Here is a 1,094,332-nt window from a genome sequence, read left to right as displayed (position 1 = left end):
TTCATTTTCATTGCTTCAGCACTGCCTATAAAGCTCACTGAAAAGAACATTAACCTTTGGTGAGTGAAAAATGCTTTGAAAGAATGACATGCTATGAGTCTGCATGTTCTTTTGTAGTTTACCTTTGGCTCAGATGTTTTAGCTGATACGTCTGGGCTTTGTAATGGCTACAGATCACATTGCATCTGGTCATTTAAGTCATTCATTAGCCACATATTTAATGAATGCCTACTGTGTGCCGGAGACCACACTTTACTACTTTACAACGTAGCTACACTTCTGTTTATCAGTTCAAATATTGACTTTCTCATTCTACCCTTATGCCTTTGACTTTATATAGTACTGATTGTAAAGATGGTTCTGCCAAATATACTGTTTAGGTAGGAGAGAACCCAAAGCAGGAAGAAAATATTGTTTGGATTGAATGAAACTTCCATAATTCTTTTGGAAATTTTAAATATAAGAGTTCTGTCTTCATTGGGTCAATAACTTGAACTGAAATGCTACATTGACTGTGTACTCTAACCCTTTAGGTGGAAGAGTGTACACAGAGAGTTAAAAGTTGATGATGGATCATTAAAGTAATAATTTTTTCTAATAACCAAAGTCCTTTGTAGATTACTTAAAGGACTCAACCACAGTGTCATGAAGGTCTTTGAACACATGCAATAGCTTTGTGAAAGTTTGAGCTGCAACGTTATGTATTTGTTTTAATTCACTTAGTATTACCATTGTTGACTACTAATTCATTTATTATTTAGGTTGGTGAAAAAATCTACACAGAAGAAAAGAAGGCCTGATTCTAGGAAACAGTTTATGTATTTCAATTGGTGACCGTAGGTTTCGGAATGCCAAAGTTACAGGTATAATATGAATAAACTGTACACAATTTGAAGGCTTAAAATGTTAAAGCTTCACCAAAGAGGACATTGGCATAGAGTAATGACCTCTCTGCAGTTAGAAATAAAGCAGCAAACACATTATGTTAGCTAGGATTTATTCTTTTTCTTTAATAGTTTTAAATTTATGAATGAAAATTTTAAAGGCACATTAGACTTTTCCCTATAAAGTTGATAGCCTTGAAAGAGATTTAAGATACTATGGTGTTTTGTAAGATACCCTTCAGAATTAAATACTGAGGATATGCTTTTAAGGTACCTGCCTTACTGTCCAAGAATACTTCACTAGTGTGTAGTTCTACACTGTCCTAGGAGCATGTTATTTCTTTATGATAGGTCTCTGCTACACACAGGCAGACACACATACACAAACACACTTGTGTCTATACCCAAGACTTATGTGTGAAGGTAGTATGAAGCATTGGGAGCTAATCTGATGTTCATTTCTATTAACTTAACCCATAGTATGTAACATTTCTGTACATAAACCCATTTTCTTGTAGTTTTTTCCTCTAAGTGACACTTAGCTGTCTGTTAAAAGGTAGCACAGGAAAGGAAAATCAATTAATTCTTAAATAAGATGATTCTTGCATGCACACACTTCCTCTGAAATCCTAGTTTTGGTCTTTTATTTGTTTGAATTCCAGGTAGTGGTACACTGTTTAAACACACTAGGTGTAACTTATTTGGTTCCAAATTTTATTTATAATATAAAATGAAATCTAGGTATAATAAGGCTTAATAGAAATGCTGGGTCATATGGGAACTGCTCAAATGGAGTCACTTCTCATTTGTTTGTTTGAGAACTCTAATATGGGTCATCTTTCAAAGGCTTTTTGCACTAATTGTTAAATTATTTAGATAATTATTGAATTACTTAATTAGTAATCCGAAATCTAGTATACTGACAACCTGAACTATTTGACATTTATTAAAAATCTACACCCAACAACTGCAGAATGCATCATTATTTTCAAGTATACATGGAACATTCACCAAGATAGGCTACCTTCTGTGTCATAAAACAGGTCTTCATAAATTTCAAAAGACTGGAGTCATATAGTCTCAGGATGTAATCTTAGAAATCAGTAAATCCAAAGTATTTTGATATTAAAGAATACACATCTATACAATACATGAGACGAAGAAAGTACAAGGGAAATTAGAACTATTTCAAATTGGATGAAAATGAAAACTCAAAATATCAAAAAATTTGTGGATGCAGCTAAAGAGGGAGGCAAATGTATGGCTTTAAATACCTGTATTAGACACTTGAAAATCAATGTAATTCATCATATTAACATAATGAAGAACAAAATTATATAATCATTTCAATAGATACAAGAAAGCCATCGATAGAACTTCATACTCATTTATGACAAAAACTATCAACAAACAAGGAATAAAGGGAGTGTCTTCAATATGATAAAGCACATTATGAAAACCCACAGTTAGCATCATACTTAATGGTGAAATATTGGAAGCTTTCTCCCTAAGATTGGAAACAAGCCAAGGATATTCACTGACCATTTTTATTTAACATTATACTGGAAGTCCTAGTCAGTTCCATAACACAAGGAAAACATTAAAGAACTAAAAGATTAAAAAAGAAGATGCACCGTCATGATTAGCAGATCATGTATATGTACAAAACCATAAGGAATTTACATTCAAGTCCCTACTAGAACTAATAAGTGAATTTTACAAGGCCACAATGTGCAGTCTTTACAAAAATAAATTATAATTCTATACCCTAGCAACAAAGAATTTAAAAATAAAATTTCAAAAGAACATTTATATTAGCAACATAAGATATAGAATAAACAGAAATAAATCTAATAACAGATCACAAGCCTTCTATACTGAAAACTATAGATCATTGCTGAGATATATTTAAGATGACCTAATAAACGGAGAGCTATACCATGTGCATGATTTGGGAATCTCAATTTTGTTAAGAAACCCATTATCCCCAAATAGTCCTATAGATTCAATGAAATCAAAATCAAAATCTCAGCAACTCCTTTTGAAAATTTATAAGACAAATTTATTCTGAAAAATATGTAAAAAGGCAAAGGATCTAGTACAGAAGAATCATAAAAATTGGGAGGACTTAAGCACCTGATTTCAATACCCCTTATAAACTACAGTAATCAATACAATATGGCATTAGTGTAAGTATAGAAAAATAATGATTTCATAAATAGTCCCACATATACATAATCATTTTTAATCAAGGGGTCAAGTCATTTGAATGGGGAAAGGAAGGTTGTTTTAACAAATGATGCTTGACAGCTGGGTATCCATATGGAAAAAGAAGTGAACCTCCATCTCTATATCTTACTTCACACACAAAAATTATTTTGAGTTGGATCACAGATCTAAACCTAAAAGCTAAAATAATAAATCTCCTAAAAACAAACAGGACGATGTTGTCATGACTTTGAATAGTTAACAATTTCTTATACAAGACAAAAAGCTATGAGGACGCAAAGGCGTAAGAATGATACAATGGACTTTGGGGACTTGGGGGGAAGTGTGGGAGGGGGGCAAGGGATAAAATACTACAAATAGGGTGCAGTGTATACTGCTCAGGTGATAGATGCACCAAAATCTCACAAATCACCACTAAAGGATTTACTCATGTAACCAAATACCACCTGTACCCCAATAACCTATGAAAAAAAGACAAAAAGTGGTAGCCATAAAAGAAGAGTACCAGATAAATACAAAGAAACATTACACATGCTGAATTGAGCAGTTTACAACTAAAAAAATGTATACATGTTAGAAAAGGATAAAATCTAAGACAGTAAGATTTTGAACACTTTCAAAAGCCAAATAGTTCTAATTAATCAAAATTAACTGATCACATCGAAGAGTTGTTAAGTTTGAAAATAAATATAGCCAGCTTTATTTTGTGTGGACAAAGTTAATTACATTAAATTTTAGCTAATTGTAATGCAGGACATATAAAATTATATATTTGATTAGTTTTAATTCGAAATTATTCTATTACTGTTAACCAATCCCAGTAGATTTATGGCATATTAGCACCCTTTGAAAAGTGTATGGAAAAAACAACAATTTCAGTCTACTTTGGGTCTGTGCTTATTTTTCAGGCAGTGAAGGGCTTACCTATACACTTATCAATGTAATACATTTTATGTCGGGGGAAACTCACATTATTCCTTTCTAGCCACTTTATTTCTACTGTGAGTGCACTTTTTCAATATTCTTCTTTTTTTGCAGTGCTATTGGGAGCCTTGAAATGTAATGTATTGCTGTATCATCAGCATTTTAAGCATTTATTATTGTGTGGCATGATACTAGATAAGAGGACAAGGTCCCATTGATCTGTGTTCTCTAGAAGCCCCTGACTTAAGATTATTATTAAAATATATTACTTTCAAATGGCATGCATTTATGACTTAGGTTGAAATGACAAATTAATACTTCACGGTAGATTTTGGTTGAATGCTACAATATCAAGTGAGTCTTGATTGAGATCTATCCTCTCATTACATTGCACAGAGCGAAAGAGTATATTGTGGCTTATAAAAATATATTGTGATGTGTGTCCATCAGTGGATTTGGAAATTATAACTGACTATGCAACTGTCAACAGCATTAGGTTTAAAAAATACGTTAGAGAGTTTCATTTACAATCGGGCAAATAGAATGTAAAGATCTCTCTGATATTATGCATTTAACATGTTTCCTATTATCTTCATGCATATGGCATAATTAGTACAATATTTATAAAAATTGATTGTAGAAGAAGAGAATCTTATTTATTTTGTTTTGCTTTCAGCGAAGCTATCTCTTTTATAAAATAGATTCCTTTAATAATTATGAAACTGAAGAACTTTCGTATTAAAATTAATAACCAGAAGACATCACCTTGAGTTTATGATGGACCTTTAGAATCCTCACATTTAGCCTTAGAAGTTATAGCACAGAGAACGTTTTGGCTTTAAAAGTCATATAAGTGTTAACATCATTCTTAATTATTTTGGAGATGCAGTTCGGAGTGACACAAGGAAACCGAGTTCCCCTTGAATTCAAGGAGATTGAATAGACTTTCTAAAAATAATATTTTCTTTGAGGGTGCGAACTACAGTATATTTCCTAAAAGTGTTACAGATAAACAGCACCATAGTCAGGTTATCCTACACTGCCCATGACATCTACAGAAATTTCCTCAGCACAGAGTTGAACTTCATCATTGGCAGCTTCTCAGTCTTGCAAGAAGCATCTTTGCATCTTCCATTATCCCCACGCAAAAGTGCGGTGCTGTTTTGTTGCCGATTAAAGTTTTTTACAGCATCTGTTTAGATTTCACCTGAAAATCTGAAATCAGTTCTTTTGAACTTTTACAGATAAAAAGTTTTACTTGTATTTTTTGGATAACTTTTCGGTAACAAAACTTCAAAGAGAGAAGAGAGAGAATCAGAGATTTTAAACTCCTGTGTTAATTGACAGTCTATTATTTAGTTATGTGCTATCTATGTGATTATAATGCCCCAAAGAGATATGTTCTGAAGGATCTCTTTTGCATGCTGACTGACCTTTAGGGTTGTCAGAGCTATCTTATAGTTTTAAGATGATCCAAAGCTAAAAATCCTGTCGTTTTGATATGTTAAACTTTAAATTTTATGCATTGAAGTTTAGGTACACATCACAGCTTTAAGTTAAATATTCATATCTGCACCACAGATGTTTCTTAATAAAGCTCTGCTTTTCAATGTCTTTAGTTACTTTTCAATTTTCTAGAAAAATTTATTCTAGAAAAGATTTTCTGAAGTTGTATTTCTTTTTAGTTTTTTAAAAATAATACATATATAGATTTCTCTTTTTTAAATATATAAACACTGTGATCACTTCTTTTGAAGCAAATTGCCAGTTGTTGCATGCAATGTTGAATTTATGTTTGGAGTGTTTTATATTATGGACTTCTGAAAACAATGGTTTGAAACTTCTGCTTTTTGAATCATGAATTGTGAGTTGGACTTTCAAGTTGCATATTAGGTGCATGTTTTTCTGTGATTGGTTAATAAAAAACAATAAACACAATAGCTGTATAACGTGTAATTTGTCTTTCAAATAGGTTTATGTATTGTATCAAGATCATAAATTATGCCAGTGGTATCATGTGATGGAATAATCTGTATGGCAAACCAATTGTATTTTATCTAAAGGTACTTGCAAATTATAAATCTTCTAATGTCCAGTTGCTGGAATTCCTGATGGTAGATTTATAAGTTACTCATTAAAGTGTCCATATGCTTGATATTTCACTTAATTCTTCTGCAACAACAGCAGAATGAAATCAAAATACATTTATTTTGTGTGCTGATACTGTGATTAGAAGACAGAATTAGGGAAATGAAATTCTTGAATAATGGTGTCCCTCTGCACAAAGTGTTCTAATTTCATGGTAGTAAACTAGAGATTTTAATCATTTAGAACAATGCTGAGTTCTGTTATAGTCATTTAATATTTTAATAACTGTACATGAATGCTATATTTGTATATGTTTACAAATGTAACTGTACTGTCTTAATTTTATTAGACTATAAATGTGTATTACTCTAAAATATAGCAGCAATTTCCCTTTAAGGTCTTCAAAAATTTAATTACATTCTAAATGTACTTACAATGTAAATGCACTTGTGTATATTCTACATTAAAAATATTCCACCTTAAATTCATTCACATACTTTCTTCAGTTTGGTATAACATCAATTATACATTGAAAATAACTTTCTTCTCATTTATCAGTGATACTCTCTTAAAGGCACCATAAGTATTTTTAGATTAATGTTTACTTTCAGCCTTGCTTCATGATTCTCTCTTTGAGAGAGCGAGGAGAGAAAGAGGGAGATCTGACCAGAGCCAGAGTACAATGTTTTGCTCAAAAAGTTGCTTTACTCAAATCTATAAGATAGCAATAAAAGCAGTTTCAAAGGTTAGATAGCCATGTTTATGAGTGCATACTTCCATACCCTGAAAAAGTCTGCTTCCATATACTGAAGCTCAAGGAATCCTGGAAAGCACCTAGATACCTGCAGTTGTTTTCTGATCTATAACTTGCTTCTGCAAAGGACTCTTTAGTTGGAATTGCCAGACCTAATGATCTCTTTCACAGCCCATTTGGGAGCTAGTACATGTGCCTTAATATAGAGTGGGGAGAGAAGCCTATAACCTTGGTTTGACTGAATCTTTCATTAAAAGAAAACAACACTGAGATTGTTTTAGATGTCTTAATAAGCATCCCGTCACAGGATAACTACCTCTTTTGCCTTTAAATTTGTTTTGAGGTCTTTTGAGAAAACACTTGTATTAGGCCGTTCTTGCATTGCTATAAAGAAATACGTGAGACTGGGTAATTTATAAGAAATGAGGTTTAGTTGGCTCACGGTTCTGCAGGCTGTAGAGGAAGCATAGTGGCATACGCTTCTGCAGAGGTCTCTGGAAGCTTGCAATCATGGCAGAGGGCCAAGCGGGAGCTTGCACATTACACAGCAAAAGCAGGAGCAGGAGAGCGATGGGGGATGGGCCTCACACTTTTAAATGGCCAGATCTTGTGAGAATTCACCCACTATCATGAAGACACTACCAAAAGGATGGTGCTAAACCATTCACAAGAAATTTGTCCCCATGATCCAATCACCTCCCACCAGGCCCCACCTCCAACACTGGGAATTACATTTCAACATGAGATTTGGGCAGGAACAACATCCAAATTATATCAGCACTGTCAGTGAATTAATCAAATTAAATTCATCTCCAAAGAGCTCCCTGAAAAATAAAATGTGTATTCAAGTTTTATTCCTGTGTTGTTTGAGGAGTAAAATGCTATTGGTGATATTTCCAAAATTACACGAGTCTCACAATATAAAATATATGGTTGTTCCATTGAGGAAGACAGTGTGGTGATTCCTCAAGGATCTAGAACCAGAAATATATTTGACCCAGCAATCCCATTACTGGGTATATACCTAAAGGAATTTAATCATTCTACCATAAAGACACATGCACACATATGTTTATTGCAGCACTATTCACAATAGCAAAGACTTGGAACCAACCCAAATGCCCATCAATGATAGACTGGATAAAGAAAATGTGGCACATATACACCATGTAATACTATGCAGCCATAAAAAAGGATGAGTTTATGTCCTTTGCAGGTACATGAATGAAGCTGGAAACCATCATTCTCATGAAACTAACACAGGAACAGAAAACCAAACACCACATGTTCTCACTCACAAGTGGGAGTTGAACAATGAGAACACAGGGACACAGGGAGGGGAACATCACACACCAGGGCCTGTCAGGGGTGGGGGATTAAGGGAGGGATAGCATCAGGAGAAATACCTAATGTAGATGATGGGTTGATGGGTGCAGCAAACCACCATGGCACATGTATACCTATGTAACAAACCTGTACGTTCTGCCCATGTATCCCAGAACTTAAAGTATAATAATAAAAAAATAAAAAAAAAACATGGTTGTTATAAAAGCCACCCTGACATCTAAGAGATTACATTCTCTTAAGAGAAAAATTTCATAATACATTGTGGAAAGTGTAGGAGAGCAGAAGAAATACTTGACTTGAAGAGAAATTAGGTCAGTGATTTTGTTTTGGGTTTAGTCAGAAATCAACCTGGTTTCACTCAACAGACTTTCACTGAGGAAAATGTTTATTATTTAGTAAGTATTAGAACACAGGAGCCTTCTTCCTGCAGGGCAGCAGACTCTACAGTGTTTAATGAGTCAAGTCTCAGGCAATAAAATATCAAAACAAGTCATTTTTATTATATTTCAGTACACTTCCTCACATTGATTTCAACTGGTCAGTTTGCAAGGGGTTTTATGGGAAAAAATGGGAAGAAACCAGTGTTATGGACAAAAACTAGACTCTTTATACTGTTCAAAAGGCAATTAGTAAAAGTGACAACCAGATTTTTAAAAAATTACTTTTTACTTCAAAATGCATTTTTAAAAATTTCATGAGGTAGTTAAGTATTAAATTGTCCTTTGCATTTGATGAGGGCTTAGTTGCCACTATATATTGATCACCTCAGTTTTTGCATGTATGAATGAGCACATTAAATTCTGAGGAGGTATTTTAAGCATGTGTCCATCAAATAGGACTCATAATGTGTACTGAGAACAGCCAATGAAGTTGAACTTTGTGAAGATTAAGTTCCTTAAGCTAAATGAAACTTTCCTTAAACCCTCCCAAAACAAAATGTAAACCATTTCAAAGATAAATTTCATCTAAAAATTTGTAAGACTCACTAACTTGATTATTTCCAAAATAAGCGACAAACAAACCTTTCTGGAGAACAAATGAAAAAATTATGGCCGGGTGTGGTGGCTTACACCTGTAATCCCAGCACTTTGAGAGGTCAAGGCAGGAGGATTGCTTAAGCTCGGGAGTTCAAGACCAGCCCTGGCAACATAGTGAGACCCCAGCTCTTCAAAAAAAAAAAAAAAAATTAGCCAGGCATGGTAGCACGTGCCTGTAGTCTCAGCCACTTGGGAGGCTGAAGCAGAGGATTGCTTGAACCCAGGAGATCGAGGCTGCCGTGAACTATGATCATGCCACTGCACTCCAGCCTGGGTGACAGAGTGAGACACTGTCTCAAAAAAAAAAGTAAATTTAAAAAATTATAATGAAGCAGAAATGGAGAAGAGAAAGTCAGAAAAATTTAAAGCATGAGAAAGACTTGGGCTGAGTTAGTTTATAGTTTATAGCACAGTTTGATAGTGAATGCACTCTTCTACATGGGAAGATAAAAGAAACCAAATGATAACATGTTAAGTAATTAAGTGAGCCATAACTTTACAATCATAATAAAAATGACTTAAAAGAGAAATATCATAATGGACATTTTGTAATCTCATATTAGAGGCTAAAATAATTTCTTTACTGACCCCAAGAAACACATAGGGCTGTAGTCATACATTTACAAATAGTTTCAAATTACCTGGATTCAACGCAAAAGTAGGCATTCTATTTATGAATATTATTAGCTTAAAAATCTGCCCATATTTCTAAAAATACCAAGTGTTGGGAAGGACATGAAGCAAGAACTTGTACATGCTACTACTGGGAGCATACACTGATAACACTTTGGTGAGCTATCTGCTAATACCAAGTACAGTTGAAGTGAATGCTCTATGGCTTAGCATTTTTACTCCTAAGGATGTACCCCACATGAAGGCTCACACATGTGCCAGCATGTTTATAGCAGCAATGTTTAGAAGAGTAAAAAATTTGGAGACAACATGAATTACCATGAACAGAAGGTTACATAACTAGTTTATTGAATATCATACAATAAAATTGATACAGAAACTAAAATAAATGACCTAGAGCTACCCACATCATCATAAATGAATCCCACAGGAAAAAAAAACTGCAGGATAGAAACAATATAATAGCATTTGTATAACGTTTTAAAATATGTAAAACAAAATATATATTTTAATGGATAGTTTAGGGTTAAAGTATATGAACATGCTGGATAATGATGAACACCAAATTAAGAAAGATAGCTACCTCTGAAGAGAGAGAGAGAGAGAGAGAGAAATAAAAGATGAGAAATGGATGGGTGTTGGTACTTGGGAGTTCAAGATATTATTCTTAATACATTTTTAAATGTCAAAATCATTTTACACTGTGTAACATTCTGCTCACTTTAGTTCAGTACTGGAAAAGTGGAATAAAATGTCGTGCCCCCGATTGAAATGTAGTGAAACTGCATCACACTTACTTTCCATACATCCCTGTGGGAATTTTCTTTTTTTTTTTTTAGTTTTAGTGTTCTTACATGCTTACCAAAAATAGCAGTCAAGAACTCTTTCCAACAGTTTTTATAAGCATATTACAAATTACTATGAAGTGACATACTGGTACAGCAGAAAAATACCATAAAATAAACCTTGGTGGATTACAATGTGTGAATGTGTTGTAGGAGAAATATTTGCACTTAAGAAATGTTACATCTTATTTTACCACATAAAGTATCTGTTACCATCTGTGAACATCTTTAAAGGCCTGGTTTTCTCAATATTTCTACTTCACGAACGTTTTGCTTCCTTAAACAACCTTTATATTTTAATTTACAATGTGAATTTAGTGCTCAGTCATAGCAATAATTGAGCAGCTGTACTGCAAAAATGACGAGTTGTTAAACAATTATATTGTGTCCAGTTGTATGTTGGCAAATGGTAAGCAACTGAGCCTCTTTAAAAGACACACCAAAACCCTATTTGTACCATTTGTTGGTTTCTATGGTGTAAAGACTCCTACCATGGCAGATTTCAAGCTACCAACATGAGGACACAGAACTGGAAGTTAGGAAGTGATGTGCAAAATTGGTGTTAAAAAAAATGGCTGGCGCAGTGGCTCATGCCTGTAATCAGCACTTTGGGAGGCCGAGGCAGGCAGATCACCTGAGGTCAGGAGTTTGAGACCAGCCTTGTCAACATGGTAAAACCCTGTGTCTACTAAAAATACAAAAATTGGCTGGATGTGGTGACAAGCGCCTGTAATACCAGCTAGTCAGGAGGCTGAGGCAGGAAAATCGCTTGAACCTGGGCGGTGGAGGTTGCAGTGAGCGAGATCGGGCCACTGGACTCAAGCCCGGGCAACAGAGTGAGACTCCATTTCAAAAAAAAAAAAAAAAAAAAAGGGTGGGGGAAGCCACTGGACACCCGACTTGGACCGCTCAAGCCCTTTAAGTCCCTACATAAGCAAACTGAAGCCCAATGTAAACAGTAAAAGGAGACTAGGGACTTTATCAATCAGAAATCGGCAGCTCACCTCTAATTAGGGTCTTTCCACTCTAACCAATCAAATATATTTTGTCTTCCTTCTCTGTCAGGCTGCTGCAGCAGAGCTCTCTGAACCTCCCCTGATTCTGACTGCTACGCCATTCATGAATCATTCTTTGCTCAAATAAACTCTGTTGAATCTTTTTCTTTCTTTTCCTTTTTTATTTTTAATTTTTGTGGGTAAATAGTAGGTGTATATATTTATGGAATATATGAGATATTTTGGTACAAGCATGCAATGCGTAATAATCACATCATGGAAAATGGGGTCTCCATCACCTTAAGCATTTCTGCTTTGCATTACAAACAATCCAGTGATACTCTTTTAGTTATTACAAATGTGCAATTAAATTATTATTGACTATAGTCACCCTGTTGTGCTATCAAACACTGGGTCTTATTCTTTCTTTCTATTTTTTTGTATTCATTAGCCATCCTCACTTACCCTCCAACCCCCCACTACACTTTCTGGCCTCTGGTAACTATCCTTCTAGGCTCTATGTCCATGAGTTCAGTTATTTTGATCTTTAGATCTCACACATAAATTAGAACATGTGATGTTTATCTTTCTGTGCCTCATTTATTTCACTTTATATAATGACCTCTAGTTGAATTTATTTTGTCTAAAGTTTTTCTTTTAACATTGTTTTTTGAGAGTTAGTTTGTATATGCCAGTTCCAGCATACCATTCATTGCACCTTAGGAAATAGATACAGTGCTAGGTACACAGAAAGTGTTCAGTAAAATTCTTTATTAGAGTGTACTAAGACTTCTGAATTATAACAATCCCACTATTAGGTAATGCGCACCACTATTAGGTAATCTGTCACCCAGATGTGAGTGCAGTGGCACGATCTTGGCTCACTGCAACCTCTGCCTCCTGCGTTCAGGCGATTCTCGTGCCTCAGCCTCCCGAGTAGCTGGGATTATAAGCGTGTGCCACCACGCCCGGCTAATTTTTGTATTTTTAGTAAAGATGGGCTTCACCATGTTGGCCAGGCTAATCTTGAACTCCTGACCTCAAGCGATCGGCCCACCTCGGCCTCCCAAAGTGTTGGGATTACAGGCATGAGCCATCGTGTCTGGCCTGGAATATCCCTGTTTCTATTTCCAGCTTTCTCTTAACCAAGAGAATAGAGGGATAGCTCTCCTATTAGAGTGGAATAACCTGGCCAGGAGTTTGAAATAGTTCTGTGAAGGCATAGGAGAAAATGGCTCTGCCTTCTTCCAGACAGAAGTCTTTGCCTCTTTGTCTACATATGCAAGAAAAGATCTGCCTGCTCTTCTTCCCTTTTGATACCTATATTAGAAGTTGAGATTAACTCAGAAATCTCAAGGCAGTCCATAGCCCCAAAGACAGGGTGAAAAAGATTTGCCTCGAAACTACTATAGGAAAAAATGAGTAGAGTGATTTGTGGGCCTGGATTGATTGAAAAGAGCAGGAGTCCCACAGTCCTTTGCCTGCTGTGATTCTTTCGGTAGTTTCCATAGTTTACAGAACATGTTGATTTTTATGGCTTTAACCCTGAGATTTTTTAGATGGCATAAGCCTCAGATTCAAAAAGAGCTCTGATTCCTGATTGCTTTACTCAGACGGGCCTTTCAGCAGCTGTAGTCTGTTTCGCAATCATCCGCAGGTGCAATGCATTGTTAGAATCTCAGCTTCGGTGGGCCTTTGAAGCCTGCCTTCAACCCGCAAACAACAGCTTCTGGAGTAACCTGCTGTCTCCGTGTGCAGCACGTCCTCCCCGGCACAGTTGCAGTGAATAAAGTTGAATTGTTGCTGGAATGACCGTGCCAGATGACACTGTTGAATGTGCTATAGTAGTCAAATGTCACATCTGGAAGGCCCAGTGCTCACAGCCGGGCTAAACGCCAGACACCAGCACCACACGTTTATCCTACATGTATTTACTGAGAACCTGCTATGAGCCAGGGTTTGAAGTTCTGGTTTGTTATCTGACTGCTACTCTGCTTTCCAAGCTACCTATTGGTCTCCTTGATTTTGTCAACTTTTGGTCAATTAGAGAATTGTTAGTAAGAATTCCAGGCAGTTTTCAGTCCCGGGGTTGTTGAGAGGATTGCCGCCAATGCAGAATGCCCCAGCTGCCCTAAAAATATAGACAGTAGAGTTAATGTACTCCAGTTGAAAGTATTCTTTCAAAGTGTAGGGTGGGAGACTTGAGCTCTAGTCCTGGCTGTCATTGTATTATCTTGGGCCTGACCTTATGTTGCCCCCAACCTCCTCATCTGCTAAATGAGTGGAGTGGATTGGATGATGTTCAAGGGCCCTTGCAGCTCTGACATTCTTGGATTAGACTGTAAGCATTCGGAACTTGTTTAGCAATTATAATTAGGCAATTTTGTAAACTGGTCTGTTTTGGTTCAGGTAAGTAAGGAAGAACACCTTTTCTTTTTTCCTTGGCAGAGAAAATTGGACAGTACTTCGTTCCTGTCAGTATAAAACAAATAATATTCAAAAGAACTAAAAACAATCATACTTAAATAGCAAGTTAAAATGACTGCATTATATTAGCACACTTTCCTTCACTTGGCAAGAGTTCTATTTTAATCTGTCACTTCCAATATGATGGCAGCATGTTTTAGTCTATTTAGGCAAAGTAGCTACAGTGATTTTGAAAGCACTAATGATTCTTACATGGCAACTGCAAATGCCCTAGGTAGAATCCAGCCAGGGCTGGCTCTGAAGACATTGGCTCTTAGTGAGCTTAAAGGCCCCACATGGTTAGTGGTGGCAACATGCTACAGGTGGCTCATGATGAATTCAATCATTTTTGAGCCCATGACAGAAAGAACTGTGGCTCAGAGATTTATGGGTCCAAGAGATCCTTTCTCTGCCACAGAGAAGACCAATCACAGGAGTCCTGAGGCCAGTTTCCCGTTGGTGCCTTTGTAAGGGGTGGTCTCTATGGAAACAAGGCCACAGTGGCTTACTTTTACCAATTTTGAAGTGCTGAGGCTACAGACCTTTGGTCATTCAAATTTGAAGTAACATGTTTAATGCATGAATTAGCATCCTTCTTAAATCTGAGGCAGACAATTATAGTGTCTCTTCTCTCTTCCCTTCCTTTAGTCAACAAAAGCAGAACCAATTTCCTTTCATTTGTTCATAAAACCTAAACCCCAGCCATTATTCTTATTTAAGTATGGCCTTCTTTCATGATACTCAATGCAAGACTAATTGCTACTCTGGGATAAACATGGATTCTGATTCAGCTAACAATTATTGAGCAACTACTGTCTAGCAGTGTAGTAGGCACTCACAAAGCAATTTATATACATTATACATTATTTATATATATAACATCTGAATTACAATTTAATGAACACTGTTGGTATTTGGCACACAGCAATTACTCCTTGAATATTTGTTGAATGAAGGAATAAAAATAAAAACATGAAATCACAGACTAACAAAATTGCAAGGGATTTTGGAGAGCATCCTGTCAAACACTCTCACTATACAAGTGGAGAAATCAAATTCCCAAATGGAGAGTGGCTTATTGAAGGCCATACTCACAGCTAGTTACACCCAATTCTGTCTCAGGTGGATTCAGACCGCTGTCCTCTCTGGGACACAGCTCACACTGCTTTAGATGAAAACTGGATAACAGAGCATCAAATCTCTGCTGTGTTATATTGCATTTGAAAACATTTTTCAGAGTGTTTTGTTGAATGTAGTGTTTGGGATACCTCTCCATGAATGATTTAACAAGAAACGCCTCAAGAAATGTATTTATTTATTTATTTTCTTTCTGAGACAGTGTCTCACTCTGTCACCGAGGATGGGGAGTGCACTGGTGCGATCTTGGCTCACTGCAACCTCCCGCGCCCCCCGCTCCCAAGGCTCAAGTGATTATCCTGCCTCAGCCTCCCCAGTAGCTGGGATTATAGGTGCACATTACCACGCCCAGCTAATTGTTCTATTTTTAGTAGAGACAGGGTTTCACCATGTTGGCCAGGCTGGCCTGAAACTCCTGACCTCAGGTGATCCGCCCACCTTGGCCTCCCGAAGTGCTGGGATTATAGGTGTGAGCCACTGGGCCCAGCCAAGAAATTTAAAAATATGTTTATTTATACTTACATGCGAAGACAAAAATATATTGACTAAAAGAACTAAAGGAATTAGCAAGAGTGAGGCCTGGCTGGGGGTGAGGTGGGGGCAGGAGAAGGCAGCAGCTTGGCGGGGTCAGAGTGACTTTGTCAGCAGTCCCACGCATCATCAAATACAGGGTGACTGATTCACATCAATGGAATCCACAAAAAGCCAAGGTATGAACCAGAACACCAGTTTATTAATTCACAAAGGGAAACATATGTCGGTTGGTCAGCAACTCTCTAGAAAATTCAAGATAGAAGGATTAACTATAATCAAAATGTTCCATGGTGAACACGAAACCAGAAAAGGACAACTTAGTTGGCTGATTGGAATGACGTATGTCTTTGAGCCTGCTGCACCCTTCTCCACTTCAGGGGTATGCTAGTTAAAGGAGACATGATACTTTTGTCCTCTAGTCTAGGCAACTTCAACTTCTTGCTTGGCTCTGAACACTGCTGAAGACACACTGTTGAATTCTTCCTCAAAGTCTCTACTAGCTGTAGATTGCAAAAGAACTGTTCTCTTCTTTCTGTTAGCATCATTATTATTATTTTTAGAAAGAGTACAATATGTCTGGGTCAATGTCAGCTTTTTTAGTTACAATGACATGCCAATCTTGCCTTCGTGGAATCATGCCTAGTCAGACCTCCATAACCATACAAGCTCTTAGAATGGCTTATTGCTTCCATTATATGTGTGTATGCGTGCGTGTGTGTATACACACACATACATACACATACTATATATTTATATTTTATATATATATATATATATATATATATATATATATAAAATAACTCTCTGAAAGAAACTTTTCCCCCAAACTTTTCAGGCACCTTACTTTATCCCTATGTTCTGAAAAGCAAGTCTCCACTATGAAAGCAAGTCTGGGTTTGATAGACATGTATAACTGTGTACAGAAGTATAACAGAATGATGCTCCCCATCTCTCCTTTAATGACTGTGGAGGGTAAAAGGGAGAGAGGGAGTAAGAAAGAGAAAAACTGATTTGGGGATTGGGATTTGGAGAAGGTAAAGTATTCAGGAATAGGGTGGAGGAAAAGGAGTAGTGTTTTTGATGAGTTTTAGCCTCTCAGCTACTCCCGTGTTCTTTCTTCATGAGTGTGGTACTGGCCTTGTGATAGAGTAGACCAAAGATCCTGTACTGTATACAGAACTGATAAACATTGATGTTTTGGTTGGAGAAGCAAAGAAGATCGGGAAGATGGAATGCTGCTAAGGAGGGAAAATTGGGTGAGTTAGTTGCCATAGTGGAGAACCATAGTATCTGATGGACAGAGTGGAGAATTTAACTTCACAGTTTTGTCAAGGGCTGGGCCCTTAGAAATGGCTGTAACTTCCTACCACATTATATTCCTTTAGTGGTTCCATTTTCTAATCAGTTTGTTCAGGTAAAATATGAAATTCTCCCCTGTAAAGAGAAAAAGCAATGATCATAGAATGTATATATTCAAATCTAACAAAAGATGGGAAAGTGATTAGTTAGTGAGAGGCCCTGTTAATTTTCAATTCCAATGAATTAACCTTGGAAATCCATCTTTCATTAAGTGAGCTTTGTTTTTTCCTTAATCCAGTTGACATACCGGGATACCTTGGTATATATTCCATATTTGCCTTTCATTGCACACTCTTCACCCCAGCTAATAATTCCAGTTAAGAAACTGGTCCCTTCCACTTCAGTAACATGGGGTCCCCCACTATCTCCTTGACATGAATCTCTACCTCCTTCATGGAAGCCAGCACAGAACATGTTGTTATAGATGGTGAACTTTGTAGATCGAAGACATGTGGCTCGGTCAACAAGTGGAACTCTAAGGTACTGAAGAACTGAAGCTGACCTCCCTTTGTTGAAGACTCTTCCCCAGCCACTCACATAGCCAGATCCAAATTTGAGGAAGATGTTCGTGTATTCCTTGTCAGCAATGCAAATAGGTGTAACATAGCTGTTTAGCACTAATGGTTCGTCCAGTTCCATAAGGGCAATGTCATGGTTGTACTTATTAATAGCTGCATTGTAGTTGTGGTGAGGAATAATTCGAATCACATTTCGCTTTTGCTCTGTATGTTCTGTCTCCTCAATATTATGTTTACCTATTAAAAATAAATTTCATTTTAAGTCACAAACAGTATTTCACATACACAGATTTTCTAAGTGTCTACTTGGGATCACTGACCTAATTGGCAATGTTAAAGATCTCATTCTTATATTATGATAATTTTGGTTAAATGTAATGAGAGCCAATGCATAGTTTTCAGACCAAAAAGCCATTCAGGACTATCACAGAGATGGTTCTGTTCACTTATGCTGTTATAAGCCTTTCATTGGTGATAATGAATCCACTACTCATGAATTATCCTAGATTTTCCAAATTTCAAGTATCCTCGCCCCTTTTTTGAGCACAAATTCATTTGGCCATTAATTCAAATGTTTGTTTTCTAAGGACCTGCTACAGGTTGTGCCAAGCACCAGAGATAAAAGGATCGGTGACATGACGCTGATTTTGGGGAAGGCTTTCTGGTATGGAAATGGCTACATCAAGAACTAATTGCACCTCACTGAAATGAGTGATAATATGGGTACATCAAAAGAACTATGGATGCTTGGAGGATGGTGCAACGTGGGTTCTGAAATTATGATCCTTCTGCCTTTAGCCCAGTTTATTCAACAACAATTTTATTAGACCTTAGTCAAATATGGTGTACCAATCATATTAAAGAGCTAGTGGTGCTGCAGATTATTATTCTTTCTGTTTATTTACCTGCGACAACTGTAATTTTAACACCAGTTTCAATACAGTGGGCAGCAGTTACAATCCATTTTTCATTAACGATAGAGCCTCCACAGAATGCATCAACTTTACCATTCAAAACGACCTGTGAAAACAAAATTAAGACGCTTACTGCATAATATATTTGATCTAGAAAAAAATAAATATGTGTGCTGGTTACAGGAAGAGGCAAAATATTGGCTTCTAGGTGCTGGCAGAAATGGAATGTTTCTGGAAATATGAGCTTTGCAGATGAATTAGTGTTTTTGGTGCATAAACAAAAAAGCCATTTATTGTAACTGCACTGAAAGCAACACACAATGAGAGACAGGGAAGCTTAAGCTGAGACAAATCTGAGGAATGGCTTCTTTTGGTGATTTGAGGTCCTTGGATTTTTTTCCCCATGAGTCAGTTTCTCTGATGGCAAAATTTGCTTCATGAAATACAGCAGATACATTAGGAAACACACTGACTTGACTCCTTGAGATTAATAGTTGTTAGGGTGTTCGCTGTACCTACATGATGAAATTTTTTTGCTACATGTTACTCGAAAGAGAAAAACTACTGATTTTTCTAGGAGGTCTTTTCAAACCCTTTTCAAACTGGAATATTATGAAACAAGACCTAAGGCCTCCATCAGGGCCGTGCTTATAGCCATCCAGGCAGTGAGGAATAGCAGCGCTCATTCATCCTTTCCACTCTCTCTTAACCATATTCTACTCCCCTCTGGCTGAATAGTAAGCTGCATTTGTCCTAAAATATCAACTTAGCTGTGTTTGAATTTTGGGCAAAGTGGACAAAGGAGTGACGCATTGAGCCTGGGTATTATTAGATGAGGCAAGTCCATTATTTCAACTGGATATTCATTGCATAATTACAGTCGACAATGAATATTTTCTCCATCTCAATGTCTAGACCGACTTGGAGGATTTCAGTTCCAGTTGTAAGCAAGTGTCTTGATCCACCTTTACAGGAAGAAAGCTGGGAAGTGTGAACACTAGAGGGCACACTCAACATTTGGTAAATCCTTTTCAGAAGCTGACTAGTTCTGAACGACTGCCCTTGTATTAAAGTGCACACAGTCTTAGGCGTAAAGCCATTCATAAACAAGGGAAAGGAGGTGGTCCATCACTTTAAGTGGATATCAGATGGTTTTTGGGGCATGTTCTTTTTGTCCTGAATTTAATTTACTGAACACCTACTATGTCGTAGACACTGAAGCACTAGCCTCCTACCTGGAGACCTACAGAGCTGACTCCTTAAAGGGCTCTCACTTCCTTTTTCATACTCTGGCTCTCACTCTCTTATCTTTTTTTTTTTTTTTTTTTTTTTTTTGACGGAGTCTTGCTCTGTCACCAGGCTGGAGAGCAGTGGTGAGATCTTGGCTCACTGCAACCTCCGCCTCCCAGGTTCAAGCAATTCTCCTGGGACTACAGGCGCATGCCACCATGCCCAGTTAATTTTTGTATTTTTAGTAGAGACGGGGTTTCACCATGTTGGCCGGGATGGTCTCGATCTCTTGACCTCATGATCCGCCCGCCTTGGCCTCCCAAAGTGCTGGGATTACAGGCATGAGCCACTGTGCCTGGCCATTTCCCTCTTTTTCTAGCTGTTGCTTTTTATTCTGAAATGTTGTAAAAATACAGAAAAAACTACATAATATAATAAACACCAGTGTGCATACAACCCAGACTTAACCATTTTCCTAAATTTTTGAACATTTATTGAGTGTTTACTTTGGGCTAATCATCGTGGTGTTTTATAGACATTTAATACAATATAATATCCTTATGATGTGATATTAATATACTTATTTATAGTTGCATGATCTAAAGTTTAGAGGTAAACATGAACTCCCCTGAGATCCGTTGGTAAAGCTAGGAAGCAAACTCAAGTCTGCCCAGCTCCAGAATTTGTGCTCCTAAGCACCCAAATTCGGTCCAGGCGTGGTCTGTGGGCCAATTGCAGTAGAATCATATGGGGATCCTTATAAAATGCAGATCTGGGGGCTAATCCAAGCTTAATTTATCAGAATATTTGGTGGGTGGGACTGGGTAAAATGAAGCTCTCCAGAATACTCTTTACATAATTAAGTTTGAGACCTGTTATATATCTACTGAATCAGAATTTCCAAGACTTGATAATCTTTATGTTTTAAAAGTCCTCACTCCAGGCAGGAATGGCTACATACTTTGTGGGGCTCAGTGAGAAATAAAAATGTGGGGCCCCTTGTTCAAAAGCTAGGAAGAAAAGTGCCATGGAAGATACTAAAATACAAAACTTTTTGCTTTCCTCTGCAGTCTCTTTTGCAACCCATCATGTTACATTTTTAAAATTTGCCATTTAATATTTTGCTCCCTCTAGCATGGGGATATTTGCTGGGGCAGTGCAGACCCTCAAAGGTGCCCAGGAAGTGCACCGTACAATTTAACACCCACATGTCCTTAGGATCCCCTGCCTGCCAGCCACAGGACACTGGGCCCCAGCAGGGGAGGATGTGTCAATCTTCCCTTGTCACTGGCCTACTGTGGCAATCAAGGTGGAGAGGTGATTCCCAAGGGACTGCAACTTTCATGCCAGGATGTGTTCCATGCCTGAAATGGAGGTGGACAAGGGGTGTGCCCCCACCATTCACCCTCCAAATGTGCTGTGGCACATTCTTGGTCCAGAGATGCCACATGGCCAAGCCCCCTTCCAAGATAGCATAGGGCACGTGCACCTGACCAACCTTAACTCTCCCTGCTCCTATGCCCATGTCCCCGCTGGGGGAGGGGAGTGGCAATGGTAGCTAGGTAGGGATGAGGAGGGAGAGTATGTCTGGGCACCACGGGGTGGCAGTGGTCATTGGGCAGGTGTTTGGAGGGAGAGCCAGGGCTGGCTAAGGCACCAGGTGGTAGGGGAGTGGGAGGTCGAGAAACCACCCCAAAAGGTGGTGAGATGTGAAGTGGGGCTACAGGGATTCAAGTCCCTAGGTAGCACATGCTCTGGCTGTCTCATCAGACTTCAGTTACAAAACAAAAATGCATAGCAGTAAACCCCAGATGCACGATCCGTCTCACTGCAAAGCCCTGTGTAAGTATGCCGGTCATAAGACCATGTGTCTGGCTGTAACTCCAATTGATTTTCAGCATCAATAAAAGTTGGCCAACACTGTTATATACTGGTATTGATAGTTACAACTGAACATATTTGTTTAAGCAATTGGAATTAAGAATTCACATGCAATGATATCACGGTGCTTCTCCTCTGGTTAGTGTATTAGGGGGGAAATTGGACATCTCTCAGCCCAGTAGGCTAGTTAGGCCAGGATGAATGACATCCACAGCCCCTGGGCAGAGAGATTATGATGTAGCTAGTCTGACTCCTGACAAAGACTTGCTTCCTGGAGCTTCTACTACTTTCTGGTGGATGGCTAAGAAATATGGTTGTGTTCTTTTAAGTCTGAAGAGCATTATTTTTGCCAACCCCTGACCAAACATCCTTGCCAAGGAAAAGGCCTAAAATATATTTGCATTTAAAGATATTACAAACTACTTGGTTTTGGAATGTTTGGCCATTCAGGATCATAGCTATCAAAATATTAGCTATTTGGGGTATGAGATGTCTGCTCGGTCAAGCATCTCATATCCCAAATAAAAGACATCATTTTGGAGAATAACGGGGAAAATGGGAAGGCATATGCTCTGAGTGAGGCATCTGAGTTATAATCTGTCAAACATTTTTGTTAGTCATAGTCTAATGGGAGCCTGCTTTCCCTCTTTCAGACTCACACATACACACACACCAACCACACACATGCTTCTACAAAATACACATTCACATCTGAATTTATGCTCTTCATTGACGATGCCAGCCCAGAACGGCTCTTACCCTTTTCTTCCTGACCTTTAACTCCAACGTAACCGTTCCCTGTGATTTCAGTGAAACCATTATTCTCCCTACTTACCCACCCAAGCTTCACAATAAAGAGTGTTTGCTCTCACTCATATACAAAGCAAATTCATTTGTTTGTAATGTACAGCTTGCTGTGCCCACAGATGTGGTTTGCCTAGTCCTTTGCTCTAGGTCATTTGGCTGGGAACAGACGGGATGCTCACTTTGGTTTTTAATGGTTAACTAGTCATTGAAATGCATTTCATCAAATAATCTTAGAGGATAATTGTTTAAATGTCTGTCCAGACTAGCTTTGTAGAGCCAGGTGAGATTACATATGTCACGTTCTTATTTCTCTTAATTGAATTTTTATCATCTGAGATAGGAACAATAGAGGGCTTTTTCAAGTGAAGATATTACTATAGTCTTAAGACCTTAGTGTAACATCCTGGCCCCTAAGGAAAAACAATTCTGGTTCATACATATAGTAACTTTGCATGCTATCTGCCACTGAGATGTGTCCTAATCGAACAGAAAGGATTGAATCTCTGTAGCTAGCTGTACAGGGCAAGAGCTGTACAGGGTACCTTTAAGGATAGCTTCAGGCCAAAGTTGAGGGAAGTGGAGACTGGGGAAAATGCTAAGACATTTTAAAGATTGTTTTTAGGTCAAAAATAGAATAAGAAATAGACTGTTTCCCTGGACATTTTCTGTAGGTTAGTACGGTTAGCTATTGGTAAATGCATATGCTACAACTTAATATAAGCATAAGGAAAGCTTAATCACTTGGCTTCCATTGTATTCTTTTTTTTAATCGAATAGAATGATCTTCAAATTGTTAAATGTAGAATAAATATGCCACACACTGAACTGAGGCCTATGGTAAAACAGAAAATGGAAAAACCAGGTGCTTCACATAAAGGGCCAAATAGTTCTTTGGAAATGTGGGAGGAATTTTTGGGGCCAGTTTGTGCACGCCTAGAATTGTCAGCTGGCAGGGTCATGGGCATGGGATCCAAACCAAATTAAAGCTTTAGAAAGCCAAAATGCGGTGCTGCTTCTTTAAATCTCTCACTTTTGAGCTGTTGATGAAGGCTATCTAGTAATACAGGCGTTGCAGTTTCCCTTTTTTCACTAATATTCAAAGGTTTTCATTTCTTCCCTACGTAGCGGTATGCAATTCAAGACTCGTTTTAGTTTACTACACCTCTAGACATATACTTACTCTAAGAAAAACTCATTTCTGTTCCTGTGTAGTGCATTTAACCCTCTAGCTTCCTCTTTCTACTCCTGAAGTATTTCTTCAGAGACCCTGCTTCCTTTACCGAGTTCTCAAGGAGCTCTGAGCCCATCGCTGGGCATCTGGAGGGAAACTGAAGTACCTCCTGCCATTGGCCTCACGCCGTTCCTGTCGGGAACCTTCTAACCTTGTGCGACTTTAGAAGCTGGCCCGACTCGCCAGTGCCTTTGGCTTTAGGAGGTAGCAAAGAGGATGAGGCCGGCAGCGCCGTTCCGGAACCATAGGGGGCTCCTGGGAAGCTACCATCGCGAACAAGGCGCGGCTGCGTTGGCCCTTGGCTCCAGCCTGGCAAGCTGAGATGAAAGCCCTGGAATAAGGTAAGAAATGAGCGCGACCGCAGACGGGATACGTGCTAGGTGAACATGGCTCTGCAGGGTCTCAAAGCTGGACAGGATCCCAGCGGTCCCTTAGCCTGCTCTGATCTCTCGCCAGGTGAACAAATGCCCTCTCCCTGAATGGGGCTATCCAGCCGCTGCTGTCCCCAGTGACAGAACAGCTCTTTAAGTCAACAATTCCGACAAACATTTGTTCAATCAACATTTGCTCCTAATGCTGCCCAACCTGCGTAACCAACCCAGTGGCTGTTGGTTGGAAAGGGCTTTCTTAATGGAGGTCAGAATCGTCTTGCCTGCTTGCAACTTTCACCCTTAAGTCCACAAAGAAGTTGTCTTCCCCTTTCCCTTGTGGCTCTTGCAAACAGCTCACCTACACCTTTTCTTTAACAGACTAAACATTTCTAGTTTGTTCAATCTGTTCATTACTCCAGATGAAAGTGAACTCTCTATGTTCTTCTTTGTGAGATTTCTTCACCAAGTGATCACTTTATTCCCCACCCTGGCTAATTTGAAAGATAAAAGAAACAACTCTGAAGAGAAAGGTTCTTATGAAGCATCAGCATTCTGAAACACTCTTTCCTAGGTGACACTGCTAAATAGTATTTCATATTTCAAAGCTAGATATGTAATGTTTTCACCACTGAAGCCCCAGCTGTTGCTTGCTTTCTGTTGATGCCTTAGTCACAGCAGGTTTGCTGCAGTCTGATCAGTCTGATCTGCAATCAAATCTAGTATTTCCTCCCTGCAGATTAACTATGACATGGTGGAGCTGGCCCATCCACAAATGAGGAGAGATTCTGGTTTCTTTCATTTCCTGTTTCATTTTGTCTAAAAATGACTTTTATACACTCAATTTATCTCATATTTTTGAAAACCAGTAACCATTCATAAGGAACTGGATGGAGGTGGTGTGGAGGAAACAATGCAGAAGTAGGACAGGGTCTTTCACAACTATTCTGGAAAGTAGCTCAGCTTCTTGCCTTTGGAAAAGAATAAAAGTCAGTGCTTTGAATCTGTACATGTCAGTAATCTTAGTTCATGTGGATGAAATAGGGAGTGAACATATGTGCACGTGTATGTGTGCACATGCATGTATGAGTGATCTTGAACATTCCAAATGACCTTAGCTAGGCTTGACAGCAAAAAGACAACAGGTACAATAACTATAAGTGTGCAGTGAGAAAGTCATGAGATGATTTGAAATGATGTGTATCATTTATATTTTCTCCCTCCCAGAACAACCACAATCACCATCTCATAGTCTTTTCTGCTTGAAAAGAAAATAAGGTGTCTGCTTGAGTTACTAAACTTTCTTTCAGGAAACATCTGCATTGTTAACGCATTGGCAAACATCTGGTTTAAAGGGGGTGGGTGAGAAACAGAAATTATGTGACTAAATTGAGCCTTTATACCCTGTTCCCCTTTTTAGTTCTGATTTAAATGTATTTGCCATTTCATTTCTGGAATGACAAGGAGACAATGCTAAACTCACAAAGCAGACATCTTTTTTTTTTTTTTAAATCTTGGACTTTTTTTTCTTTTTTTGAGATGGAGTCTCGCTCTGTCACCCAGGTTAGAGTGCAGTGGCATGGTCTCGGCTCACTGCCAGCTCCACCTCCTGGGTTCACGCCATTCTCCTGCCTCAGCCTTCCGGGTAGCTGGGACTACAGGCGCCCGCCACCACGCCCGGCTAATTTTTTGTATTTTTAGAAGAGACAGGGTTTCACTGTGTTAGCCAGGATGGTTTCGATCTCCTGAATCTTGGACTTTTAAAAACGGAAGTTATCTTCTTAGCTAATATATTCTCCTAGGTTCTTGGATCCCCTACTCTAAGCACTGTTCTATGTCCCACAAACCCAAGGAAGATAATTGTCCTAAAGTAGGATCTTTTGTTGTAACCATGTTATCCATGGAAGTTGGACACATAATGAATGAAAATGTGTGAGAACACAAAATGACAAAATTAGAGAGAATAGATACATGGATATTAAATACATTGAAGGCATAATAACAGTGCTTGCACTCAAGGGGGATTGTTCCAGGAAAGGTTCATAAAGGTCAATATTACAGAGTTGTGAAGAAGAGTAAAGATATGAATGAGTGAAGGAAGGGATTATGGTGGGTAAGGGAAGCAGCCCTTATAGGGTGCAATTAAGTAGAAACAGAGGAGGTAAAAAGGAACATACAGTGTCCCATTTATGGGTTATAAGATCAGGTCCAGCAAATATTGTCTTTTTAAAAAGCAAAGGTAAAAGAACGGGAAAACCTTGATTGTGATGTTCTGCCACTCTTTGATACCATTCTCCACAATGCTTGTGCAATTATACCTACCACCCCATCCCCAGGTATATGTGTAATACCTTACATCCATTATGTTGAAAAATGGCAGGCATTCTCAAGAATCCTGGATAGATACACAGCTAGTCCCAGAAAATTCCAATGCTGTTAAAACTGAGGACATTTACCTGATTCTGGCTTAAATTTTCACCAGTTTGATAATTGCAAAGTCTTTAAAGTTATCAGTCTCTAATGGCAGAGATTCGAACTTCAGTAGAGAAATCCATGAAATTACTACCAAATCATCACTGTGGCAACTAGGGAGTTTTAAGTTAGACTAAACTATTATAAGTGCTATCCAATAGAAATTTCTGCAGTAATAAAGTGTTCTATCTCCACTTGCACTCTCCAATACAGTAGTTAGTAGCCACATGTGGTTGTTATGCACTTAAAATTTGGCAGGTGCAATTGAGGAATTTTTAATTTCACTTAATTGTAGTTAATTTAAATTTAAATAGCCATATGTGGCTAGTGGTTACCTATTGGACAGCACAACTTTATATAAGGACCATCCTGGCTTCCTGCCTGGGGAGGGGGGCCAAAGAGGTGGGTTATTCCTTCTCACAGATGGAATCTCTTAGGCTTCAGCTGTAGGCTAAGTTACAACCCAGATTTTGCTACAAATGTAGCTCTTGGTTGTTAAATGAAAAATGTGCATAGGTAATTCTACATATGTAGGTTGTTTGCAGACTACGCTTGGAGAAATGTCTGCAGAGCACCCGGGAAGGACTAGGTACAACAAGTCCATTATTTGGTGTTTTGAACCCCGGCTTCTGTAACAAGTTCATTTCGTTTGGGCCAGTGTTTTTCTTTTTCTGTTTTTTGAGATAGGGTCTTACTCTGTCCCTCAGGCTGAAGTGCAGTGGTGTGATCACAATTGACTGCAGCCTCGACTTTCCAGGCTCAGGTGATTCTCCCACCTCAGGCTCCTGAATAGCTGGGAGCACAGGTGGGAGCCATCACACCTAGCTAATTTTTGTATTTTTTTTATAGAGGTGGGGTTTCGCCATGTTGCCCAGGCTAGTCTCAAACTCCTGGGCTTAAGCGATCCTCCCATCTCAGTCTCCCAAAGTGCTGGGATTACTGGCATGAGCCACTGCACCTGGCCTAGTTTTCAAACTATAATGTGCATCAAAATCACCTGCAGTGCTTGTTTGCACACAGATTGCTGGGCCCCACCCCCTAGGTATTCTGATTTGGTAGGTCTAGTGTAGAGCAGGAGATTTTGCATTTCTACGTTCCCAGGTGATTCTGATGCTACCACGAGAACTATAGCTGTAGATCAAGACTCTCTCTCATGCCCTGTTTCTTGGAACCTAGTTCTTGCCTTAATCCTTCCTCCTCGAGTCCCTTTCTTTACCCCCTTTTAAATAACCCAATTTTTCTTGGCCTAAAGACTTTCCAACTCTCACCAGTTTTTGCAAGGGCTGAAGCTGAAGTAGTGCCCTGAACCTGAGTACTTGTGACCTTTCTTCCAGACCTTCATGTTGTTGACCAGTTGCCTGTCTGGAATCCTGCTATTCTATTTCCTTAATGCCAAATTCTTCTTGACCTGTATAGTAGCTGGTTTTGGGCCTCTCTTTCACCAGCTGCTCATCTCTGGAGGCTTTCTCACATTGGTTAGTGCTGAAACTTGCCTAAATACTTCTCACATCCCAATAGGTCTGTCTAGTAAAATAGCCTCAGTCTCCTACTTGGCCTGTGTCTTGCCAGCTGAGCTCCAGTTTTGACACATCATCAGTATAAAGTACCTGCCAAGGGAATTGACCTGGTTTGGCATCTTCTCCACCAACAACCCGAGTGAAGTCATTAAATGATTGGGTGCTTTGAGTGATGTTATCCAAAATGGTTTCAGCTTCAGTAGAATTTACATAGTCCACATCAGGAAAAACAATCTCAGCACGGGTGAGCTTAGAAGTTTGTGAAACAGAAACTCTTCCACATGGAAATGGCACTAGAAAAATAGAAGGAAAATTAGTAACCTGATATTTCTCATTGGCAAATGGAACATGTATTACAAAAATTGAGATTGAGGCCCATCCTTGTCACTTCTGAGAAGCAGGCCCATCAGTATTTAAAAAAATCTAATCAGTGAATAGAGTCTCAAGCTAAAAGGTTGATTGCATTATTTTCATGGACAGTTTTCAAATCCTTCATGAAAAGAACATTTGGCTCCGGAATTCATCATCTTTACAGAAATAGAATAGGTGTTCCAGAATCAAATTTGGTAAGACTTTTATAGAGTCTAATGACTTTGTGTTTAGTTTCTTTACTAAAAAGTCTTACTCCCAATTGCCATCCCTGAATGGAAGTCTGATGATTGATGCTTTGTAACTTTAACTTTCCAATTTGGTAAATGGGACTTCTGCTGCTTATGATTAAGAAGGTTTCTTTTGCAGACTAAAAGGCCTTCTAGATTCCAAGGTGCATTTTACATATTTTCTGGGGAGAGATCATTGTGATTCAATTATCTGGGTTTCAAATATTAGCCAAAGAGATTGCTAATATAATTATCGCAGCCATATTCACCAGGACGTGCCCACCATTTTTCCTTGGGTTGGTTTATTTTCTAAAGAAAAATAATGTATTGATACACTGGGGACTACCAGAATGGGAATTTGTAGTCAAACAAAGTCACTTCACATTTCATTTTCATTTATCACTTTCCTTCAAGCCACATTCCTTGTAACAGACATTTCTATAGCAACCAGCTGCGACAAAGTATCATGAAGACAGCAAGTGGTTGAGAAAACAGGAAATTAGTTCAAAATGCTTGTGTATAAATGTACATAATCAACAATGACTACAGAAAAGGGACCATTATCATTGAAAAGGCAGAAAAGCTTATTTTAAGTTTGGCCTAATTATTCTGCTAAAGCTAAGGCTATATTCAAATAGAACACTTAATAGTTGGAGGTGGTTCTCAATTCTGTTTCTCTTTTATAGCATAGAAGAACTTGTTAGGGTTTAGCTACTATGCCATCTGTCTATACTGGAAGTTAGGTTTTTAAGGTTAAAATACACAGACACACACCCACACACATATTCATGCTCCTCTCAAGGTAGACTAGCTTTGAGACAGTGTATGTGAGGAACCAAGCAGAGGGACAAGTGGGCAGGCCCTGAAGCCTTAGAGAGTCTTCATTTTAGTTGCAGGATATATATTCCTGGCTTCTGGTTTGTTGGGAATAGGCCTCCAAATCTGGCCATAAACTGGCCCCAAAACTGGCCATAAACAAAATCTCTGTAGCACTGTGACATGCTCGTGATGGCCTTGATACCCACACTGGAAGGTTGTGAGTTTACCAGAATGAGGGCAAGGAACACCTGGCCCACCCAGGGCAGAAAACCGCTTAAAGGTGTTCTTAAACCACAAACAATAGCATGAGCGATTTGTGCCTTAAGGACATGTTCCTGCTGCAGATAACCAGCCAGACCCATCCCTTTATTTTGGCCCATCCCTTTTATTTCCCATAAGGAATACTTTTAGTAAATCTTATGACTGGCTTGCTGTCAATAAATACGTGGGTAAATCTCTGTTCGGGGCTCTCAGCTCTGAAGGCTGTGAGACCCCTGATTTCCCACTCCATACTCTATATTTCTGTGTGTGTGTCTTTAATTCTTCTAGTGCCACAGGATTAGGGTCTCCCCCACCAAGCTGGTCTCGGCACTGGTTCTTTCTTTAATTTCTTCTGCCTGGTATAGTGCTGAGATAGGTACTGAAACCAGTTACAGAGAAATGGTGCACAATTTAATGTACCAATTAATAAGATATCAGGCTTTAGAAATGCAAAAGAAATTATATCTAGTTTGCTTCAAAAAAGCCCCTCATTTATCAAATATAATTGACCCTGCAGAGCCTAAATTTTTCAAAAAATGAAAGTGTCTACTGCTTTCATCTTTAGATAAGAGCCATATGAACATGGAGTTGAGATGTTCTGAATACATGAATCAGCTGTTAAAATGGTGGCATGGTTGGTATGACTGGGAAACATTGTTTTGTTCACAGCCATATAGATTGTGCTGATGAGCCTGGCAGAACTTAAAACAGTTCATTGCCAGAATCATTCTGACATCAAGTGTGTAAACTTGGCTTGAGATCCAACAATAAAAAATAACTTTCTCAGAGTAAACTAGCCAGCCCAGATAGAATCGTGCTTCAAACTTACCGTCCTTGTACTAGAAGCCTATCACTCAATTATATGTGTATATTTTATGATATAGTATTACTACATTGATTTGACTTGATGAATTACAAATACATATGCAGAAATCACACAAATTAATTGCTTTGTGATATAAATGTTAGAGAAAAAAATTGGACAAATTGGACACAGAAAAGAATTCAGGTTGTAGATGATTACATAGTTTATATTTAAAATATGATGCAATCTAGAAAATTAATTGGTCTAATTCAACCTACTGATATTTTCTATGATTTCGAAAGGAAGCAGAGTCAAGTAGGAATTAAAATTATGTAGGTTTGTTAAAATGCTGAAGTTTCAGATACAGATTTTCTTTAAAAAATCTTATTTGGATTATGACCTGCTGGTTCACAGGACTTCTGGTTTTCTGCAAGTCGATATCCCTCAGTACAGGAGCAAACCACCTTGTTATCAGCACTATTTTTACAAAACTGCTCGCATCTGCCATTCTTAATGTTACACGTTACATCTAAAAGAAGCAAAATAGACAGTAACAGCATCATTTAACATGCATTTCTAAAAAGTACATGGAACTACTGACTCATGTATGGGTCAAATATACATTGGGGGCATTCATGTTGCCCCCAATGTATGTTGGGGAGAGAAATTTTGGAGCCTTGAAATAAGAGTGGAAGGAAAGGTAAAATAAACTTCTCAATAAGGCATAAAAATGATGGTAGCATTATAATTGATTGGTTTAAAACTAAATGTTTGGATATTCTACTTTCACTAAATTATGAACTACGGGTTTAAAAACCCTATTTATTAATGTATAACATATATTCAAAAAATACACAAAAGTTTAGTGTAAGTTTTCACAAAGTAAATGAGCCTGTTTAAACACTAAACTGACCAATACGTAGCACATTATCAATACCCCAGAAGATGCCCCCTCCCAATCATTCCACCCTTTTTCCTTTTCATAGGTTACCATTACCTGGACTTCTAACATAGTAAACAGTTCTTGCCAGTTCTTGAATTATAAACAGAAGTTCACAATATGTACTCGTCTGTGTCTCATTTAATATTTTGTCTGTGAGATTAATCCATGTTGTTTTGTACAGCAGTAGTTCATTTACATTGCTGTGTAGTATTCCATTGTATTACTATTACAGCTTTTATTTATTCATTCTACTGTTAATGGATATTTGGTTTGTTTCCAGTTTTTGGCTCTTATGTATAATAGCGTAATGAACATTCTTGTATATATCTTTTGGTGACATAAACATGCCTTTTTACTGGCTTATAATTATGAGTGTAATTACTGGATCACATGTTCAGATCTAGTAGATACTGCCAAGCAATTTTCTAAAATGATTGTACGAACTTCAATTCCCACCATCACTGTATGGGGTTCAGTTATTAGGTATCTGTATTGCAGATATCTTGTCTCACTCTGTGACTTGTCTTTTCAGTCGAAGTAGTGTCTTTTGCTGAACAGGAGTTCTTAGTTTTAATATAGTCCAGTTTATCAATCTTTTCTTTTATGGTGATCACTTTTTGTATTTTAAGAAATTTTTGCTTTCTGCAAGTTATGAATATAAAATGTTATTGTTTCATACTTCATGCCATATGAATATCTAATTGACCTATCACTTTTTATTGAAAACACCAACAATTTCCTTCTTTCTCTACTGCACCGGCACCTCTATCATAAATCAAGCCTCTATATATGTACAGGTGTGCTTCTGAGCACTCTATTGTGTTTCACTGATCTATTTGTCTATCCTTGTGTCAGTACCACACTGTCTTAATAAATGTAACTCGATAATAAGTCCTGACATCTGGTAGTGTAAGTAGTACAAGTTTATTCTTCCTCTAAACTGTCTTGGCTATCCTTGGCTCTTTGCATTTCCATATGCATTTTATAATTAGCTTATGAATCCTGCCCGACCTCCCCCCACCAAAAAAAGCCTGCTGGGCACTTTAGTATTGCATTGAATCCATTAGTAAATATTTGATATATTTACTATATTGTATCCTTTAATTGATAAACATTGCCTATTCATTCATTTATTTAGGTTTTCCTTAATTTTTCTCAATAATGTCTCATAATTTTTTATGTAGAGTTCTTGCACATCATTCTCACATTTATTACTAAGCGTCTAGTTTTTAATGCTATTATAAAGATCATTTTTGAATCGTTGCTGATATATAGACATGCAATTGATATTTGTATGTTGACTCTGTATCCAGTAATCTTTCTATACTTATTTATTTTAATTGTTTATATGCTTTGGGTTTTCTATATGTACCATCATTTTTTCTGAAAGTTACAGTTTTATTTATTTTTTTCAGTGAACACAAAAAGCAACAGCAATTCCATAATCTCATGTAGATACTGCCTTTCTGCATTGAAGTGTAATTTCTATTGCTTAGTTATTCTAGAAATTGCTTGGCTTCCAGAGCTAGACTGTTCAACAGGTTACCTGTAAAAGTAGAATCTGGAAGTCTTTAGAAATTACAGTGTTAGAATAGCAGACATGGAATCAACCTAAACGCCCATCAATGACAGACTGTATAAAGAAAATGTGGTTCATATATACCATGGAATATTATGCAGCCATAGAAAAGAATGAGATTCTGTCTTTTGTGGGAATATGAATGGAGCTGGAGGCTATCATCCTTAGCAAACTAGCATAGGAACAAAAATCAAATACTGCATGTTCTCACTTGTAAGTGGGAGCTAAGTGATAAGAACTTATAAACACAAAGAAGGAAACAACAGATACTGGAGTCTACTTGGGAGGGTGGGATGAGGCAGAGGAGCAGAAAAGATCACTATTTGGTACTGAGCTTAATATCTGCATCATGTAATAATATGTACAACAAACCCCTGTGACACATGTTTATCTATGTAACAAACCTTCACATGTACCCCTAAACCTAAAATAAAACATTTTAAAAAAAGAAATTATAGTGCTAGGAAGTCCATTAGGGCCGAAAAGCAACTTGAAGCTGGCTGAGGTGGTTACATATCAAACATAAGAGAATAAAATAGGGTCTTGTAAGGTAACTGAAGACGAAAGACCAATATGTCATTAGTGCTAAGCATTCCAGTGGCCCACATTTTCTTTACTCTCCTATGCAATTCCCCTTATTAATAAAAATATCTCTTTTGAAATGATTTTCCTCTTGGATTCTATTTTGTCTGATATTAAGATTGCTTTGCTAGTTTCTTTTTGTTAGTTTTTACCTGATAGTTCTTTTCACATCCCTTCATTTTGGCCTCCCAGTGTAATTTTATTTTAGGTATCACTTTTGTTAACAGTATACAATTAAATTTTTAACTCCAAGCTGAAAGTTGTCATTATTAATAGATTAGTTTAACCCAAGTTCACAATAATTGTGTTTCCTGATATATTTGGCTTATTCCTGCCATCTTGTTTTGTATTTTCTAACTACTGTGCTTTCCCTTTGTTTCTCCTATGCAATACCAATAACAGGAAGTAGCAAGTTTCAGGACTTGTTAGCTTAGACCTGCTGAATTAAGAAAAACGGGCTCTGCTCTTGAACCTATTTCTGTTTCTAGAGCAGCACAGGAACATAAACAATGTAAGACACCTTTCCCCTTATGTACATGTTCGACAACAGTAAAACTTTCAATAGAAATCCTCAGTGGTCAGTGCAATCATAACATGGAAAGTTTGAAAATGAGTGACTGTATTAGATACCTCCTATGCACCACCTTCATTCTTCTCAGCTTCACCTGTGTCTTTTTCCAGCATGGTGGTGATTAGCTCTGGGTGGATGTCAACCAGCCTCCTATGGGTGTATCCTTGAATTGCCTGGGCTCATAGCCGCACTATGTGTCTTTTGACTTGAAGCTTCCCTGTTAATGCTGAGGCATGGATGCCATATGACCCTCTGGGTACCCAAGCATATCCAACTAGGAAATGTGAGGGAGTTAATTCCCCATAAGTTGAACTTTTTTTTATTATTATTATTATACTTTAGGTTTTAGGGTACATGTGCACAATGTGCAGGTTTGTTACATATGTATCCATGTGCCACGTTGTTTTGCTGCGCCCATTAACTCGTCATTTAGCATTAGGTATATCTCCTAATGCTGTCCCTCCCCCATCCCCCACCCCACAACAGTCCCTGGAGTGTGATGTTCCCCTTCCTGTGTCCATGAGTTCTCATTGTTCAATTCCCACCTATGAGTGAGAACATGCGGTGTTTGGTTTTTTGTCCTTGGGATAGTTTACTGAGAATGATGTTTTCCAGTTTCATCCATGTCCCTACAAAGGACATGAACTCATCATTTTTTATGGCTGCATAGTATTCCATGGTGTATACATGCCACATTTTCTTAATCCAGTCTATCGTTGTTGGACATTTGGGTTGGTTCCAAGTCCTTGCTATTGTGAATAGTGCCGCAATAAACCTACGTGTGCATGTGTCTTTATAGCAGCATGATTTATAATCCTTTGGGTATATACCCAGTAATGGGATGGCTGGGTCAAATGGTATTTCTATTTCTAGATCCCTGAGGAATCGCCACACTGACTTCCACAGTGGTTGAACTAGTTTACAGTCCCACCAACAGTGTAAAAGTGTTCCTATTTCTCCACATCCTCTCCAGCAGCTGTTGTTTCCTGACTTTTTAATGATGGCCATTCTAACTGGTGTGAGATGGTATCTCACTGTGGTTTTGATTTGCATTTCTCTGATGGCCAGTGATGATGAGCATTTTTTCATGTGTCTTTTGGCTGCATAAATGTCTTCTTTTGAGAAGTGTCTGACTTCTAACCAATGAGAGACAGATACTGACAGACAAATTCTTTCACCTCTTCTTCCCATTCAGGTGGACTAACCTGAGGCCAATTTGACTTATTGGAGACAGTCCCAGGAAGTTAAGCAATCAGTTGCTATTAGAAATGAGTAGTTTGATAATTCATCCTCTTACTGGCTTTCTTTTCCTTTCTGCCTCACTCTTCTGTTCCTTTCTCTTGCCCCCTGGGATTGCACACGTTAATAAATAAGCTTGTGACTTTTTTTCTGGGGGGAACACAGGGTAACAGAGTGACTGTATGGTTTTGGAGAATATGAATTTTTGAGTGACAAATTTAAACTTTTAAACTCTATTTTACATATGCTAGCATAGCCAAATGTAATAATTAGCTCTTAGTCCTTACTGATACTTCAGGAAATAAAGGGAGGCAAACCAACTGTTGCCAGGGGGACGAAGGAACCAGCTTGAGCTTTAACCTTTGCTACCAATAATCCACTAAGGGCATGATCCAAAAAGATGGCATTTGGTCCTATTAATTAATTAATTAATTAATTAATTTAAAGGCCTTTCTCCTCACTAACAGTGGTAATATCCCTGGATCTTTTTTTGTTACTAGCTATCATTTTGTTGCTACGAAGCAATGCTAAAGTGTTCAGCCAAATCAAACATTACCTGTAGAAAGTGTTCCGTCAATATGAGATTGTGATAAATTACGAAAGGTGCAGCTTGGTTTGTCCAGGGCATGCACAATGGGAATGAATAAACTCTGTGTTTTCTCAATTGTGATTCTGTGTCATTGGCTAAGAAGTAACCAGACCTCTGTATCATTCTCCACATTTGTCATTGCCCTTTAGGGCCCAGTATGTTGCTGCTGCTGTTGATCTTTGGCTTGTTTTGCGCAGGAGGTGGCAAATATTGCTTCCTAATCAGCAATCTTTTGCCCTCAGCTAAAAGGCTGAAGATTCCAGAAATAAAATAATGGCACAAGGAATTCCAGGGGAGAGTTCCATAGAGCAGGGCTAAGGACCAGTTAGAATGGGACTCATTTATCAATTACTGAGCATTTACATGTCAGGTACTGTGGTGGATATGGGCTCTCTCTGGTCCTGAAGGGGGTCTCAGTACCTAGAATATCTGTTGAAGAACATCTCAAAGCATCTGTTTTTCTCCCTCCATGTTAACACAACACTTTCTAATTCCCTTCATGCCTACTACAAATGTTAGTATGTTCTGCTTTATTTTATTCTACGTTTATATTTCCTGATATATCCACTTGTGTGACAACCAAAGCTTGGACAAAAGATGTTTTATTTGACAAGTTTACCACAAAATATGCTGTGCTTCAGCTAAACTCAACATACTTCCTTTTTTTACTCCTCGGAAATATGTAGTAAATAAGACAGTAGTGTCTGTGACATGCTGGAAAAATTGAAAAAGGTGTTTATATGCTTGTGATTTTTTTTCTTTCCATTCTACTTTACTGTGGGAAAATGCCTCTATTACTCTTTAGAAGAGACAGGAATGACCAAATTCTTACAGACCTTCATTTATCTGAGAGATATTTGGATTTGATGTACAGCTAGGGACATCATACAGAGGTCTTTATTCTAACCAAAGGGACCCAATAGCCAATTAATATTCTTTAACTAGAATGCATGCCCTGAATGTTTATACCTCTCTCTCTCTCGCAGTGAAGGGCCTGATGAACAAGGGAAAAAGATAACAAAAAACTCTTATTGATGAAAATCCCCTTTCTTTTTTTCAAGACCTTATAAGACAAAAGACTTGGGGCCGAGATGCCCCATAAACTGTGCTCTCTAGTAGCTGTTGAAATTAGTCTTTAATTTGAAGCAACAAACTTAAATGGTAATTTGTTTATGCTTTTGCTGTAGCTTTCCTCTATTGTCTGAGATAAAGAGCAATTTATGGGAATTCTCATTTTGTTTGTGAGCTAACTGGGCTGAAAATATTTTTCTAAACCTTGATTTGGTGGGTCAGATCAATATACCGTAGAGGTCAGGAGTGGTGGTGGCTGCAGTACAACTGCACAGCCCTGACCAAACCAAAATGTGGGAACATGAGAGTATCCAAGTTGTGTCAGTTGTAGACTTAGCATTTTTACTGTGTGGAACATAGCCACACACGTAGTAAGCTCTGTTGTAGAAGTTTTGTGCTTATATTTACATTCCTCAGGGCTATTCCCTTCCTCCTTTTAAAGCATCTTTATTTTTAAACTAGGTAAAGATATTTATGTTTTCAATTATAGTTTACAACGATGTGCCCTTCAGTTGTAACTGAGACTAATTGAGTTACTCATTCCCTCAGCTCCAACAGCTATATTATTTAAGCTGATAATGAGTAACTATTCCAAGGATTTCTAGAGGTTTCCATAATAGCAAGATCAAATTTATCCAAGTAAATCTGAATTTCAAATTATAACCTTTCAGATGAAAGTAGCACTTCAGAGATGTTGAATCAGTTAACACATTCTCAAGAAAGGTAACCCAGGCATTAGTTTGTCCCCACAATGGAAACCCAAGGGAATGGGAGTCCAAGCCAGGTGTGCAAGTTCGTTCACTCTTTTCTTTCTTTTCAAATGTCTTTGCTCTGTCACCTTTTCCTTTTTTTACCTTCTAAGAAATTTTTGAGCCTAAAGGAAGATGGTCAATGAATTTCTTTTTAGTACTGAAAGGATTTCTGAACAACATTACAGGTGACTTTTTTCCTTTCTCAATAGGACAAGTGTAGCTGCTACATTTCATTTCATTTCATGCCTTTTTCATCTGTCAGGTGGATTACTACAATGCCTTAATAGAGTCCTGCTAATTTTCTACTCTTTATCCTTAGTCATGTAGCCTGTGGTGTTAAATTCTTCCTTAATATTGCATCTCTATTCTTCTGGAGTGTCAGAGTAGAAAGTGAATTCCTCATTAGCACTGTGTGCATTTCTCAATCACAGTACTGGTAATATTGAATCTGGAGGTAATAAACAAGTAGGTAAAGGACACTGGGGTTTACTGCTCCAATTACTGAAACTTTGGAAAAAGAAATAATCTAGGCTTTGAGAAGAAAAGGTACACAAGGATTCTAAGGTTACTATGTAACATTTTTGATGGAATCAATATAGTCAAATTCAGGAATGAGCTTTGAATTTTGTCAACAAATTTAGCATATGCAGTGGTTTGTACATGTGGGGAATTCCCATTATATGGGATAATTGGCCAGTCATACTCCAGTTCTGTACTTAATTGACTTTCACTACCTATGTTGATAGCAATTTAGTCATGATTTCAATTTTCTGGGCAGTTTTCTCCAAGTTTTGAATATAGTAGTTAGAAGCATGGGTTTCGGTCACACTGAAGTTTAAGTCCTGTCTAAACCATTTATGCCTCTGTAATTTTTGGCTGTTGGACTTGCAGTTTTCTCATCTGCATAGAATGGGCATAATGATAGTATGAACCACATATGGTTGTATTAAAGATTAATAAGTGAGTGGAACATCATTATTACTTAATATTAGTTACCAAATATTGTTATTGATTTTAATGTAGCTTCTTGAACTCATATCCTGAAAACTATAACTACAAAGGAAATGTTTATAAGTGTCAAAAGTATGTTTTTAAGAAAAATTATGATACACCAATATTGCATTTTCCAGTTTCAACTTGTTTCAGAGGGAAACTTTGAACTACGAGTATCCAAAAATTGTTACTTACCTAATTCACAGTTCTTTCCTTCAAATCCAAATGGACACCAACATTCGTAGGAATTAATGTCATCCTTGCAACTGCCGCCATTTAAGCATGGATTGGACTCACACTGATCTCCATCTTTGAGATAGGTTAAGAAATTGAATTGGCACATAAACTGCTTAGAATGCCCAGGCCTCCCCTATAGATACTCATTGGGATGGGAGTCTGATTTTAGGGTCAGAGTAAAACTACTGACCTGGAAGCCAGCTGCCTATAGGCATATGATGCTCCTGTCTTCCTGAGTTTCTAAAAGCCACCCAGACAAAGATCCTTAGGCTGACACTGTCCTAGAAAAGTGCCCTGAGGAAGGCATGTACATAGTTTATGCAATCCAAGGGAAGAGGGAGAAGGACGTTTTTGTATAGAAATGTACTATATCAACACAGGGTGAGAAGGATTTTCAATCCTTCCTTATAGAATGATGGCAGAGTTAATTCCAAGTCAAATTTAATTGCTTCAACAAATATTATCTCTATGTCACACAAGGCTCTACTTCAGGTCTTGTAGAGCAAACTGAGCTAGATTATATGGTGTTTCCACTTTAGGAACTGACGGCCTAGGCAGGGAGCAAATGAATCTGCTTTCTTGTATTGTCACTTAACTTTGATGTATCATATGCAGTAATGGTTCAAGACAATAAAAGCATGTCAGAAGCATCTGTTACCACTTAAAGATAGTCTATGTTTTACAAATTCGGTTTCAAATGGTCTAGGTAATGTGAGAGACAGCATTCGATATATCATACAGAATTTAAAAAGATTCTACAGTGTGCTTTATTTATGTATGCATTGGTTATGTTTCCATTCTGCCTTTCTTGAAGTTTCTGCTTTTACCGTGTACTTGAAAGCCTTTGAAGACAATGATGGTAAGAAAACAGGAGGAAGGAATAGGTGAAAGGAGAAAAGTCAGAATGAGAACGGAACCTTTAAGTCTGGTTTCTTAGTGCTCTGCCTTAATCCACACTTCTAAAGGAGCTTCGGGAGAGAAGGACGAATAGAACCAGAAGGGAGATGGTAGGCACTTTGAACTAGAAAAATACCCCTGAAGAAAAAAATGGGAGCTTGATATGTAAGACTCAATATATGAGAAACAAAGGAGTAAGAGACAAAGATAACAATAAGAATCAAAGAATGAGGGAAAAGGGGGAAACTGAGAAATTTCTAATTATCAGTCATATTTTAAAGCAAATCTCCTTGACATCTGGTGTGTAGATTCCTGCCTGTTCTCCCTCTTCTCTGTCAGAAGCATGTATCCAGGTTCCGTTGACTAAGAGACTAATATCCCTTTATCATAAATAGTCCCTCCCTGGAAAATTTGCTTATTTAAAAATTAGACTTTGTCCCCTCTGCTCCTAGATCTGATATGCTTTTGCACAGATACTCTAATTTGTTCCAATTCTATGAAAACAAAATCTGTTATCTCTGGTTTATTATTATTGATGTTCAGAACTGGTCTAAAAATGAGCTACATTTGCCCTTTATATTATAGACCAACAAATGTGAATTATTCAGGATGTTTTACTGAAAGGGTCTGGGCTTTCAGCCAGCTACACAGGAACTCATTTGCTGAGACATGTCGTTAAAATGAGTGTCATTTTATCCCACATTTGGTTCTCCTTTGGTTTCTTGGTTGTGTGTACTTTGGGTTCAGGCAAAGCCATAGACAGCTGGGGTCAAATACAACAAGATACAAGACCTTACCAAGTGAGAGATTCCTGTTTAAGACTACCAGGTTCCTGTTTAATGAATAACTGCATTTAGATTTGAAGGCCATGAAGTGTAACAGTGAAAGCAAGGGGTTGAGCAGTAGAGAATTTGGCTTCTCTTCTGGGCTTCATGACTCTCCAACTGGGAGACCTTTGGCAGTTCTTTTAACTTCCCTAAGCTTCAATTTACTCTCCTGTAAAATGGAGTTAATAATGCTTCGGTCACAAGGATGGTGTGAGGGTTAAATGTGATAGGACTTTTGTAAACTGGAAAGTCTTGACAGATGCTAGTAATGTGGTTGGACAATCATTCTTCTTCAACCAGGCTCTTTATGTGATGAGTTGATGGTACAGAATAGCACAGCAGTGAGAAGCTTGGGTTTCTACTATGTGCAAGAAGAAACATGGGCTAATTTTGTAGTGGTTAGGAATCTCAACTGCAAGTGAAAAGACGCAGGGAGTTTGTTTCTTGTTTGTTCTTGTTTTTGTTGTTTTATTTTTTGGTTGACGAAGCAGTAGTAACAGAATAATGCCCTCCATGTTTCCAGATAGCTATACCTGTGGTACAGCAAACAGTATACCTCTGTGACCCAAAAGGCAAGGGCCCAACTTTAAAATATGATCCTGGGGGTGAGGAGTGAGCAATGAAGCGGTTGTAGGAGTTTAATAGTCAGGAATTTTTTGGTGGGGAAAATAGGCATGGATTTACTTTTAGAAATAACTCTTGTGATTCAAAGTTTTAAATTCTGCAGGAATGGAGATTACAAAGACCTATTTGGACTAACTTTAGGGGGCACCTCAGTAGAAGCTGGCATGGTAGTATTCATTTCTAAGATCAAGGAAAGGTAGATAAAACAATATAACAGAGTCAACTCATTTTCTCTCATGATTTAAAAACAAAAGTGGAGGAGTTATGAGTTATGAGAATAAAAGAGTGTCAAGTAGTGTCTCCAGAACATGAACTGTAGAAAATAGAATTGGATTTCCAATTGATGGAAGTTGGTGAATTTGTTGTCTGGATTAATTTCTTTTTATTTATGCAGATAGTCTTAGGTAAGTCAATCTTTGAAGCTTATCCTCCCTTAAAATCCTACTGCTGAATTTTAAGTTATTGTAGCTTTAAAGTTAGTTGTCATTAAAGTTTTGAGTTTTCCTTCTTTTGGTCAATTCATTTGATAAATATTTACTGAGTACCTCTTTTCCAGATACTGTTCTAGGTGCTAGGAATATATCAATAAACAAAACAGTTGAATATCCCTGCCAACATGAAACTTGCATTTTAGTGGAGTAGGAAAAAATAAATGATAAATAGTATGAGTAAGAAATTATATGATACATTAGATGATGAAAAGCTCTGTTAAAAAGTAGAGTGGGGTTCTGTACCTGTACAGGTGTCTAGAGTGGTAAGGCTACTGGGGCAGGTTGAAGTATTAATAGATGGTGAAGGTAGGCCTCATTAAGATGGTAACATTTGGGCAAAGACCTGAAGGAGGTGAGGGAGCCAGTCCACAGGAAGTTGGGAACAGCCAAATAAGAGAAACAGCCAGATAAATCCTCTAAAGTGGGAGCATTCCTGGAGTGTGCAAGAAGTGACAGGAAGGCCAGGGTGGCTGGAGCCCAGTGTGCGAGGAGAGAAGTAGCAGAGGAGGCAAGAAGGGTAATGGGGAGGGTGGGGAAGGACAATCATGGAAGGGCTTGTGGGCCATGATAATGAGGAGGACTTTGAAGCTATAAACATTTAAGTCAATCAGCATTCTCTGATTTTACTGAGGAATGCAAACTGTCATTAGGTCCTAAGACACAGTCATTTCAGTTTCTTCTTTCCACCTTCCTGGAGTGGAACAATGTTCTTTGTGAAGCCCTAGGGATACTACCAGCAATAGTTTCCACACTGGCATAACCCTGTAGTATATCACCATTCAATATGGGTTAGAGGGTTGGACTGATCTTTCTGAGTCCTTTTGATAAAGTTTAATATATTATCTATTTATGCAGAGAAAAAACCCACATAATTGTCAAATGTTTCATATATTAGCTAGAGGATAAAATGAATTGCTTACCAACATACTGCTTCCAAAATTCAGTCTATAAAGAATAAAAGAAGACAAATTAATGGTAATATTTAAAGTGTTTTGATATTGATTTCCTGTCTTTTATAACATTTAAAATACATAAATATATATGGATGCTTTAAAATTTTAAAGAGAAGTGTCTTTTTAAAGATTTTCTATTCTATGCTCTGCATCTGAAGGGTATTATGTAGAAATACTCACTGTTCTTTCAGTGTTTTCAAAAACTTCTCGTGCTTCTTCAAAACTACACTTTTCTTCCATACATTCTCTCTCAAGATTCCCTTGAACAAACTCTTCCAATTTACCTGAATTATACCTCTTTGGCCGATTCAAAATTTTGTTGGCATTTTCGTGATCAAGAAAAACTGAAATGTAAAAGAATAATTCTTTAGTTTTAGCAAAAAAGAAAACATCATGAAAATTTTACATCTCTTAAGAAAGTCTTTGTTTTTAATCCAAATAATCCAAAAGCCAATTTCTCTTTAGGGCATGGAGCCAATATCTGTGATGTTCCCACAGTACTCTATACACATGGAGATTTAGGAATTAAAATTCAATTTTACTTTTAGTCAGGAGAGTTCCAGTAATAAAAGGTCAGATTTCTAATCATATTTGAATTTACTTTGGATGAAAAAGAAAGTTCTCAAATGAGCAGTTAACTTCACACTTTGTCATCACTTGAAAATAGCTCATTGCGGATCTTTGCAAGGTGATCCATCACCCTGGCTGGGCTGTTTTCAGAATATGGTTGCCCAAATGACTTTGAACAAATGTCTCCTGAAGAACAGAAGCCTAATTATGGTCCAGCTGCAATGTGACCCCAGTGTCTGTCACTAGATGTTAAAGAAAAATCACTGCATTAATTTAAAAAAGCAATTTCAGATCAACAGCATCTTTGGTTGGCAAGTGTTATAAGAATTGCAGTGATTTAAGCATCTCCCTAGAATTGAGGCTATGGTTTTTTTAAGCTACATCTACCTAGTCTGTAGAGACACTCCTGAACTCTGGAGGATTGATGTCTCTATCTGAATTATCTTTCTCCTTCCCTCCCTCCTTCCTCTCCTCTCCTCTCTCTCTCTCTCTATGTGTGTGTGTATATATATGTATATACATATATATGTGTATATATATGCGTATATATGTATATGTGTGTATATATATACACACACATATATATCATATATATCATATCATATATATATATGAGATAATCATTCGTTGCACAATGACATTTTGGTCAATGATGGACCATATTATACGACAGTGGTCCCATAAGGTTATAATACTGTATTTTCACTGTACCTTTTCTATGTTTAGATACACAAATACCACTGTTACCATTGCCTACAGTGTTCAGTACAGTCACATGCTGTACAGATTTGCAGCCCAGGAGCCTAGGAGCAATAGGCCACATCAATACAACCTAGGTATGTAGTAAGCCATACCTTTTAGGTTTAGGTAAGTACACTCTATTATGTTCGCACAATGATGAAATTGCTTAATGACACATTTCTCAGAATATATCCCCATTGTTAAGGAATGCATGCCTGTATACACACACATGTGTTTGTGTGTTTTCATGTATATACATATATGTGTGCGTATGTATAAAATTAATAACAGGGACTCAAGAAGTTGCCTGGAGTTGTTCCTTTCTTCAAGGGTCTAGCAATATATCTGATACCATCTCAAGAGGACCAAGGGCTTATAAGATGAACTTTCTAGGGTATTTGGGACTACTTCCTGATTAACTCCAAAAAGGAAGAGAAAGGAAAGTAAACAGGAAAGGAAAGGAACGGAGATGAACTCAACTTTCTTCCCTTATTGTCATGGCAGCTGTTCACTTTATGGAGTGTTCTAGTCCCTTGACATCCCTGCTTTTCCCTTGCTCTGCAAGTTCCTTTTGGGCTCACTTTTTTTCTTTGAATTTAGCCTAGACTTTTTCTCTTCAATTCTTTTTTTTTTTTTTTTTTTGACAGTCTTGCTCTGTCCCCCAGGCTGGAGTGCAGTGGTGCGATCTCAGCTCACTGCAACCTCCATCTCCCAGGTTCAAGCTATTCTCCTGCCTCAGCCTCCCCAGCAGCTGGGATTACAGGTGCCCGCCACCATGCCCAGCTAATTTTTGTATTTTTAGTAAAGCCGGGGTTTCACCATTTCACCTTGTTGGCCAGGCTGGTGTCAAACTCCTGACCTCAAGTGATCTGCCTGCCTGGGCCTCTCAAAGTGCTGGGATTATAGGTGTGAGCCACCATTTCAGGCCTCTCTTCAACTCTTCATTTGCCAAATTTCTCAATTTCCTTCACTCCTTTGCAATGCTGTGCCTATCCTGCAATCCTAGTCCCTAAATCAGAGCAGCCATCTGCCTTCATCCTTCTCTTCCCAGACAGCTGAGGACTGTGAAGGAAAAAAATCACCAAAATGCAGATGGATGCCACCACATATTGATGCCTCACAGCCTCCACCCACCTCTCTGCTCAGCAACTCATTTACTTGGCCCTGGACACTCCTAAACAGCATCCATACCTGCATCCATTTACAGTTGTTCCTCAGTATCCATGGAAAATTGTTGGCAAGACCCCCTGCAAATATCAAGATCTGTGGATGCTCAAGTCTCCGATATAAAAATGGCTTACTATTTGCATATAACCTAAACACATCCTCCTTTATACTTTAAACCATCTCTAGGTTTCTCGTAATAGCTAATACAATGTAAATGCTATGTAAATAGTTGTTATGCTGTATTGTTTAGGGAATAATGAAAGATAAAAAAAAGTCTGTACTTGTTCAGTAGAGATGCAACTATCCATTTTTTTCTGGAATATTTTTGATCTGCAGTTAGTTGAATCTGTGGCTATGGAACTCACAGGGAGAGCTGACTGTACAGTGTGGTTGAGTGAAAAAACAGACTTTAGAATCAGATCAGACAGAAATAGGTTTGAATCAAGTATCTGCCTCCTCTAGACCTGTGACCTTGGACAAGTCACATAAGCTCTGAACCTTAACTTTGTCAAATGTAAAATAGGTTTAACAGTAGTATAATAAGAATATCTACCTCACAGGTGTTGGCAGGATCAGTGAGACAATATGCTGGTTATCTCTTTTTCTCCCTACTCCTTTCATGTTGGCCCTACTTTCTTCTGTTTTAAATTTCTCAATTATCTTTAGCTCTTTAATAACTTTCATGTAGCTCTTTTCCTTCCTTAATCATATTTATATAATGAAATGACTATTGTCACGATCAGGAATGACCTAAAGAATAATTTTGAGTTTATGTATTTACTGGCTGCTCTAAATAATTTCTAATTGTTGATCTCTCCCTTTTTAGGAAACTCTTTTTATAATAATCACTCTATTCTGGTTCCCCTCTTTGCTCTAACTCCTGTTATCCATCCAGCACTTGAATTGATTAACTCCTGTTCGTCTCCATGGCCCTTAAATGTCCAGGGTTCTCCCAGGCTCCAGCCTCAGCTTTTTCCTTTTTCACTTTATATATGATTGCCAGGGCTGGGACAAGAGTGAACCAAACAAGGCATGTAGGGCACAATATTTAAGAGGTCCTCACTTCTCAGGGCGTACAAGTATATTTATGCCCTACAGGCCTTGCTTACCCCAGTCTAGTCTGGCCCTGACCCTGTCAACAAAATTTACTGAGCATACAACCACTACTACCAGGCACTGTACTAGGCATCACAATATCCATGCTCACCCTCTAGATGCTCACACACGTGGCTGTAACTACCGTTTACAGAACAATGAGTTCCAAATACTCATCTATAGTCAGATATGTCTCCTGAATTTCAGATTATCTTTCCAACTCCCTAACTGTATATCATAATGTAGCCAGTAATAGCTGATGTATATGTAATGCTTCTGCTCTGTTGGACACTGTGCTCAGTAACTTTGCATCCATTATCTCACTTCATCCTCACAAAAGTCCCACGAGATAGGCACTGTCATCTTATTTTTATGAATGAGGAAAACAGATTCATAGAGGCTAAGGGCTTTGCCCAAGCTAACATACTAAAACATCAGACCCAGGATTCAGACTCTGGCAGTCAGACTAAAGAGCCAGTTCTCTTAGACATTATGCTGTGGCCCATAATCACATCAAACACAAAGTCCCCAAGACTCTAGCCATTCCCCCTCCCATACCCAGATGGTTAAGTCATACCACTTCTACTTGCTTAATATCGTTTGAACTCCCCTCTTTTTTTGTACTGCTACTGTTCGGGTTCTAGCCTTTATGTCTCCCGTAGATAATTGCAATAGTCTCAAGACTGCTCTCTCCTAGTCTTGCTATGGCCCCCTCCCCCACTATCATTTCAGTAGAGTGTTGCCAGACTAGGCATCCTAAATCAGCCATCAGTGGTACTCCTTATGTTTATACTTTGACACCTCCATATTGCATTTTATTGTCCAATCTCCTTAGGTTAATGACTTCATTATCTAATGTCCAGCTCTGCCTCGTTTACCTGCCTCACTTGTCATAGTCCATATGGAACCATACAAAACTCCTGAAAGACCTCACGTTCTTGCAAATCTGAGTCTTTGCACATGAGTGATCCTCTTTGCATAAAATGCCCTTATATCAGACATTTAAAGAGAGAGAATGCCTACTCATCTTTTAAGACCCAGATGAAAATATTATCTCTCTATCAATTGTTTCCCCATTTAATGTGTTCCTTTCTCTATGATCCCTTAGTACCTGGTGCACATTTTATCACATTATATTGAAACCTCTCACCTGGCCTCATGGTGCTTTAGATCAAAGAGGGAGTCTGGTTTATCCTCATACCCCTAGTACCCTGACACAGTACCTGGCACCATAGTTGTAACTCAGTAATGTCTGAATGAATGAAGGACATCTTTGATGCATACACTTTACAAAACTAAACTGGTTTTACAGAACTGTTTTAATTTCAAAATTCCAAACTGTTGCAAAAATACCTAAAGGCAGCAGCCATGAAAATGCAACATCTCAGCAAATCACTCACAGAAACTCCTTTTAGAAGCAAATGAGAGTTTAATAGCAGAAGAGAGTGCTGCATTAATACTGTCCATCCTTAGAAAAATTCCCCTGGCCCCTTCCTCAAGAGCTTATTATCTCTGGCTACAATGGCTGCAGAATCACATTGCTTTTCTCCTTAGTGTTATCTGGGGATCATATATTTAACTTCCCTTGAGGTTTATTGCTAGTCATTATTTCCCAGGCTCCAAAACCCTGGTTCATCTTTATTCTTATCTATCCTTTCCCCAGCATCTGAAGTCTTCAAAGGGGCAGAAGCCCTCTTACAACCTTCATCATCTCACCACTTATATAGAAGAAAGGGTTTGGATCCTTTGTCCTCCCAGATGTCACACTAATGAGATATGTCTAATGGCCTTGCTTTAGGTCCTGCTTTGTGAGTTTTCCAACAAATTTTCTTTATCCCTTGACTTTACTCACTTTGCTAGTTTAACCTCTGTATTTTTTTTATCATTATTTCAGCATTTCAGTCTGATTTCACAGCTGACATCATGTCTGGAGTGGGAACCACAGGGCCAGTCAGCTTTCTGGGGGTGCTTAGGGTTGGCACCCCTGATCCTGGTACTGTCAGCTACTAGATTTGATTCTAGAAGGTTGACAAGTAAGTGTGATAAATGCTTCCTGTGAGAACATGCTGTTTGTCCAAATGGGATAATTTCTTCCCTGTATGCCTTCCTCTGGGAAATATATAAAGTCACTGTAGTTGTGAAAAAACAAAGTGATATATGTTGCATTAGCTAACTTCCTACTCTTTATGTCAATTCTTAAGCTTGCTTTTCTCCCCTAGGGAACTCAACCGAGTATTGTGTTTCCCCAAATATCAACTCCAAGATGTTTGACATAGAGACAAAATGATTTTTTCCTAATCCATGAAAAGCTTTGGTGGTAACTAACAGCTTGCTAATGAAAGGTTAATTTTTATGTTTTAACTAAAACTTTAAATTGAAGATATATAATTTAAAAACTTAGAGACATACCTCATTACATACTTCTAAAACCTTGAAATGTCATATATCTTAAAATCAGACTTTTTGTGTAAATAAGGCCATTGTTTGTGCTTTTGTTTCCCATCTTGATTTCAAAGTGGTAAGTCCAAACAAAAATAATGTGGTTAATTTTTTTCACTATATTCTGCTATTTCCTTGCTTTCCCACTTTTAATTTTTTTAAACCAAGGAGATGAATGTTTTCTAACAGGAATTACATGGCCAAATCATAAACTGAACAGTGTTTATTAAACATAAATGCATCATAAGCATTGTCGATCTATTTCGTTTTAAAAATGAAGAAGAAGAAAACCTAGCTAATAAAGAACCAGTACTTACCAACCTGCATGCTGGCTGCTAGACTCTTCAATATTGCTGTCAAATTATGTAATCAAAATTTAGTGAAGAAGACAGCATCAGATATTTCTATATCTAAAAGGCAAGCATACTCAATGTATTTTAAAAAAGGAAACAAACCTGTACATTCAGCACTGAGTAGATATCCTAAAAGGCAGATGGTGATGAGGCCTGGTGATTCTGCCATGATCATGTTCACGCGCTGCATAACCTTTGCTAGCAGATTGTGAAAGTGGTAAGGTCGATTAGTTGTACCAAAGTACAAGCTGAGCTGTATTTACTTCTGGGAAATAATGTCCATCTCCCTCCATGGGTCTTTGGACTATTTCCAATGGCCTCTTGGGACAAGTGAAGAGAATGGGCAGTGGTCATTATTAAATTTCCCCTCTGATTTCGTGGGCTTCTGCCACTGTGGCTGATTTGAGTCTGAAACAGGAAGCGACACATCTTCAGAATGGAGATAGGCATAGTGGCTACATTTATTGTGACAGCAGAGTTCATCAGTGGGACCCATCGTATCTTTGTCAGAGAGCACTGATGTTTGCCAAAATGGCTGTACCACTTTACATTTCCATCAGCAATGTATGAGTGGTCCAGTTAGTTTATTTGATTTTTTTTTTTTACTGTCAGATTCTTAAGGTTGTTTATATATTCTAGATATGAGTCTTTTCATAGATACGTGGATTAAATATATTGTCTCCAGCCTGTAGCTTGTCTTTTGTCCTCTTAATTAGGTCTTTCACAGAGTAGAATTTTTTAGTTTTGATGTAGTCCAGTTTATTTGTTTTTGTTTTATGGATCACATTTAGAACTCTTCCACTAACACTAGATCCTGATGATTTTTTTCCTACTTTTTTCTAAATGTTCTACAGTTTGAAGTTTTAGATTTATGCCCATGCTCCATTTTGAGTTAATATTTGTGTAAAGTATGATGTTTAGGTCAAACTTCATTTCTTTTCTTTTTTCCATAGGTATGTCCAATTTATCCAGCACAATTTGTTAAAAAAAAAAAAATACTACCCTATCCTTCCTCGATTGAATGGCTTCTGAAATTTTTTCATAAGTCAGTTAACCATATTGTTTTGGGTCTACTTCCAGTTTCTCTATCTATTCTTTGTGCCATTGATGTATTTATCCCTCTGCCAATATAACACTGTCATAATTACTGTAGCTATGTAGTAAGACTTTATATTAGGTAGAGTGATTCCTCCAACTTTATTCTTCTTTTGGTAAGATATTTTTAACTGTTCTAAGGGCTTGTATAAATTTTAGAATGATCTTTTCTTATTATTATACTTTAAGTTTTAGGGTGCATGTGTACAACATGCAGGTTTGTTACATATGTATACATGTGCCATATTGGAGTGCTGTACCCATTAACTCGTCATTTAGCATTAGGTATATCTCCTAATGCTATCCCTCTCCTCTCCCCCAACCCCACAACAGGCCCCAGTGTGTGATGTTCCCTTTCCTGTGTCCATGTGTTCTCATTGTTCAATTCCCACCTATGAGTGAGAACATGTGGTGTTTGGTTTTTTGTCCTTGTGATAGTTTGCTGAGAATGATGGTTTCCAGCTTCATCCATGTCCCTACAAAGGACATGAACTCATCATTTTTTATGGCTGCATAGTATTCCATGGTGTATACATGCCACATTTTCTTAATCCAGTCTATCATTGTTGGACATTTCGGTTGGTTCTAAGTCATTGCTATCGTGAATAGACCCGCAATAAACATAAGTGTGCATGTGTCTTTATAGCAGCATGATTTATAATCCTTTGGGTATATACCCAATAATGGGATGGCTGGGTCAGATGGTATTTCTAGTTCCAGATCCCTGAGGAATCGCCACACTGACTTCCACAATGGTTGAACTAGTTTACAGTCCCACCAACAGTGTAAAAGTGTTCTTATTTCTCCACATCCTCCCCAGCACCTGTTGTTTCCTGACTTTTTAATGATCGCCATTCTAACTGGTGTGAGATGGTATCTCATTGTGGTTTTGATTTGCATTTCTCTGATGGCGAGTGATGATGAGCATTTTTTCATGTATTTTTTGGCTGCATAAATGTCTTCTTTTGAGAAGTGTCTGTTCATATCCTTCGCCCACTTGTTGATGGGGTTGTTTGTTTTTTTCTGTAAATTTGTTTGAGTTCATTGTAGATTCTGGATATTAGCCCTTTGTCAGATGAGTAGATTGCAAAACTTTTCTCCCATTCTGTAGGTTGCCTATTCACTCTGATGGTAGTTTCTTTTGCTGTGCAGAAGCTCTTTAGTTTAATTAGATCCCATTTGTCAATTTTGGCTTTTGTTGCCATTGCTTTTGGTATTTTTGACACGAAGTCCTTGCCCATGCCTATGTCCTGAATGGTATTGCCTAGGTTTTCTTCTAGGGTTTTTATGGTTTTAGGTCTACCATTTAAGTCTTTAATCCATCTCGAATTAATTTTGGTATAAGGTGTAAGGAAGGGATCCAGTTTCAGCTTTCTAAGTATGGCTAGCCAGTTTTCCCAGAACCATTTATTAAATAGGGAATCCTTTCCCCATTTCTTGTGTTTGTCAGGTTTGTCAAAGATCAGAAGGTTGTAGATATGCGGCATTATTTCTGAGGGCTCTGTTCTGTTCCATTGGTCTATATCTCTGTTTTGGTACCAGTACCATGCTGTTTTGATTACTGTAGCCTCATAGTATAGTTTGAAGTCAGGTAGCATGATGCCTCCAGCTTTGTTCTTTTGGCTTAGGATTGACTTCGCGATGCAGGCTCTTTTTTGGTTCCATATGAACTTTAAAATAGTTTTTTCCAATTCTGTGAAGAAAGTCATTGGTAGCTTGATGGGGATGGCATTGAATCTATAAATTACCTTGGACAGTATTGCCGTTTTCACGATATTGATTCTTCCAACCCATGAGCATGGAATGTTCTTCCATTTGTTTGTATCCTCTTTTATTTCATTGAGCAGTGGTTTGTAGTTCTCCTTGAAGAGGTCCTTCACATCCCTTGTAAGTTGGATTCCTAGGTATTTTATTCTCTTTGAAGCAATTGTGAATGAGAGTTCAGTCATGATTTGGCTCTCTGTTTGTCTGCTATTGGTGTATAAGAATGCCCGTGATTTTTGCACATTGATTTTGTATCCTGAGACTTTGCTGAAGTTGTCTATCAGCTTAAGGAGATTTTGGGCTGAGACCATGGGGTTTTCTAGATATACAATCATGTCATCTGCAAACAGGGACAATTTGACTTCCCCTTTTCCTAATTGAATACCCTTTATTTCTTTCTCCTGCCTGATTGCCCTGGCCAGAATTTCCAACACTATGTTGAATAGGAGTGGTGAGAGAGGGCATCCCTGTCTTGTGCCAGTTTTCAAAGGGAATGCTTCTAGTTTTTGCCCATTCAGTATGATATTGGCTGTGGGTTTGTCTTAGATAGCTCTAACGATTTTGAGATGCATCCCATCAATACCTAATTTATTGAGAGTTTTTAGCATGAAAGTTGTTGAATTTCGTCAAAGGCCTTTTCTGCATCTATTGAGATAATCATGTGGTTTTTGTCTTTGGTTCTGTTTATATGCTGGATTATGTTTATTGATTTGTGTATGTTGAACTAGCCTCGCATCCCAGGGATGAAGCCCACTTGATCATGGCGGATAAGCTTTTTGATGTGCTGCTGGATTTGGTTTGCCAGTATTTTATTGAGTATTTTTGCATTGATGTTCATCAGGGATATTGGTCTAAAATTCTCTTTTTTTGTTGTTTCTCTGCCAGGCTTTGGTATCAGGATGATGCTGGCCTCATAAAATGAGTTAGGGAGAATTCCCTCTTTTTCTGTTGATTGGAATACTTTCAGAACGAATGGTACCAGCTGCTCCTTGTACCTCTGGTAGAATTTGGCTGTGAATCCATCTGGTCCTGGACTTTTTTTGGTTGGTAAGCTATTAATTATTGCCTCAATTTCAGAGCCTGTTATTGGTCTATTCAGAGATTCAACTTCTTCCTGGTTTAGTCTTGGGAGGATGTATGTGTCCAGGAATTTATCCATTTCTTCTAGGTTTTCTAGTTTATTTACATGGAGGTGTTTATAGTATTCTCTGATGGTAGTTTGCATTTCTGTGGGATCAGTGGTGATATCCTCTTTATCATTTTTTATTGTGTCTATTTGATTCTTCTCTCTTTTCTTCTTTATTAGTCTTGTTAGTGGTCTATCAATTTTGTTGATCTTTTCAAAAAACCAGCTCCTGGATTCATTGATTTTTTGAAGGGTTTTTTGTGTCTCTATTTCCTTCAGTTCTGCTCTGATCTTAGTTATTTCTTGCCTTCTGCTAGCTTTTGAATGTGTTTGCTGTTGCTTCTCTAGTTCTTTTAATTGTGATGTTAGGGTGTCCATTTTAGAACTGTCCTGCTTTCTCTTGTGGGCATTTAGTGCTCTAAATTTCCCTCTACACACTGCTTTGAATGTGCCCCAGAGATTCAGGTATGTTGTATCTTTGTTCTTGTTGGTTTCAAAGAACATCTTTATTTCTGCCTTCATTTCGTTATGTACCCAGTAGTCATTCAGGAGCAGGTTGTTCAGTTTCCATGTAGTTGAGCAGTTCTGAATGAGTTTCTTAATCCTGAGTTGTAGTTTGATTGCACTGTGGTCTGAGAGACAGTTTGTTATAATTTCTGTTCTTTTACATTTGCTGAGGAGTGCTTTACTTCCAACTATGTGGTCAATTTTGGAATAGGTGTGGTGTGGTGCTGAGAAGAATGTATATTCTGTTGATTTGGGTTGGAGAATTCTGTAGATGTCTATTAGGTCCGCTTAGTGTACAGCTGACTTCAATTCCTGGATATCCTTGTTAACTTTCTGTCTCGTTGATCTGTCTAATGTTGACAGTGGGGTGTTAAAGTCTCCCATTATTATTGTGTGGGAGTCTAAGCCTCTTTGTAGGTCTCTAAGGACTTGCTTTATGAATCTGGGTGCTCCTGTATTGGGTGCATATATATTTAGGATAGTTAGCTCTTCTTGTTGAATTGATCCCTTTACCATTATGTAATGGCCTTCTTTGTCTCTTTTGATCTTTGTTGGTTTAAAGTCTGTTTTATCAGAGACTAGGATTGCAAACCCTCCCATTTTTTGTTTTCCATTTGCTTGGTAGATCTTCCTTCATCCCTTTATTTTGAGCCTATGTGTGTCTCTGCACGTCAGATGGGTTTCCTGAATACAGCACACTGATGGGTCTTGACTCTTTATCCAATTTGCCAGTCTGTGTCTTTTAATTGGAGGATTTAGCCCATTTACATTTTAGGTTAACATTGTTATGTGTAGATTTGATCCTGTCATTATGATGTTAGCTGGTTATTTTGCTCGTTAGTTGATGCAGTTTCTTCCTAGCCTCGATGATCTTTACAATTTGGCATGTTTTTGCAGTGGCTGGTACCAGTTGTTCCTTTCCATGTTTAGTGCTTCCTTCAGGAGCTCTTTTAGGACAGGCCTGGTTGTGACAAAATCTCAGCATTTGCTTGCCTGTAAAGTATTTTATTTCTCCTTCACTTATGAAGCTTAGTTTGGCTGGATATGAAATTCTGGGTTGAAAATTCTTTTCTTTAAGAATGTTGAATATTGGCCCCCACTCTCTTCTGGCTTGTAGATTTTCTGCTGAGAGATCAGCTGTTAGTCTGTTGGACTTCCCTTTGTGGGTAACCTGACCTTTCTCTCTGGCTGCCCTTCACATTTTTTCCTTCATTTCAACTTTGGTGAATCTGACAATTATGTGTCTTGGAGTTGCTCTTCTCCAGGAGTATCTTTGTGGCGTTCTCTGTATTTCCTGAATTTGAATGTTGGCCTGCCTTGCTAGATTGGGGAAGTTCTCGTGGATAATATCCTGCAGAGTGTTTTCCATCTTGGTTCCATTTTCCCTGTCACTTTCAGGTACACCAATCAGACGTAGATTTGGGTTTTTCACATAGTCCCATATTTCTTGGAGGCTTTGTTCATTTATTTTTATTCTTTTTTTCTCTACACTTCTCTTCTTGCTTCATTTCTTCTTCCATCACTGATATCCTTTCTTCCAGTTGATCGACTCAGCTACTGAGGCTTGTGTATTCGTCATGTAGTTCTCATGCCACGGTTTTCTTCTCCATCAGGTCTTTTAAGGACTTCTCTGCATTGGTTATTCTAGTTAGCCGTTTGTCTAATTTTTTTTCAAGGTTTTTAACTTCTTTGCCGTTGGTTCGAACTTCCTCCTTTAGCTCGGAGTAGTTTGATCATCTGAAGCCTTCTTCTCTCAACCCGTCAAAGTCCTCCATACAGCTTTGTTCCGTTGCTGGTGAGGAGCTGCATTCCTTTGGAGGAGGAGAGGCGCTGTGATTTTTAGAGTTTCCAGTTTTTCTGCTGTTTTTTCCCCATCTTTGTGGTTTTATCTACCTTTGGTCTTTGATGATGGTGACATACAGATGGGGTTTTGGTGTGGATGTCCTTTCTGTTTGTTAGTTTTCCTTCTAACAGTCAGGACCCTCAGCTGCAGGTCTGTTGGAGTTTGCTGGAGGTCCACTCCAGACCCTGTTTGCCTGGGTATCAGCAGTGGAGGCTGCAGAACAGCAGATATTGGTGAACAGCAAATGTTGCTGCCTGATCGTTCCTCTGGAAGTTTTGTCTCAGAGGAGTACCTGATCGTGTGAGGTGTCAGTCTGCCCCTACTGGGGGGTGCCTCCCAGTTAGGCTACTTGTGGGTCAGGGACCCACTTGAGGAGGCAGTCTGTGCCTTCTCAGATCTTAAGCTGCATGCTGGGAGAACCACTGCTCTCTTCAAAGCTGTCAGACAGGGACATTTAAGTCTGCAGAGGTTTCTGCTGCCTTTTGTTTGGCTATGCCCTGTCCCCAGAGGTGGAGTCTACAGAGGCAGACAGGCCTTCTTGATGTGGGTTCCACCCAGATGGAGCTTCCCGGCCACTTTGTTTACCTACTCAAGCCTCAGCAATGGTGGGCACCCCTCCCCCAGCCTCACTGCTGCCTTGCAGTTTGATCTCAGACTGCTGTGCTAGCAATGAGCGAGGCTCCATGGGTGTAGGACCCTCTAAGCCAGGTGCAGGATATAATTTCCTGGTGTGCCATTTGCTAAGACCATTGGAAAAGTGCAGTATTAGGGTGGGAGTGACCCGATTTTCCAGGTGCCGTCTGTCACCCCTTTCTTTCACTAGGAAAGGGAATTCCCTTACCCCTTGCACTTCCTGGGTGAGGTGATGCCTCGCCCTGCTTTGGCTCAGTCTCAATGTGCTGCATCCACTGTCTTGCACCCACTGTCCGACACTCCCCAGTGAGATGAACCCAGTACCTGAGTTGGAAATGCAGAAATCACCTGTCTTCTGCATCACTCATGCTGGGAGCTGTAGACTGAAGCTGTTCCTATTCAGCCATCTTGGCTCCACCCCCTCCAGGGTGTACTTTAAATCCATTGTTTCTTTGTTGACTTTCTGTCTTGATGACTGTCTAGTGTTTTCAGTGGAGTATTGAAGTACCTCACTATTATTGTGTTGCTATTTATCTCATTTCTTAGGTCTAGTAGTAATTGTTTTATAAATTTGGGAGCGCCAATGTTAGGTGCATATATATTTAGAATTGTGATATATATATGTATTTTTTGTTGTTGTTGTTTTGTTTTGTTTTTGAGATGGAGTCTCGCACTGTCACCCAGGCTGGAATGCAGTGGCATGATCTTGGCTCACTGCAAGCTCCGCCTCCCAGGTTCACATCATTCTCCTGTCTCAGCCTCCCAAGTCGCTGGGACTACAGGTGCCCACCACCATGCCCAGATAATTTTTCGTATTTTTAGTAAAGATGGGGTTTCACCATGTTAGCCAGGATGGTCTCCATCTCCTGACCTCGTGATCTGCCCACCTCAGCGTCCCAAAGTGTTGAGATTACAGGCATGAGCCACCGCGCCTGGCCTAGAATTGTGATATATTCATGTTGGACAAAGCCTTTTGTCATTATGTAATGCCTCTCTTTTTCTTTTTTAATTGCTGTTCCTTTAAAGTTTGTTTTGTCTAATATAAGAATAGCTACTCCTGCTCGTTTCTGGTGTCCATTTGCCTGGAATGTCTTTTGTCATCCCTTTACCTTAAGTTTATGTGAGTCCTTATGTGTTAGGTGAGTCTCTTGTAGGCAGGATATATGTGGTTGTTGAATTCTCATCCATTCTGCAATTCTGTATCTTTTAAGTGGAGCATTTAGGCCATTTACATTCAATGCTTGTATTGAGATATGAGGTACTATTCTATTCATTGTGCTATTTGTTGCCTGTGTACCTTGTTTTTTTTTCTGTATTTTTGCTTTGTTTGTCCTGTAAGATTTATGCTTTAAAGAAGTTCTGTTTTTTTTTGTGTGTGTGTTTCCAGGATTTGTTTCAAGATTGAGAGCTCCTTTTAGCAGGTCTTGTAGTGCTGACTTTGTAGTGGCAAAGTCTCTCAGCATTTGTTTGTCTGAAATAGACTAAATCTTTCCTTCATTAATGAAGCTTAGTTTTGCTGGATACAAAACTCTTCACTGATAATTGTTTTGTTTAAGGAGGCTGAAGATAGGGCCATAATCCCTTCTAGCTTGTAGGGTTTCTGCTGGGAAATCTGCTGTTAACCTGATAGATTTTCCTTTATAGGTTACCTGGTGCTTTTGCCTCACAGGTCTTAAGATTCTTTCCTTCATCTTGACGTTAGATAACCTGATGACAGTGTGCCTAGGCAATGACCTTTTGGCAATGAATTTCCCAGGTGTTTTTTGAGCTTCTTGTATTTGGATGTCTAGGTCTCTAGCAAGGCCAGGGAATTTTCTCTTTGATTATTCTCCCAAATACGTTTTCCAAACTTTAGACTTCTCTTATTTTCTTCAGGAATACCAATTATTCTTAGGTTTGGTTGTTTAACATAATCCCAAACTTCTTGGAGGCTTTGTTCAGTTTTTTTGGTCTTTTTTCTCTGTCTTTGTTGGATTAAGTTAATTTGAAAACCTTGTCTTTGAACTTTGAAGTTCTTTCTTCTGCTTGTTCAATTCTATTGCTGAGATTTTATAGTACATTTTGCATTTCTCTAAGTGTGTTCTTTATTTCCTGAAGTTGTGATTGTTTTTTATTTATGCTATCTATTTCACTGAAGATACCTGAATGCTACCTTGTGTCATTTTTTTAATTTCCTTAAATTGTTGGTGCCTTTTTCTCATTTCTCTGGTGCCTTCTTTATTAGCTTAATAGTCAACATTCTGAATTCTTTTTCAGGTAAATCAGGGATTTCTTCTTGGTTTGGATCCATTGTTGGTGAGCTAGTGTGATTATTTGGGGTTGTTAAAGAACCTCATTTTGTCATATTTCCAGAATTGTTTTTCTGGTTTCTTCTCATTTGGGTAGGCTATGTCAGAGGGAAAATCTGGGGCTCAAGGCTGCTGTTCAGATTCTTTTGTCCCATGGAGTGTTCCGTTGATGTAGTACTCTCCCCCTTTTGCCTGGGATGTGGCTTCCTGATAGCTGAACTGTAGCGACTGTTATTTCTCTTCTGGATCTAGCTACCCAGCAGGGCTACCAGGCTTTGGGCTGGGTCTGGGGATTGTCTGCACAGAGTCCTTTGATGTGAATTGTCTTCAGGTCTCTCAGCTGTGGATACCAGCACCTGCTCTGGTGGAGGAGGCAGGACAGTGAAATGGTCTCTGTGAGGGTCCTTAGTTTTGGCTGTTTAATGCTGTCTCCCAAGGTCCTGCAGGAGCAATCCACTTCTTCACAGCAAAAGGAAACTATCAACAGAGTAAACAGACAATCTACAGAATGGGAGAAAATATTCACAGACTATGCATCCAAGTAAGGTTTATCCAGAATCTATAAGAAACAACTCCACAAGCAAAAACCAAATAACCCTATTAAAAAGTGGGCAACAGGCATGGACAGACACTTCTCAAAAGAAGACATATTAGCAGCTGACAAACATATGAAAAAATGCTCAACATCATTAATCATCAAAGAAATGCAAATCAAACCCACAATGAGATACCATCTCACACCAGTCAGAGTGACCATTATTAAAAAGTCAAAAACCAATACATACTGGCGAGGCTACAGAGAAAAGGAGACACTTATATACTGTTGGTGGGAATGTAAGTTGGTTCAGCCACTGTGGAAAGCAGTGTGGAGATTTCTCAAGGAACTCAGAACTACCATTTGACCCAGCAATCCTGATACTGGATATATATCCAAAAGAAATAAATCTTTCTACCGAAAAGACACATGCACTTGCATATACATTGCAGCATTATTTACAGTAGCAAAGGTATGAAATCAACCTAAGTGTCTATCAACAGTGGATCGAATAAAGAAAATGTAGTATATATACACCATGGAATACTACGCAGCCATAAAAAGAATGAAATCATGTTCTTTGCAACAACATGGATATGGCTGAAGGCCATTATTCTAAGTGAACTAATGCAGAAAAAGAAAACCAAATACCATACCGCATGTTCTCACTTATAAGTGGGAGCTAAACATTGGGTACTCATGGACAAAGATATGCAATAATAGGTAATGAGAACTACTAGAGGGTGAGTAAGGGGGTAAGGGTTGAAAAACCACCTATTGGGTACTGTGCTCACTACCTGGGTGGTAGGATCATTTGCATTCCAAACCTCAGTATCACATAATATACCCATGTAACAAACCTGCATATGTACCCCCTGAATCTGAAATAAAAGTTGAAATTGTAAAAAAATTGAAAATGATTCCAAAATACCATCAAATATCCAATCAATGTTCATTTGGTTCTGATTTCCTGATTGTCCTATAACTCTCCATTTTCATAGTATGTTTTGCCAGTGTTCTTCACAAGTAATTAATGAGGTATTTAAAAATACAATGAGTGTTAAAAAAATTTTAGGTTCGGGGGTACATGTGCAGGTTTGTTACATTGGTATATTATGTAGTGCTGGAGTTTGGGCTTCTATTGAGCTCATCACCCAATTAGTGAACATAGTACTCAATAGTTTTTCAACCCTTTTCTCCCTCCCTCCCTTTTGTCATTCTAATGTGAGCATTAACTGCTCTAAATTTCTTTCTCAGTATTGCTTTAGCTTCATTTCACAAAATTGACATGTCCTATTCTCATTTTTATTCAGTTCAATGTTTTTTTTAATTTCCTTTGAGGCTTCCTTTTAAACCCATGGCTTATTTAAAAGTTAGTTAAGTTTCATGTGTTTAGATATTTTCATTTCATCTTTCTCATATTGATTTCTAGTTTGATTCCATTATTGTCAGAGAACGCACTATAATTTCAGTTCTTTTCATTATGTTGAAGTTTCTTTTATGGCCCAGGATATGGTCTGTATTTGTGAATCTTATGTGGCTCTTGAAAAAAAAGTGTATTCTGCTGTTGGGGGGCGGGTGGGGGAGCATTGTATATATACCAATTCTATCCTGTAGGTTGATTGTGTTATTCATATCTTCCGTATTGCTAATATTATGTCTAGTATTTCTATCAGTTGCTGAGAGGGCAGTGTTGAAGTTCCCACCTATATTTTTGAATTTGCCTATTTATTCTTTCAGCGCTATCAGATTTAGCTTCATGTATTTTGAAATGCTGTTATTTAGTGTGTACCCATTTAGAGTCATTATAATTCCCTGGTAGATTGATCCTTTTATGTTTGTTATGTCCCTCTTTGTTTTTAGTAATTTTCTTTGCTCTTATGTTGACTTTATATTAATATAGCTACTTCTGTGTTTTGCTTGTTTTGCTATTAATGATTGCATGATATATATTTTTCTATTTCTATCCTTTTACTTTCATCCCACTTATGTTCATTTAAAATTATTTATTTATTTATTTATTTATTTTGGAGGTAGAGACTTGCTTTGTTACCCAGGCTGGTCTCAAACTCCCGGGCTCAAGTGACCACTCTGCCTCAGCCTCTTGAGTAGCTGGAACTGTAGACATGTGCCACCCATATGGCTGAGTCATATTTTTTTAATGTCTCTGTCAATTTCTGTCTTTTGATTGGTGCATTTAGACCATTTATATTTATACCTCTGCTCGTTCCATCTTCCTATCCAATGCTCCAAGATTTTTTCTTTTATTATTTGCCTCTGTTTGAAGAATTTTTAAAGCCACTCATTAAAGATAAGGGAGGTCGAGGCGGGCGGATCACGAGGTCAGGAGATCGAGACCACAGTGAAACCCCGTCTCTACTAAAAATACAAAAAAATTAGCCGGGCGTGGTGGCGGGCGCCTGTAGTCCCAGCTACTCGGAGAGGCTGAGGCAGGAGAATGGCATGAACCCGGGAGGCGGAGCTTGCAGTGAGCCAAGATTGCACCACTGCACTCCAGCCTGGGCGACAAAGCGAGACTCCGTCTCAAAAAAAAAAAAAAGATAAGTCTGTTGGCAACAAATTATTTTCATTATTCTTTGTCTGAAAATGTTTTATTTCCCTTTCACTCCTAAAGATTGGTTTCACCGAACATATAATTTGTGGTCGATAGTTCCTTCTTTCTTCTTCAGTACTTGAAAAATGTGCCACTTCCCTCAGACCTCCATGATTTCAGATCAGAAATTGATACTCATTCAAATTCAAATAGGTAATGTGTCATTTTCCACTGAGTGCTTTCAAGATTTTTTTTTGACTTTTCAGAAGCATACTTATTATGTGTTTTGGTATGCATTTATTTGTGTTTATACTACTTGGGGCTTATTAAACTTTTTGAATCTTTAAGTTTGTGTCTTTTGCCAAAAATGAAAAATTTCAGCATAATTTCTTTGCCCCTAGTTTCCTTTTCTTCTCCCTCTGGGACACTGATGATGTAAATGTTGCATCTATTTTATTGTCTTACAGGTTCTTTAGTCTCTTTCATTTTTATTAGTCTTTATTATCTTTTTCTCTGTTCTTAAGTGTTGGGATCAGCCTCAACACCACCCGTAGGGTACCCAAAGTCTGGTGGCGATGAAGGAATGAGAAGAGACAGGTTAAGAGTATATAAAGAGTGGGGGCCAGGGGGCCAATTGTAAAATAGAGGCTGCAAAAGGCTCAGAGCTCTGGTCTCAACATTATTTATTCAGTGCAATTACTTAGATTTAAGAAGCAGATGTTCAGGGTGAAACAGTGAAAGGGAGGCAGTGTGTCATATGCGTAATTTATAGCAGTGGTGGTTTAAGTGAATCTTCTTTGTGTTCAAACAGTATATCTTTAACTTATCAGAGAGTAGCTGGTGGGAGCAGGCTTAACTAGGAGCCTGCATATTTGTCCACATTCCAATGCTTTAAAGGAGTGTCTTTCTCCTTGAACACAGTGTTTGCAGATAAGAGTGTGGGTCTCACTCTGAGCATGGAAACATGATGGCAATTAGGAGGATTTCCTCCTCAGAGGCCTCTTGTGGCTTTCCACAACTTATTGTCCCATATTTTTATGGCCAGTTTATTCAGGCACCCCATAAGCCTTTCCCCCAACACTTAAGTAGATTTGTACTGAACTCTCTTTAAGTTCGTTGATTGTATCCTTGCTTAGCTACACTATAATATTGAGCCCATCCAGAGATTTTTCCAAATTTGGCTGTTGTTTTTACAGTTTTATAATTTCCATTTTCTTCTTTTAAAAAAACAACTTCTACATTTTGCTGAGGTTTCCAGCTTTTTAATTTTTGAGATAATTTGTAATTGATTATTGAAACATTTTTATGATGGCTGCTTTAATATCCTTGCAGATCATTTTGACATCTGATATATTTCAAAGTTGACTCTCCTTGACTATCTCTCTTTATTAAAATTGTGATTTTCCTGCGTCTTGATATGAAAGGTGGTTTTTATGTGTATTCTGCACATTTTGTAAAGTATGTTAGCAGACTCTGATCCTATTTAGCAGGCAGTAACCCTTTTTAGGGTTAACACACATGTCCTGGCCTAATTTTCTGGGCCATAATTCCAATTTAATTATCAGATCCTTTTGGTGTTATTTTGATAATTAAAGTTCCAAGTTAGTTGATGTTATGATATAAAGAATATCTCTGTGGGCCGACACAATCAGGTGTGTTCTTTAGATGCAGAGAGCTTTCTACAGCTGACAGCAGAAAGAGAAGTCAGAGACACGCAAAGTACATGAAGGATTTGGTAAAGCATTTGTGACTTTGAAGATGGAGGGGGCCATGTGAAAGGACTGAAGATTGGTCTATGGGAGCTCAGAGCTACCCCTGGCTAACAGCTAGCAGGAAATTTAATTCTGCCAACAACCTTAATGAGCCTAAAAGTGGATTATTTTCTAGGGCCTCCAGGCAGGAGCCCAGTAGGCTTACATCTTGACTTCAGCCTTGCGAGATCTTAAGCTGAGCTCTCACTTGGGCCAGCTTATACTTCTAACTTACAGAACCCAGAAATAGAAAACTATTACTCCATCATTAGTGTTTAAGTTGTGCTAAGCATAGCTTTCTCTCTGAAATGTTTTTAAATTGTCCATGCCTCTGAGAGGGCCAACACATACCACTTTTAGAACATTAATCAAGTTTATAAAAGCTTTATCGTTTTAGCATTTATGTTTTAGACTATCATATATCTTGAATAATTTTTGTATATGAAATGAGGTAATAGTTGAGGTTTTTAATTTTATATGGATTTGGAATTTTCCCAGACCTATTAATTGATAAGTCTTTCTTTTGATCCTAGTATTACCTTGCCACTTTTCTCAAAAATCAATTGGCTCTGTACATGTGATTTATTTCTGAACTCTCCACTCTGTTTAGCTTGCATATATTTTAATTTATAAGAATTGGATGGTATTATATATCACATTGTTTTTCTTAAGTTTTAAAATCAGTGCCATAATTTTAAGATATATTTTTATTGCCTTAGACATATCCAGTCTAGTGCTCCTAACTGCTGCCTGGTGTGCAGATACCATAATTTTTTCCTAACTACTTTCCCAGTTAATGACATCCAGGTTGCCTAAAACACCTTGTTTCCACAAATAATGCCTTCTTATAAGTACCCTTATGGAGTGGTGTGGTAACTTACTTGGGATTTATGTACAGGAACATAATACCATGATGTTGGGGTATTCATATCTCTGATTTGTCTAGACACCACCAATTTGTCTCCAGATTGGCTGCACCAATCTATACTCCCACCAGTAGCGCATATAGATTTCTGTACTGTAATTCTTGTCAATTATTTGCATTATCCTTCTTTATAAGTTTTGCTAGTTTAACAGAAGTAAAGTGCAATCTGTTTTAAATGATATCCCCTTATTGCATTTTAGAATACGCCTTGATAGGCTTTTCAGAATTTTGGGTTTCTCTTTTTGTAAATTGTCAGCTCACAGGCTTTGCCCAATTTTCTACCAGGGCTGTTAATTTGAAGGCTTTTCTTGAGTATTCCAGATGTTAATTCATTGTCAGTTTTAGACATTACAAATAATGTTTCCTAATCTGTCACATGTCAATTAACTTTGTCTGTGTTTTTCTTATACTTTGTTGAATAGAAGCTCTCAATTGGAATTTATTAAATTCATTAGTTTTTGCTTTTATAGTCTGTGTCTTTAAAGTTTTATTTGAGAAGTACTTCACTGCTTCTAGGTCATAAGGATATTCTCTTAAATTTTTATACAAACTTTATAGCTTTATCTTTTACATCTAAATGTATAATTTAATGTAAAATTTAAGTCTATAATTTGATAACAGGGTTGATGAGAGTGTAGGAAAATGAGCACTCTCATATACTGTTGGTTGGAGTATAAAGTTCTGGAGATCATTGAGGCCATACCAAAAGCTTCAAGAATGTACTCCTTTTGACATAAAAATCAAGGTGATAATTATAAAAGTACAAAAAATATCTTGGAGGATATTTATTGCAGTCATTATAATAGCAAAATATTTCAAAACAACCCAAATATCCAACAATAAGAATCATTCAAATAAATTATGGTAACAAACAATAGAATATAAATCCATTAACATACTATGGTTTGCCAGAATAGCCAAAACAATACTTAAGAAGAATGAAGTTGGAGGACTTATGTTTTCCGACATCAAAACTTACAGCAATGCTAGTGTAATCAAGAGAGTATAGTATTGGCATAAGGCTAGACATGTTGATTATATTAGTTTCCTGTTGCTGTGGTAACAAAGCACCACAAATTTGGTGGCTTAAAATAACAAATTTATTATTTTCTTCTTCTGGAGGTCAGAAGTTCAAAATCAATTTCAGTGGACTGAAGTCAAGGTGTTGCCAGGTCTAGTTTCTTCTGAAAGAACAGAGTAGACATTCCATTTCCTCACATTTTTTGGTTTCTAGAGACTGCCAGCATTTCCAACCCATGGCCCCTTCCTTGCATTACTCTAAACTCTTACTTCCATCAATAAATCTCCTACTGAGTATGATCTTATTGCCTCTCTGTTATAGGAATTCTTATAATTTCATTGGGCCTATTGGATAATTATGGAATATCTCCCCATCTTAAGATTCTTACCCACATTTGCAAAGTCTCTTTTGCCATATAAGGTAACATATTCATAATTTCTGGGAACTTGGAAGTAGACATAATTGAGGGGCCAATATTCAGCCTATCATATGGATCAATGGAACAAAATGAAGAGTCTGTAAATAAACTCTCACATTTATGGTCATTGATTTTGACAAGAGTATCAAGATAATTCAAAGGGGGAAAATAATAGCCTTCAGTACTGGGACAATCAGATATCTACATGCAAAAGAATGAAGTTGAATCCCTAACTCATACTATATGCAAAATGGATTACTAGGATGACTATAATCAACAAGATGAAAAATATTAGGCAAGGATGTGGAGAAAGTGGAGCCCTTCTACACTGCTCTTGGCAAAGTAAAATGGTGTAGTTACTGTGGAAAACAATTTGATGATTCATTAAAATGTTAAACACAGAGTTACCTTGTGACCCAGGAATTACACTCTTAGGTATATACTCAGAAGAAATGAAAACATATCTACACAGGGCTGGACGTGGTGGCTCACACCTGTAATCCTAGCACTTTGGGAGGCCGAGGCAGGCGGATCACGAGGTCAGGAGATTGAGACCATGGTGAAACCCCATCTCTACTAAAAATACAAAAAAAATTAGCCGGGCAGTGTGGCAGACACCTGTAGTCCCAGCTACTTGGGAGGCTGAGGCAGGAGAATGGCGTGAACCCGGGAGGTGGAGCTTGCAGTGAGCCAAGATTGCACCACTGCACTCCAGCCTGGGCGACAGAGCGAGACTCCGTCTCAAAAAAAAAAAAAAAGAAAGAAGAAAAAAAGAAAACATGTCTACACAAAAACTTTTACATGAATGTTCATAACAGCATTATTGCTAATAGCCAAAAAGTGTAAACAATTCAAGTGCCTGTCAACAAATGCATAGACAAGCAGAATTTGGTATATCCATACAATGGAATATTATTCAGCCATAAACAGGAATGAAGGATTTATACATGCTACAACATGAATGAACCTTGACAACATTATGCTAACTCACAGAAGCCAGTCACAAGAGGCTCATATTGTATGATCCCATTCATGTGAAATGTCAGAAGAGGCAAATCTATAGAGACAAAATAGTAGACTAGTGGTTATTAAGGGCTTTGTGGGAAGGTTGGGGGAAATGAGGAGTTACTGCTAATGGGTATAGAGTTTCTTTTGGTGGTGATCAAAATATTTAAAATATTGTAGTAATGTTTCCGTAGTTTTGTGAATGTGCTAAAAATCATTAAATTGTACACTTTAAATTGGTGAATAGCATGGCATGTGAATTATGGTTTCAATCAATGTATACAAATAAATGAACTAGACCTGAAAAATAATATGGTTTACAATGATTCTGAACTGGAACATCTGCTTTATTTTCAAGGAAGCTTAAAATATGCAATTTAAATTGGATTTAAATTGCAGTAATAGGAAAGAATATTTGATATGAAAAGATGCTCACAATTGCTAAGTGAGGGAAAAAAATCAGCATGTTAATGTAATTATATTCACTGTGTGTGTGTGTGTGTGTGTTAATTTTAATACATACATGTACACTTATAGTAAGTTACCCCAAAATTTTCAGTGTTCTTTTTCCTCTGAAGCTGGGTTACAGGTTTTTAGCATATCTTTTTTTCTTGTTTATAATTTATTTTTTTTGTAGTGAGTATTTAACTTTTAAAAATTAAGAATAAAACAGCTAGAGCTAGTGTACTCAGATATAGCAGTGGCACTGAGGAAGTAGAAAAGTTCACTGAACCTCTGTTTCCCCCTCAGCATATCTCCTTTGGTTCAGGGCAGGGGAGAGGGAAGACAAACCTTGCATCAATTGATATGAGCAATGGCAACAAAAGCCAAAATTGACAAATGGGATCTAATTAAACTAAAGAGCTTCTGCACAGCAAAAGAAACTACCATCAGAGTGAACAGGCAACCTACAGAATGGGAGAAAATTTTTGCAACCTACTCATCTGACAAAGGGCTAATATCCAGAATCTACAATGAACTCAAACAAATTTACAAGAAAAAAACAAACAACCCCATCAAAAAGTGGGCAAAGGACATGAACAGACACTTCTCAAAAGAAGACATTTATGCAGCCAAAAGACACATGAAAAAATGCTCATCATCACTGGCCATCAGAGAAATGCAAATCAAAACCATAATGAGATACCATCTCACACCAGTTAGAATGGCCATCATTAAAAAGTCAGGAAACAACAGGTGCTGGAGAGGATGTGGAGAAATAGGAACACTTTTACACTGTTGGTGGGACTGTAAACTAGTTCAACCATTGTGGAAGTCAGTGTGGCGATTCCTCAGGGATCTAGAACTAGAAATACCATTTGACCCAGCCATCCCATTACTGGGTATATACCCAAAGGACTATAAATCATGCTGCTATAAAGACACATGCACACGTATGTTTATTGCGGCACTATTCACAATAGCAAAGACTTGGAACCAACCGAAATGTCCAACAACGATAGACTGGATTAAGAAAATGTGGCACATATACACCATGGAATACTATGCAGCCATAAAAAATGATGAGTTCATGTCCTTTGTAGGGACATGGATGAAACTGGAAAACATCATTCTCAGTAAACTATCGCAAGGACAACAAAACCAAACACCGCATGTTCTCACTCATAGGTGGGAATTGAACAATGAGAACTCATGGACACAGGAAGGGGAACATCACACTCCAGGGACTGTTGTGGGGTGGGGGGAGGGGGGAGGGACAGCATTAGGAGATATACCTAATGCTAAATGACGAGTTAATGGGTGCAGCACACCAACATGGCACATGGATACATATGCAACAAACCTGCACATTGTGCACATGTACCCTAAAACCTAAAGTATAATAATAAAAAAAAGAAGAAAGAACCAGCCTGCTCCTTTTCAATGGAAGAATGGGGGATAATGCGCACAACATTTCTGTTTATTTTAAGGTGAAATCTTGGAACAGCAGGCATATCCACAATCAAATATAAGTACCCAAAACACCTACACACCTAAAGCTGAATGTAAATGCATTTAAAAATGCCTATCATACTTCTAATTGGATTCCCTGCATCTTTGTTAGTTTGTGTGAATAAAATTGATAGGTTATTTGGTATTTGTTGTAAGTTGTTTCACTTATATATGTTTGGTGTCCCTGAGCAGCTTGTAAGTTTTTTGAGGTCATGTGATCTTGGCTTTAATTCCAGTTCTTGCTCTCTCGAAGTCCAGTAATGGTGCTTTGCACACAGCAAGGACACAGTCAAAGTAGATGAAATGGTTGAATTGGCAGAAACCAGAAGATATTTTAATAATCAACTAGCCCTGCTATCTATTTGTATCTAGAGAGATTTTCTGTATTCTATTCTCAAACCAAAGATTTATTTTTTGGTAGGTGGTCCATACCATTTAATTGGCTTATAGTTAACAAATGGACTATTATTTTGGCACACACTTTAGAACAAAGGTATCTTGTATTGGGTACTTCTTTCTTTTCTTTTCCATCTTAGTCTGTCTCCTAGGCTGGAGTGCAGTGGTACGATCTCAGCTCACTGCAACATCTGCCTCCCAGGTTAAAGCGATTCTCCCACCTCAGCCTCCTGAGTAGCTGGGATTACAGGCGCATGCCACCACATCCAGCTAATTTTTGTAGTTTTAGTAGAGACGGGGTTTTGCTATGTTGGCCAGGCTGGTCTCAAACTCTTGACCTCAAGTGATCCACCTGCTTCAGCCTCCCAAAATGCTGGGATTACACGCATGAGCCACAGTCCCTGGCCATATTGGGTACTTATTTCTGTACAACAAATTATTACAAATATAGTGGGCTTAAAACAACACACATTTATTATTTCACAGTTTTTGTGATCAGTAATATAGGCATGGCTTAACTGGGTCCTCTGCTTAGGGTCTTATAAGGCTACACTCATGGTACCAGTCAGGGTGTATAATAATTTGAATACTCAAATGAAGAAGAATCTCCTTCCAAGCTCAATTAGGTGGTTGTCAGAATTCATTATCTTGGGGTTAAGAGTACAGCGGGCCCTAGGTTTATGTTGACTGTTGGCTGGAGGCTGTCTTCAGTTCCAAGAGGCTGCCCACAGTTTTTAGAAATTATCCATAGTTTTTTAACATGTGGACTTCCCCAATATGGTCACTTAACTTTATCGAACCAGCAAGGAGTCTGTAAAAACAGACTGCTAACAAAATGAAGTGGTATACGATGTAACCTGATCACCAGAGTAAGATCACTTTTGCTGTATGTGTCAGTCAGAAGCAAGTCACAGGTCCCACCCACATTCAGAGGGAAGGCATTATATAAGAGTGTGGATACCAGAAAGAGGGCATCATGGAGGCGACCTTAAGATTTATTTTATAAATTACACTTGCGATTTATTTTAAAATGTGTACCAGGAATTATGTTGTTTTATGTTAGACATTTTATGACTATTTTATATTTTTTAAATGACTGACACAAGCATTCGATTCACTACAGCTAGACTCACTGCTAAATGACATGATTCTGTTCTTCACTGGTAGTCTAAAGGAGCTCCATTTTAGTGACTTGTCAAGGAACATTTTCAAGGACCTCCTGATGCTAAAATCCAAAACTCAGTTGTGGGCACCACATTTAGGGAGGATCACCCAAATGTTGTCATCCATCCATTCCTACAAAAATTCTAAAACCTCTCTCTAAATTAAGCCAGACCTTTGGAGAGCTGCTTACCTAAATCCTGTAACTCTGGCTCCCTGTAGAAGCTGGACTGTGCTTTGGCTTGAAGCCAATGGCCTATAGGAGGGATCATAGAGGAAATAGCCCTATGAACTATGTTGTTGTGGATAATGTAATGTGATGTCTTGTCTTGGTACCCACGAATACCCATGCTTCTCTTGTTTGGCTTATTTCCTATAGGCGTTGTAAATCATGTAACTGCTTTTCCTTCTTCACACTGGCCAAATTTGTAGCTCACCAATTAGCCAATGTTTTGGACTTCCAGTAGACATTTTGAGTACTAACCTTTCCCTGTCCCTGTTTTAACCTTTCTACCATTATTTTCACCTTCCCCTGATTCCCTGTCTTAATGTTTTTTCTTTTACAATTTTAAAAAATTTGTATAAATTTATGGGGTACAAGAGTAATTTTGTTACATAGATATATTGCATAGTGGTGTAGTCAGGGCTTTTAGTGTATCCATCACCCAAATAATGCACATTGTACCCATTAGGTAATTTCTCATCATCACTTCCCTTCCCACTCCCAACCCATTAGATGGAATCTCCATTGTCTCTCATTCCACACTCTATGTTCATGTGTACACATTATTTACAGTAAGCTACCTTACATTTTGTTTGGTAACAAGGAGGAGTATAAATAACTTGTTTGATTGCTACAAAAGTCTCAAAGTGTACACCGTAATTGTGCCCGTAGCCTCCAACACATGTTTCCTAAATGGAAAGGTGGATGTTGTGCCATTCAGCTGAATCTGATGAAAATACTGGTGTGCTTGGTAGCAACTCAGAAAGATGTTTCCTTTGTTGCAGTCACTTGCCTTGGCTAATGGGAATGCCAATCCAAATAGCTAGGTACTGATGAACAAGACTTATGGAGGGAACATTAATTTAGGGCAATAGTGGAGATTGATCTTAAAAGAAACTACCACTGGGATAATGCAAGAGGTGGGGTGAAAAAAAGAGAGAAATGAAACAGAGAAAGTTCCCTTGTCCCTCTCACAGGGTGGTTGACAGGGGGAGTGGCTTGCTTCTTTAGTGCCCCACTTCTTAAGCCTTTAGGGGAAGCATGCAGACAGGCAGGTTGTGGGGCTCTGACCCTACGGCAGTGTCTAGGGGTGAATGTTCACAGCTCCTGAAGCCCCAGTGGGCGTGTGTTACAGTATGCTCTTTCAGTTTTGCCGTTTGTAGGTAGCTTGTGTTCATCAGCTCAATTAGACCCTCTGCTTTATTGCAATGACAGAGGACTTTCTGTATACCAGGTTCTTGCCTTGGTGTACTGGAAAAATTGGATCACACGTGGGCTTGGAGAATGAGTGCAAGGTTTTATTGAATGGTGGAGGCTCTCCTCCTACCGCCCCAGCCCATTGGTGTCCTGCTGTTGTCTGCTGGTGTGTTCTTCTGCCAGTGTGTTCCTCTCAATGTCCATCTGCTTGTGTTTCTGCCCGCTAGGGTCTCAGGATTTTTATAGGCACAGGATGGGGGTGTGAGGGGCCAGGGAGGTCTTGGGAAATGCAACATTTGGGCACAAAAACAGAAATGCCTGTCCTCACCTAGGCCCATGGGCACACACCCAGGGGTGGAGCCCTAGCAAGGACCCCGCCTTTCTTTTCCCAGCATTTCCCTGCCACCCTCCCGTACCAGAGGGACCCTAGAAGAAGGGTTTTTTCCATGAAAATCCCATTTGCCTTCAAGTTCAGGCTTTTGGCAGGGATGATTGTTAGGTTGCTGATCCCTCTTACTCACACCTGTCAATGCAGGGCTATATACAAGGCTGTGGTAGAACAGGTTTAGGAAGCTGCTGGCAGTGACAGTGTGTGGGCTGAAGTTTTCTATAGAGCCAGGTCAATTTAAGAAGAGTTTACTCTGTGTTACCAGCATGTGCTAGGTGGGGAGATGATAGAACCATTTGAGCAGGAGGAAGCCAAAGTAATATGTCTGGATGGACTAGATTATCTGTCCAGCTAAGGGAGTGATTTAGAGTTGAAATGGTTGAGGGTCAGTGGATGAAAGAAATCAGAGTGAGGAAAAAGGTACAGAGTGAGTGAAGGTGGGAAATTGTGAACACTGAGCATGTGGCATTGTTATAGTAGGGGCAGCTTGTGAAAGTTCTGTACAGAGTGGAGCCCTGTCTCTTGCTGGTAAGAAGGCAGTTAGAGTGTTTCTGGGAATTGACAATTGATGTGTGTTACCATTAAGATGGAGTTTGTTGCTAGATTGATTTCTGACTCTGCTTGCCTGACATCTATATTGTCTATATTTGGTCAAAATGGAGCCTCTAAAATGGCTTATTCAAATGTCACAATATGCTTTCTTTCAGTAAACATGACCCCAGTGAAGAACTATCGAAGCAGCTGTCAAGTGAATAAAACTGAGAAATAACACCACATTCAAATAAAAATAGCACTATTTTTAGGAGTAATATTGGGAAAAGCTAAGATAAAAATATCCTTTCAGCTTTCTTCCAAGATGGCTTGATTTTTCAGTTTATTTCTCTACTTTATTTCTTCCTATGAATTTTGGTGTAATGTTTAGATTTAAAGCATGATAAGGTAACATATAAATTCATTCATTTGCCCTTTTTGTACTAACTTATAGGGAGAGAAGGAAGTAGCCCAACATTGAACACTTGTTATGTGCCAGGAACTTTATTTATACTATCCCCTTAAATTCTCACAACAGCCTATGAAATAAGAAGTATATTTTTGCTACAGATGGGGAAATTGATACTCTGTTTACTGAAATAGGTTCTATGGCTTGTCCAAAGTCACCCAGCTACTAAGTGGGGGAGCCACACTTCAAACCCAGGTCTTTCTGATTGCAAAACCCTTGTGGTTAGCTACTATGTTGGCACTTACCACATAGAGTGGTTGTCAGGATTAAGTAAAATTAAGTAAAACAGTGCATGTAAGGTACTTAACAGAGCAGTATATAGAAAGAGATCAATAAAGGGTAACTGCTATCACTGTCACCACCACCACCACCAATATCCTGCCTTTCAAGTAGTAGAGGTTGACTGGAATAGAAGATGTGTGATTAACTGACAGCAGTCTGGGAATAATCAAAATATTTCTGATCAGCAGAGCTTCTTTGGTCATCTGCCAGAGGCTATTCTCAAGTTATTTGTGTCCTTACTGTCTTCATCCTTATAACATTGTAAAGTTGGTATTTTTGCCCTTCCCACTTGTAGATGAACTGATTAAGCCTCAAAGACATGAGGTAACTTGCTCAAAGTAACAACTAGGAAATGACAGAACTGTGATCCAGGTTTGTCTGAGTCCGAAACCCATGCTTTTGAAACTCCAGCCTCCTTCCTTTCTGTAATTGTATGACCAGATTACTGAGGTTCTTTTGTGCCTCACCCATATGTTGCACCATAGATGTAATATCCCCCATACGCTAAACCATCATTTATGTGAATCCATCCATAGTTCCCACTACAGAGAGTTTTGATTTGTGACTGAAAATTTCCAAGGACTATAGTAACTTTTTTTCAAACTGCTTTGTTCATTTTTAAATAAAGTGACACAATCAACTGGCAGGAATTTGAGAGTATTAAATGCTCTGATTAAATCTTTGTCAACCACCAGTCTGATCTCTGTGGCTGCAATATGGGATAAAAGGACGGTTCAGAATTTAATGTGGACACAGCTCTCAAAAGCACTCTCAGGGTTAAAAAGGCTACTTCAAAATATGGTCTTGGGAAATTTCCACATCGAAGTTTCGTGATTAAGGTAACTCAGAGTCTTGAATAGTGAGGCCTGTGAAGAGGAAGCAATTATAATTGGAGAAGCAGTTACAATCAACTCATAAAGAGTTTTTGAATAAAAAGAGTTGGTAACTGTAGTTACTTTAATTCACCAAAGCCTATGGAATGAGAATGGTGGTTAAATGCACAAAGAATACTGAAATAAATAAAGTACCCTGTGTTTTGGAGGTTGAGAAGAAAATGGTATTGGAACAACTGAGCTATTAGGAAGAAATGGTGTTAGACTTATCCTCCCAGATTTGGCTCAGCCATCCACAAAATAAATAAACCCTCATGCTGCAATATACCTGGGAAATAATTATGGCTGTCAAATGGCCTCCTGGTTAGCAAGACAAGCCGGTATACTCAGAAGAGGAAAGCCCAAAGAACCAGCCTGTGCAGGGCTGGGCAAGAGAAGCTCATGGCAAGAATGATATCTAGGGGATTTGCTGGCAGAATTTAATCTCATCCCTTTTACTTTTCTCTGGGACTTGGCTAGCTTGGGGACAGAAAGACTTCAGCATTCTCTCTGTTGATATTCTCTAAAACATTCTGCATTTCTCCAAGAGAAGCAGGCACAAGAAGTGATGGAGGGGTGTCTTAGAAATGATTGAGCTGATTTTTAGAGATGAGTTTATGTTATAGGAGCAAAACAGTAGGTCGTAGAATTGTTCCATTCCCATACATCAAACTCTGCAGGGAGACCATATTATTTTCCTCTGTGCAATAAACTACTGAACATTCTCTCTGTTCAGGGAAAGCTCTGACTGTCAGTCTCTGCCTTCTCCAGGATCCAACCTGTATACTTACCCCAACCAGCTCTGAGGCAGAGAGGATATTAGGACGTCTCATCCCTGCCATCAGGGAAGGCTTGGATCTCCTTTTATTCCCAGGGCCTATATTCATTATGGCTGAGGTGAACTGCCCCAATTAGGCCGTATGATTAGAATTTTGCCTTATTTTCTTCCACCTGCCCATCAATTTTCCTCTAAACCCTCTTCTACCAGTCTACAGCCTCCTTTACCCACACTTTCCTAGTTGGATATATATAATATATATATATATATCCCTAAACTTTACCAGTTTGTTTAGAATGAATATTGTATCATTTCATGGAAAATGTTAAAACTTTTAAATCCTATAGGTCCCTTTAACCCCCACTGTCATCTTTTATGTTATAATTATCATATGTATTACATCTACCTACATTGAAAACCACACAAGAAAATGCTATGCTTTTTCTTCAAACAATAATGTTTGTTTTAAAGAGTTTAAGAACTAAATAATTTTAAATTATTTTCATTAAAAATTCAAAGCCTCTCTCTAGTACTATTTCCCTTTAGTCTAAAGAATACCGTAATGTGTTTTCTTAGTTTTTCTTTTTCCGAAAATGTATTTCACCATCATTCCTGAAGGATATTTTTATTAGATATAGAATTCTGGATGCACTTTTTTTCTTTCATCACTTTAGGTACGCTATTCCATTATCTTATATTTTTATATTTTCTAATGAGAAAGCCATAGTCATCCTGCTTCATTGTCATCAGATAAATGTAAATTAAAATCACAAAGCAGGCCCTCTAGCTCCTGTTATAGTGGTGAAACTCCCCAATAGATCAACTCTCCCACTGGTAACTCTTCACTCTGGGCAAAATACAAAGATAACTACCTGAGGATACTGAGGAGAAAGTACAGATGGGCAAACTGTGAAGGAAAACTGAAACTTGAAGTAATGGACATGGGCATTTTGTGCTATTTTTGTTTTTTGTGGCTTTGATCCAAGAGCAGGCATCAGTTGTTCAGTGAGGCAGGACAGTAAAGGCAGCTAAAACTCAAGTAGAAATGGTGCTGCCTTCCTGGCTAGGAGAATTAGGGAAAGAAACCCAGGTAAGCATGTCTGGAGAGTGAAGGATAATTCCCAGAGGGTAGAGAGCTGTAGAAGGAGATCCCCTAATCCTGTGTGTAAACATTGTGAAAGTCTCAGGCTGAACCACACTGTTACAAAACAGACTCAAAGGAGAATAGCAAAGACTTAAAGACTTGAACTTACACTTAAACTAACATGACCCATTGGTGATAGTTGTTTTGTGTGTACTGTATGATTTTCATTCAGTTGAGTTTTTTTTCCTAGTTATCTTTCTGTTGTTAATTCCTATTTTAATTCTATTTTGGTTAAAAAAACATTCTGAATGATTTCAATCTTTTAAAATTTGTTGAGGTTTTCTTCATATAATTGATTTTGATAAATACTCTATGTGACATGAAAAATGTGGATTCTGACTTGTTTTTATGCAGTGCTCTATAAATGAATTTTACATCCAGTTTGTTAATTGTGCCCTTCAGAAATTTTATATGTATACTGATTTTTGGCTGCCTGTTCTATCAGCTATTAAGACAAGTGTGTTAATATTCCTTTACGATTGGAGAGTTGTCGATTTCTGTTTTTAGTTTTGTTGGTTTTTTGCTTTATATACTTTGAGACCATATTATTCTGTGTATATAATTTTAGGATAATAATATCTTCTTGTTGAAGATAATGACTTCTTTATCATTTTGAGGATACTGAAAGGTTTCTACCACTTATTATAAAATGTTGTTCCATTATCTATAATAATGCTTATTGCCTTAAAATTTACTTTGCCTGATATCAGTATAGTTATGACAGGCTTCTTTTGGTTAATGTTTGAATTACTTAATTTTTTTATCCTTTTACTTTAGACTTTTCTGTGCCCTTATATATTTTTTTAAAAATTAACTCTTGTAAGAATAATAAAGTTAACTGTATTTTATTTTTTTTTAAATTTTTTGTTGTTTGAGATAGAGTCTTGCTCTGTCACCGAGGCTGGAGTTCAGTGGCGTGATCTCAGCCAACTGCAACCTCCGCCTCCTGGGTTCTCATGCCTCGGCCTCCCAAGTAGCTGGGATTACAGGCATGCACCACCACATCTGGCTAATTTTTGTATTTTTAGTAGAGACAGGTTTCACCATGTTGGCCAGGTGGTCTCGAACTCCCAACCTCAGGTGATTTGCCCACCTCAGTCTCCCAAAGTGCTAGGAATAGAGGTGTGAGCCACCACACTCAGCCAAGATATAATTTCCATACTTTTAAGTGTACAATTCAATGGTTTTTAGCCTGTTCTCAAAGTTGTAACCACTATATAATTTTAGAACATTTTTGTTATCCCCCAAAGATACCCATTATTCTCATCCGATTTCCCCCTCATCCCAAGACCCCAGAAAATATTAATTTACTCTCTGTCACCAGAGATTTGCCTATTCTGGATATTTCACATAAATAGAATTATACAAAATGTGGTCTTTTGTGTTTAGCTTCTTTAATTAGCATAATGTTTGTAAGGTTCATCCATCTTGTAGTATATATCAGTCCTTCATTTTTTTTATGTTGAAAACCGTCCCATGTATGGCTCTAACATATGTGGCTTATCCATTCATTAACTGATGGACATTTGGGTTGTTTCCACTTTCTGGTCATTATGAATAATACTGCCATGAACACTTACGTAAAGGTTTCATGTCAACATATGTTTTCAATGTCTTTGAGTATGTATCTAGGAGGAGGATTGCTGGGGTTATATGTTAAATTTATATTTAATACCTTGAGGAACTGCCAAGCTATTTGGCTCTTATTTCTATTCCATTGAGGTATATGTCTATCCTTATGTTGCTCACAATGTCTTAATTACTGTAGCTTTGTAATAAATTTTGAAATTTGAAAGAATGAGTCTTCTAACTTTTTTTGAGATTGTTTTGGTTGTTCTGAGTCTCTTGCATTTCTGTATAAATTTTATGATTAGTTTGTCAATTTCTGCACAAAATCCAGGTGGGAATTTGAAAGGTATTGCATTGAATTTGTAGATCAATTTGGGGAATATCACCATGTCAACAATAGTAATTTTTCAAACCCATAAATATAAGATGTCTTTCCATTTATTTAGGTCTTCTTTAATAATTTCTTTCAACAATATTTTGTAGTTTTAAATATATAAATCTTGCATTCCTTTAAAAAATTTCTGAGTTCTTGGCCAGGCGCGGTGGCTCAAGCCTGTAATCCCAGCACTTTGGGAGGCTGAGGCGGGCGGATCACGAGGTCAGGAGATCGAGACAGTCCTGGCTAACACGGTGAAACCTCGTCTCTACTAAAAATACAAAAAAATTAGCCGGGTGTGGTGGCAGATACTCAGTAGTCCCAGATACTCAGGAGGCTGAGGCAGGAGAATGGCGTGAACCCGGGAGACGGAGCTTGCAGTGAGCCGAGATTGCGCCACTGCACTCCAGCCTGGGCGACAGAGCAAGACTCCGTCTCAAAAAAAAAAAAAAAAATTCGAAGTTCTTTATTCTTTTTCATGCTATTGTAAATGGAATTTTCTTAATTTCATTTTCATAATGTGCATTGGTAATGTATAGAAATACTATGGATTGTTGTATATTGATCTTGTACTCTAGAACTTTGCTGAACTCTCTTATTAGTTCTAATAGATTTTTGAGGAGATTTCCTGTGATTTCCTCTATATGTATAAGATTGTGTCATCTCTGAAGAGAGACAGTTTTATTTCTTCCTCTACAACTTGATGAATTTTATTTTATTTTCTTGTGTAATTGCCCTGCTAGAATCTCCAGGACAATGTTGGGTAAAAGTGATGAGAGTGGACATCCTTATCTACCTTCTGATGTTAGGGAGAAAACATTTTTTTTTTTCACTAATGAGTAAGATGTTGGCTGTAGGTTTTTCATAGATTGCTATTTTTCAGGTTGAGAAAATTTCCTAGTATTCCTACTGTGTTGAGGGTTTTCGTCATGAATGAGTGTTGGATTTTGTCAAATGCTTTTTCTGTATCTATTGAGATGATCATGTGATTTTTGTCCTTTATTATATTTATATGGTATATTACATTGATTGATTTTCATATGCCAAATCAGCTAGAATTCCTAAGATAGATTCCCTATGGCTATGGTACATAGTTCTTTTTATGTGTTGCTGAATTTGTTTTAGTAGTATTTCATTGAGAATTTTGGCACCTATATTCATAAAATGTGTTGGTCTGTCATCTTATTTTTTGTGATATCTGTGTCTTGTTTTGGTATCATTGTACGTAGTTGTGTTTTGGTTTTGGTTGTTTTTTTGTCTGTTTTTGTAATCTTGGTCTTTTATTTGGAGTAATTAGTTCTTTTACATACATTGTAATTACTGATATAGCTGAGTTTATATGTACCACGTTGTCTTTCATTTCCTTCTTGGCTCATCTGTTTTATATTTCTTCTGTCATCTTTTCTTACTGTCTTTTGGATAAATTACAAAATATATTGTTCTGTTCTGTGTTTTCTTCTAATAATTTGTTAGTTATACATATTTGTGCTATACTTTTAGAGGCTACTCTAGAGATTATAGCATGCATTTGTGAATTATTTCACTGTAGTGAAAATTATTATTTAGCCATATCTCCATAACCAATATAAAACCTTAGAACCTCAAAACTCCGTTTACCTTTATCTTGCTTTTTTGTTATTGTTGTCATTGAATATGAATTCTACATGATAGTATTTTTATTACTTTGTGAAGTTAATATTTATTGATATTAATTCACATATTAGTTCATTCCTCTATTCTTCATTCCTTCCTGCATTTCCATATTCCTGTCTGGTATCCTTTTTTTCTGTCTCAAGGATTCCTTTTATTTTTTTTTGTAGTGCAGAGCTTGGAATGGTTGTCTACTCTATGGAAATTTAATTCATCTAGTCCTAATTGTTATCAAAGCTCTCTCAGGCATCTAAATACCATTTTTATAATTTATTCATATTTAAGTAATTATTACAGCAGAAGTGTCTATTTACTGTGACTTATTACATTCTACTTGGAAGCAGAAGTAGTATGATAATTTTTTAATAGCTGTCTCTCACACTTAATTTTAAGCTACATGAATGTAGGAACATTTTCTGCTTTGCTTATTTTGGGTTGTCTAACATTTAATAAGTTATTTATGAATAAATGAATGAATGAATAAGTGACACAATATCTATAAGTCCTTTTCATTTGGTAGGTACTCAATAAAATAAATATTACCTAACCTTTTAAATATTTGATCTCTGTTAATTACATGTCACATTAGGGTGGGGACTAAAATTTGCACCTATTACTAATCATTTTTGCCTGCCTCTGAATACAGGGATCAAGAGAAAGTATCAGGGAAGGCTGCAGAGTTGGGAGGTTGAGGCACAACTGACTGAACTATTTACATAGGTTTACTGAAGCTCTGTCTTGTAACTAACAGCACAAAGCTTAGGCTCTTCATTTTATGGTTTTGTGGTTTGAGCTGGGATCAGTGGATGACTTGTGAAGTAACCACACTCATTTCAGCTGTAGAAATGTGTTAAGTTGTACTTAATCCATTTATGAATTAAAACTGGAGAATATGATAATAATCACTCAGTAGCCTCCACATGTAAGAATCTTCAAATTAGCAAAGGAGACTGGGAAAAATGATGTACAGCATAATGTGACTATGTGGATAAAAGGGAAGCGAGAGGACACTGTTCTACCCAAGTTAGGTGATAAAGTTTGTGACATATTAGAAAGTAGTGTTATATAGGTAGCTGGTTTTCAATATGTATCTCAGGGTCTTGTAAAAGTAGTTGCTGTAACCCTTCATTCTAGAATCAAGAGACATATTGGGTAGAATATAGCCAATTACAAGTCAGCCAGCCACTCTGGTTATTGATTGCTATGACATAAATTGAGGGTAAAAGATTTATGTTTGGCCATTTTTCAAAAAGGATCTTCTAAGAGAAATTATTATCCTCAATGCTGTGACATTTTTAAAAGAGAAACATCATATATTGTCTCCAAAGATAACACATCATAGCAGATGAAACATAAAAGGAATTTTTTTATTGATTCAACACAATAATGTTCTTTTGCTTTTTAAAGCATTTTATTTTCTATGGGAGCCAAATGTTTTGACATTTTAACAATTCTGTTTGTTCACCCAGCTTGGGAAATAAGTAGAATCAAGTTCCCCCTACTTCCCCAGTAGCTTGGCTCATACATGGACAGCATTTTATCATTGACACAGCCCATTCCCATTGTTTTCGTATTTGAGTTTCACAGCAATCCATTGAGAGAGGCAGGGAAGAGAGCTACTATCAGTTTCACAGGTATAGAAACCAAGACTCTGAATTCTAGCCAGTGCTTTTGTTATTATCCAGCTTTGCCATCTTAGAAGCTGAGTTGATGTTTTGGCTAGCATTTATTCAGTCATCTCAAACCCCCACATTTCAATTTTAGTATATTAGAAAGAAAATGAATAAATAAAATGTTCAACTCTTGCTGGTTCAAAAGACCTATTTTCTCAAATATTTAATTAGACTTGTGTGTAGTAACCTACCTTGAACTCTGCTTTCATCTGAGAAATCCTATCATGATAAAATATGTCTTGGAAAAAAATATCAAAAGGTAAAAATTAAAAACGCAAGTTAAGTTGAAGTTCCTGACTTAAAAAAGATTATTGCAAAGATAGATTTCTCACTCAAGTGAAGGAAATGAGTGGTGAGAAAGTCCAGGCTTTATAGTAGAAAGGAGAAATATGATCATTAATTCATTAGTAAACCACATTTCCCTCTTACAGGACCTATCTTTTTCCTGAAGAAACTCGTCTGTTTTTCTATTGATGATGAAATATCAGATAAAAAATAATTATACTTAGTAATTTTGTTTATATCTATAATTGATTATAGCCATTTTAGGCAACAAAATAAAAAGTTTTTAGTTAGAGGCTAGATGAGTCTGCCTTTTTTGGATGGCTAATTGAGTTGTCAATAATACTTTGTCATAAACTTTGCAAGTTACTGTTTAAAGCATTCGGGCCTACAAAATTGACCTTGGCTGCCTTGGTGGTGCCCCAGGGTCTAGGGTTACCTCTGCTCAGCCACTCCACCCTCATTTCTGCTTCTATTGCTTAATTGCTAAATGGTTTAAGTTCTTTCTCTCACTCTGTATCATATATATATATATATATATATACATATACACACACACACATATATATAATGTATATAATAGAATATATATATAATTGAATATATCTCTCAAATAATTGAATAATTGGCTGGAATGAATATTTAATTGAATACATAACTACTTTAATAGATTTTCCTTAGTTTTATTCTGAATTGACTAGTTGCCTTGGGATTTTAATTCATTTATTGTAATGATGTTTATTGAGCACTCACCATGTGCTAGGTATATTGTAGGGGCTAGGGATAGAGCAGAGAACAGTACAGGTGTAAATCCCTGACCTCATAGACTGTACATTCGAGTATCAGGGGAGAGAGAATTAAGCAATAAATGCAACACATAGTGTGTTGGTGATAAGTGCTATTGAGTAAAATGAAGGATGATAGTAGGACAAGTAATACACATGTGGTATATAGGACAGTGTAGCATTTTGAATTGGGTAGCAATGGAAGGACTCACTGGGAAGGTGCTATTTGAGCAAAGACCTGAAGGAGTTGAATGAATGATGCATGCAGCTATCTGGGAAGAGATCATTCGGGAGAGGCAGAATAGCAATTGCAAAGACCCTGATATGGGCCTACATGTAGCCAGGTTGGTGAAATGCCGGGTGCCTGGAGCTGAGTGAAAGAGGCAGAGTGTGGTAGGAGACAACCTCAGAGAGCTCATGGAAATCTAGATCATGGGGGTCCTTGTAGGCCAGTACAAGTAGAGTTTATATTCTGGGAGAGATGGGGAGCCAGTAGAAGGATTTGTATAGAGACATCATATGATCTGAGATGTGTTAAGGGGATCACTCTGGCTGCTGTTTTGAAAACAGACTGAAGGGGGCAAGGGCTGAGGCTGACCAGTGAGGAGGCTGTTGCAACAATCTAGGGGAGAGATGATGATGGCTAAACCAGGGTGGCAACAATGGAGGGAGTGAAAAATGACCGGTTCTAGATATATTCGGAAAGTATTGTCAAGAGAATTTTCTTACAGATGGGGTGTGGAGTGTGAGAGAAGGAGAAGAGTTAGGATCATCTTAAGGATTTGACCTGAACAACTAAAAGGATGAAATTATCATTAACTTAGATGAGGAAGATTGAGGAGGAGCAGGTTTTTGGGGGTAAAGTCAGAGTTTTGGTTTTGGATATGTTAAATTTGAGGCGCCTATTGATATCCAAGAGGAGATATTGAGGAGGCAGTTTGATGCATATATCTGGGCCTCAAAAGATCACATCTCCCTTCCCACACACACACATTTAGAAGTTGTGTCTACGTAGATGGAAATTAAAGAAATGACACAGATGAGATCACCAAGGGAGTGAGCATAGAGAAGGGAAAATGTTCAAAAACAAGGCCCTGGTGCCCTCTAACACTTAAAGTTCAAGGAGATAAGGAAGAGCTAGCAGAGGTCACTTAAAAGAGAGACCAGTGAGGTAACTGAAGAACCCTTAAGTGTGTGCCTGGCTGTGAGAGTAAATGAGAACAAATTTTGTTTCTTAAGCATCTATTCACTCTATGAGGCTTTGCCCCATCCCTGGGTTGGCGGGATCTCAGAGTAGACTGTGTGTCAGGAGATTCCTCAGTTATTTTTAAAATTTGGTGAGAGGTAATCCCCTCACAATTTTGTTGTCTACAACATGGAAAAGAGATATTGGGCAGTGACAATGTGTCAAAGCAAATATTGTAATGGAAACACTTTTTGTTTTAGCCAAGACAATGTGTTATAATTAAGATATTGGTACATTCCATCATCATGACAGGCCAATTGAGTTCTTTGCTGATTTTGAGGGGGGAGGAGCAGGGTGTGGTAAGATAAAGATGGAAAGGTTAGCATGAAGCAAGAAAGAATAAACATTGGAACATATAACATCGTTTATTTTGACATTCAACAAGTCACACAAAAGAGGACACTTGGGTTTTTCCCCACCATTAAATGTCATGTCAGCAGTGACAATTTGGAGGCTGATTCCATATCTCTGCTAGTTTGAAGAGCCAACCTTGATGTACAAATCTCTTCTGAAGCAGAAGTTTAAGGCCATGTATATTGTGAATTGAAGATTTAGCCCAATTTTTGGTTCTTTGCTCTTTGACTTTTACCCTCTATGAAGTGACCTGCCAGTATCTGTCATTTGTAAGAATCAATTTAGAAAATAGGTGAGATAGTGCAAATTCTGAGTGTAGCTTCAAGTCCCAGATGAGTTTCCTAAAGCACAATGGCACTGCAACATCCTTGCTGATACCTAGGAACAGCACTAATTAATTTCCCCATCTGATAATTTTGGCCACAAAGGTTCATTTCTAAAAGATGGCCTGGAGCAGATTTAAGCATAAAGTCCTTTAACTGGCATGAGTGAGCAACAGTTGGACTTTCTGAATTGAGTTCTTCTGTGGTTAACCAGAGCGCATAGAGACAACATTAACTGCCTCATAGCTCCCAAATGGAGATGAAGGGAGGGAAGAAAGAAAGCAAAGCCGTGAATGGTCTGATTGAATTAGTAGTCCATGGGAATTGTTTCTGGGCTTTGTTTCTTCATGTAAACTCTGCTTTGAAAACAAAATATTTGAGTTATGAACAGGTGGTATAACAGTTGGACTACATAATAACATTTATAATTTGATATAAAATTTCAAAAACCATTTTCTATGAATAATGCCTTAAAGAGAAAGGGGTTAATGGTTGAACCTGTCAGGGTTTTTGAAGTTTTCATTTTATTTTTGGGATGGGGTTTATGAAATTTAGGCCTTTATTGCTTTATATACTAAAATATTCTCTTGGTTATGTTATACACATTCACACACACACACACACACACACACACACACAAATGCACACACAAAGGGTGCTGGTTTATGAGAGCTTTTCATTTCAAAAGAGAACTGTCAAATTTGTGAAAGAATAAAGTGTGTAGAGTAAGTGCTCACTTATAAGATATCACATTTTATATAGAATGAAGCATGCTTTTAGGTAAGCTATATATAAGCTATTTCCATAAATGTATACTATGTGTATGAGTCCAAGAGAAATTGTGATGGGAGAGAGAAATACTGATGATGCTATCATGCTTGTATTTTGTGTTGTGCTATATTCTTGAGCCTACTGTTGTTCATGGTTGGAAGTTAAGCTGGGCACTCAGTAGGTTTTAGGGTCATATTCTGTATCCTTGCACTAATTTGATAAAAGCTCCTGAGGAAAGCATTTCAACTTTCTCTAATGGGCTCTCTTAATTTGCCAAAATGAACATGATGTGATAGCAGGAGGTATGCTATATGAACTCCCCAGATGAGCAGCACCAGGGCCAACTCCAAAAAGCACTGCCAGAATCACTGGAGCTCTGGTGGCTAACAGGGTCATCATATCCAAAATGTCCATTTCCAAAAGTGTCTATTTCACATCTGTCTGTAGGACTTGCCTCTTGCCTAGAAGCTCCAGATTTTGACAACTGGGTTGAAATATTGAAACTCTAGGCAATAAGGCATGCTTTTTATTCTAACTGTTCATTCTATGATAAGGTTTTTAGGTCCACACTTAAATGTTGCTTACCCTAGCAGGAAATGAGGATGAGGGATTTTGTAGTTGTTTTCTGAGTGTCCCATTATTGGAGTGTGAACAGCTGCAAATGGAGGGCTCCTCTCTGTCACATGTCTTGGCCCAGGCATATGCTTTGTTGACACCCCTGTTCAGTGCTTTCTCTCTGTCTGTGCCTGCAGGCCTTTGCCTCAGGCATGCTCAACCTCAGCTGCACACAGCAATGAGCTATGGTCTGGTTTAAGTAGTGACAAGACCTGATTGTTCTGTGTGACATTGTCTCCTTCTCTTTATATGTGTGTGTTCATTTGTTCAGTTGCTTGTCTTCTGTGTTGTGCTATATTCTCGAGCCCACTGACATTTTTCTCAAAATAACTATGAGAAAGATCCTGTAATACTTTGTATCAAGTGGTAAACAGTACCTGAGAATTTTAAAGCTGCAAATGAAGCTATTGTAAAGTTATAAAGCTAACGCTGCAAGTTACTGAAGAAATATGATGCAGGCCTCACGAGAATCTGGAATGAGATTTGGGCTGAGATGATGAAGAAAGCTCCAGAAATTCCCATAAATAGAAGTTGGTTAAAGCTTCTTTTCCCTTCTCTTTTGTTTCCAAAGAAGTGGCATCCTACCTTCTTTCTGATAATTCACTGCTCTCATTCCCCTCAAGACTGTGCTGTCTCAATTATCCTCTCTCTGTAGATCTTGAAGTTCTCCTTTTTTCCTGGTGCCTTTCACCTGTAAAACATTCTCCAGCCTCTTCTAACACCCTACTCCCAGCCAATTTCCATGACCTTATCATATCTCAACCTTTATCCCTTTTTGGTCTGCCTTCTGTGTATACTACTGAGCTGAAAGTGCTCATTCAGTGGGTATTTTGAGATGAATTGTGTCCTCTCAAAATAGATGTGTTGAAGTCCTAGCCTCCGGTACTACAGAATGTGACCTTATTTAGAAATAGGTTCTTTACAGAGGTAATCAAGTTAAAATGATATCATTAAGGTAGGCCCTAATACAATATGACTGGTTTCTTTATAAAAAGGGGAAATTTGGACCTAGAGACAGATGTTTACAGAATAGATGATATGAAGACACAGGGAGAATATAATCTACAAGCCAAAGAATGCCTGAGGCTATTGGAAGCTAGGAGAAAGGCCTGGAACAGAGCCTTCCTCACAGCCCTGAGGAGGAACCAACCCTGCTGACACTTTGATCAGTCATTACTAGCCTTCAAAACCATGACACAGTAAATTTCTGCTGTTTAAGCCACCCAGTTTTTGGTACTTTGTTATGCAGGCCTAGCAAACTAATACAGTGGACACAAATATGATTTCCTAATGATTGAATCCAAGGGCTCCTTCTTACCCACTGTGTTAGTCTGTTTTCCCATTACCGTAAAGAAATACCTGTTACTGGGTAATTTATAAGGAAAAGAGGTTTAATTGACTCATGGGACTTGCCTTGTCTCAGATGGAACTTTGGACTTTGGACATTTGAGTTAATGCTGGAATTAGTTAAGACTTTGGGGGATTATTGGGAAGGCCTGATTGTACTTTAAAATGTGAGAAGGACATGAGATTTGGGAGGGACTGAGGCAGAATGATATAGTTTGCCTGTGTGTCCCCACCCAAATCTCATGTTGAACTGTAATCCCTAATATTGAAGGTGGGGCCTGGTGGGAGGTGACTGGATCATAGGGTGGATGTCTTATGAATGGTTTAACACCATCGCCTTAGTGCTGTCCTTGTGATAGTAAGTTCTCACAAGATCTAGTTGTTTAAAAGTGTATAGCACCTCCCTCCCTCCCTCTTGCTTCTGCTCTGGCCATGTGACATTCTTCTTCCTCCTTCACCTTCCACTGTGATTGTAGTCTTCCTGAGGACTCCCCAGAAGCTAAGCAGATGTCAGCACCATGCTTCCTGTACAGCCTGAAGAACCATGAGCCAATTAAACCTCCTTTCTTTCTTTTATATATATATATATATATTTTTTATTATACTTTAAGTTCTAGGGTACATGTGCACAACGTGCAGTTTTGTTATATATGTATACATGTGCCATGTTGGTGTGCTGCACCCATTAACTCGTAATTTACATTAGGTATATCTCCTAATGCTATCCCTCCCCCCCTCCCCCCATCCCACAACAGGCCCCACTGTGTGATGTTCCCCTTCCTGTGTCCAAGTGTCCTCATTGTTCAATTCCCACCTATGAGTGAGAACATGTGGTGTTTGGTTTTTTGTCTTTGTGATAGTTTGCTGAGAATGATGGTTTCCAGCTTCATCCATGTCCCTACAAAGGACATGAACTCATCATTTTTTATGGCTGCATAGTATTCCATGGTGTATACGTGCCACATTTTCTTAATCCAGTCTATCGTTGTTGGACATTTGGGTTGGTTCCAAGTCTTTGCTATTGTGAGTAGTGCCACTATAAACATACATGTGCACGTGTCTTTATAGCAGCATGATTTATATTCCTTTGGGTATATACCCAGTAATGGGATGGCTGTGTCAAATGGTATTTCTAGTTCTAGATCCCTAAGGAATCGCCACACTGTCTTCCACAATGGTTGAAGTAGTTTACAGTCCTACCAACAGTGTAAAAGTGTTCCTATTTCTCTACATCCTCTCCAGCATCTGTTGTTTCCTGACTTTTTAATGATCGCCATTCTAACTGGTATAAGATGGTATCTCATTGTGGTTTTGATTTGCAGTTCTCTGATGGCCAGCGATGATGAGCATTTTTTCATGTGTCTTTTGGCTGCATAAATGTCTTCTTTTGAGAAGTGTCTGTTCATATCCTTCGCCCACTTGTTGATGGGGTTGTTTTTTTCTTGTAAATTTGTTTGAGTTCATTGTAGATTCTGGATATTAGCCCTTTGTCAGATGAGTAGGTTGCAAAAATTTTCTCCCATTCTGTAGGTTGCCTGTTCACTCTGATGGTAGTTTCTTTTGCTGTGCAGAAGCTCTTTAGTTTAATTAGATCCCATTTGTCAATTTTGGCTTTTGTTGCCATTGCTTTTGATGTTTTTGACATGAAGTCCTTGCCCATGCCTATGTCCTGAATGGTATTGCCTAGGTTTTTTTCTAGGGTTTTTATGGTTTTAGGTCTAACATGTAAGTCTTTAATCCATCTTGAATTAATTTTTGTATAAGGTATAAGGAAGGGATCCAGTTTCAGCTTTCTACATATGGCTAGCCAGTTTTCCCAGCACCATTTATTAAATAGGGAATCCTTTCCCCATTTCTTGTTTTTGTCAGGTTTTTCAAAGATCAGATAGTTGTAGATGTGCAAAAGAACAAAGCTGGAGGCATCACGCTACCTGACTTCAAACTATACTACAAGGCTACAGTAACCAAAACAGCATGGTACTGTTACCAAAACAGAGATATAGACCAATGGAACAGAACAGAGCCCTCAGAAATAAACCTCCTTTCTTTATAAATTACCCAGTGTCAAATATTTCTTTATAGCAAGGTGAGAATGGACTAGTACACTCACTCTGGTCAATCATTCTGTACAGTTTAATTCTATAAATCTCTTTGAAAATTTGAGAGTCCACATAGTGAGGTAGAATAAACCAGAGCTTTGGTTCACATGACCAGGAATCGAACCTGGGCCATGGCAGTGAGAGCACTGACTCCTAACCACTAGACCACTGGAGAACTTAAACCAGAGCTTTGGAATTAGGACAAACTATGTTCAAATTCTTGGGTAATTTTACTCATCTTTCTAAGCCCATGAAATAGAATTTGTATCTACCTTATATGGTGATTGTGAGCATTACATGAGATAATGTATGTAAAATATGTGGCATATAGTAAGCACAAAATAATAAAAATATTAAGCACTGTAGTCAGCTTGGGAAGAACCTAGACATTGAGTGGTCAGCTGAGATGCTAAGTCAAATAGCAGTACCTTGGAAGTAAAAATATGATGATGGTTTAGGGTAAGTGTTTGCTCCTCCTTCATGCTCTTACCTTTCTTAGTATACTTAGCAGGGTTATTTATTTACTTAGTTTTATTTGTGTGTTTCCTCTCCTATTTGATTTCAAGATCATTGATAGTGGACATAGAGGATAACTGATGAATGAAGAAATGAGTAAATGGGACAAATCTAGAAGCTCATTCTTGGCCAATCTGAGGGGTAAGGATCATGCTGTGTATCAAGGCTACTCAGGAGGCTGAGGCAGGAGAACTGCTTGAACCCAGGAGGCGGATGTTGCAGTGAGTCAAGATTGTACCACTGTACTCCAGCCTGGTTGACAAAGTGAGACTCCATCTCAAAAAAAAAAAAAAGGAAGAAGAAGAAGAGCTGCTATTAACAAATTTATTGCTTGGACTAAAATGTGTTCTTTCAAAGTTCTCAACAATCCTCCTCTGCCAGGATTGGACCAATTTTGTTTTGTTTTGTTTTGTTTTGTTTTTGGTAAATCACTACTGGAGTGGATTTACTGGAGTCAATCAAGATGAGTAAGATGAGTGAGCAATGAATATGCACTTCCAATATGTTTCTTGAAACTCTATATACTAGTGTTGTGTGTTGCTGTCACCACTTCTGTGATTTCATCAGATTTGTCCACTTGTGCTACTCAGGCACAGAAATAACTATAATATTGACTTTTTTTTTTTTAGTAGTTGCTAACTTTATGAATGCACAATCCCAAATCAGAAAGAGTATTCACTTTATGGGCCAAAATTATATGGCAGTAAATCTGGAAATCACAAATATAAGTACATTAGAATGGTCTACTCTTGTAGTTTCAAAACGTAAGCTGTATGTTCACAAGAATGGGCTTCCTCAGTGATATAGTTTGGATGTGTGTCCCCACCCAAATCTCATATTGAAATGTAAATCTCAATGTTGGAGATGGGGTCTGGTGGGAGGTGATTGGATCATGGGCTTGAATTTCTCATGAATGGCTTAGCACCATCCCCTTGGTGCTGTCCTTGTGATAGCCAGTGAGTTCTTGCGAGATCTGGTCATTTAAATGTGTGTGGCCCCTTTCTGTTCTCTCTCTTGTTCCTACTTTTGCCATGTGAGGTGCAAGTTCCTACTTCACCTTCTGCCATGATTGTAAGCTTCCAGAGGCCTCCCTAGAGGCATATGCTAGTGTTATGCTTCCTGTACAGCCTGCAGAACTGTGAACTGATTAAACCTGTTTTCTTTACAAATTACCCATTCTTGGGTATTTCCTTATGGCAATGCAATGTTGGCCTTATACACTCAGCAAATATTAATTTTCTTTGATGAACAGTCTGGAGGCTGTTTGTATTCCTCATTATATGATCCTTCCAGATGGGTTTGTGCTGACTTTTTAATAATTCAAACATAAGCTTCCCTTTCACCCCAATCTGAGGAATATCTTTTCTAGTTATTTAGGGGTCTAAATAGCTTTTTCTAACAACGCTGTATTTACTCAGTTTACATGACCCTTATCCTCCTGTCCATTTATTCTAGTCTAGATACAAATATTTCTCAGCGCAGGTATAGAAATAATAAAAAATAAAAGTAGATTTTTTTCTAGTGATAGTCATTTCTGGCTTTATTATGGGACTTAAAATGAAAAGCTATATTAATACTTCACTGAGTAAGATGGTTTGCTTGGCTAGACAAGATGGTAGGCATTAATAAAATATTAATAATATTTTAAAAAGAGGAAATAGGTGTGTCACTCCCACCCTTTTAAGAAAATAAAAAAGCATAACACAGAGAGTGGCAAGAGAGGAAGCTGAATAAACGTATTTTTTTTTCTGAGAAAGAGAAGTTACTAAGTGATTCTGTGTTCCAGGCCAAATCTTTTTCCTAACTTGGGCCTGATTCAGTATAGTCCAGTGCACACTTTACTATAAAACTCAGAGAATTTAGGGTATCCACAGTCAATGTCCCATTGTATCATGCAACCCAAGTCTTCTTTTAAATACCCTGGTATGCATGTCCTCATCTCAGTGTTGCTGATAACACTGAAAAATTGGGGACAGCCTAAATGTTAAACAGTTCAAAACCAATTCATTAAACTATGATACAAACATGTGATGGCATATTAGGCAGCTGATAAAAATTTTGTTGTGGAAAGAGATCTAATGGCATGGGATGATGTTCATAATACGTCTATAATTGGGAAAGAAGCAGATTTCACAATAGTAAGTACCATAAGAGCCTAACAAATCAGTAGATATAGTCATAGAAGTCTGGAATATAATTTCTCAAATTTTTACCAGTGGCTGACTCTGGGTTGTGAAATTAAAGATGAGTTTTAACTTTCTTTGTGATTTTCTATATTCACTATATTTTTATAATGAACATATATTAACATTACAATCAGGAAGAGAAAAAGGGAGTTTATCTCTCCCCCACATAAACACTATGTAATGGGTTGAATGGTGGCCCCCAAAATATATGTTTACACCCTAACACCCAGAACCTATGAATGTGACCTTATTTGGAAAAAGAGTGTTTGCAGCTATACCTAAGTTAAGGATCTCATGAGTCATTCTGGATTATCCATGTGGTCCTAAATCCAATGACAAGTTTCTTTATAAGAGACAGAAGAGGAGAAGGCACAGACACAGATGAGAAAGCCCTGTGAAGATGGAGGCAGAGATTGGAGTGATATGGACACAGGCTAAGGAGTTCTGACAGCCACCAGAAGCCAGAAGAGACAAAGAATGATTCACTTCTAGTGCCTCCAGAAGGAGTGTAGCTTTGTTGATACCTTGCTTTTTGGCCACCAGAACTGCAAGAAAATAAATTGCTGTTTAAAATTTGTGGCAATTTGTTTCAGTGGTCACAGAAAACTAATATGTGCTGCAATGGCCCATGCTGCCAATTGGTTATTTATTCTATGTGAGCATCTGACTAGGCTTTTGCCTCTCCCTCTTCTTAGTCCCAAGTCACTTTGTTTGCCATCTTCAAAGTACCATGCTGAGCTCTGTTGCCAGTTCAATGTCCATGTCAAATTGTGTGCTTCCTCTTTCCTTCTTCCTGCCCATCTTCTCTTTGTTCTCATTTGTGAGATGTTCCTTTTGATCACTACAGGTTGCACCTATCATTTGGTCTTCCAGTTTTCTCTGGCAATTGAACATTTGTTACTTGTGACATTCACAAAAGGACCTTAATGGCTGCCTAGGGCCTCTGTATTTTCAAAGGAGACCTAGTGACCTTCACCACCCTTTAAAATATCTGCTGTGACTTAAAGAAGCTCCCAAATGACATTGGCACCCAGGATACCTGGGATATATTACTATCCAGTTAAGGGAGAAAGGGAACTTCTTTAAAGCAACATGGGGAAAATTCATTCCCAGGTCACTGAAGATATTTCCCAAACATCACAAGTAGATAGTTTGCAGATATTTTGTTGTTTCTATTTGCTTAGTGGAAGAGGCTTGTTGGTAACCTGACACTGCCTACCATGCCAGCCTCATTTCCTTCCTTTTGTTGACGGGCCAGTGATCTTTAGGTGCTGTGTGTCATTGCCACTCCTCATCCTGAGGCCATTGCTCCCACTCTCTGCTCTACCAGGAATGAGACCCTCTTAGCCTGACTTGTTCTCCTCCCTCTCCCCTGATCCTTCAGTCTTGGCTCAAGTATTACCTTCAAGAACCATTTGCTGACTCCCACTTCCCAGCCTGGGCCAGGCACTAGGCCCAACCTTTTGTGTTTCTCTAGTAGCATGGCCTCACCTCTACCTTCCATGTATTCACAATACTGGGAAGTGATCTCTTTGTTAAGGTTGGACATTTTTAAGTTCCGTGTTTCTTACAATAGGGGTTCCATAAGACAAAAGGAAGATGAAATGAAGCAACCTCTCGTGCTAATGGAATATTTTCTATGGCAGAATAATCTCTGCAAGGAAAATGCTATAAGTAAGTCACTGCCATGGAAATCTTTTATCTTCTGTCCACTGGATCTATATACTAAATTCCCTAAGCAAAACTCATTTTCTTTTGCAAGAAGAAAAAAGAAGTGGGCAAGAAAAAGTTGAACAGAGGCCTCTTGAATGTGAGAAAATGCTTCTTTTAAGTGATTATAATAAGAAAAGGAAATGATGTGTTTGGGTCTTTCCTATTTTATTGTGAACTACTTGAGAGAAGCAAAATTTGGATGCCTTCCATTTGGCATAGAGTTGGTGCTCCCCAGATGTTTACAAAATGAGTAAATATTTTCCTTACAGCCCTATACTTTTTGTTCTGGAACTGAAGAGAGAAGCAGAGCAAGCATGCTGATAGCAGATCTGCCATTTGTGTGGATTAGTGTCCTGAAGCCCTTTAGTCAAGACCTTCCTATCGCCCATCTCAGAAGCATAAAAGTGTGACAGGATTTTCAGCAGGTAAGAATGGGAAAAAACAGATAATGCTTTTTCTTTTTAGTCTAGAAAAAGTACCAACAAGGAGCTATATGCTGGGAGGTGATAAGGATGCCACACACAATGGGGAAAATCAATGCACAGTCCCTCTCTGGCACCAGCGATTTTGCTAAGAGGCCAATCAACTTTGATTCTCACATCCCTCCACAACAGAACCTAGAATTTCAAGAATAATTGATGGAAGGTAGTGCACCGAGGCATTTGCAAGCTATACCACTCATGCTAAAACAAGACAACAGATGGTTTTTAGTTACTGCCATCAGACTTGAGCACAAAGTTTGAAAGCAGCCCCATAGTTGTATGGTTTCTCCTGGAATGGGATAGAACTACGCTCTTCCTAGTCATGAGGTCCTGAGGCCAAGCCAAATGCTGTCTTGGAACTGAGTCTGAGAAAATTCTGAGTCTGGAGGAAGAATATAATTTATACCTAGGAAGGAAAGCAGGAAGGTCAAGAGCCAGGAGATTGATCAAACAGGTCATCATGCTTGAAGGGCAGTGTTTGCTGGAAGCCAGATAAGCATAAGGGAGCAAGCAGAGAGGAAAGCAAGATGCAAAGGGTTGAACTTGGTGCCAAAAGTAATTTCACGAATACAGCCTTCCTGTGCATGACCTGGCATGTTTCCCTGGGCAAAGGGCATGCTCTTAAAGCTCCAGATGGCTGTCTTTCCTCATTTTGTGGCCCAGTTAGGTTAGCCCAAAGCTGACAAACATCAACCACAAAGAATTGTATATTTTGAGGTGGGAATGGGATTAGTAGAGTCCTGCCAAATGCAGAACCTATGTTAACAAACAAATTTGAAGATGAATAGTATATCCTCTGTGAACCATAGAACACCACATACTTCCACAAATATGTACTGAGCTGTATTTCCTGAGTGCAAGGCACTCTAATTACATTAAGGAGGGTAGAGAGGTGATTATTAAATTCTATGCTCTCAGTAAATATAGAGTGTTTTATCTCAGCTAATTAAGGCATAGAGAGGGATTGGAAAACGTGGGTCTTGGTCAAGGTACAGTACCAGGTAAAGCAGTGGAGTGATAAGAAACATGGCTGGAAAGAAATATTGGGCTAAACTCCATTGTCAGCTAGAGCAGCTCTTACTTTGAACATGAATTGCATAGCACTCTGTAGAATATCTTGAAACTATGAAAGGTAGTTAGGCCACTGCAGTGGTCTAGGTAGAGATGATGTGAACCTGACTTATGCTGGTGGCAGTGGAAAGAGAACAGAGGAGACAGGACTGACTGACATATTGGAGAGCTAAATTGGTTCTGACTTGGTGTCAGTGTTTTTCACGAAGACAGAACAGATAGGATGTAGATATAGATGATATAGATCAGATATAGATGTAGATGAGCAGGGGATTTTTTAAGGGAATTGGCTCACATGATTATGGAGACTGAGAAGTCCCCTAACAGGCATGGCTCAGTTCAAGTCTGAAAGCTTCAGGTCCTGCAGTCCAAAGCCCAGAGAGTCTGGAGTTCTAATGTCCAAGTGCACGAGAAGAATGTCCCGGCTCCTGGAAAGACAGAGAAGAAAACACCATTCCTCCACCTTTTTCTGTTCTATTGGTGTTCCTATCTGATTGGATAGTGCTTGCCCACATTGAAGGTGGATCTTCCCCACTCAGTCCACTGACTCATGTGTCAGTCTCCTTTGGAAACACCCTCACAGAAACACCCAGAAACAATGCTTTACCAGTTATCTGGGTATTCCTTAATCCAGATGACACCTAAAGTCAACCATCATACTAGGTAACTCACTGAATGTTGGAAATAAGGTAGAGAGGAAACAAAGGTGACAGCAAGTTTGTAAGCCTGGGTGACTAGATAAATAGGATCACTCATAGAACTAGAGAAATCAGCTTAAGTCATTGATTTGAAAGATAAGAAGATTTGCTTGGTTTTGAACATGTTGGATTTACAATGGTGGTTAAACATTTGAATGGAGATACTGCCAAAATGCAGTTGGAAATGTAAAACAAAACTAGGGTAGATCCTACTGCAATAGGTTTCCATAAGTGCCTACACTCTCGCTACCTCAAATGCTGGCAAGAATGTGGAGAAAAGGGAATACTTGTGCACTGTTGGTGGAAATGTGAATTAGTACAACCACTATGGAGAACAGTTTGGAGGTTCCTCGAAAAACTAAAAATTGAGCTAAAATAGGTCCCAGCAATCACACTGCTGGGTGTATACCCAAAAGAAAGGAAATCAGTATATCTAAGAGATATCTGCACTCCTCTGTATATTGCAGTACTGTTTACAATTGCTAAGACTTGGAAGCAACCTAAGTGTCCATCAACAGATGAATGGATAAAGAAAATGTGGTATCTATACACAATGGAGTACTATTCAGCCATTAAAAAAATGAGATCCAGTCATTTGCAACAACTTGGATGGAAGTGGTGATCATTATGTTAAGGGAAATAAGCCAGGCACAAGAAGACTAACATTGCATGTTCTCACTTATTTGTGGGATCTAAAAATCGAAACAACTAAACTCATGGAGATAAGAGAGTAGAAGGATGGTTACCAGAGGCTGGGAATGGTATTGGGGGTCTGGGGAGGAGGTGAGGATGGTTAATGGGCACAAAAATATAAATAATGAATAAGACCTACTATTTGGTAGCACAATAGGGTGACTATAGTCAATAATAACTTAATTGTACATTTTAAAATTACTTAAAGAGTATAATTGGATTGTTTGTAACACAAAGGATAAATGCTTGCGGGGATGGATATCCCATTTTCCATGATATGCTTATTTCACATTGCATGCCTGTATCAAAGCATCTCATGTGCCCCATAAATATGTACAGCTACTATGTACCCACAACTTTTTTTAAAAAAACTTAAAATTAAAAAATAAAATGGCTTCAAAATCAACGATTAAAAAAGCACAAGAGCACAATCAGAACTGAAATTTGTCAAAATGAATAAAAATGTTGTTAAAAAGTATCGGGTCACTTTTACTAAGGATGAAACAAAGAAGAAAAAGAAAAACACATTGGTCACAGAACTGAACGTCAATAATAGTAGCATCATGTCATGAAAACTAAAGGAAAAGAGAATTTCACGAAAGGGAGTGGCAGGTAACTTTGCCACTTGCTACAGGGAATTTGAATACAACAGGGACTGAATGATTTTGCAATTAGGAGGTCCTGGAAGTCTTACATGACTTTTGAGGGTTAGTGGCAAGGGTAAGGGATGGAGAAGCCAGGTTACAGAATGTTTATGTGTAAATGGGAGGTGAGAAAGTAAAACTCTGGGTGTCCATGTCTGAGGATTGGTGCAGTTTGGCTGCTTCAGAGTCACTTGCAGAGCCCGTAAAAATACAGATTGCCAAGCCTCAGAACTGTGTTCAGATTCATCAAGTCTGGGGCAGGGCCTAAAAATCTGGCTTTTAAAAAATCACTCCACACAGAAAACCAAGCACCGCATGTTCTCACTCATAAATGGGAGTTGAACAATGAGAACACATGGACACAGGGAGGGGAACATCACACACCAGGGCCTGTCACGGGGTGGGGGGAAAGGGGAGGGAGAGCACTAGGACAAATATCTAATGCATGCAGGGTTTAAAACCTAGATGATGTGTTGATAGGTGCAGCAAACCACCATGACACATGTATACTTATGTAGCAAACCTACACATTCTGCACATGTATCCCAGAACGTAAAGTATAAAAAAAAAAAAAAAAGAAAGAAAGAAAAAGAAAAAGCACTCCAGGTGTCACTTATGCACAGGTAGATTTGACAACCACTGTTTAGACTATTATTTCAAGAAATCTGCTAGTAAAGTGGAAGAGAGAGAAAGAGGACTGTATTAATCAGGACTGTCTAAGCAATATAACATTAACAACCTTCAAATCTCAATGCTTTAACACACAAAAATACTTGATTTCTCACTCACACTGTATAATCATCATAATCCAGAGGAGAGGTCTCTGTTTGATCCAGGCTAACAGCGACTTGAATCATCTGTTGCTGTGCCTCCTGGAACACGAAGTCTCCTCAGTTGCCGCTTCAATGAAAAAGAGTGCGTGGACATTTCACACCTGCTCTTCCAAGCTTCTGCCCTAAGTGACATGTTACCTCACTCATAGTTCATTGGTGAAAACGAGTCACGTAAGCCTATGTAACTGCAGGAGAGTGGACAGTGCTTACTTTTTATGCCTGGGAGGAGAAGACAACTGGATATTGGTGAGAATGAGTCATGTTTGCTTGGAAGGCAGCAGAGACGCAGAAAAGTGAGGCTTTGGCGAGAACCAAGCATATGTGTAAGCCAAGAGAAAGGTATCAGAGTAAGAGGAATTGGGGAAAAACAAACAGAAAGGAGGAGGGTGGAAACAATGAGAATTAATATAAGAGGGATGGGCACAAAAGCACCAAGTCAAATGGACTTAACATTGGAAAGGAGGGATGCCTTTTTTTTTCTTTTAAGTCAAATGTGAACAAAAGACGGAGCATGAAGCCACGAGATTTTGTAGGGCCGAAAAATTTTCATCACTATTAGCAGTATTATTCTAAGACTTGACCTGTCCTTCCTTTCTCCTTTCCAGATTTCTATTTACAATTCTTTTATACGAGAGTTCAGACAGTTCTAGCATTTCCAAAATTAACCCAAACCGATTAGTCAACAGGACTGAATTAGCAGGGCTTTCAGGAGTCAATTGCATCTCTTCCTCCTTAAAGGAAAAGTTCAGAGTGGAATAAAAGTAGGTAACTGTGAATTTTCTATGGACTAGCAGTTTGTTTTCCTTTTCGGGCAAATCTTCCCAAAGTGTCAGCTCTCCTGGTCATTTGCATAGCGTTGCAATTTGAATAGTGAACTACCCTACCGGGTTAGGGAAATGGTAGCTACTGTTCTTGCTGTACTTGGAGTTTAGAGCCATGAGAAACAGGATTTTAGATCTGCAAGGGTCCCTGAGGTAGGACCATATTGAACTGACTAAAGTGAATTAAAAATGAATTTTTAAAAAAGCCTACATTAGAGGCTGATCACCCAGTGGCTGAAATTATTCTTCTTTTCTTTCTTATGCCTATTCTACTTCCTTCATGTTGCATTTGAGATGTCTATCCTCTTATGTTGCCCTCTAAAAACATAGAAAACAACTATAAACACTGCCATATACTTAAAATTATTATTATGTTTTTCTACAGTCTTAATTTTAAACTCAAAATATATTTTATTTTTTCACAAATTTATCTGTTGGCTAGTATATGCCAATCACTGGGGCTATAAAATTAATAAGTTGATATATAAGTCCTTGTTTTCGTTTTTTTTTTTTTTTTTTTTGAGACGGAGTCTCGCTCTGTCGCCCAGGCTGGAGTGCAGTGGCGCGATCTCGGCTCACCACAAGCTCCGCCTCCCGGGTTCACGCCATTCTCCTGCCTCAGCCTCCCAAGTAGCTGGGACTACAGGTGCCCGCCACCACGCCTGGCTAATTTTTTGTATTTTTAGTAGAGATGGGGTTTCACCATGTTAGCTAGAATGGTCTCGATCTCCTGACCTCGTGATCCACCTGCCTCAGCCTCCCAAAGTGCTGGGATTACAGGCGTGAGCCACCGCGCCCGGCCCAGTCCTTGTTTTCAAATAACTCATAATCTGCTTCTAGAGAAAGGGAGAATGGAGAGAAGGAGAGAGAGAGGAGAGGGACAGAGAGACTTGTACCTTATATTCTGATTGTTTTTTTCCACGTGGCTTCTAACAGATACAGGTGCTAGGAGAATTGGAGCACAAAGAAAAATGAATAAATTCTGCCTAGAACCATCAGCTTTACAGAGCAGGTAACAGTTGACCTGGGTCTTGAGTATAAGTAGGAGTTCCTCTTTCTCCATGATCTCTAAATGGAGAGAACTGCCTACTTCCCTGTTTAGTTATATAACCACATTTATATTCCAAATTGTTCCATCTTCAGGTTTTACCCTTTCCCTGATTATTGACTCTAATTCTCACCCAATATACAATGGGCAGCCTACAACCTCTCTAATATCTCAGGATTTCTGGCAAGGTCTGAGGACTCTTACTTAGTCACTCTGGATGCTATTCCCTGTGGCCACTGAATCCTTGATCTTTCCTCTGAGGCATATATCCTGAAATAAGCTTGCTTCTCTTTTCCTGCATTTCTCTATGTAAGTCTTGTACTCTGGGGCCAGGAGACCATCATTCACTGTCTTCCATACCCTTAACCTAGGGCCATGTACAGAAGACTTTGCCAAAGGTTTGAAGACATGGAAGAGAGGCAGGATTTAGAGGAGAATCGAGGCTGAAATCTAACCCATGAACCACTCATTAAGCCTGTGCCTTAGGTAGGTACTGGGAGGAAGAATCACCTTTTTCTAATTAACGTAATCATGCTTTATGGCTTAGTGGTAGCCCTAAGGGAGGTTATACCCTATTATAGCTAAATAATCTCAGATTGAAGTTCCTAAAATGTTTGTCATTTCTGCCACTGGTAGACTTGCCAGATTTAGCAAATAAATATACAGGACACCCAGTAAAATTTGAACTTCTGATAAATGAATTTTTTAGTATGTCTCAAGCAGTATTTGGAAAAGTTATACTAAAAATTATTCTTTGTTCACCTGAAGTGAAAATACAAGATGCCCAGTAAAATTGGATCCAGCAACACTAGTACCAGATTTCCCTTAAACTTGTGATTTAGCTGTCCATTGTGCTGCAGGGCCCCTTGCTCCTGCCTTCCACCTCTTCTCTTTCCCTCTCCAGCTCATTTCCTTCCAACCACCCAAATTATTTTCATTTCTTGTTTAGAGCAGTTTAGCTGTTAAGTTGGTCTCAGCCCAGACCATGCAGGTTCTGCCCAGGGGACTCATCTTCATAACTAAGCATGGTCTTTGTCCTAAATAGAAACAGTTCTCTCCCAGAGAGGAATTTTGCTGTCAGCTCAAAGTAGCAAGTGTTTCTGTTCCTCAATATAATTATGTAGCTGGAAATTGAGCAGAGTTCATGTGGGACAGTTGACCTATTATAATTATAATTATAATCATTGACCTGTCTTTGTTATGATGAACAAACAAATTCATGTGATAACCTTTGTTTGGGAAGATAATGCTACTTACATATTTTCAATCTGGCAATTGAATCACTGAGCTCAGAGTGTTAGGCTGAGAGGCTATTTGAGAGATTCTCGAGTGCATACTATTTTCTCAGTTTACAGATGGAGGAGTTGAAGCAAAGAGAGGGACTGTGACTTATTCAAAGTCACACAGCAAGTTTATGTTAGAACTTGGAATTCCTCTAGATTTGCTATCCCTGTCCTTGTTTCTCAGGGGATGCAAATAATTTGACAAAATTTGCGTTTTTTAAAGCATCATTCTCTTTTTCCTTGGTTGTGGTTTTGTCTGATAGTTATTTTGTACTGTGCGCATTAGTCAGGGTTCTCCAGAGAGATAGAACCAATAGGATATATATAGAAATACAGACATACGAGAGGGTGTTTATTAGGGGAATTGGCTTATATGAATATAGAGGCTGTAAAGTCCCACAACAGGCCATCTGCAAGCTGGAGATCCTGGAATGCTGGTAGCATAGTTCAGCCCAAGTCTATAGGCTTCAGAATCAGGGAAGCCGATGGTGTAACTCTCAGCCCAAGGCCTGAGAACCCGTAGCAGGAACCGAGGGTGCTGGTATAAATCCTGGAGTCCAAAGGCCAAAGAGCCTGAAGTTCTGCTGTCTAAGGGGAGGAGAAGAAGAGTGCCCTAGCTTCAGGAGAAAGAGGGGGAAATAGTCTTTTCCCTGCCTTTTTTGTTCTACCTGGGCCCCCAGCTGATTGGACGGTGCCTGTCACGTTGAGGGCAGATCTTCCCCACTCAGTCCACGAACTCACATGCCAATCTCCTCTGGAAGCACCCTCACAGACAGATTCAGAAGTAATGTTTTACAGTTCTCTAGATATTCTTTAATGCAGTCAAGCTGACACCTAAAATTAACCATCATACTGTGCTTCCCAGTTTGTTACTTTCTGTTCATTTTTTAGCGTTGATGACATATGCCTGTGGCTACTGGAATTACAATGAAGTAATACGATGGAATAGCCTGCTTCTGGCCAACCTTTTCCACCTTCTACTTGCAGCTTTTCATTGGCTGTGGGGCAGGAAAATTAGATTTATACACCTGAATAAGCTGAATACGCCTCCCTGGGAGAATCCTAAGTGGTGTTAACCTAGAAGGAAGAAGCTGAAGCAAAATTAATATAATTAGAGTTTATTTCGGCCAGGCTTGAGGATTGCAACCAGGAGCATAGATGCAAATTGCCCTGAATATACAGTCCAATTGGCAGCATTTACAAGTGGATTTTTAAAGGTAAAAAGGGGGAACAAGGAGTGGATTGATACAAAGTTGTTTGTCAGGAATTCTCACTGGTGTATAGAAGTAACATTGATTAGTGATTGGTATATGTTGGTAGGCTATAGGGTGTGGGTTATAGTGTCCAGTGTGGCATTATTAGATTAATTTATAGCTACTTGTGGCAAAAACACGTAGTTTTGAGATGAATTCATAGCTCATGTGGGGGATAGGATGTGACTGTGGTCTCATTTTAATGTCTCTCTGGGCCTCATAACTTAAAAAGCCTTGCATTCTTCAGATGAAAGTTCTTTTCTCTATGATATGCCTTTTTTCCCCAGGCCCTCATGCCCGTATTTGCTGGACCTCAGGGGTAGTAGCAGTGGTAGGAGATGGCCTCCCTCTGCCCATTCCCCCTGGTCCTGCCAAGATGTTGGGTTTAGCCCTGATGATATTCATGTAAAAACAACAACAAAAGCCTTAATTTCATCAGTTTCATTGCAACAAAGAGTAAACTCTCTCTCAGTTGGAAGTGTATATGTCTTCACACTGTAAAAATATGCGAAGTGTGATTTCATGGCAAAAAGGATTTCTTGTCAGTGTGCAGTGGTGCAGACATTGCTAAGCTTCTCCCTCAGCTCTTCTCCTTGGAGCCATTGCATAAGGGCCAATCCTGCTGGGAGTGTTTTCTTTTTGCCACTTGTGTTTCTCCTAAGTTTGTTGACTCAGTAGACGTTAAACACAATTTCCTGACCTTTCTAAATTAAACCACGCTGCTAAAGGGAGCCAATCAGTCACACTGCAAAAAGACTTAACCTCTGTGGTGAAGAGAGAAATGTTCAGAGCTTCCTTGTTTTTCACCTCCCTCTGCTGGTAAAAAAGTAATCCACATATATTCTGTTCAAAAGCAGAACAATTTAAGGAGAGGGAATTTGAGTCTCATGGAAGCAAAATCCTTCACTTATGCATAATTAATGATTTTGTCTTTTAAATGCAGAAAGAAAAATAAATATTTCTTTCATTAGCCATTACTGTCTGATCATTACCTGGCTGCTGTGAAGAAGGAACCCAAGTTCTCTTCCACAGTATATTTATGTATAACTTATTTCCTAAATGTGAAATACAGTAATCCATAGGCTGACGCTGCCTTGTGTTCATTCTTTGGCATTGATGACATATGCCTGTGGTGGTAGGAATTACAATGAGGTAGGAAAATGGGATAGAATAGCCTGCTTCTGGCCAACCTTATCCACCTTCTGGCCAACCTTATCCACCTTCTGCTTGCTGCTTTTTATTGGCTGTGAGTCATGAAAATTAGATGTATATGTCTATTAGAATCGTGCCCCAAAAAAGAGTTAAGAGTCCCAGGGTGATTTTCAGACACAGAGAAAGCACAAGCACTCGATAAGTATGCATTGAATAAAACAGTAAAGACCTAATATATTGACATTAAAGAAGCAATACATTTCTTTAATGCCTGTATTTTTTAAAATGTATTTTGGCTGCTCAGAGGGATTCTCTGCTTTTTGTGTTTTAGATGACTTCCTCATGGTCGAAGTTGATAGCTATGTAGCCTTCAGATAAGTTACGTATTAATGTGCTATTTATAATTATTGGGATTTGAATTAAGGGAGAAAACAATGAGGGATTAAAGGCTATTATCACAGAAAACAACATTTTCCATTTTGAAAATATGTGATACTTTCCACAAGTTTAACTCAGCAGTGTATATCTGTAATTTATGAAAGCTCTTTTGCTGAAAAATGATGTGAGGGAATACTTTGAAATTGTAGCGTACTTTTAAATGTTAAATATCTAGCTCTTTTGTCCATTGGAGCTCTAAGAGTGTAGATAATCTGTCTTTCCTGTTTGCCACCATTATCGCACATTCCACCCATTTTTTGAATGTCTGTGCTAATGCTGAGGAACGTACAGAGATGATTAAAACACAGCTCCTGCCCTCAAGTTATTGGTAGCCTAGTAGGGAAAAGAAGCCATGGAGATAAACAACGTTGACGGGAAGGATAGGTGAAGGCCTCTATTCTGGGGCCTGCTTATAATGGCATGAACCTGAACTTCATGTATGTGAGTTTACTCATCTGTAAAATAAGGGCTATAGATGATATGAAATTGGAAACTATGATTCTCTGACTTATACCATAAAATATATGATGCATGAGATCAGCATCCTTATTTTGTCATTCACTGCTGTTCCTTTAGCACCTGCCATAGAAGCTGGCACACAGTAGGTGCTCAGTTGTTTATTGAATGACTGAGTGGACAAAGAACATGGTAAAGAAATCAAAGTAAGGAGAGTTCATTTTTGATTGGATGATCAGTGAAGAGTTTATGGAGCAGATAGTGTTTGAAATGAACCTTACAAAATGTTTTTCTTAGGTGAAAATTTGGAGTAGGGTGCAAATGGAGGCACTTGGCATCCAAGAGAAGCTGTGTATAGTTGAAAGACTATGGGGCTTTGAGCCAGAAGATTTGAGTTCAAATCCAACCAAGCTTTGCCATTCACTAGTGTGTGTTTTTTTGGTAAGTCACTCCAGTGACTTACCGTCATGTATTAAATAGGGATGATAATACTGATCATTTGACAGGTTTGTTATAAGGATTAGATGAAATGGTACAGGGTATGTGGATGACACCTGATGCCAGGCTCAAAACTGTGAATGTGAAGGAGTAACAAAAATCAAAGAAGCAGCTGGCTGTGGTGGCTCACACCTGTAATCCTAGCACTTTGGGAGGCCGAGGTGGGTGGATCACCTGAGGTCAGGAGTTCAAGACCAGCCTGGCCAACATGGTGAAACCCCATCTCTACCAAAAATACAAAAATTAGCCAGGCGTGGTGGCACGCACCTGTAATCTCAGCTACTCAGGAGGCTGAGGCAGGAGAATTGCTTGAACCCAGGAGGCGGAGGTTGCAGTGAGCTGAGATCACATCACTGCACTCCAGCCTGGGTGACAGAGTGAGATCCTGTCTCAAAAAAAAAAAAAAAAAAAGAAAAAGAAAAAAAATCAAAGAAGCGTGGAGGTACACAATGAAGAGTATGTATACGGATTGTGTTGGTATAGGGTATAGTTGTTGGTATAGGGTATAGTTGGTATATCTGTGTTGGTATAGGGTATAGTTGCAAAAAATGTTAGATTTGGACATAAAGTTGTCTTGAGGAGCTATAGCTTCTAGAGAAAATGTTGTATTTGCCTTGGACACTTTATGTTTGATATGTTGTAGAAGTTGGTCTGTCGGCAATCAGTGGAAGAAGAGTTTTTAGTGATAATGGTTTTAAGGCTCGTTTGCCCAAAGACTACCATGACTGAATTGATTTAATGAAAAGGAAAGATTATTCAAAGCATAGGCTGCTCAGTCATTTTTTGGTGGGGAAAATAGAAGCTGGAGAGTAAGGAGAAGAACTCCTAAGAGCAGTGAGAAAACTTAGCCCATTTTTATCTCCCCTGTGTCTTTGTGTGTGTCATTTCTTCCATCTGAAAGCCCACCTTTCAATCTTCACACCCTCCATGGATGTGTCTCTATTGCTCATGGGCCCTTTTGTATTTTCAGTCCTTACTCTCCTTAATGGTGATCTGCTTCTTTTGTGATTAAAAAAGAAAACAAGGCAAAGATGTTGAAGTATTGAGAATGATTAAAAAAAAACCCAGTTTATCTGAAATTCAAATTTAGCTGGGCAACCCTACCCAGGAAGTACCTATGAGCTTTAGGGATGGAGTCACATAGACAGAACAGGGTTTGAATACAGCTCCACTAGGCAAATCAATTAATTTTGCGTGTATGTACCATAGTTTTCTTGACTGTAAAACTGGAATAATAACAGTACCTATTATGGAGGCTTATTGTAAGGATTAAATGAGATAATTCATGTAAAGCACTTGAATAATGCCTGGTGGCATATAGTATCTACTCAGAGGATATTTGTTAACTATTATTGTTTGTGAGTATATCAAGAACCATAATAACTGGATCAAAAAAGGTGAATTGAAGGGATCAGAAAGGACTAGATGGGTTATTTTCTGATCAGGACAGTTCTTCATAAATGCCTGTGTCCAAATCAGCAATTGATCAATGGCTATTCACAACCTCACAACTTAAGCTGCCAACATGCCACAATGAAAAAAGGCAGATATGGGCCTTCAAGAACAGCAAACAAGGTCAGCAAGCAAGGCCAGTGTACTGTTGACATTTATTTTTATCCTTTCATTTGTACTTCATTCAAAAAATGACTTGAGGTGACTTGCAATGAAACAAATAGTCCAAGATAAAAAATAAGTGAAAGCGTTGGGGCCAGAGATGAAGAAGGGAAAACGTGCACATGACTGTCCCTGGTTCTATCTTGTGAACTGGGGTATGGATTCTTTACCAGGCCCTCGTTGGCAGTGATGGCTGATTTCAGCTGGGTGAGCACATGTTCTTCCTGTTCTGACTTACCCTGAAACTTTTAATTTCTGGCAACATCTCTACTCTTGTAATATCGACTTGGAGACCTGGATATTTCACAGTTTATTAGGTGCGCATAATGTCAGCTCTCTGGATCTCTCTCCAGGAAGCTGGAAGCCTTGGCTAATGACTCTGCAAGTGGGAAATGCAAGGTTATCCTTCATTTTTACTATGAAGAAGGGCCTGATTATCTGTTGAATTGGAAACTTATTACTTCTTATTTTATCCACCTTACACCATCAGAGTTAATAGGGAGACAGTACTGGCAACCAGTAAGTTGCTCTGGGCTTCAGATGGAAAGGGGTTTACTTCTCCCCATTAGAATATTAGTTTTAGATAAGACGTTCCAACTAATTTGTTAATAACATTATCATTCATATAGTCAATAACATTAAACTTGAATATAATCATTATCATGATTTATCACTAATGATAGCTCAGGGCTGTACTAAAATTAATTATGATGATTTTCTAGTGAATGTACATGTGGCGAGCATAACTTAGCATCACTACTGAGAGGATCGCAGCACATCAGCTATCATGTCATTAATAATTTGAATTATGCTGCAACTGTTAGAGAGAGTTCCAAGTTAATGCCAGGGATTTATTTAGTTGACTCTTGGGTTGCAGCCTAATCCTTCTTTCTCTGGTCATCAGGCATCTCAATTTTTAATTGTGGTTTATCTCACCTAACTTATAACAGAGAATGTGTGGTTCATTTTACTGTTTCATATGCTAGACTTTTAAATGGAATAAGGTAGAATGGAAAGGCCATTCTTTTACACTTGTAGCTATCATTATGACATGCACAGTCTAGGAACTGACATGATTAAATGTTTTGCTTTGGAGAGGTTTATTTGTATTATTATCAGAAGTTGCATGGTTCAAATCCTGGTGAGTTCCAGAAGGTTCTGCCACTATGTTTTTTTCTACTCATTCTTCATTTTCTTTATTCAGAATTGCCTAACCTGCATCTTATAGAAATTTCCCTTACCAGCAAATCAATTCAGTCATTTTCAGCTAAAGGTTTTTGCTTTTTTGCATGTCTACACAGAACCTTTAAGAACAAATTCTAAAAGTGGCTAATTTCTTTTACTCCCATTCATTAATTTTAAGAAAACTTTTTATTTTGACATAATTATAGATTCACATACAGTTGTAAGAAATAATAGAGATTGTACCCACTTTCCCCAGTGTTGACGTCTTGAAAGAACTATAGTACAATATCATGATCAGGAAATTGACACTGATACTGTTAACATACAGAACAGTTATGTCCTTATAAGGATCTCTCATGTTGTTGTTTTATAACCATGTCCACCTCCCTCTCTCGTTCATTTTATTTATATTCACAGGTATGTGTTACCTTAATTCCTTGCAGTTGTTCTACCTTCAGTAAATCCTGGATCAAATGAGTTATTGGTAGAAAACAACCATATTCTATGGGTTTCTAATTATGTGTGTAGTTACTTGCATAGCACAAACCTCAGGTCTGATAGGTAGCCGAGATCATTTGAAAAGTTTCTCCAGCTAGCCTTAGGTCATTCCTTGGAGTTGGGGAGTGGAGGAGAGGGGACTCTATAAGGGACTTACTAGAGCCTTTGCAGTGAGCAGGTATTGAAGGAAAAGCTGTGGAAATAGTGGGAAAAGTTAACAGGAAAAGCAGAGTTATAGACCATGTTCTAGAGGCATGGCTATCCAATAATAGAAAATGGAAGACTTAATGGAGTCGGGTAAACTTTTCCTTGAGTAAAGCCTGCATGGAAACCTTCAAGATTCCAGTCTGTGTGTGTGTGGGTGGGCGAGAGGGGGTCATGTGGCAGAAGTGAGTGATGCTTTTAAATCAAGTAGATAATTTCTTTTGGTTCTTTTGGAGAAGGTGCTAAAGCGATAAATGTAGTTACTGATGGCAAGGCGTGGTGGCTCACGCCTGTAATCCCAGCACTTTGGGAGGTCGAGGCAGGTAGATGACCTGAGGTCAGGAGTTTGAGACCAGCCTGACTAACATGGTGAAACCCTGTCTCTACTGAAAATACAAAAATTAGCCAGTTGTGGTCGCAGGAGCCTGTAATCCCAGCTACTCAGGAGGCTGAGGCAGGAAAATCACTAGAATCCAGGAGGCGGAGGTTGCAGTTAGCTGAGATTGCGCCATTGTACTCCAACCTGGGCAACAGAGTGAGACTCTGTCTCAAAATAAATAAATAAAATAATTAAAAAATTAAAAAGTAGCTACTGAAAACAGGGACCAGCTTCCCATAAGAGGGGCCTGATCAGTGCTGGGGTTGGGTATGGCTGGTTTGTAGGGCTGATATTTAGCCCTAGGCAGAAAGTGAGGCAGATGCCCACACAAACAGACTTTAATAATTCAGAAAGGGTTCCATGAAAATCATGACTGAGCATTCTAGAACTTAGTTCTACTCAATGTACGTTTGTTGACTGTTTACTGTGCACAAGGTTCTGAGCCAGATGTTGAGGAAAAAATGCCCCCAGGCTATAAAGAACTGAGAGAACACTGGATATAGTAAACATCAAGCAGACCCAGGACCATATGAGGGCAGCAAAATACACTCTAGATCCCACCTTTTGGCATGACTGGGGCTCCCATAAGACTGTGTCCTAATCAGGATTTATTTTAATGTCTAGTATATTCCCTGCTCAGGTCATTATTAAGGCTTAAAACTGACAGACAGACAATCAGACAGACAGATAGACAGATAGATAGGCGGAAATGAGGCTCAGTAATTCAGCAGAAGGCAAGGGCTAGCACTTTATTTCAGTTCAACATTCTTTTATCCTCAGAGAGTAATATAAGGAGCATTTAACACTCAAGATATCAGTAAACAGAATGATGCAGCTTTGTGTCATGGTGAATGATAGCAGATGTCTAAAAAGTCTATAGCTAACTGAAAAATCCTGAGTGCTCTTGCTTAGGATCAAAAAAGCTTTCTTTAACATCTTTAATCTATGTAATGAAATCTCAAATTATTTTTCATGCCTTTATTGTTGCTCGTACCAGTAACCAAAATTTCAGAACACAATGAATTACAATGTGACCTAAAATCAACAGTGAAGAGTCATCAACCAAAAAAAAAAAAAAAAGGAGATTATTTAGGGGAATGGAAATGATTCAGATACCAAAGTAAAAAAGCCACTTGTTGACAGAAATATACATTTGTAACTATTGTTTAATTGGTCATGTAGGCCATGGAAAAAATCAAAAGCCCAAGTCATATAACAACCCTTTTTGATTTTAGACTTCCTTCCACCACCTTTATTTTTTGGTGGACTTAACCTTTGATTAGCCTTTGATTTCCTGTTACTATTACCCTTGGTGCTTTGTCTTCTCTTTGCCCTGTGTTTGCATGATTTGTGTTCTTCATCTTGAAGAAGTGCTCCACACTTATCTTTTTCCCATGCTCTATCTCTTCCAAATCAGGTGCTCAGATGGTAGAGGCCTTTTTAATGAGTCCCTGTCAAGCTATGCAGACTACTTTAACAAACAACCCTCCAATGTCAATGACTTGACACAATAAACATTTATTTCTCAGTTGCACAAAATCCAGTGTTGATGTTCTTGGTCAGGCATTTGTCCTGGGTGGCTATCTTCTAAATGCTGACTCAAGGATGCTGCTTCCTTCCATCTTACAATGCCATCATCTTCAATAATGAGTCCTCATAGTCATTTCAGATGGGAAAGTGCAAGAACAGAATACTTGACACTTGGTTTTGAAGTGGTACGTACTTCACTTCTGCTTTCATTCTACTGGCCAGAACTAGTCACGTGGCCCCACATAGATGCAAAAAGAACTGGGAAATGTAGCCACTGGCTAGGCTGTCATTTCTCAATGACATCACTATGCTTTGGTGTACTTCTAGCTGTTTCTGGCTCACCGTCCTTTGAAAACATTGCTCCATAAGAGTGCCTCAGCTGTTTTCTGAGTCCTAGGTGATTCTGATCCCATGTCTATTCTACCTGAACTGTGTTTAATCACAAAATCCTCCTCAATTCAAAGCCACCAGTAAGAAATATAATCCTTTCTTAATTTTAATAATGTATCTGGAGAAGAGTGAGTCACCTCTGTATGTCAATAGCTGCAAGAAATTGCCGTTTATGCTTTCTGGAGCCAGAAATCCCCCCATTAAAACCAGACCATTACTACAGAAAGTCAAATATTGCATGATCTCACTTATATGTGAAATCTAAAAATGTCAAGTTCATAGAAACATGAGTGGAATGGCTGTTACCAGGGGCAGGGGTGGGGGAAATGGGGAGATGTTGGTCAAAGGGTACAAAGTTGCAGTTATGTACAGCATGGTGTCTATAGTTAATAATAATTTGGCTGGGCATGGTGGCTCACGCCTGTAATCTCAGCACTTTGGGAGGCCGAGGCAGGCAGATCACTTGAGGTCAGGAGTTCGAGACCAGCCTAGTGAACATGGTGATACTCCGTTTCTACTAAAAATACAAAAATCAGGTGGACATGGTACTGCATGCCTGTAATCCCAGCTACTAGGGAGGCTGAGGCAGGAGAATTGCTTGAACCCAGGGGGCAGAGGTTGCAGTGAGCCAAGATCGTGTCACTGCACTCCAGCCTGAGTGACAGAGCAAGACTCTGTCTCAAAAAAAAAAAAAGAAAAAATCTATTACATACTTGAAATTTGCTAGGAGAGTAGATCTTAAGTGTTCTCAACACACACACACACACACAACAGTAACTATGTGAAGTGATGGATGTGTTAATTAGCTTGATTGTGGTAATCATTTCACAATGTATATGTATATCTAAATGTTACATAGTATATCTTAAATACATGCAATTTTTATTTGTCAATTATACTTCAATAAAGCTGGAAGCAAAACAAAAAAATGGCCCATTACTTAGAGCATAGAAAAAACAAATGAAATCATTGACAATTTTAGCTCAAATTTCCAGGTTTGTTACATACCGTGGATTTGAAGGGAATTATTTAAAAACCATGATGTACTTTTCATAGAGCTGGATTTTGATGAGACCAATGGAGTTCCCTCCCTTGTGTTCTCTAGTGCTGGTTTTGGACCCATACAGATGTGAGAGTGACTCTTACCATTCTGGCAATAAGCCTCTGCATTAAACATCTTGCTCTGGGGAAGCTTTCAGCATAACACATCGGCAACAAAGGCTAAATATATATGTATATGGATGGATCCTTCAAAAGGCTAAAAGTATTGCATTTGATTGTCCTGCCTCTCTGGATTCCATTAACTTGCAGAGACCAAGGAATAACCTGGGGTTCTTAATCTTCTGCATTTAATTCAGATCCTGTTATTTATATAACCATTTATTTACTGACCAAGGCCTGCTGTTCTCCAAAGATAGGGGAATGGTTAAATAAATTATGCTACATCTATATGTTAGAATATTAAGAAAGCTTTAAATTGTGTTTCTCAGAATTTTAATGGCCATTAGAAAATGCTCATAATATGACATTTCATTTTACAATATTTATATGATCTCAATTTGCATGTGTCTATATGTGTATATGTGCTGATATAGGCATAGTAAAATGATTGGAAAAAAAGAGATCAAAATTTTAACTGTGGTTATCTCTGGGGAATGGGATCGTGGGTGACTTTTATATTTATATTTCTCTGTGTTTTCCAAAGTTTAAATATGAGCATGAATTACTTATGAGAAGAACATGAGTCACTACACTGTCAATCAAGTTGAGCATCTAAACATTCTCATGAAAATTACTAAACGTTGGAAGAAAGGGGGAAGTTTGGCTGTCTTAAATGGTTGAATCCTCTATCTTTAAATAAGAAACATGTAGAGTGACCTAACATTGAAAACACTGGTTATATCACTTTTTTGGTCATTCTTAAATTTTACTGCTGAAACTTATTAGTCCTTGTAGTAAACATTTCCAAAAGTTCATTGTAGAATTATAAGTTTATAAGAACGTGTAAGAATTAAGTCATGAAATTGTAGCCTTCAGGTAGATGGCAGTAGTCCTTTGTTTACTTTTGCATGGGAGAAGGCCGGTATTGCATAAGAGAAACAGCACAGGCTTTGGAGTGTCCTTGGTTCCAGTCTTGGCTCTGTGGTGTACTAGCTATGTGACTTGGAGCCAGTTACTTAAAGTTTCTGAAACTTTGTGTCTGCATCTACAGGTTGTAGGTATTTCCTGCCTGGCAAGTGTATTTGACAATTAGAAATAATAAATGTCCAAAGTTTCTAATACTTCTCTGTCAACTCCCCAGACACTCAACTCTCCAACCTCAGATGTTCCAGAGAATGATATCTCTTTCATTGCTAGCTCACTGCCGAATCCTCAATTGACAATAGCTTGATTGCTGCTGCTGCTTCTCCTGCTGGTACTACAATTATTACCATTACCACTGCTATGATCATGAGCTTCCCCTTTACCAGTGGCAATGGTACCACTGTACTATCTAGCTATACTGAAGTTGGTGGGTCAGTTTTATTGCTTTAGCCTAATTTTCAGTTCCAGTCAGGGCTATATTCAGCTGCTTTGCATGGACAGGACAAACCTTTTCTACCAGCCTCTGCCCAGCTAGCAATTAAGGGGGGTTAAATTATGGTAAAGAAGGGATCTTCAGCAACTACCTCCAACCCTCAGGCCTGCATCTTCTCTGATTATTCAGTACGTATGGGTACTGATTGTTAAATATTTTGAATATTATACCTGGTTCTAGTCAAATAAAGACCAAGAGAGGTCATATATCTCCTATACTGCTGAAGAAAAAAATGTCATGATAGCCAACTGGGTACTAACATTGAAGCCTTGAAAAGTGAGAGAATATTTGCAGTAAATGTTAAGTTGATGATAAAATGCTTCTTATTCCTCTTTACACTTTGCAAATCCGTTCCTGGGACAGCTGTGTGTTCAGGACACTGTTGATGAGTGCACCTGCTGTGATCCTTGGAAAGCATCTTTGTGGAGGAGGACATCATAAACACTAACGGGGAATTTCTCATTTTCATTTTCATTTCTAAGAGATGCAAAATGCATCTCACCAAAACAAAGAAACAAAAAGCTAAAAACAAACAAACAAATAACACTTTCCACAACCTTCTTTACCAATTCCCTGGCTGGAATTTTAGGAATAAAACCACAGACTGAAGGAATTCTACACGAATAAACTCTACACAAAGCCTCTGTGTATGCACATGCACATGGTCTGCTACCATTACGACACTGCAAAGCAAGATCAGTGAAATGATCTAACATTCTAAAGCACTCAGTTCTTGGAATATCATCCAAGTTCCTATGCATTTCAATTTGGAAGCTTAGTTGCTTAGTTATAATTGCAACAAAAAGGAGAGATATAAATCTTCCTTGAATTAGATGATCTATGTGTGATATAATGTGGAATATTCTCCAAAAATAATTTTTGCCTAACCCAAGCCCTTAAAATTAAAATATCTGGACTATAAATTTATCTTCTAGTCTCAACCCTAGAGGGACAGTAAAGGACCAGATTTCCTTGCCTCTGCAGGAATAAATGTAGTAGAACTCTATGACACCCAACTCTACTATAACATATGTTCAGTTATATTGCAGGCCAAACCATGCACCCCAAATAGAACAACTTTATATATGATAAGCCATTGAAACTGGCACCAGTTCTGTCCTGCAAGGCTAGCATTATGCAGGGATTTTAAATGTCCATTTTGGAGGGATATGTTTCTTGTAGGTGATGGATTTGTATTTTGCCTGGCCTAGAAAGTTAGTGATGCTGTATTAGTTCATTTTCACACTGCTGACAAAGACATACCTGAAACTGGAAACAAAAAGAGGTTTAATTGGTCTTACAGTTCTACATGGCTGGGGAGGCCTCAGAATCATGGAGGGAGGTGAAAGGCACTTCTTACATGGTGGTGGCAAGAGGAAAATGAGGAGGAAGCAAAAGCAGAAATCCCTGATAAACCCATCAGATCTCATGAGACTTATTCACTACCATGAGAATAGCACAGGAAAGACCAGCCCCCATGATTCAATTACCTCCCGCATGGGTCCCTCCCACAATACATGGAAATTCTGGAAGATACAATTCAAATTGAGATTTGGGTGGGGACATAGCCAAACCATATCAGATGCCAACGATTGCTGGTCCATGCCTTAAGAAGTTCGTCACCAAAATCAAGGCATTTAGGTAGTGGTTAGACTGAGCTGGTCAAGGTGAAACCAGATATTGAGCTGGGAGAAGAGATATCATTTTTTGGAACATCTGAGGTTGGGGAGTTGTGTGTCTGGGGAGTTAACAAAGCAGTATTAGACACTGTAGATATAGAGTTAGTGTAGTATTGCTCTCTAGAGTCTATTGTGCTTACAGCCTGGAAAGGTCTATGACTGTAGTTATTTGTTTGAACAGCTACCTGAATGCTTTTATTTTTAAAGGGGGACGATTTTACATCTCCTCCTCAGTTTACCTAGCCTGCCAATCTGCAACTAAGGAGATCAGATTGTCTCAAATTTAGCTTCCATATGCTATTAAGTTCTTTTTTTTATTTTTTGAGATAGGGTCTCACTGTGTCACTCAGGCTGGAGTGCAATGGTGCTATCATACTTCCCTGCAGCCTCAAACTCCTGAGTAGCTGGGACTACAGGCATGTGCCACAACACCCGGTGTATTAGTGCGTTTTCACACTGCTGATAAAGACATACTTGAGACTGGGACGAAAATAAGTTTAATGGACTTATGGTTCCACCTGGCTGGGGAGGCCTCACAATCATTGTGGAAGGTGAAAAGCACTTCTCACAAGGCTGTGGCAAGTGAGAATGAGAAAGAAGCAAAAGGGGAAACCCTTGATAAAACTGTCAGACCTTGTGAGAGTTATTCACTACCATGAGAACAGTATGGGGGAAACTGCCCCCATGATTCAATTATCTCCCACCAGGTCCCTCCCACAACACATGAGAATTATGAGAGTACAATTCAAGATGAGATTTGGGTGGCGACACAGAGTCAAACCATATCATTCTGCCCCTGGCCCCTGCCAAATCTCATGTCTTTATATTTCAAAACAAATCATGTCTTCCCAACAGTCCCCCAATGTCTTAACTCATTTCAGCATTAACTCAAAAGTCCATAGTCCAAAGTCTCATCTGAGACAAGGCAAGTCCCCTCCACCTATGAGCCTGTAAAATCAAAAGCAAGCTAGTTACTTCCTAGATACAATGGGGGTACAGGAATTGGGTAAATACAGCCATTCCAAATGGGAGAAATTGGCCAAAACAAAAAGGCTACAGGCCCCATGCAAGTTCAAAATCCAGCAGGCCAGTCAAATCTTAAAGTTCCAAAATGATCTCCTTTGATGCCACATCCAGGTCACACTGATGCAAAAGATGGGCTCCCATGGCCTTGGGCAGCTCTGCCTCTGTGGCTTTGCAGAGTATACCCTCCTTTCTGGTCACTTTCATGGGCTGGCATTGAGTGTCTGCCACTTTTCCAGGCACACAATCCAAGCTGTTGGTGGATCTACCATTCTGGGGTGGTGGCCCTCTTCTCACAGCTTCACTAGGCAGTGCCCCAGTAGGGACTCTGTGTGGGGGCTTCAACCCCACATTTCCCTTCTGCACTGCCCTAGCAGAGGTTCTCCATGAGGGCCCTACCTATACAGCAAACTTTTGCTTGGGTATTCAGGCGTTTCCATACATCCTCCGAAGTCTAGATGGAAGTTCCCAAACCTCAATTCTTGACTTCCTTGCACCCACAGGCTCAACACCATGTGGAAGCTGCCAAGGCTTGGGACTTGCACCATCTGATGGCATGGCCTGAGCTGTACCTTGACTCCTTTTAGTCACAGCTGGAGCAGCTGGGAAACAGGATGCCAAGTCCCTAAACTGCACATGGCAGAGGGACACTGGGCCTGGCCTATGAAACCATTTTTTCCTCCTAGGCCTCTGGGCCTGTGATGGGAGGGGCTGCCACAAAGGTCTCTGACATGCCCTGGAGACATTTTCCCTATTGTCTTGGTGATTAACATTGGGCTCCTTGTTACTTATGAATTTCTGCAGCCAGCTTGAATTTCTCCTCAGAAAATGGGTATTTCTTTTACTGCATTGTCAGTCTGAAAAATTTCCAATCTTTTATGCTGTGTTTCCCTTTTAAAACTGAATGCCTTTAACAGAGCCCAAGTCACCTCCTGAATGCTTTGCCACTTAGAAATTTCTTCTGCCAGATACCCTGTATCATCTCTTTCAAGTTCAAAGTTCCACAAACCTCTGGGGCAGGGGCAAAATGCCACCAGTCTCTTTGCTAAAACATAACAAGAGTCACCTTTGCTCCAGTTCCCAACAAGTTCCTCATCTCCATCTGAGACCACCTTAGCCTGGATTTTATTGTCCATATCATCACCAACATTTTGGTCAAAGCCATTCAACAAGTCTCTAGGAGATTCCAAACTTTCCTACATTTTCCTGTCTTCTTCTGATCCCTCCAAACTGTTCTCTGCTACCCAGTTCCAAAGTCAGTTCCACATTTTCAGGTATTTTTTCAGCAACACCCCACTCTACTGGTACTAATTTACTGTATTAGTTCGTTTTCATGCTGCTGATAAAGACATACCCGAGACTGGGAATAAAAAGACATTCAATTGGACTTATACTTCCACATGGCTGGGGAGGCCTCAGGATCATGGCGGAAGGTGAAAGGCACTTCTTACATGATGGTGGCAAGAGAAACTGAGGAAGATGCAAGAGCAGAAACCCTTGATAAAACCATCAGATCTTGTGAGACTTATTCACTACCATGAGAACAGTATGGGGGAACCACCCCCATGATGCAAATTATCTCCCACCAGGTCCCTCCCACAACATGTGGGAATTATGGGGGTACAATTCAAGATGACATTTGGGTAGGAACACATAGCCAAGCCATATCACTCACAATCGTGGTTGAAGGTGAAAGGTACTTCTTACATGTCCACGATAAGAGAGAATGAGAAAGAAGCAAAAGTGGAAACCCGTTTTAAAACCATCAAATCTCGTAAGTCTTATTCACTACCACGAGAACAGTAGGAGGGAAACTGCCCCCATGATTCAATTATTTCCCACTGGGTCCCTCCCACAACGTGTGGGAATTATGAGAGTACAATTTAAGATGATATTTGGATGGGGACACAGAGCCAAACCATAATACCTGGCTAATTTTTTGATTTTTTAAAGTGGAGACGAGGTCTCACTATGCTGCCCAGGCTGGTCTTGAACTCCTGGGCTCAAGTGATCCTCCTGTTTCAGGTTTCTAAAGTGCAGTGATTACAGGCATGAGCCACCAGGCCTGGCCAATAGGCTGCTAAATTCTCAATCTACAAGAGTGTATTTTGCTTTCTGAATGTTCCTTTCCTTAATAGTGTTTCATTCTTGTAGACTTTCTCTATTTTTATTCCTTTACTCTCACTTTATGGTGTTTGGGAAGGAAACATATAACCCTGTGTGGTTCAATTTGCCACAACTAGAATTCTCCCAACATACACCATTTTCAGCTTCTCCTAGGACCTGATCAGATTCCTTCCCCATCTGCTCAACAACTCCTCCATTAAACGTAATTCGCTGTGCTAATTTAAGCCTGCCAGATTATGTTCTCTGATGCTCCAGTTGCTACATTTAAAGGAGAGAACCTGCTTCACACAGAGAATCTACTCAGACACAGGTTTTATTTTTCTCCTTCTGGACAAGTGTTGGCCTAGCGGGTTTTGGAATCAGACAGAATTGAGTTTAGATCGTGGCACTGTTATTTATGTACTGCATGGGATAGGGAAAATCAGTTAATGTCTCTGGGGTTTTCTATCTGTCAAATGTATATGATATCTATATATCAGAGTTTTGCAAAGACTATGTAACTTGAAAGTTTAGCAACACTTAATGGGTTGCCAGAGCTATTATGGATTCAATAAAAGAAAACTCTTACTGTATTGGTACAAGGCAGGGAATGAGCCTGAACAATTAATTATTTGCACAATTGATTTCCTCAAGGGGAAAGAAAAGCATTCAAACCAACTATTTGGTACTGAATATAAAAAAAGAAGTGTCCTATTTATCGGAAAGGCTGAATTGGCCAGTATAATCAGTTTAATCAGGAAAGACATTTGCATGGAAAATTTTCCTAAATTAAAACAAATAAATAATATATTGGGTTCATCAACACACCAGCCTATTTAGATCAATGGCTTACTAATGTGAAAACATTTTCCAGTTGAAACACTGACTATTTAAATGTTCACAAATATATTTCAAATTCAATAAATGATTAGGGAGGACTTGTTTGATCCTTTTCTAGGCCCTAAAATGAGACAGTGGAGGGGGTGGATCATAAATAAAAAAGACATGGTTCCTATTCTGAAGAAGATTGCAAGAGGGAAGATGAGATGTATATTTAAGTAACTACAATGAGCATAACATATAGTGAATAAATTCTAAGAGCTTATAGGAGTCAGAGGTTTTTTTCTTGCTGTAGTTGTGGAAGAGAGGTAAGAGTGGCTTTCTGGAGAGCGTGGGCTTTCACCTGGGTTTTTAAAAGGCATAAGCCCCTTTAGCTGTTCATTTAGCTTGTCCAAGTTCTGACTTCTGAATGGTGTAGTAAGCCACCAGCACTGTGAGCACAAAGCCACAGGTGGCAAACTGGTAGCAGTTCTAACAAGAAGCAATGCTGTTTGTAGATGTAGCTGCAAATATTAAGGCCAATGATGTACAGTCCCATTGCCTCCTTTTGTCAGGGTCTAGAGGGTTAGGTCAGCCAATTTCTGACAGGCACAAAGCAGCTGTTCAGTCTAATATATCTTTGCGTCAACAATTAAATTAAGGTGATGCTTTGATATATTGCTAGTCATTTTTATGGCCCCAAATCTCTGATGCTCTTGGTTTCCTAGATTATTGTATTCCTGCCAGCCGTGGTAGTCCTGTGAGTACAGCATTTTGAGATTCGAAGGAATATTTCTAGCCCTTATTCAGGAGTATTCTGAAACCCTGCTTAGAATAATTTGCTGTACAGTAGACATCAGGCTTCCATTAACCATCTTCCTGATGAAGGAGTACTAATGACTCACTTGCTTATTTTTAATGATTTCCTACAGACGAAATGTTACATTATTTTTCATTATCAACAAATGGTAGAATATTGGCATTAAAGAAAAGTCTGAAAGTAAAATTATTTATTAATTCCATCACTATAGTACAGGGTGTTAAAGTAATGCTTGCTGCTACAACAGATAGACCGTGATATCTCAGTGGCTTATTGCAGTGGATAGTTATGTCTTGCTTATTAAAGCCAAATCAGCAATGGTATGTGTGGGGTTCTGGGACTCAGAGACTCAGACTAACAGAGATTCTGTCATCTTCAAAACAGGGTTTCCCGGTGTTGACATCCAATTAGCAGACAAAGAAAGAAACCACAAAGGAGATGTTTATGGACCAAGAAGGGAAGTTGCTCACATAAATTTAACACAGCACAATCACATGGCTCCACAAGTAGGTAAGAAGAACTTCGAAATGTACTCTCTGGCAAGGCAGCCACTTTTACTAGCAGTAACCCACTTTGGTGAGGCTATACACAGCTACTGTTTTCAATATGGCATCTTTGCAATCATAGTATATCATCTTACGTCCTGCTTGTTCACTTAATATTGTATCAAAACCTTTCCTATCTGCATAGTTTGCATAATAGTTTTTAGTCATCACATGATATTTTATTGTACTGATAAATATTTATTAGGCCATTTTTTGGACATTTAGATTATTTTCTGGTTTTGAGGATGATACATTTTTTCTATGAACATCTTTCTGTGTCAAGATTTTCCCCTGCTAAATATTTTCTTTGAATAAATTCTCATGAGTTGAATTAGTGAGTCAAAGGAGGACACCCTTAGATATTGTTATGCTGCTTTCAAAATGATGTTTCAATTCACAGGACTACCAGTGGAGTAGTCTGCAGAGATGCTTAGAAGATGCACTCTTTTTCCCCAGTTGTCACTTGAAAAACTGTCTTTAAATATTTGCAGGAGTATTTATTTCTTGGTCAAAAAAGGGTAGTCAAAAATTTCTCTCCTGAATGGTCGAATTAACCATGGTATATACACACAATAGGGTATTATGCACCTGTTAAAAATAAGGGAGATCTCTAATGAATGCATTTGGAATAATTTCCAGGATATACTGTTGAGTGAATAAACAAAGTGTAAAAGACTATCTGTAATATGCTACTCTTCATGTAAGAAAGAAAGGGATATAAGAAAATAACCATATATCTGCTCATTTGTACAAAAGATATAGGAAGGAAACTAGAAACTGAAGAGACTGGTTGCCTACGAGGTCTAAGTGATAAAGGTATGGGAAAAAGGGAAGAATGGGAATGAGGTAATAGGGATAAGGAGGCAGTGACACTTCTCGGAGTTTATCTTTGTATATAGTTCTGACACAACCAGCCAAAAATGAATCAATATTAAAATCAAGCAAGATGAGGTGAAGGAGAACCTAATTGGGAAATAAGTAGTAACAAATGAACCTAGTTGTATTTCAAATGAACAACATAGTCACCCTGAAGGGTACTGGGGGAAAAAAATGGACCTAAATAACTATGGTAGGTACCCTGTAAGATGGTCCTTAATGATCCTTACCTCCTGGCTTTCATGCCCTTGTGTAATCCCTTCTGCTTAAATTTGAGATGGATTTGATTATTTCTTTTAGTGAAAAGAATGTGGCAGGAATGGTGGCATGTTACTTCTGAAATTAGATTATGAAAAGATTGTGCCTTCTGTCTTGGGTATCCTTTCCTGCTTGTATGCCCACTTACACAGAATCTGGCTTCTATGTTGTGAGCTGCCTTTTGGAGAGGTGTACGGGACAAGGCAGTGATGTTTCCAGGCAAAAGACATGATGAACTGATGCCTGCCCAGAGCCATATGAATGAGCTTGGGATGGTCTTCTCCCAGTTGAGCCGTGAGATAAATGTTGCCCTGGCTGACACCTTGATTGGAGCCTTGTGAGAGACCAGGAGCTAAAGGCATCCAGCATAGCCATGCCCAGATTCCTGACCCACAGAAATTGTGAAAAACTTTTTGTTGTGTTCAGTTGCTAAGTTCTAGGGGGATTTTGTTATTTAGCAATAAATAACTAACATAGTAACATTGGAAAACAGTATTCTAACTGGATATTTTAAGGTTAATGACAAAAAATATACTAACACTGTACTTATTTGTAACACCATTATTCACAGGGGTATTGTTTAGCAATTCTGTGACAAATTTATGTGATCAAGATTGAACAAATAAATGAATCTATTGTAGATAAAAGCTAGTTTTCTTGTTGGTGGAGAAATAATTTACAAGTAAGAGAAGAAGGAAGGCTAAAAAATGAACTTTGAGGTGTTGGATTAGACTCAGATGTACTAGTATGAACTCATAGTGTTTAGTATAGAGATATATAGACATGGAAATAGACGTTGATATTTGTCTACCATGTAGGTTAACATACATACCTGTATTTCCCAGCTTGATCCTTTGAAAAGACTAGAACTAATGACAGCTCACTAACAGTGAGTATAATTAGTATTTGGACCTTGTTCGCTAAACACAATTCTCCAATAAAAGGAACTCAAAGGGCTTCTTAGAGAAGTGACTGATTCCAGAGTTGGGGCATGGAAAATATAAAATGAATGTGGAACATCTTGTGGTGCCAGAAAATAAGAAAATATTTACACAAATAGATAGGAGCATGTCAAAAGGAGACAGGATCCACGCTGCCAGAGCTCCCAGTGGCCAAATCTGGGGCAAGTTGAGCAACAAAATAAATAACAATATTAATGGATTTTAACCCATAGGATAAAATAAATATATATTTGTCCATACTGATATCAATTAAATGAATAAGTAAATAGAAGATAAGAAGGTAGTTTTCCTTACTGAAGGATTCCAATTCACGTAGAAGGAAGGAGTAAAATACAAAATCACCATTAGGAAAATACCACGGCAATAATTATTTACAGGTAAGATCCACCAATGGATAACAAAGCCAGTAGGCGATCATTTGAGGAGAAGCAAGACATTGGCATAGTGTCAAAAATGTTTACCAGTTACAAAGGGAAAAAATATTGACTTTATAGTGGAGAAACAAAATACCACCTTAATCATGTAATCAGGATTAATACCAATGGTAATAAGACATATGGGCATGATGTACCTCCTGATATGATACACTGAGAAGGGTACAACATGCCTTCTTATTATTCATGCTCAAACTACATAACCTCAATCTGGTCATGAGGAAACATCAGACAAATCCAAATTGAAGCTCATTCTGCAAAATAACTGCTCAGTACTCTTTAAAGGTCTCCAGGTCATGAAAAACAAATAGAGACTGAGGAATTGTTGCATATCAGAGACGACTAAAGAGAAGTAACAACTGAATGCAAGGTGAGACTCTGGAACAGGAAAAGGACATTAGTGGGGACACTGGGGAAATTTGAATAAGATATGTAGTTAATAGTATTTTACCAATCCTAATTTCCTGGTTTTGATTGTTGTGCTATGGTTATGTAAGATTAACATTAATATTAAGGGAAACAGTGATAGGTAGATGTGAACTGTCTACTATTTTTGCAATTTGTCTGCTGGGAAACTTCCCTTCTGCAGATCTTTGGTCTTATCTCTAAGGGCAAGATCCAACTGGTTTGCAAAGGGAGGAACTTAGTTCCCAGTCTAGTGAACATTTCCATAGGCACATGCCTTTATTAGTTATATCTACAGTGGGCTAGTAATCTACAGATTTATGAGTCTGTAAAAAATGATCCAGAGTCACTTGACCTACAGCCTCAGAATTATGCTGTTTATATATACTGCAAAAATAGGCATCATCTCTCTCAGCCTCTACTTTGGACTATGGATGATGACACATGGTATGATCACGTATGTTGAATGGTAGAAGGCCAGGACAGTTACCATCCAGCAGCCTGCAATAGAGTATCACAGAGCTATTATCATGTCACTAGGATCCTTTTGTTTTCTATCTCTGAACAGCTCCTTAACCACTGCTGCAAACAATAGAAGCCTTGGTTGCCCCTTTAACTCACAGGATAATTTATGTCTTCTGTCAGTGTTCTCTTGGCAAGGGTTTGTTTTACTACAAGCAGAAGGAGAAAGAATTACATGTTGGAACAGTATAGGCAGCACATGTTTAATAACAAATCAATTTGAAATTGACCAAAGTGATGACCTTGTAAAGTAGTTCTGACATGGGAAACTTATAAAGTCTCATGTTAGAGTCAAAAATAAATAGTTTGCCAACTGTCTTTCTCCTTTTCCTCTCGACCATCAGTGACCCTCTAATTCATTTTAATAGGCAGGAGTTTTTAAAAATGACACAAGCAAACAATATAAAACAGTACAAAGAATATATTTTTAAAAATATCAAATCACAATGTTTAGAGATGAGTGATAATAGCATACATTGTGGACATAATTATAGATAGCGGTCTATATACAGATAGGATGAATGGATGTGTAGGTGTGCAGAGATAGAAACAAATTTGAAAGAAAAGGATCACCTAGATGATGGGTTGATAGGTGCAGCAAACCACCATGGCACATGTATACCTATGTAACAAACCTGCATGTTCTGCACATGTATCCCAGAACTTAAAGTAAAATAAAAAAATTTAAAAAAGAAAAAGATGATACAGAAGCATGTTATTTTAATAATAAAACCTATTAAATTTTTTTTCCTGTATTTGCCATAAGAGATATTGGTTCCTAAAATATCCCTTTAAGGTAAGCAGACACAGTATAAAGATGCACTAGGAGACTGAAGTAATGCTTTCTTGTAGGGCTCCATATCTCAATTTTATTTTATTTATTTATTTTAGTGCATTACTTTTTTCCATATCTCAATTTTAAACAACATGACTGAGCTCACAACCCTATAAAATCAGCTACTTAGTTATCTTACCACTTGTTCCATTTCCCTCCCCTCTAGCTTTCATTTTTTATTTTTTTGGCTTGTTTTGGTTTTATTTCATTAGGGCTTATACTATTTACATGCTGTTCTGCAATCACAATTCTTTCAGTCGTTGAAGTTCTATATTTAATTGGATTCAATACTTACTGTCCCATTATTTTATCTTATCTTGTTTTGAGTTCCTTATTGGACTTCCTTCTTGGTTGGCTGGATTTCATTATCAAGTAGTAATTTTTTTTTTTTTTTGAGATGGAGTCTTGCTCTGTCGCCCAGGCTGGAGTGCAGTGGCATGATCTGGGCTCACTGCAACCTCTGCCTCCCAGGTTCAAGTGGTTCTCCTGCCTCAGCCTCCCAAATAGCTGGGATTACAGGCGCACACCACCAAGCCCAGCTGATTTGTGTATTTTTAGTAGAGACAGGGTTTCACCATGTTGGCCAGGATGGTCTCGATCTCCTGACCTTGTGATCCCGCCCTCCTCGGCCTCCCAAAGTGCTGGGATTACAGGTGTGAGCCACCGCGCCCGGCCTCAACTAGTATTTTTTAAAGAGGAGCTCATTAGGGCTATATTTCCTGAAATTTTAATTTATTCATATCTGAGAATAGCTGCCTGTTGCTTTTACACTTGAACAACTTGTCTGGGTAAAGTATTCTGGAGTCACATTTACTTTCCCTTATGACTTTGCTCTATCTTCTAGCATGGAAAGCTTCTAGAGAAGAGTCTGAGGCTAGAGAGAATTTCCCCCATTGCACATAACTTGCTTTTTCTGCCTGACTACTTAAATAATTGTTATTCATACTCCAGTTTTAATAACCAGAATATGTTTTGAGGATGTTTGCATTGTGTGAGTGTTCCTTAGTATATGGTGTGCCCTTTTGATTAGACGATCCAATTCTTCCTTCATGGAAATGTTCCTTATTTCAGGGACCCAAATCATAGGATCACCTTTAACTGTCTTCCTTATCTTTCACCTAGTTGTTTAATACCTTTTTTCTGTACATTTGCCTTCATTAAAAAAAATTCCTTTATTAGATTGACTCTATTTTCCTCCTATTTCCAATTTATATATTACAGTCTGTATTAAGAACATATCACTTCATTTTCTTAGCTCCATCATCTCTCTTTTCATTCTCTGGTTTTATTATATTCTATTTTAACTTGTGTTTTATTTCCTTTTTGTTTTTGTAGCATGAAACCCTTCCAGAAAAAAAAAAAGTTGTTTCTGTTTGTTTAGTTATGTTTTTCTCCAGAATGATTGAGTTTTCCCCTTATTCCACTCTTCTTCCCTCCCCTCCCTTCCTACTTTTCTGTAATTGTATGTTTGCACAGTTACTTTATAATTTTACATTTTGCCCTTGCTTATTATTGGCAGCTTTGGCTGAACCTTCTGCTTGCTCTTTATTAATGCATGACAATGAACTTTGACATTATTCCTACTTCTTCTAGATTCATCTTTTTTAACCCCAGTTGCATGCAGTGTGAGCTCTGGGTATTGTTTCTGTAGTCTCAGTGCTGAAGTTCTATTAGGTGAATTGGTATTACTGGTGGAGATTCAGTTGGTGCTACATGGGTATTTGCAGAAAAATCTATGTTGAAGATTTTCTCTCCTAAAGTCCTGTTAAACATATCAGGACCCCTCTAACAAGCCAGGGTTGCATTTCACTTGTGTGAGTATTAACTCATCTCCTCAACTCAACACATTCCTTTGGAAAAGGTGGTGAATTCTGATGGATCATCATATTGCTGAGGTCCCATTGGGACCTATGTACTGGCACATTCTCTACAAGTTAAAGGGTATTAATACAATTCCCATGATTTATTGGACTCCTCTTCTTTTTTTTTTTTTAGTTCTTCTCAGCAGTGGAGATGGAGATTTCACCTGTCTCATATCCTCTTCTCCTTCCTTTCCCAGTTAAAATTGCACGGCCAATCATTATATGGATCCTTTGTAAAACATACCCTCTAATCAATTGCCTCCATCTCTTATATGGCAAAACTGTAATCCTGGCTAAATCCAACTTCTCTGTGTATTCAACTGTGCAACCGAAAATAACTGGAGACAACCCACAGCCTTGTTGACTGGTTTCCTGAACTGCAAGTGGGCCCTTAGTACCACCTAGCAAATCCCACCACTTTTTTCTAGTCTAGTTTGTACACTCACTCTCCCAGATGACTATTTCACACATTCTTCTCTCTCCTCAAGCACCCAACACCTCCTCTCTCCACTTCTCTGTCAGTTAGTGTTCACATTTTTTACTTCATTGAGAAAACTGAAATGATTAGAAGAAAACTTCTGCAGACTCCTACTAAAACATCTACCCACATGCATTTGTGTGAACCCGTATTCTTTGCCTTCTATCCTATTGCAAAAGATGAACTCTTACTGCTTCTGCCTATCCAAGGCCAACCCTTCCAACTCTACATCAGATCCTCCTCTCGCCCACTCAAAGACATCACTTCAGCAATTTTCCTTTCTCCCTCAGGTGTTTTTGCCTTTCTCCTGGATAAATTTTTCTTCAGCATAAACACATACTATTAGTCCTCTCAGCTTAAAGTAATTTTTTGTTGACCCCACTTATAATCCCATTTCCTGTCTTCCCTTTACATAAGAATTCATGGAGTTGTCTACACTAACTGTCTCCAATTCACCTTTTCCCATTCTTTTTTGAACCCACTCCAAACAGGCATTCACTCTCACCATTCTACTAAGCTGTTCTTCTGAAGGTCCTTATCTTGTTTGTTTCAAATACCTTATATGTGCTTCTAACTACCAAATGCCATCTACCTGGATATCTCATAATCATCTCAAAACTAACATGATGAAAACGGAACTCCTGAGCTTTACCCATCCTTCAGACCTGCTCCACTAACAGTCTTCCATGTATTATTTAATACCAACTCCATCCTTCCTTTTTATTAGCTCAGGCCCAAAACCCTGGAGCGCTTCTTGATTCTTCTCTGCTACTTATCTTCTTATACCTCACATGCAATCCACCAGAAAATTAGTTTGACTCTACCATAATATCTACCCGTCTTTCCTCCTTCCCTCCTTCCCTCTCCTCCTTTTTCTTTCCTTCTAGAATCTGACTTTTTCACCCATCACTACCATCCTAGTCTAAGCCACCATCATCTTTTATTTATATTATTGCACTAGATTCCCCACTGTTCTCCCATCTTCCGCCCCAGTCCCCTGGAGTTATGTGGCAGCATAACTCCAATCTCTGCCTCTGTCTTCACATGACTGTCTTTCCTCTATGTATGTCTGTGTCTCTTTTCTTACAAGAACATTATGTTAACTTCATTAAATCGGAAAAGACCCTATTTTCAAATAAGGTCACATTCAAAAGTACTGGGGGTTAGGACTTAAACATATCCTTTTGCGGGGTAGGACACAATTCAACCCATAAGAATAAGGTACTAGGAACAAAAAGGAGTTGATTAGTGTAAAAGCTATCATTAGGAAAGATTTTGGATAGGTGACTAACTGGATTTGGGAGTGGAACGAAGGAGCATAGGAAAGGAAGTAATCATGGAATCCTCCAAGACTAACACATATATGCTTGCAACTCTTTGCTGTGAAAAGTAGATCATAATTCTCTGACCTGATTCCTATTTAACATGATCATGGCATTTTCCTTGAGTTTTCAGAGAGAAATATTTCTTGTGTATGTGAAAGAGTTTGGAGTCTTTAAAAGTGTTTACAACTATAATGAAGTGCCACAACCACATAGAGACCTACAATCTTTTTAGCTTACTAAGAAAACACTTCTGAGATAGAGGTTAGAACACAGCAAAGAGAAAACAAATTACCCAGAAACTAAGAACGTGTCATCAGTTCTTCCATTTTAAAAGTCCCAGGGCTTGTTGCCAAATAAACTCTTTAATAGTAAATGCTTTTTCTTCAGGATAAATGAGGTTGCCCCTATCTGAACACTTTTTACAGGCTAGTCAAATAAGATAAAAAATGGAAAGGTAAAAAAAAGTGATGATTGCACCAATACGAGTGTTTACAGAAGAAATTTTTTATATAAGTTGTAACATCCCCACTGACATCTTTGATTCCAAAGTGCTACCAATAGCTATTTGACATGAAGTCACTTTCTCTTAGACATGATGAATATGAGCAGTGTCCTTAAAAATTCATTTTTATAACCCCAAGGCATTGATACTCTGACGAATCTGCCCTCTTCATTCTTTATCACTTATTTCTCTCACTTATGATATATACATGAAGGATATTCTAAAATGTGGAGATCCATCAGATTAATGCAGCTTGGGGTCTAAAACTAAATATCTACTGAATTTCATCGCAATGTTAAAAGGTAACCAACAGAAAGGTCAGTAGTATTTGAATGTCAGATCTGGCATCAGAAGATTACAGAGGATTATAATAGAATAACCCTGTAAGCACGTAAGTGTTCAATGAGGAAAAGTCAATTGAGAAAAAAAGGTTAAGAATGAGTTTAATTAGTTGTATGCAATGTTGTTAACTGTAAACACCCAAGTGTGTCTTCCCAGGTTTTAAATCAGAATTCAGCTATGAGTATTTATTAAATTAAATGTAATGCAAGTACACATGTGCCAGACCAAAGGCAATGGTTTTACCCAGCAGGATGAGGGAAACTGCAATCTGAACATTGTTTCTCCAAACTACAGGAATGTTTTTGTTGAGTGAGTCATGTTCTAAATAGCTGATTATGTTCAGAAAGAATGTTCAGACAGAAAACTCACTGAATGTGCTCTCTAAACACATTTGTTACTCTGCAAACTGGAAAGGAAGATGATACTCATATTTCACAGATGCCCAAGAATGCACACGTGAATGAGCAAAGACCTTGGTTTCCATGCAGAGCAGACTGAGTGCCAGTTCTCCCAGTGAAGAAAGAAGCTGTGATCTGAATCTTTTTTTTTAAAGCAGTATGGCAATGTTTTTATCAAAGTAGAATTCAAGTCATGAAGCATTCAACAGGAAGATTATTTTATATTGATAACAGGTACAGGCTATGACGGGAAAGCTTTGCAAAGCAACAACAGTGAAACTATTAGAAGGAAGATTAGCTATGGAAGAAAAAGAAGGCTGTAGAGAATTTTAACAATATCATTATCATGTTTCAATCAACAAAGAACAAACAGGATAAATCTTAAAAAGTGGTCTTGCTATCGTTACAGAAGGTGATCATTCTTTACACTACAAGGGAAAACTCAAACTCTACAAAGGAGAAATTTCACAGACAACAATCTCTACTATATCCATACCTGGGGAACAGAACAAAAAACTAGGTCTAGACTAGAAGACAGAGAGAAACCATGTCAGACCAGAGCATATTGATGGCTCATGGTGAGTGACCCATGGCCTAAAGGTGCCTGTTTAGGGCCCAGGGGCCCCTTGCACAGGCAGAGCAGCTTACTCCGTATGAACCACCACCAGCACCCCTCCTTGCCCAGTGATGTCACCCGGTGGGCTGGGCTAGAACAAGTCCAGATGCCTTTGCCCCGCCTTGGAAGGGCCACAAGGAGCTTCCTCCTCTATCCCCAAGTTCTCCACTTACACACAGCACCTGACACAAAGGTTGGCAAGTTTCCCCCAGGCCATGACTTCACAATGGCTACCCCCGGCCTCTGTGGCCTCCGAGAGAGGGCTCCAAGACAGATCCCAGCCCTACAGGGAGAGGGAAGCAACACTGCGGTTGACCTTGAAGGGATCACTGTAGGGGGCTATAGAAGGGATTGTGACATTTATTGTTCTGAAGGTGCCATCAAAGACAGTTGTAAAGTCTAGTCTTATACACACTTGGCAACATATAGCCAAAAGAGGTCAATTCGAAATTAGAAAAAATGTCAGCAGTTATTACCTGGAGTTTGACTGAAAATGCCATCAGACAGTTGTAAATTCTAGTCTTGTACACACTTGGCAAGACATAGCCAAAAGAGGCAAATTCGAAATTAGAAAAAATGTCAGCAGTTATTACCCGGAGTTTGAAATTCTGACCTGTTACACAGTAGGATACTTCAACCTCCGTTTCAGTTTATTTAGGTACTTATTAGGTAGCTTGCAAAATTACTAGAAAAAAAATTCCTAGAGGACATCTTGAAAATGAAGTAGCAGGAAAATTACAAAGATATAACTTATTTACAAAGTCCATTGAAAAACACCATTGGAAAGCTTCAAGTTGAAGGTAATTTCGTTGAAAATGCACTTAAAACAAAAATGGAATTATAATTTTTCTGAACTTTGGATGCTCTTCAAATTTCCGGAGGTACCACTCATGATGCTCTTTTGCTCTACCAGATAAAGAACAAAATGTGAAGAAAGCAAAAGCCGCTCCTTGGACAGACCAGCTGGCTGGGGCATGGCCACACCACTCCATGATTTCTCCAAAATAGTTGGCTGCAGTTACGTATTCAAATAAGCCTCCCCTTGGTATTTTGTATCCAGTATCTCCTGTTTTTCTGAGATTCCTTAGGATATGATCTGAATGGATGTTTATCAACATGCCCGTTAACCACAAGCCAAAACTTATTAGAAAACGGGGATCTGTTACCCAGTCATCAGCATACACTGCACAAGGGCTCAAGTATCTGCTTTGCAAATAGCCATTACAGGTACAGAACATAATCGCCATTGTACACGCCAACAGTGGCATAGGCTTTCCTCCTCGCATCACAAGTGGGTAAATTAAGCACCGATGCCGGTAGTGGACGAAGAACATGGCCAGGAGGATGCAGTTGGGTGCGCTGCGGAGGCGCGGGGTGGACTCGCTGGCGTACTGGTAGAGCGGCAGGGCTAGCAAGGGCAGCCCCTGCACCACCCAGGCGGCCTGCGCCGGCTCTCGGAGCCTGCAGCTGGGCGGCGCGTGGCGGCCGTACACTGAGTTCGTCTGACTGTTCCGCTCGAAGACCGCGCGCAGCCCACGGCGCACTGCAAGTAGGCGAGCGCGGCCAGCAGGCAGTCCTCCACCACCGCAGTCGCCGTCGCCGTCGCCAGGGCTGGGCAGCGTGCTCCATGCCCCAGAGGCCGAGGCGGACAACATACAGGGCGGCGGCGCGGGGGCGGGAGGGAAGTGATGTGAATCTTAAAAAGCTAATGTCTTACCTCCTCTACCTGCTGAACACATGAAAGAAGAGTCAAGAGAAAGAATGAAGACAAAATACAATGTACAATGAAGAGATTGTTTGAATCCTTTAGGTGCTCTTATACCTCCTACATTCAGAAAATATGTTGTTTAATTTGTGCACTTTGTAAATTCAATTCAACACTTTTGAGTGCCCAGTAGTTCTAGGCACACTTAACATATATAGGGATATTCCAAGTATACAGCAATGGCAAGCCATGGGTGGGAGTGTGGCTGGCATGTTTGAGAAGGAATGAGGAGGCTAGAGAGGCTGGCATGGAATGATTGAGGGGAAGAAAAGTAAAATATGAGGTAAGAGAGGCAACAAAAAGCCAGATCATACATAACCTTGTGGGCCATTATAAGAACTTTTACTTTTACACTGATTAAAGTGTGGTACCATTGTAGAGTTTTGGGTAAGGGAGTGCCCTATTAAAGCAAATACTCTGAGAATAGACTGGGAGAATCTGACGATTAAATGTCTTGGGGACAATCTTCTCATGGAGTATCTTACTGGGGTTCTCTGCATTTCCTGAATTCGAATGTTGGCCTCTCTAGCTAGGTTGGGGAAGTTCTCATGAATGACATCTTGAAACATGTTTTCCAACTTGGTTCTATTTTCCCTATCTTTTTCCAGTACACCAATCGGTCGAATATTCAGTTTGTTCACATAATCTCATGTTTCTTAGAGCTTTTGTTCATTCCTTTTCATTCTTTTTTCTCTATTCTTGTCTAACTTATTTCAGAAAGTCAGTCTTTACACTCTCAAATTCCTTCCTCTGCTTTATCTATTCTGCTATTAATACATGTGATTGCATTATGAAGTTCTTGTAGTGTGCTTTTCAGCTCTATCAGGTCGATTGCATTCCTCTCTATACTGGCTATTTTGTCTGTCAGCTCTTGCGATGTTTTATCATGATTTTCAGCTTCCTTGCATTGCATTACAATGTAATCCTTTTGCTGAATGAGGTTCGTTCCTATCCATATCCTGAATTCTTCTTTTGTCATTTCAGCCATCTCAGCCTCAACCTAGTTCTGAACCCTTGCTGAAAAGGTGATGCACTCATTTGGAGGAAAGAGGACACTCTGGCTTTTTGAGTTTTCAGTGTTCTTTTTCTGATTCTTTCTCATCTTTGTGGGCTTCTACCTTCAATCTTTGAAGTTGCTGACCTTTAGTTTTCTGGTTTTTTTTTTCTTTCAGCAGTCTGGCCACTTTTCTGTAGGGCTGCTGTGGTTTGCTTGGGGTCCACTTCAATCCTTAGTTGCCTTGGATCTTCCAGTATCCTAAAGTATCCCCAGTAAAGGCTGTGAAACAGCAAAGATGGCAATCTGTTCCTTCTTCTGGGAACAGAACAATCTGTTCCTTCTTCTGGCCCAGGAGGTATGGATCTGTTGCTGGCCCAAACACACCTGTAGGAGGTGGCTGGAGGCCCGATTGGGATGTCTTACCAAGTCATGAGGAACAGGATCAGGGACCTGCTTAAAGAAGAAGTCTGACCACGCTTTCATAGAGCATCTGTGCCGCTTCCATCCCCACTCAGCCTGGGCTCTCCAAAGCCTGGAGGCTGGAATGGCTAAGTTGCCCAAACAGCAAAGTTGACAGCCTGCCCTTCCCTCTGGGAGCTCTGTCCCAGGGAGTTTTCAAATCTCTGTTAGCCAGAAAACACCAGTGAGGGTGGCTGGAGGCTTCGGTTGCGAGGTCCCGCCTAGTGATGAGGAATGGGATTGGGGACCCACTTAATGAAGTTGTCTGGCCACATTTGGATAGAGCAGCTGTACTGTGCTGGGGGATCCCTTCTGCACCCAGTTGGTTTGGACTCTCCAGCCTCCAAAGGCTGGAACTGCTAAATCGCCCAAACAGCAAAGATGGCGGCCCACCCCTCCCCCTGTCCCAGGCAGGCACAACACTGCTGCTAGTGGCTGGTTGGAATTCCAAACCAGTGGGTCTTATCTTGTGAGGTGCCATAGAACTAGGGCCCGTAGACCATCACTGCTTGGCCCCCTGGATTCAGCCTCTTTGCTGGGGGTATGTACAGGGGTTGATTCTCCCACCTTGCCCAGAGCTGTTCCCAAGTCTCTGCTCATGCCCAAGTGACTGCTCTGCTGAGACTCCAGGTATTTCTGTGTGCCAGACTTAAGGCTCTGGTGAAGTGGGTTCACAAGGGGATCTCCTGACCTGAGAGTTGCAAAAATCTGTGGGCGAAGCATCATTTCCTGGGGTAGCACATTCACTCACCACTTCCTTGGAAGAGGTTCTCCTGGTTCCATATCACTTCTGGGTGGGCCATCATCCTGCCTTGTTTTCTCCATCTTCTGTGCGTCGAGTTGTTTCCTTGATTAGTCCCAATGCGAGTGCCTGGATGTTTCAGTTCAACGTGCTGTATTTACTTGCTCCTTTCATTCCTCTCCATGAGAGTCATGCACAAGCTGCTTCTAGTCAGCCATTCTCTATTTGTTTATATAATTAATTTTAACAGTGAGTTTTATACTTTCATATGCTTTTTGTGTTACTATTTAATCTCTTTTATTTTAACCTGAAGAACCCTCTTTAGTATTTCTTCTAAGGCAGGCCTAGTGGTGACAAACCACTTCAGCTAAGTTTTTTTTTTTTTTTGCCTGGAAAAGTCTTAATTTGTCCTTAATTTCTGAAAGATGGTTTTGCCAAGTACAATATTCTTGGTTGACAGTTGCTTTCTTTCAGCACTTTGAATATATGACCCCCTTCCCTTCTGGCCTGTAATATTTCTGCTGAAAAATTCACTCATAATGTGATACGGCATCACTTGTACATGAGGAGTTGCTTTTCTCTTACTGCTTTAAAAATTCTTTCTTTGTCCTTGAATTTTTACAATTTGATTATAATGTGTTTTGCTATAAGGGTTCAACATATGGAAATTCAAGGGATCCAGAATAGCCAGAACAATCTTGGAAAAAAATACACAAGGAACAGTTACACAGTTGGAGAATATAACACTTCACACCCCCTAAGATGGCCATAATAAAAAATACAGATTATAACAATATTGGTGAGGATGTAGAGAAATTGAAGCTCTCATATTTTCGTAAGTTAACTTTGGAATCATTATGCTAAATGAAAGATGCTAGTCACAAAAGACCACATATTTTGTGATACCACTTATATGAAATGTCTGGAACAGGAAAATCTATAGAGATTAAAAGTAGATTAATAGCAGGGATACAGGGAAAGGGCCATGATTGATGTGCTTGGGGTAACAGTGCAGGATTTCTTTTTGGAGTGATGAAAATGTTCTGAAATTGAATGTGGTCATGATTGCACAACTCTGTGAATATATTAAAAACCATTCAATGGTATACTTTAAATGCATGAATTGTATAGTATGTAAATTATATCTCAATAAAACTATTTTTTATTTTTTTATTTTTATTTTGTTTTTTTATTATACTTTAAGTTTTAGGGTGCATGTGCACAACGTGCAGGTTTGTTACATATGTATACATGTGCCATGTTGGTGTGCTGCACCCATTAACTCGTCATTTAACATTAGGTATATCTCCTAATGCTATCCCTTCCCCCTCCCCCCACCCCACAACAGGCCCTGGTGTGTGATGTTCCCCTTCCTGTGTCCAAGTGTTCTCATTGTTCAATTCCCACCTATGAGTGAGGACATGCAGTGTTTGGTTTTTTGTCCTTGCAATAGTTTGCTGAGAATGATGGTTTCCAGCTTCATCCATGTCCCTACAAAGGACATGAACTCATCATTTTTTATGGCTGCACAGTATTCCATGGTGTATACGTGCCACATTTTCTTAATCCAGTCTATCATTGTTGGACATTTGGCTTGGTTCCAAGTCTTTGCTATTGTGAATAGTGCCACAATAAACATACTTGTGCATGTGTCTTTATAGCAGCATGTTTTATAATCCTTTGGGTATATACCCAGTAATGGGATGGCTGGGTCAAATGGTATTTCTAGTTCTAGATCCCTGAGGAATCGCCACACTGACTTCCACAATGGTCGAACTAGTTTACAGTCCCACCAACAGTGTAAAAGTGTTCCTATTTCTCCATATCCTCTCCAGCACCTGTTGTTTCCTGACTTTTTAATGATCACCATTCTAACTGGTGTGAGATGGTATCTCATTGTGATTTTGATTTGCATTTCTCTGATGGCCAGTGATGATGAGCATTTTTTCATGTGTCTTTTGGCTGCATAAATGTCTTCTTTTGAGAAGTGTCTGTTCATGTCCTTCGCCCACTTGTTGATGGGGTTGTTTCCTTTTTTCTTGTAAATTTGCTGGAGTTCATTGTAGATTCTGGATATTAGCCCTTTGTCAGATGAGTAGGTTGCAAAAATTTTCTCCCATTCTGTAGGTTGCTTGTTCACTCTGATGGTAGTTTCTTTTGCTGTGCAGAAGCTCTTTAGTTTAATTAGATCCCATTTATCAATTTTGGCTTTTGTTGCCATTGCTTTTGGTGTTTTTGACATGAAGTCCTTGCCCATGCCTATGTCCTGAATGGTATTGCCTAGGTTTTTTTCTAGGGTTTCTATGGTTTTAGGTCTAACGTTTAAGTCTTTAATCCATCTTGAATTAGTTTTTGTATAAGGCGTAAGGAAGGGACCCAGTTTCAGCTTTCTACATATGGCTAGCCAGTTTTCCCAGAACCATTTATTAAATAGGGAATCCTTTCCCCATTTCTTCTTTTTGTCAGGTTTGTCAAAGATCAGATAGTTGTAGATATGCGGCATTATTTCTGAGGGCTCTGTTCTGTTCCACTGGTCTATATCTCTGTTGTGGTACCAGTACCATGCTGTTTTGGTTACTGTAGCCTTGTAGTATGGTTTGAAGTCAGGTAGCATGATGCCTCCAGCTTTGTTCTTTTGGCTTAGGATTGACTTGGCAATGCGGGCTCTTTTTTGGTTCCATATGAACTTTAAAGTAGTTTTTTCCAATTCTGTGAAGAAAGTCATTGGTAGCTTGATGGGGATGGCATTGAATCTATAAATTGCCTTGGGCAGTATAGCCATTTTCATGATATTGATTCTTCCTACCCATGAGCATGGAATGTTCTTCCATTTGTTTGTATCCTCTTTTATTTCATTGAGCAGTGGTTTGTAGTTTTCCCTGAAGAGGTCCTTCACGTCCCTCGTAAGTTGGATTCCTAGGTATTTTATTCTCTTTGAAGCAATTGTGAATGGGAGTTCACTCATGATTTGGCTCTCTGTTTGTCTGTTATTGGTGTATAAGAATGCTTGTGATTTTTGCACATTGATTTTGTATCCTGAGACTTTGCTGAAGTTGCCTATCAGCTTAAGGAGATTTTCGGCTGAGACAATGGAGTTTTCTAGATGTACAATCATGTCATCTGCAAACAGGGACAATTTGACTTCCTCTTTTCCTAACTGAATACCCTTTATTTCCTTCTCCTGCCTGATTGCCCTGGCCAGAACTTCCAACACTATGTTGAATAGGAGCGGTGAGACAGGGCATCCCTGTCTTGTGCCAGTTTTCAAAGGGAATGCTTCCAGTTTTTGCCCATTCAATATTATATTGGCTGTGGGTATGTCATAGATAGCTCTTAATATTTTGAGATACGTCCCATCAATACCTAATTTATTGAGAGTTTTTAGCATGAAAGTTGTTGAATTTTGTCAAAGGCCTTTTCTGCATCTATTGAGATAATCATGTGGTTTTTGTCGTTGGTTCTGTTTATGTGCTGGATTATGTTTATTGATTTGCGTATGTTGAACCAGCCTTGCATCCCAGGGATAAAGTCCACTTGATCATGCTGTATAAGCTTTTTGATGTGCTGCTGGATTCGGTTTGCTGGTATTTTATTGAGTATTTTTGCATCAATGTTCATCAGGGATATTGGTCTAAAATTCTCTTTTTTTGTTGTGTCTCTGCCAGTCTTTGGTATCAGGATGATGCTGGCCTCATAAAATGAGTTAGGGAGGATTCCCTCTTTTTCTGTTGATTGGAATAGTTTCAGAGGGAATGGTACCAGCTCCTCCTTGTACCTCTGGTAGAATTTGGCTGTGAATCCATCTGGTCCTGGACTTTTTTTGGTTGGTAAGCTATCAATTATTGCCTCAATTTCAGAGCCTGTTATTGGTCTATTAAGAGATTCAACTTCTTCCTAGTTTAGTCTTGGGAGGGTGTATGTGTCGAGGAATTTATCCATTTCTTCCAGATTTTCTAGTTTATTTGTGTAGAGTTGTTTATTTTATTCTCTGATGGTAGTTTGTATTTCTGTGGGATCGGTGGTGATATCTCCTTTATCATTTTTTATTGCGTCTATTTGATTCTTCTCTCTTTTCTTCTTTATTAGTCTCGCTAGCGGTCTATCAATTTTGTTGATCTTTTCAAAAAACCAGCTCCTGGATTCATTGATTTTTTGAAGGGTTTTTTGTGTCTCTATTTCCTTCAGCTCTGCTCTGATCTTAGTTATTTCTTGCCTTCTGCTAGCTTTTGAATGTGTTTGCTGTTGCTTCTCTAGTTCTTTTAATTGTGATGTTAGGGTGTCAATTTTAGATCTGTCCTGCTTTCTCTTGTGGGCACTTAGTGCTATAAATTTCCCTCTACACACTGCTTTGAATGTGTCCCACAGATTCAGGTATATTGTGTCTTTGTTCTTGTTGGTTTCGAAGAACACCTTTATTTCTGCCTTCATTTCGTTATGTACCCAGTAGTCATTCAGGAGCAGGTTGTTCAGTTTCCATGTATTTGAGCGGTTTTGAGTGAATTACTTAATCCTGAGTTCTAGTTTGATTGCACTGTGGTCTGAGAGATAGTTTGTTATAATTTCTGTTCTTTTACATTTGCTGAGGAGTGCTTTACTTCCAACTATGTGGTCAATTTTGGAGTACATGTGGTGTGGTGTGGTGCTGAAAAGAATATATATTCTGTTGATTTGGGGTGGAGGGTTCTGTAGATGTCTATTAGGTCTGCTTGGTGCAGAACTGAGTTCAATTCCTGGATATCCTTGTTAACTTTCTGTCTCGTTGATCTGTCTAATGTTGACAGTGGGGTGTTAAAGTCTCCCATTATTATTGTGTGGGAGTCTAAGGCTTTTTGTAGGTCTCTAAGGACTTGCTTTATGAATCTGGGTGCTCCTGTGTTGGGTGCATATATATTTAGGATAGTTAGCTCTTCTTGTTGAATTGATCCCTTTACCATTATGTAATGGCCTTCTTTGTCTCTTTTGATCTTTGTTGGTTTAAAGCCTGTTTTATCAGAGACTAAGATTGTAACCCCTGCCTTTTTTTGTTTTCCATTTGCTTGGTAGATCTTCCTCCATCCCTTTATTTTGAGCCTATGTGTTTCTCTGCACGTGCAATGGGTTTCCTGAATACAGCACACTGATAGGTCTTGACTCTTTATCCAATTTGCCAGTCTGTGTCTTTTAATTGGAGCAGTTAGCCCATTTACATTTTAGGTTAATATTGTTATGTGTGAATTTGATCCTGTCATTATGATGTTAGCTGGTTGTTTTGCTCATTAGTTGATGCAGTTTCTTCCTAGCCTCGATGGTCTTTACAATTTGGCATGTTTTTGCAGTGGCTGGTACCGGTTGTTCCTTTCTGTGTTTAGTGCTTCCTTCAGAAACTCTTTTAGGGCAGGCCTGGTGGTGACAAAATCTCTCAGCATTTGCTTGTCTGTGAAGTATTTTATTTCTCCTTCACTTATGAAGCTTAGTTTGGCTGGATATGAAATTCTGGGTTGAAAATTCTTTTCTTTAAAAATGTTGAATATTGGCCCCCACTCTCTTCTGGCTTGTAGAGTTTCTGCCGAGAGATCTGCTGTTAGTCTGATGGGCTTCCCTTTGCGGGTAACCCGATCTTTCTCTCTGGCTGCTCTTCACATTTTTTCCTTCATTTCAACTTTGGTGAGTCTGACAATTATGTGTCTTGGAGTTGCTCTTCTGAAGGAGTGTCTTTGTGGTGTTGTCTGTATTTCCTGAATTTGAATGTTGGCCTGCCTTGCTAGATTGGGGACATTTTCCTGGATAATATCCTGCAGAGTGTTTTCCAACTTCGTTCCATTCTCCCTGTCACTTTCAGGTACACCAATCAGACGTAGATTTGATCTTTTCACATAGTCCAATATTTCTTGGAGGCTTTGTTCATTTCTTTTTACTCTTTTTTCTCTAAACTTCTCTTCTCACTTCATTTTCATTCATTTGATCTTCCATCACTGATACCCTTTCTTCCAGTTGATTGAATCAGCTACCGAGGCTTGTGCATTCATCACATAGTTCTTGTGCCTTGGTTTTCAGCTCCATCAGGTCCTTTAAGGACTTCTCTGCATTGGTTATTCTAATTAGCCATTCGTCTAATTTTTTTTCAAGGTTTTTAACTTATTTGCCATAGTTTCAAACTTCCTCCTTTAGCTCAGAGTAGTTTGATCTTCTGAAGCCTTCTTCTCTCAACTCGTTGAAGTCATTCTCCGTCCAGCTTTGTTCCATTGCTGTGTTCCTTTGGAGGAGGAGAGGCGCTCTGATTTTTAGAGTTTCCAGCTTTTCTGCTCTGTTTTTCCCCATCTTTGTGGTTTTATCTACCTTTGGTCTTTGATGATGGTGATGTACAGATGGGGTTTTGGTGTGGATGTCCTATCTGTTTGTTAGTTTTCCTTGTACCAGTCAGGACCCTCTGCTGCAGGTCTGTTGGAGTTTGCTGGAGGCCCATTCCAGCCCTGTTTGCCTGGGTATCACCAGCAGAGGCTGCAGAAGAGCAGATAATGGTGAACAGCAAATGCTGCTGCCTGATCATTCCTCTGGAAGTTTTGTCTCAGAGGAGTACCCAGCCATGTGAGGTGTCAGTCTACCCCTACTGGGGGGTGCCTCCCAGTTAGGCTACTCGGGGGTCAGGGACCAACTTGAGGAGGCAGTCTGTCCATTCTCAGCTCTCCAGCTGCGTGCTGGGAGAACCACTACTCTCTTCAAAGCTGTCAGACAGGGACATTTAAGTCTGCAGAGGTTTCTGCTGCCTTTTGTTTGGCTATGCCCTGCCCGCAGAGGTGGAGTCTACAGAGGCAGGCAGGCCTCCTTGATCTGGGTTCCACCCAGTTCGAACTTCCTGGCCACTTTGTTTACCTACTCAAGCCTCAGCAATGGCAGGTGCCCCTCCCCCAGCCTTGCTGCCACCTTGCAGTTTGATCTCAGACTGCTGTGCTAGCAATGAGCGAGGCTCCATGGGCATAGGACGCTCCGAGCCAGGCACGGGATATAATCTCCTGGTGCGCCATTTGCTAAGACTGTTGGAAAAGCACAATATTAGGATGGGAGTGACCCGATTTTCCAGGTGCCATCTGTCACCCCTTTCTTTGACTAGGAAAGGGAATTCCCTGACCCCTTGTGCTTCCCAGGTGAGGTGATGCCTTGCCCTGCTTCAGCTCATGCTCGATGCGCTGCACCCACTGTCCTGCACCCACTTTCTGACACTCCCCAGTGAGATGAACCCCGTACCTCAGTTGGAAATGCAGAAATCACCCGTCTTCTGTCTCGCTCACGCTGGGAACTGTAGATTGGAGCTGTTCCTATTTGGCTATCTTGCCTCCACCCTCTATTCTCAGCACAACACCACATCTATTCCAAAATTGACTACGTAGTTGGAAGTAAAGCACTGCTCAGCAAAATGTAAAAGAACAGAAATTATAACAAACTCTCTCTCAGACCACAGTGCAATCAAACTAGAACTCAGGATTAAGAAAGTCACTCGAAACCACTCAACTACATGGAAACTGAACAATCTGCTCCTGAATGAATACTGGGTACATAATGAAATGAAGGCAGAAATAAAGATGTTCTTTGAAACCAATGAGAACAAAGACATAACATACCAGAATCTCTGGGACACATTCAAAGCAGTGTGTAGAGGGAAATTTATAGCACTAAATGCCCACAAGAGAAAGCAGGACAGTTCTAAAATGGACACCCTAACATCACAATTAAAAGAACTAGAGAAGCAACAGCAAACACATTCAAAAGCTAGCAGAAGGCAAGAAATAACTAAGATCAGAGCAGAGCTGAAGGAAATAGAGACACAAAAAACCCTTCAAAAAATCAATGAATCCAGGAGCTGGTTTTTTGAAAAGATCAACAAAATTGATAGACCGCTAGTGAGACTAATAAAGAAGAAAAGGGAGAAGAATCAAATAGACGAAATAAAATATGATAAAGGGGATATCACCACTGATCCCACAGAAATCCAAACTACCATCAGAGAATACTATAAATACCTCTATGCAAATAAACTAGAAAATCTGGAAGAAATGGATAAATTCCTCGACACATACACCCTCCCAAGACTAAACCAGGAAGAAGTTGAATCTCTTAATAGACCAATAACAGGCTCTGAAATTGAGGCAATAATTGATAGCTTACCAACCAAAAAAAGTCCAGGACCAGATGGATTCACAGCCGAATTCTACCAGAGGTACAAGGAGGAGCTGGTACCCTTCCTTCTGAAAGTATTCTAATCAATAGAAAAAGAGGGAATCCTCCCTAACTCATTTTATGAGGCCAGCATCATCCTGATACCAAAGACTGGCAGAGACACAACAAAAAAAGAGAATTTTAGGCCAATATCGCTGATGAACATCAATGCAAAAATACTCAATAAAATACTGGCAAACCAAATCCAGCAGCACATCAAAAAGCTTATCCACCATGATCAAGTGGGCTTCATCCCTGGGATGCGAGGCTGGTTCAACATACGCAAATCAATAAACATAATCCAGCATAAAAACAGAACCAACGACAAAAACCACATGATTATCTCAATAGATGCAGAAAAGGCCTTTGACAAAATTCAACAACCTTCATGCTAAAAACTCTCAATAAATTAGGTATTGATGGGATGTATCTCAAAATAATAAGAGCTATCTATGGAAAACCCACAGCCAATATAATATTGAATGGGCAAAAACTGGAAGCATTCCCTTTGAAAACTGGCACAAGACAGGGATGCCCTCTCTCACCACTCCTGTTCAACATAGTGCTGGAAGTTCTGGCCAGAGCAATCAGGCAGGAGAAGGAAATAAAGGGTATTCAGTTAGGAAAAGAGGAAGTCAAATTGTCCCTGTTTGCAGATGACATGATTGTATATCTAGAAAACCCCATCGTCTCAGCCCAAAATCTCCTTAAGCTGATAGGCAACTTCAGCAAAGTTCTAGGATACAAAGTCAATGTGCAAAAATCACAAGCATTCTTATACACCAATAACAGACAAACAGAGAGCCAAATCATGAGTGAACTCCCATTCACAATTGCTTCAAAGAGAATAAAATACCTAGGAATCCAACTTACAAGTTCAGTATATGTCCAGCTAAATTTAGCAAAGCAACAAGGAATGAGTTCATTTACTTAAATGATAGTGGGATAATTTGAGATTACTATGGAGAAAAATTAACTTAAACCTATACCTCATGTGACATATCCCAATCAAGAACACAAAAATTAAAGTGTGAAATATTCACAAAAATGTAATTACATGGCTAAAAAAAACAGGAGAAAATAGAACACTTATTCAGTCTAGGGAGGGAGATAATATTTGATTAAAGTAGGAAAATAAATTACGAAGGAAAAGATAGGCAGTGTGATTGCACAAAAATTAATACTACTAAAATGCAACAAAACCATGATAAAAGTTAAGTGAGAAAAGAGAAAACTATATTTAATATATACAATGGCAGATGTATTTCTAAAATATATTAAGAGTTTTTATAAGTTTACATTAAGCTCCCTGTGGACAGTGGTCAAAAAATGTGAAGAATGATTACATAAGATGAAACACCATTAGTATATTAGCATAGGAAACTGCATTCTTGCCAACAAGAAAATAAGTGCAAATGAGAACAGCAATGACATGTCACTTTATACCTCCAAAATTAGCAACAACAAAGGAACGTTATTAAAACCGGCAATGGGGCTGTTGGGGAAATTAACACATTTATACATTTTTAGTGGCATTGTAAATGATTTTGGTCAATTTGATGAGCAATTTGGTACTTTTTAGCAAGAGCCATAAAATGTTCATACCTTTTTAATAGATAATCTCACTCTTGGATATGTTTTAAAGGTATAATTCAGAAGAAAGAAAGCATTATATATTATATATTATTATGGAATACTGGACATATCCCAAACAGGCATTAACAGAGAATGGTTATAAAATTATGGCATTTTAAACTTAATGAAAATGTTTGCAACCGATGAAAATGATATGAAAAGCAGTGGGATACATGGAAGGATATATACAAAAATTAAATAATTAAAAATAAAATAAAATATAGGAGCCTAGCTTAAGAAGGTCTAAAGGGGCTTGGAGCTGTGTATTCTCTATGACCTATAAGATTGACCCACTAGGACTCCCTTTCTAGGATGGAGCCCCATATTGAGGAGGAACTCCTGGCGGTTGAGTACCATTAGAACATGTTAGAAACAATGGAGAGGAGGGAAAAGGAAGGTCTAAATCAAAGACAGGGAGGGAAAAAGATAAAGGAAATATCAGAAAACAAGTGGCCATATTGTTTAACATTACGCAAAAATAACGACAGGGTGTCTTTCGAAGTTAGAAAATCCATCTGAATCATGCCCCTTTCTAAAAGATGAGTCAAAGCCAATTCACATTAAAATGAGTAACAAAAACGTGTTAAGGTAAAATCTCATAAGAAGTAACTACAAGAAAAGAGAATAAGGAGCAAAGCAATATCCCTAAATACCATGAAAATGTATCAGAAAGACGTGCTTAAAAACCAGGTCACATTTATATTATTTTGAAACAAACTAAAACATACTAAGAACGTGATACAAGATATGGAAAAACAATACAGACAGCCCCCAACTTATAATGGTTTGACTTACAGTTTTTCAACTTTATGATGGGTTTATTCGGACATAACCCTATTGTAAGTCAAGGAGTATCTGAACAAATAATAAGTAGAAAAACTCAAAAATTGGGTAACCAAACTCAAGAATTAGAAAAAAAATTAGAAATGAAGACTAAAGTAGAAGAAATACAAAAGAGAATAAGTACAATAAATAATGTCTTACCAGAAACACAAAATTAAAAGGTAAAACTTTAAAAAAAAACATAAGTGAAAATATGAAATAACTTGAAAGAAAATTATAAGAATGGAAGGTAAGCAAAAATGATCCCACATACAGATAATAGAAATCCGTGAAAGGAAACTGAAGCAAGTGAACAGAACAGATACTCACAAAAAATACATGTACACACACATACTTATTATATATATATAATTAAACTACACATTGAAAAAGCACACTCACTGTATACCTGAGAATACTGACTGAGAATGACAAACAAGGAATATGTTCTACTAAAGTTATTGGGCATTAAATAAATTGATAAAATCTTCAAGCATCCTAAATAAAGCAAGGCTTATAAGGAAAAATAAAATCAGACTGTCATTAGACTTTTCAACAGCAATAATTTATGCCACAAGATAATTGAATAATATTTTTAAGGTATGTAAGGAAAATAACATGTGAACCAGGAATTTTATGTCCACAAAAACAGATCTTCCTGTATACAATGAACAAATTGTCAGCAATATATTAGAGCTAAAATACTTGTTTACATAAGTCCTTTCTGAGGAAAATAATGGAAAATGAATGTTAAACAATTAAAACTTATTAGACATCACTAGATAGAGATCAACATAAGTATTGGTGACATGCATTAAATATATAATTACTCCTAGAATTAAGTCTAAATGCGAGTTAGGGGAGAGTATAGTATGGCTATATGATGAGGCATTTTAGATATAGTACAATAGAAAAAAATTGGAGAAGATAGGGGTTAGCACATGCAAAATGCTTGAATTATTTTCAATAACCATATTGGCAGAGACCATAATAGTATTGTTATACAGATATTATTGTGTGTGTACATGGGAAAAAGCAAATGAGTAATTACAGAATATCCTAAGTCATGTATTCTCAGTGGGACTAATATTACTCTCAAGAGGTCAAAGAATGATTCTTGGGGAGTGAAAAAAGTCATCAACTTGTTATATATAAACAAGGAAGTGCATAAAGTGCAGATATATATAAAGTGCAGATATACATATAGTATGGTAACAAATATACAATATATCTATGGTATTAAAATTTAATGGTGGAGGGCTATTAGGAAAAACATATATCAAAGGCTATTTGGGGGGTCATTAATGAATAAAATATTGAGAAACAGTGTTTTAAGTCTGTCATCTCTGTGTCAGTGAGAAAATTGACTCTTAATGTGGAAGAAAGTTAATACAAATGGAATATAAAAGAGATTAAAAACCATGTCATCCTGAATTTAAAATAGAAATATCAGTATGAAAACATGAGATATTTTGTCTTTAAATATGTATTCCCTTGCTTGATACACTAAAAACGTTTAGAAACAGTGATGAATCTATTAGCAGTGAGCATCCCTGGTGCCCAAAAGAAGCCAGGGCTCTTGGGAAAAAAATAGTTGATTCCAGGTCTGAGGCAGGAAATGAACAAGATAAAACCCAAACATCCTAATATTCTTGATAGGAAACTATTAAGTAATGCTAGTGTCATGCCAAAATGACTTGGGAGCCCGCTTAAATAAATTCTCTCTGGCCAAAGTTACAGATTGTGCTACAATAATTACCAGAATTTCAATGAGTTGAAAACCATCAAATAGGATTATTTAATAAGTTCATAATTGTTTTAAAAAATAATAGTTGATGGTCTTTTAAGGATGATAGGAAATGGGCAAAAAAAAAAAAAAAAAAAGGAATCCAGCATTTATTATCTTTCCTATATAGGATGAGAGAAAGCTTTTTTTTAAAGAAAATCATTTCCATCATCAGATATCAGCAAAAATGGTAAAGACCTCTGAAAATTCTCTCTTCCTTCTTGATAGAAGAAAATTGGCAAAAGAAATGTCAGAATCGATGCTTTTAGAACTCTGGAAATTAACAAGCGGCTAGAAAAAAAGGAAGCTTTGTTCAAGAAAATGGCTTAATTTCAGTAAGAACAGTGAGCTTTGTGGCATTCTCCCATTCTTATGTCTATCCCCTGTCTTCATTTTCGTGGTAGCCTTGAAAGCAAACAGCCTCCAATCACAGTGGAAACCAGCATCTTGGCAGCCACTAGATGGGGCAGAACAGAGTTGGTGCTCCATCAAAGTTCCTTTCCTAGAGAATTGTGGTTATTTGAAGTGTCTGGTGGTTTCCTGGAAGACTTCACTTGCAAGAGTGTCTTTATTAGACCTGGAATAGAGATCACCTAGTGCAAAATGCCCCTTCCCTGGAGAAGTGTGTTGAAAATATTGGAAGACAATTGTTTTAAGTTTGAATCTTCGTGAAGTAGTGGATGACAAATGGGGTAAACAATTGGCTAACCAAAAAGCTTAAAAGGAAAAGCAGGGGAATGAGATGTCAGTAGGAACTTTGAAAAGCTACAACATATTCCTGAGAATCTAGAAGGATGCACACATTTGTAAAACTGTGCACGTGGTCAGTAAGAAAGCCTCGCACTCTCCATGCTAGCTAACATTGCACAAGGAGGAAGGGGAGGCTAAGGCATAGTTGAAAAGTGCCTGACTGGGAATTGAAAGCATGTCCCAGCACACACACACAGAGCCTCTAGGAAAAGACCAGAAGGCTTATTATTTCCAGGCATTTAAGGAAATCTCTGTCTAATCATTAAGTGATCACCAAACTAACGCAGCAGAGACTTTAGTGACCACTTGACCACACACAGCAAAGAATGCAGATTTTACAAAATTAGTTCAGAAAAGTGATTAAACAAAGAGCAATAACAACAATAAACGGAGTGATGATGGCACATCTTTGTAAATATACTAAAAATCATGGAATTGTAGATTTTAGAATGGTTACTTTTATGGCATATAAATTATATCTCAATAAAAATATCATTCCAACCAATAAATGAAAATAAAATTATAGAATGTGTTCATTTTGCAATTGAACATCAATATCTGCAGACAACAAAAAAAGTGAAAACCTGAGACTGAACAAGACCAGGATCCACCAGTAAATACAGAGGAGCATATTGAAGTGCACCATGAGTATGTAACCAGCAACATGCAGACTGTGGGAGCCTCTATAGGTAAAACAGCCTGGGTTCTTTAGCATATAAATGTTAGGGAAAAGAAATGGACAGAGGAAGAACCTATAGATTAACATAAGTTTACAAGACATATCAGGTTTTTTTTAATGGGTAAGATTATATTATAGTGTCTAGCAATTCACCTTTGGGTGATGAAACCATAAAGAGTGCGGTGAAATGATTAGCATAAAGTTCAGGATACTATTTACATCTTGAGGGAGAGAAGGGGCTGTATTCATGACTGGGCATTTGGAGAAACTTGTGGAGTGACTGGTCATTTTTTAAGCTGGTAGTGTTTATAAGGGTATTATTCATATAATAATTTACTAAGCTCCACCTTTTTTTGTGTGGCTGTGTCTTTGTCTTAAAAATAAGAGGGTAAAAATGACCTACATAAAGCCAAAGGTTGGAAGAGGTCAGAACAATAATATGAGTTAGCATATTTCAGCAAGTAAAATTAATGATAAAGAAGGTTAATGTTTAGAAATTGACTTTCTATCCCATCCTAAAACTCAAATGGAGGAAATGCGAAAGAAAATCATCTTATACTGTATCTAGAATAGCTGTGTCCTAACTTAACTTTAAATGGGACCTGTTTAAATGGGCCACTCTGCACAGCGAGCATCCATCTTATACCCATGAATTGTCTAAGAAGAATACTTAATTTAGTCAGTTCCTACAGTCATTTTTCAAGAACTACAAACAATGGGACCTTTATTTGAGGATGTCATGTTGATTCAGGATCCTTGATGCAGAATTTCAATCTTGTCAATACTCAAGGGAGATCCTGACACCAGTTATTCCAGAGTTCCTCTTTTCTCCTCAAGCCTCCACCCACCCCCAGCCTTAGCAGATTACCTCTCCTACTTTGCTGAGATTGAGTCCTTTATATATCCTCTTATCTCTACCTCAACTCATCTGTAAACATGTTATCTCATTCTTCTCTCCAGTCTCAGAGGAAGAGCAGGACTCTTCCACCTCTGCATCAGTTTCCAAATGTCTGTTAAATAGTTCAGTTTTGATGTATTGCCATTCACATCTTATTTTCATCAAAGACACCCCCAAAGTACCCAGCTTGGGAGACTGGAAGATTCTTTGTGCTATTGATGCCAAGGACAAATATAAAGGAGATTGCAGTGAGATTGGATTTGGTAAATGAAGAACTCCATTTAGGATATGGTCCATTTGGAAAAAAGGCAAACTGGCACAATGAAGATCCATGGCCTGTGGCATATCTGCTATTAACCTGTCACTGTTATTATGTTTTATTTAAAAAATATTTATTGTTCACATAGTATGTGCAAGTGCACTAGGTTCTATGGGGAATAGTGAGCACAGATTAATGACACATAGTCCACAAGGAGCTAACGATCCTCAGGGAACTAACTTATTTTAATATAAGTAATATACAAGGGAGCAGATCAACGCAAGGATGAGGTGACTGTTGGGGTGAGTGGGAACAAACAGAATGCTGAGTGTGGGATAAACATAGGAATAGGCACTAGGAAGTTTTCCAGTTGGGATGTTCTGGACAGCACTGCCATGTTCTGTACTCAGTAATTCTTCAGGACAGCTGGAAAAAAAGGTAGCTCTTCTGTACATCACTTAACCCCTCCCTCTCCAGTATTTTAGAACTTTTTCTCCACAGTCATTGTGACATATAAACCATAGCATCTGACTTCAAAGAGCTTATTTTCTAGTTTAAGAGATAAGGCATATCTGTAGAACTACAGACAATTCACAATTTAAGGGGTGCTACAGAAGTAAATATTACTGGAATGCACAGGCTTGGCCCATAGCAAGGGCTCAATAAATATCTGAGGGATGCATGACTACTGAGTTAACACAGACCCGTTAGTCCTGATGATCCTATCTTGGGGATGTTTGTTCTTCTTCTTCCCACAGCCATTGCCCAAGTTCCTGCTGACATTTCTCGTGCGGACTTTGCGGAGTCAAACAGGCCTAAAGTTCTGGTCTTTGCTCAGTCACTTAGAGCTTCTGACTTGATGGAATAATTTGGTTTTTCTCCTTCCTCCTGAAACATACTAAGCATTTTTCAACTAATAAAAATGTGACCTCGAAGGCACTGTGAATCTGGTAAAATCCATGTTTGGCACTGATGTCCCTGACAGAATGAATGCTAGTTTTATTTTAGTGTTCCCATAATGCAGTTTATAAAGACATTGTATTTTTTGAAATTTCTCAGCAAAGAAGAATGTAAATGTCTCCTAGTCCTTTGTACATTGCTGAGTGGATGGAACAAATAAAAGGACAACTGGAAGTCACTCAGTCACCAATACAAAGACCTATGGACTCTTGATAGTAAGAAAATACTGATATTTTTGGTCCTGGTGCAAATGGTCCTCAAATGTGAGTTCAGAGCTCAGCCAAGTAGTATCTTAGTAATTCAGGAAGCAGCCATGCCAGAAAGCATCCAGAGAGATGGATCTGTCCTGTTCCCATGTGTCTCCCTAATACCTATCACTGTGCCAGGCACACAGTAAGTAACCAATCAGTATGGGTGGCATGGATGAACTAGGGGCAGGGGAGCTCCTCAGCATTTGCTACTGAACTGAGAGTCTAATACTTGGTTTCGAGTCCTGGTCTGCCCCTTTACCATCTCTGAGACCTTGGAAAAATCTTTTCTGCCTCCAGGACCTCATTTAACCCATCTGAAAAATAATTTTCAGTGTTCTTTGTGTTCTCAAGTTCTACATCTTGTAGGAATAAGTGTGACTCTTCACAATGAATCTGCAGAAAGTCTCCCCAATTCAATGAACTCTCTATTTGACCCAAGAAAAAGGCAGAAAAATAGATTCCTTCAGGCTACAGTATAAGGTACAAACCTGATGTTGTGTTCATGCCTAAAAACAGCCTTGTCTGTGACTGGGATGTGGGATGCTTGTGGTGTATTATTTGAAGAATGACTATCTCCTTATTAGGATAAAGACATGCCCTTCTGAAAACCCTTATTACCACACAAAATCTCCAACAACCAGCCAGGCAGTCATTTATTCATGAGGCTATAGCACCCAGATATTCCACTGATGAAATGTTCTGTCCTTGGCATAAAACTTGTTCAGAATGGTAATTAGAATAGAGACTCCAAAATATTAGAACCATTCAATGTCAGCCTCAGGGGGCTACTAACTCATGTTGGAAATGATCTTGCTGCTTTTAATCAAGAACTAAGCTACACAGAGTTCCTTTTTTGGTTGCAACTTCAGTACAGAAAGAACAATGCAAACGTTGGCACTTTGATATGACCTTCAGCTTCTAAAAGAATCATGGGAACTTTTCTCCCCAAGGCCCAGAGCAGGCATCACAAAACAGTTTATTAGGGTGTGCTTGTATATCTTGAAGTCTTATCTAATTGGTGTTCAAACCTGTTGCTGTCTCTTCTTTTCCCTTATCTCTAAGGGCTCCCAGCAGAGGGGAGGGAACATCAATTAATCACTCCTCTCCTCTTCCTAGACACACACTTGCATGCATAGACTCATGTGAAGACACACACCTCTCTCACCCCATCCCACTTAATCCCTGCACACACTTGGGGCCTTGGAATACAATCGTTTTAGATCTGTAACAGATCAGAAACATCAGCTGGGTTAACTCTCTCATTTCATATAGAGAGAAACTGAAGCTCAAAAGAGAAGAATTAGGATTAAAAACAGTTCTGGTACTGTCAGCACCATGTCTCTGTATTTCCCCATCAGAAGCTCAAGGTTTCAAAGAAGAGCAAAAGCTCTTCAACTTAATATATACGTCCTTCACTGTCTTTGTATATAAAACATTGTGCTAAGTCCCAAAGTCGTTCACGAGGGAATGAAATGTAATCCTGATCCAGTGGGGATAAATGGAGATGTATATAAATATATTTAGTACAAGCAGATTACTAAGTGTTCTCATAGAGGCACCAAGTGATTTGGAGATTTAAGTCAGAAGAGATTTGTTTGAATTGAATTATAAGAGGTTGTTTGGTTTAGGGTACCTCTTCCAGATTTCATGGAGAGGTTTCCCCATGACGCTTTGAGAGACTAAAGATAATATTAGTATTAGCATTGACATTGTTCTTTCTGCACATGATTAGAGAAACCTCAAAAATACTTCTAATTAAAACAAATACTATGTTTTTGCCTCTACAAACATCAAAAAATAAAAAGAATAAAAATACGTAGTTTTGATGAGCATGTGAAGAAATGGGAATGTGCATACATTACTGTGGGCAATTATGTTGTTGTATCTGCTCTGGAGAACAATGTCAAAATAATATGTTGACAGTATTAAAATTGTATATATCTTCTATCCCAACCTATTTGACTTCTAGAAATATTTCCTAAAGGAATATATGTTTGTTGTATATATAATTATATATGTAATTGATTGTATGTGTATATAAAAGATGAACATGAGAAATGTTTCTTACATTGCTAAGTGAATAAGAGCAAGAAACAAGACAATATATTCTTTTAAAATCTCATGTCTCATTTGTTTTATATACCCATGTATATCTTACATAACCAGAATGTAGGCCAAACTTGCTTTTTCTAGATGTCCGCTTTGAGGTCAGTAACATATATCACATGTAAAAACACACATCCACAAATCCAAATCTAAATATAAATAAATGACATAGGTTTTCTCAAAGATTTTATAAGAAAATGTTATAGGGATGAAGTTATTTCATATGTCAAACAGCCTCCTAAATCACTTTCCCTTCAAACATTTGTCTTTTCCACCAATGTCCTTCTGCAGCTGCTGTTCTCCCTTCTCTTTGTCTCAAACGCATTCAGTGACTCCCTTTCTATTGGCAGAATCATCTCCTCTTTTTCCTCCTCTAACATCATCACACCACCACCATCACCACCATACAGCCTTCTGTGCTTCTCTAGTCTAGCATATCCAATAGAATTTTCTGCAGTGATCAAAATGTACTATAAACTGCTCTGCCCAGTGTGGCAGCCACCAGCCACATGTGGCCATTGAGCACTTGAAGTGTGGCTGGTCCAACTGAGAAAATATATTTTTAATTTTATTTAATTTTAACTGATTTAAATTAACCACACAAGGCAATTAAGCACTTGAAATGTGGCTAGTGTAACTGAAGAAATGTATTTTTAACATTTTATTTAATAATAGAGATCCTAAGTTACCCCTGTGTGGTTCGTGGCCATTGTATTGGACAACACAGCTCTAGTCCGTTCTTACGCAGAACAAGCGAAGTCTCCTCTTCATCTTCAACTTTGCTTTGTTGTGTACAGGAAATGGAAAAAATGACTCAATGACTTTTTCTCGGCATCCACCTTGCTTAGAAATTACTGAAAAGCATGGGAAGATTATGAATAATTAATAATTTTCTTTATTTTCATAGGTATGCAGAGAAAAATCCCAGAAAGACATAAACAAAAATAATCATTATGGTTAATTTATGGTAGTGGCATTATGGATTACTTTTATTTTACTTTGTTTTACTGTGTTTTCGCAGTACTGTGATCTGGAGTGGGCATTTATTACTTTTGTATTTAGAAGAAAGACACAATACATATTATTAAAATGCTTCCATGTATTTTTTTTTTTTTTTTTAAAAAGCAAAAGAAGGAAGGCATCTTTTCTAAGGGTTCTGTAACCAACTACCAGAACAGTCTCTCGCTTCTGCAAATGAGGAAAAGCCCAATGGCAGGCCCCCCTGGAATGTGGCCCAGGAATGACATGTGTATATATTCTCCCAGCTGCTTCCTCATATCAAATAGCTAACAAACCAGAGCTCAAAAGCCAAGCCGATTCCCGCTGTCATCATTGATGAAGCCTGAACACAGATGGAGAAGTAAATAAAAGGGAGGGGTGGTGAGTTTTCTATATTTGACCCAGTTACTATTTTTGCTAAATAAGGAGAGAAAAGCTTGGGATTTCAGACATGAAGAAATAGATCCTGATTTTGTGAGCAAAATCTTGCTGCTCTTCTTAGCCCTTTCCGGATGTGCATTTCCTTCTTGGAATCAGGGCAGAATTTGGCAGAATCCGTGTAGACTCAGAGTTGCAACCTTACAACTGAGCTTAGAAAAAAGGAGCTATTTGAGATAGGCACAAAGGAACCACACAGAGGGTCTGAAAAATCCCAACAGATCTGGGGAGCCACAAGTTAGGCATGGGGCCAAAAACTTTGGAGTTGTCATTACCCAGCCTTCAAATTTGGACTTCAAGACAACTTAAAAAAAGTCCTCCCCTGGAAATGGCAAACATAAGTAGGCTCAATGAAATCTTTTATGCAATCTTATTCTGGCTCAGCTATGCCCAGATTAGCTCAATAGTCATATCTTCTGCAGTATCTTGCTTCTCCTCTCAGTACCTCCTCACTAGAATACAGTGCCAGAAGATCCTTTGTGGTCCTCATTTACCCTCTTCCTGGTACATGATAACTGGAAGGGTTTGTGCTTTGATGCCTTCCCAGGATTCTCATGTTTAATTCATAGAGGACTCTGGAAGGCTGAAAAGCTTTATGGAACTCAGAATGAAGTTAGAATGGAAGATTCTCAGGCATGATAAAAAGGAATTTACTTTGGGGCAGAGGGCAAATGGGATCCTTCAAGGGCCTTCTTGCCGCCACACAGCAGTTATTTTCCATTGCATTTGCCTGCTGAGTGAGCTTCCAGGGACTAATGCCTACTTCAGCAAGGCAGAAGGGAGGTAAGCTGCTGTATTCTTGGCCTAGTTGTGTAGCAACAGAAGGTAAACTACGTTTTGACTTTCAATTTTGTGTTTATTTGCATTGGCTATTTTTAGTTGGTTCAAGTCTAGGAATATTTAAAAATCACTTCTTGAAATACCTTTAGTTCCCCACAATTGGAAAACTAAGATGCTTTCAAGTTGCAAATCATTGCACTGAGGATTATGACATTGCTTTTGTTAAATAACCAGAGACTAAGTGAGCAGGAAATATATCCTCTGGAGTCCTGAGGTGTTCAGTGCCTCCACTCAGCTTGATCGTGTTGGTCTTAAACACTGCCTATGAAGCAGTTTCTAAAATGTTTCCTTCTGACAGATTACAATGACTCTAAAGAGGTGAATGCATATGCTCCTTGTTTATTGTACAAAACATGGCTACCAATGAGTATCTGACACTATTTTTCCAAAGGACAGTTTTACCCCTAATACAGAAGCACCTTGAAAATATTATTTGTAGCAAACCTGCACTGGGGTAATCAGCTCTCTGTTAGCTAGGGCCCAGTGCTGATGAGGCCAAGGTCATAGATTGAATTTCAAATGGGCCATTTAGCTTTAAACAGAAGATAAAAGCTCTTTTTTTGTGCCTCCATATTGCAACTCTCCCTCTGCCTTCTATGTTGCGAATGCAATGTTCTTATAAAGGGGACGGTGTCATGGTGTCCAGCCTTTCTGGGGGCCTGTAAGAACTTTATTCAGTAGCAAAACAGGGACATGACTATTAAGAACTCTAGGCCATAGTAGAAGAGCCACATTAGGAAGACAGTGGAACTAACTACCAGAAATGAACACCAGAGCAGTTCAGGTGATTGGTGGGGCAGACCCAGGTCCTCAAGTAGGAGATGGCTTATGAGGCAGGTTGAGTATGGTATCCAGTGAGCAATGGGTCAAGGAGTGGCAAGAACGGTGAGCTTAGATGAGGGAACCAACTCTGTTTAAGGAAGGTCTGGGAAACCTTGGTGTGCCTTTCAAGATTTCTTACTGTCCTTCAGGACTCTGTTGGTGTCACCTCCTTTCTGAGACTTCCAGAACAATACTCTGCCTGCATCCAGGCAGAGTTAGGGATGCCTCAACTCAACTTCCATAGGACTCTACTATTGCCTCTATTGTATCACTCACCACATTACATTTTAACCTTTCATTTTTGTTTTAATCTCTCCCACTAGACTGTAAGCTTCTTTATCTTTGTATCCCCATAACCTAGCAACTATGAGCTTACTGCATGTTTGCTGACTGAATGAATAAATAATTGAATGGATAGAAGAATGAAGAAAAAGGGAAGAAAATTCCACATGAGAGATATTTGTGTAGGTTATTGAAAATGAGTTAAATTTTCAGAGAAAGAACATGCTATGCTCTGGAGAGAGAGTATTTGGTGCACTGGCTGCCCGTAGGAGATGAGGAGATGAGGCTAGGAAGGGAAATTGGGATTAGAGGGTAAAGGGTTTTGTATCGCCTCCTAAGGAGTTGAAATCTCTTCTATAGATCAGTGGTTCTCAAACTTTAGAGTGCTTACTAATTGCTTGGAGAGCTTGATAAAACACACATGTGTGAGTCCCATTTCTGAAGTTTGTATTCTGAGGTGGGGATTGCAAATTTATATTTTTATTGAAACGTAATAAATTTACATATTTTCAAGGTACATGTGATATTTTAATACATTTGTGTAATGTGTCATAATCAAATCATGGTAGTTGGGATATCTATCACCTTAAACATTTAGCTTTTCTTTATGCTGGGAATATTCAAATTGTTCCCTACTAGTTATTTGGAAATGGACAGTAGATTATTGTTTACTATGTCACTCTACTGATTTATCAAACACTAGGTCTCATTTCTTCTACCTAACTGTATTATTGTACCCATTAATCAACCTCTCTTCATCCACTCCCCACCCCCCACCCCCCACCCCCACCCCCCCACACACAGAGGTCCTGGTTTCTGGTAACCACGAAACTACTCTCTGTTTTCATGAGATCCACTTTTTTAGCTTCTGCATATAAGTAAGAAAATGCAAAGTTTGTTTTTCTGTGCCTGGCTTATTAGTAGAGGATGGCAGCACCTGTACTACTTTTTATATGAATCCTGTTTTCCCAAGGTTATCCAGATGCCTATAGCATTGATTTATCCTCAGGGTGATTTCCATGTTTGAGAGCCTTGATATTGCTTTAAACCAGTGGTTCTCAATATGGCTGTACATTAAATGAATTGGAGGAGACTTTTTTATAAAATCCCAGTGTCGACGCCCTCTCCTAGTCCAATTAATTCAGAACTGCTAAGATGAGGTCTGGCCTAGGTAATTTGCAGATGTTCACCAGGTGATTTTAAAGTGTAGTCAGAGTTGAAATATTCTGCTGTAGAATAATCTGAATTTCCAAAAGCTGGGCTTAGGCACTTCTGACAAGCAGAAATCTCCAGATTTCTGGAATTGGATCCCTGAAGATCAGGGTCACTGCTGTTGGAAATGGATCCCCGAGGTTCAGGGTGGCAGAAATTCCTGGTGGCTTCCTGGAACCTGATAAGTCACTGGAATGTGATAAATCTTTTGATTTTCAGTAAGTTGTGTATGGCCATTGATAATTTGAAAAGTTTCAGGATCATTGATCCTTCACTAAGAAATAACTGTCATAGTGATGTTTGCCTATGTCTACCCCCATCTCCATTTCATCTGCAGCAGTTATCTATAGGAGCCCAGAGTTAGAATCAGATAGAGCTGACTCTGTTTTAACTCCTGGCTTTATCGCATGTCCTAACCATGCACCATTCTCTAAGCATCAGTTTTATCATCTATAAAACAGGGATGCTTGTACCTACTTTACAGGATTGTTGAAGACTGGGGTTAAATAGTCAATAAATGTAAAGTACAGCACAGTGCCTGAAACATAGTAGGTAATCAGATGAATGTCTGGAGGGTTGCATGTAAAATACTCTGAGTGGTCACTTGTGAGCAGTGGATTTGGGATGGTGGAGGAAATGGAAGACTTTCACATTTCACTTTATACCCTTCTATATTGTTTTAAATTTATAGATAGCATAGGTTACCCTTGTAACTTTTCTGTGCCAAAAAAAAGACAAAAGAAATTGACTGCCATGTCATGTTCCCAGAGAGTCTCCAAGCTGGCCACAAGTTCAGAGGTCATCCAGCCTGTTCCCCCTACAAGTGCCGGAACTCTACTACCATTGCCCTGCCAAGGTGCATTCAGTTTCCTCTGCACATTCTCCAGGATAGGATTTGATGTCAAGGAAGTTTTATTTTATTTTTTATGCAATCTGAAATGCTAGGAAATTCTCTTTCTATATTGAGCCCAAATCTGTCTGCCTGTGATACCCTTCCATTGGGCCTACCTAGTTTTGCTTTGTGGAGCCACCTAGAGTAAGCTTAATAGATTCTACTATACCTGATATCTTATGACATGCCTTGATATGTTTTAAAAGAGCTCTCCTGACATTTTGAAATTAGATCTATTCAGAAAATCCCCCAAAGCTTCAGCTGTGCCTCAGAGGATATAGCTTCCTCACTCAGTCACAGATTGGTTCTGTGGAAGTAGACATTGAAATGGACTTTTGGGTGCAAGGTGTCTATTATGGATCAATGCTTATAAAAGGAATGGGGGGCAAAGCAGCACAATGGAGAGGAAGAAGTTGAACTACACGTGAGGCTCAACAGAGTTGCAACTAATTAGGCAGGGAGCTCTGGAATGAATCTTGCCTGTTAGAGTTGCCCAGCAACAAGCTGGAATGGCCAGCTACTATGCCCAACCTCTCTCAGTCCCCAGATATGGGAAGAGTGTAACATTGCATGAGGCAGCTCTCTGCAGCTGAGCCTGCTGACTGTACTTCATAAATCTAGGCATGTCCTTCCTTGGAAAGGTATCTGGGTTAGCACACTCCCCTGTCTATCAGCCTATCCACTGTGCCATGTGGATTCACTTCAGACAAATACAAGACACAGGCCTTCCAGGAACCAGTGGAGTCAGTGGGCCTCTCTTCCTGAGGGGAACCTTAGAAAAGGCAGGTGAAGGAAGTTAACTGGACAAATTATAGCTTCTGCTGTGACAGTTGGTTTCAGGACCACAACTGATGCCATTTCCCTCCTCCACTATCCAGTCTAGAGTCTCCCCACTCTCAGTCACCATCTCTGTGACCCTCATCCCTGAGGGGTTTGACACCTTCTCAAGCAGGGGTTGCCCTTCCTGTTCATTTATAGTCACAAATGGGCAAGGGACCACCAAGAGATGTCTCAGTAGATTACTTGGGTTCTATGCTGTTGTTTGACAGTAGCCCTATTTCTTCCTGATAACCAGGGTCAAGCGCCTCTGTCAAGGCAATTACACTTCCTACCTGTTTCTGGAAGTAAGGAGTCCAAAGTGCCCAGGTGGAAGCTGTAGCTTATAATTCAACTCTTGTTCTGTCCCTTGGAGGAGGTGTTCCCATCTGGGGAATCAAAGCCTCTAACCCAGCAGAGCCCAGACTTTCAGGGATGGAAACACGAAGTCCTCCAGTGGATCTTGTGAGTGATAAGTGGTATTTTAGATTGCTAGGGCTTCTGTAACAAAGTACAATAGACTGGGTGAGTCAAAGAACATAAATTTATTTTTTTTAACAGTTCTGGAGACTGAAAGTCTTAGATCAAGGCTAGAAGCCTTGGTCAGCAGGTTGGTTCCTTCTGAGGGCAGTGAGGGAAGGATCCGCTCCAGGCCGCTCTCCTTGGTAGATGGCCATCTTCAATTTGTGTCTTTACATCATTATTCCTCTGTGTGTATCTGTATCCAAATTTCCTCTTCTTACAAAGATACCAGTCATATTAAATTATGGCCAATTGCTTTTGTAAAGATTGTGTCTCCAAACATGGTCACATCCAATGTACTGGGGATTACGAATTCCACATATGAATTGTGGAGGGACACTATTTATTCCATAATAACTGGGGTCACATTTGCTTCTACTTCTTGGTCGCCAGACTTGTGTATTCTTTCTATTGGGGTCACAGCACCAAATAGAAGCCTCTGATTCAGTTCAGTCTATGGTATCCTAAAGGAAGTTTCCCACTCCTCACTAAATGTTGCCCTGAGCTGGTGCTTTAGCTTTGCCTTCTGCAGGTTATTCCAATGCTGTTAGGTCAGCAGGTTGTGGATGTTATACAACCAGTGGATCCTATGGTCATTGTCCCACTCTTACACATATTATGCTGTTAAGTGGGTCTCCTGGTCTAATAGGATGTTGTGTGAAACCTCATGTTGATGAATCAAATACTCCAAAGCCCTTAGAGAGTAGTGCTAACTGTGGTCCTGTGGACAGGAAGAGTGAACTCATACTATTCTTGTAAGAATAAACCACTGATTTTCCCAGGTAATGAGGGCTTACTACAGTTAACTTGCCACTAATTGGCCAATAGAACTCTTTAAGAAATAGTGCCCTAGAAGGGGCTCAGTGTTTGTCTCTGTTGCTGATAAATTGAATATTGGGAGGCAGCAAGAGTTAGATCAACCTTCTTAAGTGTGAGTCTATGCTGTTGGGCCCATGTGTAACTGTATTAGTCTGTTCTCATGCTGCTAGAAAAGACATACCCAAAACTGGGGAATTTATAAAGGAAAGAGGTTTAATGGAGTCACTGTTCCACATGGCTGGGGAGGCCTCACAATCATGGCAGAAGGCAAAAGAGAAGCAAGGGGACATCTTACATGATGGGAGGCAAGAGAATATGTGCAAGGGAACTCCCTTTTATAAACCATCAGATCTCATGAGACTTATTCACTAACACAAGAACAGCATGGGAAAGACCACCCCATGATTCAATTACCTCCCACCAGGTCCCTCCCATGACACATAGGAATTATGAGAGCTACAATTCAAGATGAGATTTAGGTAGGGACACAGCCAAACCATATCAGCAGCCTTCATCTCTGTCACCATGTCTACTCCATTCATGTGCTCATTGTGCCAGTTTGGGGAATGTCTGATACTGAAGGCTGACTAAGGTCAACTGGCTCAGTCATTTTGTCAACTTGGTTCTTCAGTGCCTCTTCCATGGTAGATGCTTTCTGGTGGTCTGGTGGATATTAATGTGTGATACAAATATCTTCACACTTTGTCCTCACTCCCATATGCCCATTCATATGCTTCTATCTCCTTGTCCCCTATATTCCAGTCTTTCTCTTTCCAGGCCTCCAACCAAGTAGACGGCCTGACCATCTACTATTTCTTCTTCCATAGAAAGTGGGCAGCCAGGTGCATGGTCCAAAACTCCGCCCATTGAAAGGGTTTTTCCTTGCCAATGTCTTTCAAGGCCATCATTGAGTGAGGCTGTATCACAGGTGTTGCCCATATTTGGCTAGCACCCACATACGCTCACATATGGATGTGCTCAGGTTTTTTCCTCCTCTATCAGGTGGTGATATAATCATAAACAGCAGCTAAGAGAGAGGTCTGGGGCAACAGTGGCAGATGCCATTGGGATCAGTGCCACCTGCTCATGCATCACACTGGTACACCAGCCCTACTCATGCTTAATCAAAAGCATACCTCTTCCTTCTTAGGATGAATCGTTGGTAGGCCCACCTAATCTTGTAACTTGGTATATCTGACAGAACCCAGCCCATAGGAGAAATTCTAGGCTCTTGGTCTCTTGGCATTTAATATTCAGACATTCTATCTCTACCAGGGCCCAGTAGCACACCATGAGGTTTTTGTTTGTTTGTTTTAAAGTTTAAAGATCTACACTACTGTGGCCAATGGGCTTGCTCCAGAATCTCAGTGGCTTGTTTTGTAGTTTTCCCACTGGGGCTTGCTAGAACCTGTCCACGGCATTGTTTCTCACCATTGATACCTCCAACACCATAGATCTGCTGAATCTTATGACCCAAGAGGCAGTACTGCTTGCACTAATAGTTGCAAAATGCTTTCCTTGCTCTAAGCCTCCCTCTCAAAGGTGATAGGTTTCCATATCACCTAACATATGAACTGGAGATATATTCCTAGGTGTGGAATATGGTGCCCTAAAACCTGAAGAGATCTGTTATATGTTTTATTTTCTTCGTGGCTGCAGGTGCAAGATAGAACAATTTGTCTTTTACTTTGGAGGGGATGTCCAAACATGCTCCTTACCACTGGACCCCTAAACAGTTTTACAGATGTAGCAGGCCTTGAATCTTCATTGAGTTTATCTCTCACCCTCTGGAGCATATGCATTTTACCAAGGCCTCCAACACACTTGGTACCTCTTCCTTGTCCATCCTAATTAATGTAATATTACTGACATAATAAATCAGTGGTGTTCTATGGGATGCCCAAATGGTCTAGACTTTTTTTGTGCTATGTTATGACAAATAGCAAGAGAGTTAACTAGCCCTGCCCTGCATCAAAACTATATATATATATACACACACACACACACACACACACACACATATTTGACATTTCCATGTGAATTCAAGATTATTGTGATCCTCTTTTCTGATTGGGAAAGAATGTATTTGTCAAATCAACAGCTACAACCTCTGTACTGAAGCCATGTAAATCTGTTCTAAAAAAGATCCACATCAGGTTGGGAGGAGCAAGATGGCAGAATATAAGGTTTCACTGATCATAACCCCCAACCTAGGACACCAATTTAACAGCCATCTACACACACAAAAAGCACCTTTATGAGAACCAAACATCAGGTGAACACTCATAGTACCTGGTTTTAATCTCATATTACTGAAAGAGGCATTAAGAGGTAGGAAAAATAGTCCTGAATTGCCAATGCCACCCATCCCCCATCCTTTGGCAGTGGCAGCATCGTGTGGAGAGTTTTGTTGTGGTGAGGAAAGGGAGATCACAGCACTTGTGAGGCACTGAAATCAGTGCTGCCTTATTATAACAGAAAACAAAACCAGACCAAACTCAGCTGATGACTACCCGTGAAGGGAGCATTTAAACCAGCCCTAGCCAGAGGGGGCTCGCCAATCCCAGCCATCCAAACTTGAGTTCCTGCAACCCTTGTCACTGCAGGCTGAAGTGTCCTGGGGTCCCAAATAAAGTTGAATGGCAGTCTAGGCCACAAGGACTGCGACTCCTAGGTGAGTTCTGGTGTTTTGGACTGAGGGGCATACAACATACTAAGACACCAGCCAGTGCAGCAAAGGAAGTGCTATCATTACTTTTCCCCTAACCCCAGGCTACACAGCTTGCAGCTCCAAAAGAGACTCCTTCCATCCGCTTGAAGGTAAGAGAGGGAAGAGTGGGTAAGATTTTGTCTTGCATCTTGGATACTAGCTCAGCCACAGCAAAATAGGGCACTGGTTAGAGTTGTGAGGCCCCCGTTCCAGGCCCTAGCCCCAGGACAACATTTCTAGACATACTCTGGTCCAGAAGGGAACCTGTTACCTTGAAGGGAAGGACTCAGTCCTGGCAGGATTCATCACCTGCTAACTGAAGAGCCCTTGGATCCAGAATAACAAGCAGTAATACCCAGGTATTATGTTGAGGGCCTTGGGTGAGCCTCTGAGACTTGCTGGCTTCAGGTGAGACTCAGCACATTCCCAGCTATGGTGGCTATGGAGCAAGACTCCTTCTGCTTGAGAAAAGCAGAGGGAAAAGCAAAGGGGACTTTGTCTTGCACCTTAGGTACCAGCTCAGCCACAGGGCTATAAGAGCACCAAGCAGGCTTTTGGGGCTCCCAATTCTAGGACTTGGTTCTTGGACAGAATTTCTGGGGCTGCCCTGTGCCAGAGGGGAGACTTCAGCTTTCAAGTTTGGGTCCCAGGCCAGGCAACTTTCATCAGAATCTGACTTAGGAGATCTTGGGCCTTAAGGGAACATTGGGGTTAGTCTGGCAGTACTCCCTATAGGCCTGTGGTAGTGGTGGCCATGGGGTGGGGCTTCCCTGCCCTTGGAAAAGTAAGAGAAGAGAAGGACTGTGTGTTGTGATTTCGGTGTTAGCTCAGCAGCAGTACAATAGAACACCAGGTAGACATGTAAGGTTTTTGATTCTAGTCCCTGGTTTCTGGATAGCAACCCTGGACAAGTTCAGGGCCTGGAGGAAATCATCACTCTGAAGGGAAGGACACAGGCCTGGCTGGCTTTGCCACCTGTTGATTGTAGAGCCTCAGGGCTTTGAGTGAACATAAGCCATAGCCAGGGATTCGTTACAGTAGGCCTTGGTCAAGACCCAGTGCTGTGCTGGTTTCAGGTCTGGCCCAGTGCTGTCCTAGTGGTGGTGGCCACAGGGGTTCTTGTGTCACACCACCTCCAGCTCCAGGTAGCTCAGAACAGAGAGAGAGAGAATGAGACTCTGTTCCTTTGGAAGAAAGTACTGGAAGAGAACAAGAGTCTCTGCCTAGTAATCCAGGTAATTATTCTGGAACTTGTCCAAGACCATCAAGACGATACCTCAACAAGCCTCTAAGAACCACAGCATTACTGGGCTGGGGTGCCCCTTAAAGCAGATACAGCTTAATCACAACACCCGAGTCCTTTTGAATATCTGGAAAGCCTTCCCAAGAAGGACAACTACAAATAAGACTGAGAATACTACAATGAATACCTAACTCATCAATGCTCATACACCAAAGAACATCTACAAGGATCAACACAATCCAGTAAAATTTCACCTCACCAAATAAACTCAATAAGAAGCCAGGGACAAATTCTGGAGAAACAGAAGTATGACCCTTCAGACTGAGAATTCAAAATAGTTGTGTTTAGCAAACTCAAAAAAATTCAAGAGAACACAGAGAAGGAATTAAAAATTCTATCAGTTAAATTTAACAGAGATTGAAATACTTAAAGAGATTCAAGCAGACATTCTGAAGCTGAAAAATGTAATTGCTATAATAAAGAATGCATCAGTCTTTTAATAGCAGAATTGATTAAGCAGAAGAATTAGCTTGAAGTTAGGCTATTTGAAAATACAGAAGAGACAAAAGAAAAAATAATAAAAAACAATGAAGCACTCCTACAGGATTTAGAAAACAGCCTCAAAAGGGTACATCTAAGAGTTATTGGCCTTAAAGAGGAGGTGGAGAAAGAGATAGGAGTAGAAAGTAGAACTTTGGGAGTAGTACTCCCAAAGGTTAAGGGTAAAGAAGGAATCCTAAAAGTAGTAAGAGAAAAGAAACAAATAACATACAATGGAGCTCCACTACGTCTGGAAGCAGACTTTTCAGTGGAAACCTTACAGGCCAGGAGAGAGTAGCATGATATAAAGTGCTGAAAGAAAAAAAACTTTTACCCTAGAAGAGTATATCTGGTGAAAATGTCCTCAAACATGAAGAAGAAATAAAAACTTTCCCAGACAAACAAAAGCTGGGGGATTTCATTAATACCAGACCTGTCCTACAAGAAATGCTAAAGAGAATACTTCAATCAGAAAGAGAGAGATGTTAATGAGCAATAAGAAGTCACCTGAAGGTATGAAACTCACTGCTAATAGTAAATACACAGAAAAACACAGATTACTATACCACTATAACTGTGTTGTGTAAACTACTATTAAGTAGAAAGACTAAATTATGAGCCAGCCAAAAATAATAAACACAATACTGTTTGCAGACATAGACAGTATAATAAGATATAAATAGAAACAACAAAAAGTGAAAAAGTAGGGGGTCAAAGTTAAGTGACAGAGTCTTTATGAGCTTTCTTTTTGCTTGTTTATGCAAGCAGGGTTAAGTTATCAGCTTAAAATAGTGGGTTACAAGATAGTATTTGCAAGCATCATAGTAACCTCAAACCAAAAATCATACAATGAATACACAAAAAATAAAAATCAAGAAACAAAACCACATCCCCAGAGAAAATCACCTTCACTAAAAAGGAGACAGGAAGGAAAGAAAGAAAAGAAAACCACAAAACCAGAAAACAAATAACAAAATGACAGAAGTAAGTCTTTACTTATCATTAATAACATGGAATGTTAACTGTTGAAACTCTCCAATTGAAAGACAAAGACTTGCTGAATGGATGAAAAAGCAAGACCCATTGATTTGTTACTCACAAGAAACACACTTCACCTATAAAGACACCAATAGATAGAAAATAAAGGGATGGAAAAAGATATTCCATGACGATGGAAAACTAAAAAGAGCAGGAGTAGCTACATTTATATTAGACAAAATAGATTTCAAGACAAAAACTATAAGAAGAGACAAAGAAGGTCACTATAAAATGATAAAGGGGTCAATTCAGCAAGAGGATGTAGAATTGTAAGTATATATGCACACAACACTAGAGCACCCAGATATGTGAAGGAACTATTATTAGAACTAAAGAGAGAGATAGAACACCCAATACAATAAGAGCTGGAGATTTCAATATCCCACTTTAGCACTGAACAGTTCTTCCAGACACAAAATCAACAAAGAAACATTGGACTTAGTCTGCATTATAGACTAAATGGACCTAATAAATATTTAAAGAACATTTCATCCAACAGCTGCCGAATACACATTCTCCTCCTCAACATATGGATTATTCTCAAGGACAGACCATAGGTTGTCACAAAATAGGTCTTAAAACATTCAAAAAAATTGAACTAATATCAAGCATCTTCTCTTATCACAGTGGAATAAAACTGGAAACCAATAACAAGAGGGATTTGGAAACTATACAAATACATGGAAATTAAACAATATGCTCCAGAGTGACCAGTGGGTCAATGAAGAAATTAAGCAGGAAAATGAAAAATGTCTAGATACAAATGATAATGGAAACACAGCATATCAAAACCTATGGGATACAGCAAATGCAGTACTCAGAGGGAAGTTTAAAGCTATAAGTCCCTACATCAAAAAAGAGGAAAAACTTCAAATGAATGATCTAATAATGCATCTTAAAGAACTAGAAAAACTAGAGCAAACCAAACTTAAAATTAGTAGAAGAAAATAAATAATAAAGATGAGAGCAGAAATAAATTTGAAATAAAAAACAATACAAAAGAGAAATGAAACAAAAAATCGTTTTTTTAAATTGTGAAACAAAATCAACAAACCTTTAGCCAGACTGAGAAAAAGAGAGAAGATCCAAATTGATGAAATTAGAGATGAAAAGGAGACATTACAACAGATATGACAAAAATTCAAAGGATCATTAGTTGCTACTATGAACAACGGTATGCCAACAAATTGGAAAATCTAGAAGAAATGGACAAATTCCTAGAGACATACAACCTGCCAAGATTAAACTGGGAAGAAATCCAAAATCTGAACCTATCAATAAAAAATAATGAAATTGAAGCCATAATAAAAAGTCTCCCAGCAAAGAAAAGTCCTGGAAAAGATGGCTTCACTGCTGAATTTTACCAAACATTTAAAGAAGAACCAATCATATTCTAAGTATTCTGAAAAAATGGAGTAAGAGGGAATACTTCCAAACTCATTCTGCGAGGGCAGTATTATCCTGATACCAAAACCAGAGAAAGACACCTCAAAACCCAAAAACTACATGGCAGTATCTTGATGAATATTGATGCAAAAATCCTCAACAAAATACTAGCAAACTGAATTCAGCAATACATTAAAAAGATCATTCATCATGACCAAGTGGGATTTATCCTAAGTATGCAAGAATGGTTCAACATATGCAAATCAATCAGTGTGATACTTTATATTAACAGAATGAAGAACAAAAACCATATGATTATTTTGATTGATGCTGAAAAAAGCATTTGATAAAATTCAACATCCATTCATGATAAAAACCCTTAAAAACTGAGGGTAGAAGGAACATACCTCAACATAATACAAGCCATATACGACAGACTTACAGCTAGCAACATACTGAAGGGGAAAAAAACTGAAAGCCTTTTCTCTAAGACCTGGCACATGACAAGGATGCCCCCCTTTACCACTGTTATTCAACATAGTACTGGAAATCCTAGCTAGAGCAATCAGGCAAGAGAAAGAAATGAATGGCATCAAAATTGGAAAGAAAGAAGTCAAATTATCTCTGTAGATGATATGGCTATTTGGAAAAACCTAAAGACTCCACAGGAAAACTATTAGAACTTATAAACAAATTCACTAAAGTAGCAGGATATAAAATCAACATACAAAAGTCAGTATCATTTCTATATGCCAATAGTGAATAATCTGAAAAAGAAATCAAGAAAGTAATCATATTTACAATAGCCACACATGAAATTGCATACCTAGGAATTAACTTAACCAAAGAAATGAAAGACCTCTATGATGAAAATTATGAAACGCTGATAAAAAAAGTAAAGAGGACACCAAAAATGGAAATATATTCTGTTCATAGATTGGAAGAATAAATATTGTTAAAATGTTCACACTACCCAAAGCAACCTACAGATTTTATGCAATTCCTGTCAAAATACCAAAGACATTCTTCACAGAAATAGAAAAACAATGTTAAAATTCACATGGAACCACAAAAGACCCAGAATAGCTAAAGCTATCCTAAGCCAAAAGAACAAAGCTAGAGGAAACACCTTACCTGACTTCAAATAATAATACAGAGCTATAGTAACTAAACAGCATGGTACTGGCATAAACACCGACACAGAGACCAATGGAACAGAATAGAGAACCCAGAAACAAATCCACATACCTTTAGTGAACTCATTTTTGACAAAGATGCCAAGAACATACATTGGGGAAAAGAGAATCTCTTCAATAAATGGTGCTGGAAAAACTGGATATCCATATGCAGAAGACTCAAACTAGACCCTTATCTCTTGCCATATGCAAAAATCAAGTATAATGGATTAAAGACTTAAATCTAAGGCCTCACACCATGAAACTACTACAAGAAAACATCAGGGAAACTCTAGGACATTGGTCTAGACAAAAACTTCTTGGATATTACCCCACAAGCACAGGCAACCAAACCAAAACGGACAAACAGGATTACATCAAATTAAAAAGCTTCTGCACAGCAAAGAAAACAACAAAGTGAAGATGTAAATTAGTACAACTACTATGGAGAACAGTTTGGACGTTTTTCAAAAAACTAAAAATCGAGCTACCATATGATCCAGCAATCCCAGTGCTGGGCATATACCCAAAAGAATAGAAATCAGTATATGGAAGAGATATCTGCACTCTCATATTTGTTGCAGCACTGTTTACAATAGCTAAGATTTGGAAGCAACCTAAGTGTCCATAACAGATGAATGGATAAAGAAAATGTGGTACATATACACAATGGAGTACTATTCAGCCATAAAAAAATGAGATTCTGTCATTTGCAAAAACATGGATAGAACTGGAGGTCATTATGCTAAGTGAAATAAGCCTGGCACAGAAGGACAAATATTGCATTTTCTCACTTATTTGTGAGATCTAAAAATCAAAACGATAGAACTCATGAAGGTAGAGAGCAGAAGGATGGTTACCAGTGGCTGGTAAGGGTAGTGGGTGGGTTGGGGGAGGTGGAGATGATTAACGGGTACAAAAAGTAGTTTGGAAGAATGAATAAGACCTACTATTTGACAGCACAACAGGGTGACTATAGTCAATTACAATTTAACTGTATATTTAAAAATAACTAAAAGAGTATAATTGAATTGTCTACAACACGGGATAAATACCTGAGGGGATGGATACTCCATTTTACATGATGTGATTATTACACTTTGCATACCTGTATTAAAACATCTCATGAACTCATAAATATATACACCTGCTATGTACCCACTAAACTTTAAATAAAAAATTAACAAATGAATAAACAAAATTATTAAAGCAAAATCAAAAATCAACAAAACAAAACAAAAGATCCACATCTGGGAAAGTGGTTATGATTCAGAACTACTACTTGGTTAAACTTGGTGTAGTCTATAGTTACCCTTCAGGGACCACTGGGTTTCTGCAGGGCCAGACTGGTAAATTCAATGGAGATTTGATGGGGACCACCACACTTGCATTTGTTAGATTTTTAAGGGTGGCACGAATTTCTGTCATCTTCCTTCCTGTTCCATGATGCAAGATTGTTTTTTAATTACTTGATTAAGAGGCAGTTTCAGATGCTCCCATCTGCCCTTCCTCACTGTGAAGGTTCTTGCTCCACAGTCCAAGGATCCAACGTGGCCATTGCTTGAACTGCTAAATATGTCAATCTTATACATTTGGACAAGGTGGGAATGATCATCAAGTGTGTCCACAAATCTAGTGGATCTACTGTAAGCTAGACTCTGGCCAGGAATCTATATTATTACCTAGCCCTTTTATTTTTTCACTGTAGCAGGGAGATGATAATGACCTTTCTGATCTCTGGATAATAATGTTAATTCAGTCCCATGGTCCAGGAGTCCTTGAAATGTCCAGGCTTTCTTTTACCCCAGCATACCTATATCTGAGTAAATGACTGTAATACTCTTTGAGAAAGGACTGAGGGAACTATTATTGTGTATACTTGCCATGATTTTGCAGAGACCTTCCTCTTGTGGATCCAGCCACTTTAACCCATTAATCCAGGTCATAAAATTGGCTTAGGTTTAGAAATTGTGCCAGGAATCATTTTTTTATTGGAGTTGCTTCTTTTATTGTCCCAGTGATCCAGTCTTAATTTCTTGTTCCATGCTCATCTATTTTGCCTGTAAGATCTTATATTCTGTTAGCCATCTCCATAACATTCTTATAGATCAGACTCTATTGACCGCCACTCTAACATCGTCAGGCATTGTGGCAATTGTGTCCTTGTGGCTTTGGGCATTTAAGCTTCACTACTTGACCTCTATAGTTTTGGCATCTTCTCATACACATTGCTGTCAGCAAGCTAAATTATTTGCTGACTGTCCTACTATAAGCCCTAGTCTGCAGAGCAGATACATAACTGAACTTCTTAAGTGAAGCTGGTGCCTCTCTTATCAGAGTGTTCTTTATGGCCTTGGTGTATTGTGTGTATCCAGATCCATCCTGTGGAACATAATCATCTGATGAGTCTCTCTCAGCTGTACAAAGTAGACCCCTCTACCATGCCTATTTCTCTGAGCCTTTACATCTTTTTTTCCACCATGTGCTTTGGCATTTCAACTTCATTCAGTATGGGCCATCACTTTTTCCCTGCTTTTAGGAGCTGTTCCATTGGAAGTTCACACTATATCTTGGAGTCCTCACCAGGATGTTAAATCCTGTACCTCTGGAGAACACTCACAAGTCCATAGACTCTGTATCCAATTTTATGATATACATCCCCTTTATCAAACACCCTCAGAATCCAGTCTCATGTGTTCCTTCCTGAGCATGTGCTGGGACATGCTGACTGGTTCTTAGAACTTCTTTGGGGTATAATTCCTTTCCTCCCTCATCAAGCCCAACACCTTTCCAGCTGGGTTATGCTTCACCTTATCCCTAATCATAGGCCTAGTTGCCAGGAGAAGTGTTATGAGGCAGATATCGAGGTGGGTACCTGTCGTCTTTTGGGTAGAGAATTCTGTATTGTCTTCCTGCAATGGTATGGAGAACTAACTCTTACTAGATGAACTACATCTGTAGACTCCTGAGGTTTAGTAGTGTCTACTACTTCCTCCATAAAAGTCTGATACATTTTTCCCATCAGTACCTTCCTTCCTGTGGGACGACTCTCCCAATTTTGGTGAAAGTTTTAACAATTGGACCAACACTTTGGGCCAGGAGATGTCTGTGTTCCACCTGTCACTGGTGAGGGGCTTCTCGCTGCCAGCCTGGCAGTAAGTGATCCATCTCCAAAGGCCAATCTTATTACCTGCTAATGCTGATCATTCTTGGCACTATTTTCCACATGCTGCATGTTCTGGAAGCAGACAGAGATGGAGTTTAGAGTACAGGATATTGTTTATGGACCAACACCTTTGAAAGGAAGCATGATTGAGTTGATGGAGGAGTCAATGTGTAGTGTAGTCCTGAAAAACCTTGGCCAACCTAATGAGGAACTCTGGAACAAATGTTGCCCTTCACAGTTGCTCCCAGACAGGCTGAAATGGCCAGGCCTTTTAACTTATCACCCCTCACCAACTTTGCTCAGTCATCAGACGATGACAGCCTTGAGAAAGTCATTCTATTGCATCACATTGCTTTTTGTAGGCATTACCTGAGACCAACTGGCTCTTCAATTGAGGTGGACCATGAAGGAGGTGACAGCTGGAGCCTGTGTGCTGATCACACTCCCTGCAGGGGTGCAGCAAGTCCATGTATATCACATACCCCACCATTCTGGTCACCTATGTCAGTACCGGTTATAGTTTGTGAACGATCTCGCTAATGGAAAGGTTCAGAGAAGAACACAGTATTGCCCCAAGGGACTCTGTCATTAGCATACAGTGCCCTGCAACCAGCACCTCCTTTGAGCAGGATCTGATACATGGTCCACACCCTCAACATGGCATTTGTTTGCTTTTTCAATCATATCATCCAAATATGCAAAGCTACTGTGGAGAAGGGAAGGAAAAGTAGCAGTTACTGAAGTGGTATACAGTGGGAAGAATATGGTATTGGAGTCAGGATGAGATCGGTGGGAATCTCTCTCCTGCCATTACTTGCTCTGTGACCAGCACACATTTATTTGGTTGTCCACAAACACTGGTGAAAACTGTTTTGAAGTGATTTAAAGTTACTTAAGATCGTTAAGCCTCTTTCTTTCTCTGTAGAATGGGGATAATAAATACCTACTACACAGGATTATTCTGATAATTAAGTCAAATAATGTAACTATGAAAAGTTGTCCACTGGTACATCTCCAGCACCAATAAGAGTATCTGGCCCTTACGTATCACTCAAATATTTGAATGAATGAATGCATAGATGAATCAATACATTTGGTGTATAATAAATACTATTATGATTATCACACACTAAACATTTTACATGTATATCTCCTGTAATCTTTGAACAATCCTATAATTGTTGTGTCTTTACCATTTTACAGATGAGAAAACAGTCTCAGAAAGGGTAAAGTTATATTGCTAATAATTATTAAATGAGCCAGAATCAGAGCCCAGAGCTCTGTGCTTTAAGAACCTGTGCTGTTTTTCCCATGCGACTTACTGCTTTCTATCATTTCTACCATCATATTGACATCAACCAGGTGGTGGATTTTCTGATAGAAGGTCAATCTTTTCAGAGGAAGGTGTTCTCATTTTCAATGGCTGAGGGTGCTGACAATTTGATAATTCTTTAGGTTTTGTTAAGAATACATGCTTTACTTTCAAGTACCAACCCACTTTTCCATATTTTCAAAGAGCAGTCTCCCAACATACAGACTTTTGACAATGGGGCAAGCATCTGTAGAAAGTTAAGAAAGAAGATTCATTCATTAGTCAAGGTTTATCTTGGCTGTGAGCCAATGCTAAAATGAATATTATACAACATATATTACACACTTTAAAAGCATTTTTTTTTTTTTTGCTGCTGCAAGTTTTTCTTGCAGTCTTCCTTATTCTTCTACTGATGTTTGCTAGTGGCTTGGCAAATTAAGTGTGCTATTGGGCTTGGGCATGACCCCTCCGGAGGGAATTGCCCCAATCCCATCAGTATGTGCCATTCACCAAGCTCAAGTCCACTAGATAATTTTTGTTAAAATAATGATTTCAAGATATTCAAAGAGCCAGTGTGGAGCTCTTTGTTTTCTTTGTCCTGTGTCCTTAGAACCCTGAATCCAGCAAAGTGTTTCTCTTTCTGACCAGGTGAAAATAGGCCATAATTAGCCTTGCCCGGGGCTCTTGAATGCACAGCTAGCTCTGCATCTTCATCTTTAATCTTGGGACCAGGATCTCATGTGCTTGTTTAAGCATATAAAGCATGTTATACAATACTCAATTTAGTGTCGGTTCACAGCTGGGATTAAACCTTGTTTGATGAATGAACCTTTCAAATCTAAAGGCAATTGCTAAGTATCAAAATCTTTGAACTGGCAGCAGTACAATACCACACATGCTAGGAAAGTGCAAGAAGCTTAAAAACAAGCATATTTTTGTTGTTGTTAATTTTCGCTTTCCTACACTGTAAGAAGACTTACCAGCTCTATGGCTCCATACTTAAAAAATAATGAGAATGGTATGATCTTACTCTTAGTAATTGAGGTTTGGGCAGGATTGAGAGTATTCACCATATTCTTCATGTTCTTCATTTTCTCACATGAGGGGTAGCTTTTTCCAGTAAGCCACTGCCAGATCATTACCTCACTATTTACAAACTCTATCCACTATCATCATTATCACCATCATCCTCAGCATCATCAAATATCATTGTAGAACATGATCATACTGCTATCTTAATATCCCCTCCTCAAGCCTGTTTGCTTCAGGACTTTCTTTCTAAACCACTTCAGAATTGTTCAGTCTGATGGTTAATTGCCATGATTCACTCAAAGTTGAGTGATATTATGTTCTTTTGGGATAGCATATGTCTCTTTTCTTCAATTCTTACTCTCACAAGGAAAACCAAATTGTCCCCATCTTGAAAACATGTACAGAATGTGATTACATGAATGTATGTTGTATATACTCATACAATTTTTGTACATATAACCTCTAACCTGGACCACAGCCAATAGCCTCCTAACTGGTCGTCTCTCTGGTCACTCTACATGGTCAGTCTTGTGCCTACAATCCATTTTTTTCTACAATAGCAGCCTGAATGATCCTTTATAAATGTAAATCAGGTCATGTCACCCTCCTTCTTAGAAGTTTCCAACCACTATTTTTTTTTTTTTTTTGAGACAGAGTCTTGCTCTGTTGCCCAGAGTGCAAGAGCACAATCTTGGCTCACTGCAACCTTTGCCTCCCAGGATCAAGTGATGCTCCTGCCTCAGGAGTGCACCCCTTGTCAACTTGAACCCATACATATCTCCTGAGATCATACATAATCTTCAAATAAGGACAATAATAAGGCCATAATTAAGCCTAACATAATACAACTATCCTTCATATAACCAGAAATCCACCAATCCCCAACCCAAATGCTATACATAAAGTTAACAATGCTTAAATACAGATGTGAAGTCAATAAATCTTATGTCACATGATAAAGGAGAAAGAAAATAAAATGAAGATATCTTCTTAGTACAAGTGTATGCATGCACAAACATGGTTTTAGCAAAAGATGGAGGAAATACTCATGATAATTACAGTCCTCGTTTCTGCAGCTGGTCACGTGGTCATAGCTGGTATTGATGAGTACCTTCTTCTACTACTCATTCTGTATTCCCTTTACCTTCAGCAAGCACCTCAGTAGGTTGTGGTTTTTCTCCTAGTGGAGTGACCCAAACCTTCATTCCTGAAGGGTCTGGGTCATTTGTAGTCCTGCCTGTATTGGGCTGTTATAGTTTCCCATTGACCTTAATCACAGAGGAAGAGATGCCCTAATGGATCTCCTGTATTCCATGCATACTCTTCCTTACCTCCGTTGTGGAGTAGTAGACTGAATTCATCTTGATAGTCCAGGTCAGTCACCCCAGCCAACACTGAAACTCCCTTCTTAGCTTGTTGACTTAAAGGTAGGGGGAGCCCAAAGTGTCCACGTGGCAATCTTAACTTCCAGTTTAATGGAATTGTTGTTGGGTCTCCTGGTGGCAGCGTTCCTCCCTCTAGAAGTAAGACTTCTAGGTTAGCAGAACGGAATATTGTGGGAACAGGAAGCAAAAATTTTGCTAGTGTATCACTATGGGTGATGGTGAGTGGTGCCACTTCCACTTCCACCCCTTGATTCCTGGGCCTGTGAATTCTGGCTATGGGAGAAACAGTAGCATATATTGGGTGCTGATTCAGAGCATACATGGTTTCTGGAGAACTTTGCCCTAGCCCTGCAAAGCATTGTCACCTAGTTGACATTGTAATTGTGACTTCAAAAGGCCATTCCACTGTTCTGTCAATCCAGCTGCTTTAGGATGATGGCGAACATGGTAAGACCAGTGAATTCCATGAGCATGGGCTCACTTTCACACATCTTTGGCCGTAAAGTGAGTGCCTTAGTCAGAGGCATGCTGTGTGGAATACCATGATGGTGGATAAGGCATTCCATGAGTTCACGGATGGTAGTCTTGGCAGAAGCATTGTGTGCAGGATAGGCAAACCCATATATGGAGTAAGTGTTTATTCCAGTGAGGATAAATGTCTGCCCTTTCCATGATGAAAGAGGTCTGACATAGTCAACCTGCTACCAGGTAGCTGGCTGATCACCCTGAGGAACGGTGCCATATCGAGGGCTCAGTGTTGGTCTCTGCTGCTGGCAAATTGGGCACTCAGCAATGCCCGTAGCCAGCTCAGCCTTGGTGAATGAAAGTTCATGTTGCTGAGCCCATGCGTAACCTCCATCCCTGCCACCATGGCCACTTGGTTCATGGGCCTATTGGGCGATGACAGGGGTGGCTGAGGAAAGAGGCTGAGTGGTGTCCACAGAACTGGTCATCCTGTCCACTTGATTATTAAAATCCTCCTCTGCTGACATCACTCGTTGGTGAGCACTCACATGGGATACAAATATCTTCACAGTTTTTGACCACTCAGAGCAGTCCATCCACATACCTCTTCCCCAGATTTCTTTGTCACCAATTTTCTAATCATGCTTCTTCCAAGTTCCTGACCATCCAGCCAAACCATTGGCTATGCCCATTAATCAGTATATAATCACACATCTGGCCATTTCTCCTTCCATGCAAAGTGCACAACCAGGTGCACTGCTCGAAGTTCTGCCCACTGGGAAGATTTCCCTTCACCGCTATCCTTCAGGGATGTCCCAGAAAGGGGTTGTAGTGCTGCAGCTCTCCACTTTTGGGTGGTGCCTGCATATCATGCAGAACCATCTGTGAACCAGGCCCTAGTCTTCTCTTCCTCTGTCAACTGATAATAAGGAACTCCCCATGAGGCCATTGGTGTAGGCTGGGAGAGAGAAGGCAGGGTGGCAAGAGTGGAGACCATGGGCATTTGAGCCACTTCCTTGTTTAGTTAAACAAGTGCCTTCAGGACCTGCTTGAGCCTGATCACACATATACCACTTCAATTTGATGATGGAATGCTGTTGTGCATGACCCACTTAATATCTAGATGGATCAGAAAGCACCCAGTTCATGATAGGCAGTTCAGGTTGCATGGTGACTTGAGGACCCATAGTCAAACCTTCAGTTTCCATCAAAGCCCAGTAACAGGCCAAGAGCCATCTCTCAAAAGGAGAGTAGTTATCTGCAGAAAATGGAAGGGCCTTGCTCCAAAGTCCTAGAGGCCTCCATTGTGGTTCACCTATGGGGGCCTGCCAAAGGCTCCAAACAGCAACCTTATCTGCCACTGACATCTCAAGCACCGTTGGATCTGCTGGGTCATATGGCCCAAATGGCAGAGCAGCTTGCACAGCAGCCTGGACCTGTTGCAGAGCCTTCTCCTGTTCTGGACCCCACTCAAAACTGGCAGCCTTTCAGGTCACTTGATACATGGGCTGGAGTAACACACCCAAATGAGGAATGTGTTCCCTCCAAAATCCAAATAGGCCCACTAGGTGTTGGACCTCTTTCTTGGTTGTAGGAGGGGCCAAATGTAGCAACTTATCCTTCACCTTAGAGGAATATCTCGACAGGCCCCACACCACTGGACTCCTAGAAATTTTACTGAGGTAGAAGTTCTGTGAATTCTAGTCAGATTTATTTCCCATCCTCTGGCATGCAAATGTCTCACTGATAAGTCCAGTGTGTTTGGTACTTCTTGCTCACTGGATCCAGTCAGCATAATGTCATCAATGTAATGGAGCAGTGTGATATCTTGCAGAAGCAAAAAGTGATCAAGGTCTCTCTTAATAAGATTATGACACAGAGCCAGACAGTTAATATACCCCGAGGTAGGACAGTAAAAGTATATTGCTGGCCTTTCCAGCTGAAGGCAAATTGCTTCTGGTGGGCCTTATGGACAGAAATGGAAAAAAAAGGCATTTGCCAAGTCAATGGCTGCATACCAGGTACCAGGATATGTGTTAATTTGCTTAAGCAATGAAACCACATCTGGTACAACAGCTGCAATTGGAGTCATCACTTGGGTAAGCTTATGATAATCCACTGCCATTCTCCAGGATCCATCTGTCTTCTGCACAGGCCAAATGGGAGAGTTGAATGGGGATGTGGTGGGAATCACCACCCCTGCATCTTTCAAGTCCTTGATGATGGCTCTAATCTCCACAATCCCTCCAGGGATGCAATGTTGTTTTTGATTTACTATTTTTCTAGGTAGAGGCAGCTGTAATGGCTTCCATTTGGCTTTTCTCACCATAATTAGCCCTCACCCTACCAATCAAGGAGCCAATATGGGGGTTCTACCAGCTGCTAAGTATGTCTATGCCAATTATGCATTCTGGCACTGGGGAAATGACCACAGGATGAGTCTAGGGACACACTGGACCCACTATAAATCAGATCTGAGCTAAAACTTCATTAATTACCTGATCTCCATAGCCCCTACTTTAACTGGAGGACCACAATGACATTTTGGTTCCCCTGGAATCAACATCAGCAAAGAGCCAGTGACCAGTAGTCCCCAAAATGTCTGATCATTTCCCTTTCCCCAATGCACAGTTACCCTGGTAAAAGGCCAGTAGTCTCCTTGGGGAAGGATGGGAGAAAGATTCACTGCATAAATTGTCGGTAGTGTAGTAAGGTCCTTCCTCAAGGGGACCCAGCCTCCCCTTCATTCAAGGGATTCTGGGTCTGTAAAGTTGGTCAAGTCTGGAAATTGATTGAGGGGCTGTGATTCTCTGTTTTTATAATTAAAATTAGTCTTTTATCCATTCAACCTAGAAGTTTTCTGCTTGTATAAATTAAGTAGGAATGCAGTAGGCTTCCTATCAGTTTCACTTCCAGGAACACTGTGATTAATTAGCCAATGCCAGACCTCTACATGAGTCAAACTATTCTGATTGCTGCTTTGTCTCTGCTGTCCATTACGATTGCTATGGCCACCTTGCCTTTGACAGTTGAGTGCCGCCACTTGGCTCCTGCCACCTCAGGATCCAATTATTCCCATTATATTTAAATTTTGTAGTTGAGTGACTGTGGTTCCCACTGTTAGATCTGACATACAGAGAAGAGCAATTACAGGGCTCTTCAAAGATGCAGGTGCTGCCCTCACAAATCTATTTCACAAGGTATTGGTCAAGGGTGTAACTTCTGGATCCCTCAGCTGGATGAGTAGGTCTAACATGACTAATCCACTCCACAATCCCAATCTCTCTAAGCCTTTGGATCCCTTCCTCTACATTAAACCAAGGGAGATCAGGCATTTCCAGCTCACTCACAATGGGCCATCTTTTTTTTTATTATTATTATACTTTAAGTTCTAGGGTACATGTGCACAATGTGTAGGTTTGTTACATATGTATACATGTGCCATGTTGGTGTGCTGCACCCATTAACTTGTCATTTACATTAGGTATATCTCCAATGCTATCCCTCCCCCCTCCCCCGACCCCACAACAGGCCTTGGTGTGTGATATTCCCCTTCCTGTGTCCAAGTGTTCTCTCTGTTCAATTCCCACCTATGAGTGAGAACATGCGGTGTTTGGTTTTTTGTCCTTGTGATAGTTTGCTAAGAATGATGGTTTCCAGCTTCATCCATGTCCCTACAAAAGACATGAGCTCATCATTTTTTTTGGCTGCATAGTATTCCATGGTGTATATGTGCCAACAATGGGCCATCTTTTAATCCACGTTTCAGCTAACCAAGCAAATGAACTATTAGAACCTTTTTTAACTCCCTGAGCTGCAACATTAAATGCAAAGTCCCTACTTAGTGGGCCCAAATTAATAAATTCAGCCTGATCCAACTCTATGTTTCTTCCATCATTATCCCTCATGCTTAATATCCATTCTCATACCTGTTCTCTAGATTTCTGTTTATATAAATTAGAAAACTGAAGCAGTTCTTTTCTAGTGTAGCGCACCTCCTCATGGGTCACACTCTCAACCTCTCCTCTAGGGGCCCACTTGGACTTTAGTCTAGTTACAGGTCTAGAAGTAAACAGGGGTGTTGGGGGTGGCTCCTGAGGAGAATCAACATTATCGTTCCTGGCAACTGCCTCAGGGTACGCTATCACTGTTGCCTCAGGCAGCGCAGGGTTTATCTCCTCAGACAAAGGTGGAAAAGCTGATGGCAGCATGGGTCGGAGAGGGGGTGTTACTACTACTGGGGATGCGGAAGCTGCTGCTTCTGGCAAAAAAAAATTTCATCAGAGTTTACAAACTCAGTGTCCCCAGCTTCATCAGGGTCCTCCCAGACGTCCCCATTCCAAGTTGCATGGTCCCGTTCTTTTCCAATCAATGCCCTCACTTTAACAGTAGGCACCTGGCAAGGCTGTGCATGCACCTTTTGTTGCAGGTCAGCCACTCGCATGATAAGAGCTTGTGTCTGCTTTTCCATAACTTCAGCACTTTCTCTACAGGAGATAAGACTCTCACTCACGGCAGTCTTAGCAGATGTGAGGCTCAGTATGTGCTTCTAAAGCCGGGAGATAAAATCCCTGAGTTCATCATTTCTTTCATCACGTTGTCCACTGAACACCTGTGGTCAAAGGCATTATGAAAAGAGTCAGTAAACTCCTTGCCTCTCATGAGCGATGAATCAGGAGTATCAAATGCATTTATTTTGCAAAACTCTCTAAACAGTTCACACCAAGGACTATCAGTATTTTCCATACTATGAGAAGTAGAGTCCTTTGCATTTTGGGGTATAATCATATTAAGCAACCAACTCCAGAAACCCTAAAACCATCGTTAATATTCTGTTCGTCTAGAACCACTCCTGGTACCAAAATCTGTATTAGTCAGAGTTCTTAGACAGAACTAATGGAATATATATATATATATATATAAAGTATTAACTCACACTATCACAGCGTCCCACAATAGGCCGTCTGCAGGTTGAGAAACAAGGAGAACCAGTCTGAGCTCCAACACTGAAGAACTTGGAGTCTGATGTTCAAGGGCAGGAAGCAACCAGCATGGGAGAAAGATGTGGGCTGGGAAGCTAGGCCAATCTCCCTTTTCACATTTTTCTACTTGCTTATATTCTAGCTGTGCTGGCAGCTGATTAGATTTTGCCCACCCAGATTAAGGGTGGGTCTGCCTTTCCCAGCCCATTAACTCAAATGTTAATCTCTTTTGGCAACACTCTCACAGACACACCCAGGATCAATACTTTGTATCCTTCAATCCAATCATGTTGGCACTCAGTATTAACCATCACAGCTCCTTAATAGCAGGGACTATGTGTTTTTGGCTCTCTGTACCCACAGGTTCTAGCACAGTGCCAGGCACAGGATAGGAGCTCGGTACATGAGCAAAGGAGGCACAGCTGCACTGGAGCATTTGTATGCAGAGCACTTCCCTCAGCTGGCTGGGGAACAACCAGGAAATGAGACGGATGATTTGGGCCTTGAGTTGCTTATGATCTAGTTAGGGAGATGAAAAGCAGAAAGCAATCATACACACACACACACACACACACACACACCAAAAAACAACAACAACAAAGACAAGAACAAAAAGAACAGTTGACAGTTGCCAAGTATGAAAATTAACAGAAATCAGCAAGGAGGGCTTAATAAAAGGTTGCAGTTATTATTATCTTCGTTTAGTAGATGTCAAAACAAGACTCATAAAGGTGATGAAGGCCATAGATTTATGCCCATAATTCATTCAGACATGCCAGGAAATTTTAGTCAATTTGATTTGCTGGGGCCCATCTCCCAATTCCTGTGATTGACTAGGGCCCAAAGACTTGGGAAGCATTATTACTGGAAAAATCATAGTAATGAAACTTGCTGAAGAATAATGACTACATCTTATAGCTGCATCTGGTTCCACGACATCTGTGCCCATCGACTCAGAAAGCAGTGCCATATTCTCTTGAGTAATTGTAGCCAAAGTTATGGAGGCTGGCAGCTATGGCCCCTGTAGCAGGCACTGGAGGTGGGAAAATAGAGTAGGGAGGTGTGGGGGAGGAATATGCTTTTAACAAGGACCATAGACAAGGGGATTGGAGAGGCCTCTTTACAAATGGATGGCAGAACATTGTAGACTGTTGGTTATGAGCTAGGGCATTGGAACCACACTGTTTTGCTTCAAATTCTGGCTCTGCTTAGGAACCACGATGAACTTGTTAATTCTGGCTGTGGCATGTTAATCAACCCTTTTATGACTTTGCTGTTTCATCCATAAAGTGGAACTAATAACAGTGCCTACCTCATCAGATTTTTATGAGTGTTAAATGAAATAATATATGTAAAATGCTTGGCATATAGCCAGTGCTTAACAAACATTTGCTATTACTATATCCTACCAGTATTTTCCACACTGTGGTTGCAACCCATTAATAGATGATGATAAATATGTAGTCATGACCTGGATATTTGATTAATGAGACAGCAATGAATAAAAAATATGAATGCATTGAATGTTGGAGATGGAAATATTGTTTTTGAAACTCGTTCCATGTGTTTGTGTGTGCATGTATATATAATATATACATATATATACACATAAATGCTCACATACATATACACATACACAGATGAGTACACATGATAACATATGTACACTTATACATGAAAATATATAGATCCATTTATACAAGCAAACACAAACCTATAAATATACACACATTCACAGCATATACACATACATATATATACTTGCACACATATTCACAGGTATACAAACACACATATACACAAGGAAACATGCATACGAACTTACAAATACATTTAAATACATGTATACCTAATGCACACACATATATACATGCACATATGCATATGTAAACATGCAATGCACTAACATAAAATACACACATATACAAATACACACATATTAACATATACATACATATGTATACACATATACATATGTACATGCCAAAATATACATACGTATATATGTATATACAAACACATACACACAACAAACATGCATATACAGATGCATAGGCATGCATTAGCGTACACACATGCACACATGTATGCCAACATACAGACACAAATACATGTTCACACATGCTGATGCACATGCTCGTATAAACACATATACATATACACATATATACACATACACAGATACAGGCACACACCTATACATATACCTACACAATATGCATACATACTCATATACATATGTACAAACACATAAACATACATGCCTACACACATTCATACACATATGCAAACACACACGCACACACACATTCACAGCATTATTCTGTTTTGCATGAGAACCAGGCTCTACATTTCAGGTGTGCCCACGCCTCTGATCTATGTTCAAACTAGATCAGTCCTCAAACCCACAGCATACCTAATGGTGAAACACATCTTATCACACCAGGAGAATTTTAAAATCATTATTGGAAGATTTCATTTCTGCTTTTAGACAATTTATATTCATATTATCTATCAAAGTGAAGATTTGAAAAGAGCTTTGATTTGAATTCATTTCCAGCCTTACTTTTGAATCTTTATAAGAGGAAACACAAAGCATCAGAAACTGTTGCTCTTCATCCAAGAAAGGATAATTTTTGGAGTTACTGAGCTTGGCCAGTTGCCACTCAGTAAAGACTGGGTGACATCAACAGTTCATGCTTAAATTCTCAGCTTCCAAGAGATGCTGGAATTGGCTCACATCATCAAAGCCTGACTCCATGGGACTGACAAGTGCTGCCGGGAATTGTTTCATCTGACCTATTTTGGAATGGCTGATCCGTAACTATAATTCAAGGAGGAAGGGAAGGGGAATTTGTATGAATTAAACCTATCACAAAAACATACATGTAGAGAAGTCCCAAAGTTTTCCTTTTCACTGACCTACTGCAGAGGAGCATATTGACCTGGGAAGCCACGTGTTGAAGATGATGGAACCATAGGTAGAAGGAGCCTGGGTCCCTAATTCTCCATTTCGAAGAGAACTGTCTGCCTAACAGGAGCATCCATGTGGGCTTCTAAATGAGTGAGAAGTAAACTCCTATTGTGTTTGAGCCAGTTGTATATATTGGATCTTTTTGTCCTGGAAGTTATCCTACCTTAACTAACACAAGTGTCTTCTGTGAGATGCATCTTTCTGGATTTATAATTTGGATTCAAAGTAATGTGAAGCCATTTAAAACCCTCTCTACCGATTTTGGCCATTAGTACTTGTGCTCTGTAAGTAGGCTGCAGATTTTTAATAAAGGAGAAAAACAGATAAATTAATATTGACTTTGAGATAATTTAGACAGTGCCAAACATATAAAGATTATTTTGTTTAATGAACAATTATATAGCACTTATTCTGCTAGGCACTGTCATAACTTCTTTATATATATTAATTCATTTGATTTTCTCAACAACCCTGTGAGGTAGGCTCTACTGTTACTTTCACTTTACATTAGGAGGAAACTGAGGCACAGTGATGTTAAATAATTTGCCCAGTGTCACACAGCTGATAAATGGCAGAGTTGGGAAGCAAACTCAGGCAATTTGTCTCCAGAACCCATGCTGCTATCCACCATACTATGTTGCCTCCCATTAGCGGATTAACTAGGGTTTCTGCCCTACTCTTGGTGAAGAGCAGATCTGATTCTTTCCATCAACCTTAAAATAGACAGTGGTTTTTCAAGAAATATTCAGGACCACAGTTTTGCTTTCAGCAGAAAACAGCCTCCAATCCCTGAACTCTTTCTGAGTTACAAAGTAGAGGACTGCCACCTACTGCCTCCATGATACCAGTCTGAGTGTTCCGTGGAGGTTGCATGTGTGTGTGCACATGGAGGGAGGCAGTCAGCCCCACAGAGCTGCTTTGCTTATGATAACTAATAGGATCACAGCACACAGTGGTATGATTGCAAATAGAAAGACTGTTCTGTTGAAACAAATCTGTTTCTTACTTCATGCCAAGACCTACAGTGGGTAAATTTGCGTTCAAATTGGCCCTGGTACATGGATCACACTTTCTTCTGTAACAAACCCCTGGCCATAGCCAGATTTCATTAGTCCATGGTCCTAGTCTATAAATGTTCAGTAGGGCACAAGTGACCCCAGGGCTATGAGTTGTAGGAGTCTCCCATGTCTGTGGGTGACAGGAGGGGAGAGAGGTAAATATCCCACTCCAACAATCATCTCTTGTCTTCACTGAAACTGATCGAGGTCAGGTCATTAACTCTCATACACCTGCTTCCTTACTCCCTGCCTAGAAGAGCCTATGGGAATTCTGTAACTCTTTTCTCTGTCACTTTGAATTCCTAAGGGTTGAACTCGTCACTACTCCCAATAATTCTCCCCCTCATCTTTGTCTCTATCACTTCTTTAAAAATCTCAAGAACACAATGTCTCTAAATGTTTATATCTCTAGATATAAAACCATAGGAACCTAGAATACCAAAGCTGAAAGGGCCCCTAGAGATGATCTAACCCCTTCATCATATAAATGAGGAAACTGAGGCTTGGGAAAGGGTAATTTATTGTAAGTTTGTTACCTGGAGGTGGAAGTGAGTAAAACTGCTACTGAGGTTTGACTTGTGTCCCATGATTTGTTAAGTGTTCTTAGCTGCTAAGAAAAGTTTGCAACCCAGTGCTAAAAAGCAGAAAAAATAATAGGTACTTTGAGTTCCCTATTCCAGGTCAGCCATTGTAGCATGATATGTGCTTACATGCTCAACTTTTGAGGCAACTAAGGATTCATTGCTGCAGTTATATTATTTTATTTAATTCTCAATGCAGTCTTCCAAGATAGGTTTCACTATCTTATTTTAAAGATGAGTAAACTGAAGCACGGGTATATTAAATAACTTGTCCAGGGTCACATGACAAGTAGTTGCAGACTCAGGATTCACACCTAGCTTTGTCTAACTTCATAGTTCATGTGTTAAACACTGAGCTATGTGGAGACTGCTTGGCCACAATATAAGACTCTTAGAAGATCCCAGAAGATGCCTAGATTTGCTTCTTCACCAGTCTGATTGTTGTTTGTCCATTTTTGTGGGGAGACTCAGTAGGTGGCATCTAAGAACTATCCTGTGACTGGCAACCAGGCCTTACCATGGACCCCAGGAAGTAGCAGGAGGAGTTTGGCTCTCATCTCCACTGCACTCTGGGTTTCACAGCCTATTGCCCCCTAGTAATTTGTCATTTCCCCAGGTGAAAATTGAGCCATGTTCCCCCCAGTCAACTGATTCTACGCTTGCTAATTATGTTGTGGACCAAATCGCCCTTTTGTTCAAATGAATGAAAGTGAAACCACATTCATCTGGCTATGTCATACCCCTGGAGAAAAGTGAGCAGGCATGTTTATCAGTAGTATAGTAAAATAAGCTTTGACTTGATTAAATAATCTCTGAACTGGTTCCAAGAAAACTTTCAGCTGTACAAGTATATGATTCTGCAGGTGAAGATTGGGAACTCTACACATTTTTGCCAATTGCTACAAAATTTTCAAGCCCAACCTCAAGAATTTTATAGTCATGAAGTCTTTTCTTGATTCACTGCAAGGAAGAAGTAAATGGCAAAGAAAATTTAGTATTCATTGTCCTACATTCAGAAAAACACAACTGGTTTTAAATATTATGAATCTTATTTTTAGAAGCCCTCAAACTCTTGCTCGCTCTGAGTTTAGAAGACTGATCTAAATAAATAAATAAATAGCAATGGTTTCTGTTTAAATTAGGTCTTTCTCAGTTTCCATGGCATTCAATCTGTTAGCATCAATATTCTCACCAGGAACTATGCTCACCCTTCAGGATGACAACGTTTGGTTTAAGGTTTATAGAACATATCATAGCTCGGTGGATTTATTTTACTGAAGGAAAAAGAGATTTGTGGAAACTTATAGGTTATGCGTCTTCCTGGTGTCAATGTTCAGTTCTAGCCTTCACATGACTCTGTGGATAAATGGGATTTGAGAGAATTACAGATGATATATTTACAGTAACTGCTTGGTCTCAAGCTACATGGTTCTATATCAGTCACTGCAGGAAACACTCCTAAGCTAACTCTAAAAAAAAAAAAAAAAAAAAAATGATACCCAAGGGAAACCATTCCATTGCAGACAATGTGGAAACGGCCAGGGTTTGGTCAATGTGAAAATCTTCATTTGGCATTTCAAGATGCTTAACTGCAAGAGTTAGGAGAATCTTTCTGTGTATTAGTGGGTCCCCACTACATTTATTTCCACAAGCAGACGGACAGACAAGAAAAGAAACAGTTCCTTTGTAAGCTTTCCTTAGAATGGGAAAAAATATTATTTAACTTATGTGTGCAGTTTCAAAAAACTAACAGAAAGGCAGGTGTAGATTTATTAAAATATATATGACTGTGTGAAGTAAGAGAACTTATAATAAATTTAGCAGGTAGAAAGGTCTTCGTTCTTCTCTGGATATATCACTTAAAATATTCCATTTACGTATGCAAGTCCCACATTTTAGTAATGACTCTTGACTCTCAAAGTTTATTTTACTTATTTATTTTTAACTATTTTACTCATAATATTATCTGAAGTTTTTATATAATTATTTTTAGGAGCTCAATAAATATTTATTGCAGAAATATGGGACCCAAAAACATAAGATCATATATTTTCAGACTAAACAACTGAGTCTACAGCAATAACAGTAATAATTGTTGCCTGCACATGATTCTAGAAAAGCCAGGAGCCAAGTTTGTTGAAATAGAAATCTTCAGATTCTCTTATTAATTTCCATAGAATTATTTTTTGTATGTCAGAGTTTTTATTCCTTTGATTTCCTGTGTTGTAGATACATTTTATTGTGTATATTTGAGGTTTACAACATGATGTTATGAGATATGTATAGATTGTAAAATGGTTACTATCTCAAAGTTTATTCATAGTGTTTTTTTCCTCAGGTGGTGTCTTCTCTTAAATCTTATATCTTTAGTTTCTTTTTTAAGTTTTCTGCTTTTTAGATAGGTCCTGATCCTCAGCTTCACTATCTTTAAAAGGAAAAAACTGCATTGGAACACAGATTCTTAATCTGGGCTTGATGGACAGGCTTTATGGAGGGGCCTGTAAAGCCCAGGAACTATGCAAAATTGCATGTATATGTGTATGTAAATACTTATATGTAGTGTGCTAAGGATAGAGCCTATGGCTTTCATCAGATTCTCAGATGTTCATATAACCCCAGAAAATGAAGAATTTCTGAGCTAGGTACTTTTTAAGTTCCTGTGTAGCTCTAAATTTCAAAGAGATTTGCTAAGCAGTTTTATTACAGCTCTTCCTTAGCAGAGCACAGAGTGATAGGAAACTCAACAGGTAGTTCAGTGAAGGCTGTATTATATTTGCCATTGGTAATTATAATTGAAAATCTAACTGTGTAAGGAGTTTATCGAATATATGATTTTAAATTAGAGACAGCAAAAGTAATAAGGACCAACAACCAGCAAATCCCAATAATTTTAAGTCAAGTTAGTAATAATAAAATATTTCTTTAAGCTCACTTTATTTTCTGTGTTGTTTATTATCACACTGTCAACTTCCCATTCTTTTTGCATATCCACAGATATCCCATGAGCTTTCAGAGTAAGCTATCCAAATAGAGAATAAACATGTGAGGGAGACAAGATGAGAATGAGGCCGACTATGATTGCAACTAGGTCACATCTATTAATATGTGATATTTATGTCTCTGCATGGTTGAAACTGCAAATCCTTATGCATAACATTTCCTCTTGCTTTGATAGAAAATTCCTCACTCAAATACTTCAAAACCATCATTTTAATTTTTATCACCCTGAAAATTTCATTTTTAAATGGAGCATAATGTTGTCATGCTGAAATAGATGTCTTTGGATTACATCACTATGCATGGTGTAAAACTCTGGAGTTAATTTCACTGCTGTGTATCAGAAGTGTGCCTGTGAACTTGGGGGATTAGAGGACAGAGCTAACGAGGACAAGGTCATGGGTTCAGTCTCTGTGAGGGTGTTAACTCAGTTATGTTCCCTGGCCACAGGCTGTACCCCAACCCTAGCCAGAAGACTCTTGGGGCTAAGGGAATCCAGGGGAGAGAGGAGATGACTCAGTGTAACCCATCCCCCATGACTAGAGAGACAACTCAAAGAACACACATCTCAGAATCTTCCAACGGCAGTGGTGGAAAGAACTCCAGAGCTTTTCTCATTTTGTTCCCCATATTATGTACAATAATTCTGTTAAAAGGTTATCCTGTCTCTTCTGGACTATCTCCAGGTACAGAAAATTCATTGTCTCTCAGTGTCACCCACTTAATCTTGAAACAACTCAGATAACTTTTTCTTATGTGAATTACAAGTGTCCGTCATTCTGTAAATCGGACCTAGGTCTGCCTTGTGGAATCAACAGAATGGCTGTCAGCCGACTCTTTATAAGCTGGAAAACAGCAATAGAGTTGAAATAGGGGCTTCCAGCTTTACCTGCACATTGCCATTCTTACTGGCTTTGTCAGCAGAAAGAGCTCTTGCTTAGAGATCCTGGTAACAATAATTTAAGCAGAATCTTCAATTCTTTTATATAAAGGACTTGGAGTATAGCATTTGGGAAAGGAGTCTAAATTCCCTTCTAGCTCTTGAGACATGTTTCACACATAGCACACAGCTGGAGGATACAATCAGAGCTACTAAGAGGGTATCCATCAATCTTTAGCCTGCAAATAACATTGCAATGGGCTTCTGCCATGGGGCTGGATGTTTGGAGATATTAATGAGGGAGTCTAGACCAACCTGTCATTTCTTATTCAGAGGGCCTAGGGGTAAAACTTTAACAGGATTATATTTTAATCCCTCCCAAAGACATGTACTCATTCGTTCATCCAGTCAAAAAAGAGTAGTTATTGAGGTCCTTCTATGCTCTAGCTGTTAGGAATACAATGACAAGTAAAGTAAAAAGGGTCAACTGTGGGATATACACATTAAACAAATAATCACACAAGGTAATATATAATTTCAAATGACGATTTGTGATACAAAGGGAAAATACAGATTATTTTCAGAGCATGTAATAGGTGTGATCTTAAGGAAGACTTGCCTGACATTTGAGTTAACATATAAAGGATGAATAAGAGTTAACTAAATAAAAAAAGTGAAGATGGGAAATGCATTCCAGATAAAGAGAACAGCAAATGCAAAATATCTTGCCTCCCCATGCAAGGCAGGTATATGAAGAAGCACAGGGTATTAACAACGACAACAACAAAAACCTGAGAGAGCCACTGTGGGTGAAATTCAGAGCTAAGGAGTTCTGCAGTACAAAATGAAGCTGGAGCCATCATTAGGCCAATCCATGAAGAATATGGCAGTCTGTGGGAAGACCTGTACAATTTTATCTTCTGCACTACTCCTCACAAAGTCTTTGTTCTTTTCAGCAAATGCCATGACCTGCTCTGCTGCCCACATTCAGTTCTTTACTTGTATTTTTATTTTCCTCAGGAATGCTTCCCCCTTCTCATCATCCATCTCCTACACAAAGTCTTACTCATCTTCTCATTCCCTGAATTTTGGCGTCTAGGGAGCGCGGATGAAGAGAAACTAGCTCCTAACGTACGTTAAGTACCTGGTATGCACCAAGCACGGTGCAAAATTCTTTGTATTTATAAGATTTAGCCCCCATCATAACACCATGAGGTAATAGCATTTCTTCCATCTTACAGAGGATGAAATTTGAACTCAGAAATCTTAATTAGTTCAACCAAGATGACATAGATAAACTAATAAGCCCAGAAAGAAACTCAGTTTTCCATGACTCCAAAGATTCTGCTCTTTCTCATAAAGCTAGTTCCTTCTATCTGCCTTTCAAGTTGTTCATTAACCTCCCAGGAGAAATGTTGTGGCCATACTAATTTTGATATTAAGGTTAGCAATTGAAACATATCAATTGCTGGCATCAATTGGATAACATGGGAGTTCTAAGTTCCTAGACATAGGAGTCCCATTCACAGTCATAATACTGTTGTATTTCAAAGGAACTAGGTGCAGTCACTCCAGGAAAAGAGATTTGTACACAGAACATCTACTTTGCTATATTCCTTGAAAGTGAGAATTTTATGCAAGCATTTGGTAGCATCTCCTATGAACTTCTATGTAACCTCTATAAATTTAAAGTACCCCAAGACTCAGTCTTGGCACATGGTCAAATTTGAAGAAACATTATTCTAAATATCAAGAAAAATATGAAAAACAATTATAATTAGCATTATAAATATTGTCTCAGAAAGCACTAAAGGGGATTTCGATATCACAGTAAGCCAAACTTTCATAAAGTTCTTTCTAAAACTTCCTTTTCCATGTCATTCTCTCTCAGAAGCTTACCCACAGTGCAGATGTCCCCACACGTCTCTCATTTTTCACTCAATTTCTCTCAAATTTTCTCCAAGTCTAGCTTGTGCTGCTGGCTCTTGTTTGTCATGCTATTTCCTCCCATCTTTAGGATCTATTTATCTCTTTCTTACCAGTACCTTCCTGCTCTGTCCAGTGTAAATCCTCCAAGTGGTCTCAAGAAGCAGGCAGGCAGAAAAATGGTCTTTGTAAATCAGGAATAGCAGGACATGCCCAGAATATCTAAACTTCAAGTTTATTTTTCCTTTCAGACTTACTTTTGGAATATGGTCATTTTCGAGTATATTTTTTCCTTTCACACTTATTTTTGGCATGTGATCATTTCAAAATTCTTTTGACTAAAAGTAATAACAGTGTTTGAAACTTCACTTTCCATTGGCTGATCTTGGCAGAGACTATTGGTGCTTATGGATATCCCTAAACTACTCTGCGCTTCCTGGCATCCCTTTGCAGTTGGACTGGCCCTGAGACTAGTTCTAGTCTATAGAATGTGAGTGAAAGTGACATGAATCACTTTTGCACCTAGGTGGTTAAATATGCAGTTTGCCTTTTCTAAACTCTCTTAGTCCATTTGGGCTGCTATAACAAAGTACCATAGACTAGGGTGGCTTATAAAGAACAGAAATTTATTTTTGCGCAGTTCTGGAAGCAGGAAGTCCGAGATCAAGGTGTCAGTAGACTCACTCTCTGATGAGGGCGCCTTTCTTGGTTCATAGGTGACACCTTCTTGCTGTGGCATGATGGAAGGATCTAGCTAGCTCTCTGGGGTCTCTTCTATAATTCTTCTAAAGGCCTTGACGCCTAATACAATCACCTTGGGGGCTAAGATTTCAACAAGGAAATTTTAGGGGGACACAAACATTCAGACTATCGCACTCTTTTCCCTGCCCTCTATCTGAATAATACCAGGGTGACCTTGTAGCCACTAGATAGAAGCAGCCTGAGTTCTTGAGTCACTTCTTAGAAAAGAGTTAATCCACATTTTACTATAAATAAAACCACTGTTTTATTTTATTTATAGTAGTATAAATAAAATTTATATTTTATTAATTATTTTATTAATTAATTTTTATTTCTCCAAGAGATATAAACCACTGTTGCATGGTTTGTTTCAGTAGCTAGTGCTAATTAAGCTAATATATTATTTTACACAGTATTTTAATTAAAACTCATTAATAAGTTCATAACTGTAGTGAATTCACTTATTAAATCTTTTCATCTAGACGTAGTGCTTTTTATGCCCTGTTTAAGATATTTTTGCCTAACCCAATGTCATGAAGGTATTTTCTGATATTTTTGTCTAGAAGTGTTATTGTTTTACCTTTCACATTTAGGTCTACTATAATCTATCTCAAGTTCCTTTTTTTTTTTTTTTCTTTTGAGGCACAGTCTCACTATGTCGCCCATGCCGGAGTGCAGTAGTGCAATCTCGACTCATTGCAACCTCCGCCTCCTGGGTTCGAGCAATTCTCTTGCTTCAGGCTCCTGAGTAGCTGGGATTACAGGCACCTGCCACCATGCCTGGCTAATTTTTGTACTTTTAGTAGAGACAAGGTTTCACCATGTTGACCAGGCTGGTCTTGAACTACTGACCTAAAGTGATCTACCCACCTCTGCCTCCCAAAGTGCTGGGATTACAGGCATGAGCCACTGCGCCCGGCCATCAAGTTACTTTTTGTGCACTGTTTGGGTGCCATGGTTAATTATCCACATGAATATGCAATTGATCCAGTGGTATATATTGAAAAGACCACGCTTCTCTCACTGGATTGCAGAAGTCCCTTCACTGGATAGCAAATGTAGTAGACCGTTTCTAAAAGACTGTGACTTCCATTTACTCTTGCTTTCTCTCACTCTTTATTAAAGAACTTTATATCCCCCCTCATTGTAATCTGTGAAATAATGGTGAGGCTGTCGAGAAGGGATGGTTATAGGCCTGCAAATAGCATACATACTGCTCAGAATAAGATGGTACTGGAAAGGCAGTCCTCTGCCAAGTGGTTTATTAGGGGGAGTCACCACTAGTTACCTGAAAGAGAAGACCTCACAGAAGAGCCTCCAAGTGCAAGTGCAAGAGAAATTCAAATTGCATCCCGTGGTTGTCAACATTGCCTCTTAAGTCAAAAGGGAAAGCCCCTACCACACCTAGGTTGCATAACAGGAAGCCAAATTTACTCAGTTTTTTTTTTTTTTTTTTTTTTTTTTTTTTTTTTTTTTTTTTTAGAGAGTCTCGCTCTGTCACCCAGACTGGAGTGCAATGGTGCCATCTTGGCTCACTGCAATCTCTGCTTCCTGGGTTCAAGCAATTCTCCTGCCTTAGCCTCCCAAGTAGCTGGGATTACAGGTGCTCACCACCACGCCTGGCTAATTTTTTGTATTTTTAGTAGAGACATGGTTTCACCATGTTGGCCAGGCTGATCTTGAACTCCTGACCTCAGGTGATCCACCCACCTCAGCCTCCCCAATTACAGGTGTGAGCCACCATGCCTAGCCTCCTCAGATTTTTAAAATCTGGGTGTAACCTTCTATCAATAGTATCACTACATATCAAATAGACCATTGTTTTTGGTTTGTATGATTCTAATTAAGAAAAATTTGAGGTTTAAAATTTCATTTTCTGGCAAAGCTCATTTTCTACCAAATAAATGTAAATTTTGTAAATATCTCTTTGCCCCATCACTTCCAGCTACGCCCACCCCCATCTACACATACAACAGATATTGTTTAGTAGAGATGGGGTTTCACTATGTTGGCCAAGCTGGTCTCGAACTCCTGACCTCAGGTGATCCACCCACCTTGGCCTCCCAAAGTGCTGGGATTACAGGTGTGAGCCACCACACCCAGCTGATACTGAGTTCTTATAGTAATAAGATGTTCAAGGTCATGAATTATAGTACATTTTACAATGAGAAAATACTCAGCCAGTACAGAGAACGGTAAAGGTGTAGAAATACATCTAATATATACTTTTGTTTATTTATACATGCAAAAATGCCCAATAGTCACCTGTTACATGCTGGGCACAGTATGAGGTACCAACGAATACAAAGTCCCTGCCTTCATGGAGCATGTATAAGGGGGGGGTTGGCACAGATAGTAAACTAGTGCTATGAACAAAATTAAATGGAATAATGGGACCAGATAGTATGTTTTAGGTTGGGTGTTCAGGGAAGGCCTCTCTGAGGTGGTGAGATCTAAGTGATGAGAAGAAGACAGTTCTGCATTTGAGGCAGAGGGAACAGCAAGTACAAGAGAACAGAGAAGGAAAGAGCATCTATGTTGCAGAAAGAGAAAGAAGGGGCCTGGGGACCAGGCATAGTGGATTTACTGGCCAGGGGGTGCAGTTTGAGGTCATGTCAGTGATGGCAGAGGCTGCTGCCATCATTCTGGCTGCAGCAGGGAGGCGCCGCTGTGACTGCACACTCCATAGAGTCTGTAGGAGCCTCGCCCCTTCTGAGTTGGGACTGGCGCTCCCCGGTTGCTGGTTGCCGCTGCAGCCGCCCAAACCACAGCTGCAGACCCAGGCCTCCTGCTCTGTGGAGCAGGCAGGAGCTCCACCCTCCTGGGTGGGGCTATAGTCACTCAAAATGCAGCTGTGGATCCGAGCCTCCCTGTGCTCTTGGGGGAGGGCCGCGAGCAGGCAGGATCTGCATTCCCTGCTGTGGCTGTGGGCGTAGGAGCCAGGTGTCTCTACAGCCTGTACCCTAGGATGCCCCAGGAAGGACCCCAGTTCCTGCAGGCTCAAGGGTGTCTTCTCCCACTGCTTGACTTCTTTCCACTCCTGGTGCCTGCTCCGATCTCAGAGTGGGGGGTGGGGCCAAGCCTGGGGCCATGAAGAGCAGCGGGAGGCAGACTGATTCCTGGGTGGAGGGGGGTGGGCCCCCAGTAAGGCCCTACCTTTGGGCCAGGGATGGCCTGAAGACTGGGGGCTGGGCTGCAAGTCCTGCAGACCAGACTAGTGACTCGTGGTCCCTCTTCTGGGCAGCCTATGGCTGCTCATGGACTAATCAGCAGGCACTTCCTCCCCTCTGAGGTCCATGAAAGCCCTGAACTCAGCCAGAGCAGGGCAGAGGATAGCCAGAGGACAAAGTGGGCAGAGAGATGCTGGGAGGGGACGACCAGCTGTAGAGAGGAGTACCTACCTTCTCTGCTGATAGCTGGAAATGATGGGATGACCAGCTGCGGGGATGACCAGCTACAGAGAGGAGTACCCTCTCTGCTGAGAGCTGCAGAGACGACCTGCCAGCAGAGATGAGCTACCCTCTCTGCCGAGAGCTTCAGAGACCTGCAGAGATGCCTGAATGACTTGTCTGCAGAGAGGAGCCACCCTCTCCAGGGCCTCCTCTCTGCTGAGAGCTAAATCTCTGGACAGGACGACCTGCCTGCAGTGAGGAGCTACCTATTCCTCTGAGTGGTTCTAACACTAAATAAAACTCCTTCACTCTTCACTTGTCTACATACCTCCTTCCTGAACACAGGACAAGAACTCAGGCAAAGGTGCCACAGCCACTGAGGTTTCTGGCCAGAAAAATCGACACCCCGGAGATCTTGTAACATTGGGACCTGTAGGCCACTTTAAGAAGTCTGGGATTTTATTTTTAGCACTACAGAAAACAAGTGGTGTGCTCCTCTGGGTTGAAATACAGCAGGACAAGAGGAGCAGCAAGAACAGTTACGGACTATTATGGGTTATGCCAAAAGAGAAGATCAGCAAATGTTCTCCCCCAAAATAACCATCAAGCTGGTCAAAATTGACAAAAGAATCTCTGGACTCTGAAATTAATTAAGGGCATATAACAATGTGAGCATTGTTTATTTTTTAAAAAACAAAATTACCAAACCTCATGTAAGAATAGCAAGAATCTGATGTGTTTTAGCCTGAAGCTCCTCCTGTTCACCCTACAATGATCAGTGCAGCAGTTCTACTACAATAGGAAAGCTGTAAAACCAATTTTGCTACTAGAGGTGGCTGAATTGATCTGGAGTGCAGCAGAAAAAAAACCCACAACACTGAGAATTGTGCGAAACAGAGTGATCTTGATGACAAACAAATGGGAGAAAGACAACATCACAGCTTACCTGATGTGATCCTGGTTAGAAAGCAACAGATCGGCAGACTAGCCTTAAACTAAAGAAAATTCAAGGAATGTGATAGCCATGATGGACCTGGATAGGCTCCCACATGTCTCTGGAAGTGTAGAAAGGTGTACATGCTCAAGGCTGCATGAATTCTAAGGAGAGACCAGAGAAAGTCATAGCTATCCATAAGTTCCTGGCCATTAAGATGGCTATTATAAAAAAAAGAAATAAAAGAAAAACATGTGGACACAGGGAGGGGAACATCACACACCAGGGCCTGTCGTGGGGGTGGGGGGCAAGGGGAGGGAGAGCATTAGGACAAATACCTAATGCATGTGGGGCTTAAAACCTAGATGACAGGTTGATAGGTGCAGCAAACCACCATGGCACATGGATACCTATGTAACAAACCTGCACGTTCTGCACATGTATCCTATAACCTAAAGTAAAATAAAAAAAGAAAAAGAAGAGATAACAAATGTTGGAGAGCATGTGTGGAACAGGGTACCTTAATATACTGTTGGTGTAAAGGCAGATTGGTGCACCCATTATGGAAAACAGTATGGAGGTTTCTAAAGAAATTACAAATAGAACCAGCATGTGACCTAGCAATTCCTCTTCTGAATATATACCTAAAGGAGATGAAATCACCATCTGGTAAAATGGTATTTTTACCATGTTCGTTGCAACATTATTTATAATAGCCAAGATATAGAAACAATCTGAGTGTCTGTTGCCGGTCAAACAGAGGACAACAACATGATACACACAGAGAGAGACAGACAGACAGACACACACACACACACACACACACACAATGAAATATTAGCCTAAAAAAGGAGATCTTTCCATTTTCCACAACATGGATGGACCTAGAGCATATTATGTTAAATGAAATAAGCCAGGCACAGAAAGAAAAAGATTGCATGATTTAACTAGTATGTGGAATATTTTTTAAAAGGAAAAATCAAAAAGGGTCAAATATACAGAGATAAAAAATAACACAGTGGTTACCTGGGGTAGGGGTGAGGGAAGGAAATACAGAGATGTAGGTGAAAAGATACAAAGTAGCAGATATGTACGATGAACAAGTCTAGAGATCTAATGTACAACATGACCACTATAGTTAATAAAATTCTATTGCATTAGCAATTTTTGTTAAATAAGTGTATCTTAGCTGCTCTTGTCACAAAAGAAGTAATTATGTGAGATGACCAATATGTTAATTTGCTTCACTGTAGTAACCATTTTACTATTTATATGAATTCCATTACATCATGTTATAAATATCAAATATACACAATGAAACTTATTTTTCAAAATAAAAAATAACCATTAACAATTTAAAAAAATCTGAAAGGAAATATGCACTAAAATGAAAGACCAACTTTCATTTGCCATAGCTGCAGAAATTTTTAAATGTAGTATTCATTCTGAGGGTGAGTGAGGTGTAGTGGAATGGACACTCATACAATGATGAGGGAAGTATAAGGTTAAAGCATGTTATAAAGTTGTTTAGAATGGTGTCATCATTATCCAAAGCTTCAATATAATCATTATTCAGCAAACAGTTATGGAACTTGTACAACCTACTATGCTAGTTCCTGCCATCTGCCATTAAACAAGTTTCATTTCTAAAGAAAAATAAAGTTGGTTGGTACCAGTAGACCATTATAAGGCACATATTCATATTGTAATACACAAAGCAACCACTATGAAAACCATATGAAGAGAGAGATTCAAAAACACTATATAAATGAATCAAGGTGAAATATCAAACATTGTCTAAGCAAGCCACAGTAAGACAAGAAAAGAGAAACTGAGGAATAAGAATCACCAGAGGCAAAAAAGTAAAACAAATACCAAATTCAAGTGATAAAATGTCAATAATTATATTAAATTGGTGTAAATCAATAATCATAAGACAAAGACTAGTAAATAAAAAAAAAACAGGACCTAACTATATGCTCCTTACCAAAACATCAAGGCTTTTTCTAGATTTATTTTTTTGTGTAGCAACTTAGGTTATTCTTTTTAGAACTGTCCTCATTTCTAATGTAAGCATTTGGTGCTTTAAATTTCCTTCTCAACACTATTTTTTGATGACATATGTAAATTTAATGACATAAATAAGTTGCAAGTAAAAGGATGGGAAAGGATATATGCAAACATTAATTTAGTAAAGGAGGTGTGGCTATACTAATATCTGATAAAATAGACTTCTCATTAGAGGAAAAATCACTGCAAAGAGAGTCATTATATAGTTATAGAAGGACCAATCACTCAGGAAAAATGTTACAATCCAGAGTGTGTACACACCAAAAATCAGAATCTCAAAATATATGAAACAAAAACTGATGGAACTGAAAGTAGAAATAAAGAAATCCACGACTACAGTTGGAGACTTCAAAACCTCCCCTCTCAGCAACTGGTAGAACTACTACACAGAAAGTCAACAAAATTATGGAAGAGCTGAGCAACCAACCAATGGGAACTAATTGACGTATATAGAAAAGTTCACCCTCAAACAGCAGAGTGGATATCTTTAAGTGCCCAGAGAATTTCTCACAGATATAACATTTTGTGGTCCATAAAACAAACCTCAAGAAATTTAAAAGAATTAAAATTATGTAGTGTGTGCTCTGACAATGATGGAATCAAACTGGTAATCAGTAACAAAAATACAACACCATATATCTAAACATATGAAAATTAAACAACATCCTTCTAAGATAATCCCTTAGTCAGAATAAGTCTCAGTGGAAATAAAAAATACATAGAATTGAATAAAAGTAAACATAAAACATATCAAAATATGTGGAATATACTAGAGTGAGAAGGATATTTGCAATACAAAATTTTAAAATTAGAAATAAAGACAGGTTTCAAATCAACAACCTAAGTTTCTACCTCAAGAAACTAAAAAATGAAGAACAAAATAATCCCAAATCAAGCAGAAGAAAGGAAATAATAAGATCCAAAATTAATGAAATTGACAATAGGGAAACAGAGAAAATGAGTGAAACAAAAGGCTAACTCTTTGAACAAATCAGTAATATTGATAAACCTCAAAATAATTGCTAAGCCTGTAGCAAAACTGGCAAAAATATAAAGAAAAGATGCAAATCACCAAGATCAGTACTAAACTAGGAGATATCACTATACATCCTACAGCCATTAAGAAGACAATAAGAAAATACTGGGAACAACTTTACACAAATAAATTTGAAAACTTAGAAGAAATGGACCAATTCCCTGAAAACCAAAAGTTTATAGACACAAAAGGTGACATATGTAATCTGAATGGGCCTATAACTACTAAGGAAATTGAGTTAATAACATAAAAGGTCCTGAAAAGAAATTTTCTGTTTTTTTTCTGGAGAATTCTACCAAACATTTAAAGAAAAATATAGAAGAGGAGGGAACAATTGCCAGCACATTTTATGAGGCCAGTATTACTATTACCCTGATACCAAAACCAAACAAAGACAGTACAGGAAGGAAAGAAGGCAGGAAAGCAGGAAGGCAAGAAGGAAGTAAGGAAAAGAAAATGATAGACCAATATCTCACCTGAGTTTAGATGCCAGAATTCTCAACAAAATATTAGAAAATTGAATCCAGCAATGTATAAAAATGTTTTACACTATAGCCAAATGGGATTAATTCCAGGTTGCAAGGTTTGATCAACATTTGAGAAACAATTAATGTAATCTACCATATGAAGAAGCTAAAGGAAAATAAACATGATCGTATCAACTGATACAGGAAAAGTTATTTGATGGAATCTAACACCCAATCATGAAAAAACTCTCAGCAAGTTAGGAATGGAAGGAATTGCCTCAACTTAATACAGTGCATCAACAAAAACCTTGTAGCTAACATCATATTTTTTTCGCACAAACACCATGGAAATATAAATTCTTACTAATGTCTTTCAACAAAGGGCATATGCACAGGGCAGACACCAGTAGATGAGCTCAGAAATCTAGGAGGATGATAACAACCTAATTTATTATTATTATTATTATTATTATACTCTAAGTTCTGGGATACATGTGCAGAACATGCAGGTTTGTTACATAGGTATACACATGCCACGGTGGTTTGCTGCACCTATCAACTCGTCATCTACGTTAGGTATTTATCCTAATGTTATTTCTCCCCAAGCCCCCAAACCCCTGACAGGCCTTGGTGTGTGATGTTCCCCTCCCTGTGTCCACGTGTTTTCATTGTTCAACTCCCACTTACAAGTGGGAACATGTGGTGTTTGGTTTTCTGTTCTTGTGTTAGTTTGCTGAGAATGATGGTTTCCAGCTTCATTCATGTCCCTGCAAAGGACATGAACTCATTCTTTTTTATGGCTGCATAGTATTCCATGGTGTATATGTGCCATATTTTCTTTATCCAGTCTATCATTGATGTGCATTTGGGTTGGTTCCAAGTCTTTGCTATTGTGAACAGTGCTGCAATAAACATATGTGTGCATGTGTCTTTATAGCAGAATGATTTATAATCCTTTGGGTATTTACCCAGCAGTGGGATTGCTGGGTCAAATGGTATTTCTGATTCTAGATCCTTGAGGAATCGCCACACTGTCTTCCACAATGGTTGAACTAATTTACACTCCCACTAACAGTGTAAAAGCGTTCCTATTTCTCCACATCCTCTCCAGCATCTGTCGTTTCCTGACTTTTTAATGATTGCCATTCTAACTGGCGTGAGATGGTATCTCACTGTGGTTTTGATTTGCATTTTTCTAATGACCAGTGATGATGAGCTTTTTTTCATATGTTTGTTGGCCACATAAATGTCTTCTTTTGAAAAGTGTCTGTTCATATCCTTCACCAGATCAACAAGACAGAAAATTAACAAGGATATTCAGGATGTGAACTCAGCTCTGGACCAAGTGGACCTAATAGACATCGACAGAACTCTCCACCCCAAATCAACAGAATATATGTTCTTCTCAGCACCATATTGCACTTATTCTAAAATTGACCACATAATTGGAAGTCAAAGACTCCTCAGCAAATGCAAAAGAATGGAAATCATAACAAACCGTCTCTGAGACCACAGTACAATCAAATTAGAACTCAGGACTAAGAAACTCACTCAAAACTGCACAACTACATGGAAACTGAATAACCTGTTCTGGAATGACTACTGAGTGAATAACAGAATTAAGGCAAAAATAAGTTCTTTGAAACCAATAAGAACAAAAACAACGTACTAGAATCTCTGGGGCACAGCTAAAGCAGTGTTTAGAGGGAAATTTAAAGCACTAAATGCCCACAAGAGAGAGCAAGAAGGATGTAAAATCGACACCTTAACATCCCAACTAAAAGAACTAGAGAAGCAAGAGCAAACAAATTCAAAAGCCAGCAGAAGACAAGAAATAACGAAGATCAGAGCAGAACTGAAGGAGATAGAGACACGAAAACTCTTCAAAAAATCAATGAATCCAGGAGCTTTTTTTTTTGAAAAGATTAACAATATAGGTAGAACACTAGCCAGACTAATAAAGAAGAAAAGAGAGAAGAATCAAATAGACAAAATAAAAAATGATAAAGGGGATATTACCACTGATCCCACAGAAATACAAACTACCATCAGAGAATAGTATAAATACCTCTATGCAAATAAACTAGAAAATCTAGAAGAAATGGATAAATTCCTGGACACATACACCCTCCCAAGACTAAACTAGGGAGAAATTGAATCCCTGAATAGACCAATAACAAGTTCTGAGATTGAGGCAGTAATTAATAGTCTACCAACCAAAAACAGCCCAGGACCAGACAGATTCACAGCTGAATTCTACTGGAGGTACAAAGAGGAGCTGGTACCATTCCTTCTAAAATTATTACAAAAAATAGAAAAAGAGGGACTCCCCCCTAACTCATTTTATGAGGCCAGCATCATCCTGATACCAAAACCTGGCAGAGACACAACAAAAAATGAAAATTTCAGGCCAATATCCCTGATGAACATCGATGCAAAAATCCTCAATAAAATACTGGCAAACCGAATCCAGCAGCACATTAAAACACTTATCCACCACAATCAAGTTGGCTTCATCCCTGGAATGCAAGGCTGGTTCAACATATGCAAATAAATAAACATAATCCATCACATAAACAGAATCAATGACAAAAACCACATGATTATCTCAATAGATGCAGAAAAGGCCTTCAATAGAATTCAACACCCCTTCATGCTAAAAAGACTCAATAAACTAGGTATTGATGGAACGTATCTCAAAATAATAAGAGCTATTTATGAGAGACCCACAGCCAATATCATACTGAATAGGCAAAAACTGGAAGCATTCCCTTTGTAAACTGGCACAAGATAAGGATGCCCTCTCTCACCACTCCTATTCAACATAGTATTGGAAGTTCTGGCCAGGGCAATCAGGCAAGAGAAGGAAATAAAGGGTATTCAAATAGGAAGAGAAGAAGTCAAATTATCTCTGTTTGCAGATGACATGATTGTATATTTAGAAAACCTCATCATCTCACCCCAAAAACCCTTTAAGCTGATAAGCAACTTCAGTGAAGTCTCAGGATACAAAATCAGTGTGCAAAAATAAGCATTCCTATACACCAGTAATAGACAAACAGCCAAATCATGAGTGAACTCCCATTCACAATTGCTACAAAGAGAATTAAATATCTAGGAATACAACTTACAAGGGATGTGAAGGACCTCTTCAAGGAGAACTACAAACCACTGCTCAAGGAAATAAGAGAGGACACAAACAAATGGAAAAACATTCCATCCTCATGGATAGGAAGAATCAATATCGTGAAAACGGCCATACTGCCCAAAGTAATTTATAGATTTAATGCTATTCCCATCAAGCTACCATTGACTTTCTTCAGAGAATTAGAAAAAATACTTTAAATTATATACGGAACCAAAAAAGAGCTCGTATATCCAAGACAGTCCTAAGCAAAAAAAACAAAGTGGGAGGCAGCACGCTATCTGACTTCAAGCTATACTACAATGCTAGAGTAACCAAAACAGCATGGTACTGGTACCAAAATAGATATATAGACCAATGGAACAGAACAGAGGTCTCAGAAATAACATCACACATCTACAACCATCTGATCTTTGACAAACCTGACAAAGGCAAGCAATGGGGAAAAGATTCCCTATTTAATATATGGTGTTGGGAAAACTGGCTAACCATATGCAGAAAACTGAAACTGGACCCCTTCCTTACACCTTATACAAAAATTAACTCAAGATGGATTAAAGACTTAAACATTTTTTATGGCTGCATAGTATTCCATGGTGTATATGTGCCACATTTTCTTAATCCAATCTATCATTGTTGGACATTTAGCTTGGTTCCAAGTCTTTGCTATTGTGAATAGTGCCACAGTAAACATACGTGTGCATGTGTCTTTATAGCAGCATGATTTATAATCCTTTGGGTATATACCCAGTAATGGAATTGCTGGGTCAAATGGTATTTCTAGTTCAAGATCCCTGAGGAATTGCCACACTGACTTCCACAATGGTTGAACTAGTTTACAGTCCCACCAACAGTGTAAAAGTGTTCCTATAAAAAATGATGAGTTCATGTCCTTTGTAGGGACATGGATGAAGCTGGAAACCCTCATTCTCAGCAAACTATTGCAAGGACAAAAAACCAAACACTGCATGTTCTCTCTCATAGGTGGGAATTGAACAATGAGACCACATGGACATAGGAAGGGGAACATCACACACTGGGGCCTGTTGTGGGGTGGCGGGAGGGGGGAGGGATAGCATTAGGAGATATACCTAATGTTAAATGACAAGTTGATGGGTGCAGCACACCAACATGGCACATGTATACATATGTAACTAACCTGCACATTGTGCACATGTACCCTAAAACTTAAAGTATAAAAAAAAAAAAAGAACTAAAGAAAAAAAAAGACTTAAACGTAAGACCTAAAACCATAAAAGCTCTAAAAGAAAACAAAAGCAATACCATTCAGGACATAAGCATGGGCAAAGACTTCATGACTAAAACACCAAAAGCAATGGCAACAAAAGCCAAAATTGACAAACGGGATCCAATTAAACTAAGGAGCTTCTGCACAGCAAAAAAAACTATCATCAGAGTGAACAGGCAACCTACCAAAATGGGAGAACATTTTTGCAATCTATCCATCTGACAAAGGGCTGATATCCAGAATGTACAAGGAACTTAAATTTACAAGAAAAAAGCTAACATTATTCTTAATGATGACAGAATGATTTCCTTCTAATATCAGCAAGGATATCTGCCCTCAGTACACTTATTAAACACAGTACTATAAGTTTAATATCTGTGTTAAAGCAAAAAATTAATTTTATATGTATTAGAAAGGAAGAAATAAATCTCTATTTTCAAATTATATTGTTGCACATATAGAAAATCCAAGGAGTCTACAAAAATCTCCTGGAATTAATAAGTGAATTCAGTAAGGTTGCAGGTATAAGAGCAAGACACAAAAACCAAACACATTTCTATATATTAACAATGAACCTGTGGAAATGGCAATTAAAACAGTGCAATATATAATCACTCCAAATGTAACAAAATCAGGAATACATGTGCCAAAACGTATTTTATCTGTATGCTGAAAATTACAAAGTGCTGATGAAAGAAATCCAAAATGACCCAAATAAATGGAGACATAGACCACATTCATTGATTGAAAGACCCAACATAATAAAGATATCAGTTCTCTCCAAATTAATCTATATGTTTAATATAAATCTCAGCAAATGGGTTTTCTTTGCATTTTTGATTTATATAGGAAGGCATAGGCCCTAGGATAAATAAAATATTCTTGACCAAAAAAAGTGGGAGGAATCACTCTACCTAACAAGTCTTACTATATAGCTACAATAATCAAGACAATGTGGTATCAGTAGAGGGATAGACAGATTGGTCAATCAAATAATATAAAGAATCCATTCCAGTCTGGGCGACAGAGCGAGACTCCGTCTCAAAAAAAAAAAAAAAGAATCTAGAAGTAGACCTTCACAAATATGACAAATATGCTCAACTATTTTTGACAAATGTACAAAAGCAATTCAATAGAGGAGAGATGGCCTTCTCAGCAAATAGTGCTGGAGCAATTGCATATCCATAGGCCAAAAAATTAAGAATTCTTCTGAACCTCATACTTTATACAAAAATTAACTCAAAATGGATAAGAGGCTTAACTGTAAAACATGAAACCATGAAACTTTTAGAAAAAAACTTGAGGCAATCTTTGGAATCTAGGACTAGGCAAAGAGTTCTTAGATTTGGCACCAAAAGTATCATCCATAAAAGGAAAAATAGAAAAATGAACCTAAACAAAATTAAAAGCTTTTGTTCTTTGAAATTCCATATGAAAAGGATGAAAGATAAACAATAGACTTGGAGAAAATATTTGCAAACAATACATCTGACATATATTTTTGAGTACAAAAAATATAAAGGTCTCTCAAGACTCAGCAGTAAAAGCAAAAACAATTCAATTATAAAATGATCAAGAGACATAATAAGTGACATTTCACCAAAGTGGGTATAGAGATGGGAAATATGTACATGAGATGTTCAACATCATTAGTCATCAGGGAGGTGCAAATTGAAACCACAAGAAAATGTTACTACACATCTATTGGAATGGCTAAAATACAATACAGTGACCACACCAAATGTTGGTAAGGATTCAGAAAAAAATTGGATCATTCATAAATTGCTGTAGGAATGTAAAAGGGTATGGCCACTCTGGAAACCAGTTTCACAGTCTTACAAAACTAAACATGCAATTACCAAATGACACAAGTAGCATACTATTGGGTATTTATCCCAAAGAAATGGAAATTTATGTTCACACGAAAACCTGTACACAAATGTTCATAGCAATTTTATTCTTAGTAGCCCCAAACTGGAAAGAGTCCAGATGTCCTTCAACAAATGAATGGTTAAAAAAAAAACAAAAGTGTGATACATTCATATCATGGAATGCTACTACTCAGAAATAAAAAGAAACAAACTATTGATAGACCAAGAACTTGGAGAAATCCCCAGGAAATTTTGCTGACTGGAAAAAGCCAATACCAAAAGGTTAAACAATATATGATTCAATTTATATAACATTTTTGAAGTGACAGAATTTTAGAAATGGAGGACAGATTAGTGGTTGCCAGGGGTCAGGGTTGGGGGAGAGAACACCCAGAGGTTGATATATGTGGTTATAAAAGGGCAACAGGAAAGATATTTGTGTTGTTGGAAGTGTTCAGTGTTTTGAGTTTGTGGTGGATACATAAACCTGCATGAGAGGAAAAAAAAAAAGTATAGAACTAAGTGCACACTAATGAGTACCAGTAAAAGTGGGGAAACCTGAATAATGTTGGTGGATGGTATCAACGTTAGTATCCTGATTCTGATATTATACTATAGTTTTCCATAATGTTACCACTCAGGTAAAGTGGGAAAAGTGAGCAAGTGAACTTCTGTGTTATTTCTCAACTGCACTTGAACCTTTAGTTATCTCAATGAAAGTTTCAATTAAACATGTTACTACAGAAGTCTAGAGAACAGATGAGGAAATTTGACTTTGGTAAAACAAGATGCAGGGTAATTTATATAGTATGTTCTCATTTATTATTTGAATGGATGCATATCTACATAGTTGTATATTGGCATGGGAAATTGCTGGAAGGAAACATAAGAAATTGTTGAAGTAGTGACCTTTGGAAAGTCGCAAGTGGGAGAAGACTCACTTTAAAAAATATGCCCTTTTGTGGCACTTGATTTTCTTAAACCATGTGCGTGTGCTACTTGTGTTAATTTATGTTTTAAAACACATAGAAATAGAATATCTCTGGTAAAATATAAACTTTAGCGCTTTACAATATGAATTTTTATCTTCAATGCTATCATAATTACTACATGAAGTAAAGGATTCTATAAGAAATATCTTACAGGGTGCAAACAAGTTTGCCGGTGTCTTTGTGAAACTGCCTTTGCAAAAATTATAACAGTGAGAAAATTATGACAGTGAAAGAGACCTGATCTAACCAACCCCCATCTTACCTTTAACCTCCAACCTGCACTTAGTGATGCTCGGCCTTGAGCCAAGCTAACTTTGGGAGAAATTTACTTTATAGTTTAAATCATATTAGCCATTCTCTAAAACTAAACCACCTTTGTAAAACTAATGAAAGACCACCAGGTTAGGAGAATGAGAGGAGCCTGAATTCTGTTAATATGCAGACACAAATGATAAACAGCCATTATGCTGGAAGTCAGAAGATTTGTGACTTCCTCAATTACTCCTGTAGATATCACTATTCTGGAGCCTAAGATTAGCCTTTCGTGATGTTTTCTCAGGCTTTTGCATTTCTGATGATAGGATGGCTTCACCTGGACCTGCCAACCAGTCCCGTAGCCCCCACCCGGAAGTGAACTGAGAGAAGGAGGACCATTTTCCACACCGCTATGATTGCATCCCCAATCAATCACCAGCATCCATTCCCTAGCCACTCCTCTCCCTGCCAAACTATCTTTGAAAAACCCTAGACTCTAAATTTTCAAGAAGGCTGATTTGAGTAGTAATATAACTGTGGTATTCTGTTTAGCCAACTCTATGTGTGTAAAGCTCTTTATTGCAGTTTTCCTGTCTTGATAAATCAGGTCTACCAGGGCAATGGGCATGAAGGACCCATTGGGTGGTTACAATTGGAGGAAGAAATTTTCATCAAAAAATAATTCCCATCGCTCTGACAATACAAACCCCCAGACTCCAGGCAACAGCCAATGGTAGTTTTTCAAAAATATGGTTCCTAGGGCCTTGTATTTTGATGCCAAACTTTATGGAGGAAACACATTCTTTGTGCTTGTGTTTTGTCATTTATACTGTCTCATTGATTACATTGTAAATATGTGCATGAAAACAGGCATATATAATTTTACAGTTAGAATCCTCCTAATGCTTGGTTGTAAATATCAATAATATTGACAGCAGTAGGTGGCGAATATTTTCTACAGCCTACCAGCAGAAAAGAGAGGAACTGATGTCAGATACTATAAATCAGCTGGGCCTAATTCACAGCGTATCAGAATTTCTGAAAAGACTTGATACATTTTGACTAAACGAGAAACAGCTAGGGAACAGGTCTTCAGTACAATTAATTAATACATAAATTCTCTGAGACCTTTTGAGCTAAATGTAAGCCTTAGCCACATACAGAGGAAAGACTGCACAAACAAAAGAGTCTGTAAACAGCAAAGGAGTAGGTCACACTTAGATTACCCAGGGCCAATGTTATTTTGAAAATGTTCGTTTTTTTTTTTTACACTGATGAGAGATGTCTGATAAATCAATACTCCCACAGCAACATTTGTATCATAAAACCTATCTATGGATTTTGAGGTTTCAGTGAGCCATGATCACACCACCCCATTCCAGCCTGGGCCACAAGAATGAGATCTTGACTCCATTTAAAAAAATTATCTGTTTATCCCTTCATTTTTATTCTTACATCCTGTTTCACATCCTAGGAGGGAGTTGACAAGCAGCTGTCTTGCTCTAACAGCTTTTGAAACAACTGTACAGCAAGAAAATGACCCAATTTTTAAAAATGGGCAGAAGACCTGAATAGAAATTATTCAAAAGAAGACATACAAATGGCCAACAAGTGTATTAAAAAATGTTCATCATCACTGATCATCAGGAAAATGCAAATTAAAACCACAATGAGCTATCACCTCACACCTGTAAAAAATGGCTATTATCAAAAAGATAAAAGATATGTGTTGTTGAGGATGTGGAGAAATGAGAACCCTGGTACACTCTTGGGAATAATGTAAATTATGGAAATTACAGCCATTAAGGAAAACAGTATGAAGTTTCCTCAAAAATTAAAAAATAGAACTATTATATCATCCGGCAATACCACTTCCGTAGGAAATGAAATCAGCATGTGAAATGGACATCTGCACTCCCATGTTCATTGCACTATTTACAATAGCCAAGACATGGAATCACCCTAAGCATCCATCAACAGATAAATGAATAAAGAAAATGTGTTATATATGCACAATGGAATACTATTCAGCCTTTAAAAAGCAGGCATTTGTGACAAGAAGACATTATGTTAAATGAAATAAATAAAGGAATAAAGAGAAAAATACTGCATGACCTCACTTACATGTAGAATCTTATAAAGGTTAAATTCATAGAAGCAGAGAATAGAATAATTGTTGGCAGGGGTTGGGAGACAAGGATAGGGAGACAGATGTTAGTCAAAGGGTATTAAGTTTCAGTTAGATAGGAGGAATTAGTTCTGGAGATCTATGGTATAGCCTGGTGAATATAGTCATTAATAATGTATACTTGAAAATTGCTAAGACAGATCTTAAATGTTCTCAACCCAAAGAAAATTACAAGAATGTGAGGTGATGGATGTGTTAATTGACTTGATTAAAGCATTTCACAAAGAATGTGTATCTCAAAATATGCTGTTGTACACCATAAATATTTAATTGTTTTATTTGTCAATTATACCTTAATAAAGCTGGGAAAACAAGCAAACACACACCCTGGACCTGTGACTCCCTCTTCCACAGACATCAAGGGCTGAACAGCATTAGTTTGCAGTACCCCTTCACCACCTTGGTTTTGTTAAGTGGTCACAGTTATGTTTAATCTTGAATGGCTACCATACTCCGCCTAGTAACACTTCAGACTTATTCCAGAGACCTCTGCAAATGTGGATAAAAACTCCTGATCTTGGTTTAATTCAACCTTACAACATGTAGTTCTAGAAGAGCATTTCTCATGAGTTGGTTTTTAACTGAAGCTAGTCTCTAGGTAGGCCCCAAGAGTTAAGGTAAGATGCCAACCCCCTACATCCACTCTGATGTCTGACTTGCAGAAGAACTCCTAATGGAGCTGGGTGACTGACTGGTGAGTGACTTGAGAAAACAGATATGTTTTGACTGAGCAAGTCCTGATAACCATGTGTTTGATGTTGTTTTTCACAATATATTCCTCTCCTCTCCAGGGTATTTCCAACCTATCAGGATAGCTTCACTTAGAAGACTTGCAGGCATCTCAGATTCACCATATTCCAAAATGAATTTAGGATTTTCCTTCCAAAACTTAAGATTCCCCCTCATCCCCTGTAATTTCAACTCCAAATTCTTGCTCTCCCCATTCCTGTACAATGAAAAATCCTTGTGGATAATCCCTCCAAAATGTCCTTTAATACCTTTCTTTCTATTCTGATTGCCAATGCCTTGAGTCATGTCCTTATCATCCCTGACACAAATTGGTGCAAAAGGGTCTTTTGTTCCCACTCTCACTCTTTCTAGAAATAATGATAATAGTTACCATAGAGTTCTTCCTGTATGCTGAGTATTTTCTAAGAGCTTTATATTCATTACCTTACTTCATTTTTATAACCATTCCGTAAGTGCCATTATTGTTGACATATTACAGATGAGGAAACTGAGGCAGAGAGAAGTGAAGAAACTTGTCCAGGTTTACACACATACAGTGAGTGCCCAAATTCATCTGTATTGCAATGATTCTCATGCTTTATGGAACATAAGAGTCCTGGGGGAGAAGGTATGTTAAAATACAGATTCCTGGACTCTACCCTTTGACACTCACTGATGCAATAGGTCAGGAGTTTGACTGGTGATCTGCATTATCCAAACACCACTGATTCTGATGGAGGTGTACCAAAGAATACACTATGAGAAACACTGGCCTACAACTTTCAGAGTGAAATTACTAAAACCACAAATCTCGTATTTTTATTACCTGCTTAAAAACCTGCTGATGTCCCTATTGCTTTTAGGATGAAGTCCAAATTCTTTGGTATGGCATACAAAACCCTCCACAAAGCAGCTTCTCACAATCTCTACAACCTTATTTTCAACCTCTCCTCTCCATGCCAGACTTCTTATAATTCCTTAGCTATTCATTAATGTATTCATTTACCTAACCACCATTGACAGAGTTTTTACTCATACTTGGCACTATACTAGATGTGGAGATACAGCCAAAAAGATAGGGCACCTGCCCTTGAGAAACTTAGTCCAGGAGAGAGTAATTTTAAAGAGACATACACAAAATACAATAAAAACAGAGGATAAGGAACACTTAAGTCCACCTGGGAGTCAACAAAGGTGTCATTGTGGAAGTAGCATTTAAGCTGACACTTAAAGGATGAAGAAAAGTTTACCAGGTAGACAAATAGAGGAAAGAGTAGTCTAAGTAGAGAGATATAGCATGTATAGAAGTATAGAAATACATATTCCAGAATCTATACATAGTTCTGTAATTCTAGAATGAAATTGTAAAAGAGTGAGAGAGTAGTTATCAGAGTTGAAGCTAGAGACCGATCTACCAAGGGATACAGAAATCTAAGAGGCCTCCAAATTCCCAGTGTTAACTACACTGATTTTGCTGTGAATATAATAGGATATCACTTCAGTGTTTAGGTTACTAATCAATTGACTTAGAGTTCATAAAATGGGAGATGATATTGTATGAGCTCTTAAATGGGTATTAAAAAGTCAGAGATGTACTCCTCCTGGCTAGCAAGATAGCAAATAGCCATGTTGTGAACTGCCTTTGGGAAGCATGTGGCAAGGAACTAGCTGTGGTCTCTAGATGTTCAGGATGGTCTCCAGCAAACAGCAATAAAATGGGACCCTCAACCTTACAAATGCAAGAAAATGAATACTTCCAGCAACTGGAATGAGTGTGGAAGAGGACCCCGAGCCTTCTGTGAGAATTGTAGCCTTGGGCCACACCTTAATTTCAGCCTGTTGAGACCCAGAGAAGAGGACTCAGTTAACCTGTACCTGAACTGTCCCATGAAAACACTGAGATTATAAATTTGTGTTGTTTCAAAGTGTTATGTCTGTGGCAATTTGTTATATGACAATAGAAAACTAGCACATATACCATGCAAAAGAATTTAGATTTTGCCCATAGGTGATTGGGAAATAGTGAAGGATACTGAGCAGGATAATGACATTATATACATGTTAGAAATCTGAGCAGTATAGAGAATGAATGTTAGAAACTGAAGGGAAAAGTCCAGGTATTGCTCCTTTTTTTTGCTCTACTTTGGGGAGCATGTTCCACAGTGGTCGTGCCCCCTCTGTTGTTCCTGATAGCCCCTGCCTATATGATCTCAGCTTCTACCAGGAATCCTCACCATAGTTTTAGCTACCACTGGGCAGCTATGATTTCAGGGATCTGATAACACTAACTACATTTGTTGTCTCCAGTCCCTGGTAGGCAGGTAGTAGCTAATCTCTGGGTTACCTTATGGCTGCTGTTGGGCTTCCCAGCAATTTAATCACATATTAAGCCAATTACCTTCTTTAAATTCCATATGTTTGCAATTTCTGGAGTGGTATCTGTTTCTCAACTAGAGTTTCACTGATACAGTTGGCAAATTGACAATTGGGTGATTGATTATATGCAAGGGGGAGTATGAAGGATCTCAGATGACTTCTGAATTTGAGAAACCAATTGGATGATGATGTTGTTCACTCCAAGAGGGAAACATAGAAAGGGGAAGAAATGTGATGGAAGGAGGCCCGAATTGTTTTCAGCATGTTTAATTTGATGTGTCTGTGGGACATCCAAAATAGAGATGTCCAGTAGGAATTTGGATAGATGAGGCTGTAAGCTCCATGAAACCAGAAATTGATATTGTCTTATTCTAAGCTAGTTGTTACTTTTATGTTCTCATCTCATACCGCTACTGCCCTTTTCACTCCATTACAGTCACATTGTCCTCCTTAATGGTCTTCAAACACAACAGGCATAGTCTCATTTCATGACTCTTGCCCTTGTTTATTCCTCTGCCTATAGCACTCATTCCCTAGATATCTGCCTGAATCACTCCCTCAACTCCTTCAGGCCTATGCTCATATGTACATCTTCTCTTTGAGCCTACTATCCTCTGACCACTTTATTTTAGATTGGACCCTCCAAAGCACAACTTTATCTCCCCAATTACTGCTTAAGTTTTCTCTATAGAATTTATCACCATCTGGCACATTGCATATTTGATTGTTTACTGTACATTTTCCCCACTAGAATGTGAGCTCTATAGGGAAGAATTGTTTTTTTCACTGCTGGATCCTCAGTGCCTAAAATAATGTTGTATGAATTAGTTTGAATGAATGAATGTGTATCCCCAAAGGTGGTATGGGTGGTATGGGCCAATTTCCACATTGATTTAGAAATCATCAATTTAAAGACATAAGAGTGGATAAGATTACCTGAAAAATATTGGTAGATTGAGAAGAAGGGAGTGCTGAAGATAGAAACCTGGGAAACATCAATATTTAGGATCCTTTAAAAGATGAGAAACTAGAAAAAGAGCTGAGAAAGAGCCAGAGAGGGAGAGAAAGGAAACACACAAATAGAGAGTGGTATATCAGAAACCAAGTCTAGAAAGGAGAAGTTGGTCAATAGTGACAAATGATGCAACTAGGTCAAGTATGAGTGACTAAAAATTATCTCTTGAACTTAGAAACTAGAAGGACATTGATGGCTTTGGTGAGAGCAGTTACCTCTAAGTGGCGAGTCAGAAGGCAGATTGCTGTGAATTCAGTAGTAGAAGATAAAGGATTCTGTATGTAGATAATTCTTTCAGGAAGATTAGTTGTGAAGGAAAAAAACACAATGGTATTTGGGGGTTATGGAATGAGTTTTTAAAATTAGGAATGATTTAAGCATTTTGATATTTATGAGTAGGAAGAGTCAACATGGAAAGTGAGGCAGAAGATATAAAAGGGGAAAAGGGAGGAATCAATGGGGAAGGCAACAGGGTGTAAGAGAAATATTTGCACAGAGGAGCATAAAGTCCAGAGTTATTCCTGATGATCTTTATTTTGTCACTGACCTAGGAACACAACCAAGTATTGAAGTATGCTCAGATGGGATTTGAGTTTCTGAGGTAAATTCCATTTTGTTTTATATTGTGGTCATTTGGTGTCAATCGAGTAGGAAAATTTTAAAAAGAAATTATCTGAGATTTTCTATGTCTTGACTTTTTGTTATGATTTCTGTGAGAGTTCCTTGATTTACTATTCCTATCCAATTCCACTTAGGATTTTTCTTTTTTCTTTTCTTTTCTTTTTTTTTTTTTTTTTTTTTTTTTGAGACAGAGTTCCACTCTTGTTGCCCAGGCTGGAGTACAGTGGCACGATTTCGGCTCACCGCAACCTCCACCTCCCGAGTTCAAGCGATTCTCCTGCCTCAGCCTCCCAAGTAGCTGGAATTACAGGCATGCACTACCAAGCCTGGCTAATATTTTGTATTTTTAGTAGAGACGGGGTTTCTCCATGTTGGTCAGGCTGATCTCGAACTCCCAACCTCAGGTGATCCGCCCACCTTGGCCTCCCATATTTTGCCTTCGCTTGGGAGAAGAGAGGTAAAAATAGGTCACATGGGCAATGAAGTCCTCTAATGGACCGTTTCCCTTGTCCTTACGTTTGGCAACAAATATTCTTCTAGAAAACGAAATATTTTTCTCTGAACACCAACTCTGTATCCAGAAATGTTTATATTATGTATTTACCTAAAGATACAGCTTCCACAGCAGCAAAAATAAAAACATGATGAAGGCCTCAATTCTTTTTATTCTTACTTAGGATTTCGAAGTTGCTAATTTCTCTTTTTATTAGGCTATCACTCATTCCTCCCCGAATAAGCAGAAGCAAACAGTAGATGGAGCCTGGTTTCTGCTTGGATTCAGCTTCCTCATTGTTCCAGTATGGCTTTTTACCACATCTTGGTGTCTCAGTTATGAATACCTGTCTCAGTTTGGCCTGGAAATCCACCACAGGCACTTGCTGCTGCTGAGAATGCCTCAGGTACAATTGACACTCTTGGTTGCTCAGTGCAGCTGTTCTGTATTTGACTTGAACTTCCACCTCTGGCATGTGCTGGTCTGTAGTCCATCTCAGGTGTAAGTGATCCCTTGCTTGCTCCATTGCCTCACTGACTGGTCCTTAGGCCAAAACATCAGGCATCTCTGACAGCCACTCCACTCTTCATCCAACTTTTTAAGTTCTTCTTGGCAATAGGTTTGGTCTGCTATAAGTCAATCAAAAATGGTCTGAAGCAGTTATCCTACAGTATGGTTTTGTGAGATACCCTTTATTAAATTAATATGCTTTTTTCTACTCTTGAAATGAGAAGAGGATTTTTATAATCATAAATGAATACGAAATGTTACCAATTAAAATGCTTCTTGAGATAATCTTTTCTTTTTAATCTGATAATATGAAGAATTATAATGATAGAATTTCCAGTGTGTTACCATGTTAGTATGTCTAGAATGAAACTTACTTGGTCATGATATGTTATTTTTTTGACACAGTGGTGGATTGATTTCCTAACATTTTATTTAGAACTTTTGCATCTGTTTTCATTTGTGAAATTTGCTTCATTTTTCCTTTCCTGTGATATATTTTTCTGGTAAAATAAATGGTTAGTTTTACAACCTTTTTATACTTTCAAACAGTTCAAGTTAGACACTACTTATGCCTTGGAGATGATTAGAACTCACACATAAAGCCATTTGGGCCTTGTGCCTATACCTATTAAGGATATAGGTCTTTGACTAAATTTCAATTTATTTTGTTGCTTATTGTCTATTGGGGTGTTCTATTTTTGACAATTTATATAGTTTAATTATCCACTTAATATAGGTTTTAATGTTTTGATTGAAATTGTACATATCATTATGCTTTACACTTATACTTAAAACATCTCTTCTGTACCTGTAGTTATATTCTCTTTTTCATTTAGATGCTGTGATTTCTCTGTTTTTTTCTTAGTCAAAATTGCCAAATGTCTGTTCATTTTCCTTTAGTCTTTTAAAAAACCTTGTTTTTTTTTTAATTTACCTTTAGCAGCAAGTCCTGCTCCTTCTACCAATAAAATATATTCTATATCTAATCACTTTGTATCATCCTCAACACTAAAGCCTTAGTCAAAAATATCATAATATCTGGTCTAGGTTATTGCTATCATCTCTGAATTGGTCTTGCTGTTTTTCTCACCCACACCCAATTCATTTTCTATATTGCATTTGATTGATCATATTAAAATAAAAATTATACTTTCATTAGTTTCCCATTGCAATGGGAAAAAAATTCGAGCACCTTCCTTTGGTGTATTAGGACTGCATGCGCTCATCCTCACTTACTTTTCTGATGCCATCTCTGGCTATTCTTCCCCCTGTTTCCTGGCTCTCCAGCTACACTGGCTCTTGTTCACTTTTTTAAAAAGGCCTTTCTTATTCCTACTTTAAAGCCTTTTCAATTGCCATGTCCTCTCACAGAATGTCATTCTTTTCATTCTTTATTTGGCTGGCTCCCTCTCATCAGTCAGGACTCAGCAATGTGACTGAGTGACTATTTTTAATTATTTATATTTAATTAATTTAAATTAATAACATATTTTAATTACTATGGCTTAATGTTATTTTATATTAATTAAATATAATTACATTATATAATTTAATATTGTATTATATTAATTTAATAGTATAATATATTATAGCAATTAAACATATTTAAATTTATTTATTTTTATTTAACTAATTAAATGTAAATAAAATGTAAAATTCAGTTCCACAGTTGCATTTCAAGTGCTCAGTAGGCTCAAGTGTAAATGGTGGTTACCAAATTAGACAGTGCAGATTATAGTACAGATTTTCCATCACTACAGAATGCTCTATTGAACAGTTCTGCTCTAGAGCATTGAAAGCACTTATTAAGGCTTCATTAAAATATATTGAATGACTGTTGAATTCCATAGGGATTGTTTTGTTACATTTCAAGGTTTCCTTGTTATATCTTTAATTCCTTTCTTATACTTTATTTGGCTTTATTTATGTTGATTCTTTTCATTGTTTCCTGAATTATAAATGAAATTTATTTGTTGTTGGCCTTTATTTTTTCTAGTTAATGCACTCTATGGTGTAAATTCTATACTGAATAAATATTGGCAGCATTCCACAGAGGTAGATATGTAATTTTTAATTTTTTGTTAGCTTTTAAACTATCTATAATTTCCATTATAAATTTGTCTTTAACTCAGAAATAATCTAGGAGAAGCACTTCCAGAATGGTGCAGTAAAAACTTCCAAAATTCCACTTCTTTATAAAGTATATAAAAACTCTAGCTAAAATTGTCCAAATTAAATTTTCAGAGTTATAGAAATTAACCAAAAAAGACTTGCAATAATTTGAGGAGTGTTTATTTTTAAAACATGTTTAAATCATGGTAAGAACCATAAGCTTTGTGATATTTTAACTAGCCTATTCCCGTCCCCCTTCCAGCTCTTCATAACAATTATCTTCCTTATCTGTGAGGGATGTGTTCTAAGGCCCCCAGTGGATGCCTGAAACCTCAGATAGTAGTAAACCCTATAGACACTGTTTTTCCCTATGCATACATACCTATGATAGAGTATAATTTATGAATTATGCACACCAAGAGATTAACAACAATAACTAATAATTAAATATAACACTTATAACAATATACTGTAATAGAAGTTATATAAATGTGGTCTCAAAATATCTTATTGTACTGTACTCACCTTTCTTCTTGTGATGATATGAGATGATACAATGCCTATGTGATGAGAAGCATGTGAGGTGAATGACGTAGGCAATGTGACATATCACTAGACTAACACAGACCTTCTGACAATACATCAGAAGGCGGATCTTCTACCTTGGGTGATCCTAGAGCATCAAGCCATGATAATGTCCATGGTTGGATGCCAGGAATAGATGATGTGGATGGTTAGGGATTGATATGGTTTGGCTGTGTCCCCAGTCAAATTTCATCTTGAATTGTAGCTCTAATACTTTCTATGTATTGTGGGAAGGACCTAGTGGAGTTAATTGAATCGTGGGGGTGGTTCCCCCATACTGTTCCCATGGGTAGTGAATAAGTCTCATGAGATCTGATGGTTTTATAAGGGGAAATTCTTTCGTTTTGTTCTCATTTGCTCCCTTGTCTGCTGCCATGTAAAACATGCCCCTCACTTTCCACCACGATGATAAGGCTACCTCAGCCATGTGGAACTGTGAGTCCATTAAACCTCTTTTTCTTTGTAAATTACCACGTTTTGAGTATGTCTTTAACAGCAGCATGAAAACGGACTAATACAGGGATCCTCGATAGTTGAAGGTTTTTTGGGGTGTGTGTGGAAACAGTTTGGAAGAACATTGTAATGGGAGGTTGTCTCTTTCTATTTAACTCATCAAAGTGTTGTTGCAGAGGTTAAAATGTTTCTGTTGTCATGTGGGTGATTTAAATGTTTTGTTCTACCAGAGGATCGCATTCATAATTTTATTTGTTAATGTCTATGCAATTTGAAACACTTTAACAAATTTCAGTAATCCAGTTCTGCTTCAGTTTCTTCATCTTCCTCTTCCTCTGTAGATGACTCAACAAGTTTTTCTAGTTCCTATGTGTTAACACTTCTCATTGGCCTTCAATATATTCTTCCATTTCTTCATCAAGCATGTCAACAAATACTTCTCCACCAACTTGTCTTGCTGCATGAATGAATTTTCTAACTTCTCCATTGATCCTTGGGAAGACTAAAATCATTTATGACTTCACAAGCTTTTCTAGCAGGCATTATAGTTTCTGGTTTTAATTCATCAATTGCAGCTTTGATGAATGTTATTGCACCAGCAATAGTGAATGATTTCCAGCACTGTTTCATGTCCAGGTTAAGGCCTGCATCAAATTCTTGTTGAATGTTATCAAATACCAGACATGCATATGTGGCCTTGACAAATCAAGCGATGCCTTGGTCAAGGGGCTGAAGCAATGAGGTTGTATTTTCAGGTAAAAATACAACGTGGACATTTTTATTTTCATAGCAAACAGATTCAAGATGGCCATGTGCATTGTCTATTATTAATACAACTTTAAATTCCAACCATTCTTCCAAATATTTTCTTACTTCTAGGAAGAAGCGTTAGTAGAACTATTCCATAAACAAGATGACTCTCACCTATATTTTCTGATTATGTTGCCAGAACATAGGCAGATAATTTTCATTCTTGTTTTTGAAAGTGCATGGGTTCATTGCTCTGCACGCTCCTCCTGGCTTTAGCATATGCCCTGCATCATTGCCACTAGTACCAGAGTTCATCTGTCCTTCTTTATACCCTGGTGCCTTCTTTGCATGTTCATGAATTTTTAAGCTCTATTGGAGATCTCCCAGAAAAGTCTAATTTTATCACAATTGAAGTCTTGCTTTTCATGGTATCCTTTCTCCTTAATCAATTTCTTCAACTCTTCTGGAAATGTGGCAGTAGCTTCTTCATTAGCAGATGTAGATTCTGCAGTAATTTTTACATTTTTAGCCCAAACCTATTCCTGAATCTGTGTAATCATCCCTTACTTGCAGCAAATGACTTCATGTCACTCATTTCAGGGGATCCCTTGCTGAAGTTTTCATATAGGCTTAATGCTTTCTGGTGCAATATGTTGCCATCAATTAGAACATGTTTCTATTCATGTCTTCCACCCACAAATTTAATGCCTTTTTCATCTTAGCTAAGTACTTATATACTTTGGTTATAATATCTGCAGCTTGAGGTACAATAGCAAAACTAGCATAAATTTATTTTTTCTTCACAATTTTATGGATAGAAGATTCATTCTTACTGTACATCTTAGCAACCTCAGCATATATATTTTTTCTTTCCTTATAAAGTCAAAAATGTTTTACCATTTAACTTAAAGGAAGCACTTTATGGCTTCTCTTTGACATGTCTGAATTGCTAGTATCACTCCTCTTGCACTCTGGGATCATTATGAAGTAAAATAAGGACTACTTGAACATAAGCACTATGATATTATGGCAGTTGAACCAAGAACCGACATAGTTACTAAGTGACTAATGGGCAGGTAGCAGATGGCTCAAGGCATTTATTGAAAACTCTATCCAATTATTAGCTGACAACTAAGCTAACCAATCAGAGACTTCAGTGGCCACACATGACAGAGTACAGAATTTTCAGACTTAGTCCAGGAAAGTAACTAAACAAGCAGTAGAACCAGCAGCAATAACAAAAACAAGCAACAACAGCAAACCCCAAGAAGAAGGAAATAATTTTAATTCCAGAGTTTCAAATGTCTAATTTAAGAAACTACCTCTAATAGTTTTTTGAATCTCTGTTTGTTTGTAGTTTTTGTTTTGTTTTGTTTTACAGTCAGCATCTTCTGGTTGATGCCTAAGTTTATTGCATTATCAATAGATTTTTGCCTCAATGACATGTACTTTTATAATTTCCTGAGATGTGTGTATGCAAGCATGTGTGTGTGTGTGTGTGTGTGTGTATGAAATAGAGCATAGTTAATTTTTAAGACTGTTTCATAGGTAGATTATCTTTGAGTAAAAGTTTCTCTAAATCAGTATTAGATCATTTCTGTTAAACGTTCTTCAAATACTCTGTATCCTTTCTTTTTCCTTTTTTTTTTTTGTTATGACCTGTCTTGTTCATTTTGTTTTAGGTTTCTTTTTTTTAAAAAATGCATTCAATTTTTAAAAATTTAGTCTGAGAATCTTTTTATAAATTGGAGAACATAACCCTTTAAAAATGTATTGTGATTAATGATATGCTTGGAATCATTCCAACCACTTTATTTTCTATTTACTATATATTAAATTGTGTAGTTATTTCTCCTGTCATATTTCATGCTATTTTTTGAGTCATCTTTTTTTCTTGTTTCCTCTTTTCTGCTCTATTGCTTTGAAGGTTATGCATGTAATTTCTAATGGAATATTGTGACCCTCAAAATTTCGATTTCTGCATTATAGTGGATTTTAAAAATGGTCATTAATTCTTTGACACGCCTCCCTTCAAGAAGTAGAGTTTAATTGCCTGTCCCTTGAGTATAGGTTGGACTTACTGACTTTCTTCTAAAGAATAAAAAAAAGTGGAAATGATGATATGTAACTTTGGAGACTGGGTCATGAAAGGTGCTACAAGGTGCAAGGTGGACAAATAGAAGACTCCACTGATCCTCCACCCAGCAGGAAGACCAAATTTAATAACTATCCACAGCAAAAAATCACCTTAATAGAAACTAAAAATAAAGTGAGCAATCATAGTACAGGCTTTAACTTCATATCTTTGAAAGAGGCATTGGAGCAGGTAGGAAAGATAGTCTTATGTCACTGATGCCACCCATCCTGCATCCCTTGGCAGCAGCTGTGTGGCACTGATAAACAATCTGTGCACTTGCTGGAGAAAAGCACAGTGATTGTGGGATTTGCATTGAACTCAGTGCTGCCCTCCCACAGTGGAAAGCAAAGCCGAGCTGAACTCAGCTCCCTCATGAGACTCCTGCTCTTGAAGGAAACATTTGAGAACAGCTCTAGCCAGAGGGGAATTGCCCATCCCAGCAGTTGGAAGTTGAGTTTTGGCAAGCCTCACCACTGCAGACTAAAGCACTCTAGGGTCCTAAATAAACTTGAAAGGCAGTCTAGGCCACAAACACTGCAACTCCTAGGTGAGACCTGGTGCAGTGTTGGATTCAGAGTCAGTGGAACTGAGGCACACACAACCTAGTGAGACATCAATTAGGACAGCTAAGGGAGTGATGGCATCACCCCTTCCCTAACCCCACACTGCCCAGCTGTGACTCCAAAAAAGACCTTTTCCTTCTGCTTTAGGTAAGGAGAGGGAAGAGTGGGAAGGATTTGTCTTGCATCTTGGATACCAGCTCAGCCACAGAAGGCTAGGGTACCAGTCAGAGTCACGAGGCCCCCATTCCAGGCCCTAGCTCCTGGATGACATTTCTACATAAACCCTGGGACAAAAGAGAACCCACTGCCTTGAAGGGAAGGACCAAATCCTGACAGGATACATCACCTGCTGACTAAAGAGCCCTTGGGCCCTGAACAATCAGCAATGGTATCCAGGCAGTACTTGCTATGGGCCTTGGGGGAGATTCCGAGATATGTTGACATCAAACGAGACCCAGCACATTCCCAGATGTGGTGGCTACAACGAGATACTTCTTCTGCTTGAGAAAAGTCAAGGGAAAAGTAAAGGGGACTTTGTTTTGCACCTTAGGTACCTGCTCGGCTACAGTGGGGTAGACCACCAAGCAGGCTTTTGGGGTCCCTGATTCCAGGCCTTGGCACGTGGATGGCATTTCTGGCTCCCTGGGGAAGAGAGGAGCCCACTTCCATGAAGGGTGAGTTCCAAGCCTGGCAGCATTCAACACAAGCTGACTTAAGAGGCTTTGGGTCTTAAGTAAACATCAGCAGGAGCCTGACACTACTCCCCATGGCCCTTTGGTGGTGGTGGCCATGGGGAGAAGCCTCTCTGCCTGTGGAAATTAGAAGGAAGGGTGGGAAGGACTGTGCCTCTTGATTTCACTGCCAGCTTTGCCATAATTAAATGAAACACCAGGTGGACCTCTAAGGTTTTTGACTCCAGTCCCTGGCTCCTGAATGTCATTTCTGGACCTGCCTGGGGCCTGGGGGAACTCACCACCCCGAATGGAAGGAAAAAAGCCTGGCTGACTTTGCCACCTGCTTATTGTAGAGTATTAGAATCTTGAACAAACATAGGAGGTAACAAGGTAGTGGTTACAGTGGGCCTTGGGTGAGACCCAGTGCTGTGTTGGTTTCATGTACGGTCCAGTGCAGTTTTAGTGGTGGCCACAGGGGTGCTGATGTCACCCTACCCCCAGCTCCAGGCATCTCAGCACAGAGGAAGAGATTCCATTTATTTAGGAAAAACAAGGGAAGAGGACAAGAGTTTCTGCCTGCTAATACAGAGAATCCTTCCAAAACTTACCCGAGATCATTGAGGTGATACTTCCACAACTCTGTAAGGATGACAAGGTTACTGGGCTTGAAGTGCCCCTTAATGCAGATATGGCTTAGATGGCAATGCTCAAGTCTCTTCAAATACCTGGAAAGCCTTCCCAAGAAGGATGGATATAAACAAACCCAGACTATTAAGACAATGAATACCTAACTCTGCAATGTCCAGACACCAACGAACATCCACAAGTATCAAGAATATCCAAGAAAACATTACTTCACTAATGAAATAAATAAGCCACCAATGACCAATCCCAGAGAGACAGAGATATATAACCTTTCAGACAGGGAATTCAAAATAGTTATTTTGAAGAAACTCAAAGAAATTCAAAATAACACAGAGAACGAATTCAGAATCCTATCAGACAAATTTAACAAAGAGATGGAAATAATTGAAAGGAATCAAGTAGAAATTCTGGAGTTGAAAAACGCAACTGACACACTGAAGAATGCATCAAAATGTCTTAGTAGCAGAATTGATCAAGCAGAAGAAAGAATTAGTAAGCTTAAGATAGGCTATTTGAAAATACACAGTCAGAGGAGACAAAGGACAAAAAATTTAAAAAATGAAGCATATCTTCAAGATGTAAAAAATAGCCTCCAAGGGGCAAATCTAAGAGTTATTGGCCTTAAAGTGTAGATATAGAGAGAGATGGGATGGAAAGTTTATTAAAAGGGATAATAAAAGAGAACTTCCCAAACTTAGAGAAAATTATCAGCATTCAAGTACAAGAAGGTTATAGAACACCAGACAGATTTAACCCAAAGAATACCTCAAGGCATTTAATAATCAAAATCTCAAGGGTCAAATGTAAAGAAAGTATCTTAAAAGCAGCAAGAGAAAAAAAGTAAGTAACATAAAATGGAGCTCCAATATGTCTGGCAGCAGAGTTTTCTTTTTTGAAAAGAGACAAAGAAGGTCCTTTACAGGCTAGGAGAAAGTGGTATGACATATTTAAAGTGCTATAAAAAAACAAACCTTTTACCCTAGAATAGTATATCTGCCAAAAATATCCTTCAAACATGAAGGAGAAATAGACTCCCAGGCAAACAAAAGCTGAGGGACTTTATCAACACCAGACCTGTCCTGCAAAAAATGCTAAAAGGAGTATTTTGACCAGAAATAAAAGGACATTAATGAGCAATAAGAAATCATCTGAAGGTACTAAACTTACTAGTAATAGTAAGTACACATAAAAGCAGAATATTATAACATCATAATTGTAGTGTGTAAACTACTCTCATCTTAATAAGAAAGACTAAAAGATGAAACGGTCAAATATAATAACTGAAACATTTCTAGATGTAAACAGTACAAGATAGAAATAACAAAAAGTTGAAAGGTAGAGGAAAGAATTTGAAGTATAGAGTGTTTTTTTTGGTTTTCTTTTTGCTTGTTTGCTTGTTTGTTTATGCAATTAGTGTTAAGTTGCAATCAGTTTAAAATAATGGGTTACAAAATAGTATTTGCAAGCCTCATGGTAACCTCAAATCAAAAAACCTACAAGAGATATACAAAAAATAAAAATAAAAATAAAAACAAAGAAACCAAATTACAATACCAGAGAAAATTACCTTCTCTAAAAGGAAGACAGGAAGGAAGATAAGACAGAAAGGAAGACCACAAAAACAACCAGAAAACAAATAACAAAATGGCAGAGGAAATTCCCTGCTTCCTGCTTATCAATAATAACATTGAATGTAAATGGATAAAACTCTCAAATCAAAAGACCGAGTGGCTGAATGGATAAAAAAAAGGACCAATGATTTGTCACTCACAAGAAACACACTTCACCTATAGAAGCACACATAGACTGAAAATAAAGGGATGGAAAATGGTATCCCATGTCAACGGAAAGCAAAAAAAGGATATGGAAATTATAAACATATGTGTTTCCAACACTGGAGCACACAGATATATAAAGCAAATATTATCAGAGTTAAAAAGAATTAGACCCAAATACAATAATAGATGGAGATTTCAACACTCCGCTTTCAGCACTGGAAAATCCACATAGAAATATCAGACTTAATCTGTATTATACACCAAATGTACCTAATAGATATTTGTAGAACATCTCATCCAAGGGCTGCAGAATGGATATTTTTCCTCAGCACATGGATTATTCTCAAGGATAGACCATATGTTAGGACACAAAATGAGTCTTAAAAACATTTTGAAAAATTGAACTAATATCAAGCATCTTCTCTGACCCCTGTGGAATAAAAGTAGAAATCAATAAGAAGAATTTTGGAAACTATAAAAATACATGGAAATTAAACAATATGGTCCTGAATGATCAGTGAGTAAATGATGAGATTAAGAATGAAATTGAAAAATGTCTTGAAACAAATGATAATGGAAACACAATGTACCAAAACGCATGGGATACAGTGAAAGCAGTACTAAGAGGGAAGTTTATAGCTATAAGTGCATATGTGAAAAAAGAATAAAAAATTTAAATTAACAATCTAATGATGCATCTTAAAGAACTAGAAAAACAAGGGTATACCTAACCCAAAATTAGTAGAAGAAAAGAAATAAGAAAAATCAGAGCAGAAATACATGAAATATAAATAAAGAAAACAATACAAATGATTAATTAAACAAATAGTCTGTATTTTGAAAAGATAAATAAAATTGAAAACCCTTAACTCTGAATAAGAAAAAAAGAAAGAAGAGTCAAATAGATAAAATCAGGCTTGAAAAAGGAGGCATTATGACAGATACCACAGAAATTCAAATGATCGTTAGTGGCTACTATGAGCAGCTATATACCAGTACATTGGAAAATATAGAAGAAGTGGATAAATTCATAAACACAACTTAACAATATTGAACTGTGAAGAAATCAGAATTCTGAACAGACCAATAATATGTAAGAAGATCAAAGCCATAATAAAAAGTTGCCCAGCAAAGAAAAGCCTGGTACCCAATTGCTTCACTGATTAATTCTACCAAACATTTAAAGAAGAGCTAACACAAGTCCTACTCAAGATATTCCAAAAAATAGAGGAGGAGAGAATACTTCTAAACTCATTTTACAAGACCAGTATTATCCCAATACCAAAACCAGATACAGACACATCAAAAAAGGAAAGCCCCAAATCCGTATCCTTCATAAATATTGATGCAAAAATCCTAAACGAAACACTAGCTAACTGAATTCAACAATACATTGCAAAGGTCATTCATCTTGACCAAATGGGATTTATCCCAGGTATGCAATAATGGTTTAACATACACAAATCAATCAGTATGATACATAGTAGCAACAGAATGAAGGGCAAACACTGTATGATCATTTTGATTGAGGCTGATAAAGCATTTGATAAAATTCAACATCTTTTCGTGATAAAAAGCCCTAAAAAACTGAGTATACAAGGAACCTACGTCAATATAATAAAAACTATATATGACAGACCCATAGCTAGTGTCATACAGAATGCGGAAAAACCAAAATCCTTTCCTCTAAGATCAGGAGCATAACAAGGATCCTCACTTTCACCACTGTTATTCAACATAGTACTGGGAGTCGTAGTTAGAGCAATTAGACAAGAGAAAGAAATTAGGGGCATCCAAATTAGAAAGTTAGAAGTCATGTTATGCTAGCTTTCAGATAATATGTTTTTATATTAGGAAAAACCTAAAGACTCCACCAAAAAGCTTAGAACTGATCAACAGATTCAGTAAAGTTGTAGAATACAAAATCAACATTAAAAAATCAGTAGCATTTCTATATTCCAACAGCAAAAATTTGGAAAGGAAATCAGGCAAGTAATCCCATTTATGATTCCTAAAAATAAAATTGAATACCTAGAAATTAACCAAAGAAGTGAAAGATCTCTACAATGAAAACTATAAAATATTGATGCAAGAAATTGAATTAGAAACAAAAAAGATATTCCATATTTATAGATTGGAAGAATCTATATTAAAATGTCCATACTACCCAAAGCACTTTACAGATTCAATGCAATCCCTGTCAAAATAGCAATAACTTTCTTCACAGAAATAGAAAAACAATCCTAAAATTTATGTGGAACCACAAAAGTCACAGAATACCCAAAGCTATACTGAGCACAAAAAGCAAAAGTGGAGGAATTGCATTACTGGACTTCAAATTATAATACAAAGCTATAGTAACCAAAACAGCATGGTACTGGCATAAACGCAGACACATAGATCAGTGGAACAGAATAGAGAACCTAGAAACAAATCTATACATCTAAAGTGAACTCATTTTCAACAAAGTTGCCAAGAACAAATATTGGGGAAAGGACAGTCTCTTCAATAAATGGTGTAGGGAAAACTGGATATCCATATGCAGAAGATGAAACTAGACCCCTATCTCTTGCTGTATACAAAAACCAAATCAAAATAGATTAAAGACTTAAATGTAAGACTCACACTATGAAACTACTACAAGGAAACTTTAGGGAAAATCTCCAGGATATTGCTCTGGGCAAAGATTTTTCGAGCAATACAAGCATAGACAACCAAAGTAAATGTGGACAAATGGGATCACATTAAGTTAAAAGCTTCTGCACAGTAAAGGCAACAATCAATGAAGTGGAGAGACAACCTACAGAATGGAAGAAAATATTTGCAAAGGAATCATGTGACAAAGCATTAATAACAATAATATATAAGGAGATCGAACAACTCTATAGGAAAAAATCTAATAATTCAACTTAAAAATGATCAAAAGATCTGAATAGACATTTCTGAAAAGAAGACATACAAATTGTAAGCAGGTATATGAAAAGGTGCTAACCATCAATGATCATCAGAGAAAAGCAAGTCAAAACTACAATGAGATATCATCTCACCTCCATTAAAATGACATATTCAAAAGACAGGCCATAACAAATGCTGGCAAGGATGTGGAGAAAAGGAAACTCATACGCTGTTGGTGGGAATGTAAATTAGTACAACCACCATGAAGAACACAGTGGAGGCCCCTCAAAAAACATAAAATAGAGCTACCATATGATCCAGCAATCCCACTGCTAAGTATGTATGCAAAAGAAAGGAAATTAGTATATGGAAGATATATCTGCACTCCCATGTTTATTGCAGCACTGTTAACACAATTCCAAGATTTGGAAGCTACCTAAGTGTCCATCAACAGATACATGGATAAAGAAAGTGGGGTACATATACATAATGGAGTATTATTCAGCCATAAAATGAGTGAGATCCTGTCATTTGCAACCACATGAATGGACGTGGTGGTCATTATGTTAAGTGAAATATGCCAGGCACAGAAAGACAACCTTCACATGTTCTCACTTATTTTTGGAAGCTAAAAATTACTACAATTGAACTTATTGAACTAGACAGTAAAATGATAATTACCAGAAGGTGAGAAGAGTGGTGGGTTTGGAGGTGTGAAGATAGTTCATGGGTTCTAAAAAGTAGTTAGAAAGAATAAATAAGACCTTGTATTTGATAGCACAACAGGGTGACTGTAGTGAATAATAATTTAATTGTATATTTAAAAATAACTAAAACAGTATAATTGGATAGATAGTTTTTAACACAAAGGATAAATACTTGAGACGATTGTTATCCCATTTATCCTGATGTGATTATTAAACATTGCATACCTGTATTTTAAAGAAAAGGCATTACAGCTCCATCATTGCCATTTCTCTCCATTTTCTCACTTTGGAGATCTATCTGCCATGTTGTGAGGACATTCAAGCATCCTATGAAGTGATCCATGTGGTGAGAAACAAAGAACTCCTGCATAGAGCTAGCAAGAAATTGAGGCTTTCTGGCAACAGTCACGTGCATGATCTATCTTAAAGAAGGATCTTCAAGATCGCTCAAGCTTTAAGATGACTTTAGCCTTGACCATGTATTGAACCTGAGCTAGAGTCACCTTGAGTTACTTCTGTATTTTTAACCAACAGCAATTTTGGAACAATAGAAAATAAGTGTTTTTGAAGCCACTAACTTTTGGAGTCATTTGTTATACATCAATAGATAACAAATACCAGTACTTCAGTTTACACTTTTCTAATAGCATCTAGAGTTAATAATTATACAGAGTTTCTTTCTTAGTATGCTTTACTTTTTTCAAATGTACTTTTTACTTTTTGATACAAATTCACAAATTATTATAAAATAATTTTCAAGATGTATATAAGATATTAATCATCTTTTTCTGTGAAGGGTCAGGTAAAGTTTTTAAGTCTTACATTTTTGTTGTAATTATTCAACTCTTGTAGTATGAAAGCAGCTATAAACAGCATGTCAATGAATGGATGTATATTTAAGGACACTGAAGTTTGAATTTCATGTAACTTTCACATGTCATGAAATATTGATTTTTTTATTTTTTCCAACCATTTGAAGACATTAAAACAATTCCTAGCTAACAAGAAATACAAAAGTGTTGGTGAGCCAGATTTGGCCCAAGGTCCACAGTTTGCTAACAACTGATCTATGTATGGAGAATTCTGAAAAGATGATGGCTTGAGAGCAACATGCCTAAATCCTTATCCATATTAAATTTTCCTCAACTCTCTTTTTGAATGAGATGTTAGCAGGCAAGCTGTCAAATCTGGATGGTACGTTTGAGTCTACAGACTCTACAAGTATCTCTGGATAGTAGAGAAGATATGGAACCTTGAGGCACTTTGTGCTGACTAGAAACCCAGGAATCAGTAGCAGAGAGGTCTTGGGCAAGAATCAGGGAAGAGCTTCCTCTTCTTGTTTGCTTGTGATTCTGCGATGCTGCATAATCTTGTTCTCTATCAGTGTTTGATGTGAAAACAAACCGGTGGGTTGAGTTGTACAGTCTTTGAGGTGATAAATTTCTCTTGTATTTTGTGAATTCTGGGATCAGTGAAGCTTTTGATCTTCTTCAGAGGAATAATGGCTTTCAAGGTTGTGCACAGAGTGGAAAACTGCCACTGTTCAAGAAACCCAAACAGCCTTAACTGAAGACTGAGGATAAACCAAACATGAAATGATTAAGACAAATAATAATGCACTTAATGAGATTCAGCTACAATGAGAAGTAAATTTTGTTGAACAACTTTTTCAGTGTTCCCTATTTATGTAGAATTTTAAAATTGTCAGGAAAGAGTTTTAGTAAAAAAAAAAAAAAAAGTACAAATTATTAAATAATGTAATGGGAACATTGAAATATACTGAGTGGAATTAAAATAATATGATTTGGTATTAATTTGATAGATGAACTGAAAAAGAAGATAGTCACTGTTAAATGTCATATTCGTGACCTGAAAACTCTAATGGAAGAAATAATTCAGAAACAGAGCAAAATACAAAGAAATAGAAATAGTTGGGGGAAGTGACACTTGAAGAACAAATCCAGGAGGCTGAATGGGAGAATATTAAGAGTTCCAGAAAGATGGGTAAAATTGTGGAAGAGAAGACATATTTAAACAGGTAATAAGGAAAAAAGACCCTGATTTTGGCTGCGCAGGGTGGCTCATGCCTGTAATCCCAGCACTTTGGGAGGTTGAGGTGGGTGGATCACCTGAGGTCAGGAGTTCAAGACCGGCCTGGCCAACATGGTGAAACCCTGTCTCTACTAAAAATACAATAATTAGCTGGGCTGGGGGTGGGTGCCTGTAATCCCAGTTACTAGAGAGGCTGCGGCAGGAGAATCGCTTGAACCCAGGAGGCAGAAGTTGCAGTCAACTGAGATCGCACCTTTGCACTCCAGCCTGGGCGACAGGAGAAAAACTCAGCCTCAAACAAAACAAAACAAAACAAAACAAAACAAAACAAAAAAAACCCTGACTTGAAGAAAAATTTGAATCTCAAGATCCAAAAGAGTCCTCAAATTCATGAGCAAGTTATTTGTAATGGAAGGGGAATCATACCAGTATTAGACTCTTCAACTGTAATTCAGGAATCCAGAAGACATAGGAGACTGAATCAATAGTTACAACCTAATGAAGGAAAAATACTGTTACAACAAAATTTTTACTCATTAAGATATTCATATTTCAGAGTGAGGAAAAGACAGGCATATTAATCAAATATATTAATCAAATATATCACTATGCATATACTATAAATGAAGAATTTATTTGAGAAGGTAGATTTTATAAGAAGGATTACAGACAAAAGATAATAAGTTAGAGGATTCAGCATAATAAAAGATAAAGTGGACAGAAAACCATAGGGAACAGTAACTTTTATATTATATTTAGTCAAATCTTAATAAATGATCATAGGGTGATTAGTACATTTCTACTCTAAATGTAAAATAGCAGTTGTTGAAATGTGAGACATACTATAATGGAAAGCCTATTGATATTTTGGAATTAAAATTTAGAAAGGGGAGTGATGACATAAAATTGTTCTAAATATATAGAGAAGATAAGAAAAATGTACAGCAAAAAAGCAGAAAAGCAGTAGATTTTTTTTCATTTAATCACAGGCTAATAGAAGTATAATTGGGATGATTAGAAATGAAATGGTAACCATGAGCAGAACTGAAAAAACAGTCCAAACCAACAAGAAAATATAAAGGAACAAAGAATAACTTGACCAGCAAAAGTCAAGAAAACAAATAAGAGAACCAGAGAGAATGTATCTTATATTGTTGACACAAAACAAGATGAAAGAAAAAAAAGCTAAGCATATCAGTTTTAATAAAAACAAGATGAATTCCCTCATTGAAAGGGAGAGAATCCAGCTATATGTTATTGAAAAGAACATATCTAAAATAATGTGATAAAATAAGGATAAAAATTAATTAATAGTAAAGAAATAACAGGTAAACAGGAAGAAAAAAGGAGTAGAAATAGAACAATGTCTGTTAGGCTAAATGAAATTTAACTTCAAGAATATTAAACATGTTTTTAAAGGACATCATTCAATGAAAAAAGCTAAAATTAAAAAAGAAGTTTAGTAATCATAACTTATTAGGTATTCTCAAAATAGTACCTAAGTTACAAAAATATTCCTCAAATTTTGATGCAAACTTGATAAAATAAAATTATCGGAAGAGATTTTATTATACCACTTTCAAATTTTTGTCAAATAGAAAAACAAAACCTAAACAAATCATTGCATATACACATAATCCAATCAACATACTTGATTTAATGGATATCCTCAGAATCTTATATCCTATAAATACGGAGTATACATTCACTTGTATCTACGGAATATTTACAAAAATTGACCAGAAGACAAACAAGAAGTCAGACAAACGGATTTAACAAATCATATTTTCTGATTATAATGAAATTAAATCTTGAATGAACCAATAAAAAGATGGCCAGAAGTATCTTAGTAATTTGTAAATTAAGAATCATGTTCTTAAATACACCCCTAGCAGGAAAGTGACCTGAAAATTTTAAATTATAATGTATCTACAGAGTAAAGAAAAGAATAATTCCCTCACATTAAAATTTATGGGACAGTGTTAGGTTCTTCTAAGGTGAAAATGTATAATATTATATGTACTCACATTGAAGTTTCAGATGGAAAATCTCTGCAGAAAAATGGAAACCATAAAAAATAAAACTAAATGGAAAGATTAGAACTAAAAATAAATATCTGAAATTTAAAAAATCACTGACTGGACTTAAGAGCAGATTAGAAGTGACAGTGTAATGGATAGGTAAACTTGAAGATTAGATAAATAAAACAAACCCATTATGAAGGAAAGAATGAACTGTGAACTCTAGCAAAACATCAAAGGTTATAAAAGTTTTTGGAGTCTTAGGAGAGAAGAGATAGCATAGGGTATAAAGGGTATTTGAATAAATAGTGGCTATGAACATTGTTGATACAAATGAAATAAACAGAACACTACGGACAACAATTGCAGAATACACAGAATTAAATCCTGTGACTATAGAATGTTAAACAAAATAGATCTTATACCGGGTTGAAAATAAGTATCAAACATTACAAAACATTGGAACCATACATAATATGTTGAAATCAGTAACATGGATAGCTAGAAAATCCCCAAATATTTTTAAACTGCAAAAAATACAAGTAAAGTTTTGAGTAACCCATGGGTCAAGGAAGAAATCACAAATGAAATTAGAAAATATTTCAAACAGAAGGATAATTAAATTACAACTTATCATTATATATGGAATGCAGCTAAAGCAGTGCAAAGAAGAGATTTAAAATCAATGATCTCATTATTCTCCATAAGAATTCTGAGGAAGAGAAGCAAATGAAACATAAGTAAACACAAAGAAGGAAATAATTATTTAAAATTGTACAGAAATCAATAGAATGAAAGTAATAAAAAGACAAGCAACAGAGGAAGCTAACAAAACCAAAAGTTTTTCATTTAACAAGATTTAAAAGTTGATAAACACCTAGAGTGTTCAAGAACTAGAAAAAAATACAAATTACCTATATTAGAAATAATGTGAGATATCACTCCACATGCTACACATATTAAAAAGATAATAAGGGAATATAATTTAAAATTGTAGGCCTGTAAATTCAACATTACTGCTGTGGACAGAGTCCTTCAAAAAATAGATGATCAAGATAACCCAAAGTGAAGTAGAAATTCTCAAAAGCCCTGTATCTATTAAAGTAATCAAATATTTTCCCACAAAGAAAATTCCAGGTCCATATTTTTATTGGTGAATTGAATAAACTATTTAAGGAGGAAACATCACTAATCAGATACAAACCATTTTTAGAAATGGAAGGGGCAGGCCACTTCATAAATTTTTCCATGAAGCAACAAGAACTTGATGCCAAAATATTTCAAAATTTACAGAAAAGAACTACAAACCAATATACTTCATGTATATTGATGTAAAAGTATTTAACGGAACATTTAGCTAAAGTCAGTGATCTATAAAAAGGATACTACAACATGGCCTAATGGTGTTTATTCCAGGGATGCAAAGTTGGTTTAACATTTGTAGCTCAATCTGTGTAATTCATCATATTAAAGGAAGAGAGGAAAATGTATGATCATTTCAATAAATGTAAAATAAAATTCAACACCTGTTTATGACTTTTTAAAATATCCTCAACAGACTACCAAAAGAAGGAAACTTCCTTCAACTGATAACCTACATCTCATGATATTTAATGACAAACTACAAACTTTCCCCTAAGTTGGGAATTAGGCAAGGATGTTCATTCCAACGATTTATATTGAACATTGTTCTGGAAATATTAACAAGTGCAATAAGGCAAGAAAATAAATCCAAGGTGTGGGGAAAAGAAAGAGAGATCAGATTGTTACTGTGTCTGTGTAGAAAGAAGTAGACATAAGAGACTCCATTTTGTTCTGTACTAAGAAAAATTCTTCTGCCTTGAGATGCTGTTAGTCTGTAACCCTACCCCCCAACCCTGTGCTCCCTGAAACATGTGCTGTGTCAACTCAGGGTTAAATGGATTAAGGGCTGTGCAGGATGTGCTTTGTTAAACAAATGCTTGAAGGCAGCATGCTTGTTAAGAGTCATCACCACTCCCTACTCTCAAGTACCCAGAGACAAAATACACTGCGGAAGGCCGCAGGGACCTCTGCCTAGGAAAGCCAGGTATTGTCCAAGGTTTCTCCCTATGTGATAGTCTGAAATATGGCCTCATGGGAAGGGAAAGACCTGACCGTCCCCCAGCCTGACACCCGTAAAGGGTCTGTGCTGAGGAGGATTAGCGAAAGAGGAAGGAACGCCTCTTGGCAGTTGAGATAGAGGAAGGCATCTGTCTCCTGCTCGTCCCTGGGCAATGGAATGTCTCAGTGTAAAGCCCGATTGTATATTCCATCTACTGAGATAGGGGAAAACCGCCTTAGGGCTGGAGGTGGGACATGCTGGCAGCAATACTGCTCTTTAAGGCATTGAGATGTTTATGTATATGCACATCAAAAGCACAGCACTTTTTTCTTTACCTTGTTTATGATGCAGAGACATTTGTTCATGTGTTTACCTGCTGACCTTCTCTCCACTATTACCCTATTGTCCTGCCACATCCCCCTCTCTGGGAAATGCCTGATAATGATCAATAAATACTAAGGGAACTCAGAGGCCGGCGCCGGCGCTGGTCTTCCATATGCTGAACGCCGGTCCCCTGGGCCCATTTTTCTTTCTCTATACTTTGTCTCTGTGTCTCTTTCTCTTCCAAGTCTCTCCTTCCTCCTGACGAGAAACACCCACAGGTGTGGAGGGGCAACCCATCCCTTCACCAAGGCATAAATATTGGAAAGGAATATGTAAAAGCCTATCTATTCATATACAACATGATTGTTTATGTCAAAGATTCTAAGACATCTACAAAACAAATATTCAAAGTAATAGGTAAATCTAGCAAAGTGGCATAATTTAATATACAAAAAGCAATTGTACACCCTTATAATGGCACAAAACTATTGGAAAAATTTAAGCAAAGAATTCTGTTTATCATAGCATCAAAACATAATATGATTTAGGGAAAATATCCACAACACATGATTCTTATATTGAAAGCACAAAAATTGCTGGATAAAGACTACATATTATTAAGATGCCCATTCTCCTCAAAGTAATTACTAGGCTCATGCAATAAAATAAAAGTATTGGCAGGTTTTTTTTTTGTAAAAATTGAAAAGCTGTTTCTAAAATTTATGGGGAACTTCAAAGGACCTCTAACAGCCAAACATTAAAAACAAAGAACAAAGTTAGTGGCCTATTTATATGACTCCAAGTCTAACTGTAAGGTTTCAGTAATTCAGACAGTGTGGTAGAAGCATAAGGATAGAAAAACAGATCAATGGAGAATAGACATTCTAGAAATAAACTCAGACTTCTAAAGTCAGTTGATTTTTGACAAATGTGCCAAAGTAGTTCAGTTGGGAAAATAAAGTCTTTTCAGTAAATGGTGCTGGAGTGACTGGATAACCATATAGAAAAAATAAATAAATCTTTACCCGTACCTCACAACATACATAAAATGTAATTTAAGATGGATCATGAAATAAATATAATGCCCAAGCTGCAAAGTTTCTAGAAGAAAATATAAGTGAAAATATTTGCAATCTGGGGGAAGACAACATTTTGTAGACAGAACACAGAAAGAGATAAATATTAAAGAAAAAATATCGACCAATTAGAACTAACAAAAATATAGAACTTCTGTTTATCAGAAAGATACCATTAAGAAAATGAATATGCAAGCCAAGTACTGGGAGAAAATAGTCACAAAAAACATATCAAGCATAGTGAAAAGGAAGAACACTATGTTTCCCCCAACTCCATTATTATTATTATTATTATTATTTTTTGAGACACAGCATCACTCTGTTGCCAGGCTGGAGTAAAGTGGTGTGATCTTGGCTCACTGCACCTTCTGCCTCCCGGGTTCAAGCAATTTTTCTGCCTCAGCCTCTTGAGTAGCTTGGACTATAGTTGTGCGCCACTATGCCTGGCTAATTTTTGTATTTTGTATTTTTAGTAGAGATGGGGTTTCACTATATTGGCCAGGCTGGTCTCGAACTCCCAACCTCGTAATCCGCCCTCATCCTCCCAAAGTGCTGGGATTACAGGCATGAGCCACTGTGCCTGGCCAACTCCATTATTCTTTATTATAGCTCCCTACTTTTTCTGTTTTGCCATTTATTATAATATTTAATCATCCATTTGCTTATTTGTTTAGTGTCTCTCCCATGGAAATGCAATTCTCACCAGGGCAGGCTTTGCTACCAGTTTCTAGCTCCTTGTACCCAGTAGGTGCTCAATAAATATTTATTGAAAGAATAAATACTATTCATGCATTGATCTAGGAGGGGCAGGAACTGTATTCATTGGATGAGGTTGGCATTATCCAATTAGCCAACTAAAATGGAGGCTCTAACTGTACCTTTCACAGCTCAGGCTGGATTTACTTTGGTATTTTCTGTTGTTGGCAGCTTGAGATGTCTTTTCTCCATTTTTGTGCCTCACAAAGTGGAATTTGATGTCTTTTAGTAACAAAGAAATGGAATCACTTTTTAAGGCTTGAATTGTTCCTTGAGTTATGCTTAGCTGGTCACTCAATTGAAATTGTGCCAAATTTCACAGCAAATTGTTTGATTTGGAGTATGGCAAAGCCCAGCACTTTATAATGGATTCAAAGTTGTTTTTTTCACATTGATGAGAATATGAAAGTGTTTCAAGCTCCAGATAGAAGCACTTAAATGAACTGCACATCATTTTGGTGCAGGAAGCATTGAAAAGATAGTCTTTTTCAGACAAACAAATGCTGAGAGAATTTGCCACTACCAAGCCAGCACTGCAAGAACTGCAAAAAGGAGTTCTAAATCTTGAAACAAAACTTTGAAGTACACCAAAATAGAACCTCCTGAAAGCATAAATCTCACAGGGCCTATAAAACAATAACACAATGGAAAAAACACAAGGTATTCAGGCAACAATTAGAACAATGAGCAGAATTGCACCTCACATCTCAATACTATCACTGAATGTAAATTGCCTAAATTGCTCCACTTAAAAGATACAGAATGGCAGAATGGATAAAAATTCACCAACCAAGTATCCGCTGTCTTCAAGAGACTCACCTAATGCATAAGGACTCACATAAACTTAAGGTAAAGGGGTAGAAAAGGATATTCCATGCAAATGGACACTAAAAGCAAGCCGGATTAGCTATTCTTGGACAAAACAGACTTTAGGGCAACCCAAATCCTTATCCAGGTGATATTAGGGCAAGCTTGTATTCCCGCTGTACTACTACAGCTAATGCTCTCTTGAAACCACCACTTCCTGGCTGGAGTCCAAGCAACTTAATCCACTAAAGCAACCTATAAAAGAACAATCTTGCTCCAAGAAAAGAGAAAACAACAGCTAATTCCACCACCTGTAACATCCTAGCTAACCAGAGGTCCTGAGTCTGTCAACATCACAGCTTCACTGCTAGCACAACCAGCAATTGAGAAAACCAGCACACTAAACAAAACTACAACCAAGGGCCTTCACACAGTCCACTTCACTCCCCTGCTACTTCCACTAGAGCAGGTGCTGGTATCCACAGCTGAGAGACCTAAGGACAGATCACATCACTGGACTCTTTGCAGATGCTCTCCAGTACCAGCCCAGAAAAAGAGGAACATTACATAATGATAAAAGGACTAGTCCAACAGGAAAATACTACAATCCTAAATATATATGCACCTAACTCTGGAGCCTCCAATTTATAAAACAATTACTACTAGACCTGAGAAATGAGATAGATGGCAACACAATAACAGTGGGAGATTTCAATACTCCACCAACAGCTCTAGACAGGTCATCAAGACAGAAAGCCAACAAAGAAACAATGGACTTAAATACACCCTAGAACAAATTGACTTAACAGAAATTTACACAACTTTCTACCCAACAACTGAAGATTATACATTCTCTTCATCAGCACATGGAACATTCTCCTAGATAGACCCTATGATAGGCCACAAAACAAGTCTCAATAAATGTAAGAATATCTACATTTTATATTAAGTACTCTGTCAGACCACAGTGGAATAAAATTGGAAATCAATTCCAAAAGGAACCCTCAAAACCATGCAAATACATGGAAATTAAATAATCTGTTCTTGAGTGAACATTGGGTCAATAATGAAATCAAGATGGAAATTTAAAAAAAATCTTTGAACTGAACGATAATAGTGACACATCCTATCAAAACCTCTGGAATGTGGCAAAAGCAGTGCTAAGAGGAAAGTTAATAGCATTAAATGCCTACATCAAAAAGACTGAAAAAGCACAAATAGACAATCTAAGGTCACACTTCAAGGAACCAGAAAAATAAGAACAAACCAAACTCAAAGCCAGCAGAAGAAAAGAAATAACAAAGATCAAAGGAGAACTAAGTGAAATTGAAACAAACAAACAAAAAAAATAAATGAAACAAAAAGCTGGTTCTTTGAAAAGATAAACCAAATTGATAGACCATTAGCAAGATTAACAAATAAGAGAGAAGGTCCAAATAAGCTCAAATTAGAAATGAAATGGTAGATATTACAACCAACACCATAGACATACAAAAGGACATTCAAAGCTACTACGAATACCCTTATGTGCACAAATTAGAAAACCTAGACAAGATGGTTAAATTCCTGGAAATACCCAACCCTCCTAGATTAAACCAGGAAGAAATAGAAACTCCGAACAGACAAATAACAAGCAGTGAGATTGAAATGGTAATTTTTAAATTGCCAACAAAAAAAGACCTAGGACCAGATGGATTCACAGCTGAATTCTAGCAGGCATTCAAAGAAGAATTGGTACTAATCCTATTGAAACTATTCCAAAAGATAGAGAAAGAGGTAATCCTCCCAAAATCATTCTATGAAGCCAATATCACCCTAATACCCAAACCAGGAAAGGATATAACAAAAAAAGAAAACCACAGACCAATATCCCTGATGAACATAGATGCAAAAATCCTCAACAAAATACTAGCTAACCAAATCCAACAGCATATGAAAAAAATAATCAACCATGATCAAATGGGTTTTATACCAGGGATGCAAAGATGGTTTAACATATGCAAGTCAATAAATGTGATACACCACATAAACAGAACTAAAAACAAATATCATATGATCATCTCAATAGATGCAGAAAAAGCATTTGACAAAATTCAGCATCTCTTTATGGTTAAAACACTCAGCAAAATCAACATAGAAGGGACATACCTTAAGGTGATAAATGTCATCTATGACAAACCCACAGTCAACATTATACTGAACTGGGAAAGGTTGAAAGCATTCCCCTTGAGAAATGAAACAACACAAGGATGCCCACTTTCACCTCTTCTATTCAACATCATACTGGAATTTTTAGCCAGAGCAATCAGACAAGAGAAAGAAATAAAGGACATCCAAATTGGTAAAGAGGAAGTTAAACTGTCATTGTTCACTGATGATAAGATCATATACCTAGAAAACCATAAAGACTCATCCATAAAGCTCCTATATCTGATAAATGAATTCAGTAAAGTTTCAGGATACAAAATCTATGTACACAATTGAGCAGCACTGCTATACACCAATAGCAACCAAGCTGAGAATCAAATAAAGAACTCAAACCCTTTTACAATAGCTGAAAAAAAATTAAGAATATACTTAATCAAAGACATGAAAGACCTCTACAAGGAAAACTACAGAACACTGCTGAAAGAAATCATAGATGACACAAACAAATGGAAACACATGCCATGGTCATAAATAGGTAGAATCAATATTGTGAAAGTGACCATACTACCAAAAGCAATTTATAAATTCAATGCAATTCTCATCAAAATACCACCATCATTCTTCACAGAACTAGAAAAAACAATCCTAAAATTAATATAGAATCAAACGAGAGCTGGAATAGCCAAAGAAGGCTTATCAAAAGGAACAAATCTAGAGGCATCATATTACTTGACTTCAAACTATAAGGCTATAGTCACAAAAACAGCATGGTACTGCTATGAAAATAGGCACAGAGACCAATGGAACACAATAGAGAATGTAGAAATGAAACCAAATACTAACAGCCAACTGATCTTTGACAAAGCAAACAAAAATATAAAGTGGGGAAGGACACCTTATTCAACAAATGGTGCTAGGATAATTGGCAAGCTACATGTAGAAGAATAAAAGTGGATCCTCTTCTCTCACCTTATACAAAAATCAACTCAAGATGGATCAAAGACTTAAATCTAAGACCCGAAACCATAAGAATTTTAGAAGATAACATTGGAAAAACCTTTCTAGATATTGGCTTAGGCAAAGACTTCATGACCAAGAAACCAAAAGCAAATACAACAAAAACAGATAAATAGATGGAACTTAATTAAACTGAAAAGTTTCTGCAGAGCAAAATAAGTAATTAGCAGAGTAAACAGACAACCCACAGAGTGGGAGAAAATCTCTGCAACCTACATTTCATTTAAAGGACTAATATCCAGAATCTACAGGGAATTCAAATAAATCAGCAAGAAAAAAAAAATCTCATAAAAAAGTGGGCAAAGGACATTAATAGACAGCTCTCAAAAGATATCTAAATGTCCAACAAACATATGAAAAAATTCCCAACATCACTAATTATCAGGGAAATGCAAATCAAAACTACAATGTGATACCACTTTATTCCTGCAAGAATGACCATAATTAAAAAATAATAGATGTTGCCATGGATGTGGTGAAAAGAGAACACTTTTACAATGCTGGAGGGAAAGTAAACTAGTAAAAACACTATGGAAAACAGTGTGGAGATTCCTTAAAGAACTAAAAGTAGAACTGCCATTTGATTTAGCAATCCTACTACTGGGTATCTACCCAGAGGAAAAGAAGTCATTATATGAAAAAGATACTTGCACATGCATGTTTAGAGCAGCACAATTTGCAGTTGCAAAAATATGGAACCAGCCCAAATGCCCATCAGTCAACGAGTGGGTAAAGAAAATATGGGGCCGAGGTGAGCAAACCACCTGAGGTCAGGAGTTCAAGACAATCCTGGCCAACATGGCAAAACCTTGTCTCTACTAAAAATACAAAAATTAGCTGGATTTGGTGGTGCACACCTGTACTCCCAGCTACTTGGGAGGTTGAGGTGGGAGGATTGCTTGAACCCAGGAGGCAGAGGTTGCAGTGAATGGAGATCGTGCCACTGCACTCTAGTCTGGGCAACAGTAAGATTCCATCTCAAAAAAAAAAAAAAAGTATATATATACCATGGAATACTACTAAGCCATAAAAAGGAACAAAATAATGGCATTCACAACAATGTGGATGGAGTTGGAGACCATTATTCTAAGTGAAGTAACTCAAAAATGCAAATCCAAACATTGTATGTTTTCATTTATAAGTGGGAGCTAAGCTATGAGGACACAAAGGCATAACGATACAATGGACTTTGGGGACTTGGGGGGAAGTGTGGAAGGGGGGTGAAGGATAAAAGACTACACATTGAGTACAGTGTACACTGCTCGGGTCATGGGCGCACGATAATCTCATAAATCTCCACTAAATAACTTACTCATGTAACCAAAAACTACCTGTTCTCCAAAAACCTATTGAAATTTTTAAAAATAAGAAAAAATTAAAAAACTAACTATTGGATACTATGCTCCCTACCTGGGTCATGAGAACAATTGTACTCTAAACCTCAGCATCATGCAATATACTCGTGTATTAAACCTGCACATGTACTTCCTGAATCTAAAATAAAAGTTGAAATTATTAAGAAAAGGAAATAAAATGAAATGGTAAGCCACAGACTAGGAAAAAAATATTCTTAATACATGCAGCTGACAAATGACTCATAAGAAGAATATATAAATTACTTCTACAAATCAATGACAGAAAGACAACCCTGAAAAATATAGTGGAAAAAAAGTACACAGACATTTCAGAAAGTAAAACAGTCAAGTGGCCAATAAAATTTTTCAATATCGTTAGTCCTAAAGTAAATGCAAAGTAAATTCATTGAGGTACCATTTTATACTCACTATAATTTCTATAATTGAAAACACTGACAGCATCAATGATGAGAATATGGAGAAACTAAAATCTCATATCTTGTTGGTTGCAGTGTAAAATGAAAATTACTTTGGGAAGTAGATTTACAGTTTTTATAGAACTACCCCTATGATCTAGTCAGTAATTCTACTCCTAATTATTGATCCAAGAGAGATGAAAACGTGTCTAAAAACTCTTGCATAAGAATGTCATAGCTGCTTTACATAGAAAGCAAAATTTGGAAATAACCAAAATGTTTATCAACAGAAGTATGGATAAACAAAATGTGATATATTCATACAATGCAATTCTACTTAAAAAAAAAAAAAGAATAAAGTACTAATACTTGCAAAACAATGGCTGAATCTCAAAAATATTACCAGTGAAAGAAAGTAGACAAAGTATATTCTGTATGATTCATCTCATATTAACATCAAGAACAGACAAAACAGTAACCGTCAAGGGAAGTGGGGCACAGGGGAACTTTCTGGGGTGATGAAAATATTCTTCATTGTGAATTCAGATGGTGATTACATGGGCATATACATTAATCAAAACTTGTACACTTAAGTGCTGGGCATTTAACTGTATTCAATAATTTTTTTAAAAAATAATAAATTTTATTTTTTGAGCGAAAAGGAAAAAAGAGAGGCCAAATGGAGTTTCAATATATAGACCGGGATTCTGACTCTGGAAATGGTTTCTGAAGCTCAGCACTCACAGAATCCTGTTTTTATAGCACTGATAAAGTCCCAAGGGCACAGGTCTGTGAGTCTAGAACTCAGGGGTGTCAGGAGCAGGAAGCTTTGCCACAAAGGGAGGCAATACTCCACAGCAAAAAGGGCCCCAGCTTGGAATCCAGGCAGGCATGGGTTAGATAAAGCCCAGATCTGCCACCTCGTAGCCATGTGACCTTGAGAGAGCCATCTAACCTCTCTGATTCTCAGTTTTATCGTCTCTAAAGTGATGAAAATCATTATACATATTTCAAGGGACTATTGTGAGATTAAGGGCATGTAGAGCTGATAGTAAGCATTCAAATAATGATGGTCAATTTTTATTATTGGTGCAACAGGTTAAACAGTTCCTCTCTGAGATCCTTCTTAGCTCTAAAATTCTGCAATTTTAGAATTTAGATTTTGCTCTCCAGGTCTACATATAAGTACCACCTTCTGTCTACTTCTACCAGAGTGCTTGTTATGCTCTGCTATAATCACTAGTTCCTTTGCCTATATTCTTCATATCCAGTGAGCTTCATGAGGACAGGGATGAGTCTTAGTCACCCTTTTATCTAGTGCCTAGCAAGTAGCAAGCATTTGACAAATGTTGGAATATTAATTAATATATCAATCAGTATCTTACCATGAGTCCCTTAATTCTTTCTGACATTCCCATTCTCAGCGCCTAGCTGGTGACACTTGATCCTCCCTCTCAAACAACCCTGGAAGGCTTAGTTAGGAATGTAGACTTCAGACAAAAAAATATAATATTACTTCAATTTACTTAGTCAATAAATATTCATTAAGCACTCTTGAGAAAGTCAGTCTCATGAGCAAGAACAGTCTTTTGACAACAAAAGGCTTTCATACAACAATGGATCTTGGACCTAGAGGAATTCCTTGCCAGAAGGTAAAGAGCCTGGACAGGCAGGAATATCTTTCCCTCCTTCAGACTCAGTGTGTATTCCTTTGTTCTGCTTAAGTGTGTGCATCATACAGCATCTGGCCAAACACACTGCTGTATCTGTTCCTGGTGGTGAGGGAACAGGATCCTTTCTCTTGCAGCTTGAGAATTGTGGGTGCAGACCCTCTCCCTGTATTGGTAATGGAATGGGACCTTATGCCTATGCGTTACCAATGCCCACAATTGAAGCTAGTGTTGCTCTGTCTCTTCTCCATGTGAATAAGGAGTCATTTTGCCTAGTGCCTGTGTGAGTCATGTGTTTCTTGATGATCCCTCCCCAAACCATGGAATAAGTTCACATGCTGGAGCATGTTAACTGCTGCTTCTGGTGTCAGGCATTGTTTTGTTATTTGCTATCCTCCATGCAGTGGGACACCTCACATGGAGATGGTGACAGGTTTCATTTGCCCAACAGTTCTACAAGCACCTAAAGTTATCCAGGCATCATGTAAATGAAGTACTGGAGAAGTGTAAAAGTAATTAAAACCTGGTTTATTCACTTCAAGAGGCTCACAATTTATTAAAGAACACAAGTGCAAAAAATAGTTATTGACATACAAATCTATGAGATAGTGCCTGCAAACTATTATCCCCTTTCTATAGGAGAAGAAATGTTAAATTACTTTTTCTGGGTCACACAGTTAGGAAGTGATAAAGTCAGGATTTAGACAGAGGTCAGTGTGACTCCAGAGCTCACATTCTTAAATCCTTCATTATTTTACTACCAGAAATTTTCATAATCTGGAATCAGAATCTCACTGTTGCCCATGCAAATTTCACTTTCAATTGATCATGGTAATAGTGGTAAGGCTTGCCATGTATTGATTATCTATGATGTGCCACGCAATTTACAGAATTTATTTTAAATCCTCATGACAGCCCTACTAAATAGGTGCTTCCCATTTTATTGGATAAGGAATTTGGAATTTGTAGAGATTAAGCCTCTTCTCCTAATTGTGAACTTCATATTCTTTGAAGGGGGAAGAATGGTGAATATAAGAATGCCTATGAGGGGCAAAAGAGACGTATGTTACTGGATTTCATTAAACATATCCTGAGCAGGTAAGAAAGGTCAGAACTGTTTTTTTCTTTTAAAATTATTTTTAATTTGTGTGGGTACATGGCAGGTGAATATATTTATGGGGTACATGAATGTTCTGATACAGGCATGCAATGTGAAATAAGTACATCATGGAGAATGGGGTATCCATCCCCTCATGCATTTATCCTTTGAGTTACAAACAAATCAATTACACTGTAAGTTGTTTTAAAATGTACAATTATTATTGCCAATAGTCACTGTATTGCTCTATCAAATAGTAGATATTATTCGTTCTTTATATTTTGTGTGTATCCATTAACTATCCTCACCTCCCTCACAACCCCCTTCCCAGACACTGGTAACCATCCTTCTACTCTCTATGTCCATGAGTTCAATTGTCCTGATTTTTTTAAATTTTACAAATAAGTGAGAACATTCAACGTTTGTCTTTCTGTGCCTGGCTTATTTCATTTAACATAATGATCTCCAGTTCCATTCATGTTGTTGCAAATGACTGGATCTCATTCTTTTTATGGCTGAATAGTACTCCATTGTGTATAAGTACCACATTTTCTTTATCCATTCATTTGTTGACAGACACTTAGGTTGCTTCCAAATCTTTGCTATTATAAACAGTGCTACAACAAACATGGGAGTGCAGCTATCTCTTCCATATACTGATTTCTGTTGTTTTGGGTATATACCCAACAGTGGGATTGCTGAATCATATGGTAGCTCAATTGTTAGTTTTGTGAGGAACATTCAAACTGTTCTCCATAGTGGCGGTACTACTTAAAATTCCTACCAACAGTGTAAAAGGGTTCCCTTTTCTCCACATCTTCACCAGCACTTGTTATTAACTGTTTTTGGAGAAAAGCCATTTTAATGGGAGTGAGATGATATCTCATTGTAGTTTTCATTGGCATTTCTCTGATGATCAGTGATGGTGAATACATTTTAACATGCCTGCTTGCCATTTGTATGTCTTCTTTTGACAAATGTCTCTTCAAATATTTGCCCATTTTTTAATCGGGTTAATTGATTATTTTCCATAGATTTGTTTGAGCTCTTTATATATTCTTGTTATTAATCCCTTGTCAGATGGGTAGTTGGCAAACATTTTATCCTATTCTGGGGTTTGTCTCTTCATTTTGTTAATTATTTTCTTTGCTGTAAAGAAGATTTTTTAGTTTGATGTAATTCCTTTTGTCCATTTTTGCTTTGGTTGCCTGCCCCTATGGGGTATTGCTCAAGAAACTTTTGCCCAGATCAATATCCTGGAGATTTTCCCTAATGTTTTCTTGCAGTAGTTTCATAGAGTGAGGTCTTAGATTTAAGTCATAAATCCACTTTGAGTTGATTTTTGGATATAGTGAGAGATAAGGTTCTAGTTTAATTCCTTTGCATATGGATAACCAGCTTTCCCAGCACCATTTATTGAAGAGACTCTCTTTTCCTCCAATGTATGTTCTTGGCATCTTTGTCAAAAATCAGTTCACTGTAGATGTTTGGATTTGTTTCTGGGTTCTCTATTCTGTTCCATTGTTCTGTGTGTCTGTATTTACACCAGCACCATGCTGCTTTGTTTACTATAGCTCTGTAGTATGATTTGAAGTCAGGTAATGTGCTGCTTTGGTTACTATAGCTCTGTAGTATGGTTTGAAGTCAGGTAATGTGATTTGTCTAGTCTTTTCCTTTTTGCTCAGGATAGCTTTGGCTATTCTTGATCTTTTGTGTTTCCATATAAATTTTAGGATTGTTTTTTGTGTTTTTATGAAGAATGTCATTGATATTTTGATAGGGATTACATTGAATCTGTAGATTGCTTTGTGTAGTTTGAACATTTTTAACAGTATTGATTCTTCCAAAACATGAACATGGAATATCTTTCCATGTTTTGGTGTTCTTTTCAATTTCTTTCATCAGTGTTTTATAGTTTTCATTATAAAGATCTCTAACTTCTTTTTTAAGTTAATTGCTAGGTATTTACTTTTATGTGTGACTATTGTAAATGGGATTAATTTTTTATTTCTTTTTCACCTTGTTCACTGTTGGCATATAAAAATGCTACTGATTTTTATATGTGGCTTTTGTATCTTGCAATTTTACTCATTTTTTTTTTTTTTTACCAGTTCTAATAGTTTTCTTATGGACTCATTAGGTTTTTCCAAATATAAGATTATATTATTTGCAAACAAGCATAATTTAACTTCTAACTTTACACTTTGGATGACTTTTACTTCTTTCTCTATAAAATAGAGCAAGAAAAGTCCTTGCTCTAGCTAGGACTTTTAGTACTATGTTGAATAACAGTGGTGACAGTGGGCATCCGTGTTGAGTTCCAGATCTTAGAGGAAAGGCTTTCAGTTTTTCTGCATTCTGTATGGTACTAGTTGTGGGTCTGTCATATGTGGCTTTTATTACTAGTTATATATCCAGTTTTTTTAGGGATTTTATCACAAAGCTTGTTGAATTTTATCAAATGATTTTATAACCTCAATTGAAATGATTATATGGTTTTTATCCTTTATTCTGTGGATACGGTGTATCAAATTGATTGATTCGTGTATGTTGAATGATCCTTGCATCCCAGGGATAAACCCCATTTCATCATGATGAATAATCTTTCTAATAGATTGTTGAATTTGTTTTGCTAGTATTTTTTGAAGACTTTTGCCTCAATATTCACAGAGATATTGGCCTGTAGTTTTCTTTTTTTTTTTTTTTTTTGATGTGTCTTTGTGTTTTCGGTATGTTTTAGGTATCAGGGTAATACTGGCCTTGTAGAATCTTTTGGAAATATTCCTTCCTCCAGAATAGTTTCAGTATGATTGGTATTATTTCTTTAAATATTTTGTAGAATTCAGCAGTGACATCACTGGGTCTGAGGCTGTGCATTACTGACAGACTTTTAATTATGGCTTCAATCTTGTTACTTCTTGTTGCTCTGTTCAGGTTTTTTATTCTTCCTGGTTCAATCTTGGTAGGTTGTATATATCTAAAAATGTGTCCTTTTTTTTTCTAGATTTTCTAATTTATTGTCATATAGTTGCTCATAGTAGCCATTAATTATCCTTGGAATTTCTGCAGTATCAGTTGTAATATTCCCTTTTTCATTTCTGATTTTATTTATATCTTCTCTCTTTTTTCTTAGGTAGTCTGGCTAAAGGTTTGTCTATTTTATTTAACTTTTCAAAAAACCAACTTTTTGTTTCATTAATCTTTTGTATTATTTTGTTCATTTCAATTCTGTTGGTTTCTGCTCTGATCTTTATTTCTTTTTCTTCTACTTATTTTGGGTTTTTCTAATTCTTTAAGATGCATGATTAGATTGTTCATGTGAAATTTTTCCTCTTTTTTGATGTAGGCACTTATAGCTATAAACTTCCCTCTGATTACTGCTTTTGCTGTATCACAGAGGTTTTGGTATGTTGTGTTTCCATTATTATTTGTTTCAAGAAAGTTTTTATTTTCCTGCTTAATTTCTTCATTGACCCACTGGTCATTCAGGTTTATATTGTTTAATTTCCCTGTATTTGTATAGCTTCCAAAATTCCTCTTATTGATTTCTAGTTTTATTCCATTGTGGTCCAAGAAGATGCTTGATTATTTTAATTTTTTGAATGTTTTAAGACTTTTCTGTGACTGAACATATGGTCTATCCTTGAGAATGATCAATGTGCTGAGGAAAGAATGTGTAGTCTGCAGCTTTTGGATGAAATGTTCTGTCAATATCTGTTAGAGCCATATAGTTTATAGTGCAGATTAAGTCTGATGTTTCCTTGTTGATTTTCTGACTGGAAGATTTGTCCAATGCTGAAAGTGGGGTGTTGAAGTCTCTAGCTCTTATTATTGTATTGGGGCCTATCTCTGTCTTTAGTGCTAATATTTCCTTGATATATCTGGGTGCTCCAGTGTTGGGTGCATATATATGTAAAATTGTTTTATCCTCTTGCTGAATTGACCCCTTTATCATTATATAGTGACCTTCTTTGTTTCTTCTTATAGTTTGTGTCTTGAAATCTATTTTGTCTGATATAAGTATAGAGACTCCTGCTCTTTTTTGATCCCTATTGGCATGGTATATCTTTTTCCATTCCTTTATTTTCAGTCTATGTGTGTCTTTATAGGTGAAATATGTTTTTTGTAGGCAACAGATCATTGGATCTTGTTTTGTTATTCATTCAGCCAGTCCATGTCTTTTGATTGGAGAGTTTAGTCAATTTACATTCATTGTTATTATTGATAAATAAGGACTTACTTCTGTCATTTTTAAATTTGCTTACTAGTGATTTTATAGTCTTCTCTTCCTTCGTTCTTTCCTTCCTGTCTTTCTGTAGTGAATGTAATTTTTTTCTGGAGATATAATTTAGTTTCTTGCTTTTCATTTTTTTGTGTATCCATTGTATGTTTTTTGGTTTGAGGTTACCATGAGGCTTGCAAATACTATCATGTAACCTATTATTTTAAACTGATGACAAGTTAACATTATTTGCATAAATACACAAGGAAAAAGAAAACTAATAGAAATCCTACACCTTATCTTTGTTCCCCCATGTCTTAAGCTTTTGTTGTTTCTATTTATATCTTGTTGTACTGACTATGTCTTGAAAAGTTGTTCTAGTTATTATTTTTGATTGGTTTATTGTTTAGTCTTTTTACTTAGTATAAGAGTAGTTTACATGCCTTGTTACATTGTTATAATATTCTGTGTTTTTCTGTGTATTTACTATTACCAGTGAGTTTTGTACCTTCAAGTGATTTCTTATTGCTTATTAATGTCCTTTTCTTTCTGATTGAAGTATTTCATTAATCATTCCTTGTGGGACAGGTCCGGTGTTGATGAAATCCCTCAGCTATCCTTTGTCTAGGAAAGACTGTTTCTCCTTTATGTTTGAAGGACATTTTCACCAGATATACTATTCTGGGGTAAAACTTTTTTTTCCTTCCTTCAGCACTTTAATTATGTCATGCCACTCTCTCCTGACCTATAAAGTTTCCACTGAAAAGTCTGCTGCCAGATATACTGGAGCTCCATTGTATGTTATGTGTTTATTTTCTGTTGCTGCTTTTGGGATCCCTTCTTTAATCTTGACCTTTGAGAGTTTGCTTATTAAATCTTTTGATGTAATCTTCTTTTGATTAAATCAGCTTGGTGCTCTATAACTTTCTTGTACCTGGATATTGATATCTTTCTCTAAGTTTGGGAACATCTCTCTTATTATCCTGTTGAATAAACTTTCTCTCCCTATCTCATTCTCTACTTCCTCTTTAAAACCAGTAACCCTGCATTTTCCCTTTTGAGGCTATTTTCTAGATCTTGTAGGCTTGCTTCATTGTTTTTTGTTCTTTTTTTCTCCATTGACTGTATTTTCAAATAGCCTGTCTTGAAGGTTGCTAATTCTTTCTTCTGCTTGATCACTTCTGCTATTGAAGGACTCTCATGCATTTTGAGTATGCCAGTTGCATTTTTCATCTCCAGAATTTCCCTTGATTCTTTTTAAGTATTTCAATTTCTTTGTTAAATTTATCTGATAGAACTTTGAATTCCTTCTCTGTGTCTCTTAAATTTCTTTGAGTTTTCTCAACAAACACAGCTATTTTGAATTATCTGTCTGAAAGGTCACATATCTCTGTTTCTTCAGGATTGGTCCCTGGTGGCTTATTTAGTTTATTTGGTGAGGACATGTTTTCCTGGATGGTGTTGAAGCTAGTAGATGTTCTTTGGTGTCTAGGCACTGAAGAGTTAGGTATTTATTGTAGTCTTCACTGTCTGGGTTTATTTGTAGCTGTCCTTCTTGGGAAGGCTTTCCAAATATTTAAAAGAAGCTGGGTTGTGCTCTAAGCTATATTGTGCTCTAAGCTATATCTGCTTTTGGGGGCACCCCAAGTCCTTTAATGCTGTGGTTTTTGCAGACTCGTAGAGGTACCACCTTTGTGGTCTTGGACAACATCCAGGAGAATTCTCTGGATTAGCCGGCAGAGACTTGTTCTCTTCCCTTAGTCTCTCCCACACATAGTTTTTCTTTGTGTTCAAAGCCACCTGGGGCTGGGGTGGAGTGACATAAGTACCTATGGCCCCCACCACTATGACTGCACTGAGTCAGGTCTGAAGCCAGTAGAGTTCTGGGTCTCACCCAAGACCTGCTATAACCACTCCCTGTCCACTGCCTGTGTTTTCTCATGACCCTGGAGCTCTACAATCAGCAGATGTTAAAGCCAACCAGACCTGTGTCCTTTCCTTCAGAGCAGAGAAGTTCCCCAGGCCCCAGCTGGGTTCGGAAGTGCTGTCCAAGAGTCAGGGGCTGGAGTCAAAAACCTTAGAAGTATACCTGGTATTCTATTGTATTTCAGCTGAGCTGGCACTCAAACCACAAAATAACAGTCTGGTAGTCCTTCCCATTCTTCTCTCCCCTTTCCAAAGGCAGAGGAGTTCTCACCCCATAAGCACCCCTACCTCAGGCCATGAGGAGTACTTCCAGACCACTCTTGATGTTCCGTTAAGGCCCAAGGTCTCTTAAGTGAGCTTGTTGTGAATACTGCCTGGCTTGGGACTCATTCTTCAGGGGTGTGGGCTCCCCTATGTCCCAGGGCAGGTCCAGAAGTGTCATCCAAGAGTCAAGTCCTGGAATTACGGACTCCAAGAGCCCTCTTGGTGCCCTATTCCCCTGTGGTTGTGCTAGTACCTAAGGTGCAAGACAGTCCACTTTACTTTTCTCTCTGCTTTTCTCAAGCAGAAGGAGTTTTGCCTCATAGTCATCATAGCTGGTAATGTGCTGAGTCTCATCTGAAGCCAGCAAGTCTTAGAGGCTCACCAAGGTCCTCGATGTAGTACTTGAGTATCGCTGCTGGTTATTCAGGGCCCAAAGTCTCTTCAGTTAGCAGGTGAAGAACGCTGCCAGGACTGGATCCTTTCCTTCAAGGCAGTGGGTTCCCTTTTTGACCAGGATATGTCTAGAAATGTTGTCTAGGAGCTAGAGCCTGGAACGGGGACCTCACAATTCTGACTGGTGTCCTATCTGATGTGGTTAGACTGGTATCCTAGATGCCAGACAAAGTCCTCCTTACTCTTCACTCTCTTCTCCTCAAGCAGAAGGAAGGGGTATCTTTTGGAGACACAAGCTGTGCTGCCTGAGGTTAGGGAAGGGGTGATGCAAGCACTCCCTTGGCTGATCCCAGCTGATGTCACAGTATTTCACATGCCCACCAAGTCCACTGTCTCTAGGCCTAGTCCAGCCCTAGGTCTTGCCTAAAATTTGCTGTCCTCATGGCCTAGACTGCCTTTCAAGTTCACCTGGAGGCACAGAATGCTGTAGCCCTTGGTGGCAGGGTTAACAAGCACTCAAATTTGGACCACTGGGATGGGTGATTCCCCTCTGGCTAGGGCTCATTTAAATGCTCCCTCTGTGGGCAGTCATTAGCTGCGTTTGGTCTGGTTTTCCTTTGCATTCTAACAGAATGGCACTGAGTTCAATCCATCATGATTGCTACGTTCTCTCTCTCTCAGTGCCCAGAGATGCTGTTGGCACCACACAGCTGCTGCAGCAGGTGGGGGAGAGGTAATGTCATCAATTCTGGACTTTTTTTTCTATCTCTTCAGTGCCTGTTTCAGTGATATGAAGTTAAAACCAGGTACTATGAGTACTCACGTGATTTTTGGTTCTTATGAATGTGTTTTGTCTCTGTAGATAGTTGTTAACTTGGTATCCTTGCTGGGGGAACGATCAGTGGAGGCTTCTATATCACTATCCTGCTCTTCCTCCTCATTCTTCCTGTTCTTTTTAATCAGTAGCCCTCTGTGAAATAACATGAAGATTGAACTGTTATCTTTTTGCTTTCTCCGAGTCACCAGCCATGTCACCTTGAGCAAATCTGTTATTCTGTATAAGTTTGGTTCTTCATCTATACACATTTGCCATTAAGATTAAAAGAGAAAGTATACGGAAGGTCTAGTCCAGCATCTATTTGTTCATTACTTTTCCCTTCCCTATAATTATAGATCTCGCCTTTCTGTGGACAGTTGGCAACTTTGAGTTTGTGCTTTACAGAAGTCACAGTTAAAATTTAGCTCTACTATTTTCTCATTAGGAGTATATATTTTTTTCATTAGAATTTGAATAAATTGGAAAACTAAGCTGGAACAATTTTGTACTTTATTTTTCCCCTCTTAACATCCAAGCTTTCTGTCCTCTTGGTGTTTATGTGGAAATGCTAACCTTTCAAAGAATGTACATCACAGAAGGTTCCAAAATTTGACCTTTTTCTTACTTTATATATATTTTGTATTTCTCCAGACTATCCTGCTTTTGTTTCTATTATTTATTTTTGATATAAATGTATGAAATACACGTGCAATTTTGTTACATGCATAGGTTTCATAGTGGTCAAGTCAGGGCTTTTAGGGTGTCCATCACCCAAATAATGTACACTGTATCCATTAACTAACTTATCTAATTTTCTTTTTAGATTTTATTTTTTTAATTGACAAATAACAATTTTATGTATTCATGGGGTACCTAGAGATGTTTCAATGCATTTAATGTATAGTGATAAAATCAGGGTAATTAGCATATTCATCATCTCAAACATTGATCATTTCTTTGTGTTAGGAATATTCAATATCTTTTTTCTAGCTATTTGAAACTATATAATATCTTGTTGCTAACTATAGTCATCCTATGAGGCATAGAACACTAGAATTTAATAATATGTGCACATGAGGTAAAAAGGAAAAGCTATCAAAGGTTATACACTGAAGAATAAATTGCCCTTTCTCACCACCCCAGCCCCCAATTCATCCTTCTTAGAAGTAACTACTGCAATTATTTTGTGTGTCTTTCAAGAGCTGTTCTGTTTATATAGAGCATATTTGTACATTTTTATCCTTCTGCCTTTTCTCCCACACATGATCTCATATTCTACACACTGTTTTTAACTTTGGTTTTATTATTTAACAATGTCTCTTGGTGATCTTTCCATTTCAGCATGAATAGCTTTCACTCATTATTTTTAATAGCTGCATGATATTCAAATATATGGATATCCCACAATTTATGTAAATAGTCCCAAAGTTGTTTACCGTCTTTTGCTATTACAAGTAATTTTGAGGGCATTATCTTCATATACACATTATTGCTCATGTACATGTAAAGTCATAGGATAAATGGCTGTTACTAGAATCACTGATCACATGTTTGTACATTTACAATGTTGATAAATATTGCCAAATTTTCCTTCATAGAGTTTCATGGTTTAACTACCACCAACAATGAATGAGAGAGTCTTTTCACATCCAGAACTAACACAGTATAGTTTTTTATAATCCTTTGCAGTCATAGTTAAATAATGATCATTTCTTTTACTTTAATTTTGTATCTCTGTTTCTATGGATAAATTGATCATCTTTTAATATATTTAGAAGTAATTTGCATTTTTTACATAGATGTTCTTTGCCGATTTATCTTATGTGTTACTAAATTTATTTTACTTGTTTGTAAAAACCTCTCTATATATTGAGTATTTCTATTATTTGCCATATATGTTTGAAAGTATTTTGTCTGCCACTTATCTTTTGGCTTTGTTAATGGTATTTTGATACATGGAAAATTTTAAATTTTAATTTCGTCAATTGTCTCTATCTCTTGTTTAATGACTCTGCGGGTATGCATCATGCTTACAAAACACTCCTAAGAATATTTAAAAAATCATTTTTTTTCTGTTTTCTTTTGTTACCTTAGTGGTATTGTGTCTGGAATTGGTGGATTCTTGGTCTCACTGACTTCAAGAATGAAGCCGTGGACCCTCGCAGTGAGTGTTACAGTTCTTAAAAGTGGCGTATCCGGAGTTTTTTTCTGATGTTCAGATGTGTTCAGAGTTTCTTCCTTCTGGTGGGTTCGTGGGCTTGCTGGCTCAGGAGTGAAGCTGCGGACCTTCGCGGTGAGTGTAACAGCTCTTAAGGCGGCGCGTCTGGAGTTTCTTCCTCCTGGTGGGTTTGTGGTCTCGTTGGCTTCAGGAGTGAAGCTGCAGACCTTCGCGGTGAGTGTTACAGCTCATAAAGGCAGTGTGGACCCAAAGAGTGAGAAGCAGCAAGATTTATTGCAAAGAGCAAAAGAACAAAGCTTCCACAGTGTGGAAGGGGACCCCAGCGGGTTGCCACTGCTGGCTCTGGCAGCCTGCTTTTATTCTCTTATTGGGCCCCACCCACATCCTGCTGATTGGTCCATTTTACAGAGAGCTGAGTGGTCTGTTTTGACAGGGTGCTGATTGGTGCGTTTCCAATCCCTGAGGTAGACACAAGGGTTCTCCACATCCCCACTAGATTAGCTAGATACAGAGTGTCGATTGGTGCATTCACAAGCCCTGAGCTAGACACAGGGTGCTGATTGGTGTGTTTACAAACCTTGAGCTAGATACAGAGTGCTGATTGGTGTATTTACAATCCCTTCGCTAGACATAAAGATTCTCCAAGTCCCCCACCAGACTCAGGAGCCCAGCTGGCTTCACCCAGTGGATCCCGCACCAGGGCCGCAGGTGGAGCTGCCTGACAGTCTCACATGGTGCACCTGCACTCCTCGGCCTTTGGGTGGTCGATGGGACTGGGCGCCAGTGAAGCAGGGGGCGGTGCTCGTCGGGAAGGCTTGGGCCGCACAGGAGCCCACGGAGGAGGGGGAGGCTCAGGCATGGCAGGCTGCAGGTCCCGAGCCCTGCCATGCGGGGGAGCAGCTAAGGCCTGGCGAGAAATCCAGCACAGCCCTGGTGGGCCAGCACTGCTGGGGGGCCCAGCACACCCTCTGCAGCTGCTGGCCCAGGTGCTAAGCCCCTCATTGCCTGGGGCCGGCAGGGCCCGCCGGCTGCTCCGAGGGCGGGCTGGCCAAGCCCACGTCCACCTGGAACTCCAGCTGGCCCACAAGTGCCGTGCGTAGCCCCGGTTCCTGCTCACACCTCTCCCTCCACACCTCCCCACAAGCTGAGGAAGCCGGCTCCGGCCTCGGCCAGCCCAGGAAGGGGCTCCCACAGTGCAGCGGTGGGCTGAAGGGCTCCTCAAGTGCCACCAAAGTGGGAGCCCAGGCAGAAGAGGCGCCGAGAGTGAGCGAGGGCTGTGAGGACTGCCAGCACGCTGTCACCTGTCAGTATCATTTTTAAAACAAACGTTTATCATTTTTACCCATCTGGTATTTATTTTGGTATAAGAAGTGAAGCAAGTATTTACTTTATTTTTTTTCAAGTGGTTAGGCAGTTGGCCCAATACTACTTATTGAATAATTTATTTCTCCTTGTTGATTTGAAATGCTTCCCTCATAATAAACTAAATTACATATATTTTATGTGTGTGTGTGTGTGTGTGTGTGTTTATATGCCTATTCCTAGGCTCTCTGTTCTGTTTCCTTGATTTGTCTATTTATATACTGATATCAAACTTTAATTACATAAGATTTATGATATTTTAATAGGTGTTATTGCTAGCATACCCTCAATACACTTCTTTTTCAGAATTTCCCTTAGGTTTCTGACAAGTTATATTTCAATCTGAACTTTATAGTGTGGCTGATTGAAAATGATGCCCTACTGTATTTCATTTGGGTTGTTGAAATTTATAAATATTCTTGCCAGAATTGTTTTAGTAAGAGTCATTTCTGTTGCTATTTTTTAGATGGGTTGTTTTCTTTGATTATATTTCCTAACTGGTCGTTTGTCATAAATGGAAAGGTTAATGTTATTTTTATTAAATAATTTCCTATATAGCTGTAAAATTATGATGGGGAGGTATATGTATTGAATGTGCATGATGTGCGCACTGGTTCCAGTTTTGAAATATATACATATATAAACAATCCTGAAAATATATTGGCAGGACATGAACCAAAATGTCAGCCTTAATTATCTCTGAATGGTAGATGATAATTATGAATATTCTTTGTTGTCTTCTTAGTTTTGTCCAGTGTTTCTCATATTTCTTACACTGAGCATGTATTATTATATCAATAATAACAAGAAAAATTTAAAAGGAAAAGATAGTCAAAGCATAGTTAAGAGACATAACTTTGGAATATAATTGTGGTGCTCAAATATGGAGGAAGGGAACAGTATGATCAGTTGCATAATCAGGGTAGACTAACTGCTATAAAAAACTACCCTCAAAGACTCAGTGGCTGAATGGAATAAAAGTTAGTTTTTCTCTGATAGTCTAATGAACTTCCACAGGGACTAGGGTGGGGGAGCTGTTGCATGTAGTAGGTTTTCGGGGCCAGCTTGGAAGTGATGTGTCACTTCCACCCACATTCTATGTGCCATCACTCAGTCACATGGCCATATCTAGCTGCAAGAGTGGCTACAAAAGGTAATCTAGCTGTGTACCCAAGAAGAAAAGACCATGGATACCGGTGATCCCTCACAGCCATTAGTGAGTCTAGTGAGCACTTAAGTTGCATTGTGTTTTTCCATCATTTTCTTTTTTTCTTTTTTTTAATTTTTTATTATTACACTTTAGGTTTCAGGGTACATGTGCACAATGTGCAGGTTTGTTACATATGTATCCATGTGCCATGTTGTTTTGCTGCACCCATTAACTCGTCATTTAGCATTAGGTATATCTCCTAATGCTGTCCCTCCCCCCTCTCCCCACCCCACAACAGTCTCAGGAGTGTGATGTTCCCCTTCCTGTGTCCATGAGTTCTCATTGTTCATTTCCCACCTAGGAGTGAGAACATGCGGTGTTTTGTTTTTTGTCCTTGCGATAGTTTGCTGAGAATGATGTTTTCCAGTTTCATCCATGTCCCTACAAAGGACATGAACTCATCATTTTTTATGGCTGCATAGTATTCCATGGTGTATATGTGCCACATTTCTTAATCCAGTCTATTGTTGCTGGACATTTGGTTCCAAGTCTTTGCTATTGTGAATAGTGCCGCAATAAACATACGTGTGCATGTATCTTTATAGCAGCATGATTTATAGTCCTTTGGGTATATACCCAGTAATGGGATGGCTGGGTCAAATGGTATTTCTAGTTCTAGATCCCTGAGGAATCGCCACACTGACTTCCACAATGGTTGAACTAGTTTACAGTCCCACCAACAGTGTAAAAGTGTTCCTATTTCTCCACATCCTCTCCAGCACCTATTGTTTCCTGAATTTTTAATGATGGCCATTCTAACTGGTGTGAGATGGTATCTCACTGTGGTTTTGATATGCATTTCTCTGATGGCCAGTGATGATGAGCATTTTTTCATGTGTTTTTTGGCTGCATAAATGTCTTCTTTTGAGAAGTGTCTGTTCATGTCCTTCACCCACTTTTTGATGGGGTTGTTTGTTTTTTTCTTGTAAATTTGTTTGAGTTCATTGTAGATTCTGGATATTAGCCCTTTGTCAGATGAGTAGGTTGCAAAAATTTTCTCCCATTCTGTAGGTTGCTTGTTCACTCTGACGGTAGTTTCTTTTGCTGTGCAGAAGCTTTTTAGTTTAATTAGATCCCATTTGTCAATTTTGGCTTTTGTTGCCATTGCTTTTGGTGTTTTAGACATGAAGTCCTTGCCCATGCCTATGTCCTGAATGGTATTGCCTAGGTTTTCTTGTAGGATTTTAATGGTTTTAGGTCTAACATGTAAGTCTTTAATCCATCTTGAATTAATTTTTGTATAAGGTGTAAGGAAGGGATCCAGTTTCAGCTTTCTACATATGGCTAGCCAGTTTTCCCAGCACCATTTATTAAATAGGGAATCCTTTCCCCATTTCTTGTTTTGGTCAGCTTTGTCAAAGATCAGATAGTTGTAGATATGCGGCATCATTTCTGAGGGCTCTGTTCTGTTCCATTGATCTATGTCTCTGTTGTGGTACCAGTACCATGCTGTTTTGGTTACTGTAGCCTTGTGGTGTAGTTTGAAGTCAGGTAGCATGATGCCTCCAACTTTGTTCTTTTGGCTTAGGATTGAATTGGTGATGCGGGCTCTTTTTTGGTTCCATATGAACTTTAAAGTAGTTTTTTCCAATTCTGTGAAGAAAGTCATTGGTAGCTTGATGGGGATGGCATTGAATCTATAAATTACCTTGGGCAGTATGGCCATTTTCACGATATTGATTCTTCCAACCCATGAGCATGGAATGTTCTTCCATTTGTTTGTATCCTCTTTTATTTCATTGAGCAGTGGTTTGTAGTTCTCCTTGAAGAGGTCCTTCACATCCCTTGTAAGTTGGATTCCTAGGTATTTTATTCTCTTTGAAGCAATTGTGAATGGTAGTTCACTCATGATTTGGCTCTCTGTTTGTCTGTGATTGGTGTACAAGAATGCTTGTGATTTTTGTACATTGATTTTGTATCCTGAGACTTTGCTGAAGTTGCTAATCAGCTTAAGGAGATTTTGGGCTGAGACGATGGGGTTTTCTAGATATACAATCATGTCATCTGCAAAGAGGGACAATTTGACTTCCTCTTTTCCTAATTGAACACCCTTTATTTCCTTCTCCTGCCTGATTGCCCTGGCCAGAACTTCCAGCACTATGTTGAATAGGAGTGGTGAGAGAGGGCATCCCTTTCTTGTGCCAGTTTTCAAAGGGAATGCTTCCAGTTTTTGCCCATTCAGTATGATATTGGCTGTGGGTTTGTCATGGATAGCTCTTATTATTTTGAGATACATCCCATCAATACCTAATTTATTGAGAGTTTTTAGCATGAAGGGTTGTTGAATTTTGTCAAAGGACTTTTCTGCATCTATTGAGATAATCATGTGGTTTTTGTCTTTGGTTCTGTTTATATGCTGGATTACATTTATTGATTTGCGTATGTTGAACCAGCCTCGCATCCCAGGGATGAAGCCCACTTGATCATTGTGGATAAGCTTTTTAATGTGCTGTTGGATTCGGTTTGCCAGTATTTTATTGAGGATTTTTGCATCAATGTTCATCAAGGATATTGGTGTAAAATTCTCTTTTTTGGTTATGTCTCTGCCAGGCTTTGGTATCAGGACGATGCTGGCTTCATAAAATGTGTTAGGGAGAGTTCCCTCTTTTTCTATCGATTGAAATAGTTTCAGAAGGAATGGTACCAGTTCCTCCTTGTACCTCTGGTAGAATTCGGCTGTGAATCCATCAAGTCCTGGACTCTTTTTGGTTGGTAAGTTATTGATTATTGCCACAGTTTCAGAACCTGTTATTGGTCTATTCAGAGATTCAACTTCTTCCTGGTTTAGTCTTGGGAGGGTGTATTTGTCGAGGAATTTATCCATTTCTTCTAGATTTTCTAGTTTATTTGCATAGAGGTGTTTGTAGTATTCTCTGATGGTAGATTGTATTTCTGTGGGATGGTGGTGATATCCCCTTTTTCGTTTTTTATTGCATCTATTTGATTTTCTCTCTTTTCTTCTTTATTAGTCTTGCTAGCGGTCATCATTTTGTTGATCTTTTCAAAAAACCAACTCCTGGATTCATTAATTTTTTGAAGGGTTTTTTGTGTCTCTATTTCCTTCAGTTCTGCTCTGATTTTAGTTATTTCTAGCCTTCTGCTAGCTTTTGAATGTGTTTGCTCTTGCTTTTCTAGTTCTTTTAATTGTGATGTTAGGGTGTCAGTTTTGGATCTTTCCTGCTTTCTCTTGTGGGCATTTAGTGCTATAAATTTCCCTCTACACACTGCTTTGAATGTGTCCCAGAGATTCTGGTATGTTGTGTCTTTGTTCTTGTTGGTTTCAAAGAACATCTTTATTTCTGCCTTCATTTCATTATGTACGCAATAGTCATTCAGGAGCAGGTTGTTCAGTTTCCATGTAGTTGAGCAGTTTCGAGTGAGTTTCTTAATCCTGAGTTCTAGTTTGATTGCACTGTGGTCTGAGAGACAGTTTGTTATAATTTCTGTTCTTTTACATTTGCTGAGGAAAGCTTTACTTCCAACTATGTGGTCAATTTTGGAATAGGTGTGGTGTGGTGCTGAAAAAAATGTATATTCTGTTGATTTGGGGTGGAGAGTTCTGTAGATGTCTATTAGGTCCACTTCGTGCAGAGCTGAGTTCAATTCCTGGATATCCTTGTTAACTTTCTGTCTCGTTGATCTGTCTAATGTTGACAGTGGGGTGTTAACATCTCCCATTATTATTGTGTGGGAGTTGAAGTCCCTTTGTAGGTCACTCAGGACTTGCTTTATGAATCTGGGTGCTCCTGTGTTGAGTGCATGTATATTTAGGATAGTTAGCTCTTCTTGTTGAATTGATCCCTTTACCATGATGCAATGGCCTTCTTTGTCTCTTTTGATCTTTGTTGGTTTAAAGTCTATTTTATCAGGACTAGGATTGCAACCCCTGCCTTTTTTTGTTTTCCATTTGCTTGGTAGATCTTCCTCCATCCCTTTATTTTGAGTCTATGTGAGATGGGTTTCCTGAATACAGCACACTGATGGGTCCTGACTCCTTATCCAATTTACCAGTCTGTGTCTTTTAATTGGAGCATTTATCCCATTTACATTTAAAGTTAATATTGTTATGTGTGAATTTGATCCTGTCATTATGATGTTAGTTGGTTATTTTGCTCGTTAGTTGATGCAGTTTCTTCCTAGCCTCGATGGTCTTTACAATTTGGCATGTTTTTGCAGGGGCTGGTACCAGTTGTTCCTTTCCATGTTTAGTGCTTCCTTCAGGAGCTCTTTTAGGGCAGGCCTGGTGGTGACAAAATCACTCAGCGTTTGCTTGTCTGTAAAGTATTTTATTTCTCCTTCACTTATGAAGCTTAGTTTGGCTGGATATGAAATTCCGGGTTGAAAATTCTTTTCTTTAAGAATGTTGAATATCGGCCCCCACTCTCTTCTGGCTTGTAGAGTTTCTGCCGAGAGATCAGCTGTTAGTCTGATGGGTTTCCCTTTGTGGGTAACCCGACCTTTCTCTCTGGCTGCCCTTAACATTTTTTCCTTCATTTCAACTTTGGTGAACCTGACAATTATGTGTCTTGGAGTTGCTCTTCTCGAGGAGTATCTTTGTGGTGTTCTCTGTATTTCCTGAATCTGAATGTTGGCCTGCCTTGCTAGATTGGGGAAGTTCTCCTGGATAATATCTTGCAGAGTGTTTTCCAACTTGGTTCCATTCTCCCCATCATTTTCAGGTACACAAATCAGATGTAGGTTTGGTCTTTTCACATAGTCCCAAATTTCTTGGAGGCTTTGTTCATTTCTTTTTATTCTTTTTTCTCTAAACTTCCCTTCTCGCTTCATTTCATTCATTTCATCTTCCATCAGCGATACCCTTTCTTCCAGTTGATTGCATCTGCTACCGAGGCTTCTGCAATCTTCGCGTAGTTCTCGATACTTGGCTTTCAGCTCCATCAGCTCCTTTCAGCCCTTCTCTCTATTGGTTATTCTAGTTATCCATTCTTCTAATTTTTTTTCAAAGTTTTTAACTTCTTTGCTATTGTTCTGAATTTCCTCCTGTAGCTCAGAGTAGTTTGATCGTCTGAAGCCTTCTTCTCTCAACTAGTCAAAGTCATCCTCCATCCAGCTTTGTTCTGTTGCTGGTGAGGAACTGCATTCCTCTGGAGGAGGAGAGGTGCTCTGCTTTTTAGAGTTTCCAGTTTTTCTGCTCTGTTTTTTCCCCATCTTTGTGGTTTTATCTACTTTTTGTCTTTGATGATGGTGATGTACAGATGGGTTTTTGGTGTGGATGTCCTTTCTGTTTGTTAGTTTTCCTTCTACCAGACAGGACCCTCAGCTGCAGGTCTGTTGGAGTTTACTAGAGGTCCACTCCAGACCCTGTTTGGCTGGGTGTCAGCAGCGGTGGCTGCAGAACAGTGGATTTTCATGAGACCACAAATTCAGCTGTCTGATAGTTCCTCTGGAAGTTTTGTCTCAGAGGAGCACCCGGCCGAGTGAGGTGTCAGTTTGTCCCTACTGGGGGGTGCCTCCCAGTTAGGCTGCTCGGGGGTGAGGGACCCACTTTAGGAGGCAGTCTGTCTGTTCTCAGATCTCTAGCTGTGTGCTGGGAGAACCACTACTCTCTTCAAAGCTGTCAGTCAGACAGGGACATTTAAGTCTGCAGAGGTTCCTGCTGAATTTTTGTTTGTCTGTGCCCTGCCCCCAGAGGTGGAGCCTACAGAGGCAGGCAGGCCTCCTTGAGCTGTGGTGGGCTCCACCCAGTTCGAGCTTCCTGGCTGCTTTGTTTACCTAAGCAAGTCTGGGCAATGGTGGGCGCCCCTCCCCCAGCCTCACTGCCACCTTGCAGTTTCATCTCAGACTGCTGTGCTAGCAATCAGAGAGACTCCGTGGGCATAGGGCCCTCTGAGCCAGGTGCGGGACACAATCTCCTAGTGTGCCGTTTTCCGGGCCTGTTGGAAAAGCACAGTATTAGGGTGGGACTGACCCGATTTTCCAGGTGCGGTCTGTTACCCCTTTCTTTGACTAGGAAAGGGAACTCCCTGACCCCTTGCACTTCCCGAGTGAGGCAATGCCTCGCCCTGCTTCGGCTCGCGCACGGTGTGCTTCACCGACTGTCCTGCACCCACTGTTTGGCACTCCCTAGTGAGATGAAACCAGTACCTCAAACAGAAATGCAGAAATCACCCATGTTCTGTGTCGCTCAGGCTGGGAGCTGTAGACCGGAGCTGTTCCTATTTGGCCATCTTGGCTCCACCTTTTTGCACCATTTTCTAGGGTAGTTATTTGGGTTTGGGAGTTTTCTTCTCAGGGGGCTTTCTTGAAGTTGTTGAGGATACTCAGCTTGTTGCTGAATAAAACAAGCAGAAATATGCACTACTGTGCCCTACAATTCTCACACAAATTTCTTAGTATCTTTTTTGTCTGTGTAGCCTTTTTTTTATGTGCATGGAGTTATCTCCAATCTTAGAGTGAATCCTCAGTCTCTGATTCTTCACCTTACATCTGGTCTGGCATGTTATCTTCGGTCATTTACTTCACTATGACCTTAGTCTGTGTTGGATACTGCTTTCTCTATCTACAATGCTTTGGTGAACTGTCTACATTTCCACCCATGTGTAAACTCAATCCATCTTCTTCTTTCTGACCTGACACTGGGTTTTGAAATTGGCGTCTCAAAGGGACTCTGGATTATCTTACCCACAGTTGATTACTTCCTGGAGAAGAAGGAAATTATTGTCCTTGCCCAGGTTTTTGGAGAGTGATTGATGAGCTACTTACAGTCCAGGTTGTGCTGTCACATGTCCAGTGTCTTTTGGTACCCTGAGTTTGTATAAGGAAGCTGTTAGACATGCATAGTGTAGCCTGGCATGGCTTATCTGAAAAGGATTACTGAGGAGAGATGTGGAGTCTATCTGGCACAATGCAGAGACAATTCACACCATCGCCATCTCATAAAATATCTGAATGGAGGATATGGTGAAAACATGCCATGTGTTCATAAAGTACACATTCTCAATGAATATCCCAAGGAATTTGGATCTGGTTTTCCGTGCTCTATGGTCAAACTGAAAGAAACTGGTTTTTCTTCCCATAGGAGGATCAGAGTGTAACTTCATTTTCATCCAAGACAACTCTTAAGTGATGTATTTTAAATGAGGCCTTAATTTAAGCACGTTCTTTGCTTTGCTCATGTTTTCTTACCCAACAAACTTCCAAGTAAACAAAACGCCTAGTGCCTATGGCCACCTTTAGGTATTGAAGTCCAGAGCTATTTTTAAAATAACTTTTTCTTTCTGATTATGATGATAATGGCATACTTTTGAGTCTATACTACCAGCTAGTGCTGGGCTCAGTGTTTTGCATGCATTGACTGATCTCCGCAACTTTCGGTGGTAAATATTATGATTTCCATTTAACATAGAAAGAAACTGAGGTACAAAGAAATTCAGCATCCTGTTCAAAGTTACATAACTAGGAAATGGCAGTACTAGAATTAGAGCCTGGGTCTTCTGACTCTGGAGCCTGTGCACTACTGCCTCCAAATCCTGTTTCCATGCATGACCATTAGAACAAACTTGAGGAAGATAAAGTATAATGAAAAAACCAATAAGAATAAAAATGATCTATAATTTCTTAACCTAGAGATATCTATTGCATTTGATATCTTCTCCAAATTGTCATCCCTGAGGGATACATATATATTTTTTAAATGGACAGGTTTTATTCATGGTTTTTTACTCTGGTTTTTAACATTTAACCTCTTATTATAAGCATATTTTCAAGTCATTCAATTTTGTTAAAAACATTTTCATGGTGGCATGTCATTCAATTGTACCATAATTTATTTAACCAGTCCTTTATTACTGGACATTTTTCTGGTTTCATTTCTTGCTATTACAAAAAACAATTCCAAATAATTCTACTATGAATTCATTTGACTATATTTTGATCAACTATTTCCTCATCATAAATTCCTAGTAGAATTACTGTTTGAAACATATATACGTGTTTAAGGCCCTTCACAAATATTGTCAAATTTAATGGATTCTTGATAATATCTATTTTAATTAGCCATAATTGACTTTAGTATACTTTATAATTGGTTGAACCAAATACTAGAGGCATTTTTCTTTTTCTTTTTTATTTTAGAGACGGGGTCTCTCTGTGTTGCCCAGGCTGGTCTCAAACTCCTGGGCTCAAGCAATCCTTCTGCCTCAGCCTCCCAAAGTGCTGGGTTTACAGGCAAGAGCCACTGCACCCAACTGAGGCATCGTTCTTATACGGTCATTGAATACAAAATAGATTTGAAATTTTTTAAAGTATTTTAAGAGCTGTGTCTTGGGAATAAGGGGAGTAATAAAGGGGTAGGCTTCAACCCCACTAAATCAGAAAGGGTGTGGTCATCTCAGGAAAACTGAGGTGGGGCTAGATGCCATCTACAACAATGCATGGCTACCATGAGGGATGATCTGCAGGACAGACATCAAGGGATGTCTGCCTACTACAAGGTTTTTACATGGATGCAATATTTGCAGCTATATTCCATTTGTGGGATTGGCATACTTGAGTAGGGAAGAGAAGTAAAAGTAATTGAGCACTTAGAGTATCTTCTGGCTTGGAGACTGAATTTTAAATACTGTCTGTTTGAAGCTGTCATGATATCCTCCATGCAATGCCCTTGAAACAACCCAATAAGGCACACAGATTAAGTACTTTTATCCACATTGTACAGAAAATCACAACAGTGACAATGGAAATTTATTCTTTGTTTTGTTTTGTTTTAGAAGACAGATGCTGGCTCTATTGCCCATGGTAGAATGCAGTGGCAGGATCATAGCTCTCTGTAACCTTGAACTTGTGAGCTCAAGTGATCCTCTTAGCCTCAGTCTCTTGAGTAGCTAGAACTACAGGAGCATGTCACCACACCCGGCTAATTTTTAAATTTTTTGTAGAGACCACGTATTTCTATGTTGCCTAGGCTGGACTCAAACTTCTGGCCTCAAGCGTTCTTCCCACCTTACCCTTCCAAAGTGCTGAGATTACAGGCGTGAGCTGCTGCACCTGGCCAGTGGAAACTCATTAAGCACATGCTACAGGACAAGCATTGTGCTAAGTGCTTTGCGTGTATTCTCCTTTATCCTCAAAAGAACACTATGAGATGGATACTACATTTCATAGATAAAGACAATAAGACATAAATGAGACACAACAATTTTAAATAGTCTATTTAAAGTCACAAGTTTAGCAAATGGCAGAACTAGGATTCAAACCCAGTTAGTGTGTCTCCAGAGCCATCCCAGAGAGGTTAAGTACCTTGTTTCAAGTCTTCCGGAGGCAAAGCAGTTAAACTAAAACCCATTCATGTCAAGGTCTCAGCAGTGATCTTTGTGCTCTACACTAAGAATCCACTGTAGGAATCTGCATACAGTTGGCAATTTCAGCCCTCATTTTGGAGTGCCTAACACCGTCAAAAGGCTTTCAGTAATAGATCAGGTTTGCTCACAAGCAGAGTGGCAAATAATTGGTTTAATTCTCTGACATCTGTATATATCCCTGTGTATGTTTGTAACTGTGGGGACAAAAAGTTATCACAAACACCGTTTTACCAATGAGTAGGTAGAAGAAGTGAGAGGTAAAATAACTTATCCAAGGTCATGTAACTGGTAACGAAAGTAGAACTCATAATACCCATCTCCCAGAGTTGCATGTTGAAAAGTGCCTGTCAAGAAAAATCAGCATTCAGTAAATAATAGCAAATAGTCAGAATGATGATGACAATTATCCTGTTGCTATGATAGGGTAGTGAGTTCTTCTGCCTTGTTAATTTTTGCATCATCAAATGGGGACTGTTGGAGGAGCAATTTATTGTCTTACTGGACAAAATGCTACCTGAGAGATTTGCAAATAATGATTCTGCTTTGTACAAAGAATGCCTTTCAGGAAGTAGCTGATATGCTGAGAAGCTGACCGAAACCTGAGATCCTTAGATTTGTACCAAAACTACAGAGGCTTATAAGTAGAGAGGCATTATTTTCAATGTTTCAACCTCACACATATTCTTGATAAGCAGGGGCACTTCTACTTTTACACACTATACTTGGATACAAGCCTGCTTCAACATGATAGGAAGCAACAAGCTACCAAATCTCTGCTATTTTAAGTATTTAATAGCAAAACCCTGTGGCAGTCTGGGAAACTTATCTCCACAGAATGTGCTGACACAGTGGAATGAAATTAAATGAACCTCATACCTAGGGAATTTCACTACCAACATGTTTTATTCATCCTTGCTCAACCATATGAATGGGCAATTTTGCTTCCAGATGAAGGGGCACTCTAGCAACAGAACTATAATTTTCCAAGAAGAATTAGTGGGCCCCTGTTTTGAAATAAGAGGTCATTTTGGCTGAGAGAAATTAATAGTTTCCTGGCATGTTTTTCTCTTTACAACTAAAACACATGGTATGTCGATGATAGCTTGATTCTTCTTATGAACAGTGAATGCAAATAGTGAGACTCTCTAGTCCTCTGATATCAAAGCCATATATGCTAATGAGGCTAAAACCACACATGGCTTTGGTTTGGAGTTCTGACTATGATAGTACTGGGGATCAGACAGCTGCTGTGTGCATTAGTTTTCTCCTTGGGAAGTGGAAAAACAGAGAAAGCCATGCTTCTCAAAGAAGCATAATGGCAAAAGTAGTTTTATGTCATTACCTCCCCCCAAATTACTAAGTGCTCCATATTGACATGCTCAGGGCCAACCATTACCCTGAGAAAGACAAGACAGTATGGCAGACACTGCAAACCCACTCTCACTACCAATACACACACACACACACACACACATGCACACATATACTGATTTTTACTGAGCATCAATTATGTGACAGGATCAAGCATCTGCAATGTGCTGGAATATTGTTGTAGATGCTTTGCTGGCAGTAGTGTTAAACCTCAAAACAGTCACGTGGGAAATAAAGTATTATTATCATCCTACCTATTTAACGGAAGAGGAAATTGAGGCTCAGAGAAACTAATTTTCTCAAGGACAGACAGTAGGAGGCAATGCTGAGACAGAATCTAAGTAGTTTAATTCCAGAGCCAGTGCTCTTAGCCATTAAACCCAGTTATGGATCAACCTAAAAAGTTAGGTGCATTTTTGTGGATATATCAGATCACTACAGAAATTTTACAGTATATTCATGAAAATGTTGTGTCCAGTTCTGTGTGGAGTGCTTCATTTAAAAAAATAATCTCACAGAAGCCTTAAGAGGTAAGTACTGTTATCACCTGTGTCATCAAGATTGAGAAACTGGTGTGCAGAATAACTTCCCCAAGGTCATCTAACTTGTATGGTGCAGAGCTGAAACTCAAATACCAATTTTTCTGATTCTAAAACACTAGCCTTCAAGGAAGCTACAAAGATGAACAAAACGGGATCCTTGCTCATTATGAATTTGTGTTCTAATCTGTGGGGAAGGGGCCCTAGAGATGAATCACTAAAATACAAAGCCTAGTGCAATAAGTGCCATGTGAGCAATGAAAAAGAAGCAGGTGGAAAGGGGAGAAAGAGGAGGACTAGAATAAGGACAGAGGAGGAAGAAGAGGAAGGAGAAGAAGTAGTCCTGTGGAAGAAGGTGCTACCATTTCTGACTGGGATGTCCATGAATGGCTCCATGGAAGAGGAAATGATTAAGTGCCTCATTGAGGGATAACTAAAACTTGAATACACAGAACCTTCTTTTACTTAGAGGCTGCTATGTGCCAGGCATTGCACTAGGTACTTTAAATTAGTTATGACTGGGTCTTACCAGAGCAATGTCATTATTCCCAGTTTGTAGATTAGGAAACAAAAACTAAGCAAGATAATATAGCCAGATGTGGGTGAGTAGCATGACCAAACATGCAGAGGTAGACAAGCATAAGGCCTGGCCCAGGGACCATGAATAGAGGTGTGGCTGGAACAGAGAATTTACAGTAGTATTGAAAAGGTCCACTGGGCCCAGATTACAAGTATTCTGAGATTCTACCCTATTGACAGTGGGGAGTTAGTCAAATCTCATGAGAAGGCAGAATTGAGGTAATGAGAGCTGTATTTTAGGAAGATTCTCAGGCATTAGAAAACAAGGACGAATTAAATGGCAGAAATTGGGTGAGTTAAGATGCTATTTCTATAGCCCAAGAACGGGGGAATAGGCGCAGGCCCCAGAGACTTGAGTCTGAAGCCAGTGCCAGGCCCTGTCATTGATTAGCCGTGTGATGTTAGTCAAGATATGCTCTCATTCTTTACCCTCAATTGTTTCAGCTTTAGAATAAAGATGATAATAGAATGTACAGATTGAACATTCCCAATCTGAAATCCAAAATGTTCCCAAATCTGAAACGTTTTGAGTGCCAACATGATACTCAAAGCAAATGCTCATTGGAGCATTTCAGATTTCAGATTTTTTTATTTGAAATGCTCAACCCTCAGTGGGTAAGTATAATGCATGTATTACAAAATCAGGAAAAAAAATCTGAAAGTTGAAATGCTTCTGGTCTCAGGCATTTCTGATGAAGTTTACTCAACCTGTGCTTGCTTCACGGGGATGCTGTGAGGATTAAACAAGACAAAATATGTAAAATGCTCTACCCAGTGCCTGACCCATGGTAATCGTACAGTAAATGGGGACCTGTCTTAGCCAGCTCAAGTTTCTCTGCCAAATTACCTTAGACTGTGTAATTAATAAACAACATAAATTTTTCACTCATAATTGTGAAAGCAGGTAATTCTGAGATTAAGGCAGCAGAAGATTCCGCTTCTGGTGAAGGCTTGCTGTCTGCTTCAAAGATGGTGCCTTCTTGCTGTGTCATCACATGATGGAAAAGAAAAAAGGATGAACTTGTTCCAAGTCCTTTTATAAGGGCACTAATCTCATTCACAAGGGTGGAGCCCTTGTGACTTTATCACTTCCTGAAGGCCCCACGTCTTAATAATATTGCATTGAGGATAAAGTTTCAACATGAATTTTGGGAGGACACAAACACTCAAACCATAGTAGAACCCCTTTTGTAAAAAGGAAAAGTAGTGAGACTAGCTTAGAGGTTATCATAATCCTGGCATCAGATGGTAAGGGCCTACCAAGATAGTGGCAAAAGAGGATGGGAAGAGAGAAAGTAATCATGTTAAGTGGAAGACAGTGACTGTTCCTTGCATGGCTAGATTTTTGAACAAAAGGAATCTTACTTTAGCTAGAATAATTTGCCATCAAATGCAGAACAGATTTCAAAATAAAATTTATCTATCATGTGCATTGTAGTATTTGTAGGGCTTTTGTTAGACTGCAAGACATTGACTCCAGTTTTACAATATCTATATTTATCATTTTTAGGCATTCAGTGTGTCGATTTCATATCTCTCAAAGTCTTGCCATTCTATAACTACTGAAGTGAAACGCTTTGAGATAAAAGCAAGGGATGTGAGACTATATGACAATAAGTCCTAAAATAAGATTGAGCTTCATATTTATAATTTTCTAATCTATGATTCTAAAATATTTGCATTTGCATTATTTCCACTACATTTTCTGAAGTGACATTAATGTTATAGATATTAAGTCTGATATTTAATTAAAGGGAGATTATCTGTCCATGTAATTGCTGTCCAGAGTAATTAGTCACATGTCTTAGGTAGCTAAAGCTGCACATTTCCACCACAAAACTATATTAGCTATTTGATACATAAATCAGGCCTTGGAAAAAATGAGAGCTTAGGAATTTAAAACATTGAACATGTCTTTAATTTCAATATCGAGCCCACAACAAAAAAAAATTTGAAGATCTAAAATGCCAACCTCCAGTTCTTTCTTAAAATGAGCTTATTAGTTGATTAATACACATACTGTATCTGCCACATAATTAATTTTATAGTAAAGTTGGCTAGAACCTGGATAAATGGACAATTAGCCTCTCCTCTGAAAGAGATCTGTTATCATAATTGCTAATGATAACAAAATTTGCATGCATACGTAAGACAAAAATAACCTCTTCCTCTTTCTTAGGTATTTATCACAGAAGCTCCAAGCTTGATCTGTAATATCTAGCAGAACTATTTCACTTCACTCTTTTCTTCTTTTTCACTTTACAATGCTAATCAAGCTTTCTTATGGAGCTCTTCTACCTTGTTTGCACTTGGTTCTCCAGCTTCTCTTATTTGAAATATAAAGCCTTATTTAACACTGTAATATATTATTAACTGGATTTTAAATACCTAAATAAAATAAAGAGAAAGCATACACATTCCTTTAGGAGGCTTTAAAATTATAATTAACATGATAGATCAATCATTTATAATGTGTCTCTATACTCATAGGTTAAATATCTCTGAATAAAAAATAAGATAAATGACACATACTTTGAGAAGGCACATACTTTAACTCCTCTGCTACAGACAACAATGTTAATGGGTGAAATATAGAAAAGATAAACAAAAAGACATAGCTTGTCTTAGATAGCACACAAGCATCTCCATGGATTAAATACAGAAGAGAAAATTCAAATTTAAGCAAGGCTGAGTGTTACTGGGCTCCCAGTCTAATAACAGACAATGAAGTCTATGGAATTAGGTCCTCTATGGGTAAGATGGCTAAAGTATTTGACATTGAACAGGACGGGCTGAATGCTTATAATAAAAAACTGGGAATGGGAGACAGAATACTTCACCTTGTCTCATGCAAGGAAGCTGCAAAATGTTAGCTAAGATCATCCCCCAGCAAGATATGGCATAAGGAGGTAGGAGAACACGGTCTCATACTTAAAAATTAGCCAAGTTGTCCATTTGTTTAGTGAAAGGATCTGTCACATCCTCAATATTACCCCTGGGCAGAAACTCCAAATTGACCCTGTGAGACCTGATTCTGGAACAAGGACCTGCAGGTCTAGATGGAGACAACTGTAAAATTGCTAGATTGGAATGGCTGAAAATAGAAGCGGAAACAGAAAAAAAGGGGCCCTAGGCACATCACTCTTAAGAAGACACTTGAATGACACTGAAAGTGAGAGCCTCCATAAATTTTGCACCCCAGCTGCCCAATTCTCCTCACTAGGCCCTGCTAAGAATCTACAAGTTCACACAAATATAAATAAATACTAAATATATGGAGAATGAGTGAAATCTTTTACTTGTTCACAAGAAAATTAACTAATAAATGTAGTAGGAATAATACAGAAAATCACCACTTGCAAAAATTATCAATCGATGCTAAAATTAGTTGGTTAAAGTTGAATCAGAAATATCATATTTACATATTTTCAAAATATTCCCTCTATAAGACACATATTAATAACAAAGAGGAAAGTAGTACTTTACAGTGGAGAAACTTGGAAGACACCACCATAACCAAGTGATCAAAATTAACATCACCAGTTAAGACCAATATATGTCATGTATCTTCTGATATAATACAAGTAGAACACAACATAATTTCTGTGATATATCTGCCAAAATTATATAACCTACCTAAATATGACCATGAGGAAGCATCAAACAAACTCAGATTGATAGACATTCTACAAAATAAATGGCTTGTACTCTTCAAAATTGTCAAGATCTTGAAAGATAAAGCAATGCCAAGGGAGTGTTCCCAGTTATAGTAGACTAAGGAAACATGAAAACTAAATGCAATGCATGATTCTGGATAGGAGCCTTTTGCTACAAAATATATTAGTGGGACAACTGGTGAAGTATAAATAAGAGCTGTAGATTATAATACTGTTTCAGGGACAATTTTCTGATATTTGATCATTGTACTTTAATTATATAAACGATTGACCTTGGTTTTAGAAAATACACACTAAATTATAAGGCATAAAGAAGGTTTATGTTAGGAACTTTCTTTCAATAAAGCAATTTAGGGCATACATATAGACATACACAGCTGTGTGTATTTATGTGTGTATATGTGTGTGTGGAAGATAGAAAATGAGAAAGTTAAATCAAAAAGGATACAATGCGAACATTTGTAGAATTAGTTTGTGATAAATGGGAATTGTTTTACTACTTTTGCATCTTTTCTATCAAATTATTTAAAAGTAAAACAAAAATTTATATCATAAAATACTATGTAAAAATACTATATTACAAAATCTAGTGTTATCTTTCTAAAGTAATAGTTAAAGGTAATTGTACAATCTTAATCACAATTAATTATAAAGTTAAGGAAGATTGAATAAAAATGAGTTGTGTTCAACTCAAGAAACCAGAAAAAAGAACAACTAAGTAATCTAGAAAGAAGAAAATTGTAAAAATAAGAGCAGAAATTAATGAGTTTGTTAGAAAACAAACTATAGAGAGGATCAAGAAAATCAAAAGTTGGTTCTTTGGAAAAAAATACAACGAATACAATGAGAAAATATCAACGGTGGTCAAGAAAAGACACAAAAAAATTTACTAACAAAAAAGGGAATGCAATGATTGTATAGATAAAGATTCCAAGATCATAAAATAGAACTACAATAAACTTTATGCCAATAATCTTGAAAACTTATGTCAACATTTTCTTAGAAAATGTGTCAAAAGTGACTGAAGAAACCACAAACCTCCATAAACCAATAAACATCAGTAACATTGAACTGTATTCAAAAGTTTTCTACCTTCAAAGACACTAGCCTCAGGCAGGTTTTCTTTTTTTTTTTTTTTTTTTTTGAGACGGAGTCTCGCTTTGTCACCCAGGCTGGAGTGCAGTGGCGCAATCTCGGCTCACTGCAAGCTCCGCCTCCCAGGTTCACACCATTCTCCTGCCTCAGCCTCTCCGAGTAGCTGGGACTACAGGCGCCTGCCCCCACGCCCGGCTAATTTTTTGTATTTTTAGTAGAGACGGGGTTTCACCGTGGTCTCGATCTCCTGACCTCGTGATCTGCCTGCCTCGGCCTCCCAAAGTGCTGGGATTACAAGCGTGAGCCACCGTGCCCAGCCGCCTCAGGCAGTTTTATAGAAAAGTTTTACCAAATGTTGAAGGATCAGATAATTCTTATCTTTTACAAACTGTTTCAGAAAATATAAAAATAGGAAAGAAATAGTTGAGAGACATGGGGAGAACTAAGCATATGATCTTGCTCTACCTCATGTCAAAACTACCTATAAAGCTAAAGTAATAATGATGCTATGTTTGGTGTAGGGAGAGACAAAAATGCCAATGAACTAGTATAGAGAGCTGAGAAATTTAGCCATATATGCATGAATGAAACTTGGATGTTGTATTAATCCATTCTCACACTGCTATAAACATACACCTGATACTGGGTACTTTATAAAGGAAAGAGGTTTAATTGACCCACAGTTCCACATGGCTTGGGAGGCATCAGGAAACTTAGAATCATGGCAGAAGGCAAAGGGGAAGCAAGGCACCTACTTCACATGGTGTCAGGAGAGAGAAGTGCAAGGACAGAAAATGCCAGACACTTATAAAATCATCAGATCCCATGAGAACTCACTCATTATCACAAGAACAACATGAGGGAAATTGTCCCCATGATCTAATCACCTCCCTCCCTCCACATGTGGAAATTATAGGTCACCCTCCTCAACACATGGGGATTACAATTTGAGATGAGACTTGGGTGGGGACATAGAGTCAAACCATATCATTCTGTCCCTGGTTCCTCCCAAATCTCATGTCCTTTATACATTTCAAAACCAATCATGCCTTCCCAACAGTCCCTCAAAGTCTTAACTCATCACAGCATTAACTCAAAAGTCCAAGTCCAAAGTCTCATCCAAGACAAGGCAAGTTTTCAAAACCAATCGTGCCTTCCCAACAATCCCCCAAAGTCTTAAGTCATTCCAGCATTATCTCAAAAGTCCAAGTCCAAAGTCTCATCTGAGACAGGCAAGTCCCTTCCACCAATGAGCCTGTAAAATCAAAAGCAAATTAGTTCCTTCCAAGATACAATGGGGGTACAGGCTCTGGATAAATGCTCTCATTCCAAATGGGAGAAATTGGCCAAAATGAAGGGACTACAGGCCCCATGCAAATTCAAAACTAGCAGGGCAGTCATTAAGTCTTAAGTGGAGGACAGTGACCCTCTTCTCACAGCTCCACTAGGCAGTCCCCAAGTGGGGACTCTGTGTGGGGGCTCCAACCTCACATTTTCTTTCTATACTGCTCTAGCAGAGAGTCTCCATGAGGGCTCCACCCCTGCAGCAAACTTCTGCCTGGACATCCAGGCATTTCCATATATCCTCTGAAATCTAGGTGGAGGTTCCCAAACCTCAATTCTTCTATGCACCAGTAGGCCCAACACCACATAGAAGCCACTAAGGCATGAGGCTTACACCCTCTGAAGCAATGGCCTGAGTTGTACTTTGGCCCCTTTTAGCCATGGCTGGGAAACAGAGTGCCAAATCCCAAGGCTGCACAGAGCAGCATCTGGGCCCTAGGCCCAGCCCAGGAAATGATTTTTCCCTCCTAGGCCTCCAGGTCTGTGATGGGAGGGGCTACTGTGAAGGTCTCTGACATGGCCTGGAGACATTTTTCCCATTGTCTTCGTGATTAACCTTTGGCTTCTCATTACTTACTTAAATTTCTGCAGCTGGCTTGAATTTCTCCCCAGAAACATTGGCTTTTCTTTTTTATCACATCATCAGGCTGCAAATTTTTCAAACTTGTATGCTGTGCTTCTGTTTTAAATATAAGTTCCAATTTCAGATCATGTCTCTCAAGTTCAAAGTTCCACAGATCTCTAGGGCAGGGACAAAATGCCACCAGTCTCTTTGCTAAAGCACAGCAAGAGTGACATTTGCTCCAGTTCCCAAAATGTTCCTATCTCCATCTGAGACCACCTCAGCCTGGACTTCATTGTCCATATCACTATCAGCATGTTGGTTAAAACCATTCAACAAGTCTTTAGGAAGTTCCAAACTTTCCCACATCTTCCTCGCTTCTCCTGAGCCCTCCAAACTGTTCCAACCTCTGCTTGTTACCCAGTTCCAAAGTCACTTCCACATTTTCAAGTATCTTTATTTCAATACCCCACTCCTGGTACCAATGTAATGTATTAGTCCATTTTGACACTGCTATAAAGATACTACCCAAGACTGGGTAATTTATAAAGGAAAGAGGTTTAATTGACTCACAGTTCCAGACAGCTTGGGAGGCCTCAGGAAACTTCCAACCATGGTGGAAGCTGAAGGAGAAGTAAGTACCTTCTTCACATGGTAGCAAGAAAGAGACAGGCAAGCAGGGGAAATGCCAGATGCTTGTAAAACCATCGGATCTCTTGAGAACTCACTCACTATCACAAGAACAGCATGGAGAAAACTGTCTCTATGATCCAATCACCTCCCTCCCTCCACATGTAGGGATTACAATTTAAGATGAGATTTGAGGGGGACACAGAGCAAAACCATGTCAGATGTATGTCAAGGGTAGCATTTCAGATGAGTCAGGAAGAGAAAGTATATTCAATATGTGATTCTAATAGAATAGTTATACATGCAGAGAAAAGTAGAATCAAGCCCCTAACATACATAATACAAAAACAAACACAAGAGAAAATCTTTATGACCATAGGTGCTATGGTTTGAATGTGTCTCCTTCAAAATTCAAGTGTTGCCTATGTGATAGTGTTATAGGTGGAGGCTTTAACAGGTGACTTGGCCTTGAGGGCTCCTCTTCCTTTAGTTGGATCAGGTGTCCTTATAAAAGGGCTTGATGAAGGGAGTTCATATCTTTTGTCCTTTTACCTTCCTCCATGTGAGGACATAGTGTTCCTCCCCTCTGGATGATGCAGTACCAAGGCACCATTTTGGAAGCAGAGAGTAGGCTTCCCCAGACAATCAACTTGCCAGTACCTTGATCTTGGACTTTCCAGACTCTAGAACTGTGAGAAATAAATTTCTGTTCTTTGTAAATTACGCAGTCTCAGATATTCTATCATAGCAGCACAAAATGGACTCAGACATAGGACAGGGAAATTTTTCTTAAACAAAGCAAGACAAAACAAAATAAAACAAAAAAGCATCAATCATAAAAGGATCTCTTGATATATTTGATTCTGCATTTAAAAAAATCAGTACAGAGATACTATGCAGTATCTTGAAAACATAATATTGAGTGAAAAGAACAATTTGCCTCTTCATACAGTATGACCACATTTGTTAAATGTTGAAAAACACACAAACAAATAGTATATATTGTTTATGGATGTATAGGTATGGTGTAAATTTATTTAAAATATGCATGGGAACTTTCATACTGATTTCCTGACAGGAAGAAGAGAAAATTGTAGAATGGAATATATATATATATATATATGACACATATGATATTTAAAGGTCTTTCTAATCAAAACCAGGCCTCCTTTAACCTACAGGTAGAGAGTTTTCCCAGAGCAGTGCCTCTCCATAACTCTTCCTAGGGCCTGTCTAATCCTGACACTGCAGGTAGAATTCTAGGTGCAAGCTACCCAAAGGCTGCAATTTTGCGATGATTCTGCCCCCACCAGTTTCTCCAGGCCAGAAGCGGATTGTCTGTTGTTTTAGGTGCAGCTCAAAACCTCCAGTTTTTCCCTCTATAAGAGCACTGACCCAACTCTGCAAACCATTGCTAGTTAGTAACAATCAGAAAAGGATATGTGAATGCTTATTCTTCTCCATCCTATTTTCTAACCTGGCTGTATTAACAGCTAATCAGAAATTAATGCTATGAGTAGGCACTCTTCTGACTTAAGAGGGAGCAAGTCAGCAAAATATTTAAGTGACCATTTCATTGCCCGCCTCCACTCCAACAGGGTTAATGATCATGAGGCCTGGAACTTAGTCGTCATCATTTCCCATTGGGATTTTGGCTGTTCTTTCAGTTCTTGAATTTAGAACAAAACAGAAAATAAACAGTGCATGGCAAAAACTTGTTACATAGTGAGGTTAAGGAAGGTTTTCTTCAGTGCCTTTTCCATTTGGGGTGGTAGGGCAGGTGAGAGGAGGGTTCAGTTAGCCTGAGTATCAGGTGATTGGAGTTCTAGTCTTGGTTCTGCTCCCAACATGCTCTGTGAGTTTAAGTCCCTCAGTTCACTTATCTGTAAAATTGGGATGAGGAGCTTAATGGTGAAGAATCCTTTTATATCTTTGGCAGTCTGAATCAAAGGCTGTCAGATTTTTTTAGATTTCATGAACCAATATAATTTCCCACAAGCATTTTAACAACAATTATACATAAACAAATACATAAATCTTATATATATATACACACACACACACACATACACACACACATATATATATAGACTTTATAGATAAGTACATGTAAATCCTATTCTGTAGGATATTTATATTTAAGATTTATATATGCTCATATATATACATACATAGGATTTCTACATACGTGTGTATATATGTACATGCACACATATTTATATATACACAGATATATAGGATTCACAAAGTTTGACTCCCAACTGAAAGTATTTTAAAAAGCTACCACCATCATTTTATGAAAGAAAAGACATTTTATCACCAGAAACGTTGGAAGGGCATAATCTCAAAATAGAGGGCAGTTCATTATGTTGAATCTTTTTAACTTTATGAAAAACTCACACTACCTTATATTTATTTTTTCTCATTTAGATACAGATATGAAAAACGTTGTTCAAGATTGATAAAGTTCCACAGACCCACCTTTTAGAGTCCAATGTTCTGCAGCACCAAAACTTTATCCTTTCTCTCCTTAAGTCACCCTAGGTGGGGACGGTGATCACTTCCATCAGGTCTGCTCATTACTGCTCCAGTTAGAACCACACCCAGGGGGATACCATTGGGTTTTTTCCTCTCCCAAAGCAGAAAAAAAACCACCCTCTGTTTAAAAGCCTTAGAGAGCAACGAAGAGAATAAAGTGACAAAAGAAGCTGGGTTTGATGAGCCCATTTCAAGATTCTTAATTTAAACACAACTGGCAAGTCCCTTTTGCCTTATAAGGTAACATCCACAGGTTCCAGGAATTAGGATATTATATGTCTATTGGGAGAGGGCAATATTCAGCTTTCCACAACCAGTAAAACTTGTTTTCAAGTGAAATAATGTAAAGAATCAAATATATAAATTGCATAAAAGCAGAGTTGCTATATTAAATGTCTCATTCATCTAGCCTCTATGACTTCTTTCCCATGACAGTGACTGATCCTTGTAGCTCGAAAATCCGTTGAATACAACTGATTTATATATGAAGGGAGGACACCATTTGGAAACACCTCAGCCACCGCATTCCCACTGTTTGTTATATTCTTCAGTGAAATGTGACACCTCTTAATGCTAGTTAACTGTGAGACAAGAGACCCTGCTCAGGTAGCCTTGCATTCCCAGAAGCTGAGGTGCTCAATGTTTGTTGAATAAATGAGTGAATAGTCAATTAGTGGTGAATGAAAAATGCTTAGCCAGTGTCTATATTCTGTTTCCCCACTCACAATTATTCATGATTCAGACATATATATTAGCATTATTAGAAAAAGATCAAAATGGATACCTGCCACCTGCCTTCTCTCACAATATACAGTGCCAAACCATTTTTTACATATATAAACATATGCATTTCACTGCTTTTCATGAGCCTTAATAGAATGTATTCTTTCAAATTCCTATCACGGACATTTTATTTGCATAGCAGGAAATTAGATAATGGTATTATAATATCTTTCTTTGCCTCTTTGCCAGAACCTCGTTCCTGAGGGCAAGATTAGAAACGGAACAAAGAATGTTAAAGAACATCTAGGGCAGGCAGTTTTACAGATGAGGAAACTAAGTTCTGAACTGTAAAACTTGAAATTTGCTAAGAAAGTAGATCCTAAGTGTTCTCACCACACACACACACACACATAAATGGTAACTAGGCAAGTAGGGGTTGACAATTACCATACATTTGGGCACATCCTTGGCACTTGGTCAAAGCATGTTGATTGAGACTACTTATTAAAAAAAAAAGAGTGGAATATGCAGAAACAGAGCTGGCTAATGCAACAAGGCCAGAGCCTGGGAGAGTGAAAATCTGGAGAGCACAGTGCCATGACGGGCAAGGGAAGAGTGCGCCAGGAGAGGGAGGGGCCCGGGCTGAGGGTGCGTTGAACTAGTGCCCTTACCACAGAGGAGGATGGGCCTAGGGACAGGAGCATTACTTATTGGAAGTAATGCCAATCTATCCAGTAAAATTATAATTGGTCCTAAGTCATGGTTCTGGACTTGCACACCTAGGAACAGTGAAACAATCTCAGAACTTTAAGCACAATGCACCACATATAATATTTTTGGAAACTCTTTGGTTTTATTTGGAAATTTATATCTGATATTTGGTCAAGGCTTAAAGTTTCCAGGACTTTGAAGTATTGCTGAGTCCTAAATAGTGAACCTTCAAAAGCTTTGACTCTGCCATAGGGCATTGAAGTGATCTATAAACAAGAAGAGAACAATATTTGAAAAGGAAAAAAGTGCTGTTTCCACATTAGGTCTAATAGGCAGGAGTCTGTCTCTATTTCAGCAACAGTCTTGTCTCTTATGAACACAATTCCAAGCAAAGCCATTTTAAGAAAAGGCATGAGCAGAAAAGCAGGACAGATCATCTACCCTGGCTCTGCCACTGATGTCATATGGCTGGGAGACCTCCCCAACAGTCTACTCCATAGAGATAACATGTTACACAAGTGATGGGGAGAGAAATGCTGTTCACACCAGAAATGTCTCCTGCGAGACTTAGACATATAAGTTGCATGAAGACAAGACCTCTGTTTATGATGCTCACCATTTATCAATGCAACTTAGACTACATGCCTGGCACATAGTTGGTACTTGTGGGGGTCTCCCAAAAACCTCACTAAGTAGCACTTCATTTTATCATCCAGATTCTGAAGTTGATAAATACACAAAACAGTAAATATGAACTTAAAAATACCACTTCATTACTGATAGAGGCCAGGCCAGAGGATCTAAATTAATGAGAAAGTCAAAGTGTCTACTCAATGGATTGAAAAAGGTAGGAGGACTTCACCTAAATATAGGCAGCGCAGGAGCAGGACAGATTGCCCACTGAAGGAGCAGAGTAGAACACCCACTCTCATGAATACGATTGCTCCCAAGAGAAAAGAGGATGAACTGACTTGAGAATGTCCAGGTAATCTACCCCAATTTACCAATCAAATAAGTGTTCCTCATTGTGCTCAATATATGCTCAATAAAGGCATACATGAATGAATGAACTAAAGAAGGTCAGAAACACCACCTGTGGTAATCTATAGCCTAAGGACAAATGAGACCTAAACTTCGTGTTTGCTTAAGGAGCTGGGATAGCCAGAATGGGGCCCTTGTGTAAAGAGTACTTTGGAGCTCACAACACTTTTCTATGGCACTAGGCTGTAGATCCCCTCACACTCAGATAAGGGACGAGAAAGGCTGCCTTTGACTTCTGGAGAGGGAGTCTCGGGAAAACAAAGGCATTCACCCCTCAGATAAGGTGAATTCAACTGGGGGCAGGATAGAGTGTTGCTGGTACAGCTTGAATAAGAGAGATCAGCTAACATTTTCTCCAATATCAAGCTGGGTAAAGAAAAACAGATTCATTAAGCCAAAGCAAGTTTCATGCTCTGTTTTGCTTTGCTTTGTAGAACACCTGTTAGTGTCATGCTATTTCTAGCCATGTGTTTCTCATCAAACTAATCCAAGACAACAACAAGAAGAGCCAAGGAGCCTGATGCTATAAGAAGGAGAACGTCAGAAGTTCTTACCTCAGTGTTGTTACCTCCTTTTTCCTTCTTACCCCCGTGTTACCTTGTTCTTGCAACCTCCATGACTGGGAGTCACAGGCTTGAAAGGGAAAAACATTTGATCCTTCTTTTCCCTAAAGAACCTAGTTCAGTAACTGACAGTGATTTGAACGGGCTGTTATCATGGGTACGGCACTTTTGAGGTAATAAGACTGATAGGTTTTTTCACTGGCACTATTTTTCCACACAGGTAAGTTATATGTAAAGAAGTCGTGCTATTACTATGTACACTGGTTCTTTGAGACAAAGTACTGGTAATATTGACATTTCACTGACTCTTTCTGCTTATAGGCTTTGATGAGATCATTCTTGTTAACTTATTATAAATATTATCTGAGAATCAAATCCTTCTTGGGTCTAAGATTTGCTTTAAATGCCTAATGACCTGTCTAGTTTTCATTATGTTTCAACCTTAGGGGTTCCCTTGACCTTGCTTAAGTTTTAGAATGAATTAAAGGGGCAGCTTTAGTTTCAATATTTATATGTAGTCATTCATTAATTCAACATTTCTTGGGAGCCTGCTATGTGCCAGGTTCTGTGCCCTTTACGCCATTTAAATACAACATCTAACACTTACAACAATCCTGAAAGGATGATGGTATTCTCCCAATTTCCCAGATTAGGAATCATATCATTAGAGAGATACATTCACTTGCCCAAGTTCCACAGAGAATAAATGGTGGAGTTAGGATTCACACCCAGGTCTGCGGAGCTGCCAAGCTCCACAGGCTCTTTCTAATAATATGCTCAACTGCTTCCAGCTGCCTTTCCAGCTCATCTCCAGACAGGAGAAACATTCCACATTTATGTGATGCTCACTTTGTTTCTTCCTGTTTCCCCCTGAGTTGAAATGGAAGGAGTAGCTGTCCCATCACAGTAGGATATGTCCCTGAATGGTAAAGGTTTCTCACTGGTATCTTTTTCTGGGGACTACAGAATGGTCCTTTTTTATGCCATTTCCTTCTTTCTCTGGAACTACAAAGTTCAAAGAGATGTAACATCATTAAAATATGCTTTAGAGCTTCCTTAAATAATTGTTTAAATGAACACATGTCCTTGTTTTGCAAAGCTTCCAGTCTCAAATTGGGGCTTATGCTAGAAAAGAACCTTCATGGATGTTTTAAGCCAATCATTAACAAAATTTTTCTAAATGGAGACTTAAAGCAGTTTCATCCAAGTTCAACATCAGAGCCGAGAATAAAGAGCCCTGTCTCTGCAGATAGGAATTAAGGTCAAGTCTCATGGATCCAGGGGGCACCTGACTACCAAACTTCCTGATTTTTGGTGGTCAGAAAGCTGGAAAGTGGGAAGATAATCATGGTAGAATTCCTCAAGCTTGGGATAGATAACACAGGATCAGGCCAGATTTTACCTCTGAGTTGAAATGTCTCCAAAGATTGTTTTCTTGGGGCATTTTTCCACACAGGTGCACTCAGAAAACAGATAAGGAGAGTGGGGCATTTGGGAAATACAAGTTTAGAGTTACTCAGTGGATTTCAGGGTCCTGAAGGAGTCAGCCAGCACATTCCCCAGTGTGGCCTTTGATTCCAGCTGCCCCAAGATAAATCATCTAACAGAGGGTGGATCTCATATTACCCATTGGAGAGTTCCTGTAACTCTGGTACCAACCGATGTTTCCATTTTTGTAAACAAAAATCTCATACCAATGCTCTCTCATTAGTTAAAGAAGCCTTGTGGTGAATCTTTTCATAAAGTGAAGAGGCCTTTTGTAATGTAAATAATCTTTCCCTAATTTATCTGTGTTGTTTCTAAGTTCTGCGGGTAGGATTTTCTTAAAAAGGGTGTATTAGTAATGCCATAAATCACAAGTATATTGCTTATTTATAAGCTACTCATTTTAGAGCACAGCTCACCTAGAAATTCATATCCCGTTGTTTCTCTTCATTGTTAATGAGTCTTGGGAATTACTGACTTGACTTTAGAGCCACTTAACCTTATACCATCAAGCTCTGGAAAATTTGCAGAAGATCTTTAAAACTAATAATGATAAAAATCAAGTGGACCTTGAAATAAAAGGGAAGCCATGTGTCAAATATCAAGATAATGACACTTGTTTTGTTTTGTTCTTTCTAAAATAAAGAGTTGGCCCTGTGCTTTCCAAATAGTGTGAGAACAGTTTCCTCTTTTTCATTTCTTAAACTGGAGTTAGGGCACTGAAATCTTTTAATAAAGAAATTGGTCAAAATCAGAAAGTTTGCCGTTTAAAAATACCTTCAAACCTCTGACTGTTGTTGGGGCCTCTTTGATTATTACTTGGCTAATTTTCTTATGCTTCCATGGTCTCTTCCAGATAACTGAGACATAAACAAGGGGCTGGAGAAGCCTGTGGAGATTTATGGTGCAGTCTTCTAAAAAAGAATGTATCAATTTTCAAGTAGGATTGGAAATACAGTAAGTTTGGCCTAGAGCATTGGCCACTGTAACTGATTAGAGGTATGTTTCATTGAATGCCAGTAATAGCAGAGTAAGAGGGATTTTATAAAGGGGTATGTCTCTTCATGAGTAGACATTATAAGTGAGCTAGTGATTCCCATGAAGTTGGCATTTTTCATAAATGAGAGGGCAAGGACATAAACCAGCAAACCTCAGGAGAACCAGGGAGACCAGGCAGTGAAAAGGAAGACTTGCAGAAGTGGATCCTTATTGGAGTTAAGAGACTGGGTCCCAGCAAAGGGAATGGAGACCAAGTAGATTGTTGTAAGGGCACAGTGTTACATAGTGATTGTTTTTAAAGTCATCTATGAATTGAGCTAAAGGGTTGTTGGTAAGAAGTGCTCAGCTGACTGAGAAGGTATATTCCCCAAGTTTCTGAGTGGGGCCTGAAGCCCAGAACAATGGGCAAAAATCCCAGAAGAAGCTGGCAGACTTCACACCACATGTGCACAATATAGGATATGCACACATCACATTTGGTCTTATCTTCCTTACCCACAATTGTATGGTATTTTTGAGATGCTAACCTGGGTAGATAGCATTCAATTACATTCCTAACAGATTCAAACACAACTACAGAGTAAAAGGGAACCATTTTGTCCAAATGTTAAGTAGTCAGTAATGGCATCTTTGAAACCAAACCTGAAGATAAGCCTCAAAGGAGATGTTAATGGATGAACTTGTACAATATGAGGAAAATCCACCCTCGATATGTTCTACTTTCTTATATAAGAAAAAATAATAACTAATTTTGAAACAGAAATTGAATTGTGATCCTGCATTTTATTTATTTAGTTATGAATTTCTGTGATTTTAGATAACTGCCCATTTCTCAATGACTTCTGCATCATCAAATTTCCTCCCTAGGATGGACCTGGAAATTTTTGTCTGTTGCTTTAGTAATCTAGCCTTGTGCTTAATTTTCACTTATCCATACAGGGATGAGGAAGATTATTGAGAAGTATTTGAAAGGGAATGTACCTGACATACTAAAGAATAAAATGGGATGCTGGGAGTCTAACAGAATTTTACTTTGAATAATTTGTTCATTTACTTATTTATACAATTAGGTAATCATAATAGCATCTAAAACACAATTTATAGTATAGGACTAAAAACCACTATGAGTCCTTCAAAAGTAATTGTAGGAATAAATTGTAGCTAATGCATGACTATTAGGGCTTAAAAGGAAAACAACATGAAGCTAGAATTAAGAACAAATTAGTGATAAGTGGTAGTTATAAAAATGATGCCTGGAACACCAATCAGTTGGGAGTAACCCAGAGATCTGAAGGACTGAATGAATTGTATTGAAGGGGGTCTTGCTCAGCCACTGGAGTTTTCCTCAACATGTGGGTGGGCCTGGGCAAAGGGCAAAGGGGCATGTGGAAAAGTTGAGGTTGGATTCCACAGCCTAAGGCCAGTTGCCAGAAGAATGCCTTTCAGCAAAAGGGAAGAATGGGAGGGGCTGGCCTGGTTCTTCACCATGCCCTGTGATCTTTATGTTGTTAAATCTAATAGATATTTTTCAGTCTTCATTTTACTTGACATCTGTTTCAGGAACTACCCTTGACCATGCCTTCCTTGAAGCATTCTCTTTCCTAGCTCTATTTCTGGTGGCTTCTTCTCAGTCTTCTCAGTTTATCCCCCTTTACCTGACTTAACTATTGGAGATGATTAGAGTTCTGCCTTTGGTCCTCTTTTGTGCTCACTTTCCATTCTCCCTAAGTGAATTTATTCACTCCCTGGCTTCAGTTATCACCTTGGTGCTGAAATGACAGCAACAAGATTTTTATTTCTAGTCTGCACCTTTCTTCTGAGCTCTAGCTCTATATATGGACCTGTTCACTTCCATGTCTTAAAGACACCTCAGTTAAACATATCTCAAAATGAACACATCTTCCTCTCACCCCACTCCACTGTTTTTCCTCCCATGTTTCCCATCTCAGTGAATGTCACCACCATCCACCCAGTGTGCAAGCCTGAAAGCAAGGAGTCATTCTGAACACCTCCCTCTCCTCCACACTCCACATCCAATTAGTCATCAAGTATTTTCAGTTATAACTCTAATATCTTCTCAAATCAACCCACTTCCGTCATTCCCTCTAAACACCCCTCTTGTCTAAGCTACCATCATCTCTCACTGGATAATAGCATCTGAACTCATCGCTGCACTTTTCCCTCTGATTTGCCTTCCCACAATCCATTCTTTGCATAGTAGCTAGATCTTTAAAAAACATAAGTCCAATCTTGACACTCTCTGGCTTAAAATCCATCAACAGCTCCCCATTGCCACTAAAAGAAAGTCTGAACTCCTTATTATGAACACAAGGCCTTGCGTGATCTGAGCCCATTAACCTCATCACCTCATTTTGTACCATTCCTTCTTTTGCTAATTTAGCCTCAGACACACTGATCATATCTCAATTTCTTAAATATGCCACATGCTTTTCTTCCTTCAGGCCTTCCCTCATGTTTTCTCTGCCTCTAATAGTTTCTCCAACCCACAATCCTGCCTCCTACTGCCTTTGCCTGGATAACTCTGCATTCTTTAGAGCTCAAGCCAAACGTTACTTCCATAGAGAAGGCCCCCTGAAACTCCAGGCTGGGTCAGGATCTGCTGTCTTAGCAACCTGTTCCTTTTTTTCTGTCACCTAGTTGTCAAGCAAGAAATTACGACATGAAGTATATATAATTACAATTACGCAGTCGCCTTCGCTAGACTAAGTATCATATTGCCAGGGACAGTGTCTGCTTTTGATTCACATCGTATTTCTAACACCTAGCATAGCACTTAGTACAAAATATGGGTTCAATCCATATTGGTTAAATAAATAAATGAATAGCTCTAATCACCTTGTGTTTATTTCTTGCTGAATCAATTATCATTCCAGATCACTGAGGGCAGAAACTGTGTCTATTTTTCTTACCACTGTAGTTTCAGTGCCAACCTCAGCGTCCAGTGAAGGAGTGAGGGAGTTGGGTTCAGGAATAGGCACCAGTCTTGCCTCAGGGACAATGAGAAAGGTAGGTAGAAGCCTGCAACTGAATGCCAAGCCTGCAAGAGGTACATTCCATATTCTCAGCAAGAGAAACCGTAGCTGGCAAGGCAGGCCTATCCAGAGGGGACTTCTGAAGCTCATCTCTGTCACAGATGGGCTCCCAGAGCAAAAACACTGAGGCAGACCCTCCATTTGCCAGAGGCTCACAGAATAAGCACCTCCCCATTGTGGACATTAGTAGTGAAGACCTAACTGCCACAGGTAACAGGACTGAGCAACAGCAGGCATCTAGGCAAGCTTTGACTGATAGCTTTTAGGAATAGCAGAGGTAAGGAACACCAGAGAAGTTGACTATGATAGCTATAATAGGAGGTAAAGTCTCATAGAATTTGAGAAAAGTAAGAGGAAGCTTCTATATATTGAATGCTTACCAGATGCCAAGCACTGTGCTAAGGGTTTTACAGACATTGTCTAATGTAATCCTTGAAAAACTTTGAGAAGTATGTGCTTCATTATACATGAGGAATAATGTATATTGAGGGATAATGTACACATGAAGAATAATGCATAATGTAATGTACATTATACATGAGGGAACTGAAGCATGAAGGGATTAGGTTATTCTTAGCAAGGTCATACACCTAGTAAGGTGGCAGAGTCATCTTGGACTCCGGTGTGGAGATTTGCTGTCTGGACATTAAAGAAAATGGAATAGACTTACAACTATGTGAATTACAACCATGGGGCCTTGGTACCCCCATGTGGAAACTGAGGAGGCTGGACAAGATTGCCATCAAGGACCTTTCTTAATCTTTCCACCTGGCAGCAACAAGTTGTTTCCCTGGGAGGAGTGGCTGGGGCGCTTTTCAAAGCCCAGTTGTCCTCTTCCTGGTCTCATTGTTCTCTGCTGTCGGCCTGGACCTAGGATACCTGCCTTAGTGCCTTCCATGAAACCTTTGTTCCACTTCTTCTGTGAGTAGAAGAGCTGACTGTTATCTGCTGCCACAGCTTCCTCACCCTCAGGCCTCTTCTATGTCTCTAGCACAAGCTGATTTAAATCCCTGTCTTCCCTTTATGGGGTGCCATTCCAGCCCTCCACTCTGGTCTCCCAGTCAGGGTTGCCAGGGAGGGAATTGAGGCCCAGGGTGCTGGTTCTCTGGCAGTTGGAGGCCTAGCTTCACGATTCACCGTCTCATAATAGTAATTGCTACCCCATATAGGGCATGTCTTCTGTGCCTGGCTCTGTGCTAAATGTTTTACTTGTGTTACCTGATTTGATTCTTGCCACAACCCTGTAAAAGCAGATACAGTCATGCCCATTTTACATACAAGCAAACAAAAGCCTAGAAAAATGAAGCCCAAGAGCTCACATCTAGAAAGTGGACATAACTGAATTCCAAAGCCAATCATTTTCCTCCTACACTGTTTCCCTGTCACTTAATCTTTATGTGGGTTTTGGCAAGTGACCTATCCTCTCTGAGTCTCATGTAAGAAATGAGGGTGACAAAACGGTCCACCTCATAGGGTTGCCATAAGACTCACAAAACGTAATGTGAATACCTAACATATAGTAAATGTTCCATGCATTGCATTAATAATAGTTGTTGTAATTGCTATTGTTATAGTTATTATAACATCACTACTTTAAGCTACCCCATTAAGCTCTTGCAGCCATCCCTCTTCCATGCACAGCCAGGGATCTATGGTATAAGAGCAAAACCTCTTTGTGGCAGGGGAATATGGTGATGTTTTGTCTCTCAACAGTCAGCTGCCCCCTTCCCATTCCCTCTTCCCCTGGACCAGTTTGAGTCATGGCTCTGCCCAGGTGACAGTAATAATGAGGTAATCTACATAATAGGCAACTGAGCTATTCATGCCTAATAAAAAAGTGAAATTCCTGAGGCTAGCCAGTCAGTGCCTTTAAATAAAACTGAAATCAGATGAAAAAAGAGATCTTTACAATTGCTTAAATCACTGCCTCCTGCACCTGTGGAAGGGAATATGTGGCACTCATATGTTGAAATCTAATATGCAGGCTCCTAATCTCTTAGAACTGATTACTTTAATGAATTTTAAAGGTAGAGCTTTAATTAAAACAGGTCTCTGTGGACAGAAAGCATGCTATTTTGTGAGCTCTGTAAATATTGCCTTTTAAACTAATAAGTTCAGTTACCAGAAATACTACTGCGTATAAACAGTTGGTATTTTTTTCTTTCTTCCTGTGCTGTGGAAACATAACTAGATATTGAAGAGAGGCAGGCTGCATTTCAAAGCCTGGCATTTGGCTTTCAAAATAATAGCGACTTAAATGTGCAGGACATCTTTCTCCGCTGGAGCACAAGGAACTTTCAAGGCATGATCTCATCCTGTCTTCAACTATCTTCCTATGAGGCTGGACTCAGGAAAACAGCATTGACTATGGCAGCGTTGGCAGGCCTTTGTGACTGGCCTCAAGCCTTCCATTGCACCCCTACCCCACCCTCTATATGACTGAGAAGGCTGAGGTCAGCCTGAGGGACTCCATGATTTCCTTTCCGTTTCTCCTCACCCAGCCATTACCACTTTCATCTCTTCCAAAGAGGAGTAATAAATAATATCAGTGCTGTGTATGATAATAGCTGATGTGCATGTGCCAGTCACTGGATTAAGCATTGACATATATTATTTCATTTAATCTTCTAAACAAACCTGTGAGGTAAGTGCTAATATTATCCCCAAGAGTTCCTCCACCTCACTCAGAATAACAGCCAAAGCCCTTGCAATGGCCTGCAAGTCCCTGTTAGCTCTCAAACTCATTGCTTCCTCTCTTCCCCTTTACCTGGTGGAGTATATGAGAGATGAGGACAGGTTAGAACAGCAGGCCCCACATTTAGAAATTAGCCTGCCAATATTTTTTAAAAGAGACCCTTTATTGGGCACCTACTCTACGCCAAGTTTCAAGCCAATCACTTTTATACAAATTGTTGACCTTTCTCAGCCACTCTGTGAGAAAAGTATTATTATTATACCCATCTTAGTGATGAGAGAACCAAGGCTTGGAGAGGCTGAGTTACTTTCTTAAGGCCATATATCTGGTGTAAGACAAGCCAAAGGCTTAAAACCAAACTGTCTACCTGCTCGCTTTTCATTAAACCCACTGCCTCACAAAGCCTAGAAATATGTCTGCAGACACATGAGGAATGCTACAACCTCTCCCACAACTCACAGTGGTCTCATTTCTTAACTTCCCCTAAGCAGCAGCATAATTTTATAGGCTGAGAGGAGGAGTACATGACTTGTATTACCTGTCATTCACCTCTAATTATGTGACTCAGCTACTGTCAGAGAGCAGCTCCTTTCTGTCAGTAGAAAGTTCTGTCTTCATTCAAATAACCTCTAATTTGTGGCCTGAGTATTTCTTTTTCGGTTATTTAGAGGAGGTATTAGTCATGCTGTGGTCAGTTTCAGGATCCCCACATGTTCTCCCTAAGTTTTTACTCATCTTCAGATTTATTTCAGTGACTTGGTGATTTGCAATCCTGACTGAAGACCAATGAATGGTGGCCCTTGACTCCGGAGGATGTGGCAGAGACCCTTAGCACTCACCAACATTCATGTTCTAATCATATTAGGCACACTTGACTATAGTTCCCAGGCTGCAATAAGGTATGGCCACATGATTATGCCACATAAAATGTGAGAGGAAATGAGGTGCACTGTGTCTAGACTTAGCTCATAATGAGTCTTTGATCCTCACCCCCTTTTCCGATGTATTAGATTAGTGCATAGAACTCTGAGGACTTAGAGGAGCCTGGGTCCTGGATGACAATGTGGGAACTGCTCAACCAGGAATATTTGCATTGGATGGTGACATGAGTTAGAAATAGCCTTTTTGTGTTGTCATTGAAATTTGAGATACAGAGGCTAGCTTTATTTTCTCTAACTAATATAGAGGAAAATATAATTTTGGGGTGTCCATAACTTAGATTGAAAGGAAGGAGGTGAAACAAGTCAAGAAAAGCAGAAACACTGATGAGGAGGAACTGATATACGCTGGAATGAACAACCCTCTTTTTCCACTTCCTTGTATTCTTTATCTTATTACTGTCTTCTCCTTTCTGAAAAGAAATCAACAGAACTTTGACCGAGTGAGAGCATTACTTTCCATGTAGAGTTGATTAAAGCAGCAGACATCAATGAGTTAATGACTTCTATGTATGTGCAAACACATTGATCAACCTCAGTATCTCTCCAATTGGTGGAATAGGGGGGAGATATTTTTGAGGAGGGTTCTAATGTGTGGCAGTCACTACTGACCTGAGGGAGGTCTTCTGTCCCCACCACCAGTCCCTGTGCATCTATCTAAAGGTAAATCTGTCCTCCTAACCCTTCTGCAGTGACTCTGACCCATGAGGGTCAATACAAGCAGAATCACTATTGGGGAACGGTGATTTGCATATTCAATACCAGATACCTCAGTGGAGAGAGGGCCCTGGGCAGGAATGCAAAGAATCTGTATTTTTAACAGGTAACACAGAGGCTTGTTGTAGCTCTCATCAACCTGTGGAGGCATTACTCTTAAATCTGGAAGAGATTTTGTATGGATTGTACAGATGGAGGCTTCAGAGAGTGAAGTAGACAAGACTTGTTCAGCATCTTATGGCTGGTCAATGCCAGAGTGAGAACTAGATTAAGGCTGACTGCTCCAGACTCTTTCAATGTAAATTTGGGTTTCATCATTTCATAAAGATGAGAAGTAATTTTAATGTGATAAACCTTTTACAGTACACTGAGCTTGGAGGCAAATCTTCCCCCAAACTCAGGGGAAGTTGTGGAAATATAGCTGAGCGAGTAATATCTTTGAGTATATATTTATTTGACGATATCATAGTGTTGTAAATGAAGTGTTTCTTTCTGAAATATTAATTTGGAGATTTGCGTGACATCATGCAGTTTTTGCCTCTGCTGTGTTATGTAAAAAATGTGTTTCTTAACGAATGACTAATAGCTGCATGTCTGTTTATCATTATTTAGTCATTAAACATTTACAGAGCATTTATTCGGGGCACCATGCTAGGTTGTTGCTTGCGGGAGTGTGCAAATGTATGGGCAAAAGACAGTGCCCTCTTCTGGGGTACTGGCCCTTAAGCTTTCAAGACCCACCCCATATTCTTGCACAGGAGCCTTCAAGAAAGCCAGAGGAGCTTTCATCACAGAGTGACATTCCACCTTCCCCTGGTCAGCACTGCTCAGTATGTCTAGGCTCCCATATTTTTCACTTCATGGATTCATTCCCATAGTCTTTATTGCTACTTAGCCTCTTCTGTGTTTAAAGGTCTGTCGTCCTGCTTTTCTTAAGCACTACGTTTTTTAATTATGCAAAAATTATATATTCTTTGTAGGAGGTATACAAAATATAGACAAGCAAAAGAAGAAAAAATGTGTTAATTCCACTGACCAGAGTAAAACACTGCTGACATTTTACGGACATCCTTCCGGTCTTCCAGAGCTACCAGTCCACATATAGAGATGCATATATTTCTGATTTAACAACATGGAATTATAATTCATGCACTATTTCCTTTTTCTTTTCTTTTCTTTCTTTTTTTTTTTTTTTGACAGAGTCTTGCTCTGTTGCCCAGGCTAAGGTACAGTGGTATGATCTTGGCTCATTGCAACCTCCGCCCCCCCAGGTTCAAGCAATTATCTTGCCTTAGCCTCCCAAGTAGCTGGAGCTACAGGCATGTGATACCATGCCCAGCTAATTTTTGTATTTTTAGTAGAGACATGGTTTCGCCTTGTTGACCAGGCTGGTCTCGGATTCCTGGTCTCAAGTGATCCTCCCCCTTTGGCTTCCTAAAGTGCTGTGGGATTATAGGTGTGAGCCACAACACCCAGCCCACACATTATTTTATAACCTGCCTTTTGATCAACTGTGAAAATTTTTCCATCACCATAAATACATATTTTACTTTTATTTTTGATGACTTCAATCACATTTCACTGTAAAGGGATATTATCATTTATTTACTTAAATTATCACATCGTACTGAATATTATTTCTAGTTTTTTCACTGACATATGTAGTATTTCTGTATTCCATATCTCTTAACCCAATGACTGGTAAACATTTGGGTTACTGCTAAGAGTTAACAAAGGCTGCTGCCAGCTCACCCGCCCCACCCCTACTCATCAGCAGTGATCTGGCTGGGGCCTGGAAGGTGGAGAACCTGGTCTGCAAAAAGGCTCTGGCTTATCTTGGCATATTTACTCATTTCTAAATGGGAATCACATTACTTCAAATACAAACATAATTTAATGACTTTTAAAAATATGTAGCTGTCTCCATTCTAACTGCCCATTAAGGTGGGGTGAATGCCTTTAGAATGGTTTGAAAAATGATACGCAGATAAATGTGAAGTTGAGAGGGAAGGAATAAAAAGAGAGGCAGCCTGCCATATACACCATGGTTTCAACTCCATTCTGCCACTAACTCTGTGAGCAACCTTGAGAAGACCTTTTGCCAAGCTGGGCCTCAGTGTTTCAGTGTACACAAAAAGGTGGATGGACATTGATCTTTAGGATTCCTGCCGGTTGTAATGATCTAAGACTACAAAACCAACAGGTTGAGGTTTACAATTCATCTCCACCTCTTTTTCCAAGCTATGAGGTTTTTAGAGAAGGAAGTGTCTTGTATAGTCTAACAATACTTCAGCCTGGGTCCAAGATCTGAAGGGAAAAAATATAATATAATCTGATCACCCTAATCAAAAAGGTTGAATTAGCTTGCCATAATTTCATGCTTTAAAGCCTTCTGACTAGGACTAACTTAATGTACCTTAGAGAATCTAAGATGCCACATATGTAAGATACTCTTGTATGTTACATACCAATAAGAATTTTTTTAACACTGAAAATTCAACTGTGATACAATTCTGTCTTACAATTCAATTATGACATGCATTCCAATTCAGTGATGTTAAAATTTCTTGGTAAGAAAAATAATCTTGAGATTATCTACCCTTTACACCTCCAGACTCCTTTATGTTGTACAGGGGAAGAGGGACCAAGGAAGTAATGTGAGTTTCCCAAGGCCACAGAGGCAATATGGGTCTAGAATCAAAATGCAATAGAAAAAGAAAAGTATTTGCACAATGGCAGGGTAAAAATCTCCAAAAACACACCCCTCTGTGAAGGCAAGGAAATCACTGGCAAAAGTTGTCAAAATCAACTTTTTCAGAACTCTGGAAATTAAGTAAAGGCTTGCAAAAATCCATGGAGCGTTTTATTCAAGTAAAGCAGCTGCATCTTGATAAGAACAGAGAGCTTTGTGGTGCTTTCACTTTCCCTATTCACATCTTTCTCACCTCAACTCAACAGTAGCCTTGAAAATCAGCTGCCCAGCAGCCAGTGGAAAGGGAAGAATGGATTGGAGCTCCCCCAAAGCCCATCCCTAGAAAAGTGTCACTATTGGACCTAGTTAGTTGGCAGCATGCAAGGAAGTGCCATTCTCAGGGCTTTTCTTTCTTTGACCTGACTCACGTCTTGTCCATGGCAAATAACCCTATCCACAAGGTATTTGGTAAAAACGATCAGCAACAATTGCTTAATAGTGCAGCTGCCTGATACAGAAATATCAATTTGAGAGAAAAGAAGCCAGCCAAACCTTTAGAGGGAAAACTGGGAAATGAGATGCCCGTGGGGTGTTTTAAAAAACTCCAACAAAGTCCTGGGTATCTAGAAGGCCACGCATGTACATAGAAATGTGAACATGCCAAGGAAAGTCCTCAGAGAGCACTAATATATCACCTAGGGCTAATATGGAAGCCCTGCACAAGCAGGAAGTAAAAGCCAAGGCAGAGTTGCCAACTGCTGGAACGTTTAAACAGGTACCCTAAAACACACACACACACACACACACACACACACACATACACGCTCAAGAGCAGGGGTATCCAATCTTTTAGCTTCCCTGCACCACACTGGAAGAAGAAGAATTGTCTTGGACCACACATAAAATACACTAACACTAACAATAGCTGATGAGCTAAGAAAAAAAAAACACACACAAATATCTCATAATGTTTTAAGAAAGCTTATGAATTTGTGTTGGGCTACATTCAAAACTGTCCTGGGCTGCATGCAGCACACAGGCCATGGGTTGGACAAGCTTGCTCTAAGCAAAGGGTGGAAGAGTTATTGATTTGGTTCACAATATTTAAGAAAAATCTTTGTTGACTTATTAGCTTACCACTACGGTGATGAAGCAGAGACTTCAATTGCTGCCCATGAAAGATAATAGTAACTTTATAGAACTGGTCTAGGAAAGCCACTAAACAAACAAATATGAACAAAAGCAAAACACCAATAAACAATAATAGCAATAAATTCTGGAGAGAAGGAATCTGATTTTCATAGTTACCATATTATATTATTATAAAGGTTCAGTTTAGAATCAAAAATTAAGATGACTGAAGAAACAAAAATATATGGCCCACATACAGGGAGGGGGAAAGCAGTCAATAGACATTTACCCTGAGGGAGCCCAGATGACAGATTTATTCTCCAGAAACTAAAACTTAGCCATTATAAACATGCTTCAAAAAGCTAAACTATAGACCAATATCCCTTATGAATATAGATGCTAAAATCTTCAACAAAATACTAGGAAACCAAATCTAGCAGCATATCAAAAAGATTATACGTCATGAACAGTTGAGATTTGTCTAATGAATGCAAGAGTTTCATTATAAAAATAAATTAATCAATGGTTATTAGTCAGCTAAGGCTACCATAAGAGAATACTACGGACTGGTTGGCTTAAACAAAATAAATTTAAGGCTTAAAGTTCATGAACAAGATATTGACAGGGTTGGTTTTTGTTTCTTGTAAGGCCCCTCTCCTTGGCTTGCAGATGGCCACCTTCTTGCTGTGTCCTCACATGACTTTTCTTCTGTGCACAGGCATTCCGAGAGTATTTGCCTTTTCTAATAAAGATACCAGTAGTATTGAATTAGGGCCCCACCCTTATGACCTCATTTAACTATAATTACCTCCTTAAGGGCCCTATATTCAAATGCACTCACATTGGAGGTTAAGGCTTTACTATGTGGATTTGGGGCACACAATTCAGTCCGTTACACAATGTAATAACCACGTTAATAGAATAAATTTTAAAACTCACATGATTAGCTCAGTTGATGCAGAAAAACGTTTGATACAATTCAATGCCCTTTCATAATAAAAACAAAACTAGGAGGGATAGAAGAGAACTTCTTCAACGTGATAAAGAACATTTATGAGAAACCCACAATGAACATCACACTCAATGGTAGAAGACTAAAAGCTCTCCACCTGAGATCAAGAACAATACAAGGATGCTTTCTATTGTCACTGTTATTCAGTATTGTACTAGAAATTCTAGTTAGAGCAATTAGACAAGAAAAAGAAAAAAAGAATCCAAACTGGAAGGGAAGAAGTAAAATGATCTCTATTCTCAGATAATGATATGGTTTGGCTGTGTCCCCACCCAAATCTCATCTTGAATTGTAATCCCCATAATCCTCATGTGTCTAGGGAGAGACCTGGTGGGAGGTAATTGAATCTTGGCGGCGGTTCCCTCATGCTGTTCTCGTGATAGTAAGTTCTCATGAGATCTGATGGTTTTATATGGGGCTTTTCCCCCTTTGATCCTCACTCTTCTGTCTCCTGCCTCCTGGTGAAGAAGGTGCTGGCTTCCCCTTCCACCATGATTGTCAGTTTCCTGAGGCCTCCCCAGCCATGCAGAACTGTGAGTCAATTAAACCTCTTTCCTTTATGAATTACCCAGTCTTGGGCACTTCTTTATAGCAGTGTGAAAATGGACTAATACAGATAACATGGTCTTACATATCCTAAAGCATCCACAAAAATTTAGTGCTAATAAATTAAGAAAAGTTCCAGGATACAAGATCATCATTAAAAGATCAGTTGCATTTCTGTGCACTAAAAATGAACAATCCATAAAGAAATTCAAGAAAATAATTTCACTCATAATAGCATAAAAAAAATACTTAACAATAGATTTAACCAAGGTGGTACAAGACTTGTACACTAAAAACTACAAACATTGTTAAAAGAAATTAAAGAAGAATTAAAGAAATGAAAAGACATTGGCATTCATGAACTGAAAGAATATCGTCAAGACAGCAAAACTCTCCAAATTGATCTAAAGGTTAAATGCAATCTCTATCAAAATCCCAATAATTGAGTGTAGTGGCACACAGCTGTAGTCCTAGCTACTCAGAAGGTTGAGACAGGAGATTACTTGAGGCCGGGAGTTTGAGGTTACAGTGAGCTATGATTACGCCACAGCACTCCAGCCTGGACTCTGTCTCAAAGAAAAAAATCCCAGTAATATTTTTGTGCATAAATAGAAATTTTGATCCTAAAATTAATATGGAATTTAAAGAGACCTCAAATAGGCAAAACAATCTTAATAAAGAACAAAGATGGAGGGGTCACACTTGCCATTTTAAAAGTTTACTAAAAAGCTACAGTAATAAAAAAAAGTGTGGTAAAATCATAAAAAGAGTTCATAAATAAACCCACATATCTATAGTCAATTGAATTTTGATAGAAATGCCAAGACTATTCCATGGGTAAAGTACAGTCTTTTGTTAATACATAATAATCATGCATATTTATGAGGTATGTCTGATGTTTTGATACATATATACAAGGTGTAATGATCAAATAAGGGTATTTAGGGCATCAATTACTTTAAACATTGGTCATGTCTTTGTGTTGGGAACATTTCGAAACTTCTCCTCCAGCTATTTTGAAGTATACAATAAATTGTTGTTAACTGTAGTTACCCTACTCTGCTGCTAAACACTAGAACTTATTCCTTTTATCTAACTGTATGTTTATACCCATTAACCAACCTCTCTTTAGCGCTCCCTTCCCAGCCTCTGGTAATCATCATTCTACTCTCTACTTGAGTGAAATCAACTTTTTAGCTCCCACATACAAGTGAGAACCTGAGAAAACTGTATATCCACAAGCAAAAGAATGAAGTTGAATCTTTACCTTACAGCACGTACAGTACATGGATTCCGTGGGCTCAGGGGTATACTATACCATTTTAGGTAAAGAACTGGAGGCCGGGCGTGGTGGCTCATGCATGTAATACCAGCACTTTGGGAGGCCGAGGCGGGCCGATCACGAGGTCAGGAGATCGAGACCATCCTGGCTAACACGGTGAAACTCCGTCTCCACTAAAAATACAAAAAAATTAGCTGGGCATGGTGGTGGGAGCCTGTAGTCCAGCTACTCGGGAGGCTGAGGCAGGAGAATGGCACGTGAACCCAGGAGGCGGAGTTTGCAATGAGCCAAGATTGCACCACTGCACTCCAACCTGGGCGACAGAGCGAGACTCCGTCTCGAAAAGAAAAAATAAAATAAAAAGAAGAACTTGAGCATCTGTGGATTTAGATATCTACAAGTGGTCCTGGAACAAATCCCCTGTGGATACTGAGGGACAACTGTACAAAAATTAGCTCAAAGTGGATCAATGACCTAAACATAAGAGTTAAAATGATAAAACTCTTAGGAAAAATAAAATAAAATTTATAAATCTAAAGAAAATATATAATTTAAATAATATATATAAATTGTCAATGAGCACATAAAAATATGTTAAACATCACTATCATTTGGGAAATACATAACAAAACCACAATGAGATACCACTTTATACCCATTATGATGATTATTATCAAAATAACAGAAAATAAGAAGTGTTGACAGGGATGTGGGCAGATTGGAGTCCTTATACACTGCTGGTGGGAATGTAAAATGGTGCAGCTCTTACGGAAAACAGTATGGTGGCTTCCCAAAAAAATTAAAAATAGGGCCAGGTACAGTGGCTCATGCCTGTAATCCCAGCACTTTGGGAGGCCGAGGTGGGCGGATCACAAGGTCAAGAGATTGAACTCCCTGGCCGACATGGTGAAACCCCATCTCTACTAAAAATACAAAAATTAGCTGGGCATGGTGGCGGGCACCTGTAGTCCCAGCTACTCAGGAGGCTGAGCTAGGAGAATCGCTTGAACCCGGGAGGCAGAGGTTACAGTGAGCCGAGATCGTGCCACTGCACTCCAGCCTGGCAACGGAGTGATGCTGCGTCTCAAAAAACAAACAAACAAAAAAACTACCATATGATCCAGCAATTCCACTCAAGTATCTATTGACAAATAAATGAATAAACCAAATGTGGTATATACACACAATGGATATTATTCAGCCTTGAAAAGGAAGGAAATTCTGACATATGCTACAACATGGATAAACCTTGAATACATTGTGCTAAGTGAAATAAGCCAGTCCCCAAAAAACAAATACTGTATGATGTCACATATATGAGGACCTAGCGTAGTCAAATTCATAGAGACGGAAAGTAGAATGGTGGTCGCCAGAGACTATGTAGAGAGCAGAGTGGGGAGTTATTATTTAATGGGTACAGAGTTTCAGTTTTGGATGATGAAAAAGTTCTAGACATTGGTAGTGGTAATGTCACAAACCACATTCTGAATTGGACACTTAAACTAGCTAAAATAGCCCATTTTATGTTATGTATATTTGCCACAATAAAAAAAAGAGAATGTTCTTAAGAACTACACATTGAAGCATTTAAGGGTTGAGTGGCACAATGTGTCCAGCTTACAATGGTTCAGAAAAAGAAATCATATACATGTACACAAATACATATATATACACACACACACATAATCCTTTTTCTGAATCGCTGTATGTATATGTATGTGTGTGTGTGTGTGTATATATATATATATATATAATGCAAAGAGAGAATGAAAATGAATAATAGAACCACAAAACAAATGAAGGTAAATGTAAACAGTCGGTGAATTCAGGAACGAGTATACAAAAGTTCTTTGTTTCTTCCAACTCTAAGTTAGAAATCACATCAAATTTAAATGAAACAAATTAGATAAAATAAGTAAGAATTTATATAAGTGCTTAGCACAATGTTCAACCAAGCAGAGCTCCCTTACCCCCACTTCTGTCACTCTGCTTTATTAGGGCCTGAAGAGAATAAGAAGAGACATTTTTCTCCAAATTATTCAGTCTTTCTACTTATGCCAGCCACTGGTGTCCTGGCTGCCTCTGCTTTTGTTATTCTGAGGATTTCTGGATCTCAAGGGCAGGTGGTCCAACAGGCCTGCTGACAATGTGTTTAACAAGCAAATCATCAAGGACACACTCAGCTTTGTTAGGGCCATTACTCACTTTGGAAGACAGCTTTCTGGACTGGAATCAGCAGTGCTAGGAACAGAGCAACTACTCTTCCTTATTCCCCCTCTGAAATGCTCTCCTGAGCCACAGCAGTTAGAGTCTCTCTCTCCAAGGTCTGCTGAAATCATCATAATGAAGACACCAAGGTAGACTATGATACATAATTTACACTGAATATCTGAGGGAAATGGTAGGATACAGATGAAACATAAAATCATAGTCCTTGCCTTCAAGGAGCCTACAATCTAGCTGGGGAGACCACACTAACACCAAGGGCCTTCCTTGCTTAATGCTGGAGGGGAACCAGATATAAATCTTGCAGTCTCTATACTGGAAGGGCTGGACAGACCAAAGAGGACACCAAGAACTTCTGGAAGGGACAAAGGTCACAATGGTAGGTTTCATGGAAATACTAGAAGACATTCTGTCTGCTACAGTCCTGTGAGGCAATTAGTGGTAAGAACTAGAGTGTAGGTGGAGGTGTAGATTAGCAACTCTCAAACTATAATAGGCATAGGAAACACCTGAGCATCTTGTTAAAGTGCAGATTCTGATGCAGTAGGTCTGAGGTGGGGCTTGAGATTCTACAATTCTAACAGGCTCCCAGGTAACACTGATGTTGCTGATCTCTGCAGAACTTTGAGAAGCAAAACCAAAAAAGATTGTCTGACTTAGTTGTCAATTAAACCACTCATTCAGCAATTTTTTTTTTAAAGAAACAACTATAATAGAAAGCCATGTAGGCATGGTTTGTTCGGTTTGAGGTCTTGCATAAAGTTGTGTGTGTGTGTGTGTGTGTCTGTAAAATAACTGAACTGAATGTTCAGTATGTGTGCCAGGCACAATGCTAAAGCCTTATATGGATTATTCCTTTTTAATTCTTGTAACAATCCCGCGAGGGACACTATTACAGCTGAGGATGGAGGACAAGAAGGTAAAGTCCACGTTTATACATCTAAAAAGTGGCAGAGACAGAAATTGTGCCCAGAGAGTTGGACAACAGAGCTCTTTAACCAGTGCACTATACCAAGCTTGCATATGACCATCCACCCAGAACTCGTAAATTCCCCAATGGCAAAATTTATCTGTGTAACCTTCTCTACCTCCAATACCTAAAATGATGAAAAAATGTCTTTATAAAATGACAAAATAAAATAAACTTTTTTAGTTTTGTTTTTATTTTATGTTTATTTTTTGTGGCTACATAGTAGGTGTATATATTTATGGGGTACATGAAATGTTTTGTTATAGGCATGCAATGCATAATAATCACATCATGGAGAATGGGGTATCCATCCCCTTAAGCATGTATCTTTTGTGTTACAAACAATCAAATTATACTCTTTTAGTTATTTTTAAACGTACAATTATTATTGACTATAGTCACATGCTGTGGTATCAAATAGTAGCTCTTATTTATTCTTTCTATTTTTCTGTATCCATTAACCATTCCCACCTCCCTCTCACTACCCTTCCAAGCCTCTTCATGAGGTCAATTGTTTTGATTTTTAGAGTCCACAAATAAGTGAGAACTTGCAATCTTTGTCTTCCTGTTCCTGGCTTATTTCGCTTAACATAATGATCTTCAGTTCCATCCATGTTGTAGCAAATGACAGAATCTCATCCTTTTTAATGGGTTATCAATACTCCATTACGTATATGTGCTGCATTTTCTTTATCCATTCGTCTGTTGATGGACACAGGTTGCTTCCAAATCTTGGCTACTGTGAACAGTGCTGCAACAAACAAGGGAGTACAGATATCTCTTCGTTATACTGATTTCCTTTCTTTTGGGTATATACCCAGCAGTGGAATGGCTGGATCGTATAGTTCAATCATATAGTTCAATGTTTAGGTTTTTTTTGAGGAACCTCAAAACTGTTCCCAAAAGTAGTTGTACTAATTTACATTCCTATCAACAGTTACAAGGGTTCCCTTTACTCTGCATCATCATCACCAGCATTTGTTATTGCCTGACATTTGGATAAAAGCCATTTTCACTCCAGCCTGGGCGACAAAGCGAGACTCCGTCTCAAAAAAAAAAAAAAAAAAAAAAAAAAAAAGCCATTTTCACTGGGGTGAGATGATATCTCATTGTAATTTGGATTTGTATTTCTCTAATGATCAATGATGTTGAGCACCTTTTCATATGTCTGTTTGCCATTAGTATATCTTCTTTTAAGAAATTCTATTCAGATCTTTCACCCATTTTAATTTATTAGATTTTTTCTATAGATTTGTTTGAGCTCCTTATATATTCTGGTTATTAATCCCTTGTCAGATGGGTAGTTTGCACATATTGTTTCCTATTCTGTGGATTGTCTCTTCAATTTGTTGATAATTTTCTTTGCTGTGCAGAAGACTCTTTAACTTGATGTGATCTCACTTATCCATTTTTGCTTTAGTTGCCTGTGCTTATTGGGTATTACTCAAGAAATCTTTGCCCAGACCAATGTCCTAGAGAATCTCACCAATATTTTCTTGTAGTAGTTTCACAGTTTGAGGTCTTAGATGTAAGTCTTTAATCCATTTTGATTTGATTTTTGTATATGGCAAGAAATAGGATCCTAGTTTCGTTCTTCTGCATATCGATGCCCGGTTTTCCCAGCATCATTTATTGACGAGACTGTCTTTTCCCTAGTGTATGTTCTTGGCACCTATGTCGAAAATGAGTTCACCGTAGGTGTAAGAAACATGTTTTGAATGAATGCTTACTCTGTGCTAGACTTGACCAGGACCTATTACATAAAATAATCTCATTTAATTTAATCCTTGCAACAAACTTCTCACATAGATGCTATAACCCCCATTTTACAAGTGATGAAACTAAGCTTTGCAGAAATTAAGCAATGTGTTCGAGCTTACTCAGCTAGTGTATGTCAGGATAATCAGAATTTGAACCCAAGTCATTCAGACTCCTAGGTCTGTGCATTTTCCCACTGAATAGGCTGATTTTGCAGTGATATTCATACAGTCTTGAGGTTGTAGCTACTCAATGAACACTTCTTTACTTGACTATATTTTAGTAGTCTAACCTGTGTGATCAAATTTAGCATTTACTGTTTATGCTACCACCTTCAGGCTAGGTAGTTTCAGTGTCATATTACACTCTGCCTCAACCCTTACACATGCTAATCCAGATATCTTGGTTACCAAACTTCGACTATAGTCTTGTTCTCAAAGATCCTTCCCAAAGAGTATTTTCAGAGTGTGTGAGTGTAGGTATGAGTGGATGGATATGGAGTGGTGGAGGCTAGCAAACATAAATGAACATCAGCCATTTCTGGGGCTTCCAAACTTAAAAAGCCTCCACATTCTCTATACACAGTTCAGTGGATTTTTGCTTTGGTTGCCTGTGATTATTGTAAATAATACATTTTGAAATTTACAGTGAAATCTGAGAAATCAAAGCAACAGAATGTCACAAAGAAAAAAACAGATGTGCTATACAATGAGTGGGGCTTGTACTAAGACTTGAGCAAAATGTTCTCATTTGTACCTTTTAACCATTATCAAGTTGGAATGAATTATAGGCATACCCCCATTTTATTGCACTTCACTTTATTGCACTTTGCAGATGTTGCATTTTTTTGTTTTGTTTTACAAATTGAAGGTTTGTGGAAACTTTTCTTTGAGCACGTCTCTGATGCCATTTTTTTCCAATGGCATGTGTTCACGTCATGTCTGTACTACATTTTGGTTATATCAAAATAATTCAATTTTTTTCATTATTATTATATCTGTTACAATGATCTGTGATCAGTGATCTTTGATGTTACTATTGTAATTGTTTTGGGGTACCATGAACTGTGCCGATATAAAATGACAAAACTTATGTGTGTTCTGACTTCACCAACCAACAGTCCGTTCCTTTGTCTCTCTCCTCCTCCTTAGGCTTCTCTATTCCCTGAGACACAACAATATTGAATTTAGGCCAATTGATAATGCTAAAATGGCCTCTAGGTGTTCAAGTGAAAGGAAGAGTTGCATGATTCTCACTTTAGAAAGCCAGAAATGATTAATCTTAGTGAGGAGGGTATGTTGAAAGCCAAGACTGGCAGAAAGCTAGGCCTGTTGCACCAAAGAGTCAGCAAAGTTTTAAATGCAAAGAAAAAGTTCTTGAAGGAAATTTAAAGTGCTACCCCAGTGAACACACAAATGATAAGAAAGTGAAATAGCCTTATTGATGATATGGAGAAAGTATTAATGGTATGGATAGAAGATTAAAGCAACCACAACATTCCCTTAAGCCCAAGCCTAATTGAGAGCAAGGCCCAAATTATCTTCAATTCTATAAAGGATGAGACAGCTGAGAAAGTTTCAGAAGAAAAGCTTGAAGTTAGCATAGGTTGGTTTATGAGGTTTAAGGAAAGAAGTTTTCTACATAACACATTGCAAGACAAAGCTGAAAGTGCTGATGTAGAAGCTGCGTCAATTCATCCAGAAGATCTAGATCAGAGCATTAACAAAGATGGCTACACTAAACGATAGATTTTCAGTGTAGATGAAACAGCCTCTTAGAAGATATCACCTAGGACTTTCATAAATAGAGAGAAGTCAATACCTGATTTCAAAGTTTCAAAGGACAAGCTGACTCTCTTAGGTGCTAATACAGCTAGTGACTTTAAGTTGAAGCCAATGCTAACTTACCATTCCTAAAATTCTAGGGCTCTTAAGAATTATGCTAAATGTACTCTGCCTGTGTTCTATAAATGGAACAACAAAGCAGGAATGACAGCACAGGTGTTAATAGCATAATTTACTGAATATTTTAAACCCACTGTTGAGACACACTGCTCAGAAAAAAAAAGATTCCTTTCAAAATATTACTGCTCGTGGGCAATGCAGCTGGTCACCCAGGAACTCTGATGGAGATGTACGAGGAGATGAATGTTGTTTTCATGCTTTTTAACACAACAATTCTGTAGCCTACGGATCAAAGAGTAATTTTTAGTTTCAAGTCTTACTATTTAAGAAAATCGTTTTATGAGGCTATAGCTGACATAGAGATTCTTTGGATGAATCTGGGCAAAGTAAACTGAAAACCTTCTGGAAAGAATTCACCGTTCCAGATGGCTATTCCATAGCCATTAAGAACATTTGTGATTCATGGGAAGAGGTCAAAATATCAGCATTAACAGGAGTTTGAAAGAAGTGGATTTCAACCCTCATGAATGACTTTGAGAGTTCAAGACTACAATGAAGGAAATAACTGAATATGTGGTGGAAATGGCAAGAGGACTAGAAGTGGAGCCTTAAGATGTGACTGAGTTGCTGCAATCTTATAACACTTTAACAGATAAGGCCTTATTTCTTATGGATGAGAGAAGAAAGTGGTTACTTTAGATGGAATCTACTACTGGTGAAGAGCTGTTAAGATTGTTGAAATGACGACAAAGGATTTAGAATATTATATCAACTTAATTGATAAAGCTGCAGCAGGGTTTGAGAGGATTGCCTCCAATTTTGAAAGATTTACTGTGGGTAAAATGATATCAAACAGCAGCACATGCTACAGAGAAATCTTTCATGAAAAGAAGAGTCCATCAATGCGGCAAATGCCATTGTTGTCTTATTTTTAAAAATTGCCACAGCCACCCAAACCTTCAGCAACCACCCAACTCAGATCAGTCAGCAGCCATCAACATGGAGGAAAGACCCTCAACCACCAAAATGATTAAGACTTGTTGAAGGCTCAGATGATTGTTAGCATTTTTGAGGAATAAAGTATTTTTAAATTAGGGTAGGTACATTGTTTTTAAATACATAATACTATTGCACGCTTAATAGACTACAGTATAGTGTAAACATAGCTTTTATGTGAACTGGGAAACCAAAAAATTCATGTGACTTGTGAATTTTTTGGTGGTCTAAAACCAAACTCACAGTATCTCCAAGGTATTCTTATATTATGTTAAATGAGACATTTTAAAACACAGAAAAGTATAGAACGTACTAGAACTGACACACCCGTATGCCCACATCCCAAATTAATAAAAGTTGACATTTTGCTCAGGTTTTTTTATTTTTTTTAATTAAAAAATTATGTTACAGAAACTTTAAGTTTTAAGATGGTGAAGTAAAACAGTGATTTTTGAATTTGGGTGAATTTACTCATGGGACTACATAGGCACTTTGTGTTTATTTCTATATCCCCTCGTTATGCATTCTCTCCTGAAATTGATTTGCCTGAGAAAAGATTTCAGGATGACTTAATAAAGTTGCCCACCAACAGATCAATAAAAATAATTTTAATTAATTAATTTTTAATTGACAAAATTGATATATATTTATTGAAGCTTGGTGTGGTGGCTCACGCCTGTAATACCAGCACTTTAGATGGGTGGATGGCTTGAGCCCAGGAGTTCAAGACCAGCCTGGGCAATATAGTGAGACCTCGTCTCTACAAAAAATACAAAAATTAGCCGGGCATAGTGGTGCGCACCTGTAGTCCCAGCTACTCAGAAGGCAGAGGTGGGAGGATCGCTTGAACCAAAGAGGTTGAAGCTGCAGTGAGCCATGATGGTGCCACTGCACTCCAGCCTGGGCAACAGAGTGAGACACTGTCTCAAAAATGAACAAAAAAAGATATATATTTATTGTGTACAACATGATGTTTTGAAAATGTATACTTTGAGATAATTAACATGTGCATTACCCTACATACTTATTATTTTTTGTGGTGAGACACTTAAAATGTTTAAATTGTATATTCTTAAATACACAATATGCTGTCATCAACTATAGCCACTATGATATACAATACATCTTCTGGACTTACTCCTTCTCTCTAACTGAAATTTTATGTCCTTTGACCAACATCTCCTAAGTTCCCCACTGCCAACCCTCTAGCCTCTGGTAACTACCATTTTACTCTATTTCTATGAGTTTGACTTTTTACACTCCACATTTAAGTAAGGTCATGTGGTATTTATTTTTCTGTCTTTGGCTTATTTCACTTAATATGTGGTCCTTCAGGTTCATCTATATTGTCAAAAATGACACTCTTTCTTTCTTTCTTAAGGCTGAATACTGTTCCATTGTGGATATGTACCACATTTTCCTTATCCATTCATCCACTGATGGACACAGGTTGATTCTATTTCTTGCCTATTGTGAATAATGCTGCAATGAATGTGGGAGGGCGGGTATCTCAATCTACTGATTTTAAATCCTTTGGGTATATACGCAGTAGTGGGATTACTGGATCATATGGTAGTACTATTTTTAATCTTTAAAGAAACCTCTATACTACATATTATGCTATTTTCCATAATGACTGCATTAATTTACACTATCATCAAGAGTGTACAAAAAATAATTTGTGATGAAATATGTTAAGTGATTTTGGCATGTAACTCAGAAAGAGTTCAAGGAATAGAGTGACATTGTTATACCAAACTCTTTCTAGTACTTGTTTATATAAACCAAATTTCTTAGTCCTGGCAAATACAAAAATGTTAAAAGAAGAATAGAATTGATACTGAACTCTATCTCTAGCAAAAAGTAATATTCACCCTGAGATACATGAATTAATTAAAAACCCATTTTCAACCAATGCATTAAGAGATGCATTTGCAATAAAATTTAATTTTGGGTTTAGTAATTTTTCATCAAGATATTCAATACATGTATATTGTTTTTAAAAATTGTGTAATATGGATCATTGTAATGACAGCCCAGTCCAGAAAAAAAACACATAGAGCCTTATGTTAATAAAAAAATTAACTTTAATTTATGTACACATTTTAATGTGGATAAATTATAGATATTCAAGCATAAAAATCCGGGGGAGGGAATGGAATGGCTGTATGAGGTCGAGAAAAAACAGGAACTATGTATATTTAAAGTAGACAATGGTGAGCAATAAAGAATGGTTTAGCAGTTTTATTTTCTTTACGCTGTGTGGAAAATAATACTCCTTGTACCTATTTGCACATATCACAAAACATGTCAACTTTAAAATGTGCAAAGGAGCACGTTGTTCTTAAAAGTTTGGGGAGAATTAGAATAAAAATACACGAAGGCCAACTGAAATAAAGACTTCACTGCCTCCTTCTCTCAAAAATAAACTCAAATCAGTCCTTTGTGGCATCCTACATATGTATTTGAAAAGAATGTGAATTCTCTATTATTTGAGTTCAAAGTTCCATGGGAGTCTATCAGAGAGTACCTGTCAAGTGTTATTCAAATCTTCCGTAGGTTTGCTAATCTTTGTTTGCTTGAGCCATCAGTTTCTTAGTAAGGTATATTAAAAGTCTTCCACTCTAATTGTGGATTTATAAAATTTTGTCGTTTGGTTAATGTTTTGCTTTATATATATTGATGCTATGTTGTCAAGTACATAGAGGTACATCACTGTGATTATTCTTGGTGGATTTTTCTTTTTGTTGTTACTAAATGTCTTCTTATTTCTAGTAATCCTTTGCATTTTATAATCTATTTCATCTGATACTAATATCATTAAATCAACTTTTCTTAGTATTTGTGTAGTATATATTTTTCAATCTTTTTACTTTGTGTATTATTATGTTTTAGATGTATCTCTTGTAAGTATCAGATGGCTCGCTACTTTTAATGAGTATGAAAATCTCTCTTTTAATAGTTGCATTTAACCTGTTCACATTTATCATTTAAGTATCTTGAGGTATTTCTCCTCTTCAGTTTGTCTTTTCTTTTTACTCTGCTATTTATTTAATTCATTTTTTCTCTTTACCTGCTTATTGGAACAATCAAGGATTCTTTATTCCTTTCCCCCCCTCTCTTGGTTTGTTATACATTTTATTTCTATTATTTTAGTCATTATGCTTAAATTTTTACTCTTTATACTTAACGCAAACCAAAGTTAGTCAATATTTCAATCCTTCTAAACAACACAATGACTTTAAGCTGCTTTAATTCTGAGTTCACACTTTCCATTTTCCATGTTACTATTGTTTAGATGTTTAATTTCACCTTATAATGATCACTTTTATTAGGAAACTTTTATAGTTGACATTTACTGAAGAGGCAATAGAGCAAAATTATTATGAGCACAATCTCTGTAGTCAGACTGTGCCATTTACTAGCTGTGAGACCATGAGCAAGTTACTTAACCTCTCCGTTTTCTCATTTATAAAATAGGATTAAATAGGTAACTGTCTCACAGGATTGTTGTAAAATGTTTATGACAGTGTCTGCCTCATATTGCTTTATAAGTATTATGTACTAGTAGTGGAAATAATGTTTAGATTTATCAAAGTGTTTAGCACTTTATTTACAGTGCTTTTTGCATTTAACACTTTTCTTCTAGCTTCTATTTTATTTTCATGGTGACATATCATTTAGTAATTCTGTTAGTTTGTCAGTAATAAATTCAGGATTTATATGTCTATTAAAGTTTTTATATTATGTTCACTTTAGGATGATAGTTTAGCTGCATATAGCTTATTAGGTTGTTAATTTTTTTCTTAGTACTATGAATATATTATCTCACTGTTTTCTGAGATCTCATTGGTAATGCAATATCTACAGCCAACATGCATTTCTTTCCTTTGCAGTTAATCGTTATTTTCTTTCTGGCTGCTATTTGTTCTGAAATTTCACCACAGTGTGTCTAGGTGTTGTTTGCTGTAACTTATCCTCCTAAAGATTCAAGATGCTACTTGAATCTGGGGATGCTAGATTTTTTTAATTCTGAAAAATTTCTGGCAGTTATTACCTTAAAGATTGCATTTATATTGTAACCTTCTAAAACTCCTGATTGCCTTGTGTTGACTCTTCTGAATCTATGTTTCATGTCTCTTAACCTCTTTCATATTTTCTATCTCTCTATCTCTTTTTGCTGCGTTTTCAGTGATGCCCTCAGATTTATCTTCCAGTTCATTTAACTCTCTTCAGCAATCTCTAATATATTGTTTAACTAATACGTTGAGTTTTAATTTCAATAATTACATTTTTCAATGCGCATTCTTATTTATATATTTTCAAAACCTACTTATTCTTATGATAGTGTTTATTCCTTCCTTTATCTTTTATTCTTTCAGTTGACTTCAAAAGATGCTAAACTAAGTACATTTTAAATTCTGAATTATTTATTGTTCTGGGGGTCCAAATTCTCACCATATGTTTTTTTCTTGAAATTTTTGAATGTCAACCAGTCTTCAAAGGAGTTATTTTCAGTAGGCATCCTAGATCATTTCGTTGTAGACAGCCAATCCTGTACGTCAATTTGGCTCTTTTTGAGATCGCTACAGAATTAGCTTTCTTCAGACTTATTTTTATGATTATTATATGGCCTCAGGTTTCTATAACATGCAAGTATTGTGAATTGAAAACTCACATCGTGGATGATTCAGATTTGGGGGCCTGTATGTGTAGTCAATTCTCTGTATTATTATTATTATGATAATCCACAGTGCCAAGAAGATGATGAAATACTTTGCTGCTTCCCTTGGCTAGTAGGCAGAGTTTTTCTATTACCCGTTTTATATAAGGGATACTTTTTGTGGCATGTGGCTTTATGCAGTGGGCTCAATTCTAGTTTTCTACATGGGCCTGAGTCCTTATTTGCTATTCCTGAGTAGATGTTAAAATCCAGACTCCCAGATGCAACTCTATTCCTTAGATGTCCATAAGCTGCTCTATTTCAACAGCCATTTGCCATTCTGACTTTGAGATTCTTCTTGTTTTTTTGGCACACGGGGATTTATTCTTTTTATTTTTAACCTTGGTTATGCATTTTAAAATGATTTTGTAATGTTTTATCTAGTATTTATTTGTGTTTGGAGCAAGAAGTTTGTGTTTGTTTTTACTGATATCTTAGTACACTACCTTGACAAGAAATCCCTCTGGTTTTATATTTGTCAGAACCAAAAACTTGGTAAGGTAGTGTTGTCATACAACTGATCCTAGATCAAGGATGTAATGATAAAAGTACTTTTGTTAATGTGCTTTGTGCTTTACAGTACTTAGTATTACTTATTTGAAGCTATACTCTTGATGTATAAGTTGCTTCAAATAACTTTCTTCAAACACAAATATAAACTAATTATCTTGCATTTTTATTTAGTGTGGAAACTTTTATACAGCTTTCTCCAAGGACAATTTAAATACAATGTAAATGGTGCAAGGTTTAGAATGAAGTAAAGAGGCATTATGCTTAGCCACTTTCTCTCATACTGTTTTCCTGGGATGTTTCACAAAATTTAGTATTCTTGCTAAGTTGTCTCTCATGACCTTTTTGACTTCTGAATCTTGATCCTCAAAGGTGTGTTTCTGTTGTTGTTTTTCAGAGTCTTATTCTGTCACCCAGGCTGGAGTGCAGTGGCACGATCTCGGCTCACTGCAACCTCTGCCTCATGGGTTCAAGTGATTCTCCTGCCTCAGCCTCCCGAGTAGCTGGGATTATAGGCATGTGCCACCACACCTGGCTAATTTTTTATATTTTTGGTAGAGATGGGGTTTCACCATGTTGGCCAGGCTGGTCTCGAACTCCTGACCTCAAGTGATATGCCTGCCTTGGCCTCCCAAAGTGCTGGGATTACAGGTGTGAGTCCCTGCACCTGTCCAATCCTCAAAGTTTTTTAAAAGATCGTTCAATCATATAGCCTACATAAAACAAAAACTCACGTTGGTTTGGTACCACTTTACTACTGAAGTGAAATCTCAGGATTCAAATGATCTTTTTTTCTCATCAAAATAAATTTAAAAAAATTTTGTCCATCAAATTTAGAGGCTATATCTTATCAGGGGTATTCAGGGCTGTTCAGAGGAGATCTTTGCTTGGAGCTCCTTGGTTATCTCCATAGAAAGATTTTCTCATGACGGGCGTGGTGGCTCACACCTGTAATCCCAGCACTTTGGGAGGCCAAGGCAGGCAGATCACCTGTGGTCAGGAGTTGAAGATCAGCCTGGCCATCATGGTGAAACCTCATCTCTACTAAAAATAAAAAATTAGCCAGGAGCGGTGGCACATGCTTGTAGTCCCAGCTACTCGGGAGGCTGAGGCAGGAGAATCACTTGAACCTGGGACGCAGAGGTTGCAGTAAGCTGAGATCACACCACTGCGCTCCAGCCTGAGTGACAGAGTGAGACTCTGTCTCAATAAATAAATAAATAAACAAATAAATAAATAGTTTAACATTATGAAAATGGTTTCACATGAATGTGAATTTTGATGCTTGCCTTTTTCCATTTACATGTCACCTTCCCATTTTTTCACAGAGGACTGCCAAGAATCAAGTTCATCTCATCTCTGGGTTGGACAAAACACATTCCTAGTTTACTGTACTTTTTGGTAAGGTTAGCCAGAGTATTGGACCATATATGCTCTATACTCATAACTGTTAGAAAAACACAGGCTGAGAGTGGTGGCTTATGCCTGTAATCCCAGCACTTTGGGAGGCCAAGGTGGGTGGATCACCTGAGGTCAGGAGTTTGAAACCAACCTCGGCAACATGGTGAAACCCCATCTCTACCAAAAATACACACACACACACAAATTAGCCGAGTGTGGTGGCACATGCCTGTGGTCCCAGCTACTCACTATTCAGGAGGCTGTGGTGGGAAGATGGCTTGAGCCTGGGAGGTGGAGGTTGCAGTGAGCAGAGATTGCATCACTGCACTCCAGTCTGGGTGACAGAGTGAGACTGTCTCAAAACAAAACGAAGAAAAAAAAAAGAAAAAGAAAAACGACAAGATAGTTCACAAATCATGCAAATACCCTTGCTGTAAATGACAGAGCCAATTACTGGTATCTCCCTTTCAGTCTTGCATATATGCTGACATGTTATGTGATGCCCGGGAAGAATCCCCTCCTGCTCTTTGTTCAACTTTTAACTTAAACTACCTAAATATGTCCAAAAATTATTGTCTTTTTGAGTAGCAAGGACCTTACAGAGCAGCCAGAGATCACAACACATTTTAACAATGAGAATCTTCACTGAAATGAAGGAAACATAACTGAATTACCATCATAAGCAGAAATATGCAAAAAACATAAAATAGAAAATTAGGAAACATTGTGCCTAGGACAAGATACTTGTTATCATCTATTCTAGTAGCAATAATAACAGCTAAGAGTTTTTGATCACTTCTGTTCCAGGCATTGTGCTAAGAGCTTAATATGCAGTAGCTCATTTAATCTTCATAGTTATCATATGACGTAGGCTTTTTCTTAAAGTGTTCCTCACCTTATAGATGGAGGAACTGAAGCTCTGAATATTTCAATGACCTGCTCCAACTTACATGGCTAATAACTGGTAGAGCCAGAATTAAAATCCTGGAAGTCTGATTCTGGGCCTGAGTTCCTAACTGCTATGCTATGCTGCTTATGAAATAGACATGGCTAATACTTATCCCATAGGATTATGTGGGGGGGGTTACATTGAACCAGATAACATTATGCAATAGCATTCTTTTTTTTTTTTTTTTTGAGACAGAGTCTTGCTCTGTCACCCAGGCTGGAGTACAGTGGCTCAATCTCGGCTCACTGCAACCTCTGCCTCCCGGGTTCAAGCAATTCTCCTGCTTCAGCCTCCTGAGTAGCTGGGATTACAGGCGTGTGCCACCACGCCCAGCTAATTTTTTTATATTTTTAGTAGAGACGGGGTTTCACCATGTTCGTCAGGCTGGCCTCAACCTCCTGACCTGATGATCCGCTCACCTCAGCCTCCCAAAGTGCTGGGATTACAGGCGTGAGCCACCATGCCCAGCCTATGCAATAGCATTTAGCACTGATATGTGGAATCCAGTACTCAGTAAGTAAATGTCAGAGCATTTTGTCAGTCATGTAGCTGTCATTAGATTAATTAGGGCCTCTTAATCTAATGTTTATTAAACTGTATCCTGAAAACTCCCCACCCCAAACCACCAGTTCATTAAATAATAATTGATAATATTTATTGAGTCCTTAATATATTGCAAGCAATGATTCAACTTATCTTCATATCATTCCTCTGAAAAATGTACTGGCATTATCTCTATTTTCTAGGAGGAGAAATGGAGGCTGAGAGAGATTAAGTAACATTTCCAACGACCCCTGGCCCGAAGGCCGGATTTGGAAATCAAGCAGTATGATGCTAGTGCCTGTTGTCCTAAACACTATGCTATGCTGCAGATGTGTTATGATTAACTCAGTTATCAGTACTTGATTTTTTACTCAATTTCAGCATCACATACTAGAGTACTGGGTCAGCAACTTACTAGTGTGTAATGATTTCTACAATCCTTTAAAGGGGATGGGAGGATAGGTGACTTTTAGAAAAAGGATCAGGCAAAAGACTTTGTTGATGATTCAGGATCTGATTTCTGCTCAGGAACATTTTAACATAATAATAATTTCAAGATGTAAATTAGTTATTTTCTCCAAAGCAGACTGTACAAGTAAAACAGAAATTACATTCCTTAGCGCTATCTGAATAAATATATATACATGATATGAATACTTAGTGATATTTTAAAATGCAGATGAAAATGTGAGCATTTATACTATTGTTTGATTAAAACTACTGTTGAAATTAGTGCTGTGTCACATTATCACACCAAATGTAACGAGGGAAAAAAAAGAAATTCAAAAAGGCAAAATTGCATATGAATGTCAAAATATAAAGGGATCTTAAAGTGTTTCAGAGAAACAGGAAATGTAACTGAGATTCTAGAGTATGGAAAATATGAAGGTCAAATGAAATTATGCAAATCTCAACTTAGTTTAGTGATAAGTTTGGGGCCAAATTTATCTAGAGAGCTACTTAGATGAAGATAGGAAGGATGAAGAGAAATTTAGAAAGATGGTGCATGTATCTCACCTCACATTTCTTCTAAACCATACAAGAGAGCTGATGGAGACAAAATGTAATGTATATAAATAATTATTATTTTTATGACAAGCTACATATATCCATGTATAAAAATGAGGAAAAACAAGTAAGCAAATAGATAAAAAAGTTTTATTTATTTATTTATTTTTTGATATATATATATTTTTAATATACTCTAAGTTCTACGGTACATGTGCACAATGTGCAGGTTTGTTGCATATGTATACCTGTGCCATGTTGGTGTGCTGCACCCATTAACTCGTCATTTACTTAGGTATATCTCCTAATTCTATCCCTCCCCCTCCCCCCCACTCCACAACAGGCCCCGGTGTGTGGTGTTCCCCTTCCTGTGTCCAAGTGTTCTCATTGTTCAATTCCCAACTATGAGTGACAACATGCGGTGTTTGGTTTTTTGTCCTTGCGAAAGTTTGCTGAGAATGATGGTTTCAAGCTTCATCTATGTCCCTAAAAAGGACATGAACTCATCCTTTTTTATGGCTGCATAGTATTCCATGGTGTATATGTGCCACATTTTCTTAATCCAGTCTATCATTGTTGGACATTTGGGTTGGTTCCAAGTCTTTGCTATTGTGAATAGAGCCGCAATAAACATACATGTGCATGTGTCTTTATAGCAGCATGATTTATAATCCTTTGGGTATATACCCAGTAATGGGATGGCTGGGTCAAATGGTATTTCTAGTTCTAGATCCCTGAGGAATCACCACACTGTATTCCACAATGGTTGAACTAGTTTACAGTCCCACCAACAGTGTAAAAGTGTTCCTATTTCTCCACGTCCTCTCCAGCACCTGTTGTTTCCTGACTTTTTAATGATGGCCATTCTAACTGGTGTGAGATGGTATCTCATTGTGGTTTTGATTTGCATTTCTCTGATGGCCAGTGATGATGAGCATTTTTTTCATGTGTTTGTTGGCTGAATAAATGTCTTCTTTTGAGAAGTGTCTGTTCATATCGTTTGCCTACTTGTTGATGGGGTTGTTTGGTTTTTTCTTGTAAATTTGTTTAAGTTCATTGTAGATTCTGGATATTAGCCCTTTGTCAGATGAGTAGATTGCAAAAATTTTCTCTCATTCTGTGGGTTGCCTGTTCACTCTGATGGTAGTTTCCTTTGCTGTTCAGAAGCTCTTTAGTTTAATTAGATCCCATTTGTCAATTTTGGCTTTTGTTGCCATTGCTTTTGGTGTTTTTGACATGAAGTCCTTGCCCATGCCTATGTCCTGAATGGTATTGCCTAGGTTTTCCTGTAGGGTTTTTATGGTTTTAGGTCTAACATTTAAGTCTTCAATCCATCTTGAATTAATTTTTGTATAAGGTGTAAGGAAGGGATCCAGTTTCAGCTTTCTACATATGGCTAGCCAGTTTTCCCAGCACCATTTATTAAATAGGGAATCCTTTCCCCATTTCTTGTTTTTGTCAGGTTTGTCAAAGATCAGATGGTTGTAGATGTGTGGTATTATTTCTGAGGGCTGTTCTGTTCCATTGGTCTATATCTCTGTTTTGGTACCAGTACCATCCTGTTTTGGTTACTGTAGCTTTGTAGTATAGTTTGAAGTCAGGTAGTATGATGCCTCCAGCTTTGTTCTTTTGGCTTAGGATTGTCTTGCCAATGTGGGCTCTTTTTTGGTTCCATATGAACTTTAAAGTAGTTTTTTCCAATTCTGTGAAGAAAGTCATTGGTAGCTTGATGGGGATGGCATTGAATCTATAAACTACCTTGGGCAGTATGGCCATTTTCATGATATTGATTCTTGCTATCCATGAGCATGGAATGTTCTTCCATTTGTTTGTATCCTCTTTTATTTCATTGAGCAGTGCTTTGTAGTTCTCCTTGAAGAGGTCCTTCACATCCCTTGTAAGTTGCATTCCTAGGTATTTTATTCTCTTTGAAGCAATTGTGAATGGGAGTTCACTCATGATTTGGCTCTCTGTTTGTCTGTTATTGGTGTATAAGAATGCTTGTGATTTTTGCACATTGATTTTCTATCCTGAGACTTTGCTGAAGTTGCTTATCAGCTTAAGGAGATTTTGGGCTGAGATGATGGGGTTTTCCAAATATACAATCATGTCATCTGCAAACAGGGACAATTTGACTTCCTCTTTTCCTAATTGAATACCCTTTATTTCTTTCTCCTGCCTGATTGCCCTGGCCAGAACTTCCAACACTATGTTGAATAGGAGTGGTGAGAGAGGGCATCCCTGTCTTGTGCCCATTTTCAAAGGGAATGCTTCCAGTTTTTGCCCATTCAGTATGATATTGGCTGTGGGTTTGTCATAAATAGCTCTTATTATTTTGAGATACATCCTATCAATACTTAATTTATTGAGGGTTTTTAGCATGAAGGGCTGTTGAATTTTGTCAAAAGCCTTTTCTGCATCTATTGAGATAATCATGTGGTTTTGTCATTGGTTCTGTTTATATGTTACGTTTATTGATTTGCGTATGTTGAACAAGCCTTGCATCCCAGGGATGAAACCCACTTGATCATGGTGGATAAGCTTTTTGATGTGCTGCTGGATTCGGTTTGCGAGTATCTTATTAAGGATTTTTGCACTGATGTTCATCAGGGATATTGGTCTAAAATTCTCTTTTTTTGTTGTGTCTCTGCCAGACTTTTGTATCAGGATGATGCTGGCCTCATAAAATGAGTTAGGGAGGATTCCCTCTTTTTCTATTGGTTGGAATAGTTTCAGAAGGAATGGTACCAGCTCCTCTTTGTACCTCTGGTAGAATTCAGCTGTGAATCCATCTGGTCCTGGACTTTTTTTGATTGGTAGGCTATTAATTATTGCTTCAATTTCAGAGCCTATTATTGGTCTATTCAGGGATTCAACTTCTTCCTGGTTTAGTCTTGGGAGGGTTTATGTGTCCAGAAATTTATTCATTTCTTCTAGATTTTCTAGTTTATTTGCATAGTGGTGTTTATAGCATTCTCTGATGGTAGTTTGTATTTCTGTGGGATAGTGGTGATATCCCCTTTTTCATTTTTTTTGCATCTATTGGATTCTTCTCTCTTTTCTTCTTTATTTCTCTTGCTAGTGGTCTATCAATTTTGTTGATCTTTTCAAAAAACCAGATCCTGGATTCATTGATTTTTTTTTAAGGGTTTTTTGTGTCTCTATTTCCTTCATTCTGCTCTGATTTTAGTTATTTCTTGCCTTCTGCTAGCTTTTGAATGTGTTTGCTCTTGCTTCTCTAGTTCTTTTAATTGTGATGTTAGGGTGTCAATTTTAGATCTTTCTTGCTTTCTCTTGTGGGCATTTAGTGCTATAAATTTCCCTCTACACACTGCTTTAAATGTGTCCCAGAGATTCTGGTATGTTGTGTCTTTGTTCTCATTGGTTTCAAAGAACATCTTTATTTCTGCCTTCATTTTGTTATGTATCCAGTAGTCATTCAGGAGCAGGTTGTTCAGTTTCATGTAGTTGAGTGGTTTTGAGTGAGTTTCTTAATCCTGAGTTCTAGTTTGATTGCACTGTGGTCTGAGAGACAGTTTGTTATAATTTCTGTTCTTTTACATTTGCTGAGGAGAACTTTACTTCCAACTATGTGGTCAATTTTGGAATAGGTGTGGTGTGGTGCTGAAAAAAATGTATATTCTGTTGATTTGGGGTGGAGACTTCTGTAGATGTCTATTAGGTCTGCTTGGTGCAGAGCTGAGTTCAATTTCTGGATATCCTTGTTAACTTTCTGTCTTGTTGATCTGTCTAATGTTGACAGTGGGGTGTTGAAGTCTCCCATTATTATTGTGTGGGAATTTAAGTATCTTTGTAGGTCTCTAAGGACTTGCTTTATGAATCTGGGTGCTCCTGTATTGGGTGCATATATTGTTAAGATAGTTAGCTCTTCTTGTTGAATTGATCCCTTTACCATGATGTAATGGCCTTCTTTGTCTCTTTTGATCTTTGTTGGTTTAAAGTCTGTTTTATCAGAGACTAGGATTGCCACCCCTGCTTTTTTTGTTTTCCATTTGCTTGGTAGATCTTCCTCCATCCCTTTATTTTGAACCTATATGTGTCTCTGCACGTGAGATGGGTCTCCTCAATACAGCACACTGATAAGTCTTGATTCTTTATCCAGTTTGCCAGTCTGTGTCTTTTAATTGGAGCATTTAGCCCATTTACATTTAAAGTTAATATTGTTATGTGTGAATTTGATCCTGTCGTTATGATATTAGCTGGTTATTTTGCTCTTAGTTGATGCAGTTTCTTCCTAGCCTCGATGGTCTTTACAATTTGGCATGTTTTGCAGTGGCTGGTACCGGTTGTTCCTTTTACATGTTTAGTGCTTCCTTCAGAAACTCTTTTAGGGCAGGCCTGGTTGTGACAAAATTTCTCAGCATTTGCTTATCTGTAAAGGATTTTATTTCTCCTTCACTTATGAAGCTTAGTTTGGCTGGATATGAGATTCTGGTTTGAAAATTCTTTTCTTTAAGAATATTGAATATTGTCCCCCATTCTCTTCTGGCTTGTAGAGTTTCTGCCGAGAGATCCGCTGTTAGTCTGATGGGCTTCCCTTTGTGGGTAAACTGACCTTTCTCTCTGGCTGCCCTTAACATTTTTTCCTTCATTTCAACTTTGGTGAATCTGACAATTATGTGTCTTGGAGTTGCTCTTCTCAAGGAGTATCTTTGTGGTGGTCTCTGTATTTCCTGAATCTGAATGTTGACCTGCCTTCCTAGGTTGGGGAAGTTCTCCTGGATCATATCTCGCAGAATGTTTTCTCACTTTGTTCCATTCTCCCTGTCACTTTCAGGTACACCAATCAGACGTAGATTTGGTCTTTTCACATAGTCCCAAATTTCTTGGATGCTTTGTTCATTACTTTTTATTCTTTTTTCTCTAAACTTCTCTTCTTGCTTCATTTCATTCATTTGATCTTAAATCACTGATACCCTTTCTTCCAGTTGATCGAATCAGCTACTGAAGCTTGTGCATTCATCATGTAGATCTCATGCCATGGTTTTCAGCTCCATCAGGTCATTTAAGGACTTCTCTACACTGGTTATTCTAGTTAGCCATTCATCTAATCTTTTTTCAAGGTTTTTAGCTTCTTTGCATTGGATTCAAGCTTCCTCCTTTAGCTCGGAGAAGTTTGATCATCTGAAGCCTTCTTCTCTCAGCTCGTCAAAGTCATTCTCTGTCCAGCTTTGTTCCATTGCTGGGGAGGAGCTGTGTTCCTTTGGAGGGGGAGAGGCACTCTGATTTTTAGAATTTTCAGCTTTTCTGCCCTGTTTTGTCCCCATATTTGTGGTTTAATCTACCCTTGGTCTTTGATGATGGTGATGTACAGATGGGGTTTTGGTGTGGATGTCCTTTTTGTTTGTTAGTTTTTCTACTAACAGGACCCTCAGCTACAGGTCTGTTGGAGTTTGCTGGAAGTCCATTCCAGACCCTGTTTGCCTGGTATCAGCAGTGGAGGCTGCAGAACAGTGAATATTGCTGAACAGCAAATGTTGCTGCCTGATCATTCCTCTGGAAGCTTTGTCTCAGAGGGGTACCTGGCCTTGTGAGGTGTCAGTCTGCCCCTACTGGGGGTGCCTCCCAGTTAGGCTACTCAGGGATCAGGGACCCACTTGAGGAGGCAGTCTGTCCATTCTCAGATCTCAAGCTGCATGCTGGGAGAACCAATACTCTCTCCAAAGCTGTCAGACAGGGACATTTAAGTCTGCGGAGGTTTCTGCTGCCTTTTGTTCAGCTATGCCCTGTCCCCAGAGGTGGAGTCTACAGAGGCAGGCAGGCCTCCTTGAGGGTGGGCTCCACCCAGTTTGAGCTTCCTGGCATCTTTGTTTATGCACTCAAGCCTCAGCAATGGTGGGCATCCCTCCCCCAGCCTTGCTGCCACCTTGCAGTTCAATCTCAGACTGCTGTGCTAGCAATGAGCGAGGCTTCTTGGGCTTGGGAGCCTCCGAGCCAGGCATGGGATATAATCTCCTGGTCTGCCATTTGCTAAGACCATTGGAAAAGTGCAGTATTAGGGTGGGAGTGATCTGATTTTCCAGGTGCCATCTGTCACCCCTTCCCTTGGCTAGGAAAGGGAATTCCCTGACCCCTTGCCCTTCTGGGGTGAGGCAATGCCTCACCATGCTTCAGCTCACACTCAGTGGGCTTCACCCACTGTCCTGCCCCTACTGTCCTATGAACCCCAGTGAGATGAACCCAGTACCTCAGTTGGAAATGCAGAAATCACCCATCTTCTGCGTCGCTCATGCTGGGAGTTGTAGACTAGAGCTGTTCCTATTTGGCCATCTTGGAACACTCAAAAACACATTTTTTTCACCACCCTCATAGGCTGGTCCATTACATAGGGCTCAGCAGGAACTCTATCTATCCTTTCTGATCATCTACTACACCGCACATCTTCATAAACTCTCCTATTTCTTGGAAATAAAGGAAAGATTTGCTCCTTCTTTTTTTTTTCAATTAGCAACAATGCTTACCAATGAAAGTGCCTGAGGAGAAGATTGTATTTGAAAAAAAAAAAAAAAAGGTAGCCAGCCTGCCTCAGCAGAGTAGAAAGCTGCCTATGGTGATGATTTTAGGGAAACTAGGAAGTACACTAGGACCTCAAAGTTTCTGATCAGTATTCTATGGTCTTCAAAGTTTGAACCAGCTTTACATTCCTGGGTTAAATGGGTTAAACCCAAATTAAACTATTTATTAATTTTCTTACTTTTATTATCTCATTTATTTTGGTATTTTGAGTTTAGTTTCCTCTACTCTTTCTAGATTTTGGGGGTGTGCACTTAGATTATTGACTTGTGACTTTTTCTTTTTTTTAATGTATGCATTTGAGTGCTGTAAATTTCTCTCTCAGCACTGCTTTAGCTGCCTTTAACAAATTTTGATATGTTATGCTTTTAATTGTATTAAACTGAAAATATTTTAATTTTCCTTGTGCTGTCTCTATTGTGTCATGATTTATTTAGAAGTATATTTCTTGATTTTCAAATGTTTGTGTATATTCTGGATATGTTTTTAAGATATATTTCTAGCTTTATTCTTTTGTGACCTGAGAACATACTTTGAATATTTCAATTCTTAAACATTTGCAGAAGACTTTTATTTCTTAGACGATGAAGCAGATATGCTTTATCCTGTTTCCCCTGCTAAGTACAACTAAAACCCTGGAACTTATATACAAAACAAACATAAAAAGATTTTGGAAAAGATAGGACATGGTACTGAGCTCCCAGGGTTTTCTCTTTGTCTCATATATCCCAGACTTGGAGCTAGAGAAATCACCAACTCAGAAACTCTAATGGATACAGAAAAAATAAAAGTGTTCCAGTAAAAGCATTGCCTCTCTAACCAAAGGACTAGGAAAGGGGAAGTATAGCAGGACAGAAACTTTTAGACAGTAACTGTTATACTCCAGCCAAACAGAACAGAAAAAGCAATTGTCCTACAACCATTCATATAAGCAAATAAAGTGTGGGTAGGCTAGACATCCACCTTTGTAGCTTGTAACAGATAGACCCAAACTGTCACCAGGATTGTGTCAGAGAAGACCAGGTAAGGAGTTACTTTCATCCTCACCAGCTGGTAGTGAGATCCTCTGCTTCTGGTGTCAGTGGAGATCAAGTGGGAAGCCTGGACTTCTATTCCCAACTGGCTTTAATGGAGTGTTCCTCCAGTTCTCTACTGGGGTGGTGTTAGAGAGGGCCTAGTGAAAAGTCAGGACTTTTGGCACCTCTCAGTGATAATGAGGCCATTCTTCTACCTCAAGGTGTCCGTGGTGGTCATGTAGGGAGCAAAAACAAAGCACTCCTACCCCTCCCAGCCAGAGAGGTATCAACTGAAGCCTAATGGGGATCCAGAACTCTCCCACCTCTCACAGTAAAGGGTGCCTTCTCTTAAGTATCAACAGAGGCCAAGTGGGAGATCTGGATGTCTAACCCCTTTTGTCAGTAATAAGGCTCTATCACCCTTCCCCTCCCAGAGTAATGTCAGATACAGCTGGCTAAAGCAGAGCTTTTAAATAATGAGATTTGGAATTTCATAACATAATACAGAATTCCCCAGGTTTCCCTCAAAAATTATATGGCATACAAAAAAAAAAAAAGAAAATCTCAAACCGAATGAGAAAAGGCAATCTGGAGACACCAACAACAAGATAACATAGCTGTTAGAATTATTTACAACTATGTAAAGGTATCCATCATAAAAAATACTTCAAGAAGCAATTACAAACATGCTTCCAAAAAGTGAAAAGTGGAAAGCCTCAGAAAAGAAATAGAAATTCTTGAAAAAAAAATAGAGAATGTAAAGAAGAAAAAATTATACATTTTAGAACTGAAAAACACAATAACTGAAATAACCATCCCAGTGTATGGATTAAACAGCAAAATGGAGGGGACAGAGGAAAGAATCAGTGAACTGAAAGATCGAGTAATAAAAATTACCCAGTGTGAACAAAAGAGAAAATAGATTGAAAAAGGAATAGAGCCTCAAAGACCTGTAGGACTAAGATAAAATATGTAACATTAATAAGAGTCCTAGAGGAGAGAAGAAAGAAGGTAGAGGTGAAAAAGTACTTAAAGAATAATAGCTGAAAACTTCCCAAATTTGTCAGACATTAACCTACAGATTTAAGAAGCTAAACAAACCTGGAAAGAATAAACTCAAATAAATCCGTGCTAAGACATATATCATAATTAAACTTTTGCAAAATAAAGGTAAAGAAAAAATCTTCAAAGCAGTGAGAGAAAAAATAACACCTTTCCTATAGAGAAAAAAAAAAACACAACAATTGGAATGGAGACGATTTCTCATTTAAAAAAAAAAAAAAAAAGAAAAGAAACATGAAGTCTAGAAAACACTGGCACAATGTTCCCAAGTGCTGAAACTAAAAAACTGTCAACACATAATCCTATACCCACTGAAAATATCCTTCAGGAATGAAGGGGCAATCAAAACTTTTCAAATGAAGGAAAACTAAAAGAATTTGTCACCAGCAGACCTATCTTAAAAGAAAGACTAAAGACAGTTCTTTAAAAAAATAAAATGATTAAAAACGAAGCTTGCAGCATCAGGAAGAAAGAAAGAACACAGTAAGTAAGAATATGGGTAAATAAAATAGATTGTTCTTTTCCTGTTGAGTTTTCTAAATTATACTTTACAGTTGAAGTGAAAATTATAATAGTCTTATACGATTCTAATTGTACATAGATGAACTATACAAGAAAATTATATTGTAAGTGACAAAGTGAAAGGATGTAAATAGAAGTAAGGTTTTACACTTCACTCCAAGTGGTTAGATGATGACACCAGTAAACTGCAATACGTTATGCATGTGTAATGATATATATAGTGAAAGTATTTTAAACTACTTGAAGATAACTGCAAATAGAAAAACTCAAACACACTAGATAAATCAAAATGGAGTTCTGAAAATTGTTCAAGTAGCCCACAAGAATACAGGAACAAGAAAATGGAGAAGAAAAATATAGAAGATAAACAGAAAACAAAAAATAAATTGATGGGTCTTAACAAAGTAATAGTTACATTAAATGTAAATGGTCTGAATATACTGATTAAGAACAGAGATTGCCATTATGGATTAGAATCATGATCCAACCATGTACTGTGTATAAGAAACTCACTTCAAATATAACAATAGCAGCACGTTGTAAATGAAAGGAGGGATAAAAAGACATCAGGAGTGCCTTTATTGATATCAGATAAAGTGGACTTCAGAGGCAAAAAATATATATTTATGAAGGAAAGAAAGAAACATTATACAATGACCAGTGGGTTGATCCACTAAGAAGTCATGGTAGTCCTAAATGCATATGCATGAAACAACGGAGTGGTAAAATATGCAAAGCAAAAAAATAAAAAAATAAAAAGGAGAAATAGACAAATCCACTACTATAGTTGGGGAATTCAACAACACTCTCTCAATATTTGATGGAAAAACTAGACAGAAAATCAGCAAGGCCATATAAAATAAACAATATAATCAATGAATCAACAGGATTTAATCAAAATTTGTAGAACACTCCACCCAATAATGGCAGAATAAACATTCTTTTCAAGTACCCACAGAACATCTACCAAGAGAGGCCATATCTTGGGCCACATAATAAACCTCAACCAATTTTAAAAAATTGAAATCATATAGAGTGTATTCTGCACCCACAATGAAATCAAATTAGACACTACTAACAGAAAAATAACAGAAAAATTCCAAACACTTGAAAACTAAACAACATTCCTCTAACAAATCTACAGATCAAATAGAAGACTGAAGGAAATAAAAAATACATTGAATGGAATTAAAATAAAAATAAAACATATCAAATTTCATGAGACACAGCTAAATTAGTGCTGAGAGGGAACTTTGTAGCACTAAACACATACAATAGAAAAGCATAAAAGTCTTAAATTAATAATCTAAGCTCTAACTTCAAAAGCCTAGAAAAACAAGAACAAGATAAATCCAATGCAAGCAGAAGGAAGAAAATCTTAAAGATAAGCAGCAAAAATCAATGAAATTGAAACTATAACATCAATAGAGAAGAACATTGTTTCAAAGTAAAGAGGTGACTCTTTGAAAAGATTAATAATATTGGGGAAAAAAACTTGTAACAAGTCTGTAAAATAAAAACAAGAAAGCCAGAAGACACAAATTAAAAATATCAGGAATGAAACAGGAGATAATGCTACAGATCCTGCAGACAGCAAAAGGATAATAAAGGAAACTATGAAAAACTGTACACACATAAATTTGACAACTGAGATAAAAGAAACCAATTCCTCAAAAAGCAAAAACTACTACAACTCACTTGATATGAAATGAATAATTCAAATAGCCCTATAACTCCTAAGAAAACTGAATTCCTAATTTCAAAACTCCATAAAAATAAATCTCTAGGCTCAGAGAGTTTTGCTGCAGAATTCCACCTAATGTTTAAAGAATAGTTAACCATCAAAAATATTTTAAAGGATTCAAGAAGAGAAGATTGTTCTATTATGTTTACCCGGATACTTGTTATATCTGTTGTACTTTCTTCATTCCTGATTTACCAAGTATCATTTCTCTTCTCCTCAAAGAACTTTTTTTTAGCAGTTCTTTTATGACAGGTCTGCTGACAACAGATTCTCTTCATTTTTCTTCATCTGAAAATGTCTTTATTTCACCTTTATTTCTGAAGAATATTTATGCTGAATATAGAATTTTGGGTTGACAGTTATTTTCTTTCAGTCCTTTGAAATGCTGATCTCCACGGTTATTTACAAGAAATCTAGTCATTCACATCATTATTCCCTAAAAGTGATGTGCTATTTCTTTCTGCCTGCTTTTAAGGTTTTTTCTTTGTTTTTAGTTTTTGGCAATTTGATTATGATGAGCATGGATTTCTTTAGGCTTATCTTTTGGGGTGGGGGGTTCATTGAGCTTCTTGAAGTTATAGGTTTATGTTTTGCACCAACTTTGGGGAATTTTCATCCATAATTTATTCAAATAATTTTTTGTTTTGAGATGGAGTCTCACTCTGTCACCCAGGCTGGAGTGCAATGGCGTGTTCTCGGCTCACTGCAGCCTCCACCTCCTGGGTTCAAGTGATTCTCCTGCCTCAGCCTCCCAAGTAGCTGGGATTACAGGCACATGCCACCACGCCTGGCTAATTTTTGTATTTTTAGTAGAGACAGGGTTTCACCATGTTGGCCAAGCTGGTCTCGAACTCCTGATCTCATGATCCGCCTGCCTTGGGCTCCCAAAGTGCTGGGATTACAGGTGTGAGCTACCGTGCCTGGCCTATCCAAATAATTTTTAAGCACCCTTCTTCCTCTCGAGCTTCAATGACTTAACTGTTAGACCTTTTGGTTGTCTCTGTGTGTCTGAGGATCTGTTTTTTAATTTAATTTTTTCCCTTTGTTTTTCATAGTGGATCATGTCTATTGTCTATTGGTCTGTCTTCGAGTTCTCCTGACTCTTTCTCTGTCATCTCCATTCTGCTACTGAGCCCTTTTATTATGTTTTTTAATTGTATTTCTCAGTTCAAAAAATTACATTATGTTCTTGTATCTTTTTTTGCTGAGGTTTATACTTTTCATTCATTCATCCTTACTTTTTGAGACATTTTTATAACAGCTTCTTTAAACAAACAATTTTTAATAGCTGCTTTGTCTGATAATTCCAATGTCTGTCATTTGGTCATTGATGTTTGTGGATTATTTTTTCCTATGCAAGTTTACCTTTTCTTGGTTCTTTATATACCGAGTAGTTATGGATTTCATCTTGAACATTTAAAATATCATATCACAAGAGTCTGGGTTTTGTTTAAATCTAATGGAAAATCTTGATATTTTGGCTCTTGCAAGCAGTCACCTCTGTCAGGTTCAGGTCTCAAGTTTTAACCATCCTTCTGTGGGTTGTGATTTCAATGTTAGTTCCACTTTCAAAGTTTTTGAAGTGTGATTGTTATTGGTCCCATGTGTGTACCACCAAGTGTTCCATCTGGGACTTGAATGCAGACTACCTTCTCACTCAGCTTTCAAAGTTTACATTGTGCTTTTCAGGGTCTAATTCACACATGAGCATGATTTCATAAACAATGTTATGGGTTTTCTATCCTGATATACTCTCTTGCTTTCTATAATCTTACAGGTACTTTTGGTTCCCTGTGTCTCCCTTTTTTGGTCCTCTGGCTCAATAGCTAAGGCAGTCTTTACCCCCACACTGCTGTGCATTTCCCATGACTATGCCCACATTTGGCACCAGCTTGTGGGAGGACAGAGGAAGAAATGCAATGCAGGTTCAGTCTGCCTTTTCTGGACCACAGGTCCTCTCATTTGAAAGCATAGTCCCACTCTCTTGGGGTTTTTGGCCCCTACCAGCCCCTGTTTCTGCTTCTGTTGCTGCTGCTGCCACTGATACAGTATTGCTTGGGGACTAGAGTGTGAGAAAATGGAGACATTTTTAAAATGTTAATTTTCCCCATTTTGAGCATTTGAAAGTTACTTCCCTGCTTCTTGAGTGATAATTAGAGGGTTTTTCCTAAAACTATCTCTGTTCATGCCAATTCCCACTTGCAGGTTTTGGGCTGCATTAAGTCTAAGCTGGAGGATAGCAGAGGAGGTACAAAATGGTAAACTCATTGCTGGATTGGTAATACTTTAAATTATGGTCTACTGCTCCAGTCTTCCTGCTACTATCTACTTTTCAGAGTCCTTGAATAGAAACTCACACACTTAACCAAGGTTTTTTAACTACATTCAGTGGGAGAGAGTATAGAGTGTGCTTTCTCCAAATTACTGAGAACTTGAACTTATGAGTTATCTTTTAAAGCAATTAGAAATGTGAAAATAGTATATTTTATGTTTACCTTAATCTTTACCATTTCTGACACTCTTAATTTATTTACATATGTCCAAATTTCTATCATCATACTCCTTTTGCCTTTAATATATTAGTATTTAGTTTTAAATTCTTGTTTAAAAATTCCAACAAATAGTTTATCACTGAATCTGGTTCTTTTGATTACGTTAGCTCTGACAACGTTTCTTAAACTTACTTTTTTGGTGTTTATTATAATTTTTGATTGAATGCTGGACATCATTTATAGAAGAACATTAGATACAGAAGTAAATAGTATTTAGCCTGGCAATGAGTACATATCTTATTTTGTCAGGCCATTAGTGTTAGGGGTTGAATCAATGTAGTCAGAAATTGAATGGAATTTGGGTTTTGTTGTTGATGTTTTTATCTTAAGTGTGGCATGAACTTTAAATTCCTCCAGATATTGGTTGCTGTTACCTTGTGCTTAGGATGGGACTGGGTGTGAGTGGGTTTTTCTCAGTATTTCCATTACCCCCCTGATACGGTTTAGGTGTTTTGTCTGCTCTAAATCTCATGTTGAAATGTGTTCCCCAATGTTGGAGGTGGGGCCTAATAGAGGGCGTTAGGGTCATGGAGGTAAATCCCTTATGAATGTCTTGTTGCCATCCTCATGGTAATGAGTGAGTTCTCATCCTATGAGTTCATGCAGGAGCTAATTGTTGAAAAGAGCATGGCATATGTCTTCCTTCCTCTCTCATCATGTGACACAGCTGTTCCCTCTTGGTCTTCTTCTAGGAATGGAAGCTTTCTGAGGCCCTCACCAGAAGCAGATGCTGGTGCCATGCTTCTTGCAGAGCCTGCAGAATTGTGAGCCAAATATACCTCTTTTCTATATAAATTATCCAACGTCAGGTATTTCTTTATAGCAATGCAAACAGACTAACACATCCCCTCAGCTTTTATTTGTCCATTCACAACTGCACTACAGCGGTGAACTCTCTATACATGCTTGCTAAACTACTGTTGCTTCTTACTCCATGCTGGGCTTATGGTGGAGGATGGAATGATTTTCTTTTGTCCTACTGCAGCTTCTTCCTTAGATAAGTCCTGTGCACTTGGCCCTCAAATGTAGGGCTTTCTCAGTGTTCTTACCTCTCTTTTGTGTGGCAGTCAAACTCTAATTTGTTTTGTGGTTGATCTGGTGTGGGAGTTTCCTCCCCCTTTCCTAGGTAATATAATATCCTTTCAGATCCTGAGCCCAAGGTGGATTTTCTTGGTATCCTTACAGGATCCTGAGTACAAGGTAGATTCCTGCCTCTCTCTTAGGAACAGGTTTCTGCTTTTACCTCTCCTTTCTTTTTTCTCTTTCTTTCTTTTTTTTTTTTTTTAGACACAATCTCTGTCTGTCACCCAGGCTAGAGTGCAGTGGCAAAATCTCGGCTCACTGCAACCTCTGCCTCCTGGGTTCAAGCAATTATTTTGTCTCACCCTCCCGAGAAGTGGGGATTACAGGCACACACTACCATGCTCAGCTAATTATTGTATTTTTAGTAGAGACAGGGTTTAACCATATTGGTCAGGCTGGTCTTGAACTCCTGACATCAAGCCATCCACCCACCTCAGCCTCCTGAAGTGCTGAGATTGCAGACGTGAGCCACCATGCCCTGTCTACTTCTCCTCTTGAAGAAATAGATTTCTGCTAGTGGCCTGGGAGCTAAATAATTTGCTGCCATTTCACCAGTGACTTAAAGCATTTGATTCAGAGAAATGAAAGGTAAGGGAAGCAAGTGGGACTTGTGTCTTTCTCCAGCAGTAGCCAATCACCTCTTGCGTACCTGTGGCATTGAGAGGAGTTCTCCTCAGTCTCCTGACTTTTCTTCAACCTTTTTATTGAACATCCTGTAGAGGTCTGTGGAAGTGAGTGTGAACTCTCCTTATGTCTGTGGTTTTTATATATTCCAAACTGATATGCCAATCCCCACTTGTCTTTCAAGAATTAATTTAAAAATTACCTTATTTCTTCTTAACCACTTGTGTGGCTCCCTCATTTTCCCTTCTGCTCTGCCAAAGATGAAACATATTATGTGTCTCATCTCTTTTTACAGTGGTTGGTTACCATGGAACTCATTTTGCTTGTTTTCCCTAGGCTGTAGTTTGGATATTTGTCCCCTCCAAATCTCATGTTGAAATTTTATCCCCAATGTTGGAGTTGGGGTCTAATGGGTGGTGTTTGGGGAGTGAAGATGGATCCCTCAGGAATAAATTAATCCCCTCCTTCAGGGAAAGGGTGAGTAAGTTCTTGCTGTATTAGTTGAAGGAAGCTGGTTGGAAAAAAATAAATAAATAAAAAATAAAAAACTAGCTCTTTCCCCGACCTCTTGCTTCCTCTCTCACCATGTGATCTCTGCACACACTGACTTCCCTTTACCTTCTGCTATGAGAGGAAGCAGCCTGAGGCCCTCACCAGATACAAAATCTTGGACCTTTCAGCCAGTGTAATTATGAGCCAAATAAATCTTTTCTCTTTATAAATTACCCAATCTCAGGTATTTCTTTGTACCAACACTGAATGGACTAAGATCCTATGACTTCAGATTTCTGATGGGTTAAAGAAATGTTACATTTTTATAAATTATCCAGCTTTTTCTCATTGTTAGGGTGGAAGAGACAGTCAATTGCATCTCTCTATATCCTAAGTAGAAGCACAGTCTGCTCATACATCTTTAATTATTTCTTACTATAAATTCCTAGAAGTGCAATTGAAACAAAGGATATGCATAAACATGTTTTTAAGACTACTTTGTACATATGGCCAAATTGCTGTAAGGAAAATTTTGCACATCTACTTCCTTCAGCTACTGCTATAGTAGTCCAGCATTATAATTTCTATATCAAATAAAACGATCCCTTTACTAAGGTGTATTCGATTAAAAAGTTTTTTCTGTTGAACTAAGATGAACTATATCTTTTATTAAAAAAAACCAGATACATAGTTCTAAACTAATAGGAAGGAACACATGCTAAGATGTTATCATTAAAACATTTGATAATTAGTTTTTTTGTGGGTTTCAATAATCAAGACTCCTGAGAGATTGTGTAAAGATCACCTTACAGTAACTCTTGCCTTACGGAGAAAAGTGTTTCTTTGCAATGCCAACATTACTGAGCTGAGCTAATACCAAAATGTATTACTTGGAAGATGGGAGAGCATAACCGAAATAAGTGTAATCAATAGTTGGGGAAATAAAGCTCAATTGGTCTCTGGATGTTACAAGCGGTTTGGCCAGATCTCCAAATCTGCTAACCCTAAAGCCATTTTCTCCTACTACTATAGGTTCCTGAAAGTGGAAGTCATATCTTAAAACAAGCTAGTAGCTGGAACTCTGACCACAGGTCCCTGTGTGATCACTTCTCTGGTGAGCTTTTCTGCATGGCCAAGACATTTTTTACCCAGACCAGAGACAAGCTAAGCAGCCTGCTTTTTGTCTTCTTTTCCCTCTGAGCTACTCTGGTTCTTTTTTTTCCTTCTGAGGACAGAGGTATCCCTTGATCAGGAGACACTCTGGGGCCAGTAAAGATATCTACTTCTACCCCACAACACCTTGCCAACATCGAGGGCATTATGGAATGATTAGCAAGACATTGCCTTACACCCACTCCTGTCTCCTGTGATTTGGGCATGGTGTCTAAAAGTAGGCCAGTTGGCTTGGGGAAGTTGCACGGTCAAAAAGAATGATGCAGAACAATCAGCGGGGTCCAGGGGAATGATGACTAGAGGAGGACTCAGGCAAATTCAGCAATGGATATAGCAACATAGCAAAGAACAGACTGGCTAAATTATATGGACAGTGGATGTCAGTGTAGGACTGAAACTAATCAAGGACAAGAAGCAGATCACACATATGTGGACCCTATGTTAACCCCCCAGAATGAAGAAGGAAAGAAGAAAGGGGAGAGAGAGTGTCCTGGATTCTCTGTATCAGGGGTGTCCAACATTTTGGCTTCCCTGGGCCACATTGGAATTGTCTTGGGCCACACATAAAATACACTAACACTAATGATAGCTGATGAGCTTTACAAAAATCATTAAAAAATCATAATGTTTTAAGAAAGTTTGTGTCAGGCTTTATTCAAAGCCATCCTGGGCTGCATGTGGCCCACAGGCCATGGTTTGGACAAGCTTGGTCTAAGTATTTACTTAAAAGAGACTGGAGAAACACAGAAATGACAGTTTACCCTGTATTGGTAAGGTTACATTTTCTGTCTTCAATAGAAATAGGAGGCATAAGAGCTAAGTTAAGCTTTAGAGAAATGAAGCTTAATTTTTGCATACATGTATTTGTTTCTAAAATTCATAGCCACACCACATGACTTAGAGCTTTTTTCTCCCTCAACACATGCTGCAATTCATCTAAGTACTAACTAAAAGTTCTTCTACTGTTTCTGAGAAAGCTGCAGACCATGATAGGACCTTGGGTTTTTAGAGCATCAGGGTTCTAAATACGACAGCTTGGTTTGAATTTAGTTTTATTATCTCCTCTCTTGCAGCCCCAGAAGATAGTCTCCCCAAAAAAGAGAGAGCCCTGTTTTTCTGTTTCCCTTCGTTGACAATGTTGTGTGAGAAAACACAAGCTTGGAATTCCTGAATTATGCAAGAATGGCCAGGGCATACCAATTATCTTTAGAGAATGTGTGGGCTTGATACGTTCATGCATGACTCCAGATGAGCAGGTTTTTGGGTGGGTGATTTTCCCTTGTTTGTCTAACCGTCTTTATCCACAAAGATTCCAGCTTGTTTGTAATAAACCAGATCCCTGAATAAGGCAGCCTCAGGCCCACTTTATAGGCCCATTATACCAAGCAAGGTAGGGAGCAGAGAAGAAAAGCTACAAAACTAACCAGAAGGGAACACAAGAAGGGAAAGGAAATGTGTGTGTGTGTGAGATATCTTCTCTGTCTCTCTGAAAACACAATTCCCTGCTCACTTGTGTGGCCTCTTCCCAAATCAGAGCCTCTCTTCCTTTTCCTATGCCTCTCATCTTTTTCTTCTCTCTTCCTTTCCTGTCCTTTGCCTATTTTTTTTTTTTTTTTTGGAGATGGAGAGAAGTGGGGAAACTGGAAGTTACACTATGTGTCTCCAGCAGTGCCCACAGTTGAAATAATAACGGCTAATATTCAGGAGGCAGTTATGATGTTCCAGAACTGCACCAGAAACTTTCCAGAGAATATGGTATGTTTGGCGAGAGGCAGGACGTTATGTAACATGGGAGCATAAAATGTGGGGAGGGCAGAAGAAAGACGCTGGATGCCAGTGTGACCAAACATCCCTGTTTTCCTGACACCGTCCAGGATTTTGCATTGAGATTTCTGCATTCTGAGCAGACACTCAGACCTGGGCTAACCAGCACGTTTGTCACCCTACTGTGCTCCCACTTGCCCTTTTTAATTAGAGAACTTACTCTCTCTTTCCTCACCCTTCATGGTGTTCTTGTAATCCGGCTCAGTGGGAAGAATTAGGGTGTTCTTTGCCAAAGGATTGCATCTAAATCTCTATCACGGTGGTCTTAGCCTTTTTCTGCTGCTATACACAATAAATGACCATTGGAGGCATGACATGCACTAAGAACTACCGCACAGATGGGATGGTCTCTGAATTTGCACACAATTCCTAGTGATTTGCTATAATTGGAACCCTTTCTCTCATACTACACAAGTACATAAGTGCAAGACAGACTTTTTTAAACAGAGAAAAAATGAATCTCCCCTAGTTTACTTTTAGAGATAGTAATTAGTTTTACAGTAGTCCCCTGTTTATCCATCGTTTCCCTTTTGGATGTTTAATTATCAGCAGTCAACCAATGTATTAAAGTATTAAATAGAAAATTCCAGAAATAAACAATTCCTAAGTTGCACAGTGTTCTGAGTAGCATGATAAAAATCTCTCCCTGTTCTACCTCATCTGACCCAGGACACAAATCATCCTTCTGTCCATCATATTCAGGACTGTAGACACTCCCTTCCTGTTAGTCACTTAGTAGGCGTCTGGGTGATCAGATTGACTGTCATGGTATCACACTGTTTGTGTTCCAATAACCTTATTTTACTTCATTATGGCCCCAGAGTGCAAGAGAAGTGATGCTGGCCATTCGAATATGACAAAAAGAAGCTGTAAAGTGCTTCTATTAAGTAAAGAGGTGAAAGTTTTTGACTTAAATAAAGAAAAATAATTGTATGCTGAGGTTGCTAAGACCTACAGTAAGAACAAATTTTCTATCTGTTAAATTGTGAAGAAGGAAAAAAAATTGTGCTAGTTTTGCTGTCACATCTCAAACTGCAAAAGTTATAACCACAGTATGTGATAAGTACTTAGCTAAAATGGAAAAGGTATTAAATTTGTGGGTGGAAGACATGAAGAAACGTGTTCTAGTTGATGGCAATTGAGTTAAGTACTGTCTGCAGTTTCAGGCATCTGCTAGGCATCCTGGAACATATTCCCTGTGGATAAGGGGGGTTAACTGTAAATATTTGCGACCCCTCAAATTGGCCTTGGTACACTCATGTGCCCTGTCACCACAATTGATAACCATTTATTTAGCTCCTTTCTTTTCAAGGTGTGTGTAGTCCATGATGGAGCATGAGCATTGCCTGGGAGCTGACAAGAAATACAGACTGTTGAGCCTCAACTTACAACTGCTGAATCCAAATCTACCTTTTAACAAGGACCTTAACTGATTTGTACTTATATTACATTTCCAGAAACACTCTAGACCAGTGGTTTCCAAAGTGCTGTACTGGACCAGCAGCATTGGCATCACCTGGGAACTTGACAGTAGTGTAAAATGTCAGGCCTCACTCCAAATCTACTGAATCAGAAACTCTGGGAGTGGTGCCCAGCCATCTGTGTTTTAACTAGCCCTCAAGGTGATTCTCATGTGAGCTAAAGTTTGAGAGCCACTGTCTAGAGCATGGACAGAAAAGCATGATACTCCCATTCCATGATACATAGCCTGTGGCAAGTATGGCTAATCAATCATGACACCCTTTCTGATTGAACCTGGACATGGCTTCAGAGTGTTTCTCAAAATGGCACTCTAGTCAGTCACTACCAGTTTAATGGAGATCTATTTGTCATCCCAGCATAAGTGGCTACACAAATGCCTCAACAGGAACCTGTGAACATATGTTAACAAAAGAGAGAGGCACTCTTTTGGGCACGGGCTACAAAAGCCTCTGTGTAACCTCCATGAAAACACTGATAGCTGTTAGGATGAGAATTATATCCCTTCATTGTTAGTCTCATAAAGTAATGCCATGGGAAATTCACATTATCAGGGACAGTGGTCAAAATGCATTGCTGCTGTGCTTGTTCAATATACCAAGTCTCTCCTCTGGCCCTCAGCCATCCCTCTTATCCTTTTGTCCCTCTCATGTGTATGATGATGCAGGAGAGCTGTGGGCTTGCTAGTATAGAAGTTCTCATAGTGCCCTGCACCTCCAACTTCTAATACTCAGTGACCTCCTAATTTTTTTATTAGTATCTGTCTTGCCCATTCCATGAGAGCAGAAATCACATTCATCTTGCTCATTGTTTTTATTAGTTTCCTAGAGCTACCATAACAAATGATTACAAGTCGGGTGGTTGAGAATACAGAAATGTATTCTCTTGCAATTCTAGAGGCCAGAAATCTGAAATCAGTATCACTGGGCCAAAATGAAGGTGCCAGCAGGGCTGCACTCCCTCCAGAGGCTCTAGGGGAGAAATCTGTTCTTTGCCTCTTTCAGCTTCTGATGGCTGCCAGAATTCTTTGGTTTATGTTGCACCGTGCCAGTCTCTACTGCCATTGTAACGTCTCCACTGACTATGACCCTCCTGACTCCCTCTTATAAGGATCTGTGTGATTACATTGGGCCCACCCGGATAATTCGACCCAGTGTAGGCCCCTCCCCTCAAGATCTTTAATTTAATCACACATCTTGCCATATAAGGTAACATTTTCATGTTTCAGGGATTAGGACGTGGACATATATTTGGGGCCACCATTCAGCTCACTATACTGCTGAATCACCGTGATTGCCTGGCTCTTAGTAGGCCCCCAATAAAACTGTGTGATATGAGTGGATAAAAGAATAAAGAAATGAAGATGCAAGAGTAGATGGTATCATCTAGGAAGAGTGCTGAGAGAGAGGATGGCTTTGTTTTTCGTTGGGGGAGTGGTATGGGGTCAGGGGTGGCTACATCTATATATATATGTGTATATATATATAAAAATATATGTGTATATATATATAAAAAATATATGTGTATATATATATAAAATATATGTGTGTATATATATATAAAAATATATTTTTTTCAACTTTTAAGTTCAGGGGTACATGTGCAGGATGTGCAGGTTTTTTACATAGGTAAATGTGTGCCATGGTAATTTGCTGCACAGATCATCCCATCACCTATGTATTAATCGCAGCCTCCATTAGCTATTCTTCCTGATGCTCTCTCTCCCACCACCCGCCCTGGCAGGCCCCAGTGTGTGTTATTTCCTCCCACGTATGCATGTGTTCTCATCATTCAGCTCCCACTTATAAGTGAGAACATGTAGTGTTTGGTTTTCTGTTTCTGGGTTAATTTGCTGAGGATAATGGCTTCCAACACTATCCATATCCTTGCAAAGAATGTGATATTGTTCCTTTTTATGGCTGCATAATATTCCATAGTGTATTTGTATCACATTTTCTTTATCCAGTCTATCATCCATGGGCATTTGGGTTGATTTCATGTCTTTGCTATTGTGAATAGTGCTGCAGTGAACATATGCATGTATGTATTTTTATATAGAATGATTTATATTCCTTTGGGTATATACCCAGTAATGAGATTGCTGGGTCAAATGGTATTTCTACCTCTGTGTCTTTGACAAATCCCCACACTGTCTTCCACAATGGTTGAACTAATTTACACTCCCACCAACAGTGTAAATTAGTGTTCCTTTTTCCCTGCAACCTCACCAGCATCTGTTGTTTTTTGACTTTGTAATAAAAGCCATTCTGACCAGTGTGAGATGGTATCTCATTGTGGTTTTGATTTGTATTTCTCTGATGATCAGTGATATTGAACTTTTTTTTTATGTGTGTGTTGGCTGCATGTGTGTTTTATTTTGAGAAGTGTCTGTTCATGTCCTTTGCCCACTTTTTAATGTTTTTTTTTATTGTAAATTTGTTTAAGTTCCTTGTAGACTCTGGATATTAGACCTTTGTCAGATGGATAGATTGCAAAAATTTTCCCCCTTTCTGTAGCTTGTCTGTTCACTCTGATGATAGTTTCTTTTGCTGTGCAGAAGTTCTTTAGTTTGATTAGATTCCATTTGTCAATTTTTGCTTTTCTTGCAATTGCTTTTGGCATTTTCATCATGAAATCTTTACCTGTGCCTATGTCCTGAATGGTATTGCATAGATTTTCTTCTTCAGTTTTTATAGTTTTGGGTTTTACTTTAAGTCTTTAATCCATCTTGAGTTAATTTTTGTATATGTTGTAAGGAAGGAGTCTAGTTTAAATTTTCTGCTTTTGGCCAGCCAGCACTCCCAGCACCATTTATTGAACAGGAAGTCCTTTCTTCATTGCTTGTTTTTGTCAAGTTTGTCGAAGATCAGATGGTTGTAGGTAAGCAGTCTTATTTCTGAGTTCTTTATTCTGTTCCATTGGTCTATGTCTCTGCTCTTGTACAAGTACCATGCTGTTTTGGTTACTATACCTTGTATTAATGGTATAGTTCGAAGTCAGGTAGCATGATGCCTCCAGCATTATTCTTTTTGCTTAGACTTGTCTTGGCTATTTGGACTATTTTTTCATTCTATATGAATTTTTAAATAGTTGATCTAATTCTGCGAAGAATGTCAATGGTAGTTTAACGGGGAAAACATTGAATCTATAAATTACTTTGGGCAGTATGGCCATTTTCATGACATTGATTCTTCCTAACCATGAGCATGAAATGTTTCTCTACTTGTTTGTTTCCTCTCTGATTTCTTTGAGCAGTGGTTTGTAGTTCTCCTTGAAGAGGTCCTTCACTTCTCGTGTTAGCTGTATCCCTAGATATTTTATTCTGTTGGTAGCAGTTGTGAATTCATGATTTGACGCTCTGCTTGACTGTTTGTGTACAGAAATGCTAGCAATTTTCGTACATTGATTTTACATTCAGAGACTTTGTTGAAGTTGCTTATCAGCTTAGGAAGCTTTTGGGCTGAGACGATGGGGTTTTCTAGATATAGAATCATGTCATCCGCAAATACAGACAATTCGACTTCGTCTCTTCCTATTTGAACACCCTTTATTTCTTCTCTTGCCTGATTGCCCTGGCCAGAACTTCCAATAGTATATTGAATAGGAGTGGTGAGACAGGGCATGTTTGTCTTGTGCTGGTTTTCAATGGGAATGCTTTCAGCTTTTGTCCATTCAGTATGGTGGTGACTGTGGGTTTGTCATATATGCCTTTTATTATTTTGAGTTATGTTCCTTCATTGCCTAGTTTATTGAGAGTTTTTAACATGAATGGATGTTGAATTTTAGCGAAAGCCTTTTCTGCATCTATTGAGATAATCATGTCGTTTTTGTCTTTAGTTCTGTTTATGTGATGAATCACATTTTTATTGATTTACGTTTGTTGAAACAACCTTGCATCCTAGGGATGAAGCCTACTTGATCACGGTGGATAAGCTTTTTGATGTGCTGCTGGATTTGGTTTGCCAGTATTTTATTGAGGAATTTTGCATCATGTTCATCAAGAAATATTGGCCTGAAGTTTTTTTGTTGTTTTTGTATTTCTGCTAGGTTTTGGTATCAGAATGATGCTGGCCTCATAGAATTAGTTAGGGAGGAGTCCCTTCTTTTCAATTTTTTGGAATCATTTCAATAGAAGTGGTACCAGCTCTCTTTGTACCACTGGTAGAATTCAGCTGTGAATCCATTTGGTCTTGTGCTTTTTTTGGTTGGTAGGTTATTTATTACTGCCTCAATTTCACAACTCGTTATCAGTCTATTCAGAGATTCAATTTCTTCCTGATTCAGTCTTGGGAGGGTGTATGTGCCCAAGAATTTATCCACTTCTTCTGGATTTTCTAGTTTATGTGCATAGAGGTGCTTATAGTATTCTCAGGTGGTTGTTTGTATTTCTGTGGAGTCAGTGGTGATATCCCCCTTATCATTTCTGATTGTGTTCATTTGATTCTTCTCTCTTTTCTTCTTTACTAGCCAAGATAATGGTCTATATATTTTATTAATTTTCTCACAAAAACACCTCCTGGATTCACTGATTTTTTTGAAGTGTTTTTTTGTGTCTCTATGTCTTTCATTCAGCTTTGATCTTGGTTATTTCTTGTCCTCTGCTAACTTTGGGATTTGTTTGCTCTTGGTTCTCTAGTTCTTTCAATTGAGATGTTACTTCTTTACTTGCCAAGCTAATGGTCTATATATTTTATTAATTTGCTGAAAAAAACAGCTCCTGGATTCACTGATTTTTTTAAGTGTTTTTTTGTGTCTCTATCTCTTTCAGTTCAGCTTTGATCTTGGTTATTTCTTGTCTTTTCTGCTAGCTTTGGGATTTGCTTGCTCTTGGTTCTCTAGTTATTTTAGTTGAGATGTTATGTTGTTAACCTGAGATCATTTTAGCTTTTTTAATGTGGGCATTTAGTGCTATAAATTTCCCTCTTAACACTACCTTAGTTGCATCCCAAACATGCTGGTATGTTGTCTCTTTGTTGTCATCAGTTTTAAGAACTTACTGATTTCTGCCTTAATTTCACTGTTTACCCAAAAGTCATTCAGGAGCAGGTTTTTCAATTTCCACATGATTGTGTGGTTTTGAGTGAATTTCTTAATCTTGAGTTCTAATTTGATTGTGCTGTGATCTGAGAGACTATGTTATAATTTCAGTTATTTTGCATTTGCCAACAAATATTTCACTTCTGGTTATGTGATCAATTTTAGAGTAAGTGCCATGTAGTGATGAGAAGAATGTATATTCTGTTAAATAAGTGGGGAGTTTGGCAGATATCTATCAGGTCCACTTGATGTAGAGCTGAGTTTAGGTCCTAAATATTTTGTTAATTTTCTGTCTTGATGATTTGTCTAATATTGTCAGTGGGGTGTTAAAGTCTCCCACTGTTATTGTATGGGAGTCTAAGTCTCTTTGAAGGTCTCTAAGCACTTGCTTTATGAACCTGGGTGTTCCTGTATTGGGTGCATATATATTTAGGATAGTTAGCTCTTCTTGTTGAGTTGAATCCCTTACCATTATGTAGTGCCCTTCTTTGTCTTTTTTGATCTTTGTTGGTTTAAGGTCTGTTTGGCCAGAAACTAGGTTTGCAACCCCTGCTTTCTTCTGTTTTCCATTTGCTTGGTAAATTTTCCTCCATCCCTTTATTTTGAGCCTATGTGTGTATTTGCATGTGAGATGGGTCTCTTTAATACAGCACACCGATGGGTCTTGTCTTTTTATTCAGCTTGCCATTCTGTTTTAATTGGGGCATTTAGCCCATTTACATTTAAAGTTAGTATTGATATGTGTGGATTTGATCCTGTCATCATGATGTTAGCTGGCTATTTTGCAGACTTGTTTGTGTGGTTGCTTTAGAGTGTTACTGGTCTGTGTACTTCAGTGTGTTTTTCTAGAGGCTGGTAACGTATTTTCCTTTCCATATTTAGTGCTTCCTTCAGGAGCTCTTGCAAGGCAGGTCTGGTGGTGATGAATTCCCTATGCATTTGCCTGTCTGAAAAGGATGTTTTTTTCTCTTTTGCTTATGAAGCTTAGTTTGGCCAGATATGGAATTCTGAATTGAAAATTCTTTTCTTTAACAATGTTGAATATTGGCTCCCAATCTCTTCTGGCTTGTAGGGTTTCTGCTGAGAGGTCTGCTGTTAGTCTGATGGGCTTCCTTTTGTGGATGGACTGGCCTTTCTCTCTGGCTGCCCTTAACATTTTTTCTCTCATTTCAACCTTGGAGAATCTGATGATTGTGTGTCTTGGAGTTGATCTTCTCATTGAGTGTCTTACTGGGGTTCTCTGCATTTTCTAAATTTGAATGTTGGGAAAGTTCTCCTGGATGATATCCTAAAGTGTGTTTTCCAACCTGGTTCTATTCTCCCTGTGTCTTTGAAGTACCCCAGTCAGTCGTAGGTTTGGCCTCTTTACATAATCCCATATTTCTCAGAGGTTTTGTTCATTCCTTTTCATTCTTTTTTCTCTATTTTTGTCTACCTGTCTTATTTCAGAAAGGTAGTCTTAAAGCTCTGAGATTCTTTCCTCCACTTGATATACTCTGCTATTGATACCTGTGATTGCATTGTGAAGTTCTTGTGTTGTGTTTTTCAGCTCCATCAGGTAGGTTATGTTCCTCTCTAAACTGGCTATTCTGGTTATCAGCTTCTGTATTGTTTTATCATGATTCTTAGCTTCTTTGCATTGGGTTACAACATGCTCTTTTAGCTCAGTGAAGTTCATTATTACCCACTTTCTGAAGCCTACATCTCTCAAATCAGCTATCTCAGCCTCGGCCCACTTCTGTGCCCTGGCTGGAGAAGTGTTGTGGTCATTTGTAGGAGAAGAGGTATTCTGGCTTTTTGACTTTTCAGTGTTTTTGTGTTGATTCTTTCTTATCTTTTGGGGCTTATCTACCTTTTATCTTTGAGGTTGCTGACATTTGAATGAGGTTTTTGTGGGGTCTTTTTTTGTTGTTGTTGTTTTCTGTTTGTTTTTCTTTTAACAGGCCACTCTAGTGTAGGGCTGCTGCAGTTTGCTAGGGGTCCTCCCCAGACCCCAGTCACTTCGATTTCTCCTGTACCCAGAGGTATCACAAGTGAAGGCTGTGAAACAGCAAAGATAGCAGCCAGCTCCTTCCTCTGGAAGCTCTGTGCTGGGGGTTACTGACCTGTTCCTGGCCTGCATGCACCTGTAGGAGGTAGCTGAAGCTCCCCATTGGCAGGTCTCACCAAGTCAAGAGGAATGGGATCAGGCACCTGCCCCAAAATGCAGCCTGGCTGCTTTTTGGTAGAGCAGGTGTACTGCACTGGCTGGGGGTGAGGGAGTTGGGGGCGTTGGGGGGTGGGGACTTCCTTGTCCCGATTGCTTGTATTCTCCAAAGCCAGCAGACTGGAGCAGCTGAGTTGACAGAACCACATAAATGGCTGCCACCCCTCCCCCAGGGGGCTCTGTCCCAGGTAGAGATCAAAGCTCTGTCTCTAAAGCTTTGCTGGAGTGGCTAAAGCCCCCATAGGAAGGTCCTGCCCAGTGAGGAGGAATGGATCAGGGTCTTGCTTAAAGAAGCAGTCTGGCCACAATCTGGCAAGGCAGCTGTGCTGCATTGTGGGGGACCCTTCCTTGTCTGGATCTTCTGTATTCTCCACAGCTGGCAGGCTGGAGCGGCTGAGTCTACTGAATCACAGAGATGGTGGCTGTCCCTTCCCCCAGGAACTTGGACCATCTCAAGTAGACTCCAACTCACTGCCATTGGGGGCTGGGATTCCAAGCCAGTAAATCTTAACTTGTGATGTGCTGTGGAAATGGGGCCCACAAAAGGATGCTTCCTGGCTCCCTGGATTCAGCTCCCTTCCTAGGGATATGTACAGAAGGATTTCCCACCGTGCTGGGAAACTCAGGGCCAGAATATGTAAGACTTCTGGGCCTCTGTGTGTGGCTGAGTGGCTGCTGTGCTGAAACTCCACAGAGCTTTGGTATTAGACCCAAGGCCCTAGTAGCATGGACTTACAAGGGTAATCTCCTGATCTGCAGGTTGCAAAGATCCATGGGAGAAGTGTGGTTTCCCAGGCAAGGTCACACAATCACTCACTGCTTCCCTGGGCTGAGATTGCTTCCCTTGGCTCCGTGCTGCTCCCGGGTGGGCCATCACCAACTCCCTGCTTTTCTTCATTCTCCAAGGGTGGAGCTGTTCCTCCAGTCAGCCCCAATGCGAGAACCTGGATATCTCAGTTGAAAGTGCTGAATTCACTTGCCCCTTTTCATTCCTCTCTGTGAGTGTTACATACCACAGCTGCCTCTAATCAGCCATCTTGAATCACTCTGAGGAGATGGCTTTCAAAGGTAGCCTTGTGTAGTGCTTAAGAGCACAGTCTCTGGGGCCAGACTGCATGGGTTTGTATGCCAACTATGCCACTTACTAGCTGTGTAACATTGGGCAAGTTACTTAACTTCTCTGTGCCTCTGTTTCTTCATCTGTAAAATGGGCACAGCAATACCTACTTTGTAGAATTATTTTAAGAATTATATTACCTAATGTACATTAAGGTCTTCAGTGTTTTGCATATTGTCTAATAATATTAACTATACTCAGCACAAAGCACAGGGCCAAGCATGCAGGCAATATTGAAAAATGTGTGTTGAATGAAAACAGGAAGGAAGCCACAGACTCTGTCCTCCAGGCACTCTTGGCTTGGTAAAAATTTTAAGAAAAACTTTAGGATGGCTATAATATTCAGCAGAATGAGAAAAGTGCCCTAAACAAGGGGGAAGGAAGGATCCATCAGGATCTGAGAGGGGATCATTAGTGGCCCTGTAGATATTTAGTGGCCCTGTGAAGGATGTATGAAATCATGGCCTCTGAGATGGGCCTTAAACAACCAGTTGGATTTTCAAAGTGGACACCAAGGCAGTTTGGGTGGAAAATGTACTTGAGCAAAGGAGTGGAAGCAGGAATGCATACTGATATAGCTGGAATCTGGACAATGATGATCAAGGGAAAGGAAGAGAAACATATAAAGGTTGATTATGCTCAGATTTTGAATGCCAGGCTAACAAGTTAATTGAGTAGGCAATAGGAAGCCCTCAAAGATTTTTTTAGTTGAGTAAATTACACAACCAGAGAGAATGTTTTAGGAATACTGATTGGGAAACAACAGATTGGAGATGGGGAGAGGCAGGGGAACTAGTGAGGATATTACTGTCATACACTAGGAAAGAGGTGAAGGGGCCCTACCCTAGGTAGATGACAGAAGGGACAGAAAGGAAATGAAGGCTACAAGATGTATTGCAGGGGTGAAATTAACAATATTTAGTAGCAAGGGGTAGGGGAAAACACAGATTCCAGGCTTTCCTACTGAATAGCTGTGGGACTTAGTGCAATTCGTTTAACTTTTCTGTGTCTCAGCTTCCTCATCTATAAAATGGAGCTAGCTGACTCAGAAAAAAATCTTATGAGGCAACCAGTGTTTTGGACTACATAGAATTACTATGACTCTTATCGGCATATGGATGTATAAGAGCTGTTTGGTTGCAAGTCATAGAAACACAATTCAATTGAGCTTAAACTCCCCAAAAAGGCAGACTATATTCGTTCCCATGATCAAGCCAGGGAAAAGACAAGAGTAGCGCTGGCCTTGGGGACAGCTGGAAATCAGAAAGAAACACAGTGCTTTTAAGCATTCTTTCTTCCTCTCATCTGTCTTCTGTTTATGCGTCAGCTGTATTCTTTCCTGCTGGAGGCTGGCGTTCTCCATGTGGTGAGAAACTTTACTACAGGGCTGCCTCAAGTTCACATCCTTCCATGCCATTGATCCAAGAATGAAAAGGGTTTTCATCTCTAGCTCCAATGAGAAAAATTCCACAAAAGAATGTTAATTGGCCAGGTTTATATCTTATGAGCACTTTATATTTGGACCTACCTCCGCAACAGTAGCAGGGATGGGATGAGAGGTGCTAGGAATGGTGGCTTCCTAGGGTCACATAGTCATGGTGGAATAGGAACAGTTTCTCAAAAGAGAGGTGGGGACCACAGACATAGCACCTTTGGAGACTTCTGGGACCAGGGCCACCACCACAATGCAAGTCACACAGGCAATAGGGGTGAAGAAGGAGTCAAGGCCACCTGATGGTTCAGGACTGGTTGTATCATTCAAAAAGAAACCCAAGGAAAGCTAGTGTATTGGGGAACATGCTCTGTGTGCTTGGATCCCTGCTGCCCCATACTTCCAGGGTGCATATGCAGACTGTATTTCTGATGGCATTAACTCTATCCTCCCCCATCCCCAACCATGCCCCAGCATTTTTAACAGCTGGCTCACCTTGAGAAGCTGTTGGTACCACATGGTTCTGTTGCACCTTCATGTTCTACTTTCTCAGTTCCTTGTGCAGTCCTGTGTGCAGGGTGTGTGTGGTTCTGTCCTGACCCTCTTTTCAGCTGTTGCCAAGAGGCACACACTTAATACTTAGACACTTCAAACATGACTACAATGTGACTGAACTGTGTGCTTTATGCCAACTTATCCTCCCTTCCTCAGGTTATGTAATTTTTTTCTCAAAAGTATCAGAGTCAGATCAGAGCTGTGCAAGCCAGTAGCATCCCCTGGGCACTGCTGTCCCTGGCCTTGAACTTTTCTGGTTGGGCAACTACAGTAATACTTTGATGTTGATGACAATAATGACAACGATGATGGTGATAATGATGATGATTAAGAGGAGTACTATAACGATAGGGAGAATTACTTAGTTTTCCATAAGACCCTTCTTTTCAAAGTGAGACCCAGTCACCACATTATCTCACTAGATCCACATGATGACTCTGGAAGGCAATAAAGGCCAGTGGAAGTAACATAGCTGGCCAACTGCAAAGACTTGGGTTTGTGTTTCACTTCTATCATGCATAGGCAAGTCATTTCACCCCTCCAAGTCTCATTTTCCCTTCTATCAAATGGAATAATTATAGTGTCTGTTTCATAGGTTTCCAGGGAAGACTCATTGTGAAAAAACAAGGTGATAGGTAGTTAAGTGTTCAGTAAACCTTTGTTTTTACCTTGATGATGAAGGACATCCAGGTTCATGATTGCTCTTTTTGATATATTATCTTGGGCAAATTACTAAATCTCACTGTGACTCAAATTCCTTATCTCTGTGGTAAGGAGCTATTAATAATGTACTCAACGGGTAGGGTTCTTGTGAATGCCAGATGTGTTTTGGTTTGTAAAACACATAGAAGGGTACTTTGCCCAGGGTCAATGCCCAATCAATTGAGTTTCAGAATTAGGCAGAGATGAGTTTGAATGTCAACTTCACTATGTACTAGCTTTGTGACCTGGGACAAATTACTGAATCACTCTCAGCCTCACCTGCAAAATAGGAATTATCATGACATCTGCCTTCTACAAAGGTTGTGAGGACTCAATAAGACAATGCATATACAGTTCCTAGCACTGTGTCTGACATTAACTTATAACTGATCTTCTTTTTTTTCTTCTTTTATTCAAAGGTAGTGACATCACACACATACACACACACACACACACACACACACACAAAGCCTAAACTCAACGATTGAAAAGGCTTGATTTGGTCAAAGAAATAAGACCTGTAGTGGCTTGAATGATGGACTTCTAAAAGGTATGTCCAAGTCCTAATTCCTAGATCTTATGGTTGTGACATTATTTGGAAAAAGGGTCTTTGTGGATGTAATTAGGTTAAGGATTTTGACATGAAATTATTGTGGACTATCTGGATGTGCTCTAAATCCAAAGACAAGTGTCCTTTTTAGATGGAGGAAAGGATGACTTGATACTGAGAGAGACATAAAGAAGAGGAAGGTGTGAAGATGACAGCAGAGATTGGAGTGATGCATCTATGAACATCAAGCATCACAGGCAACCATCAGAAGCTAGGAGGGAGGCAGCAGCCAGTGGATTCTCCCTCAGAGCCTTCAGAAGGAACCACCCCACCAACACTTGGATTTCCAAGTGTGGGTGCTTCTGGCCTCCAGATCTGTGAAAGAATAAATTTCTGTTGTTTTAAGCCAATCAGTTTGTGGTACAGTGACCCTAGAAAACTAATACAGACCCTAGAAGGTAAGCTAAGAGATTAGTTGGGGTGGTGGAGATATTTTACCAAAGGTCTGACACAGCGCCTCCAGCCCATGCCATTTTTCTGTTTGAAGTGGGGATTGGAATGTGGCTGAGAAATTTCTAAGGGCCCTACAAGAAAAGGGGTTGAAGTCATTTTAGGTAGAAAAAAAGATTTCCACAAGGGAAAGAACTGCCTCCCACCCTGAGCAGGAATCATATCTCTCGATACCCTAAGGGGTTCCAAATAATCTAAGAGGTTGGCCATAAGAAGCCACTTGGGAAAATAAGGCTAGATAGAATAACATGCGTGACAGAAGAGGCAGAAAAAAATGGACTCCATACGAAACAAGAAAAGATCAATTTACCCTCTTGGCTATGTTGTCATCTCACTGCTTTTGAAAGTTAAATTCCACTTAGGGGAAAAAAAACCTACAACTTACTAATTGTCAAGTCTCTGCAGGCATCTGACACACAATTTTGGATGTGATGGTGACAACTACTCTGAGAGGACGACAGGTATTATTGTTACTTTCATTTTACCAGTTAGGTTACTGAGACCTAACATCTCACAGCTGTTGAGTGATGGAGCTGAATTTTAAAGTCACCTCTGAAAAGGTGAAATACATCTACAAATATGTAAATGCATTTATCTAGAGTGATAACAATTTTCATCAGATATTCCAAGAATATTATGACTTATTGGCTGAAGAATTCTCACTGGAATCTTCTGTTCTTATTATCCTGGTCTCCTCTGAGGTGTCACCTTCCTGGGCAAGTCTTCCTTGACACTTCCCTCTAAAACAATCAAGCAAACAGATTGGGCAAGGTGCCTCCTCTCTGTACTCTATGCCACTGTTTTCAAGTGATTTCCATGCCCTACGGTCTGTTCATACTTATTCCTCCTCTACCAAACAAACTGTGAACAACTCAAGCACAGGTACTATATTCTCTCCATCTGCATATCAATGGCACCAACCACAGGGCCTGGTTTATGGGAAGAACTCAGCAATGTCAGATGGATGGATGGTTGGGTGGATGGATGGGTGGGTGGGTGGGTGGATGGATGGATAGATGGATGATGGATGATGAATGATAGCTGGATAGATGATGGATGATAGATGATACATGGTGGCAGAGTTTCTCCAAGGTCAATAGATCTAGGCTTCTTTCATTGTTTGAAGCTCATGATACATTAAGAAAACAAGTGATGCCAAGTAGAGTCACAACACTTGTATTATGTTTAAAACATTAACATAGTAACAATTTTAACATGCACTTAAAATATCACTGTAGTTCATAACATCATTTGGATTAAATGTGTTATTATCTATAAAGGGCTCAGAATAGGGTCTCATACCTAGCAAGTACCATGTGGCTGTTGTTGCTGTTGTTGTCATTATTGTCAAGTAATGACTAGTCAAATATTTAATTTTGAGGTCCTCTGTGAATATGTGGGTAAGACCTAGATTCCTCCTTCTTTCACCTTCCTCACTACATTTAATCAGCCCTGGTTGGATAAATAGAAGGATGACTCTTTTCTTTGTGGAGTAGTCCCCATTTAATCCCTTTGTCTCATTCCTGAAAGCCCTTATTGTAGATGTATGTTAGAAGAAGTTGGTTTAGCTGATAAAGTATATATTACATTTGGTAAAAACAACAAATCAGCTTTGTAACAGCTACGTAATAGTAGAAAGAACACTGGTCTTTCAGTCCCAATATCTATCCCTGACTCTCTTCCTAAGATACTATGAAACTTTGAGCCAACTCCTTCTCTCCTCTGGGCCTCAGTCTTCTTATCTGTAAAACAGGGAAGAGAATCAGACCAGATTACGCCTGTGGCTCACGTGAGTTTTGGAAATGCTATGAATCTCTCAATCTACTGGTAAGGCAGAATGATCAGAACAAGAAGACCAGTAACAGTCCTAGATTCCTAGGCAAGTAGGATGAAGAAGGTCATCAGGCAATTACAAGTGACCTCAAGCAGTGCGGAGGTGCACAAAGATAACATGGTTTACCTCTGTTTACAGGCTTTCTGGCTAAGGGTGTGCTAATGAGTGAACAGATGCTTTTAGAAAAAGGCCTTGGCTTTTCTTGTCACCTTGGGGTGTGTATGCTTGTGGGAAGGGGGGTAGAGCAGAAAAGGAACTACCACTTTTGAGTGTCTACCGTGAACTAGGTAGGATGTTAAGTATTTATAAACACAATATTATTATCTGCATTTTACAGACAAGAAAACTGAAGCTGAATGAGATGGAATGGCCCCAACAGGCTGATAGACAACTTTTCAGTTTCTCATTTCTACTCTCTGACTTCCCTAGTAATACGGGAAGCCAGAATATGCCTGGTGGTACTCTGTGGAACAGTACTAATCATTTTATCCTTTGTAATCGCAAATATTTATGAAGGAGTTTGGAACAGCAGAACAAAACGCACAAAAACAAACAAACTAAGCACACTTGCTTAGTTCATGACACATGCATTTTGCTGCTCCCTAGCACATGACCAGCTTCAGGCCCTACTTTTTTATTATTATTTTTTGAGATGAGGTTTTACCCTGTCAACCAGGCTGGAGTGCAGTGGCATGATCACAGCTCACTGTGGCCTCGAATTCCTGGGCTCAAGCAATCCTCCCATCTCAGCCTCCCAAGCAGCTGGGACTACAGGCATGTACCATCATGCCTGGCTAATTTTTAAGAAAAAATTTTGTGGACACAGGGTCTTACTAAGTTTTTCAAATTCCTGCCCACAAGTGGTGCTTCTGTTTTGGGTATCCCAGCAGAGGAGCATTTTTCTCTTAGTTCTGTGAAGAATTTTGTCACTGTCCCAAACACAAAGCAATAATCCCTGAAGGACATGCAGATGGTCTCAAGGAGGTCTCCACCAATATTCCTCTCCCATCCACATCCAAGGCTGTTTCCTCATCTCCTGCCTTGACTCATTCCCCTCAAAATTTTCCGTGTGTGTTATTTTCCGCAGTCTTGTCCTCTGGTGAGTGCTGGTGAGTGCTCTTTGGTTATTTCTGCCTCCCCAGCATTAATCTCCCCATCTTCTGATGACATTAACTTTTCATTGAGGAATCATTTGGCCTCTCTTCTCACTTCAACTAGTTTGGGTGGGATTCATGCCCATCCATCCCTCAGTCATAGGCATGTGAGCCTGGCCTGGCCTATTGATAAATTCCAGCCACTTCTCCACATTGATGGTTTAGGATTAAACATGGAACTCAATCCAGTTCAATGGAACTCAATTCTAGAGTTTTGGTTGAAATTATCGGAAAATAGATCTCTTTTTAGTAGATTTATATCTCTGAGGTTATCAGAAAGGGGCCAGTTTGACAGGGAAAGCCTGCTGAAATTGGGTTTCTGTTATTTGCAATCAACAGAGAGAGAGAAGTCCCTCTCTGCTATTCTCCCTCACCTTTCCAACCACAAATACATTGGCCCTTTGGTAAGTTGCCCTAATGACATGCAGACCTCAGCCTGAGAAACCTAAGCAGCTCCAAAGCTGGCTTCCTCCTAAGGCCCATGCTGTATACCTCTGTCTCTGCCTTTATGGATTCTCCCACCAAGAGAGCTGTTTTCCTGTTTTACCTTACCCCCTAACCTCTACTCCCCACCTCCAGCATTGCCAATTTTATTGCTGATCCAAGCTTCTAGTAATAAAGGTCTGCTGCTTCCCTTGCAGATTTCATATTCCCAGATGGCAATTTCTGTGTCTATTGAAGGCATTTGATTAAATTTATTTAAATGAAGGATCATATGGCTTGTAGAAGGCTAGGCCCCATCATTTACTATACCTGGCACTTTGAAATGCTTAGATATATAACAAATGATAACAAATAAAAGTAATTCTACCAAAACTACTTGTTTTGTATGGCATGTTTTGTATTTCTGGAAAGGGCATCCAGACAGCTTTAGATTGGAACTTTAGATGATGTCTAGAGAGATTTAGAAGGTGCTGCTGTTTCTTTTGTTTACTTAAAATAAATGATATCATTTTATATCTTCCACTGAGTGCTTGCTGTGTCCCTTCTCTGTGCCAAGCCATGTGCTAAATGCTAGGGATACTGAGAGGTAGAAAGAGAGAGAGAGAGATGAACAAAGAAGGTACAGTCCCCAAAGCACACACATTGGGTATTTGTTAAATGACTTGGACAGGTTACTTAACTTCTCTGGCCTCAGTCTCCACATCTGTCAGCTGTTTCATTTCCTTCTTTGTCATAGTAGTGTTGTGGAGAACAAATGGGCTCATGACTGGGAAAATACATTAAGTTTCTCCAGGTAGGAGGTGGGAATGGGAGTGGCCTTGTAGTCGGTCTTAGAATTTCCAGACTGATCCAGAGTCTCCTTGTTTTTGCCTCTACCTGTTTCATACTGCCCAAGGGCTGAACCTATCCATACAAGGGCCCAGATAAGGAACTCCTGGAGAACAGAGATCACAGGGAGCACAGACCCAGCGTGATCACCTTAGATATACTCACAGGGGCAGGAATGAGGAGTGGGGCACCATGACACCCCAGGTTGCTCAGTGATTTAGCCTACAGATTGCTCTAAATGAGAGGATGTTAGACAAACTTAGCCTTCAGCCTGGTGAAGCCACTACATCCTTACTGTACTGCTCAGCAAACATTGGACATGGAATTCCAAAATTTATCTCATGACCTTCACTCACTCCTAAATATGTTTGCTGCAATCCCTACCCCTACCATTTTTTGGCTGCTGCGGCCAAAACCTAGGAGTCATCCCTGACACCTCCCACTCCACCCCTGCTTCCAAATAGGCACCTAATTCTGTTTATTATAGTTCCTAAATTTTTATCAAAAGTGTCCACTTCCCTCCATCTTCATTCCATCCCCCTATTCCAGGCCACTGTAGTCTCTCACCTGGCTCTCTGTAACTCTCAGTCGTTTGGTCCTCTGCTTCTTTTCCTGTCTCCACCATTCAAGTTCCCACAATGTTGCCAGTAGGATATTTTAAAAATGCAAATCTGAGCATGTCAACACTTTGCTTAGAACAATTTAATGGCTTCCCACTGCTTTCAGAACAGTTTCTACTCCTTACCATTGCCCATAAGGCCCTGTATAATCTATTCCTTCTCTGCCTTTCTAACTTCATCTCATGCCATGCTTGCCCTAGCTCTCTGTGCTCCAACTACATTAACCTTCTCTCGAGGTTTTCCCCAATTCAGAGTCTTCCTTTTACTTGAGAGGATTTCCTTTCAATCCCCACCACTTCACCACAAATTTCCTTTAATTTCTATTTTCAATGGATATATTACTTCCTCTTAGAAGCCTTCTCTCTATGAATGCTCAGACTGATGAATGCTCAGACTGGGAAGATCTCTCTCTCTCTCTCTCTCTCTCTCACACACACACACACACACACACACACACCCCCTCAGTATCCCATCTATCTCCTTCTTAGCATTTCTCAAAGTGGAGTGAGAGGAATGTGCGATTAGTTGTGTATATACTGCCCCCATCTTTCCCAGCTTGAGCTTTCTGAGGGTATTGACCATGGTTTTGCTCACTCCTGGGTCTGGAAGCACTGGTCAGGGCCTAGCATGAGCTTGGCCCCAAGCAGGAGCACTCTGACTCATCTAAGTGCTATTAGTTTACTAAACCAAGTGACTTCAACCCCTCTGTTTGCCATAGCCGTGAACCTGAGAAAAAGTTTCAGTAAGTCCATTGGGAGCTACCTTTTCTGCCTCAAATCTTATGCTGTATATCTATCCTACTTCAGGCCACCATCGTCTATCTCAGCTACACTCCTACAACTGCCTTCTAACTGGTTTCCTGCGTACCTTTGGATAGCTTTTTTTCCTCAGATTCTCTTTTCACCCACCTTAGACTTTGATCTGAAAAACTCCTCACTGTTCCCCCTGGAGTCCCCTCTTTTTATGTCACTGCCATGCTTACGCCTATGCTATTTTTTCCACTGGAATGCCCTTTTCTGATATCTTAGCCTGTCTAAATTTTATTCAATCTTTAAGATATACTTTAACTGACACCGTCTGTATTTAGTCTTCTCTAATTCTCTCCTTCTCTTAGCTGAAAGAGTTCTTTCTCCTGTTCTGAACTTCACTGGCACTTTATCAGCACTTTTTCATGGTTCTAGTTACTTTCTTCCTTCCTATATTATAGTTGTGAATGAACATGTCATCTCTATGATGACTACTTATCAGGACACTGGGAGCAAAAGGCTATCTTTATAGCCGCCATGGTACCTTGCACAGTAAGGGGCACAATGCACATCTGTGGAATGAATTTCTTCATCAACCCTCCTTCAGCCTCCTCCTCCTCCACTTAGCTGCCTACTCATATATGCTGTATTAGTTTTCTAGGTCTGCAATAACAAAGTACCACAGACTGGGTGGTTTTAACAGCAGAAATGTTTTGTGTCACAGACCTGGAGGCTAAAAGTTCAAGATCATGGTGTCAGCAAGGTTGGTTTCTTCAGGGGGGTATGAGGGAAGGATATGTCCCAGGCCTCTCTCCTTGGCTTGTAGATGGCTGTCTTCTCCTTATCTGTCTTCACATTGTCTTCCCTGTATATAATTTTGTTTCTGTGTCCAAATTTCCCCTTTTTAAAAAGAGAGCCATCGTACTGGATTAAAGCCTACCATCCTAATAACAAACAAAAATTGTTCTTCAGGACCCAACCGTAATTAAATCCAACTCCAGTCAAGTGTTTATTGTGTGGGGGATACTGGACTAAGTGCAGCTGAAAGGAATAAATATGGATTTCTATGTATTTGAGGACCTAATGATGAAATTACTGTATAATAGTACCAACATGATTGCTGGCATGTAGGGGGCATATTATACATGTTTAAAAAATAGGGTCCTGCTATGGAAGTCAAAGTCCCCAATTTCAGACTGTTAATTTTATCACCATTTGCTGTGTAGCTTTGGGAAAGCACTTCCAGCCTCTCAGCCAATTTCCCTATCTGAGGACCTTAGGGACCTTCCAGTTCAAACACCACCTGGTGAGTCTTTGATGGGGAGAGAAATGACATCAAGACCCACATTAGTCAGAGTTACTCCTGTCCTGCCTTGCAGTGCTCCAGCTAACTTGTTTCTGAACTTGTGGCCCTATGCTGGGGCCTCACGTTACTTGGTGTTGACCTCTCCAGCTCAGGAGAGGATGGGCTCATCAAAAATGGCTGTCAGTAAGGGTCTCCGGGGAATGTAGACTCTGGGAATTCCTTGAAGGCAGCTACCATACCACGACTTCTATTTTAAAAATATGCATCTATTGTGGAAATTTTCAAGCACACACAAAACTAAAGAGAAATGTACAATTAACTACCCTATACCCATTATTCAGCTGCCACAATCATCAACTCAAGGGCATTCTTGGTTATTCTATATCCCTACCCATTTCCTTTAAGTTCAACCATCATGTCATTTTATCTATAAATGCTATGGTATATATCCCTGAATGGTAAGGTAATTTTAACACAGTAACTGTATCACATCTAAAAAATTAACAACAATTCCTTAGCAACTAAATATCCACTCCCTCTTGTTTCATAAATGTGTTCTTGCATTTGGTATGTTTGATTCAGGATCCAAAAAAGGTCCACACATTGCATTTGGTTCACGTATATTTCAAATCTCTTTCAATCATTAAGTTTGCCCTCCTTTTGTTTCCTTGAAATTTATTTGTTGAAGAAACAGGAGAGCATAACATATTCATTTCTGTATCCCTGGTGCCTAGTGCAGTGGCTAGGAAATAATCAGAACTTACTTAATGTTAGGTGAATGGATGATCAAGTTAGTGAGTCAGTGAGTTAAGGACCACAGCCTCATCATCCTGGCACAGTGTTTGAATGGGCTCTGTGCTTTCAGACATAGACAGCTCTCAGCTCTCTCTGCAAGTTGTCCATACTTGGAAGAGTTTCTCTCCATTGATCCCTCAGTCTCCTGGTCTGCGAAGTGGAGCTGCTAATACCTGGCTTCTGTTCCAGTTCCTGGGGAGGTTGTGACAAAGGCTTGAAATTAAAAAATAAAACCGAGAACAGCTTTGAGCAATTGGTGCTATAAATACTAGAGGAGGAATTCTATTATTACATGTCCTTTTGTTCATCGAAGCTTTCAGCAGAGTGGTAAGGTTGCTAAGTAGAGCCCCTTTCCACACTGCTTCCATGAATGTGGTGACTGGAACAGATACAGCCAGGAGCATGCCCTGGGGTGGGGAGCCCTGGGGCAGGGAGTACTGGGCTCCCTTTAGACAAGTCTGCCCAGCTCTGGCCAGAGAAGCCCTGCAATATCCTATTCCATCCCGGCAAAAATAGAATAGCCAGGAGAATGCGAGGACTGAGACAACTGTTCCTGTTTTGAAAAGCATCGGAAGGATGTGGCTACAGGTGGGGGTGAATGTCTGCCCCTAAGAGCCAAGCCCAGCCAGGAAGCTGCAGGGCCTGCATTGTGGGGAGCTGAGATTTGGGCTGGATTCCTGACAGCACCTGTGACCCCAGCGTCTGGCCATGTCACTGGTAACAATGGAGAACTTCTTGCCTGGAAATTCCGCATGTGTTTACAAGTTAATTAGTTTTCATTCCAAACAAAGAAGATCAGAGAAGCTCTGATGAGAGGCCAGGATCTGCTACAGAGAAGCTAATCACCAGTTAGGTCAGGTTTCAGCTTTCCCTGGTTTGGAGAAAATACCATTCTGAAGCCAGTAGCCATGTGGTGTAGCTCTGATCCACACAAGCAGCCAGGAAACACTTCCCTTTGGGGCATCTTTCATCTAACCTGCACTCCCACGGGGGCTCTGCAGGAGGCTGTATTCAATATCTTCCTCCTACTTAACCTTTCTCCCTCTCCCCACAAACACACTTTCCACATGAAACCAGTTCACGGAAACCAGTACCTCTGGTCTATAACAGATTGGGCATGCACGCAGAGTATGTGCCATGAAATTACAAAAATGACAACAGAACATAGGAGTTTGCAAAATGAGCAAATCACTAGGAATTTTTAAAGTAAATTTGAAAGTAATGAGGACCTAGTAGTCCCCATATGTGAAGTGGGAAGTTTGAAAGTTTCAGCCTTTTCTGAGCTTTCTGTGTACCCAAAAAGAGAAGCTTATTTTGGAAGTAGAATAACTATGATTTTTTTCCTCATCAACTCAAAAAGTGGTTGAACTGATTTAGCTCACACTATAAAAAGACAAAAACCAAATGCGCCCTGGGACAAGATTTCTGTGTGCAATAGAATGGAAGTAACTAGAGGGGTAAGGCCATGAAAGTAGAATACCTTAAAATCATATTCCTTCAGCTGATCTTTCAGATGTCCGTTAGAGAGTCTTGAGGCTCAGTTTGGGGTGTGAGGTTCTGAGTAAAATAGGTAAGTAATTCAAAATTAAACTATCTTTTTAAATAAGAGGTTACTAGAAGTTTCTAGGAATCTGAAATTATTTTTCTAAACATTTTCATTTGATTTTATATAAAGCTACCAGCACACCCAAGATTTTCAAATCTGTTTAACAAATGGAATTAACTCTGTATTGGCCAATTAAGGAGGGAAGTGGTCTAGAATTTTTAAGAACACAAACTTTGGAGACAGACAGACCTACGTTTATACCCCAGCACTTCCTCTTGATAGGTCTTGAACTTGATATTGAGCCTCTGCTGTTGCTTCTGTGAAACTGAGATAAATTTATCACAGAAGGTTATGATAACAACTAAAGAAAATGATGAAAATGAAATACTTAGAATAGTGCTTGACATATAATGAACACCCCTAAAATAGTGGTTATAGTAACAGTAGTAGTATTCATAAAATTGGGAGTGCTAAATGATTTATCTTCATGCGCTTCTCTACCAAATCATCGAAATCAGTGTTTTCCAAAAAAGTAGAATTTTATGGTGACCAAGAGTAAAACAATACATTTTATGCAGCGATTGAGTACACATGTACATAGAAGAAACAAAAGTTTTACAGAACATACTATGTGGAATACACTCCATTGCACATACTAACAGTGAGTATTTTCTGTGAAACTTTAAAAAAATTATTTTATACATTTTATTTCTTTTCATTTTTTAATGCTGATTATGCCCCATTAGATAGATTTCATTACTGTCTAATGGGTCATAGCCCACAGCTGGTAAAATACTTACCTAGATGAAGCCAGGGAAAGAAATTAGCACCCTCAGGAACCCAGAGAACTGCCTCTTCTGAATTAACACTTCTTGCCAAAGTTCAAAGCCAAAATAAATCTTCCTGGAATTTTTTTCCCCATTAAAACTCCCTCTTAGAACAATAAATGACAGCTGGAAAGTGACTAGACACCAGTGCTCCTCATACTTTCACCTCTGGCCTGGCTCATGGCTGATGACATTCTTTTCTAGACCCTTCTGGCAAGTCTGTCCAAGATCTGGGTTTGGCCTGTAGAATCTGATGTGTGTGTGTGTGTGTGTGTGTGTGTGTGTGTGTTTAGAAATTGAGGGGAAAAAAACGGAAAGATTTGCTAATTTCTCGATTTTTCCCTCTCATGTCATCTACCTATCAAGTTCCTGCCAGATTGGAGGGGAATGCCCACTCCCCTGGGTAGTGACATTTTCCTTTCCAAAGGATCCTACCGCTCTGGAGATGTCGGAGACAGTGAGAAAGGGCCAAAGCACCAACAGCCGTGAGCTCTTTGCTCCACCTCCCTGGTTTGGTCCCTTTGCCTTGACAGAGCCTTGGTCCAGTAAGATGATCTGACCACAGCTGGTCTCCTACACTTAGAACAAGTTGGAAGCAAGAGAACTTGGGGAAGGAATTCAGTTTCACTAAAAATAGCTGCAATATAGACCCTGTGACTTACCACTCCTCAGAACAGTCTGATATGAACTGCATAGGGTCCACTGGCCCCTGCAATCACTCTGGACTATTTGCTTTTCCAGCCTGGAGCCCTTGAAGCCAGGAGGGGATTAGGGTGTTGGGGGTGCTTTGGCTCAGATGCAGACTATTGCAAACCGCAGAAACTCACAGTGACGACATGACCAAGAAGCTTCCTACCCCTGGCCTGGGAGCAAGTGACCACGGGCACTAATAACAACAGGGCCCTTTAAGATTTTGGTCCATGGTGGGATCTTGCTTGTTTCTCACCACCAGGCCCATTGCGTCTCCACTTCTAAGGTAGGTGAAACCAAACTCATTGGGAAAATGCTACGGGAATTGGTATCCTCTTAGGTAACCCAGGCCCAGGTTTCCTTGGCCTAGGGTGGGGAGACAAATGTCTGGGCAGGACATAGCCTACAAATAAAAATACAACTCCATGCTCCCAACACACTGATCAAGGCACAGTAATGTTTGGGAATTAATTACTTTCCTTGTACCCTCTGACCCAAAAGCTAAGGAATTAGCTAGCAAGAAAGCACCTCAATGTTAAATTTAACCCTTTATCAACTACTCTACCTGGAGCTGCTCTATTCTTGGTGCCTTGTCCTTCCTGACTCATTACTGTGTGAATGTGAATTTGGATCAGAGCACTGGTTATCTGTGTTTTCCTTGTCTGCTGTGCAGCAGTGGAGAGTAACATAGAGCTGCACAGGGCAGGAATTCCTATAGTTCAGACAGACCTTGTGAAAGAGAGATTCCGACCCAGGTGCACAAAAGACTTGCTTGGATTCCATTTCCTTCCTGAAATATTGCTGTCAGAACTCATCTCTGATTTCTGGCCTGTTTATAGCAATGGGCATTAGGGAAGGAGTTGGAGTTGAAGGGGAGCTAGAAACTTCTGGGGGTGAGGTTAGACACCCTCTGAGAGGAAAAGAAGCAAGCTTGGCTGTTGGAAGGTTAAACACTAGCAATTTCTTGCTCAAAGTTGACTTTTGAGCATTTGCTAACAAATTACTATGCCAACATTCCAACTAGCCAAACTGAGGTGTTTTCATGAAAATGAAGAGACGCTTTAGTAACAGATATACTTTATTTAAAGGAAAATGACAATCTTAAAATATCACATGGCTTTAGGAAACAAACCTTCGGCCTCAGAATCATCTGTGTCTGTGCATTTTCTAGAAAGATGAATTAGACTGATCCTTGAACTTTGTTTCCCCTGCCCACTTTTTTCGTTTTGCCCATCTTCAAGGTAGATGGTGTGCAAATAACACAAACTTAAAATCTTAAAGCTAGAAGAAATCTTGGAAGTCATATAATCTAATCCTTATTGGAGCTTGAGTTGAGAAGAGTGACCATCTGGTTTCTACCTATATTGGTGCCTCAATTTCCCCTGCAACCTCAAAAGGGCTACATGGTAGATATGTCCATCCTGAAGCCATGCTCTGTCAGCATCACATCCTACTAGCACTATCTCTTTTCTGATATTACCTTATGGTCATTCATTTTGCTATAAATCTAGAGGAAACTTAAATATTTTGAATTATTTTTCCCATGTTCTATTTGTACAACCATATATCATCACTAATACTGGCATTAAAATGTGTTGTCACATGTTATGGAAAGTTGTCAGGGGTTTTACATTTAAATTGGATGTTTATTTAATAGAAACACTCCAGAGAAAGTGACTTCTTTTTCTTCTGCTGAACAAGGACATTTGCAGGAGGTTGCCTCTGGATAGTCTACTTGCTTAGTACTTTGAATAGTGACTCCACTAATAAAATTTCTACATACAAACAACTTTTTAGGAATGCATTTGTCAGTAAAGGAGTGGTTCCCAAACTCCATTTCATGAACCAATGCCAGGCTGGCTACCCAGGAATCACCTAACAAGGTTGTTTAAGGATGTCATTTCTGATCCACGTCCCTGGAAATTCTGATTCAGAAAGTCTGGGGTGGAGCCCCAGAAGCTAGACTTAGCAAGCAATCATTCTGAGGCATGGCTAAGTTTGGGAAGCACTGTGAAAGTCTAGGCTCTCATATTTTTGTTTTGTCTCATATCTCTTAATTTTTTTTCCCTTTGGGATAAAGTTCAAATTCTTTAACTCAGCATCCCCCAGCCCTCCATGATCTAGCCCTAACCTATCTTTCAAATCTTATTCCTTGTTGTTCCTCTTCACCACTTCCAACACTCATGGTGGAATTGAACTGGCCACTGTTTTCCATTTTGCTTTTATGCCTGGAAACTTTACTTATGCTATTGCCCTTGACTATGTGTCCTGTCCCACTTCTGTGTACACCCAAATCTACCCCATTTCTCATGGTCTATACTATAGTGTGCATAAGATTGATGTGGAAGGCTTCTTTAAAATGCCAACTTCTGGGTCTCACTTCTGGGGTTTCTGATTCAGTAGATCTGGAGCTCTTAAGAACCTCAGAGAATCTGATGCTGACCACACATTCAGAAACACTGCATTTAGCTCAAATGCCATCTCTTTACAAAACCATTTCTGGAAATGTTTGCCCTTCCCTACTACAACTCTTATAGTATTTTGTTTGTAGCTCTATGATTTAACACTTCACTCTTTACCTTGTATTTGATTTATTCATGTACGTCATCATTTTCCTCACTCAACACATATTTATTGGCTACGAAAGGCACATCTTTCCTTCAAGAACTTAAACTCTTTGAGATAGGAGATCTCTGCTTATTTATCACTGTAAACTTAGGCATGAATCTTGTCTGTGTCAATGGGGGTGGTAAAGTTTAAATCTCTTTGCTGTAGATGGGAGGGAGGATAGAACTTGTCCCAAGATGAGACTTTATTTTCCCAAGGAGATGTGTACATGAGGCAGGTCTTTTCCCTGTCTGCATGCCCCAGATCTGAGATTTATGCACAAGAGTGGGATCTCAGAAGCCTTCTGCGGTTGGACAGTCTCAGAGCACAGTGATGACTGGATTCCAGGGAGGCTCTTGGCTTAGATAGGATGGGAAGCACCTGGCACTTCTAAATACAGTAGTTCTGCCCTATGCAGATCCCTCCCACCATAAGGGGCAAGAGATATTTGGTGATAAGGATCTGGATGGACTTACCTTGGGACAGGCTTCCCTTCTTTGTCTCACCTGAAGCAGCAATTGCAACTTCTTTGAAATTGTTTTTGAAATGCTGAGGCTCCTTAATTATTTTTAATATACTTTACATATAATATATATATAATAATCCATACTACCAGCTGAGTATTATATTTCCATATTGCCAGTCTCATATAATTATATAAAACATGTATATATGTATATATACACATATGCCCATGCCTGTCTTTTACTATAGATTATTTTACAGAAATTATGTCATGTTACTCACACCTTTTTGTATCTTACTCTTCTTGCCTCTTACTAGTTATGTGGCCTTAGATTCTCTGAGCTTCAGTTTCCTCATCGAGAAAATGAAGATTATAATAGAACCTATCTCATAGAGTTGTTGTGAGCAGTCAACTAGTTAAAATACATAAAGCACTTAAAAGAGTACCATATATGAATGTTTGCTATTATCATCGTTACTATTACTCCCATTCAATAAAACCTACAAGTCAACAGCAATCTCACTATTCCGTTCTTTTTAATGGCTACACAGCATTTTGTGATATAGATGGAGAATAATTTATTCAACCATTCCACTTTTAGTGGACATTTACTTTATTTCCAATTCATATTTTACACTAAAAAACAACATAGCAATAAACACCTTTATATATATATACCCTTACATGCTGTTGGTTTTTTCAGTCTGAAACAGTTTCCCAGGAATGAAATAGCTGGGTCGAAGGGTATATGCATATTGTTTTTAATTTCATCAAATGTTGACTTATTGCTTTTTAAAAAGCATATAACATATTTACAAGTCTACTAGTAATTTATGAGAGTACAAATTTCCCCTTGCAATCCCACCAACAGTTTATCTTACTGCTCTTTTTAAGTTTTGTAAGTCTTATGGATAAAAATAAGTCATCTCATTGTTACATTAACTTGAGTTTTTCTGTTTACTTATGAGTCTGAGTATCTTTTGAAAAAAATCATTGGCCATTTGAATTTGCTTCTCTATGAAGTGGCTCTTCCTACCGTTTGCCTGTTTTTTGAATGGGTTGTTTTTCTTTGTCAATTGTTAAGAGGTCCTATAAGCCCCTCATCTGTTCTCTGGGTGCAACTATGTTTTCAATTCCTTGTTTACCTGTTGATTTAATTATTATGTCTTCTGCCAAAATTTTGAAGAATTGTATATAGTCAAATATCTTAAGGTCTCTCCATTTCTAGATTGTGCATGTTGTTCCCTAGATTTTCTTGCAAGAGTTTTACTATTTTTACATTAAAATATGTATTTATCGGGAAACTATATTGCTTTTAGGTATAAAATAGAGGTCCAATTTTATTTTAAGTTAATAGCCAGTTGTATCCACACTGTTCATTAACAATCCATCTCTTCCCCACTGAAATGAAACATCACCTTTGTCATGTATTAAATGCTTATATATGCTTTCCAATTTTGCATTATCTATTTTGTTTCTTTGATCTAATTGTCTATTACTCCCATGCCACTGCCATGTTTTGATTTAATTACATTGACTTTAGAGTATATTCTGGTATCTGGTTAAGATATTTCTCTCTCATTATTATTATTTTTCATGACTTTTCTAGGGTATTTATTCTTTTATATAAGTACTAAGATTATATTATATAAATGCCCTCTTTTTTTCCCCTAAAAATCCACACTGGCAATTTTCAATTGGAATTTAAAAAATAATATTGACTTTGGGAGAATTGAGGTCTTATGATATAAAGTTTTATTATTCATTCGTTCATCCCTTATTTTCAGATTTCATTTTACATCCTTCAGTAAGGTAAAGCAATTTTCTTCATACCGGTCTGATGCTTTTCTTGTTAAATTCAATCCAGTGTATAACATAGGTTATTTTCTTTATTGTGAATATAATGTTTCTCATTTCTATTTCTTGGTGTTTGTTGTCTGAATAGAGATACACTATTTGTTTTATAGTAACCTTGTATTCCTTTATGGTACCACATTCTTTGAATAAGTCTCATAGATTTTACTAGAGTGATTGGTTTTCTGGCTATACAAATATACCATTAGCAGACAAAGAAATAGATAGCATTTCTGATGTTTATATTCATTTATTTTTTGGTCTTTTTATTAACTAGACCATCCAAGGCAATGTTGAATAATAAACAAAGATAAGAGGCATTCTTGTCTTGTTCTGAATTTTATTTGAACAGGTCAGTGCTTTGCCATTTGGGATTATATTTCACATCCATTTTTGGTAAACAATCTGTACCATTTTAAAAGATTTTATTTTAATCTTATTTAACTTAGAAATTTATTAGGAAGGTAGCTGAATTTTATCAATTGACTTTTAAGCCTTTCTTGATATCATCACTCATATGGTTTTCCTCTTTTAAGTTATTGATGTAATTAATTATGTTGATAGATTTACTGATACTGAACCTCCTTTGCATTTCCAAATTCAATTCTATATGACAGTTAGTAATATCTATGAAACAAACCAGCCAAAATCTCAGTGGCTTTAAAAACAACAATCATTTGTTACTGCTTATGTGTCTTCAGGTTAACTGGGGTCTGGCTGATCCAGTTTGGGTTGAGCTGAGTGGCTCTGATTGTCACTGTAGGTCTGTTGGTCTGTTGGGGCTGCTTTACTTCAGGCTGTAGTGGCAAGTGCAGCTCTGCCCTAAGTAACTCTTATCCTCCTGACAAGGCAAGTAGGCTAGCCAGGCTAGTCTTGAGGTGACTGCAGAGACACAGGAGGGAAGGAGAAAATGCACAAGGTTTCCTAAGGCCTAGGCTGGGAAGTGGCATTTGGCTGATTTCAAAGTTAAGGGACAGGGAAATGTACACCATGTAAAAATACCTGGACACAGGGAGGAGTGAAGAACTGTAATCCACCACACTCTAGTTGGTTATAATTATACTTTATTGAAAGATTGCGGCCGGGCGCGGTGGCTCACACCTGTGGTCCCAGCACTTTGGGAGGCCGAGGCGGGCGGATCACGAGGTCAGGAGATCAAGACCATCCTGGCTAACACGGTGAAACCCCGTCTCTACTAAAAATACAAAAAACAATAGCCGGGCGTGGTGGCGGGCGCCTGTGGTCCCAGCTGCTCCGGCGGCTGAGGCAGGAGAATGGCGTGAACCCGGGAGGCCGAGCTTGCAGTGAGCCGAGATCACACCACTGAACTCCAGCCTGGGCGACAGAGCAAGACTCTGTCTCAAAAAAAAAAAAAAAAAAAAAGAAAGAAAGATTGCTGGATTGTATTTGTTGATGTTTTATTCAAAATGTCAACATTTACCCCCAAGAATTAGTGTCTATAGATTTCTTTTTTGTGGTCTTCCTTCTAGGTTTGGATATTAAATTTAGGTTGGCTTTATAAAAAAGAATTAAGGGGTTTTCTTTATTTTTTATGGCCTATAAGAGTTTAAATGACAGTAAAATTACTTGTTTTAAAAGAAAAAAGTTGAATTGAAACAAATGATTCTCTGCTATGATGACTGTTTCAGTGGTAGATGTTTATTCACGATTTAATTCTTTTATTTGATAATTGACCTATTCAATTTTTATTCTTCTTGTGGGGTAAATTTGGCTTTCTAAAAAAATCATCCTTTTTCTCTAGGTTTTCAAATGTGTTGTTACAGAGTTTAATGCAGTTTCTTTTATAATTATTTAAAATTTTCTCATCTGTGGTTATGTCTGTTTTTTCATTTCAAGTCTTGTAAATATTTATTTTTTTTCTTAATTAGACTTGCAAGATGATTATCTGTTTTATTTCTCAAAGAACAATTTTTGGCTATTTCATTAATTCAAGCTTTTATGTTATCAAAGCCTTTCCTAGTACTTTTTAGTTTTATTTGTGTTTTTTTTCCAAATATTTTAAGATGAATTTTAAGCTCATTTACCTTCTCATCTTTGTTTATTAATACTGAAAACATTTAAGAATAGAATTTTTTCTCACTCATAAGTAGAAGTTGAACAATGAGAACACATGGACACAGAGAGGGGAACATCACACACCGGGGCCTGTCGGGGGGTGGGGGGAAAGGGGAGGGCGAGCATTAGGACAAATACCTAATGCATGTGGAGCTTAAAACCTAGATGACCGGTTGATGGGTGCAGCAAACCACCATGGCACATGTATACCTATGTGACAAACCTGCACGTTCACCACATGTATCCCATAACTTAAAGTAAAAAAAAAAAAAAAAAATAGAATTTTTTTCTGAGTACAACATTCTTTTTTTTTTTTTTTTGAGACGGAGTCTCGCTGTCGCCCAGGCTGGAGTGCAGTGGCGCAATCTCGGCTCACTGCAAGCTCCGCCTCCCGGGTTCACGCCATTCTCCTGCCTCAGCCTCCTGAGTAGCTGGGACTACAGGCGCCCGCCACCCCGCCTGGCTAATTTTTTGTATTTTTAGTAGAGACGAGGTTTCACCGTGTTAGCCAGGATGGTCTCGATCTCTTGACCTCGTGATCCACCCGCCTCGGCCTCCCAAAGTGCTGGGATTACAGGCGTGAGCCACCGCGCCCGGCGAGTACAACATTCTTTGTGCCACATAGGTTTTGGAATAAAATGTTCTTTTTAATTGCAGTTTACATAGTTTATAATTTCACTTTTGAATCAATGGTGTTCTAGGAGTGTATTTTGTAATTTCCTCTTTTCCTTTTCCATTTTATTTTAGATTCAGTGAGTATATGTGCAGGTTTGTTACATGGGTAAATTGCATGTCACTGAGGCTTGTTGTAAGAATGATTCTGCTACCAAGGTAGTGAGCATAATATCTGAAAGGTAGCCTCCCCACTCATGTTCCCATCTTTGTGTCCACATGTATTTAATGTTTAGCGCCCACTTATAAGTCAGAACCTACGGTATTTGGTTTTATGTTTCTGCATTAGTTCACTTAGGATAATGGCCTCCAGCTGCATCCATGTTGCTGCAAAGAACATGATTTCATTATTTTTTATGGAGGTATTGTATTCCATAGTGTATAGGTACCCCATTTTCTTTATCCAGTCTGCTGTTGATGGGCATTTAGGTTGATTCCATATCTTTGCTATTGTGAATAAAGCTGCAATGAACATACAAGAGCATGTGTCTTTTTGGTAGACTGATTCATTTTCCTTTGGGTATACACTCCAAACAGTTATTTTTTGCTTATTTTAAATTATTCATTTAAATTTTATAGTTGTTATGCTCAGAAAAGCTCTTTTCCATTATCTTTGACCAAAAAAAAAAAAAATCACAGATTTTCCTATATTTCTTCTCTTTTCTCCTTCTAGGAGACTTATTATTTTTCAGGATCTATCCTCCAAGGTTCTTATGTTTCTCCTCATCGTTTCATTGCCTTTATATTTTTGACTTTGTGCTTTGTGATTCTTCTTCCACTTTATCTTCCAGGCCACTGTTTTGGGTCTCAGCAATAATCTTCTTCTTAAATGCATCTACTGAACTGTTTATTTGGGAAATCACATTTTTGTTTGTAGTTATAGAAAGTCTATTTTTATGCTGTGCATGTATCTGCTTATATGCTCCTATTTTGTTATTGTTATTGGTAGTGATGGTTTTCAAGTTGTCACTTGTCTCTCCTCCCATCAGTTTAATTTTTTTTAGGTATACGTTGCTCAATTTACCTCTCTCTGGTTGGTGATTGCTGAACCCACAGAAATGGTTATAAAGCATTTTGTTGTCAGCACACTGAGGTCAGCTCATACTAGAAGGGGAGCTCCCCAAGGGGTAGTAAGCCATCGAGTAGTGGGAAACTAGAAACTAGTACCTGGAGAAAGCTGCTGTCTTCCCAGGTCTACACTGACCCTGTCTGTTGCTTTAGTTCATTCCTTCTTGGCCTCTTGAAGGTCTAGGAGACCAGGAACACAAGTATAATGTTGTTTTCCCAGTCTCCTAGTCTGTTTGTGCTGGGCCTTTCTAGTGCTGGATCCAGGCTTTGCTCAAGGGGCAAAGCCTGACAACACTTATTTCTACTGAGTCTTCCATAACGTCTAGGACCCCACTCATATCCAGCTCTTCTCCTTAGGCTTCAATAGCCATTAGGTTGAGGAGAAGCAGGAAGCCTGGAGCTGACAATGGGAAACAACACATGCTTAGTTGGTATCTTCCCAGAGCCCTCTGTGGTTTCTAAAGAAGAAGAAAAAAGGCCTTTTAATGGACTTTAGTTACATTACTTCCTAGGGAGTCACTTTATAATAACACAGAACTAGTGGTGAAATTCAGGGTGGGTACCTGCATCAGTTTGGGTACAGTCATGAAAATAGAGCCACTAAAATGTTACCATGATAAGGAATTTAATATATTTTAGAAACTGGATTCATAAAAAGTAGGAGGAGCTAGAGAGTGAAAGTCTGGAAGATTCATGCTGGAGGATCACACAAATGTCTCTAATGACTTTAACTTGAAACACTGGAGGAGGTGAGGAAACAAAAGCTCACAGGAATTCTGAGAAGTCGCCAGGTCTAGTTGCATAAGGCTGATCGGAGGTGGACCTCATAGAGAGATCTGTGAAGCCACACTATCTGACTGTCACAGCCTCCTGAGAACAATGACTTCTGCTTCACTCTCACATTCCAAGTCTTGAGTGAGTTTCTCTCAGTGGCAAACTCTAACTTGGAACCATACAAGGAAGGAGCTTCTGAAAACCTACTTCCCAGCCTTAGCCAGAAGTGGTCCCTGAGTTGACATCAGACAATCCAGCAAGTAGCCCAGAAGAAAGAACAAAGACTAGCAGTGTAGGATTATGAGTGTGGCTAAGGAAGCCTCTGAGAGGACTCCTCTGTCCTTAGTCACAGTGCCATAGCTTTCTTGATTGGTGTGCTTTGATGTGGTTCTCAGAAATGTCCTCTTCACTACCAAGAAAGACAGAGCATCACTCACTATCCATGGATTCTTTCAGAATCCTCTGGCCCATGCCAACCGCAGCCTTCTTGACAATGTCAGCATCTGATATGCAAAAAGTATTGGATTTTGCAACAGAAAGACCTGGGTTCAAATACTGCTAGTGCTATTCCATAGATATGGGAACCTGAACTGGTAATTACCCTTTCCAAGCTCTTTTCATTACTTGTAAATCAAGGCTGACACTGTGTAATACTGAGAAAAGGTACAAGGATGAAATAACAGTTTGTATAAAGCACAATATATTAACTACCTCATTTATTTTGGGTTATTAGTCTTGCTGCCTTGACAATGATTCTGGTGCATGCCTAAAACAAAGGAAAATGATGCTGTTATTTCTTTTCTTTTATAGTAAGTGGGGACCCTCCAAGGAGATTCTCTTTTGCTGTCCTAGCAACAGTAAGGCAAACCTCCTATTATTGATCTGAGTTGCCTCCCCAAAGCAGACAACAGTGAATCCTTACCTTGCAGGCTGGGTGATGTAGGGAGGGAAAAGGCCTTATAGAATAGAGTGGAATAAATATAGAAAAAAATGTAATAAGAAACAATCATGCAAGATCCTCATAGTGGGAGAGGGGATGAGAACATGGAAAGGGAAATAGCAGCAGAGACTGCCCTGGGAGAAGCAGAATGGGGAAGAATAAAGAATCCCACACGTGGGATACTGAGAAGAGTACATGAGTAGGGAGGTCCCTTAGAGAAGACCACAGTTAGCTACAGTATGGCAGGTACAGTTATGACAACAGTGTAATGGGTAAAGTCACTTCAGCCATGTGCCAGACACATCCATTCTACACCATGTAAAATCATACCAAGTAGGTTACAGTTTCAAGTGAAGGAAAGTATAGGTCTAAGTGTCTCATCATGAGAAACCCAGCTTATTATTTCTTAACCATCTGTAAGTCACTTCTCTTTCTCTAAAATGTAACAGTTGTATACAGTACCAGCTGTGTATAAGGGCTCTTCACATGTCCCAACCCCTGGCACTCCAAAGAAGGCTCCAGGAAGCTACCCAAGAAGACAAAGGATCAGAAGCAAAACGACTGGAAATGCAGTGAAGATCATTTAAACTATCAGAGGAAGAGGAAGATTCCAAGAATCTTTCTTTACCAAAATCGTGGGCAATGAGACAGGGTTGGAGAGAAACAGAGAGAGAAGGTGTCACAGATGGGAATGTCTGAAAGCAGATGGAGTTTGTGGTGGAAGATGTTTTCATTAGGGATCAACAACTGTGAAAGGAAGTGGGAGGAGGCTGGGTTGGGCAGAGGGAGAAGTTGAACTGTGAAGCAGGACTAACAAAGCCTTAGCCTACCTGGCAGGGAGCTCTGGAGTGAGTAGTGTCTGTCAGAGTGCCTCTGTTGATCTAAAATGGCCAGGCTTTGCTCATTCATGGAATGTGGGCTGACCTAGGAAGGGAATGACCTCAAGTGAAGCAGTTCTGCAGCAGAGACAAACCGTGAGGGAGCTGACAGCTGGAGGCTGCCTAGCGACTGCACTCCCCATAGCTGGGCAGCAAGCCTTTCTCTGGAGGAGAATCTGGACAGCACTCCTTTATGTCTATCACACTGTGGGGGTGGGGGGTAGCGGGATGTGGGGAGGGGCAAGGGTCAGGCATTGACAGAAAACAAAGGAAAGCCCAGTAAGCCCTCAGATCTCTTCTCTTTCTCTAATGTTTGACTTTATCTTCAGAGAAATTTTAGAGGTATTTTTTATTTCATAATATTAACAAAATATTCAGTGTCATATTGTGGAAAGAGCAGGGACTTTGGAAGCAGAAGGGCCTACTTGCATCTCAATCCTGCCTGGGTGCACCTCTTACTAGCTGTATAATCTTGGATCTGTTGCTCCACCTCTCTGAGCTTGTTTCCTCATCTGGAAAATGGAAATAATAATAACCATTAACTCAGAGGGTTGCTTTCAGTATAAAGTGCCATATTCTGGATAAATATGTAATACATACTAGTATATTAAACAAATAATATTTATAATGATGAGGATATTTATTGTGCCTCTTATGTGCCAGGCACTATGTTATACCACAGGTTGGGCATAGGACGAGTTAATCTTAGAGGAGTTTCACACAATCCTTTTCTTCTACGAATTTACAATCTTGTTGAGAGAATTCAAGATATAGGCAAATATGAAGGGCTAACAACTTACTACTATATCCAATAATTTTTTTGTGAAATAAAATTTTCTTTCCCGAACTGTTTTATTTTACCATTGTCAGTATGACTGCTAGAATGAAGGCAAGAACGAGACCTGAAAATCTTCTGGAAACTGACCCAGGCCAAAGTCTTTTGTGTGTTACTTCCTGGCAGAGACAATGGCAAGGTCTTCAGTTTCAGATGTAGTGAATGTTGGGAGCATGCTATGAGGAAAAGGCCAACTTTGATTACCCATTCCTCTTTGACACAGGTGATTCTGAATGCTGTGGAATGATAGGGATTCTGGGTGAAGATCCGTTGCTGCCCGGTGATATTGGTTGGGAATGAGACGGAATCTTTGAAAAAGCTGTAGCTCATTGTTTCCTTCTTCGCTGGAGAAGAAAGTGACAAACATTTAAAGATGTTCATTCCTGACAGGCATCCCAACATCACATTATAATGGCCCAAATGTCAATTTTACAGGAGGCAGAAAATCACACATCTGCTTGGTGTAGATTGGAAAGGTCTTAGTGTTAAGCTGTTTTTGGATACATCATTGACATCGCTCTGTCTTGTAACTTTCTCTCCCTTTAAAACCCATTCTGGTTTGTAACGGACAAACATAGGGAACAGAGAAGACTTGATCTGAAAATCTTTCTGGACTTCTCATTTCAGTTATCTATTGCTGTGTAACAAAGCACTCCCAAACTGAGTGGCCTAAAACAACCACCAATTTGCTCACAAGTCTGTGGGTTGGAAATGGGGACAGGGTGCAGCAGGAATGGCTTTTCGGTGTCCCGTGAAATCTGGAGGCTCACAGCTTGAATGGCTAGGAGCTGACTGAGATGGCTTAATTGGTGCGATATGTCTGGAGCCTCGGTTCTTGCCATCAGCTGGGTTGTTCAGTTCCCTTTCACATGGACTCTTCATATGGCCAGCTCGGGCTTCCTTACAACTTGAGTCTCAGGGTGTCTGACTTCTTACATGGTGTCTGGCTTCCCTTGGAGGGAACTGCATCTGCCAATTTTCTTAAAGGTGAGGACTGAAACTGGCATAGGATCACTTTAGCCACATTACAAGTCACAAGGACAGCCTGGATTCAAGGGTGAGGAAAATAGACATTAGCTCTGCAAGGTGGAGCGGCATATAAATATATACAGGATTAGGAGAACTTGTCGGTCACGACTCCAGTAACTATTGCTGCATAGCATATTACCCTAAAATTTAGTAGCTAAAAACAAATTAGAAATTAAAAACATTTAATTTTGTTCACAATTTTATGGGTTAGGAATGTGAGGAGGACTCCACTGAGTAGTTCTCCACTGAGGGATCTCTCATAAAGTTGCAGTCACATGTCAGCTGGGGCTGCAGTTATCTCGTGGTATGATTGGACTTGACATCCAAGAGAGATCTCTCCCTTTGCCAGCCAGCAATGCTGGCTGTCGTCTGGGAGCTCAGCTAGCATGGTTGACTGGTGAGCCTAAATGTGAACTCTCTAGTATGGCAGCCTCAGTGTGGACAAACTTCATACATGGTAGCTGGCTTTTCCCGGAGCAAACATTCCAAAGAGGGCCAGGCAGAAGCTACATGGCCTCTTCTCACCTAGCCTAAAAGTAACAGAGTAACACTTCTACCATACTCTATGGGCTGAAGCAGTTACAAACCCAGTCAGTATCAAGAAGGGAGGACATAGTGGCCACATTTCAATGGCCACATTTTAAAACTGCTATGGTGGCCAAGAGTTGGGGAGCTGGAGATTATGTTTTCCAGCTCTTTTGTTGTGGAAATCCACCAACTCATTGGAGATTCCAATAGAAATGAACCTTAAATCATGATATAGATAAACACTGCAGGGTTTGAATCAGAAATGAATGCCTTTCAGAGCTCTGGCATTTGGATCTGAACGTTCAAATCATTGAGACTTAAGCGTAAAAATTAAAGTGGCTTCCAACTCCCAGATCTTGGCCCAGTGGGCTTTTCTTTATCTCAAGCACTCTGGCTGGAAGTGTAGCTTTTGCCAGGCTGCCTCCTTTTGAACCAGCTTTCTGCTGTGAAATGTTTTCACAAATGAAAAACATGTTTCATCCAGTGAGAAGCAGTCTTGTCACTAAAACATCTAATTTGGTGGTGCCTGATGACAATGTCTCTACACCCAGGTAGTCCAAAACTGCAGAAAAAAAAAGCCCTAAGTGTATGCGTCTTCTGCCCTCCTGCTCACTCCAACTTTACCCTTTAGCACAGACAAGGGAACCATGTGGCCTCTTGCCCAGAAACATTGCTCAGAGCTGCTGTAGGATGAGCAAACCTGGAATCCAGAGTCTGGTGTCTTGAGGCATTTGTAGACTAGCAGGAAACTGACACTGAGATAATAGGGCCAAGAGGGTGAGCCTCTTAGGACCTTTTCCACTTCACTACCAAGTAGTAAACCCTCTGTCCTTTATTCCAGAAAGCAGCCCAGCCCTCTTTAGAGGCGCGGCCATGCAACATTTTGTTTTAGAATATTGCTTTAATTCCAGGACGAATTCACTCTACCACACAGAATAACTCTGCACCCCATGCTCTACCGGGTCAATGGAATTTCTCTCACAAGAGCAGCAGAGACAGGATGGGACACATTTTACCAAAGTGACAAGGCACAGAGAGGTGAAGTGACCAGTGAAGTGCAAATTGCTACACTGAAAACTGAACGTACTTCCGCTACAGTGGGATGAGGGAGATGGATCTGGGTGGGAAAGGGGAAGTACTATAAGCTAAGCCAGGTCTTCCTTGAGATGCTTCAAGACTGAATCCCTTTGGTGGCAGGAAAAGACCTACGGACCATCCTCACACAGGTGTCAGATCTTCCAGCTGACCATCCTGCATTACCAAGTAGCTTCGGGGCTGGACACTGGAGCATGCCTTTTTCTGAGTCAATTGCAAAAAACTTTTTTCATATTAAATTTGTCATGGGGCTTTGAAGAGAGAAAGTCCCCCATTCTTTTCACAGAACAAGCTGCCAGTGACCTCTTTAGCAGAATCTTCAGAAGCTTGGTTTAGATGAGAATGTTTGTCCCTGCACTTGACTATTCATAATCCTTGGTCTCTGACATAAATGTCCTTATGATGTCATTGATTTGTCTCTATATGGACACAAACCACCATACTGTTCTTACATGAAATGTGTATTTCCTTTATCTTCTGGTATTTCTTTTCCAAGGTGGTTTACAGTGAAGAAAAACACTGTATTTTACCTGTTTGTGTTCATGGACAGATAGACTCCACTAATTTTCCGAAGCAGACATCTCAACTCACCTTGATCATATTAACTAACCTAGGTTTAGTCATATATTGAAGATTAGTCTCCTTTAAGGAACAGAATATCTAGCTTCCAGCTGGAAGTTACCCTTGCTAGAGGTGTCATTGTTGATAGGGCTTAGAGAGGGGTCTTATCTGTGGAGAGAACTTTCCTGGAAATCTTAACGTGGCAGGAAAGCTGAGACACCCAGTGTCCACATCAATGCCATGCTTAATATCTTCCAAGACAGAAACTGACCGTTTTCCCAAAAGAAGGTATTGTTGCTTACTGGGGGGATGTGGACAAATTAAATGGTATGTACACAACGGAGGAGTATGTGTGTGTATGCTTTTGATTGAATGTGCTGAGCTAGGGAAGTTTTAAAAGACCTAGGAGTTTAGAACTGGCAGACAGGACCAGTGAAAATGTGCCTCTCACCTCTTTTTAAGAGGCTGATAGGAGTTTTGAGAGACCACGTGGTATAACAGATGAACACTGGTTTTAGAGACAGACCCACCTGGTATCCTAGCCTGCCGCCCATCTTTGTGATCCATGCTGCACCATGTACCAGCTGTGTGACCTCCTGGCAAGTTACTTTACCTCTCTGAGCTTCATTTTCCTCATTTGTGAAATGAAAATAACAACAAAACAAACACGTCCTTAGGGTTGTTGTGAAAATGGAATAAGATAATGATGTAAAAGCATTTAGCATGCTGCTTGGCACAGGTTAGATGCTAAATTGATGTTTACTGTTATTGGGTGTAAATTATTATTATTTTAAAACTTTTGACTTTTATTTTAGATTCAGGAGGTACATGTGCAGGTTCATTACATGGGTATACTGCATAACGCTGAGATTTGGGGTAGGACTCCCCTTCCCCTCGACCTTTCCTCTAAACCCATCTAAACCTCCAACCCTTTTGAATTCGATCATTCGAAGAGAAATGTTTTCCTTCCCAGACAACTGATATTAATTAATGGTCTAACTTTGGGTTGGATAATCACATTGTGTCATCAAGCCCCAGATTATTAGATATTATTTACAAGAAAAATGGGCCTGGAGTTCCTCTCAGACTGAGGATGGAGGCTGCAAATTGAGTTTAGAGGGTTGCCGACCTTTAGACCTGGACTGGGAGCAGGGGCAGCCCACACTCCTGGTTTTGAAAGCCACAGCAGGCTCTTGTAATTGAGTTACCGCCTGGGATTCAGTAAGACTAATCCATCTATATGATTTCTTCGCCTGGTTTAATGCCATTAACAAAACCGAATTAAGAAGGGGGTGGGGCTGAGTAGGATGAGGGAAAACGAATTTTCTGCATGGGAGTCGCTACTGAGCCTTCATGGCCAGGCTCAAGCCTAAGGTCTGATTAATGGACGGTTCTGAGGACCAAGTCCTGCTAGTCACCACCCCAGTCCCTCAACAGAGCACGAGGCTACCAGGGATTCGCATGCACAAAAAGAGGCCATCGCAGAAAAGGTTTTCCAGGACGCCCCAGGGGCTATTTCCTGACTACTGTCTCACCCTCCTTCCCTAGTTCGTTCATTTTCTTCCCTTCCCTCCCTCCCTTCCTTCCTTTTCTCTCCCTTTTTCTTTTCCTTTCTTTCTTTTTCCTTTTCTTTCTCTTTCTTTCTTTCTTTTCTTTCTTTCTCTCTCTCTCTCCCTCCCTCCCCCCTTCCTTCCTTCCTTCCTTTCCTTCCTTCCTTCCTTCTTCCTTTCTTTCTCTCTCTCTTTCCTTCCCCATCTGCCCTCTGTAGAGCAATTCCTGAGCAGTTTTCCTTCTAGTTCTAATCTTCAGGGACCTTCTCTGGGTTTTGTCACAAGTATTCCTCAGGCAACGTTTCAATCCTACTTACTCCTCTTCAGCACTCGCCCCCAGTCCCACCTCACCCATTTGCCTGGGATTGGCCATCCTGGGCGGTGGGCACTCTTTGCTTCCAGTTTACCAACAAGAACGACCAGCCCTAGGAGGAGGGGCCTGCGTGTGGGGGTGGGGGTGGGAGGTGGCAGCCGCCGCGGTCAGTTTCACTCTGACCTACTGACACCCAGATCCCAGAGAGCCCTTCACTCCCCCCTGAGAGCCCGACTGTTTCAACTTGAGCAGCTAGCCAGAAGCGAAAAGTCGTCGACTCCCGGACTGAGATTCCACTGCTCGGTGCGAGCAGTTGCCAACAGGGGAGTCCCCAAAGTGTAGGTGGCGACCAGCACGGGCCTGGGAAAGCAGGCGCTAGGAGTAGAGGAGTTACAGGGGCCGGGGTGGGGGGAGCGCCCGGCTTCCATCTCCTTGGCCAGCGGTGGGGCCCGCTACAGCGGCACCCGCGGGCCCTCCCTGCCCCGGAGGGGCCAGGGGGACGCCCCGCAGACACGCTCGCCCGCACTACGCGGGACTCGCCGGGGTTTCGCCAGCCGGCGGCTGACGTCGGCGCGCCCCTGCCGAGCTCTCCTTTTACTACAGCGGGCGGGCGGCTTTGTGAGGCCCCGCCTTCGCCAGCCCCCACCCTCCGCGTGCCCACACCTTGCCGTTTATATAGAATGCGCCGCGGTGTTGATTCGTGGCTCTCTAGGACCGGAGAGTTCTTTGGAAGGAGAGCGCGAGCGAGGGAGCGGGCGAGCTCCGAGGGGGTGTGGGTGTAGGGAGAGAGAGAAAGAGAGCAGGTAAGGGCCATCGTCTCCCACTCCTCCGCCGGCGACCAACTCCGGCCCCCTTTTTGGCAAAATAAGAGGAACCTGGAAATGGATTAAATAGAAAGAAAGAAAAGAGGCGACCCTCTCCTCCCGATTCCCCGCGGGCGAGAAGCTGCGCGACTCTGCGGTGTAACAGGCTCACACGTTGCTCATCACATGCTCAAACATTTCCCTTTCAGGGAGGCTTGTTATTTTTAAGTGAATATTTTTATCTTTGTTTTGATTTTTTTAAAAGCCTTCCTCGGGGTTTTATTTTGATCGAGTTGGCGGCCCGCAGCGGATTGGGAGAGGCGGGGGAAAGCAGCCTGCCAGTGCGCGGGCAGCCCACCCAGGCAACTCCCAGCGAGCGGCCCGCGCGGAGCCCAGGGAGGCCGGCAGTGAAGCCGGGGAGTCCCGGCCGCTCCTCTCGGCCGCCCCGGGGGTTGCGAGCGTGGCTCTCCGCAGGCGGGCAGAAGCTGAGGGCGCGGGGCGCGGAGGAAGCGCCGCGCCGCTTTGTCTCTTCACTTCTTGAGCGCGGCGAGCGGCTCCTCCCGCGGCCGGCCGCTCGGGATCGCGGCGGCGGCGACGGCGGCTCCTCCTTCACCCCTTTCCTTTCCTCCCCACTCTCTCGTAGGCAGCGGCGGCGGCGGCAGCGGTGGGGAAAAGCGGATTCCGCCCCGAACCATACCGAGGGGAGCTCGTGGTCGAGACTTGCCGCCCTAAGCACTCTCCCAAGTCCGGCCCGCTCGGCGAGGACTTCCGTCTTCTGAGCGAACCTTGTCAAGCAAGCTGGGATCTATGAGTGGAAAGGTGACCAAGCCCAAAGAGGAGAAAGATGCTTCTAAGGGTAAGCCCGCCCGCCGAGTCCGCCTGCTTTCCTTTCCTTCGTTTCCCTCGCCCCCTCGCGTGCGCGCCGCCCTCCGGCGGCTCCTTGCCTCCTTCCCGGAGCCTAAGCTGCCCATGACCTCTGCGACCCCGGGAGAAAAGGGGGGGGGCAGAGGTCGCTAGGGGGTGGATCTAGGTTTGCACCACTTTCCCTCCTTCCTCGCGGAATTGTCGACCCTCGAGTGCCTCCAGCCTCCTCCACTCCCCCTCTGGACGCACGGTGGTGGCGCTGCGGGCAGACGAAGCTGCTGCAGCCCGGAGCGCCGGGAACCGCGCTGTCTGCTGACAGCCGGCCGCCTATCTGTATGAGTGCATGTGTGTGCGTGTGCGCAAGTGTGCATATGTGTGCTGCGCGGGTGCAACATGGTGACATACTCAGGAATCTGCCCTGCTCTCAGAACCCAAGCTTGAACCCACCTTCAGCCCCCTCTCCCCGCCCCCAATGCAAACAAAGAGCCTGGTCGAGACGCAGAACCCCTCCCCCCTCCTTTCCCCCCACCTCCTCCTCCCTCCACCCCGGACATCTCCTAATCCCAAACTCCTTATCCACCCCAACCCTCGGGGAAGGCAGGAGTTTGCACCCTTCGACACGCCGCGTGCAAAAGTGAGCAATCCTGGTGCCCTGGCGCCGCCCGCGCTGCGCTTTGGCAGCACAGCCTCGCCAAGCCCCAGGAGAACAAAGGCTGTTGTCCCCTTGCCACTAGTGCCCAGCGTGAGTGGGCCTCCGCGGGAAGGGGCAGTCCTCTTCCTCTGCTTGCTGGGATTCAGCCACCGCGCCCGGGGTACCCGACCACTGGTCCCCCTGGAGTGCGCGCCTCTGCCCAGGGCCTCCCATCGGCGGGTTGGGGAGGCGCAGCAAAGCGGTGCTCAGGCTGGGGAGAACTAAGGCAAAGGAAGGGGACGCCCCCCACCCTCTGCCGGTTCTAGCCGTTGCCTTTCTCAGGACTGGGATCAGCCCCAGAATGTAAACTGGAGACAGCGGCCTTGAAGACCGGGGTGCAGAAAGAGGCACAGAGAGGGAATGTGGAAGAGCAGTGGGGAACAGCAAGGTGCCTTAGGTGCAAGTGTCCGGAATGGCCACGGAGCAGACGCTGGAGTGGGCTGGACTAGCCCTGAGGGCCCCAAGCACACTGGACCGCAGCGACCCACGCTGAGTCCCCACTGCAGAAGTGAGGTTGCAGCGCGGGGAGTCCCAGCTTTTGTTCATGGGGGCCCCAATTCCTCCCTGAGCCCTCAGGCCCCCTTCACTCCCACTCCTTTCTCTATTCCTTTTTCTCCTCTCCTCCTTCTCGCCTCTCCCCATCTCTCAGAGCTTTCTTTCCCGGGAGATTCTAGGGCAGCACCAGCCCTCCCCCGCGGAAAGTTGTCAAAGTCTTCAGCTCAAGGCCTTTATCCTTGTTTCTAAGTGGAGCCATTTCTTCCCCAACTAGGCGAAAGGGTGACGAAGGTTCCGGAAGTTTGTGGAGGGGTTAGATCCGTTGTCATAAGGGTCGTTGTTGCCCCCGGTCTGGCTCAAGGCTAGCATTCAATCCCAAGTGAAAGAGTAACTTTGGAAAGTAGAACGACAGCTGTAGGTTTCCAGAGCTCTCCTAATTGTTGAGTCTCAAACAGGCATTTATATGATAAAGGAAAATGACTTCAGGGTCATTAAATCGTTTTGTTTTCCACTGAGGGCCCAGAGAAGTAAATGTAATTAAAGAATGTAGCACCAGATTGATCTAGGCACGTCATTCCCCTGTTGAATCTGGGAGTATTTCTCGTTTGTTTCTGGAACTTTGGTTCCTGATTTCCATCAGGTGGTTACTTCAGGTTTATTTCAGGCTACCGTTGGGAGACCCTGAAACCAAATTCATTCACAGAAAATGAGTTTCTGTTTTAGGAATATAATTTGCAGTTGTCCAGAATGGATTAACGCATCTGGAAACAGGACAGGTTTCTGTAATTCAATAATACAAATTTGTACTAGGCATGTGTCATAACATTTTCTTGTGTTGACTCACCACATTTGAAACCACATACCTCTGTAGGAATTGTGTAATTAGCACTTGAAATTATGGCTGTAATTAGAATAAATTAATTTTACAAGGCAACTTTTAAGAAGGGAGTTTACTTGCCCGAGAAGATGGGAAGCTTTTGGCTGCTAAGAGCAAGATTGCCATTTCAGCCTTTCTGTTCGTTGTTGAATTTAGAGCATTTTCAAAATAGTAAGTGTGTAGTAGCCATTAGTATTTTCTTCTTTCAAGTATATGAAAAGTCTTATGTGACTAAATTTTAAAGACTACTTTTTATATTAGAGATGAAAGGTACAAGGTCTACTTATCTTTTAGTCAGTAGGGTTTATATATGTTGACCATATTTCTGAAGAGTTTTCCTTACTTACAAATTTCCTATATATAGGTCATCTTTAATTTTTTAAGCTGAAAAACCAATTGGCATATTCTTTGTAACATAGCAAGATATAGGATCAAGCACATTTAATTTTGAACAGTGGTGTGACAGATGATTGGATGAAATCAAATAATTTAGTAACAGTTTGAATGAATTTCATAATCTGTTTTCAGAGTCTACTGCTCATTTAAATTCAGCCTCCCACCCCCATCAGTTAGGGCTCATACCCACAGTGTATCATAACTACATCAATTATTATAGAGTACAGTGTTTCCAGAGCTTTTAAAGCACAGGTAGTAGGTTTCCAGTAAATTATTTTGTGCTGCTGAATGAAATATGGCCTTAAGAGTACATAAATTGCTGATTGTCTTTTTAAATGACATTTTCTTCAACTCACTGAGGTTAAGACCAGTGATGGACACTGATCTTTTTCATAACCTTTTCAAAAATGTAGCCAGACAAGATAGGCTGTTCTCTTTGGAAAGGGGGCGGGGACCTTGATTCTGTTTGAAACTATTAAAAAGGCCTCTTGTGCAGCCAGTCGCCTTTTGTGTATTTATTTATGCTTTGTATAAACTTTAAAATTGGCAGATGTGTATATAGTTTGAGTCACGCGGCTCTTGGACCGGAGGATCTGTTTCCATTTCAGGGAAGAAGAAAGCATAATATTTGTTTGTTCAAGCAGATATTCTCTTAGCTTTGACTCACTCTTCTCTACCTTGTCACATAAGATCTTTTCAGCAGTCTTCTGTTGGAAAAGCACTCAGTTAAGGCTGTTTCTGGTTTGTTCCAACAGTTTTCCTGTGGCATCGGAAATCTTGTAGGCTGCTATAGATAAAACCAAATCTTTTTTGGATTAAGTAAAAATGCTAGCTAATTCTCGCTTTCAAAACTGTCTTTAGGTTTGTGGCTACATGTTTGGAGTTGGGTGTGTTCTTTTCAACAACCCTTTCCTTTGTGCTTAGCTTAACAGCCACCATATCCAGGCAAGTTTCAAGGCTCTGTGGGCCGTGGGTTCTCTTGGTGAGACAGCACTGTTGTCAGGCTGGGCTCATGCTGGCTGCTGGACAATGGAGGACAATTCCATGCATAGCCCAAGAAGCCAGCCACTTGTACAGCTGCTGTTGTAATGGACTGTAGTGGCCCCATGCATTTACACCACAGTTCGTTTTTTGTTCACTTCCTGGCCCTTTCCAATAGTCTTTCTACCCTATCCTACTTAAGAAGGACAGGGCATTGTGGTCATACAGCCAGCATATCTAGGCTTGAGTCCTGAATGCCTTCCAAAAGATCATCTTGATCATTGTAGTTTACTATAATAGGTTTCATCAGGTGTCTTTCTCAGACTTGCGCCAGGCAAAAGCAGATGTTTAGAGGTATTTTACCGACAAGAAAGTATGAGGTTGGTGACCTCTTATTAAAAAGTAACAATGATCATCTGTCTATTACTCATGTAGGGACTTGTTTTTTTCACTCTGACATCATGGTCCCATGGTTTTACATACAGTGTCATAAGCCACACAGTCTCTTCTGTGCTGAAGGAGGTGATCATAGCCTTGCTAAGGAGGTGTGACCAGGGAGATCTCTAATCAGAAATATTGGTCTGTTCTTGGGGATAGGTGGAGAAAATGAGTGCACATTATACCCAAATCCTCTTCATAATAATTTGTAGCAGCGTGTAGCTTCTTTATTGACAAAGGCTAAAGCTAGAAGGGGGAGCAAGTTGGGGCATGGGTTAGGGGTACTGTATCTTCTCTCTAGCTTCGTACTGCTTCCTCTAAGCCTCTTCTCAGCACAGTTCAAATAATTTAAAGGGGTTAGTATGTGTCCTAGGTCTGGAGATGTGGGTGAGGTTGGAGTGGGAATGGATGTTGAATTGGGGCCTGGGTAAGAAGCAGAGGGTGAGCTGTGGGGTGAAGGAAGGAGTTGAGGTCTATGCCCACAGCGGGGAGATTTTATGGATGGCTTTGAGGACAGGGTCAGGACTGGGGAGAGAATTGGAATCAGGGAGAGAATTTGAATCAGAATTGGATAAGCCAGAGGGCAGATTTGTAAGGCGGTGAGTAAGGATATGAAACTGTTAGTGTTCCAGGTCTCTTTGCAGCTGTGCTGTTTTATGTCTAAATCAACTTCTTATTCTGGGAATTACAATCAACATAGAACAACCAGAATGTGTTGCAGTTCTTCAAATATATCCAATAAAAAGGCTTTCTAGTGTCTGCTTTAGTATGACTTATATTTTTGGAGTTGAGAAATTTGAAAAGAATGGACAATAATTGTCAAGATTAAGCAATTGAAGGAGCGGGGAAAAACCATGTGCATTAAAGTAGAGTGGATGAAGGGGATCCTACATGTCTATTACCTTGCTCAGCTTAACGTTATCTTTGAAATGTGAAGACTAGGCACATAATATAGTTTTAGCAATTAGTACAGAACACAAATGTCTGCATAACTCATTTTCTGCAGTCACTGACTTATGTTTCCCTATCAAGAAGACACATCATCACCATGACATATCCGCACAGGCTGAAGAGTGGATTTCAGGCTCATTGTCCTGTGTAATGTGGATCATCTTAGTTAGTCTTCATCAACTTGAAATGTAGGTTATCTATTTGTAATGTACCAGCTCTACAAACTTAGTTGAATCTTATTTCTGACATTTTTTAACATGGCATTTTATCACTTTTTTGAATGTCATATATTGATGAAACATTTCCTAAGAGTGTGGGTTTCCAGGTAAATGCATTAATTTCCTAAAGAAGTGAAATAATATTTAGTAGTCATTATGACCACCACTCCAGGCCTCAGATCCGATTTCTCCTTGAATTGGATGGCCATTTTTTTTCCTTTAAAGCAGTGTTTTCCAGAGTATTAATTCTGAAAATGGGGGGGCGGTTATTAGAAAAGAAATAAATTATTGATTCTTAGGGTACAATGGACATATGAAGGACTATTATATTAAGGGATCTGAGTTGTAATAAATATTAAGTCTAAATTACAATGACTGTTTATTGTGATTACTGTAAAGCAGTTCTCATAGCTATTCTTGCCTCTGCCCTTTGAAATTACTTTTAGCATTGATTTTCAAATGGAAATAGTACTAGTGTCACTGGCTAATGACCTTCCCCACAGGCAAAGGCTTCTGCTGGTGTAGGGTTGTGGTTGACATTCTAGGGAGTACAATAGGGCTGTCCAGAGCTAAGTTGCTTGCTTGGCCTGCCTGCAGAGACATCAGATTTGGTCTGGACAATCACTCTTTGGCCTAAAGGAATCCCTAGTTGTACATGTCTGTCCTTTTTTTTTTGTGGTTCCTGTAAGTAGGGCTGGGAAGAAAGAAAAGAATCTTCTGGTGAAAGGCAGGCCTAGTCAAAGGCCAAATTAGAAAAGAAAAACAGTAAAACTCAATTTCCTTTTTTTGTAATTGAAATTTACCTGTAGTAACATGTACAGATCTTAAGTGTGCATCTCAATGATTTTTGATAAATATTTACATCCGTAAAATCCACACCAAAGTCAAGATACAGAACATTCTTGTCACCCCAGAAAGTTCTCTCATGCCCTTTTCTAGTCATTCCCCTTACCTAAAGACGACTCTTATTTTATTCTTTTTTTTTTTTTTTTTTTTTTTTTGAGATAGGGTCTCAGTCTGTCACCCAGACTGGAGTGCAGTGGCATGATCTCCGCTCACTGCAACCTCCGCCTCCCAGGTTCAAGTGATTCTCCTGCCCCAGCCTTCCTAGTAGCTGGGATTACAGGCGTGCGCCACCACCGCCCGGCCAATTTTTTGTATTTTTAGTAGAGATGGGGTTTCACCATGTTGGCCAAGCTGGTCTTGAACTCCTGACCTCAAACGATCCACCCACCTTGGCCTCCCAAAGTGCTGGGACTACAGGTGTGAGCCATCACGCCTGGCCTCCTATTTTTATTTCTATCATCATCTATTAGTTTTTCCTGTATGCACTCTTTGGTTTCTGACACACCTAGCCACCTCCCCATCCAACACTCTTCATCCCCTGTTGATAACCCTTCTCGTCTTGTCCTCTGGTTTCTTGGAAGACTCCCACCCTGCCCCACACTGGGGCATTCAATAGAATCTTGGACATGGTTAGTCTTCTAAGAGTAGTTGTTGAATGACCTGGGAAAGATAGGGAAATCCTTTAAGCAGAGGTATGTTTTATTCATCCTTCAATAGCAAATAACAATAATGAACATTGCTGTCTTTATAATAGTAGCCTGTAAATTATTGAGCAGTTACTATTTACTAGGCAAACATTATTTTTACATATATCTAATTTAATCCTGACAGCCAAATGAAGTACAGTAGCTCTTAGTACATACAGACTTTAGAGATGAGAAAATTGAAGTTCATGGAGATCATGTAGCTTATATGAAGTCACACCGCTAGTGGTTTGCAAATTACTAACACAGTGCTTGGCCTTGTAGTAATCAATAAATGATGAATGCATATGCCATGCACCTATGAAAACTCATTGGTCCTATGCCCTGCTCACTTCCTGTTTTGTTGTCATATCAGAAGGCACTGTGATAGAGAAAGACTTTTTCAGAGCCTCCTGGTGGCTTAATCTGATAAATACTTAGGGATATTTACATTCTATCTAAAGATTGCCTGGGGTAGAGCTTCCACTCAAAGAATTCAATAGTTAATGGTTGACTTTCTAACACCTAGATACGTGGGAGAAATAATTTTGACTGGTGTCCTAAAAATAATAGTATTTTCTGAGTACTGACTATAGGCCAGGGAGTTGACATGAAATATCTCATGAAATCTTCATAACAATATATGGACATTCAATGTATGGAGAATGAATATCCACACTATTCTTCCAATGTGACAGATGAAGAAACTGAGACCAAGGCTATCCTTAGGTCACTCAGCTAACAAGATGGTGAAGTGAGGATTTGACCAGATTTGATTGACTCCAAATCTACCTCCTAACCACTAACCACTATATCACACTCCCTTCCTAGGCAGCACAGCTGAGTCTTTCTAATGCAGGTTTGCACAAAGACAAAATTACCTTCATTCACCAAATTGGACATAATTAGGAGGAGTGTGACTATACTAAATGCATGGCTGCTCCAGGGCTGTGGTCTTTGTTCAGTTAAACAAACATCTGAACATTTTTTGAGTGACTTTTCTCTATGAGGTGCTGTGCCGGGGTGCCCTTTCCTTCTTCTCTGGCCTGGGACATTCTGACTTTTCACTTTCCCATGTGCATCTCACTTCACTTGGCCATCTTCTTGAACCGCTGCTACAGGACATTGGCCAGGTGACTTTGGCTTTCATATTGGTTTAAAAACAATGGTACTTTCTTTTGCAACTGCATCTGGGACCTTGTTTCACCTGTGTCTTCAAGATTATACATCCTCTTAATTCACTGTTGAGTAAAAACTCCACCTGTTTATTTTAGCTTTCATTACATGGTATATGCTTTCAGTCTGTCTCCCATCAGAATCCTATGTCTCATTTCCCTTCTCTTTGTCTCTCAACCCTACCCGTTCTTCCTCCGACTCTCCTTTCCCTCCCTCCTTTTCTTGTTAACAAATGTCAGTGGTTTTTATTAACCGAATGGGGCTCCTCAGGGTGTGCTGAGCTCATTGAAAGATTTTCATTTCTGGATTTTTTCCTTTGATAGCTATATTAATCGTGATGAAATAAATCCACCCCCCACAACAAAGTGTAGCTCCACAGAAGAGGTTTTTCACTACTTATATAACTCATTTTAAATGGAAAAATAAAAAAGTGCAAGCTTTATTTTGTGTACTATTTAGGCTGCCTTCAGTTAGATAATATTTCCAAAAATAAATCTTGTTAAGAGAGACACAACGCCTTGAACAAGCATATTAATTATAGTTCTCGAAGTTGAGAATCATGTAGTGTTTATCTGTATTGTAGAACTGTTGCTCAGTGGTAATAATTAACAGTGATGGGTCTATTGCATGGCTATAGGTAAATTTCATAACAAACATGAAACCCAGTTCTCAAAACTTGCTCCAAATAATGTAGGTAGCATTTGTTACTGTTGTGGAGTTGAGGGTTAGTAAATAGCTAGGGTTCTTAAAATATTTATCTAGCTCTTAAAAGTAGAAGTAAACAACCTAAAGAAGACAGGCTGAGTGCAGTTCTTGAATATGCCCATAGATATTTTCAGAATCTTCTTTCAGTGGTGACTTTGAAAGTATTGAGAATTGACCTGCTTATTTTGCCTTTGATTCTCTGTGTGTATGCTTGCCTCTCCCCTTGGGGGGTTTATTGAACATTAAGGCTTCCAAGAGCTCTTGAATTTGTGAGTGATTTTCGGAGCTCTGGGAACAATGTGAGCCATTCTCTTGGAAACAGGACAAGGTGCTCCTAGATGCTCTCATTCCAGGGAACATTTGTTTTTCGGCTAGCTGGGAACCCGACGATCGCGATGAAAGGTCTGGTCAACCAGCCTCCCTCAGTTCCTGTGTATCTGGCAGGCAGGTTTATTACAAACCTTAGTGTGCTCATTAGCCTCGTGATGTGGCAGCTGCCTAAAAAAGAAACACGGAAAAGTTGTGTCACCGAAGGTGAAACTTGGCAAAGAGCTGCCCGGCGCCGGCTCCGGGCATGACAAAGCGCCTTCCTGGCGGCGGCAGCGGCGGTGGGCAGTGGGGGTTTCTGTTTGCTTGCCCTCGATACCCACGGCCCAGTCGACTCACGGGGAGGCGTCGCAAAGGGAACCGCGGGCCCGGGCCAGGGCTCCGTGGCTGGCGGTGCGGGCGGCCGCAGTCCGGGGGAAGATACTGCGCGCTCCGGTGCGGCCCGCGGCCTCGCAGTCTAGACTGCGGGCACGTTGCAGCCTGTGGGGAAGCAGCGTTAAGATGGTGGCGGTCAGAGCAGCGCTGGTGGTGGCTGGGCGGGGCTCAGGGAGGCGCGCCCTCCTCCCTCACCGACACCTATCAAGGCTTTCTTGCTTTCCGTACACCTGACCCACCCGCTAGACACCTCAAAGGCAGGCATAGAAGGCCAAGAGCCTTTGCTTTCTCTGTCTTCTTGTTAATGCTAATTTGACTTTAGCTGCTCAAAAACCGAAGATGCATCTTGAGCAGGACGCTCACAGGCAGATTTGAATTTTTCTGTGTGTTTTTATATTGCTTATGTTTTATTACATTGATTTTTTTCAGATTACAAAATAATGCATGTTTACTGGAGACAATTTGGAACATCATAAAAGCATAGAGAAGAAAATATCACTCAAGGTTCCACTAGCAAGTTAACTTTTTGAGGCTTTGCTTCTAGTCCTTTTTCTCTGCATATTATAATACATAGACATGGCTAATTATCTTTAAGTGTGTATGTGGGATCAGGCACATACACGATAACTTCCTTTTTTTCCCTCAACGTGTTAGAATGTTATTTTACGTCGTTAAATAATTTGCACCATCATTTTCAGTGTGTATAGTAGGTGTGGACTTAGGGGTAACCAAGGAGAGATGGTGATTTGTGCCTGGGGTGTGAACATTTTTCCTGCACCTCCTTGAGATCCTTCTCACTGGACACCACAAGCATGATTAGTATTTTGTAAAAGTACATATATGAATATGTGCCCATATGGGTCTATGTATATGTGTGTATAAATCTGTAAATACCAAATTAAATACACATAGACAACTATGCACATATGTAAATAGATACACAACAAATATGCTAACAATAAATCTTGAAAGAATATACACCAAAAGGAATCTCTGGGTGGTTGGCTTATAGAAATTTATAGTGTTTAGTCATATTTTCTATTTTTATCTATAGTGGAAATACATAATTATATTAGATATAATAATAAAAATAATATTAATGAAATATTACTTACTGATTGTCTTCAAACTGAGTTTTCTGCTCTCTCATTCCTTGATCTAGCGTGAACTACTTATTATTTTTATATTATATGATGCTTCAAGTCCAAGCTAAATCTCCATCCTCCATGAAGCCTTTCTTCCGCCCTCCCAGCAGGCACTGACTGCTTACTTCCTGTACAGGGCTTCTATGTCACCCATCTGGCAATCTCCATGGGCTACTTTGGGTATATCTCATGGTTAACTTCTTATCTGCTTATGTCTTATCCCTCTGAATAGACTGGAATGTCTTCAGGGATCCTTTTCACAAAGCAAGTGCTCACTAAATGTGTTACGTAATGACAATGCTTATCATCCATCCTAGGTTTCTGCAAATGCTGCTTTACCTTTGAAACTCTATACCAAAAGCCCTTAGACTGACAGCAATAATCCTGCTGGATTTAATTTTGCTAATTTAATTTAGGATATAATTGCTACTTCATAATGGGCTATCTACGTAGAATTTGGTCAATGATGATACTGATAATATTACTGAAATAGTGATTTTCATATTGATTTTTCAAGTTAGAGGACTCTTGATAGAGAGTTTCTTGGTGATAGAAATAAATCTACAGATTCACACATGCATTGGACAGTCATACCCCAACTTAAGTGATTTCAGTTATTTTAATGCATGTGTAAATTAGTTCATCTGTTAATTTACTCGATAAATATGTATTGAACCTTCTATGTGCCATCTGCTTTCTTAGACACTGAGAATACAGCAGTGAGCAGAACAGATAACTATCCCTGCCTTCGTGGATAATACAAGCATATTTTGCAAGTTTCCTTAGGGAAACAGACTTTCAGTGCATGAAGCACTCTGTTCCATGTTGGTGGTATGTCAAGCAGTGAGTGATCTGGTGCCCATCATAGCCATCAGGCTCTGGCCAAGCCAAATTACTAATGAGTCAAGCTGGATGGAGTCATACATGGGTTGCTTATCTGTAGTTCAGGAACCACTGAAGCAGTGGTTCCTGGACCAGTTTGGGCATCAGCATCACCTCTAACCACATATACCCCCTACCATGAGAATTTGATTCAGTATATCTGGGCATGAGCCTTAGAAAGCCACATTTTTTATTAAGCTCCTCAAGTGGTTCTAATACACAGCTGGTTTAGGGACCTACTGCCTCTGGGCAGTGTTTCTCAAGCTTGCCTAAAGAATCACCTGTAGGGTTGGTTTGTTTGTTTTTTCTAAACAAAACAAAACAAAAACCCTCCCTCTGACCTACTGAATTAGAATTTTAGGAAAAGAGCTGGTAATCTGACTTGTAAGTAGGTGTCCTGGTGATTCTTATCATCAGGCTAGTTGGGGAAACATTGTCCTAGAGACAATCACAGGACTTCCCTAGAAATTATGTATAAATGTCAGTTTTTCTGGTGAGCAGGCTCCATTGCTTTGAACAGATTCTCAAAGGAGTCAACCACTCCAAAAATGTTACATGAGGTGGAGCCCTGAAGTCTAGGACCAGCATTGTTGTCAACTGTATGTTTTGAGTTCTCAGTGTCCTCATGGGTTGAATTAAGTAACCTTAAAGACCTTCTCGGCCCTATTCATCTTCCACATATACATGTTCTGCTTGGAAGCCTTCTTTCTCTCTTTTTGCTACTTTTTTCTATCTTATTGCCATTCTTGCCTCAGTTGTTTCCCTTGATGGTCTCCCTTTAGGAGAAAGTAGGGAAGCAGGAGAATTTCAAAGCCTTGGCTCTCGCAGAGAGGGCGGGGCTTGGAGGGAGCTTCGGGCATGCCATTCAGAGATGGCAATCCTAGTACAGCTGTTAGAATAGCAGAGGTCAGTGTCCAAATATTTTGACCCTTATGATAGCTTGAACCTCAGTGGATCTTAAACTGGTGGGATAAGCGGGTGGGAGTGGGACTTCCAAGACATTTCTCTGCCAGTCTAGAGCAGGATGACACAGGGTGGACAAGGTAATTCCCCTTTTCCTTGGACATAATTTTTCTGCCTGTATCTGGCAGCAGGTGGTGATGGGAGGTGGAAGCAGGAGTGTGAGTGTTGGGCTGGGCCTAGGTGCACCCCCACCCCTTCTCATCCTTGAGGCACAAAGCAGTGTCTCTGTAATTGGTTCATGACCAATCAAGTGCATTGACCTATTACTGCTAGTTACTTTGAGTTATAAATGGTTTTTATTTCCTCTGTGGAATTGGGGGTTCAGGCTGTATAGGATGACCTGATTTGTATCACAAGAGCCTTTGGGACTTTGACAGATTTCACCGTTTAAAACACACTGAGCTTCCTCCCTCCACCCCACTGGACATAAAAGCAACCTTTGAATTTATGGCACAAAGAGCATGTCTTTAAAGGGCAGCATGCAGAAAAAGGGAGGAAAAGGAAGTAAGGCAGTTCATCTTCTTTTCTGAGGCCATTGTCTCTGAACAAGTGACAAAACTGAATACCTTGAAAAATCTTGTATTGCTTTTTAGTGCAGAGGCATCTCCCCAGGATCTGAAAATCCTGGCAGAAGATCATAAACTTATTTCCCTGCCTTTGAGCCAGAGTTGAGTTGCTTGTTTTACATGGCTGGAAGAAATGAGAGTAGTTGCTCTGCTGAGAGTGAGATTTGGTCCAGAGTGCATCTCTCTTGACCATATTGTATATAGGGGAGACTCAATTTATAAAAACTATATATACAAATCTAACTCAAATGCTGAATGTGGAGGTAGTTACAATATCGAAAGAGTTATTGTTTTATGAAAAGTTTTTCTTTGAATAGCATCATCTTTAGTGTACTTGCATGTTTCTTTGGGCATGAAGGACTACTTGATTAGAAAGAAAGAAATAAAAACCAAGCCTAGAGGCCTCTTGTTGAGGCGTTTGTTTCCTGCTATTCTAATTAGAAACTGTTGCTCAGAGTGGCTGTCTTGCTTCTCAGATTATTATCTTTTTTATTTTAATTATTTTAAATATATTTACTGTGGCAAAATATACAACATAAAACTGACCATTTTATGGTCAACTCTATGGTATCCAGTTCTATGGTATTAAGTATATTCACATTGTTCTGCAGCCTTAATCACCATGCTCCACAGATCCTTAATCATAGGCTCTAATGGCTGGAAGAGACCTTCATCATCATTTGGTCTAATCTTTCCACTACAGAGTAGAAGAATTAGGCCCACAGAGAGGCAATGACTTGTCCAAGGTCATAGAACAAGTTAGTGGCAGGGGCCTAGTCCAGTACATTTCCACACTGACACAGTAACAGATTCAGGCAGGTGGCCTCTGTTACTCTACTGATAGCAGAATCAAGGATTGACATAAATGTTTAGGGTATTTTCCTGTTTTTTTTTTTTCTTTTATCAAGCAAGCAACCAATTATTGTGGTTTAGAGCCAGAAGGTCCTTCAGACACGATCTAGTTCAATTTCCTTATTTAAAATAATTGGCCGTATTTGTGATCTCTAAATCCAGGTTGAACTACAGAAAGATGCTAACATTCTTATTTCTAAAATACAGGACAATTCTTCCCCAGCCTTCCTTTCACTGACTCCATGACATTCTTTTGTTGAAACCAGGTCCTTTGTGGGTGGCTGTTATTAATAAGCTTTTCTTGGGATGTTTACAGTAACTGCTATGACCTAAATAAGTTTGCTTGTATTGTTTTCCCCATAAAGGCAAGAACAGGTTTTAAAAGTATGTTCATCCTTCTCATCACAATGTATTTATTCATGACTAAAAGAACTAAAGTATTGCATTTTCTCACATTTGGGGCCTTTGTGTACCCCAATCATGTTTTCTTGGAGTAGAGCTTCAGGACAATACACCATGTAGCATTATAACATGAACCCTCTTGAAAATTTTATTTTTACTTTTAATTGTGGTAAAATACACATAACATAAAATTTACCATCTTAACCATTTTTATGTGTACAGATCAGTAGTGTTAAGTATTTAACTGAAGCATATAATCTGAAGACTGGTTGTGCAACCACTCTTCAGAACGTTTTTATCTCACAAAAGTGAAACCATGTACACATTAAACAATTCCCCATTTCCCCATTACCCCAGTCCCTTGCAACCACCATTCTACTTTGTTTCTATGGGTTTGATTACTTTAGATACCTTATATAAGTGGAACTATAGTTATTTGTCATTTTGTGACTGACTTATTTCATTTAGCATTGCTATAAAAAGACACCTGAGATTGGGTAATTTATAAGGAAAAGATGAGCCTTGAGGCCCATCCGTGTTGTAGTGTGTGTGGGAATTTCTTTCCTTTTTCAGGCTGAATAATATTACATTGTATATATAGACCACATTTGGCTTATCCATTCATCCATGGAGGGACACTTGGGTTGCTTTCATCTTCTGACTCTTGTGAATAATGCTGTTATGAACTTGGGTGTAGATCTTTTTTTAATTGATGGGATAAATTGTTTTAAAATACTCAGTTTGTTTTCTCAATCTTTAGTCTAAGATTATTAAAATAACATGGTGAATAAAATAAAGGAAGAATGCAAATTTTTAAGGTACTGGAGAATTGAGGCATCAATCCAAATGACTTGCAAGTTTGAGAACCATGAGTAGAGTAAATAGGACTTTTTTAGGTCCTCTAGGGTCTATTATGTTACTTTTTTAAAGTGATTTTGTGTGTATGTGTGTGTGTGTGTGTGTGTGGAAACAATGAACTTCCTCTGTGATAGCCTCTATGATCCTTCATCCTTGCATTTTTGCCTTTTACTGTTTATTTCCATTCCCGTTTGTATGTGTCTCCCACTATACTGTAAACTTGTTGAGTGCAGGGACCAAGTTATTAATTTCTGAATAGTACTTAGGATAAAGCCTGGCTCATAAGGCAAATGCAATAAATGTTTGAAGAGAAATTTGACCCACTCTGTCATTTGGAAATATTTAACTTCACAGTTAGTATTGGAATAATTCAACATTTTTATTTGTTTTTATCTGCTTCTTTTATATTTGAAACATAGCTCATGTTTAGGAGCACAAATTAGTTTTAAATATGAAGCAATCACGTTTTTTGTTTTTAACTCTTTTTGGGGAGTGGGAGAAACATATGTTGAATACTTGGCATCAAATAGAGGAAATATCCAGGCCTTGACTTTAGTTTTGATTTGAGTAAGTCCCTCTGAATTTCCACTGTGAATTCTGTCTTCTCCCTGCCACCTCTGAAGAGCTGTGTGTGGCTTTGAGTTGTGCAGCTAGTGCTGTGAGTGCTGTTTTTGTATCAGGGCACAGATTTCCCACTCCATGTATTGGCTCCTAAGCTTTGTTTTCATGCCCCCTACCTTCTCCTGAACCGTCTCCAACCTCTTTATAATGTTCCAGAAATAGAAATCTCCCAAAGTGGATTGTGGTTTGTAATAGACGCCCTCAATCCTTAATATATTATTTCCCATTGGTGGGCAGAAAGCCTGCAGATATATTTATTTTCAGGTGATAGACAATACTTTAGAGACACATGCTTAAGAATCTGGACTCCATTCATTCAAAGAGCATCAAGCATTATGGCAGGCCCAGGCACTGGTGAAACACTGATGAGGAGAGTCTCTATTCTTGCTCTTACAGAGCTGATAGTGGGAGAAATAAAAAGGAAGCAGTGCCTCGGCTGAGAAACACAGAGAACTAGGGAAGCTCATAGGAGAGGGAGGTGACATAGTTGGGTGGTGGTAGCAAGTGCGATCATTAACTTGACACCTGAAGGATGAGTAAGAATTTGTCAGTTGATGAGGAGGAATAAGAGCGTCCTGGAAAGTGGGGACAGCACATGTAGAAGCTAGGAGATGAGCAAGAACATGGCTTACTTAGAGAAGGGAAGGAAGTACATTATTCCTAGAGTAGTGAGTCACCTTAGTTATATGGATAGTCCTGGCATATGCTGAATTATGCCACTCTCATTTCAGTGGACAGTCCCATTGATTCCAATTTTTAAGCAGAAATATTGAAAATGCAGTTCTTCTGTGCATTAACAAGGAGGTTCCCTGGTAGGAAGAAATACATGAAAAACAAGTAGGCTCAATGGTAACTTAATGCACTTGATGAAATGCTGATTGTGAACAAAACTTCGGGATACTATCATTATAAATGAATGAAACCCATTAGATTTTAAGTAGAAGACTTTTTTTTTTTCTGCTAAGATTAGAGGCCTCAGGGTTTTGTTAATTGTGGACTCCATGATCAGAAATCCATATATGTGTCTGCAGCCATGATTTTTTTATTAGTAACAAGAAAGAGGGATAACTTCTTAACTATTCAGAATATGCATTATTTAGCAGTAAGACACAACTATTCCAGAAAGCGGCTTAATCAACTTTATTCATATGAAAGTACATAGTTTTATGGCTATTATTAGTAGGCCATGAATTTTTATTAAGTCAAAAAGAACATTGATATTTAACAGATAATGCCATTCTTGGCAGTGTAGGGTGTAATCAGGCAGAACACAACTCATTTCTGACTTCCAACTATATCACTCATGTTGACTCTCTGCCTTGTCTCTAGCAGTTGCATGAAAGTAAATGTACTATCACAGATACTTCCCAGATGTTGCCACACAGAAATTTCAGGATAGTTCCATTCATACCATTTATTCATTCAAGGAACACGTATTGGGTGCTGGCTCTCTGTCAAGCTTGATTGTAGGTGTTGGAAAAATGTGACCAAGCTACAGATTGTCCCTGCGCTTGCAGGGCTCACAGTGTAGTGGGGAAGATAGACAAGCAAATAGTCAATTGAGACAAATACAGTGTGACCAGTGCTGTAATAGCAGATGCCCTGGAAACTGTGCAAGCTCAGAGGAGGGCAGCTAACAGAGCCTTGAAGGGCCAGGGAATGCTCCCTGAGGAGAGAGATCAGCTGGGATCAGAAAAGTGAATTAGGACCTGGCCTGGCAAAGAGGAGGGCAAAGAGAATTTCAAGCAGAGAGAACAGCTCATTTGAAGACAAAGAAGTGAGAAGAATGTCAGGAAGGAAGGGAGAGAGAGAGAGGGAAGGGTATTGCAAATGTAAATGTAAAAGGGCATAACTGTATGACATGCATTACGGCTAGAGAGACATGAGGTGTACCTGAATAGGTAGGCAGGGGCTGGCACACAAAGGCATTGAGGTGTACTTTTGTGTATGAGGATGAAAAGTTTGGATTTCATTTCAAATGCATTGGAAAGCCTTTGGAGAGTTTCCTGATGGGAAGCCCTGTGATCTGATGTACATTTTTAAAAACTCTGTCTGGCTAGGAAGGCAGTGAGAAAGCTAATGCAGTGGTCCAGGCTGAGACTTGGTAGAGTAAGAATGAAGATGGACAATGTCTAAAGATTTGAGAGCACTATCCAGGAATTGGGGTAGATTGGGTTTTGTGCAAATAATAACATGAGTGGTACAATGATATCTCATTTACTTAAGCGGGAGACAGGAGTCTTGAATGATGACTCTTATGTTTCTGGGATCCAGTCCCATCTCTAGCACTTACAACTGTGTGATTGAGCAGTATCACTTCTTCTTTGCATCTCCTTTTTTTCATCTCTTACATTTTCCCACTGTGATTGCAGACTGATTTTCAATGGTGATTCATAATGATCCTAATATCCTTTACTTCTAAGGTACATAGCAGACCATTTATAAATATTGCCCAAATAAATGAACTGGCATTGTGCAGCTACATTCTTATGCAGGTATACTTCCTGGTTAGGTGCAGATTAACCTATTTAGTCTTTCTTATCTGTAGCTTATTACTGGGAATAATCTAAAGTGGAAATCAAACCGTAGAATGTGTGTGATATAATGGTCCCCTCTACTGGACTGGGCCTTAAGAACTCACATTTTCCCCCCTTACTTTGCTGTTATCTTGCCTTTATTTAGTGCAACAGAAAATCACCTATGTGCTTTATATCAGTATTCCCATTTGTAAAATGTCTATGATAATGCCAGATCCTGACTTTAGTTTTAGGGGTGATATTATTAACAAGATAATAGCTTTTAAGCATAATCATTTAGTGTTTATAATAGACCTTTCCTCTAAGAACTTCCTGGTGTTTGTCATTGGAGGTGGTGTAAGGCAGAGAACAGAAGCCCCTGAAGAGCTTTTCCAGAGAATCTAGGTCCTGACTCTACTCCACGCCAACTTCAGTGGGGGCACATTGGTGGACATGCACAGTGGACTCCCGCTGTTTTGGACCTTCCATGCTCTGCATAGTCTTGTAGCAATATGGTCTTCTCATGTTTCAGAACATCAAATGTAAAAGCCAAAACTACAACTGGCAAGAACTCACTTACCAGTAAAGGGGAAATGTATAGGAATTGGAACTGCTATTGACAAAAGTTAGATTATATGATCAACATTTCAAAGGCACAGAGATTTGCAATAATTGCATCAGGATATAGGTGTTTTCTGAATAGTAGAACCAAAAGCCGGTATTATATAGTGGGTTAAAAGAGACACTTATTACGCTCAAGTATACAAAATGACATGAACTTCTGGCTAGTAGAATTTTATGGATTTCATGATTTGCCATAATGAAGAAATAAAAATATTTTAAAATGTTCCTATTGTTTCTGAAAGCAGTTATTGTGAGTGTGGTTGGCAAGTATTATATATACTCAGCATCCCCTTTTCCCATAGATAGCTAAATGAATTCTGCATTGTTGGGTCTGATTTAATGAGTTTTGTTCCAGTGCAAAACAAACTTAATACTAGTACTTTCCAGGTCTGGTTTCATCTGTATGTGAACTAGAACTAAATCGTTTACATGTGAGGCTAAAATGAGAGTCCTCCCAATAAAGTGTCCTGGAATGTGCATTTAAGTGCTTTCCCTAAAGAAGAAGACAACCATGTTAAGTCAGAAATGCATCAGCAAAAGAAGGAATGAAAAAGATTGTTCATTCTGAAATAACACTTATGGCTTGTATGGGAAAATTTTATTTCAACTTTGAAAATAAAGATTTTTCATTTAACATTAATTCAACAAATATTTATTGAATACCTACTATGTGCCAGGCAGTGTTCTAGGTATAAGTGATATAGCAATGAATAAAACAAAGATCTTTGCCCTCCTGGGCTTACATTCGTGTGTGTGTGTGTGTGTGTGTGTGTGTGTGTGTGTATGTGTGTGTGTAGGGACATAAAATAAGCAGTATATATATAGGTAAAAAAGATATGTTATCTGCTGACAAGTGCTATGGAGGAAAATAAATCTGGGAATGTGTATGTATGGTAGTGGTGGTGGTAAATGGCTGTAGTTTTGCGTATGATGATGAGGTATGGGTTTACTGAGAAGATGATATTTGAGTAAAATTCTGAGAGAAAGCCATGCAGGTATCTTGGGGAAGAGGGTTACCAACTTTTGCATGTTGCCTGGGTAAAATAAAAGTGCACAAGTATAAAAATGTATTACCCATAAGTCAGGCAGTTAAGAGGCGTTTTTTATTGAACAAGGGTAAAGCCCTTTCTGCATTCCTGTGTAAATTCTGCAAGGCAGAATTTCAAATGTAGGCTCTGGTTATTTGAATCTTAAAAGTTCATGAACAGCTTTTTAAATTGTACTCTCTGAAATTTCTGTATATACATACAGATAGCATTTACATGTACTAAGTTGGTATGAACCCATGGATATACCTGCTTTGGTGTTGAAGCTACTTGATGATTTGCAAATTCAGGCATACCATATTTTCATTTGTGCAAAAGAAAGTATTAACTGTTCTGATGTCTGGGAAGAATGAGCACCTCTCAGGAACATAGGTTCTGCTTGAGCTACTTTAGACCATTTGATTCCTGAAAGTAGGAGAAATTATCAGCTAGATAGATCAGCCTCTCCTGAGGACCTGCAAAGTGCAAGCAAGAACAGTGTGGAGCCACTTGCATTGAGTAATATGTGAGCCAAAGTCATGGAGAGGAGTGGTTGTTGTTCAGTATTTGCTGTGGATTACTGTTAGGACTAGTAGATCCATATTCTCCCTATTTCCTGGTGTTGGTCATTGTGCATTGCTATAAAGGAATTCCTGAGACTGGAAGATTTATACAGAAAAGAGGTTTATTTAGCTCATGGTTCTGTGGGCTGTGCAACAAGTGTAGTACCAGCATTTGCTGCTGGCAAGGCCTCAGGAAGTTTACAATTATGGTGGAAGGCAAAGGGAAAGCTGCCTTATCACATGATGAGAGGGAGTAAAAGAGAGAGGGAGGAGGTGCCAGGCCCTTTTAAACAATCACATCTCACGTGAACTCACAGAGTGAGAACTCACTCATTACCATGGGGATGGCACCAAGGCATTTGTGGGGCATCTGCCCACATGACCCAAACACCTCCCACTAGGCCCTCCTCTAACACTGGAGGTCGCATTTCAATGTGAGATTTGTAGGGGACACACATCCAAATCATTTCACTCTCTGAACAGTGCTCTGTGTACCTCTTGCCACTTCTAGGTGGATAAGGTGGGGAAGACCCACTAGGTCTGGAAGGGCAGAGTTGATTCTGTATTGAGGAGGTCACAGACCTAATGTGAAAAATTATTGCTCCAGCCTCCCTTGTACAAAATTTGGACATGTGATACTTTTGACATGTTTTTGGCATGTCCTGCCAGCCAATGGTGTGCAAATAGACAGAGCAGGGGAGTGAATCCATGCCAGGACAATTAGCTGTTGTAGTAAGGGGCTGCAGATTTGTCCTTCCCCTTTGTCTTCAGTGAAGTGCCCATCTATTATATAAATATTTGACTGTGGTGGTGAGGAGAGAGGGAACTGTGTGTATTTGTGGAAAGAAGACAGGAACTGGGTGCCCTTGAGTGAGCCTCTTAATCTCAATGGGTCACAGTTTTCTGAAACTCTACAGTGAGAATAATAACATTAAGCACCCACTAAGCTTGTTGGAGTATTAAAAAAATATGATATGTGAAAGCATTTGGTTAGCATTATACATGCAAATGTACTTTTTTAATGAATGGACTTGCTTTTCCCTAGAAGGCCTTTACTGGTAGAATATTGTTCAGCTATCAAAAAACACTGCCTTTTATCAGGAATTTCCCCTAAATTAGCATTATTCACAATTGAAATTACATACTTGGTTTCTAAGTTTTCATGGCCCAGATTATTTTATTTTGCTACCTTCCCCACCCCATCCCAAGGGAATATGTGAACAATTTACTATTGACAGATAAAAGATAATGTATTGTGAAAGTGACAGGCCCAAATCAGCAGGAGAGCCTGCAGTTCTGCTGCCTTGCTGTCATTCAGTGATGAAAATATTACAGAACATTTAATACTATATGAACTAGAACAATACACAATTTCAGAAGAAGCCACCTTATGACACTTCAATTTATTTAACATAAAAGACTGATGGTCCTATTGAAGTTCAAAGCTTGGAAAATTTTCAGGAAGGACAATTTATACTATTTAGGAAATGCTCTCCCTGAGCTTTACTGTTTCATATTTAATCCAGAGTACTTCCTAAGATTGCTTATAAAGTCCCTTTTGCTGTGTGGACCTTCAACATCTCATAATAAAGAGAGAATATGGTGTAGTGGTTAAGCATGCAGAGCTTGTGCCTTTGTTTTCCCATCTGTAAATTGGGGATAACAGTAGTACCTACCTCATTGGGTTGTTGTGTGTATTAAATCAGTTAATATATACAACACATATAATAGTGACAGACACAGAGTAAGCTCTATATAAGTGTTTGCTATTATTATTATTGTTATTATTATTATTACTTAAGTCCTTATTATGAAGATTATCTGCCTAGAGTATCTCTGTCTAAAACAATAGTCTGCATAAAGTCTGGGTTGTGCTGGAGAGGGAAAAGAGGGTGGTGAAGGAATTTTTTTCAGTAAAGAACCAGCAATATCTGCTGCAAAGGTTCTTCCCCACCTCATCCAACTGGAAAAGCCCCACCAGTCCCTTCAAGACCCTGTTCAAGCATCAACCCTCTCCACCTTCTCCACCCTTCTCCCAGTGGATAATTGCCACTGTTATCTCAGCACTTTATTTCTGAATTATATGTCAGTTTCTGAATTATAGCAGTTATCATACTGCATTATATTATCTGTTTATGAGTCTCTCCCTCACTAGACTGTGGGCTCCTTGAAGGCAGGGACTAGTGTAATTCAAGCATAGTGTCATGGTATGCAGTAAGCCATTGATGCTCATGGAATGGCAGACTATCGCTGGGCAGATTTCTCTTTCAGGGTTGCCCTTCCTTGTGTTCATTTCCTTCCCTGCAGGTCTAGACTAGAGCCAGTCTCAACTGCCCTCAATTTGCCACTTGGCCAAAGGCCTGGACTCTGCAGTGGGGAGCTGAACATCTGAATGAAGTAGTCATCAAAACCAAGGTGAGCTTTGGAGATTGCTAGGGCAGAAGTGAAGAGAAGAGGCAACTAGAATGACAGTACATCTTTGCTAATTGGGGTCAGTGTTGGGCGTAGCTGTTCCCTATAATTCAGTACTCCAGCTAGACTGAGATCAAGAACAGGGCTGAGATCAAGAATATGCCCTGTGTTACCCCTTTTGTGAGGTCTTCTGAGATGCCCCCAGGCACACCTAACTGCTAGTACTCCTGTGCTTCACTGCAATTTGAACATCTCTATTAAAGGACTAGTGATTTTATTGCACATCTGCTTCTCACCAGACTGTGAGTCACATGGGGGCAGGAACTGTGAGGTTTCGGTTCTGTAGAGCTGCTTTAGGTAAATGGTTAATGAATGAGCAAATGAATCAGTTTGTCTTTCTGATACTACTCAGCAATCTGTCCAAATGCCATTAAGAGGCATATTTTGTTACTTGTTTATCAGTCATCTTTTCTGCTTGTTTCAACCTTCAGTAAACTGTGGAACTATTCTCTTTCACATAGTACCTGGCACATAGGAATAATCTAGCAGATAACTATTGAACTGAATGGCACCTGAGAGCAACACAGATGTAGGGTTCTTTTATTTTCTGGATGTATTTGGAGGCAGGGATATAGGTCAGCAACCCATAGTGCAGTAGTCCTTTGGGGAGGGGATCAGTGTGCCAACCTGTGCAGTTTAGATCGGGGACTGTGACCACACACAGTCACCAGTTAAATCAGGCAGCCCTATTGCACACATCATCATCTCCATCTTCAGTTGTGTGTACAGCCAATTGTAATTACTGATGCATATAAGGTGGCCTAATCATGTTTGTGAGCCTCCACTTGAAAAGTAAAAGAAATATATGTTATACGTTAGAATGAGGGTTTTTTTTTCATACAGAGAGAAACAGAATTAAGAAAAAAATAATTCGTAATATTTCGGAAAACTCAATTTTTGAGGACTCTGGATGATAGAATTCTTACAGTAGCTACCCAGCTCAGAGCAATTTGTACATGGAAAACCCTTAGGGTATGTAAGTTCCAGAAGATCATCATTTAGCTTAGTGCCCAGTATGATGCCAGTCATTGTAGAAAATTTGACAGATTGATGATGCATGGCCTTTGCCCCCAAAGAATTTGCATTCTAATTGATGATCTCAGATGTTATATCTGCAGTGGTGGTGAGCAACTTGGAAGAGTATAAAATATAAAGCTAAGCTGTCTATTTTGTGCATGTGGGAGGCATTCAGAGGAGACATGCTAAGGGTGGGGTACGTCAAGGAAGGCTTTATGATAAAAGCAGTAGGTGAGTGGAAATTAAAGTCAAAGTGGGAGGGTAGGGGACCTGGGAAGGAAAGTAAAAGTGAGCCTGAGCTGTTGGTAATGGTGTATCCTGACTGGATTATTCATTAATTCATCAGCTGAAATTTATGTAACCGACTACCTTGGGCCAGACACCATGATGGATACTAGGGACACAGAGATACACAGGACATGGTCCCTGCTTTTGGCATACTATGGGGACACACAAGGAGTGCCTTCCTTTATTGACCATAGAGTTAAATGACTGACGAGTCATTCATGCCTTCAACAAACATTTATTAAGTGTCTGTTTTGGGTCTTACTCAGCACTGGATGCTGGGGATACAGAAATGAGTCAGACCAGTCCAAGATACTCTCATACTCCAGGTAGATGCATGTGTTAAAACATACAGTCAGCTATTTGCTATTTGCAAAGTGCTTCTCTCATATGAGGCAGTTTTAATCCTCATAGCAATCCTGTGAGGTTGTTTCTGTTATGGTCCCCATCTCACATAATTTGTGAGATTATGAACTAAGAGATTATGAAAGTGAGATTATGAGTTTAGATGATAAACTAAGGCATAGAACAGTTAAGCAATTTGTCTACGCTCATACTACTAAGAAGTAGCTGAGCTGAGAAGTGAATCCAATTCCTCTGTATGTTTTTTTTTTTTTTTTTTTAATGTCCTGGAATCACAAGAGTATTTGACTCATACTGTAGGAGCAGAAATAAAATGAAATAAAATGAAAACTGATTTTTTGCGAAAAGAGAGGCATCTTCCAAGAAAATGAAAGAATGATTCTTCGAATGGGAAAATTGCCATCAACTCAGGGGAAGTTATGAAAAGTTTGAAGACATGTAATGGGAGAGTGAACAAAGTACTAAAAATAAGAAGGGACCACATCAGGGTGTGTTGCTTTACTAGTCCACTGTGAGATATTAGGTTGGTGCCATTAAAAAGTAATGGCAAAAACCGCAATTAATTTTGCACCAAACTAATATATACCCAGTTTGGATTTGCCATGATCTCTAGTATGTCCCGTGTCACTCCTTCTTGTCTTATAGCTCCAATGTAGTTGTAGAATCCTTTCAGGCTGACTGCTGAACATTGAGGTGGTAATATTTGGAGAGGACCTTGATTAAAAATGAGAATTTACTAGACTAGAGCTTTCCCCATCAAAACTCTTCTTCACACTACTTGTGGAATTGTTTGGATCTATTAAGATTTCTTTTCCAAATAACTGGTGGCAGGCTGCAGGCAGTATCATGGAATATTGGCCATAGAGTTAAATGTTCTATAAGGTAAAACTATTGTTAAAAAGTCACTTGTGTTATGTAATCACCTTCATGTGTTAGTTATTGATCTTGCCAGCTTGTAATTTATAAATGTATTTTTAAAAGCAAGAGTCCATTATGTAGATTTTCTTTCTCTTTCCTTCCTTTCACTGAGTCAATAATTTTAAGATAAGAAAAGAGATATATAAAAGATCTAGTATAGAACACTGATGTCCAGTTTATTCCCTTATTCTTTTCTGCAATCAAAAGATAAAGTAGGAAGATAACTGGAATCAGTTTGTGACAGAGATGAAAAAAAGAAATTGACTGTGATTACAAACCTCACACCAAAATTATTATTATAGACCTGACTCCCAAATTATGCAGATTGAGACCACATGAAACACATGGTGTATTGTTTTTCTATGCATAACTTGTTTGGTGTTTGTTTAAAGACCTTAGATGAAGAACTGGCTCTTGAGATATCTTGTCTCTCATAATCACAATCTGAATCTGCCTTACCCTCACTTGAGGTTTACATGGAGAGTTTCAAACTGAAATAATGCAAAAATTCCTTATGTGACATGGTGGTGTGGAGTGTGGGCTTTGGCTCTAAGTTTGTGATGGGATTGGTGTAGTGTTCGCATGGAAATAATCATATACTTGGCAGCATTTTCTCTGAGGCTATTAGACCTGAATGGACAGAAATACTGATGTTTGCAAATTCCCTCTGGCAGTATGGTGCAAGTGATGTCATTCATATCCTTTCTTTCCATTTTCTATCTTCCTAAACTTAGTGACCTCAGAGATCATCTGGCCATTCTTTCTATAGTTGACGAACTCAGTCCTGGAGAGTGTAAAGGACCTGCTCAAGGTTTTTTGGCATAGCCAAGTATAGCTTCTAGAAATAATTTCCATTGATCATATTGCTTGCTCTTCAGAACTATCTAATGAGGTGGCTGGCAAGATGGCCGAAGAGGAACAGCTCCAGTCTGCAGCTCCCAGCGAGATCAATGCAGAAGGCAGGTGGTTTCTGCATTTCCAACTGAGGTGCCCAGCTCATCTCACTGGGACTGGTTAGACTGTGTGTGCAGCCCATGCAGGGCGAGCTGAAGCAGGGTGGGACGTCACCTCACCTAGGAAGCACAAGGAGCTGGGGAACTCCCTCCCCTAGCCAAGGGAAGCCATGAGGGACTGTGCTGTGAGGAACAGTGCATTCCGGACCAGATACTATGCTTTTCCCATGGTCTTTGCAACCCGCAGACAAGGAGATTCCCTTGGGTGCCTAAACAACCAGGGCCCTGGGTTTGAAGCACAAAAATGGCTGGCCGTTTGGGCCAACACAGAGCTAGCTGCAGGAGTTCTTTTTCATACCCCAGTGGCAACTGGAATGCAAGAGAGAGAGAAATGTTCACTCCCCTGGAAAAGGGCTGAAGCCAGGGAGCTAGGTGGTCTAGCTCCCCGGATCCCACCCCCATGGAGCCCAGCAAGCTAAGATCCAAGGGCTTGAAATTCTTGCTGCCAGCACTAGGCCTGCCTTACAAGAGGTCCTGAAGGAAGCACTAAATATGGAAAGGAACAACCAGTACCAGCCACTGCAAAAACATACCAAATTGTAAAGACCATCGACACTATGCCGAAACTGCATCAACAAACGGACAGAATAACCAGTTAGTATCATAAGGACAGGATCAAATTCACACATAACAATATTAACCTTAAATGTAAGTGGGCTAAATGCCCTGATTAAAAGACACAGACTGGCAAATTGGATAAAGAGTCAAGACCCATCAGTGTGCTCTATTCAGGAGACCCATCTCATGTGCAAAGACACATGGAGGCTCAAAATGAAGGGATGGAGGAATATTTACCAAGCAAAGAGAAAGCAAAAAAAAAAAAAGCAGAGGTTGGAATCCTAGTCTCTGATAAATCAGAGTTTAAACGAACAAAGATCAAAAAAGACAAAGAAGGGCATTACATAATGGTAAAGGGATCAACACAACAAGAAGAGCTAACTATCCTAAAATATATATGCACCCAAAACAGGAGCACCCAGATTCATAAAGAAAATTCTTAGAGACCTACAAAGAGACTTAGACTCCCACACAATAATACTGGGAGACTTTAACACCTCACTGTCAATATCAGACAGATCAATGAGACAGAAAATTCACAAGGATATTCAGGACTCAAACTCAGCTCTGGACCAAGCAGACCTAATAGACATCTACAGAACTCTCCACCCCAAATGAACAGAAGATATATTCTTCAAAGCAACACATCGCACTTATTCTAAAATCAATCACATAATTGGAAGTAAAACACTCCTCAGCAAATGCAAAAGAATGGAAATCACAACAAACAGTCTCTCAGACCACAGTGCAATCAAAGAACTCAGGATTAAGAAACTCACCCAAAACTGCACAACTACATGGAAACTGAACAACCTGCTCCTGAATGACCAGTGGGTAAATAACGAAATGAAGGCAGAAATAAATAGGTTCTTTGAAACCAATGAGAACAAAGACACAATGCAGCAGAATCTCTGGGACACAGCTAAAGCAGTGTTTAGAGGGAAATTTATAGCAATAAATGCCCACAGGAGAAAGCAGGAAAGATCTAAAATAGACACCCTAACATTACAATTAAAAGAACTAGAGAAGCAAGAGCAAACAAATTCAAAAGCCAGGATAAGACAGAAGACAAGAAGTGAATAGGATCAGAGCAGAACTGAAGGAGATAGAGACAAAAAAAAAAAAAAAGACCCTTCAAAAAATCAATGAATCCAGGAGCTGATTTTTTGAAAAGATTAACAAAATAGATAGACCACTAGCCAGATTAATAAAGAAGAAAAGAGAGAAGAATCAAATAGACACAATAAAAAATGATAAAGGGGATATCACCACTGATCCCATAGAAACATAAACTACCATAAGAGAATACTATAAACACCTCTATGCAAATAAACTAGAAAATCTAGAAGAAATGGACAAATTCCTGTACACATAAACATTCCCAAGACTAAACCTGGAAGCAGCTGATTCCCTGAATAGACCAATGACAAGTTCTGAAATCGAGGCGGTAATTAATAGCCTACCAACCAAAAGAAGCCCAGGACCAGATGGATTCACAGCCTAATTCTACCATTGGTACAAAGAGGAGCTGGTACCATTCCTTCTGAAACTATTCCAAACAATAGAAAAAGAGGGACTCCTCCCTAACTCATTTTATGAGATCAGCATCATCCTGCTACCAAAACCTGGCAGAGACACAACAACAACAACAAAATTTCAGGCCAATATCCATGAAGAACATAGATGCAGAAATCCTCAATAAAATCCTGGTAAACTGGATCTAGCAGCACATCAAAAAACTTATCTACTACAATCAAGTGGGCTTCATTCCTGGGACGCAACTCTGGTTTAACATACACAAATCAATAAACATAATCTATCACATAAACAGAACCAATGACAAAAACCATGTGATTATCTCAACAGATGCAGAAAAGGGCTTCAGTAATATTCAACACTCCTTCATGCTAAAAACTCTCTATAAACTAGGTTTGATGGAACATATCTCAAAATAATAAGAGCTATTTATGACAAACTCACAGCCAATATCATACTGAACGGGCAAAAGCTGGAAGCATTCCCTTTGAAAACTGGCACAGGACAATGTGCTCTCTCTCAGAACTCTTATTCAACATTGTATTGGAAGTTCTGGCCAGGGCAATCAGGCAAGAAAAAGAAATAAAGCGTATTTAAATAGAAAGAGAGGAAGTCAAATTGTCTCTCTATGCAGATGACATGAATGTATATTTAGACAACCCCGTCCTTTCAGCCCTAAATCTCCTTAAGCTGATAAGCAACTTCAGCAAAGTCTCAGGATACAAAATCAATGAGTGCAAAAATCACAAGCATTCCTATATACCAATAATAGACAGAGAGCCAAGTCATGAGTGAACTCCCATTCACAGTTGCTACAAAGAGAATAAAATACCTAGGAATCCAACTTACAAGGGATGTGAAGGACCTCTTCAAGGAGAACTACAAACCACTGCTCAAGGAAATAAGAGAGGACACAAACAAACGGAAAAACATTCCATGCTCCTGGATAGGAAGAAACAATATCATGAATATGGCCATACTGCCCAAAGTAATTTATAGATTCAATGCTATCCCTATCAAGCTACCACTGACTTTCTTCACAGAATTGGAAAAAACTACTTTAAATTTCATATAGAACCAGAAAAAGAGCCTGTATAGCCAAGACAATTCTAAGCCAAAAGAACAAAGCTGGAGGCATCACACTACCTGACTTCAAACTATACTACAAGGCTACAGTAAGCAAAACAGCATGGTGCTGGTACAAAAACAGAGATATAGACCAACGGAACAGAACAGAGGCCTCAGAAATAAAGCCACACATCTACAACCATCTGATGTTTGACAAACCTGACAAAAACAAGCAATGGGGAAAGGATTCCCTATTTAATAAATGGTGTTGGGAAAACTGGCTAGCCATATGCAGAAAACTGAAACTGGACCCCTTCCTTACATCTTATACAAAAATTAACTCAAGATGGATTAAACGTAAGACCTAAAACCATGAACAGCCTAGAAGAAAACCTAGGCAATACCATTCAGGACATAGGCATGGGCAAAGATGTCATGACTAAAATACCAAAAGCAATGGCAACAAAAGCCAAAATTGACAAATGAGATCTAATTAAACTAAAGAGCTTCTGAACAGCAAAAGAAACTATCATCAGGGTGAACAGGCAGCCTACAGAATGGGAGAAAATTTTCACATTCTATCCATCTACAAAGGGCTAACATCCAGAATCTACAAGGAACTTAAATAAATTTACAAGATGAAAACAAACAACTGCATAAAAAAGTGGGCAAAGGATATGAACAGACACTTCTCAAGAGAAGATATTTATGTGGCCAACAAACATATGAAAGAAAGCTCATCATCACTGGTCATTAGAGAAATGCAAATCAAAACCACAATGAGATACCATCTCATGCCAGTTAGAATGGCGATCATTAAAAAGTCAGGAAACAACAGATGCTGCAGAGGATGTGGAGAAATAGGAATGCTTTTACACTGTTGGTGGGACTGTAAACTAGTTCAACCATTGTGGAAGACTGTGGCGATTCCTCAAGGATCTAGTACCAGAAATACCATTTGACCCACCAATCCCATTACTGGGTATATACCCAATGACTTGTAAATCGTTCTACTATAAAGACACATGCACACGGATGTTTATTGCAGCACTATTCACAATAACAAGACTTGGAACCAACCCAAATGCCCATCAGTGATAGACTGGATAAAGAAAATGTGGCACATATACACCATGGAATTCTATGCAGCCATAAAAAAGGATGAGTTTATGTCCTTTGCAGGGATATGAATGAAGCTGGAAACCATCATTCTTAGCAAACTTACACAGGAACAGAAAACCAAACACTGCATGTTCTCACTCATAAGTGGGAGTTGAACAATGAGAACACATGGACATAGCGAGGGTAACATCACACACTGGGGCCTGTCGGGAGATGGGGGACTAGGGGATGGATAGCATTAGGAGAAATACCTAATGTAGATGATGGGTTGATGGGTGCAGCAAACCACCATGGCACGTGTATACCTGTGTAACAAACCTGCACGTTCTGCCCATGTATCCCAGAACTTAAAGTATAATTTTAAAAACATTTACATGTATATATATTATATTTATATTCATATATTAAAAAAAAGAGCTATCTGATGAGACAGGTGAGGCAGGTTGTTTTGTATCAATTTATAGAAGAGACAGTTTAGAGCCATGGAGGTTAAAATGCTGGTTAATGGCCCAAGACGTAGCCAGCAGCCCAGCTGGGACTAAAGTCCAGATCTTCTGATTTCTTGTAGTACACCATATTGCCTCTGAATTCTTTTCTTTCAAAACAGTCATTTCTGTCCTTTTGGGTTTGTCAGGGAATCACTTCCTATGTTATTCTTTTGACACTGGTATTCGTTGGCACTTGCAAATTGCCTTAGATTGGTAATTAACTTTTAAAATTTGTAGACATTTTGTTTCTCTAACTATATTATAATCTCTCTGAGGATTGAGGGCCAGCCAGGTTTTATACTGCCTTTGAATCTTCCTTAGTACCTAGCTTGTAATATATGCTTGACAAATATTTGTTTAGTGTCTGATAGTGGAAGTCAGCTGGAGGTTGGTGTGTGTCTAATATAAATCTGGAAATTAAAGTCTCTTTTGGTTCTTGGCTCAGGATATAAAAAGCATCACGGGTAATAAAATTTGCAAGTTTTCAACCTAATCAGGTATTATGTAAAATTTGTATGCTGATTTGAGAAAATCTGTATCTGCCAGTGTATTCTGACTGTTGGAACATGAATGTAAAGATTAATTTGAGATTGCAGAGTTCTGCCATAGGGTTTGTGAAATACTACCTAAATTGTCCTCAGAGCTTTCTGATGTCTATCAATAGTGGAAAGTTGATCTTGTTTCTCCTTTAAAGATTTTTGTCTTTAGAGCTTTGTGCAAAGGTTGACCAGAACCTTGGAATCCTAGGATGGATCGAATACCTGGTGTGTGCTAAGAGCTAGGAAAGTGGAAACCAGATTACGCACAGGTAGAAAATGAAGAGAGGGCAAGAGGAAGGAAGAAATGGAAAGTGTAAGCCAATGTGAATAGGAGTTTGGATGCAAGCCCCATGTTTCAGTCAGGAAACAAGGCTGTTGGCAGGGCTGATTGTCATCTCCCCAGATGACCTGCTGGCCAGAAAGAGTTAATTGGCCTTACAACCTGCTGCAGGAATAGCTCAAGAGCTATCAAATTCATCACATGTAACTTTCCACTCAGATTGGTTTTGGGTCCTGATATTTAGGAGTTAAAACATCTTAAAATCATTTCAAATGTTTGTGAAAGTATATGGGAATTTTATGGAGCAGCGGGGAATTTAATGCAAATAAAGTAGAAATATAGAGTCATATTTGAGTTTTTATGTTGAAATCATATCTTGATGAACTTAGTTTTAAACAACTATATTTACTGAGGACCCACTGGGGACAAAACACATTCAAGGTATTTTTTTCAGTTTTTTAAATTTTTGCAGGAAAGAAAGAACCAGTCACATTGAAGCAACTTGAATGTTAATAAAGGAAAATCATAGAAGAATGCACATCCTTTACTCTTGAAAAGTTTATGAATAAGCTGCATGTCAAAGCAATATCATAATCACAAAGTAGAGAAGATAATCCATTGTTTTCTTGTATAAAGTCATTAGCATTCTAACTTATGCATTCATTTGTAAATCACACATTGAAAAGAAAACAATTAGCACACTCTTTCGCGTATCTGTGATAAGTCCTCAGGCCTACTCAGGAAGCTGTTGAAAATGGGCATGCTGATTTGTTATTAATGCTTATATATTTTAGAAAAAACATCAGATTTAGAAATTAAATTGATTTTTTTTTTCTTTTTACAAAATGAAAGTCATTACTACAGGAGGTAGAGAGACAAGCAGGCAGACAAACAAGACAGCAGGGCAGAGCCCTGACTGGGGCACAGTATCTGTTCACATCCCATTTCTGTTGAAGGAAGATTATAGCCTAAAAGCATACAGTAGAGGGTTGGATTAGAACCTCCCATCAGAAGCCATCAAGAGGTATTCTCTTTCCCCTACTCTCTTGCACTTGTTTCTTTCACAAGTTTTTTCAGCATTTTTGGGTACTCTGTTGTACAACCTAAAATAAATTAGGCATCTAATAATAGTTTTCTTAAAGAGGCAAAAGGAAAACAAACTAGAATTTGTATTTCTCATGTTTCTAATAAGGATTCTTCTTTTAAAAATAGCCCCAAGAATGCATCCTTATTGTTTAGCATAAGAATATGCTGTCCGCTCTGGGGACACTAAGATGAATAGGGCACAACCTTACTTGCTAGGATCTCATAATCCAGTTGGCTGCTCAGGATAATTCAAGCGTAAAGACATTATCAAGGCCCTGTGGGAATTCAGAAGGGAGGAAATTTATTCCTGCTAAGGGACTCAGGGAAGGCTTCCTGGAAGAGGGCAATTAGAGCTGGACTTTGGCAGATAGGTAGGATCTGCACATGAAGAGATGGGAGGAGATGGAGGCAGCTGTCACATAGTTGAGAAATCATGTGATGTGTTGGCTAACAGTGAGAACGCACTTTTTTCTTGGAGTCTGAGGCTCGGGAAGGGAAATGACGGGAGGTCAGGTTAGCAATATAAGTTGAAGCTAGATTGGTAGGGACAGCCTTGAATGTCAGGCCAATGTCTTTGGGACTTTATAGGTAGTGCTAAGACATATCCAGAGAATTAGCTAGGCAGTGTCATGAACAGATATTTACAGCATATTGTGGCAAGAAACATGAGAGTGCAAGATGGTTGGAGGCATCGAGGAGGGAGCCACTAAGCTGCCAAGGTGTGAAAGCTGGAGCATCGTCAAGGAAGCTTGCATGAAAGTGATGACATTTTGCTGAACCTTGAAGGATGGATATGAATTCCCCAGGGAATAGGTTGGGAAAGGACATTTCAGGCAGAAAGAGTAGCACCTGCAAAGTCTCAGTGGTCTATGAGGGAATGTCATGCTGAAGAATGGCAATTACTGTGGTATAGAGAATGCAGGTATCTGGGAATTGGGTAGCAAGAGACCAAGCTAGGAAGAGGGCAAAGACCAGATCCCAGCAGAACTAGTAGGCCTGGCTGGGTAGTTTCAACTTCAAGGGCTGTATGCAGGAAACAATTGTGATGTCTGCTTTTAGAAATATCACGCTAGCAGTGTTGAGGAGGATGCATTAGCACAAATGAGAAAGGCTTAGCTTGCTGAGTGGTGGGGTGGCAATGGAGCTAAAATACGTAAAGAAACAGTGTTTGGGGCTTAGAGAGAGTCTGGGCAAGACAGAGGGTGGACTGAAAGGATTTAGGGGGAATGGTTTTTATACTTTAATTAATGCTGTGGTTTTCACAATAGGTCTCTTTGTTTCAAAGGAAATCTTACACAAACTCCATGAAAGGTAAGGGCCAAGCTGCATGGAGTTCAGGTGGGAATTGGGCTTGGATCCAAGCCTGCTTGTTCCCTTGAAATCCTACAATTTCATGATGGCTCCTTAGGTACCTCTTTGAACCCTTTGTAGTTCAGCAAATGCAGTTTGAAAGCCACTGCCCTGAAAAGATTCATGTGCTCCACCAAAAACCCAGGCCTTTGCCCTCCATGCTGCTGGGAGAGGGAAACTGGCCTCTTGCTGTCATGGTTGGGCACTGAAGAAGGCAGGCTTATCTAGGGACAATGAACTTGATCTCTTTTAGAGGCTCTTACTGATCCTGGTGGCTCACTGGTGAGGCATCTGGAGTATTCTTTGATACCTAGGGACATTGTAGTTCCCAAGGCATTTTGAACAATTGTTTGTAGTCCAATCAGGCTGAATTCATGAAAGGAATTTCTGGGTTCTAGGTAGAAAGCAGGGCCAGATGCAGTGGCTTATGCCTGTAATCCTAGCTCTTTGGGAGGCTGAGGCAGGAGGATTCCTTGAGACCAGGAGTTCAAGCTGTGATTGCACCACTGTACTCCAGCTTGGGCAACAGAGCAAGATCCTGTCTCTTTAAAAAATACAAGCAAGCAAGCAGGGGATAAAAGTGGTGCCTAGGCCAGAGATAAGCAAGGGGAGCTGGAGACAGGGCCATTGCACAAGGATGTCTGGCCCTCAGGGTCAGTGAGGCTGATATTCAGACAGTGCTTTTGGCAGCTGATGAGGAGCTGCACTCTTCCAGAGGGATTACCTTTTTCTAATTCATACAAAGGCACCTTATGCTCTATCATTGGATATTTGGGAAGACAGCGTGAAGAGGTGGTGAAGAGCAAGAGATAAATGGGGAGTTGGAGTTGGAATCAAATGTCTGCTCAACCCTTATGAGGTGTGTGACCTTGCACAACTTACCTAATCTCTTGGATCATCAGCTTCATTCTCTATGAAACATTCTCTATGATATTAGTACCTCCTGTTGTGGGCTTTTATGAAGATTAAAGCAGATAATTTGTGTAAAGTGCTTAACACAGTGCCTGGTACATAGTAAGTGTTGGATATATTTTGGCTGTTAATATTCTTTATTTGTAATCAGAACACTGTCTACTCCATTACAGCAGTAACTTCAGACTTCCTATCTTGATACATTTCTCTTTACTAAGAAAGAATGCCTCTCAGTTCAACAACATGGGCATGAGCATCTTATATTTTCAGTTATGTCCTATAAAAGAAATACAAGGAATGACTACTAGCATGGATTTTAAAAATTACTAGATGTATTTCAGATACGAAATTGGATGCTATGGTGAATAATCCAGGGAGTACTCATGGACCCACCACTTAGCTTAGTAAAACATTACTGATGCAGTTAAAGCTCCTTGTGTATCCCTCACTGATATTCCCTTCCTTCTTGCCTGGAGGGGACCAAGTTTCTGAATTTGGCATGAATAACTTTCATGAATGTTTTAATATTGCTATTACATTTGTAGCTATCTGTAAAGAATGTATAATTTGTGTTTAATTATTTTAACTTTATGTAGAAGACCTTTTACTGTATTTTTTCTTCAACAGCCCTCTTTTTCCCCCTCAACATTTACCTAACATAAACATATACTTGTTGCTGTACATAAGGTAGGGATGTAATAAAAATTGTTATTTATTATGGAGAATAGTGTCAGCTTTTTGTTGTAAAATAAAAAAAAAATTAAAAATACTAAATGTATTTCAAACTGACTTCCTGAAAGATCTAGGCAGAAAGAGAGTTAGTTTTTGGAATTTTATCTGACATACCTACTCATAATTATAGGGTACTCATAATTATAGGGTACCAAAACCTGCACTTTATTAAACCTTGATTGAATGGTTGTATTGATGAAACATCCGCAATTCTGTTTACATAACACTTGCTTGGATTTGGAGACTTGGCATCTTGACTATTAAGTATGAAACTGTCTTGAAAAATCGTTGGGTTCATGAAAGGTTTTAAATGAAATAGCATGCATCTATAAACCATTCTCTCATATTTATTCATTTGAGTGTGAAATAGTATCCTAGTTTGCATTTTGAACTCCAGAGTCTTATATTTGTGAAATATGATGTCTTCTCTTTAACTACAATTGTACGATTTTTGAAAGGATAGATATTGGCATTTATATTCTGGTAAAGTTGCATTGTTATAGTTTGCAAATTATTAATCCACAGCACTTATACTTTACTGTTTGAAAGGAGTCCTATGCTTTTTTCTTTTAAAGCAGAATATGGCATATACATTAACACATTGTCCCACATTTTTGCTAAGTGGAATGTATCTGACTTTGTGGGCTGATGAATGATGCCATATTTATTTCTGAATCAGTCTTGTGGCTTATCAGTACACTTATCACTTATGTGATCTGAGACTTTTAGCTGGGACTCCAGAGACATTGATGATCTTTATCATTCTGTATCACTCATAAAGGATCTGGGTCAGTTGAGGTTTTGACACCTGGCCATGTATTTGATGTATTGGCTTTGTTGGATGTAACTCATCTGGCACAATGTTATTACCACATCACTGAGTGAGATGTCCTCATTTTCAGATGTTGCCAACATTATGTACGTGTATGTACACACACATGTCAATGTCACTCATCTCAACTCACCCTAGGTAACTTTTTATTCCTGAAATCAGAGACTTGCCACAGGGTTGGAGCCACCACAGAGAGCTCCACCAGGGCAATACTTAGTGCAGCCTCAGAACATGTGTGTGTATATACATACATGTATTTGCTGACTTGACTTTTGCTTATCTTTATCTCTGTAATTAGAATATATCTTCTCTTGATTAAGTTAAACCTGTCATTTTCCCATAATCATTTATCAAATGTTTCTATACGCCAGCTACTATGCCAAGTACAGGGTATATACAAGTTACTCTTGAAGAGCTCACAGTCCAATAAGGGAGACAGTATACTTTGTCAGGTGCTTCCATTGACTTATGCACAATGTATTAGAGGAACAGAAAAGGAAGGAGATATTCGTTTGTATAAAATAATTGCTCAAGGGAGGCTTCTCAGAGGGGGTGATATTTGATGTGAGTCTCACTGGGTGAATAGGAGTTTGCCAAATTGAAATGCAGAGGGTATATCATTTGCAAAGGCACAGAAGCATAAAAGAGGACGATGAGTTTGGGAAGCATATGTGAGGGTAAGAGGGAGGCTGGAAATTGAGATTGGGCCAGATCATGAAGGGTCTCATGTATCATGATAAGGAGCTTGGGTGTTATCTTTTAAGGGGAATTGAAGGAGTGTTTCATATGGAAAAGTGAAATTTTCATATGGAAAAGGTTTTAGGGAGGGTGTCTTAGTCTGTTTTGTGTGATTATAACAAAATATCACACTGAGTGATTTATAAAGGAAAGAAGTTTATTTAGCTAATGGTTCTAGAAGCTAGGAAGTCCAGCGGCATGGTGTCTGGCATCTGTAAGGCCCTCATGACCTAAATGCTTCCAATTAGGCCTCACGTCCCAACACTGTTGCACTGAGAATTAAATGTCAACATGAGTTTTGGGTGGGGGTATTCAAACCACAGAATTCTGCCCCGGGATCCCTCCAAATCATGTCCTTTTTACATACAAAATACATTCATTCCATCCAAATAGCCTTAAAGCCTTAATTTATTTCAGCACTATATTAGTCGGTTCTCACACTGCTAATAAAGACATACTGGGTAATTTATAAAGGAAAGAGATTTAATAGACTCACAGCTCAGTATGGCTGGGGAAGACTCAGGAAACTTACAATCATGGAAGAAGGGTAGCAAATACATCCTTCTTCACATGGCAGCTGGAGAGAGAAGAATGAGAACCAAGCAAAGGGGGAAACCCCTTATAAAACAATCAGATCCTGTGAAAACTTACTATCACGAGAATAGCATAGGAGTAACTGCCCCCATGATTCAATTACCTCCCAGTGGGTCCCTCACATGACACGTGGGGATTATGGGAACTACAAGATGAGATTTGTGTGGGGACACAGCCAAACCTTATCATTCTGTGACCTTCCCCTACCAAATCTCATGTCCTCACATTTTAAAACACAATCATGCCCTTCCAACAGTCCTCCAGAGTCTTAGCTCATTCCAGCATTAACTGAAAAGTCCAGCTCCAAAGTTTTATCTGAGACAAGGCAAGTCCCTTCTTCCTATGAGACTGTAAAATCAAAAGCAAGTTAGTTACTTCCTAGATACAATGGAGGTACAGGCATTGGGTAAATACGTCCATTCCAAATGGGAGAAAATGGCCAAAACAAAGGGGCTACAGGTCTCATCCACGTCCAAAATCCAGCAGAGCAGTCATTAAACCTTAACATTCCAAAATGATCTCCTTTGACTCTATGTCTCACATCCAGAGCATACATATCCGAGACTGGGTATTTATAAAGGAAAGTTTTAATTGACTCACAGTTCAGCATGGCTTGGGAGGCCTCAGGAAACTTATAATCATGGTAGAAGGGGAAGCAAACATGTCCTTCTTCACATGGCAGCAGGAGAAATAAGAATGATAACCAAGCAAAGGGGGAAGCCCCTTATAAAACCATCAGATCTTGTGAGAACTTACTCACTATCACAAGAATAGCATGGGAGAGAGAAACCACCCCCATGATTCAGTTACCTCCCACTGGGTCCCTCCCACAACATGTGGAGGCTGTGGGAACTGTAATTCAAGATGAGATTTGGGTGGGGACACTGCCAAACCATATCAAGCACCAACTCAAAAGTCCAAAGTCAAGAGTCTAATCTGAGACTCAAGGCATGATTCATTCTGAGGCAAATTCCCTCCAGCAGTGAGCCTCTGAAATCAAAAGAAGTTATGTACTTACAAAATACAATGATGGGACAAGCAGAGGATAGTCATTCCCATTCCATGAGGGATAAATAGGGAAGAAGAAGGGAGTATCAGGCCCCAAAACCCAACAGGGTAACCAGATTTAGTTTTAAACCTGGGGGATAATCTTCCATTCCACATGCCACCTCCTGGACACACTAGGGTGAGGGTTGGGCCCCATGGCCTTGGGCAGTCCCACCCTTGTGGCTTTGCTGCTCTCACAAATTTGAGTTGGATGTCTGTGGGTTTTCCAGGCTGATATAGCAACTTGGTAGCTGACAGTTCTGGGCTCCTTGCAACAGTCCTGCTCCTGAGGCTGCACTAAGTATTGCCCTGGTGGAGCTCTCTGTGGTGGCTTCAACCCTGTGTCAAGTCTCTGCCTTAATCCCCAGGCTGTTCGATACTTCTTTTGAAATCTAAATGGAGACTATCATACCCCCACAGTTCTTGCATTCTTTGGGCCTGCAGGATTAGTACCATGTGGATGCAGCCAAGCTTAGTGGCTTGTAACTTCCAGAGTGAGAGATTGAGGCACACCATGGGCTGCTTGAAACCCAGCTGGTGCAAACTAGGGGACAAAGCTCCAGAACGTGGGGAGCAGTATCCTGAGCTTGCACAGGGCAGCGAACTTTTGGAGGCCACCCAGGCCTGTTCCCCCAAACCATTCTGCCCTTGAGAGCTCTGGGCCCCTGATGGAAGGGGCAGAGTAAAAAATATCCAAAGTGCTTTTGGGATTTTTCTCCCATTGTTCTGATGGCTAGCACCTGGCTCCCTTCTAGCCCTACCAATCTCTTTAACAAATGGTCACTTGGCCACACTCTTGCAAGCTTTTTCAGTTTTTATGTGGTAGGCTGCAGATTTTCCAAATCTTTCTGTTCTGCTACTCTCTTTTAATTATGAATTTCATCTTTAAGTCATTTCTTTCCTTTTGCATGTCACTTTATGTGGTTAAAAGAAGCCAGTCATCATCCTGAATGCTATGCTGCTTAGATATTTCTTCTGCCAGATATCCTAGTTCATCATTTTCTGCATTCCATAAAATCCTAGGATATGGACACAATTCTGCCAAGTTCATTGCAACTGTGTAACAAGGATGCCATTTACTACAGTTTCCAATACCTTGTTTCTCATTTCCATCTGAGAGTTTGTCAGAATGGACTTTAACGTCCATATTTCTACCAGCATTGTGATCACAACCACTTAAGTAATCCCTAAGAAGTTCCAGAATTTCTCTAGTCTTCTTTTCTTCTGAGCCCTCCCCAGAATCTCCCTTAGTGCCCATTCACAGCAGTCTAGGGTTTTTAAACTTGCTCCTATAAATTCTTTTTTTTTTCAGTTTAGCAACTATTCTTATTTTATTTAAAGTACAGATAAGAGAAAATAATATTAAGTAGTTCATTTACTATTGTGATGATTAACTTTATTTATCAATTTGGCTAAGCTATAGGTAAACAGTTCTTCAAACATCAGTCCAAATGTTGCTGTGAATGTATTTTTTAATAGAATTCTCCATTTATTTATTTATTTGAGACAAGGTCTCACTCTATCACCCAGGTTGGAGTGCAGTGGTGCAGTTTGGCTCAGTGCAGCCTCAGCCTCCTGGGCTTAAGCAATCCTCCCACCTCGGCTTCCTGAGTAGCTAGGACTACAGGCACATCTCATGACGCCCGGCAAAATTTGTTAATTTTTGTAGTGACAAGGTCTTGCTATGTTGCCCAAGCTGCTCTCAAACTCCTGGGCTTAAGTGATCCACCCGCCTTGGCTCTAAAAGTGTGGACATTACAGGCGTGAGCCACTGCACCTGGCTAGTGGTACTTTTAGATGTCATTGGACATTTAAATCAGTAGACCTTAAGAAAAAAAGATTAATCTCCATAATGTACATGGCCCTCATCCAATCAGTTGGAAAACTTATTAGCAAAAACTGAGGTTCCCCGACATAGAAGGAATTATCCACAAAACTACCACATGGAAACCCAGCCTGAATTTCCAGCCTGCAAGCCTGCCCTGCAAATTTCAGAATTGTCAGCCCCCACCTTAATGTTATCATAAATACTTCAGTTTTGGTTGTTCACAAAGTATGATTCCTTATTTGGAATATTTGGGGGGCATATTCTAGAGGAAAAAGACATACCAAATAAGCATGCTGTGCTCAGTCATTCCAACTTAAATTCATGATGCTGCTTGAACATACTGTTTTTGGATCTCTAATGCACAGCATCCTTAGACTGGATTTTCCTAAGAAAACTTAAGGAAAATTTTAGAGTTGTTGAGTTCATTTGATAGAAACAGACATTAACCCAAATAATAATAAAAATAATAATGGTGGTGGTGATAGTAGTGGTGGCAGTAATAATAGTAGTAGTAGTAGTTATTATAATATTGATTTGCATACCTGAAAGGAGTAAAAGTAGACCTGGCTTCAAAGCTGAATGACCTCCAACAATGTGATCAGGACTCCCTCACCATCCTTGAGTTTGATTTCTCCAGTGTACAACTTTTTCTTCTTTTTTTGAATTATTATGCTTAAAGTTCTGGGATACATGGGCAGAACATGCAGATTTGTTACACAGGTATACACGTGCCATGGTGGTTTGCTGCACCCATCAACCCGTCATCTACGTTAGGTATTTCTCCTGATGCTATCCCTCCCCAAGGCCCCCACCCCCTGACAGGCCCCGGTGTGTAATGTTCCCCTTCCTGTGTCCATGTGTTCTCATTGTTCAACTCCCACTTATGAGTGAGAGCATGCAGTGTTTGGTTTTCTGTTCCTGTGTTAGTTTGCTGAGAATGATGGTTTCCAGTTTCATTCATATCCCTGCAAAGGACATAAACTAATCCTTTTTTATGGCTGCATAGTATGCCATGGTGTATATGTGCCACATTTTCTTTATCCAGTCTATCACTGATGGGCATTTAGGTTGGTTCCAAGTCTTTGCTATTGTGAATAGAGCTGCAATAAACATACATGTGCCTGTGTCTTTATAGTAGAATGATTTATAATCCTTTGGGTATATACCCAGTAATGGGATTGGTGGGTCAAATGGTATTTCTGGTTCTAGATCCTTGAGGAATCACCACACTGTCTTCCACAATGGCTGAACTAATTTACACTCTCAACAGTGTAAAAGCATTCCTATTTCTCCACATCCTCTGCAGCATCTGTTGTTTCCTGACTTTTTAATGATCACCATTCTAACTGGCATGAGATGGTATCTCATTGTGGTTTTGATTTGCATTTCTCTAATGACCAGTGATGATGAGCTTTCTTTCATATGTTTGTTGGTCACATAAATGTCTTCTTTTGAGAAGTGTCTGTTCGTATCCTTTGCCCACTTTTTTATGCAGTTGTTTGTTTTCATCTTGTAAATTTATTTACGTTCCTTGTAGATTCTGGATGTTAGCTCTTTGTCAGATGGATAGAATGCAAAAATTTTCTCCAATTCTGTAGGGTACCTGTTCACTCTGATGATAGTTTCTTTTGCTGTTCAGAAGCTCTTTAGTTTAATTAGATCCCATTTGTCAATTTTGGCTTTTGTTGCCATTGCTTTTGGTATTTTAGTCATGACGTCTTTGCCCGTGCCTATGTCCTGAACGGTATTGCCTAGGTTTTCTTCTAGGGTGTTCATGGTTTTAGGTCTTACGTTTAATCCATCTTGAGTTAATTTTTGTATAAGATGTAAGGAAGGGGTCCAGTTTCAGTTTTCTGCATATGGCTAGCCGGTTTTCCCAACACCATTTATTAAATAGGGAATCCTTTCCCCATTGCTTGTTTTTGTCAGGTTTGCCAAAGATCAGATGGTTGTAGATGTGTGGCTTTATTTCTGAGGCTGTGTTCTGTTCCATTGGTCTTTATATCTGTTTTTGTACCAGCACCATGCTGTTTTGCTTACTATAGCCTTGTAGTGTAGTTTGAAGTCAGGTAGTGTGATGCCTCCAGCTTTGTTCTTTTTGCTTAGGGTTGTCTTGGCTATACAGGCTCTTTTTGTGGTTCTATATGAAATTTAAAGTAGTTTTTTCTAATTCTGTGAAGAAAGTCAATGGTAGCTTAATGGGAATAGCATTGAATCTATAAATTACTATGGGCAGTATGGCCATTTTCATGGTATTGAGTCTTCCTATCCATGAGCATGGAATGTTTTTCCATTTGTGTCCTCTCTTATTTCCTTGAGCAGTGGTTTGTAGTTCTCCTTGAAGAGGTCCTTCACATCCCTTTAAATTGTATTCCTAGCTATTTTATTCTCTTTGTAGTAATTGTGAATGGGAGTTCACTCATGACTTGGCTCTCTGTTTGTCTATTATTGGTGTATAGGAATGCTTGTGATTTTTGCACTCATTGATTTTGTATCCTGAGACTTTGCTGAAGTTGCTTATCAGCTTAAGGAGATTTTGGCCTGAGGCAATGGGATTGTCTAAATTTACAATCATATCGTCTGCATACAGAGACAATTTGACTTCCTCTCTTCCTATTTAAATACACTTTATTTCTTTCTCTTGCCTGATTGCGGTGGCCAGACTTCCCATACTTTATTGAATAGGAGTGCTAAGAGAGAGTATATTGTCTGGTGCCGGTTTTCAAAGGGAATGCTTCCAGCTTTTGCCCATTCATTATGATATTGGCTGTGGGTTTGTCATAAATAGCTCTTATTATTTTGAGATATGTTCCATCAATACCTAGTTTATTGGGGGTTTTTAGCATGAAGGAGTGCTGAATATTACTGAAGCCCTTTACTGCATCTGTTGAGATAATCATGTGGTTTTTGTCATTGGTTCTGTTTATGTGATAGATTACGTTTATTGATTTGTGTATGTTAAACCAGCCTTGCGTCCCAGGGATGAAGCCCACTTGATCGTAGTGGATAAGCTTTTTAATGTGCTGCTAGATTCATTTTGCCAGTATTTTATTGAGGATTTTTGCATCGATGTTCATCATGGATATTGGCCTGAAATTTTGTTGTTGTTGTTGTGTCTCTGCCAGGTTTTGGTAGCAGGATAATGCTGGCCTCATAAAATGAGTTAGGGAGGAGTCCCTCTTTTTCTATTGTTTGGAATAGTTTCAGAAGGAATGGTACCAGCTCCTCTTTGTACCTCTGGTACAATTCAGCTGTGAATCCATCTGGTCCTGGGTTTTTTTGGTTGGTAGGCTATTAATTACTGCCTCAATTTCAGAACTTGTCATTGGTCTATTCAGGGAATTGACTTCTTCCTGGTTTAGTCTTGGGAGGGTGCATGTGTACAGGAATTTGTCCATTTCTTCTAGATTTTCTAGTTTATTTGCATAGAGGTGTTTATAGTATTCTCTGATGGTAGTTTGTGTTTCTATGGGATCAGTGGTGATATCCCCTTTATGATTTTTTATTGTGTCTATTTGATTCTTCTCTCTTTTCTTCTTTATTAGTCAGTCTGGCTAGCAGTCTATCTATTTTGTTAATCTTTTCAAAAAATCAGCTCCTGGATTCCTTGATTTTTTTTGAAAGGTCTTTTCATGTCCTTCAGTTCTGCTCTGATCTTAGTTATTTCTTGTCCTCTGCTAGCTTTTGAATTCATTTGCTCTTGCTTCCCTAGTTCTTTCAGTTGTGATTTTAGGGTGTCAATTTTAGATCTTTCCCACTTTCTCCTGTGGGCAGTCAGTGCTATAAATTTCCCTCTAAACACTGCTTTAGCTGTGTCCTACAGATTCTGGTACGTTGTGTCTTTGTTCTCATTTGTTTTAAATAACTTATTTATTTCTGCCTTCATTTCGTTATTTACCCAGTAGTCATTCAGGAGCAGGTTGTTCAGTTTCCATGTGGTTGTGCGGTTTTGAGTGAGTTTCTTAATTCTGAGTTTTAATTTGATTGCACTGTGGTCTGAGAGACTGTTTGTTATGATTTCCATTCTTTTGCATTTGCTGAGGAGTGTTTTACTTCCAATTATGTGGTCGGTTTTAGAATAAGTGTGATGTGATGCTGAGAAGAATGTATCTTCTGTTCATTTGGGGTGGAGAGTTCTGTAGATGTCTATTAGGTCTGCTTGGTCCAGAGCTGAGTTCAAGTCGTGAATATCCTTGTTAATTTTCTGTCTCATTGATCTGTCTGATGTTGACAGTGAGGGGTTAAAGTCTCCCAGTATTATTGTGTGGGAGTCTAAGTCTCTTTGTAGGTCTCTAAGGGCTTGCTTTATGAATCTGGGTGCTCCTTAATTGGGTGCATATATATTTAGGATAGTTAGCTCTTCTTGTTGTGTTGTTCCCTTTACCATTATGTAATGCCCTTCTTTGTCTTTTTTGATGGTTTAAACTCTGTTTTATCAGAGACTAGGATTATAATCCACACTTTTTTTTTTTTTGCTTTCTCTTTGCTTGATAAATATTCCTCCATCCCTTAATTTTGAGCCTCTGTGTGTCTTTGCACGTGAGATGAGTCTCCTGAATACAGTACACTGATGGGTCTTGACTCTTCCAATTTGCCAGTCTGTGTCTTTTAATTGGGGCATTTAGCCCATTTACATTTAAGGTTAATATTGTTATGTGTGACTTTGATCCTGCCATTATGATGCTAACTGGTTATTTTGCACATTTATTGATGCAGTTTCTTCGTAGTGTTGATGGTCTTTACAATTTGGTATGTTTTTGCAGTGGCTGGTACCGGTTTTTCCTTTCCATATTTAGTGCTTCCTTCAGGAGCTCTTGTAAGGCAGGCCTGCTGGTGACAAAATCTCTCAGCATTTGGCTGTCTGTGAAGTATTTTATTTATCCTTCACTTATGAAGCCTAGTTTGGCTGGATATGAAATTCTGGGTCAAAAATTCTTTTCTTTAAGAATGTTGAATATTGGCCCCCACTCTCTTCTGGCTTGTAGGGTATCTGCAGGGAGATCTGCTATTATCCTGATGTACTTCCGTTTGTGGGTAACCCAACCTTTCTCTCTGGCTGCCCTTAACATTTTTTTCCTTCATTTCAACCTTAGTGAATCTGATGATTATGTGTCTTGGGGTTGCTCTTCTTGAGGGGTATCTTTGTGGTGTTCTTTGTATTTCCTGAATTTGAATGTTGGCCTGTCTTGCTAGGTTAGGGAAGTTCTGGATAATATCCTGAAGAGTATTTTCCAACTTGGTTCCATTCTCCCCATCACTTTCAGGTACACCAGTCAAATGTAGGTTTGGTCTTTTCACATAGTCCCATATTTCTTGGAGGCTTTGTTTATTCCTTTTCATTCTTGTTTCTCTAATCTTCTCTTCATCCTTTATTTCATTAAGTTGATCTTCGATCTCTGATATCCTTTCTTTTGCTTGACTGATTTGGCTCCTGATACCTCTGTATGCTTCACAAAGTTCTTATGCTGTGTTTTTTACCCCCATCACGTCATTTATGTTATTCTTTAAACTGGTTATTCTAGTTAGCAATTCCTTTCTTTCAGAGATGCCCTGCCCAGAGAGGAGGAATCTAGAGAGGCAGTCTGGCTACAGAGGCATTCTGCACCTGGCTCTGCCCAGTTTGAACTTCTTGGCAGCTTTTTTTACACTGTGAGGGGAAACCTGCCTACTCAAGCCTCAGTAATGTATGATGCCCCTCCCCTCACCAAGCTGGAGTGTCCCAGGTCTACTTCAGTCTGTTTTCCTGGCAGCAAGAATTTCAAGCCATTGAATTTTAGCTTGCTGGGCTCCATGGGGGTGGGCTCTGCTGAGCTAGACCACTTGGCTCCCTGGCTGCACCCCCCCTTTCCAGGGGAGTGAATGGTTTTCTCTGGTGTTCCAGGCACCACTGGGGTATCAAAAAAAAAAAAAAAACGCTGCAGCTAGCTAGGTGTCTGCCCAAATGGCCACACAGTTTTGTGCTTGAAACCCGGGGCCCTGGTGGTGTTAGCACCTGAGAGAATCTCCTAGTCTGTGGGTTGTGAATCCCATGAGAAGGGCATAGTATCTGGGCTGGAATGCACCATTCCACATGGCACATTCCTTCAGGGCTTCCATTGGCTAGGGGAGGGAGTTTCCCACCCCCTTGCACTTCCTGGGTGAGGCAATGCCCCACCCTGCTTTGGCTTGCCCTCCATGGGCTGCACCCACTGTCTAACCAGTCCCAGTGGGATGAGCTGGGTACCTCAGTTGGAAATGCAGAAATCACATGCCTTGTGCATTGATCTCACTGGGAGCTGCTGACCAGAGCTGTGCCTGTTCGGCCACCCGGACATCGACATCCTATAACTTCTTCCAGCCCCTATCCATCATCCAGTTCTAAGGCTGCTTCCACATTTTCAGATATTTGTTGTGGCAACAACACCACTTTCTGGTACTAATTTTCTTTCTTTGTTTTCTATTGCTAAAACAGAATACCACAGACTGGGTAATTTATAAAATAAAGATGTTAATTTAGCTCATGGTTCTGGAGGCTGGGAAGTTAAAAACCATTACACCTACGTTGGGTGAAGGCCTTCTTGCTGCATCACAACATGGTGAAGGGCATCACATGTTAAGAAGGCAAGAACAAGAGAGCTAGAGAGAGCTTGCTTTTATAACAAAGCCACTCTTGAGATAACAAACTCACTCCTGATAGTGACATTAATCCCTTTATGAGAGTATTAGTATTAAGTTTCCAACACATGAACTTTTGGAGGATACATTTAAACCATAGCAGAGGTCTCTCACATGGCAGTTTGGAGTAAATTTAAACAAGATAGCAGTGGAAGGTGGGGCTCATTATAATCTGATCTAGTACAACGTGCCTGGGTCTAAATCAGAAATACCTGGGTTTGAGTCCTTGCTTTGCCACTGATTAGTCGTGTGACCTTCGGCAAATGATATAGCTTCCGAGTTTTAGTTTGCTTATCAGTGAAATAGGGATGACAATTCTTACATTACAGGGCTATGGTAAGGAAATAATAATAATAATAATAATGATAATAATCGACTTACAGCATATTTCACGTGGCTGGCATATGGTAGATGCTCAGCAAATGTCACTTTCCTTCCCATTCTCTTCTCATATTGGCAGTTTGCCCTTCTAATGGTTCCTGGAATAGTGTGTTGTGCTCCTAGATTTTCTCAGCTGCCTCTGTTTGGTTCTTGTTTTCCTCAGATGACTTTTTGGTGTTTACTTAGTTTCCTTAGCATTTTACTTCTCATTTCAATTTGACATAAAGCAATGACATAAGGACCAGGTACTTTTTTCTCACCTTCATTTATTGTGGCCCATAAAGCTTAAACTTGTTGGCTTGTGGACTGCAGTGTACTTTTTCTCACCTTAGATGTTAAGTATGTGCCCCATGGTAGAGTTACTGAATAAAAATCTCTGGGAGTGGGCTCTGATTTTGTTAAGAATGGTGGTATATGTTAGAATAAATACTATCATAAGCTCCCTTGATTATTCTTGTGCATACTAAAGTTGGAGAACGACTTAGGCCTATGGGCTTTAAGGTTGAAGGCCTCGGTTTCTAACTGGCTGTTGGCCAGAGACCACACTCAGTTTCTTGCCACATGGGCCTTCCCAATAAGACTCCTTGCTTATTGAAAGCCAGTAAGGGAGTCACTTAGCAATATAAATGTTACATTTTGATGCACTGTAATCATGTACACATAATCAAATTCATCTTATCACCTTGGCAATGTCCTGTTGGTTAGAAGCAAGTCAGGATCAAAGGGAGGAGTTTATACAGGGGCGTGAATACCAGGAAGCAGAGATCATGGGGGCCACCTTAGAGCCTGTCCCCATATAATGTGAGGGGAGAGGGGAGGTAGTAAGTTCAGTTGTCTGCATGTGACATTTAAAAAACTTGTGGGCAAAAGTGGATTTATAATGAATCTAAAGAAGTTTTGGGTGATTTATTTTCTCTCACAGGAGAAGACTCTGCTGACCAGGGCTCACCCCTGACAAAACACTTTTATGTTCATCATTTTGTATTCCATTCCTAAAAAGAGTCTCTGAAATTGTATAAACTTCAGGCCTCACTAAACATAGACTTTCCCTGCCTGTGGGAAAGCTTCTTGGGTCTGGAGAATACTCTGCTGCCCAGGGCTCACCCTGAAAAACAGCCCCGAGCTGTGGCTTGCATATCCCTGTCCTAGCAGCTTTCACCAGAAGGTGGCCATTAGCAATGGAAATCCCTAAATCATGATCCCAAGCACTTTCTGAAGAGTGGGGAGGACAAGTTCCAGAAGACTGCTTTTGTATCAGGTCTGTTGTTCTTTGGGAGCTCATGTTAAGCAGAGGAGAAAAATTGACTTCTCAGACAAGCATTTCCCTGCTCTTCTGCACCCATCTTCAGTTCACTAGGCATCTACATCTCCAGGGCAAACATGCCTCTGAAGACTGCTGGAGCTAGTCTCCTGTGTTGTGGCCAGTAAGAACTTTTGCACATTTCTGCCTTTCTTCCTGTCCCCAGAAACTTACAATCCCTACCCTAGAATGGTGAGTCAAAGTAGTCCATGGTTAGCTGCAGTGTCCTGAAGATAACTCATGGAGACAAACTAAAAAGTCAAAGAAGTTGTATCCCTCCACCTGTCATCTGAGTGTTGGGGGATTTCTTTGCTTAAGTTGGTGACTTGGGAGACTTTCTTTCTAGTAGATACTTGTTGGCCAGCACTGACCTGGAAGGGCCTATAGAGAGACAGAGCTGGATTAGGCTCTAAAGCATCTTCAGTGCTGGGTCTCATGTTATTGCATGTAAATTAGAGATCCCCAATATCAAAATGTAGCTACTACATGACAATTGCTTTTCATTAAGAAGCAATTGCTTTTCATTAAGAAGAGGCTTCAAGACACAAAAAGTAGGGTCTGCACTAGCAAAAATGACGTGGTAAGTAGTCAGGAGCCATGGACCCTGAGGGTATGGGGGTGTCATTAATGCTTAAGGTACTAAATATGCACACCTAGTTTCAGCTATAGACTAAATGATTAATATGGCCTGTATATGTGCTCCTGTTTTTCACGAGTATATGCATACTCTTGTGATGGCAGGATAAGAAATAGGCTCTGGAACCAGACTGCATGGTTTGAGATTCTCCATCTAGAACATACAAGCTTTGTATGTATGTATAATGATGCTAGACAAATTGCTTAACTTCTCTGAGCCTCAACATCCTTGTCTGGGAAATGAATATAATAATAGCATATACCTCAAAAGGTTGTTGTCTACCTTACATTAAATATTTTAAAAAAATCCTTAGAACAGTTCCTGGTACAAAGTAAGTGCTGTATATATTAACCTTTATTACTACTAATATACAAATTAAAAGAACAACCCAAGACATGGTAGCTGCTTGCAGTTTGTTGTTTTCTCAATCAAAATATATTGAAAGCACAACTGCTGCTATGTTCCTTAAATGAGCACAGAGCCAGGGACAGGGCCTAGGGCTCCTGACTACACTTGCCGCATCATTTTTACTATTGCAGATTGCATGTTTTGTCTCTTGAATCCTTTGCTTAATGAAAAGCAATCACACCTTTTGTTGTTGTTAAGGGCTTATCGTCATTTAATGGCTACATTTTGCTATTGGAGACTTCTGTAATTTAGAAGCGGTAATTGTCTGGACACATGACTCTCATTTAATATCTGCAGGAGAGCCCTTGTTCATAATTATTGCTTCCATGGTTATGTTATGTATTTATCCAGCCCTTTCTTTAGACAATTGATACGTTGTCCTGGATACCTCCCTGTTGCTGATTTGGAGTTGGTCAATCCATCGCTTCATCAGTGCTCTTAAAATAATGAGTTATGGCATGCTTAGTGATCAGCACATAATGTTCTGAGTGGGTAAAACTCCTGGCGACTCTCAGGAGTGCTATTTTTTGTCCCCTTGCCCACTCCTGCACACATGCTTGCTTCTGTTTAGCCAGAACCTCATCTTGCTAGTAGTAGTCATAGGAAATTTTCTCACCAATGGGACCTATGTGTGCATATACAAGGGGGTAGTCATGGGGTGTTAGATTTCAGGTAAAATCAGAAGACTTTTTTGTGTTTGGTCTTTTCTCAAGATGGCATCTGTGTTTGTTTCCTAGAATTGTTGTTAACAGATGACTACAAATTTGATTCCTTGAAACAACAGAAAATCATTGTCTCATAGTTCTGGAGGCTAGAAGTCTGAAATCCAAGTATTAGTAGGACTCTAGGGGAGAGTGCTTCCTTGCCTCTTCTAGCTTCCGGTGGTTGCTAACAATCTTTGACATTACAGTCTCTGCCTGTGTCTTCTCAAGGCCTTTTCCCATGTGTCTGCGTGTATTTCCCCTTTCTCTGTGTCCAAATTTTCCTCTACTTATAACCATAACAGTCATTGGATTAGGGCCCAATTAACCTAGTCCACTATGACCTCATCTTACCTTGATTATATCTGTAGAGACTTTATTTCCAAATAAAGTCACATTCACAGGTACTTGGGAGTTAGGATTTAAACATACCTTTTTGGGGGACATAATTTAACTCACAACAGTGGCTTTTCCTTGTCTCTGTTATTTTTCCTAATTTTTAAATTTAAAAGAAGGGAAAACTCCCCTCCATCCAGTGGCACAGGAATGAGTTGATTTATATGGATTAAAAGTCATAGATGTTAGAAGAGGAGGAAAGTCCTAGAAGAAATTATAGCCCATTTCTTTCACCAGCTGAGGTCTAGGGGAGAGGAGGCTGTTTGGCTAAGGTCAGAAATCTGATAAGGGATAGAGCCAGTCGTCAGGCTTCATTTCCTGATTCTGAGATTAGGATAGGACTTTTTTTTTTTTTTTTTTTTTCATTATCTCTTCATAAAGATACTGGCAATAGTGGTTGAAAAACCATGTGGCAACAGACATTGAGGCAAATTTCTATAAAACCAGAAATAGCTGGGAAAGTGGAAGCCAGGTTGGACCTGCCAATGGTTGGAATTCTTGGCTGTCTGTAGAGGGTGAATTGACAGCCAAAAGCCCTACCAAGGTCCAAATCTCTCTTCCACCCATTGCAGTTCAATCTGATCAATACTTTTTATTGAGCTATTAACCAGAAGTAGGCCCTGAGGATTCACTGATCACAAGGGTAGACATTATCTCTGCCTTTACGGAGCTCACAGTACAGTGAGCACCTAAACAGTGCTAGACTCCAATTGCCTACTTATTTTTCTGAGTGCAGTAAGGGAGAAGGACATAGTAGGGGCATCCATTTCAACTTTGGGGGAAGGGAGGTAGGAGTGGGGGAAGGTCAAAGAGCTGAGATCCCAAAACATGAGTAAGAGTTATCCAGTAAAGGAGCAATACAAAAGGCTGCAGGTGAAGGAGTATTCCCAACAAAGGGAAGGCTTTGTGTGAGCGCTTGGCGGTGAGAGAGAGAGAAACACGTGGTGGAAAAACAGCACGAAATTCAGTTTGGCTGAAGCACAGGGTCTGGGGGGCATCAAGAAGAGCTTTGTAAACTTTCTTTCAGAGATTTGATTTTTTTCCCCTGGGCAGTGGGAAGTCATTTCAGGTTTCTGGGCATGGAGTAGGCATTCAGACTGGGGATCCCAAGTCCCATATGATAGTGAACGGAGCTTTATTCTAAACAAATCAGGCTTCAGGGATCTCCATTCTGGGTAGATCCATCTTTCCAACCTTGCCCCCCACATATTTGTTGATTCAGAATTAGCCACAGTGCTTGATCAGGCCCTAGAACCAGAGTTCCCTTTTATAATGTTTTCAGGTTTTAGTCTGTGGTTGAAGGCCACTGTTCAGTTGTGTATTTGTGCACCTGTGTGCTGGGCCCACATCGGAGTACTTACTGCCCAGTACATACTGGCCTCGTCGTTTTTTGTTTTTTTTTTTTTAAACTTAATCACACCGGTAATTGCCCCAGGGCCTCCTCTGTTTTTTTTTATGACAGTTCGCTCTGAATTTAGTGTTTGTCTGGATCTGCTTTTACCTTTCCTGCACATGATTTGCGCTATGGTTTGCTCTTCTCTTGTCGATCTGATCCCATTTGTTTTCCATCTTCAGGGAATTCCTCAAATTCTAGTACACAGAGGCACCCTCCTGTTACCCAGTCTCTGTCAATGGTGTTACAGTTAGCTCTCATTCAGGCAATGGAGATTAGCTTATCTTAATGTTTCTGAAGGCTTTTTATTTTTCATTATTGCTCCCCTAAGGAGCCTTTTTGGGCATTTTTCCTAATTGTTCCCCATGACATTTTAATTCCAGAGATATACTATTTATGTGTTGTACCTATATCTGTCCTTTATATAGAACAAGGATAAGTATAAGGCCTATTTACTCTTTTCATAACATGAAGTATTAAGAATGACTAACATTTGCAGTTAACAATTAAGTTAAAAATTAAAAAGCTATTAACAATTAACTTTGTGTGTATTTGCTGAGTACATTTTAATTTAATTTATTTACTTAAAAATTTCAATGTATCAACTACATATGCAAATTAATAATTTATATAAATTTGTAATATTTAATAGCAAGGTGCTTCAATGTTTAAAAAATTCATCCAAATCTGCTCTTTTTCTGGCGAAAGTAAAGTAATTGAAAAAATTAAATTAGCTTCTTAAAAAATTTTACTGAACTTAACATTTAACTACTGCTTGATATGGGAAAATAACTGCTAATTTAACTAACTGCTAGACAGTCATTCAGATCTTGCTAACAGTTTTTCTTTATATTTGACATAATTAATAATGGGCTGAATAATGTTATTAGAATTAAATGATAACATATAAACTGAAGATCAAATATAAACCACATTTACAAGGCAGCCAGTGGCAGCCACCTCTGCCATTTAACTTTTAGAATGGGCGATCAATGGAGAGAAAGTTTCCAATCACAGTCATCTATTCACCATAGTTTTCTAGTACTGATCTGGCATACATTTTGTATGTCTTCTATGAAGTCAAGGTCAGTGTTACTAGTATGATACCCAAGAAAACACAACAGGAGAAATTAAATAACAAGCTGTAAGATTTTGTTGGGTAGGGTTGAGCTCTCAAGGGCCAAAAACCATTGTAATATGTAAGTTTTTTTTTTCTTCCCTCCCAAAGAACCAACTTCAACCCTTTGGAGACTGTATTGACCCTTTGAGAATGCGTGGTTTATCTGACTGTGTCCTCTTAGGAGTCTTAACTTCCTAACATATGGGGCCCAGGAGAGCTAAGTATTAGAAGGATATGGACAGAGTATGAGAAAAGATTCAGGCATGAGACATTGCTGTGGGTGTAGCACCGTATGTGGGCCACCGAAACAAGTGGCCTAGGCTACTAGCATGAGGATACTATGGTAATGGAGTCAAAGCAGAATTAGGGGCTGCTCCTTGGAGTTCTTGTATCTCTTAGGTTCACTGCATCCCAGTGCTTATCATACAATGAGTAATTGGTATTTTATAAGTTGTCTAGTCTATCAGCTCTGTGCAGGCATTGGCTGTTTCTATCTTGTTCCTATGGCCTACTGGTAGCACTTGCTCACTCTCCTGCCTCTCGTTTGGTAGTTCTAGGATATTTAGATGGAGAGAATTAGCCAACCCTGTAAAAACTTTGTGTAAAGTAGGAAAATAGAAGTTCCTAGTGAGGAGTTAAGGAGTTCTCCTGTAAATAACAATTTCTGAAACTTTGTGTGTGGGTGTGGGTGTGGGTGTGGGTGTGGGTGCGTGCAATGGTGCACCTCTACAAAATCTGTTTTTCCCTTCTTCCCATTATCACCTGAGTTCTGGATGGGTGACATGCACTGATAGGTTTTGTGCTGGATAAGCAAGTGATTAGTATCATATTTTCTCAGAAGAGTTTATGGAGAGTATGTACATGAAGTTTATTTTTGTCTTAATGGACTGTCCAAGATTCCTTTAATGGGGCTTACCTTTAAATAAGGACCACAGATTTCCAATTAATAGAAAAAGTAACCTATGGGGATCTAGGTTGTTTTGTACATTGTGGACTTGTACCTGCTCAAATAATCTTATTCAGTAGCACTATCCAACAGTGTTGTTAAGAAGTGCTAATTAACTTTTGGTTGGGGAAATGTAATTACTTGAATGGGAATTTTGACCCAGATACTTACCTGTTACTCTCAGGACGTTTTAAACTTAAACACACTTTTCTTTCACCAAACACACTTTAGTAAGAGATAATATTAGTAGCTCTTATAAGTGTGAACAGTACCAATTTTCAGCATATGTGAAGATTAGGTTCCTATGTACATTTAACAAAGTATTTCCAATGTAACATTTTTCTAATTTTAAATCCTTAATCTAATGTATTGCAATAGTATATATTATGTGGATAGGTCTAGAAATGGAAAACCTTTGAAATGGTGCAAATTAATGATGTGTTAAGTATCACAATTTGAATAAAGCAGTGTGAATATCTTGAAAGAATAAAGGGAGAGTAAAGAATAGAAGAAAAACAGGGAGGGAAAAGGAATTCTCAAGGGAAATAATAGAGTTGTGTAAATACTTCACCAAATCGCCAAGACTGACAGCAGAAAAGGCCAAGGTCATTTTAACATTGCAGAAGACTCAGTTCAAGTTGCCTTTGAGAAGTAATGATGTTTTGAGCAACTCAAAACTGAATTTAAGATTTGGTATTGGGGGTAAAAGGGGATCACAGAAGGACTCCAGGCCTGCTACCTCATTGTCTGACAAATTCCTGTGTTCTGGGTAGGGGGTCAGGACCCTGCCCATCCTGCCCCCATTATTGTCACCATATTTCCTAGGCATCCAAGCCTCTGTGAGCTGGTAGGGTTTGTTATGCACTTACAGCAAAACTGACATTAGGAGCACACTCAGTACAGCTAACAGATCAAGTGCAGGTTCCTAAATGTGGGCTTGTTGAACATCCCTGGCCTTTCAGTGTTAAAGATGGACATAGAATATTTACTTGTATCTGTTTTTCCATGAAGCCTTTTGATACTTTGCCATGATATTTCATGTTTTTCCTTTTTTTTTTTTTTTTAAACCAATGGCTGCAACCTGGCATTAGAAAGCCAAATCACATTATAGCATTTTGGATCAGAGCTAGTTGTGAAGGCATTTTTAGAGTGGTTTTTTTCAGTCATTCTTTCCCTTTTATTCATTTTAAAAAGCTGGCCTTTATGATTTATTGTGTAGGCTGCACACAACAAACATTCCCTCACTGGGATATTCTATACTCATCACTGAGAAATTGTAGCAATAAATTATATTCCCTAAGTGTAAGGAGGCGATTCCTGGATAGTGTATGAAGTTCTACTCTGAATAGGCAGGTGTGTGTTCTGTATGGCACTGCCCATGTGGGTGTGGAGTGAGGAAACAGGAAAAAATGAAGGCAGAGCAGTCACAGGAGGAGCGCAATGGCTGAGAAGGAAAACAGTTATCATCCACTTCTGTCTTTCATTTTCCTTCCAGTTACTCCTACTTGGTTGGTAAGTGTCTAAGTAAAAAGCCCTCCATAAGCCCAGGTTATCCTCCTGGGAAAGGGGCCTCTGCTACTCTTCTACCTTTGTAGAAAGAAGGGAGGATGTTCACATGAGCCTGTCACTTACTGTGTACCTTCACACATGCTCTGTATACTGTGCTGAATGGTGATACATCCACCAAAATTCATGTCTACCCAGAATTTCAGAATGTCGCCTTATTTGGAATAGGGTTTTTGTTTGTTTGTTTGTTTGTTTTTGTTTTTGTTTTTGCAGATGCATTACCTTCAATGGCAAAAAAAAAAAACCCACAATTACTTTTGCAAGAACCTAGTAATCAAATTAAGACAAGGTCATACTTAATTAGGGTCAACCCTAAATCCAATCAGTGGTGTCTTTATAAGGAGAAAGAGATTTGGAGACACACAGAGACATACCAGGCCATATGAAGATGAGGGCAGAGATTGGAGTGATGCAGCTACTAGCCAAGGAAGCATGTCTCTGTTGACAACTTGATTTCAGACTTCTAGCCTCCAGATCTGTGAGGGAATGCATTCCTGTTGTTTTCAGACATCCAGTTTGCGATTTTGTTATGACAGCCCTAGGAAAATAATATACTGTGTTGATAAGGACTTATGGCAACCCTGGCAGGTGGATACTCTTAGATGCCTTTTATGTCTGAAGGTCTTACTGAGGAAGCTGAGTCTTACTGAGGAAGTCCTGCTTCCCTTGCAGCACAGGTATGTGGTGAGAACCTGTGATGGGCTTGGTGCTTTAAGGATTATAGATGGCTAAGTGTAGGCCTTGCTATCAGCAAGCTCCCTGCAGATGTGTGTGGTGGGGAGATGGAACACGGAGGAAATTGACTTTTCCAATAGGCCCTGTAGCACTAGGCTGCTTGCTCTAGGCTGTCTTCATCTGCTCATAGACTTTTGGATCCCTTTTTTTTTTAACTTGTTTTTTAAATTTTTTATTTCCATAGATTTTTGGGGAACAGGTGGTATTTAGTTACATAAGTAAGTTCTTTATTTTTATTATTTTTTATTATTATTATACTTTAAGTCCTGGGGTACATGTGCACAATGTGCAGGTTTGTTACATATGTATACATGTGCCATGTTGATGTGCTACACCCGTTAACTTGTCATTTACATTAGGTATATCTCCTAATGCTGTCCCTCCTCCCTCCCCCACCCCACCACAGGCCCCGGTGTGTGATGTTCCCCACCCTGTGTCCAAGTGTTCTTATTGTTCAATTCCCACCTATGAGTGAGAACATGCAGTGTTTGGTTTTCTGTCCTTGCGATAGTTTGCTGAGAATGATGGTTTCCAGCTTCATCCATGTCCCTACAAAGGACATGAACTCATCCTTTTTTATGGCTGCATAGTATTCCATGGTGTATATGTGCCACATTTTCTTAATCCAGTCTATCATTGATGGACATTTGGGTTGCTTCCAAGTCTTTGCTATTGTGAATAGTGCCGCTATAAACATATGTGTGCATGTGTCTTTATAGCAGCATGATTTATAGTCCTTTGGGTATATCCCCAGTAATGGGATGGCTGGGTCAAACGGTATTTCTAGTTCTAGATCCCTGAAGAATCACCACACTGACTTCCACAATGGTTGAACTAGTTTACAGTCCCACCAAGAGTGTAAAAGTGTTCCTATTTCTCCACATCCTCTCCAGTACCTGTTGTTTCCTGACTTTTTAATGATGGCCATTCTAACTGGTGTGAGATGGTATCTCATTGTGGTTTTGATTTGCAGTTCTCTGATGGCCAGTGATGATGAGCATTTTTTCATGTGTTTTTTGGCTGCATAAATGTCTTCTTTTGAGAATTGTCTGTTCATATCCTTTGTCCACTTTTTGATGGGGTTGTTTTTTTCTTGTAAATTTGTTTAAGTTCTTTGTAGATTCTGGATATTAGCCCTTTGTCAGATGAGTAGATTGCAAAAATTTTCTCCCATTTTGTAGGTTGCCTGTTCACTCCGATGGTAGTTTCTTTTGCTGTGCAGAAGCTCTTTAGTTTAATTAGATCCCATTTGTCAATTTTGGCTTTTGTTGCCATTGCTTTTGGTGTTTTAGTCATGAAGTCCTTGCCCATGCCTATGTCCTGAATGGTATTGCCTAGGTTTTCTTCTAGGGTTTTTATGGTTTTAGGTCTAACATTTAAGTCTTCAATCCATCTTGAATTAATTTTTGTATAAGGTGTAAGGAAGGGTTGGATCCCTTTTTTAGCGTCTTTTCTCGATTCAAAGAAGATTAACAGGAGACAAACCAATCTGAGGAAATTCAGATAGAAATGTGCCCCCGCTGCTCTCACCTGATTCCTTCCCCACCCACTAAAGTTGAAGAAACAATAGCTTAATTTTCCTGGAAGAGGGTGTTGGGATCTGGGAAAGCATTTTAGGGATGATGACATTTGATGTAGATTTTGAGGAATTTATCCAGTTGGAGAGGAGGGAAGGTGGAGAGTGGAGGCATTGGTGGGGAAAGGATTTTAGGTAGAGGAAGGGATGAGAGGAAAGGTGCAGAAAGGGACCGGTGCTGGTGGATCTGGGGCACCACTGTTAGTAACACACAGTTGGAGTGTAAGTTTTATGGCTTGAAGGGGAGTAGAGGCAGAGGGGGAAGAAAGGGAGGTTGACGTCATGATGAGCAGCATTTCTGAAGCTTTTTTCTCCTATTTTTAAACAGCTTTATTGAACTAATTGACATATGACAAATAGCATATACTTAAAATATACAATTTTATAAGTTTGACATATGTATATACCATGAAACCATCACCACAATCAAGATAATGAAAACATCCATCACTCTCAAAAGTATACTTGTGCGTTTTTGCTATCCCTCTCTCCCAGCCTCTCTGATTTGATGCCCATTTGATTTGATGCTGATTTGATGCCTCCTCACTAGAGTCCCTTTGAGGGGGTCTGCAAAATCCTGCCTCTTCTAATTACATGTCTGTGTAATACTGGAGTTTCTTCATGTACCTCAGCTAAAACAAACTACCATAACAAATCAAATGCAGAAACAAACATAAGAATCCAGCTGTCCTCCATTAAGCCAGACATTAAAGAGATTTGCAAAAATACAAAACCGTGTTGTTTTGACCTACATTTTTGGTTGTTTTGAAAAATATGGTTATGTTTCATAACACTGTAGTTATTTTTCATAAAAATATGTTACTTATGTTACCATGTAGTTATATTATTTATATGAACATGTTGTTGGTTTATTATTGTGAATTTCAAGGGAAATGATACCTGAATATTTAAAAATTTTTTCAGTTTTTATTTATAATTCAATATATATTGACAGATGTAGCTCACAAAATATAAGCTCTTTGGAGTACTCTTTTTTTTCCCCAAGAAATCACCCTTTTTTTCTCTGCCACATCTCAATTATTTTTAAGATTCTGAGATTGAAAAGCTTGACAATCGCTGCTCTAGAGGCTTTGATAACATGCTAACATTTGTGGAATTTCTTTCCTTAACTAATGGAGACCTGTTGAAGATCTTTTCAGCAGAGGAATGAGGGGATCTGACTTGCTTTTAGCAGGAGGACTTTGGCAGCATAAGGATGGGGGAAGACTGGGCAGGGAGACCAGGAAGGAGACCATTGCGGGAGTCCAGGCAAGGCAGAATGAGTGCCTGACTGCAGTGCATGTCAGTGGGGACTTCTGGAGAAAGTGATATGGCTTGAGGAATAATCAGGACAGGAGGTACAATCTCAGAGCTTTGTTTCTCATAGGGTGTGAACGTGAACTGGCTTCCCCAAAAGGGGAGTGTCTCAGGCAGTGGTTAAGAGAGAAGCAGCTTCTTGTCTCCAGGGTTTCTGGCTTAGGCTGTGGTAAAACACCATCAGAGTAGAGGAAAAGGGTTGGCAAGGGCTGGGCTGAACTTAAGTTCAGAGTTCTTTTCACGCAGGCCAGGAGGGGGTTCAGGCTTCCCTGCTCAATGGGCACCCAATGCATAGAGTGAGACTGTGGTGAGGGTTACAGCTCAGTGAGTACGCCATCCCAGGCCTGAGGCTAGCAGTGCCAGTGAGAACAGGAAGGGAGGGAAGGAGGGGAGTGCTGCACCCTGCCAGGGCTACCTTTCCTTGGCTTTGGTGTGTGTGGGCTTCAGCTTGCATGTTGGTGGTCTGCAGAGCTGGCCACTGGGAAGGGAAGTGAACTAACAGAAATTTGGGGGTGGCAGGTGCATATTAGGGTAGCAAGAAGAGAAAGGCAGTCATTTGGGCCTGAAACCACACTAGAAGGCAGTTCAGGAGACTGGAGAGTTTGATTTATGTGATCAGCTAGTATGTAGGTCCACTGTGCATGGAAGTCCCTTGGGACTAGATTTTGATGCATCCCCAATCTGTGCTCAAAGGCTCCAGCAATGCCCTAGTGGAGTCTGGTTGGAGCCCACCTTGGAGGGAAGCAGTCTTCATCACCTAAAAGAGCAGTGCCTTATTTAGGTTAGTTTGTCTTCAAGTCCAGAGAACATTTTGGGGGACAAGCAGGTCCAAATTGGGATGAATGGGGGACATCTTCCCTAATTGAGCAGTGAGATCGCATCCACAGCGTGGGGAAGACAGACAACACAGAGTATACTGAAGTACTTCCTTTTGAACTTTGTTAAACCTCCACTAATTTGAATACTAGTAATCCAAATAATGTCCATTCGGATAAAACCAGGGCTATAATATTTACTTTTGTAATTATGTTATAGATTTGTTAACATTTAACATTTAGTCAGGCTTGTGTTGCGGTTGCTGTGTGGAAGCTTATCAGTTTTTGCAAAGTGTGGAACACCTGTAAATGATGATAGGCACCTTGTTGATGACTGTGAAGCACTGGGGCTCTTCCAGACTACTAGGACTATTACCATAGGCATGAGTAATATGGAATCCGTAACCCAGATTACCAAATAAATATCCAAACACAAATGAGCTTACAGACTTCTGGCTCCCCTTTCAACATCTTTATAGCATGATTTTCAGAGGCAGGATATTTCCCATTGGTTTTTATTCTCATGAGTTCCTTGTATCGTTTATCCTGGTTATCAAACTTAGGGCATATATAGTGTTCGCATTGCTAAGCCCTATCTTTGACAGTGTGTTGTTACAGCATTTTATTTTGTATGGCCTTAGATGATTCTCCAAATGCCAAGTCTTTTCATTAAAAAGTCTATCAGGACCTCTACTTGCAAATATTTCTTTTTGCGATATGTGGGTGATGACATATTCACCATACAAGATGGTGCTGGATTTGAACCTTTTTCTAATAGCAGTGGGAAGTCATTAAAGAATTTTAAGCCTAGGGTAACATGATTCAATTTTCAGTTACATGCGACATGTGGATGATGACAAACAACCACCACCACAATGAAAATAAGAAAAAACTGGTGAGTGCTTTTTCTGTTCTTTTCTTATGTTATTGCATTTAATTCTCACAACAACTTTTGAGACAGGCATTAATTTTACTCTTCTACAGCTGAGGAGGAAACCAAGGCTCCAAGAAATAACACCACTTGCCAAAGTCATATGGCTTGAAAGTGACCAAGCCAGGAATTGAATTCAGGCAGGCTGGTGGCCAATTGCTCTTTCTTAACCATTACACCATACCCAGAAATTGAAAACCACTTTTCCCCCCAAACTGTTAAGAATTAGAGAGATGTACTACTTACTGGCAGATTTTGAAAGGCCATGTACTTAATTAAAATTTTCCTGAAGAGAGTACTTTGCTATTCTCTGAAAGTTTACACCTTGCCTATTTTTATTGTCTGTGATGTCATTTATGTTTTTATGTGGTGGTATTTTTATCTTTTTCTTTCTGTTAGCTGTCATTTTTACCTATAGAACCTATGGCCGATTATCTGTGCCATTTTCTCACTTGACAACTAAAATATTGACAATAAACATCAGTCATTGCTTGCAGCTTAGAAAAAAATGCAGTGAGACACATTTATCATAACTGAGTTTTGGAAACTACCTGTCTTTATATTCAGGTGACAGATGCACTTGTAAACAACTGATGTTTACAGCACCAACTTAGATCTCACAGGAGGAATGGGGTTTTTTTCACTTGCCTATGTATTCTTCAGGCAGAATGTGTACCTTAAGTGTTTGAGCCCAGCAATGTCTTCAGTCGGCCTGAGCTCCAAGGATCTCTTTTTCGGCTTTTTAGGCTAATCAGTGTGTGAGTCCTAGGGCACACAAAACCCATGACATTACTACTTTCATGGATGTTAATGTGATCTGAGCTGTATTATAAGGCACTTGCTCTTAGCAGTTAGTTAAGAAATATTCACTGAGTACCTATTATGTGCCTATTGGAAACCAGAGTATTGAATAGAATGTACATGGTCTCCATGTTAATGGTTTATTCGGAGAAACAGAACATTGAAGAACTAAATATACATAAGTTAATAAGAGAAGTAGGAAAAAACTGCAAAGGAGATGTACAAACCTGACGGACTTTTCCAAGAAAGTGACTTTTCAGCTGGGATGGAAGAATGTGGAGGGGTCATTATATGATGAGAAGGGAGGAGAGCTTTGCGGTTAGAGGGACCAGCATGTGTGAAGGCTTATCAGTAGAATAAACAATACCATGATAGAGAAACAGAGAAATTCAGCAGGGCTGGAGCAGACAGAGTGAGTGGAGGGTGGACAAGACGGTGCTGGATTTGAACCTTTTTCTAATAGCAGTGGGAAGTCATTAAAGGATTTTAAACCTAGGGTAACATGATTCAATTTTCAGTTACGTTTTGAAAAGGTCAATGCTGTCACTATTCATTTCACAAGTAATTATTGAACATTTACTACATTCCAGGCATTGTCCTCGGCTCTGAGGGATAAGCCAAATAATAAAATAGACAAGGAATTCCTTGCTTTTGTGGATTTTATATTCTAGTGGGGTGGAGTTTGGAGATAGTAAAGAGACCAACAAGTAAACATAGAGCATATCACATGGTGAGGAGTGCTATGAAAGCAGCAAAGGTCCAAGAGTGTGCCCTTGGGGAAAGGGTGCCAATTTTGTGTGTGTGTGTGTGTGTGTGTACACTCTTATCTATCTATCTATCTATCTATCTATCTATCTATCTATCTATCTAGTGGTGAGGAAAGACCTCGAGGAAAAGCTGGCATTTCAGCAAAGGCCTGGTGGAAGTGAGAGATTGATCATGAAGGAAAAGAGCTTTACAGGCAGAGAGAAGAGCAGACACAAGGCCCTTAGGAGAAAGGAGAATTGGCATAGTCAAGGCCCAGCAACAAGGCCAATGTGACTGAAATGGAGTGAGCAAGGAAATGCGGTGGAAGATGACATCTCTGAGATAGTAGGGACCCAGATCATGGAGAGCATTGTTAGCAAATGTAAGGATTTTAGTTTTCATGTTGAGTGAGATGGGAAGACATTGGGGGAATGATCAAATGCACATGATGTGTTAACAGGATTGATCTGATTGCTGCCCCATCTCCCCTCCCCCATACTGCCTGGATGCTCTGTTGAAATAGACCCCTAAGGGACAAAGTAGAAGCAAGGAAATGATGACTTGGACCAGGGGCTTCTTGTAAAGGTGGTAAGATGGAATGACTTACTACAGAACACATTTGAAGGAGGTTGAGAATAGAAGCAGGGAGCAGCCTGTTGCAGTAGATACATTAGGAGACTGGAAGAAAGCTGATGGTGTTCTGGAAATGAATATGGGCCTGGAGATGGAGAGATGTGGGAATATCAGATAGTTAGTTAGAACATAGAGCTGACCCACAGGACTTTGACGATGGGTAGGATGTCAGGAATGAGGGTGAGGGAGGAGTCAAGGATGACTTCTGGGTGTCTGGCTGGTGCACTGGGGTGATGCCATTTACTGGGACCACTAGGCACATATTAGTTTGGTGGTGAGGTGAGTGAATGACTCCAGTTTGAACTGGGGTTGATTTGGAAATTCCTATGAAACGTGAAAGGGGAGAAACATAGTAGATCATTGGGTATATGAGTCTGGATTTCAGATGTTTGACCCAGGCTGGAGATGTGGATTTAAAGGTTAATGAGGAGGAAGATATGAATGGGAAATGAAGTCCTGGATTGTGGATGATCTTGTTGAAGAGTAGAGTGAGAGGAGAAAAAGATATGACCTAAGTTGAGTAACACCTCTTTTAAAGGTTGAGAGGAGTAGAATCAGTAAGAGACATAGAAACAGAATATTTAAAGATGTAAAGGAAAATCAAGAGGGCATGCTTCAGAAAAGCCATGTATAGGGTGTTTCAAATATTAGTTGTCAGTAGCAATCACCATACTCTCTTGCCTCAGTGCCTTTGTACACATTTTTCTCAGTACCTAGACTTCCCTTCTACCCTTCTCTGTGTATTTCTCTTACAGTATGCCTTATTTTTTCTTTCATGCCTAGCAACTAGTATATTGCTTAGCCTGTAGTTCTAAGTAGGTATTTGTTGAGTAAATGAATGGATGAATCTATAATGGACCCATAAAGATGACAGGTCTTACTACATTTAGGTTACCTTTTTCTTTAAGGTGTATTTGAATCATTTTAAGATAAGTAGAACAAATAAATTTTCCCCGCTTTCAATCCATCACCATTGTGCAATCCTGAAAGCTTGAACGTTCTTGGTACCTTTAATTGGATGCCTTCCTTTGTGTAGTCTCCTTTTTAAGCCTGTAAGGAATTTAACACTTTGTTTAATAGACTTCTTTAAAAATACGCTCATGTTTTGTTGGACTTTGAGTGATCTGTTAATTCCCAGGTAAGCATTTCTGTGTGCACATGAAGATGCATAACTCATACCTATTTTTGTGGACTCTTGGGCATTTCATACAGTTCTCTGTAGATAGTAAGGCACTCAATACGCCTTTGCCTAACTAGCTTAGCAGTGTAGTGATGGGCTTATATTAATTAATAACAGGTCGGGCATGGTGGCTCATGCCTGTAATCCCAGCACTTTGGGAGACTGAGGCGGGCAGATCGTTTGAGGTCAGGAGTTTGAGACCAGCCTGACCAACATGGTGAAACCACGTCTCTAGTAAAAATACAAAAAAATTAGCCAGGCATAGTGGTGCCCACCTGCAATCTCAGCTACTTTGGGAGGCTGAGGCAGGAGAATCGCTTGGATCCGGGAGAAGGGGTTGCAGTGAGCCAACATTGCGCCACTGCACTCCAGCCTAGGTGACAGAGTGAGACTCTATCTCAAAAAAAAAAAAAAAAAGATTAATAACAAGCGTGACCTGGCATAGACAAACTGGTTTAGAATCAAAAGACCTGGGTTGGAGTCCACACTGTGTCTCGTACAGATTGTGTGATATTGGCAAGTCATTGGACATCCTTGAACCTGAGTTTCCTCAAATCAGAAGTGAGAATCATTTTAAAAAGGTTGCCAGGAGGATCAGATATGAAAGTGCTTTGTAAACTGGAAATCCTTCCTCTGTGGTAGGGAAGCTTGCCATTGAAACCCCATCCAAGCATTCTGAGGCCTGGGGTACATGATCTGTACCCAGTCTATGCTGTTGTTTCCCCTGTACTGTGTGTCTCTAAGATATGGGTGTATTATTAAGTGAGCTTTGGTGGCTGCCTTAAGCCCTCTGTGTACTTGGGTCTCTGTGGATGTAGTTGTTCATGTGAAAACAACTGATGGGCTATAGGTCACAGACCTGCTCTTTTTTTTTTTTTTTTTTTTGAGACGGAGTCTTGCTCTGTCGCCCAGGCTGGAGTGCAGTGGCGCGATCTTGGCTCACTGCAAGCTCCACCGCCCGGGTTCACACCATTCTCCTGCCTCCGCCTCCCGAGTAGCTGGGATTACAGGCACCTGCCACCACGCCCGGCTAATTTTTTGTATTTTTAGTAGAGACGGGGTTTCACCATGTTAGCCAAGATGGTCGCGATCTCCTGACCTTGTGATCCGCCCACCTTGGCCTCCCAAAGTGCTGGGATTACAGGCGTGAGCCATCGCCAGACCTGCTCTTTGAGCACATTGTGGACCTGCAATGAGCAGACTTTTTGTCCTTGGTGCAGAAATAGCCTCTGACTTGGGAGAGAGGGGCATAGTGGCCAAATCCTGCTGTCTTACTTCTTCAGTTAGTTTCTATAATAGCTTCTCTAAGGTAAGGAGTGCTGTGGTTAAGAACTTGGGCTTTGTAGTAAGGCAGAAGTGGGTTTGAATCCCACTGCTAGCACATATTTGGTGTTTGGGCTTGAGAAAGTTACTTGGTTCCTCTAACCTTCAGTTTTACCATCTGTAATTTGGGGATAATAAGAATATCTACCTCACAGGGCTATTTTGAGGAATAAATGAGATGAAGCATGTCATATGCTTAGCATAGTTCCTGGTGTACCCAGTAAGTGCTTCATAAATGGTGTGTGCTATTGTTATTATTGTTTATATTGATTCCAGTGGGTCCTTTCAACTTTGCATTGACAAAGGATAGTCCCTAGTCAATCATAGGATATGGGAACAAGGGAAATTCCACTTTTTAACCATTACTCTGGACTCTGTCTGCAAAGATGATGATTGGATCTTGTTCATTTCTGCATTCTCAGGGCCGAGGCTAGTGCATTGGCCAGTGAGCAGGCACTGAATACAGGGCAGAGAACTGGAACTGGCCATGTGACCGTTGCTTCACAGTGATCTAAAATGCTTTCCCTAAACATACACACAACACCTAACTCATTAGATGAGTTGTTGAAGTGGGTTTGGCCTGCTGTTGCAGTCTCAAAACTCCATCAGTGGGTGCCAGAGTTGACACAATCAAAATATTTCTTGAGGAAAGAATAATTAGCAAAAGTGAGTGTTCCTCAATTAGGGCCTGAGGGTTCTGGTGCTTTGATTATTTCCAACTACTCATTGCTAGGCTGGATCCCAAGTGGAATACTTGGGTGGGCTTCTGTGTGCTTAGCCCTAATGAGTGTGGCAGTACATCTGGTACATGCCTGAGTTCTAAGTGGTGAAGAAGTCTGTAACTTAGCAAATGCACAGTTAAGTAGCTGCCTCTGGAGAGTGGATGGAATCCAGAAAAGGGCCCAGAAATCTCTGCATAAGGTACTACAAGAATGCCTCTTGAGAATTTTTGGAAATTTGGTTGGTACGTGTTCTGCAAGTTCAGTTGCTTGTTTGTGTGTTTGCCTAAACATGCAGTTTCCGCTGCCTTGTTCACTTATTTGCTGCTTATATAGTCCCCCTGAATAGGCAATTGTGGTAAAGTGTAAAAGGCGTGAGATCTAGATTAGGCAGCTAAAATATCAAATCATAGCCTTGTTTAATTGACTGTGACTCTGGGCATGTTGTTTAGCCTCTCTGAGCTTGTTTCTGTTAACAATTAGAGTAATAATGCTTATGTTCCAGTGTGATTGTGAAAAGTCATGGGATAACATAGGTGAATGACCTATCTAAATGTCTGGCAGTCTCAGGCTCAATACTAGGTGTTATGGATTGTGCAGAAAAGAGTTAGCATAGTAGGCCTGACTGCTCTCTGTTGAAAGCCCTCTTGACATGCTTGGGCCTTGGCTGGCATCTGGGAATTCATCTTTCAGGAGGGTTTCCACCATTCTTTAATTGATAAAGTGTCTCTTGGTGCCTAAGCCATTTGTACAAACAATGTCGTTTTTACAGAACACCTGCTTTCCTCTGGGGTTTTTGACATTTTGGTATGTGCTTGGCAGAAAGTGTCTACACGACCAACTCTCTCCAAAAACCCTTGGCACTGAGTCTAATGAGCTTCCCTAGTAGATGACATTTCCCGTGTGTTGTCACAACTTGTTGCTGTGAGAATTTAGCACGTTTTATGTGACTTTACTGGGAGAGGACTCTTGGAGGCTTGCACCTGGTTCTTCCTGGACTTTACCTCATGTGCTTTTTCCCTAGGCTGGTTTTGCTTTGTATCCTTTTGTTGTAATAAATTATAGTTGTGAGTGCAACAATTTGTTAAATCCATTGAGTCTTCCTAGCAGATTATTGAACCTGGGCTTGATCTTGAGAACCTGACACATTGATATAGATTTAAATGTAGAACACATGTGTTGCCCTTCAGAACACTCACACTTTACTGCAAAGGCATACGGAGTCATATAATGGACTTTAGAGACTCAGAACGGGGAGGGTGGGGGGCAGGGATAAATAACTATACATTAGTTACAGTGTACACTACTCAGGTGACAGGTGCACTAATATCTCAGAATTCACCACTATAGAATTCATCCATGTAACCAAAAGCCACGTGTACACCAAAAGCTATTTAAATAAAAAGAAATAATTAAAAAAAGAACACTCATACTTTAGATAGAAAGCCCAACATGTAAGCATATAATTGCAATACAATGAGTGATGTTAGTGCAGAGGGCAAGGGTAGCCCTGAAGAGTAGCCCTGGGGATCTGGGAGAGGTTTTTGGAAGAGTTAACACTTGTTAAATCTTGAAAGGTAATTAGAAGTTAACTATCTGAAGCAGGAAGAAAAGAGATTATATACCTTTAAAGTGTAACATGCTCTTCTAAATAATTTTAGATTTAACTCACCGCTTTCTTTTTTTAGCATTATTTAATTTTATTTTGAAATTTTAACATGTGACTCAAACATGCTAATAGGAATGATGAAGACGTACAGAGACAGAACCCCCATAGGGTGGCAGTTGAGTGGATCACTGTGCAGATGTGCAAGTGGAAGTAAAAACAATTCTTTGGGCCCCCAAATATTAGGAATTGGCAGTGATGCTTTTAGCACCTCCATGTACTATCAGTCATTTTAAACATCTAAGACTCCTATTGCAGAAACATGGCACATAGAGTCAGGAAACTAAGGTTATATAGATATTTGCAACCTGTAACTGTCCTAGTGTCAAGCACAAGAAATTCAGTAGGTGCCTCACATAACCAAGCACTGATCATTGATACCAAGACCAGATATGTGATCTAAATTAGCAAAGACACACTCCATGCTGCTTTGAAAAGAATTACCATAGATATTATGCTTTTACATGATCATCTCTTTCAGCAACACCAAATTGCTCTATCACCCTTCAGTTCAGATCTCCACAGTAAAATGTTTTTAAAGCAATTTGCAGCATTTCACTTTCTGTGGACCACACCCTGCCTGGACAGTCACTTTTACAATCATCACTTTCTTATGGAGCTAAACAGGTGAGGATCAGCCCCCAGGATACTAGAATCTTGAACAAATGGATATATAGTTACTCTAAAATTGCAGGTGGGCTCTTTCACTCCCACGAATACCTACCAGACATTGCAAATAGAAAGGACAGCAGGACTGGCCAAATCTATCTTTGGCTTTCTAAAGTCAGTCTCACTGTGCACTGCTCTCTATCAGAGTAAGACTCAAGGATAAATGATTTTAGTCAATTAAAGAGTTTTTAAAAATAAAGTAATGAATTAACAATTTAAAAAGAATGAATGAGCAGCTGTTTTTTTCTGCCATTCATCTGAGCTCCTGTGAAATAGTTCCAATCAAGGTTCTGCCCAGTTAAAAGGAGGAAGAGATCTCAGAAGTTATCTCGACAGGCTGGTTGCAGTGGCTTACACGTGTAATCCCAGTACTTTGGGAGGCTGAGGTGGGAGGATCACCTGAGGTCAGGAGTTTGAGACCAGCCTGGCCAACGTGGCAAAGCCCCATCTCTACAACAATACAAAAATTAGCCAGGCATGAGGATGGGTGCCTGTAATCCCAGCTACTGGGAGGCTGAGGCAGGAGAACTGTTTGAACCCGGGAGGCAGAGGTTGCAACTCACTGCTTTCTTTAAAAGGGTTTAATGACTCTGTTTAATCATTCATCAAACACGGGTTGAGAACTATGCCTTAAACTACTCTACCTTGTGTATTGGGCTCCAATAATGAACAGGAATGGTCCCTGCTTTCAAGGAGAGTCTGGCAGTTTATGGGTTGACATGGTTGGATTTTGAGGAAACCATGATGCAAGGTGATGCAAGGGACGGGGTGTAAGGTAAAGCATTCTGTGAGAGATGCTATCTAGGCTTAAGGGGAGGTAACTTTCTACCAGCACAGGAGAAAGGCGTTCCATGAAGAGGAAACAGCATGTGCAAAGTCCCACTGGCAAGAGAGACCTGATTTCTTCTGAGAATAATAAATAGTTATGTGGATCTGCAGAATGGCAGATGAAGGGGATTTAAACAGGTGCTGTATTTTGACAGGTAGTAAAATCAAGTTTGAGGAAACAGATGAAAGGATTAAATGAGCTGTATTGAGGAATGGGAAAGAAATTGGATTAGGACACATAGTATTAGTACACAATAATCTTGTTGAGCATGGTTGAGGACCCAAATGAGGTTGGACAATATAACTATTTAGTAGTGCCAGGCCATATGATTCCATGACATATGTTCTGCCATGTTGATCTGGAGTTAGGGGGTTGCCAGGTGGGAAAAATGGAAAGAAGAGGCAAAGTTGTTAAGAATATTTGTAAAAGAATTATTGAAGTCAGGGACCATGGTATCTAAGATGGAAGACAAGGGTGGCCTGATTGATAGACTTAATGGAGACTTCATAGCCTCCTGACTTTTCTAGTTTCTAAGTTCCAGAAGAGTGAGAATAAAAGGCTGAGGAAACTAGTGCTCAGAAAGTAGGCTGCTTCAATTTAAGATTTCAGAGTTGAACTGTTCCAGGTGAGAACAAACTCTAGTGGTCAACGTGGGTATGTAAAGGTGAATATCTTTGGAGATGAAGAGAGCAAGGAACTCAGAGGCTGGAAGTTGGATATGTTGTCCATATGTGCGTTGAAGTCACCTGGGGTGAAGGTGGGGCTTGTGGCCAAGAGGAAACTTGGGAGTCAGGTACCACAGCCCCCAGTGAATGTGAGAAGGTGCCTGTGAGGCCTAAGGTGACAATGATGAGGAGAGGGAGAGAGCACTATAATTGCATAGTTGTGAACCTCAAAGGAGAAAGGATACATTTCTTACGATATGAAGCCATTCTTCTTCCTTTGCTATGTTAAGTTGAGTTTGACTTGGGACAGTCTATGCTTTGGCCTTTGGACGAGTACCCTTTGAAATCTGCACAACAACCACCAGGACACTCCTCTCACTACTTTCCCCTCCATCTTGGGCGTTTGCTTTTTCTCAGTCTTCTGGTGAGAATTTTTTTTTTTTTTTCACGTGGTCCCAGCTTGAGTTTACTCTTAAATACCAATTTGAGTTAATTCTTGAGTTAATTCTTAAATACCAAGAATTACTACATTTAGTTAGAATTAACACATTAAAATAATTTGTTTAGTCTGTCATTCTTATGTTTAAGTGGCAATATTAGGAAATTAACTAAGAGCATTTCATTTTCCTTTGGAAGAATTCCCATAGTCAAGATTAGAATCTTAAAATGAAAATGTACATTTTTCACAGTCCTCTTGCTCTTATTTTAATTAAAAATGACAGCATAGATTTCAAACTAATCACATTATTTGCTCTTAAGGTAGTGATAAGATTTCTTCACAGATGTATGCATATCATTCATAAAAATGACATACTTGGACTTAGATACATACTTTGTAAATGTTAAAAGACAAAAGTACTAAGAAAGCATTTTATGCAACTACAATAAAATGAGAAAAAATTAAGGGAAATTACCAACATGCTCTCGTATATAACACCTTGATTTTGACAGAAGTGCAGATCCTAATAACCTAGACATTTTAAAAAGCAAAACAAGCATAAATATGAACATAACAAAATAGTGTTGTATGTTGCCAAAGTGGTGCTTGGAGGAAGATACATTACTCTAGGTGTTTATGTTTGAAAGAAAGGAAAGGCCAAATATAATGAATTAAGCTTGCACCTAGATGCTTTCTAATAGGAAGAATGTCAGAAGCCAGAAATGGTGGGCAGAGGAAGTAGTAAATGTAAAACCAGAAATAAACTAGAGAAAAAGCTATTAAATACTACATCTTGTCTTTGAAAAAAATGAACAACTGTTTAGCTAACTAAAAAAAGAGAAAACACAAATTCATTACATTAGGACTGAGACAGGAGATCAGATGACAAATGTGAAAGATTTAGAAATTTGTAGAGAAACAATAACCTTCTCTATGTGCTAATAAATCAGATAAACCAGAGCAGAAATGAATGACCTCCTGCAAAATTATATAATATAAAACTCATGCAAGCTTAAATAGAAAACATGAATGGACTGGTAACAAAGGAAGGAATAAGAAAAATAATTAAAGTCCTGTCATAAAATCCACACGAACCATGGGTTTTTGGCTCCAATAGATTAATAGAAAGAATTCTGACTTTTAGAGCAATGTCGATCTTTTTTATTTTTATTTTTTGAGACAGGGTCATGCTCTGTCACCCAGGCTGGGGTGCACTGGCATGATTATGGCTCACCGCAGTCTTGATCTCTTGGGCTCAAACAGTCCTCCCACCTCAGCCTCCTGAGTAGCTGGGAATACAGGCACATGCCACCATGCTCAGCTAATTTTTAAAATTTTCTGTAGAGACAGGGTCTCCCTATATTGCCCCAGTTGGTCTTGAACTCCTGGTCTCAAGAGATCCTCCAATCTCGGCCTCCCAAAGTGTTGAGATTACAGGATGTGAGCCACTGCACCTAGCTCTATTCATAATTTTTGACTGCCTACTGTAAATTTAATCCTTTACACACACACACACACACACACACCCCTCTATATTCTAATCCATACAACAATTATATATGGGTACCATTAGTAAAACCAGTTTACAGCTGATCTAATAGGCTCAGAAAAGTTAAATGGCTTGCCTGAATCCCTCAGCAAATAAGTGATAGAGTGGGGATTTGAACCCAGATTTATCTGGCTACAAAGTTTATAATCTTTTCCTATGCTATACTTTCTACCAGAATAAAAAAATTCTCTCATAAACTGTTTTTAAATGTTGAATTGATACTAGTTTACCCAATTCCTAATTTACATTTTGAGAAAATATGATTTCAATCCTCAAATTGGGAAAAAGTACAAAAAAAAAGAAAACTATAGGCCAACCTTATTTATGGATATTCATTCTTCATTAAAAATTACAAATAGAAAAATCATTCCACTTACAAATTTATCTCTAAGTGGCATTTAATCTAGGGGCATAGGATAAGATGATAAAACAAAAATTATGATAATCATATTAATATGAAAATGTAATTAAAATAGTATTTTTAAATAGATGTTGAAAAAGCATCCAATAAATGAAACAACTATTCTTGCATAATTTATTTGGCAACCCAAAAATGAGTATGATTTTCATATATTTTGGTATAAAATCTAACACTATTTCATGGGGAAAAGAGAAAGTCTCTATGAAAACAGAAAAAATTACAGATGACAAAAATAGGACTAAGGCTCTACCATTTTTTTAACAATATAGTAGAAATTTGAGCCATAGGCATTAGTAAGGAAAAAGTAATGCCATCAGCAAAGAAAGCCAAACCTTTCTTAACAGGTCTAGCACCTACCATATGCCCCAGGCATTGTGATAGGTACTGGGGATACACTCCAGAAAGACTGTGCATGTCTAGGACACAGAAGATTATGAAATATTAGTTGGTATAAATGAGCTTAGCAATGTCATGAAATTCAAAGCAAATTAACACATGTTTTTAGTTGCAAACAACTGAAGAATATAGTGAGTAAGATAATTCATTTGCAATGGAGACAGAATACATTAAATACTTTGGTATTAATTTAATTTGGGACATGAGATTTATTTAAATAAAATTATACAATCATAATGGGAAGAATAAAAGACATTAAATAAATGAATGGAGAGATGCCTTGTTCCAGATGAAAAGACAAAATATAAGAAAGACACAATATTCCCTGAGTTAATATATAGTGTCACTACATGCCAATTAAAGTCCCAGTGGGTTACTTTATAAGATATGACAAATTGCTAGCAAAATTTGTATAGAAGAATAAGGAGGCAGAAATACTAAATAGTTTTAAAATTGTTCATTTGAAGTTATACTTCTGCCATATATTTGTTCGATCTTTTGTTAGTTCCTTGTTCCCTATTCATTCAGTTCCTACTACTGTCCCTGCTTCATAAAAGGTACTCCATAAATATTGGTTGAAAGCAGAAAGGAATCCTTATTGAAGGACTTTGAAAATGGGCTTGAGACGGACAAGTGGCTTTCTCCGAAATGTCAGAGAATTGATAACGTGGAACATCAGGGACTTGCCCTCATTTTAAACAAGTAAGGCAGGAGTGGTCACAGTGAGAAAGGAAGAGACTGTTCCTGGGTCTAGTAGTCTGTCTGCTGACATTTTCAAGCAAATAAAGGATCTGCCTCCTAGCCCTCTGCCTGGACTTTTTCTCAGCATGTGTTTGTGTTACAGATAGGGCCATCGTGACACTTGGGAGCTCGAACTCATCATTGTCTTCATAAAGAAATGTGAGAATTTTGAACATGGGCCCTAGTCTGGTATCTCCTAGCTTTCTTTTGCTGCTCTGGGTCTTTTCAGATGCAAGAGATCTGTCATCTTTTGGGGCCTGTCTCTAATATGAAATCTTTCTCAAGTGCCCCTTACAAAAAATGCCTCTTCCTCCTCTGCACTTATGCATGCAGTGGTTTATTTGTTCTACAAAGGGCCTAAAGAAGGCCATGCTAACAAGGGTGGGATTTAGGCTGTCTTCTCCCTGTTCTCCACTGCATCAGTTTCTGAGCTGGGCTGGTTATCAGAATCAGTTGAGGAGCCTTAAAATACACATATTCTTGACCCTGGTGATTCAGATTTAGTAGAACTGGAGGTGTAATATATGATGAATATATCATATGATATTATAAATTACATTATATTAAATATTTCATTATATTATTACATATTATATTAATTACATAAATTACACACACACATGTATGTATGTGCGTGTGTGTGTATGTGTGTGTGTATGTGTATGTGTGTGTGTATATTTCCCTGATTATTTTGCTGAGGAACCAGGTTTGGGAAGAATGCCTCCATAGCATCAGACAGAGTACCTGCACAGAGGAGCTCCCCCCCCCCCCCACCACATTTATTGAATGAAGGGATTAAATTAGGAACAATGTTCAGACTGATTATAGTGTTGCTATGCCAACAGTTGTTGAAGGTGCTGAAATAGACTACAGAGGGTCTAGTAAACACTTAAAATGAAATGGTCCCTGACCAGCATTATCATTATTATAACTAATATTTATAGATAATTATTTACTAGTTTCCATTAGAATGTTAACACCAGAGAGCACCACTCTGTCTCCTATTGACTGGTTAGCACAGTGCCTCACACATAATGGGCACTCAACCATTTATTTAATGAACGAATGCAACATTTTCATTAATTTTCACAATGACATTATAAGGTGGACAATTTTCGTATTATCATTTCATAAATGAGGAAGTCGAAGCAGACTGACTTGTTCAAGGTCATATAGCTAGTGAGCAGTTGACCTGCAGTTTTACTCCATGTCTTTGTCATGCTAAAGCAGAGGCTATATAGGAGAAAGAGCCTTTGGACCCCATTGACTAGGCAGAGGCCAGACCAGGAAGGGCATGGATGTAGACAGCAGGCACCCCAGACAGGATGGCACAAGCACTGGGGAGAACAATTAGCATCAAGGTCTTGGAAAAAATTCAGAGTATGAGATCCAGAGAACCAAGTGGGCCTAGGGGATTGTGGTAGTATATAATGATTGGTGTCGTAGTTACTGCTGAGAGTATGCATTCTAGGCCTTTAGAGATTAGGAAAGAATAAGATAGGTATCCAGGCCTTTAGGAACTGGGAAACAGATAGCTCTGGACACAGAAACAAAACAAGAAACAAGTTACTGGGTTTGGAAGATGAGGCAGGGATCTCACTCTAAGGAAGAAGGATAATCCCGGTAATGAGAACTAGAGTCCAGGACCAGGGCAGCACCTGCATCCCTGGTCCTGAGCGTGATCCTGGTACTGATGCTGTTTCTTAAGCTCTTGAGTTTCTTAAGCTTCTGGGCAAATTGTTTTCCCCATTTGAGCATAGTCCAGGATTCAGGCTTAGGTAGAATAATGCCTATGAGTCCTGGCTAAGGAACATCAGAAGTGGAAAGAGAGGCAGACTCATGCAGTGAACCAAGAACCTCCCTTAAACTCAAAGGAGGGTGAGGTTCTAAGGCGACATCAGCCTGTTTTCCTAGTGATGGGATGTGGTTTTGACTCCCGGTACGCCAGGGGTTGGTGGGGTAATGATTATAAGTATACTCTTAACCCTTGTATTGGCAGAGGTAGCTACAGCTGGCTTACTTGCCCCTGAAAGGTGGTCATATGTCAAAGTTACCAACATCTGCTCAAGCACAGTTTCCTAAGTATGTGCTGAAAAATGAGTTAAGGGGTATTTGGCATGTCATTCTCCTTAGCCCTTGTGACTGCCAAGAGTGCTGGCCCTGAGTCGCCTGTGGTGGCCAGCAGCCTCAGCTGTTTCCCCCAGCGTGCCATGTACGATTGGCATGCTGTACTAAGTGCCATATATGAAAAAAGTTGGGAAACATTACAGGAGCCCCATTCCTTGTTGGCCTCTTCATTACTACGCTACAATGTCCTCTTCCATTTGTACAAAACCAGAGTGGTGGTTGTCAACCCTTTTCCTGCCTCAGACCTTTGAGACACACTAATCCACCACAGGTAAAGATGCCTCACCCAGCTCTCATTCTCAAGAGGTGAAGACCTTGTTCTAGATCTTCCCAGGGCTGGATATAGTTGGAGAAAGTACTCCGGGTGGCTCTGAAAAACCTTCTTGTGGAAGGGGGTCATGCTCCTAATTATTGAGAATCACACATCTTAGATGGAAGAACATTTTCACTTCTATGATCTCCTCCCTTCCTCTGACCAGGTGGTGATATCATCTCCAAATTATGAATAAGGAAGGTGAGGCTTAAGTTGCTCAAGGTTCTCACAGTAAGAAAGTGGAGGAACCTGTAGTTAACACCTGGGTATTCTGACTCCAAGTCCAGTGCTTTTTTTCTGTGGCACTGCACCCTCCATTCCTAGTACTAAGATTAATACCTAAGAAGAAAATGATCAAGTGAAAAGCCAAGGTCCATAGCCATGCTAGTAGATGGTGAGTGAAGTAGTACCTAAGACACATTGGTTGTGGTGTGGCGAGTCGGGGATTGGCCACAGTTGGGTGTGGTGAGCTGAAATGAAGGAGGTAAGCCCTTTGGACAGGCAAGAGGACCCAGTGGACAGGGATGCGGCTCAGACAACAGACCCCTGGTGAAGCCATTCTCAGAGCTGACATTTGAGTGGAGAAAGATTTGGAAATAGCTTTTGGGCTTGAGGCTTGCAGGGATGACACTGCCCAGCAGGAACAGGTTGTACTCTCCTGCTGACTTTCTTCAGCCACACCTGTCTACTAGAGCACAGCTCCCTCTAGAGGTCATTATTCTTGCCGACGGGACATGACTGTGACCTCAACTAAGTGCCAAGGGGATTATTGAATGCCGACTTTGTGTGACATTAAAAATACAGGCCAGCCAAGCCTGTTCATTCAAGCAGGATTTATTTGGTACCATTTTCCAGGCCATGCCCTGTGTTCTGGGTACTCAGAATCCACAGATGAATGAGCCATCCCACAGAGAAGTCACTGTCTTGGGTTTCAGACAGATAATTCCAGCCCAGTGTGATTCGTACTTTGATAGGGGCAGGAATTGAGTGCAAAGTGGGGGTGGAGAGGAAGGGTTAGATTCCCAATTTCTTTGGAGCACTGACAGGGCAAAAGGTCTGGGAAGGTTTCCTAGAGGAGGGGACTCTTGAGCTGAATTTTTAAAAATGAGTAAGGCTTAGCCAAGTAGAAACAAAAGGGGAGGACATTCTATGGGAAGGGTCAGTGAACATTTTCTGTAAAGGGCCAAATAGTAAATATTTTAGGCTTTGTGGGTCATACAGTCTCTGTTACAATGACTCAACTCGGCCTTGTAGTGCAAAAACCACAACAGACGATATAGAAATACATGAACTTTACTGTTGTAGCCATGGCTGCCTGCTGTCATGTAAAGTATAGGTACATTTATCATCCCTATTTGACTGTGCAGAAATGGAGTCTCACAGCGGTGAAGTGACTTGCTGAAGGCCAACCAGTTGATTGTGTGTTAAGCACCTCATCTGAACGGATGAAACCCAGGCACTGGTAGCAGGGGTTGAGGGTGTACGTGGGATATGGCATGTAGGTGAGCTGCAGTAGATGGGCATGGACTGAGCTGTGAGAATCTAGAATGGTCCTAGCACTCTGGATCTATTTTCACCCTCTATCCTTGTCCTTTCCACCTACCAGACTATCCCTTTCTAAGGCCTTGGCTCTGCTGTAGCTGTGTGCTTGTCAGCCATGAATCTTCATTCTTACTGTCCCCCTAACACGGGGCCAGGCACTGAGCAGGTGCCCAGACCACGTCTGCTTAACTGATTTACCTAGCATTCAGTTAAGGGCTATGGGTCCTTTAAATAACTCTTTTTAATGTAACTGGTATCAGATTCTTTTGATATTTCCATTTGTTTTAATTGCTGCGACTTAATGTTCATAAAAACTAAGACATACAACTTTATGGAACTGCATCACAACCATAGGAACTGCATCACAACCATGGGAACTCTTCCAGATTATATTGGAGCTTCCGCAAAGAGAAAAAAAATAGTTTTCATTCTTAACTAATTATTTTTAAGTGAATGGCAGGTGGAACACTACAAAATCCATAATTTTGCAAGCTGAGAAAGAGCTGAACATCTTTTTATTGCCAAAAAATTGCTGATGTTAGTGACAACAGTTTTTTTCTGGATCTGATTGAAGACATTTATGAAAAATCAGTCCTAAATATGAATATTCCCATAAGGAAACTGCTTCTAAGGAGACGTAAAAATACTCCTGAAGTCAGATGTGTATCAATTTCTATTTTTGTGACTTCCCCCCTTACTTCCATAATTGATTTTAATTGATTGGGTCCTTGTTCCATGTCATGAACATTTGGGACTCATAATTTTGAAAAAAAATTAAAAGATTTTCTTTTGGTCTCATGGACAGAAGCAAAAAACATATATTATGTGATTTTGGTAATTGGACTCCTGTTCTGGAGCCTGAGAATGTTTGCTGTCTGTGCAGCTGGGATGGGAGTTAGCAGTCGCACCCTCTTCCTAGGGGAACCATGTGAGAGAGCTCCCATTTGGAAGTCTAGGCTGGTTGTACTCATCCTCAGGCCACCCTCAGCCTGCTTTCTTCCCCAAATCCTGGTTTACTTCTGTGGAACATTTGTCTTTTCTTACTTGATTATGTTAATAATAGCAACTGCTCATTGAGTACCAACTCTGGACTGCACTCCATAGAGATGCTTTGATTGAGCCTCACAAAAACCTTACGAGGATCTTATTGTTATTTCCACTTTTCCAGATGAGGAAACTGAGGTGAGGTAACCTGTCTAGGTTGACTCAGAGTGGAAGCTAGAGAGCTTTGATCAGACCCCAGAATTGTCTAATTCTAGGATCTGCTGTTTTCATTTCAGTGGTCAGCCCACATGTGGAGAGAAGTTCCTGTACTCACTTGTAGGCCCTGTGTTGCAAGGCGGGTATGATCTGGACATCCAGAGTAGTGTATGAGGATGGAGAGGGTCTGGGAGTCAAGACCTGTGAGGGCACTGAAGGGACTGGATGATGTTTATCCTGAAGAAGAAAAGACTTAGAGGGAAGTGAGAGCTAAATTCCCATATCTGATGGACCTTAGTTGTGAAAAGATTTCTATGTTCATTCATACAATGTCTTATTTGCCTCCTATTATACCGTTGTTGAGGGAGAGATTCATGTCATGGGGTTATGTGGATGGCTGAACACATGACATCTGTCACTGAACAGACAAGATTGACAGCAGTTTATTAGCCACATATACTCACATCCCGGGGACGAGGGCACTACATTTCATGCAAGGACACATGGGGGTTCACTGGTGAACAAAGAGAAATTCCTGAAGAAATTGAAGCAGCAGGGTCTGTGGGAGGCAGGCTTTGTAGTATCAAGAGAGTGGGGTTCCCCGTTCCCTGGGAAGATGTGATTGGTTGGTTTGAATAACTCCACACTCTGGCAGGGAACTGAAACTCCCTACTCATATACAGGCAACAATTGTGCCTTGTCCCCTTGATAAGGAGGATTGTTTGGCTAGGGGACCTTATCTACAAGAGTAGAGTGGGAAAGAGAACTTGTGGTTATGGCATTCAAGGCCCTCCTAATTTTACCACCTGCGAAGGCAGCACCTAATATTGGGCCTTAATTTAGGACTTAGATCACATATATTCAACACATTGTTATTCAACACCTGCTGTGTGCTTAGTACCATTCTTAGTGGGGAGGATACAGTGGTGAACAAGACAAAGTGCCTGCCCTCATGGAGCTGACATTCTAATACAGAAGACACACGATAAACAAGTATATAATACCAAGTTGTGATAAGTGCTTTAAAAGAAAAAAAGAAGGGAATAGTGCCTAGATTGCCATTTTAGCTATGGAAGTCCTCTCCAAGGAGGTGACATTTAAACTGAGACCTAGATATGGTGAGTGAGCCATTGAACAACTGGACAAGAGCATACCTGGCAGAGAGAAGAGTAAGTACAAAGCATCTGTGCTCAGGACCTGCTTGTTGTACTTGAGGACCACCAAGGAGGCCATCATGGCGGGAGTGAGGGGGAAGGTGGCAGGAGACAAGGTTTAAGAGGTAGGCAGGGGCCAGATCTTGTAGGGCCTTGTAAGCCATGGTAAGAACACCAGCATTTTTAAAAAAATGCAATAAGAAGCTTTTAGAAGGTTTTGAGCCAGGAAGTGACATGATTTGACTTATGTTTTTAAAGGATCAGTGGATGTTCTTTTGAGAATAAACTTGTGGGAGGCAGAGGTGGGAACAGGACCATTGTCCTACTCCAGGGGAAAGCTGGTGGTGGCTTGGACTTGGGTGGAGGTGGTGAGAAGTTATTACTTTAGGGCAGTGGTTCTCAACGGGGGTGATTTTGCTCCTGCCACCCTGGAACATTTGGCAATGTCTGGAGGCATTTTTTATTGTCACAACGTGGGTGCAGGGTTGCTACAGGTGTCTAGTAGGTGTAGGTCAGGGATGTTGCTAAACATTCTACAGTGCACGGGACGACCTCTCACAACAAAGAATTATGTGGCTTAAAATATCAATAGTGCCTAAGTTAGACATCCCTACCCTAGAGATACACACATATTTTGATGATAGGGTTTACAAGATTTGCTGATGGATTGGATGCAGGTGTGAGAGTAAGGAGGAGTCAAGAATGGTCCCAAAAAGTTTGGTCTGAGGGACTGAGTAAATGCCAGTCCTTTTACTAAGATGAAGAAGTCTTAGGGGAAAGGTTTGGATGGGAGTAATCGAGAATTCAATGTTGAATTTTGAGAAGCCTGTTATATATCTAAAGATTCCTTAGAGGAGAATAAGAAGGAGTAGCCAAAGAAGAAGAATGTGAATCAAAAGAGTGCTGGTTCCAGAAGTCATGTATAGAAAAGATTTCACGTGTCAGATGCCACAGAAAGGTTGAATAAGATGAGAGAGAATTGCCTATTGGATTTGGCAACGTGGAGATCATTGGTAATCATGGTAAGTATGGTGCCAGTGGAATGGTAGAGATGAAAACCTGCTTGGAGCAGGTTCTTGAATGAGAATCCACCTCCTTATGATTTCTGTCTAACAGCTTTACTTCTATGTGTTCTGGAATAGCACAGAGAAACTTGCACTTACAGATACGATATTTACTCCTCAAAATAACTTCACACCATGATTACCATCCCCAATTATAGAGAAGGGAATTGAGGTCTTGTATTAATCCTGTCTTATTTTCTGTATTCTGATGCTTTGGCATCTTGAGGCCTTACTGACCCTGGAGGGACCACCCCTCCTGGCGCTAGCCACTTGTTAGAGATAGAAAACAATTCAGTTTGAGTGTCTTTTCATATGCAAACCAAGCAATACAAAGCCTATACCCCAACTGCCTTCATTATCAGAATCTCATGGTCTGGGTCACTATCTCCTTGCCTAATCACTGCAGGGCTGGGTACCAGATAACTAGGGACAGCCTTTTTACGCCAGAGTCCACAAAATTATTCAAACTAGCCGATCCTAAGCTTGCTTACCTTGCCTTACCCGTGTCTTCCTGCAGAAACCACAATAAATGCTCTTGCTCACATTTTCTCTCACACCCTCTGTCTCCTGACTGGCCTTGGTGCTTCCCCACGTGGCCCTATGTGGTGTGGTGTGCCTCCTGCTTCTAGGGGCCTTTGAGTAGTATACTAAACCCCTTTCTTCTGACAGTCATTTCCATGTCTGTGTACCTGATTAAATACCTGATTAAAACAAATCCTCAGTTTGGGGTGCTGTCTCATATCTATAATCCTAGCACTTTGGTAGGTCAAGACGGGAGGATCACTTGCACCCAGGAGTTTGAGACCAGCCTAAGCAAAATAGCCCTATCTCTATAAAAAAGAAAAAAAATAGCCAGGCATGGTGGCACATGCCTGTTGTCCCAGCTACTCAGGAAGCTGGCAGGAAGAGAGTTTGAGCACAGGAGTTGGAGGCTGCAGTGAGCCATGATCTTGCCACTGTGCTCCAGCCTGGATGACAGAGTTAGACCCTAAATCAAATATTTGGTACCATTAAACATGCCTAGAAGGATGACTACTTTGCTCACGATCATATAGGTAGTGATGGAGCAACTTCTGAAATCCAAATCTCCAAAATTAAGATGCATGCTCTTTCTTTTACCCTGTAAAATTTGCTTATTTTACAAATGGTGTGGAGATATAGGTCTCAAGAAAACACTATAAACATTTAAATCCTGTCTGATCTTTTCATAAAGAATGAGAATTGCTAACATTTTGTGACAAGCTCTATTGAGGAATAGAAAGAAATGTAATAAATTGTAATGATGTCAGAATCATAACATTGGAAGCCCTTAGGGGAAATGTAAACAACAATAAATGATTATATGCTTCTCCCCATACCACTTTCTACTATATTAAATGGTCCTGTTGCATGCAGAGAGTCATCCTTACTTGTCAGCAGAGTGCCACCTGAAATTATTCGTGAATGAGGTCATAATTGTATGTTTGTGGTTTAATAATGAGTAATACGCTTGTCATTTTCTCTGTCTCCTCTGCCTTCATTATTCATCTGTATTTCAAGAGTGAATCTGGTTGTCACTTTAGGCCTGACTTCAGTCTGCGGCTAAGGAGGCAGGGACTTAAGTCCTCTGGCTGGCCCACAGCCCACAGTGCCTGAAGGCGTAGGAAGCCCAGGCTCTGAAGCTATCCATGGGACATGTCCCAAACTAATTGAGGTCAGTTCCCATGTAGACCTGGGGGGAAACCTGTTGGGGGCCTTTAGCAGTGTGGCTTGAAAATACTTTTCCTTGGGCTTAAACCTACTGTTTGTGGTGGGTGGTTTAATAATGGACCCAGCTTGGGAGGCCCCAGACAGCTTATCACTGGTTAGGGGTCATAGTGTAGAGGTTAAGACCACTGACTGTGGAGCCAGACTGAGTGGATTCCAATCCTAGCTCCTCTTCCTTTTGGCTTTGGGACCTCGGGCAAGTTATTTAACATCTCTGAGCCTCAGTTTCCTCAGCTATAAAAATAGAAATTATGGTACCTACCTCATGGGGTTGATGCATGGATTAAGTGAGTTAGTATACAAGAGGTAATACAATACAGTGATTAGGAAGACAAGGGACAGCGTGGGAGCAACATTGCCTAAGTTCATAAACTGGCTCAACCACTAACTAGTTGTTATTAGTCTGTTTCACACTGCTATAAAGATACTACTTGAGACTGGGTAATTTACAAAGGAAAGAAGTTTAATTGACTCACAGTTCCCCATGGCTGGGGAGGCCTCAAGAAACTTACAGTCTTGGCAGAAGGCTATGGGGAAGCAAGGCATGTCTTATATGGCAGCAGGAGAGACAGCGAGTGAGCTCAGGGGAAATGGCAGACACTTATCAACCAACCAGATCTCCTGAGAACTCCCTCAATATCACGAGAACGGCATGGGGGAAACTGCCCCCATGATCCAATCATCTCCCACCAGGTCTCTCCCTCTGGGAATTACAATTTGAGATGAGATTTGGGTGGGGACACAGAGCCAAACCATATCACTAGTTGTGGGACCTTTGTCAAGTGCCTTCACCTCTTTGTGCTCCACTTGCCTCAACTGTAAAATGGGGATGATGATAATAATAAGGATGTTGCCAGGATTAAATAAGTTAATCTATGTTAAGCAATTAAAAGAGTGTCTGCTTTATGGAAGGACAATTTAAAGTCTGCTGTAATTACTATTAATTTATATCATTAACAAAGGTAACATGGACCACAAGAGTTGCAGACCCTGTGTGTTTCAGAGTTCAGAGAAACAAGGGAGCTCAGAGAGCTGGGAACTCAAGAGAGGCATCACAGAGCAGGCAGGCCCTAGGAACCTTGCATAGCATGATGGAAAGCAGCTTAGCCATGAGCCTACAAGAACTAAGTTTGAATACTGGCTCAGTCACTTGTTAGCTGAGTGACCTTGGACAACTTATGTCACTTCTCTGTGCCTCTTTCTCTGACTACAAAATGGAGAGGATGACAGCACATCCTTGGGAGGATTATGTAAGGTAATACAGACAAAGGGCCTAGAATAGTGCCTGGCACATGGTTAGTACTCAGGAAATGAAGATGTTATTCACCAATTACTACTAAGCCTCACAGTTGCAATGAATACAAGGAGTAACTCTCATTATTATTGGCGGACTGCAAGCTCCCAGTGCGAAAGGTAAATAAGGATTTGGGTAAATAAGGACTTGGGAGGAGAGGTTTAATTCATTAATTAATTAAAGACAGAGTCTCGCTCTGTTGTCCAGATGGGAGTGCAGTGGCACAATCATAGCTCACTACAACCTTGAACCTCTGAGCTCCTCCCACCTCTGCCTCCAGAGTAGCTAGGACTACAGGTGCACGCCAGCATGCTCAGCTAATTTTTTATTTTTATTTTTTGTAGAGGTGGGGTTTTGTGTTGGTGGTCTCTATGTTTTGTAAAGATGGGGTCTCTATGTTGCCCAGGGTAGTCTTGAACTTCTGGCCTCAGGGGATCCTCCTGACTTGGCCTCCCACAGCACCGGGATTACAGGCATGAGCCAGCACACCTAGCTATTTTTTATTTCTTATTTTTGTAGAGGCGGGGGTCTCCATATGTTGCCCAGGCTGGTTTTGAACTTGTAGCCTTAAGTGATTCTCCTGGCCTAGCCTCCCAAAGCTGAGAGGGCGAGGTTTAGATACTGGCAAAGGCAGGAAGGTGAAAAGCTCTCAGGGAGTTCTGGTGGTGATGAACAGACCAGTTTGTATCCTTTAGCAGGTTTCTGAGGAGGGAGATTTGGCTTAAGGTAGGGAGTGAAGGGCATTGGATTCCAAGGTAGGGAATTTATTTTTTTATTTCTCTAGTGATAGTTTACAAACCATTGAGTAGAAGGCATATAGGGGGTTACAGTAAGGTTCTGTTGTTTTGTTTAAATGTCAAAAGCTGTAAAACTAGGATGGATCTGGGGCCTCCTTTTCTGTCTGTTTCCTCTTTTGTGGAGTCTCCTGATTTCCTAATTCAGAGAGCTCCTAACTTATGATGGTTTGACTTACAATTTTTCAACTTTTATAGTGGTGTGAAAGCAATACGCATTTAGTAAGCTCCTTAACTTATGATGAGGTTACGTCTGGATAAACCTATAGTAAGTTGAAAATATTATAACTTGAAAAAGCACTGACTTACAATATTTTTGACTTATGTTGACTTTATTGGGCTGTAACCCCATTGTAAGTAGAGGAGAATCTGTATGTACATTTCTATAAAGGGGCAATCTGCTACTTGCTTTTGGCCATGGAGAATGCCTGCTACCTTTTCTATGAAGTGTTCTCTCATCATTTCAGCTGCCATATGTACTCCTCTTCTCCTGTGTTCCCCTATAGGACTGTGCGAACTGCAGAGATTCTTATCACAGCATACCTGGTGGAAAAATCATTCATTACCCACTCCATCCCCTACCAGCCTTGGAGTCCCTAGTGGACTTGGACTGTGCCTTGTTCTTGAGATCTCCTTATCCCCTACGCCTAGCCCCAGCTTAGTGCCTTGTACCAAGGAGATAATATGAAGAGGATAGAATATGTGAGGAAGCATGAAAGAGGATCCTTCATTGAGCAAACAAGTGGGTAGTGATTGAGGAAGGACAGGGGACTCATTGTATGAGTCCTGAGCAACAGGGAGGTATTACCCCAGGCATCTGTGAGATGTAATGTGTATGTGGGGAGTGGGTTGGCGAGGTGGATGATCTCCTCTCTTGTTTAGATAGCTGTGCTTCTCATTTAAAACTAATGATAGTAACAGGAATTAACTTAGAGTGTTATATGTATTTCTGGATAGTAGTGGGTTTCTTGGAAAATGGAAGGAATGCCTGCATCAGTTCCTCTGAGAATACCTGGGGACTGGAGCAGTGATTTTCACACTTTTAATGTAGCAGGACCCTTTAAGTAAAATTTTAAGCTAAGCCCAATAGATGCCTGCATGCATGGATGGATAGATAGATAAAAAGATAGGTCCAATATATAGATGACAGATAGATAAGAATGACCTTGGATAAGACACACGTCTCTGGACCTTGATCTCCTCTGTACCATAAAGTATAGAGCTTAATTGAGATTTCTGAACTGCTGATATTTTGGATTTGTTAATTTTTTTTTGCTGTGTAGGACCATCATGTGCATTGTAAGATGGTTAGCAGTAATCCTGGCCTCTACCAACTCTACACCAGTAGCACCTCCCTTTCCAGTTGTGACAAATAAAAATGCCTCCAGATATTGCCCATATGTTTTCTGTTGGGGGGGGGTACAAAATTACCCCCAGTTGAGAACCATTGGGTTAAGTGGTCTCTGGTGCCTTCTTTTTTTTTACTTGAGTGATTACTACTAAGAGGCCTTTAGCACAGTGTCTGGCACATCTTAAGTTCTCAGTTAATGGTAGTTGATAATATTGTTATATGCTTCCCTTCAGTAGTATTCATAGCTTGGCTATTCCTCATGTCATACTGTGACTGATATTTTTAATGTTTAAGTTGGTAGCACAGCACATCTTAGAAAGCCAAATGGGCTGCTTTACTTTCTTGTTAGCAGTCCCCAGGGAAGTATAGTCATCAGTAATCAGGTGGTTGCTATGGCGGAGATGGGAACATGGTCACCCTGTACCGTTCTCCCTCCTGCTGTATGTTCTTCAATTTGGCCTTTCCTTTGCTCACTAATATTCCCCCTGGTGTTCTTTTCTCTTTTTCTGGTGAACATGACACAGTGCTAAATAGATTTCCCCCCCCCCCCCCGCTCTCCTTTTTCTTTTCTTCACCAACTTGAAGGAGCAGGATTCAACCTTCAGCACAACTTCCAGAGTGTTTCCATGGAAAGACAATTAAAATGAGCTTTTAGGTTTGCAATGAGAAGGGATATTTGCTTTTTTCATATTAATATTCATATTCTTTCTCAAGATTCAAAAAATGCCAAAACAATATTCATGGGAAGAATTCAACTACTAGAAAAGACAAAGCTATAATAGAATTATTATAGTCTGTAATATGTTAATTACCCAAAACAAGTTGGTCTTTGGGATAAATTAGAAATATTCGCTCCTGCATTTCTTTTTGACTTAGAAGGAAAAATACCAATGGAAATAAAGTATGCCAGAAATGAGCACAATAAATTAAGAATACTAAACCTGATGTCATAAAATGTACATCCCACTATGTTGGAATTTATACATTTTTAATGAAAATTAGCAATGATCACTCATTGTATATTTCTTGGTAAGATTTAAAAGTAGCCCACAATAAGGGTCGGGTTGCTTTTGTTAATTTTCTATTGAAATCAATACATAGGTTTTGTATGACATGCTTGAACTGAACGTTTGGGAACACTTCCCTTTAGTCTCCTGCATAGGGCCTGGCACCTAGTAGGTGCTCAATAAAATTTGTTGCGCTGTATTCACAGAAGTGATCCTGGAGATCTATGTATTTACTCATTGAGCTAAAGAGCCCTTCATGATTCCAAAAACGGGAGTGGCCTGGTGTACCCATTATATATCAGGTATTATCCAAGATATTTGAATCACTCATGTGAAAATATTTATTAAGCTTCTATTATGTGCCAGGCACATGCTACAAGATGGTGAACCAAACCTACAGTCTCTGTAGTCATGGAGTTCACGTTTCTAGTTGAGAAGACCAACAATGAAACAATAGAACACTGAAAAAAATGAACAATTATTGAAAGCTGTTGAGAAATGTTATGAAGAAAATAAATATTTGACCTGAGCGTTTGTATCAGAAAGTCATTCAACTCTAGATAACAGAAATCTTTCGAAGTAGTAGCTTAAATATGTTTCCTTCAAGTGAAAGACATCTGGAGGTGAGCATTCCAGGGTAGATATGGTACTTCCAGAATATCAGGACACAGGCTCCTTCTGGCTTTCTGTTTTCCAGAGTTAGAATGGGGCTCTCATCCTTAAAGTCACTTTTTGGTCCAAGATGCCTCCTGGCCTTCCAGTCAGGAAGGAGGAGGATGGTGATGGGGACGCAAAATGGCTTGCTTACCATATAATTCAGTCCTTTTGAAGAGCAATCCTTGGAAGCCTCACCTAGTGATTGTCTTTTACATATCAGTTACAAAAGAGGCTGGGACATGCTATCTTTTAGCCAGATATGTAGTCACACCGAATAAAATGGGAGCTTTGTTAGTAAGAAAGGAGGCAGGTATGGATGTTGGATAATCAACTAGCAGATTTGAAACAGACTGGAAGGATGTAAAGAGTAGAACTGCACGGTAACATTTACTGAGATGGGGAAGGCTGGGAGGAATGGGTTTGGAGGAACGGCAAGAGTTCCATTTAGGACACATTAATTTTGAGATGGCTGTGACACTTCCAGTTGAGTTTTCAGGTTGACATACCACTACCTTACTTCTCCTGTCAACCCCAGGTTTTCATAAAAGAAGGACTTATGATTGAAAGGGAGAGCTCAGAGACTTAACATGAAAATGTATTTGTATAATACATACACTTTTATCTTAAATTGTATTTTATGTATTCTAAAAATCTCAAAGTTTTCTATACTTTCTTCTTTCTTCTAGAACTGTCTAATAAGCATTGAGTATAAGTAAAGCACTGTTATAGGTTTTGGGGATATATATTTAGAACAAAATAAAGATCTCTTTCCTGATGTAAAGCATTCTAGTGAGGCAGACAGACAAGAAATAATCAACATAAAAATAAATAGATTAGTTAAGTCATCATTTATATAATATTGAGAAAACATCATGAGCACGAACTATCATTATGGATTTTTATTGTGCTCAGTTTCTTCACTGATGTCCTCACTGAACTCTCATATCAGTCCTATGAGGCAGACTTCTTTTTCCTCGTTGAACAGATGAGGAAACAGGCTCAGAGAAGTTGGATAAGTCCAATGCCTTGCCCGTGTATTATCTCCTCCAGGAAAGCTTCCTGTTTAAGTGTTTCTTCCACTCACAAGCCAGTGAGATCTTCATGGGCAGCTGCTGATTGTACTGAGTTTGATAGTCCTATCCCCTGACCCGGAACCTGGCATATAGTCAATGCTCAGTAAATGTCCAATTGTTGAACACAACTGGCCTACCTAGTTTACATACCTAGTGTTTACTTGTCAGAGCCAGGATTTGAGTCTATCCGTGTGTTTGAACAGTTGCCTCCTGATTCATGTATTTTGTACATCTAGATTTTAGGTAATTGTATTCTCAAAAGCAGAACCAGTTCTCTTTTTTGCATAATGGAGCTTGCTTACTTTAAGGCAAAATAACTCAGACCCTCCAAGGCAAATCATTCTAAACAAAGGGCATTTTCTCATGAGCATGAGTTTTCCCATTCCCTTTAGCAAGCCAGCTTCCAGTTAACCAGGCCCTGAGGCTTAGAAGGAGACCTGAGCTCTCTGTTTTACTCAGAGTAGCTCATGATGAAGTCACTTGATGACTTGCCATCCAAGGCTGTAAAGACATTAATTATTTAAATTAAGTGGGTGTTAAGAGAATCCGAAGTCGCTTTTGCTTTGCCTAGAGACACTTTTGCTTTGCCTAGAGACACTGGAGAATCTGAGAATATTGGAGCCAGAAGGGCGCTTAGTCATCCTTCTTTCAGTCTTCCTCATTTTCCGGAAGAGGAAGTAGAGATTCAGAGTGGCAACAGGCACTTGGCCAAGTCAAGCATTTAGTGGCCTCACCATCTGCCTCCCACTCCAGTGCTCTTTCTATTCTATCATGCTACCACTTATTCAGCACTTAAAATGTATTCTCATCATGTATAAGGAATTGTGAACGGACTTTTACTAAAGGGTAAAGAGGTGATTTGTTAAAATTTAACCACATATTTTAAATGATAAGCCAAGTATAATCCACCCCCAACCTGGTTTGAAATAACAACATCTGTGATTGAATATTGAATGATTATTTTTTAGTAGTGTTTTTCTATCTTTGTGTTACCTGCTACCATTGAAGAATACACAAAGAGGGAGTATACTTTTCTTTTTAATTCCTGAAGACACATTAATAATTCTAGCAAGGCGGGAATGTGCTGTAGCCAAGAGGTCATAGGCTTTGGTGTCAGGTGGCCTGTTTTTAAGTCATGGCTTCACAATCTACTAGCCTTGTGAGCCTTTAGTAAGAACCTTCTTGGAGCTGTTGGAGAACCTGGCAGGTGTAGGTCCATACACTTGAAGAATATGAGAAGGGCTGGTGGAGAGAGAGATGATGGGTTGATCTGGAGCTCTTGAATGTGATTGAATCCCACTAGGTCTCTGGCTGAATCTAGACAGGGATTTTGATAATTTGGAGCACTGTTGATAGACACAGCCTTCAGTTGGCATTAGATGTGAAGATTTACCCTTTTGTTTTCATGACTTAGTGTCTTAGCACTACTCAAGAAGCCACTTTAATTTTATTTTCTGGAATAGAACCTGGTCCAAATGAAAACACACACACACACACACACACACACATACACACACCCACTACATAATCAAGTAATTAATTCACTAAATAAATATTATGCTTACTATGTATGAGGCACTGTTCCAGGTCCTGGAGATGCATTCTAATGGGATGATGTGAAACACAGGTAAAGAAAAGGAAGAGGAAAATAAGCAGAATGTATGAAGAGGAGGATAGCAGTGAAGATGCTTGCCATTTTTCTGGTGCTCCCCATGGGCCAGACATTAGCCAGTACTGTGTATACATCGTCTCACTGGATTCTTACAACTGGCCTATAAGGCAGGTATTATTATCATCTCCCTCTTACAGTGCAGAAACTGAGAGCTGGTAAAGTGAAGCAACTTGCCAAGGGTTATGTAGCTAGTAAGTTGTAGAGCTTGGATTTGAGCCCAGTTGTGACTGGCTCCAGGGCCTAAGGTCTTGGCAACATTTTATGGGGATTAAAAAGGACTGCTAATGGGTGCAAGGTTTTGTTTCTGGGAGACAATAATATCTTAAGGTTAGACTGTGGTGATGGTTGCCCAACTGTGATTTTTTTATTTAATATGAAAAATCATTGAATTGCATATTTTAAATGAGTGAATTGTATAGTATATGAATGGTATCTCAATGTTGTTATTACAAAAAAAGCATGGTAACTTGATGGTTAATAATTATGGAGAGCCTACTATATGTTGTGCATTGTGCTAAGAGTTTTACAAATATTATTTTACTTCATCTCACAACCGCCCTGTGAAGTAAGTGTATCATAACGCCCATTTTACAGATGAGGAAATAAGGACTCAGAAAGATTGAGAGACTTGCCCAGGATCATGTACATAGTAAGTGTGGGAGCCAGGACTCAATCCCATGTTTGTTTGACTTTAAAGATTATGCTTTTTCTGTCTTTGTAAAATAGGAAAGTGATTGATTTTCTTTTTGGTATCAAATAAATATGGCCCTGGTTTTTATTGGTCTTAGAATTTATGACCATTTCTACTACTAAATGGTCATGGAATAAAACTTTGCAATGTTTCTGCCACATCACTACCCACATGTTTTATTTTTCCACATAGAAACAGCACAGGCTGGGGGAGGAGGTTGTTCATCCAGCAATTTAATGATTAAGTTTTAATCTATTAGGTAAAAACTAAGGAATAAAAAAATGCTTCATGTATAAGGAATTTAGAATAGGGAAAATATATTAGCTATTCGTTGTGCTCATTTTCCGGCAGTACAGAAGCATTTTATTTTAAATGTACTGTTCATTTTGGGTGTTATGTTTTGTTTCTCTTATGTAAACTTTCCCCGTTTATGAGAAGCAGCAGCGTGTGTTTTTTCTAGAAATAGATAGCATTCATAAACTGAAACAGTTTCATTGGGGACATTTTCTGTGGCACTGCAACAGAACTGTCTTGGCAGAAATATTGGAATCCTATAAAAAAGAGTTAATATTGATAGGCTTTAATCAAAAATTTCTGTTTAGAAGCAATAAAGTTATTCAGTATTAGGCAGCCTCGGTTCTATCTTTATCCTTACTGCTAAAAACATCTTCATCTTTAGAGTATGATGCCATAACTATATATCTCCAGATTTTCTTTCTCCAGTTCTAAAAAAGAACTCTTAGGAGTTGTGATGCTACTGAGGATCTCCCAGCTTTGCCTCATTGGGGTGGTATGCAATTATATCCCGTCCTCTTCCATGTCTGATAACATGATCATGAAGTTCATTTTGGTGCATCTGTCCCTATTGAATACCTTTGCCAGACGTGCTGTGATTGGCCAGAGGCCGCTTCTCCTCATGGTCGCCTGAAAGTATGCTGCGTATACCTGATCTGGCTGTTCCCACCAGCTGGGATGCATTTACCCTCCCTCCACTCTATCTCTGCCTTTTGAGATCTTAGCCATCTGTAGCAGTCAACATTCATCTGTAGGTAACATAAGCTAAAATAGGTATTTTAGTGCTGTTAATTAGGTACTTACAAAATCTATGGGGTGGGTGGAAGTGAGGGCTTTAGGCTGTGTCTCCAGGAATGAAACGTAGACCACCACCACAAAACTGGCCCTCCAAAGGGAGCTGCAACTGCTTTTACATGCAGAAAGGTGGGGAATTGGGAAGCCACCACTGGAACGCTAGATTTCAGGACACATAGCTGATGCCGCAGTCCAAGGGGAAGAGGCCACCACCACTGCTACTGCAATTGTCTCCCAACACCTGAAAAATAAGTCACTGGATGCTCAAATATTGCTGTGAATACACCATGTCTCCACAACTTTGCTTACCAGGAGTAAAAAGCTAAACAGCTGGAGATGTGGGAAGATAATCTTTGCCTTACTCTAGTTTATAAAATATATAGGCACATGTATTAGTCCATTTTCATGCTGCTGGTAAAGACATACCCGGGGACTGGGAAGAAAAATAGGTTTAATGAACTCGCAGTTCCACGTGGCTGGGGAGGCCTCACAATCATGGCAGAAGGCAAAAGGCACTTCTTGCATGGCAGCAGGAGAGCATGAGGGAGAAGCAAAGTGGAAACCGCTTATAAAACCATCACATCTCATGAGACTTATTTACTACCACAAGAGCAGTATGGGGGAAACCGCCCCCATGATTCAATTATCTTCCACCGGGTCCCTCCCACAACACGTGGGAATTATTGGAGTACAATTCCAGATGAGATTTGGGTGGGGACACAGCCAAACCATATCAGCATATAAAAATGAAAGATATATATATATCTTTTTATATTTTATATATATACATTTTATATACATTTATATATACATTATATGTATATAAAATGCATGTACACATCTATTTATAGTATACAAATATAAAATACATAAATATTTGAAATATAAATATATTTACATGAAAACAAAAATACATATATAGCTTACTACGTTCCAGGCAGTGGTCTACAAAATTGCTCCCATTTTTTAGATGAGGAAACTGAGGCACAGAGAAATTAAGTAACCTGCACAGATTGTAAGCATCTTCTTCTATGAGACACATTTTATTCCATCTAGCAGTGTTTTGCCCAGATGCTCAGTAAGTACTTGGTGAATTAATTGAAAATAGGTGTGTGCCATTGGTAAATGATCTTTTCCTCTTCGAGGCTGGGTCTTCCTTTGAGAAATGAAGGGCTTGGACTCAGTGATCTCTAAATTCTTTCCAGTTTATATCCCTAAGGGCTCCTTAGGTTGATTTGTATAGGGCAGCCTAAAGAAGAGCTACTGTTACGGTTCTCTAATTATGTGCCAGGCTCTGTTCTATGCATTTAACATGCATTGTTTCACTTGAGCCTCTCAACAGCCAGGTGAAGAAGTTTTGGTCATTATTCACTACTGTTTCAGATGCGAAGAAATGGGTGCTCAGAAAAAAGTGATGGCTGGTCTGTGGTCGCTCCACTGGTGAGTGGCTGAGCTCAAATGCCAAATCGTGTCTGCCTGACTTTAAGCCCATGCTCTTAATAGCTGAGAAAGCCCTAGTTTTCTCAAAGAGAATGACATCTAGGGCATGCATTTGTCTTCCCTTCCTTTTCTCCTGCCATGTCTTCTTTTTCATTTTCGTCATCATCCAAAAACATACTGCAGATACTTTGGCATACATTTTGTGATTCTCATCCCCTTTGTTGGTAATAAAGTGCTTACTCCACATGTGACATGTGTTGACATCTGAGAGCATTTTTTGTTGCTGAGTTAGTTGTTAATAAACACTAATGAGTTGGTCGCATCTCCCAGAGCAAGGACAGATACCACAGGAACAGGTTTTAATACCTGTCAAGAGAATACAAAGTAGAAAACTTTATAGTGGTACCCTCACCATATTGTCCTGGTTCTTCCTTGCATTCATTATTTAATACTTTTTATTTTATAAAACTAGCGTATTTTTGTGATAAAATATTCTCACTCTTTAAAAAAGATAACTATATGTCATTGCTGTTTTAAAAATCCATGTGTACTTTGCAGCCATAAAAAGGAACGAGATCATGTCCTTTACAGGGACATGGGTGGAGCTGGAAAACATTATCCTCAGCAAACTAGCACAGGAACAGAAAACCAAATGTCTCATGTTCTCACTTGTAAGTGGGAGCTGAACAATGAGAACACATGGACACAGGGAGGGGAACAACACACAGTGGGGCCTGTTGGGGGGTGGGGTTGGGGGAGGGAGAGCATTAGGAAAAATAGCTAGTGCATGCTGGGCTTAATACCTTGGTGATGGGTTGATAGGTGCAGCAAACCACCATGGCACACATTTACGTATGTAACAAACCTACACATCCTGCTCATGTACCCCAGAACTTAAAATAAAAGTTAAAATTAAAAAAAAAACAGACAAAATATAAAAAAATCCATGCATACAACACAGAATGAGAACTTCGAATACACACTAGAGGGTATTAACCATGGTTATAGGTAGTACAGCTATGACATATTTTAGTTGATTTTATTTTCTCGTGTATATTCTGAGATTTTTCTATCATGGGCTTGTATGACTTTTGTAAGAATGGTAAAGTAAAATGTTGACCATGGCCTTAATTGGTATCTTCTTATAGCTGAGTCTTTTACGTTTTTTCCTCTGTGCCTCTGCCTGCCAGTCAATCAGACACAGCACTCTTCTATGTCAGCTGCCCGGGCAGAGCTGGGGTTTCGAGACACTAGGGTCGCATCAGATGCCTGACTAAGGCATTTATAAGACTGTCCATTGCTCAGAACTTCCAGTGATCTGGACCCTCTAAATTTGGGACTGTTGACCTTTGGAATATATTTTCTTACATAGGTTTCTGTGTCTTATTTGATGTGGAAACAACAAGAAATCCGTACCTTACTGAGATCTATAACTCATAAGGGACTTGAAAACTGCATTATGTCAAAGACAAACAGTGTTCCATCATTGGAAATACAATTATGAAAAATGATAACTAACTTCTGAATGGTACTTTTTAGAGTTTACCGGGGCTCTTCACTTCCGTCATCTCATTTGGTCTTCACAGTCTTCCTGGTGGGTAGGATAGGATTATTTCATTTTAAAGGTGAGAAAACTGAAGCCTGATATGGACAGCTAGGGAGTGGCAGAGCCAAGACTTGAATCCACATTTTTTTTTTTTTTTTTTTTTTTTGCTTTTGCTGCTTCACTAAGTATTTTCATGAATTAATTGAAGTAATACTAGATATCCAATAAAATCATCACTACCGCCACTGCTGCCTCTCCTCTCCTCTTCCTTCTCATCATTGTGATCATCACCATCATCTTTTCCTTCTGTTCAATATCTTTCTGTCAGTTAATATTTTATATTTTGGGGGTCTGAATATCCGTTCATGAACTAGTCTCATAATCCACAGAACAAGAGGGATCAAAGTCATCCCTCTTGCATCTTCTTCTCTCCCTTTCCTCCCTCTCTCCTTTCCCTCCTTTCCTCCATATTTCTCTCATTCTTCAGTTACTTCCATAAATGTTTATTTTGAACTGTTCTTCACAATATTCACTTAGCCCTGGCAGATGGCCTGAGAGGCCAGCTTTCATAACCTGATCCTTCTCTTTTCAGCAATAAAGGATAAATATTTCAGGATCAGCATATTTTATCAATGACTTAAGGCTTTCTGATTACTTTCCATCTGTGGGGTCTACTTCATTTTGTTGCCTGGGCTATTTAAAAGGTTTCTTGCATGTAGTGTATTCATGATAAATAACCAGTTGCTTTTGTTTCAGGGAAAGCCATCTTAAAGGAGCAAGTCACAATATGCTTCTCCTCTCACAACCATAATTTTAGGCATTAACTTATTCTATAAGCATTATTACCAGGGGCCAGGTGCCTCTTATAATAGTGCCTAGCATGTTGCCACTCTTCATCACACTTTATCATACTTGTCAATTTACTTGCTCACACCCCTCCTCCCTACTTTATTGTGTACTCCTTAAGGACAGGACTGTGTCTTAATCACTTTTATATCCCCAGGGTCTCATACATATTAAAAGTGGAATAACAATAAAAAAATAGCATAGCTTTGGCACAAAGGATAATTACAAGCTTCTGAAGCCTTCTGGAGATATCCTGAGGCTCGCTTTCCTCATCTGTTCAGTGGGGGTGATAGTGGCCCTTGCAGAGATGCTGCTCAGGCACTCTTGCTTTCTTCCCCCTAGTTTCTTAGAGTCTTCTTGGTCTCCTCTCTGGCCTTCCTGGCACTGGTTGCATAGGCAAATCTAGACTCTTACACACTTGGCTATGAAGAGTTTAAAACCCCTTTGTAAAGAATGTCAAAGCTACATTTGAACTTTATGTAGTATTTTCATCAGTAAATTTGGAATCCTAACTAGATCTTAGAAGTCACTGTCTTTGCTCACGTATTCTCTGAGCTTAAGCACAATAAAATGATTCATTAAAATATTTAAATCAGCTACCAGAAACAATAATGAGGATAAACATCTCGGAGGCCCAAATCCATTTTTCTGTGCTCCCATTCCATCTGTGAAGGCTGGTACTCTATCCAGCACTAAAAATTTATAAATGCAGGGTCAGTAAGACCATAGTCAGCAGGAAATTGCAAAACTCTGGGCTCCTGCAAGCAAAGCCCAACTTTTCTTCAGAAATTCATGACATTGGAATGCAACAAAACTATGCAGAAGGTATAGTGAGAAGAGTAACACTGAACTTTAAACACCAACTCTATGGCTGCCCAGCTAGATGGCCTTGGGTAAGTCACCCAACTTTTCTGTGGCTCTGTTGAGTCATTTGACAAATGAGCATAATCAATCTTGACTGCCTCTGTGGAGTTGCCAGGAGGCTTAAGGGCGCCTCTGTGTGTGGAATGTGCTCTGTCAGCTGGAAGATGCCTGTCATGTACATGGGAGGGACTCATCTTAGGATGGCTACTCAGAGATTTTGCATTAGAAGCACAGATTTGCTTTAGCCTCAGTTTGCAAATGTACAGGATTAGCATTCCCATGCAGTGTCACTCTATCTCTGGAATGCTGCTATTGCCAACAGAAGTCAACCAAATGCCTCTCCACAATCTGTATCAAGCATACCATATGTTTTTACACAATGGAAGTGATCTTAAAGAATTGAATAATTTTTTCTTGAGGGAAGTTTACTTTTTGCAGGAAACCTGTGATGAATTATTTGGTAAGAGAAAAAGTCCTATTGTAATCTCTTCTATTTATCAATTCTAAAAGTTTAGGTTCTTTTATGTAATTTTTTCTAGTCATGCCAGCCAGGAATGCATTCTAAAGTATTGTAGTGTAACATAATGTATTCTAAAAAGATGATGATGTCATTTAGATATCTACTAAATAAATAGTGAATATTTAGTAATAGTGCTGATAATTACTTGTTTATTGTTTGCTTACTATGTGTCCCAACCTGTGCTAGTTGCTTTATATGCCTCATCTTATTGGATCCTCACTATTTAACAGATGAAGAAACTATGTCTTTAAGAGGTTAAGTCATGTATCTGATGTTTGAGAGCAGGCCAAATACCAGTGTGATGGTTTACATCCAGGCCTGCCTGACTTCAGGATAGGAGTTCGTGAGCATGAAGGTAGATTCTGGTAGTTTATATTCTATAGAATTTGGAGCCTGCATCATGAGGTCAGACGAGAACATAAAGAATCTTAGTTTGCAACCAGAAGAGGACTCTGTGGTCTAGAAAGAAAAAAAAAATTCCCTGAGTTATTAAAAAAAGTTAGTGGAAAGGCCTGGGTTCCCACTCAGCACCTGTTCCTCCATACCACATTGTGTCTACTACACACAGCACCTCATGGTCTATAGATGTCAATTGGAGCATGGCCATTGAGGGTAGGGAATGAATTGTAAACAGGCCTTATCTTTCAAAGCATCCAGCAGCCCTGAGTTCTGCCACTCTTTATACCTGAGGTGAGAGTTGGCCAGACAGGGAATCGATCCTATGTCCTACTGAAAAACAATGTTGGTATTAGCAATGGTCTTGGTAAAATACAGTGAAGAAGAATAACGACATTAAAATGAAAAAAAAAAAACTTGAAAGAAATGGAAAATTATAAAGGACACAGTTGCAGGCTCAATATAACTTAAATTAGGGGTTGACAAACTTTCTCTATAAAAGGAGTGGAGTTTGACTGAATGTTTGTCTCCCCTACAAATTCATATGTTAAAATCTAACCCTCAATGTGAAATCATTAGGAAGTGAGGCATTTGGGAGGTGATTGAGTCATGCGGATTGAGCCCTCATGAATGGGATTTAATGCCCTTATAGGAATAGAGCAGAGAGCTAGCTCCCTGTCTTTCCTCCCTGTGAGGATACAAGGGGTAGTTGTCTGTTTTCAACCTAAAAGAGGGCCCTCACCAGAATCTGATCATGCTGGTACCCTGATCTTCGTCTTCAAGCCTCCAGAATTGTGCGAAATACATTTATGGTGTTTGTAAGCCACTTAGTCTATGGTACTATGTTATAGCAGCCTGAACAGACTAAGACAGTGTGTTTATGACTGCTTTGGGATATGTATTCTCTTTTTATCTGGCAGGCAGGAAATGGCCAAGCCTGAGTAAAGGCAGAGTAATCCAGTGCTGCCCAATATTCCTGGTTACCTTTGGGTAGCCAAAGGCCACATTTCTCTGAGGGTATTTCTTACTGATAGACTGGCTATTAAGTTTCACTCTTCTGCTTGGAAACCCAGCTTAAAAGGTATTTTGGGCAGTGAAGTCCCATCAGCTAATATGTATGCCAATGACAATGACAAGAAGTCCCAGCCTAGGTTTCATCAAATACCAGGCCCTACAGACTGCTCCTCTGAATTTAAAGCTTCACCCTCTCTATTATTGTCCATGTTTGTTCAAAAGTATTTATGAATAATGATAATGATGATCATTATGGCTAACATTTATTGAAGACCTCCTGTGTGTCAGGCACTTTACCCAACATTAATACATTTTTATCATCCAATTCTTACAACAACTCTATGAGATACTACCATTTCCGCCATCTTGCAGATGAGAAACTTGAGGCTCAAAGAGGCTCAATGACTTGTTCCAGGTCACTGTTACTTAGTGGCTGAGGCAGATCTGAAGCTCATGCTGGGTGATAATAAAGTCTGCTGTTTACCACTCTGCCATGCTTTCATCCCTGTTTAAGGTTCTAGAAGGCACAAGGAGCCTGCCTTTCTAAAGCAGACATTATCTCCATCTTCCTTTCAGTCTAGGGCTGAGAATGTGTTCTCACTTCTCCCTCTCCCATGTTATTCAATTCTCAGTCTCAGGCCTACAGTAATTCACACTTGGATAACTGCAGTAGCTCTTAACTGTTTCTTTTAAAAACAACTATATTGAGATATAATTCACATATAGTACCATACAATTCACCCATTTAAGGCATACAATTCAATGGTTTTAGTATATTCACAGAATTTTGCCACCATTACCACAGTCAGTTTTAGAATATTAACATGTCAAAAAAGAAGCCCAAACCCTTCAGCTATCATGCCACTATCCCTGTTCACTGTGCCTTCCCTCCCCACCAGCCCTAAGCAACTGCTAATCTGCTTTCTGTTTGAATGAATTTGCTTATTCTGGACTTTCATAGGTGGACTTATAATATATGTCCTTTTGTGATTGGCTTCTTTCACTTAGCCTTAGTACTGTTTTTAATTCTCGCCTGTAGCATGTATCAGTACCTCATTCCGTTTGGTGACTGAATAATATTCCATTGTATGGACATGCTGTATTTTGTTTATCCAGCCATAAGTTGATGGACATTTGGGTTGTTTCCATCTTTTGGACATTATGAACTAACCAGCCTCTTAACTAGACTCTGCACAGCACTCTCAGATTAATTTTCTGAAAGTACAGCTCTCATTATGTCTTCCCTCCAATCAGAAATCATCACCGGTTTCTCATTGCCTCTAGGACACTGTTTAAACTTTTGAGTTTGGATTTTATTGTGGGGAAGTGCAAGGCATGGAGTGAGCACTTATACTGGGGAAGGAATGGCAAGGGAACTGTGCTTTACTGAGCTCTTGTCCTTACCCTGCCTTATCTCCCAACATCCTCAACACAAACTCTCTCTTATGTTTACATGGATCTAGGCATCATTCTTCAAATATGTTTCTCATTGTCTTGTCTAGACTCTGTTTCTCCTCCTTGAAATGCCTTTCTGTTTTATGGCTGACTAAATCAGGCTCTTCTAAACCCCGCTTGTCCATGGAGCCTTTCCATGTTGCTGCAGCCTTCAGCTAGCTCTCCCTTCCCTTTCATCCCCTAAGGCTCTCGCCGTCTGTATGGCCAAATGGGCCGTCAGCATCTGGGGCTGCACAATGAGATGGGGATGCTTTTCTATCTCATTTTCTTTGGTGGACTGGGAACCTCTTGAGGCCAGGGATCAAGTATGACTTATTATCATGATCATTAGTATAACAGTAATCCCTATCATTTGTCCTAGGCATTGTTATGTGCCGGGTCTTTTACCACATCCTTGCCTTTGTTAACAAGAAAAGACATCAGGGTAGGAGCTGTTATTCCAGTTTCATCAAAGAAGAAACAGACTCAGAGATCCTAAATAATTTATATTTGGTGTCTCAGCAACTAAGTAATAGAGCTTAGGTCTATCTGATGCCAAAGTGTAATTTCCACAATGCTGGGCTGACAATGACTTTTTTTTTTGCTCGTCCTGTCCCTTCTCTTCCTCTTCCTCCTTTGTCATCACCCAACATCATTCTCATTTTGCAGATGAGGAAATTAAGGTTCATACAAGTTTGGTATTTTTTCCAGAGCCACGTTCATAGTAAGCAATAAAGCAGGGATGTTAAAATTAAAACTTCTATCTCTAAGCACAAATTTATTTTCCTTACCATGATATTTGTGTATGTTGGGGCCTTAGCAGGCTGTTTTATAATAATTATCATGCTATAAAACAATAGGGAGGAGAAGATACACATACACAAACAACTAGAAGAACTATAAGATACTGTATTGTGGTGGGGATTATAAATGTCATAGCAATTTGAAAAAAGTCATGACAACTTCTTAGATGAAGGAAGGCTGGTGCTAGACCTTAAAGGATAGGTGAGGTTAGCCAAGCACAAAGGAGAGAGGCAAAGAGAAGGAGAGAGAGAAAGACACTCAAGTTTTCTTGTGGAGCCATTCTCCCAGCCCAGTCCTCCACATCGACTCAAATTCTCTAAGAAAGAGTGTAGACACTGGTCTTAACCACCATTGGGACAGCTGTTAGAAGGAAACAAATAGTTGCATAATATTGAAATGGCCGTGTGGCTTTGTAATATGTTTATATTTATCAAAGGGAAAGGCAAGGACATTATACAATTCGATGATGTCCTGATTTAAAAATCTGTATTTTCACTTACTACAGTGTTAAAGGGGATAGATTGAGGCCTTTATTTATTTGTTTAATTGCAGATATATTTAATATTTATTATAAAGATTTTATACTTCCTCAAATTCAAATTTTTATTTTCCAAGTATGATAGTTCTTTTAGTTTTTGTGAAATGCAAAATAATACCCAATCCGACGAATATTCTTTTTCAAAATTGCAACTCTGTTTCACATATAAAAGTATAATACCAAGTCTGATTATAAACCACAAACAACAAAATGTGTTTAAAACAAATGCTGTAGTTGGAATAGCAGTAAAATAAATCACACAGGTTTTTAGGTATTTGCAGCAGACTATTCAGTAGCTGTTGGCTTCAAGGATGATTAAAAAGTAGATTTATTGATTTCTAACAAAACCACAATATTAATAATCTGTGGAGGGATAGTAGACTATTGGCTTTTTGCCAGAATGGCTTTGAGGAGAGTATGGCCTTTGGTACTAATAGCAGCTTCTCAGCAGAAGTCAGAATTGGGTCTCTGAGTCCAGTGCATTAATGGTTTAGCAGCAAAAGTTTTTTCAGTCCTGATGAACTTGTTCAATTTAAATGGGCATGAGTCATATTTGAGTACTGGACAAATTCAGAGCATCTCACCCTTACAAATGATTGCTCTTCTTGCTTGATTTTTTGTGTCTTTTTGAGATGCTAAGCCATAGCAACTGCCTTTCTTCATTCATGGTATCACAGGAGAAGAGTAGATAATGGATGATATTAATAGTATATCCATTCTTATACTTGGGCCATGGAAGGTAGACCACATAGAAAACCACCTACGGGACCACAAAAGGTTAGTGATCCCGCTTTCCCTGTTAGAATACAAGAGATCGCATCCCTGAACCGAGGCCCTGGGAATGCTGTGATGTCTTCTTGAATGTGATGCTTGGCTTCTGAGCTTTTACTTTTCAAGAAAGTGGTAATTATTACAAAGCTTTTCACCTTTCTTGGCTAGTGGAGGAATCCTATCATTTACAGGTTTTCACATTTTTCAAAGGAAAAAAGCTTTTTATCGTTTTCGTTGTATTGTAGCTCCACTGAAGAATTCTCATCATGGTCCTTTAAACATAAGTTTTTTTTTCAGTTGGTAGTCTGCCTTTCCCTGAGTTGATCATCTTTTGGGGTTTGGGCTTCAGATCAAATTCCTAGTGTTGTTTATAGTCAGTGCTGCACAGAGCCTCTCATTCTTGTTAATATCTGCCTATTATCATCTCTACTCTTCTCCTTCCCTCTCTCTTTCCCTTTCTCTATCCTTCCCTCCTCTCTCTCTCCCAACATCTCTCCATTCCTCTCACTTTTAAGTGCTAACATCTTCTTCCTGCGGTACATATTTGATAGCTTTACCTCACCTCCTTAATGTGCTCGTGTGTCCTTGGTTTGTGGCCTATTGTACATAGTAAAGCAATGTTCCAAGCTGGGGCCATGTGCTCTGCAAAGTCCAGCTCATACCTAATCTTTCTGTTGCCATGCTATTACAATGAGTTCCAGCCCCAAAGAAGTTATTTTGCCTCCCTGGCGGTTACTGAACATGTGTTTATGTGTGTGTGTGTGTGTGTGTGTGTGTGTGTGTGTGTGTGTGTGTGTGTTTGCTTTCCTCAGTAATGGGAAGGATGACCCACATGGCCATTGCATTATTCTTGGGGTTGTGGGTGGGCCCTGATGACTTTCAATTGTGCCTCTCAGTTGCTGCCACCAGTATTTCAGGCTATGGTTCTGGACTTAACTATTCTAAAAATAAATCGCCATTTTTATGACCAGAAGTCTACTAATGTAGCAGTTTTCACAACTTTTAAGGTTTGTTTTGCTTTGTTTTCTTCTAACAGTAATTAAAAAAAAATTCTCTCTGAAATCTTATGTAAAGTTTAGTGTTTCAAACAGGTCAAATTGTAGCTGCTGTGCTTGAGATGTTGATGGAGAATTCAGAGTTTTCCTTCCTCCTCCCCGCCTCAGCCACAGTTCTTTGGAGCAGACTTTGATATACCCTTGGATTGGTTCTCTTTTCTTTCAATTCATAGGTGAGAACCAGAGACAAGGACAGGGGAGAGGACAGTAACATAAAGGCTCAAGGGCAGAAAGTTGAAGTACCTTGTGACCAGGGCCTGGTCATTGGTCCTGCATGAAGCAAAAGGACAACCATTGATCCTACCTACATTCGTCAGTACTCTAACAACTGTCCAGCCAGTATTGAGGCTTAGCAAGTAGAGTTTTTGTTTTTTCTTTTCTTTTCTTTCTTTCTTTTTTTTTTTTTTTTTTTTTTGAGATAGAAACCTCTCCACCACTATTCTCTGCAGCCACAAGCCTCAGACAGAACCAGTTGTGGATAGCAACTCGACAGGTTGCCATGCTTTTAATAGATAATTTAAGTAAGTTCTGTTCTTATAATTAGGTTGTTATTTCTAACTTTTATTCTATGTGAGGCTAGGTTAGTCAGACCCAGTAAATGCATATTTGTTTGATTCATTTGGCTTCGTTATTTTAGGCCATGGCTAAGATGGGTGTGTCCATAGGCAGGGAGTGGCCAGAGGAAGCGAACCAAGGTGAGATGAGACCACCATTTGTAGCCATGGGGGCCGTAAGGGATCGGCTCCCATTTTCTCCTAGCCGGGGTACAGAGGGAGCAGGCTGTCAGCAGTGACACTCTGTGGCAAAGGTTGCTAACTCAGGGGAGTCCTCATTGCTAGATAGGTGAAGAGTGGCTCTGTCCTGCCTTATTTTTGTTTATTTTTGCTGTTCATTCTTTTCTTTTTAAATTTTAGATTCAATGGGTACATGTGCAGGTTTGTTACATGGGTATATTGCATGATGCTGAGGTTTGGGGTTCTATTGAACCCATCACCCAAATAGTGAACATAGTACTTAATAGGTAATTTTTCAATCCTTGTCCCTCTCCCTTCCTTCCTTCCTTTTGGAGTCTCCAGTGCCTATTGTTCCCATCTCTGTGTTTCTGCGTACCCAGCGTTTAGCTTCCACTTACAAGTGACAACATGCAGTATTGGTTTTCTGTTTGAACATTAATTTGCTTACGATGATGGCCTCCAGCTGCATCCATGTTGCTACAAAGGGCATGATTTCATTTCTTTTTATGGTTGTGTAGTATTCCATGGTGTATATGTACCAATATATACATGATATATATGTACCAATCCACCATTGAAGGGCATCTAGATTGATTCCATGTCTTTACTATTATGAATAGTGCTGTGAGAAATATACAAGTGCATATGTCTTTTTGGTAGAATTATTTATTTTCCCTTGGGTATATACCCAGTAGGGGGATTACTGGGTCAAATGGTAGTTCGATTTTTAGTTCTTTGAGAAATCTCACCAGTCAGAATGACTATTATTAAAAAGTCAAAAAAATAACAGATGTGCTACCCTATTCAGATCCCTCTCACTCTCTCCATCCCCCTCTGAGCTCAGAGGTGGGGGTCATGGGCTTCTTCTAAGAGCCCTCACCTGGCCCATCCTCACTGTCACTGATCTGTTTCACACCCTTTTCTCCCTCGCCTGAAATAGGAGAGCATAACACTGATCTTTCTGCCTCCAAACTTTTTTTGTGTGTGTGTGTGTTTCTAATGTTTATGGTGAAAGATGCATTCAAAAAGTGCATATAACACATCCATGAAGATTAAAAATAATTATAATGAAAAAATAAAATGAAGTCCCATGTATTTACCATATAACTTGAGAAATAGAGTGTTACCTGTATTTAAAAGCCTGGTTCTGGCAACCTTGTTAAATTCTCTTAATAAAATTCTAATAATTTGTAACATTCTTTTATTCTATATAATCAATGATATCATCTACAAATAATGACACTTTTATTTCTTCCTTTCCGATCCCTATGCCATTTACTCCATTGTTTTGCCTTACTGCACTGGTTAAGACCTGTAGTCCAATGTTGAATCAGAGTGGTAGACATTCTTCTTTTCTTCTAGACTTTTAAATGGAATACTACAATATTTTACTCTGTGAATGGATGTTGACTTTTATCAAATGCATCTTCTGCGTCTTTGGAGATGATCATATAATGTAATTTATTTATTGTTCTCTCTCCTTTAATCCTTTTTTTTTTGCCACCTTTTCCTTTAAATTCAGGAAGTACATGTGTAGGTTTGTTACCTGGGTATATTGTAGGATGCTGAGGTTTTACACAAATTAGTAAACTTCCTTAAAACACGAGATTTTTTTTGTGATTTTTTTTAGGTCATCAGCAGTCATTAGTCTTAGTGTATTTTATGTGTGTCCCAAGACAATTCTTCTTCTTTCAATGTGGCCCAGGAAAGCCAAAAGACTGGACGCCCCTGCTTTAAAGCAATATGGCACTTTACATTCATAGAACTTTTAAAGTTAAAATAAACTTAAATTCCTGGATTTAATCTGAGTTGGTCATGATTTATTTTGTTTTCTATACATTGCTGGATTTCATTTCTTAATATTTTATTTAGTATTTTTGTATTTATGATCACAAGTTATGCTAGTATATATTTTTCCTTTCTCATATTATTGTCTATTTTGGGGTGACAAGGTGAGAATAGCTCCATAAAGTGAGTTGGGAAATATTCTTGTCTTGTTTTCTCTGGAAGAGTTTGTATAAGATTGGAATTATCTGTTTCTTTAATATTTAGTAAAACTTGACTGATGTTTGCTTAATGGGAAGTTTAAAAACATTTAGTGCTTATAAGAATGTTCTTGAGTCAATTTTAAAATTTGTATTTTTCTAGTAATGTCGATATCTTATTGAAATTGTTAAATTTATGGGTGTAAAGTTACTCATAACATTGACTGATCTTTTTTATTATCTGCTACATCTATAGTTATGGCCCTTTTAATTCTCAATATTGTTTATTTGTGCCTCTGCTTCTTGTATTACTCCCTTTTATTTCAAAGTCCACATAATTGCTAAATCAATGTTATTAAACATGTTATTAGTCATATAATTATCTTCCTTACTTACAAATCATAGGAGGACTTTCAGTCCCCTTTATGATCTAGCTCCAGCCTAGCTTTCCATTTAAAAAACACAATTTTTCTAGTTATTATTTTGAGTTCCAGCCACACAAAACTAGTGTACTTCTCTTGATGTATTCTTAACTTTCATAACCTGGTACCTTTGTTTATACCCTTCTCACCATTTTGACCACCCTTTCCTATATCTTTATGCTTTGAAATACTCATTGCTTCTCAAGGCTCATTGCAAATTCTACCTGATCCATGAATTCCCCCAGTTTCCCCCAAATGGAATAGATAACTCATTCTCCTGTGTTTCCAGCACACATTCCCTCAGACTTTTTCATAGCAAGTATTGTGTTGTTTTATTTTAATGAGTTGCTTACATGACTGCAAACTAGTAGGTTGTGAGCCTCTTGAAGGCAAATCCTTGTCTTTTTCATGCCTACATTCTAAACACTTAGCAGGGGACTACTCAGAATCTGTTCAATTCAATTGGAATGGATTAAAGTGGAATTGAACAGGTATTCATACTGGAATAATGTGAAGATGTCCTTACCCCCCAAAATTCCCCCTTCACCAACTGGCTGAAGTCTGAAAATCCACTATTTGAACTCCACTAATTTTTCTTAATGTGTTTCTTTCTTGTTAAAAATGCTAACTGGTCTTGGAAAGCAGAGGAGGCCCTCCCTGGCATTGCACCCTACCCCTCACAGTTTTCCCTGTTACCTAACAAATGGTAGCTTTCCTAGATCTTTTCCTGAGAGCAGATATACAGACAAGACATGGAAAAGGAACATCCCTAAGGGAGAACAAAGATGCAGAAAGTGGTGGGTACATATGGTTGTTATTCTTTATTTAGTATCTACTGTATTCCAAGTATTGTGCCAAGTCACGTGTAATCTTCACACCAAATCAAAGAGCTGGGTTCCATTATCATCTCCAATTTTAAAGATGAGAAAACTGAGATTCAGATAGGTAGAACAATTAAGGCGAGGCCACTCAGCCTGTAAATGGCAGAGTTGAGATTCAAAGTGAAGTCTGGTAGACTATTCTTCTATTACCCAAGCTATCTCTTCTCTATGATCTCATCTCAAGACCTCAGCTATTTGTCAAACACCTGTTATGTGAGTAACCTCTGCCCGGCTCCACACTGTTCCACAGTCAGTTTTTCAGGTATTTATTTTAGTGGCCAAAAGTGACCTCATCTCTGCTGACTGATCTCTGAAGCTGCTGGAATGAGGCAAGAATGTGTGATGTGTGCAATTCCTTTGGCTGCTTCTTGTCCCTACAGCATCTTACTCTGCTCCCTGAGCGAGGGCTTCTGGGTTTTGAAAGGATCTGGAACTTTTTTTCAGAAACAAGTCTCTGCTTTGTCAGGTAGTTCCAACCCCATCTGTAGGATCTTCCTGAAGCCTGAGCACACCAACATCCAGCTGTTGGAAACAACAGCTTCCTCAATTAAAGAAGAGGCAGACAACTATCTCAAAGGAAGCTGGGAACAAAGGTATCTTCAGGAGATTGCTCAGGAGGCCAGCCAGAGGGCATGAATGTTTGGTGACTGCATATATTTGGGGGCAATTTGTACTTTGCTGTTTCAAGACAGAGCTCTGCTGGCTAGGAGAGCACATTTTTTCTTCCCTTACTCCACCAATTGGCAGCGCCATTTAGGGCTGTCACAGCAGTAGTCTTACAGATCATGTGGTCCAGACCCGTCATTGTGTAGATAAAAAGCTAAAGACCAGAAAGGAGGAGTGTCTCATCCAGAGTCACATAGCAGAGTGGGAGTCAAGCCTGCACCAAGACTCAGGACTTCTGATGGAACGTCCCAGGTTGGGAAACTTTATTTGGCCCTCAGTTTAGACTACCCTTTTTATCAGTTATCTTTTCTATGGAATATGTTCTTTATTTTCAGTTAGTCCTTAAGTGCCTTAAAGACTGAAAACACATTTTGTAATTGATTTTTGGCTCCCTACCATGATTTGTACATATAGGGGTTTGTTGGTGAGGTCAGCCCTCTCCTCTTCTGACTCTTATTAAACATGACTCCTATTATCTCTGTATGGCCTTGCCCTTGCCACTATGCAGCCCTCAACTGTATGCAACTCCTCTCACCTGGATATGGCTCCTAAGTGTGCTGAACCTCAGCTTTTCCACAGCCAGTATCTCCATTAGCTCTAGTTCCTTGAAGTCCATTCCAAACTCTGTTTCTAATTCATGTAGGTTTTAAAACAATGGTTTTGCATTGTGTACATACAGTTTGTATAGTTTTCTTCACTGAACTTTAGAACTACATGAGAATTCTTCATGCAGCACCATTAACAGAGATATATAGCTCTGTTTACCATGTTCATAAGATGCAGAGTAACTCAGTTCAAAATCCTAGTTTTCTGGGTCCTGCCACATTTTTAAGAAAGGAATCCTCTCTTGGGATATTAATCTAAAAAAACAAACAGGCACTAGAGACGGCCTGTATGACAATGTGGTATCTGAAAGGCATATCAGATTTGCTAGTCTTTTCTTCATTCACATTTCTGTAGTAGGCTGAGGTGCTATCCCCGGAGTCCTCTACCAAGCAAAGTGACTTTGGTCAAGTCATTTCATTGCTCCCAGTCTCAGATCCTTCATCTGTTGATAGAGATAAAAACCCTGACCATGAAATGTTGGGAGAATCTAATAAAGTAATGTCTGCCAAAGCACTTGGACGTGATGTATTCAGTTCTCTGAATAGTAGCATTACACTTGTTCGCTATTGGAGGGCTCAGAAAATAATAAAATCCAGTTATATGGGGGTGTTGTGACAGCAGAGATACTGTTGTACTCTTGTATGTGTTCCCTAAGCCCAGCGTCCTGAGTGCTACCCAACATGTGCATCTTGGCTCCGCGGAAATCCAGCAGGCTGGAACCACTAGCATCCCCAGTAGACTGAGGCCATTAGTAGTCCTGCCCAAGAAGAGCAGTTTGTAAAAGTAATACCCCAGTGTAGATTCTGGGATCACACCTTCCTTTAACATCCAGAATAATAGATGACCAAATCCTAAAGTAAGTTTAGAGCCCACTTCACTATCTCTGGAAGTTTTCAGCTCTCTGGTGGGAGGTTTGAGCTTATCTCTTTTTCTTGAGTCAGTTCCATCTGTCACTTGCTTCTCCACTGACCCTTGGTTCTTCTCGCAATAGCAGATGTTTCAAAGTATGTATGACCAGCTCTGAAAGCAGCTTCCAAGGAGGAGCTGTCTGAAATTTGCATGCACAGGCAGGGTAGTAAATTAGGATCAGGATGGGATAAATTTGAAGGCAAGAAATCACATGGCTGCGAAAGCTGGGATGTGATTGTGACAACTATCCCCACTCTCCTAGAACCATACCTTCCACCTGGTGTGTTGCAGAAAGCTGACCAACTGATTAATTTTACATCTCTTTTCATAGGGATGATTTTGCTCGCCATTGGTTCTGGTAAATAGTGCTCCACAGCTATTTGTAGCATGCCCCAGTGCTCATCACTGCAAGGCTGATGCCTCCTTCTTTATTATTCTTTTCCCTGTTGAATGCTCCAAGCTCTTTTGCTTGCTTGTGGTGGTTCCATTTTTAGTCTTTGTGAAAGTTGTTAAACAGACTTTGTTGTAGTAAGATTTGAGATGTGTTCTATTGGTACAGACGTGGCTTTACTGAATATTATTGCCTTACCCTAAGATCAGTAACTTATCTTAGTGGAGAAAGTCAAATCCCCCTAGTTTATTTTTAGCAGATATCTTCACTGAATGTTGGGAGGATAGTGCAGATTGTTCTGAGTAGGTCAAACATAAACATGCAGTGCCAAGGACTAGTTTCTCTTGTGGGGCTTTTGGGTTTCTTGGAATGTCTAAGAACATGGTGGAGAATTAATCAGGGATCTCCTGCCCTTTGCCTCCCAGCTACTTTTGAAGCGTTTCAGTTGGTAATTGCTAGTTTCTGAATGCACATATCAAATTGCCAAGTAGCGCCGATCCTGAGAGGCAGATGCCTTTTGTTGTTTGAGGATTGGTGCAGCAAGAAGCTCCAACTAGAAGCTAAGACCCAGAAAAGCAGTGGTCACAGACAATGAGATGCAATTGTTGATGTGATCACAGTAAGGGCTGTTGTTTGAACTGGCTGGCTTCTGCCTGTGCAACCCACTTCGATACTTTTCTCTGACAAGAAAGAAAGCAATCAGTAGGAATGTGTTGATGAGATCATAAAATTTAAGATTTGAGAATGTTAAAAGGTGCTGAATTATGCCAGAGTTTGACCAAATGCAGGCCAGAATAGAAGGACTGAATAATCAGAAGCTATTTGGCGAGCCACATCCTTTTAGGGAGCAAAAGTATCCAAGGAATAAGATACATGTGAGTTGGGACTAGGTATTGCTTCAGGTCACCTGGGTGCCACTCAGCAATTAAGCATAGCCTTAATGGAAGAGAAGCAAAAGTGTAGCTGGCAGCCTCCCCTCCTTTCCTCTTCCCAGGGCATTTCTCTATTTCATTTAGGCAGGCACTCGATACCTCTTGTCTGTATATTGCAACAAATAGCCTCTTAGCTGTTCTTCAACTTCCCATGCCTTCCTTCTCTGGCCTCTTCTCTTTCCAGCATTTAACATAAAGTGGTGCCAGGTACCTCTTTCTAAGGCTCAGTTCTATCAGCTTCGTCCTGTACTCAGACTACAACAGCTAAGGAACAGAATCTCCCCTCCCTAGCTTCTTGTCCATAGGCTTTCCAATAAACTGAGCAGCCTATGCCCCTCTGTTCTCCTTCATGTGTGCTCATTTCCAGCAAAACTAGACCCCTTACCTCTTGCTGAACACACCCTGAAGTTTTCTGCCTCTGATATATAGCAGTTTACCTAAATGTATTTCTCCTGCTTGTGATTTTACTTGTCTTTTTTCAGTATCATCTATTTTACTAAGCTTCTTTTGACACCCTAACCCCAAATGAAAGGGATTTACTTCCTCAGAACTCACATAGTCTGTGTGATTGAACTTCTCTCCTGGCTTAAATTCATGTGCTCATGACTTATTTGTCTCTCTCAGTGGACAGTAAGCTCCTTGAGGGCCAGGACCTGTGCCAGATGCATGATTGTCACATTTTGCCTCTGGGCCCTACAGAGCCCATGATAAATATTGTAGTGGCCTTAACTACCAGGCTCCAAAGCTTGCAAATACTTTGAGATCCTGTGGGAGATGATAAACTGCATTGTTCCCCTTCTCAGGACTTCAGGTTTCTGGACTACAAATCAGGGGGTTTGCAAAGTTTGCTTTTCAAGGCCTTGGCTAGTTCTAGGATTCTGACCCAACTTTCCAAGAAGGGTTTGTGTTTGTTTGTGCTCTACTTAGATCCCAAATTGTTCCTCTGCAGCATGGGCTTTTGTTACCTTTGCTTCCTTCTTTAGACAAAGAAAGAGACCGAGAGATAGCCTCTGCTGTTTTTGCATCTTGACACCCCAGTTCTCTCAATATTTCCAGTGCCTTTCTAATTTATAACCCTGGAAACCAAGAATCCACTGTACACAGTCTTTTTTTTTTTTTTGAGACAGGATCTCACTCTTTCACCCGGGCTGGAGTACAGTGACATGAACATGGCTCACTGAAGCCTCAACCTCCCAGGCTCAAGCAATCCTGCTGCCTCAGTTCCCCAAGCCTGCTGGGACTGCAGGCGTGCACTAGCACACCCAGCTAATTTTTGTATTTTTTGTAGAGATGGGGTTTTGCCATGTTGCCAAGACTGGTCTCGAATTCCTGAGCTCAAGTGATCTGCCCCACCTTAACCTTCCCAAAGTGTTGGGATTACAGGTGTGAGCCACCACACTGGGCCTTAGATGCAGTCTCAATGCACGTTTAACAGCACACACTGGAGCCTATCGGAGGGCAGAGGGTGGGAGGAGGGAGAGGATCAGGAAAATATTAATAACTAATTGGTATTAAGCTTACTACCTGGGTGATGAAATAATCTCTACAACAAACCCCCATGACACAAGTTTACCTATGTAACAAACCTGAAATGTACCCGTGAATTTAAAATAAGAGTTTGAAAAAAACACATTGGGTATTGCTTACTACATAACAGGTATTAATGCCTGTTATGTACTAAGCACTCCATGAGTCTTTGCTATTTTTGTTATCATTATTAATAGTCACTTTCCAGTAAGACAGACCTGAGTTCAAATCCTGACTTTGTGATTTACTAGTGCTGTGTGACTAGTGATGTCAGGTTCTTGATCTATGGGAATCTCTACTGGAAACTTATTTTGCAGATGCACTGTTAGGGTTAAGTAAGTTACTTTATGTTAAAACAGCTACTGTGGTCATGGTGCTTGACACATCATAGCTCAAAAATGTAGCTTATTATTATTATTAGTAGTAGTTTTATGTGCATTTTTATGGTATAGGAACTTAATAAATTCATTCAAAAGCCAAATTTAAGTGCCTACTGTATCCTGAGAGCTATGAGAAGCACCTTAATAATAATGTTAAAAGCCAGGTGCAGGGGCTTACACCTGTAGTCTCAGTTACTTGGGTGGCTGAGGTGGGAGGATTGCTTGAGGAGAAGAGTTCAAGGCCGCAGTGAGTTATGATTGCACCATTGCATTCCAGCCTGGGTGACAGAGGTAGATCCAATCAATAATAATAATAATGATGGTCACGAAGATGATGTTACTATTACCTATCAGTGACACTTATTGAGCATTTTCTCTGCCATAGGCAACTTGAAGAGCTCTACAAGTATCTTTTCTTTAAATCCTTAACAAGCCTAGGAGAGAAGTACTATTATTGTCTTCATTTTATAGGTGATGAGAGCAAACCATAGAGAAATTGAGGAAATTTCAGATAGTTGCTCCAGGATTTCAGTTGAGATGAAGAAACTGAGGCATATAAAGCTACTCAATGGGAGATAAAAAAAATTGAGTCCAGGTCTTCTGTCTCTAAAATCCATCCTTTATATCAGCCCATAACCACTGAATGAAGTTAATCATGTGGAGGCTGACATGGGCATAAACATGACATCTGAAGCATAGTTTTCACCCCTTCATTAGAGTCCAGTCGGGTACCACATAAATGTGGCCACAAGAAAGTTATGATACTTAAAAATCTCATAAGGATAATAGTATTTTTTATTCAAGCCAGTTATTTTAAACAGTGCAAAAGACTTTAGTATGTATGCAGTCCAGGAGTTTCCAACTTTGATTTACCTTTTGAAATAAATTAGAGTCTATGAGCCACCTGATTTCCTGTATGCCATGATTTACCTGGAGTGCTTCAGCCACCTGTCCTCAGCTGCCTCATTGCCTTGCTTCCTCCCACTTTCTCCCCAACACACATGCGTGCACACACACATGCACACATGATTTATCATAATCTGGGTAACCACCTGTCTTAGTCCATTTGGGCTGCTATAACAAAATACCGTACATTGAGTGGTTTAGAAATAACAGAAATTTATTTCTCACTGTTCCAGAGGCTGAAAAGTCCAAGATCAAGGAAATGGAAGATTTAATGTCTGCTGAGGGCCCACTTTCTGGCTCATAGATGATGCCTTCTCACTGTGTCCTCACATGGTGGAAGGATTGGGGGAGTTATCTGTGGCCTCTTTTATAAGGACATTAATCCTGTTCATGAGGCCTCCAACCTCATGACCTAATAACTTCCCAAAAGCCATCAACTTCGAGGCTAGGATTTCAACATATGAGTTTTGTGGGGATGCAAACATTCAGACCGTAGCCTCCTCGATGGAGTGTGTTCCTTGCTTGTGTGTCACTGTGGGAAAAAAAAATGTGGAAAATCACAGCAGTCAACCTTCTCGTTTTATCCCTGAATTGGAGATTGTGAGAGGGGACATATCATTGGCAGTCCTTTCGAAGTTTGGTCTACATCTATCTGTGTATAGTGGCCAAATTTAGGGTCAATGGTCATTTGTTTTGAGTTTTTTTTTTTTTTTCTTGCAAGTAATGCTGAGTGAATCCAACTGTAGCTGACTTTGTTGAATCTGCCTGGGAAAACTCTTGTTCCCTTGCATCAGAAGCCCTACCATAAAATTGGCCTTGGTTCAAAATTGATTATTTGCACAGATTGGGATATGTTAACAAATAGAATTCTTTCTCCTTTCTTTCCTGCTGAAGTTATTACTTACCAAGTCATCAACCATTCTCTGATAGGCAAGAAACAAACTGAACTCCTTAATCTTGTTTGTTCTAAAGCTTAGGAAGTGATTTTGAATCACTGTATAGGGTTTCACTGCTGAGATGTGCAATGGGTAAACCCCCAGAGGCTGGGATACAGATTCAAATCAGATCATTCACTCCAAATGTATCAGAACTCCTGACAATGTCATAGCTGCCCAGCATGTCTTCGAAAACCTGCCATTTTGCAGGAATAACATACTTCAGGTCAGACTCCAAATGGCCGCATGGATGTGTTGCAAAACTGAAAATTAATGACATGAAACTTAACAAGGTGTTCCAGAAGGTCCTTGCTGCCTCCCTCATGTCAATGCTCCTCTGACTCTAAATAGGAGATCACTGGCAACTGTACTGTTCAACTATGGAGACAAATTTGAGAGCCACGTGATCATAGGCCTTCTCGGAAATTAATCTATACAAAGATCAAGTAAGGTATGATTTTCTTGGCTGTTGATGGAAATATGTTTTTGTCCAGCAAATAAACAATCTAGCTGGGTTTTGGAATCAGGGCAGTGTAAGGGGCACAGACACACAAACTGCTATGTTAATGATAGTGCTTTTGAGACCCAGATAAAACCCAGATCTTCAGCTTTCCCAGGAATAAAGTGGTAGGGCCGAGAAGGTGTGAAGCATTACTGAGTCAATCCAAAACCTATCACCTGCTTCTCACAACTGAAATAACTATATCAAATAAGGATGACTTTGCTCAATATAACCATCAAAACACATGGCCTATGTACAGTTTATCAAAAGATTTTGGGTTCACAAAGCAAATTCTGGAAAATGGCATGAAGGCAGAGAATCTGATCAAAGAGTAAATATGTATTTAAAAAATAATTCTTAAAGAGGCCCAGAAAAATAAATGAAGAAAAGACTAGCTGTAGATTATGGTGGAAAGAATGCTGAACAGGGACACTTGACTTCTAAATCTGTTTTTTTTTTTTAAACTTATTTATTTAAGCTTTTTGTTCTCTCACCTAAATTTCTTATTCTTTTTTTTTGTTTTTTTTTGACGGAGTTTTCACTCTTGTTGCCCAGGCTGGAATGCAATGGCATGATCTTGGCTCACTGCAACCTCTGCCTCCCGGGTTCAAGCCATTCTCCTGCCTCAGCTTCCTGAGTAGCTGGGATTACAGGTGTGCACGACTACGCCCGGCTACTTTTGTATTTTTACTAGAGACGGGGTTTTTCCATGTTGGTCAGGCTGGTCTCGAACTCCCGACTTCAGGTAATCCACCCTCCTTGGCTTCCCAAAGTGCTGGGATTACAGGCGTGAGCCACCGTGCCTAGCCAGTTTCTTATTCTTTAAAATGAACTGGCTGAGCTGTTTTTCAGTTCTGACGTTCTATGACTATGATAACAACGTGATGAGATCTGCATATTGGTTAATAATATACATCTCTCCACAACAAAGTGAAAAGGCTTCTGTTAAAATTTTGATCTAGTTGTGCAGGTGTTTACATGTTGGCCACACAAAAACTAAAGAGGCAAAAATTTTCACATGAATAATCAAGTTACCTGCACTTAGTTGGTGACTTAATTTTTATATTTTTGTTAAAGTGAAATTCACGCAGCACACAATAAACACATTTTTTCCATTTTTAAATTTCTAATTATTATGGATACATAATACTTGTACATTATTAATGGGGCACATGTGATTTTGATATAAGCATGTAGTGTGTTAATGATCAAATCAGAGTACTTGTGGTATCCATCATCTCAAGCATTTATTATTTTATTGCATTGGGAACATTTCAACTCCTCTAGCTATTTTGCAATATATAATAAAATAGTGTTAACTATTTCTAAATGTGCAATTCAGTGGTATTTAATACATTCACAATGTTGTTCAACCATCTGCTCTATCTAGTTCCCAGATACTTTCATCACACCAAAAGGAAACTTCATACCCATTTAAGTAATCACTCCTCCTTTTGCTGTTTCTTCCTGAATGGCATAATTTTTAAAATTTATATTTTGCCTTTATTTCTCTGACACAGTATGTTTGGGGGGCAGTAGGTAGGTGCCTGCCTGTGCTTACTGGGAAGCTCAAATCTCCCTGAAACCAGCATGTCAGCCTCTGAAACCAAGTTTTGGCTACTTTGAGAGACTTAGAGACTAAGGGCTAGGAATGCTATCTGTCATGATATTGAACAGAGACAAGTTCATTGTTATAAACAAATTATTGAAAACAAAACCCTGAAAGTTTTTCAACTAAGTTCAAAGAAGAAGTAAAAGTCAACTCAGTTCATGTTATCCAGGCATAATCACCATTTCCTGTAATATCTTTGGGAATCTTCCTCTGCATTTTAACATATATACTATGTATTTGCAAAAGTAAGATCATATGGTACACACTTATTTTATTTACAAGGTAAAAAATTGTTAAAATTAATACAAGATAGGTTTATAAAATAGAAAATAGAACATCTGTTTCCCAATCTTGTTTTTTGATGGACAGTACATTTCAGACATATTTTTGTGTCAATAAATATAGTTTCAGAGCATCATTTTAATTGCTGCCTAGTAGTTTATTGTATGTAGATGTTACAGTTTCCTCAACTAGGCTTTTTTTTGACATTTAGGTAGGTTCCATTTGTCAGCTATCATAATGATGCTGCAGCTTGCACCTAAATTTGTGCCTGTATCTGTGATTATTTCCTTTGAACAAATTTGAATATGTGACCTTTACTCATGATGATAATGATGCAATATAATGAAACTAAGGCTAAAATGTAGTTGCTCACATTAGAGTCAGCTATTTTGCAAACACTTTGGGTGGCTCTTTTATTTTACATAGCATACCCACACCCGTCATTTCATTTAATACTATCAGTGGCTAATAGCTAATATTTATTGGACACATATGTGCCAGGCATTGTGCTGTGTGCTTTAGAGAAAGGTACCTTATTCAATGTTATTTGTTATGTACTGTTATTATTTCCATTTTAGAGATGAGGGGAGTCAGGAGGCTCAGAGACATTACGTAAATTGCCCAAAGCACAGTAAGTGGTAAAGCTAAGATTTTACTTTGGTCTTTTGGGTTCTAGATCCAGTATTATTCCTAGTATACCACAGGTCCTTTTTTTGAATTGTAAAGTATTCTGAGCCTACATTTGGGCAAGGGATTTAGATTCCGCACCAGTTATCTTGGAAAGATTTAACAGTACGGAAGCAACATGGTGTTCGTAGACTGTGCCCCCTCCATTTCTAGTCTAGGCTGGCTTCCTCTGGGGATACCTGCCTATAGTTAATTTCTGTGGAACTGTAAGTGTGGTTCTTGTCATTCTGGATTCTTTCCCAAAGTAAGACTAGAGTGGCTGTGGCTGAGACAGCGAGGTGTGATTTATGTAAGTTCAAAAGAGGCCAGGAGCAGAGATTGGGAGAGGTCTCATTTACATTAAGAGTTACTGTGAATTAGGCCTGGGGCAAAGTGTTCAATTGAATTTATCATTAAAGAGCCAATAAAAAGTATTAAAGGACAAATTGGCTGAATTTCTTTTTTTTTTCTTTTTTTATTATTATTATACTTTAAGTTTTAGGATACATGTGCACAATATGCAGGTTTGTTGCATATGTATCCATGTGCCATTTTGGTGTGCTGCACCCATTAACTCGTCATTTAGCATTAGGTATATCTCCTAATGCTGTCCCTCCCCCCTCCCCCCACCCCACAACAGTCCCCGGAGTGTGATGTTCCCCTTCCTGTGTCCATGTGTTCTCACTGTTCAATTCCCACCTGTGAGTGAGAACGTGTGGTGTTTGGTTTTTTGTCCTTGCGATAGTTTACTGAGAATGACGGTTTCCAGTTCCATCCATGTCCCTACAAAGGACATGAACTCATCATTTTTATGGCTGCATAGTATTCCATGGTGTATATGTGCCACATTTTCTTAATCCAGTCTATTGTCTTTGGACATTTAGGTTGGTTCCAAGTCTTTGCTATTGTGAATAGTGCCGCAATAAACATACGTGTGCATGTCTCTTTATAGCAGCATGATTTATAGTCCTTTGGGTATATACCCAGTAATGGGATGGCTGAGTCAAACGGTATTTCTAGTTCTAGATCCCTGAAGAATCACCACACTGACTTCCACAATGGTTGAACTAGTTTACAGTCCCACCAACAGTGTAAAAGTGTTCCTATTTCTCCACATCCTCTCCAGCACCTGTTGTTTCCTGACTTTTTAATGATGGCCATTCTAACTGGTGTGAGATGGTATCTCATTGTGGTTTTGATTTGCATTTCTCTGATGGCCAGTGATGATGAGCATTTTTTCATGTGTCTTTTGGCTGCATAAATGTCTTCTTTTGAGAAGTGTCTGTTCATGTCCTTTGCCCACTTTTTGATGGAGTTGTTTGTTTTTTTCTTGTAAATTTGTTTGAGTTCATTGTAGATTCTGGATATTAGCCCTTTGTCAGATGAGTAGGTTGCGAAAATTTTCTCCCATTGTGTAGGTTGCCTGTTCACTCTGATGGTAGTTTCTTTAGCTGTGCAGAAGCTCTTTAGTTTAATTAGATCCCATTTGTTAATTTTGGCTTTTGTTGCCATTGCTTTTGGTGTTTTAGACATTCATGTCTAAAATTGGCTGAATTTCATTGGACCGTTTTATTCTGTGCAGAGGAACAAATGATAGCTTGTGCTATTTATTTTTTAGGAAAAAGCACTGTAAAGTAAGATACACATCAGCAAGCCTCAAGGGCCAATGTTTTTCTGGGAATAAAGCTGGGGACTATGGGAAGGCAGCTAAGGCTCCATTCATGGACTGAAGTAATTTTGGCACTGGGAATCTTTGCCTGTTTTCAAGGACATCTGCTAAGTCCCCAAACTGTGTCCCTGTTGACCTTGATGCTTCGTGGCTCCACTGACCCAGATCACAGAGCTAAAGGGGCGAATGCAAAGATTATGGACTTAAAGAGGTCAGAGTTGTGCAGGTCCTTGGAAAGCATCTAAGGAGTGAACTCCTCAAATTGACTGGTGGGGAAACCAGGGCCTAGGCAAGGAAAGGGACTTGTCCAAGGTGCCCAAACGAGCGACTGCCAGAGTATCAAAAGTTTAGTGGTCACATTTGCAATCTTCTGTATGTTATATTCACCAATGACATGTAGAACTAAATGAACGATTTCTCTTCCTTCTCATTTTCTCCTTCCTTTCCCTCTTCTACCTTCTCCACTCCTTCTCCTCTTCCCCATTTTCTCTTTCTCCTCCTCCTGTTTTATTTTCTTTTTCTCCATTGTCATATTCATAACAACATCTCTGGTATGTATCATGTATGGTAGCTAACTAACAAGCTACTGTTACATCCATTATCTCATTTGATCCTTCATGTATCATGGCTGTAGTGCTCAGAAACTGAAAATCTTACCCTGATGCAGAATGTGCAAGCCAACACACCAGTCCCCCACCTCGGCACCCCCCGACTGAAAAGGCTGACTGGCTTCTTGAGCACTGTGCAGATCCTGTATACAAGCCATGGACTTTCTCCCTGGGATACTTTCTTTCTTTCCTTTTTATTTATTTATTTTTTTATTTGAGAAGGAGTCTCTGTCGCCAGGCTGGAATGCAGTGGCGGGATCTTGGCTTACTGCAACCTCTGACTGCCTGGTTCAAGCAATTCTCCTGCCTCAGCCTCCCGAGTAGCTGGAACTACAGGCGCATGCCACCACGCCCAGCTATTTTTTGTATTTTTAGTAGAGACAGGGTTTCACCATGTTGGCCAGGAGGGTCTCAATCTCCTGACCTTGTGATCTGCCTGCCTCGGCCTCCCAAAGTGCTGGGATTGCAGGCGTGAGCCACTGTACCTGGCCCTCCCTGGGATACTTTCTATAGGTGTTTGAGGGTTGCCACATTCTCTGGCATAATCTCAGACTCAGTGGCAAAAAAGGAAGGAAGTCAAGAAACTTTCCTGTCATTGGATCCAGGTCTTAAATCAAGCTTTGCTTGACAAGCATACTTCCCATATTTCCTGGCTGGCACTTCTCTGTTGGAAAGGCCTCACTCATCGGCACTCTTTAGTCAAGACCAGGTTCTATCTAAGGCATCATCACTCACATGGAAGCCCAGTTTCTGAGCACTGGGGCACGATACATGAAGAGTCAAATGAGATAATGGATGTAATAATAGCTTGTTAATTGGATAGCATACATGGTACATACCAGAGATGTTATGAATATGAGACTGGAGAGAAATAAAATGAAATAGGAGGAGGAGAAAAAGAAAGGGAAAGCAGGGAAAGGGAACATCAACATTTAATAACCTAGACTCCTGGGACATTAGGTTTCTCTCCAAAAGGTAAGAGGGGGAGGAGAGAGAGAGAGGGAGGGAGACAGAAAGCGAGCACTGTAAGCATGCAAAACAGAATTTCACACATAGTGAGAAATTCTTTTTTTCTTTTCTGTTTTTTTTTTTTTTTGAGACGAAGTCTCGCTCTGTCGCCCAGGATGGAGCGCAGTGGCGCAATCTCGGCTCACTGCAAGCTCCGCCTCCCAGGTTCACGCCATTCTCCTGCCTCAGCCTCCCGAGTAGCTGGGACTACAGGCGCCCGCCACTACGCCTGGCAAATTTTTTGTATTTTTAGTAGAGACGAGGTTTCACCGTGGTCTCGATCTCCTGACCTCGTGATCCGCCCGCCTCGGCCTCCCAAAGTGCTGGGATTACAAGTGTGAGCCACCGCGCCCGGCCTCATAGTGAGAAATTCATGTTTTTCTTTGTTCATTTTTTTCATTCACTCAGGTGACATTCATTGAGTGCCTAATAAGTGCCCAGCACTGCTTTTATCTCCATGATACAGCATTATCCTCAAACATTTATATTCTAGTGAGGGAGACAGACAGTAAACAAATAGACCTATATTATATTATCATGTAATTGCCATAATGCCATAATGCGATGAAGAAAAATGAAACAGGTGTAGTAATTTCCTAGGATGGCCATAACAAATTACCATAAATTGAATGGCTTAAAACAATGGAAATTTTTTCATTCATGGTACTGGAGATTAGAAATCTGAAGTCAAGGCATCATTAGGGCCATCTTCCCTCTCAAAGCTCTCAGGAATCCTTTCTTGACTTTTCCTAGATTCTGGTAGTTACTGGTAATCCTTTATGTTTTTTTCACTTTTGTCTGCATCACTCTAATCCCTGTCTCTGTCTTCACATGGGCTTCTCTGTGTGTGCCTGTATGTCCTCCTCTCTTCTTGGAAGGACTCCAGTCATTGGATATAGAGCCCACTTTAATGCAGCATGACCTCATTTAATTTGATTACCTCTGAAAAGACCCTCTATTTTCTAAATAAGATCACATTCTGATGTTCTACGTGGACATGAAGTTTGGGTGGAGGGAGGCATTAATAAACTCACTGCAGGTGGGGAAAGAGAAGGGATAATTACGGTTGGTCTTTAGAATGGTTAGGAAAGGCCTTTCTGAAGAGGGGACATTTGAGGAGAGTACTGAGAGAAGTGGAGCCAGCCATGAGGATATCTGAGGGAAGAGCACTCTAGACAGAGGAAAGGCTAAATGCAGTGGCTGTCAATCTGAAGTGTGCTTGTTGTGCTAGAAGAGAAACAAAGAGATCAGCACAGCTAGAGTGTCGTGTGAAGGCATGGAGTAGAGTGGTAGGAAATGAGGTCAGAGGAATAACCAGAGATCAGATCATATAGGACCTTAAAGATCAGGGGAAACAATCTGGGTATTATTTCAAAGGCAGAAAGAAACCACTGGAAACTTTTGAGCAGGAGATTGATGTAACCTGACTTCAGTTTGAAAATGATCACTGTAGTTGCTGTGTGGACAACAGTCAGTCACAGAGCAAGGGTAGTGTCCTAGGAGCAAATTTGGAGATTATTATAGAAATCTAGGCAAAAGATGATGGTGTCTTGAAGTAGTGTGGTCATAGTAGAGGTGATGAAAAGTAGTCAGATTAGTTATATCATTTGAAAATGGAGATGAAAGGATTTAATGCAACACATAAGAGAGAGGGAGAGACAAAGAGAGAGAGAAAGGAGTTAAGAATGGCTCCAAGGTTTCTGGTCTGAGCACACTCAGTGGCGTTACTTACTGAGTTGGAGAAAACTGCAAAGCGAGAGAGTTTGCAGGAAAAAATGAAGACTTCAGTTTCAGATGAGTAAAGGGTGAGATGCATATTAGAATGCAGATGCAGGTGGCAAATAGGTAATTGGATATACAGGATTGGAGTACAAGGGAAAGACTGGGATGGAGAATATAAATCTGGAAGCCATCCATAGAGATATGAGACTGGATGAGATCATAACGAAGTGTAGATGGAAAAGTGATAAAGTCTGAGCTTTCTGTTTTGGGTTACTCTAACATTAAAAAGTCAGGTGAAGAAGAAGCCAACATAGAGATGAGAAGGAGTGGCTGATGGGTATAGATATAAAATCAAGAGAGTGAGATATCCTAGAAACCAAGAAAATGTTTCAAGGGTGAAGGAGTAATCAACTCTATGAATGCTGCAGAGAGTTGTACAATATAAAGGTAAAAATTTTCTCCTAGATACCACAACAGGGAGATTGGTGATCTTGGTTAGAGTATTTTTAGTAGTGTGGTGGGGATGAAAGATTGCTTGGCAGGGCGTGGGGGGCATTTCAAAAGAGAATGGGAGGAGACGAATTGGAGCAGTAAGTATGGATGGACAACTTTTTCAAGGAGTTGTTTTCTAAAGTGGAAGGGAAGGATAGGGTGGTGGCTGGAGGAGGGAGAATGCATAGTCAAGGAATAGGTTTATATTTTTTAAAGATGGGATTTATTGCAATGTGATGAGGATGATGCAGTGGTATAGACATGAGGGGGAGTAATTACGGGGCAAAGTCTTTGAATAATTAAGAAAGGATGCGAGACTGTATTGTACAGATGCTGGGTAAATGTGGTAGTGGGAGGATGTAGAATTTCTCTTCTAATTGCTTCTATTTCCTCACTGAAATCAGAAGCTTGGACATCAGTTTAGACATAGGATAATTAAAAAAGGGAAATTATGAAATAACTATCCAAGAGAATAGATGGCAGACAGCACCGATGGCCCACACTTGGGAGTATGAGGCCTTCGGTTTAAATGAGAACAGACAGCATGGTTGTGTGTTTTTCTAGCCAAAATAAGCTGCTTGGGAGCAGGCATGGAGTCATCAAAGGGTTGGACTTAACTCAAATTTGGGTTTTGCCAAAGGTTTGTGACAGAGGAAGACAGGAGCCTGGGAATTGAGGATATATACGAACCTCTTCTTGGATTCATCTTCTTCAGCCTCATTAATGTCTCCTCCTTACCTTTTTGTGCCTTCTCTCATTTTACAACATGACAGATAATACTTCTACACAAGTATTGAATGTGGAGTATGTTCCACTTGCTACAAACAGGTATGGAAGAGAGAGTGAGGAAATGACACAGTCCCAGAAGAAGCACATGTATGTTACCAAGAGAGATTGGCACGGAAGAATAAAAATTTTCTCCTAAATGTCACAACAAGGAGGTTGGTGATCTTGGTTAGAGTATTTTTAGTAGTGTAGTGAGGATGAAAGATTGCTTGGCAGGGCGTGGGGGCCTTGTAGAATATTTAATATTAAGAAACTTTATAACATGTATTTTGGGGAAAAACTCACTGTGGTTCTACTTTGTGTGTGTGTGTGTGTGTGTGTGTGTGTGTGTGCGTGTGTGTGTGTTTGGTAATAGTGTCTCTATTTTGGTCAACGTAAAAACCTGATCATTTGATGATGATGATGATGATGGTGATGATGACAGTGATGTTGATAGAAGCAGCTAACATTTGATGAGTACTTACCATGAAGAAGGCACTTCACTAAGTGCTTTCATTTGATTCAGTAATTTATTTAATCCTCATGACAGTCATAAGAATTCAGAACCATTACTCCCATTTTCAGATAAGGTTAGGTAATTTATCCAGTATATGACTAACAACATTCAAAATTAGATTTTGAACCCAGAACGTTATGATTCCATAGTCCACACTCTTAACCACTCCTGCATTGCCTTTCAGTGCCAAAGACTTTACATGTTAAAGTTGGTACACTCGTCCATCTCTCTATCCCTTCAGTAGAACTGTCCCAATGTCCAGTCTCTTTGCTAAGTGATTGCGTTAGTTGCTAGTTGGGGCAAAGGTGTGGGTGAAGTTCAGCTCCAAATTCTTCATCATTTTTGTGCTCATATAGGGATTCTGAAAGAAGCTAGAGGGAGGATGGTGCTTGTCCTGCAAAGCCGTTCCAGAGACTTGTGTTCTGGGCTCATAACATATATTCTGAAGACAAAGCCTTTGGGGCCATTCCTCTGCTTCCTTCATCTCTCAGACCTGGTTTTATCTTCTGTTTTTTCTTGATCCATGGATATTAGGCAACCATCTTGTTCTCCATATTATGGTCCTGTCTCTTGCCCCTGCCCTCTCTGTAAGCTCTCACCTTTGTCTGAGACCTGCTCCTGGCTCCCACTTCATCAGGCTTGGCATGACAAATTGCCTTCCTATCATACTTAACGCCAGCCTGTAAAATAGGGTATGCTTTCTGCTCACATGCTGTCACCATCTCCTATATCCATCTAGATCCAAGAGGCCTATTTCATCAACATAAAATCCACAGAAGCAACACACGCTGCGAATTGGTGCTCCATGTCAGAGCTGATGAGGATGGATTGGTGAATTCTGTAGATCACATCTGTCCTAAGCAGCAAATTAGCTATGCTTGAATTCAGCTACTACATTTTGCCTGCTGTGAGCTTGCTTTACTCTTCTATGAAATGTATTTTGTAGCAGTGCAGAAGAAATACACAAGATTGATTAGAGTTGGCACAATTTGTACATACTTCTGCAGTTATTATTGCAGTAGCTGCTTTAAAAGACTAAAAAGATTCTTTCACCAATTTTGTTCCTCTGTAAAGTTTCATTTAAACATTAGTGGGTATATTTATGTGTAAATCGGATCAGCTTCCAATGATAGCTCCTTATTGTTAGCGTTTTGATGTTCTGTTTGCCTGAGCAGATTGATTTGCCATTATGAGAAAACGTTTGGACTGAAAAAGTCCTCTGAACTTTGTTCACTAATCTTATCAAAGAAAATAGAAGCAGAGGATGTAGACAGAAACCTGCAAATTAAATTTACTTTTCCAATTCAAATGTATTTGATCTGCATTTGTTATGGAACTGGGACAGTAGTTGCTTCTTGATTGTGCAATAGCACTGAAGTTTAGAATGTTTTTCAAAGTCTTTACAAATTCAGTGGGGGAAAATCAGCAATGTTAACTAAAAAATAGCATCTACCCTTTTGTATTAAGTTAGTATAGCATGTAGGTCATGTCATTGTCCTTGTACTCCCATCTATCAGGCTTAGTGAGCACTGTGCAATGGTACCATAAATGACTGGACCATCTCTGCTATGAGGTGACAGATTGTTTAGGGCAAGCCGCTGGCAACAGAAGTGTTAGCACGCTTGATTTGCAGCGAAGTGAGGGCCCAATATCTTCTGCTTGATTCACATGGTTGGGTTATTTCACATAACTTTACTCAGATTTGGAGAACTGTGCTAATGGCCTGAGCAGTTTGCTTCCTTCTTCCCTCCCCATCACTTTCTCTCTCTCTCATTTAAATCATTCCCTGAATTTCTGACTCAACTAGGTATATGAATCAGAATCACTGTGGAAATGAAATAAACAAACAAACAAACAAAAAACCACCACAAGCTTAAGCTCTGGCTCTTGAGATGTTGCTTGAATGGCTCAAGTAGATGTAAGACAATAGAAAAGAGGAGGACAAATGGACTTTGGTCTGATTCCTGATTCCATCACTTGCTAGTCGTGTGCCCTTGGGCAATCATTTACTTTCTCCTAGCCTCATCACTTTTTTTCATTTTTCAAATGGGTAACACGATAGCCCTGCTTTCATTAGGTTATGGGAGGAGTGAATGAGAAAATGCAAAGTGACCAGTAATCACTAAAAAATATACTTAATATTTGAGTGCTTCCTATGATTCACTCTTATGTGGCAATCAGGCTTCTGCATTTTAAGTTTACACATTATCTGCAGGTCAATCCCCACTGAGAATCACTACACTTAAAAGATTCTTAAAAGCTAAGTATATGAAGCACTTGCTTCAAGTCTGTGTTCAGGGGCTGGTTCCAGTTTTATGCTATGGTGCCACCTCATAAAAGTATATATGTATGTGTGTAGCTACTGGATATTTATGCTGTGCCTGGCACCGTGCTAGGTGCTGAGGACACAGAGATCATGAATCATTGTCCCTGACCCTAAGAATGAAATTGCCTAATACCACATTCTGCTCTGTAATAAAGTGGCACAGTATTGCAAATAGAGTATAAAAAAATTCCCTGTGACATTCAAAGGTGAATTTTATTTCAAACAAACCTAAGCTTCTCCAAACAGAATTGTCTTAGAAACTAATCAATAACAAACACTTCATTGGTAATCTTTATTTTAGTTATCTTCCATTGGCTTTTCAAATAGCGATACATTTTATTAAGCTTAACTGGCATTTATTGAATGCTACCAAGGGGTCTGATGAGTTGGCAACTGGAGTTTACTAGAAAGCAGTGACATCAATACTGAATTAATGCACTTGAGCGGAAGCTGTGCCCTAAGTGCCATTCAGCATCACACTCTCCCATTCTTTTGCAGAACACTGAATTGATCCCCAAAACAGTGCAGGTGCAGTGATACAGGACAAACAGCCCTGCGGTTCCCCAAAACCCACCTCTTCAAATCTGAAGGGAACATTCTTTCTTTTCTTTGTCATCAAATAAACACACTTGTACTAGGTGCTGGTTTCTCCCTGGACTGTAGTGTAGTGGGAGATAGACTGAAATACCTCCTCTTATACTTCTGGGCAAACCTCAGATACATAATTCGTGCATGGGCCACATGGCCCTCCAGATACTGGGTTCCCTAACAGAGCTACCAAGAGATCAGAGAATCATAAGGTAAGGCACTGAGAAAAAATGAAACTTTCCTTCTTTCCCAACGTCAAGGTGAGAGCCAGATTCCAGCCTCGGTGGAGTGATATTTTTTTCAGTTTTCCAGTGTTTAGTTGTGTGCATTATTATAACTCAGAAACATTATGGTAGTATAGCGTTGCATTTTTTCAGATTTCTATTTAGTATTCTTATTTCACTGGTCAATGAAATGACAGAAGAGAAAATATCAGCTCATTAAAATAAAAAAGACACCACCCACTAATGTTGATTGCTTTAAAGCAAATTAATCTCTATACATGCAGAAGGTGCTATGGTTCCCCGTTTTGTGTGTGGGTGTGTTTGTTTTTTTACTTTTTCAGATCTGGTGAATGCGAAAACCAGATACTCTTGAAAGTAAATAAGTATCCAAATAAGTGCAAATTGCACTTCCATACCAGTGTATTTACTCCAGTGATTGCGCGGATTTTATTTGACCATGTGATAATTAGAGCACATTGAAATCACAAATTCCCATTTTACACTTTTTGAGTTTTTTAAACCAGAATGCACTAATGGCCTACAGAGTACTTCAGTGTTAGGCGATCAGAGAAGCCATTTATATGATGTTCTTGCTAATGGAGAACTTTAAATGTGGGGAAGGCTATCTTCATGCATGGAGGCTCTAAATGGCCAGAAAAGGGAACCAGTATAATCATCAGAGAGCAGTTTTACATGTGGGTGAGTTGAATGATTGTTATAGATTCAAGCTATATAAATGAAGGTACTTTAAGAAATACACGTACACAGACACACATACAGACAATTTGCTATTGGTTTGGTATGGACAAATTAATGTACAGATAATACAGGTTTAAAAATTAAAAGACCCATTCTGCACTAATGGCAAATGGGAAAATAGACGGGAAAAGAGAGGCAGGTTTAGCCTGTGGACAAGTTGAGAGCCTTCTTTTTCTCCTCCATTTCTTTTTATTGCAGTTCCTTCTTTCGTCTGCGCCTAAGCCCACTCTGAGCCAGGTGAAGAGAATGGACTCATAAAAATGTTGACTCTGAGGTGTGGACAAGGCAAGTGTTAACCTTTCCCACAATAGGCTTATAAGGATTTTGAGAGGGATATATGGAGACAGCCATTCTTATTGGATGGAACCATATCCTGATGCTGACATTTTAAGCATTAGCAGGTAATGCCTCTCCTGTGTATGAGGAAAGCTCTCCCTAGACAAAGATCAGTTGCCAATGTGTGTTTAGATGAAACTGAGCATAGTCCCCACTGAGCCACCAGTGGGACCGGGTAGTGCCTGTTGTGAGGAGACCACTGGCCAGACAAGTTGGGGACAAAGGAACAGAGGAGTGGAGAAAGGCAGAATGGGAAGATAGAGTCTGGGTAATGGGAGAGAATAGGGAGGGGATGAATCCCTGGGTTCAAATCCTGGACTACTATTTAACTAACAATCATTTTGTAGCTTAATACCTAGTCAGGAAGTGAGTTGTTAATCAAGTTATTCATATGTTCAGCAAATAGCTATTGAACTTACTATATTACAAACGTGGTAGGTGCTATGAGGAAAAAGTACATGTCACGAGGGACCTGGTCTAGTCTGGGGCACCAGCGAACTTCACTGATGGAGCTTCACATCCTGAGACAGTGAAGATCGAGTTGAGGTATAAACAAGGAATATGAAAAATGAAGAGTTATTTAGACAAGGGTATGTGAAGGGGAAATTCCTGAAGGAAGGAAGAGCAGGCTTAAGATTCCTAAGGCATAACAAGAGAATACAGTATGTTCTAATGCACTGTATGAAAGCCAGCATGTCTGGAGCACAGCACATAAAAGCGGAGAAAGCTGAGGCTGAGGAGTTGAGAAGGGGGCGGAGACTTCCAGGTCTACCTGTCCATGGTAAAGCACTTGAACATTAGTGTAAGAACAATGGGAAGCCATTGGCAGGTTTTATGGAAGATGGTGTTTTAAGTAGATGTCTCTGGAAGCGTAAGGTGGACAATGGATTAAAGTAGACACCACACTGAAGGCATGGTGACTATTTAGGCAGCTGTTAGCAGCAGTCTGGACAAGGTATGATGGTTTCTTGGACTAAGGCAGAATCAAGGAGAAAAATGAATGGATTGTGTGACCTTGAACAAGTAGCTTCACCTCTCTCAGCCCAGTTAAGCTTATTTTCTTTCAGGTTTGGCCTAACATACCTAATGAATACACTGGGTTTTGCCTCTCAGATTATCTGCTGTGCATAACCTCCCTTATACATGTTAACTATTCAACAAAAACGTTATGTCCACACTTGATTTATGAATGAAAGATAGAACTAGCTTGGAGTCTTTAGAATTTATTCAGAATTGTATTAAATTACTCCCTTTAGGCTGGTGGTCTGGATGAGTTATACAATTTTTGTAATAAAAATTGGCTTTCAAATGAATAAAAGAACATTGACATGCCACCACACATGTTATTCCTCTCATCCTAAAGTACTGAACAAAAGGATCAATAGAAGACCCCCCAGCATTTAGCAGTAATTAAATACAAATACACTTATTTAGGAAACTGGTAACAAGAAAGAGAAATTTAGCGCCAGCTATCTGAGAAAAGACAGCCCAAGGACTACATTTTGTTCTGAGAGTTACAAACACTTCCAAACAGAATTAAAAAGAAAGTGCCTTTCAGGGTTATAACATCTTTCCATACAATTTTGAAACTTGGCAAACATTTCTTGCCAGCTCATCACACTAAACCCTGTAATAATTTTGCACAGTGTCCAATTGTGATAGGAAACTAATAGCTCTGTGAGTGAAGATTTCTATTCTGGGTATCCAAATAACATTCCCAGTGGAGAGGAGAAAAACACTGAAATTAGATGCCTATGTCTTTCAAATGGTTCAGTTCCATTTGATTGATATGTGTTGTGGTACACATTCTCTGGGCAAGGGCTTGGGCTAGATGTCTTCAAAGAAGGTAGTCATGGGGCTGTCCAACCACTTCCTTATCCCACTTGACTAAGCAAGAATCCTTTTGTCTAATAGGGAGGCTAACGTTAGAAACCAGGGATCTATAACACAAGAAAGAGAGATATAATTACCTTAACACCTTAAGAAAGGGAAAAGAATGAGTGAAATAGGGGTGATTCAAAGGCTAATGTTTATTAAAATCTTCTGTACACCACCTACTTTAACCTCATTTTATTCTTTGGGCTTTGTAACAGCTCTTATCATATTGTTATTTTTATTATTATTCCTACTTCACAACTGAGAAAACTGGGGTTTCCTTAGTTGTGAAGCTTAAGTGACTTGTCCAAAGTCATTCCCTGCTCTATCTGATTTCAAAAGATATGCTCTTTGCACTGTACTGGGAAGCCTAAGCCAAGTGTTCGTGAGTTTTGTAGAGAAAAGTGTAGAAAACTCAAATTACAAACCCCATGGGGAAATGGAGGGAGCAACATGAGACACAGAAAAGGGGGGGACAAACAGCTCCAAACTAGAAAAAATAAAACAATACAATGAAACGTTGAGACGATTAACTAGATAAAGGAAGTATTAGAAATGCTAATGAGAGAAAGTATACGATGACAGGTAGATTTGAAAAGAAATAAATATAACTTCTAGAAAAAAAAGATGATTGAAATTTTAAAAGGGAAGGTCAAAATAATATTTGAAGAAATCACGCAAAATGCAACACAGAAACATAAAAAGATACAAAAGAGGTTCAAGGACATGGAAGTAGAATGAGGAGGCCCAGTATAAATCTAAGAAATGTTCCAGAAGGAAAGAATCAAGAAAATATAAGAAAGTCAATATTCAAATAGATAACAGCTCCAAATTTTCTAGAATTGAAGAAAGACTTGGATACTCAGTTCAAAGGAGCCCATTAAATCCTAAGCAGAGTAACGAAAACAAATACATCTAGACAGATTGTAGTGAAACTGCAAAGCCCTGAAAAAGAAAATCTTAAAAGTCAGAGAGAAAAGAGATGACCTATTAGAAGATTGTAAGTTAGAAGACAGTGGACCTGATATCAGCAACAATAAAAGTATCTTCCAATAGGTGAGAAAAAATAGTTATTAACCTAGAACTCTATATCCAGTTAAAGTCACTGTATTAGCCTTCTAAAGCTGCCATAACAAAATACCACGTAAGGCTGCCATAACAAAATACCACATCTTGGGTGGCTTAAACAACAGAAATTTATTTTCTCATAGTTCTGGAGGCTAGAAGTCCAAGATCAAGGTGCCATCAGAGAGGGTGTCTGGTAAAGTCTCCCTTTCTGACTTGCAGAAGGCTTCCTATTGCTGTGTCTTCACATGGACTTTCTTCTGTGTGTGTGTTTGGGGGGGGAGAGAGAGAGAGAGAGAGAGATATTTCTGATTTCTGTTCTCTCTTCCTTTTCTTATAAGGACACCAGTGCTATTGGATTAGGGCCCCACTTTTATGAACTCATTTAACCTTAATTACCTCCCCAAAGGGCCTATATCCAAAATAGTTATATTACAAGTTAGGGCTTCAGCATATAAATTTTGGGGAGGGGGCACAATTGGTTCCAAAACATTACTGTTGAAGCAGGAGAGAAAAGAGAAAAATAAAGGCTTTTTTTTTTTTTTTTTTTTGAGATGGAATCTCGCTCTGTCGCTGGAGTGCAGTGGCACAATCTCGATTCACTGCAACCTCCACCTCCTGGGTTCAAGCGATTCTCCTGCCTCAGTCTCCCGAGTAGCTGAGACTACAGGTGCCTGTCACCACGCCCAGCTAATTTTTGTAATTTTAGTAGAGATGGGGTTTCACCATGTTGGCCAGGATGGTCTTGATCTCTTGACCTCGTGATCTGCTGGCCTCGGCCTCCCTAAGTGCTGGGATTACAGGGGTGAGCCACTGCATCCAGCCAATAAAGGCATTTTGAGATGAAAAAGCTGGAGAAATTCTATGAATAACAGGTCCTTAATAAAAAGTACTATTATAGGATGGACTGTATTGGAAATTTATTAAAACAAAGAAGGTGTGAGTTGTAAGAAGCAATGGGGACCAGTGTTATTGATAAAGTACGTAAATCTTAATAAGCATGGGCTGCATAAACAACAATAATCATTACTTTGAGAAGGTTAAAATAAGAAGGAACAAAACTCTTGGACAACGGTAACATGGATGATGAAGAGAGGTAATAAGATTTAAAACATTCTGAATCTTTGCATTTTGTAAGAGGAGGATGAAGATATTGGTCAACTTCATGCTTTTCAAAGTTAAGTATTATGTAAAAAACTTGTGTGTACCACTAAAAGAATGGTAATAAAACATAAAGCTTCCAAACCAATAGAAAGCATAAATGAAAAAATGAAAATTGTCAATAAAATGGTAGAGAAGTAGAGACAACATGGTAAATACAAAACTCAAAATTAGGTCATAGGAATAATCAGGAATTATAATAAGTATAGATAAATTACTTGGTTTAAAGATAAAAATTCTCAGTGTTGGATTTTCTTTTTTTTATTATTATTCTTTAAATTATGGGGTACATGTGCAGAATGAGGAGGTTTGTTACATAGGTATATACATGCCATGGTGGTTTGCTGCACCCATTGACCTGTCATCTACATTGGGTAGTTCTCCTAATGCTATCCCTCCCCCACCCCCCAATAGGCCTCAGTGTGTGATGTTCCCCTCCCTGTGTCCATATGTTCTCATTGTTCAACTCCCACTTCTGAGTGAGAACATGTGGTGTCTGGTTTTCTGTTCTTGTGTTAGTTTGCTGAGAATGATGGTTTCCAGCTTCATCCATGTCCCTGTAAAGGACATGAACTTATCCTTTTATATGGCTGCATAGTATTCCATAGTGTATATGTGCCACATTTTCTTCATTTTCTTTATCCAGTCTATCATTGATGGGCGTTTGGGTTGGTTTCACGTCTTTCCTATTGTGAACAGTGCTGCAATAAACATATGTGTGCATGTGTCTTTATAGCAGAATGATTTGTAATCCTTTGGGTATATACCCAGTAATGGAATTGGTGGGTCAAATAGTATTTCTGGTTCTAGACCCTTGAGGAATCTCCGCACTGTCTTCCACAATGATTGAACTAATTTACACTCCCACCAACAGTGTAAAAGCATTCCTATTTCTTCACATCTTCTCCAGCATCTATTGTTTCCTGACTTTTTAATGATTGCCATTCTAACTCGTGTGAGATGGTATCTCATTGTGATTTGCGTTTCTCTAATGACCAGTGATAATGAGCTTTTTTTTCATGTTTGTTGGCTGCATAAATCTCTTCTTTTGAGAATTGTCTGTTCATATCTTTCATCCACTTTTTGATGGGGTTTTTTGTTTTTTTCTTGCAAATTTGTTTAAATTTTTTTGTAGATTCTGGATGTTAGCCCTTTGTCAGATGGATAGATTGCAAAATTTTTCTCCCATTCTGTAGGTTGCCTGTTCACTCTGATGATAGTTTCTTTTGCTATGCAGAAGCTCTTTAGTTTAATTAGATCCCATTTGCCAATTTTGGCTTTTGTTGCCATTGCTTTTGGTGTTTTAGTCATGAAGTCCTTGCCCATGCCTATGTCCTGAATGGTATTGCCTAGGTTTTCTTTTAGAGTTTTTATGGTTTTTGGTCTTACGTTGAAGTCTTTAGTCCATTTTGAGTTATTTTTTGTATAAGGTGTAAGGAAGGGATCCAGTTTCAGTTTTCTGCATATGGCTAGCCAGTTTTCCCAACACCATTTATTAAATAGGGAATCCTTTCCCCATTTCTTGTTTTTGTCAGGTTTGTCAAAGATCAGATGGTTGTAGATGTGTGTTGTTATATCTGAGGCCTCGGTTCTGTTCCATTGGTCTATATATCTGTTTTGATACCAGTACCATGCTGTTTTGGTTACTGTAGCCTTGCAGTATAGTTTGAAGTCATGTAGCATGATGCCTCCAGCTTTGTTCTTTTGGCTTAGGATTGTCTTGGCTACATGAGCTCTGTTTTGGTTCCATAAGAAATTTAAAGTAGTTTTATTCAATTCTGTGAAGAAAGTCAATGGTAGCTTGATGGGGATAGCACTGAATCTATAAATTACTGTGGGATATATGGCCATTTTCACGATATTGATTCTTCCTATCCATGAGCATGGAATATTTTTCCATTTGTTTGTGTCCTCTTTTATTTCCTTGAGTAGTGGTTTGTAGTTCTCCTTGAAGAGGTCCTTCTCGTCCCTTGTAAGTTGTATTACTAGGTATTTTATTCTTTTAGTAGCAATTGTGAATGGGACTTCCCTCATGATTTGGCTCTCTGTTTGTCTATTATTGGTGTATAGGAATGTCTGTGATTTTTGCACATTGATTTTGTATTCTGACAGTTTGCTTATCAACTTAAGGAGATTTTGGGCTGAGACGATGGCATTGTCTAAATATACAATCATGTCATCTGCAAACAGGGATAATTTGACTTCCTCTTTTCCTAATTGAATACCCTTTATTTCTTTCTCTTGCCTTATTGCCCTGGCCAGAACTTCCAGTACCATGTTGAATAGGAGTGGTGAGAGAGGGCATCCTTGTCTTGTGCTGGTTTTCAAAGGGAATGCTTCCATTTTTTGCCCATTCAGTATGATATTGGCTGTGGGTTTGTCATAAATAGCTCTTACTATTTTGCAATTATGTTCCATCAATACCTAGTTTATTGAGAGTTTTTAGCATGAAGAGGTGTTCAATTTTATTGAAGGCCTTTTCTGCATCTATTGAGATAATCATGTGGTTTTTGTCCTTGGTTCTGTTTATGTGATGGATTATGTTTATTGATTTGTGTATGTTGAATCAGCCTTGCATCCCAGGGATGAAGCTGACTTGATCGTGATAGATAAGCTTTTTGATGTGCTGCTGGATTTGGTTTGCCAGTATTTTATTGAGGATTTTCGCATGGATGTTCATCAGGGATATTGGCCTGAAATTTGCTTTTTTGTGTGTGTGTCTCTGCCAGGCTTTGGTATCAGGATGATGCTGGCCTCATAAAATGATTTAGGAAGGAGTCCCTCTTTTTCTATCATTTGGAATAGTCTCAGAAGGAATGGTATCAGCTCCTTTTTGTACCTCTGGTAGAATTTGGCTGTGAATCCATCTGACCCTTGACTTTTTGGTTGGTAGGCTATTAGTTACTGCCTAGACTTCAGAAGTTGTTACTGGTCTATTCAGGGATTCGACTTCTTCCTGCTTTAGTCTTGGGAGGGAATATGTGTCCAGGAATTTATCCGTTTCTTCTAGATTTTCTAGTTTATTTACATAGAGGTGTTTATAGTATTCTCTGATGGTACTTTGTATTTCTGTGGGATCAGTGGTGATACCCCTTTATCATTTTTCATTGTGTCTATCTGATTCTTATCTCTTTTCTTCTTTATTAGTCTGGGTAGTGGTCTATCTATTTTGTTGACCTTTTCAAGAAACCAGCTCCTGGATTCGTTGATTTTTTTTGAAGGGTTTTTTTGTGTCTCTATCGCCTTCAGTTCTGCTCTGATCTTAGTTATTTCTTCTCTTCTGTTAGCTTTTGAATGTGTTTGCTCTTCCTTCTCTAGTTCTTTTAATTGTGATCTTCGGGTGTTGATTTTAGATCTTTCCTGCTTTCTCTTGTGGGCATTTAGTGCTATAAATTTCCTTCTAAACACTGTTTTAAATGTGTCCCAGAGATTCTGGTATGTTGTGTCTTTGTTCTCATTGGTTTCAAAGAACATCTTCATTTCTGTCTTCATTTCATTATTTACCCAGTAGTCATTCAGGAGCTGGTTGTTCAGTTTCCATGTAGTTGTGTGGTTTTGGATGAGTTTCTTAATCCTGAGTTTTAATTTGATTGCAGTGTCATCTGAGAGACTGTTTGTTATGATTTCCATTCTTTTGCACTTCCTGAGGAGTGTTTTACTTCCAATTATGTGGGCAATTTTAGAATAAGTGCGATTAGGGTGCAGAGTTCTGTAGGTGTCTATTAGGTCTGCTTGGTCCAGAGCTGAGTTCAAGTCCTGGATATCCTTGTTAATTTTCTGTCTTGTTGATCTGTCTAATACTGAGTGGGATGTTAAAGTCTCCCATTATTAATGTGTGGGAGTCTAAGTCTCTTTGTAGGTCTCTAAGAACTTGCTTTATGAATCTGGGTACTCCCATTTTGAGTGCGTATGTTTTTAGGATAGTTAGCTCTTCTAGTTGTATTGATCCCTTTACCATTGTGTAATGCCCTTCATTGTGTCTTTTGATCTTTGTTGGTTTAAAGTCTGTTTTATGAGAGATGATTGCAACCCCTATTGTTTTTTTTTTCTTTCCATTTGCTTGGTAAATATTCCTCCATCCCTTTATTTTGAGCCTATGTGTGTCTTTGCACATGAGATGGGGCTCCTGAGTACAGCACATCAATGGGTCTTGACTCTTTATCCAATTTTCCAGTCTGTGTCTTTTAATTGGGGCATTTAGCCCATTTACATTTAAGGTTAATATTGTTATGTGTGAATTTGATCCTGTCATTATGATGTTAGTTGGTTATTTTGCCCATTAGTTGATGCAGTTTCTTCATAGTGTCGATGATCTTTACAGTTTGGTATGTTTTTGTAGTGGCTGGAACTGATTGTTCCTTTCCATGTTTAGTGCTTCCTTCAGGAGCTCTTGTAAGGCAGGCCTGTTGGTGATAACATCTCAATGCAAGGAAGCTAACAACCTTGAAAAAAAGTTAGATGAATTGCTAACTAGAATAACCAGTTTAGAGAAGAACATAAATGACCTGATGGATCTGAAAAACACTGCATGAGAACTTCATGAAGCATACACAAGTATCAATAGCCGAATTGATCAAGAGGAAGAAAGGATGTGAGAGACCGAAGATCAACTTAATGAAATAAAGTAAGAAGACAAGATTAGAGAAAAAAGAATGAAAATAAACAAACAGAGCCTCAAAGAAATTTGGGACTATGTGAAAAGACCAAATCTACATTTGATTGGTGTTCCTGAAAGTGACAGGGAGAATGGAACCAAGTTGGAAAACACTCTTCAGCATATTATCAGGAGAACTTCCCCAACCTAGTAAGACAGGCTAACATTCAAACTCAGGAAATACAGAGAACACCACAAAGATACTCCTTGAGAAGAGCAACCCCAAGACAAATAATCGTCAGATTCAACAAGGTTGAAATGAAGGAAAAAATGTTAAGGGCAGCCAGAGAGAAAGGTCGGGTTACCCACAGTGTTGTATTTTATAAAGAACTCAGCTCTATGCTTATTAAACTGGACATTACTAAAACATAATGACAGAGAAATGTTGAAAAGTAAATAGATGAAAAAATAAACACCAGACAAATATTTACTTAAAAATTTTGGTTTTCCATCCTGGCTAACACAGTGAAACCCCGTCTCTACTAAAAATACAAAAAATTAGCTGGGCGAGGTGGCGGGCGCCTGTAGTCCCAGCTACTGGGGAGGCTGAGGCAGGAGAATGGCGTGAACCCCAGGGGGCAGAGCCTGCAGTGAGCCGAGATCGCGCCACTGCACTCCAGCCTGGGCAACAGCAAGACTCTGTCTCAAAAAAAAAAAAAAAAAAAAAAATTTGGTTTAGGCGATAGTTGACAAAATATATATTAATGACCAAAGCATCATTAAAAATAAAGAAGGACATTACTTAATGATACAATGAATAATTTCATACACAAAAAACCATCCTGAACCTGGTTCATCTAATAACATGCCTTCAAAATATATGAAGCAGAAATTGACAGAATTATAAGGAGAAGTTGGTGAGTACACAATCATACTGGGGAATTTTAACATACTGTACTCATGTAAACTGATAGATCAAGCAAACAAGTATTGAGGGTATGGAAGATTTGAATAACAAAATGGTTAAATCTGATCCAACGGACATGTATACAGCCCTGCACCCAACAGTAAGGTAATACAAATTCTTTTCTAACAAATAGGGAACATGCTCAAAAATTTACCTTTTACTACGTCCTGAAGAAAATCTGTAGTACCAAAAGCCAGTATTCTATGGACCAGATTATTTGATAAAGATGCAATATAGTGTGAAATCCACAACTATAAAGTAGATTATAGGAGAAAACAAAACCTTGTTGTCAACTCAGTAGGTACATAAAACACTCTATAAATTTCAAAAAAAACATTAAGCCACCCAACAAACTGGAAATAGATCCTTCATCTGATAAAGGTTATCTAGCAAAATCCTATAGCCAACATTATACTTCAGCTTGAAATACTAGATGTCCCTTTCAAGTCAGGAAGAAGACTGATAAGAAAACCTCTCACCACTATTTTTATTGGGTATTATAATTGCAGTCCTAACTAATTATAAGGCAAAGAAAAATATAAGGTCAAAAATATGTTGTTAGTTTTCACAGATGGTATGTTTTCTACACAGATAATGTAAGAGAGCATGTAGACAGACTAATAGAACCAATATAGAGCTCAACCAGTCTTCTGGGCATGGGATCAATATGTAAAAATCCATAGTCCTTCTCTATAATAGCAAGAACCAAGAAGAAAATGTTATAAAAAAGCAATTTCTGACAACAAATATGGCATCCATAATCATGCACTGCTGCCTCTTATCTTACTTCTGACTTTCTTTCAGGTCTTAAGTTGTTTCTGCAAGACTTGTTACCTCCTTCTTCCCTGCCACAATATGGTTGAGCTATGAGGTTTTCTCTTATTTTTTCCAGACCCTCTAAATAGCAATTAAACCATTTAAAGCAAAAAATACAAATTAAGGTGAACAAGATTGTTGAGAAGAACTTAGAGAATATCCCTCAGTCGTAGTTCTTCCTTCAAGTATTTACTGGCTTTGATTTGGCTACTGCTATGGAAATTGAATATCAAAGTGAAAATGCTGGTTTTTCTGGTACCGGCTTAAGCAAAATTCAACTTATTCCTATCTCACCTAAGTAAAGGATCCCCCACTAGGGATTGTGCGCCCCCCTCTTAGTGTATTCAAGCAAGAAGTCCATCTAGTTACTTTCCCTTTAAAAACCAGTCCCATTGAAGAAATTGAAAAAGATAAAAATAAATGGAAAGATATCTAATGTTCATGGACTAGAAGAATTAATATTAAAAGGTCCATGCTACCTAAGATGATTTACAGATTCATTGCAATCCCTGTCGGAGTACCAGTGGCATTCTTCACTGAAGTAGAAATAACAATCCTAAAATTTGTGTGGAATCATAGAAGACCCCAGATAGCCAAAGAAATTTTGAGCAAAAAGAAGGAAGCTGGAGGTATCACACTACCTTACTTCAAAATATACTATAAAGTTACAGTAATCAAAATAGCATGGTCCTGACACACAGACTAGTGGGATAGAATAGAGGGCCTAGAAATAAATCCATGCATTTACAACCAATTCATTTTTGATAAAGGAGCCAAGAACACACAATGAGGAAGGGCAGCCTTCAATAAATGCTGTTGGGAAAACTGGATATCCACATGCAAAAAAATGAAACAAGATCTGTAGCTTACACCTATACAAAATCAACTCAAAATGGATTAAAGATGTAAATGTAATACTCCAAACCACGAAACTACTAGAGGAAAACATAGGGGAAAGCTCCTGGCCTTTTTTACTTAGAGAATATTCTCTTTCTCTGTCTCTCTCTCTCTCTTTTTTTTTTTTTTTTTTTTTTTTTAGAACATTCTTCACTTTATCATTGGAGAAAAGCCTGGTGTTAAGACCATCTATTATTGTGGCAGTGACTCAGGTATACTGTCTGGTAGGCTGTCTGCCAAGGAGAGTTGAGGGGTCAAATGACTAAGGTTTCTAGATTAAAAGGCCGAGTTTACAAGCTGAACCAGAGGAACTTAAATTGTGTTTTTTTTCTCTCTCTTTTTTACGCATCACTGAAAACTTTTTGGAAGAAAAAGTTCTTAGTGGTTATTCTAGTCACCTAGCTTTTGGTTGGTTTTTGTTGAAGATTAGAACGTCACTTGTGAAAATTCAGCACAATTTTGATGCTTTGGGCCATACTAATAATGAAAGTGATACTAAAAGTCTTTTTTCTTTCCCCACCCCCTTTTCTTTCAATCTCAGAACACAAAAGATGAAGGCAGTTTTGAAGAGTTAACTTTTTGGTTGAGTACTCCCCTTGAATGCAATGTAACTTTAAAAGAGAGAAAAAGGGAAGGCTAGCAGAGATCAAATCAGGACCTCATGGCTACCCAGGCTACTGTCACCATACGTAGGTGATAAAGTTAGGTGGTAGGGTTCATGGGTCCTGGGATTTGATTTGAAATCTCCTCTGCATATACGAAAGAGCATGGCTGAATTATGTATTCATTTGGAACTTTTTCTCTTCATTCCAGGAACCTGCAACTATTATAATACATTTGTTGATGTGTAACTTTGTGCTAATAAACAGTTCTGATGCAATTATTGATTTATAGATTTTTTCATCTTATTTAGTATGTTCACACATTATGTTGAGAATCAGTGTGTACAGACACTATTTTAATATTATAGAGTTAATGGTCAATTCTAACAACTAATATAGAAAATTGGACCTGGTCCTCCGTCTGAAAAAGGACATTTTACTCATTTATATGACTAAATTGTGACTGTGGAGGTTTATGAGTCAGTATTTGTTAAATGAATGGATTGATGGATAGGCGGAAGGAAGGAAGAATTGAAAGAAGAAAGGAAGAACAGACAGAACAGACAGATGGAAAGGAGAAATTTGCTTGAAAATAGCTTTCATGAAGAAGATATTCACTTTACAGGAACATTGTCTTTTATATTTAAAATATCTGTCCCCTTACTTCGGATACCCAGAGTGCCAGCCACAGGATGCTTGCTATTTATGATCTTGAAAATGTTTGAAGCCCTTCCAGGGAGTAAGGGAAGAAAATCACATCAAAGCTACACTGCACCTTTTCCTTTTCTGGTTTTGTGTTCAAACATAGCATTCAAGACGATGCAGGTATTTGATTGTGCAGAGTTAATATTCCCCCGGAAAATCAAAATAGCTGAATTATAAATAGCCTCTTTAGATTTTTTAGTATAGTTCTTTAGGAGAATGACATTCACACAAAAAAGTGCACAGATCCTAAGTGTATATCTCCTCAAATCTTCACAAATTGGAGAAACCATAGTAATCAGCACCCATATAAAGAAAGATAACATTACCAGCACCCGAGAATTTCTTCTGTCCTTTTCTTCTAAACCTTATTCCTCATGAAAAGGTTAAGTGCTATAACTTTTAATATCATTAATTTGATTTCCCTATTCTGGATATTTCATATAAATGGGATCAAACAATATGCAGCTCTTGTGACTTTCTTCTTTCAGTTAGCATATCGTTTTCAAGGTTCATCCATGTTGTGACATGTATCGGTAATCATTCATTCTTACTGCCAAATAATATTTCATTGTATGGATATACCAAAATATTTGTACCCATTCATCGGTTGATGGAGATTTCAGCTTTTTCTACTTTGTGGTGGTTATGAATAATTGTGCTATGAACATTTATATACAAGTTTCTGTGTGGACATATGTTTTCAATTATTTTGGGTACACATTTTCTCTGGGTATACATTCCATTTCTTTTGGGTATATACCTAGTAGCGGAATTTCTGGGTCATATGCAAAACTGTTTTCAAAGTGACGGCACCATTTTAAATTTGTATCGGTAATGTGTAAGTGTTTCACTTGTTTCACATCCTTGTCAACACTCCGTATGGTCAGTGTCTTTAATTTTAGCCATTCTGGTGGAAAAGTTTTTTTTTTTTTCTTCTTGACAGGTTTTTATATAATGTTGTGATACTCAGAAAATAATACTGATACCAACTTCTATAAATTAACTAATCTTAAGTCATTTCCTATCCAGGGATTTAATTGGAGCAACAAGTATTTTCCTGTCATTTCTAAAATATGTGGACAAGGCCTTCAAGATTTAGCTCAGATGCCCCTTCTTATAGAATCTTTGCATCCAAGTTCTGGGAGGGCATTAGAGGCCATCTACACAATCCCATCATTTTATAGATGAGAAAGTTGAAGCTCAGGGAAGGGAATGGACATGACCAGCCAACATGGACCTAGTGGGCAAGTCTCCTGACTTTATTCCATGGTTCTTTCTGTCTCCCCAGACAGCTTCCTCTACTCATCTTTGCTTCTCCTCTGCTGCTAATTTGAAGAGATTGAAATTCATCTTTGACAGGAAAAAAGGTTGTAAGTTTCTAGGGCTTAAATTGAACATCAAAGAAGCAGCTCTCCTCCCATTGAAGGCTTGCATGCTCCATCACTGAAAACTACTATCATTTAAGCCAGAGAAAGAAAACTTAAAGTGACTTTTCAGCAAATAGCATTTTTAATACACACATAATATCTTCTGTTTTATACTCTGATCATGATTAAGAATTTCAAATAGCTCAGGAAGAATTAAGGAGATTTACACCCACATTATTACTCATAACCACTTAGAGCAAAGAAGGAAATCTTTTAAAAGGATGTTTATTGCTTTCATACCAAATGAGAATCTGAATTAAAATGATTCCCAGCACAATCTTTCGAGTTGAAAGTACATTCAGCAGTTCTCAAAATCCCTTGTAATAACAACAATGCTTGGTAATTTCATGGAGTTTGTATTTTTTCAAAGGAGATTAGGGGAAATGCTATAAACATGAACTTCCTAATCCTTATTCTATGATGACTGCCCTGGGCCGGTCTTGTTATCCTTGGTCTTCAGATGGAGATGCTAACACAGACTGGCTGTCCAGGTTTCAAGGTTTGATCTCTTGGCTCACTGTGAATTTACTTCAAGTGGGAGAACCTTAGTTCTTCAGTAATTATCTAACCCTCAGTTCCTGAGCTGTAAAATGTGAGGATTATATACCCATTTCTGAGGAATAATTTGTGTAAAACACATAGTACTAGTAGGTGTTCCTTATATGGTTGGTACTTTTAGATTCTTTGTTGGAGAAGGCTGTTGTCTAGGAACAAAAGTGGCAGGCTTTGGGGATTCCCAAGACACTTCTATTCATTCATTAATGTATTGAGAAAGCAAAGATTGGTTGCTTCCTAACCCTGTATGAGAGGACTTCAAGAAGTTCATGAAAAATATGTATTATAAAAAATTACACATGAATTTCAATTTATTTTTGCACCAAAATAAACTCATACTAACTTGGTATAATATGTTTGAACAGGACCTAGTTTTGAGGCACTAAGAAAGATAAGACATTAGTTTGAAAAGAGCCCTTATCACAGCAACATGGATTCTGCTAGAATTGAAGCAAAAATAAACATAAAATTCATCGTGAAGATTGGTGGAAAAATAGTGAAATCACTGATGCTTTATAAAAAGCTTATGGGGCAATGCCCCAAAGGAATCAGCAGTTTACAAATGGATAACTTGTTTAAGTAGGGATAAGACGATGTTGAAGATGAAGCCTGAAGCGGCAGACCATCCATATCAATTTGTGAGGTAAAAATTCATCTTGTTAATGCCCTAATTGAAGAGGACTGATGAGTAACAGAAGAAACTATAGCCAACACCCTAGACATCTCGATTTGTTCATTTTACACAATTCTGAGTGAAAAATTAAAGTTGAGCAAACTCTCCACTCCATGGGTGCCACACCCATTTCATCCAGATCAGCTGCAGATAAGAGCAGAGCTTTCAGTGGAAATTTTAAACAAGTAGATTCAAGATTCTGAAGCATTTCTTCAAAGAAGCATAACAGGAGATAAAACCTGGCTTGACCAGTACAATCTTGAAGACAAAGTACAATCAAAGCAATGACTACAACATAATACTAAATGGGGAAAAGTTGAAAGCATTCCCTCTGAGAACTGGAACAAGACAAGGATGCCCACTCTCGCCACTCCTCTTCTACATAGTACTGGAATTCCTAGCCAGAGCAATTAGACAAGAGAAAGAAATAAAGGGCATCCAAATTAGTAAAGAGGTAGTCAAACTGTCACTGCTGACAGTATGATTATTTACCTCCAAAACCCTAAAGACTCCTCCAAAAAGCTCCTAGAACTAATAAAAGAATTCAGCAAACTTTCCAGATACAAGATTAATGTACACAAACCAGTAGCTCTTCTATACACCAACAGCGACCAAGCGGAGGATCAAATCAAGAACTCAACCCCTTTTACAATAGCTGCAAAATACAATACAATACAGTCAACACAATACAATACAATACAATACAATACAATACAATACAATACAATACAATACAATACAATACAATGCAATACAATGCAATACAATAGTTAGGAATATCCCTAACCAAGGAGGTTAAAGACCTCCTTGAAGGAAAACTACAAAGGAAGTCTACAAAATGCTGGAAAGAAAACTACAAGGAAAACTACAAAATGCTGCTGAAAGAAATCATAGACAACAGAAACAAATGGAAGCACATCCCATTCTCATAAATGGGTAGAATCAATATTGTTTAAATGACCACACCGCCAAATGCAATCTACAAATTTAATGCAATTCCCATTAAAATACCACCATCATTCTTCATGGAACTAGAAAATAAACAATCCTAAAATTCATATGGGACCAAAAAAGAACACACATAGCCAAAGCAAGACTAAGCAAATAGAGCAAATCTGGAGGCATCAGGTTACCTGACTTCGAACTGTACCAGAAGGCCATAGTCACCAAAACAGCATGGTACTGGTATAAAAATAGGCACATAGACCAATCGAACAGAACAGAGAACCCAGAAATAAACCCAAATACCTTCAGCCAATTGATCTTTGAAAAGCAAACAAAAACATAAAGTGTGGAAAGGACACCCTTTTCAACAAATGGTGCTGGGATAATTGGCTGGCCACATGTAGGAGAATGAAACTGGATCCTCATCTCTCACCTTATACAAAAATCAACTCAAAATGGATTAAGGACTTAAACCTAAGACCTGAAACTATAAAAATTCTAGAAGATAACATTGGAAAAACCCTTCTAGACATTGGCTTAGGCAAGGATTTCATGACCAATAACCCAAAAGCAAATGCAATAAAAACAAAGATAAATAGTTGGGACTTACTTAAACTAAAGAGCTTTTGCACATCAAAAGGAACAGTCAACAGAGTAAACAGACAACCCACAGAGTGAGAGAAAATCTTCACAATCTGTACATCTGACAGAGTACTAATATCCAGAATCTACAACAAGCTCAAACCAATCAGTAAGAAAAAAACCACAGAATCCCATCAAAAAGTGGGCTAAAGACATGAATAGACAGTTCTTAAAAGAAGATATACAAATGTCCAACAAACATGAAAAAATGCTCAACATCACTAATGATCAGGGAAATGCAAATCAAAACCACGATGCAATACCTCCTTACTCCCACAAGAATGGCCATAAAAACCAAAAAAACAGTAGATGCTGGCATGGATGCAGCAATCAGGGAACACTTTTAACAGCATTTGCAGTTACCTGGATGAGATTGGAGACTTAAGTAAAGTAACTCAGGAATGGGAAACCAAACATCATGTGTTCTCACTAATATGTGGGAGCTAAACTATGAGGACGCAAAAGCATAAGAAGGATAAAATGGACTTTGGGGACTTGGGGGGAAGGGTGGGAGGGGGGCAAGGGATAAAAGACTACAAATAGTGTGCACTGTATACAGCTTGTGTGATGGGTGCAACCAAAATCTCACAAATCACCACTGAAGACCTTACTCATGTAACCAAATACCACCTGTACCCCCAATAACTTATGGAAAAATTAAAACAAAAAATAAAAATAAAAATCATGAAAATAAACAAAGATAAAATAAAATATAGAAAATTGGTGTTTCAAACAAACAAACAAAAAGCAATGGCTACTAAGAGGTGGAAGTGGTCAAAGCAAAAGTAGGCCAGTCAAGACAAGCTCAAGGCATTTTGCTTGTTGACTTTCAAATGGAGGGCCAAAGAATGATAACATCTGCTTATAACAGTAGTGTTTTGAGAAAGCAAGGCACAGCTTTAGCAGAAAAATGCCTGGAAAAGCTTCACCAGAGAGTCCTTCTCCACCACAACAATACTCCCACTCGTTCATCTCATCAAACAAGGGCAATTTTGTAAGAGTTTCAATGGGAAATTGTTATGCATCTACTTTAAGTCCTTATTTGGCTGCTGCTGACTTCTTTTTGTTTCCTCATCTTAAAATGATCTGTAAAGGGCACTCATTTTTCTCCAGTTAATGTAAAAAAGACCACAGTGACATGGTTAAATTCCCAGGATGCTCAGTTCTTTAGAGGTGGACTAAATGGCTGGGATCATCACTTACAAAACTGTCTTGATCTTGATGGAGCTTACATTGAGGAATAAAGTTTATATTTTTTATTTTTATCTTTTACTTCCATTTTTTCCACTAACTTTTTGAAATATCCTCATATTAGTGTAATGGGTGTGTGTGTGTGTGTGGTGTGAAAACAAAATTTTCACATTAAAGCATGTCACATTCTATTTTTATTATTTTTAACTTATAGTTTTTATAAGTAACCATTATTACCAGTGCTAGGTTCCAGGATACTAAAACAAGGCAATGTTGGGAAGAATGTTTCCGTACAAAAACCAATATATAACATAAAGATATGAACAGATGAATGAACTATAAAGCACCTTCTGCTAAACTGGTAATTGTTAGAACTAAAGCTTCAGAGACTTGTAATTTATACCAACTCCTGGATATGGGATATTCCATTGTTGGATTGATGGCCTAAAATAAGAGAAAGATCATTTTTTTCAGAAGAAGTTTTAGAACATGGCTGAAATCCGTCATAATGCTTGACCTTGAACTCTCAGATATCAGTGCTAATTCATATTTTCTAGGGCAAATACAGGACAAGAGAAACTGCACAGGCAGACTGCTAGTGGGTGGAAAAATGCCCTTTGACTGGGAATCAGGAGACTTGGCTTTTTGTTCTAGATCAGTCACTGCTTTATAGGGTGACCCTGAGCAAGTCACTTTAATGTTGTGGATCTTACTTTCCTCATTTGAAAACTACTTGTTTAGTCAAAACTATTAATTATAAACTATGTTCTGTAGTAATAGGCTTCCACAGAGGTGTCACAGAGATCACTGCAGGAGGGACTCTGCGACCTTAATCCCTAACTATGACCCAAGTAGTTCTTTTGTCCACTGGTCTATATATAGGGACTATTCTTGGGGTTTCATTTGAATAAAAGGTTCTAAGGTCTGAGTAACATGGGGCACTACCAGGCTAAATGATCCTGACTTAGGATACACAACCTGATCAAGGTTCTTCAGGTTTTAAGTTTCTGTGATATCTGAATAACCAAAGTAGGTGTTTGTGACATTCTGTAACTTATCTGTCTGTGATATGTTAGCCAGTTCTAGGGCTGGAATTATGATGGTAATAGACATGCCCAATGATGAATGACCTACCATGCTACCTAGGACATCATACACCTTGATTATTGAATTTAAAAGAGCTTCTGAATCATCAGAGAAAGATCAAACTTGGCTTAATTGTCATTTTACTATTGTGTATTTCTATCTATGTGTGGTATATTTAGTGAGGCTCTAAGTATATTTGGTGGGTCTCCAGTAACTGGAATGTTTCATTGACCTATATATGCCATTCCCCAGTTATGCCAGGCAGTTGAAAGTTTATTGAATCAGGCTGAAGAATTTGAAGTTGAGGCAATGCTTCTCACACCTATATAAAAGATGTCATGAGGAAGAACCCAGAGAGGAGGAGTGTGTATGAAGTATTGGTCAATTTTTTATACACATATAGTAAAGGCTGATTTATTTGAGGCATAGTGTTATTTCAGGCAATCTGAATTAACTATGACTAAAAATGGCTGTTCTGAGCTATTACATTTCCAAGTGACTAAAAAACACGTGCATGAAAGCAAAATCTAGATTTTGTCAGAATACACCCAACATCTATAAGAAAATAAGCTGGAGACATATAGCACATTCTATTTTAAAACATAGTGGCCTCCCTTTGAGAGAAAGTGGTGCTATTAGTGTCATTTTACTTGAGAGAGATAACTTTGTGGCACTAGTGATGCTTTTATGTGCATTTATCCATTTTTATCAGCCTCTTTATTCCCTATTCATTCATTCATTTTTGCTTTTTACTCTATCTCTGTAGGCCTTAATGCTTTTGATATTTGGCTGTATTCATGTGTTCATGCAATCCAAAGCAGACAGAGCACCTACTGATTCAAAGCAAGGCTCTGTGTTTGGCACTGTTGGGGATATAGAGATGATTAGCCACTCTTCTTAGTATGTTATTGCATTTTAGAAGATAATGTCTTGAAGATAGATTATTGTCTTGGATGAAGCCCCTGATTAAGACTGGAGAAAGAAAGTTGATTACTATATCCAAGATGGAGGCTAAAGGGGAAGACTTGAAGGACATGGATCCTATACCTCTTTTTTTATTGCACCTTATCTCATTGTATCACATTGATCTGTTGACATATGTCTCTTTCCTATTAGAGTGCCTTGAGAGCAGGTTTTTGACTCAATTTGAATGGCTAGAACCTAGCACATTTCCTACAGAGTTGGTTATGCACCTACTCAATGAATGACAGACATGAGTCTGAGCTATAACTTGGGAGGGACTGTTCTAGAAAAGTAAAAGGTGGTGAATATATGTTACTATGTAGTGTTTTAAACTGTCATTGACATCTAGGAAGAAGATGTTAATTGACTTGGCTTTGAACTGTGGCAGGAAAACATTTAGATCTCGCTCAAATGTTCATGACAGTCTTATTTAAAAGGTAGCCTACGTTGTTCTCCTTACTGCTTATTACACAAATGCGCATGTCCCAGAAATAAAAGGAATGCTATGGGATTCCGAAACTTATTGCCATCTGGGCCATATGTGGTTGAACTATGAAAAGTCATTCAGTCAGCAAGATAGAAATAACATCTGCATAGGCAGACAACTTAGCAGACTCAGACCAGCTTTCCTCTGAAGCCCAGCTGCCATTGTGACTCATGGCAAGTTCCCAGTTTGAAAAAGCAAAGAACTGAAAAGCAGAGGTACCTAACCCAGAGTGGAGACCATAAAGGGCAGGGAAGCACACAAGTCAGTCTTCTGACATTCCTGAACAAATAGATTTCCTTTAACTCATTTATCTCCATGGAGTCAGGTTGACTGTTGGGCAGAGAAGATGGAGAGTTGGAGGGGAAGAGTGACAGAAACATTTTAATTACAAAGTCAGGTTCGTTATAGAAATGCAAGGCTGTCTCAACAGCTGGTAATCAGTATGATAGATCTCTCAGTATGATAGATTTGAAGTAAATAGGCCATATCATCAGTAGAAACACAAAAAAGCTAATTCTACTTAACTATATGTTTGTACCCATTAACCATTCCCTCTCTACCTCCCCCTGCCACTACCCTTCCCAGCCCCTGGTAACCATTATTCTACTCTCTATCTCCATGATTTCAATTTTTTTTAGCTTCCACATATGAGTGAGAATATGTGGTATTTGGCTTTCTGCACCTGGATAATTAAAAATTTTAAAAATTAAGAAAATAATGCTAACTCTTAAACATGATGAAGTGCATTTACCATAAACCAATAGTAAACATCATAATAAATAGAGAAATATAAATGGCATTTTCATTAAAATCAGGAACAAGACAGGGATTTCCCCATTGTTACTACTATTCAACACTGTTTTAGAAGTACTCGTTAGTGTTATATGCCATGGAAAAGAAATTAGTTTTATAAATAAGAAAATGACAAAATTATTATGATTTGCATACAGTACCACTATATATCTATAAAATCCAAGAGATTCAACTATAAAATCATTTGAATGAATAAAAATTTAACTGGGTGGCTTGGTGCAAAATATATATTATTAAACAATTGCTTTTAATTATACTGACACTAACCAGTTAGAAACAGGACAAAATCCCATTCACAAACAAGTTGGTAATTTTAAAAATTACCCAGGAATAGAATTAACTAGGACAATACAGTTAGGACAGTACAATCTATGTGAGATCAATCACAACATTGTATTCAATAGAAAAAAAAAAAAAACAAGAGCTGTAGAAGGTGAGAGACATACCGTGCCCCCTGCATGGCAAGAATTATATTATCTTAAGCACTTAATAATATTTTTTAAAACTGAAGATCATGATTCTAAAGTTTCTATGGAAGAACACAGGTGCTACAGTTGTTAAGGGAATCTTAGGGAAAAAGAAAAGTGAAGGTCAGATATGAAATTTAACATAAAGGAGAATAATATTGGACCAAATGTGGACAAGCTTATCAATGGAACAGAATGCAGAATACAGATCCAAGTATTTGTGGGAATCTGCTGCATGATAAAAGTGTTATTGAAATCAGTAGCAAAACTGCCTTTTTCAATATATGGTGTTAGAAGAAAATAAAAATAGAACTGCTTCTTCACAACATATACAAAGGTAATTTCTAGATATATTAAAAGTGATGTAAAAAAGAACTACTGAAGTATTAGAAAACGATATAAAAATATGTATATGTCTATGGGGTGATGTTCCTTAAACAAGACATAGATCCACGTTCTTTAAAGAAAAAAATATCTCTACAGATTTAATTATATAAAATTAATCTATTGGAAGAAAATATTTGCATACATCTGAGAGAAGAAAGGCTTGATGTTACTAATATAAAAATACCCCTACAAATTAATAAGAGAAAAGAAACTACCTAATAGATAAATGAACAAAGGATTTGGATAGGCAATTTAAAGGAGAAATTACAAATTTGTTGAAACATTTATTTGGAATATTATTAGGTTGGTGCAAAAGTAATCACGCTTTTGCCATTTGACAGAGGGAGTAAATTAACATATATGATAAACCCACTGTATGCTAGGTACTATGAAAAGTGGAATATATCTTCTCATTTAAGCCTCAAAACTCATCTTACAGGCAGTTAATGCTAATTTATCCATTTTACATGTAAGGAAATTGAGGCTTAATGAGTTTGACTAACTCTTCCAAAGTCATGCAGTCCAAAAGTGGCAAAGCTAGCATATTTTCTGGAGATGGATTGTACAACATGGTGACTATAGTTAACATTAATGTGCTAAGAGAGTATATTTTAAATATTCTCATTCCCCAAAATAATAAGGATGTGAGGTGATATGGATATGGATATGTTAATTAGATTGATTTACTCATTCCACAATGTATACATATATCAAAACATCACATAGTACACTATAGATATACACCATTTTTCATTTGTCAATTAAAAATTAAATTAATTAAAATCTTAAAAAGTGAAATTATACCTTGATTTTAGAAGTTCAGATTGGCTCAATAAGGAAATCATCATGGTGGAACAAACCATAGTGATAATAAATACAGTAATTATAAAAAAAAATTAATGTTGACTCCTGCACTATCCACAGCCTGGGAAAATGTGCTAGTTGGTGGCATAGTTAGATGAATTTTTAGATCATTAAGAAAATATACCCCAACATTGTTGACATAGAGCTGATAATGCATTATAGTTCAAAGAGGACCTCAAGTAGCCAGGGAATTCAGTCTATTGATTCTGGCTTGACTGCTAACACACAGGGAAAACCTCAGCAAGGCTCTCAGATCCCATGAGGTAGATACATAAGAGGCTTGAATGATTGAACTGGGAGAATGCTGAATGAGGGCTCTGTGTCTACATTGTTCCAGGGTTTTGAGGACACACCAGTTATTTTCTTAATTCTTGTATTATCAAAGCAGATACTCAGCCTGGCTTAATAGACCCTGGAGGGTGCACTGTAGTAGAGGGGGCCCTACAGGCTCTTCTCTGTCTTTAACCCTTTATTGTTCAACCTATAAATCATCGAATTTGAGGAAGCCACAGGAGCCACGCTTGTCAGGTTTTTCAATTTTGTTGATGGAGAGGGTGTATGCCAATAAATATTATTCCATTCATTCCTTTCCAAGTTAAAAGTTCATTGGGAAATAAAATTCAAGAGGCGGAGAGATGGAGACAGAATACCAGAATTATTACTAATAAATCCAACAGAAGAATTTGGTTTTAGATCTATAGTGAAAAGGGTTTTCTGACATTTGTACTCTGTCACATCCCCCAACTGTCTCAAGTCCAGACATCAGGACAGCAAACCCAAGGGAAAGGTTGAGCCCACAGGAGCCACTGCATTTACCCAGGGTGCTGCCTCTTACTGATTCGAGGCAGATAGTGACAGAAAAGTATGACTCCTCAGTGCCTTTGACCTTTTTTATTGCAGGGTGATATAGTTTGGATACTTGACCCTGTCCCCAAAATCTCATGTTGAATTATAATCCCCAATGCTGGAGGTGGGGCGTCGTGGAAGGTGTTTGGATTATGGGGGCGGATCCCTCATGGCTCAGTTCTGACTTTGTTATAGTGAGTTATCACAAGATCTAGTCATCTAAAAGTGTGTGGCACCTTTTGACTCCACTCTTTTGCTTGCTCCTGCTCTTGCCACATGACATGTCTGTTCTCTCTTTGCTTTCTGCTGTGATTGTAAGCTTCCTGAGGCCCCCCTAGAAGCCAAGCAGATGCCAGAACCATGCTTCCTGTAAAGCCTGCAGAACCATGAGCCAATTTAACCTGTTTTCTTTGTAAATTAACCAGTCTCAGGTATTTTTTTATAGCAAAGCAAGAATGGCCTAATACAGAAAATTGGTACCAGGAGTGGGGTATTGCTATAAAGATGACTGAGAATGTGGAAGCAACTTTGGAACTGGGTAACGAGCATAGGTTGGAAGAGTTTAGAGGGCCCAGAAGAAGACAGGTAGATGAGAGAAAGTTTGGAACTTCTTAGAGACTGGTTAAATGGTTGTGACCAAATGCAGATAGTGATATGGACAATAAAGTCCAGGCTGCTGAGGTCTCAGATGGAAATGAGGAACTTATTGGGAACTGGAGCAAATGTCACGTGTGTTATGCCTTAACAAAGAGCTTGGCTGCATTCTGTTCATGCCTTAAGGAATCTGTGGAAGTTTGAACTAAAGAGTAATGATTTAGTGCATCTGGTGAAAGAAATTTCTAAGCAGCAAAGCATTCAAGAGCTACCCTGGCTTCTTCTAATAGCCTATGCTCAGATGCAGGAGCAAAGGAATGACTTAAGTTAGAACTTATATTTAAAAGAGAAGCAGAGTGTAAAAGTTTGGAAACCTTGCAGCCTGGCCCTGTAGCAGAGAAAGAAAAACCTCTTTAGGGAGAGGTATTCTAGCAGGCCACTTGCTAGAGGTATTTGCGTAACTAAAAGTGAACCAAGTGATAATATCCAAGGCAATGGGGAAAAGGCCTCAAAGGCACTTCAGAGACCTTCCCAGCAGCCTGTCCCATCACAGGCCCAGAGGCCTGGGAGAATGGAATGGATTCATGGGCCAGGCCCAGGGCTTCACTGCTCTGCACACCCTCAGGACACTGCACCCCGTATCCTGGTCACTTCAGTTCCAGCTGTGGCTCAAAGGGGCCCAGGTACAGTTTGAGGTACCACTTTGGAGAATGCAAACCATAAGCCTTGGTGGCTTTCATGTGGTGTTAAGCCTGTAGGTGTGCAAAATGCGAGAGTGAAGAATGCTTGGCAGCCTCCACTTAGATTTCAGAGGATGTATGAAAAAAGCCTGGGTGTCAGGGAGAAGCCTGCTGCAGGGGCAGAGCCCCCACAGAGAACATCTACTAGGACAGTGCACAGGGAAAATGTGGAGTCGAAGGCCCCACACACAGTCCCCACTGGGGTGCTGCCTAGTGGAGCTGTGGGATGGGGGCCACCGTCCTCCAGACCTGAGAATGTCAAATCCACCAGTAGCTTGCAGCCTACACCTAAAGAGTAGCTATGTGGGCTGTATCCTGCAAAGCCACAGAGGTGGAGCTGCTCAGGGCCACTGGAGCCGACTCCTCACACCAGCATGCCCTAGATGAGGGACGTGGAGTCAAAGGAGATTATTTTGGAGCTTTAAGACTTGATGACTTCCGTGCTGGGTTTTGAACTTGCATAGGACACGTAGCCCCCTTTTTTTTAATGCTGGAATGAGTTAAGACTTTGAGGGACTGTTTGGAAGGCATGATTGTATTTTGCAATGTGAGAAAGACATGAGGTTTGGGAGGGGCCAGTGGTGGAATGATACAGTTTAGATAATTGTTCCCACCCAAATCTTATATTGAATTGTAAGCCTTAATGCTGGAGATGGGACCTGGTGGGTGTGTAGATCGTGGGGGCAGATGTCTCATGGATTGGTGCTGTCATTGTGATAGAATTCCCCTGAGATCTTGTCATTTAAAAGTGTGTGGCACCTCACACCTCATTCTCTCTCTTCCTTGCTCCTGCTTTTGCCATGTGATGTGACTGCTTCCACTTTGGCTTCTACCATGATTGTAAGCTTCCTGAGTCTTCCCTAGAAACTGAGAAGATGCCAGCACCATGCTTCCAGTGAAACCTGTAGAACTGTGAGCCAATTAAACCTGTTTTCTTTGTAAATTACCCAGTCTTAGGTATTTATTTATAGCAATGCAAAAATGGCCTAACAAACAGTAAAATATACACAACATAAAATTTAACTTTTAACCATTTTGAAGTATACAATTAAGTGGCATTTTGTGTATTCACAATATTGTATAACCACAACATCTATCTAGTTTTAAGCATGTTTATTACCCCAAAAGAAAACCCAGTACCCACAAAACAATTACCTCCCCCTGAAACTTTCCTTACCCTAAGACTCTGGCAAGCTCTAATCTATTTTATCTCTATGGAGAATTTGCCTATTATGGAAATTTCATATGAATAGCATCATATAATACGTTGCCTTCTGTGTCTGGCTTTCACCATTTAGCAAAATGTTTCCAAGAGTTCAACCATGATGTAGCATGTGACAGAACTTTCTTAATTTTTAGGACTGCATAGTATTCCATAGTATGCATATACAACATTTTGTTTATTCATTTATCTGTTGATGGACATTCAAGCTGTTTCTACTTTTTGGCTATCGTGACTAGTGCTGCTATGAACTTTTGTTTTCTAGTATTTGCTTGGATACCTACTCTCAATTTTGGGTAGATACCTAGCGGTGGCATCTCTGGGTCATATGGTAATTCTATGTTTAATTTGTTGAGAAAGCACCAGACTGTTTTCCACACTTGTGGCTTTAAAATATTGATTAGCAGCCAGGCGCGGTGGCTCACACCTGTAATCCCAGCACTTTGGGAAGCCGAGGTGGGTGGATTACCTGAGGTTAGGAGCTCGAGACCAGCCTGGCCAACATGGTGAATCTCCATCTCTACAAAAAAATACAAAAATTAGATGGGTGTGGTGGCGGTAGCCTGTAATCCCAGCTACTTGGGAGACTGAGGCAGGAGAATCGCTTGAACCTGGGAGGCGGAGGTTGCAGTGAGCTGAGATTGTACCACTGCACTCCAGCCTGTGTGACAGAGTGAGACTCCATCCCCACCCCCAAAAATATTGATTAGCTTTCCCTAATTGAAAAGTGTAGCCCAGTGGATGTGCCCCACTAATTAGATAACTTCCTCCTCCTTGGGGTGGGGTAAGTCACACGTGGGTATAAAGCCAGGATGTTACTACACCTGAAGTTCCTTCACATGTACACATAGGGCAGGGAAAAAGAGCATGCCATCTTCAACAGATGACATACAGCTGGGAGCAATAACTGACATCTAGCTATTAAACACAAACTTCTTGAAGACCTATAATGTACCAAAAATTGTGGCAAATATTGTGGATCCAGAAACAAGGAAAATTTTCTGTCCTCCATAAGCTCAGATTCTAAAAGCTGAGCACTAATTTTTAATGAAATAGTAATGCACTAATCAGAATCCACGATACATTTAAAAATCCAATTATCTGAAATACAAATTTAACATTATACGGGGATGTCTCTCAATGATAAATGACCTCACTCTGACATTACGTCAGTTCATAAAATATGTAGGGGACCATGTCCAAAAAATTACACATAATTCAGCTAAGATGAGCACTGCACAAAATTGAATAAATTACAGTGGTTCATCTGTCTTTAAAATAATATTTAAATTAAGAAACCAAACTAATCACTAGCTGAACTTTATTATTAAAATCAAATTTTTTTACATAAATGCATGTTAATAGCTAGACAACATACACTGCAATAATTGCATTATATTTGTCAGTTTCGATTTACAACTGAATTTACCATCATCATGTAAAACATGAATTTGTCCCTAAACTCCTGAGAGCAGGCATTACCAATGAGCTGATTATATCTCCACCTACTCCATTTAACCATCATCAGGCGCTACCTGAAATATTATACCAACACAGCACTCCATTCTTGGGATGATTCCTGGTCCAAATGATTCATTTCTCATGGATCTGCCTCCACATACCCAAAACCCATGTTCTGTATCATTGGATATCACATTAGTGTGGGCCACAGAGAACACCCATCTCTTACTAAGAATAACAGCACTATTCTATAGACGGCATAGCTCTGGCTTTTGAAATGGAAAGAAACACATGTAACCATGCCGTCTTTATTGCTCTGTGTAAGTTTTATTTAAGCTCTTAGGTAATTTAGACATACCCATTCTTCTAGTTAATGGCTAACAGCCCAATATTGTCAAATACCATGATGAAATATTCTGACAGGTCTGCAGTTTTACATATGTGATTGAATGTTCAGACTATTTTCTCTCCATGACAGGCTACTAAATACCATATATAATTTGAGTATTTTTGACAGAAGAATGCACATCATTTTCTTTCTAGGGAATACATGCTTTTGAGGTTTATTACCTGAATTTGAACACATTCTTATAGTAGATTTTCCATATTGTTCTTCCACCAACAATCATTAAGGGTTGTGATGTTGTGTTCAAATGCCAGCTTATACATTAAATTAAATTCAAGTTGGTGTGGTTAATGTTATTGGAAAATACCTATGAGGCTTACTTGAAAAATGTTAGGAACTGTGATTGCATTTAGAACACAGAATCAGACTTACGGAAGCAACTGAGTTCTATTAAAGTACCTGAGTTTATGTAGAAGAGCAAAGCTAAAATGTGACTAAATGCAATGCTTAAAACACAGTAATACCAGTTAAATGGATAAGTACCTGTAGTAATTAATAAAAAAGAAATTCATCTAGAATATAATTTTAGGTGTCAATAGGAGGAGTCCATCCTGCAGAAGAGATTCAGATAGAAATTCTACTTCCAACCTAGATAACCATGTATTAGTATCAGTGCTTTTGTATGCACGTTATAATCGTAGCTAATCCTCTGAAGAGTGCTATCTCATCATTTAAATGGGTTATAATAGAAAATAGATCTGCTCATTCTATTCTACATAATAGGAAATTAAAAAAAACAACATCCTTTGTTGTTTAAGCATACATATTATATTGGTCTACTGAAGGTTGTCTAAGCTTCTATTTTCTTAGACAATCTTTTTTTTTCTTCAATTTCTATTTTAAGTTCGGGGTACATGTGTAGAATGTGCAGGTTTGTTACATAGATCAATGTGTGCCATGGTGGTTTACTGTACAGATCATCCCATCACCCAGATGTTAAGCCCATCATCCATTAGGTATTCTTCCTGATGCTCCCCACCCCCACCCCCACCTCCGACAGGCCCCAGTATGTGTTGTTCCCCCGATGTGTCCATGTGTTCTTATCATTCAACTCCCATTTGTGAGAACATGTGATGTTTGGTTTTCTGTTCCTGCATTGGTTTTCTGAGGATAATGGCTTGCAACTTCATCCATATCCCTGCAAAGGACACGATCTCGTTCCTTCTTATGGCTTCATAGTATTCCATGGTGTAGATGTACCACATTTTCTTTATCCGGTCTATCATTGATAGGCATTTAGGTTGATTCCATGTTTTTGGTATTGTGAATGGTGCTTCAATGAACATACATACGTGTGCATGCATCTTTATAATAGGATAATTTATATTTCTTCAGGTGTATACCTAGTAATAGGATTACTGTGTCAAATGGTATTTCTGCATCTAGGTCTTTGAGGAATTGCCACGCTGTCTTCCACAATGGTCGAACTGATTAACACTCCCACCAACAGTGTAAAAGTGTTCCTTTTTCTCCACAATCTCGCCAGCATCTGTTGTTTTTTGACTTTTTAATAATAGTCTTAGGCAAATCTTGATCTTCTCCTACCCCTCCCAGGATTTTGGTTTTTAAGTGTCTTTTGATGTTGAAGATTTAATCTACGTTCTATTTCTAGCTGCTGTGCATCTCTGTTTTCCTCCATCTTTAACCTCCTCTCCCCTTACACAGGTGATCCTTCAATGAAACACAATTCCTTATTTTGTGAGTCTCTCAATTCACTTTTATGACTGGATATTGTTTCCAAATTCCTTGGCAGGTTTAGTTACTACAGTGATTAGATGAGGCCATGATGTGGCCAGGCATTGGAATCAGACCAAGGGCAAGTTACTCAACTTCTCTGTGCTTCACTTTCCTCAGCTGTGAAAACAGACTAATGATAGTACTTACCTGATAGGACTATTATGAGGATTAAATGGGATAAAACACTTAAACACTTTATATAGTCCCTGCACACAGTAAGTGTTCAACTAATGTAACAAAAGACGTTGGTGAACGTTAGGGTTCCTCATCGATAAGTTCTCTCAGGCCATACTGTTAAACAAACCACTCAGAAAGTATCTCATTGATTTATTTTAATTTGTTTGAAAATGTAAGTATACAACCTTTTCAAAATGTTTTCCCATCTCTAGTCTTCTGACATGTCTCGTATTTTTCACCTTCCCTTGCATTATAAAGGGTCATTCAGAAATCTGATCTGCAGGTGTTCTCTTTGCCTGGGATGCCATCTAAATGTATCAGGAGACTTAGTTCATTCATAATATACTGATAGAATGCCTGCTATGTGACAGTTGCTGTTCTAGGGATATAGGGTGAAAAAACCAATATCCCTGACTTCATGAAGCTTCAATCCCAGTAATTAGAAATCTCTTAAATAGCCAGGGGTTCGTTTCCAATCTCTTTGCCTAGCTTTGTCTTCCTTATTCCACCCCACTCTATTATTCTGTTACAAACTACCTTAGTTGTACCTTTTCCAATCTTTGGATCATTACCTATAATGAAGAATACATAAGCAAAACAGTAGTTGAAAATACTTGTTTTCCTTCTCTTCTGGTTATAGCATGCTGTCGTTCCCAAGAACAAGCCTACGAATTTCTCTTTTATTTTTTTCTGGAAAATGTAAAACACATCATTTTTAGGAAAGCCTCACCTTATTCTAGGCTTTAATATTTCTGACACTGTGTTAAGGGCTTCAGAAATTCTTGATGCAAAGGAAAGGGCTTTGCAGTCAGGTTCAACTGAACTTAAATCTAAACTTAATTGCTTCTTAGCAATGTGTGTGACACCTGGCAAATCATTTACCTTTCTGAGGCTTAGTTTCCTCATTTTTAGGTAAGGATAATGAATGACACTTTGTGGGGCTATCATGAACATTAAAATGAAAGAATGTCTATAAAGCACCTTGTACAGGCCTAGCACAAAGTAAGTGCTCAATAAACATTAGCTATTTTTTAGCAAGAGCCACCCAGTAAAGAAGGCTTGGTTTCAAATCTCTGTTCCAAGCTTACTAGCTGATTAACCTTCAGCAAGTTGCTCATCTTCACTGAATATGGGCTTCCCTTTCTGTAAAATGAAATTCAATATCTACGTATCTGAATAATTGTTCTAATGATTAAGTGAGAAAAATATAATGACATTGTGCAGAACATATTCCTTCTACTTTTATGTCTTTTTAAAAGTTGGTCATGGTAAGCTTTCCAAAATAATATCAATATTTTATCAGTTGGGGGTCCCGACAGGAAACAGGTGGTACGTGCAAAGTGGGTAGCTACAGGATAATGTAATAAAGGGATATATACAAAGCTGCGGTCAGGGTTTAAGGTTAATAGTTAAAGAAAGCCAACAAAGGAGAAGGAAGCATCCCAGGACAAGCGACAGCGGGAGTGGATTATCACCCTGTGTGTTGATGAAACTAGGAGTGGGGATGGTTACAGAGCTTGGAGAGGGCAGCACCTGCATGGAGAAGGCCTGCTAAGGCTTTTGGTAGAGGAACATAACTGCTATCAATCTGTAGTCCAGAACCAAGGGATCTGGTGGTGGGGACACATACCCTGCCCTTCTTTCACTCTCTTGCCAGTACCTCCTATTGGGCATACTCAAGTGGAAGCCAGAGGGAAAAGGGATTTGGTTTGATGTAGTCTGTAGAGATCAGTCTTCTGGGGCACACAGAATGTGGAGAGGGGTGGAGTATAGATCTAGAGAGACAAATTCAAACTATCCATCACAATATCTAATATATAACTGTGCTAGGCTGAATAATGCCTTCCCCAAAGATGTCCATATCCTAATCCCTGGAACAGGTGAATATATTACCTTAAATGGTAAAATGGACTTTGCAAATGTGATTAAGGATTTTGAGATGGGGAGATTATTCTGGAATATTTGGGCAGGCCCAATATAATTGCAAGGATTTTATAAAAGGGAGGCAGACAAGAGAATGAGATGTGCCCATGTATGCAGAGGTCAGAGTGCTGTAGAGCTATGAGCCAAAGAATGCAAACAACCTCTTCAAGCTGGAAAAGGTAAGAAAATAGATTCTCCCCTAGAGCTTCCAGGAGAAACACAGACTGCTAACGCCTTGATTGTAGCCCAGAGACCTGTTTTGGAATTCTGACCTCCAGAACTGTAAGAATAAATTTGTGTTGTTTTCAGACACTAAATTTACGGTAATCTTTTTTTTTTACAGCACCAATAGGAAACCAATAAAATAGCTTTCTAATTCTATACTGTTTTTTACTACTATCAAGCATACTCATGAACATTACCACTTTCAATATTCACAGCAATTCTGTGAGGAAGGAATTATTTTCTTTAGTATATGGAGAGAGAAAGTGAGGGTCAGAGATTTGAAAAGTCTTGCCTATAGTTAGCACATGATGCAGCTAGAGATGAAACTCAGCTTTTTTGACTCCAAGTGCAGTGTCCTTTTCCCTTAATACACTAAATTTTTTTCTGCAGAGAAGCAGCAGAAGAAAGCGAGGCTTCAGGGAGATGTGGGACAAATAGGTGGTTTAGTGTATTGTGGTAGAAGAGTTGTCTCCATTGGAGCTAACAGATTCTACTGCTTGATCTGACCTACCTTCAGATTCAGAGTATCAATGCTCACTGAAACCCATGTAATATGGTTTGGCTGTGTCCCCACTCAGATCTCATCTTGAATTGTAACTCCCACAATTCCCACGTGCTGTAGGAGGGACCCAGTGGGAGGTACTTGAATAATGGGGGTGGGTTTTCCTCATGATAGCTAATAAGTCTCATGAGATCTGATGGTTTTAAAAAGAGTTCCCCTGCACAAGTTCTCTGTCTTTGTCTGCTGCCATCCGTGTAAGATGTGTCTTGCTCCTCCTTGCCTTCTGCTATGATTGTGCCACCTCCCCGGCCATGTGGAACTGTAAGCCCATTAAACTTCTTTCTTTTGTAAATTGCCCAGTCTCGGGTATGTCTTTATCAGCAGTGTGAAAATGGACTAATACACTATGTTTGATGCAAGGCAGTGGTTTTCAAACCCATGTTTGGAGCAAGCCCCAGAGACCTAGGGCTTTTGAGGAAAAGGATGTGGGGTGATGGGGTTCTTTCAACCAGTAAAGCTCTATGCTTATCTATTTTTTAACTAATTGACTTTGATGTAGGCCACATTTCAATTTACAAAAACAATTCTGGGGCTAAAAAGAAGTTTGAACATAATGGTGGACATTCTGCAGACTTTCACTGTAGATGATAAGAAGAAGTAGAAACTCCAGGGTGATTTTCAGTCAAACTCCATGGAACTCAGAGAAAGGAGGATGAGGTAGAGCAGAATTCTTGAAGACCCCCAAGCACAAGCTGGCTGTGAGAAGCAGCAGAATGTCATATATATGACAGCATCTGGGCTCTTATTTGATTTTTAAAGTAGATTATAACATTTGGAACTCCATATCCTATGAGGCTTAAACACATTTGTGATGGCAGGGTGTTTCTGTTGTATTGGCAAAGGTCACAATCAATAGAATTCACAAATGTTCCCCTTTGTCATAGGTCAGGTGCACTATTATTCCATAGATCACTAGTGACTTTCTCTGTGATCTTTAAGCATTTGTTTGACATAAAAATGACTTTTAAGGTTTACTTACTGGTCCCTTGGCAAACTAAGAACACTTCCTATCTCTAATGCTTTAAATATATCATCTGAAATTATTGCACATTGAGCTGTTACTTTGACTGGCTGCTGAGAAATGTGCTTGAGTTTTAAAGGACTTCTCTTTTGGAGGTGGGTGAGTGGGTGAAGAAACTCTTTTTTTGTCTGCTCCTCTAGAAATGGTCTTTCTGAATGAAATGAGCACATCAGAGAGCTATGTCCCTGAAATGCTCCTCAACCCTCCTAAGCCCACCTTCTCTGAATTGTACTTCAGTATTAGGTGCTGGACCTCCAATAGAGAACACTCCAAAAATTCTTCATCACAGACTTGTCATTGTGTTTATGGTAGGGGTGGTATTGGGAGCATTGTCCAGAATATCCCAAATACACTTTAGAAGAACCCGTGAAAGGAAAGAAGTTCTCTCAGACCTCATTGCCAGGAAAAGCTGTGTTTCTCTGCAGCAGCTAGTGTGTTTTTAAGCTTACGAGTATTTGGAATTTTGTTATTCAGTGGCCAGACCCACTAAATAACCAAACCATAGCTGCATATTAGATATGCGTGAATGCATGGCCCCACTCTCAGGAACTTAATTTTTCAAATGGTGAGGCTAATTTTGCAAAAACCCTTGTCTCACCCTCCTCCTGATTCTAATATGTAGGTAACATTGAAGATCACTATTATAACAAAATAAAGTCTCTGTGATTTAGTCACTGGAAAACTCAAAATCAGGTCTGGGGCATTTTTGAACAGTTATACAGTGCTGGATGTGCCTTTCTGAGTGTGGTTCTGACCTGGGCTTGATCATAGTGACATGTTCTGATTTACTCTTCCTCCTAATTTCTTTACCTATTTTTTAAATCAATTTTTCATTATATATTTATTAGATCTGCTTCAAATGATTTTGAAATGAGGCAATAGATAGATTGGTAGATGGAGAGATGATAGAAAGATAGATCATTGCCAAGCGATGTTTATACTGCGTCTAGTTACTGCTAGGGCATTTTTCTACCCATTAGATACAGCAAATTGAATGGTATGGGCCAATCCTGCTGCAGAAATTATAGAAAACATTGTTTTTTGTGTTGTTATTATGAAAACATTCCCACAGTTCTTTCATGTTTTAATAAAAAATGAAGAATTATTACCAATAGCTTTAAAAAGTAAAGAAAAAGGAAATTTAAAAAGTAATTCCTAACTCCAATCCCCCAACATCACAAAACCTTTGATTTTTTCAGAGCATTCATCTGTCCTTAGAAGACTTCTATTTAAGCAAAATAAATAGGAGCACAAAAATCAACAAGTGAAGTATTTAAGAAAAATAAGCCCAGTCTTCAAGATGCTTGGAATCCGCATTTGCTACTTGCAAGTCACATAAGAACAAGCCACTTATTTTAGTGACTTCTTGCTGGGCTCCAGACACCATAGCCTATGAGATCTCTAAAACTGGGCCCCTATTTACTTTTTCAACTTTCGAGCCATTCATCACTTCCCCTCCCCTCCATTCCCACATACAACTCTAGTCAGGATAAACATATTTTAGTTTCTAGAACATGGTCTTTCTTCTGGGTCTTCATACATGTTGTTACCTCTGGATCACATTCTCTCCCCACTTCCCCCATTCACCTAGCTAACTCCCCTTCATTCTTTCTATGTTTTGCCTTAGATCCCACTTCCTGCTGGAGCTTCTTTGAGTTTTCAGACTTGCTTCCCTGCTGTAGGTACTTTTTCTCCTGAGCCACTTGTCCCAATGAATGGTGATTACTTAGTGAACATCCGTCTCTTCTGTTAGATTATAGGCTCTGGACGCTGGCTTTGTCACTGTATTTTCGGTACCTAGCACAGTGCCTGGGACAGAGTAAGTACTCAAAGCATATATTTTGCTGTTGTTATTATAAGGTTTATGTTTTTCATGTTTGAAAGGCACTTGGAATATGTCAATAATGCTGATAGAAGTCATTTTTAGAGAAGGACACCATAATCATTCAGTGAGAGAACACAGAATGCTCAGACAGCATGTGGACCCTGTAGCTGGACATTACTTTTCCCTGCTGATGGTTTTCTCTTCAGATATGATGTTAGAGATTATAATAAGACATGTAGCAATGGAGAGAAATCAGCTGATCCCAAACTAATTTTCACTTTTAGTTAACACTTGCTCTATGCAAGAAAAGGTCATATTAGTTGATAGCTTGAATGCTTCCAAGACCATTGCCTATTTCAGTGCTTCAATGCTTCAAAGCTTCAGAAGCTCTGCCCTGTGCTGCAGTCATTTGGTGTAGAAGTGGAAGGTGCCTGAAATATGACAGTTAGGGGTTAGAAGCACAGAGGCGGGTGTTATAAAATGTCACGTATGTTTACATGGCTTTTTTCTCAGTACAATTTTGATTATTTCCTTGTAAGCAAGACCCTGTAGTATATTGAAAATAGCTCTGAATTTGTAGTAAAAACTTTTTCATCTTTCTACTTCCTAACAGTGTTACTTTGGACAGGCCAATACATCATTCTGAGCTTTGATTTCCTTATCTCTAAAATGGGGGCAGTGACATAAGCTTCATACTAACCTGGTGAAAATTCTCTTGTACCTAAGTCAGTGATTGATAAAGGTCTATTAAATCCAAATGTCAAAGAAAGACTTACCTCATTAGAAGGAATAAGTGTGAACTTTCTGGCTTTCCTCTTTTGCAAAGTTTGTGAATGCATTTAATCATTTTTATTAGTAGTAGTATTACCTATTTACCCCTCTGCAAATCAGTTATGAAAAGAAAAATGTCAAATGTAACTTACCTTTCCAAAGAAAATTGATTTGTTAAAGCAATAGTTGCCAGAAACTCCAATTTTGCTCAGATTTGATATGATCTAGTACAAGCTAGGAGTTTTCTCACAGAGCTGAGGGGAAAAGGAAGAGCCAAAAAAATCTCTCCAAATTAGCCCTTGAATGTGAGCTGTAGTTTTTTTTTTTTTTTTCTGTATAATCGGATACTCTGACTTTGGTCTTCTAATTATTTCACCAGGCCAGGAAAGGAGAGCTGACAAATAAGCCTGATTCTTCCTTGGCACCAAAAAATTCAAAGAAGAACTGAAAGTCCATTGAAGTTCTCCTTGTTTCCTTTGAAATGCTTGTGATCTGCCTCCTGAGACTGCAAGGTTATTAACTTGCAGCAGGAAGGTGGTAGAGAACTGAATAAAGAAACATCCATCCATCTCAGTTGTCATGGTTCTTCTGTCATTCAGACCCCAGCAGAGCAGGAAGCAGTGAGCTGCAAAGTGCATACATTGGTTTTTCCTTGCTTCTGCTGAAGGATCAAAACTCCTTAGGCCACTCAGTGACTTGGTTGATGCCTTCCTTCTTCCTACCTTTGCCTTTCAATATCTAAGCCAAGTTGCCCTTTGTTTATGTCTCTGGGGTTTTTTCTCTTTCCTTCTCAGAATGTCTTTTCCTCATTTACTCTTATTCCCAAACAACTCTTTGTGTAATCTAGCTGGGAACACATTATATGCTCATTGGCTACTTAGGTATAATACAGAGGCATAGTGCTAGAAGTATAGAGATAAATGGGTTCTCAGAGACCATCCTAACAGTTATACTTGGTGGTTCTCAAACTGTGCTTCAAAAGAACCCTATAGGTATATTCTGAAGGAATCCCAAAGGTTTTATAAAAAGGAAGTTGGTGGAAGATGGGTGGTTTTGTGTCCAAGGAAAGCTAAACAGAAACGGCTATGGGCAAGCCATCATCACTTCCACCAAAGAAGTTCCATTTTAATCTGTATCTTATATTTGGCATCAGCAAATATTTAGATAATGAGTTCTGTGGCCAAAACAATTAGTGGGGAAAGCATCTGCTTAGCCCTGTTACTTATCTGTAGAGGGGTAGGGACCTAAGTAATGTTAATAATGTTAACATTTAGTGTTAATATTATTTTGTACCTGCTGTGGTTGCATAGATGCATTTTCTCTTTGCTCAACTGGAATGTGAACCCATGAAGATCATGGCCTAGGTTTGCTGTCTTTATGAATAGACACCTGGTCCGTTCTTGTTGGGCATAGCTCTGGCTTATGGATTGGCTGCTATTAAACTTTTTGGAGCTGTCCTTTTTAAATAATCTAATCGGAGTTGTAGAACCACTGTTATAAAATACATCTGTAAACAGCACAATTTACATATTATTTCAAGGAGTTCTGGTGTCACTAAAGTCCAGCTATGCACTTTGAGCATAAGAAACCTGGCAGGAGAGGCTTCTTGATTTACCATACAAACTTCTGGAGCATGTCCCCCCCGCCCCACTCTGCCCCAATCTTTAGAACTGCCCAATATTGGAATTGGAATGGGCTACTTCATGACAGACTCAATGCTTGATTCCTTTGCATCAACCCAGAATATATTTTAGATTCTATTGTTTCCAATTTCTACATATGTTTCCTTGGCCAAATCAATTTATCAGAGTCTCAGTTTTCTTATCTGTAAAATGGGAGTAATGATATTGCCTACTTTATAATAACCTCATGAAGTTGTTGGGAGGAGTTAATTAGGTGGGCATAGAGTAGGTGGTAAAAATGTCAGTTCCGTAAAATTCCTTATGATTTATTACAGAAAATACAATCTGCCTTGTGTGGGAAATTGAATTAGATGCTCTTGGGTCCCTTATAATGCTGAGATTCTCTGTTGGTTCATCCTTTCTGCTATGTTTTGTCAAATAATCCAGGAGCTGTTGCCTTTTTGCTTTGGATTTACCTTCAAATGGGTTTTAGGCATAGAATCTTGGGAAATTATTGTTTTTTTTTTGCCTCAGTCCAGCTTAAAAATGTTTTACAGATATCTTCAGCTGCTTTGAAGGAATTTTATGTCTTTATTGTAAAGTGGCTCTGAGTGTCCCTGAGGAAGATGAGGTTTTGACTAAATTGCTGACATGTTGCACTTTGTAGCCAAATTGTCTAGAGAGATACACATTTATAGTAGATAGTGTAAGCTTAGAGTTTGTGATGTACTTTGGCTTCAGGCTTTTAAATAAGTCCGCCAAGGCCTGTTCCAAAAACCGGATCTTTAAAATATATACCTTTTAACATGGCTCTGGTGGCCTATGCTTCCCTGGATTCAAGCCCTCCCTTTTAACCTGGGCTAGCATTTGACTAATTGAATGTGGCAGAAGTGACAATGCACGACTTTGTGGGCTAAATCATAAGAAGACTTGCAACTTCAGTCTGTGTTTCTTGGAATGTTTATTCTGGGAGAAGCTGGGAACCAGGTAAGAAGTATGACTGTCTACTCCACCATGTTGGAGAAACTTAAATAGGAAGAGGCCACATGGAGGGAGATGTCTGACCAGCCCTTAGCTGCTCTAGTCGTCCCAGCCGAAGGGCCAGAAACTTGAGTAAAATAGTCATTTTAGACATGCAGCCCTGGTGGCTGCAATTGCAGAAGAGATCTATCTAAGAACCTTTTAGTTTGGGCCAGTTAACCCACAGAACTGTGAGGTAATATAGTAAAATGTTGTTTTGAATTACTAGTTCTGGGTGGTTTTTACACAGCAGTAGATAACTGAAACAGACGCCTAAATTACACATTGTTTGCAGGCACACATAAATACAAATACTGGTGAATTGTTTGAAGCTACCACTACAGTGTCTGGTAGGATTGTTAGAGGTCCTGGAGCTTCCTAGTAATTAGGCCAGCTTTCGTTGCCATTTACTCAAGTTGTTAAGGCTTAGCTGCTCAGATCAAGAAAAATCATTTGTTATTAGGTTCAAGGCCACTGAGACAAAAATCCAACTTTTATCTTTCCCATTGGACTCTTTGGCATCCAAATTTTCACTTTATTTCTTATTCTTAAGTTATATGGAGGATTTTTGCCATGGTTCTCCCAAATTACTTGCCAGGCTAACTCTGTCTAACTTTTAAAACTAGAGGTTGGCAAAGTAGGGCCTGCAGACGATCCACATGTTTTTGTAAGTAAAGTTTTATTGGAGCATGCTTATTTGTTTACATAGGTCTATTTCTGGATTTGCACTATAATTGCAGAGTTGAATAGTTGTGAGAAAGATGGTATAGTGTACAAAACTAAAATTATTTACTATCTAACCTTTACAGAAAATTTGCCAAACCCTGGTCTTGACTATTGAACTAACTGGTTAATGATATTTGAGATAATGTGCAGTATCATAGAGTCAGTCTGAGATCTTGACTTCATGATAATGTTCTTCTCATTTCATCTTTGCTGGGGACCACCAAGCAGGTCAATTGAGCCTCATATAACATATGTTAAGTACCTACTATGCAATAGTTACTGTAGGAGAGCCAGAGATCACCTCCAGCCCTACTTTAGCTCTTAGTGGGCTCTTCAGCTGGATCTAGAAACCAAACTGACACCAGGCAGATTAACAAGATAAAAACACACATTTTATTAGTTTTACATGTACAGGGGATCTTCATAAGAGAGTGAAGTCTAAACAAGGGGCCAAAGCAAGATGCTTATACATTTTCTAGACAAAGAGCAATAAATTTGAAAAGAAATGATAGGACTAAGAAGATCTGGATAGGGCAGTAAAATTTCCTAGAGGAGTCACTAGGAGATATATTATGGGTGTAAAACAGGTGGAAGATATGAGTTACTTCATTAGGTATGTTTATTCATGTCCATGGCGGCCATCAATTCCAAGTGTCTGGTAATAAGGACGGTTTTCTCACCATGGTTTAGAGAGGGTACACCTTCCAGAGGAATCTTCATGGCTTTCATGGCTTGCTGAATGCAGGAAGAGCCAGGTTTCTGAAACTACAATTTCTCCAGTGTTTTCAATTCGAAATAATCAATTTATTTATCTGGCATATTTTGGAGTGGCACTCCTTCAGTACCATGATATATGCTTTCTTTTATGCCATTCATTGCTACATATAATAATCGTGTGAGATTGATATTTCTGTCTCCATTTAACAGTACGGAAATTTGAGACTTTGAGAGAAAAAAATGATTTCCTTAAGGTCATACAGCTACTGACATGGCTAGGCTAGGACATGAATCCAGTCCATGGGCCCAGTATTGGGTTCTTTATTCTATACTAGTGCTTTAAAAATTTTTATCTCATTATTTTATTGTATGTATGTATTTATGTAAGAATTTATGTATTTGGCAGTGGAATCTTATTTTACTTAAAAAAAGCTACCAATGATTCTATCCAATGTGTATAAAACAGATTAAAGCAGAACTTAATTGATTAAAGTGCTCCTGTGATCATACACCTCTTCTTTGCAACAAACACACATACACACACACACACACACCACACTCTCACACACACACACACACACACACATGCTCTCTCTCCCTCTCTCTTCTGCCTTAACTTAAACATATGGTGAACCTTTTCAGGACCTATAACAAAAGATAGAATGACATGAGGTTTGGACCATAATCATTCAGTCTTTATTTTCCTCATAGCACAAACACCTGATTGCTCTATTGCCTCAATTCCAGGAATTTCCAAGGCATTCCATACAATTGAAATAAGAAGTCAAGGATTACTCTGTTTCTTTGTGTGAGGTGTGGCTGCTTTAATCACTTCCAAGCTCCAGATTTTCCCATCAAATCCAAGGTAGTCTCAATAGCATTTTTTTCACAAACTTATTTTTAGTTTGGCACTTCCATGTGGATGGAGTTTTATATATAAATACTAAAAAATATGTTTATAAAGATATTTAGTGAAATCGGAAATCTTTTTAGTGTAATGCTGATAAAAGATCTCTGTATATACTGCAGTCTCAGCTTTCCCTGCATGATGTATTTAAGTGGAGATGTGTGTGTTAGCTTACTTATGCCTAGACGAGTATAATTGGAGGAACCTGTGCTTAAATACTGTCAGTGATCTCTGGGTGGAGGGTTTCTGTGTGACTGATACTGTCCGCCTTAGAATTTTTTGTATTGTCCATTCTTTTGAAAGCATGTAGAAATGATTTGCCAAAAATAAGTATCTGTGTATACTTTCTTGTGACACTTTGTGATATTGTTTCAAAAATTTGAGACGAAATGGCTGGCTTGAGAGAACAGGCATACCTTCGTCCCAGAATTCTTTCTGAGTCTAGAAATTTCCTTTCATTTTTTTTGGTCTGCCTGCATTTTTCTGTTTCTTTATTTGCAGTGACATTAAAGAGAGAGCACAAAAGGCCCTTGGCCTTTTATTTAACGTGTTTACAGATGTATCTGTACTTACAGCTTATCAGTATTGAATGAAAACTTGACTGGAAACACACCTCTCTGTGTTTTGAACAAAAGAAGAACAGATGTTAATCGATGTTACATGTTTTAAATGTCACTGTCAGTGTATACATTTGGATGTAAATAAACTGAATCCATGTGCTAACTTCAAAGTATGAATGAGATTATATTTAGGGAGACAAATGGCTTGAGAATTTTAAAACTTACAAATGAGTCCTTATACTCAGGAAAGAAAATATGTGACATGCTGTATTACTTTTCACTGTAAGTTTCCTATATGATAAAGTTTATTAACTGCACAGATAAGTTTTTAAACATTTATGTTTTGGGGAAAATGTAGAATGAAAACTTGCATGCCATTCTGGAAAAAAGGTTATGCATTAATGCCACTTCCAAATTCAAAAAGATCAGTGTCACATTATGTAAACATCTTTGTATCAGTTATATTGCAAGTGACAGTACATTTTATAAGGTCTAAGGAAGCTTACATAAGAACAAATATTTTCTCAATACAGTCAAATGCCACTTTGAATAAGGGGCACAGTAGAGGAGATGCAATGGATATGTGTAATGTGTGCTAAATTTGTGATTGCCTTGGGCACTACTAAAGCCACACTGAGTAATTTCATTTGACAGTCAAAAAAGAGGAGTTACAGAAATGTGGCAGTTTCACCTCCTATGTCTATTCGCAAACTCCCTTGGTGACCTCATTAATCTTGGGGAGGAGAATTACTCAAAGACTGGATGCATAATGCCAGAATGACTGCTTGTAAAAGTCAGTATCCAGTCCATCTGCCACTGGTTTTCTTTATACTGGTGTTTGTAAGTTTTATAAAGGAGTGTGCCAAGGTGTGCTGGGTCACAGTTTGGGGAAGAGAATGCTGAATGAACACTGGTTGGAGCAGCAACAAAGGTTTCCCTTGCATACTGTGCCTGCCAGCCATGGGAGCTCAGCCTTAAGTCCTCCCACCTCTTTATTGCTACTGGTTTGTCACCATTCTGCTGGCGAGAATGGTAGTGAGCAGCAGGGAGGAAGCCACAGGGTTTCCCACCAGAGAAACTGGACTGTCCCGGCATGATTTGCATACTTTGGCACATACACCAGAGGATACTGACCTTGGGCCTTGATGTCACTACACCAGACAGTTGGTTGAACTGATATGCTTTACTTGCCTTGACTAACATTGTGTTTTGCCAATTGGCCAATTGTTTAGTGGCCAAGGAGACTCACCGACTTTAGATTTGAATTCAGTAAACATTTTTTATGTGATTTACTTTGTGCCAGACAGTATTCTGGTCACTCTGGCACTTTTTATCTCATTTAATAATCATAATATTTTAGAAATAAGTTGATATTTTTATTTTAAAATTATTAAACCAAGGCCCTCTATTTCATGCTGTGGCTCTCCTGAATTCAAGGAGAAATATGTTAACGTTAAAAAAATAAAATTATATCACATAATGTGACATAAAGATGAGGGCATCATCTTTTAATAGATATATATTATTGTCAAAAATGTTAATTAGATATTGAAAATTACAACAAGGACATTTCACCAGTGAAGTGGTGTAAGGGCAGGGAAGTCGGGGCAATGGGAATTGGAATATAATGAGCCACATTAAGCATACACATGTCAAGTCTAGTTCTGAATCCTGTGGCAGGCCTTACAAGAGAGTCCATGAGTCAGAGAGGTGCAAATAGAACCAGGAATTTGCATTGTCGTGGATGCAAAGGAGGAGGAAGTGTTCAACATTGTCAGATGTAGAAGAGAGGTCTAGGATGATAAAGACTGAAAATAGCCATAGGACTTTGCAGATGGGAGGTCAATGCTGACCTTACTAAGAGCCCCTTCCATGAAATTGAAAGGGCAACAAACAGATATGCAGAATGAGGGATGAGTAGGAAGGGAAGGAAGAGAGAAGATTGTTAGTGAATAGTCCAGTCCTTCCAAAGGTTTTGCTGGGAAGAAGAGTGGTTTCTAGAGGGAACACATCTGTAAGGAAGAGGTATTTCTTCAAGTTTAAGCAAATGGAGCATCTCTAGCATAACTACTGGAGTCTGAAAGAAAAGGGAGAGAATGGTTTGAGATACAGGAAGGGACTTGAAGACCAATGCCCCAGAAGGAACAGAAACATGTGGAGCAGGGCACAGAGGGAACTGATTGACCTTGAACTGGATGAGAGACCCCACTGTCCTCACTCTTGAATGCTTATATTGTGATGTGGAAAGTTAAAGAAAATCATAGCTGATGGCCTCAATTGTCTTGACGAAGCAGAGAGGCCAGCAAAATATTGAAATTGGAAGGAATGGGGATTGATCTAAGGACTTTTGAGCAAGGGAGTAAAGACTGAACAGAGTCATTGAGCAGAATAGAAAATGGACTGAAGAAAAGTATAAAAGAGTGTAGCTGAGAATCCAGCAAAGGTTGGAATTTGTAATGATGCCAAACTTCCAGATTTGCATGTCTTTCTCTTGCTGTGTAAATCAGAAAGGGTGGATTGTAAAATTAGACGAGGGTTTGGGATTTAGGGTTTTGGCAGAAGGACAGTGGTGAAAAGACACTGAGGGGACTGGAGGACAAGTGTTTTTTAATCATAGCCATCATATCCAGGCAGGGCAGGAAAGAAAGTGAAGATAGGAGACATTTACTAGGCTGGGTGGAGATGCAGAGACCTATGGATGGCAGGACTCTTTGAGAGTGATGACAGGATGGGGTAGAAGAAGCAGTAAACTATGCCCCAGAATCATCCTGAATGTGAAAGAATTATTAGGAGGCCTAGAGAGGTATATAGTTGAGAAACAAACATTTCAAGAGACCAGAGGTCTTTAGATTAATGATCCGGGAATAATGATCATAATGTTGGGTAGGAAACAACAGGGCCAGATCACCAATACTCTGATCCTGCAATGGCAGGAGTAGATAAAAGACTAAGCAGTCTTCACTTGAAACCCTTCAGGGAAAGCAGTGTCATCAGAGAATAGCCCGGTTCCATTGAAGTTTTGAGTTGGAGAAGCATTCTGTCAAGTTTATGAAGTATATGAATTAATCTACTATGATCTTAAGGATCCAGAACACACAACGAGAATGTTTATGGACAAGGGCAGCAGTACAATCTTGAGGCAGAGAGAAGCAGCACAGTAGGGTGAGAATGAGACTGTAGATGACAAAGGCACTTATATTCAGGGCAATGACCAAGGATGACAAGTATGGGATAGAGGAATATTGAGATTTGCTGGCCTCATGTTGGTGCATAAGGCCAATGGGAAGCCTTATGGAGCTTCCTTGCAATTTTATGAGTTGTATAAAAGCGAGTCATGGGTGACAGCTCTTGGAGTCCGGAGCTTGAGTTTGTATAAGGATCCTAAATTTACATAGTACTTTATGTCAGTTTTTCTTACCAAGCTGGGAGCTTGCTTAGATACAGCTTTCAAGTTATTTACATTGCAACAGACTTTTTAAAAAAATGGCTTACAGGGGAGACTTTTGGTCAAAAATATGTTTGGGGCACTACGTGTGGATTTCATTGATTACTGCTTTCCATGCACCTGCTGGTTGTCTGTAGGTTCACTGTCCCTGTGAACAGAAGACCCAGCCCTTCTGGAAAAAAAAATTTTTTTTCATGGACCTAAGCCAAAAATGCTTTAAGCCTGGAGACACATTTAGTAATTCTTCAGAAATTTTATAGCACTACTGACTGGTGTGGAGCAGATAGAAGTTGAACTTATTTTTTCCTGATTATGAAAGTAAGATATATGCATTGTAAAATATATTAAAAATATAGAAAAAGATAAAAGAAAAAATCATATTAAATCTCACCAGCTGGAGATATCCACTGTTAACATTTGGATGCATATTATTCAATGTTTTATGTCTTTGAATATGCTTTTTAGCTAAAATGAGATTATAGCAACATACTTTATATTTTCTTGATTGTCTTATGAACATGATCACATCATCACTAATCTTCTACCACATGATATTCAATATAGTATTTCATCAACTTACTGTATATACTTAACCAATCTCCTCATGCTGTTCATCTGGGTTATTTTCACCTTCGTAGAATTATGAATCACCCTGGTATGAACTTTCTTAAAGAGAAATTAATCTTGCACACATTTATGATTACTTAAGATGCATTCTTAGAAATGTAATGACTGGATCACGGTGTTTTCTTTCTCTCTCTCTCTTCCCTTCTCTCTCTTTGCTTCTTTTTCTCTTCCTGCTTTCTTGTCTGCTTTTCGTTTTTTGCTACAATTTACACTTGAAACCAATTTTATCCTACAAGCTTAAGAATACATTTTAGATTTTTAAATGGCTGAAAAATTCTAAAGAAGAATGATACTCTGTGATATGTGAAAATTATATGAAATTTTTATTTCAGGATCCATTAATACAGTTTGTTGTACAGCCATGCCCATTTGTTTATATACTATCTATAGCTGCTTTCACACTACTATGGAAGAGTTGAGTAGTTGCAACAGAGACTATATGACCCACAATGCCTAAAATATCTATTATTTGGTTCTTTACAGGAAATGATTGATGAGTCCTGATTTAAACCTGAGTAGTTTACAAAGTTATTATAGACAATGTAAATCCTTTAACTTGATTCCAGAACAATTTTCTTGTATGCCATACACTAATATTGTGAATCAGAATGCTAGTTTCCTTGTCTGTAGTATGGGTCTAATAATAGTGATAATTTCAAATGGTTTTTGTGAAGGATGAATGAAATACATTTCAAGTATTTGAATAGTGCTTGGCTCAGAACTGAAAAGTAACATCACTAGAGGACATGCAACTGCTTGCAAAGTGTCCCATTGGAAGAGTATGCTATTCATTTCAAAGGAAGGAAAACAGAGCTTGCTTCTTTTGGAGAACCTCATACTGTATATGTTTGACCCACATCTGCCTTCTAAAATGATTGCAGAGGCTCTTTCATGTGGCTGGGGCGGGAATTGGTCTCCCTGATAAAGTAGCAACTTTGGGTTGCTATCCTTGGTGGGGATATCTTAGATGCTTCTGGTGGTCGAATGTGGTTGAATATATTTCACTTGCTCTACAAAGTCACTGTCAGCAGTACATGGATTGCAAATGCACATGGAACAAACAATTTCACCAAAGGAAAGATAAAAACTGGGTTGGATAAAGATGATATAAAGAAAGAAAAAAGGGACTTGACAGAGTAGAGGGAAGCCAATGGAAGAAAAAATATTGGATGTGATGACTGCTTTTTAATTTTAAATAAATGTAGGAAAATTATTTTTACAATGCCCTGTGTATTGTGTGCCTAAAAATAATACAGAAAACATAGGATTTTAAGTGCATTAATATAAATGACTTGAGTACCCCAATGCTGCTATGTAACCGAAGGTTGGAGTTATTGCCCCTTTTATGTAACTTAAGTCTTTTCTGTGCTTCTTTCCATATCCATCCCTTTTTTCTTTCTCTTTCATCTTAGAAGAAAACAGTCCCTCTTTTCCTACAAAGACTAGTCCATTAGTCCTACTTCTCCTTCCTCCTCTTGCTCCTGTCCCATCCTTACCTGGCAAATCTTCCACCTTGCTTCATCAATTATCCTTTCCATCTCACTTACTCCTCAACCATTCCAAGTGATACTTTCTCTAGAAATTTTATCAAATAATTCTCTTTGGTATTTGGAGTAACACAAAGAAAGAATCTAATATGGATAAAAGAGTCTAGTCACTGATGTCTCTTAACATAATCAATTCTCAATCATCTAGACTGATTGAATGCAAAGTCGATGTGGTGGCTATTTATTTAAGTATTCACTTTTAAAGTATTTACCATGCATACTTTGTTCAAAATATTTGAAAATCCATCTTCAGCCTATAAATTATTTAGATTATATTTTCAGTTTCTGAACACACAGGCTGGTAGGTCTCTTTCTCTCTCTTTCCCTTCCTTCCTGTCTTTCATAATAATTTATTATTGGACCTTGGGATTTTGGAAAGAGCTTGTGTTCTTTATTAAAGCAATTCTTTGGAATTTTTGGGAGTTCCTTTACAACCAATGTGTGGTCAGATTTTCTAATGTTCTGCATGTGCTTGAAAGAAATGTGTATTCTCTAATTATTGGGTGCAGGGTTCTATATGGTTTAATTAGATTAAGCTTGTTAATTATGTAGTTCAAATCTATGATTGTATTAAATTTTGCATGGTTGATCTGGCACTTTTTGACAGGTGTGTGTTAAAACTCTGCTGCTGTAATTGTGGATTTATTATTTTTCCTTATAAGTATGCCATTTTGTGTCACTTATTTTTAGACTGTAGTGCTACTTTATTAATATTTTTACATTTAATCTTTATATAATAAACCTGCTTATTACTGGTAAAATTAATAAAAGATAAAACCTTAAACAAGTACCTACTTCTTAGAAATGTTATAAGATTTAGGGGATGGCAGCCCAAAATTTACCTCCAAAAGCATATCTCTTAATTTTGTTAACTTGTAAATGTAATTAACTGTTCATTGTGGGAATTTGAATTATTGGCTTCTTTAATTTATACATACATTTTAATTATTTTTGGTTGCTGGCCTTAGTGGAGAACGTCTTAGATGCTTCTGGCAATTGAATATGGTTGAATATATTTCACTTCCACTAAAAAGGAAGTGAAATATATTTTACAATATATTTCATCACCCGATCATAATCGCTGCCAACATTTCATCATACAGCCGTCCATTCTTCCTTCTCTACATTTTTTTTCTGGTTGAGGTTATTATCCAATTCAATATTTTATCTTGATTTGTTTTAACTTTCGTTATAGCTTAAACATTTTCTCATGTCATTACTAACTCTTTTGTACATCCTACTTCTCCGCCCCTAACAACCAAGAGAATTACAGTGAACCTTGGGATGCAATAAAATATACCTAAAATAGTGAATAGTACAGAACTAAATTGGGAAGAACAGAAACTAAAGAATATGACTTGACCATTAATCACATTATTTGTACCACAGTTTAGAAACTTGAATTATCGAGTTTCTACAATGGTTGCAGTTCTTGGGGGGAAAGCTTTATATCAAAGGTGGAATTTAAGCTGATCTTTGATCTCTTCGTCAATGTAAGCCAACTCCATTTAGCAAAGGTTCTAGGGCAGGTATGAACCAGGCCCCATAATACACAGTGGGTGATGGAAAGTAGATTAGACAGCAATAATGTAATAGGAAGACCCGTCAGCTTCAGTCTTGAGAGGGGCAGGTATACAATTTACCAAGCAGGGTGGGACCAAATTCTGGAGGACCTAGACTGTCAAAAGAGTTGCTGCTCTCTGTGCAAAAGAGATGCTTCTAGCTGTGTTGCTGCCACATTGATAAGCTGGTAGTTTGAGATGAGGAAAGAGGAATTTTTATGTCCCCATGGGTTATGCAGTCTCAACTACAAATTTCTGTCTGTGAAGAATGGAAGGACAAAGCAGAACTGCTTTAAGAAAGGAAAGTGAAAAACATTAGGCTGATTTTGCTGGTGAATTTGTAACCCTAAGTTAGCATAGATCATCATTTTTTGTCCTTCTTATAAAAGTATGAGAAAGTATAATTATCCTGATATTAAATAGGACGGAACCAGATCTCAAGGAGGTTGAGTAATTTCATATGACCAACACCACAAGCTAGATCGTAGGGCACCTAGTTTGACAAGTTTTCTATTACTCTGTATTGCTTCTTTAGTGCTCAATGTGATACTATTTAATGATGATAACAGTGGTTGCTAGCCTTTTTTTTTTCTCACACCTTTGAGGTCTGTAAGGTCTTAATTTTTCCTAGCAAAATTCTGCAATAGTAAATATCAGAAGGAAAAAATCTCCAGAGAAGTCCAGCCTTATAGTTATTGTTTATTAAGCACTTTTTTTTTTTCTAGACTGGATCATTGTAGGATTTTATGCACGCACACATAGACATGAACACTCACACACATATACACATCATATTTATCTACGTGTGGATCTCTTCATTGTTTTTGCCTGGAATTTGAGGGACTCATTTTATCAATATCCTCAGCTTTTTCCTCAGCTCAGAAAAGTTATCCTCAGTTATACTTTTAATAATTGTTTGTTTTTCTGTCTCCTTCATCGAAATGCCTATGATGGCTAAGTCAGTTCAGCCCTTCATATCTATATTCCTTTCTCTCTTCTTTTCCATGTTTTAGTTTTTGACTTTTGTACTCTGGAGACCTTCAGAATGTGAGGATTTTGTTTTATCTTCTGTAATGTTAGTTTGGCTTTTACTTAATGTGCCTCTCTTGACCTACCTTTCCCTCCATTTTTCCCATATTTCAATAAATGGAACCTTCATCCACCCAATTGCTCAAGCCAGGAGCTCTCTGTGTCTTAATTCTTACAGACAAAACCTTGCCATATCTTTTCTAACATACATCCAAAGTATGGGTTGAATCATTTCATTTCACAAAGCAAAATAGTGGCTAAGGCAGGGCTGGAACCCAGGTTTTCTAGAACACCCTGGTTTATATCCTGGCTCCACCACTTTCTACTTGTGTATCCATGGGGAAATTACTTGACTTCTCTGAGTGCTCATTTTTTTAAATAAGACATGAAAATAGCTACATTTCAGAGATACATTTAAAAAATTCTATGACTTCATTTATATGAAATGTACAGCTTAGGCAAATCTATAGAGACAGAAAATAGATCAGTGGTTGCCTAGTGATAAGAGGGTCTAGGAGGGAAATGTGGGGAGCACTGACTGCTAAAGGGTATGGGGTTTCTTTTTGGGGTAGTGAAAATGTTCTAAAATTGATTGTGGTGATAGTTTGACAATTCTGTGAAGATACTAAAAACCATTTAATTGTTAGCTTTAAAGGGTGAGTTATATGGCATATGAACTATATTTCAATTAAGCTGTTTAAAAAGAAAAAAAAAGATTAAAGGAGGGAGAGTTCCTGAGATGGCCAACGATGGAGTCCCTTCAGCCTCAAAGGCCCAGATGAACCTTTTCCCATGTTCTAGTTTGGCCATCCAGGTTTGTGGCCCAATGAAACTCTTATAAGTATGTGGTCTTGGACCTGCACAGTCTCCTCAGCTGCATCACAGTGACCACTTTAACAGGCTTGCCTCCCTTTAGAAACACAGCTTGGAAACCTCTATCCCTTTGTGGATTTTGAAAGCTACATTTGGCAGCTTCCTAAGGTAAGCACAGAGCAAAAATAATTTGCCACCTGGGGCTTTATGGCAGATGGAACTTAGTCGCCTCTTAATATCCTCAGCTGAAGAGTTGAGACATACCTCGGGCCTCAATTTTTTCAAAGGTCTGATGCATTTGTCTTTAATGCAAACTGCACTGGCCTGATAGTCCTGGTAATTCCAATGCTGAATTACTTGAGACATTTTATAGAGCTAAGGGCATATGTTTTAAGGAATCTGCTTTAATCGTCCGCACTGATAAATATCCTCCAATGTGGATTACTCAGTGCAGGTTTACTAGAGACATTTGATACAATCTGGAAGATTTAAGAGTTGAAGACATGCCCTGGGTCTCCATTTTATAAGAGGTTCCATGCATCAGTCTTCACAACAAACCATTCTTGCCTTTCACCTTCCACTGAGCCAATCCACATTGTAAGGAAGCTGAAAGAAATGACACAACTTGCACTTTGATTTTATAAGAAGTTGGATCTATTTATCTCCATTGCAACTATTCTAGAATTACTCCCAACAACATAGATTTATTCTGGACTTTCAACACAATCTATATAACAGAGCTGGGGACATAACTTGGGCCTAAATTTTGTAAGAAGTTTGATGTTCCCATCTCCACAAAAACAATCCTGGCCTGTCTCTCTCCCACGCTGAATTACTCCAGTTTTTCAATAACTTCTGGAATATATAAGAGTTGATGATACACCTCAGGCTGCAGTTTTATAAGGAGTTGCTCCTACTTATCTCTATTACAAAGCATCCTGAATTAACACTGCCCAGAGTGAAATCATCTCATGCAGATTTACTGCAGGCATTCTATATGGCCAGGCATTTACTGGAGACATTCTGTATGATAAGGGAACCTGAAGAGGGAATATGTCCAGTTGGTCTGACAGACTAACCTGGTGCCATCTTTTCCCACTTCAAGAATTCCTTTGAAGGTTCAATTAGATAATATAGTTATAGTACTTGGCACACAGCAATCTCTTAACCAATGTTTGTTCTCACTGCCTCTGGACCCATTCATACAACCAAATGGGTATATTTATCATGTATATTTACACACACTCGTGTATGTATTCATATATATTACATATATAGGAGTGTACATATACATTTGTGTATGTGTGTGTGTGTATATATATATATATATACATGTATATGTAATACATATATACACATCTATTCATCGCCATTGGAACCATCCTAGAATTCCTCCCAACAACATAGATTTATTCTGGACTTTCAATGCAATCTATATAACAGAGTTGGGGACATAACTTGGGCCTAAATTTTGTAAGAAGTTTGATCCCCCCATCTCCACACAAACCATCCTGGCCTGGATGTTTTGATATATATGTATGTGTATATGTATTACACATATGTGTGTGTGTATATATGTATACACACATGTATATGTGTATGTTTGTATATACATATATTCTGGAGTAAAATGGATAGTTATTTAAGTCATTTGAAGGAATGCTGAAGCTATTTACCACAGAGGTCTGTTTTGAGTATTCGGTGTGAAGGAAGGATACGAATATTTTAGAAAGACAAAAATCAAATATTACTTTGACTGAAAGAGATTAGTGCATTTCCATCTTTCTTTAAAAACACAGAAAATAAATTAGGAAATGAGTCTATTTGTGTGGTATGGGGGAAAGCAACCGTCCCTCAAGTGGCCCATTTCTTCTTGGATCTCCATGCAAAAGGCAAACTGGAGACCAGGGAGGCTGGAGCAACCTAGATAGGACATCAGTAGGGAGGCCATGTGATTGGCCCTGAGGCATCTCACAGACTGTCATCTCAAGTACTGTTGTGGAGCCAAATGCTGAAGTGAATAAAATATGTTCTAGTTATGCTTGGGAGACCTCCCGAGTCCAGCTGCCTTACTTTCCTCCTCCCTTTGCTTTCTTTTGCCAAGATTATGCTAGAAGGAAAAGGCGAGAGGAGAGGAGAGTGCTGGGACAACTCCATCACTAAATTATATATGTTACACTTTTACTTGCACTTAGAAAATCTTGGATTGCCTATCAGCCCTGTGTTTACTTAGCAACTTCAGATTGGGAGAGAACTAGGAAGAGTGCTAGAAGATTTGATCTTTCACTGACTTTGGGAAAATTTCTTTGATATCCTGAGCATCAACTTCACTATTTGCAAAAATAGCAATAGAGATAATAGTACTTTCCCCCCTCTTTTCACATATTGCTGGTTATCAACAGATAAAGCACAAACAGATATTATTTTGAACTCCTTCCTATTTTCACATAATTCACATTTAAATGAGACTGAAATGTTTAGCTAAACTCAAAAAAGAAAAAAATTGGCAGAAGTGAAATATTTTCTACATATTAAAATAGCAGATATTAAAAAATAATGACATGTATTGGTAAGAGTACAAGGAGGTGGGCAGTTTCATATTCTTCTAGTGAAGGTTGAAATTTTGGTATATGGTGAGAGATAGGCATCTAGTTTCATTCTTTTGCATATGGATATCCAGTTTTCCAGCACCATTGAATGAAGAGACTGTCCTTTCCCCAATGTATGTGTCTGATACTTTGGTCAAAAATGAGTTCACTGTAGATGTGTGGATTTGTCTTTGGGTTCTCCATTCTGTTCTGCTTATTTATGTTTCTGTTTTTATGCCAGTACCATGCTGTTTTGATTACTATAGCTCTGTAGTATAATGTAAGGAAATGTGATTCTTCTAGTTTTGTTATTTTTGCCCAGGATTTATTTGGATATTCTGAGTCTGTAGTGGTTCCATATAGATTTTAGGATTTTTTTTCTATTTCTGTGAATAATATCATTTGTATTTTGATAGAGATTGCATTGAGTCTGTAGATTGCTTTGGGTAGGATGGACATTTTAACAATATTGATTCTTCTAATCCATGTACATGGAGTATCTTTACATTTTTTGGTGTCCACTTCTATTTTTTGCATTAATGTTTTATAGTTTTCATTATAGAGATCTTTTACTTCTTTGGTTATTCTTAGTTTTTTTTTGTAGCTATTGTAAATGGGATTACTTTCTTAAAATTTTTTTTCTGATTGTTTGCTGTTGGCCTATAGAAATGCTACTGATTTTTGTAAGTTGACTTTGTATCCTGCAACTTTACTGAATTTATATATCATTTCTAACAATTTTTTTCGTGAAGTCTTTAGTAGGTTTTTCCAAATGTAAGATTATACCATCTGAAAACAAGGATAATTTGACTCCTTCCTTTTCAACTTGGATGCCCTTTATTTCTTTCTCTTGTCTCATTGCTCTAGCTAGGACTTCCACTACTATGTTGAATAACAGTGGTGAAAGTAGACACCCTTATCATGTACCTGATCGTGAAAGAAAAGCTTTCAGTTTTTTCCCCATTCATTACAATACTAGCTATGAGTTTGTCGTATATGGTTTTTATTATGTTGAGATATGTTCCTTCTATGTCCAGTTTTTTGAGGGTTTTTGTCATGAAGAGATGATGAATTTTATCAAATGCTTTTTCTGCATCAATTGAAATGATCATATGATTTTTGTCTTCCATTCTGTTGATATGATTTATCACAATAATTGATTTTGTATGTTCAACCATCCTTGCATGCCTGAGATAAATCCCAGTTGGTCATGATGAATGATCTTTTTAATATATTGTTGAATTTGGTTTGCTAATATTTTGTTGAGGATTTTTCCATCAATATTCATCAGCGATAGTGGCCTATAGTTTTCATTTTTTGATGTATCTTTGTCTGGTTTTGGTGTCAGGATAATAATTTGGTGTCTGGTTTTGGTGTCATTCTCTATTTTTTAGAATAGTTTGGGTAGGATAGGTGTTAGTTTTTGAAATCTTTGGTAGAATTCAACAGTGAAGCCATTGGGTCCTGAGCTTTTCCTGGCAGGGAGACTTTTCAATATGGCTTCAATCTCTTTACCTGTTATTTGTCTATACAAGTTTTGGATCTCTTCATGGTGAATCTTAATAGGTTGTATGTTTCTAGGAATTGATTCATTTCTTCTAGATTTTCCAATTTATTGGAATATAGTTGCTCATAGTAGTAATTAATGTGGTACCATTTGTAACATCCCTTTTTTCATCTCTGATTTTCATTCAGTTATTTTCTCTTTTTTCCTTGGTTAATCTGGCTAAAGGTTTGTCAATTTTGTATATCTTTTCAAAACAGCAACTTTTAGTTTTGTTTATCTTTTGTATTGTTTCTTTCATTTCAAATTCATTTATTTCTGCTCTTGCTGTTTATTATTTTGTTTATTCCACTAGTTTTGTGTTTGGTTTGTGCTTGCTTTTCAAGTTCTTTAAGATGCATTGTTAGGTTATTTTAAGTTTTTTTTTTTTCTTTTTTGATGTAGGCACTTATAGCTATAAACTTCCCTCTTAGTACTGCTTTTGCTGTATGCCATAAGATTTAGCATATTGTGTTTCCATTTCCATTTGTTTCAATACATTTTCTAAATTTTTTCTTAATTTTTTCATTAACCTACTGGTCATTCAGGAGCATATTGTTTAATTTCTGTGTATTTGCACAGTTTCCACAGTTCCTTTTGCTATCGATTTCTAGTTCTATTCTGTTGTGTTCAGAGAAGGTGCTTGATTTAAAAAATATTTTTTTATTTCAGTAGGTCTTTGGGGAACAGGTGGTGTTTGGTTACATGAATAAGTTCTTTAGTTGTGATTTCTGAGATTTTGGTGCATCCATCACCCGAGCAGTGTACACTGTACCCAATGAATAATCTTTTATTCCTTGCTACCCCCAACCCTTTCCCAAGTCCCCAAAGTCCAATATATCATTTGTATACCTTTGCGTCCTCATAGCTTAGCTGCCACATATGAGTGAGAATACACAGTGTTTAGTTTTCCATTTCTGAGTTACTTCACTTAGAATAATAGCCTCCAATTCCATCAAGGTTGCTGTGAATGCCAATATTTCATTCCTTTTTATGGCTGAATAGTATTTCATTATATATATATAGATATAATTTTCTTTATCCACTCATTGATTGATGAGCATTTGCGCTGATTTCATATTTTTGCAATTGCAAATCATGCTGCTGCAAACATGTGTGCACAAGTATCTTTTTCGTATAATGACTTCCTTTCCTCTGGGTAGATACCTAGTAGTGGGATTGCTGGATCAAATGGTAGATCTACTTTTAGTTCTTTAAGGAATTTTCACACTGTTTTCCATAGTGGTTGTACTAGTTTATATTCCCTCAAACAGTGTAAATGTGTTCCCTATTTGCCACATTCCAGCCAACATCTATTATTTTTTGATTTTTTGATTATGGCCATTCTTGCAGGAGTGAGGTGTTATTGCATTTTGATTTTGATTTGCATTTCTTTGATCATTAGTGATGTTCAGCATTTCCCATATGCTTGTTGACCATTTGTATATCTTCTTTTGAGAACTGTCTTTTCATGTTCTTAGCCCACTTTTTGATGGGATTGTTTGTTTTTTTCCTTGCTGATTTGTTTGAGTTTTTGTACATTCTGAATACTAGTTGTTTGTTGGATGTATAAATTGTGAAGATTTTCTCCCACTCTGTGGGTTGTCTGTTAACTCTGCTGATTATTTCTTTTGCTGTGCAGAAGCTTTTTAGTTTAATTAAGTTCCATCTGTTTATCTTTGTTTTTGTTGCATTTGCTTTTGCATTCTTGGTCATGAAATCTTTGCCTAAGCCAATGTCTAGAAGAGTTTTTTCAATGTTATATTCTAGAATCTTTATGGCTTCGGTCTTACATTTAAGTTTTGATCCATCTTAAGTTGATTTTTGTACAGAGTGGGAGATGAGGATCCAGTTTCATTTGTCTACATGTGGCTTGACAATTAACCCAGCATCATTTGTTGAATAGGGTGTCCTTTCCCCACTTTATGTTTTTCTTTGCTTTGTTTAAAATCAGTTGGCTGTAAGTATTTGGGTTTATTTCTGGGTTCTCTTTTCTGTTCAATTGGTCTAGATGCCTATTTTTATACCAGTACCATGCTGTTTTGGTGACGATGGCCTTATAGTACAGTTTGAAGTCAGGTAATCTGATACCTCCAGATTTGTTCTGTTTGCTTAGTCTTGCTTTGGCTATGTGGGCTCTTTTTTTGGTCCCATCTGAATTTTAGGATTGTTTATTTTCTAGTTCTGTGAAGAATGATGGTGATATTTTAATGGGAATTGCATTAAATTTGTAGATTGCTTTTGGTGGTATGGTCATTTAAACAATATTGATTCTACCCATTTATGAGAATGGGATGTGTTTCTATTTGTTTGTGTCATCTGTAATTTATTTCAGCAGTATTTTGTAGTTTTTCTTGTAGAGGTCTTTCACCTCTTTGGTTAGGTATATTCCTAAGTATTTTATTTTATTTTTTTCAGCTATCGTGAAAGGGGTTGAGTTCTTGAGTTGATTCTCAGCTTGGCTGCTGTTGCTGTATAGCAGAGCTACTGATTTGTGTACATTAATTTTGTATCCTGAAACTTTGTTGAATCCATTTACCAGTTCTAGGAGCTTTTAGGATGAGTCTTCAGGATTTTCTAGGTATACGATCATATCATCAGCAAACAGTGATAGTTTGCCTTCCTCTTTTTACCTATTTGGATGCCCTTTATTTCTTTCTCTTGTCTGACTGCTCTGGCTTGGTCTTCCAGTACTATGTTGAATAGAAGTGGTGAGAATGAGCATCTTTGTATTGTTCCAATTCTCAGGGGAAAATGCTTTCAACTCTTCCCCATTCAGTATAATGTTGGCTGTGAGTTTGTTTTATATGGCTTTTATTATGTTAAGGTATGTTGCTTCTATGCCGATTTTGCTGAGGGTTTTAATCATAAACGGATGCCGGGTTTTGTCAAATGCTTTTTCTGCGTCTATTGAAATGACCATGTGATTTTTGTTTTAAATTCTGTTTATGTGGTGTGTAACATTTTTTGACTTACGTATGTTAAACTATCCCTGCATCCCAAGTATGAAACCTACTTGATCATGGTGGATTGTCTTTTTGATATGCTGTTGGATTAGGTTTGCTAGTATTTTGTTGAGGATTTTTGCATCTATTTTCATCAGGGATATTGGTCTGTAGTTTTCTTCTTTTTTTTTTTTTTTTTTTTTTTGTTAGGTCCTTCCCTGGTTTTGGTATTAGGGTGATACTGGCATCATAGAATGATTTAGGGAGGATTTCGTCTTTCTCTGTCTTGTGTAATAGTGTCAATAGGATTGGTACCAATTCTTCTTTGAATGTCTGATAGAATTCAGCTGTGAGTCCATCTAATCCTGGACATTATTTTGCTGACAATTTTTTAATTACCATTTCAACCTCACTGCTTGCTATTGGTCTGTTCAGAGATTCTGTATCTTCCTGGTTTAATCTAGGAGAGTTGTATATTTCCAGGAATGTATCCATCTCCTCTAAGTTTTATAGTTTATGTGCATAAAGGGGTTCACAGTAGTGTTGAATAATCTTTTGTATTTCCTTGGTATCTGTGGTAATACCTCCCGTTTCTTTTGTAATTGAGTTTATTTGGATCTTCTCTCTTCTTTACATGGCTAATCTCACTAATTGTCTATCAATTTTACTTATATTTGCCAAGAACCAGCTTTTTGTTTCATTATCTTTGTATTTTTTTTTTTGTTTGTTTCAATTTCATTTAGTTCTGCTCTGATCTTCATTATTTCTTTCTTCTGCGGGGTTTGTGTTTGGATTGTTCTTGTTGCTCCACTTCTGTGTGGTGTGACTTAGATTGTCTATTTGTGCCCTTTCAGACTTTTTGGTGAAGGCATTTAATGCTATGAATTTTCCTCTTAGCACCGCGTTTGCTGTTTCCCAGAGGTTTTGAGAGGTTGTGTCACTATTATATTTCAATTCAAAGAATTTTTTAATAGCCATCTTGATTTCATTGTTGACCCAACCATCATTCAGGAGCAGATTATTTAATTTTCATGTTATTTGCATGGTTTTGGGGGTTCCTTTTAGATTTGATTTCCAATTTTATTCCACTGTGGTCTGAGAGAATACTTGATATAAATTTGGTTTTCTTAAATTTACTGAGATTTGTTTTGTAGCCTTTCATATGGTCCATTTTGGAGAATGTTTCATGTGCTTATGAATGGAATGTGTATTCTACAGTTGTTGGGTAGAATGTCCTGCAAGTATCTGTTGAGTCCATTTGTTATAGGCTATAGTTTAAGTCCATCATTCCTTTGTTGACTTTTTGTATTGATGACCTGTCTAGTGCTCTCAGTGGATTACTGAAGTCACCCACTATTATTGTGTTGCCATCTATCTCATTTTTAGGTCTAGTAGTAATTGTTTTATAAATTTGGGAGCTCCAGGGTTAGGCACATATATATTTAGGACTGATATTTTCCTCTTGGACTAGTCCTTTTATCATTATATAATGTTCCTCTTTGTCTTTTAAAATTGCTGTTGCTTTAAAGTTTGTTTAGTCTGATATAAGAATAACTACTCCTGCTGGTTTTGGTGTGCATTTACATGGAATATCTTTTTCCACCCCTTTACCTTAAGTTTATGTGGGTCCTTATGTGTTAGGTGAGTCTTCTGAAGACAGCAGAAACTTGGTTGGTAAATTATTATCCATTCTGACATTCTGTGTCTTTTAAGTGGAGTATTTAGGCCCATTACATTCAATGTTAGTATTGAGATACGAGGTGGTATTTTATTCATCATGCTGTTTGTTGCCTAAATACCTTGTTTTCTTTCATTATGTTATTGTTATATAGGTCCTGTGAGATTTATGCTTTAATGAGGTTCTATTTTGGTGTTTTTTGAGGATTTGTTTCAAGATTTAGACCTCCTTTTAGCATTTCTTTCAGTGCTGGCTTGGTAGTGGCAAATTATTTTAACATTTGTTTGTCTGGAAAAGAGTGTATCTATCCTTCATTTATGAAGCTTAGTTTTGCTGGATACAAAATTTTTGGCTGATAATTATTTTGTTTAAGGAAGCTAAAAATAAGGCCCTAATCCCTTCGAACTTGTAGGGTTTCTGCTGAGAAATCTGCATTCATCTGATAAGTTTTTCTTCATAGGTTAGCTGATGCTTTTGCCTCATAGATCTTAAGATTCTTTCCTTTGTCTTGACTTTAGATAACCTGATGACTGTGTGCCTAGGTGATGATCTTTTTATGATAAATTTCACAGGTGTTCTTTGAGCTTCTTGTATTTTGATTTCTAGATCTCTAGCAAGGTCAGGGAAGTCTTCCTTGATTATTCCTTCCAATATGTTTTCCAAACTGTCAGATTTCTCTTCTTCCTCAGGAACACCAATTATTCTTAGGTTTACCATAGTCCCAGACTTCTTGGAGGCTTTGTTAATTTTTTAAAATTCTTTTTTCTTTGTCTTTGATGGATTTGGTTCTGCTTGTTCGATTCTATTGCTGAGATTTTCCAGTGAATTTACATTTCTCTAAGTGTGTCCTTGATTACCAGAAGTTGTGATTCTGTTTTTAGTTATTCTATTTCACTGAAGAATTTTCCTTTCATTTTCTGGATCATGTTTTTGATTCCTTTAAGCTGGACTTCACCTTTCTCTGGTGCCTCCTTGATTAGGTTAATAATTGACCTTCTGAATTCTTTTTCTGGCAATTCAGAGATTTTTATCTTGGCTTAGATTCATTGCTGGTGAGCTGGTATGATGTTTTGGGGGTGTTAAAGAAACTTGTCTTCATATTACCAGAATTGTTTTTCTGGTTCATTCTCATTTGTGTAGACTACGTCAGGGGAAGATCTGGGATTCAAAGGCTGCTGTTCACATTCTTTTGTCCCATGGGGGGGTGGTCCCTTGATATGGTGTTCTCCCCCTTCCCCTAGGAATGGGGCTTCCTGAGAGCTGAACTGTAGTGATTGTTTTTGCCTTTCTGGGTCTAGCCACCCAGTGGAGCTACCAGGCTCTGGGTTGGCACTGGGAAGTGTCTGCAAAGAGTCCCGTGATGTGATCTGTCTTCAGGTCTTGCAGCTATAGATACCAGCACCTGCTCCGGTGGAGGTGGAGGTGGAGGTAGCAGGGAAGTGAAGTGGACTCTGTGACGGTCCTTGGTTGTTTTTGTTTAGTGTGCTGGTTTTGTGTTTGTTGGCCTCCAGCCAGGAGGTGGCACTTTCAAGAGTGCATCAGCTGCAGTCCTATAGGGAGGATGCAAACTTGCCCTAGGGTCACCTGGTTAAATATTCAGGTTTCTCAGGTGGTGGGCAGGGCCACAGAGCTCCCGAGAGATTATGACCTTTGTCTTCGGTACCAGGGTGGGTAGAGAAAGACCACCAGGTGGGGGCAGGGATAGGCATATCTGAGCTCAGATTCTCTTTGGGCAGGGCTTCCTGTGGCTGCCTTTGGGATGGGGGTGTGGTTCCCAGTCCATTGGAGTTATATTCCCAGGGTGAATATGGCTGCATCTGCTCGGTCATACAGTTCACCAGAGAAGTGGGGGAAAGACAGGAGTCACAGGCCTCATCCCGCTGCCTTGCAGCCTGCAGTCCTAAAGGCCAGTCTCACTCTCACTTTGCCCCCACAACAGCACTGAGTCTATTTCCAGATAGCCAGTGACCAGCACTGAGAACTTACCCCAGACCACAAACCTCCCCATTGAGAAGGCAAGCAGACACAGTTTTTCGGTGTTTCATGGAGCCTGCAGTGATGATCCAGTTCCTTCAAAGGGTCTGTGGATTCCTTTGGCTTTCCTAGTATTTCCCTGCAGTTGTTCTTGGAACAAAAGTTCATGATGTGAGTCTCTACACACTGCTTTGTTAGTCCAAGGAGGAGCTGCAAGCTTATCCTGCTTCCTATCTGCCACCTTAATCTCTATAGACCACCACAATGCTTGATATTATTTCAATTTTTTGAATGTTTTATAACTTGTTTTGTGACCTAACATATGGTTTATCCTTGGGAAAGATCTAAGTGATGAGGAAAAGAATGTGTGTTCTGTAGCTGTTGGATGAAATGTTCTGTAAATATCTATTAGGCCCATTTGGTCTATAGTTCAGATTAAGTCCAATGTTTGTTTGTTGATTTTCTGTCTGGAATATCTGTCCAGTGCTGAATGTAGGGCATTGAAGCCTCCAGCTATTATTGTATTGGGATCTGTCTCCCTTTAGCTCTGATAATATTTGCTTTATATATCTGGGTGGTCCAGTGTTCTATATGTATATATTTATAATTGTTGTATCCTCTTGCCAAATTGACCTCTTTATCATTATACAGTGACTTTCTTTGTGTCTTTTTCTAGTTTTTGTCTTGAAATCCATTTTGTCTCATATAAGCATAGCTACTCCTGCTCTTTTTTTGGTTTCCATTGGCATGGACTATCTTTTTCTGTCCTTTCATTTTCAGTCTATGTGTATTTCTATAGGTTAAATATGTTTCTTGTAAGCAAAAGATCTTTTTTCTGTTTTTTAAAATCCATTCAGCCAGTCTATGTCTTTTATTTGGAGAGTGTAGTTCATTTACATTCAATGTTATTATTGATAACTAAGGACTTACTCCTGACATTTTGTTATTTGTTTTCTGGTTGTTTTGTAGTGTTTGCTTCTTTCTTTCTTTCTTTCTTTCTTTCTTTCTTTCTTTCTTTCTTTCTTTCTTTCTTTCTCTCTCTCTCTCTCTCTCTTTCTTTCTTTCCTTTTTGTCTTCCTTTTAGGGAAGATGATTTTCTCTAGTAATATGACTTAATTTCTTGCTTTTTAATTTTCATGGATTTGTTTCATGTTTTTTGATTTGGGGTTACCATGCGGCTTGTCAATACTGTCTTTAACCCATTATTTTTACTTGATAATAAATTAACACTGTTTGCATAAACAAAGAAACAAGCAAAAAGAAAAGTAATAACAATTCTACATGTCAATTTCATCCTCCCACTTTTTAGCTTTTTGATGTTTTGATTTATATTTTATTGTAATGTCTATGTCTTGAAAAGTTGTTATAGTTATTATCTTTGATTCATCATTTAGTTTTTCTATTTAGTATAAAATTAGTTTACACACCACACTTACAGTGTTATAATATTTTGTGTCTCTCTGTATACTTACTATTAGTAGTGAGTTTTGTACCTTCAGTTATTTCTTATTGCTCATTAACATTCTTTTCCTTTTTACTGAAGTACTCTCTTTAGCATTTCTTATGGGACAGGTCTAATGTTGATGAAAACCCACAGCTTTTGTTTGTCTGGGAAAGCTTTTATTTCTCCTTCATCTTTGAAGGATATTTTCACCAGATATACTATTCTGGGGTAAAGGTTTGTTTTCTTCAGCACTTCAAATATGCTATGCCTCTCTCTCCTGGCCTGTATGTTTTTCACTGAAAAGTCTGCTGCCAGACGTGTTGGAGCTCCATTTTATGTTGTTTCTTTTCTCATGCTGCTTTTAGGGTTCTTTCTTTATCCTTCACTTTTGGGAGTCTGATTATTAAATGCCTTGAGATAGTCTTCTTTGGGTTAAATCTGCTTTGTGTTCTATAACTTTTTTGTAGTTGGATATTGACTATCTCTAAATTTGGGGAGTTCTCTGTTTTTATCCCTTTGAATAAACTTTCTGCTACTATTTCTTTCTCTACTTCCTCTTTAAGGCGAGTAACTCTTAGCTTTGCCCTTTAGAGACTATTTTCTACATCTTGTAGGTATGCTTCATTGTTTTTTATTCTTTTACCTTTTGTCTCCTCTGACCATGTATTTTCAAATAGCTGTCTTCAAGTTCACTAATTTTGTTTTCTGTTTGATCCATTCTGCTATTAGACTCTGATGCATTTTTCACTATGTCAACTCCATTTTTAAACTTTAGAATTTCTGGTTGATTTTTTTGGTTTATTTCAATATTTTAAATTTATCTGATAGCATTCTGAATTCCTTCTCTGTGTTTTCTTGAATTTCTTTGAGTTTTCTCAAAGCAGCTATTTTGAATTCTCTTTCTGAAAGAAGGTCACATATCTCTTTCTTCAGGCTTGGCCTCTGGTGCCTTATTTAATTCATTTAGTGAGGTCATGTTTTTCAGGATGGTGTTGATGCTTGTGGAAATCCACCTGTATCTGATCTGGGTGTTGGAAAGTTAGATATTTACTAGTCTTTATAGTATGGGCTTGTTTGTATGCATCCTCCTTGAGAAGCCTTTCCTGGTATTCAAAAGGACTTAAGTATTAGGATCTAAGCCTTGTCTGCATTAGGAGGCACCCCAAGCCAAGTAACACTGTGGTTCTTGCCAACTTCTAGAGGTACCACTGTGATGATCTTGGATTATATCCAGAATAAATAATTCCTTGGATTATTAGACAAAAACTTTTGTTCTCTTCCCTTATTTCTTCCAAACAAATGTAGTCTGTCTGTCTGTTCTGTACCACCTGGAGCTGGGGGTGGGGGGCAGTGACACAAGCAACCCTGTGATCGATGCTAGTGGGCTTCTCCTGAATTAGACCTAAAGCCAGCACAGCCCTGGATCTTGCTGAAGCCCCACTGTAACCACTACCTATCTTCCATCTATGTTTGCTCAGGGCCCTGGGGCTCTACAATCAGCAGGTGCTTAAGCCAGACAGGCTTGTGTCCTTCCCTTCAGGGCAGTGAGCTCCCCTAGGCCCTGGTCAGGTCCAGAGATGCTGTCTGGGATCTAGAGCCTGGAGTCAAAACACTTTAGAAGTCTACCTGGTGTTCTATTGTACCTCAGTTGAGCTGGCACTCAAACCATGAGATGTGGTCCTTCCCATGCTTTCCTCCCCATTCCACAGGCAGAGAAGCCTCACCATGTTGCCACCACTACAGGCCCACAGAGGGTAGCCAATGTCCCTTAAAGCTCAAGAGCTCTTTAGTTGGTTTGTGGTGAATTCTGCCTAGCCTGGGACTCACCCTTCATGGCAGTGGGCTCCTCTGTGGCCCAGGGCACATCCAGAAATGTCATTGAAGAGCCAAGACCTGGAATTGAGGACCTCAAAAGTGCTCTTGGTGCTCTATCCCTTTGTGGCTGAGCTGGTACCTAAAGTGCAGGACAAAGTCCCTTTTACTTGTCCTTCCACTTTTCCCAAACAGAAGGAGTCTCTTCTCATAGCCAGCACAGCTGGAAATTTGCTGTATATTACCTGAAGTCAACAAGTCTTACAGTCTCACGCAAGGCCTACAGTGTACTTCCTGGGTATCACTACTGGTTATTCAGGGCCCAAGGGCTCTTTAGTTAGCACATGGTAAGTCCTGGCAGGACTGGGTTTTTCACTTCATGGCAATGGATTTCCTTCTGGCCCAGGGTGTGTCTAGACATGTCATTCAGGAGCTAGGGCCTGGAAATGAGAACTCACAACTCTGATTGGTGTCCTATTTTACTGTGACTGAGCTGGTATCCGTGATGCGAGACAGAGATGTCTTTACTCTCCCCTCTCCTCTCTTCATGTGGAAGGAAGGGATTTATTTTGGAACTGCAAGCTGTGCAGCTTGGGGTTGGGGGACAAGTGGTACAAGCATTTCCTTAGCTTCCCCAGCTGGAGTCTCAGTAGCTCACATATCCCCCTGAGTCTACTGGCTCTTAGCCAAGTTTAGCACTAGGACTTGCCTTGAATTTGCAGTCCTTGTGGCCCAGACTGCTTTTCTATGTTTTTGACAGCAATATTAGATTTATTAAAGTTCCATATTTAAAAACGCAATACATCTTTAAGCTTTTGTGTTCATCTTTTTTTTTTTTATTATACTGTAAGTTCTGGGATATATGTGCACAACGTGCATGTTTGTTTACATAGGTATACATGTGACATGTGAGTTTGCTACACCCATCAACTCGTCATTTACATTAGGTATTTCTCCTAATGCTATCCCTCCCCAAGACCCCCACCCCCAACAGGCCCTAGTGTGTGATGTTCCCCTCCCTGTGTCCATGTGTTCTCATTGTTCATCTCCCACTTATGAGTGAGAATATGTGGTGTTTGGTTTTCTCTTCTTGTGTTGCTTTGCTAAGAATGATGGTTTCCAGTTTCATCCATGTCCCTGCAAAGGACATGAACTCATCCTTTTTTATGGCTGCATAGTATTTTGTGGTGTATTTTTTTTTTTTTTTTTTTTTTTTTTTTTTTTTTTTTTAATTATACTTTAGGGTTTTAGGGTACATGTGCACAATGTGCAGGTTTGTTACATATGTATCCATGTGCCATGTTGATTTCCTGCACCCATTAACTCGTCATTTAGCATTAGGTGTATCTCCTAATGCTGTCCCTCCCCCTCCCCCCACCCCACAACAGTCCCCGGAGTGTGATGTTCCCCTTCCTGTGTCCATGAGTTCTCATTGTTCAATTCCCACCTATGAGTGAGAACATGCGGTGTTTGGTTTTTTGTCCTTGCGATAGTTTACTGAGAATGATGTTTTCCAGTTTCATCCATGTCCCTACAAAGGACACGAACTCATCATTTTTTATGGCTGCATAGTATTCCATGGTGTATATGTGCCACATTTTCTTAATCCAGTCTATCGTTGTTGGACATTTCGGTTGGTTCCAACTCTTTGCTATTGTGAATAGTGCCGCAATAAACATACGTGTGCATGTGTCTTTATAGCAGCATGATTTATAGTCCTTTGGGTATATACCCAGTAATGGGATGGCTGGGTCAAATGGTATTTCTAGTTCGAGATCCCTGAGGAATCGCCACACTGACTTCCACAATGGTTGAACTAGTTTACAATCCCACCAACAGTGTAAAAGTGTTCCTATTTCTCCACATCCTCTCCAGCACCTGTTGTTTCCTGATTTTTTAATGATGGCCATTCTAACTGGTGTGAGATGGTATCTCACTGTGGTTTTGATTTGCATTTCTCTGATGGCCAGTGATGATGAGCATTTCTTCATGTGTTTTCTGGCTGCATAAATGTCTTCTTTTGAGAAGTGTCTGTTCATGTCCTCTGCCCACTTTTTGATGGGGTTGTTTGTTTTTTTCTTGAAAATTTGTTTGAGTTCGTTATAGATTCTGGATATTAGCCCTTTGTCAGATGAGTAGGTTGCAAAAATTTTCTCCCATTCTGTAGGTTGCCTGTTCATTCTGATGATAGTTTCTTTTGCTGTGCAGAAGCTCTTTAGTTTAATGAGATCCCATTTGTCGATTTTGGCTTTTGTTGCCATTGCTTTTGGTGTTTTAGACATGAAGTCCTTGCCCACGCCTATGTCCTGAATGGTATTGCCTAGGTTTTCTTGTAGGATTTTAATGGTTTTAGGTCTAACATATAAGTCTTTAATCCATCTTGAATTAATTTTTGTATAAGGTGTAAGGAAGGGATCCAGTTGCAGCTTTCTACATATGGCTAGCCAGTTTTCCCAGCACCATTTATTAAATAGGGAATCCTTTCCCCATTTCTTATTTTTGTCAGGTTTGTCAAAGATCAGATAGTTGTAGCTATGCGGCATCATTTCTGAGGGCTCTGTTCTGTTCCATTGATCTATGTCTCTGTTGTGGTACCAGTACCATGCTGTTTTGGTTACTGTAGCTGTGTATGTTTAATAGTGGTGTGCCCACATTTTTCTTTTGGTTATCCAGTCTATCATTGATGGGCATTTGGGTTGGTTCCAAGACTTTGCTATTGTGAACAGTGCTGCAATAAACACATGTGTGCATGTGTCTTTGTAGTAGAATGATTTATAATCCTTTGGGTTATAACCCCATTAGGGTTGCTGAGTCAAATGGTATTTCTAGTTCTAGATCCTTGAGGAATTGCCACACTGTCTTCCACAATGGTTGAACTAATTTACACTCCCACCAACAGTGTAAAAGCATTCCTATTTCTCCACAGCCTCTCCAGCATCTGTTGTTTCCTAACTTTTTAATGATCACCATTCTAACTGGTGTGAGATGGTATCTCATTGTGGATTTGATTTGCATTTCTCCAATGACCAGTGATGATGAGAATTTTTTCATAACTTTGTTGGCTACATAAATGTCTTCTTTGAGAAGTGTCTGTTCATATCCTTCACCCGTATATTTTTTTAAGGGGTTGTTTTTTTCTTGTAAATTTGTTTAAGTTCTTTGTAGATTCTGGATATTAGCCCTTTGTCAGATGGATAGATTGCAAAAATTTTCTCCCATTCTGTAGGTTGCCTTTTCACTCTGATGATAGTTTCTTTTGCTATGCAAAAGCTCTTTAGTTTAATTAGATCCCATTTGTCAATTTTGGCTTTTGTTGCCATTGTTTTTGGCGTTTTAGTCACGAAGTCTTTGCGCATCCCTATGTCCTGAATGGTATTGCCTAGGTTTTCTTCTAGGGTTTTTATGGTTTTTAGGTCTTACAATTAAGTCTTTAATCCATCTTGTGTTAATTTTTGTATAAGGTGTAAGGAAAGGAAACAGTTTCAGCTTTCTACGTATGGCTAGCCAGTTTTCCCAACACCATTTATTAAATAGGGAATACTTTCCCCATTGCTTGTTTTTATCAGGTTTGTCAAAGATCAGATGGTTGTAGATTTGTGATGTTATTTCTGAGGCCTCGGTTCTGTTCCATTGGTCTATATCTCTGTTTTAGTACCAGTACCATGTTGTTTTGCTTACTGTAGCCTTGTAGTACAGTTTGAAGTCAGGTAGCATGATGCCTCCAGCTTTGTTCTTTTTGCTTTTGCTTTGTCTTGGCTATGTGGGCCCTTTTTTGGTTCCATATGAAATTTAAAGTAGTTTTTTCCAAGTCGGTGAAGATAGTCATTGGTAGCTTGATGGGGATAGCATTGAATCTATCAATTGCTTTGAGCAGTATGGCCATTTTCACGATACTGATTCTTCCTATCCATGAGCATGGAATGTTGTTCTATTTATTTGTGTCCTCTTATTTCCTTGAGCAGTGGTTTGTAGTTCTCCTTGAAGAGGTCCTTCACATCCCTTGTAAGTTGGATTCCTAGGTATTTTATTCTCTTTGTAGCAATTGTGCATGGGAGTTCACTCATGATTTTGCTCTTGATTGTCTGTTATTGGTGTATAGGAATGCTTGTGATTTTTGCACATTGATTTTGTATCCTGAGACTTTGCTGAAGTTGCTTATCAGATTAAGGATATTTGGGGCTGAAATGATGGGGTTATCTAAATATACAATCATACCATCTGCAAACAGAAACAATTTGACTTCCTCTTTTCCCAATTGAATACCCTTTATTTCTTTCTCTTGCCTTATTGCCCTGGCCAGAACTTACAATACTATGTTGTATAGGAGTGGTGACAGAGGGCATCCTTGTCTTGTGCTGGTTTTCAAAGGAAATGCTTCTAGTTTTTGCCCATTCCATATGATATTGGCTGTGGGTTTGTCATAAATAGGTCTTATTATTTTGAGATACATTCCAAAAATAACTAGTTTATTGAGAGTTTTTAGCATGAAAGGCTGTTGAATTTTATAGAAGGCCTTTTCTGCATCTATTGAGATAATCATGTGGTTTTTGTCATTGGTTCTGTTTATGTGATGGATTATGTTTATTGATTTGTGTATGTTGAACCAGCTTTGCATCCCAGGAATGAAGCCTACTTGATCGTGGTGGATAAGCTTTTGATGTGCTGCTGGATTCAGTTTGCCGGTATTTTATTGAGAATTTTCGCATCGATGTTCATCGGAGATATTGGCCTACAATTTTCTTTTTTTGTTGTGTTTCTGCCAGGTTTTGTTATCAGGATCATGCTGGCCTCATAAAATGAGTTAGGGAAGATTCCCTCTTTTTGTATTGATTGGAATAGTTTCAGAAGGAATGGTACCAGCTCCTCTTTGTACCTCTGGTAGAATTCGGCTGTGAATGTGTCTGGTCCTGGACTTTTTTTGGTTGGTAGGCTATTAATTACTGCCTCAATTTCAAAACCTATTATTGGTCTATTGAGAGATTTGACTTCTTCCTTATTTAGTCTTGGGAGGGTGTACGTGTCCAGGAATTTATCCATTTCTTCTAGTTTTTCTAGTTTATTTGTGTAGAGGTGTTTATATTTTTCTCTGATGGTAGTCTGTATTTCTGTGGGATCAGTGGTGATATCCCCTTTATCATTTTTTATTGCATCTACTTGATTCTTCTCTCTTTTCTTCTTTATTCGTCTATCTAGTGGTCCATTTATTTTGTTGATCTTTTCCAAAAATCAGCTCCTGGATTCATTGATTTTTTTGTAGGGTTTTTTGTGTCTCTATCTCCTTCAGTTCTGCTCTGATCTTAGGTATTTATTATCTGCTGCTAGCTTTTGAATGTGTTTGCTCTTCCTTCTCTAGTTCTTTTAATTGTGATGTGAGGGTATCAATTTTAGATCTTTCCTGCTTTTTCTTGTGGACATTTAGTGCTATAAATTTCCCTCTACACACTGCTTTAAATGTGTCCCAGAGATTCTGGGATGTTGTGTCTTTGTTCTCATTGGTTTCAAAGAACATCTTTATTTCTGCCTTCATTTCATTATGTACCCAGTAGTCATTCAGGAGCAGGTTGTTCAGTTTCCATGTAGTCGTGCAGTTTTGACTGAGTTTCTTAATCCTGAGTTCTAGTTTGATTGCACTGTGGTCTGAGAAACAGTTTGTTGTGAAGTCTCTTCTTTTACATTTGCTGAGGAATGCTTTACTTCCAACTATGTGATCAATTTTGGAATAAGTGTGATGTGGTGCTGAGAAGATTGTATATTCTGTTGATTTGGGGTGGAGAGTTCTGTAGATTTCTGTTAGGTCTGCTTGGTCCAGAACTGAGTTCAAGTCCTGGATATCCTTGTTAATTTTCTGTCTCGTTGATCTGTCTAATATTGGCAGTGAGGTGTTAAAGTCTCCCACTATTATTGTGTGAGAGTCTAAGTCTCTTTGTAGGTCTCTAAGAACTTGCTTTATGAATCTGGGTGCTCCTGTATTGGGTGCATATATATTTAGGATAGTTAGCTCTTCTTATTGCATTGATTCCTTTACCATTATGTAATGCCATTCTTTGTTTCTTTTGACCTTTGTTGGTTTAAAGTCTGTTTTATCAGAGACCAGAATTGCAACCCCTGCTTTTTTTTTATTTTTTTTATTTTTGCTTTCCTTTTGCTTGGTAAATCATCCTCCATGCCTTTACTTTGAGCCTATATGTGTCTTTGCATGTGAGATGGGTCTACTGAATACAGCACACCAACCGATCTTGACTCTTTATCCAGTTTGCCTTCTGTGTCTTTTAATTGGGGCATTTTAATTGGGACATTTCAAGTTAATATTGTTATGTGTGAATTTGATCCTGTCATTATGATGCTAACTGGTTATTTTGCCCGTTAGTTGATGCAGTTTCTTCATAGCGTTGATGGTCTTTACAATTTGGCATGTTTTTGCAGTGGCTGGTACTGGTCATTCCTTTCCATATTTAGTGCTTCCTTCAGGGGCTCTTGTAAGGCAGGCCTGGTGGTGACAAAAATCTCTCAGCATTTGCTTCTCTAAATGATTTTATTTCTTCTTCACTTATGAAGCTTAGTTTGGCTGGATATTAAATTCTGGGTTGAAAATTCTTTTCTTTAAGAATGTTGAATATTGGCCCCCCCTCTCTTCTGGCTTGTAGGGTTTCTGCAGAGAGGTCAGCTGTTAGTCTGATGGGCTTCCCTTTGTGGGTAACCCGACCTTTCTCTCTGGCTGCCCTTAACATGTTTTCCTTCATTTCAACTTTGCTGAATCTGATGAGTATGTGTCTTTGGGTTGCTCTTCTCGAGGAATATCTTTGTGGTGTTCTCTGTGTTCCCTGAATTTGAATGTTGGCCTGCCTTGCTAGGTTGGGGAAGTTCTCTTGGATAATATCCTGAGGAGTGTTTTCCAATTTGATTCCATTCTCCTTGTCACTTTCAGGTATACCAATCAAACATATATTTGGCCTTTTCACATAGTCCCATATTTCCTGGAGGCTTTGTTAATTTCTTTTCACTCTCTTTTCTCTAGTCTTGTCTTCTTGCTTTATTTCATTCATTTGATCTTCAATCACTGATACCCTTTCTTCCACTTTATCCATTTGACTATTGAAACTTTTGTATGCTTCTCGAAGTTCTCATGCCACGTTTTTCAGCTTCATCAGATCTTTTATGTTCTTCCCTATACTGGTTATTCTCGTTAACATTTTGTCTAACCTTTTTTCAAGGTTCTTAGCTTCCTTGCGTTGGGTTAGAACATGCTCATTTAGCTCAGAGGAGTTTGTTATTACCCACCTTCTGAAGCGTACTTCTGTCAGTTCATCAAAATCATTCTCCGTCCAGTTTTGTTCCCTTGCTGGCAAAGGGTTGTGATCCTTTGTAGGAGAAGAGGCGTTCTTGTTTCTGGAATTTTCAGCCTTTCTGCACTGGTTCCTCCCCATCTTTGTGGTTTCGTCTACCTTTGATGTTTGATGTTGGTATCCTACAGATGGGGTTTTGGTGTGGATGTCCTTTTTGTTGATTTGATGCTATTCCTTTCTGTTTGTTAGTTTTCCTTCTAACAGTCAGGCTCCTCAGCTGCAGGTCTATTGGAGTTTGCTGGAGGTCCACTCCCAACCCTGTTTGCCTGGATATCACCAGCAGAGGCTGCAGAACAGCAACTATTGCTGCCTGATACTTCCTCTGGAAGTTTCGTCCCAGAGAGGCACCCGCCAGATGCCAGACAGAGCTCTTCTGTATTAGGTGTCTGTTGGCCCCTACTGGGAGGTGTATCCCAGTCAGGCTACATGTGTGTGGGTCAGGGACCCACTTGAGGAGGCAGTCTGTCTGTTATCAGAGCTCGAACACTGTGCTGGGAGAACCACTGCTCTCTTCAGAGCTGTCAGGCAGGGACGTTTAAGTCTGCTGAAGCCGCGCCCACAGCGACCCCTTCCCCCAGGTGCTCTGTCCCAGGGAGATGGGGATTTTATCTATAAGTCCCTGACTGGGGCTGCTGCCTTTTGTTCAGAGAAGCCCTGAACATCTAGAGGTGGAATCTAGAGAGGCAGTCAGCCTTGCTGAGCTGTGGTGGGCTCCACCCAGTTTGAACTTCCGAGCAGCTTTGTTTACACTGTGAGTATAAAACTGCCTAGTCAAGCCTAAGCAATGGTGGACGCCCCTCCCCCCACCAAGCTCGAGCACCCCAGGTCAATTTCAGACTGCTGCACTAGCAGAGAGGATTTCACACCAATGGATCTTAGCTTGCTGGGGTCCGTGGGAGTGGGACGTGCTGAGCCAGGCACTGGAGGGAATCTCCTGGTCTGCTGGTTGCGAAGACTGTGGCAAAAGCGCAATATCTGGGCAGGAGTGTACCGTTCCTCCTGGGAGTCTCTCACGGCTTCCCTTAGCTAGGAAAGGGAAATCCCCCAACCGCTTGTGCTTTCTGGGTGAGGTGATGCCCTGCCCTGCTTCGGCTCCCCCTCCATGGGTTGCACCCACTGTCCAACCAGTCCCAGTGAGATGAACCAGGTTCCTCAATTGGAAATGCAGAAATTACCTGCCTTCTGTGGGTATCTCGCTGGGAGCAGCAGACCAGATCTGTTCCTATTTGGCCATCTTGCCTGACCCTCTCCAGACTGCTTTTCAAGTTTATTTAGGGTACCTGTGCACTTTAGCTTACCCTGGTGAGGCTTGCCAGAACTGATGTTCCAACTGCTGGGATGGGCGATTCCCCTCTAACTAAGGGTGGCTTAAATACTCCCTCCAAGTGTAAATTAGTTCATCCATTGTGGAAAGCAGTATGGTGATTTCTCAAAAAGCTAAAAGCAGAACTACCATTCAACCCAGCAATCCCATTACTGGGTACATACGCAGAGGAATATAAAGCATTTTACCATAAAGACACATGCACACAGATGTTCATTGCAGCACTATTCACAATACGAAAGACATGGAATTAACCTACATGCCCATCAATGACAGATTGGGTAAAGAAAATGTGGTAGATATACACCACGGAATACTATGCAGCCATAAAAAATGAGATCATGTCTTTTGTGGGAACATGGATGGAGCTGGAGGCTATCATACTTAGCAAACTAAAGCAGGAACAGAAAACCAAACACTGCATGTTCTCATTTATATGTGGGAACTAAATAATAAGAAGATGCGAATACAAAGAACAAACAACAGACACTAGTTGGGGGAGGGCTGTTGGGAAGAGAGAAAGGAGCAGAAAAGATAACTATTGGATACTGGGTTTAGTACCTGGGTGATGAAATAATATCTACAACAAACCCCTGTGACACGTGTTTGCTTATGTAACAAACCTTCACATGTACTCCTAAACATAAAATAAAAGTTAAAAAATAAATAAAAATCAAAATTAAAAAATAAATAAAATAAGTACTCAGTCAACAGGTGGGCATCCGCTGAAATTATCCCAGTTTTACTTTCTGCTGAGACAGGGCAGCACCGAGGTCAATGCAGTGTTTCACAATTGCTGCACTCTTCCTCTCCCAAGTGCACAGATTCTCTCTCCATGCCATGTGACCATTGCTAGGGGATGGGGGAGGGGTAATGTTGGCAATTTAAGACTGTCTTTCCTGCCCTCTTCATTGCTTCTTTCAGCGATACAATGTTAACACGAGGTACTGTGAGTGTTTACCTGATTGAAGATGCTTTTTTTTTTTTTTTTGTTACAAAGTTTTTGAATTGGTGTCCTTGAGTTGGGGTGGGACAAGCAGTGGAGCCTTCCATTTGGCCTTGTATCTACACCCCTTTCTGAATGCAGTTGTTAAAAAGAATATTATGAAAGAATATTTATTGGCATAGATAAATGCTATCAAAAGTGGAGATGCTTGTTTACATGCTTTTCAACACATTGTAACATTGTTTATAAGAATAATATTGGGTGAAGCAAACCATAAAATATCAAACAATAGAGGATTAATTAGTACTATAATACATACTCTGATTAAATATAAAGCATGGTTAAAAATCATGAATTTTGGGTGTTTTCTGTATGAATATTGATGCAAATGCTAAATGAAAACACACTGTATGTTCAGTATAATTTATAATATCTGTAACCTATATGTATAGGAAAATATAAGGGATAATATCCTGAAATAATAATTAGTCAACTTTTATAGTAGGGGAATTATTTGTTTAAAATGTATTTATTTTTAAATTTGAAATTAAGTCTCCCAAGTAAAATGACTATCAACAAAATTATGGACTAGATGTTTGCCCACAAAATTCATGTTGAATCCCTAACCCCCAACACGATGACATTTGGAGGTAAGGCTTTTAGGAGACACTTAGGTATAGATGAGTTCATAAGGTTGGGACACCTGTGATGTGATTAGTGCCCTTATAAGAAGAGGAAGAGAGACCAGAGCTTCCTCTCTCTGTTGTCAGAGGATGCAGCAAGTAGGTGGTTATCTGCAACCAGGAAGGGAGCCCTCACCAGAACCTGACTATGCTGGTACCCTGAGCTTGGACTTTCAGGCTCCAGACTGTGAGAAATAAATGTCTCTGTTAAGCCACTCAGAATATGGTGTTTTGTTATAGCAGTCTGATCAGACTAAAACAAATGACAACAGCAAAACTGGAGGCTTTCTATTTCAAGGATCCAGTAGTCTCTAGTACTATACAGGAGGTAAAATATATATCTCTAATGACCAGAAATTGTTCCAGTAATTTTAAAAGCATAGATCCCAAGAGGAAAGGTTGGATCAATTAGCATGATAATAAAATTGATGGAAAGAGTAGTTACTACTTGGTGTCTACTAGGTTCTTGACACTGTAAGAGGCACTTTTACACCTTAACTCATTTAATCTTTATGACAACACAGTGTGTCACTTCATTTTTATTATGCTTCATGGCAAGGTGGGGATTATCTCAATTTCACAGATATGGAAAGTACATCTCTAAGAGATTAAGGCACTTAAGATCATATAGCTATGATGTGCAAAAAGCAGTGAGAATTTCGTTTGTCTGGTTCCTATGTATCTGTTATTTTGATCATCACTATGCCAACTGGGTGTAATGAGGGAAGAGTTTCTAGAAGGGATGGTATTCAGCTATGATAGTTAACCAACAGCTAGAGTTTAGGTTTGAGTACTCTATTGTCTTAGAGATACGTTTTCATTAAGCATTGATGGTGAAAGCTGCTTTAGTTCTTAAGCTGTTCACTTTGGATGAAATAGATTGGATTGCAAAAAAGGACATTTTTAACTTTTTATTTTGAAATAATTTTAGACTTACTGAAAAGTGGCAACGTCAGTACAGATTTTCTGCATACTTAGTTTCCCCTTATTTTAACTTCTTCTATTCCCATAGTATAATTATTGAAACTAGGAGACACTCATTGATACAATACTATTAACTACACTACAGATTTTATTTAGATTTCACCAGTTGTTCCATTAATGTTCCTTTCCTGGTTGAGGATCTCATCCAGTATCTCATGTTTCAATTAGTTGCCATTCTCCTTAGTCTCTTCTAGTCTGTGACAGTTCTGTCTTTTCTTGTCTTTTATGACCTTGGCATTTTTGAGGTATACTGGTAAGATATTTTTCAGTATGTTTCTCAATGTGAGTTTTTCTGAAGTTTCCTCATGGTTAAATTTAGATTAGGAATTTTTGGCAGGGATAACACAGAAGGGTCTTTCCCAATGCATGATATCAAGAGGTACATAATTTCTATATGTCTCCTTACTGGTGATGTTAACCTTGATCACTTAGGAAATGTGGTGTCACCAGGTCATTCCATTATAAGGATGATACTAGTTTTCCCTTTGTATTAATTAGTATTTTATTAGGAAATACTTTGAAATTATGTAAATACCATGAATACCTGTTTATTCATCATATGTTTTACTCACTAATTTTAGCACCCATCAACATGTCTTAACTGCAATAATTACATTTGTGGTGTTTGCCCAATAGCAATGTTCTATCTATATCATTCATTCTACATTTATTAATTTTAATTCTACTGTAAAAAGATCTGCCCTTCTTCTCCATTTATTTATTTGTTCAATTATTTATTTTTATTAGTATATACTCCAGGGTATTTATTTTATTATATGGATTGGACTCTATTATTATCATCATTTAATTATCCCTATATCTCATGCTATATAAAATAATGAACTCCAAAAGGAACAGCTAAATAAGTGCAAAAATGAAACCACAGAAATGTTAGAAGAAAATATGGGTGATTTCCTCTTAAGGTTTGTTGTTTAAGGCTTTCCAACTACAACTTTTCAATTTACATGAAATTCCATATGCAAAAATAACTAAATACATAAAATATTGATAAATTAGACTACATGAAACTAAAACAATTGCACTATAAAACACAATAAACAAAATTGAAAGACAACTGATAAACAGGAAGAAAATGTTTGCACCATATCACAAAAGACTAATATCCCCCAAATATAAAGAACTCTTAAATCGAGGGCTAAATGACTAAAAACCTGGTAGAGAAGGGAAGAAAAGACATGAACAGGAAATTCAACCACATACATACACACAAACACACCCACACACATATGTATATATATATGTATATGTAAAGATGTCCCATAAATATAGGAAAAATGCCTAAGCTCACTTTTGATTAGAGAAATGCACATTAAAACAATAGCAAGATGCTGTTTTCTTCCTATGAAACTGGTGAAAATTTAAAAGTATGACAACATATTCTCTTGGCAAGGCTGTGGGGAATTACTCCTCCTTATTGCTGATGGGACTGCAAACCAGTGCAAAAGGGGACTTTTTCAACTATCTAGCACAGATGTTATACAGATGAAACAGAAAGGTATTTATTTTCTGGTGATATTTGGGAGAAGGCTGCGTTACGATGATGTTTCTGGAGGTCACTGGTAATATAAGTTATATTACATAAGATTATACAACTGACATTTATAGCTACTTGAAATACTTTCCCAAACTTTCCCTTATTGATTGTCTTTAAGGAAATATAGTCATGTTCAGGGAGCGTCAAAATGCCAGCCATCTCCATTGTTACTGAAACTATTTCTGCTTCCCTCCTACTCTCCACCTGATACAGAGATCTGACTTATTTTCTAAAAGAAAATAGAGCTATAGAGTCATATAACTCAGAGCTGAAAAGACCTTTAGAGATGATCTGGCCCATGCCTGAATGATTTAGAGGAGGAAATGAGGCCCAGAGAGGGGCAATGACTTGTCCAGGGTCACACACTGAGCCAAGACTCTAAGAAAAGGGTCCTGACCAGAATGCTTCGTATCTCTTGCAAGACATGTGTAAATTACCAGATACACAGTAGGCATGCAATATATGAGAGCAATAACAACCACTTATTTCAAAGAGTGCAAGGGTTCCCAATTTCATTCCGTGAGAGGAATTTGTGTTTTAAGTATCAAACTGAGGAAAGCATACACTCTATTTCTGTGATCATTAATAATATTTCTCCCAGGGTCTCAAGTAGCAGCCATCCATTAGCACTTAACAGCTATAACATCATGAGAAGGCATCAACGGAGTAGTGACTACTAAATTTCAGGCCAGCTCTATTATCTTTTCCTCTTGATAGTTTGACTTCGAGCTTTAGTAACTGTGGGCCTGAAGTGGGCCTGGAGCCTCCATTTCAAAGGAGGCTTGTGGTTGCACAGTGCACAAGGATGCATACCGAGGGAGGTGATGGGAGCTGGAATCCAGCGTATGGTCTGCTAACTAAGCCTGGAGCCCTTCCTTGGGACTGTCTTTTCCCAAGGAAGGGGGACTTTGTTCTCCCAAAGGCTGTCTACATGTGCCTACAGAGTTGTGTCTACCTTGAGGGGAGAGCTTATTAATTCACACAGAGGTGCTATATAGGCTAATGGAGGCTGATATGGTTTGGCTGTGTGTCTCCACCCCAGTCTCATCTTGTAGCTCCCATAATTCCCAAGTGTTGTGGGAGGAACCCGGTGGGAGATGATTGAATCATGGGGGCGGGTCTTTCTTGTGCTGTTCTCGTGATACTGAATGGGTCTCACGAGATCTGATGGTTTCAAAAACAGGAGTTTCTTTGCACAAGCTCTCTGTTTGCCTGCTGTCATCCACATAAGATGTGACTTGCTCCTGCTTGCCTTCCTCCATGATTGTGAGGCCTCCCCAGCCACGTGGAACTGTGAGTCCAATTAAACCTCTTTCTTTTGTAAGTTGCCCAGTCTCGGGTATGTCTTTATCAACAGCGTGAAAACGGACTAATACAGAGGCTCTGGTTAGAATTAAAAACCAAGTCTGTCTAAATATAAAGCCTATGTTTCTCTATCTTTACTCAGAAAGCTATGTTTTTATTTATTATTTTTATTTTTTAATAATTTAATTTTTATGGGTACATAGATGTAAGGGCTGTATTTTCAAATCTTAACCCAGGAAGCTAGAAGATTTTAGAGAATATCTGCTCCAAATCTTACCCTTTGTAGACTATAATTTTGGCCCCTTATGATTAAGTGTCCTGCACATAATCCCACAGTACATATACCTTACTCTGAAGGTATCATTCAGTGTATTTCTGGAAAAAAAGGAAGTCTTTAATTTTTCAAATATTAGGAAGTCTCCAGGCCTTGAGACACACTGTTCCGGCAGGATTCTTTTAAGATGCCGAAAACATACTTTCAGCATTCCTTTGTTTTTATAAAGTCTTTAAAAATATCTGCCTGGAAATTTATACTAAGTCTTCACTTAATTCAAGGCAGTGGATATTATAGCTTATTTGGGGACTCCAAACTTGAATTTTGGGGTTTTAATGTGACACAATAGTGTGAACACGGTTTGGGTATGGATGAATCTTGGTTCTTTCCTGGTGCTTTTTCAAAGTAGTTTTGTAACTCTGGGCTGGCCATTTAACTCCACAAAGATGTATTACCTGTTTTTTTTTCCACTTAATAGTAAATTATGATTGTTTTTCCATGTCATTATCGTTTTATATAATTATTTTTATGTCTGCATAGTATCATTGTGTGGCTCAACTATCAAATGTAATTAATCTCCTATTATGGTTAGATGTCTGTGCTATTTCCCATAACTGTGATGATTTCTCTTATTGCTTTATCTCTGCAAGACCTCTAATTCTGAGTGTTATTTTTCAGATGAAATCTGCCTACTCCAGATATCTATGACAATACCAAGAAATTTATTTAGCTCCGGAATTTCTAAATATGGAAAAATTAGTAACAATAGTTACTGTTTATTGAGTATCTACCAGGTGCTGGACCCCTTCTAAATGAATATTTTGGGTTAGGAAATGTTTCAAGGTGGGCCTCACCAGCTGTTCACTTCAACTGTAGGGAAATCCAGTAAGAAGTGTGGTTGTGATCACCATAGCCTCCTGGTATTCTGGCCAGTACAACTCGGCAGTAAGATAAAATCCCAGGATACCATATCAGTTTCAAAATGGAGTTCTTCTTCTAGGGAGGGCAGTTTTCATTTTGATCCAGTTTCTAAAGAGTCCTTTCTGGTAGTTAAATACAGATGCCATTTCTCTCTTAGTTTCTTCTTTTCATTGTTCCCGGTTGCAGATACTAAAAACATATCATTAGCATAAGAGAAGAAACTTATTTCCCAACTCACTGTGGCATATATTTTACTCATCTATAAGTGGTAGCAGAGAGCCAAGGATACATGTTAAGAGAAAGAGTATAAAAACCTTAGCCCTCATCCTTCTAAAATGAATACTTAGTCATTCTTAATTTCTGTTCTCAGCAATCTTCAGGATATTTGTGTATATTTCCTAGTGTTGAGAAAATGAAGTACAAAAATTTATTAAGAGATGAGCTACAATAAGGAAGATGCCAGCAAGCATGCTCAGAATGATGCAATGGTGTGCATTTGTCTCTTTCACTCTTTACTTAAACCTCAAAACTGTATGCTAGTTTCAGCTCCTGCTTTCTTTGATTGTATTTTAAAATGAGGCAGCTAGGTAGATTGACTGTCCCATTCACCTAAGTAGTAAATGATGTTTGTGTGTTCCAGAACTAGAGGAAGTTTGGGCTTTCTGTGTGATGCACATGTTGCAATCGTATATACTAATGCCTGCATACTCCCTCTGCATACTAATGGCAGAGAAAAGCTATTTTGAATGAGAGTATTTACATTCAGAACCTGGAGACTTTTAGAAAAATAGTAACAAATTTTGATAAATTTTCGATCTGTGGGCTTTCCTACATTTTTATAGAACATGATTTAGAGATCCCAGCTGAGCAGCCTATGATAATAGCTCATCATTATATAGCATAGATTGCATTCAATTATTCATTTGTTCATTCAACAAATATTTATGAAACACATGGTATATGCCTTTTCACCTGTAATAAGAATTAGAAATCTGATTTTCTGACTTAAGTGCCAAATGCATTTGCTACAGAAAATAAGGTGATTAGAGAGAGATGTTAGCATATGGCTAGTTGGAGCCAGGGAGCAGATGATATTCACAGCAGGAGTGAGTATAGAGAAAGAAGAGGAAGGTGTTAACAAAGGAGATTTTGGAAGACCAAGATTTAGGCAAGGAGTGTAGATGTAAAAGAGTCCACCAAGGAAACTGTGAAAGATAATATAGTGAGTTAGGTGGAAAATGATTCTGCTTGTTGTTGGAAACTAGGGAACAGGTGAAAACCAGAGAGAGCATAATTAAGCTGTACAAATCAAACTATTATTTTTATGTGTAACAATAAAACAATGGGCTATTTTTATTATTGTAATGAGAAAATTCATTCCTATCCTCCAAGGTATTGTAGGTTACAAAGGAAGTCATATAGATTATGTTTTTGTTGCCTCATCAACATTGAGAATGAACTCACAAATGAATGGCATGTTTTATATATGCTTAGTTTATCATCAAAATGTACATGTGTTTTATAGCCAAAAGCTGCATAATAGCTGTTAAGAAAACAAATGTTAACTTCACCATGATCCCTAAGAAATTTCCAATATGAGTTCAATAATTCATTGATTTTCCCTGATATATCTGACTGATATTATCATCAGCTAATTTTCCAGTGTTAACATTTTTTATACATCATTTGGATCAGAACTTTATCTACTATCTGAGTCATTAAGAAGTCATTTCAGTCAGTGTTAAGATTATTCAACAAAATGAACATCAGCCAAAGCTTTACTTTAGCTGAAAATTATCCAATTTTGAATTTTAAAATTTAATTAAATGAATTTAAGCCATGAGTTCCCTCTGGGGAACTGCACATCTGGAGCTACTTGCAGGATTTGCACCTTCCATTTTGCTGCTTATGCTGGTTACAGCAGTTCTGGCAGAGTATTCAGAATAACCCAGAGGCTTATTAGTAGAGTAGGAACAGAGTCTAAGAGTGAACACTATAAGGAAAGGGAAAGGATGGGGCAGAGCAAACAGTGACCCAGGGAGATCTGAATATTTAAAATAATTAGATTTCTAGAAAAACTGAATGCTTACTCTCACATCTGCCAACACTGCTGCTACCTTTATGGATGTGACACAACATTTGTGCTATACTTCAGAGAAATCTTAGAGACGTTTTCTGTCTCTTGCCAGTATCTCCAGTTCCTCAGTATGTAGAGGAACTGAAGTGTGGCTGGGCCATTTAACTCCATACATGCCTTCAGAATGATTCATACATTTACAAAGCTATGTCAGTCTTCTTTCTTCTGAAGGTTTTTCAGGTTTTGTTTATTTTAAATATTTGTCGCACAAGCAACATTATAACAGTATTAAATATTTGGTATGAAGAGATGGTGAGGTAATAGGTGATTATTAAGAATGTTCTATTTCTATTAAATTTCTGTTTCCTTCCTATGACTATTTTGATATACTTTTTATAATATCATGTGACAAGATAATCTAATGTAACACATTTCTATTTTTAAAATGGATTCAATGGGAAAATCAGGTTGCTTTATAGAAATTTATTCTAGAGCAAATTTATTTAGTTGGTATGTCAGGCTACTCTTTAAAAAGTGTTTCCAGCTGGATGCAGTGCTGTGCCCCTGAACTCCCAGCTACCTGTGAGGCTGAGGCAAAAGGATTGCTTGAGCCCAGGAGTTCAAATTCGGCCTAGGCAACATAGCAAGACCTCGTCTCTAAAACAATTTTTTAAATGTTGCCATTTTGTGGGAAAATGTACCCTCCTTCCTCCCATGTTGGGATAATACATGCTGCTGCTGAAGCAGTGATTAACTGGATTTGCTAACCCAGTAGAGGGTAAGTGCATAGTGTAGTGGAAGAAATTCAGGCTGGGGAAGTGCGAGGTAATGGCACATAGTTTCAATTCCTGGCTCTGCTATTCACTCATTGTTCGATCTTGGACCTGGCTTAGTCTTCAGTGTTCTCATGAGCAAAATGAAAGAAATTGTGATAGATGAGTTCAAAGTGCTGCTTTAGTTGTAATTACCATGATCAGACATGGAGATGGAGCTGAACTCCATTGCTCTTATAGGGCAAAAAATTAAAAACAAACAATCCTTACCATTGGTACATTTCCAGGCACATAGACATAGGAGCTAGTCTATTTGGGTTTGAATTTTATCTCTATCATTTACAAACTATGTGACCTTAGTTGGCTTTGTTAACTTCCCTATGCCCCAGTTTTTCATCTGTCAAATGAGTGTAATAATAATGCCAAGTTGTCTGGTTGTAAAAATAAAATGAAGTCCCTACAAAGGACACGAACTCATCATTTTTTATGGCTGCATAGTATTCCATGGTGTATATGTGCCACATTTTCTTAATCCAGTCTATCGTTGTTGGACATTTGGGTTGGTTCCAACTCTTTGCTATTGTGAATAGTGCCGCAATAAACATACGTGTGCATGTGTCTTTATAGCAGCATGATTTATAGTCCTTTGGGTATATACCCAGTAATGGATGAAACTGGAAAACATCATTCTCAGTAAACTATCGCAAGGACAAAAAACCAAACACCGCATGTTCTCACTCATAGGTGGGAATTGAACAATGAGAACTCATGGACACAGGAAGGGAACATCACACTCCGGGGACTGTTGTGGGGTGGGGGAGGGGGGAGGGACAGCATTAGGAGATACACCTAATGCTAAATGACGAGTTAATGGGTGCAAAATAATGGAAGTAATGCATGTAAAACCATCAGATTCAAGAGTCGATTATAAACAGAGTGCTGTTTGCTGTTTTTTTTTTTCAAAAAGCCAAGTTATATGATATTTATGTAGACCACATATGCCAGCAGTCTTTTCATCTTTCAAGGCATCTTGTAGAAAAAAAGTCACATTTAATTTTATTGCCAGATGGCTTTTATTCATCAAAAATGATAGTCTCTCCTAATAAAATTATTCCAATGCTAGGCATTCTGCTGAGAAAATCATATTTTTATTTACTATTTACTTATTTTCTAACAACAATAGTTCGAGTAATAATTAACCCATTTCTTTAAGACTAAGTGATAAGACACTTACGTAAATTAGGAACCACATTCAGTAATCACTCGTATTTGTTAGGTAACCATTGTCTTGGGGTTTGAGAATAGTCCAGTGTGACCTTGTGCAAAGCCTGGAAGCACTTTCAGGCTCTTCCAGCCTGTTGGGCTACTGATATATCTCACCTTCTAAATTGTACTCACAGAGGTTGGTAGGGTGTTTAGATTAAGGATCACTTTTATTTTTAATCTCTGTAATAAACCAGAATGATTGAAGAGGTGTTGTCACAGGAAACTCCATCCTGTTTAACAGAAATACTAGGTAGGCAGGGGCATGGTGGAAAGTCATAGGCAGAGACAGCTGACTTGAATCCTCTTCCCATCTCTGCCATTATTCACTGTCCTCTCCTCTCTGTGTGTTTCTGTAAAACTCTGTGATTCTATGAACCTTGTTAACTTAGCTGGTTAAAAACAAACAGAAACCAAAACCAAAATCCAGGACATCAGTTCCTTTCTGTAAATCTGTGAAACATTTAGTTCCTTGTCACAACATATTCAGTGTGATCTAGACACAGCCTAAACTTTTCCTTCCACATAGGCCTAATGGAGGACGTTGATGTTTTGTTTCCTTACTTCACAGAGGTGTCATGAGGACAAGCATGAAAAATGTAGGGATGCATCATTTGAGTTCTTCGGGAGGAAGCTACTACCTAACTAAAAGACATTAGTATGATTAAGTGTGATGTCATTAATATTCCCCCAAACTGCCTTTATCTTATTTGTACTGTAGGTAATTTTTGTGACTGGGGAACATCTCCAGTTGTACTTTCATTTTCATGAGAAATGATGACAGTGTTGCCTCATTGCTCTTAAAAAATACAAAAATTAAAAACACACGCACACACACACACACAGAACTGACATAGGACTTCAGTACATTTTTACCTTTACCTTGCTGCTGCTGCTGCTTTTCTCCTCCTTCTTCTCCTCCTCCTCCTCCTCCTTCTCCTCCTCCTCTCCTTCTCCTCCTCCTCCTTCTTATTCTTCTCCTCCTCCTCTTCTTCTTCTTCTCCTTCTCCTCCTCCTCCTCCTCCTCCTACTCCTCTCCTCCTCCTCCTACTCCTCTCCTCCTCCTCCTCCTCCTCCTCCTCCTTCTCCTTCTCCTCTTTCTCCTCCTTCTTCTTTCTTCTTCTTCCTTTATTTGACAGAGTCTCACTCTGCTGCCCAGGCTGGAGGCTGGAGTGCAGTGGTGCAATCTCGGTTCACTACAACCTCCGCCTCCTGGGTTCAAGCAATTCTTCTGCCTCAAACTCCTGAGTACTTGGTACTACAGGCATGTACCACCATGCCCGGCTAATTTTTGTATTTTTAGTAGAGACGAGGTTTTGCCATGTTGGCCGGACTGGTCTCAAACTCCTGGGCTCAAATGATCTGCCCACCTTGGCCTGCCAAAGTCCTGTGATTACAGGTGTGAGCCACTGTGCCCACCCTACCTTGCTTCTTCTTAAAAAACAAACCAAACAAAACCATAAACAAAATGCTGAGGTTTCTTCTAGCTCTGGTCTTTATTGCTCACTAGTCAAAGCTCCTCATTTTTTGCTATTGTGGTAAGAACACTTACCATGAGACCTGTCTTTTTAAACACATTTTAAGTGCATTCTACTGTATTGGTAACTATAGGCAAAATGTCATATAACTATAGGCAAAATGTTATAGCAGATCTCTAGAACTTAATCATCTTTCATAACTGAAACTTTATACCAGTTGAATGCTGAACACTATCCCATTGTACGTCTACCCCAAGTTTTCTGTATTCATTCATTTATCGATGGGAATTTGGGTTGTTTCCATATCTTGGCTGTTGTGAATAATACTATAATGAACATGTGAATCCAAATATCTTTTCAAGATCCTGATTTTAATTCTTTTGTATAAATACTAAAAAATGGTATTCCTATATCATATGGTAGTTCTATTTTTAATTTTTTCAGGAACCTCAATACTGATTTCCATAGCAGCTGCCCCATTTTACATTCCTACCAACAGTGTATATAGGCTCCAATTTCTCTGCATTCTCACTAACACCTGGTAGTTTTTGTCTTGTTTTGATAGTAGCCATCCTAACAGGTATGGGATGATCTCTCACTGTGGTTTTGATTTACATTTCCCCAGAAATAAACTCATATATATATAAGATCAACTTATCTTTGATAAGGGTGCCAAGAATACACAATGGGGAAAGAATAGCCTCTTCTATGAGTGGTGCTGGGAATACTGGATAGCTACATGCAAAAGAATAAAATTAGACCCCTATCTCTCACCACTTGCAAAAATCAACTAAAAAAAGAGTCTTAAATGTAAAATATGAAACTGTAAAACTCCCAGAAGATAACATGGGGAAAATGCCTCTTGACATTGATCTTGGCAATGATTTCTTAGATATTACACTAAAAGTACATGCTACAAAAGCAGAAGTAAACAAGTGGGATTGCATCAAAGTAAAAAGCATCTGTACAGCAAAGGAAATAATAGAGTGAAAAGGCAACGTACAGAATGAGAGAAAATATTTGCAAACTATATATCTGATACGAGGTTAATATCCAAAATATGTAGAGAACTCCTACAACTGAATAGCAAAAAACAAATATTATCATTTAAAAATTGGTAAAGTGCTTAAATAGACATTTCTCCAAAGAAAAAGACATACGAATGGCCAACAGGCATATGAAAAGATGTTCACCATCACTAATCAACAGGGAAAGGCAAATCAAATCCCATTTTAGAGATGGAGAAATTTATTTGCCCAAAGACTCTAAACTATCTGGTGGCAGAGCCTGGATGAGAACCTTGGCCTTCTGATTCCTTGGGCATACTTTTCCCACTCCAGTTTGTGCTGATGACTGCTCTGCCACTAAATCATGTGTGTTAAAGTTTCTCTTCTACCAGTCTGTGAGGGCATGGATTCTATCATATTTAGCTGAAGTGATTATTTCTTCAGCCTTTCTTGTGCAACTTCCTCTATGAATCCCTGAGTCTGCATGCAGAAATGCATTACTGAAATGCAGAAGCTATTTTCCCCCACTAGTAATAATCTGTTCCTCATTCAAATACACACCTTCTGAGCTGGGGTTTTGTCCTCTTTTGTTTTCTTCAGCATAGGTGCATCCTGACTATGTGGAGGGACTGGAAAAGGAAAATAACATTTCATAGGAGAAGGGCTGAGAATATTGTTAAAGCACAGACAATGGTGGAGCTTGAAATCAGAGAAAAAAAAATACAGTATAATGGCTTCCTGTCCCTTGTAGCATTACATCTTTCAGCTCTCACCATATTCCAAGCACAACTACGTCTCTTAACAAAATCATATCCCTGAATCCTGACGATACCCAACAACTCAGATAAATTTCCCAGACCTATTCCCAACCTCTCTCTGGTCACACCTGCATTCCTGACTTTAACGACCTTCTCCCAACCTTGATTATATCCTTCAACCATAAAAAGCCATTTGAGCTGAGGCCATTCTACCACATTAATCATGTCCTCCACTGTTAATTATACTTCCATCCTCATGCTCGCTGAAGTGGCCACACAGCAATAGTATTTAACACACCCTTTCTGACTCTTCTTCCAAGCCTTGTCAAACTGCTTGGCTCTGATCAGATGTCCAGTCTGATCCTTGATTCTGAATACCAACTGGTGACTGATTCTGGAAGCCAGTTTAAGGCAGGCGGTAAGAGCAAAGGAATTGGATGAACCAAGAGATATGTGGGAGAGAGAGAGAGAAATAAGATGTGAGAAAAAGGGTAAGGGGACTGAGTATGAGAAGGGCTTCGTGGCATGGCCACCAAGCCTAGAATTAAATGCCTTTTGCTTGTGGGTGGGTATTGAGAATGAGTTTAATAAGGTAGGCTGGTTCCCAATTCTTATCTGTCTGTGAACTGTGGTCCAAATGGGCTGTTGGACTGTATCACCTGAGCCTGATGGTGCAGGCTGATTGAACATTTTCTGGAACCCTGTGTGGGTGAATGATGATGTACAGAATATGTCCTATCCATCCTCATTTCTTCTCATTCACTCCTAGCATGTTGGTATATACCTGACATATCATGGTTGCTCAAAATAGGATCATTTATTCAGAATAATTCTTGCATTCGTTAGTATGGCATATAGAGCCCTGATTCTCAACTGCCTCATTTCTCGTCAGGATAAGCCTCCTCCCTTGTGTTCGCATGTGTGTGTGTGTGTGTGTGTGTGTGTGATCAAGTTCTTTCACATCCTGTTGCCATTGTACCTGCTGTTTCTCTCCCTAGAGTACCCTTTTCCTCTATTTTTTGCTCAATCTTCCACTCTTAGCACAAGCATTACTTTGTCCAAAAAGCTTTTCTTGTTGGCCCTAGAATCTCCTCATATGTCCCTTTTCTGTGTTCTCATAGCATTCCACTCTTAAGGCATCATTGCCATAAGAATGAAATAAACAAAACTTGACAGTTTTGTTTTTGATTTCATCCCATATTGAACCATGAGCTTGTAGAGGGCAGGGACTGCATCTTATTTGTATTTTTCTACTCCTAGTGCTTAACCCAAGGCCTTGTACATGTTAGGATTTCAATGTATGTTTCCTAATATGTGAATGGAAACCTTCCTTCTATTTATCTTCTCTGTTCTATTTGACTTTTTTGTTCACTTTCATTTTTTTTTGTCTGTAAACTGAATACATATATTAAGAAGTCACCAAAATGAATGGGCATCTACAAGCAAACCCTATTCATTCTTATCATCCAGAAAACAACCTGTATTTCTCCTAAACACAAATTTCTTCTATGCTTTCCTTGCCATTAATGCAAAAAAAAAAAAAAACAAAAAAACCCCACACACTTCTGGAAGCATCCATAGTGATGACGATCATTACTATTCTCTGTATTCTCTGAAGATTATTAGAATTTATCAAGCAGCTGTTTCATGGGAAGAGTGTTAGCAATTCTATTGCATTTTGTAGCTAATTGCAGGAACAAAGTGTCAACTAATGCAAAATTTGGTTTTTAAAAGAAAACGTTCTCTCCCTAATCAAGTCCTCATGGTAAAGACAACATGAAATTATTATTGATCATCACTCATGAGCCAGGAGAGAGATGAAATAGTACATTCTTTTTGATTCCTACTTAAGAATTTGAAAGGTAAGATGCTACATGTTTCAAGGAGATTTGCAGGATCCAGTAATACAAATTCTGAAGACTGAAAATCAGGTAAGGCTTGGCTCAAGGATTAAAAGGAATGGGTAAAAAGTGCTTTTGAACATTAGAGAAGCCCAGACTGATAGAGATGGACGGACTTTTCAGAATATCTATTTTGGTGATCCTCAATTTCTCTTTTTGCTTATATCCCCTCTAAAAGGAAAAAAAAACATTTTGAAAAACTACATAACTGTTCATACATCTTTATATTGATATATGTGTATACACATTTTAATCATGAGTTTAAATGGTTATGAAGGAAATAACTTTCAGCATATTGTGTATTGATTATACGTTTTAAGTACATTTTTATCACAGCCTTGGCATTACTCAATTAACTCATTCAGTTTATGGGAAATGTCTGCCATGTAACCTCAATAGTGAAACCGGTCCTCGTTGTCAAACCAGCCTGCCAACTCAGACTGGCTTTCTGTTTGAAAGAGTCTGATTTCATTATATTCCCCTGTGACAAGCATCTCACTACTGAATTCTAACATAAAGATAGGTAGCTAAGGCACAGAGCCTTGCCATGGTTTGTCACTTAGATGAAATAAAGGCACTGCCTCATCAATATTTCTTACCCAAACACTCTGCTTTGCTCTCCAGGGACTCTTTTTCAGGAGTCTCTATGTCCTTGAATCCCTTCTTTGTCGTTTGGTACCCCAGAGGATCTTGCCCTCTGGTACAATGCTCCATACTAAAATTCAGGATGAGAAGTATGTCTATCTCTCTTTTGTCAAATGGGAAAAAGATCATTGTGGAAATTGAAATGGGAAAAAAAGGAATGTACAAATGGTAAGATATACCAGGCTACTCACTCTTTGGAAAGTCAGCTACCCAAATTTGAAAATCTCTGATCTTATCTATCCCTCCCTTACTGTTGTTGGGCCAACTGAAACCTCGAAAAAAGAATGGACTAACCCCAGGTGCCAATGCTTGTTAACCAGTGGCAAAGCTGGTACTGGAATATAGGTATTTTGATTTCCCAACTAATGTGCTTCCTGCCTCATGGTGTCTCCTTAATCTGTCCTATATTTAAACGACTGTAATTTCTTTATCCAGTCACAGTGGGGTTTTTCTCATAGAAGAGGTCTGACCTCTACATTCTTTACAGGGAGGTGTGTGTACATAGAGAATGCCAAGATGGTAGTTATTTGTTTGTATGTTCTCTGACATTACTTGGAGGTGAAGCAGGTAAGGTGACTACTTAACAAGTCTTCATTCAAAAACCTGTAATTTGAGAAGCTTGCTCCATATTAATGGAAAATGCACTTTTCATCATAGGGCCTAAATCTCTTGATGCTTATCTTTTTTTTGGAATAGTTTACTACTTACTTAATTTTGCTATTTTTGTAGATTTAGTTGTATGGTCTCAAAGTACATAACTGTTTTTTACTCCATTATCTCAAAATCCCGTAAAACATTCAGTAATTTGGTCAAACTGCCTCAGTTCGGATACTGGTCTGCCACCTGCTAGCAGTATGACTTTGGACGCAGTGTTAACCTCTTGTTACTTCAGTTTCCCCCTCTGTAAAATGAGTTGTGATGATTGAATATTATATAAATCTAATGCTTTGAAGTACTTAGTACAAACATAATAAGTCTTCAGTAAATGTTAACTATTGTTATCATCATTCTTGATTGAAACCATCAAGTAATCTAACATTAAGAACACCAGGGGCCGGGCGCAGTGGCTCACGCCTGTAATCCCAGCATTTTGGGAGGCCGAGGTGGGCAGATCACGAGGTCAGGAGATCGAGACCATCCTGGCTAATACGGTGAAACCCCGTCTCTACTAAAAATACAAAAAATTAGCCAGGCGTGGTGGAGGGCGCCTGTGATCCCAGCTACTCGGGAGGCTGTGGCAGGAGAATGGTGTGTGAACCCAGGAGGCGGAGCTTGTAGTGAGCCAAGATCGCGCCACTGCACTTCAGCCTGGGTGACAGAGCAAGACTCCATCTCAAAAAAAAAACAAAAACACCAAGGCAGCTAGCCTATAGAGAATAAACAGGTTGGAAAGTAGATTAAATTTACACAGAGGCAAGTTATGAGGCAGAGAGAACAGACCTGCAGAAGGAAGTGGCCTGGCAGTGTTATGGACGGTCCATCAAGTCATGTCTGAAATAATGGTTTAGAACAATGCTGTCCACTGGAGCTTTCTACGATGATAGAAATGCTCTACATCCACACTTTCTGCTATGATAGCTGCTATTTGATATGATAGCCACTTGTCATATATGGCTCTTGAGCACTTGAAATGTGGCTAATCTGAATAAAAAACTGAATTTTTCATCATATTTGATATTAATTAATATACGGTTAAAATTACATGACCACATATAGTTAGTGGCTAACATTTTGGCCAGCACAGGTCCAAGACATCAGCTTTGCTTTTGTCAATTACCTTAAATCTTTGAACAGTAAACCAGCTTAAATAATCCATGAGAACAGTGAAGGTAAGACTGTCTCTTCCAGCTCTGTCCATCTCTTTGTTACTCTTTCATCTCTTTTTCTCTAGCTCTGCTTCCATTTCTCACATTTCATCTGTGCTATCCTCCTTCATTACTCCATGTTTCTTTAAAGCCAGGCTCCTCAGCCAAATATATTTTGATACCTGTGCATGTATAGGTATGTTCTTACCAATTAAGGTCAGTTATTCATGAGCAAGTATATGAAGACACTTATGGTGCAAAGGCCAATTTCTTAGGAATGGAATGTGATTGTGAGGAAGTTGCAAGCTGTGGCAAAAAGAAACCTTTTCCCACACTATTTTCATGTGAGGAATTACTGTCCATCAAGTTAGTATTGATTCCACTCACCTATTAAGTAGTAGATCATAGGCAAGATCATTTAAGGTTTTGTAGACTGACAGCAAAAGGTCCCACTATTTACCAGAGCTATATAAAGATGACATTTCAATGCCTTCCTCATGTTATAACACACTATATTTTGAAAGCTTAAATAGTCCTTTAAGGGAAAGAGAAACACTTAATATACATCAAGAAAATGAATTGCGCTTAATGTGAAGAAGTACCGGCCAGACCACATGAAGTGAGAGTCACTCATGTTGCTATCCAGGCACTGCTTTGGGCCAGTGTTCATCATGTGAACAAAGTTTCTGGACCTTCCAAAACTACCCCTCTCTACGTTCCTAATATTCAGGTTCAAAGAGTTCATTGTTAGTATTTTGATTATCTTAAATGTGCACGGAGTCATAGTTAATATCTTAAATGACTTGAACATTTGCTATTCTAACAGAGGCTAGTTTATAGAGCACTGTAAAACCTTTTTTTATTTATGGAATCCATCCATATTAAAATTATAACTTCAGCAGCTTTCTGTGGAGAAAATGGTGACTCTGACCTTTTATTCCATCTGACCACTGAGAAAAGGACTATAATTTCAACAATCAAATCTCAAATGTGTTATTGTGCCTGTTTTCTTTTTGTAAAATGTCATTCCATCTATCTGCTAACAACTCACCTTAATCCATTTTCAATGGCCTTTTTTCCAGAAAATTCGCACAGATATTTTAAAATGTTTCTATTTCAATGGCTTTTGGGGTACAAATGGCTTTTGGTTACATGGGTGAATTGTATAGTGGTGAAGTCTGAAACTTTAGTGCCCCCATCACCTGAGTAGTATACATTGTACCCAATATATCATTTTTTATTTCTTGTCCCCCTTTTACCATCCCCCTTCTGAGTCTTTATAGCTCATTATATTACTCTGTATGCCTTTGCATGCTCATAGCTTAGTTTTCACTTATAAGTAAGAACATATGGTATTTGGTTTTCCATTCCTGAGTTACTTCACTTAGAATAATGGCCTCCAGCTCCATCCAAGTTGCTGCCAAAGACTTTATTTTGTTCCTTTTTTATGGCTGAATAGTATTTCATGGTGTATATATACTACATTTTCTTTATCCACTCATTGGTTGATGGACACTTAGGTTTGTTGCATGTCTTTGCAATTCACAATTTTTAAAAATATTCTTTAAAATAGAGCTTTTGAAAGCTCTTACATGTTTACGGAGTAAACGTATTTATTAACAATGATTTACTTGAAAGGTCAGAGGAATGTGAGCCTTGTTCTGAGTGGTCACAAGGGGCCAGGAGCATTCCTGAGTCCAGCACATAACAAAAGTAATGCAGTGTCAGAAGACCAGACTGAAAACAGAGTTGTCAATGAATGGACACTAATGCAATTCAGGTTTTTAATTTGTGTTTCTATTAAGAGAAAGTGAGAAGTGTCCAATGAACAGTGGCTCAAAATCTAATACGCTTGGTCTTAGGCAACTCCCTCAAGCTCCATTTCCTATATAGGCCAAACTGCCACCTTCCCAGTATATTCACATTGATGCCAGTTTAGGCTTCCTAAAACACAACATAGTGACCTTGAACTCTGATAATCTCAAACCTTCCATATTCATCAAAGTCCTTCACAATTTTGCTCTTACCCTCATTCTCAACGTTGCTTTTATTTTGTTCCCCTGTAGCCCCAGTGAACTGCTCTCAGTCCTGATGTCATCCCCCACGCTTTTTTGCCATCACCGTTCTTCCTCCAGGGCCCTTTCTTTCCTCTGGATTTGTGACAAAAGAACTACTCATTCTTCTAATTGAAGTTCAAATCTTATCTACTCCAAGGAACCTTCTTAGAGCCCCCAGTAATACTGAAGGCCTTTCTTCTTTTTTTTTTTAATTATACTTTAAGTTCTAGAGTACATGTGCACAACGTGCAGGTTTGTTACAGATGTATACATGTTCCAAATGTCCATCAATGATAGACTGGATTAAGCCTTTCTTCTTTACAGTTCTCTGGTTCTTTAACACTCTAGTGTGGTAGAAGAGCCGGGAATCAGAAATCCTGAGTTTGGATCCCAGTTCTGCCATTTTCTATGTACATGATCTTGGACAAGATAGTCAGCCTCACTTTCTGAGCCTGTGCCATCAACTGGAAAATGGAGATAATAATGCCTTTCCGGCACATGTCACAGGCTTGCTGTGAAACTTAAAAGGAGATAATGCATGTGAAAGCTTTCTATATACAGTGAAGTGCCATGCACATGGGGAGTGTTATTGCTTTCATTATTGTTTTTCCATTGAAAAATCAGCCAAGGCTGCTTGAAGCAATTTGTCTGAATGGCACAGAAGGATGAAGTTTGTCAGTCAGTCCCTGAGCACAACCATCAAAGTGTCCCAGAAACTTCAGTATTTCAGCCTCCAAATTTTATTCTCCAGACTGCCTCTGGCACCACAAAAGAAATTGAAATCCTCAGTCCCACTATGTGTTCTGATTTAGGGTTTAAAAATTAGGGTGCCTGTAATTACAGCATTTGATTGCACTAGATATGAGTTCCATGAAAACAGGTACCGCATATGATTCAGCTCTGTGTCTTCTACATTGCTTAGCATCATGCTGATGCCAATCCATAGAATATGCTAATTCTCACAGTCTCCTTTACTGAGCTGTGATGAATGTAAGTATCTACTGATGTAATATATGTAACTGAAATCCTAGTTGTTAGATTACAAAACACGTATTGTGCCCATTTGATATGCTGTTAGACTTTTTCTGTTTCCTTACTTTTCCTATGGAGTTGAATTCTCCTAACTTTCTTTAAATATTCAAGAATAGAAGACTTAGAACCAGAAAGAGGAGATGATGATTCAGTGAAAAGGCTGTTGAAAGGTAATAATCAGGTCACATAGTAGCTACTTGGCTGAACTATAGAGATGAGGCTTCTGCAGGGTGGCAGTCTTGCCTGAGCCCTTGTTTCCAGGGTCAGGGGATCCTTGTAGGCTGTATTATAAAATGAATAAAATCACACCAGCCAGAGAGCTCCACTATATATCCTGCTTATATCCTTTTAATCAACTCATCATGTACCAAGCACCCGATAGTGAAAAGTCACAGGTAACCCAGTTCTGTTAACATTATAGTTTCCTTAGTTTCCTTTATTTTCCCCAAATTTGCTCTGTCCCATATTATCCAATTCTGCATTCACCTGACTCCTGGCCTCCGACCCCTTGTCTTATTTTGTTTTCAGCTGCTATAACAGAATGCCACAGACTGGGTAATTTATAAACAATAGGAATATATTTATTAGAGTTTTCTGTGCTGGGAAGTCCAAGGGAATGGTTATGTCATTCGTTAAGGGCCTTCTTGGTGTATCACAACATGGCAGAGGACATTACATGTTGAGAGGTCAAGAGTGCTTCAACTCAGATCTCTCTTCTTCTTATAAAGCTACCAGTCATATCATGGGGGCTCCACCCTGATGACCTTATTTAATCCTAATTGCCTCCCAAATATATACTGCCTACAAGAGACTCAAGTTCACCTGTAAGAACATGCATAGACTGAAAGTAAAGGAAGGAGAAAAGATATTCTTTGCGAATAGAAAACAAAATAGAACATGAGTAGCTAAACTCATATAATACAAGATAAACTTGAAGTCAAAAACTGTGAAAAGAGACCAAGAAGGCAATTATATAATGATAAAGGGGAGTACAGAAAGAAGATATAATAATTACAAATATACATGCACCCAACATCAGAGCATCAAAATGTATCAAGCAAAAATTAATAGACCTAAAAGGGAAGATAGACTGCAATATAATAGTAAGAGACTTAAACACCTCACTTTCAGCGATGGATAGATCATCTAGGCAGAAAATCAACAAACAAACACTAGAGTTAAACCACATTCCAGATTAAATGGACCTAACAGACATTTACAGAACATTCTATTTAACAGCACCAGAATATACATTCTTCTTAACAGCACACGGAACATTCTCCAGGATAGGTCCTATGTTAGGCTGCCAAGCAAGTTTTAAAAATATTAAAAAAACCCAAAATCATATTAATTATATTTTCTGACCACAATGGAATGAAATTAGAAATCAATAACAGGAGAAGCTCTGGAAATTGTACAAATACATAGAAATTAAACAACATACTCCTGAAAAACCAATGGGTCAATGAAGAAATTTAAATATTTCTTGAGACAAATGAAATTGGAAACACAACATACAAAAGCCTATGGAATACAGCAGAGGCAGCTCCAAGAGAGAAGTTTATAGCAATAAATGCTTGCATTAAAAAGTAGAAATATTTGAAGTAAACAGCCTAACATTACACCTCAAGGAGCTAGAGAAACCAAAGCAAACTAAACCCAAAATGAGTAGAAGAAAAGAAATATTAAATATCAAAGCAAAACTAACAAATAGGGCCTAAACAAATTATAAAGCTAAACAAAATTAAGAGCTTTTTGAAAAAATAAACAAAACTGACAAGGCTTCTACCTAGAAAAAAAAATTGAGTAAATTATTCAGGATCTATAAGAAACTCAATAGCAAAAAAAAAAAAAACTTGATTTAAAAAGTGGGCAAAAGATCTAAATAGACTTTCTCAAAAGAAGACATACAAATGGCTAGCAGGCATATAAAAAATGCTCAATATCAATAATCATCACGTAAATGCAAATCAAAACTACAATGAAATATCATCTCACCCCCATTAAAATGGCTATTATGAAAAAGACAAAAAATAAAAAATGATGGTGATGGCTGGGCACGGTGGCTCACACCTGTAATCCCAGCAGTTTGGGAGGCTGAGGCAGGTGGATTGTGAGGTCAGGCCTGGGTGACAGAGCGAGACTCTGACTCAAAAAAAAAAAAAAATGCTGGTGAAGATGTGTAGAAAGGGAAATCCTTATAAACTATTGGTCGTAAGGTAAATTAGTGTAGGTCAACAGTATGGAAACTTCTCAAAAAAAAAAAAAATAGAACTACCATATGATCCAACAATCCCATGACTAGGTATATATCCAAAGGAATTGAAATAAGCATGTTGAAGAGATATCTGCACTCCCATGTTCATTGCAGCACTATTCACAATAGACAAGATATGGAATCCACTTAAATGTCCATCAATGGATGAACAGACAAAAATGTGATATATATATATATATACACACACACACACAATAGAATACTAGTGAGCCATAAAAAGATAAAATCCTGTGATTTGTGACATGGATGAACCTAGAGGACATTATGTTAAGTGAAATAAGCCAAGCGCAGAAGGGCAAATATGATGTGATCTCACTTACATGTGGAATCTAAAAAAATTGATCTCATAGTATCCCATGGTATATATGTGCCACAGTTTCTTAATCCAGTCTATCGTTGTTGGACATTTGGGTTGGTTCCAAGTCTTTGCTATTGTGAATAGTGCCGCAATAAATATACATGTGCATGTGCACATGGATACGTATGTAACAAACCTGCACATTGTGCACATGTACCCTAAAACCTAAAGTATAATAATAAAAAAAAAGAAAAAAAAAGATCTCATAGAAGTAGAGAGTACAATAGTGGTTACCAAGACTTGGGTAACCACTATTGGGGAGAGGTTGATCGATGGGTATGAAGTTACAGTTAGAATTAATAAAATGTTTGTGTTCTATTGCACAGCAGAGTGCTCAGTGAACAATGACGTATTGTATACTTCAAAATAGCGGATTTTGAGTTCATACCACAAAGAAATCATGTGTTTGAGGTGATGAACATACTGTTGACCCTGATTTGACTTTTATACAATATATATGTATGTATCAAAGCATCACACTGTACCCAATAAACATGTACAATTATTATATGACAAAAAGAAAATATACCTTAAAAACAAAAGTAAAAAGAAAACCCACGCAATGAAAAAAGTATATTTGTATACCATATATCTGACAAGGGACTTATGAAAAACTATTACAATTCAATTAAAAAAGGCAACCAAATTTTTAAATTGGAGAATCTGTAGTTTTACATAAATACGTGCAATTATTATTTGTCTGTTAAAAACAAACTAAAACTGAAAAACAAAAACCCCTAGCAATTATTAGCACTTACTATGTACATGACAGAGTTAACTGCTTTACATGTAACATTATATTTAATTCTAACAATATTCCTTTGAGATAGATACTGTTCCCATTTAACAGAGGAAACTGAGATCTTGAGAGGATAGTTAACTTGCCAAAAGCCATACAGCTAATATGTGGGCGAAGGACATGAACAGACACTTCTCAAAAGAAGACATTTATGCAGCCAAAAAACACATGAAAAAATGCTCATCATCACTGGCCATCAGAGAAATGCAAATCAAAACCACAATGAGATACCATCTCACACCAGTTAGAATGGCCATCATTAAAAAGTCAGGAAACAACAGGTGCTGGAGAGGATGTGGAGAAATAGGAACACTTTTACACTGTTGGTGGGACTGTAAACTAGTTCAACCATTGTGAAAGTCAGTGTGGCGATTCCTCAGGGATCTAGAACTAGAAATACCCTTTGACCCAGCCATCCCATTACTGGGTATATACCCAAAGGACTATAAATCATGCTGCTATAAAGACACATGCACACGTATGTTTGTTGCGGCACTATTCACAATAGCAAAGACTTGGAACCAACCCAAATGTCCAACAACGATAGACTGGATTAAGAAAATGTGGCACATATACACCATGGAATACTATGCAGCCATAAAAAATGATGAGTTCATGTCCTTTGTAGGGACATGGATGAAACTGGAAAACGTCATTCTCAGTAAACTATCGCAAGGACAAAAAACCAAACACCGCATGTTGTCACTCATAGGTGGGAATTGAACAATGAGAACTCATGGACACAGGAAGGGGAACATCACACTCCGGGGGCTGTTGTGGGGTGGGGGGAGGGGGGAGGGACAGCATTAGGAGATATACCTAATGCTAAATGACATGTTAATGGGTGCAGCAAACCAACATGGCACATGGATACATATGTAACAAACCTGCACATTGTGCACATGTACCCTCAAACCTAAAGTATAATAAAAAAAAATAAGTAGAGGAGCCAGGAATTCAATCTATTTTTGACTCCAGGCCCTTGGCAATACCCTGTCCTATTTCTCACCAGGGAACACTTGGTGTTGTGGGCCACTTTGGTCAGTGCTCCCCAGATTTGCATATATTCTTTTTCATTACTTAGAAACACTCAACTTCTGAAGTTTAGGAAATACAGTTCATCATGAACCCCCTTAATCTTTGTTAACTGCGGAGACCAGGTTTTTGAATTTTACTCTTAACTCAAGTTGCCAATGAGTTTGCTGAAAGATTAAAAGACTAAGTGCTACCGTTGTGTGGTTATTTGATTTAAGCATCTAAATGTAACATTTATAAATTCTCAACTCTCGTGCCTAAAATCATTTTATTTCTTGTTGTATTCGAAAATAAGATTTAGTTGCTGAAAAAAGTATGGAGAATAAGTGGGAACTTAGGAGAATCTGAAAGGCTTGATGGAAACTCAAGCAGATGAAAGCCAGTTTGGAAGTGATCTATTAACTCCTAAATGCATTTTTTGTTAGTCACTAGCAAATATCGTGGGTCCCCCTGGTGCTTTGTGAGAAGATAAATTTCTCCTGTTGGTGAATTAGGTATAATTGGAAACAGTTGAACTAGAAGCATCCTGACGCGCTCTGGGTCAAAAGCTTTTCAGCAAGGCTGTTTTTAGGAGCGTCTGAATTGATACTGTTTCTGTAGCCTACCAATCTCCAAACAGAGTGACATATTGTTTTTCTTCTTTCTCCCCCTCCTATGTCATTGTGGAGAACAATATGGCAGTGCAGACATAGCATAGAGTCCGAGAACAAAGAGCATATCAGTCCCAGCTATGTCCCTTAGTAGCTGCATGACTCACTGTAAAATAGGTCTTGGCTGGGCGCGGAGGCTCACGCTTGTAATCCCAGCACTTTGGGAGGCCGAGGCGGGTGGATCACGAGGTCAGGAGATCGAGACCACGGTGAAACCCCGTCTCTACTAAAAATACAAAAAAATTAGCAGGGCGTGGTGGCGGGCGCCTGTAGTCCCAGCTACTCGGAGAGGCTGAGGCAGGAGAATGGCGTGAACCCGGGAGGCGGAGCTTGCAGTGAGCCGAGATTGCGCCACTGCACTCCAGCCTGGGCGACAGAGCGAGACTCCGTCTCAAAAAAAAAAAAAAAAAAAAAAATAGGTCTTGATGCCCGCCCGCCTTCTCTTCCTCCGCTTAATTATTTTTAAAAATACTTATTGAGTGCCAACCACGTGCCAGACATTGTGTTAGGCACTGTAGCTGCAATGGCGAATAAAAAGACATCATTCATGCACTCCTGAAACTAAAAATTTAATAGATTGTATCTGCCTTCTGATCAGTAAGCCTACCGTGAGGAATAAATAGGCGTGGTGGTTGTAAAGTGCCCAAAACATATTTACTGTGTTCACAAAGTGTGAATGTCCTTTTCTTCACTTCAGCATTATAAAGTTAGGTGTAGATGGCATGTACATGCAGCATAGCATCCGGGGTGTGTACATGCACACACACAGACACGCACACTCAATTCTCTATAGCTTCACTTATTTTAGTCTAAGATTGTTGCCATTTTCATGCACAGCTGTTATGGTAGGTGAGTCAGCCAATCAAAAACAGGTTTGATTGATTTGCTTTGAGCTACTTGCCTGCCAACAAAGGACAATGGCTTTATGGATATAGTCATTGAGTCAGGTGGCTTTATGGATTTCCATTGGCGTTAGACTTTTAAATTTAGTTTCTTGCTGCCTGTTATACACGGGAGGCAATGACAAGCTGTCAACTCTCTAATTTGCTGTAGTGGTGGGCTAATTAAAACACATTCCTAATACATTCCATTTTGGATTCAGAGCCAGTGTTCTTATAAAACTATAACACTAGTAAGGAAAATGCACCATACTATCTTATGAGAAATACCCCACAACCTTATTTTATTTTTCAGACATTATACAAGCTATATTGCAATTTTATGCCCTATTCTATTCTTCTCCGCAAACTGCTTTGCCCTGTGTATTCCAAATTTTTGTAAGTGATGCCACCAGATAAATCCGAAACCTAGAAGTCAGCCTAGGTGTTTCATTCTCTGTCACCCTTCTCTCTAGATATGTCCTATCCCAAAGTTCTCTTGAGTTTGCTCCATAAATGTATCGCCATCCCCACTGCCACTACCTCAGTTCATGCTCCAATTATCTCAAGGTTACAGCAATAACCTAACAGAATTCCTTACCTCCAATCAATCCCTCTCCTCTATCTTTCCTACTACCTATACTACAGCATAAGTCTTCTGACACACAGTTGACTGTGTCACTTTTCTGTTTTTCGAGTTTTTCAGTCCCTCTCCATTGTCTGTGCAGAATAAAGCCCAAACTCCTGAGCATGACATACAAAGGTCGGCCTGATTCGCCCCCTCTCTCCAGTTTGAACTCTCATCAACTCTGTTTATTTTCTAGTCATCCAAAATATTTATAGCTCCAGAATAAAGCATTTATTCACTCAGTGGATATTTATGTGCCAGGTACTTGTTTAGATACTGGGTATATTGCTGTGACCAATACAGACAAAAGGCCCCTTCTTCACAGAATTTACATTCTAGTGAGAGAAACAAACTAAATGGATACATTATTTCTACAACTTTTTTGTCTTTACATATGCCATTTCCTCTGCCTGAAGTAATTTTCTCACTCCCCATTTGTCTAAAAATTGCCTAAAAATTTCTTCCAGAAAATCAGCTTGCAAGTATGACATGTAAGAGAGATTTCAGCCTGCTTTCATCTTTTCTCTGTACCTTTTCAGAGTTTCACTATAGCTTCTGCTTTGCCGTTGTTTCTCGTTATTTGCATGTCCCTCCCTCGTGGCATTCTCTATTTAACAGGACTATATCTTTTCTACTCTGTCTTCACAGTACTTGGCATTGTTGTAGCACTTAGTCAGGAAACAGAAAAGATGTTTGAGTCCATGAAAGCCTTGAAGGGAGGGAAGAAGAAAGGAGGAAGACAGAAAAAAGGAAATAAAAAGGAGAGAGGGATGGAGAGAAGAAGGGAGAAAGTGAGGGAGGGAGAAAAGTCAATTTAGTTTCATTTCTCCTTGGTTTGGAAAAGGTATAACTAGTTTTGTATTATGACCCAGTAGGATTGCATAGTCAAGAAAGTGCCACTAAATTTTATAACTTATATTTCCTTAAAAGTATGGGAGAAATGAATTATTTCCCCTTGTGATTTGGTTTATTAATCATTATCCTACAAGTTAATATTAAACTAACAAATTAAATGAAATATCCATCACAAACAGGTGAATTAACCTTTGCCTTCATATCTTCTTGCTATGTAATAATTGTCAGAACTTGCAAAAAGTATATTTTTATTTTATTTTAATCAGGTTCCTGAGGGGCATCAAGATGAAATAGAAAGAGCAGAGTTAAGAGATATGAAGTCGGGTTTGGGTTCTGGAACCTAGTAGCTGGCCAAATTAGGGGAAGCATTTTCGCTGTAGGGAGCTTTAGTTTTGTCGTCTGGAAAAGGAAGGAACTAGAATGACTGCTCACTGTACTGTTTCCAGTTTGCCTCTTCTCATTTTAGTTTCCTGCTTGCAGGAAACTTTACAAACATGCTAATTGAGTGATGATCAGTTATAGACTGCCTTAGTTTCCATTTCATCTCCTCCACAACGTACAGCCTTGTATTTTCCTGTGGCTATAAATAAATCCCATCATAGCCTTATATTCTGTTTACTGTATTTTGTCTTGACCTTTGCCAAGGGATAGATTCTGAAGGCATTATGCAGTTGGATCAAATGGCTTGTATTCAAAATTGTGGCTTGAGTCTCTCCACCCAGATGTCATGGATGTTGATTTCCCCGGTGTCTTAATCCACCCTCCCCCCAGGACTTTCCATCTTCTTTAGGCCTCTTTCCCTTTATCCACTGCCTTTCTTTGCCGTAGCCTCCTTGTCCAGTTTTACTTTACTTCCTTAAGGTTTCTGTAACATTGGAAGACCTGCCACCTGTGAGTTCTGTATCACAAAACATTGTTTTTTCTTAATGGCTCTCCTTTTTAGAAGATGAGAAATTTACGTTTAAATTGTGTGCATTGAGCTTAGTATGCAATGATTTTTTTTTAAGCCAAGAAAATCAGGAAGAACCGCAAAGGGTAAGGGATGGAGTGTTCAACAAATGGCATTCGTTAATTTTCTGCCCATTAAGGGACAAAATCTAATTAAATTCTTACCCTACAACATAGACAAAGTGAATTCCTGCTATATTAAAGAGTTAAATTAAAAGAAAATGAAATAATAAATATCAGATAATGTGGAATATTTAACAATTTTGGGGGGCAGGGAGCAATTTTGGGGGGTTGTATTAGTCTGTTCTCAGGCTTCTATAAGGACATACCCAAGACTGGATAATTTATAAAGAAAAGAGGTTTAATTGACTCACAGTTTCATGTGGCTGGGGAGACCTCAGGAAACTTAAAATCATGTTGGAAGGCATCTCTTCACAGGGCAACAGGAGAGAGAATGATAATTGCTGAGCAAAGGGGGAAGCCCCTTATAAAAATATCAGATCTCATGAGAACTTGCTATCACAAGAGTAGTATGGGGGAAACCACCCCCCCATGATTCAGTTATCTCCACTTTGTTCCTCCCTTGACAGATGAGGATTATTACAATTCAAGGTGAGATTCGGGTGGGAACACAGAGCCAAACCATATCATTTTACCCCTGGCCACTCCCAGATCTCATGTCCTCACATTTCAAAACACAATCATGCCCTTCCAACAGTCCCCCAGAGTTGTAACCCATTCTAGCATTAACCAAAAGTCCAAGTCCAAAGTCTTATCTGAGACAAGGCAAGTCCCTTCTGCCTATGAACCTGTAAAATCAAAAGCAAGTTAGTTACTTCCAGATACAATGGGCATACAGGCATTGGGTAAATACACCCCTTCCAAATGGGAGAAATTGGCCAAAACAAAGGGCCTACAGGCTCCACACAAGTTTGAGATCCAGTGGGGCAGTCAAATCTTAGAGCTCTGAAATGATCTCCTTAGTCTCTATGTCTCACATCCAGGTTATGCTGATACAAGAGGTGGGCTCCTACATCCTTGGGCAGCTCTGTCCCTGTGGCTTTGCAGGGTACAGCCCCCTGCCCTGGCTGCTTTCACAGCTGGCATTGAGTGTCTGTGGCTTTTCCACATGCACAGTACAAGCTGTCCGTGGATCTACCATTCTGGGGTCTGAAGGACGGTAGCCCTCTTCTCACAGCTCCCCTAGGCAATACCCCAGTGGGAACTCTGGGGGCGAGGGGAGGCTCCGACCCCACATTTCCCTTCTGTACTGCCCTAGCAGAGATTCTCCATGAGTGGGTCTGCTTCTCCCAGTCCACTCACTCAAATGTTAATCTCCTTTAGCAACACCCTCATGGACACACCCAGGAACAATACTTTGCAGCCTTTAATCCAATCAACTTGACACTCAGTATTAACTATCACAGGGGCATTTAAAGCCAAAGCAGACATCACAAAGAAAATGACTGATAGATTTGATATATCAAAATGTAAAACAAAAATAAAAACCAAAGCTTTCATTCATCAAAACATCAAAAATAAAAACATATTTTCTTTACCACTCCCTTTCATGGGCTATAGATATCAAAGGGACCTCTGGATTTTATTCAGGGCCAGCAACATGGGTGTTTGGCCTGTGTAGTTGCACAGGCCACCACACATGGAAGGATCCTGCGCTTGGTTCAATGCTCTGTTATATCCATCTTGATATTCATAATTTTGGAACAAGGGACATTTCATTTTTTTATTTGTACTGGGCCCCACAAATTGTGTAGCCAGACCTGAGTCTCTTGAATCATTCTGGAACTTCCCTGCTCATAGTGAAATTTTTAATGACAGACCCGTTTGAATGATGCTTGGTGAAAGAACGCAAGAAACCACTTGCTCGATAACATTGGACTTAAATGAGAATATAGAAGGGCACCTGGATGTTCTTTACCTTGTTAGTGTACCAGATACCCTGACACCCATTCACTTATTCCTTTATTAATTTAGCAAACATTTTTCAAGTCCATCCTTTATGTCAAGCACTATGCTATGCATTGGGGATACAGTAGTGCACAAGATGCATTCCGTCAGTGCTCTAAAAGAGGCAAGGTTGTAGGTGAATAGATGGCAATACCACATGATAGACAGTGTAGGAGCCCAGAGCAGGGGCCCCTAACACAGCCTGGGAGACGAGTAAGGGAGTTGACATCTAAACAAAGACCTGAAGGGGTAAAGGAAGTGGAGGTGAGAGGCATATCCTGGGGATGCCATTTAGGCCAAGGAAACAGCATGTCCTCCTTTTGTTCTTTCATCATTCTTTCATCAGCAGGGCAAGGATCTTAACCTGCCCTGGGAATTCATCAGGCTAAGGGTCAGGTGTGTATGGAACAGCTGGCTGGCCTCTTCTCGGGAAGTTTATTCCCATTCCAAGCTACCTATTGTACTTGTCTCCTGGAATAGGTGGTGATGCAGTTTGGATATTTGTTCCCTCCAAATCTCATGTTGAAATGTGATCCTCAGTGTTGGAGGTGGGGCCTGGTGGTACATGTTTGGGCCATGGGAGTGGATCTCTCATGAATGGCTTCGTGGTACCCCCCCAGCCCCATAAATTAGTGAGTTCTCACTCTATTAGCTACCCGCAAGAGCAGGTTGTTGAAAGGAGCCTGGCACCCCTCCCGTCTCTCTGGCTCCCTCTCTTACCATGTGATACACCAGCTTCCCTTCACCTTCCACCATGAGTGGAAACTTCCTGCAGTCCTTGCCAGAATCAGATGATGGCACTATGCTTCTTGTACAGCCTGCAGAACTGTGAGCCAAATAAACCTATTTTCTTTACAAATTACCCAGCCTTGGGTATTCCTTTATAGCAACACAAGTCGACTAAGACAGCTGGAATTACATACTGTTTGATGTCTGAAATGTCCTATGGAAGAAGAAAGGATAAATATCCACTGTGCCCCTTATCTCTAAGGCACCTGATCACCCCCTCTGGATATTTTAAAAATCCTAGATTTCAAATAGACTTTTACTCTACCAAAATTTCTGTGATCCCTAGAAGCCCTAGCCACTATTTTTAGCTTGCAGGACATAGAAAAATAGTGGGGGGTCAGATTTGTACCATATGCCATTGTTTGCTGATTTCCGATTTAGAATTAATTTGTCTCAGGCCACAGATCCTTTATTTGCATTGGCTTTCCCTCTGCTTGGAAAACTCTCCCTCAACCTGTTTCTGTTGTAGGCCTCTTCTCTCTGTGAATCCTTCTTTCTCTACAGACTTGCCTAAACTGATTTTTCTGCTGCTGTATGTCTCTGTAGTATCCTTGGGGCTTCCTTATCAACTCCTACATGGTTTACTTAATGTTTAAGTCTCTTCATACACTGAAGACTTAATGGAAGAAAAATTTACAGTTGCCTTTTATTTAAACAGTTCAAGTCAGTCTCCTAGCCCACTGCCTGGCTGAGTGTAGCTGCTCAACAAGTATTTGTTAAGTGTACATATGAGTGCAGTATTACTGTCCCCATTTTTCAGATGATGAAACTGAGGCATAGCTAGTTGATTGGGACCACACTAAAAGCTATTAGATAGTAGAATATAAATAATTTTCCAGTTAACTACACTGCTTTTTTAAACATTCAAATAGGATGCTTAGAAATAGGACAAAGAAGACAAATTAAATAGGATTTTCAGTAAGCAAAACACTAACCATGAAGATTATATTTTGCTACTCAGTAGGCTGAGGCGGAAGTACTTCTTGAGCCCAGGAATTCAAGACTAGCCTGGGCAACATAGTGAGACTGTCTAAAACAGAAAAAGATTGTGTTTGGTTTATGTTCTCCTTGTTCTCATGGCATATGCAATATAATGGGGGACGTCAGATAACTGCATAGCAAATAAGTCCGACAACCCAAGTTAGTAGGTGGCAAGTACCAAGAAGGTTTATGTAGGTCATGTGTTGCTGTGGCAAGGTGGGGTCAAAGAGAAAGTCAGAGGCAAGTGCTAAGCCAAGCCAGGGGAGTCACATAGGCCACATCCCTTCAGGAGTCACTTCTGTGGACATTGGCTAGTCAATGCAAAGCAAACAGTAACCTCTAGAGCAGGTGTGAAGGGACACTCATGAACTTTTTCCCAGGTGATATGTTCCTCAAACTGCTGCAACTGCAGAATGCTGAGAGCTGTCCACCGGTGGGAATGGTCAGAGGGCCTTGCCAGGAGTGGGGTTCTAACAGGTGCTCAAGAAGTTAGATAAGGGTTTTTCTGACTCATGAGAAAACTCTAGGAACCTGAAAGCGTTTAATTTTCCTACCAGTAGGTGATTTGGGACAGTCTCCTAATCCATCAGCAAGTGTTTCTTGAGGTCCTTACTATGTACCAAGAAAGTCAAATGGGGTTCTATTTCTGATGGCTGCACTTTTTTTTTCTTTTTGTTTTTTATTATACTTTAAGTTCTTGGGTACATGTGCACAGTGTGCAGGTTTGTTACATATGTATACACGTGCCATGTTGGTGTGCTGCACCCATTAACTCATCATTTACACTAGGTATTTCTCCTAATGCTATCCCTCCCCCTCCCACAACCCCATCACAGGCCCCGGTGTGTGATGTTCCCCACCCTGTGTCCAAGTGTTCTCATTGTTCAATTCCCACCTATGAGTGAAAACATGCGGTGTTTGGTTTTCTGTCCTTGCAATAGTTTGCTCAGAATGATGGTTTCCAGCTTCATCCATGTCCCTACAAAGGACATGAACTCATCCTTTTTTATGGCTGCATAGTATTCCTTGGTGTATATGTGCCACATTTTCTTAATCCAGTCTATCATTGATGGACATTTGGGTTGGTTCCAAGTCTTTGCTATTGTGAATAGTGCCACAATAAACATATGTGTGCATGTGTCTCTATGGTAGCATGATTTATAATCCTTTGGATATATACCCAGTAATGGGATGGCTGGGTCAAATGGTATTTCTAGTTCTAGATCCTTGAGGAATTGCCACACTGTTTCCCACAATGGTTGAACTAGTTTACAGTCCCACCAACAGTGTAAAGGTGTTTCTATTTCTCCACATCCTCTCCAGCACCTGTTGTTTCCTGACTTTTTAATGATCACCATTCTAACTGGTATGAGATGGTATCTCATTGTAGTTTTGATTTGCATTTCTCTGATGGCCAGTGATGATGAGCATTTTTTCATGTGTCTATTGGGTGCATAAACGTCTTCTTTTGAGAAGTGTCTGTTCATATCCTTCGCCCACTTTTTGATGGGGTTGTTTTATTCTTGTAAATTTGTTTAAGTTCTTTGTAGATTCTGGATATTAACCCTTTTTAAAATGGGTAGATTGCAAACATTTTCTCCCATTCTGTAGGTTGCCTATTCACTCTGATGATAGTTTCTTTTGCTGTGCAGAAGCTCTTTAGTTTAATTAGATCCCATTTGTCAATTTTGGCTTTTGTTGCCATTGATTTTGGTGCCTTAGTCATGAAGTCCTTGCCCATGCCTATGTCCTGAATGGTATTGCTTAGGTTTTCTTCTAGGGTTTTTATGGTTTTAGGTCTGACATTTAAGGACATTTAAGTCTTTAATCCATCTTGAGTTAATTTTTGTATAAGGTGTAAGGAAGGGATCCAGTTTCAGCCTTCTACATATGGCTAGCCAGTTTTCCCAGTACCATTTATTAAATAGGGAATCCTTTCCCCATTTCTTGTTTTTGTCAGGTTTGTCAAGGATCAGATGTTTGTAGATATGTGGTATTATTTCTGAGGGCTCTGTTCTGTTCCATTGGTGTATATCTCTGCTTTGGTACCAGTACCATGCTGTTTTGCTTACCGTAGCCTTGTAGTATACGGCAGGGCAGAGCTGAACAAAAGGCAGCAGAAACTTCTGCAGACTTTAACGTCCCTGTCTGACAGCTTTGAAGAGAGCAGTGGTTCTCCAAGCACAGAGTTTGAGATCAGAGAACAGACAGCCTGCCTCCTCAAGTGGGTCCCTGACCCCTAAGTAGGCTAACTGAGAGACATCTCCCAGTAGGGGCCGATTGACACCTCATGCAGACAGGTGCCCCTCAGAGACGAAGCTTCCAGAGGAAGGATCGCGTTCTGCAGTATTTGCTCTTCTGCAGCCTCCGCTGGTGATGCGCAGGCAAACGGTCTGGAGTGGACCTTCAGCAAACTCCAACAGACCTGCAGCTGAGGGTCCTGACTGTTAGAAGGAAAACTAACAAACAGAAAGGAATAGCATTAACATCAACAAAAAGTACATCCACACCAAAACCCCATCTGTAGGTCACCATCATCAAAGACCAAAGGTAGATAAAACCACAAAGATGGGGAGAAACCAGAGCAGAAAAGCTGAAAATTCTAAAAACCGAGCGCCTCTTCTCGTCCAAAGGATCGCAGCTCCTCACGAGCAATGGAACAGAGCTGCATGGAGAATGATCTTGACAAGTTGACAGAAGCAGGCTTCAGAAGATCGGTAATAACAAACTTCTCCAAGCTAAAGGAGGATGTTCGAACTCATCGCCAGGAAGCTAAAAACCTTGAAAAAAGGTTAGACAAATGGCTAACTAGAATAAACAGCATAGAGAAGACCTAAAATGACTTGATGGAGCTGAAATCTATGGCACGAGAACTATGTGATGCATGCACAAGCTTCAGTAGCTGATTCAATTAATTGGAAGAAAGGGTATCAGTGATTGAAGATCAAATGAATGAAATGAAGTGAGAAGAGAAGTTTAGAGAAAAAACAGTAAAATGAAACAAACAAAGCCTCCAAGAAATGTGGGACTATTGAAAAGACCAAATCTACGTTTGAATGGTGTACCTGAAAGTGACGGGGAGAATGGAACGAAGTTGGAAAACACTCTGCAGGATATTATCCAAGAGAACTTCCCCAACCTAGCAAGGCAGGCCAACATTCAAATTCAGGAAGTACAAAGATACTCCTCGAGAAGAGCAACTCCAAGACACATAATTGTCAGATTCACCAAGGGTGAAATGAAGGAAAAAATGTTAAGGGCAGCCAGAGAGAAAGGTTGGGTTACCCACAAAGGGAAGCCCATCAGACTAACAGCGGATCTCTTGGCAGAAACTCTACAAGCCAGAAGAGAGTGTGGGCCAATATTCAACATTCTTAAAGAAAAGAATTTTCAACCCAGAATTTCATATCCAGCCAAACTAAGCTTTATAAGTGATGGAGAAATAAAATCCTTTACAGACAAGCAAATGCTGAGAGATTTTGTCACCACTCGGCCTGCCTTACAAGAGCTCCTGAAGGAAGCACTAAACATGGAAAGGAACAAGCAGTACCAGCCACTGCAAAAACATGCCGAATTGTAAAGACCATTGAAGCTAGGAAGAAACTGCATCAGCTAATGAGCAAAATAAGCAGCTAACATCATAATGACAGGATCAAATTCACACATAACAATATTAACCTTAAATGTAAATGGGCTAAATGCCCCAATTAAAAGACACAGACTGGCAAATTGGATAAAGAATCAAGACTCATCAGTGTGCTGTATTCAGGAGACCCATTTCATGTGCAGAGACACACACAGGCTCAAAATAAAAGGATGGAGGAAGATCTACCAAGCAAATGGAAAACAAAAAAAAAGCAGGGGTTGCAATTCTAGTCTCTGATAAAACAGACTTTAAACCAACAAAGATCAAAAGAGACAAAGAAGGCCATTACATAATGGTAAAGGGATCAATTCAACAAGAAAAGCTAACTATCCTAAATATATGTGCACCCAATATAGGAGCACCCAGATTCATAAAGCAAGTCCTTAGACACCTACAAATAGACTTAGACTCCCACACAATAATAATGGGGGACTTTAACACCCCACTGTCAACATTAGACAGATCAATGAGACACAAAATTAACAAGGATATCCGGGACTTGAACTCAGCTCTGCACCAAGCAGACCTAATAGACATCTACAGAACTCTCCACCCCAAATCAACAGAATATACATTCTTCTCAGCACCACATCACACTTATTCCAAAATTGACCACATAGTTGGAAGTAAAGCACTCCTCAGCAAATGTAAAAAAAAAAAAAAAATCATAACAAACTGTCTCTCAGACCACAGTGCAATCAAATTAGAACTCAGGATTAAGAAACTCACTCAAAACCGCACAACTACATGGAATCTGAAGAACCTGCTCCTGAATCACTACTGGGTACATAATGAAATGAAGGCAGAAATAAATATGTTCTTTGAAACCAACGAGAACAAAGACCCAACATACCAGAATCTCTGGGACACATTTAAAGCAGTGTGTAGAGGGAAATTTATAGCACTAAATGCCCACAAGAGAAAGCAGGAAAGATCCAAAATTGACACCCTAACGTCACAATTAAAAGAACTAGAGAAGCAAGAGCAAACACATTCAAAAGATAGCAGAAGGCAAGAAATTACTAAGATCGGAGCAGAACTGAAGGAGATAGAGACACAAAAAACCCTTCAAAGAATCAATGAATCCAGGAGCTGGTTTTTTGAAAAAATCAACAAAATGGATAGACTGCTAGCAAGACTAATAAAGAAGAGAAGAGAGAAGAATCAAATAGTCACAATAAAAAAATGATAAAGGGGATATCACCACTGATCCCACAGAAATACAAACTACCATCAGAGAATACTATAAACACCTCTGCACAAATAAGCTAGAAAATCTAGAAGAAATGGGTAAATTCCTGGACACATACACCCTCCCAGGACTAAACCAGGAAGAAGTTGAATCCCTTCCTGTTTGGGAAGTTGAATCCCTTCCTGTTTGGGAAGTTGAATCCCTTCCTATTTGGAAGTTGAATCCCTTCCTATTGGTCTATTGAATAGACCAATAACAGGCTCTGAAATTGAGGCAATAATTAATAGCCTACCGACTAAAAAAAGTCCAGGACCAGACGGATTCACAGCTGAATTCTACCAGAGGTACATGGAGGAGCTGGTACCATTCCTTCTGAAACTATTCCAATCAATAGAAAAAGAGGGAATCCTCCCTAAGTCTTTTTATGAGGCCAGCATCATCCTGATACCAAAGCCTGGCAGAGACACAACAAACAAAGAGAATTGAAACCAACATCCCTGATGAACGTCGATGCAAAAATCCTTAATAAAATACTGGCAAACTGAATCCAGCAGCACATCGAAAAGCTCATCCACCACAATCAAGTTGGCTTCATCCCTGGGATGCAAGGCTGGTTCAACATACCCAAATCATTAAAGGTAATCCATCATATAAACAGAACCAAAGACAAAAACCACATGATTATCTCAATAGATGCAGAAAAGGCCTTCGACAAAATTCTACAGCCCTTCATGCCAAAAACTCTCAATAAACTAGGTATCGATGGACGCATCTCAAAATAATAAGAGCTATTTATGACAAACCCACCGCCAATATCATACTGAATGGGCGAAAGCTGGAAGCATTCCCTTTGAAAACTGGCACAAGACAGGGATGCCCTCTCTCAACACTCCTATTCAACATAGTGTTGGAAGTTCTGGCCAGGGCAATCAGGCATGAGAAAGAAATAAAGGGTATTCAGTTAGGAAAAGAGGAAGTCAAATTGTCCCTGTTTGCAGATGACATGATTGTATATTTAGAAAACCCCATCGTCTCAGCCCAAAATCTCCTTAAGCTGATAAGCAACTTCAGCAAAGTCTCAGGATACAAGATCAATGTGCAAAAATCACAAGCATTCTTATACACCAATAACAGACAAACAGCCAAATCATGAGTGAACTCCCATTCACAATTGCTTCAAAGAGAATAAAATACCTAGGAATCCAACTTACAAGGGATGTGAAGGACCTCTTCAAGGAGAACTACAAACCACTGCTCAACGAAATAAAAGGGGACACAAACAAATGGAAGAACACTCCATGCTCATGGATAGGAAGAATCAATATTGTGAAAATGGCCATACTGCCCAAGGTAATTTATAGATTCAATGCCATCCCCATCAAGCTACCAATGACTTTCTTCACAGAATTGGAAAAAACTACTTTAAAGTTCATATGGAACCAAAAAAGAGCCTGCATTGCCAAGACAATCCTAAGCCAAAAGAACAAAGCTGGAGGCATCACGCTACCTGGCTTCTGATGTCTGAACTTTTAACTCCCATCTGCTTTCTTCATCTTGAATTGAACATATGTCTGATTTGGAGATGAAAAGTAAATATATTCCTGTGTCTCTTCGTTCTTCATCCATCTTTTTACAAAATGTACCCAGCAGCTGTGCCAAGCCTCTCTGAATACCATGAAATCATTTATATGTTTTGATACTGTGTCATGGATGTCTTAATTGTTTCTTGTCACTACAACATGGTTTAATTAGCTTGGACAGTACTTCCAGTCTCCTGTTTGAAGAGACTGTGTGTGGCTTTTGATGATTTCTCTAATTCTGATTTGATAGGTTAGATGTGGGCTGATCTTTCTCTCACTCTTTTTTCCTTTTCCTTTCTTTTCTTTTTTCCCTGTAGGCATATACTAATGTCCTAATGTGTACCGAATGTTGATAACAGTGTAATTGATTTAGAGCATATGGGGCCTTTTGAAATCCTTTTTAGGAGGAATCATTGACTTTTGAGAATCTGATGAAAGCTATGAACACTTCTTTCAGAAATGTGTACTTTTACATATATAATTTATCATCCAGTTACAGGAGTCTCAAGAGTTTAGCCCAGTCTTGGATGCATGCCCATAGTATGTGAAGACCACAGAATTTCAGTGCTTGGACAACCCCACAGACCATTGAATTCACTGGTTTTCAAAACTATTTTAACCACAGAATCCCTGGTTGAAAAGGGGGGTAAAAAGAAGGGAGAGACTGAGTTATGCACACCCCTACCTCGCTCAGAGTGGTTCCTGAGGAGGTTCTGAGGAACACAGTTTGAAAGCTCGTAATCTAGGTCTAATTCCTTTATTTCTTTATATGAGAAAATTGATCCAAAAAGAGCAGAGTTGACTAACTCAAGGCCATGCATCCAGTCAGTGCACAGCTGAGACTGGAACCCATGCCCTTGATCCCTAGGACAGAGTCTCAGCCAACCCTCACTTCTCTTCTAATTGTAAACCTCCTACATTCATACCACATTAGCTTCTCAAAGAACCTGGACACAATGTAATTTAAACCCACAATTATAAATAATCACCCCCATTTGAGCAGCAAGGAAAGGAAATACAGCTGATTTGTGTGTTGTCGCTCCATCAAGGCCTTGCTTCTTTCTGTCTTATTTCTGCTGGTTCTCGTGTCTTTGTGACCTGTCTCCATTTTACAACATGTATTTTATTCAAATGTACATCATAGTCAAAAGCATCCTCTTTTTCCTCGACAAAGTACCATTCTGTTGGCCTCCCACAAACACACTCTCTGCCCCTAATTCTTAAAGAAGCAGTATCTGGTGCTGGCCCTGGTATGGTGCTTGTCTGGCTTCAGGCCACTGGCAAAACAACCTAGGCTATTATTGGGCTTGTCTCCATCCCAGTCTTCCAACCTACTTTGTAATTGTCAAGAAACCCAAGTGAGCCTCAGCTGAAGTATCTACCCGTTATGGACCTGACTATGGGCAAGCCAAGCCTAGTCTTTCTTGGGCTCTCTTTCTTCTGTATTGGTGCAGGATGAGGACATTGCTTCAGAGTACCAAAGTGGAGAGGAAGAAACAAACCAACAAACTCAAGAAAGCAGAAAGGCAGTACACAGACCCCTTTCTTAGGGTTAGAGGCAAGGTGGTCTTTAGACTTCCTGAGTTGAAGACTGATGTTTCTTTGGGTGGAATTTGTGCTACCTCAGAAACAAAGATAGTTCATCTGACAAACCAGAGACCTACTTAGAAATAACTTCAGCCTATCCAAGGAACTAAAAACTAATTAAAAATTGCCAGGCCAGAGTTTCAAACCAGGAGAGTGGTATGGTGTTGTGGTTAAGAGCACACACTTTGTATCCTGTCAGACATGAATTGGAATCATGGCTCTGCCACTTACTACCTGTATAACCTTGGTCGAGTTAACTTATTCTTGTTGGGCCTCCATGCTTTCATCAATCAAATTGGAGAAAATAATACCCACATTAGGAGAGTCTTTTGAGGAGTAAAAGAGAGACTACCAGATGTTTGCTGTTTTGCCTATCTTCATCAGGACCCTACAGCAGACTTTATATTCGGAATGTTGTATTCACCACCAATTATCTGTATCCCTATTGAACGGAGGGAACATAGGAAACATGGCAGGGAATGGGTTAAAGAGCATTGGTTTAGCCAATAACTGTTGTGTGAAACATGATTTAGTTCCCTCCCATCTCTATGGACTAATTTTCCCCATTAGGCAATGAAGAGTTTGTGCTTGAGCACATGTTCTTTATGCTGACTCAGGACCTGAGTGTGTCAAAATTATCTTAAAAGTTATTTTTTAAGTGTAGATGTACAGTTGCAATTCCCAGACAGTCTGATTGAGGAGATCTAGGGGGTGGTCACAGGCTCTATACTATATGTCCAGTCGCACAGGTGATTCTGATCAGCAGTCAAGTGTGGGAACCACTGATCCAGGGAGTTGTAAAGATTCTCCCTTTCCTCGCTGCTTTCAGTCTTGGAACTTCTTGTAGTTTAAAAATGTCTTTCCATTAATGAGGCCTATGACTTCCTGCATCATTCAAACATGGTGATTTTCACACAGAGAAAATAAGAAAATGTTTCTAGTGGTCCTCAAAGATGATATTTTTCCCCACGGAAAGTTCATTTTGTTTTGCTTTAGTGGCTTGATATCAGTTTCACAACGCATGTAATACAGAATAGGGTGAACGTTGAGGGATCTGCTTTTAATTAGTTCCCCCAGCTGATCTCTCAGATCATTAAAAAAAAAAAATGCATTCTCTCTATTTTGTGATTGAATTCTAAGTAATGAAGTTTAACAATATATGTAATAAAGTAGAATTATCTCACAGTAGATCACAATTATAGATATTGAGTAACTTCTCAGTGTCAGTTGCTACCTATATTTCCATAATCCTTATGATAATATTTGAAACAGGCATTAATATTTTCCCTAATTTTAAAACAAAGAAGATAAAACTTAAAGAGATAAAGTGACTTACCTAAGGCCACACAACTGGTAAGTGATTTTTTTATTGTTGAACAGGGATGAAAATGATATTTTAAAAATGCAACTTGAATCACTTTCTGTCTTAAAAATTTTCAGTGACTTATTCATTGTGCTTAAAAAATTATCTAAACAACTTTGTGTGGGCAGTAATACTTGTCTGTTTTGGTCACTGCTGTATCCTCAGCAATACGAACAGTGTTTGTCATACAACAGAGACTCAGTAAATAAATATTCATGGAATAAATTAAGTGATGAAGCCTGGATTCAACCCAAGTCTGTTTGATTTTAAAGCTTGCTCTTCAGTAATTTGTATGCTCTCTCCTCTCTCTCTCATTAAATTTACATACTATGAAATGCACCAACATTTGATGTAAAATTTTATGAACTTTGACAAATGTTTATCACTGTATAATGCATATCACATCCCTGACAAGATAAAGATATTTCCTTCATCCTAGAAAGTTTCTCTTTGTTTCTTTAAGTCAACTGCCTCACGCATTCCAGAGACAAAGTCTTTTCTATGTTTATTTATTTATTTTTTTTTACCACATGTTGGTTAGTTTTGTCTTTTTTAGAATTTCATATAAGTGAAATTATATGCTATGAACTGCTTTGTATCTAGCTGTTTTTCATTCAGATGGTGATTTAAGATCTGTCCATAGTGTTATGTGTATCAGTGGTTTCTTTTTATTGCTAAGTAATGTTGCAATGTATGAATATATCACAATTTGCTTATCATTCTACTGTTGATAGGCGTGTGAGTTGTTTTCAGTTTTTGGCTATTATATATAAAGTTGCCGTGATTGTTTGTTTTCAGGTATTTTTGCAGACAGATGTTTTCTTTTTTTTTTTTTATTACACTTTAAGTTTTAGGGTACATGTGCACAACGTGCAGGTTTGTTACATATGTATACATGTGCCATGTTGGTGTGCTGCACCCATTAACTTGTCATTTAACATTAGGTATATCACCTAATGCTATCCCTCCCCCCTCCCCCCACCCCACAACAGGCCCCGGTGTGTGATGTTCCCCTTCCTTTGTCCATGTATTCTCATTGTTCAATTCCCACCTATGAGTAAGAACATGCGGTGTTTGGTTTTTTGTCCTTGCGATAGTTTGCTGAGAATGATGGTTTCCAGCTTCATCCATGTCCCTACAAAGGACATGAACTCATCCTTTTTTATGGCTGCATAGTATTCCATGGTGTATATGTGCCACATTTTCTTAATCTAGTCTATCATTGTTGGACATTTGGCTTGGATCCAAGTCTTTGCTATTGTGAATAGTGCTGCAATAAACATACGTGTGCATGTGTCTTTATAGCAGCATGATTTATAATCCTTTGGGTATATACCTAGTAATGGGATTGCTGGGTCAAATGGTATTTCTAGTTCTAGATCCCTGAGGAATCACCACACTGACTTCCACCATGGTTGAGCTAGTTTACAGTCCCACCAACAATGTAAAGGTGTTCCTATTTCTCCACATCGTCTCCAGCACCTGTTGTTTCCTGACTTTTTAATGATGGCCATTCTAACTGGTGTGAGATGGTATCTCATTGTGGTTTTGATTTGCATTTCTCTGATGGCCAGTGATGATGAGCATTTTTTCATGTGTCTTTTGGCTGCATAAATGTCTTCTTTTGAGAAGTGTCTGTTCATATCCTTTGCCCACTTGTTGATGGGGTTGTTTGTTTTTTTCTTGTAAATTTGTTTGAGTTCATTGTAGATTCTGGATATTAGCCCTTTGTCAGATGAGTAGATTGCAAAAATTTTCTCCCATTCTGTAGGTTGCCTATTCACTCTGATGGTAGTTTCTTTTGCTGTGCAGAAGCTCTTTAGTTTAATTAGATCCCATTTGTCAATTTTGGCTTTTGTTGCCATTGCTTTTGGTGTTTTAGACATGAAGTCCTTGCCCATGCCTATGTCCTGAATGGTATTGTCTAGGTTTTCTTCTAGGGTTTTTATGGTTTCAGGTCTAACATGTAAGTCTTTAATCCATCTTGAATTAATTTTTGTATAAGGTGTAAAGAAGGGATCCAGTTTCAGCTTTCTACGTATGCTAGCCAGTTTTTGCAGCATCATTTATTAAATAGGGAATCCTTTCCCCATTTCTTGTTTTTGTCAGGTTTGTCAAAGATCAGATGGTTGTAGATATGTGGTGTTATTTCTGAGGGCTCTGTTCTGCTCCATTGGTGTATATCTCTGTTTTGGTACCAGTACCATGCTGTTTTGGTTACTGTAGCACTGTAGTATAGTTTGAAGTCAGGTAGCGTGATGCCTCCAGCTTTGTTCTTTTGGCTTAGGATTGACTTGGCAATGTGGACTCTTTTTTGTTTCCATATGAACTTTAAAGTAGTTTTTTCCAGTTCTGTGAAGGAAGTCATTGGTAGCTTGATGGGGATGGCGTTGAATCTGTAAATTACCTTGGGCAGTATGGCCATTTTCATGATACTGATTCTTCCAACCCATGAGCATGGAATGTTCTTCCATTTGTTTGTATCCTCTTTTATTTCATTGAGTAGTGGTTTGTCATTTCTCCTGTGTATTTACCTAGATGTGGATTTCCTGGGTGATAATGGAAAAAGTATGTTTACCATTTCAAGGAACTACAAAGCATATTTCTAAACAGGCTATACCAAACAGGGTACTAGCAATATATGAGAGTTGTGGATGCACCACATCTTTGCCAGCCTTGATATATGTAGTTTTTTAAATTTTAGCCATTCTAGTGTGTATGTTGCTGTATTATTGTAGTTTTAATGTGTATTTCCTGATATTTCCCTGGTGAGCACTGTTTCATGTCTTATTGGCCACTCATATTTCTTTGTGAAGCATCTGTTCAAGTCTTTTACCTATTTTTTAAATTGGGTTGTTTGTATTCTTATTGCATCATAGGAGTTATGAATATAAGTTCTTTGTCTGGTATATTTTTTGTGAATATTTTTTCCTTACTGTGGCTTACTTAATCTTTTTCTGTTCTTTTGATGTACAGAATATTTTAATTTTGATGAAGCCTAATTTATCAATGTTTTATTGTTTATACTATATCATGTCTAAGAAATATTTGCCAACTCCAAGGTCATGAAGATATTCTTCTTTGTTTTCTTCAAGAGCCTACATTTTAATGACTACAGCATGCCTCTGTCTTTGCCCTTACTTATTATAGAGGATGCATTAGTCCATGAGATAATTTTTATCAGAATAAGCTGATGGGAGGCAGAGTACTATAGAATTCAACAAGACAGCTTTGAAGTTCAACAGATCTTTGTTCAATTTCTGACTCCAGTCCCAGCAGCGTGACCTTAGGCAAGTCACTTGATCTTTCTGTGTATCAATTCTCTCATTTGTGTAAAGGAGATAATAACACCAACTTATGTCAGAGGATCATTATTAAATAAGCAAGTGTATGATCACTTCTTAACACAGGGCATAGCACATAGTAAGCCCTGAACGAATGGTGTCTGTTGTACTTAAAATACTTTTCATTCATATTATACCAGTTTCACCAAGAGTTTTTAGTGCCAGAAGCAAATATAGGAAGGGTTACCTTTTCTTCCCCTATTAGACTTCAAACAGAACCGTTGACATAGAGATGACCTATTAAGAAGGGGTAGGCTATAGTTACAAACAGTTCTTTCTATATGTCTAAAATCACATCTTTATCATTTTGAGTAATACTAATAACTGAATCTCCAAGCACAGATATGACAGATATGATTATAAAATTCCCTGGCATAAAGGACAATTTTATTATTGAAAACTGAAATTATATGAAGGAATACATGTAATGCTTTTCCAGAAACACAATGTGCTCATTAAATGTGGGTAAATGCAGATGTTGAAGAGGTTTTTAAGTCAGTGTACAGTGAAAAGAACGGGGACTTTGACATAAAACAGACATGGAACTCGAATATAAGGACATATGACTTGATTGCTGTGAGGCTCACTCCTATCATCTATCGAAGGAGGTTTAAATACATATTGGAGAATATGAGTGCTTCAAAGAATATGAACGCACTAGCTAACATCATAGGCACTCAAAATGGTACTTATTGGTTAACCTCATATTTGTAATGACATATATGTAATAGTAAACTAAAGTGAGATATCCAATTTCAAATGAGTTACATCCTTAAAAAGGTGAAAGATAGTTTTGTGGGTTTATTTTTTGACAGATTTCTCTTCTGTGTTCAGGAATGGTACTCACAGAATATATCTGTTTGATATGTGAGGCCATTTTGCAGCTCACTCATTGATTCAGTGCATTTCTGAATCATAGAGGAGGATCCCTGGCTATTTGTCATGTCTGAATGATGGAAACACATATTTGAATGAGTCTAGTAATAGAGAAGAATGTGGAACTTGCTCCATACATTTCCCTTTTTAACATCCTTCTGTTGTAGGGGATGGGGAGGGAGAGGATTGTGTATGTAAGTTGTTTTCTGCTAATGCTACCACTGCTGTTTTCAGAGTCAATACACGGACAGAAGCACAACAAACTGAGTATTCCTTTTGCCTTCAGCATCAAAGTCTCTAACCAAGTGTTCAGAACTACATCTACTGGTGTTCTCCCAATGCAAATTATTCTAGGGCCTTTGTGCTCTGGTCTCAACCTGGTTATATACCCTTACCTCTTTTCTTGCCACAGCAAACCATTTACTATTTTTCAAATAATTCCAATATTTTACTGTTTCTGCCTCTTTATTCATGCTGTTCCATTTATTCTGTTATCTTGAGAAGCCTTTCCTCCCATATCTATCTGCTAAACATATATCCATCTTTACTGAGTTTAAGTGATTCCCCTAAATTCACATCCACTTGGAACACCAGCATGTGATCTTATTTGGAAATAGGGTCTTTGCAGATGTAATTAGCTAAGATGAGAACATACTGTATTAGAATGGGCTGTAATCCAATGACTGGATTATATAAGACTTACAAGAAGTCATGTGAAATCACAGAGACACGGGCACACAGGTGAGAAGGCCATGTAATGATGGAGGCAGAGATTGAAGTGATGCAGCAACAAGCCAAGAACACCAAGGATTGTTGGCAACCACCAGAAGCTAAGAAGAGGCAAGGAAGGATTCTTCTCTAGAGCCTTCAGAAGAAGAATGGCCAAAACAACAGCTTGATTTTAAATGTCTAGCCTACCGTACTGTAAGAGAACAAATTTCTGTTGTTTTATGTTACCCAGTTTCTGGTAATTTGTTATGGCAGCGTTAGGAATGTTTTTTACATCCTTCTTCAAGGTCAAGCTCAAATATAATGTCTTTTCCAGATTTCTTCAACTAGATGTAATTTCTCTTCTTCACCTCTGTAGCAATGCTGTGGCAGAAAAAAAGATCACAAACTTTGGTGCCAGAGAATTTTTGGCTCTAATCCTGGCCCAGCTACTGACTGGATTTCTTCACCTGTACAATGGAAATAATAATACCTACCTAATAGGGTTGTTGTGTCAATAAATATGACTGTTCCTTACCTCTCTAATTCACCCATTCTGCCTCAGATTGCAATAATTTTGTAATAGGACAATATAATTCTGTTTTTTTCCAGTTCAGAGGCTGGAGGGAGCATAGATAGGTAAGCAATCAGCTTTGTACACAATAAAACAAAATGTGCTATCTAACAAGGGTAGAGACAAGTATTGTTCACATTGACAATCTCAGGAATTCAGTTGTCTACAGTAGGAGTTCCAACTATAACCTAGGAAACAGTTTTATAAAATTGAAATGGAGAAGCCTCCTTTTAGTCCCCGAATTCCAGAATTGTAATATCCAAGGTAGATTTTGTCTTAATGCCTAAAAATGGAGCAAAAATTTTGGAAATGTTGGAGCCCTCTACTGATTTCACAGCTCCTGTATATGACACTGGAACGTGCTTATACTTGGCTGCACATTATGATAAAGCCAAAAGTTCGCCACGTGGCATTCTGGTCTCTCTTCCTCTAGGGCATCTTCCCAAAGGCCTCAGCTCTAGAGGAAATCTGTTTTTTCACTCCTGCAGCATACACTGCCTGGCCAAAAGTGGGGATTTAGCATGTGCTCTTTATCCTTCCTGAGTTTTCTTTGTCTGAATCCCCAGGCTCTATGCCCACCAACCTTTTTAAAAAAGGTCAACAAGTAACATCATCCCCTTACGTTCATCATCTTCTTTTCCAGGCATATCATCAGAATCATCTGAGAGCCTTTTTATCAAAGCATACTGGAGGGTTTATAGGTGTTGACCTCTACCCTGGATAACGTGGGGAAGGTAGTAAGCACAACACACCTGCCCCTTCTGTGTGGTTAAGCCCTTGTATTAGTTTGCATGGGCTGACATAACAAAAATACAACAGACTGGATGGCTGAAACAACAGAAATGTATTACCTCACAGTTCTTGAGCTAGAAATCTGAGATCAAGTTGTTGGCAGAGTTGGCTTCTTTCTGAGGCCTTTTTCCTTGGCTTGTAGATGGCGGGCTTGACTTCTTCCTTTGTCTTCACATGGTCTTTCCTCTGTGCACATATTTATCTGTGTCCAAATTTCTTCTTTTAAGGACAGGAGTGAGAATGGATTAGGGCCCAACCCACATATGGCCTCATTTTACTGAAATTACTTTAATTTAAAGGCCTATCTCCAAATACGGTCACCCTCCGAGGTACTGGGGTTTAGAACTTGAACATAAGAACTTTGGGTAGTGACAGTTCAGCCCTGTAGTAGTTTTGTGATTAGGATCGAATTATTTTGCAATCACTTGGTGATGAATTTGTTTGTTATTTAGTCTTGGGCTCTGAGGGCTGAGATGTTAGCCTCATAGTATACACAGAGAAATTAACTCAAGCACAATTCACAGGTCTTCCTCATGACAGGAGAGGCAAAACAATCATGGAAGTCACCACTTGGTGAACACCTACCATGTGACAGGCATGGTAATAGGATTTTTTATTTTTTCTTCACAACCAGTTAGCAAAAATAAATATTTACACCCCCATTTTCCAGATGAGAAAATTAAGATTCAGAGGGGCGAAAGTGATTTGCTCAAAGGCATAAAACTAGTAAGTACTGGAGTTAAGAATTGAATATAAATCTGTCTGACTGTAAATTCATGCTCTTTCCTCGTACATCCTTTATCTGGAATTGAAAAGTTTCTTTTTCTCATTTTAAGCTGTGACATTACAATGAAAAAATAATTATATGAAAGAGTTTCTAGATGTTCACAGTCATCGTTTATTCATATGTCCATTTATCATACACTCATACTTGACTAGCATTGCTTCACTTTGTTTTTGAGCTTGCCATAGAAACTTAAACAACTGAAGAATCAGGAAATGGTGACAGCAAAGTGGTTAATTTACATTGAAAAAACAATTTGGGGGATGATGGTGCAGAGAGCCCTTTTAGCCACACTGGTGTAATGAAGTAGTTTAGATTTGTCCTGTGGCCTCTGCAATCAAGCTCTTCTTTGCTTTGTCACAACAAATTGCTTTACAGTACTGAAATGGTCTATTTATGTTCATTGTTTCTTTTGCAGTTTTGTTCCTAAACTTTGGAAGTTGTTGGAGACTGATGGAAGAGTCAGGAACATCCCAATTTTCTGAACATTTTCTATGATTGTGACACATTTTAGAATGCTCTTTCTATCTAGTGAATGGTGCAGTTTGTAAGGATAGATTATTTGCTTAGAAAGGGGGTATTGGGTCCTGTGACAGATGAAATATATTTCGGAGTATTGGAGGGCCATTTAAAAATGAAGATGGTGTTGATAATAGCAATGCTTCCTGCTGTTGCATTATTTAGAGTTTACATGGATCTTCTGTATCTCACTTGATTTTCACAAAAACATATTGAAGTGATCAGTCAGGGATTGTTATATCCACTTTCCATATGCAATAATTGAGATTCAAAGAGGTTAAATGGAGGCAGGACAAACTCCCACATCTTTGATCACCACCAACTCCCTTGCTAAATTATTCTTTGTAAGTCCAGTACACTGAGTTCATTCACTTTAAATTGGTGCACATTTTGTCCTCCTGGAAAAACATTATGTAGAATTGGGACCATTAATAATTGCTTACTAGTTTCAAATGTCCAGTGGGATGTCAATTGAGATCCAGCGGCTCTTTTCTCCCTAGCCTCTTTAACAGAACACACAGTGAATTCAATTCGCAGTGCTTTCCTCCTGCTGCTTGTACTTCCTAACAAAGAGCCCCCATTTATTGGAAATCAATCATGTGCTAGATACTGGCTATGTGTTATTTCTAATTGTCACAACTGATAACTCTGCAAGAGAGGTATTATCATACCTACCTTACAAATAATGGGAAACTGAGGCTTGGAGCTGTTAAGTAACTTTCTTAACATCACACAGATGGTGAGTGGCAGATCTAGAACTTCAGCTTATCCAGTCTGGCTTCAGACCATTGCTTTAAACTACCATAACTCTTTAAATTGAGTAGATTGACTTTTTTAACTGAGTTATTTGGAAGTTACAGCTTGGAGGAATCCATTCCTTAGGAAATAGGTTGACAAAAAAAAATCACAATGTTAAAAAAAATGCAAAAAACTAAAAAAATAAATTATTAATTTATCTATATCATCTAATTTGGTAATAGCTTTCTACAGTTGATTGGAAAGCTTATGGTATAAGACAAGCTTCTCTGAGGGTAACCTACAGTCACTGTAAGCGCACAGAGGATGCCTTCTTTGCTCATTTCTAATAGAAAACTATTTCTGTTCTCCTATGTCTCTAATCCGCTGAATCATTTTCCATGTACCTATTCTTTTTAGTTCGTGCATAGTCACTTAATTGAACACATACTTACCAAGATAATTCACAGTTACTGGATACTTTCCTGACAAAGGGTTAATTGGTTCTGTTGGCAACCCCTGTTAATAATAAAAAGCCCTGGGGCAGTAGATCCTTTCTTCTAGGAATGACCCCCCACTGTTCATTGGAGCAGGCAGGAGTGCCAAACTAACCAGTCCTGCTATCTGTTTGATCTGTAGAGTAGACATTTGGCTACTTTTTTTTTGTTGCTGCCTGTGACTCACCCTCATTACTCAAGATTGTGGAGGACAACAACTGTGCTTGAGGAGTAGAGGAGCAGTCCTAACATAAATCATCTTAATGATTTCCCATGCATTTAGGACTTAGAACTTCGCACCACAAGGGGATAAATGCATGTCGCATGTACTCTTCATAGCAGTGAAGAATACTATTTTGGTTTATAAAGACATAGGAAACAAAAATTCAGGCCCTCCATTATACTACATGTCTATCATGGGATCCTGCAGATTCTAACTGCAGTATCTACCTTTTACTAGGCTGTTCCTTGCAGTTGTACTTTGACCTCCTCCTAGTGTAGACTGCTTTTATATGCTTGACACCTCACCTTGGCCCTTCTACCACCAAGAAGAACAGAGTCCTTAGAGCAATGGTGACCAACAGCTTTTGTGGAAGGTCAAACTGGTAAAAAGAAAACTGTATGAGACAAATAGTGGCCACTCAATATATAAGTTTAGAGAGAAGGAAGGAAGGATGGGTAGCTTATTATTCAAATTTTATATCATCTTTTTCCTAAATAGAAAAATACCAGTGAGAGAATTGCCACTTCTGTTTAGCAACTAAAAAAAATTTAATATCTAGTCATATTTGAGAAATGGCAATACGGAATCTGCTTTTTAATCTTTCAGCCTGAAATTAGCCTGCCTGGTTGTAAGATGCATCCTATGATCTATTGGCTGCTCAAGAGTGCTTTAGAGGATTTTCGAACTTGAGGGGCCCTTAGAAATGAGCTAGTCTAGTGATTCCAAAAGTTTTCATTATCTAAGGCATCTTTAATTAGTTTTCCCCTGCATACTGTGTTTTGAAATATCAGGCCTACTAAACAAATTACCTTTATCACATAATAATTCCTTTTCTTTTTTTTTTTGCTCAGAGCCATTAATGATCTCTCAGTAGAGAATCTGGTCAGCATGAAATAACCAGTGTAACCACAATAAAATGATATAATTCCTTCCCAAAGCGAAGGCAGTAGATGGTTGAGTTGGTCTAGGGTTAAAAATAGCTCATGGATTCCCATGATGACCTTCTTATAATCTTTGTGCAAAGCCATTTATCTTATCCTTCTGTAGGGAAGAATGGAGGGGAATCAGATTTAAAAGTCAAAGTGATTGGCCCAAGGTCACACAGCACCTTAATGGCAAGGAGGACCAGAATTTGTGTCTCCTGAGTCTCAGTCTTCTTTCTCTACACACCCAATTTTCATGTGCCTTAGGTCTAAGAGCTTAGTATTGTATAGGCATTCCATAAATCTTTGCTCAATGAGTTGGTAGAATAGGGGCAATAATACTTAAGTATAGGAGATACAAAAAAAAAATCCATGATGAATTCATTAAACAACCAGTAAAATAATACAAATATCCAGTTCCCAGTTCTGAATTTGTACCCAGCCTCCTTTCCTTTCCTTTTCATGAATGATTTCAGACATCTCCCTATAGAGTATTTCAGCTGCTGTTGCTCTTGAAAAGGTTTACTCAGGCAGTCAAATAGTGTCCATGTATCCTGTTATACCCTGTCTCCAAGAGGTGAAAACAGCATGGAATTATTCTCAGTGGTGAAGTTCACCCTCCTCTTTTGCTTTCATCCCCTTTACAGTGATGATCCTTGCTAAAATGATGAGAATTTGAATACCTCTACTCCAGGATGGTTCATTCTCGGTCCTTCTAGATGAAGTCATAGTGAAGATCCACTTAGCTTTTCAATTTTTCTTCCTTTCTATTACTGTTCAAATGTCCTGTAGTTATCCATGTGGGGCACATTGTAGTGAATGACATTTAGTGAACGACATTTTTGACAGACAGGATACCTACTTCCCAGTAGGTCAGATATTAGAGCTTCAGCAGTGCATACTTTATGTGATTTTCATAGGAATTCATATTTGGGAGCTCCTAGCTAGCTCATATTCTCTTAGCTCAGTGAAATGTTGAAATATGGGCTCAGTTGCAGGGCTTTAGTTACGGTGTACTGTCCTACATGCAGGGTGCCCTTCACATCAACCAGAATGAGTTCTGCATAGCCCGCAAAACTAAATGTTGAGTTACTACACATTGGACACTGGATCTCACAAGGGGCCTCTGCAAACCCTCATCACAGATCATGGGCAGTGGGAGTGAGCCAGTGATATTCTCAGGCACAGCCCTGGGGCCCACCCACTGTGATGCCCATAAAGTATGCACTGCTGAAGCTCTAATATCTGACCTACTGGGAAGTAGGTATCCTGTCTGTCAAAAATGTCATTCACTAAATGTCATTCACTACAATGTGCCCCACATGGATAACTACAGAGGAACAGATTGCCCAGTCCCTGATCAACAGTCCACTTCTATGTTTCCCATGGTCCAAAAATTATACATATATGCACAGTATTTAATTCTGATGAAGGGTTTATAGTCAATGCAAGATAACAGGTGGGTTTTGGGGGGGGGATTTTAGGTGGAGTTGATATAAATTACATGAGCAAAGTAGAATCTTGGATAGTCTAATGCTTTCAGAAACTATTTGTCAGGCCCAAATAAAATTTTTCAGTCTTGTAAGTGGCCTAGAGCAATCTCTAAGATGAAAAGTTATGTGTTGAGGGAGCCAAGGTGGCCGAATAGGAAGAGCTCCGGTCTACAGCTCCCAGCGTGAGCGATGCAGAAGACGGGTGATTTCTGCATTTCCATCTGAGGTACCAGGTTCTTCTCACTAGGGAGCGCCAGACAGTGGGTGCAGGACAGTGGGTGCAGCACACCATGCATGAGCCGAAGCAGGGCGAGGCATTGCCTCACTCGGGAAGCACAAGGGGTCAGGGAGTTCCCTTTCCTAGTCAAAGAAAGCGGTGACAGACGGCACCTGGAAAATCAGATCACTCCCACCCTAATATTGTGCTTTTCCGACGGGCTAAAAAACGGCACACCAGGAGATTATATCCCGCACCCGGCTCGGAGGGTCCTACACCCACGGAGTCTCGCTGATTGCTAGCACAGCAGTCTGAGATCAAACCGCAAGGTGGCAGCAAGGCTGGGGGAGGGGCTCCCGTGGTTGCCCAGGCTTGCTTAGGTAAACAAAGCAGCCAGGAAGCTCGAACTGGGTTGAGCCCAACACAGCTCAAAGAAGCCTGCCTGCCTCTGTAGGCTCCACCTCTGGGGGCAGGGCACAGACAAACAAAAAGACAGCAGTAACCTCTGCAGACTTAAATGTCCCTGTCTGACAGCTTTGAAGAGAGTAGTGGTTCTCCCAGCACGCAGCTGGAGATCTGAGAACGGGCAGACCGCCTCCTCAAGTGGGTCCCTGACCCCTGCCCCCTGAGCAGTCTAACTGGGAGGCACCCCCAAGTAGGGGCAGACTGACACCTCACACGGCTGGGTACTCCTCTGAGACAAAACTTCCAGAGGAACGATCAGGCAGCAGCATTCACGGTTCAAGAAAATCTGCTGTTCTGCAGCCTCCACTGCTGAGACCCAGGCAAACAGCATCTGGAGTGGACCTCTAGCAAACTCCAACAGACCTGCAGCTGAGGGTCCTGTCCGTTAGAAGGAAAACTAACAGAAAGGACATCCACACCAAAAACCCATCTGTACATCACCATTATCAAAGACCAAAAGTAGATAAAACCACAAAGATGGGGAAAAAACACAGCAGAAAAACTGGAAATTCTAAAAAGCAGAGCGCTTCTCCTCCTCCAAAGGACCGCACTTCCTCACCAGGAACGGAACAAAGCTGGACGGAGAATGACTTTGACGAGTTGAGAGAAGAAGGCTTCAGATGATCAAACTACTCCGAGCTACAGGAGGAAATTGAAACCAAAGGCAAAGAAGTTAAAAACTTTGAAAAAAATTTAGACGAATGTATAACTAGAATAACCAATATGGAGAAGTGCTTAAAGGAGCTGATGGAGCTGAAAGCCAAGGCTCGAGAACTATGTGAAGAATGCAGAAGCCTCAGGAGCCGATGCGATCAACTGGAAGAAAGGGTATCTGTGATGGAAGATGAAATGAATGAAATGAAGCGAGAAGGGAAGTTTAAAGAAAAAAGAATAAAAAGAAATGAACAACGCCTCCAAGAAATATGGGACTATGTGAAAAGACCAAATCTACGTCTGATTGGTGTACCTGAAAGTGTCGGGGAGAATGGAACCAAGTTGGAAAACACTCTGCAAGATATTATCCAGAAGAACTTCCCCAATCTAGCAAGGCAGGCCAACATTCAGATTCAGGAAATACAGAGAATGCCACAAAGATACTCCTCGAGAAGAGCAACTCCAAGACACATAATTGTCAGATTCACCAAAGTTGAAATGAAGGAAAAAATGTTAAGAGCAGCCAGAGAGAAAGGTCGGGTTATCCACAAAGGGAAGCCCATCAGACTAACAGCAGATCTCTCGGTAGAAACTCTACAAGCCAGAAGAGAGTGGGGGCCAATATTCAACATTCTTAAAGAAAAGAATTTTCAACCCAGAATTTCACATCCAGCCAAACTAAGCTTCAAAAGTGAAGGAGAAATAAAATACTTTACAGACAAGCAAATGCTGAGAGATTTTGTCACCACCAGGCCTGCCCTACAAGAGCTCCTGAAGGAAGCACTAAACATGGAAAGGAACAACCGGTACCAGCCACTGCAAAATCACGCCAAACTGTAAAGATCATCGAGGCTAGGAAGAAACTGCATCAACTAACGAGCAAAATAACCAGCTAACATCATAATGACAGGATCAGATTCACACATAACAATATTAACTTTAAATGTAAATGGAATAAATGCCCCAATTAAAAGACACAGACTAGCAAATTGGATAAAGAGTCAAGACCCATCAGTGTGCTGTATTCAGGAAACCCATCTAACATGCAGAGACACACATAGGCTCAAAATAAAGGGATGGAGGAAGATCTACCAAGCAAATGGAAAACAAAAAAAGGCAGGGGTTGCAATCCTAGTCTCTGATAAAACAGACTTTAAACCAACAAAGATCAAAAGAGACAAAGAAGGCCATTACATAATGGTAAAGGGATCAATTCAACAAGAAGAGCTAACTATCCTAAATATACATGCACCCAATACAGGAGCACCCAGATTCATAAAGCAAGTCCTTGTAGACCTACAAGGAGGCTTAGACTCCCACACAATAATAATGGGAGACTTTAACACCCCACTGTCAACATTAGACAGATCAACGAGACAGAAAGTTAACAAGGATACCCAGGAATTGAAGTCAGCTCTGCACCCAGCGGACCTAACAGACATCTACGGAACTCTCCACCCCAAATCAACAGAATATACATTTTTTTCAGCACCACACCACACCTGTTCCAAAATTGTCCACATAGTTGGAAGTAAAGCTCTCCTCAGCAAATGTAAAAGAACAAAAATTATAACAAACTGTCTCTCAGAACACAGTGCAATCAAATTTGAATTCAGGATTAAGAAACTCACTCAAAACCACTCAACTACATGGAAACTGAACAACCGGCTCCTGATTGACTACTGGGTACATAAAGAAACGAAGGCAGAAATAAAGAAGTTCTTTGAAACCAAGAAGAACAAAGACACAACATACCAGAATCTCTGGGACACATTCTAAGCAGTGTGTAGAGGGAAATTTATAGCACTAAATGCCCACAAGAGAAAGCAGGAAAGATCCAAAATTGACACCCTAACAGCACAATTAAAAGAACTAGAAGAGCAAGAGCAAACACATTCAAAAGCTAGCGGAAGGCAAGAAATAACTAAAATCAGAGCAGAACTGAAGGAAATAGAGACACAAAAAATCCTTCAAAAAATTAATGAATCCAGGAGCTGGTTTTTTGAAAAGATCAGCAAAGTCGATAGACCACTAGCAAGACTAATAAAGAAGAAAAGAGAGAAGAGTGAAATAGATGCAATAAAAAATGATAAAGGGGATATCACCACCGATCCCACAGAAATACAAACTACCATCAGAGAATACTACAAACACCTCCACGAAAATAAACTAGAAAATCTAGACGAAATGGATAAATTCCTCGACACATACACCCTCCCAAGACTAAACCAGGAAGAAGTTGAATCTCTGAATAGACCAATAACAGGCTCTGAAATTGTGGCAATAATCAATAGCTTACCAACCAAAAAGAGCCCAGGACCTGATGGATTCACAGCCGAATTCTACCAGAGGTACAAGGAGGAACTGGTACCATTCGTTCTGAAACTATTGCAATCAATAGAAAAAGAAGGAATCCTCCCTGACTCATTTTATGAGGCCAGCATCATCCTGATACCAAAGCCTGGCAGAGACACAACCAAAAAAGAGAATTTTAGATCAATATCCTTGATGAACATTGATGCAAAAATCCTCAATAAAATACTGGCAAACCGAATCCAGCAGCACATCAAAAAGCTTATCCACCATGATCAAGTGGGCTTCATCCCTGGGATGCAAGGCTTGTTGAACATACGCAAATCAATAAATGTAATCCAGCATATAAACAGAACCAAAGACAAAAACCACATGATTATCTCAATAGATGCAGAAAAGGCCTTTGACAAACTTCAACAACCCTTCATGCTAAAAACTCTCAATAAATTAGGTATTGATAGGACGTATCTCAAAATAATAAGAGCTATCTGTGAAAAACCCACAGCCAATATCATACTGAATGGGCAAAAACTGGAAGCATTCCCTTTGAAAACTGGCACAAGACAGGGATGCCCTCTCTCACCACTCCTATTCAACATAGTGTTGGAAGTTCTGGCCAGGGCAATCAGGCAGGAGAAGGAAATAAAGTGTATTCAATTAGGAAAAGAGGAAGCCAAATTGTCCCTGTTTGCAGATGACATGACTGTATATCTAGAAAACCCCATCGTCTCAGCCCAAAACCTCCTTAAGCTGATAAGCAACTTCAGCAAAGTCTCAGGATACAAAATCAATGTACAAAAATCACAAGCATTCTTATATACCAATAACAGACAGAGCGCCAAATCATCAGTGAACTCCCATTCACAATTGCTTCAAAGAGAATAAAATACCTAGGAATCCAACTTACAATGGACGTGAAGGACCTCTTCAAGGAGAACTACAAACCACTGCTCAATGAAACAAAAGAGGATACAAACAAATGGAAGAACATTCCATGCTCATGGGTTGGAAGAATCAATATCGTGAAAATGGCCATACTGCCCAAGGTAATTTATAGATTCAATGCCATCCCCATCAAGCTACCAATGACTTTCTTCACAGAATTGGAAAAAACTACTTGAAAGTTCATATGGAACCAAAAATGAGCCTGCATCACCAAGTGAATCCTAAGCCAAAAGAACAAAGCTGGAGGTATCACGCTACCTGACTTCAAACTTTACTACAAGGTACAGTAACCAAAACAGCATGGTACTGGTACCAAAACAGAGATATAGATCAACGGAACAGAATACAGCCCTCAGAAATAACGCTGCATATCTACAACTATCTGATCTTTAACAAACCTGACAAAAACAAGCAATGGGGAAAGGATTCCCTATTTAATAAACGATGCTGGGAAAACTGGCTAGCCATATGTAGAAAGCTGAAACTGGATCCCTTCCTTACACCTTACACAAAAATTAATTCAAGATGGATTAAAGACTTACATGTTAGACTTTAAACCATAAAAACCCTAGAAGAAAACCTAGGCATTACCATTCAGGACATAAGCATGGGCAAGGACTTCATGTCTAAAACACCAAAAGCAATGGCAACAAAAGTCAAAATTGACAAATGGGATCTAATTAAACTAAAGAGCTTCTGCATAGCAAAAGAAACTACCATCAGAGTGAACAGGCAACGTACAGAATGGGAGAAAATTTTTGCAACCTACTCATCTGACAAGGGGCTAATATCCAGAATCTACAATGAACTCAAACAAATTTACAAGAAAAAAACAACCCCATCAACAAGTGGGCGAAGGACATGAACAGACACTTCTCAAAAGAAGACATTTATGCAGCCAAAAAACACATGAAAAAATGCTCATCATCACTGGCCATCAGAGAAATGCAAATCAAAACCACAATGAGATACCATCTCACACCAGTTAGAATGGCCATCATTAAAAAGTCAGGAAACAACAGGTGCTGGAGAGGATGTGGAGAAATAGGAACACTTTTACGTTGTTTGTGGGACTGTAAACTAGTTCAACCATTGTGGAAGTCAGTGTGGTGATTCCTCAGGGATCTAGAACTAGAATTACCATTTGACCCAGCCATCCCATTACTGGGTATATACCCAAAGGATTATAAATCATGCTGCTATAAAGACACATGCACACATATGTTTATTGCGGCACTATTCACAATAGCAAAGACTTGGAACCAACCCAAATGTCCAACAACGATAGACTGGATTAAGAAAATGTGGCACATATACACCATGGAATACTATGCAGCCATAAAAAATGATGAGTTCATGTCCTTTGTAGGGACATGGATGAAACTGGAAATCATCATTCTCAGTAAACTATCACAAGGACAAAAAACCAAACACCACATGTTGTCACTCATAGGTGGGAATTGAACAATGAGAACACGTGGACACAGGAAGGGGAACGTGACACTCTGGGGACTGTTGTGGGGTGGGAGAGAGGGGAGGGATAGCATTAGGAGATATACCTAATGTAAATGACGAGTTAATGGGTGCAGCACACCAACATGGCACATGTATACATAGGTTACGAACCTGCACATTGTGCACATGTACCCTAAAACTTAAAGTATAATAATAATCTTAAAAAACAGAAAAAAAAGAAAAGAAAACTTATGTGTTAAATGGCAAAACAAACAAACAAACAAAAAAACCAACAAGATACTTGAAGAACTCAGTATACAAGGAGTCGGCATAATGAGAATTTCCCCAGTTGTATTTTCCTTGTAATATCGACATTGTTTTTTCCCCTTGTTGTGAACTAAAGAGATAGAAAATACCTTTGTGTCTAGTTGAAAATGGATTCTTAATTAACTGTCCAGAGATTTTTTGTTAGAGGTAAAATTCTGAGAAGGGTTCTTTGTATGGAAAGGAAGAATTAGCTCTGTAGCAAGCAAAAAAAGGGTCCATTTCTTCCTAATGGCTTTTCCAAGGAAGTGGGGAGGGAGAGAAAAACAGGAAAGGACATTATCTTATTGCTCAAATAACCAGGTTTCTTGGACCCAGAACTGTAGGTCATACACAGCTAACCTAGGGTCAAGGTTTGTAGGCTGCCTCTAAGGCATCCCTTTCTTTGCCAAATTGTTATGTAGATGTGTATGTGTTAAAAACACACTCCAGCCCTCGTTGTTTGGAGGGCATCTTTCCTAATGGAGATGATACAATGTGCTTATTGACTCAGCAGGCACTTTGTTCCAGAGTAGACAGTATGCAGGAGTAGGAACATAAGATATGGAGGCTAAGTTCTGTCATTTATTATATATATGACCTGGGGCAAATGGTTCACCCTCAGCCTCTGTTTGCTTACCTAAGACATGGGGAGAATAATAATACCAACTTCCAAGGCTTGTTGTATGGATCAAATGAGACAATCCGTGGAAAACCCATCTCACCATGCCAGACATATCCTTAAGTAGTGGCTCAATAAAAGATAGATGAGCATGACAGCATTTTGTAGGACAAGGAAAGGCTGGGAGTATAGACTCTGTTTATTTGAAAATAATACCAATGAGAGGTCTTTTTCTCTTGGGCCAGTAAGCCTCACTCAGGGAAGAATTCTGACACAAGTATATAGACTGCACATTTAAGCTGTATCTGGTGCTCTTCCAGATTCTGGCCTTGGTTTTGAGGAACTCCAGGAATAAGGGGACTTGATCATAGACACACTAGTGGAAAGGGAGCATCAGGTGCCCCTAGATCAGCAGAAATGCTACTTTTTTTTTCAGAGGAATGAGATGCCATACATACAATCCAATCTGGCTTCAAATTTCAGAAGCAGGGACTTTCCACTTAAATATCATCCCCTGAGGTTTGAGGACTTTCTGCCTGTATAAGACTGAGGATTTTGAAGGAATAGCCTTGAATCTGCAAATTGCTTAGAGCAGTGTGGCCATTTTGATAATATTGATTCTTCCTATCCATGAGCATGGAATGTTTTCCATTTGTTTGTGTCATCTCTGATTTCTTTTAGCAGTGTTTTGTAATTCTGGTAGAAATCTTTCACCTCCCTGGCTAGCTGCATTCCTAGGTATTTTGTTCTTTTTGTGGCAATTGTGAATGAGATTGCATTGGCTCTCAGCTTGGACATTGTTGGTGTATGGGAATGCTGCTGATTTTTGTGCATTGCTTTTGCATCCTGAAAGTTTGCTAAAATTGTTTATCAGATCAAGGTGCTTTTAGGCAGAAGCTATGGGGTTTTATAGGTATAGAATCATATTGTCTGCAAACAGGAATAGTCTGACTTCCTCTCTTCCTATTTGGATGTCTTTTATTTCTTTCTCTTCCCCGATTGCTCTGGCCGGAACTTCTAGTACTATGTTGAATAGGAGTGGTGAGAGAGTGCATCCTTTCTTGTCTGGTTTTCAAGAGGAATGCTTCCAGCTTTTCCCCATTCAGTGGGATGTTGGCTGTGGGTTTGTCATAGATGGCTCTCATTATTTGGAGGTATGTTCCTTCAATGCTTAGTTTATTGAGGATTTTTAACATGAAGGGATGTTAGATTTTATTGAAGGCCTTCTCTGCATGTGTTGAGATAAAACAATGACATTGTTCACAATTACAACTACTTTAAAATTCATAGGAAATCAAAAAAGTGCCCAAATAGTCATGGCAATCCTGAACAAAAAGAACAAAGCTGGAGGCATCACGTTACCTGACTCTATACTACAAGGCTAAAGTAAGCAAACCAACATGATACTGGTACAAAAACAGACATGTAGACCAATGGAACAGAATAGAGGGCCCAGAAATAATACCACAGAGCTATAATCATCTGATCTTCAACAAAGCCAACAAAAACAAGCAATAAGGAAAGGACTCCCTGTTCAATAAATGGTGCTGGGATAACTGGCTAGCCACAAGCAGAAGATTGAAACTTGACCCCTTCCTTACACCATATACAAAAATCATCTCAAGTTGGATTAAAGACTTCAATGTAAAACCTAATGCTATAAAAACTCTGGAGGAAAACCTAGGAAATACCATTCAGGACATAGACACAGGCAAAGATTTCATGACGAACACCCCAAAAGCAATCGCAACAAAAACAAAAACTGACAAATGAGACATCATTAAACTAAAGAGCTTCTGCACAGCAAAAGAAACTGTCAACAAAGTAAACAGACAATCTACAGAGTGGGAGAAATTATTTGCAAACTATGCATCTGACAAAGGTTTAATATCCAGAATCTATAAGTAACTTAAACAAATTTACAAGAAAAACAAAATGACCCCATTAGAAACTGGGCAGAGGACATGAACAGTTTTGAAAAGGACGCTTTTCAAAAGAAGACATAAATGTGGCCAATAAGGATATAAAAAAATGCTCACCATCACTAATCATTAGAGAAATGCAACTCAAAACCACAATAGCATAGCATCTCACACTAGTAAGAATGGTCATTATTAAAAAGTAAAAAAATAACAGATCCTGGTGAGGTTGCAGAGAAAAGGGAATGCTTATACAATTCTGGTAGGAGTGTAAATTAGTTCAGCTGTTGTGGAAAGCAGTATGGCAATGTGTCAAAGAACTTAAAACAGAATTACCATTTGACCCAGCAATTCCATTATTGGGTATATACCCAAAAGAATATAATTTGTTTTACCATGAAGACACATGCATGTGTATGTTTATTGCATCAGTATTCACAATAGTGAAGACATGGAGTCAACCTGAATGCCCATCAATGGTAGACTGGATAAAGAAAATGTGGTACATATGCACCACGGAATACTATGTAGTCATAAAAAAGAATGAGGTCATGTTCTTTGCAGCAACATGGATGAAGCTGGAGACCATTATCCTTAGCAGACTAATGCAGGAACAGAAAAAAAAAACAATGATGTATGTTCTCACTTATAAGTGGGAGCTAAACAATGAGAGCACGTGGACACAGACAGGGAAATAAAAGTCACCAGAGCCTACCTGAGGGTGGAGGTTGGGAGGAGGGAGATGATTAAAAAATACCTATCAGGTACTTGCTTATTACCTGGATGACTAAATAATTTGTACACCACCTCCCGACACACAGTTTACTTGTATAATGATCCTGCACATGTACACTCCTAAACCTAAAATAAAAGTTGAAATAAATAAATAAACTCTAACATATGAAAATTAAATTTAAAAAGCTGAGGATTTGCAATTCATGGAATATGAAGCAATATTTCTGTTGTCTTAGTTTTAGCATATGAATAAAGGGAGAAATCATTTGACTTAGGGCTTGTTCTGGGTCAGTTGATCTTTGGCCTTGTTTCCATAAATAAACCCTTACTAGCAGCTTTGGCAATGTCAGCAGGAGGCCAGACTAGGCCTGGTTTCACTATGTCCTGGCACTATCTCAACCAAGAATGAAAATCTTGGGACAAATCAAGTTTCAGATTTTGTTGTTGTTGTTTTAGGAAATGGCTTTAAATACCAATTTCTATTCTCCAAGTACTTTAAAAGCAAAGTAAAATTAACATTACATTTAAAGCCAACCACCTCAACATGGCAAATGCCTCTCAACACCTAATGGACTATTTCCTTGAGCTAAATGGACAAGTTCCTTAGCAGAGCTTGTCTAACCCTTGCCTTGCACTGCACCCCAGTCCTGCACAAGAAGCTGAGTAGAAAAAACTGCATTGTGCTCTGCAGGAGAAACGTACCTAAGCATCTAGGTTTAGGGCCTAGTTCGTAATTAGACAGTTTCTTGGAAGTACATCAAGCTCAGCCTCAAATCAGAACATCTCTTGGGGAGAAATCTGTATTTAGATGTTTCATTTAAAAATTCATCATTGAATAACAAAATATTTTGTTGCAACTCCTACTTGATGCATTCCAAATTCTCTCTGTCTTTTAATTACAATTATGTTATTAATAATGGATGGAATGGGTGGGGGCATGGGTGAGACTATGCCAGGGGCTGAGTAGCAAACAGAGGGTAGCATAAGCAGTTAAGTCATAGTTCTTTGGGGCTGCAGAATCCAGTGTATCCCAGGCCAAGAACCCGCCACTCTGGCCTCCTTTTATGTATGCCTGTTATTTACATCCTACGACTGCTCTGATTTGGCCAGGAGAAATGTTTTTTCAAGTAGTGGGCAAGGAATGAAGTTCTAAAGGTATTTGGCAGGCAGACTAAGTTTCCCCAAAAGCTGGAAGAAGGGCTTACTCCTTGTGTCTATACTGACAGCCTCTACTTTTCCCATTATCTTTTCATGCCATTTCAGCCATCCCTCCATTGAGACTGCTCTTGTCAAGATCACCAGTGAACTCCTGTGTCACCCAATCAGTCTTCTGTTTTCACATCCGTTTGGCCTCCTAGCACCATCCATCTGTTGACTGCTCTTGGGTGTGGTGTAGTCCAGGGCAGGAGAAGAGGGAGAAAATGTGATCACAAGTTCTATTCTGACTACACTATGTTTAGTAATATGCCTATGTTTAGTCACCCTCATCCTCATTTATGTTCTCCTGGTTCTTCTTCCTCAATGGCCACTCCTTCCCAGTCTCTTTAATTGGCTTCTTCCCACTTACCATTCTCTAAATGGTAGTTTCCTTAGGATTTGCCTCTGGGCTTTCTTGTCTTCATCTACATCCTGCTCCAGTGAGATTATCTACTCCCCATGCTTTAATCTTTATGCAGTTGACTTCTATATTTCTATCTCCAATCCTAACCCTTTTAGCCACATGTGCTGTGCTAAATCTTCTCTCTAAAACAGAATACTAAAGGGCAGTCAACTGATTAATAGCCTTCTCTTTTTCTTTTTGGCCTTCGATTTTTCTCTTCTAAATTGTTCACCTATAGTTACTCTTTCAACAAATATTAAAAGATAATCTATACTGTGTCAGACACAGTGCTAGCTGCAGTATAGACTGGGGATTAGGAAGTTACGTGTACTTGGATATAGGATTCCATGTGATACTAGAAAAATGTGTATACATTCATGCAGTCATAAGTACATAGTTACATACAAATATTCATTCAGCAAATACTAATGGAGAATGCCAGTGTACCGGGTGCTATGCCACACACTAGGAATACCATGAGGACAAGGGCATAGCTCCTGCTTACATGCTGCTAATGGTTTAGTTAGAGAGTCTGAAGGCAATGAAAAGGCAGCAGGAAGTGTCATATAGGGATAATTTGGGTGCAGAAATGAATATAGATGAGGGTTCATATCTAGCCTGTGTGTATTTCTGTGTGTGTTATTATAAGTTGTGTTGAAAATATTGATATTTGCTACATCCTTGCCATCTTGCCCCATGATATACACAAAGGAACACTCTCTGGGTCTTTTGGTCTCAACATACTGTGTAACTCTAGCCCTAGTGAGCTGAATTAGACTTGTAAGACCAGAAGGGCTCATTTTGTCTAAACTGTCTCTCTGGGTTTCTACTAAGCTCTATAAAGGAGAGGGTAGAGATGGACTGGAGAGAAAAGAGGAAACTTCTTCTCAAGCAGAAAGGGGGCCTGGACCTGCTTTTGTCATACTAGCTATCTAAGAGCACCACTTGAGAGAGATGGCCTGGCACTGCAGGGAGATATTCTCACAAACAGATGTAAAAGAAAAAAGCCAAAGTCACACTCATCCTCATTTTTGTGCCACATAGGCACAGACCTTTAATCCCTTTTCTCAATGAAGTATAATCTTTACCCTATAACATTGTGACCGCTCCCCTCACTGTGGCCTTGCAGTCCCCAGTGTGGAGGGGTGAGGGAGAATGGTGAAACATTAATGCTTTCCCTGGAGACCACAATATGTAAGTTTTCACAGAAATTTGCCCACAGGTGTGCTTCCATAGAAAGGAATGCATAATAGGTGCTCAATTAATATTTATTGAATGAGTTAATGAATTATAGAGTGAGCAGGAGTTAGCCAGAACTTATTCTGGTCAGCCATTATGATGGATGTTTGGGGTACACAGGTGAATGACACCAGGTCCCTGCTGTCAAGGAACTCAGCTCCCAGTCTGATGCAAGAAACTGATATGCTAACAAGTAATTACCATTTGGTGTTATACTTATTATAACAATAGCTAATGCTTAGTGAGCCCTTACTATGTCTAGGTAATGCTTCATGTGCATTATCTCATTTTATCCTTACAATTACTCTACTTGATATATTTTATTATTTTCTACTCTCCAGATGAGGAAACTTAGTCACAATGAGGTTAAATAATTTTCTCGGAGTCATCCAAAGTGCTTTTGATGTTGGCTTGGGTCTGGGCTGAAGCTTGAGGGAGTTTTGGCAGACATCAGTAAGATTACTAAGGGAGAGCTCTTTTTGTGTAAAAAGAAGCATCCCAGGGATAGAGGTTTAGGAAGAAGCAGTAGAACATAGTAGGCTCTTTGGTCTGTGGGAGCACAACCAGTGTAGACTGTGGGGCCTTCGCCCCAAGAGATGATTGAGCCTTATCAAGAATTTTGAGATAATTCCCCTTTGCTCAAGTACAACTTTGGGACCTTGGAATCACCCAATATGCCTTGTCTTTGTCTCTGACACTAAGGATGCCTAAGTGACCCTGAAGAAGCAATGGAGAGATGAAGTTTTTATAAGAACTTCCTGACCCCACAGCCCAGCCAGGCTGTACATTTAACCACCGGCATTTGGAAGCAGCAGGGCCTATAAGTGTGCCTCATGCACATCAAAATAAAACACACACCACATAGATTCCATTTTCACATTTTTACAACATTCTTGAAAAGACCCAACTATAATGATGGAGAACAAAGCAGTGGTTGTCAGAATATAGAAGAGGGTCTGTGTGACTCAAAAAGCGTAGCATGAGGGACTCTGTGGGAGTGATTGATTGCAATGGAGGTTCCACAGATCTATACATGTGTTAAAACTCATACAACTATACACCAAGAAAAGTCAAGTTTACTGTATGTTAATTTTAAAAGTCCAAATATAAAAGTAATAAAGCACACATCATCTCGTGTGCTCTATTTTTCACCTCTCAGGCTGTACAAAATGTGAGCATTCAAAGCCTTTATTTGGCAGAGTTGGAAGAAGAGTAATAAGTGGGGAGATTACTTGAACTTGGCACCTGATTCTTTTCAAGTCATGAGAAGCTAATTTATCCTCCCTTGTACCATCTCTGTTGTTAAGCTGCTGAGTGCCCTTATTTGAAAAATGCCCTGTGGGCAAAATAGGATGGTGCATGATCACAGTCCACTCTCCAGGAAAGTAGTGTGAAGCTGTGTGAAAGAGCATTTTTTTTCATTTTTCCCCCAAACTGTGGCCCACAATCCTCAAATGCTGAGCTTCCCAGCTTTCTAACAGTATTTGACATGACTGTAGTTCTTGTTTGTACTTGCAGCACAGAGCAAGCGGACCTTGACTTATAGGGGCCCTGACCCACTGAAGGGGTCGCCCAACAAAGTTTCCTGCAAAGAGTAAAGACTCTGAAACCTTCGATTCTGATGCTATAGGACAGGAGGATCACTCATCTTCACCAAATCAGGGAGGTCTCCATCTCCCCTTTCACTCTTTTCCTCCTCCTGAAATCTTTGGGGTGCCCTCCTGAGGGCAGGAGAAGAGGGAGAAAATTTTGTCACAAATTCTATTCTCACTAGATTATGTTTAGTAATATGCATAGTATTTTTTTTTTCCAAACTCCTCTCCTTACTGGATGTGGGACCTTTGGCCAGACATTTAAAACTTTTAGATTCTTTTCACATCCTGGATACATGGCTAATGACTACTGCCTTGCTTAACTCCCAGAAGGACTGAGTCAAATGTCAAAATGCTGGGTACCTTTGTATGAGGATGAGGATCAACTGAATAGGATTTATAATGGACTGACTTGGGCCCCTACGATTTATTCCCATTAGAGCATATGCTTTGATTTCCAACCTACTAAGCAACCAAATCACAGATGCAGTTTTGCAACCTACAGCACATTTCATCTCGTATATTTTCAAAGCTGTAAGCAGAGAGCCATGCTCCATGAGCAGCACACATTTGAAATAAAATACAAGTTCCCATCAAGATATTCTGACATGTTAGACAAGATACCAAATTGTTACTGTGCTTCAGACTTATTAGGCAGGATTGAAAAGCACTTTTTAGCATGATGGCAGTTCATTTCTGCTTGCCCATGAAATGGTCAAACCAATCACTTTTTAGATGTGATCATATGGGGAAGAATGTTCTTCCTCCTTATCTTGATCAGCTTTTTAAGGAGAAGGCATCCTCATCTTCTTCTTGGTTATGGGTCCACTTCCTCCACTGAACTCCTATGGTATTTTGCTAGGACCACTTTTACAACTATTGCCACATTTTGCATCATGGCATAATTGTTCCTCTACTTGCCACATATCTGAGTAGTGTAGGAGCCCCTCCACAGCAGCCAAGTCTTGCTCAGTGAACTTTGCAGAGTTCTTTGTGGATTGCTGGAATCTGGGATTTAGCTCTTGAAAGTTAAAGCAAAAGAGGTTACACCGAAATTCTAAGTAACCTATTTTTTTTCATTTAGAAAAGTAAAATTGTATCTGTTGATTATAGAAGATTTTGAAATATTGGTTAGTAAGACATAGAAAATTAAAATCATCTGTAGTCTTCAACTTAGGATATTGGGTTCATAACTTAATCCAGTTTAATGTGTACAGTTACTATGGTTGGTTCTGCAAATCTAAAGATGACTGTGACATGGTCAATGCCCTCAGTAACCTCACAGACTGGTAGGGAAGACAGATACGTGAACTTAGTCCTGCAGGCAATGGGGAGCCAGTACAAGTTTTGAGCTGGACATTGACATGATGAAAATATTTCTGGAATTTTTATCTAAAGGCAGCATGCTGTGAAGAAAGCTGGGCCTGAAGCATAAAGACCAATTCAGAAGCCAGTGCTAAAAGGCCACACATTTTACTATTTGGCCTTAAGGTAAACACAATGTTATTCAACCAGAGTGACCTCCTTCTCAAGTTAGTTACCCTTGGGACTTCCAAAAGTGAAACTTAGAAATTAGCTTTGCCCTCATTACATTTACTGAGCAACAAGGCACTTTGACAGCCCCTCACTGTTTGTGTTTAGAGTGAGGGACACAACTTTTTCTCTCTCCATCTGATTGGCTGAGCTCCCAGTCTACACTACAGAACCTGAGTCTTAGGAGACATATATTTAACCCCAAGTCATGCCACTGGGTGTCCATGTTAAGAAATATCATAGGGAATCTTCCACAAGTCTGTTGCTGTTCTCCTTCAAATATTTTTGGTTTTCTTAAAAAATTAGTATGCCCTTGCTCAGAAAGGTATAGAACCAAAGATGTTTGCTTCTGCAAACCTAAGGATGAATATGACATGGTCAATGCCCTCAGTAACCTCACAGACTGGTAGGGAAGACAAATACATGAACTTAGTCCTGCAGGCAATGGGGAGCCAGTACAAGTTTTGAGCTGGACATTGACATGATGAAAATATTTCTGAAATTTTTATCTAAAGGCAGCATGGTGTAAAGAAAGCTAGTGACCTCTCTTTTGCAGACAGAACACCTAGTCTCCTGGTTATACTTGCCCTAGGTCTCACATATTAAGTGGCAGAGGTGGGCCTAAAATTTAGCTTTAGACAACTAACACTGGTCCTCCATGAAGCACAAATTGCTTCTAGGCTGGAGGAGATATAGGTGTCTCTATAAGCCAGGGCCTGTAGAGCAGGGGCACTAGCCATGAAGACCAGACAACAGCCCAGGATGGCTACTGATCCTAGCAGACACAGTTCTATAATGTAAAAACAACCAGGAAGCAAACCAACTTAAAAGTTAACAGACACACACACACACACACACACACACACACACACACCACTCCTGACATGTTTTTCCCTTTCTATTTTCAGTTGGGGTTATCTTTCAGTTTAGTTCTGGGAAGGGTTTTCTTTTTTTGTTGTTGTGGTTGAGACTGAGTCCCTCTCCGTTCTCTGTTGCCAAGCTGGAGCGCAATGGTGCGATCTCAGCTCACTGCAACCTCTGCACACCCCCACCCTCCGCCCTCCCGCGCCGGGTTCAAGGGACTCTGCCACCTCAGCCTCCAGAGTAGCTGGGATTACAGGTGCGTGCCACCAGGCCCGGCTAATTTTTGTATTTTTAGTAGACATGGGTTTTCACCATGTTGGTCAGGCTGGTCTCAAGCTCCTGACCTCATGATCCACCCACCTCGGCCTCCCAAAGTGCTGAGATTACAGGCGTGAGCCACCACACTCGGCCAGGGTTTCGTTTTAATGGCTCAGTAAACTGTGACCTGGTACAAAAGGATGGGATTAATGGGCTCTTTTGCTGCAAATGGTAATAAGCTCTTCCACCTTTATACTCTGCACCTTTTATCTTCGTGGCGATATTTAAGCTTTTAAGGACGTTGCTGGGAGTGATGACTCCATTGGATCCAATCTCAGGAACAGTAAATGGCCTTCAACTCTTTCTAAAGAAGATGCATTGCTGGAGTGAACTGCTGCAAACTGCTGCAAACTCCATGGAGGAGTGACCTTTAAAATGGGGGGTGGGGAGATAGTTTGATGCTGGCTTTTCATTCCGTGTAGCCACGTAAGCTGTTGGGGAATGGACATGGGAAACACACTAGCTAAAGGGCCCATTTGTTACAAACTGAGTTTTGGTCATTTTTTTCTTATTTATATACTTATTTGTTTTTATCTGAGCACATAAATCTGTATTTGAATGCTGCAAATCACCCTTTGTTACACTCTTCTTGGTAGACACATATGTATTTAGGGTATAGCTGAGTACAGTACATTTGAGGTTTTGCAAACCACAAATTCTGCCATCTCCATATCCTTGGATAAAACTAGAAATACACAGGCTTTTGTATACGAGCAGCAGAAGCTGATGACTCTATTCACATATAGCTACGTTGGATGTGTTGGAGGCCTGGAGCAATTTGGCCACAGAGAGTTGTTTTTAGGATTGGAAGAACACTCAGCCCCCAAACTAGATAATGTGACATATTCTATTTTTAATGAGTTTATTTTCTTGTTTCAGCTTGGAGGTGTTAGTTCATCATTTTGATTCTTGACAAAAGGATTCTGCTTAGACTCTCAGCTCCCTGGTGGGTTGGAGTTTCACAAAAACATCTGCGCTAAAAGCAAAGGGGATTCATACTATCCTAGACAGTGTTCACTTGAAGGTTTCCCAGAAGCATCTGTAGCTGGAAGAGTCCCTGTCAGTCTCTACTCCCTAGCTGTAGATGGGCCCACAGCCCTGCTGCCTAGGGAAAAGTTGACAGTTATTTAAAAAAAAAGAGAGAGAGAGAGAGCCCTGTTCTGTCATATTCACTTCAGTAAAGGACCAAGTCTGCTATTGCAAATGGGCTGTATCCAGTGCACAGGTATTCTGGTATCTCCTACAGCACATAGTCACTATTGCTAAACATTTTGGGTAGTTAGAGAGTAAATAGTCCCAAAGATTGGCCATAAGGGCAAAATAAGATTGGAATTCTGATTATGGTAGAAAATCCTTTTTAATGTATAATTCATAAGAAATATACTTCAGAAGAGAATTGATTTCAGAGCTGTATTCCTGCTCATTTCTTGTGTCTTTTCTGTTCATTTTTCATTTCCTACAGACAATCAATTATTAAATGTAGGAAACGTGTGTACCTCAGTGACCCAAGTTGCTAGGGATACATCAAGTGCTTCAGCCCAGAGCAGCCAAGGGAGGTTTGGGGTGTCTCTACAGCTCTTGACTTTTCAACTTCAATTATAAATCCATTTGGTCAAGTTGTGGTTTGAGCTGTGTGTGTCCCCTGTGATGCACTTTTGGTAAACAGCTGCAGTACAGAAGCAGCTGGGCTTATTTGTTACCATCTCTACTAAGCCACCATATAACTGCATGGGGACGGTGATATAGCAAGTGAAAACAGGTAGAATTTTACAGCATAGGTTCTTAGATTCATGATGAGAAATGACACTGAACAAATGACTATTTTTGACTTTAAATAGAAGAGATTAAAAGACTTTCAGATCTGTTCTCCTAGGTTTTGTTCATACATCTTCATTTTTGTGATTTATCTGGATTTGGAGTCTGTTTTGAAGGGGAAAGTTGGCCCATCCAGAAAGCAGCGGATCATATTTTCCATTCTATATGCATTTTACTATCTGCCTTTTTATGTGAACATCAAAATAAACAAAACCTTACAATCTAAACTTTGCTTTTACTAAATAAATGAACACGGCAGTTGTTAGTTGAATTCAATCAGCTTTCAAATAGAATCTTTACTTTGTTACAGTATAAACACAGTGGAAAGAAATCAGACACCCTAGCACAGTGCATGTTTTGCTAGGAATTTAACAAATATATTGGCCTCAATGTAAACAAGTTATATATTTTTTTCAGACTTGAGGCTTGTTAACTCTTTCAGGCCACTTGCTGCTAGGCAACCAATACCCTGCTGGCTTGAGTCCATGGTTTTAAAAATTATCAGTTTCCTGCCAGACTGACTTGAGGACTTTTGAAAAAGTAAATTTTGAATGCATGCTGCACTTTTTAGGCAAATATTTATTAAATGTCTTCTCTGGCAAAGATAGTACTAGAAATATACTGAGAAGTGGGAGAAAGGGTGGCCCCTTCCTTCCAAGATTTTATAATCTTTTCATATCAAGCACACACACACACACGCACGCGCGCGCACGCACACACACACACACACACACACACACAGCTAAGGCAGTTCACAACAGTGGACCAGGGTGAATGCTGTGGACTGCAGTTGCTCTAGAGTAATACAAGGAAAGGATGTCTTATCTGTGGACTCATGCAGCCAACAAAGGAGCTGTGGAAAAAATAGAGTTTGAACTGGACTAAGTAGAAATGGGAGTATATTTTAGGCACAAGGGACAGGGATTCAGGATGCTGTCCAAGTGAGGCAAATAGTTTTTGAGGGCCTCTTATTTGCTAAGTGCTAGGGACAGAGTGAGGCATCATCTGGCCTTTAATGGAGCTTATTTTTTAGTATGAAGACAATTATTTTAATTCTTTTTTTACTGGCTAACTTATGTGCAAATTTCTGTAAGTAAGTTGAGAACCCATTTGAACTGCTCAAATAAAAAAAGGAGATTATATTGGAAGAGTCCATGATTACAGCCTGCCCCTAGATCTTATGGTAGGATTCAACAACTGAAAGTTTGAGAACCCAGGATTACTTGTTTCATCATCTTGGGTCATGTAAACTGTGGTTGCTGCTTCGAAGACCACTTCAAGCTTATCTCTTCTCCACACTAAACACACACACACACACACACACACACACACACACACACACACAGAGTTTTCTTTTTCTGCTTTCACACACTTGTAGTCACATCAGCTTCCACTTTAAAACTAGATTGACTTGAATTCCTGTGTCCTGATGCCAAGTCCCCCAGCTTTGGTCAGTTGTCCATTCTTATCCAATCAGTGATGCCTATTTGGGCAAGTTGTATGACTTTGAGAAGAGAGCAAGAGAAATAAATGATTGTTATTTCAAGTACAGTCAGTCATTGTTGAGAGAAAGAGCAAAGCCCAAGCAGGGGCTTAATATCTGACCTGAACACATGTGTTTGGTAAACAGTAGTGAGACTTGTATCACTGAAAACCAGGCTTTCCATGGAGGGGCATGGTGAGAATGAAGACTGGAAAGATACGGTGGGTCTATATTTTAGGACGTCATTTTAAGTGTGGAAAAGGGAAGTCTTCATGTCTCATTGATACTGAGGCACATTCTGACTGGCTAAGTCGCAGAGAAACTGTAGACAAAATTCTTGTCATCAGTGAGGAGGTGTGGGACTGGAGCGAGCATTTTCTAAGATTGTTTCCCAGCCTATAGTTATTTGGTTTGAGGCTCCTGCAGATTCCTTTCTGAGAGGAACTTTGTTTATTACTCTTTTGCTGTAGGGACTATGCTGCCCTCTGGGGATTGGGAGATTCCTGGGATGTGAGGGCACCCCTGGGTGGGGTCTTTTACTTTCTGAGAGCAGTGCGATAACATCTTCCTGCAAGGGGAGTGTGTCCCTCAAAGGCCAAAATGGAAAAGATTAAAAAATCTCTAACTCTCACCTCTCTAGATATAATGCAATACACATGTAGAATATACATGCCCTTTTTCTTGGAGAAAATTTCCAAAAATAGGATACATATTTTTGTGTAATGCCTATTGCTTACTTTAAAATATTTAAATTATTTAATTTTAAAATTTATAAATTATTTATTTATTAAAATTTAATATATAAATTAAAATATTTGCTCAGTCTGGAGGATTCAGGAAAGCACACAAATTTGGCCTATTACAAAGTACATGTAACCCTAAACATCCAAAGAAGATCAAATTGGTATTTTATTGTATTCTTTTCAATATTTTATGCATGTATGTTATATAAAATAAAATGATTACAATACTATACATACAGTTTTGTATCCATTTTTTCTTAGTGAACATTTCTCCATGTCATTAAATATTCCTGGTAGCTATATAGTTTTACTGTAATATATTTCAATATTTACTAATTTAGGGGAATTTAATTGTCCTAAATAATTATTCAGATAAATAGCTTTATATGTAAATATTTGATCACATCTCTATTTCTTTAGTCCAGCTTTCAAGGATTGAAATTATTAGGGAAAATAATGTGAAATTTTAAGGTCTTGTTATATAGTTCCAAATTGTTTGCTAGAAAGAGTGCACCCATTTATATAGACCCCTAGTCTATGGTAGTGGCTGACTACCTCATCCTTGCTGGTACTAAGTAATAGCATGGCTTGTAGTTTATATCAGCTTGATAGGTGGAAAGCTTCTCCATGGTAAAGACCATGGCATTTTCTCCTTTAATGGTGTTCAGCACATATCAGGCACACTATGCAAGTTTGTTGAATAAATCATAGTCAAAGGAGAAGGTGGTAAGATCTATTACGAAGACATGTTTTTTTGTTCTAAGTCTGTGGGGAATTCAAGAAGAAAGTAATTTAAGCTGGTGTGGGAGGATGCAGTAGAGAAGTGGGATTGAGAAGTGAAGGGCCAGTGAGCAACGATATTGTTAAATGCACTGGAACTTCAAATAAGCAAATGGGGCCAAGGAGAGAAACTTGTTAAAAATGAAGTGTGGTCTATTCCATGGAGCACACCATAGGTGACCGCAGAGTACATCATGGATTGTTTCAATGTAAAAACCAGTGGGTTGAACCCTAGAGCCCAGTTGGATGGGTCTATGGATGGGTCTGTGGAGCACAGTTGGATGGGCCTCCCACTAAGTGTGAACTGTGCAGGGAGATTAGGTTGTAATAATTAAAGTTACAGTTTTACATTCATTTATTCATTCTTTCACTCATCCATTTAACACATTGTTTTTGAATTTGGCCTGTTTCTGTAGTGATGATGGAGCTATGAAGACAGTACTAGAGCTTTCATTTGGGTGGTTTGTTCAAATGCGTTAGGTCGGTTGGTGCAAGGTTTGTACTCTGGCCCTAAATGAATCATCTTGGCTTTCTAAGAGGTGACTGAATAAGACTCACTTACTCTGCTCTGGCCATATAGGCTTAGTTGTTGTTTTTTTGTTTTTGTTTTTCTTTTTTGAGACTGAGTCTTGCTTTGTCGCCCAGGCTGGAGTGCAGTGGCGGGATCTCGGCCCACTACAACCTCCACCTCCCGGGTTCAAGCAATTCTTTCTGCCTCAGCCTCCCAAGTAGCTGGGATTACAGGAGCCCGCCACACCACACCCTACTAATTTTTGTATTTTCAGTAGAAGTGGGGTTTTGCCACGTTGGCCAGGCTGGTCTTGAGCTCCTGACCTCAAGGGATGCACCCACCTCGGCCTCCCAAAGTGCTGGGATTACAGGTGTGAGCCACCGTGCCCAGCCCATTGTTTTAAAAATATACTAGGCATGATCCTACATTAGAGCCTTTGCACTGGTTGTTTGTTCAACACAGAATGGGCTTTTCTTAGATGTCTATTGGACCAAATCCTTCATCTCATTCAAGTCTTTGCTTATCACTCACAATGTCAATGAGGCCCACATTGATCATCCTATTTAATACCACAACCTACCTCCCACTCTGGCACTCCTTGTTCTCCTTATTCTGCTCACATTTTTCTTTTTTCATCAAATTATACCATACTTTTAATTATGCTACATAATTTACTTATGTATTATGCTGATTGCATATTGTCTGTTTTCTCCCACTTCATGAAAGCAAGAATCTTTGTTTGGGCCATGCTGTGTCACTGAACCCTAAAAGAGTGTCTTAAACACAGTAGTGCATTATTATATTTTTGTGGAATGAATAACTCATCATGTGCTTGGCAGGCAATATTAAAGAGGATCTTCAGATTTTTCAGAAGACCAAGGGAGAACTCCCTTCACCTGCTGGGCTGTTGGCTGTGGACTCCAGATCAAAGTCTGAGGAACCACCTACCTCCATTTCTTGGCGGTGGAGAGTGAGATCAACAAGAGAGACAGGACAAAATCATGGGGAGACTTTGGGTTTAGAGGGTCCTGGGCAGCTCTCTCACAATAACGGTAAGGTAGGGAAGCATCTCAGAGCTCTTTATGCAAAGGCCCTCATCCAAAAATTGAGACCAGATTTCCATGACCATTGCTGTTGCTGTTCTTACTACAATCTGAGCTCTTACATGCCCACTTTTCCCTTTGATCAGTGGTGTCAGAAAGCAGATGCATGCTGACATTTACCAATTGTAGGACATGTCCCACAACGAAGCTCATCCTGCCTTCAACACCAGGGCAAGAGGGAATTATGGGAAGAATATTCACCAGGGTAGACTTTTGGGGAAGTGGTGCTAAAGCCTCAGTATTAAAAACTTGGAGCAGTGGGGGATGTGGACGGGCTTTCTGAAAAAGTTTTGAATTTATTAGTGAACCTGTTACTCATCCCTTTTGGGGTGTGGGTAATGGAGTGGAGGGAGAGCCACAGCTGCTTTGTGCTGAGTCATACGCTTGTGTTTGTACTTTGCCTTGCATAGAGGAATCCAAGGTTGCTTCACAATGACTTGGTTAAAATTAGCACTGTCAGAGAGCTCCGTAAAGAGTCTTGTGAAAAGTCTTCCAAAATAAATCAACCTTCCTGTTGGGGTTGAGTCATCCCCTTTTCTTCTTTCTTCAACTGGAAATGATTTTAATGGGAAGGTAAGCCAGTAAGATCTTTTTGGTTGCCGATTTTGAAGGTATAGTTGTGATAACACAGGGTGGTAAGGCGGAAAGGGTCAGACAGTGGTAGGGGGTCAAATGTTGGCTGTGCCATAACCTGCTGTGTGACCCTGCATGAGTATCATAACTTTTCAGAGTTTCAAGTGTCCCAAAAGTAAAAAGTGGGGCTACCAACATCTGCTTTGCTGAGAGACAATAGATGTGTAATTAAGTGGAACAATGTGTATGAAGCATACTTCTTGGCACATAAAGTCCTTCAACAAATGGGAACAGAAATGATATTGATCACTGCTTTCCACATATTCTTCAAACTAACATGTCTCAAAGCAAGCTTATCACTCTCTGCTCTGCTGTTTTCATTGAGACCTGCTGCTACTTGAATTCACTGTAGCTCTCAGGAAACCATCATTCACCCAGGCATATTGATATATTGATGGCTGATCACTTCTCAATTACCACTACCAGGACTGTAATTCTGCCCTTCACCACTTCATACATAGAATATTTTACCAGTTTTGTTTTTTTTTTTAACTTTCTCCTTACCTCAAACACCTGGGAGTTCATCTACTAGGATGGTCCCCTGGTTAGGATGTCTCTTATGGTTTCCTTCCTATTCTGCTTACTGTGTGGCTAGTTGAGTGAGCATAGCATACCACTGTATGTCATTCAGGGTTATGGACTCAGTTACTCAATTCTGCACCCCAACCCTTTGACACAGGGAAGCACAGTATAGGCGCTCTATAAAGACTGGCTAGAATTGAAATATATGGGAAGCTGTGACCAAGACGTCCTAAAGGCATATTAAATAGTGGTTGTCACCATCTAAAACTACCTTATTTATTTCATTATTTGCATATCTATATGTCCTTGCTGCCTTCATTATTGCCCATTTTACTCCTGTATCATGTCACAAGAGGTAGATGTCCAGACAGCTCATCTTTCCTCAAGTCATACCTCTAAGAGAGCAGGAACTGTATCTTTCCTATTCATGGTTATGTCTCCAGGCCAGAGCCTAGTGCTTCTAGTGGCCATCTTTTCCAACTGTGGGAAAAACCTGTCTGACAATAGAGCCAACACAGAAAAGCAAAGCTGAGAGATGGAGAAAAAAGGCAGAGTACTGCTGATATTGTTCAAACCATAAGATCCTGGCATGCCTGAAGTGAACATAGCCCCTTGGACATCCCACATGTGAGCCAATAAATTCCCATCATTGCTAAAGCTAATTTGAGTGGGGTTTCTGCCATTTGCAATAAAAAGTGAACTGACTAATACATCCTCTCCTCAGTACCTCATAAAGCTTCATGAAAATCAAAAGGAACTTTCCATTAGCAACAAGTTATTCATTCTAGTATCAAAGTTTCAACATGGTTATCCCTTCCTGCCTTACTCAATTCAGGAATGCACCAATAATGATGCCACTAGAGAGAGATTTCCTTGGTAATGGGCTGAAGAGCACCTGATGTGGTGGTAAGGGTTGCTCCTTTAAATAAAGGAATAAGCATTTGAGCTGACACATGGATGATGAGAAGCAGCCATACATATGCTTATCTAGAGGAAAAGCATTCTAAGTAGAGGAAACAGCAAGCACAAAGGCCCAGAGACAGGAAAGAAGAAGCTGATTGTTGGCTTAAGAACTCCACAGAAGGTTCATGTGGCTGGATCTTTATGAAAGAGGAGGAGACATATAGGAATGGAGAAGAAGCCAAGGGCCATGTGCATTTTTCAGGAGAATGCATGAATTCAAGATTGTCTGACTTGCGACAGGGGTCAAATGGGCAGCAATAAGGGCAGCAAAGAAGGCCTGCATTCATTCAATGAAAATGCAGGGTGGCTTGCCTGGCACTGTTTCACGCAGTGTAGCTGTATAAGGTGTTGTCTGCAGGGCTGTACCAGCAAATCAATTGCGGTGCTACCAACCTAGAAAAGTCAGTGAGTCATCCTTATGTTTTGATCATATAGTTAAATATATTCCGTTTGATCCTTTAGTAAGTTAGTGGAGCTGAAAATAAATGGATTAGGTTGGAGAAATAAGTTAACCTGTCACATTCACCAGAGCTTAATTTAGTGATTGCCTCCTTATTGCCCTAGATGGGCCAGTAGTATGACCCATCTTACTGTGAGTACCTTACTCTGAGAATTTTGCTCAGTTTCCAAAAGGCAGTACCATAGATATGAACACACAGTGTTAATAAGCTGCTATTATGAAGCACATCATACTGCAAAAATTCTGATGGTTTCATAGAATGTGAATATAGTAGATAGAAATGTATTTTTATTTCCAAGTCCTGGGACATTATGCTTGCAAAATACCTTGAAATCGTGTTTATTCTCTAGCATTCATAGCATCCCTAAATCATTAATATGCACATGTTCCAAATAAGGAAACTGTCTGTCATATAGGAATATTTTGTAATGCAATTTAATTCATCTCATTTCAACAAATATATATAGACTGTTTGATGTAGATTTATAGTGTAGAAAGAAGACTGCTTTTTGTAAGGAGAATGAATGGATGCAGGCTAGAGATGAAGCGGGGCATCCTACAAAGAAATGGTTCTAGTACTATGGGTTAAGTGAAATTCTACCATGAACTGCAAAAGTGATAGTGGAAATAAGGAATAGGCAAATACAGATATTTAAAAGCAAAACTATCAGGGCTTGGTGACAGATTAGAGATGAAGAAATAGAGAAGGACAGGAATCAAATATATGTCTGTGAAGTCAACTGGAAATATTGTGGTGTTCTTGATAGAAGTGGGAATTCTTGAGGAACTCTAGTTTGGGAAGATGGTGTCTAGTGGACAATTGGAAGGCAGGCCTAGAGCTGAGCAGCAAATTAAGTCCTGAAGATGGACATTTTTAGATCACTCCCCTAAAGATGATGACTAAAGCTATGGAAATGGATGAGCTCATCCAGTAGGTCAATGTAGGGAGAGACTCCCCACAGATTGAAGCGTGCAGAGCCTTATGCAGGCCACCTTGACATAACTCACCATCCCTTCCCCCATGAGTGTGATTGGCACCCTTGGGGCCATTTTGATTTCGGATATAAGCCTTATGCTATAGAAGAGGAAAACTTATGAAGACATTCAAATTCTGCCATTGAAAGCCTGTTTGGTATCTGGATAATGGACATGTTATTTTGAGAAAAAACATCGCTTACACTCAGGATATTAGTTAGAAATCCCCAATTTAGTTTCATTTTTTTGTGAGAAAATATGGCAATGGAAACATTTTCAGAAATGGGAAGTCATTTCTTAGAGAGATTTATTTGGAGCATAGCCAGTAGCAAAATCAGCTATTGACACCTTAAACTATAGACTTAAGATGAAAAACAATGATAGAGAGGTCTTGGTTTTTTTTTTTTTTTTTTTTTTTTTTGAGTTCCATAAGGAGAACATGATTAGCCTATTCTTCTGATTGTTTTAGGTTTGCGAGTTTTATCTCCTCAGTTAATTTTCATCTTTTCTGAAGCATGGGTTCTACCTCATCATTTTTGGATCTCCCTGCAGTGCCTAGCACAGTGCAGAACTAGTGTATCACACACTCAGATATCTCTTGTGGAAAAAAATACATCACAACAAGTAGAATTACAAGGTTAGATTCAAAGGTCCTTGAAATGCAGTCAAGTCTGTTCTCATGCCTCTGTGCAGGATAGCAATCAAGCTGCCCCATAATATTGACTGTCTTCTTGTAAATCACAAGATATGTTTCTTAGGCTGAGGCAAAAAGGACAAGTAGAGAAACCGTAGTTTCATGGGCTCTTTACAGCTGGAAGTCAGAAATACCACGAAAGTTGGAAGTAATAGTGACAGGAAAGGGTACATGTAGGACTCACACTAAGGAACTTGGTAGCATTTCTTATAATACCTATTCCATCAACATTGTCAGTAACACGGTCAGGGCTACATTGGAGTAAGAATTAATACTATAAAATGAAATAACAAATATGCAAATAACCTGATAAATATCCATAGTATTTACCGCCTGAATTCACACAGTGAAATGAAGCCTTTACACACTTTGGAGTTCACATTGCACAACTTCTGCATGGTAGTAGTGATGAGTGCATGAATGTTCTAACCCAATTCATTTTCTATGACCTCTTAATTCCCTCTCAGAACTTTTGTGAAAAAAATGTCATGCTCAGTAGAGATTGCTTTTGATGTAAGTAATACTTAGTGGTTTGGTAGGTAAATATTAGCTAATTTTTGAGTGCTTACTATATACCTGGCACCAGACTGAGACTTTTACATAGATTATTTTATTTAATGCTGATAATAGCCCTCTGAAGTAGGTTTTATCATTTGTATTTTTTTTTTGTTTTAAAATTTTTTATTGATACATAATAGATGTACCTATTTTGGGGAGTACATATGATAACTGAATACATTCATAGAATTCGCAAAGATCAAATCAGTGTAATTGGGATATTCATCACCTTGAATACTTTTCTTTATGCTAAAACATTTGCTTTATTCCCTTCTAGCTATTTCAAAATATACAATAGATTATTGTAAACCATAGTCACCTTACTGATCTATTAAACACCAGGTCTTATTTATTCTATCAAACTGTATATTTGTACCCGTTAATCAACCTCTCTTCATCCCCCCCACCTCCTCCCCTTTCAGCTTCCAGTAACCACCAGTCTATTCTCTAACTTCATGAGATTTACGTTTTTAGCTTCCAAATATGAGTGAGAACATGTGATATTCGCTTATCCATGCTTGGCTTATTTCATAACACAGTGACTTCCAGTTCCATGCCTGTTGCTGCAAATGACAGGATCTCATTCTTTTTTATTGCTGAATAATATTCCATTGTGTATACATCACCTTTTCTTTATTCACTCATCCACTAATGGATACTTAGATTGATTCCATATTTTAGCTATTGTGAATAGTGCTGCAATAAAGATGGGAGTGCATATATCTTTTCCATATATTGAAACTTACAGACGTTATCCTAAAAAGTTAAAAGTATCCCCTCGGTCTGAACTGCTTTGACATCTAGAACTTCCTTTTTCAAACCCAAAGCTACCTGTCATAATCCCAGCTGATTCCTAGTGCTGGTCTTTTTTTTTTTTTTTTTTTTTTTATACTTTAGGGTTTTAGGGTACATGTGCACAATGTGCAGGTTTGTTACATATGTATCCATGTGCCATGTTGATTTCCTGCACCCATTAACTCGTCATTTAGCATTAGGTGTATCTCCTAATGCTGTCCCTCCCCCCTCCCCCCACCCCACAACAGTCCCCGGAGTGTGATGTTCCCCTTCCTGTGTCCATGAGTTCTCATTGTTCAATTCCCACCTATAAGTGAGAACATGCGGTGTTTGGTTTTTTGTCCTTGCGATAGTTTACTGAGAATGATGTTTTCCAGTTTCATCCATGTCCCTACAAAGGACACGAACTCATCATTTTTTATGGCTGCATAGTATTCCATGGTGTATATGTGCCACATTTTCTTAATCCAGTCTATCGTTGTTGGACATTTGGGTTGGTTCCAAGTCTTTGCTATTGTGAATAGTGCCGCAATAAACATACGTGTGCATGTGTCTTTATAGCAGCATGATTTATAGTCCTTTGGGTATATACCCAGTAATGGGATGGCTGGGTCAAATGGTATTTCTAGTTCGAGATCCCTGAGGAATCGCCACACTGACTTCCACAATGGTTGAACTAGTTTACAGTCCCACCAACAGTGTAAAAGTGTTCCTATTTCTCCACATCCTCTCCAGCACCTGTTGTTTCCTGATTTTTTAATGATGGCCATTCTAACTGGTGTGAGATGGTATCTCACTGTGGTTTTGATTTGCATTTCTCTGATGGCCAGTGATGATGAGCATTTTTCATGTGTTTTTTGGCTGCATAAATGTCTTCTTTTGAGAAGTGTCTGTTCATGTCCTTTGCCCACTTTTTGATGGGGTTGTTTGTTTTTTCTTGTAAATTTGTTTGAGTTCATTGTAGATTCTGGATATTAGTCCTTTGTCAGATGAGTAGGTTGCAAAAATTTTCTCCCATTCTGTAGGTTGCCTGTTCACTCTGATGGTAGTTTCTTTTGCTGTGCAGAAGCTCTTTAGTTTAATGAGATCCCATTTGTCAATTTTGCCTTTTGTTGCCATTGCTTTTGGTGTTTTAGACATGAAGTCCTTGCCCACGCCTATGTCCTGAATGGTATTGCCTAGGTTTTCTTGTAGGATTTTAATGGTTTTAGGTCTAACACATAAGTCTTTAATCCATCTTGAATTAATTTTTGTATAAGGTGTAAGGAAGGGATCCAGTTTCAGCTTTCTACATATGGCTAGCCAGTTTTCCCAGTACCATTTATTAAATAGGGAATCCTTTCCCCATTTCTTGTTTTTGTCAGGTTTGTCAAAGATCAGATAGTTGTAGCTATGCGGCATCATTTCTGAGGGCTCTGTTCTGTTCCATTGATCTATGTCTCTGTTGTGGTACCAGTACCATGCTGTTTTGGTTACTGTAGCCTTGTAGTATAGTTTAAAGTCAGGTAGCGTGATGCCTCCAGCTTTGTTCTTTTGGCTTAGGATTGACTTGGCGATGCGGGCTCTTTTTTGGTTCCATATGAACTTTAAAGTAGTTTTTTCCAATTCTGTGAAGAAAGTCATTGGTAGCTTGATGGGGATGGCATTGAATCTATAAATTACCTTGGGCAGTATGGCCATTTTCACGATATTGATTCTTCCAACCCATGAGCATGGAATGTTCTTCCATTTGTTTGTATACTCTTTTATTTCATTGAGCAGTGGTTTGTAGTTCTCCTTGAAGAGATCCTTCACATCCCTTGTAAGTTGGATTCCTAGGTATTTTATTCTCTTTGAAGCAATTGTGAATGGGAGTTCACTCATGATTTGGCTCTCTGTTTGTCTGTTATTGGTGTACAAGAATGCTTGTGATTTTTGTACATTAATTTTGTATCCTGAGACTTTGCTGAAGTTGCTAATCAGCTTAAGGAGGTTTTGGGCTGAGACAATGGGGTTTTCTAGATATACAATCATGTCATCTGCAAACAGGGACAATTTGACTTCCTCTTTTCCTAATTGAATACCCTTTATTTCCTTCTCCTGCCTGATTGCTCTGGCCAGAACTTCCAGCACTATGTTGAATAGGAGTGGTGAGAGAGGGCATCCCTGTCTTGTGCCAGTTTTCAGAGGGAATGCTTCCAGTTTTTGCCCATTCAGTATGATATTGGCTGTGGGTTTGTCGTAGATAGCTCTTATTATTTTGAGATATGTCCCATCAATACCTAATTTATTGAGAGTTTTTAGCATGAAGGGTTGTTGAATTTTGTCAAAGGCCTTTTCTGCATCTATTGAGATAATCATGTGGTTTTTGTCTTTGGTTCTGTTTATATGCTGGATTACATTTATTGATTTGCGTATGTTGAACCAGCCTTGCATCCCAGGGATGAAGCCCACTTGATTATGGTGGATAAGCTTTTTGATGTGCTGCTGGATTCGGTTTGCCAGTATTTTATTGAGGATTTTTGCATCAATGTTCATCAAGGATATTGGTCTGAAATTCTCTTTTTTGGTTGTGTCTCTGCCAGGCTTTGGTATCAGGACGATGCTGGCTTCGTAAAATGTGTTAGGGAGGATTCCCTCTTTTTCTATCGATTGGAATAGTTTCAGAAGGAATGGTACCAGTTCCTCCTTGTACCTCTGGTAGAATTCAGCTGTGAATCCATCAGGTCCTGGACTCTTTTTGGTTGGTAAGCTATTGATTGTTGCCACAATTTCAGAACCTGTTATTGGTCTATTCAGAGATTCAACTTCCTGGTTTAGTCTTGGGAGGGTGTATTTGTCGAGGAATTTATCCATTTCTTCTAGATTTTCTAGTTTATTTGCGTAGAGGTGTTTGTAGTATTCTCTGATGGTAGATTGTATTTCTGTGGGATCGGTGGTGATATCCCCTTTTTCGTTTTTTATTGCATCTATTTGATTCTTCTCTCTTTTCTTCTTTATTAGTCTTGCTAGCGGTCCATCAATTTTGTTGATCTCTTCAAAAAACCAGCTCCTGGATTCATTAATTTTTTGGAGGGTTTTTTGTGTCTCTATTTCCTTCAGTTCTGCTCTGATTTTAGTTATTTCTAGCCTTCTGCTATCTTTTGAATGTGTTTGCTCTTGCTTTTCTAGTTCTTTTAATTGTGATGTTAGGGTGTCAATTTTGGATCTTTCCTGCTTTCTCTTGTGGGCATTTAGTGCTATAAATTTCCCTCTACACACTGCTTTGAACGTGTCCCAGAGATTCTGGTATGTTGTGTCTTTGTTCTCGTTGGTTTCAAAGAACATCTTTATTTCTGCCTTCATTTCATTATGTACCCAATAGTCATTCAGGAGCAGGTTGTTCAGTTTCCATGTAGTTGAGCGGTTTTGAGTGAGTTTCTTAATCCTGAGTTCTAGTTTGATTGCACTGTGGTCTGAAAGACAGTTTGTTATAATTTCTGTTCTTTTACATTTGCTGAGGAGAGCTTTACTTCCAACTATGTGGTCAATTTTGGAATAGGTGTGGTGTGGTGCTGAAAAAAATGTATATTCTGTTGACCTGGGGTGGAGAGTTCTGTAGATGTCTATTAGGTCCACTTTGTGTAGAGCTGAGTTCAATTCCTGGATATCCTTGTTAACTTTCTGTCTCATTGATCTGTCTAATGTTGACAGTGGGGTGTTAAAATCTTCCATTATTATTGTGTGGGAGTTTAAGTCCCTTTGTAGGTCACTCAGGACTTGCTTTATGAATCTGGGTGCTCCTGTGTTGGGTGCATATATATTTAGGATAGTTAGCTCTTCTTGTTGAATTGATCCCTTTACCATTATTTAATGGCCTTCTTTGTCTCTTTTGATCTTTGTTGGTTTAAAGTCTATTTTATCAGAGACTAGGATTGCAACCCCTGCCTTTTTTTGTTTTCCAGTTGCTTGATAGATCTTCCTCCATCCCTTTATTTTGAGTCTATGTGTGTCTCTGCACGTGAGATGGGTTTCCTGAATACAGCACACTGATGGGTCCTGACTCCTTATCCAGTTTGCCAGTCTGTGTCTTTTGATTGGAGCATTTAGCCCATTTACATTAAACGTTAATATTGTTATGTGTGAATCTGATCCTGTCATTATGATGTTAGTTGGTTATTTTGCTCCTTAGTTGCTATAGTTTCTTCCTAGCCTCGATGGTCTTTACAATTTGGCATGTTTTTGCAGTGGCTGGTACCGGTTGTTCCTTTCCATGTTTAGTGCTTCCTTCAGGAGCTCTTTTAGGGCAGGCCTGGTGGTGACAAAATCACTCAGCGTTTGCTTGTCTGTAAAGTATTTTATTTCTCCTTCACTTATGAAGCTTAGTTTGGCGGGATAGGAAATTCTGGGTTGAAAATTCTTTTCTTTAAGAATGTTGAATATCGGCCCCCACTCTCTTCTGGCTTGTAGAGTTTCTGCTGAGAGATCAGCTGTTAGTCTGATGGGCTTCCCTTTGTGGGTAACCCGACCTTTCTCTCTGGCTGTCCTTAACATTTTTTCCTTCATTTCAACTTTGGTGAATCTGACAATTATGTGTCTTGGAGTTGCTCTTCTCGAGGAGTATCTTTGTGGCGTTCTCTGTATTTCCTGAATCTGAATGCTGGCCTGCTTTGCTAGATTGGGGAAGTTCTCCTGGATAATATCTTGCAGAGTGTTTTCCAACTTGGTTCCATTCTCCCCATCATTTTCAGGTACACCAATCAGACGTAGGTTTGGTCTTTTCACATAGTCCCAAATTTCTTGGAGGCTTTGTTCATTTCTTTTTATTCTTTTTTCTCTAAACTTCCCTTCTCTCTTCATTTCATTCATTTCATCTTCCATCAGCGATACCCTTTCTTCCAGTTGATCGCATCGGCTACTGAGGCTTCTGCAATCTTCGCGTAGTTCTCGAAACTTGGCTTTCAGCTCCATCAGCTCCTTTAAGCCCTTCTCTCCATTGGTTATTCTAGTTATCCATTCTTCTAATTTTTTTTCAAAGTTTTTAACTTCTTTGCTATTGTTTTGAATTTCCTCCCGTAGCTCAGAGTAGTTTGATCGTCTGAAGCCTTCTTCTCTCAACTCGTCAAAGTCATCCTCCATCCAGCTTTGTTCCGTTGCTGGTGAGGAACTGCGTTCCTTTGGAGAAGGAGAGGTGCTCTGCTTTTTAGAATTTCCAGTTTTTCTGCTCTGTTTTTTACCCATCTTGGTGGTTTTATCTACTTTGGTCTTTGATGATGGTGATGTACAGATGGGTTTTTGGTGTGGATGTCCTTTCTGTTTGTTAGTTTTCCTTCTACCAGACAGGACCCTCAGCTGCAGGTCTGTTGGAGTTTACTAGAGGTCCACTCCAGACCCTGTTTGGCTGGGTGTCAGCAGCGGTGGCTGCAGAACAGCGGATTTTCGTGAGACCACAAATTCAGCTGTCTGATAGTTCCTCTGAAAGTTTTGTCTCAGAGGAGTACCTGCCTGAATGAGGTGTCAGTCTGTCCCTACTGGGGCGGTGCCTCCCAGTTAGGCTGCTCAGGGGTGAGGGACCCACTTTAGGAGGCAGTCTGTCCGTTCTCAGATCTCCAGCTGCGTGCTGGGAGAACCACTACTCTCTTCAAAGCTGTCAGTCAGACAGGGACATTTAAGTCTGTGGAGTTTCTTGCTGAATTTTTGTTTGTCTGTGCCCTGCCCCCAGAGGTGGAGCCTACAGAGGCAGGCAGGCCTCCTTGAGCTGTGGTGGACTCCACCCAGTTCGAGCTTCCTGGCTGCTTTGTTTACCTAAGCAAGCCTGGGCAATGGCGGGCGCCCCTCCCCCAGCCTGGCTGCCACCTTGCAGCTTGATCTCAGACTGCTGTGCTAGCAATCAGCGAGACTCCATGGGCATAGGACCCTCCGAGCCAGGTGCGGGACACAATCTCCTAGTGTGCCGTTTTCCAGGCCCGTTGGAAAAGCGCAGTATTAGGATGGGACTGACCCGATATTCCAGGTGCCGTCTGTTTCCCCTTTCTTTGACTAGGAAAGGGAACTCCCTGACCCCTTGCGCTTCCCGAGTGAGGCAATGCCTCACCCTGCTTCGGCTCGCGCAAAGTGTGCTTCACCGACTGTCCTGTACCCACTGTTAGGCACTCCCTAGTGAGATGAAACCAGTACCTCAAGCAGAAATGCAGAAATCATCCGTCTTCTGTGTCGCTGGGGCTGGGAGCTGGAGACCGGAGCTGTTCCTATTTGGCCATCTTGGCTCCACCCCCCTATCATTTGTATTTTTATAGATAAGAAAGTGAAGGCTCAGAGAGGCCAAGTAATTTGTCTGAGGGTATACATGAAGTAAGTGGCAGAGCTAGTGGTCAGCTAAACCTGAAATCCATGCTGTTAAAAGAACTAGGCTAAACTGCTTACATAATATATTAACTACATTAAAATTGATACTAGTTATTTTGTGCATAGTTGGCCAAGTTCATAGAGACTTGCCAAGAACTGTTGAAACCTTTATCTACAGAGATAAGGTAGACAGTAGAGAAGACCAAGAGAACTGGGAGCATAATTCCCAGCAGTTACTCTCACCTCGCTTGTCCAGTCCTTTCTCTATCATTACAACATTGAACACTAGTAATCCAACTCTGTGGCAGAGTTGATAGCACATCAATTATCCCCATTTACCTTCTGTGTGATAGCATTTCATGGTATTATATGAAATTATCTAAAGGATGATATGATTTGATGTTGCTAAAATGAAGAAAACCACCAAAGGTAGACTTGTTCTCATTTAAGAAAAAGCCTCCACAGGTTAACTTGAATAATCTTCAGCTTGCCTTGTGGGACCATGTTAAATTAATTTCAGCTGATGCTATATAGGAAGGAACAACCTTTATCATCATCATTATCATAAATTCATACCAGTCGTTATTCCACTCATAGTATATGCCAGGCGAGTTATGTTCATTATTTTAATCAATCTTACAAAAAAATCTCTCTAAAAACAGGGATTTTTATACTGACTTCATAAAAGAGGAAATAGATATTCTGAGAGATTGACAGTCCCATGATCATATAGCTAATTAGTGACAGACACATGATTTAAATTAGCTATGCTTGACTTCAAACCTGTTTTTTCTACTACTATTATTATTTACTATGATCACAAAATAATTTAAACATACAGTATTGGTGCAGAAATATTACCTACTCTCACTTGCCTACTGACAAGATAAACAAATGTCATTTGGCCTACTTTGCCTCAAATCTACTCTCCCCTCTTCTTAATTTTTAAAAAACTTTTTATTTTGAAATAACTATAAATTCACAGAAGATTGCAAACAAATACACAGAAAAGTCCTGTACAACATTCCCCAGCCTCCTCCAGTATTAGCATATAACATAATTATAGTACAATATCAAACACATTGGTAAAATCTTTAGAGCTTTCCCAGATTTCACCAGTTAAACATGAGCCCCTTTGTGTTTTTCTGTGTGTTGTTTTATGTAATTTTATCATATGTGTAGTCTCATGTAACCACCATGACAGTTAACATACTCCACTATACAGGAGACTGTTCTGTGCTACTCCTTTACAGCCATATTCGTCTCCTCTCTCTTCTCCCTAATCCCTGGCAACTAAGTTGTCCTCCATATCTATAATATTATTTCACAAGTACTAGATAAAAGAAATTATATAGTATGTAACCTTTTGAAATTGACCTTTTTAACTCAGCAACAATTTCCTTTAGATGCATCCAAGTTGTTGCATGCAGTTGTGTTGGTTTACCCATTGAAAAACGTTTGAATAATTTACAATTTACAAAATTTATTTATTTTTCTAGGATAAATGCCCAAGAGTGCAATTGTTGAGTTGTATGATAAGTTCATATTTAGTTTTAAAAGTCACTGCCAAACTATTTTTCCGAGTTTTTGTACCATCTTCCTCTTGTTAAGTTACACTTTCAAGATTATATGTGATAAAGTCATTAGGGCTTTCTCTTCCTTGAAATTTCCATTTATATGATTTGCCCATCTTTTTCTAATGAGATTTTTGGCCCCTTTGTTGCTGATTTGTTAGTGTTCTTTTTAAAATTATTAACACTAATCCATTCTTGTTAAATATACCACAAATGTTGTCCTGTCTGTGACCTGTTGAGTTAATTTGTACGTGGTGTATTTTTTCATGCACACATTTTAAATTTTAATATAGCAGTGTTTATCAGTCATTTCCTTTATGATTTGTGGTTTTTGTGATCTTACATAATACATTCCTTTGCATTTTTTTCCATAGGTAAGCCCCTAGGGACCAAACAGCCTCTTTGCTCTTAATTGATACACGGTATTAATACTTCTGCTGATCTAATTTGGAAGCACCTCATAAGTTAGAATTATATTGGAAAGCATAAGGGAAATTCTATAGACAGATACTCTGATGGCAACAAATGATGATTTTTCAGCCCATCTCAATTAACTCTACTTTCTTCCAGTTGGTCATCTACTTTTGGTCATCCTTCAGTGCTCAAATATTAACTCCTCTGGGAAGCCTTTCATTACATTCCCCAAGACTTGTCTTGAGCTCCTGCTTTATGTTTAATCAACACCTTGTGCTACCCTCCTTATTGCACTTCTCACACTGCAGTGTAGCTGTATGTTTACTCACTTATGTCCCCCAACCAACTGTAGATTCCATGAGAGAAGAGACTGTGACTTAATAGTTGTATCCCTCAGTGCAGTGTCTGATGGATAGTAAGTGATCAGTGACCCTTTATCGAATGTGGGGATGAAAGAGATGCATTCAAAATAAGCAGGCCTAAGACCTCACAGAGCAAAGCAGGCTTAGTGTGCTAAGTTCAAAGGCAAATTCCCCTATAGTCCATGGCTCCCTTCCTCATGAGAGAAGAAGGACTGGACAGAGCTCTGTAGGCTGACCTGCTTAGAACAGTGAATAAGGGTCTGGGGGCCACAGGATGCAGTGTGGGGGATTTGTGCTCAAGGCAGTGAAGACCTTGGTAATAAAAGGGGTTGTTTAATCATGACAGAGTGAAGGAAAACCAAAGTCCAATTCCCAGAGAGTATGTACGAATAACAAGGCTCAGTGTCAAAAGCCAAGAGCTGCATTAAAATAATACTGAAGCACAAGAAAACAGGAAATCCTATTTTGTTTTTGTCTTCTGTTTAAAGAAGCAGAGAATTGTGTCAATTGTTTTGGAAAGGTTTTAGTCCAAAATGGTTAAACTATTTGTTGGTATGATTCGCCTCCCCATCATAGACACAGACACGTTCTTTCCAAGGGAGATGGGTTAGACTCTATAAAATTCCTAGTACCACCTTATGTCAGATGTAGTAATAATGGACATTCCTTTCAGATTCATCATAACTCAGGAAGATTGTTCTGGTGGTAAGTGAGGAAAAATAGAACCTCCTTTCGAGTCAATTCCTGCTGCTTCTGGACTTTGCCATTATGAAGCAAAAAGTCTGTTTTTAATTAGAGAGGTGAAAGCCTAATTTTATGCCGTGGTAACCTGTGGGATCTGAGATACATATCCCCAGATGTTGCCTGTAGCAAAATATGTTCATAGCAAAGGCAACTTAAAAGTAAAAAAAGGAAAAATAAAGCATAACTCCAAGGAAGCAGAAGATATAAAGAACACACTTTGATAATCTTTAGTGAACTTGAAGCAATTGTCCAAAAGTGAGCTATCGTTTAGAATTTATTGTAAATGATAGGAAAATAAAATACCTTGAGTGGGACTTGCTGCTTAAAAAGTAAAGTGAAGTGTGGGTGTCTTAGTTAGCTGGGGCTGCTGTAACAAAATACCACAGACTGAGTGGTTTAAAGAATAGGCATTTATCTCTCACATTTCTGGATGCTGAAAGTCCAAGGTCAGGGTGCCAGAATTGTTGAGTTCTGGTGAGGGCTCCCTTCTTGGTTGCAGATCGCTACCTTCTTGCTGTACCTTCAGATGGTGAATAGAGGATACTGTGGTATCTCTTCCTCTTCTTGTGAGAACAGTAATTATAGGGGCTTTTCCTCACAAACCCATTTAACCTTAATTACCTCTCCAAGGACTCAGCTCCTAGTATCATCACATTGCGGGTTAGGGCTTCAACATATGAATTTGGGAGGGACACAGACATTCAGTCCATAACAGTGCAGGAAGCAAAAACTAAACGTGCCTTTTCCTAAGTGTTAGGCCACTTAGTAATTCAATATAATGCTGCTCTCTTTTTCTTTATTTCTCATTTTTTGCATAAGTAATAGTATTATTTGAACCCACTTACATAGTTATAGTCAGGGTCAGCTTTAAAACAGAACTTTCACATCTTCTACTATCTTGCTGTTCCCTCTCCCTCTTTTCCCTTCACTTGTGCTCCCTCCATCCATTTGGTTTTGTTTGGGTAATTTAGGGATAATCTGATTTAGTAAAAACAGCTTTGGTCCAGAAGCCGGGACACCTGGACTGTGCCACTAACTCACTATGTGAACTTGGGAAAATTTCTTTTTCTTTGTAGAAATCAGTGTTCTAATCTGTACCAAGAGTAGGTTGGATAACTTGGTCTCTAAAGTTTCATCTGCTTCTGCTCATATTGGTCTCACTGAAATATGATTAGTACTCAGTTGAATATTGATGTGATACCTGAATAGCATGTCGAATGTGATCAGTCTCTTAAGTGAAGCAGCTTTTTTTAGAGAATTTAATTTGTTATAAAGGAGTTAACTTGCTCTGCCAGTTTCATATTAATATTTCACTGAATGATATCTTTGTCAACATCAGAAATAGATAATGAGTTTATAATCAGTATGATGTCTTGAAAGCTGGCCTTTTTCTGATTCATTGCTGTCCCTGTCTGATGGTGGTCTATGAAAATGCAGACCCTTTCTTTGCATCATAATCAGACATACCTGTAAGCTTTCCCACATTAAATGAAGACTGTTTCTTCTTTGATCTAGTTTAACCAGATCAGGGATTGCAAATGGGCTCATTTCAGTTGTCAACTCCAATCAATTGTGGAAATATACCAGGAGTCTGTATTTAGAAGTATTGTGTAAAGTGTTTTGGGCACTGTGCACTAAGAATTGTCAGAGTGTCCCATATGTCAGGAGTTTGCTATCCTAGACTTGGAGAGTGAGATTTTCAAGTCATCTCCTGCTGTCTTGCAATCGACTCACTGGGAATTATGGAACAGATGTTGCTCTGTGATCAATAGGTCTCCCAAAGCTCTGGAGGCACCTTTATGCAACACCAGCAGGACCAATTGAAAAAGAAATTACCCAAACATTACAGAGCTGCTTGCTGTTCATATCTTGCAGCTTCTAATGACCCAAAACAAAGATGTATTTATATAATTTATTTGCTGTGGAATGGGTAAGAAGTAAATGTGATCAGTGAAGGTACTAGGACCAGAAGAACTTAGAGAAGCCAACACAGTTCACCATTTAAATTTACCTACCATTTGTTCAATACATACTATAAGCCAGGCATTTTTAAAGACACTTTAGTTCACATCTAATCCTTCAAAAATTCTGTGATGGAAATGGAGAGGTTTAAGTCGTTTTCCAAAGTTCATATCTCAAGAAATGAGCATTTTTACATCTCTGAAGAGTGGGTATAAAAATTGATGACAATGGTGAAGAGAAGACCATGGACCCATCAGCCTGAACCCTTGAGGATTTGGGATTACTCATCTGTAGATCCCGTGTGACAATAAGACACAAATACCTGTTGAAGCTTTAGTGGATCAATAAATAACACCCCTTCATTCCCCATTTGAGTCTTGAAAAAATGAGAGAAAGTGTGAGGTAGATAAAGGTGAAAATATCACCTCAATTTTTGGTAAAGCTGCTTGTTCTTTGGTAAAGAACATAGATTAGGTCGGTGGCCAAGCAAACAAGAATGCATGCTCCTTCAAGCAAGCAGTTACCAAGAATGAGAAAGGAACTGAATCGAATATGTCCGATTTCTTCTTCCAAGTTTATTGAGTCTGATAATGAGGATAAGTGTCTTAAGTCAGCTTCTTCCTAAAGTAGGCCTTGAGACAGGATCTGAGTTCCAGTGGTTTCTTTGGGAGGTGATTTCCAGAAGCACCAGTAATGGAGTAGGGAAATGAAACAGGGAAGAAAAGAATTTATTTAAGCCAATATAAAGTATGTTAATGAGCAACTGGAGCTCAGTCATCTTGGGAACCCTAGGAATTGTGCAGAACATGCCTCTGAGTTGAAAAAACTGGAGTAGCCATTCACTAACTGCTATCAGTCATGGCTAAGGGCTACTCCTAGGAATGTCAACTCCCTGGAAATTACTAACTCTCTAGCTTACTCTATGCCCAGGCTGATCAAGCTTCTGGGGCCAGAGAATGCACTCTGGCAGGCAGAAATTGCAAATAATTGCCATAAAGAATTGTCCATGTGCACAGGATCAGGCAGTGCCAAGTGGTTACAGGTGGAGTATAGACGGTGACGCATTTGTCATGGGACCTGAAACAACCCAGTGGATTTTCTAAGGTAAACTAAAACTAACTAAACTAAACTTGGAGCAGTTTTCCTACTACTTCCTTTTCTCTGCAAGGAATTCTCAGCAGGGCCTTTCCAACATAAGCATGGGAGGTCTTTTTGTACAAATAAAAAAGATTATTTTTCCTTATTTCTTGTATTTTTCTGTTTGTAAGGCAAAAAAAAAAAAAAAAAAAAAAAAGTCCAACAGAAGCTTCGAAACTAGTGAGGTCTTGGCTTTACAAAACCTTTGGAAACCATTGGTGGTTTTGGAAGCTGCCAATGTGCTGTCAGGCAGATTGAATCTAAAGAAAAACGCAGAGATGAATGTTTCCCATGCCACGAATACCCCAACCCTGCTGTCTGGGGAATCTGAGAAGGAAGGCAGCATGAAGGGCTAGACTTTCACTTTTTGCAAATGGTTTCAGAAAGAGCAGGCTGAGACCACAAAGTTGGACTAACGTACAGTGTGGGATAGCTGCAAAATAATGGTAGGAGAAGGATTCATGAAAATGGGATGGGGCCAGAAGGATTGTAATGGTATTTGTGTGAAAGGCAATGGCAGCTCTGGGGGCACAAGTAGGAGGAACCATCCCATCTAGTATCCTGTTGCCTGGATCTCAATACTTTATTGGCCATGAGCTACTTGCTGTCCAGGGGAATGGTAAGAGGTGAGGATAAGGTGCTCTCTCAGGAGGAGCCTTGAGCGTAGGATCTCTGAGAAGACTGATGATTGATTTGTAATTAGTGAATGGATTTTGTCAAAGTCTCATGAAAATTTTCCATGATGTTTTGCATTTTCTTTATTTTTAAGGCCCGGAAGGGGAGGAATTATCTCAGTGGTGGCCTTGCCCTCATTAATGAGGCATTAGCTCACCTGGTTCAAGCACAGTACAAAGAATACTAACAGAATAACAGTGAGAGCCTTCCCTGAGGGTTGGTCTGGATGTAATCCTGGAGTGGAGACATGTTGTTTCCATTAAGTTATTTCATCCTGGAGTCTTATCTTTGCACCAGAAACCCAAAACAAAAAATTCTTCTAATCATAAGGATTGGAAAAAACAGTCAAGCCATATTATTATGTTTTAAGGTTGGTGTTAAAATTTCCTTGTTCGACCTGATAGTTTCCTTTCCTTTCCTTCCTTCCTTCCTTCCTTCCTTCCTTCCTTCCTTCCTTCCTTCCTCCCTCTCTCTCTTTTTCTTTTCTTCTCTTCTCTTCTCTTTTCTTTTCTTTCCCCTTCCTGACTTGTTTATTGCTGTGATTCTGAGTAATCTAATTCATCAAATTTTCACAAGTCTAACAGTAGCCCAACTACAATTGGGACTTCTAAATAGTAGATGTGGCTGGGTGTGGTGGCTCACGCCTGTAATCCAGCACTTTGGGAGGCCGAGGAAGGTGGATCACAAGGTCAGGAGTTTGAGGCTGGCCTGGCCAGTATGGTGAAACCCCGTCTCATACAAAAATTAGCCAGGTGTAGTGGCACACGCCTATAGTCCCAGCTACTCGGGAGGCTGAGGCAGAAGAATCGCTTGAACTCAGGAGGCGGAGGTTGCAGTGAGCCAAGATCAACAGAGTGACACTCCATCTCAAAAAAAAAAAAAAAAAAAAAAAAAAGTAGATGCTTTTTCTTTCCAGGTGCAAGAGAAGAAAATCATAACAAGGTCCTTCCCTTAAAAGTAAAATGATGCTGTCTGGTTACAGATGGGTTTGAGATGTAGTGAAATTGTGTTTACAGTTTATTGCTGTGGGATGATATTTTGGGTTTAAATGAGCTGTCTTTGCTAGGGGTTTGTTTTCTTTTCATACCAGGACAACGCAAGAGTGAAAACCTGGCTCTGAGGAAATGTCCGGGCCAAACACTGCGTGCAAATAGAGGAAGGGTCAGGATGCGCTCCTCCAGAGACTTGTTCAGGACTCTTTAAAGGGGTTCATTTTCCCTGGATGCAGACTGAAAACTATCCACATCGTTCCCCAGCCCCCACTGCCATTTTGAATGGCAACTTCATGGCAAGGCAGAACAGAATCTGGGAGTGAGAGTTCAAATCTTACATCTTTGCAGTTACATAAATGCATGATGTTAATCATAGCTGCACAACAGAATCTCTTGGGAGCCTACTAAAATGCAAATAACTGGGCATTTTTGCCAAGGTATTGATGCAGCGGGTTTTGGGTAGGGCTTGGAATCTGTGTTCTTTAATCTGTTCGTTAGGCCGCCCAATTTTGATCAACTTGCATCAATATTTTACTCTAAGTTGATTAAATAGTGATATATTTATAGAAGTTTCTAACTCTAATTCAGTAGCATTTTTCTTTATTTCCTTTGTATGGACAACTGGCTTGTTAATATGCCTTCAGAGCCCAAGTCTCTGAAGTCAGTGTTCTCTTCTCAGATCTGCCTCTGATTTGAAGGATGACCTTTAACATCTCAATGGCTGAGTCTTTCCCTGTTTCCTATGTGGACCTAACCACTGTTTTTTAGCATGCTGAATGCAAACAGAAAACGATTGTGAAAGGTTCAAAATGTAAATTGCCATGGAAACATTATGGCACTGGTAAAACATGTATTCTCAGTAGATAAAGGGGAAGACAGATTGGGGTGAATGAAGCTATCCATTCATCAACCTTGGATTAATCAATCTCTGCTTGTCATCTTAAACATAAGGATTTTAAAGGAATTATGGATTTCAGGTCAGAATTTGTCTGGTTTAGTATTTTTTATTTCAACTCCAAACATTTTTATAAAATGTGCCATGCTACTTCTGGGATATACAAAAATACCAGTCTCCAAGATAGTAGGAAAGCTGTTTGCTCAGAGACCAAGGGTGTTACTCCCTTTTACTTCAAACCAGGAAGCTGGAAGGAGCTATTCTGTTACGATATGTATTGGACATTTCCATATGCATTTAAGTCAAGGAATCATTCCTGAGTATCTTCTGAGACAGGGTGTTATTCTGGGTGTTTCAGAACATATAGATGTGAGGAATATGCAGTCTCCACTTTGACAAGTTTACAGATGGTTGTAAAGCTTTGGGTAAAGGTAAATTATTAGCTGCCTGTGATACAAGATAAAATATTTGCCGTGGAGATTCAGAGCAGTGAAGGCCCCTGCGTGTTGAGAGAACGAGCAAATACTTCTAAGTGGGAAATTAGATTTGAGATAGACCTTTTTTTCTTTAACTTTTATTTTAATTTCAGGGGTACATGTGCAGGTTTGTTTTATAGGTAAACTTGTGTTGTGGGAGTTTGTTGTACAGATTATTTCATCACTCAGGTATTAAGCCTAGTATCCATTAATTATTTTTCCTAATCTTCTCCCTGCCTCCCCCCTCCACTCTCTGGTAGGCCCCAGTGTGTGTTGTCCCCCTCTGTGTGTCCATGTGTCCTCATCATTTAGCTCCCACTTATAAGTGAGAACATGTGGTATTTAGTTTTCTGTTCCCGCATTAGTTTGCTAGGGATGATGGCCTCCAGCTCCATCCATGTCCCTGAAAAGGACATGATGAGATGGACTTTGAAAAACACACAGGATTTGACCAGACACAGGCATTCTCACTACAGAAAAAAGCTGGAACAATGGCCTGGAGGTGCGCTCAGGCAAAGTATGTATGAAATTGTCTTCAAAATCTACTGCAAGACTTTCAGATTTCCCTGGAAATGAGGTAATTTCTCCTTTATTGACATAAGTTGGGGTTCATTTTACTATTTAGTCACCTGAGGATATGTTAGTTATCCCAGCATCCCAGCACCTCCTTTGCTTGAAAAAATCCTTAGTGCTGGGGCCTTTGAGCTGTGGGAGGGAATGAATAGGCATGGGACCAAGTTGTAGGACACTGGTAAGGATCCTGCACTGGGATACTTACATAGAGGCCAATAGGTTTAGGAAAGCCAAACAACCTGCTTACCTCACGGTATAAATGAAAAAGCCTGGGCTTTGGAAATCAGATCAGCCTGGATTTCAATCTTGGTTCTTGCCATTAATGTTATCCTAGGCACATTATTTAATCACTAAATATAATGTCTGTCATGTAGCTGATACAGTTGGTATATTATAAATTTTCAATAAATTAATTACCTGGGTCCTCTGTGTAGAGACCATGTTTCAAGGAGGGATGGTAGATGCTCATCTGGGTTTCCGTAGAGCCAAAGTATATTTCTCTTGCTGTTTTATAGCATACTCTGTCTCCTTCAAATCTCAGCTTTTTGCTTGGCTCTAGCCAAGATTGGAATGTTCCCTTAAATATTTCTGATCTAGCAGAAAGACCAGCCTTTCAGAACTTGCAGTGGCTTCCTTTGTTGACGTTAGATTCATTTGGGACTTCTTTAAGTTGATGCTGCCATCTTGCTATGCTTTGGCCTCTACTTTGAACTTTCTAATCTTTCTGGTTTTGCCCTATCTGCTTGGGAATTTGACCACAACAGTACCAAGATATTAATGTCACCTCTAGGCTAAACTAATGTCTTCTTGTAACTTGGTCTTTTCATATGGCACATCTTGCCAATCTTATGGGTTGCTCTTTGTGATCAAAAATGACCAACCTGATCATGACGGAGGGACTTGGGCACCAGTCTGGGGCCAGTGGGAGTATTTCTTGAGCTTGAGGTGGACTCCTTAACCTTGAAGACTCCTAATGTGATGTCCTTATGTCCTTTAGCCAAATGCAGGAAGACCTGTGGTACATAGCTTGATCTTGTCTCTTTATACTCTAAACAAGCTGGTGGGCTAGATTAACTTCTTCAGGCCATCCTGACTCTCTGGCTCTTCTTTGAACTGTCTGTGGGGCTTTTGAGCAGCTTCCGGACTCCATGATGGAATGGGAAGTTTGTGATATAAGAGCTATGATACACTAAATTTTTTTTGCTCCTGTGTTTCCCAGACCCATTAGATTATGGCACACTCCTGCTCATGTGCATGCCAATTCACATATATACCCACCAAATGCCTGCTAACATACTCAGATAATGTTTTCCTCTCACTTTGGAAAAATGTCCTAGTTTAATCCTCATAAACATGCTGTGAAATGGATTTATTATCTCCCTTTTATGGATGCAGAAATGGAGTTTAAAGAACTTACAGGATTTGTCCAGCATCACCTACCTATAAGTTGCAGAGTTGTACACGCTAATTAGTAATCCTGCTGCTCTTTGACCACACTCACTGTCCCTGCATGCATTAGCCCTGCTATTGGCCCTTGTGATAAAAATGTCATGCTAGCAGAAAGTTGGGAAACAATACTCTTCCATAGGGTGGCCATGCCAATCAGAAGCCAATGTTACCTCTCTTAATCTTAAAGCATGAATGGGCTCTACTTCAGGTCTGAATTGAACTGAGACCATAAAACCAAGTTGAGAAGCTTCCATGGGTGTGTCATTTAGTCTCACATCCAGGAGCTTTCCATTGGGTCTGCTGCCACATTTACCTCTCTCTGGGTTTTGGGACATTCTCATATGGAAGGAGCCGAGATCATGGCATAATTACCACCTGCTCCATTTGGGTACTCTGTCAGCTTCTACATCTACCCTCAAGTATCCCAGTCCAGGTGAGAGCAGTGGTAGAGGCTTTTGCAGTGCTGATCATTATCTCCATCCCCGGGAAACAGGAAAACAGCACAATAGCAAAATCCTTTTGGCTATAAGATTTGCTGTCCCTAAGTCACAGAGGAAAACCACATAAAGACAACTAGAAACTCAGTAACCCCCAGCAAACCTAGCTATGCACATTTTTCTTCACTCAGATTCCTGGAATGACATGTAGCATGTCTGAGCAGCCTTAGGTTCAAATTTTGGTACCTTGCTGTGTTTCTCTGAGCCTCATTTTCAGCATTCATAAAATGGGGATAATAATACTTGTTTCCGTTTCATAGTATGATTAAAGGAGATAATTGATGTACTATATTCTGTGTATGTCTGATGGACACTCTAAGGCAGAATTTGAAATAAAGACATTGCTTCAGCTGAAGGCAGATGTTAGGAATAGTTTGTTATTAATCCCACACTTTGGCAACAAAGACATCTCAACATCCAGTATCAGGCTGACTGTGACTCACAAATGAATTCAGAATAATAGCAACACCTGTGAGCTCTCAGACTGGGAGTCAGAACCCTGCTGAAAGGATTAGCTCCCGCAGCACATGGCAGCTCTGGTAATGGTGACTTGAAGAAGTAGTAATGTCTCAGCTCTTTAAATTGTGTTTTTTTTTAACTAATATAATTTTTAAAAACTTCATTAGCAGCACAGAATGTTAGAACTGAAGGATCTTCCTTATCCCTGCCTCTCCTTTTACAGATGGGAAAACTAAGGACCCTCAAAAGGGACTGTACCTGGCTTCAAAGTGACAGAAGTAATAGATGACAAAAATGAGATTCTAACTTGATCTCTTGTATGATGTCAATATTCTGATTTTACATGCTCATTAGATAAAATTGAAAAAAAATAGAAAATGATGGCCAGGCGCAGTGGCTCACGCCTGTAATCCCAGCACTTTGGGAGCCAAGGCGGGCGGATCACGAGGTCAGGAGATCGAGACCGTCCTGGCTAACACGGTGAAACCCCGTCTCTACTAAAAATACAAAAAAAAAAAAAAAAAAAAAAAAATTAGCCTGGCGCGGTGGCGGGTGCCTGTAGTCCCAGTTACTCGGGAGGCTGAGGCAGGAGAATGGTGTGAACCCGGGAGGCAGAGCTTGCAGTGAGCCAAGATAGCGCCACTGCAGTCCAGCCTGGGCGAAAGAGCGAGACTGTCTCAAAAAACAAAAAAAAAGAAAAAAAGAAAAAAAATAGAAAATGATTAAGAAGAAAAAGATCACCAATAATCCTACTCTACAGACATATACATCATTAACATTTTGGTGTATTTGATGCACCAAATAGCAAATACCTCTCTTTCTGTCTTCTCTCTGTGCATTTTCTTTCACCTGTTCAGAAACATTAAAACTCAGGTCTTCTGACTTCACGCTCAGTGCTTTCTCTTAGCATATCAGGCTGCCTTTCTAATCAGCATTCTTATTTGATATTTGGTAAACAAGAGTTAGGTTTTAAATTGTCAAAACCAAGTAAAGCTGCCAGTGAGACCCCATGTGTATATGGCTCATTAAGAAAACAGGTGTAATAATGAAATAATGAATAAATAGATCACCAAAATGGCCTAGATCAGAGAGCCAAGCATGATGCTAGACAGAGGTGTCTCAAAAAGCACAGCCACATCCCTGCCCTCAAGGAGCATGCTCAGTGGCATGACCTCTATCTGAAACAAGGGCTGTCTGCTGTGCTCATCCCAGCTCAGAAATGGAGCAGAAAATGAAAAGGCCACATGGGATGCTTCCTACAGTCCTGTTAATGTCAGGAATGCAATGCCTAGGCCCTAGGCATTTTAACCCAACTTCAATTCTCTCTCCCAAGGCTGAATTACTAGAACTCCAGCTGCAGCCTGAACTTTAACTCCCTGTTCTCTTCCCAGCCCACAATCTTGTTACCAGTCTGATTCTGATCTGTTAGGGAGAGGGGAGGGGGAGCTAGCAGAGATGTGACTAAGGGCAGTTGAGATAGGTCAGAATGGCCTTCCAGTATATTCTGTCTTAGTGAAGGTTTTGCTAAACCATCCCTGCACTGGGGAGAGAGTAGGAGAACCCCTGCCTCCTTGTCTGCATTCCCTTAGTTAAGCTGAGCTAAGATGATCCCTCCAAGCTTTTCCTAACAGGGAATCTACATTCTCTGTGTCTTGCTGGCTGGCCACAATTCCTTGAGGAGGCAGGAGCTAACTCTACCGTCCTAGCCAACTTGAATAATAGGAAATAAATGGGATGGAGAGCCAGGCAGCCTCTTTGTTACACAGCACGTTAGTGAAGCAGCTATTTATTTTTAGAAGAGGTGGAAAAAGTAGTAGCTTACTCTTTTGGGATCGGCAGGTGGAATAATGATCTGCTAAATTTTAACATTCAAGATTTTTTAGCTGGGCTACAAATGAGACAGACTTTTGTGCCTGCCTCAGTGCAATGCTGTCAGTGTAATCGCATATCCCTGGGCAACTAAAACATGAACGCTGGGGAAAGGAGACATAGGACTCCATGTCACAGAACTGAAGGCTGAGGGTGCATGGTATACCAATGACCTGATTGATTTAGTTAGAAAAAAAATAGGTGGCCTAGTCACCAGGAGTATTGAAACCTCAGATCTCTGCTCAAGTTTCCTCTGCCAAGGTTTTCCTTGACATTCTATTAAAAGTAACCCTTGCCACTGACGCTTCTTTTAGCCTGCATTATTGTTCTTTCCTGCACATACCGCTACCGGACATTGCTTTTTATCTGTTTATTAATTTTTCTATTTTCTGTCTCAGCCACTGGAATGTAAGGCTCAAAAAGACAGAGGCTTGGCTTTGTTCACTGCTATGTCCCCACAGCCTAGAACTATGCCCAGAACATGATAGGTGCTCAGGAAATATATGTTGAATGAATTAATGAATGAACATGTGAATGAATAAACTTAGTATCCAATAGACAATGAGTATGCCAATAAAAATGACAAGAGCAATTAATAATTATTGCATGCTGCACATTAACTCACTTAATCCTCCCAGTAACTCTGCATGGTACATGCTGTCCTTATTTTCATTTTACATTTAAGGAAAATTAGACTTGGGGGTTAAGTGACTTGCCTCTGTGGCCTTTGGGTCACAGCATGAATAAATAATACAGCCAAGGTTTGATCATCAGCCTGGGGACAATGATTCCAGACATATCAGACTGAGCATTCACTTAATAGTATTTTGCATTGGTTTTTTGGAATTTCCTTCCGTGATTCTTACCTGGCCCTGTAAAACTCTTTCAATAAAATGACCATATGAGATGGATGTTTCATTTCCATCTGCTTAACCTATAGCATTCATGGACTTGTCATTATAAACTCCAACCAGAAGAGCAGGATATGCCTCATTGTTCTGTGGCAAAAAGAACCCATTGAACATTTTTTGGCTTAGCTGTGGTTCAATGGTGAAGCCAAATCAGATAGAGAATGGTAGTTTCTTCCTTAAAGGTTTAAGAATAAGGACTAATGGCTATTCTGACATGCTCTAATGTGGACTTTCTCCCACTGGGTCCACGACCTAAACAACCACGTTTCCCAACTTAAAGTGTTTCGCAAAGCCAGAGCATGTCAGGGCTTCCTGGTCATGTTTTTAGTCACTTTCATTCACAAAAGTGCAATTTGTGTGTACTCCCTTCTCCCCAAATAAAATGCAACAAAAATACATCAGACCACAAAATCACACCTAGTAAAAGCTGCCCCCTGAGCTCTCTAGGGCAGTGCATATTTATTTATATGTGCATCCAAAAGTTGTCAAGGTCCCCTTAGAGTCTTATTGCCTTCTGGGGTCTCCCATGCACTGTCAACCACGTGGCTTAGGGAGTATATGGAGTCTCATTTTTATCCTGAGCATAGTTTATCCACATGGCAATATCTGGTATATTCCATTGTCAGAGTAGTCACATTATCTTGTGTTTATAAAAATTAAAATCTCTATGATGTGTTTGTATTATAATTACCTAATTAAATACTTTTATTATTCCTTTTAGAGGACACCTACATTTCAGTGAGAGGCTCTGTTTTCATGAAAAATTCAAGGGGTCACTGCTGTTTGCAAAGAACAGGCAAGCTCTAGCACCATCTACTCCATGGGTTCTGTGCTCAGTAAGGTCCCTGTCCCAAGAATCCCAGATTTTAGGGGAATTCTACGCCACTTAACTCAATCTGGACATAGAGTCCATCTCAGTGTACAGACCACTGCCAGATTTAAGTCATTCTTCTTTCTTTCTGTCTGGTTTGGTCATGATTGTACTTACGTTTACTGTGAGTTAACTGAGATTTGAAAGTCCTTTTCAATATTTCATATTGATTTGCAGGTAACAACTAAATCTCTAATAGAAAAAGTCCTGACACTTAGATTCCTGTCACATTAGAGAAAAATCTATTTTTTACCAAGTTTCACTTTCAACATATTCTACTAGTTCAAGTCATAAATTATCAAGGAAGAAAAAAGGCCCATGTGATTTGTTCTCTTGGAGTGCACATGTCTCTTTTTCCAACTAACTCAGAGGTTCTCATCCTGGCTGCATATTAAACTCATTTGAGAGGGCTTCTAAAAATTACCAGTGTCCAGCCTCCAGGTTCTACCACAGGCCAAGCAACTTAGGATGTCTCAGGGTAAGGCCTAGGAGGATTTAAATGTGCACCCAAGAGTGAGAACCACTGAATTACAGAATTTCTAATGCTGTCCACCAGCAGAGTTTATTTGTGCAGCCAGTGCAAGTTGAGCACCACTGATCTAGAATGGAAGTGTCTTAAGGGAGGCCCTATATTTTATCTGTTTTCCCAGTGCCTAGCAAAGGGCTTGGAACCTGGTAGGTGCTCAGCACTCATATGTGGAAGATAACAGCTATTCGAAACAATTCAATTTGTGTCAAACACCTTATGCCATTGCCAGAAACATGAACACAGTTCCAACTATATCTCATTTAAAAGATACTGCCCCCCTCGCCCACCCCACATGACCACGATATGCACACAAATTCTAAGTGTCATCCTAGGAGTTGCAAAGTGCTTCTTTGAAATCTTATTTGTGCTGCTTCTGTGTATCCATACTTAAAGTATCCTGACACAAGCCACTGTCTTTTTGTGCTTGAAATCGTCTTTAACATATTTTACTTTGACGTTAGTATTTACTAGGTTTCTGTTCATATATCTCTTTTCTAAAGCTCTGGGAGTAAGAGAGGCAGAACAATCATATCTGCCAAATGGAAAAAAGACTGTAAGATATATATATAGCTAGAAACTTTCACCTAGAGAATCAATCTCTATCCATTTATACATGGTCAATCATAACTGCCACTGTGGCCTTCCTTTGTTTCCCCTTCCTACCTACCATGCATATACACCTGCTCACAGAAGCATTGTTGGGCCAGTATTTGAGACTTGAGGTGCCCAAAATTGTATCATTCTGCTATTGAGCAGCATAGAATACTCTGTTTTGGGGGAGAAAGAACATGTGAAATAAACAGAGCAAATGTGCAAGGTGATTTAGTTTAAAATAAATGCTACAGTAGTCATAAGAGGCAAGAATTTTCTCAAGTTTTAATAGAGGGAGCAGACACCTGGACTCTACTATAATAGAACTAAGATGGGCATAGAGGCCTGGGAAGGCATCTTAGATAAGTGGAAAGCAAGATCATGGGTATGGAGCTAGAAATGAGGTTGGTATTTGGGAAAAGTTTGTCTCAAATGTAATGGTAGTTGTGTCCATTTAATCTACTTGTTTGGGGTTTGGAGACTTCTTATTTGGAAGGAACAGTGATCATGATGCAGCCTAAGGTCCACTTAAACCACTCCTTTATGTTTTGAGAAACAAAAATACCAACCACCAGTGAAAATAAGATGCTTTGAATACTCGAGAAAAACTCATTCTCAGCCTGACCTGCAATGTGGTAGAGATGCTTGGGGAGGGTGCTGGGTTATGCCCTGTTAAACAGTTGTAGACATCTCGATGCCATAAGAAATCATTTTCCTGGACCAGATTGATTGCTTTCAGCTGATGGAGTATAGTTTTATTGGTTCCTACTCATTTTGCCATTTTATATTTTTATAGACTTGTCAGTTTTCTTGTCTTCCTTTCTACAATAACATTTATCCAGTAGTATATCAACCTTAAAATTTGATTGTTGGCATATTCAGTAATGGGAATTTAGAAATCCACTTTTTATTGATGTCCTAGAAGTTTGTGTGCAAGGAAGAATCATCAAGCTTGTGCTTTGATGATGGACAAAATCTGGTAATTAGTATGATTTTTTTTATTTTTAATTGTCAACCGGCTTTTAAACTTTGGATCTTTTTTTCTCCTTGTTCTTTTCACCGTGCTCTAAAACAATAGCTAATCTCAGCTTCTATGAAATTGATCTTTATTTAAAACTAAGAATATTTAGTCAAATGTGGTAATGGGTTCCTTAAAGGCACTTATACATGATTTTGTGGTTTTACTTAGGCATTTAGGTGATGCTGCATATAATTTGTATTAAAGAGAGGCCATTAGCAAATATATATAGACTTCCTTCATAGATTTCAAAAACCCATTACCCAAATAAATGTATTTTTTGGTATTTAAATATTCCTACCAAGAGTCTTCTTTGCAGAGTTTTAATCAATATGATTTTGTATTCTTCCTCTTTTATCCTTCCTACTTGTTGTTATCACAGTGATAGAAAAAAATGAGGAAGTAAAATCCAATTTAGATTTTGTTCCTACCCCCAAAATAGCTAAAAAGTTGATGGAGAGAATGTTAAAATTATTAGTTAAAATGAGACTGTGAGAGTATCTGTGGAAAGGAAAACGTTAAGGGGTGATCAAACTATTAGAAAAGGAGGGATGGTTTCCTTCAGAGAACAAGGAGATCATATGAGAACAAGATTGAATTACTCAAATAAGTGAAATATACCCTCACTTTGTTTTCAAGCTTATAGGCCACATTAAGAACATTTCTGTATTATACAAAATGGGTGCAACATTTATCCCTTGCTATAACCATCAAAATAACCTGTGTTGAGTGCTTTGCTCTAGCAGTCTAACAGAAATATCTGACATACTTAAATCTGCAACTCAACAGGCTAAAAGACTGGAAAGTAGATTTCTGCATTACCAGTCAAACACTCAGAACCATAATCAACCTTTCCCTTTCTGTTATTTTACTGGTTTTTCTTAAAATGTTAGGAAGTATGATTAGCTTCACAAATCTAAAACTATTCAGTTTCTCTATTCTCCTCCCAATACATGTAAGGAACTTAAGAGTGTTTTAACTTTGATCTCCCAATTACTACATACCAAATTATTGTCTATCAGTATTTAGTTCTACTTTACTTTCACAATTCCTCCATTAGCCATTATTTCTTTTAATATTTACAGTTAGTGTTTATTTAAATTCACTAGCAACTTCTTTGCTTGTCATTTTTTTCTTACATCCTACTCCATGCCTTTTGTTCAAACTGCAGTGTATCCTTTTAGTGAAGTTTTTATAAGCAATGAACTCTCTCAGTTTTATTTTTTCTGAGATTGAAATTTCACTTTCACTGGTTTAATGATGGGTTAGCTGGATGGAGATATCTCAGTCCCCACCAACAACCTCAGTACTTTAAAAATACTACTCCATTTGGTGCTGATGAGAAGTCCATTAATACAAGTTTGCCAGGGGGATAAATCATGGAAGAGAGAAAGGAAACACTTTATATCCAAAGGCTCGGAGATTCAAGAGAGTCTAGGTGCCTGGGGACGACCATATCAATAGCTCCTGTCAAGTGGAATGCTATAAACATCAAAGGAATAGGTAATCCTCTGCCCTGGCCTCTTGCACAGGCACTTGTGCCCTCAACACACTGAGCTCCCTACTTTCCCATGCAAGTTTCCTGATGATTACAAAGAGATGCAGGACCTACGGGCTTAGGGTCTGTGACAGAACTACCAGGCTTGGGTAAAGTTCCAGCAAACAGTCCCACCTTGCGCTTCATCATTTCATAAATACGTATCAGTCCAGATGCTAAATTCTGAAACTGGAAAGAGGAATAACCAACTTAAAAAAACAAAAGCAGTTCTAGCATGCCTTTTAGCACATACTTACTGATTATGTGCCAGAAAATATGCTGAGGATACAGCAGTGCACAGAGCACATCCCTATTCATGTGTATCTTATGTGCCAAAGTGAGGAGACAGAATAAATGTGGAAGCCAATATACACCTAATGTCTAAAAGTCATCAATGTTCTAAAGAAACACAGCAAGGTGAGTGGACAGGGAATAATTGGAGAGCACTTCTTTACTTAAGGTGGGGTTGAGTTGGTATTAAGAATGAGACCCAAATGATAAGAAGGGGCTAGCTAGCCTCATCAAGGAAAGAGGTTAATGAGTGATCCAGGCCAAGGGCAGAGGAATTGCAAAGCCTGTACAGCAGGGACGTGTTGATTATGTTCAAAGGGCAGAAAAAAGCAGTGAACTAGGGGAAGAGTCAGAGGAGATAAGGCCAGGGAGGTGGCCAGGGGTAACGTCATATAAAGCCTTGTAGACCATGCCAAAGGGTTTGGGTTTTCTTCTACGTGACATGGGAAGCCATTAAGTGAGAGGCAACACAATCAGATTTCAGTTTTTAAAGGCTTGCTCTGATGATTATGTGAATAATTGAGTAGAAGGGGCCAAAAATGCAGAAGGGGAGATACATTGGGAAGCTATTAGAATCTAGCAGAGGAGTAGTGGTATCTTGGACTAGGGTTGTGGCTGTGAGGATAATGAGAGTGATCAGATTTGGGACCTAGTTTTGACATAGAGCTCATGGGAACTGCTGGTGGATTGGAACTGAGGGTGTGTGGGAAGGAGAGAAACCCAGATTCTCTGTACTGTGTTCCTGGATAGTACCTTTTATTGAGATGGAGAAGATTAAGAGAAGGAACAGAGGTGGAAGGATGAGTATAAAGAGTTGCAGTTTGGAGGGATGGAAGGGTGAGAATGGAGATGCTGTGTAAGAATGGTTTGTTGAGGAGTTTGGACATGATCCTGTGTGGATCCCTGAGTTAGTGGAGTTTTAGACATTAGTAAGTGACATGGTCAGCTTATGGTATGTAAATGCAGCTGAGAGTCCAGTGGGAGCCTCAAAATATTGACTGGTGCTCTTGAGTCACATTACATTTTCAATTAGTAAAAAGAACCTGACTGACATACCAGGCCTGATAAGACATCTCATCATTTATAGCTTTAATTCTCCTTCCTTTTCTCTCCTCCCATTTTTTTTTTATCTCCAAAACTGAGCTCCTTTCATGAGAATAAACCCAGGGCATATGCACATATACTCACGTGCATAGACACTTACATATTCATATACGTACATAATTGTGCTATTTCTAATTTTCTGACCAAAAATGAGTGACCTCACTTCGGGAGCTGGACTAGCTAGTTGTCTGCTTCATGCTTCTAAATTGCAGGCAATTTCCTGAGGGTGGTGGGAACTAGTTATCCATGTATTAATTACCTTAAGAAAAGCTAAAAATATTCTTTTTGGGGTAAATACACTGCATAGAAGGTTCTTTTTTGGAGAAATCCAAGATGGAGGGCATCCTGAGCTGGTATCATTCAGTTCATTCTTGTCTTGGCCCATCATGTACATAGTTTTGAAACTTCTTTCTCTAATTCTGGCAGCTTCCTGGTTTGAGATCCAGAAAGCTTTTCTGGGCATGTGTATCGTGGACCAAGCAGCCTCAGTTTCTCATGAAATCTTGCAAGCATTTCAAGAATGTCAACTTTGGCAAGCATTCTCCCCAAGAAATGGAGAGAATTGTGCTGATATGGCTGGCTTTTTGTGCTAAGGAAAGGGATGATAAAGTGACCTTACCCAGCACCTGGAAGGATGCTCCATGGGATATGAGTGCAGGGTATAGTCTGGACAGGGTGCTATGCTGCACATGACAGGGGGATTGTAATTGGCTTAACAACCATGACATTGAAATTTGTATTTAAATACAAGCTTCCATTTCCCCATGTTTCTCCTACTCATGCATATCAACCTTAGCCTACAGCCAGCAACTGTTTAGTTTCTCCATGTTTTTATAACCCAACCCCTCAAAAAAACACAAGCTTTTTTTCTCATCTGAGTCTTTCCAATATGCAAGCCAAAGCAGCAACTGACTTAGCCTTGAATAAAAAACTAAATAAAAGCTAGAGAACCTGAGAAAACATGAGAGACAGAGCATTGAATCTGGTTTCTAATTCCATGGACTTGACGGCTGGAATCGTGATGGAGCAGGGAGGGGAGACCAATCCCACCAGTGTGAAAGTAAACACCAGAAAGATTTTTCCTCAGTGAAAGATGTTCCAAGCATTTTAGTGTGACAACCTCCTTCTGAGCCTTTGATACGGGCATAGAAGAGAGAATAGGAGAGAAGCGAAGGGAGGCAACAATAAATCACCAAAGAGCTTTTGTCAATTATTTCTCCCTCAAACTGCCAATTGCACAGGAAAGGCAGATGACGCAAATTCTCTCCTTTCCATCTATAAAATTGCTCTGATATTTTATGAACTGTTAAAAGAAATGATTCTCTTTTTTATCCTCTCCCTCTCACGAATCTCCCCCTTCCCAGCAAACTTGGGGCATTTAATCACCTCTCAATATTATTTAAACCTTCTATGAAAAAAAATCTATGAATGCTTCAAAATAGTAAAAGGACACAGAGGGAAAAAAGGGAGTCTAGACACATTGACTGAAGGTGAAATAATTCTTTGTGTTTCTTTTTCAAAGAACTGGGGCATAAAATGGGTGCTGGGCCTTTCATGGTCCTTGCACTTACATGTTTGCCTCAGTGACTGAGTAGAAGGAAATGAGACAAAAGCATCCATTGAATCCACATATACCAAGCGTCTACTTAGCGTGTGGTAAATTGCCTGGCCTGGCGCCCGCTAGATGTTCAAGAAATATTTATGAACCAACTACTTTTAGCTTTGACCCTGTACTAGTCACCGATGACGCATAAGTAAATAATACAGGTAGTGCTTGCGCTCAAACAGCTCATGTATTTTTGGTAGTTAAAGGGTGTGCAATGAAATGCTGTTCATACCCCCTCCCTTTCTCCTGCTTGTTTGCAGCTCTACTAGGAAATCATAATTTGCATTGTTGTTGTTAGTGTCAGAGGATGCATTTTTAAATAGAAGAACAAATATGCCTCTTGTAGTGGGAGAAAGATCCCATGGCATTTATTTAGGCAAGTGGGATTTAACTTCAGAGGCAGCTGATGTTCTGTCTAAGCTCTGTACATGTGGTGTTATTTGTCAGCAGTGCTACTGAAAGCCTGAGAGGGTGTTCCCTGATCCATCAGGTGTTTGTGAGGGTCCTGTGAATATTTGACCTCATCAAGATAAAACAAAGTCATGGGCTTTTGGGTTCCTTTATCACAGAGATAATAATTCTGGTTCAGATCTAAATCTGGACCAGTGCCCTGGCTGTGAAGTGCATTCTTATGACAAATTGCCATGGCTGATCATGCAAGCCCTAGATGTGGTGTGAGGGCTGAGACTCATCAACCTCATAGTAGTTTGGTGGTGTGAACTCTTTGGTTCTGTGCCTGCTGTGGTCAGCTTAATCAGCAAGTGTGCCCAGCCTCAGACGGACCCTTAAAGTCTTCCAGATCCAACACGATGGAAATAGTGCTGGCCCAGCAGACAGAGATGTGACAAGTGTGTAGCATCTGCTGTGGCTGGCTCTGCTTCCTGATGCTTCACTGGTAGGTTTTTCTTTTAGATTCTCAACAGCTCTACCTGATGTCATGTGGCCTTAGAACTTGCTCACATAATTGTTCACAGCAGTTAGTGATCAACAGAATGTGAACCATTCCAAGCCTGAGATCCATATTCACTTAGCCAAGCAAGGCGGAATGGAGTCCCAAGCCCTTCCAATATGCAAGCCAAAGCAGCAACAGACTTAGCCTTGAATAAAGAAAAAAAAACTGAAAATAAGCTGGGCGTGGAGGCTCACCTCTGTAATCCCAGCACTTTCGGAGGCCAAGGCAGGCAGATCACTTGAGCCCAGGAATTGGAGACCAGCCTGGGCAACATGGCGAAACCCCATCTCTACAAAAAATACAAAAATTAGCTGGGCATGGTAGTGTGCACCTGTAGTCCCAGCTACTCTGGAGGCTGAGGTGGAAGAATGGCTTGAGCCTGGGAGGCGGAGGTTGCAGATAGCCAAGATCATACCACTGCACCCCAGCCTAGGTGACAGAGCCAGACCCTGTCTCAAGGTGCATTTTCTGTCTTTCCTCTGAAATGGCCCCAACATGTACATACTACACGTCCCCCGTTCCCACCCCCAGAACTTTAGACTGGATCTGGGATTTAGATGCTCACCATCATCTGCCATCATCTACATGATCTCATTACTTTTCTGTCTAATATGCTATAGCTACTGCAGCGGTGTTCTGAGGGATAGGTAGGGCACATTCAGACAGAGTGGCACAGGTAAGGTTGAGGAAGGCATTCCAGGAAGGAGGAATGGCATGTAAAAGTGTCAGATGTCGAAGGGCAATTATTTTCCCATTTAACAAACAAGGACACTGATGTTTAGAGAAGTTAGGCATCCTGCTTAAGTTAACATAGCTAAAAGCACAGTCAAGATTCAAGCTCAAGTCTGCCTAACTCCAAAGCCTGTGTATTTGTACGTATGCTATCTTATGAAGGATAGGGTGAGGAGTTTGGGTATATCTTATAGGAAGTAGGGAGCCATTGAATGGTTAGAGAGGAGACTTAGATGATGAAATCAATGTTTTATGAAGATTAATTTGGCGGCCATGTGCAGGATGGATTAGGAAAGTGAGAGGCTAGAATAGAGACTGATTGGTGAAAGAAAAGTATAGGTGAAAATGATTTATGACTCATTATTGTGTACTGAGCTATTGATATTTAATTCCCCTATCATAGTATTTATCTCAAGTATATTTTTTAACTTTTATTTTACATTGACAAGTAGTATTGGTACATATTTATGGGGTACAATGTGACGTTTTGAGGTATAAATAATATATATATACACACACACAAATTGTGGAATGATTAATCAAGCTAATTAACATATCCGTCATCTCATATACTTACCATTTTTATAGTGAGAATATTTGAAATTTACTATTAGCAATTGTGAAAAGTACACTACATTGTTATTATAGTCAGCATGCTGTGCAACAGATCTCACAAACGTATTCCTCCTCATTGAAATGCTGTACCCTTTAATCTTTGTACCCTTTGAGCCCAGGAGTTCAAGACCTTCTTCCATCCCCAGCCTCTGATAATTCTTCTCTCCATTTCTATGAGGTCAACATTTTTAAATTTCACATGTATGTGATATCATGCAGTATTTGACCTTGTGTGCCTGGCTTATTTCATTTAGCATAAGTTTTTCAGGTTCATGAATGTTGTAGCATGTGATAAAATTTCCTTATATTTTATGGCTGAATAGTATTCCACTGTGTATATATGTCACATTTTCTTCATCTATTCATCCATTGATGGACATTCATTGACTCCTTATCTTGCCTATTGTGAATGAAACTGCAATGAACTTGGGACTGAAGATATCTTTTCAACATACTAATTTTATTTTCTTTGGATATATACCCATGTGAAATTGCTGGATCATATGGTAGTACTATTTTTAGTTTTTCAGGCACCTCCATACTGTTTTTCATTATGGCTGTACCAATGTACATTCCCACTAACACTGTACAAATCTCTTATCTATGTGATAATGACCATCCTAACAGATATGAGGTGATTACCTCATTATGGTTTTGATTTGTTGAATACCTTCTCATATACTTATTGGCTAATTTTATGTCTCCTTTGGAAAAATATCTATTTGAATCCTTTGCCCATTTTTTAATTAGATTATTTGGGGTTTCCTTTTTTGTTTGTATGAATTCCCTATACATTTTAGATATTAACCCATCAGATAAAAGTGTCCTCACCCTTCCTCCCAACACACACATACATGGTAACTGTGGATGGTGATGGATGTGCTGATTTGATTGGTGTAATAATTATACCATGTATACATATATCAAATCATCAAGTTGTACACCTTGAATATATCCGGTTTTATTTGTCAAGTATACATCAATAAAGCTGGAAAAAATAGGTTGTCAAGTAAGGGAGCCCAAGAAAAGTATCAGGTATATTTACAGAGCCAAATCAGGTGTTTCACATTCCCAGTCTGGACGTGTAGCATGTACATGTTGGGGCCATTTCAGAGGCAAGACAGAAAATGCACCTTGGAAGCTGAGGAAGTGGGCAGTTGGAATAAGAAACAAGTGATTATTCGTGTTTTTTGCTGCCAAGAGGTCATGCAGCCAGTCAATGGACTGGCAAAAACTCTGGAGAGAGGAACTCACTAATCATCCTTGCCACCAAAATGCATGAATAGATCCCCTGTTGATATTGCTGCCCAGAAATTCTTATTGAGTCACTGTTGCTCTGTAGTCTTTTCTTTGGAACTCTCAAAAATGACTTTTTCATCCTGGATGCTATGTTTCTTTTTCCTTTGGCCATCAATCAGAGGACAGAAATGTCCATCCCCACAGTGGTTGCTTAAGTGGTGGGAGCAGCAATAAGGTCTGCCGCACCCCAGTGGCCTATACTACATAGCCCTGCATAGTAACTCTCAGCTCCATGGCAAGTTTCCTACTTGGCGTTTTGAGTAGCCCTTGGTCTTGCATTGTTGGTTATTGACCAGAAGATATCCCTAGTAGAATCACTTCTTGAACCTGTCTCCTCCATCCCACTTAATATAAAAAATAAAATAAATCCAAGAAGCTGACAGTCATGCTAGCTGGACCATTTCATTCCATAGACTGTGGCAGAAATTGATTCTTTCATCTTAATCTCAGATGATCAACTACTAATGCAGAGACATTTTCATGGCAAGCCATCCTAACTGTTGCTTCACTATCAGGAAGGAAGAGAAAGAAAGCCCAGGAGTCACTGAAACTCATAGTGACCAAAATGCCCATATACTTCCACACAAATTGCCCTCTGGCTGCCAAGAGCTGCCCAATGTATACCCACTGTCTTGCTCTGCCCATCTCTGCTCTTGTGTAATGGGCAGTCCAAGGAAGCATACTCCATGTACCTTAGCCTCCAATGCCAGCAGCCACCTGATTGCCTAAAACCAGAGTCAACCTGGACATAGGATGACAGGTTTGGCGAAAAGTATAGCAAGGACTTTATTATGTGAGAGGAATATGAGCACTAATTATGTCATTGTGTAGCTTTCAAACTCCTTATTGTTCCTCCATTATACTTGAATGGTGACTGCTGTCTAGAGACCGAAAGAGACAGATGTGTACTTTTCATTCCCTCTCTGCTCTACTTCTACCATCTTGTGTGTGCCAAGTGTATTAATCTTTGCTGAAGGGTAACAAGTAGGTCTGAGGTCGTATGGAGGTGGGGCGGAGGTGGGGAACCAACAACATGGACCAGATGTGGTGGCTTACACCTGTAGTCCCAGTACTTTGGGAGGCTGAACCAAAAGGATTACTTGTGGCCAGGAGTTCAAGACCAGCCTAAGCAATGTAGCGAGACTCTTTCTCTACAATTTTTTTTTTTTTTAATTAGGCGGACATGGTGGCATATACCTGTGGTCCTAGCTACTCAGGAAGCTGAGGCAGGAGAGTTACTTGAGCCTGGGAGTTTGAGGCTGCAGTGAGCCATGATTGCACTACTGTGTGCCAGCATGGGTGACAGAGTGAGACCCAACTAAAAAAAAAAGTAAAAAGAAACATGATATTGGGTTAAACATAGACACACATGCACACACACAGAGTGACTTTCTCTTGGGAGTCTCAGCACTGGTCAGAGGTGCCCTTACAATTTGAGCCAAAATGTCTGTGGTGGTGATTCTTACCCAGGGGCAGTATTACCCTTATAGGGAATATTTGGCAAAGTTCTGGGAGTGTTTTTGGGTTGTTGTACTGACTGAAGGGAAGTATTGGCATTTCGTGGCCAGGTGATAGAGTTGTGAAATGCTCTGCATTGAGTGAGATGTCCCATACAACAAGAAATTATCCAGGCCTAAATGCCAAAGTTCCCTGGAAAAAAACACTGAAGAGGAAACTGGTGAAGCAGGCACAGGAGAGTTCCTACGAAATTTCTAGTTACTAAAGGTCTATGATGAATGGCTAAAGCAGTGCTTCTCCAAGTATGGTCTCTACATTACCTACATCAGAATTACCTGGTATGCTTGTTAAAATGCACTTTCTGGGTCCCACACAAATATTACTAAATCAAAATCTCCGGGAATGAGATAAAGGAATCTGAATTTTAAGAAGCATGCCAAATTATTATGTGCATTAAAGACTGAGAGCCATTACACTAAAGGATCTTTCTAAGGAAGAGGATGCTGAGGGCTAAACTAATTAAGATCTTTATATATCTAAAGGCATAGAGAAAGCCAGCTATCCCCATTAAGAACAGAACAAGGGAAAGTAGGTTTGGATATTGGAAAGAGGTTTTTAGGATAGATATAGGGAAGAATAAGGAAACTTTATTTCTTCTTATTTGAAATATCTAGAATCTCATTTTAAATATGACCCTAGTCTCAAAGGACTTAATGAGTAAATTTACAAAATATAACCTACTAATATCCAATAAATCTATGAGAAAATGCTCAACATTCTTCTCTAATAATCAACATGCAGCACACCAACACGGCATATGTATACATATGTAACAAACCTGCATGTTGTGCACATGTACCCTAAAACTTAAAGTATAATAAAAAAAGAAGCTTCTATATATCAAATTGGCAAAAGGTGGTTTCATTTATTTGGTTTTATTTTTTGAAATTTTTTTTTATTATTGAGCACTTACAAGTGCTTTATTTTTATTTTTTTAACTTTCTTTTTTTATTATACTTTAAGTTCTAGGGTACATGTGCACAACGTGCAGGTTTGTTACATACGTATACATGTGCCATGTTGGTGTGCCGCACCCATTAACTCGTCATTTACATTAGGTATATCTCCTAATGCTATCCCTCCCCTCTCCCCCCACCCCACAACAGGCCCCTGTGTGTGATGTTCCCCTTCCTGTGTCCAGGTGTTCTCACTGTTCAATTCCCACCTATGAGTGAGAACATGCGGTGTTTGGTTTTTTGTCCTTGCGATAGTTTGCTGAGAATGATGGTTTCCAGCTTCATCCATGTCCCTGCAAAGGACATGAACTCATCATTGTTTATGGCTGCATAGTATTCCATGGTGTATATGTGCCACATTTTCTTAATCTGGTCTATCATTGTTGGACATTTGGCTTGGAGCCACCATGCCTGGCTACTTGCTATCTTTTTTTTTATTTTTATTTTTTTAGTGAAGCATTGAATCTGGGGATTAGTCAGAAGGGCGTGGAAGAAGGTTCTTCCAAATCAAATATGTGAAAATAGGAAGAAGCTTCTATGCCACAGAAAATAGAATTTCGAGGACAAGGGCACCACAACGGAACCAACTTCAGACACGCATCCATACCCTGACTCTGATGGAGAATCTACAACAGCAACTTGAGCCCTTGTATTGGGAAGTGAAATACACAGTTCAGGCTAAACCTGCTGGATCACTTTTACAAAATATCTCCTGCACCAGTGGCTCACCAGCCTTAGTGGGTGGTGCATTGAAATTTTGCTCTTTTATTTTCCAATGATCCCACAAAAATTGCAACCACTTAGATTGGCACTGTTATAATACAAGCTTATCCCTATAGCTGTAATTTGAAATTATATGGAAATCACTTTGATTTTCATAGTGCCTTTTTTCCTATGAACTCCTGGGACATACACATTAATTTAAATTTTCTCCTCAGAATAATTGTATAAGGTAAGCAGAGAAGATACTACAGGTCCTTTAGTGTTTCCTCCAAATCCCCCGAGACTGGGGCATTTTGAAATAGAGAACATTTGTGTGTATTAGAATGGTAAAAAAGTTGGATTAATAAAGACAGTAAGTTTCCTCATGGCAGTTCAGATAAAATTTTGCTGCCCAATAAATCCATTCAGCTCATATAATAACACAGAAATATGTCTTTTCTATGTAGAACTTTTTGGAGTTTGGAATTACTAATAACCTCATAAGGTATGGTAGACCTGTATTATCCCAATAATAATGAATGTAAGCATCATGAATAGAAAAATATGAGCTCTCTGCTTGGCTCTTTCAGATCATGGCTCTGATTAGTGCATCGAGGAGCATTTTGTGGACAGGCTGGAGTCAGCATTACCATTGTGAGTCTGTTTACCCATAATAGCTCCTATTTTTGAGCAATATCTCGGTGTCTATGCTGGGCATTATGCAAGGTGGCTCACCTTACAGGTTGCACGAGTAACTCAGACCTATTTCAAGTTATCCACCTAGTGAAGTGTTACCAATATAGGCCTCAGGTGAAGCTTTTCTCTAAGACCTGTTTTTTTTTTCCTTACCCTTAAGTGATTGATGACATGAAATCATTCTCGGACAAAAAGCTCAACTCCTTGCAGGAGGCAGCATAGCAGGGTGAAGGAAGCATCTGAGTGGTCATACCTGACTTGTCATTTATTAGGTGACTCTTGGGCAAGTCATTTCATCTCTCTAGGCATCAGCTTCCCTATCTTTAAAATAGGGGTGGTAATCCCTTCCCAGCCCACCTGACAAGAGAGCTGTGAGGATTTTGATAGATAATAAATAAATGTGAGGGTACCTTGTAATCTCCAAGGCACCACTTCAACATAAGGTGGAAAAATTATAAGCACAAGGACAAGCCTCGTGTATCAATTTGCTATGAGGCAAATGGCCAAAATGGAGTGAGAAGGATATCTCAAAAAGCAAAGGATCTGGGTGTGGGGACAGGGTGAAGGGAAGATAGATGTCACCAGGGCAAAGCCAGTCACTCACACCATCTGACCTTTTCAGCCTTCTCAATTACCTCTGAGGTCCTTCTCATATCCCTGGGAGTCTCTTAATTGTCCCCTTTCTCTTCTAATCCCCGTGCTTCAAATGTTGCATGGATTTTTCGAGCTGCCTCGGTAGCTGCCTTTTGTAGTGTGCTCTGTAGCTTCTTACAACATCACCTTCATCTTCCTCTCTCTCTCTCTCTCTCCCTCACTCCCTCCCTTTTTTGCCCACCCCCCTTTGCTTCCTCCACACATGTATCTATGTATTCCTGGGTCTTGGTGGGTACTCACTAAATATTGGATGGATGCATTCTTAGGGCACTTTAAACCTTAGAGGAGACAAACATTCATGTAGCTAAGTATGTCTACCACCCATATATGCTCCCCTTGAATTATCAACTAGGTTCTCTAGAACCCACTATATATGAGCCCCCATCTCCTCTTCCTGGCATTCAAGGGCTCATCTAAATCAGCCAAACTTATAACTAGAGGCTCCCTACTAAGCACCAGCTATTCTTGGCAGCCTGATCCCTGGTCACTCCTTTGGAGGCTTCTACTCATTCCCACCCCCAGACCTCTATGTTAGCTCAAGTTGTTTCCCCATCTGAAACACTCTGCCTCCTCTGCTTCACTTATTGTTAAGAATCCTTTAGCATTTACCTCCTGCAAAAAACCTTCACTGACACCTGCAGTTTATACAGATCTTGTCTGTATATTACTTGTCTCTGCTGACCTTCTGTAGCACTTTACCCTCTGTACCACTAATTCCCTACTTAATCTTTCTCTGCTTCTTGTGATATACATATATGTATTGCTAGTATGAATTGTTTGCTTTGTGTCAGACACTGTACTTAATATTTTACATCAATAACATATCTTAATCCCTACCATTCAGTGTTATCAATTTGCCCATTTTATAAGGTTCAGAGGGGTTGAGTAACTTTCCCAAGGACACATGGTTTGTAGGTGGTGAAACTGAGGTTTAGACTCAGTTATTGTATGAATTCAGCACTGTATAACTACCACATATTTGGGTAATAATCTCTGCCCTAAAAGTGCTTGCACTCTAGATGGGAAGATAAGACTTGGACATCAACTCTTATTTCCCTGTTATAGACTGTATTAGTCAGGGTTCTTTTAGAGGGACAGAACTAGTAGGAGACACACACACACACACACACACACACATATATATATAGAGAGGAGTTTAAGTATTAACTTACACGATCAAAAGATCTCACAATAGGCCATCTGCAAGCTGAGGAGCAAGCAGAGTCAGTCTGAATCCCAAAACTGCAAGCTCCGCCTCCCAAGTTCACGCCATTCTCCTGCCTCAGCCTCTGGAGTAGCTGGGACTACAGGTGCCCGCCACCACGCCCGGCTAATTGTTTGTATTTTTAGTAGAGACAAGGTTTCACCGTGTTAGCCACGATGGTCTCGATCTCCTGACCTCATGATCTGCTCATCTCTGCCTCCCAAAGTGCTGGGATTACAGGCGTGAGCCACCACTCCCAGCCACAAATTTTTTTTTAAGCCACTCAGTCTATGGAATTTTATTATAGCAGCTCCAGCTAACACATGCCTCTCCATTTTGTATCAAGTTGCACACGTTAACAGAAATGACAACAGCAATAATACCAATCACAGAAACATATATTCGTTGAAGGATCTCTCCTTAGGACCTTAGAATGGACCTAGGAAGTTGTTTTATGCTCAGTATTTGTGAGTTGATCCCAAAGCCCAATTGATTGGTTAATAAGTGAGAGGCTACTGAACCTTAGTAAAGGCTAGCATAGTGTATCTTAGTTTGGCACATGGTAAGGGTACTGAAAGCGTTCCTGGAATGGTGTATTTCAACACCAGACTGAGTAAGTAAGCAAAAAGAATGCTAAAACTTCTTCAAGTGGCTTAAGCTCTCCGTACTTTAATTATCAGTAAAATGAGAATAATAATAGTACCTTCCTCATAAGGTTATTATGGGGAATAAATGAATTAATGTATGTACAATACTCAATACCTGGCAAAGAGAAAGACCTATTTTTTTTGTCATTGGTATTATTGCTGTTGCCATTGCTGTTAGTGTGTGCAACTTGGTACAAAATGGAGAGGGTTAGTGTTAATAATGACACCAGTGATTCATATATCTCAAGGAAAGAGAAGCACTATCACTATCTTATATGTAACTTGGCACTGTACTTGCCACATAACAGGTACTACAAAAATATTTGTAGAATGAAAGAGTCATGGAATGATGTCAAACCCTCACAGTGCTCAAGTATCTACATAGAAAAAGTTCAGGCCGGGCGTGGTGGCTCACACCTGTAATCCTAGCACTTTGGGAGGCTGAGGCAGGTGGATCACCTGAGGTCAGGAGTTTGAGACCAGCCTCGCCAACATGGTGAAACCATATCTCTACCAAAAATACAAAAATTAGCTGGGTGTGGTGGCAGGTGCCTGTAATCCCAGCTACTTGGGAGGGTGAGGCAGGAGAATCGCTTGAACCCGGGAGGTGGAGGTTGCAGTGAGCTGAGACTGTACCACTGAACTCCAGCCTGGGCGATAGAGTAAGACTCCATCTCAAAAAAAAAAAAAAAAAAAAAGTTCAAAAGGGAGAGGTTGGGTAACATATTCCTCTCATGTTAAAATGAATGGGTTTCCAATATACACTAACATCTAGCCTCTCTCTCCATTCTGAGCTCCCAAAGCCCAATTTCTGGCTCAGTAGTGCTCATTGCCTCCTTTTCATGGCAGACTTTTCTCTGTTCTAGCCTTGATATACAGTTCCAAACAAGGATGCCACCGTAATAACTCTTTGCTCTGGCATATGAATGAGAATGATTTTTCATGGAGCTCTCTCCATGCCTGCTGCTTAGAGTTATTTGTCATTTCTTTTATGGGCCATTTCAAGAGAGCCAGGCTATGGGATGGGTTGTGAAAGCCACCTGTGTTGTCTTCTCTAAGACACCAGGGAGATTTGATGGGTTTTCATTTTCTAAGATTCTGAGGAGATGTTTTTATCTTGGACAGATTGCCTGTTGTTACCCTTGGGGTTTGTCATGGTGACACCAAATCAAAGGATTTTTATTTGCTTGAAAGGAAAAACAATCAAATATTCTTGCTGGGAGGTCTTTTTAGTACATCTGGTCCAAATTCCCATCTAAGAGTAGGGACCATGTTTGCCTTATTTCCTTTTGTATCTCTAGTGCACATCACTGTGCTTGGCATAGAGTTGGTATGCAACAGACATGTGTTGATTACATAAATATTTTGCAGAGGGAAGAAATGCTTTGTGTTATTAGCCTGTTTGGATTTGGCCATTCTCTTCTGTAGTTCAGCAAAGAAGGCCTTTTCTCTCCCCCTACACCCCAACTCTGGATTATCCTGCTCGCTTCTGCACCAACAGACATACTTTGTATCCACCATTAGAGCACTCACGATACTGTGATACTTGTTTTCACCTGTCTTTCTGTTCCCACTCCCATTCCTGGAGCTCTGTGTCTGACAGTGCTGAGCACATGGACATGGTTGGTGCTCAAAAAATATTAGTTGGATGAATGATTCTAATGCCCATGGAAGACAGCAAAAATAATTACAGTGTCATGCATCATATTTATATTGCACTAAGGACTTCTTGTGGACAAAGATATCAGAAGAATGATGGCATTCATGAGATTGCTGCTAGCAGAATGGTTGACGATAGAGTTTCTTCATTTGGATTGTAGGCATGATAATAATACTGAACTGCAGGAAGGTTGTAGAGATTCAGCAGGAAGATCTTTTAAAGGGTGCTGACTCATGACTTTTATGGTAGCAGGTAGCATGACTTTTATGGTACCAAGACTTCTTTGTCTTGGTCTTATGAGCAGGTAGAAGCAAGAAGAAGAAGGAAAAATGGCAGTAACTTCGGAAGCAAGCAAAGATAACACCTCTTCTCTCTCCTCACCTCCACCCCCTCCCCACCACTCTTGATAAGCCAAAAGGAGTGCTAAATGTCAGCTGCCAACCTTAGGGAGCCTGAGAATCACCATCACAGATAAAGACCTGGTGAGCGTGGGTCTTAGAGGACCCAACAGTAGAGCACTAAGCCAGGTTCCATGCTAAGCTGTAGATATAGGTGGCTGGGGGTTCAAATCCTAGAAGTAGAAGAGATAGTGAGAGTCCAAGGACAAGGAAGTTAGTCTCTTGGGATCATAATGAAACAGATGGGTGCTCACAAAGACTGAGGTGGAGTTCTGGCTTTCTCAATTTCAGTATCTGAGAATATTTTATAGCGCATTTTTCCTGATAAATAATAGGACTTGCAAAGTGATATTCCCAAGAGCATTGGAATGGACTGATACAACTCAATGGTGTATCATTATTGATGTAGGTTAGCAAATGGCCAAGGTTAGCAAATGTAGATTAGTAAATGGCCAAGGCACAAAAATAGAGTGGTGAGCAAGGTAGGCATGGGCCCTGCCCTGACAGTCTTTATAGTCTAGTAGGAAGAATGAAACAACCATACAAATGTAACATAATTTAAGTTCCATGGAGGAGATGTGGGAAAAACTATAATGGCAGGAGAAGCTCTGAGGAGAGAAAGGGCCTTTAGAACTGAGAACTGATGGGTGAATAGGTATTAAACTAGAAGGGAGAAGAAGGAGGAGAGAAATCATGGGAGACATTCTATTAGGCAGAGGAAGCCAACATAAAAAGGCAGTCACATTTAAGTGGGATAAATGCTAGGGAAGGAAAAGAGAGGTTACTACAGGAGCCACTGCTCACTCTTTAAATAACCTTGACAGGGAGGCAGGGTAACTATGATCATCCCCTTGAATGCATACGTAAATTGGGATTCAGACGTATTGATTTATTTAATTTATTTAATAAGTCATTGTCAAGCCCCTACTAGTTTCAAATCACTGTGCTGGGGCTGGATGAACACATTTATATATTGTCTCTCCCCTCTAGGAGCTTTCATTCTAGTGGAGAAGTAGCGGGAATTTATCTGTGTCACAATGCTGGTAAGTGGTAGGGCCAAAACTTGAAGTCTTTTGACTTCAAGTCCAGTGCTCTTTTCATGGTGTCACATTGCAGCTCAACAAGGAAGAGGCCTGGTTAGTTACATCCATGATGACCCGGATGAGGTAGCTTAGCTTTTGTTCTAATAGCTGATAAGGGTTTCCATAATGCTTACTTAGCACGGTGGGAACTTGAGTCTATTAAAGTAAAATTGAAACAAAAACAGAATTTGAGTATAGCTCATCTGTGTGACAATCAAAGCTAGCCCTTCCGGAGTTTGCTGTGAGCTAGACATTGTACACATTTCATGTATTTATTTAATCCTAATAACAATCCTATAAGTGAGGTAAATACTTCTACTGATTTGCCCACTTTCCGAATGAGAATGCTGAGACTCAGGGAGATAATTATGCAGCATTATTAAGCTTGCTCAGTTAGTAATTTAGGGTTATAGGATGCAAACCCATTCAATCTGATGCCACAGCCCATGATCTTAACCACCATGCAACATTGGATCTACTTACCAGACTAGAACAAAGTAGATGGCACTAGCCCAGAGACAAAGGAGCAATCTGGGATAAAGGCCAAAGTTTGCCTTCCTGGCAGGACTCCCAGTCATAGTTGTTTAACAGGTACAAAAGCACAGGGCTGGCCTTAAAAGTGACTATTGAATCCAAGTTTCCTACCATCGTATCCATAGTACTTTGTGGTCATAATTTACAAGGACTTTATAGCTGCCTAGTGTGGTGGAGTTTTTTTTTCCAAGTAATTAAAACTGTGAAAAACAACGCTTATACTTGCTGAATTTTAGAGGCCTACTGAGAGGCCAGATTTACCTCAAACCATGTGTATTATTGTTTACAGAGTACTTTCACATCCATGATCTCATGAGATGCTCACAACAACCCTGAGGAGAGTTATTCACATTTTATAGTTGAGGAAACAAGGCTGAGAAAGCCCAAGGTCATGAAACTACTAAGGTTTTGGAGCCATTGCTGTGCACCTTTACTACGGGAAATGGGTGAAATCTACCAGAGCTTGCAATTCTGTTTTTGTGTCCCAATTGAAATGAATCAGTTAGTAAAACATTTGGCTTTTCAAAATACTAGGATTTCTTTTTCATTCCAGATTCAAAAGACTCACTCCATAAGTATTGACTTTGTTCATAAAACACTGTATTATAAATAGGAATATAAAAGTAGCATGCATTATTTTCTAGGTTTCAAAATAAATAGTATATAATGGATATCTTTAGTTAATAAAAGCTACTTGGATTTCTGTTCAGATGCAGCTCATTGGGGTGGGGGTAGGGGCTTGGGTCTTTTTGAGAATGTACAACGCATCTTCATTCCATTTGAATGTCATTTTTGCACTTGGTAAGTGAAAGTACATTCTTTCTTATAGTGCCTTGTCCCTCGTGACTGGCAGAATTGGTAGCTTTAAGTATTTTCATTCTCAAAACAAACATGACTCATAACCCATGTGGATGCAATGACTATAGTTGATTTGGTGAACATTTGAAAATACGAAGTGGGAATAAACAATACCATTACTGTAGTTGTTCTTTTTAAAGTGAAACGAATGCACTGGAAGTGGTGTAGATGAAATACAGGGAAATATATGAACATTGGAAATATATTCCAGTTAGCTCAAGCTTAGGGTAGAAGAAATTAAAATTAAGGAAATATTTATTCATTTATTTAACAAATATTTAATGAACAAGGCATTGTTCTAGACACTGGAGATACATCAGTGAATAATAATAATAAAGATGAAAATTCATGCCCTGTTGGAGTTAACATTCAAGAGGGGAAGTAATGGGTGGCAGTATTGGGGGTGGGTTAGAGAAGCCCTCATGGAGAAGATCACATCTGAGTAATGAACTAAAGGAGTTAAGGGAGGATGTAACACAGATATATGCTCACAGAGAGCTCCAAGCAGAGACCTTACAATGATGATATACTCCAATGTGGCTGAAGTAGAGTGAGAAAGACAGAGAATAATGGGAGATGAAGTCAAAGAAGTGGCCAGGAGCTGGCTGACCCATGGAAAGAAGTTTACAAAGTAACTGGTGATATTCAACTGTGTAGTGGACACTGTTGATCAGAATGCCTGATCCCCTTTACTAGGCAGAGGTACCTATCCCTTAGCTACTTGGAGTGTTGGTTGCTAAAGCTTACAGTCACCCCCTTCTCTATAGCAGGAGCACTGGGGGCAGCCCACAGCCGATGACTGGGTCAACCCCTTGGCCTCAAGGTGAGACCAATCCTATGGTTCCATTCATGGTCCTGAGCTTCTCCTGGGGTCAGTTAGAGCTAGACTCCAGGTGAGACCACAGCCTTGCTTTTTTAGTTCCTTCATTTCCCCTTCCTTCTTAATCTCATTCTACCCCAAATAATCCATCTCAGGATCTGCTTCTACCTAAGGAACCTGACCTAAAACAACAAACTTTCAACAACATAATTTTAGAAGCTAATATGCTCTATTTTTCTCTGCAAATGTCAACTTTGAGTTATATTTTATTAAACTAGGCACCCTGGTGGTAAGGCAGATCATTCTTGCCAGTCTAAAGGAGCCAGGAAAGATATTTTTGAACTAGATGGCTAATGGTGCCATTGTCGACATCTGTGAATGTCTTTCTAATTCTGTCACTCAGTAAAGGGGAGCATTTTAACTAGGGTCTCAATTGCATGGTGTTGCAGTGATTGATTCATTTTTACATTGATAAGTGAATCCACAGGAAGGTCCCATTAGATGCCTCATTTTAGTTATTTGAAATCCTAGTCAATAAATATTGACTTCCTTCCTGTCCTCTTGCAATTGTGTGTGTGAATGCAGTATTTGTCCTTTTCTGAGATACCCTAGTGCTTTACGTCACTTTGTCTTTACGTCATTTAATTGATGATATTTCTCAATAATAGCCAACCAGGAGACAAGACAATAAAAAGATATTCCTTGTATCAACTTTAAGAAGGGGAAATAAGCTGTGGCTGGAAAATCTGAACTAATCTCAATAATACCAAGTAACAAATTTGACTTTTCTCCACTTCTCACTAGTTTGGGCAAATGGACTTTGTTACTGGGGACAAGGTTTAGAGAACAAATACTTTGGGTAACAAGTGTGTGCTTATAAATATGAACTTTAGCAAGCAGTGTGAGAAAATTCCAACAGGAGGCCCTCTCCCTTGCATTTACTGTGAATGAGCAAATCCAAGATTGGGAAAAGCTGCTCCAACTCTTTGAGGTTCTCCACTACCCACCTTTGGCATATGATTTGACCATGGTCCTGAGGACATTTGATTCCCCCTTTCACAAAACCACTTCTAAGGTATCAGACCAGGGAAACTCATATTGTATAATATACTCCTTTTGTCTGGCTCTCTATTTCTCCAACACCTGTAGTAGTCCAAATGGTGTGAATTGCCCTGTCTCTCACCTTAATTAATACTATCCTGTGAATTAGGAAATGGAGGCACAGTTTTTTCCAGTTTGCAGATGAAGAAATAAAGACTCAGAGATTTAAGTGACTTACCCAAGATCACAAAGCTAGCAAGTGGCTAAGTCAGAAATAGACCCCATGTCTTCTAACTGCTATACCCTTCTGGAGAAAGTGTTAGGGAAAGATAATGACTTATTTTTTAGCATTTTTCTTGTTAATATGATCATTTTATTTCTTCTTTGTGTGGGGATGCCAATGGATTTCCATGTATTCAAGTCAAATCTTTGTTTTCTCCAAGTAATTTGCTGAGGTAGAGCTCTTCTCATTAAAGCCCCCCTGAAGATTGGCTGTGATTCCCACGGAGTGGCTCTGTGAGCTCTGATATTCTGGATTGTGGCTGTATTATTCCTGGATGTCATTTTACACTGCTTTTCATTAGTTGTAAGACACCTATTTCTTTGTCTATCTCTGTCATCTGCTAGCATATTTGCCACCTTCTTTTTATTGTCTTGGCTCCTGGTTGACTATTATTGAGACATATCATCAATTAATCCCATACTCCATTGTATGAGATTTTCAGTAACCATGACTCTATACCTCAGCTTTGTGGTGGCATGCCTTCCATCCCCTTAAAGTGATTGATCTTCCCTCCATTAGCCTGTGCTTGCTCTTCTAAATGCAAACTTGGTGTCCCAGTTTGGACATGAGCTCACCTTATGACCTGAAGAAAAGCTTTCTTTTATGAGGTAGGATCACATGTACTTGTCTCTGGTCCTCTGCCCAATATCTAATTCCCATATGTTGGCTGAAGATGCTGCTGGATACAATTCTGGCTGACAGAGATGAAGTTGGGCTTTACCTCCAAATCAGAGGTGATTACTTCTGCAATCTCTGGAATAGAGAGGAAATGTTCACAGTAGGCTGAATTTATTTGTTTGGTGCATGGAAAAGTTGCAGTGAAATGAGTGCTGGCACTGCAGCAGAAAACTTCATTATTGAAGCTGATGCAAGCCTTGGACCGCTGATGCCAAAGATGATAACACTGTAATTTGCTTGATCCATGTGTCTGCGCTTCTTCTTTACATCATATCTACTTCTGTGCCTGACAGTATTCCATAGCCCAGTGGTGACTGCCACTATCCTAGAGGCAGAGAGAATAGACAAGTTTTGGGGGGCGGGTTTCTCTATCTTTTCTCCTAGCCTCAAAACCTGTGATCTAGGGCGGAGGTTTTCAAACCTCTGGGATGAAGAGGGAGGCTTGAGGGAGGGAAGGGGAAGGAGGAAATCTAGCAGGGATTCCTCTTTAACCCTTCCTCAAACAAGTTTATGTATTGAGTTTCCATGCAAGAGATTGTTTGAACAAAGGGTTCGGCTGTTGAAGAAAGTTTGGGAATCACTGGTCTACTGCACTAAACAGATAACTTCTGTACTGAAACCAGCCCAGCTGAGTCCTACAAAATGAGAGCTGAGGCTAACAGCTAGTTTACCCTGGATGGCTTGAGTTTCCTGAGGTATAAAATGAAACCATGCTTCCCTTGATGTGACAGCTTACTTAGTGGCGAGCTAAAGGTTTTGTTGGTTATCCTGAAGAATTTGGGGCTCCTTTGAGGATAGATGATAGAAGAAAGTTAATTATTTTAAGAAAGTTATTTGATTCCAACCTGATAATGCCAAACTTCTTCTCATAAAATGACTATTAAATAGAATCACACTGTACATCAACTAGACCTAACAGGCATATATGGAACACTCCATCCAACAACAGCAGAATAAACATTTTTTCTCAAGTGCACATGGAAAGTTATCTAGGATAGACCATATGTTAGGTTACAAAATAAGTCTCAGAAGTTTAAAAAAGATCTAAGTCATCCAAAGTATCTTCTCCAACCACAATAGAATGAAACTAGAAATCAATAATAGAAGGAAACCTGGAAAATTCAGGAATTTTGAACAACCAATAGCCAAAACAGAAATCACAATAGAAATTAGAAAATACATTGAGATTAATGAAAACACAGAGCAACATACCAAAACTTATGGGCTATAGTAAAGGGACTACTCAGAGTGAAATTAAAACTGTAAATACCTAAATTAAGAAAGAAGAAAGATATCAAATCAATAACCTAACTTTACACCTTGAGAAACTATAGAAAGAACTAACTAGACCCAAAGCAAGCAGAGGAAGGAAATAATAAAGATTAGAGCAGAGATTTTTAAAATAGAGAATAGAGAAAAACAGTATGGAGAATCAATGAAATCACAAGTTGGTCATTTGAAAAGATCAGAACAATTGAGAAAACTTTGTTTAGATTGACAAAGAACAGAGAAGATACAAATAACAAAAATGAGAATTACTACCAACTTACAGAAATATAAATATAAAGAGGATAATATGAACAACTATATGCAAACAAACCAGATAACCTAGACAAAATGTTCAAACTTTTAGAAACACACAATCCGCCAAGACTGAATAATGAAGAAACAGAACATCTAAATAGACTGACAACAAGTAAGGAGATGGAATCCGTAATTTGAAACTACCCCATAAAAAGTCCAGGACCAGATGACTCTGCTAGTGAATTCTACCAAACATGTAAAGAAGAATTAACAATGATCCTGCTCAAACACTTCCATAACATAGAAGAGAAGGGAACACTTCCTAATTCATTCACTGAGGCCAGGATTACCCTGCTACAAAATTGGAAAGGAAGAATAAAACCGTTTTTTTGCATGTGACATAATACTATGTACAGAAAATCCCAAGGAATCCACAAGAAAGCTACTAGAGATAATAAACAAATAGAGCAAAATTGCAGGGTGCAAAAACAACATGTAAATTTGGTTGTGTCTCTATACACCAGTAATGAAAAATTTGAAAAGGAAATTAAGACAACAGTTCCATTTATTATAACATCTAAAAGAATAACGTACCTAGGAATAAATTTAACAAAGGAGGTAAAAGACTTGTACGCACTAAAAACTATAAAACATTGCTGAAAGAAATTAATAACCTAAATTAGTGGAAAGGCATCCTGTGTTCATGAATAGAAAGACTTAATAATGTTAAGATATCAGTAGTACTCAAAGTGATCTACAGATTCAGTGCAATTCCTATCAAAATTTCAATAACATTTTTTACAAAAATGTAAAAGCTGATCCTCAAAATCATATGGAATTACAAGTGCCTCCTATATAGACCCCTATCATGAAAAAGAAGAACAAAGTTGGAGGACTCACACTAATAGATTTCAAAATTTTCTGTAAAGTACAGTAATCAAAACAGTATGATACTGGTATAAGGATATACATATAGACTAATAGCATAGAATTGAGGTTTCAAAAATGAGCCTATACATCTAAGATAAATTGATTTTTGAAAGAGTGCTAAGTCAATTCAATGGAGAAACAGTTTCTTTAACAGGTGCTGGTGAGTCGACTGGATTTCCACATGCAAGTTGAACCCATATCTGATACCACATGCAAAAATAAACTCATGCAGTGTTTGGTTTTCTCTTCTTGTGTTAGTTTGCTGAGAATGATGGTTTCCAGCTTCATCCATGTCCCTGCAAAGGACGTGAACTCATCCTTGTTTATAGCTGTATAGTATTCCATGGTGTATATGTGCCATATTTTCTTTATCCAGTCTATCATTGGTGGGCATTTGGGTTGGTTCCAAGTCTTTGCTATTGTAAATAGTGCCACAGTAAACATATGTGTGCATGTGTCTTTATAGTAGAATGATTTACAATCCTTTGGGTATATACCCAGTAATGGGATTGCTGGGTCAAATGGTATTTCTGGTTCTAGATCCTTGAGGAATTGCCACACTGTCTTCCACAATGGTTGAACTAATTTAGACTCCCATCAACAGTGTAAAAGCATTCCTATTTCTCCACATCCTCTCCAGCATCTGTTGTTTCCTGACTTTTTAACGATCCCCATTCTAACTGGCGTGAGATGGTATCTCATTGTGGTTTTGATTTGCATTTCTCTGATGACCAGTGATGATGAGGTTTTTTTCATATGTTTGTTGGCCACATAAATGTCTTCTTTTGAGAAGTGTCTGTTCATATCCTTCCCCCACTTTTTGATGGGGTTGTTTTTTTCTTGTAAATTTGTTTAAGTTATTTGTACATTCTGGATATTAACCCTTTGTCAGATGGATAGACTGCAAAAATGTTTTCCATTCTGTAGGTTGCCTGTTCACTCTGATGATAGTTTATTTTGCTGTGCAGAAGCTCTTTAGTTTAATTAGATCGCATTTGTCAATTTTGGCTTTGCTGCCATTGCTTTTGGTGTTTTAGTCACGAAGTCTTTGCCCATGCCTATGTCCTGAATGGTATTGCCTAGGTAGTGGGAGTTGAACAATGAGAACACATGGACACAGGGAGGGGAACATCACACACTGGGGCCTGTCACGGGGTGGGGCCTAGGGGAGGGATAGCATTAGGAGAAATGCCTAATGTAGATGACGGGTTGATGGGTGCAGCAAACCACCATGGCACGTGTATACCTATGTAACAAACCTGCATGTTCTGCACATGTACCCCAGAACTTAATAAAAAAATTAACTAACGTGGACCAATATCTAAATATAAGATCTAAAACCATAAAACTCTTAGAAAACATAAGGGTAACTCTTCATGAATTTGGATTTGGCAGTGGGTTCTTAGATATTACAGCAAAAGCATGAGCAACGGAAGTAAAATTGGGTTATATCAAAATTAAAAATCGTTGTGTATCAAAGAACGTTATTGAGAAAGTGAAAAAGACAATTTACACAATGGATGAAAATATTTGTGAGTTGTTTATCTGATAAAGGCTTAATATATAGAATATAGAAAGAACTCCTAACAGTCAACAACAAAAAGACAAAAGAAAATTGAGTGGACAAAGGACTTAAATAGATATTTCTCCTATGAAGACATACGAATGTCCAATAAGAACATGAAAATATGCTCAATATCATTAATCATTAGGGTAAAGCAAATAAAAAACAAAATGAGATACCACTTCACACTCATTAGCATGTATGCTTTTTTAAAGTGAAAATAAGTGAAGATGAGGATATGGAGAAACTGGAACCCTTATGTGGTGTTGGTGGAAATGTAAAATGGTACAGTCACTGTGGACAATAGTTTGGCAGTTCTTCAAATTGCTAAATAGAGACTCATCATCTGATTCAGCAATTCCATTCCCAGGTATATATACACAAAATAATTTAAAACAGGGACTCAGATATATGTATGCCAGAGTTCACTGTAGCGTTACTCACAATTAGCCCAAAGGTGGAAACAACCTGAGAATCCATCAATAGATGAAAAGATAAACAAAAATGTGGTGTATATATGCACAATGGAATATTATTCAACCATAAAAAGGAATTAAGTTCTGATACATGCTACAACATGAATAAAGCTTGAAGACATTATGCTAAGTAAAAGAAGCTAGTTACCAAAGGATAAATACTATGTGATTCCACTTAGGCAAATTCATAGAGATAAAAAGTAGATTTTATGCTACTAGGGGCTGGGGGAAGAGAAGGATAGAAAGTTGTTGTGTAATGGTTACAGAATTTGTTTGTGGTGATGAAAAGATTTTCGAAATAGTGGTGATGGCTTCATAGCATGGTGATTATAATCTATGCCACTGAATTGTACACTTAAAAACTATTTAAATGGCTGGTTTCACGCTGTATATATTTTACCACAATAAAAAATTCCCATTAAAAATAAAGTTATTCAAAAGTGGTTTCATTATTTAAAATGAAGCAAAAGTGTTTTCACATCTTTTTCTCTAAAAGAGAAAATAAAGATGATCACAAATGTGTCCCTTCTATGAATAAAAATGAAATGTTCATTAAAAGGAGGCTTTTTTCTTTTTTTTTCTTTATTTCGTCTTAAAAAAAAAAACGGAATACATGTGCAGAACGTGCAGTTTGTTACATAGGTGTACATGTGCCATGGTGGTTTGCTGCACCTACTGACCTGTCCTCTAAGTTCCCACCCCTCGCCCCACCCCACCCCCCAACAGGCCCTGGTGTGTGTTGTTCCCCACCCTGTGTCCATGTGTTCTCATTGTTCAACTCCCAGTTATAAGTGAGAACATGCGGTGCTTGGTTTTCTGTTAAAAGGAGGCTTTTATATTTCATATTTAAAATGACTTTTTGATGGAGGAAATAGTACTGACACCTTATTTGCTTTACTTAGATTATATTAAGAAATGTTTCTTTTGTTGTAACCTTTCTGAGGTAACTAAGTATTGAGATAATTGTTTATCTTTATCATGGTAATCTTTATAGAACACATAGAGAGATCCATCTTAAATATTCTGGTCCATCACCATAGTTTGTTTCCTCAAACTTAACACTCTCAAAAAGTCTCAAAAAGACAGCACATTTGGGGCTAGTAAACTCTCTGCCAGTGAATGCTTAGAGGACATAGCATAGGTGGCTCAGTATCTCACAAGGCCTATGGCTGTGCTCTTTTCTGGAGGTCAGCATCCTCTTCTAAGCTCATGTGATTGTTGGCAGACTTCAGTTGTTTGTGGCAATAGGACCAACATCCCCATTTATTGCTGGCTGTCACACAGGGCCTATTCCGAGCTCCTAGAGACTTCCCAAAGTCCCTTGCCATGTGGCCCCCTCCTAGGCCTGCTCACATGGCAGCTTACTTTTTTAAGGCCTGAAGGTAAATCTCTCTTTTAATGCTTTCACTTGATTAAGTCAGGCCCACCCAGATTAATGTGCCTTTTGATGAACTCAAAATCAACTGATCAGGGGCATGAATTACATCTTAAAAATCACTTTACCTTTACTATATTCTAAAAGCATATCAGAGGTTCTGCCTACATTTTAAAGTGAGAGGATTATACAAGGGTGTAACCCGTTGGGCATCATTCTAGGGTGTGTCCACCACAATGTGGAACTATCACCCTGCATTGGTGAGAGATGGAAAGAAGAGAACTGATTTTTACAATGAAAAACCAAAGCAGCCATGTCAAACTTGGTAAAAGAAATGGGCAAGTGGTCCCTTTATGTGTTTCAGCTTCCCGTAGTGTGCGTTTGCTTCAATCAGGGTTCTCCAGAGAAACAGAACCAATAAAGTGTGTGTGTGTGTGTGTGTGTGTGTGTACAAGCCGATAGGGAGATAATAATAAATCAGCCTTTCATGGTTATGCAGGTATGCAAGTCCCAAGATCTGCAGGGTTAGTCAACAAGCTAGAGATGCAGAAGAGCTGATTGTATATATCTAATCCAAGTCCAAACGCCTGAGAACCAGGAGAGCTGATGATGTAATTCTAGTCCATTGGCTGGCAGTGCTGAGACACAGGAAGTGCCAATGTTTCAGCTCAAGTTTGAAGGCAAGAGAAAAACTGATGACTCAGTTCAAAGGTCACCAGGCAGGAAGAATTATTTCTTACTTAGGAGAGGATCAGTCCTCTTGTTCTATTCAGGCCTTCAACTGATTGGATGAGGCCCACCCACATTATGGAGAGTAATCTGCTTTACTCAGTCTACCGATTAAAAAAAAAACACTCATAGGCATACCTAGAATAATGTTTGACCAACTATCTGGGCACCACATGGCCCAGTCAAGTTAATGCATAAAATTAGCCATCACATTGCCCTTCAGTAATTGCATGTGATTTCCCCTAACAAGTGACACTAATTCAGTTATTATGACAAATGGTCTCAACCAGTTTCTGCTATTCCAATAAACCAGTCAAGGATGAGTGGCCTCCATCAGGCTCTTTCCAGCATCTGTTGCTGGAGTACATTACAGGTGTGGTTACAAGGTTTTAAGCTGTGTATCTCCAGTGAACTGCTGGGAGAAGAGAAGCAAGCTGCACTTTCTTTTCTTTTTTTTTTTTTTTTTTTTTTTTTGAGACGGAGTCTCGCTCTGTCATCCAGGCTGGAGTGCAGTGGTGCAATCTTGGCTCACTGCAACCTTCGTCTCCCAGGTTCAAGTGATTCTCCTGCCTCAGCCTCCTGAGTAGCTGGGATTACAAGCACGTGCCACCATACCCAGCTAATTTTTAGTAGAGATGGGGTTTCACCATGTTGGTCAGGCTGGTCTCAAACTCCTGACCTCATGATCCGCCCGCCTCAGCCTCCCAAAGTGCTGGAATTACAGGCGTGAGCCACCTCGCCCAGTCACAAGCTGCAGTTTCTCAGGAGCAGAGAGGCTAATATGAAGCTAAGTACAGAGAGAGGCCCGAGGCTGCTTGTAGTTTCCCAGGTAGGCATGCCTATTGCCTCCTCTGTCTATTTGCCTTTGCCACATTCTCCATTCATTAGGACTGACCTAAGTATAGATATCAAAAAGAGAACCAAGTTACTCTTCTGCTGACCGGGAATTTGGTAAGGAACTCCCAATGTTCCCTGCAGAGAAGAGGAACTTACAGAGAAATGGCCTGCTGAAAAAGGCTGACAACCCAAATTTGCATGTAAGTCAGTCCATGATCATTGCTGCTTCTTAGATTTGAATGTGACCCATCCTGTTCTCTTGCCCAAAACATTTTTTTCAAGGTTGCCATAACGTCACGTAATGATCTCTTTGCCAGATAGAGACTTGCATCAAGTGATGTCTTGAGTAGCTTAGAATATCTCATATGTAGTAAGCTTGTCTTTGAGAGGCTGTCAGTTAAACAGGTGTTACAAAAAGCCATTGGGGAAAAAAAAGAGAATAAAGAATTGCCCTCTAGGCAACTCTTAAAGGATTGTGATTATTCTGCATTTCATAAGAACTCTAAAAGTATCTCTTTTACCACTCAGCAAGTAAGCATCTAATTGGCTGGGAGATAATTTATGTGGAACTTTTCGCCCTGTCTTTCTTGAGTCTAATCTTAAATTCGACTTAACTGTCCATTAAGGAAGACGCAGAGAGCTGTCGTTAGTGTGAGAATTGGGAATTTTTTTTTAATTTTACTTTATATATATATATTTTTATTATACTTTTAAGTTCTAGGGTACATGTGCACAACTTGCAGGTTTGTTACCATGTACCATGTTGGTGTGCTGCACCCATTAACTCATCATTTTCATTAGGTATATCTCCTAATGCTACCCCTCCCCCCTCCCCCCACCCCACAACAGGCCCCGGTGTGTGATGTTCCCTTTCCTGTGTCCAAGTGTTCTCATTGTTCAATTCCCACCTATGAGTGAGAACATGCGGTGTTTGGTTTTTGGTCCTTGCGGTAGTTTGCTGAGAATGATGGTTTCCAGCTTCATCCATGTCCCTACAAAGGACGTGAACTCATCATTTTTTATGACTGCATAGTATCCCATGGTGTATATGTGCCACATTTTCTTAATCCAGTCAGGAAATGGTTTTACTCCAGCTGACATTTTTCAAGCTTGTGAAAACTGGCATGTTTCAATTTCTAGAAGACACCAATAAACACTCCCCAAATGACCAGTTTCTCAACATGAATTTAATTAATGGGAAAATCGGAAGCATGTCAGGAGAGACTCACTGACAGGGGCCACTGGAAAAGACAGGGAGGTAAGATTTGGGAAGCTTGTGCTGCCTCCCAGTGTGGACATTACTCCAATGCCATTCAAGAAGAATGAATTCACAGCTGTATTTCCCCTTTGCGTTAGTTTTCCTGTTCCCATGCATGACCTACATTATCTTTTCCATGTCCTTATTGCTGCTTTGAAATAGAGATTTTGACAGAGCTTCCTGTGGGACTACAAGAACTTCAGTCAATAACTAGTGATTTCTATGGCAGCAGAAGGTTTTTAAATTAATGTGGCAGTCTGTACCTTCCATCTGTGAAGGACCAAACCGGCACTCCCTCACCTCTCTCTTTCCTTCTACCTGGTGTTTTTACCATTCCTCCTTCCAATTTTTTTCTGGCCTTGTAGTGCAGGTGTCCTGGTACTGATCTGGACCATGAAACACAGGAAGCCAGAGCCAAATTGGCCAGCAAAGCTTCACGTTTTGTAGAGGATTTAGGCTTCTCCAATACTATGAAGGCCATGATTCTGAGCATTCACAAATATTGCTGGGAGTTGTGGCAGTGGAGCACAAAAAACCTCAAAACATTCTTTTTCTCCCTCTGTCTAAGTTGCAAACAAATTAAGAAGTAAAATGAGAACAGTGTATAAAAAGCAATTGGATAGACATAATCACTTGGCCACAGAAAACCCTGAGTGACAGTAGACCCTTGTCTCCCTGTTCCACCCCTCACTTGTCACAAAGGCCCTCCCCCTACAAACTTAAGGCATAAAGGAGCAGAGAAGAATGAATGCTTTCTCCAGTGAGCTGACTCCCAAGGAGAAAGTAAAAAGGAAGGAGCTGAGCTAGGAATGGTAGTTTATCTTTTGAAACCTCGCCAGTCAGTCTACCACTTCCATAAAAGAGTGAATCGTGGGCCAGAGGGAAGCCAGCACTGTTACGCTAGTGAGATTCATATCAAAAATGGTATCAAGAAGAGAGAAGAACCCCCTGACCCATGTAAGCTCTGAAAAAAATTAGAGGTCATCTGGTCAACTCCAGTTGAGGAAATCTGGACTCACACAGATGATGTGGCTTATTCAATAAGGAGTAGAGCTTAGGCTGATTTAGGCTGATCTAGAGACAGAAACAAGAATGGTGTAGGGGTTCTAGAGAATCAGTTTTTCGAGGATGCTGTTTTGCAAACTGCCCATCATCTTTTCCATCACTGCCATCAATACTCTCCCGCAATGTTAATTATTTGCCGAGTACCTATATGATCACATTCTACATAGATAGATTTAGTGCAATGAGACACTACAGGAGAGAGCTAAGTGTGGGATGTCTCTCCTCCTTGCCCAAAGAGTAGAGTTAGCTAATCCACAGTCATTATTTTCCCTTTGTGAAATGTATATCCCAGGGAGTTATTATTATCAAAGGGTATAGTGTCATTAGATGCTGCCTGCCATCAGCCATGACTTCTGTTCATCAGAGTTTTATATTCCTAGTGTGTATAACCAGAATCTAACTACTTCTTCCCAACTACACAACTTCCACTGGTCCTAACTACTGTCACCTGTTGCTTAGATTATAGCAGTAGCCTCCTAACCAGTCTCCCTGCTTCCATCTTTGCTCCCCGGAGTCTGTTCTCTACATAGCAGCAAGAGTGAGCCTTTGAACACATAAGCCAGCTCACATCATTCTTCTGCCTGACACTATCCAGTGGCTGCCCGCCAGTCAGAATTAAAGCCAGAGCTGTTACAATGGCCTACTTGGGCAGACTTCCTTTTACCCTTCTGGCCTCATCTCCCACCTCTCTCCTCTTCAATCTCTCAGTTCCTGCCATACTGGTCTCCTTCATTTTCTACAGAAACAGCAATTCACACTCCTATGTCAGGACCTTTACATTTTTGATACTTCTACTGGAAACTCTTTTCTCCTGGGTATCTCTGTGGCTCACTCTCTTCTGCACTTCCTCCAGCCCCTGCGCCAATGTCTTCTTCTTAGTGAGGCCTTCTATATTATGTAGATTAGGCTAAATTATACTGCAATAGCAGAAAGCTAATTGACACATTAGGAACTTAACTCATAAATAGTTATTTCTCACTTAGGTGGATCTAGCAGCAATTCAGAGCAGCTTCTTTCCAATCAGTGACTCAGATACCCTTGGAGGTCTCAGCTTAACAATTTGTTTACTGTCTCTTTACTCCTCACCACCCTCAAATGTGTAAACTATATGAAAGCAAGAATTTTTGTCTGTTCCCCCCCATCTTCTATATACTGTATGCTTTGAATAGTGCCTGGCATACAGTAGATTTCCAATAAATATTTGTTGGAAGAATGTTGAAAGGTAGTGTGATGAGAAGGAATGGAAAATAAAAACCTCAAAGGAAGCTTCTTTGTGTGTATGTTTTCTTCTCAGGTTAAATACAGTGAAGCTGTGTCAATTCTGCATACAATATTTGGTTATTGTTATAACTATAGAAGGTATGTGGACTTTAAAACCTACTTAGGTTTTCAGTATCAAGATTTGAACATTTCATTTGTTTTCTATTGCTGCCATAACATATTACCACAAACTTAGGGGCTCAAACAACATAAATTGATTATCCTACATTTCTGTAGGTCAGAAGTCAGACACCCATCTCCCTAGGCCAAAATTAAGGTCTTGGCAGGGCTGCATTCCTTTTTGGAGACTCTAGGCAGGATCTGTTTCCTTGCTCCTTTTGATCCTCAGCACGATTCAATTCCTTGCAGAATGGAGATCTCTGCTTTCTTGTTGACTGTCAACTGAGGGCCATCCCTGGCTTCTAGAGACTATGTGTGCTCTTTGGCACATGGCTTCCTTCCTACATCTCCAAAGCCAGCAATGGCAAGCTGAGTCTCAAACTTTTGATCCCTCCTGCCTCTTCTTTCCTTTCATCTCTCTGCTCCACTATTCTACCTTCCTCATTTGATTTTAAGAGTTCATGTGACTACATTGGGCCTATCTGGATAATCCAGGCTAATATCCCCCATCTAAGGGTAAATTGAATAGCAACCTTAATTTCATCTGCAGTCTTAAGATAACATAGTCATAGGTTCCAGGGATTTAGGACGTGGGCATTTTTGAGGACCATTATTCAGCCTTTCAGAGATACGCAGACAAATAGAAGGTATGGGATAGTTGGTAAGAATGTAGGTTTGCTAGGCATGCAGACCTTGGTTTGAATCAGCTCTGCATCTTGATAGCTGGGTTAATCGGGATATGTTATAACCTCTTTGACATTCAGTTTTCTCTCTGTTAAATGTGAACATGGGTTGCTATGAATATTAAAAATGATATGTGAAAGCGTATGGTATATATAACAAGAACTCTATTTTACTACTTAAAAAAATAATGTGACAATTCCTAATGTTCTGAATCTAAGCATCAAATGCAGCTTAGAGCTCAATGTGGAAGACATTGCCTTTAATAAAACAAAGGAGGTCAAGTGTTCTTTTGCTAAAACCTCAATTAACCAGCTAGGTTTATAGGGAATGAGAGGGGAGTTAAATATAAGTGTTGATAATTCATTTATACCTAAATCGTTAAATGCTATTTTAAGGACATTTGATGACTTGAGGCTTTCAAAGAAGTCATAATGCCTTTTTCTTAAATAGTAATGCTGCCAAGAGTAAACAAACTAAAATACCATTTGCTTTGAAATTCTTCTCAAACAAATTTGGAGTGTGTTCTAACCTGGCACAATATATTCTTCCATCTGTAATCCCTGCAAGGACAGCCCCCCTGAAAATAAACACCAGCTCTATTTACTGAATGGGGAATTAGAATCTGTGGCAGGCAAGAATGCAAAGAAAAGCACCCATTTAGTTGGAATATTTCTTTCTCTATTAGAATTGTTTAATGGATTTCAACTATCGTAATTGAGAGTTATATTCTAGTGTTTTCCATTAGCTAAAAATGTGCTTCTTTTAAGTATCTAAGGAGGACAAATTCCTCCACAGCATATAGGTAGAGAAATGCATTTCCTGGAGGTGTTGACCATTTGAGCTTGCAAATTAATGAATATGATGTTGTAGCCAAATTGAACTAACTGCCTTTTGATGAGCTTGAGTGCAGCTTGTGACTAACTAGGGAGATGATTTTACCAGTGCATTCTTTAAATGAAACAAGAGGATCCAAGGACTCATGTCTTGATCAATTGGAAGAGCTTCTCCTACATCCTTTCCTCTACTTCCTCCCTCCTTTTGCTACTACTCTCATCAGTGGCACAGCCACATCACATGGAAAGCCAGGTAGCATAAAGCCAAAATGTCATACACATACTTCATCATATTTCAGAAATGGTTTCTATAGATCAGCCCACCTATGGTATCTGCTTCATGGTTTTTGCCAAAAGGTCAGTCAAGATGGGTTGTTAATGTACTTGAGTGAATTTTCACCATTGTTCTTGGGCATGGAGAAAAGCACCAATAGGTGACAGAAGCATATATGATCACAGAACATTGGCAGGAAGGAAAAGAAGAGAACCCTACCTGCTTGAAAATAAAAGTATTTCCTGACTAATAAGGTAAAATGAGTTTGCTACTTAGATACTTTTGGGGGGTGGTTATGGAAAGATGGAGGTGCACATGATGGCATTGATCATGCTTCCAGTCATATAATTTTCAAGCAACATTTGCAGTATAAGTTTTTTTGCCACTAGCACTAGAACCAAGGAATTTCTGGCGGTCAACTGAGTCCATGGGGTGGGGTCTTCGTGAGGCAGGGAGCTCTGAACACATCCCTGGAGATTTCGGGCAACCATCAGGACCAAACTTCTCGCTTGACCCATGAAATTTGGATCAGAGATTAGGTTTCCAAACACCAAATAAAAGTATGAAGGGGATAGTGATGGTGCATAGTTCAGGGCTCTTCCAGCATGCCATGTGAAGAGGTGTGGTGTTGATGCGCACATTTTCTAGGAAGACAGGAGTGTAATGCCTGAGAATGCACTCTATTGTATATCGGTCCTCTGAGCTTTAATACTCCAAAAATTGAAAAGATTGAGAGAAGAAAATAGGCTTTCTCTAGCAATTTAGCCTATAATATTGCCTGAGAAAGGTATTAAGATCAAAGGCTGAGAAGATTTCGGGCAAGAAAGTTTATATGAGTAACTATGACATCACTCTGAACCTAACTGGAGTTTCTCTACTAATAGTTGCTAAAGTCAAAGACATGTGTCCAGCGTCACACACATGTGCATGCAAACACACACACACACACACACACACACACACACACTGGGCCCAGCTGGCTGGAACAACATGCATAGGGCAGTGAGTTTTCTAGAAACTTTGCCTGAAATGTTGGCAGTGACCTCCATAAGTATGCATGAAGGAAGACGCAAAATTTAGTGCAAAAACAATGCCTGGAATCGATATGTAAATAATCTTTAACGGCTGCTTAGATGATTCAGTTCCTGGGACACTGTGGCCGGAGGCACTTCACATTTAAAGCAAAGTGAGTGAGACCAAACATTTTTCAATGAAGCCAGTCACATACTGAACATTTTCATGAAATTTCAGACAGCATTTTGAAAGAAATACTGTTAGTCAATTTGATAATCCATAAGCAGTACAGCCATCTTTTTCTCCACTGAGTCAACTCTCCTACTTTGGTTAGACAACCAAAGTGAAGTTCGTGTGAGGCCTTCTCTGGACCAGCAGATATATTGAATTCAGCTTCAGTTACTACTTAGGGAGGATAGATAGATAGATAGATAGATAGACAGACAGACAGACAGACAGACAGACGGATAGATTTAGAGACAGTGATACGGTTTGGCTGTGTTCCCACCCAAATCTCATCTTGAATTATAGTTTCCATAATTCCTACATATTGTGGGAGAGACCCAGTGGGAGATAATTGAATCATGGGGGTGGTGCCCCCATACTGTTCTCGTGGTAGTGAATAAGTCTCAGAAGATCTGATGGTTTTATACGGGAAAACCCCTTTTGCTTGGTTCTCATTCTCTCTCTTCCCTGATGCCATGTAAGATGTGATTTGCTCGTCCTTGCCTTCCACCATGATGTGAGGCCTCCCCAACCATGTGGAACTGTGAGTCCATTAAACCTCCTTTCCAGTCTGGGGTATGTCTTTATCAGCAGCATGAAAATGGACTAATACAGACAGAGTCTTGCTTTGTCACCAAGGCTTGAGTGGGGTGGCACAATCGTAGGTCACTGCAGCCTCGAACTCATGGGCTCAAGCAATCCTCCCACCTCAACCTCCTGGGTAGCCATGACTACAGGTGTGTGTCACTATGTCTGGCTAATATTTTTTACATTAAAATTTTTTTTTGTAGAGATGTGCTCTATGTTGCCCAGGTGGTCTCAAACTCCTGCATCAGCCTCTCAAAGCCCTTGGATTACAGGTGTGAGCCATTGCACCCACCAGGGAGTACTTAATACATAGGGAATAGTGATCATGGGGTAGGCACTATGCTGGATGCCCCCACCCACATTATCTTTTTTAATTGTTAAAGTGACCTTGTTAGGAATTAAACGTCGAGATTCAGTTTGGTCATCTGTAAGAGACAGGAAATTGATTTGCACAAGGTCATGCTGTAGGTGGTGTTCTTTCCCCAACCTTTAGTTGTGTTTCCACGCGTATACATTTAACTGATGCCCAAATAATGTTTGGCCTCAGAAGAGAAGAGAATTGACCCATACTTAGTACTGACTATGTGACTGTGTGCCAGCTACTGTGCAATGTGCATCTCCAACTTTAATGTGCATAGCAGTCACTTCAGAACCTCGTGAAAATAGATTCTGATTCTGCTGATCTGGACTTAGCAGTGCTGCAAGTCTGCATTTCTAACAAGCTCCCAGGTGAAACCCACGATGCTGGGCCAGGATTTACACTTAACAATGGCTATCATCTCATCTTATGGTTGAGGAAACTAAGCCTCAAGGAGTATACAGGACTTGCCCAAGGTCACACTGGTGGTAAGTGGTGGTGGGGGTGGGAGCGGAGCTGTGATTTGAAAGCAGGATAGGTTGATTATAAGGCCCTTGCAGGTACAGTACAATCTGCCGCATCGCCCAAGGTTTTTGAAACTTTCTTCTTAAGAGAGGAGAAAATCCATTTGAATTCCATGCTTGATGAAGGGGCCTGGCACTTTAAAGTCCTAGTTTCTTCTAAAGCTCTTTCTTCTAAGCTCAGAAAAACATGGTCTTTGCAGTTAATTGTGCATACGTTTATGTTTTTTTCTCTTGCTTCTTCAAATAGACACTTTGGTTTGCCACCCTTGCTTCACCTTGGGAACTCTAAACTACTAAGGCCCAAGCCCCACTCATAGGCCAATTAAACCAGAATCTCTGGAGGTGGGGCCCAAACGTGGGCATGTTGTTAAAGCTCCCCAGGTGATTCTGATGTGCAGCTAGGATAAAGAACCACCGAATTACAAGATGCAAGGAAACAATTTCTGGAAAAATGTAGCCTCAGTCCCCTTTTTCGTGGATGTCATTAAAGAAGGTCCAGTGTATTTAACTAGACATTCACCAACAAGATTTCCAATTAGTTCTTGGTACCATTTTATTTTGTGACTGCAAGCTTGGACTGCTCTGAGATTGCAGCCTATATAAAGTTTGAAATGATTCTGTACAGACCCTAAGGGTGGGGAGCTGGTAAGGAGGGATGAGCTTAGAAAGATACAACATCATAGACCAGCTCCAGGGCAAAGACACATGTAGTAGGTCCTGATTTTCTTGGTAACCTAAGATCTTGGGGGGTATTTTGAAAAATTGAATTTGATTTTATTCAATTCAACAAAACTGGCTAGTCAAGAGATGGTCATTTTTAAAAATAGGAACACAGTGCAGGGTTGGATTAATGCTATAGAACTCTGAGCAAACCACCGTGGTGGGTGTGGCTGGAACAGGGCTTCTGTGTAGAGATGTGTGCTGCTGTGCAATTTTACACAGTGAATAGCGCCACTGCACAAGAGTATGTAGCAACCCTAGCCTGAGGTGTGGGAAGAAATGCAAATAATTGGATAATCATGGGTGAGAGGGAGAGAGAGAGGAAAGAGGAGAGAGAGAGGAATTTTCACTGGAGAGAGTAAAGAAAGGCTTTACTTAGAGCAGTAATTTTCAACCTTGGCTCTGTAGTCAAATCATCTGAGGAGATTTGAAACCTACCAGTGCTCAGGCCCCAGCCAGGTGATTCTGCTTTAATTGATCTGGTGTGGCAACATGGGTGTTTTAGTTTTTAAAAGTCCTCCAGGTGATGCTAATGCTAAACCACAACTGAGAACCACTGGTTTAGATTGCATTCATACTGGGCAGAGGAGAATGCATACAGGCAGAGAAACCTGGGAGAGACAAGTAGCTTGGGAGAGTCGTTCTCCATTCTCAGTGTGATCCTTGACCAGCAGCATCAGCACCACCTGGGAACTTGTTATAAATGCCAATTCTCAAGTTCCATCCCAAACCACCTCAATTAGAAACTCTTGGGTGGGGGTCCGCAGTCAGTCTCAATAAGCCCTCTAGGTGACTGTGAGGCTCACTTAAGTTTGACTTGGACATGAACAACATTTATGGAAAGGGAGTGCAATGAGCTAAAGCTATAAAACTTGAACATAACAAGCTGGTGTCAACTCTCCTGATGGTACCATTGAGATGTACAGCAATAACCAGTGTTCTAAGGTGGAATGTACTCCTCTCTAGTCTTACCATATCTTTCTTATCTGTTGGAAACTGTAGCACAGAAAAAAATATATGTCATTCATGCAGGGGCAGAAGACTTCTGGAAGAAGACTCTGCTTTTCTGGTAGTAGCTGCACTTTTCTTCTTAGTGGACCTATTTCTGTCTTCAGGAGGCGGATCTATCCTCCCTGGCCACATGGGCCTTTGGCTGATGGAAAGGCTGGGCTTTGAGGAAGCTGCATACATAAGGTGCAAGAGGGTCCCCCAACCTCCCCTTCTTGCTTCTCGTTCCCACCTAGGCCAGGACTTTGGTTGGCTGGGCCCCACCTGCCATTCACAGCAGGCCCCCGAGGCTACTCACAGAATGCCAAGTGATGACACTCAGTAGAGAAAGTCTTTGTCCTATGCTGAGTAAAGACCCCACTGATGTGTAGCAGTGGTGCTTTATGTTTTGTCAGTCAGAGGCGTTCTTTTACCTGGGAGGTTGATGTGCACACCAGTGCATTCCCCTCTCTTCCTGGTCTGCATTGTATGGGTCAAACTCTCCAAAATGGAATAGCTGAGTCCTTGCAGGATGCTGAGCATCTTTGAGGGTCACAAAAGTGTTTCCAGGATTGATGCTAACTCTTCACAAAGAGGTTTGTAGGCCAAAGGGACTTTACCCATCAAGTCCAGTGATTCTCAAGGCAATTTTGCCTTCAGTTGTCAGGGCGGGGATTGGGGGGATTTGACAATGTCTGGAGGCATTTTTTGTTGTCACAACTTTGGGGAGCACTGCTACTGGCATCTAGTGAGTAGAGGCTAGGGATACAGCTCAACATCCTACAATGGACAAAACAGCCCTTCACAACAAATAATTATTAGGCTTCGAATGTCAAAAGTTCCAGTGTTGAGAAACCCTGACCTAGTCTAAACCCCTTATTTTTGAAATGAGGCAGCTGAGGCTCACAGAGGTGAAATTACATTCTAAAGGTTACACAGAAAGCATCAAGTCAGGGTGAGGCTCCTGGTTTTCGAACTACCAGAGTGCATTGCTCAACAGTTTCATCTCTGGCAGGGACAGTGTTTCCTCCATTGCAGATACCATTTACTTTGTGCCTACTAGGTGCCAGGCAATGGGCTAGACTCTTCATTTATTACCGCTTCATAACGCACACCTTCAATGTAGGCATGACTATCCCTAGAAGTGGCTCATTTTGTGCATGCAAAACAACTGTATGAAAAGTGTTATAGGCCATTAGGAAAGCAAAAATGATTACAAAAGAGACTGAGGCATGGTTCTTGTCCTGGGAGCTTACATTCAAGTTGTGGAGAAAAGATATATGTCAAAATAATGATCATCTAACTTTTTACTTAAGGCCCATGATAATAACCAAAAACCTGTCCCAAGGCACCACAAGATAAATTTCTTAAAATGTATGTGGAAATTAAGAGTTAGGAGAGGGAGCTGACCATATGCCTTAGCATCACGGGAAGGCTACATAGGTCAAAGAGAATTATTTGTGTGTATTATGAGTAAGCACTATCCTAGATCCCATATATAAATGGTCAATGAGACATATAATGTCTCTGCCTCGGGGGGCTTATATTCTTGTAGAGAAAGCTAGACAAGAGAGAAATACATACATATATAAGTAATTATAGATTGTGACAAATTGAAACCTCCCTAACGTGGCTAAAAGGGCATCTCTGAGGAGGTGACATTTTAGTGGAACCCTGAAGGACATAAAGGGGCCACTTGAAGGACACAAAGGGGTACAAGGCCTTGAGGCAGGAGAAAGCCTGGCATATTCTAGATACTAATGGAAAGCTAACGTGAGCCAGAAGAGAGGCATATAATAAAATTCAGGAGGTGGGGGGCCAGCATGGTAGGGAGTTTGCATTTCATTCTACCATGAAAAGAGCAAGTTAGCCTGAAGAAACATAGGATGGATGAAGACCTAGTAATGCTTGGAGAATGAGGGAGGTTGCAAAGGAGAAGGTAACTGAAATTTCCAAACATTTAAAAGTTGTTTCTACCTTGGACAAATTGAAAGACCATTAGCATTGATCTGTTCCATTCAGTGAATTATTTACTTAAGTTACTCATGCACATTTAAACCTGCTAACTTCATAGTGTCCATGGTGGCAGTAAAGCTTAAATTTTATATAGAGATAAGTAGATGGTTAGCTGGGAGGAAAAATGGAGGTCTTGAGCTAACACATCCTCTGGTTGAATGCACTTTTCAGCATGACAGGTGCTCAGTGACATGGAAGAGTAATTGCTCTAATTACCCCATTTTTTTCTCTCTTTCTGATTAGGTAAGGATGTCTGATAATCTGTATATTTTGCCATATTTTCTGTTTCATAGATTTTTAAAGTATTTTATTGTTGGAGTCACTAATATGTGTCTAATAATTTTGATTGGTAGTCCCATTGCTGTCTACATTGCTGTGGCCTTGGTGATCTCAGATTTGCTTTGATTTTAAATCATGTATCATTAATTATGTTCTATTATCTTTCAGAAGAGTTAATTTAAAGGCAAACAGCATCATCATCAAATAATTGAGGGCTTGTTAACTGCTTCTAGCTTGAAGCCAGCAAACCTTGCGAATTACAGTGGCCTGCTGAGGGGGCAGATGCCTCTGTGGCATTGTCAAAACAGTTTCCTAGGCTGTCTCTGGTTGCTTTTCTGTCTTTGAATAAAGGAAAAAGTTTTTTTGGAGACAGAAGTAGTCTTGGAAAGTAAAAAATACTGAAGAACCCAATAACTGTCTAATATATTGATGCTTTTACAAAGTTGTCTTACTTTATTTAATTTTTTTGAGATGACGTCTCACTGTGTCGCCCAGGTTGGTGTGTAGGGGTGCCATCTTGGCTCACTGCAACCTTCGCATCCTGGGTTCAAGCAATTCTCCTGTCTCAGCCTCCTGAGTAGCTGGGATTACAGGCGTGTGCCACCATGCCTGGCTAATTTTTGTATTTTTAGTAGAGATGGGGTTTTGCCATGTTGGCCAGGCTAGTCTCGAACTCCTGACCTCAGGTGATCCACCTGCCTTGGCCTCCCAAAATGCTGAGATTACAGGCATGAGCCACCACACCCGGCCAAAGTTGTCTTACTTTAGACTTGTTGACAAACACACTGGAATCCTGGCTACAGGATAGGCTTTTTCAATAACTTACTATGTGCCTTTTAAAAAGTTGCTTCCCCTTCTGAGTTTTATTTTCCTTATGTTTTAAAACAAAGGAGTGGCATTAAATTATCTCTAAAGAAATTTTGTTTGAAATGACATAGAGGATTGCATCATAGTGTTTGTCATGTACTAAATATTTAGGTAGCTGTTTTCTGAGGCCAATGTTATGTCTATTGATACAACTTTTATAGAGTAAACAAAAACATTCCAAATATAGGAAAGATAAATGTTTAACTTATTTAGCTTAAAATATATTTAAAGGATACATTGCATTGGAATTTTTTTATTCTATCAGAGATTAAGGTTTACTATAGATTGGTTCTTTCTTTACCTCTAGTTTGAAATGGGAATACTGTATTTCTGTGAACATGAGTATGTTAGGCCAGGTCAGCAGGCTTAGACTCTGTCAAACTCTCTCCTCTTACCATGACTGCTCCCTGACTGTGTCCTTGACCTTGACAATGGCAGAACAGCACTGCTGCTGCTGAGAAACCAAACCTAGATGCAAGCTTGCCCACCTGATGGTTAGTCAATGGAACAACATTTGCAATGGGAACTAGCTCTTTTATAAATGGTGCTTATAACCATCATCCCACCACTAAAGTCACTTATTGTTATCACCTCTGTGTCTGAGTATGCCACCTGTCAGTGTCTGTGTGTCTGTGGATGTGTGGATTTGCACATGTGCACTTGTGTCCTCCTACTCTGCACTACTCCTGTGAGACTTTGGAGTCCTGAATGGGAGGGTTGTGTTTTCAAGGCTGGGGGCACTGCCTATATGGGCAAAATGTTCCCCCAAAGGCCTATTCTTTGGCAGCTATTCTCATGGGGCTCAGCAGCCTTTCAAAAAGCATGGGGCTTCCAGATCCAGAAATAAACCATGAGCCACTTTTACCACCTTATCTGTCTTGAAGAGTCGAGTTGAATTTCTGAAATCGGAGGAAGCTTTGTATAAATCTAATGTCTACCTAATCACTGGAATTTTTTGTCCACCTCCAAGACTGGATAAATCTATTTTTGGGTAGGGCAGCAGGAGTCACTGAATGAAAGGTGGACAGATGGTTCAAATGAACAGTGGCAAGAGTGGTTGTCAGAGGATAGAGGTCATGTGCAAGAAGGGAATGTACCAGATTGGGTAAAATGGCAGAAAACATTGCACTAAGCCAGGGAAAAAAGAAACCCATTCTTTTTTCCTATCTTAATGGGCTGGATTCTTTGCAGGTCTCCTTTTCCCTTCCTAAAGCTGGTACCCCATGGACTCATTGCATCCTCATCACTTTCTTAGGGAATTAGAACAAAGCTACCCACCTATCTTACTGCTGGAGTCTTGTGGGAAGTCATCTTTCATTCTTTCTGCTGTCAACTGCACATACAGCCAGCCTCCTACTTGAGGGAGCCCTGGGAATAAGTGCATTTGATATAACAGTTTTAATTTTCCATCCAAAATATCTCTAATTAAAGAGATTTTATAAGCCAGAGTAATGTGTTGCCTATACAGTGCCACTTCTGGTTTAAAAAAAATCAGTGTTTCTAGCTCTTTTGCCAACATAAAAACAAACTACTGTTGGTTGACTACTCTTTTTTTTCTGTTTTGCTTGAATTGACTGACATTTGAGGTACTGAGTAGAGACAGCCTGAGACCCAAAGCTGACCCATTAACTCCCAGATGTTCACGATTTCCAAGGAAATGTTCTGCGCCTGTGGTTATTGTTCTGATGACTCCTTAAACACTCTCATCTTGGCACCTTTTGCACTTGCTAAATTCAATTTGAAGAAAGAACAGAAGACAGGGAGAATTTTGTGGAAAGCAATTATCCTGCACTTTTATGACCTTCATGTTTTTCCCATCATGATGAATTTTGGGGTTAGCACTTGTATCAGTCAGCATGTAGCTTTCACTAGAATTTTGTTGTGTGTTACAGATAACCAGTCGTATCTAATTAAACAATAATGATGCCAGTACAAGGCATTTTCTGGGAATTAATGACCAGCTGGGAAAAGCTGATGGCTGGAGAGTCAGCCAAAGGCTATTAGCTTCAGTCCACTATTAATCTCCAGAAATGCCCATTTGTGACATCATTGTTGGTATTGAACAATGAAAATGGAAGACAATTTACTGTTATTTGTCGCATACTTCTGAATAACAAATTCCTTATGCATTGTCAAAAAGTCATTTTTTCTCTTTTATCCTCGAATTGTCTTTCAGTCTTGTAATATGTTTTCTATACAGCAGTGGGTGAAAATGGAATTTCTCAGTTTCCATATAATCATGGGTGCTTCTTTTTTTAAAGAGTTCCAATTTGGGGAGTTTTATTTAAATATTTTGGATGGTAAAACTAGAATTTGTCTTCAGCTGTGATGCTGGGATTTGATGAGTGTCTATATTATCATAACTATCTGCTCATGGCAGGAAATGGTTACAAATGTTTTGAATAGCAGCTGTTGCTAGCAAAGATGTGCATTCAACAACGAGATTCTAAGAAGTTACAGTCACATTCCTAGTAGATGAAGGGAACTCTCTACAGAAAAAGCTATCGTGGTGTGTCTATATAATATTTTTGATTGCTGCTGCTGAGTGCTAGAGGAAAATAGAGAACTGACTAAAATATCACCATCACCATCACCATCTTGCATAATTTAATGACTTATAAAGGAAGACAACAATCCCTCATAGAGTCAATCTATTAAGAACTTGTTCCAAACTCATAATACTAATTTAAAAGTTATGTTGGTTTTTATACCACTTTTTCCTTAACATGAAAGGAAGTTCTTAAAGCCCCTTAAGATCCCAGCCAATGAGCTAGGAATGTTTTACCCAACACAGAAGCTTCATATCCCATCTAAATTCAGCCACCATTTGTTTATTTATTTATTTTTTTTACAAACACCACGGCATTATTCACTCCACAAGAAATTTGCTAGTAGTATCAGTCCTCCTAAATGCATGTTAAGTGTATGCATTTCGGGTAGTAGAATGAGTCAGCTCGTCATTAATCACAGCTTTGGAGGCACTGACTCACTTCTGGTGAAATGGAATGGCCTCATTGGGAAGGGTGTGAAAGAAAAAAATTCATGCTGGGGTCAGTTCCCTGTTTCTGAAAATGCAGATCAAATTTGCACCTATTTTCATGGAAGGTTTTCAGAATAGAGAATGTAACAGTGAACCCTATAAAGGCAGATATCTTGCTTTTGCAGGGAATAAAAATAATAGTGATACAAAAACACTAGTGATACACTTAGGAAGCATATAAACAGCCTAGAAGGAAAAATGTGAACTGAGAGGATCCTGGTGTATACCTACAGCCAAAATTGTTAAACCAGGCCTGGCTCTTTTACAACCCACAAGGTAGTCCTTTGACCAAGTGTTGTTTCGTAGGCTCTCAGCTGGAATCTCTTGCCTTCATTAAGGGGTTTTGAACATCTGAAGAATGTTTGCAACAGCTTCAGTTCTCTTTGGAAATCAAAGAGTAAAGAGCAGTGACTGATTCTTGTCTGTCTCTGTGTATACTGCTTGGAAGTAAGGCCCTCACCAGGAGCAGACCAAGAAAAGAAACAGAAGCAAATTTACTGATAATTGGTGGACATTAGCCGGTTTAACCTATAAATATTTATATGGTACTCAATCTGAAACCTGTAAGTTCTACATGGTGTTTATTTAGATACAACATGTTTATTGATATTAAAATACGTTTTTGCAGTTGGGTATGATTTAACACTGTTTTTCATTGTACTAGCAACAGAGGTATATATAGTCGAGTAGCTATTCCCAAGGCTTTAGTATTTTAAACTAAGCCTGTTAAAATAAAATCACCAAGCTATTAGATGTTTTTCTTTGAAACTTTTCTTAGGGCTGTTGTTTCTTTAGTCTTCCCTGGGAGTATATTTGATTTAAGACATTCGCTGCTTTTCTGAGGCTCTAACTTGAGTTCATTTTGTTATGTGGTGACCACAGTTCTGGATGACGCCCCCCCTGGCACACAGGAATACATTATGTTACGACAAGATTCCATCCAATCTGCGGAATTAAAGAAAAAAGAGTCCCCCTTTCGTGCTAAGTGTCACGAAATCTTCTGCTGCCCGCTGAAGCAAGTACACCACAAAGAGAACACAGAGCCGGAAGGTTTGTGCACGACAGACGCGTGTTTTGCTTGTTTTCTCTCATTCTTCTTTCTTTCTCTTTCTTTTGGATTGTGCATTGCCCTCTGGTGTGCTGTGTGTTGTTCAGGCCCTGCCATAGCTAGGAGGCCCCCTGGCTGGCTGGTGAAAGTGTTATACAGTCTCAGATGGGACGCTGTATAATATGGTCATCTCTGGCACGGCGCACAGCGTCACTCTGCTTTTCACAGCTGAAACATTTTCAGTTGCTGTCATTTTACTGCCCCATTTGGGCTGGCAAAGTTGCTTGCTTCTGTAGCCAACATCTGGCCAATTCTGTTCCCATCACCTTGCATTCCTGAAGCAGCAGTCAGCTGAGGAATGAAACTTCTAAAATGAAATAATGAGAAGATTGTTTCAAAAATTTTCAACTCTCCTTCACTCCATAAAGCTTCTGCATTGCACTCGAAGAATGCTCATGGTCTACTTAGTTTGCTGAAGCAGGCCCAGATTACCTGTATAATGCACGCCCCGTTGCACTTTGCCATGGTAAAATGCATGCCTCAAGGAAACTATGAGTAGTTTGTTTTTTCTTTTCAGCTCAAGTACAGGTTTGGACAACTCTACTTGCTGTTACTTAAACTGAGGTTAATAAGGTACTCATTGCAATCCATATCACAAATATATCTTCAAAGTATTTCATCTGGCCAGAAATGGTATTTATTCATTGTTTCCAACATTTTTGCATCTATCAAAGAGAAATATTTTTCACATTGCAAATAAAATGTGGTAAATTTATTGCCATCTGTTTACATTCCAGCTTCCAAAATAACACCTGAGAATTATAATGTAAATGCTAATACTTATTGTTAAACAGCCCATTTTCCCTCATTAAATATCACTGAGGCAGTTTACCAATGAATAACATTTGGAAGTGACAAAATTCACCTGTTCTTTGGCAGTTGGTGTATACTTTTGCATTAGTGGTTTTTGTATAATTTCTAAAAGCGACCTTGTTTCTATTTCAAGTTGCCCTTTTGCATCATTATGGGAATCCTTATGATAATTGTCTTTCTGATATGGGAAAGGCTGGCATGTGGGTTAAAATTCGGTGAGTAAATGAATTTCTCCAAATGCACTCTAGTCCATAGTTTTGGAAGCAAAACTTCACAACTCAAAGTTTCCCCTTTTCTTCTTTCCAAATAGAGTTTTAGACAATCATTGGCAGAAAATGAGAAGCCTACATGTATCTGTGTTTAATTCAGCAATAGAATAGAGTACTCATATTTATATTCTACCCATACTTTTGGTATCTAAACTATTCACGTTGAGTGTGACCACCGACTTCCACACATATTCATCCGGAGGTATAAATGGTGAACTTTTACAGTGAGTAAAAACAATCATTTGGTTGTTTAGTGGAGAAGATAACTAACTTTATTTGTACTTTAATGAAACAAAAAATTTTAACCAGTGACAATTACTTTATATACTACATTCCAATATTTTCTGCTTTCTTTTCTCTAAAAATTATAAACACACACACACACACACAGAGTTTTTGTACTTGCAAATCAGCCTAAAAATCAAAATTTGGTTTCGTTAAGAAAAATAAGCCTGTTAAGAAGCAACTGGTTAAATTTGATCAAGCGATCAGTTACATAATTAAAATATTTTTAACAATATTTCAGATTTTAAAAAACAGTTAAGACCCCATTCCTTTTATTATTACATATAATTTTGACAGGATCTGTTATTTTCAAGTACCATCTGGAGTGTATTGTAAATACTGTTATGAATATTTTCAGATATAGAGAATTCTTAAGAGAATAGGTAGCAGTTAGACTCTCTTCTACAAAGTTTGGGTGGCTTTTGATCTGTCATTTAATCCACATATTGAGCTGTTGCCATTGTGTTTAATGGGGCTGCCATCCTTTCACTTGTGTACTGTGATGATGGGCATTGTCTTCTTTGAGACTGGAGATTTTCCTTAGTCTTGCCCTCCTTCCAGGTCCTCCTGCCACGATATCAAAGCGAATATTTCTGTCTTTATTCCTATGAATGATTTGTAACTAGTATTAAAGTCAGAGGTTTTCTGGGATGACATTTAAATACTATTTGCAATCTTACTGTACCCCCTCAAACAAGATCCCAGAATCTAATGATGAACTCAGACCTTAAAATGAAAACACTTAATCTCTACACAAATTAACAGGATCCAGAAGACTTTAGATGGGGGCAAAAGAAAACATGCTGTGGAGCTGATCTTGGATAAATAAGGAAACATTGCCAAGAAATTAACATGCTTACTTCATGTAGGATATCGAAGCTCATCATTTCCAGGAGGCAAAGTAACTATGGGTTTGGAAGGGTTCACTGGTCATTCTGGCAACCTGGAAGATTTTTGCAGAACTGTTTTTTAATTGCTGTAAGTTATAGTGTTCGGTTCCCTCTTAAAGTTGTTGTGACATTTTATTATAATTAGTAGAAATAAAAGACCTCTTTTTTTTTTTTTTTTTTACAAATGGATAGTGTTTTGCATTTAAACTATGTCTATACATTGAAACATCTTATCGTTATGTGAAACATTTTGAAGAGATACTCCCTGTCATGGCCTCGGTGCCAAAACATGAGACCTTAATTGACCTTGGCTGTGGATGCCCACCAGTTCTACAGCAGGTGAAGGCAATGGACAGGGTGGTTAAGCCATACATTGTTTGATCTATGCAATGCCAACATGCTAGTATAACTTCTTCTAATGAGGTTATTTTTTAATGCAATGTTAAAACCCCCAAATGAAAAATTAAAAAAAAAATTTAAGCCTTTTGGGGAAATAAATGTTTGAATTGCATAAGCTTTAGAAATGATTAAACAGGTTTATGTGTATTGTGATACAGTTGGAATTACTAAATTGATAAAAATTACCCAACTCTTTTTTAATTAGTATAGATAAAGTCTTGCTGTTTCTTTTGTTTGGCAGTGGTTTATAAGGGCTGGGCTATTTTCATAGTTTATGACCTCTTAAGATTTGCTAGAGATAATTTAACGTTGTTTATAGTCACCCATCTTTTTAAAGATATTTTTGTCTTATGTCCAGGGCCCTCAGAATCCATATAAAATAATACATAAAGGGACTGAAATATCTCACTGGCTTTTCAGGATACACGAAGTCCAAATTAAACTTTGCCAATACCAGGTTTCTATTTATGAATATCCAATTCCAAAAAAGTTTTTAAATCTGTTCCAAACATTTGCAATTTTCAGTGACATGATTATTTCTATAAAAACCACTTATGATATAATATTATGTGACTGCTGGAATTTGGCTGAATAAGTGCACACAAGTATCTGAGAGTCTAATTTGGCCCTGTACCAGCAATGTTCTTTGTTAAAAGAAAGCCACATGGAGAGTGGAGATCATTACCAAAATTTTTTTCTTACTGTTCCAGGAGCCTTTTGGCAAAAGAAAGTATAAGCTTCATAGCTTTATTCTTTTGTTCACTTTATCTTTCTATGCCATTTGCGCCAAAATGAAATCACTAATTTAGAGTAACTCCTGGAAGCCAATCTAATATTAGCATAGTTGTCATTTCCTAAATGCCACTCCTTGGGCTTTTACTGATGTTCGAAGATTGTTAAAGAGAATCACAGCAAGATAAACATGCTTGCAAGTAGATAGGGTTGGAAATCTACAGGGAAAAATAAATCATGGATTCCCAGTGTTTGCTTTTAGGGTTGAAAATTCTGATTACAGTAGTAAATGTGAAGAGATTAATGCAACATAGGAAAGTAGTACAGAGCTTGGTGATTTGTCACCATCTTTTTATCAGGCATTTGGGCTCTTTGCTATAGTCCTGTTTTCATGTGATTACACACACACACACACGCATGCACACACACACGCATGCACACACACACGTTCTGTCTCCCTTAGGGCATTCGTAACCTTTTTATTCAGAGAGCCATCCAACCATCGTGGCTTTGGTTGGAGAAGAGAATCTGTGCTGGAGATTGATGATAAAGTATGGCAGCTTCCACCAACCAAGAGAAAGCAAAATTACATGCTAAATGGTAAGGGTATAATACTTGTAACTACCATGTCTGTTACTCTGATAATGCGTTGGGTTATTCCAGAAACAGCATACATCACCATGAATATCAGTCTTACCTTAATGATGGGAGAGGAAGAAGTCAGAGGAATGCTGAGGAACATGCTGAGGGAAATGTTTTTCATCTTCATGTTTTTTCAACATTGTTGTTTCCTGTTGTGCCTTCCTCATCTTAATGCTAATTTTCCTTTTGAGAAAAATGTGTCAGCATTAATTTGAATTAATAGTTAAATAAAACTAAACTATGGTTATTAAATCATTTTGTCACTAAGCTAGAGTTGGGTAATAACCTCTGATGCTTGTCAGCTGAAAATATCTTGACTTTCAGGAACGACCTAACTAGGTTCCATGTCTGTCTCCTTTAGAATAATTGAGGGGACATTCCTATTCTATTAGAAAAGCATGGGGCCTTGGTTTGCATTTCTTTAATGATCAGTGATAATGAACTTTTTTTTCTAATGTGTTTGTTGGCTGCATGAATGTTTTCTTTTGAGAAGTGTCTGTTCATGTCCTTTGCCCACTTTTTAATGGGGTTGTTTAGTTTTTCCCTTGTAAATTTGTTTAAGTCCCTTTTAGGCTCTGGATATTAGACCTTTGCCAGATGGACAGATTGCAAACATTTTCTCCCATTTTATAGGTTGTCTGTTCACTCTGATGATAGTTTCTTTTGCTGTGCAGAAGCTCTTTAGTTTAATTAAATCCCATTTGTCAATTTTTGCTTTTGTTGCAATTGCTTTTGACGTTTTCATTATGAAATCTTTGCCCGTGCCTATGTCCTGAATGGCATTGCCTAGATTTTCTTCTAGGATTTTTATACTTTTGGGTTTTATATTTAAGTCTTTAATCCATCTTGAATTAAGTTTTGTATAAGGTACAAGGAAGAGGTCCAGTTCCAATTTTGTGCATATGGCTAGCCAGTTCACCCAGCACCATTTACTAAGTAGGGAATCCTTTCCCAACTCCTTGTTTTTGTCAAGTTTGTCAAAGATCAGATGGTTGTAGATGTGCGGTCTTATTTCTGAGTTCTCTATTCTGTTCCATTGTTGTATGTGTCTGCTTTTGTACCAGTACCATGTTGTTTTGGTTACTGTACCCTTACAGCATAGTTTGAAGTCAGGTAGCGTGATGCCTCCAGCTTTCTTTTCGCTTAGGATTGTCTTGGCCATGCAGGCTCTTTTTGGTCTCATATGAATTGTAAAATTGTTTTTTTCTAATTCTGTGAATAATGTCAATGGTAGTTTAATGGGAATAGCATTAAATCTATAAATTACTTTGGGCAGTATGACCATTTTAAACATACTTATTTTTTCTACCCATGAGCATGGAATGTTTTTCCATTGGTTTGTGTCCTCTGATTTATTTTGAGCAGCGGTTTATAGTTCCCTTGAAGAGGTGTTTCACTTCCCTTGTTAGCTGTATTCCTAGGTATTTTATTCTCTTTGTAGCAATTGTGAATGGGAGTTCATTCATGATTTGGCTGTCTGCTTGTCTGTTGTTGGTGTATAGGAATGCTCGTGATTTTTGCACATTGATTTTGGATCCTGAGACTTTGCTGAAGTTGCTTATCATCTTAAGAAGCTTTTGGCCTGAGACAATGGGGTTTTCTAGATAATAGGATCACATCATCTGCAAAGAAAGACAATTTGACTTCCTCTCTTCCTATGTGAATACTCTTTATTTCTTTCTCTTGCCTGATTGCCCTGGCCAGAACTTCCAATACTGTGTTGAATAGGAGTGGTGAGAGAGGGCATCCTTGTCTTGTGCCGGTTTTCAAGGGGAATGCCCCCAGCTTTTGCCCATTCAGAATGATACTGGCTGTGGGTTTGTCATAGATAGCTCTCATTATTTTGAGAAATATTGCATAGTATTCCATGGTGTATATGTGCCACATTTTCTTAATCCAGTCTATTGTTGTTGGACATTTGGGTTGGTTCCAACTCTTTGCTATTGTGAATAGTGCCGCAATAAACATACGTGTGCATGTGTCTTTATAGCAGCATGATTTATAGTCCTTTGGGTATATACCCAGTAATGGGATGGCTGGGTCAAATGGTATTTCTAGTTCTAGATCCCTGAGGAATCGCCACACTGACTTCCACAATGGTTGAACTAGTTTGCAGTCCCACCAACAGTGTAAAAGTGTTCCTGTTTCTCCACATCCTCTCCAGCATCTGTTGTTTATTTTTTTATTTTTTTTTGAGACAGAGTCTCGCTCTGTCGCCCAGGCTGGAGTGCAGTGGCGCAATCTCGGCTCACTGCAAGCTCCGCCTCCCAGGTTCACGCCATTCTCCTGCCTCAGCCTCTCTGAGTAGCTGGGATTACAGGCACCCGCCACCACGCCCGGCTAATTTTTTTGTATTTTTAGTAGAGACGGGGTTTCACCGTGGTCTCGAATCTCCTGACCTCGTGATCCGCCCGCCTCGGCCTCCCAAAGTGCTGGGATTACAAGCGTGAGCCACCGCGCCCGGCCGAGGATCTTTAAATACTACTGACGCCTGAGCTCAACATCAAACCAAAAACTGACAATCAAACAAACAAACAAAACCTGCAAAATCTCTTGTTGTGCTTCTGGTCCCAAGCATTTCAAATAAGAGATACTCAACTTTTAGTTACTAGTTTTTATATGGGTAAAACATTTCTGTTCTATGTCCTCATTGTATATTTTTTCATGAGAAGAAATGATTAAGTAAAAAGGACTTTATAACTGGAAAAAAATTTATTGTGGTAGAGGCTCAACAGGGGGTACTTGTTTTTTTAAATCTCTCTAAGTGATTCTAATGTGCTAACAGGGTTGCAATCACTGCCTTAGGAAATAATCACCTTGGCATAAGGTCTGCTGAGTGATGTCAGCTGTCAATCCAGGAATCTTATCATGCTGATTGCATGGGCCTCTTCAAAAGGTGCCCTGTGATAGAGGGCTCAGCTGGAGAGGCAGCCCTTATATGACCTTTAGAACTTATGGCCATGTAAGGTATCCGTCTTTCCCACCATGTGCACACACACCTTTCTGAAGTTCCCTTACTTGTTTGCCACTCTGTGCTTTTAGAAAAATAATTAGGATTCTCCATAAGCGTGTGGTAATCTGCCACCTTGTGACCAACATTCTTTCTTGCAAGCAATTGTTGAAACACTTGTTCTGCTCTCAGAATCTGATGCAGCTTGCAAATATGGGTCAAAGAGTTGCTCAGACTGTACTTAAACAAGAAGATGGAGGAGAAAAGGGTGTCACAATATGCCAGAAAAGTACTGACAATTCTTTACTTGATTGCTACTGCTCTAGAGTAAGATTGCAAAGCTTGACTCAAGCAGCTTGTAGCCTGGGTATCTGTCTCTGTGTTACACCAGAGGCTGTCATCATCGAGGCGTTGCCCTCTTATCATCTAAATGTAATCGGCTACTGCAGCATAAAAGCAGCCTGTATGTGAAAATTGACTGTGACGTGATTAGGAGGCTTTAATTGCTATCCATGTTTATAAATCATTCCTAGCATTTTAAACTACTTGGATTCTGATATTCATTTCTTATACTCTACAACATTTTTTAGTGTGCTTAAGAATAGCACCTTGAATAATGACCACTGGGAAAGTGTTAAACAAGAGACATTATATGCTGCATTTTATCAGCACTTACCCTTGTCTTGCCTCACAGCCAATATCCACACTCACTCCAACACATGAAAATCACTTGTCCACTTCCACCCATGTGCTAGCAAATTTTTACTTATGAGCCCTAGCTATTTTAAGATATATATTCTCAGAACAGCTCCAGGACAACCTTCAAGCATGTCCAGCTTTGGAAGCAGCAAGTGTACAATGGCCCCAAGACTATATCTACGAAAGGGAAGAGAGCGTACTTCCACTGGGCCACATCTTCAGTGACAACACTGTGCATAGCCCCTTAGAAGCATGATCACAAAAACCCTGTCAGATAGGGTTGCTACTACCATTTCACAGATCAGCAAACTAAGATGCAGAAAGAGTAAGTCGCTTCACCAGTAAATGAGAGGACTTGATTTGAACCTAGTTTTTCTGGCTTCTAAAACCCATGCCTTCTCCCCTCCATGGCTTCTCCATATGCTCAGTTTCCCCAGTCTTGCTCCATAAGTGCATTTGTTATCTAAAACAAATTGTAATGCTAAAAAGTGATCTTAAGTGTAAAGGAATAAAATTCTGTCTACAGTCCTTCCTCAGCTTTGTGACAGCAAGGGTTTGTCATAAGCAGAAGGGACTCAGGAGGTACTTGCTCATTCTGTAGGCCTAAGATTAGGTGGAGTGCAGCACTCAAAAGGAAGAGATGAAATGACCCTTACCTTTAAGGAACTGATGACTTGGTCCCGGCATACAAAGAAGTAGTGGAGTGATTAATGAATACTGCAATTCAGTTTGAATGCAATAGTTCTGTTCCTAGATAAAAGATATTAAAAGCTCACTTGTCTACTCTGCTTTCTTTAGGCTAGGGAATGTGCCTTTCCACCTATGTGTTAGTCAGTTCTCACACTGCTGTAAAGAAATACCTGAGACTGGGTAATTTATAAGGAAAATAGGTTTAACTGGCTCACAGTTCTGCAGGCTGTACAAGAAGCATGATGCTGGCATCTGCTTAGCTTCTGGGGAGGCCTCAGGAGACATTTAATCATGGCAGAAGGCAATGCAGGAGCCAGCACTGAGAGAGGTGGCATCCTTTTTATGATAGTCTGTCCACAAATACAGGGAGAGTCTAGGAAATGACACATCCATATTGAGGTTATTTGCTTCTTCTCTCTCTCTTTCCGTGCATGAGCACAGGTGACTTGCCCTGAATTGGGTGTAAAACCTTCACAGAGGACCTCGATGGGGCAGGAGCTGTCTCAGTTGAGCTCCACCAGAGACCTGCCATTGCTCTCATAATGGCACAGTTGATTCTGTCCCTTCCAAAAGCACAAAACACTGGGACAAGGGAAACATGCCCCTTCGTGATTGCTAGTTGCCATTCAAAGAGGGTTTGAATACGCGCACGCGCACACACACACACACACACACATACAAATGGACACATATTACTATTTAAAATAGTTTATTTGGGGGAAAAACACTTAAAAGCAGAATGGTACAGCTCACATGGTCCCTCTACTGGAGTCCTTTCTATGATACATCCAGCCCAACAAAGCCCAGATTAATCACAGCCCTTTATGGGATAATATGGGCTCAAGCAAGCCATTCATAACAGCGAGGACATTTGTCTAGCAAACTGCCTCAGGCTGTGAACAAAATCGGGTTCTTTTCAAGCAACAAGGAAGGAACAAAGGGCATTTCAAAAAGTGGGGATTATAGAAGCTGCCAGCAAGTAACTTTTCTCTTATGTTCCTTCTTCAGCCATTTCCCCTCTGTACTTACTTGATTTTTCTCTGAGAAGATAGCATTTAGAATTCATGTTAGAAGATTCATGAACTAATTCAGTAAATCTCTAATTGGCATACATGGTAAGCTGTTCACTTAGTGGATAACTGGTTAAATGTACCCAGAATATTTAGTGAGGGAGAAAAAAAATCCCCAAAGCAAATCAGAATAGTTTAGGAACCTTTTCCTCTAGTGCTACTTTTTCTTTGTGAATGGCTGCTGGTGTCTTAAAAGTGGTCTATCTCCCTTCCCAGTCAGGACTCCATTTAAATCTACAACCTCCATTGCATCCCTACTTAATAGAGCTTTATGAAATGGATACCATAAGCGTAGCACAGTGTCTGTCAACAGTAAGTGCTCAATTAATATTTATTATTACAAATAACTTATTTATCTAACACATTTTGATATTCTGTGTTCAACGGCCATTTGCTCTAATTCCAGGTGGCAAATGACTGAGTGCTTCTCATCACCATTAGCAGAATTGATATATTTGTTAATAGATGTTTATTGAGTGTCTTACACAAGCCAGGCATTATGGTGGGTAGGCACAGCGTGATAAGACAGATTACATCTCTGCCCTCAAGGAGGAATTAAAGACTAGCAGGAAAGCAGACTTGGAACTAGTTGATTATCAAGATTGTGTTGCATTCAGAAACACTCTAATACATAGTGGCTTAAACCCTCTAAATATATTTTGTTTCTCTTGGGCTATAGGTTGGCTATGTGGTTCTGCTGATCTAAGCTGGGCATTGCTTATCTTTCCTGGGCTCAACAATATATTTGTGGTCAGCTGGTAAGGCAGGGTGGCATTGACTGTTCTGCGATGAGTTTGTATAGGACACCTCAGCTCTCCATGTGTTTTTCAAGTCTTATTTATCTATTTTAATATTTCATTTATTAATTTTTTTCACTGAACATTTACTGAGCAACTTTTCTGTGTGTCAGGCACTATATGGCCTTGCATTTAAATTGCTCAGGAATGAGTTCTATGCTGGTAACAGACATTCAATATTGTTAGCCTCTGGCCAGTATTAAAACCATGAGAGCAGATGAGACACATAGGGAGAGAGACTAGAGAAGCAAGGCCTGGGGCATAGAAACATTGTAAGATGTTATAGAGAAGAAAGGACTCCAGAAGAAAAAGAAGGAAAACCAAGAGATTGAGGTCTAAGGAAGCCAAGGAAGGACTCGGCTTCAGGAAGAAGGAATGGATCAGTAGAGCTGAATGCAGTAAATCGTTGCTAATTTAATACAATCCTTTCATATATCCCTTTTAGCATCTAGGCTTTGTAATCCAATTCCTTTCAATGTAGAACAGATGTCTCTGCCTCTCACGCTCTTGGGAATAAATGGCATAAATCACTGAAATAGTTAAAATGACCCTTGATAGATAGAGTGATGAGGAATTAGATGCTGTCTAACTGCTAAGGAAAGAGTAGGTCTTTGTAAAGATGTCATAGATTTTTCTTCTCTATAATGCCTGTAAAGTTTAAGGTTTTGGCAAGACCAATTTATTCTTTTGTTGTTTATCCTTTTAAATGTTGTTCAGCTTGCTCAGTAATTTTTTCTGTAATCTAAAAACATTGCACCACTGAGAATTAAAATGAAATCACCCCTTGAGTTTGGTATTTTAAAACTGACAAACTTTGAAGCCATATTAATATGGTACAATCAAGATGGCATTACATGTGTTTCCAATAAAGCAAGTTTTCTGCCAACTTTATAAACGTGCACTTTTGCTAGACTGTAGAAATTGATTCCTTGTCTAGCAGTGAACGTTTCTTGCTGAATGAAAGAAGTAGTGTTTAAAAAGAACAAATACACAGTTTTGTGGTGAAGAACTGTTAACAGTATGTTATAGAGTCTATGTAATTAGGCTAAGTTTTTGTCTAGGATTTGTGAATTTTGATCCTAAGGAAATGATAACTTCCTATGCAAAATATGATGAAAGTTTTCTGTACAGTGTCCCACTCACCAAGGTCAAATGCTACTTCCTTAGTTGCCTCAAGGGAGGAAATAGGCTATGTGTCTTTGGGATTAAAAAAAATAAGAAATTAAATGAATTCATTTTTCATAGTGTAAGATAGAGTGTTTGGGGAAAAAAATTCTTTTTGAAGGTCTGTCCTATATATTTGAAGGTTTTTTTCCCTTGCATTTGGATTGTCCCTTAATTCAGACTGGATTAGGATACTACCCATTTCTTTTTTTTTTTGAGACGGAGTCTTTCTCTGTCCCCCAGGCTGGAGTGCAGTGGTGCAATCTTGGCTCACTGCAAGCTCTGCCTCCCGGGTTCACGCCATTCTCCTGCCTCAGCCTCCCGAGTAGCTGGGACTACAGGCGCCCGCCAACACGCCCGGCTAATTTTTTGTATTTTTAGTAGAGACGGGGTTTCACCGTGTTAGCCAGGATGGTCTCGATCTCCTGACCTCGTGATCCACCCGCCTCGGCCTCCCAAAGTGCTGGGATTACAGGCTTGAGCCACCGCGCCTGGCCAGATACTACCCACTTCTAAATTAATATCAGAGACTAGAGCTTTTAGACACTTTTTGCTGACTGCCCTTTTTCCTAAGACAGGAGAATGTCATGACAGAAAATACTGAATTCCCAAAAAATCTATTGAAATAAAAAAAAATATAGACACAAAATACTGCATTCATGGACCTACCTCTAGCAGCATTCCATTTTTTCCTTAGCATATCCAATACTACTTTTCTTCCTGACTTTGTCTAAATTAAATCCGTGCTGAGACAGGATCTTGTGCTTTGATTATAGGTTGTTGGGATCTCAATAGTGGAACATGTGAGCTAACCAGGGAGCTTGTGAACCCCTTTGATATCCTGTCATCCTTTTCTCACCTATGTGGTAACCTTGAGAAAGGACTTTGAAGAAGAAGGAGAAATATCTCTGCAGGTAGATGGAAGAAGGTTACATTTAACATGCGAACTGAACTTTATCTTCTCTCTTGTTTAGTAATATCACTGCTGGTTGGAGGGGCAGGGAGTGGACACTGGGAAAATCAGAAGCCAACCTGTGCCCCTAGAGTGCTCCAGAGCTTTAGTATTTATTACATTTATGGAATGTTACCTATTTTTTTTCTACATAGAAGGTTTTAACAAATCAACCAACACATTCTAATACTTGATAATGAATAACATTGGCTTAAAAATTACACCAAATTATCATGAGAAGCACAAGTGAGACCTAAAACCCAGTGAGCATATCTGTTAGTGATTCTTTTCTGCTGTAAAAATTAGTTGAGATATTTATTTTTCCTTCAGTCCGTAGTGCCAGGCTCTGTGTTGAGCTAGAGCAGGATTTCTCAACTTTGGTGCTATTGACATTTGGGGCTAGATAATTCTGTTGTCAAGGGCTGTCCTGTATATTGAAGGATATTGAGCAGCATCCTTTGACTCTACCCACTAGATGCCAGTAGCACCCCATCCTAGTTGTGACAACTCAAAATATGTCCAAATATTGCCAAATATCCTATAAGGAGCAAAATCACCTTGTTAAGAACCACTGGGCTATGTAATACCTATACAAACAAAACACATATATTCTGAAAATTATTCTGCTTCTTTGAGAGCCAGTCAAAATACTTCTGTTTCATCATAACCAAGGTTCTCCATCCTTAGGTTACTAAGGTAATAGTTTCAACTTAATTCAAACTCTGCCTTACTCTTCCTGATCCTTCCCCTGCCCTTCTCAAACCTTTAACTTATCTCAGCTATTTATACAAGTATAAATATATTTATATTATATAAGGCTTTCCAGTAGAGCTCAATGCAATGATTTGGTGTAAGGAAACTGAGGCTGCCTCGGGTTAAATTCTACTGTCATTGAATGAGTTCCAATTTGGTTTCTTCCCTGTGTCTACTATAGGAGATCTGGAGAAATATGACAGAGTCCCTGCCTTTTAGGAGCTTGACATGAAAACTCTGTATATGAAAAGGAATGTAAGTCAGTTATATCATGGGCTCAGGCTCAAATATAAGCTCATTCAGAAAGATCTTTTCATTGCTGTCCTTTTAGAAGGCTTCTGCTCAGTCTAGCCTTTCTTCAGCAGGGCTGATGATGAGCAGAGGTGAAGGTATTCCTCAAGATTTTATTTTTCATGTTTTCATATCTAGTTCAACATTAAAAAGCTTAGAACATTCAAGCTAACTATTCAGACTCAACTAACATAGGGTACCTATAATGGTGCCAGGCACTTGGCTAGTTGCTTCGCTCAGTATTTAATCTTTAAAATAACAGCCAAAATGAAGCATCACTTTTTCCTTACCTCATCCTGGTTCCTTTACACTGTCAGCAAGTCTATGATATCAGGAAAGAAGGAATTTTGGAAGCTTCACGTAATATTTTGGGGGACATACAGTAACTAAACTCATTAAAATTCAGAGAAATTAATACTCCAAAAGACTATCAAAGAATAGAATTAAATTTACCTCTCAGCTAATTTAATGTATTTTGATTTATTTTTTCAAAAGCAATTGTGGTTTATCTGGTTCCTGTTTCTTAGCTTTGATTTTGTTCCTTTATCATACTAAAGTGCCCTCAGTGACTCATGTTTCTTTGGATAAGGTCTGTTCCTTCCTTGAGTCTCCATATCCTTATATATATATATATAAATAAAAAAAAATTTTTAAAAAGGATTGAATAGGTACTGAATTCTCTTCTTATTTTATATATCTCAAGATGGTTTAAAATAAGACTCAATTCGTTATTATGTTTCCTGACAACTTTATGCATAGTTAAAATGGAAGTTCAACTAATAGATATTGTTGAAGTCTGACTTCATAATTGTTTCAAGTTTTTGCTGCCTTGGTTGAGCTCAAGTGGAGGTTTCCTGGCCATATATTGATGGCCATGGGCTTCTCCTTTTTCACATTTTTGCTGAAACTCGTGATCTTAATTCTGGGCTTTGAGAAGACTAAAGCCTAGGCATGACCTGGTATGGGCACAGGGAGAAGGAAAAGTAACATTTTGTAAGTACTTGCCTGTCTTCCTCTTGAAAATTAGGTAATATTATTGAAATTAGCTAAGTAACTTACCCAATATCTCACCATTAGAAAATGGGGAGATTGAAGTACAAAACTATATTCTTTTTCCAAGCCACACTCTGTTTCTTCCAAAAGGGAGACTCTCAAGACCTGCCATATGGATTAGGAGGTAAGCATACTTTTCCTTTTGTGACCTGTTAACTCTTCCTTTTAGTGCCTCAAATCTTGACTTCAGGGACCTAATGCTTTCATGAACCTAATGCAAAGAACCCCTTGCTTTGTGTTATTTTGTGGAAGAATAATTTGGAGCAAAGAAAATCCCCTCACCATAGGCAGAAAGTCAGAAACTGGAAGCAAAAGAAAATGCTTGGTTGGTGGACCACCACCCTGGCCACTGGACTTCGTACCTTTATATCCTGATTCAAAATGATAGATATCAATTTTAACATCACTCCTCAATTCACCAGCCCCTGTCTTGGGGCTTCCCTGGCATTCATCTTCTGCCTATATTTCCTTCCTTCCCTTCCAGATAACACAGTGAGAGTCAGGTATGGGGAGGCTCTATTCTGAAAGGAACCACATCTGTTTTCACTTTCCCTTTTTCATTTAGATATCCACTGTTTTATTATTGTTTTATTATGATTTCCCCTGTAGAGAAGTATACAGTGGCAGGGTGACCTGTTGTGCATATTGAATTTTACCATTCATTTACTCAGTATTTGCCTATTTCTGCTAGAAGTTGAATAGCAATCCATATTCTCCCTGTGTGTAAACTGTTTCTGGATAAGCATTAGGTGCAATGGTGAGATGTTTGTTTATCTAACTAAAAGTATAAAGGTTTTCAAACTCCCCAGTTCTCTTTTAGGTGGCAGCCTCTTCATAGAATCAGCACTACTGATTTATGAGCACCATAGCTGCTCAGATCTCTAATATTTCCACAGCTATTCCAAATTCCAGTAGTTTAGATAATGGAGGAATTTAATGAATAGCTAGAGAAACATACAGATGTTCCAGTTTCAGTGGAAACTAGAGAACCTTGTAGAATATTGCCTCAAGTCAGGTTTTCATTTCACCTTTCTTTACCCTTGACCCCAGCATCTGACATTGGATTAAGAGAAGCAACACTATAACCACCATTTCTAAAGTGCAATCTGGGCCAGATATCACCTCAAGTTTCTATAATCTCGATAGAAATGCTAGAATGTAGATATTTTATCCCATTTTTATACAGAAGGAAATTGAACCTCAAAGAGTTTAGGTAAGGCAGAACTGAAAAACCCAGTAGGTGTTAAAAATATAATGTGATTTGAATTTTGAACTATAAGTTTTGTAAGCCAGATGGCTTTTCCATCTGGGGTGTTACCTGGGTTACTGACTTTGAACTGTTGTTTAAGATGTGACTAAACTTAAATTTATATTCTCTATTGACAAAACATTTTATTCTAGAGTAATTGCTATACTAGATACAAAAACACTGCATTGGTAAATCTTTTGTTAGCTATAAAGATGGTAGCTGCATATGTATGCATTCAAATCTGCTTGTTCATAAATAGAAGACCTGCTTTATTAAAGATTTTCATATCTGACATTTTAACTTGAGATTTTTCACTTTCCTTTTTCTGTGAACAGCACAGCTCATCTCTATAAGTTCAAAGTTTGTCAAGTTCATAACTCTTAAAAACCTTGCACAAACCATAACCTCACCCTTTGCCTTCCCAGATCAATTCCCAAAACTCTCATCTTGATATATTCGTGGAATAAGCCTTCCTTCTCAATTTCTCAGCACTTTTCTGAGCCCCTCTGTCTTAGTCTGTTTTCTGCCGCTATAAAAGAATACCATAGACTGGAAAATTTATTTTTAAAATGATTTATTTGGCTTACCATTCTGGGAGATGGGAAGTCCAAGACCGAAAGGCCATATCTAGTGAGGGCTTTCTTGCTGTGTCATAAGATAATGAAAGGTATCATATGACAAAGAAGTGTGCAGGCATGAAAGATAGAGGAAATTGAACCAAACCCATCCTTTTATCAGGAGCCCATTCCTGCCTTAACTAACCTACTCCTACAATAATGGTATTAATTCATTCATGAGGGCAGAGCCTTCATGCCCTAATTACCTTTTAAAGGTGTCACCCATAAATACCATCACATTGGCAATTAAATTTCAACATGAGTTTTGGGGGACATATTCAAACCATAGCATTCTTCTCCTAGTCCCTCAAAATTCATGTATTTCTCACATGTAAAGTAGATTCATTCCATCCCAGTAGCCCCAGTAATCTTATTTTAATACCAACTCAAATGTTCAAAGTCTCATCTAAATCATATATGGGTGAGACGCAGGGAGGCAAATTCCTCAGGCGGTTTCTCTCCAGCTGTGAGACTATGAAATCAAAACAAACTGTCTACTTTCAAAATACAATAGAGAGAATGGGAAGTGGCCAAGATGGCTGACTAGAAGCTCCATGGCTCTCACAGAGAGGAATGGAAAGGGCAGTAAACACAGCACCTTCAACTGAAACATTCAGGTATTCGCATTGGGACTAACGAAGGAAACAACTCAACCCATGGAAAACAAAGAATGACAGCCCACCTGAGAGTGACACAGAACCAAGTGAACCTCCCCCACCCAAGGAAGCAGTTGAGTGAATGTGCGACCCTGGGAAACCACAGTTCTCCCATGGATCTTTGCAATCCTCAGGTCGGGAGATCCCATCATGAATCCACTCCACTGGGACCTTCAGCCTGACACACACAGCTACGTGGAGTTTCTGCAGAGTAGCCACTCAGGCACGTGTGGAGACCCAGGAGCTTTAGATCCGCCAGCATTTCAGGCTTCTCAGCAAAAGTAACTGCAACTCCAGCAAAGTGGGAGGTTGGACACCTATACATACCCCTGGAAAAGAGGCTGAATCCAGGGGACCAAGCAGTGATAGTCTGTGGACACCACTTCCACTGTGCCTCACAGGATAAGACCCACTGGTTTAGAATTCCAGCCAGTCACCAGTAGCAGTATTGCACCTACCTGGGACAAAGCTTTCTGGGGGAAGGGTGGGGCGCCATGTTTGCTGTTTGGGCAACTTAGCTGATCCAGCCTGCAAGCTTTGGAGAGTCTAAACCTACCAAGTTTTGAAGGGATCCCCCAGCACAGCACAGCTGCTTTTCAAAACATGGCCAGGCTGTTTATTTAAGTGAGTTCCTGTGCTTTTCCTCCTCACTGGGCAGGAGCTCCCAACTGTGGCCACCAGCCACTCAAGCCAGTTTTCTCTGGCCAACAGAGATTTGAAAACTCCCTGGGACAGAGAACCCAGAGTGAGGGACAGGCTGCCATCTTTGCTGTTTAGGTGACATAGCCAGTCCAGCCTGTGAGCTTTGGAGAGTCCAAACTGACGGGACAGAAGCAGTACCCCAGCACAGTGCAGCTGCTCTACAAAAGCATGGTCAGACTTCTTCTTTAAGCAGGTCCCCTATCCTCTTCCTTTTCATGGGGCAGAATCTCCCAGCCAGGGCCTGCAGCCACCCCCACTGGTGTTCCCTGGTCTACAGAGTTTTGAAAATTCCCTGAGATTAAACTCCCAGAGGGAGGGGTGGGCTGCCATCTTTGCTGTTTAAACAACTTAGCCTCCAGCTTCTGCAGAGCAAAGCTGACCAGGAGTGGAAGCAATACCACAGCACAGCAGAGTAGACCCACGAAAATGTGGTCAGACTGCTTTTTAAAGTGGGTCCCCAACCCCATTTCTCATCACCAGGTGAAGCCTCGCACCTGGGGTCTGGCTACCCCTAATGGTGTGCTCTGGCTGACAGAGGTCTCAGCCCTCCCTGGGATGCAGCTCCCAATGGGAGGGGCAGACCGCCATCTTTGCTCATAGGAAAACTTAACCATTCCAGTCTTCAGGCTTCAGTGTGTCCATGATGACCAGGGGATGAAGTGGACCCCCAGCACAGCATAGCAGCTCTACAAAAATGTGGCCAGGCTACTTTTTAAAGCATGTCCCCAATCTCATTCCTCCTAACTGGGCAAGACCACCCAACTGGGATTGCCTGCCACCTCCTATACATGTGTTTAGGCTGGCAACAAGTCCATACCTCCCTGGGATGGAGCTCCCAGAGGAAAGGGTTGGCTCCCGTATTTTCTGTTTCACAGCCTTCACTGGTGATACCTCCAGGTACTGGAAAATCCAAGTCTACTAGAAACTGGAGCAGACCCCCAGCATACCACAACAGCCCTATGGGAAAGGGGCCAGACTGTTAAAGAAAAAAAAAAAAAAAACCCACCACCCAAGGGTCAGCAACCTCAAAGATTGAAAGTAGATAATCTCACAAAGATGAGAAATAATAATAATCAGCAGAAGAACCCTGAAACCTCAAAAAGCTAGAGTGCCCTCTTTCCTCTAAATGAGTGCATCACCTCTTCAACAAGGGTTCGGAACTGGGCTGAGGCTGAGACTGAGATGTCTGAAATGACAGAAGGAGAATTCAGAATATGGATAGGAATGAAGTTCACTGAGCTAAAGGAGTACATTGTAACCCAATGCAAGGAAGCGAAAAATTATGATAAAGCATTGCTGGAGCTGACAGACAAAATAGTATAGAGAAGAACATAACCAACCTGATACAGCTGAAAAATACACTACAAGACTTTCATAATGCAATCACAGGTATTGATAGCCAAATAGACCAAGTGGAGGAAAGACTCTCTGAGCTTGAAGACTGGATTTCTGAAATAAGACAGGCAGACAAGAACAGAGAAAAAAAGAATGAAAAGGAATGAACAAACCCTTTGAGAAATATGAGATCATGTAAAGAGACTGAATCTACAAACGATTGATGCACCTGAAAGAGACGAGGAGAATGGAACCAATTTAGAAAACGTATTTCAGGATATCATCCATGAGAACTTCTCCAACCTAGCTTGAGAGGCCAACATTCAAATTCCAGGAAATGCAGAGAACACCACTAAGATACTCTACGATAAGATCATCCCCAAAACACATAATCATTAGATTATCCAAGGTCTAAATGAAAGAAAACATGTTACAGGCAGCTAGAGAGAAAGGCCAGGTCACCTAAAAAGGGAGGCCCATCAGACTAACATCAGACCTCTCACTTGAAACCCTGTAAGCTAGAAGACATTGGGGGCCAATATTCAACATTCTCTTTTCTTTTTTTAACATTCAACGATCTTAAAGAAAAGAAATTCCAACCTAGAATTTCATATCTGGCCAAACTAAGCTTCATAAGTGAAAGAGAAATAAGATCCTTTCCTGACAAGCAAATGCTGAGGGAACTTGCTACCACCAGACCTGCCTCACAAGAGCTCCTGAAAGAAGCACTAAATGTGGAAAGGAAAGACTATTACCAGCCACTACAAAAACATACTGAATTACACAGTCTGTACACAGCCCAGTGACATTATAAAGCACCACATAAACAAGTCTGCAAACATAATGATGACAGGTTGAAATCCACAGATATCAGTACAAACTTTACATGTAAATGGGCTAAATGCCCCAATTAAAAGACACAGTGGCAAGCTAAAGATCAAAGACCCATTGGTATGCTGTCTTCAAGAGAACTATCTCATATGCAGTAACATACATAGGCTCAAAAATAAAGGGATGGAGGAAAATCTACCAAGGAAATGGAAAACAGAAAAAGTAGGGGTTGCAATCCTAGTTTCTGACAAAACAGACTTTACCCAATGCAGATCAAAAAACAAAACAAAACAAAAATTGGCATCGCATAATGGTAAAGGATTCAGTTGGACAAGAAGATCTAACTATCCTAAATATTTATGCACCCAACACAGGAGGACCCAGATTCATAAAACAAGTTCTTAGAGACCTTCAAAGAGACTTAGACTCCTACACAATAACAGTGGGAGACTTTAATAACCCACTGACAATATTAGATCACTGGCACAGAGAATTAACACAGATACTCAGGACCTGAAATCATCACTGGATCAAATGGACCTAATAGATATCTATGGAACTCTCCAACTCAAAACAATAGAATATATGTTCTCATCACCACATGGCACTTAGTCTAAAATTGATCACATAATCAGAAGTGAAACAGTCCTCAGCAAATGGAAAATAACTGCAATTATGACAAACAGCCTCTTGGACCATAGCACAATCAAATTTGAAATCAAGACTAAGAAATTCACTGAAAACCATACAATTACATGGAAATTGAATAACCTGCTCCTGAATGACTTTGGGGTAAATAATAAAATTTAGGCAGAAATCAAGAAGGTCGTTGAAACTAATGAGAACAAAGATACAATGTACCAGAATCTCTGGGACACAGCTAAAGCAGTGGTAAGAGGTAAATTTATAGCATTAAATGTCCACTGTCAGAATGATACAAAGATCTCTAGTTAACAACCTAACATCACAACTAAAAGAACTAGAGAACCAAGAGCAAACAAATCCAGAAGCTAGCAGAAGACAAGAAATAACCAAAATCAGAGCTGAACTGAAGGAGATAGAAATATGAAAAACCAAACGATCAATCCATCCAGGAGCTGTTTTGTTTTGTTTTTTTTTTTGAAAAAAAGATAAGTAAATAAAATAGACTGCTAGTTAGACTAATGAAGGAAAGAGAAGATTAAAATAAACACAATCAGAAATGACAAGAGGGATATTACCACTGACCCCACAGAAATGCAAACAACTATCAGAGAATAGGATGAACACTTCTTTGCACACAAACCAGAAACCCTAGAAGAAATGGATAAATTCCTGGACACATACACCCTCCCAAGACTGAATTAGGAAGAAATTGAATCCCTGAACAGACCAATAACAGGTTCTGAAATTGAGGCATTAATAGATAGTCTACCAACTGAAAAAAGTCCAAGACCAGAGGGATTCACAGCTGAATTCTTCCAGATGTACAAAGAAGAGCTGGTACCATTCCTACCGAAAATGTTCCAAAAAATTGAAAACAAGGGATTCATCCTTACCTCATTCTATGAGGCCAGCATTATCCTGAAACCAAAACCTGGCAGAGATACAACAAAAAAGAAAACTTCAGGCCAATATCCTCAACACAAAAATCCTCAAGAAAATACTGGCAAACCAAATCCAGCAAGCACATCAAAAAGTTAATCCACCATGATCAAGTAGGCTTTATATCTGGGATACAAGGTTGGTTCAGCATGCACAAATCAATAAATGTGATTCATCACATAAACAGAACTAAAGACAAAAACTGCATGATTATCTCAATAGATGCATAAAAGGCTTTCAATAAAATTCGGCATTGATTTATGTTAAAAACTCTCAGTAAACTAGGTATCAAAGGAATATACCACAAAATAATAAAAACCATCTATAATAAAGCCACTGACAACATTATACTGAATGGGCAAAAGCTAGAAACACTCCCCTTGATAACCAGCACAAGACAAGGATGCCCTCTGTCACGACTCTTATTCAATGTAGTATTGGACGTCTCGGCCAGAGCAGTCAGTCAAGAGAAAAAAAATAAAGCACCTCCACACAGGAGGAGAGGAAGTCAAACTATCCCTGTTAGCAGATGACATGATCCTTTATCTAGAAAACCCTAGTCTCAGCTCAAAAGCTTTTTAAGCTGATAAACTTCAGCAAAGTCTCAGGATACAAAATCAATGTGCAAAAATCACTAGCATTCCTGTACACCAACAGTCAAGCCAAGAGCCAAATCAGGAATGAACTCCCATTCACAATTGCCTCAAGAAGAATAAAATATCTAGGAATATAGCTAATGACTGACGTGAAGGATCTCTACAATAAGAATGACAAAACACTGCTCAAAGAAATCAGAGATGACACAAACAAAGGGAGAAACATTCCATGCTCATGGATAGGAAGAATCAATATTGTTAAAATGGCCTTACTGCCCAAAGCAATTTATAGATTCAGTGCCATTCCTATTAAACTACCATTGACATTATTTGTAGAACTAGAAACTATTTTAAAATTCATATGGAACCTACAAAGATCTTGAATAGCCAAGACAATCCTAAGCAAAAAGAACAAAGTAGGTGGCATCATGCTACCTGACTTCAAGCTATATACTACAGGACTACAGTAACCAAAACAACATGGTACTGGTACAAAAATAGACATGTAGACCAATGGAACAGAATAGAGAGCCCAGTAATAAGTCTGCATGCCTATAACTATCTGATCATTGACAAACCTGACTAAAACAAGCAATGGGGGAAGGATTCCCTATTCAATAAATTGTGCTGGGATAAATGACTAGCCATATGCAGAAGGTTGAAACTGGAACCTTTTCTTACACCATATATAAAAGTCAACTGAAGAGGGATTAAAGACTTAAATGTAAAATCCAAAACTATAAAAACCCTAGAAGAAAACCTAGGCAATATCATTCAGGATATAGGCATGGGCAAAGATTTTATTACGAAGATGCCAAAAGCAATAGTGACAGAAGCAAAAATTGACAAATGGAATCTAATTAAACTAAAGAGGTTCTGCACAGCAAAATAAACTATCAAAAGACTAAACAGACAACCTACAGAATGGGAGAAAATTTTGGCAAGACATGCATCTGACAAAGGTCGACATCCAGCATCTATAAGGAACTTAAACAAATTTACAAGAATAAAAACAAACAACCCTATTAAAAAGTGGGTAAAGGACATGAACAGATACTTTCCAAAGAAGACATACATGTGACCAATAATCAAATGAAAAAAAAAATCTCAACATCACTGGTCATTAGAGTAATGCAAATCAAAACTACAGTGAGATACCATCTCACACCAGTCAGAATGGCTATTATTAAAAAGTCAAAAAATACCTGATGCTGGCAAAGTTGTGGAGAAAAAGGAACACTTATGCACTGTTGGTGGGAGTGTAAATTAGTTTAGCCACTGTGGAAGACAATGTGGCAATTTCTCAGAGACCTAAAACAGAAATACCATTCAACTCAACAATCCCATTACTGGATATATACCAAAAGGAGTATAAATCAATCTATTATAAAGACACATTCACGTGTATGTTCATTGCAGCACTATTCACAATAGCAAAGACACAATGATAGACTGGATAAAGAAAATGTGGTACGTATACACCATGGAATACTATGCAACCATAAAAAATGAGATCCTCTCCTTTGCAGGAACATGGATGGAGCTGGAGGCCATTATCCTTAGCAGACTAACATAGGAACAGAAAACCAAATACTGCATGTTCTCACTTATAAGTGGGAGCGAAATTATGAGAACACATGGACACATAGAGGGGAACAGCACACACTGGCGCATTTCAGAAGGTGGAGGGTAGGAGGAGGGAGAGGATCAGCAAAAATAACTAATGGGTACTTGGCTTAGTACCTAAGTGATGAAATAATCTGTAAAACAAACCCTCATGACACAAATTTACCTATGTAAAAAACCTACTACTCCTACTCTAAAATGGAGAAATAGGCAGGAAGGGTTAGTTGTTTCAAATAATTCCCAAACCCAACAGAGAAAACATCATTAAGTTTAAAGCTGGAGAATAATCTCCTTTGACTCCATGTCTCACTTCTTGGATACACTGAGATTGGGGTTGGGCCCCCAAGGTCCCAGAAAGTTCTGCCTCTATGGCTTTTCTGGGCCCAGTCTACCCAGCAGCTCTCACAATTTGGAGTCTCATGCCTGTAGCTTTCCCAGTATGGAGTTGCCCACTTGTGGCCCCGTAGTTCTGGATTCTCTGAGGTTGCCTTTCTCCTACGGCTCCTCTAGTCATTGCCCTAGTAGTCTCTCTGTGGTGGCTCCACCCCTGTGACAAGTCTCTAACTAAGCCCCCAGGCAGTCCACAACATCCTTTGAAATATAAGTAGAGGAAGCCATCTCTACACAGCTCCTGCCTTCCACAAACCTGAAGAATTAGCACCACGTCGATGCTGCTAACATGTATGGCTTGTATGTTCTGGAGCAACAGGTTGAGCTGCATCTGAGCTCACTTGGGCCACAGCTGGGTTGGCCAGGGGACACTGTGCTGGAATGTGGGGAGAATAGACCCAAGCCATCCTTAGGCAGAGAGTCCATGGAAGACGCCCTAAGCCCTTCACCCAAAACCATTCTGCCCCACTGGTGCTCTTGGACTGTGATGAGAGGGGCAGCCTCAAAGATCTTTGAGATCTTTGAAATGCCTTCAGGATATTTCTCCCATTGTCTTGACAAGTAGCTCCTGATCCCTTCTATTTATGATAATCTCTTTAGCAAATGGTTGCTTGGCAATACCTTTGATTTGCTCTCCTAAACACACCTTTTCTCCTACTGTAGGAGATAGCTTAAAACACACACACACACACACAGACACACACACACACACACCTTTTCACTCTTTACATGGCCAGGTTGCAAATTTTCCACACTTTTCTGTTCTGCTTCTCTATTTTAATTATAAATTTTATCTTTAAGTAATTTCTTTTCTCTTACATCTCACTGTATGTGGTTAAAGGTTGCCAAGCAATAGCTTGAATGCTATACTGCTTAGATATTTCTTCAGCCAGATTCACCACTCTTAAATTATGCATTCTATAAAGTTCTAGGACATGGGCACAATCCTGCCAAGTTTTTTTTAATTATATAACAAGGATGGTCTTTACTCCAGTTTCCAATACTTTGTTTCTCATTTTTCTCTGAGACATCCTCAGAAGGGTCTTTACTTTCCCTATTTCTGTCAACATTCTGATCATGATCACTTAAGTAATCTCTAAGAAGATTTGAACTTCTCCTATAGCTCTCCTCTTCTTTTGAGCCTTCACCAGAATCCCCCTTAACATTCTATTCACAGCCATCTAGGCTTTCTCTAGCCTGTTCCTCCAAATTCTTCCAGCCTCTGCCCATTACCCAGTTCCAAAGCTACTTCCACAGTTTTAGGAATTTGTTATAACAACATTCCCATCTTTATTACCCATTTGCTGTTTTTGTTTTCTGTTGTTATAATAAACTACTATAGACTGGGTAATTTATAAAGAATAGAAGTTTAAGCCAGGCGTGATGGCTCACAACTGTAATCCCAGCACTTTGGGAGGCTGAGGTGGGTGGATCACCTGAGGTCAGGAGTTTGAGACCAGCCTGGCCAACATGGCGAAACTCTGTCTCTACTAAAAATATACAAAAATTAGCCAAGCACTGTGGCACACACCTGTAATACCAGCTACTTGGGAGGCTGAGGCAGGAGAATCACTTGAACCTGGGAGGCAGAGGTTGCAGTGAGCTGAGATCATGCCACTGCACGCCAGCCTGGGTGACAGAGCAAGAATCTGTCTTAAAAAAAAATAAAAATAGAATAGAAGTTTATTTGGCTCAGGGTTCTGCAGGCTGTGAAGTCAAAGATTGAGTGGCTGCATCTTGTGAGGACCTTCTTGCTGAGTCAAAAAATGGCAGAAAGCATCTCCCTTAGTCCATTTTGTGTTGCTATATGGAATACCTGAGGCTGGGTAATTTGTAAAGAAAAGAGGTTTATTTGGCTCAGAGTTCTGCCTGAACAAGAAACATGGCACTGGTGTCTACATCTGGTGAAGGTCTCAGAGTGCTTCCACTCATGGAAGAAGCAGCAGAACAGGCATGTGCAGAGATCACATGGTGAGAGAGGAAGGAAGAGAAGGGGAAGAGGTGCCAGGCTATTTTTAACAACCAGCTCTCTTGGGAACCAGTAGAGTAATAACTCACTCACCCCCCAGGGGCAGCATTACTCTGTTCAAGAGGGATCCACTTCCATACCCCAAATACCTTCTACTAGGCCCCATCTTTGTGTGTGTGAGACAGAGAAAGGAAATTGGGTCAAACTCATCCTTTTACCAGGAGCACACTTTTGCCTTAAGTAACCCATTCCTGTTATAACAGCATTAGTTCATTTATGGGGCCATAGCCCACATGACATAATCACCTCTCAAAGTTTCCACCTCTTAATACCATCACAATGGCAATTAAATTTCAATATTGGTTTTAGAGGGGATATTGAAACTATTGTACTCTCCATTTAAGTTCTCATCACTTCCTGCTAAAAATTAAAGGATTTTGTCTTCCCATAGAGGGAATGTCCTGTGTCTTTTTCCTGGCACATAGTAGGTGCCCAATACATGTTTCTGAATTGAAGACCACAATGCTACTGTTTTATAAAGCAGACGGTGGGGGGGCATACAAAGTAAATGGAACCTTCTGATACCTCTCAATGCAAAAAAAAAAAAAAATACTTCTCATAATTGGAAATACTGACTGTTCCACACCATTGTTAAGGGCATGTTAGTCTTACTACTAAGTGGCTTTCACAGAATGTGTTGCACAATAAGATCTGTCTCTTGAGTGCTGTTTCACCTTAATGGAGATTTTAAAATGCAGAGTGAGCAATAGATTCATTAGTTAATCAAGGCAACTAGCCTCCACATAGAATTTTTTTGCAAGTTACTTTGGGTTAAAGAAATTTGGGTTGCTGATTGTATTTTCCTGTATTTTTAATTCTGAGCTGTGAGAATCCATTCATATATATCATTTTCTCCTAGTGCCTTCTGCTGGTTGCAGTTACCTACAGTGTAAACCACTGTACATGATATTCTGAAGGTCCTTGAGAATTTATCATCACCAGTGTATTCATGAGGGAACATTCCACTAGAATTAAAACAAAGAACTCGTAGCTGAACAAACCCGGGTTTTAACCCCACCTCCGCCACTTATTAGCTGTGTGATTGGAGGAAAACAAGCATAAAATAGAGACAATGATAAGATTCAACTTACAGAGTTGTCTTGAGGATTGATTAAGCATAGTGCCTGTAACATAGCAAGTAATCAATAAAGGGAAATTATTATTATTACCTTTGTTTATGATTATGATGATTTAGCTCTGAGTGATTCTTTTAACTTATTTTGCCATCCTTAAGCTTATACAGTCATTGACATGTAAAAATGGGCCTTCAGAGTCCTCATCTGTTTTTAGCCACTCGCAAACTGCTCACTGGGACCTATCTTACACTTTGTTTCTAGAATGATTCCTGAGTTTCACATATTCTGTTCCCAACACTTAATAAATTCTAGTTATTCTAACTATTGTTGTTAAAATTGTCTTTACAGCAGCATTTCTTAATATGTTACCCAAATGAAATACTCACCTAGGAAAGTTCCCAAGAGTAAAAACTGTTTGAGAAACAGGTACTTGCCATAACCCTGCCCTGGAAATTTTTCACTGTACATTAGAATATTAAATAATCTAAACAGTCCTATATGATTTATGTATATAAAATCATTTCCACAGTTACAAAGTACTGCCTCCCCCCATGAAAGCTCTTCTGTGCTTCTGTCTTAATTTCTATATTCAGGACCCTCAACATTCTTTCACTCTTTCTGCTTCAGGAGTGTCCCTCAATACGCAAGGGCATGAAGTTGCAATCACTGGGATCCGGCCACAGCACCGCAGAACAACCTGATCTGTTCATTAGAAGTTTCCGGGGAGTTGCTTCTCAATGCCTTTTCCTATCTTGGATACAAACTCTTCTAGCGTTAGAACATGCTCTGGTAGCTGGCAGACTTTTCCTTTGATACCATTGAATCTTAAAATGTAGCCAATGGAACAGGAAGTAGAATCTATATAGAGGCGGCTGTGTGCCATATATGCTCCCCCATGTTACAATTCCTGATGTTACAAGCCTTATGGCTTGTCTTTCAGTTTACTGTGCCTTAATATACCTGTGTACCAGTGTAGTGCCATAAGATCCTTGCTGGAATAAAAGTTACTTAAGGTATGTAGCTATTGAGCTAGGATCTCTTGGGTCATAAGTAAATGCCACTTTATTGCTATTTGAGCATTTGGATTTATAAACAGGTAAATGGGAGTGATTATTCAATTTGCTAATAGATCCACTGAAAGATTGCTTTGTAATGCTGTTCCAAAGTATATTTAAGTAAGCATTCATTCATATGCACCTAAGATCAAACCATTTTATTAGATAAAATAAGGGATTACCTTATTTGATTCCATCCCTTAGCAGCATTCTTAGGATCTGATTTTCTGTTTCCGTTTAGTCGGCAGATCATGAAGAGGCTTTCATAACTGGAATATTTATTGTGAAATATTAACATGTAGATCTTTCCTTTACCACTTGAGAAATGCGTACTTTAAACATGTGTTTCTGTGTTTTATATTCTGTGGAAAGATATCATAATTTGGTTTCACTTTGGATAGATTTTGTTTGAAAATTATAAATGACTTTTATGGAAATGAGTTAGGAATTTAAGGGATATGCCAAGTTTTAAGCCACCTGGGTGCCATTAGTACATTGTAGATATATGTTGTCTAATGGAATTCACTTCGCCTAAAAGAATTAAGAGGTTTCCGGAAATAGCAATAACCTAACGCATTGGGCGAGGCATCCTAAAACTAGAGTTACAGCACCATGGCACATGGTTCTGTGGAAAATAGCACATCCAAATATTTAAGAAAGGACAGATGTAATGATCTTCTAGAAAGGATCTTTATGAATCAGAAAGCTGAGCTGATGGTGACTGAGAGCATAGATGGCTATTCAATCCAGAAAAGTTTTTCTGTCAGATGCTGTCTCTGAATGCCCTTGCCCACATTGTGAGACCCATAACTGGAGGTCTAGAAGTCCTCATAGGTTGTCCCAGTGTAGCTGAACTATTTCTTTATTGCCTAAGGAGTTAGAAACTCCCTATTTAAGAAGCCAAGTAATTAACCATCCTAGGGTGAGTTTTGCTGCCACCACAGAACCAAGTATAGTGCAGAATTGTGTACACCATTGGTAGGAAGCCTAAAATTCCATTTTTGTCATACTGCCTCTGAAAAAACTATCAGCTTATCTTCATGATCTAAGAGTGAGGCTGCCTATTAACATCATTTGCTTACATATTTAACATATATGCTAATCGCTGCACTTTAAATACATGATTCCGTTTACTGCTCATTTTGCGAATGAGAAAACTGAGGCTTAAAAAGATAACTTGCCTGAGGTCACACAGCTTGTAAGCAGCAGAGCAGAGACTCAAACCCAGGCAATCAGAGTCCAGAGGTCAAGTTCTTAACTATAGCAGTTCATTTTCAGAGGGTCTGTGTGCTTATCATGGCGGCCTGGAAAAGTAAAGGATGAAAGAGTTGCTTTTTCCTTTGAAGTAAAAGCAAGAGAAAGCACTGAGTTATTTTTATTTAGCTGCACATTATGGACCACTATTATGTGCCAGGTACCATAATAAGTCTTTATACACATTATTTTTGTAATCACCATAAGAATATCATGAGTTTGATCTTAATGTTTGTCCTTAATTTCAGGATGAGAAATGCAGATGTGGAGTATGAATTTGTGTTTACTTGCCCAAGATCACCTAGCTAGTAAATTGGAGCTGGAATTTGAACCCAGATTTGTCTGACTCCAAAGACAATGCTCTTTAACTATTATGTGTACATTTCCCCAGTAAGCAACTCCTAAAACATTGAAACTGTCACAACCTGTATGGGGATTTCTCACAACTAAGATGTCACAGTGATAGGTAAGAGGAAGAGAAGATTAGTGTAATAACAGCCCAAACATCCTGTAGCCTTATTCAGTGATCCTAGAGTCATCCTCTTTAAAGGAACACTTTTCTCATGTCCTTGGTCCTGTATGCATAAACGATGTATTGGGAGCTACCTGTGTAGTGGAGGAAATGCCCAGAGGAGAAAATGGTTGAGCATGAATATTGTTCTTACGCACGAATTGAACGGGGCATATAATTCCTTGAAGCAGAAAGACATTGTTCCTTTTCCTTAGGGGCCATGAAACTATAGCTAAGTGAAGGAAAAGGAGGTGAGTTAGAGACTTTTTAACATAGAAAATCCTAACCGTGCCCAATCACTTTTCTTCAAAGACCAAATGTTAACATATCATGGGCTCTTTGAATATACTTAGAAGGAATATAGGCAAAATTTAGTAAAATTTGGCCTGTATTTATGGCCAATATCATATATAGCTCCACTTAAAATGTACTTTTTATCTTTAAGACTAACATATTACTGTCATTATATATCTTCAGTTATCCCTTAACTTTTGACTTGCATTAGGTCAGTTTTGAACAAAAAGTATCAGTTGGTCAGGTTCTAATTTTTTAGGTTATTTAAAAAGAATAATTCTCCCTATTGGCTCTTTGACCTGACAAGTGAGTAGGTCAAGTGCATTTAGGATATAGCTTTGCCACTGAAGTCACCACATCAGTCATTCAGTCATGTATCTTATTGTTTTCTTTTTTCATCTTCCATAGCAGATGTCCTAAACCTCTGCAACTGGGCTCAAGCCTTTGCCCCATCTGAAGTCTACTCATCAGATGAACTGTCTGACTTTGCAGATGAAAGTCCAGGAGAATTCCCTTAGCTTCCCTCTTCTGCACCTTCAAACTTACCCCATTTGCAGTCAGCCTCCATCCCATTCCCCATCTTACAGAAAATGTCTTTCTTCCTGTGCCAAGTTAAACCTCCTTTCCTTTTTGGTATGTGCTGTGGATCACATTCTTCCTGCCCCTTCAATTACCTTGATCTCAATCAGTCTTCCCTCTCTTACATTTCTAGCTTCTTCCTTCTCACTTCATTGACTTTGCTGTCTTTCAAAATATAAATATGCTCAGATAAAGGAGCTCTGGAGACTGGATGACTATTGGTGCTAATTGGCAGGGATAGGAAATGCAAGAAATGAGTTACAGGTTCACTCACATGCTTCACCTATTCCCTATATAAAAATAATCCATCAGTTGAATGTTCTCATCTCTTAAATGGATATAATAATATAGACATGGTATGGTTCTTTTGAGGATCAGATGAAACAGTGCATGTCACCTCACTGAACAATATGTATCACCAAACATAGAAACTAGCACCTAGTAAGTGCTCAGAAATGATAACAATTGCAGTCATGGTGTTATTTACAGTACTTACAGTAGTAATAGCAGGAGTAATTGTATAGGGGAATTGAACTGAAATAGATTCAAGGTGCCCCTTGCTTCCAAAAGTAGAAGCTTGAATCCCAATGTTGCAGGACTTTTCCTTAGCTCAGCTAAAGGTAGGGTTCTGGTCACATACCATGAAAGATTAGGCTTGCAGACAATTTGAAGAGTGAGTAAGGCAGGGTTTTATTGGGTAAAAAGGAAGAAAAGGGGAAACAGAGACTCTTAGCGAAGTGAGAGAGTGTGTTTATCCTGCCAGCGGGCTTCCGGACTTACAGATTGAATTCTGGGTTCCACCCAGAAAGAGGAGAGGCCAGGCTCCTCCCTGCTGCAAACTGTGAACTTCTGTGACCCCACCCCATCATGCACTCCTCCTAGTGCGCAGGCTGGCTGCAGTCTCTCTGGGGACTCCTTCCCACCTAGCTATCTCACCATAGCGCCACTGCTCAATCCTTTTTCACAGTGTTTAATATATTACAACACACTGTTATCTCCTCTCAAAGCTTCTCTTGTTCCAGACACATTGGACCACTTGACAATCCCCAAACATGCTGTGAACTTTCATGCCTCCTGACTCTGTTCATGCTGTTCCTTCAGTCCCCTTCCTGTGTCCATGAGTTCTCATTGTTCAATTCCCACCTATGAGTGAGAACATGCGGTGTTTGGTTTTTTGTCCTTGTGATAGTTTACTGAGAATGATGTTTTCCAGTTTCATCCATGTCCCTACAAAGGACATGAACTCATCATTTTTTATGGCTGCATAGTATTCCATGGTGTATATGTGCCACATTTTCTTAATCCAGTCTATCGTTGTTGGACATTTGGGTTGGTTCCAAGTCTTTGCTATTGTGAATAGTGCCGCAATAAACATACGTGTGCATGTGTCTTTATAGCAGCATGATTTATAGTCCTTTGGGTATATACCCAGTAATGGGATGGCTGGGTTAAATGGTATTTCTAGTTCTAGATCCCTGAGGAATTGCCACACTAACTTCCACAATGGTTGAACTAGTTTACAGTCCCACCAACAGTGTAAAAGTGTTCCTATTTCTCCACATCCTCTCCAGCACCTGTTGTTTCCTGACTTTTTAATGATGGCCATTCTAACTGGTGTGAGATGGTATCTCACTGTGGTTTTGATTTGCATTTCTCTGATGGCCAGTGATGATGAGCACTTCTTCATGTGTTTTTTGGCTGCACAAATGTCCGCTTTTGAGAAGTGTCTGTTCATGTCCTTCGTCCACTTTTTGATGGGGTTGTTTGTTTTTTTCTTGTAAATTTGTTTGAGTTCATTGTAGATTCTGGATATTAGCCCCTTGTCAGATGAGTAGGTTGCAAAAATTTTCTCCCATTCTGTAGGTTGCCTGTTCACTCTAATGGTAGTTTCTTTAGCTGTGCAGAAGCTCTTTAGTTTAATTAGATCCCATTTGTCAATTTTGGCTTTTGTTGCCATTGCTTTTGGTGTTTTAGACGTGAAGTCCTTGCCCAAGCCTGTCCTGAATAGTATTGCCTAGGTTTTCTTCTAGGGTTTTTATGGTTTTAGGTCTAACATGTAAGTCTTTAATCCATCTTGAATTAATTTTTGTATAAGGTGCAAGGAAGGGATCCAGTTTCAGCTTTCTACATATGGCTAGCCAGTTTTCCCAGCACCATTTATGAAATAGGGAATCCTTTCCCCATTGCTTGTTTTTGTCAGGTTTGTCAAAGATCAGATAGCTGTAGATATGCAGCATTATTTCTGAGGGCTCTGTTCTGTTCCATTGATCTATGTGTCTGTTGTGGTACCAGTACCATGCTGTTTTGGTTACTGTAGCCCTGTAGTATAGTTTGAAGTCAGGAAGCATGATGCCTCCAGCTTTGTTCTTTTGGCTTAAGATTGACTTGGTGATGTGGGCTCTTTTTTGGTTCCATATGAACTTTAAAGTAGTTTTTTCCAATTCTGTGAAGAAAGTCATTGGTAGCTTGATGGGGATGGCATTGAATCTATAAATTACCTTGGGCAGTATGGCCATTTTCACGATATTGATTCTTCCAACCCATGAGCATGGAATGTTCTTCCATTTGTTTGTATCCTCTTTTATTTCATTGAGCAGTGGTTTGTAGTTCTCCTTGAAGAGGTCCTTCACATCCCTTGTAAGTTGGATTCCTAGGTATTTTATTCTCTTTGAAGCAATTGTGAATGGGAGTTCACTCATGATTTGGCTCTCTGTTTGTCTGTGATTGGTGTACAAGAATGCTTGTGATTTTTGTACATTGATTTTGTATCCTGGGACTTTGCCGAAGTTGCTAATCAGCTTAAGGAGATATAATTGATATCTTGTCCTAAAAAAAACCCCACTGAGGTAGGTACTAATATTTTTAATTTACAGAAAAGGATATTGAGCCTCAAAAAGGCTACATAAGAAGGAAGTAGCGGATCTGGGTTTTCTACCTAAGTCTCAAGAGCCCATGCTCTTAACTACCATAGAAACTGTAAGATTTTCTGAGATTAAAGCAGTGAGACTTCTGAAAAAAAAGTTTCCATATGGTGCTTTGAAATATTCTACCTTTTTCCTCTGAAGAATGAAGTCCTAGAGCTAGGAGGGGCCAGAGAAGTCACCTATTAAGAGGCTGAATGACTTGCCAAAGTTAACTTAGCATAATTAGTGGCCCATACAATGCTCTAGCCTCCTGACACCTGGTCTACTGCTCTGTATACTACATTTCAATCCACATTTCTGGATAAAAATAGCCAAGTGCGTACCCATTTTATTTTTATTTTAAAATTCATTTAAAGAAAAGTATTTCTGCTTTGAGAAAATGAAAGAAAAAATGACAGCCCTCCCAAAGTAAACTAAGGATGATTCTTTTTTACCAAATCTTTTGGGAATCCAGCCAGATATGCCAGCACATACCAAATTGCTTGTTTAAGAGTTCTGCTGCTGACAGTCTGGGGTGCTGTGAGCAAATCTCTAAATTTCTCTGAGCCTTAATTTCTCATCTGTAAAATGAAGAACTTGAACTAGATGAAATATAAAGTCCTTTCTAGCATATGAGTGTGTGTGTGTGTGTGTGTGTGTGTGTGTCTGTGCATATATATAGCCTTATATAACTTTAGGAGTATGATTACATAACTTTAGGAGTATGATTAGGAGGTGCCAGGACCAATTGAAGGAGATAGATTTGGGCTCAAATGAGAAATTCCTTCGTATGGACGTAGCCTTCCTAAAGTAGATTGAGATACCGTAAGTAGTGGTGAATTTCCTGTCATTGAAGTTATTCAAGTAGAAATGGATAGCAACTTGTTGGAAATGTCATACTAGTCATTCAGACATTAAATTGATGATTGGGTTACAATTATGATTAATGTTATTCCATACTTCACACTCTGAGAAATCAACTATGTAGAAATTTCTAAGCACAACCACAAATTTTAACCCTGTGCTCAACTACACACTCATTCAACAGTTGATTATTGAGTACCTTTGAGGATTCTAGGTACTGTGCTAGAACTGGAGATGTCAAGACTTAGGACATTTCTTCTGTGTTGAATGTCACAGACCAGGAGTGTGCAAACTGTGGCCCAAAAGCCTGATCTCACCCACTGTATGTTTTGGTAATAATAATTTACTGGAATGCATCCATACTTATTCACTTTCATATTATCTGTGGCTACATTTATGTTACAACAGAATTGAGCAGTTGCAACAGAGACCATATGTCCCACAAAACCCAAAGTATTTACTATGTGATTCTTTATAACAAAAGTTTGCCAGGCCTTGTTGTAGATAAACATGTACATCTGTAACTTCGATCCAGTGACCTAAGTGGGAAACTGGAGGAAACATAAAGGCAGCACATATGATTACTTCTTCTTGACCAAGGATCAGAAATTTTTCAGAGGAATTAAACCATATAATTGTGCTGTCTTTGAGTGGGAAGAGACATTGCAGGTTATAACTGTCTTCATTTTCCATCAGTATCTCTGCATATTGCCCCTATAGCATTCATGACACACCACTGACATTTTCTTAAAAAGGAGAGCATACATGCACCCTACAGATAAGTGGCAAAATTATATAAAGTTTAGCCTGCCAATTTATGCAGGAGTGACAGCAACATCCATAGGTTGCCTTTGCGTTCTAAAAGAAATTAAGAACGAGTGATGTTCATGTTACTGTTTTAATTTAAAACCAAACAAGTTCAGGGTCTTTATCTGGTTCATGCTGAGGACATCAATCTATAGGAAACTCTTCAGGAAATAATGGACTAGGGTCCATCCTCCTTCCCATACAGAGGGATGGAAGCCCAGTGTCTGTGGCCATTGTTGTTATCACAAGGCAGTATACCTAAGTCCTACTAAGCAGGACTCACAAGTTCTCAATAATCAGTTTTAGGGCAGATATGGAGGAATAACCATAATGATCACATTTGCCCTCCTATCATTGCAGGGCCTCCTGAAGTGCTATCCGCACAGTTGAAATTCTCAAGATAAATGTTGTTGACTGACTGTATTCTTCTAGAATTTACTACCAATCTGGAGAGGACTACAACAGTGTGATTAATGATTTATAAAATATTCTTTTCACTTACATATTCAAAGCCTTAATCCTCTAATTATTTTTAAAATGCAATGTGAGATGGATACTATGACAATAGGGGCCCTGAATACTCTTCTGATAAGCAGATGAAGATCTCCTTAGAGCAGGGATGTCCTTCCCTGGGCCATATTGGAAGAAGAAGAATTGTCTTTGAGCCACACTTAAAATACACTAATAGTAACAATAGCTGATGAGGTTAAAAAAAATTGCAAAAAAGGTCTCATAATGTTTTAAGAAAGTTTATGAATTTGTTTTGGGCCACATTCGAAGCTGTCCTGGGCCTCATGTGGCCCATGGGCCATGGGTTGGACAAGTTTGCCTTAGAGAAAAAAAAATCATTTGTTAAACTTTTAATTTTGACATGATTTCATACTTCCAAAAAGTCACAAAAACAGTACCGTATAGTACATCAGTTTCCTATTTTTTTGCAATTACAAGAAATGCTGCAATAAAGTGCTTATATATTTTCATATTGTTGGTGATACATTTTCAGGATAAATTCTGATGAGTGCGATTGCTGGGTCAAAATACATATATTTTTGTTAAATATTACCAAATTCCCTTCAGAAATTTTATATTTCTACCAGCAATAGGAATTGTGCCTGTTTCTTCACAGCCTCACCTACAGAGTAGGTTGTACTATTTAATTTTTGCCTGATAGGTGAGAACTAGTGTATCAGTGTAGTTTTAACTTACATGTCCTTTTTTATGAGTAAGGGTGAATTTTTTTCATAAAGGTAAAAGCCATTTTAATATCTCTTGTGACTTATTTTCATATATTTGATCATTTTTCTGAGATTTGTTTTTTTATCCCCTCGAATTTTAAGAATTCTTTACCGATTAGAGGTATTAGCCATTTATCTGTTATATGTGTTTCAATTATTTCTTTTCTTTTGCCAGTTATCTTTTGATTTCTTTATGGTTTCTTTGTGGTATCTTTTGATTTCTTTATGGTAATTTTGGGCATGCATTAGGTTTTTGGTTGTTGCTATATAGTCAGATTTAACAATCATTTGTTTTATTGTATCTGGATTTGGAGTTCTAATTAGGAAAACTCTTTCTACACCCAGCTTAAAGAAGAATTCACCCATGTTTTCTCCTAGTGTTTGTTTGGTTTTATTGAACAATTAGATCCTTGATCCATTTGGAATTTATGAATCATGGATGTAATGTATCTTTTCCTAAATGGCGTCCATTGTTGCACTATCATTTGAAAACTCCATCTTTTCTAAAGTTATTTGAGATGTCACCTTTATTATATACTAAAGTTCCATATTCTCTTATGTCTATTTCTGAACTTTCTACTCTGTTTAACTGGGCTCTATTGATGTGTCAGTACCACACCTTCATTTTTTTTTCATTTTTTCCCACAGCTTTTTTTGGATATAATTGACAAATAAAAATTTTATGTATTTACAATGTACGGTGTGACATTTTGATATATGTATAGATTGTGAAATGATTACATCAAGCTAATTAACATGTATTACCTTATATACTTATTTTTCTGGTAAGAACATTTAAGTTTTACTCTCTTCGCACTTTTTAAGTATAGAATGTAGTATTATTAACTATAATCATCATGCTATACGTAAGATTCTTTGAACTTATTTCTCCTATCTAATCCAAACTCTGTACTCTTTAACCAACCCCATCACCCCTCCCCAGCCCCTGGCAACCACCATTCTACTCTCTGCTTCTATGAGTTTGACATTTTTAGATTTCATATATAAATGAGATCAAGCAGTATTCATCTTTCTGTGTCTAGCTTATTTAACTTAACATGATGCCCTCCAGGTTCACTCATGTTGCTGCAAATGACAGGAATTCATTGTTTTAACACTGATTATTGTTTCATTGTATATATAGACCACATTTTATGTATCCATTCACCCACTGATGGACACTTAGGTTGATTCTGTATCTTGAATATTGTAAATAATGCTGCCATGAACATGAGAGTGCAAGTATCTCTTTGGTATACTGATTTTATTTTTTAATGTGTATCCAGAAATGGAATTGCTGGATCATATGATAGTTCTTTTTTTAATTTTTTGAGCAACCTCCATACTGTTTTCCATGATAGGTGTACTAGTTTACATTCCCACTGAATGAGAACACAATGATATTCCCTACATCCTCCCCAACACTTGTTATCTTGTGATAATAGTCATTCTAAGAGATATCAAGTAGTATCTCATTATGATTTCAATTTACATTTCCCTGATAATTAGGATGTCGAGCATTTTTTCTTATACCTGTTGGCCATTTGTATGCCTTCTTTTGAGAAATGTCTACTTAAGTGCTTTGCTCATTTTTTCTTTTGGTTATTTGTTTTCTTGCTATTGAGTTGTTTGAGTTCCTTATATATTTTGTATACTAATCCCTTAAATGTATGGTTTGAATTTTTTTTTCCTTTCCGTAGGTTATCTCTTCACTCTGTTGATTGTTTCTTTTGCTGTGCAGAAGCTATTTAGTTTGACACAATCCCAACACCCTTTAAATTATAGATGATTTGTAGTATGTTTTACTGTCTAGTAGGGCTAGTACCTGCTCATAGTTTATCATTTTTTGTGTGTTTCACTGGCTATCGTTAATTTTTCCATGTGAGGTTCAGTGACAACTTGTCTAATTCTAAAAATAACTTGTTGTTATTTTTATTGGGATTATATTAAATTTATGAATTGATTTACATATTTATACTATTGAGTCATCCTATCAGAAAACAAGAAATGTCTATTTCTTCAAATCTACTTTCCTTTCCTTTATGGATGGAGAAAATTAAGAAAAATATAGTTTTGGGATTTTGAAGTTATACAGGATGTGAAAAGTATATTTAACAAGCATAACATGTGAATATGTAACAAGCATAGGAGAACAAAGAACAAGAGGAGAACAAATTTTCTCCAATGCCATTCTAATTATATTCCAAGATAGAAATGTCCTAGTCCTTCCTTTATTCGTTCATATATTCTCATTGGTGACTCCACTGAAGCCAGAAAACATACTTACCAAAACCAATGAGAATACTCGTAAGAGATGACAGTCATGACTGATAATACTCAAAATTCAAAACCATCTTAACAGTCTGGAATGATCAACCTAAACTCAACAAGTGGAGAAAATTCTATACTGAGTCTTAAAAGTGGAATTGCATAGGTGAAAGTCAGGAAAAAGTTGCTTCAACTGCATTAATTTTGACATCTGGAGGAGGTATCTAGATTGACTGCAAACTTAACAGAGCACAGTATTTCAATATAGCAACTGTTAAAATAGTATTTTTATCCAAGCTTCATTAAATGGGTATCCAGTAGCACATCATTGCCCTAGAGGGTAGATCAAGAAGCAGCAGAAAAGTAAAACAAGGAAGCAGCTGTTGTTTCAACTTGGATTTCCTAGTAAAGTTTATTTGACCAAAGAATTTGAGGGAGAGAAGAAAGAGAGGGAGAATGAGAATGAAGGAATGGACAATCATAGAGCAACAACAAAAGCGGAGAGCTCAGTTAGGAAGCTGTTGGTGCAGTAATAAGCAGAGTATGAGGTGCTCTGGCTAGACTCCACAATGATAGTGGAGATTATGAAAAGTTATCGGCATTGTGGAAGACAGTATGGTGATTCCTCAAAGACCTAGAACCAGAAATACCATTTGACCCAGCAATCCTATTACTGGGTATATACCCAAAGGAATATAAATCATCCTACTATAAAGACACATGAACATGTATGTGTATTGTAATACTATTTAAATGCCCATCAGTGATAGACTGGATTAAGAAAATGTGGCACATATACAACATGAAATACTATGCAGCCACGAAAAGGAATGTGATCATGTCCTTTGCAGGGACATGGCTGAAGCTGGAAGCCATCATCCTCAGCAAACTAACACAGGAACAGAAAACCAAACACTGCATGTTCTCACTCATAAGTGGGAGTTGAACACTGAGAACACATGGACACAGATAGGGGAACAATACACACCAGGGCCTGTTAAGGGGTGGGGTGAGGGGAGGGAACTTAGAAGACGGGTCAATAGGTACAGCAAAACACCATGGCACACGTATATCTATGTAACAAACCTGCAAACCTGCACGTTCTGCACATGTATCCCATTTTTTAGAAGAAATTTTTTTAAAATCCAAAAATTTTTAAAAAGAAAATGTTACAAATCTTACTCATGTAAAAACATGTGTAACTATATTTCCCAACTTTTCTACATATGGAATGTGTTATCACATTGGTCTAAAATCAAGGTATAACCAAGATCACCAGGAATGGAGAGGTAGGAAGTGGTATAAGAGCCATAAATTCTCCTTTTTCCATAGTGGGACATTAACAGATACCATCAAAAGTGGAAAAATGCGGAGGTAAACCACTTAAAAAGTTTAAATGATAACTAGATGATGAACCAAAAACCAAAGACTATTCAAAACAAGTGCCTCATATCCAAGAGAAATGAAAACGTGTCTACACAAAATCTTGTACATGAATGTTCATAACACCATTGTTAATAATAGCTTAAAAGTGGAAATGACTCAAAGGTCATCACCTGATGAATGGATAAAGATAATGTGGGCTGTCTATACTACTATTATGATAAAAACTGAAATATTATGCATGCTGCAAATGGATAAACTTTGAAAACATTATGCTAAGTGCAAGAAACCAATCACAAAAGACCACATGTTTTATGATTCCACTTATGTGAAATGTTTTAGAATAGGCAAATCTAGAGACAGATGGTAGGTTAGTGCTTGCAGGGTCTGGGAGGAGGAGGGATGGAGAGTGATTGCTCATGGGTATGGGGTTTCTTTTTGGGGTGTTGAAAACATTCTAAAATTGTGGTGATGGTTGCAAACCTTGTCAACACATTAAAAACCGCTGAACTGTAAAAAAAAAAGTGGTTGGATTTGGAATATATTTTATAGGTAGAATTAATGAGATGTAATGATGGATTGGATTGGGGATGAGGGAATGATAAAAATCAAGGGTAAAGTTTCGTTTTTGTGATTGAACAACCTGGTGGATAGTGGTGTCCTTTACTAACATAGGAAATACTGGAGGGAAAGCAGGATAGGGTACAGGTGGGACTGGAAATCTAGAGTCCTGTTATAGTCATGTCCATTTTGAGATGTCTATTACACACTGAAATGGAGATATTCAGTATGCAGTTGGCAGTGGCTTTATGAATGTGGAAATAGACAAGTCAATACTGGAGTTATTGATTGTTCACAGCTTTCTCCTATAGGGCATTTGGAGAAGTTTGACATAGAGCTACACAGTTAATTACTATACAGTGTCTATCTTAAAAGAGCCGCTAGTCTGGTTATGGAGGCAGAAAACTATTTTTTTATTGTTTTTTATTATTATTATACTTTAAATTCTAGGGTACCTGTGCACAACGTGCAGGTTTGTTACATATGCATACATGTGCCATGTTGGTGTGCTGCACCCATTAACTCGTCATTAACATTAGGTATATCTCCTAATGCTATCCTCCCCCACTCCCCCCACCCCACGACAGGCCCCGGTGTGTGATGTTCCCCTTCCTGTGTCCGAGTGTTCTCATTATTCTATTCCCACCTATGAGTGAGAACATGTGGTGTTTGGTTTTTTGTTCTTGGGATAGTTTGCTGAGAATGATGGTTTCCAGCTTCATCCATGTCCCTACAAAGGACATGAACTCATCCTTTTTTATGGCTGCATAGTATTCCATGGTGTATATGTGCCACATTTTCTTAATCCAGTCTATCATTGATGGACATTTGGGTTGGTTCCAAGTCTTTGCTATTGTGAATAGTGCCTCAATAAACATACTTGTGCATGTGTCTTTATAGCAGCATGATTTATAATCCTTTGGGTATATACCCAGTAATGGGATGGCTGGGTCAAATAGTATTTCTAGTTCTAGATCCTTGAGGAATTGCCACACTGACTTCCACAATGGTTGAACTAGTTTACAGTCCCACCAACAGTGTAAAAGTGTTCCTATTTCTCCACATCCTCTCCAGCACCTGTTGTTTCCTGACTTTTTAATGATGGCCATTCTAACTGGTGTGAGATGGTATCTCATTGTGGTTTTGATTTGCATTTCTCTGATGGCCAGTGATGACGAGCATTTTTTCATGTGTCTGTTGGCTGCATAAATGTCTTCTTCTGAGCAGTGTCTGTTCATATCTTCACCCACTTGTTGATGGGGTGGTTTGATTTTTTCTTGTAAACTTGTTTAAGTTCTTTGTAGATTCTGGATATTAGCCCTTTGTCAGATGGGTAGATTGTAAAAATTTTCTCCCATTCTGTGGGTTGCCTGTGCATTCTGATGGTAGTTTCTTTAGCTATGCAGAAGCTCTTTAGTTTAATTAGATCCCATTTGTTAACTTTGGCTTTTGTTTCCATTACTTCCGGTGTTTTAGTCATGAAGTCTTTGCGCATCCCTATGTCCTGAATGGTATTGCTTAGGTTTTCTTCTAGGGTTTTTATGGTTTTAGGTCTAACATGTAAGTCTTTAATCCATCTTGAATTAATTTTTGTATAAGGTGTAAGGAAGGGATCCAGTTTCAGCTTTCTACATATGGCTAGCCAGTTTTCCCAGCACCATTTATTAAATAGAGAATCCTTTCCCCATTTCTTGTTTTTGTCAGGTTTGTCAAAGATCAGATGGTTGTAGATGTGTGGTATTATTTCTGAGGTATCTGTTCTGTTCCATTGGTCTATATCTCTGTTTTGGCACCAGTACCATGCTGTTTTGGTTATTGTAGCCTTGTAGTATAGTTTGAAGTCAGGTAGCATGATGCCTCCAGCTTTGTTCTTTTTGCTTAGGATTGTCTTGGCAATGCAGGCTCTTTTTGTTTCTATATGAACTTTAAAGTAGTTTTTTCTAATTCTGTGAAGAAAGTCATTGGTAGCTTGATGGGGATGGCATTGAATCTATAAATTACCTTGGGCAGTATGGCCATTTTCATGATATTGATTCTTCATGAGCATGGAATGTTCTTCCATTTGTTTGTGTCCTCTTTTATTTCAGTGAGCAGTGGTTTGTAGTTCTCCTTGGAGAGGTCCTTCACATCCCTTGTAAGTTGGATTCCTAGGTATTTTATTCTCTCTGAAGCAATTGTGAATGGGAGTTCACTCATGATTTGGCTCTCTGTTTGTCTGTGATTGGTGTACAAGAATGCTTGTGATTTTTGTACATTGATTTTGTATCCTGAGACTTTGCTGAAGTTGCTTATCAGCTTAAGGAGATTTTGGGCTGAGATGGGGTTTTCTAAATATACAGTCATGTCATCTGCAAACAGGGACAATTTGACTTCCTCTTTTCCTAATTGAACACCCTTTATTTCTTTCTCATGCTTGATTGCCCTGGCCAGAACTTCCAACTGTATGTTGAATAGGAGTGGTGAGAGAGGGCATCCCTATCTTGTGCCAGTTTTCAAAGAGAATGCTTCCAGTTTTTGCCCATTTAGTATGATATTGGCTGTGGGTTTGTCATAAGTGGCTCTTGTTATTTTGAGATATGTTCTATCAATACCTAGATTATTGAGAGTTTTTAGCATGAAGGGCTGTAGAATTTTGTCGAAGGCCTTTTCTGCATCTATTGAGATAATCATGTGGTTTTTGTCTTTGGTTCTGTTTATATGCTGGATTATGTTTATTGATTTGCATGTGTTGAACAAGCCTTGCATCCCAGGGATGAAGCCCACTTGATCATGGTGGATAAGCTTTTTGATATGCTGCTGGATTCAGTTTGCCAGTATTTTATTGAAGATTTTTGCATCAATGTTCATCAGGGATGTTGGTCTAAAATTCTCTTTTTTTTGTTGTGTCTCTGCCAGGCTTTGGTATCAGGATGATGCTGGCCTCATAAAATGAGTTAGGGAGGATTCCCTCTTTTTCTATTGATTGGAATAGTTTCAGAAGGAATGGTACCAGCTCCTCCTTGTAACTCTGGTAGAATTCAGGTGTGAATCCATCAGGTCCTGGACTTTTTTTGGTTGGTAGGCTATTAATTATTGCCTCAATTTCAGAGCCTGTTATTGGTCTATTCAGGGATTCAACTTCTTCCTGGTTTAGTCTTGGAAGGACGTATGTGTCTCGGAATTTATCCATTTCTTCTGGGTTTTCTAGTTTATGTGCACAGAGGTGTTTATAACATTCTCTGATGGTAGTTTGTATTTCTGTGGGATTGGTGGTGATATCCCCTTTATCATTTTTTATTTCGTCTATATGATTCTTCTCTCTTTTCTTCTTTATTAATCTTGCTAGTGGTCTGTCAATTTCGTTGATCTTTTCAAAACCCAGCTCCTGGATTCATTTATTTTTTGAAGGGTTTTTTGTGTCTCAGTCTCCTTCAGTTCTATTCTGATCTTAGTTATTTCTTGCCTTCTGCTAGCTTTCGAATATGTTTGCTCCTGATTCTCTAGTTCTTTCCATTGTGATGTTTGGATGTCAATTTTAGATCTTTCCTCCTTTCTCATGCGGGCATTTAGTGCTCTAAATTTCCCTCTACATACTGCTTTAAATGTGTCCCAGAGATTCTGGGATGTTGTGTCTTTGTTCTCATTTGTTTCAAAGAACATCTTTATTTCTGCCTTCATTTCTTTATATACCCAGTAGTCGTTCAGGAGCAGGTTGTTCAGTTTCCATGTAGTTGAGCAGTTTTGAGTGAGTTTCTTAATCCTGATTTCTAATTTGATTGCACTGTGGTCTGAGAGACAGTTTGTTATAATTTCTATTCTTTTACATTTGCTGAGGAGAGCTTTACTTCCAACTCTGTGGTCAATTTTGGAATAAGTGTGATGTGCTGCGGAGAAGAATGTATATTCTGTTGACTTGGGGTGGAGAGTTCTGTAGATGTCTATTGTGTCTGCTTGGTGCAGAGCTGAGTTCATTTCCTGAATATCCTTGTTAACTTTCTTTCTCGTTGATCTGTCTAATATTGACAGTGGGGTGTTAATGTCTCCCATTATCATTGTGTGGGAGTCTAAGTCTCTTTGTAGGTCTCTAAGGACTTGCTTTATGAATCTGGGTGCTCCTGTATTGAGTGCATATATATTTAGGATAGTTAGCTCTTCTTGTCGAATTGATCCCTTTACCGTTATGTAATGACCTTTGTCTCTTTTGATCTTTGTTGGTTTAAAGTCTGTTTTATCAGAGACTAGGATTGCAACCCCTGCTTTTTCTTTGCTTTCCATTTTCTTAGTAGATCTTCCTCCATCCCTTTATTTTGAGCCTATGTGCGTTTCTGCATATGAGATGGGTTTCCTGAATATAGCACACTAATGGGTCTTGACTCTTTATCCAATTTGCCAGTCTGTGTCTTTTAATTGGAACATTTAGCCCATTTACATTTAAGGTTAATATTGTTATGTGTGAAATTGATCCTGTCATTATGATGTTAGCTGGTTATTTTGCTTGTTAGTTGATGCAGTTTCTTCCTAGCCTTGATGGTCTTTACAATTTGGCATGTTTTTGCAGTGGCTGGTACCAGTTGTTCCTTTCCATGTTTAGTGCTTCCTTCAGGAGCTCTTGTAGGGCAGGCCTGGTGGTGACTAAATCTCTTAGCATTTGTTTGTCTGTAAAGGATTTTATTTCTCCTTCACTTATGAAGCTTAGCTTCCTACCTCCCCATACATCCAAGCTCTGCTTTTAATTGTTTTGGCTTGATTTTCACATAGGGTTTCAGTTACATAAACTGAAATTTGCTGTTGTAAAACATAAAAATACTAAAAAATAATAATTCTTTTTTTTTTTTTTTTTTTTTTGCTAGTAACATCAGTTTTATTGCACTGGGGTATCAACTATAAAGCCTGGATGAAGGCAGGGCCAGCCCTCACAGGTTACATAGTTAGAGTAGGGTCTGGTTCAAGGTCTGGCGAGTCTCCATGTTCTTTTCCTTGGGACTATTCATGGTCTTCTCTAGCTTATTGGTGGCCTTCTCCAATTTTGCTGTAGACCTTTTTGTAAATTCTGCTTGAGTCTCAACCCCCTTCAGCTTTTTCTCCACCAATTTGATATCCTCTGCATATTTACACATTTTCATGGAATATTCCCTCTCTAAGGCCCTCAGTGCCCTGATGGCCTGGTCCATGGCTTGAAGTTTCTCCTCCAGCTGTCTGGCTCGGATCTTGGTCACCTCATCTATCTCTCCTGAGTGATCTAGTTTTCCTCCCCAGATCTTCTCCTCATACTTCATGGCCTGGTATTTGATAAACTTCATCCTTCTGTCCCTCTCATTGGCTCCCTACTCAGTATCTTCCAGCTTTTGCAGGGCTACAGCCAGATGCACCTGTGCCCAGTCAAGCTCCTCTTCTATCTGCTGAATGAGGCGTTTTATAGAGACCACATTTGCCTCAGCAACAGTATCCTTATCCTCCTATTCCAGTTTCTCCAAGATATCATTCATGAATTTTAAATACTCTTCTATGTCGTCTCCTGTCTCCTTCAGATTCTTCTGGAGGCCCCGCTGCTCCTCACCCAGCTGTTTGTAGCAGTCTTCAGTTTGCTTCTCTTTGGCTTTGACTTGCTCGACGGGGTCGGTGGCATTATCCTTCTCCACCTTTAGCGTCTGAATTTTCTTATTGATAGTGTCCATGGTTACAGTGGTGGGTGGGCCACCTGGCACGCAGTGAGGATGGGGCAGACTGTGCTGGCTGCACTGACTGAGATTCACGCTCTTAATATGACTAAAGTCTTTCAATAAATTGGGAGATATTTTTTTTTCAGAATTGTTGGCTGCTTCTGAAACATAAGAACGTGTTTATTTTTATGATTAGGTAAGTTATATAGCAGAAAAAATATGAATTTTAAAGGGAGAATAAACCTTCAAAGTTAACAACAAAAATGACTAGAGTAAGATGCCACTGAACTAAATGATTAAGAGAATATTTTGGAAAACTATGTTATTATGTAAGCATCTTATTTTCATTAACCTGGTTATTCATTAACAGCCATTTATTAAACACCCACACTGAGTCAAGTGCCATGCTTCATCCTAGGGTCACAAAGATGAACTAGATGCAAGGGTTGTAGACTTTTTTAATCAAATAATCAGCCATACCAGGTTTTGAGTAGTGACCCAACATTCCCCTTTCTCTCTAGGATTGAAAGTGGGAGTGAAAAAAGGGGGAGTTAATCAAGGGTCATAAAGTTTCATTTAAGCAAGATGAATAAGATCTAGAGATCTACTGTACAACCTTGTACCCATAGTCAACAATAATATATTTTATGTGTAAACATTTGTTAAGAGGGCAGATTTCATGTTGTGTTCTTACTACAATAAAATAAAATTTTTTGAAGAAAATAAATGTTTTTTAATTGGTTATATCCTAAAATTTACAGAATTTAACTGGCCTTTATGCTTTTTTGAATTATGCAATTTTTGTTTCTCATTCCAACTACTTAGCAGATGATTGATTATATTGTAGAGCCTAAAATATTCCCCCACTCTCACCCTTGACTTCAGATTGCTCAAGCACAGGTCCAATCAAATGTTGCATTAAAAAAAAATACAATCCATGCAGTCAATTTAATGAAAGCATCAGCCATTTTTGTATTTAGATTCCTTCCTAAAAGTATGGGTGTTCTTATGTTTATCACAATTTTCTCAATTCAATTAATTTCAGGGGTAATCTGCCAACTGTCTGAACATATAGCAAAGTATTTTAAATGGGTTTAAGGGAAGGAAATTATGAGATTTCCTCAGACATCAATATTACCTTGTAGATTTATTTCCCGCAAGTTACTATATATAGATGATTTTTGTTATCCATATCTCAGGGTATTTATATAAAGTTGAATGTGTAGGAAGTTATACATCTCCAAATTTGTGTTTACGCAACATACATAAACCCAGGTCAATTAATTTTTCACCTGCTTAAAGCATCTGCCTTTTCAATTTGATTGGTGTCAAGAAATAATTTTTATAAGATAGTTTTATCCTGAATGAATCATGATACCATTTAGTATTAAATGCTATTATCCATCTTCACCCTATAATCAGGCTGATATTTCAATATTTATTTAAAATAAGATGGGATCTTTTAGACCCCACATTCTGAAATGAAGTTATAAGACTGTAAAGAATCTGTTTCTAATGTTAACATTGTTTTAATGTAGTTTAGTGGAAAAGACAGTCTGAAAAATCAAATAATCATATGTTTCCAAGTTTACCACAACATAGTACAAAGAAAGATTGAATGCGAATTGTTTTTTAATATACTTATACAGCACAGACTTGAATCGCAAGGTGGCCTTCTAAAAATAGGATGTGTGTACTTACACAAATATAACCTAAGTCAAATTGCATAGTCACCTATCATGTTAATGATTCCCCATTTATAAACCAGGAAAATGTCAATAATATATGTGGTTTCAAGTATATGTGTGTTTGTGTGAATGTGTACACATTCCACAGAAACATATATAATATTGGAATAATTCATGTTGAAGAATTATGGTTAAAAGTGCATTCATCGAACAATTAATGGCTCCAAATAATGATTGTGGCCACATACCCTGGGAAATTGGTGCACAGTGAATTGCACAGTTCAGGTGAAGGTGACATATGACAGATAATGATGGTGGCAGGAAGAGCTGTGACAATGAGATAGAGAGCATTTTCTGAGAAAATATAATGCCACATTTGAAGAATTTAGCTGCCCATGAGAATAAAGTGAATGGTTCTGATAAAGTCAGGAAAACGGGTTTGAGAGAATAAATCAGAAGCAGAGTGCTTGCTGTTTAACTTCGGTGCCTTTTCCTTGTTAGGGAGCTAAGGATATTTTAAGTGAATGAAAAAGAAAATGTAAATTCTGTGCGAGCAAAGTGTGTCAGGTTTTATAAAGCATATTAAGTCTAAATATGGTAATGCATTCCTCACTTTGGAGCGGTCACCTGGAGAGCTGACTCCTTTCAGAAATGATGGCACAAACTGCACCAAAGTGAGCATTATTGGTTAGAGTATGAATTTATTTTTTTTTCATTTGCTTCTTACTTTCAAGTCACACGCTATGCTGCCACTGCATTTGGCATCAAATCAAAAGACCAACTCTGCTTCACAGGAAGAAATGTCACCACAAAGTTGTGCTTTTTGTGAAAACTATGCTGTTGCTATTTTTCTGAAATGCTGTGGAATTGTGTGGAATAGAGGAAGGCCTCATCAGGACTCTAGGCCAAAACATTATCAGCTAGTCATGAGGGACATACAAATGGATAGCTGTAGTAGCCAAGAGATTCCCTACAATGGCATCATCAGATAACTGAGGCAGTATCTTACCAGTTTCATAAACTCTTAGCTAAAACATCTCGGTAATGCTCCTTTGGGCTTCACCCAGTAGACTGTGAGGGTGGAAATCCTAAAGGTTTAGTCTGAACTGCCAAGACCCTTACCCAGGAAAATAAATAGCGAGAGAGACTAGCCTAAGCAGAAATGAATACCATGGAATGGACTTCAATAAACATGAGATAATACCCACTCCAAGCAGTCTAGATGCTCATCTTGATCTAATTTCTAGAGCCGTACCTCTTACCTGCCCTGTTAGTTAGCTAATGGAAGGGATCTTACAGATTTCTACTCAAATTCTTTATCTAATATTTGGATCACCTCTGAATCATCCTCACATGCTTTCAGCAGTAGCAATTATGTAGCCAAGATAGGTCATACCTTCACATCCAAATAGAGGGAACTTCAAATCCTAGGGATTTGAATTGGTAGGCTAGAAATGGAGGCAGAAAGGCTAATTAAGAGATAGATACACTATAATAAGAAAGAGTTGGTGAGCCTGAACCAAAGTAGTTGCCATTAGAGTTGGAGAAATGCAGGAATAATTGGGTAAAAAGTTCCAGGAGAACTTGGTGTTGGCGTGGATGTGTGGCTCAGAGAGAGGGAAGAAAAAACAATGAGGCTGAGGTTTCAAGTCTTGGTTCCTTGATAAATAGAGGTGCTCTTCCTAGAAAGAAATAAGAAGGAAGAGTTAGTGGAAGTTGTTTAGCCATGTTTCAAATATTGAGTCTGAGGTGCTGAAAAAACATGGCATTCTGCAATTGATGCTTTGGAGGGGGGCGAAAATTTGAGGAGAATGTCTTTTTCTTTCTCTGCACTAAAAGCAATATTCACAGGGATTCTATCCCTGACTCCCTTTCCTCTCTTTCTACATGCTCTTCCTTGTTGGTCTCACATACTTTTATGTATTACTCACTCCAAAGAGCAACTAGGAAAAGGAGGGAGGGAACAGTGGTCAGAAAGGTAAGAAGAAAACTAGGACAGCACAATGTCATAGAAGCCAAGATACAAGAGGAGTTGGTCAATAATATCAGATACTTAAAAAAATTCAAGGAGGTGTTCCTTTTAGGACATCTGGCAAGATGGCCAAATAGGAGCAGCTCCAGTCTGCAGCTCCCAGTGAGACCAATGCAGAAGATGGGTGATGTCTGCATTTCCAACTGAGGTCCCCAGTTCATCTCATTGGGACTGGTTAGGCAGTGGGTACAGCCCAGCAAGGGTGAGCAGAAGCAGGATGGGGAGTTGTCTCACCTGGGAAGTACAAGGAGCTGGGACACTACCTCCCCCAGCCAAGGGAAGCCGTGAGGGACTGTGCTACCCAGCTGACATAGTATGCTTTTCCAATGGTTTTTGCAATCCACAGACCAGGAGATTCCCTCGTGTGCTTACACCACCAGGGCCATGGGTTTCAAGCACAAATCTGGGTGGCTGTTTGGCCAGACACTGAGCTAGCTGCAGCAGTTTGTTTTGTTTGTTTGTTTGTTTGTTTGTTTTTTCATACCCCAGTGACACCTGGAAACCCAGCAAGAGAGAAAAGAGAGAACTGTTTACTCCCCTGGAAAGGGGGCTGAAGCCAGAGAGCCAAGTGGTCTCACTCAGCGGGTGCCACTCCCATGGGGCCCAGCAAGCTAAGAACCACTGGCTTGAAATTCCTGCTGCCAGCACAGCAGTCTGAAGTCCACCTGAGACGATGAAGCTTGGTGGGGGGAGGGGCATCCACCATTACTGAGGCTTGAGTAGGTGGTTTTCCCCTGACAGTGCTAAGAAGGCTGGGAAGTTCGGACTGGGTGGAACTCACTACAGTGCAGCAAAGCAGCTGGGGACAGACTGCCTCTCTAGATTCCTCCTCACTGGGCAGGGCATCTCTGAAAGAAAAGCAGCAGCCCCAGTCAGGGGCTTATAGATAAAACTACCATCTCCCTGGGAAAGAGCACCTGGGGGAAGGGGCGGCTTTGGGTGCAGGTTCAGCAAACTTAAACGTTCCTGCCTGCCAGCTCTGAAGAGAGCAGTAGATCTCCCAGTACAGTGCTCGAGCTCTGCTAAGAGACAGACTGCCTCCTCAAGTGGGTCCCTGAACCCTGTGCCTCCTGACTGGGAGACACCTCCCAGAAGGGGTCAACAGACACCACATACAGCAGAACTGTGGCTAGCATCAGGCAGGTGCCCCTCTGGGATGAAACTTCTAGAGGAAGGAGCAGGCAGCAATCTTTGCTGTTCTGCAGCCTCCACTGGTGATAGCCAGGCAAAGAGGACCTGGAATGGACTTCCCCCAAATTCCAGCAGACCTGCAGAAGAGGGGCCTGACTGTAAGAAGAAAAACTAACAAGCAAAAGCAATAACATCAACATCAACATAAAGGATGCCCACACAAAAAGTCCCATTCGAAGGTCATCAACATCAAAGATCAAAGGTAGATAAATCCACAAAGATGAGGAAAAACCAGCGCAAAAATGCTGAAAATTTCAAAAACCAGAATGCCTCTTCTCCAAATGATTGTAACTCCTCTTCAGCAAGGGCACAAAACTGGACAGAGAATGAGTTTGACGAATTGACAGAAGTAGGCTTCAGAAGATGGGTAATAACAAACTCCTCTGAGCTAAGGGAGCATGTTCTACCAATGCAAGGAAGCTAAGAACCTTGATAAAAGGTTACAGGAACTGCTAACTAGAATAGCCAGTTTAGAGAAGAACATAAATGACCTGATGGAGCTGAAAAACAGAGCAAGAACTTTGTGATGCCTACACAAGTATCAATCGCTGAATTGATCAAGTGGAAGAAAGGATATCAGACTTTGAAGATCAACTTACTGAAATAAGACATGAGGACAAGATTAGACAAAAAAGAATGAAAAGGAGCAAACAAGCCTCCAAGTAATATGGGACTAAGTGAAAAGACCAAACATACGATTGATTGGTGTACCTGAAAGTGACGGGGAGAATGGAACCATGTTGGAAAACACACTTCAGGATATTATCCAGGAGAACTTCCCCAACATAGCAAGACAGGCCATCATTCAAATTCAGGAAATACAGAGAACACCACAAAGATACTCCTCAAGAAGAGCAACCCCAAGACACATAATCATCCATTTCTCCAAGGTCGAAACAAAGGAAAACATGTTAAGGGCAGCCAGAGAGAAAGGTCGGGTTACCTACAAAGGGAAGCCCATCAGACTAACAGCGGATCTCTGTGCAGAAACCCTACAAGCCAGAAGAGAGTGGGGTCCAATATTCAACATTGTTAAAGAAAAGAATTTTCAACCCAGACTTTCATATCCACCCAAACTAGGCTTCATAAGTGAAGCGGAAATAAAATCCTTTACAGACAAGCAAATGCTGAGGAATTTTATCACCACCAGGCTTGCCTTACAGGAGCTCCTGAAGGAAGCACTAAATATGGGAAGGAAAAACTGGTACCAGCCACTGCAAAAACACACCAAAATATAAAGATCAATGACAATATGAAGAAACTGCATCAACTAATGTGCAAAATAACCAGCAAGCATCATGATGACAGGATCAAATTCACACATAACAATATTAACCTTAAATGTAAATGGGCTAAATGCCCCAATTAACAGACACAGACTGGCAAATTGGATAAAGAGTCAAGACCCATCAGTGTGCTGTATTCAGGCTACCCATCTCATGTGCAAAGAAACAGGCTGAAAATAAAGGGATGGAGGAATAATTACCAAGCAAATGGAAAGCAAATAAAAGCAGGGGTTGCAATCCTAGTCTCTGATAAAACAAATTTAAACCAACAAAGATCAAAAAAGACAAGGCCATTACTTAATGGTAAAGGGATTAATGCAACAAGAAGAGCTAACTATCCTAAATATATATGCACCCAATATGGGAGCACCCAGTTTCATAAAACAAGTTCTCAGAGACCTACAGAGACTTAGACTCCCACACAATAATAGTGGGAGACTTTAGCACCCCACTGTCAATATTAGACAGATCAATGAGACAGAACATTAAAAAGGATATTCAGGACTTGAACTCAGCTCTGGACCAAGCTGACCTAATAGACATCAACAGAACTCTCCACCCCAAATCAACAAAATATACATTCTTCTCAGCACCACATAACACTTATTCTAAAATTGACCACATAATTGGAAGTAAAACACTCTTCAGCAAATGCAAAAGAATGGAAATCATAACAAACAGTCTCTCAGACCACGGTGCAATCAAATTAGAACTCAAGATTAAGAAACTCCCTCAAAACTGCACAACTACATGGAAACTGAACAACCTGCTCCTGAATGACTACTGGGTAAATAACGAAGGCATAAATAAATAACTTCTTTGAAACCAAAGAGAACAAAGAGACAATCTACCAGAATCTCTGGGACACAGCTAAAGCAGTGTTAAGAGGGAAATTTATAGCACCAAATGCCCATATCAGAAAGCGGGAAAGATCTAAAATCGACACCCTAAGATCACAAGTAAAGGAACTAGAGAAGCAAGAGCAAACAAATTTAAAAGCTAGCAGAAGACAAGAAATAACTAAGATCAGAGCAGAACTGAAGGAGATAGAGACACGAAAAATCCTTCAAAAATCAATGAATCCAGGAGGTGGTTTTTTGAAAAGAATAACAAAATAGATGGACCGCTAGCCAGACTAATAAAGAACAGAGAGAAGAATCAAACACAAAAAAATTATAAAGAGGATATCACAACTGACCCCACAGAAATACAAACTACCATCAGAGAATACTATAAACACCTCTACACAAATAAACTAGAAAATCTAGAAGAAATGGATAAATTACTGGACACATACACCCTCCCAAGACTAAACCAGGGAGAAGTCAAATCCCTGAATAGACCAATAACAAGTTCTGAAATTGAGGCAGTAATTATTAGCCTAGCAACCAAAAAAAGCAAAGGTTAAGACAGATTCAGAGACGAATTTTACCAGAGGTACAAAGAGGAGCTGGTACCATTCCTTCTGAAATGATTCCAAACAATAAAAAAAGAGGGACTCCTCCCGAACTCATTTTATGAGGCCAGCATCCTCCTGATGCCAAAACCTGGCAGAGACACAACAGAAAAAAAAAATCAGGCCAGTATCCCTGATGAACATCGATGTGAAAATCCTCAGTAAAATACTAGTAAACCGAATCCAGCAACACATCAAAAAGCTTATCCACCACGATGAAGTCAACTTCATCCCTGGGATGCGAGGCAGGTTCAACATATGCAAATCAATCAATGTAATCCATCACATAAACAGATCCAATGACAAAAACCTCATGATTATCTCAATAGATTCAGAAAAGGCCTTTGATAAAATGCAGCACCCCTTCATGCTAAAACTCTAAAAAAACTGGGTATTGATGGAACATATCTCAAAATAATAAGGGCTATTTATGACAAACCCATAGCCAATATCATACTAAATGGACAAAGGCTGGAAGCATTCCCTTTGAAAACTCGAACAACCAAAGGGTGCCCTCTCCCACCACTCCTATTCAACATAGTATTGGAAGTTCTGTTCAGGGCAATCAGGCAAGAAAAAGAAATAAAGTGTACTCAAATCAGAAGACAGGAAGTCAAATTGTCTCTGTTTGCAGACGACATGATTGTACCTTTAGAAAACCCCATCATCTCAGCCCAAGTACTCCTTAAGGTGATAAACAACTTCAGCAAAGTCTCAGGATACAAAATCAATGTGCAAAAATCACAAGCATTCCTATACACCAATAATAGACAAGTAGAGAGCCAAATCATGAATGAACTCCCATTCACAATTGTTACAAAGAGAATAAAATACCTAGGAATAAAACTTACAAGGGACATGAAGGACCTCTTCAAAGAGAATGACAAACCACTGCTCAAGGAAATAAGAGAGGACACAAACAAATGGAAAAAAAAAAAAATCCATGCTCATGGATAGGAGGAGTCAATACCGTGAAAATGGCCATACTGGCCAAAGTAATTTATAGATTCAATGCTATTCCATCAAGCTACCAATGACTTTCTTCACAGAATTAGAAAAAAACTACCTTAAGTTTCATATGGAACCGAAAAAGAACCCGTATAGTCAAGACAATCCTAAGCAAAAAGAACAAAGCTGGAGCCATCATGCTACATGACTTCAAACTATACTACAAGGCTACAGTAACCAAATCAGCATGGTACTGATACCAAAATAGATACATAGACCAATGGAACAGAACAGAGGCTTCAGAAATAATACCACACATCTACAATCATCTGGTCTTCAATAAACTTTACCAAAAAAAAGAGAAAGCAATAGGGAAAGGATTCCCTATTTAATAAATGGTGTTGGAAAAACTGGCTAGCCATATCCAGAAAACAAAAAGTAGATTCCTTTCTTACACCTTATACAAAAATTGGCTCAAGATGGATTAAAGACATAAACATAAAACGTAATACCATAAAAACCCTAGCAGAAAACCTAGGCAATACCATTCAAGACACAGGCATGGGCAAAGACTTCATGACTAAAACATCAAAAGCAATTGCAACAAAAGCCAAAATTGACAGATGGGACCTAACTCAACTTAATAACTTTTGCACAGCAAAATAAACTATCATCAGAGTGAATAGGCAACCTACAGAATGGGAGAACATTTTTGAAATCTATCCATCTGGCAAAGGTCTAATATCCAGAATCAACAAGGAACTTAAACAAATATACAGGAAAAAAAACAACCCCATGAAAAAGTGGGCAAAGTGTATGAACAGACAATTCTCAAAAGAAGACATTTATGCGGCCAACAAACATATGAAAAAAACTCATCATCACTGGTCATTAGAGAAATGCAAACCAAAACCACAATGAGATACCATCTCATGCCAGTTAGAATGATGATCATTAAAAAGTCAGGAAACAACAGATCCTGGCGAGGATGCAGAGAAATACACTGTTGGTGGGAGTGTGAATTAGTTCAGCCATTGTGGAAGACAGTTTGGCCACTCCTCAAGGATCTAGAACCAGAAATACCATTTGACCCAGAAATCCCATTACTGGGTATATACCCAAAGGATTACAAATCATCCTGCTATAAAGACACATGCACACGTATGTTTATCACAGAACTATTTACAATAGCAAAGACTTGGAACCAACCCAAATGCCCATCAATGATAGACTGGATAAAGAAAATGTGGCACATATACACCATGGAATACTATGAAGCCATAAAAAAAGAATGAGTTCATGTCCTTTGAAGGGACATGGATGAAGCTGGAAACCATCATTCTCAGCAAACTAACACAGGAATAGAAAACCAAATACCTCATGTTCTCACTCATAAGTGGGAGCTGAACAATAAGAACACATGGACACACGGGAAGATCACACACCGGGCCTGTCGGGGGGTGGGGGACAAGGGGAGGGAGAGCATTGGGACAAATACCTAATGCATGTGGGGCTTAAAACCTAGATGACGGATTGATAGGTGCAGCAAACCACCATGGCACATGTATACCCATGTAACAAACCTGCATGTTCAGCACATGTATCCCAGAACTTAAAGTAAAATTTTTAAAAAGAGAAAGACACAAAACTTACTAAAAAAAATTCAAGAAGAATGTGTCATCTGAAACAAAGTCATTGGATTTGATGGTTAGAACACCATTCTCTCCCTTTATTATAACATAAGTAAATCAAGACCACTGCCACCACCAAGTCTTTAATAATGGTTCACTTCACCAACCTCAGTGATCAGTGCTTGAAAGACACTGGAGAAGCAAAGTGATTCAACTTTAATTTATTCCTTTATTCATTCAATAAACTTTTATTGGACTTTACTATAAGCCAGGCATCATGCAAAGTGTTAGCTCTCTGTTGCCACTGAGGTATAATATTAGCAGTGCCTGCTCCCTGCTTTATGGCTGGGTCTTAGTATAATTTTTCATAGGTCTTCATTATATCTTCAAAAGTATCCTGATTTGGACAATAAATTATATTTATGTAATTATATTTATTACTTATGGGCCAGTCCAGTCCTACATTTCTTTTAGCATGAACTTGACTGGAATGAAACATCTATGTTGGCCATGTGGTCTATGAAAGGAACCATTTTCAACACCATTGTCTTTCCAGCGTAGGCTGTGTGTTCCTGAACTCACCTGTCCCAGACCTGCTATCTATGTGTTATCTGCCAATCAACCATGACAGCCATTCAATTTGGATTGATCTTGATGATTCAGAGTAACTGTCACTTACAGGAATAACTTATAGAACAAACTATCCTAAAATAGTTGTGTATTTTAGCACTGTTTTGTGTCATTGTGTTTATTGTAGGACTTTTTGCCAAGTTATATAGTGTGAAGAATGAGTAAGGCTAGCAGAACTGACCTGGTTAAACTAAAATTTCTCCTCTATAGAAGCTAGACTCAGGGTATTTTTAGCTGGTCAATAAAGAGTTAAGAGTGTTAGCTAGAGGCACTTGGGAATCCAGGCTGTGCTTATTTCTCAGGTTTATAAATAACTTAAACCTATGTAGGAGTTAATTAATTTGGCTCCATTCCACCTACAGTTTAGCTTCTTGAGGGAATAACTTGACCCCTCCTATACTCTGAGTTCGTAGTTATAAAGAGAACTCCCAACAGAATGAATAAAACCTCACTTGGATTGTCTGAGTTTAACTTCTTGCATACTTTCATGGAGAAACTCTAAGATGTCAGGCACAGCACAAAATGTCAAAATACCTCTTCAGTTAAGGACAAACACAGGCATTGTACTATTTCTGGCTAGAGTTATTTATGATTCTGTTTTTTTCTCTCTTAAATGACTGACATTCTGAAGAGGGAGTTAACCTGTGACTTGGTAACAGTGATAGAGACTGTTAAAAACACACCGAATTTTGCTCACTCCATCCTGACCTCTCCTTTCCCTAGAGAATATTTCAAAACAAATTATTACCTTTGAGGCAATAGGTCAGTTTCCTTACCTTTGATGTTCTCCGCCACTAAATAAGAAGTTACAGGTATTTTCTCACTTGTCAGAATTTTAAAAAGACCAGCCATTAGGTTGGCAGATCTTCCTTGTAATACCTCTAAAAGGACATGAGAGATCAGACTGGAGGTAAGGCCTGTTAACAGTGTAATAGATGAGTTGAGTCATATGATGTCACAATGTAAATGTCACAATGTAAATGAAGTGTGACTTCATAGAAAGTACTCATGTCACTAGGATCATCCAATCTTCATAGCTACTCAAGTGCATGCCTTCACTGAACATCATGACATTCTAGAGTATAGCCTATTAGCTGTGATGGCGACTTGTATAGTTTTGCTGACTTCATTAAAAAAATTTAATCCTTATGAATCATTCATTTCAAAAATGTGACTACATTTTATCCTGAGTTGCAAAAAATACTGGTTGGGGACAATCACATTACTCACCCAAACAATTTTATCGTAAGATCTGAGAAACAATTAGCAGATAAGGTGAGAAGCCATCACCTCTTTTCAGAGTTATAAAATATACTGGATTTCACCATTTCCCCACTTTGAGAATTTGATCCAGGATGGAGGGGAGGCTGTTGTTCTGAGCCATCTTCCACTTAAGTTAGAGCATTGGGCGTGGGAGTATAGTCCCTGCCCCTTACTCCCAAACCACCTGGAAGAGAGGATGGCAGTGATAGAGCTGCAGCCTGAGGTCTCATTACTGAATGGAGCAACAACTATCATTTAGTGAGCACTTATTTTGTGTCAATGATATTGCATGTAAAATTGCAATATTGAATTTAATCCTGACAGCATCTCAATGAGTTAGTTATTGTCACTATCCCAATTTTACATACAAGGAAACTGAGAAGCTTCTAGTCATGTCAGCTCAAAATAACTGTGACCTTGGACAGGACCAGAATTCAAACCCAGGTTTTTAGGCCAAAGCCCATGTGGACTTCACTACATCATGAATCTTCAGATGAAGTTTAAAGGCAGGGCAAATTGACCTAATTGAAGCCTAGCTGAAGCCCTCACATGTATAGGTTAATACATGTTGTACGGTTTTGATTCCTCCTCTGTTAGAATTTTTACATTCAGAATTATCAAGAATTTACTGACACACATATTAGACCAGGAGATGTTTCCAGTCACAGGGCATTTACTAGGTCCTGACTGCCACCCATTGATTCCCTATGCCTTGGAGTCCAAGAAGTTTGGCCTGCACCCTGAATGCTGACCATCCTGGAATCTGTAGCTGGGGATTTGTCAGAATTAAAGCACTCAGCCCTAGAGGTAAATAGAACTATCCCCTTGTGTATGTAGAAATGAAGGTACCTTAAACCATGCTCAGAGCACGTAGTTTCCTGTGGTTGCCGTAACAAATTACCACAAATCTGGTGGCTTAAATTAATAGAGTTTTATTCTCTTGAGTTTCTGGAGGCAAGAAATTTAAAATCAAGTTTTCACCAGGGCTGCACCCTCTCTAGAAGGTCTAGAGGAGAATTCGTTTCAAGCTTCTTGCAGCTTATAGTGGCCCCAGGCATTGGTGTTCCTTGGCTTGTGGCTGTAGCACTTCAGTCTCTACCTGTCTTCGCATCACTTCCTCTTCTTATGTGTCTTCTCCTCTTCTGTCTTAAATATTCCTATGCCTTCCTTTTATAAAGAAACTGCTGTTTTTGAATTTAGAGCCTATCAGATAATCCAATATAATCTCATCTCAAAGTTCCTAATTACATATACAAAGACCCCTTTTCCAAACATGGTAACATTCACAGGTTACAGGAGTTAGGGCAGGGATATGTATTCTGGGGGAACATAACTCAACCCACTACAGGGGACTTGACATCCCCAACAGTGCTCTGAAATACAGGAAACAAGGATGTACAGGGCCAAATTGGACCACTAGGAATATGAAGAGAGAATTATGGCTGCCTTCCATTCCTACATTTTAAAATATCACTCCTCACCCATCATGCCCCATCAGTCTCCAGATTCTCTTGACAGCCTGTGGGATCAGTCTCAGGCCATCCTAGGTCCATTTGTTCACTGAAACAAAGTAGTATAAGAGAAAGAGTATAAATTTAGGAATATGACAGAAGTTGGTTAAAAGCTACTCCAATAATTCTTGGTGATATGGCCTTGGATAAGTTATTTTAACCTCTCTAGGACTCGGAATGCTCACGTGCAAATTAGAAATGAGATCACTTTGGTCACATGCTCTAGGGAGAAAAAAATACCTAGGCTTTGGAGACAAGGAGACATTGGTTTATTTCCTGGCTCTGCCACCCACTATCTAGCCATGCAATTTGGGGCAAGACATTGAAACTCTCTAAACCTTAGTTTCCTAATCTGAAGAATAGGGGTAATAACTTGAAGAGATGTCAAGATTTAATTTTAAAAAGTACAGAAAATATAGTTGGTGTCAATTCATGTTTATTAAATTTATTGTTGTTATTGATGTCAGCTACAACTTACAGAGTACCTAGTCTATGCTAGACATTCTGCCATGCATGATGGAGCAATGCAGATATGTATCTCAGTCCTCCTATAGAGCAGATTGATCGTTAGGGAGAAAGATAGTGTTATTGTGAGAAGCTAGCAAGACTACTCAGCTTTTTGGCCACTAAAATTATCTTCTTTGAATACAGTTAAGTCATCTTTGCTCTTGGGTAAAATTGCATAAATTTTAGGAATTTAGAAGGGAATGAAGAAGCTGGGGGTGAATTAAATATTAATGGGCAAACATTTTAACTATGGTTAAAATTTTGACATCAAGACCACAGATCAAAGCTAATGTCTTTTCTGTCAAAATTCGTGGATTTTAAATATATCCTGGGGGTAAGTTGAGAAATGTTGATGACTAACAAATGAAGCTTTTAAAGTTGCATTTTACTTTTCTAGCTGAATGCTCCTGGAGTTTTTCCAATGATGTTCATTAGGGTGACAAAACCAGCTTGAATGTACATAAATATCTTGCTTTGTACAGAAATTAAAGTGTTGGTACAGACAATAAGATACTACCATTCAGGCCACTGAGAGAGCCTTCCAGGACAACAATCTAGGAGTTATTACTTCTTCCTTTCATTGCAGTTTAATACAAAGCAGTAGCTAAGTCTTCTGTGGTCAGTTCAAATGCAATAGCACAACCAATGGTAGAAGAAAGAACTTTCCAAATAAAACAGCCAATTAACAGTTTGACATAAAAAAGTGGGCCTAGCTATCATTCTAGAGATTAGGTAAAGGAAGCGCAACTTTTTGGTTTCATGAATAGGCAAATCCAGGTTTTGAGGATCCATTCTTGTGTTCATTTATTCAACAGACAGTGACTAAGTACAGCCATCAGTTGGTACTTATGAAGGATTGGTTCTAGAACCTCCCTCCACAATGTGGATACCAAAATCTGAGGATGACATAGTGCCCTTTATAAGATGGTGTGGTATTTACATATGACCTACACATATCCTCTGGCATACTTTAAATCAGCTCTAGATTACTTAAAATACCTTATACAATGTAAATTCTATGGACATAGTTGTTATGCTGTATTGTTTTTCTTAAAGTTTTGGTTTTCTTTTTGTTAAATTTTTATCTGTACATAGTAGTTGTATATATTTATGGGGTTCTTGACATGTTTTTATTTGTATTTTTTATTGTTATACAGTTTTTTATTGTTCTTTTTTTCTGAATATGTTTTTTGTGTGGCTGGTTGAATCCGCAGATATGGAACTCACAGATAAGGAAGGTTGACTATACTTGAGTACACCAGCCTTATGCCAGGTGCTGGCAATATATAGATAACAATGACGTAGCCTTAACAGGTAAATTTGAAATATTTTGATACACTATGGTGCATTTTGGAAAGGGTATGGCAAATGGCTTTGAAAGTACAGAGGAAGTAAAGCATGTCTATGTCTTAGAGAGTCAGGTGAGGCTTCCAAGAGGAGGGGACAATTCAGCTGCATTTGAGAAGATGAATAAGAAGCAAACATAGGATTAGAGGCAGACATTTTACTAAAGGCAGAGGCCAAAGGCATAGGGATGAGAAAACACAAAGAAACCATAAGGTAGATGAAGGTGATGAGAGAAAGAGTTGGCTCTTTAGGTCTGGACCTATCTGGGAAACATTTCTGAGGTGGGTTCGCCAGGACCAGGTGATGGATAGGCTATTGAAAAGGAAAAAGAGTGTGGAGACAGGCAAGCCATGAGGTTTTAGGGTTGGATATTGGATGGGCAGTTCAGGGTTGCTCCAGTGCCATGGATGAAATGTTGTGTCCTCCCAAGATTCATATGTTGAAACTCTAATCCCAATGTGATGATATTAGGAGGTGGTGCCTTTGGGAGGTAATTTTGGGAGGGTAGAGTCCTGGTGATGTGATTAATGCCTTTATAAGAGGAGGCTGGAGAGAGAGCTAGTTCTCTTTCCCCCATGTGAGGATACAATGGGAAGTTGGCTTTCTGCAACCTGGAAGAAAGCTTCACCAGGATCCAACCATGCTGGCATCCTGATCTTAGACGTCCAGCCTCCAAGACTGTGAAAAATAGCCCTGGAGGCTGGAAGTCTAAGATCATGGTGCCAGCATGTTTGTTTGTTGTTGTTGTTGTTGTTTTGTTTTTTTGTTGTTGTTTTTTTTGAGACGGAGTCTCGCTCTGTCGCCCAGGTTGGAGTACAGTGGCGTTATCTCGGCTCACTGCAACCTCCGCCTCCCAGGTTCATGCCATTCTCCTGCCTCAGCCTCCCAAGTACCTGGGACTACAGGCGCCCGCCACCACGCCCAGCTAATTTTTTGTATTTTTAGTAGAGACAGGGTTTCACCGTGTTAGCCAGGATGGTCTCGATCTCCTGGCCTCGTGATCCACCCGCCTCGGCCTCCCACAGTGCTGGGATTACGGGCATGAGCCACCGGGCCCGGCTGTGTGTTTGTTTTTTAAGGCTACTCCATCTATGGTACTTTGTTACAGCAGCCTGAACTAAGACAGAAATTGGTACTAAGAGGTGGGTTCTGATACAATAAATACCTAAAATGTGGAAGTGGCTTTGGAACTAGATACTAGAAACTGGAGGAATTTTGAAGTGCATTTTGGAAGAAGCTGGTGGTGAAGGGACTTTTAAAGGTGATTCTGATGAGAGCTCAGAAAGGAAAGAGGAACACTGTAGACAAAACTTCCATCTTCTTAGAGAACAAATAAATAATCCTGGGCTGGTCGCGGTGGCTGACGCCTGTAATCCCAGCATTTTGGGAGGCCAAGGCGGGCAGATCATGAGGTCAGGAGACCAAGACCATCCTGGCCAACATGGTGAAACCCGATCTCTACTAAAAAAAAAAAAAAAAAATACAGAAATTAGCTGAGGTAGTGGCAGGCACCTGTAATCCCAGCTACTCGGGAGGCTGAGGCAGCAGAATTGCTTGAACCCGGGAGGCGGAGGTTGCAGTGAGCCGAGATCATGCCATTGCACTCCAGCCTGGTGACAGAGGGAGACTCTGTCTAAAATAAATAAATAAAATAAAAATAAACAAATGAATAAATAAATAATCCTGTATAGAATGCTGGTAGAAATATGAATAAAGGCCATTCTGATGAAATTTCAGATGCAAATGAGGAACATGTTACTAGACAATGAAGAAAAGACGATCCTTTTTATGAAGTTGCAAAGAACTTAGCTGAGTCATGTTCATGTTTTGGTGTTTTGTGGAAGGCAGAACTTGTGATGAAATTGGATATTTATTTAGCTGAGCACATTTCTACACAAACTGTTGAATGAGTAGTTTGGTTCCTTCTCACTGCTTATAGTAAAATTCAAGAGGAGAGAAATGACTTCAAGATGGAATTATGCAAAAAGGAAGTAGAACTTAAAGATTTGGAAATTTCTCAGTATGTCCATATTGCAAAAAAAAAAAAAAAATGTGAAAGTATGTTTGACCAAGGAATCATTGACAGGGAGATTAGCATGGATGTCAACCACAAACATAATCAGCTACCCCAATAGAAAAAGCTGACAGTTTGAACTGAAGGGAATGGAGATGGGAAGGAATGGAGGAAGGCTGTCAGACTTCTTAGATTGTATTGGACAGGACCACAGAGTTATTTGCTTGAAAATGTGCTTTATTCCTGAAGACAAGGCAAGAAGGATCCTAAAGGTGATTCAGAGATCATTAGTGCCACTGCCTGAGTCTCAGAAGGTCAAACAATCTCCACCCATAGCCATGACGTATGGGATACCCAGAGCCTTAGGGGCCTGACCCCTGCCCAGCAGAATTGCAGGGGCAAGATGGCCACCCCAGTGGGTCCAGAAGTTGGGACCTCTGCCCCAGCATGTTCAGGAGACGAGACCTCCATCTCAATGGATCTAGAGGGCAGAGCATTAAGCCAAAAAGGATTATTCTCAAGCCTTAAGATCTCATGGAATTTGCCTTGCTAGGTTTCAGACTTGCTTGCAACTGGTCACCCCTTCTTTCTTTCCTATTTCTTCATTTTGGAAGGGAATGTCTATCATATGGCCATCTCACCACTGTGTTTTGGAAAGACATGACTTGTTTGGTTTCACAAGTTTATAAATAGAGAAGAATTTTGCCTAAGGATGAATTGTACCTTGAATCTCATCCATATCTGATTTAGATGACATTCAGATGAGACTTTGGAGTTGAAAATTAAGAATTTGGGGGTTGGTTTGAATGGAATGAATTATTTTGCTTTTAGAAAGGACAAGAATTTTGGGAAGCCAGATTGGAATGCAATGAACTGAATGTTTTCATCCTCCCAAAATCCATATGTTGAAATCCAATCCCAATGTGATGGTATTAGGAGGTGTTGTCTTTGGCAGGTAATTAGGTTATGAGGATGAAGCCCTAATGATGGGATTAGTGACCTTATAAGAAGAAGACAGTGTTCTCACTCATAAGTGGGAGTTGAACAATGAGAACATATGGACACAGGGAGGGGAACAACACACACCAGGGCCTGTCGGGGGGTGGAGGGCAAAGGGAGGGAGAGCATTAGGACAAATACCTAATGCATGCAGGACTTAAAACCTAGATGACAGGTTGATAGGTGCAGCAAACCACCATGGCACATGTATACCCATGTAACAAACCTGCACATTCTGTACATGTATCTGGGAACTTAGAGCAAAATAAACAAACAAACAAACAAACAAACAAAAAGAAGCCAGAGAACTAGCTGGCTGTCTTTCTGCCATGTGAAGAGACAAAGGGAAGTTGGCTATTTGCAATGCAGAAGACTACTCTCACCAGAACCCAACTATGCTGGCATCCTGATCTTGAATTTCCAGCCTCAAGAACTATGAGAAATAAATGCTTGTTTTTTAAGCCATCCAACCTCTGGTAATTTGTTATAGCTGCCCCAAATGACTAAGACATTCAGTGTCTGTTATGGGGAGCAGCACTCTTTCTCTGTGCAGCAAAATCTGGGCTGTCAAAGCCAATACTTCCCTGATGCTTCCACAGCCCCATCTGGCTGATTAAGGGCTAATTCAAATATCAATTAATCGTTCCTCATTTAATTTCTTTTAAAACATTTTCACTGTGCAGATAATGAGGAAGAATCTTCTGCTTTGAAAAGTCAAGCAAAACCCACCACTTTAAAAAATTAGTCTAAAACTGTTGCAAATTGTAAACTAGTAAGTGAGCAGATAGTGACAATTTGGTCCAGGAGCTTAAGATTTCTCTGTTTCACAAGGGAAAGATTAAAGCATTGATTCACTATATAGGATTTCCCAAAAAGAAGGCAAAATGCCCAGTTGCAGTTTTTCCAAAATGACCTATTGCATTTCCTCTCTTTGACTTGTGCTGATAGAACTGGTGATGTGTTGTGACCTGAAAAGTAGAAACTAATGATGGAATTGTGGTGTTAATAGGGACCACTTTAACACTATGAAGGCACAGAAAGGTTATGTGCCTTGTCCAGCATCACACACTAGTTAGTAGCAGATCTACATGGGACCTGAAGTCGAGAGGCCAAAAAGTTTCTGTTGCCTTTCCTTGGGTCATTGCTGCCCTCTGGCCTTGCTGGTGAATGATCATAGGATTTGGCTAGGTGAGGACACAGTAGGAGGTGAAGTAAAGAGAGGGGTGGGGGAATTCTGAGAGGCAACAAGTTGTCTGACTCACTGTGACACCTTGAAGAAATAAGCATGCTTGAAGCAGGGGCTTTATATTAGAGAAATTTAGAAAGTAGTCCCCCAAGGAAGGCTCTGGAGGTGGCAGACTGAGTCATCCTTACTTGGAAAAGAGCTGCCATGGTCTTTTGATTTCCTGCAAGTAAAGCAGCTTCCTCCTCTTCAGGTGCAGATACAGAATGGGTATTTATATTTTAGTTCCATCCCACCTTGGCCCAATTTTTTTTTTTTTTTCTGGGAAGTGAAGATGGAAATCCCTCTGTGGCTTTTCCTACAGGACTGGTTGGAAAAATAGGCAGAAAAAGGAGTTTGGATTTTATTATAAGTCTGTTGGGTAGTTCCTAGAAGATCTTAAGAAAAGGAGTGAATGCTTTGATTTATTTTTTTAAATAGATTACTCTGGTTCTGAGTGAAGAATGGATGCTACAGAGTTAACGAAGCTAAGAAAGAAAACATCTGAAGCAATCGCTTTGGAACAAATGGGTATAGTGGATCAGATTATGATGGTAATAGTAGCGATGGACAAAAGTAGAATTGCTATGTATATTTGAGAGCAAAGTCAGAAGGACTTAGAAAGAATTGAACGTGATGTTTGAAAATGAGTGGAATCAATCCTAGCTTTCTTTTTTTTATTATTATACTTTAGGTTTTAGGGTACATGTGCACAATGTGCAGGTTTGTTACATATGTATCCATGTGCCATGTTGTTTTGCTGCACCCATTAACTCGTCATTTAGCATTAGGTATATCTCCTAATGCTGTCCCTCCCCCCTCCCCCCGCCCCACAGCAGTCCCCGGAGTGTGATGTTCCCCTTCCTGTGTCCATGAGTTCTCATTGTTCAATTCCCACCTATGAGTGAGAACATGTGGTGTTTGGTTTTTTGTCCTTGCGATAGTTTACTGAGAATGATGTTTTCCAGTTTCATCCATGTCCCTACAAAGGACATGAACTGATCATTTTTTATGGCTGCATAGTATTCCATGGTGTATATGTGCCACATTTTCTTAATCCAGTCTATCGTTGTTGGACATTTGGGTTGGTTCCAACTCTTTGCTATTGTGAATAGTGCCACAATAAACATATGTGTGCATGTGTCTTTATATCAGCATGATTTATAGTCCTTTGGGTATATACCCAGTAATGGGATGGCTGGGTCAAATGGTATTTCTAGTTTTAGATCCCTGAGGAATCTCCACACTGACTTCCACAATGGTCGAACTAGTTTACAGTCCCACCAACAGTGTAAAAGTGTTGCTATTTCTCCACATCCTCCCCAGCACCTGTTGTTTCCTGACTTTTTAATGATGGCCATTCTAACTGGTGTGAGATGGTATCTCACTGTGGTTTTGATTTGCATTTCTCTGATGGCCAGTGATGATGAGCATTTTTTCATGTGTTTTTTGGCTGCATAAATGTCTTCTTTTGAGAAGTGTCCATGTCCTTCGCCCATTTTTTGATGGGGTTGTTTGTTTTTTTCTTGTAAATTTGTTTGAGTTCATTGTAGATTCTGGATATTAGCCCTTTGTCAGATGAGTAGGTTGCGAAAATTTTCTCCCATTTTGTAGGTTGCCTGTTCACTCTGATGGTAGTTTCTTTTGCTGTGCAGAAGCTCTTTAGTTTAATTAGATCCCATTTGTCAATTTTGACTTTTGTTGCCATTGCTTTTGGTGTTTTAGACATGAAGTCCTTGCCCACGCCTATGTCCTGAATGGCATTGCCTAGGTTTTCTTCTAGGGTTTTTATGGTTTTAGGTCTAACATGTAAGTCTTTAGTCCATCTTGAATTAATTTTTGTATAAGGTGTAAGGAAGGGATCCAGTTTCAGCTTTCTGCAAATGGCTAGCCAGTTTTCACAGCATCATTTATTATGTGAGCAACTAGAAATTGCTGGGAGAGATGATTTGTGGGTAAGAATCATGAGTTTGCATCTGGAATCCTAGGTTTGAGGTGCCTATTAGACATTCAAGTAGAGATGTCAAGTAGTCAGTTGGGCATGAGTAGAAATATAAACTTGGGAGTCATCAACACATACATAGTGTTTAAATCTGTAGGACGGAATGAGGCCGAGGTCACTTAGAGGGAGAAGAAAAGGAGCTGTAAAAAATTTTTAGAAGCAAAGACCAGTGGCATAGAAATAGAACTATGAGAATAAAATGTCCTGGAAGCCCAGAGAAGAACAGATTTTTTTAAAAGATTGGCTAGTTGGCTGTGTCAAATCCTGCTGGGAGCTCAAGTAAATGAAGAGCAGAGATCACTGACTTTGATTACCTGAAGGTTGTTGATAACTTTGATAACAGTGATGTCTATATAGTGGTGGAGAAGGAAAAGCTACATTAGAGTGAGTCAAGGGGAGAAAAAGAATTTAGGGTTGAAAGTAGTGATGATAGACTACTTATGAAAGAGATTTGGTTGTGAAAGGGGACAGAGACATGGAGTGGTAGCTGGAATGCAGAGGTGAGGTAAGATATTTGATAAATAGGGTATGCCTATCTGCTGATGTGGGCAATCCTGTAAAGAGGGAAAACTTAAGATGCAAGAAAGAGAGGAAAGCCCTTGAGAAGGCTAGATGGGTTGAGATGGATACTGAGCACAATTGGAGGAGTTAGCCATGGAGCGAAGTAAGGACATTTCACTATAGTGCTCCTCCTGGTCAATTGAGTCAAGGTCATCATATGTGACTGAAGGTCTGGATGTTGGATGTACATGTAGGTTTGAGAATAGAAAAAACACTGTAACATCATTGTGTTGGAGAATGGAAGTGTGAACATTAAAGGGAAGTGTAGTAGACTGTTCAGGCAACACAGAGGGCTCATTTGAAATGTCCAACCATGATTTTAAAGTGAAACTTGTTAACACTGCTGTGTGCTTTTCTCAAGCAAAACTCACCTACTAAAATACAGCAATGAAGTAGGAGGACAGTAGAGCTAACTAGAGTTGGGGCTTTGCAAGGCAGGTGTGTGTGATGGAGGGAAAAAGAAATTAGGGAGTTAATATTCGGAAAATGGTGAATATAATGGATTATCAAATATAAGGTCTGGATAGAGAGACGTGAATACATGAGGTAGATGATGAACTGTGAGAAGGTGGTGAGGTCAGTACCTTGCAGGTCTTGCTAAAATTAGAGAATTAATAGAATGAGATTACTCTGGCATATGAACTGGAAGGAAAAGAAGTAGGCTAATAGAGAAATAAGGGCCCAAAAATGAGATTAAGATGGGCCAATGAGATAGGAGGCGGAAAGTATTTCCAAAAGGAAAGAGCAGGTAACTAGTCAAGACATCAAGTAAAATAGGGATAGAAAGGTAAACATTAGATATAATGACAAGAAGATCATTGTTGACCTTAACATGAGCCATTTCAATGGAATGGTAGGATTCATTGTAGTGGATTAAAGATTGAATGGGCAATGAGGAAACTGACACAAGAGAACTCAGGACACCTTTTCAATAAGTTATTGCTGTTTAAACATTTTTATGATAGCTGCTTTAAAATCCTTATCAATCAGATAATGCTAACATCTAAGTCATCTCAATGTTATTATGAACTGAGTATCTTTTTTTTTTTCATTTATGTTTTGGGTTTCCTGGATCTTGGTATGACAGGTGATATTTTTGTTTGTGTCCTGGACATTTTGGCTAATATATTGGGAGACTATGGATCCTATTTAAATCTTGTATTTTAGGAGGAAGTCACTCCATTGAGATTTGGCATTAAGGTTCTGGCCTACTTTGTGAGTTGAGGCCACAATGGCAGTTTAATATTTTTTTAGAGCTTTCGCGGTGCTATTTTGGTCGGCGTGGTTTATCTGGTGCCTTGGGAACTCCCACTGGTCCTTGCTTGTGCTGCCTAAGGGAGCAGACAGGGTTTTCCCAGGCTCACAGAAATAAAGAACCTTCCTTGGTAGGTCACTTGTCGTGGCTGGGTCCTTCCCATCATTTCCACCCACCTGCTCCAGCATCCTCTGGCAGAAGAAGGGATTCTTGGGTCCTTTTTTTCTCCTTTGTTGGGACAAAAATGCTTCATGTACAGGGCACCCTCTTGTGGTAGAAATCCCCTGGTTGCTGTTTCCTGGATACCTGATGTCTCTGAAAATGGGAGAAGTGTCAGGTCTGTAGAAACAAAAAACCTTTTTGGACAAGGTCTGCTTGTTGGGGCAGGATACCCATTGCCAGTACTGCCTGGCTGCCTGGTGTTTCACAGTAAGGGAAGAGAGTCCTAGGCTGGCAGGGAAGGAGAGTGCTTCCCCTGGCTACTTATTAGTAGGGCTCCCAATCATGTCCCCTTGCCGCCATTCCCAGGTTCACCTGATATTGTCAGAGGAATTACCATTTGATCCAGTAAAGAAGCAAGCCTACCTGGGCTGCCATCTGCTGTTCCGTCAGGGATATGGAAATGCTGGGTCTGTGTCACCTTCTTCTGTTGGATAGGGGGAGGATCATAAGACACCCTGCTACTGTGTTATTTATCCAATACTGGGATCCTAAACCAGTTAGCCAGCCTGTTACCACCTTACAGAGTTTTCCTCTAGTTGTTGCTTGCATTATTCCCAGGGTTCACATTTGTATTAGCACTTTGGGCAGAGGAGCAGGGAGAAATACATCTACACCATCTTGTCTGGACCAGACATCTGATTACAGTTTAAAGGCCTAAAATGGGAATCAAAGAGAGAGAGAGGAGAGTCAACAGAGCGAGGTCCCAAAAAGTGCCTAGAGAAAAGAACTCAGAACACAGATGAGGATATAAGTATTAGCAAGGGACAGAGAGGAGAGAAGATGCATATTCAGATAGGTTTATAGGTTTGGTAGCAGGAATTTGAGGACATTCTTAGCTGATGGGTCTACTTACTTTCCTGTGAAACAGAGAGGCAACATAAGAGCCCAAACTCGATGTTTTACATTTTTGGTTATGAACCCCAGTTGCACTTCTTACCACCTGTGAGACCTTTGGCAAATCACTTAAATCCCTCTGTGCCTCAGTTTCCCACAAAATGGAAATTAAAACAGCATATATCCTCATAGGACCGTTATGATGGTTAATTGAAGTGAGTTAATATTTGAAAAGTGCTTTTAATATGGTATAAGTGTTTGTTATGTAGGCAAAAATATCTCGTAAGGTTCTTGTATTAAATAAGATAAGCTCTACAATGTGTGCAGCAAACTGCCTGGTATATAACATTCAGTGTTACTATGATTTTCAAAAGTATTCTTTGCAGCCTTAGGATATTTTCTTGAAGTAAAATCATAGGTCACAATTTGCCAATCCCATGTTTTTGTCAGAGAGGGTCTAGGTGCCAGTGGGCACAAACACATAATATCAGGCTTGGTAGAAATAGTAGGGATGGGGAAGCTGCATATGAGGAGCTCCAAGATGCAGTTGGAACATCTATTTCCCTGGGAAGCTTTAGGCAAGTGCCCAAGGCCCACTGAGCTTCTCCAGCCTTAGCGTACATTTTGCTATGTTGTATGCAGCTTTCTGCCCTCCTTTTCTTGAAGTCTGAGTGCTCCTCCAGGGTAGAGACCAGCAATAGGAAAAGGTTTCGACTCCCTCACACCAAAACATGTCTCCATGCTGTAATACACACCCTCTCCCAAAGTAACATTTGAAAGTCCCTGAGAAAGCCAAATGGACTCAAGTGTCTGGAATATGTTAATATGGGCAGTCAGCTGCATAAATTGCAAAACAGAAGTCATGCTTCTATGTGTTCTCTGACAGCAGAAAAATCGTAGGATCTTCTATCATGATGGGAAAGGAATACAAAGAATTAGTGCCATCTTGTGGAGTGATATATCATTACCACTTAAGAGTCGCCAATGAGAACTGGGTTATATTTTTTTAGTATCTCCCAAGTCCTGGTCTGCAAGAAATGCTTGAAAATTACTTGCAGAATTAAATGAATAAATGAGAGACGAGATAAGAATTGGATGGAGACTTTGTTAACTTAAACATCACCTTGATAAAATGTCTGATGCACTGTCCATTGCGATTTGGAGACCTTTAAAAATGGTGTTGTAGACACCCCAAGGCATTATTATGTACCTACCATAAAGGAAAATGAAGAATAAAATATTTGCATTAAGAAATCAAGAGCTATGAACTTTTTCTTGTCCTGGCCTTATCAGTAGTAGGTGAGTAAACTTTCTAATGGTATTTTTCTCTTCCTGATTATCAATGTGCTGCAAATTAATATATCATTCAAAGAACATGAAGAGCTGGGGCACAGTGACTCATGCCTGTAATCCCAGCACTTTGGGAGGAGAAAAAGGGTGGATCACTTGAGGCCAGAAGTTCAAGACCAGCCTGGCCAACATGGCAAAACCCCGTCTCTATAAAAAATACAAAAATTAGCCGGCGTGATGGCGCATGCCTGAAATCCCAGCTACTTGGGAAGCTGAGGCACAAGAATCACTTGAACCTTGGAGGTGGAGGTTGCAGTGAGCCGAGATTGCACCACTGCACCCCAGCCTGGGTGGCAGGGCAAGACCCTGTCTCAAATAAATAAACATTTTAAAAATAAGAAAAATAAAGAGCATGAAGAATATGGGTAGCTTCAGAGCAGGTAGGTGTTGTCCATATTCTACTAAGTTTAATTAAAATAAATTGCTGACAATCAACTATTTTGACCTATAACAATGTCAGTTTCTTATGGATTGGCCTAATATTTTGAATCAGTTCACTTAAAACAATTTATTCTGGGTATATGATAGGTCAGGATACCGTAGTAGGCCCTAGATGATAAAGGGACAAATAATACATGGGCCTTGCCTTTAGGAATCTTATCATTTGGTGTGGAAGTGGGCACTTAGATACCGTGCCTTCTATTTTAATAATTTCTGTTAAATGCCAACAGTGTGGAGTTAAGCCAAATTTTGCGGAGGTGCTATGAGAGGTCTAGGAAAGCATAATGGCTTGGAATGGTGGGTAAGAGCAAGGATTCTGGCACCAAACTCTCTCAGTTTGAATGCTAATGTCACTACTTACTAGATGGGTGACTTTTGCCAAAGTGCTATGCTTTTCTTTTCCCCAGTTTCCTCATATATAAATTGAGATCACATACTGCCCACCTCATATGATTGAAGCAAGGGTTGAATGAGTTCCAAAGTACTTGGAATAATTCCTCATGCATAGCAAGTTGTGTATAAGTTTTAGCTATCTTCATCACCATCATCAATCATCATCATCATCATCACCATCATCACCATCATCATCTCTATTCCTGCAGAAGTATCAGAGTTGTGTTTTGTAAGCTGAGTTAAATTTCATTATTCCTTTTTTCTTTTGAAAACTTTGCCAAGAATTTATTTATTGAGTTCCTATTTTTCCCAGTTCCTGTGAAGAATGGGTAGGAATACCCTTACCTACTTTTTTCTACTAGATCATCATTTTTGTAAAGTCTGGGCCTGAGGCAAGAGCTTTACAGGCAAAAGCATGGGAAAATGAAAGGACAGAGGACAGCAAAACTGTTGTCATTGGAATGAATGGCTCATGGGGGCTTGTATCAAGTTATGGAGGAGATAAGCCAAGACTTAGATTATTTGTATCTTTTTACGTGTATATTTGTGAAGGCAAAACCTGTTCTCCGTTGGCTTTAACAAAATCAGCTGAAATGGCTGGACAGAAGCTACATAAAGTAAGGGCAAAGGCATGCTGCATTGCTGGCATATAGTACCTTAGGCCTGTTCTGTGGATACTTGGTTGATGCTGAATGCTCTTTGTCCCCAAGTTGTAAAATCACCCCTCCTTGAAAATTATTCTCTAATAAATTTTTTAATCATAAATTAGTTTTGTGCCATGGCAAAAGTATTGACAGCTAAGAAGTAAAACTGTAAAATTAACTGCTATGGACTAAGAATAGCTAAAATTTCACTTTGTTTTTAATGCCTTAACCACCTGACAATATATCGTAGCGTGACTTTATGAAACATGGATAACATTCATCACTTGAGTCTTGAGATCCAAATTCAGTATTTCAGAGTGGGATCTTGATGGGCTGTAGTCATGAGTGTTTACTATGTTGTAAAAAAAGTCCAAGTGGGAATGACATGTTTGCACTCCCTGTGTCTTGATCACTGAAATCTGGAAAGCTCAACAACTTCACCTATTGTCAAGTCCACCTTTGCTCCTTTGTCCTCTGAGGACCCATTGAGATCAGCATTTTTCTGGAAGGGCTGCAAGTGACCCCACTGGAAGGAGCAGCACTGTGCATCAGGATGGATTCCCAGGCACACTATACATTGCGGGGTCACAGGCCATATGGGTGGACTAACTGATTTCATGGCTGTATTTGAATCGACTTCCCTCCTGGAATCCTCATGCCTCTTTTAATTTTATGTGGCGACTATCATTTGCTTTTGCTGATCATTCATCCAATCACCTCTATCATTTCTCAATGAGGGCATTTTTAAATATATTTTTTATTTATTTTTATTTTTTTACTAAATATAGACCAGCCATCAACTTGAACTTAAAAACTGACACACCAGTTAGTTCGGTCAATAGTGCAGAAATATTCTTCTATGCTGCTATGATTTGAGCCCACTATAGATACTTTTATAGCTAGTTATGCCAGCAAGACTCAATGAATGATACTTATCCAGATTGCTGTCAGGAACTAATAATATGAAAGGTAACACCAGCTTTATGTAGGATCTGTTTATACTTAGAGTACTTCCTGGATTTTGAAGGTTTTCAAAGATAATGACCTATTAAATAGGTCACAGAGGTTAAAGAAAAAGTGGCTTGGCCTAAACCATGGTGAATCATCTTATGGTAGGGTTCAGGTTTCTAATTCATAATCTTGTTAGCAGAATGTGCCTTTGAATGGAAAGTAACATACAACCTCTGCCAATGTTTGCAACTCACTAACAAAACTCAGCAAAGTTTGCCCAATGCCAGTGTTTAAAAAAATGGATGAAAATAGCATGGATTGAAGAACTCACATACAAAATATATAAGGAATGAAGATAAATGGCATCAAAATTGTGTCTGGGTAAAACGTTTGCTGTTGAGTGTGCCATAATTTGAGAGCACAAACACAGCCTTGAGGGTAAAGTTCAAGGTACGGATGTCCCCTTTTCTAACAGGTAGTCCTCCTGTTATGTGCTAAAAGAAAGGAAGCTCATATTAGATTGCTGCAGATGTAGAAATAATAACAACAAAAAAGATAATATTAACAAGTCTAATTTCTGGAACATTTAGCCTAATGTTTAGGCATGCTTACATGCCTAAAATGCGTTATCACATTTAATTCATGCTTTTTTCCAGTTGAAATCTTATTTTATTTTTTACATTCAATATATTAATTTTAAAATAAATTTTGTACATATTTAAGGTATACAACATGGTGATGGATATGCTCATTTGTCCCACTATAGAGATGATTTTACTATATATATATCTTAATATTTGCTTTTATGAAATCCTTCTATATAAATATTTTTATTCTCCTCAATGTAATATTTTAAAAACTTCATTTTAAAGAAAAAATAAATTTATATGCTCTCTTAAGGCAGAGAGAACAAAACCTAACAAATCAACAGCAAAAATGAAGGCACTCTTTTTCACTTCAAATGGATTGGTTATCACAGTCTGTACAGAATTTAGCAATGACACCTTGGTGTTCTAAATCCTTCTAAACTGAGTTTCCAACTTTTTTTTTGTCTGAGAGAAGAGCTTCTTTATCTTCCAGAATCATGACTGTATTCTTTTCCTTGTATACTCTATCTTGCAGTCAGGGAATGACCGGAGACTGTTCTCATGTGTCTCTATTAATTACTACCCCAAATATACCTTTTTCTGGAGGGGAAGTACCAGGAAAATCTTCCCTGTTTAGCTGTGGCAAGGGTATCACATGTTGGGTTTTCAGATTTAGCAAACAAAAATAGAGGACACCCAGTTAAATTTGACTTCAGAGAAACAACAACAAAACAATTTTAGTATAAGTTGATCCCAAATATTGCATGGGACAGACTTGTACTAAAAAATGCATCATTTATCTGAAATTCAAATTTAAATTGGCACCCTATATTTCATCTGGCAACCCTATATACTAATTATAATTTCCAGATTACATAATTGAGTTACAGCAGTAAGACCAATTTTAACTTGTTTCATCATAGTGGGAATCCTGCCGAATTGTCTTCGCTTCCTTAGAAACAAATGAGTAGCAGATGTCTGATTTGGTGAATGGGCTATCAGCTGAGTACAACTAGCTTATATAATAATTTAAGCAGGAGCAAGGATGCATGCTAATTATATGTAGGCTTGCATAGAAATTTTTCTTTAGTTTACTCATTTTAGATGTATAGTATTTCAGAGTCTGAAAAAGCTGTGGAGGTCCATCAGTGTAATGTCACCTCCAAAATCCCTCACCCTGGCCTGGGACCCCATTCTTTACACTGTAGGGTTGCTGACAAAAAGTTACCAGGCCAGAGGGGTCAGTTGCGGCCAAAGACCAACCTACATTCTGCTTTTCAAACCTTGCACCTGGAGAAGGCACTTCCCACCTTCTCCACCCCACCCCCACCCAGACATGCACATATGTGCCTTGCACTTGCCAGATCATGCACTCCCAGTTTGTGCCTCCTCAGAGCTGGTGCCTTTTTATATAATTTGCATGAAGGCAGTAGACTCTTGGCCCTGATTCACAAAAACATTTAATGCCCATTTGCACAGTCACTACCCAGAGCCAAGCACCACGTTAAGTTCTGGGAATGCAGAGATGGATGGGGCGTGGTCTCTTCCTTCTAGGAAATTAGAGTCTGGCATGGGACAGACAAGCAAAGAAATCATTTAAAAATGTGCCACGATAGTAGGTGTGCACAGGACACGATGAGAGCACAGAGGACAGAAAGCTATCTCAGCCTAGTAGCATGGAACTAGGAGGGATTCTCAGAGAGGTTGGAACTTAAACAGGATGTAAATGAAAGAATGGGGTTAGTGAGTCAAGAGAGGGTGGAAGGGAGGGAGAAAAGGCATTCTAGGTTGAGGGTGACACAGCAAGCAAATTCACAGAGATCTGAAATTGAGTGCCCTGCTTGGGAAACCTCAAGATAACTCATTTTAGCTGGGGTAAAAGTAGGGGGCTGAGGGTGTGGCAAATTATAAAGGGTCTTTACAGAGAGAATGATTTGGGAAACACTGAATTAAACAATGCCCTGTGGGGTAACATTGCTCCTGCTATATTCCCCCCAGTGCCGAAAATATTGACTAGCTAATAGTAAGTACTCAATATATGTTTTATTAAATGAATGAATGAATGAGCAAGTGATTGAATACATGGCAGGACTTGTCAGAGCCTTTGATAGAACAATGTGTCTTATAGCTCTCAAGAGAGGGGCATAGTATGCAGAATTCTCACCTTATTTGACCACATAACTGTTTTTGTCACTGAATAATACATTTCTAAAATCTATTATTTTTGAAACACACTTGGGGAAATCATGTTCTAAAGAAGACATGAAAATATAAAGTGAGAGAAATCTATGATAAGGTTTCAGGGCTTATGCTTATGTGAAATGGTGCTCAATTTTTTCTCTATCGTCTTCTTGGAACTAGGTGATTCATTGATAGTGGGCAGCACGAGAGGCCGGACACAAGGTGGGCTGGCCCAAATTCCAGGGGGCTTTGCAAGTCCTCTTCACCAACAATAATTTGTATTCACTTTTTATTTTCCCTTGTTTACACGTTCAGATTGTACTATAGCTAATCAGAAAAATATTCACTTTCCCTGTGGGCCGAATGGTCCCACGCCAATGCTAATCTCAGAAACTGTGGTCTTAAGGTAAAAACATGTATCAAGCACTAACTTTACACCAGGCACTTTCCACATTTTAACTTACTGATTTTCCATGATGGTCATGGGCATAATGGTATCATAATAATTACATATTGAATGTTTACTCTCTGCCAGGCAGTGGGCTAAGTACAGTTTACAATTGTTATCTCATTTGACCTTCATGACAACCCAACTCATTTATAACAATACTGAAGCACAGAGAGGCTAAGTAACTTGTAAAAAGTTACACAGCTGGTAACTTGCAGATTAGGGACGTGGACCTGGGTCTACCTGATGCCAAAGCTTACATATTACATGTTTAACCACCCCGCCATATTACTGTTAAGCCTTCTATAAATCCTTTGCAGTGTATAATCAAAGAGAAGTTCAATGTCACTCCTATGTCCACACAAATATATCTTCAAGAAAACAATCCTAACCTCAGTGACTACCATTAAATAGGATCCATTTATACCTACTTGCCAAGTAGTCACGGATCAATTATGTATCATTGCTATATATGTGAATAGGTCAAGCGTGTTACAGTGTTATTAGAACAGTCAACCGAATCATGTTAAACCCTGATTCATAAGTTGTACTTGATGCAAGATATTAACTACTCACAGCATAACACAATTAGACACCCTGGGAACAGAACAAAAGCAGTCAAGAGTATGCTGTGCTGGGCCCCAAACTACTGAGTCTTCCCCATTCTTCTCTCAGAGGTTCTAGGGATCCATGAATCTGCTTCTTCTATCTTCTCACACGTAGACCAAAATAAAACAAAGTAGGCTGGTTGTGAGGATTAATGAAATGTCTCCTCCTAGGCTGTTGGCACAGAGACTGGTCACTTGTGAAATTTTATATATATATAATATATACTTATATATAAGTATGATATATATATATATATATACTACTTACTGTTGACTTCACATTTTGCACTTGCATTTGAAAGTATTCATTCAGATCATTGAATAGTCCTTGTAGTTGCATTAATAGGTAGGAATGATATATTTTAATTTTGTCATAAAATATACATACAAAAGAGTACATGTATAATTAATGATGAATATTTACAAACTGAACTCACCTAAATAATGAGCACCCAGATGAAGAAGCAGAACATTACCAGCACCCCGAAAAAGAGCCACTGTGGTCACTAACCCTTAAGGTTAACCTCTATCCTAAATTGGAGCAGCATAAAAGCTAGAAGAACTGAAACCATGGTCTAGCTACTAAATGACAGACATACTTGGACTATCTGACTCCAGAGCTTATACATCAGATAATGCATGCTTAAAACTACAAGCCTTTCCACATTTCATAGAGGGAAGAATATTTTTAGTTCAAAAAATGTTTCATGATGTTTGAAGTTAAAATGACAAGTTTCTAAATAGCCAGGCCTGAAAGAGTGACCATGGCTGTGGAGAGGGGAGCCCATGATGATGGCCGACTTTCATGATGCTGCCCCCTGGATGGGTTCATGACAGTAGTGATCAAAAAGGGCTAAGGGCCAAGTCCTAAACCTCTGTAACTTTGCAGTCCCTTCGGGGCTCTCTTTTCTGAGAAGGTATTCCCACAGTAGAAAAATGCCAATGAGAAAGCTTCATTGGCCAGGTAGTGTGAGTCTTAATTGCAACCAGATTTTATGTGGCTGAACAGACAACACTTTGCTCTGATGATGTAATTCCTGCCAAACTCTGTAGTATATCTCTGGTTTCTAATTCTCCAAATTCCCCTATGGAATTGTTATTCCCTTTTCACAGATGGGAACACTGATGTTCAGAAAGTTTAAATGCCCTGACCAAGGTCACATAACTAGTAAATGCCTGGGCCAGGATGCAAAGCCATGTCTGTTTTGACTAGAACTTCTGCCTGTATCTGTTATATATCAAGCTTGAAACACTCCATAGCTTCACCAAGAGTTGCTTCATTGGAGATAGTTTGACTATGGCCTCCAGAATTTCAGATAGATGTCCTGCATTTCTACTATTTTGAGATGATTCAGAAGGAATTTGCAGGGCCTCAGAATGATCATTAATCACACCAGTTACTACTGACAATATCAGAACCAGACTAAAGTATTACTTGTTTCCCAAAGTTTGATCCATGGACCAGCAGAATAAAATGAAGGATCTCAGGCCACATCCTAGACCTCCTGGGTAAGAATTTGAATTTTAACAAGATCCCCATGGGACTTGTGCACACGTTAAAATTTCAGATGCATCATTGAATGCCTGGAAACAAAGTTTAGTATATTCTGCTAAATGGGCTATGTGGAGTTTATGTCTTGGATAAAAGACATAAAAATATGAGTGAGAATATTTATTTTATTTCAAGAAGAAGAAGCCAGCACCAGTGCCTTGCTGAGGCCAAGAAACTCAACTTGGCAATCCCAATTCCTGAATCCTGTTTCCATAATCGCTCTCCAAGTTCTGGTCCCCTCTCACCTCACATCATATAGCAGAAAACGTAGATTCCCCTGAAGCCGCTTAGACTCTGAAAACCTGGCCCACAGGGCCTCGTCCTTGAGCACCTGGGCCTGTGAGTCATCTGGGCATGGATGCTCTGGTGAGCTTTCCTGGCCTTGGCACCTCACCTACAACCATTTAATCGTTGACAGGGCTGACAAAGACAAGCAATGGGGAAAGGACTTTCTATTCAATAAATGGTGCTGAGATAATTGGCTAGCTATATGTAGAAGATTGAAGCTGGACCACTACCCTTCACCATACACAAAAATTAATTCAAAATGGATTAAAGATGTAAATGTAAGACCTCAAACTATAACATGGGGAGTGGTGAGAAGATTCTAACAGGAACGATCTCTCTCCTTCACTTTGGTCTCTTTGCAGGCATGTTCTATCGTTAGCATTAATTGGGTTTACAGTATTCACACACCTGCTAGGGAAAAATAGACACCTTAATTTGCTGCAAGGTAAGGAAACATCAGCCATCTCAGCTATGCCTTTGTAGACATTATAAATCATGTGCAACATCAAAAAGATATTTAAGCTCCCTAAATATGGGTTGCGTTATTTGACTTCTAATAGCATTCTGACTAGCAATAGCAAAGAGAAATGGGTTGCACTGAAATCATGTCAGCAGGGAGGTTGTAACTGCTACTCTGAAAACATTCTTCCTGCTTCCCAAGGCATTTTGTCATTAGTGGAACGACCACTGTGCAATTGATAGCCTTCCAGAACTTGTTAGCTCTGTAAAGTTGATGTCCTCTAAAATTTCACATTAGCAAGAGCACATCACAGAGCCATTCATTCATTTATACAACAAGCATTTATTGACCACCTACTATGTAGCAGGTGCAAATCTGTGTGCTACAGATAAAATGGTGAGGAAGTCCAAACTCAATGGTGAGCTCTCTGGGTGAGACAGACATTTAACAAATGATGCTCAATTTACACTTAAAAAAATGTAAGTATTGGTGTCAAATGCTAGTACACAAAGGTACAGGCTACAGTGGGGATCTGTGAGAAAGAATTAAATCAGTTATGTAGACATGGAGGATGGAGTCGGAGAAGATTTTCTTAGAGAAATGACTTTTAAGCTGAGGTGAGGTCTGAAAGATGAATGGGTGTCAACTAGGTAAGATGGGCGAGAGAGCAGAGTGGAAATAGGGGCTTCATTCCCAGCAGAGGAAATAGCAAGTACACAGTCCCTTTGCTGGGAAAGAGCATGGAACATTCGAGAACTGAAACAGGCCCAGTAAGACTTGAGAGTAAAGAGAGAGGAAGAGTTGCACACGACAAGTGTGATTGTGCAGGGCCTTGATAGTCATAGGAAGGATGGTGATGTTTTCTCTAGTGCAATGGGGAGACCTTAAAGGGCTCGGAGAGATTGAGTATAATTTGTTCCAGGCCTCACAGCTGTAAAGGACACAGTGGTGATTCAAACCCATGGCCATCTGACTGCTGCGACAGCTCTTTCAATCACAATATAGCTCCTGCTCATTTTTATGCAACTACACTTTTTCTGAAATCTCCTCCAGGCCTTAAACTTCAGGCCATCTCTAATTCAAATTGTGCCTTGATTTGTTTTGAAAGATGTCTTGGGTGTTTTCTACTACATAACAAATGGGCACTGGGACAGAGTGCCTGTTATAGTACCAGTGAGATGAGTGAGTCTAGCTTTCTATATCAAATAAGCTGGTGGAATTTATAATAGAGAACAGGACCACAGAAATCTATCTGAAGAAAGGCAGTATGTGTCATTAGATTCTGTAAAGAGAAGCCATGCCTAATAGATCTGGAATTTTCTGAAGGGGTGACTAAGCAAGTGAATGAGGGAGAGACAGTACATGTAATAATAATCACAGCTGCATGCAAAGCATTTTTGCATTACAAAACACTTTATTAATAATTACTTCTCTCACTGGACTGCTGTGAACATTATATGGAATGATATATTATTGCCTCACTTCACAGATGAAGAAAGAGGCTCAGTGAGGTCATAAGACTTTTCCCAAATACATATTAAGGAAATGATAGAACTCATATCCAAAGCAAGATCCCTCCAACTCCTGAGTTCTTAACCATTTTATTGCCATTCAGAGGCTTACCACGTGTTTATTGTGTTGAATAGATGCTTGCCATTATTGTGGAGGAACTTATTGAAAAGTAGAAGTAACAGCCATTTCTCTGATGACCCTAGATTTATTTCCTGCCTCTGTGTTGCCTTTCAAATCCCCAAGAAGGCATGTTTATATGCATCATCTAATTGGATCCTTACAAAAGTCTAAAAATAAAGGTAAAGTTAACCACATTTTATAAAACAGGCTACTGGAGCATTAAGAAAGGGGTTGGCAAATTTTTCTGTGAAGTGCTAGACAGTAAGTACTTAATATTTTAGGGTTTGCAGCCTCTGTTCCAACTACTCAACCTTCTGGTTAGAAAACAGCCATAGACTACAAAACAAATGAGTATGATTGTGTCTATAACTAATGGCAGGTTCTATAACTATAGTTACAGACCTTGACATTTGAATTTCACATAATTTTATGTATCATGAAACGGTCTTCATTTTTATTTCTTTAAACCATTATAAAATGTAGAAGCCACCCTAAACTTGCTACTGTGTAAACATAGATGGCATTGGGCCAGATTTGACCTTGCGGCCACAGTTTGCCTTTAAGCAGCCTATACTAGAGTGTATGCCTAATAACTGTTATACTATTTGCAAAAAGTCAAGTGTTTACATCATCAGGGGTTAGAGGATTGCTCCATATCCAAACTTTATTTCAGGCAGAAAAATAGAATTTGATTTTATTCAGCTAGAGTATCACAGGGTTAATTACACATGCTTTCATCTGGAAAAGCAGCCCCTCATGTTGAGGTTTATGCCAAGAGTCTATGGCCCAGGTTCAGAGATGGCATGCTTCCTCATCACAGTTTGTTCCTGAGATGCTGGATTCTTCTCATAGTTCCCTGGATCTGAAGTTCTTTAGGAATGGAAGGGGCTTCTCAGCTCAGGGTCTAAGCTAGAAACACAGTCAGCAAAGGCTATTCATGCAGGGGGAAGTAAAGCTGGTTTGGAATGATTGGATCAGTGGAACTGTCAATGCTTACCTTTCTACTATGCCTCAGGCACAGGGTAGATGGCAAAGTATCTAGTTGACAACCTCTTGCTTCTTTCTAAGGAGCAGCCAGCTGGTGTGTGAGCACTTATTGTCCTCATGCTGCCCTGGTACAGCCATTTCCCTGGCTCTGTTTTCTCACTATCTGATATGTAAATGCAAGAGTGACAGCTGTCCCATTGCTGAAGATGTACTATTAACACTGGATGTAGCATATAACTCAACATACCATGTGGAGAAAGAGCTAAAGGCCATGTTTTACAGCTGGTGAATTAAAGGCGGGCAGGGGGTGGTGCACAAAGGGAAGAATGCCAATTCTTTAGTATCCACTGAAGCAGCCCCTCATGTTGAGGTTCATGATTTAGGATAGAGGATAATACTGTGCATGAAGATGCTAATTAACTGTTACCAGAACACTCAATCCAAAAACAAATGTTGACTTTAGGGTCTTAGCATCCAATTATCTTGCTTGCAGTACAAGAGACACAGTGTCTTTGCAGATACAACAAGCCACGCTTTTGTGCATAGGCAAATGTGTTGGATGCGACAATGCAAGGACTACAAACACTTGTGGAGTATGTTCTCTATCGGTCCTCAAACCAGCAAGGACATACATGATTTCCCAGCTAGACTTGTAGGTATTAAGTATCCACTCAAATAGGGGAAACCCCTCCATATATATAGAACATGTATATATATAAAATATATATAGTGTGTGATCTGCATAACATATATTTATATAAGATGTATGTAGTGTAACTGAAACAATGGATCCCTTTGCTTAACTCACAGCATGCTTTGAAATCTATATACGTATATATAATATAAACTATATATTATCTTGGTATGTATGATATAATACATATACATAAACATAAACATTTTTTCCCAAGTTTGCTGTGAGCTAAGGAGGTGTCTCCATTTTCTCTACTTATAGTCAAATATGGTAAAAACAAAACTCAGCCATTTTGGAAATTATGTACAAGACTATGTCTACTCAGCAGTTCTGCTAACTTAGATTCTGGAGTTTGGGGACCTCCTTAAGGGTACTTCATTTGGACCTGAGATCCAGCATTCTTGGGCTTCCCAATGGATCGCATATCCAAGCCAAATTTAGTGAACACAGGAAGATTGTGATTCAGGTAAATATTAGCTATTATTATCATCATTATTATATGCTGGATATTGCTTTAGGTGCAATTTTATGCATGATCTCATTTACTTCTTGCAATATGCCTATCAAGTAAGTACTACTATTATTCCCATTTTACAGATAAGAAAACTTAGGCACAGAGAGGGTAAGTGACTTGCCTATTGTTGCATAGCTTGTTAGTGGTACAGCCAGGGTTCATACCCAGACAATTTGACTGTCAATACCAAGATCTTAACTCTAACACTATGCTTCCTCCTCATAAGACAGAATTGAAGCCCATAACATCCTAAATGTGGTGGAGAAATGTAATAAATTTGAAGAAAGATGTAAATTTTATCTTTGAACAACCAGCCAATTAATTTCTTCTTTGTCTAAACAGTCTTCCTCTCAGTCCAAAAAATCTAGTTCTCACAAAAATGGATGAAATTAAAATTAACTACCTATCCTTTGTTCATCCTTTCATTAACTATTTATTATATATGCTAGGGCAGTAAGTAGAGATTTCACTGGAGTTAACAGCTATGAAATTCTTCCACATACAGTGGTTATCAGGTCAAAGGCACCATTGGGAAGTTGGTATCAAGCCAAACGACATTGAGGAGTCATAAATAAAGTTGCTACCTGAAACCATAGGATGAGATGAGATTGCCACATGCAAATGTCTAGAGCTACATTATCCAGTAAGATAGGCACCTGCCACAGGCAGCTAGTTAAATTTAAACATTAAAATTAAATGAAATTAAAATTTCAGTTCTTCAGTCACACTAGATACACTTAATTACTCAATGGTCACATATAGAAAGTGGCTACCATATTGGACTGCAGAGGTATAGAACATTTCTATTATCACAGAAAGTGCTATTGCACAGCACTTATCTAGAGAAAAAGGCAAGAAGAGAAAGAAAAAAGAGGTGTTGACAGACCTTGGTCACCACCTACAATTAGGAGTCAGAAAGTGGAAAACGAGGTAGTAAAGGAGACAAAGGAGGAGATGGATTTGGTGGAAAGATAACCAGGATAATGCAGAGTCAGGAAAGTCAAGGTATGGGAATATCAAAGAATAAAGTGTGGTTCTCAGTGTCCAATGCTGGCAAGCAGTCTTTTGAAGTTAAAGGTCAAAAATATCCTCTGGAGGTGGACATTTGGGGCAAACATGATGGGCACTGATGATGGGGCGGCTTTATTACTGGCACTGTGCTGGACAGTGGAGGTCCCTAGTCACAGCCTCTGCTTTCAAGTCCAATAGGGCAGACATCATGAGGAAGTGCACTATTGATTTGCTTTTTGAGCAACTGACTTGCCACTGGCTTACTACTGGCTTTAACCCCGTGGATGGCAGCATGGCTCCTTACCTATCTGCTGCCTCAGTGGTCCTTTCAAAGCCTTTGACCTTAAACATTCCCAAAGCAGTTCCAGGAGTGGTGAAACACTCAGAGCTCCGGGAGAGCAGTACTACTCAATTCAAGGGTGATGACTGAGTATAGTAATGAGAGTAAAAAATCGTGTCTGTGACCTTTGCGAAATTCATCAGTAATCATTAACAAGATCTGAATGGCAAGCAAGAGAAAGAGCAGGCAGCATTGTAGAGAATATTAAATCTCAAGAGCCATAAAAAAGTATTGTCAGGGGCCTTTTAAGTTGACTTGAATTAACCCCCTGAAGTTCTTTCAGGCACGTGTAACATGGTGATTCTGCTGAGATCAGGGCGGGAGAGGAACATAAATCTACATGATATGACAGTATCTACATCCATGTAAATCTACATCCAGTATGACAGTATTGGATTTTGATCCAGTACCTGATGTAATGCAATTTGTGACCAGACACATGTTCTTAGAAGCTGGGAGAAAGTTTAGCTTTCATTTTGACCTGTCCTTACTTGATTGTTCCAGGTTTGTTTTTTTGTTTGTTTTCACTTGTAGCTTTCTAGGCACCTCTTATGGTGAGATGTTAGAGAACCTAGGTTAACAGTTTAGATGTGGATTCTAATCTGGCTCTGTGTTGACTCAGTGACCTGTCAATAAAGTCCTCATGGTACATTATGGTACAAGAGGAAAGCTGGAGGCCTTGACAGTAAGCTCACATTGAAGTGGAATCCTGGCTATCCCTCTTACTAGCCACGTGACCTTGGGCGAAGTAGTTAAACTTGCTGAGCTTCACAAGGTTTTGTGGATGAGGAGATAAGGAGGAGTGGTATGGACAAAGGCAAGCCTGCTAGCCCTCAGTCTTCTAACTTGCAACTAATTGTCTGTAAATGTTTTCCTTTGTTTTGGCCAGATCCCCCCAACACCCTCCCCTGCCCACCTTGGTGGGTTCCAGAATCTCTCTTTTCTAACTTTGTAAAGTGGGGCTAACACCAAGGCAGGCTTGTGTCAGCTTTGTGGTCCTTTTTCCCTAGGAATCAACACTGGAACTCAAACAAAGGGGAAGAGGGTTAATGGAAAGCAACTGCTTTTTAAGCACTTGCAAAGGGATTTTATTCCTTGGCTTCTCTTTGGTCCAAGTATGCACACACATGTACATGCACACATAGACATTCAAACCACACAGTGGTGCCTTTCCACTTATTCTGTTTAGGATGACTGCAAAGAATTGTTGAAAGATGGTAAATATGTGTTAGGTGCACAACGATATAAATAACATCGATCTGGGTTAACTGTGCATTGTTTAGGAACTCTGGCACAAACATCTTTGAGCTTAATAATGGTTGCTAAGGGTGACAGGAGTTCAGAAAGCAGAGGACTCCTTTCATTGTAACAATCATCTCCCCACTTACCCCCACTGCATCCTCATACACCCCAACAAGGCATGCGTAGCATCCAGCAGAGTTCCAGGCATATAGCAAGGGTTTATTAAAGGCTGTTTTCATTCATAAAATCATTGTTAGGTATAGAGAAGAGGTGAAATACAGGATCTTGACCTTCACTATTAACAGTAACAATTGCCATTTACAGAAGGCCTATGATGTGTCAGCTGCTTTACTCCTCTAGCCTCACAACAAGCCTACACAGCTCCAAGTTACAGATGAGGAGCTACAGTTAAGAGAGGTGATGTAATTGTCCAAAGTCACATGACTTCTAAGTGGCAGAGTGGATTTAGGTCTCTTGGATTCCACAGCCCGTACCCCTTCCACTTTTCCAATGCTGCACTTGAGAAGTAGGCCAGTTGGGACAATGCAGTGGCCAGAATTCAGCCACAGAGTAAGGCAGGCGGGAGTGCACTGAGAAGGTTAAAGATTACCGCATCTCCCCTGGAAACCAGGGCCTGAGAACAGCAAGCTGATCCTTTGTAGCTGCTCCACACATTTTCTTTCTCCTCAGCCAACATTAGAACTTCATTCTTCCCTTGTTTGCTTGTTCAGAGAAACAGGTGATGAGAAAAGCACACTTGAGGTGTCTGGAGAGCAATGCCCTGCTTAGCTTACTATAAATAGCTCCCTCTCAGCCAGATGCCATAAATGGCATTTTACAGGGAAGGCAACCAGTTTGAAATAAGCCCTAAGGAGATGTCAGGACATCAATATTCACTTGGTGTATGCAGTGTTCCCAATCTATTGCAGAAGGTTAGGAGTGTTGAGTTCTCGAAGCAAAAGTCGTTTTGCCAGATACGTGATGCCATCCCAAGCCCTTGGTCAGGGAATCTGCAATTACCCAGAAATCTGCTTTTTTAATTTATAAACCAAAAGCCAGCAATGACTCAGACCAACCTGCAATGGAAACCAAATGTGGACTATATGCAGTAAATATTTTTACACTCTCAGCTTCCACTCATTACTTTTTGCTACCCTGTTGGCCTTAAGGAGTTGTCGTTCAAGAAAAGGACCTGCCTGCTGTTCCGGCAGACCTGGAATGTGAGCACTTTTGTATTAAAATGTGTGCAGACCATCCTAAAATGATTAAAAGGAGGAGCATGGATTTATTCACATGAGTCACTTTCATTATTTTCCATTAGTAAATAGCCAAATAATTGATTGTGGATCGGTTATTTAATTAGCATAAATGAAATGACCGTTATATGGAATAGAATGTATATATTGATTTTGGCTGTGTCCTTGTTTTAGCAAGGATAAATTTTCTTACTTCTGACAGTTTTTGTAATCAAAACTCTTTTTTTGCTGAAAAGCAAAAAGAGCTGTGGGACCAGAAAGCTTCAGGATAGGCTGCGGGAACCAAGCAGTTTAAGGAGGGGACACATGGTATGCCAAGGGCCTCGCATTTCTTGTGTGAGAGGAGCCAGATTGGACTAATCTCAACCACTAGCTAGTGGTCACTGAGAAGAGAGGGTCGAAGATCCAGAGCAGAGATGAGTGGAGAGCTTGAATGCCAGGCATGAGGACCTAGGAACTTGCTGTGTTTTTCTCGTCAGTTTCAGTGGTCTAGTTGCTGAGGTCTGGGCTGTTGATTGCTCTAGCTGGGATGTGTCTGGAAAAGACCATGCATAGAAATGTACAGTTCTTGCTTTGAGAAGGTGACATTCTGGGACTAAAACCTGGGTGCAGGGAAAGTGCACTGAGCATCAGGAGACATGCTGTGTGAACACAGGACAGGTCCTTTTCTCTTCCCCAGAGTACATTCCCCCGGTATGTACATTGAGGGAGGAGGAGAGGACTAGGTTCCCTGAGCTCAGATGGGAGGAAGAAGTGTAGTAGTAGGGACATTTAGGGATCACTCTGGCTTCCCCTGCATTTGTTTCTCCCCTTCCAACTTGACTTTGAGGAGCAGACACAGCTTCCTTATTCCCGCCTAGTAAAAGTTAACTTGCCACGGATTTAGAGCTGAAGTTCAGTACTGCATGTGCTAGTTTAGCACAGTGACTAACAGTACAGTCCCTGAAGTACAAGTGACCTGAGTTCAATTCCTACCCTTACTACTTTTTTGATGTGCAGTTCTGGGCAACTCAATTATCCTTGATTTTTGTTTTGGCAGACATGGATGTAATAATACTACCAATTCACAGGGTTGCTAAAGTAACTGAAGTAGACCATCCATGTAAAGCAGCTGTCACAGAATCTGGTGTATAGTAGGTTCTCAGTAAACGTTCCTCATTTTCTATTCCTTTCTGCCTTCCTGCTGGTCCCACATCTCCTTGCCTGTCCCTCATTGTAGCACTCAGTATATTGTCTTCCTTATTCATCTAAAGAATTCAAGTCAGAGATCCTGTGTTGGGCATTTTTTTGATGTCTTCCTTCCTGTGCTCCTTTGCCATGTCTCATATACTGCCAGCTCACTGTTGGTTCACACACATTTCTAGGCACAGAAAAAAAAATTCACGGAGAAAAGAAATTCACAGAGCAGCTAGCTCTTCCTTCAGGCCTTTGACTGACATTTTAAGGATGGCAGAAAACATAGCAAAATAGTTGTTTTTAGAGTTTCTTGGAAATTCACGGAGGTTCCATGCTTGATTTGAATTCACCTCTAAATGTATATTCAACACCAAGTTCAGAAAATTGCAAGCCGCTTGGGAGAATATGCCAAGTGGCATGCAGAAAATTGCATGCCACTTGGAATTCAGCGACATACACCATAGGTGATGCTCAAAGGATGGGGGAGGGGTGGGAAAGGGGTGAGGTTGGCAGGGAGAACCCTGAGGCAGCAGTGACCAGTGCACATGATATGTAATGTGACCAAGGGTCAAACCATGATGCTGGGTATGTTCCTCAGGCAGCGTGGGATTAGGTACCAAGCCAGTAAATGGCATACTAGGCGCACAGACAGGGTTGTTTCTCATCACATCCATCCCCTGCCTCTGTGTACCTTTTGCTCAACTCCTTCTATGTGGCTCCAGTATAGGTCCCTTGTCACTATGCACCATTACACTTCAGGAAAAGAAGCCTTACTGCTGCTTGTGGTGCCCAAGGAAGGCTTCACAGATAACAGGTATAATTCAGCTTGGAAGTAGGTAAAGGACTGGAATTAGATAAAGAGAAAGAAGGAGGGTATTCCAGATGGAGTATATAGTGGGCATCACCTGGAGCCAGAAATATGGATGGCATGTTGGGGAAGGAGGATTAGGAGGAGGGACAGAACTGTGAGTTCAACAGGATGACTGGAGTGGGAAATTTACACCCCAGACTGACAATGTAATGTACAATTGTCCCCCAGGCAGCCTGGTCCTCCTGAAGGCTGTGGTCTGACAAAGGGCTGAGGTAGGGGAGTTGCAATTAGCTAAGAGCAAATGGTTATTTCTAAAAGCATTTCTAGGGCTCCCCATTTCAGTTAGAAACATACGGCCCTGGCAAGGGCCCTTGCTTTATTTGGGCCCGTTGCTTAGCCTTCCCTTGCCACAGATTGCTACGGAAAAAAGCAGAAAGGCAGCTGGCCTGCCTGAAGGAGCAATCATTAGCTAATGCTGCCATCTCCAGGAGCCTGCCTGCTAATAGCCAGCACACGGCAGTCCTGCTTCAAACTGGCTGCCCAGGCAGACTCCTCCCACCCCCACTGCAGTTCCCACTGACTAGCTTGGCTTCTCCAGTCTGAAATTTGACTGGACAGCTGGAGAGAGGGAGAAACTGCCCAGGGCTTCTGGAATCCTTGACTGTCAGCTGCCTTCTCTTTTCTCTGGTTTGACAGGAATTGTAGCAAAGGTTTTCATCTGGAGGATGAGAAACTCCTTTTGTTAGTTTGCTAGAGCTGCCATAACAAAATACTGGGTGACTTAAACAACACTAATTTATTTTCTCACAGTTCTGGAGGCTAGAAGTCCAAGTTCAAGGTTTGGTTTCTTCTGAGGCCTCTCTCCTTGGCTTGCAGATGGACACCTTTTCCTTGTGCTCTCAGACGGACGTTTCTTTGTGCATGCATCCTTGGTGTCTCTTTGTATGTCCTAATATCTTCTTCTTATAAGGACACCAATCAGATTGAAGTAGAGCCCATCCTAACAGCCTCATTTTAACTTAATCACCTCTATAAAGACCTTATCTCCAAATATAGTCACATTGTGAGATATTGGGGGTATTTCAACCTATGAATTTTGTGAGGGCACAATTCAATCCATAACACTGCATACAGTTATCAGAGAGCCCTGATTCTTTTCCTCTCTGAACCTTTGTCTCCCCATCACTACAATAATGGGTTAGGGCAAGAAGCTTGGAGATCTTGTCAAACAAGTTTTGCAGAAAAGAAATGCAAGTTTGTGATGACTTGCTAATGAATGGTGTTTCACAGTTCAGGGTGATTTCTTATTCTGAGAGTAAACTAATGTAATTTCATTATAGAGTTTGAACTTGCTATATATTTTCATGTATTTGTTATTTAATAACCATGTTTATTGCCTTATGCATGCCACATACTAGGCTAAATGTGAGAAAGAAAAAGCTGAATGCATTAGATCAGATTTTTGAATTAGTTCTTACTATAAGCTTACACATGTATTCCACAAGAAATTGTTGGACCTTGAAGTGTAAAAATCAAAACCAATATTGAGTTTATAACCAGTCCCCTATTATTAACAATTGGTTTGTAAGTGTAGACTTTGATTAACTTAATTCCCTACAGAGAATTCTCTGGTTGGTTTATTGATTGATTGATTGATTCCTGAATTCCAATAGTATTTTTAATATCCACAGTGTGCAATGCATGGAGTTAGGTGCTAGGGATATGGTGGTGAGTGAAACCAGGAAGGTTATTGCCCTCATAAAACTTACTGTCTAGATTGAATCTGAGGCTATTTGTTTATTTCATGAAATGTGATGAGTGTATAGTAAAAGATATGTTGGAGGCTTCTAAGATCACCCCCAGGTTTGATGGTTCACTCGGGAACTTGTTGGGCTCAGCACATAGTCATGCTCCTGGCTAAGATTTATTACAGCAATAGGACAGACAGCAAAATTAACAAAGGGAAAAGGTGCATGGAGAGAAGTCTGGAGGAAACTAGACACAAACTTCCAAGAGTCCGCTGCCAGTGCAATCACACAGGACGTGCTTATTTTCTCCAGCAACAAGTGTGACAGCACACATGAAAAATTGTCTACCAGAGAAGCTCATTAGAGAATCAGTGCCTACGGTTTTTATTGGGGACTGATCACATAGGCATCTTCTGCCTGGGATGTACCAAAATTCTAGATGCCCAGAAGGGAAACAGGTAGGTGTTTGGCATAAACCACATTGTTTGTGCAAAACTGTTTAAACATAGTGAGGCACTTTTACCATTTAGCAAGTTTTGTATCAGTGTAAAGAACTTTTGCCAGCCAAGTTCCCAGACACCAGCCAAAGGCCAACCGTTGAAGCAGTCCTTTCTAAGGACAGAAGTCTCAGGTCCTGAGACTGGTGAAGTAACGTGAGTGGGGCTAGTATTCTGGAAATTAAGATTCCCAATGGCAGCAACAAAAGATGCAAAAGCCTAGTGGGAGAGGGAGCCTGACTTACTCATGAAGCTGAAAGTAGTTTGGTATGCCCAAGAGAAGGTGAGGGAGTCAAGGTAATCAAATGGACACTGTTTGTGATACTCATATCCATTTATTCATTCAAAAAATGTGCATTGGGTGTTATATAAGGAACTGAGGACATAACAGGGAATCAAACAAATATTCATGTCCTTATGGAGCCTACATTTTAGTGCATTTTATATGCATACACTGAATTATGTCCCATCCATTTTGCTGGAAATTCTCTCTCCAGTCTCGAGCAAAACATCAGGATTTACATATATTTCACACACTCCCTGATTAGAAGAAACACAAGAAGATGCCTTCTACTCAAAATTCCAGTTAGGCCTGTGTATTAGTAACCTGTGTGTATTAAATGCTGATAAAGTTGATTCTAATTGGAAGCTGTTTGTTACCACTGTGATCAGAGGCCTTGGCATTTTGTCAGTTGTGAGTCCCATGATCAGAAACTAAATCATTTATGTGCTGGTAGTGTGATTTTTTTGTTGTTGTTGATAACCATAATGAAGAACGACCTGTTAGCTATTTAGAGAGCAGTAAGACACAACCAGTTCAGTAAAGAGATCAATCAGCTTTATTCAAAGAAAAGAGCATCATTAGAAGCCTAGTATCAGATCAATTTTGATTAAGTCAACAAGAATGCTGCCATTTAGTAGACTAGAACTATTCTTGTTAACTGTCTAGTGTAGTCAGCCAGGACACATCTCAATCCTGTCTCCATATTATACCACTGAGAGTTCCTCTTGGCTTAACTTGAGGCATTTCATAAAAGAAACATCTACTTTCACGGAGTTCAGTCTTACACTCAGAAATTTCCCAGATTTGGCCACAAAACTGAAGAGGTTGGGAAGGTTACAGCATTTATACACTCATCTCAAAGTCCCATGAATCTTACAGATTGACATTGTTTATTTTCAACTGAATTACGCTCTTTCAGAACTCCAGTACGCTGATAAGGTAGAAAGTTGATTAATCAGATCTATCCTGATGTCTGTACGCTAAAAATCCAAAGTGTAGCTCATAGCCATGAAAATGGGAAACCACTTTTGGAACTGTTACTTTGTTTCTGCCAATACAATAAATTTCTATATATTTGCTACGTTTTTATCTGACAAAGCTGAGTAACTGACAGTGCTTCCCTGTCTGCCGTAGGTAGCTAAGAAACAGCAAGGAGAAAAACACAGCACTCCAGATAAGTAAAGCTTTTCCTAGCATTTAGCTCTTGGAAATGACAAAAATTTCGAGACATGCTGACATACAACTTGAATCACTGCTTGAATTCCTTAATGCCTAGAACAACAGAACAGAGGCCAGAAATCAGCATGCTCTCAATAAATTTCTGGTGAATTAATTATTGAAAGAATGGATTAATTAAATATATAAACACAAAATAGTAATTAGGGAGTGTGTGAAAATTGAAACTATTCTGTAATATGGTCAGTTATCTGGGTTTGTATTTCAAATTATAAGATTCATTTCGTGTTTCAACTATAAAAAATTCATCCTCAATAAAAATGAGTTATGGAAGGTGCAGATTCAAACACAGATACCTTTGATTTTTTTCTGACAATGAGGAATGGCCTCAGAGATAAATGTCTGGAAAAAAAAATGTTCACAAAAATATATTTTAGATTAAACCCATGGTCTGTGCTTTGGTCCAAACAATGTGAAGGATTTGTGTACTTCAAGGCAGTGTAAAATTGAGAGACTCAGGAGCGTAGACTCAGAGGACAGACAGTCCTATGTCTGAACGTGTGAACTCCAGGAGGTCAGGGGTAATGAGGTCTTGTTTGCCACTATCACTAGACTAGCCATCTATAGACTTTCTGATCACGCACCTCTACCTGAGTGTGCATATTTATATATGTCTAAATTACACATGTGTATGTATCTACAAATATATTTCATATTTTTATTTGTTGTATTATAAAGTAGACGCAAACATACAAATTTTAAAAGTTGAGAAAAATACATATTCCAATATGCTCTTTCCATATCTAATTTTTTTTTTTTTTTGAGATGGAGTCTTGCTCTGTCGCACAGGCTGGAGTGCAGTGGCACAATCTTGGCTCACTGCAACCTCTTTCCCCGGGTTCAAGCGATTCTCCTGCCTCAGCTTCCCAAGTAGCTGGGATTACAGGCGTGCGCCACCATGCTCAGCTAATTTTTGTATTTTTAGTAGAGACGGGATTTCCCCATGTTGGCCAGGCTGGTGTCGAACTCCTGACCTCAGGTGATCTGCCCGCCTCGGCCTCCCAAAGTGTTGGGATTACAGGTGTGAGTCACCGCGCCCGGCCGTCCGTATATAATTGTCTTGCCCATTCCTGAGGCTCATGCATCCCACTTTGGAGAACACTTCTCTAGCATGTAGTCCATCATAGGTGCTCAATTAATAACATTTGTTGAATTATTGAATGAGTTTAAATCCGGGTTTTTCTACTTACTGTGTGAACCTGGGTAGGTTCTGCTATCCATATTCTAGGCCTTCGTTTTGTCATCCATAAAATGGTATAAATAATAATAGCTGTATTGGGGGGTTGTTGTGAGGCATAAATTAAATAATATAGCAAATGTTAATAATAATTGCTGTGATATTGATGATGATGATAACAATGGAAAACACGTTTAATTCTCCATTTCTTAGATGAAATGATTTAGGTCTTACCCTCATCACATCATCACTTTTGACCATGGATACACCTCATGTATTCCAGTTGATATGATGCATTCCATACACAGGATTTTGAAGTACGATCTGTTCCTGCAGGACATCTGTTCCAGCCTGTGAACATAATTTCCTGGTAATGGACATAGAGAAAAGCAAAAAAGGAGGAGGTATTTACCCTCTTTAAGCATATCTCCAAAAGTAGTACTTTCAACGATCTAAGTTGTGAAAGAAAGATGCTAGTGGAAATGATATAAAAGCAAGACCAAGACACACTTAGAGGAGTTAAAGGGTGACATCTTATGTACTAACTCCCCTATCTAATCAACTATGAGACATGGAGTTACCCTCCGCCTGCCTCTCCACCCTTATCAGAACCTGCCTATGCCTCTGAGCATGGATCACTTTGAAGTAAGGCAGGAATGAAGCCAGGAAAAGTTCTGCGGGGACTCATATTTCTCATTTCTCTTCTGACTCCTTAGAGCCCAGTTTCTGCTAGTCTGGAGTACAGTGCATGATTATACTGTGAGTTGGCAATGGGGCAATAGAGGGTGCAGAGAAAGAAGGAAAGAAAAATAACTTCCTCACCTCCTTTTCTTTCCTCAGCCCACTTGTCTCCACCACTTTCACCAAGGTTGTCCTACCAAGGTTGTCATCTTCTAATGACAAAAGCCAGTGGATATATACAGTCCTGAACTAACTTGACTTCTCAAGAGTGTTTTATTTGAACTCTCAGGAGGCCCTTCTTCCTAGAGCAGCTCATCCATCTCCACACCCACGCCATGACTGTAAACACCATCTCTTTGCTCATCACTACAGAATCTTTATCTCTAGACCAGGTCCCTTTCCCATATTCCAGGCTTACTATGTCTAGATTATCTTCACTGCCATACCTTACAGGCATACCTAACACTGAACGTATGTGTATATGTGTGCGCATTCACATGTGTGCAGCAAAACAATTAGTTGGCAGAGAGTCAAAAAAAACACTGGTATGTAGGACGAGCTGTCACTTTTTGAGTGATGTTGTGCACATTTAGTTTCCTCACCTATAAAAATGTTAAAAAAATCCATTTGGGTGATGGGTTCACTAGAAGCCCACCACCCCCATTTACAAATGTAATACCCATGTAACAAACAAGCACATGTACCCCCTGAATTAAATTTTTAAAGATGTTAACTAAAGCTGTCTTTTGGAAAGAAATAAAAAAATTAAAATGTCTCTCCATTAATTTGAATTATTTAAAACCCTGACAGTTTAGCATTGTAATATAGCTCGAAATAATTATTGCTCTAATATCCAACAACTGTTTTCACCTAACCATAGTTATTTAAATCACCCATATAATTATAAACCTTTATTTCTTTAAAAAAATGGGGAAATGCACTCCAAGTTTCTAACACCCCAACCATCCTGTTGCCCAATCAGAAGCCCTAGAGTACTCTTTGGAACCTACCTCCTCTTCCCCTCCCCATTGCAGTCCATAACCAACGTCTATAGATTGTACATCCACAGTGGCCCTGTGGTCTGTTGCCTTTTCTCTAGTCACAGTGTCATTGCCTTAATTGAGGCTATCAACATTGCTCTTGCACAACTGACGTGCTCTGCATAGTTCTCTCTGCCTCTAGTCTTGTACCTACAACCACCATACTAGTCTTCATGCTGCAGCCACTGAAATCTTTCTAAAATGCCAATCTGACCAAGTCTCTCCCTTGCTTAAAGGCCTGGCATGGTTCCCCATGGCATAAAGGATTGTGTCAAATCCTATCCATTGGTCCAGGGGGTCACACATAATCTGACTCCTAACACCTTCCATCGTTTTATCCCTCATCCTATCCCTGGAAATCTGTGCTCCAGCCATTCCAAACTGCCTGCATTTCTAAACTGTGCTAGACTGTCCCAAGCCTGTATGTCTTTGTACCTGTGAACTCTGCCTGCAATTTTCTCAGCCCAGCACATTTTCACCCTCCCCACAATTGATTTGACTAATGGCCACTGGCCTTCAAAACTCAGCTGCAAACACTTGCTCTGAGACAGGCTTTCCTGATCATCCCTGAGGCTAGGTTTGGTAGGTAGGCACGCGCACCCGCCCCCCTGTGATTTTACAATGCCTGTGCCACATTTCTATCATTACACTTATCACCTTTTAAGATAATTATGTGTACGTGTGTGTTTGTGCGTGTGTCTGTGTGTGTGTGTGTGTATTTTGGTCTCTCTCCCCTGGGACTAAAAGCTCATTTAGGCCAGAGGCTTTGTATGATTTCTCTAGAGCAGCTACTCTCTTCACCTAGTTGCCTCCTGCTCTTCCTTCGTTTCTCAGCTTAATATCGTCTTGTCTGGGATGCTTTCCCTGACTTCAACCTCCCAACCCCCAGCCAACGGAAGGTTCTGTGAGATATCCCTCCTCTGTAGCACAGAACTTCTCCTTTGCATTGAAAGTGCCTGTTTATTGTCTGTCTCTTCCAGTAAACACTGAACTCCTTGAAGAAAGGGACTAGGTTTTGTTCACAATTATGTTTCCCGCTGCAACCTCCTATAGCCAAGCACAGAGAGCAGTACAGATTAGACACTTGTTAAACATTTGCTGGTTCACTTTTCTTTTGGAGATTGTGATTTTGCCTCTTATTTCTTTCATTAAAATTGCTTTCCCATTTTTTTAAAAAAAATTTTTATTGTGGTAAGAAAGCATAGCATGATATCTACTCTTTTAAATTTTCAAGTGTACAATGCAATATTGTTAAGTGAGCACAGTGTTGTACAGTGGATTTCCGTTTCTAGAACACTCCTGGTTACATCAACTTTTCCAAGCATTATATAGTTTTATAAGTTTGGACTGCTATCTTGTCCTCTAGGTGGCGTTGTCTGAAAAAGAAATGGCCAAGTTGTATATGCTTTCAAATAAATGAGTACTGTATTTGTCTGCTAGTGCTGACATAACAAAAGACCACAGATTGAGTGGCTTAAACAACACAAATGGATTTTTCTCTCAGTTCTGGAGGCTAGAAGTCCAAAATCAAGGTACTGTTAGGTTGGTTTCTGGAGAAGCCTCTCTTTCTGGCTTATAAATGGCCACCTTCTTGCTATACTCACATAGCCTTTCCTCTCCATGGAAAGAGATTGAGCTCTAGTGTTTCTTCAGCTTATAGGGACACCAGATCTATCAGATTAGAGCCCTACCTTATGGGCCCTAATGTAACCTTAATTATCTCCCTTAAGGTCCTATCTTCAAATACAGTCACATTGGGGATTAGAGCTTTAGTATATGTATTTGGGGGATGCAATTCAGTTCGTAACAGGTATACATCCCAAGATTATCAAAATTTTGTGCAATTATATGAAACAATATATCTAAATCACCTTGGAGCAAAGCAGCAGAATTAGTTGTAACCAATGATCAAATGTTCTGAGTGTCACTTACCTTATATCTCAAAGGAGGGGGATTATGCTGCTGGAGCAGTGCAGGGACTAGTGGAAGTCCCAGAGAACCTTTGGGCTTGAGAAACGGTATTTGAGTTCTCTCCCATTCCATCCCTTCAGGTTACTATTCCTGAAGCCTAGAATCTCGTTGGCAGGCAGAGAAGCTCCATTCTCTCCAGGTCAAGTGGACATCTTCTTCAAGGACTTTAATTTTACCATTTCCAAGGTACCAGGCATCCAAAAGCTCCCTAAAAGAACCCTTGCCTAGGAACCAAAAATACTAGAAGCAGTGGAGATGGCCTCATCCTTGGAAACTTTATGATCTCATCCCACTCTGGCCATCTGATAGATGGGTTGAGAATACAGTGCCAACTGAGATTAAGACCTTTGAGAGGCCATGAAGTGGGGCCTTTCTGAGTGATTCTGTCAGTCCTGGCTAAAGAGGCCTGTGTCCAGGAGACATCAGCCTGGCTTGCCCTTGAAGTGTTTTTCACTCAATGCTACTATTAAGGGACCTTAGTAGCTACTGTGGGAAAGAAAGGATTCTGAAGGCCAATTAGTATGTTTATTCCAGAGTTTCTCACATTAAATAGATTTATTTACTGTAGGCTTTAGTTGAACCTTTAGCGAGCCAAATACATAATACTAATTACCAATAGTTTGGTGTGCTGTGCAGTCTTTCACAAACTCACTGATCACAGGACCTTTTCAGTCAGAGAATCTTGATCAGATTATTATTCTCCAAGACTCTCTTTTAGGAATGGTAACAATGAAAAAAATCATGAAAAAAGAGATTGCTGTGAGATGCACTTTGACTCAAATAATTCCTCCAGGCCTACCCTGCTCTCTCCCTCCCTGAGCCACCTACACAATGGCCCCCAGTAATGCCAAATTCGTTTGGCCTCCTATCTTGGCTGAGCTGCCTTCTCCTGTTAGCATGTCTTTTTCTTGACTGACTTAGAATTTCCATAGGATTCTGTTGTCAGCCTTGTTTCCAGGTTCCATTCTTTCTGATGAGAATTGGTGGGCACACAGATCAGGCCCTTGGGAGTGTCAGACCTGGTTTGTTCCTAACTCTATCAGGGAGCTTAGAGTCTGCCCGGGTTAGGAGGGGAACAGATGAAATCACTTGATACCTTTCAAATAGAGGCTTTGCTTACAGCCCAGGGTAGAGTGCCCTAGGGAGATACTAAGGGACTTGCATACTAGCCATCTCACAAAAGTCTAATTTGCCTGGCCACACTGGCCAAGGAAGAATAATAAGAAGGAAACCAGCATTTATCAACTGCTTACTATATGCTAGGCACTGTAATAAGTGCTTTGCATACATTACTCGAGTTCTTACAACCAACCTATGAGATGGACAGAATTTTTGGATCCACTTTACAGAGCAGGAAACTGAGTTTCAAAAATATGAGGAGACAAGCCCAATGAAGCATAGCTTAGCATGAGCAGAAGAGCACAGGACTCATCTATGCCCTTGTGGCTCTAGGGTCCCTGCTTTTCACTAGTTTTCTCTGTTGCTTCCGGGTGAATCTAGGGAGGTGGTGAGGTCCATCTGCATTGTGTTGGTCAAATCAAAGAGTACCTTAGATAGCTCTTTGAAATAATCTCTTTCTGCCCCCTCCTGCAAGAACCAATGACTTTTAGGAAATAGATCTGTGGTCAATAGAACTATATTTTTTTATAGACAATGATCTAGGTTCTGGTAGGGAACGTACAAGTCCAGTCTTCATCCTCACAACGAGGTGCTAACTTAGATCCTCATCACTGTCACCTGTGTCTCTTAACAGCGCTCCCTATATCCTATCTTCCTCTTTCCCCCACATATTCTCCACTCTGCAGCCCAGGGCGCCTTTCTGAATGCCATTTGATCCCTTTCTGGTGTAAAACCTAGTCACCATTGAGACAAATCCAAACTCTTTCAACTGGCTTCCTAAATTATTCCCTGCCTATTTCTTCAGTGTGTGCCTCCCAAACCCTCTCCTCTGTGCCAAATCTCACCCGTTAGTCTGTGGACATGCCAAACAACTTCCAATTTCAGCTGTGTCCTGTTTAGTTTCAGGTAATTTCACACTTAAATATGCTCCCTCACCAACCTCATCTGCCTTGGGAACAGCTGTTCAATTTTCAATGCTCAGTTCAACTATCACCTGCTCTATGAAGTTTTTCTGGTTCCCTCTCACCTTCTCTGAGTCTTACCAGGCCTGGTACAGCCTCTGAGCCTTATATTCTTTAAGATGGCACTGATTGCCTTCTGCAGGTATCTCTCATCTCTAGACAAGCTCCTTCCCCAGCAGGGACCTGGGATTATTTATTCTCGTGTCTCAAACACCCAGAACAGGCCTAATCCATAATGGGAACCCAGGTAGTGTTTGCTGAATAAAAGAATGGAAAGGAAGTTTTCCTAAAATAGGGTAAGAATTTGACATTAATTTTAAAATTGGCCAAGAGAATCTTCAAGATAAATGAAATGAATAAGGATTGTCATTTGATTTGTTTTGTCCCTATTGTCATGAGATGCTAACCTGGAAAAATCTAAATATTTAATTTATCTTTCCATGAAACTCCTGAGAGGAAAAAGAAATTGTTGAAACCAAGGTTGGTGCCTTGTTGTTGGGAGGATTAGCATGCAACTGAAATACGTTATTTCTCCACAAGGGGGTGCTATGAACACAAAAGAGGCCATTCTCTGTTAATTTATTCTTCCTCAGAGAGAGGAACTGCACAAACCAAGTAACTTTTTTATTTTCCCTGCATTGTGTACAATTGTGCAAGAATGGAATAACTCTCCACCATTGCCAGAAAATTATGTATGCCTCGGACAAGGCTTCCTACTAATAAGATTCACACTCACACACATACCCCCAACTCCTTTAAAAGATTCAGGCATCAGGTTTAAAGATGTATGATTTGTGGTATATCTGGAATTTGTTCATTGACAGATTTAGATGTTATGTACTATGATGTCAGAAACACAACTGAACAGAATAAAAGCATGCACTATGCTGCTTTTATCTCTCACATAGGATAGACCATTTTAGAGGAAGACTCATCCAGGTATCAGAGATGAGATATCAGTCAGCTCTTGTCAGTAGTAACACATAGATATAGTAGTACCAACTGTGTATACTTGTTTAGATTTGTTTCTTATGAAACCATGGTGGGCAGCACACATAACACAGTCAATATTTGGGAAAGTTGTACTTTGTGTAACCAGTGGCTTAAAGCAAATGAAATCTTGTCTTCAACATCTCATCTGCAGTTTCTACCTTCAGCATATTTTGATGGCTTTGGATTCTGAGTAATATTTTTGAACTGTACTCATGTATGTCTTCCCATTTAGACTCGTTCCTTTAACCCCTGGGCTCTGTGTGTATGTGTGTGTTTTCCATGTTTATAACTCCTGCACATGACAAAGGTCCTGATACATTGTAAGGACTCAGTTAATGTTTGTGGATTGCTTGCTTATTGATCTGTTTTCACAAAAATGCTGCCAAAAAATGTCAAGCAGGATAATGATGAGGTTACAAGGGAGACAAGTGAATAGGCAAGAAGAGACTAAGGGTAAAATAAGAGGACTAACTTCCATTGACTGCTCGCGAAATGCCACACACTGTGCTGAGGACTTTATATAAATATCTCATTTAATTCTTATAAAAGCCCAATAAATAATTATCACCCCAGTCCCACCACCTGTTTCTTGCATGATTGTGGCCGTGATATCAAAATAATCAAATAGATGGTATTTGGAGGTATATAATAGTCTTTACCTATGCCTTCCATACATCAGGGCCTCAATGGTGCTTGACTAGGATTTGCACTGTGGGTTAGTATAGTTCATGGGTTGTTATTTGAAGCTGACTCTTGTGTTCATGCAGGAGGGCAGGAATCTTCCTGGCTGTTCTGTCTGCCCCTGTTACCCTCAGTGAAAAGCACAGTACATAGTGGTTGACAGGAATGAAGGTTTCCAACTTTCTAACCGTGGTTGGAGAGCTTCCTGTGTGGCATTTCCCCTCCTTCCTGGAACTCTTTAGTATTGTAGGAAATGAGTGACTTGGGCAATTGCGATAGACTTCAAGCAACTGGATTCACTGAAGAACATTTTATGGAGGAGGAGGAGGAGGAACACAAAATCTTGAAAGCTCTGGGTTGAAAGAAACCATCAAGGGTATCCACGTTAACCACTAAGCAAGCTTTTGAATCCCCTGACAGTATTCCAAATTGCCATCTCTTTGACCTTGGACAAAAAACTTCACCTCTCTTAGTGAGCTTCCACATACGCAAAAACAAAAACAAAAATGAAAAAACTAAACAAACAAAACCTTATAGGGTTGTCGTGAAGATCAGAGAGAACGTGCTCCTGCAATATGTTAGGTACCCAGTACATGTTTTAAAAATAGACTTTATTTTTAGAGCAGTTTTAGGTTCGTAGCATAACTGATCATAAGGTACAGAGTTGATATATACCCTGTGATTCCCTGGATGGCCTCCCCACTAGAAATATCCACCCACCGGAGTGGTACATTTGTTACAATTGATGAACCTATATTGACATGTCATTATCACCTAAAGTCCATAGATTACATAAGGGTTTGCTCTTGGTGGTGTACATTGTCTGGGTTTGGACAAATGTATAAAAGGCCATTATAGTATCATACAGACGAGTTTCACTGCCCGAAAAATCCTCTGTGCTCCTCTAATTCATCCCTCCTTCCCCACCAACCCTTGGCAACCACTGATCTTTTTACTGCCTCCATAGTTTTGCCTTTTCCAGAATGTCATACAGTTGGAGTCACATGGAGTAACCTTTTCAGATTGGCTTCTTTCACTTAGTAATACGCATTTAAAGTTCTGTGTATTTTCATGGCTTGATAGCTCATCTCTTTTAGCACTCTTTTATGCCATTGTCTGGATGTACCACAGTTTACTTATTCATTCACCTACTGAAGGACATCTTGGTTGCTTCTACGTTTTGGCAACTATGAATAAAGCTGCTATAAACATCAGTGTGCAGGTTTTTGTGTGGATATTAGATTTCAACTCATGAGTACTCAGTAGTTTTTAAATGAAAAATATGTCTGTCCTTACTCTCATAAATTCCTCCTTTCTGTCAATTCTTCCCAAGGTGAGGGATCAGTGCATCCAAGAGGCCCAATTTGCAGCAAAATGCTCATTAATTAGCCAAGAGGCTGCGGTGGCACAGCAAGTAAACAACGTACTACAAATCTGTTTACAGAGGCTTCTGCAGACATTTTAAAACAATTAAACTGTCAAGGGGTCCTGGAGACGAGAGCTTTGCATTTTAATGGGAAATGATTAAATCTCAGGCATTATTGCCTTTGATGTGTCTAGGCCATAAGAAGAGGGCAGAGTATTGATTGAGGCCTCCAGGAAGGCAGGAAGCTTACTTGTGCTGCTTGACTACAATGCAGTGAAAGCTTGGAGATCTGTAACTCCTTGGGCTGGAATTAAAGGCCACTAGCCAAAAATTTAACTAGATTTGTCAGCTTCTGTTTAGTTGGACTGTGCCTGTCGGAACAGATGATAGATCATGACCTCCGGGGTATTATTCGTCAATTGGCAGAGAGAGAGAGAGAGAGAGAGAGAGAGCCCCTTGCTGATGGCATCTATTAGAAAAGGCTGAATGACACAGCGCCATGTGGTGACCTCAGTATTTACACTATCTGGATTAAAACCATTGTAAAGCAAGTGAAAGCCACCCATGTAGTCACTGCCTAAGTCAACTAATGCAAACTGCACTCTAACCTGTGAATATGTGTGTGCCACAGTTATGACGGACACGCAGTCTCAAACATCTAGTGTATTCACCTTCTCTATTGATTTCATCTATTCACAGGTGCTGGTCAGATCACATGCGGTTCTTGCCCTCTAGCTACTCACAGTTCAGTAAATGAGGGAACATGTAAGCAGCTGGGTACAATCCAGCACAGTGATAGTTGTTGTTGGGTTCAGTGAGGGGACCAAGGAGGTCACATTCAAATTGAGAGATGTGGAGGGGCTGGCAGAAAATTCTTTCTAGAGAAGGTTCTACTTGAAAGATTAGTAGGCAGACAAGGGGACAAGGACACTTCAAACTGAGGGAAGTTCTTGAACAAACCTGTGGAGGTGTGAAAAAGCCTCTAGTACATTCCAAGAACCCAGTCTCGTAGTGTGGAACCTGAGTCCCCTGGTACTTTTTAAAGGATGGGGTGACCTTAGTCCTCAGGTTTAAAAACCTAAATCAATCAATAAATGATGACGTTATTGAAATATATCACCACATAAGGCTAAATGGAAGAGGTGAGCACTACCATTCTCTGTGCCTTTCTATTGCTTAAAATCCTTCCATTTGTCATACTTCTTAAAAGTATGCCAATTGGAGAACAAGACACTTGCTTCCAAAATGAGAATACCTTTGTGAAAACTGACAAATTTGTGTGAATTAGCTTAATCAGATGGCTTTCCTCCACAACACCTGACCAAGACCAGCCACTCTGATGACTAGGAGAATAGGGGGATGTGGAATGCAAAAGAAGGTAGGAGCATGGGGTACTGAGGATGGAGAGGGCTCCTCTTGTAGTGGAATTACAGGCAGCTAGGGAGCAGCACAAAGGCCCTGCATGGCTGGGAATTAGTTTAAGGGAAAGGAAAGAGAGGATAGCAGAAATAAATTTTACCTGACTTGCAATTTGGCTCCATGTCAGCTCTCATTTTGTTTATTTCTGTGCTGTCTAGACATCAATAGATTGAGCTGCTCCCATCCCTGGGGACCCCCTTCCCCACTACACTGACCAGTGCAGCCCCTGCAGGGCCATTATAAGAAGCTATGGCACAGCTGAAAGACTGGGTCTCTTGATTAGACCTGATAAGACCACTCATATTAAGATGACTTAATTTTGTCCCTTGAGAAATGCCTTTTTTAAGAGCTCTCACATTGGCCAAGAGAGACTGCCTCCATATTAAGGTTTTCTATTTTTGTTTGAAGGAAGTTGGCATCTCTCCTGTGTAAAGAGTTTACTGAAGCCTAAATTCTTCCATTAGCCATTTTGGTTTGCAAACAGGGATCTGAATATATGCAGCTTTTTACCTGGTGGCCTGAGCACTTGCTCAGCTTCCCAACCAAAGAACAATGGGGAATACCCCATGGCCACATTCTGAATCTGATAATCTGTACTTCTCAGCATGACTGACTAGTTAAAATAATGGTTTTCTAGGAAACGGGACTGGCTACAGAATTTGCAGGGGTTAGTGCAGAACGAAAATGTAGAGAGCCTTGTTCAAAAAAATGTTAGTTTCAAAATGGTGACAGCAAATCATTAAACCCAGTGCAGGGCCCTTCTCAGAGCAGGGCCCTTTGCTGCTGCATAGGTCATGTGTCCAGGAGGTAGCCCTACCAAAGAATAGCTATTTTGCCTTTTTGGGTTCTGAAGGCTCCTGTTGTTCAGGTCCCTGGGCTGTGGATGGCTATTGGGGTATAGGGGACGGTGTTTGATTTCAGGGCAGAACAAATTTTCCCCATCCTCTGCCTACTGCTGAAATCCCATCCTCAGAGCTAAAGCAATTTTGTTGAGGCTGGATCCCTTTGGGAGGGGCTAACATTTGCAGCTGTTGTCTGTTACACTCTTAGTGTTGGATGGAAAAGTGGAGGGAGAGAGCACAAGGCAATTTTGATTATGCAGAGAAGCTTATGAAAAAATATGTAAGTTTATGGAATGCTTTTGGATATACATTATCTTACTTTCCATATAGCACTGAATATGGGTACTGGGGCTTAATAAATATAGCTCCTCGTGGGTGTTGGTAATTCTTCAGTATTCATTGATAGTGACAATATTCAGAACTTGAGACAGATTTCCTTTCTGTCTGACTCAAGGGCAGTTTTCCCAGAGCCACACAGAAGGAGAATCCAGTCTGTTCAATAGGAAAGACTCATTTGATCCCAGAATAACTTACATTTCCATTTCTATTTGAATTTTTAGCAAAAATAGTGGGTCTTCCATAAAGCAAAAATAAAAAGTATGGCAATTTTGTTTCAGGGTTTGCTTTTTCTTAAAATTTTGATTCCTATATTAACACTATTGAGTGCTTCAGTAACGAGTATGGTGTAATGCTAAAATAGTCTGTTTCTTGCTCTTTGTTATAATTAGCTAAAAGCCTTTTCATACGCTGCTCATAGATTTTCTGAATTTTTAACAAGGGACTTTGATATGAAAATATAATTTTGTGGCACAGAACTAAAAGTTCTGGTAGAATTTCAACATTTTACGAGTAATTGTTACAGAGGATTGAGCAACTATAATTCTTACAAATGTCTATTTTGCTTGTAGCGTTTTCTGTTCATCAATAATTCAATTTCAAAATAAAAGACACATTTCAACATCCCAAATGCTATCGGGGAGCCTTTCAGACTGTAAGATTCCTGACTGTGGGAGAAGTCTACCAAATAAGGCAGCTAGCTCCAAAAACTTCTCTAATTTGCTGAGGGATCCTGTTACAGACCGTTTTTCATAATTCTAGAAGGCAAAATAGAATTGTATGCTTGGAAATAATAAGTTTAAGCAAATAGTATAGGCAAAGCTTATGTCTGAGTCCAAGCAATGGTCTGATTACTGCCAGAACAATACTGCTACATGATGAATCATTAATGATCTGGGAGAGTCATAATGGTCTGTCACTAATGCCCATTAATGATCTCTCTATACTGAGAGTATGGGCTTGATGTTTCTGGCCATTACCTTGGAGAATACTTTAGATATGCCTTAAACTTTCTCTGATCTCCTCTCTCTCTGTGTCTGCTCCAAATGTAGACAGCAATTGTCTGGGTAGGACCAGCTTATAAAGAAGCATGGCTTTGTTAAGGAAGTCGTATTCAGGTAAGATTTATTTATGCAATATTTTTGAAGGACATAGGTTTGAATGTTTATCCTGGACATTAATGCCTTTGTAGAAATTAACAAAATTATACCAGGGATCTTTCTGCTGAGATATTTTTCGCTCTGGATGGGACAGGGGTTCTTGATTCCCTTTACTCTGGAATGTTTGACTGTTAAGAATGGATTCTTTTGGGAAAATGCATCATTTTTTTTTTCGAGGAGGAATTTAAAATATTAATTGTTATAGGAAAGTGAATGTGTATTTCTGACCATTTAAAACTCTATTTGCATTTAGAAAATGGTGGCACTAACTGATTCAAGAGAGATTTCCTACTTCTAGATTTACATTTAGTCTATGCATACAGCACAAAACATTAATTTTAATTTCTAAAGAAAAAAGAGAATAAGTAATTATAATTGGCTTTTAATGTATTTTTCTTTTAGCTTAGTGAAAGAAAGGAAAGAAAGAGAAGATGACACTTAGCTAAGGGAAGGTGGACACAATCACACTTTAATTCTGAGAAACTTATTAGGTGTATCTTCAGGGAAATCACAGAAGATAGGCACTCCATAATGTCTCAGTGAAACCAGGAGGGTATCTGTTCCTCCATGGCGGCAAGGCAGATGCTGCAGATAGCTGATGGAACCAACGCCCAAGAGCTTCCAGCTCACGGAGAAAAACAAGCTGAGAGAAGGTTGCCGGAGCGACCAGTTTCAAGTCTCTTTGAAAAGAGCAGGACAGGGATTCTTTTGGAGGATTGAAATCACTCCTCCAGCTACATTTTTAATGGGAAGTTTTTACATATAACTAATAAAAAAATGGTTTTGCCAATCTTCGTATTATCTGAATAAAGCAACCTCATGAAGCAAACACTTTCATTGAAACCCTTTGCACTTTCTTTATCGTTGAACCTGAAAGGATCCCAGAGAACTCTAACCTTGCTAAATGTTTTATTTTGCTAGAACATTTTGTCCAGACGAGTAATTATCCATGGTGATTTTCTGTTTCCTCAAAATCCTTCTCTCTGTCCTGAAACTGCTGAGTAGCATGTGTTTATTCATGTAATTAACTGGGATTAATAGGCTTTCTCTTCTTAGTACTTCACAGGACATCCTCAGCTGTTTGGAGTTCTCCTAGAGCATCCCCAAATGGAGATTTGGATTGATCTGTCATGTTGCATGAGCATTGTTTATCTGATTGTTTTTAATTGGTTTCCCCATAAAAATGAGAGAAAAAAAGCTTATTTGAAGGATTAGTACATCAAGGGCAATATTAGTGATGAAAATCATTATAGAATTTGTGAGATTCGTTCAACATTTAATTTTCTGATTATTTCCACAATTCATGTCTCTAAGAAACCCATTAGAGTTTTCACCTTCCAGGTGGTGGACAGCTTGTAATCCTCATTAAAGGAAGGACTACAGACTATATGCCTCTTTACTCAGGATACAGTATATGTGGCTGAAACAACTACACTCATCACTCTGCTTGTAAAGTATTTGAGTGAAACACACACATTAATTATTTGCTGAGTAAGATCTATGACACAGGAAATTCTCACCAAACAATTATTTTATTGACATGTGAGTCTATGAATTGGAGACTGTCAAATTGCCATCTAAGCTGTTTGGTTAGATTCAAGCACAAACTAGCTTTACACTTACAATAGACTTATAGGTTGATTGATGAAATGTTATAAATAGACATGTCCATTTTTAATAAATGTATGTTTGTGGGAAACTGAGCCCCTTTGCAGAAATGAATGCAAGCTATGAGACAGATTGGTAGTGACTGAAAATAAATGCTGCAGTTGCTCCTCTGAAAGAAATATTAAAATATCTGATATCGCATAGGCTCTGAGTTCATGGTAGAACAATGCAATGCAAATGAAATCAGGAGAAAGGATATGCAGCCAAAGAATGGCAAGTTGCAAGAAAGGTCATGTAGTTTATCTCTTAGCCTTCATATGGGAAAACACTTCAACCCTTGTACACAGATGAGACTGTCCCAGCCACCGCATCCACAAGCTCTCTAAAGAACTCATTTCAATAGCTCTCAAGGCAAGAACATCCATCCTAAGTTCTCCATCTCCAGTTAAGTCTGCTGTCTCTCATTTGATCCTCAGGGAAGCTAAAGAACAGGCAGCAGCTGTGCTCTGTGTAACCCTTCCGAGCCCAGAAGCTCTCATGATTATGCTTATTTAAGTTAAGGAACCCTAGTTTCTTTAGTCTACCCTTTCGATCTTGTTTTTAACCTACCTTATTTAGCTCACCCATTTACTTCTCTAAATGTTTTTGTCCTTGTTGTGTTCCCCTCTGCTTGTCCACAACTACTTCTTCAGCTTTTTAAGGTCCTTTCATGTTCTCTTCTAAGTAATTATGAGTTTTTCTATTCAGTGGCTATTCCTACACCTGCCTAGTACTCCATGTATCATATTGACTTAGAGTTTCTCAAATAGCACATGAAGACAGATTTTCTTCTCTCAGGGAAGAAAACAATATATTTACATATATATATTTGTGTATATATATAAAATAATATATTTGTTAATCATTTCCTTAGCTGTAGGGACTTAGGAAACAATATGTTTACTAATTGTTTTTTATCGATAATCCCCTGTGCATTTTTCAGGGGTTGCAAATGTGTGCTTTCAGCTGTTCTATAGATCACTCATTCCAAACATTGAGGCCATTGTCACCTGGGCAGTGCCTCAAAGTGCTTTCTCATGATATGCAGTTCCAACTGCCTGGCCCTGGGCTTGTGCTTAGTATATACTTAGTTTTTGTTGAGTGACTGTATATACCCAAAGTGGCTGTATAGACCACTAGAAAATATTTCTTTATATTTTCTTTGGGAAAATGATTAAACAATCTAGCTGATCTTACAAAACAAAGCAAAAATGACCATCTTCAATTTGGGTTTTTAGAATGTATAGTGGTAGTCTATATTTGTCTTTTGCCATTTGCCTTAGAAACTGGAGGCTTTTGAATTGAGAAAACTATTAGAAGTGAAGACATCCAGGGTGGTGGAAAAATTCACCCCAGCTGCTAAGCTCTTGAGAAGGAAGGGGAGAGTATTCAAAAGGAAGTGAGTGCCTCCTGGGTAGAAAGAGTTCTGTAAGTCCCCCTTGGGATACCAGTCTCATGGGAGAAAAATGTGCCATAACTTTTATTTTCATTCCAGCAGGGCCACTGCGTATGGCCTAAAAGTTTAGGCATATCTCAATTGGCAGTATAAGTGTCTCTTGTTTTATAAAATAAAATTGTTTCCAGAAAATTATATGTAAATCAAATCCCACGTGAAATCCACATGGGATATGCAGTAAAGAAAGGAGCCTTTTTGTAAGTGTTTCTAGAAAGTGAAGACTTATTTTATAATAGACATATTAAAAGGATTACTCTTTATCCATTTGAAAGTCTGAGTTCTAAAATATCAGAATGAAAACAACGTATCTGCATTCTATTCAGAAGAAATTATTTGACCAAAGCTTGCTAAGCTTATGTATGCTTTAATGTAATAATGCCTCATTTGTGAGAATGTTAAAAATGGTTACATTTAAATCTGCTTACTTTGCTTTGGAAGTTTCTGAAGAGCTTATTGGTGTTTCTTACTATTTAGCAGCTTTATCTGATATGACATTATATTATTGCCTTCTAAAATAGAATTTTTAAAAACTTTATCCAAAGGAGCCATGAATAACTGGCATGGCCACTTACTTATATAAATAGGGTATACACATATCTCCTGGACCCAAAACTCTAATCTGTTACCATGCCAATTCCCTATATTTAGTTCAAGATGCCGCTGAAATGTCTAAATATTGGCTCTTTCCCAATGTACTCCATCCTTTACTCTGTTCTTAGAGAATGAAGAGTTATGATACAGGAACTTCGCCTTGTACAACAGAGTAGGTGTTATTTAGGCATATTCCGAGGCTCCAGAGCAGTCAGCCTTGGAGGTGTTTACTAGGACTCTTTCTGTGGTTGGTTAGTGCATGCATCTCTGTGTAAATACAAAATATAAGTGTTCTTTGTAGTATTCATTGTTCCACTAATGCTTAACTGCATAGCTGAATAAGAGAAGATATTTTTTCCAGCTCTAATACTAGCTAATATGATAAAATCTAAATAAAGTCTCTAAATACCACATTTATTATGTCCCTTCCTTATATCAAAACTTGTACTGGCTTCACTTTGAATGCCAGCTAGTTGGAGGCAGTGTTTGATGTTGTTCTGTAAGCAAAGCCCACAATAGTCTGGCTCAACATACCTTTCTAGTCTTATCTCCTTCCTTTCCTACAAGAACTACCTCAGCCAATCCAATTGCCTCCTAGAGGAATTTGCCCAATTCATTAATGTATAATCTATGCAGTGCTCTCTCTGTGATGTGCTAGACACCAAGGAAGGTGCCAAGATGAAAGAATCATAGACCCTGCCTTCCAGGAAGGCACAGGCTGGCTGCCCAGCTAGCTTATATCAGACACTCTGTGATGAATGCTATAACCAAAATAACAAAAAAAGCAGCAGAGGACTAGAACTAGGAAAGATGCTTTCTGATGGCTGGATTTGGGATAGCCTCATCGGGGAGGTATAAATTAACCAGGGACTTAAATGTATGTGAAAATTTGGTTTGTGTCCTCTGAGATACCTTTCCTCTCCTGACAACCAAATGAGACTTCTTCACCTCTAGAACTCTCATAATACTTACTGGCTAAACCAATCATATGACACTCATCCAAAACTTTCTTACATTGTTTTTACCTTTGTGCTCATTTTCCCCTCTGGATTATTATATTCCTAGGAGACAAGGCCCATATTCAACACTTTATTTCCCTAACTGATAGCACAGAACTACTAATGATAGTAACTACACATGTCATTTATGTGAAAAATACTTGGTTGGGTTCTGAGAATTCCTTGACTTAGTTAACCACTGCTATACAGTAGTATACCAAGATAATAAGACAGATGACAAAATGACTCAAATTTACTACTACTGGCTGGGAACTTCATTCCAAACCTTAATATAGCCTCCTGGGGAACTGCACTGGATTGCATACAAGCTGTGAAGATTCCTTTGCCTTCTTTCATTCACTCAACAAATATGCAGTGAGAACCTACAATAATAGTCCAGGCACTGTGCTAGCTTCTAGGTATGCAGTACTGAATAGAACATGGAATATATAGTCTAGAAGCAGTTCAAACAGCCTTTTGGTCCTTTTCCCCCAAGTCACATCATAACCCTGTCCTATATAGCTTTTCTAAATTTTTTTGTCCCCTTGCACTGAGCATCTATCCTATATATCTTAGTACTCCAAAGGAAAACAGTCCAAAGACAAAATGTCAGGTTTTCATTTTTTTTTTTTTTCCTGTCCATACTATTTCATTCTCTGGGTATGTGATCCACTTGATCCTTGTTAAACAGTCTCTTGGCTCCTCTTCATTAAATAAAGTAGTCTTAAATAACCACCCTACTGGTTAGACTGTGTGATCAAAAAAAAAAAACTACCATTTGTTAAGTGTCAACTACAGCCCCTTCCCCAGCTTGTACACTGCACAGGTGTAACTCATTCATACAGTAACTGCACAATGTAGATTATTGTTTTCCTCATTTTAATACTGAGGGAAACTGAGGCTCAGGTTACATAACATGACCAAGATTTGTGATTAATGAACACTGAAGCCAGTCTTTGGTTCATGTAATGCCATCCTATCCCAGATATAGTAGATTTTCAGCAAGTTTTGGTTTGTTCATTGGTTGATTGTTACCATTCTGATTAAAAGATCTTTATATATTTTAAATTACAATATAAGAGGTTGTTAGTCTTTGGTAACTATTAATCCCAGGCATGTGTGCTTATGTTCCTAATAGCAATTACATGAATGCTTCATGCTTAATAGAAACAAAGCCATTATTTTGATGCTTAAACATTCTTTAAACATTTTTACATGAATACATATTGACAATTCATGTGTAAATAACACAAAAAGATTTAGAATCCCAGTTACAGTTTCTGTAAGATGCCCAGTTTCAAAGATCCAACTAAAAATAAGTGTCAGCTCATCGCAATAAAATAAAATAATCTGATTTTATAGACATATGAAAGCTGACTCATAACACTCATAACTCATGAAAATATCCAAAATCACATTTTGAGCATTAGCTTCAATGTTGTCTAACTACATTATTTCTATATGGGAAAATTCTGTATTCTGGGCTGAAAATTCTGCAACCCAGCTGTTCCCAAACTTTAGTGTGTGCCATCAATATCCTCTGTGAAACTGGCTAAAATTGAAGATTTCAAGCTGAGTTGGTTGGAACCCAAGGATCTACATTTTAATAAGCACTCCATGTGATTCTGATACAGGAAGACCATCCACATCTCACTTCTGTAAGTATTCTTCTGCACCAGTGACTCACTAGTCTTCATTGTTGTCATCCCTTTGCCCATCCATACACAAGCAGTTGTGTATTGCTTTTAAAGTTTTTTTTTTCAATTTAAGTGTAATTTATATAAAATAAAGTGCTCAGATGTTAAGTACTTTTATCAGTTTTTCAAAATACACCTACTCGTGCAATTTATTCCTCTTTCAAGATCTAGAATATTTTCATCACCCCAGAAAGCTTCCACATGCCTTTTCCTAGTCAACATTTCTCTGCCACCAGAAGAAACCACTTAACTTACTTCTATCACCATAGGTTCGTTTTTCCTATTTTAGAACTTCATAGAAATGGAAACATTACATTTTGTGCTTTTTGTGTGTCTGGCTACTTTCACCCAGAATAATGTTTGTGAAATTCACCTATTTTTCTGTGTATATCAGTAAGTCACTACATTTTATGGCTGACTAGTATCCATTGCATGAATATGCCAGTTTGTGTATCTATTCTCTCATTCAGAGATATCTGGATTGTTTCTAGCTTTTAGCTTAAATGAGTAAAGCTGCTATAAACATTTTTTACCAATCTTTTTGTGGACAAATGTTTTTATTTCTTTTGGACAAAAACCTAGCAGTGAAATTATTGGGTCATAAAGTTGATATAAGTTTAACTTTTTGAGCTACTGCCTAAGAATTTTCCCAAATGGCTCTACCATTTTATATCCCTACCAGTGATGTATGAGAGTTCTGATTGTTCTACATAATCATCAGCTTTCAGGGTTGTCAATTATTTTCATTCTATTCATTCTTGCATGTATATGGTAGCATTGCATCTTGGTAATAATTTGCATCTGCCTAATGACTAATGATGTTGAGTACTTTGTCATGTGTTTATTGGTAATTTGTACATATTATTTAAGGAAGTATTTGTTCAAGTCTTTTGCCAATCTTTATTTTCTTATCTTATTGAATTGTTCACAGTAGCTCTTTATTATCTTTTTAATGTCTGTAGCATCTCTAGTGATATCTCCACTTCTATTTATTATATTAATGATTCATTTTTTTCTCTCTTTTTTTGGTCTGTCTTGCTAGCGGTTTAAAACTGTATTAATCTTTTCAAAGACCAACTTTTGGCTTTGGTGATTATCTCCATTTGTTTTCTGTCACTGATTTCCTTTCTCATTTTTATTACTTCCTTCTTCCTACTTATTTGGGGTTTAATTAGTTTTTTTGTGTTTCTTAAGGTGGAAACATAAATCATTTATTTCATAACTTTCTTCTTTTTGAGTGAAGGCATTTAAAGCTACAAATTTTCCTATAATAACAGCTTTACATTAACTTCATTGTTTTGATATATTGTACTTTATCATTCAATTCAACCTATTTTCTAACTTTCTTTTTGAATTTTTTTTTTTTTTACTCGTGACTTATTTAGATATATAATGTTTGATTTCGTATTGAAGGGGTGGTCTATGTACATTCTGGATGTTAATTCCAAGCTTGATATTTGGCAGTCAGATAACATACTCTGTTTGATTTCTTATGAATGTATTTAAATTTGGGTTATGGCTCAGCTTATGGTTTACTTGGTGAATATTTCACGTGAATTAATGTGTTATTTGCTGTTGGTCAGTTCTATACGTTTATATCAGGTCAAATTGATTGACAGTGTTGTACAATTCTTCTATATTCTGACTTTGTATACAATTTCTGTCAATTCTTGAAAGATGAGTATTGCAAGTTCCAACTATGATTATGGATTTACCTATGTTTTCTTTTAGTGTTATCAATTTTTTGCTTCAAATATGTAGTGCCTTTGTTAGTAGGTACACACACATAGGAATTTGTGTATTATTGATTAATTGACCATTTTATAATTATGACATTTCCCCCATTATCTCTGATAATATTCTTCACCATGAAGTCCACCTTATCTGATCGTTATACAGCCACAACATCTTTGTTAGGATTAGTGTTTGCAATGTGTATATTTTCTATCTTTTGACTGTTATTGTTTATGTGCCTTTATGTTTAATGTCTGTTTCTTGTAAGCAATATGTAATTGAGTCTCTCTTCTTCTAGCTCCCAAATTCTGACTTTTATTTCGTTTTTCAGTCAATTTTATTGTAATTGTTGATGTGTTTGGGGATATAAATCTTCCATTTTAGTATTTGAGTTCTATTTGTCCCATCTTCTCTGTGTCCCTCTGTTTTTCTTTTTTAATGTTTTGGGAGTGAATCAAATAACTTTTGTATTACATTATTTTTACTATTTTTAGCAGTTTCTCAAGATTACAATATGCATCTTTAAATTATCTCTGCTACTTTCAAAACATAGTCTATTACTTCACAAACAAGGTAAGACATTTACAACATTATTCTTCCAATTTTCTTACAAGCTTCATGATTGTTTTCTCATATTTTATTCTGTATGTGCTATAAACCTCTCATTACAATTTTATTATTTTTAATAGCAGTCATTACTGATATAATTTCTATATACATGCACACATTATTTTTATTATTTTTTTATTATTATACTTTAAGTTCTAGGGTACATGTGCACAACGTGCAGGTTTGTTACATATGTATACATGTGCCATGTTGGTGTGCTGCACCCATTAACTCGTCATTTACATTAGGTATATCTCCTAATGCTGTCCCTCCCCCCTCCCGACACCCCGCGACAGGCCCGGACATGCACGCATTATTTTTAAAATAAACGTCTTTAATATTTTACCGATTTATTTACTCTTCGTGTTTTTCATTTCTTCCGGCAGAATTGGATTTTTATGTGATATAATTTTCCTTCATTATAAAGAACATTTTTTGTTCATTTCTTTTAGTGTTTATCTGCTGGAGAAAAATTCTTTGTTTCTTTTTTTCTGAAAACTTATTTATTTTACCTTTATCTTTGAGGAATATTTTTGCTGGATATGTAATTCAAGTTTGGCAGATTTTATTTTTCTTTCAGCACTTTAAAGATGAGATATTCCATTGTCTTCTTTCCCTCATTGTTTTGGTCAGCAGTTATATATCTCTCTTATTGTAGTCCCACTGTAGGTACTGTTTCTGTTTTCTCTGCCTGCTTCCAAGATTTTCTCATTATCTTTGGTTTTTAGCAGTTTGACTATGATATGCTTAGCTGTTTTTTGTTTGTTTGTTTTATTAGTCTTGTTTGATATTCTCTGAGATTCTTAGATACATAACGTGTTGTCTTTCATTGATTTTGAACAATTCTTGGCCATTATCCCCTCATATACTTCTGCTTCATTCTCTCTTCTCCTGAGACTCCAAATTACTCATTTGCCAGATGGTTTCTTGTTGTCCCACAGGTATCACACACCGTTCCAATTTTTTTAACTGTTTTATTTCTTGCCGTTGCATTTGGATACTTTGTTTTCAAATGTATCCAAGTCACAAACTCCTTTCTCTACTATATTCAGTCAGTCAACTGATTAGCCCTTAAAAAGAATTCATCTCTGACATTCTACATTTTATTTCTAGCTTTTCAATTTTTTCTCTATTTGTGCTTTCCATCGCAATATGTAAATAATACATTTATTCAAGCATGTCAGTTGCTTTTCTCACTAGACCTTTTAAAATATGTATCATAGTTATTTTATGGTCCCTGTTTGATAATCCCATAATCTGGGCCATCTCTGAGACTCAGATCTATCACTTGAGTATGTTTCGTATATTCTTCCTTTTTTTTGTAAGTCTTTTCTTGTTTATCTAATGTCTATTTGAAGGCAAGTCACTATGTGTAAAAGAACAGAAACTGAGGTAAATTATGTCAATGTCCAAAAATGAGAATACCTTTTCTTCTATTAGGCCATTAGTATTTTGTTTGGGATCAATCTACTCTTAGATTGATCTAGATCTGAGCTTTAGTAACATTCAGTTCACCACCGACTTAACCTTATTTAAGAGCAGGATCACCATCTTATCTACAGCAATGCTTTAGCTATGAGTACCTGGATGGTTTGTCTCTGTTCTGTTAACGCCATACATCTGCAAGCTCTGTGTTCCATAACACAGGCAGGAGGGTGTGTTCTCCCTTTTATTTTTACCCTTCACGACAGCAGAGGGTCAATGGGTGGTAATCAGTGTACTGAAGGTACTCAATGCCCATCGAGTGTCTCTCAGATGTTATTCCTAGCATTCCTGTACTATGCACCTAGGACTGGGAGAGGAGGTCTCTCTCAGCCCTCCTTCCCCTCTCCCAATAGTAAATGGGCACTATTTCCCACTCTTTGTAAAGCCTAGAGTGTGGGAGGGTTTTAACTCATACTTTCTGAAATTTGTTTACTAGCATATATTAGACTTGTGCCTGAGTACCATTATCGCAGAAGTATGCGAACTCAATATAATGTAAATAAAATATCCACCAGCCACATAATATTCCAAAACTCTGTGCATACTTGGCTAAGCAATAATTACACATATTGCCTGGTTAAACCCAGTCTCCAATTTGGATACCAGAATTTGTTCTTGGTAAATTTTAATTGAAAATAGTCTTTAAAGTTTCAAGGGGCAGTGGCTCAAGGGATGGAGTATTTGGGAATGGGAGATACTCCCCATTTAAATGCCAGATGAGAGATGGATTCCACTCTGAAACTTTGGAGAACCAGGAGTTATAACCCACAGAGCCAAAACAAGAAAGTTGCAAAAATTATATCACTTAGAGTGAAATATTATCAAATAAGCCATTCCATGATGGATTATGGTTCATAAAAGGCTTTGATCTAATATAAATGTGTTTATATTTTACTGCATATAAGGATCCTCATCAGAGTATTAATTCACGCATTTTTCTTTAGTTTTTGCTAAGTTTGACTTTGGAAAGGATAATATAATATGAAAATATTGGATGAATAAAAGTCATTGTTAACATATAAGTTTTCCCATCTGTCTTCTTTTTCATATTTATTGTTACAACCTTTTGAACTTGGGAGACATTTTTTTGCACAAAATCGAAATAAGGAGTTACATGAAATTAATGTCCAAAGATGAAAGCATAAAATTGCAGAACATATATGTTTTTCCATCTCTTTATTGTTCATGTTCACTGTAATGCTTTGGGGAGCATTCTTTATGGGCTATACTTTCAAACACCTAATTTAAAGACAAGAAAATATTAATCATTAGCCTAGTTCCACGTTTTTCCCTAGGTACATTTTCTTAGTAGAGTATGAAGAATGTATTAGCTTCACATTGATATCCTATGTATTTCTATGGTAAATCTAGAACTGTTCTCCCATATAATTAAATAGGGTGGATTTGTTCCACAGTTATTTTCTCTATGCATCTCATTGTATTTCATCGTGTAGAAAGTAATGTGATTATGGGCTTTAGTCAGAATGTTATTTTGTTCACTTAAGATTCATTCTCAGGAAGGTTGAACAAATTTGAATTTCATATGATAGCTTTCTTTATGTGCTTCAGTAACTCTCTCCCTTTATATAAGAGAAAATCTTCCTGTTGGAGAGATCTACAGATCTCCCCAGTGCCTGGGGGGCCTGAACTAGCAGCAGGGGGGGCTTCAATGAAGGGTACTGCTTCCTGTGCCTCATTAATAGGGGTGCTATGCATATTTCCCAGAGAGAATGTTGGTGTTGCAGTTACTAACCCTTCTAGATATTTGATAACGGAGTAAAATTTGCCTTATTTCCTAAAGCCTCTGAGTTAAAAAAAAAAAAATGAATCTTAGTCCTTTTCATTATGTGATGTCAGGCAAGTTAGTCTTTCTGAGCATCACTTTCCATATCAGAAAAAAATGAGATACACATAATACCTACTTTGAAGGATTATTGTAACGATTACAGATATGGTTTATAATGAGCTTGGTACTTGGTAGGCACTTACCAAATATGAGCTGTCATTATGGCAGCAAAGCAAAGTGTTAAAAGTAGGGACTCCAGAGCCAGACTGTTTGTGACCAAATCCTGATTCTGATATGTACTAGCTGCCATTTGGGCAAATCGTTTAACCTCCCTACCTCTCAGTTTTATCATCCAAACGTTAGGAGTAATAACAGTACCTACCTCATCAGTAGGATTAGGTTAATTGATACATGTGTAAGACCAGTGTTTGGTGCATAGAGTAAGTGCAATATAAGTATTTGCTATTATTCTTCTCCATTTCACACAGCCCATACTAGGGCAAGCTGAGGAGATGGGAGACCATTAGAGGTCTCAACTGAGTATCAGTCATCTCAGTTGGTCTACAGTAGATAAGAGATTATGACTTTTTGTCAAAATGTATGTGCAGATAAAGCTGTCTTTAATAGTGTATGGATATCAACAAGAAGAATAACAAAAGCAGCAACTACAATTTATTGAGTGTGTACTACATGCGAAGCACATGCTAAACTCTTTACAAATATTAACCATTTAGTTCTCCCAATTACCCTAGGAGGTAGACACTACAGTTATTTAAATTTCACAATAGAAAAAATTGAAGATCAGAGAGGTTAAATAGCATTCTGAAGTCACATATCTAATGTGCTACTGGATCAAGATTCACAATTAAGTTTCCTAGTTAAAAAGCCCATGCTCTTAACCACTCTGCCATATAGTCCACTGTCTTCTGCACTAAGTGGGAAGCTTACCCCAGGGCTTCAGGATTCCTGTGCTGCATGATTTATTTTTCAATTTGATGTAGCGAATGAAAACCCTCATAACTATTGTCTTTTTGATTAGTGGTGGACTAATTAAATTCAAAGAACTTTCATGTCCATAGGCCTTGGAGGTCATATAACTTAGATCTGTCATTTTATCGGTGTGGAAGTAGATGCCCAGAGTATAGATGGAGCTTTCCTGAAGTTTAAGACGAGTTGGCAGGAAAACTGATACTCAAACCCCAGGATGTGTTTTTCCATCATTCCACCAAGCCTGTAGTTTGAAAAATGGCAATGACAATGCAACTTTTATACAGCTCAATGCTGTTTCTAGTTATGTGCAAACCCATAACAAATGTTGCCGTATTATAATGCCTAGTCCTTACTTTTGCAAATGCAAAATCATGCTTTGTTCATTACCAATAATATAATATTTTTACAGGAGGGTTGTGGGAGGGAGAAACTTCAAGCTTCCTGAGTACCTAAAAGTAAATATCAGTAGAAATACATGCCAAATACTGTTAAAAAAATCCATTATATTATCAATACTCTTTGCCCTAAATGGCATTTCTCTACTGCAATCATGAACACCATCTGCAGCCAGCTTCCCTGAAGAAGTACAGACTTGAAATTCATAATGTCTGGTGCTGGCACTCTTAATGCTGAAAAATCTTACCGTACTGCTTAGGAAGAACAAGTGTGCAGTTTCTGATTGAATGAGACATGAAGGAACTGTTCTTGACCCATTTTGACTTCTCGTGCACTGGCTCTTAGATCCAGGGAGTTGTATCCCCTGGGTAAATAACCATATCATGGCCTTCAGTAGTCTTTACTTGTTGCTTTTCTATTAGCAGTGATGAAGGATGTGCATGCTTCTCCTACAGACCTGTTGGTGCAGTATTATTTGTGTACTCAAGATGGTCCCCTTAACTCCAGAAATTATAAAGTTAGAGGGAAAAAAAGACTGAGTGAAAAATAGGCCTTATTTTACATACATCTTTTCCAGTCCCATAATACCGCATTACTTATTTCCCCATAGTTCGAATTAAGTAGAAACTCTGTTCAGACCAGATGGTTCTCTGAGGTGGTTTCCAGATCAAGGTAAGAAATAAAGTAAACCGTAAGTTGTAAAACATATTGAACCATAGCTCGCAAAATAGATGAATTGAAGCCAACTATGATATGAAAGACAAATTAAACTCCAAATATTTTTAATAAACTTATAAAAATGTTTTGAATAATTTTAGGTTTACAGAAAAGTTGCAAATATAGTACAGAGAATTCATATATACCCTTCATCTAGGTTTCCCTAAAGTTAGCATACTATGGTACATCTGTCAAAACTAAGAAATCAACACTGGTACATTATTATCAACTAAACCCCAGACTTTATTTGGATTTCACCAGGTTTTCCACTAAGGCCCTTTTTCTGTTCCAGGATTTAATCCAGGATAGCATAGTGCATTTAGTCATTATGTCTCCTCAATCTCCTCTGGTTTGTGAGAGTTTCTTTGTTTTTTATTGGTTTTTAGCTTAGACTGTTTTAATAGTAATTCCACATGGCTTACGTGTCCTAAAGATAAGACCACTGACTATTCCAGCAATTCGCCTAGTTTATAAATTCTAACCTGCATTGTTAAGCACTATACTTAAAAACTTCTATCCTAAAATGAATTACCTTTGACTAACCCCAGCCTTGAAAACCCTGTAAGTACTCTTTGCCAACTCCTCCTTTTTAACATAGTACTGAGACTCTGTCAAGGGGGACTTTCTCTTGCTTAGTGTGTTTCACATACCCAGCTTTGTATGATCAGCAGGTTTCTCTGGTAGTCTTTGTGTGAGGGCTTTGACAAAAGGGTCTATGATGATACTATTCAATCATCTACTAAATGCAAGAATCCCTTCCACAACATCTTATTGGTACTGGAATAGGTCTGTGTGATCCCATGGCCCTTCTATGAATATTGCCAGTGACAAGACATTGATTACCTTTCAAGAGAGTCCATGCTACCTATTTTTATACAATCCCTATTGTTGGGAATGTCTTCATCAAAATGAGCCCTAATCTATTTCCGTGCAGCTTCTCTTCATTTGTCTTATTTCTGTCTTCCAGAAAATCAAAATATTGGATGGAAAGTAAGCTCCGTGCACAGTTCCACTCAAGTGGTATGCAAGGAGTCGGACACAATTGGGTGGTCCTAGCTTTGTTCACATAGTGTCACTTGCTGGTTGTGTGAATTTGGGCTAATGACTCAACCTCTCTGGGCCTTAATTTTCTTACCTGATAAAAACAAAACAAACATAAAAACACCCTACCTCATAGGAGTGTTGTGAAAATGAAAGAAATAACATATACTGAAGCACCTAGCACACTGACAAGCTCAGAGAATTCTCTTAATAAATGATAGTTACCTTTTGGTCAGATGATCACCTCCTGAGTACCCAAGATGAAATGTACCATTTATGTTATATTGCATTATTGTGTTATTAGTTCTGCTTCACAGCAGTGAATTCTAACGTTCCCTTCTTATTAACTAATTTCTTAAAAGGTTTAATTTTATTTTTCTGTTGACCTTTTTTTCCCCTCGAGATTTAATTAAGTTGTTACTGAACAGAATTGAAGTGTTAAATAACCTAAGATGATGGGTTTCTAGCATTCATGAATTCCATGCATTGCCAACCGGTGAGATTAGTCATGGCAGTGGATGGGAGAGCTTGGCAGGGATTAGCAAATACTCCTGTTAATCAGCAGAATGCGCAAATTAGGCCCTGGCTCATGGCATTGATATAAATCTCCATGGCAACACCAGGGTTAGCTGTTTACATGTGAAGAAGTGATTTCAGAGCTGCAAAGGATGATAGAAATTACTGCAATGACCATAAATAGGAAAAAACTGAGGAAAGGAGAAGTATTCCCACTTCTTAAAGAAATTCATACAACTTTCTATAAATTTAGTAGTAGTTTTACCATCTCTGAGCCTCTACTACTGGAAAGTTAATTGACAGTGATATAAACAGAAAGAAAGTAAGAGGGAGTAGAAGAGGGTCTGAAATCATTCATAAAATATACAATCCATCCCTCTGACTAAATAACTATAAATCAGGATTATTTGCATATCTGTGTGTAGCAGGACTGTCTGAGTTAGTATCCTAGTTCCACCATCCATTAGCTGTGTGACCTTAGGCAAAATTTTTAATTTCATTGTATCTTTTCTCCTCACCTATAACATAAAGCTAATAACAGTACCTACCTCAGAAGGTTGTTATGAGATTTGGATAAGTTAACATATGTAAAGTATTTGGAATAATGGTTGGCTCAGAGTAAATGCTTGGAAAAATGTTAGCTGCTATTATTATTATCACTGTTATTATTATTCCTCGTAGTTAGCCATAATTCTTGAATATAGACTACCTTTCTATTTTATACCCTGTAAAGAAACTACAGAGTGGGAAAGGTTATATTTTTCATTTTCTAATTTTGTTTGTGCTGGGAAAGAGACTTGGAAATGTCAGCACTAGAAAGGTTTTATAGATATTATCATTTTCAATTTCAGTACAACACTTAAGAAAATGATAGCTGTGATACTAGTTGAAGCATAGGATCCAAGTAAAGCCACTTTATTATTTAAACTCTCATCAAAATCCGGGAGCAGGTGGATATCTATAAAATGTGATGTGATCAAAATTGAATTAGTTTATCTCAGAAATAGAGCTACCTTTTTAAACATATATGTAGCTCTGAAAATTTAACCCAGGCCCCTGTCCTCTCATGGACCAATTTTCTCTGTGGTTTCAGCTCATTTCACCTTACTTGTGTCTGTTGGTTGATTAGGCTTCTAATCCAAGCAGGATAATTGCTGTAATTCAAGTTTGGATTCAATTTTCAGTGCTTACATTTGATGGGAGATTATTCAAATAGATACTGGGCTGTTTGCTTTGTGAGGTCAAAATTGTTGCTACTTTTTTATTAATGCCAACAAATCTCTTGCCAGTCACCACCCAGTGGTTCAAAAGCTTTTGGAGGCAGCCTAATGGAGTTGAAAGGGAGTGAGACTAAGAGTTAGAAACCTTGGTTGGAAACCCTGCTGGCCTCCTCTACCATCTGACTCTTGGTCGTTCACTCTAATGTTTCTTTATTTGTGTTTCAATTTTATTTTCTTGTGAACCTTTTTGTAAGCCACTTCAGTTCTTCTTTGGAACGAGGTAGGCCCTAGACTGATTAATTAATAAATTTGTTGTGTGCTGTTAAGTAAACCATGACCTCTTGGTGGGACACAATTTTCTGGTTTATAAAAAGAGCCGGTTGAAACCTACTCTGCCTACTTCACCAGTTCTCATGCAGATTGAATATAACACTAGTTGTAAAAGAGTTTCATGAGACAGAGTACTGTATGATAGTATACTTGTAAAAGAGTATTTTAATATCATAATATGGTTAAAATATGGACCAACATAATTACTAACCTGATTTAACTTTCCCTTTAACAAGAATCAAATAGTCCTCTGTTTATACTTTAATGCCTGAACATTGCTTCTGTTTGTTATTAAAACATGGCTTAAATCCTACATACTCTAACATTTATTGTACATGAACCTACTCATCAAAATGGACCTGTCTTGCATTTCATTGCTTCAGATGTCTCCTGTGTGATTTCCAAAAGGAGAAAGAGAGAGTTAGCTAATTCATTTATTCATAAAACTATAATTTATTGAGCCCCTACTCTGTCTAGATGTGGAGACCCAGAGATGAAGTCCTAATCCCTAACTCAGCGAGCTCACTATTTAGTGGGAAAGACAGACAAGTAGAAACAAATTAATCTTATAGTTGTCATTAAATGGCTATATATATAGGGGCTATGGAACAGAACATTTTTACATGGGAGATTTGAGGAAGATGTCCCAGAAGAGATAATACCTGAGATCAATCCTAAAGACTTTGCTAGGTAGGAGGGAATAGAATTTTAAAGGGTATAGCAGTTGGAGTGGCTGAAGGGTATGAGGGGTTGTTTTGGAGAAAGGAAATACTTTGGTATGCCTGAAATACAGTGTGTCAGAGAGTGACAAAAAGTAAGCGTGACAAAGAAATCTGGGTCCAGATACTGGAAGGCTTGTGCATGATGAAGAGCCACTGAATACCTGTTAGCAGGGCATAACATGATCAGATATGTTGGTTAGAACCGTAGCAGTGAACAGAGTAGTTTGATCACAGGCAAGAGAAGAGGCAGAGGAATGCAGTTAGGAGACTATGATGAAATTCAGGGAAGAAATGAAACAAGAATAGATGAATGCCTTAACAATTGGAATTTAGAGGTGCTATGAAGAAGGTAGAACCATAGTGTTTGGTTACCCCTTGGATATAGAGTGGGAGGAAAGGAAAGAGTTGAGGAGAATGCCCAGGTTTCTGGTTTGGTTAAAACAGAGGATGTATCCAGAAAGGGGTGAGATAAAAGAAACACCATTAATCACTACATGGATAAGAGAAGAGGAATCAGTATTGGGAGATACGTTCAATTTTGGATTTGTTTAGTTTGAGGTCCTGAGGATCAACTGGGTATAACTATCCTTATGTGGAGCTCAGAACTGAGTAGATGAAAGCAGTGGAGACCATTGGAGTTGTCATAGTGTAAATGGTACTTCTCTCCTGTACTATTCATATGACTGGGTCCGTATCATATTTCAAGAGTCAGCAAAATGTTATCTCCTTTTAGAGGCCTTCTCTGACCTTCCAATTTCAGTTAGGTTCTTCTGCATTACTCTTGAATAACATTATCTTTTTATAGCAGTAATCACAATTTATAACTACTTATATGTGTTGTTTATTATCTGACTCCTCATTAGACTATAATTTTCATGTGGTCAAGATATCTGCTTTGAGCACCACTGAATACCTACAACTCAGCCTGGCACATAGTAGATGCTCAAAGAACATTCGTAGGATGGATGAATAAAGTCACTAGAGCAAATACCTAGAAAGAAAAGATTGAGGGAGAAAATTAGAGGGTATAGGACAGAATCCTAAAGCACTCAAATGGTTAATAAGAGGAAAGGGGAACCAGAAAATGAGACAAAGTGGGAGCAGTCAAATACAGATATGAGGAAAACTAGGAGAGCACAGTGTTGGACAAGCCAAGGGGAGAAGATTCATGTGTTACAAAGAGAATGGTCAATAGCATCAAACACTGCTGAAAGGTTGTATAAAGTAATGACGGAGAACAAGGCATTGGATATGACAATAAGAAGGTTACTGATCACTTTAGTAACAGTAGTTTTAGTGATATGGTGAAAATAAAGAATGAATGAGGACTTCTAGTCAATATGTTGAACTAATGTATTGCTTGTTATTACCTATTCTACAAAAACACAGCAATAGTGAGTAAAATATTACCCTAAGTCTTTGACAATATGCAAGAGAATTCAAAAGCAAAAAAAGGAAACTCTGTAGGTGATAGAAATGAAGCAACAATTCAAAGCCAAAGCAAATTACAGCAGTTGAAGCTAAATGGCCATCAAGTGTAGCAGAAGTGGGTATATACCGTGGGACTTAAGTTGAAGCCACAGCCCTGATACAGAGCCCTGAGTTTACTGCACAACCCCAGGAGCCAGTGAGTCCAAGTCAGTTCATGACAAATCAGGGCCCAAGGCCTGGGGACATAGAATGTAAGTGGGGTTTCCATTCTGGGCTGAGAATATAAGATATTGGAACCCACATCTGAACTCATACCATCAATTTCTACTGGGAAATTAAAATAAAGACTGATCTGTAATCAGTGAAACCCGTAGAGTGCTGGTAGAGAAAAACACAAAACTATTGAGGTAGATAACTCTACTATCCAGGGTTCATGTGGTATTTTACAGAGAACAACTCTCCTGTTGAATGTAAGCACACAATCAAATTTACAGAGCAAGAAGAGGAATAAAACACCATGGAAGAGTCAGCAGTGACAATAACCAGAGTAATTCATATTCCAGAAATAAGGCAATATGAAAGAGGCTTTAACATAAGTGCATAAGTGTGATCAAAATGTTCAGTAAGATAAAGGAATAAAACTCTTTTTTTTTTTTTTTTTTTGAGACGGGGTCTCGCTCTTTCGCCCAGCCCGGAGTGCAGTGGTGCAATCTCGGCTCACTGCAAGCTCCGCCTCCCGGGTTCACGCCATTCTCCTGCCTCAGCCCCCCAAGTAGCTGGGACTACAGGCGCCCGCCACTGCACCCAGCTAATTTTTTGTATTTTTAGTAGAAACGGTGTGTCACCGTGTTAACCAGATCAGAACGTTATGAAAAAATAGACATATTATCAAACACCAAACAGAAATTGTAAATATATATGTATTTAATATATATGTGTATATATATATTTTATATATAACATTTGTGTGTATATGTAATTTTATATGCCATTCATAAAATATTATTGTATAATATATAGTATTTCTACCAATGAAATAAAAACAAAATCAACAGATAAATCCAGCTAAAGAGGGGATCAGTGAAGCACCCAGATTTTGCAAAGAAAGATACAGAGATGGAACTAGGAAAGGGAAGTAAGGAATCATGAGGGAGAGACTAAATAAAATGGATATTTTATCCATTATTTCTGTGTTTTATGGAAGAATAGGTAGGATGCACCTAACAGAAGTTTTAGTAGAACAACAGAGATGTAAAGAGAGGCAATAAGTAAAGAGTTGATAGCTAAATTTCCAGAATTGAAGCACAGAAGTAGAAAAACTGATGAAGCACAATTGAAGAGGAATACAGTGAGCAGGGAAATTTTCAATATGTTTTCAATATATTCAAATACCAACCAAATCCTAGTTGTTCCTCTCCTGTAGGAATATTGAAATCTATATAGATGAATTACTGGCATTACCTGGCTTGGACAGTCTTTTCACACAATCTTTAATTTGTTACCTTAAAGTTTTATCATCATAAAAATTATTTATTGACTGCCCATGTGAAAACTCTCTGGTCTCCAACCTCACTCCAGTTATATCAGGAGAATGGCTGACTTACCATGACATACATGCCAATATAATTTTCATTTTTATTGGCATCTTTCTAAAGGGATGACTTCTACTACACCCTCTGCTGTTGCCAGTCAGAAATCAGTAACAACTGTATACTTGAACATCAATGTTGACAATATATACTGAACGCAATCAGTAGGAAAAAGAAGACGATCTTTTTAAAGCAAGGAATAAAAACTTACAAATGTTCATCAGAATATCCACATACCATAGTCGATTTCTCCCAGTCCCCAATGATTGATGTTCAAAGTGTAGTGATATAAAAATCTAAGGTTTTGCAAGTTCTTTCAGCTGCGAGAAAGTAATATGGCCTAGTAAGAAGAATATAGTACCAGTAGTCAGTTGAAATCCAGGTTTGAAGTCTGGCTTTACCTAATTTCGTTCCCCAACTTCTGAGCTTCTTCCCAACTTCCCACTTTCATCTTCAGTGACAGGTTTTGTTTTCTGAAGCTGGATTCAATTCCTGCCCTCCTGCCCACGGAGTTAGCTGCGCCCTCTTTGGGCTCTGAAAACACTGGATATTTAGTATCATTCTTAATGTGCTTATCACACTTGTGTTTTAGTTAACTATTTACTTCTCTTTCTCCTCCACTTGAGGCCAGGGACAGTCACTGGAGAGGCAGCAGAGTCATTTTTTAAAACATGAGATATAAAGGCAGTATGCACGAATTCAAATTCTGACTCCACCACTCCCTACACTAATGAATGCATTACCCTTTCTTCATCTCAGCTTCTTAATCTGTAAAATGGAGATAAGTTCATAAGGTTATTATAAGTATTAAAAGAGTAAACAAAGATAAAGTACAATAAGTCCTCGCTTAAATGTCATAAATAAGTTCTTGGAAATTGCAACTTTAAGTGAGATGACATACAGCAGGTCTTCAAATAATGTCATTTCCTTCAATATTGTTTCCTTATAATGTTGATGAGAAAAAAATTTGGTTTCCTTATGTCATTTCGCTTAAAACTGTAGTTTTCAAGAACATATCAATGACACTAAGTAATGATTGATTGTACTTTGAATAGTGCCCGGAGTAGAGTTTGTGCTCAGTACATTAGAGCTATTAGTACTTTTGCATCCTTCAGGTCTTAGCTCAGTACTTGGCAAATAGTTCTCAGTAAATTTTGAATGAATAAATTAATGAATGAACAAATGAACAAATGGCCCAAGCCAAATGTATTTAACTTCTCTTGCTTCAGATCTCTTCTCTAAAATGAAATCGTTAGGTAAGCATCAAGGCTCCTGTTAGGAAATCAGTTTCTAAAATTGCTTGAGGCCTTCAGTGGTTGCACGAAAAGTTACTAAATAATTTCAGTCTGTTGACTGTACTTTTAACTGTTTGTCAGAAGAGGAAAGTTAGAGCAAATTAGCTAGAATAGATATTGGAGAAGCTCCTAATTGCAAAAGGATAGTCATGGGCTTCCGAGTATGGAAGTGAATACACTGCGTATAATATTTTTCTCTCTTTTGGCTGAACTCAAGCTTCCTGTAGCTAAAAACAGATGGCACAAAAAAGCTTACAGTGTGGAAAGCCAGTTTTTCCTATATGAAAAGAACTGAGTGTTTGGAGTGCTTTAACTTCTTGTCTCTGCTAAGTAGTGATGGAGAGAAAGGCCGGGAAGTGTCCTTTGGGTCTCATAGCATTCCAAAGTCCCAGATTACCTGAGCCAAAACAGGTTCTAGTGTCAAACTATTTCTTGGGCTAGGAAACATAGAATAACATTAAGTAGTGATTTATAATCCTATAGTTTTCATGAGAAAGTTAGCAATGTTTTCTTTAAATATTGCTATAAGAAGTTATCGAGTGTTATGAACTGTGCTTATAACTAGGCATAGATCATATGTATTATTTTTATTTCATAATTCACTTTTGTTAAAGAAAAAAAAACTGATTAGAAAATCATGCTATATTTCATCTTGTTCAGTCCCCCAAGCCAAAAGATAGTCACATGCAGGCACCACTGTTGAGCCTCCCAAATTCCAGACCCACTGCCAACGAGGAAAGAAGTAGTATTTAAAGGTCTGGCCTTGTATACATAAATGTACTTTTTGGCTAAGGATCCTTAGTTTAAATACTTGCACTTCCACTTATGTACTAGCCAGGAAACCATAGTCATATCACTTAGTCTTTCTAAGCTTCACTTTCTTCACCTTTGCAAGGGCAATAATGATAATCTCTACCTTACATGTTGTTGTAAGGATTAAAGGGAATAAGGTTATAGCACTTAACAAGTTGCTTGTCCAATTATAACCATAGTGTTTATTGAGTGTTATCACCATTTCCAACCCCAGTTTTGGGAAAAACAAATCTAAAGCAGAGGGGAGAGCTTAAAAATCATCTAGGGCATCTGCACAATTCTCAGGTGGGTTATCAACCTGTCTTTCATCTCCTCCTTAGAATATGGAGGATAGTATTTTCTCTGAATATACCAGGTTCTTCTGCCCAAATCTTGGTCAGTGTCTGAAAAGAGATGTGTTAAGACTCTTAACCCCGAGGGAACACTAAAGTATTTTCCCATTACCTCTCTGTTGCTTTAAAAAATATAAATTCTTGATAGGAAATTGGGGCAAACAGTGCCATTGGCAAGTAGGAAATCCATCCAGTGTTCCTTAATGCTGGTTGTGAATCTTGCCTCCATATGCTAAATAATAACAGACACTAGATCATTTGCCCACACTGCATTCCTTTCCTCAAATCCTGAGTTTAGGTCACCTTCCAGTAACTTTATTTCCTGAATTGGCTTAAATCCAGAAAAAGTAGGTTGTCTGCCTTTGCCTCAAATCCTCCATCATTTTTTCCCCTAGCTTTTCATTTAGATTACCTAGTTCACTGGGCAAGAAATGAACCCAGTGTTACAGATATTTTGCCTCTGATTCTTGTACATTTTTAGCCTGCCATAAATGTCTCACCATAGAAACACCTCACTTATGTTTGTTAGCCATTACTTAGTTCATAAAATAGAAATTGTTCCTTCAAGATCTTCAAATATTATTGAGTAAAACAGAATCAAATTCACTTAGAGAACCTGATTCTCTTCTTGGCTCTAGACACTCTGTCACCACTGAAGCAACCCATTTGATTAATAATACATTTATTGTGTCTACAAAGTGTTTTCTGCAAGTTGGATAACAGAAACTTTAGGAAATGAATGTGACTGCCTTGATCCACATGCTCCAAGTTCATCCAGTATGATCTTCCAAAGGCAAAAGCACTAACAATTAGCTTTGTGTTTTGGCTCACACCTGTAATTCCCAGCACGCTGGGAGGCCAAGGCGGGAGGATCACTTGAGGCCAGGAGATAGATAGAGGCAAGCCTGGACAACAAAGTGAGACCTTAGCCTTAGAAAAAAAAAATAGTTAAATGTAGTGGCACGTGCCCATAGTCCCAGCTACTTGGGGACTGAGATGGGACATGGCTTGAGCCCAGGAGTTAGAGGTTACAGTGAGCTGATCACGCCACTGCACTCCTGACTGGGTGACAGAGAGACCAGATCTCAAAACAAAACAAAACAAAACAAAAACAACAACAAAAACACTAGCAATCCCCATGCCCTATCAGAGGGGACCTTTGCCTTCTCATAATGGTGTTACTGCCCCTTTCCACTTTCCTTGTGATTACTTCTTGGTGGCAGGTCATGGTTATACAAATAGTCGTGTAGTTTTTATGACAGAATGATAGTCTTAATGGAAACCAACCCACATACCTACCTAGATAGAAAAGGTTTTTGTTGTATTCATAAAAGCTTTTATAGAAGAAAAATCAGCAATCAATTATTAGTATTTAACAACCCTCACTGAAAAGAATGTTTTCCTTGTACAAAACTTAAATCCCCACATATTAAAGCTTAAGCTCATTTCCTTGTATTCTCTCTTCAAGATTGAGAAACCTCTGCCCCAGAGAGCTGCTATTTCTCTCCAGGTTTTCTTGATTAAATGGCCAAGCAGGTAATCAGAGGCCTTGAACTCTCGATGTTGCAGCTGCCATGGCTAATTAAATGGTGAAGTGCTGAATTCACAGACATGATTAATACCATCAGGGCATTTTATGGCTTTAATGTTCATAAATTATGACTGAACAATGAAATTTTTATGTGGGTTATAGGATTTTTCTTCTTAAGGATCATAATTAATCAGTGTTCTCAATTGATTTTAAATATAAATCAGAGGTAGCATCAGTAAATTCTATAGCTTAAGTATTTAGAGAATGATCTCAGAAACAGGACATAATGAAGACCAAGCCACCATCCTAGTGTGATGCAAGCCTAAGGTCTTGCGGATTTTCATTCTAAATGCAGTTCAGGAAGGCCAATCAGTTTCTAAAAGGATGGTTCTGGAGACCTTTGTTTCTGAAGTGTAACTCCCCTAAATGGTCTAATCTTTGCCAGCTAATATATGTGTCAGGGTATGTAACAGAATACAGTAGTCACTCTTTCTTTACCTGGAATTCTAGTGTGACACCAACAAGATTTCCTTAAATTGCATTTTTCTTCCTGGAGTTAAGTGTTAAGAGTCTATTTCTTTTCTTTCTTTTTTCTTATTTTTCTTTCTTTTTTTTAGAGGCAGGGTCTTACTCTGTCACCCAGGGTGCAATGCAGTGGCGGGATCATAGCTTGCCACAGCCTGTAACTCCTGGGCTCAAGGGATCCTTCTGCCTCAGCTTCCCAAAATGCTGGGATTACAGGTGTGAGCCACTGTGCCTGGCTGGCTGAAAAGAACGTATTCTGTTAGCTTTTCTCTAAACTCCTCATTTGTATTTCTATCCAGTTGTTTCTCTGAGCCTTTGTACATAATTAGATAGACCACAAAAGGTGGTACTTGGCTACCTCGTCTCGTAAATACTGTCTCTGCTGCCTTACTTAGTAAATGGGAAGATCCCAGTGTTACTCGACGTTGGTGCATTTGAATCTGCCAGTGTTTCCTTTCTTTGAGCTCATCATCAGTCCTTGACCAGGTAACTTGCCACTCAGATATTTTGGTGAACTGTTAGTGTAGAAGGAGAACAAACTGGCAAGTGATTCTGAGTGAGCTTATCTTCACATAGGAAGGGTGTTTGAAATTTCTCATTTTCAGAATTTCAGAAAGACAGCCAATTCCTTTCTGCTCAGAATGGACTGAGGCTGCTCCCGATTAGGCTGTCTGAGTTCTCTCATTTTTACTCATCACAGTCACATCTGTTTGGGTTTCTGTCTCTCTCCTGGAGATGCCTCTTGAGAGCAGGTCCCCTCAGCTTCCTTACAGCTCCTCTGAGGCCTGCCAAAAGAGATTGGCAGAGAACGATCAGCATTCTATGCCCAGATAACTCACATAACTCTCTCTGAAAAGAATGCTAAAACCTAGTTCTCAAGTGAACCCACGAGGAGTGGAATCAAAGGGACTTTTGCATTTTTCCTTGGAATCCAATTTAGAATTTATGTTCTCATGGGGTGGGAAGAGAACAGAGAGATGGGAAGTATGAAGAGGGGAAGATAAAGAAGTAGGAATAGGAACATATGGGAAAAATAATCATAGGCTCCCAGAGCCAAAAGGACTTTAAGGAACATGTCATCTGGAGGTTTTCAAACATTTTGTTTTTAGTACCAGAATCTTTTCATTTTTATTTTTTACATAAGACATCATACAATGAGCTCCACTATATAAAACAGACGAAAAGAGAAAGAGAAATAAACAGTTCAACGAAAACAGTTAAAATAGATGAAATCTGCTGTTGAAACATTGGCGAGGGAACTTTTATTACTTTTCATTAGAGTGCTGAAGAATACAAGGTGAAAACTGCCAATCTTGTCTAAGTATTACTTTAAAGATGGGAAAACTGAGGCCTGTAATATGGAGAAATGACATACTCAAGGTCACACAGCCAATTAGTGGCAGAGATACGATTAAAACATATGTTTCCAGCCTGCCAGGCTAGAACTCTTTGGGAGTTGAGTTAGAAAAAGAAGCTAAGAATGCTTTCTTTCTGAACGTGGCCAAAAAGAGAGGTTGGTGGACAATGCAATGGGAGAGCGGACACCTGGGAGAAACAACAGAGAATAGACCCTACCTTAGAATAGAGCATAGAAGAGTTTGAACCACCAGGGATAAGCAGAGATAATTGAAATGTACAAATATGGAGGATATCCAGGAAGTTCCATAGCAAGGGCACAATGTGAACTGCTAGGAACAAATCAAAACTGGAGAAAAAGGGATTTGGAAATAGGTGTCAAAAGAGAATTCTTTATTACTTCCCCTACACAAATGTCATACTATTGGCCCAGGATGGCAGTGGGACAGCAAAGAAAAGCAAAATATGCTTCTCTAGGATTGGCTGCAATTCTTTCATTATACCTTCTCAAGATGGATGTGACTTTGGCATAGTTTCCTGTTGGAGATTTGAAAGTAATATTCACATTCGTCTCTGAAATTTTAAGCACCTGGGAAATAGACATGAGAGTTAGGAAAATGCGAACATATCTGCTTTTTTTTTCTTTTTTCTGTGTGTGTGTGTGTGTGTGTGTGTGTGTGGAGTTTCGCTCTTGTCGCCCAGGCTGGAGTGTGGTGGCCTGATCTTGGCTCACTGCAACCTCCGCCTCCCGGGTTCAAGCGATTCTCATGCCTCAGGCTCCCAAGAAGCTGGGACTGCAGGCAAGCACCACCATGCCTGGCTAATTTTGTATTTTTAGTAGAGACAGGGTTTCACCATGTTGGCCAGGCTGGTCTCAAACTCCTGACCTCAGGTGATCTGCTTGTCTCAGCCTCCCAAAATTCTGGGATAACAGGCATGAGGCACTATGCCTGGCCAGTATCTGCATTATTAATGGTTAAGTTCATTGAGCAATATGATTTGGACACAATTTCAAAATGGTTTTCTTTCACTTTCTGCCCCAGATTGAATTTGCCCTCTGGTCACAGGCCTTTGTGAGTTCTCTTCGTGGAAGGGAGAGGAGAATGAATGAGGTCTGTAGGCAGACAGATCACAGAGAGATGCCCCCTTCTCAAGTCTCATTAATTGTGTGCCATGCATTTTCCTGTTCATGAAGACAAAAGATTCAAGGGGGTCAGGATATAAAAAGACAGAAATACCTTCTGTGGGTTGGCAGGAACATGTGACAGAGGGAGAGCCTGGTTCCCCCTCCCCCATACTCTTCATTTTTCAATATTATACAATTTAATCAGGGAGAGAAGGATCAGAGCAAGAAGGACATCTACAAACACGTGTAGAATCACCTGGTTATCAGCCTCGGCCCAGTGGTTCCATGAGCTTATGTGGATGGTAGACAGGAGTTAGAAAAGAAAGGATGTATTTACAGTTTGTGTTTGCAAATTTGTCATAAATGCCCCTGCCATTCTTATTATATATTCCTGAAGTCTTCTCTGAGTCTGTTTACCTCTAATATGTACCACAGAGTGTCCACACCAATAATTCTACAGGCATCCTGAAAATACCTTATGAATGGTGTTTGCAGAAGCGAACAGTGAGAGCTATCTGAGAGGAGAAGTGGAGGAAAAACGGTGTGGCAAAGCCCTTATGATTTTCTCAATACCATCTCTTCTTCTAAGGTCTATCTCCTTCCTGAATCAGAACTTCATCCTTCTTTAGCTTTTGCATGCCTGCTCTGGGTCAGGATCCCAAGAGAGAAATGAGAGTAGAAACAAAAGGCCCTTGGAGTTGGTGCTCGGCAGAAGGTAAAAACATGCAGAGAATAAGCAGAGACTTGTACCTGTTCATCACCCACCCCAAATATTTGGGCTTGATCAAAGCTTCTCCTGACCCCTCCTTATGTCAGATATTTCCCTTCATGGTATCTGGAATTTAAACAACAATCACATACATTTTGAACTAGGAAATAGCCTCCTACTCTTCAGAATCAATATCAGTCAGTCATTCATCAGGGATTTATTTTTCCCTATGAATCAAATTTTAAAGAAGTGGATACTTGAATAGACTTGAGGTGTTAAAACTCTCGTCTACCTTGGCCTCCCTTTTCATTTGGGAAAGCCAAAAGCACAAAAGAGTAGGTAGAAAATGTCAGACCCTTTGGCATCATTCTCCTGTAACTATCAGTCTCAACCCACTGCAACCTTTACCTCAGTCTGCCTTGCAGACACACAGTGGTGCTTCTGATGGAGCAAGAGACATTTCAAGATTGGGGAGAAGTGGAAGGAGGGGTAGCAACAGCTTCCCCCGTGAAGCAATGGAATCTACATAAGGATCTGGTGATTCAGCTCTTATGGGCTAAGAAGCCTGAAAGCATTTCAGTGTTGCTGAGTCCGAGCTTGTCTGTTGGGTGGTCAGGCAAGGAAAAAAGGCTGGAGTCTGAAGATAAGCTGAGCATCTGGTTTTGCAAATCTACATTAGTTCTGAAAAGAGGTGATGGGGGTGCCATGTAGGAGTCCAGTAAAGACGGTGTAGGGCTGCCAGGTAGTACAGCTGCTCTATTTTGCTTCCTATTTGGCCTCAGAAATCAAGTAAAATAGTCAAATAATTGTGTCTGTTTGAAGGTAGGGATGTAGATAGGCCATTTCTCTTTGCTGCATTTCTGGCCTCAAAACCTCTTCTTTCTTTTCCTCCAGAATAAAATATAACACAGGGAGAGGACAGAACTTGTTAATAGAGTGAGGCCAGCAAAAAGCCAGACTGGTTCCTGAACTGGAGGGAGGGAGGCTGCCTGACTTTGGAGGAGCAGAAAAAAATAAGTTAGGAGATGAGAGATGGGCCACGGCTTAAATAGAGAGGTTCGACTCTGCATTTCCCAAATACGTAATGCTTATGGTACACGACCCAAGCTCTCTGCTTGAATCCCAAATCTGAGCGGACAGATAAGGAGGCGCAGAGGAAAAACAGGTTTTGGACCCTACAAATTGGCTTGAAATGAAAAGTCAGCAAAAACCACTGGGTGGCAGCGTGGTGTGCGGGCGCAGCTCTGCAGTGTCTGCTTCTGCTGCTACCGCTGGGGCTGAACCCGTCTGGGGACTCTGGCCTCCTCTCCTGAATGGCTACAAGTGTCGCCAAGCAAAATACCTCTGCGCGGGTGGGTGAGGGTTCTCCGGGTTGTTGGTGCGTCCAAGCCTGAGGCAGGGATCTGGCGAACTTCTGAGGGGCTCCAGCCGGAGCACAATCTGGTCAGCTCAAACACTAAGGAAACACCCCCACCACGCCATCCCCCAATGCCGAGCAAACCCCCGCTCCGTCAGCCCAACTACCTCATCCCAGTTCCTCCTCCATCACTGTTTCCTCCCGAAGCTCCTTTCGGGAAAAGGAGGGGAGAAGGATTTGGACGATGGGGCAGTGCGGAAGCCCCTACAGGTGTTAGCCGGAACGGCCGGGGACTTGGAGGGTGGGGGTGGGGGTGGGGGTGGGAGGGGCGGCCTGCGGCTCCGAGCCTACGGGCTCAGCCCCGGGAGGGAGGGGCCGTCGCGGGAGGGGGCTGCTAGGAGGCTGTCGCGCTGTTCCGGAGGGTGCCTGCGGCGGCTGAATTCCTGTGCTGCGACTGTGCCGCGCCCAGAGCAGCAGCAACAGCGAAGATGCGAGGCCATTACCTGTTTGATCCCTGTCGGAAACCTGGCACGGGCCAACTTTTCCCGATTATCACGCCAAGAAGTTGCAAGGACTAGTCGAAGACTCGGAGGGGCCAGGGCGAGGGCGCGCTCCCCCGCGCGCTGCCTCCTCCCTCCTCCCTCCGGCCGCCCGAGCTCCCGGCCTCTCTCCCGCCCGCGCTCACTCCCTCCGCCCGCCTCCCTCCTCTGGCCCCCTCCGCGCGGCACAGGGCGGGGGGTGCCGCGAAACTCCGACCCGAGCCACTTGGACTTGCACAGTGTCCGCCGGGCGCAGGGGCCGACCGCACGCAGTCGCGCAGTTCTGCCTCCGCCTGCCAGTCTCGCCCGCGATCCCGGCCCGGGGCTGTGGCGTCGACTCCGACCCAGGCAGCCAGCAGCCCGCGCGGGAGCCGGACCGCCGCCGGAGGAGCTTGGACGGCATGCTGAGCCCCCTCCTTGGCTGAAGCCCGAGTGCGGAGAAGCCCGGGCAAACGCAGGCTAAGGAGACCAAAGCGGCGAAGTCGCGAGACAGCGGACGAGCAGCGGAGGAGAAGGAGGAGGAGGCGAACCCAGAGAGGGGCAGCAAAAGAAGCGGTGGTGGTGGGCGTCGTGGCCATGGCGGCGGCTATCGCCAGCTCGCTCATCCGTCAGAAGAGGCAAGCCCGCGAGCGCGAGAAATCCAACGCCTGCAAGTGTGTCAGCAGCCCCAGCAAAGGCAAGACCAGCTGCGACAAAAACAAGTTAAATGTCTTTTCCCGGGTCAAACTCTTCGGCTCCAAGAAGAGGCGCAGAAGAAGACCAGGTCGGAAAGGGTTTTTGCTTTCTTTTCCCCATACTTTACGAGTGAGGTGGGGGCGGTGGGGAGCAGGTATGTAGCATAGGTGAGTTTGTTGGTGGCCCATCTTGTGCAGAAGAGGCCACCTAGCCTGTGTGCGTGCGTGGGAAGGTGATGGCTTTCTTGCCTCCGTAACAGTAACACGCTTGCTGCATTGCAACTGCCCTGGGACAGGCGCAGAGCCTGGGGGCATACTCTGCCCTGGGAGGCTTGCCCTCAGCTTCGGACATGTCACATATATGCATGCCCGGTGGGCTCTGGGCAGGCGTGACCCAGACATGGCTATGATATGTATGGCGTGGAAATTGCAGGCGCAGAACTGGGCAGACACCATCCTCCCGCCCCAGGAGAGCCTGGGGAATCCCTCTCTTGCCTTTATCTCTGCCTCAGACCCTTCCCCTCCAGCTTCCACCTCCGAGGGATGTGGGCTTCTGCTGTCTAGGCATTGCGTTTCTTTGATTACTTTTAAGCTTTTTGGGACAGACTCGACTTGTGGTGCAGCTTCGAAATGTTTGCTGGGGCGGGGGGAGGGGGGATTTCTAGAACCTTGCTGCAAAGAGCTGAGAGATTTGGTTAGACTAGTATAATTGGTTACATGCTACTAAAATGCGGTGTTGAAGAGGGAATTTAAACTCACTCATTCCCAGATTGTGGTGCTTTTGAACATTTTCAGGGGTAAGAGTAGCGCGATATTCCAGCGACTGGAAATTCAGCTCTAGGTGTCAGGTTGCGTCAAGGTAGACCCTTCAAGCGAGCATGCAGTTTTTTTGCCATTCTCAACCAAATGAATCTTTTACACTCTTTTATACCTTTTACTAGATAAATATTACCAAAAAAAAGACTCACCGATCTGTTATTTTCTCCATTTATGTGTGCTACACCCTGGGATGGAAAAGCAGACATAACGTTTTCTGTTTGCACAAAGTTTTTAATGCATTAACTGTAAATTAGGCTTGTTTCAAAAAGGCTTAAATGGTTGCAAAGCATGCTTATGTGGCTCGAATAATCACATAAATATTATTTCAGCGCAGGTGTCTATATTCAGTAAAAGAAAATTTTGGATAACATGGCTGTTATTGGTAAATTAGACACTTGATTAGTCTATGGTTATTCATAATTGAAAATCATTTTAATTAAGAACTCATTTTTGATGATCATACTTCTGATATGAAATTTGAAAAATTAGTATGCACTGATATTTTTCCTTCCTACCAACAAAAACCCTGCTCTTTTCACACACATTTTTCACTAATGTTAATTAATATGACAAGATATGTTAATGGTGGTTGTATCTCCCTCCTCCCTTTTTTGGTATAAAAGGCTCAATTTTCCAAATACGGTTTCCTTAATGGGGTTCCACGTTATTTATGCATTTTCTACCTTCTTAGAATAAAGGAGATTATTTATTCAAATTGTGGTCATTCTGAAGGAAATCTTTGCTAGTGGGTTTTTGGTCCTTGGTCGGTTGGCAAACAACTCTGAATTATCTTTGTATTTCTCCTTTTCCTTTCACATGAAAAGTAGCACAATTTCAAAAGGCAGAATAGCCATTTGCCAACCCATTACAAATACTCAATGAGATAGAGTTCCACTCTGTAAACCAAAGGACAGGTTATCAGAAACTATAGACACTTTCAGAAGCTTTACCAATGTTTCCAGGTAGACATAAAATGTTTCTTTAGTTTGAAAATTTATTCTGAAACTCGGAGTTTGTTTTCTTTCTTCCAGACACTTTAAAAGTGTAGTTTGACTTTTTCCATTAAGATTTGCAAATGAAATTAGAAATTGAAATTCCGAGTCTTTTCAACTACATAGGCACAATTTATCAATTGATCAAAATCATTGTTCTCTTTGCAGAGCCTCAGCTTAAGGGTATAGTTACCAAGCTATACAGCCGACAAGGCTACCACTTGCAGCTGCAGGCGGATGGAACCATTGATGGCACCAAAGATGAGGACAGCACTTACAGTAAGTGACTGCAAAATAAATAGTATATGCCAGCATGTTGTTAACATTCTGTTTTTATTTATTTTAAAAATAAATACGCTTTCCTAAATCCTGAATTAAATGCAAAATATCTTCACACTACGTAATCGTGTTTACACAGGTTAACCTAAAGGAAGTTGAATATGAGTCTATCTAAGATAGTAAACTAGGGCAAATAATGTTGACACCATCTGAAGAATAATCCAAATGTCATCTCCATGGAAATCTAGATAGATTTATGGCTATCCTTTGGATTTTATTACTTTTTTCCCACAGAAAATTTACTCACCCACACACTGATCCAGAAATAGCATGTTTATCTCTACTCTTAAGAACCGGTCTTAACCCAAGAGAGAGGAGTGGTTTCATACCATGAAAATTCATCATTACAAGCTTTCACTTCTGCTCCCTGCTCCACACACACACTGATAACTCTGAGACTAGTGGAATTTTAACATTGAGATACCTCCACAGGTGGGTAAAGGGATTTCTTTTAGTTCTTTTTAACCATGGTTTAAGACCAAATTGGAGACTATAATGGTGAGCCTAAAAAAGAAACACATAAAAAATAATTAGGTTTTATTTCTAATTACTGAAAGAAGGTGATTCCAAGATGTTACGTAACCTTTAATTACATGTTTTATTTATTAAGAGTAATAAAAGTATAAACGCACAAATAGTGCAGGCTTCTCTTCAATGATAATTGATGTTTTCTTGCAATTTACAGATTTCTGGAGACTTATTAAATGTTCCACAAGGCTAAAACACTTAGTTCTCACAATGTTTTTTTGTTTTCTCTAATTTCTACTGAATTTCTCTCAAACCCTTTGATAATTTCGCATTAATATTCCAATTGTCAGCTGAGAAAATAGCCAAGGAAAGTAGATCTGAATGCTAAGCAGTATACTCTGCAGCTTTTTAAGAGATATATGACTACAGCAATGCCATTGACGAGGGTCTCAATAAGTGTAAAGAATTCCCACCTTTTAGGAATGCTTCGTGGGCTGATGGCTGATCTATAACCTCAAGAGGAGGTCACTTTTAATTACCATCGAAGAAAGCTTTGTTGGTATGGAGGATGAAAAAACCTCATACTCAATGATTCTTCACTGTTTTGCAAAAGTTCTATGTCACTGTTGTGATATTAAAGTTTTATAGTGAATCCTAGTTGTTCTTTTATGCATAGTCTTCTATTTGAAACTATTAGGCAAGTGTAACTAGAGGGCTTTACTGTAATCAAATAACAGACATTAGTGCATAGTGATCATCTGCAATAAAACATTCCCATAAGTTATTGTGCAAATTAATATTTGGGGAAGGAATTAGGGGATGTAAGCTGCCCTGCTTTCCAGAGTGCCTCAGGAAAATGGGTCCGTTGAGCATTATTGAAGGGAAGTTCATGATTAGCTGCCAGTAAGCCTGTCCAGTCACGTTTCTTTCCCCTTTTTAACGTCTCCGGGTACAAATCAGAGAAGAAATATTTTGGGTCTGGTGTTCACATGTGTTTCCTGAAAAGAAATAAAAAAATAATAGATAATTCATGTTCTGTGTCCTATTAACAGCAATATACCAAATTCATCAAGATCACATTCTAAGTAATCATTTTAAGAGATACACATACACACCACACACACATGTATCAAGGCTCCATTTCTTACTGTGGAGCTTCAAATCATACAGTAGGTTTTACTCTTCAGTTCCTACATATGCATAGCTTCTGCCTTTGGTTGTCTTATAACTGACTGATATGCATGGCATTTCTGTATACTACTAATGATATTGAAAGACCATTAAAGAACATAGTCTGATAACAGGAATCTGTATTTAGGCAGATTAAAATAGAGAGGTAAGTCAACTAAAGGTAAGTATTGTCATAACATGATGCATACAAATGGAAAGTATCTCAATAGAAATAGCAAGTCAGTAGAGCTTGGATCTGCTCCTGATGTTAAGAGTGACCAGAAACTAGTGAGTTGGCTTAGCTTTGCCATTGAGGATATTGTGGGGCATAAGCCACCATGAAACAAGAAGGTTTAATGATTAAACTGGTATATCATGAAGGCCAGCCATCCAAATTTATTCTTTTTTTCCTTAAAACCAAGCCATTTTATTGGTATTGTTTAATTATTTTAAATGTGCATAACGAGAATACAAGTTGTTTTTTTCAACTATCACTCATGTATATAATATTTCCCTAATATGTATTCGTGATACTATGTTTATATTTTTCTTACTCTTATTTTTATTAACCTTCATTATTTTCAGCATATTTTCTCATTTAGTTTGATTGAATTGCGTTATTTTTATTCAGACATAGTAAGCAATGTCATGATAAATCAGTTCACATTTATCCAGATATATCCATTTCTGAAAACATATGTTTGATATTATGCATTTAACCTTGCCTTATGTAGATTTATTACAATGATAAATGTCAGTTCAATAAAATCTCATCATGAGGAAATCAGCCATTATAAATTATGTATTTTCCCTTGGAAAGGAAAAGATGATAGGCATTCCATGGAAGTAGTTTTATTATATCTGCCCTGGGTGCAAGGAAGGACATTTTAAAAGACTAGTTTTCCCTTTCTCTTCAAACTCACGGTAGCATTATCAGTTCAACATGTTGCCTTTCCAACCTACATTAACATATACTTTTATTAATTATTCTCTTTTGAGAAATTGACCTTGGCCAACTGATGAAGAAGCATGGCTTCAGTGTTGCCTTCAGCAAACACTGGGTGCCAACTAGGTGCATGGCTCTGATGAAGTGGCCCATCAAATAGAAGTTGTTTTTATGCAGACATAACAGAGAACAAACAAGAAACACAGGCACATTTATGTTTTAAAAGCTTCTTCAAAACTTTCACTGAAATGGAAGAAGAGATTTTAGGTATTTAATGAATGTGTTTTAAATACATAAATGAAGTCAACTGTTTTCTTCTCATATTTATAGTATTTTTATCCTGATCAAAATAATAAATCCATGAGGAAAGGTACCAGATATAGAGAAACAAAAGCACACAGGAAGATATTTATTTGGTTTAAGCTCACCCCTGATATAATTTCTTTGCATTTTTATCTGGGCAGACTGTCCCTTTAGACATATTTTAAACCAACCCAGTTTATGATCTATCTTGAATGTTTAAAGAAATGAAAAGATCGCGGTAGTATGATCAGTCAATCTCTAGATTCGCTACTCTCGTCAAGTTTTTATTTTGGGGTGTTGTTTTTTGTTTTTTAATCAGGCTTCATGGAAATTTAAAGTGCATAGTGAAAAGTACATAGTTTTGCTATATAGTTAATACCATTATTCAAGATTAAATAATCACAGGAATGTATTGCTGATGTTTTTTTCTTCTCTTCCTCCTTCTGTTGTCTGATGTTTGAAATTTAGACATTTCATTGCTCATTAAAACCTGAGTCAGAGTGATTAGAGAACATGGTGAAAATCAAATCAGTTTTTTTTAATCTCTCTCTGTTTCTTTCTTGTACTAGTTATAAGCTGCATTAAGAGAACTAAGAAAGTTCAGAATGTTATTTAAAAAAAAGAAGTTCTATAAATAATTCTGAATTTCATTTCTCATTCTCTGTCATTTATTACTATGACTGAACTAGGTGTCAAACATATACTGATATTATAGTTGTCAAGTGGTATGTAGTGATACTGCTTTTAAACCAACCCCATATTGGAAGTTTCGGTTTAGTTTTTTAGATCTCAGAATTTTTCAAGTATGAGCTTTTATATAAATGGGATTGTGGTCTCTTACTTCTCAAAAACATAGTATCATATTTTCACCATACAGATTGCTATCAATCCACAAATGGGTGTTGAACACCTGCTGTGAACAAGACATTGTCAACAGAAAGGCATATGACAAACACATGACATGCTCAGAGATGTCAGACTTCTTGCCTGTGTATTGCATTGTCAAATATAGCATGAGATCTTGGCTTGCAATCTGTGCAATTACATTCCTTTACCTCACATAACAGAAGGGCACAGCTTTTAATTTGATGAGTATTGAATGAAGTGCCATCAGTGGCATGTGGTAGGAACACTTGTCTTTTGAACTGTACAATATGTCCTAGCTCCTCTTTGGTAACACCCTGGTTTTAAAGGAACGATACGTTGTAGGCTCACCAAGGAATATTTAGTTCTTCATTAGTATTTCTCATCCATATTACCCCACCTACTGCAGCAGAATGTATATGCACAGAGATAAACGATCCCAGAAAAACTATTCTTACCCACAGGGTGACTCCTTTACATTCTTGTTCACAGAAACCATAACAGACTGATTTATTATCCTCAATAAACTTACAAAACAAGGCAAAATCATCAACATTGGTCTACGACTCCTGAGAGAAAGGTGCACAGGCTATTTTCAAAAGATGTGTGTGGCAAGCACTACGTTTTAAAAATGTACTGTTTTATTTTTATTCACAGTGTGGGAGGGAGTAGACAGCTGGTAGTGGGAGGACACCCACTAGTTGTCTCCAGTGAGTGGTGTGTGGTTGTGAGGAAAGCCTGGGTGTAAGTTTCACGCAGTCAGATCTTCAAATGGAGAAATGAAGTCCTCACTGGCACCAACTGGCTGCCCACTTGCAACTATTTTGCTAAAATAATAATAATAAAATAATAAACCTCTTTCAAGTCCATTATTTTTATTCCTATGTCCTTTGTTCTTCGAGACTAAAAGCTAGGAGCCCTCCCAACTCTAATCTTGGAAAATGTTGGTCCTTTAAGAAATACTACTCTGAAGCCAGGCATGGTGGCTCACGCCTGTAATCCCAGCACTTTGGGAGGCCGAGGCAGGCAGATGACCTGAGGTCAGGAGTTCGAGACCAGCCTGACCAACATGGAGAAACCCCGTTTCTACTAAAAATACAAAATTAGCCGGGCGTGGTGGCACATGCTTGTAATCCCAGCCACTAGGGAGGCTAAGACAGGAGAATCACTTGAACCCAGGAGGTGGAGGTTGTGGTGAGCCGAGATCGCGCCATTGCACTCCAGCCTGGGAAACAAGAGCGAGACTCCATCTCAAAAAATAAAAAAAGGAAATACCACTCTGGAAACATAGGACTACAAAATGACTTTTTCTTTTTACAGGACCTGAATTTATTTTGGAGTTCTTGTATATGGAGTAACAGATAATTTAGATGAGGGCATTGGACTCTTCTGAAAGTCTAGGACTCTACCCAACAGGTAGATTTTAGATATGACTGTGAGAATTTCAGCAGTTATCTTGGGGAGCAGTTTAAAACCTTAATTTGTTGAGAATGATGCTATTTAATGTACAGAACAATTCTTGGGACTGTATCTTTCCAGAAACATCAAGATTCCCCACCTCCAACACTGTAAAAACCATGAAATTGTGACCAAAGCCTTCCATTTTCTCCAGGCTGTTAAATAATATGTAGTTACAGCTCCAGTCATCTGGCTGCAACCATGAAATTAAATACACTAAAAGGTAGAATGAGACCTATCTGTCTGCCTCGGGGTATGTGTGGGTGTGTTTGTGGGGGGTCTGTATGTGTATGCATGTATACATAAACAGACATATATGCATACCCTCACCAACTACACACTACTTTTGCAAGACCAGACAGTCCTGCTGGAAACACTGAAAAGTTCTGAAATTCAGAATTGTAACATTGCTTTCATTTTCTTTGTTAATTTCAGCTCTGTTTAACCTCATCCCTGTGGGTCTGCGAGTGGTGGCTATCCAAGGAGTTCAAACCAAGCTGTACTTGGCAATGAACAGTGAGGGATACTTGTACACCTCGGTAAGCCTTTGACTGTGTGCATGTTTTGACTATTCTAGTTTTCATCCAATATGAAAGAAAATGTGCTTTATATGTGTTATCATTACAGATTTCTGTGATGAGGAGAAGAATGTTGATGGAAATATTTCATTGAAAGGACAGATTAACTTTCTGTGAAAAATGTATCTATTACTAATCAATTGTTTGAAGCAAGCATTTTAGTATATAATCAAAGACTCACTGAACATTTTTTAATACAGTGTCATTTGGGTCATTTTATGTAGCATATAATGGTCTGTCTTGCTGCCTTGCTTTGCAGCTGTGGGAAACAAAGTCATTTCTATAACTCAGTTGAACATATATTTATCCAGGTTTACTCATAAAAAAACATAATGAGATCTCTCCCTCAGATCAACTCGAGGACATGAAAACTAGTTCTTGAAGGGTTTCTAGAGTTCTATTTCTTATCTTCAGTTTAATTGAACAGGATTCCTGATTGCTTCTGCTTTAAATATAAGCACTATTTAACCTTTCCTTACCTATAAATTCCTGCTTGTCTTTTTCTTGTCACTTTGGAGTGAACAGAATGAAAAATGGAACTTTTTCTCATATGAATGTATAAACAGTGTAGACTACAATTCAATATGGAACATGGGGCCAAATTAAACTTTAAAAAAAGTTAACATTTAGATATAAGCAAAATGGTACAGTATTGGGGTTAAGATTTTATTCTTATTGGCAGATCTAGTTTCAGATTATAGGAGACTATTTAATATATGAATTTTTAATTTAACTTAATTAATTAATTTAAGAGAGAGTCTTGCTCTGTGGCCCAGGCTGGAGTGCTGTGGTGACACTCCATATTTTTAGCAGAGATGGGTTTCACCATGTTGGCCAGGCTAGTCTCGAACTCCTGGTCTCAAATGATCTGCCTGCCATGGCCTCCCAAGTTGCTGGGATTACAAGCGTGAGCCACCGTGCCCAGCATAATGTATGAATATTTTTTAAATCTTTGTTTTGAATTCATGTATTTTAATAAAGGAAAAGAATGTTTAAAATGGAGAAAATTGCTTGTCGAACTTCTTACTAGCAAGTCTTGAAGCAGGTTGTTAGTATGACTATAGAAATCTGTTCCTCAAACTTCAAGTGAAACACTACCTTTAACCACTCTTGCTCGCCTGTTTCCTGAATTTCTTTCAAAGCCAGGTGTGCAGGAAGACTCTTGGCAGATATGGTGGAAACCATATCATAACCCTGTTTTGCAGAGGCCAAGATGGGAAAGAGGTGGGAATAGAGTAAGGCCACAGAGGGCCTGTTTATATGGTAAATCAGGTAGTTTGTTTCATATTATGATAAAAGATTATGAAAAAAAGATAATTATCAGCATATACCTCAAACCCTGGTCACTATCAGTTTTCCTATCAGGCAATTTCAGCGGTCTGGTTGCTTAATAAATATGGGGGTTTGCTCTTTTTACTAAATGAAAAATGTGATTTTATCGCAAAGTTCATGAAATACGTCACTTTATTACTAGAGTGCTACTATAAAAGATAGGAAAGGGGATTTTATTTTAGATTTGTGTACTAAGGTAAGATAATTTAATAATGAAGGATTTTAAGTAATTTCCTTTAGATCAACAGACTGCCTCAACAGGACCAGATACAAAGGTAGGTTTTTTAATAAAATAGACGCTTTCTGAAAATATTGTGAAGGCATGATAAGAAAACGGAATACACTGGGCATACTTTTGAGAAAGCACATGCCAGATATCATATGAAATAATTACTGATAAATCATCCAGAATTTCAATGGGTTGCAGTCACCGTTATGGTGCCCTGATGAGAAAAGCTGACTAAATATAAATTTTGCAACATCACAATTGAAGAACGTACTTTGGAAATAATATTTAAGTAAGAATGTGGAAAATTATTTAACTTGGGTTATATGTCAGGTGCCCCCACTCAAGAAAATTAGGGCATTCAGCATTACACTTAAGGAACCAATACTGAAAATGCACAGCCTACCATTCAAATTAATCATTATTCCAGCAAACTGGTAAATGTCAATGTGAGCTCATTTCTAGAAAGGCTTCCCAGGGAAATGAGGACTATAGATTGATGAACTTCCTTTCCATGATGGGTGGGCCAATATACACCCAAATGTGGCACACCTTGTATGTATTTCCTATTAAGAAAAAAGAAGCCTTAAGTAAGTGTTTCTATTAGAGAAAAGGAACCGTGTTTTTGTTAAGGAGGAAATATGCCTGCTTGATGATCCTAGAGTTCATATATGGAAAGAATATCCAAATTAGTCTGTCCAGGAAATAAATCAGAATCCTCTTTAGAATTAATTTTCCAGTTCTTCCAATTACTCCTTATTAATTGTGGCTGGGAATCCGTTCACCAAGTTGATCACCATCCTCAGTGGGCACTTCATTTTGTTGTCGTCTTATTTAAAGTGCAGTGCCCAGATTACTTAGGATGGAGTTCTATCGTAATAACTTCAGCAACTTATATTGCTGAGATCAAAAGCTTAATGAAATATCATGGTTCATCAAGAAGAGACAGCAACCAAAGAGGAAGGATCACTCTTCCCTTGCATAAAACCATGGCACTTCTACTACAGAAATACTATATGCAATTTTGCAAAGTGCCTCTTAGCAAAGAGAAGACAGAACAGGACAGTGACCTAAAGAGAAAGCAAAAGTAAGCAAAGGAGGTAAGGGGCTACTGATGTGGGCAAGTTAAAAAAAAATTGATGAGGGATGGCTACAGTCTGCTTAAAAAGCAATTGCAGTGGGAATGGCTAAAAGGAGATGGATTGCTGAGATATTTTAGAGGTAGAATCATCAGGATTTGGTGGCTGATTGGATTTGGAAGGAAAGCAGGAACACCATACATGGTTAAACATGTATGGTTGCCATTCACTGCACAGATGAGAATGAGATGTCTTCAGGTAGAGAATTAAAAAAAAATAAATCTTCACAGAAATGCTCAGTGGATTATCAGGCATCATGAGGGAGAGGGGGAATTTTGCCTCTGGCATTTGGGCTGATGGTGAAGCTATTAACCAAATGGGAATAAAGCGGGAAAAAGCAGATTTGAGGAAGATACCTGAGTATAGCTTTCAAGGGATATTTGAAAATATGAACCTAGCACTTGAGAAAGGGACATGAACTAGAAATAAAACTCGGGAGTTATCACATGTAGGTAGCAGTCTATGCCGTGGAAATAGTTATGAAAATATGTAGCATAAGAAGAGGAGAGAGCTTGTCAAATAATATTAGAAAATAGCAGCATGAAAGTGACCAGCAGAGGAAGAATAACTAATTATGGCAGATATAATGGTATTGCAAAAGCTAAATGGGGAAGGAGTTTTAAGAAGAGTCAGCAATGTGAAATGTTTCATATGTTGTGGGTGATCTTAACAAAAGCAGTTTCAGTGGAATATTGGGAACAGAAGCCAGATTCTAGTGGCTTGAGGAGTAAATGGGATGAGAGGAAGTAGAGGCAACAGGTATAGAATTTCTAAGGGAAGGGAAGGGTGGGTGTGTATTTAGGGCAGAACACAGGGTTGAGGAAGACTGAGGATTCTTTGGTTAAGGATGTCACTTGAACATATTTGTTAAGTATAGGAAATGAACAAATAGAAAGGGAGTGATTACAGACATAAGAAATGGTATTCTTTATGGAGTGGAGCTGTAGAAGAGATGGAAGGGTGATGGAATTAAGTATAAGTGAAAGAATTACATTCATCTTGAAAAAAAGGGACACTGAATCTCTAATAGGAGACAAAGAGATGAGGACAGATGCAGACATAGGTTTACTGAGTCTACAAGTAATAGACAACGAAGTAGAAGAATTTTCTACCAGATGATCTGCATTTTTCCATTAAAGTAGAATAAGAGGTCACCTACTGAAAGTCAAAGGTATGGGGGTAACCATAGGTAAACAGGGGTGGGAACAACTGTTTTGGGCAAGGGGAATGGAAACAGGAGTAGGTAAGCTAAGGCCATGGGTCAAATCCAGCCCACTACCTGTTTATGAAAATAAAGTTTTATTGGAACACAGCCACACCCATTCATTTACTTATTGTCTATGGCTGCTTTTGCACTGCAACAGCAGAGTTGAATAGTTGCAATAGAGCCCTTATGGCCCACAAAGCCTAAATTATTTACCAAATAACTTGTCCCCTTTACCTCCCAGAAAGTTTGCTGACCCCTAATCAGATAATGATTCTCAGCCTTAGGTACCCATCAGAATTACCTGGAGAACTTAAAAAATTCCATTCTTTGTGTTACACTTGGACCAATTATATCAGAATATCCAAGGGTGGGATCTGTGCATGAATATTTTCGAAAGCTCACCAGCTACTGCTTATGAAAACCACTGATCTGAGCTTAAGAAAAATGATTGTTGAATAGCACTGAGGCACTGAGGACACGTCACTGAAGTCAGAAACCATGAGTTTATATGCACTTAATCATTTGTTCCAAATTCCTGATACCAATGTTTTTCTGTTCTTGCAAGCAAATTGCCTTTACATTTTTGAAGGGATATTTCTTGAGATGATGGAAAATGCTGATCCCTGGAAGAGCGTTCTTATTTTATCTCTTTTTCTTTATTCTACCTTCTTTTGCATTTCTACTTCTATATCCCTCAATTTTGGGGGGGGAGAATTCAACTTTACAGTTTTTGCCCTTTATATTCTCCCTTTTGTCCATTAAATAAAGAAACAACACCTCCACATTGTTATTGTTACAGAGATAGCAATTTACTTTCCATGATTAATCTCGGAATTCTTGCACTGCACCCTCCCTTCCCCCCCCCCTTGTTTTTTCTTGTTGCCATGGGGGACAGACTTGATGTAGGCTCCAGTGGCAGTACAAAACCATCTGTGGCACAGAGAATCATAATTAGCCATTATTTCATAACATATTTACTTTTGTCCGTGATATATGCTGAGTCTTTCTGGGACTGCAAGGAAGTTGTTATTTGTTGTGCAGAGATAATTTTGTTCTTACCTTTGGTTTTCTTTAGCAATAATAAGGAGTTGTACACAAGCTTTTGAGAGTTCCTCAAAACTTCACAGTATGAATATTTAATAACATAAAGCTATTTGTAATAAATGTTTTAAAACTGCTTGAAATAATCATTAACTATAGAAAGTCAAGTGTCTTAAATATAGAAAAAAATTCCCGTTCTATGTCTACTTTAATAAGAAATAACAGATACTAGAAAGAGGATAGCAAAAACTCAAAGTTAAACCAAAAGCATTATTATTATTTTTATTTTGGAATGTTCTAGAACTCATTAGCAGCAGTTCTACCCATATAATTACTTACCTTTCAAAAAAATCTAGTTTTCCTTTTTCACAATACACAGTATTGCTTGGGTTGAGGTTGGGGCAGACAAAATGTATAGACAAGTAGAAATCCTTTGACAAGCCTTTTTCATTCATGAATTTCCAGGGAAAACTTGTAGGAGTGATTTTACTGTCATGTTTTCTAGTCCTGGGACTACCATAGCAAACTAGATGCAAGACCAGAAAGCCGTCCTCTTTCTGAGAGTCAGCTTGATGCCATGGGAATGAGACAGCTTGTGTTACTGATCCCAACGGCTCAGTCAGATTGCAATCTGAACTAAGGGGACATATTTTTCTTCTCTACTGGATTATTTTTCACAGACCTTAAATTTACCGTTTCTTCTCTCATTACATAGAGTTGTTCTTTCTTACGTATCACTCACAACATCTCATAATGCAATCTCCTTTGAAGGAGTCACTACCAGAAATAGTGACAAATGAAACAAGACCAGCCCCTTAGCAGGTGTGACACCTTAGCTTCACTTGTTTTATTCTTTGACAACTTAGATTTGCTTTCTTTTAAGAATGTTCTATGCCTAAGTTAATATTTAGATTATATTTAATGCATTTAGCTTGGTTTTTAAAATTTTATAATTTTTCAACATATATTGCAAATTTTTGACCATTGTAAAATCAGTGAAGAATTACTGTTTTAAACAAACTAAATATGAGAAATATAAATATTAAATGGAAAAATTCATTTGACCATGCCTCTAAACACGTTACATTTAGAGAGATGCATTTGATTACTGAGGTGTGTGATGTATGAATACATGCATAAATATTCTTAGAATGCTTTTGCTGATGAACAGAGAAAAGCCCGAGATGGCAGCCCAAGATGCAGCTTTTGCTACACATAATTCAATTAGTAAGTGTTTTGTCATTTTCCTTGTTCTCAAAGACACTAACATTGAGTTTGTCAGTCATATGTTAACATTCTTGGTAACTTCAGAATCCCTGAAGATGACTCATCCAACAAAACTGGTCTCAAGTTCTGTGACCTTTTTTAGCTGTAAGGATATTTTTCTATTCCTCAGCCTTATCAATCTCATGGCCATACTCTTGGACCTTTTCATATTCCAGGCTATTGACCACTTTTCCATTATCTATTACCTCCTTTTGTTAAACAGCTTGAATGAGATATAGTTCACAGATCTTAAATTCATCCATTTAAAGTCTGTACAATTCAGTTGTTTTTAGTATATTTCACAAGGCTGTCCAACCATCACCACTGTGTAATTCTAGAAATATTTTTATCACGCTAAATGAAGAAATTATACCAATTAGTAGACACACCTTATCCCTTTCCCCAGTCTCAGGCAAGCACTAATTTACTTTGTCTCTCTATGGATTTGCCTATTTGGAACATTTCATACAAAAGGAATACAATATATGGCCTTTTATGACTGTCTCCTTTCACTTAGCATAAAGTTTAAAAGACTCTTACATGTTGTAGCATGTATCAGTACTTCATTCCACCTGATGGCTGAGTAATATTCCATTGTATATTCCTACATTGGTTTATTCATTGTCAGTTGATGGACATTTGGATTGTTTCCCCAAATACCTGCATAGCTGCTTCCTTCTTTATTCACGTCTCAAATGGAATGACATTCTTTAGAAAGGCCATCTCTGACCACCTTAACTAAAGCAGTACATTCACTGTCTGTATTATCCACATTTATCTTCTTCAAGGCATTATCACTATTTAAAATTATTATTTTGTGTGTTTGTCTTCCCCAACTAGAATTTAACATGTTCACAGCATATATTCCATTTTTCTTATACACTACTCTATCCCCAGTGCCTTGATTAATGCATGCTGTTGTTTTCTCAATACATATTTACTGACTGGCTTTGTGGTCTTCAAAAGGGAAAGAAAATATGTACTTATAGTCCGATTTTAGTTCCTTTGCTTAAAATTTTTTTATTTGGAAACAACTTCAAACTTATAGAAAGTTCACAAGAATAACACTAGTACAAATGACTCCATATATCCTATCCTCCAATTCATTTTGCTCCATTTGCTTTATCATTTGTTCTTTCTTGCCCACACACACACACAGTTTTCTAAGCCATTTGAGAGTATGTACCCTGGCACTTTACACCTATTACCTAAGATTATATACTCTTATATACTGACAGTAATGAACTGCAGTAAATGTAACATTAATACAATACTTTAGCTAATCTACTGTCCATATTCCAATTTTTTAAGTGAAAAATGTGCTCATTTTTTCCTTCAGTAGAGAATCCAGTCTAGGGTCAGTTACAGCATTGGCATGTCTTCTTAGTCTCTTTTAATCTAGAACATTTCCAGAGATTTTCTTTGTGTTTTATGACATTAGAATTTTTGAAGACAAGAGTCCACTTTCTAATTTTAAAATAAGCATTCACAATTTTGGGTTTGCTTGATGGTTTTTCTTAATTCAATTGAGATTAAGCATTTTAGCCAGAGTACTGCAGAGGTGATAGTATGTCCTTCTTAGGGTATCACATCTGGAGGTATGCAATATCCGTTTGCCCCTCATTGGATGTTAATTTTGATGATAAAATCAAGGTGTTATCTGATTTTCCCCTGTATAACTCTTGGTTTTCTGGGTTTGTGTGTGTGTGTGTGTCTGTGTGTGTTTCAACTAGTAAATAATCCACTGGAAGACACTTTGAGACCATGTAAATATCCTAGTCCTAAGAGCCCAGTTTTTAATACTATGTTTTCAGCAATCCCAAACCTCTTTAGAAAAGTAAAATAATTAGTCCATAAATTGAGAAATAACCAGTGATTCCCAGATATGTCATATAAGTTTACTGATAGCTAAACTGAGGTAGAAAAAAATTAACATGGCTGGGCACAGTGGCTCACGCCTGTAATCCCAGCACTTTGGGAGGCCGAGGTGGGCGGATCACCAGGTCAGGAGATCGAGACCATCCTGGCTAACACGGTGAAACCTCATTGCTACTGAAAAAAAAAAAAAATAATACAAAAAATTAGCCGGGCTTGGTGGCAGCTACTGGGGAGGCTGAGGCAGGAGAATGTAGTCCCAGCTACTGGGGAGGCTGAGGCAGGAGAATGGCATGAACCCGGGAGGTGGAGCTTGCAGTGAGCCAAGATTGCGCCACTACACTCCAGCCTGGGCAACAGAGCGAGACTCCATCTCAAAAAAAAAAAAAAAGAAGAAGAAAAGAAAAAATTAACATGTATTTCCAAAAAAAAAAAAAAGTCATAAAAAATATGATCTGGCAGCAATTTCTGGATTCAGCATTCTAGTCACTGGGCTTAAATACAATTAATGGAAAGGTTGTTTGCATTGTTTAGGTGCAGTAAAATCGATTCTATGATGTTTTAATTTCATACCATGAGTAGGGGGTTGGTTCATGTTAAGATGCCTCAGATGTTCAGCATGTTTACCTGTCAAATGCAGGGTTACACTTTTGCTGATTTGTTTACTTCCTGTGATTTTAATGTGTGACAATTGAAGACCTAATTTTCAATGGTATGGCTTTGCATCTTTAGCTCTTATTCTAATACAGAAAGGATGTCAAACTTTAGATGAACTCATTGATCAATTTACAGTGATGAATATACTTCTAGCAAATATTTGTAGCATGTAAAATGTTTGAATTATATTAGATGGTATATCAGCAAGTACATCTAATTTAAATTCTAGGGTTACTTTTTAGAGGCTTAAAAATCTAATAGAATAAAATGGAGAGCTTTGTTTAATAATGAAAACTCTTTAGGGAAGTGATATGGACTCAATTATGGAAGGAAATTGATTTAAAATAAACTCAAGCAGTATCACATCCAATATTGAAGAAAATGATCATTATCAAATAAAATCAAAAAGCATAGGCACAAAGGTATTTTAACTTCAGATTAAAACTTTTGCTTATTGGTATATGTCAGTTAATTAACAAATTGTTGAATTTGGTTTATTTAATGTAAAATTGGAAAAGTGTTTACTATCAAAACTTAGGTTCCTAATTTTGGTGTGTAGTATACATTTGATAAACTTTTTTGATGAATCATTTAATTTTATGGGATTAAACATTTCTGATGAATGTTTTCAGTTCACACTAATGGTTTGTATGGGTAATTATGCAAACACATATATTTCTGAATGCTATCACTAGAAATGGAAAATATAGAAAGTTAAATTTTTACAGGAAAAAAGCAGAGAAAATAAGCAAATTTTATTTATTATTAAATGGATCTGCTAGCTCAAAGAGCTAGATTTTATGTTTTAAAGAGGTATCCAGCTATTGAGTTGGTGTTAATTAAGATGAAAGTCTTTAAATTTATTGCAGTGAAAAATATACAGAAGTAGCAGTATTCATCTTAGATTTTACTTCCAAACACAAGTAAATCAGCATTATTTTCAAGGCCATAAAACATTTCCTACATCACAGATTATTTCACGTTTATTATTCTTTGCAATTAATGTAAGTTTCACTAAAATATGAAGAAAATCTAGCTTGGCATTATTTGCATATGAAATTGCATAAATCTGGTTGCTTGTACCTTCAAAGTTAACTATTTTCTCTTTATGGACTCTGAAAAAATAACAAAAATGGGTAAAGTATTCAGGGTGATGGTCTAGCGTTTTAGGTGTAAGAATGACTGAGAATGGTACTTTCTGAGAAATCAGGGAGACAATATTGGTTGTAGGTAAATAGAATGTGACTGGCTCTGTATTCTGTTTTTGAGGCCAAGTTGAAAAAAAAAATCCAAATTAGAGGTCATGGAGCACATATTTAACAGAGTATTTCATGATTTTAACTCTGAACCTAAATTCATATTTGTGGGAAAAAGCCAGACTCTTGAAGCTAAACAATAAAATAATTGGCAAGAAGGACTAAGAGGAATTTTAGCAAGTAAAGCCAGATGTAAGGGGATTTACACACACATACAGACACACACATACACACATGCACACACACATACAAGAAAGACAAATGGAAAAATGTAATGCTATATTCATTGCTCTGTTGCTATAACGGCACTAGTTATTTTGGAATTCCTAAAATAATTCTAAGTTTTAAATACATAACCTACAGTGAACATTTGGAAATTGCTCTAGCAACATATTTGGTAATGCTAAATAGCTTTATGAAAGAGAGCAAATACGACTTTTTAGCTCTATTTTATGTGATTACCAGGTGATTCTCATGTCTTGGTGAAGACATTGTTTTTAGTCTCTATCTCCTTGTTTGTATAATGTTAATCCACAACATGATAGAAAAAAAAAAAAAAACAGCTCAACAAAACATTTTTCCCCATGAACCCTGTGCATTGAAATAGTTTGCCTACAAAATCCTATGCTCATCAATTAGTAACTGATTTGTTTTCTCTCTACTTCCCCCTTAGTCATAGAGCAGCCTAGCAAACGTATGTTTTTAACACATATTTATTGAAATAATTAATAGAGATGTGTATAATAAAACATGAAGACTGATGATATTGTTTCTGTCAGGCCTACTGAATATTTTAAATAAGTTACAGAGACCAATTATAAACTTTTGTGGGTCCTCTGAAGTGTTAACATTTTTAAATTGCATAAGAAAGTGAATGACTGAGACACAAGAAAAAAATTGGAAGCTACAGCACTGGTTCCAGTGATTACACCACTTAAAGGGAATTGTGACTTCTGAACAGGGAAATTTTAAATGAAAGCATTTTCTGATCATTATAATAGCTGTAACCAAGGTTAATAACTGGCAAGCCCCTGAATAATACAGTTAATATGTTTTGTCCAGCTGAATGTGTGAGTAGATAACACATCTGTGCTATCATTCTGATTAAGTTATTCATCAGATAATCTGATGCTAACTACTTTTGACAATTCTGGAGATAGAACTACTGTGAAAACCTCAATTGATTTCTTGGATGGATTTTTCATATAGCCAGCAGCCATAATATAAACACCTCCTTTTAAAAGGACCTCAGATGTGTATAGGAATTCTGGCATATCATATAACAAAAGCAATTAAAATTAGGTATGATGTTCATTTTTACCCAAGAAAAAATGTCCTATAAAGATTTGGAAGAGTCAAATGTAAATAACAACCCCAAAGTATTATAACTTAGACTGTAATAATACGAAGGGTGAAAAATGTCTGATAGAAAGAGGATGTGAATCATTCCATAATACTTTCATAATTGTCAATGAGATACCAGGAAATGAAAGTCATAGCTTTCAGAAATGAAATTCGAAAAGGTAAAACTTCATTGTGTATAGTAAATACTATAACAAAAAAGCCTGTGTGTAACAAATCTATTGCTATATCCTGGCCACAAAATCAGCAAGGCTACAACAACAAAAGTCCTCTTTAGAGTGCTTGGTGGTTGATCTGATTAAAGACTTCTTAAAAATATTTAAAGTATTCCCGGGCTCCTTCCCATGTCATAACAATGATTCACTGTAATTAACGTGTTAACGAAAGAGCCTCTTTGCAGTGTTATTTTCACTGAGGAAGATAGAGCCTATGGGAGACCTGAAGCTGAGAGCTTTTGAAGCAGAAATTTCCTGAAAACTCCCTTCATTGCTCTTCGAGTCTCAGAGAGCCCAGTCACACATCTAATCTCCCAGGGAAGTCGAAGCATAAAATGGTCCACAAGCTTTGCCAACCAATTAATTAGCATATACCTGTTGAATATCCATAAGATACTAGGCACCCCAAACCATGATCATGTTGATCCAGTCATACTGTCAATGTCTGGAATTTATAGTATACATAAGGAGATTCATCCCAAATTCAGATCTGTAATTGTTAATAGTTGATCTACTACAGGATCAGCATAAACTGTTTCATCCTGACTTCTGCAGCTTGGCAATGCTATTTTTAGCCCAGAACTCACTGTAAGAAGATTCCATATAGGGAAACAATTTGAATGCCTTGGGATGGGGGTGGGTGAGAGTGCATCATTATGGAAATTTACCAGTTATATCAAACAATATATATTGGTTGCTTGGCACCACAGACTTTAGCAGATCACACTAAGATCATGCTTATATGCCATGAGGAGGTAAAATTGAATACACTGGACAGTGGTTTTTCAATTATATCAAGAAATGATGTAGGATAAAATGCTTTAAAATTTTTATATATGTGTGACTCAGAAAAAAAAAAGGCTCCCACTTGCCCAGCACAAGTGGATTACAGTAGATTCAACCAACCAAAGCTTTTAGATGTATCAAAGTCCACCTCACATGTTTGGCCAATGACACAGGGATATATTTCCCTCCATTTTTCTATAATTTCAAGCTCCAATAGTAGGTATAACAAAGAGAAACAATGCTGACCCATAGAGAGAGATATAATTTCCTGAAGCTATAACATGCAATATATATTAACACCTGATATTTTGAGGAACAGAAAGTGCTTATTTCTCTAAAAAAAGAGTTATCATTTTATACTATTGACTTTCATGAGTGATGAGGAAAGAGCAAAGTTTTGACCCTCCTATCTCCTCCTTCTTTGAGATCCCCGTTACTCATTTACCCCTTCCCTGTGATTAGATGGGTGGTTAACACTAGAAGCACTAAGTGGATACAAAACACATTTATTAAAGCTCTTCATTACATTTATGTTCCTCATATCTTTACCAGTAAGGGAAGCAACCTGGCCAACTCATTATGTTTCTCTGTACTCCTCTAGTCCCAGAAAGAATTATTCGCTTGAACAAAAAATTTCTGTTTTCAGTAGGGCTGTCAAAAAATCAAAGCTCATGTACATCACAAGGGTATTTCAGTCAAACTGTTAAATTTCACATAAGAAAATACACTCAACAGACACTTTAACTGCTATCTCTGATCAAGGCATGAAACTATTCAAACAAATAATTAAACTTGAAAATAGGGGGTCAACAGAACCATGATGGGTGGTTTTGCTGAGTTATTTTCTTTGCCGTGGACCTTGGCCTTAAATGTCCACATGGAGAGCAAATAGAGCAGCATTTTATTTTGTGTTCTCTTTTCCAGTACCCTACTTACTTGAGGTATGCGTTCTCTTCAGATTTTGAGGTGAGACTTTTCTTCTCTATAACGCATCTTTTTGCCTCCTCTGATCAGCGGCAGCTATCTTGAACCTCAGAAGCCTTGGTGAGACTAGGAGTTTCAGCATCAAGAGAGGTGTTTTGTTTGGTTTGGTTCATTTGTTTTTCAGTATCTATAACACATTCTAGTGATGCCTATCAGTTTGCAGGAACCACTCATGGTCCTTGCTGTCAGAGGCAAGGGCTCTGCCACTTGGGGCGTGAGTGTAGGTGTAGACCCATGGAGAAAGTTGTTTTGCAACAAACTGCCTGGATAGTAGTGTTGCTTTGTAATTATGTAAAATCAAAACATTCAAAAGATGCTGGCAGATAAATGAGAGATAATAATAGTAAAGAAATGAGAATTCCAGAAATGTAAAACAATTCTGAATTAGATTTATTTCAGACTTAGCTACCTTTCTTTTTGGCAGTCAGGACACCATTCTTGGGAGTTTCAGGGAATCAAAATGAAAACGAAAGGCAGTTTCTTCCACAAGGTTTTTAGTATTCTCTGAAATTCTGACTAGCCTCTGCCCTCAGGGTTCAACAGTGTGAGAGCTCTTGGTCCAGATGCCCAGTAATCTCTGTATCACCTCTGTATTAAGAAATACAGTACAAAAAGGAGGAAATTCAGTTATTTAGTAATGGAAATTACATGATGACAGATATTTTCAAAGACACTTATCATTGATTTTCTCTCCATCTGTGCTAATATTCACATGCATACCTATGCAAATAGGCTTTAAATGATTTGATTTCATACCCAAAAGTCAGATTCTCCTATTGTTCATTTAGCATTTTTCTATTAGGATATTTGAAAAAAGTATTTTTTATGGTAAATATAGAAGCATTTGAGCAGTCTTCTTTTTATATGGTCAGTTTTCCATTTTGAAGGGGAAACACTTGTCCTTGTCAGAATTATTGTGAACTGCCTTAGTTTAAAAATTGGAACCAAAATGAGATTTGATTGTTACTGGGGTAGGTTTTTTTTAAGTTTTTTACTGATATATAATAATTGTACATATTTAGGGGGTACACATGGTATTTTAATACATGTATTCAATGTGTGATTATCAAATCAGGGTAACTGGGACATCTGTCACTTCAAACATTTCTCTATTCTTTGTGTTGGGAATGTTTCAGATCTTTTCTTCTAGCTATTTTGAAAGATACGATTAATTTTTGTAAACTATAATCTCCCTACTGTACTATCAAATACTAGAATGTATTCCTTCTATCAAACTGTATTTTTGTACCCATGAACCAACTTTTCTGCGTTCCCTCTCCCACCTACTTTTCCCAGACTCTGGTAACCATCATTCTACTCTCTACCTCCATAAGATCCAATTTTTGGGGCCGGCGAGGTGGCTCATGCCTGTAATCCCAGCACTTTGAGAGGCTCAGGTGGGCAGATCACAAGGTCAGGAGATCGAGACCATCCTGGCTAACATGGTGAAACCCCGTCTCTACTAAAAAAAAATACAAAAAATTAGCCGGGCATGGTGGCACATGCCTGTAGTCCCAGCTACTTGGGAGGCTGAGGCAGGAGAATTACTTGAACCCGGGAGGTGGAGGTTGCAGTGAGCCGACATCGTGCCACTCACTGCACTCCAGTCTGGGCAACAGAGCAAGACTCCTCAAAAAAAAAAAAAAGAAATCCAATTTTTTAGTTCCCATATGCAAGTGAGAACATGCAGTATTTGTCTTCCTGTGTCTGGCTTATTTCACTTAACATAATGACCTCCAGTTCCATCCATGTTGCTGCAAATGACATGATTTTATTCTTTTTTGTGGCTGAATAATATTGCATTGTGTATATGTACCACATTTTCTTTATTCGTTCATTTGCTGATGGACACTTAGGTTGATTCCATATCATGGCTATTGTGAATAGTGCTGCAGTAAACATGAGAATGCAGATATCTCTTTGATATGCTGATTTCCTTTCTTTTAGATATATACCCAGTAGTGGGATTGCTGGATCATATGGTAGTTTTATTTTTAGTATTTTGAGGAACCTCCATACTGTCTTCCATAATAGCTGTACTAATTTACATTCCCAACAGTGTACAAGGATTCTCCTGTCTTCACATCCGTACCCAGCAACTGTTGTTTTTTGTCTGTTTTATATTAGCCATTTTAACAGAGGTGAGATGATCTCTCATTATTTTGATTTGCATTTTCCTGATGATTAGTGATGTTGAGCATATTTTTCATGTGTCTGTTGAAGAGTTGTATGTCTTCTTTTTAGAAATGTCTATTCAAGTCCTTTGCCCAATTTTTAACTGGATTTATTTATTTTTGCTATTGAGTTGTGTTCATTATATATGCTGCTTATTAATCCCTTGTTAGGTGGACAGTATGCAAATATTTTCTCCCATTCTGTAGGTTGTCTCTTCCCTCTGTTGATTGTTTCCCTGCTGTGCAGGAACTTTTTAGCTTCATGTATTGTCTATTTTTTAAATTTTGTTTTCTGTGCTTTTAAGGTTTTACCCAAAAAATCTTTGCCAAAACCAATGTCCTGTAGCATTTTCTGGATGTTTTCTTCTATTTCACAGTTTCAGGACTTACATTTAGATCTTTAATACATTTTGGGTTGATTTTTGTATATGTTGAATGTGGTAGGTTATTATACTAGCAAAATGCTGACAAAAGCATGCTGAAGGAAGATAGATAGATCATTATTTTGTTTTGGATTCTTACATTGCTTTAACAACCCGTGCTTAATTGTTTTATTATTATTTCCTGAAATATTATTATGCATCATTGAATACTAAGTCAACCTTTAAGAGGCTTTATATATACACATTCTAGGCTTTTTCTAAGTATAACTAATCATCAAGTATAGGTGTCATTTACACAGTTTTTTTTTGAGTCACTCCTTTAATATGATATAATTTTCTTAGCTGACATTGTATAGATTTTATCAAACCTAAAATTGAGTAATACAAGAAATTCTACCAAGACATCAATATCATTTGCATAGAGGCGTAAGTATATTAAGATCTCTATATGAAATGTGTTGTAAGAGTATGAAATATTGTCCTACTGATTTATTGAATAACATGTATTAATAGTTAAATCTTGCTTTTTATATGTCTCAGACCCCTGAACCTGACAGATCTCAAACTTCATATAGTATTTGCAAGTCAAGAAAAATGAAAATTGGGCACATTGTGAAAAATCCTGGAATGTATTACCAACAAATTGTTCATTTCTGGCACGTTAATTATTTCACAAATTGTTCATCATGTTCCCATTTCACTTTTATAAGCACAATAACACTCTCTTTTACAGAATGTTGCCAACATTTAATTTAATTTCTTAATGAATCAATGACTCTTTCATACATTATAAATAAGAATATAGGTTCACCTTACCAAGTGGCTAAACAGCATTCTCTAATATTTGTTGGAGCATTAGGGAAAAGTTGATGGCGACCAGTATCAGTTTTGCATAAATAGTATTTTTTTCCCTTAGAACGTAAGATTAACCTTTTTTCTTAAAAGTTAGCAGCAAGATGTTAAAACATAATAATATAAAACATAATAATATTATTCATAGGAAGTTTATCTAAGTACAGCCATAGTAAAGAATTTTTCTTTTTTATTAGATTTTATTGAACCTTTATTTGCTGTTATTGTGGTCACGCAACCTGTTACCGTCTCATCACAAACCAGCATTTCATTTAGTATATTGAGAAAATTGCTGTTTCAGGAAGCCACATGCAGTGCTACTACATCAGAATACGTTGAGGGTCAAAAGTTCATAGGGACCCTTAATTAAAAAAATAATAAATGTTCTCACTCTATATAGGGGGATCTCATCTGAGGCAATTTAGTTTGTAACATGCCAAATAAACTTTGCTATAAAAATAGTTTCCATTTAAATTGCTTCTAGGATTCTAAGAGTAGGATTATAGAGACAGCTCAGTGTAATAATAATATTAAAATACATACTTTTAAGTATGGCAATTCATACTTTTAAAACCCTATTGCCTGCATTATCTTACATCATACTATGTGCACTTGTCGAGTGATCGAGAAAAGCTGCTGTGTTTGGGTTGCTATTTTGAACTGTTGAATTAAATATAAAGACCAAGTAAATATAGTTGTAACAGTAAGTAAATCGTGATAATGTGCAATTCATCATTTTGTCCATTTTTTTTTCATTTATGGCAGTTTTTGTTTATGGTGTAGGGTCACACTGAAAGGGTTATTTCATTCTAGAAGTTGTAGATGAAGTACCTTTATTTGTTAGGGATGCTGGCCAAGAAACCATTAATTGGCTTTCTTGCAAGATACAATAACTTTTCTTTAGTTGTTTGATGAGTCTCAATCTTGTGTAGAATTCTCAAATCACTGCCCCTGGTATGATCTTGTGGCAGATTTGTATAGATTCCAGAAGTCTTAGAAAGTTTCTCTTGCTGTTATGACATTGCTAGTGGTCCCCAAGGCAATTATGCTCCTTTAGTGGTCATCCCACTTAATTAAAGAAAGAAGTGTTGCTCTAGATAGTTTTATTATATCTCCTTGTGGTTACTAAACGAAGCATACCAGCTCAACAGTACTTCCTGCTTTTAATTGGAGTTTTGTAAGAATATTTAGTAGTTCATTTTCCTTTCAGGTGTAACATTCTAAATTCAAATGAGTTAGGATCTTTTTTTGGTTTGTTTTTGCTTTATTGTTTGTTGTTCTCTGCAGTTATTCCCTTTCTTGAATTGTTGATGGAAGGACTCACTGCCTTCATATTTTTATTTAGCAAAAAAATCTCTTGAGTAGAAGTTGGATTGCATGCCCATGAGACCACATACCCTGTTTGGGCTGCATTAAGTCAATTGTAAATACAGATATTAGAGATAAGTAATATTGGCTAATATCAGGCTATTTTCTTGTGATGTTACAACCTCATAAAAAGCCTGCAGAGGCATCACCGTGCCTCATTTTGTGTTCTTGATGCACAATGTGTGTAATATTTTCTCATATCTCCTTTATTTCCAAATATTTGTTGCATGTATATCTGATATTTCCCAAACCATATTTTAACCTATTTGAATATAAGAATGGTGCCTTCCCCATCTTTTATATTTCCCACCATACCAAATTCATTACTAAATACCAAGTAAATATTTTACCAATATTTAGTAAATAAATGATAGAAGACAATTTTACTATGTACGAAGCCAAAGACAGAAAAAAATGAGTGATTTTTCTCTTTTACATAATAGAAGATGACTGGATCAAAATGATACACTTTAGTAAGGAAGAATTTGAGGTTCAAATTACGTGTGTTTCACAATATGGGCACACAGAATTAGAAATACAGGAATGCAATTTCTAACCCCTGTTCAACTGAATGTATGAACTTGAGCATCACCCTTCCTTTGTCAGGTTATCAATTACCTTAAATATCAAATGATAGTGTATAATATATTTCTTTGACCTCTTAAGTCTATTTTGCAAGTAATAAATCCCTTAACTTTGCGTCCATTGTTAAATTTTTAATAAAATCTACAGCAATGAGGTTATGTAGAATATAGATCTAATGAGTGCTCTTTAGCACTGGGTAGCCAGTGGATCATATTTGAAATAGATGGGATATACCTAGGGAAATGAACAGTTATTTCCTGCTCGTGATTACAACAGTGGACATAGGTTTCTAATGAATCTTTCATGACAGCATTCTTTGATTTTCCTCTGCCTTTCATTATTTGGTTTATTTATATAAAAGTAACAGAATTCCACTGGGGCATAACTGGACTTGACCAATAAAGGATGACTGTTTGTGCCTTCTATTTGCCTCCACTTAATTGTCCTGCTCTTCATCCCTCTGAATTATGGAAAATGTCACATTTCCTTGGCCTATGACTCGTATAACAGGTGAATGTGTGAATAGTGTCAAAATACAGCAGTTTGCTGTATGTAAAGGGAGGTAGACAGCTTTTGAAAATGGTAAGGTATAAAACTAGATATTTCTAAACTGAAGAAAATTCTCATTTGGGCTTAAACATGTGCATCTATGGTGCAATTAGTTGTTAAATCATTTAATGAGGGCTCACTTGCCTAGTCTGTATACTTGTCTCACTGATAATGAGTCAGGAAGCAAATCAAGTGGACTTAAAACTAAAATATCAATACCCTATACAGCAAGAGAAGAGACATGATTTCTTTACTCTATTAACATTGGAGCTGTGTGTGTGTGTGTGTGAGAGAGAGAGAGTGTATGTGTGTGTTTGTGTGTGTTTGTTTAGTTTCCATCTAAGCACTGATGGTCCTGCAAATTAAGTGAATTCAGAATCTTCATAGTTCCTGACAGATAATCCCCATCTTCAAATATTATTTTGCAGGAGGAACTTGGAATCATTGATTTTACTGTGTTTCTCTAAAATATAATTTGTGCATAAATAGGAATTTTATGACATACTCTATGTCCTCTAATAGTTTTGTTTAATTAATTTCATTGCCATTTAGTGATCAACGAAAGGAGTTTGTAAACTATAAACTAGCTTTTTCCTGGCTCGCTTATGAGGGAATAGGACAGAACTCCTTGGGTTTAATTTTCAGAAATCCTAAATATCATCCTTTTTTATACTGTATTGATAGAGTTAAATATAAAGGAATAAATAAGCAAAACTAAGGCCAACCTTGTGCATTAGCCCTTCCACTCACTTCAGATCACCAGAGCTTGGATGTTTCATCTGCTAACAATTCCTCTGAAGCATTCTCAAGCATGTTTTCTTGCCAGCAAAAGTAATATAAGTCCTAGGCAATAATAGCTTGATAAATTCGTAGAAGATGGAAGATTCCTATGAATATAAGCTTGCTGACATTTTGCAGTAATACAAATAAAACCTGTTAACATAGTAAATAACAGGTACTTTCGGGGGGTAAAATTATTTTAATTTGACCTATGATTATATGTCTTGTATATTCTGCTATGCCCAGAGATCCTTTCTGATGAAGATCAACTTTTCTAATACTATTTTACTGAGTTTGGAATGGAACTATAGATTGGATAATTACCATCCGAGGGAGTAAAGCCTCTAACTACCGTAATTACTCACATTTATTCACATGACATGAAAATAAAAATAACAAATTGTTTGGAAGACTGCACTGTGGGGGGCAAATTAAACAAAGGTGCACGCACACACAAACACACACACACACACCTCTGATATTAACAGAGGAAAGGAACGTATTCAATGATGTAGCTTTCCACTATTGGCACTTTTTGTTTTCTGTCTTAGAGACATAGCTCACCTGAATGGCACAACTTGTGGGGGTACTGTAAATATTTCCTAGACATGGCAATGCATTATATTTTCCATTTCAAAATATACTTATAGACAGCTATGGGAAAGAATTACAGTGGTAGCTACACACAGCCTTGTTTTCCTTGTATGCAGAGTTAGAAAATAGAGATATAGGGGAATCCACTCCTGATACCAAATATAGCCACCATAAGCATGTACAGGCATACCTTGTCTTATTATGCTTTGCAGATATTGCAGTTTTTACAAATCAAAGTTTGTGACAACCCTGCATCAAGAAAATCTATCAGCGCCATTTTTTCCAACAGCATGTGCTCACTTTATGTCTCCAGGTAACATTTGGTAATTCTTGAAGTATTTCAAATTTTTTCATTATTGTTATATCTGTTATGGGTGATCTTGTGTAATCAGTGATCTTTGATATTACTCTTGTAATTGTTCTGGGGCACCACAGATCATGGCTATATAAGATGGCAAATTTAATTGATAAATATTGTGTGTGTGCTGACTGCTCTACTGACAGGCCATTCCCCCATCTCTCTATTTCTACTTAGACCTCCCCATTTCTTGAAACACAATATTGAAATTAGGCCAACTAGTGACTATACAGTGACTATACAGTGGCCTCTAAGTGAAAGTAAGAGTTGCACTTCTCTTACTTTAAATCAAAAACTAGAAATGGTTACACTTAGTGGGAAAGGCATGTCAAAAGCTGAGATAAGCCAAAAACTAGGCCTCTTGCACCAGCTAACCAAGTTGTAAATGCAAAGGAAAAGTTCTTGAAGGAAAGTAAAAGTGCTACACCAGTGAACACATAAATGATAAGAAAGAAATAGCCTTATTGCTGATATGGAGAAAGGTTTAGTTGTCTGGATAGAAGATGGAACCAGCCATACCATTCCCTTAAGCCAAAGGCTAATCTAGGGCAAGACTCTAACTCTCTTCAATTCTGTGAAGGCTGAGAGAGATGAGGAAGCTGCAGAAGAAAAGTTGCAAGCTAGAGGTGGCTTCATGAAGCTTAAGGAAAGCCATCTCTGTAACATAAAAGTGCAAGGTGAAGCAGCAAGTGCTGATACAGAAGCTACAGCAAGTTATCCAGAAGATTTAGCTAAGATCATTGATGAAGGTGACTACACAAAACAACAGATTTTCTTTTTTCTGATTTTTTTTTTTTTGTCTCACTCTGTTGCCCAAGCTGGAGTGCAGTGGCACAATATTGGCTCGCTGCAACCTCTGCCTCCCGGGTTCAAGAGATTCTTTCTCCTGCCTCAGCCTCTCAAGTAGCTGGGATTACAAGTGCCTGCCACCATGCCAGGCTAATCTTTTTGTATTTTTAGTAGAGACAGGGTTTCACCATGTTGGCCAGGCTGGTCTCAAACTCCTGACTTCAAGTGATCTGCCTGCTTCAGCCTCCCAAACTGCCGGGATTACAGTGGTGAGCCACCACGCCCAGCCATACAGATTTTCAATGTAGATGAAGTAGCCTTCTATTGGAAGGAGATGCCACCCAGGAGTTTCATGGCTAGAGACAAGTCAATATCTGGCTTCAAAGCTTCAAAGGAGAGGCTGACTCTCATATTAGGAGCTAGTGTAGCTGCAGCCAATGCTCATTTGCCATTCCAAAAATCCTAGGGCACTTAAGAATTATGACTCTACTTCTAATCTATAAACGGAAGAACAAAGCCTGGATGACAGCAAATCTGTTTTCAGCATAGTTTATTGCATACTTTAAGCCTACTTTTGAGACTTACTGCTGGGGGAAAAAGAGATTCTTTTCAAAATATTACTGCTTGATGACAATGCACCTAGTCCTACCCAAGAGTTCTGATGGAGATGTACAAAGAGATTAAAGTTGTTTTCATGCCTACTAGCACAACATCCATTTTGCAGCCCATGGATCAAGGAGTAATTTTGATTTTCAAGTCTTCCTATTTAAGAAATACTTTTCATAAGGCCATAGCTGCCATAGATAGTGATTCTTCTGATGGATCCAGGCAAAGCAAATTGAAAACCTGAAAAGGATTCATCATTCTAGATGTTATTAAGGCATTCATGATTCATAGGTGGAGGTCAAAATATTAACAGGACTTTGAAAGAAGTTGATTCCAATCCTCATGATGACTTTGATGGGTTTAGGACTTCATTAGAAAAAGTAACTGCAGATGTCATGGAAACAGCTAGAGAACTAGAATTAAAAGTAGGGCCTGAAAATGTGACAGAATTGCTGCAATCTCATGATAAAACTCATGACAAAATGGATGAAGAGTTTTTTCTTATGGATGAGCAAAGAATTTCTTAGGATGGATCTATTCTTGAATGGTGACGATGCTATGAAAATTTTCGAAATTACAACAAATGATGTAGAATATTCCAAAAACTTACTTGATAAATCATATACAGGGTTTGAGAGGATATAATCCAATTTTGAAATAAGTTTTTCCGTGGGTAAAGTCGTATCATACAGCATCACCTACTACAGAGAAATCTTTCATGAAAGGAAGAGTCCATGGATGCAGCAAACTTCATTATTGTCACAGAAATTGCCAGAATCATCCTGACCTTAAATAGCCACCATCCTGATCAATCAGCAGCAATGAACATCCAGGCAAAACCCCCAAGTAGGACTAAAGATATGACTTGCCAAAGGCTCAGATGATGATTGGCATATTTTAACAAAATATTTTTAAACTAAGGTATGTGCACTGAATATTTAGACATAATGCTGTTGCACACTTTATAGACTATAATATAGTGTAAGCATACTTTTTAAATGCACTGGGAAAGCAAAATTCATGTGACACACTTTATTGCAATATTCACTTTATTGCAATATTCACTTTATTGAGATACTCACTTTATTGCGGTAGTCTGGAACTGAACCTGTAATATCTCCAAGGTATGCCTGTATATTCTATCACTCCCAAGCTGTGTGCTCTTGGGAAAGTTACCTAATAGAATCCTTAATAAAAAATGGAGTATGGGGCTGGGTGTGGTGGCTCATGCCTGTAGCCCCAGCAGTTTGGGTGGCTGAGGTGGAAGGATCACTTGATCCCATGAGTTCAAGACCAGCCTCGGCAACATAGCAAGACCCTGTCTCTACAAAAAGAAAAAAAAAAAATAGCGGGGTATGGTGGCATGTGCTTGTAGTCCCAACTACTCAGGAGACTGAGGTGGGAGGATTGCTTGAGCCCAGGAGATTGAGGCTGCATTGATCTGTGGTCATGTCACAGCACTGTAGCCTGGGTGATTGATAGAGTGAGACCCTGCCTCTAAAAATAAAATGGAGCATTATCTATTCATGGGGTTATGTGAGATTATTTGTGTGAATTATTAGTCATATATATTTGCTAAATAAATGTTTGCATCCCATCACTGTGGCTGAATGAACATCGGACTAAGGCTACCTTCTTCTATGTGCCGAAAGTTTTAGAAACATTTCTTGAGGCTCATGTAGTTGTAGAATCTGAAATCTAATTTTAGCTTAGAAGTGCAACTTGAGGAAAAGCAATCAGGATTTTTGGACTTTTAATGAAACATTTTGTAAAGAAAAACATCTCTTGTGAGTGCTTTGTTCCCTGTTTAATTTGGTTGAGGGTACTTTGTTCAGTATAGGCCAAAAGCCTACAAGTTAAATAAGCTGAGGCTATCAGTGGAAAAAGAAACACTACATTCATTCAAGTTCATATGATATAAGTTTGCCATCATTTCAAAGCAAAGATTTTACATGGCTCACCTGTGTAACAATAAAAAAATCTACGGTTCAGTTGTAAATGTGCACAAATAGGGCATGATGATAGGCTCACAGCTGTAGCTTCCTCTAACTTGGTCATGGACTCAAGATCAGTGTGAATGCCATATATCAGAAAGGAGCAAAGAGTGCTTTAAAACTACAATAAGAAAGATTGGCATGCGTGAATCTAACAGTTTAGTTATCCATTTTGAGGGATAATTTATTTGGAATGCTACTTTATTTCTTAAGCTATCATCCCACAATTCATCACTATTCCTGATGGTCTGTTTTACAGAAATTTTCGATCAGCACATAACTATAATAGATAGTACATAATATAGTGAAATATGAAAATCTCTGTGAAAGGATCAATGAAATTTGAAGAGAGAGCTAGTTTGAAATATGAATCATATTCTCAACCTTGTAAATTTCTGATTGAATGATTTATGGGAAAGATTCTGTAGCAATGTGAATTCCTTATAAGGAAATAGTGACTGTGTCCATAAGGATGATGTACTCTATAATTCAGATAATATAACCAATTATGCTTTGTAGCTGGGGTTCCCCAACCTCCATACCAATTCATGGCCCTGTCAGGAACCTGGCTGCACAGCAGGAGCTGAGCGATGGGGGAGCAAACATTACCACCTGAGCTCCACCTCCTGTCAGATCAGCAGCAGCATTAGATTCTCATAGAAGCCTGAAACTTATTGTGAGCTGCACATATGGCGGATCTAGGTTGTGTATTCCTTATGAGAATCGAATGCCTGATGATCTGAGGTGGAAGAGTTTCATCACAAAACCCTCACCCCTTCCACCAACCCCATCTGTGGAAAAATTTTCTTCCATGAAATCAGTCCCTGATGCCAAATAGCTTGGGGACCACTGTTTTATAGGGCCCGTATTTCATAGATTGAAAGACTGAGGACACAGTTAAGGCATTATGAAGTCAATGAGACATAGTGGTGAAGAAAAGATAAATTCATAAAGATAAATCTTTACTGGACATGTAAGTGGGTTTTCCAAGTCCATTAATCCCATTCATGTTTTAACGTGTCTTTGAACCCTGAATGGCCCCTAAACGTAGCCTGTACCTTAGTTCCAACTCACCCAGTTTTCTTAGTCTGCCGGGCTAACAGATCTTGTAGGCTTGGTGGGGCTAGACATGAGGTAGCTGTGGATTCACTGTGCTATTACAAGTCTAAAATATGGAAGTGTTTTTCAGCTTTTTTTCCTTATGTCTTTTTCTGCTGACTCTAATCTTTAGTTGCTTTTCCCCCTTTGGTTTTACTGCAGATTGAAAATGTTTCCATTCATTTGAAACAACTATTTCTTGTTTAAAGTAAAGTAAAACTGTTTGTTAGTTAATAATAACGATGCTTTAGCAACTATCATTTTTCTCGATGATTTAGCAGAAGGCTGAATTACTACAAAATGCAAATAGTGAGAGGGTATAACAGCAACAAAAATATCTCTTGGAAGACTCAGGTCTCATCTCTTAGGTCTCCTTCCCTACCAAAGATGAACATTCCCCAAAAAGATTCAAAATGGCTGTCACCACATGGTAGAATCATATGTGATTCTTATGTTTATGCCTGTATCCAAGTTTCTAAATTAGTTTTATTACCTTTGTTAAAGAAAAAAAAGCAGAAGAATGGACCCTTTAGACAGTGTCTAACTTATCTCGATTTTCCACTCCCCTTTGTGTAGGCATTGATTTAATTTGTGGCATCATTATTAAGATGCATATTAGATTATCAGAATTGCATCAGTGTGAAAAAGGAGTAAAATTAAGAATAATAAATCAGAATAAATATGAAAATAATAGTAAATAGAATTTGTAATATTTATATAGTTATTCATACTTATTTTATAACATTTATATAATAAATACAAAAATTAGAAAAATTTTTCTTTCACAGAATTATTGTTGCATGTAATATACAATGTAGAGTTAAAAATGTGGCAGATGAATATTATGATTTCTCAAGATTTTCATAATAAAATTATGAATATTTCAAATGTCAAAGATTTAGATTCCATTTATCCTTTGCCTTGCAGTTGAGTAAATCCAATTTCTTCGACTAGGTTACTAGGACTTTAAAGAAAAATATTTATCTAACAAATATTTCTGTTTGGAGCTTTTTACAACAAACGAGCTCTGCGTTTGCATCGTACAAAGTCTAGCTTGCTTCATTGGGAAGAAAATGGCATGAGAAACAGTATCCATAGATTTAACAAGCTCATGACAACATAAGTTATTAAGTAGCAAACTGATGATAGAAACATAAACTGATTACTTGGGAAAGCGGCAAGAGTTTGGGGTGCTCATCAGAGCCATAACCATGAGAACTGCCAAATGTTTGTCCTTAACTATTAGTTTACCTTATACTGTACACCACTGTTTAGTTCTCCCTTGATTGCACCTCCTATAAAGGGGAGATAAAACTCTTTGGGAGCCTTTCCTGTGTTTGATTATCATTCTCTCCAACACCACTATCAATTGCCCTTTGACAATTTTGTCACACCCTCCAACATTACTCTAGCTATAAATCTTGATAATTTTAGTATCCATATAGATGATTCTTAAGTGCTCTGCCATCTCAGTTCCTTGAACTTTTATCCTCCAATGATCTTGTCCACCCTATCTCAGCCATCCACTCTTATGGAAAACCTTAGACTGTCATCATCAGTAACCTCTGCCCCATATCCGTTTCAAGCATCCCACTGTTTGACTGTTACCTTCTACATTTACAGATTATTCCTTCTAGTTCTCAGACTTCAAATTTCTTGAACCCACAGAGAGATAGTATATTTATCCTAACACTTTTCTCAGTTCCTTAACCTGCACTCCCTCTTTCAACTTGCTTCCATGTCTTCACTTCTCTCTTTCCTCATCTTAGGTGATGCAGACCTCATAATAATCACACTTTCAGATATTGATTCAATTTTCTGTTTCTCCCACCATAATTAATCAACTGGCAATACTCCAGCCCTTGTTCAATCCACATCTGTGCTAATTCAGCATCTATACTAGCTCTGCTGGAGGAAAATACAGCTGTGCTGATTGGTTTTGCTTAAACTTAATGACCATCAGTGCAGACCAATAAGTCTTCTACTCAAATGAGTTACTGACTTTACTTTGTTCTCTCATCTATAATATGGGAAGAATAATAGAAAACTATAGTCATAGAGTTGAGGGATTTAAGTGTATTCCCATATACAAAGAACCTGACAATAGTGCCTGGTACCTAGTAAGTGCTTAATTTATTCTACTTCTCCCCCACCTCTCTCCCTCCTTCTCCGCCTCCTCTCTCCTTCCTTCTCCCTCTCCTCTTCCACCTTCTCCTTTTTAGTAGTACTATATTAGAATTTCCCTGGTTAAATTACCTTTATATCAACCTAATTAATTATTTTGAACTTTATTTCTCCTGAAATCCTGAATGCCTCCCTCTCCCCCTCCTAAGGCTAAGGCTTTTAATTCACAGAGAAAACAGAAAGTCAGAACAAAATGTCCTCATACCTCTACCACCATATCTACTCACCCACTTCTAGCTGTGACCCATATTCTGTCTTTTTCTTTGTTACTATAGATCCTTTTCCTTGTTCTTATATAAGGCCAGCTCTTACAGTCATGCAGTATATTCAACTCCATATTTCTTACTCAAATTTATCAGTCTAGAAATTGTTCTTTTCTTTCTTTCTCTCTCTATCTTCGTATCCCTCTCTACCATATCAACCCCATCAGCATACAATCATTACTATTATTTATCCCATTTGATTTAGGCAAATAAAAAGAAAAAGGGGTCCTTAAAAGATTTTTTGCAGTTCCAAGTAATTTCTTGTCTCGCATAAAATCCCTGGCTCTTAAACCCAAACTGACAGCCTTTAATATGCAAATCCAAGCCAATAAAAACTGGGTCCACCCAACATGGCAATTCCCACCGTTGTCCCCTTGCCCCCACATGTGCTTGGCAGCATGGCTACTCCCACATATCCCCATGTGTGTAAAACATTATGGCTTCTTGCATTTCCATATTAAAAGACTAGGGTGGAAGAGTCAGTTTTTCCGCAGGCTACGTAAATAACATGCCTGGTCAAACCAATCCCCTGAGCCCTATGCAAATCAAACACCGCCTCCTCCAGCCATCGCATGTAACTGGCTGGTATCCCCTAAACACAAGGTCTCCTCTTTCAGCTTCATTTAAATGAGAAAAAATATTCCTTTATTGCATATCCCTCACCAGCTACCATTCCATTTACCAGTTTCCCTTTACAGCAAAATCCCTGAAAGAATTGTATATCATTGTGTCCACTTCATCTCTTCCCATTCTCTCTATTTAAACCTATTCCAATCAGGTTTTTACCCCTCCCTGCATTATTCTACCCAATTACTCTTCCTAAAGTCACCAGTTACCTCCACCTTCCCAAATATGGTGTCTTGTCCTCAATATCTGCTTCCTTGACCTAAACAGTGGTGGTTGATGCTGTTCATCATTCCTTCCTCCTGAAAACATTTTCTTCACTTGGCTTCAGGACAGCACACTTGCTTAGCTTTTCTTCTACCTCACTGACTGATCCTTCTAAGTCTCCTTTATTGGTTCTTTTTCATCTTCCTAACCTGTAAACTTTGGTGGGCTGCAGGACTCATCCTTGAACTTGTTCTTTTCTCTATCCACACTCACCCTCTTTGTGTATTACTCTCATGGCTTCAAACACTGTCTACATACTGGTGATTCCCCAAATTCTCCAGCCTGGCATTCTTATTTAAAGTTCAGGCATATTTCCAACTGCTTCTTTGACTTCTCCATGTAGATGCCTGATTATCATATTTCAGTTAACAAGTCCCAAATAGAAATATTCTTATCACTTCCCTAAATATTATATGGTCACAGTCTTCTCCACCTCAATAAACGGCAACCCCATCCTTCCATTTGCTTAGGTCAACATCCTTGGAGTTTTCCTTGCCTTCTCTCTTTCTCTGACATGACACAGTCAATGCACCACAAATCTTTGTCTTTCTTTCAGAATATATGCACTCCAGAACTAAACCAACTCTCATCACTTCCACTTCTGCCTTCTACATCTACCCTCTCACACCTGAATTATTGTTATAGCCTCCTCATTAACATCCCTGCTTCCATCCTTATGCCTCCCCAGTTTGTGCTCCACAGTTATCCTGTTCATAGTAAGTCAGATCATGTGACAACTCCTCTGTTCAGATTTCTCCAATGGATTCTTCAACGTCCAAAATCCTTAGTATGGAATTTAATGCCCTCTGTGACATGGCCTAGGGGGCTATCTTTCTGACCTCATCCCCCTAACCCTTATTAGCTCCTTACTTACCACTCACTATCCTCTGGTCATATCAGATTTCCTGCCGTTTCTTCACATTGTGACAAACCCACCCCGGCTTTAGAGCCTTTGCACTGGCTGTTTCTTCTGCCTGGACTCCTCTTTCCCAGATTCCCCATTGCTCACTCCCTCACTACCTTCAGGTCTCTAGTCATATATGACTTTTTCACAGAGGCTTCCCTGACTACTTAATTTAAAATAGCATTTTGTCACCATAATTTCCTATCTCCCATTATCTATTATTTATATATCCATTTTATGCATCCATGATTTATACAGCACATTTAAATACATCAATCAAGTCATGTTAAATATGTTAAATGTACATTTATTGAATAAAATGCCTATTCGTATATTGTTTGTGTATACGCAGTGGTATATAAATTTTTTTGCAGTCAGGATTTTTGTTTTGCTCACTGTTTTTTGTTGAATGGATAAATATGTACTTGCCTATTTGTTTATTGTCTTCCTCTACTAGAATGTCAGCTCCTTGAGGGCAGGGTCTTTATTTTGCTTAGTGATCTATCCCAAGTACCTGGAACAGAGCCTGGAATATACTAGGTACTCAACAATATTTAAGTAATTGATTAGTTAGTTCAGACATTGAAACAGCTTCCAAGAGTAATGTTTAAACTGAATCAATGTAATGGATAAATATCCAAGTACCGTATGAGGAAAAGATATTGATAAACATTGCCTGTATTTATAAGATTCATAATTTTACCCAACTCTTTGATGAGAAATGTTGACTTGTCCAAAAGCAGGTAAATATAAATAGAAAAACCAGAGGTTTTTCTTGATAAGAGTATCCCTCTATATGAAGCAGAGATGTAATTCAGCCTAATTTATATTGAACTCCTATAGTCCAACTATTGATTCCTTATCACTTGCGGACATTTGTTGCTAGGGAGCATTACGAGTATTTGAAATATACATGTATTTCCACTAAGAGTTATGTAATCAATTTTAATATTTTTTAAATATACTTTATGCTGATGTAGATTAATAATGGAAATGATGATGGCGGTGGTAGTGGCGATGGTGATGGTCATGTGTGTTTGTCACAGCTAAAGAACAACATTGAAACTTTTTCAGTGCACACAACACACACAAAATCCACTTACAACTAAAAATTAATTATGAAGTGGGTCAGTCTTATAAAGTATTTTTAAGGAAACATAATTACATGAATTTTCTAGATTAACTCAAACTGTGCTAACTCTTGTTTTCAGATGACTTGAATTAATGAAATGATACATAATTAGTGTTTCAGTTGTTTACATGTAAATATAAGTTGTTTGAGTATTCCAGAAAAGTTTGTTCATAGGCACTTTTTCATCTCTAGTTTTTATTTTATACTGAAACAAAAAGAAATAAAACATCACCCCAAACTCACTACACAGATATTTCAGTGTCTATCACCTGTATGCCTCCCTGTGTATATATACACATATATCTACTTGATTGTATGTAAATGAGATAATTTTATATGACCTGTTCTGTAACTTGCTTTTTTACTCACATCTTGTGCATGTATTTCTATGTCAATAAATGTACATCCACATTATTGTTTTAAAAGAGGAATAATATTCTGTTGTATGTATGTACCATAATCTGCTTATCCAGTCCTCTGCTGATGCATTTTTTTCTTTGTTGCTGTTATAAAATAATGTTATGGTAAACATTCTTATGCATGCATCATCTTTATAATTTGACTTGCAAGTATTTTTAAAGTTTCTTTCTCAGTGTCATTATTTTGTTCTATATGTATAAAGGGATCTCTAAACAAAATCAAGTTTCTTCCCTATTCTGTTTTTAAATTATTGTAAATTTCAAAGTAGTGAAATTGGAATAAATGAGATTTTACTGTGTACTTTGCCTGGAGCCCTCTCTTGAAGTGTATTCAAAGGGAATTAAGGGGCTTATTAACAGATAGGGCTATTTGTGTTAAAGATGAAGTCTGTTGAACGTTTTCACCTAAATATACCAATCTGATACTCTTGACTTTTTTTGTTAAATTTGATGCTGACAATAAAAACTTCGGAATAAGCTATAATTTCTGCATCCATGCATATTCAGGTCTGAAAATGAAAGAAGAGTGTGACAGGTTTGCATGTAGAACTTCCCACCCACTCATTTCTTTCCTTTCTGCTTCTGACACTTCAGCCTTTGAAAGTTTCCCATGAGCAATACTGAGATTCAGACTATTTAGATCTAAAGGAAAAAATGCAAGCTCTTCTACAGCTTGTATCTAGCACCTGGAAACCTCTTTGAAGAAGTGCTAAAATGTAAATAATGCTGTTATTTGTTACGCACATAGGAGAAATCCTAAAGGTATTTTAGGGAAGAGAGGGAATCCGGAGATATTAAGAACAAGGTGTGGGGGCCAAGAGAGAAGGGGAGAGGCAGAAAGATCCTATCCACATTATTAAAGTGAAATATTTCCAGTATACTCTTATCAACTGACATGTAGATTGCATGCCACTTTCATGCAAAGGTATCACCTTTCAAACTCAGCTTTTAAAAGAAGCCAGACAAGAAAGGAAAAGAGACAGTTATTTGTTGAAAAAAGTCTGGGTTTAGCATCAGGCAAAGGGGTTATTGGTAGTTGTCTGAAGTACACTGGAGCCTTACAACATTGTTTTGTGCCATGTATTGCCAGCCAATACCACTGGAGTACATTCTCTGTCTAGTTTTCCAGAACTCACTACAATAACTGTAGGATTTTTCCATCCTTTATGAAATTGCATCAGTATCGTGAAGGGCCTTAAAAGCCATTCAGTTCAACAACCGTCTCCCAAAAGAAAAGTTTCTCTTCTTTTTCAGAGCCTATATTTCCATTTATTTTATCTCTTCCCAAAGTCATGTGGACCTAGATACATCAATTATCCTTTGTCCTATACCTTCACTACCTCCTGGACTACTAACTTTTTTCCACTGGCATACAGATCGTTTCAAGACTTCTCATCCTAAAAAGTCCCTCCTAAGTTTCTCTTTCAGACTGTCTCTTTCCTTTGATAGGCAAGAGCTTTCTTCATTTTCTCGCCTATTTTTAAATTATTCAGCTTTACCTTTGCTTTTATTTTCTCATCTAATTCTTAATTATTCAGCCCTCCGCATTCTATCTTCTGCCCTCATTGCCATCCATGAACTCCTCTTGCTAACGTCACTAGTGACTGCCAACTAAAATCCATTTCTCCTTTCAGTCCTTACCTTATTTCTCCTTTCTACAGCACTTGACCAGGTTGGTCAACTTTTTCATTGAAACCATCTCTTCTGCGGGCTTTCACAACGCTGCTTTTTCTCTGTTCTACGCCACCACTATTTTTCTTTTAATTTTTACACTTCCCTCATCTTTTCTTAAATGTTTGATGTCCTCCCCACCCAGTTTCCAGCCTCAGTAGTTGTCTTGTATTCTGCTTGTGTTCTCTAGATCATTAAATGTATTCTTGTGGTTTCAGTTACCATCCATATGCAGACACCTTTCATCTTGAGAGCCAGGCTTATATATACAAATGGCTGCTGCACATTAACCTATCACTAATGGCTCTTTAAACTCAAAATAACCAACAATGGAGTCATTGTCTCTATCTCTGAAATAGAATACACTACCCTCCCCCACTTCTTCCCCTTCTTACCCTGTGGCAACAAACTTTCGCTATCCTAATTTTAAGCAGGCTGCAGCATCATAATAAATGATACATAATATCTGCCTTTAAAATGCTGTAGTGGTTAAGAGGAGGGCTCTGACGTTACATGGATTTGAAACACAATTCAAATGCTTATAAGGTTTATGATTTGGGGCAAAGGAATTATTAATCCATCTGTCCTTTAGTTTCCTCATCTATAAAATGGAGGTAATAGTAGTATAGACCTCATAGGGTTCTTAAGAGGATTAAATGGAATGATAATACGTGCACAACATTTTACAGTGTTAAGTTCATTAAGTTAACAAATGCTTGATACTATTTGCTGTTACAGTCCGTATAATAACATGCTGCCTTCGGGCCAATATATATAAGCCTATAATTCTTGGAAGACTGTGGAAATCCTATCATGTATTAAATTGTCATTTTTTTTTAAGACTAAGAAAAATTTATGTAAAGTCCGAAAGTACAGTTATTTACAGGGGACAAACTGATCCACAAGGCCACAGTCTACCCTCATCACTTACTGTCCATCACTGAAGTGGAATAACTCAAAAGGAAAAGGTACCTCAACAAGCCATCCATTTCCCACATAGAATCACAACAGAAGACAGAAAATATGGAGTGGAATGTTGAATCAGCTGCTGTTGGGAGACCCTGGTCTGCACTCTATCTGTATTCTTACTGAAGGGAGTGCAGGGCAGGGTTTCCCATACAGAGGGCACAGACTACCACCGTATGGCAAATGTTGACTGGAACTCAACTTCAAAGCCATTTCACCTGGAATCTTACCCCACCACCCCAATGCTTCATCAAAATTCAACTGATCATCTTCTATGAAGAAACTCAATCCTGATAAGTCTCTTTAGTAGTTATTGAAATGTCTTTGTAACTAACTCTCTTATAGTCTTAGGTTCAATAAGAATGTTAAGTTTCTAATTGAGCTTTTCTCTCTGAACACTTATTTTGTGCATGTTTATTTTCTTTTTACCAATGTAATATATGTTCTTTGCAGAAAATTTGGAAAATACAAAAAGGTATCTACAAAGTCCCCCAACCAAGAGAAAACCAATATTAATGTTCTGTTATAGATCCTTGTAGTGGCTAGCTGGAATTTGTGTATCTCTCTCTCTCTCTCTCTTTGTCTTTCTTTCTCTCTCTCTCTATGTATATACATATATTCCAAATATACATTTTTATATAATATATATGTAAATTATATATGTATACATATATTCCAAATATACATATATATCTTCATGTAATATATATGTATTTTATATATGTATAAATAATATACATATATAACCTAATATATAATATAGCATAATATATGTATACACTTATGTGTACATATATAAACTACATATATATTACATAAAGATATATATGTATATTTGGAATAACTCTATGCATACCATGTTTCAAACCTGCTCTTTACTCATTATTATGAATATTCCTCCATATATTAAAATATTATTCTTAATCTACATTTTAGTAGTTGAATAGTAATAATCTATTTAGTTTGTTCTCTGTTTATTTGTTTTTGTTTTTGGGAACAAGGAACTGTTCACACCTAAATGTGTACAACCTTTATGTCTAGATCAGGCACTTGAATTCTTAAAAAAGTGTTAGGAAATGGAATAATAATGATCTTTTATTTATAAGTTATATATGTTTCTGTATTCTGTTATATATGATAATTGAAATAGACCTATATCTAACACTTTAAAATTTATAGTATTTTCATCTTTATTTCCTCATTTGATCCCTGCAACACCTTGTGAGATAGAGAAGGGCTTATTATTCTGTCCTTATAGATAAGGATACTTATGTCCAGAAAGATGAAGTGGTTTTCCAAGAGACACGCAGCTAATAAATACTTGACAACATTGGAATTTGGAATTAGAAAGCAAGTCTTGTGACTCCTAACCAATACTCTTTCCAGTACACTTTGCCATGTCCCAGCTTCACTTTCTTTAAGTGCTTCTTTTCTAGCACCTCTTATTCAATTATTGTCATACATATTTTTTGGATCATACCTTAGGAGAATGTAGCTTTCTCATGAATTTCCTCGTTAGCCGACAACTGAATATGGCTAGATTTTAACAATAAAAACACATTTTTTTCTTTTCAGGAATGCAAATACACAGTGTATTATATCTAGAAAAAAAACTCTCAGATATTGGATCCTTATTGATGAGGCTTATGAGATAATATAGCAACTCAGGCTTTTCTCAGGAAGAAGAAAATCCATGTCTTTTGTTGGACAGTTTAGAGAGTCTAGACTGCCATCATTCAGCATTTGAACATTTTGATTTCAAAATGTAGACAATTGAAGAAATACAATGTAAATGCCAGGGAATTAAATCACAGGACAAAAACTCCCTATGAAAACATCTTAGTGATAGCATACATGTTAAAATTTTTGAAAACACTGGGAATGGTTTCACTTCTCATCTGATTATCTGAGAAACATGATTATGTACCTCCCAGCCCTGTATCAGCCCTAATTTAAGTTGATGGCATTATTGCTCCCTGCTTTCTTTTTCTCTTTATAGCAGATTGCTATTCTTTTTTACTTCAAAATAGCACCTTTTGCTGCCCTGTCTTATCCTTGTGCTCTTTTAAAAAGTGGTTAGGCACACACTTTTGTCACTAGTTTTACATGAGGGTAGGGGCTTTCTCTTTTCTTTTCAAAAATTAAGTGCCACTACATCTCAGTTAAACTGCCTTCATATGACAAGCATTTACAGAATACTGAAATATAATCTACTGCAAAAAATCTACATATGTTTCATAAATAGGAATGAAATGCTTTTAATATTATCCCTGTGTTCAGAGTTAATGCTTAGGCATTAACTAAAGTATGCTAGACGCTTTTGATATATTTCCAAAGGCCCAGCCAGAAAGATACATTGCATATAGACATATTCTAAGTGTTTACAAAATCTTCCAAAATTATTTTGCCTGTGTCTGCTTAAAAGGCACAGGAAACAGCTCCCCTACTATCTCCTCTATCCAGTCAGGAACACTTGCAGTAAGTACACTGGTTGTTCAGTGCACAAGGGTTAAACTAACTTAATTACACAGTCAAATCAATAATAAATTGAGATCATTAGAGCCTTGGCTTGAACTGAACCCCAGGTAGCCATAGAATCCCTATGATACCTGAAGAAGAATTGACACAGATTCTAAGGCCTCACAGGTTCAAGGAGAAGCAGACAGCCTCACTTTGTTCCTTCAAATTAGTTTTGAGTGGAGGAATCTTAGGTTTAAGTGAGACCTGGATCTTGTTTTGGGGTGATCTCTGGAAACTGGGATATAATCTACTCTCCAGGGTAGAAGAATATAAAGGGACTAAAGGAGCAAACTCTAGGTCACTGAGAACCCCTTTCCTACAAACAAAGATCTTGGTTGTGTTCCCTCACTTCCAGAGAGCTCATCGGACCCAGCATACCCTTGAGTATTAAGGTCAGTGCATACCGAGTTTAAAAACAACATAGGTATAAAATTGAATGGAGCAGTGGTGAGGAAGGTGGAAAAGGATGAGAAGGGAACTTCCTTTGGACTTCTTTGAGCCAAAATAAGTAGTATGTTTCCTAAATTCTTGTAATCAGACCATTGTTGGCTATTGGTAGAGGGAGATACAGATTTTCCACCTCTATCTTTTTTCTTCCGTTTCTTGGTCCTTCTGCCACTGCTTCTTTTAAAAAGAAATAAACTCATTTTTTTCTCAGCCTTATGTGGGAAACCCTCTTGGCATTTTCTAACTGCCAAGTGTTCTATAACTAGCCATCTGTGGAATATTTTTTTCTTAAGTTAATTTTTTAAATTAATTCATTTCCCTTTTCTCTCTCTCTCTCTCTCACACACATGCAAACTAGTGTTTGAAGATCAATGAGCAAATGATCTTTCTTGTAACAACTTCCCTTTTTCAGCTGATCGCTTTTCTGAATGTTATCTCCTAAAATCACTTAAATAAGTTCACTGAAACAAAGGAATGATTGGTCTTTTAAAGACTCGTACATGTATTGAATATAACATTTCAGACCTGACTAATAATTTGAAATAACTTTGAGCTTTTCGAGGGCCCTAGCCAAAACAAAATATAAGATGGCCTTTCACATTTATGTCTTCAAGAGACTGTGCTAGCCAAAGTTTCCTCCCAATCTGGAGGCAGCTTTGTGCCATAGCAATTTTCAGGCTTCATTGCATCAATCAAACAAATTGTTCTTGTAGTGCTTACTTACTGGGGAATTCACCAGCTGGAAGATTGTACCATTGAGCCAAAACAGGCCACTGGAACAGCCATACTCTTTACTTCATTTATGGAGCCATTTAAGAAGATGCTCTAGTGGCAGCTGCCTGTTTGTAAGAACAGCCTTGGAGGTGTGCTGAATGAAACCTAATTTAGACTAGTAGATGATAAGATGACAAAGAATACCAAGGATACAGGTGAATCACAAAAGAAGATGCTGTGAGACTTTCTGTAAGGAATTCCCCACCATGACTTTAGAATAACTAAAGTTTCAGCTGCAGTTATGTTGAGTGAAGTGTAAAGCCTTGAAAACATAGATTAAAATGGTCCCCCTCCTCTCTCTCTTATCATATAAACACATCCCAACCCCATAATTTTTCTGATGCAAATTGTATTTGGATTTTACATAGATGGCCAGTTTACTTAAGAATTATATGCCTGTTTATTTGAATGTCCCTAAGATTATCCACAACCACAACTCCATTTATTATATGTTTACATAATGTTGGGTGAGGGAGAGTAGTCAATGATGATTCATTTGGGACTAGATACAGAATTAAAATATAAAACAAATATTATCATTCTCAAGGTTTTAGTAGATGCCTGAACACAAGGTATGAATTTAGAAATTGTCATCCTGGATTATGGCATGGATTTTATGTGTACCTTTTCATGATGGGCATCAGCTGCTTTGTATCTTTTGTTCCCAAATCTTGTTAGTCAACTTTCAACTATCTGTGTATATAAATAATCAAGGTGATGTTAACTGCTTTATGGATTTTCTTGAGCAATTTAACACAAGATTGATTAGTGATTTCTGTCTGTAGGAAATGTTTGATTCCAGGCTGGCTTAGCCTCACCACACTTCTGACTGCCTCCTCCCTATCTGAGGAGGCTCAGAAAATACACAATCATTTCAATATTCACCTAAGCAAAATAAAATAGGAAGATAAATTTCTGCCCTGAATACTGTGTTGCATAATATTAATACAAAACTCCAAGAGAAATACATTTGAGGTAATTTTTTTTTAACTTGGATAACTTAACTCTGAATAGAGGCCTGTGATTCCACAACTTCACTAATGTGGAATTTTTTCTTTCTTTCCATTAGTCCAGACTCTAGACTTTGAGGGTGGAGGGGGAACTAGTCTTGTTCAAGGTGGAGCTCCTTATTAATGAGAGATGGTTTAGAAATCCTGAATAAGGCTTTGGACCAGACAGTAAAAAAGGAAATGTGAAAGCTCAGAGCCTTCTAGAACAAAGAAACACCCCAAATCTTATGCCTGTCAGCTAGCTGGTGACAGTACCCAGTAGGTATCCAGTAGGCACCAGAGCATCTGAAGTACAACTGGTGGACCTCGAGAGAATGGGAGCTAGTTGAAAACCATTCTCTCCTTCTTAATGATTATCCATTAGCACACCATGTTTTTATTGCAGAATAGATTAGAAACAATTAGCAAATGGAAAATTGAAGAGGCCCTTGCTGCTTTTAGTGTTTAGAAGTAACTTTTGAACAGAATAAAAATGCTCTTTTTAGAGTCAGATGTGCCATTTTACCTGAATTCCATTTTATGAGTCTGCCATGGGTTACATGCTTCATTCCATTTAAAAACGGAAATTTTCTGGATGTGGATTCAGTATGTCTTGCTGATTGCTGCATTTATTTCAGATGCTTTTTAGAAAGCATTCTTTAGTAAGCTAACTTTTTCATGCTGAACAACATGTATTAAAGTGATGGTTGAAGCATATTCCAAAGTCATCTTTTAACTCACAAGAATATGGAACCGTATTGACTTCTACCAAGACAGTTTAATCATTCATTGTTAACAAAGAACATTATCATTTTTATTGTACTTGTCATTACCTATTACTATACTCTTGTCTGAAAAGGCACTATTGTATAAGAAAAAATAATGAAATTAAAGGAACAATGGATCTGATTTTGTCCATGCCCAGGAAGTGAATCACTCAATGCCAGTCCTATAGAATTCAGGGAAACATCATTAGGACTTCATGAATTTCAACTTTACTAATGTGGATTTTGTTATATTTCTCACATAGACTTGGATGAAGCTTTATGTGAATGCAAATTTTCTCATTTCTTATATTGATGCATTGTTTATTTGCATTTTTATTCTAACTCCTCCAAAGAGAAGAAAATCTTGGTTAATATGCAGATTAGAATTTTTACTGAGGATTGTGTTTTATTGTTCTTAAAGACTAAGGTGGTAAAGAAGGTTAGAACCCCCTGATGAAATCTGCATCACATTCAAAGAAATAGTGCTTAGTGAGATTTTGTCATGAACACTTTCACAGCTTGATTCTATTTCTCATTATATCCCAATTATCAAACAAAATAAAACAAAGCCATTCCTATAGAATGAAACACATGAAAATGGCAAACTACCTGTACAAATGAACAAGGAAATACTGATCTTCAACTATTCCTATACCCTTATTTCTAACCTAATGTACCAACTCTCCTTCTCTCATTTTCTTTTACCAAAGTAATCTGAGGCAGAGAAATTAAATTTCTATCTAATACTATTGGTGAAAACAGAAGACTATGTGAGAAACAGAGAAAATCTCCAAACAATCATGGTGCCTCCTGGACTTCCTAATATGGAAGTCATCTAATATTAGGAAGTAATGCAGCACTAGTAACATCACCAGAGTTCACAGTGAAATGTTTTCATTCATCCCCACTGGAACTCCAAAGCACCAAGTGGACTTAGCATCAGAACTTAAGAAACTGAAGACTTCGTTAGCCGTAAGTCTCCGCAAAGAAATGGAATCACAGTTTTGATTTGTGTAAGAGGCACAAAGCAAACCATTACTCTTTATCCGCAAATGTCAATTGTAGAGGAGCACCAAGTATCTGAGAGGAAGATCTTTGAGGGATATGTTGCTTCTTATACCCTTTTCCAGGCTCTTATTTATTTAGAGTACAACAAAAGGAAAGGCTGAGTAAGAGAACTCTGATAGGGTTTGGGAGAAGGAAGGAAAATTCCATGGACCTATACTAGCCAAGTAACTTATGTAGTTTGGGTCACTTGTTATCTATTAACTAGCCCTAACTCCTCTAGTGAATGAGGAGTAGTGGTAGTAGATTTCTGAAAAGACAACACAGTGTATATTACCTAAAGGAGCAGACTTCCTCAAATGTGTTTCTGTTGGACCTTTGGATTGTATAACATAGTGTTTGGGGACAGAAATGAAACTTCCTAGTTATATTTTTCTTAGATGTATACTATAGTGGGTGTGTATTATCTGTGTAATTCCCCCAACTGTAATATATTTCAAATCACTTTATTCTAAAAATCAAGTACATCTTACATAGAGCAACATTGAAATAAAATATTTGCCATAGAAAGTAGAGGGTAGAACGATGGTTACTAGAGGCTGGAAAGGGTGAGGCAAGGAGTGGGGATGGTTAATGGGTACAAAAATATAGTTAGATAGGATAAGATCTAGTGTTTCATATTCACAGGGTGACTACTGTCACCAATAATTTATTGTACATTTTAAAATAACTAAAAGAGTATAACTGGATTGTAACACAAAGAAAGGGTAAGTGCTTGAGGTGATGGATACCCCATTTACTCTGATGTGATTATTACACACGGTATACCTGTATCAGAATATCTCATGTACTCCATAAGTATGTGCACCTGCTATGTACCCACAAACAAATTTTTAAATTCAAATTTAAAAAATTAAATGTGTGTCATGAGAATTTCTAAGAAGGGCACTCCAAATCATTGGTTTGCCTTGCTAGACAAAGTGTAAATTATTTTAACAAAATATACAGCTGGGTAAAAGGAAAAAAAAGACTATGACTTGTTTGCCACCCACAGGGCTGTCAGGAAAGGCTACAACATTTCACTTCTCGAAGAGTAAGTTCCTTTTACAGATTGAATTGGAAATACAGTTACATTTTATTTCATCTCACCAATGTTGAATTAATAACCTATATGAAACCTTTATTTAGAAATGAACACTTCAAGCATGCGTTAAATTAGCAACTAAGTACATAGCTTATAAGACCATGAAGAATGGTTATGTTTATAATGTCCATTTTTTTAAAAAAATTATACTTTAAGTTCTGGGATACATGTGCAGAATGTGCAGGCTTGTTACATAGTTATACATGTGCCATGGTGGTTTGCTGCACCCATCAACTCGTCATCTAGGTTTTAAGCCCCGCATGCATTAGCTATTTGTCCTAAAGCTCTCCCTCCCCTTGGCCCCCACCTGCCGACAGGCCCCAGTGTGTGATGTTCCCCTTCCTGTGTCCATGTGTTCTCACTGTTCAACTCCCACTTATGAGTGAGAACTTGTGGTGGTTGGTTTTCTGTTCCTGTGTTAGTTTGCTGCGAATGATGATTTCCAGCTTCATCTATGTCCCTGCAAAGGACATGAACGCATTCTTTTTTATGGCTGCATGGTATTCCATGGTGTATATGTGCGACATTTTCTTCATCCAGTCTATCATTGATAGGCATTTGGGTTGGTTCCAAGTCTTTGCTATTGTGAATAGTACTGCAATAAACATACATGTGCATGTGTCTTTATAGTAGAATGATTTATAATCCTTTGAGTATATACCCAGTAATGGGATTGGTGGGTCAAATGGTATTTCTGGTTCTAGATCCTTGAGGAATGGCCACACTGTCTTTCACAATGGTTGAACTAATTTACACACCCAACAACAGTGTGAAAGCATTCCTATTTCTCCACATCCTCTCCAGCATCTGTTGTTTCCTGAATTTTTAATGATCGCCATTCTAACTGGCGTGAGATGGTATCTCATTGTGGTTTTGATTTGCACATAATGTTCATTTTTATACTTAATTATTTTAGAGGCAGGTTGTTGCTATGTTGTCCAGACTGGACTCCAGCTCCTGGGCTCAAGTGATCGCCCTGCCTCAGCCTCTTGAGTAGCTGGGACTATAGGCATGCACCACTGCACCTAGCCTTACTTAATTAAAAAATATCTTTCTAGAACATTTTTAGCTCATTGCTTTAGAAGGTATTAATGTGATGGTTCAGATCTGTCATTCATTTTTTCAAGTCATTACTCGTGTCCTTCACATTTCAGAAGGATTAGAGAGATAAGAAGATCAACTTTCAAGATTATGTAAGATTGATAGAAAAAGCAAGCCAGTATTTCCACCATCAGCTTGAGATAAGATTCCATATTTTGACTTATACAGGTGATAGAGGCGAATGTTTTTCAATTTGAGGTATTTGTCAGAATAGGCAAGAGATGAGGACTTACACTTAAAAATTCTTCTTAAAGACAAATTTGAGAATAAAATCAAGCTATGATTATGTAGCCTAGTAGAAATAATATTTATCATCCCTTAACTTGTAAATGAGAAAGGTCAGTATCATTCTTTCTGTTGTATAAATTTTGAAACTCAAGGCTCAAAGCATTTGCCAGACTTTAGTAAGGGTCATCTTTAAACCAGTGACCGATCCAAAGATTCCTCTCCATTAGAATTCCTAGATATAAAAGAATGTAACTGGTCTTGACCTTAAGCTACTCCCAACACTCGAATGTTCAAATGTTTTTCAGACAAACTGAAAAGTTATTTTCTGTACTATTATATAAGAATGATTATTCTTTTGCATTCATAGATTGAATTTAAATTTGTCATAATTGTAACTTTTGACTTATATACCTAGTCTAAATAAATAAAAATGTTTACTTTAAAAAGTCCAATTAGAATCATTGGCTTAACTAGTTGCTTTCATTTAAGTATTCATACAAAAGAAAAGAGGTTTTAAGGATTAGTTTCTTTCATGCGCTATGTAGTATAGCTGATAGCTGTTGTAGTGAAGGCACTTTCTGTTATTAATTGCTGGTTGTATTTGCTTACACCTTTATTTAAAGGAAACTTGTCTGTTTTGACAGTCTCACATTTTTTGCTCATTCTGAAAATTACTTGGGAAAATTACTTGAGTGCAGAAAAGTTATTTTCTTTGTATCATAGAAAAACATCCTTCCCTCCTGAACACAAATATTGTAGTCCTGGTGAAAGCTAACTGCTCAACTTCACTTGTTGGCTTTGTTTCAGTAAGGTTCTGCCATTACAGTGGAAGCTTATTTCATAGTTTCCACTTTCATGACTGATCCTCAATAAAAGAAAACAACCAGTTAAGCATAATAAATATTTGATTTAGTAACTTGAACACAGTCACTTTAAAAATCAGAAGCAAATCTATAAGGCAAGATCTTTATTAGAATTCTCTGCTGTCCTATGCAGTAATGGAGGAAGAAACATAATTATCAAAGATCTACATCAATGACATATTTCAGATTGTGATTTCTGACATCAGTGTAGTAATCATACTGGGAATTGGTTGTTTTTATTTCTAGCAGGCAGAATCTGAATTTTGGTTTTGGATTACCAGAATAATTGCTTCTCGGCCTTTTGGCTAAGATCAAGTGTGGATTACCAGAATAATCCTTCATAAAGCCCAGTAGTCAGTAAAAGATTTGGTTTCCTTAAGTATATAGCCAAAGCCATTAAGTGGAAAATTGAGATAATAAAAGTAGGCAATGTAGTTCCATCATCACATGCAATATGATTGTATAATATTGTGTCAAAATTTCAAAATAGTTTCAAATAGTTTATGCATACCCATGTGGCTTGAGGCAAAAGCTCCTAATATTGGCTCTTTAGGGCTAAAGGCAAATGCCCATATTTAAATGCTTGTGTCTGTAGGAAGTCAGTAATTGCTAAAGGTAGTTCTCTTTGCAGTTCTAATAAGATAATTGAATAACATGGTGATTAATGTTATTTTAATAATAGATGGAGTCACATAAACACCTAATTCTTAAGTTAGTGGGTTGTGTTTATTCATGACAAATAGGACCTCAGAGGATCAAAATTAAAGATTCAGCTAAATATTTTCATTCATTTCCAAGAACCTAGTACATTACCCTGCCCATAGGCAATCAATAAATATATGCCAATTAATTAGCTTTTTTTTTTCTAAAATTGATTTCCAATAATTCCTAAAGAACAAGGTCAAGGAGAATAATATGTAGGAGTCATTTTACCAATAATTGAGAATTGAGCTCAGAGTGCACAGGGGTGATCTATGAAATGCCATCATGATTTCTGAAAAGCTTTAGCAAGGGTTATTAAATATAACAGATTATTTCATTCAGTGCTATCAGTCTGATTGAAAAGTTAGGCCTTAATGATGTCCATAGCTGGTATTTTGTTCCTTTCTATGTGTAGCATTTCCCTGGTTAAGATGCCTCATAATGTTCTCAAATTAGTATCTTTCAGCCTTCTCTGTTTTTTGGACATTGTGTCTATTTTTTGAGGAGGTGTCTGCCTGCCATTTGTTTCACACTTTAGTAGTACCTACCTAGAAGATTGAAAAGGAGGTTGTGCCGCCTACTTTTCTGACACTTTAACCCACCAGCATTAAGCTAATAACCTACTGGCGTCTGCCAGAAGATTTTTTAGTGTTAAACCCAACCCATATGCTTCTAGTGATTGGCAATATGAAATATTATACCAAGTCTTATCATTCACTGGTTATCATGAACCCCCCAAGGTGCTATGGTCTCCTCCTCCAATAAGCTCAGTTGAACTCCTTGCCAACCAAGAGATACTGTGACAGGATTGTTCTTATTTGTTATTGCTATCAGCTTTGAGGACCTGCTGCAGCCTAGAGAAAGCCTTAGACAATTTCCCAAGGCAACTCTGCTATTCCCCCCTAACACCTACGGGATTTACATGTGCTATGCCATCGTATTCCCTATGATAATGTATGTAAAGTCCTGTACACATTACTGACATGCTATATGTGTTGAATAAATGTCAGCTATTTCTATTATCAAATATCTATTATTATGACTGAGCCTCTCTAGTGGCCCTCAGGCTAAAATGACTGTTATACCTCAGTCTAGGATGCTCTTACTAAACAGCAGCTCCTTCTCTGACTAGAGCACCATGTGTTCTCAAAGTTCCTATAGTGCACTATGATTACTCCTACTTTGGTACTCACCTTGCCAAACAATACTTGCAACATTTATCCTTCCTGTTTCTCTAACCAGACTATAAATTCTGAAAAAGCAGGAAATAGCTGTGACTTGTTCACTGTAGTATCCCTAGGGCTTCAGCATAGTGTCTACACTTTTTGTGCATGTAGTAGGTGTTCAGTAAGTGTTTATTGAATTAATGAATGAATGAAAAGTATCCTAGTATCACAGGTTCTGAATTATTCCTACAGAGTAAGAGTAGTCCCCAAAGAAGGTATGCATTCTCCAGTTACCCTCTGAAACCATAGGGTTGGCATAATCAACATATTTTCTATGAATAGATGCCAAGCATTAATATTAGCAATTATGCTCCAAATACTGATCTCAGGATGGATGTAACATAATAGCACTTTGATATTAATTAAAATTATTTGATTGCATAATAAATTATTATTTTACCATCATTATTTAGTATCATTACTGATTGGCTAAAATCTGTTTAGAGTAGCAGCTTCGAAAAGGCACTTCAGCTCTCAAGTAACTGTCACCCACATTCATCAACCCTGGTAGCCCCTCCTTAGCACATCTTAACCCTCTCTCACTTTTTACTTTGTCTACCTGTTATCAATCGTCTCACCAAATTATATACACAATCTAAACTTCTGTTTTTCTTTAACCAATTAGCAAGATTCTGAATAAATCTATTTTTGACCCTTTTATATTTACTCCTTCTACTATCGTCAAGATAGCTTCCTACATTATATATTTCTATCCCTTCATCCATCCAAACATTTATTCACTCAACAATAATCCACTGATTGTCTGATACTTGCCAAAAACTTCCTCTGCCTTATCTGAGCTTATCGTTAAATGGGAGAAACAGATATTGAACAGACATTGAATTAAAAGCCAGTGGATACTCTGGGTTTCCCTCTTTCTATGATACGGCCACTCCCAAATGAAGACTACCAGGCATAGATTACTGTTGCAGAGCAACAGTTTGACAATATTTTAGATGAGGGTATTAACAAAACAACAAGAAAAACCTAGGAACTACTATGTAGACAAGAAGAAGGTACACTAGAATGAAATGCATTTTTAGGTGGTCACTATCAACATTTAAGCTCTTGGAATTCATTTCCTGGCAATAGGAGGAGCAGCCTCACTCCTCAAAAGCTATGGAAGAGCAAAGGAGTGGAAAAGCACTTGCAGAGAAATCTCCTGGGGATTTCTTAGCCAGATATTTAGAAATAGGGTTTAAATTCTTCAAGTTGGAGGATTCTAACCTATGCTCTAAGGATGACTGATGAAGTACAGAAAGAAAAACAAAGTTTACCAAAAAAAATGAGGTCACAGAATTTCATTACCTGCCATCACCCCGCTATTTATGTATATACGTATGTATGTATGTATTTTTGAGCCGGAGTTTCACTCTGTCACCCAGGCTGGGGTGCAGTGGTGCAATCCCAGCTCATTGCAACCTCCGCCTCCCGGGTTCAAGCGATTCTCCTGCCTCAGCCTCCCAAGTAGCTTGGATTACAGGTGAGTGCCACCACGCCCAGATGATTTTTGTATTTTTAGTAGAGATGGGGTTTTACTATGTTAGCCAGGCTGGTCTTGAACTCCTGACCTCAAGCGATCCGCCCACCTCAGCCTCCCAAAAGTGTTGGGATTACTGGCATGAGCCACCATGCCCAGCCCATCACCCCATTTTGAAAACCAAAAGCCTAAATCACTCACCTTGAAGCAGATTTGATGCTGACTATAGACACTAATTGATTGTTAGTCCTGTTTTGGTTTATACATAGGGGCAGCCATTACTATGCTATTTATTCAGGCATGAAGTAATTGTTTTATATGAATGCAAACATTCTAAAATACTGCCATTCATTCCTCAATTTATAAACTTCTGCTTTAGGAAATTGTATTCCTTATTATAGGCTGGGTGGCCCTTTACAAATCTTAACTTATTTTATCCTCCTAACAACTTTATGGAGAATGTACTATATTTTCCCCATTTTAAAGATGAGGAAACTGAGGCTTGGAGGTAACATTACTTGCCCAAAGTTACTAAGTTAGACCCAACTGGGTTCTAATTATTGTTCTGCAACTTACTGACTTAAAAACTCAACCAGTATGCAAATGCAAAGCTTCCTTAATACAGAATGTAAAGTGAAGAACAAGAGTGTACAGCACACCAATCTGGGACGCTATTTGCCATTAGTTCAGATTTTTTTAAAGGCATGTAATCGCCCCTTATACATTTTTCCTTTTCCCAGTGTGCCAAAATCAGCAAGCCAAGACAGTTGATTGTAGTGGGCATGTCTTAAAAACCAGTTTCCATGAAAGGAGCGACTAAAGGGCCTATTGTGCTTGTTGCCTTACTTTTATTTTGAGTCCAGTATCTAGTCTGTTAGTTTATATACAAAAGAGACTATCTTGCAGGGAATTCAGCTAAACCTCTTCACTGCTCTTAGGTCAGGGCCCTGAACCTTGGCTCCTGGCTAAGCCATCCCAGGTATTTGATTAGATAAGTTACTTCTGAGTTCACTTATTAGCAAGGCACACTATGATGGAGTCCTGATGTACCTACTTGCCAGTGAGTAGAATAAAGATAGATTTTGTGTTTATTGCTGTTGATAAAACACTTGTGCAAAGTGTAATTTATAATTTAATCACTTTTAATTCCATTTTTAATTAATTTTAAATTAAAAATTTATTAACTTTTTATTTAATTTTAATAATTACTAATAATTAACTTAATCATTCTTTTTTTCTTTTTCCTTCACTATGCTTCCTTTCAAATCATTTCCTTCTCTAAACAACATTGGAAGCGTGGCACTGAAGTGATAGATTTTTGTATCCCGTTGTACTTACTTAGCAAGTTGTGGCATGTATTTGGTTAATATTTCTCTTTCTAAAAAAATTATTATCTTTGTTTTGGTAAATTGAAGAGAAATTGTGGTCCATGGCAAAAAGAATGAACCATGGACCCATCTGTACTATATGTGCTCAGCCTGAGATGCCCATATTCTACAAAGAGCAATTTAAGCATGAGTGAGATCAGGTGTTAAGCCCCCATGAAACATCAGAGATAAATACTAGGTCCCTGGCTAACCTGCTTTCGATGTTTTAATGTTCAATCTGTTATCTGCAATGTATTTTAATTAAATCATCAAAATTACAGAATTTTCTTTGGAAAGATGTATTCTTCATTTGTTGTTTGGTTCAATACAAGGAGTTGGCATTTCTGATTTGTCGAGAAGATTTCACTTTCATATATTACTAGGATAAGTCCTTGAAATTTACTAGCCATCAGGATTTGCTGCTTTTAATGATTAATTACCTGTTGGCACACTTTTCAAAGGTATTCTCTTTAGCTGTTTCCTTTCATCTTGCCCTACCTTTTTTGTGAATAGCCTGTCATGTTTAGCTCAAAAGAGTATTCATAAAGGTTTATTTTGTTTCTTTGGGTAGAGATGCTGATTTATAATTGTAATGCAGTTCATAACAGCAGTGAAAATTAAAGTCCCGAGAACTGTACCTCAGTAGGGTCCTAAATGTTTTATGACAGGTCTAATTGTTTAATAATTTATGCAAAGACCTTAATAATTTGGAATAATTTGTCCCTTCACTGTACCGGGCCACCAGGATTCATCTATCCCTTAATTTAGTAAATTTTTATGTCAGGAATAGAGTACCATGTACTGTTCCAAACACTGGAGTACAGCGATGAGCAAAACATAATCCTTGTCCACAGGGAGCTCATATTATAGAGAGGGTAGACAGACTTTAAACAAATATAGTTTTCTTTGGAGAATAAGCAAGAAGGGTTAGAGGGATAGAGAGTGCAGAGAGATAAGGGTTTCTCTTTTATATAGGACGGTCAGGGAAAGCCTCTCTGTTGAGGTGGTATTTGAAGGATGAGAGGGGAAGGTTCAGGCGGATATCTGGAGGAAAATTATTCAAGGCAGAGGTGTAAGCCAGTTCAAAGAGTCAGAGGTGGGGATATGCTTAGCATATTAAAGGGACAAGCTTGGAAGCCAGCGTGACATATAAAATGAAAAAAAGAGGACAAATGATACATAAGAGCAAAGATGTAGTAGTGGTCAGATCACAGATGATCTCATAGGCCAAGTCAGGGACTTTGTCTTTTACTCTGAGTGAAATGAGAAGCTATTGGGAGGTATAGAGTAGAAGAATGACATGATCTGCTTTATATTGTAAATTAATGTTATACTACATGTATAGTTTACATGGTACTAGTGGCCAACTAACAGAGTGAATTAGGGAATGCTATCAAGGAGTCCACGATATTCCCTCTACCCCATGTGGACTCACTGACTTTGCTTTGTTCCACAGACAAAGAATGAACCTCAGATTTTAACAAAACATTGTGGACATTTGCTCTGTAGGTCAGAATGGAATTGGCAAGAAAGTATAATTAGCTCAGCCCATCCCATCTACACTGCACAAAGAAAATAATGAGTACGCTCACTTAACTCAGCTATCAGCAGTGCAGCAAAAACAACTCCCACTGAAGTGAGTCAGGAGCATCTTCATAAACCAAGGCAAGCATATTACGCCCTAAATGATGGCTCAGTGGCCTCAAGGAAATAAAGTACCTTCCTAAGCCCCTAATTTACTACCAGGCTGTGACTCAGGCTCAGGAAAAATCAAATCTATTATTATGTATTCAGAATACAGTGAGCAACTGTGGCTAAATATTGAGAATACTTAAAGAGTGGAGAGTTAATATTGCTAAGAAAACAAATGTGTAGTCTGAAATTATTTTCACTGCTTATGTGTATGTCTGTCTTCCTGTCACTTCCTGTCACACACCCATCTCTTTGCTTTTTTGTTAGAGTTGTACACATAATTTGATGTGCTTGCACAGAGTTAAACATCCCTATTCTAATGGCTTCATACCTGCTAAATTTGTCTACTCCTATTTCCTTCAAATGCTGGAAAATTAGTGAAGTCCCTGGCAACTAAGTATAGTCTGTAGAGCTTACCCCAAAGCTATGAGATTTGAAACTGTTAGTGTTTACTCAGAGTCTTCATACTATCTTTTATTCTGGTCACTTGGCTTATGGTTCCCCTGTTCCTTCCTCCTCCCTACGTTTTTCAGCAAATATCCAGCTTCTGTAAACATTCCTTCAGTAGATCTGAATTGCATAGAGTATAACTTCAGTGACACCAAAGTGTGTTTCGTAGCTTGTTGTTTCTGATGATTGAAGCAATCTTACTGTGCAGAAAGGTGACTTAAAAATGGAGCCGCCTTATACAAAATTACAGCTAGATAAGAGGAATGAATTCTGGTGTTGTGCAGCAGTAAAGGGTGAATATGATTAACTATAATTTATTATATAGTTTCAAAAAGCTAGAAGAGAAGATTTTTGAATGGTCACAACACAAAGAAATGAATGTTTGAGGTGATGGATATGCTAATTATCCTGATATGATCATTACACCTTGTACACATGTATCGAAACATCACTCTGTATCCCATTAATATGTACAATTATTATGTGTAAACTAAAAAGAGAAAGAAAAAATTGAATCTTAATATCTTATATTGGCATAGAATGTACAGTATTGTTTATAGTTCACTATGATTAATTGACTCATATTTGGCTGGTCATAGCATGTACAACTTGTATGTTCTTGTAGGTACTGTCATGGTGGCAACTTGGGTCATTCTGAAGTGTGATTCTGAAAGATCTGGTTTTAGGTTTCAACATAAGCTATTTCAATTTTAATCTATTCCTTGATCTAGGATAATCACATTTTTTTTTTAGAGATTGCTAAGCAATTAGCTGCTGCCACTTCTAATGATAATAGAATACTTAACTATAACATGAATTTACCAAATGAATCCTTTTGGAATGGAATAAATGCTCAAGCAGGTTATTCTAGTAGGAAGAGATTCATGCAAAGTAGAGTTATATCTTGCTTGGCCAGTGTAGACTATAGAACTCAGTTTTGATCTGTCGTCTTCTTGCTGTAAGAATACACTTTAGGATACTTCATGAGTTCAGGCTGAGACCTGGGAAGTGCTCTTTGGACAACTGTCTAGAGAAGGCACATGCTGTTCCAAAAGTGCTAAGCACCATGGTTGTCAGAATCTAGTTTAGGAAAACTAGTGCATGTGATAGGCACTTAAGAATTCTTTGTTGAATTGAATGAGTAAACTCTTCATTAAATGGCATATAGAAAAAGTGGTCTTCATAAGTCAGCCAGAGGTGATACCACACATTCTGCTAAACAACAAACATTATATGAAGATGTTGTTCAGAGGAGTTCTGACTGTCTAGGGAAATCATGCATTGTGATTCTTTACACAAACCACTTTCTTTCTGGAACCAGAACTTATACCTGCTTTACCTAGAGAACAGAATAGAATAGCTAGGCTCATCTGAAAATGTTTTATTTGATATAAACCAGCACACATAATTGAATGTCTTCTTTCCTGAACAACTGGCATTTGAGAGTCAATCAAAGAACAAGTCTATGTCTCCTTTCCCCAGTAGTGAGCTTCAAAGCAGAGCAAATAGATCCATGACAGGGCTGGGGAGGGAAGAATCAGATGTGGAGTGCATGCAACCCTACCCCCAGAGACATAACTTGGGCAGGAGAGGAAAAGAATGTATATCTGGTACACCCTGTCTCCCTTACAGTCATCACCTTTCCATCAACTGTGTTTATTTTAGTTGGAAGTCAGCATTTAACCAGTTCTGCCTGAAGCTTTGTGAGGGAGTTTGATTCTGAGAACTGTGTTCTCAACTGAAGGGCAATATTCTCTTTCTCTTGGGGAAGGAGTGTTGTTTGTATCCTCCTGATGTTGAGGGATATAGTAGCCATCATCATGTAACGACATACCAAGTGTATTTTATCTGAGAGTTTAAAAATTAGAAGCAATCCAATTGCTGATGTGATTCATGAATAGATGATGCAACTTATAATGACTTGGTGATAACAATTTATTGTATACCAATCACGTGCACTCAGAAGAACCTGTGCATGAAATCAATGTGAGCGCTAAGACTAAATGCAAATATATTGTGGACATTTAAAGTTTTAGCCCCCTTGATTATCTTTAAGGTAATATATACAACATATTTGCCAATATAGATTTTTCTTCACCAGCCATCTGGTAAAAATTAGTATGAGATAAATAATTTAGCTTCCTTCTGTTCAGATACAACTTCATTATCCTCTTCCTTGATGCTGTGAAAAGTCTTCAGAAATAATCAATGGTAAAGTGCATTTGCATTCCTGTCAAAGCTGAGCCTGGAGGTTTCTGACATGCTGACTTTTGATTCTTTTTCTCTGCGCTGTGAAAAGCAGAGGTGCCTATTATTATCAAGTGGCCCCAAAGAATTGCGTGGCATAGTGGCAGCCTTGTACAAGTGCACTGCCTGCTAAATCAGTGTGAGGAAGCATGACATGAGACAACTGGGATGTTCGAGAACTGCAAGTCATTTTTCAGGATTTAAAAAAAATAATACTGCAGAACATAAGAAAGAGATTTAGGAGGAATTAGTTACATACTCCTTGTGACCTAATGATTCTCTCTCTACCCACAGAGAATATCTTACCCTTGAAGCACAGTAATTGGTTTGTAGGAGATATTTTTCCATTCATAAGAAAAAAATATCTCCTACTTTTCATCCTGGACTTATTTCTCCAATCTGGCTTGAGTTGAGGAATCTTATGCTAGAGTTGTAGGAGAGCAGGTGCCAGATTGTGGAGGGCCTTGAACGCCCGGCCAGGGAGTTTAGATTTTATCCTGTAGGCAGCAGAGAGCCATTAAAAGATTTTGAGCAGGAGGAATGTAAAAAATAGGACTTGATTTGGATGCACGCTTAGTATAAAAGTGCAATGATAAGATATATTAAGGGAGTGTTACGGTTCTGTTCACAGCATGAATATAACTGTAGGATTCATCTCTACTAGCTGACTAGTTCAGTTTTTATAGCATGCAAATTTTCAGAGTAAGAGGTTGATGGTAAAAGAACAAAGTAAGAATTGATCATGTGAATGTAATTGTAAGGAGGGATTTTTAAATGATCAAGATCACTGGTAACACAGAATAGTAATCATTTTAAAGGGTGACTGTAGAATTATTTGTTATTTTGTTTGAGTTATCTGAAACCACTTCTATGCTATATAATTACCTTAAGTTTTAAGTGCTCCTTGCAGGGATAATTTATGCATTTTGCATTCTCATGCAAATACTTTAACAGTCTACATTGTTGAAAATAGAACTGAACATTACTTCAGATAGGTAATGGTTGTACAAAGCTTATGATGTATTCATCATTTTTATATATTCTCATAGTTTATATTATATTACTGTGTTGTGTTTTCAGCTACAGTGATACTTAGGTAACAAATATTTGAAAATTTAAATTGCGTATTTTGATAAAGAACTGTAATTTGCCAATTTCAAAATTTAATGTCATCAAAATCCTTTTAAAATATTAATATAAAATGTTGCAGTATTCCAGGAAATACAAGGCGAGCCAAATTTAATTTAAGCTACTAGGGGCTCAGTTATGAATTGTAGCTAGATACGTGGCCAAACACTCCTGTGAAGCATTGCATTTTTAGGATTCAGGCTTCACCGCAGTGGTTTCTACAGAGCCATAATATAAGGTGATAATCATAAACAGCATCACAGGCGATGGCATTTTAGTCATAAATAGGAAACCGTTGTCCTGTTCACTGCAACACAGCTACACATCTAAGCATTATATATCCCTTGTGAAAATGCGATTACTTTATGATGGTGACATTCATATTTCAAAGTGTCTTGTTTTAATGAGCTTTCACAGGATTTCTTTGCACTAATCTTGAACTTCTCAAGAGTCCTGGATTTCCTTTTTTTTTTTTTTCCCCAGAGATGGATGTGCATTGAGCATAGGAAAATCTTCAGGAAGAAATATGTTTACTCCTCTATTTGGCTCCTCTATAGATACTAACTTTACAGAAGAACTTTACTTACTTTGGGCAGCCTATCGGATTTCACCCTGAGCTCTGAGCACAGCTGGGAGTTTGGACAGTAAAGAGATGCCTTCTCCAGCAAAGGGGAGACAACTTACTTTCCAGCCTTCCCCACTAAACATTCACGGGTGAGGGTGGTGGATATTTCTCAAAGTCCACAGGTTTATAGAATTGGGGAAAGCAAATGGCCCATTTTTTTTTAACTTTCTGTGTTTTCATTCTCTGTTGTCTTTCTCTGCTTTGTATTTGTTTCGCTCTCTCTCTCATGTATGTATGCATGTGAGTGCACACATACACACACATGAATCTGACTAAATAATTTACGTATCTCCTTATATGTGTTACCTGCATCTGCACCTGAAAAGGCAGAAGCCTAATTTCAGTAAAGGTGCTCTAGGGTCATTTCCTGAATACCTCTAGAGTAGAGTTCACTGGAAATAAAAAACCCAACATGTGCCCAAACTCAGTTGTGAATATTTTTGCAATAGAAGAGTGAAGTTTTCATGCCATGATCTAGGAGAATGTTAAGTGGACAGATTTATATAAGATAAATGGAATGCTGCTGCCCATTGTAATGGAAAAAGAAGTGGCCTAGGGGATAGGCTGCCTGGCTTGGCTTCTGCTCTGTGTCAGACCTCTTCCTACCCTCTGGAACTCAGGATCAGTTGGAGCTCCTGGATCTTCAGTGTCTTGCAGCCCCAGAAACATCACATGCCAGTACCAGCTACCGTAAACAGATCCCAGCTTCCTCTAGAAGGAGCTGCTTCCCTGCACTGGATTAGTTCTCCAGCAGAAAGTGTTAATGCCAGGTTCCAGTGTATTAGCATCTCTGGTTTCATTTCTTTGACTCTAAAACAAGCTCTTTAGAGAATTTTTTAAAAGTCTACCAAAAGCCATTATAATCATTACTTTTGTTATCATTACTTTTGTTAAACTGTCCCTTGCCTGTCACTTGAATGCCATAACTATTCAAGCAGTTGTGGAAAACTTTAAATGTAGGCACTGCTTAAAGTACTGTTATATTTTTCATTATTGTTATTAGTAACCTACATTATGAAAGCAGAACTAGTAAAACAGTGGTTTGGAACAAAAGAAGTGAGATAATAACATTGTAGTTTTGTAGCATAGTAATTAAAGTGAGATGTGTAAATGTCATCTGGCCTATTAATATGGAATTATTTCACAAATCCCTTTATTATCATGTGGTCTCACTGATACACATTATAGTAATTCCAGTATTAGATTCTTAGAATATTTTAAGCCCTAAATCAAAGGCTCATGAATTGTCATCCTTGAAAAGGAATCACTACTGTAAGCATTTCTCACACATACAATTAATGTGTAGCACTAGCCCCTCACAGAAATGGAAAGGTGCTTTTCTTCTCTGTTTTTATTGACAATCACCAGTTTTTATTCCAATTTCAAGTTGCAGGGTGGGGAGAATACTACGTTTTCTTATATATCACGCAAATGGAAAGTTAAAGGAAGGGAAGGGATCGGGTAGTTGTTGAGCATTTCCACTTAGGCTGACTGCTTCCCCATGCCTTCTGTGATCTTCTCTATGAAGCACATGATGCTGTCCCCATCTTGCAGATGCAGGATCAGAAAACACATGAATCGTCTACCGTCAGAAAACTGGGAAGTGGAAGAGGCAACTTTGAGCTGAGCTCTTCAAAAGGGCCAGGGCACACAAATAGGAGGGAGGGCTGAGCCTTCAGCAAACGTTGAAGTTGCACATTTAGAAGGGAGTTGACATTACAGCTATTGTCTACCCAGTGACTACTCTGTGGGTGAAAAGGTGCACTTGCAATTGAGTTTATTTTAAAAATGACTTGTTAAGGGCACCGTTGCTGTGATTTTCTCACCTGTGAGGTGGGAGGAACTCTCCTCTCAGGCCAGAGGGAAGTAATTACTGAGAGGTGCCTTCAAGAGTAAAGCAGATTGTTATATATTACAAAGGGGGCTGTCACGGTGCCTGGGACACAGTAGGCTTTCATTAAATCCTAGATTAGAATTAATTCTATTTGGGTCTCAAATGAATAAATTGGCTCCCTCCATTCAGATTTGTGACAAATGACTGCCACTAGCATCCTCTCATGTAGCTCCTTTCAAGGGGCTGATGAGTAGAAATGCACTCCTCATAAAAAGGATTCCTCTCTTTAGCACTTGTTATCCTCAGCAGTCATTTGCAGATGTAATGTGATGCAGCAGTTTAATAGTCCTCTGCAGCACTATTCTCATCCATTCAAATCCTTGGTTTATAGATGAGGCCTTTGCACCTTGCCCTGTGACACCAGCTTTTATGTTTTGCAGCAGAAAGAATGCATTGGTGACTTCCATTTGAGCGGTTGCTGTTGTCTAGCATTACTTTCCTACTTGTTCAAGAAAGTCTCCTTTCAAAGTTTTTTTTTTAATTTTATTATTATTATACTTTAAGTTTTAGGGTACATGTGCACAATGTGCAGGTTTGTTACATATGTATACATGTGCCATGTTGGTGTGCTGCACCCATTAACTCGTCATTTAGCATTAGGTATATCTCCTAATGCTATCCCTCCCCCCTCCCCCCACCACAAGAAGCAGACTCCTAATTACTGTGACACTTTTCTTCAGAGACACACCCTACCAAATGTAACAGAGCTGCTATCCAATGTGTGTCAGAAGTATGATTCTCAAAAATTCCTGGCCAGGTGCAGTGGCTCACGCCTGTAATCCCGGCACTTTGGGAGGCCAAGGCAGGCGGATCACCTGAGGTCAGGAGTTCGGGACCAGCCCAGCCAAAATGGTAAAACCCCGCCTCTACTAAAAAAATACAAAAATTAGCCAGGCGTGGTGGCCCTTGCCTGTAATCCCAGCTACTTGAGAGGCTGAGGCAGGAGAATCCCTTGAACCCGGGAGGTGGAGGTTGCAGCGAGCCAAGATCATGCCATTGTACTCTAGCCTGGGCAACAGAACGAGACTCCGTCTCAAAAAAGAAAAGAAAAGAAAAAAAAAAATCCTGAGGTACAAGAATATAATATGCACCCACCTTGGTATCATTTTATTTTTAATAGGCCTTGCCAGAGCTTTTCAATTCATCTAGGAGGAAAGGACCTTTGTCTTGTGCATGACAGTTGGTTGGATCTCTGTGAAAATTTTTCAGAGCTCCTAAGCTTTGAATTTGTAGTCAAGTGCTTGCAACAGCTATTTAAAAAGACACAACCTACTAAGCTTGTTCGCCTGATAACATGTACTTCAGAACTCATATTCTTGCAGCTGGATTTAGATCCCACTCTGAAGTCAGTACAGAGAAGAGGACTGCCACAAATTAGAAAGCTTCATAGTAGCAGAGACTATGTATCCGATAGGCACAAATTAAGTCCAGAGAATGGCTAAAAGACTAGAAGGTTTATTTTTAGAAATCATATCTGATACTTGATTCACCTTTCAAAACACATAGATCAACCCTGCCATGAATAAACCAATATACTGAATTAATACACATAATAAGCAGGTTAATAGGGGGTTTTTCAGGGGGTTATTCACCTTAGAGAAGTGAAAAAAAAAATTCCACAGATTTCTGTGAAACAGTGAGATGCCCTAATAAGTTTTAAAATATACAGCAGTTCACACAGTCTCTCTAGAACATATTTTATGTAAAATGAATTACGCCCCCTGCCACCTAATTGGATTGCCTAAACAATCTGTATTCTTCTGCAAGGTTAAGGTCAGACTAACACAGTCTTGGGCCAGTCACACAGTCTTGAAGACATATGGCCTATCTCTCTTCTTTGTCACGAGTCTCAACAAGCTACTTCCATGTCAAAATGTATTTGCTGACCAGGCTAGAAGGAGAGTGAGGCGTTTGGATCATGTAATTTTTATATCATGACAAAAACAACCCGTCTTAGCCTCTGGAAGGGATGTATTGTATTTGTTTGCTCTCATTCTTTAACTTCTAGCTTATTTCAGTGTGTTTTATAAAACATTGTTTTGGAAGAATGGAGAGCCTGGATAATCCATTGTATGACATTGCTTTACAGAAATATATGAAAATCCAGAACAATTCAGTATAGAGGACTAAATGAACTCCAGGGCTGAAATATGGTCATATCTGAGTCCTAGTTCTGTTTTCAACAGGCCATTGGTTGACAGGTTCCTGAATATTTTTCTTATTTTTGTTTGTGAAGAACTAAGGAAAAAAAGCAACACTGTGCTGACATATTTTGTGGGGTCAACATAAGGTAAATTAAAATACCTATGAAATATCTAGGAATATACAAAGTCTTGGTAAAGAATTCAGTGTAACCATATGAGGAAAAATAGTCCCAATGTGCATACTCTTAATTCCAATTTGCATTTCTTTAGAAATGGTTGCTAATTAACATGTGTATTTTTAAGTCATTTTGTGGCATGGTATTTCATGAAGCCCTTTCTAAGCACTGCATTTCTTTAGTGCTATGGCTTGGATTACTGCAGCCATTTCAGCCTATTGCAGACAGAAATGAAAAATGAAAGGAGGCAAAACAGTTCTCTGAGAACCAAGCTTGGAGGAGAGTGCTGAACACAAAGTGTAATTCATGTACAGCCATAATTTTTGACAGAATTTATATTCTTCCATGTTAATAAAACACATATAGCCAGGCCCTTTTTTTGTAAATTGATTCCATAGTGAAAAAGAATCTTGAAAAGTGGATTTATTTTTTTGGCCTTGATTTCTGGGCCTATATTATCAGAAGCAATCCCACATTTCATGTTTATGGAGCTTTACAATATTCAGAGCTTCTTTCACCCTAGATCATCTCATTGCATCCTCATACAACAACCAGTAAGATCAGCAGAACTGGTAGATTTTTTTCACCATTTGACAAAAATCAGTCTAATAGAATTTAATTGAAACACTTAACTATTTGCAGACAAAAAGACCAGAAGTATAAGGTTCTTGCCTATGTCAGGATTATTAGGAATTTATTTTTGCTTAATTATTGTTTTGCTTTTGTTATTCTCTATTCTCTTCCTCCTTTTCTCCCTCCTCCTTGCTTCCCTCCCTCACTCTCTCCCCCTTTTCTCCATACCTCCCCTCCTTCCCCTTTCTCTCATCCTTTCCAGTTTTAAAATTGAATTTACCTCTAGGCCACTTTCCTCCTTTGATCGCCTACTTTTTCTGCCCTCACAGGCAAGTTTCTGACTTGCCTGTATCTACTTTAAAATAGTCGTCTGTTCATTGGAAAATGTAGTGCCACATTTAACCGTTTTTTGGATTTATACAAGGGAGCTTCCAAAATTTCTTCATATATTCTGTTTTTAATTTATTTGTTTCACTAGGTATGTATTGATAATTTACTGTATGCCAGACCTTATGTTAGGAGCTGCCCTCAAGTATCTAATAGTCCAGTAGATATCTGAGTGAGCAATCCATATTCTGTTTATCGTGAATTAATAATTTTGCTTAGCTACAGTGCACTGGGTGAGTATTGATTCCCTCTTCCTCAATCTCTCCCTTCCCATGCTTTGATCTCAGTAATAATGAAGTTCATTCACATCAAATATACCCTGGAAGAGAACATCAAAGCCCTAAATATAATAATTAGTCCTGGATTTTGAAATCACTGGTGGAGGGGAAGCCTGTATAGAGAATACAGGTAGTTACATTGTCACCCCTATGGGCATGATTTATGTTTTAAGATTCTGTTGTTTCAAGTTTTTTAACAGAGTTGAAAATCTAATTTTAATCTGCATATTAATTTCATTAGGCTGGGAAATAATTGATGCACACAAGTCAAACCTGCTTAAATAACCTAACTTTTAATCTGGAAAATTAATTATCATCAGATCATGGCTCAGAACTAGAAGAGTGACCCTTGCTATTGGCAGTAATTGTTCAATTAATTGGATGGTCAGGCTACTGAAAATGTGACTGGAAGAGAGGAGAAGAAGAGAGAGGTGGGAATGTAGAAGGAAAAGGTAGATTAGTTAAAATAGGTTTATAAAACCTACTGAATAGAGGAAACTGTGTTTCTAGGTTCATTATGAAACATTCTTTAAATGCCTACTCATAATATCTATCAACTGTTTTTCTGTGTTCTATGCTTCTTGCTTTAAAAAATGTTACATGTGAATTAAACAAAATATATTGAGACACATTAATCTATACCAGGATGTGTGCACTTGGCAACATTGCCATCACAGGCTTTGTTCGCCAGGCTGAGGACTTACTGTTCCCATTTTATGTATGGACAACTTCAGTACACTCTGTTGTTCTCTCTAGATCCAAGGGAATCAGTGCAGCCCATGTAAAAAAAAAAATATGTTTTTGAGAGAAATGTGTTAAAGGGAAACATTTACAGTCTGCATGGCAATCCTCAAAGCCTCCCATCCTGCTGAGATATGGACTCACATGAAACAGTGCCACCCTATCAGTTGCACTATAGCTGAAAATACAAGAGTAGGGTGAAAAAAAAGTATGAAAAACCTGTTATTAAGGCCTGTGTTTGCCAAATTACTTATTTTAATCAGGAAGGCATTTAGTCTTGGTGTGTATCTTTTGGTATTGGAGATGTGTTTAAGACGCTGAAACAACATAAATGTTATACAGATATTTTAGCTCTCATCATTTTGGTATGGCTACTGAAGATATAGCTACACACCATCTGCTGACTGACATGGTCCTTACTTGGCTCAATTCAGGGAAGCCATCATCACAGCCCACTCTTCTATTAATCTGGCTCCAGCTCCGGGAGGCCAAAGAGATACTACACTCTGTCCATACTTTGCCCTCGGTGCCAGGGGCAAGCCAGGCCACTATTGCTTCTTCTGACTGTAACAGAGAATAGCACTTTATATTGCTCCCAAGCCTTTGTTCAAGGGAAAAAATGTTTTCTGGCATACCCTTGGGTCTCGCGGTTATTTGCATATATTCAACATAACTGGTTGCACTAATGCATTCTTCACTTGCCTCTCACAGTCTGTGTGGAGGTCTTAATATGCCCTGAGAAGGGCAGCTGATCATTAACATCTGTGGCTGTAACAATTCCCCAATATGTTATATGGATGTGATGTTTAGAGTTCAAATGTTTTATTCTTGTCAGTGATATTTCAACCTCCAAAGAATTATTTCCTCCTTAATCACGTGAGTACGTTGGTAAAAAGGAGTATTAGATTCTGCTCCTGGATCCACCTATTCTCTGAATGTAGATTCCTCATTCCTTATCCAAAATATTGTCATTATACTATAATGATACTAACTGATACGAATTTTTTTTTTTTAATTGAGATGGAGTCTCGCTCTGTCGCCCAGGCTGGAGTGCAGTGGTGCAATCTCGGCTCACTGCAACCTCTGCCTCCCGGGTTCAAGCCATTCTCCTGCCTCAGCCTCCTGAGTAGCTGGGACTACAGGTGCCCACCACCATGCCCGGCTAATTTTTTTTATATTTTTAGTAGAGACAGGGTTTCACCGTGTTAGTCAGGATGCTCTTGATCTCCTGACCTCATGATTCGCCCACCTCAGCCTCCCAAAGTGCTGGGATTACAGGCATGAGCCACCATGAATTTCTTAAATAAAAGGTTCAGTATTCACTGAGAAGAAACAAACATTGAATTGCAAGAGAAATAGACAGGATTATACAGAGGAAAGATATTAGAGACAGATTATTTCATTAACTAAAAAGTTGTTATTTTTCTGAAAAAACATAGATATGCAAAACATATATTTCTTTTAAGAGAAATCAACACATAAAAGGTTATAAGACTTAAAGCATCTTTTATTTTGTACTCATGTCAAGTAATTTCTCAGTGACTATGCAGGGAATGCATGACATCTTTTTAACTCATTCATGCATTCATGACAATAGCAGACATTTATCTAGTGCCTGTTAAATCCAGAACACAGTGATTGCTGCCTTTATTTAGTGCCTCTCATGTGTCAAGACCGCTATGGTACCTTCTTCCAGTGCACTAGTGAGCATCTCCAGATCAGTCAAAGTAGGTTGGTTCCTTGGCATACATCTACTTAGTCTCCTCTGAACAGGGATTTCGTGGGTTGGACAAATCCAATTTCTATTATTCATACGAATCACTGCAGAGACATAGGGTTGAAACTGTATCCTTTTGGTGGACCTGCCTGTGTTGGGTGGGATGCTCACATTTTTCCACATTTGATAAAAATCAAGCCTGTTCTGCCTACTCAACACTGGATAAAATGACAGTGTCATACACAGAGAACAGAACACTCCTTTGGTTGCTTCAACATTCTTTTTTTGGCCTCATTTTTCTCCCTCTCTACTGAGTTTTTGAGTCCAAATTTAGTGGTGATGACTAAGAAATTGCCAGGATGTGACAGAGCATTTAGTTCATTGAGTCCTTCCTTGCCATTTTTCAATAGTTGTAACAATTGCCAAGATTTTCTCCTGATGTTGTAGGTGCCATGTTATTCTTAACAGATACTAAATTACACTTGCAGAATCTGTCCATGCAGTGACAGCCTCATTTTACATACAGCTGATTTCATGATATGGTATTAAGGAAATTCCCTGTAGACTTTTTACTAGTTGATAATTCTGAGTCCTAGAATTTCCAATATTTAAATCGGAATCTCTGAAATTCAAATTATATAAACAATAATCAAGTGGTCTGCCATGTGCTAACGTGTCATTTTTGTTGGGGGAAGGTAGATTGGGGAAAAAAATAAGACAAGTTCCCTACCATCTGGAGCTAATCATACCGTTGTATGAGTCACAGGGCCATGCTAGAGATGTAGATAGAGTTTATGGGAGCACAGATAACAGGTGTAATCAGTTCTGATTAGGAGAGATTATATGTGATTCTAGAAACAGTCATATCTGAGCTAGGCCTTGGAGGATTAGAGGAAAGCCAGTAGGTAGAGAAACAAAGGAATGGCATTCTAAGCAAAGGAAATGAATGGCATCAGTAAAGCACAAAGGCACACATGGTTCTGTGGTGAATGACACTGGAAGATGACGCTGGAAGGCATGGTAGTGACTGAATTGTGGAGAATTTTTAAATGTTACATCAAGTTGTTTGTTGTTTTTACTATAGGCAAGGTGAAATCATCAAAATTTCCCAAGGAAGGGAACTTTGCTTTAGGAAAGCAAACCTGCCAGCTGAAGAGAAGAAACCAGTTAGGATGTTATGACAGCAGTCCAGTGAAGAGGTAATAAGGCGCAAAGTAGAGCAGTGGCATTGGGAATGGAAGGTGAAGGTCATGGATCATGGACTAGAGGGCACAGGAATGAAATGAAAGGCCCTCTGAAGTGTTAAGTGAGCAACTGCCAGGATGGTGGATTCCAATTACTAAGACAGGGAACACAGGAAAAGTAGAGGAAATGTGGCTCTGTGCTTCAATTATTATTCTTCCCTGTTTTCTGTATTGAAAAGCTCGGCTAAAATGATACCCTCTCTGTGAATCCCTCTCTAGTCCCTCAGTCAGAATTAAGTCTGGCTTTTTCTGTTTTCATACAGTACCTCCTGTAAGCCTCCCTTTCTTTCCTTATGGTAGCACACATTATATCTATGACATTTGTGTACATGCTTGATGCCTACAAATACATGATAAGCTGTCTGAGGCCACATATTACTTACCTATGAATATTTAGCACCAACTAACTACATAATGGATCCATAGAAAATGTGCATTAAATGAATGAATGAATGCTGCTATCACACAAGACATTAAATGCAGCCCATTTTTGGAACCTGACTTAGAATATGCAACGATCCCATCTCACCATTCTGGAGTCAGCCATACATTGTTTATGTGGCTAATTGGTATCATTTGCCTTGATCATATGCATTTTTCACCAATTTATTTTCAAATGGTTTGATTCTTTATGAAAGGAAAATCCATTCTCCAATGATGATTTTTTTCCGTACAGTGATTTAATTCCCAAAGAATTTCAGCAACGTTCTATGTACTTGTCCTCATCACTAAAGGAGATGTGGAGACTTCTAGTCAAATTTCTTGGTACTTTCTTGGCTTTCTCTATGTTGAGAAATCCTACAAAGAGGAGTTTTCACAGCCCATAAATAGAACATTTTGGTTCCTAACATGTGACAGTTGCCTTAGAAGTACATTGCTTCTTGAGCTAGGTTGAATTTGTGTGAATCCTCTGAAGATCTATCGAGTGTGCCCCTAGGTTGAAATAACCCCAAAAGATACTTCAGTTCTTGCATTCTGGGAGCCAGATTGGGAAGATGGGGGGAGATTAGGCAGATTACTGTGTGAAACACTGTTTGTAGAATCCCAGAAAAAAAGGAAAGGAAATTGCTTGAGTGCTTAAATTTCAGAGAAAAGCTGCCTTGCCTGAGGAATATATCTCTCTTTGCTGAAGTGACTGAGAGGGCTTCAGATGTTGCTGCTCAGCTAGTGTGTATTGCTTAAAATGGTATCCAATATGAAAATAAAGGAAGGTAGAACCATGGAGACATTGTTTTTAAAAGACTAGTGCCCCAGAAAGCTTGCAATATTTGTTTGTATACATGTTTTTGGTGATAGTACCAAGTGTTTTTCCTGATAACATCTCAGCAAATTAGCAAAAATCTGACAGTTTAATTGGTGCCTCTATGACATGTAGCTCAGTAAGCATTTTCCTAATAATCTTCCACTCCAAGTAGGCCCTTTGCTACTCTATGGATTACTTATAGATTCAAATCTACTATTCATTTCATTTAGCTTAGAAATTATCATTTTTAATGGCTGTTTATTGTACACATAGACACGTGTACACTCAAACACACAAAAGGTTTTTTGTTGTTGTTGGTTTTTTTTTTGTTTGTTTCCTTGAAATGGTCTATTGAGGGCAGGAGCCCTTCATTTGAAAAATCCAGTCTAAAGTAAAAATGGCCAACTGCATGACAGAAAATCATATTCCTGAGTTCAAAGTCCACTGGGCTGCTCTATCATGTATGCTAGTAAAATTGCTATAAATTCCTTGCTTTTGTATTGATTTGCATGTAAATGTTACTGTAAGGCAAGGATGGGGTGAGGGGGGAATTTTTCTTTCTGTCTCAAGTCAAGGTCCAATGATCCAAAAAAAATCAATTTGGTTTACCTAAAAGTAAAAGGTAGGCTTTCTTTGTAGCATTCTTTTAGAAATATAGGTAGAAAGCATTGTAACACAGATTTCAGCCTGAGGCAATTGACAACCATAGTGTATAATAATTCAAGAATCCATGAAAATTAAGTACAAGAACCGAATGTTTATTTTCTCATATTGAACCCTGAAGGGAATAAAGCTCCATGTGTCGTTTTTATGCTTGTCTTTTCAATCCTTGGCCCTTGTAGTTGTCCAATATATTTCACTTATGTGGCTTGTTCTAATGTTCCGATTACCTATTACAAAGAGAGCTAATCATTGATCAATAGCACTTTCACTTATGACTTTTTCTAAAGCATCATGTTATAGTCTGATGGTTTCCAATGATGATAGTTTATACTATTAAAATGAGAGCACCAGTCACACAAGCTTTTACAAAGTATGTCTTAATCTCCTAAAAGGCAATACCGCATGATTCTACAGGAACTTCATAGCTATAAACACTGAACTTTTGTTTATTTACTTTTGTTGCAGGAACTTTTCACACCTGAGTGCAAATTCAAAGAATCAGTGTTTGAAAATTATTACGTGACATATTCATCAATGATATACCGTCAGCAGCAGTCAGGCCGAGGGTGGTATCTGGGTCTGAACAAAGAAGGAGAGATCATGAAAGGCAACCATGTGAAGAAGAACAAGCCTGCAGCTCATTTTCTGCCCAAACCACTGAAAGGTAAATTTGATATTGTGGGAACTATGGATTATGCTACTAAATATTTATTTATTAAATTTCAATAGTTTTGGGGGTACAGGTGGTTTTTGGTTACATAGACAAGCTCTTTAGTGGTGATTTCTGAAATTTTGGTGCACTCATCACCCAAACAGTATACACTGTACCCAGTATGTAGTGTTTTATCCCTCACCCCACTCCCAACCTTCCCCCCAACCAAGTTCCCAAAGTCCATTATATCATGCTTATGCTTTATGTCTTCATAGCTTAGCTCCCACTTAAGTGAGAACATACAATATTTGGCTTTCCATTCCTGAGTTACCTCACTTCGAATAATGGCCTCCAGCCCCATCCAAGTTGCTGCAAAAGACATCATATCATTCCTTTTTATGGCTGAGTAGTATTCCATGGTGTATATATACCACATTTTTTTATCCACTCGTTGATTGATGGGCACTTAAGTTGGTTCCATATTTTTGCAATTGTGAATTGTGCTGCTATAAACATACCTGTGCAATTGTTTTTTTCATATGATGACTTATTTTCCTTTCAGTAGCTAACCAGGAGTGAGATTGCTGGATCCAATGCCACTTTTAGTTCTTTAAGGATTCTCCATACTGTTTTCCATAGTGGTTGTACTAATTTACATTCTCACCAGCATTGTAAAAGTGTTCCCTTTCACCACATCCATGCCAACATCTGTTGTTGTTTGACATTTTAATTATAGCCATTCTTGCAGCAGTAAGGTGGTATCTCATTGTGGTTTTAATTTGCATTTCCCTGATGATTAGTGATGTTGAACATTTAGAAATAGTAATTTAAAGTAGTCCTTAATAATACTTTTGAAAATGAAACAGTTGTTCCACATTAAGACATTTATTTTAAAAACTTACATTTTGTAACACTCAAAAACATTTGCTCTCCTGATTTGAATTTTTCCATAGTGCATGTACATACAGTGACACTTTACTTATGTGGAAGTAACTTACATGCTAACTCAGGACAGCCAAGACCCCCAAATTATGCTAAAATATTGCCTGGGCAGAAACATAGCTGTTAAAAATGTGTGTACACGGCTGGGCACGGTGGCTCACGCCTGTAATCCCAGCACTTTGGGAGGCTGAGACGGGCGGATCACGAGGTCCGGAGAATGGCGTGAACCTGGGAGGCGGAGCTTACAGTAAGCCGAGATCGCGCCACTTTACTCCAGCCTGGGCGACAGAGCGAGACTCCGTCTCAGAAAACAAAACAAAACAAAAAAATGTGTGTACACTTAACACTTACCAGAGAGCTCCTTGGGTCCTCTCTAAGGGCCCAACATATTATTTCAGCAAATTTTGCTTATAGTTTTCCCATCATTATTAGCAGATTAATAGCAAATTAGAAAGGGTAAGGGACAAGAATAGGTTATGGAAGATAGGGATATAAGAAATAGTGAGATATGGTAGAGAAGAGACAGAAAATGCAGGCAAAGCAGAGGAAGACTTCAAAGAGATTACTAGCCTGTTAGAGTAGGGGTTTAGAGTAGAGGCAGACACTGTGCAATTCAAATAAGCATAGCACTGTGGTTTACAGCACATTTTTTGGAGCCAGACTACCTAGATTCAAGGCCCAACTTCACTTTTTACTAACTGGGTGGTCTTGAACAGGTTATTTACCTGTGTATGCCTCAAGTTCATCTGTATAATATGGATAAGAGTACTTATAAGATTCTCATAGGGATTAAATGGGATAATGCATGCAAATAACTTAGAGTAGTATCTAATGTTATAAGTGTTCCATAACTATAAGCTATTATGTTTATTTATAGCACAATAATAAACTTTACCATTTACTGTACCAAGAATTATCCAATACTTAGACTCTTAAAGTGTTTCATTTTAAGGTATGATAGAAATCAGTGTTTTAAAATATTTTAAATTTTAATATTTGCATTGCACAGTATGCTATAGATCATATTTAAACTTCTAAGAGGTTTATTAAATGCGTTTTTTATTAATCCTCTCTTACATAACCATATGTGATTGAAGTTAGGCATTAAAATTCTTTACACACTACTACACCAAGGCTAGATTTTTGCTTAATCTGAACCTGTCCACTCTCTACTTAGTCCTTGAAAGCAGTGTTTCTCATGCCTGGCTTAAGGCACAGAAGCCTAGTAACCAAAAGAAAAGTTGAGGACCAGTGTCGTATGCCCATTTTTTAAATGTATTTTTTTCTCTTTTTCCTTTTCTGAATTTAATTTATAATTGACATAAAAAATTGTATATATTTATTATGAACAAGATATTTTGAAATATGTATACATTGTGGAATAGCTAAATCAAGCTAATTAACATATGCATTACCTCACATACTTATCATTTAGGTGTGTAGAATAGAACACTTAAAAACTATTAGAAATTTTCACAATTGGTATGCCCATTTGAAGGCCATTACAAAGGTGTAAACCATCTTTGTGTGCTTTTCAGTGGCCATGTACAAGGAGCCATCACTGCACGATCTCACGGAGTTCTCCCGATCTGGAAGTGGGACCCCAACCAAGAGCAGAAGTGTCTCTGGCGTGCTGAACGGAGGCAAATCCATGAGCCACAATGAATCAACGTAGCCAGTGAGGGCAAAAGAAGGGCTCTGTAACAGAACCTTACCTCCAGGTGCTGTTGAATTCTTGTAGCAGTCCTTCACCCAAAAGTTCAAATTTGTCAGTGACATTTACCAAACAAACAGGCAGAGTTCACTATTCTATCTGCCATTAGACCTTCTTATCATCCATACTAAAGCCCCATTATTTAGATTGAGCTTGTGCAAAACAATGCCAAGCATTTTAGTGAACTAAACCTGGGAGAAGGACTGCTAAATTTTCTCATGATCTCACCTATACTTTGGGGATGATAATCCAAAAATATTTCACAGCACTAATGCTGATCAAAATTTGCTCTCCTACCAAGAAAATGTAAAAGACCACAATTGTTCTTCAAAAACAAACAAAACAAAACATAACAAAATTAACTGCTTAAATGTTTTGTCGGGGCAAACAAAATTATGTGAACTGTGTTGTTTTCTTGGCTTGATGTTTTCTATCTACGCTTGATTCACATGTACTCTCTTCTTTGGCATAGTGCAACTTTATGATTTCTGAAATTCAATGGTTCTATTGACTTTTTGTGTCACTTAATCCAAATCAACCAAATTCAGGGTTGAATCTGAATTGGCTTCTCAGGCTCAAGGTAACAGTGTTCTTGTGGTTTTACCAATTGTTTTTCTTTTTTTTTTTTTTTTAGATTTGTGGTATTCTGGTCAAGTTATTGTGCTGTACTTTGTGCGTAGAAATTGAGTTGTATTGTCAACCCCAGTCAGTAAAGATAACTTCAAAAAATTATCCTCAAGTGTAGATTTCTCTTAATTCCATTTGTGTATCATGTTAAACTATTGTTGTGGCTTCTTGTGTAAAGACAGGAACTGTGGAACTGTGATGTTGTCTTTTGTGTTGTTAAAATAAGAAATGTCTTATCTGTATATGTATGAGTCCTCCTGTCATCGTATTTGGCACATGAATATTGTATACAAGGAATTGTTAAGACTGGTTTTCCCTCAACAACATATATTATACTTGCTACTGGAAAAGTGTTTAAGACTTAGCTAGGTTTCCATTTAGATCTTCATATCTGTTGCATGGAAGAAAGTTGGGTTCTTGGCATAGAGTTGCATGATATGTAAGATTTTGTGCATTAATAATTGTTAAAAAATCTGTGTTCCAAAAGTGGACATAGCATGTACAGGCAGTTTTCTGTCCTGTGCACAAAAAGTTTAAAAAAGTTGTTTAATATTTGTTGTTGTATACCCAAATACGCACCGAATAAACTCTTTATATTCATTCAAAGAATAATCTTCCAACATGTATTTATTGAGCGTCCATTATGTGCCAGTAACTGAAGTAGCAACTGGAAGTAAACATTGTATAATGTAGATAAGGTCACTGTCCTCAGATAATCTACAGTCTAGAGATTCATATTAACATGAACACTTTAAAGTGTGTTTATTTTACTAGTTACTGTACTTGGACTTCAGATTGGTACAGAGGAATTCACATTCCCATTCAGTAGTCAAATTATACAAATGAGACCTTTGTGCTAGTATTTTCTCTGTCACTCACAGTGTCATTTCCCCTCTCTGTTGCTTATTTCTCTCCTCTCTAGAGGGAATCCCAGGACTAGATATCTAGTGTCCTTTCTACCTTTGAGAACTGAAGGAAAATGTAAATTTTTTTTAATGTTGATGACTTTTCTCTAGCTCCCCAAAGCTGCATTGTCTGGCAATGAACACTTTGAGAACAGTCAATACAGATGGTCTCTGACTTACAGTAGTTCAACTTACATGTTTTGGGGGGCTTTACAGTGGTACAGAAGCAATAGCCATTTAGTAGAACTCATATTTTAAGTGCCCATACAACCATTTTGCTTTTTATTTCCAGTATGGTATTCAATAAATGACATGAGATATTCAACACTTTATTACAAAATATGCTTTGTAGTACATGATTTTGTCCAACTGTAAGCTAATATAAGCGTTCTAAGTACATTTAAAGTAGGCTAGGCTAAGCTATGATGTTTGCTAGGTTAGGTGTATTAAATGCATTTTCAACTTAAGACGGGTTTATTGGTATATGACCCCATTGTAAGTGAAGGATCATCTGTATGTGGAGGGAAGAATTGTGAAATACATAACACGTAATTGACTAGTGCTTTTCAGAGCATCTGCAAATAAAATTACTGTGGCCCCAAACAGCCTGCTTTTGCAAAGAGGGGAGACTCCTCATTTCTAAGATGTTTGGACCAGATTCAGCATGAGCTCCTATCCCTGCCCACCCCAGCCAAGTCTAGTCACCTTGTGATTTCATGAGCTAAGTCCTCCTCATCCTGCTTCATCCTGCCTGAGCTCTAAACACACCTACATGAGGTAAGCCCACCTGCCTATCTTGGATGCAGGATCCTTTCTACCATGTTTTAAAAATGAGGAGACTCTCACTCAACCACCTCTCCCTATTAACTCTTACTAATTTTCAATCAGTAGGGAAAAGTAGTGCATTGTCTCCCTCTTTCTCTAAGAACTTTAAAGTTTGGTCACTGACTACTTCAGTTGCTGATCTTGCTTTTTCTGTTGTTCAGAAATACTGTAGGTCTGCTGGTAATAAGCAAATTAGCACTATGTGGGTCTCAGGGATGCCTGCATTAATAGGATGGAGTCAAAATGCCCAGGAAGAATCCTTTACCCCCAGCATTCTTTTTGAGCTGCCTTAAAGTTGTTTTAAACAGACAGTGGTGTTAAAATAAATTAATAAGTAAATGAATAGTTCTCAAACCTTCCTACAAGTGATGATATCAATACTTTCACACATCTTCATTACACACACACATACACACACACCCTTTCCCACCCCATCCCCTCATGCACATCCTTTAGTAGCAGTCCTCCTGGCAGAAAATATTAGTCCTGCCACATAACTGATGAAAGAAAAAAAAGACTCTTTAGTCAAATAGTTGTGGGAAACACTTCAAATACTATTGGGTCTCAGTTATTAGCTCACATCAGAATCACCTGGAAGGCTTGTACCACTCAGATCACTGGACTTCACCTTCAGAGTTTCTGATTGAGTGAGTCTTGTGTGGGCCCAAAACTTGGCATTTCTAACAAGTTTCCAGGTGATGCTGAGGCTGTTGATCCTTGGGACTTTGAGAACCACTGGTATTAGTTCATTCTCATGCTGCTATATAGATACTACCTGAGACTGGGTAATTTATAAAGGAAAGAGGTTTAATTGACTTGAAGTTCTGCATGGCTGTTACAATCATGGCAGAAGATGGGGAAGCAAGGACCTTTTTCACATGGCAGCAGGAGAGAGAATGGGAAAGCGCCACTTATCAATCAGATTTAGTGAGAACTTCCTCACTATATGAGACAGCATGGGGAAACTGCCCCGAGGATCCAATCACCTCCCACCAGGTCCCTCCCTCAACACATTGGGATTACAATTCTAAATGAGATTTAGGTGGGGACACAGAGCCAAACCATATCACACTGGCATACACTATTCCTTTCTTCAAGATTAGTGTGCATTAGCAGATTGATTTCTGAAAAGTCTTGTGTTAAAGAAATCTGTTTAACTTTTACAAATGCTGAGACAAACTTACTGGGCCACAAAGCCACATTTTCATGGAGCATCTATTAACATTGCAGTAGAGTGGTAGTCCTCAAGCTTTTTATGTGTACCTGAATCACCTGTGATGTTTTATATGCTTCTTTTGTTTTAAGCTTGGCCTGGGAATCTCCTGAATCTGATACCTACTGTTCTATGCCACAGCACTTAATGTCAGTGTTCTATGGCATAGCACTTAATGTCAGTTTGCCACCCCATCTGTGAACGTATATTCAATCATTACACTGTATTTAGCCTGAGATTGAATATGGAAAAGAAAACAACACTTTCTTCAGGCTTTTTGCAACTTTTTAAAAGCAAAACAGGCTCCAATTCCCCCTCCCAGGAGTTTGTTTGTATCCAAAGAGAGCACATGCGCATTGCCATGGAATCCTTAAAGGACTGAGAGGGAAGTGATCTGTGGCACCCCTCCCCTCCCTAACCAGAACATTTGTTCCAGTTTTAAGCCAGTCACAAGCTCACCAAAGAGTTTTTCAAAGACCTTAGCTACATGGATTTAACTTTTCCAGGCATCCATTGTCCAAATGAACGTATGAGGGAAAATGAATATCTCTTCATGTACATCAGCTGACCATAACTATGCTGTGGATAAGGGGTGGTGGGATCAGAACTGATAACCATTTTCAACAAACTTCATACGAATGTGTCTTAGAAGCCTCATTTAGATGAGATGTCATTCATGGGTAAAATTGAAATGTGCCTTCACTGGCAGAGTCTTTAAACAACAATCTCTTCAAGACAACCTACGCTTTTTTCTATTGTTTCTGAAAATCCTTTCAACCTCTATTCAAAGCCATTTTCGCACTTTAGAAATTGATTACAGCAGGACTCTAATTGTCAGTACAAAAATCTGTACAGGGATATGGCAGTGGTATAATAGATGACCATTTCCAATTATAAAACAATTAGCAAAGTATAGCGAGGTCAGGCCACTAGTACCCTTCAAATTCTTAACCATATTTACAAAGACAACTTTTCATAACTTTTATTGCTCTGTCCACAAAGATGTGGTCTCATGGTTTCACACGATTGAGAATGCTACAAGTAATAGTATACTGAAAAGAACATGTCTCTAATTCTGGACTGCTCTTTATCTCCAAGAAACAGAGAGAGAGAGAATGAAAAAAAAATCCCAGCTTAGAGGAATTTTGGAAGTTACTCTTCATGAACCATCACATTTTCTGGGCCTTTTTAAACACTGTTACTCTTTAGAGGTTGAATTTGTTGCACAGAGAACAATAATCTATGACAAATCAATGAGCCCTTTTGCCAATATCACATGAGTACAAGTATCTTGTATTTCTCATCACATTTACCATAATAAAGAATGCAGACAAATATAATACATGGCATCATTTTGGGGATTTTCCAATTTCTATGTGGGCATACTGGAAGAAGTTTGTAACAGTTGCAATTCTGTCACAATGCAGGAAGTCTTTCTAGAACACGCAATGTGGATGATTTTCAGTTTTAGAATTGTAAACTAATTAACCAAATGTCAATTCAGTTTCTCATTTTTTATTAGTTTTTGTTACAAACACTGCCTCTCTCTTTCTTTTTTGTACAAACACTTCACACACACACACACACGCACACACACACAGGCACACACATAGATGTGCCTCCAAAAGAATTCAAGAGATGCTGTCTTCCTCTGGGAGGATGATCATATGTCTATTCAGTTGGGAGAATGGAGCAGTCAAGTTCAAAATCCATGGCTCTCTGGCTTCAGAAGCTATCCTTTCAGCTGTGACACACACACTAAATAGTATTGCCCAGGTTTGCCCTACAACATGTTAGCATAGCTGCATATTTTGTACTGTAATAATGTGTACGCTCTTAACAATTTGTTTTTAATGCTGTGTAAAGTTAGCAATTAGAGTAAGAGAAATGTATGGGATAATGATTGAGTAAAACTCAGCTCCTTTGAGTCAATCACTCAGCTTATGGGCACAGTAGATACTTATTACCTTAAATACTGTCAGTGCTGCACAGCACATTACTGAGGCCTGGATAAAGCATTCACACAAAGATAAATGGATTGAAACTGCATCAATTTTGTAGAAAAAGATATTCTGGGGTTTAGTAACAGAGAATTTTTCTTTCCTTACTGGGATTAATAAAGTGGAACTCCAATTGAAAGTAACTATTCAGTTTTATGTTCTTCACATACGGAAACCTCTCTGTCACTAACACCCTGGGACAAACTGGATGATTACAATCCAAGTGTTATTTTCTTCTTCAAAAATTTCAAAACCAGAAAGAATTAGTTCTCCAAGTCTGGCTATACTATAGTTTTCTTATTAATGTAAAACAGCTGAATAAAACAGCTTGAACAATGTTTGACTTTCATGGGTCTTAAGAACATTTCAAAATACACCACCAATATATTTACCAACATATTTAGTGCCAGATATACACAAAACAAACACTACCCTATTGTTTCTGTGTGCGTGTATGTGTGTGTGTGTGTGTGTGTGTAGCAGGACACTAAATAAAGAAGTCATGTTGCTATTTTTAGGGAAGTTTTGGTAAAGAGAGCTTCAAAGTTCCTCGGAGTCACCTGCAAGGCTAACTGTACTAAAAGCGGAATTTGCATGATCTTTCTACAAACTCTCAGTGTAGAGTGGTAGATAGACATGCAAGCATCACACTTAGATTACAATAAATGCTGCAATATAAAACATACAATGGAGGAAAAATTTTTGATTGGGGAAATTTAAACATTTTCAAAGACGAGTTAATTTTTCAGTGGAGTCTTAAAAGATGAGTAGGAATTCAACAGCCAGAAGGGAAGTGTAGACTCTCCATGTCAAATAAAACAAAACAGAACAGAATAGTATAAGTGAAGGCATAGAGCTCCACATGAAAGGCACGTGAAATAGCACTGGGTATCTCAAAAATATTAATTAGCCTAGTGTAGCTGGACAATGAGGGGCAGAGCCCCTGGTATGCAGGTGATGTCTGGGAAAGGAGCAATCTTTCTACAGTGCCTCATTCCATCATACCTCATTACCAGAAAAAGATTATGAGCCACTTAGGTCTGTATTATTTGAGCATCTCTGAAATGGAGTTGCTCTACACGTTTTGTAGAAACCTAATGAGTAATTTATTCTCGTCAGTAGACAAAATGAAAGAAAATGGACTATGAGCAAAGTATGATTCACAACCTTGCCTATTAGGCTACAGAAGATTGCTCTACTAATTCCTCCTTTTCTTCTATTGAACAATCTGTATTTTGCCTGCTCAAAAAGGAATTCCTCAAGTTATAGGGGTAGTTTGACCAGTACAATCATATAAGAAAAATATCCGCAAAATTATGTTCTAACAACATCTTCCCATCTAAAGTGCACATTTTATTTTTTTAAGGTGACATAATTACTATGAACAACCGAAACGGTATATAAAGGTGAAAAATTAATTTTTTTTACAGCTCCACGTTACCTCAACCCCTAGACCCTGGTAACCACCATTCAACTCTCTGTTTCCATTAGTTCAACTTTTTAAGATTCTTTTTATATAAAGGATGTCATGTAGTATTTTTTCTTTTTGCATCTGGCTTATTTCACTTAGTTTGCTTATTTCAAAATGCTCTGAAGTTTCATCCATGTTTATGTAAATAGAAGGATTTCCCTCTTTATATGGCTAAGATATATATATAAAATTTTCTTTCTTCATTCATCTGTCCATGGGCACTTAGGTTGTTCCATAACTTATCTATTGTGAATAATGGTGCAATGGGAGTGCAGATGTCTCTTTGGCATACTGATTTAATTTCCTTTGGATATATAACCAGAAGTGGGAATGCTGGATCACACAGTAGTTCTATTTTTACTTTTATGAGGATCTCCATACTGTTTTACATAATGGCTATACTAATTTACATTCCCATAAACAGTGTACAAGAATACCTCCTTGCCAACACTTATTATCTTTTAAGTTTTGGATAATATTATTCCTATTAATAACAAGTGTGATATTACATTGTGGTTTTGATTTGCATTTCCCTTATGATTAATGATGTTAAGTACCTTTTCAGATATATGTTGGCCATTTGTATGTCTTCCTTGGAGAGATGTCTATTCAGCTCCTTGGTCCATTTTTCAAAATACAGTCATTTGTATTTTTGCTATTGAGTTGTATGAGTTCCTTATATATTTTGATATTAAACCCTTATGAGAAATATGGTTTGCAAATATTTTCTCCTATTCCACAGGTTGCCTTTTCATTTTGTCGATTGTTTCCTTTGCTGGGCAGATAATTTTTTTATTTTATTTATTTTTTGAAACAGTGTCTCTGTCACCCAGGCTGGAGTGCAGTGGCGAGATCATGGCTCACCACAGCCTTGACCTCCCCAGGATCAGGTGATCCTCTCACCTCAGTTTTTGTATTTTTAGTAGAGATGGAGTTTCACCATGTTGCCCAGGCTGGTCTCAAACTCCTGGGCTCAAGCCATCTTGCCCACCTTGGGACCTCCCAAAATGTTAGGATTAGAGGCATGGGCCACCATTCCTGGCTTTGAAACTTTTTAATTTAATGTAGTCTGACTTGTTTATTTTTACTTCATTGCATGTGCTTTTGGTGTTACAGCCAAAAAAAGTTATTGCCAAGACCAATGCCATAGACTTTATTTCTTATTCTAGTAATTTTACAATTTTAGGTCTTATGTTTAAGTTTTTAATCTATTTTGAGTTGATTTGTGTGTATGGTATAGGATAAGGGTCCAATTTCATTATTTTGTATTTGGATATTCAATGTTTAAAATACCATTTATTGAATGGACTATATTTCCCCATGATGTATTTTTAGTGCCTTTGTTGAAGATTAGTTGATCATATATGTGTGGGTTTGTTTCTTGGCTTTCTATTCTGTTCCATTGGTCTGTGTGTCTGCTTCTATGCCAGTACCATACTGTTTTGATTACTATAGCTTTATAATATAATTTGAAATCAGGAAATGTTCTAAACTTCTTTCTCAAGATTGTTTTAGATCTTTGGGGACTTAGGTGGTTCCATATGGATTTAAGAATTTTTTTCTATTTCTGTAAAAAATTATATTAAGATTTTGATAGTGCTTGCATTGACTCTGTAGATCACTTTGGTTAGTATCAACATTTTTGCAAAATTAATTCTTCCAAACTATGAACACAGGATACTGTTGCATTTATTTCTCTTCTTCAATTCCTTTCATCAGTATTTTATAGTTTTTAATGTACAGATTTTTCACCACCTTGGGTAAACTTATTCCTAAGTACATTTTCCTTTTTGATGCAATTGCAAATGGGATTGTTTTTCTAATTTATTCTATTTTGTTTGTTTTTGAGATGGCGTCTTGCTCTGTCACCCAAGCTGGAGTGCAGTGGTGTGACCTTGGCTCACCACAACCTCTGCCTCCCGAGTTAAAGGGATTCTCTTGCCTCAGCCTCCAAAGTAGCTGAGATTACAGGCGCCTGCCACCATGCCCGGCTAATTTTTGTACTTTTAGTAGAGACGGAGTTTCACCATGTGGGCCAGGCTGGTCTCAAACTCCTGACCTCAGGTGATCCACCTTCCTTGGCCTCCCAATGTGCTGGGATTACAGGCGTGAGCCACTGCACCCAGCCACTAATTTATTTTTCGGATAGTTCATTGTTAGTGTACAGAAACAACTGATTTTTTATGTTGATTTTGTATCAACATTGGTGAATTCCACCCAACAGTTGAGGAAAAACTAATACCAATCCTTCTCAAAATCTTCCAAAAAAATGAAGAGGAAAGAGCACTTCCAAACTCATTTTATGAAGCCAGCATTATTCTCATACCATTCCAGACAAGGACACTACAAGAAAAAAAATTACAGGCCCAAATCCCTGTTGAACATAGATGCAAAAATCCACAACAAAATACTATCTAAAATAACTTAACATCACATTTAAAGGATCATTCACCATAATCAAGTGGGATTCCACCAATTTCACTTGGGTAGAATTCACCAATGTTGATAAAAAATCAACATAAAAAATCAGTTGTTTCTTCACACGAACAATGAACTATCCAAAAAATAAAGAACACAATCCCATTTGCAATTGCAAAAAAATACTTAGAAATAAATTTAGCAAAGGAGGTGAAAGATCTTTATATTAAAAACTACAAAATATTGATGAAAGTAATTGAAGAAGACAAAGGGAACAGATCCCTTTGTTCATAGATTGGAAGAATTAATATTACAGAAATGTTAATACTAACCAAAGTGATGTACAGAGTCAATGCAAGCCCTATCAAAATCTTAATAGAATTTTTAACAGAAATAAAAAAAATTATAAAATTCATATGGAACCACATAAGTCCCCAAAAATCTTCACAACTTTACTGAATTTATTTATCACTTCTAACATTTTTCTGTTGGAGTCATTGGGTTTCTGTATTGAAGACCATGTGATTTGAAACAGACCATTTTACTTCTTCTGTCCTGATTTGCGTGCATTTTATTTCTTTTTCTCGACTTACTGCTCTAAGCAGAACTTCAAGTACCATGTGGAATAGAAGTGGCAAGAGTGAGCACTCTCTTCTTCATCCTGATTTCAGAAGAAAAGCTTTCAGCATTTCGCTACTGACTATGATGTTAGATGTGAGTTTGTCATATATATGGCCTTTGTTATATTTAGGGATATTCCTTCTCTACCTAATGTTTTGAAAGTTTTCATCATGAAGGGTGTTGATTTTTTTTCAAATGCCTTTTCTGTATCTGTCGAAATGATCATATGATTATTATCCTTCATTGTCTTATTGTTCATATTTATTGATTTGAGTATGTTGAGCCATCCTTGTATCCCAGGGATAACTCTCACTTGATTATGGTGAATGATCTTCTTAATGTGATGTTAAGTTCTTTTAGCTAGTATTTGGTTGTGGATTTTTGCATCTATGTTCAACAGGGATTTGGGACTATATTCTTTTTTTTTCTTGTAGTGTCCTTGCCTGGCTTTGGTAGGAGAATAATGCTGGTTTCATAAAATGAGTTTAGAAGTGTTCCTTACTCTTCATTTTTTTTTTTTTTGGAAGATTTGAGAAGGATTGGTATTATATTTTCTTTAAACGTTGGGTAGAATTCACCACTGAAGCCATCTGGTTCTGGGCTTTACTTTGTTGGGAAGTTCTTTTTTAAAAAATTGCTGATTCAATATTCTTTTTCATTATTGGTCTCTACAGATTCTCTATTCATGATTCAGTCTTGCTAGGTTGTGGTATGTTTCTATAAATTTATCTGTTTCTTCTAGATTACCCAACTTGTGTATAATTGTTCATAATAGTCTCTAATGATCATTTATATTTCTATGGTATGAGTTGTAATGTCTTCTCTTTCATTTCTGATTTTATTTGTGTCTTTTCTCTTTCATTCTTAGTTACTCTAGCTAAAGGCTTGTCTGTTTTTTAATCTTTTCAAAAAACAACTCAGTTTTATTGCTCTTTTTTATTTTTCTAGTTTCTATTTCACTTTTTTCTGTTCTGATATTTACTTCATTCTTTCTTCTGACTTTGGGATTAGTTTATTGTTCTTTTATAGTTCCTTGAGGTGTAAAGTTAGGTCGTTTATTTGATTTTTTTTTCTTAATGTAGGCATTTATCACTATAAACTTCCTTCTTAGAAACGCCTTTTGCTGCATCCCATATATTTTGGTATGTTGTTTTTCCACTTTTGTTTGTCTCAAGTTTTTTAAATTTTTCTTTTGATTTGCTCTTTGATTCCTTGAATATTTAGGAGTGTATTGTTTAATTTCCACATATTTGTGAATTTTACAGTTGTCCTCCCTTTATTGATTTCCAGTTTCTTACCATTGTGGTCAGAAAAGATATTTGGTATGATTTCAATCTTCTTAATTTTGTTAACACTTGTTTTGTGGCCTAACATTTGATGTATCTTCAAAATGTACCTGTGCAATTACTTGGGAAGAATGTACATTCTGTTGCTTTTGGAGGGAATGTTTTGTATCTGTTAGGTCCATTTGGTCTAAAGTGTAGTTCAAGTCAATTCCCTATTGATTTTCTGTCTGGGTGATCTGTCCATTGTTGAAAGCTGGGTATTAAAGTCTTCTACTACTATACTATTACAGTCTATATTTCCTGTTCAGATCTATTAATATTTGCTTTATATATTTAGGTGATCCAATGTTGGGTGTGTATATATTCAAAATTGCATCTTGTTGATGAATTGACTCACTTATTTTTATATAATGGCATTCTTTGTCTCGTTACAGTTTGTGACTTTAAGTCTATTTTGTCTCATATAGTATAGGTGTCTCTGCTTCTTTCTGGTTTCTATTTACATGCAATATCTTTTTAATCTCTTCACTTTCAGTTTATATGTGTCCTTGCAACTAAAGTGACTATCTTATAGATAGCAAGAACTTAGGTCTTCCTTTTTCATCCATTCAGCCACTCACTGTCTTTTGATTAGAGAATTTAATCTACTTACATTAAAATTAATTACTTATAGGTAAAGACATACTATTGCTATTTTGTTAAATGTTTTTTAGATGTTTTGTAAGTTTTTTTGTTTCTTCCTCTCTTGCTGTCTTTCTTTGTGATTGATGATTTTCCTGTAGTACTATGGTTTGATTTCTTTTAATTTTTATTTTTATTTAAGTTCCAGGGTACATGTGCAGGATATGCAGGTTTGTTACATAGGTAAACATGTGCCATGGTAGTTTGCTGAACCTTCAACCCATCACTGAGTTATTCAGCCAAGCATGCATTAGCTATTTTTCCTGACGTTATCTCTCCCCACACCCCACCCCCCTTGACAGGCCCCAGTGTGTGTTGTTCCCCTCCCTGTGTCCATGTGTTCTCATGTCCAGCTCTCACTTATAAGTGAGAATAAGCAGTGTTTGGTTTTCTGTTCCTGCAATAGCTTGCTAAGAATAATGGCTTCCAGCGCCATCTATGTCCCTGCAAATGACATCTCATTCCTTTTTATGGCTGCATAGTATCCCATGGTGTATATGTGCCACATTTTCTTTATCCAGTCTATCATTGATGGGCATTTGGGTTCATTCCATATCTTTGCTCTTTTGAACAGTGCTGCAATGAACATATGCGTGCATGTATCTTTGCAATAGAATGATTTATATTCCTTTGGGTATATACCTAGTAATGGGATTGCTGGGTCAAATGTTATTTCTGGTTCTAGATCTCGGAGAAATCACCACACTGTCTTCCACAATGTTTGAGCTAATTTACTTTCCCACCAGCAGTGTAAAAGTGTTCCTATTTCTCTGCAACCTTGCCAGCATCTGTCATTTTTTGACTTTTTAATAATCATCATTGTGACTGGCATGAGATGGTATCTCCTTGTGGTTTTGATTTGCATTTCTTTAATGATCAGTGATGTTGAACTTTTTTTCATATGTTTGTTGGCCTCATGAATGTCTTTTTTTGAGAAGTGTCTGTTCACGTCCTTTGCCCACTTTTTGATGCGGTTTTTTTTTTCTTGTATATTTGCTTAAATTCCTTGTAGATTCTGGATATTAGACCTTTGTCAGATGGATAGACTGCAAAATTTTCTCCCACTGTGTAGGTTATATGTTCACTGTGATAGTTTCTTTCTATTATACTTGAAGTTCTGGGGTACATGTGCAGAATGTGCAGGTTTGTTACATAGGTATACACATGCCATGGTGGTTTGCTGCACCCATCAACCTGTCATCTATATTAGGTGTTTCTCCTAATGCTTTGACTTCACTATTTCTTTCATTTGATTGAGTATGCTGTGGATGTTTTCTGTTACATTTTTTTATTTTATTCATTGTATTCTTCAGCTTCAGAATTTCTGTTTGTTTTTCACAGTTTCTATCTCTTTGTTGAAGTTATTATTTTGGTTATACATTGTTTTTCTGATTCTACTGACTTCTCTGTGTTCTCATGTAGCAATTCAAGCTTATTTAAAACAATTATTTTTAATATTTTGTCAGGAAATTTGTAGATCTCCATTTTTTTTTGTTGGCAACTGGAAAATTATTGAGTTTCTTTGGTGGTATTATTTTTGTGTTGTTTTTGGCAGGTGTTCCTTGAACTCTCGTGTTGCCATGTTCACATTTGAAGAAGTAGTCTCCTCCTTCAGCCTATACTGACTGGCTTCAGAAGAGAAACAGTTATACCAGTTAGCCTGACTGTGGATACTAAGACTTTTGCACATCTTTTCTGTAGATGTATTACTCAACCTCTTTTTGAGAAATTTTAAGATTATCTGTATTTTCTTAATCTCATAAAACCAAACCAAATTCTGAGAGTTTCCCATTTGTTTTCTCTAACGTGGTGCCCTGAAGTGCTCAAGTTTTTGTGCCTTCTCCCATTCCCACAGAGTCAAGCTGCCTGCCTCTGCATGCTCACAAGTCCACACTCACCGTCAGGGTTTGGGCCATGTGCAGGGAGCAAGCCAAGGTAGAGGAGGGAGGGAGACATGCAAAGTTTTGGGAGCATGCATGTGTCAGTTTCGGGGGTCTACAGTTCAGGCATCCCAAGCCACTAGTGGGTGGGCCTCCTGATGGAGTCTATGAAGTTGTTAGTAGTATATGTGTCCCTTTGTTGAATTTCCAGTCTCTGGTTGCTGTGAGTCCCTACCTCTGTTCCCTGCTCACAGCCTCTCACTCAGCCATGATGATCCCCTCAGTATTCTGAGTGGGAATAGAAAGAAGTAGGCCTCTTGGTCAGTGTCCCATATGGCTAGGAAAGCCAGGCACTCATTTACTACACTCTCCCTTTCACCCAGTGGAGAAATCATGAGTCAAAGTTGTATCTCTTGGCGTTGAGTTCTGCTAGCTTGAGAGAGGGTTGACATAAGTAGTGAAACTATTTTTGGGTTCTTTTCAATGTGCCTATTCTCATAATTGTTTTGCTCCATCTGTGAGCTGGACTACCAGACTCCCACAAAGGTACTCTCATACTTGAGTGGTTGTCAAAATTGTAGATACTGGGGACATGACAGGAAAAAATTCCTATTCTGCCATCTTGCTGACATCACTCCAATATCTAAAATGCATATTTTAATTATTTTTTTCCTTGTATAAAGTTTATTTTGGAATTGTTGAGTTTTACAAAATAATTTAAAATATTCTCTCTCTCTCTCTCTCTGGGGTTGAGGTCTCACTCTGTCACCCAGGATGGATTACAGTGGCACAATCGCAGCTCACTGCAGCCTCGAATTTCTTGGTTCAAGTGATCCTCCCACTTCAGCCTCCCAAGTAGCTGGGACTACAAGGCGTGTGCCACCATGCCCAGCTAATATTTTTAAATTTTTTTGTAGAGATGGGGTCTCACTATGTTGCCCAGGTGGGTCTTGAACTCCTGGCTTCATGTGGTCCTCCCACCTCCACCTCCCAAGTCACGAGGATACCAATTGTGAGTCACTGTGCCCAGCTATCCCCCCTCTCTCTTTCTCTCACACACATTTGTGCATGCACAGACACACACACATCTCATGTTCATTCTCTTTACCATAATGATCCTTGGTTCTTTTACACAGCTTCTTTCAGTTTACCTTAAAATTTAGCTCAACACAAATTTTAAAAAACCTATAGTTACAATTTAATTTGGCTTGGTCCACACCTCTAACCAATTTGATACAATCTCCAAGTTAAGGTTACAAGTTAGTTGATTATATTCACTTCCAAATATTTCCCCCAACATTTCATTATGAAAATATATCCATCAATTAATGCTCTTATCTATAAAATAATTATTTTTTTGCATTTCAAAATAAGTTACAGACATCAATGCACTTCATCTTTAAACCCTTTATCATGCATATCAGGAAGTAGAGTTTAATATTTCTATACTTCTTTGGGGAGAAATGGAGCTAAAATTATATACTGTATCATATACAAACCTGTTAGGTATATCAATTCATGTGTATTGACAAATGCATACACCATGTAACAGAAACTCCTTTCAAGATATAGAATATTCCTATTACTACAAATATTAATCACCAAAAGAATGGGGAGAATGTCTCTAGGGCATGTCAGAGACCTTCACGGCAGCCTCTCCCATTATAGGCCAGGAGGCCTTGAAGGAAAAAAATGGTTTAGTGGGCCAGGCCTCAGGCACCCCCCTTGCTCTTTGCAGCCTTGAGACATGATGCCCTGCGTCCCAGCTGCTTCAGCTTCAGCTGTGGCCAAAAGGGGTCAACATACAGCTCAGGCCATTGTTTCAGAGAGTGCAATCCCCAAGCTTTGGCAGCTTACACATGGTGTTGGGCTTGCAGGTGCACAGAAGTCAAGAATTGAGGTTTGGGAACCTCTGCCTAGATTTCAGAGGATGTATGGAAATGCCTGGATGTCCAGACAGAAGTCTGCTTCAGGGGTAGAGCTCTCAGGGAGAACCTCTGCTAGGGCAGTGCAGAAGGAAAATGTGGGGTTGGAGCTCCCCCACAGAGTCTTCACTGGGGCACTGTGTAGTGGAGCTGTGAGAAGAGGGCCATAGTCCTCCAGACCCCAGAATGGTAGATCCACCAATAGCTTACACCGTGCACCTGGAAAAGCCACAGGCACTCAACACCAGCCCATGAAAAGAGCTGTGAGGGTGGCTGTATCCTGCAAAGCCACAGGGGAAGAGCTGCCCAAGGCTGTGGGAGCCCACCCCTTGCATCATTGTGACCTGGATAGATGTGAGACATGGAGTCTAAGGAGATCACTTTGGAACTTTAAGCTTTAATGACTGCCCTATTGGATTTTGGACTTGCATGGGCCTATGGCCCCTTTGTTTTGGCCAACTTCTCCCATTTGGAATGGGTGTTTTTACTCAATTTCTGTACCCCCATTGTATCTTGGAAATAACTAACTTGCTTTAGATTTTACAGGCTCATAGGTGGAGGGGACTTGCTTTGTCTCAGATGAGACTTTGAACTTGGACTTCTGGGTTAATGTTGGAATGAGTTAATACTTTGGGGGACTATTGGAAAGGCATGATTGTGTTTTGAAATGTGAGAACATGAGATTTGGGAGGAACTAGGGTCAGAATGATATGGTTTGGCTCTGTGTCACCACCCAAATCTCTCCTTGAATTGTAATAATCCCCATGTGTCAAGGGTGGGACCAGGTGGAGGATTGAATCATGGAGGTGGTTTCCCTCATGCTATTCTTATGATAAGGATTTATAACAAGATCCAATGGTTTTATAAGCATCTAGCATTTCCCCTGCTGGCACTCATTCTCTCTCCTGCCGCCCTGTGAAGAGGGGCCTTCCACCATGATTGTAAGTCTCCTGAGGCCTCCGAAGCCATGCGGAACTGTGAGTCAGTTAAAACTCTTTCCTTTATAAATTACCTAGTCTTGGGTATTTCTTTATAGAAGCATGGGAATGAAATAACACACAGGGTAAAAATTTAAAAACAAACGCACAAATGAAAGTAAACAAGCCAATATTTCAACTGTTCCCATTGCATTATCCTTATTCTTTATCTATGGTACCAGAAAATAGTACATCTGAAACAATTTTTTTTTCTGCCATGATATACACTCAAGTGGGTCCACTGGGGTTTCTTTCAGTTTCCCAAATACTAGATATGACTCTTCCCTATACCTTATCCTCATATGAAGAAAGCTATGAGAATATATTAATAATTGAATATAGTAACACTACTATAGGAATAAGCATGTGTCTATTCCAATTGATCTTTTAAAACTTTTATTTTGAAGTATTTATAGATTCAAAGGAAGATGCAAAGAGTACAGGGAAGTGCTATATGCCCTTTATCTAGTTCCTCTAGTGGTATCAACTTACATAACTGCAGTATCATATTTAAACTAAGAAATTGGTATCCGTATAATCCACAGACGTCACTCAGACTTCTCTAGTTTTACATACACTAATTTGTATGTGTGTGTCTATGTGTGTGTGTGCGTGCACGTGTGTGTGTAGCTCTATGCAATTTTAGCACTTGTGTATATTTGGGTAACCACCACAATGATCAAGATAAGGAACTGTTCCATCACCACTAAGATCCCTTGTGCTATTCCTTTATAAACATCTCCCTGTCATCCTTTTTCACCCTTAAAAGCTAGTAAACAGTAATCTGTTCTTCATCCTTATAATTTTATTATTTCAGAAATGTTATATAAATGTCATCATACAGTATATAACACATAGAGATTGGCTTTTGTCACTCAGCACAATTCCCTTGAGATGCATCCAAACTGTTGTGTATATCAGTAATGCAATATGTTTAATTTCTGTGTAGTATTCCATGGTAGAGATGTGCCATAGTTTAACTATTCACCTGTTGAACAACATTTATGTTCTTTCTACTTTTGGGCTATTACAAATAAAGTTGCTATGAACATTCATGTATAAGATTTTGTGTGATCATTGGCTTTCATTGCTCTAAGATAAATTAATAAGCATTTCTGAGTTATATAGTAATCACATATTCAGTTTTGTAATATATTGCCAAACTGTTTTTTAAGGTAGCTATATTTTTCATTTGTTTATTTTCGATACATATATCCTATTTTACAAAATGATTATTGATGAATTTTCTCTATATTCTATTGGATGTTTTAAGAAATTTTCATTGAGTTTTCAGACTTTGCTGTATAGTCCAGTTATGAATCCTTTGTCAGAGGTGTAGTTTGCATATTTTCTTCCAGTGGTTAATTACTAAAATGGCAGTGTAAGAACTTCTGAAAACCCTTTCCTCCATAAAAGCAATAAGAACACAGGTGAAAATTCTAAATTAACTTGTTCATAACTCTGGAAATTAACTAAAAACTTGTAAGAATTTGAGAAGTCTTTATTTTAGAAAATTTGCTGGATATTGGCAAGAACACTGAAATTTGTGACATTTTAACTTACCATATTTCCATATTCTTTTACTCAGCTCTGCAATATTCTCAAAAACCAAGTGCCCTGCAATTATAGTGGCATAAAAACAGCAGTCTGGCAGCCATCAAAAGTGGAAGAATGCCATTAAGGGTGTCTGCCAGCTCCATCCCCACAGAATGGCATCAGGGACCTGTTCTCTAAATATCCCAACCTGTAGAACTTGTCTTTGTTTCACCTGATTCAACCTCATTCAGTGTGAACAGGCTTTTGTTGAAATCAATCTATGGCAATTGTTCCACATTGCAGCTGCTTGAGGTGTCAACTACAGTTAGGGCAAACACAAAGTTGACTAGAAAAACTTAAAAGGAAAAGCTAAGGAATGAGATGTCCATAGGAGGATTTTAAAAGTTTCAATATATTCTTGGGAATTTTAGAAGGATGCATGTGTGGGCAGGGCTGTGTGCATACCTAGGGAAGACTTGAGAAGGCCCTAATTTCTCATATGTGTCTAATCTAATATATGTCCAATCATTAGCTGGCCACTAACCTAACTGAGCAGACTAGTGACCATACACATCAAATAATACAGACTTTACATAATTAGTTCCTGAAAGTCATTAATCAAACTGCAACAACAAAAGCAAACAGAAAAACACCAACAAACTTTAGGAATGGGGAAAAATCTGATTTTCAGATTTTTCACATTATATTATTTAAAATGTTCAGTTTCAACAACAAAACAACTGAGACATGCAAGGAAACTGGAAACTATGGCCCATACCTGAGGAAAAAGCAGTCAGTAGAAACTATCCCTAAAGAAGAGCTATCAGAAATTTGTTTAGCATAGTTGCTATTTCAGCATCCATTTTTAGTCCTGACATAAGTTGCTCAAAACCTAGTCATACTCTGACCCATTTGGCCTAGTTAAAACTTGCTCTCTCTGTGTTTTTGATATAGCCTGATTGTTCCTCATCTCGCTTACTCAAAACCTAACACATCCCATAGCTGCTGAACATAAGAAAATCTAATGATCAACACCAGAGTCCTGTGAATAATTTTCCTGCTTCATACATGTTTTCTTTAAACTAGCCAAACCACAGTCCCTGTGGGAGAGCCTAAGGGATAACACCCATGAGCCTTAATAAAGGCATAGTCCCACATGTCCCCCGAGTCTGTCACCCCTCACCTACTAGTTGAGCATTTCGTTGCCTTCAGGCTTTCTGTGTTCCCTCATGGGTACCCCTCTTCTCCTATGGATCTGAGAGTTTAAAAATTCTTCTGTTATTTCATGTGTTGTATTGTGCTGCCTCCTATGTTTCTCACCTGATTGACAAAAGCAAACTGTACTTTCCTCTCAGTGAGGCTCTTTTAGAGAATGGCTATCCTGGTAGAAATGAACTGTACACAGGTCAGACAAAAGCCATAAGGGTGTCTGCCAATATAAACAAGTTTCCTGTGAAAAAGACACCTTCCATGTGGGTTGGACATCTAGGTATTAGGCTGTCTTCCAAGATTAAGAAATGAAAGGCACACCGTAAACATCTGCAACCAAATCCTCTGGAACCCCATCAGAGCAGGTCTAGAATTTATAACCTCTCTCCAGAGAGAGACCTCAAGACCAAACTAAAGGAAAATACAAGAGCAGACATTGTACTTAGCAGCAAAATACTTTATATCAGCTATTTTAAATATGTACAAAGAACCAAGGGAAACTACTTCTAAATAATTAAATGAAAGTGTGAGAATTATGTCTCATCAAGTAGAGAATATTGATACACATTACAACAAATGAACTACAAATTCTAGAGTTGATAAGTGTAATACAGAAATAAAAGATGTACCAGAGAGATTCAACAGCAGACAGAAGAAAGAAAAAAGGAAGGTAAAGAATCAGCTAACTTGATGAGGTCATTGAGATTATCTAGTCTCAGAAACAGAAAGAAAAAAATGAAGAAAAATTAACAGAATTTCAGAGAACTTTGATATACTATCAACCATGCCAACATACATATATGCGCTTCCTTTGGCTGCTGTAAAAAACATTATCACACACTTTGTGACTTTAAAAATGCGTATTCTCTTATAGTTCTGAGGCCAGAAGACTGGAATCAGTTTTACTGGGCCAAAACAAAGGTGTTGTCAGGGCCACACTCCCTTCAGAGACACAAGAGATAATCTATTTCCCTGTATTTTTCAGCTCCTAGAATTTCATTTCTATATGTAGGGCTCTTTCCTTCCATCTTCAATGTCAACAATATAGTGTCTTCATGTATCTCTGTACTTTCACATTCATATCACCTTATGCCTGCTGTGTCAAATATCCCCCTGTCTCTCTCATGTAAAGACATTTGTGATTGCATTTAAGGCCATGTGACTAATCTAGGATAATCCCATCATCTCAAAATATTTAATTTAATCACAGTGAAAAATATCTTTTGGCATTTAAAGTGATATTCTCAAGGTTCTAGGGATTAGGTCCTGGATATCACTGGGGGCCATTATTCAGTCTAACACAATATGCATAATAGAAATCCCAGAAGAAGAGAGAGTGAAAGAGACAGAGAGAATATTTGAAGAAACACTTTTCAAAATCTCAGTAATTCAAAGAAAAACTTTAATCTGTATGACCAAGATTAATGAAATCCAAGTAGGATAGATGCAAAGAAATCCCCACAGAAACAGATCATAATCAAACTCTCAAAATTCAAAATAGAGAATCCTAAAACCTGAAAGGGAGAAGCAACTCATTGTGTAAAAAGAATCCACAATAACATTGACAGATAATTTTTCATCAGAAATCATGGAGGACAGAACACAGTTGGATGACATATTCAAAGTGCTTAAAGAAAAAGACTGTCAACCAACAATTCTCTATGCAGAAAAATTATCTTTCATAAATGAAGACATTAAGACATTCCCAGATCAGCAAAAACTGATAATTTGTCACTAGCAGATCTTGCCTATAAATAATACTATAGAAAGTCCTCAGGTTAAAAAGAAAAAAAACATTAAGATGGTAGTTAAAATCCATATAAAGAAATAAAGAGTACCAGTAACAACATAAAGCAAATACGAATGATAGTATATATTTTTTTGTTTGTAATTGTCTTCTCTTAACTGAGTTAAAAGAAAATAGCATTAAACAATAATTATAAAACTCTGTTGATGCACTTATAATGTATAAAGACTGAATTTATATGACAGTGATAGTAAAAAGGAACATGGAGGGAACAGAGATATATAGGAGGAAAGTTTTTCTATACTACTTAAGTTGTTTTTAATCTAAAATACACTGTTATAAGTTAATATGTTAATTGAAATCCTGAGGGCAAGCACTAAGAAAATAACTTTAAAACAGCATAAAAATGGCAAAGGAATTAAAGTAGTACAGTAGAAAATAGCTATTTAACAGGGGGAAAAAAACCTGGTAATGAAGAAGAGGAACAAAAAAGATGTAAGATATATAGAAAAAAATAGCAAAATGGCAGATGTCAATCCTACTGTCTTAGTAGTGACATTAAAATAAATGAATTAGATATGGCACCCAAAATTCAGGCAACAAATGAAAAAATAGATAAATTGGATTCACCATAATTTAAAAAATTGTGCATAAAATGACAGAGTTTCAGTTTGGGAAGACAAAAAAGTGCTGAAAATAAATAGTTTTGAGGGTTGTGAATGTATTCATGACAATTGTACAATTTAAAATGGTCTAAACAGTAAATTTTAGGTTATATATATTGTATTGCAATAAAAATAAATGGATTAAAATCTCCAATTCAAACGTGGAGATTGGCAGAATGAAGAAAACCACATGATATGTTTAGATACATGTTTTCAAAAGGAACACACTCTAGATTCCAAGACAAAAATATGTTGAGAGTAAAATAATAGAAAAAGATATACTGTGCGAAAAGTAATAATGATAGAGGAGTAGATATACTACTATTGAAAACAATGGATTTTAGTACAAAAATTCATACTAGAGAGAAATAACATTTTACAATGATAAAGGCTCAATCCATCAAGAGGACATAATAATTATAAATGTATATGCACCTACCAACAGCACCCCAAAATACAAGAAGCAAAAACAGACCGATATGATTTATGAATAAAGATGTAAAAATTCTAAAAATATGCTAGCTAACCAAAACCAGAAACAAATAAAAAAATTTTATACACCATGAACAAGCAGCTTTAATCCAGTAATGCAAGGTTAATTCAACATATAAAAATGAAAAATGTACCATATTCATTTGATAATGAAAAAAAACACTTAATCATCTCAATAGATTTAGAAAAACCATTTGAAGATAGCCAACACTCTTTTATGATAAAAATACTCACAAATTAAACACACAAGGGAACTTCCTCAATCTGATAAAGAGAAACTACAACTCACTTTACAATTATTGATGAAAGACTAACAGTTATCCCCATAAGATCAGGAACAAGACAAGATATCTGCCATTTCCATATGTTTTCAAAATTTTACTGAAGTTCCTAGCCAGGGAAATAAGGTAAGAAAAAGAAATGGAAGAAATTCAGATTGGAAAGAAAGAAGTAAAACTACCTCTATTTGCAAATGACATGACCTTGTATTGAGGAAATTATAAGTAATTTCCAAAAAAACCTATTAGAATCATAAATGAGTTCAACAATGTCACAGGATACAAAAATCAGTATATGAAAATCAACTGTATTTATGTACTTTATCAATAAATCATATGGAATGAAATTAAGAAAGCAATTCCATTTACAATAGCATCAAAAGGAATACTCAGAAGTAAATTAAGTGAAAGAAGTGCAAAATTTGTACACTAGAAAGTATAAATCATTGTTGAAAGAAATGGAAAAAATGTAATGAATGAAAAGACATCTCATGATCCTGCATTAGAAGACTTTGTATTGTTAAGATGGCTATACTCTCTGTTATTAGTTAGGGTTTTCCAGAGAAAGCAAATAGGAGAGAAAGAGTGGTAGAGAGAGAGAGAGAGAGAGAGAGAGAGAGGAAGAGAGAGAAGGAGAAAAAGGAGAAAGAATATTTATGAAGACATTTATTTCAGGCCAAGTGTGGTGCCTCATACTTGGAATCTCAGCACTTTGGGAGGGCAAGGCAAATGGATCACTTGAGCCCAAGAATTCCAGACAACCCATGACCATATAGTGAGAACCATCTCTACAAAAAATATAATTAGCCAGGACATGGTTGTGTGCACTGATAGTCCCAGCTACTCATGAGGCTGAGATGGGAGGATTGCTTGAGCCTGGGAGATCAAGGCTGCAGTTAGCTATGATCACACCACTGCCCTCCAGCCTGGGCAACAGAGTGAGACCCTGTCTCAAAAGCACACAAAAAAGAAAACACTTATTCAAGGAGTTGGCTTGTGTGATTGTGGGTGCTGGCAAGTTCCAAATCTGTAGGGCAGGCAAGCCAGCTGAAAACTCAAGCAGAAATTGATGCTGAGTGTGGAAAGAGAATTTCTTCTTTTCCAGGAAACTTGTTTTTATTCTTAAGGCCTATCAATTCATTGCATAAGCCTCACCCACATTATCAAAAGTAATCTCCTTTACCTAAAGGAAACTTACTGTAGACGTTAACTATATCTAGAAAATACCTTTATGGAGACACTGAGATTAATGCTTGATTTGAGTACTACACAAGTTGCCATATAAAACTAACAATCACATTCCACAAATTGATCCACAGACTCACTGCAATTCCTATCAAAGTCACAGTTGCTTTTTGTATTAAAATTTAAAAGCTTTTCCTGAAATTCATGGGAAATGCAAGAGACCAGAATAACTAAAACAATAACAAAGGTGAAAAAAAAAACTGCAGTAATCAAGAAATTGTGATATTGCTATAAGAATACATGTAGGTCTAGCTCCTTAAACTGCTAAACAACTTCAGCAAAGTCTCAGCATACAAAATCAATGTATAAAAATCACTAGCATTCCTATACACCACCAACAGCCAAGCAGAGAGTCAAAACAGGAAGGCAATCCCATTCATAATTGTCACACAAAGAATAAATATCTAGGAATATAGCTAACCAGGGAAGTGAAAGACGTCTATAATAAGAACTACCAAATGCTACTCAAAGAAATCAGAGATGACACAAACAAATGGGAAAATATTCCATGCTCATGGATAGGAGAATCAGTATCACTAAAATGGCCATACTTCTCAAAGCAATTTACAGATTCAATCCTACTCCTATCAAACTACCAATGATATTCTTCCTAGAACTAGAAAAAAAAAACTTTTAAAATTCATATGGAACAACAAAAAAAGAGCCCAAATAGCCAAGGCAATCCTAAGCAAAAAGAACAAAGCTGGAGGCATCATGCTACCCAACTTCAAACTATACTACAGGGCCACAGTAACCAAAACAGCATGGTACTGGTACAAGAACAGACATATAGACCAAGGGAACAGAATAGAGAACCCAGAAATAAGACTGTACACATATAACTATCTGATATTTGCCAAACCTGACTAAAACAAGCAATGGGGAAATGACTCCCTATTCAATAAATGGTGCTGTGATAACTGGCTAGCCACGTGCAGAAGATTGAAACTGGGCCCCTTCCTTACACCATATACAGAAATTAACTCAAGATGGATTACAGTCTTAAATGTGAAACCTAAAACTATAAAAATCCTGAAAGACAACCTAGACAATACTATTCAGGACATAGGCAAGGGCAAAGATTTCATGATGAAGACAACCAAAGCAATTGCAACAAAAGTGAAAATTGACAAGTGGGATCTAATTAAACTAAAGAACTTCTGCACAGCAATCAACACAGAAGAAACTATCAACAGAGTAAACAGACACCCCACAGAATGGGAGAAAAATTTTGCAAACTATGCAATTGACAAAAATCTAATATCCAGCTTCTATAAGGAACTTCAACAAAGTTACAAGAAAAAGCAACCCCATTAGAAAGTGAGCAAAGATCATGAACAGACACTTTTCAAAAGAAGATATACATGCGGCCAGCAAGCCTAAGGAAAAAAATCTCAAAATCACTGATCATTAGAGAAATGCAAATGTAAACTACATGAGATTCTGTCAAAGGTGGAAGGTACCCAGGTTCTTGGCATCTTGAACAAGAATTGGACAATGTCCTCTATGGAGAGGATATTTCCTGTCATAGCTGTAGTGTGAATTGGCCTTATGTTCCCTGCCTCCAGACCCTATTCTCCTGCCTCAATACCATCTCATACCAGTCAGAATGGCTAAAAAATAAAAAATTAATAGGTGCTGGCAAGGTTGCAGAGATAAAGGAACATTTGTAGACTGTTGCTGGGAGCATAAATTAGTTTAACCATTGTAGAAAACAGTGTGGCAATTCCTCAAAGACCTAAAAACAGAACTACCTTTCAACCTAGCCATCCTGTTACTGGATATATACCCCAAGGAATATAAACCATTCTATCATAAAACATATATGTGCATATATTCATTGCAGCCCTATTCACATTAGCAAAGACATAGAATCAACCTAAATGCCTATCAATGGTAGACTGAATAAAGAAAATGTGGTACATATACACCATGGAATACTATGCAGCCATAAAAACAAATGAGATATGTACTTTGCAGGAACATGGATGGAGCTGGAGGCCATTATTCTTAGGAAACTCATGCAGGAACAGAAAACCAAATACTGCATGTTCTCATTTGTAAGTGGGAGGTAAATAATGTGAAAACATGGATACCTAGAGAAGAACAACACACACTGGAGCATACCAGAGGTTTGAGGGTGGGAGGAGAGAAGATAGAGGATGATAAAAAGTAACTAATGGGTATTAGGCTTGATGCCTGGGTGAGAAGATAATCTGTTCAGCAACACCCCCCCACCCTGACACAAGTTTACCTATATAAGAAGCCTGCACATGTACCCCTGAACTTAAAATAAAAGTTAAAAAAGAATAGATATAGGTCAATGGAATATAATTAACAGTACAAAAATAAACTCTTACATTCATTGTCAATTGACTTTCATCAAGAGTGCCAAGATAATTTAATGGAAAAAGAAGACTTTTTCAACCAAAGGTTCTGGGATAACTGGATATCTAGACAGAAAAGAATAAAGTTGGACAACTTGCTCAGATCATGCACAAAAATTAATTCAAAATATAAATATCTAAATATAAGATATAAACTTTAAAACTCTCAGAAGAAAATGTAGGCATAAACATTTACAACTCTAGATTAGGCAAACCTTCTTAGATATGACATAAAAAGCACAAGAAAAGAAAGAATAACTAAATTTGACTTCATTAAAATTAAATATTTTTGTGCTTCGAAAGTCATATAAAGAAAATGAAAAGGAAATCTACAGAATGAAGGAAAAAATTTTGCAAATCAATACAGAATATATACATAACTTTTGTGATCAAATGTTCGTGATTCAATGTGACCAAGTGATCTGAATAGACATTTCTCCAAAGACTACATCGAAATAGCCAATAAGCACATGAAAAAATGTTCAACACCATTAGTCATTTGGGTAATGCAAATCACAGCCACAATGAGGTTGCAATAAACACATCCACTAAAATGGCTTTTAAAAAGACAGTAACACATATTGATGAGGACATGGAGAAATTGGAACTCTCGTGCAATAATGATGGGAATGTAAAATGCTGCAGCTCCTTTGGGAAATAGTCTGGCATTTCCTCAAAAAGCTAAACATGATGGTATCATATGACACAGCAATTCCACTACTAGGTACATACCAAAGAAAAATGAAAACATATTTTATCTTAAAAACTTGTACACGGATGTTCACAGCAGCATTATTCACTAAAAATTAAAAGCAACCCAGAAGTCCACCAACTAATGAATTGATAAATAATATGTCATATTCCATACAGTGGAGTATCATTCACTCATAAAAGTGAATGAAGTGCTGACATATCTACAACATACAAACTTAAAAACATGATGCTAATTGAAAGAAGGAAGACACAAAAAACTACTTTTTTTATTGTTGTTTGTTTGTTTGTTTTGAGACAGAGTTTTGCTCTTCTTGCGCAGGCTGGAGTGCAATGGCGTGATCTCGGCTCACCGCAACCTCCACCTCCCCGGTTCAAGCTATTCTCCTGCCTCAGCCTCCCGAATAGCTGGGATTACAGGCATGCACCACCACACCCGGCTAATTTTTTATTTTTAGTAGAGACGGGGTTTCCCCATGTTGGTCAGGCTGGTCTCGAACTCCCAACCTCAGGTGCTCCACCCGCCCCCCCCCCACCCAGCCTCCCAAAGTGCTGGGATTACAGGCATGAGCCACCGTGCCCGGCCAGCATATTTTATTATACTATTTATATTAAATGTTCAGAACAGGCAAATTTATAGAGACAAAGAGTAGATTAATAGTTGCCAGGGACTCGGGCAAGGGAAGATTGGGAAGTCACTGCTAATTGGTATGGGGTTTCCTCTGGGGTGTTGAGATATTCTGGAATTAAATAGTGGTTTTGGCTGTACAACTTTGTGTATATACTGGAAACCACTGAATTGTACACCTTAAAAAATTAAAAATAAAAAAACAAACTTAAAATGTATATAATTAAGAAACTTCTGTCTTTGAACTAGTATTAGTAACAAAATATGTCTAAAGCCTTTCAGAACATATGTGTCAAATGAACACAATTAAGACCCACAGCTCTAGGAAACAAAGAAAGCAAGCATTTTGTAAATGCTCTTGTGCCAGAGAAGTTGACTTCACCTTTGCAGAATTCTTTGGGTTTGTGTGGTTCTTCTCTGATGTTTCATGCAACGATGCATCATTCTGATGGTATACAACTCTATATTTCAAAGTTTATTTATATATTAAAATAGGATAAATAATAGTTCCTTTCTTTTAGGTTTCTTATGAAGATTAAAGAAGTTAGATGACACATGCTAAATAAAAATATTAACTATATAACATAAAAATAAAGGTATAAAAATAGGGCTCAAGTAAGAGCGTAATGTTTTTTATCATTATTATTGCTGCTGCTGCTGCTGCAGCTGCAGCAATTATTGTATCAACCTTTTTAGAAACTGACAGCAGTATATTACACAGCCCATTGGTCTTTGTTTGACAACCCCTTCCCAAAATGTGTGTCACTATGGGAAAATAATTCTCCTTTTGTATTATGAAATGTAAAATATATGGCTCTGTAGAAAATACGAAAAATTCAGAAAGGCACAAACTTTTAAAACATAAAAACCATCAAGTTAAAAATAACCGCTGTATGTATGTAAATCTATATCTATTCTACCTATCTATCTTTAATTCACAAGAATGTGGAAGCCCATTGTTGATGAAAGTATGGTAATTCCAAGAAATGTCACACACTGAATCAGATTATATAGTAGAATATTAGGGCTAGAAGGACTCTTAGCTGATTGCCTGCTATTTCATGCCTTGAAAGTATGTCCCTTTTTGTTTCTCTCTTCTATGTGTTTATTCCTGAGTTTCACACTACAGACATTGGATAGTTTCTATTTCTCAGTATGGTTTTGGTTAAAAACTATAATCCAAATAGGAGCACTTTTACACCATTGGTGGGAGTGTAAATTAGTTCAAACACTGTGGAAGACAGTGTGGCTATTCCTCAAGGACCTAGAACCAGAAATACCATTTGACCCAGCAATTCCATTACGAGGTATATACCCAAAGCATTATAAATCATTCTACTATAAAGACACATGCACACATATGTTTATTGCAGCACTGTTCACAATAGCAAAGACTTGGAACCAACCCAAATGCCCATCAATGATAGACTGGATAAAGAAAATGTGACACATATACACCATGGAATACCATGCAGCCATAAAGAAGGATGAGTTCATGTCCTTTTCAGGGACATGGATGAAGCTGGAAACCATCATTCTCAGCAAACTAACATAGGAACAGAAAACCAAACACCCCATGTTCTCACTCATACATGGGAGTTGAACAATGAGAACACATGGACACAGGGAGGGGACCATCACACATTGGGGCCTATCATGGCATGGGAGGCTAGGGGAGGGATAGCATTAGGAGAAATACCTAATACAGATGACAGGTTGATGGGTGCAGCAAACTACCATGGCATGTGTATAGCTATGTAACAAACCTGTACGTTCTGCACATGTATCCCAGAAGTTAAAGTATAATAATAATAATAAAATAACAGACTAGTCAACAAACAAATGACAACAGAAAACTATAATCCAAACATTTTTTTTTCAGAGATGAGGAAATGGAGAAATTGTAATCCCTTGCCCCTAGTCACACACCTGGTAACTGAATCTCTAGGTCTCAAGCCATTGCACTTCACATTGCCCCACACTGATCGGACTGAGGGACATTTGATTTAATATCAAGTGTCATATAGCAGAACATTTGCATTTGGGACAGATATGTTTCATTTCCCTTCTGAATGTTTACATATCTTCATAAATTTAAAGCAAACTTTGAGAACTCTGCATAAGTTGAGACTTGAATAATGCCTCTTTCTAAATATCCACCTATTGAACAAGCCAAGGAATTAAAAGGATGGCAAGGAATTTGTTTCATTTCTGGAAATCTGGCAAGGGTGCTATTCACATACTGGGAATTTCTTCTTAATAGTATGAACATGTCAGCATATTGAAGAAAGCTGCAAATCTTAATGTCAACTCTCTTCTGAAAAGACATCACAGAATCATGACCATATGTAGAGGCAATCCCAGAAAAAGCCAACCATTACCACCTCATTTAGAAGAGTAAGGGCTGCAGGCAAGGGTGGATGTTAGGGCAGATGTATAACAACCCTCCTTAAGTACCCTTTGTCAGTGAAGAGCCATAATATCAACAAGCAACTACTCTGGGAGGCTCCATGATTCACAGAGCTACCAGGAGCAGATAGCCATCTGTACAGATGGTTGCATTTCTGGCAACAGGCTTGGGAAGAAGGCCAGACAGACAGAGCTACCAAATAACTGGGATGGAGGCTAACTAAAAAGACATCTGAATACAGAAAGCCGTCCTATAGTTCAGTGGCTTACCAAATAGAGGGAAGCTATCATAGAAATATAAAAATCTTCTCCAGAGGTTTCTCAAAGCACCAACCCCTTCTTCATACACTGCTCCATCAATAGTTACTTTTTTTGGGGGGGTGGGGGGGACAGTCTCACTCTATCACCCAGGCTGGAGTGCAGTGAGGCTCACCGCAACCTCTGTCTCCCGGGTTCAAGGGATTCTTCTGCCTCAGCCACCAAAGTAGATGGGACTACAGGCATGCACCATTCACACCTGGCTAATTTTTGTTTTTGTAGTAGAGGCTGGTCTCGAACTCCTGACCTCAAGTGATCTGCTCATCTTGGCTTCCCAAAAGTGCTGGGATTACAGGCGTGAGCCACTGTGCCCGGCCATTAGTTATAGTTACTTTTAATACATATCGCTCTGCTCTCCAGTTTAAGGTGTGAGATTTCAACAGCAACCTGGTAGGTATTAAATGTAAACAAGAAAATTGCACTCACATTTGTCTGCGTGTATGAGAAAAGCTGACCAAGAGCACCTACAAAGGTGAGAGGCTATATATTTCAGTGATGTAAAGGCCAGAGGCATGCAACCCAGGGCTGGTACAGCTACTCAAGGACGTCAACAAATATCTAAGCTTTTTCTGTCTTCTTACTCTGCTAGCTTTAGTGTGTAGCTTTTCCCTGCATGGTTACAAGGTGGCTGTATCTCCTAGCTTCATATCTGAATTTCAGGCAGGAATATACAAAGTATCCAAGGGACATGCTGGTTTAGTATGCTCATACACTTGCATACATGCTTAGTATGTTCATATAAAAAGTTTGTAGCAAGCCCTCCCAGCAACATTTGTTTGTATTTCATTGACCAAATATTGCCTCATATAGCCATAGTCAGCTTCAAGGCAGTCTCTCAAGGTATTTTAGATACTCTGCTTTTACAATGAAGGAAGGCAAGCTATAAGGGTACTATGAATACCTTTGGAGTGTCAAATCTACTAAGTCTATTATACTTTGCAAATGGAGAAATAGCAATCATGGACAATATCTTGTCTTGCAAGTGAAAGGGCATACTTTTAAAAATGATTTACAGGAGAAAACAAGAACGCATTTTAGATAACTTCCGTTTTTAATGAGCGTGCTAAAAATGGACAGTACAAAATAAGAGACTAAATATGAGTATGTAAGAAAAATTGTAGGGAAAAGTCTTTGGGTATACATTATTCAATAATATTCATCAGCCAAAAGTAATATGCATCAGAACAAATCACCTAAAATGGTGAAGTTATGTTATAAAAGGTAGTGACTTCTGGAGCCAGTTACAGATTTAACTTTAAGTAACTGAAATTGTGTATAGCTGATTTGTTTAATAAGACATTTTCTTTTGTACCAGGGCGTCTGCAAAAACTCCAAAGGCTGAGATACACAGGTGTCATGAAACATCTTCATTTCAAAGTGCAGTTAAGCCTTCTGTGTAGGACTTGCAAACTGGATCTACCACCATCATCCATCTCTAAATAATATAGGCAAATACTGAGAATTCTTTGAGAAAATGAAGAGAGTGAAAAATTTAGAGTTGTCGGTATGGTATATAGTCTCTCTCAACCACTTGTGAGAGTAGAGAAAGAATTATTTCCCTCTACCTCAAGCCAGGAGAGGGTCACTTCAATAGAACAGTTTAGAGAACTTGACATGTATCCCCTGAAGTTGATGGGATACAAAGAATGGTGTTTAAAGACTTTCTGAAAAGTCTAAAGGTGAGAAGCTATGACTGGCCAGGTACTCGTTGGAAGTGTGAGGAGAAATGGCCGTATATTTAGAGTTCAGTGGAGCAAAAGATAAATGAATTTCCTATAATTAGATTCAGTTTCTGGAAGGAAACTGAATGGAGTAGGAGTTCGAGACCACCCTGACCAAAATGATGAAACCCCATATCTACTAAAAATACAAAAAGTTTCTGAGTGTGGTGGCACATGCCTGTAATCCCGGCTACTCGGGAGGCTGAGGCAGGAGAATTGATTGAACTTGGGAGTCAGAGGTAGAGGTTGCAGTGAGCCGAGATCATGTCCCCAGCCTGGGTGACAGAGTGCGACTCCATCTCAAAATAAATAAAGAAAGAAATAAATAAGTGTAATCAACTTGATCTTAAATAACAGACTATGAAATAACACTAGGGAATAAAAGGAAAAAAGAGGTAAGAAGTGCAAGAGAGTACTTGTAGTAGTGTTCATACAGTGTTTGAAAGCCTAGCATATTTCCCATTCCCCTTTGTTCTGTTAACAATATCACTTGTTCCTTTTGAGAACTCATATAATTGAGCTTCTAATAGATTGACTTTTCTTTAGATGAATAGATGAGTGAGCACATGGCCCAGGACTGGCCCCAGTACATCAATTTCTAACTCAATATGATTGGTTCAGAAATGGGCACATGTCCCAAGCTGGGCCAATCACATTCCTTCCTTGAACATTTGCCAGCATTGTGTGGAAATAGGTGTTCTTATTTACTGAAATCAATGGCTATATTGTTGATGTAAATCTAGAAGTTTTGGGTGACATCTTGGCTATGAAATGAAAAGAATCAGCCAGAGATGAAGCAAACAAAAAGGAAAGGAGAACTAAGAGAGAGCAATAGAACATTGATGATATCATTAATATTCCAGACCACAGCATTGCCAAAAACTAGAATCCTTAAACTTTCCAGTTATGTAATCCAATACATTTATTTCCCTGTGATGTATTGGGCATTCAAGAAATAATTGTGTAAATGATGAATACATTCCACCCTTTTTTTTTTTTTATAAATCATGCTGCTATAAAGACACATGCGCACGTGTGTTTATTGCGGCACTATTCACAATAGCAAAGACTTGGAACCAACCTAAATGTCCAACAATGATAGACTGGATTAAGAAAATGTGGCACATATACACCATGGAATACTATGCAGCCATAAAAAAAGGATGAGTTCATGTCCTTTGTAGGGACATGGATGAAACTGGAAACCATCATTCTCAGCAAACTATCCCCAAGGACAAAAAACCAGACACCGCATGTTCTCACTCATAGGTGGGAATTGAACAATGAGAACACATGGACACAGGAAGGGGAACATAACACACTGGGGACTGTTGTGGGGTGGGGGGAGTGGGGAGGGATAGCATTAGGGATATACCTAATGCTAAATGATGAGTTAATGGGTGCAGCAAACCAACACGGCACATGGATACATATGTAACAAACCTGCATGTTGTGCACATGTACCCTAGAACTTAAAGTATAATAAAATAAAAAATTTAAAAAAAATTGTCTCTTCTATAGTTTTATATAAATGGAATAATACAGTATGTATTTTTCCTATCTGGCTTCTTTTGCTCAGCCTAATATTTTTGACATTCATTCACGTTGTAGCATGTGTCTGCAGTAGTTCATTCCTTTTTATTGCTGAGTAGTATTTAATTGTATTGTTGTGCTGATGGGTATTTGTATTGTTCATAGTTTTTGGCTATTAACAACAAACCTGCTATAATCGTTTGTGCACAACTCTATGTGTGGGCATATGGTTTTGTTTTTCCTGGATAAAAATGTAGGTGTGGGATTACTGAATCATAATGAGTGTATGTTTAACCTAATAAGAAAAATTTTAACTGTTTTCCAAAGTGATTATACTATTTTGTATCTCATCATCTCACCATCAGTGTGTGAAAATTACAGTTGTCATGTTCTATCTTTTTGTAAATTTTAAATTTAATGATGTGTGCTGATATCTCCTTGTGGTTATATTTGCTTTTTTTTTTTTTTTTTAGATGGAGTCTTGCTCTGTCACCCAGGCTGGAGTGCAGTGGCATGATCTCACCTCACTGCAACCTCTGCCTCCTGAGTTCAAGAGATTCTCATGCCTCAGCCTCCCCAGTAGCTGGGATTACAGGAAGGCACTACCACGCCTGGCTAATTTTTGTATTTTTAGTAGAGATGGGGTTTCACTCTGTTGGTCAGGCTGATTTTGAACTCCTGACCTCAAGTGATCCACCTGCCTCAAGTCCCCAAAGTACTAGGATTACAGGCGTAAGTTACCACACCTGGCCTAATTGCCATTTTTGATAATATGTTGAGCAACTTTTATTTTATTTTCAAAATTTAAATTCCAGGATACATGTGCAGGATGCACAGGTTTGTTACATAGGTAAACATGTGCCATGGTGGTTTGCTACACCTATCAACCCATCACCTAGGTATTAAGCTCTGCATGCAGTAGCTATTCTTCCTCATGCTCATTTTCCCCTGCACAGCCCCAGTGTGTGTTGTTCCCACCCTGTGTGCATGTGCTCTCATTGTGTTCTTATTGTTCAGCTCCCACTCATAAGTGAAAACACATGGTGTTTGGTTTTCTGTTCATGTGTTACTTTGCTGAGGATACTGGCTTCCAGCTCCATCCATGTCCCTGTAAAGGACATGATCTCATTCCTTTTTATGGCTGCATGGTATTCCAAAGTGTATATGTACCATATTTTCTTTGCCCAGTCTATCGCTGATGGACATTTGGGTTGATTCCATGTCTTTGCTATTGTGAACAGTGCTGCAATGACTATAACTTGCATGTATCTTTATAATAGAATGATTTATATTCATTTTGGTATATGCCCAGTAACGAGGTTGCTGGGTCAAATGCTATTTCTGGTTCTAGGTCCTTGAGGAATTGCCACACTGTCTTCCACAATGGTTGAACTAATTTACACGCCCAGCAACAGTGTAAAAAGTTTCCTATTTCTCCACAGCCTCACCAGCATGTTGTTTCTTGACTTTTTAATATCACCATTCTGACTGGCAGACAATGGTATCACTGTGGTTTTGATTTGCATTTCTCTAATGATCTAATGTTGAGCTTTTTTTCATGTTTGTTGGCCACATAAATGTCTTCTTTTGTGAAGTGTCTGTTCATTTCATGTGCTTGCTGACCGTTCATATACCATTTTTTTTTTTTTGTGAAGTGGCCGATTAAATCTTTTGCCAATTTTTAATTGGGTTGTTTAACTTATTGTAAGGTTGTAAGTATTTTATCAGCATGTTTTGCAACTATTTCTCCAAGTCTATGGCTTATCTTTTCATTTTCTTACTCATGTAGTTTGAAGAACAATACTTTTAAATTTTGATGCAGTCCACTTTACTAAACATTTTTCTTGTGGTCCATATACTTTGTGTGCTATTTAAGAAATTTTTTCCTAACCCAAGATTATAATGGTATTCTCTTATGTCTTCTAGAAATTTAATAATTTTGGATCTTAGATTTAGGTCTATAATCCAATTCAAGTTAATTTTGTGTATGATCAGAAAAAAAATCAGGTTAATTGTTACTGCATCCAATTGTTTAAGCACAATTTGTTTAAAAGACTATCTTTTTGACTCTGGATTGCCTTTGCACCTTCGTCAAAAATCATTGGCTATATATGTATGTATGGGTCTATTTCTGAACTTCCATTTTGTTCTATTGATCTATATGTCTACCCTTACGTCAGTGCTATTTTGTTTTTATTACTACTACTGGTGATAGTACTAACAATATATTAAGCAGTTAGTATGTATTAGGCATTTTGTTAAGCACTTGACATTCATTATACAATTTAGTTCTCTATATTAATATAGCATTATAGTAAGTTTTGAGATCAAATAGGTAAGTTGTCTCGCTTTGTTGTTATTGAAAACTATGTTAGCTATTCTAGGTCCTTTGAATTTCCATATGCATTTAAAAATAATCTTGTCAATATTTACTCAAAAAGAGCCCCAAATGGGTTTTAAATGAATTTCAGCATTTACTTCTAATAAAAATTGTTACTAAATTAGAAAAGGTCATTTTCTTACATTTCCATAGCAAGATTATGTGTATCTATCTACCTACCTACCTATCATATAATCTATTTATATTTATGTGCCAACAACCAGTATCATGCTCAATGCAAAAATGCAAGTATTTCAAAGCCATTGATGACTGCTGCTAACATCACTATTAACAGTATTTTGCCAAAATGACATAGCAGTTAAAAACACTGATTTTGACTTCTGACATCCTGAGTTCAAATCTAGATTCAAAACTTACTAGCTATGAAATCTTAAGCAAGTAGTCTAATTTACCTGGTCCTTGGATTTGCATCTGAGGAATTGGGATGATAATTTTCACTTACTCCTATATTATTATGAGAACTAAATTGTATAATGAATGTCAAGTGCTAAACAAAATGCCTAATACATACTAGGTGCTTAATAGATACTAATTGATAGTACTATCACTATTGGAATTTCTATATAACGCAATAATACAAATAAGAGATATACATTTTAGAAAGTAAGAGCCAATTGCTCCTTCTTAAAGTACTCTTTTTTATGGCACCACTTGCTCTTAATTGTCTTTGTACCTCACAGGCCACTTCTTACCATTTCCACTGCTAGGTCTTCCTCATTTTCATGATGTATACATGTGAAAATGCCTCAGTGCTCAGCCTTTGAGGACTTCATACACAAAATGATCTCAGCCAACCCAATGACTTCAAATTCCTTCCATAAATGGGTGGCACCTAAACTTACATCTCCATCCCAGAACTCCCCGTGAACTTACGTTTGTATAGTCAACTGCCTACATGACATCTCCACTTGGATGCTTAATTGGAAACTCAAGCTTACTGTTTACAAGGTAGAATGCTTGGTTTATTCCTCATTCTAACCCCAACCCTTTCCTAGATTTCCATATCTGCATAAACGGTTAGGTCATTAACTCAATTGTTCAGGCCCAGAACTTAGGAATTACACTCTTTATCCTCTTTCTCTCATAATTTATGACCAGACAAATATTACCAGTTATTCCATCAGAGTATATTCCCAATCTGTATACTTCCACAAGCTCTGACACTACCACCCAGGTCGTAACCAACATCATCTATTGCCTAGACTATAGCCTCACAACTACTAGTTTCTATGCTTCTGTCCTTCTCCATTACTTTATTCTTCCCCTAGTAGTCGGAAAAATAACATTAACAAATTTAAGCTGGATCATGTCACTTTTTTCATTAAAATTACTGGTTTCCCATCTCACTCATGATAAAATTCCAAATTCTACAAGAGTATACATATTCTGCGACCCCTACTCCTTCTCTGACCTTGTCTCCTACTATTCTCCCTAAAGATCACTCCACAAAAGGCACATTGGCCTCCTTACTGTTCCTTAAAAATGTTAGACTTGTTTCTGCTTCAGGGAAGCACTTTTCATGTACTCTTCTCTTTATCTGGAACATTGTTTACCCAGATCTAGATCTTCCCATAACTTACTTCCTAACTTCCTCAAGTCTGTTCTCCAATGTCACTTTATCAGAGCATTCTTCCTTAATCACCCCTATTGAAAATTGAAAATTGTAACCTTTTTCTGCCATCATCACTCTATAGCCCCTTTCCCCATTTTTTAACTCATAACACTTATCATCATATGATATATTATAGAAGGTTTTGTTTGATCATTACCTCTCTTCCGCTATGAGGATAGAGTCACCATGTGTCTTGTTCTGTAGATGGAAATATATTCTCAGTGTGAGGAACAGTCTCTGGCATAGAGTATGTACCAAATAATTATGTGTTAAATGAAGAAATGAGTGAACTATTACTTTCAAGTAATATAATCCATATGAAAATAAAAGAGAATAATTAATATATTGTTGAAAGCAATAAAACTATCTGTAAAAATTGAATAAATATCAATGCCTTTTTAATCTACCAATGTAATTATTTAGAAAATACAAAGGACAGTCCAACAATAGACTGGATTAAGAAAATGTGGCACATATACACCATGGAATACTATGCAGCCATAAAAAATGATGAGTTCATGTCCTTTGTAGGGACATGGATGAAACTGGAAACCATCATTCTCAGTAAACTATCGCAAGGACAAAAAACAAAACACCGCATGTTCTCACTCATAGGTGGGAATTGAACAATGAGAACTCGTGGACACAGGAAGGGGAACATCACACTCCGGGGACTGTTGTGGGGTGGGGGGAGGGGGGAGGGACAGCATTAGGAGATATACCTAATGCTAAATGATGAGTTAATGGGTGCAGCAAAACAACATGGCACATGGATACATATGTAACAAACCTGCACATTGTGCACATGTACCCTAAAACCTGAAGTATAATAATAAAAAAGAAAAAAAAAAAGGAAATATAAAGGACAAAAATCTCGTCACAATAGCAAAAAATATTAAATATTAAGAATTAAACACAACAAAGAGTTAAGTGTTTATATAAATAAAATTATGATATTTGACTGCATAAGAAATAAAAATGCTAGAATTTATATAAAAATAGAAATGAGAAACAAAGAAAGAGCTTATATGTTCAATAAAGAATTATTTACTTAACAGAGGGCTCCCTTATAAAAAAGGAAACACTGAATACTAAAAAACTAAAAATAGTTATGGGGCAGACAATTGTAAAATTGAAATCAATATTAATAAACATATAAAAATGCTCAGTGTCATTGGTAATGAAAGAAATTAACAATACAAGATAACATTTTTATTGGCCTATGAACTGATAAACATGAAAGTAGTAAAGGTTGGCAAGTTTTGAGGGAATAGGAAATCTCCAAGACTGCAGAATGGTTACAAGTTAAGAAAATCATCTCTGAAGGGAAATTTAGTAATATGTATCAAAATAACTCATCATTTTGTATATTCTAAGACTCAGAAACTTTAATTGTACAATTTTAATCTTAGGAAATAACCATAAAAATGAAAAAAAGTATTTTTTACAAAGATATTTATCATGGATTAACAAAAAATTGAAGGCAAGCTCAAAAAGTCCAACAATATAGACATAGTTAAATAAAGCAGGTTCATCCATATGTAAAAATGTGTTCAGAAAAAAAAATCCAATTCAGTAAAACAAACTGTTATGTAACAAGCTGCTCACAATAGTATCCATGGGTAATTATTATTTTCTGTTTCTATATTTCCATATTTTAATTAGTATATACCACATTAATATTCATAAAAAGTAATAAATATTATTTTATTAAAAACTGATTTCATTTAGCCAGGTATTTGGTTTGGGGAAAGGAAAAGTGGTCATCAATCAATTTAATAATTCAACAAATAATTATTGAGCTCATACCATGTGCCAAAGATGGTGTTATATGAGAGAGTTAAAACTGTGAACAAAATACACAAAGTCTTCATCCTTACAGAGTAATATTTTACAGGGGACAACATTGGTTAACTATATAGTATATTGCCACGTACTATAAAGATAATACAGTACAGTTAGGTAGTTATAAGTATTGTGAAAACAGTGAGTGGGAAAAGCCACTCTGAGGTGTTACAATGTGAGCAAAGACCTGATCAAAGTGAGATAACCAAGTATGTAAAATCCAGAGGATGAATGTTCTGTCATAATAAAAAAATTTAGGTTATGTTAGTGGAAATGGTAGAGTACAGACGTTGGAAACCACTCTCCTCTATAAAAGCAAGGAAAGCACCAGTAAAAACTGTTAATACTTTTTTTTTTTTTCAGAATGCTGGGAATTAACCAAAGGCTTGGAATAATCAAGAACATTTATTTAAGTAAAATAGCTGCATCTTGGTCAGACCAGAGAGCTTTGTGGCATTTTAGTTTACCCTATTTCCAATCCCCTCTTCCCTGCTGCACAGTAGCCAAAAAAGCAAACGATCTACAATCAGAATGAAAACCAGCAGTTGGCAGCCACTGGAGGGGACAGAATGGGATTGAAGTTTTGTTAAAGCCCTATTCCCAGAGGGATCATTACTTAATCTATCTGGTGGTTTTCTGGAAGACACCACTCCCATGGCTTGTCTTTATTTGGCCTGGGTCAAAACTCACCCAAAGTTGACTATCTTTTCTTGGAGGTATTTGTGGAAAACAATTACAGCAGTTGTTTAAAATCATGTCTGCCTGAGACAGTGGATAAGAGTTGGAGGAAACTACAGGCTAATCAAAAGCTTAAAAAGAAAGCTAGGGAATGAGATGTCCACAGGAGACTTTGAAAAGCTCTGTTATATTTTTGGAAATCTAGAAAACCATGCACATATGAAGGGCTGTGTGTATTCCCAGGGCTTTAAGCATGGTCAGGACAAACCTGAGGAGGTCCTAAATTCTCACCCTAAGCTGAAGTTATGGCTCTGCACAAGTAGAAAGTGAAAATAAAGTTGTAAATTAACCGCTTGAGGATGGAAGCCATGCACTACACGAAAACAGTGACCCCCAGCTAACACTGGAGACTTATTAGTGCCAAGTGTTTAGGTAATCTGTCTAATCATTACTTGATTACTAAGCTAACTGAGCAGAGACTTCAGTGACCACACACAAAAAAGAATTTGCTTATAATAAATACAGACCTTAGAGAATTAGTTCAGAAAGTTCACTAAACAAAAAGCAAAAATAGCAAAGCTCAGGGATGTAGAGGAATCTGATTTCCATCAGTGACACATTATATTATATAAAATCCTAAGTTTTCAGCAAAAAATATGAGACATGCAAAGAAACAAGAAAGTATGGCCCTTATAAACAGAAAGAAAAGAAGTTAATAGAAATTGTCCCTGAATGAACACAGATGTTACACTTTAATAGACTTTAAATAAACTGTCTTAAATATGCTCAAAAGAGCTACTAAAAATATGAAATTAGCAGGGCATGGTGGCGCATGCCTGTAATCCCAGCTACTCAGGAGGCTGAGGCAGGAGAATCGCTTGAACAGGGGAGGCGGAGGTTGTGGTGAGTCAAGACAGTGCCATTGCACTCCAGCTTGGGCAACAAGAGCGAAACACCGTCACAAAAAAGAAAAAAAAAAAAAAGAACAAAAGGAAGTCAGGCAAGGTGGCTGATGCCTGCACTTTGGGAGGCCGAGGTGGGCGGATCACGAGGTCAGGAGATCCAGAGCATCCTGGCCAACATGGTAAAACCCCATCCCTACTAAAAATATAAAAAATTAGCCAGGTGTGGTGGCACACACCTTCCAGCTGCTCGGGAGGCTGAGGCAGGAGAATCGCTTGAACCTGGGAGGTGGAGGTTGCAGTGAGCTGAGATCACGCCATTGTGCTCCAGCCTGGGCAACAAGAGCGAAACTTTATCTTAAAAAAAAAAAAAAGGAAACTAGGAGACCAATGTATCACTAAATAGAGAATATAAATGGAGAGAAATTATTTTAAAAAACAAGATAGAAATTCTCCAGATGAAAATAACAATAACATTATACAAACCTAGATCTTATAAACATTTGTAGAACAATCCACTCAACAACAGGAAAATACACATTCTTCTCAAGTATATATAGAACTTCTGCAGGATGTGCCATGTGTTAGACTACAAAACAATATAAATAAACATAAAATAATTGAAATCATACAAAGTATGTTCTGCAACCACAATAAAATATAATTGGAAAACAATAACAGAAATAAATTTGAGAAATTTACATTTGTGTGGAAGTTATGAAACACAAACCTATATAATCAATGGATCAAAAAAGGGAAATTATAAAAATGAATGAAAGCAAAGGCACAACATAACAAAATTCATAAGATGCACCTTAAAAGCAGTGCTTAGTGAGGAAATTTATAGCTGCAAATGCCTATAACAAAAAATAAGGATCTCAAATCAATCTTCCACATTAAGACGTGGAAAAAGAGAAAATTAAACCCAAAGCAAGCAGAAGGAGGGAAATAAAAGATTCGAGTAGAAAATAACAAAAGAGAGAATAAAGAATCTTAAAAATCAATGAAACCAAAAGCTGATTCTTGGGAAAGATTAGTAAAATTGACAAACCTTTAGGTATTATAGATTTACCAAAGGTCAGATAGACATAATAGAGATGGAGAGATAAGATAAAGGGGATGTTTCTACTGATCTTACATAAACAGTATTATACGTGGGTATTATGGACACCAATTACCAAAACTGAGTGAAGTATAAAATATGAATAAACCTATAACAAGCAAAAATATTGAATTAGTAATCAAAACACTTTCCACAAAGAAAAGCCCATGCCCAGATGGCTTTACTGTTCTTGAATTCTACCAAATGCTTAAATAAGAATTAAAACCATTATTTCACACATTCTCCCAAAAAATAGAAGAAGAAAAAAACACTTCTCACTTCATTCTATGAGGCCAGTGATATCCTTATACAAAAGCCAGAAAAGAAACTAAAACAAAAGAAAATTACAGACCATTACCCCAATGAAATTAAATGCAAGACCTTCAACACAATACTAGCAAACCAAATCCAGCAACATATGAAAAAAATATGCACGATGACCAAGTGAAATTTATTCCAGGAAGGCATGGTTGGTTCAACATATTAATATCAATCAATGTAATACACCATATTAATTGACTAGAATATTGAAAAAGATGCAAAAAATTAAGAAAATCCAAAACCTTTCATGATTTAAGAAAACCAGACTAACATCAGAAGGAAACTTAAAAAAAAATGTCAATGGACGTCTACAAAAACCAAAAGCTAACAGGAAGCTCAATGATAACAGACTAAAATTTTCCTTCTAAGATTGGAAACTCAGCAAGGGTGTCTGCTCTTGTCTGCTCTTTACATAAATCCCAAGATTTATGTAAAAATATAAGAAATCCAAATAACTAAAAAATTTTTTGAAACTACGTAGAGGACTCATGCTTATTTCAAAATTACTAACAAAGCTACAGTAATTAAAACTGTATATATAGATAAGTAGAATAGAATTAAAGTACAGAAATAAATCTGTATATTTATGGTCAATTGACTTTAGAGAGGGATGCTAAGGTATCAATAGGAATGAATTGTTCTCTCAACAAATGATGTTGGGATAATTGGATATATATAGGCAACAAAACAAATGTGGCTCCATACCTTACATACCATATACAAAATTAACTAAAAATGGATAAAGACCTAAATTTGAAATCTAGAACTATAAAACTCTAAGAAGAAAACATAAACTTAAATCTCCATGACCTTAGATCGTGCAATGATTCTAGTATAAAAAGCCAAAAGCATAAGCAACAAAAGAAAAAGTAGACCAATGAGACTTCAGCAGAATTAGAAACATTTGTGTTCAAAGGACACCATTAAGGCAATGAAAAGATTGCCCTTGCATAAAATATTTTGCAATCATAAGTTTGATAAGAGCCTGTATATAGAATATATATAGAACTCTTACAACTGAACAATAAAAAGTCAAATAGCCAAATTTAAAATGAGCAAAGAGCCCAACTCTGCCATACTGTGTTGCCATTGCCACCATCGTGAATGCCTGCATGGAGGCTGGCACCCCTGCATCCACCAAGGCTTCACCACAGCCAGTGAGAGTGCACCTCACTACACTGCCACTGCTGCTGGCATATGCAAATGAGTATGGAATCTGCTGCCACTGCCCGATGAGCTTTGCCTGGCACCACCCATCAGAGTCCTGTGATGACAGGACTGAGAACATTTCAACCACTCCAGCACAGCAGGTTCTTAATCTGAAGGGGCCAGAGAAGAAAGCCAGGGGCCTGGTACAAGCCTGCCAGAGTGAACTTAGCCCAGGAGTCCTGGGCCGAGCCTTGGCCCTCTTAAAATTTTCTAGAAATGTAGCTAGTTGAATGAACCCACCTTATACCACAATCAAACACCTAAGCACATAAAAGAGGATAAAAGGAAAAAAAAAAAACATCCAAAGGACAGCAACTCCAAAGATTGGAGGAATATCAGCCTACAAAGATGAGAACGGTCCAGCACAAAAACTCAGGCAACTAAAAAAGCCATAGTGTTTTCTTACTTCCAAATGACCACACTAGTTCCCCAGCATCAGTTCTTAGCCAGGCTGAAAGACTGAAATGACAGAAATAGAACTCAGAATATGAATAGGAATGAAGATCACCAACATTCAGGACAAATTCAAAACTCAATCCAAGGAATCTAAGTATTACAATAAAACAATACAGAAGCCGATAGATGAAATGGCCATTGTAAGAAAGAACCAAACTTACCTGATAGAGCTGGAAAACACATTACAAGAATTTCATAATGCAATTGCAAATATTAACAGCAGAATCAATCAAGCTGAGGAAAGAAACTCAGAGCTCAAAGACTGGCTCTTCAAAATTATTCAATCGGACAAAAATAAAGAAAAACAATAACGAAGAATAAAGAACACCTCCAAGAAATATGGAATTATGTAAAGAGACCAAATCTATGATTCACTGGTATTCCTGAAAAAGATGTGGTGAGAGAAAGCAACCTGGAAAACATATTTCAGGATAACATTCATGAATATTTCCCCAACTTCACTAGAGAGGCCAACATTCAAATTCAGGAAATGCAGAGAACCCCTGTGAAATATCACACAAGCACTAAGACACACAATTATCAGATTCTCCAAGGTCAAAATGAAAGAAAAATGCTAAAGGCAGCTAGAGAGAAGGGGCAGGTCACCTACAAAGGGAACCTCCACAGGCTAACAGCAAACCTCAAACCTATCATCAGAAACCTAAGAAGCCAGAAAAGATTCAGAGCCTATTTGTAGCATTCTTAAATTGACAAATGGGATCTAATTAAACTAAAGAGCTTCTGCACAGCTAAAGAAACTACCATCAGAGTGAACAGACAACCTACAGAATGGGAGAAAATTTTTGCGACCTACTCATCTGACAAAGGACTAATATCCAGAATCTACAATGAACACAAACAAATTTACAAGAAAAAAAACAAACAACCCCATCAAAAAGTGGGCAAAGGACATGAACAGACACTTCTCAAAAGAAGACATTTATGCAGCCAAAAAACACATGAAGAAATGCTCATCATCACTGGCCATCAGAGAAATGCAAATCAAAACCACAGTGAGATACCATCTCACACCATTTAGAATGGCCATCATTAAAAAGTCAGGAAACAACAGGTGCTGGAGAGGATGTGGAGAAATAGGAACACTTTTACACTGTTGGTGGGACTGTAAACTAGTTCAACCATTGTGGAAGTCAGTGTGGCGATTCCTTAGGGATCTAGAACTAGAAACACCATTTGACCCAGCCATCCCATTACTGGGTATATACCCAAAGGACTATAAATCATGCTGCTATATAGACACATGCACACGTATGTTTATTGCGGCACTATTCACAATAGCAAAGAGTTGGAACCAACCCAAATGTCCAACAACGATAGACTGGATTAAGAAAATGTGGCACATATACACCATGGAATACTATGCAGCCATAAAAAATGATGAGTTCATGTCCTTTTTAGGGACATGGATGAAACTGGAAACCATCATTCTCAGTAAACTATCGCAAGGACAAAAAACAAAACACCGCATGTTCTCACTCATAGGTGGGAATTGAACAATGAGAACTCGTGGACACAGGATGGGGAACATCACACTCCAGGGACTGTTGTGGGGTGGGGGGAGGGGGGAGGGACAGCATTAGGAGATATACCTAATGCTAAATGACGAGTTAATGGGTGCAGCAAAACAACATGGCACATGGATACATATGTAACAAACCTGCACATTGTGCACATGTACCCTAAAACCTAAAGTATAATAATAAAAAAAAGTCACGCTAGTGAAGATCAAAAAAAAAAATAATTTTCAACCAAGAATTTTATATCCAACAAACTAAACTTCATAAGATAAAGAGAAATACGATATTTTTTAGACAAGCAAATGCTGAGGAAATTCATTACCATCAGACCTGCCTTACAAGAGCTCCTGAAGGGAGTGCTAAATATGGAAAAGAAAGATCTCTATGAGACACTGCAAAAACACACTAGAGGAATACTATAAAGCAACCACACAAACAACTTTGCATAATAACCAGCTAACTGCATGATGACAGAATTAAATCTACACATATCAATACTAACCTTGAATGTAAATGGGATAAATATTCCAATTAAAAGGCACAGAGTGGCAAGTTGGATAAAGAAGCAACACTCAGTGGTATACGATCTTCAAGAGACTCTTCTCACATGCAGTGACCCTCATAGGCTCAAAATAAAAGGATGGAGAAAAATCTACCAAGCGAACAAACAAACAAACAAAAAATAAAGAAGGAAGCAGGGACTGATATTCTCATTTCAGATACAACAAACTTGAAGCCAACCAGGATCAAAAAAGACAAAGGGCATTACATAATGGTAAAGTGCTCAATTCAACAAGAAGACCTAACCATCATAAATATATATGCACCTAACACAGGAGCATCCAGATTCATAAAGCAAGTTTTTAAAGACCTATGAAGATACTTAGATAACTACACTTATAAGTGTGAGCTAAACATATAGTACATATGGACACAAAGAAGGGAACAACAGAAGCTGGGGCTTATTTGAGGGTGGAGAGTGGGAGGAGGGTGATGTTTGAAAAACTATGTATGGAATACTATGTTTATTACTTGGGTGATGAAATAATCTGTACACCAACCCTCTGTGACACACCATTTACCTATATAACAAACCTGCACATGTACCCCTGAATGTAAAATAAAAGTTAAAAAACTAAAAGTGAAAATGGTCAGAGAATTTCAATGAACATTTCTCCAAAGAAGATATAAATGGCCAATAAACACATGAAAAGATGATCAACATAATTAGTTACTAAGAAAATGCAAATCAAAACCACAATGTGATACGACTTCACACCCACTAAGATGGTTACAATAAAAAAGACAGACATTTACTAGTGTTGGTCAGCATGTAGACAAATTGGAACCCTCATATGTTACTGATTTGAAATGTAAAATGATGCAACCATTTTGGAAAATTACATGGCAGTCCCTGAAGAAGTTAAACTTGAGACTGATATATGACACAGTAATGTTATTATAGGTTCAAGATAATTGAAAAGATATGTCTACACAAAACTTGTACAGAAATGCTCATTGAAATATTATTTGCAATAACCAAAACTGGAAATACTTCAAATGTCCATCAACCTGGTGATAGGTGAATAAGGTGTGATGTATTCATACAATGAGATATTCTTTGGCAATAAAAGGAAATGAAATACTAATAGATGCTACAACATGCATGAACCTTGAAACCATTATGCTAAGTCAAATAAACCACACAAAAGATCACATATAATATGACTCAATGTATTTGAAGTATTCAGAATATGGAAACTTATAAAAACAAAAAGTAGATTAATGGTTTCCAAGGGATCAAGGAACAAAACAATGCGGTGTCACTGCTAGTGAGAATAAAGTTTGTTTTGGGGTGATAAAAATGCTGTAGAACTAGGAAGTGGTAGTGTTTACACAACCTCACAAATACACTAAAGACCACTCAATTATACACTTTAAAATGGTAAATTTTGTTATAGGAAAGTTATTTCTTGATTTAAAAAGATAACAGAAATGACCTCCAGGTAGTAGTCTCCATTAAATATATCTCCCAACTTTTTAATCAATTTCCCTTAATGGTAACAAATTTAAAGCAAGCACATATCCTAATATATGTGTATTTAATTATTTATAGATTATATACACATATGATGTTCTAATATATCATGTATCTTCTAAAACATATGCAATAAATGATTAGTGAAAAAATATTGATCATAATTCTATTTTTTTGGCATGTTCTCATCGGTCATCTTGTGGAGATCCTGAAGTTCATAATTTCCAATTTGGAGTCACTAATCTAGGCAAAATGTGGTGGTGGCATAGATCAAAATGCTAATAATGCAAGCGGTATGTAGGGATTGAATTGAGGATATATTTGAAGGTGGAGTATATTGGATTTGCTAAAAATTACCTAAGCAATTGGGTTTATGGTGATGCTGTTCAGGGAGAAGGGGAAAACTGGAAGTCAATTTTGTGGGTAGAACTCAAGTGTCCTGTTTTGGACATTTTAGGATTTAGATGCTTGTTAGATGTGCATCTGGATGCTGTAATCTAGAGATGAGAAGAAAGACTAGGAGTGAATTCTTGTAGACTCCAACATTTAGAAATGGGACATAAGAGGAGGGAAAACCAACTAGAGTTTGATTTTAAAAAAGCAAATATGGTATCAGAAAAACCAAAAGACTATGGAGTCCTAAAAGCCAAGTGAAGAAAGTGTTTCAAAATGTAAGATATAATTACCCCATCAAATTCTGTGATTGAATCCTTAATATAAGGACTGAGAATGGATCATTAGATTTGGCAAGGTGGCCGGGCATGGTGGCTCCCACCTGTAATCCCAGCACTTTGGGAGGCCAAGGTGGGTGGATCACCTAAGGTCAGGAGTTCGAGACCAGCCTGGCCAACATAATGAAACCCCATCTCTACTAAAAATACAAAAATTAGCCGGGTGTGGTGTCACATACCTATAGTTCCAGCTATTGGGTAGGATGAGGCAGGAGAATCTCTTGAACCCGAGAGGCAGAGGTTGCAGTGAGCCAAGATCATGCCACTGTACTCCAGCCTGGATAACAGAGCGATATTCCATCTCAAAAAAAAAAAAAAAAAAAAAAAAGAATTTGGCAAGGTGAGAATTCTTTCAGTGGAATGAAAGAACTATAAATCTAATGGGTGTTTGAGGTGAGAAAATGATGAAAATAAGTATGGATTACACTTTTTAGGAGTTAAGGGCAAAGAGATATGGCATATGTGAAACCAATCTTACATCCAGGGATATATCCTACTTGGTCATGATGTATAACCCTTTTGATGTATTGTTGAATTCAGTTTGCTTGTATTTTATTGAGAATTTTTGCATCTGTGTCATCAGAGAGATTGACCTATAGTTTCCTTTTCTTGTGGTGTCTTTTTGAGGAACTCCCATACTGCTTTCCATAGTGGCTGCATCATTTTACAATCCCACCAACAGTGGACAATGGTTCCAATTTCTCCACATTCTCATCAACACTTTCTTTCTTCATATTTTTAATAGTAGCCATCTGCTATGGGTTGAATGTTTGTGTTCCTCTAAAATTCATGTTGAGACTTAATCCTCAATGCAATAAATGGGAAATTATTGGGTCATGAGGGTTGAGCCCTCATGAATGGGATTAATGCCCTTTTAAAGGAGGCTTTAATGAACTCTGGAGTTCCCTTTTGCCCTTCTGTCCTTTCCACTTTGTGAGGAAACAGCATTCTTTCCCTGTGGAGAACACAGCTACAAGGCATCATCTTGGAAACAGAAAGTTTGCCTTTACTAGACACTGAACCTCCTGGCACCTTGATCTTGGACTTCTCAGCCTTCAGAACTGTGAGAAATAAATTTATACTATTTATAAATTACTCACTCTGTAGTACTTTGTTATAGCAGCACAAATGGACTAAGACACTATCCTAATAGTGAGGCTAGTTAGAAAGGGAGGCAGAGGACTTATGGCAGTAGCTAGAGGAGTCTGCAGTCTCTAAACTACTCTCCCATGATTCTGTCTCCTGGTATTCACACCCCTGTGTAATCCTCTTCCCTTGAGTTCTGGCTAGATTTAATGACTTATACCTAAGAATAGAAAGTGGCAGGAAGAATAGTGTCACTTCTGAGTTTAACTTACAAAAAGACTGTAGATTCTTTCTTTTTATTTTATTTTTATTTTTTTATTTTTTCTGATGCAGGGTCTCACTCTGTTGGCCAGGCTGGAGTGCAGTGGCATGATCTCAGGTCACTGCAACCTCTGCCTCCTGGGTTCAAATGATTCTCCTGTCTCAGCCTCCTGAGTAGCTGGGACTACAGGCATGTGCCACCATGCCTGACTAAATTTTTTGTATTTTTAGTAGAGACAGGGTTTCACTATGTTGGTCAGGCTGGTCTCAAACTCCTGACTCAAATGATCTGCCTGCCTCAGCTTCCCAAAGTGCTGGGATTACAGGTGTGAGCCAACACACTCAGCCTGTAGCTTCTCTCTGGATGTCTCCTTCTTTCTCCATGACTCTCTGTGAACACTGGTGTGGGAGGTGGCAAGCTTCCATACAGTGAGAAACTCTATGGAGAGGCCCAGGTGGTATATCAAGGAACTAAGGCCCTCCATCCAGTAGCCCATGAGGAACTGATGCCAGCCAATAGCCTTGTGAGTGAATATGGAAGTGAATCCAGCTTTGTGATCACAGCCTTGTGAGTGAGTATGGTAGAGTCAGGATTGTTACTGAAGATAATAGTTTAATTAGTCTCATGAGAGCAACTAAGCTAGAGACACCATGTAACCTGCTCCCGAATTTCTGATCCACATAAACCATGAGATAATGCACGTTGCTTTTAGCTGCTAAGTTCTGGGGAATTTGTTACACAGCAATGGACAACTAATATAGGGGTAGGGGAGTGAGGAGGGTGGTTGTGGGGTTTAAAGAGGGTTTTTTAAATGGGAGATACAGCATATTTGGTTTTTCTGTTTGTCATCAATCATTCTCATCAGCATACAATGATATGGTAGAAAGGGGTGATAGTTTTAATCCTTGCTTAGGAACCCTGTACAAAAGTGAAAGGGTTGGTGTTAGAAGCAGAATGAAGCAGAGTGCACAGTGTAATTGGGTTAGTAGAGTTGGAAGTAGGATGATGTGGACATTCTCTTCTGATTGCTTCTATTTTATCAGTAAAAGTAGGGATATCATCACCTAAGAATGAAGACAGACAGTAAAACTACATTGGTAATATGTAATTTTTTATAACAACCTCTGGTATAAAGATAGTTCATAGAATTTGAGAACAATAAAACTGTTGCCAGCTGGGCATGGTGGCTCACGCCTGTAATCCCAACACTTTGGGAGACTGAAGCAGGCAGATCACAAGGTCAGGAGTTCGAGACCAGCCTGGCCAACATGGTGAAACCCGTCTCTATTAAAAATTAGCCAGGCATGGTGGCAGGCGCCTGTAATCCCAGCTACTCGGGAGGCTGAGGCAGGAGAATCGCTTGAACCTGGGAGGTAGAGGGTGCAGTGAGCCGCGATAGTGCCATTGCACTCCAGCCTGGGCCATAGAGCGAGACTCTGTCTCAAAACAAAACAAAAACTGTTACCAATACAAAGTAACTATGACTTTTGCCAGCTGTAGTCAAAAATGCTTATTTAAGCTTCTAAATATCTCATCCCTCTCCCTAAATTACGTAAAGACCTGATAAACATAAACTTTGCCAAAGCCAAACAGAATAGTTGTAGAAATTCTCGGGAGGTTTTCTTTGCAGGATCTATCTATGAGGACCATATACGCAGGCAAATAGTACCAAGAATAATATGAATCTGAGTGTGTCATGGGGGACATACTATAGTTCACACTATTGAGGCAAACACTGGGACTGGGGTTGAGATTCTATGATCAATGGAAACCTGGGCCCATTCTTTTCTGGCCAGGGTAATTTGAAGTAAGGCATCATCAGACGAAGTATATCAGAGTTAGAGAACAGGAATTGGCTGAGTCCTAAGCTAAGCATTTTCAAGGGTAACAAAATAATGAGAGAATTAGAAATCCATAAATAAAAGCAAAACCATCTAGGAAGTTCCACATATAATGAGGCTTGGAATTGACATTCTAATAGCACCATCATTGTTAAATGAATAAATGAAACATGCCTCAATTCAAATCCATTGAGAAGTTTTCAGAGCATGATTAAAAGAAATTGAGTGGCAATTTAGTGAACATTGTACTGCAAATGGAAAGCTTCAAAATATAATCAGTTTTGATGCCCAAGGCCTATCTATCATCCCTGAAAAGTTTACTATGATATTCACTTTTACTTTGCCAGTGTTGGCAGGAAACATTTCAGATATGACTCTATATATTTGGAAGAAAGTTTGAAATGATGGAAACTCAGAATAATCACAATAGCAGCAGTTGAACTGAATTACAAACATGAACCTAAAATTTATTCTCTCTCCTAAACTAAATCAGAGATCAAGCCCAATGACTGATAGATCTTCTAACTCCATCTTACATATATTTTTACCTTTTTAATGCAGTACACCTGGAAATCATTGAGCTTATTCATTGTGTGAGGCATTTGAAGCCTATTTTCATATAATAGTGGGCATGGTTACTGTAAAGATTAGTTTGGTCTCACAAACTAGAAGTAAAATCAGTACCTTTATAGAAGAAAATGGTGTGCTCTTAGACCACCATAGCCAAATAGATCTCTTCCTCCTCTAATGCCCCACAAAACTTTGTTTCATTCTTTTGGGATTTACTATATTATGCTTTATTTTGCAGGTATTTATGAGCATACGTCATAAACTTAGAGCTCCTTGAAGCCATATATTGTCTCATATTCATCATCAAATATGGTAGTCATTATTGCTATTCACCAAATATTTCTGATTCTCTTTCCAGATATGGGAGGAGGTAGGTGACACTTTTCTCCCCCTTGAAGCCAATTCCAGTCTCACCACTTGTGGGTCAATTGAATGTCAGTGAAAAGTATGTTTGTAATTTTCAAGGGTAAGCTTTAAGAACCAGTATCTAATCCATCACATTTTTTTTTCCGGCTCAGCAATTATGAAAGCTCAGAGGTGGAGCTCCCCTCAGCATGGGTCTCAGGAAAGCTTTCTGGATTTTAATCCAATGTGGTTATTGAGAAGATATTGAAGCCATAATAATACACTCAAAATGTGCCAGTTTTCCTAATCACAGCCTATACTACCTCTGGGAAGAATTTGACCACTGAGATGTTCACTATATCTTTAAAATCTGTGATGCTCGGAGATCAGTACCTTGCATCTACACAAGTACCCCCATCAGAACAACTGCCAACTCCTAATTTTGTATGCAAGAATGCTACATGTTCCCAACATTCAAGAACCCATGAATATTCCATCTCTTCAGTATTGGGGAATTCAGCTCTGAAACAATTTCACTTATCAAACTGTCTGGGTTTATATCTTTGTGAAGCTAGAGACATCTGAAAGCAATAAAAATAAAATGTGAACCCCTCAAACCACTAGTGGAACAATTACATCAAGAAAATTAGAGCTACTCATTGGATACATACTAGGAGAAACAGTCACTAATAAATAAAAAATTTTAAACTTACATAAGTTGAATCAATCTGGAAAAACAAAATGCCAAAACTGTCACAACAATTTGAAAACTTCATTAAACTAATTACATTAAAGAAATGAAATGATAAAGCAAAGGCTTCCCTTCAGATGAGCACCAGACCCCAATTTTTTTTATAGCTAGGTTTCACTGACTTTCCAAGAATAGTCAACCCCATCTGTATTAGTCCATTTTTACACTGCTGATAAAGACATAACCAAGACTGAGAAGAAAAGGAGGTTTAATTTGACTTACAGTTCCACATGGCTGGGGAGGTCTCATAATCATGGCAAAGGATGAAAGGCATTTCTTAAATGTCTGCAGCAAGAGAGAAATGAGGAAGAAGCAAAAGTGGAAACCCCTGATAAATCTATCAGATCTCATGAAACTTATTCACTATCATGAGAATAGCACAGGAAAAACTGGCCCCCATTATTCAATTACCTCTCCCTGAGTCCCTCCCATAACATATGGTAATTCTGGGAGATAAAATTCAAGTTGAGATTTGGGTGGGGACACAGCCAAACTATATCACCACCTTATACAAATTTTTGCAGAGAAACTAATATTATTAGACTCTCATAGCCTTAATACCAAAACCAGTTAAACATATAAAATTAAGAAATTCAAAGACTGTTGATATTAAAATTATTAACACAGTATTAGGTAGCTGTATTCAAGTATAGGAAAAAATAACATGTCATGACCAAGTAGGATCTACCTCAGGGACAAAAGAATACTTTAGTGGCAGAAAAATTTTGTCAATGTAATTTCCACTTTAACAGACCAAAAAGAGTCTCTCTTCATGATAAAAGTATTTACCAAATTAATAATAGAATGAAATATTTCTAACTTCATAAAATATATATACCAAAAATCCAAAGCATCACTTTTTTTTTTTTGAGATGAAGTCCCGCTCTTGTACCCAATGCTGGAGTGTGATGGGGGGATCGCAGTTCACTGCAACCTCTGCCTCCTGGGTTCAAGAGATTCTCCTGCCTCAGCCTCCTGAGTAGCTGGGATTACAGGTTCCTGCCACCATGCCTGGCTAATTTTTGTATGTGTGTGTGTGTGTGTGTGTGTGTGTGTGTGTGTGTGTGTGTGCAATAAAGCTTTTAATCACCTGGGTGCAGGCGGGCTGAGTCCGAAAAGAGAGACAGCCAAGGGAGATAGGGGTGGGGCCATTTTATAGAATTTGGGTAGGTAAAGGAAAATTACAGTCAAAGGGGGGTTGTTCTCTGGCGGGCAGAGTGGGGGTCACAAGGTGCTCAGTAGGGGAGCTTTTGAGCCAGGATGAGACAGGAAAGGAATTTCACGAGACAGTGTTATCAGTTAAGGCAGGAACAGGCCATTTTCACTTCTTTTGTGGTGGAATGTCATCAGTTAAGGCAGGAACCGGCCATCTGGTTGTGTACGTGCAGGTCACAGGGGATATGATGGCTTAGCTTGGGCTCAGAGGCCTGACATTCCTGTCTTCTTATATTAATAAGAAAAATACAATGAAATAGTGGTAAAGTGTTGGGGCAGCGAAAATTTTTGGGGGTGGTATGGAGAGATAATGGGCGATGTTTCTCAGGGCTGCTTTGAGCGGGATTAGGGGCGGTGTGGGAACCTAAAGTGGGAGTGATTAAGCTGAAGGAAGATTTTGTGGTAAGGGGTGATATTGTGGGTTTGTTAGAAGAAACATTTGTCATTTAGAATTATTGGTGATGGCCTGGATACAGTTTTGTATGAATTGAAAAACTAAACGGAATAAGAGAAGGAGAAAAACAGGTATTAAAGGACTAAGAATTGGGAGGACCCAGGACATCTAATCAGAGAGTGCCTAAGGAGGTTCAGCATAGACTTGCCAGCAAAGATTATTTATTTACTTTAAGAGTTAAGAGTGGCGGTTTGGGGATAGCACCAGGAGATATCAGCTGTGATGGCTTGGAGAAACAGTGTAAACCGGCAGTGTAAAAAAGAGCAGGGCATGTATGAGTAGTTGAGAATGATGAATAGAAGTATGACTAGACAGAAGATAGTAGGGATGACAAGTTTTTGGGGGCACTGTCTAAGTTGGTCTGGTGTCTGGAATGAGACTGGGGCCTAATAAAAAGGAGTGTCTATACAGGAGCTTAAATGGGCTGTATCTTGTAGCATTCTGAGGACAGGTCTGAATTCTGAGAAGCGAAAGTGGTAAAAGTATTGTCCAGTCCTTTTTAAGTTGGTGGCTGAGCTTGATGAGGTGTGTTTTTAATAGACCATTAGTCTATCACTGAATACTAAGAGCCTGAAAAAATGCTTGGCTGATTTGACTAATAAAGGCTGGTATGTTATCAGACTATATAGAGGTGGGAAGGCTAAACTGAGGAATTATGTCTGACAGAAGGGAATGACAAGGCTAAACTGAAGAATTATGTCTGACAGAAGGGAAGAAATGACTGCGGTGGCCTTCTCAGACCCTGTAGGAAAGGCCTCTACTTATCCAGTGAAAGTGTCTACCTAGACTAAGAGGTATTTTAGTTATCTGACTCGGGGCATGTTGAGTAAAGCTAATTTGCCAGTCCTGGGTGGGGGCAAATCCTTGAGCTTGATGTGTAGGGAAGGGAGGGGGCCTGAATAATCCATGAGGAGTAGTAGAATAGCAGATGGAACACTGAGAAGTTATTTCTTTGAGGATAGATTTCCACGATGGAAAGGAAATGAGAGGTTCTAAGAGGTGGGCTAGTGGCTTGTACTATAGCATAGCCTGCCTTTGCTGGTGCCTGGCGATTAGGTCTGGTGGAACTGCCATCAATAAACTAAGTGTGATCAGGGTGAGAAACAGAGAAGAAGGAAATGTGGGGAAATGGGGTGAACGTCAGGTGGATCAGAGAGATGCAGTCATGAGGGTCAGGTGTGGTATCAGGAATAATGTGGGAGGCCAGATTGAAGTCCGGGGCAGGAACAATGGTAATTGTGGGACTTAACGAAGAGTGAGTACAGCTGAAGGAGCCGGGGAGCAGAAAGTATATGCATCAGGTGTGAGTAAGAAAATAGATTTTGGAAATTATGAGAGCTGTAGAGAGTGAGTTGAGCATAGTTTGTGATTTTTAGGGCCTTTAAAAGTATTAAAGCAGTGGCAGATGCTGCACGCAGACATGAGGGCTAGGTTAAAACAGTAAGGTCAAGTTGTTTGGACAGAAAGGCTACAGGGTGCAGTCCTGGCTCTTGTGTAAGAATTCTGACCACACTAACCATGGCTAGGAAGGAAAGGAGTTGTTGTTTTGTAAGGGATTGAGGTTTGGGAGATTAATTGGACACGATCAGCAGGGAGAGCATGTGTGTGTTTTTATGAGAATTATGCTGAGATAGGTAACAGATGAGGATGAAATTTGGGCTTAACTGAAGTAATGGGCGCTGTCTGTGAAGGCTTGCAGCAGTACAGCCCAGGTAATTTGCTGAGCCTAATGGCTGTCAGGGTCAGTTTAAGTGAAAGCAAAGAGAGGCTTGGATGAGGGGTGAAGGGGAATAGTGAAAAAAGCATCTTTAAGATCGAGAACGGAATAGTGAGTTGTGGAGGAAGGTATTGAGGACAAAAGAGTGTACGGGTTGGGCACCACAGGATGGATAGGCAAAACAATTTGGTTGATAAGGCACAGATCCTGAACTAATCTGTAAGACTTGTCCGGTTTTTGGACAGGTAAAATGGGGGAATTGTAAGGAGAGTAATAGGCTTTAGAAGCCCATGCTGTAGCAGGCGAGTGATAACAGGCTTTAATCCTTTTAAAGCGTGTTGTGGGATGGGATATTGGCGTTGAGCAGGGTAAGGGTGATTAGGTTTTAATGGGATGGTAACAGGCATGTGATTGGTTGCCAGGGACGGAGTAGAGATGTCCCATACTTGTGGGTTAAGGTGGGGGGATATGAGAGGAAGACGTGAAGGAGGCTTTGGGTTGGGGAGAAGGGTGGCAATGAGATGCGGCTGTAGTCCAGGAATAGTCAGGGAAGCAGATAATTTGGTTAAAATATCTTGGCCTAATAAGGGAACTGGGCAGGTGGGGATAACTAAAAAAGAGTGCATAAAATAGTGTTGTCCCAGTTGGCACCAGATTGGGGGAGTTTTCAGGGGTTTAGAAGCCTGGCCGTCAATACCCACAACAGTTATGGAGGCAAGGGAAACAGGCCCTTGAAAAGAAGGTAATGTGGAGTGGGTAGCCTCCATATTGACTAAGGGGACGGACTTACCTTCCACTGTGAGTTACCCAAAGCTCAGCGTCCGTGATGGTCTATGGGGCTTCCGAGGCGATTGCTCAGCGTCAGTCTTCAGCCGCTAAGCCGAGAAGGAGTCAGTCAGAGAGCCTTGGGCCAGAGTTCCAGGGGCTCTGGGAGTGGTTGCCAGGTGAGTTGAACAGTCCGATTTCCAGTGGGGTCCCACACAGATGGGACACGGCTTAGGAGGAATCCTGGGCTGCGGGCATTCCTTGGCCTGGTGGTCAGATTTCTGGCACTTGTAGCAGAAGTGGGGGAGGAGCTCCTGGGGGAGGAGGTTCTGGAGGAACACCTGGCTGCTGCAGTTCAGGTGTTTGGAAGTTCTTGTGTGCTGGAGATGTGGCTGGGGTTTGTCTCACAGTGGAGGCAAGGAATTGCAACTTTTTTCTATTATTGTACACCTTGAAGGTGAGGTTAATTAAATCCTGTTGTGGGGTTTGAGGGCCGGAATTTAATTTTTGGAGTTTTATTTAATGTCGGCAGCAGATTGGGTAATAAAATGTATTTTGAGAATAAGACGGCCTTTTGACCTTTTAGGGTCTAGGGCTGTAAAGTGTCTCAGGGTTGCTGCCAAACAAGTCATGAACTGGGCTGGATTTTTATATTTGATGAAAAAGAGCCTAAACGCTATCTGATTTGGGATAAAAAAAAAAAGGAGCATTAAACTTGACTATGCCTTTAGCTCTAGCCACCTTTTTAAGAGTAAATTGCTGGGCAGGTGGGGGAGGGCTAGTCACAGAACGAAACTGTAAGCCGGACCAGGTGTGAGGAGGGGAGGTGATAAAAAGATTATAGGGTGGAGGAGCAGAGGCTGAGGAAGAATTGGGACCTAGCTCGGCCTGGCGGGGAGCAGCCCGGGGAGGAGGGGAGAGGTCAGATGGGTCTGTAGAAAAGGAAGATTAGAAAGACTCAGTGACACTTGGAGTTGGGACTGAGGGGACAGGTGGGAGGGGAAGAAGGAAGATTTGGGACAAGTGGCACTAGGCACAGAGACTAGGGAGCGACTGGTGTGTAAAAGAATGCCTGGACGTCAGGCACCTCAGACTGTTTGCCCATTTTATGACAAGAATTATTTAGATCTTGCAGGATGGAAAAATTGAAAGTGCCATTTTCTGGCTATTTGGAACTACTGTCGAGTTTGTATTGGGGTCAAGCGGCATTGCAGAAGAAAATAAGGCATTTAGGTTTTAGGTCAGGTGTGAGTTGAAGAGGTTTTAAGTTTTTGAGAACACAGGCCAAGGGAGAAGGAGGAGGAATGGAGGGTGGAAGGTTGCCCATAGTGAAGGAAGCAAGCCTAGAGAAAAGAGAGAGTAGAGACACGGAGGGAAGGGGTTCGGGGGTTCTTACCTTCCAGAAAATCAGGAAAGGGGTTGGGGCATGAATATAAGGGGTTGGGGTGCAGAGATAAGAGGTCAGGGTGCAGAAATAAGGGATCAGGGTGCAGAGATAAGAGGTCAGGGCATGGAAATAAGGGATTGGGGTGCAGAGATAAGAGGTCAGGGTGCAGATATAAGGGATTGGGGCACAGAGATATAAGAGGTTGGGGCACAGAGATATAAGAGGTTGGGGCACAGAAATAAGGGATTGGGGCACAGAGATATGAGGTTGGGGTACTTGCCCCTCTAGAAAAGCGGGACTTGCCGCTAAGAGTGAAGGAGAAGGGGTTGGGGGTTTCTTGCCCCCCAGAAAGGTGGAGAAGGGGTAGAGACACAGAGAGAAGGGGTTGGGGTACTTGCCCCTTCCCCAGAAAAGCGGGACTTGCTGCTAAGGGTTAAGGACCAAGGCAGGCATCCCTGCATGGTCTGACACCTCTGAAACGTGGGTGAATAATCAGAGAGGTGTCCCTGCAATGATTAAATACCAAGGGAAGGCTGCCTTCCCTAGTCCGTGACCGGCACCGGAGTTTTGGGTCCACGGATAAAACGTGTCTCCTTTGTCTCTACCAGAAAAGGAAAGGAATTGAAATTAAGAGAAGGGAGAGATTGAAGAGTGGAAAGGAGAAAGTGGTTGAGGGACAGTGAGAGAAGTTGGAGAAGAGAGTAAGAAGAGGCCACTTACCCGATTTAAAATTGGTGAGATGTTCCTTGGGCTGGTTGGTTTGAGGACCCGAGGTCATAGGTGGATCTTTTTCATGGAGCAAAGAGCAGGAGGACAGGGGATTGATCTCCCAAGGGAGGTCCCCCGATCTGAGTCATGGCACCAAATTTCATGCGCGTCCATGTGAAGAGACCACCAAACAGGCTTTGTGTGAGCAATAAAGCTTTTAATCACCCGGGTGCAGGTGGGCTGAGTCCGAAAAGAGAGTCAGCCAATTTTTGTATTTTTAGTAGAGAAGGGTTTTCACCATGTTGGCCAGGCTGGTCTCAAACTCCTGACCTCAGGTCATCTGCCCGCCTAGGCCTCCCAAAGTGCTGGGATTACAGGCATGGGCCACCGCACCCAGCCGCAAGCACTTTTTAAGACAGAAAGCACACACAAATTTTCTGTAAAGTTAGAAACTAAACAAGGATGCTGACTATCATTACTATGCTTAATGATAGCACGTTGTTTCTGATATAATGTGAATTTTGAAAACACACTTTTTTCTAGCATGATTAATATATCAAAACAACTTGAGTGTAACATGCATTTTGTGTTTTCTTATGCATGATTTCTTCTAGGAGAGACACTAGGCAAACACAGGAAACCATACCCAGCTGAACTGAACCAAAGAGGAGTAAACAAAACATGTGTTTGTGCTCACTCTCTCTCACACAAACACATTCACAAACTTCAACATGTCCCAGCTCCCTCAGTTTACTCCGTGCTTATGAGCCATGCTTGCTCATATCTGGCATTCCAACTTTCTACCTGATTTCAGATAATCCTCCTACCATTTCACAAAAACTCACAAGCTGCAATACTTCCACTACCCATGTCCACAAACTTACTTCAAATCTTTTTCAAGGTAAAATGCCATATTTATTGGTGCATTCATATATTTCCTAACCATTTAACATGTAAAAATCTGTAATACCATGTATTTTAAGTTCTCAAAATTATTTTTTAAAATGTGTCCCTGATGAAGTTTTCAAATGTTGTGACCCTAACCCCATTTGTCCACAAGCCCTGTGATGTTTATTGAATAATTTTGTATATCATTGTACTTTTTAGGAATTCATATTCCCTGTTAGAACAGAATAGACTGTATTAGAAGTCCTGATCAATGCAATAAGAAAAGTAAAGAAAATAAATGGTATTAATACTGCAAGAGAAAAGAGTGCTGTTATTTGCAGATGGTATGATAATTTACACAGAAAGTTGAAGAGAATCCCCAAACTATTAGAACTAGTTGAAGAGTTCAAAAAGGTTGCTGAACACAAGTCAACATAAAAATCAATAGCATTTCTCCAGATCAATAACTAATTAAAATAGAAAAGATAAAACTTACAATAGCAGAGAACACTATAAGTTATCTAAAATGTTATTTATTCAAAACCCCCACAAAACCTATTAAAGAACTTGTAAATGCTTACAAAAAGCTTTAAATGATACCTGAATAAATGGAACCATATCCCATATTGTTGCATGCATTTCTACCCAAAATAATCTACAGGTTTAATGAAATTATAGCAAAAATGCAGCACTAGTTTAGCAGTAATTAGGCAAATAGATTCTAAAATTTTAGAAAGAAGTAAATGTTTACAAATAGCAGAGACAATTCTAAAAGAGAAGACTAAGAAATGGTCTTGCCCTACCAAGTTTTAAAACATATTACAAGGTTGTGTCACAAATCAAGGATAGGTTATTTAATGGATAAAACTGGAAAAACTTTTACCACACTGAGAAGATGAACTAAGACCTGTACTTCTCACAATGTGCAAAAAAATTAACTCCAGATGAAATGCAAAGCTGTAACTTTCTTAGAAGAAAATATAAAATCCATTAATATTGGGTTTTCAGAATATTTTTTAGAAAGATGAAACAAAATATAATGGAAAAAGCTATATTTGATCATATCAAAATCTAAGGCTCTGTTCATTAAAATATAGTATAGACAAAGAATGATGAGGGTAAGATCATTTTCAATGTCAAAAGCACAAATAAATTAATATATGGAACAGTGGGTCTCGATTCTATCAAATCAAATGCGCCTTTTCTTATTGTATTGTAACTGCCTGTGTTAACTTAAAATAAAGCTTATAGATAATATAACGTGCCAAAAAGGTAATTATATAGTGATAAATGGGTTAGTTTAGCAAGAGAATATAATAATGGTAAATATATAGGCACTCAACATTGGATTACCCAGATATATAAAGCAAATTATAATTAGAGAGAGAAAGATCCTAATACAATAATAACTGAGGACTTTCAGCATTGGACAGATCACCTAGACAAAAATCAACAAAGAAATATCAGATGTAATTTGCATTATAGACCAAATGGACCTAATAGACATTTATAGAACATTTTGCTTCACAGCTGCAGAATACACATTCTTCTCCTCAGTGCGTAGAAGATTCTCAGGGAGAGACCATATGTTAGGCAACAAAACTCGTCTCAACAAATTCAAAAAATTAAAACCATATCAAGAATCTTTTTTCTGACCACAATGGAATAAGACTAGAAATCAATAACAAGAGGAACTTTGGTAACTCTACAAATACATTAAAATTAAACAATATGCTTCTGAACAACCAGAAGGTCATTTTAAAAATCAGAAGGAAATTAAAACTTTTCTTGAAACAAATGAAAATGGAAACACAACATACCAAAACCTGTGGTATACAACAAAAGCAGTACTAAGAGGGAAGTTTGTGGGAATAAACACCTATATCAGAAAAGTAGAAAAACTTCAAATACACAATCAAACAATGTGTCTTAAAGAACTAGAAAATCAAGAGCAAGCCCAAGATTACTAAAACCAAGATTAGTAGAAGAAAAGAAATAATAAAAGCAAGCCAAGATTACTAAACCCAAAATTAGTAGAAGAAAAGAAATAATAAAGATGGGAACATAAATAAATAAATTTGAAACTAAAAACATCCAAAATGTCAATGAAATGAAAAGTTGTTTTTCTGAAAAGATAAACAAAATTGACAAGGCTTTAGCCAGACTAACAACAATAAAGAAGACAGATGAAATCAGAGATGAAAAAGGAGACATTACAACAGATACTAAAGAAATTCAAAGGATTATTAATGACTGTTATGAGCAACTATATGCCAATAAATTGGAAAACCTACATCAAATGAGTAAATTCTTAGACACACACAACCTACCAAGAATTAACCATGAAGAAATCCAAGACCTGAATAAACCAAGAGCAAGTAATGGGATAAAAGCAGTAATAAAAAGTCTCTCATAATAGAAAATCCCAGGATCTGATGCCTTCATTGCAGAATCCTACCAAACATTTAAAGAAGAATCAATACCAATCTTACTCAAACAATTCCAAAAAATCGAGAAAGGAATACTTCCAAACTCATTCTATGTTATCAGTATTATTCTGATAACAAAACCAGACAAAGACACAACAAAAAAGGAATACTATAGGGCACTAACTATGATTAACATAGGTACAAAAATCCTCAACAAGAAACTAGCAAATCAAATTCAACAACACATTAAAAAGATCATTCATTATGATCAAGTGGGATTTATCCCAGGGATGCAAGGATGGTTCAACATATGCAAATCAGTAAATGTGATACATCATATCAACAGAATGAAGCACAAAAATCATATGATCATTTCAATTGAGGCAGAAAAAAGCATTTGATAAAATTCAACATCCCTTCATATAGAAAATTCAACATCCCTCAAAAAACTGCATGTAGAAGGAACTTAGCTCAACATGATAAAAGCCATATACAACAAAACCACAGCTAGTATCATACTGAATGGGGAAAAACTGAAAGCCTTTCCTTTAAGACCTGGAACAATACAAGGATGCTCATTTTCACCACTTTTATTCAGTATAGTATTAGAAGTCCTAGCCAGCATAATTAAAGAGAAAGAAATAAGGAGTATGCAAATTGGAAAGGAAGAGTCAAATTATTGTTATTTGGAGATGATATGATATTATATTTAGAAATATTTAAGGACTCTACCAAAACACTATGAGAACTAATAAATTCAGTAAGTTGTAGGATATAAAATCAACATAAAAATTAGTACCATTTCTGTATGCCAACAGTGAACAATCTGAAAAACAAATGAAGAAATTAATCTCATTTACAATAGCTACAAATGAAACAAATTACTGAAGAATAAACTTAATCAAAGAAAGACATCTACATTGAAAACTATAAAACATTGATAAAAGAAATTGAAGAGGACATACAAAAATGGAAAAATATTCCATGTTTATTGATTGGAAAATCAACATTGTTAAAATGTTCATAGTACCCAAAGAATATAGATTCAATGCAATTTATAGATTCAATGCAATCTATATCAAAATGGCAATGACATTCTTCACAGAAATAGAAAAAACAATCCTCAAATTTACATGAAACCACAAAAGACACAGCCAAAGCCACCCTGAGCAAGAAGGAAGTATTTACAAGCAGGCACGCATTTAACTCTGCTGATAATCTAGGGAGGGGATTTCTTTTTTAAAAGCAATATAAGGTCTTTTTTTTGGTATAAGTTGTAAAAACTTCAATGATACATCCTAATGCAGGCAACAATCTGGCAGCACCAGTATCCTTATATGTATAAAATTTTATGGCAATTTTACAGACCCCTTAGCAATTTAAAAATATACAATAAAATATTAATACCCTTAATTAATTCTACTTCTGGGACTCATGCTTAGGAAATTATCCAAAATCAAAATATAGTAAACATTATATCAATGAGAGTGTTTGGTGCAGCATTGTCTAAAACAACCATCCTAAATGTCTAGTAATAGGGAAGTGGGAAGAAAGTATATTATGTTCTTTCACTGGAAAATTACACATTCATTAAAATGATAGCTATAAAGAATAGAGAACAGCATCTAAAATATTTTGGGTTACTATTAATATGGTTAAAACTGTTAAAAAAAAAGGTACATCGGATACTGCAAGAAACCATACAAAAATGTTAATAATAATCGTATTAGGGTAAAAAAGGGATTATATAAATTAATATTAGGAATTTCTAATTTGTGTCTGAAATACATAAAAATTTGGAAAGACATCTGAACTTGAGAGGTCTATCTTGTCTCTGTAATATAGAGCTATAATTTTTGAATTGGAGGACCATTTCATCAGCTATCTAGAATTGCCTTGGGTCAATATAGCACAGTTATTTTCAATCCTGGCTGCTCATAAGAATTATATGAGGAGTTTTTTAAAAAAATAGTAATGCCAAAGCCAGTCTCCACAGTTTCTGATTAAATTGGTTTAGGATTGGGCCTAAATATTAGAGTTTTTGTCTGTGATATTTGATTTGACTTTTTTTCAGTCTCCCAGGTGATACTGTTTTGTAGTCAGGATTGAGAGCAGCAATCTAAAGAAATTCTGTAAGCCCCCCCTTTTTTTTTATAGAACGTTAGCAGTTACCAAAACTTAGATGCATGTTAAAAAAAATAAAGAGCATAAGATTTTTTTGAAAAAGAAACACCTTAACCTAATGTGATGAAATTTAAGAGGAATCAATTTAACATCCTTTACTCAAATTCCACCCCTCCCCTAAAAATTCCTCAAATAATAAGAACAATATCTTTACAAGGTATAGCTGCTGAGGCTTAACATTAAATCATGATTTTAAAAAAGAATTAAGATATAGTCGAAAACTAGTTCAGTATGTCCATCGTTTAAATATCATTATAAAAATAGTGCACATGTAGACTGCTTTAATAGATATTTAGCATTTTGAATGATGGAGATGTGTTACCCTCTACTCTGCACTTGTCAATCCACTCAGGAGGACTTTATTGTTTTCTAGGTGCCACTTTTAAGATGAGCAGAGACTGCAAGCAAAGGACCAGGATGGACGTGGAATGAAACCATACAGGATCAAGAGACAACTTCAGGAGAGACAAGAGGGTGAACCGTAAGTTCCTTCAACTATTTTCAGGGTTATTATATGGAAACAAGACTGAGCAATTTCTTCTAAATTTAAAGAATTTTAAAGAGAAATTGGATCAGTTCTATGTGGCACTAGATTTAAGCACTATAATGAATGTTTGAAGATGATAGATTTTGTGTCACTATAAGTTGAAATTTGTAATAGTTAGAATGTTCAAAAAAGAGACTGGACTGCCTCATGACATAATGAGATGCCCATCATCAAAAGTATTCAAGTAAAGGGGAACAATTATTTGACATAGTTTCTCTTTTGCAAACTGAAACAATGGATGGAGGATTTTGATCCATAAGTGTAGATATTTTCTAATGTTCCTTCCAACCTTGAAAAGCTCTGTGAATTGTTCATGTGCAAATTATTCTTCTTCTCCACTCCAGTTTCAGCCTATGCTCCAATTTCAGCCTATATGTTTTTGAATAACAAATTTCACTTCTATATCAAAAGAGAAAAAAAAAGCACAGAGCAGTGTCCCATAATTAACATCAGAACATTGCTTTTAGTAAATCACTTTGGCTGTTTAGTTTAGTTTAGTTTAGTTTAGTTTAGTTTAGTTTAGTTTAGTTTCAGATCAAGAGGAGGCTTGAGCTTTGTTTTAGTTACATTAGATAGAAATCTATTGCCTGATAACAGTCTCTGCATCCTTATGGCAGGCACTGCTGGTTATTGTTCATCCAACAGCCCCCTGCTACCTTCCAAACAGAATACTGATTTTGTTCAGTATAAGCAGCGACAAGCTCAGGGAAGGTGGATATCTCTCCAGTCCAAACCAAACATGGTAACCCCATTGCCCTCTTGCCAATTATCTGTTTAAGGATGAGCATGTGACCAAGTTTGTTTAAAAATATGTAAGGGGAATTATTTCATGGGGGTGAGGGGGGCAGGCTTCTGTGAAAGGTTTCCTTCCTGTTGAATAGCAGAGGATGCAGCAGGAAAGTATCTTTCTTCCACTCTTTGATGGGTTTTCTGACAATGTGATATTTTGGCAGCTATCTTGCAACCCTGATGGGAAAGCTAAAATAATTGCAGAGAAACCAACTGAGAGTCCTGCCATTATAGACCCAGGAAAAGCCCAGTTATGGAGTTTTATTAAGTGAGATAATAAATTACTATTTTAAAAGTCATTTATTAGTTAGATATTCTATTACTTGCGACATAAATATTCTAAAAATAGGGAAATAGGGCCCCAGAAGAAGAATTCTGGTTGAATGAACTGCAGAAACAATGTGACAAATACACGTATATAGAAGAATACATTTATACTTAGGTAGTAGCATAATCAATTAGCCGTGGAAGAATCTGGAAGTTACCTATCAATATCTATGCCAGTTTATCTATCTATCTGTCTGTCTGTCTGTCTGTCTACCTCCATATCCATAATTCAAGAGCTGTAACAACCATGTTAAATGACACAACGACTCCTCAAACCAAACAATCTGTTTTAACAATCAATTGAACCACTTTTAGTGTTAATCCCTGCATTGTTTCAGCTACATACGCTCTATGTACAAACATTATCCAACCACTTGCAGATTAATGCATGAACACCATTTTACAGATGAGGAATCAACAACCCAACCCTGGGTAGGCAGTCACATGGCTACAAAGTGTGTAGGGCAGTAAGTGATAAGATCAAGTCTCACTTGGTCTGACTTCTAAATCTATGATTTTTTTTTAACAAGTTCACTATACTGCCTCCTGTATTGAAGGGCAGCATGATAAATGTGAGGAATGAGAGATATGACTAATACATAAGAGAAAAAGGCAAGAGGCCGTTATAGTCTCAGTGCCACTAGCAGTGAATAAGCTATGTTTCCTTGGAGTTTAAAGTATAAGAACAGAAAACTTCCTGGTAGAGCCAACTTGCTGGGTACAGGACTTACAATTGAGATAGAGGCAAAGGGGACACATGATGACATACAAAAGAGTGAAAATGTCTTATTCTTCAACTTTCATGGACTTTGTACTTACCACTAGAAACACCAACTCAAGTATGCTAAAATGGGAATGGTAACCCTGCTAACCTCATTCTGTCAATTTTAAAAGGTCAATTTCTGATCAGAAAATGATGGGCTGTGTGCTAGCATTTTGTATATTATCTAGAATTCTCTGATTTCTTGCCTTTTCTATGCAAACTTCCGAGTATCTCTGCAATAATTTTGTAATAATGTGATTTTTATTAACTCTTTTCAAACACTTTAGAAATGCTCATTTAGTTATATCATGGTGAAGTTCATTTATAATAAATAGTATTGTTAAATTTATTAATGTAAATAAGCTAATAACAATATCAATGATGACAGTTTATAAAGGGAAATGTTTCAGCTGTGTGTAGAAGAAAGGCCATTTAGATAGGAGTCAAGGTATATAGGTACTTGTCTCTACTGTAAGACTTACTCTATGAGTAAGCTGGGGAAAATCATTCAATCACTCTGCCTCTCAGTTTCCTCAGATGTAAAATGAGAATGCTAGTACCTGTGCTATGAACTTCAGAGTGCTGTTTCGAGCATCAAATGAAACAATGGATTTGAAATCCTTTTGGAAGCATAAAGGCACTCCACATGCCAAATGTTTTATTACTTACTCTTTATCTAAAGCATTCAGAAATATCAATTTTTCATTAATCCAAACTGGCCTCTTAACAATTTCAACTATGCGCAAATGTATTTAAGAAGAAATTAGATGGAATTATATATTGGATTGAAGTCACCATTGCATTTTTAGGTTGAGATCACTTCCTGTGGGAGAGATGGGGGAGGATATGGGGATGGGGTTGGGGTTGGCGGTGCTTGTAGAATTTCAAGCATTGGCCAGACGTGGTGGCTCACACCTGTAATCCCAGCAATTTGGGAGGCTGAGGCAGGTGGATCACGAGGTCAGCAGTTCAAGACCAGCCTGGCCAACATGGAGAAACCCCGTCTCTACTAAAAATACAAAAATTAGCTAGGTGTGGTGGTGGATGCCTGTAATCCCAGCTACTCAGGAGGCTGAGGCAGAGAATTGCTTGAACCCGGGAGGCGGAGGTTGCAGTGAGCTGAGATCATGCCATTGCACTCCAGCCTGGATGACAGAGCGAGACTGTCTCGAAAAAAAAAAAATTGCAGGCATTAACTGCATGTGGAAAACTGAGTCATCACTAGACAACCATTGCATTACCCAAGAACTCTATTAGTAACTATTATCTAAAAGCCCACAAAAAAACAGCTAGAGTGGTCCACACCAGAATGACAATATATTCACATAATTTTGCAGAAAATCATGATAATGTCAGAAATCAATGGTCTTTTGCTTTAGTTTCATCTCCATTAGAGACAGAGCCAAACAGTCAAATTTCATGAAGCTGATATTTATCTGCTGCTCAGGCGCTTAATAAGACACTAAATGCCAGAAGGACTTTTGTGAAAAACATTATGAATTCGTTTTTAGTTTCTGCTAGCTACCATTAAAATTTAGGAAGCATAGGCCTCAGGGAGTTTGAAGGATTGACAGGTCTACAGCTGTAGCTTAGATGTGGAAGAGGTCTATTTCATTACAAACTGGCTTATTCCTAAGAGTGCCATCACTCTTATAACTTGAACGGGTATTTAAATTAGCTAATATTGTTGCTCATGTTCAGCCTATTATCCTTGATTAGCATAAATTAATCTCAAAAATTTGCTTGAGTGTAGAATGACTCATCCCTAATGGTTGTGATTTTGTGCAATTATCAAATAGGCTTTTGAAAAAAATCTGAACTAAATTTAAGTAGCTAAAGGGATAGCAGAAGCAATAGATGTTCTGATTCCTTTCTCTTCATAGAAAGGAAATAGTTGCTTGACAAATAAGTACACAATTTTGTTATTATAGGATACCTGCAATGGTGTCCTCTGCAGGTCATGTACTGTACAGTTGATTATCTCATAAAGGCACAGTAAAGCGTGATTTTAACACTCTGGTGTATGATCCTAGGTTATATATTTATTCTTAATGGCTCTCAGCTTTCTGTCTTATAAAATGAAGATTTATGTTTAGATAATATCCAAGTTTTCTTCAATCTAAAAAAAATGCGATACTAGTTTTTAGAATGTTTCAGGTTTGTCAATTTCGGCAAGAAGAATTCAGAACTATTACTGATCACACTGTCTTAAGGACAGCACAAAACTGAAACATGACCTGACTCTACAGTTACATCATTATTTTTGAATGATAATTTTCAAATTCTAAAACTCACTCAATTTTAAATATAAATCTATAAAACTTAATTGTACATATGCAAGGTAACCCACATAAGGCACTAAAAACAAGTACACAATTAAAAAGAAGTTTTGAGGTGTCAAAAAATTATATTAGGAGAAAATTGCAGTGAACTTCTAAGACAGCCTAATTTCCCAATCTGCATAAAACCTTCATGCAACTAGATGTGTCTGTTCATACATTTTAATGCTGCTCTGGCAGAAAAATTTTAAAGAATAGTTTTACCAACATACACATAAGAAGTGGGATTTATGTACAGTTACTTTTTTCTTGTGCTGACCTTAATTTCAATGTAGACAAAAATCAAATTTTTAGGGTGATTTCACCCCAAGCACACTAACAACTACAAGGTGACTGAAGTTCCTGGAAACCAAGAAGGCAGCATTGATTCTAGAACTTTCTATATTGACTCAGAATAGTTTTCCCTTTTCTGAAAAGGCCTCAGAATCATGATTCAGGAAACCAAAACCAAAGTAGCCTCTGCCATCAGAGGTGATCCTTGGAAACAACAAACTTGCTGCACCCAGAGCTCAGTCCCTACCTGTTACATTCCTTTGTTTTGCATCTGAGGGTGGGTTACATGTGCTCTGGTTCAGAGATCTGGGATAAATACAAACAAAACAAAACAAAACAAAACACATTTCCCCAATATGTCAGGAAGCCACACTCAACTTACTAAAGTGACCTTCAAGTGAAAGGAATTACAGATCTCTGTGAAATAATATAAAAGAAAAAAAATGCCCACTTAAGATATCATCGCATATATGACAACTGAATTGTAGATCAGCAGAAACAATTTTCCCTGTATGTTCAAAGTTTTAAAAAGACTTCAGGCTAACATCGCCAATGTAGCCTTGCACAACTTCTTCCTAAAACACCAATGAAGTCACATAGAAAGATGAAAACACAAAGCAGCAGTGAAAATTAAGAAAGACAACCTACTGACCGTTTAGGGGAAGAATTTCTACTAATTGAGTCCTGAACAAAATTATCAGTACCACATCAATGTTCAACCTCCTGCAATAGAAAGATGAGAAGGGCCGGACGCAGTGGCTGATGCCTGTAATCCCAGCACTTTGGAAGGCTGAGGCAGTTGGATATCCTGAGGTCAGGAGTTCAAGACCATCCAGCCTGATCAACTTGGTGAAACCCTTTCTCTACTAAAAATACAAAAATTAGCTGGGTGTGGTGGCGCATGCCTGTAATCCGAGCTACTTGGGAGGCTGAGGCAGGAGAATCTCTTGAACCTGGGAAGTGGAGGTTGCAGTGAGCCGAGATCATGCCATTGCAATCCAGCCTGGGCAACAAGAGTGAAACTCCGTCTTAAAAAAAAAAAGAAAAAGAAAGATGAGAAGACATATTTTTGTCAGTTTGCTACCTGTACTTTAGCACAGAAAACCCAGAATCTGTATAGACCTGAAAACTGGGCAAGCATTCATCTATTTTAAGATTCCTGCACTTTCAAGTAACCAAAATACTGTCTCCTAATACCAGACCTCATTATTTAATAAATAAAATAATTTCTATTTCCTTTTTCTGCCATAAAAGAAATGTGTTTACTGTAGAATTTTCAAAAATTTAGAAAAATACAAAGTAAAAGAATAAGAATAAAGTTACTACCAATCCTACTACCCAGAAATAACCAATATTAACATGAGACATTTATCTTTTTAAAAAAACTTTTATTTTAGATTCAGGGGTACATGTGCAGGCTTATTATATAGGTCACACAGGTTTGATGCACAGATTATTTCATCACCTATGTAGTAAGCCTAGTACTCAACACTAAATTTTTCTTCTCCTCTCCCTCCTCCCTCTTTCCAACCTCTGGTAGGTCCCAGTGTGTATTGTTCCCCTCTATGTGTCCATGTGTTCTCATCATTTAGCTCCCACTTATAAGTGAGAACATCAGTATTTGCTTTTCTGTTCCTGCCTTAGTTTGCTAAGGATAATGGCCTCCAACTCCATTCATGTTTCTTCAAAGAACATGATATTGTTCTTTTTTATGGCTGCATAGTATTCCATAGTGTATATGTACCACATTTTCTTTATCCAGTCTGTCATTTTTAGGTATTTAGGTTGATTCCATGTCTTTGCTATTGTGAATAGTGCTGCAATTAACATGGGATCAAACATATCCCAACTAACTAAACTAAGATAAAAAAGTCTAAGGTTATTTAAAAGAATAGAACAAAGTCCCAACAAAAAAACTCAATATCTAGCATCCTATAAAAATTCAATCTATGAAAAAAAGCAGAAATATATGATTTAGAAAAATCTGGCAGGGCACGGTGGCTCATGCCTGTAATCCCAGCACTTTGGGAGGCTGAGGCGGGCAGATCACTTGAGGTCAGAAGTTCGAGACCAGCCTAGCCAATATGGTGAAAGCCCGTCTCTACTAAAAATACAAAATTAGCCAAGTATGGTGGCACGTGGCTGTAGTCCCAGCTACAGGTGAGGCTGAGGCATGAGAATCACTTGAACCTGAGAGGCAGAGGTTGCAGTGAGCCAAGATCACACCATTGCACTCTAGCCTGGGAGACAGAGCCAGACACTGTCTCAAAAAAAAAAAAAAAAAAAAAGAGAAGGAAGGAAGGAAAGAAAGAAGGAAGGAAGGAAAGAAAGAAAGAAAAAGAAAGATCTGTATTACAAAGATGTTAGTCATACTCCTTTTCAAGGGAGAGACTAAACAGGGCAACAAGCCTAGTATACACAACAGAGGAAGTACATTAGCTACTTAGCACAATGAAGTCAAATCTAACTTCTAGGATCAAAAACATTTTACTTCAGAATTTTGAGGTATCCTTGTATTGTTTCCTACCATCCAGTTTTACACATAAGTCTGATGCTTGTCTGATACTTGTTTATTTGCAGATGAGCTGTCCCCTGCCCCCACTGAGGCTTTTAGAATCATTTCTTCGTACTCAGTGTTCTAAAATTTTATGAGGATACATCTGGACACGATATTTTAAAAGTTCATTCTAATCACCTCTCTATAGGTCCTTTTGATATGACAATTCATGTCTTTGTGCCCCCATGGGAAATTTTGTTTTGTTATTTATTTGATAATTTATTACCCTCAGCTTCCTCTATTGTTTCTCTATTTTTTTATCTTTTAAGTTCCTGGGTACATGTGCAAGATGTGCAGATTTGTTACATAGGTAAACATATGCCATGGTGGTTTGCTGTAATTATCAATCCATCACCTAGGTATTAAGCCTGGCATGCATTAGCTATTTTTTCTGATGCTCTTCCCCTAACCCCGACAGGCCTCAGTGTGTGTTGTTCCCCTCCCTGTGTCCATGTTTTCTCATTGTTCAGCTCCCACTTGTGAGAACATGCGGTGTTTGGTTTTCTGTTCCTGCGTTAGTTTGCTGAAGATAATGGCTTCCAGCTCCATCCATGTCACTGCAGAGAACATGATCTCATATCTTTTTATGGCTACATAGTATTCCATGGTGTATATGTACCACATTTTCTTTATCCAGTATATCATTGATGGGTATTTGGGTTGATTCCATGTCTTTGCTATCATGAACAGTGCTGCAATGAACATATTCATGCATGTGTCTTTGTAATAGAATGATTTATATTTCTTTGGGTATATACCCAGTAATGGGATTGCTGGATCAAGTGATATTTCTGGTTCTACATCTTTAATGAATTGCCACACTGTCTTCCACAGTGGTTGAACTAATTTACACTCCAACCAACAGTGTAAAACCATTGCTATTTCTCCGCAACCTCGCAGCATCTGTTGTTTCTTGACTTTTTAATAATCGCTATTCTGACTGGCATGAGATGGTATCTCATTGTGGTTTTGATTTGCATTTCTCTAATGATCAGCCTCTATTGTTTCTTTTGGAACTTTTATTAATCAGATATTGACTTTTTGATTGAATTTGTATATCACTAATATTTTCCCCCAATGTTCTAGGAAATTTCTTCAACTTTTTCTTCCATCTCTTCTTTTGAATTTTTTCTTTAAGCAATCTTATTTAATTCTAAGAGCTGTTTCTTATTCTTTAATTATTTTTTATGATATCTTTTTTTATGGATGGCACAAATTCCTCAAATCTGCCTAAAGATATCAATTAAGAAAGATTTTATTTTATTTAAATTTATCTTCTATTCCCTGAAACATCTGTTTCCTCCACAATCAGCTAACTTTTTCCTTCTCTTTGGGATGCTGCTTTTCTTCATTTGTTTAGTCAGATATACTCTCTGTTAATATATAAGATGGAAAGAGAGACCTTCAATTCATGTTGCTTTTAACAATCCTGTTTTTTATTTCCATCCTATGAACCTGCTGATTTTGAGCCTAGGACCTCTCCAAAGACCTATTGGGATGATTGGCTTTTATCTCCATTACAGTCTTCTCATGAATGAATTCAGAATTTTAGTTTCTCAATGTCAGAGAATGGAGTTCTAAATACAGAAAGGGAGAAAACATGAATGAATTTTGTTGTCTTGGATTTAAGTTAGAGGAATAGGCATGATGCCAAAAGGAAACTTGGAACACAAGGATATTTAAGTATAGAAGCCTGACAAAGTGAACATAGTGAACATCATCTGTAATGAGACAAATCAACATTGTTGGGTACTCATAGAATAAAATGAAAACACAACATAAATTCTGTGATATAACTGTAAAATATGTATAACCTAAATCTAGTTATAGGGAAATATCAGACAAGCTCAACTTAAAAGACATTTTATGAAATAGCTGCCTTATCATTTTCAAAGTTGTGTGATTCATGAAATTCATATAAAGTCTAAGAAAATTTTGCAGACCAAGGAATACTAACAGACATGAAGCTAAATACAACACATCATTTTGAATTGAATATTTTACTACTCTTTGGGAATTTTGAGGGGAATTAAATGAAGTATTTGGTTTAAATAATAGTTTCAATGTTGACTTTCTAATTTTAATGGTGCAATGTGGTTGTTTGGGGGGAATGTCCTTACTATTAAAAGATATACTAATAAAATATTTAGGGATGATAGAGCATCATGTCACCAAACTTAGCTCAATGAGATTAGGAAAAAATATTTTAAAAATATTTTTTAAAAGTTGTGCTTACAACTTGTGTATAAGCTTGATATGCTTTTAATGTTACAAATAATTGTACAATAAATAGCCAATAGAAGAATTCAAATTAAATTCCAAAAATATTTTTATTAAATCAAAATAAGACATTAAAAGAAGCACAAAACCCAGATGAGCTGATTAGGAAATAAATAACAAATTAGTAGTTCGAGATGCAATCATGTCAATAATCGTATTAAATATAAATGTACCAAACATCAAACTAAAAGGCAGAGAATTCTGGGCAAGATAAAAACAAAGAAATAACAAGGTACACCTATGTCATATCTACAAAAGATGAATTTTAAATAAACATTCACAAATAGGTTGAAAGTAAAAAGTTGGGAAAATATATAAATGAGAAGCATAAAAAATCAGGTGTGACTATATAAATAGACAAAATATAATTCAAGACAAATAGTATTACTGGAGAAATGTAGGGGCATTTATTAATGATAATAAACATGAATACATTGGGAGGACATAGAAATTCTAACTCATAGTTAGAATGCCCAAAACACAGCCAGAAAACATCAGTGACACAAATTTGGCTGTATTAAAGAGAGAAATAGGTAGACTCACAAACATAGTCAGAGATTTTTAACACCTCAGTCTCAGTAACTAATAGAACAACTAGTCAGAAAATAATTAGGCATATAGAAAATCTGAAGAACACTGTCAACCACCTTGACCTAATTGGCATTTACAGAATATGACACCAAACAATTGCAGAATATACATTCTTTTTAAATGTGTACGGAATGTACACCAAGATAGGCAGACCATATTCAGGGACATAAGTCAAGTCTCAATGAATTTTAGATGTTTGAAATATTACAGAACATCTTTCTGACTATAATGGACCTATATTAGATACCAACTACAAACAGATAGCTAGAAAAGTCCCAATTGAAAATAAAACAATATATTTCTGAATAACCCATGGTAAAAATAAATCAAAGGGGAAAATAGAAAATATTTCAAATTGAAAGAAAATAAAAATATAACAACGAACTTCATGATATGCAGTTAAAGCATGCTAAAAATCCTCATAATACAGAAAGTAAAAATCATTGTTTCTACTTTATGATATTAGAAACTGTACCAAATTGAACCTCATGTGTAGAATGAAAGGAAATGGTAAAGAGTATATATAAATGAATCTGAAAACATATAAACAACATAAAATGCACTAAGTCAAATGTTGGTTTTTGAAGCAGTTAATAAAATTATAAAAGACTAGCAAGACTGACTAAGAAAAAAGAGAGAGAAAGAACAAATAATCAGTATCAGTAATGCAAAAACAGACTTTCCTACAGATTCTACAGATATCAAATGAGAAATATTACTCCAATAAATTAGACAAATAAGATAAAAAGTTGTAAGAGGATCAGCTTTGATGGTTGCTCTCAGTTGGTCATTGTCAACTTCTGATGGCCAGCCACTATTCTCTTCATCTTCAAGGCTCTCATCTCCTTTGCAAAACTTCTTGAACCACCACTGCACTGTACGTTTGTTAGCAGTTCTGGGCCAAATGCATTGTTGGTGTTGCAAGTTGTCTCCGCTGCTTTATGAGCCATTTTGAACTAGAATAAGAAAATCACTTAAATTTGCTTTTTGTCTAACATCATTTCCATACTCTAAAATAAACAGCAACTAATATGTCATTAGCAAAATAAATAAATAAAGTGAGAAATGCCCATTAAAATGATTATAATATAACCATATTTATTTAAGAATGTATTCCAATATCAAACGGCAATTCCAACAATGCAAAAACCGTAAGTACATTTGCACCAATCTAATATGAGAAACCAGTGTTCTGCACAAACAGATACTTCATTTTGGGGTTGGGTGATGGCTGCCATGTGGGTGTTATGGTGTTTTCACCTGAAAACGAATCTCCACTGCCAGCTGTTGCAGAGAGAGGCCGGCTTGCCAGGTAAAACAAAAAGAAGATAAGAGTTTACCTTGGCTGATGTTAAGAAGGCTTTGTGATTCTATAACAAATCACAAATTTGTGAACATTTTGACAATGAGCTGTCTGTAAACATGATGCTTTGTGAGCATTATGTGGCAACAAAGGTTTCTTGGAATTTATGCAAGCACATATTCCAAACATCTGAAAACCCAACACCAGTACTATATTTTTCATACTCAGGCCACTCCTGTGGAGCAGGCAAAAGCCAAGCCAGGTACTTCTGCTTTGAAAGATGGTGGAAAGCAGCAGGGAGAGGGTGGGTCACCAGGCAGTGGAGAACCAAGAGGAAACCAGTGTATGGACTGTCTAGTTCTTTGTTCTAACTCTTACTTCCACTTCACAATACTCTTATGTCTCTCCAAAAGGTTTAGCAGAGTCTGATTTTCACATCTAGTTGCCTAAGCATCCAACAATCACATGAGAACCACATCTACCTCAGGGAAGCACACCTAAATATCTGGTATATATGGAAGACCCGTGGAGCCACTAATTAAGGATATACTGTGTGCCAGGTGGCTTTAAGTCACAGGCTGACTTAATCCCTTCAAAGACACAAAGATGAAGAAACTCTTATTGTCCCCATTTTACAGAAGAGGAAACTGATGCTCAGAGGGAATAAATGAATGTCCAAGAATACATGGCCAGTAAGTAGTGAACTGCAGTCTCAAAGCTAGGCTTTCTAATTCCATTTTTTAAATCATCTGGACAGACTTTCTTTTATCAGCTTTCTGTAAGAAGGCCAAGAGGCAGTAGAGGGTGGCCCTTGAATATCCAGTGAGCAAGTGAAAACCTCCCTCACAAGGGAGAATAGTTATTATTAATAAAAATTAATCTCAGATTTCCACAGCATGTAATGCGACACCTATTTTTAACTTAATACTGTGTGTTAATATGTCTGTAAGAATTATATTTTCTTTTGAATCCATCACTGGAAACAGAATTTGCATAGAGTATACTTACACATTTTCAAATACTTATTCAACCACTGTATGGTGCTCTCTCAAATATATAATCATTAGACTCATTGGTGTTTCATCTGAGAATGAGATTAATAATTGTGTTTATAATGGAATACATTAATAAGTAGATCTATTCATTAATATTTAATAAGCAGTAAGAACTGCTTGAAGTGCATGCCTTAGGCTGGATAGTAGCTTGTGTGTAATATTACTATTTACCAGTGTCCATAAGAGAGGACAGAAGGATGTATTTCACAGGAAGAACCATAACACTAAGTAGCTAATAATCTTTGCTTCAAGTTCTTCTTTGGAATGTGGTAGTGTATAAATAAATAAATATGAAATAAAATCAATAATAAATAAAATCAACATTAATTCTTTTTTGTATATTTATTTAATATTTTCTCCATCATGCCTAAATCTTCACCTTAAAACTCCATTAATTTTATGCCAGCCATTATGCAACCCTCTCACCTCCAACCTTTAGGCATTCCCTATCACGAATGTAGCCTTCTGCATCTCAGCCACGGTCTTCAGCTCACCCCAACTACAATCATCATGTGAGAACTCAACATGCCTAGGAGGACCCCGGACAACTTCCTGATCTCATAAGGCCTTTCATAGAGCTAATGAGCTCTGCACTCTCATCATTAGAAACTGCTCCTCTCTAAAATCACTGACTCAAACACCTGACACTGACCACACTTTCTGTCCCTTCAATTCTATATGGGATTTCTCCTCTTGGATGTCTCACAAACACTTTCAGCTCAGAACGTCTGAAATTGAGAGGAGCCAGAAGCATACCCATGGATTTAGATTCTTTATTAGCATTTTCTGATGGCAGTATCCTAGGGGCCCTTCAGCTGGTTAAAGTTTGAGAGCTAAATGAGGCTGTGTGGACTCCCTTCAGGTTCTGGGATCCAGACAACAGCTGTTCTTTCTAGATCAAAATAGTTCATCAACCTGAATTTGTGTCACCTTCAAAGAGGTGGCTGAGCAATAGATTGTTGTCCACTACTCTTTCCACATATTTTGGGGTGATGTGCATCCTATAGTTTTTGTGGACCTTGTTGCCCATCAGCTCCAGGATGTTGCCACCAAGTATTTGAAAGTAGTGAACAAGTTCAGGTCTTGGGCAGTGATTCTTCCACAAAAGGCAGTGCACACAGCTCAAGGGGAACTGCTGCTTGGCTCTTATGGAGTAGGAGAAAGTCTGATTTCTACACCTATAGGAGCTCCTTTGCCTTCTCTTCCAAAACATGGTATTTGCTGGGTTTTGCTATGATTGGCCCAGTTTGATTGTCCAACAGGCTTGAGCCTCTCAAGACACCTATAACATGTGTTTTCTGGCTGCATAAATGTCTTCTTTTGAGAAGTGTCTGTTCATGTCCTCTGCCCACTTTTTGATGGGGTTGTTTGTTTTTTTCTTGTAAATTTGTTTGAGTTCATTATAGATTCTGGATATTAGCCCTTTGTCAGATGAGTAGGTTGCAAAAATTTTCTCCCATTCTGTAGGTTGCCTGTTAATTCTGATGATAGTTTCTTTTGCTGTGCAGAAGCTCTTTAGTTTAATGAGATCCCATTTGTCGATTTTGGCTTTTGTTGCCATTGCTTTTGGTGTTTTAGACATGAAGTCCTTGCCCACGCCTATGTCCTGAATGGTATTGCCTAGGTTTTCTTGTAGGATTTTAATGGTTTTAGGTCTAACATATAAGTCTTTAATCCATCTTGAATTAATTTTTGTATAAGGTGTAAGGAAGGGATCCAGTTGCAGCTTTCTACATATGGCTAGCCAGTTTTCCCAGCACCATTTATTAAATAGGGAATCCTTTCCCCATTTCTTGTTTTTGTCAGGTTTGTCAAAGATCAGATAGTTGTAGCTATGCGGCATCATTTCTGAGGGCTCTGTTCTGTTCCATTGATCTATGTCTCTGTTGTGGTACCAGTACCATGCTGTTTTGGTTACTGTAGCCTTGTAGTATAGTTTAAAGTCAGGTAGCGTGATGCCTCCAGCTTTGTTCTTTTGGCTTAGGATTGACTTGGCGATGCGGGCTCTTTTTTGGTTCCATATGAACTTTAAAGTAGTTTTTTCCAATTCTGTGAAGAAAGTCATTGGTAGCTTGATGGGGATGGCATTGAATCTATAAATTACCTTGGGCAGTATGGCCATTTTCACGATATTGATTCTTCCAACCCATGAGCATGGAATGTTCTTCCATTTGTTTGTATCCTCTTTTATTTCATTGAGCAGTGGTTTGTAGTTCTCCTTGAAGAGGTCCTTCACATCCCTTGTAAGTTGGATTCCTAGGTATTTTATTCTCTTTGAAGCAATTGTGAATGGGAGTTCACTCATGATTTGGCTCTCTGTTTGTCTGTGATTGGTGTACAAGAATGCTTGTGATTTTTGTACATTAATTTTGTATCCTGAGACTTCGCTGAAGTTGCTAATCAGCTTAAGGAGATTTTGGGCTGAGACAATGGGGTTTTCTAGATATACAATCATGTCATCTGCAAACAGGGACAATTTGACTTCCTCTTTTCCTAATTGAATACCTTTTATTTCCTTCTCCTGCCTGATTGCTCTGGCCAGAACTTCCAGCACTATGTTGAATAGGAGCGGTGAGAGAGGGCATCCCTGTCTTGTGCCAGTTTTCAGAGGGAATGCTTCCAGGTTTTGCCCATTCAGTATGATATTGGCTGTGGGTTTGTCGTAGATAGCTCTTATTATTTTGAGATACGTCCCATCAATACCTAATTTATTGAGAGTTTTTAGCATGAAGGGTTGTTGAATTTTGTCAAAGGCCTTTTCTGCATCTATTGAGATAATCATGTGGTTTTTGTCTTTGGTCCTGTTTATATGTTGGATTACATTTATTGATTTGCGTATGTTGAACCAGCCTTGCATCCCAGGGATGAAGCCCACTTGATCATGGTGGATAAGCTTTTTGATGTGCTGCTGGATTCGGTTTGCCAGTATTTTATTGAGGATTTTTGCATCAATGTTCATCAAGGATATTGGTCTGAAATTCTCTTTTTTGGTTATGTCTCTGCCAGGTTTTGGTATCAGGACGATGCTGGCTTCATAAAATGTGTTAGGTTTCTTCATGTGTTTTCTGGCTGCATAAATGTCTTCTTATGCAGCCAGAAAACACATGAAGAAATGCTCATCATCACTGGCCATCAGAGAAATGCAAATCAAAACCACAGTGAGATACCATCTCACACCAGTTAGAATGGCCATCATTAAAAAATCAGGAAACAACAGGTGCTGGAGAGGATGTGGAGAAATAGGAACACTTTTACACTGTTGGTGGGACTGTAAACTAGTTCAACCATTGTGGAAGTCAGTGTGGCGATTCCTCAGGGATCTCGAACTAGAAATACCATTTGACCCAGTCATCCCATTACTGGGTATATACCCAAAGGACTATAAATCATGCTGCTATAAAGACACATGCACACGTATGTTTATTGCGGCACTATTCACAATAGCAAAGAGTTGGAACCAACCCAAATGTCCAACAACGATAGACTGGATTAAGAAAATGTGGCACATATACACCATGGAATACTATGCAGCCATAAAAAATGATGAGTTCGTGTCCTTTGTAGGGACATGGATGAAACTGGAAAACATCATTCTCAGTAAACTATCGCAAGGACAAAAAACCAAACACCGCATGTTCTCACTCATAGGTGGAATTGAACAATGAGAACTCATGGACACAGGAAGGTGAACATCACACTCCGGGACTGTTGTGGGTGGGGGAGGGGGAGGGACAGCATTAGGTGATACACCTAATGCTAAATGACGAGTTAATGGTGCAGGAAATCAACATGGCACATGGATACATATGTAACAAACCTGCACATTGTGCACATGTACCCTAAAACCCTAAAGTATAATAAAAAAAAAAAAAAAAAAAAAACACCTATAACAAATGCTCGTTCCTGGACACTATAACTCTGCGATCCAGCCTGTTATTGGGACTGGTAAAGGAACAACCTTGTGATTCTCTAGATATTGGCATGCCATTGGTGTCCACTGGGCCCTGGTCAGGCTTCGGCCTAGAAACGTACATGTGAGGAAGCTGGTCATTCTAATAACTGGACCACAATGTGAAGCCAATATACCCACAGGAATGGCTGATAGCACCTAATGTAGATGAAGATATGGAGCAAAAGGAACTCTCATTCATTGTTGGTTGAGTGGAAAATGGCGCATCCACTTTGGTAAATGTTTGGTAGTTTCTTACAAAAATAAACATACACTTACCCTATGGCACAACCATTCCTCTTCTAGGTATTTATTCAAGAAAAACAAAAATATATCTACACCCACACATGTGAATTAGTGCACCAGAATTTTATAGCATTGTTATTCATAATTGCCAAAACTGGAAATACTTTAGGTGTTCATCAATAGAAAAATGGATGAACAAACCATGGTATGTTCATACAATGGACTATTACTCAGCAATAAAACAGATTGAACTACTGATATGCACAATAACATGGATTAATCTCCTAGGTACTGTGCTGGGTGAAGAAGCCAAGAGTACATGCTGTACATGTATATATAGGTAAAGTTCTAGAAGATGCAGAATTCTGGGTACCTCCAAGGTGGAGGAGGGCAGGATTGACTGTGGAGAGACACACGGAATTATCTGGAAATGGGTGTGATTTGTTTTTCAAAATTGTGCAGTTAAAATGTGTGTATATTAACATATGCAAATTTTACCTAAAAAGTGTACAAATGTAATAATCAAGTAGTGTGAGGATTGAGTGGAGATACAGATGAAAAAATAATGACAGAACATTGACAGTTGTTGAAGCTGGGTGATTAGGTACATGGGGTTTCATTATATTATTTTCCTTAATTTATGTTTGAAATTTTCTGTAATATAAAGTGAAAAGAAAGAAAGAATGTAAAGAAGAAAGAATGGAAGAAAAAAGGCAGCCATTACTAATTCTTCATGGTATCTTTATCTAAGAAGCCTCTTCAATATGTTAGTAGTCTCTATTAATCAACCAGAAGGCCACTTGAGATAACACTTACTTTCTATCCTTGGATAGATACTCTATCCTTAGAGTATACTTCTAAGTTTCTTAAATATGCATAAGTACACACATAGGAAAAAAATAACTAGAATGGTTTATTCTAACATATTAAAGTAGTAGGCTTCAGGTGATAAGATTATGGGTAATTTTTATCCTTTCTATATTTCTCTGCATCTTCCAAAAATATGATATGAATATGCATTTATTTTATACTCAGAAAAAGTAAACCAAATATTAAATATCATTTCCATTGAGTTTATCCTGTAGTGTTACTATGGTTTCAGAAATTTAACAAGCTTTACTACATTATCACCCTTGAGAAAAGCAATGTTGCTAATTGTATTATTTGTTAGGAAAAAAGGTTTTGCCAAGGTATGAGCCTCCAGGTCTTTTTTTTTTTTCGTAAAGATAAAAATGCAACACTGCACAGGAGATCTGCTTATTAGACATTGGGCATACTTTCTGTAAAACCAAAATAACTCTTCAGAAATTTCCTGCCAAATTCACAGCTAAACTGTTATGCAAATGTAACTACATCTAAATTAAAAGTGCTGTGATGATACAGCCAACCGACTTTGAAGTATGATTGCTTTTGGTGGTGTAGGCAGAAAGGTTGAGATGTTTTAAAGTAAACAAGATGTATCACACTTTATTTTGTTTCCTATTTGGTTGGGGGTTTATAGTATACAGGAAAGAAAAAAATGATACGATACGTGAAAATAAAATAGAGGGAGGAAGGAAATGATAAGATTAAGTGTTTGTGGTAAGGGCAGCTGAGGCTTCATAAAACAAAACAAAAAGCCTACACATGAACTTAATTGCAGATGGACTCTGTAAACCTTATGAGCTACACATATAAAAAGGATGATAGCTTTTGTATTATATATATTAAAGTCTCCTTATTTAACTTTTTGTGTGTCTGTTTCTTGCCCTTCCAACTCAATTTTAACATAGCTAACTCCCAAGAGCAGAGAACCAATCTTTTACTTCTGGTTACCTGCCACTGGGTTATAATCGACAAGAGGGCACATTCTGTCTTCTCCATAGCTGTCCCATTAGAACCTAGTTCATTCAGTGTCTGAGGCGTAGTAAACATTTAATATTTGTTCCATAGTAGTAATTCTATGGATATGTATTAGCTGTTCGTTAATTTATTTATCAGTCTCATTAATATTTATTGACCATCTTGTGTGGGTCAGGTACTCATCTCATTGCCAGGGACATGGCATTGAGCAAAATAATGTTCCTGCTCTAATGGCACTTACATTCTAGTGAAAAAATTACGATCCAGACAACATAACTGAATGTAACTTGTAGCTTGCATTGAAATAAGTGATAAACGTTCCCCATTTTCAATGCTACCATGCTAATAAATTCCTTGGTGTGTTGGGTCAACATTTCATTTCTATGGCACTTTGCTTGGTAAGAGAATGTGACTAAAAGTGATTCAAAGTGACAAGTGTAAGCACACATAATTATTACAATTGAAGGACTTTCCAAGATAACACATGAAAGCTCCTACAGAAACATACAGTTTGCATCCCATGAACCAGGAAAGAGATGGTTTCCAGTGGAAACAGAGATCCTTTTATTGACAAAGATGAATTGTTGCACTATGACTCTCCTCTTTGTAATTTCCTGGCTAGTCGAGATCAATCAATACTCCTTAGACAGCACCAATTTGAGGTTGTGACAAGTGTTATTTTTTGAAGGCCAGTTTTTAAGCTTCTTATTAATGAAAAGCAGTACGGTAATATCTATAGCCACTTCTGCTCTGTTTCCTGGCCTTGCTCCATTTGGTACTGATATAACAAACAGCTGAAATCAGTACATTGTGATATTATGCAAATGTGCTCTGGCAGATTGAGCTAAGAATAGTGTGCATTGGGCTATTTTGCTTTATTTGTTGTATAGATGAATTTGGCATTTTTAAATTAAAGAAACTTATGGACATTAAAAAATGTCTCAGCATTAGAAAACCTTTTCTTATAAAGTTTAAATAAACTTTAACCTTGATGAGTTTGTGAATTCCAAGAGGAAAAGATAAGAAGGCATCAAGAAAGCAGATATTAGTATTTCTCATGATGTCCTCTTGGATGAGTTAGAGAAGCATGGGCTAGATGCCCAGGAGAACTTGGTGGATTCAGCACCAGCTGATTTGCTGCAGCCAAAAGAGTTCTGATTATGGCTCACTGAAAACCTGAAGAGAATTTTCTAGTGCCATGCTGCAGAGCTTGATACTTGGGGTTGCCCTGTTCAACAATTTTTTAATGACTTGGGCGAGGACATTCATAGCATGCATATAAAATCTGCTTATGAAAATAATTTAGTAGGGACAGTGACTATATTGTTAAGACATAATCAGGAACCTTAAAGATTTCTTCAAGGTAGACTCAGTCTGAATCTAAAATATATACCTTGATTGATATAAATAAATACAAAGTTTTATATTTGTGCTGACAAAAACAGTTCTGCAAATATAGTTTAGGGAAATACTACCTTATGTTAGGAGAATCCTTAGCCAAATATCAAAGGACATTTTTCCTTTCTAGGTCCTAAATGTGTTAATTGATTATTTTTATAAGGCAATTTGGTGAAAAATTTAGACTCACAAAGAAAGTCAAAAGAGTTTTTTTTTAACAAAGGCCCTCTTCTACTAAAGATAATATTAAGGAACAATTTGTGTTTACTTGTAATCAGTTTTAAACCCTGTGCTGCTAACCTTTCTTTCTTATGTTTTAAAAATCTGAAAAGGATAAACCTCACTCCTCCACCTTCTCAGGAAAGCTAAGCTCACCTGATAATTGCTTCTTAGGGGAAACTACAGTGACCTCTTCTATAACCGAGATGGTTGACAGTTTTAATGCCTTATTACAAGTTTTTCTTTCTTTTTTTGGAACACTGAGAAATGGGCTTCCTCTGTACTTAAAAAATTACAAGGTAACTAACATATATAGTGTCTCAGGACAAAAAGCCAGATATAACATTTTTGTAGAGTATCTCATGTTTTGTTCCCTTCCCTCACAAAGCATGCAATACATAAATTATCATTTGAGGATAGAATGCCCCAGTACTTGTGATACTACTCTCTAGGAATATGAACAGCAGTGTATTAAGCTGATTTTTTTTAACAGATGAAGGGCTGTCACATGGAGAATGGCAAAAAGCTCCTGGCTTGGAAGGACATGATTTTTCAATGGTTTCTTGTAACATCGTGAAACGAAGTATATCTGATAAAAAAAGGTTGCTCATGTATTGAAAGTAGAAATGGATAAAATATAACATGCAGATTCCAGAAAAGCTAGGGTAGTATTGGCTTGAATTAATCAAAATGGAATCAATATGTACAACTATTATATGTCCATAATAATTAAAATTTAAAAAATTTTAAACATTAAGTTGAACAAGGGGAAAAACTAATCACGCTCATTTGCTGTATATTAGGCAATCCTTGTGTACTGTGTTTCATTCTGGACATTATATATTGAGGAGACAGAGAGATTGGCAAACATGAGCATATCCACATACTGCTATACATATAGAGAAAGAAGATTCTGGAAGAGATGAGATATGGGAACAGATCAAAAAACTGGAGATGTTTAGAGAAAAAGTTACTAAGGAAGGACAGCGCTTGATAATTGGCTTCAGCTGTTGAAGGCCTTATGTCAAAGGAGAAATGGAATCATTCTCTGGAGTTTACAGATTGGAAGTAGGACTGAGGAGTTGAAGTTTCAGGGAGCCAAAGTTTGGCCTGATTCAGGAAAGACCCATGTAGCAGAACTTTCAAAAAAATTTATTGTCTCAAGGGTAGAGATGTCCTTATTACTGGAGGTGCTCAAGCCTATTAGGAATGAGTTTGTAGAGGGAATCTGAGCATTAGTCAGGGTTGGAGCAGATTTCTTCCAGTCCTAAATTCTAAACTTGGCTAACGAAGTCTAGTTTTGAACATCAAAATTTTTAAATTCTTGTCTATCATCTCACAACTAATCAGTTAACAAGTTCTTTTGGCTCTTCCTTTACAATGTGTCTTATATCATTCTTGGGTTATTAACCTACACTTACCTGAATATCACAATAGTCCCCTCATTGGAAAGATCTTTCACACATTCTTTGTTGAGGATTGTTTACAAATATGGCCATAAAATATTCTCCCATCTCTGTACACATATCTTTGCAGTGTTACTTTGTCTCAAAACCAAGAAGTGGCTTATTTTTCTACTCCTTGAGTCTTGGATGCTATGGATTTTCTTTGACGAATAGAATGTGACAAAATTGACATTGTATGACTTCCAAGTCTAGAAGAAGCTTTGCAGCTTCTGATCTCACTCACCTGGGTCACAAAAGCCTTGTAAACAAGCCTGGGCTAACCTCTGAGAGAATGAGATGTCACATAGAGAGAATGACCATGTGGAGAGAAAAAGAGGCCCAGCCATGTGAGCTCTAGCAGCACTCAGAGTTGGAGCCCATGAGAGGTGAGAGAGGCCATCTAAGAATAGCAAGCTCCCAGACAACCCACCAACAAACTGAAAATGCCTAAGTGGGTCCAACTGTCATCATGTGGAGCAGAGATAAACCATGTCAAAGAAACCCTCCTCCAATTGCCAACCCACAAACTTATGAACCGGTAAATGACTGTTGTTTTACAGGACAATTTGTTATGCAGCAATAGAGACTGATAATACACTTCTATCCAGGAAATTTTGCTTCTAAAGATAATCCTACACAAGACACATGTACATATATGTTCACTACAGGGTTTCTAACAAGGATCAAAAATTTTAAGGAAACTGGCTAACAAATTATAACATATCTCAGTAGCACTGACAAGGAATAAGGTTGTTCTCTACCTATATATGTGGAAAGATGTTCAAGGGAGATATCGTTAAATGAAAAAGCAGTATTCAGCACAGTGTGAACAGTTAACCACGTTTATGCAAATAGAAAAGGATGGGCATACATCTATATGGTGTATGTACTTAGAAACTATCCAGAAGGATGCACAATAAACTCTTAATAGTAGTTAACTCTGAAGACTTGGGCCGAAGGATAAGAAGGGGAAGAAGACTTTATATACCCTTTATTCCTTTAAATCTTTTGAGTGTATAGTACTTAAAATACTAATTAAAAATAAATGGAAATAAAAACAAACACAACCTCTGATTATTCCCTCTACCTGTAGTCTCTAATCCCTGCAACACAGTATGTGTAGTATCACCTGGTTAATATAATTAAAACTTCCTTTTTTCTGTCAGGTCACTTCTCAGCTTAAAGATTCTCAATACTTCTCCATTGCCTAGCAATGGTCTCCAAAGTGGGGTATGGTCTATTTCTAAATTTTAGCTCAGAAAAGTAAAAAAGAGAAGAGTCTTTACTAGTTCTACTAGTTTTGAGTATGTAAATATGCGCTGGCACCCCCACTTGGTATTTATATGACCACCTATTGCATAAGGGAGGCCAAGTGTCCTGAGGAAGGAGTGGACAAATCCCTTTGTTGTAGTATCTTCACTCATCCTCTCAGTTTCCGCTGATTACAACTATTTATGGTTTCTGTGAGCCTAGTTGATTTGTGGATTTTTGAAAATCTAGCTTGAAATAAACCTTTACAAAATTGACAAGTAACTTAAAAATATTTCTTTGAAGACACTTAGCTTTGAGACTAAAACAAATAACAAAAGCACAAATTAATGACAAATAAACGCCATATCTGACACATTTCCTACTCCTGTTACAAATCAGCTATATTACAAGGGAAAAATCATGACTACAGATCTGAAAAGGATTCACTTAAAAGGACAATAAAAGAAGAAAAAAGTTAACTCCAGAGTTTTAAAATGTTTAAAATAATGTAATACCCTTTCAATACATTATATACGTTCATTTAAAATGATAAAAGTATTAAAGCCTCATCTGAGAATTCTTACTTATTACTATAAGATTAGAAAATATCACACACCAGTTGAAACACATTTTGTTTTCATGATAAAATGAAATGATATGTAAGAAAATATGATAGTAAAATGGAAATACATTCTTTGTCAGAAAATGCTGTTGGAGGATGCAGAAAAAATATTGTGGGTAGACAATAACATGAAGAAATCTCAAAATCCTTAGACTGAGTGAAAGAAGCTAGACACAATGATACATACTGTATAATTCCATGTCTATGAAATTCTAGAAAATGCAGAATAAGTTATAGTAACAAATGCGTTTGTGGTTTTCTGGGGCCAGTATCAGAGGTAGTGATGGATTGTAAAGGTGCTCAAGAGAACTTTTAGGGGAGATGAAAATGTTCCGTATCTTGTTGTTGGTGGTGCTTCCATGGCTCTATGCATCTATCGAAGCTTGAAATTTTAAATAAATTTGGTTGATTGCACGTAAATCATACCTAATTAAAGTTAATTATAAATAATATTAGAAAATATATTAAATTAAGTACATGAGAGAGAAGCTAAGAACTGCAAGGTGCTGGAGATACAGTGGCGAACAGAAAAATGGCCTTGGTCTTTCATGACCTGCTTACAGGTTATATGGGGAGGTGGCTAGAAATAACGCAATCACAGAGAGTTACAGACTGGAAAAAGGACTAGGAGGAAGAGGGGAGGTTCTAGGATGGCCTATAATGAAATAACCTGTCCTAGCTTAAGAAGTCAGGTAAGGAAGGCAGAAATTGGTCCAAACAGATGGAGAACTATAAACTTCCATAACCTTTATAAACCATGCCATTCATTTGGCACACAATTCAAACTTTTAAGGCAGAATGGTTATGCATAGATATCTTCATTCTCTAACTAGACTATAAACAACTAAAGGATGGAGACCATAGTATGTTTCTTTGCATCCCTCTCTTACAATACCTAGAAAAGTGTCTACACATGGTTAATATTTACCAATTGACTAGTTTGCCTGTATGTCAAAGAGGCTAGAGTCATCCAGTGTTCTCTCAGAATGACTGGAGGTCTGCCCTCATCTCCACAGTCCCATTCTGAGGCTGTATATACCATTGCTCTTTGTGTCCCTTGCTGTGGCTGTCCCCCAGCCTGCTCTTCTGGTTCCCTGTTTGAGGAATTTTTAAGGTATCTCAGCACAGGCCCTGGTACAGGCATTTTTATTTTAGCTTTTAGTTTTTCACTTCATAAATTTGATCTTTGCCTTAACACTCTGTTTTTGCCTTCTAACTCAATCAAACAATTCAGTCATTTTGACAGCCTTGGACATTTGGCAAGGGCTCAAGAAATATGTATCAGTCAGTTGAAATGTCAACCTCAGCCCATAAAAGGGCTTGTTGCATCGTCCCATAGCGTGAATTTAGCGTCTATATGAAACTGAGCTGAAAATAACTCTACCAAAGTTGTACTGTGGTTGTCATCTTTAAACAGCCCTGGATTTAACTCTTGCCATATATAGCTTTTAATAGCCAATATTTTGGATTATAGCAGCAGGTCTACATGTCATCTGTCTTAACATGCTGTTTCAGGTCACTGGTCAACTTGTTCTATTTGTGTGAAAATTGGCCATTAGCACAGCTAAAAATAGAGAGCTGACTCTTCTACAGATACATGACTTTACAGGTATAGAGATATAAATAGGGTTGATATCTAAGAACAAAGAGAATATCTCATAGTTTTGAAGAACGAATCTCTCAGAAAGTGCTGGGAAGTTATTTTAAATTACAAGTAAGCTGACAAGCCATAGATGGGATTGCCCTCATCATGGCCATTGATAACTTTATAGACTGCTCATTCAATTAAAAGGCTTTTGGTGGTAGCTTTGCTAACTCATCCTTGCTCTTTATAAAAAGGAAATTAAGCAAAAGCAATAGAATACTTTGTAAACCCAATCATTATATAAATTGTAGTGTGACAGTTATTTCTTATGTAAACAAGGGCATGAAAACTGAGAAAATGAATTAGTTTACAAACTATAGTTCTGTACTGTAGAATAACAGAACTATATTTTGTGCCTCAAAATATAGCATTCTTCAGTCCAAAGCCACTGTGTCTTAGACAGGACATGTTCAAAGTTAATATAGAGGGAAACCATAGACCTCCAGAACTTCTAATCAAGAAGCATTGCACTACCAAAACTGCATCAATGAATCATGTTATGAGGTGTGTAGCGCACGCTGTGGCAGATCGGCTATTATTCATGTCACTGTGGTGTATTAGTCTGGATATTGGAAAGAAGAGGTGATGTATAAAGGCAGCTATTTCTGCATGTAGAAAATAAGATTGATGGTGTGGTATGGGCAAATTGTAAGTAAAAAATGGCAACAGCCAGTTAGCATGAACAATTAACTCTGCTAGGAGGCTCCAGGAGCTGCAGGAAAATAATATTTGCTGGGGTACCTTTATATTTTAGGCTATTATTTTGTTACCTACTTGGTAAAGTGTCAAAGGTTTTATTCCTTTCAAAATGTTACCTTGTTCGTCCTTATAGTTTCAATAAGGATGATACTGCTTTTCATGAAAAGTGTTTTTGTTGGTTATCTTGTTCAGTTCTCACAGCAACCCTCAGAAATTGGCAAAAAAGGTGTTATCCTATTTTATACATGAGGAGTAAAATCCCATAAGAATTAAGTAGTCTGTCTAGTGTCATCAGCCAGTATGTGCCTGAGCGGAGACTCAAACTTACCCCCACTGACTCCAAATCACTTTGTTGAACTGCTCCTGCCTGCCCACCCGACCTCTTTTTTTTTTTTTAACACTTTTAATTGAGTTATCAAAATGCATTTGTCCCAATTCCTGGCTTTTGAAAACTTTCAAGAACATTTGGCATGAGAATTTGGTTTTGACTTCACAATATGGCCAATATTAGATCAGACCAAGTGTCTGAACTCTGTGCTTGAACAAGCTGAAGCCTGGGGTACCTAGGCTGCAATCCAAAGGGTGTAGTAGTGATCTGCCCCCTGGTCTTCAGAGTGTTGAGTGATAGTATCCAGAGAAAAAAAAAAACTGAGTTCAAGAGTTCCAAACAGAAGACTGAGGCCAAAGAGCATCATCCACAAATGATGAAGTAGGATAGAGATCTGCAATATATGGCCAGAGCAAGACAGATGATGGAAAATTGAAGTCGAACTTAGAAAAAATTACTGAGCTTCTTTTCAGGGCACCTGCACCTTTGGCAATGGGTGGAAAAAGAGAGATTTTTAAGGATTTCACACTGGCTCAGATACATAGGTTGAACCTGGAAAGTATTTTAGAATCCCAGTTGACAAAGTGTCAATTTCCTTCCTTTCGGTATTTAACAGAGGAATGAACAAAAATGCTTGATTTTGTCAAATGATGTATTACTTAAAAATTACTTGATGATGTATTTACAAATTACTATTTATTGAATATTTATGTAGAATTAATTGTACATTGGCCATTCAAATATAAAGAATCATTCTACCCTTCTCATAATATGCTATCATTCTGGTATAGTATCTGGTATATAATTGCCAGAACAGTACAATATCTGAGGCACAGTTAAAAATGGATTATGACTTTTAGGAAGATTAGTTGACTTAGATAATAAAAATTAAATATAGGACAATAAAATTATGTACTTTCCAATGTATTTTTGACTCCAAAAGAGCATATTTGGTAGTTGAGAAAATGCAAGGTGTAACTCAAATGTACTGATCTCCATCCTGATGTATGCCACCTATTTCCAGAAAATCATTTGCCTCTGTGGACTCAATGCCATGAAGTAAATTATAAGGAGGTCATAAGTGCATTTCATTTGCATGTGTGAAAATTTTTTAGAAGTTCCTACCATCAGGACTTCATGAATTTAAAGAAGAAAATCAGAATTCAGTTCATTTGTAAAGTGCAGCAAGAATGTAGTCATATTCTCTCAATGGAACCAGATCAGCTAAACCAAAATTGCACTTTTCCATTGAATTGGGATGTTTGATCATACTGGTTTTGGCCCATATGACTGTTTTCCATCAAATATGCGTGCCAACATTTCTTCAGTGATGCACTGTGCCTAGCTGTTAGCTTTGATCGTATATGACCTTAGTGCTGTTATTTAGGTGACATGATCTAGGGAATAAAACGAGACTGCTAAAAAGTTGGGAATACAAATAAGAATGTCTAACTGACATTCTCTATTCTAACTAGCAGAACCCTGGCCCTCAAACTAGCTAAATTACAGTCCAGCTGTACTATAAAAATTCTTTTCTAAAAAATATATAAGTAGAAAAAAATAGAGTTAAGTGTTTGGTTAAATTATGGAAAATCACCTAAATTCAGTCATTTATTGCCAAGAAAAAGTTATTTCATATGGCAGAATATAATACCATTACCACAACCATAATCAATGTATCATACCAATTATGTATTGATTCAATTCACTTCAAACATACAAGTGCCTATATTATGTCAGAATTTGTAGGAATATAACAGCTATAAGGAAAGCATGATAAGAACAAGTAGAGAGTGAAGGAAAAACAGAACAGGAAAGACTGATTTCAAACAGAGAGATAAAAGTCTTCATAGAGGAGTTGAAAGTTGAACTAATCTTGAATTTTGGTACAGATACATGAGAACAAGACTGCCAATACCGAAGGCAAGGTCTGCAAAGACTGAAATGTACTAGGATCATGTCTAGAACAGAAAGCAGTTAAGTATATCTAAGAAGCAAATTTTATAGGAACATCATCCCACATTGCTGAGGATATGGAATAACATGTTAACTAGTTTATGTTTTATACTGTGGATTTAGTAAAGGTGTTTGAACAGATGCATGACACGATTAGAGCTATATATTAAGAGACTTTAGTGGTGGTATGAAGGATGGAATGAAGGGGAATGAGAATAGAAAAAGACGACTTAGGAGACTTTGGTAGTAATCTTAGGAAAGAAAGAATGAAGACTTGAATTAGGTTAACTTGACCACAAAGCAGAGGACAGATGTCATCAATATTGTAGGCTTACAATCAACAGGGCTTGATGACTACCTGGATATAGAGGATTACCGGGAGAATGGTTCAAAATGTGATACAAGAGGATACAGAGTAACTGGGTAGTACTGTTACACAAAATGAGGAATCAAGAGAGGCAGCATGTTGCATAGGAGTTTACAAGGCAATAGTGAGTTTTATTTTTTAAAAACACTAAATTTAAGGACTCTAAGGAATATTTGCCTAAAAATATCCACCCAGAAGTTGGTAACGTTTGATTTGGATCCTAGATTGAAAGGTAGATACTAGAAATGGAAGTGAAGAAAGTGGATAAAAAAAAATAGAGATGAATATGCTTGAGAGAAAGAACCAGAGGAGAGTAATGGGATTAAAGGAGTAGTAGGAATGAATTTTTTAGATTTAAAACCATGGGAGACATTTCTCTCTAAAATGCAAAAGGAAAATTAGAGAATGAGAGCACAGAGAAAGGACTTTAGACATGGAAAGGAAAGACTTTGAGGGAACTCAAAGAAGATGACTTCTATCTCCTTGGATCTTTTTGGTAAAACTGGAGCTGAAAGTGAGAGTAGCTAAAGAAAGATTAGGGACACGACATGTGTGGGCATTGCTCCTAACGTCATGTTGAGGAATTAAAAAATATTCAATTGTCTTTATCTGGGAGGCAATTTAACATGTTGACAAATACTGTCAATATATAGCTTGTAGTGAAAAAATGGGTCACTATAACATAAACATGAATTAAGATAAAATACCCAAGTGATTTACTTGAGTGGTATTTCTAAATTATTCAACCTTTTAAAAATTATGTTTCATCGTGCACTGGTTTATTTTTCATCTTTTCCACATGTCATGTGATTTTTTTCATCCACCTTTTCTTATAATATTGATGCAATTTTAAAAATTATTTCCTGATTTTAATCGTTTAGAAAATTGACCAGACTTCTCTTTCATAACAAAAATTACAATATTAATACTTCATTATCACATTCTTCAAGAACCCAGACTATTGGTTTTAAGTTGTGTGGACAGAATGGGACATTAATAAATGGTAATCTTATTTTGTTGGTGGCAGTTAGATTGCTCTTCAACCCTTAAATGACCTGTCACAGAATTTCTGAAAAGCCCATTGAAATTACTCAGCTTACTGCATTTATTTCAACTAATTCAGCTTCAGAAATAAGAGACACATTTCTTACTTCCATATTGTTGCTTCAAGGGAAGAATTTAAGACTTTCACACTTTACTATAGGGCAATAGTCAATTTAACCTATGTTGCCATGGTTACTCTTGGTGGAGTTAAAAAAATTTCCAGAAGTCACAATTTGTGTCAATGAATATAATTGTTTATCAGTAACAGAATCAACATTTTTTATTCTCCTTTTTTACTCTTTCTGAGTGAAGTATTTGTACCTGGCAAGCATTTAATAAATAGTTATTTAATAGTAAAGACACCTAAGAAAACCAATTCAGTGGGTTAAAGTGATGTATTTATTCACGTAACCATAGATCATAGACCTTTGAATCTGAAGAGGAATTTGGGGATTATTTAGTCTGAGTCTTCACATTTTATAGATGGTAAAAATGACTCACTGGGTTAGGAAGGGACTACTTAAGGTCACACAGATAGTGATCAGAATACATAAACATGATTATTTTTCATGTAACAAAGTGAGGCTGTGATTTTAAGTTTATTTTTCAGAAAAGCTGTGAAAGTACATGCAAGAAAAGCTAAGATCTTCCTCCTTGGTAATTTTTTGACCATTTCCTGGATTTATGACAGTGAGCTCTAGATGAAGTTTAGAGAGAGACAATATAAGTCATATCTGAGTGACTGCAAATATTGGCCCACAGTCAATCTAATCAGCTTTGCTGTCTTACTGATGAAAATAGATTAAAGTTGTGCATATGATATAATATACTGAGATATAAGTTCCTTTGGGGAAGATATTGTGTCATTTATGAAACATAAATGTGCGCATAGAAATATAAATAAGACACCATTCCTGCTTTCAAGGAGCATTTTGTACACCTTACCACACTGCATACAGTAAGTTGCCTAACCTACTGATTGACTAGTGCTGCTATGTCCTTCCTCCCTAAATGATTGCTGCAGTATTGCATTTCTGAAACTGTGCTGCAGATTTGGATCTCAGTCTGCCTATAGGAAATGCGTCACTGATAATAATATATTTACATGGTGTCTCAGAACTTCTCCAGTTGTCCTTTGAGTGGGCACAAGAGGAAATATTGGCAACCCCCAGGATGAGGACAGACATGGTCCTAGTAGCCTTTTTAACACAATGGTTTTAAGGTACTGGTTTCAACAGAATGGTTTCAAGGCAATGGTTTCAGAAAGCAAATTCAAGAGGCAAAGCCATGTACCTCTCTGTGCTTCAGGATCCCCGTGGTGGGCTGTGATGAGAACAATAATTTTCAGAAGTTTTTAAAGAAGCAGAACCCTTTGTTTTTACCAATGAAATTTTGTATTAAAGATCTCAGTAGTTACATAAAACAGATAAAAGCAGAAATGCCCTGTATGAATGAGGAATGAGAAGTTTGGGTTCTTACCAATTAGGCTTACTCTCTCTTCTCTATTTTGTCAATGAACAAAGATACTCCTAGATAAGCAAAAATAAATTTGCCCTAAAATTAGTTGTTAATAAGTGACACAACCAGGACTGGACTTTTGATCTTTTTATACTTTACCATATTGTGTCAAGTATATTGAGTTTACTAGGGATCTGTGTTGTTGTAGACTAACTGTAAGGTATATAAAAAGCTAAAGATGCAAAGTCTTCCTTGAAGGAATTTATGATAATACCATGGAAATGAAACAAAATTGTATTCATTCACTTGCTTAACATTGCTTAACGTTTGCTATATGTGATGCACTAGAGATTTTGAGCCTGATAAGACCATAGGCTCTCAAGAAGCTCACATATCTAATGTAGCATGTGGTAGACTGAATAATGGCCCCCAAATACATCCAGATCCTAATCCCTGGAACCTGTGCATGTTATATTTTATGGTAATGGGGGCTTTACAGTTGTGATTAAATTAAAGATCTTGAGATGAGATGATTAACCTGGATTAACCATGTGGGCCTTAAATGTAATTATGAGTACCCTTATAATAGGGAGTAAGAGATTCTTCCACAGAATAGAGAAGATGTGACAACCTCAGCAGAGAATGGTTCGAAGTTGCTATGCTGTGGGCTTCAGACATGGAGGAAGGAGTCATGAGCCAAGGAATGCACATAGTACAGGTGGCCTCCAGAAGCTGGAAAATACAAGAAAGGAGTCTCTTCTAGAGCCTCCAGAGGCAGTATGGCCTTAAAAATTAAGTAAAGGTGGATTTCTTTTTCACACTGTATACGAGTGTAAATTCTCGGTGGATTAAAAGTCTAATATTAAAAGCCAAATTTTCATTAATCTTCTAGAAGAAAATTTAAGAAAATACCTTCATGACTTTAGAGTATGAAAATATTTATTTATTTATTTTTATTTATTTATTTTATTTTTTATTTTTTTTTTAGAGACAGGGTTTCACTATGTTGCCCAAGCTGGAATACAGTGGTTATTCACAGGTGTGATAATAGTGCACTACACCACACTCCTGGGCTGAAGCAATCATCCTGTCTCAGTCTCTCAAGTAGCTTGGACTACAGGCGTGTGCCACTGCAACTGGCTTTCAACTCTTTTCTTTTTTTTTTATACTTTAAGTTTTAGGGTACATGTGCACAATGTGCAGGTTTGTTACATATGTATACATGTGCCATGTTGGTGTGCTGCACCCGTTAACTCGTCATTTAGCATTAGGTATATCTCCTAATGCTATCCCTCCCCCCTCCCCCGACCCCACAACAGTCCCCAGAGTGTGATGTTCCCCTTCTTGTGTCCGTGTGTTCTCATTGTTCAATTCCCACCTATGAGTGAGAACATGTTGTGTTTGGTTTCTTGTCCTTGCAATAGTTTACTGAGAATGATGATTTCCAGTTTCATCCAGGTCCCTACAAAGGACATGAACTCATCATTTTTTATGGCTGCATAGTATTCCATGGTGTATATGTGCCACATTTTCTTAATCTAGTCTATCGTCGTTGGACATTTGGGTTGGTTCCAAGTCATTGCTATTATGAATAGTGCCGAAATAAACATACGTGTGCATGTGTCTTTACAGCAGCATGATTTATAGTCCTTTGGGTATATACCCAGTAATGGGATGGCTGGGTCAAATGGTATTTCTAGTTCTAGATCCCTGAGGAATCGCCACACTGACTTCCACAATGGTTGAACTAGTTTACAGTCCCACCAACAGTGTAAAAGTGTTCCTATTTCTCCACATCCTCTCCAGCACCTGTTGTTTCCTGACTTTTTAATGATCACCATTCTAACTGGTGTGAGATGGTATCTCACTGTGGTTTTGATTTGCATTTCTCTGATGGCCAGTGATGATGAGCATTTTTTCATGTGTTTTTTGGCTGCATAAATGTCTTCTTTTGTGAAGTGTCTGTTCATGTCCTTCACCCACTTTTTGATGGGGTTGTTTGTTTTTTTCTTGTAAATTTGTTTGTGTTCATTGTAGATTCTGGATATTAGTCCTTTGTCAGATGAGTAGGTTGCGAAAATTTTCTCCCATTCTGTAGGTTGCCTGTTCACTCTGATGGTAGTTTCTTTTGCTGTGCAGAAGCTCTTTAGTTTAATTAGATCCCATTTGTCAATTTTGGCTTTTGTTGCCATTGCTTTTGGTGTTTTAGACATGAAGTCCTTGCCCATGCCTATGTCCTGAATGGTATTGCCTAGGTTTTCTTGTAGGATTTTTATGGTTTTACGTCTAACATTTAAGTCTTTAATCCATCTTGAATTAATTTTTGTATAAGGTGTAAGGAAGGGATCCAGTTTCAGCTTTCTACATATGGCTAGCCAGTTTTCCCAGCACCATTTATTAAACAGGGAATCTTTCCCCATTTCTTGTTTTTGTCAGGTTTGTCAAAGATCAGATAATTGTAGATATGCGGCGTTATTTCTGAGGGCTCTATTCTGTTCCATTGATCTGTATCTCTGTTTTGATACCAGTACCATGCTGTTTTGGTTACTGTAGCCTTGTAGTATAGTTTGAAGTCAGGTAGCATGATGCCTCTAGCTTTGTTCTTTTGGCTTAGGATTGACTTGGCAATGCGAGCTCTTTTTTGTTTCCATATGAAGTTTAAAGTAGTTTTTTCCAATTCTGTGAAGAAAGTCATTGGTAGCTTGATGGGGATGGCATTGAATCTATAAATTACCTTGGGCAGTATGGCCATTTTCACGATATTGATTCTTCCAACCCATGAGCATGGAATCTTCTTCCATTTGTTTATGTCCTCTTTTATTTCATTGAGCAGTGGTTTGTAGTTCTCCTTGAAGAGGTCCTTCACGTCCCTTGTAAGTTGGATTCCTAGGTATTTTATTCTCTTTGAAGCAATTGTGAATGGGAGTTCACTCATGATTTGGCTCTGTGTTTGTCTGTTATTGGTGTATAAGAATGCTTGTGATTTTTGTACATTGATTTTGTATCCTGAGACTTTGCTGAAGTTGCTTATTAGGTTAAGGAGATTTTGGGCTGAGACAATGGGGTTTTCTAGATACACAATCATGTCATCTGCAAACAGGGACAATTTGACTTCCTCTTTTCCTAATTGAATACTCTTTATTTCCTTCTCCTGCCTGATTGCCCTGGCCAGAACTTCCAACACTATGTTGAATAGGAGTGGTGAGAGAGGGCATCCCTGTCTTGTGCCAGTTTTCAAAGGGAATGCTTCCAGTTTTTGCCCATTCAGTATGATATTGGCTGTGGGTTTGTCATAGATAGCTCTTATTATTTTGAGATACGTCCCATCAATACCTAATTTATTGAGAGTTTTTAGCATGAAGGGTTGTTGAATTTTGTCAAAGGGCTTTTCTGCATCTATTGAGATAATTATGTGGTTTTTGTCTTTGGTTCTGTTTATATGCTGGATTACATTTATTGATTTGCGTATGTTGAACCAGCCTTTCATCCCAGGGATGAAGCCCACTTGATAATGGTGGATAAGCTTTTTGATGTGCTGCTGGATTCGGTTTGCCAGTATTTTATTATTTAAGAAGACAAATTACTCACTGTAAAATGGTTGACTTGATAAATAGAACCATTATAAAATTTTAAAAAATCTTAATAATAATATTTTAACATGTAATGTTTTTACATGTCATACATTGGGAGAAGATATTTACAATGCATGTATCCTCCCCCAAAAGGATTAGTACTCAGAATATGTAAAGAACTTCTACAAATTAGTAAGAAAAAGGTCACTTCAATAGAAATGATGTAGAAAGTATTCCAGGCTCTGGTGAGGTTACTTCACAGAAAGGAAACTGAAGGGAAAAAAATCTATTCTTCACAGAGAGGGGACTGAAGAATGAGAATAGCTTTCTTCCCTTTTTTCAATATTCTTCTATTGCTTCCCATATGAACCCAAATAGAAGCCAAAGAGAAGGTAACCCTTTGCTGGCCTCCATACAGTTCAGTCTTTCGGATCACATAGTAGGGCAGAAAAGAATGAAGAGTAAATCTGGAGTGGGACCAAGATTCATCAGATTTTAAAAGTATAACTATATTAAGTGTTGAAGAGTGTGTAGAGCAAGTGCAAATCTTCTACAAGATGTTGGGAGTGTAAATTTTTATGATTTGGCAATATTTATTAAAGCTTAACATGTGCATAACTTTAAGACCCAACAATTCCACTTCTATGCAGACATGTATGGCAAAAAGCGAGTGTAAGAATGTTCATAGTACAGTTCTCTTAAAATATTTTTTGAAAAGTCACACCATCAGTTAGAAGAATAGATGAATGCAGTGTAGTATATTCAAAGCTGAGTATTGTAATGTACTCAAGGATGCAACATGGAGGTATCTCACAAACAACATTGAGTAAAAGTATATACCACAGAAGGATACTTCAGTGTAATTCCAGATAAAATTTTTACAACATGCCAAATAATACTATATATTTTATAGTTCTAGATTTATGGGTAGTTAGATAATATTGAATTACATGGAATAATGTACATCAATTCAGTAGGTTTTTCTGAAAGTTATGGAGAGGAACAGAATTCAAAAAAAGAACCTAGGAGGCTTTAATATATTTATGTCATTATTTCTTAAGTTTCCTGTTGAGTAAATAAGTGATCACAATATGATTTAATTCAATTTTATTTCAGATGCAGTTCATAATGCTCTTTAAAACATTTAAGTATGACAGGCGCCGGAAGAGACATATGCCCAAGGGCCTCCTGGAGCACAAAGGAGGAGCCCATAAGCCAGTCTTGGTAGCAGTGGTCAGGGAAGGCTTGCTGGAGGAGCTGGCTTAATCAAATAATTTGAACCATCAAAAAATCTCTGGAAGTTCAGTGAAGAAGAAATCAGCATGGTGTAGATACATTATCAAGGAACTAGACTTTAAATGGCCTGAAAAAAATGAGGAGGAATTGCATGGCATAAGCAGTAGTTAGAAATATAAGGTATTCAAGTCAGAGAGAGGGAAGCAGAGGTACATTTTTAGAGAGAGCTGGACAATGTTTGTATGCAAGAGGCAAACATTAGCCACTATGACTTTAACTTTCATTCTTTTATATACTAGAATTTCCCCCAGGAAAATTTATGCTCAAGCCATAAAAGAACAGCTAAAGCTAGAAATTTGTTTGGTTAAGTTATGGCTATCATCCCTTAAATTTGCATCCTGTTCAACCACTTACAAAGCATGTAAATCCTCACATCCCTGAGAGGTAGGAGGGGAGGCAGCATTACAGGGGAAGTCAAAGCATTAGAGAGGTACAGTGACTCCCCCAAGATTATCTGACTAATAAGTGATATGCTCCAGCCTAGAAACAGTTCTTCCAGTTGCAAGTTCAGAATTTATTTTGCTACCCATGGCCTATTCCACATATTTTACAGGTGAAATTAGATCAACATTTAGAACATATTCTCTTACATAAGCACAAATCAACTGAAAAGATTTTTAGCAAACTTGAATGGAATGAGAATGCTCACAGACACATTTCTAATAATTTATTTCTACAGGGATATGATTCATTGCAGTGAGGTAAACTGCCCCAGTCTCTTAGAGAGTATGGGTTGGTAAGTAATTGAGACATACCAATATCTATAACCTTTTTCAAAGTATACAACCTGATTGAAAGTATAGTACTCTTATAATAAATGGTTCAGAGGTTACATTTCTTCTATTAGACCAGAAAATCTTGAATGAAATCAGTTAAATAAAGCTGATAAGTTCTGCTAATAAAGTAGTCTTAAAAATTGTACTTTGACTTGGGAGACTGAGGCGGGAGAATTGCTTGAACCCGGGAGGCAGAGGTTGCAGTGAGCCGAGATCACTCCAGTGCACTCCAGCCTGGGCAACACAGCAAGACTCCGTCTCAAAAAAAAAAAAAAGTTGTACTTTGGCCTTTGGGCTATAGAATTTTTTTAGTAGAGACTAGAAAGATGTGTTTATTCTACAATTGTTTTTTCTTTTTTTATCTCATCAGCAGATCAGTCAGTCTGTCTGTGAACACACAGAGGGACCAAGCATAATTTCAGTGTAATTGTAGATGAACAATTAGATTAAAAAAGATTAATTTTACTGAACTTTATCCTCAGGTATTCCCATTTAGCACAAATATAGCCAGTGCACTGAAGGAGAAATGCAACTACAACATATCAGTTAGTTTACTTTTGGAATCCTACTCTAACTCTACCTTTTTGCTTGGCACTATGGAGACATACAAAGGCATGATATAAGTTTCTGCCTTCAAGAAGTTTTATAGTTACATTTCGGAACTGTAGAACATTGCAATACAGTAAGTTATGAGGTATAGACTGCAAGCTCTGTTTGGAAGACACTAATTATGATGCCTACCAGATAGTTATTATTACTCAATAAAAACAGAGTGTCATCTGGGGAAATTTTACGTCAGTGAATGATTTCTTCTAAAATATTTCAGGAATATGGTGAAACCACTATGCTTCTCAGATGGTTTGAGATCCGCAATATGTAAAAGGAAGGAAAATACAGAATGGCTCCCTGACTGATTATTCAATCAACAAAGGAAATTATTTATGAAGCCGCTGGTTTGCAAAGAAGATGCAATTTAGCCTAAATTGCATATACCTTGTATTGATAATATTTTAAAGAGATGAAAATGATTTGTTTAAAAAATTCAAAACAATATTTTATAAGTTACATTATTCCCCAAGTAACAAACAGATGATATTTTATCCACTCTTTTAATGCATGCCAAAAATACAAAGCATATAACCATGATTTTAAGTACAACTGGAAATATTTCATAATTAGGACAAGATCTAAAAAAAAACTCATAAGAAAAATAATAAAACTACTGTTCAGAGCTAAGAAAAAAGCAGTATGCAGTAATTGGATGAGCTCAAAGAAAAAAGAACAAAAGATAAGCAATAACATATTAAATTATTGTTAATTGGAAAAGCCAAGATGTTCCTCCAGGCAGAAATCAGTAATTAGAATGTAGTGAAAGCTCATTATCATCATCTGAGTTGGAAAGAAAAAGTGGATTGTATATCCTCTCTACCCAAGTTTCTCTCAGTCAACTTAGACACTTCTATTGATGAGATAAAGCAATGAGAGAGGTAAACCTTACCATCTCAAACCCTTTCTCCCTTAGAGGCAGAGTACATCTTTAGGCTTCTGAAGACCTCCTTTTGTGTACTTCAAAGATTTCATTACAAAATATTGGTAAAAAACAAACAGACAAAATAAATAGATATTCTATTTGTTTGATTTTTACCAACATTTTGTAATGAAATCTTTGAAGAACACAAAATGTAAGAAGAAAGGTACAATAGCACCAGTATACACATTATATTGATTTTTTCTTTTTTCCTTTTTTTTTTTTTTTTTTTTGAGACGGAGTCTCGCTCTGTCGCCATGGCTGGAGTGCAGTGGCGCGATCTTGGCTAGCTGCAAGCTCCACCTTCCAGTTCACACCATTCTCCTGCCTCAGCCTCCCAAGTAGCTGGGATTACAGGCACCCACCACCACACCTGGATAATTTTTTTTTGTATTTTTAGTAGAGAAGGGGTTTCATCATGTTAGCCAGGATGGTATATTGATTTTATAGTCGGACCGCCTTTTGCCGAGCAGCACCTATGAGCTCAAGTCCATACAAAGCTGAAGTGTAACATTCGAAGATTGTTAACAAATGAATGTGCAATATAACTCTAACCTCTATAAAAATGTAGAACATTACCATTACTCCAGAAAGTTCCCTAGTGCTTCATTCCCAGTCAAATCGTGCCCATACCCTCATCAGAAGCAATGTTCTGATTTTTTTCCACAGTAGATTACTTTTACCTGTTCTAGACCTTCATGTAAATGGAATCATACAGTAGGTACTCATTTGTGTAAGGCTTGTTTCATTAAGCATAATATTTTTATGATTTTCCATATTGTTTTGTGTTTCAGTAGTTTTCTCCTTTTTATTATTAAGTTTTGTTCCATTGTATAAATATACAACATGCATTATGCTACATTTATGTAAGTGATCTATGTCAAATTAATTTTTGTTTATGATGTAAGGTGAGGGTTGAGTTTTATTATTTTTCCATATGGAGAGCCAGTATTTCTGAAAACTTTGTTGAAAAGCCATTTCTTTCAACATTGGATTGCATTAGTGACTTTTCCAAAAATTAAATAACTGTTATAAGTGTGAGTCTTTTTCTGAACTTTGTTCTATTAATCCTTATGCCAGTACCATACTGTCCTGAGTAATGTAATTCTACAGTAATTCTCAAAATTAAGTGGTATCAGAAAGGGGAGGGTGGGATGGGGATGAAGGATAAAGAACTACACATTGGCCAGGTGCGGTGGCTCACGCTTGTAATCCCAGCACTTTGGGAGGCCGAGGTGGGCGGATCACGAGGTCAGGAGATCGAGACCACGGTGAAACCCCGTCTCTACTAAAAATCCAAAAAATTAGCCAGGCGTGGTGGCGGGCACCTGTAGTCCCAGCTACTCGGAGAGGCTGAGGCAGGAGAATGGCATGAACCCGGGAGGCGGAACTTGCAGTGAGCCGAGATTGCGCCACTGCACTCCAGCCTGGGCGACAGAGCAAGACTCTGTCTCAAAAAAAGAAAAAAAAAAAGAATTACACATAGTGGGCAATGTACACTACTGTGTTGACTGGTGGACTAAAATCTCAGACTTCACCACTATATGATTCATCCATGTAACCAAAAACCACTTCTACTCCCAAAACTACTGAAATAAAAATTAATAAAAAATAAGGTGGTATATTTCTTCAAATTTGTTGTTATTTTTCTAACTACTTTCACTATTCTAGGTCAGTTGTTTAAATTCCATATATATTCAGGGAATCAGATAGTCAATTTCTACAAAAAAAGCATGGTGGCATTATGTTTAAGATTGCATGGAATCTACAGATAATTTTGAGGATAATTGACATCTTAAAAATGTTGTCTTCCAATTCACAAACATGAAAATGTTTCCATTTATTTAGGCCTTAATTTTTCTCAGCAATGGTTTTTAGTTTTCAATGTAGAGGTCTTGCACATCTGTCATTAGATTTATTTCCAGTAATAGGTTTTTGTTCCTATTGTGAGTTCTATTTTTTATTTTTCAACAGTAAAATATGAAAACATAATTGATTTTTATATTAATTTATATCCTGCTACCTTGATAAAATGACATACATATTATAGTAATTTTAGTGGTAGATTCTTTATAATTTTCTACATATACTTTCATGGGACCTAAAAACAAAAAGACTTGCTTCTTCCTTACTGATTTTTAAAAAATGTATACAAATTTATGGGGTACATGAGAAATTTTGTTACACATATGTAAAGCATAGTGATCAAGTCAGGGTATTTTGAGTGTTTGTTACCTGAGTATAATATACTTTTTTAAGTATAGTCGCCCTACTCTGCCATCAAATATTGAATTTATCCTTCTATCTTACTGTACCCTTTGACTCATTTCTCTTCATCCTCCTTCTTCCTCTCAATTCACCTATCCTAGTCTCTATTATCTACCTTTCCACTATCTAATGTGATCAAATTTCTCAGCTCTCACATAGAAACAAGAACGCATGATGTTTGTCTTTTTATATGTGGCTTATTTCACTTAAGATAATGATCTCCAGTTTCATTCATGTTGCTGCAAATGATATGAGTTCATGTTTTTAAGGCTGAATAGCATTCCATTGTGTATACACAGCACATTTTCTTTTTTTTTTAATTTTAAATTCCAGGATACATGTGCAGGATGTGCAGGTTTGCTACATAGGTAAATGTGTGTCATGATGGTTTGGTGCGCCTATAAACCCATCACCTAGGTATTAAGCCTGCATGCATTAGCTATTTATCCTGATGCTCTCCCTTCCTCCACATCTCCCTGCCCTGACAGGCCATAGTGTGTGTTGTTCCCCTCCTTGTGTCCATGTATTCTCATTGTTCAGCTCCCACTTATAGGCAAGGAAATGCAGTGTTTGCTTTTCTGTTCCAGTTTGCTGAGGATAATGGTTTCCAGCTCCAACCATGTCATGGATCATGCAAAATGCATGATCATGCAAAAGACATGACCTTGTTCCTTTTTTATGACTGAATAGTATTCTATGGTGTATATGCACCACATTTTCTTTATCCAGTCTATCATTGATGGGCATTTGAGTTGATACCATGTCTTTGCTATTGTGAATAGTATACAGTATATTTTCTTTATCCATTCATCCATTGATAAACACTTAGGTTGATTCCACATCTTTGCTAGTGTGAATCGTGCTGCAATGAACATAGGAATGTAGGTATCCAGATTTCTTTTCCTTTGGATAGATACCCAGTAGTAGGATTGCTGGATTGAATGGTAATTCTATTTTTAGTTTTTTTGAGAAATCTCCATACTGATTTCCATAGTCGTTGTAATGGTTTGTATTTCCACCAACAGTGTGTAAGAGTTTCCTTTTCTCCACATCCTCGCCAACAACTTTTATTTTTGTCTTTTTAATAGTAGCCATTCTGACTAGGGTAAGATGATATTCTTACTGTGTTTTGGATTTGCATTTATCTGACGATAGTGATATTGAGCATGTTTTTCATACACCTGTTGGCTATTTGTGTATTTCCTTTGGAGAAATGTCTATTATGTATTTTGCCTACTTTTAAATGAGATTATTTATTTTCATCCTCTTGAGGTGTTTGAGTTCCTTGGTTATTCTGGATATTAGTCCCATGTTGGATGAATAGTTAGCCAATTTTTTTTTCCCATTCAGTGGGTTGTCTCTTCACTCTGTTGCTTATTTCCTTTGCTGTGTACAGGCTTTTCAGTTTAATATAGTTAGTTCCATTTGTCTGTTTTTGTTTTCTGTGCTTTTAAGATCTTAGTAATAAATTATTTGCCTATATCAACATACAGGAGAGTTTTCCCTGGGTTTTCTTCTAGTAATTTGATAATTTTGGGTCTTACATTTCAGTCTTTAATCAATTTGGAGCTGGTTTTTGGTATATGATAAAAGATGTGAGTCCAATTTCAATCTTCTGCATCTGGCTATCAAAATTTTCAAGCACTATTTATTGAATTGGGTATCCTTTTCCCAATGAAAGTTCTGGTCAGTTTTGTTGAAGTTCAGTTGACTCTAAATGTGTGGCTTTCTTTCTGGGTTCTCCATTTTGTTCCATTGGTCAGTGTGTCTATTTTATACACCAATACCATGCTATTTTGCTTACTATAGTTTGTAACACGTTTTGAAGTCAGGTAATGTTATGCCTGCAGTTTTGTTCTTTTTGCTTGTGGTTACTTTGGCTATTTAGAATAATTTTTGGTTCCATATGAATTTTGGATTGCTTTTGTCTAATTCGGTGAAAAATAATGTTGGTATGTTGCTACCATTTGCATTGAATCTGTAGATTGCTTTGGGAAATATGGTCATTTTAATGATAATAATTTCTCCAATCCATGAACATATATTAATCATATATGTTTTAGTTATGTTGTGTCCATTGTGGTCTAAGAAGACACTTGATATGATTTCAATTTTTAAATAATTTGTTAAGACTTGTTTTGTGGCCTAAAATATGACTTATCCTGGAGAATATTTTATGTGCTGATGACAAGATTGTGTATTCTGCAATTGTTGGATAGTATCTTCTATAAATTTCTCTTAGGTCCATTTGGTCTAAAGCCCAGTTTAAGGCCAATGTTTCTTTGTCGATTTTCTGTCTAGACAGTTTGTCTAAGGCTGAGTATGGGGTGTTGAAGTCCCTGACTATTACTATCTTACGGTCTGTCTTTTTCTTTAGATCTGATTGTATTTGCTTTATCAATCTGGGTTCTCCATTGTTGGGTGCATATATATTTAGAATTATTATATCATCTTGCTGGATCGATCTCTTTATCCAGGGCTGAGCATTCCTATCTTTGTGCCTCAGGGCAATGTCTACTTGCACCTGTATTAGCAGTTACTGGCAAGCTGATTGTTAAGCTTCCAGGTTGCTTGCTCAGATGGTGGTAGTGGCAGTGGTGGACCAGGCAGGTGAGCAAATTCTCAGGCCCTGGGCAGCCAGCATTGCATGAGCAATGGAAGTAGCAGTGGCAGGACGATTCTGTGGGTCCAGAGCACAGTGTGTTTAGGTTGGTGGTGGTTGAAATGGGCTGGTTGGGCCAGTCTCCAGGCCCGCAAGTGGCACTTGCAGGCAGGTGCCAGCTGAGGTGGTAGCAGCTAGGAGTTTAGGCTCAACCTCAGGCTCTCAGGAGGAGTGCTCAGATGCTCAAGGTGGTGGATTGATTTGGGAAATCCCCAGGACTCTGACATATGTGCTATGCCTTGGGGGTAGGGGGACAGACTTAGGCTGCGTGGGCTTGTGCTCTGATCACCCAATGCTAAAAGCAGGGACCATCCATGATGGGCCGGGGCTGGGCAATCCTCAGGTCACAAATGGAGTGCTTGAATGAGAAGCAGTAGCAGCCATTCTGACACCCTGTCACTGAAGAGGATGTGGCCATTCTTAGTGGCCACAGTGTAGGCTAGCAGGTGGGGAATGCGTGTCCCTTTCCCACCCTGGTTTTGATGGGGCTTGCTCCCAAGGATTAGAAGTGCCCCCAACCTTGCTGCAGGAGCTGTCACCCTAGTAGTGACCAATTCCTAGCAGCAAAACCTCACTCATGTTCTAGTCTCTGTCCCAAAAACATTAACTTCCTGGGATTGGCAGCTGTAGTACATGCTTTGCTTGCTTCTTAGGGCCAGTTCCAGCTATGGGACTGCTTCTAGCTTACTCTCCAGTACCAGCAGTGACAGTCCAATTTCCCTAATGGCTTAGTCCCAGCACCGCTGGCCCCCAGGAAAGCGTGCAGTCTGCCAAAGGATGGGTTTGAAAATAGCACCTTTCTTTAGCCACTTAGGTCTCAGAAAGGGTGTAGAACCCAATGCAAGCTCCCTATCTGGTGCTTGTCCATCCCACAGTCTCATGGCAGCTCTCTACGTTAGTTTCCAGGTTGGGAACGTCAAGAGGCAACCCATAACCAGGGTTGCACAATTCCATGATGGGGATGTTGGCTGCTGGGAGTCTCTCACTCACCCTTTCCCTACATTGGAAAGTCACTTCTGGCTCTCAGGAGTTCCCAGTGTATTAGCCATTCTCACATTGCTATAAAGAACTACCTGAGACGTAATTTATAAAGAAAAGAGGTTTAATTGACTCACAATTCCACAGGCTGTACAGGAAGCATGACTGGGGAGACCTCAGGAAACTTACAATCGTGGTGGAAGGCAAAGGGAAAGCAGGCACCTCTTACATGGCTGAAGAAAAAGGAAGGTGGGGGAAGGTGCCACACACTTTTAAACAACGAGATCTCATGAGAACTCACTCACTGTCAGGTGAATAGCAAGGGGAAGTCAGTCTCCGTGATCCAGTGATTTCCCACCAGGCCCCTCCTCCAGCACGGGGGACTACAATTTGGATGGGGACACAAATCCAAACCATGTCACCCAGACAGGCAGGCTGTCTATTTCCTTTCTCCTTCCCTAATTTTGGTGTTTCCTTCTTGCTGATCTTCATGACTTCCATTTTTTTTCTTTCCTCATTTACTTTCAGTAAAGTGCTGAATAGATGTGGTAAAAGAAGTCATTCTTTCCTTGTTTGAAAGGGGAATTCATTCAATATTGCACCATTAAATATAATATTGGCTCTAGGTATTTTTGTAAATGACTCTTATCTGACTAAGAGAGTTTCTTTCTATACCCAGTTTTCTGAAGGTTCTTTTCGATGAATGGGTGTTGAAATTTATCAAATGCTGGTTCTCCTTTATTTAACAACTACAGAAAATTACATTGACCTTTAAAAATTAAATCAATCCTATGTTCTTGGGATAAATGATATGTGGTTACAGTATATTTTTCTTTTTCTGAATTCTATTTGCTCAAATTGTGTTAATTGTGTTAAGGGTTTTGTATTTATGAGAGATATTGGTCTCTTGGTTTCTTTTTTTGTAATGAATTTATTTATTTATGAAACAGGATCTGGCTCTGTTGCCTAGGCTGTAGTGCAGTGGCACCATCTCAGCTCACTGCAACTTCTGCCTCCTGGCCTCAAACCATCCTCCTATCTCAGCCTCCCCAGTAGCTGGGACTATAGGCATGTGCCACCACACCCAGATATTTTTTTTTTGTATTTTTAATAGAGATGAGGTTTCTCCATGTTGCCCAGGCTGGTCTTGAACACCTGAGCTCAAGTGATCCTCCTGCCTCAGCTTTGCATCATGCTGGGATTACAGGTGTGAGCCACCGTGCCCAGCTTATAATGAATTTCTCAGGTTGCGCCTTTAGTCTAGGCATAATAAAATGAGTTGTGAATTGGTCCCTCTTATTCTATTTTCTGAAAACATTTCTTTAAGATTCATTTTATTTCCTCCTTAAATGTTTGATAAATTAACTGGTAAAACTATAAAAGCACTATGTTTTCTTTTGGGGCAGTTTTTTATTAAATGACAAATTCGATTTCCTTAAGATATATTTCATATATATTTTTTCAAATTAGAAGCAAATTTATACATTTTCTAGAATGATAGAAATGTATGCAAAATAAAAATGGGAAATCCCACATATAATTTCTATAATGAAAATGGAATTGTTTCATAACTGTAAACTTTAATTAAATCCTAATTGAACCAGTATTTCATTTAAGTAGCTGGTTCATTATCTAGAAGCCTCTATTGGGGATTTAAGACTCAAAGTAGAAACAACTTTCACATCCCCAAAGAAAACACTCAAGCATTTACTCCATACTCAAAACTATAAGTGATGAAAAAAAGAATACCTGCAAATTCTGTGATTCTGAATCGATACCTGAGTTTCTAATGACCAAGGAATCTTAAGTACCAATCTCCTTTTCCCCTGCGGAGTTACTGATACAAAAGAGAGTGGGAGGTGGGTGGGAGCACAAAGCCTCTTCAATTGTTATCAGATAGCTGTTCACAGAAAGGTCTTCCCAGAGTTTGCTGTATAGAAAGCACAGCCCACACATCATCATTATTCATTCTTCCAGCTTAAGAGGCTTGTTTTTCGCAGATGTGCCCTTTCTGTTTGCATTTGTAACTGTGGACTCTTGTTCAGTTGAAGAAAATGCGTCATCTAAATATGAACCGAGTTTTTTTTTTATTATTATACTTTCAGTTTTAGGGTACATGTGCACAACGTGCAGGTTTGTTACATATGTATACATGTGCCATGTTGGTGTGCTGCACCCATTAACTCGTCATTTAACATTAGGTATATCTCCTAATGCTATCCCTTCCCCCTCCCCCCACCCCACAACAGGCCCTGGTGTGTGATGTTCCCCTTCCTGTGTCCAAGTGTTCTCATTGTTGAATTCCCACCTATGAGTGAGAACATGCGGTGTTTGGATTTTTGTCCTTGCAATAGTTTGCTGAGAATGATGGTTTCCAGCTTCATCCATGTCCCTACAAAGGACATGAACTCATCATTTTTTTATGGCTGCATAGTATTCCATGGTGTATATGTGCCACATTTTCTTAATCCAGTCTATCATTGTTGGATATTTGGCTTGGTTCCAAGTCTTTGCTATTGTGAATAGTGCCGCAATAAACATACTTGTGCATGTGTCTTTATAGCAGCATGTTTTATAGTCCTTTGGGTATATACCCAGTACTGGGATGGCTGGGTCAAATGGTATTTCTAGTTCTAGATCCCTGAGGAATCGCCTCACTGACTTCCACAATGGTTGAACTAGTTTACAGTCCCACCAACAGTGTGAAAGTGAGTGAACTCCTATTCACAATTGCTTCAAAGAGAATAAAATACTTAGGAATCCAACTTACAAGGGACGTGAAGGACCTCTTCAAGGAGAACTACAAACCACTACTCAATGAAATAAAAGAGGATACAAACAAATGGAAGAACATTCCATGCTCATGGGTAGAAAAAAATCAATATCATGAAAATGGCCATACTGCCCAAGGTAATTTATAGATTCAATGCCATCCCCATCAAGCTACCAATGACTTTCTTCACAGAATTGGAAAAAACTACTTTAAAGTTCATATGGAACCAAAAAAGAGCCCACATTGCCAAGTCAATCCTAAGCCAAAAGAACAAAGCTGGAGGCATCATGCTACCTGACTTCAAACTATACTACAAGGCTACAGTAACCAAAACAGCATGGTACTGGTACCAAAACAGAGATATAGACCAATGGAACACAACAGAGCCCTCAGGAATAATGCCACATATCTACAACTATCTGATCTTTGACAAACCTGACAAAAACAAGAAATGGGGAAAAGATTCCCTATTTAATAAATGGTGCTGGGAAAACTGGCTAGCCATTTGCAGAAAGCTGAAACTGGATCCCTTCCTTACACCTTATACAAAAATTAATTCAAGATGGATTAAAGACTTAAATGTTAGACCTGAAACCATAAAAACCCTAGAAGAAAACCTAGGCAATACCATTCAGGACATAGGCATGGGCAAGCACTTTATGTCTAAAACACCAAAAGCAATGGCAACAAAAGCCAAAATTGACAAATGGGATCTAATTAAACTAAAGAGCTTCTGCACAGCAAAAGAAACTACCATCAGAGTGGACAGGCAACCTACAGAATGGGAGAAAATTTTTACAACCTACTCATCTGACAAAGGGCTAATATCCAGAATCTACAAAGAACTCAAACAAATTTAGAAGAAAAAAACAAACAACCCCATCAACAAGTGGGCGAAGGATATGAACAGACACTTCTCAAAAGAAGACATTTATGCAGCCAACAGACACATGAAAAAATGCTCATCATCACTGGCCATCAGAGAACTGCAAATCAAAACCACAATGAGATACCATCTCCCACCAGTTAGAATGGCCATCATTAAAAAGTCAGGAAACAACAGGTGCTGGAGAGGATGTGGAGAAATAGGAACACTTTTACACTGTTGGTGGGACTGTAAACTAGTTCAACCATTGTGGAAGACAGTGTGGCGATTCCTCAAGGATCTAGAACTAGAAATACCATTTGACCCAGCTATTTTATATTTTTCAGTTGAAAAACACAACTTATCAAAACTGACAAAAAGTGAAATAGAAAGTCGAAACAAACAATGTTTGTTGTCATAACATTATTCATAATATCCCTTACTATACCTTTGATGTCTATAAGATTTACAGTGATTACACATTTTTAATTACTGATATTGGTAGTCGTGATTCTCCTTGACCAGTCTAGCTGGGGGTTTATTGCTTCTGTTGAACTTGTCAAAGAATCAAATTTTGGCTTTGTTTATATTTTGTAATGTTTGTTTTCTATTCCGTGGATATTTGCTTTTATCTTCGTTATTTATTTCCTTTTACTTATTTAGGATTCAAGATTATGTTTGCTCTTCTTAGTCTAGCTTTTAGGGATGGAGGCTTTTTTCTTTTACGAGCATTGAAAGCTATAAATTTTCCTATAAGCATTGCTTTATCTACCTTCCACAATTTATATGTTATATTATTATTGTTATTCAGTTCAAAATATTTTCTAATTTTCCTTGTGATTTATTCATTCTTCACCTGTTATTTAAGTGAGTTGTTTAATTGTCATATATTTGGGTTTTTAAAAATATGTTTTATGGACCTTCTACAGTCACTAAATTACTGCATGAGAGTTGCATTTTCTGTTATTTTCTGTGCTACACTGATTTAGCCATATTTGTAAAATTCTGCAAAACCTTCAGAGAAAAATGTCCAATATAATTGCAGTAGAATAATTAGTGTTTTATTTTGGTTCTATATAAGTAAGTACACATTTTTATTTTTAAATTCTGAAAATCTGAGTTCTTAGTATTTTTATCTAGGGTTTAGAGAAGATGAATACAATCTTATGCTGCTAACTGTCATAAGCATACTACTCAAACAGCTCCTAAAAGTAGCTTGAAAACTAGTTCCCACAGTTGTACTGCCCACATACAACTTAGCTCATCCATACATTCCCAGTATGAAGCAGGGACTTAACTCAGTCTGTAGAAAATCTGAATCTCTTTCAGATAAGCAATTTGGTGAGTAGGGCACAAGGCCTGGCCTGTAGGAAAACCGTCGAAGAGGTGGGACTGTGGCTCAGAATGCCTGAGAAAAGAAATGACACCAAGTCTTGAACAGGAAAAGGCTAAACATGTACCAGACACTGAGATTATGCTTCTTCCTTTGGGGAAGAAAAAGTTTAGATGGGACTGAAAACAAAGCCGCAAGGCAAATCCATGAATAGAAACACTTAGCAGATGGATGGGGCAAAGAAGGTTCTGAGCGGGTGTTGGCAGAGATTGTCACAGTTCTTGGATTCTATCCAACCAGACTGATGTTTCTTAAGTAAGTAAGCTTTCTTTGTTAGCATTTGTTAGTAATTAATAGAAGAATTTTCACTAGGATATTTCATCACTAGGTTGCATCAGATTATTTTCTCATTATTTTCATATAAAAAATATTTACTGAGCACCTACTGTAAGTCAGACATTATTCTAAAATATTGTGGATACCACAGCAAAAAAAGGGAAGACCTTATTCTGGTGGCTTTCATGTTTTGCTGGTGAGACACAGACAAGAAGGGGGATAGTATGTGCAAGCGAGAGAAGTCAAGAAAGACTTCAGATTAAATATTGTCAGCGAAGTGACCTGAAGGAAGTGAGGGAGATAGTGGTGAGGATATCTGGGAGAAGATGGGTCCAAGCAGAGACAACACCAAGTATAAATCATTAAGGCTGAGGAAAACCTGGTATATTTCAATAACAGCAAAAAGATGGTGTGGTCAGAAGGGAATAAGGAAGGGGAGAGTGGAAAAGATGAGACATATTATTATTTTGCTATAGGCTCATGTCCAGTTAGAAATATATGACGAAATTGATTTTGTGATTTTGCAAGAGAACAGAGGTAGCTATAGGTTCAATAATTTCTCATTGTATAAGACCATCTTATTTGTCTTTTTTCTAGTATTGCACCTCTTTTTTCTTTATCCCTGCCTTCATTGGCATCTCCCTGTCTACCCCTTTCCCTCTTCAAGAGAATTGGATTTAGCAGACAGAGCTGAAACAATCTAGGAGGCAGAGCTGACCTTTGTGGAAAACAAATTATATGCCAGGTGCTAGGTCAGTGTAGTGAGTTTTTAAGATGGCCAAGTTTCATTCTCACAGGTAGATGCAGGATTGTTGTAAGTGTCATGGAAGCAGGAACGGATTCAGAAAATGAACCTAGTCTTCCCAGCTCCTGAATCCTGACTCTTAAGGCCTTTACTAACATTTCCTTATTACCTGTGATCTTAGACTGTTCTACAGAGAAATGTATGTCTTTCATATTAATCTGCTTAAAGTTGTGCATCTCTTCAACTACAATTCTAGTAACTGACTTCTGACCATGATCCCCTGACCTTACTTTCTCTCAAGTAGCTTGAGAACTGCTGAGTTGAGCAACTCCTAACTCCGAAGACACTATTCATATTATATTTGATGTCTACTGTGCAGAAAATAAATTATGGTAGTCTAGGTGAAATGGGATGATGGCCTAGACTAGAAGGATAGCTGTAGAAAGGGAAAAATACAAAAATAGATTAAGGACATTAACAGGATTTGGGAATACATTAGCTATAGATGTTAAGTGAGAAGTAGGTTTATAGGTGACTTCTAGGATTCTGACATACAAGACTGGATGGATGGTGAAACTATTCACTGAAGCATGATCTGTTGAAAGAGGACTCAGCTGCTGAAGAAAAATTATGCAGAAAAGTTGAATTTGAAATGCCTTTGAAACATCAAAGAAGGGGTATCAAATAGACAGAGGGACAAATAGATTTCTGGAGATCGGAGGAGAGATTTGCCTTAGAAATAGAAATTTTTGGAGTCATCATCATATAGATATTAAATCGATCTTAAGATATCTAGGGAAGTGCCTAACAAGAGTACAGAATGAGAAGAGATGTCACCAGACCGAATCACAAAGTTCTCCACTCTTTTGAAGTCAGGTTGTGAAGGAAGAGCCAAAAAGTGACACTTAGTGGAACAGAAGGAAAACCAGGAGAATATGTGGTTGCTATCAGTCCATTAAAATCTTATTTGCTTTCCTGATGAAAGAAAACAGGATGCAATCATGACTAGTGCACCGGAACTCTCTCAGGGGAGTGTTGTAAGTATATTCACCTTTTTGGTTTCATGTGGCATGGGAGAATAAAGTTCAAAATTGCTGCATTGTTTCACATTGTCTTTCTAGTTATGAATCCATTGTTTAAAAATCTCTTTAACACAACGAGGCAATTTTAAGAATATTTAGACAAAATGTTTTTCCCAGTTAAAGGGGAATCACTTTGGAGAATGAGTTGTTTGTTGGGGAGGGATTATGAGATTTGAAGAGCTGTACTATATAGTTTTGTAATGATATTAGTGAAACAAGTGAACAATAATCAGTTCTAAAATAACTCATTCTGAAGACCCTTAACTCCTGGAAATATTGGAAATATTCTAGCCCACAGAGCAAAATTATTCTACAGTTTAAGCACAACCATAACTGGCAAATATGTGTCATGGTAGAGTCTGCAGGTAACAGCTTGTGGGGAGGACAGTACTACAGAGCCAAATGCAGTGGTGGAAGTGGAGACAATTATGAGATTTTTGTAGCTCACACTTAGTGGGTTATAATGGGATAATAACATCAAACATGCTGAGGCTGCATTTCTTTTGTGCTTTTTGCTGCTAAACAACTGGAGCAGCCAATGCTCTTTGATATATAGTCATTCTGATTCCTGTAGCTGAGACTAGAGATACTTTGAAAATGAAGAAAACTACCAGTTCCTGTTCCTAAGAACAAATAAGTGCCAAATATGGAGGTTTTATTCTGCAACCAAGAAAGGAGGGTGGAATTTGGGGTGAAGAGAGAGGGGAGAGAGGTTACTGTACTGGTGTATGTCCAAGAAATAGTTCACTCCTGACCTGAGTATCATGTACAGAAATTGCCTAGGATAATGTCTGGCTCCATTGAATGTTCAACAAATGTTTGTTGGAACTTATGTTTTCTTTGACTATTTCCCTCACAGTGGAATAGTTGTAATTAACTCATTATTATGATCAACATCTGGCATACTGATATTAGATCATTAAAAGAAACAAGCAACAATTGAAGAAGTGACTAAATATTAACATTTAATTTCAGTATTCTGCATTACATTGTGTATTTATGGTTTATCTTACATTAGTATCCTAGATCTTCACAAGTCTTCTGACAATTTTTCAATACTTCTTAGTAGGCAATTGAGTAGGAATGTTCTGCAAGTGTAGTAATATTGACTTGCTGGTGTTGAGCAGCTGTTTATCTTTACTGAGACAAGGACAAGAGAAAATGGATTTCAATTGCATAAACACCTCCTGTGAGACCAGATAGAATTTATCTATATAGATGGTTTGAAACTGACACAGTACAACTAGATTAATCTATACAAAGCATAGCTCTGATTTTATAATTTTATATTCAAAACCTTTCAATGACTCCCTCTTGGTTGGAGAACTCCCTTAATCTAGTTCTCAACCTTTCAAGGTTATGTCCTGCCCTTCCCCTTCACAGACCCTAAAACTTTCATCTAAGCTATCCTTCACATATTTTCTTTTTTTCCCATCCAAGAGTGTTTCCTCATGCTATGCCTTCCAGAGTTTATGTCCTTCCTCACATTCAGGTCCATTCAAATCCTAGTAATCTTTTAAGATAGACTAGGATGATTGTTCCTTGATCTCTTCAGAATAATTGTGTCCTTTATCTGAGAAACTTTGATTAATATTTATGTTGCTTAACACAAATAAGACAATCGACTCTTTCTTATAATGTTTAAATTCCCAAAGTCATGAAAATAGAAATTTTTTTCATAATTCATTAAAAAGTCTGGTCTGACCTGAAATTATTTGGTAGTGAAACCTAACTTGAACTGATGTAAGGCTCTTTCTAGTCTTTATTTATCCAAGTTTAGTGTTAATAGTAATATATTTCAATTAAGAAATATAAATGTATTTAATTATGGGATACTGCCCCAAATCCCACTCATTGTATTACTTAATATATGGTATATCAACCTTGTTACTCTTCTGAGTTTGAAAATTTATGAATTCACAAATACATCTTTTCCCAAGGCTTTTAGATAAAGAATTGTAAACTTGCTCTGTTCCATTGATCTATGTCTCTGTTTTGGTACCAGTACCATGCTGTTTTGGTTACTGTAGCCTTGTAGTATAGAACAGAGCCCTCAGAAATAATGCCACACGTCTACAACTATCTGATCTTTGACAAACCTGACAAAAACAAGAAATGGGGAAAGGATTCCCTATTTAATAAATGGTGCTGGGAAAACTGGCTAGCCATATGTAGAAAGCTGAAACTGGATCCCTTCCTTACACCTTATACAAAAATTAATTCAAGATGGATTAAAGACTTAAATGTTAGACCTAAAACCATAAAAATCCTACAAGAAAACCTAGGCAATACCATTCAGGACATAGGCATGGACGAGGACTTCATGTCTAAAACACCAAAAGCAATGGCAACAAAAGCCAAAATTGACAAATGGGATCTAGTTAAACTAATGAGCTTCTGCACAGCAAAAGAAACTACCATCAGAGTGAACAGGCAACCTACAGAATGGGAGAAAATTTTTGCAACCTACTAATCTGACAAAGGGCTAATATCCAGAATCTACAAAGAACTCAAACAAATTTACAAGAAAAAAAACAAACAACCCCATCAAAAAGTGGGCAAAGGACATGAACAGACACTTCTCAAAAGAAGACATTTATGCAGCCAAAAAACACATGAAAAAATGCTCATCATCACAGGCCATCAGAGAAATGCAAACCAAAACCACAATGAGATACCATCTCACACCAGTTAGAATGGCCATCATTAAAAAGTCAGGAAACAACAGGTGCTGGAGAGGATGTGGAGAAATAGGAACACTTTTACACTGTTGGTGGGACTGTAAACTAGTTCAACCATCGTGGAAGTCAGTGTGGCGATTCCTCAGGGATCTAGAACTAGAAATACCATTTGACCCAGCCATCCCATTACTGGGTATATACCCAAAGGACTATAAATCATGCTGCTATAAAGACACATGCACACGTATGTTTATTGCGGCACTATTCACAATAGCAAAGACTTGGAACCAACCCAAATGTCCAACAACAATAGACTGGATTAAGAAAATGTGGCACATATACACCATGGAATACTATGCAGCCATAAAAAATGATGAGTTCATGTCCTTTGTAGGGACATGGATGAAACTGGAAACCATCATTCTCAGTAAAGTTTTGCAAGGACAAAAAACCAAACACCGCATGTTCTCATTCATAGGTGGGAATTGAACAATGAGAACACATGGACACAGGAAGGGGAACATCACACTGCGGGGACTGTTGTGGGGTGGGGGGAGTGGGGAAGGACAGCATTAGGAGATATATCTAATGCTAAATGACGAGTTAATGGGTGCAGCACACCAACATGGCACATGGATACATATGTAACAAACCTGCACATTGTGCACATGTACCCTAAAACTTAAAGTATAATAATAAAAAAAAGAAAAAAAAATGAAAACGGTGACAAACATTCTTGTCAATGATTTTATGTACATGTTTAGTTTATAAGAATAAATTTGTAAAAGCAAAAAAAAAAAGAATTGTAAACTTGCATATATTTATATATAGTTGTCACTTTTGGGAGCTGCTTACTCTCTAAACCATCTTTCTATTCTGAGAGAATCTTCCATTGTGTGAGTCTTGGTGGGAATTAGGGTTCCATCTCCTTCGTGGATTTTGAAGTAACCAGATACTCCCACTCCTTCCTCTGTGGCATGTAGTCATGAATGCATGACTTGGACTTCTCTAATTGAATGGTTCCTTCTGGGATTTTGAATTTTAAGGGAATGATGCAAAGAAAAGTGGACAGGTAAAGATTATTCTTTAACACGGTAGAGTCAGTGGCCAGAGGTAGTAGTGCCAACATCAGCTGCTCCTGTGGAGTGACTTTGGCTATATTTTTTGCTGCCTAGTTACCGTTGGTTCTTGACTCTTTTCCAAACCTACTTTTTCAGACTTCTTACTGGTTTTGGAAACGATCTACTATTCTTTTAATATATATTATTTAAATTTTGCTTAAGTTAGCCAGAGTCAGTTTCTGTTGTTGGTATCAAAAAACTTTAGTTATTTTCTTTCCATCGCCACTCTAATTTATACTTCAACCTCCTTAAAAACAAGAATCATGTATGTTTCCTTCTTCGTAAACTCAAAGCACCTAGAAATAACAGAGTATTAATTATTTTTAAATATGGAAGCAATAAGATCTTATTGGTATTTTAGGCAGATTACTCTCTCTGAAGTATGGAAAGTGAGGTAGAAGAGGAAAGACTGGAGTATTCCAGTTGGGAGGTAATAGTGTCATGATTAGTACAACGGAAGTGGAGATGGAAATAAATTTCATGTATTTGAGAGATTTTTAATGAAGTAGAATGGGTAGAATTTGGTGATTGATCATAGTGGATGATTGGGGGGAAGAAAAATGACTCCTCCATATCTGGCTTGAACAACTAGTTAGATGATGGTGCCATTCAATGAGCTAGGGAACATAGAATCAACAGCATTTTGGGGGTTGGGAGGGAGAAAATTGAGTCAACTAGAAATGTTTTGAGTTTCAGGACCAGTGGAGAGGTCTTGTAGACAATGAATGATGGGTCTAAAGATCAATTAGAAATAGAGATCAAGGATCATCATGATATTGATGGTACTTAAATCCATGAGAGTAGCTAAAATCTCCCAAGAGGAGAGTATAGATTGAGAAGAGAAGATGTAGGACAGAACATCGAGGAACATGGAAGAGCAAGTGATTAACAAAAGCTGAAGAACCTTCAGAGAAGGAACAAGAGAGGTAGGAGCACTGCACTATGTATTGTGACTGTAACAACCAATAAAACACAGTGCTTGTCTTCAAAATCTGGGGGAGGGAAGAGACACCAACATCAATGATTAAAACACAATATGACAAGTAGTAAAACAGGGGTACATAAGTGTAGGAGAGATGAGTATAAGGAGAGGCATAGTAATGAATGGATAATATTAATTATTTTGAAATCCAGTTGACCAAATTATCTGTCTAGCATACTGTATTAACTCGTGTGTGTGTAATGTCAAATGATCATGACATAAGACCACATAATTAATATTAAACTTCCTCTGATTAGATTTCCTTTCAGTATCCCTTTTGCGTATTAAGCATGATTTTCTTTCTCTACTATTTCCTTAAAACTGCTTTGTGGTGCTAACTGCTGTCAGATCAACAGTTTTTTAATTTTCTTTTTTGCCAGTAAATATTAATTTTGCTACCAAATTAATTTTCTTTTTTGCTATCAAATATACAATAATCTATTTTTAAAAGTTTCCTAATGTTTTAATATATTATTTATTAATGTATTTGGAAGATAGAGAATCGTGTTTTATATCTGAAAGTGGCTGAAATTGGCTGAGTGAGTTGACCACCTTTAGCTTCTAGGATTCTTCCTGGAACTTAATTTTTTTCCTTTCAGGAGGAAATTTTTTGAAACACGAAGAACTCATGAGTGAACCGAGGCATCCTGGGTTCTAATTCAACCTCTATATCAGTCAAATTTGTGACCTTAGAAAAGTCATTGTACCCTGTGGGAATTAGTTGCTACATTTCTATGAAGGAGTGGCTATCTGCTCTGTAGACCTCATAGAACTGTTATGGGAATCAAGTAAGAAACAGATGTGAAATTTATTGGATAACATAAAGGTTCCCCTGGAAGACAGTAGCACTCTCCAAATTTTTCATGTGTTCCCCTAAATAGCCCAGTATCTTTTTAGTTATGTGGGGACCATATAAACACTTTGGCCAATGGGTTTTGCATAGATAAGATGTGGGTCACCATTAAGTCAAAGCATTACAACTTGGTGTGCTATCTAAGCTCTCTATTCCCCTTCTTTAGCAACTGCAGAGATAATATGTTGAAATGATAGCATTGTAAGATAGAAAAGGTGTAAGTCACTGAGTCACTAAATAGCAGAAAATCCTACCCCCAAATGATTCCCAATTGGTCTTATGTGTGTGAGAAATAAATACTTGTGTATTAATCTTTTGAGATTTTGAGGCTGTATGTTATTGAAACATATTGAAGCATCTTCTGATTAACAGTGTTATAACTGTTTTAGTCTCTTTGGGCTTCTATAACAAAATATCTTAGACTGGGTAATTTATAAACAACAGAAATGTATTGCTCACAGTTCTGGAGACTGGGAAATCCAAGATCAAAGCCCCAGCAGATTCATGTCTGGTAAGGGCCTCTTCCTCATAGATGGCACCTTCTATGTGTCCTCACATGGCAGATGACGCAAAGTTTTTAGCATCGCTTTTATAAGGGCACTAATCCCATTCGCAAGGGCTCTGCCTTTATTAAATAATCTCCTCTCAAAGGCCCCAAATTCTTACTACTATTGCATTGGGAATTTCAGGTATCAACATTTGAATTTTGAGGGGACACAAATATGCAGACCATAGCACAAGCATAAGACATTGTTGTTTAACATTTGTGTGTGTGTGTGTGTGTGTGTGTGTGTGAAAGGCAGTTGGAAACCGGAGATGTGGAATGCTGAAAACCTTTTGGCAGTGGTCCCTGCAAGATAAATGCGAGGCTTTATTGTTTCTTTAGCGAAGGTGCTTTATTCCCCAATGCTTCTCCAAACCTTCTCAAAATTCAGTACTTTAGCCGAGACATCAGCTCCATCACAGGCTGTATTCTGATGCTAAGTCTAAGAGCTCACTTCTGCCATTGCTACCTGTCTATCAGATTATTCAGCCCAACCAAAAGGTGACAAGTAAGGTAAAGAATACAGTTTCTTATCTACTTGACTAGGGCAAGTGCAACAGGGGCAGAGTGGATCAGGATTGGGGGATATCGCTCCTTTAATGGAAATTTTGCATAGAAAAACTCCCTTTCATTTCCTCTTTATTCTCTCCTCATCTTGTCTGTTTCCTATCACCCTACTTTCTCTTTAGTTTTACTCATATGCCTTTCTTAAGTTTTTGAGTGGCTAGTCTGCTCAGGGCTGTAAAATATACAGAGCAGTTTAAGAAATTAATGCCTCTTAGGAATTTATAATATATCAGGGAAATGAACTTTATATGCAGCAATGAGGACCAGTGTAAAACTATGTAATTCAGTGCTAAACTGAGAGACACAAATTTTAAATGCTGTAGGAGATAGCAGAAAGGGAGAGCACTTGAGGCAATTTGGGGTAAAGGAGAACTCAGTACCCGGGGCCTTGGCTAGGAGGCTTTTGCAGTAATCTAAGGATGAGAAGACAAAATCTTGAGAAGGAACATAATATGGATGGAAATGACAGTCGTTTTGAAAGGAAACGAATGGGGTCTGTGACTAATTGGAATAAGAGCTACGTGAGTAGAAATTGCCAAAGATGACTCGAAATTTTAAGTGTGAATACCCTAAGAGAATAAAAATGTTACTAACAGGGATAAAGTTATTTGGAATAAAACTGAATTTGATTGGATATGGTAGCTATGGGAAACGGAGTTCACTTATGGACATAATTGGTTTGGGGGTAAAGAACTCACAATTCAAAAAACATGTCTAGTATCCAGGTAGAGTTATTACAACTAGGACTCAAATGAAAGGATTAAATTGGAAAGTTACCTGACATTTGAAACCATAATATAGGACATTGGTTAATACTCGCAATTTGGGGGGATTAGATGGAAGATAGGGAGTCCATGAGAGAGACTGGTTAAAACCAGTTGGGAATATTATTCACTCACCCATTCTTTTTTTTTTTTTTTTGAGAAGGAGTCTCGCTCTTTCACCCAGGCTGGAGTGCAGTGGCGCGATCTCGGCTCACTGCAGGCTCCGCCCCCCGGGGTTCGTGCCATTCTCCTGCCTCAGCCTCCCGTGTAGCTGGGACTACAGGTGCCCACCACCTCACCCGGCTAATTTTTTGTATTTTTAGTAGAGACGGGGTTTCACCGTGTTAGCCAGGATGGTCTCGATCTCCTGACCTCGTGATCCGCCCGCGTCGGCTTCTCAAAGTGCTGGGATTACAGGTGTGAGCCACCGCGCCCAGCCCCATTCATTTAACAAGCATTTGCTAAGCGCAAACTACGTGCTGTATACTTGTTAAGACATACTGAAATTATTCAACAAACTTGTTATTGACTTTTGAGTTAATTTTACTACCTCAGTACTACCAAGACGAAAAGGAGGCAGAATAGTGAAAATGATATATTTATTTGTAAAACATTTTTATAGGCATCCTTTCTATTTAGAGCCTACCTAATAAAAGACAACCAACACAAACATCCTCTCATTTCAGCCATAAGACTATTTGTCTTGAATAAAGTAGGTTGCTAAATCTATAGCTGTGCCTTTAATATTGTTATACTAATGCAGAAATAAGAATTAGCATGGCACTTAGTGTTTATGAACATTACATAGTAGTCTAGATAATAGAAGTAATGCCTTTGGTGTTGCTTCTTCAGTAGTGAAGGTGAAAATGCACTGATTCCTTCATTTTTGCCAAATACCTGTCTCACAATGCAACCACCTAGGATTGAGAGGAACAGGGTATCACACCTAAAGTCTTGGATAGCTTAAATCAAATGTCTTCTAGGAAACCTGCCAGGTGTCATATATTTTTCCATGTATTTAAGAAAAGCGTTAAGATAAGGATGGAGGTAAGACATTTTCCAGATTGAAGTCATTGTTGCAGTGTATGTATTTGTGATGAGATCAACAAGATGCCTTTGTTATTTACCTTTGATTCAAGCTTGGCCGCTTTGGTCAATAGTGCTTTATTAATTTTACAGTTATTTTTGAAACAGTATGTGCTAAATATCAGTATTTAATTTATTTTCACATAATGCAAAGTTTATGTTGAGAAGAAATTTTACAATGTTTGTTAGCTAAAACTAACACAGACCAAGTATCCCTGTACTAAGAATATAACTCCAGGACCAAAGGAAAGCTTTGTGCCTCAGCCAGTAAATCCTGCTTCCTAAGCTATAGTGTGCATAAGGCTTTCCCACACATCTCCCGTTGCTAAGGAAACCTCTTTCAGTGTCTGGGCTCTACACAGCTGACTCATTTCAAAGTCTGGCTCTCAACCCTCTCAACTCACAGCTTAGAGAGACAAATGGAAACAAAGAAAAACACAGAAACAATGAAATATCAATATATATCATTTGATTAAAAATAAATAATGTGACAACATATAGAGAAAAGGTAAGGTAAGGCAAATCCACAGTTGCTACAAACTGCAGCAAAGATATTATGGAAACATTAATAGAGCTCACCATCTGTAAAAAAGAGATTTCTGTCCCCTGGACTTAGTGACACAGAATGAAACTGAAGCTTAAAGAGAGATCCTCAGTAACTCCCTTACATCAAAATATTCCAACCAGATATGTGTGTAAATACAAAGCAAAGGGCATGATCATCAAAGCAGGTAGCATGGGATGGGAAGGAAGAGAGAGAAAGAGAGGGTAGCAGGTAACTTCAAAAAACCCTAAAGCAGTTTTAGGAAGCGTCTAAAGACTGAAGGCCTATCTGCCATGAGTGTCCTAAAGGGGCTTTCTTGCTTTAGTGTCTGTCTTTAGCCCTACTCAGTCAACATATTCAATGAATCCCCAGAAAAAAAAAATTTATTAAATAAATGTGCAGATGTCACAAAACCTAGTAGATAACATTTAAGCTAGAAGACTACTAAGGTCCCTGTGGAATCACAGACAGAGAGAATACATGTCTCAGTATTCTCAATGTTACTCAGAAGGTATGGTGAAATTTTTTTATGTTTTTATGTATACAGCTAGTAATTGCAATAGATAGAAATGAAACTTTGAGTCTGAACTCCTGAAAAAGGAATTTCCTTTTATATATTGAGAATAGATTTTAGTTTGGTAATGCGAAATTTTTTTTGAAGACCCAGTATGGGTAAGGATTAGAAAAAATGCTCCTGTTGGGATATGCTTTCACACTTTAAGGGGAGAAAACACATCCACGTAATATTTACTTTATGTGAGGACATGTATGTACATTACTGTCTTGTTTATATATATAAAATGTACATTAAATGCATTGCTGTATTTTGCATTTTACACATATTTAGAAGAAATGCTTAGCTTTTCTGAGATTATGTTGTATCTCTTTTCTTCTGCCTTCTAGAGAGCTGGTTGTATTATAAGTCAAACGAATAAGTATCAGTTTATTCTATTTATTAATACAAATTATTACTTTGCTTTTATTGTAAGAAAATGTTAATCAGTAATACAAACCACCAAAATAATATCTTAGTGAAGAGACACCAGAAAGAATCATTAATCAATGCATATTTTGCCTGCAAAATATCCCAAGCATTGCCCCTAAACTGGCAGAATGTGGGAATAAGCAGTACTAATTGTGCTTTAATAAAATTCGTAACTCAAAAAAGTCAGTTTGTGGATGTCCAGCCTTGCTGTAGCATATTTGGCATATCCAGGTTACTGTGGTTCTTCCCACTCACTTCATTTAATACACCGCAGTTGACAGATTAGATTGGTATCCTTGAAAGGCTATGTAGGCTGGTAAGTCAAGGGAATGATGTTGAACCAATATGTCTGGATTTCAGCAAAAATTACTTTGGTCCAGCCTTGCATCCCAGGAATGAAGCCAACTTGATCGTGGTGGATAAGCTTTTTGATGTGCTGCTGGATACAGTTTGCCAGTATTTTATTGAGGATTTTTGCATCGATGTTCATCAGGGATATTGGTCTAAAATTCTCTTTTTTTGTTGTGTCTCTGCCAGGCTTTTGTATCAGGATGATGGTGGCCTCATAAAATGAATTAGGGAGGATTCCCTCTTTTTCTATTGTTTGGAATAGTTTCAGAAGGAATGGTACCAGCTCCTCTTTGTACCAATGTAGATGACAGGTTGATGAGTGCAGTAAACCACCATGGCACTTGTATACCTATGTAACAAACCTGCACGTTCTGCACATGTACCCCAGAACTTAAAGTATAATAAAAAAATACTTTGGTCAACTGAAAAATGACCCATCCAGAAAGAGAGGGGCTGTGATGATGGAAGCAGAGGTAGGAGTGATGTAATTTGAAGACGGAGGGACCACTAGGCAAGGAATGCTGGCAGTCTCTAAAAACTGGAAAAGGCTGGGAGACATATTCTGCCTTGGAGTCTCCAAAAGGAATGCAGCCCTGACGACATCTTGATTTTAGTAAAGTGAAGCCCACTTCACATTTCTGACTTCCAGAACCGTAAGATAAATTTCTGTAGTTTTAAGCCTCTACATTTGTGGTAGTTTGTTACAGCAGCAATAATAACTAATTTGGATACTTATTAAATTCAGCAAAGAATTTTAATATTGCTTTAGGAACAAGAGAGAAATGTAGAATAGCTGATAGGACAGAGAAGTGTCATTACACCTGGTAGAAGTGTACACAAATACAAAGGGAGCAATGTTAACATAGGTAGAGAATGCCACTGACATGTTAGCTGCCTTTGTGCCTGGCATTGACTCTTTCATCAGTTTTTCTGAAGACAAAAAAGGCAGATGACTTAGATGGATCTCAGGGGAATTATGCTGAATGAAAACATCTAATCTCAAAAGGTCACATACTGTATGATTGCATTTATATACCATTTATTTTTATTAAGGCAAAATTCACATAACATAAAACTAATCATCTTAAAGTGTACATTTCAATGGCATTTGGGACATTCACAATGTTGTACAGCCACTGCCTATATCAAGTTCAAAATCATTTTCATCATCCCTAAAGGAAATACGGTATTCATTAAGCAGTTACTCCCCATTAAACCCTTCCCCCAGCTCCTGGAAAACAACAATTTGCCTTCTGTCTTTATGGATTTAAAAATTTTGGATATTTCATATAAATGAAATCACACAACATGTGACCCTTCGTGTCTGTTTTTTTTTTCCACTTAGTATAATGTTTTAAAGATTCATCCACATGGTAGCACATAACAATACTTCATTCTTTTTGTGGCTGAATAATATGTCCTTGTATGGATGTATATTTTGTTTATCTACTTATAGATAGGAATGAAACTTTGAGTCTGAACTCCTGAAAATGGAATTTCCTTTCATATATTGAGAATCAATTTTAGTTTGGGAATGAGAAGTTTCCTTTGAAGACCCTTTGATCAACATTTGAGAGTTGTTTTCCACTTTTTGGCTTTTATAAATAGTGCTGCTATGCACATTTATGTATAAGTTTTTGTTTGAACATCTATTTTCAAATATCTTGGGTAAATAGGAATGGAATTGCTGGGGTCATAGAGTAATTCTATGTTTAATTTAAGGAACCGCCAAACTGGTTTTCACAGCAGCTGCACCATTTTATATTTCCATCAGCAATTTTTCAACATCCTTGCCAACACTCATTTTGCATTTTTTGCTTATGGCTATCGTAGTGGGTGTGAAGTGATACATTGTGGCTTTGCTTTACATTTCCTTAATGACTAATGGTGTTAAGCATACTTTCATGTGCCTGTTTGTCATCATTTGGCTATCTCCTTTAGAGAAGTGGCTATTCAAGCCCTTCGCTCATTTTTAATTGGGTTGTTGCTGTCGTTGATGTAGAGTTGTAAGAGTTATTCTTACATCTTGGGCACTACACCCTTATCAAATACATAGTTTGAAAATATTTTCTCCTATTTTATAGATTGTGTTTTCACCATTTTTATAATGTCCTTTGATGCACAAATTTTTAAAAAATTTGAAGTCTAATTTACCTATTTTTTTTTCTTATTGCTTGTGCTTTTGGTGTGACATCTAAGAATCTATTGCCAAATTCAGTGTCACGAAGATTTACACTTTTAAGTGTAAATCTTTCTTCTAAGACTTTTTTTTTTACTTTTAGCTTCCTCATTTCGATATTTGATCAATTTTATGTTTAAAATTTTTATATGGTATGAGATAGGGTATAATTCAGCAGTGAAGCCATTTAGTGCTGAGCTGTTCAGGAATGGGAAGTTTTGAATTATTGATTCAATCTCTAGTTGTTGTAGGTCTATTTTGATTTATTATTTCCTTTTTGAGATAGTTTTTGTAGTTTGTGCCTTTCTAGGAATTTGTTCATTTTGTCTTCCTTTTCTAATTTGTTTATGTAGACTTGCTAACAGTATTATCTTTTTTTAATTTTATTATTATTATACTTTAAGTTTTAGAGTACATGTTATAAATCATGCTGCCATAAAGACACATGCACACGTATGTTTATAGCGGCACTATTCACAATAGCAAAGACTTGGAACCAATCTAAATGTCCAACAACGATAGACTGGATTAAGAAAATGTGGCACATATACACCATGGAATACTATGCAGCCATAAAAAATGATGAGTTCATGTCCTTTGTAGGGACATGGATGAAACTGGAAACCATCATTCTCAGCAAACTATCGCAAGGACAAAAAACCAAACAGTATTATCTTATAATCATTTTTATTTCTTTAAGGTCAGCAGTAATGTCTACACTTTCATTTGTGATTTTTAGGAATTTGGGTCATCTGTTATTGCTAACTGTGATCAGTCATCTTTGGTGCTACTATTGTAAGTGTTTAGGGGCACCAAAAACCATGTTCATATAAGACAACAAATAATTGATAATTGATTAATGTTGTCTGTGTTCTTACTTCTCTAACAACTGCCCATTCCTCCCCGCACTTGATCATTTTGAGGCCTTCCTCTTCCCGGAAACACAACAATATTGAAATTTGGCCAATTATTCACCTTACAATGGCCTCTAAGTGTTCAAATGAAGGAAAGAGTCACGTGCCTCTCACTTTAAATCAAAAGCTAGGAATGATTAAGCTTAGTGAGGAAGGTATGATGAAAGGAAGGTATGGTGAAGCTTAGTGAGGAAGGTATGGCAAAAGCTGAAAGCTAGCTTTCAGCTAGGCCTCTTGCCCAAGTTAGTCAAATTGTGAATGCATAGGAAACGTTCTTGAAAAAATTAAAAGTGCTACTCCAGGGAACATACAAATGATAAGAAAGCAAAACAGTCTTATTGCTGATATGGAGAAAATTTTAGTGATCTGGATAGAAGATCAAACAAGCCTCAACATTCCCTCAAGCCAAAGCCTAATCCAGAGGCCGTAACTTTCTTCAGTTTTGTGAAGGCTGAGAAAAGTGAGGAAGCTGAAGAAGTAAAGTTTGAAGCTAGCAGAGGTTGGTTCATGAGGTTTACGGAAAGAAGCCATCTCCATAACATAAAAGTGCAAGATGAAGCAGCAAGTGCTGATGTAGAAGCTGCAAGTTATCCAGAAGATCTAGCTAAGATCATCAATGAAGTCAGCTACACTAAATAATAGTTTTTCAATGTAGACAAAATAGCCTTCTATTGGAAGAAGATGCCATCTAGGACTTTCATAGCAAGAGAGAAGAAGTCAATGCTTGGCTTCAAAGCTTCAAAGGACAGATTGACTCTCTTATTAGGCGCTAATGCAGCTGGTGACATTAAGTTGAAGCCAGTGCTCATTTACCATTCTGAAAATCCTAGGGCCTTTGAGAATTATGCTAATTCCACTTGCCTGTGTTCTGTAAGTGTAACAGTGAAGCCTGGAGGACAGCATATCTGTTTACAGCATGGTTTACTGAATATTTTAAGCCAACTATTGAGACATACTGCTTAGAAAACAAAAGATCTCTTTCAAAATATTACTTCTCATTGACAACGCACCAGGTCACCCAAGAGCTCTGATGGATATGTACAAGGAGATTCATGTTGTTTCCATGCTTGCTAGCACAACATCCATTCTGAAGCCGGTGGATCAAGAAATAATTTTGACTTTCAAGTTTTCTTGTTTAAAGAAATATATATCATAAGGCTATAGCTACCATAAATAGTGATTCTTTTCATGGATCCATGTAAAGTAAATTTAAAACGTTCTGAAAAGATTTCACCATTCTAGACACCATTAGGAACATTTGTAATTCATGGGAAAAAAAGTCAAAATATCAAAATTAAAAGGAGTTTGGAAGAAGTTGATTCCAACCCTCATGGATCACTTGGAAGTGTTCAAGACTTCAGTGAAGGAAGTAACTGCAGATGTGGTGGAAATAACAAGAGAATTGAAATTAGAAGGGGAACCTGAATATGTGACTGAATTGCTGCAATCTTATTTTAAAAAAACTTTAATGAGTGAGGCTTTGCTTCTTATGAATGAGCAAAAAATGTGGTTTCTTAAGATGAAATCTATTTCTGGTGGAGGTACCATAAATATTGTTGAAATGACAATAGAGGATTTGGAATATTCCTTCGATTTAGTTGATACAGCAGTGGCAGGGTTTGAGCAGATTGATTGCAATTTTGAAAAAGTTCTACTGTGGGTAAAATGCTATTAAATAGCATTATATGCTACAGAGAAATCTTGATGCTATAAACTTCATCATTGTCTTATTTGAAGAAATTGTCATAGTCACTCCAACCTTCAGCAACCACCAATTTGATCAGTCAGCAGCCATCAATATTGAGGCAAGATCCTCTACCAGCAAAAAGACTGTGATTTGCTGAAGGCTCAGATGATCATTAGAATTTTTAGCAGTAAAATATTTTTAAAGCATGTACATTGGTTTTTAGAAATAACGCCATTGCGGCTAATATACCTACAGTATAGTGTAAACATAATTTTTATATCCACTGGGAAAACAAAACATTCATGTGACTTGCTTTATTGCGATAATTGCTGTATTGCAGTTGTCTGGAACTTGGCCCACAACATCTCAAAGGTATGTCTGCATCTTTTTCCATTCTTTTACTTTCAACCCATTTGTCTCTCAATTTAAAATGAGTTTCTCAGAGGCAGCATAAATTTGGATCATATTTTTAAAAATTCCATTCTGCCAATTTGTTTTCTTATTTTAAAATATTTAGCTAACAAAAATTGTTTATATTCAAGGCATACAATATGATGACTTGAAATAGGTGTACGTTGCATATTGACTACACAGTCAAATCAATTAACATATCCACCATCATCCATAGCTACCAATCTTGCATTTGTGTGTGTGGTTCGAACACTTAAAATCTTCCTACTTACCAAATTTCAATTAAGCAACACAAAATTATTAACTACAGTCACCATTGTGTACATTAGATCCCCATAATTTACTCATCTTCCTTTTTTTTGAGACTGAGTCTCGCTCTGTCACACAGGCTGTAGTGTAGTGGCATGATACTGGCTCACTGCAACCTCCACCTTCCAGGTTCAAGCGATTCTCGTGCCTCAGCCTGCTGAGTAGCTGGGATTACAGGCATGTGCCAACACACCCATCTAATTTTTGTATTTGTAGTATGGGGGGGTTTCACCATGTTGGCCAGGCTGGTCTCGAACTCCTGGCCTCAGGTGATCCACCCATCTTGGCCTCCCAAAGTGCTGGGATTACAGGCATGAGCCACTGTGCCAGGCCTTTACTCCTCTTATATCTGGAAGTTTGTACCCTTTGATTAACATCTCCCCATTTCCCCCACCCCCCAGCCCCTGGCAACCACCAAGTTTCTACTCCCTGCTTCAATGAGTTCAATTATTTTAGGTTCTACATTTAAGTGAGATCATACAGTATTTGTCTTTCTGTGTTTGGCTTATTTCACTTTGCATAATGTCCTCCAGGTTCATCCATGTTGTACCAAATGACAGGATTTCCTTCTTTTTATGGTAGAATAATATTCCATTGAAGGATGAATGGCAATACATATATATGTATTCTACATTTTCTACATATATCCATGTATATACATATATATGTATTCTACATTTTCTTTTCCCATTCATCCTTCAATTGATGGTTAGAGTGTTTACATATTTGGCTATTGTGATGCTGCAATGAAAACAGAGGTGCAGATATTTTTTCAAGATATCTATTTCTATTCCTTTGTATACATACCCAGTAGAGGTATTGCTGGATCATATAGTAGCTGTATTTAAAATTGTTTAAATAACAGCTATCCTGTTATCTGCAATGACTGTACCAATTTTCATTCCTACCAACAGTGTACAAGGATTCCCTTTATTCTACATCTTCACCAACATGTGTTATTTATTGCATTTTTGATAATAGCCATCCTAACAGTTTTGAAATGATATTTCATTGTTGTTCTGGTATCTATTTTCTTGATGATTAGCAATGTTGAACACCTTTTCATATACCTGTTTGTATGTCTTTGAAAAAAATGTCCACTCCGGTCTTTGCTCATTTTTTTCCTATAAGTTGTGTGAGTTCCTTATATATTTTGGATATTAATGCCTTAGATATGTGGTTTAAAATTATTTTATCCCATTCCATAAGTTGACTTTCACCCTCTTGATCATTTCCTTTGCTGTACAGAAGCTTTTTTAGTTTGATGTAATCCAACTTATTTAATTTTCCTTTTTTTTTTTTTTTTGAGACAAAGTCTTGCTCTGTCACCCAGGCTGGAGTGCAGTGGCTCGATCTCAGCTCACTGCAGCCCCCAACTTGCAGGTCCAAGCAATTCTCATGCTTCAGCCTCCCCAGTAGCTGAGACTATAGATGTGTACCACCACACTCAGATAATTTTTGTATTTTTAATAGAGATAGTGTTTTGCCGTGTTGCCCAGGCTGGTCTCAAACTCCTGGCTTCAAGTGATCCATTCACCTTGGCCTCCCAAAGTGCTAAGATTACAGGTGTGAGCCACCGTGCTTGGCCTATTTTTGCTTTTTCGACTTATGCTTTTTGTGTCATATCCAAAATTCATTGCCAAAACTGATGTCAAGGAGCTTTTTCTATGTTTTTTTCCTATGGATTTTATAGTTTCAGAACATATATTTAAGTCTTTAATCCATTTCTAGTTAATTTTTGTATGTGGTCTAAGACAAAGGTCCAGTTTTATTCTTTTTCATGTGGATATCTAGTTTTTATAATATAATCGATTGAACAGACTATCCCTTCCCCATTGTGTATTCTTTGCACTGTCATAAGAGACTAGTTGACTCTGTACATGTGGGTTTACTTCTGGGCTCTCTATTCTGTTCCATTGATCTATGTGTCTGTTTTCATGCCAGTACCATAGGGTTTAAATCATTTGTGATTCTATACCCTAACAGAAAGATTAGCCAAGAAAGAAATTAAATGCAATAGTCAACAAAGAAATTTGAAATAAAGTCCTATTTACCACAGCATCAAAAAGAATAAAATACTTATGAGTAAATGTCACCAAGGATGTGAAAACTCTGTATATTAAAAACTGTAAGATATTGATGCAAAAATTGGAGACACAAATAAATAAAAAGATATCTTGTGTCCATAAATTGTTAGAATTAATATTATCGTGTATATTAACAATATTAATCTTGTTAATTATGTTAAAATGGTCTTCAGATTCAATACAATCTGTATCAAATTTCCAAAGACACTTTTCATGGAAATAGAAAGAAACGATCTTAAAATTAACGTGGAACCACAACAGATCCCAAACAGCCAAAGCAATCTTGAGAAGAACAAAGCTGGAGGCATTACACTCCCTGATTTTAAACTACTTTACAATATTTGCCTTTTTTTTTTTTTTGCTTGTTCATTTGTTTTCTTTATTTCTTCTATAAAAAAGCAGGATTCATGTGCAGAACATGCAGGTTAGTTAGGTAGGTATACGTGTGCCATGGTGGTTTGCTGCACCTATTGACCCATCCTCTAAGTTCCCGCCCCTTGCCCCCCACCCGCCAACAGGCCCTGGTGTATGTTGTTCCCTTCTCTGTGTTCATGTGTTCTCATTGTTCAACTCCTGCTTATGAGTGAGAACATGCAGTGTTTGGTTTTCTGCTCCTGTGTTAGTTTGCGTTGTTGTGTTAGAAGCTGAGGCTTCCAATTTCATCCATGTTCCTGCAAAAGACATGATCCTATTCCTTTATATAGCTGCATAGTATTCCATGGTGTATATGTACCATGTTTTCTTTATCCAGTCTATCATCAATGGGCATTTGGGTTGATTCCATGTCTTCGCTATTGTAAACAGTGCTGCAATAAACATACGTGTGCATGTGTCTTTATAATAGAATGATTTATATTCCTTTGCGTATATACCCAGTAATGGGATTGCTGGGTCAAATGGTATTTCTGGTTCTAGATCCTTGATAAATCACCATACTGTCTTCCACAATGGTTGAACTAATTTACATTCCCCACAACAGTGTAAAAGTGTTCCTATTTCTCCACAGACTCGCCAGCATGTTATTTCCTGACTTTTTAATAATCCCCATTCTGACTGGCATGCGATGGTACCTCATTGTGGTTTTGATTTGCATTTCTCTGATGATCAGTGACGTTGAGCTTTTTTTTATATGTTTGATGGCAGCATAAATGTTTTCTCTTGAGAAGTGTCTGTTCATTTATCCTTTGTCCACTTTTTAATGGGGTTGTTTGCATTTTTCTTGTAAATTTGTTTAAGTTCCTTGTAAATTCTGGATATTAGACCTTTATCAGATGGGTAGATTGCAAAAATTTTTTCCCATTTTGTAGGTTGCCTGTTCACTCTGATGATGGTTTCTTTTGCAGTGCAGAAGCTCTTTAGTTTAATTAGATCCAATTTGTCAATTTTGACTTTTGTTGCAATTGCTTTTGGACAAACCTCACAAAAACAAGCAATGGGGAAAGGATCTCCTATTCAGTAAATGGTGCTGGGAAAACTGGCTAGCCATATGCAGAAAACTGAAACTGGCCCCTTCCTTACATTTTATACAAAAATAAACTCAAGATGTATTAAAGACTTAAACGTAAAACCCAAAACCATAAAAACTCTAGAAAAAAACCTAGGCAATACCATTCAGGACATAGGATGGGCAAAGACTTCATGGCAGTATTTGCCTTTTAATTGGAGAACTAATCTTAAAATTTAAAGTAATTACTGACAAGGAAAAACTTATGTCTGACATCCTTTTTATTCCCCTATTCCTCTACGCTGCCTTCTTTTATGTTTAATTGATTTTTGTAGCGTTATGATTTGGATCTGTGTCCTCATAAAACCTCATGTTGAATTATAATCCTCAGTGTTAGAGATGGGGCCTGGTGGGAGGTGATTTGATCATAGGGGCAGATTTCTCATGAATAGTTTAGCACCATTCCCCTTGGTACTCTCCTAATGATAGTGAGTGAGTTCTTGTGAGATCTGGTTGTTTAAAATTATGTGGCACCTCCCTTGCACTCTCTCTCTTGGTTCCTGCTCTGGTCATGTGAGGTGCTTGCTCCCCTTTTGCCTTCCATCATGCTTTATGCACAGCATGCAGATCTGTGAGCCAATTAAATTCTTTTTTCTTTATAAATTAGCCAGTCTCAGGTATTCTTTTAAAGTTATGCAAGAATGGACAATGCATGTAGGGTACCATCTTGATTTCTTTTTTTTTCTTTATTTTTTGTTATTTTATTGGTGTTTGCCATGAGGATTACAATTAATCTTTTAGGCTCAGTTAAAATATTTTATGAATTAATACCATCTGAGCTTCAATAGTAATCAAATCTCTGCTTCTTTACAGCTTCTTCCCTCATCTCTTATATAATTGTTGTCACAAATGAAAAGTTTATACCTTGTTTGCCCCTTAATGTAGATTTACAATGATTGTTTCAGGCACTTGTTCTTAAAAACATATAGGAAAGCAAAAAAAGAGTTACAAAAACAAATACACAATGATATTGGCTTTTGTATTAACCTTGAACAATGTTCTTTATCTGTTTCTGTTTTGTGTCCTTTCATTTATATTTGAAAGCATTTCTTGCATTCCTTTATGCAGGTTCTAGCAATAAACTCCTTCAGCTTTTACTTATCTGAGATTGTCTTATTTTTTCATTGATTTTTGAAGAATAATCTGGCTGGATGTAGAATCCTTGGCTGACAGTTTTTTTCTTTCAGTATTTTAAATGTGCCCTTCCACTACCTTCTGGACTCCATAATTTCTGATGAGAAACTGGCTGCTAATCTTATTGAGGATCCTCTGTTAATGATGAGTCACTTATCTTTGCTTTCAACATTCTGTTTGCTTTTATCTTTTAACAGTTTAGTTATAATATGTTTCAGTGTGGACCTCTTTATGCTTATCCTTTTTTGACTCTGTCGAACCTCTTAGATGTGTCGATTAATGTCTTATGAAATTTGAGATATTTTGAGCATTACATTTTCTGATATTCTTTCCATCTCTTTCTGTCTCTCCTCTCCTGAAATGTTTATTGTGTGAAAATAGGTAGGCTTGATGGTATCCCACAGGTTTCTTAGGCACTCTTTTTTTCTTTCTGCTCTTCTGACTGGATAATTTCAATGGACATATCTTCAAATTTTCTAATTATCTCTTCTGCCTGTTTAAAGCTTCTATTGAAGCCCACTAGTAAGTTTTTAAAAAATTTAAGGTGTTATACTTTTCAGCTCAGAATTTCTGTGGTTTATTTTAAAATTTCTATCTCTTTGTTGATTTTCTCTATTTATTGAGACATCATTCTCCTACTTTCCTTTAGCTAGAAACCATTGATGGGTTCTTTTAGTTCTTTGATCATATTTAAGACAGATTTAAAGTCTTTCTTCAGTAAATCTAATTTATGAGCTTCCTTGGGGACAGTTATTATTAATTTATCCTGTGAATGGGCTGTATTTTCTTGTTTCTTTGCATGCTTCATAAGTTTTTCTTGAAATTTGGACACTCTGAATACTATAATGTGGTAACTCTTGGAAATCAGATTGTTCCTTTGTTCATCTTTTTATTTGTAAATTTACTGTGCTTTACATTTGTTTGTTCATTTGTTTAGTGTCTATTTTTTGCTTAGTGTCTATTTTTGTAAAGTCTATATTCTTATTGTATGTAGTCTCTGAAGTCCCTGTTTATTTAGCTTGCAGTCAGCTAGTCTCTTGACAGATATTTCCTTGAATACCTAAAGCTAAAAAAAGAGAAAAAAAGAAAGAAAAAGGAAAAAGAAAAAAAGGTCCCTGTTTTTGCAGATTCTGTCAGTGTTGGGGCTTAGCCAGGCCACTTACAACTCTGCCTTCGCTTTCATTTTCTGCTTGTGCTGAGCCTAGAGATCATCCAGAAGTGAATGTCTGGAGTATTCTCAGATATATTCTGAGCATCTATCTTGCCCTGGTCATGTGTATACTTTTCTAAATTCCTCTGTATATGCAGGTGATTTTTACAACATGAATTTCTCATGAAATTTCTTCCAAAATTTTCCTCCCAGACTTTCAATATGTCTGTTGTTTGCTTCATCTATGATGTCTTTTCTCCAGCGGTGGCAGATTGTTCAGTTGTCTTACAATGTTTTTAAGGAATGCCTTCTGCATAGCTACTTTTCCACCTCGAGAGTTCTAAATTAGGCAGAACAAAGGCAACCACCTTGCATCAGTCTTTCATATAACCCTCAGATAGGTTGAAACAAACACAATGCTTTGAGAATAAAATTATTCTGCTTCTTTTAGAATGAGAGACAAAGCTCTCATACTGGCTATCCTAGCTCCTATCTTCAAGATAGTTGTCAAGCCAGGGAGGTGGGTGAGGCAAGGGCAAGTAAAAACACCAGAAACTTTTCCTATTATTTTAAAGTTGTATTTGTCTTGACTTATTGGTTCCTTCAGTTTCGTAAACATCTCACTCTTTTCCAGAGTTCCGACATAGTTGATCTTGACAGTTTTTGCTCATTTTTTGCGTGTGTGTGTGTTTCTGTGTAGGGGTGACCTCTTTAGCTACCTACTCTGCCATTTCTACTGTTGATAGATCAGTGGTTACCAAAATGGTCAAGATGGCTTGGAGAGAGAATTTAGGTTGGTTTGGGAGAAGAATTTAAGTTGGTTTAAGTTGGTTTGGTGATTCTTCTGGTATTTAACAGTTTAGGACTTGACTACCATGGTAGATATCCAAATCTACACACTTGATAAAATGTTGGATCAATTATTGCGTTACATATTATGGTAGACATCAACAACTTTAATGTGTCCAGAGGACAAGGTCAAGAATGTAAGACCTAGAAACCATATGATGTTAGTTTTTTTGCTGTGCAACAAATCATCTTCAAAATTAAGCAGCTTAAAAAAACATTTATCATTTCAGTTTCTGAGGGTCAGTAATTTAAGAGGAGCTTAGCTGCATGGTTCTGGCTCAGTGTCTCTCAGGTACTTGCAATCAAAATGTCAGCCAGGGCTGCAGTCATATGAAGGGTTGAGGTTGACTGGGGGAGCTAGAATTCACTTCCAAGAATGCTTACTCACATGGCTCCTGGCATAAGGTTTCAGTTCCTTGATGGATCTTGACATAAGGCTTTAGTACCCCTCACCACATGGATTGCTCCATAGGGCTGATTGAGTGTCCTGACGACATGGCATTTGGCTTCTGCCAGAGCAAGTGATCTAAACGGGAGAACAAGGAAGACGCTTCATTGCTTTTTATGACATGTCATACACAGTCACTTCTGCCACATTCTACTCATCAATCCAACTTGTACTCAAAAGGAGGGAAATTAAGCACTACTTCTTGAAGGGGTTAGTATCAAAGAATATGTGGACATATTTTAAAACTACCATACAAATCATGCAAAGAAAGGCTGAAGGAAATTTCATGAAAAGAAAAAGCCAGGATAACTAAAGGAATAACCTAAAAAATGTCTTCAAAAAGCAGAGTGTTGTTACAGAAGGTGTGGTTCTGCATACCTTTAGAAGGCAGTTTTAGGATCTACTGCACCTGTCCAGCAATGGAATGAGGGACCTTTGTCCTCCTAGTCACTGTAAGTATTTGAGCAGGGAATAAAACCCATATATCAGGGATGACAGAGAGATTCCTACATAGAAAATGAGGTTAGACTTGATACATTTTTAAGTAGTTTTCAACTCTGAGATTCCATTGCTCAACTCTACGAAGGTAAACTGACATATGGCAAAGCATTATGTTGGTTGTTTAATGATATAGGTGTTCAGAGAGGGAGGAATCCATGTTATACTCTTCCTTTTGAAGAAGATGTTATGATATGAACCATGAACCAAAATTAAAACTTAGGATTTTGACAATGATAAAATGTAATTAGGCTGCATATATGTATATATATACACATTAAAGGCTGGAATTTCCTTTTATAAATGCCCGCATTGGAACATATGAATTATCTTATTGTTCATGTTAGGCCATGCCTTGTGCAGTGAATGATATATCCACGCCATAACAAATATCAATTGTTAGCTTTTTCTATAAGTTTCCCCATTCCTTGCTAGAATTTCTCACATTATGTTCAGGTCTATCAAATATAAAATCATTCCACAAATAAGAAACAGTAACTCTGCCACATGATTTGGAACAAGTACAGTGCCTTTATCCATAATTATATATTTATTTTATTGACTAATTTTATGCTGTATAGATGAGCCAAAATTATGATTACATTGAGTGGCAATTTTCCTTTAAGAAGATTTTAATTCTACCAACTGCAAATATGATTATTCTTAATTGTTTCTCTAGCTTTTGTAACTTTATTCTAATGACTCCTAAATCTATATTGTCAACCTAGACTGCTCCCTGATTTCTGCTGGTCATTTTTATCTAGCTGTCCCACAAACACTACCAATTCAACATGTCCAAAACATTACTTGTTATCTTCTCTAAAAAATTTACCCTTTTTCCAAATTTTCCATGACATCCATCCAGTCACTAGGATAGAATCTTTGGAGTCATCCTAGACTTCCCCTCCCTCATTACCCTATTTAGTTAATCACTCAAATTTCCAGGTTTTACTTCTAAAAGTTTCTTCCATTACTTAATCTCCAGCTCTATCAACCTGCACTAGTTTGAGCTGCCATCATCTCTCCTGGATTACCTAGCTTTAGTCAGTTTAATAATTTTCCTGTCCCTAATTTTATTCACTTCAATGTATTCCCTGTATGTTGTCAGAATACCACACTAAAAGTCTGATTGTACTACTACTCTACTAAAAACTTGTCAATGGCTCACTACTTCCCTCAGAACTTAAAGCAAGCTGCCTGATTTGGCAAACCTAGTTTTTCATGATCTGACATCTTCTTACCTACCTTTCCAGTATTAACTGTCACAAACCCTGCCTTACACTTGACATTCTAACAACACAGAAGTGCTTTCAGTTCTCCACATATACAGTTGCCAAATTTATGAAGTATAAATATAGGACATTTAGTTAAATTTGAATTTCAGATAAACAGCTAATATATTTTTAGTATAAGTATTTCCCATGTAACATGCTGTTTCTTACATTTGTTTTAGTTCATGCTGTTATATCTCTCTGGAATTCACTTGCCCATTTTAATATCAGCTCAATTACTATCTCCAGTAGGACACCCATTCTCCACACTCTCTCCCACCAATACTGTATAATTACTATTTTGAATGTCTTTCTCTATCAGCAAAATTCCTTGAGGGTGGGGACCATGCTTTGTTTGTCCCTGTATTGTTATTATCCAGCAGAGTACCAGACCCATTATAGGCACTCAGTAAGTATTTGATAAATGAATGATTCTCCTGATACTAGTATTGATATTTTCTCTTTATATCTAATTATAATAATTTATTTTACCATTTGCACAAAAGAAAATTAGAAGAAAATCTTTCCTAAATATAGTCAAACACTCAAACTTGATAGAACAGTACATTTTTCCCTGAAGAGTGAAATATAAAAATAAATTTAATGAAAATAATTTTTAATTTTTATCTATTTT

General features: G+C 38.6%; 3 protein-coding genes, 1 long non-coding RNA gene and 1 pseudogene across 8 annotated transcripts; 1 reads left to right on the top strand and 4 right to left on the bottom strand.

Moving 5' to 3' along the window:
* Positions 1-16,050: 16,050 nt before the first annotated feature.
* Positions 16,051-49,580, bottom strand: F9 (coagulation factor IX). Of its 2 annotated transcripts, XM_003272586.2 has the most exons (8): positions 49,470-49,577; positions 43,183-43,346; positions 42,970-42,994; positions 39,169-39,282; positions 31,055-31,183; positions 28,261-28,463; positions 18,656-18,770; positions 16,051-17,987 (listed from the first exon to the last, which is right to left on the bottom strand). In XM_003272586.2, exons 1-8 carry the CDS (start codon positions 49,555-49,557, stop codon positions 17,440-17,442), a joined length of 1,386 nt encoding a protein of 461 aa, XP_003272634.1. In that variant the 5' UTR covers positions 49,558-49,577; the 3' UTR covers positions 16,051-17,439. The 2 variants fall into 2 exon arrangements, with proteins under 2 accessions (XP_003272634.1, XP_012354229.1); XM_012498775.2 differs by lacking the exon at positions 39,169-39,282 and having other exon boundaries at positions 16,052-17,987; positions 49,470-49,580.
* An 81,527-nt stretch (positions 49,581-131,107) lies between these two features.
* LOC115833287 lies at positions 131,108-131,915 on the bottom strand (annotated as a pseudogene).
* An 82,896-nt stretch (positions 131,916-214,811) lies between these two features.
* On the bottom strand, positions 214,812-215,177 carry LOC100598265 (putative SNURF-like protein). The gene has a single exon (XM_003272585.2). The coding sequence runs from the start codon at positions 215,175-215,177 to the stop codon at positions 214,812-214,814; it is 366 nt and encodes a 121-aa protein (XP_003272633.2).
* Positions 215,178-376,807: 161,630 nt separating this feature from the next.
* On the top strand, positions 376,808-953,365 carry FGF13 (fibroblast growth factor 13). Of its 4 annotated transcripts, XM_003272580.4 has the most exons (7): positions 376,808-376,941; positions 377,585-377,797; positions 735,557-735,724; positions 877,143-877,253; positions 882,958-883,061; positions 949,287-949,485; positions 951,954-953,365. In XM_003272580.4, the coding sequence occupies exons 2-7, from the start codon at positions 377,749-377,751 to the stop codon at positions 952,088-952,090; spliced, it is 768 nt and encodes a 255-aa protein (XP_003272628.1). In that variant the 5' UTR covers positions 376,808-376,941; positions 377,585-377,748; the 3' UTR covers positions 952,091-953,365. The 4 variants fall into 4 exon arrangements, with proteins under 4 accessions (XP_003272628.1, XP_003272630.1, XP_012354617.1 ...); XM_003272582.4 differs by lacking the exon at positions 735,557-735,724 and having other exon boundaries at positions 376,809-376,941; XM_012499163.2 differs by lacking the exon at positions 376,808-376,941 and having other exon boundaries at positions 377,473-377,797.
* Positions 869,481-873,971, bottom strand: LOC105738162. The gene is made up of 3 exons (XR_001113920.2): positions 873,936-873,971; positions 871,262-871,347; positions 869,481-870,187 (listed from the first exon to the last, which is right to left on the bottom strand). It is a non-coding gene; the product is annotated as an uncharacterized LOC105738162 (long non-coding RNA).
* Positions 953,366-1,094,332: the final 140,967 nt, after the last annotated feature.

Source organism: Nomascus leucogenys, chromosome X, assembly GCF_006542625.1.
Source record: "Nomascus leucogenys isolate Asia chromosome X, Asia_NLE_v1, whole genome shotgun sequence".
Taxonomy (NCBI): domain Eukaryota; kingdom Metazoa; phylum Chordata; class Mammalia; order Primates; family Hylobatidae; genus Nomascus; species Nomascus leucogenys.
The sequence above is the reverse complement of the archived record's forward strand: the minus strand, read 5'-3'. Positions and strand labels throughout refer to the sequence as shown.

What these genes read in the sequence shown, in the direction of transcription:
- F9 (XM_003272586.2), bottom strand. Translation starts at nt 49,557, where the DNA reads ATGCAGCGCGTGAACATGATCATGGCAGAATCACCAGGCCTCATCACC. An exon ending in AGGAAAGAACTGTGAATTAG is followed by an intron (nt 31,184 to 39,168) that starts GTAAGTAACAAT and finishes TGCTTCTTTTAG; the next exon opens with ATGTAACGTGTAACATTAAG. An exon ending in CAGGTCAATTCCCTTGGCAG is followed by an intron (nt 18,771 to 28,260) that starts GTACTTTATACT and finishes TTGTTTTCACAG; the next exon opens with GTCGTTTTGAATGGTAAAGT.
- LOC100598265 (XM_003272585.2), bottom strand. Translation starts at nt 215,177, where the DNA reads ATGGAGCAAGCAAGGGATCACTTACACCTGAGATGGACTACAGACCAG.
- FGF13 (XM_003272580.4), top strand. Translation starts at nt 377,749, where the DNA reads ATGAGTGGAAAGGTGACCAAGCCCAAAGAGGAGAAAGATGCTTCTAAG. An exon ending in AGATGAGGACAGCACTTACA is followed by an intron (nt 877,254 to 882,957) that starts GTAAGTGACTGC and finishes TGTTAATTTCAG; the next exon opens with CTCTGTTTAACCTCATCCCT. An exon ending in TCTGCCCAAACCACTGAAAG is followed by an intron (nt 949,486 to 951,953) that starts GTAAATTTGATA and finishes TGTGCTTTTCAG; the next exon opens with TGGCCATGTACAAGGAGCCA.